The 1,153,433-nt window shown below is 38.8% G+C and overlaps 10 protein-coding genes, 1 long non-coding RNA gene and 1 pseudogene across 35 annotated transcripts; 7 read left to right on the plus strand and 5 right to left on the minus strand.

The window, feature by feature from the left end:
* Window positions 1-48,296: 48,296 nt before the first annotated feature.
* LOC129720503 (uncharacterized protein DDB_G0271670-like) lies at window positions 48,297-58,342 on the minus strand. The gene is made up of 4 exons (XM_055671984.1): window positions 58,104-58,342; window positions 53,487-54,073; window positions 50,904-51,136; window positions 48,297-48,386 (listed from the first exon to the last, which is right to left on the minus strand). Exons 1-4 carry the CDS (start codon window positions 58,340-58,342, stop codon window positions 48,297-48,299), a joined length of 1,149 nt encoding a protein of 382 aa, XP_055527959.1.
* A 25,623-nt stretch (window positions 58,343-83,965) lies between these two features.
* On the minus strand, window positions 83,966-86,873 carry LOC129721709 (cytochrome P450 6a2-like). The gene is made up of 2 exons (XM_055674607.1): window positions 85,745-86,873; window positions 83,966-85,684 (listed from the first exon to the last, which is right to left on the minus strand). The coding sequence occupies exons 1-2, from the start codon at window positions 86,808-86,810 to the stop codon at window positions 85,269-85,271; spliced, it is 1,482 nt and encodes a 493-aa protein (XP_055530582.1). The 5' UTR covers window positions 86,811-86,873; the 3' UTR covers window positions 83,966-85,268.
* Window positions 86,874-236,658: 149,785 nt separating this feature from the next.
* LOC129721707 (teneurin-m) lies at window positions 236,659-677,160 on the plus strand. 12 transcript variants are annotated; one of them, XM_055674600.1, is made up of 15 exons: window positions 236,659-237,811; window positions 347,031-347,351; window positions 381,719-382,048; window positions 426,911-427,090; window positions 632,002-632,262; window positions 642,229-642,570; window positions 644,872-645,149; window positions 646,222-646,438; window positions 654,451-654,645; window positions 655,409-655,820; window positions 655,932-656,065; window positions 656,224-656,431; window positions 657,881-657,907; window positions 667,703-672,539; window positions 672,599-677,160. In XM_055674600.1, exons 3-15 carry the CDS (start codon window positions 382,045-382,047, stop codon window positions 673,343-673,345), a joined length of 7,842 nt encoding a protein of 2,613 aa, XP_055530575.1. In that variant the 5' UTR covers window positions 236,659-237,811; window positions 347,031-347,351; window positions 381,719-382,044; the 3' UTR covers window positions 673,346-677,160. The 12 variants fall into 12 exon arrangements, with proteins under 12 accessions (XP_055530575.1, XP_055530576.1, XP_055530572.1 ...); XM_055674601.1 differs by having other exon boundaries at window positions 347,031-347,110; XM_055674597.1 differs by lacking the exons at window positions 347,031-347,351; window positions 381,719-382,048 and adding an exon at window positions 261,965-262,979 and having other exon boundaries at window positions 236,659-236,906; window positions 237,337-237,811.
* Window positions 677,161-684,601: 7,441 nt separating this feature from the next.
* Window positions 684,602-685,741, plus strand: LOC129724220 (splicing factor 3A subunit 2). Of its 4 annotated transcripts, none has more exons than XM_055678929.1 (2): window positions 684,602-684,752; window positions 684,820-685,741. In XM_055678929.1, the coding sequence occupies exon 2, from the start codon at window positions 684,842-684,844 to the stop codon at window positions 685,577-685,579; it is 738 nt and encodes a 245-aa protein (XP_055534904.1). In that variant the 5' UTR covers window positions 684,602-684,752; window positions 684,820-684,841; the 3' UTR covers window positions 685,580-685,741. The 4 variants fall into 4 exon arrangements, with proteins under 4 accessions (XP_055534904.1, XP_055534902.1, XP_055534903.1 ...); XM_055678927.1 differs by having other exon boundaries at window positions 684,603-684,760; XM_055678928.1 differs by having other exon boundaries at window positions 684,604-684,760; window positions 684,823-685,741.
* Window positions 685,646-691,131, minus strand: LOC129724219 (uncharacterized). 2 transcript variants are annotated; one of them, XM_055678926.1, is made up of 6 exons: window positions 690,890-691,131; window positions 690,285-690,831; window positions 689,479-690,221; window positions 687,219-688,146; window positions 686,896-687,158; window positions 685,646-686,827 (listed from the first exon to the last, which is right to left on the minus strand). In XM_055678926.1, exons 1-6 carry the CDS (start codon window positions 691,040-691,042, stop codon window positions 685,691-685,693), a joined length of 3,771 nt encoding a protein of 1,256 aa, XP_055534901.1. In that variant the 5' UTR covers window positions 691,043-691,131; the 3' UTR covers window positions 685,646-685,690. The 2 variants fall into 2 exon arrangements, with proteins under 2 accessions (XP_055534901.1, XP_055534900.1); XM_055678925.1 differs by having other exon boundaries at window positions 689,479-690,831.
* A 5,413-nt stretch (window positions 691,132-696,544) lies between these two features.
* Window positions 696,545-710,788, plus strand: LOC129720781 (phosphatidylinositol 4-phosphate 3-kinase C2 domain-containing subunit beta). 2 transcript variants are annotated; one of them, XM_055672521.1, is made up of 11 exons: window positions 696,545-696,661; window positions 697,239-697,653; window positions 697,710-698,548; window positions 700,521-700,958; window positions 701,037-701,228; window positions 701,283-703,932; window positions 703,999-704,391; window positions 706,776-706,976; window positions 709,374-709,570; window positions 709,637-709,875; window positions 709,937-710,788. In XM_055672521.1, the coding sequence occupies exons 2-11, from the start codon at window positions 697,250-697,252 to the stop codon at window positions 710,114-710,116; spliced, it is 5,733 nt and encodes a 1,910-aa protein (XP_055528496.1). In that variant the 5' UTR covers window positions 696,545-696,661; window positions 697,239-697,249; the 3' UTR covers window positions 710,117-710,788. The 2 variants fall into 2 exon arrangements, with proteins under 2 accessions (XP_055528496.1, XP_055528495.1); XM_055672520.1 differs by lacking the exon at window positions 696,545-696,661 and adding an exon at window positions 696,860-697,136.
* Window positions 707,026-708,923, minus strand: LOC129720783 (serine/arginine repetitive matrix protein 1-like). 2 transcript variants are annotated; one of them, XM_055672527.1, is made up of 5 exons: window positions 708,763-708,922; window positions 708,574-708,691; window positions 707,951-708,508; window positions 707,670-707,879; window positions 707,026-707,603 (listed from the first exon to the last, which is right to left on the minus strand). In XM_055672527.1, the coding sequence occupies exons 1-5, from the start codon at window positions 708,847-708,849 to the stop codon at window positions 707,041-707,043; spliced, it is 1,536 nt and encodes a 511-aa protein (XP_055528502.1). In that variant the 5' UTR covers window positions 708,850-708,922; the 3' UTR covers window positions 707,026-707,040. The 2 variants fall into 2 exon arrangements, with proteins under 2 accessions (XP_055528502.1, XP_055528501.1); XM_055672526.1 differs by having other exon boundaries at window positions 707,026-707,879; window positions 708,763-708,923.
* A 1,634-nt stretch (window positions 710,789-712,422) lies between the features above and the next one.
* LOC129720782 (cyclic AMP response element-binding protein A) lies at window positions 712,423-939,710 on the plus strand. Of its 2 annotated transcripts, none has more exons than XM_055672522.1 (6): window positions 712,423-713,969; window positions 912,378-912,606; window positions 935,325-935,923; window positions 935,986-936,534; window positions 936,600-936,743; window positions 936,808-939,710. In XM_055672522.1, the coding sequence occupies exons 1-6, from the start codon at window positions 713,916-713,918 to the stop codon at window positions 937,006-937,008; spliced, it is 1,776 nt and encodes a 591-aa protein (XP_055528497.1). In that variant the 5' UTR covers window positions 712,423-713,915; the 3' UTR covers window positions 937,009-939,710. The 2 variants fall into 2 exon arrangements, with proteins under 2 accessions (XP_055528497.1, XP_055528500.1); XM_055672525.1 differs by lacking the exon at window positions 712,423-713,969 and adding an exon at window positions 751,294-751,478.
* Window positions 939,711-967,281: 27,571 nt separating this feature from the next.
* LOC129720794 (uncharacterized) lies at window positions 967,282-968,838 on the plus strand. The gene is made up of 3 exons (XR_008727288.1): window positions 967,282-967,669; window positions 967,728-967,869; window positions 967,942-968,838. It is a non-coding gene; the product is annotated as an uncharacterized LOC129720794 (long non-coding RNA).
* Window positions 968,839-976,770: 7,932 nt separating this feature from the next.
* LOC129720504 (proclotting enzyme-like) lies at window positions 976,771-978,647 on the plus strand (annotated as a pseudogene).
* A 17,838-nt stretch (window positions 978,648-996,485) lies between these two features.
* LOC129720789 (galectin-7-like) lies at window positions 996,486-1,016,417 on the minus strand. Of its 3 annotated transcripts, none has more exons than XM_055672540.1 (5): window positions 1,016,073-1,016,417; window positions 997,354-997,471; window positions 996,885-997,264; window positions 996,699-996,817; window positions 996,486-996,635 (listed from the first exon to the last, which is right to left on the minus strand). In XM_055672540.1, exons 2-5 carry the CDS (start codon window positions 997,458-997,460, stop codon window positions 996,513-996,515), a joined length of 729 nt encoding a protein of 242 aa, XP_055528515.1. In that variant the 5' UTR covers window positions 997,461-997,471; window positions 1,016,073-1,016,417; the 3' UTR covers window positions 996,486-996,512. The 3 variants fall into 3 exon arrangements, with proteins under 3 accessions (XP_055528515.1, XP_055528513.1, XP_055528514.1); XM_055672538.1 differs by having other exon boundaries at window positions 997,354-997,568; window positions 1,016,073-1,016,416; XM_055672539.1 differs by having other exon boundaries at window positions 997,354-997,607; window positions 1,016,073-1,016,416.
* Window positions 1,016,418-1,139,340: 122,923 nt separating this feature from the next.
* Window positions 1,139,341-1,152,411, plus strand: LOC129720780 (uncharacterized). Of its 5 annotated transcripts, none has more exons than XM_055672518.1 (5): window positions 1,139,341-1,139,477; window positions 1,139,539-1,151,528; window positions 1,151,611-1,151,665; window positions 1,151,721-1,151,814; window positions 1,151,866-1,152,411. In XM_055672518.1, exon 2 carries the CDS (start codon window positions 1,139,730-1,139,732, stop codon window positions 1,148,010-1,148,012), a length of 8,283 nt encoding a protein of 2,760 aa, XP_055528493.1. In that variant the 5' UTR covers window positions 1,139,341-1,139,477; window positions 1,139,539-1,139,729; the 3' UTR covers window positions 1,148,013-1,151,528; window positions 1,151,611-1,151,665; window positions 1,151,721-1,151,814; window positions 1,151,866-1,152,411. The 5 variants fall into 5 exon arrangements, with proteins under 5 accessions (XP_055528493.1, XP_055528492.1, XP_055528491.1 ...); XM_055672517.1 differs by having other exon boundaries at window positions 1,151,611-1,151,653; XM_055672516.1 differs by having other exon boundaries at window positions 1,139,539-1,151,665.
* The last annotated feature ends 1,022 nt before the right edge of the window (window positions 1,152,412-1,153,433 follow it).

A 1,153,433-nucleotide genomic window follows, 5' to 3' on the forward strand; every position in this document is an offset into this window, starting at 1 on the left:
AGAAGATTTTCCAATCTATTGCTGCAAGAACGAAGGAAATCCATCGAATACTAACCGATTTATTAGCATTTGAAATTGGACATATTTTTCATTTTTTTCGGTTTTAGATTTTCATTTCACATCCCTATGTAGCCGAACTTCCTAAGAGAAGTATTCTACTTCAAAAATCACAGGAGGGTTGTGTGCAAAGCCACGACCGCAAGGTTGAAGTAGAATACTTTTACACAGCTCCACTTACGGCTGTACATTAACCTACGGCCGGGCGAATCGGTTCGCGCAGCTTTTCGCGTTTAGCCTGGCAGAGGCCTAATGCGCACGGTCAATACAATAGAAAGGTGTTTTCACATTGAAAATTAGACACGGCTTTACTGGAGTAAGTGTTGGCAAATGCATCTACCGCTAATACCACCGCTATCATACGAAAGCGCGTCGTTTCATGTGGGGAATAATATCAACAACGAGAAATGACGCGCGTCTAAGCACACCCGAACTGTTTCGCCGTGCCGCTTCCATTTACTTCCTTATAACATCGGCCTTAGGGAAGTACCGACTGCCCACACCGCTGAGGCTGTTACCATACTGCTACTGGTACCCAAAGCTGTTAACTCTTCAAATAAGTGTGTTATTTGTTCTCAAAAGAACAATTGTTCAATTCCATATCGGATATAATGCAATCGCATCTGTGTAATATTACCGACAGTAATATTCTTCTGAACAAAATGCTCCAACTTTTCCATTAGAGGAAGTGCCGGCTGATGTACGGCAAAAATCTCGCCCGATCGCTCGCGTTGGCGTTCAGCCTGGCAGAGGCCTGAGACGTGGTGACCAACCACAGGGCAAGTGATTTGTTTAATTTGAAGGCAGCCACAGGCGCAACCCGCTGCTATCTTCTGTTACTGCTGAGTGCTGATATCTGCTGCTACTGCTGTCAACGTTGTGGACGGTTCATCCAGCTCACCATCCGACTGATGAATGTAGCTAGTTTTCCCAGAAAAAAACTCTTTTATAGCCGAAGGGTGCTACGAGATAGGCCACGCCTTTCTGTTCAGTTTTACCATTCTCCAATGTTCTTCAGACGAATTATTCCACAATTCGCATTTGATTTTTGTATCCAGCGAATAAACACCGATGGTGCTCTCACTCACGCATCTGTTTTTACCCGTATCTTATTGCGGTTCGTAACATCAAGCGATTTCGTTTGCTCGCTGTTGCGTGTTGCATCATGTTGCAACTTGGCAGCTGGGAGACGACGATTTTCTGTTAATGCTGATTGATTGAATCGACTTCATATTAGCTCTGCATAGTCGAACTAACTGCTTTTGTGAATGCGTACTAACAGGGCAGTTTATTATTCAATGTCGGTTATGCTGATCGCAGCCTTTGCGCTGCCCCTACAGTGGGGGGTTTACTAAATAAAGTGAAAATTAGACAACTACATCCAAATTTGATTGCATCCCGCACAGAATGTCCGCTTGTGTTGATGCCAGAAATTATTAACCTTCAATTATTATGCCTTGAAAAAGGCATTTCAAAATCGGATGCTGATCGCAACCTTTGAGCTGCCCTAACAGTGGGGGAATTAAGATATACGGACAACATGCACTGTGGAAGCAATTTTTAATTCAGTAAATTAGACGGGTGTGACAGATTAAAATTGCTAGGATTCAACACAGAATGCTTGTTTGCGTTGTCAAAAATATGAATGGAAAACCTATCGATAATTATCGATAGTATCGATAGTTGCCGGCTATCGATAGAATCGTTAAGTTTTCCGCGTTATCGATAGTTATTGATCTTTTCCTCGCATTGGCATTTATACTCCACAATGATGCCAGAACTGAAAAAATATATTGGCCTAGACTTTGTTTAAAGAGAATTCGATGATTGTTTGCTTTCACATGAAATCCTCTTTAAAATTGTTAGAAAATTGAGGGATACTCATTTTCGCTCACTCTACCTTATACGGACAACGACAAGATTTCGCCTAAGTGCGAATTATGTGTGCGAATAAACTTTTGAATATTGTTCCTGTCCACAACGGGAGCAACATTTTGTTGTTTTTCTTCATCTGGTTATAGTTGTCAAACAATCGATAATTATCGATAGTTATCGATGGTATTAGGAAATTTATCGATAATTATAGATAGCCATTTTAGTCGATATTTCCCATCCCTAAAAAATTATTAACTTTCAATGACTTGTTTATTTGCCTTGAAAAAGGCATTTTGATTTTCAAAATTGGATTTCCTGATGGCAATCTTCATGCTGCCCCAACACGGGGGGAATAATGGCAGTCTGGCGACACACGCTGAGAAGAACCGCACTGCTCCTGAGACGTGGTGACCAACCACAGGGCTAGTACTGCTGCTAAGGAAGGACTACTGCTGTTGTCGCTGTCTAGAACTATTATGAGCGGTTCCGGCTGAAACAGGCTCTTATATAAGCCAAATAGCATGTTTTCAATTGCAAGGTGTATGATTCTGTCGACCGTGCTTGGGAAGCAATCATATAACGACCAATCAGAGGTCGAATTTTTCTTTTTGACAAGGCTTGATTATTTGCAATAGCACAATAGTGTGAATAATAAAATTACAATAATCTTCTTTTGGGAAGAATCTTAGAAGATTTTCCAATCTATTGCTTCAAGAACGAAGGAAATCCATCGAATACTAACCGATTTATTAGCATTTGAAATTGGACATATTTTTCACTCTTTTCGGTTTTAGATTTTCATTCCACATCCCTATGTAGCCGAACTTCCTGAGAGAAGTATTCTACTTCAAAAAAAGTGCACTCCGAAGCTCAAACCGGAAAAAATCAAAAATTATAGCTATTCAACCATTCCTATAAATTTTGGTGCTCAGCGAGACGCGAAATTCACACAGTAATGGCTCACCGGGTTTGTCGCTTCAACGTTGTGTTTACGAGAAAATTCGATCAACTCTCTGAAAAAAAATTGTGGCTAGGGATACCGAAATTCACAGGAATGGTTGAATAGCTCTAATCTTCCTTTTTTTTTGTTTGACCATTGAGAGTGCGCCTGTGTTGACCAGCTAAATCAAAAGCCACAACTTTCAACTTCATTTCAATTTATTTTATTCGTTTAATCGGCAGAATCTCTTTCGTAGCGCTCACCCTCAAATGTCGTATTGGTGACAGCAGTGTTCTTTCGCCAGCTGACTTCATTGTTTATTGCTAGGAAATAGGAATTTTGTACAATCAAACAGGACCAAACGAATCGAAAGAAGAACAAAATTCAAGATTACAGAAATTCAAATCTCTTTTGTTTACATAAAGCGAGCAAAAAAGCAAATGTTTGTTTTTTCTCTAGCGTAATTTATAGATCATTATGTGATTTCGAAGGTACGATTCACCACATTTCCTGCATGTACGAATACATGAACAAAAGATTGAGAATTTTATTGAAAATTAGAAATAAGAATATAGAATAATCAAATTGCTGTTATCTTCGCAAAGTTTTGGCCGGTGATCGACTAACGTTATGAAACATTATAAATTTTGAAGCAGTTTCGTAACAGAAACATTTTCACCGATTTTGCTTATACTCTCCTATGAAATTCGAAAAGAATTGAAGGATGCATTCGATGTTTTTATCTGCAAAGACTGCCAAGTACGCGAAGGCTATTAGATTTAAAAGTTGTGGGCTTTCCACTATAAATTTGTCAATTTCTTTTTGAAAACAGTAGACCTAAAGTCGTCAGTTATTACTGACAAAAGTCCGTGATGACCAACATATTGGCAAGGTTTCATTCAAACAAAAAAGTACTAGTTTCAGAGATACGTATTACGAAAAAAATAGAGAAGGTTGGGTATGTGACACGACCGTAAGTTGAACGTGGAATTACGACTGCCTGTCTTATGTCAACGTATTTCCTTCAATAAGCTAGGAATTACATTCGGTTGGCGTTGATCAATTTTATGGACTGAAGCGGCAAATTTAATTTATAATTCTATTTCATCCGAAGAAGTCATTCAGCAACATTTGTGTATCTGTATTTGTATTTGTATTTGTATTTGTATTTGTATTTGTATTTGTATTTGTATTTGCATTTGTATTTGCATTTGTATTTGTATTTGTATTTGTATTTGTATTTGTATTTGTATTTGTATTTGTATTTGTATTTGTATTTGTATTTGTATTTGTATTTGTATTTGTATTTGTATTTGTATTTGTATTTGTATTTGTATTTGTTTTTGTATTTGTATTTGTATTTGTATTTGTATTTGTATTTGTATTTGTATTTGTATTTGTATTTGTATTTGTATTTGTATTTGTATTTGTATTTGTATTTGTATTTGTATTTGTATTTGTATTTGTATTTGTATTTGTATTTGTATTTGTATTTGTATTTGTATTTGTATTTGTATTTGTATTTGTATTTGTATTTGTATTTGTATTTGTATTTGTATTTGTATTTGTATTTGTATTTGTATTTGTATTTGTATTTGCATTTGTATTTGTTTTTGTATTTGTATTTGTATTTGTATTTGTATTTGTATTTGTATTTGTATTTGTATTTGTATTTGTTCCTCCAAACAGTGGTCCAGTCGCAACGGAAATTGCTCATATATGAAAACAATCCTTTAAAGTTATTTTATTTCCAACAATTTTTTGTGCCTTTTCAAAAATATTGTTTACATGGACATTTTTCGTGGTCCCCGTGGCTCTGTGGTTAGCGATGTCGGTCGGCTAGCTCTCCCACACGGTTGTGATATCGGGTTCGATTCCCGATCAGGTCGAAGAACTTTTCGAGCTGGAAATTTTCTCGACTCAGCACTGGGGCACGGTGTATCGTTGTACTTATCCTACACATGCAAAATGTGCCAAAAACAATATCGATAACGAATTCTCTCAACTAATAATCGAGTTGATCGAGACCGCATTAGCCCCCAGGCTAGCGTGCGATATTGTATGGACATTTTTCGTACGTTTTCTTCTTTGGTAAGCCCACAATTTCTCGTCCATTTCTGTTTTGTATTGAATTTGTTGCACTGTTTTGTTTATTTTACATACATTCTCTACTCGATTACTTCCATTGTTGGTTGACGGACCGTTCACCAGTCTGAGACCAAACGAATTAGGGATAATCAGCTTCTTTTGTCATGGGCAGCCGTTTTCCAGTCACCTCGTACACCAGCAGATCGTGCACTTTTTTACCGCGAGTGCGAGGCCTACAACGGATTCGACGGCCTCTTCCTGGTTCTCTGCTGAAGATAGTTTCTCGTCAGGCATTCTTACTATACGTCCAGTCCACTGAAGCCTGCCACAAAGCTTAGGAAAATGACTGGAGAGCGACTCTATACTGACGACTTTTCTCTCTTTTCACTCTAACAGCCTCATGCATGAGCTATTCATGAGAGCTCATATACAGCTACAGCTTACACAAGGCAACGAAACTGTCTTGTGTTGCGTACGACAGCTCATTCTTGCACATGTATTTTGTTCGTACGGACATGACAGCCTAGTTTTCTCGTTTTGAGGATGTCCTGTTGATGTTGACAGCCTGCTGAGCGGCTACGGCTCTCATCGACCGTTTCCATTGTTGATATTGTTCCCCACGTAAGAAAAAAAACGTGCTTTGCACCATCTCTCTTTCATTCTTTCATCGGCCTTACTGTCGTGAATCAAAATCACCTGACATCCCGCTCGGATTCGTGCTGAAGGATGTCGGAAGATTATAGGCTGTCATTTGCGACAGCTTGGAAGAACCAACATTCATAACGAGTTGAAAAATAACAGCCCGTTTGGAGTTACAGTTGTGCTGTCGTCAGTTGCTGTCGGACTGGAAACCGAATGTGTGGGGAGCAGAGAGCTGTGCAATACAATGAGAGCCGAAAATTTGCTGTCGTTGTCTGGCAGTTATTTTTATAACACTGCCTGCCACTATTACCTTTACTATATCAGCGTGTTTGTATACCTGGTACAATTCGTGAGTCATGCGTCTGCACCACACTTAATCTTCCAGCTTACCGCCAAGTATCGAGCTAAGAACTTCCAAAAACCTAAAAACTCCGAGCACTTGTCATTCAGCGTCCATGCATTATGACCGTAAAGGGCCACCAGGAGTATCAGCATCCTTTAACAGCGTTATTTTAGTGCGAGTTTGTTATCTACGGGACCCTAGCTGATTACGCAGTTATTAGAAGGCCCTGTTCACAGCTGCAACTTGTCGTTTCACTTCGCGGCTCCTATCGTTGTCACATGTAACAAGCTCTCATTCTGGAGTATATAATACACACTTCTGCGAATATTTTTTCAATACTTTCATAATATTTGCATTCATAAATGAGACATGTCATTTTCTGTTCCATCGTAAGCATTGCCAAACAATTGAAAATTATAATCTAAATTCAATCCATTGGTAGAAATGATCTTCAAGGTTAACCTCACCTCAACCAGCCCATAAAAGCAAAGTCCCATATGACTTTGGGCAAGTTTGATTCTATGCTGTTGATGTATCTAATTTTGTTCAAATTTTCGTATTCCTCGAAAATAAAGGCATACGAGTCCCATCCCAAGTATATATTCAATTGTCTTATTAAAATAACATTTCTCATCTGCTATCAATTAAAAGAAAAGAGTTCACATAAAAATATCATTGACTTAAATAAATTAGAACACAGTTGATGTTTGCAAAATTCAATTAAAAATAAGCTAGAGACATGAAAACTGATTGAAAATCATGTGTAATCGAAGGAAATCGGAAGTTATATTGAAGTTTTTTCTTGTAACTGTTTCCAGAAATCCTTCTTTGAATCTGGATTGAGTAGAATTAGAGTGTTCAGGAGTGTGGTTATGCGGTCTGCTAAGCAATCGAGCCCTTTAGGAATTTTATTGTAGGCTCTATGTCGAACGAGCTTTCGTCTATCAGCTTTAGTTGCTTCTTGGTAAATAACATGTACCGGTTCATGGAGCAATCCGTTGAAAGCAATAGCGATTTGGTTTCAACGGATTGCATTCGTTTGCAGTTTGTATGATCCAAAAATGTTGGACTGAAATAAACTATTAACATGACAGACACAATGAGGCATGATAATAATTGCCTTTGCCGTCTTAGAATGCATGTAGACTGCTTTTATTTTTTGTATATAGAGAAAAAATAAAGGCAAATAAGTCCCATCGTTTATTTCCACGCCAGGAGCTCAAGCAAAAGTTCTTAAAACTCATGGAAATATATAATGTTCCACCTCATGGGCATACAGTTGAATAAAACATACTTTTAGTAAAATCAATAGTTATTTGCCGTCAATTCAAGGTTAGAACTTCATTTGCAATTTTCTCAATTGTGAGCATTTCCATATGGAACTCTTATGCAGTACAGTGCTCCTAATTAGTGGGAATAAACCATTTTCCATCATCAAACTGTTTGTAGCAGCAGACAGGGTCATAAGGGGGTGTGTGGCTTCGTTCTTCGATTTATTTGTAACTCATCCAAATGAAATCCTTCTAACTTTTTCAATTCTTGACCGATTTTGGACTGTGTCCGGTAAAGTAATCAAAACCTTCTTGGTAGCCGAGACCGACTGGGACATCTGGTTCCAGTAAATCCGACAGTGCATCAAATCAGTAGAATTGGCAATAAGCCGAGCAACGTTAGTGTAAAAATTCACGAAGTCACTCCAAGAGTTTATTTTAAATCTTTTTGAGTTTATTTGATGAGTTGCCTCCAAAATAGCCATTTCGGAGCAGATATCCGAGGGGTCCTATATGTCCACCAACATAATACATATCAATATGTATGTCAAAATTCATGGAACCACTCCAGAAATCTTTTTCGAAATTTGACAGGCATTTTATAGATTTTTATAAAACAGGTTTGTTACCATATGAACCCAGGATGGATTAAAGTCAACTCCTGGACTAGTTTCATAAAATTTGATATTTTGCTTCTATTGTCAATTTGAGAAAAAAATTTCAAAACATGGTCCCGAAGATCGGGTGGGTACTTTATCGAACATTTAGGGGTGTTAAAATTGCCAAATAGGGTAATGGCAGTATTTTGGCCAGCTTTGGGAAGTGTTCGAACAGTTCATTAAAAACAAACACAATTTTTCAACATAAATACCTACTCTATTATACCATTGTTAAAAGCTAAGAGTCTATTTTAATATACACCGTTCAACAATACAATATATTGAAAAATATACTAGAAATATAAAAATTTCTACGAAGTACTAAAACATATTTTGATCCACCAAATTTTTACTTTGGCCCACCTTTATATCTACAGACGTGTATGGAAATAGTTCGGACTAATTATATTTAAGATCATCATCGGTATTTTTAGAGCAAAAATAGTGGGTTTGAGGAGAACATCCTTCTGCTGTGATTTTTTGTAAATTTAAGGCATCTAAAAATGGAATGATTTGGCTTATAGCGGATTGACAGGCATTCTCATCCAATTTCATATCGTTAAATGTGATAAATAAAGAAGAAATTACCTGTAAATTGTCACAAGCTGCTTCTTTGTTCACGTGCAACGGCCGAACGGTAATCAAAGAGATGTCAAAACTTGGCATGGCCAAAATATGTTTGCTGCAGAAAGAGGCAAACATACTTCAGCCATTCGTTAAACCACTTTTTCAAGTTTTTCCAACATGTTAGAGTATACAAACTGTTTCTATGACATTTTATTGACGTTACTACAACAACAAATTGTTTCAAAAGCATACATATTTGTTACAATAGCTTCCGGACGTTGACTTGGAAATTACCACTTCCTCTTGACTTTGGGTTGACTCAGCCATGACTTTGAATATGTATGAACTAATTCCAAAATAACACTACCTAGAGCCAGTTTTTCGCAGAAAATTATAGTGTAATGTGATTCTTAGGTGTGTTATTCAATGTTGCATGCATAGTTTTCTAATATTCATTGAATTTATCAGATAAAATGCGTAAAATGGGGCCAAAATGCGGGTGGGCCAAAATATGCATATGAGCAAAAATACCCCCGTTACCCTACAACGGCGAGTCAATTAATGAATTGTCTTTCAAGCAAAAATAAAATTCGAGATAATGCCTTGGTTTTCTTGATATTGAAGGAGCATTCGACAATGTTTCCTATAATTCAAAGCGTACCGCAAATGAAGCAAAAGCCTGGATATATTATCGAATGAATAATGGCGATGCTTAAAGATCCAGAAATTTTTGTTGAAAAGGATTTTTTCGAGGAGGGGTACTTTTATCCTAATTGTAGTCCTTAGTAGAAGGCCAGCAGGTTGATAAAAAATGAATTTTGTGAAATTTGATGAGAGGCAGGTTAAAAGAGAGCAACCTAAATCGATGACTATCATGTGGCAAAACGGAATCTGAGAAGCCTTCATTTGGCGAGCTCACATCAATCACTCTCAATACGGGTTGCGCTGTCATAGAGATATGAGTGCGGAAGAATATTGAAGAGAGAGAAATGTTCTTGCTATCTTTAGCGATACCGCTTACTGTGTAACCATTATGTTCAGTCAATGATTAATTCGAGAACACAATTCGGAATGTTGTTTATCGCATGACGTGAAGAGTAGGGTGCCAACAGAAACCGACTTTTCGAATTAGCCTGAAATAGTATATTTTCTTGACATTCCTTCGCTGGAATAAAGTGCTGATACTAGACAGTCTCCGAGGTGATCTCAGGGTACGATGCTGGCCTAACAAGCCAGTCGTCGTAGGTTCGAGTCTCGGCTCGGGAGAGACTGTTAGTGTCAGTAGAATCGTAGCGCTAGCCCCGCAATTGTCCTGTAAACTGAACAGTTGGCTACGAAGTCTGTGTATAACAAACAGAAGGTCAAGTTCCGAATCGGAATGTAGCACCAAGGCTGTGCTGTGCTGCTGTGCTGTACTAGACACCTTGTTTACCGAGGAAGAAGCAACGGTGACCGCATGACAACGGAATAAGTAAGCGACAAAGATTAAATAAAAATTTCTCTCTTGGTAACCAAAAAGCTAGAAAATGACAGGGCGAAAATTCGAAAACTGAGTAATATTTCTCTTCTTCTTAAGTAGAATTTGCTCAATAACCTATAACCTATCAACCTAGCATCAGACTCAATGCACGTATCGTCAAGCTCTGGTGTTTTCTCTATTATGTTTTGTCGACTTCCTGGAAGTCAAAACTTTTTTGATCTGGAAGATTCTCCCAGAAAGTCGATTTATGACTAATAATAACGTAAAAGGGACAATAAAAACGGGAATGCAATTTTTGGGCTATAAAAGAGCTCGCTTCTGGTCAAACTACTTACATTCTTTTGATAGATGGTGAGAAGGACGGACGGTCCTATATTAGCAGTAGCGTAGCGGGTTGAGGCAGTAGCAGCAGGTTGCGCCAGTATCAGCTGGTATTTCGAATTTGCTTTCGGCCTAAGCTGAAACAACCTAATGATGCCATATGGCGTTATTTGTCACATTGTTCAATGTGTTTCGCTACTTAAAACGAAATTCAGTGACATTTCCATCATTCGCCAATGCTTTTCTGAACACCAACAGATGCCACTTGAATGAAAATCACATCAAGTCAGTTAAGTTTTGTACGTGGACGCAGTGGTTATACAAAACTGAAAAAAGTAAAATAATCATGAGGAATTCTGGGCTGATTCGGGTAAAACAAATCGTAACCCGGTTGGTCACATATTTCAGCAGCAGTAAACGTTTCGATTTTCCTGTTGAGGGCTTTGACCTTCTTCCCTGAGATGAGACTTTGCGATTTTCAGCCGCTCCATCTACTCCAACGATTGCTTCGAGTAGTGGGCCGGCACCAGATCATGCCAGAGCACCGCTTCTTCGCCCTTATGGTATTTCTTGATAAACGACGCAACTTCCGGCAGGCACTCCGTACTATAAATTTCCCCATCACGGCCAGTATGGACCTTCTCGTTGATTGTCGGCCACAGCAGCACTTCCTTTGGCAACTTGTTGTGTGAAATGAACTTCACCTCAGAGCTCACTTCCTTCATGGGGGAGGTTAAATACGAAGTGCTCTGCCAGTCGTTGCCATCCAGGGTGAGATAGGTCTCGGTGTTGACCACTACTTCGCGATTCGCCGGATGAAAACGACTTAACCATTTAATTTCGGCCGTCCGGAACCGGTCTTTCTTTCGATGCTCTGATTGTGGTGCAACAGTACCAAGTTGTTGCAGATACCGGAACAAGAATAACCACCGTCCCTTTTCCGTACGATGTCCGTTTTCGACGCGGCGGGGAGACGTTCTTTGAGCGCGTACACTTCTGAACCGAGTAGCTTCACTGTTCTCAGCATCACGGGTAAAGTTCGAATTCGATTTTTTTTTCTGTTGACTCATGGGTTACTATGATTGATGCTGCATGGGTACTTTCGTCAGTGTGTGTAGAGATAAACCCATCAAACATTGGCAATTTTTGAGCATTTTTCTAATGCAAACGTTAGGGCTCAACAACTTTGTTTTCTCGGAAAAAGTCTCCATCAAAAATATAAGCTTAATCGGGCTTCTGATAGGGTTTCGCTCACAGTCGTGAAAGTCTTACATTCCTGATATTGACAAATTAGATAGCAGGACCATACAAGGATATTGAAAAAAATTGCTTCACCTTTCGCCACCTGCCATCATCATCAAATTACCAGTATAAGTTCGACTTTCGTTCACGCGCAGCGACAATCGTGTCATTTTCATCTAGTAATTTTTGCTCTCGCTCAACGATATCCTCAAAAAAATCTGTCGCTTGCAACATTATTTTTTTTTTTTGTTTTGTTCGATAGTTCCGTGTGGGTAAGTACCCACAAGGATATTTTCCGAGTGGGTACTACTACCCATACTACCCACATGGCCCTGACAGGTTCCACAGTATTTTACATCGGTGGGTTGAAAATGGATGTTAATACTGGTTCTGGAATCAGTGAAGTTATATGTAACAATTTACGTCAGATTAACGTCATTACTGCCATTCAAAAAAAATGAAAAAGCCGACTGTTTTGCAAGACAATATTCAGGATCTTATTTTATTGGTCTGAAATAATTCTGTAGAGCTGGCTCTGCACTGAAATAATAATTTGAAATGTGTCCATAGTAGAGTCATACTGAAATACAATAGATGGACCCAGATAAACCAAGAGATTTATAAGATCGAGTGCAATATACCTTATCAAATCTTGGTAAAAATGATCTTCGGGTGATTACAAATCTATTGATTGATCGCTACCTGGTTTGTTGCAAACGTAATAAAATAGGAAGAACTTGTGCAGCAGAATGCATAAAATAATATGGATAAAACCAACTGGTATATATATTTTTTTCAATACAATACTACAACAGATAATTTCCTCTTAGGTCAATATATCAGTAGAGCTTGTTCCACAAATTTCAGCCAATCAGCTCAGTAGAGGTAGTCAGAAAGTAATTTTCTTAAAGCCAGTGTACCTATAAATAATTGTAGATTTTCGACTTTTAATAGCTTATTTTGCTATTTCACATGGCAAAGATGCTGTTGGTGGAACTCTCAAACGATTTGCAAAGAGAGTAAATCTTGGTCAAGAATATGAGAACACTATCAAAATTTCAAGAGAGCTTTACAAATGGGTAGAATGGCAATAATCTGGTAGGTAATTGTATCAATTATTCATAAACTTATTTAAGAGTTGAGACAGTTACCTACTCTCTTTTTATTAATACTCTTAATTCCATGCGTATTTTTTTTTCTACGAAACCGCAAATGTTATATTTTTTAACCAGATAAAAAATCTATCAACCTGCAAATTTCCATAATAAAATACATTCTACTAAAAACTCTCAGTAAAATTCTAGGTTTTAAGTTAATCATTCTACATTGACTGCCACTACAGTGATGCTGATACCACAATCGAGTCATTAAACAAATATCATCAACTATATAAAACACTAAACAACAGCCAGAGCGTGCAATTCCAGCTTCCGTCGTGGTGGCAGATATTTAGAATCGCATCGAAATGAATCGCAACCGTCGTCGGTCTGTCCGATCTGCCCAGTGTACTGTACAGTACACACATACACACATCAAATGTTCAAATCGGAAGCACCAGCTCGGACAATGCTGATAAATTGGACTGAAATCAAATCACAATGTAGTTGTCGCATTTAGTTGTCGATTTATGTCCCTAGCGTGGGGAACCGAGAGCGGGAGAAGGAAAAAAAGTCAAACAATACATAAAATACCCGAGAGATAAACCAATTTTAACTACAGCAGCTCAGCTCTGCTGATGTAGGCCCTATTGGGTGTCGAACCACTCGATCGCAAATCGTTAAATTGTTGTTAGTTTTTTTTCCTGTTTTATGACTCATGCTTAATCCATCTGCAGGTTTGTGGGTTCGTTCGCTTGTTCGCGTCTTTTCTGTTTTTTTTGTTGTTGTTGTTGTGGTGCCATATGGTTATGTTGTTCTGTTAGGATTGCGCTGGGATTGTTGTTTAGCAACTTTTGTTTCAAAGTAATGGAACGGGGAGGTGGGAGAAGTGTTGGCAAAATTATGACACACAGCAGCGATAATCGGCACCCGCCGTTGGACAATCGTTCAGTGGATTGCTCGACCCTGGATGTGTATGTTCTGTGTCTTGATCTGTTAATAAAGCTGTACTTCTCGGCTTTGTTTGTTTTCCATATGTATGTTTGGTGGTGACTAGGGACTGTCACGATTTTTCACCGCTGCTGCTGAGAACCTTTGCGCCCAGTGACTGACTGGCCGCGGGAGGAACATGCACTCTAACAAGCCGTAAATTTAATGGAACTTTTTTGCAGCGTATTCCGCGATGGTTTTTGATCGTAAAATTTATCTGTCTCTGTATTGTTTTACGGTAGGTGGCTCTTGGCTGGTTCGTTTTCGAGATTGGAAGCATAAGTTGGTTTTATGGGTGGCATTAGTTTAATTGCGCACAGCCATTCCGACTCAGCCGGTGGGGTTCTATTCCGGGGGGAGTTAACCGGGCAGGTTAAGATTAGGAATGTTTTGTTTTGCTGGGAACTAGTTTTTTCCCTTGAGCGTTCGTCACAAGGAATGTACGTGCTGTGCGAGGACGTAGGTTGCACCCACTGAATGCTATCCCGGGGGGCAACAGTTTGATTACCCACAAGACAGAGTCGAACCGCGGTCTCCTGGTGACTGTTCCGTTGCTTGTGTGAAACAATGAACCCATCGGTCATAACTTATGGCGCGCAAACCGCGGTGCGTGGTACAATCTGTGCAAGTGAAGGGTAATTTATAATTATGAATGAAGCACTTTTTCATACATGGGTGGTGTATAGAAAATTAAATTTCATCCCTCGCCATCTGCCACTCTCGCTCCGCTGAGTCTTCTTTGTAGGATTTCGTTCTCCGCCGTCGGGGTCATTAGGCTACGCTCTCATGTTCGCACGAAACCGTAGGTGTAGAAGAGGTACGCGTAGATACTTTCAGGATCCCGTCCCGTGTAAGTAAGTTCGTTGCTGCCGGCGAAGGCTGAACCAAACATAGGGACGCGCGCGTTGGCGTTGCCGGGTGCTTGCTGGCCGGTCTCACAAAGGCCACTTCGCACAGCAGGGGGGATACGTTTAAAATTCATGTTCAATGGAGCTTGTTTTTGGCTGACCGGTGCGTGGTGGTGCACAGTGGGATCAAGCTTGGGAGAAATGTGGTCATAATACTTTGTTGACGTGTCGGTGTATAAATGTTTTAAGAAAATAAAACCTAAAATAATTATTGGTATTTTTAGCTTAGTGTTATTTTTGGAGAAACTACCGTCAAAATCAGACTGGAAACATACCGAAACAAGTTAGTCTTCAAACAATTAGTAAACTACGCTGATTTAAGAAAGGTTTACGAAATGAATCCAAGCACATGGTTTACTTTTAGCGACGTTGTCTGTGCTTATTAACTTGACTTTGTCGGACAATTTTAAAATAAATCTATTCATCTTGATATCTAAATTACTATTTGGCTGTAAAGACGAAGCTCATGCTTTATGAGGAATAATGATCAATTGAGTTTTAAGAGCAAGTAAATATCATAAAAATATCAAAATATCTAAGCTTTTCGGCAATCGCCTACATATGACAAAAATGCCTTTTTTCTTTTACTGAAATTCTTGTGAAATAACAGAACAACGACTTTGTGCATCCTAGCGGTTAATCAGGAAATATCAGGAATATGTTGTACAGGACCGAATCCACGACTGAAATGTGAAGAACACCTGTTCAATCTATCAGAATTATGATTCTAGTAGACAACCTGCATTGTTCGATCAGTTATTTTTTCAAAAAATTTTATAAATATTGGAGAAATAAGCGATAACAACTTTGCAATAAAACTTTCATATCAAGCACTTTATATGTAAATTTTTATTTTCGACCCTTTATAAGGCAGTGGCAACCATATTGCCATCAACAACTTTTGATTTCTTTTGCTTGATAATCTAGAGCTATGATCAGTGATCAGAAATAAACAACAAAATTTAATGTAAAATTTCTTCCAATTTTATTTGCTTCAAATGTGGCTTAAGATTGAACATTACCAGTAATGGAAAAGAAAGTTTATCTGCCTCAATAGGTTTACTACAATGGGCAATGAGTTTTCTACCGTGTTTTTGCAGTCGTTTTTAGTTTGCCCATTTCAGCGGTAATTTTCGAACTTTCATGATTTGCCGACTTCACGTTCGTACCACTTACTACGTTGGCATACGTTCGAGTCAAGCGTGCATTAACAGGAGTAGAAGAAGTAAACGGTAGAATTGGTACAAATGTTTTGATTTGGCATTTGAATTCTGTATTACTACCTGAATATTATTACCTTACCAGGGCTGCGATACTTAGATATAACTAGCGGGCCATCGCATTTCGTGATTCAGCCACCCGCTCCGGATCAAACGCTGTTGTACGCCGCCCCTAACATGGAGGCACAGCCGCGTATGAAGTCGGAAGAACAACCAGCAAAAACTATAATTAGCAGGAACCTCGATAGAGGCCGTCGACCTCGGGGTAAACCTCGCACTTGTTGGTTGTGCGCTGTCGACGAGAACACCCGCCTAACGAATGTCAGAGGTAAGGTTGCATATTAAATTTTAGGGTGTTAAATCAATTCAATTGGAAGCGTGCTGATAGTTCGCTCCACGAGTACAATTTTGAAATACAATGTGAGACAAACTTGTAGTTCTTAAGTAGTACTCTTATGCCTTAAAATGCCCATATTCAGTGCGATGAAAGTACACTAAAGTCACTTTTGAAGCGGGGGATACGTGCCGCGTAAAAAAACAGGTAAACTCCGGAATCCACGTAAAACACCGCGTAAATTCCGGAATCCGTGTAAAAAAAACCAGCGTTTATTATGCATTCCGAGTGAAGGGAAACTGAAATCCGAGCAAAAAAAAAAATACCGCGTAAATTAACGGAATACGCGTAAATGAAACTGCGTAAATTTCGGAATGCGCGTAAAAAAAACCGCGTAAAAAAACCCGCGTAAAAAACGTGTAAAAGAGACCTTAGTGTAATTGGCTAAATATCGCACTAGGTATACCAACAAATAATGCATTGGTAAAACCAAATATCTTTAAATAACAATATAGTTCACTCTCGAATTTCCCATATATTCACGTGAAGACAGACAGGGAACACCCCCTCTTGTGGTGAAAAAGGTAACTAAACTCATTGCACAGTGGTACAATAAGGCAATTTAGGCGGACATAAGCTTTTCGTTGCGATTTTGGTTTGCGGTTTAAAGCCATAGTTTTTGTAAAAAGTTGTTTCTTATACATAGTTCTCTATTTATGTGCGAATGAAAATTGGGGTGGTCCTAAAATCAACGAAATAAAAACAAACTTACTTGTTTTTATTTGCATAAATAATTGTAAACATTCTTTGGCAAACTTGTAGACCAACTAATTCTAAGTAACTTTGTAAAAAAACTTGTTTGAAGACATGAAATTTGGTTTCCAAAAACAGTCTTTTCGCTCTATTTTTTCAATTCAAATTTGAAAACAAAGTTTTCTTCGGTAACTTTAATCAAAAATACGCCAATTTTGATGAAAAAACATTGTCGATATATTGTACAGATGAAGAGTTTTCACTATTTCTATTTTAAAAATAGGTTTTTTTGATATATTGATGTTTCCATTTAGGGCAAACCAAAATGATATTAAAAAATCACAGGAGGGTTGTGTGCAAAGCCACGACCGCGAGGTTGAAGTAGAATACTTTTACACAGCTCTACTTACGGCTGCACATTAACCTACGGCCGGGCGAAACGGTTCACGCCGCTTTTCGCGTTTAGCCTGGCAGAGGCTTAATGTGCACGGCCAACACAATAGAAAGGTGTTTTCACATTGAAAATTAGACACGGCTTTACTGGAGTAAGTGTTGGCAAATGCATCTACCGCTGATACCACCGCTATCGTACGAAAGCGCTTCGTTTCATGCGGGGAATAATATCAACAACGAAAAATGACGCGCGTCTAAGCACACCCGAACTGTTTCGCCATGCCGCTTCCATTTACTTCCTTATAACATCCGCCTCATGGAAGTACCGGCTGCACCTACCGCTGAGGCTGTTACCATACTGCTACTGGTACCCAAAACTATTAACTCTTCAAATTAAGTGTTTTATTTGTCCTCAAAAGAACAATTGTTCAATTCCATATCGGATATAATGTAATCGCAGCTCTGTAATATTACCGACAGTAATATTCTTTTGAACAAAATGATCCAACTTTTCCATTAGAGGAAGTGCCGGCTGATGTACGGCAAAAATCTCGCCCGATCGCTCGCGATGGCGTTCGTGCTCAGGCAGAGGCCTGAGACGTGATGACCAACCACAGGACAAGTGATTTGTTTAATTTAAAGGCAGCCATAGGCGCAACCCGCTGATATATTCTGTTACCGCTGAGTGCTGATATCTGCTGCTGCTGCTGTCAACGTTGTGGACGGTCCATCCAGCTCACCTTCCGACTAATGAATGTAGCCAGTTTTCCCAGAAACACTCTTTTATAGCCGAAGGGTGCTACGTAATAGGCCACGCCTATTCTTCAGACAAATTATTCCACAATTCGCATTTGATTTTTGTATCCAGCGAATAAACACCGATGGTGCTCTCACACACGCAACGGTTTTAACTCGTATCTTATTGCGGTTTGTAATATCAATCGATTTCGTTTGCTCGTTGTTGCGTGTTGCATCATGTTGCAACTTGGCAGCTGGGAGACGACGAAATTCTGTTTATGCTGATTGATTGAATCGACTTCATATTAGCTCTGCATAGTCGAACTAACTGCTTTTGTGAATGCGTTCTAACAGGGCAGTTTATTATTCAATGTCGGTTATGCTGATCGCAGCCTTTGCGCTGCCCCTACAGTGGGGGGTTTACTAAATAAAGTAAAAATTAAACAATTACAACAGAATTTGATTGCACCCCGCACAGAATGTCTGCTGTCTGCTGTGTTGATGTCAGAAAATTATTAACCTTCAATTATTTTTTATTTGCCTTGAAAAAAAAAGCATTTTGCGGTTCAAAATCGGTTGCTAATTACAACCTTTGAGCTGCCCTAACATTGGGGGAATTAAGATACACGGACAACATGCACTGTGGAAGCTATTTTACATTCAGTAAATTCGACGGGTGCGACAGATTTAAATTGCTAGGATGCAACACAAAATGCTTGCTTGAGTTGACAAAAATTATTAACTTTCAATGACTTGTTTATTTGCCTTGAAAAAGGCATTTTGATTTCTAAAATTGGATTTCCTGATGGCAATCTTCATGCTGCCCAACACGGGGGGAATAATGGCAGTCTGGCGACACGCGCTGAGAAAAACCGCGCTGCTCCTGAGACGTGGTGACCAACCACAGGGCTAGTGCTGCTGCTAAGGAAGGACGACTGCTGTTGTCGCTGTCTAGAACTATTATGAGCGGCTCCGGCTGAAACAGGCTCTTATATAGGCCAAATAGCATGTTTTCAATTACAAGGTATATGATTCTGTCGACCCTACTTGGGAAGCAATCATATAACGACCAATCAGAGGTCGAATTTTTCGTTTTGACAAGGCTTGACTATTTTCAATAGTACAATAGTGTGAATAATAAAATTACAATTATCTTATTTTGGAAAGAATTTTAGAAGATTTTCCAATCTATTGCTGCAAGAACGAAGGAAATCCATCGAATACTAACCGATTTATTAGCATTTGAAATTGGACATATTTTTCACTTTTTTCGGTTTTAGATTTTCATTTCACATCTCTATGTAGCCGAACTTCCTGAGAGAAGTATTCTACTGCAAAAATTTTAATTTTATAAAAATATTAAATAAATATTAAAATAAATTTTATCCAATTTTATGAAAAATTTTATTCTAAAACCACAAAATCGCATCGAAAAACTCATGTCCGCCTACATTGCCTTACTGTACCACTGTGCATTGTTGTTGAATTTCTGTGAGCGTGTGACATTCTCACACACGAAACTGAATTTACTCGATTTTAGATTTAGTTGACTCAATTTCATATAGTGATGGGAAATATCGCCCAAAACGGACATCGATAACAATCGATAATTCCGGGGCTTTTATCGATATTATCGTTAAGAATCGATAATTTGACAGCTAACGTTTGGAGTAAAAAAAAATTTTTCAGATGGTGATGAAAAAAAAAAACTATTTCAGATGGCGATGAAAAAATACTATGACAGATAATTGAGTTGGATAAATTTCCCATGGAAGGTTATCATGTTAGCTTCCTCACAAAAAAATATTACGTCCTTGCGTGCAGCCTTTTGCCGGCAGTTAACCGGAACATTCGCTATGGCGGACGAAAACATGCGTGTAGCTATGTTTTTAAGCTCTTTCTTCGTTTTTTTTTTATTAACTCCTCCTCCGTTTTCGCGATAAAATTGTTGGAATAGATCTTGCGCTTCAAGTTTGCCCAGAAATTCTCGATGGGAAGCAGGTGGGGGACATTGGGCGGATTCGCTGACTTCGGTACCACATCGATATTCAGACACTCCATCTCCTCCAACGATCGCTTCGTCAAATCTGGCCAAAACACCGTGTCTTCGCTCTTATGGTATTTCTTGATGAACGACGCAACTTCTGTCAGGCACTTCGTACTATAAATTTCCCCGTTCACGGCCAGCCCGGAGCGAAAGAAGAGCAACTTTGACATCCCTTTCTCGCTGATTGTCAGCCACAGCCGCACCTTCTTGGAGAACTTGGTCTGTGAAATAAACTTTACCTCGGTGCCACTGGCGTAGCGTGAGGGGGGTGGAGGGGGCGGTCCGCCCCGGGTGTCACCCCCTAGAAGAAATTTTTTTATGCGTGTCGCCTTCGAAAGGGTGAGATTAATTACCATTTAAGTGGAGGTCGAGCTGAAATTCTCGAAAATTTATAAATTTTTCCAAAACAGGTAGATTTAGTGCATTTGAAAACGAGCGGACTAACTCTCGCCATTTTTGGTAACAATTTGATTTAACTGCAATCTGGTGGGGGTGACACCCAGAGGGAAAGGGGTGAAACCTAAATTTTCCGCCCGGGTGTCACCCGGTTACGCTACGCTACTGCTCGGTGCTCGCTTCCTTCGTGGGGGAGGTAAAATTCCAAGAGCCCTGCTAGTCGTTGCCATCCAGGGTGAGATAGGTCTAGTCGTCCAATACCACTGCCGCGTTCGCAGGGAAAATCGACTTGACCATCTTATTCAACCGCTGTCGCTGCGTCATTGCCTGCAGCTCCGAGACCCAGACGTCTGGACGAGGGAATTTTTTTATAAGCCTAAAAGTCACACCTTCTATTCCCGTTCATTTTCGCATCCTCGCAAACTGCATACATTGCCCGCTTTACTAAACTTATAATATAATACTGTTTTCTAGTGAAATGAAACCGGTTTTCAAAATTGATTCATTTTTCGTAAAGTTCTAGCCATTTAAAATTCGAGAGAATTCTCAGTGACACCCGGGGCGAACCGTTACACCACCCCCAACAATGCTAAGTCTTGTCGAATAGCAGCGCCCAATAAATACCTAGCGGCAAAAGCAACTCCTGGGGTAGGGTAAGTGAGGTCTCCTTCTCTTGGGTCTCCTCCAGTAACCAGCCGCACTGACTTGTGCTGATGACGAGCATTTATCGATATTATAGATAAGTATCGATAAGTTTCCCATCACTAATTTCATACTTTCACAGAAAATATATGTTGCAGATTTCGTGCGTATATTGTTTGTATGTAAAGCTAACACCATTCCGGGAGTTAAATATTGATAATATAATAGATGTAGCTTATCGAGGCACGAAGAAGAAACATTCAAATAATCAGGCCACGACGTGTAAATGGTAAAGTAATCCCAAGTTGCTACACGCAAAACTTTTCCTTATTACCTTAGAAGCAATAGCGCAAAATTGCTTTTTAGGTAACAAACCTATTACTAAAAAGGCAATAAAATTCTTTCCCAGTCAAGTAACAACACATACTGTCATATATTTAGCACGCGTTACGGGAGTACGACTATCTAATAATGGTCGTTTCAACCACATGCAAGATTTTTTCTGTCAAAAACTCCCTTTCCATCTCAAGTAAAAAAAAATCACACACCGTCGCATATGTTGCACATGTGACAAGTTTCTTCAATCTCCAATTCATCCGGTGAGCGTGTATTAGTTCGCTCGTTGTATGCATACGAAGTAGAGGAAGAATATGACAAGAGCTGCCAAGCAGCATTTTCCCCGTCATAGAGTATGCAAACGTTGATGATTTCAAAGTCTTGAAATGCGTCTTTAAATGACATCACGATCTGTAAACTGCGTTAGAGAAAAACAAAAACATTCGCTTTCTTGCAAGCTATCCAAAACACATACTCATTGGTTCATGGAAACTCATTTGCACCTGTTTGAAAATACAAAACTCGTGCCCATCAAGAATAACATTCGCAACTTCGGCAACTCTGTTCAGACGGTATAACATATATTCATTTCATGTAAACACTGGGGGACGAAACGAAAGTGTTTCTAATTAGACATTCGAGGTTGACGGGTGAGATTCTCATTATGTGTGGATGAATGGAGCAAAAATGAATCTGATCGTTGCATCAATACAAATGCAGCGAGTGAAGTCTTGCTAACACATGCACTGCGGTGCTTGGCTGTATGTTCTCCTGCAGAAACACATACAAGCGTGTGTCCGTCATAAATTTTGTTACTTTTCGGTTATTACTATTTGTGTATAATGCGCAGTCATAAGACGCAATAAGTAATAAAAAAATTGCCCTAAAGTAATAAAATGTTCCCCGTTTGCGTTGGGTGTACATCACCTCTATTCCGAAAACACTCATATTGGGTGGTATTCAGTTATTTTCGTTGTTTTCCAGAAACTGAAAGTGGTCATCTTCGAATTCAAGATGGTGTCAATGCTTGGCTTCTATACATTATTTCGATTACGGAAATATTCATATGCAGTAGTATTCGGCTGTTTTCCAGAAGTTGCCATCTTACAATTCAAAATGGTGTCTGAGGTCAATTTTTGGCTCCATGCATCATTCTGGTTAAAGAAACACTCATATTGGGTGGTATTTGGTCCCTTTAGGCTATTTTCCAGAAACCGGAAGTCACCACCCTGGATTTAAAAATGGCATTTGGAGACAATTTCTGGCCCCTGAGCGTCAATCTGGTTTAAGAAACACCAATAATAGGTGTCATTTAGTCATTTTCGGCTGTTTTACAGAAACCGGAAGTCTTAGAATCTTAGAATTCAAAATGGTGTCTGTGGTCGATTCTAGCTCCTGTGTATCATTCTGGTATCGAAGCATCTCATATTGGATGGAAACCGGCCGGTTGAAGAAATACCCATATTGGGTGGTATTTGGTCATTTCCGGCAGTTTCTCATTCACCGGAAGTCGTCATTTTACAATTCATAATGTTATCTGAGGTCGATTTGTAGCTTCAGTGCTTCATAACAATCCCGGAAATACCCATAATGAGTGTTATTTGGTCTTTTGCCACTGTTGTTTGGGAACCGGAAGTCGCCATATTGGATTTCAAAATGGCATTTGGAGACAATTTCTGGCCTCTGAGCAACATTCTGGTTAAAAAAACACCCATATTTGGTTGTTTTTGGGTCATTTTTGGTAGTTTTCCAGTCACCAAAAGTCGCCATTTTACTACTCAAAATGTTGTCTGAGGTCGATTTGTGGTTTCAGTGCATCATCACGATTTCGGAAATACTCATATTGGGTGGTATTTGGTGAGATATGAGATATGAGATATGATATGGTCTTTTGCAACTGTTTCTCAGAAACCGGATGTCGCCATCTTGGATTTCAAAATGGTATTCAGAGACAATTTCTGGCCTCTGAGCGTCATTCTAGTTAAAGAAACATCCATATTAGGTGGTATTTGGCTCATTTTCGGCAGTTTTCCAGTCACCGGAAGTCGCCATTTTACAACTCAAAATATTGTCGACGGTCGACAAACGTTCAAACCGTGGAACACCACCCGTGGATTGCCTCATACATAGGCGAACTTTATAATTATAAAATATTCGGCCGAGTCCACTTCACAATAAAATGTGCATTTTTTTCAGTGTACCCATTAGCGTAATATTATTGTCAAAAGTTACTCTTTTCGCATGTCGTGTAGAACAAAATCAGAGGTGGCGCACCTAGCGGTCGAAAAGGTGACTAACGTTTCTGTCATTTTCAATTTGTCAAGTGAGTGAACTATATTGGTATTTAATATATTTGGTAAAACATTGACATATGATTGCCATTAGAACTGACCATGCGTATTTTTTGTGAGAAGATTTTCCATAAAGTATACATTTTTGATCCATATGACAATAACCTTCGACCACATCGTTGACAAATATGGTATTGAATAATATGCTTTTGAACTTCTTACACATTATATACAGCATGTGAGTTTCCCAGAAGTTTAAAATTGTCTCCTCTCGAGATTGTTATTTCATAAAAGTTATTTAAGTGAAGGCCATACCAAATAATTATGTCACAGTAACTATGATCTCATCAACGAATCGATTGTTGGTGAGAACTTTCAAGACAATCTTGAACGGATTTGTATTTTTGGAGTCGTAAGTGAAAAAAGGGTGCCTCTTTTCTGTCAAATACTGAATGAAACGGTTGTAATCTTCATTAACTCGTCCAGTAAGCGACATTCGCTACTACAGCCAACTTGATAGGTGCCTCCAACTTTAGGAACAAACGTTGACAGTTCTTTTTTGAAAATATAAAATTCGCCGGCTTCTTGCTCAGACAGAATATAACAATACTTCACTAAAAACACTAGAAGTGTCTCTATCCTTCTATTTTTATTTTCGACTTGTCATTTCAGGCAGTATGAAAAAAAGTTGAGGCCAATCAGTCAGCACCAGACTAATGAAAAAAACTGAATATCCATGACAGCAAGTTTTCAACTAATTCGACTGTCATTGCATTGCACAGCTCTCCCTGCTCCCCGTACGTTCGGTACATAACCCGACAGGAACGGATGACAGCACACACATGCAATGCCAAAAGGGGTGTTATTTTTCATCTTCTCATGTCTGTTGGCTCTTCCGAGTTGTCTAAAGTGGCAGCCTATAATCTTCGACATTCTCCGGCACGAAATCTTTTTTCTAAGCTCCTCGTGTCTGTTGGCTCTTCCGAGTTGTCTAAAGTGGCAGCCTATAATTTTCGACATTCTCCGGCACGAAATCTTTTTTCTAAGCTTAGTCAGCACAGTCTGGCCCTCTCTCATTTTCTCTTTTCACTTCCTTATTTTCGGTCATCAGCTCTCTCACTAATTCGATCTCACTCTATCACTCATTCTCTATCTCTATCTCTATCTCTATCTCTATCTCTATATCTATCTCTATCTCTATCTCTTTCTCTATCTCTATCTCTATCTCTATCTCTATCTCCATCTCTATCTCTATCTCTATCTCTATCTCTATCTCTATCTCTATCTCTATCTCTATCTCTATCTCTATCTCTATCTCTATCTCTATCTCTATCTCTATCTCTATCTCTATCTCTATCTCTATCTCTATCTCTATCTCTATCTCTATCTCTATCTCTATCTCTATCTCTATCTCTATCTCTATCTCTATCTCTATCTCTATCTCTATCTCTATCTCTATCTCTATCTCTATCTCTATCTCTATCTCTATCTCTATCTCTATCTCTATCTCTATCTCTATCTCTATCTCTATCTCTATCTCTATCTCTATCTCTATCTCTATCTCTATCTCTATCTCTATCTCTATCTCTATCTCTATCTCTATCTCTATCTCTATCTCTATCTCTATCTCTATCTCTATCTCTATCTCTATCTCTATCTCTATCTCTATCTCTATCTCTATCTCTATCTCTATCTCTATCTCTATCTCTATCTCTATCTCTATCTCTATCTCTATCTCTATCTCTATCTCTATCTCTCTATCTCTCTCTTTTTCTGTCTCTCTCGCTTTCTCTCTTTCTATCTTTCTCTCTCTCTCTCTCTCTCTCTATCTCTCTTTTTATATTCCACTCTTTCTCTCTCTCTCTCTCTCTCTCTCTCTATCTCTCTCTTTATCTTTCTCTCCTTCTCTCTCTTTCTCTCTTTGTCTCTCTTTTTCTCTCTCTCTTTATCTCTTTCTCTCTCTCTCCCCCTCTCTCTGTTTTATCTTCCTATTTTTTCTCTCTCTCTTTTTTTTTCTCTCTCTCCCTCTCTCTTTCTCTCTTTCTGTCTTTTTCTCTCTCCCTCTCTCTTTCTCTTTCCCTCTCTTCCTCTTTTTTTCTCTCTCATTCTCTCTCTCTCCCTCTATCTTTTTTTTTCTCTCTCCCTCTTTCTCTAACTAGATACACTTAAGCCGCTTTTTACGCGGGGGATTCGTGCCGCGTAAAAAATACCACGTTAAAAAAAACGCGTGAATTCCAGAATCTGCGTAAAAAAAAACCGCGGAAGTTTTAATAACTCTTATCTTCAAGCATTTATGGTTCTGAAAAGAACCGATTCCATAATCTTCAGCTCGAAATGCGTGCTACAGAACGCTGATGATCGTGCCACCGGTAGCATTGAATATTTTGCTTGGCCGCGCAAAATCAAATTTGCTCTTCGCTGTGCCCTCCAATAGCTGTGCCAGCAAAATATCTTGCATTATATACGATGCTGCCTGTTGCTGCCGTGCAAAATAAAGGTAACATGTTCCGCAGTGCCTGGAAGATGACTCCTATGCAGCTCTCGTTTCTCATTGTCGCATACCTCTAACAGCTATACTCCACTCGTTATTGTGTGACAAACTAGACTGAAGCTGAATTTTCTACACGCAGCTTGGAGAAAGAGAAACAGAACAAAACACTCTGTTGAGTCAGAATATATAGGCAGTGGAATTTATTCCTCGTATGTTATTGTTATCCGTGCTCGGGAAGCAAGGGAATAGCAAGGAAAATGTATGGCAAAGCTTGACCTTAGAACTTTTCACCTGTTTTCACCATTAAGCAGTAAAGCAACAATGGTAAACATTATATCAAACAAGTGACACACACTTTATCTATCCACCGACATATAAATGACTAAGATGCATTAACTCGTTCGGTTGCTATAAGCGTTTGAAATCTGAAGCAACATTTGCCAGTTTCATTTTCAATTTCACAAAATTTAATCTAGTATAGAAAACAAAAACGTAATCCTACGTCAAAAATACTGCGTTAATTTCGGGATCCGCGTAAAAAAACGCTAAAAAAGCTACCTTAGTGTGCTCTCTTTTTTCATTGTTTCTTTTTGCCTTTCTCCTAGAAAGGTATAGCAATCACTGGGAAAACCGTAGGTATAAAAGTGGTCCCAAAGGCCGAATGTCATTTACCACTCGACTTCTTTCGACGAACTGGGCATTTTCTGTATGTATGTATGTATGTGTGTAAGTGTGTGTGTGTATATGTGCAACTTTTTTTTTCTCACTCACTTTTCTCAGAGATTGCTGGACCGATTTTCATAAAATTATTTGCAAATAAAAGGTCTAGTTGCGCCATAGGTTGCTATTGAATTTCATTGTAATCGGATTTTTAGTTTAGAGGTTATGTATCAAAATGTAAAAATCACGAAACATCAATATCTCAGAAACCACATAACCGATTTTATTAAAACTCGTTTCACCGCGAGAGAAACTAGCAGATATTGATCACTTAGCAGTTGGAACAGGCCATATAGGCGGAAAATTTTCGCCTTCATCGAAACCCATCCTCTCAAACTGTTGTATACGTGATGTATAGATGGACTCTAATAACGTAGAGTAATGTATGACCATCACTCAACACATAAATCAAAAGAATACTTAACGTACTACATTTTTTTTGTGAGTGTCCATCTTTACCTTCGTAGTGTCCATCTTACCCACCCCAAGTGTCCGTCTTTCCCAACCATGTCAAAAAACAGCAATTTGTAGTCTTATTTTTGAAGACCCAAAACACATAAAACTTAGAGGAAGTTCACTAATACCGAAAATTATTATAAAAACAAATGACCTTAAGTTTCAATTTGTATGACTACTGCGATCTAAATAGCAGTACCTAAGTAATTATTTAGATTAAACCTTAGGGTGTCCGTCTTTACCTACTTTCCCCTAGTAAGAGACTTAGTCCAAAAAATACCCACCGCCCTCCGAAAGATCCGGAATCACCGTCAAAGAGGACAATTTTTAATACTGGTTCTAGAGCGCCTCGGGTTTTTTTCAAGCCCTTCTCGCTGGTTCACTATACGCGGATTTTTTAATAACGCGGTTTTCACGCGGATTTTTGAATTAGCGCGTTTTTTTACGTGGATTTTCAAATTAACGCGGTTTTTTACGAGGTACTTAATAAAAACCTGACTGTAGTAACATACATACAAAAAATACTTGATAAAAAACCGTGTCTAATTCAATTTATTTACAACTTATAGACTCGTGACTTCATCTTCTGCTTCGAAGGGCTTGTGTTTTGGTACAAGGAGTAAAGGTGTTTAAACAACTTAGTATGATCCATGTCTGCAGAAAACACAGAAACTATTCCGGAAATGAAACGAGTATCTTGTTATTGAATGAAACGAGTATCTTGTATTAAAAGCCGCAAAAAAGCAACGTTTTTGAATTCAAAACAGATTGTGTGTTTGGAAATCCAAGTGATTGTTTATGTAGCAGAGCTTTTAGAAGATTTCAGAATGCCACAGATAAAAACATTTCGACAGATCTCGCTGCAATACTTTGTGCAATGTTTTAATGTATTTTTAGAATACATTTTTCCTGCAAAAAAATCAGTCTTTAAAAAAGATGCTACGTCGATTTTACTACAACCCCTCCCCCCTCCCCTTAGGGACCATACTTAAATGCTACGTCATTTAAGTATGGTTCCTAAGTAGGACTTATATTTTGTCAAGAGGAAGGAGTCTTATCGAAACCTCATTCCTCCAGCCAAGACCGCGCCATAATTACAATTCCCTGAAGAGAACTATTATACGTTACTCAGAACAGTTTTATTATAAGAGGGACTTTTTTTGTTAGGATGAAAGTCAGCAAGGGTACTATAGAATTCAGCTTGAAGGAAGGGTATGTAGTAGAGAGCCTGAGAATGAACCCATGTTAAAATCCTTTGACAACCAAATGGCCTGATTCTACTAAAATTCTAACCCACGACCACTCGCTTATCAAAGCGGACTCTGTAACCTTGCGGCTACGAATCTCTCTCATTTGCCGCTTAGGTTGCTATTGAATTTCATTGTAATCAAACTTTTAGTTTTGGCGATGCGTCAGAATGTGAAAAATGCTCTCAAATCTCAGAAGCTATGAACATAGTTGAATTCAAATAATGGGCTTTAAAACCCTTAAACAATGAATTTCATAATGTTTAAAGATGTGGTTCGGAAGTTATAGAAAGAAACGAAACCTGCAGACTGTTTAAAACTATAGCTACGATCAAAATATGTGGCCTCAACATCATTTAAATTTTATATTGTACAATTTCAATGTTTGCGGCCTTGCTCGGGATTGAAGTTGAAATTAAAAGTCATTTCTATCATTTCACTTTGTGCCTTTCTCCTAGAAAGGTTTAGCAATCACTGCAAAAACTAAAGTATGAAAGTGCTCAAAAGGGCCGATTGTCGTATATCACTCGACTTAGTTCGACGAGCAGAGCATTTTTTGCATGTAAGTGTATGCGTGTAACGCTCTCCCAATCTCACTCGATTTTCTCAGAGATGGCTGAATCGATTTCAATGAAATCAATTGCAAATGGAAGGTCTAGTTGCCCTATAAGACCAGCCCTATAAGATTGAATTTTATTGTAATCTGATTTCTAGTTTAGAGGTTATGTATAAAAATGTAAAAATCACGAAATATCAATATCTCAGAAACTACACAACCGGCTACCTAGAAACTCTCAACTTTTGAATTCTATGAAGATTGAACATATGGTTCAGAAGTTACAGAAGGAAACGTGTTCTGGAGACTATTCAATCTCGCTCATGTTTCTCAGAGATGGCTGGACCGATTTTCATAAAATCAGTGTCATATGGAAAGTCTTGTTGCCCCATAGGACCCTAATGATTTTTTTTGCGAACGGATTATTACTTTTCCTGTAATGTTTAAAAATGTGAAATCCAGCTATAAAAGAAACATATTCTGATGACTACTTGGGCTCACTCACTTTTCTCAGAGATGGTTGACCCGATTTCCACAGAATTAGTATCAAATGAAAGGTCTAGCTGCCTCATAACACCCTATTGAATTTTGATGTAATCGGAATGTAACTTCGTCTGTAACGTATCGAAATGAGAAAATCATTAAACTTCATTATCTTAGAAACTACACAACAGATTTGAGCAATATTGATATCGAATGAACGGGATAGTTGAGGGTTAACTGATGAATTATGATTGAACACCTGGTTTTAAAGTTGGGCTCCCCCATACGTTCCCTTTTCATTTGATTGTAATCAAACTTAAAACCGTTATGTTTTAATTTGTAAAACAACGAAAGTCTATTATCTCAAGTATTACACGACTTATTTGAACATAACTAGTGTCATACAAACGAGTCATCTCTCAAACTTACAAATAACAAACTTCATAAAAATTTGATATACTGTTCAAAAGTTTTGTAAAGAAAAGTTATTCAAAGACTATTCAACACTATAGCTGCTTTGATCAATATATATGGCCTGAACATAATTTAAATGTGGTATCGTACTATTTGAACGTTCTCGGTATCGCTCGTGATTAAATTGTTCGAAATTAAGATTCTTTTCTTATATTTCGCTATTTCTGAAGCACTAACATTACGTCAAATTTCATATTTTATACTTTAATTACAACATCAATATTTTAGAACTCGAAGAGTGAATATACCTTTTTTGGATTTAAGCATTCATGTAAATCTATTTTTACAAATAATAAGTTTGAATGAGAAAGGCTGAGTCTGACCACTAGGTGGATTAATTTAGGTTTTTTTTCTTATGTTCTATTTTTATCTTTATCTCTTTCCTTCCATTTTTTTTTATCTCTCACTGCACAGTGAGGGACTCAATACAAACTCTACCCGAGAAAAAAAATGTCTTCAAATCAAGAAAAATGCATAGTTTTTATATAATTTTGGGACGCTGAGCTTCAATTTTATATTATTCTTGGATAAAAAGCATATTTTCGATGTAAGAGAAATTTTGAAACCTGTTTTACATCATGTACATTGCTTGAAAGACTTTCATGAGCCAGAAAAAATGAAAAATATGTTTTGTGTTCCAAATCTTTGGACTTGGTTTCTTCAGACTGACTGTACTTTTATTATCGCATTCTTCTGTTTCTTCACTTCTACCTTCTCTTTCATTTTTACGTGTTCGAGTTGCAGTTTCCAATGTCAAAATAATACATGATTGTTTTGACGTGTGAATTGTGTAAAACTAATCAAACTAATATGAGCTTATTGTTAATCGGTTATCATTTTGCAGTGAAAAATTCTAATTTCACAATTTTAAAATCCGAGTTGTGCCAAAGGCTTGTTGTTTCTTTCCGAAATAGAATGTTCTGTGTAGCTCTGCGAAGGATCGGACAAGATACGTTTGAAAAAATATTTTCAAGCTTTCTTTTAAATCTAGTGCCTATAGGGTAAAAACCCTGTAGTCAAAACTTTCAACCCTATTTTATGAATAAAACGATTTTTTTCAAATCTTTAAATATCCAATGATAAAAATTTTTATCTACTATTTTACAGAGCATTTTACTTGATCAATCTACTTATAAGTAACTTAGAATTTTTTACCACAGATTGAGATAGATTCTTGGTGTCTTTGGTAAAGTTTTAGGTTTAGTTTTCTATAAAAAGGTACCAAAAAATAAAATAGGCCGTGTAACTTTTTCTCAGATTTTTCCAAACTTTCAAACTTTCTAAAAAATTATCAGCCATTTGAAAATGCATGAACTTTGTTATTTTTAATCTCTTATCTTCTCTCTTTCTCTTTCTCTCTATCTCTCTCTCTCTATTCCACAATGGAAACCTATTTTAGTTTTGTCGGAAAGTAGGGGCAAAATCGACATGTTGCTGACATTTGATGTAGATCAGACACCTACAAATCAATTTCTGAGATTTTTTTGCTCAATATAAAATATAATTTGTCTACCATTTTTAGACATTGGCGCATTACCATTAATGCTCAGACATACTCGATATTATTTGCTTTGTTAAATATACTAAAACCATGCCAAGACCGGTTTCGTAGAATAACCGTTTTGAGATCAGTTTTTATCCGATTTAAGATCTTTTTTTTTAATGGGTAGGAAGATGCTAGTATGTGGACAAACTCTTAGAATTTTGATATGTGGTCTTAAAACAAAATGGCGTCGAAAAAACATCAAAAGTTTCCGGTTTCTCAAAAATTAAAAATGGCACCGTTATTGCCCTTTGAGTATAAATATGTTCAAACTCGGGGAATTTATTTTCCCATTAAACTTCATCAAAAATCATACATAGAAGCCAAGGCAAAAAAAATTGTTGCACTGTGCTATCTTTAGGCTTCAAATTGAAGGTTCTAACTTTTGTCTGTAAGATTCTGTAAACATTGAGTACAACACAAAAATTTTTTTCCTTATCCAGCGCTTATCATCGATCAAGGGATCTGAGGTATCAGCCCAATCCACTAAAATTAGTCCAATGTTCATACTGCTTCAATATCGTCAATACCTTCAGGTGATCCACTCGACTGATGAGATTCCGAGTTGCTATTTTTGCAAGGTTAAGTTCTGATTCTTTGAGTACTTTTTTAGCTAATGACTGATCATCCAGTATCATATTCAAAATATCTACGCGTATACATCTTACTAGCACACACTATAGACTTACTCAAGCTAAGATAATGTGCTACGTAGTTAGTTACTGGTTTCACATATTCAATAAAAAATAGTCATGTTTTAAAAATTCGCGTTTTTATCACATTGAGAAAATAGAAAAATTCATTGTGCTACAGATGAAAATGAAAAATGCAGGAACTCCTGAAGTGAAGTGTAGGTTGTAGGCTTTGTTGAGTGTAACATTTGCTCATTCTAGAAATTCCGAACACCCCTAAAATTTGAAGTTATGGTCAAAATATCGTTTTTGAATCTCAGCACCGATATTTTTTAACTCGATCATTTCTTAACCGATTTTAATATTTTGGCAGTTTGGGAAATTTGGTTTAGGTATTTTTAAAAAAAAATAGAACTAAGAGATGTTGTCTTGAAAAATAAATAAAAATAAATTTGAATTTATCAATATATAGATATGAGTAATATCTGCCAATCTACAAAATGTAGTGCCTTCAAAATTTTATACATATGATTACACTAAAACAGGAGCTGAAATATTGTTTTGTCCGTCCTCTTTAAAACACCCACTGTTTATGTGGTGGTGGGCCTACACATCCATGTTGGTATTTAACCACGCATCCATCCGCATCCTCCGAAGAACCGACCGGAGGAGCCTTTTGTGCTCGGCAGAATTCAATTTTCGACTTTTTCTGTATTGGCTCAGGGGAAACAAAAAAGGGTCTGCGGAACCAATGCCGATTTGCTGGGCCACCAGAGCAAACATTGTGATTCTCCGAAAGAGACAGCGAGAGAGGTAGGTAAATCGACAGCTATTGTACCAAAACAAAGTCCAACATTGGGTGATTAAAAAGTCGTAAAGGAAACCAATCGGTTCATGCTGTTTAAGCACACACGCGCTCTGCTTTATTTTTCTGTTTCTCTTTCTCGAATGTTTTTTTCTGTAAAGCTGGTAACCACAGCAACCTGTTTGCGGCTTTGCTGGTGGACGGGGTGAGGAAGGCCGTAGAATCACTATAAATAAAATACGGAGGGAACATAATAAAATCCAGATTATTGCTGTTTAGAAGTTCATTCTCATCTATTTAAGGTATCACAGTCAGGTGAAGTGATTTCAAGCTGTGCCTTTATTGGCTTGAATGTTGATTGAAATTGGTGCTTTGCTGGGAATTTCCCTGGTGAGGATCCTTCAGGTGGCACTCAACCAGAATGATGATCGTACGAACTCTGGGTTGCACTCTAATCCAACCTTGCTCTTATCACCTTCAAAGTAAACCTGCAGATATTTACCCTGTTAGTTGAAAGTGAATTCTTACGAACTGAAAGCATAAATAATTTGAAAAGATCGCACAATCCAAAACGGTACTCATATGTGTAGGTGATTGTTGCGGAACACGACGAACCCTGAGCGGCAGCGTGGGCGAAACTTGAACTTGGCGTTCATGAAAACATTTGCTAAGTGTTGCTGCAAAATCTAGTGCTTTTCACCAGCACCACCCTCGCAGCACGTGCCCCGGATGCGAACAAACGGATGATTCGTGATATGTGCAATGGCAAACAATGTTTTCTCCTGCTTATCTGCTCAACTTATCGCAAAGCGAAAACTTCAAAAGGAATGTTGTTGCCGTTGTTGTGGGATTGGCTGTTCTGCCGCTCCGCTTATGTGATATGCGCTTTATTTAAATGTTATTATGCACTGCAGTGGCACATTTAAAATATTCTATTTTGTTGACAAAGAAAGACTGAAATTGGCGGTTGCATATAGAAACGGCAGGAAGCTTCTTAGAACGCGATAAGCCTAACTACAGAACGATAGTCAATATGCTTCTAGTTTGGAGGATTATCGGACAAGTTATCAGTTATTTGGGTTTTTATTTTATTTTTGCAATTCGCTAAGCGAATTTGACAGCAGTTCTGCTATCTATAAAATTGAAGTAAAATAAAGATAAAGATAATATTTTGGACTGAATGGTAGTTCATTAACAAATCCACACTCCATCAAATAATTCATTACGTCCATGTAACCACCGACTGACTTGTTTATGATTTGCGAAGCCAAACACTATTTTTCTTGACGTTATTTTTGTAATAAATGCAGATTAAATCAATCTCGATAACGGTTTGATTATGTTCGATCGAATTACATTAATCCCACGAATGCACGAGTGTTACTGTGCATGCGGATAATCTACATTAAGCGTCCACATCGAGTGCCCAACAATAGCCGTCAATATTTCCAGGCAAACGATTGGACGTTCTAATCGCCATCGAACATCATAATCAGACCTTCATTAGGAAACTAATTATAATGCCCGAACATGTTTACCTGCGGACCCCCATGGACAATCGCCGGCTGACCATTTGCACAATTAGCCAGCATCATTCAGGGAACCACACCAACTGGTTTTTTTTTCGACGTTTGCATTGCAAAACAATGAACAGCTCGAGTACAGACCGAAGTGCCCCGACATTATTGTACCGAACCTTCCTCTCTCTCTCTCTCTACACGCTCACGAGGGACGTGAATCATTATCGCGCAGATTTCGTTATGCAACTAATTTCAGATAAATTTGTTCGATATTCGAAAGCTAATCCAGCAGGCTTTTGACATTCACCATTCCGCTTAAATTGCTGCTCTGCTCAGTACATTGATTATTCACATTCATACAGAAGAGAAAAAAAAACCCGCGACGTCTAAATCAACGTTGCCCTTGGTTTTGTTTATTGAATAGCCTACTTTTTTCTAGCTTCTATCATGCCTTTTTTTTTGGAAATGCCTAACGCTACCGAAGCAAATGGGCAGAGCAAGTAAAATGAGAAAAATAGTATAGATAATTTAATTAAAATGGCAGAACAAATGGTCGGTGTTAAGTCAGACCGGCCTAGTCGCAAAATTGATAAGAAGAGTTAACGATAGTATTGGATAAAAATATTCTTAAGCTACATCACACAACTATCAGATTTTATTTATCTCTAAAACAGCAGAAATAACAGCATGATTTTTGTCTGCATGACCAATGAAAAGCGATTACAGTGCTCAGTCAGAATGGACCAAGTGTTTATTTTTAAAGAGACTGCCTTCGGTCAGCTATAGATAGAAGCGAACTAACGGAAGAATTTTCAAGCGTTTTTTCGGATTTCTTTGTATCAGAGAACTCTTTCACTCACCCTCATCGGAATCTGTAAAGTTTCACGCACTGCCGTGGTTCTGAATGTATTTTTGGACCGTTTATTGCTGTTACTAACATGACCTGATACCATGCCTTATAGTGTAGAGACAAAGTGAACCATGTGTTAAGCAGAAAAAAGTTGAAAGTATCGGAATTTACAGCATCGGTTTGAAGTCAACATAAATGAATTTCAACACTATCAGGCAATTTATCGGAATGCTTCTTTGCCCGTTAGTCAAAAATTTTACCAGTAAATGAGGAAAATGTACATTCCACAATTTCAGGAAGAAGTTCAAGTTACAGTAGTAATACTGATTTAAAACTTGATGATTTTACCAATGAATTATATCCTCAGGAGGTTGAAATAAGTGGTAAGTGTATGTTTGTTATTGTTTTATGCAAGCTAATTAGATTTATGCCCGTAATGAAATTACGAAGCTAAAGGTAACACAAGCGATTGTTTGGAGGAGACCTTTCATATTAATACAAGAAGAACCTGACTCGATTGATATAAGTGCGTAAAGCATGTTGTCAATATCTATTCAATATTATTTTGTAATAAATAATGGAGAACCTGTGCCAAGTTTTCATGAAGCTGTCCTTGAAGCACTACATCCAAACGTGACAGAAATTCCAGAACCAAAACACGAGGAAACCATCCAGTCTATTATCAATTCTACGGCAATTTTGGCCAAAGTTGCAGAGAAAGTGGATGATTACGAATAACTTAATTGATTAAATTAACCATATTTTTATTTCATTAAAACATTCCGCTCCTACCATTGATTTGTTGAAACAAACACAGTTAAAAGTTTATTCAAACTATTTTCAATAATTGTTGATGTCGCAGAAGCTAACCATGTAGATTAAAAACTTTTTGACTGTTCGACGATCAATGGACTAAAATTATTTGTCCAATTGTTCAGTCATGATGGACCAAGTCAATAATGATTCTTCTTTGATTCAATCAGAGTGGACCAGGTACATTTAATCAGTTACAAACCTGTCCTTTTTGAGCTCACGGCACTCCTTTTTTACAATTGTCACATCGCATGATACAGTTAGAGAGTTACTCCAACTTATAACATCAAAACTGCGCAAAAATATTGAAAACTTCAATATTCCCAGAGAAACAAACTTTAAATTCGTTTTTCTCAAAATACTCAAAATGTCACTTGGTCCGGTCTGACTTAACACCGACCAAATAATTTTCAAACGATCAAGATCTGAGCCTTGAGTTTGTCTGAATCTTAAGCTGTCAGAGGAGCTCCGTAATCGCAAAGTTACAGAGTTCGCTTTAACAAGCTGGTGGTCGTGGACTCGAATAACAGTAGAATCGGGGCATTTGGTTATCAAGGGATTAACATGGCACGGTGCTCCCACAGACCGTTATTATAAAATAAAATGCACCAAAAAATCTGAGTACACCATTCGATTCGTTATGACGTCCAGAATTTCTGTTCAAAATTTCAAAATCACCGTACGATACATTTTTGAGTAATGCCCTTTTGAAGGTCGTAAAGTACAAGAAAGTGATATAAAAAGGACAAAATACTTATTGTAAAGCACGTTTCCAACCACCATTTCATGAAATAACTTCAAAACAGTTTCTACACATTCCAAGGGTTATATTTTAAGACATTAACAATTGGTGAAAAGATTTATTTGAAAATCCCACAGTGCACACTGGTCTAAATTCTAAAAATCGTTATCACCTAGATTTGACTGTGAAAAATTGATGACATGTACTCAATGTCTTGAGCAAAATTGTTTCATAGAATAATGCCTTACTTTTGGCGTTTTTAGTTCTTCGATCAATCCACCTAACAGTTAGATAAAAAAAATATTTTTTCTAATTTTCAATATACCAGATAGCTTCCTTCAGCAAAGTTGCGGACATTTTTAAAAGATAAACAATTGCTGAATACTACGATGTCCTATTTGTACGTTGGACACTACGAAATAGAGTTTTTTGTAGAACACTTCTCTTTAAAATCAGTTTTTTTTCTATAACTGTTTTCTATTATTGTCAAAACAATAAATTTTATAAACTCTTGAGAGAATCTTAGTTGAATGAATGAAATCTTAAAACATTTTGCATTGTTTTGACCATTACAGACAAAATTATAGACAAAAAAATAATTTTGAGGAGAGGTGTTCCACAAAAAACTCTATTTTGTCGTGTCCAACGTACAGATAGGATATCACAGTATTCAGCAATTGTTTTCCTTTTAAAATTTTCCACAACTTTGCTGAAGGAAGCTATCTGGTATATTGAAAATTAGAAAAAATATTTTTTTATCCAACTGTTAGGTGGATTGATCGAAAAACTAAAAACGCCAAAAGTAAGGCCTTGTTCTATGAAACAATTTTGCTGAAGACATTGAGTACATAAAATCAATTTTTCACAGTCAAATCTAGATGATCACGATTATTCTAGTTTAGACCACTGTGCACTGTGGGATTTCCACATAAATCTTTTCACCAATTATTAATGTCTTGAAATATAACCCTTTGAATGTGTAAAAACTATTTTGGAAGTAATTTCATAAAATGGTGGTTAAATACGTGCTTTATAATAAGTATTTCGTCGTTTTTGTATCACTTTTTTGTACTTTACGACCTTCAAAGGGGCATTACTCGAAAATGTATCGTACGATGATTTTGAAATTTTGACCAGAGATTCTGGACGTCATAACGAATCAAATCGGTACTCAGATTCTTTGGTGCATTTTATTTTATAATAACGGTCTGTGGGAGCACCGTGATGGGTTTATACTAATTTTTCTTTTACGCTGTGTACAGCATTCCTGTAGGCTTTCCTATTGGCAAAATTCGTCGTTTGATAATAAACTGGCCAGAAAACCAAATAACCGTGCTCTCCCGGGAATTGTATCATAGCATATTAGCGAAGGGAACGAGGTTTTGATACGATTTCTTCATCTTTGTATAACATAGGCTCTTCTTATAATAACTGTTGCCATAGAACCGTTTCTTTAAATCTCTCCAGAAAATCATAATTGGCGAAATGGCAGGAGGAAAAGAGACTCTGTATAGTAGAGCTTTGAGCTTCATACGAAGGGGAGAAACTTACACAAAATCACGGAAATGATGAGCATGTCACTGATTGTCAATAGTAATACAGTCTAAATTCTTATACTAAGTGCTAGGTATAAAAAACACCTGAGCAAGGCAATGAAAAAAAAGTAAAGTACTCAAAAATGTAGAATAATATTTCAAAATGGCATTTGCATTCAATTTTTGATCTATTAGCGTAATTCTGGTATCAAAAACACCGATATTGGGTGTATTAGTATTCGGTCATGCTCAACTGTTTTCCAAAAACCGGAAATTTTCATCTTAAATTTGAAAATCCCGTTTGGAGTCGATTTTTGGCTAACTCTACATAATTCCGATCAGCGTTGCCAGGTATCCAGAATGAGCTGGATTATCCAGATTTTTGAACAAGTATCCGGGTAGACAGATTTGATGTACAATTATCCAGATTTTTCATGAATGATCTAGATTTTATCCAGATTTTATTTTCTCTGTTCCGCAAAAAGGTCATCACTTCAAATTTGGCGCGAAATTTTGCAATATTGTCACCTCAAATTTTACGTACCCCAAGACTTTTATCCGAAGAATTTACCTTTCACCCCACGAAATTCCAGATTTTTTTTGCCTTTTCCAGATTTTTAAAAGAATGACCTGGCAACGCTGATTCCGATCAAAAATTGAAATCCCGAAAAAATTGGTTGAAATATAGATACTTCAATTTGTGTGGGAGACACCCCCTCTCCCCGGCGGAGTTTCTAATCATCAAAATCATAAAACCTCTTAATATCAAATTTAATTCCATCTGCTCCGGAATCAATCCCGAAGTAATGCTGAAATTTGTGTTTGATTTGTACAAAAGCCCTCTCTTCCAGAAGAGAGAGAGAGAAGTGTCTAACCACCATGAAAATATTTCTTGCTCTCATAAACCCCCACATGCCAAATTTGGTTCCATTTACTTGATTATTTCTCGCGATGTCCAAAAATTTGTTTTTTATTTGTATGGAACCCCTTTCTTCCAGAAGAGGGAAGGGGGTCGAACCACCATGGACATATTTGCTACCCCTGAAACATCCACATGCCAAATTTGATTCTACTTGGTTGATTGGTTCCTGAGTTGTGCTGAAATTTGTAATTCATTTGTATGGGACCCCTACCTTCCAGAATAATGAAGGGCCTAGAACTACCTTGATTACCTTTACCGGCCCCCAAAACCCCTTTAAACAAAATTTAATGCTGATCGGTTCATTAATTTTCAAATTTATATGGATCAATAGATAGAAAGAAAATGGTTGATGAGTTGTTTTTATTTTTCATTAACTCGTCAAGTTTTAGTTTAGTGTTAGACCTTATATTTAGAATTGATTGTAGTTTATTCAATCTAGATTCATGTCCCACTACTTAATTTTTCCTGGGTCAGTATCTTTAATAAATACTAGCAGTTTCCCTGAAGATGTCACTGATTAACGACGAAACGTCGGATAGAATCAAATAACGTCATCCTATAATTTTGAAGACATCTCAATCGAAAACCCACTCAACGCTTGTTTTAGAAACTTTTACACAAAAGTTTAAGCCGCAGGTATTATTGCGTTCTTTCAATTTGCCTAAATCATATCTTATCATATCTTATACATGATAAAACCCGTTGATATGTTCATACAGAAGAAGCGTCATGCCTGGGAGCTGTGGTTTCGCATCATGCAGCTTTTGCGTTTGTTCAAAACAAAAAATCGTTTGCCACAATAGACGAACTGCTCCATTATTCATCTCATTAAGCCGTTATTCACAGATAATGCACGGAATAAACACCAAATTTTCACGAAATCATTGAACAAATAAACTAAATATGCTTACGTGCTGTTCTGGAATCGTTCAGCATTGTATATTTAGTAAAATTAGCTAGATTTATCCTGAATTTTGTTCATCTCAAAACATGATCACTGCTCAATTATTCAACTCACGACGCCCCCATATTCATCACACTGTTAACCATGAATGAATCACATTATCATGAATGAACGTAGCCGCAGCCCGTCGTTTTAGGTTACCTAGATTTCTGCTGTAGTTGTTTGCGTGCAAAACTGGTAACCTAGGTAACCACTACAGTGCTGTAGATTTATGTCAATTCCGTCGGAATGAATTTTCAGTATGATTTTTTCGTATTAACAAAAACTGACTTGGCAACTTTTGATTTTTTTAAACGCAGTGAAAACAGATGAAAATACAATTGCTTCTCAAGAATTCACTTCTCTTTCCCTCAGAAATGATTTCTGGTAACGCCAGTGCATTATTTGAATAACATAACATACGTTCGTTAAAGGTAAAACTGTAAAAATAAATTGGTGATTCGATTATCCGGAGTGAAAAAAAAATTCGACACTCCGGATAACCAAGTTTGACCTGTAAGTATTAGGTTATCTTTTCTAAACCTCTAAAAGTTACAAGATTTTGTAAAAATTTCTTAGCTTTGGATTTTTTTTCCCAAATTTCTTTACTAAAGGTTGGACTTTAGTACTGGTTTGTAAATGGCGCTGGCTTCGATAATGTTAATTGATGCAGTAGACATAAGCACTGATGATTCACACTGAAAAACAATACAATAAATTCCAAAACTCACTTTAGAAAGACTTTAATTTTTGAATTAGTTGTAAACCGCTCGAAGCCAGAATGCCTGGAAAACGTAAAAAGAAACAGGAAAAACACCTGAAAATTGATCTTGAACTACCGTGCTGGATCGAAATCCGTACACCTAAGCACATGATAATCTTCGACGGTCAATATAAAATCAAGAAATCACATATTACTTTAAACTGACATGTTTAGTTATAGGTCTACTTATATTTTATCACTATTTTCCAGCAAAATGATTAAAATCACTCCGAAACTCGAAAAAATCATGTTTAAATAGAACATGTTTTGAATCGAAATCTATACACAGTTTTTTGTCTGAATCAAAAGCCCTACACTTTTGAATCGAAATCCGCACACACGCGATATAGACTGGATCAAAGTCCATACAACAATAAATCAAACTCCATATAGATGAAGAAGTACAAAAATGAACATCTTTTATTTATAATTCATCTTCAAATTACCAAAAAGTATATTTGAGGATCAACTGGCTCCTAAAGTTTCACACGGTTTTCAAATTTTTGATATCAGCTGAAATAGTGCAATTTTCGTAGCGTTTCGTAGTAACCGGAACGCCGGAACCACTCGAAGCTTCCCAGTACGACTTTCCCTTGCGCACCTCAGTCAAAGCTCGTTTAAAATTGTTTGCCGTATATTTATACTTGTTTACTTCCATTATATGCTGAAAACAAGAAGAAAGTTCAACAATATATGCATGATACACACGCTGTACGGATTTCGATTCAAGCAAATAAAAAGAATCAAAATCCGTACGGCACAGTTTTTGTTGAATAAATACAACTTACACTATTTATTAGGCAATATATAGTTCGAAAATGACAAAGGCTTACCTTTTCCATCAATTTTAAAAAGATTCACAGAGTAAAACACTTATATCCCACCTAAAAATCGTTTTTATCTGAAGAACGTTTCCTTAGTAAATTCTCTAACGATACAACGAAATGACAACTGAAACCGATACACGATTGATTTTTCATTTTTAATATTTTTATTTCATGGCCTACTGGCGCATAGTTTAATTTTACAGAAGGCCAACAACTCAACGGATATGTACATGTAACTATCATATGAATTTTCACTTTTATAATGCTTAAACCTGAAGGAGAACATCAAGGTGTACGGATTTCGATACTGTACGGGTTTCGATCCAGCACGGTAGTAAACAATACTTTAAAAAAGCAGCTTTAAATCAAAATAACATCCCAAACTCCCAACTTCAACGAAAAAAAAATATTTTCAAATTCAGCTCAAAATGATTGAAAAACGTTTTCAGGAGGTTAGAAAAGTCAACAAGGGAATATTGGTTTAAGACGCTCTTTGATCATAAATTTGATCATAACTTAACCAAACAGTGCCCAAAAATGCTTTTTAAAAAAAGAAACAGGAGAAAAAAATATGAAAGTAACTCTTACGATAGGAGAAGTTCAAGAAGAAAACTTTTTAATTTAACTAAGTCAAACGGTGAAAGAAGGTTTCTAAATAAGAGAAAAGGATGAAGTTAAAATTGATTCTGAATTAGGTTAAAATTGAATCCATGGATGGATCAGACTGAAGACATAAGTAATTTTAAATTGAGCTTAGTTTCAATTTTTAAAAGTTCTCAAAATATGTTGGAAATGTTTAAAGAACCGTTCCAAAAAAAAAACAAAGAGGCCAAATTTATGACAAACACAGCTGACAACGATTCTCAATGCAGAACAACTGTAGAATGTTTATTGCAGGGCAATATATTTTATGTCAGATTTCCATTTTTGTGGAAAAATTATCGTGTACACATGGACATTATCATTACTTCCGCCTTCCTACCGTGGACAAGCGTGGACATCTGCGTACCTCCAATCCCCCTTTAAGTTGTGGAGTGTGGAAGAACAGTCATACGGTTATTCGAAAAAGCGATCTAAAATCCTAGTTTTTGCATTTAACTAGAACAATCGTCACTTTTTCTTCTTTTTCTTCTTTGATTGTGGGCAGCGGCGTTTTGCCTAAAAACACTTTTTTTCATCCTCACATTCCAATCACCGTGGATGACTCGATTATTTGCACTTCATACTTTGATGTATTCGATTTTTAGCTCTGAATTGGGATAAGAAGTATAGCTTTTGAAATAACTACACTAAAAGCTTGGTTCACTTTTGGCGCAATTATGCAGAAAAACTTGTCTGTGATGGTGCTCATGATTTCTCCTCTTCATAAAAATTAACGATTTGCACCATTGTTGTTACCAAAAATTTTATTCTATTAGCTATAATGAGAGAAATCTTATAGTTTTCAAAATCATTATTTTCATAAGATTATTTACTTAAAATGCCACTGGAAAATGTCTTACCGGCTCGAGTTTGACTGTTGAGGATCTGCTGAAGGCTGGTACCGGCCGTTTCAAGCATTCCAGTCTTTAACTGGTTAAGATACTGAATTACAAGCAATTACATTCAGTATCACTCGACAAAGGTGTAAAAACTCACGCCCAATCAGACTCATTTCAAATGACTTTCACCGGGTCTGCACTGTCGAGCTACGTACTCGTGGACAAGGTGCGCCTGCTCATGTGCTTGTTTCCCGAATCCTTCTTCATTGGACAAGTCCTCCTTTTGCTGAACCCGGAATGTCTAGGAAAAGAAAAAACCTCTCGTCAAAAGAGAACCCCATCAAAAAAGATCGATACTACAAAAACGAGAAGTGCTATTGAAAATCCGAACGGAATTGACTAAACTAAATTCTCGCAAGGAGTTGCCAATACTTCCAGGAACATCAAAATGGAAATGTGGATAACATTGAACTCGTACTTTGGGTGTGTGCTGGATTCAGTGGCGCCAGATCTTTACCTTTAAATACCCTCAGGGCCCGAGGAATACAATCCTATATCCCAGTTCATGATAGCTTGGCCCAGCGGAACACTTCATAGATGATGTTCATCGATGGCTATTTGAAAAGCATAAGAGTACCCATTTAACGTCATGTCAACAAATTGAACCATCGAAAAAAAATCATGCTAGTTTTAGTTCTTGATTTAGCTTGGGCTCGTAGTCGACAGAGAGGATGAAAAAATTCTTCTTAGTTTATGAAATACCTTAGAAAATAGGTTTAGTTAACTCTGTTAAACATTAAATATATTGTGCCGTGCCAAATGAACATTTTGTTAAAAAATAAATAGAAATGACGCACAGTGTTTCCAAAGCTGCAAAAACGTAATCTAAATTATTTTGACCCAAAAACCTAGATTTTAAAGCCATAGGAAAGTTGCTCTAATAATTATTCTCAATTTTATAGAAGTTGCAATTTTGTGATTAATCCACTTAACAGTGAGAACCGAATTTTCCTTTTTTCAATTTCAAAAATTCACTTTGTTCGGCAAAGTTGTAGCACATTTTATAAGAAACAACTTTCTCAAAGGTACCATACTTCTATCTGTCTTTTTAAATTGACTTTTGTGGGAGGTTTCTACAGATGGCCACTAAAAATTATTTTTTAAATATAACATTTAGTGGTGATTTTCTACAATTTTACAATGGCTTACATTGTTGTTTACCATCACAAAACACACAGTGTCATCCTCGAAAGTTTATTTTTATCTTTCATATTTCATCGGCTATTGACGGTTTTCATTGAAACAATGCACTTATTCACTAACAGGTATCTTTAAAATCTGCAAATATCTGCAGACTCAACCTTTTCCATATTTAAGTATAAGTAAAACGTCATTTAGTCCAGATATAGGCATTTGTCTCTTGCTGTCTCCTGTGCAGATATTTGTAAATAAATAAGTGCATTATTTTATTATTAATCTTTAATAACTAAATAAACTTGAGAGATAAAAATAAACTTTCTTCGGTGAACTTGTGTGTTTTATTGTAGTCAACAACATTGTCGAACATTAAAAAATTTTAGAAAATCACTATAGAAAGTTATATTTAAAAAATGATTTTAAGGGACATTCTAGAGAAACCTTCATAATATTTCATTCAAATGACAAGTATAGTGTCTTCAAAAAAGTTTTTTCTTATAAAATGTGCTAAAACTTTACTCAGCAAAGGGGATTTTTATATGCGAAAATGAGAAAAATGAAACTCATTTCTCACTTTGAGGTAGATTAATCACAAAATTCTAACTTCTACAAAATGGAAAATAATTATCAGAATAGCTTTACTGAAGACACTATCACTCCAAAATCATTATTTTTTTATTTGAGAGTAATTAGTGTAAATTAGCGAATTATTCTAGTAAAAATCGTCAACAACCAAAAATATATGTGAGATAGAAATAAACTTTCTTCGTAGATATTGTTTGTTTTGTTGTTGCAAACAATTTTGTAGAACATTTGAAAATTGTAAAATATCACTATAAAAAGTTGAATAGCAAAAAAATTTTTAATAGCAATCCATAGGAAACTCCACAAAAGTCCATTTAAATAAATAGATAGAAGTATGAAGTCTTCAACAAAGTTGTTTCTTTCAAAATTTGCTACAACTTTGCTTAATAGAAAGGATTTTCATATTCCAAAATGAGAAAAGTAAAACTCGTTTCTCCCTGTTGAGTGGATTAATCATGGAATTGTAACTTCTATGACATGGAGAATAATTAATGGAACAACTTTGCTGAAGACGTTACGGCTCTAAAATCAATGTTTTTAGGTCAAAATAATTTCGATCACGTTTTTGCACCTTTGGAAACAGTGTATGACGATCAGAAACCCAATCTATCAATCTTTGACACCTGTTCAATAGTACAAAAGTTAACATGGAAAAATCATGATTTTCCACATTTTGATGTTCGCGTAGCTACTCTTTCAATTGACTACTGCAAGATGAGCAAAACTGAGTTATAAGCATTTGACATTGGACCATTCTCGTGACGCTCTTGATTCTTGTATTTTCATTTGACGTAATTCTACGTCAAAAGAAACGCACTCTTGTCATATGCTTACAATGAACAAACTAATACAGGCATATCGGATGAATTGGAGATGGATAAAACTACTAATATGTGAGAAATATGCAACAGTATGTGTTGTTTCTTGGCTGAAGGTAAATGTTACAGTTATTAAGTAACTAATTTGTTACAGAAGGGAGAATTTATCGTTATTAGAGCAAAGCAAAGCAAAACCTTGGTGCTACATGTCAATTCGGAACTCGACCTCCTGTTTCTTATACACAGACTTCGAAGCCAAGTGTACAGGACAATTGCGGGGCTAGCAATGACTGCACTAACAGTCTCTCCCAAGCCGAGACTCGAACCTACGACAACTAGCTTGTTAGGTTAGCATCGTAACTCGGGACCAGCTGGGAGGGTTTGAAAATACAAGTGAAAATTATTCATGTGATTGTAACAACCATTATCAGATAGTCGTGTTTCCTATCGCATGTGCTGTTACTTGACTGGAGAAGCATGTTATTGCTTTTTAAGTTACAAATTTGCTACGAAAGAGAAAATTTCTCATTATTGGTTTGAAAAAAAAAACAAGACAAAAATCTTCGCGTAGGACCTAATAAAACTCACTTAGAACAATATTAAAAAATGAAATATTTCCATTAAATTCTGTTGTCAACTCTTAGATGCTCTGAGAAGTTTCAAATTTAGTAAAATATTTCGACATTAACACCCAAAAATTTAATAATATCAATCTCCTACCTCAGGGAATAGATACATTTCACTGTCCCAGTTACAGAATCGTCCGACAACCAATCAAAGTTTTTCGTTGATTTATGATCCTAAAATTTCTTCAATCTAAAGGCTAAAGATTGATTACTTGAAATATGTAGGTATGCAGTAATTCAAGAGTGCAAATATTTAGAAATAATATCAACATTTGCCAGATACATTTTTGCTTCATATTAAATTTTGGTAAAATTAAAACAAGTTGAACGAAGCTATTGTTTTTTTGAAATTAGAAAAGCATTCCACAAAGTTCTGATAAAAAACTGTGCGCAAAGATCTATCAATTAAACAATATAATGTACACGGTCTCCTAATTTTAATATATTTTTTACGTAATCTCCTCAAGCATTTTTCAGAATTTTTTTTTCCTATCTACTGTGTCTTGAACATTGAAATTCTCGTCGGCCCTTTGGATTTCTGCTCTAACCTTTTGTCAAACGCAGTTGTACTGTGAATATATTGCTTTTGTTTTTCGTTTAGGATTTATAAAAAAAGTTGAACGAATAATAAAGCATTGGTAGCATGAAAATTGAAGAATGATTTAAACCAGGAGACGTACATGGAAAATGGTTCATTTAAAAAAAAATAACAGAATAATTTCACATTACTGGTCGATGTTATAAGAATAGGTGACGTATTTTGTTATTTTTTCGATGATGTCTTCGATGCCCATTTTGTTCTCATACACGCTAAACTAACTAACCAATTCGAACGACAAACAGTCATCTTTTGTCGTGGAACCCCACTGGCCTACTGCAGTGCCGCGTGGCTGACGCAAGGTAGAGAGTTAAACTTTCCTCAACACCTGTCCCAGCGTTGCGACGGAATTTTCCCATCGCTCGCACCGGTACACTACAATAACGCGGTGACTTTTTGGCTAACGGTTGTCGAAAGCGCAACTCACACAGTCTGATTAAATATTCACACATTTGTAGTTCTTGTTAGGTTCGTTTTTTTTTTATTTTTGCTCCTCCTGTTTACTCGAAGCGTTTTCTCAGTTTTCCCACACTGTGAACAAAAAGAACTTCTCATCCAGCTAGTCGACGACTGTGGCACTAACAGGATTTTGTCGCGTCCGCTGTTGTCATCGTGGTTCTTCCTTGTAGTCCCGGGAGCTGACGAGATGTTGTTTACTGCTCTGATCTGATCTGAAGGTCTCGGGGAAGCATCTTCCGCCGTTCGTTTGCTGGCAGGAGAAAACTTTTCTTTCTGTTCACTGTATTACAGTGCTGCTGCACTCCCGCACTGGGCTACCGAGGGAGAAACTTTTGCTTTGGTAACAAGCGAGTTTCGGTTCTTGTTTTCCAAGCTAGTTTTCCCTATCAACGACGCCAATGGCTGCTGCGATGCACCAACTAACTAAGGTAAAGCTGCAATTATTGACTTACTGGAAGACTGTCGACGTTCATAGAAAATCGATGAAGCAAAATAATTAGATTTACTGACGGGTTTTAGGAACTTCGTCCGTACCAAAATGTCATCAATTTGCCGATATTTGATCTCTAACCCTAGGCAACTACCGGAACCGGGACGGGTTTCTCCGATAAGACGAGTAGCTCTCCGCAGTGCCAGTGGCGCAGGCGGTAGTGGTTTTAATTGAATAACTCTGTCGAGCGTAATGAGACTTAATTAAGGATAAAATTCCCGTATGTTTTGGGTAAAGGAAGAAAAGAAGAAAGTCGGTTTCCACTATTCTTTGAATGCATAATTAACCATGGAGATATGCAAAGGATGTTGTTCCATCCACTTACTTATTATCATGTTTCGAAATTATCCGGAGCAGAAAAACTCTTCACACCTGAGAATTCACAAGGATACTAACGATTTTATGTTTTCTCTTTCTCTCTCTCGTCTCGTGTGCAGGTAAGCCACATTATTAATTCGCCGTTTTGGTTGGTGCATCAGGAACTTCGTTTGAGAGGCGGGTGGTAAATGAATGTTCTACCCACTAACGAGCACGTTTGAGGACATGTTATTCACGGCACTAGGGGGCACTTCGCCGGTGGCAAATCACTTAATGGCAGCAACATCAAAGACAAGTAAGGCCAACCTCAAAGTTACTTTACCAACACAATATTCTATCAATTAAAACAAAAACCAACCCACCAGCATCACTCCGAACGACATCCAAGAGACACAAGCATCAAGCGGATTCTAATTGATTTTATCGCTCCGGTGCGATGTGTTATAGAAAACTTTTTATAAATTCAAAAATACCGTCATTAATATTCATATCGAACGCCCCCGTCTCACACCGTTCAATTTAGCAAAATTCCTCGAGCCACGCTTATCAGACCGTAAAGATCTGCTAAAAGCAGCTTATTAACGGCTCCGCCTTTTTTCGCTCTCCGGTTGCTTGGATTTCGGGCTCCCCCCATCGCTGTCAGTCGCAGTCGGCTAGATTGCTGGCGATGTGCCGAAGATAACATCCAAAGTGGCTACCCGAAAAAAATAACATTAACAAAACATCAAAAAAACCTTAAAAATTGCTGTAATTGTACATAGCTATACCATAATTTAACTATGTTTTTCATTGTAGATGCATCAATTTTACATTCAATATCATTGTCCAGAACAATAAAAAACATCGTTTTTGCCATTTTTACAATGGAGAATCCCATACATTTAGAAGTGACTGACAATGTTTTTCATGGTAAAATTATTGTCGGTGGTAGACTCAACAACAAAAAACGTTGTTAAAACATGGTAATGACAACAATCGCTTACAAGCTTATACAGTAAAAATACCGTGTTTTTTATGAACCATAAAAAACACGGTATTTTTACTGTAAGCCAATGGACAAAGGACAATGATATTTAATGTAAAATTGATGCATCTACAATGAAAAACATAGTAAAATTATGGTATAACTATATACAGTTACAGCAATTTTTAAGGTTTTTTCAATGTTTTGTTAATGTTATTTTTTTTCGGGTAGACTATCGACAGCCAGCAGTGGTGTTGAGATGCGCTCCATCCGCAGCTAAACTAAAATTAGCAAATTGATAATAGCTTTCGTAGTGGCGGGCTGAGCTGAGTCTGCAAACAAACTCCTCTGTTCGTTTATAGTTTTTATGGCGGTTTTTTGGAACTTATTAAATTTGAATTCTATTTTCGGTTTTAAACAAAGCAGCTTCACTAAAAATGTTACCTTTTCTTTCATCTCACGGTTGTTACCTAATTTTCCAATTGAAATTCTTAATTGCGAATTAAATCAATGAATCCTTATTTCACGAGAACATCGAGAAGTAATGGTAGAAATTAAATCGTTTGTTTCTCCATAACTCTGCAATGCTGGAACCGATGTCCACCAAACTTGACACGTGTGTTTCTTACAAAAAGGAAGACGTCACTAATGTATTGGAAAGTGTGAGGGGTAACCTCCCAATTGATATGATATTCTAGATTGTTCGTTGATTGTGGGTATTTTCTGGATGAAATCGATGAGTATGGGCTCTCGTTCATATCTGGAGATCAGAAGATGATATTTTCAGAACACGAATAACGTTTAGATTATCTGCGAAACCTATGAGTCGACGCCTTTGCTCAAAACCGTTTCGATGCCCGCTCATCAGATTACACCCTCGAGAGCAATCTTGAACAAAGTGCCGGATCCGAGAATGTTCCAAGTACGCACACATAACATATCATTGGATCCAAGGTTGCATGCCATAGTTGGTCTCGATCAACTGTATCATACGCTGCCTTAAAATTCAAGAAGACGTGATGAATGCGCGCGTTATACTCCGAAATTTGCGAAACATCTACCGGAGCGTAAAAATTTGCACCGTAGTAGCGCGTGCTTGCGTAAAACCTGCTTAAAAATGCGCTACAAATCCTTTTGCCAATGAAGACAACCGGTGAAGCTGGACCTGAGAGAGAACTTTGTAGGTGGCGTTGATCAGCGTTATTCCACGCACGGTACTACCGCGGTAGTTGCTATGCATAGTCTTTCTTCTTTTTAAATCCTGGAAATTACCCAGTGAAGCGACATTATTAGTGTCTCTTTGCTATGTTCATATAGTTCTGCCCGAAGTATATTTTTTTCCTGCAGCTCTATTGAATTTCCCGTTTGATTTCCAGAATATCGGAAACTGGGACACTGCTATCGTTTGTAGGTACTCCAAAGTCAACTTCCTCTCGACCTTCTTCCGTTGCACCGCTATTGAGGTACTCATCAAAAAGCTGCTTCCACTTGTTAACCACATCGCGCACGCTTATGATCAAGTTTCTCTTCACATCCTCACATTTATCTAGACCCGGTGTGTAGTCTTTACGAATATTGTTCACGTAAAGCCTGCGTGTGTTAATGGCTCGAAATAGTCCTCCTTGCTGGTCCTTTATTATCCAATATCCTATGTCCGAAGGGCCATGCTACCAAGTCTAGTGATGGAACTACCATCTTGAGTATAGCGTTCGAGACAACATGTTTCTTATTTCAGCCGCCCGTTCCAGGTCAGTCCCTTTCGTGAGCTGCCTCTTACTTGAGGAACAGACGCTCAGATAGACTGGGTTTCCCACCATGGTTTGATTGCAATATTATAATAGCGTACTTGCAAAATATGCACGCCCCTTCCGGCCTTGATAAATTTCTCCGCATTTTTCACGACAAAATTGTTCTTACGCGTCTGGCTTGCCCAGAAATTCTCGCGCAGCTGGGGGACGTTGGTCGAATTCGCCGACTTACCACAATACCACATCGATATTCAGCCGCTCCATCTTCTCCAGCGATCGCTTCCAGTAGTGGGCTGCCGCCCTGGTCAGAGCACCGCTTCTTCGCTCTTATGCTATCTTTTGATGAACGACGCTACTTCTGGCCGGCACTTCGTACTATAAATTTGCCCGTTCACGGCCAGTTTGGAATGGATGAAGACCGGCTTCGACATCCTCTTATTGTCAGCCACAGCAGTACTTTTCTAAACTTCCTTCGTGGGAAAAGTAAAATACGAAGTGCCCTGCCAGTCGTTGCCATCCAGGGTGAGAAAGGTCTAGTCATCCAACACCGCCGCTACGTCGCGGATCGCTGGAAAAATCGACTTAACCATCTTATTCAGCCACTGGCACTGCGCCATTGCCTGCAGTTCCGAGACTAGTGGACGGGACTACTGCTTCCTGGCATGTATGTCCATTAGGCTGTCCCAAAAAAAAATCGATGTTGAAGAGATTCATACTAATTGGAAGTTGTAAGAACTGTCTTTTGTGTGTAGCCAAAATGGTGAAAGCCCAACATCGTTCAAAGATGATAGGAATGAGCAATCTAAAAAACAATTCCCCTTTGTAATGGTAAGTCATCTGATACTTATTTAATTAACTAAACTTTCATCTCGACTATCATCACTTGCGTATAAAGACAACAAGATTAGCGTGATCATTTTCGTGAAAGGTTAAACAGCCTTGTATCTCCAGTACGAACTTCATATTGAGAAACATCGAATGCACGTGATGGGACTGATATGCGTAGAAATTACCTATTGGAAGACAAATTTCTCGGCATTGTTGTCCCAGTGGGTATTTTTATGGAAAAGAGTGTTAAATCGAAAAATCTTCAACTAGATTTATTGGAAACAGTCTATTGCAAGTTAAAACTTAGGTTAGAAGCCCATAATTGCATTTGTCACATTGACGCAATGCGTAAAAGTATTGTAAAACTTTTACATCGTTTTTCTCGTTTGCATGATTTTGGACATGGGACAAACTTGCGTAGAATCGCAGTTTATTGAAAAATGACTTTTTAAAGCTACGAAACCTCTATTTTTCACTTTTTGCAAATCTGTTCGATTCCCACATTTTTTCACATACAGTCGAATCCCTCTATAACGACACTTTTTATAGTGACAAATCTCGTTATAACGACATTCTCAACGGTACCATCAGTACCCGGTACAGTCCCTTGCGATGTCGCTATAAAGGGATTCGACTGTATTTTTTTATTTTTGTAGAGTTAATTTTAAATATTTAAAAATGGTTTGGTTCAGCATTGCATTCAAGTATTTGACACGCAAAGAAGAAAGAAAGAGAAAGTCGAAATGTTCTACAAAAATACTGTAAATAATATTTTCTTTCAATTTAGGGCTCAGCAAACTTTCCACATCGTTTTTTATTTAGGACACCCTAAAGTCCATGTTCGCCTTCGGGCTTTCCTTCGATGCGCTGATTATTGTCCAATAGTGCCAAGATGTTGTAGAATTAGATGTCCACAAAGTGCCGCACGATGTCCGTTTTCGACACAGCCCACATCTGACTCCGTTCAGATCCAGCTCCGTTCAGCTAAACGGTTAGAGTTGGACTGATAAACCTCTCAAATTTTTCCCACTGACTCATGCGTTACTATGATTGATAGTGCAGGGTAGTTTCGTCAGTGTGTGTGAAGGTAAACCCATGAAAAATCGGCAGTCTTCATCCATTTTTTATTGCAAATCTTACCTCCCACTATTGGTAATACTGGACACCGACATTGGTGTCCGACGCCGCATGTCCTGAATCCTGAAATTGTGACTTCCATTTTCTGGCAAAATCTATCTCTTAAATATGAGAAATTTTGTAAGCAGGTGGGTGACAGTCAAAGTCAAACAGCAAAATTCTCTGAGATTGTCAGAGGCAGGAAACATAAACAGAAAAAATCCTAAAATGAAGGGTTGTGATAAAGAAAATTAGAAAAGTTTATAGGAATAATGAAAGAGATAGAGATAGAGATAGAGATAGAGCTAGAGCTAGAGCTAGTGCTAGAGCTAGAGCCAGAGCTAGAGCTACAGCTCAAGCTAGAGCTAGAGTTAGAGATAGAGCAAGAGCTAGAGCTAGAGCTTGAGCAAGAGCTAGAGCTAGAGCTAGAGCTAGAGCTGGAGCTAGAGCTAGAGCTAGAGCTAGAGCTAGAGCTAGAGTTAGAGCTAGAGCTAGAGCTAGAGCTAGAGCTAGAGCTAGAGCTAGAGCTAGAGCTAGAGCAAGACCTAGAGCTAGCGCTAGAGCTAGAGCTAAAGCTAGAGCTAGCGCTACAGCTACAGCTAAAGCTAGAGCTAGAGCTAGAGCTAGAGATAGAGATAGAGCTAGAGCTAGAGCTAGAGCTAGAGCTAGAGCTAGAGCTAGAGCTAGAGCTAGAGCTAGAGCTAGAGCTAGAGCTAGAGCTAGAGCTAGAGCTAGAGCTAGAGCTAGAGCTAGAGCTAGAGTTAGAGCTAGAGCTAGAGCTAGAGCTAGAGCTAGAGCTAGAGCTAGAGCTAGAGCTCGAGCTAGAGCTAGAGCTAGAGCTAGAGCTAGAGCTCGAGCTAGAACTAGAGCTAAAGCTAGAGCTAGAGCTAGAGCTAAAGCCAGGGATAGATATAGAAATAGAGATAGAGCTGGAGCTAAAGATAGAAATAAAGATAGAACTGGAGCTAAAGATAGAAATAAAGATATATATGGGTCATTCCATACGAAGTGTACATGAAACTTGGACACGACCATAACTGATTTTGTTAAAGTTGGAGGAATTATTCAGATACCGTCTCTTTGGAAAAATCCCAATTTTGGTGTCGATTGGAATACCCCCCGCTCTCCAAGACCCCCCTCTTTATTGCAAAGTCGAGTTTTTTTTTCAAAAATCTCTTTTTCCTTTTTCTTACAATTCATAGACGTAAGATGTCCGAAAAATACTGACAGATGATTTTTAAAGAAAATAAACCAAGAAATCCAGAAAAAATATAAGTTTTGACCGGAAACACCAGACAAATTATTTGTATATTTGAAAACAAAATTTACATTTTTCGGCAAATGCAGTCATTTTTATTTTGAATTTGATAATTTCATCGTGTTCCTTGGAAAATTTCCCATAAGAAACAACTATTATCGGGCAATGCAGCCAATTTCATTTTAAATTTGATGGTTTCATTGTGTATCTCGGCAAATTTTACGTAAGAGCACTTACCACTCCGTGGTAATATGACCCAATCTTGAGATATAACAGTTTTACGAAAAATTAATTACGAAATTCAGAACTTCTGGGTGTCTTACGTCTATAAATTGTGAAAAAAAAATAATTACGAAGTTTACAACTTTTTTCGTAAAAATGTTATATCTCGAGATTGGCTCATATTACCTCGAGATAAGAGTTGTTTCTTATGTGAAATTTTCCAAAAAAAACATAATGAAATTATCAAATTTAAAATAAAAATGGCATTTGCCGAAAAATGTAAATTTAGTTTTCAAATACAAGAATAATTTATCTGGCAACACTTCCGGTCAAAACTTATATTTTTTCTGGATTCCTTGGTTTATTTTCCTTAAAAATCATATATCAGTATTTTTCGGTCATCTCACGTCTATGAATTGTAAGAAAAAGAAAAAAGAGATTTTGAATAAAAAATGCGTGACTTTGCAATAAACAGGGGGGTCCCACAGAGCGGGGGGTATTCCGATCGACACCAAATTTGGGATTTTTTCAAAGTGACAGTAGATGAATGATTCTCCCAACTTTGAGTAAAATCTGTGATGGTCGTGTCCAAGTTTGTGCTTTTTCGTGGTCACTTCGTTTGGAATGACCCATTTAGAAATAGATATAGAGATAGAGGTAGAGATAAAGTTAGAGATAGATAGCAAAATAGAGAGATAGCGAGAGAGAGAGGGAGAAATATGCATACAGACACTGATACCGATACAGATTTTTCTGTGCAAATATTTGCTGTAACTTAAAATTGAATTAATTATACTCAGAAATCTAAACCTAACCTTAAAACTATTTGATGAACTAGATAAAGAACAAACAAAAAATTCAAAAATCGTTACAACAAAATCAAAAATACTGTTTACAGTAAACTATCTTCGAGCGTGAGCAGATCTTTGCATCGCGTGATCGTCAATTTTTAAAGCTATTGTATTTTACTAATCATACTGGGCACAATCATAATAGCGAGATCGAAGTATTTTATAAATTACCTACTTCAAGAAAAAACTTTAATGAGCTTGAATGAGTCTGCTTAGATGATGAATAAGCTAAGTCACCTATTGAAAATGAAAACTGGCAAAATTCCATGCATTGAAAAACCAAAATCCCTGAAAAATGCGAAAATGAATATGCAACAGCATAGAACTCAAGGCCACAGCATAGACAAAATCCAAACTAATCACAATTGGAATATTATCATTCCGAACCCATATCGCGTTGACTTACATGATCTCAAAATAAATAATTGAAATAATGTTTATATATTGCAACATTTATCCAAGAGCTAAAATTTTTTGGAAAATAAACGCGTGAAATCGAAACAAATGTTTGTAAACTTCAGATTCAAAATACCAATCAAAACATCCAATTAATAGATTTCGGCTAATTCGCTTGCACTAATTATCAGACTCATTAGAGGTAAAAATCAATTGAGCTTGAGCTTGAGCTTGACGGCCGCACATTTTGTGGTTGCTCCTTCGTGACAGATCCGAGCTGGTGAATTTGCACAGAGATCCACGTATGTGGCAACTTAGAAATAGTTTATCATCTTCAATGAACACCAATTCCGTAGCTTCCGCTTTGTATAAATCCCTAACGGCACCGGTCACGTCCTTACGGTCGTTAGGGTGAGGAAGGAGGTGTCAAAGTCGCTGTTGTTGGAGAACGAGTTAACCTCTGCATCTCCACGACTGCGACGGAAACGAAGAGTAGTGTCACCGTGGTAAGTAACGTAATCGAACGACGTTACGCGGGACGTTTACTCACTAAGAAGGGCGAGCAATGAGTATCTTCCATTTCAAACACCGCGAATCATTACGAGCGGCGCGCGAGAATCATCCATCGCTCTAAGCTCCAGGCGTTTAAACGTTCGTCTATCACGAATCCCAAGTAGTTAAGCGCACTCCGACAGACGTGGTTTCTTGAAAGGTAGACATTACGTTATCATGGTAAATAGTATACTGAATCTATTCAGGTACTAACCCCAATGAGTTACGCGATTCTGCCAAGTCCATTTATCCAAATCTCCAGATAAACAACAACTGGAAAACAAACTCGAATAATTGGGCATTTTAAACAAAAAACTAACGCGCACTTTTTTCTTATTTTGTATAGATTTTGTGTAATTCGAACTATAACATAACATAAATATCATTTCTTGTATTGTAATTCGGAGAGTTATACCAAAAACGGTTGTCAAAAATATTGATTTTCGAAAAAATATCTTTTTCTCACTCGTAGGAAGACTAGTCACAAAAGTGTTAGTATCGAAAATAAAATCAATTTTCACTATAAAATTTTTTGAAAGACACCATTGCTTAAAAATGAAACTCAAATCTGCAAAATACTGAATTTTAGAAGTATTACCGGCGTACTCCTGAAGTGAATTTTTATTGCTTCGTTTATCTATTCCCAAGCAGACGGTACTTCAAGCACTTAGTTTGTTGGTACTCTAAGTACCTAATGCGTTGGGAGGTTTCTATCGTTTTCCGTTCAAAATAAACAAAAAACAAATAGTAGTAAAACTTATACTCAGAACCTTCACTAAAAATACTTATTTTATATGAAGAAAAATAACTTTGTTACCGGTATGAAATTTGCGAGTTAAGAATGAAACTTAAAAATGAGAACTGTTTTCTGTTATCAGAACTTAACACCCAATTCAAAATTTCCATCTCCCTCTTTTCATTTCATATTTCGCATACCTCACTGATTACTGCTTAGTTCTGATATCTTATGTATTAATCTTCATTTGAACTTTTTTGTGACTTATACATGATTTTCCAAAAAAAATTTCTGTTGTTCTTTATAACTCCCATGTTTTTAAACTTTAGTGGTTGAGTTTCGATTTTTAATTTTGGATTCTCCATATTCAAAGTATTCAGATCATGATCGACTTTTATAAGTAAGCCATACGTTATCAAATCGTATGACGCAGAAAATCGAACAACACGATATTCTCTATTCCAAAAAAGACAGACCCAGCTTATCCCAGTCCCATTCGGAAATATTTCGCTATTAACAATCAGCAACGAAACCACAAAATCACTATCACGTTGTTCACCATTCTACCCAGCAGCATCAGCATCAGCATCATTGTCGTTGTCAGCAAGCCTGAACCGGTAACTCCCACGCAGTTTTGGGCAGCTCGGCAGCCGAAGGATGGGAGCAACAGACCACAAGTATCTCCTGGAAGAAAACAGCCCCAAGAGGGTCGGCCGCCGTATTTTTTGTGTATGTGTTTGAGTGCCTTTTCCTAATCAAGATCTCCGGAAAAAGTACCTCATTCTCGACTATTGTTTTGTCTTTCTGTAAACCCTTCCTCCTAGTGTTGCCTCATACCTGGCTGCGGTTTGGATACCTTTTAGCACAGAAAATAGGTATTCCGGATAATGACGATTCCACTCACTCACCATGACAATGACATTATAATCCTTATCGGGCAAGTGGAATCTGCAGTTGGTGGGCGACGTACAGCGAAGGCAGCGTTCCTAATCGGAACGAGTGAAGGGGCAATTCGAGCCTTTTTGTGGTCCTGCTCCCCATCCTCCTTGCCACCGAAAGCTTGACTCAAACTGTACCGATGAAAGCTTCCTACCTCAGTACTTTCCGTAGTAGTAGCTTCGCAGGCAGAAAAGCAAAAGACGGTCATTATTTTGTTGATATGTATGTAGCCAACTGCCGAGCAGCACTGCATTCTTGTCTCGTGCTCCAACTCCATGCCCTTAGGAGGCAAACGAAGTCGAGACAAAACAGCGGCAAACCGAATCTCATTTGAATATCATTAATATTTGCAATTCGCGAAACTGTATCTAAAATCTTGGTCGATTTCTGCTGCTACTACTGCTGCTGCTGCTCGATCCAGTAAAGAGACACAGGCTGTAGCAGGAACCACGATTTCATCCGTGGTGTCCGGAACAACAACGGTGGCACCGACCCAGATCTGTGCGCTGGCTTCGGGATGGTTAGCGAAAAACGAGCGCGGTTTCCAGTGACGCGGCTGCGGTTGCTGGAATTTACTTCGTTCGAAACTGGAAGACCGGCTGGGGAGAGCAAAAAAAAACATACAATTTGAGAATATGAGATTCGCGTTAGAGTGGCAGAATTGAGATGATAGAATTATACGGAATGCAGCGCTAGCAACCAGATGTGCAGTTGGTGGTTACTTGTCACAGAATAGGGTTTCTGTGGATAGATGATGGGTTTGCAAATGACGAAAAATGATGGCTGAAACTCTCAGATAATTGTGAAATTAAGGTAAAAGTCATTATGGGAATAAGTTTAGATAAAAATGTAACCATAAAAAAGAACTATTATATTCAATAACGAACATATTTGGTTTCTTCCTGCTTAATATTTTAACATTTAAGACAATTTTGATTCACAGAATACAGAATAACACAAAAATGTTCAAGTCGCTGATTCTTCCTCATTTCACATATGGACAATTCATGTATCAGCGGCATCCCTTATCAATCCCATACCATCAATCCCAGATCAATCAATGTGCACAATCTGAATAGGTATTCTAGTGTGTCAGATTGCCACGAAATGTTCTTAGGGTGTCAATTTTATAAGTTATATTGCTATAGAACGTACACTTACATTCGCAAAATTATTAAATCTAGAAAGCCGCATTATCGAAAATAGTTGTGGACGTTGCATAATTTATTTATAAATAAAAACACATTAAAAAACTAAGCTTACATAAAAAAGAGTGAAAACTGATTTTATTAAAAATATTTAAAAATTAACACAAATTAAAAATTAAAAACAAATAAAAAATTTAAAATTTCATAAAATTAAAAAATAAACAGAATTGTCAAATAAAAAAACACTGATTATTTTTTTAATAATTATTGCAGGAAATTACAACATTGAAACAGTTAATTTTTTAACAATTGAGCAGAACGTTGGCGTAGGAGGCAGACGGTTTAGGCTTCAAAACTTTTTTCACTGCCATTCGGCCGTCTTTTTTTCCAATACGGGGAACAAGGTGTCTAGTATCAGCACTTTATCCAGCGGAGGAATGTTGAGAAAATTCACTATTTCAGACTATGCAACGAAAGGTTGCATGAAATGTCTGTCTGCCTGTGGGATTTTGTGGCAATACCTGGTTCTGTGAAAGAGGCAGCTGCACGATTGAACTGGAATTTTGAATGGAAATTTTTTCGAGGAGACAGAGTCTACCGCTACACAAAATTCGAAAACTAGATTAGCTTTGGCACCCTACTGTTCACGTCATGTTATGAACAACAATTCGAATGTTGTTCTCGAATTGACCATTGATTGAACTACGCAACGGTTTATTTCAACAGAAAGTGCGTGGCACGGTAAGCGGTATAATTCAATCTTTTAGGTTTTTTTTTCTCTATTATTCTTTCTCTTCAATATTCTTTCGCACTCATATTTCTACACCCAACGCAAACGGGGAACATTTTATTACTTTAGGGCAATTTTTCATTACTTATTGTGTCTTATGACTACGCATTATACACAAAAAGTAATAACCGAAAAGTAACAAAAATTATGACGGGCACACGCTTGTATGTGTTTCTGCAGGAGAACATACAGCCAAGCACCGCAATGCATGTGTTAGCAAGACTTCACTCGCTGCATTTGTATTGATGCAACGATTAGGTTCATTTTTGTCGCCTTCATCCACACATAATCTGAATCTCAACCGTCAACCTCAAATGTTTGTAATTAGAAACACTTTCGTTTCGTCTCCCAGTGTTTACTTGAAATATAAATATGTAGTGCTGTCTGGCCAGAGTTGCCGAAGTTGCGAATATTGTTCTGGATGGGTACGAGTTTTGTATTTTCAAACAGGTGCAAATGAGTTTCCATGAACCAATGAGTATGTGTTTTGGATAGCTTGCAAGAAAGCGAATGTTTTTGTTTTTCTCTAACGCAGTTTACAGATCGTGATGTCATTTCAATACGCATTTCAAGTCTTTGAAATCATCAACGTTTGCATACTCTATGACGGGGAAAATGCTGCTTGGCAGCTCTGATATTCTTTCTCGAACTTATACACGCTCACCGGATGAATTGGAGATTGAAGAAACTTGTAACATGTGCAACATATGCGACGGAGTGTGATTTTTTTTTATTTGAGGTGGAAAGGGAGCAGTTTTCGACAGAAAAAATCTTGCATGTGGTTGAAACGACCATTATTAGATAGTCGTACTCCCGTAACACTTGCTAAATATATGACAGTATGTGTTGTTACTTGACTGGGGAAGAATTTTATTGCCCTTTTAAGTAGTATGTTTGTTACCTAAAAGGCAATTTTGCGCTATTGCTTCTAAAGTAATAAGGAAAAGTTTTTAGCAATTCTAGTGACGCAGTAAAATTCCAGAAAAAAGTCATTTTTTTTCTACTCTCGCTGCAATAAAAGTCTACTAGAACTGAATGTTATAAAAATGTAACGCAATAGTATTAAGCCGAAAACTGAACGAAAAACAGTGCAAAAAAATAATGCAAAATATGGCCCCATTAATCGCATGGTGCGTCAGTGTTGTTTTTATTACAAAGCCATTGGCATATCAATGTCAGCAAAACATATTAAAAAGCTGTCGGAAAGACATCAGAAATAAGGTTTAATTTTTTTTTTGTAAAATACATTACATTCGCTATTCAGAAGTCATCTTTTTGATAATGCCGAAACGACATAAGAAGTACATTTTTTGTTTCCTTCTGAGATGTTATAATGCCAATATATTCTCGATTTAATTACCCGACTGTTAGCGTGGGTAACTTTCGCAAACACACAGAAGCAGAAAAATTATTCTGAGAAGACACTAAAAATAGGCAGTACTTTTTGAATGCCTGCCCACAGGCAGCAGATACCGTAAGTTACTATACTTGGCGTGTAATGAGACACTCTTTTCCTCTTTCTTTCTCTGTTGCAAAATTAACTCCCACAATACCACTAGTATGTGTGGCTGTCCAAGGCGTGCCTGGAAAGGGACACAACAGTAGATGGTGATCGGATTCCAAGCAACAATCAAAATGCTTCGAAGACTTAAGATTGTTTTGTTTTCGTGTTATGTTAACTTACATTAAAGTTTTTGATTACATTTTGGTTTACCATAAAATATGATCCGCAAGTATTCTTTACAGCCATTCTATGCCAACCGTCATATGCATGAAGTTGTATAATAGTCCCTCTGACGACCAAATAAAACTATAAACCTGCAGACTATACTTGTGGCTGAAATAAAACTTGATGATCGTAACTTAGCCAAATGAATACCGTGTTAGGCTTGTTTGGTATAATATATGCAATGTTCTGATCAAATTACGAGAATCGGTCATGATAGAGGATTTGGGATGCGTTCGAGGATTTATCCGAAAACAACATGTCGCCTTGAATAAAAAAATGCAAAATTATGAATTTCAATCCTAAATTAGCATGTCATTTTACTGTATCACCGATATCACAGAATAGTTCTGAAATTCGAATGATAGATGAAGTCATACATTTAACAAAATATGACAAATCATGGCATTTATTCAATCATCACCTTAGTTTAGAAGAATTTAATTTGGATTTAATATTCATTTTCTATAGAATGATGGCGGCGCGCAGTAATTACGATAAAATTCGTGGCCGGTTTCACCATAAATATTTCACGGCATGTGTTTTTACATGCACGAAAACGATTCAAATGACAATAATAATCAATCAATATAGTTAGAAAACTCAGACAAATCTGTTTTCACGACACTGCCGGTATATAACATTGTCATTGAGAAATGAAGCCAAGATAAAATTCATTGCTTCACGCTTAATTTGAAGAATGTATCCCAGTTAAAATTTCGAGGCCATTCTATGGCAAGCAAATCGGCCTGTTGAAAACATCTGGCTCTAAGATGGAGCGCATATGAAGTTTTGATGACTGCAATAAACCTGGGCCAACTAGCCTTGATACATGTATATAGCTGTTGTTAAAAGGTTGTTATAGCCGCGTGGTCGGCATTAAAGGTTTTATATTTTGGTTGTATCCAGCACTAAAAAACTTAGACATAACCTATTTTGTTACTTGGGATATTAGTTCTAGGGGAAATTACCTTCCCAGCAGTTAGATTGGCTTAAACACGATACCCGCGACATCAGAGATTACGGGTTTGGATCTCTTTGAATGAGAAATTTTTTTTTTCGAAGTCTGTTTCACATCTGCTATTCGTCAATGGAATCGTTTAAAATCGTATAGACTCAACTGCACTATTCATATCACTATCACTATCACTATCACTATCACTATCACTATCACTATCACTATCACTATCACCATCACTACAGTCATACCTCGATATAAGGCAAGCTTGATATAACGTTACTCGATATAACGTAACTTTTTAAGATGTATTGAAATGAAAAATAAATAATACAGCAACTGTTTTTGGGGTATAAAATGCTACAAAAAAAATTTGTAGTAAGTTTTGAAACCAATGTGAAAATTGTCCTAAATGGGCATAAGAAAGAATAGAAAAATATTTATAATAATAAGTTTTCACAGGAAATAAGTTTTCACACATCCTTCAGTAGCAATTCACAGTCTTGCATCAATTAAAAAAATTTGTCTTTGCTGGTTGAAAGTTTTCCTAAAGGGCATGAGAAATGTTTAAAAATTCTGATAAGTGATTGAAAATAGGTTTTCGTGTATTTTTGGTTAACCATCAACAGTGTTGCACCAGTTAAAAAAATTTCTTTGCTTGTTGGAAATTGTTCTAAATGGGCATAAGAATGGTTTAAAAGTACTGATAGGTGATGGGAAATAGGGATTCACGCAGCTTTGAGTAACCTCGTGTATCAATTTAAAAAAAAATTTTTTTGCTTCTGAAAAAATTTCTGAATGGGCATAAGAAAGGTTTAAAAATAATGATAGGGTATGAAAAATAGGTTTTCACGCATCTTTGAGCAGCCATTAACATGCTTGTATAAATTTAGAATTTTTTTTTGTTTCGATATACTGTAACTCGATACAGTTATACCTCGATTATACACATCCTCGATTATACGCACCCTCGATTCTACGTACTTCGATTTTACGCACATTTTACCTTACCTCGATTATACACATCCTCGATTATACGCACCCTCGATTCTACGTACTTCGATTTTACGCACATTTTACCTCGATTTTACGCACACTTTTTTCAAACACATTTTAAATTCGTATGTTTTGTTCATTAAATTGTGCGTAATGAAGGGTTATATATATTAGACATGGTTTACTAATAAGGGGCCGTCCATATAGACTAGGAAATCTACCGAAAACCGGGAGACAGTAACAACAAGACCTTTTTTGCGAAACAGCGAACTTTTTCAAGGTTGTATACGTGTCTAACGCATAAAATATTTGACGTCGTACGCACACAATCTCTTTTAGAGTAATTTACTAAAACTTTTATATAAAACGTGTACTGTTACAAGATAGAGGAGCTGTTTTCAATGCCTCCTTAGCATTAGTTTGTGGGTAAAAATAAATGTGTGAGTCACACATATACTCTCTCTCTCACACACACACACACACACACACACGCACACACACACATACACATATACGCACACATATACACACACATATACGCACAAATATACGCGCACACATATACGCACATACATACACCCATATATACTCACATACACACACGCCCATTTCATTGTTTTAAGTAATTCCTTTCAAGCATTTTGCGTATGTTCTGGGTGAGTTTCCCACGGCACATTAGAGTACGTCTATTATTTACGTAACGCAAATAATTACCTTCTTCGACCCCGCTCTTATGTCACTCTCTTTTTTGGACCCTTAATATTGTTTCTATGAATTGACAAGCTTTCCAACCCCCCTTTCGAACGTTACATAATAATTGGATGACCCCTACATGTTTTTTTGTACATTTCCGATCACGGAAGTTAATTTAGGGCTATAAAAAAAAATTAAAAATTTTAATTCGATTTTATGCACAATTCGATATTACGCACATTTCAAAAACGAGAATGTGCGTAAAATCGAAGTATACCTGTATAACGTAACGAAAAAAAAAACTTGCATAATATCGAGGTATGACTGTATCACTATCAAAATCACAATCACAATCACAATCACAATCACAAACACAATCGCAATCACAATCATCTGTCTGTCTGTCTGTCTGTCTGTCTGTCTGTCTGTCTGTCTGTCTGTCTGTCTGTCTGTCTGTCTGTCTGTCTGTCTGTCTGTCTGTCTGTCTGTCTGTCTGTCTGTCTGTCTGTCTGTCTGTCTGTCTGTCTGTCTGTCTGTCTGTCTGTCTGTCTGTCTGTCTGTCTGTCTGTCTGTCTGTCTGTCTGTCTGTCTGTCTGTCTGTCTGTCTGTCTGTCTGTCTGTCTGTCTGTCTGTCTGTCTGTCTGTCTGTCTGTCTGTCTGTCTGTCTGTCTGTCTGTCTGTCTGTCTGTCTGTCTGTCTGTCTGTCTGTCTGTCTGTCTGTCTGTCTGTCTGTCTGTCTGTCTGTCTGTCTGTCTGTCTGTCTGTCTGTCTGTCTGTCTGTCTGTCTGTCTGTCTGTCTGTCTGTCTGTCTGTCTGTCTGTCTGTCTGTCTGTCTGTCTGTCTGTCTGTCTGTCTGTCTGTCTGTCTGTCTGTCTGTCTGTCTGTCTGTCTGTCTGTCTGTCTGTCTACGTCTGTCTGTCTGTCTACGTCTGTCTGTCTGTCTACGTCTGTCTGTCTGTCTACGTCTGTCTGTCTGTCTACGTCTGTCTGTCTGTCTACGTCTGTCTGTCTGTCTACGTCTGTCTGTCTGTCTACGTCTGTCTGTCTGTCTACGTCTGTCTGTCTGTCTACGTCTGTCTGTCTGTCTACGTCTGTCTGTCTGTCTACGTCTGTCTGTCTGTCTACGTCTGTCTGTCTGTCTACGTCTGTCTGTCTGTCTACGTCTGTCTGTCTGTCTACGTCTGTCTGTCTGTCTACGTCTGTCTGTCTGTCTACGTCTGTCTGTCTGTCTACGTCTGTCTGTCTGTCTACGTCTGTCTGTCTGTCTACGTCTGTCTGTCTGTCTACGTCTGTCTGTCTGTCTACGTCTGTCTGTCTGTCTACGTCTGTCTGTCTGTCTACGTCTGTCTGTCTGTCTACGTCTGTCTGTCTGTCTACGTCTGTCTGTCTGTCTACGTCTGTCTGTCTGTCTACGTCTGTCTGTCTGTCTACGTCTGTCTGTCTGTCTACGTCTGTCTGTCTGTCTACGTCTGTCTGTCTGTCTACGTCTGTCTGTCTGTCTACGTCTGTCTGTCTGTCTACGTCTGTCTGTCTGTCTACGTCTGTCTGTCTGTCTACGTCTGTCTGTCTGTCTACGTCTGTCTGTCTGTCTACGTCTGTCTGTCTGTCTACGTCTGTCTGTCTGTCTACGTCTGTCTGTCTGTCTACGTCTGTCTGTCTGTCTACGTCTGTCTGTCTGTCTACGTCTGTCTGTCTGTCTACGTCTGTCTGTCTGTCTACGTCTGTCTGTCTGTCTACGTCTGTCTGTCTGTCTACGTCTGTCTGTCTGTCTACGTCTGTCTGTCTGTCTACGTCTGTCTGTCTGTCTACGTCTGTCTGTCTGTCTACGTCTGTCTGTCTGTCTACGTCTGTCTGTCTGTCTACGTCTGTCTGTCTGTCTACGTCTGTCTGTCTGTCTACGTCTGTCTGTCTGTCTACGTCTGTCTGTCTGTCTACGTCTGTCTGTCTGTCTACGTCTGTCTGTCTGTCTACGTCTGTCTGTCTGTCTACGTCTGTCTGTCTGTCTACGTCTGTCTGTCTGTCTTTTTTTTTTTTTTTTTTTTTTTAAAGGCGGCGGGGAAATCTGCAAACAGACACCTGAGAAGAGAACTCAGGGTGTGGGGATGAGACTAGGGGAGAGATGCTGGGGTAGTTACACTCGCCCAGACACCTACTGATCCCTGTCCCGACCCACTAAAACCCCTCCAGTCTCCAGCCCTGGTCTTCCCGGAACGACGGTTAAGTATTACGTCGGGGAGTGGCTTTTGTGCGTGATGCACCCTCTTTACTCTTATAACCTCCTAGCTAACTACCTGGAGACTGGTAATTAGCTACCACTGGCGTGTTGGTGGTTGACCCGCCACACACGTTGCAGCTCCAGAACAATCTGAGAGGCGGCCGCACAGACCGCGTTCCAGATGTCCGGGTCGTCGCACATCCTCCGGACTAGATTGTCCGGAGTAGTGCCAGGCCCGCTGACAGCCATCATGTTGCTCCTCGCTCTTGCGAGACGGGGGCATACGAAGAAGACATGCTCAGCAGTCTCCTCCTCCTCCACGCACTCGGGACACATGGGGGACACCGCGTGTCCGAACCTGTGCAGATATTGCCTGAAACAACCATGGCCTGACAGGATTTGTGTCAGGTGGAAGTTCACTTCACCATGTCGTCTCCCGACCCAGCCGGATATCTCCGGTATGAGTCGGTGCGTCCATCTGCCCTTTGTGGAGTTGGACCATTCCCTCTGCCAGCGGAGCATCGAGAATGACCTTCTGGTACCTCGTATGCCCCTTGTGTCACGTTGGTCGAAACACTCTCTGTCCTCCTTAATGGCGATGCTGATAGGCATCATGCCGGACAAGACACAGATTGCATCGTATGATACCGTACGATACGCACTCGCAACTCTCAGGCACATGAGCCTGTAGGTACTTTCCAGTTTACCACGGTAACTGTTAGTACCTAGCGCTCTGGACCACACTGGCCCACCATACCTAAGTATGGACGAAACCACGCTGGCAAGAAGTCTTCGCTTGCTGCCATAAACCGCTGAGCTATTGGACATCATACGAGATAGTGCTGCAATAGCCGATGAGGCCCTCTTACAGGCATAGTCGACGTGACTCCCGAACGTGAGCTTGTCGTCCACCATAACCCCCAAGAGCTTCAGGGATCGCTTCGAGGTGATGGTGCAGTCTCCGACTCTGACCACCGCCTGTTGCTCCGATTTACGGTTGTTCACAACCGTGACCTCCGTCTTATCATGCGCGAGCTCCAGTTTCCTGGAGCGCATCCAGTCCTCGACCTTGCGTATACAGTGCGCGGCCGTCAACTCGACCTCCTCGATAGACTCGCCGTAAACCTCCAGCGTTATGTCGTCTGCAAAGCCGACGATCACAACCCCTACAGGGAACTTGAGTTTCAACACTCCGTCATACATGACATTCCACAACACCGGGCCCAGGATAGAACCTTGCGGAACTCCTGCGGTAATTGGGACGCACTTCTGACCCTCCTCCGTGTCGTAAACAAGTACTCGATTCTGGAAATAATTTTCCAGAATCTTGTACAGCGACACCGGTACATGGATGCTCCTGAGCGCGAGCGCTATGGAGTCCCAACTGGCACTATTGAACGCATTCTTCACGTCGAGCGTGACGATTGCGCAGTAGCGTATTCCCCTTCTCTTGCGCTGGATTGCTACCTCCGCCGTCTTGATGACGGAAGAGATTGCGTCCAGCGTGGACCTGCCCTTCCGGAAGCCGAACTGGTTACTTGCCAGACCGTGTACACCCTCCGTGTACCTCACCAGTCTGTTGAGGATGATCCTCTCAAGCACCTTGCCCGCGGTGTCCAGCAGGCAGATAGGCCTATATGCCGATGGGTCCCCTGGCGGTTTCCCAGCCTTCGGCAATAAGACCAGTCTCTGCCGCTTCCACCTGTCCGGAAAGAGACAGTCATCCAGGCACCTCTGCATGACTGCCCTGAACAGCCCGGGGGCCGTTTTTATCGCCAGCCTGATCGCCAGGTTAGGGATACCATCCGGTCCCGGTGCCTTGCTCACCTTTAGGGATTTGGCGATCACGATGAGTTCCTCATTCGTAACCCTTGCCTCCTCCCCTGCCTCGACACGGCTGTCGTCGCTCACGGATTGGATGCTCGGCAGGTTGGCCGACCATCTCTGGTCTATGTCTGAGATACTGGAACGTCGGACGTGAGACTCGACTGCCGGAGGCCAAGGACTTGGCTCGTGGCGTGGAAAGAGTCCCTCGATGATACGCTCCAGCATCGCTGGTGATCGCTCTGCAGGCGCCAGCGCGCCTTTAGTCTTGGCCATTACGATCCTGTAGGCGTCACCCCACGGATTTGTATGGGCACTCGCACATAGCCTATCGAAGCAGGCCCTCTTGCTGGCCTTTATCGCACTCTTTAGCATCGATCTTGCCGAACTGAATGCTGCGCGGCGCTCTGTCCTCTCTTCTTCGTTTCGCGCACGCTGCATCCTCCGTCTTGCACGGAGGCACGCACTGCGAAGGTCGGCTATAGCGTCCGTCCACCAGTAAACCGGTGGCTTTCCATTCCTAGGTTGGCGAGTCCTAGGCATGGTGGCGTCGCACGCCCGCGATAGCATAGCAACTAGTTGGTCAGCAGTCGGGCGGAGCCAACTGCCCCCCTCGCGCTCCCTTCTCATTGCCTCATCGAATACCTCGGCATCAAAGTGCGATGTCTTCCACCCGCGAACGGTCGGAGTGTTGGCTCTACCCGTCGCTTGCCGCCTCTCGTTGTTGTCTACACTATAACAGACCGCCTGGTGGTCGCTATTAGTGTAGCCATCGTCTACCCTCCAGTTCTTGATCAGTCCTGGGCTGGAGAACGTCACGTCGATGATCGACTCCGCACCATTTCTGCTAAATGTACTTTTGTTCCCAACGTTGGCCAGATCTAGGTTGAGCTTTGCAAAAGCCCCCAACAGGATCTGGCCCCTCTGGTTCGTGAAGCGACTTCCCCACTCAACAGCCCAAGCGTTGAAGTCGCCCGCCACCACCAACGGCGTTAGGCCCGTTAGCTCCATGGATAGGAGGTCGACCATCTGGGTGAACCTTTCGGTAGACCAACGTGGCGGAGCATAGCAACTGCAGTAGAACACTCCGTTTACCTTAGCAACTACGTACCCTTCTTCTGAGGTTGAGACAACCTCCTGAACCGGGAACTTGCTCGTCGTACATATGGCCGCCAAACTGGACTTATCCGCAACCCAATTACCGTTTCCGGGAGGGATGCGGTAGGGATCCGATATGACAGCGATGTCCGACAACGACTCAGTGGCTGCTTGGTGTAGCAGCTGCTGAGCCGCGAAGCAATGGTTCAGGTTCAGTTGCGTCACCCTTACGCCCGTGGTTTCGCAGCCGGCTTACCGGCTGGGCACCTGGGGCCTCCCATAAAGTGTTTGGCGTCCCGTTTCCCGGAACATACCATGCACTTGGGAGACTCCACACAGTCCTTTGCTTTATGGCCTGCATCTCCACAACGCCTGCACAGCTGGCTCCTATCGGGCCACTTGCAGGTCCAGGACTTATGTCCGCCCTCAAAGCACCGGAAGCAAATGTCTGGTTGCTGTAGTATGCCCAGAGGACATACAGACCAGCCGACCTTCAACTTGCCCTCTTTCAGGGCCAGGTTAGCGTCCGCCGACGGTAGTCGGAAGGTAGCTATCTGGGTCCCCGCCGGACCTTTGCGGAGGCGGATTGACTCCTTAGCCACCTCCACCCCGCACTTCGCTTTTAGGGCTTGTGCAATGTCGCACCCCTCAGTGATTTCGTCCAGGTTTTTAAGCTGGAGAGTCACTTCTGAGGTGAGTGCCCGCACTTGCACCTCCTTCCCTAGGACCTTTTCAGCTACCGTTTTGTAGGTAGCCCCCTTGTTCTTGGCGTCCTTCCGGAGCTCAAGTATCATCTCGCCAGTGCGAGATCGGCGGATACTCCGCACATCCGCCCCCAGATCCTTGAGCTGGGTTTCCCCCCTCATCTTCTTCAAGACTTCTGAGTACTTCGACCCATCCGTCTTGAGTATGAGGGCATCACCCCTACTCCGCGCCTTTTTGACCTTTTTTGGTCCTCTGGCCGCTCCGCCATCATGTCGCGTCGCACCTTCCCGACGCTTCCTACCCTCTACGGTAGTCCAAGGGTTGCCCGTAGCCTCCACCTGTGCCTTTTCCGCGGTGGACCTTGAACCGGTTGGCGTGTGTTCCCGTGGGAGTAGCACGACCAATCGTTTCTTGGTGTTCCCGGGGGCCGTTTCCCCCGGGGACTGCCTCGTTCGCTTAGCGACCTGCCCCGTGGAGCAGACCGACGCGAACGAGGGGGCGTCTGTCTGCACCTCTTTAGATGCAGTCGCCCTCCCGGTCCTGGCCGCTTTCTCGGCCGCCTTCACCCGAGCTACGAGTTCTTAGTCTGTCTGTCTGTCTACGTCTGTCTGTCTGTCTACGTCTGTCTGTCTGTCTACGTCTGTCTGTCTGTCTACGTCTGTCTGTCTGTCTACGTCTGTCTGTCTGTCTACGTCTGTCTGTCTGTCTACGTCTGTCTGTCTGTCTACGTCTGTCTGTCTGTCTACGTCTGTCTGTCTGTCTACGTCTGTCTGTCTGTCTACGTCTGTCTGTCTGTCTACGTCTGTCTGTCTGTCTACGTCTGTCTGTCTGTCTACGTCTGTCTGTCTGTCTACGTCTGTCTGTCTGTCTACGTCTGTCTGTCTACGTCTGTCTGTCTGTCTACGTCTGTCTGTCTGTCTACGTCTGTCTGTCTGTCTACGTCTGTCTGTCTGTCTACGTCTGTCTATCTGTCTACGTCTGTCTGTCTGTCTACGTCTGTCTGTCTGTCTACGTCTGTCTGTCTGTCTACGTCTGTCTGTCTGTCTACGTCTGTCTGTCTGTCTACGTCTGTCTGTCTGTCTACGTCTGTCTGTCTGTCTACGTCTGTCTGTCTGTCTACGTCTGTCTGTCTGTCTACGTCTGTCTGTCTGTCTACGTCTGTCTGTCTGTCCACGTCTGTCTGTCTGTCTACGTCTGTCTGTCTGTATACGTCTGTCTGTCTGTCTACGTCTGTCTGTCTGTCTACGTCTGTCTGTCTGTCTACGTCTGTCTGTCTGTCTTGGGAATCACTGAACCACTCGGTGTCAAATTTTTTGTAACGTAACGTTGTTATTATGATAATTCCCTTCTTTGTGAAGGGAGGGTCCCAATACAAATGAAACACAAATTTCTACATAACTCAAAAATAAAAAAACAGATGGAATTCAATGTTTTAAATGCATAAGAATGGAAATGTTCACAATTGGAAAAATTGCAAATGAAGTTCTAATCTTGAATTGATGGCAAATAATTGTGTTGTGGTTTAACTAAAAATGTGCTTTATTCAACTGTATGGTCATGATGTGGATCAATATGTATTTTCATGGATTCTTAGAATCTTTGCATAGCTTGGTAATAAATGATGGGACTCATTTACCTTGATTTTTTCTCTATTCTAAGACGGTCAAGGCATTGATTTTCATTCCCTATTGTTTCTGTCGCGTGAACAGTTCATTTCCAATCCAACATTTTTGGATCATACGAAAATCATATAGTATACATCATATAATATACAATGAAATTTCTAAAGACTCTACGAGAAGTCGATGCAGCCCCTAAGGCCACACTCCTAAACACATCAATTCCACTCATACCAGATGCAAAGAAGGATTTCTGTAAACAGTTTCCAGAAAAAGCTTCATTTTGACTTTCGATTTTCTTCAAAAATACACTCTGGTTTCGATCAGTTTTAATCTCTCTAGCTTATTTACAATTGAACTGCGTTTTAATTTATTCAAGTCAATGATATTTTTATACGAAAACTTTTCTTTTAGTTGATAACAAATGTGAAATATAGTTTTTGGAAGACAATTATTAATATATGCTTAGGATGGAACTCGTATGCCTTTACTTTCAAAATGGAAGTGGCAAGGTTGGGTATTTTTCCAGTATTCTTCAGAACAACTTTTCAAATTTCATCAAGGCTTACGAAAATGTTAACAAAATTATATACATTGACAGCATAAACTAAAATTTACCTAAAAGTCACATGGGACTCTTATGCTTTTTAAGATAACGCTAAGAGGCCGAAAATTAACTCTACATCCCATTTTGCATCTATTCAAAGCCACCGTATCATCTTCAGAGAGATATTCTATTATGTTGATATTTGTTGGATAACGATTGTTGACATGATGAAAATCGTGGCTTCACACACAGCTCTTTTGAAATTTCGTTGTAATAACAATTTCCAAATTTATTCTTATTAACAATTAGAATCAGTTTCAGATATTGTTTGTTTTTAAGGTTAAGGAGAAGCAGGCCATGGCCGGATTCGGACGTCAAAATTTTCGTTCGTGCGATTTTTCGGAAGAAAATTTGTTTAATATCGCGAAGTGAGTTTTTTCAGGAATGTTTGTGATGTTGTGTGTGCTGCGAAACTTTTACTTGATGCCGTGCCGTGAAGATTATTCGATGAAATAGGTGAATTAGCATATGGGATTGGCGCCACGGTCGTTTGCAGCGGGTTTTGTCTTCGTTTATTGCGCCCGAATACGTGGAAAGTGTAATTCGTGTTGTAGTCATAGTCGAGAAGCCTTCGTTCAGAGTCCAGTGTGTTTAAAGGGTATTACGAATGAAAGGATTGATGAACACTGCTTTGAGAAGTGTAGAGTCAATCCTGTATCGGGTCGTAGAAAAAAACTAATTTTAGTGGTGCAATTGGGACTACCGGATCCCGTGTGATAGAGGAAGTGAACATTAAAACGATGCGGCTGGAGATAAGTATAGTGAACATGCGGGAGGTAGTTTAAAAGTGATATTTTTGTTACTTTCAAAATTGTTTATGCATAGAAAGTGACAATTGGAACGAGCGTCGCTTGCTTTCCACATTAAGGCTTGCATGCAAGCTTGTGTGCAGGTCCGAGTGGACAGACAGTGCTACGGTTTCCACCATAAATGAAGCAAATGCATTGCAAATAAATGTCTTTTTTTGCTTGTATTTCTTAATTTATCATTATTATTTTAAGTTCTTATTGTAGCAATTGCGTAGGCGACCGATTGACACATTATTCATTACAAGTTTAGCAATTTGTCATCAGCTTTTAGGTAATATTTTGGTACATACATAGGTTATATTTTGGTACGTATAAATGGTAAAATTTATTCATTTTACTAATTGGCACTTAATATAACATGCTATTAAATACGGGTCAACTTTTTTGATATAAATGTATCAAACGAATTGAAAGTCTGAAAATATTAATAAAATCTGTAAGATTCTAATATTATTTTGAGGCGGGGCTTACCGATTGGAAAATTACTCCGGAATGTACTGCAAGTACTCAGTCATTCTGTAAAGGGTCTTTGGAAGGTCGGTAGAGCTAACACCTTCTAGAACCCGAAACTAAGATAGTTGCAGAATTGCAATATAATTGCAACTGTATTTTTTTCACTATATCACTGCCAGACAGTGGGTTCTAGAGAGGTTACACACACAGTTGATTACGTTCCTGCATTCCGATAGAACTAATCATTTCAGTTTGAATTTCGAACTCTTTTTATGTCCGAAATTGTCGAAGTTAGAAAGGGAGGGAGGGAGGAGGAGCTCAATTTTCGATTCTATTTAATTTGGCTTTTAAGTAGCTTTCGAATCTTTCGTTAGAGATTAGAGGATTTGTGCATTATCTTGTTAAAATGCTGTCTGAGTATGATTTATTAAGAAAGTTTAAATATACTCATTTTTCCGCGAAGATTGTTGTACTGATTTGACAATTTCAGTCAAAAATGTTCGTTGAAGTTGTCAACTCATTCGTACTCTCCAGAATCCACTCTACCCTATTCTGTGATGATAAACCGAGGAGGTTGGTAGTTTCCAGTGTGCATTATGATCTAAGAATAAATATATTGAATGATACATAAGTTTAAAATGATCAAAAATCATTGCTAGAGTGTTGATAGTTTATTCATGAAACATATCTTATTTTATACCTCTATAATTTATCTCTTCACCTAACCCTCTAGTGCCCAGTGCCGCTTTCAGACGGTCTTCAGGTAAACCTCGAAAAAGCTCCAACCAATATTAAAAAAATGTTTATAAAGTTTCATAGTGATTTTTTCGAAGTCCGTCTGAAAGTTATCTTGGGCACTAGAGGATTAATCGTATCAACGTACCAATTTCGGCAGGTCGAAAGTAGGTTGCTGCTCACTCACTGTCGCATTTTCTGTAACAACACATAAAAATAATTATGTTCATTAAACTGAAATCGAAAACATTGTATAATAGATCTTACGCTGAAAACTCATTCCCGTTATTTCGCTGATCCATGGCAAATAGTATTGAACTTTTGTGAAAAACGCATAACTCTCTGTTTTACACGTACTAGAATCGTCAGACCGTTGTTGTGATGATGACAAAACTCCTCCCAGAAACCATTAATTTCCTCTCTGAAACACCAATCCTCCTCCGTTATCTCCGCCACAGACGGTTGTACCTTTCAAATAACCAGCGCAAAATTTACCAAGGTCCAGAATTTGACCGAAAAAATCTCGATAACCTCTCAGACATGTTATAGGATCTACTACCGGGATCACTGCCTTTTTCAATATGGGGGATATTTCATCATGTTTAGTAATACCCCAACCAACAATAGTTCCGAGCTCTCCACTAATATTTGACTCCAAATTCATGCATATCGGTAAAACATGGTTATTGATGACAATAATAGAACTGAGTTCTATTAAAGTGGTCTAGTAAAATTGTTTTTTGTACTTTCAGAGTTTCAAATGAAGTGTGTGCTGAAACTCATTGAACATTACTTCTGAGTATAAAAAAAATCGTAAAATATTCAGTTTGCTAAACAAAATACATGTGCTAAGGTTTATTCATTTAAGAGATACTCGAAATTTTAGAATAAGTTGTTTGGCATGGAAATCATCTCTATTCTTTCGTTATACTCTATTTTTCCACCAAGAATCTCAACCACAAAATAATCTCCATCGAAAACCGAAACTGTATTAAACGCCCGAAACACTTAGCACTAGGAACTGCATCAACCCAAAGCCGCCATGTCGCACACTTCGGTTACGGCCATCATCATGACCTGCGGAGATCGCCGGGCCACTTGCACTTGTTCCTTCCTGGATGTAGAGAACTTTGCCCTCGCGAAACATTAAGTTGCAAAACCGCGCGCGAACAAAGCCATCCGGTTAGCGGTTAGCGACCATCCGACGAAGCCCTCGAACAGGCGCTAGACAGTTTCATTATTTTATTTACATTTTAATCTGGCCGCAGCGCAGTTTTTCCCCGGCTGCCACTGTGGAAGCAAGTTGTGCTACCATCACCGCAAAGTTGCACCAGTTTTACTGCACTTTTGCGCATTTAAAATTTCCAGCCGCCCACCGCGCCCCACGATTTTCCATCCTATCCAAGGAGAGGCAAAAATTTTTCAAACACAGTGCCGTAATTTCAACGCCAGGCAGAAAAGTTCTGATTAAATTTGAATAAAATTTCCAACACTTCTCCGAAGAAAGGAAATTTTCCCGAGTTTTGAACTCGGATTAGTCAGACTCGATGCAAATTCCGCACAGGTTACCACATCCTCCCCCGCTCCGTCGAAAAACGGCAGACTAGAGCGCTCGTGCTGTGCATCATTGCTCTCGTCACGGGAAAACGAATTGCGGTTTATTTCGGTTCCTTTTTCGGACAGACGAACCCAAGTTTGTTTCTTGCACTGTTGCTGTTGCTGTCTTCCGGTCTGGTTCGGACTGTTCCAACTGAGCAAAAAGTGCAACGGACAAACGGACAGCCGGAACGAATTATGGCTCTGGCCGTCCGAGCGCGGAGGCAGACGAAAAAGAGTGGCGTTAACAAAAAAAAATATTTGAGCGAGGTGCAAAATAATGAGAAATAGTTATCGGAATTTATGGATGAGATGGGTTTGTTGGAGAAATAATACCACTACTATAGGGCGAAAATGGTTTTCGCATGACTAATCATGTTCCGCGGTTGATCGCATCTTCTCGTGTTACCGGAGCGATACATGCGCAACACACAAAACGGGACGGACCTGGGGTCTTTCGGAATTTTAACTCGTTTATTTCCAAGAACGTGAGTCTACCTTCGACCCAAGCTTTATGGATATTTGAAAGGAAGGATATTCTCTTCATCCGCATTATACAAAGTAGGCCGATGAGCATCGGCTTTTACCGCTTTTACGTCTCTTTGGCTTTTTTGTCATATTTTTAGTTAATAGCCTTTTAGCAAATCACGCAGCAAATTAAGGTCAGTAACCATTATGGTACCAGTCCTGAAACATTTTCTTCCATTCCGACTCAGCTTCGGCTTGTGTCTGATTCAGTTGTTTCCATAAAACCGAGCTACCCACGACTACTTATCTTATCTCGTCAGTCACTGTACAGAAACAAAACAAACCGATCGATCGGACCGTGTTAATGTCTTAATTGAATTTTTAATAGCTCCCTTCTCGAGCGGCTTCGCCCAGCAGACCACAAACATAAACGAACGACGTGGAAACGTCCTCCGCAAAATTGTATCACCGCACCCGGTAGGTACCTACTACGGTAAATTTTTCCAATCGAAGCGGGCTGGTTCTGTGTTTCGCGTAGGTCTCTGGGACACGAATAAGTAATCATTTCTCATAGAGGTCGCATATCTATTTACTCATTGACTTGTGCTTGATTACGCCGATGATTGCAAACAAAACCAAGCAGGCTGTTGCACGAGTCGAGTGCTGTTCCTTCCAGTTTGTTCGTCTTTCACCACACGATTCCGCCCGGTTGTTGGTGGGTTAGGGTAATTGTGAAGAAATTATGATTTATACCCGTTTTCACTGTACATCACGGCGCAAAACAGCAAACAACCGATTATGATTTAGATGGTGAAAAAAAAGTCTTATTAACTTGAACAAAAAAAACTCTCGACAGGATGAATAGAAGAAGTTAGTCAGTTAGTTGGTCGGAGCCGGAGTGCTTTTTAGTGTGATTCCGAATCGAACGAGAGAGAAAAAAAAAGGTCAGTACCAGAGAGGGCACATAAACAACAGCGCACGGGATGAATGGAGCGTTTTGTTTGATCCACACAGCACAACGTTGTATCGCGAGGCCTGCTTCGGTTCGCAGGGTGTACTTTCCCAAGCGAGTACGGAGGCGTAGCCAGGAGGTGAGTTGTCAACTATTGATTGGCACTACTGGAACTAAGAAATTCGTTTCAAGTTAGTTGTTTCGACTCATGATTGATTTATAGTAGCCAACCAAATTGATTATCTCTCTAAAAATTTATTTTATTTTTATCTTCGACTCATTTTTGTTTGATATTCGACTCTCTTGTGTGGTTTTGTCTTACATTTACCCTCGTTTCCCTTTGGTCTAAGTTTTTAAATTTTGACCTGATTTTATGCTCAATAGTGTGAAAAAATATGTCCAATTTCAAATGCTAATAAATCGGTTAGTATTCGATGGATTACCTTCGTTCTTGCAGCAATAGATTGGAAAATCTTCTAAGATTCTTCCCAAAATAAGATAATTGTAATTTTCTTATTCACACTAGTGTACTATTGTAAATAGTCAAGCCTTGTCAAAACGAAAAATTCGACCTCTGATTGGTCGTTATATGGTTGCTTCCCAAACACGGTCGACACGATCATATACCTTGCAATTGAAAACATGCTATTTGGCCTATATAAGAGCCTGTTTCAACCGGAGCCGCTCATAATAGTTCTAGACAGCGACAACAGCAGTCGTCCTTCCTTAGCAGCAGCACTAGCCCTGTGGTTGGTCACCACGTCTCAGGAGCAGCGCGGTTTTTCTCAGCGTGTGTCGCCAGACAGCCATTATTCCCCCCGTGTTGGGGCAGCATGAAGATTGCCATCAGGAAATCCAATTTTGGAAATCAAAATGCCTTTTTCAAGGTAAATAAACAAGTCATTGAAAGTTAATAATTTTTGTCAACGCAAGCAAGCATTCTGTGTTGCATCCTACAATTTAAATTTGTCGCACCCGTCTAATTTACTGAATGTGAAATAGCTTCCACAGTGCATGTTGTCCGTGTAACTTAATTCCCCCAATGTTAGGGCAGCTCAAAAGTTGTAATCAGTAATCGATTTTGTACCGTAAAATGCTTTTTTCAAGGCAAATAAATAAATTATTGAAGGTTACTAATTTTCTGGCATCAACACAAGCAGACATTCTGTGCGGGATGCAATCAAATTCTGTTGTAGTTGTCTAATTTTCACTTTATTTAGTAAACCCCCCACTGTAGGGGCAGCGCAAAGGCTGCGATCAGCATAACCGACATTAAATAATAATCTGCCCTGTTAGAACGCATTCACAAAAGCAGTTAGTTCGACTATGCAGATCTAATATAAAGTCGATTCAATTAATCAGCATAAACAAAATTTCGTCGTCTCCCAGCTGCCAAGTTGCAACATGATGCAACACGCAACAGCGAGCAAACGAAATTGCTTGATGTTACAAACCGCAATAAGATACGGGTTAAAACCGTTGCGTGTGTGAGAGCACCATCGGTGTTTATTCGCTGGATACAAAAATCAAATGCGAATTGTGGAATAATTCGTCTAAAGGATATAAGGAAATAGTAAACCTGAACTGAAAGGCGTGGCCTACTACGTAGCACCCTTCGGCTATAAAACAGTGTTTCTGGGAAAACTAGCTACATCCATTAGTCGGAAGGTGAACTGGATGGACCGTCCACAACGTTGACAGCAACCTTTCTATTGTGTTGGCCGTGCGCATTAGGCTTCTGCCAGGCTAAACGCGAAAAGCGGCGCGAACCGATTCGCCCGGCCGTAGGTTAATGTACAGTCGTAGGTAGAACTGTGTAAAAGTATTCTACTTCAACCTTGCGCTCGTGGCTTTGCACACAACCCTCCTGTGATTTTTCTTCCAGTCACTGTTCCTGTTGACATCTCATCTATTATCATGTTGGTTCTTCACTTTAAATCAACGTTGACTAATTTTTGACGTGGGACTACGTCTTTGTTTATTATACTGGGATGCATTCTAGGGATGGGCGAACGGCTCAAGAGCCGTTCAAATGAACCGGTTCTTAGAAAAGAGCGAAAGAAAGAACGGCTCACGGAAAAAAAACAACGTTTCTTTGAGCGCACCAGAACTGATTAGAGAAATGACAAGACACTCACCGTTAAGGCAACTGTCAACATCAAAACGGATAACGGCAATGCAAATTTATACAGCTCGCCCGTTTTGATGTTGACAGTTGCCTTAACGGTGAGTGTCTTGTCATTCCTCTAAAGTATAGGTTCGCTAATCAGTTCTGGTGCGCTCAAAGAAACGTTGTTTTTTTTCCGTGAGCCGTTCGTTCTTTCGCTCTTTTCTAAGAACCGGTTCATTTGAACGGCTCTTGAGCCGTTCGCCATCCCTAGATGGGTTCGCACGAACCCGAAGTTTACCGAGGAAATACGAACTGTCAACGCTCGTGAATCATTGTGAACCATGAGCCGTTCATGTGAGTCGGTTCGGAACGGTGAGTGAGCGGTTCAGAGCCGCTCTTGCAAAAGAGCCGTTTTGCCCACCCCTAATGCATTCTGTAAAATTGGAAATGAAACTGGCAAATGTTGCGTCAGATTTCAAACGATAATAACAGCATAATCATATGATGGATAACAACAACCAATATGTTGTTGGATAGATAAAATGTATAACAATTTTGTATTATGCTAATTATCACTCTACTTTCATTGCTAAGCGGTAAAATTGACAAAAAGTTTCAATGAAACAAATTTACGCAAATAATGAACCAATTACATGCGAGCATTCCTATCACAGACGACGTGAATGGACACCATCCGTTCCCTGTGATATTCTATGTATCAATATCGAAATAAAAATTGACAGAGTCTCTCCGTCCCAATAGGTCAATTTTTTTTTGCTTCCATGAGCATAGACTAATATGATGTCTCGAAGGTAAAAGTTTTCCGAAAAGTTTGAAATAATCCCCATTCTTGAACAATTTCTAAACCCGCTTTCAGAACCTAATAAAAACTGATGTCTTAAAAGAAAACATGCCAGTAAAAGCGACAGTACCAGTGCACAGTGGTCCAATAAGGCAAAAAGTGGAACTTAATTCCATAGCGCCTTTCACCTTCATCTTTGCCTAATAAAGTATTCGGAACAATTGTTTGTATGAATGACCCGTATAATCGCAAATTGTCAAAAAGCATGAAAATTTTACTATACTAAAAATTAAAAAAATACTTTTTTATGTTAAGAGATAGAAGAATAGTTTGTTCAGCAAAGTTGTAGAAGATTAAGAAATATGAAACTTTGTTGAACAAATGAAAATCCTATCTTTTTTCGGTACAAAGTTAAGTATATTACATTAAACTTACTTTAAAGTTAGTTTTTTGTATTTAGCTTTTGTTAGTTGCATTTAACACGAAAGTATTGTTCGGAGGAATTGTTAGGGCACCCAAAACACATTTTTGCTAAAGGTCATATATCTCCAGGACTTTTCCCCACATAGTTATATCATATTTTAGCTTATTTGTTCGATAACTTCTAGAACTTATAGGTTGAAAAGGGGCAAGTGGAACCATGATGTCAATACTTTTCCTTGAAGTTAAGCTAAAGTACTATAAACTCCTTTAGGTTCCAATTGTCCCAATCCACCCATATTAGAGTATGGCGAGCATATGTTACAGTAGGTTTTCATATATCCAAAATACTATCTTTTTTGTGTTAAGAGATAGAGGAATGGTTAATTCGGCAAAGTTTTAGCACATGCAAAAATATGAATCTTTGCTGAAGAAACAAAATTCCTATCTTCATTGGGTACAGAGTTACAGAGTGTTTTCTGTTTTCGATAACTTTAAGAACAAATTTACAGTGTTTAGTCCCATGTCACAATTTCATTCTACCGTAGGGCTGTATACCTTGTAGTATTTCAATATTATATGTAACCTAATTTAGTGTTACTTGTCTTTCTATTCTATTTCATGTTTTTGAAAAAAAAATCTGATTTATCTGAATTATTTAATTTTTGTTGCTTCAGTCTTACTCTCACTATACATTATTCTTTTCTGATACCAGTCTTTTGCGTGTCATTTTTTCAGGTCCACGTTTTAAACTATAGCTGATCTTATTGCAATTGGAAATAACTTTTGAAATCATATCTTCTTTTTAATTTAGCCTTCTTTTGTTTCTTTTCACCATTATTTTAGCTTTCCTGTCGTCACAATTTTGGATTCTTTTGTCCTATATTTCACTCATTTGACACTTACTTTCATCAAACTGTCGAGTTACTGTGGTCTTCTTGTACTATTTTTTTAACATTTTTAATCCTTCAAACTTGTTTCGCACTATCGTAAGAGCTATATACGACAAACGTTATCAAGGACCAGACACCAACACTTATCACTCTTACTCGAAACCGGCCGACGGTACAGATGAATTTCAATTTGTTAACTTGTAGATTTAGTAAGGGGCCATCCACATACCACGTGGACAGCTTTGGGGAGGGGGGGTTGGCTAATGTCCACGGTCCATACATTTTTTTAAAAATTTATATGGCCAGTTGTTAACAGAGGGGTAGGGGGGGTCAAAATCGTTAAAAATCTGTCCACGTGGTATGTGGATGGCCCCTAAGAGTGATAAGTGTTGGTGTCTGGTCCTTGATATAAATAAATTAAAAATAAATAAATTATAAATAAATGCTTATAAAGTATTCCTTGGGAGAAATAAACACTGAAAAGTTTTCTAGAACGTTCTTTTCATTGGATGCATTTGCTAGTGTGCCAGCGATCGCTCAGAGACAGCATTTCACTAAAATGTCACACTGCATCAGCTGGCCCTGTTTATATTGATGCTGAGACCAACGTTAATCGCTGCGCTATCCCCGTTGCCACAGTAGTGGACGCTTCCGTTGCCATTGGTATCCGCTGCCCTGCATCACCTGGTCTTGCTTTCGATGCTGAGACGCGCTCCGCTATCCGTTGCCATATCACAGCTGTGGCCGTTGTCCGCTGCACTGCTACTGCTGCTGTATCCACTGCTGCTGCTAAAGGAGGACTGCTGTTGTTGCCGTCTAGAATTATAATAAGCGGCTTCGGGTGAAACAGGCTCTTATATAGGCAAAATAGCACATTTCAAATGGCAAGGTCTCTGATTCTGTCGACCGTGCCTCGTTCGCGATATCAGACATATGATGCTCAGCGACTTTGACGCTGTTGGCGTCCGACCCCACGCAAAATTCGAGCTTTTTATCCATATTTAAGTACTTTTGAATATAACTCACAGTTAAAAAGTATAGAAAAACTCAAACAAAGAACTTACACATCGAGAACGGCTGATCGACTGAACAAATGGAAATTGTGAGTAAACACGTTGTGTAGAGACGCTGTAACGGTCGAAACTTGATGCAGCGACCTCTATAATTCAAATTTGAAACACGATATCAATAATAGGTAACTTCTACTAGTTTAAAAAGCCTTAAAATAAAAAAACGAGCATCGCCAAAATAAACGAAAAACGATATTTTGGAGCATAAAACTTGTTCGATAAAAATTGATTTAAACGAATTTTGAGTATGGATCAGTACTTCGGCCATACAATTTTACATACATAGATTTAAGATTACGGTAAGTAACATTGCAGGAATAGTAAACGATCCAGTTAAAGGCTTGTTTTCGCCTCATTGCAATTTCTTTTTAGCTTCCGTTCTGTTGCGTTTCTAATGTATGTCATATTCTAGTCTCATTTACCTGTAGTCCTGATTTCATTTGTGTTCCAAACATATTTTTTTTTAAGTTTCACATTATTTTTGTTTTGCTTTTATATTATTTTTGTTTTACTTGTAACTCATGATGGTTAAAACCTTTTTTTTTCACTTCTATCATATTTTCTAAACAATCGCTTGTTCGCCTCAATTTTTTGTTGTGTTCAGTTTTATTTTTGTTTTGCTTTTTTCATGCTGGTCCCTTCGACGTACATTCTAATTTGTTTTTTTGGTGAAATCGTTATCGTTATTTTTACAGTTTCGTTAAACTCATTTATCCAATTTTACTCATTTTTATTGTGTTTGTTCATTTTTAGCGCGGTTCAGTTTTTGTTTTATCTCAATTTTGGTCCCTTCTCATCTTCGTTTCGTATTCAACCCATTTTCATCCCACTCTCGTGTTTTCACTGGTGCTTATTACGGGAGTCACTTCACGGTGAAATATATTTCACTCTCACGCTCACTTCTCTTTTTTAAACCTATTCCCGATTCCACCTCAAGTGAGGTGACAAAAATCACTTCCGTGGAGTGAGATTGACAGTGAAGTGAAATTGAGAATAGGACAAGTGAAATGAGATTTTTTCCCAGCTCAAATCTCTAAGTCCCAGAAGGTCGTTTTTTCCTTTTTTTTAGATAACACCAGATCTTGACATGTTCAGCATTTCTAAGACATTCGGCATAAAAAAAATGTTTTTTTCTTTATCGAAATTTTCCTGAACTAGTTTGCTTTTTTTCATCGGGCAAAAAATGAAAATTTGACCGTTTTAAGGCACGGATCAAATTCTGATTGGTTTCGTTACTGCAGAATAAATCCAATATATACCATTAGATCACAAATCAATCAACTTTAAGACTAATGGCATCTCCGTCGAATCATTTCACCGTTCAAAATGGTTGTTAAATAATTCCACGCGAAACGTCGCTTTTTCCGTTCTCACTTCTCTGATATGACACTCCTAATAACCCACATTCCGCGGCAGATGTCACTTTGTGACGTTTTTTTCACTTACGTGAGTCCCGTAATAGGATTTTGTTCACTTCACTCTGATTTCACCGTGAAGTGACTCCCGTAATAAGCACTACTGTCTTCCTATCTGTTTTGTTCTTCTTCCATCTCTTTCAACACATTCTAGTCTTTTTATATTTTTATTCACATGTATGTCGTATTTATTACTCATTCATTTTAGGCTTTAGTCCCTTCTCTTCTATTTATTTTCTTATTTTGGGGTAATGTCTTTATCGTTTTCATTTCATTTATTGCTTCATTTTAGCTCATTACCCTTCTAATATTACAACACTAGATGATTTTATAGATAAAACAAACAAGATCAATTGCAATACTTGTAAAAATTTAAATTTTCCATTTCACAGTCTTCAAACATATATAAGTACTTCTAAAATGCGTAAGAACGTATTAAATGTATTGGACAACGCTTTCCTTTTAATGATTTTACATTTGAAATACTTGCTATTATTTGTATAAGAAATTGTTTCCAGTTGTTTTTTCAAGAATTATATTTTAAAAATTAATTTTACTTGGAAGGTATTACGAGCATATCTTTCAACTATTTTATTCAGGTTTTAAAATAACATTCGGCTTATATTAAAAATACTAAATAATTCAATTAGTCATCTATCCTTCAATGTACAAAATGCATATGCAAATATGAAATAAAACTAAAACTATAAATTATTCGATACACTCAATTATCTCCCCCTTGACAGCTATCCTAGCAACGTCCCAGCACTTTCATTTGCACGCCTATTCTCGAGATCTTATGCGGTTTTGCCGATCAACAATTAGTTTCTTGCATCCCGTCACACGGCTTCCGGGTGAACGCGCGGTTGATAAATCACGTGGCCTACTTCGACACATTCATTTGTCCGCTTGCTTAGCTCGAATAAACGCTCAGATGTGTCAATTGTTTCGTTGGCAATCCATCAGCAGGCAACAAAATAAACAAAATTAATTTTAAAATGCATCTAAATTCCTCGTCGATGAATAACCCCATCATAGCGGTTCAACCTTCAACCACAGCGCACCCTTCGGTTGCAAAACAGTCGAAGCGCTCGAATACTGCAGTGGGACGGTAGATCTCGGACAGAGACTTAGTTTGAACTTGCTGAGAATGGTTGCCAGCCCCACACGCGACTGCAGCATTCCGAAACGCAACCCGATGCAGACCCTGGGTCCCTCGCCGAAAGGTAAAAATGAGCTGAGATGGCGCTTACCGACCTCCTCGGGGTGGAACCGATTTGGATCGAACCGATTCGGATTCGGGTAGTAACGTTCGTCTCGATGGATTGCGAACACTGGAATGAGTACCTTCATGCCTTTTGGAATTGTCACGTTGGAATCCGGAATTTTGTAGTTTTCAAATGCTTTTCTCTCCAACCACGGAAGTGGCGGGTAGAGACGAAGAGTTTCTGTTGAGGAAAAAAAGGGAATTTAATTGGTTTTAATATCTAATGAAGTTTGTTTCATACCGTTGATGCATTGATCAAGATATTGCATATCACACACGGCTTCGTACGTCAATCCTCCATGCTTCTTCACAGCTTCCAGCACGCAGCTCCTCGCTCTTTCCTGATACTCCTGGTTTTGGGCCAACTCATACAAACAGAAAGTTTGATTGGAGGAGGAAGTCTCGAAACCAGCACCGAAGAAAATAAATGACTGTGCCGCGATTTCTTCCATTGCCAGATGCATTTCACCAGTGTTCCTCAGCTCAACCAGTAGACTGAGAAAGTCCTTCCTCTCGATCCCATTCTTCTCCCGATAGGTAACTGTGTCCTTAACTATATTGAAGAAAAATCCGCTCGCTTCGTCACGCAACGATTTCACTCTTAAAGCTTGTCCAACTTCCGGGAAAATTCGCAAAAATAGTCGCACGAGTGTCCCGTGTCTCGGACGATCAAACACCTGCTGGCCAAATTTGCGAAACTCACTGTCAGGGTTCTTAAAACTGTTGCACTCTATCCCGAAAGCGCAACTTCCGATGACATCTGTGGTGAATCGCGCCATCGTATCTTTAATCTCTAGTTCGGTCCCAGCACCTACTGCTCCAACTAGAAACTCGCCAAAACTGTCGGCTACCGCCCGCAAGGTCGGAAACATCATTTTCATTTTACCGGAGGTAAAGGTCGGTGTGAGACGAGTCCGCAACGATCGCCACCGGTTTCCTTCTATGGCGAACAGATGCGCACTCAGGGGATCGTCTCGTGCATTATGGTACGCACCTCGATCCGGCAGATAGTTGAAATCCTTGATCAGGATCGTCTTGATCAGATCGAGATCGGTGACGACGAGCAGCGGTTGAAGGAAGAAAAACAACCCGAAGAAGCGTGACTCCGTAGATCGCATCTGGTTGCACTGCTCGACGGAAATATCAGCTTGCGATTTTCGATCGACGTCCGCAAAATTTCCGTACGGGAAACGCGGCTCGATGTACGGAACTTTCCGTTCGGCCCAGTAGGCATACTTTCGCCTGACAAACAACACGCCAAGTAGTAGAACAGTGATAAGAAGTAAAACCAACAGTTGAAGTGCCATGATGAACGTTCGGTCTAGTAATTCCGGTTCGGATGAACTGCGGATGAAAACTGACTGAGAGGAGGAGACTGCACGGATCTAGTTTTTATAACAGAAGATAATGCCAGCTTATGACAACGCATTTTACTGCCCTGATATAGGCCAGCCATGTTTGTTGTTTTCTCACCGTTCTTCGCTGAATCATGCCGTAATCAGTTTTATCTTCTGAGCGTTGTAAACATGCTGTAACCGCGTTAGGTTGTGCAATTAATTTTAAATATTTTAACTAGATTACAGATCGTTTTTCCTATCGAAAAGAGATATTTCCAATTACTTTTCAATGAATGCAAAAAATTAAAACCAAAGTTCCAAAACTCGTCACTGCAACACGGAAACTTTAAATCATTAACTATCAGCCCAGCTCAGCGACCATAACTCATCGGATTAACGCCAGAGCGGCCCAACCCGAGGAGGGCCGGTTTTGCGGTTGTCAACCAAAATGCAAACTGTCAATTTTGTTCTGCCGATTTGCGCATATCATAGCAGGCGAGTCGAACAGTCGGTCGGTCGGTGGTCTGAAAAGTGACTGTCCTGATATCGATAATAATTCGCATAGACGTTCACATCGAAGCCTACTTCAACCGAATGCAGGAGCTTTTGCGTGAAAACCGTTACCGGCAATGGAAATCGGTGCCATCATCATTGGACCACGCACTGTCGAAGTAATATTTTATCAGCATTCCAGCAATGCTTGTTCAACGCAGTTAATATTCGCATGTTTTATGACTCCATTCGAGTCGCCCCAAGGACACAATTATCGAGGAGTCGTGCATCATTAGTAGAGGTAGTAGTAGGCAGTCACCAGTTGCAGTAGAGTAAATTTCCCCGCCATCACCCATAATTGAATAAAATGTTAATGGTTTAATTTTCGAAAGCACCTTAACTGAGCATACACATATGGGGTTCTCTGCTCGAGAGCAAGCTCAGTCAAGGGGTTTGTTGACTTTTCGCGTGACTTGCATCGCAAAATTGCATGACGGCGAATGCGGTTCGCACGAGCGTTACCTTCAGCAGTTCAGCAGAACGTGGGACGGTTGTGTGTGCAATATGCAAATGCGACGAAGAAATCTTTACGGCCACACAAAACGAGAATTTCTCCCACGCAACTCTCGGCTCGAAAAATGGATTCCACTGCAGGGCTGCAGAAGAAAAAAAAACTGCGGTCATTTGCAGTTTCGTTCCTCCTAGCAAATCTGGTATCATTCCAATCCACTCCGAATCCAGTGTGCGAGGAGAAATTACGACGTCGTCGCTTGCTTCGATGGCAACCTAAGTATTTTGTTTATCTTCCGGACTCTTTTTCCCCATCACATCGTCGAGTTGAAGGGATTTTCGAGGAATCATCGGCAGCAATCAAGACTGCGTGCCACCGTGTTGAGTAACGAAAGCGCGTAAACAAGAGCCAAGTCAATCGATGCGATGCGCGTGAAAGAATTATGTAGATGCGTGAGCATAAATTTGAATTTTTACCTTCCTTCACACTGACTGGCTGGTGGAGAGGACTAGAGAGGATTGCATCGCTTGGTGTGAACAAGGGGGTAACAAGGAGGTCCCCCTTTTAACCAAGCAAGCGATGAAGTGTCGCAGCTGAGTGATTCTCATGGGGATTTGCGACTAGATGGCGTTTGGTTCTTGAGAAGAACTATGTCAACGATTTCTTCGGCACGAAAGGAAGACGTTACATAATCACTTTGTTTTGAGTGCTGCTAAATTGTATTTATTCTTATAATTCTTAGTAGATTGTTGGTTGATGATATTTTATATTCATTTCAAAACAATCATACAGCCAAATTAGTAGGAAGGTTATGGTCACGATTGTCTCTAAGTCGAAAAAATCTTTGCTGATATGTTGTTCGCCACACGTTCACGTGACTGTTATTTCGTTGTTCTAGTTTTTTTTTTCACAAACAACATAGAGCGTAATCAAAAACTAATTGATGTACTTATTGTTGACATGTAATATATCATTTCTTTTTTTAGCATATTTTCCACTGACGGAATCTATTTTTTTTACATGCAGAAATTTATGAAATAAAGCCAATCGATCCAGTCCTTCTCCAGAATCAATCTCACTCTAGTTATTCAAATCAAATAATTAAATCTACATACATTTTAAAATTCTGAATAGGGAGTTTTCATTGCCACATTCAAGTGCTTACGTTGTAGATCCCAGCTGCGCCTTAGAAACTGACTTGAATTTATTTTTTTAATCTAGTTTTCGACACAACAGGTTACTTCTGATGGGAATTCTTTGGATGCCGGTACATTGGCAGTGTTAGCAGAATAGATGGTTTTCAGCATTTAATTCGACGTACTCAACTTTGAACAGCTATAGCTTTTTCCTTGCTCTTCAGTGTCTTCGGCAAAGTTGTGAGGCATCTAAAATACTATACGTTAACGTAATGTAGTGCTTCTGTGGTATAGGATGACTGCTAGCGTAAAGTTTAGCACGTTATTAAAATTAAAAATTTTCAAAAGAGCCTCAAAGTTTGTAACAACGGAATTTGAGCCATAACAAGCCGTAACATTTTTTTTCCCTTAGTTTGGACTCCTAGAGATGCGCAAATATATTTGATATTTTTAAGTGATGAAAAAAAATAAAATAAAAAAAGTGAAAAATTGAAACTTTTCCTAAAACTCAAATTTGCACGTCGATTCAACATTTTACAGAATTGTCGCCATACAAAAGTTTTCTTTGTTACACCATTACCAATCAGTTTTCTGGTTGGGCCGAAGACTATCTGACAAAACTTTATTTTGGGACACCCTAATGGAGAGTCAGGTGCAAGTCTATGCAATTTAAATTGACCTGAAGACAGCATTCGGTAAAATCAACCATCAATCTCAAATAAGTCCGGTGTCCCACAAAGTGGTCATCTCGGACCGCTTCTATTTATTCGGTTCTTTAATGACGTTGCTTTAATATGAGATAACCGTTGTCTTCATCTGGTGTATGCTGACGACTTGAAGTTATATGCTACTGTAAAAACGCAGGAGGATTGTTGATTTTTACAAATCTGTCTAAGTTTGTGTGTTGACTGGTGCCATCGAAATTAGTTGATTATTAGTATGGAAAAATGCCAGCTCAGTCTATATTACAATCGATATTATTCAATGACCATATTAGCGGCAATTTACATACTAGAATTTAGGAAGTGATTGATTTAGATATTTTAATGGACCAAATATGACCTAAGATTCACTTTTCTGGAATGATATCAAAACCACCACTATGCTTTGTATCCAAGGTTTCAAAGGACTTTTATGACCCATTTTGTTGGAAATCATTGTACTGCGCACTTGTACGTCCAATTTTGGAATATGCCATTATTGAATGACATCCCTACCATATTATGCGGAGACTCAGGATTCAACGAGTTCAGAAAAAAATTATTCGCTTGACACTAAGGAACTTACCCTGGAGAAATCTCAGCAGTTTACCGTTGTATTTTGATAGGCGTCGGCTACAGTTATTCCTCGTTATAACGAAACCTACCTTATAACTTGATCTCTTCATAACGTAAATCGATATAACGTAGTTTTTTCTGAGTTTTTCTAAGTTAAAATGAACTTCCTGTGTATCACATGGCATCTAAAATGTTGGATGATCAGAAATCTCTTCAAGCTAATCGCGAACGAAGATTAAGTAGCAGATAGAACATGTTGCTTTTCGTTCAAGAAACATGAACTGCTCAATATAACATAACAAGTCGAAAAATAGTTACCTTATAACGAGGAATACCTGTAACTACCCTTGAACGTAAGAGTAATCAGTAAAATATAGTAATCGTTGTACATTGCTAACCTATTAATCGTAGAAATTGATACCTCTGGACTACCCCAAAAGGTGAATTTTCGTATCCCAAGCAGATCTTCCTCCATACCACGTCTAAAAATAATGAATCATTCACAGCATGTACTCGTAGCTTTACTGATGTTGAAGAGTACTTTGCGTCTAACGCACTGACCCAATATTTTGTGAATAGGCTTAGAACTGTGATAAGTTAATTCAATTATTCATTATAATTTTTTATTTCCACATGAGTTACATAGATACAAAAATAAATACAAAGACTTATTTTAGAGTTTCCATTTCCGATCAGGCTAATTTAATGACTTTGGGATGCGGATTTAGGATTGAGTATATAATTTTACCCTTTTGATTTTTGAAGCTGAAATAGATCGAGTTCCGGAGTATGGATTTGAAACTTAAGAGCACGAATTCCACGCTAGGAATTTCGATTCGTGCCTTATATTGTGGCAGCAAGAAATGCTTTATGAATGATTTTTTTTCCTTAAATCAATAAAGATTTTAGAATAAGATTAAAATTCAAAATGTTGAATCAAAATTCAAAGACTCCAGTTTACATTGGAAGTCTGTAGTTACGATTTCTCTCCCACACGGTTGTGATATCGGGTTCGATTCCCGATCAGATCGAGGATCTTTTCGAGCTGGAAATTTTCTCGACTCAGCACTGGGGCACGGTGTATCGTTGTTTGTACCCAACAACATGCAAAATGTGCCGAAAAAAATATCGATAACGAGTTCTCTCAACTAATCTAGTTGATCTAGACCGCATTAGCCACCCAGTCTAGCGTGCGGTATTGTTTTGTATTGTATTCAAAATAGCTGGTTCGAATCTTGGAATAAGAATCTTGCAACGGCTACTTCCAGATTCAGAATTCAAATTTAAATTGCAGAATATCGCATGCAGACTAAGTTTTAATTCGCGCAAGAATTTAAATTTCTTATTTGAAATTTGGACCCAGAACTCTAGAATGTTTCATTTGAGTTTCCGAATTTCGTACTTTTAGATGTCGAATTCTATTTTTCCATGACTACTATGGTATAAATCTTAAAATTAAAGGCATTTCAAGGCTGAGATTGCTCAAATTAGAATTTGTAAACCAGAGATTTAAAATTGAAAATATAGAAGTGCAAAAGCTAAAATTTTAACATTTTCTTTTCAACCGAAGTATGTACTCATCCGCAGAGATTTGTAATACTAGTTTATTCTTTGTAAAATAATTCGTTCTACTCTACTGTGCTATTGATTCTCGATATAATTTCCTGGCATTCTTATTTTGTCAATAATCGACTTTTTATTGAAGATTGAGATTTCTGAATTCCAAAGTTCACGTTTCAGCATTCGCTTTTTAAATTATGGACCACGATATCGATCTTCGTATTTTTTGGTCAAGACTCAGAATCCTGAAAGTTTCAAAAATTAAAAATTAAGGATCTCGGAATTAAAATAAAAATTGCAGATTTTTCATGGGTTTACCTTTAATCGCACGGACGAAACTACTCATGCATCATCAATCATAGTAACCCATGAGTTAGCAAAAAAAATTGACAGCTCTATCAGTCAAACTCTAACTGTGCTGGCGAAAAAAGTGAAGCTACTCCGTTCAGAAGTGTACGGTTCCAATGAACGGTACCCGCCGCGTCACAAACGGACATCGTGCGGCACTTGTGGACGCCGGGTATGCCCGTTTCGGCATCTACAACATCTTGACACTATTGGACAACGATCAGAGCATCGAAAGAAAGCCCGGTTCCGGACGGCCAATGACCCTGAGCAACAAGGAGCTACAAAGGATGCTGAAGAGGAAGACCAAGGCAAAGGTGGCTAAATCGCTACGTGCACTTGGCCGGGAGGTGCATGTGGTAAAACAGTGAAATACTACAAGGTATACAGCCCTAGGGTTGTATGATATGGTGACGTGGGACTAAAGACTGTAATTAGGGGATTTTTTGTTACAAAATATACAGAGTCTGCAAACAGAATCAATGTGTTTGCTCAGCGACTGTACGTATTTTTATTTTCAGCCTCCCCTGGGAATCAATTTTTGAAATATATTCAACAACACTCGAAAAAATATCGTTTATATCTGAAGTTATCATGCCTGTAGTATTTTTTTGTACAAACAACATGCATTTGACAGTCAGAATCAAGAAACAACATGCGTCAAAGTCAGAATTAACTCTATATCCTAAAAAACCAAATCCAATAATACTTACGTTATCATAATGAATGGTTTTGTCTTATTCAACTCTGATTTAATCAAACCTATAATATGGATCTTACTTTCAAAATAATACGGAAGCCCTTACGAAGGTTCATTAATTGGCAAGATATTTTAAACAAAATCAACAAGTTCCAGTAAAAAATCGTAGCATGCCACAATTACATTTTTGTTTTTTGCTTGACAATTTTTTTCATTTGCCTACAAATACATTCACTGTGTTACGAAGACAGCTAATATACGTTTATTATGGTAAAGCATAAAATAATAATATATCATCTAATAACTTGGAAATGCAAAAATAGATACTTAATGCATTTTAGTAAATAAAGAAAAAATTCACAAGCTCTTAGGCTTCTATAAATGAATATATTTAGAAATTTATTTATTTGCTACTATCCGGTCACGATTACTTAGTGAATGTCGAAGATAAAATTAAATAAATATCCGTTGCAAAAATTTACAATTCTTGTTGAGTAATTTATGGTAATCTTATTTATGAGATGAACTTTCAATCACCATCAACAGCAGCATTGCATTTTCCCTCGATTACACGCGTCTAGAAATGTAAAAACAAAAGTGTACCGCTGAAATGTACAAATAGAAGAGTACCGCTGAAATGTACAAATAGAAGAGTACCGAATCATAGACGACGAGAGACCTGCGGTACTTTACTCCACTGTTACTGTTGCTTTTACCGGCATGTTTTCTCTCAAGACATCAGTTTTTATTATGTTCTGAAAGCAGTTTTAGAAATTGCTCAAGAATGGGAATTGTTTCAAACTTTTTGGAAAACTTTTACCTTCGAGACATCAAATTAGTCTAAGTTCATGGAAGCAAAAACAAATTGACCTATTGGGACGGGGAGACTCTGTCAATTTTTATTTCGATATTGATACAGAGAATATCACAGGGAACGGATGGTATCCATTCACGTCGTCTGTGCTAGGAATGCTCGCATGTAATTGGTTCACTGGTCTCGGAGTTGCAGGCAATGACGCAGCGACAGCGGTTGAATAAGACGGACAAGTCGATTTTCCCGGCGAATCGCGACAAGACCTATCTCACCCTGGATGGCAATGACTGGCAGGGCACTTCGTATTTCACTTCTCCCACGAAGGAAGTGAGCTCCGAGGTGAAATTAATTTCACACACCAAGTTCCCAAGAAGATACTGCTGTGGCTGACAATCAGCGAGAAGGGGATGTCAAAGCTGCTCTTCTTTCGCTCCGGGCTGGCCGTGAACGAGGAAATTTATAGTACGAAGTACCCGCCAGAAATTGCGTCGTTCATCAGGAAATACCATAAGGGCAAAGACACGGTGTTGTGGCCAGATTTGGCGTTGGCCCACTACTCGAAGCGATCGTTAGAGGAGATGGAGCGGCTGAATATCGATGTGGTACCCAGGTCGGTGAATCCACCCAACGTCCCCCAGCTGCGTCTTATCGAGAATTTCTAGGCAAACTTGAAGCGCAAGATCTATTCCAACAATTTTGTCGCGAAAACGGAGGAGAACATCCTCATTAAACGACTTGTTTCAAAGTATTGTTGCTTGCAATACATTGGTTCCTAGTTGCTTTTGATAAGGTTTCAAAGCGTGGTCCGTTAGATAGTTGGTGATTTATTCATACAGTATGATGATTTCCACGAATTTGGTTCTTAGAAAAAAATTCATATCGTCGACATCGTTGTTTTCGCCACCAGGATTGAAAATGCACTCAACCACTGTTCACATGATATTGAAAGATACTTGATATTTGCAATGAGTTCTCTTTCGTTGATATAAGACGGCAAAAAATTTGCGGACAAGATCAACCAAACGAAAATTGTCAAAAGCTAACAATATTCCCGAGAAAACTTCTGTAGTCGGATGCTAAAACAGCGAAATCAAATAGCTCAAATAATCACATATGCCTGACATTTGAATTATTTATTCAGAGGAGGAATACCATCTTTGAAGACTACACGCAAAAGTTGAAGTCTTATACAATCATTGTGTCTTCCCGATTCGCACAAATGTTGCACAAAAATCGCACAATAAATGTGTGAAAACAGTTGTACTGCGAATACAATGACATAGAATGAAATCAGAATATGTATCATATACCGACACTTTATTTCTCACGTCGAGTGTATTAGTGACTGCTACTCATGGAGCAGTGCAAGAAGCAAACAACAACTTGTGAACTCACTAGATTTAAATAGCTATAATACTCGATCGATTTATCTCGATGGATTTGGTCATTAAAAAGTACCATTGAAATATTTGCAAAAAAAACGAACCAAAACTCTGTTCACAACATTTTGTAATCAACGCTAGCTTCACCGCAAAACTAGCAAAACCCTCCATTCCACAAAGCCACAAAAGCGTTGCTGATTTTTTATGGCAACACTTATAAATTGTGAATAATTATTATTTGTCATTCTGTGCACGCTTTTTCCTCAAGCGACGAGACAAATTTCTCGCTCGATCGTAGAATTTCCATGTATGTGCGACAAGACTAGACACGTCACATACAATTTTCAGGTTGCTCTTTCGCTTCTCTTTCGGTTCGGATTGCGACGCGCAAGGCGATATCTCGTTGCTTCACGAAATGAGCGAGGCACCCGTGCTGTACATACTTGATACCAGTGTTGTTAGTCTCACTCATACTGTCGGTGCGTGCTTGCTGCTATTCATAGGAATGCATGAAGAAGAAAAAATATCTCAAAATCGTGTGCGCAAAAGACTTGAAAAGCGTAGCATATGTCTCGTCCTCAAGCAGAAAGGAGGAGAATGGTTCTGCTTCTCGCTCGCTTTGCAATGCTGCTTGATACCAGTTGAAACTGTTTGGGCGTAGTAGTTTGGAGCTGCCAGATACATTGGAGAAACGCTAGAGCATTAATTGCGTTATGCCCAACACGCAATCATTGTACTGGTTCCGAATTACATCAACAATTGCGCTAAAAACGCACAATTTTGTACTGGTTTCGCACCATCCAACTTTTGCGTGAAGAGATTTTTTCTAGTTGTTTCTTTACATCAAAACAAACAATCATTTATATCGGATCTTGTTGTTTTCGAGTATAAATTTATTAACCAGAAAAAATTCTTTCAACCATTGACCTTATTTTTGTTATGATAGACTATATTATATCAAAATGGTTATGTCAATAACTTCTATCTAATACTAATAAAAACTAACTTCTCTGAAAGTAATATGGTGGCCCTGAAAAGAAAAAAAATGGCAATGTATAATTTTTTGGTTTTGGTTCATCATCCCGATTAAGGAGAAACCCTTTGATTGAAATTATGGTCAACTCTATGTATCTGTGCATCATTCCAATTACAGAAATATCCGTGTTTGGAGATATTCGGTCATTTTGTGCTATTTTACAGAAACCGAAAGTCGACATCTTAGAATTCAGAATGAAATTTTGAGTCAATTGTCGGCCTCTAGGCATCATTCTGATTCCGGAAATATCGATAATAGCTGGTATTCAGTCATTTTCGGTTGTTTTCCGGAAAAATTGATTGAAATATGTGTTTAATTTATGTGGGACTACCTTTCCTTTTAGTTCTGCTCATTTTCCAAATTTGGTTCCATTTGCTTGATTAGTTCTTTAGTTGTGCAGAAATTTTGTGCTTCATTTGCACGGAAGCCTCCATGGATTGTATTACTCCCAAAAATGGTGTCCAACTATTAAAGAAAAATTTTTTGCTTCGTAAAACCTTCACATACCAAATTTTGTTTAATTTGCTTGATCAGCTCTCTAGTTATGAAGAAATTAGTACTTCATTTGTATGGGCCCTCCTTTTGAGAAAAGAGAGGGGTCTCAAACTATCATAGAAACTATCCCTGACCCTAAAAACCCTTACATACAAGTTTTCACGCCGATCGGTCCAGTCATCTCCCAATCTATATGGATCAGACGAACAGACAGACAAAACACCATATTTCAATTCCAATTTGGAAATTTGAGGTTTTAAACCTCGGAATTAGTATATCAGTTCGGGGATTCCTGGTTACGGAAAATTTTGGATACTTAATTCCAAATTTGGAAATATCGGTTTCAAATGTTGATGCTCCGATATCGTATTCCTCTTCTTTGACGGTACATTTTATATATTTTATAACTTTTTTTTACAAGTTTTCTTCTACAGTATGTCGGAAAAGGTATTCCATATCCTAATTAAAACTTTTCGGATAATGGTTCGGACCTATAGTCGAATATAGACCATTTTTGATTTGAATAAAACTTTGAACGCATATTTGGCCTAGCAAACTAAACATTTTTCACGGATGAAAATTTTTTTAAGACCCAAGAGTTATTTTCTACCCTTGTGAATGCATTTTGGCATGTATCTTATTCTAAGTAATGTAGCTCAGAAACCGTTTGTTACATGAAAAAAAACTGTCTGAGAATGAGTTGTAGGGAATTTATAATGCTTCATATAAATGAAAAAAAGCTTTTTTAATTAAAAATAATTAAACTAAACTTTATTTCAATTTAAAAACAGAAGAGCTTTTGTTTTTTTGAATTTGTTTTTCAAAGAATGTTAAGCTTAATACGCAACTTTATAGGAATAAATATCAAGTTTTTTTGAAAAGATTTTTTTTTCAATTTTTAATTACAAAATTTTCAAAATATTTATATTCTAATGATTTTTAAAAATTCAGATTGTTATTAATTATCAAAAGCTCTTGGTAGTTAACATCTCTTAAATGTCTAAATGTCTTGGTTTTCGAGTTATTTCGAATTTAAGTCCGAAAATTCTTGAATATTAAGGAAAATACACGTTTTTCTTAATTTGTCCGTGGTTCTCCCGCATTGCATTGATCAAATTTACACAATTCATTCTTTGACAACACGCAAGAAAAAAGTTGAAATGTTTCAAATAATATATTCATATATTAATTAAATATTCATATAAAACATACTACAGAATTTCGTTTGTTGGATATCAACACCTAAATGGAATGGCACATTACTGATAATAGATTTCACATTCAAATTCGAACATTGAACATGATTCCTTTCTACGTCACGCAGCTTGTGGACTACGATAATCCGATTTGTGATTCAAAATTTTTAAATTTTGGATTCTAAACTTCAATTTGCAGACTTCGCATTTCACATTCTAGTATTTTCGATTGAATTTTTCTGTTTCCGATATTTAGAAATTAATAGTCATTGAGATTCGATGACAGGATCCTAGATTTGCAAGTTAAAGTTTTATATTCTGCATGGAAGATTTTGTACAGCGGCTTTGTGGAGCTCCGTAGTCGCAACGTTACAAAATATGCTTTGACAAGTGGTCGTGGGTTCGAATCTTTGTGGAATCAGGTCATTTTGAATGTTGAAGAACTTTCTAGAGTACCCCTGTCAACTTTCCCCCTTTACAAAAATAAATTGGTATGGTATGGTATGGCTCTTCGGGGAATTGTGATTGTGATGCGGTATTAGCAGAAGAAATTAAGTTTCGAAAAGACTCTTTCCTCATGACATAATAAAACCCTTTTAGCACAAACCCGTCCGAAGAAACGTTAGGTGGAGTCTCTCTCCATGAAATTGCAACTTGGCGATATCGGTAGGATGGAAAAGAGGTCAGTATTGTATAGCAGTAGTAAACCTAAAACGGAAGGGTAAAACCTCACACACAAACACGGATATAAACGATATGCGTGTCACTAACACCAACGGTGATACCGCCAATATGAAGCACTAAGTGCAGAAAACACCTGGGCAATATTACAATCGATCCAATGTCTCTGGTCGTAGTGATGAGTCCACACAGAGAGTACAAAAACTGTGGCCTTCTAGAGTAAAATTTGGATTCTAGAACACGGTTTCTATGCGGATACCACACTTAGAACCCAGAATCCCTGATTGGGAATGAATGTCAGGTTTTTGAACCTTCTGAACGAAGATTTTGAACTTTCTGAACGGTGATTTGAGATTGGAAACGTGATTTTGAAACATAATTTGTAATTCAAGCTTTCAACTAATGATTGAGTATTTTGAAATCTGGATACCGGATATGCAATCTCCTGTTTTCATGCAAACACTAGAATTCTCCCGAACCGAAACTAAGATAATCCTCAAAACATCGAATTTCCAAATAGATTCTCAAGTATGACCGATGAAAAAAATAAAGCCGCTCATTTCTGTGTAAACAGTAAAAGACGAATTAAATATTACACCAGACTCTATCAATTAGTAGGCGTCCTGCGTTAGTCAGTTTCCTAGCGACTGAAGCTGCCGCTCGTGGGAACACCGTAAGTGTGATTAACACTCTCCTCCAGACATATTCATAGACAGGTCATCGAAGCTTTTTTTTCTGCTCGTACTAAAATTGAATTCTCCGATCACGTTCTCTCGTACCTATCACGGGACCACCCGCTGTCATTACGGTTGTTGAGGTTATGCATCGATAAAAAGTTTCTATATTAGAGTTGGAAGAATCATAAAACCGCTTCGTTTCCCATTGATGACGATTCAAGTGTATATAAAAACATCGTTAACAGATGACAGTTCACAGATTGTCCGGTTTAAGTCACGTTACTCATTCCGCTGCGAATGCGAATGAATTCCGTTACGCTATGGCTTCTTGGAAGTGAATTGTGATACACTTTGTTTAAGCGAAGTCAGTTTCAGAGCGGAATTGTTCAATTCAAACCTCAAATGATTCGATTTGCCTATCGTGTTTTTTCATTAACCACGGCTGCGTCTTGTCACTCAAATCAAGCCAATCGGTTGCTCCTTTCGCAACGGCTGTTCATTTCCAATCCTGAAGACGGTTCCGCCCGCCTCCAGAAATAATGATACAACTTAGCCAAATCTGCCGGCAAATATTTGCCGATGCGGCGAGCAGAGAATCAATGAGCAAACAAATTAGTCATCAACCGCAGCACAGCAGAAGCTGAGCAGGAGAGTGAAAGAGACTCCCCGGGTTGCGTTGCTTATTGGCTAACGCAACTTCGAGCGCAGCTGAGCGGAAATGAAGAAGATGCTTGAGTGATATTTATGTTTACTGTGATTGGTGTTTGCGTTTAACTATGGAAAAAAGAAGGACGATGTTTTGGAAACTTTCGACTGCTGTCTCGTTGTTGATTCTAGATTGCCTCAAGCTTTCTCGGCTGGTTAGCTGAAAGTGACGTCCCGAAATCAATCATCCTCTCGCCAGTGGATGAATAGAATAACAAACACTTCTAATCACTGCGTAGATTCCAAACTGCTGCACTTGTGACCTTCGATTGTCGCCTGTTTTTTTTGTGTGGCACGTTTAAAGATTCTTACACCAGTTTATCTAGCCATTGGAAACGATTTCTTGGATTTGAGTAAAAAATTGTAGATTCCTACTTCTAGAAAAAAAAGTCCCCATACAAAATTTCAGTCAATCGAACTCCATAGAATGCGTGGAATCCCTCCTCTGTGAAGTCCACTTCCTTTCGGGTCAACCGAACGCCGTTAGTCACTCATTCGAAGAAAACGTTACACAACAACGGTCCCAAGCCGCAAATCGGCCTCAGAATTCAAATGGGATGCTAATGAGGCAAAACTCCAAACCAGGCCGCTATGATTTATGGTTTACCGGGTGACTGCACGTGTATGTACAGTGAGCCCAATTGAGTAATGCCTGTTGTAGACTGTACCGAAAAGAAAAAAAAAAAAGAAACGAACGACGTTTTGCTCCACCGATATTAACGTAAACCACCACTAGGGTACAGGGGGCTACTTTCAATCCACTCGTTAAAGGGATTTTAAACCTTTCTTCCATCAATAATTGGCAGTAATGTTCGTTTAGTTACTCACGCTATTTTGTCGAACAAAAAGAAAATGAACTCTCGCAGGTCGTTTCGTGTGCGTGAAAAGAGTCCGTCATGTTTATGAACCGCCTTCACCTGTTTCCGAACACAACTGTCAGTCAGGGCGTATAGACTTGTTCGAGTTCTGTTTTGGAGATTAGCTAAATTGTTGCTCATTCACTCGCTCGTTCGCATGTTATTTTTCCACGCGTGTACCGCCTTTTTGTTAAGGGATTTGGGGATTGGTTCTGGCGGCACTTTTTGTCGAAGTCGGCTGTCAGAGTCAAACGTGTCCGAACGGCGTCAAATAAGCCGGGATTAAACCGGACCGAACTTTATAAGAAGCCATTGCCAGACGAAACTACGAACAAAAGTTTACTCAACTGTAAGCCCGATTTAATTGAATTCAAATATAGAGTGACTGTCGTATAAGCATAGCTTCTGGAGCCGACTTTCTTTGTTTGGTTGAGGTTCCGCTAAACACCTTAACGATGAACTGCGAGAGAAGCACAAAAAAAACGAAGCATTAAGTTAATAGACCAATGGTTCAATGGTTCAAATATTTGCTGTAAAACTTCAAAGAAGATTTTTTTATATCGCACCTGCTGTGTTCTGATCTTCGTTCGAGTTTTTTTTTCCACCATTCATGCTTTCTGCAACTGAGCAGGCGCTTTTTACACCTATGTGCAAAAATTGGCACCAACGTCACTGAATTCACCTCGTCATGGTGATTGCTTTGATGGCGAGGTTAGGCAAAACTATAGTACGTGTTCACTCTCTACCATTTTTGCTTGAAAATCTATTCAAAAGAGCGTTTTGACCCGCTGCCCTCTACTCTACATGATTGCAGGAAAAAAAGTCCCTATCGTACTACAAAGCAACCGAATGCCGAATTTCAGCGAATGCCCATCCATAGTACGGAAAGTGAGCATGATTGGTGCAAAAACGTTCTGTCATGAACTCCGGAGCAGGATCCGTCAGCGTCCATCTTTTGCAAGGGGCATTCCCGGACGCGTTTTATCCATCCGGTTCCGCTTCGAACCGTTCCGAATAGTTTGGTTTACGGGCATCTTTCGCTTGGAGATTGGTTGTATGATCATCTTGAGGTTAAACTTTGAGTAATAACTTATGTGCAGAATTGAAAATTATTTTTTCTATAGAAAAAAAAAGAATCATATACTTGGTAATAAGAAGATCCATCACGGCCGCTAGGTAGATCGACAGCATCCTTCAGCCCAAACTTTGACCAGCACAGAATGTGCGTACATATATGTAAAACACTAGCATCTGATGCGGAAAAATTTACCCTCAAAATGGAAAAGAGAGTGGGACCGAAAAAAAACCTACGCTGCCACTGAAATTCCACTTCGTTTCCGGGGCCAGGGAAAAATATTGGATATGATTTTAATGGCTCTTTGCGCTTTGAAGTTTTCCAACGGCGCGATCGCGTTCCGGGACTGGGCCCCCCGTTAAAGCTGCACTCGTTTTGGAGCCGTGAGTTTCGTCATATTATTTACGGATTGGTTTTTCCGTGTTTCTGGTACCGAGAATTGTGCTTAATGTAACTTTCTAAAGTAACAAAGCTCTGGTGGCGAGGAGTTTTTTCCATCACAGTTTATTCACTAATAGAATGTGGTTTTTATAATTTTACCCATTTAATAATTAATTTGGTTTTTATGCATATTTTATCACTATACAGGTCGGACTCGATTATATAGAGACACCTTTATATATTGACTCGATAATATATGATTCGATTATATATAATTTGAGGCTCGATTATATATAGAAGCAAAAAAAAATTTTTTCTTGAATTTCAAATATGACTAATCTAGAGCTAATATATCGTAAGAGAATATCTACAAAATACGTAACGCTTGATAAAAAGGGAATAAAATAGAAAAAAAATTGAAAAAAATAATTTTTAAAATGGTTGAAAAAATTAAAAATAAAAATAAACTAAAAATACTTAAACAAAAATCCCTGACTTAAAATATTTTAAAAATAAAAAATTCAATAGGTTTAATTTTTAAAAATTTGAAAAATGAAATACAAACAAGTTGACAAATCTACATATACTTCTATAAATTTTAAAAAAAAAATTTTTTTACATTTGACCGCAAATACATCAGGAACAACTACAAGATATGTATTTTTTTTTTATGTGTTTCCTGACTTTAAGGAGGATGAATTAGAAATAAAATACTTCTTATTAGTTCGAAAACAACAAATCATTCATGAAAAATAAATATAAAACTGGTTTTTTTTTCTCTGATTCGATTATATATAAAATTCGATTATATATATATATATATATATATATATATATATATATATATATATATATATATATATATATATATATATATATATATATATATATATATATATATATATATATATATATATATATATATATATATATATATATATATATATATATATATATATATATATATATATATATATATATATATATATATATATATATATATATATATATATATATACATATATATATATATATATATATATATATATATATATATATATATATATATATATATATAGCGAAAAAAATCGGAGACTATAAATAAGAGACTATATATGAAGACCTAAAAATCGTGAAATTTAAGAAAAAAATCCATGCATGTTCAGAAAATTGAGACCCCGCTTTAATAATTCAAAATTTTAAACCTCACAACGGGAATTGTGAAATATATCTATAATGGAATGAAATACAGTGCTTTTTCGATTTTATCAAGGTCAAAAAAAAAAATCACCGTGAATTTGTTTTGTGTTGGATTCAATTGAAATTTATTATCGTTTAACGAATAAACAAAAAACAAACGAATAAACAAAAAAGTTAGTTCATAATATTTTTCTCCATAGCATTTTTGCGAAATTTCTCCCGGCAATTATACATGCAATATCAATATGATTTGTACTGCCTATTCTTCACATTAGGTAAGAGAGTTTAATGCTTGTTTGTATTGTATAAGATTGTATAATTTTTGCAACCACGTTCTAAGAGCATCAAACTGTAGGGCTATTTGAGCTGTTAACAGATCTTCTCTCTCAAATGCTCGAATATTACATAACTTTTGCTCAAAAGTCAATGAAATACGTATCACATGGTTTATTTTTCTCAAAATTTTGACACAAATGAATTTGAATAGACATAAAACTTGGATTCCCCTGAAAATTGATCAAATAAATTGAGTTCATATAACTTTACACATGCAAGGACAAAAGATACGAGTGACAATGATAATTCAAATATACTTTCTTCAACTGGAAGTAGACTACTATTGATTTTTAAAAAGCGTGATGAAAGCGAAAAAACATGCGAAAATCGAGCGTGAATTTGGCGGGTAGTGATAAAAAACCACTGTTGATAAAATCGAAGAGCTCTGAACTTGTTTCAGAATTATAATTCAAATACTGATTGATGTCTTGAAAATTCAATTTTTCAATAATCACAAATCCGTAAAAACAATTACAAAAATCAAAAGGGTTGTAGGCAGAGCCACGACCGCAAGGTTGAGGTAGAGCTACGTAAGGTTGTTTATTACATTACTTGTATTGAATGTGTTAAAAATTTTGTGCAAACGAGGAGTTTAAGTGCTATCGAATTTCAATTTGCACATACATCACTGAACAGGAATGGAACAAACACTATACAGCGCTAACAAGTTTTAACAGTCAGAGTACATGCAAATTGAAATAACATTTAACTTTTAATTCCAGCGCGAAACGAAAATTTGTATATTGAATCTTCAATAATTTGTTTGTTGATTTCATAAGGACAATCGTTGTTCAATTTAGTATCAGATATAATGTTGATCGCATCTGTGTGCTACCCCGACTCTGAGGACATTTTTCTGATAACAAATTGGAAAGCTATTTTCACACTGAAAATTTGACGGCTCGTATTTTGAATACTAGCATTCCAAACGTTAGTGTTTTGTCAAAATGAGGCAACTTTTAATTGTAAGAAGTGCCAGCTGATGTATTTATTACTGGTGCTGCCCGCTACCGCACAAAGGCGGAAGAAGTGCCCCTGCGAAAGCTGGCCTTGCCTCTGTCGATGTTGATACTCGCTGCAACTGCTGCTGCCTTACGCTGCCACTGTTGCTGCTGCTAAGTAAGGACTGTTGTACTCGCTGTCTGTAACTAATATGACTTAGGAAACATGCTTAAAAGACGTAGCCTTTTTTAGTGTTTTTTTACCCCCTCCTCCCCCATCGTACCATTTCGTCACAAAGTTAGACCCCAACGGAAATTTTATTTTTGACAAATTTTATTATCAAAAACATACATTGTATCATAAATGAACAAGAAAAGAGAAGAAAGTATACAACATGACCCTTAACAAACAAAACAGTAATAAAAAAAAAACAAATAGAACAAATGCAAATTTTTCTCTTAGTTTCATATTTGCTACGTAGCTTGGCTTGATCCCCTACCCTCCACTTCGTCACATTTCGTCACAAAACTGCAAATGAATGTTCCCTTGTAAAGGCCAAATAGTGCATTCCTGAGTTAGTTGGTCTATAATTTTGTCGACCGTGCTTGGGAAAGTGAGGATCAGGCGACAAATAATAGGACGAACTTTGCGTTTTTACAAGGCTTGACAGTTTTCAATAGTACAATAGTTCGAACAATCGAATTACAATTTTCTGCATTAGGGAGTAAGCGTAGAAGATTTTGCAATCGATAACTGTAAGAATGTAGGAAATCAGTCAAAAACTAACCGATTTTTTAGCTTTTGGATTTGAACACTTTTTTCATTCTTTCGGTTTTAGGCTTTCATTTTACATCCCTTTGTAGCTGAACTTCATGAGAGACGTAGTTTTACGTCAAAACAAAATCCTCGATTCGAAAGATTCGACGTTCAATTCTGAAATTTCAAACCAACGCAATGCCTGGTATTTCGCACGCGTCGTACACGCATGAAGGGGTGGGAGGGCTTGAGTTTGCGTTGCTTATTGTTACATATTTATAAGGGAGAAGGTGGAAGAAGTTGTGACAGTTACGTAACTTTTCTCAAAAATGAACTTCAAATAAATTTTCCAATAATTCACTGTTGAAAATATATGTCAACTATTAAATCACGAGCTTGGGACAACCTTCCCCTTTCGATCAAGATATTGACGTTTAAAATCTCGCTCAGTGGTAAACTATCCAGCTTTCCACGAGCGGTAATGGCGGACAGTGCACGCAGCCCATTTTAACGTTTTCTGTAGGTCAGAGAGGTTTCAATCGTAGTAGGGTAGCATAAAATATAACAACATCGTAACGTAGCCTAGCAACTTCAACAAACAATGGGCGTTATTTGATTCAAATTTTGTCGTGCGCATGCGCGGATCAAAATAAACAAAACTGTTTATGAAAGCTGCTATGCTATATTGCAAAATTTTTATGCTTTTCACTCCGTTACTGCGATTGAAAATTACCCGACCTACAGAAAACGTCAAAATGGGCTGCGTGCACTGTCCGCCATTACCGCTCGTGGAAAGCTGGATACATATAAAAATGTTGTTTTGTGTGTCTGATCCATATAGACTTGGAAATGACTGAGCTGTCCGGCGTGAAAATAGGGACCGGGAAAGGTTATTATCAGAGTTTTGCAATTATCGCTTAGTCTTGGTGTTGGACAGACGCACAAAAGAAATTTCTGCATAGAGATCGACTTGAACTGTCCTACAGTACGGTCGCATTTTACCAACAGCTCGAGTCCTAGACTACCGAGAGATATTGAAATTTTTGCTTTTCGTTTTCAACAGGCAATCTTTTTTAAAGACTACCTGTTGAAACGCAAAGTAATAAAGATAGATTTGAGATATTTCTACTTAAAGTCTATAGTGAAGTGAAAGTGTAGTGAAGTTTTTCAGTTAAGCCTGGAAAAAATAAAAAAGCTAGCTTTGATGCGGCTTCAAGTAAACGTGAGGCATCTCCTCCAAGTGACACTGAAATTTCGACTAACAGGTATGATATTCTTTCTTCCGTTGGGGATCAAGAAATCCAAACTTCTCATACTGAGCATAAAGCCGTTATGAAGAAGGTGAAAGTTCCACCTATTGTGGTATATGTAGCAAATTTCAAAGCATTTCGATCAGAACTTTCATCATTTCTGTCGGATGTGAAAGTTAATTTTCAAGTTGGCCGCCAAGGCGAAATTCGTATTTTGGCCGAATCTCTTGATGGCCATAAACATCTTTTACAGTACTTGACTGAAAAGATGTATAAATTTTATTCTTTCGATGCCAAAAACGAGAGACCGTTTAAGGCTGTTTTAAAAGGTCTTTCAAATGACCAAACTATTGAGGAAATTAAAGATTGTTTGTCAGAATCACTTGGTTTCGCCCCCAACCAAGTAATTTTGATGAAACGAAAGGCAAATGCCAAAATTAATCAAACTGGAATACACCAGGAAAATTACTTAGTACATTTTGATCGTACCAAAGTAAATAATTTGAAATGTTTGGAAAAAGCACGTGTTTTATTTAACGTGCGAATAAAGTGGGAAAATTTCAAGAGACATGGAGAAATCCATAATCTTACGCAATGTCGGAATTGTCAAGCCTATGGTCATGGAACTCGAAACTGCCATATGGCAGCAAAATGTATGATTTGTGGTGACACTAGTCACACGAAAAATATCTGCCCCGTGAAAGAGACCACTAATAGTTTCAAATGTGTAAATTGTGGGGGAAATCACAAATCTAATTTCTTTAATTGTCCTGTAAGGTCAAAAATTATTGCTTCCAGACAACGTAGGAATTCTGAACAACCTGTTGTCAATGTGGGTAATCAAAAGACTTTCAGTACTGTTCAGGCATCACCAGCACTTTCATTAGCAGGTGTGTCTATAGGTAATAATTTAAATTCAGATAACAAATTTCAGACAAAAAATCCTGTTCAGGCAACACCAGGCTGTTCATATACCAGTGTCCTTACAGGTAATATTTCAAATTCAAACAGTAACAAACCATTCGTGTTTGGTGCTGAAAGGTCAGCCAGTATTGATTTAGGTAGTCCCACTCCAGAAAAGATTGAATACCCCCAACAATCCATGCTGCAACTAATGTCCGTTTTGTTGAACTGTAACTCGATGTACGAGGCTGTTCAAGAAGATATAAAATTTACAACTAATATTGTTATGAAATTGAAATTCAGCAATGATTTTAAATAATGCTGTAAATTTTCTAAATTGGAATGCTCGCTCTTTAAAAGCGAAAGAGGATGAGTTTTTCAATTTTTTAACAGTCCACGATGTGCATATTGCAGTTGTGACTAAAACACTTCTAAAACCAAATATTAAACTAAAAAAGAACCCAAATTACATGGTTCATAGGTTTGATACAATTGATGTTGCCGGTGGTGGAGTTGCAATAGTTATCCACCGTCGAATAAAACATCGTGTTTTACCCCATCTTGAAACCAAAGTTATCGAGAGTTTGGGAATTGAAATTGAAACAAGTATTGGCATTTTATTTATAGCAGCAGTGTATTTGCCTTTTCAATGCACTGGTGAGCGAAAAAATTATTTCAAGGGAGATTTGCAAAAACTCACAAGAAATAAATCTAAATTTTTAATCATCGGTGATTTTAATGCGAAACATCGATCTTGGAATAATGTTCAAAGCAATTCCAATGGAAAAATATTGTTTAATGATTGCTCGGCTGGATTTTATTCAGTTTTATTTCCAAATGGTCCTACATGTTATTCTTCTATTAGGAATCCATCTACAATTGATTTGGTACTAACAAATCAAAGTCATTCATGCAGTGATTTATTAACTCATGCTGACTTTGATTCTGATCATCTTCCTATAACATTTTCTATTTCCCATGAAACTATTTTAAATCCCACTAGATCTGTGTTAAATTATAACAAGACTAATTGGGATAGATATCGTTCTACGATCGAGGAAAATTCGAATGATGATATTATTTTACAAAATAGTGCTGACATTGACAGAGCATTAGATAATTTTAGCAGCTTAATACTCAATGCCCGGAATTTATCAGTTCCTAAGGCTCGAGTGAAATTTAATGCACCAATTATTGACAGTGAACTTCAACTTCTTATACGTTTGAAGAACATACGGAGACGTCAATACCAAAGATCTCGTGATCCTGCTTTGAAGATTATTTTTCAAGAATTACAAAAGGAAATTAAACATAGATTCACTCTCTTGCGAAATGAAAATTTCATGAGAGAAGTTGAACAACTAAAACTTTATTCAAAACCTTTCTGGAAGCTTTCGAAGGTTCTTAAGAAACCTTCGAAGCCCATTCCAGTCCTTAAAGCTGGTGATTGCATTTTTCTAACGAATGAACAAAAATCTCAAAAACTTGCTCAGCAGTTTGAGAGTGTTCATAACTCTAATTTGAACGTAGTAAGTCCTATCGAAAATGAAGTAAACCTAAAGTATGATCAGATTACCACCCTAGAATTTCTTTCTGAAGAGGTATTGGAAACAAACTTGAATGAGGTGCGAACTATTCTCAAAAAATTCAAAAACATGAAAGCACCAGGAGATGATGGTATTTTCTATATCCTCATCAAAAGACTTCCCGAAAACTCTTCAAATTTCTTGGTTAAAATTTGTAACAGATGCTTTGCACTAGCACATTTTCCTACGAAATGGAAAAATGCCGAAGTCACTCCAATTTTAAAACCCGAAAAGAACCCAGCTGAGGCATCAAGTTATCGACCAATTTGTAAGCCGTAAATGATTTCATCGCCATGAGATTCAAAGCACGGCAATCCAAGTCGAATTGCATATTTATACCACTCACAATTAAAGCTTCCGTAGACGGGGTTTGAAGCCAGGCTACTTTTCGAAAGCCTTAAATAACAGTCGATAAAGCAAATCTATATGAGCTTTCGTTTTTCTCCATATTGATCGACCAATCAGAGCAAGACACGTAAAGCGTTACTTCGTGCCGCGGGAGCCAAAACTCTGGCTCCGAATAGTTAGCGATAGCTGAGCATCGGTCTATTACTGGTGAACCTTCCTCAAAGGCGGCCGAGACTATCGAGGTTAAGCTAAAGGCTTTTAGATATTTTTTGAAATGAGATAAAGTGCTGAAACGGAAGAAGTTATACTAAAATTATAGCCGGAAGAAAAATAATACCGAAGCGGAAGAAAAGTTATAAAAAGACTAAAGAGAAGAGAGAGTGAGTTAGAGGGAAAATTAAATTATGAAAATAATAAAATAAATAATTTCAATAGATAGGCTGCTGGCCACGTGAGGTTGTGAATAAATCTTAAACTAGTGATAGTACCAATCGTAAACTAAAAGGTAAAACTATTTGTGCATTGCCGAAGTATGGTCAAACGTAATAGTTGATGTCGCTCGCCTGAAGAAACCTTCAGGCGAAGGTTTTTTTATTTTCCGCTAGGAATATCAGGGAGTTGACAGGAGTCCTCCCCAGCGTCCGTCGACAAAGCTTAATGCCCGGCGCCCTCAACCCGTTCATTACCAACAACCGTCACCAGCCAATTTCCCGCTAGACAGCTCCTTGGTGACGACCAAGTGGTAGCTAAGCGACCATCTTCGTCGTCGTGGGACCCAGCAAGAAACCAGCAAACAGGTTAGATTTAAAAAAACACCGCATGCGCGACAAAGTTGTACAGGGTCGATAAAGAAGGGAAGACGAAAATAAATGAGTACGCACTGTACTACTGTGTTGCATTACCAGTAAGAAAGCCTACCGTTCCGCTATCGTTACCGTCCTGTAGATTTTCGCTTTGACAGTTAGTCGTTTTACCTGACCTGCCCTGAGAGGATTTAGCCGGGCCGGTACGAAACACGCTTCCCAGCAGTACAGACATTTGTCGGTACTGACGCTTAAGCGGGGAAGATTTCGAAGGGTAGTCACGGAGGAGAGCCTATCGTTTTGCGGGCACGGCGATAGTTACCAGTGGGTAATATCGGTCCGACAAAGGTTCCGTCACTTTGAAGCGATCCCGAGCGACTAGGAAATCATTTTGTGCTAGTACAGTAAAGCTGGTGATCCCGTCTGGCGTGGCTTTACTGTTACAAATTAGTTTACTCCTCTATTGGCAAACTTTTTGAAAGAATAATTCTTAATAGAATGATAACACATATTAATGAGAACTCAATTTTTGCAAATCAACAGTTTGGTTTTCGCCATGGGCATTCCACTACTCATCAGTTACTTAGAGTAACGAATAACAAATAATAAATCTGAAGGCTATTCGACTGGAGCTGCTCTTCTAGACATAGAAAAGGCATTCGACATTGTTTGGCATAAAGGTTTAATAGTTAAAATGTCAAATTTCAGTTTTCCGCTTTACCTTACCAAAACGATAAAAAGTTATTTAACTGACCGCACTCTTCAGGTTAACTATCTAAATGGTAAATCTAATAGATTGCCTGTTAGAGCTGGTGTGCCTCGGGGGAGTATATTGGGCCCAATCCTATATAACATTTTTACTTCTAATCTTCCTGATTTACCACCAGGTTGTGAGAAATCTTTGTTTTGTGACGATACAAGCATCTCCGCAAAAGGAAAAAGCCTTCGTGTTATATGCAGTCGGCTACAAAAAAGTTTAGATATATTTTCTTCATACTTGCAGAAATGGAAGATTCCCCCTAATGCTTCTAAAACACAGTTAATTATTTTTCCTCATATGCCAAGAGTTTCATTTCTCAAACCCACCCATAACCACGTTATTAAGATGAACGGTGTGGTCTTAAATTGGTCTGATCAAGTTAAATACTTAGGGCTAATTTATGATAAGAATCTTACTTTCAAGGAGCACATTGAAAATATCCAGTCAAAGTGCAATAAGTATATCAAATGTTTATATCCTCTTATCAACAGGAATTCCAGACTTTGTCTCAAGAATAAACTGTTAATTTACAAACAAATTCTTAGGCCAGCAATGTTATATGCAGTTCCCATCTGGACAAGTTGTTGTACAACCAGGAAGAAGACACTTCAAAGGATTCAGAATAAACTTTTGAAAATGATTTTGAAGCGTCCTCCCTGGTTTAGCACGAACGAGCTACATAGGCTCACTAATGTAGAAACATTAGAAAATATGTCAAGCCAAATTATCAACAAATTCCGACAAAAATCGTTGCAATCCTCAATTGCAACGATTAGCTCACTTTATAGTCAGTAAGATAGTTTTTAGTTTATTTTAAGTTTTGTTTTATTCCTTTTTTTTTCCTTGACAAGTAGGTTGAATAATTTTCCTACAATTACATTAACTTAACTGCGAAAGCTAATAACATTCAATAATATTCAAAAGCGTACAAATATACATATATAAAAGTGTTGAAATGTCACCATTTGTGGCAGAACACACAATATTAATTCTGAATAGATATTAGTACATAAATAAATCATTACAAACATTTCCCCCTATAAAAAAAAAATAAAAAAAATTTCTGCATAATTCGAAAACTAGTCAGGCAAATGAAACCAAATTTAGCATGTGAAGGCTTTTGGGAGCGACAAATATTTTTATGGCAGTTCGATACCCCTCTATTTGCTAGAAGGAAGGGTTCCCATACAAATGAAACCCAAATTTCTGCCTAAATAGGGAACTAATCAAGTAAATGGAACGAAATTTGGCATGTGGAGCTTTCTGGAGTAAAAAAATCGTTATGCGACACTCCTCTCTCTTCTGGAAACGATAGTTCCATACAAATAAATCACAAATTTCTGTACTACTTGAAAATTATTTAAGCAAATGGAACCAAATTAGGCAAACGGGGGTTTCTGGGAACAAACATGTTTTGATGTTGGTTCGATACTCCTCCCTCTTCTGAACGAGAGGCCTCTAATATGAGTAAAACATAAATTTCTGCTTAGTTCTGGAGCTAATCAAGCAAAAGGATCTAAATTTGGCTTCCTCACCTTTGCTGTGCGTATGAGTCATCTTTATTCCACTCAGTCCATGGCTGCAGTTCGCCAGGCTTGCAGTTCGCGTAGGTCGTCTTCCACCTGATCGATCCCGCTGTGACTCGTCCCTGACGGAATGGTTTCAAAGACCATCTTTACCGGGCTGTCGTCTGACATCATTACGACCCAGCCCAGCCCACCACAACCTGCCAATCTTAGCGGTGTGGACGAGAGATGGCTCCCCAAGCAGCTCCTGCAGTTCGTGGTTCATTTGACTTTTTCAGTTCCGTTCTTCATCGAACCTAAGACCACAAGAGCGTGTTGGTGCTCCACAAGTATCGATTATGGCTCATGCCCGTAGAGGACTACCGGTCTGATTAGCGTCTTGTAGATGGTTAACTTGGTGCGGCGGCTAATTCTACATGACTGGAGCGTCTTCCGGAAACCAAAGTATGCACGATTTCTGCCATAATACACCGATAATTTTTTCTGCTGGCATCGTCGTCGACAGTTACCAATCGACCACCTCGATTTTATCGCCACTAACTCGACCTCGAGGTGGGAGGTTAGCACTGTCAAACAGCCAAACAGTTGAACCGACTTTTGGGATATAGTGCCACTCGTGTTAATCCTCGCTCTTCTAATGACACCTGGAAGGTCTATGTTAAACAATAGGCACGAGATACCATCACTTTGCCTGAAACCTCTTCGAGCTTAAAGGGGCTCGAAAGTGCCCTCGATATTCGAACTACACATATGAATGGTTGATGTATGGGCAGGTTGTATTCGTGGTATTTCTGCATAACCTGCGAACCGCGAATATCTGGTCCATGGTGCGCACCCCCATGAATCACGCCTGGTAGTGCCCCACGAACTGCTTCGCAAATAGTCGACGGCAGAGTAGGTGGCGTTCAGCAGAGTAATTGCCCATTAGTTCCACATCCACTCCTCCGGAACTCGTTCTTCCTGACAAATCTTGACAATGAACCAGTGCACGGCTCTAACCAGGTTTTCTCCACCGTATTTCAACAGATCGCTGGAAAGTTGGTCCACTCCAGCAGCTTTATTGTTTTTCGGCCAGCCGATCTCCTCCTCCACCTTCAGGAAATCAGGTGCTGAAATCCGGTTGTCTTCTACTCGTGCACCAAGATCAGTTGCCATACCGTCCTCCGTCATTTCAATGATTCGGTGCCCTTGAATCTAGTAGCGCTACAGCAGTGCTACCTATGGCGGATCGAATGCTCCTCTAACCACATTCAAGAGTAGCTGCGTCAAGCTGCTCATCCGTGGGTAGCGCTGCCTCCAGCTGCTGTGCGTATTCCTGTGCAGCCTCGGCGTCCCACAGTTGCTTAATATTTGGTCGCGGTGTTCGACTTCGGCGGGTGTTATACACCGTCGATAGTTTTGAGCGCATGCCCACAGCTACTAGGTAGTGGTCCGAATTCATATTCGCACTGCGATAGGTGCGGACGTTGATGATGTCAGAGAAGAACATGCCGTCTATTAAAAAGTGGTCTATTACTTAAACAGAAATAACGTGAAATTGCCCTTTAGGTAACAAATCTGTTACTTAAAAAGCAATGAAGTTGTTACCCAGTCAAGTAACAACACACACTGTCATATATTTTGCACGTCTTACGGGAATACGACTACATATCTAATAATAGACGTTTCAACCACATGCAAAATTTGCTCCCTTTCCATCTCCAGTCAAGAAACATTACCGTCGCATATGTTGTATGTGTTAGGCCGTGAACATACTGGCGTGGCCTGCGCTGCGAGGGCGACTCGCCCTGCCGCAGGTTAATGCACAGCACTACTTAAGGCTGTACATCAACCCACGGCAAGGCGAACCGTCATCGCAACTCAAGCCGCGCCAGTATGTCCTCGGTATGTATGGGAAAACCTACTTTTTTGCATTTACCTTTCTAGAGAGTTCAATAATGATCTAATAATGCACTACATTATGTTAAAGCATAGCATTTTAGATGCCTAACAACTTTGCAGAAGACACTGAAAAGCTGAAATGTTGAGTATGTCGATTTAAATGCCGAAAATCCTATTTTCTGCCAACATTACCAATGTACCGGCGTTCCCATCAGAAATAACCTGTCGTAACGAGTTTATACACTCAGCTGGATCGAGCAAACAAATTTAGGTCAACATTCTAGACGTAGGTAGAATCTACAAGGTGTTTTAGAGGTTACTTCTAATAGAAATCTGACTAATAGCGAATTTCTTTGTTCCACGGGGTTAGTGCCAACTTTCGGGTGGAGTAAAAAAACGATCTCGAACTACGATCTAAAGCCTTGCGTTGGTGTGCGTGAGACCATGTGCAATGTAAACATAAATAAGGCAATCCACGAGACAGTTGCGATCAGCTGATTTCAGTCTGTTTTCAACTTATGACAGCTTTACGTATATTCGATCGGTCGCAACTTGGATGCAACTCAGATCCAGAAGCGTGAAAAACAAATTTTATCCGATCGGTAGCCCTTGTATTGCGGATGCCAATCCCAAATACAGCAATAACAAATCATTTTTGATATTATTGCCGACATTAGAAAGATTTCAGTTTTGGTCGTGTTTTGGTTTTGCAGCTTGAAAAACAGCAACAATAACAAACGCATCCGTATATTTTTCCACTACGTCGATGACAAAATTCGCCACCCGACTCCTGCTTGTTTTCGATGGCTTACTAAAAATTCTGATTAAAGCACTTTCGAACTCGGAATCGGAATCTAAATCGGATTCCAATAATTCCATAACAAATACCTTTGCTGCAGCAATTATTTCTCTCCGCGTTCCATGATTTCACTGCACAGACGACAACACATTTTTCCTTCGTTTTCAGCATCACCCGCGTGTTCTGACCGTTTTGACAGATACGATGTAATAGTATTGGTGAACCCACTCGCAAAACTGAAAAAATCACAGTGCGAACCTGTCTGTTTTGCAGGCGCTTCCAGGTCAAAACTGGGTCAATATCGAGCGAATAAAGAAGGATTTTGACAGCAGTTAGTGCGCTTTCAGGTCAAAACGAGGTGAGCTGGTGGAATAAAGAAATTCGCTATAACAGTGTACCGGTGGCAGTGTAGGCAGAAAAAATGATTTGCAACATAAATTTCGAATTACTTAACTTTGAACAGTTCTAGTATTTTTTGGGACGCCCCAGCTCTTTAGTGTCTTCGGCCAAGTTGTTAAGCATCAAAAACACCTACCATTTGAAGTCATAAAACCTATAGCTTGAGCCATTTTGAGCTCTTTAGGATGGAAAATGCAAAAAAGTTGTTTTTCCATACAAATCTCCATATAAATTTGAAATGCAATGCGCCAAGCGGAGACAAAACCAATCGACTTCCGATAAATTTAGGATTGTTTGGGGCTCCAAATAGAACAAAAAAACTTGGTTCTGGCTCTCTGCTATCAAGTTTCGTTTTTTTTTTCATATAACGATTCCCCACCCTAATGACCATGAACCCAAGCATGATTGATCGCTCGTGGTTTCCTAGGACAGGATGTGACAAGAGAAACCAAAAATCACCCAAAGTTCTGTCAAAGTAAAAGCCCTCTCTGATTGCTCGATTTTATTCAACGCACTGTTGAGTTTTATTATTAAGCATAGTTTACAGTTCCAAGCGAAGTGAAAAATTTGACAAGTGAAAAAGCGTAAATTTTCGCTTGCGAAATCTGTCGTGAAAACCCGTTTGTGGAACACGCTGGTATTTCACCAGTCTGCAGTTTACAGTTCAAGTGAAGCGAAATTCACGAGTTTACACGTCGAGCGAAGTGAAAATTGGCTGCAACTTGAAGAATATAAACGCAGGCAAGTTTTCGCTTGCTGCTGCTTTTTTCACTAGCGTTTGCATGCGTGAAAAAAGTAAACCTAAATGAAAAAGATGAGATCCACAACCTTCGATTTCGCTGGATCGAATTTGTTTATAGTTCCAAGTGAAGTGAAATTTTTGCAGGTTGCATTTTTCACGAGCGTGAAAAAATGAACATTTTGTATGAGATTTTCACTTCGCTTGGAACTCTAAATAGGGCTTTAGTCGGTATGGTTGGCCGTGCTGCAAAAACTTTCGATATTTTTGGTTTACACTGTTTCTGCATACCAAGTGGATGAACTGTGTTTCGTTCAACAACTTTTCGAATCATTTTCATACACCGGATCTGTGAAAATTAATATTTCATGTTTTTTAAACTAGTTATGAAGAACGATAGCAGATTTAATTCAAGAAAAGCAAGAGGAATAAGTTGAAATTATGACTAGGTCAAATAAATCCAAAATATATCTTCAAATCAATTCAAGATTCATTGAGTAACCTTTATCAAGTAACTAATTATAATTGTAACCCAGAACTCGAGAAATCTTAGGTATTGAAATTTTCTTTATTAAATATTTTTGGCGACACTGGCAAGCGTCGAGCCGAAAAATTCAAATGTTTTATGAGGGTTATTTTAAGCGAAAAGAAGAATAACTAGAAGCCACTTGTCACGTCCTGTCCTAGGTGGTTTATACTCCGTTATTGCCAGAGCAGCTGTAGTTATACAGTGAACCAACAGATGATGTTTGGGACTAACATTTATCCTTGATCATTATAGTGGGCATTATCAGCGCCGGTCGCACCGCATGTTGACGTGATACTCGTGATATAACACCGCAAAAATGAGACGCACGCAAGGACACCGCACCTATGACTGAATTGAAACAAGTCAAACATTCGGACATCTCCTTGTGAAATCATTATATAACTACCGTATCATATTATCTCAGCCAACTACATAATGTTACAGAAGCAACGATCCACGCCTCGCTACTCCTATCCAGCTTTCCACGAGCGGTAATGGCGGCCAGAGCACGCAGCCCATTTTGACGTTTTCTGTAGGTGGGGTAATTTTCAATCACAGTTACGGAGTAGAAAATATTAAAATTTTGTTACGAAGCATAGCAACTTCAATGAACAGTTTCGTTTGTTTGATGATTTCAATAACAAAACGCCCATTGTTTGTTGAAGTTGCGATGCTACGTTACGACGTTGTTATATTTTCTACTCCGTTACTGCGATTGAAATATCCCTAACCTACAGAATACGTCAAAATGGGTTGCGTGCACTGTCCGCCATTACCGCTCGTGGATTATTATTTTTTTTCACAATAGATTGTCATCGATTTATTTTCTATTTCGATATATGTTGTTCATAAAAGTCTTTTCCAGCATTTTCAGGTCAATACTTTTGCTTTGTTTGATTTTGTTCTTCCTATGGTCTTTCAATTGACTTTGAAGGAACTAATTGCAATGGTTTCATGATATTTTTAGGGAGATTTTCGCTTTTCACACTTTTCTGATTTATTTCAATGAGTATTAAGAAAATTTATGATTTAATTATGAACATTATCAATGTTTATTTACTACCTCCAATGTGGTTGACAGCGGTTTGGTTATTCGAATTCTAACTTTCAATCATTTCTTCTCGTCACCACTATTCCAGAAGGTTTTAAGGTCTGCAGGTTTGAAGTTTTAAACATTCACAAGCATTAATTTGTGCCAAGGTGCATTCGCTATTTTTCATCTTTGGGTAGACTTTTACTATATATTCAAGAAAAGTATCAGTGATTTGAATCGCGTTTAGAATTTTCAAACATCACGTTGATAGTATACAAAACTAACAAATCTTAGCAAATCTAATAGTGTCGAAAAACACCATTTGGGATTGACCACACCAAATAATTAGCTGATAATTTATCGTAAAATCTTCGAGCTACAATCGATACCCCCCCCCCCCCACCAAAACAAACGAAATTACCTAATTTGACCTCATTTCCATCATCAGGCGTCCTCAAAGAAAGACACCATCCGCTGGCCGATAATCGTGCCGGCAATAAAAGTATAAAATTTTCACCCAAATTGATTACTTTAGTCCCACATTTGCGCCTTCCGAAGCGGAGCGTGTTTTTTTTTGTCCTCGGTTGCCTCGCGGGAGCTCAACGTAAAGTTTTTTTTTCTACTCTGCGCTTTTCGATTACGATCTTGTTTCCTCGTTCCGCTCGGCCTATCCTGCTACCCGATCGGTCGGTAGGTCGTAGGTACCCCTACGTGTCTTTGGCAGTAGCATCCCAATCGGGTTTGCCTGGTTTCGTACTTCGTGGTGCAAACGGAGAGGCAAAAGTTTGTTTTACAAGATGAGTATCAGCTTCTCGCGAGCAGGCTAAGCTAGTGAGTTCACTTTTCGGCTGGCTCCCGGTGCCGGGGTAGTGATAAGGTTCTAGTGGGTGAGGGCCGGGATTGGCGAGGGGTAAGCGAAAGCGACTGAATGTTTTAGCTTGGTGCATCATTATTGTAAAGAGACTTGGTCTTTTTTATTTTGAATGCTTTGCGCGCGATGCAGTTGCTGTGCTGATCAACCGTCTGGGACGAAGGGTCTAACGGAGAAGGACGGATGCAAGCGGATCGGGGACGGATGGGAACATAAGAAGATGAATGTTGATTTTTGGATAAAGATACTCTTGAGCGCGGTTCAAGACTGTGCTGCAAGCAGTGAATGAATGGATGGGAATGTGACCGGCTACAGGCTCTGGAAGCTGGGATGAAATAAGCCACACACGAAGATAAGTGCACGTTCTTTGGCTTCTGACGCTGTTACTTTCATGCTTGGTTGGGAAAAGTAGTTTTCAGCATTTTTGGAAGATGATTTATTCCGCATTGGGTAACGGTTAACCAGACCTTGATGGAGTGACTTTTCTATCCCTCGCGGAATGTCATTCTTGTAACTGAGGTTCGGGTAACGACTGCTCAAAATCACTTCACTGAATATCGAACAATTATTTTCAAGGATTCCAGAAAAGGGGTTTTACGGTGATTGTATGTGATGCAAGATTTCCACCTTGACACAATTTGGCCTCATTAAAGAAAAATCCTTTTCGGGAAGCACCAACTCAAGTGTCAACTTTCCGAAAACGACTTTTCCCCCCTTTATAAAAAACATTGCCGTTCTCATTCCAACGAAAGAGCATCCAGTTCCAGTCGTTCACAGCCTACATGGATCAACAAGGCAAGCGGCTGTATAAAGTAAAATCAAAACAATGTCATGCTCATGAAATTTGTTGCTTTGACTCTTTCTTCGAAAGACTCCGTCCGATGCCGAAAAAAACTCGCTCGGCTCCAGCACAAATTGACTGACTGCGCGAAAATCTGACGAACTGTGGAATTGTTTCCTCCATCCACCTTCCCAGTTGGTGTGGAGCACAGCATCAGGGTGCTGCACTGGAATCGAACCAAGATTGCTCTCGTCGTTTGTCGTTTTTGTCAATCCACAATGTGATTGAAAACGATTCTCGAACCCGGCGGAATCACATTCGACGTTTCGCGGATGAATGTGCGCTGTAATTGAAAGGGCCGTTTTTTCACGGTGGGATTTTACCTTCGTCCATTTGTGTCATGATTGCTGGAACCTAAAATTAATAATTATTGCGATTATCTCAATCTACGCTGTTTGCGAGAGCGGCAGCAAGTCATCAACACTCGAGTTAAGTTATTTTTATTGCTTCTACATACTCTTCTCGCTCATAAAGGTTTCACTACACTCACATATGCACAATATGTTACTAGATGCTAAATAAACATCAAGCCAGTTTTTTCTTTTTTAAATGAAAATCCAAGTTGACTGCGACTGTTGTCTAGGTGATGTTGTTTTTGGGAAAACGAAATTTGAAAAGTTATTCTTTTCGATTCCCAGCACGATCGGAACTTTCCGAGGCACAGCGTTAAAGCTGAACCATTTCTTTATTATTGAATTTCGGTTACTGTTATTACTCTGCCGCTGGATGCTGCGAATGATGATGATGACGCCGATGATCTCCCGTCGTGAAAGAAAAGTTTTGTACGCGTATCTACCAAAGTGCAGCAACTTTGCCACGCACGGCCTGCCTGTTTTCGGCATCTTTCTCCTCCCGAATGGCTTTTAGAAGCCATTAGAAACATCACACGATTCTCGGCTTGTTGAAAATTTTGATGGCTTGCTGAAGGGGTGGCTGGAGTGGTTCTCAAGTGATTGCTTCTTCTGCGTTCTCAGTAGTCGTCTCTCGTCACTCCTTGATCCGGGCGCAGATCTTAGGCCGAAAACAGCGAAAGAAACAAAATGCTTCTGGTGCAGCTGGACGCGATATAAAACTGTAACAAGTGCCTGAGGCCTACTTCGCTGCTCTTCGACAAGAACACTCGAAGGGGCAGGAAACCGTTAAGAATCAGCCTACTGTTTAATGGGCACCAGAAGAGCGCTGAAGTTGCGCACTCAGAAAATAATTCATCTTGGAGGTTGATTTGGGAGCATACGTGACTGATTTTTCACTCAGCTTCTCCTGTCAATACGCGCTGCTGGGTTACTTGGATGAGTAGTAATTTAATTCGATTTTATCCACTCACAGCAAAATTACACGCATGGTCTCTCTATCTGCCTATGTTCTTTTTATTTGATCTAAAACAAGTTACTGGTAACTAATAGAGTTTTGGTATTAACAGTCCCAGTTTTTTTGTGCGAAACATACGCTCCTTATTACATTCGGTGTTTATGTTTTTCGATCAAATTATGCTAGAACTTATAGCTGAAGCGGACCATTAAATTGAAATTCAAGACAGAGAAGTTTCGAGCACAAAATTTTCTTCCGAGAATAATTTTACACTAATTCAAAAAAACTACAGCTACAGCTCATATTTGTTTTCTTTCTTAGAGTGGCGGTATTTAAAAGGTTTTAAATTTTATTGTAATAATTTCGAATTTAAATTAACAAATTTAAGCAACGTATTCCATATTTTGGGCCAAAATATCTATTTCTAAAATTAATGTGTTTTTTTTTCTATATATTCTCGCTTATAGTTATTGAATTTTAAAAATAAGGATATTCGATAACGGAATTCCGATTCCAGCTTCCAATTCTCTTTTTTTACGTACAATTAGGTCTGCCGATGGTGCAGTCTTTTTTTACTGTCTCCTAAGTATGTGTTTGCTGTTGCTATTTGTTCGTGATACCTATTTGCGCTGGCAGTCCGATAATCACATTGAAGACGTATTGGCGACAGAGCATCACAAAAGAAAACGAAAAATGTACTTCGTGTATCGATTCGGTATTTTTTAGAAGATTGTCTTGGGGATTGCGAACGTAGAGAAGAGAAGAAGCTGTTTTTCATACAGACGTTTGTGTCCGCACTATACAAACAGCGCGTTTTGGTAACAGCCCGAATCTACTGGAGACATTTTCTCTTTCTCTTTTTAGTTGCCTATGGCAGATGTCGGGAGATGGCTGTTAAAAAATGCTGTGAAAAGAAGAAGCGTAAACACTGCTCGGCAACTCACCGACAGCCTTCGTGCAAAGAAAAGCAAACTCGGTAATAGAGCGGCTGTGCACTGAAGGATGTGTGTATCGCATACCGAATGTTTTATGCAACCCTACCCTACATGGGAATAAGGTGAACAGGAAAGAAAAAACATTCGGGTATGGGGAACTAGACGGTAACGTTATAGTTGCAATGTATTTTATCTGTCGGCTGTCGTTATTTTCCCAATACCAACACGGTCATAGAGGTGCGCTCTCGGATGCCATCAAAAACCTGTCATTGCTCGGCACATTTTTTCCCCTGATGGCAATAAATACTGAAACCATCGAGGCTAATTTTTGAAAACCATTTTTGACCCACTGCCGAATCCAGAATACGCCTCCACATTACTCGGTCTTAGACTAGTCTTCTCCAGTCGCCCCCAACCCATGCCGATTGGGCGTCCTCCTCCACATCACACATCCAACGAGTACGGGGCCTACCACCGAGCTGCCGACCTCGGTCGGGCTCCCTGCTGAATATTTTCCTCGCCGGTCGCTCCTCCGGCATTCGCACCACGTGGTCAGCCCACTGTAGCCTGACGTGTTTCACAGCTTGATGATATCCGCATGTTGGTATGCTTGGCACACCTCGTGGTTCATGCGCCTGCGCCACACACCATTCTCCAATTTTCCGCTAAGTATGGAACGCAGGATCCTCCTTCATCGTCGAACACTCGTGGCCATAGAGTACCACCGGGAGGATCAGCGTGCGGACATGCATGCTGTGGGACCTCAGCTGGCTACGTAAACCGTGAACGGTCCTGTTTGCGGCTGTTATCCGTCTCGCGGCTAACATCGTTGTCACACGTCACGAAAGTACCAAGGCACAAAAATTCGTCGACTACTACATAAATGTCCCCATCTATCACAATCTCAGTACCAATTCTCAACGAACTTCCACACTCTCTACCAGCCACCATGTACTTCGTTTTGGCAGAGTTGATGATAAATCCGATTCTCGCTGCTTCCCTTTTAAAAGGCACGAATGCCTCTTCCTCTGCTCTGCGGTTAATACCGACAATATCAATATCATCCGCAAAGCCAAGGAGCATTTGAGACTTCGAAATAATGGTACCGCTCCGGTGCACGCCAGATCTCCGTACTGCACCCTCCAAGGCAATATTAAACAACAGGTTCGAGAGCCTGTCACCTTGCTTTAGACCGTTTAACGTCACGAACGGGTCCGAGATTACGACCGCTATCCTGACGCATGATGGAAACCCGTCAAGGGTGATACGGATCAGTTTAATCAGTTTAGTTGGGAAACCGTGTTCAAGCATAATCCGCCATAACTCGTTGCGCTGAATCGTATGCCGCCTCGAAGTCCATAAATAGATGGTGTTGGTAAGTCTGCGAGTTAATTTCTCTAAACTTGTCAAGGATTTCACGCAAGGTGAACATTTGGACCGTTGTAGATCGCCCTTCCCGGAAACTGCACTGGTAACCTTCAACAAAGGCTTCATCCAACGGCTTTAGTCTATGAAACAGGATGTGAGAGAGAAACATATACGCAAAATTGAGGAGTGTTATACCTCGATAGTTACAGCAGTCGAGTCAATGGCTCTTTTTTAGACTGGGCAAATTTTTCCTTCCAACCAGTCCGCTGGTAGTTTGTCTTCAACCCATACTTTAAGAATGAGCCGATGGATAGCACGTAACAGCTGCTCACTCCCGGTTTTGAAAAGTTCCGCTGGGAGGCCGTTTTTCCAGCAGCTTTGTGGCTTTTTAGCTCTTTACAAGTTTCCCTCACCTCATCTAAGCTTGGCGGATCCACAGCTTGTCCATCCCCCTCTAGTTCTCTCCTGTTTCTGTCAACTGCTCTATCCTCTTCGCCGTTCAGTCTCGAAATGTTGCTTCCAACGCATGGCCACCATTCCGAGTGTACTCAGCAGCAACTCCGTCAGCTGACAACCTCTGGATGTCCAACCGTATCCTTCTCGAAGTGCTCGATTTGTATACGCCGAGCGCGAATCGTTCCTATCACGGGATGGTGGTCTGAGTCGACGTTTGGGCCTCGGATGGACCGCACATCGATGACATCTGAGAATGTTGACCGTCAACCAGGATGTGATCGATTTGCGAGCAAACTTCGTTATTAGGGTGTTGCCATGTGTGTTTCCGGATCTCCTTTCTCACGAAGTACGTGCTATAGATAGCCACGTTTCTGGCTACGGCGGAGTTCACCAACCTCAGGCCATTCTCATTACTGGTAGCATGGAGGCTGTGCTTATCAATAATAGGACGAAAGAACTACTCCCGTCCGACCTGTGTGTTTGCATTCCCGATGATGATCTTAATATCATGCTTTGGGTACTATCCATATGTTTTATCGAGGAGCTCATAGAACTCATCCTTCACATCATCGGGCTTGTCTTTTGTCGTATACGTTGATCAGGCTGCAAATGAAGAATCAGCCCTTGATTCTCAATACGCATGTCAGGGCACTGATGGGCCTTTACCTAATGATCCGCTTGATCTGTGTTTCTTGCCCCGTTCACCTCTGTCGCCGCACTGTAGTAGATGTGGTATTTAAAGGTCGTTCCCGCGATAGGACTTACGTTCACCCGTCTTCGGCCACCGCACTTCCTGGATGGCTGCGACTTCCACCTTAACTTTGCGCAGTTCTCTGGCTAGGATGCCCACACATGCCGGTTCGAGTAGAGTTCTGACGTTCCAAGTACAGAAATCATTATTTATCTTGAGCATATCGAAAAAATCACAGGAGGGTTGTGTGCAAAGCCACGACCGCAAGGTTGAAGTAGAATACTTTTACAAGAAAGATACTCCAGCTTCTTGCGTGTCAGTCATTTTTTTTCTAGTAAATAAAAGTTGGCTAACCATATCAATCGAATTTTGCGCTTCAACAAGGATTGACCATTTTCAATATAATAGTAAGTTGCTTGTCATGATTGGGGCTTGACAATTTTTAAATTTTTGTCATGCGAAAAATTAATTTTTATGCAGATAATGAAAATTTTTCGGATGTCGTGCTCATTACTGAGGGAAAAGATAATTCAGTACGTCCTGAGACACGGAGATAAAGTAAAATTTATAGCTATTACAAATTTAAAAATGTAAATTAACTCAAGAGAAAATATTAACTCTTCAATCATCAGCTTTTTCTCATCCTGAAAAGGACAATTTATTGTTCAATTCAATATCGGATAAGATACCGATCACATCTTGGTGTTATCACTGACAGTGCGAATTAAGTATTTCTTGTGATAAAATAAACAGTGAAAAGCTGATTTAACACTCAAAATTAGACGGCTCACGTGTTGTCAAAATGAGTCAACTCTCCATTGAATGCATTTACTAGTGTCCGCTATCGCACAGAGTCTGTATTTTACTAAAGTGCCTCACTGCATCAGCTGCTATCGATGCTGATACCCGCTGCAACTGCTACGCTATCCGTAGCCATGCCACAGTTGTGACCGCTATACGCTACCATTGGTATCCGCTGTCCCTGCATCAGCTGGCCCAGCTGCTATCGATGCTGAGATCCGCTGCACCTAGTACGCTATCCATTGCTATGCCACAGCTGTGACCGCTATCCGCTATTGCTGGTATCCACTGCACTGCTACTGCTGCTGCTAAGGGAGGACTGCTGTTGTCGCTATCTAGAACTATTATGAGCGGCTTCGGCTCAAACAAGCTCTTATATGGGCCAAATAGCATATTTTAAATTGCAAGGTATATGATTCTGTCGACCGTGCTTGGGAAGCAATCATATAACGACCAATCAGAGATCGAATTTTTCATTTTGACAAGGCTTGACTATTTTCAATAGTACAATAGTTTGAATAATAAAATTACAATTATCTTAATTTGAGAAAAATCTTAGAAGATTTTCCAATCTATTGCTGCAAGAACGAAGGAAATCCATTGAGAACTAACCGATTTATTAGCATTTGAAATTGGACATATTTTTCACTTTTTTCGGTTTTAGATTTTCATTTCACATCCCTATGTAGCCGAACTTCCTGAGAGAAGTATTCTACTTCAAAAAAGCACATTGCCAAAAGAATGTATGGAATTCAATGGTGATCAATTTCACCCCAATTTACCTCATAGTACCTAATAGAATTATCGAATTTATTTCATGAAGTAGACGATATAAATTTCACCAATAGCCATAGAGGTTTACTGGAGCACATACCAGGACTTGTTTTAAAATTATACTATTTCGGGAAAAATGTACATGAAGCTAGATAATTGGAAATTGTTATACAAATTGATCAATTTCACCCCATTCCATGGTACCGAGTTTCCAATCATTGTTTCTTTTCGTTTGCCTGGGTCGATACCGATTGTTTCGAATCGTAATTATTTCTGGATTGTTCGTAGTAGTATTGTTTCGGCATGCTGCAAAGCAAAGCCTTGGTGCTACATTCCGTATCGGAACTCGACCTTCTGTTTATTATACACAGACTTCGCAGCCAACTGTTAAGTGTACAGGACAATTGCGGGGCTAGCGCTACGATCCTACTGACACTAACAGCCGAGACTCGAACCTGCGACGACTGGCTTATTAGGCCAACATCGTACCTCGAGACCAGCTGGGAGAGTGATGGAGAGGCATGCTGCCTTACTAGTATAACGGCACCCCCTTCCTTTCGTGAAGAATATCCTTTATGGTTTCGTCATTTTTTTTTTTTATTTTTTTTTTAATATTTTTATTTCTGTGTTTTTTTTATTTTTTTTTTATTTTTTTTTATTTTTTTTTAGGGTTTCGTCATTTTGACGTAGCTAGAACCTGGAAAAGAACAAATCTTTTACCGGGTGATAAAATGCAAACAGATACAGTGATCACCCGATTATATCACCCCCTTGATGATGTTTGGGGTGATAAAATAGGGAAAGTGATAAAATCGGGAAATTTTTTTTATTAATAGGATAATCGCTTCTATATTCATCTCAGTACAGCCTTTTGATCAATTTATCGTCAAATTTTACCACACTTTCAACGTAAAGCTTTCATCCACTTGACAAAATCGAGAGGCAAATAGATTTACTTACAAAATTTGTAAAAAAAAAATAAAGAAATGAGAGAAATAATATGAATATAGGTACACCTAGCTGTTGAGATGAATAATGGTGCGATTACCCTATTTTGTTATTAAAGATGGTAAACCAATAATTTAGTACCGTAAACTGGGGTGACTTTGATCACTGTACCTCTTTTTTGAAAATGTGGTAAAAAAGCGCTCGTAGTGCTTAGGATTTGTCGTAATCTTCACTGATTGTGTGGATATATGACTGCATTGCTACTATTCATGCATTTCCTGCTATTTGAAGAGTGTTTTTCATACTAAAATATTAATTGAAAATAAAGTGTAATTTTGGCGATTTTTGTTGCATACAAAGAATCGGTTCAAGCATATTCAAAACAACAAGATGCAATACGTAAAATATTTTTATTTGGTTCCCAGATTAGTTCTTAAGACGAACGAGTATTATAACAATACATTTCATTGTTATTTTTGCATTTTTTTCCTAAAAGGCAATGTTGAATCCCAATAATCTCCACAGCGTATTACATATTCCTTCTTAACAAAAATCCAAGACGTGAAGTAACATGCAAATTTGGACAATTGCATAAGCCATACTCCACGTGGACTAGTTTTTGATGATTTTAGACCACCTTCCCTCTCAGTGGATAATCATTCATATATATTCTAAAATTTTTGTATGAATCCTGAACATTCGCCAACATAAACTGTTCACGTAGAATGTGAATGGCCCCCAAATTGCTTCCCATATTTATAAACTCGTTTAAGTCGTTTTAGGCTGTTTAATTTAGTGAAAGTAGCAAAGTGTTACTCCAAATTCATCAAAATAATGAAGTGATCAAAGTCACCCCGGCATGATGATCGGCGTAAAATTTCTAGAGCGTATTTAAAAACAGCGAAATTGCTGCTAAACTTTTGAAGTTGTGACTGAATCTTTCTCAATGCATGCCAGTACTTATTTTAAAAATATGAAACAATATTTTTTTCAGTATATTCTGAAAATATTTAAGATACAATAAAAAAGTGATCAAAGTCACCCCAGTTTACGGTACGTAAAATCAGTGATTTAAATTACTACAAGAAATCTAATCATATGCAAAAGCAGTTCTATCTGTCTGTCTGTCTCTCTGAGCCTTATAAACGTGGAAATTATTGTACCAATCGGCGTGAAAATTTATATGTAGCGGTTTTTGAGGCCGGAAAAGGTTGTTAGAGTAGCTCGAGACCCCTCTCTCTTCTTTAAGGGAGGGCTCCCATACAAATATAACACTAACTTTTGCGTAACTTGAAAACTAATTAAGCAAATGGAACCAAATTTGACATGGTGAGGTTTTTAGGAGTACGAAATATATCAATGGTAACTTGACACCCCTCCCTCCTCTGGAAGGGAGGGCTCTCATATAAGTGAATCATAAATTTCACTACTAGTTCGTAGGTTAGGTACTAGTGTTTGCATAAAACTATGAAGTTGTGCTGTCATACATTTCTCAAACAGCTTAAAAAATTAATTCTCCGTGATTTTCAGCTATTTTCTAAGGTAACGGAAGAGAAATCAGAAATGACCCTAAATGTGTATACGTGGTTTACTGGAGTAATGGCCGTTTCCCCAAAACACTATTTTTTTGCAGAGGCTTGCGGTGGTCCTGATAGAGACTCAGCGAGTCAACCGAAATTAAAAAATTTATATTATTTCATTAGTTTAGAAGTGTGCCGGGTCCTTGAACGATCGCTTTTATGAGTATTTTGTTTTCAGTGCAAACGGGAACGGTTTTCCCAAAAAATGCACGTTTTGAGCGCAAAAAATTGCATTAATAAATTTTTTGCAGCAAAATGTAACTGTATGTTTCAAAAGGCGATCGTTCAAGGACCGGCGAATTTTATAACGAAAATTTAAAAAAAAGATGAAGGAAATCGGTTTAGTAGTTTTCCCGCAATCAAGATAACGGCAAAGTCATTTTCCGGAAAAAACTATTCCGAGATAATCGCGTGTAAAGTTTCAAGTTTAGCTTATGCGGCCGTGGCGAGGCGCGTTGCAAATCGCTCTAACTTTCTTCCTATTGCTCAGATCTTCATGAAAACTTGTGAAAATGTTTTCAAGATGTTGTGTTTGAAGATAATGCCATAAATTTTTTTTCGGTTTTTTGAAAACCAAAAAGGTATATAACCCCTTAAGTATAGTGAAACTGCCACTTGTAAAAAAAATGTGAGATTTGGAGATGGTTGAAGTGCAATTACCCCTGAAAATATTAAAATATGGCAAATAGCACGTTTATTTTAACAGATAAAGCCCAATTTTTTTTTTCAAAAACATGCATTTTTGGAAGGCTGATAACTTTGTAAAAGGTTTAAAAATTCGGAAAAATGTGGGAAAAAGTCAGAACGAGAGTTGGGGTTTTTAGTACCTTTTGAAAGAAAACTTCATAAGATTCGTAATATGTAAGAGATTTTTTGAAGATACTATGCGTCTATCTTAATTTTCCTATACTCGATGATATTTTCAGTCCCTTCGTTTTCCCATACAAACTCACTCCCAGTAGTCGCTATTTATAATACTCGATGCCTCCTTCGCTCGATGGTCCCGTGTGGTAACTATGCTAGTTGTTTGGTTCCTATGAGCCGATGTTGTTTTCGAATTCCAAGTTCTTCTGACGTGAAAGAGTGAATGGAATCTCACTTCCCGTAGAGGATGAAGAAAACTGAGAAATGAAGGAATAGTGTGCTGACTGTTGTTAACTTGTGATAGGCTAGATCAGATTTTGATTATTTTTGTTAGCGAAGCTAGACGAAACAATAATCTTTAGGGCAATAATACTGGAAGCTCTACAGTTAGAAAAAAATCTTGCTTCAACATTATCTAACTAAATTTATAATCCAGCAAGAAATCATTTAATAGCCGAGGCAAATCACCTTAAATCCTCTCTAATGAAGAAATATTATCAGATGCTCACAACTCTTTTTTTCTCATTTTAACATTTGCAAATTTGACACTTACTATCATAAAATGTTAGAGTATAAAAACTCAACGGACATAAAAAGCCCTCACTTTTTATACTTATTTTTAACTTTTGCTATCAAAGGCACAGTTACTTTTACATGGTATATTTTTTCTGCAATATAACTATCTATAACATTGTCGATTACGGTATTTCAATAAAACATGTCATGTTTTAGTATATTATATTTCACACATTGACATTTTTTAATTATTTTTTCAGAATTGTGATTTCCGGATCGATTCGCGAAGCAACATGTGACTCTAAACACCTGTTGCTACTAAAATTGAATAATATCTTGAGTTTAAAATGACAAAAAATAGTGTACACAGCTATATGCAATCTATTGTATGAATAACTGACGTCTTCAAAAATTTACTCTATGAGTCGATATTTCCTTGAGTCGATGGTCCCTTTGATATCGACTCCTTGAGGTTTCACTGTATATTAATATACGTTATGGCTTGAATCACTATTCAATTAATCGAACGAAAACGCCAACACTGTGCAATGGTTGAGTTTTCAACGAAAACTATAGCCAAAATGATGTTATTATACACAGATCTGTGCAAAAGAACTAAACTATTGAATCTAAATAGAAAATCAGTTCATACTGACATTTTTTTGATGAAATATTATATGATGATAAAATCGGGTGAAAAAGGTGATAAAATCGGGTATTGCTAAAATCGGGTGATTACTGTAGTAAGCTAACTAGTACACAGCCTTCTGCTGTGTTTGACGAGTTCAGTGTGTGCTGCGTAGTGATCAGCGCTTAACCCGATGTCTATAGCGCGGCAAGCGCTAAGAATGTTGAAAACCGTTTAAGAAAATTGGATCGATGAGCATGTTCTTTACGCGACACACCATTATTTTGATGTGGAACTACGTCTTTGTTTTCGATACTGGAGTACGTTTTGTGAAATTGAAACATTTTCCTTACTATTCCCTTGCTTCCCGAGCACGGATAACAATAACATGGACGGAATAAATTCCACTGCCTACATATTTAGACTCAACAAAGTGTTTTATTCCGTTTGTCTTTCTCGAAACTGCATGGCCACGCCCTCATGGCTAAAATCTACGCTGAACTCGATACAAAAGACTGCGTGTAGAAAATACAGCTTCAGTCTAGTTTGTCACACAATAGCGAGTGGTGTATAGCTGTTAGAGGTACGCGACATTGAGAAACGAGAGCTGCATACGAGTCATCTTCCAGGCACTGCATACATTTATTTTGCATACGGCAGCAACAGTTACAATCGTACGCTGCAGAATATTTAGCTGGCACAGCTACTGGAGGACACAGCGGAGAGCAAATTTTATTATGCGCCGCCAAACAAAATATTCAAAGCTACCGTTGGTTCGATCATCAACGTTCTGTAGTACACGTGAAGATTATGGAATCAGTTCGGTTTTATTTTGCATACGGCAGCAACAGGCACCATCGTACACTGCTTGATATTTTGAGGGAAACAGCGTAGAGCAAATTTTATGCGCGGCCAACAAAATATTCAATGCTACCGGTGGTGATGCGATCATCAGCGTTCTGTAGCACACATCTCGAGCTGAATATTATGGAATCGGTTCTTTTTAGAACTATAATTGTTTGAAGATAAGAGTTATAAGAATTTTCATAACTACTACTAGTGTGAAATGTTCATCTGTTTCTCAATAATCATTTTTACAATAACGACCAGGGCGCACCAAAGATAAACGGTAGTGTTGCCTATGAATAGTTTATCACAACAAGACATAACCCTCATTTCAAGAACTTTCACTACTAAATTGAGTTATTCTCTGGTTTTATTGTTTGTTTGTGTCCACTTGAACACCGTTATCAGTCAAATATTAGTAACGAAAATTATTTAATCAAAGAACCAGAGTGATTTTCGCATCGGGAAAGCAAAAACTTCCTTTTGATGCTTATGAAAATCACTCAGTAGAATCGAAGGTGTTTTGTTTTGTTTCTCTTTCTCTAAGCTGCGTGGCCACGCCCTCATTGCTGAAATCTCAGCTGAACTCGATACAAAAGACTCCGTGTAGAAAATACAGCTTCAGTCTAGTATGTCACACAATAGCGAGTGGTGTATAGCTGTTAGAGGTACGCGGCATTGAGAAACGAGAGCTGCATACGAGTCATCTTCTAGACACTGCGGAACATGTTACCTTTATTTTGCATACGGCAGCAACAGTTACAATCGTACGCTGCAGAATACTTAGTTGGCACAGCTAATGGAGGGCACAGCGGAGAGCAAATTTTATTATGCGCCGCCAAACAAAATATTCAAAGCTACCGTTGGTGCGATCATCAGCATTCCGTAGCACACATTTCGAGCTGAAGATAATGGAATCGGTTCTTTTCAGAACTATAAATGCTTGAAGATAAGAGTTATGAGAATTTTCGCAACTACTACTAGTGTGAAATTTTCATGTATTCATGCATCGTTAGTTTTACAATAACGACCATCAAATATAAACGGTAGTGTTGCCTATGAACAGTTTATCGCAGCATATAATATAAAGTTCTTAAAGAAATCGAAAAAATAAGCTAAAACATGCTATAACTTTGTGAGGAAAAGTCCTGGAGATGTGTGATCCTTAACAAAAACGTGTGTTTTGTATGCTCAAATGCTTGTCTAGAACAACTTTTTCTTGTAAAATGTAGTCAACAAAAGTTAAGTGCAAAAAATCAACTTTTAAGTAACTTTTACAGAAAATACTCTGTAAATCTGTACCCAACGGAGATAGGAATTTCGTTTGTTCATCGAAGATTCATATTTTTGCACATTCTAAAACTTTGCCAAATTAACCATTCCTCTATCTCTTAACACAAAAAAGTTAGTATTCTGGATATATGAAAACCCACTGTAACATATGCTCGCCGTACTCTTATATGGAATAGAACCTAAAGGAGTTTCAAATAATACAGCTTAACTTCAAGAAGAAGTATTGACATCATGATTCCACTTGCCCCTTTTTAACCTATATGTTTTTGAAATTATCAAAAAAATAAGCTGAAATATGATATAACTTTGTAGGGAAAAGTCCTGAAGATATATAACCTGTGGAAAAAATGTGTGTTTTGTGTGCCCCAACAATTCCACTGAACAATACTTTCTTGTAAAATGCAACTAACAAAAGTTAAGTACAAAAAACTAACTTTTAAGTAAGTTCCATGTTATATACTTTATAACTTTGTACCAAAAAGAGAAAGGGTTTTCATTTGTTCAACAAAGTTTCATATTTTTGAATCTTCTACAACTTTGCTGAATAAATTTTTCTTCTATCATTTAACACAAAATGTTAACTTTTTTTTAGTATAGTAAACTTTTCATACTTTCTGACAATTTGCGATTATGCAGGTCATTCATACAAACAATTGTTTCGAAGACTTTATTAAGCTAGGATGAAGGTGAAAGACGCTATGGAATTAAGTTTCACTTTTTGCCTTATTGGACCACTGTGCAGTGGCGGAACTAGACCGACGGAAAATGAGCGAGAATAAAAAAAATGCCGGTCTCAAAATTAAAATCAGTGATTCGTTCAACTTGTTCAAAATCGCGTTTGACTGGATAAATTCAAGATGGCGGTCAAAATTTTTAGCACTTTATATGAAAGCTTCAGATGTTTTCCGTAAAATAATGTGCTTTTAGTAAAGGGTTTTGGAGTAAAGGGGTTTGGTGAAAAATATGTAATTTCGACTTCTCTTGAAACTTTTTCACCCCTTGGCGAACTAAGGATACATTAACTGGAATAAGTTAGAGTGCAATTACTAGTTTTTCGCTGCATTTGATCAGACTAACACATTATTTTTTATCGAACTACACAAATATAATCAATTGGCAATGACCTCGCGTCACAAGTAGCACAGAAGTAACAAATATGACAAAAATAAATATTTTGAATATTTATTTACAAATAACTACAAATATGACAAGTAACAGTCCAACAGAAAATTACACAAATAAAGAGATATAATGAAAATGTCAGAAAATAACATATATGACAAAATTGAAACAAATGGTGTAAGGAACAAAAATAAAATGTAAAAGACAACACAACAACTAATGAACGAAAATCAGTAAGGTAATTAGAACGTAAAAATCACAAAACAGAGAGAGAGAAAAAAGTTCAAACAGAAGTAACAAAATCACACTCAGAAAGATAAAAAATGATAAAGGTAACTGAAACAACAAATTTTGTCATTCATACATAAAAGTGACGAAAACGAAGCAAATTTGAAAAACAAAAGGAATAAGAGAAATGATAAATGGTGAAAGAGGTTTAAAATTGAAAAAAATGCTTGAAAACAATGCACAATGGTCCAAAAACCTATTTTAGGAGGAAATTCGGATTAATTTTTCATCTTTGGATCTCATTCTTAAGTGCATTTTATTACATAAAGGGAAATTTAAGAAAATGAATCTTTTTCAAAGAAATTTTAATAATTTCTATATAATTTTTGCATACAAAATTACACATGTTTGTTTCCTTGGTTTCCTAAAACTAGAAATAATTATCTTTAATGTAAGCTGGTTCAAATGTTGAGTTTTTGAGAATAGAATAAATCGCTTTAGGCCGTTTTCATGGCCACCCTATTGCAAATATAGTCACCCTAACAACCTAACAAAACAAAGTGGGTTTGATTATTTCCTTAAAAGATTATTACTTTAATTTTGACAACAACTTTAGTGATCCGTTTTGTAATAGGGTGAATAGAAAGGCTCTATTCCATTTTTTTTTATTTTCAAATATTTATATCTTTCGAACCAGTTGATAGATTTTCGGTGCTTGGGGATGAAATTGAAGGTTGATATTTCTAGTTTAAAGAAAAAATAGCCAGGAATTGAATATGTGTATTTCTGGATGCAAAATGTATGAAATTCTCATTATGTTCATCATGTTGTCAAATCAAACCTGCTAGAAAATAAAAACTACATGTTGTTGAAATTTTACTCTTTAAAATGAGATCAAGAGATATTTTTAGATGTTTGCCTCAAAAAAACATCGACAAATAACATGAAAGGGTGTATTATTTTGTAAAAAAAAACTTTCAGTAATTTTGAGTAGCATTGAGATATTTACGGTTTCAGCATTCCAAAACATTTGTCCTAGAACCTCTGCTCGAAAATATTGGGCAATCTTTATCTCTATCTGCAAAGCAAGTTAGATTTCTGGTTTCATCGAAAATGTAGGACTCTCAAATTTTTGATGACATGAAAATATGCACTTCACCATATGTAATAACTTTGCAGAAGCAATTATTGCTATGGAGTTTCATATTCTAATTTCGCCCATAAGTCTATTTCTGGAAAAGAAGATTAAGAAACAAAATAGTACTACAAAAAATATCTAAAAAATATATATGACATTGTTAAACAGTAAAACAATAAAAACTTACAAAATGAGTGAAATGCCATAAAGAACCAAAATGTGGAAGCTAACAAAAAAAATTGAAAATAACAGATATGACACATTCGAAAAAACAAAATCGAATCACAGAAAAACCAAATTTGCAATCAACGAACGAAACTGCAAACCGCTCTAGATTTTACCATTATTCTAGGCACAATTCAAACTGAAAAATAGTTATTGCACATTTGAACACTCTTTTCTCTTGTTTAAAATAATCTTTTCATCGCATTCTGATGATTGTTCTCTCATCAATCATGTGACCAACAAATTCCTACCCTATAGAATTTTCCACGTCCATTCACTCAGGCGTAATAATTCCTGGATGTTGGATCAACAGTTCAACCGCTTGCATTACTTCCCCTCCCCATCATCGTCGTCTCCCTTCGGTCTAGTCTAGTCACGGTTGGACAGTTCACCAAGAGAGAGAAAGGGAGAGTGTTCCTGGATCATAATGAACCGCCACTTGCCACTGTACAAATGCATACCTGATGTTGCTGCGTGCCACTCAATATACACAAGTCCTAGCCGTTTCAAGGACTCCCCAATCGTAGTAAGAGTTTCCAACTGCTGAGGCCAGCATCCACCCGTAGTGGTAGTAGGAAATGAGATGCGCCGCCGGTAGAGGGCGAGGGATCGGAAATCTGTAAATAAAACGAACGCAATCTGCATTCAATTCAATCAAAAGACCTACGCTTGAAAGAGCACTTTTGCTTCTTCCTATCCATTGGCAGCTTCCTCACCCCCTTCCATTTTGATCCGGGAGGAAGCAAATCTTAAGAACAGTAAATGCCGGTTCGGTTCCTTACGGTTCTGTTCCTGGCCGTTTGCTCGGTCGGTACTGGCGGCACTGGCATTCGATGCGATTCAAAGCCAAACGTAAGCTTTTTACGATTGATTATGTTTGCATTGCGCGCTCCTTTTGTGTCTGGCAAACTTTATCGTGCCGTACTACGGTTCCGAGTCCTCCTGGAGGTCCTCGGAACAAACCGTAGAAATGGTAGTACGGCAGTGGCGAAATAAAAAGTAACATTCGCTTTCTTCTTTACTTCAGCTCCTTGTTAAATCCTACGAACTGGCAGGGAAAGAATCGATAAAAGCCGTCTTTTTAGTACGGTAATTTCTACAGTTCTTTTCAAGCGTTTTACAATAAGGGAGAACATCGACAGAGTTTGACGAAGCTGATCCAGACAAATCGTGCATCCTGGAATGCCATCTTCACAGCGGGGATGGGAAATGCGAACAATTCCATCGAACCCATAATCTAAACATGCGATCCACATGTTACCAGAAAACGAAACGACAAAGTGTGACTAAGTGGCCACGATGCCGCCGCGACACGATCGCTGACAAAATTTCTGACCGCTTCTTCGCCACAAACCGCAACGCTGGACGTATTCTGCTTTAATGAAAATAATCGTCGCTTGCTTTCAACCCAAGGCCTGAGGACTGACCGCAGATGAAACCAAAACAGAACACAACAAGCTTAAAAGGTAAACTCGGTCCTTGGCAAATAACAGCGACAGCCGAGCTGAGAAAAAAAAGGAAGACTGCTGGCCGAAGAAGTTCACGTCCGATTCCGTGTTATGTTGGCTGTTATTTGGATTGTTTGTTTATTCAGGTGCGGTTCCGAGTCCACTTTACTGATGTGACAAGGAATTCACCACGCCGCTTCTAGGTGTAAGTCAAAGCCGGAAGAGAAGCACACTGAAATAAAAAAGCACGGGTTTAACAAACAGTTTCCCAATAGACTGAAATAGCTCGTAAAACCAAACCGATTTGCTTGATGGGCGGAGCAAATTTCCTAACAAAGGTTCGGTGCCAGTGTCAGCCAAGAGCGGGTGCTGATGGACAACGCAAGCCACGGTCCGGGGGAAGTAGAATAAGAATAAAGAGTGCAAACGCCATAATAAGGATAATCTTTAATTTATAAGGCTGAGCCAAATGAGGTGAATGCTTTTTGTCTGCACTGTGTCATTCGGTTCTACCTGTAACACACAAACACACACACACGTATGAAGAAGCACTTACAAGCCGGCACTGTCCTTCCACTTGAGCCGAAATTCTCCAGTGGCTTTCAGTCGTCAAGAGGTTCGGACGAATTCTTGAGAGTTATTTCTTTATGTTTTGCTTAGCTCTCATTGTCGCACCGCTTAACTTCTAATGCAGCTAGCATTTGAATCCAAAAAGACACCAAATTTAAAGAAAAGTTATAGGAAATTTGGTACATCAGACTCATAACCTGTGTCGACATCTGATAACATAACATTATTAATTATTGTAAAAAATATAGATTTAATCAAAAATAAAAGAAAGGCAAACAGAAATGATAGCAAAGAAAATAAGTAATAAAAATTGTAAATATAACAAAAATGACAGAACTAACCAATGGGTACAAAAACGACAAAGATGACACAATAAATAAATATATCAGATATAACATAATTAAAACGTAATTGAATCGACAAAACCAATCAAAAGAACAATAATAACTAATATGACCAACATTACGAGTATTATAAAAACAATAAAGAACATGAATGAAAAACAAAAAAATGACAAAACTTACATAAAAAGCAACTCAAATGAATTAAAATAATGACAATGACAGAAACAACAAAAATACGAAATAGAAGGACTTAAAAAACATAAATGATTAAAACCATATATGTCACAAAAATCACAAAATGGACAAAAATTCCGTGAGAGAAAATATACATAATGTAAAATATGACGAAAATAACAAATATGATATCACTGACAGCAACGTCACGACATAAGTTGCAAAAATGACAGGAATACAGGAAAGCAAGACGGATATATATATATAAAAAAACAATGACAAGAATATCACAAATGACACAATAGACAATGACAATAGAAAACCTAGTAAGAGACGAAATGGAATAAATTGAAATGACAAATATAATACAAAATGACAAATCTGACAAAAAAACGAAAATGATTTGATAAAAAAAGCAAAACCTCAACCCCAACAAATAGAAAATAAGATAAACGCTTCATAAAAAAATGACAAACAGAACAAAAATAAACAACAATTCAGTATGACAAAAATGACGAAAAGAACAACGCAAATAATAAATATGATTGAAATGACAAATAAAAACAATAATGACACATACGAAAGAAAAAACAGAATTCACAAATTTTTTTGAATATTTTACAAAAATTGTTAAAATTACCTAAATACCAAAACCGCTCCATTATTAATCTCATTAAGCTGATATTCACGAAGAATGCACGGATTAAACACTAAATTTGCACAAAATCATTGAACAAATTAACAAAACACGCTTACTTGCTCTTATGGGATCGTCCAGCATTGGATATTCAGTGAACTTAGCTAGATTTATCCTGAATTTTGTAAAACAAATCATTTTTCTCAACGCTTCCATATTCATCTGAAAACTTAAATCACTGCTCAACTATTTATCTCACGACGCCCCCATATTCATCACACAGTTAATTATGAATGAATCACACTTTCACGAATGAGCGTAGCCGCAAACCGTCGTAGTAGGTTAACTAGGCATCCGCTGTAGTTGTTTACGTACAAAATTGGTAACCTAGGTAACCACTGCAGTGCTGAAGATTTATGTCAATTATGTCGGAATAATTCAACATTTTCAGTATTTTTTCTTCGTTTTAACGAAAACTGATTTGGCAACTTTTGATTATTTTCTACGAAGTGAAAACAGATGGAAATATAAACAGTTGAAATTTAGGATTTGTAAAAATTCATCTCATATATTTCTGCTTATTAAAGCTTGTTTTTGGAAACTTGAGGTGAACATTTCAATGATTAAAGTATTTTTAGTATTTTTTTAGTATTTTTAGTGTAGTGATTAAATAAAAAGTGGTACGCTAATAATGAAAAAACTTTCGTTGGCTGCTGAACGAGTTCCGTTGTAGCCGTATAAAACAATGCGCGGATTTTGTTTTCTGAGCTAGGTGATTAAAATAAATGAGTAAATAAGTAAAACCTGACGAAAACAGGGCCGATACTCTAGATAACTCAAAAGACAAAATAATATGAAAATGACAGAAACAACAGCAAGAAGAAACGAAATGACTAAGAAGAGAGAAACGGTAAAAACCACACATGCCACAAAAATTACAAAATTGACGAAAAATCCGTGTGAGACAAAAAATGCATAATATGAAAAATGAAGAAAATAACAAATATGACATGACATGACGACAATGACAATAACGACATAGACCACATAATATGCAGAAATGACTGTAACGGATAAACAATGACAAACTTAACACAATTGACACAATGAACAAAAAGGACGAAAATGACAGAAATAGTTAAAATGAAATAAATAACAAAAATGATATAATCGACAAAAAGTTTAAATGTTCCATTAATAAAATAATAACAAAAATAATAGAAAATCACAAAATATACAAAATAACATATACGGCCAAAACACCAATAATCCCGAAATAAAAACATAAATTATCAAAATGAGGAAAATGATCTGATTTAAAGAGGGCTAAATTGACAAGACTAAATAACATAATATGGGAGCAAATAAAACTGCAAAATAGAAAAGATAGAGAATGACAGAAGTAACAAAGAAAAAAACGAATAACAGGTATGGACAAGTCAAGAAAAGAATAAAAAACTATGGTATGGATCAAACTGGAATATTTACGTAGTGAAGATGACAAAAATGACGAAAAAGGAAAAATTTGACAAAAAGAAAAGAAGGATCGGTGACTAGCGCGGCGAATTTTACTAAGGTTGAAGATTAACAAAAAAAAAACAAAGACAATAAGATAAGATAAGATTAAGCGAGACAGGAAATGATGAATATGCCCAAACAGATGAAAATGAAATGAATTGAAATGACAAATATGGACCAAAATGACAAATTTGACAAAAATCGCAAATGATTTAATAAAAAATAACAAAATCTCAACCCCAACAAATGAAAAATAAGATAAACGTTCATCAAAAAATGACGAACAGAACAATATAAAATAGCAATTCAGCATGACTGAAAATGACGTAAAGGCAAAAAAAGTGATTTATATGATTTAAAGGACAAAAAAAAATAATGACACATAGGAAAGATGTCACAAAATTTGAGAAAAATATATAAATGTTTTACGAAAATTGGTAAAATTACCAAAATATTATATATGTATCACAGGAACCTAAAAATCTAAACATATAAAAATGCAGCTCTGTCTGTCTGTCTGTCTGTCTGTCTGATTCATATAGGCTTGGAAACTACCGAACCGATCGGCGTGAAATGTTGTATATAGGAGTTTCAGAAGCCGGGAAAGGTGACCAAGATAGTTCGAGACCCCTCCCCCTTCTGCAAGGGAGGGGTCCCATACAAATGAAACACAAATTCCTGCACATCTCGAAAACTAACCAAGCAAATGGAACCAAATTTGACATGTGCATGTTTTAGGAGTGGCAAACATGTCCATGTTGATTTGACACCCTTCCCTCTTCTGGAAGGGAGGGGTCCCATACAAATGAAACACAAATTTCTGCACATCTCGAGAACTAACCAAGTAAATTGAACCAAATTTGGTAGGTAGATGTTTTTAGGGGTAACATATATATCCATAATGGTTTGACACCCCTCCCTCTTCTACAAGGTAGGGGTCCCATACAAATGAAATACGAATTTCGCACAGCTCGAGAACCAATCAACCAAATACAACCAAATTTGGTATGTGAATATTTTTGGAGGTAACAAGTATATCCATAGTGGTTCGACTCTCCTCCCTCTTCTGTGAGGGAGGGGTTCATAACAAATGAAACACAAATTTCTGCTTATCTCGAGAACTAACCAACTAAATTGAACCAAATTTGGCAGGTGATTGTTTTAGGGGTAACAAATATAATGGTTTGACACCCCTCTCTCTTCTATAAGGGAGGGGTCCCATACAAATGAAACTCAAATTACGCACAGCTCGAGAACCTATCAAGCAAGTATAACCAAATTTAGCAGGTGAATGTTTTTAGGTGTAACAAACAGGTCCATAATGTTTCGACACCCTTCCTTCTTCTGGCATGTCTTTAAATACCATTTCGAAATCCAAGATGGCGACTTTCCGTTTCTGAAAAATAGCGGCAAATGACCTTATACCACCCAACATGGGTATTTCCGGGATTTTTATGATGCACTGAAGCCACAAATCGACCTCAAACAACATTTTGAATTGTAAGATGGTAACTTTCGGAAACTGGAAAACAGCCGAAAATGACCAAATACCACCCAATATAAATGTTTCTTCAACTATATTGACGCTCAGAGGCCACAATTGTCTCCTAATGCGTTCTGAAATCCAAGATGGCGACTTCCGGTTTCTGAAAAACAGCGGCAAATGACCCAATACCACCCAATAGGGAACGTACACAAATTACGTAACGCATGAAGGGGGGGGGGGGGGGAGGCGGGATAAGTTTGCGTTTCTTATTGTTACATAGGGGGGAGGGGGGTAATTGAGCCCGTTACGTAACTGAGATGTTTGCTCAAAATTGTAATTTGGAGGGGGGACAGGTTGTCCAGCGTTACGTAACTTTAGGGGGGGGGGAGGGTTATCTAACGTTACTTATCGTTACAAAGAGGGGGGATGGGGGTCTGAAATCTAGGTTTTTAGCGTTACGTAATTTGTGTACGACGCCATATGGGTATTTCCGGGATTGTTATGATGCGCTGAAGCCACAAATCGACTTCAGACAACATTTTGAATTGTAAGCTGGCAACTTCCGGTGTCTGGAAATCAGCTGAGAATGATCAAATACTACTCAATATGAGCGTTTCTTTAATCAGATTGACGCGCGGAGGCCAGAAATTGTTTCCAAATGCCATTTTGAAATCCAAGATGGCGACTTCCGGTTCCCGAAAAACAGCTGCAAATGACCAAATACCCCTCAATATGCGTATTTCCGGAATTGTTATGATGCACTGAAGCCACAAATCGACCTATCAACCTCAGACAACATTTTGAATTGTAAGAAGGCGACTTCCCGTTTCTGAGAAACAGCGGCAAATGACCAAATACCACCCAATATGGGTATTTCCGGGATTTTTATGATGCACTGAAGCCACAAATCGAACTCAGACAATATTTTGAATTGTATAATGGCGACTTCCGGTGTCTGGAAACAGCCTAAAGTACCACCCAATATGAGTATCTCTGGAACGAGAATGAAGCTAAAAATTGACCTCAGACACCATTATGAATTGTAAGATGGCAACTTCCGGTTTCTAGAAAACAGAAAAAAATGGCCGATTTCTATACAAAATGAGTATCTTCGGAACCAGAATGATACACAGGAGCTAGCATCGACCACAGACACCATTTTGAATTCGAAGATGGTGACATCCGGTTTCTGGAGAACAGCCGAAAATGACCAAATAACACCCAATATGGGTGTTTCTTAAACCAGAACGGCGCTCAGGGGCCTGAAATTGTTTCCAAGTGCCTTTTTAAAATCCAAGATGGCGACTTACGGTTCCGGATCACCGGATCCAGAATGATGCAAGGAGCTATAAATTGACCTTAGACAACAGTTTGAATGGCAAACTTCTGGAAAACAGCCGAAAATAACCGAATACTACTACATATGGATCCGTAATCGAAATGATGTAAAGAAGCCAAGCATTGACCCTGGACACCATTTTGGATTTGAAGATGACCACTTTCAGTTTCTGGAAAACAACGAAAATAACTGAAAAGCACCCAATATATATCCGGAATAGAGGTCATGTACAAAAGCCAAAAGTTGAGGATTTGCCATTCCGATAAAACCGTAATACATAAAATCGTAAAAAACTACAAAAATTTTAAAAATTACAAAAATTACAAAAATTACAAGAATTACAAAAATTACAAAAATACAAAAATTACAAAAATTACAAAAATTACAAAAATTTCAAAAATTACAAAATATACTAAAATTACAAAAAATACAAAAATTACAACAAATAAAAAAATTAAAAAATTACAAAAATTACAAAAATTACAAAAACTAAAATAAATACAAAAATTACAAAAAAATAAAAAATAACAAAAAATATATATATTAGAGAATATTACATAAATGACAAAATAACAAAGTAACAAAAAGAGAAAACAACAAAATTACAAAATGACAATATGTATAACAAAATAACAAAATAACAAAATACCAAAATACCAAAATACCAAAATAACAAAATAACAAAATAACAAAATAACAAAATAACGAAATTACAAAATAACAAAATTACAAAATAACAAAATAACAAAATAACGAAATAACAAAATAACAAAATAACAAAATAACAAAATAACAAAATAATAAAATAACAAAATAACAATATAACAAAATAACAAAACAACAAAATAACAAAATAACAATATAACAAAATAACAAAACAACAAAATAACAAAATAACAAAATAACAAAATAACAAAATAACAAAAAAACAAACTAACAAAATAACAAAATATTAAAATAACACAATAACAAATAACAAAATAACAAAATAACAAAATAACAAAATAACAAAATAACAAAATAACAAATTAACAAAATAACAAAATAACAAAATAACAAAATAACAAAATAATAAAATAACAAATTACAAGATAACAAAATAACAAAATAATAAAATAACAAAATAATAAAATAACAAAATAACAAAATAACAAAATAACAAAATAACAAAATAACAAAATAACAAAATAACAAACTAACAAAATAACAAAATATTAAAATAATACAATAACAAAATAACAAAATAACAAAATATCAAAATAACAAAATAACAAAATAACAAAATAACAAAATAACAAAATAACATAATAACAAAATAACAAAATAACAAAATAATAAAATAACAAATTACAAAATAACAAAATAACAAAATAATAAAATAACAAAATGATGTAATAACAAAATAACAAAACAACAAAATAACAAAATAACAAAATAACATAGTAACAAAACAACAAAATAACAAATTAACAAGATATTAAAATAACGAAATAACAAAATAACAAATTAACAAAACAACAAAATTACAAAATAACAATATAACAAAATAGCAAAATAACAAAATAACAAAATAACAAAATAACAAAATAACAAAATAAAAAAAAAAAACAAAATAAATAAACAACAAAATAACAAAATAACAAAATAATAAAATAATGTAATAACAAAATAATGTAATAACAAAATAACAAAATAACAAAACAACAAAATAACAAAATAACAAAATAACAAAATAACAAAATAACAAAATAACAAAATAACAAAATAACAAAATAACAATATAACAAAATAACAAAATAACAAAATAACAAAATAACAAAATAACAAAATAACAAAATAACAAAATAACAAAATAACAAAATAACAAGATAACAAGATAACAGAATAACAAAATAACAAAATAACAAAACAACAAAATAACAAAATAACAAAATAACAAAATAACAAAATAACAAAATAACAAAATAACAAAATAACAAAATAACAAAATAACAAAATAACAAAATAACAAAATAACAAAATAACAAAATAACAAAATAACAAAATAACAAAATAACAAAATAACAAAATTACAGAATTACAAAATTACAAAATTACAAAATTACAAAATTACAAAATTACAAAATTACAAAATTACAAAATTACAAAATTACAAAATTACAAAATTACAAAATTACAAAATTACAAAATTACAAAATTACAAAATTACAAAATTACAAAATTACAAAATTACAAAATTACAAAATTACAAAATTACAAAATTACAAAATTACAAAATTACAAAATAACAAAATTACAAAATTACAAAATTACAAAATTACAAAATTACAAAATTACAAAATTACAAAATTACAAAATTACAAAATTATAAAATAACAAAATTACAAAATTACAAAATTAAGAAATTTCAAAAATACCAAATTACAAAATTACGAAATCGCGATTCGCTTTGTCACTTGCCTACCGGACTTGTTTGAAATACAAATATAAATTCCCCCGTTCATGGCCAGTCCGGAGCGATAGATGAGCAACTTTGACATCCCCTTCTCGCTGATTTTCAGCCACAGCAGCACCGTTTTGGGGAACTTGGTGTGTGAAAGAAATTTCACCTTAGTGCTTACTTCTTTCGTGGTGGAAGATAAACACAAAGTGCCCTACCAGTCGTTGCCATCCAGGGTAAGACAGATCTCGTCGTCCGTCACCACCGCCACGTCGTGAATTGCCGGGAAAATCGATTTGACCATCTTATTCAGGCGCTGCCGCTGCTTCATTGCCTGCAGCTCCAAGACTAGTGAACGGGTATTGGCCATCCATGCTCGCCTGACATGTATGTCCATGTTTGCCAAGCACTGTTTGATCGGTTGCGCAGACCTCCAGGCCAAGCGCACGCAGCGATGTAGCCACTTTTCCCTCGGTTTTCCTTATCAGTATACTTTGAGGCTTCTTGTCGCTTAAGGGCGTTGGCCGTCCGGAACCGGGCTTTCTTTCAATGCTCTGATTGGTGTCCAATAGTGCCATGATGTTGTAGATGCCGGAACGGGCGTATCTGGTGTCCACGAACTGCCGCACGATGTCCGGTTTCGACGCAGCAAGGTACCGTTATTTAAACGCGCAAATCAATTTTTTTCTGATAACTCATGGGTTATATGATTGTTGCTGCATGCGTTGTTTCGTCAGTGCGTGTAAAGGCAAACCCATGAAAAATTGGCAATTTTTAACAAAAACGAGTAGGACACGTTTTGGTATTTTTAATATAATTTTCATTTGACACGACATACATCTCTAATTTGAACATATTTTATGTAGAAAAGTTCATGCTAAGGAATGGCGTAGGAATTTTTATGATAGGGCCCCTGTTCGAAAATCGATTTTCCCGAAAAACAATATGACGGCCAAATTAAATATGGCGACCACCAACTTTTCAAAAGAAGGTCCTATCATTTTCCTGTCCAACAATATCATGGTTCGAGTAATTCTACAAAGAAATTAAAAATTAAGAGCAATTTTGGTGAGCCAAATTTTGACGAAAAACGAAGGGTCCAAAAACGTTATAAATTTCAGTTAACGAGAGGTTCATAAATTCGACCAACCAAATGCAGCTTCTGTATTTATTTAGCATGGGCTTTCAAACAAATAGGAACCGGTCTCAATGAGATTGTTCATATGACAAAATTGATTGACAAAAATAGGCTTATATGTATTGGCAAAAAGTTGGAAATGTCAAAAATTTCATATACAGACATACTTCGATATAAGGTAACTTTTTTTCGTTATGTTATGTCAAGTTATGTTATATCGAAGCACGAAACATTTTTTTAATATTACAAAATTAATGATGGTTGCTTGAAGGTGCGCAAAAACCTTTTTCCTATCCCCTACAAAAAACAAAAATTACAAAAATTACAAGAATTACAAAAATTACAAAAATACAAAAATTACAAAAATTACAAAAATTACAAAAATTTCAAAAATTACAAAATATACTAAAATTACAAAAAATACAAAAATTACAAAAAATAAAAAAATTAAAAAATTACAAAAATTACAAAAATTACAAAAACTAAAATAAATACAAAAATTACAAAAAAATAAAAAATAACAAAAAATATATATATTAGAGAATATTACATAAATGACAAAATAACAAAGTAACAAAAAGAGAAAACAACAAAATTACAAAATGACAATATGTATAACAAAATAACAAAATAACAAAATACCAAAATACCAAAATACCAAAATAACAAAATAACAAAATAACAAAATAACAAAATAACGAAATTACAAAATAACAAAATTACAAAATAACAAAATAACAAAATAACGAAATAACAAAATAACAAAATAACAAAATAACAAAATAACAAAATAATAAAATAACAAAATAACAATATAACAAAATAACAAAACAACAAAATAACAAAATAACAATATAACAAAATAACAAAACAACAAAATAACAAAATAACAAAATAACAAAATAACAAAATAACAAAAAAACAAACTAACAAAATAACAAAATATTAAAATAACACAATAACAAATAACAAAATAACAAAATAACAAAATAACAAAATAACAAAATAACAAAATAACAAATTTACAAAATAACAAAATAACAAAATAACAAAATAACAAAATAATAAAATAACAAATTACAAGATAACAAAATAACAAAATAATAAAATAACAAAATAATAAAATAACAAAATAACAAAATAACAAAATAACAAAATAACAAAATAACAAAATAACAAAATAACAAACTAACAAAATAACAAAATATTAAAATAATACAATAACAAAATAACAAAATAACAAAATATCAAAATAACAAAATAACAAAATAACAAAATAACAAAATAACAAAATAACATAATAACAAAATAACAAAATAACAAAATAATAAAATAACAAATTACAAAATAACAAAATAACAAAATAATAAAATAACAAAATGATGTAATAACAAAATAACAAAACAACAAAATAACAAAATAACAAAATAACATAGTAACAAAACAACAAAATAACAAATTAACAAGATATTAAAATAACGAAATAACAAAATAACAAATTAACAAAACAACAAAATTACAAAATAACAATATAACAAAATAGCAAAATAACAAAATAACAAAATAACAAAATAACAAAATAACAAAATAAAAAAAAAAAACAAAATAAATAAACAACAAAATAACAAAATAATAAAATAATGTAATAACAAAATAATGTAATAACAAAATAACAAAATAACAAAACAACAAAATAACAAAATAACAAAATAACAAAATAACAAAATAACAAAATAACAAAATAACAAAATAACAAAATAACAATATAACAAAATAACAAAATAACAAAATAACAAAATAACAAAATAACAAAATAACAAAATAACAAAATAACAAAATAACAAAATAACAAGATAACAAGATAACAGAATAACAAAATAACAAAATAACAAAACAACAAAATAACAAAATAACAAAATAACAAAATAACAAAATAACAAAATAACAAAATAACAAAATAACAAAATAACAAAATAACAAAATAACAAAATAACAAAATAACAAAATAACAAAATAACAAAATAACAAAATAACAAAATAACAAAATTACAGAATTACAAAATTACAAAATTACAAAATTACAAAATTACAAAATTACAAAATTACAAAATTACAAAATTACAAAATTACAAAATTACAAAATTACAAAATTACAAAATTACAAAATTACAAAATTACAAAATTACAAAATTACAAAATTACAAAATTACAAAATTACAAAATTACAAAATTACAAAATAACAAAATTACAAAATTACAAAATTACAAAATTACAAAATTACAAAATTACAAAATTACAAAATTACAAAATTACAAAATTATAAAATAACAAAATTACAAAATTACAAAATTAAGAAATTTCAAAAATACCAAATTACAAAATTACGAAATCGCGATTCGCTTTGTCACTTGCCTACCGGACTTGTTTGAAATACAAATATAAATTCCCCCGTTCATGGCCAGTCCGGAGCGATAGATGAGCAACTTTGACATCCCCTTCTCGCTGATTTTCAGCCACAGCAGCACCGTTTTGGGGAACTTGGTGTGTGAAAGAAATTTCACCTTAGTGCTTACTTCTTTCGTGGTGGAAGATAAACACAAAGTGCCCTACCAGTCGTTGCCATCCAGGGTAAGACAGATCTCGTCGTCCGTCACCACCGCCACGTCGTGAATTGCCGGGAAAATCGATTTGACCATCTTATTCAGGCGCTGCCGCTGCTTCATTGCCTGCAGCTCCGAGACTAGTGAACGGGTATTGGCCATCCATGCTCGCCTGACATGTATGTCCATGTTTGCCAAGCACTGTTTGATCGGTTGCGCAGACCTCCAGGCCAAGCGCACGCAGCGATGTAGCCACTTTTCCCTCGGTTTTCCTTATCAGTATACTTTGAGGCTTCTTGTCGCTTAAGGGCGTTGGCCGTCCGGAACCGGGCTTTCTTTCAATGCTCTGATTGGTGTCCAATAGTGCCATGATGTTGTAGATGCCGGAACGGGCGTATCTGGTGTCCACGAACTGCCGCACGATGTCCGGTTTCGACGCAGCAAGGTACCGTTATTTAAACGCGCAAATCAATTTTTTTCTGATAACTCATGGGTTATATGATTGTTGCTGCATGCGTTGTTTCGTCAGTGCGTGTAAAGGCAAACCCATGAAAAATTGGCAATTTTTAACAAAAACGAGTAGGACACGTTTTGGTATTTTTAATATAATTTTCATTTGACACGACATACATCTCTAATTTGAACATATTTTATGTAGAAAAGTTCATGCTAAGGAATGGCGTAGGAATTTTTATGATAGGGCCCCTGTTCGAAAATCGATTTTCCCGAAAAACAATATGACGGCCAAATTAAATATGGCGACCACCAACTTTTCAAAAGAAGGTCCTATCATTTTCCTGTCCAACAATATCATGGTTCGAGTAATTCTACAAAGAAATTAAAAATTAAGAGCAATTTTGGTGAGCCAAATTTTGACGAAAAACGAAGGGTCCAAAAACGTTATAAATTTCAGTTAACGAGAGGTTCATAAATTCGACCAACCAAATGCAGCTTCTGTATTTATTTAGCATGGGCTTTCAAACAAATAGGAACCGGTCTCAATGAGATTGTTCATATGACAAAATTGATTGACAAAAATAGGCTTATATGTATTGGCAAAAAGTTGGAAATGTCAAAAATTTCATATACAGACATACTTCGATATAAGGTAACTTTTTTTCGTTATGTTATGTCAAGTTATGTTATATCGAAGCACGAAACATTTTTTTAATATTACAAAATTAATGATGGTTGCTTGAAGGTGCGCAAAAACCTTTTTCCTATCCCCTAACAGTATATTTTCTTGTGCTTTTCAGAGACAATTTTCGTAGACAAACGTAATCAGTTACAAAACATAAAAAGATCAATTTCGCCCCGTTTTACAGTACATATTCGTTACTTACTAAAAACATTCATAAACACCCAAAAAATAATTGTTGTACTTTAATTCTATGATATCTAAAAAAGGTACATTATTCACATCGAGATTGAATTATCAAAAGTTTCAAATATGTGAAAAATATCAATATTAATAAGGCGTCGTACACACATTACGTAACGCATGAAGGGGGGATGGGTTGAGAATGCGTTATTTATTGTTACGTAGGGGGGAGGGGGGTAATAGAGACAGTTACATGACTGTGATGTTTGCTGATCAGCGTTACGTAAATTTAGGGGGGGGGGAGGAATGTCGAACGTTACATACCGTTACAAAGGGGAGGGGAGGGGGTTTGAAATGTAGATTTTTAGCGTTGTGTAATTTGTTGTGTAAATGTCAAATATGTTAAAGATTTCAAATATGTCAAAAATTTCTTAAATCAAAAATCTCTAAAGTCTCAAAAATGTAAAAATTACTTAAAATGTGCGGAAGTGTTAAAAAGAAAAACAATTCATTCCTACAATTCTTTATTTTGGTATATCGTTTAGTACTGCAGTCAAATCTAGCATAGAATAAAAATAAATACATTCACAGCTTTAATCGCCGCCGGCAAATTTCAAGCAGTGAAACTCCATTCATATAAGCCAGTGTTGGATTATCAGCTTGCGTTCGCTCACACATCATCAGGTACATTATTCAGGCAATGATTACTTCAGATGACTAATTGGCGGACGCGTGCCTCCATGCCCCTGTCTTAGTTACTGCAAACATTGTGTTCTTGTTTATCTTTTCTATTCAGAAATTCTACTAATAATAGAATGAACAAACGTGCGCTGCTCAAGTCGATCGCAGCAGCCGCAGCAGTGTGGACAGGCCCGTAGCTACCGGGGGGACTACTGAAGACTATTCAATAATGCTTATTGGTCATATTACAGATTTTTTATTTGGTTTTTTTACCTAGTATCAATCAAATATATGAGAAAATTGCGTGGTGGGGCAATGAAAACGCGTTTTCATTGCCCCACCACGCAATTTTCTCATATATTTGATTGATACTAGGTAAAAAAACCAAATAAAAAATCTGTAATATGACCAATAAGCATTATTGAATTGAATTTTCATTGCCCCACCACGCAATTTTCTCATATATTTGATTGATACTAGGTAAAAAACCAAATAAAAAATCTGTAATATGACCAATAAGCATTATTGAATAGTCTCCAGTAGTAGTTCAATAAATCTCAGAAGAACCATGTTTAAATCCGAACAATCAAAACGGTCGAACTCATATGACAAAAAGGTTGAATTACTCAATCTTTTGGTGAGCACGCTTGATTCGCGGCGAAGTTGAAACTGACGATCCGCATACTTCCGTTTCGGATGTCCGGACCAGCGTCTGGGAGTGAAAATGTCAGTTTTTTTAAATGGTCATTTTAATGAGAGAACCAATCACAGTTTTATATGTTTGATTATATAAGAACAATTCAAAACAAGTCTATGTCAGTTTTTTTAAATGGTCATTTTAATGAGAGAACCAATCACAGTTTTATATGTTTGATTATATAAGAACAATTCAAAACAAGTTTTGCTGCAAAATTTGACCAATTTTTCCACAAGTTTTTACTGTCCACTTTTTGATTTCTTGGATTGAACAAATCGTGGGCAAAAAATGACACACAAGACTAGTTTTTTCAAATATTCAATATTCAGACAGTATCTAAACTTCCTGCAGTGTGCTTCTTGTGATTCATGTTTATGTTCAGTTCAATTTATTTTGGCCGGACTTTTTCACACCTCTGAAGCATAACCCATTCTCTTGCTGGTTTGATCATTTATTTAATGAATATTGAATTGGTCGAATAGCGGGTTCGTCACTGTAAGGCAGAAATTATAAAGATTTTATCCCTGCTTTTTTTCAACGATACGCACATTCGCAGCTTGGTTTTTTTCGGAATATATACCCGGAAAACCAGATTTTCGGAAATAAGAAAATTCTAACGGGACACAACTAACGCTTATTTGAAAATATATAGATGACCTTCTGAATCTTTTGGTGCTAAAACTATCGACATAGGAGGAAAACTGCAAAACTTATAAGAATTTCAATTTGTGAGTACCCGGGTATTCCGTTGGACGCGTAAAGGTACTTTTTTTTCGAGCACACAACGGTTTTAAACGGCTTTCCCTCAGAAAAAAAACGTTTAATTAAAAAAATTCTTTGCCCCCCCCCCACGCAAAACGGAGTACCTACGGCTCTGAGTGTGGACACTAAAGGCAAATTTCAATCAAAGGCGGCCATTCCAGTTTATAGTGCATTTCATATTTGCATTCCCTTTATACCCCATTGTCGAATTGATTAGGCAAATAAGTCTCAATTAATGTCGGGCATTTTCGCTTACATCGGTCCTGATTAAGTCGTTCGCAAGATGAAATAACTTTCTCGTTAAGCAATGCACGCAACATTGAGAAGTCATTTACCTTGTTCGTTTATGTTCGCAAGCAAGAGCGAGTGTAATAAAAATGCTTCAACAAGATCGTAAAGCTTGAGAAGGAACAACAAGTCCAGGATTCTTTTGAAATAAAGTCCTGAGCGCAAAAAAAAACAGAAACAAAACGGATTTCCCTCCGCTTGTTATGAATTAATACATGTCAGCCTGTGGCACCAAGCCAAAATCCGCTGGCGATTCAATCGGAATATATTCCGCACTTCGCCGCCGCCGAACGATGATCGCTCGGATTCATAAACTACAAGAGTCCACTCTGCAAGCGCTCGTTTCTGCCTCGGAATGAGTTGTAATAGGTCGTTAAAGCTAATTATTTCTATTTCCACTCCGTTGCTGTGTGTTCGAGAGTCTCGTGTCTCACTACATATATTCCCTCCAGTCGGGTTCAGTCTAAGCCGGCTGACTCAGTGTCGAAACTTTAGCCATTTGGTCAACAACGGATCCGACGGAGATCCGCCAGCCCATACAACTTCGGATGTTTATTTAATCATCCCACTTAGAACTTTTATTGCAGTGCGAAAACATGGCTCTATGTTGGAAATTGTATGTGATTGGTGAATTCCTAGCGTTTGGAAGGGGGCAGGATAACTTCCATTAATAGACGTTTAAGTTCGGAATTGAATACCCGTGTCATACATAAACTTACAATGTTGTCGAACAAAGTTGACATAGTTAGCAGTCTGATCTCATCGTCGTCTTTTTGCACTTTTCTTACTGTTGGAGTTTTTTGTCTTGATTGCTTATCTGTCCGTTACTTGAGAGGTGGCATGATTTTGACATAATAATGCGTTTATCAGCTCACTTCTACACGGTTCACGTTTCTTCTCTTGCTTCCTCGTTGGAACACTATCAAGCCGGTTTTTGCAGCCTGTCTGTCCAGGAAGATTTTTGCTGCTGCGTAACGAAAGATCGCATGAATGACGTTGATAGCTGAGCGCTCTGTACCGTAGCGAGCGAGATTTGTTATGACACAATCAAAGCATGCCGATTGGCTGATGATGATGAGCTAATCTTTGCACTGAAGTGCCTACGAAAGAGGGCAATGGCGGATTTATTGTTTCTGCGCAATGCGTTCGTTTCCTATACGCAAGAAACGTAGCATTTTTCTCGGTTTTTATCAAACAATTTTTTCTCACGTTCAAACTTATAATACATATCACCAAATATTTCTCTGTGTCTCTCGAAAAACAAAAAAAATCACAGGAGGGTTGTGTGCAAAGCCATGACCGCAAGGTTGAAGTAGAATACTTTTACAAGAAAGATAACCCGGCTGCTTGCGTATTAGTAATTATTTCTAGTAAATAAACTTTGACCGTTCATTGGCAGTATTGTAATTTCTCTTTGTTTGATATTTTGAATGAAGTTTATTGATTATTTTTAAAATTTTGCGCCAATGAGAAGTTGAAGTACTACCGAATTGTAATATGCACATTTAATACGACATCAGCAAACAGGAACGGAACAAAGGCTACGGTTATGCAGAACGCGAATGACGCCGCGATGCGTTCCGCCTTACCGTGGTGAGATGTACAGCTCTTTTTACGGCGAAGTAAAGCTGTAGAGCTATACATTTCAACACATTTCGTCTTGCCGAATCGCATCGCGCCGTCTTTTCCGTACTGCATAACCGTAGATTAACACTAAGCGGCGCAAACACGTAATAAAAGTCAGAGTATGCATGTAGATGAAGATAATTAACTTTGGATTATAGCGCAAAACGAGAAAATATTATCTCTGCAAATATTTATTTGTGTTTCTCCAAATTTCAGTTGTTTAATTTAATATCTGATGAAATGTCTGTTTAATATCTGATGAAGACTCTTATATAGGCCATAGGGATGGGCGATACTAGCATCGATACCAACGGTATCGACACTAGGGGTCGCGGTATTGAGCATTTTGGCATTGATACTCACGGCAAGAGATGAGTACCGGTATCGATAAACGACGCTTTTTGGAAAAAAATTCTTGGTTTGATACCGATACTATCGTAGCATCGAATATCGATACTCCTTCAGCCGATATTCCGATACCTAGTATCGAAGTTTACTGAAGTAGCGCGATCAGAGCCTGACAAAGTCATTTTCAATTGACAATTATCAGGTTATAATAACGCTTTGACCCGTCGCTTTCAATTGAAAAGCATTTGTATCATTTTCGAGCACTTCGTGAGTCACATGACACCCAGTCGAAAGCTCTTGCTGTGATTCTGACAACTGAAGGGCTTGAAATTGATATAAACGCTTTTCAATTGAAAGCGGAGATTACCACCATCACTCACATGACGATTCACAATTGAAAATCACAATGAGCGCTGACGGAGACAGAAGGTTTCCATACAGTACTTCACGCATATATATAGGAAAGAGGGAGGAAATATTGATCGGAACTTGCGTAACGTATTTATTGGATACCATTGCCGTTTTAACTACGGCTTGCGGTATTTGAAAACTACCATCAAACGACGCGATGCGGTGCCAATTTCAATTGAGACGCTGAAGGAAAGGAAAGAGTCTTTCTCTCTATCACTCTCTTCGTCGATGGAAATAGTCATCATTTGAAATGATCCTATAGAAGAAAGAGGTAAAGAAAGAAACAAGTGATTCGTTGACAGTAGCCGAAAGGAATCAAGTGAAAATGAAACTGTTCGAATCGAAATGATAGCGCGAGTATATCAGTTTCATAGTAGAGCCGCGATACCAAAGTAAGGATACTTTTGTCAGTATCGCCCATCTCTAATAGGCCAAATAATGCATTCCCAATTTACTAGGTCTCTAACTCTGTCGACCGTGCTTGGGAAAGCAATCGTACCAATCAGTGGTCGAATTTTGTGTTTTGACAAGGCTTGACAATTTTCCATAGTACAATAGTTCGAATGATAAAATTGCAATTTCCCCTGCATTTGGTAGAAATCTTAGAAGATTTTCTAATCGATTGCTGCAAAAACGAAGGAAATCCATTGAAAATTAACCGATTTATTAGCATTTAAAATTGGACATATTTTTCACTTTTAGATTTTCATTTCACATCCCTATGTAGCCGAACTTCCTGAAAGAAGTATTCTACTTCAAAAGACAATTTCCACGAGTTGTAACGTGCTGGAGCACGAAATCTATGTCTGTGATAGGGAACCTTCACGTTCACGAGGCATGACTGGAGAAACGCGTCTGATAATGCGGTAAAATTTTTAATGTCTTTTTGTGCAAATTATTGTACTTAGACAAAAACCTGTTTTGAATTGGATGAATTTTTAGTGAATAAACGTTAACCGTTTGTTATTCAAAGTTGGTCATGCTGATCGCAGCCTTTGCGCTGCCCCTACAGTGGGGGGTTTACTAAATAAAGTGAAAATTAGACAACTACAACATACTTTGATTGCATCCCGCACAGAATGTCTGCTTGTGTTGTTGCCAGAAAATTATTAACCTTCAATTATTTTTTTATTTGCCTTGAAAAAAGCATGTTGCGGTTCAAAATCGGTTGCTAATTACAACCTTTGAGCTGCCCTAACATTGGGGGAATTAAGATACACGGACAACATGCACTGTGGAAGCTATTTCACATTCAGTAAATTAGACGAGTACAAATTTAAATTGCTAGGATGCAACCCAGAATGCTTGCTTGCATTGACAAAGATTATTAACTTTCAATGACTTGTTTATTTGCCTTGAAAAAGGCATTTTGATTTCCGAAATTGGATTTCCTGATGACAATCACGGGGGGAATAATGGCTGTCTGGCGACACACGCTGAGAAAAACCGCGCTGATCCTGAGACGTTGTGACCAACCACAGGGCTAGTGCTGCTGCTAAGGAAGGACGACTGCTGTTGTCGCTGTCTATTATGAGCGGCTCCGGCTGAAACAGGCTCTTATATAGGCCAAATAGCATGTTTTCAATTGCAAGGTCATATATCCTGTCGACCGTGCTTGGGAAGCAAGCATATAACGACCAATCAGAGGTCGAATTTTTCGTTTTGACAAGGCTTGACTATTTTCAATAGTACAATAGTGTGAATAATGAAATTACAATTATCTTATTTTGGGAAGAATCTTAGAAAATTTTCCAATCTATTGCTGCAAGAACGAAGGAAATCCATCGAATACTAACCGATTTATTATCATTTGAAATTGGACATATTTTTCACTTTTTTCGGTTTTAGATTTTCATTTCACATCCCTATGTAGCCGAACTTCCTGAGAGAAGTATTCTACTTCAAAAATAAAAAGGAGAATAATTTTTAATTGATGAGGACACTTCCTCACACGCATCTAGTGTCAAATTAAACTATTTTCCTTAAATAGATAGAATCGTTCCAGCCACTGTTGAAAGAGGTTGAATAGACAGAATGTTTGAATGAGACGATTAACCGAACTACTAATCCACACCTCTGCACGGATTCGAAAATGAGCACCCTCTCTTCAATTATTCGCTCAGCTGAAGTGTCCTAATTTCGATTTGGCGTGTATTTGGCGTGTATTTGGCTCCTCAACCGACTGTCTAACTGACTCGCCAATCGTCAATCGTGGGCTACGATTCGAGGCCAAATCTCCTAGCTAAAACCGAGCTTCACAGGCTCGTTCAGGAGCGCTGCTACTGCTGTTGATAGAAGGCAGTCTCCCGCGTTAAGTAATCCATCACACCGCTTTAGGTGGGAAATACGATTTCACACTTTGCTAGCTGTTACCAGTTCACTAGCAAGGATGGACTCCGCGCTTCGTTATGCAAGTCGACAGCCAAAGGTAAAACCGGCACGAACATTCGATACTAGTTTAGCCTTCCACCCAATAACGGTTTCCGGCTGTGTGCCAGACCCGTGGGCTCTCTCTTCGCTGCTTCGGAACTTTCCATCACTTTTCAAGGATATTGTTTTACGGCACCGCCGTGCGTTTTTGACTTTTCCTTCGGTCCTACAGCCTAGCGGCGAACTAACAGCGAACTTTCTCGGCTCTCGAGTTGGCCCAAAACTAAGCAGGCGCGCAGTCGAGCGGAATTCATTTTATTGCCTTCACTTGAGCAATTCTAATGTTGCACCGGGGATCAATTAAAAGTGATCGATTTATGTTACGAGCCGGGAACTCACCTTCGTGTTGTTCCGACAGGAGAAAGACCCTGCTGTAAGTTGCCTAACAGCAACGGAGGACTGGAAAAGAACGCTCCGCACCGGTTCTGGATCACATACACCCACACACACGCACAGACACAAATACGCGGTAGAATCGTTGCCGACTGCAATTGTATCTCGAGCCAGGTGCGGCTGTCAGTCAGCGGCGATGTGTTGCCTAACTATTTCCACCCAACACTCGTCCCGAGCAATCCGAAAGGTGTAACTTTGACACTCAGCAAGCGTCGTAATCAGAGGCTGTAAAATTCGAATAACAAACGGGCGAACGCAGTAGCCCAAAATTCTCTGTTTGCTTCAAAATACTGCTAGCTAGTTGTTTAGCCACTTGGCTTTGGGTGTTGTTATGGATAGCTTTTCAGCGTTTTTCGGAAGCCCATAGCAGTAAAAGTCTGGTTTGGGGTGCAATGATACTACACCTTAGTACGGTACAGAAAACTATAGTTTTCTGAATTGCAAATTATCATGTTGAAACCGTGAAAAAATGAAAGTTGTCCGGTTTAAAACTTATAACTTTTGTTTCCTGCAAAAATTTAAATATGTTCTCCATGTTTGCCTAGCACGATCGATAGAATTTTATACCCGCCTAAACGGGAGTGCACTCTCTGGGCAATATAAGAGTTTGCTGTCGGCTCAAACTAATATGATATCGCATGTCTGGCTTCAAGCATCCGACACGAACATGATTTTCCCCCAGCTGCACAGGTGCAACATGCAACACGCAGCAACGTAATAAACTGTTGCGTGGCTGAGAGTGCTGATATCGTACTATTTGCTTCCTTCCGACGCAAAATTATTCGATTTTCTTCCTTCCAGGCTGCAACATGATACTTGGTTGTCTTGTTGCGTGGCGGACTTGCGTTAAAGGGAAAATGGCATAACGATAAGAAAAGGTGTAGCCTCTATTAGTGTGTCGAGAGGTATTCCCAAGTTTCACCAAAAAATTAATAAAAATACATCAGTAAACAGATCGCTTCTTGAATTCAAGGTGGGCATAACTCAAAATCAATAGTTTTGAGTTTAAAAATAAGCGCCAAAATTATCTCTTTTCATATTCGCTGAAACTTTAATTATAAGACCTCCCTTTCTAATTGTGCCCATTCTAATTTGGTCGTTTTGGGTCTATTATGTGCATGTTATGCGCAAACTGTATAAGTTGAAACCTCGTTTTTGACGTAGAATACGTGTTACTTCAATAGGGTGCCATTTTGAAAATCGATATTCCGATATCTAAAATAGAATGAAACGGCAAAATGGAATACTCAAAATGGTTGCAACTTTGTGACAACTAAACGGGTTATTTATTTTCATTGATATCTCGTTATGATTATCTCGAACAAATTTCTCTGGGTTATGAAAATTATTTCTGAACCAGTTTTTCATAGTAAAGAGCTTGAATTTCATAACCAATTTGATTATAGTTCAACCATTCGCCATTTCCCATTCTCCAGCAACGTTCGACACTAAAGTATACAAATGGTTTGACTTTGCAAACGATTTGTTGTTGTTGTTACTTCATTCGCTTGAGTTCCCAACGACATGCCCACCGGGAGTATAACTGTCATTAGCAGCGATGCCAACCTTTTTTTTAATAAAAAGCTGGAAGAATTCAAAATAAAAAACTGGAGAAAACTGGATATATATATATTAAGCTTTGACATAAATTTATTTGATTTTCGGTTCAAAAATGCTGCACCGTATTATTGCATGTAACCAAAAAGGCTGAAAGAAAATTGTTTACACAAGGAGATTATAGTCACTGGCGTACTTGGAATTGAGTAGATTTCGAATGAAATCTTACAACCGAGGCGCATGAACGCACAAAATACTGAAAAGACCATAATGTAATGGGAATGAGTTCAAAAAATGTGGTGATGAACAGAAAACTGGATAAAACTGGAACAATTTTCAAAAAACTGGAAATATTCAACCTTCAGCTGTTTCGCTGACGATCTTCAAAAAAACTGAAGATAACCGGGAAAAACTGGAGGGTTGGCAACGCTGGTCATTAGTCTTAGCTTAGCTTAGGTAGACTGCCCGTAGTTGCACTCCGTAATTGGTTGAACCAGAAAAATTGCAATTTTTTTTTTATTGCTCATCCGATCACTATGGCAAAAAGATTTTTTACTAATAAAGGTGTCCTCGATGGCATCTCAATGAAGAGTTTGTTGACATGTTGACGTAAAACAAAGGCAAAACTTCGCGCGTAACTTCCGTCATTAAACCTAAGTCCAACCTTTTTTTTCACTTTCTTTTAGAATATAGACCGTTCCGATAATTATAAATACACTTACGATCAACCGTCATTTCAAATAACGTGCAGTATTCAACCAAACGTTGGCTGCGTCCTGTTGTTTACATCCAAAAGAAACAGATGCTGTCATTTTTTCTAACATTTAGTGCGAAATTTGGGGCACCGTGGGCGGTCTTTCTATGAGAAAATTAGCCAAATAAGAAGGTAAAAGTGTCGGAGCAGTTCAAACCGCATTGCGGAAGTATTGTGAAGAGTGCACATTTACTGATGCCCCAAGACGTGGTAGAAAACCCGGGCCTGTCGATCCTACAATGGACAAAAAGGTAAAGGAATACTACAAGCGGCATCCTTCAGTATCAGTACGAGATGTGGCGAGAAAGCTTGGAACCTCGGCGAGTAACGTTATGCGTGCCAAGGGAAGAATGGGTCTGCAGACCCGTCGGAAGCAGAAGCAGCCAAAACGAAGTCCAAAACAAGCTGAATCTGTGAAACCGAGAGCTCGGAAGCTTTATGACAAACTTCTGACCAAAAAAATGGGGTGTGCTATCGTGGATGACGAAACCTACATAAAACTGGACTATAAGACTCTGCCAGGACCGCAATTTTATACATCACCGAAGGGAAAGGAAAGCCATTAACACCGAAAAATTCGGCAAGAAGGTAATGGTTTGACAGGCCATTTGTGAATGTGGGAAAATATCTCGTCCATTCATTACGAATGACACAATGAATGGTAAAATTCACGTAAAAGAGTGTTTGCAGAAAAGGTTGTTACCCATGGTTAAGCAACATAACAATCCTCCAATCTTTTAGCCCGATCTTGCTTCCTGCCATTACTCTAAGGATGCACTAGGGCGGTATAAAACAAATAATGTCACATGTGTCCCAAAAGAGATGAATCCTCCAAACTGCCCTGAAATTCGCCCTATTGAAACTTTTTGGGCAAAGCTGAGGAAATATGTCAACCCAGCGAACAATGTTGAAAATTTTTAAAAAGATTGGCTTAAAGTGGTAAAAATGGTTGGAGAACACACTGTGCAAAAGCTTATGAGTAGTGTTAAGAGAAAAGTTAGAGAACTCGTGTATCCTACGAAAAATAATCCCAACTTGAATTGAAACTGGAAAGAAAACACTTATTATCTATATTTCAGAATAAAATGTCCCGAAAAATCCTGTATTTTTTGTTTTATTCAAGAAAGAAGATGTATTTATAATTTTCGGAACAGTCTATACCGTGTGCGTGGCCCCATCCATCTGTCGCGTTAGTTCTCTTTAACGTTTGTGGAAAAAATGGACTTTTTTCGGATGGTGGTGAAAAATAACTAAGACAGATTTTTGAGTATGATTTATTTCCCAATGAAGGTACTTATGTTATCTTACTAGTAAAAAAATTCTACGCCAAGTGGCCTCCCAGCAGTTAACCGGAGCATTCGCCAAGGCGGACGAAAACATGTGTTTCGACATATTTTGAGTTCCCTGTTTTATCTATCAACTCCTCCGCAGTTTTCGGTCCAAAATTGTTCGAGTAGATCTCACGCTTCAGGTTTGCCCAGAAATTGGGATTCCTGGGAAATTGGGATGGGACGCAACTTGGGGACGTTGGACGGGTTCGGCATCTCGGGTACCACATCGATATTCAGCAGCTCCATCTCCTCCAACGATCGCTCCGAGTAATGGGCCGACGGAGTATCCGGCCAAAACACCGCGTCTTCGGCTTTATGATATTCCTTGATGAAGAACGCAACTTCCGGTAGGCACTTCGTACTATGAATTTCCCCGTTCACGGCCTGTCCAAAGCGAAAGTAGTGCGGCTTCGGCAGCCCTTCTCGCTGCATGTCAGCTAAAGCAGCACCTTCCCGGGGAACTTGGTGTGTGAAATGAACTTTACCTCGGTACTCACTTCCTTTGTAGAGGAAGTAAGATACGATGTGCCCTGCCAGTCATTGCTATTCAGAATGAGATAAGTCTCGTCGTCCATCACCACCACCACGTCGCGATTCTCCGGAAAATAACGACTTGGCCATCTTATTCAGCTGCTGCCATTGCGTCATTGCCTGCCGCTCCGAGACCAGTGTACGGGACTGGCGCTTCCTGACATGTGTTCCCATGATCGCCTGTTACTTTTTCATTGTTTGGCCGATTGCGCCGATTCCCCGGCCATGCGCACGCAGCGATGTAGCCACTTTTCCTTCGGTCTTCCTCTTGGAGCTTTTTGTCGCTCAGGGTCGTCGGCCGTCCAGAATCGGGCTTTTCTTCGATGATCTGATTGTAGTCCAATAGTGCCAAAATGTTGTAGATACCGGAACAGGCAAGACAGACAGGACGGGATACCGTTTTTTGAACGCACACATTTCTGAATGAAGCAGCTTCACTGTTTTCGCCGTCACGGTTAAAATTCGACTGATAGAGCTGTCAATTTTTTTCTGCTGACTCATGGGTTACTATTAATGATGCTGCACGGTTAGTTTCCCTAATGCGTGTGAAGGCAAACCCATGAAAAATCGGCAACTTTTGTCCATTTTTTTACCACAAACGTTAAGACAATCGCATAAACCTATTTCATCACATCTTCATTCGTTGTCCACTGACTTTCGCGCGATTTGGGTATATATTTGTAATAGAGATGGTCGGGTATGGGAAATTTGTTACCCGTACCCGACCCGTACCCGACTCATCGAAAATTTTCAAACCCGTACCCGACCCGAACCCGAAAAATATCTATTCCAACTACCCGTACCCGACCCGTACCCGAAAGAAAAAACGCCGAAATGGCCGGTACCCGACCCGTACCCGACCCGTCCTGGATTTTTTTTTGTTTTTTATTTCAAAATGCCTGGGTACCCGCACATTTTATGCACTGATTGTCATATGTGGTTTCCGAAATGAAAGCACACGCGGATACTAAAAAATAAGTATTTGATTCATGTTGGTGAAAGGAGCCGTTCCTAAACCACGTGGTCACAAAGAGGGGGAGGGGGGGGGGGGTTTGTCAAAAGACCACGAAAGACCACGCACGGGGGTGGGGGGGTTAACGAAATAACCACGTGGTCTTTTTTCCTACCTTATAATTTATTGTGGCCACAAAGTCAAGAATGAAGCTTTTGCGTTTTAGAAATATAGAATGTACTGAAAGTTTAATACTAAAAATGTAAAAATTTAAGCGAATTTTTGGCACGTGACAAATGAAAAGACCACGTGGTTAAAGTCGCAAGGGGGGGAGGGTTTGGCCAAAAGACCACGAAAGACCACGGGGGGGTACGGGGGGTATAAAAAGTGATCAAAATATGACCACGTGGTTTAGGAACGGTCCCAAAGCTACCAGCAGTTTGAATAATTATGTCTGTAAATGTATGCACTTATCTTAGACACCGAAGCAGCATTCATTGAGTCAAGCACGCCGCCGCGCTCGCACCCGAGCACTAACAAACCGTTTCCATGATTACAGTTGCCGCTCTCTCGGTTTCTGCCTCTCAGCCGAACTTGCCATCGGCGACAAGCATTACAGCGTAACACTGGAGAAGAAGTTTCACTGCGATGACCTTTAGACACAATATACTCTCCGCATGAACACGAACGCGTTCAAGAAATGTCACCAACACAACACTGCGATATTAAAACAGCCATTTGCAGGGCGATAAACTGTACAAGAAAACTGTATTAAAATTCCTGAATTTCTTTCACACGTAATTCACTTCAAATATTTTGTATTCAACTAGGGATACTAGGGATACCCTCAACTACAACTGTCACTCGAATTTCACAATTTTTTGCACTATGCACCACAATTAAACGCGATTATTAAGGACGCTTTTCTGTGAGTTATATCTACCAAAAAAAATTTTTTTCGCCATTAAATTTTATTGGCCTTAATCATGCTAAAACTATCCAAAAATCAAAATCTACATCGGCCAAGTACAGATCTAAACTCAAAGTTCGTTTAAATCGGTTTTTACCGAACAACTTTTATACTCCAAAATCACATTTTTTGTTTAATTTGGCGATGCTCGTTTTTCTTTTTGTTTCGAGGCTTTGTAAGAACTAGCAGAAGTTACCTTTGTAAACTATCAGAAGTTACCTACGTTATCGTGTTTCAAAGTTGAAGTATAAAGGTCTCTGCATCAAATTTCGACCGTTATAGCGTCTCTACAGAACGTGTTTACTCACAATTTTCCTTTGTTTAGTCGATCAGCCGTTCTCGTTGTGTACATTCTTTGTTGGAGTTTTTCTATATTTTTTAACTGTGAGTTATATTTAAAAGTACTCAAATATGAGTGACAAGTTTGAGTTTTGCGTGGGATCGGGTGCCAACTGTGTCAAAGTCGCTAAACATCGCATGTCCGACATCGCGAAAGAGGCTAGGCGCAGCCATACATCAGATGACAAAAAAGAAGATATGGAAAATAAAACCCAGGAAGGACAATTTTACGGCGCAGGGATAGCTGACTGATGCTAAAAAAATACTTAGGGGCTTTGTTATTGCGATTCTAAAGATTTATAGCATTTTGAAACTTTAAACGCGTTTTTCTCAAAACCATGTTTTTGAAATCGGCGAGCAGTAGAACTGAGAAAGTTAACATCCGATTGACTTGGAATTTTCACTGTAGCTTCTTCATTAGACTATCTAGTGAAGTATTCACGATTCTAGCGATTGATTAACAATAACTAAAGTAATTAACAACCAAAGTCGTTTTTTTTTGTCGAAACAAAACTTTTTTTTCAAACCGTTGCCATTTTGCGAAGAAAAATTCTAAAAATATAATCATGTGTACTTCACTAGCGACACCTATGTAGATAATGAAAAAATGTTTGTTTTGGTTATAGGTGGAGTTGGGCACGACTTCTACTGCTCGCCGCGGAACAACTTTTAAAAAAAGCGGTTCACGGCAATCGCTGCACAGCATCCATTTTGTAACAAAAATAGCAATAAAAATATTTTTTTCTATTATGCAAGAGTTGCTCAATCCAATGATATATTATTTACATACCTTTTTTTTTTTTGAGCATTTGGTAGATATAACCCCTTAATCAGTCCGTTTATAGACGCAAAAACGATAGTCTGTTTCCCAATCCGACAGTTTCGGTGACTTTATTTCACCTTTTCCGAAGTCACCGAAACTGTCGGATTAAGAAACAAACCATCGCTCCCGCTTCCATACACGGACTGATTAAGCCAACAAATCTACAAAATTAATTACTACAGTTGACAAACAAACAACTTTACGACATATTAATATAATAAATATTGCAAATGAAATTATAAGCTCACTTCAGCGAGCTAATCATTTAATTTCCAATATTCATTGTTTTGTTTTATTTAAAATTGTTTTGAACCTATTTTATTTGTTTACTTGTATAGTTAAGACACAGCTGGTTTGCCTTAACACGGTTTTGCAATCTCTTGGTCAATCACCCGTTAGTAAGTCGAAGGTCAAACGATCGAATAAATACAGTGGAGAAAAACTGCTCAAAGCATCAAGAGCTTTAAAACAATTTTTTGAGGCTGTTTCAAGTCAGCAAAATTAAGGTCTAGAAAGTGCTGGAGAGGGAATGGTTCGGCAACTCAAAGAAAAATTTCAAATTTGTAACAAAAGGAGCGATAAAATACGCCAGTTGTCAGTGCTGCCAGGTTCGATGAGGTTAAATCTGTTCCAGGGATCCGAGGAATGCATTCGGCGACACCTCAAGCTGATGCTACCATTTTAATGAATACATTGCCAAGCTCTGATCGGGTACCCGCAATTCTTGAATTAGCCATACCTCATAAAGTCAATTAAAAGCATCATAAAAACCTACCTATAAGGCACAAGAATAAGTATGCGGTATGCGTTCATTTTTTGAATTAGTTTGCCTGGATGCAAATGCAATGGAACTTAATTTTCAGAGATTGTCAACCAAAAAGGACATTAATAGTACAAAAGCGTTCAGTCGCAAATGAGGCTATTGAAAAATTTGCATCAGTTGCGTTGTTCAACAATTTCGAGTTTCAAAAATCAAAATCCATTAAATAAATAAGTTAGAGCAAAAAATATGTTTTTTTCAATTTAATTCGAGTGTTTTCAAAGATATAGAAAAATTATTATTCAACAAAGTTGCTTAAAATTAACGGAGCTATAACATTGTAGAACAGCTTTTTCTAATATCTACAAATATGAAAAGTTAGATACTTGATTTCATCGAAAATTTGGGTCACTCTTATTTTTGATATTAATTCAATTAGCGCTTTATTATAATTGAATACTATGTAGAAGAAAATTTTTCTCTAGAATACTGCTATAGAACTCTAAATTACCCCCTGAATTTGGTTTCTACTCGAAATTACCCCCTAAATTTGGTTTCTACGCTTCAAGATACATTCACAAAATTAGGTCAGCATAATTTCCCTTGCCATTCAGATCACTTTTCGAAATTAGGCTTTAAACAAGTCAACGCATGATGCGTGGTCAACGTTGGGAATGCTTTCCAATGGTAATGCCAAGGTTGCAAACTAGCTCGAAAACACATGTTTTTCTAATAAAATCCAAGATGGCAGCCAGATGAAACCTCTATCATTCCTTTTTAAGCAACGCGTTGGTTATAGAGGGTTTAATAAAAGAATTCAAGAGAAATAGATCAATGAAAAGATAAAAAAATACTTGAAATACAACATTTTCGAAAACCGTTTGATCCCTTGGTGAACTAACCAAAGTGGTTTTCTCATTTTTTCACTACTTTCAATCATTCAGACACACCATACGGGAAGATTCTAGTTCTCTTGTTACGCTCCGCTCCTCACACACTGCGAGCAAGCTAATAAGACATTACAATAATAACATACGTTACCGACGTACTTCCAGCTATTAGCAGTAACCGCGAGTTTCAAGCACTCGAAAGAGAACAATTTTTGTGGCGCCCTCGATGCTTTCGGTTTTCTAATTTGTACCCCTTTATATGTTGCCATAAAACGTAATTCTACGTCGAAAGCAGTCAAGTTTCAAATATGAGCACCAAGTAACAAGAACAAAAATTTAATTCAACTCTTTTTCAACAAATTATTGTCCTAAAATGTACATGCGAATTCCAGTATCGGCAGCGTTGTAATATTTGCTCGTTTGCACAGAATGGGATTTGGTATTCCGTTGCACTAATATATGTCTAAAGATCAGCTCACTGTCCGGAAGTCTTGCACCTTTACCAGCTCCAGTACTAGAATTTTGTTTTACCCCAGTCGAAGCACAATGTCTTTAAAGCTGCAAAAACGTAATCGAAATTATTATGTCCCAAAAAAATTGATTTTAGAGGAAAGTTGATCCATTAGATATTTTCTATTTTATAGAAGTTAAAGTTATGCTATTAATATGAAAAGAGTAATCCAATCCGTTGATCCGTTGACCTCAAGTTAACTGGGTTTATTCATGTGTAGAGTATGATTTTATTACGTAATCATGAATTCCCCGAGATCCGTCACAATCTCATTACAAAATTCAAAGAAATTCGTTCGTAAATAAATCCACTTCAAATATAGTTGTTGAGCTGACCAACTTCCAGTCGCATCCTAATCTAATTTCAACAATCACCAGCAAAACCAACAAACTGCCTTCTATTTCCTCGCTCGGTCTATGTATCTTCAGTTCAGCCTGCGATAAAGATAACCTGCAAGCAGCAGGACCACCATCGACGACCAACCGACCGACCGATCGAGGAATGAAAAACCACTCAACTACTTAGCCGCACGATTGGAAGCCTCTTGGCTTTCGGAAAAACTCGACCAGCTCAACCGAAAATCAGCCTAATGCGTGCTGATATATTGACATTTGATAATGCTCAGCCGGTTTCATTCAGTTTTATTTTTTCACCTTCTACGGCTGTCACTCGTTCTGCTCGCGAGTATGTTTATCTTCATTTTCGGTAAAAACCAATAAAACGTGACTTTTTTCCAGCAGATAATTCACAACCACCGACACGCACCGCAAGAGAGCCTGTGAACGGAATTTACCGCATGGCCGCCACGGTTCAGTTCCGTACGAACTTTCGGCTCGACTTAGGAATTTGGTCCCCGCCATGTGTGCCTGCCTGGTGCAGTATCGGTATTAGGTATGGTAAATCACTTTCGGCTGTAGTTGTTTTGGCCCTCTTCTAAACCGAAATTCTACATATGGTTCTCGTTTGCTCGTTCATCAGCGAAAAGCATCGTGACACGGCTTGGATCGGTGCGTTTCGAAGCGGCGATTGTTTACCAATCAAGTGTGATTTGCAGCTAGAATTCAAAGCTACGGGATGACAACCGTTGAAGTGCTTGTCCCGTGCAAACAGGCGACGAATTTGTGCATAAAATTGCTCGGATAACCAACATTCCACTCCCGTACTCTCGGTGGATAAAGACCGCAGGAGTAGGAAGACTGCAAACTATTCTAGGCTCGTTAACAACTTATTCGATCTCGATGAATGCATAGAGGGGAGAGAGAAAAAAAAATGAATAAAAACCAACTCTTGGAGTAGGTTTTTGCCTTTTTTCGGGATCGTCGTCGACGGACGATGATGATTTATCAATGCCCTGTGCCACGACGGAGTTAACAACCGGCACTGCACTTCTGCAGCAGAACAGCCAGACAGGAAGAGGGAAAGTCAAAATATTAGTTTTCCCATTTGACCCATTGAAGCCGATTCGGTGCAGTACTTGGCTGGCCACGGTAAAATGCTGACTTTACGGCTGCCAATTGTTTATCTTTCCATTCCATTTTTTTTTCTGTTCGTCGTCTCATTTTTCTACATTGCTGCACAGTATTTTTACTGCCCACGGATTAACGAGATCTGCTTTGTCTTCTGTGTAATAGTTCAGCTGAAGTTTTTTTTTGCTTTAGCACTCGATTGCTTTACCATACACACAATCGGTTTTATGAGCTGGATTACGAGTTCTGGTGGGCTTTTAGTTTGATTGGGGAATATTTGATGGAACTTTCTCTAGAATCATAAGCGGAAACAAAAAGGAAGTTAGAAGTGTGGAAATAGGAACTTTCAAAATGTACATCTTGTGAGAAACCAACCAACCGATCCTAGCAAGCAGCGCTACTTAAATATAATCAGAGTCAGCGACGCTTTTTTATTGTTTTGTTCTTTTCGTGGTGATTGTCTTTTTTTTTTTTTTGAATATTCACTTATTTTGAATTAGCGATAGAGTAATTTAATTTTGTTATGCCACGTCTTATAAAAAGTCAAGGATAGAGAAATGTAGGACAATTTTTTTCTTAGGGTTCATATTCTAGAATATTATCACAATTTTCAGAGTTTAAAAAATATCTATTCCAATGTGTTAAATTAAAAGCTCGTGGTGGTTCTCCTCTCTAATGCATCCGTTTTTTGAGTTATTGTGAATTTAGGTTTGAGAAACTTGAATTAGTGAGAAAATGCGCCTAAACAGAAGACAGAAAAACGAAAAAAAAAAAAAAAAAAACTAGCTGTAGCGTCCAAGTCCGCTCCGTAGATAACCCGTCTTTACGCCTTCAGTCTACTCCCAAGAATGAGCACACTAGTGATGAGAAACTTATCGTTACTTATCGATAATATCGATAAATGCAGGGCATCGATATTATCGTTAATTTTTTGACGTTAACGATAATTATCGATATTATAAGGGTGAGCACAAGCCAGTGCGGCTGGTTACTGGAGGAGACCCAAAAGAAGGAGACCTCATCTACCCTTCCCCAGGAGTTGCTTTTGTCGCTAGGTAATATTTGTTGGGTGCTGCTATTCGACAAGATTTAGCATTGTTCGGGGTGGTATAAAGGTTCGCCCCGGGTGTCACTGAGTTTCTGAGAAATAATGGTACTTAAAAGTTATTTATAGTTTTTAGCTTCCTGAGAACAGATGAATTCGACAACTTAGTGCTGGAGAAGTTTAAAAAAATATCCAAACTTTTTGCACCATCTCATAAAAAGCAATGATACAAGTTGTAATAAAATTCATTTTCTTTGGCTTGCTAACTCTTATAATATGATGAACATGCATAGCGGCAGTCTATTGGTATTTCTCTGGTAATTGTTTAGTTTAACTTGGAATCGTTCAAGTTTAAAGTATCTGTCACCCAACAAACAATTTTTAGTTCCACTAAAAATCCAAATCAAAGAAATTGTTGCGCCAAAAAAAAATATCCTGATTTATCCTGGGTAGACAAAATAATTGAGATAAAAAAATTCTCTCGAATTTTAAATGGCCAGAACTTTACGAAAAATGAATCAATTTTGATAACCGGATTCATTTCACTGGAAAACAGTATTATACTAGTATTACTTGGGAACTTGGTGTGACCAACCTACACCGAAAATGTTTCGGATTTCAAGAGTGTGTCAAAGTGTACATTTTTGCAACGCATAGAACGTTTTAGGCAACTAAATTGTCTATCTAAAATACTTCATTTAAAAATATCTGAGATCACCGATATTTTCTAAAAACATTTTTTGTTTTTGAAATTATATTTTTGTCGGAGTAGGATCTTAAACTCATTTTTTTATATTTTTGAAGGAAAGTTCAGATAATTTTTACTAAGATATATTGATTCGTAAGAAAAAGGTTCAAATACAGTTAGATTTTTTTACGCGGGGGGTATATGCCTCGTGAAAAAACCATATTAATTCAGAAATCCGCTTGATAAACCGCTTTAATTCAAAAATTCGCGTAAAAAACCACGATAATTTGAAAATCTGCATAAATAACCTTTTAGAGAAAATCCGCGTGAAAATAATCTGATCTTTTTAAATGTTAATCCAGATAAATTTTCAAACGCAAGTTTGCAAAGTTGATTAGTTTAATAAGACCTACACACCCACAATGTTCGATTGAATTCTGCTAGAGTGCTGCAAGCTCAAAAAAAATTAGTACGCAACAGGAAAAAAACCGCCAAAATCAACACCCATACTTAATAAATTCATACCTCAATGATTCCTTGGCGAATTTTCAATCTTTGGCTACCAATAAACCCGAAATAAATTCTGATTTATTGACAACATATAAACCCAAGTGAAACAGAATGTCAGAAGAAGTTCTACGCGTTGCAAAAATGTAAACTTTGGCACACACTCCGGAAATCTGAAACATTTCCAGTGACCCTTGGTCACGTCCAGTTCTCAAGTAATACTAGGAAACTAGGACAGTTTTCCAGTAAAATGAAACCTGTTTTGTCAGAATTGATTCATTTTTCGTGAAGTTTTGGCCATTTAAAAATTGACAGAACTTTGCCTGCTTCAATTATTTCCCTTATTATACAACCTTCAGAATGAACTTCGGCTTGAAACTACTCCGTAGAAAGCACTCCAGGCGTAAAACCCGAAGACTTTCCAAAACAAACTGTTTAACTCGTCCGGTTGTTTGAATTTTCATTCGCAGTATCGTAAGATTTGTCATTCAAGGCCTTAAATTGGCTGCGTTTGCGGCAACTTGACAGTTAGCCCATACATTTACTGTCAAATTGACGTCAACGCAACGCAAACGTATCCATTCTGTTTGGGCCATCACTGTCTCTGTTTTTAACAAATTTATATAGCAAAATTGCATTTGTCGAATAACGTTTACGGTAAAAACAATGGACAAAAATTGCCGATTTTTCATGGGTTTACCTTTAATCGCACTGACGAAACTACTCATGCATCATCAATCATAGTAACCCATGAGTTAGCAAAAAAAATTTGACAGCTTTATCAGTCAAACTCTAACTGTGATGGCGAAAAAAGTGAAGGTACTCTGTTCAGAAGTGTGCGCGTTCAAAGAACGGTACCCCGCCGCGTCAAAAACGAACATCGTGCGGCACTTTGTGGACATCGGGTATGCCGGTTCTGGCATCTACAACATTTTGACACTATTGGACAACGATCAGAGCATCGAAAGAAAGCCCGATTTCGGACGGCCAACGACCCTGAGCTACAAGAAGCTTCAAAGGATGCTGAAGAGGAATACCGAGGGAAAAGTGGCTAAATCGCTGCGTGCACTTGGCCGAGAGGTTGGTGCATGCTCTAAAACAGTGAAAAAGTATCTGGAGAACATGGACATACATGCAGGAAGCGGCAGTCCCATCCACTGGTATCAGAGCTGCAGGCAATGACGCACGGAGGAGATGGAGCGGCTGAATATCGATGTGGTGCCGAAGTCGGCGAATCCGCCCAATGTCCCCCACCTGCTTCCCATCGAGAATTTCTGGGCAAACTTGAAGCGCAAGGTCTATTCCAACAATTTTGTCGCGAAAACGGAGGAGGAATTAATGAAAAAAAAAAAACAGAAAGAGTTCAAAAACATTGCTACACGCATGTTTTCGTCCGCCATGGCGAATGTTCCGGTTAACTGCCGGAAGGCCGCACGCAAGGACATAAATTTTTTTGCGAGGAAGTTAACATGATAACCTTTCATGGGAAATTTATCCAACTCAATTATCTGTCCTTGTTTTTTTTTTCATCACCATCTGAAATAGTTTTTTTCATCACCATCTGAAATTTTTTTTTTACCGCAAACGTTAACTGTCAAATCATCGATATTTATCGATAATATCGATAAAAGCCCCGAAATTATCGATTGTTATCGATGTTTGTTTTGGGCGATATTTCCCATCACTAGAGCACACAACGGGTTTCTAACAGTCGTTTGGCTTTATACTCCAATACCTATACAGCTAGCAAGGGTGTAGTCTGTGGTTCGAAACTTCTTGTAATATTATAACTCTACATCCTTCTTCCACTCTATCGAAAAAAAAAATACATTATAAAAAAAAACAAGTTTGTTTTCAGACAAAGATCAATGTTTATTCGAACTTAATTGCATTACGGACTATATCGGGTTGGAGATTTTCTCATCCTAACCGATCGTTTCGGTTCTTCAGCTGAGTAATTCGATGATGATGATGGTCCCGCCTCTTACCCCTACAAAGATTTGAGGTAGACGATTTATCTATTAGATAATTAGTTATTACTTCAATTAAACCAGAAAGCAAAAAAACGGACTGGTTTTGTCAATACAGATATAAAATCCTCCATAATATTCCAATGCTTAAACGGCAGTATTACTAAATAAAAAAAATTTTAAACACAAATTTCTAAGCCGTTCTACGACCAAGATTACCAAGTTCTAATTATTTTACTTCTTTCAATCAATTGAACATTATTCACATCTGAATTAAGCCAACACCCAATCTAGCCCACAGCTAAATTGCTACAGTCCCAACAAGGCCATTCCCGCCGAACTCAGCAAGCAAAGCACAGGTAAACCGTGAACTTAACATGAGACTCATGAGGATGTCCCCACCTAGGGAAGTCTAGAAAATTTCCAACCCGAAAAAGTCCTAGAACAGCTAGGAATTTCAACGTCCAAAGACAATCAAAAGTGTCATAATTTTCCCGAGTAATCCGACGTTTGTCCAGAACTACTTAAAAGTTTATTGTGTCACAAAAACTCAATTTTCATAACATACACCAGCATAATACATCTGTATGTATGTAAATAAAAAAAAAACCTTTATTTTTCAAAATGTCAAATATTAATTTAAGAAAGGTAGTTAATTATATCTGTGTAACGCGCGCGATTCTCAAACCTTTGTAGACTTCTCATTTTTTTTTACTACTACATCAAATACAAAATCCATCATTATCATCGGGACGAACATAATAGTTTTTACAATGCTTAAATAAATACTAAAGAGCTATTACAGCAAAAGTCCACAAAAAATCATCCGTTATGAAAACTTCGTCAATTTAGTGCGTGAATTGTAAAACATTTCTGTTTAGCTGCCTAAAAAACAGCTTTGACGTGTGAAATACATTGTCTCTTGAACTCAAGTAGCGTTGCTTCACGTTTGACCTGTGTAGGCATCGAATTGAACACCTTAATTCCTTTAAAAAATAATGAATTCTGCGAAGCTCCAAAAATAAAATTTGGTGTTCGAATTTCTGTCGCGTTTCTAGTATTGTATCTATGAATATCACTTCCTCTCACAATTCGATCACACAAATATCGAGGCAGCAATCCGTTAACTATTTTAAAAATGAACACCATCGTCATGAACACAATTCGCTGCTTCACAGATAACCATTGCAAGGCATCCAACATCAAGGCCGAGGAAGTGAATCTACTACATCTCAAAATTATCCGCATAAGTTTATTCTGCAAACGCTGTAACCTCGATATTTGAGTTTCATTTGCCAAAAATAAAATGGAAGAGCAAAAGTCCAAGTGGGGAGAGATGATTGATTTATAGAGATGAATCTTGCTAAAAGTACTCAACTCTTTATTCAAACGACAGAGAATTCCATATTTTTTGGCAATTTTCTGATGACATTGTCAATATGAATATTGAACTTAAGTTTGTCATCAATAGTCACGCCAAGATATTTCATCTCACGTACGCGTTCAAGTGTCTCGCTGTCAATTTCCACAGAGACATTTTCAGTAACACGGTTGCGCAAAATAACCATAAATTTAGTTTTACTTATATTCAGTTTTAGTTATTTGAATTTCAACCATCTACTCAGCGAACACAAGTCCTCATTTAAGCGAATAATAGCAAAATCGAGATATTTAGCTGCAATGAACAGTACAGTATCATCAGCAAAAAGGTTAATATCACAGAAACGTAAAACTTGTCTCATGTCATTAATGTACATTATGAATAAAATGGGCCCTAATACACTTCCTTGAGGTACTCCAAGAATGTTTCCCATGGGAAAAGATATAAATTCATTGAAAATAGTCCGTTGAGTTCTGTCACACAAGTAGCTCTCAAACCACTTGTATGCAGTACCTGTAATACCAAAGCGCTTTATTGTTCGCGTTTTAAATCCAAGAACACTGCAACAATAGTTTCTTTACGCTCAATATTTTCTTTCCATTTTGCTAACACCAAATTCAACGCAGTTTCACAAGAATGACCTTCTCGATAGCCTGATTGTTCTGGTAATAACAAACTGTTCATATTAAGATAATTTAAAAGTTGGCCTTTGATAACAAGTTCTAAAATTTTTTCTAATGTGTGCAACATGTTGATGGGACGAAACTCTTCGGCTTTACTCGTACCAGCAACCTTTTGAATAGGAACCACCAAAGATTCCTTCCAAACTCGTGGCACGTGCCCAGTTTGTAACGATTCATTGATTAGGCCAAGGAGGTCGTGTCCGATGACATGAAAGCAATCTTGAATTACTTTTGCATTAACGTTATCGATTCCAGCCGTTTTTTGCATTGAAAAACAAATGTTTTTCAGTTCTATGTATGAAATAGGGTGAAAACCGGTCAAAGTACAGTTAACATTAATTGGCTGTTTCATTTCATCAGGTTCATCCACCAATTCAATAGATCGGTTGATATCTGAAACACTATCGATAAAATAAGTATTGAACTTAGAAGCGATTGCTTGTTCTGATCGTTCTTCTGTGCCATTAAAGGTTATGGACCGCGATTTGCAAACACCAGGTTTCAACAATGACTTTAATATTTTCCATAACTCTTTGCTGTTATTCTTATGATGTTCAATTTTCCTCTGTATATATTCGCTCCGTGTTTTGATCAGAGTTTGAGAATATATATTACGCGCCATCGTATAGTTACGCCAGTGATCATTACTATTTGTTCTACAAAACTTTTTATACCATCCATCTCTCTTACCTTTAAGACGTAAAAGATCCAAAGTGTACCACTTGTTGGAGTTCTTCACAAAAACAAACTTTTGTTCCACTAACTGATTAGTACACGTTTTTAAGACGTTATTGAGAACATCGGTTTTATGATCAAGGCACCCCGATAATGGGAAATCCACGTTTCTCGCGACAAGATCCGAAACCTTTCGTTTCGAGTAATTTTTCCAACACTTTAATTTAACTAAATTATCATCACTGTTTATACTCTGATTTACAGTAATAACAAGAGTCTCATGATCGGTTATTTTCAATTCAGAATTTACTGCAGCGCGAACAGAATCAAAGTTTGTATAAACATGATCAATTGAAGTTTTACTGTGTCTAGAAATACGCGTATATTCAGTAACAACTTATTTTAAATTGCAAAACTCTATTAATCTTTTCAAATGGCTCGAATTAAAGCTATCACGCCAGTTTATGTTAAAGTCACCAGCAATCACGTTAAATTTGCGGCTATCCACAAATAACTCAAACCAGTTTTCTAGTATTTGCAAAAATCGCTGATCACTAGAACTAGGGGAATGATAAACTACACCATAGTTACCAACCTTCATGCCTCGGTCCACTGTTATGCCCAAAAACCAATTTCCTTCAATTGCTTCATTGAAACAAACATTGAATTGTACTGATTCTTTGACATAAATAGCAACCCCTCCAGTATGTCTAGAATGTGACAAACAGGCAGCAATATTGTATCCCGGAATAGAATATTGATCAAATGCATCGATATCTACTATGTGTGTTTCTGACAAAAAAACTAAAAATGGACGATTCAACTCTACAATCTGACGTAAAGCTACGTAGTTTGTAGAGAGACCAGCAATATTCAAATATATAATATCTAAGCTACACACATTCCTGGAACCTGATTGCTATTTATTGAAATGCAGGCTGCCTTTTTTTTTTTGATCATACAATTTTTTATAAACTAGGCACTCTGAACTAGATGATGCATGGTTAACGTCCAGATTCATTTTACGATCTTTATTGTATTTAGAACAATTAACGCATTTCAATACAGTGGATGTGCATTCCGAAGTTCTATGATGCTCACTACACAAAGAGCACGTTTCATGGTTTTTGCAATCTGTACTCTTGTGGCCGAATTCTCCACATTTGAAGCATCTAAGACATTTATCGCTGGAACTATAGGGCACCGATCCCACCCAACATTTACTTTTTTCGCGGATAATAAACAGTCATAAGTCTTTTTATCGACTTCTATCACAACGTTGTACTTGTTATACGTGAAACGTGGATTTTCATACGTACGCAAGACTTTGACATCTCCAATTGCAATGTCTTCATTTTGACTTTTCAAAAAGTCAATGAAGACATCTGAGGAATATTGATCGCTCATGCCCAACACTTTTAATCTTGGCACCGGAGGTGTGGGAACAACAGCTGTATAGCTTTCACCCAGATTACCTTCAATGCCATTTTTCACCACCTCCACATTTTCTTTTGTTGCACACTCAACAATAACAGAGCCGTCTTTCCCGGTTTTAAAGTTACTAATCTTGTGTGTTTTAGGATTTAATTTTGATTTTAAAAACTCCCGCGTAGCTTCGCTACTTTGGGTGGACTCTTTTGGTTTAATCACGATGACCGGACAAGCCTTACGTTTCTTACTACCGCTCAAAACGTTTGCATAAGTCATCGGTTCATCGCTAAAACTTTGTTTTTCATCTTCATTTAACTTTCGTTTTTTACCCTTCTTAGCTGAATTGCGGCTGAGATCAGCCGGTTCAGATATCACACCATTCATCGCAACTAAATCCCTATCACGTTTATTTTCAAAAAATGACAGAGTCATATTATTCATTTTTTCATGCATTAATTTTTCAAAATCGGCAACTCTTTCCTTTAGAGTACCATTTACATTTAATCTCATTTCTTCCATCCCGATCTTGAACGCGTTGTCTATCTGAACAGCAATGTTGTTTTGCAAATCTGTAAAAGAGGCAGAAATTTTGTTAATCTCGTCTCTTATTACTTTGACATCCAAAACCGATACATTCTGCTCATCACAACACTGAACCGATAGACAATTATCACACTTGAACAGAAGATTGTCATTCGCATTGATCAACTTAATAGCCGCATTACCGATGCCTACACAGCGAGAGTGAAATCTCTGTTTGCAGTTACAACAGTAAACGACATCGTTGATCACAACCGTTTGACTACACTTTGCACATTCCATTTTACCTACACAGTGGATGCTGTACGGCGACACAACACTACCGGCAGAGACAATTGAAAAAAGAAAAAAAAACAAAGCCGACGGCAGCCAGCCGTGGCGGAAAGCGAATAAAATTGCAAAATTTATTCAAAATAAGCAGCAGATATTACTGCACTTCTACTTATCCTGATGAAGATCTTTCTATAGTACACTTTAGACACTTAATATTCTATGTGCACACACAATTTCACACGAAAAATTCGAAAATATCACAGCACGTTATAAACAAACTATGATGCTCGTCATTACGCACACTTACGATGACTTCCGTTTATTTCTTATTGAGGTTTGAGATTGATTCGCTGACTCTGTATCCAAAATCATCGATTCCGCATCCATCACCCTTATTTGTCCTGGCCATTTCTTGAGGTGGCTGATCGGCCGTCTATATCTTACACTTTCATCGTTCACATCCTGTTCGTTCAATAACTTTAAAACGTTCTGGTCGAAAATTGGGTTCCAGTTTACCAATGTCATAATTTCTTATCATCACCATATCTCCAACAGAAATATCAGAGAGCTTAGCATTTCTTTTTTTGTCTGCGTATATTTCTCCTGCCATTTTTTTTATCGCATCGTGATCACGAATAGCTTCGCTCCGCAACTCCGGCTCTGTTCTGCGACATGGCAACAAGTCCTTAACAGGTTTACTCATCAAGAGCTCAAGCGGTGCTTTTCCTGTAACAGAATGAGGAGTAGTGTTATATGTATACACGTATTCAGCAAGTGCTTTACGCCAATCTCTCTTCATAACTTTGGCGATACGTAAAGCTCTTAAAATTCCCCGGTTCTGTCTCTCAACAAGCCCGTTCATTTGAGGCCAGTACGGGATCGTGTTTACTAGTTTGATGTTTTTCTCCCTGCAGTACGTTGAAAACTCGTCGCTCGAAAATGGAGGACCGTTATCGCATCGGACTGACTCTGGATAGGATAGATCAGCAAATATGGTTTCCAAGACGTCAAATTGTTTTTGCAGCTGTGGTGGACTTCATCTCAATGACCTTCAAATACCGACTATAATAGTCCACCAACACAAGGAACGTCGCGCAATCCTTCGCCGAGAGGAAGTCAATGGCAAGATCTTGCCACGCTCTCTCCGGCATTCTCTTTCTATGCATCGGCTCTGGCGGAAACTGAGTACTAACAGCTGTGCAACCCATACACTCTTGAACCTTTTCGGTTACATCACGGTCCATACAAGGTCACCATATTCTTTCTCGAAGATTTCGACGCATTGCGACAATACCCGGATGACCACGATGTGCTATGTCTAATGCTCTAGACCGCAGTTTTTGAGGAAGTACAATTCTGTCATTCACAACAACTTTATCGATGATCCCCAATTCATCAGCAAACGACTGATAACGGAAAAGTTCCTTGGGCCAATTATGGGTTTCGAGAGCTGTGATGACTGCAGACAGAATTTCATCATTACAGGTTTCAGTCCTGATTTCTTCCAAAGTGATTGCTGTCGAATCCTGTCCAATTGCAAATAAAAAATGCTCAGATTCATCGTCAAACGATGGTTCACTCTGAGGACAAAGTCGAGACAGGATGTCGGATATATTAGATGAACCCGGAACGTATTTCACCACAAAGTTATAGGGCTGCAAGCGCAATTCCCAGGCTTCTGCTCTCGAGCATGCTCGTCGGCCGTCTCTATACTTTCCACCAAAAATGTACTCGAGAGCCTTGTGGTCAGAGAATATGGTAAACTTCAGCCCAAATAGGTAGAGGTAAAACTTTTCTACCGCCCACACAACAGCCAAAGCTTCATGTTGTGTTTGGGGATAGATACGCTCGGCATCAGACAAACCTTTCGACGCAAAGCTGATCACTCTAGGTGTACTTCCGGAATCCCTTTGTACAAGGACTGCACCCAGTCCTACAGGGGAGGCATCAACATACAGCTCCGTGATGTCATCTGGATCGTAAAATCCTAGCGTTCTAACATTTTTAGACAGCTCGTTTCTCAAGTCGTTGAAGGCTGTCAACTGATCTTGTCCGAACGAATCAACGGCTCCTCGAACAAACTGGCGCAATGGTGCTGTCCTAGTCGACAAATGAGGAATGAAGTGTCCAACGAAATTGACGAGTCCAAGGAAACTCCTGACTTCCTCTTTGGATTACGGAACACGGAAATTCTTGATTGCCGATGTTTTCTCCGCCGACGGACTGATTCCAGCTTCACTCACTTTAAAACCGAAAACCGAAAAGCGGTAGACACACTTATTTTTATTCAACAGAGCATTATTTCATTTCAAAACCGATAACACTTCTTCCAACCGAGCATCATGTTCTTCAAGCGTTCGCCCGGATATGATCACATCATCGATGTAATTAATGATTCCCTCAATCCCTGCGAGCATTTGAGTCATAATTCGCTGAAAATTTTCAGGCGCGCAGTTGATGCCAAACATAAGTCTTTTGAAGCGCATCAATCCTTGACTCGTCACGAAAGTGGTTACGCTGCGGGAATCCGGATGAAGCTCCACATGATGGTAGGCCGAAGTAATATCCAAGCGAGAAAAATATTTGGATCCTTTCAACTTATTGAGAAACTTTTCAATCACCGGTAAAGGAAAATGCTCGCGTTGGACGGCTTTGTTTGGAAACTTCATGTTGATGCACAATCGCACATCATCTTTTCCCTTTGGTACACAAACCATCGGCGAAATCCATTCAGGAACTCCGTCGACCGGTTCAATGATATCTAACCGCAACATTTCATCGATCTTTTCGTTAACCTTCTTGGCCATAGGTTCAGGTACACGGAGGTAAGAAATCTTTCTCGGAGAGATGTTCTTGTCGATAGATAATTTGACCAGCACATCCGGAAATTTGGGAAAAGAAGTTCTTTCAGTATCGACACTTTGTACATCTAGTCCCACCTTTAATACTTTGAGGTCCTCCGCCGTGCGCTTACTCAGCAAGCATCTATTTGCACCTTCAATAACGAAGAACTCTGCGTAACTATTTGGTTTCGACGGATTAACCGAGATCCAGCTCTCAAAAACCATCAACACCTTAAGCGACTCGTTACAAGCATACGCAGTGAACCGACGATCAAGGGGAGCTTTCAGTTTGGAAAGCTTCGTTTTGCTGTTCTGTAGTTGCGCCCAAACATCGGTAGTCACCGTGTTGATTGATGAGCCGGAGTCAACCAAAAAATCCACCAGGCAACTGCCAACCAAACACGTTACGATGCCATCATTACAGGGAACTTGGTATCTCTAAATGATCAACCGAAAATAAGAAGAAATCAGCTTTACTTTATTTGTCAAATTTAAATTTTATACAGAACAACGTTTAATGGTGAAAGTAATCAAAATTATTCTTAAACCTTTTCTCTATTATACCTTGGATATATCCTCCGATTTAGGACGACGGGGAAGCGATTCAATCCAGCCACTATCATCCCGCAAAGAGTTTGCTTCATCAGTCGTTCGCCTCCAAGTGATGCCCTTTTTCGGTCTGCTTTGGTTTGAATCACGACATTTCCGGACGAAGTGCCCAATTCGGCGACACTGATTACACCAAATAATATTCTTGTGGCAACCAACAGTTAAGCAGTGAGACATATTAGATATGACTCTATTCTGAAAGCTTTAATCCCAAGTAACCGGGTAGTACGCATAGTACATAATAAATGTTAAGATTGAAACAACTGACCAAATTCCGGTATTCTCAACTGTGCAAAATGTACACTTAAGATGGAGACCAACAATTTACATTTCTCGAAAACAAAAACAAACAATGAGCCAAGCCAAGAGATAAACAACACCATTCTAGGAAAATCCTAAACTTACGTTGTATTTCCACCTACGGTACGATTTGGAACGAAAATACCACAATGACTAGTAAATAGTCCAAAATTCGATTTCTTTTCATCTGTGGCAACAGCAGTTAGTATTAAGAATAATACAACTAATATGAACTACATGAATAATTTAACAAGTCTGTTTTAACGGTTAGAGAATTTAATGCAAATCTTTCAGTAAGCGTGAAGTTACAGCTACGATCTGAACGCGTTGATGTTTACTGTGAAACTAAGAGATTTTTAAAGCGTTGAACACTCTTGCATAAACAGACACGTCTCATATGTGTGTTATCACAACTTCCAGATTTGGAAATCCCCAATAATTCGTTTTCAATAGGGAATGGGTTCCTATGGTGGGACTAGAACCTGTGAAGCGTGATTAACCAATGAAACTTTAGGGGAACTGCTCCATTATTCATCTCATTAAGCCAATTTTCACGAAGAATGCACGGATTAAGCACAATTTTCACGAAATCATTGAACAAATAAACTAAATATGCTTACGAGCTCTAATGGAAACGTTCAGCATTGTATACTTAGCGAAATTAGCTAGATTTATACTGAATTTTGTAAAACAAACCATTTTTCACAACGCTTCCATATCCATCTCAAAACTTGAATCACTGCTCAATTATTCATCTCACGATGCCCTTATATTAATCACACTGTTAATCATGAATGAATCACATTATCATGAATGAACGTAGCCGCAGCCCATCGTTGTAGGTTACCTAGATATCCGCTGCAGTTGTTCACGTGCAAAATTGGTAATCTAGGTAATCACTACAGTGCCGTAGATTTATGTCAATTATGTCGGAATAATTCAACATGTTCAGTATGATTTTTCCGTATTAACAGAAACTGATTTGGCAACTTTTGGTTTTCTTCAACGCAGTGAAAGCAGATGAAAATACAAACAGTTGAAACTTAGGAATTGTAGAAATTCATCTCATATATTTCTGCTGTTTAAAGCTTGTTTTAGGAAGTTTCAGGTGAACATTTCAAAGATTAAAGTATTCTTAGGGTAGTGAGTGATTTTGTTTAGTAATTAAAATAAAAAGTGGTCCGCTGGTGATGAAAAAAACTTTAGTTGGTTGCTGAACGAGTCCCGTTGTAGCCGTATAGAACAATCTGCGGATTTTGTTTGCTGAGGTAGGAGATTGAATTAAATGAGTTTCCGAGTGCAGATGCCCGACTATAATATCAAATTTAGTGCTTTCAAGTGAGTTTTTGAGGATTATACTTTATGAGGAATCTAAAGTGAACTAAGAAGAATCCATTTCATGGATAAGCAGATTGATTTAAGAAGAAAATACGCGTTTTTTCCTGTTTATGAAATTTCACGTAACAATAATGTGAAAAATATTTTGAGTGTAGATAACGCTGTATCTGGTTGTAAAGTAATCAAAAGGTGAATGCCTACAATGGAAAATTGATAACATCGCCGTTAAAGTAGGCCTGTTGCTTCTCTCAGAGAATCACTAGCGTGTAGTAGAATATTATTCACCGCGATAACAACTGCTCTCACACTAGTGAGCAAATCAACGCACTAACGAGGACTTATATGTAGTTATTACAAGTCTCTGGTGAAGATCTTGATCTCGAATTTTTTTTGTTTTTGTATGCCTGAAGAGCATTGGGCGAAGTGCCACTGCGACAGGAATGACCGCCTTTGGTGGGTGTTGATCTTGACATAGCCCTTATATTTCGACCTCTGGAAGTCGTGCCTCAAAGCCGTCGGTAGTGTGTGTGTGTGTTTATTTGCTTGCTTGCAGTTTGTGCAGAGCAGAGAATAACAAGAGCACTATAGTTATCCCGTGTCATCGGTAAAGGGCAATTCACGATTAACGCTTCTCTTCATGGTCCAATCAAAGCTCAAAAAAGAGTTTAAAGAGAATTATCACTGAAATTCGTCACTTCATTATATTCTTAGACAAAATTTTATCAACGAAGTGGTTTTTACAAATGTTGTGAAAGTTATCACTGGAGCATATGAGGGTTATTTTTCCGATCACAAACAATTTTTTCTGTGGTGGCCAAAAACAACTGATTATTTTTCAAATAATCGAAGATGACGATTTTGTTGATGATGACGTGTGATTGTTTCAAGAAAAAGCTCCGTAAGCTATACTTACTTTACTTTTATGGCGACAGATCATTAAGATCTTATGCCGAATCCAGAATACGTCTCCACAAAACTCGGTCTTGGGCTGCTACTCTCCAGTCTCCCCTTACACCCGCTGCTCTGACATCCTCGTCGACAGCACACATCCAGCGCGTGCGCGGTCTGCCTCGAAGTCGTCGGCCTCTATCCGGTTCTCTACTAAATATTATCTTTGCCGGTCGCTCATCCGCCATCCGTGCTATATGGCCAGCCCACTGTAACCTGCCGTGTTTCATCAGCTTGACAATATCAGCGTGTTTGCATACTTCGTACAGCTCGTGATTCATGCGCCTGCGCCACAAACCATTCTCTAGTTTGTCTCCGAGTATTGATTGCAGAATTCTACGCTCGAAGACGCCAAGCGCTCGTCGATCGGCCTCCTTCCACATCCACGATTCATGTCCGTAGAGCGCCACCGGGAGGATCAGAGTCCTATAGAGCGCAAATTTCGTACGGATCTGTAAGCTATGGGACCTAAGCTGGCTACGCAATCCGTAATAAGCCCTATTCGCCGCAGCAATCCGCCTTGACACCTCGCGGCTCACCTCGTTGTCACATGTCACGAGAGTACCAAGATAAACAAATTCGTCGACCACTTCGAAAGTATCCCCATCCATCTCCACCGCAGTACCAACACTCGTAAAACTACCACGCTCTCTGCCAGAACCATGTACTTCGTTTTGGCAGTGTTTATGGTGAGTCCAATTCTCGCAGCTTCCCTTTTGAGAGCCGTAAAGGCCTCTGCAACTGCTCTACGGTTAACACTAATTATATCAATGTCGTCCGCAAAGCCCAGAAGCATGTGAGACTTAGTGATGATGGTGCCGCTCCTCTGCACACCTGCCCTTCGTATCGCACCTTCCAAAGCTATGTTGAACAGCAAGTTCGAGAGCCCGTCACCTTGCTTCAGACCATGCAACGCCACAAACGCGTCCGAAAATTCGCCCGCTGTCCTGACGCATGGCCATACCCTTAGGATAATCTGGTGAATTGCACTACACAGCCGCTCGCTCCCAACTTTGAAAAGTTCGGCCGGTAAGCCGTCCTTTCCAGCGGCTTTGTTATTTTTTAGCTCTTTGCAAGCATTCTTCACCTCGTCCAATGTTGGTGGGTCCACAGCTTGTCCGTCCTCCCCGATTTCTATCCTGTTCCCCTCGACGACTCTCCTCCCTTCCTCGCCGTTCAACACCACTTCGAAATGTTGCTTCCATCGCCTGGCCACCTGCGATTTATCGGTAATCAGGTTCCTCTCCCTGTCATTGCACATGGCAGGTACTGGCACGGTCCGGTTCCTGATTCCGTTGATCGTTCTATAGAAGCTCCTCGTGTCGTGCCTGGTGAAGCAATTCTCCGCCTCCGCGAGGACGCGATCGTAGTGCTCACGTTTCTTACGGCGATGAAGCCTCTTTTCGGCAGCTCTTGCCTCCCGGTATTTCTCCCGCATCTGACGCGTTACACGGGTAGCTGCTACTAACGTGTTGGCCTAGGCTCGATTCTTCTCCTCCGTCACCTCTAGACACTCAGCATCGAACCACCCACTACGCGTGGTTCCCGTTGGCATGCCTATCACTTCTCGCGCTGTTTCGCTGACCGCATCATGGATGTGCTTCCACTGCTCGTTCAGGTCCACTCCAGCTGGTCCACCGATCCGTCTATCAACTTTCCGAGTATACCCTGCAGCAACTCCTTCTGCTGATAACCTCTGGATGTCCAGATGTATCTTCATCGCCGATCTCGATTTAAATACCAATAACCTACCAATAACGGGACGAAAGGACTCCTCTCGTCCGACTTGTGCGTTCTCCGAGCTATTTTTATATCGTGCTGTGGGCACTCTCCATTTTTTCGAGGTTTTTTCGAGGAGCTCATAGAACTCCTCCTTTACTTCATCGGTTTTATCGTTTGTCGGCGCGTACACGTTGATAAGGCTGTAATTGAAGAATCTGCCCTTGATCCTCAATACGCATAGACGGTCGTTAATAGGCCTCCACCTAATAACACGATTCATTTGGTTTCCAAGTAGTACGAAACCGACGCCCCGTTCCGCTCTATCGCCGCCACTGTAGTAGATGTGATACTTGAAAGAAGTGCCTGCGGTCGAATCGACCGCTCGGAATCCACGTTCCCCGATTTTAGGCCAACGCATCTCTTGTATGGCTGCTACCTCCACTTTTGCCTTCCGTAGCTCTCTGGCCAAGATGCCCGCGCGTGCTGGTTCGAGCAAAGTCCTAACATTCCAAGTACCAAGTTTCCAGTCGTTGTCCTTTTTCGTTTGCCTAGGTCTATACCGATTGTTCCGATTCGCATCATTCTCTGGATTGTTCGTAGTATGTTTATTTTCAGCATGCTGCCTTACTAGGGCTGCGATGCCTAGTCTCGCGACGGGGCTGCCGTCTTGGGTGTAGCTGGCGAGACACCGCATATCAGCGTTCAGCCGTCCGCTCCGGATCAGTCGCTGTTTGAGCCGCCCCTGACCTGGGGAACAGACGCTCAGGCAAGCTGCTCTCCAAGGAGAACAACTCCCCCTTCTCTGTCAGCATACGACCAAGTTCCCACCGGTTCACCGATCTTCCCTTGGTTGCTCGTATCCCAGTCGTTATTAAGTGGAGGTAGGGATAGGAGTTGCTGGGCATTATGCTATGGACCACACTGGGGTCTATTTTATGCCAACTAGTACGGGTGTACTGCTGGTACGCATTGCCCAGCCGTTTACCAACCAGTAGCTATGAAAGGAGCTAAATGAGCATTTAAGTTTCCTTTGAAATCTATTTCAAAATGTTAACAAAAAAACTGTTTAAACGTAAAGTTCACTCCAGAGAGAATAAAAATTACGTAAAGTTATCTATGATTTATAGTTTTCTTTAGGGGGTAGAATGCAAAGTATAATCAGGGAGAGAGAAAGAGAGAGACAAAAGAAAAGAAAGGAAGAGAGAGAGAGAGAGAGAGAGAAAAGTAAAACAGAAAAAAAGAAAGTGAAAGAATGAAAAGTAAGGAAAAAGAAAGTGAAAGAGAAAGAAAAAGAGAGAAAAGAAAGGGGGAGAAAGCGAGAGGAAGAGTAAGTGAAAGGTTGAAAGAGAAAACTAGAGAAAGTGAGATAAGGAGACAGAGAGATAGGGAGATATGGAGGGAGAGAGAAAGATAGAGATAGAGATAGAGATAGAGATAGAGATAGAGATAGAGATAGAGATAGAGATAGAGATAGAGATAGAGATAGAGATAGAGATAGAGATAGAGATAGAGATAGAGATAGAGATAGAGATAGAGATAGAGATAGAGATAGAGATAGAGATAGAGATAGAGATAGAGATAGAGATAGAGATAGAGATAGAGATAGAGATAGAGATAGAGATAGAGATAGAGATAGAGATAGAGATAGAGATAGAGATAGAGATAGAGATAGAGATAGAGATAGAGATAGAGATAGAGATAGAGATAGAGATAGAGATAGAGATAGAGATAGAGATAGAGATAGAGATAGAGATAGAGATAGAGATAGAGATAGAGATAGAGATAGAGATAGAGATAGAGATAGAGATAGAGATAGAGATAGAGATAGAGATAGAGATAGAGATAGAGATAGAGATAGAGATAGAGATAGAGATAGAGATAGAGATAGAGATAGAGATAGAGATAGAGATAGAGATAGAGATAGAGATAGAGATAGAGATAGAGATAGAGATAGAGATAGAGATAGAGATAGAGATAGAGATAGAGATAGAGATAGAGATAGAGGTAGAGATAGAGATAGAGATAGAGATGGAGATAGAGATAGAGATAGAGATAGAGATAGAGATAGAGATAGAGATAGAGATAGAGATAGGGATAGAGATAAAGATAGAGATAGAGATAGAGATAGAGATAGAGATAGAGATAGAGATAGAGATAGAGATAGAGATAGAGATTGAGATAGAGATAGAGATAGAGATAGAGATAGAGATAGAGATAGAGATAGAGATAGAGATAGAGATAGAGATGGAGATAGAGATAGAGATAGAGAGAGATAGAGATGATCCAAAAACATTCGCATGCTTAAAATATTCTATAATCAATATTTTATAGTTCAACCAAGTAATAAAAAACTCGCTCAAAAAACAAAAACAAAAAATTTCAACCTTGCCGAGCTCTAGCTTCGATCGAATTTTACCAACATTCTTATAGTTTTCCTGAACATTCTCTATTATCGCGAGGACGTCTTCCAATCCTGATTGTACGGAGACAGCAAGTTTAGTAGTCTATAATAGAAATTATTTAAGAAATGTTATGGACATGAAATCAAAGTCGTACCTTTCTGGTGCTGATCCAACCGTAAGCTTGAAGTCGGCAGCCTTACCTCTTACATTTTTCGAACAATATCTTCGTTCTTTGTGACTCTAGAGCGTAGAGATGTGGCAGAAGCACCAAGAGCAAACTTTCATTACTTTTGGTATTGCGTAAAAACACTACTGCCTATACATAGGCAGAAAGTGAGCAACGAGCATATTCTTCTCCTTCGCGCCTATCATCTTCGCTGATTTGTTTTTTTAAAGCCCAAGGCGGAAACCAAATTATAATTTCGAAACTTCACATGGCTTAATCGAAAAATTTTCAAAATTTAGTTTTGTTTGCACTACTCCAAAATGCACTGATTGCTGCGATTTCCTATGTTAATATGACTGACATCGATATATGTGGACAGCGCAAGGGGATAGTTTTGGCTTGTTTGGTAACATTTTTGTGATAAAAAAAATCAGAGGTACATGAAAATGCGATATTAATCGAAGTTTTGACATCTTGATTCTCTATTCGGGCTGATGTGGACATCAGAACCATAAATATATTTTGTGTAGGAAATCCTTAGCTTTTAAAAAAAATATAAGCTAGGATTTGCATAAATTTTGCTGAGTTTCCGACTGTTGGGATGTTGTGTCACAAAAATTAGATCGACTTATTTTATACTATCCATTAGTACACTAGGGTTTTCATTTCTTTAAAAAAATATAATCTCTATAATTGTGATAATTAAATTTACAGAAACAACATTAAAAGTATGGGCGGGGGACTTGGCGTAGTCAGTAACATCTCCGCCAACCACACTGGTGGCTTGGGTTCGAATCCCAACGCCGACATGGGTGTCGATGATCGCGGGGTAGTGTAATCCACTAACAACGCCTTCCATCGCATGAGGAAGTAAAACCGAAGTTGGCGCCGGTCCGTTAGTCAACGGGTCGCAAGTTAGGGTTCTGGGTGGTGTCGCCTCTTCGGACGTCGGTGATTGGTGCAATAACAGTGGTGGAGCTAGACCGACAGAAAATAAGCAAAAATAGATGAAAAAATATTAGAATTAGTCATCTTGTTTGAAAATAAATATTCTAAAACGTGTAATATTTTCAGCTAGGTACAAGCTTCATCTTTTACATGCAACATTGGACATCAACGAAGCACAGTTTGCCTTGATTAAATTTGTTTCTCTTCAAATGTTTGCTGCTGCTGCAAAAATATGTTGAACGGTAATTAAAATAATCAAACCCCGGTTAGTAACTTCCATTTCCGTTTAGTTAGCTCAACAAAACCCGAGTAAAACAATAAATGTAAGAGGGACACAGCGACAAAAAAAAACAAACAGACAAAGCAACATGAAAATCATGACTCGCAGCATACTTTGTTAGCCTGATCACATCACATAACCACCGCCGGAGCAGTCCGCTCCAGCTGGTAGCTACACGCGGTCGACACCAGCAGTGGCCATGCAAATGCGCGCACCGAGCTCCGACACTCGGTTCCCCTTTTTTGCTGTCTCCGTCACATACACACACACACGGGGCTACACTCCGATTGCCCTTTGCAAATTTATTTTACACCTTCGAGAATGTCGTACCGCTAATGAAATCAAATTCGTGCGGCGAAATATCACCCCATAAAAAGTGAAACCGCTTGCCGACTTGCCTGCACCTTGCACCAGTTTGGTTGAGGGGGGGGGGGGTAAGGGGGGGACGACAGCACGGAACATCGACGCGAAAGTGACTTCGCGTGCGAGAAGAATCAGCGCGCGTTCGCGCGATTCCTCCGTAACATAAAAATCAAAACACAGTCAGTAAAAAATGTAACAAATTTGTTTGTTTATGCAATCTTGTTCTGTACGGCATTAGTCCCTTGTCCGCGCAGGCTGCTGCTGCTGATGGAACGGATTGAACCGCAGCAAAGTGGCAGCGAAAAAAAATCGATTCCTCTCCGCCTACTTGAGTACCATTATACGATTGTTAGTGACTGCTTGGCTTTAGCTTCTTGATTTGGTTCGCTGCGGTGTTCCACGTCTGCCCCTGTCTCTCTCCTATGTCTGGTTTCGCCAGATCGCCAGATCGGTCAATGGTCCGCGCATGTCATCGCTGACCGGCTACTTTATGCATGGTCACTTAGCCAGTACCCTTGTGCATGCACCGGATCGGTTCGATCGGAGCAGACCGCGCGCTGGATGCACTCTCTCGTGGGATGCGCGCACGCTTGGCTTATAAACCGTCGCGAGCTTCTCTGGGGAACATTTTTCAACTAATTAAAACAAGATTCTTTTTTTACTTTCTGCAAAGACTCGGAGCCAAGATCGGGGAATTTAGTGATTTTAATTTCCCTTCGTACTGTATTGGGACGAGGAGAAACAATTGATTGGTTTGCAAGTCAATCGAGCAAATCACCCAGCAGGTAGAACGTGAGCGTGCGATTCAGTTTCAGTAACGAAAATATCCTCTAAACAAACCGCGAATTCTCGGCCGCAAAACGTCATCCTGCCTGCAGGGCTAATTAATTCGGATTATTTCACCATGTTTCCGTTGGCCGGCTGGCTTTGGCCTGGTCAACATCTTCAACAGCCGCTCCCCAGCATACAACAGTTCTTTATTTGGCATTCGAATTCGATCCTAAAACAATAATTGCAATTATTTTGCCGTGCCGCATCTTCCGCGAATCTTGCCGAACGCCCGGGATGCTGCCTCAAATGCGCATGCATTCTCATTATTCTTTCCACAGCGCGGCCCCGCGTCTTCTGGTGTGTGCGTCACAGAAACGAAGTGCACCGCAAGCCCAAGGAATATGCGAAATTTCAAATATTCTTCTTCCTCCTAGAAGGGAGTTGTAGCAGTACGAGTGCTAGTGAGGGGGGAAGGGTTCTGTTTCTTCTCCACACAGCAAGACACATTTCGCGAATGGGTTTGTGTTTCCTTTACTTTTGTACCATTTGTTTCGTTCTTATATGAATAATTAATGCCTTGGCGCGGTTATGCCTTTTGATTCGTTTGTGTGGCGGATCGGGAAGCGCGCCGAGAAAACTAAAAACCACTTTAGAAATTTCACGCCCACTTTTTTCCGTGGTTTGTTTCTTTTTGTTTTGTTTCTTCGCATTCGATGTCTCAAAATGGTTTAAAGGCGGACCTGCAAGCTCATGTGGAGCCGTGGATGGAGGGGAAGGAGCGATGGAGCAACAAATTGTGTATTTAAGAATTGTTCTTATTTCACCACAGCTGCCGTTGCTTTGCTGTCCTCGGGACTTGAAGCCCAAAGAATGTAGCTTATGCTTATGCTTGCTGATAGGGAGACCGAAGTCATGCAGCATGTTGCTCACTGCTAGGAACGGGACAATTATTGGTGGCTTGGGGGACAAAAACCGGTATCTATGCGAGCGGTATCGAGAATTGCGCCTAGCGCGGCGGCGCAAAACAGGTTCAAGGTTTCAAAGTTCAAACATTATTTTAGCACCGTAATGAATGGTTCTGTCGATCGTTTCGCAAATACAATGGCGTAATAATGATTGGGTGTGAAGCAGCTTGAATGATGTCTTAGGCACGGAAAGCAATTATGGCATACTTTACTGATGAAACTTGTTTTGTACTCACTAAACATGCAATTAAATCCTAGTTAGATGAATAAAAAGTTGCTGTTTCGGCTGAGCATGAATTTGGACAAGCATTTACATTAGCTAGAAAATGGCATGCTGTAGCAGAAACAAATGATTTCGAGATTTTACCAATTCCAGAAGTAGTCCCTATATTTTCCATAAAAATGAATTTAAAATAATTATAAATATAAAAGGAAATAAAAATAAAAAAAGTCATTTTAGTATTTGGGTCCCAAATGGTCATTAAAAAAACCAAATCCAGCCAAATCCAAATTCTAAATCATCACATCTGAATCTTTAATCCTAGATCCTATATCTAATATGACTCCTCAATTTCAAACTCCTAATTTTAAATTAACAATCACGAGTCCAGAATCCAAGATCTTATATACTACTAGTAAGCCCAAATGCCTAGCTACAGGGTGACAAAAAAGTTAGGTCACACAGGAAAATCTCAATATTTCAAAGAATAAGAAGAAAGTCTGAATCTGGCTTTCGTAGCTTTATTCAGTAACTCATAAAGATACTTCACAGACGATATCTCGGAATTACACCACCTCTGATCGAACCAGCTCCAGATGTCTCGGAAAGTCGTCGCAAGCGGCGCGCACGTGCCCCATCGGCATCTCGTCCCAGATTTTCGTGATAACTCGCTTGAATTGCTCCGAATTTGTTATTTTATAGTCGTTCAGCTTCGACATCATGTATCCCCACACGAAATAATCCAGTGGATTCAGATCCGGAGACGACGGAGGCAATTCATTCTTCGAAATGAAATCGGTCAAGTTTTCCTCACACCACACCTGAACAACCTTTGCGGTGTGGGATGGAGCGCCATCTTACTGGAAGCAATAGTAATCGTCTTCAAACAATAGTTCAGCTTGAGTGTCCAGGTAGTACGCTGCGTTGATTTTGACCCCTTTATCGATAAAAATAAGAGGCAGTTTACCTCTCTTGAAAATGGCTCCCCAAACCATCACTGACGTCTTATTTTCGAACCGGGAAACGTTCTGCTTGTCCGCAGGAGCTTGCTGGAGGCTCACACTCTAAACTCGATCATTTTGTCGATTGACTGTTTGCTCCAAAACGAACACCTTCTCGTCCGAAAAAATAATCTCGTCATCTGCGCGCCAACCGAGCAACTTTCGCGACCGTTGGTACCTCTTGTCCTTTGTAGCTTCGGTAACCCCATGAACCACCTGTTTTTTGTACGGTGTAAGTTTTGAATCCTTGCGCTGAAGCAGGCGGATTGATTCTCGGTTCATTTTAAGGTTCCTGGCCAGCTTCCGTGCAGATTGGGCGGGATTCCGGCGAGACCTTGGTCGTCCAGATCGTGCCTTGTCCTCGGTGCCTCCGGTCCGGTACACGAACTTCCGGTTGATTCCGAGCGATTTCAGGTGTTTGAATATGTGTCCGGGTTTGTACCCTTTCACATATTCAGCGATAACAGCTGCTCTTAACTCTGCCATGGCTCACAACTCAATGTAAACACACTGCACATAAACGAAACTCTGCCACTTTGGGCAGCAAAGTTAACCCTTTCATTTGACATATAGATGGCACCAGGGAGATGCAACGTGTAGGCTACAGACGACCCTAAAAAAGTATGACTGGACTTTTTTGTCACCGTGTAGATACTACCTCATGAAGTAATAATATTTTCGTCCTGTTTCGTCGACTCTCTTCATTAAATATAGTAAGTCGCTATACAAAATGTAAGAGCGGAAATCTCTTAGCTACAAAAATATCTTCCACAAGGCAGTGTGTGTGGTTGATCGAGGCGTGTGTGGTGCATTCAGTAATAAAGAAGGGTGATCGATATTGGTCTTAGGGGAAACTACCTCTCCCAGTAGTTTAATAGGCCGAAACACCATGCCGGAGACATCGGAGAATACGGGTTCGAGTCCCGTCTGGACGCTGGTTTGTGGGCCGCCCTCCAGTCTTCTCGACAGCTCACAGCCAACGAGTTCCTGGGCCACCCCGGAGTCTACGACCGCATCCTAGTTGTCAGCTGAAAATCGTTTCGGCGATTTATCCCATTCCTTGTTAGCATTTTTGCGCTTTTTAGTGCTTCCTTGGAATTACTTGAAAATACAACCTGTCGCGCAGCGGTACTCAGGTGTCTGTGCTATTAAAACTTATCCCATTCAATATCATATGTCATTAAATATATTCTGCAGTCAACTTTAGAGGGAAAACTCGAATTCATATCATCAGTCATAATAACGTTTAAGCCGGTTTATCTCAAAAAATCAAAATAATGGTCGCAGTGGACCAAATCTTACAAAAAAAAGCCGGTTTTTATGAACCATTTCTAAACGATTCCAATTTTTGATTACTAATTTACTAAGATTTTACTAAGACTAAATCACCCTACATGAGCTGCCAGTCATTTGCTTTTCTATCATACTTTTGATTGCGCTATTCCTTTAAATCTTTGAGATCTTTTAGATTTCCTGTCTCATATGTCAAATCACCCACTCCATTCCGCTTGTAAATGAAGGTGGGAACGCGTACTGTACGTCCTCGTGGATTCTCTTGAATTGGCATTGGTGCCGCGTTCAAGTATCTAGTTGAATAATCTTGCATGACTAGTCCATGTTTGTTGAGACACATACACATATTGGACCTACAAATTTTGTTCTTCTGGCAGGGATCACACTGCCGCACATAATTTTTGATATCCCGCTTCATAGTGGCCCACGTAAATAGTGTGTCAATTACCTGGCGCATCCGTCGCACTCCAACGTGCACACCTAATTATTCTACTACTTTTTTGTGGACGACATGCGTTTAGGTCAATCTTTTTTTCTTTATTGTGTTTCGTGGGTATGTGGAGTGATTAATTCGCACCACTATCTTCAGCCTTCCACATTTTCCGTGTGCAGGAGAAAGAAGTGCAATGCCAAGCGACATAAGGAAATGGCGCTGATCGTTTTTTTTTATTTTTCTGGAACTTTATTGAAGACATTATTTCGTACTATTAGTTTTTTTTTTTCAAACAAATTCCGAAACGTTCTACAATACAGGTCGGACTCGATTATCCGGAGCATCAGAAAAATTTTCATCCCAGATAATCGAATTTTACGGATGACCGAATCACAGAAAAAATATTTAAATTGCTATTATCGAACATAAAATAAATATTTCTTTTTTTTTTTATTTTACGCAGTGAATTAAGAAGAATTTTTCTCTGAGGCGAAAAGGGGTAAACTCTTGAGAAGCAAAAATAAATAAATTGGACATTGATTATTTTCACTTAATTCAAACATGTCCCATACATGCCGGAAGTGACAAAAATGGTCACAAATATGCAAGAAGGGATGGTAAAGGTAAAATTTCGGAATAAAAATGGAAAATGAAAACCAAAAAAATAAAACTCCGGATAATCGAGTCTCCGGATAATCGAGTCCGACCTGTACTAACAATCTAAGTGGGGTAAGCGACTTTAAACTAAAACTTTAAAAAAAAAATTCGAGCTCGAATTTGATTCTTGGATTAAGCCTCTAAAATTTCATATTACAGTCATACCTCGATATAAGGCAACATCGATATAACGTAACTTTTACTTCGATGCAACGTTACTTTTTAAAATGTATTGAAATTGAAATTGCATGAGAAAGTTTTAAAAATAATAGTAGGTGATGGGAAATAGGTTTTAACACATCCTTCAGGAACATTTCACAGTCTTGCATCAATTAAAAAAAAAGGTTTTTTTGCTTGTTCAAATTTTCTCTAAATGGGCTTAAGAAAGATTTAAAAATACTGATAGGTGATGGGAAATAGGTTTTCGCGCATCTGTGAGTAGCCATTAACATTCTTGCATAAATTGAAAAAAAATTTTTTTTTGCTTCAATATAACGTAACTCGATATAACGTAACGAAAATAAAAAAAAAGTTGCCTTATATCGAGGTATGACTGTATAATCTCCAGTGCTGATCCCGCGTATTTGAATTACACTCAAAATATTTTTCACGTTATTGTTACGTGAAATTTCCTGTACTTATTCATTTCCTGTCATTTTGCATGATTTATGTGACAAACATAACATCTACGTGGAAATCACATGCATACTACGTTTATTACGTAGCATCCACGTCAACTTGGCAACGTCGAACGGAATGAAGTATCGCGTGAACTCTTCGTGCGAAAATACACAGAAATCAAAATGGCGAAGCTGTTATCTGATGTTGTCTTTGAACATGAAAGGAATTCCTTGATGACTTCCCAATGAGTGAGCTCTAGAAAAACCATAAGAATCCGGCATCGAGATTTCACACAGATTCAGTTCAAATTGCGAGGAATTTCCTGAACATAAACAAGTTGCAGCTAACAGTGATTACCACCAACGATTGTCGTAATATCACTTTGCCATTTTGTATGTCGTTTAATTCATTTACGAATTGGCGATTTTGCATGCAAGCATTTTTTCAAGCAACATATTTGGATAATTCCTGAGAACTATTCCTAGTCTCTCAATAATTTGGGAAACCACAATTGAAAATTATACGTTGTATAAAACGTAGAACCTATCAGACAATCAAATGCTTTTCACTTTACCGGTAGTTAAATTCTACGTGAAACTCACATGAAATGCATATGTCTACTGAATAAGATTCACAGGATAAATCATCTCACCAGTTCATGATGAACTCAAATGACAATCACATAAAATCTACATGACAATGACAGTAGAAAATATTCACATAACTTTTCCGGTAGTTATAACGTGAAAAATATTTTGAGTGTAGTGATGGGAAATATCGAGCAAAATCGTTGACGATAACATCGATAGTTTCCAAGCTCTTGCCGATATTATCGATAAACTATCGATAATTTCTGCAGGGGTTGCGAGGTTGCAAAAGTAAGGATAATGTTTGTTCACTTGTGAGTTTTGGCCAGTAGAGAATTGGAAACAATAATTGGCTGTTTTGGATAACTGCTATATGACATTTAGCAAGTGCATGAAATAATTCGCATACTTTGTGCCACCCGAACTGCCGCCTGCGACTTACCGATAATTATCGTTAGCGCTAAAATTTAACGTTATTATCGATGTGAAGCAATTATCAATATTAGCGATAAATATCGATAATTTTCCCCTCACTAATTTGAACCTAAGACAAGACGCGACAGCTGGTCACCGTTACATTCAACCAATTTGAACCGGCTGCTGATTGGCTGAATCCGATAACGCAATCGTCACGTAGAAAATACAACGAGGTTACTTTTCACTGTAAAGCAGTGATGCTGGAGAGTCATAATTTAGTTATTATAATTGTTCATAAATAATGATGCAAAAGTATGCAAGGTACATGATATTACCGAGTAATGTATTTCACTGTTACAACTTTAAAAATGCATTGATTAATCGTTTTGTACTATTTCGGTTGAAGTCCAAGAAACTTAGGAAGAAAAAATTTGGGTACCAAGAAACTTAAGAAGAAAAAATTTGATAGTAGAAGTATGCTTCATTGAACATAAAATAATAAATACAATTTGAGTATTATTCGCCTATATATTGCAATTTTAATTTGTTTTATTTTCATTGACCTGCAGAAGTTGTTAAAAATAATCATTCTGGCATCAACGGCATGGAACGTTCTAAAAAATTTCGACGGGAATGACGGCCGTTACGAAAAGAAAAATAGAAAGCCAGCTGTCGCGTCTTGTCTTAGATTTGAACATGTCTCAAAATTTATGTTGATATAATATAATATTCAGGGTAGAGCGGGGCTAGTTGGTCATATTTGGTCAAAATGTTCTGTAACTTTTTGTAGGATACATTATGGCAAAAACTCATTCCATGGAAGTATTGTGTTAAGTCTATAGCATATAGAAAAAATATAAACTGTTCAGAATAGTTAATGATTTTGCGGATATTCTATGATTTTTGAATGGATGTCTAATTGGCCAACTAGCCTCTCAGCCGGGGTAAGTTGGTCAGTGTGTGGGCTAAATTGACCATTTATATTTCGGAAGGACAATCCAGGGGTGACATTGCGCAGCTCGATTCGAACGATTTTCTCTATTTTCGAGTAGGTCACATACTGCCAGTTATGCTTTAAGCTGAAAAGGAGCTGTCATTTGCATGTGTCCTGCGGCTCATCTAACCCGCAAAATCGAAAAAAATACGAATAACGAAACATAGCGCCCCCCAGCGATCATTTAGTTTTGTTCGAGTTGCTCGAAACGAAATGCGCAATGTCACCCCAGTTTTCCTTCCTCACTGCATTTGCGGCAGCCTATAGCGTCTCAGCGGAGGTCAAACCGCATCCGGTTTTTTGTTTATACGTTTGCTTCCCGAAATCCCAAACCATGAGAAAAGTAACTCATAATTGCATGAAAAAAACGTGTTCCTCTTTCATACCTGACGAGAAATATATGTTGAAATCTCTCTAAAGGTTTGGTTGGGAACTAAATCAAAGACAATACGGGTAAAATTAATTGAGAACCAGAGCCAAATTCTAGATTCGCATCTGCAATCACAAGTACAAAACTATAGCTACATTAGTTTTTTTTTATGAAAGCTTACTTTCGCCGAAATTTTCATCAGGTAGAAAGCATTTGTCGATGCATTAGTGTAAGTCATAGTTATTTCAGATCACTGACTCAGCATTTATAGTGTGCAATAAAATATTTATCAAAATGACCATGAAATGGAGATAATTTTTACTAAATAGTTTATAGTTTTAGTTAAATGGTTTTACTAACAAGAGCACATGCTATTTTTGCTTGGATTAAGTTTGCATTACGAAATGCGCTGTTCCTGACATTGCATTTACTTGGTTACTTGAATTCATTTATGATGTACATATGACCAACAAGCCCCTCATGTATTAAATGTGAAAATTACTTGAAATATATGAAAATAAAATTTTGGCGGAAGTTTGCTTTACACAACTTAAAACTAACCAAAATGACTTTCATAATACCTAGAGCTATGTTTATTTCAATTTGGCTAGCTTTGTTTAGACAAAAAGTTTCAACTTGAAAACCGAGTAGAATTGATGGCGAATTTGGCACCAACCTGATTTTTTACACGTCCTAATTAAAACGGTACTTCATTTTGTCATTTAGTTTATCTGGTTATCCGCTACATATCACCCATATAACACGATTTTTTTTATACGTAGATTCGAAGATATTCTCATTGACCAACTTACCTCGTAACCAACTAGCCCCGCTCTACCCTATTCTTCAAATATGCCAAGTTGCGAAAGTTATTTTTCATAAAATAACCCCAGTCAGTATTTGATAACAGGAGACTACCTCCACTGATTTCTTGAATCAAAAATCCGTAACATGAAAAGATTATCTAAAAATATTATACTAGTAATAAGAAATGCCTCGAAGATCGAACTGCAGTTTCACCCCAAAGCCGAAGAAAGTCCGTAGAAACAAGAAACTGCACTCTTGAAAAAAAACTCCATTCGAAAATTGTCCACATCCGCGCGTTTTGTTGCTGCGATCGTTTCGATTGTTTTGCGAAAGAGGTTTCCATTCAGTAACAAATCGCAGCAACCAACAATCGGATCGTTGCGTTCTCACGCCACATCGCACTACGCAACACATCCGCCGCCACCGCCCACTCCGATCGAAATTCAATTTTATGAACAGCTGACAGCTGAAGCTGAAGATTCGACGAAATAAGCAGGAAGCTTTGCCAAAAAAATAACGAAAGACAGAGAGAGAGAGAGGAAAAAACACAACGATTGTTTTTTTCGCACCTTTTTCGCCCTGCCCGGAGTCGGTCTAATCGTCGGAAGGTGCAAATTCCGGTGTAGAATCTGTACCCCGATTTAACTACGGCAGCAGGGCCACGATGATGATCCGAACCGAACACAACTAACCGGCGGCCAGCCATTCGAGGTTGATTGATGGTTTATAGCAGGCAGGCAGGCAGGCAGAATTTTGCGCTTCGGAACTGGGTCCGTACGAGCCGTTCCGTGAATGCAGAGTGTAATGGATATTTGGCTGAAAAATTAAGGCAGATTTATTCTGAAGCCTAAAGTGCTAGAGCACTGCGGCATTCAAATTCACTGTGGTGGGAGTAGGTGTTGAGTTAGTTTTTTTTTTTTGTTCTGTGCGTAAAGCAATGGTTCCTTTTTTCCAGCATTGCAGGCCAGCTTCTGTCTGATTGATGGCTGAAAAGTGTGTGCTGATTTTTTGGAAAGTTGTACAAAACAGTAGCGGTGCCGGGAATTTGCCGAAGTTAAAAGGGACATTAATTTTAAGGGCAGTGTTTAGGTTAATGAACTTCGAGTTAGGTGAAAATGTGGCAGTAAAAGTAGGCAGTGCTTTATATAAAATAACCGGCTTACAGTCACATTCTGTCACTGTGTGCAAATTTGCAAATGTATTATTCCTGTTTTGAAACTTTGATAAGCACATTTCGAACTTTTTCCTATTTTCCTGTTCCATCCCCCGTAGACTGTGGAGATAAAAACTTTGTCCGATGATTGTGAACTCCTTCCCGGAATCCGAATCCCATTGGGGAAAGATTTGTCATTTTCCGTCTATTCGCATCATCATTTGCCAAACTTTATAGGGCAGGAAAGGGTAAATGGGCCTCCCCAGTTGGCGCTGTTTTCGTTGCTACATTTTGCTGCAATCGAATATGATTGGCCGACTCCGCCACGTTTGCTGGTGTCGACGGAAAAAAGGGATCCCGTAATGCGATTGGCTGCCAATCTTGTTCCCACTACGAAGTTCAGCAGATTTTGGTCCCTCTGCACCTTCGCCGCCACGAACAAACCTATCTTGGGGAACCTAAAAACACACACACGCACCGATTTTTTTTTATTTGATTCATTTAAATGTTAAATTCGATTTCCTGTCATCTCGCCCGAGAATGCCACCCACAACCCAGCGACCCAACAAACTTGGCTTCCCCAATCAAGGAAACCATCCCCCCTTCCCTACCGAGAGAGAGAGATTGGAAACAACACGCACGTCAGATAAAAATAGTCTATTTTCGCTGGATCCTCTTCTGAATCGACATTTATCGATTCATTTTCATGTCAAAGAGGAAAAAGACCAGAGAAAAGTTCGCCGTAAGCAGAAAAATAAGTAAAAAAGAGATGAAATTGGGATAAAATGCTGATTAAACTGATTGAGCGGAGCGAGATTAGGATAATTTTCCTTCTTCCGTTTCGCCCTCATCGTCCGGCAGCGATTTGATTTTTCGATTGGGTTGCTTGCCGGGTTCCGTCCGGCCCAGCCCGGTCGACATCCGGTTCCGTCTGGGGAAAAGAGAACAAAAAATTGGCACGACCTTGGCAGAAAGTTCTCGACTTACGAATCCCTGCTGGTCGCTCATATGCCATCAGACACAGTAGGCCGAGCTTCTGAATAAGATTTGCTATTGAGAACCTCTTAAGAACATTTTGTATTCGATGCTTGTAAAAACAAATCTTCTTTCGAAAAATCATTGCTCAGCAAAACTCTAAACTTCAACAATCCCATCAAGCGAGAGAAACCAGCCCCGGAATCGTGCCTAATTTATATACGACCAAAAGCTCTGACGTGGTGCGAAACATTAAAAATTCCACACCATAACCGTCTGCGCGCTCTGGCTTTACAGGACGCACAGAATTTATTGCCATTAACCGGTAATGCTGTTTTGATTTATGAAAACCCGAAAAATTCCTCCTCGGTTGCTTTGTTGTTCCAGCCAGGAAACTTCATGAGCTTTCCCCACCTCACCCCACCTGAGTAGGCTATGCCGCGGGTGCCAGATGATGGCAGCTGTTAGTAAACTTTTCTGTTTAATTTTTTTCGTACACATATTTTCATTCCTGCTTTTTTTTTCGCTTTCTTGTTAACACATTACGCACAGCCAAAGCGGAATGATACACAAGTGGGGTACAACAAAAGAAAAGCACATGAGAGGATTAAATGGTACGAGTTTGTAATGAAATTTTGGTGTTATTTATGACTTTGAAGCCATGGGCAGAAGAATTTCCCGCCCACGCGAACGGCCCCCGCTAGCAATTTGTGAAGAGTGTGGTTCGCGCCACGAATGCGTAAATAGATTTGCGCCAGTAGCTAGAGGAGAAAACTTTTGAAAGCTTCTTCTAATGCTTCGAATGTACCGCGACACTTCCAGTGTGGTTTCGTGTTACCTAATTCACATTCTTAGCGTTCTTAGTTTTTGACTTTTGTAAATTGAGTTTAATTTTGGTTTTGGGATTTTGGGCCTCGGTTTGCGGATTTAGAATTGAGAATCATGAATTTAGGATTTAGGATTCGCTATTCAAGATACAGGATTACGTATTCAAGATTTAGGATTGAGAATTTAGGATTCTTGATTGAGGATTTATGATTTAGGTTTTAGGATTTAGTATAAACGATTTGGTTTTAAAAATGAACAAATTGAGATTTTTTTGGATTTAGGATTGAGGATTCAAGATTCCGGATTTAGGATTCAGGATTTACGAATTCAAGATTTAGGATTTTTAATTCAGGATTTAGGATTTAGTACTTGAGATTTACAGATTAAGGATTTGGGATTAAGAATACAGGATTGAGGATTTAGATTTGAAAATTACCCATTTACGATTTACAATTCAGTTTATGAGATTTGAAATTTAGGATTAGGGACATAGGACCTAAGACTAAGAATTTAGGATTGGGGTTTAGAATGTAAGATTCAACATTTACAGATTCAAGATTTATGGATATGGGATATGGGATCTAAGAATTCGGATTTTTGGTTTAGGATATAGGATTTAGGAATTGGGAGTTTGCATTTAGGATTAAGGTACTGGGATTCAAGATATGGAATTAAGGATTTGTAATTCAAGATTCATTATTTGGGATTTGAGATTTACGGATCCAGGATTTAGAGATTTAGGATTAAGGGTTTAGGATTTGGAATTTGGAATTAGGGTCTTAGGGCTTAAGACTAGAATTTAGGATGGAGAATGAAGAAAGCGGAATTAGGATTTGATATTTAGGATTAATAATTAAAGATTCAGACTTTACAGACTTAGAATATAAGAAATTAGGAATTTTGATTTCTGTTTTCTGTTTCCTGTTTTCTGTTTTCTGTTTTCTGTTTTCTGTTTTCTGTTTTTTGTTTTCTGTTTTCTGTTTTCTGTTTTCTGTTTCCTGTTTTCTGTTTTCTGTTTTCTGTTTTCTGTTTTCTGTTTTCTGTTTTCTGTTTTCTGTTTTCTGTTTTCTGTTTTCTGTTTTCTGTTTTCTGTTTTCTGTTTTCTGTTTTCTGTTTTCTGTTTTCTGTTTTCTGTTTTCTGTTTTCTGTTTTCTGTTTTCTGTTTTCTGTTTTCTGTTTTCTGTTTTCTGTTTTCTGTTTTCTGTTTTCTGTTTTCTGTTTTCTGTTTTCTGTTTTCTGTTTTCTGTTTTCTGTTTTCTGTTTTCTGTTTTCTGTTTTCTGTTTTCTGTTTTCTGTTTTCTGTTTTCTGTTTTCTGTTTTCTGTTTTCTGTTTTCTGTTTTCTGTTTTCTGTTTTCTGTTCTCTGTTTACCGTATTTTGAATTCTGTTTTCTGTTTTTCTCTTTTCTATTTTCTATTTTCTATTTTCTATTTTCTATTTTCAATTTTTTATTTTCTATTTTCTATTTTCTTTTTTCTATTTTCTATTTTCTATTTTCTATTCTCTATTTTCTATTTTCTATTTTCTATTTTCTATTTTCTATTTTCTATTTTCTATTTTCTATTTTCTATTTTCTATTTTCTATTTTCTATTTTCTATTTTCTATTTTCTATTTTCTATTTTCTATTTTCTATTTTCTATTTTCTATTTTCTATTTTCTATTTTCTATTTTCTATTTTCTATTTTCTATTTTCTATTTTCTATTTTCTATTTTCTATTTTCTATTTTCTATTTTCTATTTTCTATTTTCTATTTTCTATCTTCTATTTTCTATTTTCTATTTTCTATTTTCGATTTTCTATTTTCTATTTTCTATTTTCTATTTTCTATTTTCTGTTTTCTATTTTTTATTTTCTATTTTCTATTTTCTATTTTCTATTTTCTATTTTCTATTTTCTATTATCTATTTTCTATTTTCTATTTTCTATTTTCTATTTTCTATCTTCTATTTTCTATTTTCTATTTTCTATTTTCGATTTTCTATTTTCTATTTTCTATTTTCTATTTTCTATTTTCTATTTTCGATTTTCTATTTTCTATTTTCCATTTTCTTATTTTTTCTATTTTCTATTTTTTATTTTCTCTTTTCTATTTTCTATTTTCTATTTTCTATTTTCTATTTTCTATTTTCTATTTTCTATTTTCTATTTTCTATTTTCTATTTTCCATTTTCTATTTTCTATTTTCTATTTTCTATTTTCTATTTTCTATTTTCTATTTTCTATTTTCTATTTTCTATTTTCTATTTTCTATTTTCTATTTTCTATTTTCTATTTTCTATTTTCTATTTTCTATTTTCTATTTTCTATTTTCTATTTTCTATTTTCTATTTTCTATTTTCTATTTTCTATTTTCTATTTTCTATTTTCTATTTTCTATTTTCTATTTTCTATTTTCTATTTTCTATTTTCTATTTTCTATTTTCTATTTTCTTTTTTCTATTTTCTATTTTCTATTTTCTATTTTCTATTTTCTTTTTTCTATTTTCTATTTTCTATTTTCTATTTTCTATTTTTTTTTTTTCTTTTTTCTATTTTCTATTTTTTATTTTCTATTTTCTATTTTCTATTTTCTAGTTTCTATTTTCTATTTTCTATTTTCTATATTTTATTTTCTATTTTCTATTTTCTATTTTCTATTTTCTATTTTCTATTGTCTATTTTCTATTTTCTATTTCTATTTTCTATTTTTAATTTTCTATTTTCTATTTTCTATTTTCTATTTTCTATTTTCCATTTTCTATTTTCTATTTTCTATTTTCTATTTTCTATTTTCTATTTTCTATTTTCTATTTTCTATTTTCTATTTTCTATGTTCTATTTTCTATTTTCTATTTTCTATTTTCTATTTTCTATTTTCTATTTTCTATTTTCTATTTTCTATTTTCTATTTTCTATTTTCTATTTTCTATTTTCTATTTTCTATTTTCTATTTTCTATTTTCTATTTTCTATTTTCCATTTTCTATTTTCTATTTTCTATTTTCTATTTTCTATTTTCTATTTGCTATTTTCTATTTTCTATTTTCTATTTTCTATTTTCTATTTTCTATTTTCTATTTTCTATTTTCTATTTTCTATTTTCTATTTTCCATTTTCTATTTTCTATTTTCTATTTTCTATTTTCTATTTTCTATTTTCTATTTTCTATTTTCTATTTTCTATTTTCTTTTTTCTATTTTCTATTTTCTATTTTCTATTTTCTATTTTCTATTTTCTATTTTCTATTTTCTATTTTCCATTTTCTATTTTCTATTTTCTATTTTCTATTTTCTATTTTCTATTTTCTATTTTCTATTTTCTATTTTTTATTTTCTATTTTCTATTTTCTATTTTCTATTTTCTATTTTCTATTTTCTATTTTCTATCTTCTTTTTTCTATTTTCTATTTTCTATTTTCGATTTTCTATTTTCTATTTTCTATTTTCTATTTTCGATTTTCTATTTTCTATTTTCCATTTTCTTATTTTTTCTTTTTTCTATTTTCTATTTTCTATTTTCTCTTTTTTCTTTTCTATTTTCTATTTTCTATTTTCTATTTTCTATTTTCTATTTTCTATTTTCTATTTTCTATTTTCTATTTTCTATTTTCCATTTTCTATTTTCTATTTTCTATTTTCTATTTTCTATTTTCTATTTTCTATTTTCTATTTTCTATTTTCTATTTTCTATTTTCTATTTTCTATTTTCTATTTTCTATTTTCTATATTCTATTTTCTATTTTCTATTTTCTATTTTCCATTTTCTATTTTCTATTTTCTATTTTCTATTTTCTATTTTCTATTTTCTATTTTCTATTTTCTATTTTCTATTTTCTATTTTCTATTTTCTATTTTCTATTTTCTTTTTTCTATTTTCTATTTTCTATTTTCTATTTTCTATTTTCTATTTTCTATTTTCTTTTTTTTTCTTTTTTCTATTTTCTATTTTCTATTTTCTATTTTCTATTTTCTTTTTTCTATTTTCTATTTTCTATTTTCTATTTTCTATTTTCTATTTTTTATTTTCTATTTTCTATTTTCTATTTTCTATTTTCTATTTTCTATTTTCTATTTTCTATTTTCTATTTTCTATTTTCTATTTTCTATTTTCTATTTTCTATTTTCTATTTTCTATTGTCTATTTTCTATCTTCTATTTCTATTTTCAATTTTTAATTTTCTATTTTCTATTTTCTATTTTCTATTTTCTATTTTCTATTTTCTATTTTCTATTTTCTATTTTCCATTTTCTATTTTCTATTTTCTATTTTCTATTTTCTATTTTCTATTTTCTATTTTCTATTTTCTATTTTCTATTTTCTATTTTCTATTTTCTATTTTCTATTTTCTATTTTCTATTTTCTATTTTCTATTTTCTATTTTCTATTTTCTATTTTCTATTTTCTATTTTCTATTTTCTATTTTCTATTTTCTATTTTCTATTTTCTATTTTCTATTTTCTATTTTCTATTTTCTATTTTCTATTTTCTATTTTCTATTTTCTATTTTCTATTTTCTATTTTCTATTTTCTATTTTCTATTTTCTATTTTCTATTTTCTATTTTCTATTTGCTATTTTCTATTTTCGATTTTCTATTTTCTATTTTCTATTTTCTGTTTTCTATTTTTGATGTACTATTTTTTTAATATTTTCAAATTTCAATTTTACAATTTTAAGTTCACAATATTCAATTCTCATATTTTGAATTTAAAAGTTTCGAGTTTTAAAATTTAACCTAAATATTAACCTTTAATTTGAGTTTTGGGTTTCGAATTTTGAAATTTGAAACTTGTATTTTGTATTTTGTATTTTGTATTTTGTATTTTGTATTTTGTATTTTGTATTTTGTATTTTGTATTTTGTATTTTGTATTTTGTATTTTGTATTTTGTATTTTGTATTTTGTATTTTGTATTTTGTATTTTGTATTTTGTATTTTGTATTTTGTATTTTGTATTTTGTATTTTGTATTTTGTATTTTGTATTTTGTATTTTGTATTTTGTATTTTGTATTTTGTATTTTGTATTTTGTATTTCGTATTTTGTATTTTGTATTTTGTATTTTGTATTTTGTATTTTGTATTTTGTATTTTGTATTTTGTATTTTGTATTTTTTTTTTGTATTTTGTATTTTGTATTTTGTATTTTGTATTTTGTATTTTGTATTTTGTATTTTGTATTTTGTATTTTGTATTTTGTATTATGTATTTTGTATTTTGTATTTTGTATTTTGTATTTTGTATTTTGTATTTTGTATTTTGTATTTTGTATTTTGTATTTTGTATTTTGTATTTTGTATTTTGTATTTTGTATTTTGTATTTTGTATTTTGTATTTTGTATTTTGTATTTTGTATTTTGTATTTTGTATTTTGTATTTTGTATTTTGTATTTTGTATTTTGTATTTTGTATTTTTTATTTTGTATTTTGTATTTTGTATTTTGTATTTTGTATTTTGTATTTTGTATTTTGTATTTTGTATTTTGTATTTTCAATCCTTCCTCTGATTTTTGGTGCCCTTAGACAGCCCGGAAGTTCGTCAAATCTTCAAAGGCCCTAATGGAGGCAAACGTAATAGCGACGATTCCGACGAGCTATTACTATGTGATCTTTTGCAGTACTTATATCTCTGCTAAATAGGATTGGTTAAAAAGCGATTCTATTTCATATTTTTCCCGTTTGAGCTCTATGGCAAATCCTGTGTTGTCCAGTGTTATATGTGATTGGATTATACACAATTTTTGGCTCGCCTATCTCAAGCGGAAATGTCTAAAGAGAACGTCCTAACGTCATGTTTGGAGGGAAAAAGGGGGTCTGACAAAGCGTTGGAACTTATGCAGAAAATTTTGAATATCTATACAAAAAGAGAAGAGGTCGAAAATATAAAAAAAAAATTATATAAAAAAATTCAAAGCATAGAGATATAAAAATAAAACTAAAAAATTTGAAAACATTAGAATGTTGAAAAATATACTAAAAAAATGAAAAAATATTCAAGTTATGATGAAATAATTTTATGAAAAAAATAAATAAATTAACAAAAAATCTAAGAAATAAACAAAAAAATAAAAAATATTGGAAAAATATTTGACGATTAGGGGTGTGTTTTCTGATTTTAAGGTGGTTATTTAAAAATAAAATTATTCTTATATTTTCATTTACGCAAAACAAACAAAATCCTGATTCGTATATATGTCGAGATGAAAAGTGATTAAATACTATATTAATCGTGTCCGACCTGTACTAAAGTAATCATTTCAGCTATTTCAGAGTTTTGATTACCAACTTCTGTTCTTTCAATAATTTAATGTTTTACACGCTTTGAATAACGTGTCGCATTAAATTTACGCCAATATAATAATTCCCACATCAATTCACAACGAATTCTCCGAAAGCCACGATGGAAATGATTATATTTCCCAGCTGTTTAACTTATCCCAGGTTCTATAAAAATCTTTTGAAAATCTTCGCCCCCTTCAAAATCTAAATCAATATTTTCCATTATCGATACAATAAAACGTTTCTAGCAGCTCTCATTCGGGCTGATTCAATCTGCGATCTGGCACAAGAGGCCTTCAGCCACTTCCCGCGAATGCCCAGGCAAGAATCCCCAAATTGACAAATATATTCACAGCACACAATATCAAAAATCTTGTGCTCCTCTTCAAAAGCTACCGAAAAATACATCCGAGGTTAGCGCTGCTTTTTTTTTCTACCGTTCTCTTGTTAGTTGCTGAGTCAACGGCATCAATCCAATCAATGTTTACCGTAACCCCGTTCCTCCTTCCCCGGCATCACAACATATCCGAAAAGAAATGCCTTTCAGCAGTGAACGAGCGGCGGCGGTGGTGCTCACGCACCTACCCAACACGTGTTTCTTCGATGAAGGCGCCAAAAGCTTTCATTTTACTTTACACCATTCGCTTTTATTCGATTCACCTTGCGCCCCACCGCAGTAGCCCTCGCACGGTTCGTAATCGAGTCAAAAAACACTGCTTGATGCGTGCTCTCGTTTTGGCCCTTACCTATCCACTGTAGTAGGCCTTGGGGTTCTCTTCTATGGGGTGGTTTGGATTCACACTCCGCCCAAGTCGACCCGGTCGAAGCAGGCGCTTCCCACACCTTAAGACAGAAGTCGATGGCGATGATGAAAATGATGTTATTCTAAACGTGCTTTTTTCTGTTCTTTTCTCGTTTCAGGTTGGTATAATGATAGTATCTGTCGGAAGCAACGAAGTTCCCACCGCTTGAAGCGGAGTCCCAGCGGTCCCGAACATACCGTGAGCTTTTCTTTTCTGCTCCGATTCCGCACAAACCACCAGCAAGTTAAGGATGGGTAACACCAAAAACGTGATTAGGATGTGGAAAAAGGTGTTCCCCGCAATCGGTGGAGAAATCGGACCGGAGCAGGATTAGTATCTTTCTTGTATTCTTATAAAACTAGACACACACAAGAAATTCTACGCGTTTTCGATTGTCCAACTATATTGATTACATCTGAAGTTGCAAGCTGTTGGGCCCATAACCTTAATGCTTACCGAAAAAAAACGAAGTGTTACTTGACTCCCATTGAAAGGCCAAAGTTTCCGACGGCTAAACGAAGTCGAACGAAAGGCCAGGTGAGTTGACTTGATTTCCAATTTCCTCAAAAACCCATTTGTGACGGGCAGTTTTCAATCGAATCCAAATCAAATGTTTGCGTCACCTGGCCCCAAGACCCGTTTCGGAAAATGCGTGTGCGTGCTTGTTTGGTCGCCCTGGCATTGTCCCGCTTGACGGCTTGACTGTTTCGAAGGGCCATCAACACGGGGTTGCCTTTTTATGAGACTTTCTTTTGGCTTTCGCTTTCATCTTCGGATGCGATTGCTTGTTTCGAGTTGGTTACCTTTCTCGAATCGCAAGCAGGGGCGGATTAACGCGTAGGCGAAGCAGGCGGTCGCCTGCTCGTCAATCATCGAGGGGCGGCAAACAGACGGCTAATGCGTGTGTTTATTTTTTAGGCGACGAAGAAATTTTTTCTCTCTCTAGCAGGATTTCCATTCACGTGCGACGCGACCATCCACATTTTCATGTTCTAACGTTGTACTAACACTCCACATGCCACAGTCTTCTTGCAACATTTCAGCTCAGTCGGACTTCGAAAAGTGGTGCCTCGAAGCGGTAAAAGTTTCACTTTTTCGGCCGATAAAAAATGCACAGGTAGTTCGTAAAATGTTCGATATTGAAAAAAATGGTCTTAGAAATGCATGAAACGTCGAGATCTGTCATAATCTCTTAAACTAATTATCCCAAACTTTTTTTGTAAAAATCTATTTTTGTACAAATCAATCCGTTCCATGCAGCAACCATTCTCTCAATTTTGTTGTTAGCGATGGTGCCAAGCCATGTTTTGTTGCAGTAGACTTTTTCAGTGTCGTGCAAGAAATTTTCAACTTCTTTTCTGCTTCAACTCATCGTTCAAAAAACACATTACTTCTTTTACGGTAGAGCCTCTGAGTGGAACGCGTTGGGAAAGTCGAATTGATGCTGTCACTCCCTTGAGGTTTGATATAGGAGAAATTCATTATGCCCTATATGAAGCAATCGAGGATCTGAAGCAAGATGCGTTTGCAAGAAATACTGCAAAAAGCCTAGCAAAAAAAAAATTAAAAAAATCAAATTCTTATGCAGTTTAGTAGCTTGGCATTCAATTTTGTTCAAAATCAATTTAGTGAGTAAGTACCTTCAAAAAATAAATTGCAGTCTCGAAAACACTATAGACTTGATAGGCAGCGTTTAAAACTTTTTGAAAAATATGAGAAATGAAGGTTTGAAAAGCGTCATTACTGATGCTAAAGAACGTGCCGACATTTTAGAAGTAAATCCGGAGTTTCAAACAGAAACACGAATTCGGCCGAGAATGATAAAGAAACGGTTTGCATACGAACAGTCAGATGAGCCAATTACATCGAAAAAACTCTCTTTCAAAGTGAATTTCTTCTATTCTGTATTGGATGTAGCTATTGCATTGTTCGATGATCGATTCCAGTTAATGAAAAATCACAGTGACAATTTCAGCTTCTTGTATGATATTCACAGTTTAATGGGCTGTAGTACAGATCAGTTAGAGAAAAGTTGTCTACATTTACAGAAAATCCTCACACACAAGAAAGAGTGTGACATCGATGGACATGAAATTTACCAAGAACTTGTTATTTTATCACCTATGTTGCCAGCTGAGACGACTCCAATGAATGCGTTAAACTACATCACAAAAAATCAACTGATTGATACTTTTTCAAATGTTTTTGTATCTTTGAGAATTTTACTCACTTTACCCATTAGTGTAACAAGTGGTGTTCTTTGAGCTCCTGGAAAAGACATACAATGAAAGCGCAGGAGACACATCCACAGTTCGATGAGCACTACAGCGCGAGAAGTGTTGGGTACAACTGCGTCCAATGAGTGGTTTGACGCTGGGTGCCAGCGAGTGACGGAGGAGAAGAACCGCGCCAGGAGTCACATGTTGGCCACGGCTGTGACTCGTCAGAGCGTGGGTAGATATCGAGATGCTAGAGCCGCTGAAAAGAGACTCCATCGCCGGAAGAAACGACAGCATTGGGAGCGTCTTCTTGCGGAGGTGGAAGGTTGCTTCTCCAGGCACGATGCGAGGAGCTTCTACAAGAAGGTCAACGGAATCAGGAATCGAAACGTGTCAGCCCCTGTCATGTGCAACGATAGGGAGGGGAACCTGATAACCGATAAAACAGAGGTGGCCAGGCGTTGGAAGGAACACTTCAGTGTGCTGTTGAACGCTGAGGGAACAGTGGAGTCGAAAGGAGCAGGATGACTATTGAGAATGATGGTCAAGCTGTGGATCCACCATCCAAGGACGAGGTGAAGAAAGCAGTGAAAGAGCTGAGAAACTGCAAGGCAGCTGGGAAGGCCGGCATTCTCGCCGAACTCTTCAAAGTCGGGAGCGAACAGCTGTATCGTGCCATCCATCGGATCATGCTGAGAGTGTGGTCTGATGAAGAATTGCCCTCGGACTGGTTGGAGGGTCTCATTTGCCCGATCTACAAAAAAGACCATCGCCTGGACTGTAGCAATTATCGGGGCATAACTCTTCTCAATACCGTGTACAAAATCCTCTCCCGCATCCTGTTCCACAGACTGAGGCCGTTGCAGGAGACCTTTGTTGCCGAGTACCAATGCGGTTTTCGAGGGGGACGCTCCACGACGGACCAAATGTTTACCTTGCGACAAATCCTCGATAAATTTCGAGAATTCAACTTACAGACGCACCATCTGTTAATAGACTTCAGGGCAGCGTACGATTAAGTTAAGAGAAATGAGTTATGGCGGATCATGCTCGAACATGGCTTCCCAACAAAGCTGATTAGGTTCATACGTGCCACCCTTGAAGGTTCTACATCAAGCGTCAGGATAGCCGGTGAGATATCGGACCCTTTCGTGACGTTAGATGATTTGAAGCAGGGTGATGGGCTGTCGAACTTATTGTTCAACATCGCATTGGAAGGTGCTATACGGAGAGCTGGTGTGCAGAGAAGGGGCACCATCATTACGAAATCGCACATGCTTCTAGGTGGTCCCCGTGGTTCTGTGGTTAGCGATGTCGGTCGGCTAGCTCTCCCACACGGTTGTGATATTGGGTTCGATTCCCGATCAGGTCGAGGAACTTTTCGAGCGAAAATTTTCTCGACTCAGCACTGGGGCACGGTGTGTCGTTGTACTTATCCTACAACATGCAAAATGTGCCGAAAAACAATATCGATAACGAATTCTCTCAACTAATCTAGTTGATCGAGACCGCATTAGCCCCAGGCTAGCGTGCGATATTGTTGTTTGTTCTAGGTTTTGCGGATGATATCGACATTATTGGTATTAATCGTAGAGCAGTGAAAGAGGCTTTCGGACCTCTCAGGCGAGAAGCTGCGAGATTAGGGCTTGTCATAAACTCTGCCTAAACGAAATACAAGGTGGCTGGCAGAGTGCGTGGTAGTCCGTTGGAGGTTGGTGCTGCGGTGGTGCTAGATGGGGAAACATTTGAAGTAGTCGACGAATTTATTTACCTGGGAACATCAGTGACATGTGACAACGAGGTTGGCCGTGGGATAAAGAGGCGGATAGCAGCCGCAAACAGGGCCTTTTACGGATTACGTAACCAGCTAAGGTCCCGCAGTCTGCAAATCCGTACTAAACTTGCACTCTATAAAACACTGATACTTCCGGTGGCTCTCTACGGCCATGAATCATGGACGCTGAAAGAGGCTGATCGGCGAGCTCTTGGTGTTTTTGAGCGTAGGATTTTGCGTTCAATCCTTGGCGGCAAACTAGAAAATGGTGTTTGGCGCAGACGCATGAACCATGAAGTGTACCAGGCATACAAATCGGCGGATATAGTCAAGCGGATAAAACACGGCAGGCTTCAGTGGGCTGGGCATGTAGCGAGAATGCCGGATGAGCGTCAAGCGAAGGCTATATTTAGCAGGAATCCCGATAGAGGTCGTCGACTTCGGGGTAGACCCCGCACTCGTTGGATGTGTGCTGTCGACGAGGATGCACGCGAAATAGGTGTTAGGGGCGATTGGAGGATAGCAGCCCAAGACCGAGTGACATGGCGACGTATTCTGGATTCGGCGAGAGAAGTTTCTCAAAATTAAAACTTATAAAGACGTAACTACGATCGACCATGTCGCAAGAACGTTTGTGTGGCTTGGCGATAATATCGATAGAAAGACAGGTGCTTCAAGAAATTGATATGTCGGAAACGATAAAAATATTTGCAACATTGAAAGCATGAAAAGGTATTTTTTGAATTGTTAACACAACACATGCTGTCTAATCAAATTTTCGAGTCTATAGAAAATGCGTTTCATATAAAACAAAAACTTGGGGGGGGGGCGGCAAAATCAGTCTTCGCCTGCAGCTCAAATCAGCCTTCGTCCGCCCCTGATCGCAAGGCGAAACGGAATTAACTGTGCAAATTTTTGAACAATTTAGTGACCCACCGTTGATTGGTTCGAAGCAAAAAAGGACACCCCTGAAGGTTTCACATTTTACCGGCTTATCTTTTACAACCAAACTACCGTTGAATACAATACTGCCTACCGAATCAATGCCGTTTTGACTTTCACCCCAACTAAAACGGAATTCATCAAATTTTCAGAATCTGAAGCACAATACGATGTCAGAAAATGTGTAAACACTTGACTCGATCCCGTTCCGCCGACAGAAACATTGCCTCAATTAGGATTCCCCCTTTTTTGCCAAATTATTGCCAGCCGGAAACCCGCCACTCGAATTAACATTTCACCGGAACGGAAAAACGGGCGAAAAACATGTAGAATATACTTTCCTCAATATCAGCACAATAAAATTCAACTTCAAATGCCAGCCCTTGGTCTATAAAGTACAGGTTCTCTTTCTTTCGTTTTTTCGTCGTGTAACCTGGCTGCGATGGGAACCGCCAGAGCGTTCCACACATGGATCGTTATTTTACTTTTCAGACGCTTTGTAGCATTCCACTCCGGCATCGAGGGTTAGAATCTCCGCCGTTTGAGGTAGAGGAGGGAATCGGGATCATTTCACTGCTTCCGACTGTCATCGGAGCCACACATCCTGGCCCTTTGATGGCGAAGAATTTCCCCATTTTCGCTTCCTTTTCTGGTTGAGGATTTTCCTATCCCCGCTTCACCCAATTTCATCAGCAATAAAAAAGAACCCGTTCGCAGGAAATGTTTTGCTGAATTTCCGCGCACTGACTTTCGGTCGCGGAGAATCGCGTATTTTTCCTCTTTCTATTTCAATGTTCAACCTCCGGTCGCCCCAGGAAATCAAACCGGAAAGCCAGCCAGTAGCGCATTAATATGTGACAAAATTCGATTAAGTTTACCACTCATAGTAGGCGAACGAAAAAAACACGCATCCGCTATTTAAATGATGTCCTCTCGACAAAGAGAAGAAAATGACGTAAATCGTAGCAACCATTGAAGTTCCTGGCCGCGGTTTCTTTAGGATAGAAAAATCGAAAAGCTTCGGACGGAGACGGCTTCGGTTTACCTGCAAGCCGGAAAGCCACATTCTTCTTCATCTTTTTTTAACCCGGACATGGCCACCGCCTACTCTGGTGGTGCTTATGTTTATTTTCCTCCTTCCTGCTTCTTGGCGGTTCAATTTGCTGCGAATTGAATTTCGATGGATGCCCCGCTTCTGGCAGGGCAGTTGGGAGCTTTTTTCTTTTGTTGCCTTCTACTTCTTGGGTATTTGTTATTTCGGGCAGACAGATTTGCAAACCGGATGTGTGGGTAACGAAGGAAAACATATTTGCAAAGTGAATGTTCCCTAATAGGATTTGCTCAATCGGTCGCTGCTGCGTCGGGTGAGCATCTCGAGTATTAGGGCGGGCTATTCGAGTTCTCTATTACCTGCAGGTTTGAAATAGGTTCGAGTTTTGGTTACTATTGATATAAATAGCATTTTGGAGCGACTTCAGATCAATAACATAATCAATAATTCAAAATATAGGGCGGAAGAATAGTGGTTTTCGGAGGGCTACCGAAACGTAAACGTAATTATTTTCCTATTGATTAAAGTAATGAATCCCTCACATCATGACATACAAAAATATTTTATCTACTAATGAAAAATCGGAATACCTTTCTTTATGCATTGATTTGTGAATATTGTATGACTTTTCACTTTAATTCTGCAAAATAAACACTAGAAAACAGGGTTTCTTTAAATCAAAAATGACATATATATCAGAAATGTCAGAGCTGTCAAAAATGTCATATTATCAGTAACGTCAATAATATCAAAACTGTACAAAACGTTTAAAAACAACATATCAAATGTTGCTAAAATTTTAAACACAAATGATAGGATAAGCGTCTCACACGAAAAAAACTGTAAATTACGATAAGGGGCCGTCAACATGCCACGTGGACAAAAAAACGTCACATTGCTTTACTTTGATGTAATTGAGCTTGCTTAATGTAGTGAAAAAATAAAGTAAAGATCTGTAGAACAGTAAAGTAAAGACCAGAACCATAAAACCAGCATAAAATTGAACTTAAAATGCTCCCAAATGTCAGAAGAAATCGCCTACATAAACCCCAGAAGCAACTATTCCATAGGTAATGTTTAATGAATATTACTAAAAGAAAAATCGGATATTCACTGAACATTGGTTATATCTTGAAATTTAAAGTTATAAAAAAAGACTTATCAAGATTTAGAACTTATACAATGAGAACAAAATGTTTAAAATAATTGGTAATTTTTCTTAGCTTCTGTTTTGTTTCGAAAAGGGAAGAGTGAATTGCAGAAATATCAATAAATGCAAAGCTACAACATCTTGAAACACTGCAGTTAAGTTTAATATTACAGATTGAAATATTACCCAAACACTTTTTATAAACTACTCAAATCGAGAGGACAATCTAGAAACGACGAGAATGTTTGTGTAATATTTTGAGATAAATTTCACGTCACTCCATTATTCGTCTTAAAAGGGGAGGTGTGGTATAAGTATTTTATGCGACACTGTAAAAACCGCTTAACTTTGGAACATCGGTTCGTTCCGTTTGTTCCGGAGCAGGTTGCAGCGATATTCACATCAGCAAGATGCGTGCAAGATGCGTGTACGCCCGGATTGGGATTAGTCGGAACGTTTAATCCATCACAGGAACATTGCGCTTAACGGACAAAAAAAAACAAATTTAGTCTTAAAACAGGAAAAATGCTCCCAGAGGACATGTTTTCACATGCAGCGGAAAACGACCTAAACTCAAATAATAACCAAAATCTGATATGATTATGTTATCTATACCTACGAAAATGCAGTCCGGTCTGTCTGTCTGTCTGTCTGATCCATATAGGCTCGGAAACTACCGAACCGATCGAAGTGAAAATTTGTATGTGGGGGTTTTAGGGGCCGAGAAAGGTTCCTATGATGGTTTGACACCCCTTCCTCTTCTATAAGGGAGGGGTCCCATACAGATGAAACTCAAATTTCGCACAGCTCGAGAACCAATCATGCAAATATAATCAAATTTGGCATGTGAATGTTTTTAGGTGTAATAAACATGTCCATAATGTTTCGACACCCTACTTTCTTCTGGCATGTCTCCAAATACCATTTCGAAATCTAAGATGGCGACTTTCGGTTTCTGAAAAACAGCGGCAAATGACCGAATACCACCTAATATGGGTATTTCCGGAATTGTTATTATGCACTGAAGCCTCAAATCGACCTCAGACAACATTTCGAATTGCACGATGGCGACTTCCGGTGTCTGGAAAACAGCCAAAAAAGACCAAATAACACCCAATATGAGTGTTTCTTTAATCTGAATAACGCTCAGGGGTCAGAAATTGTCTCCGAATGCCATTTTAAAATCCAAGATGGCGACTTACGGTTTCTGAAAAATAGCCTGGAGGGACCAAATACCACCCAATATGAGTATCACCGGATGCAGAATGATGCATGGAGCTAAAAATTGACCTCAGACACCGAGTCGAGGATGTTGTCATTCCGATAAAACCAATCATTTCAAACGATATAAACAAACAGCAAGGAATCAATGAATTTGGAAGGTTCAAGATTATTAAATTAAACACTAAAATAGGTGGGACGAAGTTTGCCGGGTCAGCTAGTTATATATTAATTCACAAGACGAAGAAAAATATCTAAAAAGGTTCCAAAATTATCATACTTGTATCAAACTATTAACACATGCCTTTTCAAAATTCAATTCAAAGAAAAGACTCAATTAAGCAATAAAAATTCCTTAAGAAGCATACAAAAAATACGCAATAATGAATATTTCAAATTACGTTGAAATGACTGAAAATCAATTCTAAAATACCAACAGGCCAAGTATATGATCGTGAGTTAAGCTTGCAATAGTCGAAAAGCACACTCAAAGACCAGAAAAGGACAACCAGAACGATGAAGGCGAAACCGAGTCAGTTGTTAGGCTCCAACCCCATCTCCCCCCTGAGTCTTTGGTCTCAATTTTTTTTTAATAATAGGGTTCTGCATTACTGCTTATTAGGGTGCCAGTGGAATGCATAAGAAACATTTAAACTTCAATTTTAATCAGCATCGGGGTTCAAAAAAGTCGAAAAACGACCCCATCGTGATTTGGAGCTTCGAAACAGTTGAAGTTTAACTTTTTATGACCGGCTAAAACACTGAAAATATTTTTCCGTTGGTTTCTGCACGCACGTTTCGTAAACATGGAATTTGTAGATTGTACAGCACTTCTGTGGTCCAGCCATCTCTGAGAAAATTGGGTGAGAATAAAAATCTGCACACAGACATACACATACACATACAGAAAATGCTCAGCTCGTCGAACCGAGTCGAATGATATATGCCATTCGGCCCTTTGGAGCACTTTATATCTTTATATCTTCGTTTTTGCAAATGATTGCTATACATTTCTAGTAGAAAGGCAAAAACTAAGACAAATAATTCAGTTGGATAAATTTCCCATTAATGGTAGTTATATTATAATATTTGCGAAAAAAAATCTACGGCCTTACGAGCGGCCTTCCGGCAGTTACCCGGAACATTCGCCATGGCCGACGAAAACATGCGTGTAGGCATGTTTTTAAGCTCTTTCTTGGTTTTTTTTTTTTAAGTGCTCCTCCGTTTTCGCGACAAATTTTTTGGAATAGATCTTGCGTTTCTAGTTTGCTCGGAAATTCTCGATAGGACGCAGTTGGGGGACGTTGGACGGACTCACCGACTTCGGTAACACAACGATATTCAGCCGCTCCATCTCCTCGAACGATCGCTCCGAGTAGTGGGCCGACACCAAATCTGGCCAGAACACCGTGTCTTCGCCCTTATGGTATTTCTTGATGAACGACGCAATTTCCGTGCCTGCGTACTATAAATTTCCCCATTCACGGCCAGACCGGACCAAAAGAAGAGCAACTTTGACATCCCTTTCTCGTTAATTGGCAGCCAAAGCCGCACCTTCTTGAGGAACTTGGTCTGTGAAATAAACTTCACCTCGGTGCTCACTTCCTTCGTGGGGGAGGTAAAATACGAAGTGCCGTGCCAATCGTTGCCATCCAGGGTGAGATAGGTCTCGTCGTCCATCACCACTGCCACGTCGCGGTTCGCCGGGAAAATCGACTTGACCATCTCATTCAACCGCTGTCGCTGCGTCATTTCTTGCAGCTCCGAGACCAGTGGACGAGACTGCTGCTTCCTGACATGTATGTCCATGTCCTCCAGATACTTTTTCACTTTTTTACCGCTTGAATCAACTTCCCGGCCAAGTGCACGCAGCGATTTAGCCACTTTTCTCTCGGTCCTTTTCTTAAGCATCCTTTGAAGCTTCTTGTCGCTCAGGGTCGTTGGCCGTCCAGATCCGGGCCTTCTTTCGATGCTCTGATCGTTGTTCAATAGTGTCAAGATGTTGTAGATGCCGGAACGGGCATACGTGGCGTCCACAAAGTGGTAGCTTCACTTTTTTCACCATCACACTTAGAGTTTGATTGATGGAGCTGTCAATTTTTTTTGCTAACTAATGGGTTACTATGATTAATGATGCATGAGTAGTTTCGTCAGTACGATTAAAGGTAAACCCATGGAAAATCGGCAATTTTGTCCATTTTTATTGCAAACGTTATATATTTGTGTTGTTTTTGAAATTAAATGTCATGAATTCAATGAAATGAAATTTAATGTAATGAAACAGCAAAATAATGCTCTGTTTAATAGTTTCAAAAAAACATGCCGTGAAAATTTTTTACTTGCAACAGTTGCAATTACTTGCATTTGATTGTTTTGTTCTCACATGTGATGTTTATTTCACACGTTTACTGTACCACACGCGTAAACCAGAAGGCTAATATCCTTTATATGAAATATGAAACAAGAATTAAAGCAAGGTATTCTACGGGGTGTCGTTCTCTAAATATAGTAAACTAGATATAGGCAATAGAACCGGAACGTATTACACAGTTTTAAAGGAAGCATGCGTTTCGATAAATATTTCCTCTAATGTAAGGTTTAAATTGCTTTATATTTTTGAGCCTTCAGCCAGAAAATACAGTAGAAAATAATCGAGACACTATTTTGATACTTTGCGTCGTTTCAGGAAACATAATCTTAGAGGTGGGCTTAGATGGAATACCTCTTAGATTTATAAAATTGTTTTTACCCTTCATTATTACACCTATTACATTAGTTTTCAACCTTATCATTTCAACTTCTAAGTTTCCTCGTTTCTGGAAAGCATCAAAAGTTATTCCAATACCAAAAAAAAACCTAGTACTAACTCCTTAAATAATTTACGTCCCATTAGGTCCTTTGTGTTTGATCCAAGGCTTTTGGAAAGATTGCCAAAAAACAAATACAAGAGTTCATCAACACTTTTCACCTGCTTACACCATATCAATCAGAATTTAGAACTGGTCATAGCACCACCGCAGCTTTGTTAAAGGTGTAAGACGACATTCACAAGATAGTGGACAAAAAAGGAGTAGCTTTTTTGCTTTTAATAGACTTTTCAAAAGCTTTTGACAGGGTTTCTCACTCCAAATTACTGCAAAAACTATCAAACCAGTTCAACTCTTCACGAGAGGCAGTTTACCTTATTCGGTCTTACCTCTGTGATCGAACTCAATTAGTAGAATCGCAAGGAACTCTATCGAATCCGGTTAACATTATATCAGGGGTTCCTCAAGGGTCAGTACTTGGGCCTTTGCTTTTTTCATTATTTATTTATGATTTGCCAACAGTTCTCAGGCACTGCATGATACATGTATTTGCTGACGACGTTCAGCTTTATTTCTGCTCTGTCAATCTTTCAGTTGATGAAATGGGTTTACTCGTTAATTCGGATCTTGAAAATGTTGGCCGATGGTCAGAACGCAATCTTCTCTCTGTTAATGCTTCCAAAACAAAAGTTATGTTTATTAGTCGTCGAGAAATTCCGTCTACATTACCGATATAATTTTCAATCGTGAAACTTTGGATTATGTTGATGAGATCTCTAATTTGGGGATCACCTTGCAGCACAATCTTGAATGGGATGCTCATATTAATACCCAGTGCTCAAAAATTTACGCAGGTTTACGTCACTTAAATCTAACTGCAAGCATGCTGTGTATTCCGGTTAAAATTAGATTGTTCAAAACACTTCTACTTCCCCACGTTACCTATGAGTTGGGATTAACATCAAACGCCTTTGTTGCTGCTTTCGACAGATTAAGAATTGCGCTAAATGGATGTGTCCGTTAGATTTTTAATATTAATACCTTTTCTCGAGTTTCACATCTCCATAGTCAACTACTGGGATGCTCTTTTCACGTTTTCCTAAAATCGCGGCATATATCTACTTTATTTAAAATAATCTATCATGGTCCCCGTTACCTTTCAAAAAAATTCAAGGTTTTCAGAGGCACACGTACCAGAAGTTTTGTTTTGCCACAATTCATTACTTCTCACTATCGTGGTTCGTTTTTCGTGTGAGCAATTACTTTATGGAACCAGCTCCCAGCCGACATTAGAAATATCAATTTACGAGGGAGGATCATGCGCAAATGTATAGATTTGCTAGAAGAAGGGATTTAAAAATGTTAAAGTAAAAAGCAATGAATCTTATTGGATCAATTGTAGAATTAAAGAAGGAGAATGCCTTACTCTACAAGTATATTTTGCAATAAATAATAATAATAATCATCATCATCATCAATCTTGATTCTAAAAACGAGTTTACATTTTAAAAAGTATTACAAAATTTCTAAACAAACTTGGTAAAACACGCAAAGCATCTTAAGCGGAACTTGATTGTAGCTCTATCTTCATAACCCACACGCACTCGGGCTAGGTGCTTTGGTCTTCAGCTTGGCGCGCAACAAATTGAGAAAAGCATCACACAGCAAATATCTCCTAATGGATCAAAACAAAACCAAAAAGAAAAAACGCTCAAAGGGCCTCCCGGTGACAAAAACAAGGTTACTGCACTGCATTCGTAGCTTGCTACGAATCACGCATAAGAAGATAATACGCTCGTGGTACTGGGTGTCTATAATTTGACGATGTCACCGAGCGGTTCGAAGCGTTGCTTTTACCAAGTCTGGAAAACGCTGTCTATCTGTGTTGCTGCGTGGCTGACTTGAAAACAAGAAACAGAGCGAGAGAAATAATCTGCGTTCGCGCGTAACTTTATGTACCTGAAAGCAGTAGACTCTAGGTTAAAGTTGATCAAGTCTTTCTAAGTTGAAGTTGATCAAGAACTATTCGAGGTCAACGATGAGTAACTTGAGATTAACAAACCTTGCCATTTTATCAATCGAACGTGAAATTACTGATTCCATTGATTTGAATCTGTAATTTCTGATTTTGCCAACCAAAGACATGGAAAGTGAGTATCTAAATTTACCTAATTTTTAATTTTGCGGACAACGGAATGAATAAGTAAAAAAAAATCTAAATGTTTTGTTTGTCTCAATTCCTTTTATAAAAGAGAAAACTGCTCAGTCATTTACTTTGGGGCCCACACTTTTGTTGCTGCACCAGGCCCGCCAAACCATAACTACGCCACTGCTCCGACACCTTTACAATGGTTAGTGCTGCCATCTGATTACCTAAATGCGCATAAAATTGGTTATTAGCAAATTGGATTGTCGTGCATAATCTGAAAACTAGATGGCAGCACCTCATAAGGATATTGAAAATTAGATGGCAGGACCTTTCGCCATCTTGCCGTCATCATCAAATTACCAGTATATAAGTTAGTTCGACTTTCGCTCACGCGCAGCGAAAATCAAGTCCGCTGGATACTGCAAGAGTCAGGAATCTTGTTCTAATCATCTTTGTAAACATGTTTGAACATGATAGTGATTATAACCGGATTTGGTGCGTTCGCTTTCAGCCATTTGGCCACTGCTTTCAGTTAGTTATGTATGTGCTGGTGCATGTGCGTGAAGAAATAATAAAAGATCTAAAAAAAGACGATGAAATATACAAACTTGCCACTATTGTAACAAGCCAATGGCACTTTTTAGTACCCCAAAATTATTAAATTGCTTATTTGTCTGTCACTCGTCAGAACATTTCTAGTGTTAAAACTACGCAAGGAACGTCCAATTGAAATCTCGCTTTTCTCCTGACTGTTCATTTTTAAATAGCGACCTGCACAACGATCGAAAATATTATATATATAAAAAAAATTATATATATATATATTTCTTCACCATTTCCTTGAGCTTATAGCTCTGCCTCCACTCAGAGTTTCTCTCGAAAGCCTGGACGATATAAAAGGTTACTTACTTTGAAGGCGACAGACCGATTATCGATCCAGTGCCCAATCCAGAATACGTCGCCATGTCCCTCGGTCTTGGGCTGCTATCTTCCAATCGCCCCTAACACCTATTTCGCGTGCATCCTCGTTGACAGCACACATCCAACGAGTGCGGGGTCTACCCCGAAGTCGACGACCTCTATCGGGATTCCTGCTGAATATAGCCTTCGCTTGACGCTCATCCGGCATTCTCGCTACATGCCCCGCCCACTGAAGCCTGCCGTGTTTTATCCGCTTGACTATATCCGCCGATTTGTATGCCTGGTACACTTCATGGTTCATGCGTCTGCGCCAAACACCATTTTCTAGTTTGCCGCCAAGGATTGAACGCAAAATCTTACGCTCAAAAACACCAAGAGCTCGCCGATCAGCCTCTTTCAGCGTCCATGATTCATGGTCGTAGAGAGCCACCGAAAGAATCAGTGTTTTATAGAGTGCAAGTTTAGTACGGATTTGCAGACTGCGGGACCTTAGCTGGTTACGTAATCCGTAAAAGGCCCTGTTTGCGGCTGCTATCCGCCTCTTTATCCCACGGCTAACCTCGTTGTCACATGTCACTGATGTTCCCAGGTAAATAAATTCGTCGACTACTTCAAATGTTTCCCCATCTAGCACCACCGCAGCACCAACCTCCGACGGACTACCACGCACTCTGCCAGCCACCATGTATTTCGTTTTGGCAGAGTTTATGACAAGTAGGGGTGTGCGAAACTGGCTTTTCTGGTGTCGAAACGAAACGAAACGAAATTAACCCTTAATTTCGGTTTCGCCAAATTAGTCGAAACGAAATCAAGATGGATTTCGAGTTCTCGAGACGAAACGAAATTGGTCTCTAAATTTTGCGAAATTTCGCGAAATTCCGAAAAATAAAATAATTGTTTCTGAAACATAGCATTACAATGATTTGAAACGTTGGAGCGTACGCTAACGAAGTACCCTTCAGCAGCTGATCGCAAGGTGCTTGCTTACCTGGTCGACGAAAAGTAACGTAGGTATTCAGATATCGATAAACCAACAATGACGAGAAAATCAAAAATGTTAAAAACTAAAATCTTGATGCATTCATTTATCTATATTGCAGGTAATAGTAGCGCGATAGATACAAATGATAGAAAGGTCAAACTCGAAATGTCTTTGTAAATAATAATTTAATAAACTTCTGAACTGATTATTTTGGTTTGAATGCAACTATGTTTAATATAGTAATCCTTCTTTCATAGCACTTTCATCATTCAAAATCTAAGTTTTGTCCTAGAGCTCGAACTGGAAAACATAAGAGATGGTAGGTAGGTTTTCAACCCTTCCTGTGAAGGTGTCCCTAGCAAAGATAACTTTTCCAAAGAGTTTTTCCCTATGCAAACGTAAAAGCGACGAATCCGATAAGCAATTCTTCGGCGGCCTTCTGATGCATTTCTGCATTCTCTAAAAGCAGCAAAATTCACAGGAATGGTTAAAAAGCTGTAAAACCTTTGGAGGGCAACCATTTTGAGCTTAAGGGCCACTTTTTTCGCTTTTGTCGACCAGTGTTATTGAATTTTTTTTAACACCGTTTAGTCAGACTAGACTAAGTGACATCTTTATCAATTCGAGAAAAACAAAATTTAAGTTAACTATTTTGTAAACTTTGAAGTTTTCAATATGTTTGCACATTGTTTAATATAACTTAGAATTACTTTTTAACTGAGCAGTTCCACAAAAAATGTCCTACTTTCAATGTTTTTTGTCATTTTAGATTTGGCTTAAACTTTGCATAAACGTTTCTATAGGCTGAGAAGCTATTCTGGGAGGATTATTGTGATGATAAATATTTTCGGAGCCAAAAGTTTTTTGATCAGTGTGACGTCTCTGGAAAAGTTTTTGATAGTAATTTTATCTTTCCGATAAAAAAAACTCAAAAAACTCATTTTTTAATGTAAAAGAAACATTAAAATTAATATAAAAAAGCTTATTTTCAAAAATCTTATTTTTTTGTATAAAAATTACAAAAAAAAAATACGGAAGCGATGAAGAAATCAAAAAAAAAGTTATATTTTTTCAAAAAAAAAAAAAAAAATATTCCAACATGTTTATTTTTGGACGGACAATATTTTTATCTACAACTTTGCCAAAGGCACTATGCCAATCAAACCAACGGTTTCGATTATAAAAATGTATCAATTACCCACAGAGTGCCCAATTGGAGATTAAATTATTTTTTCAGCTAAATCGGTTTGTTTGACTGGCATAACTAGTGTCTCTGGTAAGGTTGTAGAGAATAAATTTGTCCTAAAAAATATGCCCTGTGAGTTTCTGCGACACCAAAAATAATAAAATGCATTTGAGACCATTCCTTTTTTTTCTGTGTGGACTCATCACTGCGACCAGAGCTTAGATCTATTGTGATATTGCCCAGGTGTTTTCTGTACTCCGCACTTCATATTATTAGCAGTAACACTATTGAAGTAAGTGATACGCTTATCATTCATATCAGTGCTTGTGTGTAATTACCTTTCTGTTTCAAGCTTACTGCTCTACTATACCGAGCCTCTGTCCATCCTAACAATATCGCCTAGTTATAATTCCCTGGAGAGAACTTTCATATGTTACTCACACCAGTTTTATGATAATAGGGACTTATTTCTGTTAGGAGGAGAGTCAACAGGGGTACTGTAGAATCCAGATTGAAGGAAGGGTACGTGGTGGGGAGCCTGAGAATAAACCCATGCCTAAAGTCCTTTGACAACCAAATGGCCTGATTCTACTAAGATTCGAACCAACGACCACCCGCTTACCAAAGCGGACTCTGTAACCTTGCGGCTACCTTAAGTACGTGGTCATATTTTGATCCCTTTTATACCCTCCTACCCCCCCGTGGTCTTTCGTGGTCTTTTGTATTGTGATCTTTTTCTGCAAATATATGTACAATAAAGTATGAAAAATTTATAAAAAAAATGAAGGTTCAAGAAAACTGATTATTAGTTATTGCGCAAATTGTAAATAGAATTTTCAGTAATATCATTTTCTCAAACCCAAAATAACAAATAGATAATGGTTGTTTAATTTTTAATAATATTTCATTGTCTTTAACAAATATACTAATTTCTTTACCTGAAAGTAATTTCAAATACGCTATTCTGTTGAGTATATTCAAAATGATTTTTAATTTGTTGTTGAGTATCAAAATAAATAAAATTTGTTTAAGCAGTTTGATCATCTACGATAAATTTTTCGCTTACAGTTATGTTAAATTGTATACTCATCTAGAAATCATCTAGAAAAATATTTAGTTGATAATAAGTGAAACCTTACTTTTAGTGATTTTCAGGTATCGGATTTGTAACTTAGTTTATTTTTAATAAATTACAAAGTTTTTGAATGTCGAACAAAATAAAAACATCTTTCTTTCTTCCATTAGTTCACGAACATCCAGGTCTTATATATTGTTCTTAAGACCAAAACGTTGATTTTTTTTACCGGTCGTTGAGTATTGAAATACACTTCCAGGAAAAATGTCATAAATCCCGACGCATTGCGAAATTAAAATTAAATTAATCTAAAGAAGCAAATGCCATATAAGGCAAAGCCTGTTTTAAACAAAAAAAAAATTTCTTCGTTCGGATAAATTTGAAATATGTTTCAAAAATTTGATTACAGTTAATTGCTGACAACTCTCATACTTTCTGTGATCAAGTCGTGTCAAATAAATTTATTAATTAAAAAATTGCAATAATGAATTATAAGTCAGAAAAAAGACTACGTGGTCTATTCGTTAACCCCCACACCCCCCGCGTGATTTTTCGTGGTCTTTTGACAACCCCTTCTCCCCCCGTCTCCCTCTATATGACTACGTGCTTTGAAATAAACCAAAAATTATTTTTCTTTCAACCAATCAACAGTAAGAATGGAATGTTGTAATGCAACAAACAGATAGTTTTCTTTTTACTCAATTAAGTTATTCGTAATCATCCTCGTTCTCTCGTTCTTTCTAACCTTTCTTTTCTACTACCTTGTAAATTCAGAATCACTTCTATGCTATAATCTCAACTTGTTTTTGACATTGTAAAATTTTGTGTCCCCTAAAACAAGAGTAACATTTCTCAGTTATGTGTTCAACGAGAGCGAACCATGTACTAAAATATACTAGTATATTTTTTTTTGATAACACGTTTAAAATATTTTTGATAAGGTACCTGGCAATTTTGAAACCTATGCTGACTTTGAAGTCAGAGTGAATTCAGGCAATTACAACTGCTTGACACTCTGTCTGCACACTATAAGGCATGATATCTGGTCAGCCTAGTGATAGCAATGAACTATCTGAAAAAACACATTTAAATACACTACGGTGTGCGAAGAGGAGTCTTCTAACACAGAGAAATCCGAAAAAACGCTTGAAAATTTTTACAAGTCGAGTAGCATAGAGCATTTGGCCTGTAAGATAGAGCTTCAGAGCAATAGTTTTGACAGAAATTGTTATGCCCCCCTAAACGAAAGACAAAAAGTGACCTCTTTAACCATGTGCGCTGCAAATATAACCACATTTTGATGTACGTAAAAGATGCGTAAAATTTATTCCTACAAACAAATTACTAGATACCTTGTAGCGCATTTGGACGGCTTCATATTGCTCTAATATGACTTCAGTGATGACATGAATTTTATGCTTTGCGTGAATAAAAAATACCTCCCGCATGATTTTACGGTTTTGTCTTTAAAAACAAAAATTACCGGCTGAGAGTTTATTCTTCTATGTCTGACTTAGTAAACCAGATACCTGTTGAGATATATTCAATTTAATTTATAGTCGCAATGAGCACAAACCAAAATAATGTAATAATGTGCATCGGAAATTTGGTTCGAAATTTCGCGAAATTTCGTAATTGCCGAAATTGGAAGTTTAATTTCGCGAAATTTTAGGCGGAATTTAGCGAAATTCAACGAAATTTTTCATCAATTTCGCGAAATTTCGGGAAATTTCGAGTTTTGCGAAATTATACGAAATCATTCGAAATCTCGCACAGCCTTAATGACAAGCCCTAATCTCGCAGCTTCCCTCTTGAGAGGTCCGAAGGCCTCTTCCACAGCTCTACGGTTGATACCAATGATGTCGATATCGTCCGCAAAACCGAGAAGCATGTGCGACTTCGTAATGATGGTGCCGCTTCTCTGCACACTAGTATAGCACCTTCCAATACGATGTTGAACAATAAGTTCGACAGCCCGTCACCCTGCTTCAAACCATCTAACGTCACGAACGAGTCCGATATCTCACCGGCTATCCCGACGCTTGATGTAGAACCTTCAAGGGTAGCACGTATCAGCCTTATCAGCTTTGTTGGGAAGCCATGTTCAATCATAATCCACCATAACTCATTTCTCTTGACTGAATCGTACGCTGCCCTGAAGTCTATGAACAGATGGTGCGTCTGCAAGTTGAATTCTCGAAATTTATCGAGGATTTGTCGCAAGGTAAACATTTGGTCCATCGTGGAGCGTCCCCCTCGAAAACCGCATTGGTACTCGCCAACAAAGGTCTTCTGCAACGGCCTTAGTCTGTGGAACAGGATGCGGGAGAGAATTTTGTACACGGTATTGAGAAGAGTTATGCCCCGATAACTGCTACAGTCCAGGCGATGGCCTTTTTTGTAGATCGGGTATATGAGACCCTCCAACCAGTCCGAGGGCAATTCTTCATCAGACCACACTCTCAGCATGATCCTATGGATGGCACGATACAGCTGTTCGCTCCCGACTTTGAAGAGTTCGGCGGGAATGCCGTCCTTCCTGGCTGCCTTGCAGTTTCTCAGCTCTTTCACTGCTTTATTCACCTCGTCCATGGATGGTGGATCCACAGCTTGACCATCATTCTCAATAGTCATCCTGCTCCTTTCGACTCCACTGTTCAACAGCACACTGAAGTGTTCCTTCCAACGCCTGGCCACCTCTGTTTTATCGGTTATCAGGTTTCCCTCCTTATCGTTGCACATGACAGGGGCTGACACGTTTCGATTCCTGATTCCGTTGACCTTCTTGTAGAAGCTCCTCGCATCGTGCCTGGAGAAGCAACCTTCCGCCTCCGCAAGAATACGCTCCCAATGCGGTCGTTTCTTCCGGCGATGGAGTATCTTTTCAGCGGCTCTTGCATCTCGATATCTACCCATGCTCTGACGAGTCACAGCCGTGGCCAACATGTGACCCCTGGCGCGGTTCTTCTCTTCCGTCACTCGCTGGCACTCAGCGTCAAACCACTCATTGGGCGCAGCTGCCGCAGTTGTACCCAACATTTCTCGCGCTGTAGTGCTGATCGAACTGTGGATGTGCCTCCACTGTTCATTCAGGTTCCCTTCAACTCTTTCCTCACTCCGTTCATCAACTTTCTGCGAGTACTCTGCAGCCACTCCTTCAGTTGATAGCCGCTGGATGTTCAGCTGCGTCCTCCTCGTTGCCTTGGATTTCAGCACGTTGGACAGCCGGGCGCGGATTTTGGCTACTACGAGATAGTGATCCGAGTCAACGTTCGGTCCTCTGAACGACCTCACGTCTGTAACGTCTGAAAAGTGCCGTCCATCAATCAGAACGTGGTAAATTTGAGAGCAAAGCTCTCCATTCGGGTGCATCCAGGTGTGCTCACGTATGTTCCGGCGTGCAAAATAAGTGCTACAGATAGCCATCCCCCTAGCTGCAGCGAAATTAACAAGCCTCAGGCCATTGTCGTTCGTAGTAGAGTGGAAGCTTTCCCTACCAGTTACGGGGCGGAAGAAGTCCTGTGCATTTGCATCTCCGATGACAATCTTCATATCGTGACCTAGGCACTCATTGTATGTCTTTTCCAGTAGCTCATAGAACTCCTCCTTTTCGTCATCGGGTTTCTCGTTGTAGTTGAAGAATTTGCCCTTAATTCTCAACACGCATATACGGTCACTGATCGGCCTCCATCTAATGACACGCTTCATCTGTTTTCCAATTAGCACGAAACCGACTCCTCTTTCTGCTTTCACGCCGCCGCTATAGTAGATGTGGTACTTAAATGAAGTGTCCGCAATAGGATTTACTGCTCGGAATTCGCGTTCTTCCGATTTCGACCACCGCACCTCTTGGATAGCTGCAACCTCCACATTCACCTTCCGCAGCTCTCTAGCCAGGATACTTGCGCGTGCCGGTTCGAGTAGAGTCCTTACATTCCAAGTACCGAGTTTCCAATAATCATTGTCCTTTTTCGTTCGCCTAGATCCATGCCGATTATTCCGTTCCGTATTTATTTCTGGATTGTTCGTAGTATTTAATATTCGGTATGCTGCCTTACGAGGGCTGCGATACCTAGTCTCGCGACGGGGCTGCCGTCTTTGATATAGCTGGTGAGACACCGCGTTTCATGATTCAGCCGCCCGCTCCGGATCAGACGCTGTTGTACGCCGCCCCTAACATGGGGAAACAGCCGCGTACGTTCCCCCTTCCCAGTCAGCATACGACCAAAGTTTCCACCGGGGTTGGTTACCCGATCTCCGCAAAGGTTACTCGTATCCCGGTCGGCACCACGTGGAGGTTGGGATAGGAGTTGCTGGACAGAGGTGAATGACCACAATAGGATCTCAAGTGACACGTGTCCAACCATCCGCCAACCAATATAAAACCGAAATAGAAGGTAGCATGCGAAAATTTCCCTTTCATATTCTCTCATAAGATGGTACCATAGGCCAAGGTCTAATCATGGCGAAGAAAAGCAAGGCAAAGTCCCGCAATCTAGGATTTTTTTTAAATCTACTCTGCCGAAATCAAGATACTGACGAAGCGCCTAAGCATTTATTAAATTCCGATATAAAATTAACTTCACTGTTGAACTTAAAGATAGGGGTACTTGGGGAAGGCCGGCACTGAGGGTAAGACCGTCACCCCTAGGATTTTACTAGAAAACGCTAATAAACTGTGTTTTGGAATATGTGAAGTGTTGGTATTTAATATTTTAGACATTTCAAGACACATCGAAGCCACTGTAAAACGTCAAACGTCAAAATAATAGACAAAACATACGCTACTGCAGCTGATGCGTAAACGGATGTAATTTTTCGTGAGTGGAACTTAAGCTTTTATTCATTTGAAAAGACTTAAATAATTTTTCGTTGCTCTACAATTTATAGCCTGTATTGTTGGCAATCACAGGAATTCGATCTGAGGTAAACTGCCGGTACCCGCATAACTATCCCATACTGATTTTGGCCACTTTTGAGTTATCATCGGGAATCGACTTAAATGTTATCATATTTTCTAGAAAAAAATTAATATTGATACTTTTGTATGGAAAAACATGAAAAAATACCAAGTGGTTTTTGTCCCATATTGAAAGTACCCGAATTACAGTCCCACTGCATAGTGGTACAAACTGCCAACATATAATTTTGCTCCAGATTAGTGTATATCGGATTTTTTTTCCTCTGTGTGGACTCATCACTGCGACCAGAGACATTTTGATCTATTGTGATATTGCCCAGGTGTTTTCTGTACTTCATATTATTGGCAGTATCACTATTGAAGTGAATGATACGCTTTTTTTTATTTATATCAGTGCTTGTGTGTGAGAGTTTACCCTTTTATTTCAAGCTTACTGCTCTACTATACCGAGCCTCTTTTCTATCCTACCAATATCGCCAAATTACAATTCCCTGAACTGAGGCTACACCTAACGTTCCTCTCTGGCCAGGTTTATTCTAAGAGGGACTGTATGTCAAGAGGAAGGAGTCTTATCGAAACCTCGTTCCTCGTGCCAATATCGCCAATTACAATTCCCTGTAGAGGGTAAATATTTCTGAAATCAGTTTTATTATAAGGACTTATTTTGTCAAAAGGAAGGAGTCTTATCGAAACCTCGTTCCTCCAGCCAAGACCGCGTCATAATTACAATTCCTTGAAGAGAATTATTATACGTTACTTAGAACAGTTTTATAATAAGAGGGACTTTTTTTTGTTAGGATGAAAGTCAGCAAGGGTACTATAGAATTCAGCTTGAAGGAAGGGTATGTAGTAGAGAGCCTGAGAATGAACCCATGTTAAAGTCCTTTGACAACCAAATGGCCTGATTCTACTAAGATTCGAACCCACGACCACTCGCATATCAAAGCGGACTCTGTAACCTTGCGGCTACGAAGCTCTCTAAATTTAATCTGATATCGGATTACTTTAGGCCTATAGAAGTATGCCATTTAATTTACTAGACTAATATTGTTTTTCTATAGTACAATCTACGTTGCCAATGATACTGCCGGTTGCTGGTTGAATTTATATGTAATGGGGCAAAATATGCGAGTACTTTTGAAATGTACCCGCATATTTTGTCCCATTTTGTCTTTTTTTTTTCAAGTTATATAACGTAAAACCAATTCCATCCATGGTTTTTTGTTCTCAACGATAAACTTGTGGTGCCATGAAACTGTTATGGTCATTGATGCTAGATGTAATTGCTGGAAATCCGAAAATTCACAGATAATATTAAATCGCCGTTCTCTCAACATGTTGTTTTTCATTATAGGACAGTTATCCGGGTACCGGCAGTAAATTGAAGCGATAAATTTGTAGAAATACTATTTTTAAAATAATGTGTGCTGTCGGGGTAACACCGTCACCCAGTGAGTGAGGTAAGCCCGACATGGTCTGAAGCTAGTTGGATGTTACTGACACATATTTCTAACTATTACCGATGTTTCGCTGATAAATAAATTAATTATTCGACTTAGAACCATGCACTCAAGCTCTTCTGTGATTTATAAATGATTCCAAGGGTTATTAGAGGTGCCAAATGTACTGAATCAAGTCACAAAACTGACGGCTTTCCTGGTGGTATTTGAAATATGCTCCGGTGTGGTCAATGTGATACTGGCTTCGATGAAACTAGTTAATAATGTGATTTAAAGTGCCACATGATAGGCTTGCCGAGTATCAAATTCTTTCATTGTTTATACATAATGTTCACCGGAACTTATGCCGGCAATCTGCCCAGAACCAGCTAACCGACAACAACCAAATTCAACAGTAATGTGAAAAAATGTGAAATATGAGATTTTCCATTCGGCGGTTTCCGAATTCAAATTGGTTCAGTTAAATCGAGTTAATTCATGAACAAACTTAGGTGCCGGTGTTACCCCCAAGGGGTGCCGGTTTCAGCCGCACTGATTGCTAAACGTCTTTTTTATCTTAGTTTCAAAACTTCACTATTCCTTGTAAAATAACTGTTTGAAAGCACTGAAAACCTTCATATCTTGTAGAAAACAATCTGGGCAATGATTCTGTGAAAGAAAAATAACAAAATTCGCCATCAAGTGCTGCTAAAGAATCATTTTCCTTAGGGGGCCGGGCTTACCCCCAGTACCCCTACAGTTAAAAATCTCGCATTTCTCAAAGCACGTTTGCCACGTAGGTCGCGAATCGTACCGTACGAAAAATTAAAATATCGAACAAATAAAGTTCTACTACGACGATTCAGAATAAAGTCACGAAGAAGAATAACTAGTCAAACGTTTCGTTATTATAAGAGCCAATTCTTTAACTTATCGACTGCGGTTGTCGAAAACTGTGTACCTACCCAAAAAGTATCAGAACACGAGCGAAGAGAGTGCCATTTATTGTGTATAAATCTAATTTGAGCTTCGAGCTTAAGCACATTTCGTAGTTTCACCCCCGTGATGGGATTGAGCTAATGAAGTTGCATTCACCTTATTCTACCACCATCCAGTAGCTTCCGCTTTGTGTAGATCGATAACGGCACCGGCTACGTCCTTATCTTCGTTAGGGTAGAAAAAGGGTTGTTACGAACGAGGTGTAACAGTTGTTGCTGTCGGAGATCGAGCTAACCTCTTCATCTCTACGACTGCGACAAAAAGTATTCGAAGTTTAAAAAAAAATTGTCTATTACCAATTCAAAGAAAGCAGACGATAACATTTCACAAATGAAGCAACACGTAAATAGTTTTCGGCTAATTGTGAGACATGACTAAATATTTGGGCACACCTCGCGAATTCGCTACACACCGAAAACCCTTAGATGAGCAATTCTCACCCAGGACGGACAAGCTTTTTCACCGATGCACATTATGCACCACCGTTCTATTCCCTACTGAAGCGCAGGGACACAACATTTCACACCGATTCTCTCTTACTAGTCGCCGCAATAGTTGTTCATTTCATTGAAGAATAGGAAAATTTACATACAGCCAAAGCCTTCAACAAATTAGGAGAAAGTGCAGATATGCATATTAACCAAAATATAATTCTTTAAAGCAGTACATTGTTATTGCTAAGGCACAAACTTTCCTAAAAGTTAACACATTTATGGTTATCGAAAGAAACTACTAGTGCTGAAACTTAAGCAGGTAGTAGTTTCTCTCGAAAAAAAGCTGTTTGCGTAGCATACTACAAGCCTTTGACACGTGATATTATCAACACGGTTTATTTATAATTCTCCAGAGGCAGAACACGTTGCAGGTTTCTGCGAGTGAGTTACTCAATCGACTGCCAACGTGATTTTAAACAGCTTGCTTCGATGTACGTCGGATGCCCAATAAGCCTGTCGTCCCGGTTAGAAAACCATAACGAATAAAACGCTAGAATACTGACAAGTAACCGAAGTGATCACCCTAACTGAACATGTGCTCATAGGATAAACGTTTTACGTAATCTTAACTCCATAACTTATACGCTTAACTAACCTAAGCACGGTATGAATATCCTCCAGAATGTGCAGTGCATGAAACGTTTTCATTACTCCAATTCTAAGCATGTACTTCGACTTACTAGCAGTTACACGACGAAAACTAGTCTCAAACATTTCCCTCGAAGCATAAACCTTTGCCCTTTCTCCTCCCCACCAAAACGCGACACATCGGAACGACGACTAAAAACCCACCTTGAGTCCAGGGAAAGAACAGAGGGACATCATCATCATCTTCACCAACCTCATCCTCCTGCTGGCTCTGCTCCCGTTACTCGGGGAGGATTTTACCTTTCGACTCGGGACTGCGGGTAAAGCCTCGAACCGCGCGCGAGACGGCTTCCATCCAAGGTACGGACGGTCGGTCGATCGGAGAAAAGCACCGAGAGATTTGTGCAGTTAACACTTGAGGATTTTCGCTGGCTTTCCCGCTTGCTTGCCTTCACATTTCTTCAAGGAGTAGTACACACTCACACTCATCGATAAGCGGGACTGCAATATCGGGAAAATTCGCTCCTCCACTACACGTGCGTTTTTGTGTCGGTGTGTGTGCGCGCAACGCACACACGCCTGTCAAGGAAAATCGCAACCATGCTACAAAGTAAGCCATGAAACAGCACCGGAACCCAGGCGGTTCAGCGGAGGGATTTTTCGCAATTCGCTCTTCTTTGTTGCTCTTCGCCTTCTTCGGTGTGCGTGTGTGTGTGTGTGTGGATCTGGTAGGATTTAGAGCGGCCTGTTTTCCTTCGAAGGGCAAGCAGGCAGATTTCACTAGAAATGTTTCGCTCGCTCGCTTGAAGGAATTTTCGCCTGCTTCCGGACTGTTTGGTGTGCGAGTGTGCGTGGATGAGCGGAAGCGGCACGGGGTACGGGGGTTGTTCTGATGGTCGGTAATAAACGAGAAAAGGACAAACCAAAGGCAAATGGAAAATCACGAAAACTGGAACTGTATTTGACACACTATTTTGGCTGTCCTGATTTCGCAGTTGCTGGTTAGGGAGTTTTGGGTTGAATGTTTCACGAAAATGTGTCCAAATTTGATGTTTAATGAACAGGAAATCTAGATTATATTTTATTTTATTTTCTGCAGAAGGAAAAATCTCAATCGAACGTGAGTGTGTGCTTTATTAGAAAATTGATTTCCCAGTGGTGGCGTGAGAGAATTTTCACCATTCAGCTGCTTGCTATGCGACCGAACGCAGGCAGCCGAAGCATTGCCGAACGGGGCGGGCGAAACCGAAGCAACCCGGCTGGTCGTTCGGTTTGTTCGGTTCGCTACTCGTAGGAAGAGCGAGAGCATACGAAAAGCATGGAGAAAACAAATCGACTCCTTGCGGAGAGGCAACATAATTCGCTCGATAGGGCACCCATCTTTTCGGTTTATGTTTTGATCATAACCGTAGGGAAAAGCGAATTGTAGGCGCTATGCTGAGCTAAGAGCGAAAGAGCATAAGAGAGTCAGAGTGGCTCTCCCGGCGAACGGAACGGAGCGCTGGCGAAAAAAGCCTGCTTTCGCTGTTTATTTTCATTCGCTTCGGGCCGTCGTTAGTTTGCATCGTACGCTTCCCGAGTGTGGAAGGTTGAAATTATCGTGTGCTCTTCGATCGCGAGTGCTCTGTGTGTGAGGCTCTTGGGTGTTTTATCGCTTGGACGGTCGCCCAAGAAATAGCAAAAAAGCAACTGTGCCTGTGCAGAAGAAGTGCGGAGAAGAGAAAAAGAAAAAAATAAACACTACCCACAGTGGAAGAGCCTCCGAGCGTTTCTTTTTTCGCGAATCGGGCGTTCGCGTGTGTTCAAAGTGAGTGTTATTCATACGTCAAATATTTTCCCCGTGCATCCTGGGCTCGGTTGTCATAGCCTAGTTTTTGCGTTCGAAAGTTTTCTCGATTTTCTATTCATGGCGAACTGTCAATGAAAGACTCACCGAAAGGAACTTGAAGGAGCCAGCAGGAACATACCAGCGAAGCCGCACACACAGCCAACAGTCGCTGAACGGCTGGCTGCTTTCAGCAGGCAGGAACATTGTGTGTGTTATAAAACACCCCGAAAATCAATGAAAATTTGTGCTCCTCGGGTGGCTCTCGTGCGCTCGTTGGGCGCTTGATTGCGTCAGGAACGGGGGGTTCCGCGTTTCGCAAGATGAATCCTGGTGCGCTATCGTAATTTAGTGTCAACTGCTGCAGGTGTTATAGTTTTTTTTTTCTTCTATTTTCCTGTCTACCGATCAGCAGATGATTAGTTAGTGCGCGGTAGGAACGACGGTGCGGATCATCGCCGTGTGTAGCCCCGCAGAGAAGGGAAAACTTGTGCGAGAAAGAAAATTGGCAATTTCAACGTAGAAAGAAAAAGAAATAAATATTGGTTTATAGTGTGTGTTATCAGCAGCAGGGTGTCCTGAGGCACCAAAGTGCAGAAGCAAGAGCCATATTTATTCCGTGAACAGCTAGTTTAGTTGTCCGATGCTGGATTGAAAGAAAGAAAAAAAAACAGGAGCCGAGAAAAATTCAGTCAAAGGAAGCAAAGTGGAAAAAAAAACTTTACCCGAAGCAAACGAGTTGCCGGAAGTGTTGTCCTGACAGGGGTTGCATCAGCAGCACCAGCAACAGCAGCAGCCGGATCCGGAACGAGATTCGAATGCGACGTGTTGTGACTCGGTGTGTGCGCCTCTTCTAGCGAGGATTAATGTGCAAGCGTAATCAGAAAGTGAGTGTTTATATTTGCTCTGGCTGGTGTTTACTCCTTGACAGGTCCTACGGGGTTGGGATTTATTGCCCCTGCGGGGTCGCTTCTGATAGGATGTTTCTCGATATGTACTTAGTCAGTGTTTAGTTGAGCACTATTTTAAATCTGAAAAAGGGCATGTTTTCAGTTGAAATGTGTATCGTAAATGCAGCTTTAGGTTTGACAGAAGAAATTACAATTTTCTCGATCTAAATCAGTAACAATGAGGGTTAGTAAAACATATCACCTCCTGCCGCTAAAGAAGGAAGAGTAAATGAATCAAGAATAAATTTTTGACTGAATGAGCCAGAGCTGGGGGAGACAATCGGGCTACGATCAAAATACAATTTGGAATGGAGTCCAACAACAACAAAATCACAGTCAAATTCGATGCGAGAAATTGTGTGTATCAACGTAGAAGAAAGTAAAGAAAAACAAAACAAAAATCCACCAGAGGTCTCATCGAAATCATCTGTGGTTGCAATTCCTGAAAAAATGTTTATAAAAAGTAGAAGGGTATGTTCCTAAGTGCACAAACGTAAGCTTGACGTAGAACTAATGGTTTCAAATCCATTGGCCACGACTCAACAATTCGAGCAGTTCAACTTCAGTTTAGAAGTGTTCTAGTTATGTGAGACTGCGGGAATGCAATTCTACAGCTGTTTTGAGTTAATGCTGCAAAGTTTTCGAACTGCATGATGAAAATGACAAAATAACATTTTCATTATCTCAAGTTGACTGCTCTTCAGTGTAACCCGTGTAAATTTTCAGTAGAAATCATGTCAGTGAAAAATGTGAGATGTCAGATAAGTACCGACATCCTCACCGGCATTGATATCGCTAAAGTAACACAGCGTGTACGAAATCATAGTAATGCTGCCGGTCATTATTATCACTATCATCTAATTGGAGCTGAAAGTGTTAGCTCGTTCTATGAAAATTGAAAATCACAGTTTCTAGTTTCACTGAATGACAATTCCTGAAAATTTTCAGCCCTGGTTTTGACAAGAAAAATGCATCTTTCTGCATTTAACATAAATGGGGATTTAATTTTTGTGGAAAAAGTTTTAATACAAAAATAGTGAGCACACCTTAGCCAAGCTGAAATTCATGAGAAAATAAGATCTAACAAACAAGTGAAATTTAAAATTGCAAATTTATTAGCTTGTTCGTTCGCTTTAAATATTGTTAGTAAAATGATTGTGTGTTTTTACACGGTAGATAATTTATTTATACGTTACTTTTTGCTGTGATATTCCTAAAATTGCAGTGAGAATTTGGCAATGTCATGTGAAAAATTTGAGTCAGATACCCTACTGTTGTGGATGTGATCAAAAAAATGTCAAAATAGAGCTGAAATTGGCAAAATTTCAACGAACATTTCAATGGAAGGACAATTCAATACTTGCTGGTTTATGGTAGATGGATATATTTACTGAATGTTCGTAGAAATATAATGCTGACATTTGCAAAACAATCACCGAGTTCAATCAGCTGTTGGGAAGTTTATCAAGATATATTCAGTATGTACATTACGTTGTGATTGATTTAAACTATGTGAATATGGGACAGTAATAATAAGAATTAACAGGCATCATTTATGCTTACAAAAAGTCTTGTTCTTTCAAAAATCTACTGAATGAATTTTTCTCATGTTTTAAAATATTTGTTACAAGATTACTATCAGTTTTATATAGGGTATTGAACGTCTACGGCTTGTTTTCTGCAGCATTCTCATGCAAAAAGCTGCTTAAGACGTTCGATATCCTACTTTACACAATTTATTATGATTTTATGTGATTCTTGTGAAGTTTGTTGGATAGTTTTAGTACCGATCCACATCGGGATAGCCGGAAATGAAGAAGCAAAAAAAGCTATTAGGAAACGCGAAAACTCTGATCAGGAATCAGTTCCTGCATTGTATAGTTTAGAATATCGCAATTTAATTCTACATTGTTGATCGTTGCATGGTTGAATTGATGTCGACTCTAGAATCCAGCTTTCGGTCCACAATCAATTTAAAATTTTCTAAGTCAGATTATCATGGAATGGATTTTTTATCACGCCAATAAATGATTTTTCGAATTAAGGACTTATTCCTGTTTCTTGACATTTTGATACACAAAACCAGCTTTCGACTATTTTACCGCTATTGAGAATAACTTCCCTGGTTCGTAGGATGGAAGAATCCAATTCAATAGAGAGATTTAATAGGACATCTTCATGGATCTGTTTTGATTCTTTCTAAACATTTTCGCCCCACACTCGCCAGATTAGCCGGATTTGGTCTGTGCACTGATAAATGAACCAACCATTTTTATTGTAAACATAGAAACTGCTTGCACCTACAGTTGTTTACATCCTTAGATGCTCTGCGGTTAAATTGTTTATTCTTTACCTATTTCACAAGAACCAACTTAAATTTACCCCGACTGCGTTGGAGGAATAAATTAGACCGAAAATTACCTGCCGATTTTCGCCAGTGATGGCATGAACTCGTGCAAAGTTGAACTGAGTAACACTTTTCCAGATTTGAATTCAACTTGAATCTGCTTCCTCTCGATAGTTTGAGTTTTTTCTTTGCACCACACACTCTGATCGATTGAGTTTAAATGCATACAATGAATGCAGTGCACGATGTATTCAACGATGCAGCCGATGCACAGTGGTCCAATAAGGCAAAAAGTGGAACTTAATTCCATAGCGCCTTTCAACTTCATCCTAGCTTAATAGTGTCTTCGGAGCAATTGTTTGTATGAATGACCCGCATAATTGCAAATTATCAAAAAATATGAAAAGTTTACTTTACTGAAACTAAAAAATTTAACTTTTTTGTGTTAAGAGATAGAAGAATAGTTTATTCAGCAAAGTTGTAGAAAATTCAAAAATATGAAACTTTGTTGAACAAATGAAAATCCTATCTCTTTTCGGTACAAAGTTATAAAGTACACTACATGGAACTTATTTAAAAGTTAGTTTTTTGTACTTAACTTTTGTTAGTTGCATTTTACACGAAAGTGTAGTTCGGAGGAATTGTTACGACACATAAAACTCACATTTTTGCCGAAGACCATATATCTCCAGGACTTTTCCTTACAAAGTTATACCATATTTTAGATTATTTTCTTGTTCTTAAAGTTATCGAAAAAATATGCTGAAATGTACTACATCTTTGTAAGGATAAGTCCTGGAGATGTGTGACCTTCAACAAAAACGTGTGTTTTGTATGCCCAAATGCTTCTTTAGAACAACGTTTTCTTGTAAAATGTAACTAACAAAAGTTAAATACAAAAAACTAACTTTTAAGTAACTTTTACATGAAATACTCTGTAACTCTGTTCCCAATGAAGATAGAAATTTTGTTTGTTCAACAAAGTTTCATATTTTTGTATGTTCTGAAAATTTGCCGAATAAACCATTCCTCTATCTCTTAACACAAAAAAGTTAGAATATTTAATATATGAAAACCTACTGTAACATATGCTCGCCGTACTCTAAAATGAGTGGATTGGGACAAATGGAACCTGAAGAAGTTTATAGTACTTCAGCTTAACTGCGAGGAAAAATATTGACATCATGATTCCACTTGCCCCTTTTTAACCTATACGTTCTTGAAGTTATCGAAAAAATAAGCTAAAATATGATGTAACTTTGTAAGGAAAAGTCCTGGAGATATATGGTCTTCGGCAAAAATGTGTGTTTTGTGTGTCCTAATAATTCTTCCGAACTACACTTTCGTGTAAAATGCAACTAACAAAAGTTAAGTACAAAAAACTAACTTTTAAATAAGTTCCATGTAGTGTACTTTATAACTTTGTACCGAAAAGAGATAGGATTTTCATTTGTTCAACAAAGTTTCATATTTTTGAATTTTCTACAACTTTGCTGAATAAACTATTCTTCTATCTCTTAACACAAAAAAGTTAATTTTTTTAGTTTTAGTATAGTAAACTTTTCATATTTTTGACAATTTGCAATTATGCGGGTCATTCATACAAACAATTGCTCTGAAGATACTATTAAGCTAGGATGAAGTTGAAAGGCGCTATGGAATTAAGTTCCACTTTTTGCCTCATTGGACCACTGTGCGATGATGTGACGCGATGAGTTTTGTTTTCAGATCGAATTTATGCTTTTAAAGGACAATACAACAAACTGTTGCAGCAGACGCGGCGCGAATTTCATCGCAATTCGATTTTAATGCAATTGTTAGGCAGGATTCAAACTCAAATCTAACTCAAGTGTACTGTACTGTTAGTAGGGTTTACGTGCAAACCGAAAATAAATGTGCAAGCAAGTTTTAAAACTCACTTGGATACGAGTGCGAAGTCAGCGACTACTCTGATTTTCGCTCATCTCGTTTGCACACGAATTGACGTAACTGAAAAACGATTCGTTCTCTGTGAAATTGGTTTGACTTCCTGAAATTGAAACTGAATTTTTTTCTGAAAGTAAATTTCTATAGCCGCAGTACCTTCTGATGTGGTAACCCGATTTTTTATTAAATTTAATATATTTCAACGTAAACTTTAGTGTGGCAAAGGTCATCGTCTTAAAGAAAGATTTTCTGCTCAAAATTTTCTAAGACCCCAAAAAGTCATTTTTTTCTAAAAAAAAATTTCCCTGATAACACCAGATTCGGACGTTTCATGCATTTCTAAAACATTTGGCATCAAAAAAATATTTTCGACCTGTGCCTTTTTTGCCTCGTTCAAAAAAGAGAAACTTTGTCCGCTTTGAGGCACGTCTTCCCGAAGTCCGATTGAGCTGAAATTTCGAATGGGTACTCTTTTCGAGAAAACGAAATTTTTGAGCTATACTTCCAAGCGAAATTCAAAGGTAAAATTTTTCCCATATATTCCAAAATCTGTCCACGTGGTATGTGGATGGCCCCTAACTGTACGGACAATTTTTTCGCCTGAATTTTAGGATTTTTTTGACAATATTACGATTCTATCAAATACAATATTTTTTAAGTTGTTTCTATCGGTAAGCTAAGCAGAGGACATATTTATTAAACGAATGATACAAATTGTTGTTTCTTTAGTTTTATTTTATGCCTGTTTTTTGTTGTATTTTTTGACACAGTGTATTTAAACAGATACGAACAATTTCAGTATCAAACTCATAAAAAACGGTTCAATTAACCTAGCGTTTTGGGTTTTATTTTATGTGGAAATGATCGGTAATCTGATCCAGGTTTCAATATTATACTTCGAAATGGTTTTTCGAAACTATTTGGTGGCAAACGTTGTGTTGCGATTAACAATAAAAATAATTGTTAGGTTTGTCATATCAGAGCGCATACTTCCACGATACGCAATAGTGTGACGCAAGTAGTGAAAAGTAGAATTATCATTATCCTAAATATCAATAGAGCAGACTAAATTCATATTTCCAATCTTGCCTTTAGTCGTAACAAATATCTCTACTGGATTAGATTGTCTTTTTTTTTTGTTAGGGAGTAAGAATTACGTTGTCCATTGATGTGAACTTTTGTAATATATCCAAGTCAATTGCTATACGTGTCCCCTTGCAAAATACAATGACCACTATTGTTGAGTGATCAGGTACCTGCACCGACACGCTCCCAATCAGGTGAAATATGGTTTATGGAGCCAATCACCTTCCCAGGATTCAAAGACCAAATCTCTTTGGGCTCTAAACAGCCACTGCCAAGAAACCTTGATCTGCGTTTAAATAATGCACCACAACTGCAAAGCAGATGTTCCGATGTCTCGCTTTCCATATTACAAAAGCGACAGATATCATCCTGAACCCGGCCAATGTTCTTTAAATGATATCTACTCGGACAGTGCCCCGTTACTAGGCCGACGTATGTACAAAGAGCACTTTTGTTGAGCTCTACGAGCTTTTTCGAATGATTCCCGTTTGGTGTTATCTTTGAGATTGGGAACACTTTTTGACATCCAACCAATTGGTTATCACCTTTTCTTCCTCCCAGCGTTTAAGCTCCATTTTCACTGCACAGTTTGATATACCGCAGAAAGGTTCTGGGCTGTCTTAATAGAAGGCAGATTTTTGCCAAGTGTGATAACGTTGCACTTGTGGTTCAAAGGCAAAGCTCTATTTTTCTCATATCTGCTTGCACGATGTTTACCCGAGACATATCGTCAGTTGAATTCAAAAAAAAATTGACGCAAATTTTCAAACGCGTTTTTCTCGAAACTATGAATTTTGAGTTGTGCCAGTATTAAATTAAACTGACGATATGAGTTCATTTGAAACTGGAAACTTGGTGTTTTGAAAGTTTTTATGCAGCTAGTGTTTGAAATTCGTTGAGTGAAATATTTCTGAATACTCCGGGGGAACTGAGAGATATTTGAACGTTTGGTTTAAATCTCTTTGGTATGCGAATCATCGGTAATAATTAAAAATCTTGCTTGAAAATGCCCCTAATTATTCTACTGCATCAGAATCCTAGATCGGGGTCAAGTTCGATGCACTTCAGTTGCCTCCAAGACCAAAGTGGCGCCTTTAGAACCACAGACTGGAACTCATGGCAGCCGTAATCGGAGCTCGCCTAAGAAAAACGGTCGAGGAAAGTCACATACCGCTTTTTGGAGTGACTCTAGTGCCGTTAGAGCGTGAATAAAATCGGATTAGAGGCGATTTTTACGTAGCCTTTTGGGTGTACGAAATTTTGACTCTATCGAGCGCTGATCAATGAAGATGGATTCCAATTCGTCTCAACCCACAAAGTGGAATGGAGTACACAATTTCCACACGACACAAAAAACGAGTGGCTCAAAGATTCGCGAACAGTAAGCAAAACAACAGATGAGTGATGTCCCGCATACGTTTTCCGCAGATTTTGTATTACAACCGACAGTGAAATTTGAAAAATTTTCGAAATAGAAATGTTTGCTTCGAAGCTAGCGTGCGGCCACCGCACACTTTCCAAAGCTGCAAAAACGTGATCGAAATTAATTTGACCCAAAAATATTGATTTTAGAACCGTAACGGTTTCAGCAAAGTTGTTTCATTAATTATTCTCCATGTTATGGAAGTTACAATTCCATGATTAATCCACTCAACAGTGAGAAACGAGTTTTATTTTTCTCATTTTGGAATATAAAAATCCACTTTGTTCAGCAAAGTTGTAGAAAATTTTAAAAGAAACAACTTTGTTGAAGACATCATACCTCTATCTTTTTATTCAAATGGACTTTTGTGGAGTTTTCTACAGATTGCTATTAAAAATCTTTTTTCGCTATTTAACTTTTTATAGTGATTTTCTATAATTTTCGAATGTTCTATAAAATTATTTGCTACAACAAAGCAAATAATATCTCCGAAGAAAGTTTAGTTTTATATCATATATATCTTAGGTTGTTGACGATTTTTACTAGAATAATGCGCTAATTTACATTAATTACTTTTAACTAAAAATATAATGCTTTTGGAGTAATAATGTCTTTAGTAAAGTTGTTCTATTAATTATTCTCCACTTTGTAGAAGTTAGAATTTTGTGATTAATCTACCTAAAAGTGAGAAATGAGTTTTATTTTTCTCATTTTTGTATATAAAAATCCCCTTTGCTGAGTAAAGTTTTAGCACATTTTGTAAGAAACAACTTTGTCGAAGACACTATACTTGTATCTGGTCATTTAAATGAACTATTGTGAATCTCTAGACTATCTCTAGAATGCCCCTAAAATCATTTTTTAATATAACTTTTTTTAGTGATTTTCTACAATTTTTCAATGTCCTACAATTCTTTTAACTACAATAAAACACACAAGTTCACCGAAGAAAGTTTATTTATATCTCTCAAGCTTATTTAGTTATTGGAGGTTTTTATTAAAATAATGCACTTATTTATTTACAAATATCTGCACAGGAGACAGCGAGAGACAAATTCCTATATCTGTACTAAATGACATTTTTCTTATACTTGAATAAAAAAAAAGGTTTTATTTGCAGATTTTAAAGATATCTGTTAGTAAATTAGTGCATTGTTTCAATAAAAATCGTCAATAACCGACAAAATATGAGAGATAAAAATAAACTTTCTTGGATGAAATTGTGTGTTTTGTGATAGTAAACAATAATGTAGAACATTGGAAAATTGCAGAAAATCACCACTAAATGTTATATTTAAAAAAGTGATTTTTAGGGGCCATCTGTAGAAACCTCCACAAAAGTCCATCAAAAAAGGCAGATAGAAATATGGTACCTTCGAGAAAATTGTTTCTTATAAATGTGCAACAACTTTGCCGAGCAAAGTGAATTTTTATATGCAAAAATAAAAAAAGTAAAATTCACTTCTCACTGTTAAGTGGATTAATCACAAAATTTCAACCTATATAAAATGGAGAACAATTAATGGATCAACTTTTTTGGAGGTACTATGGCTCTTAAAACTGGTTTTTTGGGCCAAATAATTTCGATCACATTTTTGCAGCTTTGAAAACAGTGTACACCGCCTTGAAAACCAGTGTTTTAGTGGAGAGTTGAATCTATGAAGAGATGAACTACATAATGCAGAAAGCCATACACTCTTTTATTGCTCGTAAAGGAGCCCCACGAGAAATTTTTGCTGAAAACTCCAGAAAAGTTTAAATAAAATGAACGCATAACTGGGTAATAGTTTTACGGACGGCTGCTGGGAAAGAATGGTACGATCTGTGAAAATTGGGAGTTCTTTCGATTGGAACCATGCTTGATGAGGATGAGGAAACACATGAATAGATCTCGCCTTTTGATTTTCGTTCCGCTGGCTCCGAAGACGCGGAATTACTAAACCCAAAACCATTTTCTAATGCTCAGCTCAAATGGGGTCCAACAGTCGGTTAAGAGTCTAATTGATAAGAGAGCTACAATCTTAGCTGATTGATTAGTTTAATTGAAGCAAAAACTATCATCGCTATCTAAACTGAGATAATCGTAGTCGGCAGCGAGGATAAAAAATTTGCTTTAGTTTTTAAGTCATCAGATATAATTGGCGCCGTTAAACATTAAATTGTATTTGTGCCGTGTCAAATAAATGTTATGTGAAGAAAAAAAAAAAAATAAACTGAGATAAATTAGCAGGAGAGCGAATCGCCAGTAAAAGCACTTCATACTATTGTTACAAAACTAAAGATATGTTGTAGCAAAAAAATATTTCACTAGTGGCATTTCTTGATGATGAAGGGGCATTTGATAATTCCTTCCATGACCCGATGACACATGGTTTCGACCAAGGTTGTCAACCGATAATTCATCGTTAACGCCGATAACGATACCATCTGTTATCGTTATCGACGATGACGCTTACGTCTTCAGACATTATCGTCATTGTCAAAGACGATAGCTACTGGACGGTATCGAATCAATAACGTTTGTTTGTTACAACCACTGCCATACCATCTTTTGCTTTATTAGATATATCGTTTAGACGCATTTTAAATGCAAATATGACAATGCTACATACCTTACTATTCGAATTTGTGCTTCAGAAAGCGCCTTATAAGTTAAAACAATCAAAACTGAGACATTTATTTTCCTAATGAGAAGCGAAACATGAACAAATAAGGAAAAGTTTCTTCCAGTTGCCTAGTGATGTTTCGTCTCCAACCCTCCGAAGTGAAAAAAAAACATTTCCTCACCCCATGCCTGCTTTTTGATCAAATCGTTTCACACAATGTTTAAAGACGCTATCGTCATCGTCAATAACGATACCATACGTTATCGGTAACGGCGATGATGATTATCGACGATAATCTATCGTATTAACAACTTTGGTTTCGACAATTGCATTATTCATTGGATAAGCGAGATGTTATCAAAACAAGAAAGATCAGCTAAATTTCAAAGCTCCTTCATTTATTTATTTTATTCTATTTTCTAATATTCATTCGACTCAGGGAATTGGTGGCTGGGAAAAAGTACATAGTAGTTTTCAAAGTGGCATCTTGATAACAGGAAGTTTACATGCATACGAAAATCCTTTTCTATAAAATAAATTTATACAAACAAACAATTATAAGTCTAGAGCTGAAAATAAGAAGGTTGTCCATTCAAGTTGTACTCACTTGCGAGATGTCGGATGGGTTCATGCAGACCATAATTAGTATGTTGCGGAAGTAACTGTTGGAGTCGCCGATGCATGATTTTGTATGTAGCTCTTACAATGATGTCTGTCCGTCGCCGTTCTAATGCTGTTATACCAACCAGCGAACAGAGATCCTCTTAGGGCGGCAGCATATCGGGGTTTCTCCATGGCAGGGTGTGGTAAATCCTTCGGACAAACAGCTTTTGCACACATTCGATACGTTCGCTCCAAAACTTGTAATATGGGTCCCACATGGTGAAGACAGACTCCAGTATGGAACGTACCAGTGAACAATAGAGGGTTCTCAAGGTACCAGGATCATAAAGTTCTTTGCCAGTTCCTATTACTAGGCCTATACGTCGGTTAGTTTCATTGAGATGTAACGCCACCTAAATGTAAGTTTAGCGTCATGTATAATACCAAGATTAGGGACAACGTCACAATGCGTCAAGTTCCTTCCAGCAATGTGATAATCATGAGGATAGTACACTAGTCGGCATATGATCAAGGCGGCACCAATCGGTTGAAAGGCAATTAGCTCTTGAAGTCTAGTGCAGTCGTCGTGAGATTACAGATTTTAGTATCGTTAGTTGATAAATAAGAAGAGTAGATGTCCTACAATGCTGCCTTGAGGTACTCCGGAGTTGCTACGGAACCAGCTAGATTGGTTGTGACATACCCAGTTTAATGGCAGTTTTGCGATCACGATAATTTTGATTCATGTCTGGAAAGGAAAATAAAGTGAATTTCAGGAGGTTAGTCGTCACGGATCTGCAAGAGTTAAACCATGCTGCTGATCGTAAACTACGATCTCCATAACTTTTGAGCAGAAGCAGAGGGATGAAATTCCACGATAATACTTCTCATTGTGACTCTTTTTGAAAATCGGGAACAGCTACGGGGGAATTGTTGACACTGCAGAGAAATGTTGAAAAAATGCCAATGGAGATTTTTAGGGCCTCATGGCAGTTTTCTTTAAAGATAACCCGGAAGCCATCAGGTCCAGGGCGATAAAACTGTTTCAGATCACTGATAGATTTCACAACATCCTCGTTTGTAACTCTGAAGGTATCTGTGAGGAACAAATCGCTGGGAACAGGCAGCAGAGCATCGGTAATATCATCATCAGTGGTGCAATTGCTATTGAAAACGTTAACAAAATCCTCAGTAAATAAATTACGTTTACTTTTTCACGTAATGTCCTCTTTGTGTTTCGTGTTTACAAATTCCCAAAATTCTCCAGAACTAAAGCGAAGATTACATTCGGTTTTTAGTACGAACAACTTATGGAGTCTCCTGTTCAACGCTTTATGAGATCTGGTTGCAGAGATGAAGCGAAATCGGTTGACAGAATTCTTGTACTACTGGTATGCGCAAAGAGCTGATTTTCGTAAACGACGAGGATAAACTCTAGGCACATTATGAACAATCAGTTCGTGCGTAATGGTAGTAAATTTTGACACAGCTTCATTTATATCGTTGCAGTAGGTAACTAAATTCCATCTCTTACATTAGTTTAAAAGACGTAGAAGGGTACCCGCAAGCAGGCGTTATATCTTCTCAACTGTAGTCTTTAATAGTTGATGATCTCCTAAAAAATAGCAGATAAAGGCTTTAAAATTGTTGGATTCACTGTCCACAAGCAATTTTAATATGATCTCTTATATGCCCACGTAGAAAATATAAACACTCAAATATTTGAATCGTGCCTGACAGCCAAGCAGCTTTAAATGCTTTAAAGTCTACGACATGCATATACAAAAATGTTCAATCACTCCAAACACTTGATTATGATAATCGAATAAATTCCTATTGGGATTCTGACCACTTTGGAATTCATGAAAACGAACCAACCGATGAACCTGCAGTACTTCGATTGTATTATCAGTTCTTAGGATCAGAAACCTTCTGTGGTTTATCCACTTTTCACTCAGAATGGAGCTGAAAGCATGAGAAGCTATTATGGTGGAGTCCAAATGGACAAACTCCTCATCGAAGCTGCATTTTTTAACAAAAGATATAAGTTCTCCATTGAAAAGCTATTAGAACCTTTTGAATTAATAGGACAACTCCTAGTATGGTCATGCGCTTTATGCAAAGTTTTATACTAGGCTGGACTAATGCTATTGGTCATACTATGACGACCACTTCCATTAGTGATACGTTATCCTCACTCATCAAGAATAAAATGGGTCAAAAAATGTAGAAAATTGATCGTTAACAAAAATACTCAACACGAAAAAACCTACACGATATTGAACAGAAAAAGAAGTTTTGGGCCCATAACCTACAACTAAAGCATATGTCATATTCTTTATTGTGTTTCAAACCTGTAAATTCATCTCTGCATCACCGCCACTAATTCCGATATGTGCCATAAAAAAATTCACCGTTGTCAAGCGAGAAAATCAAAAATGCAGATGAAATATTCATCTCGTGTATACAGCATATAGAAATGGAAAAAATGTCAATCCAATACATTTAATTGTCAGAATTAATTATGAACGAATGACTGTCAACCGCTCCCACACACACACACTCTCTCTCTCCTCCCCATTTCACTTACTATTCCTTCGAAATAACCGAATCGGTTCCGTCCCGATTCCGATTTCCGAATATCTCGGCCGAGGAGCGGTCCATCTGCGGAAAATCTCATTTTCCTGCTAGCCTTTCCGGCTTTGCTTTCGCCGCCATTCAAGCCATCATTCCGCCAGCCATCCTCGCCGACGATTCGAGCAAACAAATTGGAAAAGCCCGCAGTCAGCGAAAAATGGCTGTAAATAAATGGGAGGAAAATTCGAAACTATTCCCGTGTCCGATACTAGGGCCGAGTCTTCGGGCAAGCTGCTCGGGGAACTTTTTCCACTCGTTCCTTGGCTGTTGAAGCACAGCAAGCAAGCTGAGGGAAAAGTTAAAAACAAGAAAATTCTTTCCTAAAGAGTTGAAGTTTTCTTCGAGCGCTGTTGCGGGAGAACGGAGAACCGCTATAGAAATATGTGGCTAGCCGCAAGAAGCTCCGGTAGTACTGGGGAGTAAATTTTCCTTCCAACAGCAGACGGGAAATTGATGGTGGACGACAGTCGGAGTTCCGGCCCGAAGTTGAAGAGGGGCAAAACATGTATATAATATATCGAGAAAAAGTTTGATGATGACGCCGATGCTTTGCGAAAGATATCGGCAAAGTGCTTGCTGGGAAGTTTTCCGACTTTTTCTCACTTCCGCTCGATCGCAGTCTGGCCTTTAAACGAGTTCCCCGCGCTACGTGCCAATCATTGGCAAAAAGGTTACGTTACACTGCGATTGGATTGCTCTCGTCCGTCGTCGTGTGTCCACATTCTTCCCCCTTCCCACAAGCGCGGGTTTGCTACGATTTCAATCAAAGTTTTGCGGTGAAGTTTTACAGGGGGCTCAAAGCACAAGGATCTCTCTCAACCGGAGCCGGTGCAGTCCGGGAAGTGTGAGTGAAAAGGGACAATGGAACAAAGTATTAACGAGAAAGATAAATAAACATTGACATCGTCATCAATATTGGATGGAAACATCATGTTCTCGAGCTGTCTCGAACTGAAAACAAAACGGAGAATAGGAACGGGAGCATCGACAGGCAAGAGGTGCATGTGTGTAGAGTAGTGTAATAAATAATCAGAAGACGTCATCGTACACAAAACACACTGCAGGAACCGATGACGACAAAATAAATACGACAATTTATCCGGGTGGGATCGATTTGAGCGGAACAATAGGGTCACTCAACTTTCATTACCGTCCCTTAAACGTCAAACTTTGCGAGTCCTCATTTACTTTTAATATGGGAGTGCATTCGTGCGACAATGGCTGGCAAATTTAGCATAAAGGCTTCCGGAATTGTGCGTTCACTGTTCTGCCCCGTAACAATCCCAATCTCAACTCGAAAATGTATGAATATGTATTACCATAAATCTTGCTTGCTCTCGCGCACGGCTTGCCTCTTCATCTGTTCGGTTCGCAAACGGAAAGTTTGAATAAACATTTTCCCACTTGTGGGAAGACTTCATCTCGCGGGCCGAGCCGCCCAGCTCCATTTGTCCAAAAAAGGACACACGAAGAAACCGACCACCGCCCCACAGCGCAATAATTTTCCACAGTGCGCGTTCTGCTGCATTTGGAACCCGGCACGACCGCACTTGATCTCGTTTCCCCGCTAAGGAATGTGCCACCCGAGAGGAGCAGTATCTCCATTAAAACCATTACCAACCCACACAGAGCCGCGAACGCGGAAAAGCAAAACAATAAATCGATAAATAAACCTCGACGCCGAAAAACTGGGCCAAGTCGAATGCCAAAACCAAAAGCCAGCGGTGTAACAGTACCGCTGGCGACATCTATCCGTGAGAAATTTACTTCCGCAGCATCATCCTTTTTTGCTCCTTTTTCGCCCCGTGTCTCTTTTTTCTGGACTCTCCCTCTCTCTCTCGGCGGCGATAGATTTGCACGCGCTCGAAACAGATACCATCGCAGGAGGCCTTCTGCGATTGACACTCGCCAATTCGCCAACATTCTCTCAGAACGCGCACACACACACAAAGATACAAACCACCACACACCGCAGCAGTGTGTGCAGCAGTGTCGGAACCTTTCCGAGTCGCTCTAGTGGCCAACTGAAAGGACATGCTTTCGATTCGACAGAGGCGAAAGAGATTTTTTTCACCGCTTTTCCTTCTCAACCCACCCTTCTCGGCTTGTGGACGGACGAGGGTTATTTTTAGCAAAGAGAAACGATTTTGGGTAGATTCTTATTTATTATTTAGGCTGAACATGGATAAAAACTGGCGGCTGAACGTTTAAGGCGATCCTGTTAGGACAAACCGTTTTCCACCGTTTGTCTTCTATTTTTGGCCGTGGGAAAAAGTCAATAATTAACCCCGTCGTCGTCGTTTTTGGGAGCAAACTAATGAAAGAGTGTACAAGCCAAGGGAGACTGATTCGGCTGCTAGCAGGTTCCGAATTTAGTTGTGAATTGATTGAAAATCGATAGGGATTAGGGACCTTTTTCTGTCCGTCTCGTTGGGCAAGTTCGCGCGCCAACCCTGAAGAACGATGGATTAATTGAAAATCCCCCCTCAAGATTAATCTCTCGCGCCGCGGCATGACTCACACGAAACTTGCGACTAGAATAGGAGATTGATTATTGATTTTTGTTTGGGTTCAGTTGTTTTCTTTCGGGACTGCGAAGGTAACTCAATCCTGTGTGAAAAGGTATAAGCGTGTAAGCAGCAGGCAGCAAAACCGTCAGGTCAGGGCAATATAAATACTCTCCCGGGAGTGACGACGACGAAGACGACGACGGTCGATAACGGGCCGAAGGATACGGGACAGAGGAAACCGTCGTAAAAATTGATAAGATTCAGCCTGGCGCTAGAGGAAGGTACGCATTCCTCCGACACGCAGGTAGCCATGACTGGTCTGTGTAGAGTGAGTCACGGCTGACTAGATGTTGATCGGACGAGGACGAGACAAAATTCTCGACAATTGGTGAGACAGTTTAAAGTCTGATGCCTCTGCCCGAATAAACAAGTTTGGGATCTGTTGTGGGTAGTGAATTGTTTTTTTCTTCCTCGGGATAATGGAGGAAACAAATTACGAGCACCAACGACGACGACGCCCCGCAGAGGAAAGGTGGAAAACGATGACGAGATGTTGGTAAAACAAACGTATTTTTGCCCGGTACACTTGGCATCAGGATTATTGTTTTAGTCCGGGTTAATCCATCTCCGAGTTGGGATGTAGACATATTTTTTTTTATGCTGGTTCAACTGGAGTAAAATTTTGATCTCTTGATAATGCAACTGCTGCGAGATTCGAAATCAAATCTAGGTTTTTGAAAATTAAATAAATTAAATTCTTGATTTGAAATCTGGAAATGATTTAAACAGTATTATTATAATCCAGCAATTTTTGTCTGAACTGTGTTTTTATTCGACACAGATCCAACAAATAAAAAACTAGCCTGAAGCCAATAATGTTGTAAATGTATTTAACTTTTTGGTTGTGTTCAGTGCGAATACCTTCCACTAATGAAAACAGAATCACAAGATCGAAACGTTAGCGAACAACCTAAAAACCGTTCGATAGCTGATTCAATTTTATGTACGTAATTGCTTTATTTTTTATAAAAATTATTCTTTTATTTTTTGTTTCAATACAAATAAGTTGAAAAAAAAAACCTCAAAGGAATACCAAAAAAAAATATTTTCTTCGATTCAACAAAAGCCGACTAAAACTCGTTCTCAGATATGATTGTCTTCAGAAGCTACCTAAAACTCTCCCTAGAATAAGAAATTTTCATGTTTGGCATATTTTCTTACATATTTTCACGATACAGAATTAGACTATATTTTATGTGTAAGCTTTTATTTCGCAAAAAAGTACAATTTCAGCGCTTAACAAACTAAGGTTTAGTTAGAAAAATAAAAAAAAAATATGAATGAGAGTGATCGTTCACAAATACGGACTTGCCCTTAATCTAAGGATTATTTTCTGGGTTTTATGATTGTAGTTAACCTACTGGGTTTTCATCGTAATTACTGTTAGACTCTCAGGAAAAAAGATTTCCTGGAAGGTTACCATAACTCCACCAATAATTTATATTTGTATTGTTAGAAAATTATAACTTTAATGTAATGTTAGAAAATTATAACTTTAATGTAATTAAATTATCGCTGCACACCCCTCTAATTAAATTCAAGTTAAAAATTGACTATTTTATTTTTGTAAGAATCTTGATTTGCAAACCACAATTTTTATCAAAATAACCTCAAAAACAAAGTTTCTGTTCAGAAAAAGTGCATTGTGAAACTCATGAGATGCAGATTTATTCAAACATTTTGTTATTCAAAAGGATGAAAATTTCCCAACATTTTACCACGTTTGCTTGAGTAAAACTTTAAAAAAATTACAAAACAAAACTAAATACAAATTCTTAAAAAAACATTTTTAGTCAATTTATCTACACCAATTTGTTTCCTGAAAAAAGGCTGTTGGGGCCACGCACAATTGTGTCTGGTTTTTTCCAATACATTTAAAAAATATTAGGATTCGTGATTTAAGTCCAATTTAAACCAACAGACAGTGAAAAGCTACAAGTGAATTAGTTGCTTTTCATTTTTTCATGGCGTGAGGTACAAGAAGCGCTGCACACTGTTTCCAATGCTGTCAAAACGTGATCAAAATTATTTGACCCAAAAAATTGATTTTAGAGCCAACGTATCTTCAGCAAATTTGTTCCAATAATTATTCTCCATTTTATAGAAGTTTACAATTTTGTGAATAATTCACCTAAAAGTGAAAACCAATATAACTTTTCCAATTTTTTGCACATAAAAGAACACTTTGTTCGACAAAGTTGTGGCACATGTTATAAAAAAAAAAACAATATTGCCGTAGACACCACATTTCAAACGACTTTTGTGGATTCTTCTATGGAATGTATCGTTAAATGGATATTTTAAATTCAACTTTTTATAGTGATTTCCTATACTTTTCCAATGCTCACAATGTTGTTTGCTCTAATAAAACACAGAATTTTACAGAAGAAAGTTTATTTTTATATCTTACATTTCTTGAGTAGTCGAAGATTTTCATCAAAACAATGTTTCAATTAACCAACAGATAACGACAAAAACCGGAAATATCTACAGTTTTTTTCCATATTAGTACAAGCCAAACATCATTTAATATAGGAGCAAGATCGCGCCAAATGACCGATGGTCGAATATCGTCCATTTTTGATTTGAATGGAACTTTGTACAAGTATTTGGCTTAGCAAACTGAGCATTTTTCACAGATGGAGAGATTTCTTACACCCATGAGTTACATTCTAAAAGGGCGTATGCTTTTTGGAATAGGTTTTATTCGAAGCATTGTAGCCCAGAAACCGTTGGTTGTATAGAAAAACTGTCTGAGAATAAGTTGTAGGGAATTAAAAATGCACCATAAAAAAATATACACTGTACAAAAAAAATTTTTTTTGACCAAAAAAAATTAAAAATAAACATTAACTTTCAATTTAAAAAAAAAAGAGTTGAATTTTTTTTTATTTTTTTTTTAAGAAGCTTGACGATAATGCGCAACTTTTCAAAAAAATACCAGGATGGAGAAATGAAAAATATTTTTTTTATGGTAGATTAATTTTTTTATGAAATTTCCAATTCAAAAATTTTTCAAAATATTTGTATTCTGACAATTTTAAAAGATGCAGAGAGTCATTTTGAATTAAAAAGCTGTTGGTAGTAAACATTCTAAAGGCATCGGTTTTCAAGTTATTTAAATTTAAGCTCGAAAAATTATTAATCTTTCGAAAAATACACGTTTTTCTTAATTAGTCCATGGTTCTCCAGCAAAAACCATACATTCATTGGAATGCTTGATCAAAAATATACAATTCATTCTTTGACAACAAAACGATTGCATAAATAACCTAAGCGCTAAACCTTAGCCTACCTACACGTTCCCCCTTGCCGAATGTTTTATTAAAAAAAATTTTGTCGTGCAACACTACCTACTTGTTACACTTAAGAATATCAGCTTCATCATAATATCGGAAGTACTCCATCATGATACTGTTGTGGTTCAGGTGTTCATTGCCAAAATAATGAGTTTTTTGAAAACAATATAAAAATAAAAATATCTTTGCAAGTTCAAAACTAAATATAACGTCGATGCAGAGTGGCATTTTTTGCGACTTCTCATGGTGAAGGCCCATGCGATGCAATTGGTGGCATATTAAAACGAATGGCCATTACAAGCGCAAAAGAATTGTATGATTGGTCTAATCAGAAAAGTAATAAAAAATCATCAAAAATGTCATTTAGTTGAGTATCATATGAAGAGTATGAACAAGGAGTAACAGAATGGAGCAATATTTTCAAAAAATCTATAATAATAGCTGCCACACAAAAGTATTACTCTTTATATATATATATATATATATATATATATATATATATATATATATATATATATATATATATCAATATCACTTAGAACATTCAACTCTTTTCTTGAGAACCGTTCGCCCAATCGTTTTGTTGTCAAAGAATGAATTGTATATTTTTGATCAAGCATTCCAATGAACGTATGGTTTTTGCTGGAGAACCATGGATAAATTAAGAAAAACGTGTATTTTCCTAAATAATTATAATTTTTCGAGCTTAAATTAGAAATAACTCGAAAACCAATGCCTTTAGTATGTTTACTATCAAGAGCTTTTTGATTCAAAACGACTCTCTGCATCTTTTTAAATCATCAGAATACAAATATTTTGAAGAATGTTTGAATTAGAATTTTCATTAAAAAATTAATCTACCATAAAAAAATTACTTTTGATTTCTCCATCCTGGACTTTTTTTGAAAAGTTGCGCATTAACGTCAAGCTTCTTAAAAAAAAAATAAAAAAAAATTCAACTCTTTTTTTGGTCAAAAAAAATTTTTTCTTGTACAGTGTATATTTTTTTATGGTGCATTTTAAATTCTCTACAACTCATTCTCAGACAGTTTTTCTATACAACCAACGGTTTCTGGGCTACAATGCTTCGAATAAAACCTATGCCAAAAGGCATACGCCCTTTTAGAATGTAACTCATGGGTGTAAAAAATCTCTCCACCTGTGAAAAATGCTCAGTTTGCTAAGCCAAATACGTGTGCAAAGTTTCATTCAAATCAAAAATGGTCGATTAAATTTTCGCGTATTTCCAGGCGATTTGAAATGATTTTGCTCATAGGTGTCCGCATTTGTCTCTTTTTGTTAGTGTTAGTGTTATCTGTTAGTGAATAAGTGCATTGTTTTACTAGGAATCTTCAATAACTTAAAAAACATAGAAAAATACTTTTTCTTCAGAGAAATTTTGTATTCTGCTAAAATAAACAATATTGTAGAGCATTGGGAAACTGCAGAAAAGCACTGAAAAACGTTATAGGGAAAAAATAATTTTAGAAAGCATTCTATAGAAAGCTCCACAAAAGACCATTAAAATAGATTGATAGACATATGTTGTTTCCGAAAAAGTTGTTTCCTATTAAATGTGCCACAACTTTTCAGGAAAACAATGGCTTTTTGTGCGGAAAAATGAGATAAGTTAAATACGTTTCTCACTTTTAGGTGGATTAATCACATAAATATAACTTCTTTAAAATCAATTTTTGGGTCAAAATTATATTTATCCTGTTTTTGCAGCTTCAAAAACAGTGTTTATCGTAGAAAGGCGGTTGGGGCCACGCACAAATGTGGCTGGTTTACAAATACACAACAGTTTTTATTCCTGGCTTTAGACTGATTACAACCAACAGCCAGTAACAACCCGATCAGAAGAGCATAACTAAAAAATTACAAAATTCTATCAACGTGAGATACATATAACATATTTTGATACAATTTTGTATTTCTCCATAAAATTTTGATAACAAAATTGAATCTGAATGAGTTATAATAACAAAACGTGAAATGAAGTAGTTCTGAAACAAGTCTAACTCATTTTTCGTTTTTAACAAAACCTGTTGTTTCCAACAATGTTTGTTATTATATTGTTTTATATACTATCTAATTTTGTTAGAAAGTTGATATATTAGTAACAAATTTTGATATGTGTTTGATACTAGTAGAATCATTTCTGTTATAATTTCTGTTATTTTAACAATTAACGGGACCAAATTGAAAACACAGCCTGTAAGGTTTTCCCCGTAACAAACTAACAACTTCTGTTACATTTTTGTTTTTTTTTTCTGATCGGGAAAATACACGTAAATTAGTAAATATTTTATTTTTTTTATGGCGTGAGCTGCAAAAAAAAACGCTTCACTCTGAACGTAACCGAAATTATTTTGACCAAGAAAAAAATTGAGAATGTCTTCAGCAAAGTTGTTCTAATAAAATTCTACGTTTTGAAGAAGTTACAATTTTGTGAACAGTTCACCAAAAAGTGAGAAACGAATTTTAATTCGCTTCGTTAGACAAATTTGTGGCCCAATTTATAAGAAACAATTAAAACCAAACTTCAATCTGCCTGTTTAAATGGAGTTTCTTGTAAAATCGATGTTTTCAATATAACATTTCATATGTTTTTCCACTGTTTTTCAATGCTCTCCAATTTTGTTTTCTATAACAAAACATACCATCTCGCCAGAAAAAGCTTATTTTTATTTTTTATCTTATTTGAGTAATTGAAGATTTTCACTAAAATAAAACACTAACACACCACAGGCGTAAATCCACAGCAAAAATCATTTCTGTATTAAAGTACAAGTCAAACATCATTCAATACAGATATCAGTATTTGCCTCTTTCAGTTGATATTTGCTAGTAAATAAGTGCATTGTTCCAATTGAAATCTTCATTAATTAAAAAGACATGGAAGATAAAAATAGACTTTTTTCGACGAAATCGTGTATTTTGTTATAGTAAACAACATCAAAGGAAATTGAGAATTTGTAGAAAAACAACAGAAAAATAAATCCACCGCAATCTAGTCCAATTATCCGACGTTTCGGCCATTTTTGGTGGCCTTTATCGAGAGAAAAATGTATTCAGCATAAAATGTTTACACTTTATACTATGTTACTAACATTTTCCGATAAACACAGGTTTTCCTCGAAAAAGGCCACTAAAAATGGCCGAAACGTCGGGAAGGTCTGAATTGTCGTGTATTTCATTAAAAAAAATTGAGGAATCTAAAAGACAGAAAAAAACTTACATAATCATTACCAGTCATTGATATAAAAATAAATACAAAAAAAAAGTTATTTGGAAAAATAATTTTAAGGGGTATTTTATAGAAAGCTTCACAAAAGTCCATTTGACTTAACCGAGAGAACACAAACTTGCTTCTTAATAGATGTGCCACAACATTTCCGACAAAAAGGTGACTTTTTTTGTGCAAAAATGAGAAAATAAAACTCGTTCCTCACCTTTGAGTGAATAAATTGCATAATTGCAACTTCCACAAAATGAAGAAAAAATATAGGAACAACTTTTTTTAAAGCCACTATGACTCTCTTTTTGGATCAACATATTTTCCATCATTTCATTGCAACCTTTGCAACCTTTAAAACAGTGTGCTAAGTATTATAGAAAAGCTGTTGGGGTCACGCACAAATGTGTGTGAATTATTTCAACTAAATGGAAAATTTATTATATTTTCATTTTTAAAACCGAGTTAACCGAACAATCAATAAGAATTAAGTTGGGGCCCCGCAGAAGTGTGTGTCTGTGTGTTCGTCTAGTAAACCGGTTCAAACCAACTGGAAAAATACTGTGTGGACCAGGTAAACTTTTGCATGGATTCTATTTGTATCTTGTAATTTCTTCATGCGCAGATTCGAAATAAAACGACTTGTTGTTTTCTTGTTTCCACTGTTCTAGGTGGACTTGGAACTTGGAACTTTCACTTAAAATATTTTCGCAAAACAAACAACTCTGTTTGTATTTCAGGAATTGCGTCTAATTTATCCAGCCTAATATCTAATTGGCTTTGTTACAAATTTCCGTCTGAATATGCTTTCGATTGGAGAAAAAGTTCTTGAAAAAGTTTGTTTGGTTTATTGACTGTAAAAACCATTCAAATATGACTCGGGCTCAAATGGGTTGAGCTGCTGATGAGAAAAGTCATATGCTCTTTTACAGAAAAACCTTTTTTTAATTCCAAGGGAAATACGGCTTTTTCAGTCGTAACGGTGGATCAAAAGCTACTATGTTTTATGTCCGACGTTTCGGCCTTTGGACTTGGCCTTCCTCAGGAGATAGAAAGTTGTACTGTTTTTCGTTCAGCGTTATTTCAATTGAATGTGGTAATTTTGCATTTTATTTTCATTCGTTTTTCACTTGATTGGCCGAGATAACCTGTCAATTATGTTCAAATCGTGTAAATTTCTCGAAGTCATTCAAAAAGTCAGTCACATTTTTTAATGGACATAACTTGCATAAGGACTTTATGTTTTATAATCAATAATTAAACTCTCCCATATCGGTAGCAATAACCTTCCATTGTGCTCTAAACCCAGCTCAAAAATTTGCAGTTAAGACTGTGTAAACAAACTGTAATTTAGTTTATTTTCAGTTTGGTTTCAGTATAATTTTAGTTCAGTTTCAGTTCGTTTGATCCTCAGTTTCAGGATCTATCCTGTTCAGCATAAGTTTAGTTTCTGCTCATTTTCACTACAGTTTCTGATCAGCTTGAACTTAATTAAATTTCAATTTCTGTTCAGCTCCAATTCAGTTTTAACTCAGTTTCAGGACATTTACTGTTCAGCAGTTTCATCTCTTGTCCAGTTCTCAGTTTTAGTACAGTTCAATTTCTGCTCAGCTTTAGCTCAATATTTGTTCAAATAAAGTTTAGTTTCAGCCGAGTTCAAAATCAGTTGCAGTTGAGTTTTCGTTTAGTATCAGTAAAATTTTAATCCAGCTGATTGACGTATGTTCCAGTCCTGGTTCGGGAGAAGACTGTTTGTGTAAGTAGGTCCTTTCAGCTTGAATTAAATTTCAGTTGAGATTCGTTCAATTTCTGCTCAATTTTAGTCTAGTATTTGTTCAGTCACCGTTTAACTCCAGTCACGTTTTAATTCAATTTTGGTTGGGCTCTAGTTAAGTATCAATTCAATTTCAGACCAGTTTCAGTTCAGTTTCTTATCAGCTTCAGTTCCGTACAGTTCCACTTCATTGTCAGTTCAGTTTATGTTAAGTTTCAGGTCAGTGACTGCTACAAAAACCTATGTCAACAAACTTCGTCGTAACAAATAGACACTTTTATATTATTCAATCGAAGCCAACGTTATCAAATTTAGTTATTATCACCAAACATGTTCAGTCAACGCTGCAACGATTTATATGTACTAACATTAAAATCAGAGAAAACACCAATTAATAACAAACCCCTTGTTACAAAACAAACACCGACAAATTCACAAATAATAATCCTATTTTCATTCTAGTTTTACCTTTGTATTGATTTCTTTTTTTTCTCTCTATCATTTCTCTTTTATTTTCATATAATTTCCTGTTTTGATTATACGCGCTTCCTATGTGCGTGCGTGTGTGATTTGCATCCCAGCAGGCGTCGGAAGTTAGAACAACGTTACACCACTCTGTGCCCACAGCTTCAGCAGTGCAGGTGACCAGCGCTGACGAAATTTCTCGTCACTTCCTTCCTCCCCCGTGCTACAACAAATATTAATAACAACGCCAACACAATAGAACCGCGGTGGGTGTAAAAGTGCGCGCCCGTAAGCGGAAGAAAACAAGCGAGAGAGCGGAGAAAAAAAACGACGACGACGATTATCATCGCGGTGCCGAATGAACGGAAGGACGCAGCGGGGCAAATGGGGATGATGCCACTTAATGCTGTGTTGTGCGAGCTAGCTATCAGTGACAAATAGGAAAATAATATGTAAATTTATGAAAATTTGATAAGTTTTTCTGGGCTCGCGGTTTGTGCTTCCGGCTCCGTTCTCTGTGTCTCTGTGTCTCTGTGTGAGTCGGTGGTGCGTGTGCTGATTTTTTTGTTTCAGTTCAGTGTTTGTGTTTGTATTCTCGGAAACATAATCAGGAATATTTCAGTTCGGTTTTTTTTTCATCAACCAGTCCGGGAAAAAATGTCATAATTTATGTCACTCGGTGGTGTTCGGTTATTCGCTGGTAATTCGTTTAAAGCATACCGGGTGAGCAAGAAAGGAGGTAGAGGAAAGCAACAACAAAAAAGGGCCGATTAAATTTAACAACATAGCGACAACAATAAAAAATGCACCGGTTAAATCTTTAGAGCTCACCCAAAAATTCGACGATCGAGCGAAAAACGAGAGCCCCATATTTGTGCTTAATGTGTGCGTGCCAGGGCTGTGTGCAATCGCTTCGGGTAGCAGGCGAATATAGCAAGTGAAGTCAGTGTAAAATTAAATTCAGCAGTAGGAAGCGGAAGGAGGATAGCAGAAGGAAGGGCAGAACGGACGCGGACCTTGGGGGATGTGGACTGTGTGCCGCAGTCAAGATGAACTCGTACGAATTTAATGCAACCATGGACTGCCGTGATAATGGAATACTTCGTGGAGCCGTGAAAAACAACACAAGAGGTTATTATTTATTGCTTTCATATTTCTTTTCTTACTTTAATTTAATATGTTCTCATGTGATTTTTGGGTTTTCTGTTTTGGGGTCGTTTTTCCCCGTCGTGCCTTCCATATGTTATAATGTTGTGCTGGCCGGCTGTGATTTCCCGAGAACGCGAAGCCAGGGGCGTTTATAATGCTTAATTTGACATGTGCGTAACGTGGCCGGCTGCGTCTGAATGATAGCGTTTGCATGCGGCTCACGTTTGACGTTCATTGTTTTCGCCACCATCCGAGCAGGCCGTGGGTCAAGGTCGGTATTAGAACCTGGCATTGACTAAGCGAATATGACGAGCGTATGATTCGCAATCGTTTCTCTGCCAACAGTGGTCAACTGTACTTAACAACGCACCATCGTCCACGGAATGGCCGCCATGCCAAGCTTGCTCGAACAATCCAGTCCATCTGTGAAAGCGTCAGTGCCACCTAGAGCGACTTGCCTTGGACCAGGCGAAACCGAAAATAAATTCTGGATTAAATTGATGATATTTTAATCCTATTTTTGCATACTTTGCGCCCGGTCGAGACAACGGAGACCGACAGCCAGGACGACGCGACGGTCGCGCTCCCATGGTGGTTCCAAGCGTATGTGTGTTTCGCGTGTTAATCCTGCCGTACTAGTGTTTGACCAGAAGCCGAAACAGGCGCACAACAGTGTTGTGGCCCGGCGACGATAAAGTCATGCTATGGCACAACATCATGAAATTGCATTTATCTCCGACGAACGTCGACGGAGCCTACTACGATTACTGTACCGCCTCCCGTGGCAGTTTTTCCACCATCCATTGCCAAGCCAACGCCATCGGGTGGTGTCATCCTCCTTTTTCCAGCGAAATGGCAACTGGGGTTACAATCTCCAAACTAGTTGACCGCCTACATGGACAGTTCCCATACGGACACCAGTACCTAGACCACTTTATTGGCCCAGAACCGGGCCCAGTTTCAGAACGGTCTATGTTGTTTGAATGTTGGCTTTGGGAACGTTAGAGAGTTCCGAGTTCGCATTGCGAATCGACCCAACCCGAGGAAAGATATTGAAATATTTCCCAATTTAACATTAATTGTAAGATTAATTGGTTGCTGCAGGAGATTTGTGTAGTCTACCGTAGTCGGTGGACTAATCTAGCGGGGTGGTTTTGGGTAATCGTTGGGGCACAGTTTAACGGATTTAGAATTGAGTTTACAGTTATGTGAACCTCAAATTGATTACTTTTTTAAAGGTAATTCCGAATCTGCTGGGAGAAGTTTGAAACATAGATAAAATATTGTTAACTCTAGCTCGGTTATAATTTAGTTTCCTTTCAGGTTCAGTTCAGTTTTAGTTAACATTCAATTCATTAACTTTCAGTTCCATATAACTTCTATTTTACTCCAGTTCAGTTGCAATTAGGTTTCAGTTTAGTTTAGCTCAGTTTCAATTAACCCTAGTAACAATATTAGTTTCATCAAAGTTTCACAGCCAAAACAGCGCTATATAACTTTGATAGAACCAGTTTTGTTACTTGACAAACTCCAGTTCAATTTCAGTTTCAGTAGAGTTTTAGGTCAGTTTCAATTCTTATTCAGTTCATTTTCAGTTCAGTTACAGATTAGTTTCATTTGATGTCTGGAAACTTTAGTTTCAGTGAAGTTTCGAACAAATTTCAGCTCAGTTTCAGTACAGTTCCGAATCAGTTTATGTTCAATTTCAGTTCAAACTAACGTTAATTTATTTTTAATCCAGTTTCAGTACAAATTCAGCTCAATTTCTGTTCAGTTTCAGATCCCTTTCTTTTTAGTTTTGGTTAAGATTCACTTGATATCTGTCAGTTTAAGTTTCAGTTGAGTTTTATTTCAGTTTCTGTTTAGTTCTCAATCAGTTTAAGGTCAGTTTCAGTTTAGTTTTTTTTTTTTGATTCCTGTTCATTTTTATTTCAGATATAGTATAGATTCAATTTCTGGAAACTTTAGTTTCAGTTAAGTTATGAATTAACTTAAGTTCAGTTTCAGTTTAGTTTTGAATCAGTTTTAATCAAGTTCAGTTTCTATTTCAGTTGAATTTTGGGTCGAATTTCGTTCATTTTGGGTTTTGATATCTGTCAGCTTTAGTTTCAGTTAAGTGTTCAATCAGTTTTATTACAATTGCAGTTTCGAATCACACAGTTTCAGTTTTGTTTTTTTTTTTCAGCTAAGCTTTTATCAGTTTTAGTTCAGTTTCAGTTTCGTTACAGTATATTTTCAGCTATGTTTCATTTCAGTTTCAGTCCAGTTTAAGTGCAAATTCAGCTCCATTTCAGTTTAGTTTCATTTGAAACTAGTAAACTTTAGTTTCAGAGAAGTTAAAAACCAATTTCAGCTCAGTTTTGAATTAGTGTTAATTTAGTTTCAGTTCAAGTTTAGTTTAATTTAGTTTCAATTCAGTTGTTTGGTCAATTTCAGTTAAATTTTGTTTTGGTTTGATTTGATACCTGCCAGCTTTAGTTTCAGTTGAGTTTTGAATCAGGTGCATCACGGTTTCAGTTTCGAATCAGGTTCCCTCCAGTTTCTGGTTAGTCTTTGTTTAGTTTCAGCTCAGTTTCAATTCAGTTTCAGTTGTTTTCAGCTCCTGCTCACTTTTAGTTTGGTTACAGTATAGTTTCAGTATTTTTTCTTTTTTGTTGCAGTCCAGTTTTAGTGCAAATTCAACTCAATTCCAGTTTTGTTTCATTTGAAAACCTGAAAACTTAAGTTTCAGTGAAGTTATGAACCAATTTTAGCTCAGTTTCAGCACAGTTTCGCATTAGTTTTATTTTGTTTCAGTTCAAGTTAAGTTTAATTTAGTTTCATTTCCGTTTAAGGTAATTTTGAGTCTAATTTCAGTTAAGTCTTAGATAAACTTTAGTTCAATTTTGGTTTAGTTTCATTTGATATCTGGTCGGCGTGCGACCAGACCGAACCAAGCGCCATTCTTTTAAAATTGAGTTTTTGACACCAATGGATGTTAAATTTGATAATCTATCTTTTATGATAAAACTAAATTATTTGAACAGTTTATAATGGTATTATAACAAAATTTCTTTGCAGCAGTTTGCAGGAAACATACGTGGTGGTTAAACTTTGATCACCGATTACTCGAAATAAAGTTTTTGGCGCTTGGTTCGGTCTGGTCGCACGCAGACCATCTGTCAGCTTTAGTTTCAGTTGAGTTTTGAATCAGTTTTATTACAGTTTCAATTTCGGATCAGTTATAATTCAGTTTCAGTGTAGTCTCTAATTAGTTCAGCTCTGTTTTTTATTGTTTTAGTTCTTCTTCAGGTTCAGTTCAGTTATAGTTTCAGGTTTGGTTTATTCAGTTTCGAAGCAAAGTCAGCTCAAGATGTTTCAATATAGTTTCACTCAATTTACTTTCAGATCAAGTTAAATTTAATTTAGTTTCAATTCACTTTCAGTTAAACTAAAGTCTTATTCCAGATCTGTTTTAGTTTAATTTATTTTTTATCTGTTCCGTTTTGAATCAGTTTTAATTCAGTTTCAGTTCAGTCTTTGTTTAGTTTCAATCCAGTTTTTATTTAGTCTTGAAGCTTTTTTATTTTCAGCTCAGTTTTAGTTTAGTTGCAGTATAGTTTCATTTCAGTTTCTGTCCAGTGTCAGTGCAAATTCAGCCCAATTTCAGTTAAGTGTCATTTGAAACCCTGACACCTTAGATTTGGTAAAGTTATGAGTTCCAGCTCAGTTTCAGTGCAGTGTCGAATCAGGTTTCATTTGGTTTTAGTTCAAGTTAAATCTAGTTTAGTTTCAAATCAGTTCATGGTTAGCATTAAGTCTTATTTCATTGCAGTTTTAGTTTAGTTTCATTTGATATTTGTCAGCTTTAGTTTCAGTTAACTATTAAATCAGTTTTGTTACAGTTTCAGTTTAGAATCAGTTTTAATTTAGTTTTGTTTCACTCTTTGTTAAGTTTCTGCTCACTTTGAAGCACTTTTAGTTCTTTTTCAGTTTTCGTTTTGTTACAGTATAGTTTCAGTTCTGTTTTCCTTTCAGTTTCTGTCCAGTGTCAGTGCAAATTCAGTTTAGGTTAAGTTTAGTGTCAGTAGAAACTTGGAAACTTTAGTTTCAGTGAATTATGACCCAGAAGGCTCGATTTCGGCACAGTTTCGGAACTGTTGTAATGTGTTCTCGGTTCAAGTTTAGTCCAATTTAGTTTTAGTTTAGTTTAAATCCAATTTCAGTTGACTTTTGGATCAAATTCCGTTTAGTTTTGGTTTAGTTTCATTCGATATCAGTCAGCTTTAGTTTCAGTTAAGTTTCGATTTAGTTTTGTTACAGTTTGAGTTCCGATTAAGTTTTTTTTTCAGTTCATTATTTTGATTAGTTTCAGCTCAGTTTTTATTCAGTTTTAGTTTTTTTTTTAAATTTCAGATCAGCTTTAATTTAGTTACAGTCTAGTTTCAGCTATGTTTCATTTCAATTCCAGTCCAGTTCCAGTTCAATTTCAGTTAGTTTCAGTTGAAACTCGGAAACATTAGTTTCAGTGAAGTTATAAGTCAATTGCAGCGCAGTTTCAAATTAGTGTTAATTTGGTTTCAGTTCAAGTTGAGTTTAATTGAGTCTCAATTTGGTTTCAGTTTATCTTAAGTCAAATTTCAGTTCAGTTTTAGGTCAATTTCAGTTCCGTTTTGGTTTAGTTTCAGTTAAGTGATATCTGACAGCCTTAGTTTCAACGAAGTTTTAAATCAGTTTTATTACAGTTTTAGTTTCGAATCAGTTTCAATTCAGGCTTTGTTTAGTTTCAGCTCAGTTTCAGCTCTATTTAGGTGTCGTGTCAGATCAGTGCCAATTCAGTTTCCGTTCAATTTCCGCTCAGATTCAGTTAAATTTTAGTTTACCTTCAGTCAGTCAGTTTAGTAGTTCAGTAATTCACTTGCAGTTCAGTTTTCAGCTGCTTTGGATTTGGTTGAACTTCCAATTTGGATTGAGTCTCTGTAAAGTTTCAGTTCATTTTCAATTGCATTGCAGTTTAAATTTAGGTTCGATTTCAATTATCTAACCTGTCTTTCTGTCAGTTTTGAACTAGTTTCAGCTCAGTATTTAATTATTTCTGGTTGAGTTTTAGCTCAATTTTAATCAAGCTTCATTTATGTTTCAGTTTAGTTTCAATTAGGTTTCAGTTATATTTATACCAGTTTTATTTCAGTTTCAATTTAATTAGTTCAACTTTTTTGTTCATTTAGTTATTTATTTTAACTAAGTTCAGTTTCAGTTCACTTTCATTCAATTTTGGACCGGGAGAAATTCTATTTCAAATTTGTTTCAATTTAGTTTGGAAGTATATTTAATATAGTTTTAGTTCAATCTCGGATCGGTTTTTATACAGTTTCAATGTAGTTTCAATTCAGTTTCAGCATAATTCCCATTCAGTTCTAGTTCAGTTGCTGTGCAGTTTCTGTTTAGTTTCAGTTCAATTTTATTTTAGTACAGGTTCATATAAGTTTAAGATTGGTTGCAATTTAGTTTCAGATAAATTTGAGCTCGATTTCAGTTTATTTTCGGTTTATTTCGAGCCCAGTTCTCGCTCAGGGTTAGTTAGGTTTCTGTTCAATTTTTGGTTCAGTTTCAGTTCAGGCTTAGTTCCAATTCAGTCTTTGTTTAGTAACAGCTCAGTTTTCATTCAATTTTCTCTCAGTTGTAGCTTTATTCAGTTCAACTTATGGTTGGGTTTGAGTTTGTTTTAAGTTTCAAATCAGTTTGGTAACAGTTTCAATCAAACTTTAGTTTGATTTTAATTTAGTTCCTGTTCAGCTTCATATACAGTAAAGTTCTTTTTCACACGATTCTACGTACCGTGCAAAAAATCCGTGTAAAAAACCGCGTTATTTGGAAAAACGTCGTAAAAAATGAAACCGTGTGAAAATGAAACTGTGTAAAAAACAGCCTACTCTGTTACCGTTACTGTTACTTACTGTAACAATTTTACGCGAAGACGAAAAATCGTGCAAAAAAACCGTGTAAAATAAAACCGCGTTATTTGAGAAAACGACGTAAAAAAAAAAATCGCGTTATTTGAAAAATCGTCGTAAAAAAGAACCGTGTAAAATAAAACCGTGTAAAATAGACTTTATTGTAATTTCTGCCTGGTTCGGGTTCAGTTTCGAACTATTTTCAGTTCAGTTTCCGTTACTTCAAGTTGAGTTTCAGCTTAATTTTACTTAAATTTCAGTCAGTTTTAGTTAAGTTTCATCTTTTTTTCTATAAGGTTTTAGTTATGTTTCATATCATTTGCAGTTCGGATCAGTTCAGTTTCAACGAAGTCCTATTTCGATTTAGGTTTAATTCAATTTCAGTCCGGTGGGAGCTCAGTTTCAATTTTTTTTTTGTTCACACAACATTTATTTGACACGGCACAATACACAGTTTCAAATTTGTTTCAACTTACTTTTGAACTTTCTTACGAACGGTTTCAGTTCTATTTCGGATCAGTTTCAATGTAGTTTCAATTCAGTTTCAGCATAATTTCAGTTAGGTTTCAGCTCAGCTCCAGTGCAGTTTCTGTTTAGTTTCAATTTATTTTAGCTTTAGTACAGCTTCATTTAAGTTTGGGATTAGTTTTAATTTAGTTCCCAGTAAGTTTCAACGAAATTTTGGGTAATTTCAGTTTATTTTCGGTTCATTTCTAGCTCAGTTTCCGATCAGCTTTAGTTCGGTTTCTGTTTAGTTTTCGGTTCAGTTTCAGATCGACTTTAGTTCAGTTATAACTCAGTTACAGTTCAGTTGCAGTTCAGTCTTTGTTTAATTACAGCTTAGTCTTCATTCAGTTGCAGCTTTTTTCAGTTCAATTTTCAATTTGGGTTGAGTTCCAGTAAAGTTTCAGTTAATTTTCCAATCAATTTCGTTTCAGTTTCAATTTAACTTCAATTCGATTTCAATTCACTTTTAGTTCAGTTTCGTTGTATTTCTGTCCGGCTTAAGTTGCGTTTTGAACTAGTTCCAGTTCAGTTTTCGATTATTTCTAGTTAAGTTTCAGCTCAATTTTAATTATGTTCCAGATCAGTTTCAGTTTGGTTTCAACTCAATTCCAATCAAGTTTCAGGTATGTTTCAGGCCAGTTTTAGTTAAGCTTCAGTTTGGCCTAGTTTTAGCTGAGTTAAGTTTCAATTAAGTTTCTTTGAATTCTAGTCCGGTAGGAGTTCAGTTTCAAGTTTAATTCAGTTTAGTTTCGGACTTCCTTCATATAGTTTTGGTTGGATTTCGGATCAGTTGAAATACAGTTTCAACTGAGTTTCAGTTCAGTTTCTGTTTAGTTTCAGTTGAATTTTAATGTTTGTACAGTTGCATTTTAGTTAAGGATAAGTTTTAATACAGTACCAGTTGAATTTTAGCTCAGTTTCAGTCTATTCTCAGCTATTCGTCGTTGTAGTTTTCGTTCAGTTCCAGTTTAGTTTGTAGTTCAGTTTCAGTTCGGATTTAGTTCGGTTTTAACTCAGTTTGGTTTCATGTTCAGTTTGAATTCAATACAATTTTGTTTCAATTTCGGCTCATTTTGGTAAAGTTTCAAGAAAGTCTCAGTTCAATCACAACCTAGTTTCAAAATTTACGTTGAGCTGCAGTTAAGTTATATCTAAGTTTAGGTAAAATTTCAGGTTTGCTCCAATAGAATTTTGGTACAGTTTTGGCGTAGGAGTACGTTTTTCAGGAGGCTTCTTAAATAAAGTTTCGAATTCGTCAACGTCACGAAAATTGGCCAATTTCAATTGCTTATAACTCGTTCAGTTTTCAACGGATTTTCTTCGTTTTTGCTGCAATCGACTTGGAAATTAGCTACGTGTCTATATGAGTATTTTAAAAAGTGAAATGAGACCCGAGGCTGAAAATCGAATTCGGACGCCGTACTATAAGATGACAACTTCCGATGTTTGGAAAACAGCTACAAATGGGTAAATACTACCTAATATGGTTATTTCCGGAGTCGGGATGATGGTTAGAAACCTGCAATCGACTCCAGATTTAATTTTAATTTAATATGGTTATTTCCGGAATCAGAATATAGTCTAGTTGCCTAAAAATTGTCTCCAGATATAACCTTAAAGCTCAAGATGGCGACTTCCGGTTTCTAGAGAACAGCTTAAAATGACCAAAACCATCCAATACGGTTATTCCCGGAACCACGTTGATGCTCAGAATTCAGAACTCGACACCAGCCGTCATTTTGAAACCCACGATGGTGGCTTCCCGTTTCTGGAAAACGACCGAAATGGTCAAATACCATCAAATATTAGATTTCTAGTAGATGATGCACCGGGCCGTGAACTCATCTTCAGGTGTAATTTTAAAATTCAAACTGGCGACTTCCGATTTTTGGAAAACAGCTTAAAATGACCAAATACCAGAATGATGCACAGATACCGGAAATCAATTACAGGTGCCATCTTAAAATCCAGAATGGCAACTTCTATTTTCCAAAAAACAGCTAGAAATTATTAAATACCACCCAACATGGGTATTTTTATCGGGATGATACATAGACGACAAAATTCTACCCCAGACTTAAAGAGGTTATGTAACTTTCTTGATAACCGAAACATCAGAATGCAAAAAATTGACTGCTCTAGCTAGTTTTGTTTTTACAATATTTTTGCCGTGTCTTGTTTTTCACTAACCTTTGATGGATGTTCACTATTCATGCTGTTTCAAATAGAAACCACAGAATTATGTTTCAAAAGATACTTAGTAGTCAAAGTCGTTAAACAAAATGTCTGCTATTCATCAAAACACTAAGCGAGATTTTTTTTTTCTTTCGAATTAATTAAAACATCACATCCAGCCCATAAACAGCTTGTCAATGCCGTGATAAGTTGTCAACTCAAGAGGTATGAAGCATTTTTTTTCACTTCTAAAGTCATTTTGCGAAATTGTCCTCAACAAGCTACTAACGAACACCTGCTTACAAAGCACGGCCGCCCGGCAACCGGAACGGCCAATGCAAAGTGCTGCGCACACTTGGAATCCCACAGGAAACGGTAACGCTTTAGTAGTGCACTTTTGAGGCCTCATATGCTCTGCTCTGCTCTCACACTTCAGCTGCAGCCGTCAAAACACTCACCGCACTAAATAGTGCTCGAAGTTCAACGGAAGCAGCCATCCTGCCTTTTCACCGGCAGTGTTGTAGAATCCCAGCATTCCGTTGATAGTAGCAATTACATGACGACCGTGTCGGTCTGTCGGTCGATCGTCGTCCGTTGGCGCCGCTTTCTTCTACCGATTTCAGCTGATGAAAAACCTCCAACAAACCTCGACACACTGAAACATCACCTCCCGTACGTCGTCGTTCGGAGTAAAGTACCGAATTAATGTTCCACAGCTTCGCACAATCGCATAATTAAAATCTGCCGCTATCTTTTGATCTCGAAGCAGCCGTTTTTTGACTTTTGTCGCGCCTACGCCTGCTTTGATGCATGATGATGATGATGATGACGGAGCAGGTGGCAAGCACTAATGAGGGCCACCTTTCTCTCCCCGTCGACGAAGCTAATGTCACCAGCCGTACAGCCACAGCGGAAGCAACGAAGGACGCAGCTTATTGTGCCGTCCTGTGCTGATGGTCTAATGACCGCCCGTTCTGGCTAACCAGTTGTGTGTGTGTGTGTGTATTGGTGTGTAGCAAGCTAGCGATAAAAATGAAAACTGAAGCCGGAGGAAAAAACTTTTCCACGACAGGGGCTGCCGGAGTGCAGCGAAGAGAGGATACGAAAGTTGCCAAATATTTACTCCATCCCGACCAGTGGTGCACGGGTTATCCACACCCAGAAGGAGCTGCGAGTGCGCCGCGCCGGGACGAACGGCAGAAATTAAGGAAAGTCAACGAAACAATGGGAGAGAAAAAAGTTGCTGGTCGGTCGTTCACTGTTTGCTTGAAAAAAAGATTTTTCATTCCCCAGATGAAGAGCCGTACCGAGGTTTTTCCAGGACTCGTTGAATGATTTTGTTTTCACAGATGCTTGGGTTTTTGTTTTTCTTTTAATTTTATGTGCCCTGCGACTCTATTCTCTGTTTTATTTTTCGTAATATTTATGCGCTTCGTTTCTTCTGCTGCTGTTGTTGCTCAAGGAATCGCCATTTGTGCGAGGCGTTCCGAAGGAACAGCTGTGCTGCTGCCAAAAGAAAGCGGAGGGTTGGCGAAAAATATAGACTGCCACTGCGAAGAGAAAGGATATTGAGAAAGGAGAGAAGTGCCAGAATCAATAACATCGCTTGAGCTCTGGGGTGCCCCCTGTCGGGTGCAGAACTTGAGCGAAGTGCATTTCGGAGGCAGGATGAGACACCGCCGCAGGACATGCAGCAGCGGAGAGGAATAACTTCATCACACTATCGGCGCAAATAGCTATTTTATGTTAATTTCGTGTGTAAATTGCCCCGAGGGGAAATGATACGACACAACTGCCCGGGGCACGCACAACATGTGCGGAGGAAAATGGCCATGAAGGATAAATTGTTTTAATTTTTGATTGATATGCAAATGGGTACGGCGCGCGGTATGTCATTGGGTCTTGTTCGCGCGAGGGGTCGACCGTTGTTTTTTTTTTGTGGACGGTCGGAAAAAGGGGGAAATCCTAGCTGGGCTGTTGTGAGTGGTAAAGATGGCAGGGGGCCCGCAATCACGGCCGATTGGCAATTTAAACAGTTGGCTTTGGCGGTATATTCGAGGGATTAGACGACATTTGGCAGATGATTGTGTGGCATATTTTTTCTCTTTTATCTTCATTGTGCTGCTTAAAGTTCAATCGATTCGTTTGAGTTGTGGGTAAAATATTTGTTTCAAATTTTTCACCTAGTTTACAATTCGTTGTTTACTCTGCCTAGGGACAGTTTCTCGTACACTGGTCGTTCAAAGACTCTGTGAGTGTCAACTCTTTGAAAAATAAGTCGGTTTTTTACAGAAAACAGAGAATATTACAATTGAAAATATTGCAGAGCATTTCACAACCCAAAAATGATGGAGGTTTTTTTTCCTGTTGGGTACATTTTTCACTGCGACCAGAGATTTGATCTTTTGTGGCGGGCCCATATTTGATGTAAGCCTTATCAGGGTGTCGTACCACTATTAGGTTGAATGGTTTCCACTTGCTGAATATAGGCATCGTCCCAATAAGGTATTATTGAACGAATAAAGTTCACTGCCTTATTGGGAGAAGTCATCCAGATATCTAATGGTTGTATTAAGTGTTTATCAAAGAATTGCTTCCTCTTTTGAGAGAGTGCTTCACAGTCACATAATAAATGTTCCGAGTAGGGATGGGCGAACGGCTCAAGAGCCGTTCATCTGAACCGGTTCTTAGAACAGAGCGAAAGAACGAACGGATCACGAAAAAGGGCCACGGTTCTTTGAGCGCAACAGAACTGATGGGTTCGCGCGAACCCGAAGTTCACCGAGAAAACACGAAATGTCTACGCTCGTGAATCGTTGCGAACCATAAGCCGCTCATATGAGTCGGTTCAGAACGGTGAATGAGCGGTTCAGAGCCGCCCTTGCAAAAGAGCCGTTTCGCCCACCACTAGTTCCGAGGTTTCTTTATCTAGGTTACAAAAGCGACAGGCATCATTTTGCAATTTACCTATCTGTTTGAAGTAATATTTACTTGGGCATGATGGAGGTTGCTAGCCAAGCTCTGATTGCGGAGAGTTTCTCTAGCACAGACAGCAAAATTATACTATTCCCTCCAAATCTTTGATGACTGTGTAAGAAAAAAGAAGGAGGAAAATGTAGTTAAATCAATCATTGGGTGACGATGATAAATGAAAATAAAAAATGCTATGCTTTTCACTAACAAACATCAATCTATCGGATTCGTGATTTTTTTTTTTTTTTGTTTGAATTGCATAGCTGAAATAGTTAAATAGTTAAAGTGAAGCTTTGACTGAAAAAAATTTTCAAACAAAATGTCATAAAAAAACTTATAAAATTTGTTGCTCGGACCTTTGAAAGAGCTGAAATTTTTAAACCTTTTTTTTTAATCGAAATATTTGCATTGGATGCAATTGTCGGAATTTTCATATAAAAATATTGAGAGAAATAAATTTGTAATCCCATAATCTGAAAATTTTGTTTAGGATAGATAATTCAGTTGCCAAAAACTCTTTTGAACATTCGAAAATGGGTACTCTCAAGAAAAATGCTTTTCTAACAATAACTCTTTCATGTCCTTTTTTCACGTGTTTTGCTTTTAAACATCCATGCGTCTCAAGGACGTATGGCCATTAACAAAAGTTGAGTAAAATATTTTTTTTTATAGTATTTGAATAAACATAAACATCCTGCACTGGAAAAAGATTGATTTCAAAAACAAAAAGTGATTTTAAAAACGGTCATCTCATATTTCCTCCAACTTAAGTTTTTAGTTAAAAAATTTAGTTGCCTTAATCCCTCTGAAGATTTTGAAATGAACATTCCTAAAGAAGAAAGTTTTCTAAAAAAATCATTCCCATTTCCAATACTGATTTACGTTTAAAATTTTTCTTAGAGAAAATGCATTTTATTAGAATTTTTATACCTGTATATTTTCAAAAAAAAATTAATAAAAAACTTCTAAATCTGTAGTAAAAAATATTTGCGTTGCAGAACGATTTGCTTAGCACGCGAAACTGGTTGTAAGCTTGCAAGTATATTAGGGACAATTTTCTTACACAGACATCAAACTGGTAAAGGTTGCATCTATGTGATGTCTATGTGATGTCTGTGCTAGAAATAACGGTACAAGAAATAAGACGAAAATTGATTCTTTGGACTTTTTTTTAAAGCTGTATTAGTTCGAGATATGAAGTGGATAAATAATAGGTAACTGAACCGTGTTTATTTTTATTTCAAACTAGCTGACCCGGCCAACCTTCTCTCTATTCAATAAACTCCAAACATTTAATTTGAGGTCGATTTTTGGTTTATGTGCTTCATCTCGATAATTTTGCTGTTTTCCGGAAAAAAGGATTAAAATACGTGTTTCGTTTGTTTGAGAGTAGGAAGGGCTGTCAAATCATCATAGAAACATTTCTCATACTCTCTCTCTCTCTCTTATTGAAATTTGTTATAAATTTGTAAACTGTTCTCTAGTTGTACTTTAAGATCGTGCAATGAAAAATTGTCCAAAACGTTGAAAAAAGGGATGTACGAATGAAGGTCCGAGTATCGTCTTAGTTTTGACACTTCTCTGACACAGACATCAAACTGATATATGTTGAGCAATATATGCTCGAAATTTAGGTACAAATTAGAAGACAAAAATGTGTTCTCTGGAATGTGTTCTCATGTTGCCTTAGCTTAAGATATGATTTGAAAATAAAAACGCCAGAATCTAAACCATGTTTTATTATTATCACAAACATGATTCAATGATATTTTTTCAAACCAGATTAAGAAGAAGGCATACGTAATTTTTTGACAATCGCAATTATGGCAAAGTCGAGAAAATTGTGTTTTATGTGTACAGTTTATTTTGTGGTGCCGTAACTAGGGGCACATTAAAACGATGTGACTGTTTCCCAAATACTCAAATCTCTATAAAAATTTGAAGTTATGTCTCAAGGTGGAGCAATAAAGAACTATTCATTATTTAGAAGAAAAAAAGAATATTACTCCTTAAGTTTCCACAATAATCCCAATTCTGCAACTTTTCTGACACAGACATCAAACCGATATTATTATCTATGGGATGTCTGTGCCACAAATGTTCAGAAGCAAACCGTTTTAAAAATCGGACAGGATTTTAACAAGGAAAAACTAATTTTTCACATGAAATAAATCGAGTGATCTTTGAAGGTTATGATTCCGGTTTACTCTTGTGCTTCGTGATTCCATACCTTTTCTAGTACAGACATCAAATTGATATTAGCCGAACTTGGCTTGAATTAAGTCTTGAAAATCTTAGAAAAGAAATTTGAATTGACAATCAAGATTGATTTTTTTATTGGACATAAAATGCATAAACTTACAAAAAGTCTATATACGTTAATTGATTCAAAGAGGCAAATATTTCTTGATAATTACATTTGATAAAATGTGTTGTGAAAGTATCCGAATCTGGGTATTATTTTTCAATAATTATAGTTTAAATATTTTAATAATTTAGAAATAATATCTTATTTTAACGCCAGTATTAAAAATGAAACTTTTTAGTACAAACGCAAAGTTTCTCAACTCTCAATGCATATTCATCATAAGTAGAAAGTAAACGTTTCAACTTTCCAGCAGAATAACGGCTAGAAGAAATATTTTTTCACAAATCTTTTCCTCACGCTGGCGCCAGCGCCGGTCCTATTTGCATATTCCGGAAGAGCATTCCATCACGTGCACGTGCAATCGGATGAATGGTGTGACAACCATTTGTCACAACCGGTGCGACCCTAAAGAGGAACGAGGCTGCTTCGCCTCGCTTCGCAAAGCCAATGCGTTTCTTTGATTCATATGCGGCCGGTGCCTCTCTCACCATCTGCGCTGCGCTGACCTCAATTCGCAGACCGAAACTTCTTCTCGCAGGACGACACTCTAAGGGAAAAGGAATGAATTCGCCAGGCGAAATTAATGATCTTCAGAATGAAATTTGATGGAAACTGGTTGCCTCACAGCTTCTTTTCCTCTGCACCACAGCCGCCCACCCCCTAGCAAACGAGACAACCGTCTTCGGGTTTCGACTCAAAGCCGCCGGAGAATGAAAGGATTTCCAAAGTTCAACCTAATTTCAACTGAACCGAACCGGAAAAAAGAAATGAATACGCGCGGAATCCAAGGCATTCCAGCTGGCAGAGTGGAAGCAAACAGGCAGTCGGGCAGAAGAAAAAAAAAAGAGAGTGGAAGTAAAAAACCAGTAGCAACCACCGCCGGTCCAAGTGAAGGAAAAACCAGAGTGCACTGCAGAGTTCAGAAAGATGGAAAATCCTTCTCCCATTTCAATTACACACAGTTCAGATATCAAAACCTTCGCCTTCTGTGTAGCACACCTCTCCTTTTCCCACCGCCCTCTGCGTTGCATTTTCCTCCCATTTTTTCTATCGCTTCCTCTGATGTTGATTCTGCAGAAAGCTCTATCTACATTTTGCGTGGGTGGTTATTCCACCCGTTCATCACCAAACCCCACCAACGTCACCCACTACTACACTTGGCACTCTTTTTATCCGCAAAGCTTACAAACCATGGCAGCTTCGCGTTCGTCAGCCTCGGCACTGAATGTGACTTGAATTAACCTATTTTACTTTGTGTTCAAATTATTTCAAAGTTCAACTTTTCTAGCGCCAGTCGAATCGCGCGAGCGGCTCTGAGTCCCCGTTATGTACACACCCACGCACATACACACACATTCACAGCCTGTTTGGAGCTTTTGCACCCCGCGTTCTAGCATCCAGAGTCAGAAGGCAAAGCAAAAAGTCTTTTCATCTGTTTATGCACACACTCCTCCCGAGAAGAAGTGGAGCAACAACAGCAGCAGTAAAAAAAACATTCCACAACCAAACTAAAAAGCTGCGCCATGGTCGAAGCTGTCTCACTTTGAAGTGTCGACGAGGACGACGACGACGACGACAACAGGGACTGACCCGGTCAGGGTCCGGTTTGTTCTTTGCTGGCGTAAGAGGAAGGGTGGCATTTTCACTTCAGACGGTTGGTGTTTAATTAGGAGCTGTTTAATCCGCGATCCGGATTCCGGAGTGCTGCACTCGTGTTTTTCGTACGGTTTGGCCCACAGGCGCTAGCTAGCTATAGCGCCCAGCAGCACAGTGGGCGAAGCAGCGCGAAAATTGTTCGGCAATTAACGCAGCAGCAGCAGCAGAGTGGGGCCACCGGGTTGAAAGTTCAAAGCGACTGCCAGTTTTCCTCTTTTCTTTTTTTTTTGGGTTTTATTTGCGTTTTAGGGGTTTAATTTGCTAAGATCTGCCAACTTTTGACTAGAACTTTGATGTCGTGGTTTTTTTTTTATTTTGGAAAGGCCAGACAAGTTTATGCATATTTATTTAAAAAACCGACCTCCTTCAAACAGTTAAATAATTCATAAGACAGAATAACATAGATGTGAATGGGTAGAAGGTAAAATCTCACATGACAACATAACCAAAAAGCGTAATATTCCGTGGGTGAACGGTTTAAACAGCTGTTATACAGCTACAAACGATTTTCAGGAATTCCACTAAAGAAGGCAGAATCACAGAAGATTTGAAACACTGAGAAAACAATAAACAGAACACTTCTCAAAACAAAATTTCAAACGCTAGAATCATGAATACCCTAAAACTAGCATTTTCCACCTTTGACTAAAATCTTTTAATTTTTGTGAATATGGCAATCAGAAAGGATTTGAAAGACCGAAATATAACAAACCTGTAAGGTTGTAGAGCCTTAGGATTTCTGGAGTGGCAGTTACGAAAAAATACAAAAGCAAGAAGGAAGGCACTAAACTTCACAAATAATTAATAGTTAAAATATTTGCTAAGATAGAACACTGGAACACGGGAAAACAACAACTTCTCGTGAGACTTCTTTTTTCTCAGCTCTTGATCAGGCTCAACCTTTAAAGCAAATTTTAGCAATCTTCTTAAGAGCTTCCTATCAATATTGATTAAAAGGCTTTTCATTCTGTGCCGAACACGCATCAGTACTGGACGTGTTTGGTGATCGGTCCGATAGAGTATAAAACAAAAGACGTGTGAACAAGTGTTGGCATTGTTTGCCTGGTCGAGTGAAATAAATCCGGGTTCAAGGTCGTTCCTTTGTGCAACTGTTTCGCATCGTGACTGCCAGCTGGTGCGTAAGCCGATTTGGCTGCTGGCTGGATTGTGCTACAGCAGTGGACGAGACACAAACGAGGAAAAAGAAGAAGCCATCAGTGTCAGCGAGTTGTATCGCTGTGTGGAGTGATCTCACACCTGGCTCGCTGCTGGTGGCTGTTTGGTGCTGCTGTATTGGTGCTGCTGGCTGTAACGGCTGCTACTTCGAACGATCGGACAACCAACCTTACTGGAAGGGAGAAATAAAAAGGTACGTGTTCTTGTCAGCGCTAGTGCGCTAAACTTAGCGCGATGGATGTAGATCCCTCGCCTCCCGCGCCACCATCCCCGAACCCCTCTGACCCTGACCCTTCTGTTACCCCCTCCCCTGTTCATTCTTCAGTCCCCCCTCGCCCCAGGCTTTACCCAGACGGAGCCCAGGGCAGCTATACTGTTTATTTTCGGCCAAAGGCAGGACCGAAATCGAAAAAGTTGAACCTCTTGCAGATTTCTAAAGACCTGACGAAGGAGTACAAGGGCGTGACCGAAATTTCCAAGGTCCGGCCTAACAAGCTCCGTGTCGTGGTCGGTAACCTGAAAGAGGCCAACGATATAGCTTGCTCTGAGCTCTTCACACGCGAGTATCGCGTTTACATACCCGCACGAGACGTGGAGATCGACGGTGTCATAACCGATTCGAGTCTGTCCGTCGAGTGTATACTGCAAAGTGCCAAAGGGTGCTTTAAGAACAAAACGTGTCCCGAAGTAAAGGTGCTCGACTGCAAGCAATTGCGGTCAGCATCGATCATCGGTGGCAAAACAGTATACACTCCGTCAGACTCATTTCGAGTTACGTTCGCCGGGTCTGCACTACCAAGCCACGTCTCGATCCACCGGGTTCGTCTCCCTGTGAGGCTCTACGTGCCCCGCGTCATGAACTGCCTGAATTGCAAGCAGTTAGGCCATACAGCCGCCTACTGCTGCAATAAGGCACGTTGTGGCAAGTGTGGGGAGTCTCATGCGGAAGATTCTTGCAGTGTTAACGCTGAAAAGTGTATTCACTGCGGAGAAAATCTGCATGAGCTCTCGACATGTGCGGTGTACATGCAGCGCAGGGATAAAATAAAACGGTCTCTCAAAGAGCGTTCAAAGCGTTCCTACGCTGACATGCTGAAGAAGACCGTTACCACTTCTCCCGTTACTTCGAACCCCTTCGATCTGTTGCCCTCTGAGGAAACCGATTCTGACGATTCACCAGCGGGAACATCTTACGCCAATCCTGGGGAGTCTAGAAAGAGGAAAAATATTTCCTCTCCTAAACTTCCCAGAAAAGGTCCTAAGATTTCTCAAAGTGAAATGAAAGTTACAAACAAACCAAACAGTGCTGCGGAAAAACCGAAGCAAACTCCTCCTGGGCTGGCAAATTTAAAGTCCCAGAAGGAGTTCCCAGCACTGCCAGGAACATCTAAAACCCCAGTTGCTCCTTTTACACTCCCAGTTGATGAAACAAACTCTGGATTAGTGAAATTTTCTGACATTGTGGACTGGATTTTTGAAACTTTCAATGTACCCGATCCAATTAAAATTTTTCTTACAGCATTCCTCCCAACAGTTAGATCATTTTTGAAGCAGTTGACTGCCCAATGGCCTCTCCTTGCAGCGATTGTATCCTTCGATGCCTAATTCAACTGCGTATATGAAGGATTCTATCTCTGTCTTACAGTGGAATTGTAGAAGTATTTTACCAAAAATTGATTCGTTTAAAGTTTTGATAAATAAAAACAAATGCGATGCATTTTCCCTTTGTGAAACTTGGCTTACTTCAAATATTGATCTCAACTTCCATGATTTTAATATTATTCGCCTTGATCGAGACACCCCATATGGAGGAGTACTTTTAGGGATTAAAAAGTGCTATTCTTTCTATCGTATTAACCTCCCCTCGATTCCAGGCATCGAAGTTGTCGCATGTCAAATGACAATACAAGGTAAAGAGCTTTGTATTGCCTCAATATATATTCCCCCCAGAGCACAGGTTGGGCAACGGCTGCTCTTTGATTTAATAGAACTTCTTCCCTCGCCACGTTTGATTTTGGGAGACTTCAACTCTCATGGCGTGGCTTGGGGTTCCCCATACAATGATAACCGCTCCTCTTTAATCTATAACCTTTGCGATGACTTCGACATGACTATTTTAAACAACGGTGAAATGACACGTATCCCGAAACCTCCAGCGCGCCCAAGCGCTTTGGATCTATCCTTATGTTCGACGTCGCTACGGTTGGATTGCACATGGAAGGTAATCCTCGATCCTCACGGTAGCGACCATCTGCCTATTCTTATTTCAATTACTAACGGGTCAACTCGCATGCGACCAATTGACATTCCGTATGACCTCACACGAAATGTCGATTGGAAGTTATACGAGGAAATGATTTCAAAAGCGGTCGAGTCGATTCAACATCATTCACCACTTGAAGAATACAACCTCCTCGCGGGCTTGATTCTCGACGCCGCGTTGCAAGCCCAAACGAAGAAATATCCCGGCGTAACGATCAAAGAACGGCCTCCCACTCCGTGGTGGGACCAAGAGTGCTCCGATGTCTACACGCAAAGATCCGACGCGTTTAAGGCCTACCAGACGGGAGGTATACCTGGCGACTATTTACGGTATTCGGAGCTTGATACCAAGCTTAAAAGCTTGGCTAAAGCAAAGAAACGTGGATATTGGCGTCGGTTCGTGAACGAGACGTCGAGGGAGACATCGATGAGCACTCTTTGGAACACAGCCCGAAGAATGCGGAATCGCGTAACGGTCAACGAAAGCGAGGAGTCTTCAAGTAGGTGGATATTTGATTTTGCCAGGAAAGTATGTCCGGACTCTGTTCCTGAGCAAAATATTGTTCGCGATGCGTCTCCGGGCCACGACGCGATAGAATCACCTTTTACGATGGCAGAACTTTCAGTTGCCCTCCTGTCCTGTAACAATAACGCGCCTGGATTAGATAGAATCAAATTCAACTTGTTGAAGAATCTACCCGGCAATGCCAAGAGGCGCTTGTTGAACTTGTTCAATAAGTTCCTGGAGCAAAACATTGTACCGCAGGATTGGAGGCAAGTGAAGGTGATCGCCATCCAAAAACCAGGGAAACCAGCTTCTAATCACAACTCTTATAGGCCGATTGCAATGCTATCCTGTATCCGGAAATTGATGGAAAAAATGATACTCCGTCGTTTAGACCACTGGGTCGAATCAAATGGTCTACTATCAGAAACTCAATTTGGCTTCCGCCGTGCCAAAGGGACGAATGATTGTCTTGCGTTGCTTTCAACAGATATTCAGCTGGCGTATGCTCGTAAAGAACAAATGGCGTCTGCGTTCTTGGACATTAAGGGGGCTTTTGATTCCGTTTCTATTGACATTCTTTCGGGAAAACTTCACCGACAAGGATTTTCTCCAATTTTGAACAATTTTTTGCACAATTTGTTGTCCGAAAAGCACATGCATTTTACGCATGGCGATTTGGCAACTTTTCGCATTAGCTACATGGGTCTTCCCCAGGGCTCATGTTTAAGCCCCCTTCTTTACAACTTTTATGTAAATGACATCGACGAATGTCTGGCAAATTCATGCACGATAAGACAACTTGCAGACGACAGTGTAATCTCTGTTACAGGAGCCAAAGCTGCCGATTTGCAAGGACCATTGCAAGATACCTTGGACAATTTGTCTGCTTGGGCTTTACAGCTAGGTATCGAATTCTCTCCGGAGAAGACTGAGATAGTAGTTTTTTCTAGGAAGCATGAACCTGCTCAGCTTCAAACACAATTAATGGGTAAAACGATTTCTCAGGTTTTGGTACACAAATATCTTGGTGTCTGGTTCGACTCTAAAGGCACCTGGGGTTGTCACGTGAGGTATCTGATGAAAAAATGTCAACAAAGAGTGAATTTTCTTCGTACAATAACCGGACAATGGTGGGGAGCCCATCCAGGAGACCTTATAAGGCTTTACCAAACAACGATATTGTCTGTTATTGAATACGGGTGTTTCTGCTTCCGCTCCGCAGCAAACACACATTTGATCAAACTGGAGCGAATACAATATCGTTGTTTGCGTATCGCCTTAGGTTGCATGCAGTCGACCCATACGATGAGTTTGGAGGTTTTAGCTGGAGTACTACCATTGAAAAACCGCTTCTGGAGCCTGTCTTCTCGTATTCTAATCAAATGTGAGGTCTTGAACCGTCCCGTGATTGAAAATTTTGAAAGGTTAATCGAACTTAATTCTCAAACCCGTTTTATGACATTGTATTTCAATCACATGTCCCAAAATATTAACCCTTCTTCGAATATTCCAAATCGTGTCGACTTATCAAATACTTCTGATTCTACTGTGTTTTTCGATACATCCATGATAGAAGAAACTCGTGGAATCCCGGATCATTTACGCGTGCAGCAGATCCCTAAAATTTTTTCCAATAAATATCGAAACATCAACTGCGACAATATGTACTACACTGACGGATCACTTCTTGATGGGTCCACTGGCTTCGGTATCTTCAATAACAATTTAACCGTCTCCCATAAGCTCGATAATCCTGCTTCTGTTTACGTCGCAGAATTAGCTGCAATTCAGTACACCCTAGGGATTATCGAAAAAATGCCCACGGACCATTATTTCATCTTTACGGACAGTCTCAGTTCCATTGAGGCTCTCCGATCGATGAAAGATGTTAAGCACTCTCCGTATTTCCTGGGGAAAATACGGGAACATCTGAGTGCTTTATCCGAAAAATCTACTCAGATTACCTTAGCGTGGGTCCCTTCTCACTGCTCGATACCGGGTAATGAGAAAGCGGACTCTTTGGCTAAGGTGGGCGCAACAAACGGTGATATTTATGAAAGACCAATTGCCTTTAATGAATTTTTCGCACTTGTACGTCAGAATACGATCATCAGTTGGCAAAATGCTTGGACCAGAGGGGAATTGGGAAGGTGGTTACATTCCATAATCCCCAAAGTATCGACGAACCCGTGGTTCAAGGGGTTGGATGTAGGTCGGGATTTCATTTGCGTGATGTCCCGGCTTATGTCCAATCACTATAGATTTGACGCGCTCCTCCGTCGTGTTGGGCTCGGGGAAAGTGGTATCTGTGCCTGTGGTGAAGGTTATCACGACATAGAGCATGTGGTTTGGTCATGCCCTGTACACCGTGACGCCAGGTCTAAATTAATAGCTTCCCTGCAGGCCGAGGGTAGACAGCCGGCTGTTCCTGTTCGTGATGTCTTGGCGAGCCGTGACCTATCCTACATGTCCCTTATACACGTTTTCCTGAAATCCATCCACGCCCCAGTCTAGTCCCGTTCCCCTCCGTCTACACCCAACAAAACGACAAGAACACGTTTGAACCTTAAGCACAAAACCAGCAACCAGACCCCGCACAATAGAACCAGGACCCAAGGACTACGAGCCTCTGTCCCAACTCACGACATCGTGGCTCAGCAGAACGAATCCATACATGCCATTCGACGATTATCAGACGACCATTGAACAACAAAACACTGATTGGAAATCCCATGCTAGTTTTAAGTTAGACTTAATTTCAGCTCGTAGTCGGCAGCGAGGATAAAAAATTTGCTTTAGTTTTTAAGTCATCAGATATAATTGGCGCCGTTAAACATTAAATTGTATTTGTGCCGTGTCAAATAAATGTTATGTGAAGAAAAAAAAAAAATAAAAGGCTTTTGCGGATCTTGACAGTGGACTTAAAATGATTATGCTGTTATTTTTGGTAGCTTCCTAAATGAAGCTGTAACGAAAAACACAGTTACGAAACACAAGAAAATATTTTTGTTTTTCATAATAGTTCGCATTAAAAAAAGAAAATCTGATCGATAGTCGCTGGTCTGGCATACATATGATGGAATACTTTTCGAATCTCCCGAAGCAATTGTCGATAAAAAAATATTTACCGAAAATTAAAACTTCCTACTCCTTGAACTACAAAATGCAAAAAACGGTTCTTAAGTAGGATTAGGCAAGGTTAACTAAAGGAGTTTTAGTGTTCCTCAAGGCTTCTATTTTGGATTTCTTCTCTTTAATTTACACATTAAACTATATTTCCTTCGTGATCATGAAATTAACAGTTTCAGTTTATGACAACGGTATGAAGCTGATTTATAAACGGAAAATTTTCCTGTCCGGTAACAGTAAAGAAAGAATCAAATTACATCCGGACATGATTTTATTGACGATAACATGAGTTATTGTTAAATGGTAAAAAGTGTTTGTTGCATTCTCCATGGAATTAAATTAAATGCAATCTCAAGGTTTCAGAGATAACAATAAACTATCGATTTACATTACGTATCTGAAGTATGGGACATAAAAATTGAAGCATATGAACGTCTGGTTCTGTCAAGTATGATAATGTAAGAATTTCTGTTCTGAGGAAAGCCTTTGTCTTTGAACATGTGCAAATATTTTCAGGATTTTTTTTCTGGAGACATTTGTGTTTTACGTCATTGACACTCAAAATTATCTAGAAACGCTAATGTACTACACCCTCCCCCTTTACAAGAATGATGTATAAAGAGAAGCGTCTTGCACAGAAACTCACTTCATTATTTTGGTTTTTAACATATTATTGCAATTCGTAAAACTCTGAAAAATAAAAAAATTTGGTCCTTCTTGTATGATTTTATTGAAATACTTCCGACATTTTCGATACAATATCCAGTGAGAAATTTATCCCAAAAATCAAAACCGAATAAATGACAAGCAGTATGACTTGTCCCGAGTAGCCTTATCCAAACCTCGCTGTGTTTTGCAACTACCACTCAATGTTAGTGTTTCATAGGCGGCATGCCTCGGCACGAACAGCGACAACTGAATCACTATAGCCAATGTCGGTGTTATATTTTCGGTCCAGGTGTTTCATACTTCGACAAACATCAGAGACGAGGGTTTTTTTCGTGGACGCACCGTAATCGAATGTTTAAACTTCTTTAACCCTTAAATGCGCAATGTTGTTTTAAAACAACACTACTAAAAACGTTTTAAAATATACGTATTTTTGTATTTTTTTTTAACAGCTGAAAGTACTGTATTTGAATGTTTTGTTTTACTTTTGCTGTCAAAATTTCGGAAACGAAAAAAAAACGTGGCGAGATTCCCGACTGGTGCTGACTGTCTTTGAAACTAAATTTTAAAATAAGGTTAGTGGTTAGTAAAAATGTCTGAATTATCAGTAATTATACTACAAAAGGTCAAGTTTAAAATTACTGTTAACAAAAGTAATTGCTTAGACTTTATTTTGCGATAAAGTCAGTGTTGTTTATATGGTTATATTAGCACATTAAAAAGTAAATCTTTCAATTTTTTATGCATATTGGTTAGTTTTAAAGCAGTAAACCTGTTAAACAAAGATTTTATGTTTTTAGATGATTTTTTAACGTCGTGCGCCTTTAAGGGTTAAAATATCTCGTTGCTGTCATTTGACTCTGCTAGACCTAATGCCCTTGGCTCCGGTGTGTATTTGATGTAAGAATTATTACGAAAACAAGATATATTATGAAATTCATCCTCAAATAATTTAGCAGAGCGGGAATAAAACCAGTAATTAGCTATAAAATTAAAAACCTATGTCTTTGCACAGGCGCAAATGATTTTCAGGGTTTTTTTTTATTTGACATGCATGCATGCATTTTTCATGTCAGTAATGCTCAATATTGTTATATTATATATCAAATTACTAACGTGCTACACATTTCCCCTTTAGGAGAATGATGTAATGAATTGAAATAATCTTGCAATGAAACTCACGTGATTCGTTTGTCTTTTTAACATGTCACTGCAACTCGGAATATTCTCACCCTACATGACTTTAATGAAATACTTTTCTAATTTTTCAAGCCAATTGTCAATGAGAATTTTTTTTTCAAACATTCAAACTGAATCATTGGCAAGCAATACGGTTCGTCATTGGATCATTAAACACCGAAAAGGTTACTTGAATTTATAAGTTATTCATCATAAGCAATGGCTAAAGGAAACCACATAGAAGCTTCCAATATGAACTTGAGCGAGATATCACTTCAAACTGCAAAATGGCTTGTCAACATGTAACTAAAATTAACGAAAAAAAAAACTCTAATTTAATTTTGAGCCACCTCTATCCAGTTCCACAATGCTCGCATCCAGGATCCTTTTCTTTATTTTAAATTTGTAAAATATGTCTTATTCTCACTTGAAACTGAAAGTGTTTCAGTTTTGGAAATAAGAAATGAAACACACATACTCTTCATTTGGTGTAAAATTTATTACGAAAACTAAACACAATCTAAAATCAAACCACACATAATTTAATAGAGTGACAATAAAACCAGAAAATAGCTAAAAATTAACAGCTTTGTCTTTGAACAAGTGCAAATGATTTCCAGGTTTGTGTTTGGTTGGCATGTATGTTTCATGTAATTGATGCTCAAAATTGTCAGAAAATGATGTAATGAAATGATATAATCTTACATGAAACCTACTTCATTCTTTTAGTTTTTCAACATGTCAGTGCATCTCGAAAAGTTCTCAAAAATATGAAAATCTGCCTGAAAGTTCAACATACATGATTTTAATGGAATATTTTTCGATTTTCTCCAGTTTTTTTCCCAAAGATTAAAATCGAATAACTGACAAGCAATACGGCTTGTTTAGAAGTCATTCAATACTCGACAAAGTTACTTACATTATGAGTTATTCATCAAATGCAATGAATATCTAAATCACACTATCCCAATATGGACTTAAGCGAGAAATCGCTTCAAACTAGAAACAACTGGATTTTAAATAGGATATCTAACATGGCTTGTCAACAAGTAACTAAATTCAACGGAAAAGAGCTCGAATCTAGTTTCGAGTCACTTCAGTCCAGTTTTTCAAGACTCGCCTCTAGGATCTTGTGTTTGTAATTAAAATTTGAATAATGTTTCCTGTTTTGATTATGGTGTTGATTATGGTAGCAGTCTTGAAATAAGAAATGAAGGTAACATCAAGAAATCTGCATTCGGTGTTAAATTTATTACGAGAACTGAACATACTCTAAAACTCAACCTCATATAATTTATTAGAGTGAAAATGAAATCAGAAATTACCTAAAAAATAAAAGCCTTTTTAATTGAACATACGCAAATGATTTTCAGAATTTTTTTAAGGGTGGCATGCATGTTTCAGTTAATTGATGCTCAAAAATGTCTAGAAATATTAATGTGCTACACCTTCCTCCTTAGAAGAATGACGTAATGAAGTGAAATAATCTTCTAATGAAATTCACGTCACTCTTGTGGCTTTTCAATATGTCAACCTTAAAACCGAGTGACTGAGAAGCAATACGGCTTGTTTAAGGTTCATTCGACATCAAGAATGTTACCTAAAATTCTAGATTAGTCGTTAAATGCTATGGATAACGTAAACCAAACAGAAGTTCCCAGCGGGACTCTAGCAATAAATTTGATGACATCGAGATATCAATGCTACGCTTAAAACTGCAAATAACTGGATTTTGAATTGTACTTCAAAAAGAACTTGTCAACAACCAACTGAATTTACGGGAAAAAACTCGGATCCAATTTTAAAACACACAAGTTCCTCAAGGCTTTCCTGCACGATCTCTGCTTTTTGTTTTGTATGTGAATGATATTTTTTTTCATTCTAATGAAGCTAAGAGTTTTTATTTATGACAACGATACTTACTTTACTTTACTTTGAAGGCGACAGACCGATTATCGATCCAATGCCGAATCCAGAATACGTCGCCATGTCCCTCGGTCTTGGGATGCTATCCTCCAATCGCCCCTAACACCTATTTCGCGTGCATCCTCGTCGACAGCACACATCCAACGAGTGCGGGGTCTACCCTCGAAGTCAACGATCTCTATCGGGACTCCTGCTAAATATAGCTTTCGCTTGACGCTCATCCGGCATTCTCGCTACATGCCCAGCCCACTGAAGCCTGCCGTGTTTTATCCGCTTGACTATATCCGCCGATTTGTATGCCTGGTACACTTCATGGTCCATGCGTCTGCGCCAAACACCATTTTCTAGTTTGCCGCCAAGGATTGAACACAAAATCCTACGCTCAAAAACACCAAGAGCTCGCCTATCAGCCTCTTACAGCGTCCATGATTCATGGCCGTAGATAGCCACCGGGAGAATCAGTGTTTTATAGAGTGCAAGTTTAGTACGGATTTGCAGACTGCGGGACCTTAGCTGGTTACGTAGTCCGTAAAAGGCCCTGTTTGCGGCTGCCATCCGCCTCTTTATCTCACGGCTAACCTCGTTGTCACATGTCACTAATGTTCCCAGGTAAATAAATTCGTCGACTACTTCAAATGTTTCCCCATCTAGCACCACCGCAGCACCAACCTCCGACGGACTACCACGCACTCTGCCAGCCACCATGTATTTCGTTTTGGCAGAGTTTCCTGTAGGAGCCTATGACCACTGCTACCATTAGTTAGATATATTGTGGTTTGGCAGAGTTTATGACAAGCCCTAATCTCGCAGCTTCCCTCTTGAGTGGTCCGAAGGCCTCTTCCACAGCTCTACGGTTGATACCAATGATGTCGATATCGTCCGCAAAACCGAGAAGCATGTGCGACTTCGTAATGATGGTGCCGCTTCTCTGCACTCCAGCCCTCCGTATAGCACCTTCCAGTGCGATGTTGAACAATAAGTTCGACAGCCCGTCACCCTGCTTCAAACCATCTAACGTCACGAACGAGTCCGATTTCTCACCGGCTATCCTGACGCTTCATTTCGAACCTTCGAGGGTGCCACGTATCAGCCTAATCAGCTTTGTTGGGAAGCCATGTTCCATCATAATCTGCCATAACTCATTTCTCTTGACTGAATCGTACGCTGCCCTGAAGTCTATGAACAGATGGTGCATCTGCAAGTTGTATTCTCGAAATTTATCGAGGATTTGTCGCAAGGTAAACATTTGGTCCGTCGTGGAGCGTCCCCCTCGAAAACCGCATTGGTACTCGGCAACAAAGGTCTCCTGCAACGGCCTCAGTCTGTGGAACAGGATGCGGGAGAGGATTTTGTACACGGTATTGAGAAGAGTTATGCCCCGATAATTGCTACAGTCCAGGCGATGGTCTTTTTTGTAGATCGGGCATATGAGACCCTCCAACCAGTCCGAGGGCAATTCTTCATCAGACCACACTCTCAGCATGATCCGATGGATGGCACGATACAGCTGTTCGCTACCGACTTTGAAGAGTTCGGCGGGAATGCCGTCCTTCCCGGCTGCCTTGCAGTTTCTCAGCTCTTTCACTGCTTTCTTCACCTCGTCCATGGATGGTGGATCCACAGCTTGACCATCATTCTCAATAGTCATCCTGCTCCTTTCGACTTCACTGTTTCCCTCTCCGTTCAACAGCACACTGAAGTGTTCCTTCCAACGCCTGGCCACCTCTGTTTTATCGGTTATTATGACAACGATATGAAGCTATAAATTTCAACTAAATTCAGTAAACAAAACCAAAAATTACTATTACAAGTCGGATTATCTGGAACATCAAAACGTTTTTCGGTCCGATTGATCGAATTTTCCGGATAATCGAATCGCAGAAAAAATATTCAAATTTGCGATCAACGAACATGAAATAAACATTTCCTTTTTTTATTTTACTTGTTTGATGCAGTGGGAAACCAGAAATTATTTCTGAGGCGAAAATTGAGAAGCAAAAAATATATAAATTAGATATTGATTATTTTTACCAACCTCGAACATGTCCCAAACAAGCCAAAGATGCCAGAAGGGATGGTAAAGGTAAAATTTCGCAATTAAAATTAAAAATGAACACCAAAATAATAAAATTCCGGACAATCGAGTCCAAAATTCCGAATAATCGAGTCCGACCTGTATGATACAACTAGCTAACGTTTATGGCCTTGCTCGGAATAAAAGGTTTCAAAATTCATAATCGCATTTTACTTCTTCCTCGTCCGTATTAGATCTCAAAATGGTATCTAGGGTCGATTTCCAGCTTTTGAGTGTACGTTTGATTTTGTCGAGTATGATGATGTAAAGACTACTGTGCTGTGGAAAGCCTTTGTCCTTGAACATGTGCAAATGATTTTCATTTTTTTTTCTGGGTGGCATGCATACTTCATGTCATTGACGCTTGAAATTATCCAGAAATGCTAACGGACTACACCTTTCCCCCTTAGAAAAATGATGTAATGAAATGAAATGATTTTGCAATGAAACTCAATCCATTATTTTGATCTTTTGACATGTCACTGCAATTATAAAAGCTTCTAAAAATAGATTTAACCTGCATGATTTCAATGTAATACTTTGCGAAATTTTCAAAGCAATTCACAATGAGGAATTTTTACACAAAAATTAAAACCGAATGAATGACAAACAATATGACTTGTTTAAGGGTCACTCAACAACCGACATAGTTACTTGAATTTATGAATTAATCATAAAATGCAATGGATAACGTAAATTACGTAGGAGCTTCTTATATGGTACCTAGGGCGCCAATGAGAAAAATTGACTTTTGAACATCGTTCAGCAGCAGGGCTCAAAAATTTCTTGTTCTCGAAAAAAATCTCCATGCAAAATATGCAAAATTTGATGCCAAATTTCTTAGAAAGGCATAAATCGTCGATATCTGGTGTTACCCAATTTTTTTTTCTAAAAAGTCCTGAAAAATCGATTTTTACGAATTTTTTTTTCGAGATAACACTAGAATTCGATGTTTTATGCATTTCTAAGACATTTGGCATCAAAAACAATTCCCCAAGTCCGCCACACGAAGTTCGAATAAAAGATATTCATTGGCACCCTAATGGACATTAGCAAAATATTGGATTTTAAGTAGGCACTTTTGTCAAGCTCCTCGAGGCTTACATTTAGGATCACTTCTCTTTATTTCATATGTGACCGTTTTTTTCCCTTAATTCTCATGAAACTAAAAAGCAAAACTATAGATACAGTTATATAACAACTATTTGAACTGTTACGGCCTTGTTCGAAATAAAACCTTTAAAAATTTAGAACCTTTTTTATATTTCACAGTTCATTTATATGTATTAAACTTTAAAATGGCATCTATGGTCAATTCCTGGCCTTTGGGCATCATCTCGGTTCCGGAAATACCAATATTGGGTGGTGTTTGGCGATTTTAGGCTGTTCTCCAGCAACCGAAAATAGTCATCTTGAATTTCGGAACGGCAGCTGGAGTTGATTATCGGCTTTCAAGCACCATCTCGTTTCTAGCCATCTATCTGTTTTCCATTAACCTGAAGTCGCCATCTTGAATTTCAAAATGACATCTAGAGTCAATTGTTTGGCCTCTGAGCGGTTTTCGAAATATTGGATGATATTTGACCATTAAAATCTTGCTTTACAAACACTTAATTCTCGGCTTCTGAACATAATTTCTATGCCGAAAATAACCAGGCTCTTTTCCAAAAAAAACAGAAGCTATCGTCTTGGATTCCAAAATGTCGTCTAGAGTTTATTCCGGGCTCCGTGGACTCGAACATTCAAACGCTGGATTTCAAAATGGTGTCTGTGGTCAGATCATGGCTTTTAGGCATCATTCTGGTTCTGAAAACACCCATATTGAATTATTTTGCTGATTCTACAGCGCAGTGGAATTCACAATCGTGAGGTTTGAAATGGAGTCGAGTACCAATTTTAGTTTCCAGTAGTTTTATTCTGGTTCTGTAAATACTAACATTGGGAAGTTTTTGGATATTTTCTTCAGCTTTTCGTAGCTTTTCGGTTATCAGAGGCCGCCTTCTGGTCGTGCTCCTAGTTCCGGAAATATTACTTTTAAGGGGTTTTTGAACGGTTATCACAGTTTTAAGCAGATTTCCCGAAATACAAAGTCGCCATCTTGGATTTCGAAATAGCGTCACAAGCATGAATCTTCTTTGCTTTTGAAATATTTGTTCTGACAAAAATGTATATATTTATATTAGTTAACATCGCTTAACAAAATTAACAAGCAAAGCATGGAATCAAAAACTCGGCCGACAGCCGTCACTATGCTAATCTCCCAAGTCCCAACTAGCTGATCAAGTAAAACCACAAACAAAATCGCCCCGATGATTGATGATTGTGTGTAATCACCGCCGATTACAACGCTAAGCTGAGACCAATATCGCAATCTGCCACGCATTGCGCCTTCCTCGGCAAATCTTTCCATCATCTACTACACGAGCAGCTGGTGCCTTCTCCCTGCCACGAAAGTCCGAATACCAATCTTTTAATCAAACAAGTAAACAGTGTCAAATCTGTCGTTGCCACGACGACGACGACGACGACGACGACGACGATGGGTGCCTTGCCTGTACCCTTGATAAGCCGCACTGATTGCCCACCGTATCGCATTAGGGCACGCTTTTTCAAGGCGTCTTACAGCCTAGTCCACATCTGTTTCGTTTCGTTAGCATTTTTTTTTTCTGACGCATATTTTTACACAAAATGACAGTTTGCAAAAATTTAGTCACGCTGGTTGCGAAGTAACTGGTTTTACTTTTTTTTTCTGCTCCGCATCCTTCCGGTCCGGATGAGTCTGTCCGCCAGAGACGTTCGACCCCGACGTCATTATAAATAATTATGAATTGCACAAATCTGTCTCTAGAGTAGAATATCTTCATCCTTGCCTGCCTGCCTGTCTGAAGTCGCGTCGTTGTCGTCGTTGTCGTCGTCGTTGTCGGCATCATCGTTGTGGCGAGAGCACCCGCATCAGCCGCACTGATTGTCACTACAACTACGCAGACGAAAAACCGGAGAAAATTAAAGGCGAAAAAGGAAGCAAGGGAAAAATCACAATTTTTCCCGCAGCCCGCTTTTGCGCTGGCCAAAGAGCAACGACAGCATTTGGGACGCAGTCAGGCGCATCATGGCGGACCGTTTGACACGACAGGCGTCCAGACGCTCCCGAAGGGCTGGGGACACGGTAAAGGTGTACCGTGTTGAAAAATATGAATATGAACTAGCCAGCCAGCCACAGTATCAACATGCAGGCAAGCGGATGCACGATCGTACGTGAGCCGAGGACAATATACTGTCTTTGTGCAGGCTGACTGGCTGGCAGTGAACGCCATTCAGAAATTTAATGAAGTTTAAGGTGATGAAAAATGTGCCAGCTTTAAGGCCATTTTCCAGCGGCACATCACTTGGACTTGAACCGAGCTGCGAAGGTCCCTCCGGGATTGGGTTGGAAATTGATTTTTCCTCTCCTTCTTTTTTAGCTCGTTTTCACATCCCGAACAAGTCAGTTGACTACGAGCCCGGGTCCCCAAACAATCTTCAACCGCTCGCTTTTCGACTCTCGCTGTGTCTCTCACTATCTTTTTCGCATGCTAAAAAAAACAAACCCTCTCCTCGAAAGGGGGTAAAATGAACCCACTTCAGACTTCGAAAGGAAAAGAAAAACAACAAACCACAATTTATCATTCCATCCCTTCCCGAAGCAAGGGCGATTTTTTTGAGTTTGCTTCTCTCGAATCGCGGTCCCCGAAATTCAACGCGAATCTGTGGAATCCGGAATGAAACCGTGATTTCCCGTCAGCCACCCGTCAGTTTCCGTACTCTCTCACTCGGGGGACTTTCTCGGTTGATTGTCTATGCCTGGTCCTATCTTCGATTTCGTACAAAACCAAATCATAAATCTTATCCGATCGCGCGCGCTTGACGCACGGCAACCGAGTCGGAAAATGGGAAGCGGGAAAAAACGAGCCGGAAATCGATATTTAAATTTGGGCCTTTTTTTCTCTCTCTCGAAAGAGGTGGAGGCAGTTGTGTGTCCTCTCAGGTGGTGGAATTGATTAATGTTAAATGAAGGTGTCTTGCCAGAGGAGGGTGAAAAGGTTGCGCTGTTGGTGCTGATTCGGATGATAATATCTAGTGGTGACAACAGTGTCATGCATGGTTTTACTTTGATTAGGTTTTTTCACGAATCAGGTATTCAAAGCGAGTTTCTGTGTTTGTAGGGAAAAATTTAAAATTTATAAGCGATTTGTTTTTTTCTCTAAAAATGTTACGATAGGGGTTATACTTCCTACATTAAGGTGAAAGTGTGTTGAAGCCACAAATGACCGACTTCGAGCCACCACGTGGTCGAATTCGAGTCTTGTGCCATTAAAAATACGTAATCGACCACATGGTGGCTTCTACACACTACAACCTTAATCGCAGTTTTCGGAATTGTTAAATATCTGTTTCGAAAAAAAACTGTGCTTTTTCCCCTAAAGATGAAATTGTTAAGTTCCGAAACGTCGGAAAACGAGTGCACTTTCGATATTTTTTAAATTTAATATGGTTCTCTAAATGTAAAAGGTTACTTTATGCAGGAAATAATGATATAATTTATCACTTCTTGAAATGATTAATGGGGTGATATTTTTTTATTTTCTGCATGAAAATGTCTCAAAATACAAGGTTGGGGTGTAACACGTGTTGAAAGAGATTTTACATAACATAGCAAATACAATTTCCCATTTTACTGGTCAGATCTCAAGGTCGTCATGCCATCCTTTCCCTGAACCCTCATATCATTTCCAACTATTGCAGTGGTAGCTTGTGCTTGTACATTAGCCAGATGATGTTCCATTCTTCGTGGTCGTAATTTAATTTCTAGTATGAGAAAACTCCCCAATTTAATGATAAGAATGATACAGTAAATTCGCTCAAATATTACCTTTGGTTTTCCTGTATTTTATTTTCATGCGAAAAATAGAATATAGTTCTTGGTTTCTACCTTCATGGCATTTTTCAGTATTGTTTAGCTCCTACTTCTAAAGTAAAAGTATATTTTTTCATCCTGAAGATGCCTCTATTAAGTTCCGAAACGTCGGAAAATGAATGCACTTTTGATACTTTTAAACCACTTTTCAACCCTGAAAAAATAATCATATTTGCATATGCGTAAAAGGCACGCGTCAACTTGACTTCCGACTTTCAAATGATCGAAAATGCTACTTTTCTCTATAGATTATCTATGAATGATCATTACGGTGTTAACACATCGATAAAATACAAAAACCAGAACTTAGGTTTTATTATTTCTTCACTGGTTAAGGTAAAACGAGACAAAACTGATGCACTGTTGGACGAAAAGACTGCAATAATGGTGAAAGCGAGGAGTCAAATTGACGCAGATTATCTTTCCACGGTTAACAAGTTTTTTTTTTCTCAGGCAGGCAAAAAGTTACTGTGTTAAGTAAAAAAAAATAAAAAGTGTTCAATAGAATTTTCAATTTTATTAATGTGTTGTTACACATTGGGTTAGATCTAGTATTTAAAGCGGGGTCCGGTGTGAGTAGAAAAATTTGAAATTCATAAGCTGTTTTTCTTCTTGGTCTGAACAATTTTACGATAGTTTACGCAGAAGTCGAGTTTTTTTTTTATTCCCTTTATTCATCGCTCTCTTCGAAATAGTTTAGTTCTTATCTCGAAAAAAAAATTTTTTTTCCCTGAGGATAGAACTGTTGAATTCCGAAACGTCGGGTAACGAATGTACTGTAGATTTTATTTATAGAGTTCTCCAAACGCAAAATGTTAATTTATTCAGAAAATAACGTAAAATATTCAACGGAATTCATCACTTCTAACAATGGTTGATGCGGGATTTTTTTGCGAGAAATTTTCTGAAATATGAGTTTGACCTGTATGAAAGCTTTTTCTATGCTGTGCGCTTGTTAACACGACTTGGAAGAGATTTTACATCGCATAGAAAATATAGATCCTCATTAGATCTGCAGGCCGTCATGTATTCCTCTCTCTCTCAAGCCTCATACCATTTTCAACATTTCCGACGCTGGCTTGTGCTCGTACACTATTCGGAGTGTGAATAGAACATTCAAACATATTGGGCTACATTTCTTTAAATTTTTTGTCGAGATTTATTTGAAGATCGTGCCTAAAAGTTTATTCACTATTGCAAAACTCCTTAATTTTATAATGAAAATTCCAAAAAACCGTTTTTCATCCAAAAACTAGAAAGCTTTGAAGATAATATCAATTACAACGAGTTCTAACAAACAAATTTTTATTTAATTCTTTTCAATATTTTTTGTAAGAATAAAATAATATTCAATAATCTCTACAGAGATCAAGTATTACTTTCCTCCTACATTAATCGCATTTTTCGGTATTGTTTAGTTCGTTTTTCGTAAGTAACACTATGTATCCTCACCCTCAAGATGCAACTATCAAGTTCTGAAACAATTTGTAAGGATAATTTGCATGTAACCCATTCTAACAATTGTGTAATTATATCGTCATGCCTAACATATAATAATAGAGTTACACGAAATTTAACAGAGGAAATTGAATAGAATTTTCTGAGCAACCCTCAAATGTATACCAATTTCTTAAATTTCATCAAATAACAAACTTATCAACAAGGCGAAACTTAACGTAGTAACGCATTATTCACTGAGTACGAAGTAAATTCGGATGAATATTTCCTTTAAATTAGCATGAAGATTTTTTTCTGAGCTCATTGAAAATATCAAAAATGCTAACACTGGTCGTCAAAAGCGACATAAATGCTAAAGCTCAAAATAGTGCTATTGTGATGACGGATAATAATCCTGACGATGAAGACTGATCAGTGACGAAACGTTGGACAGCACAAAACAAAGGTCGTTTTAACCTAACGCTTCTATGCAACTTTTTCAACAAATTTTCAAATAAAAACTCACATCTTGACTAATAGTTAAAGAAGCAGTTTTATGAATGTCACTGGTCAACTGAAAAAAATGAAAGGTTACAACTTTTCAACCATTCATGTGAAATTTGATGCCTCTAGCCGATGTCAAATTACGTCAAAGTGTCGCATAGTAATTGTTGGCCCGGTTCGGCGCTTGAACGTTATGTTTAAAGGGAAAACTCATTCAAGTCTCTGAAAAAATGTTGGTGGTTAAGGGCATCAACATTCACAGGCATGATTAAAAGGCTATAATCTTTCATTTTTTTCCAGTTGACCAGTATAATTTAACATTCATAGAAGTGCTTGTTAAACTTTCACTTAGAAAGTAAATTTTCAAATAAAAATTTATTAAAAAGTTACATAGAAGCATTAGTTTTATTATCGGCTGAGCAGTATCAAAAAAGTAAAACGACCTTTGTTTTGTACTGTCCAACGTTTCGTCACTGATCAGTCATCATCTTCAGGATAAGCCGCCTTTACATTAGAACAGCAGGAAGTCGATTATGTGTGGCCCGAACCATCCCAATTAGTGTTGACAGTGAACCTAAAAAATCATGACAAGGAACAAATAAGGTTATTTTCCTCTGAAGATGTCACTGATCAGTAATGAAACGTCGGACAGTCCAAAACAAAGGTCGTTCTACTTTGTTGAGACTGTTCAGCTAAAAGTACTTCTAACACTCAAATGAATTCAGTATTCTCTCAGCAACAGTTACATGAAGTAATTTCGTAAATATCGATTTTGGAAGATTTTGGATTTTGGAAGATTTTCTTAACAAATGTTTTCGAAAGCATTATTTTCTCGGAAATAATAAATATCGTGGGTTCAAGTCCCGTCGGGATGCGGTATATTTTTCCAAATCTGTATCATATTTCCAGTTCGCGTATTTTTCGTTTTCCCTACTGCACACATTGTCTGCTTGATGAATTTGAATGTTAACGGGTAGAAGCCGTTGTTAAAAACAGAAATTTAGTTCGAAAAAAAAATTTTTTGTATCTTGCTGTTGATTTTCTGTTGGGTTGATATTCCAACAGTTACCTTGATATATGCTAATTAAAGCCCACAAATAAATCGCGGTGACTAGTTTGTGCAATAAGGAACACAGAAAATTTAATCAGAAATGAAAAAAGAGATTTCAATGTTTTTTTGCCAAAAAATGAGATTTTAAATAGCTTAGATTGAAACTATGATTAAAAAATCTTATATCTTTCCATCATTGACACAATCATAAATAAAAAAGACCACACAAAAGTATATTCTGCATTAAATTAAATTAAGTAGTTTTTCTACCGACGTTTCGGTCCAATCTTGAAGGTCGGGAACATTGAGTAGCGCAGCAAGTATTGGAAGAATCGTTTTATTTTCTCCTAAATCTCGTGCAAAAAATATGTCGACATTGTGTCAAGAAAATATTTAAAATTGTTGTGTGTAAGCGATATGATCTCAAGTAATGGCTTCGAAACGGCACTATTATTAGAAAATAGGAAACGGAAAAAAAATCGACTCAGTGTTAACCTGCTTAAAAACATCATTAATTGGCCCCACAATAATTCATTGCTGAAACGAACAAACTATAAATATCTATACAGCGTGAACGAGTCGCAGGATGAGAAGATGATGAATTCGAGTCGTGATGAATAACTTGTTGAGTCGCTTACGAGCAGTTCCACGAAAAATTTCCCTTTTTTATTATTTTTTAAACATAGGTAATTCCATGAGTAAAAGAAACAATTTTGTGCTATTGGTTTAATTTTTAAAAACACGACTCATTTTTGAGAAGGGGTCATCCACAAATTACGTAAGGGTTTAGGGGGAGGGGGGGTGTATCCAAATTTCTTACGAATGCTTACGAAGGGGAGAGGGGAATCAAGAGAATCTTACGTAAGATTGAAAAAGTTGAAAAAAACTGAAAAAAAAGTTTACAAAACTAAAACAGAATAAAATTAGTTGAATTATTTATCGATGCGATCTTAACAGTTGAACCTTGGGTAAGCAGTGGATTCGCTGTCGCTGGGTGATTGCGTGCTTTACTTCATTTCTACTTAATTTTGAATTTTGTTTACTTTAACATAGTATTAACTGTATTAACTTGTTTTGTTTTATCCTCTACGAATATGCTATGTGTAAAAAAAATGTTTTACCTTCGAAAATATTTTTTTTCCCCTAAAAAGACAATCTTACGTAAGATTCGTGGGGGGAAATGGGTAATGCAAAATCTTACTAATCCATATTATTGGGGGAGGGGGAGATCGGAAATTTCGAAAAAAGTCCTTACATAATTAATGGATGACGCCGAAGCTATTGTAAAATGATATGTTTGGAAGGTATTGATGGTTACAAATATTTTTAAAGCCAGTTTTCTTGTTCGGTGTGACGTCGTCGGCAAAGTTACAGATAGTAAATTTGTCTTTCCAAAAAAATTCAATTCGAAAAAAAAAATTATTTGAAAAAAAGTTATAAGAAAAATTGAGAATGATTACCTAAATAAGCTAATTTATTTGAAATCTAATTTTTTTTATGAAAACTACAAAGATTACCTGAACATTGAAAACTGTTCGAGCATGGAGAAATCAAGGAAAAATAGTTATAATTTAAAAAAAAAAGTTTTCACAATTTTTTTTTCTTGTTAAAGAGACAAATTGCTATCTAAAATTTTGCTTAAGACACTACATCTATCAAACAAGCCGTTTTGTTTGTTGAAGTTTTTTTAATCGCCAATAGAGCGCTCCCTTTATTCAAATCTCTGTGCAAATTTCAGCCAAATCAAAAATGGATATTCCTCTGAGATAAACCAGACATCGCGAATAATTTTAGTACTGGTGGTCTACCGGGTATCATATTCTGTAGGTAAATGTTAACTTAGTTTTTGAATCCGAATTCGGTTATTGAGTAAACATTAAGAACTACAGCTTTTCTCATATGAAACCGATATATTAAAAAACAGAAACGTTCTTCCAAAATGGGCTACGCAACTTTCTCAATTTTGCAACCTTCAAGATTTGACCGAAACGTCGGCAGAAAAACCTAATGTAATTTAATGCAGAATATACCTTGGTATGACATTTTTTATATATTTTTGTGTCATCAATAGAAAAAATAACAGTTTTTAGTTATCGTAGCTTTAATTTATAGACTATTACAAATTTCAACTTTTTGGCACAAGAAATTACCAAGGTTCACCCTATTCATTTCTAATAATTAATTTTTAGCTGCATTTTTATCGGTAACAGTAAATAATATTCAGTATCACGCTGTTGATTTTGTTAGCGGTGATATCCCAAAAATTACCTCAGGTGACGTCAATTCAAGCCCCCCAAATATCATAATGACCAGTTTGTTCAAAAAGAAAATTCATACCTACGCAGAAAGTTGTTCTTCTTGATTCGTACTCATCATTTTCTCTACTATCGGATAAATATTCGTATGTTTCTCTACAAATCGTACAAGCCAAAATTTATTCTTTTTAGCTGGTTTTGATTAAAAACTGACGAAAATCTTCGTTTATTTTATATCCCTTGGGTCTACTCGAGGATTTTTGATCAAGCGACCAAGAAATCTACGAAAATGTACATGAAAAATTTATTACAGCCGTATTCGTTTTAGAAAAGGTGCAGAATAATGATGCAACTAGAATTAAAACAATTTCAGTTATTTTATTATAAAATTGAGTTGAAGGATAGATAGAAGTAATTTAAAATGTTTTTATGAGGAATTCCTAACATCATGTTTTTACAGATATCCTCAAAATAATTGCACTCAAAAAGAAAGTTTTTGGAATCAGTTCTTCAAAATATACTTTGTTGAAAATCCAAGCCAAATCCTCGTGAGCTGGCATGCTTAAGCGCCAAAATAAACCACGATAACTGATTTGTCCCATAAGCAAACCAGAAAGGTAGTCTTCATGATTCGTATTTATCATCTTCTATTCCTTCGAAATGGTTCGTTTTGCCATGCTGAGATATTCGTTCACGGTGTGTAGATATTTCTATAGATTTTAACACATCGCAATGCCAAAACTATTAGTTTTTTTTCATTTCAACATGGTGACTCAAACCATCAAGGGTCAAATTATTGACGTTCTTGAGCAGGTCGAAAGTTTTCAGATTCTAATTTACTAATGAAAGTGTCGTTTCCAAACCATCAGTTTAAAAAACAATTTTTGAAATTATCTTAGCACAATAAAAACAACTAGATTGGGACCGCCAGGATACCAAGATTAAGGTATCAAGGTAACTTTTTGTTTTTAAACTGAATTTGCTTATTGAACAGATCAGCAAATACAACAGCTTTTGATCTATCATATTGTAGTCTATACTTCGCTAACATGAACATTCTCTCAAAATCACCTGCAGTATAAATGTAGAAATAAATTGGTGTTACGACGCTGCCGTAAACGTAAAGTTTTATTTTTGATTTTCCAACCTTCAAGATTGGACCGAAACGTCGGCAGTAGTACATAGTATTTTTTTGTGACAACAGTAGAACAAGAACTGGCAATTGCCATCGTAGCTTTTAAACCTACTATTTTGAATATCAGCTTTTTAAGAAGTATAAAAACGTTGAGGTTCTCGTTCTTTATTTCTAATTGAACTTTGTGGGTTCCTGAGACGACTTCGACAACTTTTTCCGTCCAACATGACAAACGCCAAAGGTCAAGTCTAGCAAGCCAAACCCGCTTGATGAATCACTTACCCGCCTTTTTTTCCTCTACCTCGCGTACCGATTAGAACGGCTAAAGGTAAACCACAGGCGGGGACCATTGGAGCTTTAGAATTTTCACCCGAACGGTTCGTTGTTGTGAAAGCTCCATTCCATTCACGCCTCCTTATTTTAGAGCGAAGAATTTCCGCTCAACCTGGCGCGCGTGGGTGGACTGGCTTGTTTCTTCCAGCAGCGCTGGGTCCATAAATACCCGCCCCGCATGTACCGACCGACCGTAACTCCTTCGTCATTTAATTCCATTTCAATCATCGCTTGCCGGAGAAACACGCTTTAAAGAAAACTCATTTGTAACGGCATTTCCAACCATTACGCCCTTCCTCCCCCGCGCGTACACAGTTTCCGAAACGCGAACAGCACGATCCGGGAGAGGAGAAAAAAGATTATAATTAACAATAATGAACTGTTAATAAACGTTTGCTTGGTGCTAAGTCGAACTCGTTTCCGAGAGATGAAGGAGAAGGAGGCTGTAAGTTCCAAGCGAGCACCCGAGAGGTGACGATAAATCCAACAAAATCCATTTATCATAATGCAAACCCGGTTTGGCTGGGAGTGCGATTGTTGTTTATTGGAAAACACTCGAACGCCTTCGTTTTTCACCCTCCCCTTTCGAGTTCGTTCGGTTTTCGATAAATAATGATCAATCAGTTGTCACTCGTGAACCGAACCAACGAACTTGGCGGAAAATTTTCGTTTTCGTCATTTTTGTATGCGTTACGTTTCATCATACGCTGCGTGGAGAATTTAAAAATACGGTAACGACACGGTACAGGGAGGCCAATTTGTCACCGAAAGTATGACACAAATGAGAACAATGTTGGCCGGGCTGCCAGCTGGCGGTGCTTGGAGAAGACAAAATCGACATGAGTCAGAGCGCGCGTAAGAGAACGCAGATGATTGATCGGTTCAGAACATTTATACTTCATTAGATTTGATCACCCGACGCAGACTTTTGCTATTGCAGAAAAAAAAATGCTGGGTTGAAGATTAAAAATCCTCAATCATTTTACCCCAATAATGTGAACAACTAAGCGGGTAAGGGATGCTGTACACACGAAGCAACTAATCTATCTGCATTACGGTCTGGCAGTCAATCTAATCTTTTACCTCTCCATCTTCCTCCGCTCTTTTGGCCAGTTTTCGCCGTTGTCGTGTTGTGGTCATGTTCATTTATCATCTCTAGGCTTCGCTCCGTTTCTCCCGTAGGAGAAACCAAGCGAAACACTTTAAAGCCCTCCTGCCTGGTTCCCTGCCGAGAAAATACCGAAACCGTTTACGGACATTCAGAATCTGTCAGAAAAAGAATGATTGAATACGAAACATTGTCGTTCATTAGTTCTGTTAAACGTGTCAATCTTCTGCCCTAAGCCAGCGGGATTACATTGTCCCCCCGGTTCGGGAAACGGGTTACCACGCTTGGTATTCGGCGATGACCCCTATGGGTACTCTGACTCATTAGAATCTGGCCACCATTAGCACTCATGCAAGGGTTTGTGCATGCATAAAACCAACGCTGATTTGTGTGTGTGTGTGTACGTGCGTGCTGGGTGTGACATCTGACAGTCGAATTAAAGAGTAGAGACCGGCACTTGCGTTCGTAGACCACGCGATCTAACCGAACGGTAATTGAAGTAAATTGGTAATCGATGGGATGCGATTTGAGTTTTGCCGTCACGACCAGCACCGGTCCCGGGATGTGACCGTGTGTCAATTAGCTGACATTTCACCAGGTATAAATTAATTATACAAATATTGGCGCTCCAACCGACCGCAAGCCGAAACCGGACGCAAGGGCGCTTGACGCTATGACGAGTCAATTCGTGCTGTGCTCACACCACAACGATCGAAGCAAGTTGTATTTTTTGAATTTGTAACGATTTATAGAAGTTATGCTAAGCCAGTTTTGACTTCTTTGTATTCTATGCTAGGGTACGATTCACCAAAAAACACTTCTTTCTTTGTGGTCAAATTTAGTTATTCTATAACTAACAACCGCTAGTCGATGGAAACAATAGTGCACACCCCGACTGCTTTTCACGGTTATCGCCAAGATCCCGGTGCGATAGTGTGTCCATGCGAACACCATCCATCTTCCGGGGGAAGCGGAGCGACCAAGCTTCCAAGAAGCATTATCTAATCTATAAGAAGTTAATTCCGTTCCGCTTTTCTTCTCGTTTGCCGCCTGACTGCAAGTTCGCCGGAGTCAAGTGCCACATACAAACCGCTTCGGTGAATCCTGGGCAGAAATTGGAACGAGAGTAAATAGAAAAAAAAAGAAACCGAAGAAATGGAAGAAAATTAATACTCAAGTGTCCTGTGTATGTCAGGCGCACTGTGTATGTGGATAGAAGATAAAAATAAGATACCACTTTTACTCTCTGTGTCGCCCGGTTCAAGTGTCCTCGTTCTCGTGCCCTGAAGCAGGTTGATAAAAGATTCGCTCGCTTACGACACTAGTTTCAAACCCGTCCCGGTAAACGTGCACCCGGCAGGCGAACTCACAAGAAATAATACCATTGTTTATTATCTTTATAATCATCAATTTATATTTGTACTTAAATATCGGAAAAACTTTTCGCCTTCGGCGACAACAAGGACGGCACCGACGACAACGACGACGTCGACAACATTGCCATCTTGAACGACAGACAGGACGAACCTCATTGGCACTGGCTTCCGTTCTCGCTCCGGAATTACAGACAAACGGAAACTAGCAATTCAGCTGCCACCACAATAGACTATTGTAGACAGCTGGAGCGGCGGGATCTAGCAAGCCATGATTAGACTTTCTTCGATTACTGCCACTCGCCGGGTCCAATTTGCACTGGCAATCCAATCCTCCCGCGCTCAGTTCAAACCCACCCGGCGGTTGTTGACGATTGTAATATAAAGACAATTTATACAGCATTGCAAGCATCCCGGCGCAATGAGCCGCAAACAACAGTGCCGCCATTCGACCCAGTCCAGCCGGTTTGGCTTTGGTTGGCTTGCTGACTGTCTGCCTGCCTGCCTGCCTAACTGACACAAACATTGACAGAGCGTTAATAGACTTTGCCTTCCGCTCTAGCGCGACCGATGAGCGCCGCCACGGAAAATATTCAGCTCAAAAGTTGGACCTTCTACAGAGCAGAAAGCCCGCCGCGACACATCCTGACTAATGCCTGACGCTGCTGATTCTAATTAAAGTTATTTCAACCGAAATATTACACTTCCAATTGGTTTTTAATGGCTAATTAGAAGGCTGTGTCTTCTGTGCCCAACGACTGCCTGAGTATTGCGTAAACCGAGAGAGAGAGAGAGCAAACAAGCCGCAGGCAGATCGAAGCAATCGATCATTTCCTCCGAAATTCGATTCGAAAATGCTCTCGTATCAAGTTGCCATGGTTGCTGGTTAGCTGCTATGGCTTTATGGTACTTTGTCTGTATCACTCGTACAAAACGTTCCGCTCTTGTGTCAATCACGCGAAAACATAACCAAGTTTTATTGCCGTACTTCTAGATGAAAACATCCATCCAGACTGCTTTTTCTCGGCCATTTGTTACCCGCACTATTATGCTGGTGGATTTGCTTGGTGCCTTACGCGTGACTTAATGTGACAATAACAACAACAACAACAACAACAGAGATAGCTTCCCACACTAATTAACCACGAGTGATTCATGAGCCGGCGAGTGTCGGGCAAACCAATTCCGTGATGATGTGTAAAGTGTATGGTGTTATGAGGTCTAAGGAAGGATTAGTCATACGATTGACAGTGAAACAGACTGTTTATGAAGAGATAATGTATAGCAAATGATGGATCCTAATAAATAACAATAAGGAGGTATTCAACCATATTTTGACAACGTTACATATTATGTTTCCAATTTCATGCATCGAATAGCAATTTGAAAAGGAAAAAACACTAAAACTAAAATTGACGAAGAAATGTTCAAAGAAAAAAATAATAATAGCGGTTCTCATAGCGCTCAAATCTCAAATTTTGAAATACTGATGAATTCGCAGGAAACCACAAAGATTTTAATTTCAGAGCTAGTTTTTGAGCTTTTGCAACCAATCGAATTGAAATCGGTCTAACGACGATCAAATAAAAGCAAATTTCTTGCTCTTGTTATTTTTTCGCAGTTACCGTCCCTAACTGCTTACAACTACCACTACAACGACTGAAGTTATCTTTTATTATCTATTTTCGTACTTAGTTTATGAGCCTTTTCTATTTTGAAATGCATGAAATTCCAAATCAAAGCAACCTTTAGCAACTATGAATAAAAGATTCACGTATTCTGTTCCACAAACGCGTCTCGGTGGGGAACGCCAACAACTGAGCATCTCGTGAAGAAACACACATTCTCTCTCTCTTATGTCGAATTCGTTTTTACGGCAGGAGTATCCCATCCCGGACTACGCTTTGCAGCTGAATAAAAAACACTTTCCGAGCAGTTGCAATGGTGTGCGTAATACCAGAGGTAGCTGTCACTTTTGTTTTGGTCATTATCGCCATTGTCTTTTATCGCGTTTGTGCTACTGTACGAAAAATTTGCCAATTTACAGAAAAATGACATAATAACAAAATAAAATAAACAAAATTCAACCTGATGTTTGACACGCGAAGAACGATAATCGAAGCACACCGATTTTGACACATTTTTTTTTTATTTTGACACATACGTGTGAATGTGTTAGTGTCTTCAAAACTGCACTCTGTTTCTTGTGCGGACTGTCCGGGACAGAAAAAGGGTAGTCCGGGATAGTCCGGAAAATGTAAAAACACAACAGTGATAGGACAAAGTGTAGTCCGCAGGGTAGCTACACCGCAAAAACGAAAACGACATTAGTTACAAAAATAAATCCTACGAAGCAGTGTGTAGTGTTAATCGAGGCGTGTTACGAACGGGACACAATAGTAGAGTGTGATACGATGTTGGTCTTAGGTGAAATCACCTTACCAGTAGTTGAATTGGCCGTAGACATCTAAGATTGTGGGTTCGAAGTCCATGTTTCATGAACATCTAAATGGAATATTTTAAAAAGCCTGTACTTTTACCAATCATAATCACTCAAGCATAATAAAAGACTAATTCTTTCAGTAAATTAATACCGAATGTGAATTTTCGTGTCATTGGGATTTCGAAAATCTTTGCTAAATCCAGCACAAAAAATTATATACAGTCGAAACCGGAAGATTTTCGCTTTTGAAATCCTTTACCGTAAACTTGTTGTGCAAACATTGTTGTGCAAATCATAACGTAATGTGCAATGCGCTTGCGCAATGCTTCTAGCTTCGATGCCAATTTGAACAGAATTGAGCATGCATAAACAAAACAAAAAATTCTGGCCTAAAGATTAGAAAGAGAGCTTACATATACACATTCTCACTTAGCTCTGATCTTGTTTGTTGTTGAGTAAGAGAAATTTTAGTTGTCGCCCGTTATACACTTCAATACAATTTAAAAAGAATTAAATGTTTTACTAATTTACTAACCAAAAAGCAAATTTTTCAGTAAAATTATATAAAACACTAATTTTCAACGGGTTATTGGGATCTTTTTTCTAAACATGACTTTTTTTTTCAGCAAGGCATTAATAAAACTTCTTAGAAAAAAAAAAACAAGAATAAAATCAAATCACATTTTTTCTGGGCACTTCGTACGCTAATCAGCTTTTGGATTCGAAAAAAATTTCAAGCCTAATTAACTTGTATCCTAGCGGTAATACATTCAATTTTACCATGATTGTGTTGCATAAAACCGGATTCAGAAACGCTTGTCATTTTTTTTAAACCAGACAGCTTTCAGCTGTCTGAACTTTGGCCGGACTTCCACTGCCATTCTTGCGAATTATTGTTGAGGTCTGCAGGAAATTATACACAGTCGAAACTGGAAGATTTTTGCTCTTAAAATGGTCTACCGTGAACTTTTTTCCCGAGATTTGTATGCAATACCTAAAGAACTGTACAATGTGCTCGCGCAATGCTTCTTGTTTTGACGCCATTTCTAACAGAACAAAACAAGCATAAACAAAACAAAAAATACTAACATTCATAGGAGAAAGAGAGCTTACGTATACCTATTCTTATTCAGTTCTGAGTGTGTTTGTTGTTGAGTATGAGATTTTAGTTGTCATCCATTGAACACTTCAATGAAATTTAAGAATAGTCTGAGTGTTCACTCATACCTCAAGCTTTTGTGTGAGCAAAAAAAAAACAATACCCTAAGCATAACCAAATAGCAAATCTTCCAGTAAAATTATACGGAAGACGGATTTCATGCATCATTGACACCTTCAAATGTTTTGCTCAACAAGGCTTTACTAGGACTACTCAGCAAGGCTATGATAAAACTTCTCAGAAACAAAAAAAACTCACATTTTTACTAGTTATTTCATACATTGAATCCAGGAAAGCTCATCTTAGTTTTGTTTTTGCAATTAAAACTGATACAAATTTCATTTTCATTTTATGTCACCCCCCCCTCCTCCCTCTTCAAAAATGTTGAAAATTGGAAAGGGAAGAAAAAAAAGCTCAAGCCGTTTTGTTAATATTATTGACTTTTCGACAGCGTAGATGCTCAATTTAGCAACAAACAAGTCCAGTGACAGTGGAAGTGCATCAGAAGGCAAGCCAAATGATTAATAATAAAAATAATGTGATATTTTTCAACACACTCTGCATGCAAGTTACAAACTTGCACACAATTTTTATGAAAGCTATTTCCTTTTTTTTCTTCTCAGTCTTATAAATTTTTTGCCCTCCCCTTAGCTAACTTAGACAACCGTGGACATAAAAACTATTCAAAATTTGTATCAGCCTAAAACAGTTTTAAGCAGTCTCGACATAATTCCTTTTTTTAATTTTTAATTTGATTTTATTCACAAATCGAACACGATAAATTTGTTCGAAATTATGTAGATGTTAAATTTGTAGTTACCGGAAGGTTTTTCATTAAAGAATATCTTATGGACATTTGAGTGGAAAATTCAATAAATCCTAGTCTCAGCAAGGTTCAAACATAACTAAAGGGCTATTTCGTTAGCAATATGTATAATACCGAATATGGGTCATCCTATCACAAGTAACTCAAGTGTTCTCAGATTTGGCTGAAATTTCGGGGATTGGTTCATATAAGGTCACTATGCAAAAATCTCAACTTTGGCGCTAACTGGACCAACCCTCGTTCCGTGAGATCCTCTTTTTTCTTATTAGCAAAACAGTTACAGCATTTTTAGAGAATAAAGTCAAATTTTCTCTGGTTTTAAACCATTTTTTTGTCTAAGTTTATTTGCGGATATGTTATATCCATGGGCATTCTAGAAATTTGAAATTAAAGAAATTGATATTCAAAAGATATCAACCTATATCTTATTATATTCTGGTGTCGAATTTGACAATTTCATCGTGTTCCTGAGAATCTTTTACATGACAAGCACCGATCACTCAGAGGTATTGTGAGCAAAAATCGAGTTACAGCGGTTTTAAGAAACAAAGTCACATGAGCTCTGGTTTTCTTACAATGTCTGTCTATAAATTATCACTGGAATCGTTGCCAACTGAATGCGAAAAATAACCAGAAAGTGAGGATGTGAATTAGGCCTAGAAAAAATTATACCTAATCTAAGCTGTACTCGAACCCGCAATCTTCTCTGGGAACTTTTGTTCCCAGAGCCACCCTCTACTATTGTGTCCCGTTCTTAACAAACCTCGTTCGACTATACACACTGCCTAATTTTCTAATAATCTGCAATAATAATGAAAATAAAACTGGCAAGAACAGCGGAATCTGATGAGATGATATCTAACTCTGTAGTTTGAATTTTTCTTGATGGTTTTCCTATAAAGGTCATTGAGTTGATAATCTATTATTATTTGCTATTTTTATGACACGTTACCGGCGATTTGATTTATTTTCTTAGGAAAAAATCAAAGGAAGCGGGATATTCATGTAATGCTATTCTTCTACACAACTGAAGAACCTCTGAAATAATTCTCGGAGATAACACTTCTGTGACAACTAGCTTGCTTTGTTTCACTTCGGACTGCCTCAGGAGCAGGTGGATGCTGCACAGACTTGTGAAAGCTGCATTCGATAAAATTGACCATGGAATATTACACCACAAACTCGCTAGAATGGGTGTCTCCTACGACCTGGTTAAATTGTTGCAATCGTACCTAAGTGATGGGAGCCTAAATGCAAACTTAGATTCAACACATTCTGACGATTTACAAACACCTCCGGCGTTCCTCAAGGGAGTAATCTTGGACCGCTTCTTTTCGTTTTGTTTATAAATGATGTCGCAGCCCGTCTTGGAAGAGGTTGTAAGCTGTTCTAGGTTGATGACCCAAAGATTTTTATGGTCATTGACGAACTTTTCGACTGCCAAAAGCTGCAAGAGCTGTTGGATAAGTATCAAAAAAACTTATGACTATTAGTGTCCAGAAATGTGCCGTAATTTCATTTCATCGATGAAGTTATCCCATAAAAGCTACTTTAACAAACGTACGTACACCTCTAGCTCGTGTCAATGAAATTGATAACTTTAAAATCCAGGACAACTTAGATTAAAAGGATTGAGAGGCTTCAAAGCCATTTTGTTCGTTTCGCACTTCGTAGACTTCCTTGGACAGACAGGCCGAATCTTCCTCCTTATAAACACCGTTGTAATCTGTTGGGAATTGCTTCTCTGGAACGTAGCAACAAAAATTCAGCAGGCAATGGTTGCTGCTAAAGTTTTTCTTTGTGAAATCGTCTGCCCGGCTCTTCTAAGCAAGTTTTCTCTGAATGCTCTTGATCGAACTCAACGCAGATCACTGAATGAAATGTTTTTAACGCCGTTCCATCGCTCTGTTTTCGGATATTTTAACCCTCTTCGCTCACAAGGTTTATCATTAAAATTTATAGCTCCACGAGAAAATTCAAGCTGAACACTTTGTAGACTAACTAAAATTACTGCCAACTGTAGTATTTTGAAGAAAATGCCCAGTGATGCTCTGAGGTAGCATATAAAAGTTTATGGAACAATCGTAAGCACAACAAACTATTTTATGTCAATATGATGATTATAATTCTTGGTGCTTTAGAACCACCATGAGCGGGAAAGGGTTAAATCAATCCTCAGAATAATTCGTACCTTCAACAAAACTAGTCAACTGATCGATTTTGGATGTACCTCGAATGAGCATGAGCATGAGCATGATTGACCGCCCGCGGTTGCTACTCTGTTATTGCCAGATCAGCTGTAATAACACAGAGAACCAACGGATGATGTTTGGGACTGACATTCATCCTCAATGTGTTAAAACCGGTGACCTTAAACTTTTTTATTAGGCAATACCCGCGCTGGCCGCATCCGAATGCAGGTCAATAAAGGAGTGTGTATAAGAATATGTTGACGTGATACTCGTTTTATTGGAAAATGGAATTGGAAATAACTGGGATGTTGGAAAAAAGCGGTAGGGTTTGCAGCAGGATTCGTTTTGGTAAACTTTGCGCTGAACTCGAGCACCGGGTTCATAATAACATAATGAAAAATCGCGCGTATGAGTTCATATCACCTTCCCCGGATTTAACTATTTACTGTTTCAGTTAAAAATAACTGGAAGAATCTAGTTTAAACTGGAACTTTGGCATCACTGTTTGCAACTGAGAGAGAAGGCCTCTTCACAAGCAGAGAATATCATACATCCATGACCTGCGTGTGATCAACACTTTCAGCCAGTGTTCTTCCATAATAAAACACCATGCTGGAGACATCGGAGCTTGCGGGTTTAGTCCCGACTGAATGAGGTATAATTTTTGCGCATCCTCAGTTCTCTTTAATTTGTCACATTCCCTTGAATTTACATACACTGCCTACTGTACTGTTTTATAACAGTCAGAATAATCTGATAGCTTTCCTGCAGAACAACATTTCTAAAAAATTATATGAAACGGATAAACTTTCCTTGAACTAACTTCATAAGAGAGTATTTAATCGACAATTGAATCTACTTGTATCGATGGGATGATTGTTTTCAGTTAAAACGGCAATTTGTGTTCCTGTAACAAACGATCATCAAAAGCTGTTTCTTACAAGATCACTTAATGGGCAGTAAATTATTTTACTCATCAAACTCTGTTTTTTTTTTATTTCAAACTCTGTTTTTTTTTATTTATGCGAAAATACATGAGAACTAAAATATCAGACCATAAACTATTTGTTTTGTTAACATTGTTCTTCCTTCTTGTTAGAGTTATGCCAAAACAATATTTTGCACGACCATCCTAATGAAATTTTATGATACTCTCACTGCTAAACTGTACTATTTAACCTATAAGAAAATAGATTTTTGATGTCATTTGATTGATTTTTCTTGTGAGCTGGCCGCATTTCGGTTCCATGAAAATCGAAGAAGCTCGCAACGAAAAATAAACTCCAACGAAAAAATTCCACAGTCCGTTTTAATTGGAATCGGGAGGTATTTTCATCATATTATATTAATATTCTCATTACTATTAATTAATTTCACTGGAAACCTGAATGCCAACGTAAATTCGAGTAATTTTTTGCTGTCCCTTGTCATCACCGATCGTAAATGATTGGTTCTTTCCTAGAAAGCAGAAAACCTCCGGTCATGAGATGACAAATGCTCAGTTACTCTGGTGATGTTCGAATTTCGCGAAAATTCTACGTATGTCGTTTCCCCGTTAGGGGACATACACCATTCTCGGTTGGTCAATGGATAGCGCACATGCACACACACATTCGGTTCGTGGTCGGCTTTCTCGAGAGAATAATGAATGGTGGTAATTATTCTCGGACGCTTGGTGGCAAGCTAGAGCTAGTAGCTCTCGTAGCCGCTGCCGTTTGATGTTGGTTGTGATTACATCAAAGAGAGTAAAACCAGATGGTTAGCGCTCGCGGTTGAGTTGCTGCATTTCCTTGGCTATTCTGAACGCGCCTTCCGGAGCGGATGGAAGAGGAAACAACGTTTGCGCGAGAAATGTCAGGAACCACCCTCTTCGGGGCCACAGCGATATGCATAATTGGACTAGTTGACCCCAGCACGAACGAAGCAGATGGGGTCTGAAGAGGCTTAGACGGTGACTCCAAGGACTCAAACCGTACGCGGGTTGCATACGTGCGCAGCAATGTGGGCGCAAGTATCCAATTGTTTAATTTTAATTTAGATTTCATTATTTGATAGGCGGCTGAAAGGAGAAGCCCACCGAGGGACCGCAGACCTTAAGAAGAGCGAGTAATAGTTCGTCGTGGGGCCACAATCGGCGATAGTGTACAGCACACTCGGTTCCCGGTTTGCCGGCTGTGCGCACGGTTGGCTTTAAACTAAATGTAATTTCAGAATGTTGCAGCATAATGCGCATTTAAGGGTAAGGACGGTACTCGGGCGGGGAGAGTACTATATTTTCGCTGAGCATATGTTGCACCTCCAGACAGCAGCCGGGCAGCGTGTTCCGTTTCTGTGTTCCATCTTAACTAGGAAACGAGAAATAAATTTATGCCTTGCCATGTTCCTACCGCGCGCGCACTACTGGAAAATACTGGAGTGCATATTTGGAATTCATTACTTGCCGCAGCGTTGCTGCTGCTGCTGCTTATTCAGGCTGCCGCTGATCGGGATCGAAGCCCAAACCGAGGCCGAAAATGGCTCACGATGGGAGGTGAGCCGTTCACTAACTGAAGAAAAAAAAATGTTATCGATATTTGATCGAAAATTGATCTATCGACGAGAACACCCGCAGAGTAAACCGCTCTCCAAGTCGAGACTTCATTAGCGCCGAGGCCGCCTGACAATCCATCAAACAGCAGAACAACACTTCTTTGAAATAGGAGAAACAGTAAAGTTTGGCAACCGTGCTCCAACAGCGAAGGGTGCAGAAAATCGAAACTTTCCGATAGCCATTTTCACCCGCAGAGCAACCATATGTTTTTTGTTTAGCCTGTCGGTTTAAAATTGTTGCTTTTGTTTGATTGCTCATTTTTAAATCTTTTTTCTCCCCATCACCGCCCCCGGTGCGCCTGGTGAATCATTCCACAACGTGTGTGCTGCCGCGCCGTTAGAGAGGAAATTGAACAACAACAAAAAATCATTCGTTAACGTGTAAATTGTTTCTCGCCGTGTGCGTCCTTCCGACACCCGCTCAAGGCGCCGCTGCTGGAAGATGAGTGGAAGATAAACAAACTTTGAAGATTTTTATTGCACGAAATGAAAGCTCATCGGATGCTAATTTTACACACCGCTTCCACACCATTCTATTGTTTATTCCCAGCCTCGGCAAACTGCGATCACCGATCTCACGATCGCCTGCTGCGACCAATCAACAAACGATTCGTCGCGCTTCCTATTGAACATTAAAATCGGCCACGAAATAAGCTACCGTCCGGCGCGGCGACTGGTGGGTGTACCTACCATAAAATGTTTCGATATCCGCCGAGGAAAGTGAAATTCTTCTCCCGCGCTCAAGTTGCGACTTCTTTCGCGCGTTTTTAATTACGAGTAATCACGCGAGCAATTTTGCGAACCAAGTTTCCATCCGGACGCATCCCCGGATGATTACTCCCTCGCGCACTTTTCCTGCCTCTGACACTTCGGGGCCGGGCTTTTGTGTTTGTGTGTTTGGCTGGCTGAATGATGGAAACTGTCAATGTCAGTTTGTGTGTGACACGCCGAGGTAGGGCGGATGCGAAATTAATTAATCAAAAAATCTCGTTTTTGTCCCGCGGGTTTTATTCTGGTGGGGTCACTCAAGGGGACAAACTTCACCGGAGACGAGAAAAAACTTTTTTTAATCTTACATTACCGCTGGTAACTTTCCCCTCCAGTGCTTTTTTTCTTCTGTTCTGTTCACTTGACCAATAACAGAAAACCGTCAGGCCGTTCGGAAAAGCTGATTCTAATTAAGACCCTTTCATAAGAACTTACGCTTGGTTTAAGCGAGAGGAGAGAAAAAAAGGAATCCGAAGCTTTACCCTCATTAGTTAGTTGTTGCGAAGTATGCGCTTAAGAAGCAAACTTTATTTGTCTTCACTTTTTTTTGACAGGTTTTTGAGTGTCCGACCGCCCTCCGGCTTGGGGCCCGACCGCTTGTGGTTTCTTTCGGTCGAAACAGGCGTGCATACACAAAAACAAACACTGCCTGCTCCTTTGAGCTGCCCGATTGTGGTGTATTTTTTCGTGACACTTTATGGGCCCAATAAAGTTTCGATATTTATGTAACGGAACGAAAATCTTTTTCGAGTTGCTTTCGGGGGTTTGCGATTTGCTGTGATGGGCTGTTTCTCCTACACGGGTTTTTTCTTCGACGGTTGTAACCATAAAACACAGCAGTCCTTTTGAGTGCGTCTTGAGCTGCCCGACAGATCAGACGTATTTTCGGTTGCATGTGGACTGGTCTTTGACTGCCTATAGCTTCAAAGTTTGTGTTTTGTCAGTGTGTCTTTTAAAGATTACCTGGAAGTTAACTTACATCAGTCTTTCTCAAGACTACCTATTTCTTTCTTTCTCAATACTGGCAATTTGATATAATTTTTGAACTTTTTTCGTATCACCTGAAATGGCAGGACGAAAAAAGAAACCACGCATCGCTACGGGGAGGAAAAGAGAGGCATCTCTTTCTGAAACTAGCTTATGCAGTAAAAATTTATATGATATTCTGCTTGAGCAAGAAGCCGGCGAAATTGAAAGTAAAACTATTCAAAGTGAAATTTCTGTAAAAAAGGAGAAAGTTCCACCTATTGTGGTAACTATTGCTTCTGAATTTAATATTTTTAAAAGAGAACTTTCTACGTTTCTCTCTGACGTCAAATTTACTTATCAAATTGGCCGAAGAGACGAATGCCGTTTACTGGCCTAAACATTGAAAGATTGGAATCGTCCTATTCAGTATTTAACTGAAAAGATGTATAATTTTGTTACATATGATACGAAGAGCGCCAAGCCGTTCAAGGTCGTATTGAAAGGTCTCACCAACGATCAAACCGTTGATGAGATCAAAATTACTTTGACAGAATTACTTGGTATAGCCCCTACCCAAGTAATTCTGATGAAACAAAAATCACGAGGCGAAAACAGTCAGCGAACTGGAATTTCCCTTGTAAATTATTTAATTCATTTTAACCGTAGTGAGGTTAATAACTTGTAATTTTTTGAAAAAGCACATGCTTTATATAACGAGCGTGTAAAATGGGAATTATATCGAAAGTTTGGCGGAGGTGAAAAGCATATCACCCAATGCCGTGTTTGCCAACGTTATGGCCATGGTTCAAAGTTTTGTAACATGGACCAGAAATGCCTCATTTGTGGAGACTCTTCTCACAAAAAGGACACATGTCCTGTGAAAGAGAGTAAAAATTTTCGCTGTGCGAATTGTAACGGCAACCATATGTCGAATTTTTATCAATGCCCAGCCCGTTTAGCAATTGTTAAGGCAAGGCAAGGTAAACAAAATTCAAAACAAACTTCAAAACAAAATTCTCCAAACGTACCAGTGACGCATAGTTTACCTACTCCTTTGCATACCCGTTTAACTTATGCACAGGTTACAGGTAGTTCGAACATTATACCGCCTAGTGTTGGTTGGGGCCTATTACGGCAGGTAAACTTTCTTTTTTGCAACAGGCAATGTTCAATCTTATGAACGCCATGTTGCAGGCAAAATCAATGTTTGAAGCCATTCAAATAGGCACAAATTTTACTACTAAAATTGTTTCTAATTTAAAATTTAGCAATGATTTCAAATAAAACAATTAAAATATTAAATTGGAATGCTCGCTCATTGAAGGCCAATGAGAATGAGCTTATTAATTTTTTAACAGTAAATAATGTGCATATTGCAATTATTACTGAAACATTTTTGAAACTTAACATAAAATTAAAACCTTCCCTGCAGGCCGAGGGTAGACAGCCGGCTGTTCCTGTTCGTGATGTCTTGGCGAGCCGTGACCTATCCTACATGTCCCTTATATACGTTTTCCTGAAATCCATCCACGCCCCAGTCTAGTCCCGTTCCCCTCCGTCTACACCCAACAAAACGACAAGAACACGTTTGAACCTTAAGCACAAAACCAGCAACCAGACCCCGCACAATAGAACCAGGACCCAAGGACTACGAGCCTCTGTCCCAACTCACGACATCGTGGCTCAGCAGAACGAATCCATACATGCCATTCGACGATTATCAGACGACCATTGAACAACAAAACACTGATTCGAAATCCCATGCTAGTTTTAAGTTAGACTTAATTTCAGCTCGTAGTCGGCAGCGAGGATAAAAAATTTGCTTTAGTTTTTAAGTCATCAGATATAATTGGCGCCGTTAAACATTAAATTGTATTTGTGCCGTGTCAAATAAATGTTATGTGAAGAAAAAAAAAATAAAATTAAAATATAATCCCAATTACGTGGTTCATAGATTTGATAGGATTCAGGGTTCCGGCGGTGGAGTTGCAATTGTTATTCATCGCCGAATCAAACATCGTGCTCTTCCCCATCTTGAGACGAAAGTTATTGAAACTTCGGGAATTGAAGTTCAAACTGAACTTGGGATTTTATTTATTGCCGCAGCATATTTACCATTTCAATGCACACGCGAGCACAAAAATTATTTTAAAGGTGATTTACAAAAACTCACAAGAAATCGTTCGAAATTTTTTATAATCGGCGATTTTAACGCTAAACATCGTTCATGGAATAATTCTCAAAGTAATTCCAATGGCAAAATTTTATTCAATGATTGTTCTTCAGGATACTATTCTATTTTGTCTCCGAATAGTCCTACATGCTTTTCTTCTATAAGAAACCCATCAACAATTGATTTGGTGCTTACAGATCAAAGTCATGTATGTAATGATTTGATCACACATGCTGACTTTGATTCTGACCATCTTCCAATAACTGTTTCTTTATCACATGAATCAGTTTTAAGCCCTATGAGCTCTGTTTTTAATGATAACAAGGCTAATTGGGAAATATACAAAACTCATATTGAGAGACATTTCAATAATGAGCTTGATTTGCATAACGAAGTGAATATTGATTCCGCTTTGGAAGCATTAAAATGTGCAATTGTTGATGCCAGGAATTATTCTGTTCCAAAGGCTCAAATGAAATTTGATTCACCAATAATTGACGAAAATCTTCAACTTCTAATTCGTTTGAAAAATGTCCGCAGACGTCAATATCAACGTTCTCGTGACCCTGTTTTCAAAACTATTTATAAAGATTTACAGAAAGAGATTAAACATAGATTTACTCTTCTGAGAAATCAAAATTTTGAGACTAAAGTTGAAAAATTGAAACCATATTCAAAACCTTTTTGGAAGCTGTCGAAGATTCTTAAGAAACCTTCAAAGCCTATTCCAGTTTCAAAAGATGGTGAACGTTTTCTTGTATCCAATGAACAAAAGGCTCAAAGACTTGCTCAGCAGTTTGAGAGTGTTCATAACTCAAATTTGAATTTTGTGAGTCCAATTGAAAATGAAGTCACACGTCAATTTGATTTAATTTCTTCCCAGAATTTTTTACCTGCAGAAATAATTGAAACTAACTTGAATGAGATTTAATCAATTATTAAAAATTTCAAAAATATGAAAGCACCTGGTGACGATGGAATCTTTAATCTACTAATCAAACATCTCCCTGAGAGCACAATGGAATTTTTAGTGAAAATTTTCAATTGCTGCTTCAAAATTGCATATTTTCTCAAATTATGGAAAAATGCAATCTTACTGATCGAACTCTGCAGGTTGTTTATCAGAATTCAAAATCTGATAGATTTCCTGTCAGAGCAGGTGTACCTCAAGGTTCAGTCTTGGGTTTAGTCCTGTACAACATATTCACTTCAGATCTTCCTGATTTGCCTCCAGGATGCACAAAGTCATTGTTCTGCGATGACACAAGCATTTCCGTAAAAGGAAAAAGTCTTCGTGTCATATGCAGTCGATTGCAGAAAAGTTTAGATATTTTTTCTTCCTACTTGCAAAAGTGGAAAATCTCTCCCAATGCTTCTAAAACTCAAATGATAATTTCTCCGCATAAGCCTAGGGCTTCTTTCCTCAAGCCAAACAATAATCACGTTGTCAAGATGAATGGGGTTATTTTAAGTTGGTCCGACAAGGTTAAGTACTTGAGACTAATTTATGATAAAAAACTTATTTTCAAAGAGCACATTGAGAGCATACAAGCCAAGTGCATCAAATATACGAGATGTTTATATCCTCTCATTAACAGGAATTCTAAACTTTGTTTAAAGAACAAACTTTTGATTTACAAACAAATTTCTAGACCAGCAATGCTTTATGCTGTACCGATCTGGTCAAGTTGCTGTTCAACAAGGAAGAAAACGCTCCAAAGGATTCAGAATAAAATTCTGAAAATGATTTTGAAGCATCCTCCTTGGTTTGGTACACTCGAATTACATAGACTTACTGGTGTTGAACCATTAGAAGCTATGTCAAATAAAATTATTAATAATTTTCGACAAAAATCGTTGCAATCCTCAATTGCTACGATAAGCTCTCTTTATAGCCAATAAGTTAGCAATTAAGTTAGTTGTAAGTTTACTTCCCCTTTTCTGACAAGTAGGTTTAAATCCCTACGAATGATAAGTCGAGCAGATTTAATTAGCAAATCGAGCAGAATTTAATTAGCAGATACCGTAGAGTGCCATGACGCACCGTGTAAGCAATGGTGATTGGCTTGTCGGTGATGGGAAATGTACAACCCAATCCAACGCCTACGTTGTTGCGGTTGTTCTTCGCTCCTTCCCAGAAGTTGCGTTGGGCGAGCTCCGCTCGATAAATAAAACTCCCACGAGCCAGCGGCTCCGAATGAGCCGCGGCGTCAGTTGATTCATGATTATTCGCAACGGGTTGTGAATCCTCAACAAAATAAAAAAAAAAACAGGATGTTTATCCTAATCCACTTCACATTGACAGCTTCTCCACCCCTTGGGGCCCGGAGCTCTTTGATTGTCAAGTGCGAACAGCGCAACCGGCAACCGAAAACCGTCACGTGATTGACAATGAGAATCACTTTGAGGTGTTTATTATGGGACGACGACGACGACGACGTCGACAATGATGGAGCAGCTGAAGAGCTATTAATGGCGGTCCATTTCGCGCGGCTTGCTTGGATGGGTGTGCGCTGCTAGAGCACACGAATGATAAGAATAATGATGATGATGATCGGCATTGATGCTGTCATCGTGATAGGAAGATAATGCCTATATCTGATTCTATGCTCGCATAGCAGCAGCATCAACACCAAGAAAAGTAAGGTAGAAGGGAAAACGATGAAACAACTCTCCTATTGTTGAGGGTGGCACAAGCTATAGGAGAATCATCGTCGCTATTGTTAGGCAGCCGAGAGAAGCTGCTTCTTCTTTCGAACGGCCGAATAGCACCGAAAATATTTGACTAGGAAGTTCAGCGCCCTCCCCAAACCGAATGAAGCAGATTCCTAGAAAAGTTGTACTACAACAATAGGACACCAGCCTGCCGTCATTGTGGGCTATGAAAAGCCTCCCTTTCCTCTAGTCAAGATTGATCGAATATTTTCGGCCTATTGTGGAACCATTTAATATTAACATTTCTTTTTTTTTTGTATCTGTGCCTGCCTCACGCTGCTATCTATTGTAACGCTAGTATTTGACCTACGAAGTTGAGTAAAACTGTAAACCACTCTGGTTTGGTTGCAATTAGATGAAATACTACTACTAGTGCGCCGTTCGCTCATCCCCAACAACACCGTCTGCAACCGAAACAGCCGTTAGCAATAATTGTTGCCACAAAATTTAATTACGCTGGTGTCAGTAACTTGATTCAAATCCAGGCATATGAATAAAAACAGTAGAATCATAGTGAAATAACATTTTTTCTGGAAAACCTAATGTCTTTCAAAATAATGTAAAAGACCTGTTTCATGAAGTGAATGGATCAATGAATATTTTGGTCAGTACTAACATTATCGAAATTATCAGTATTGATTGCTGGTTTCACTATTTTACAAATTACACACATTCGTTTTCCACGCTACAAACTTAATTAAAAGTTGCGCAAATTTCACACAATAATGATGTGGTTTGGTACCATTGCCCCAAACCAAATTGTATCTCAGAATCATTTCCTACATTTTACATAGAAAATGTTAAGTTTCCAAGAAAACCAAAAACATAATCAGCGTACACTGGTTCCAAAGCTGCAAAAACGTGATCGAAATTATTTCGTCCCAAAAAAAATACTTTTAGAGCCGTAGTGTCTCCAGCAAAGTTGTACCATTAATCATTCGCCGTTTTATAAAAATGTTTTTTTTTGTGATTTATCTCTTCTCTTTTTCGTTGTCAGATTTTATGAGAAACAACTTTGGCGAAGACACCATGCTTCTATTTGTCTATTTAAATAAAATTGTGTAGAGTTTTCTATAGAATGCCTCTTTAAACCAATTTTGTATTAAAAATTTTTATTGTGATTTTCTACAATGTTTTAATATTTTACGATGTTGTTTGCCAACAGGAGTTTTTGATTGGCAAGATAAGGAGACTGTGGACTATTTGTTTTGAAGATGGAGTTTCGTTTGCATTGTCACTTACTAATTCACTGCTTTTTTGTTTTATTTTCAGGTGAGTTCAACTTGTATTAACTAAAATGGGAAACGGAACTGTGAGTATAGAGAATGTCTAGAACTATTCCAACTATTCCTATTTGGGATTCGAATGATTGAAAAAAAAAGCAGATATGCTCGAAAGTGCTACATGTATAAACTAATGAAATGGTATTACATGTTTTCTTGGTGTTAATTCAATTAGTCGACAGTTGTCGTTGAAATTTGATGTTGTTTGCTATCTGATGACAGCTCACGAGCTGTTATTAGTTTAGATAACATTAATGTCAAAAAAGGCCTTCTCAGATCATAAATACGAATGTTCTACATGGCGACTGTTACACATCCAGTTAATACAGTTTCATTCACAATAACAACCATAATACATTTAAACTCAACTATTTAAAACCAGATAATTAACGTAAAAAAACAGTAATCATAACAATTCACTTTTTAATTAAGCATCCGATAGATACAGTGAAAACTGAGTATATCAAATATGGTTACCTATGTGCACTTAAGGATGTTGGGTATAAAACCGATACTAATCACATTCAAGCAGGCTTCAAAATTATATCTGAGATCGATTTCTATCCTCTCTACAATATCCACATTAAGATAACATCCAGATTGGGAAGTACTTGGTCATTTTAGACTGCTTTTCTGAAACAATAAGTCACCACCTTGGATTTAAAAATGACCTCTGGAGTCGATTTCCGTTCAGTGGATATCATTTCGGTTCCGAAAATACTGATGTTGGATGATATTGGGTCTTCCTTGCAGCTCTAATTGGTCAAAATCTGAGTTACAATTAGGGTAAGGTTTTAAATTCAATAGTAAACACACAATTTCACCAAAGAAACTTTAGTTTTATCTCTTATATTTATTTTGTTATAAAAGATTTTTTTAAAATAATTTTTACTAAGAAAAGTTACCAACTCATGATAGGAAATTAAAAATAAATAACTAAGTTGGTTTTGACGCCTATTTTTATACGAAGTTTTCTTAATTAGAAATGCTTCCCAAAATGCGAGTTTTTTTGCAGCGATTACTGGAAAAATTTCATTGAAGAAGTTGTTTTGCACTCCGTATCAATTTCTAGGACATACAACTCTACTTTTAAAAAGCATGCGTTCACTTTTAAAAGGTTCGATGAGAAATTCCTAATACCGAAGCAAGCTGTTCCTGCGTTTAGCAAGAACCCTACCTGAGCAATTCCTTCGATTCAGCGTCCTTCGAAGTTTTTGGCCTTCCTGCACTCGATTTTATAGAGACTCCGTTATATATTGACTCGAGTATATATGATTCGATTATATTTAATTTTAGACTTGATTATATAAAGATAATAATTTTTCTTTACATTTGACTACATTTACATCAGGAATAACTGCAAGCTATGTAGTTTTTTGTAAGAAGTGTGTTTTCTGACTTTTAGGGGGATGCATCAAAAATAAATTTTTTCTTATTTATTCGAAAACAACAAATCATTTATGAAAAATAAATATAAATTTTTTTTTCTCTGATTCGATTATATATTGAATTCGAAAAAAAATTGGAGACTATATATAATTGAGTCCAACCTGCATTGAAATTACTGTCTTTGAAGTAACGGAACCGATCACGGCACGTTTTTTCAATTGAAGCAGCATTTTTATAAACTTTTTAAACTCTCGATGAGATCCGTTTTTTTTTTTTTCAAATGAAAGGGGAAAATGAACACTTACGGTAAATGACGATTTTTTGGTAGAAATCAAACATTTTCACACAATTAAAAAACTAAATCCAATTTAAATAGAATCTAAATTCAATCCAAATCCAATATAGAATTTGAATTGGATTTGTATTGGGTTTAGATTGGATTTGGATTGGATTTGGATTGGATTTAGATTGGATTTGGATTGGATTTGGAGTGGATTTGGATTGGATTTGGATTGGAATTGGATTGGCTTTAGATTGGATTTGGATTGGTTTTGGATTGGATTTGGGTTGGATTTGGATTGGATTTGGATTTGATTAGGATTAGGTTTAGATTGGCTTTGGATAGGATTAAGATTGGATTTGGATTGGATTTGAATTGGATTTGGATTGAATTTGGATTGGATTTGAAATGGATTTAGATTGGATTTGGATTGAATTTGGATTGGATTTGGATTGGATTTGAAATGGATTTAGATTGGATTTGGATTGAATTTGGATTGGATTTGGATTGGATTTGGATTGGATTTGGATTGGATTTGGATTGGATTTGGATTTGATTTGGATTGGATCTGGATTGAATTTGGATTGGTTTTGGATTAAACTTGGATTGGATTTGGATTGGATTTGGATTGAATTTCGATTGGTTTTGGATTGGTTTTGGATTGGATTTGGATTGAATTTTGTTTGGATTTCAAATCGATTTCGATTGAGTTTGAATTGGATTTGGATTGGATTTGAGTTGCATTTGGATTGGATTTGAATTGTATTTGGATTGGTTTTTTATTATTTTTTTTTTTCATTACCTGGTAGCGTAAAGGCGAACCTTTTTAATTTGCTACCTGCGGGTTTCTTAACGTCTCACAATATAAAACATAATTAAAACAACCATCCTAGCTGCTTACACTAATAACGGTTCCAATACTCGAGGCAGCGAGGTATCAAGTTCTAGTTAATCTCTAACAAACAGTGAATTGGAGTAGCAAGTCGAGTTGTTGGGAAGAATCAACAGCTTCTGCAAGCGACGTCCTTGAAGTGGTAAAAGCTTCTCAAACAGTAATGTCGAGGAATGCTTTCTGATCAGTTTGCGCATGAATGAGCGGTACCTGAAAAAAATCACCAGCGGACATCCAATCAGGGTTTCCTGAACTGGCTCACGTGTGCATAACGGTTTAACCCATAAACGAAGTGTACACAGGAATTCAGCGCGACTCGTAGCCTATCCATGGAGCATGCACTGTAATTCACCGAACATGGAGTGTAGTCGTATCAATGTTTTAAACAACTTTAGGCGTGTGGCTCTGGAAGTAGCGAAGGCAGAGCCGTAGAGTGATCGTAAGCTAGCGTAGATTTTTAGGCTATCCCATTGCAAGACCGCCTGAAAAACGAATCCAAGATTTTTGGCATTCTCCGTCCACTCAATAGCTTGTCCATCCATTATAACAGGAGATAGTAGATTTGTTGGAGCAGCGTTTCTGCGACGACACTTCAGGAACATTGCTTTGCTCTTTGATTGATTAACGAATAGCTGGTTTCGTTGGGACCATTCAAAAATTCTTGCAAGATCACTATTAATCATCCTAATAATTTCGCGGGAACAGGGACCAAGGCCACGCACATACAGCTGAACGTCATCTGCATACATCTGTATGGAGCAGTACTTGAGCACGGAAGGTAAATCGTTGACGTGACAACGTCCAAGGTCCAAGCACCAAGCCTTGAGGAACACGTTCTGTCAAATATGACTCGAATAAATTAACAGCAGAAACGGCGAAGTTGAACTGAGTTTTCAGTTTCGAGCGAAGTTTTCGATAGGGGATTGTGTCGAAGGCTTTGAAGAAGTCCAGCAAGAGCAGTATTGGATTGGATTTGGATTGGATTTGGATTGGATTTCAATTGAATTTGGATTAGATTGAATTCCAATCCTAATCTAAATCCTATCATAATGCAATTTCAATCAAATCCAAGTTAAATTTTATTTATATTAAATTTAAAACACTGATGAAATAATTTATAACGCCACCATCATTTTTGGTATTAGTTTTTTGCCGAGTGTAATTGCCCATTTCAATGATTTATTATTTTACTCACACTAGTATACCCAGCTCAATAATGGCAACATTTTGAGTTATTATTATGTTTGTGAGCATGGAATACTTGTTTTGTGTATTAAGAGATGGAAATAATTATTCCGCCATCATTTTAGTTTCTTATTTCAGTTCGCTAGTATGTGTCTGACTTAAACATTATTCAAAATAAATGTTAGCCAGTTTAACTGGAAGTTGTAAGATATTGTTTAAAGCATATGTACTAGGGTGGGGAAAAATGATCGATTTTCCAGAACCAAGTTTTTTTGGTTTCTTTTGGGATCCCAAACAACCCTCAACTTACCTAAAGTCGATTGGTCTTGTCTCCGCTTGGCGCATTGCATTTCAAATTTGTATGAAAATTTATATGGGAAACCCTACTTTTTTGCATTTACCTTTCTTAAGAGCTTAATAATGCTCTAATGATGCACTACATTATGTTAAAGTATAGTATTTCAGATGCCTAACCAGGGCCGGCGGTTCATGTGGGTAGTGTGGGTAGTAGTACCCATTCGGAAAATGCCTCTGTGGGTACTTACCCACACGGAATTATCCCCCTCCATTGCTTACTACCCACTCGGGAAAATAATGTGACGCCGGGCCTGTGCCTAACAACTTTGTAAGAGACATTAAAGAGCTATGATGTCCCTAAGAAGAGCTATAGCTGTTCAAAGTTGAGTATGTCAATTTAAATGCAGAAAATCTTCTGTTCTGTCAACATTTCCAATGTGCCGACGTCAGTAGGATTCCCATCAGAAGTAACCTGTCGTAACGAGTTTATACACTCAGCTGGATCAAATAAACAAATTTAGGTCAAAATTCTAGGCGTAGATAGAATCTACAACGTGTTTCAGAGGTAACTTCTGATGGAAATTTGACTGACGCCGGTACACTGGCAGTGTTGGCAGAAAAAATTGATTTGCAACATAAATTTCGACATACTCAACTTTGAACAGCTCTAGTATTTTTTTGGCACACCCTAGCTCTTTAGTGTCTTCGGCCAAGTTGTTAGGCATCAAAAACCTACCGTTTGAAGTCATGAAACCTATGGTTTGAACCATTTTGAGCTCTTTAGAATGGAAAATGCAAAAAAGTTGGTTTTCCATACAAATCTCCATATAAATTTAAAATTCAATGCGCCAAGCGGTGATAAAACCAATCGACTTGCAATAAATTCAGGATTGTTTGGGGCCCCAAATAGAACAAAAAAACTTGGTTCTGGCTTTCTGCTATCAAGTTTCGTTTTTTTCAATATAACGATTCCCCACCCTAATATGTACTTTAAAATAATTTTCAATTTTCCGGATTTTCGAGGACCATGCTACAGGTAACGGTTTTAACGGGAAACGAGCGGAGTAAAAACGATGTTTGAATTGAAGAAGAGTTTTGTACTCCCTAAGTAGCTCGTAGACTTGATAGGTGTAGGAATGTCGTATAAAGTTATGCCTACTTGGTGCACAATATGGTACAAAGAAACGTACTAGCAGACGTCCATGCTTAACAGGTAGAGACAAACGACAGTCTAGCACCTTGCTGTTAAATTCAAGATTTCATCAGCTGTAATAAACGCAAAAATGAGCATTCTAGTCGCCAGTCGACATCCAACAAGTTTAAAAATCCGACTCAAACTTTTCATACAAAAAATACGCTTGAATTCCTTCAAGAAATACCAATTCTGAAATACAGAATGGTCTAGAGAAGTTCCCAGCGATGAAACAGTTCATTCTTGACGATTCCGATGTTTCAGGAGACGAGAGAACCTCGCAACTTGAGAGGAGGTGCCGTAATTGTTTGGACAGGCCTTAATAACACTAGAAAAACCCCTAATATGCTTTAAATAAAGCAGAATGAATTCCGAGAAGTACTAGGTATGGCTAAGTGAAGCTTTGATTATATCACGGAAAAAGTTATGAACGAAAATGTTAGTTTTCAGCAATATATTGCTTTATTTTAGACAGCCGGTAACACCAAAAAATTTCTAGAGATTCCTCATTTTGCTTTAATGGGTTGGCCATCGTGTAGTTCGGGATTGGATCTTTTTAAGAATGAATGGGGAATGTTATCAGTAAATTTATTTGCACAGGGCGTAGAATACGGAACTGCTAAACAGCTAAAAAAAGATATCATCCACGAGTAAGCTAAAATTACTCCCGATACGCTTAAATCACTTATACATTCTATGCCAAGGCGGCTTCAAGAGGTTATACTGAACATAGGGATAACAACACATTACTAATCATATTTGCTTGTGAGTTTTATCGCAAATTATTTGATTAGAAAAGTTTTTTTAAATGGTGTTATGTTTATTTCCACCTTCAAATAATGAAATGATCCAACACTTAATGTACAGGTTTAACATTCAAATGATCAACTTGCACAAAATAGTAGGTAATCGTTCAAAATATTCTTGTTTGAGAACATTATAAAAAGCAATACATATTAGAGGTGGCGTTATAATTATTTCCATCAGTGTATTTATTCCACGGATTAAATCAGATACATAATATTATAACTTGGAACTTCAGTGAAATTGTAAGAATGAATTCAATTCATTTAAAAATATTATTGAAATACATTTCAATACAATCCAAATCTAGAATCAAAAAACTTTCGGCAATTCGAATAAAGCCAGCGGCCGTTTGTATTTTCAATTTTGACTCAATTCAGTCACTCGTAACTTAGACAGCAATTCTAAAGATGCGTCTCGCTTGAATCGCTTGCGGCATATACCTAAACAAAACAAAAATCGAGCAACATAATTTCCACGCAGCATAATAGCTTCTTAGATTGGTTGAAAAACGAGTCTGATTCTAACGCCGAATCAGATAGTGCGCGAACCTTCCTGCGAGCCGGATTTTTGTTCTTCTGTTTTGCTGTTCAGCTCTGCGCGTCGCATCAACAGCGAGAGTCAGAGATTAATGAAAGTGAAAAACAGCACTGGCCTACATGTGACCCGCGGCGGCGACGACGGTTGAGTGGTCCAGCGTTGCGGCCGTTGCGCGCTGCGAATCTCATTCACAACCGTCAGCACACTCTAGTATGCCGTGCCGAGTAGTTGCGGGCCTATCACTGCGACACGATCAGTCGGAGGACAGAGTGCCAGAAGTGGTTCGAGGCAGCGGAGCACGAAAGAGATTACAGTTTAATTTGAAATGTCGTCTTCGGTTCGAGCGAGCTGTTAAAGCCCTCCGGGGTTCTTGGAAGTGGGCCACACCATGTTCCATCTTCGTTCCGATGACGATGAGGGGAGGCCCTTTCTCCGCCAAGGTGACACAGTACGGCGGCGGTGCGCTTCTGCTGCAGAGTGCGATTTATGGCAGGGGTCTTTTCGGCATTCCTTTTCTACCGTTTAAAGTTGCAGAAATCGCCTGCGGCGACAATAGATTATCTTAAATGCTTGGCTGACGCCAATAATGCTGGTGGAACAGCGTTAATGCGATTAGAGCGTAACCATGCTTCTAGCGAGTCTTATCGTACCATTTACACTACGAATCTTGCAAAATGCTAAAAGTGTTCACCTTTCGCTGTTACATCACAATGAGCTGTCAGAATTTCGAAAGTGGAACGCAGCCATGGCGATTTATATCTGTCAAAGTCGAACTAAAATGGTAATGTTGAAGAATGGCCGACGTTAACACCCGACGGAAGGAGTTCGGACATCGATTGCGATCTACCAGCACCGAAACTAGGACCACAAAACAGGAAACCGGGTGGCCAGCCCCGTCAGCGAACGCCACAACAAAACTGAACGGCGTCGACGTAAACGATTGTCAACCGAAATAATTTAAACGCTGCAGAAACTGGCCGTCGTCAGTCGGCAGCCGACTGCGGAAATTTATGAAAATCAAATTCAGAAAACGAATCTTGTTGTGACAAGGAAACGAGACGCTAAAAACAATCTAAAACATTCACATCGCTCTAACCAGATAGCGATCGGTTGGTGTTCTCTGCATTTCTGTCGTTCGTCTATCCTTTTTTTGTTTTTGTTTTGTGGTAGGGAGGAGCGAGAAAAAAGCTATACGCCTGTTGGTTTAAACATACTTTTGTTAATTGATTCTATTAGCATGTCAATAAAAAACAACTGCTTGTTTGTGTGCCGTATGGAACCAGCTGGCTACTTATGGAAATCCGGAGCGTCGTTTTCCGAGATCTGAGATGCATAAATAGCGACCATCTCCGCCGCCAACAAAGTAAGCCTAGGACGGTGCGCACGGTTTTTTTTTTTCTGGTAGCCCCAAGCAGCACATGTATAAATATTTGTCCCAATGCATGGCCTGCTTGTTTTCGGTGGAAAAACCAATTGTAGCCGAAAATATTCCCGGAAATATCCGATCGGCAATTCTAATCAGCCTCGCTGTGCGGTCCATTGCAGGGCCTGTCGTGCACGTAGATTTGTCGTCCGGTAGCCAACCGCTGGCCAAGTTGGCACTCGAGACTAGGTGACACCTCTTCGGGTTTCAAAGAAGAAGAAAAGAAGCACGAAAAAAAGTCAGCTACCCCCGGGCAGCTGAGACAATAGCGAATGATATGTATTTATGATAATGGTTATGTTTATTATTTGTTTATGTAAATGTACTCTAGTGCTACCCGGTGCGCCCGGACGGTGGCTCTGAGCGGTGATTTAGGACCCGAGCTCACCATTTTCACCACCGCTCTTAGCAAGTAGTATGAGTAGGAGTAGCAAAAACCGCGCAGCGGCCACGTTGACTGGAGCACTCTCTTCACGAGTGGCCCTCGAACGTCGAGCACCTTCACGAAAAGAATGAAAATCGTATATCACTCACACACACACACTGACTAGGTCGATCTCTGATCTTCCCCGCGCTACTGGCGAAATCAGATATGACGCGATCCGTTGTTTTTTAACCGAATCGCCGTCAGGTGGCAATCATCATTTACCTTCTATCCATCAAAACATCTTCACCTCCTCGATCGCTCCGTGCCACTTTCGTTTATCTCCGAAATTGATTATAATCGAAATCGGACGCCGACGACGACGACGACGACGATGCATAATGATGGTGAAATTATAGTTATAGATTTCTAGTGAGGTTAGTACCGCCGTAAGAATTAGGTCAGACTCACGGAGCTCGAGTTACGACAACCCACGCATACAAACAATGAAATTAGGCCGCCGAATCAAAGCAGGTCGTGCCATTACCGCGACTCATTGATTCATTGCCGTGATTTATTCTGATGAATGAAAGTTTTCTATAATTATGTGATTACCAGCGAACGCACCACGAGCGACGCCTACTGTGGGTCCGTGGTGTTTCGAACTGCAAGACCCCACACTCACGTAAATGCGTGAGCATGGAACGCCTACTGGTTGTTGTTCTGTGCGGACAGGGGAAGTGGAGCAAGGCAGGGTGTTTTGAAAGTCATTCTTCTAAATTGCACTACTATTTTTGGCTGTTCGGATTCAACATAAAGGTTCCATTGTTTTAGCTGTTAGTCGGGACGTAATGGATGGGGCTTCGGTTGAATTGAATACATAACAACCGTAATGAAGTTATTCTTTCGATTGGAGTGTGATCAGAAGCTTTTTGCGCAGTAGAAATCGTTCCTAATGGAAATGAAAATCTAAATTTTGATTACATTTTTTAACGTTGAACGAACGTTCAGCGAAGTATCTTGAATTGCATCAGAATAAATTTCTAGTATCCGACTTTCGCCTCTAATTTTCGACATGAAAATCCTTTTGAAGTTGACCAACTTCGTGAAGCATAAAATCTCGTATGAGATCATTTTATAATGATGAGCTTTCAAACTTGTTAAATTTCAGACTATGGTTAATCCAGTGGAAAAATATTGGCGTCCATCCATTAATTTCAAGTTCGATGCAACTTTTCGTCAGAGCAATACTTTTATCATATTTTTTAAAAAACCTCAATTAATCCATCTAGCGGTCAGACCCAGCCTTTCTCATTCAAACTTATTATTTGTTAAAATAGATTCACATGAACGCTTCAATCCAATAAATGTGCATTCACTTTTTGGGTTCTAAAATAATGATGTTGTAATAGAAGTATAAAATATAAAATTTGACGTAATGTAAATGCTCAAGAAATAGCGAAATAAAATAAATGACTCTTAATTTCGAACAATTCAATTACGAGCGATACCGGGAACATTCAAATGGTACGGAACATTCAAATGGTACATTTAAATTATATTGTGGCCACATATATTGATCAAAGCAGGTATAGTTTTAAATAGCCTTTGAATTTCTTTTCTTTCCATAACTTTTGAACCACATATCAAATTGTTATGATGTTTGTTATTTGTAAGTTTGAGACTCGTTCGTATGACACTAGTTATGTTCAAATAAGTCGTGTAATCTTTGAGATAATAGAATTTTGTTGTTTTATTAACAATTTAATATATAACGGTTGCTTAGTTCAATTATAATTCAATGAAATAGGAACGTATAGGGCAGCCAAACTTTGAAACCACGTGTTCAATCATAATTCATCAGTTAACCCTTAACTAGCCCGTTCGTCTGATATCAATATTGTTCAAATCGGTTGTGTAGTTTCTAAGATAATGAAGTTTCGTGATTTTCACATTTCGATACATTACAGACGAAGTTACAGTCCGATTACAGTAAAATTCAATAGGGTGTTATGAGGCTGCTAGACCTTTAATTTGACACTAATTTCGTGAAAATCGGTTCAGCCATCTCTGAGAAAAGTGAGTGAGTTTATGTTTATGTATGTACCTGTTTTTAAACATAACAGGCAAAGTAATAGTCCGATTGCAAAAAAATCAATAGGGTCTTATGGGGTAATTAGACCTTTCATATGGCACTGATTTTGTGGAAATCGGTCCAGCCATCTCTGAGAAACATGAGTGAAATAAAACAGTCTTCAGAAGACGTTTCTTTTCATAACTTTTGAACCACATGTTCAATCTATATAAACTTCAAAAGTTAATGATTTTTGAAATAGCTCGTTCATTTGATACCAACTTTATTGCAATCGGTTGTGTGGTTTCTGAGATATTGATGTTTCGTGATTTTTACATTTTTAAACATAACCTCTAAAGTAAAAATCCAATTACAATGAAATTTAATAGGGTTTTATGGGGCGACTAGAACTTTCATTTGCATGTAATTTCATTAAAATCGGTCCAGCCATCTCTGAGAAAAGTGAGTGAAAATAAAAATCTGCACATACACACACATACACGCACACACACATACAGAAAATGCTCAGCTCGTCGAACTGAGTCGAGTTGGAGCACTTTCATATCTTTGGTTTTGCAAGTGACTGCTATACCTTTCGAGGAGAAAGGCAAAAAATTAAAATAAATATTCATTAGGAGTAAAATATACGTGCTGAAGAAATAGCGAAATAAAAGGAATGACTTTAAATTTCGTACACTTTAATCACGAGCAATATCGGGAACGTACGAATAGCACAATACCAAATTTAAATTTTGTTGAGGCCATTTGTGTTGATCAAAGCAGTTACAGTTTTAAATAGTCTTTGAATTTCGTTTCTTTTCATAACGTTTGAACCACATATCAAATTGCTATGAAATTTCTTACTTGTGAGTTTGAGGGCCACCCCTTTCAAATGACACTAGATATGTTCAAATAAGTCGTGTGATCTTTGAGGTAATAGACTTTCGTTGTTTTTATAATTCAATACATAACGGTTGGAATAAAAACAAGATTATAGTCAAATAAAATGGGAACCTCTAGAAAAGCCAAACTTTTCATTTGACACTAAGATTGTTGAATTTAGTCCAGCCATTTTTGGGAAAACGAGTGAATTTGAAAAGTCACCGGAACATGTTTCTTTTCACAATTTTTGAACCACGTGTTTAATCACTATAGAATTCATCAGTTAACCCTTAACTAGCCCGCTCATCTGATAATAATATTGATCAAATCGGTTGTGTAGTTTTTGAGATAATGAAGTTTCGTGATTTTCATATTTTGATATATTACAGACAAGTAAAATTCAATAGGGTGTTATGAGGCAGCTAGACCTTTCATTTGACAATAATTTCGTGGAAATCGGTTCAGCCATCTCTGAGAAAAGTGAGTGAGCTTAAGTAGTCTTCGGAATATGTTTCTTTTCAAAGCTGGATTTCACATTTTTAAACATAACAGGCAAAGTAATAGGCCGATTGCAAAAAAAATCAATAGGGTCTTATGGGGTAATTACACCTTCCAAATGACACTGATTTTGTGGAAATCGGTTCAGCCATCTCTGAGAAACATGAGTGAGATTAAACACTCTTCAGAACACGTTTCTTTAAATAACTTCTGAACCACATGTTCAATCTTCATGAAACTCGAAAGTTAAAGATTTTTTAAGTAGCTCGTTCATTTGAAACCAATTTTGTTAAAATCGGTTGAGTATTTTCTGAGATAATGATGTTTCGTGATTTTCACATTTTTAAACATAACCTCTAAACTAAAAATCCGATTGCAATGAAATTTCATAGGGTCTTATGGGGCAACTATACCTCTCATTTGCAATTAATTTCATGAAGATCGGTCCAGCCATCCCTGAGAAAATCGAGTGAGATTGGGAGAGCGTTACACACACACACACACATAAACACACATACGCACACACACACATACAGAAAATGCCCAGCTCGTCAAACTAAGTCGATTGATATACGAGATTCGACCCTTTGGAGCACTTTTATACCTTTGGTTTTTCCAGTGATTGGTATACCTTTCTAGGAGAAAGGCAAAAATAACAAAACTGTAAGTGAAACACGAACACTCGAAAGTTAATTTATAGTTGCGGAGATTCCGAATTTAAATTTGAAATTGCAAGTCAACTTCGAATCTGCAGGACTTAATCAGAGACGACTGATATGGCGACCGTGTTGTTGAAGGCAATTTTTGGATTTTAAAATTTTTGTTCCGAAAGTGATAATTTGAAAAAAACAAAAAAAGCATCGAAAACTAGGGATAGGAATATTCAGAAATACTTTTACAGTTTTGTATACACGTGACTATTTTGACAAGACAACATGAAAAGAAACTCTCCTCACTCGGAATCCCGGCTGCGAAACGTTCGTCCCTAGTGATTCGTGATTGCTGAAGCTGAAACCTGCAGTTACTGATGATGATTTTGAGGCAAATTTTAATAACCTTAAAAGCTGCCACTCAAGCTGCTGTGCACTGCTCTGCCATATCCTTGTGGTCTGCGAGAAAGTGGGGAGCCCACGGGGAGGGAAAAACGTGATTCGGTGCTGCACAGCATAAAACTTGATCACATTACTGTGATGGTCTCGGTTTCGTCCCGCGCTGGTCGTCATCGCACACGGGCAGGCAGGCATTAAGGGATTATGTTTTTTTTTTTTTTTTTGGTTGGTCGGTGTTTTCCTGCGGGCTCAGCAGCCACCCGGAAAGTTTTGCTCGAAGTGCTTGAGCCCTAATGTAGGGCCGGCAGCGTAAGGAGCACCGGTGACCCACTTTGCGCTGATTCAAGAACAAATACTTACATTTAGATGGAGCGCAGATCTTTGGGGTAATTACAGTTTCTCGGCTCGAAGATGATAGAAGCGCACACGAATTATCACTCTCTCTCTCTCTCTCTGGAGTGCAAATGAGATGCGATGCAGCTCCGGAAGGCTTCTCCACCAGATTAAGACCTCAAGACCTGCACAGGGCTGACAGTGAGAATCGTTTAAAATACCATTAGAGGACGGGGCAGGCGGTGATGACGAAGATAAAGACGACTCCTCGCAGGAAATGTGCTATAAAGTGATTAAATCTCGATTCTTTTTTTGGAGCCGTGTTTCACGCGCGTTCCGCTTTAGCCACTAATGAGAGAGAAGGAAGGGGAGAGATGAAGAGAAAACACTGTCAGAAGAACAAGGGAGTTGTAAAAGTTTGCCGGACGGTCACAGCTCGGACCGTGTTGCGTGTGAGTGTCGGGATTTGGAGGCCGAGACCGGGGCATTAAACGCGTTGATCGGTGGATATGGGCGGTCAGCCATGGGTCGAAAAGCTGTAATTTTCGACACTTGCTCATATTCATAGGGGGCAAAATTAGTGGGTTCAAAGGAAAGTTTTTTTTCTGTCTTCCTCGGGACAGAGTGAAACGCCTCCTTCGTTGTTGATGTTAATGATCGTCGCCGAGCGTCACTGGCAGCGAAGGTGGAGGTGGGGTTGATGGTTCCTTCACCTCGCTGTTTCGATCCATTGTTCCGGTGGTTATTGCTGACCTAATCTGAGCGGTTACCCTGTCGGGCGATTAAACTCTCGTAAGCAAAAGACTATTTACTAATCATTGCCGGATGCTACGCACCGTTGACGAAGAGTAGGACAGGCCTACTGTAGCAATACTGCGTTGAGTAATATCAATAAAACGGGCAAAATAATTACTGCAATCGACTTGCACGCTTTTATGGTGCGTTTGGTTTTTATGAGATTGTGGAATTTGGTTTTATGACCACTTCTGTTGTCTTCGACGGTTTTGTTATCTCGAATGGCTGTGTGGATGGGTTTTAAGGTTAATCTTTCGAAGCTGATAAGAAAGCAATCAACAAAGCGTCAGAAGCAGACCAGCTTCCCCAGCTGCCAATCGCAGTGGACAGCTGAAATGGCAGAGTTAAATAAAATCCGGACCAAAGGCAGGAGTTTTATTTTCGAGCACAACTTTTTACAGCCAGAAGCCCTCTCGACTGTAGATCGGGAGAACTGAAACAACGAAACAGTGAGTGTTAAATACAACCCAGCCAATGCCTACTGGGACCACACATCAAGTCAACGACTGTCTGTTTGATTAAACTTTAAACTGCGTAGCAAATTACCTTTCCCGACTGGAAAAAACCTGAAACAGGTCTGGGTCACATTGTAATTGAAAATAAGATTACCTCAGCATCACATCAGCAGACAGTTCCACTACGGAGCGGATGAAATCGGTTGATTGAAGATGGTTGAATGCCCGTTGCCTGATCGCGTAAGTCTGGAGCCGAATTATAAATTATAAGTGTGAAATAAAAATTGAAAAAAATTATTGATTTTATTGTTTCCTTCGCTGCCGCCCTTTATTTCTTCGCCAGCCGGCAATCAAAACTGCATGGGAGAGCAACAGAACTGAAATACCTGAATTGATTTTTTTTTGCTTCGCTCACACAGGTATTTTTGACAGCTGATTGTTTACGCTCTGTCTTACCGACGACGCACAGAGGGTTATTTAGCACAAAAAGCTGGCATAGGTAGCCATTCTATACTTGCATGGTTTATTACATGGTTGCCAGTTTCAGAGTTGCATGGTTTAAAATAGAAGTTTTTCGATGTATGACATTGTGGACTCAAATTTTGTTTTATAACATATACTTTCTCGCAAAACAACGGAGAATTCCATCTTTCAACCAAAATATTATTCTATAATTTATCATTATAATTTTTTTTTGTGATTTCAATTTCAATTACATGTTACAGATGTTAAGTCTAGATAATATTATTTTCTATTTACGGATAACTTTCTGGTACGGATAATTCTAAAGATTGGTTTAAATTATCCAAAAACAGAACGGTGTTAAAAATTCATTTATTTCATCCAGTAATCTACGTAGAACTCGACCAGGAGCATTTAAAGAAAACCTGCCTTAAATAGCCGGTGGCCCAAAAGTCAATTTATCACCATTAATTTCATTGATGTTAGATTGTGTATGAAGTCGAAAGGTTTTTTCGACACTAATCCTCAAAAATATCCAGCAGTTCTTGAAGTTTTTTGCAGTTGGAAAATTTGTCAACGATCATAAAAGTCATCAAATCATCAGTAAAGAACATCATATAGCCTCTTCCAAGACGGGCTGCATTATCATTTATAAACAGAACGAAAGCGGGGCGGTCCAGGATTACTTCCTTGAAGAACACCGGAGTATATCGAGATGTAGTTGTGGAATCGAAAACCACGGTTTCGATCGATTTGCAATTCACTGATCCACATCCACTGATCGACAAAAGCGAAAAAAGGCTACCCAAGAAGATAAATATTAAAGAATAATGCTTTTCAACGGTTCCTGTGAATTTTGGTACCCCTAGCAAGCTCGAAAGTGCGTTAATTCTTCAGAGATTTGAATAAAGTTGCATCGTCAGCAAACGTAAAAGCGTCGAGCTCGGGGAGCAATTACTCTGCGACCTTTCGACGGACTTCCGAGTGGGTGGAAGACACGAAAAATTCATAGGAATAATGAGAAAGCAAAAATAGCAATGTTCCCACCATGACCAACATTAAAAAATCATAACTTTTAAATTGTTGGTTTCAAGCGACAGAAGATTTTAGTTTTGACATTTCTTCTAAAAAGCTGAGTTAATCTTATGCTTGGAAGTAACTCAGATTTACTCAATAATACTCCGAAATTTTCAAATGATTCACACCTTCGATTACCTTGAGAGCAATAAATATATAAGAACGGTGGGACCGAGCAACTTTCATGTGTATATTTGCGGTGGGAAAAAAGTTTAAGGATGGATATTCAGAGACACGACAATTTCTCAGATTTACTCTTTATTTTTCAGGTTTTCTCAGAAAAACTCGGAAAAACTCAAATTTCCTCACTGTCTTACCCCTCGTATTTTTTAAAGACGGTAAATGTTTTGTTTTACGGTACAGTATCTAAAAAAATAAAAAATAAATATATAAAAAATTGAAATCGCCCGTGTTTCCGAGTTTTTATTTTTATTTATTTGTATTTATTTATTTATTCTCTGGAAAGCAGACGATATTTACTATATAGCGAAAATTGGAGGACGCGAACTGTTTTGTTATGGAGATGCAATTATTTGAAGATATATGGTTTTGAAATAAACAGAGACTTTGATTTTTCTTGTGTATTCGGCGAAAAAAAAATCAAGTTCAATGTGAAACAAAAGCTTTCTTCATTACGGTCAAATTTTCAATCGGTTTTTTGTGTTTTCCATTTAAGGTGAAACGGTCACCACTTCGAATTTTTGAAAGTACAAGACTTGATAAAGGTAATGTGTCACCGAGGGGCGAGACAACTTTTATCTGAGCTACTCTTATGCTTGGGAGTAACTCTAGTTTACTCAATATTACTCCGAAATTTCCAGATGATTCACATCTTCGATAACCTTGAGAACGAGAAAAATATATGAGCGGTGAGACCGAGCAACATTCATATTTATATTCGCGGTTGGGAAAAAGTTTAAGGATGGATTTTCAGAGACACGTTTCTCATAAAAACTCAAATTTTCTCACTTTTATCTGAGTTGCTCTTTTACTTGGGAGTAACTCTAATTCACTCAATATTACTCCGAAATTCTCAGATGATTCCCATCTTTGATTACCTTGAAGAAATATATATGAACGGTGGGACGGAGCAACATTCATGTGTATATTTGCGGTGGGAAAAAGTTTGAGGATGAAAATTCAGAGACACGAGAGTTACTCAGATTTGCTCTTTATTTTGCAGGTTTCCTTCAGGTTTCCTCCCAGCTGGTCTCGAGGTAAGATGCTGGCCTAACAAGCCAGTCGTCGTATGCTCGAGTCCCGCCTCGGGAGAGACTGTTAGTGTCAGTAGGATCGTAGCGCTAGCCCCGCAATTGTCCTGTACACCTAACAGTCGGCTGCGAAGTCTGTGTATAGTAAATCAGAAGGTCGAATTCCGATACGGAATGTAGCACCACGGCTTTGCTTTTTTTCAGATTTCCTCAGAAAAACTCGGAAAACCTCAAATTTACTCACTGTCTTACCCCTCGTGTGTCACCTCTGAAAACGCTATTGTAAAAAAGCGTTTTTTCAATGGACGCAAAAACTTTTTTCGAGTTTTGTGCTTTAGAAAATTCGAAGTGAGGGCTCGAAATCGGCCATTTGTGGCTTCAATACAGTTCCAGGTGGCTCTTTTTGACACACAAAAATAACTTTTTTCGACTTACTCTCCTTTTGTACAGTTCTTAAAATTTTTCCCAATGGACTGCAACGTCTTGTCAGACTGCTCTACTCCCTTCATATCAAGCGTCACGTATTTTATGAATGTTGCTTTATGACCTTCATTTTTGAAATTGAAAGAAAAAAAAACATTTTTTACTACTTCACATAACTGAGTCTAAAATTATATACACCGTAAATCGGGGTGAAATTGTGCCAGTGGGGGTGAGATTGTACCTTACAAACCCAATGTTTGTCAGCCATCCCATGGCGATCACAAGACAAATCTTTCTTGAATGAATTTCTTAGAATACTTAACCAAAAATGACTAGTCTTCTTATCCGTAAAATGAATGGCTGATAAGTGACGGGTTGGATGGTTCAATCTCACCCCGGTTGATAGTAACACTGGTCGACAAAATGAAAAAAAAGTGTATTCCAAAAGCTCAAACCGAAAAAAAATGAAAGAAGATATTGCTCGCCGGGTTCACGAGGAAACTCATTAAGGTCTATGAAAAAAATGGCTGGGGACACCAAAATTCACAGGAATGGCTGAACAGCTATGATCTTTCATTTTTTTCCGGTTTGAGCGTTTGGAGTTAACCTGTGTTGACCAGTCACTGGTCGACAAAAGCAAAAACAAATGCTGCCCTGAAGCTCGAAATAACTTCCCTAGAAAGATTAAATCTTTACAACCATTTCTGTGCCTTTAGCCATTACCAAAACGTGTCAACATACGTGAGAGTTCGCATACTAATTGCTCACCGGATTCACGCTTCAAAGTTAGGTTTACGAGAAAACTCATTGAAGTGTCTGAAAAAAATGTTGATGACTGGAGGCACCAAAATTCGCAGGAATTGGTAAAAAATTGGTTTATCTAACTTGAGCTCCAAGGTAAAACAAGCATAGACTAGTGTAATCAATGTAACAATTTTGCAGAAGACACTATTACTCCAATATAATTTTTTGGGTCGAAATAATTTCTATCCCGTTTTTGCAGCTTCGGAAACAATGTGCGACGTACCATAGAAAGGTTGTTGGGGCCACGCACAAATGTGTGTGGATTACTTGATAGAAATACAAAAGTTATTATACAGGGTGTTAGGTAGCTCACCTAAAACCCATTAAGGGTTGATGGAGGACCCTATTTGATGTGAAAAATCTTTATACGCATATGGCCAAAATTTACCTACTGCAGAGTTATTCACTTTTTCCAGTTTTCGGTTATGTTTGCCTTTAACGAAGTTGAAACTTTTAGAATGTGACTATGGCACAGTGGTCTAAACTCGAAAAATCGTGATCGTTTTAGATTTGACTGTGAAATATTGATTTTATGTACCCAGTGTCTTCAGCAAGTTTATTCCATATAACAAGGCCTTTCTTTTGGCGTTTTCGGTTTTTTTATCAATCCCCCTTATACAAAAACTATATTTTATAATTTCCAAAATACCAAATTGCTTTCTTCAGCAAAGTTGTAGGAAAATCTATGAGAAAAAGAATTGCTAAACACTGTAATCTTCTATCTGTACTATCTGAACACTCCTCAAAATCAGTTTTTCGTCCATAACTTTTTCTGTAATCGTCAAAATAGTTCAAGATGTTCTAAGATTTTGTTCATTCTGCTATACCTCGCATTTTTGTAGAATATATTGATTTGATATTTTTATTTGTTGTAAAGATATTTCTAGTTTTTTGCTGAAAACAGCCATATTTTGAGTCCATATTTCTCCGAAGGTTGCAGATAGTAGCAAACCAGACCAGACAGTTTCAGCTCAGCTTGAGTTCAGTTTCTGTTCAGCTTCAATTTAGTTAGTAGTTCAGTTTCTGGACAGTTACTGCTCAGCAGTTTCAGTTTAGTTTCAGTGTCTTCACGCAATCAACAGGCTGATGCTATCAATTGGGCGGTACATACTGCACATTTTTGCAAAGCTGTCATTATTCGGACCCAAAACAGATGTAAAAACCGTAGTGTCTTCAGCAAAATAGTTCCATTCGTTTTTCTTCATTTTATAGGAGTTACAATTGTGTGATTATTGCACCTAAGAGTGAGAAATGAATTCTAGTTTTTTTTTCATTTTTGTGTAAAAAATCCACATTGTTCGGCAAAGTTGTTGCACATTTTATTAGAAACATCTTTGCCGAAGACACCATGCTTTTGTATACAAACATGCATTCCACTGATCGGCAAAATAAATCAAAAGTGCTTTCAAGAAGCAGATTATGGCTATTCAACCATTTATATGAATTTTGGTGCTCCTAGCTATTACCCAAAAGCGTCTACTCACGTACAAGTTCTCATAGTAACCCGATCACACGATTATAACAAACGGGTAACACAAATATATCTGAACTTGATAGAAATAACAAACCCTGTAATATTCTTGATATGCCAGAATAATAAAAAGTACATAATTATATCAAAATCTGTTATCATACACTTAAATGTTCAAAAGTGTGTTCTTTTAAAGCATATTTATAACAAAATTTGTTATTCAATCAACAAAACATTGTACATTCTAAATAATTCTAATCTTCACCTGCCAAAAACCTTACAAAACTTGCTATAATTTGTAATAATCAGTAAGTAATTTTGATAGGAATTTTGATATTTTACCTATTAACGAGATTAAGCTTAGAACACAAGTTGATACAAAAAGTTCGTAACAAAATATCAAGATTTGTTATAATCCTGATATTTTTGACTGAAAGGGAATTGCTCACCGGGTTCGTCGTGTTAACGTTTACGAGTTTACGTTTACGAGAAAACTCATTTAAGTCTCTGAAAAAAAAACGGTAATGGCTAGGGACACCAACACCCTTAGTAGTGGTTTAATAGCTATATTCTTTCGCTTTTTTCTCGGTTTGAGCTTTCGAGTGCACCTGTGTTGACCAGTGCAATCTTAACAAAAATTAACGATTTTGGGTTACCTCATTCTGAGATAATTTAGTGATTTCATTGTGGCGTCATACATGTTTTAATTGTGTGAAAATGTTCCATTTTTACCAAATAATCGTCATTGGCGGGAAGTGCTACTTGTCTAGTTTTATTCAAAGAAAACGGCAACAGTAGCGCATCGAGAGTTAAAAAAGTTTACGGAAATGCTGCTTTCAGTGAAAAAACGTGCCGTGAGACGGTAATTTCGATGTGGCCAAAAACCTCCGAAAACGCTGAATTAGAGTAATTGCTCGATGAGGATCCATGCCGAGCGCAGGAACAGCGCGCTTCGAAATTAGGAATTACCCGTCAAACCATTTGGAAGTGATGGCATCCTTTTTTAACATGAGTTAGCATTTTAATTGAAGAAAAAAAACAACTTAGTAGCACATGTAATACTTGACATTCAAAATTATTTACTACTTCCAACGGAAAAAAACCCTAATTCTCTCATTTCCCGGAGCGCTGTGGCCCCCTAGCTTAAGACCTTTCGTATCCCTGTGCGTCATTTTAATTGACACTGATTAATCTGACATCTTCGAATGTGGTTTGAAGCGCTTCTGTTGACACCCAACCCAAAGCTGATAATTGTTTTCACTCCCTTTGTTCAATCCTTCCGTTCCGTTCTGCCACAGCCGTGAGAATAATATGGTGGAATGTTTGTTTTCTTTAATATTAATTAAAAGCTAAAGATCGAACAAAACTGATTAGAACGATCGGAACGCCATCGTCGCTTATCCGCCAGCGCGGATTATTTATGTTCACCACCGAGACTCGGTAAACGCCAACTATGATTAATTGTTGTCGGAAAAAGTGACACAAAAAGTGCTTCCACGGTTGGCTGCGTCAAGAAACTTGATAAGCTCGTGACCTTTCCCCCGCCAGCATCGTCTGTCTTCGTTTTCTTCGCGAGTGGAGAAGCGAATCCGGCTGCTGAGTCAGTCCGACTTTGGCTGATGAATATTATCTCATAACTGTCAAAATATTACCCCCGTCTGTGCCCGTTCCCGTGACAACCGTTCGCGGAGATATTTCAACTATGGAAAAATATCTAGTAAACACGATAAAGCTAATGTTTGTTGGTGTAATTTCGTTTTAAATTCAATTTGAATTCTATTCTAATGCTGCTGCTGCTGCCTCGTGCTGCTCCAGTGGTGCTTACCTTTCATTTCCACCGCTATCGGACGCTACCATCTATCACTTGTTCGCCTTCTCGGTTCCACTCAGTCACTGTCCAGCTATTCAACGCTCTGCTACTCTTACTCGAAGCAAAAAATAAAAAAAAAAGTTCAACTCTATAAACGTTCGTGTTTTCGCTAGAAAATTATTCGTTCCCCTCTTGTGCGCCCCATGCAGCGCCTGCTTCGAGGGTGTATTTATTTTCGAAAGCGTTTCGCTTGTATTTAACATTCAAAAATTATGTTGTTATCTAGATTTTTGTTCAGCTCTAAGCGTCCCATTCTCCACTCGATCAACGCCGAGCTGAATTAATGAAACAAGTCACTGGCTGCTCGCGAGCGCGCGTTCTGCATTGTTGGGACGGTCTATGGATGGAATGGAAGCTTCGGAACAGACACCTTCGGCAGTCTCATCGAAGTACAGACTGGCTGGCTGCTGTGGCTGTCACCGGCCGGCGGTGGGGAGGGGGTAAACGAACATGAAAACAACATTTGAAAACGTCATTCTCAATCCTGGCGAACGAACGAACGAACAAGTAGGCTCCTTCTAGACTCGGAGATTTGGGACGGCAGATACGGGCGCGTCCACCTTCCTGTACTACACAGCACAGTCACCGCTTAATCATCCGCGGCTGCTTGGATTTTCGGCCAGAACTTCGACCGACTAATTTCAACATGACGGAATATGTTTGCATATGCTGGTACCGGGAAGTTTCCCTGCGCGACACCAACCGGACTGACCGTCGTCGTGGTCCGTGCATATCTCGACAGGCGGATCTTCCCGGCCAGCTCAAAGCAGGCAGAGATGAGGAGACAGAAATTTCGTTGTTAACTGCTACTTTATTTATGTTCTCTCGAAGTTTGAACACATTCGTACTCCGGGTCTCTGTGACTCGTAACTTGGTTCGATATTTGTTAATTAACTAATTTCAACCGCTCGGATGAACGCAGCAGGCCGTGACGTGCTGTGGGGTGGTAGAAAAAACGATTCTCTTGTGTATTTTTAAGAACATCAATTAATCGATCCGGTCGAGCAAACTTTCGAAATCTGATGGAATTTTAACAACTTCCCTACCACTGTAATAGATCAGTCAAATTTATTGCTTTTCAAACGTTTGATCGATAAATCGCTGCCCCCAATGTGGTTTGTAAACTATTTTATGAGCGATTTCCGACTGTTTACAGCTGGACCGTAAAGTATCGCGTTAACACTTTAACAGCACGAATAAAATTTGACTTCCCACCAAAAAAAAAACAGAAATAAAAACGAAAAAGAAACGATAAGGCTAATTAACTGTCCCTGCTAAGCTATTTTGATTTACTTTAATTTTTACGGAAAATAATTTCGCCGATGCTCGCCGTCTGGTCCTAAATTCGGCTTGAATATTTTATCACCATAAGAAGATTTGGGTCCTCGACTTTTTTTGCCCCTGCTTTACGACGACGCAAACGGGGAGACAATTTTCTGCTTGGCAAATAAGCCTCTTAGCGTGGTGCTCTGGACTGCTTTCTCGATCAACTTCACCTCACCTTGCACTCTGTCCCCTGCCGCTTGTCCTCAGGCTCGGGTCAGCTTGATTATAATCACGGAAATTATGTGACAATCGAAGTGCGTAGGCCGATTAAGGCTCTGTCCGTTTTTTTTTTGGTCGACTGGCTGTGGCTGTGTCTGCGCTGTCCCCGTTGTTATTGGCAATTCATGTTATTTCTGTGTTCGAATCAGGACAATGCCAATGTTCACTTGATTAAAACAAAGCAAAACAAACAACGACTTTGAGACAGTGTCATCAATCGCATCGTCTACTGCCATCAATTAACCGCATCAGACTTTCAACTCGCCATTTCAGGTTAGAAGGAACGCCCCCAAATTATAGATGGCGCCCAATAAATGAACCATAAACGAGCGTAGCGATTTGTGCCCTTGCCCATAAATTCAGTCCAATAAAAACATAAATATTGACCGATTATCGATTCTACCCGTGGAACCGTAACTGATCGAAGGGATCGTCCGTGCGGAGGTCCAATAAAAAGATTGTTTTTATCGTTGCACCCCGAAGTTTTCCGTGATTTCATTCCGCTCCAGGGTGTTGGGAAGCAGCGTTGATTGATGGCTTCGGTAGCGTGACCGCAGATGACCGCTGTTTGGACCATTTTGCAGTATGGCCGCGGGTCCACCAACGCCGGGTAGTAAACCTTAATGGTAATTAAGCTTGATTTTATGAACCCATTAAGATTCAACAAGCAATGTGGTTTCTTGTGGGGGCACTTTAGGGTTGTAGCTTCTAGCCCGGATTCGGCTGGTTGATGTGACGATATTTATAACTCTGGCGCGCTGTTGCGCCGTTCTAATTGAAGACTCGTGCGGACAACTTCGAAGTAATAAAACCTCGTAGCAGCACCCGATAGCCATAATCACATAGCAAAAAAAATAGTGCCTTCTAAAAAGACTCGAATACTAAATTGTTTTATTTTTGTTTCCTCTATTTCCAGGTAAGCCAAACCGCACGACACGCTAGGGGTCTGCCTTTTCTGGTACGGGAAAGCCGGAGGCCCTCGGGAATGTGCCCTGTGTGAGTAGCGACAATCTCGCCCCGAGAGTAACAATGACGCTTACGCTTTCTACATGCCAGTAGAGCTAGAGGAAGAAAACCCCCCAACAAAAATATAAAACATAACAAGACAGTGGAGAAGAAGACAAATCAGGCTTTATCGATACATACACGCACCACACACTGATTGTAACTAAAAGCGCTTCCAAAATTTTCGCTAAATTAATGATAATGAATTATCAGTTTTATAGAAAATCTGAAGGTGTGTATGTCCAGTACAAGCTTATTTTTAGTAGACTTTAGAGCTTTTGGTTTTACGTTTCCTGTAGTTATTGGTTTTTCTTACATTTGATGCGTTTTAGTGGTTTTAAAGCAACAATTGTTTCCGTTCGTGTTCACTAATGAGTTATTAGGTACAGTTTTTTGTTGTTTTAGATTTGTATTTCTTGGCATTGATAAATTCGAAACAATCTTCTCTTTTGACGTTAGATTACTTCTTACTTTAGTTGGGTGGCACGCTGTGGAAAATGTAACGAAAGTGTGCCCTCCTCAAATTCTGATTATGTTACCATCACTGAACGGGTTTTAAACGATAATGCACGCTGCACAGTGGTCCAATATACAGCACTCTAAGCCACATAACAGTTTATCACGCTGTTGCGTGTTGCATATTGCACCTGTGCGGCTAGGGTAGAAACTATGTTCGTGTCGGATTGATTAATAGTACAAAATTTCGCACAAACAAAATATCATTTCCTGCATTTGGGCATTTCAATCAATTGCTACAAGAACGAAGAAAATCCGTTGGAAACTAAACAAGTGATAAGCATTTGAAATTGAACATCATGATTTCGTCCCCTGTTCCGATATTAGATTTACATTGTACATCCCTGTGGACCTTCTTCAATAACGCGGTTCTACGTCAAAATAAAGCTTTTCTAATCCGTTTCTGGTACCTGGAATTCAATGTGTTTCAATATTAAATTTTATCTGCCGTAAATTCTGTCCTTAGAAATTGTCATATGAAAATTCATAACGGTCGAGCGAGAGGTTTACCCAAAGTTTTACTTAATATTTGCATTGCTCTCGTCCCAATTTAATGCCAAAGTTAATCATTTAAACTACATTTCTTGGTCATTTGAATGTTACTAAGTTTTCTGTGTACAATTTCCATCACATTTGGATTTCTTTTCAATAACCTGATTTAATTTTCAATTTTTATTCATTTGAAAAGTTCTTTCTATTTGTGTCGCTTACTTCGATGCTTTTGTTTAGTTATTACTCATATCTGCGTCCTAATAAGCTTGATTGAATTATACATTTGTGAGTTATTTAACCAAATTTGACTGGTTTTGGTATAGTTATTTGAAGTCCTTGTTTGGGGAGTGGACATTCTTGCAAACCAAAAGGAATTCTCGAACTCAAAGATATGGAACAAGAATTACCTTTGATTTTTTCTACACTCAACTTTGTGCAACATTTATTATTAATAACACATTGATAAAAAAATTGAACATTATTAACGCATTTCTACACTGGCTAGAGGCACCAACTTTCACAGGAATGGTGAAAAAGCTATAATCTTTCTATGGCAACTATTTTGATGATTTTTTCTTCGTTGTTTTAAGCTTTTTAATATTTTAGGCCCTGTTACTGTGAGAGCCCAAAAGTATTCTCGAGCTCAATGATAAGGAAAAAATGAAATTAAAATTTTTCTTTACTCATGCTCTGTGCATTTCTAACTTGTACATTTCTTAACAGTTTATTGATTTATATTTTTCAAGACTTCTCAGGTATTTTTTTGCATTTTGTTGCTTTTTTATTACCTAAACTATATTTTCGGCTTTTGTAACCAGAGCCTGACAAAGTCATTTGAAATTGACAAATATCACTGTGACATTATAACACGTCGCTTTCAATTGAAAGACATTTTTTTCTTTTCTGAGCACTTTGTGACTCAAATAAAAACTACTCGAATGCTCTTGCTTTTATTTCGACAGCTGAAGGGCTTGAAAGGGAACGGAATGGTTTTCATTTGATCTCCGCTTTCAACAGCGTCACTATCACCTGACGATTTTCAATTGAAAACGACAATGAGCATTGCACACTGTTTCCAAAGCTGCAAAAACGTGAACGAAATTATTCCGAACAAAAAAACTAAATTTAGAGCCATAGTGCCTCCAGAAAAGTTGATCCATTAATTATTCTCTATTTTATAGAAGTAACAATTATGTGATTAATCCACTTAACAGTGAGAAGCGAATTATACTTTTTTCATTTTTACATATAAAAATTCACTTTGTTCGGCAAACTTGTTGCACATTTTATAAGAAACAATTTTCTCAAAGGTACCATACTTCTATCTGCCTTTTTAAATGGACTTTTGTGGAGGTTTCTACAGATGGCCACTAAAAATCATTTTTTTATTAAAACTTTTAGTGCTAATTTTCTACAATTTAACAATGTTTTACATTGTTGTTTACTATTACAAAACACACAATTTCATCCAAGAAAGTTTATTTTTATCTCTCATATTACATAGGTTATTGACGATTTTTATTGACACAATGCACTATTTCACTAACAGATATCTTTGATATTTATGCAGACTAAACCTTTTCTATATTCAAGTATAAGTAAAACATCATTTAGTCCAGATATAGGTATTTGTCTCTCGCATGTCTCCTGTGCAGATATTTGAAAAAAAAATAAGTGCATTTTTTTAATAAAAATCTTTATAACTAAATAAACTTGAGAGATAAAAATAAACTTTCTTCGGTGAACTTGTGTATTTTATTGTAGTTAACAACATTGTATAACATTAAAAATTTTTAGAAAATCACTATAAAATGTTATATTGAAAAAATGATTTTAAGGAGCATTCTAGAGAAAACTTCACAATAATTCATTTAAATGACTAGATACAAGTATAGTGTCTTCGACAAAGTTGTTTCTCACAAAATGTGCTAAAACTTTACTCAGCAAAGGGGATTCTTATATGCAAAAATGAGAAAAATAAAACTCATTTCTCACTTTTAGGTAGATTAATCACAAAACTCTAACTTCTACAAAAGGGAGAATAATTAATAGAACAACTTTACTGGAAACATTATAACTCCAAAATCATTATTTTTTGAGTTCAGAGTAATTAGTGTAAATTAGCGCAGTATTTTAGTAAAAATCGTTAACAACCAAAAATATATGTGAGATAAAATTAAACTTTCTTCGGAGATATTGTTAGTTTTGTTTTGCAAACAATTTTGTAGAACATTCGAAAATTGTAATAAAAACTATAAAAAGTTACATAGCAAAAAAGATTTTTAATAGCAATCCATAGAAAACTCCACAAAAGTCCATTTAAATAAATAGATAGAAGTATAATGTCTTCAACAAAGTTGTTTCTTTTAAAATTTGCTACAACTTTGCTGGACAAAGTGGATTTTCATATTCCAAAATGAGAGTTGAGAGAGTCACTGTTGAGTGGATTAATCATGGAATTGTAACTTCTATAACATGAAAAATAATTAATGGAACAACTTTGCTGAAGACGTTACGGCTCTAAAATCAATATTTTTAGGTCAAAATAATTTCGATCACGTTTTTGCAGCTTTGGAAACAGTGTGCGTTGACGGGAACAGAAATGCTTCGCAACGGAGGACGCCAACACCAGTTCACAATCTGAAGTGGTTACGGGGCGTCAGTGATCAACAGCGAAAAAAAAACCTAAATTAATCCACCTAGCGGTCAGACCCAGCCTTTCTCATTCAAACTTTTATTTGTAAAAATAGGTTTACATGAACGCTTCCATCCAATAACTGTCTATTAACTCTTTAGGTTCTAAAATATTGATGTTGTAATCTATACATATAAAAATACAATCCAGTCTGTCTGTCTGTCTGTCTGATCCATATAGACTCGAAAACTACCAAACCGATCGACGTGAAAATTTGTATGTAGGGGTTTTTGGTGCCGATGAAGATTCCTATGATAGTTTGAGACCCCTCCCTCTTCTGGAAGAAGGGATCCCATACAAATGAAACATAAATTTTTGCACAACTCAAGAACAAACCACGCAAATGAAACCGAATTTGGCATGTGGATGTTTTAAGGAGTAACAAATATGTACATGATAGTTGGACGCCCCTCCCTTTTCTGGGAGGGAAGGGTTCCATATAAATGAAACATAAATTTCTGCACATTTCGAGCACTAACCGAGTAAATGGAACCAAATTTAGCATGTGAATGTTTTTAGGGGTAACAAATATGTCCATAATGGTTCCACACCCCTCCCTTTTCTGGAGAAGTTCCATACAAATGAAACACAAATTTCTGCTCAGCTCGAGAGCTAACCGTCTAAATGGAACCAAATTTGGCAGGTGACTGTTTTTAGTAGTAACAAATAATGGCCGATTTCCACCCAATATTATAATATCCGGAACTGGAATGATACACAGGAGCTAAAATTGACCACAGATACCATTTTGAATTCTAAGATGGCGACTTCCGGTTTCTGGAAAACAGCTGAAATTGGCCAAATACCACCCAAAATGAGTGTTTATTCAACCAGTGTGACGTTCAAAATCCAGAAATTGTCTCCAAATGCCTCTATGATATCCAAAATGGCGACTTCCAGCTTCGGTAAAACAGCGGCAAACGACCAAATGTTGTTATTTCGATAAAAGCAATCATTTCAAACGATTTGTCATTTGACTTTGATCATATCCATATCCTCGTCGTGCATTTACAGACTTTAAACACATCGCAAGGAATCAATGAATTTGGAACGTTCAAATAGTACGATAGCACATTTAAATTATGTTGAGGCCACATATATCAATCAAAGCAGGTATAGTTTTAAATAGTCTTTGAATTTCTTTTCTTTCCATAACTTTTGAGAAACATATCAAATTGTTATGAAGTTTGTTATTTGTAAGTTCGAGAGATAACTCGTTCGTATGACACTAGTTATGTTCAAAGAAATCATGTTATCTTTGAGATAATAGACTTTCGTTGTTTTATTAACAATTTAATACATAACGGTTGCTTAAGTTAAATTATAATCAAATGAAATGGGAACGTATAAAGCAGCCAAATTTTGAAACCACGTGTTCAATTATAATTCACCAGTTAACCCTTACTAGCCCGCTCATCTGATAATAATCTGAAATCTGAAATAATGAAGTTTCGTGATTTTCACATTACGGTACATTACAGACTAAGTTACAGTCCGATTACAGTAAAATTCAATAGGGTGTTATGAGGCATTTAAACTTATTAATTGACACTAATTTTGTGGAAATTGGGTCAGCCATCTCGGAGAAAAGTGAGTGAGTTCAAGTAGTCTTCGGAATAAGTTCTTTTCATAGCTAGATTTCACATTTTTAAACATAACAGGCAAAGTTATTGTCCGATTGCAAAACAAATCAAGAGAGTCTTATGGGGAAACTAGACCTTCCATTTGACACTGATTTTATGAAATTCGGTCCAGCCATATCTGAGAAACATGAATGAGATTAAACAGTCTTCAGAACACGTTTCTTTTCATAACTTTTGAACCACGAGTTCAATCTTTATTAAGCTCAAAAATTAAAGGTATTTCAGGTAGCCCGTTATTTTAAAACCAATTTTGTACAAATCGGTTGGGTAGTTTTTGAGATAATGATGTTTCATGATTTTTACAGTTTGATACATAACCTCTAAACTAAAAATCCGATTTCAAAAAAATTCAATAGGGTCATATGGGACAACAAGACCTTTCATTCGCAATCAATTTCATGAAAATCGGTCCAGCCATCTCTGAGAAAAGTGAGTGAGAGTGAAAATCTGCACATACACACACACATACACACACACATACAGAAAATGCTCAGCTCGTCGAGCTGAGTCGAGTGATATATGCCAATCGGCCCTTTGGAGCACTTTTATACCTTCGGTTTTGCAAGTGATTAATATACCTTTCTAGGAAAAAGGCAAAAATCGAAATATTGATAGGAACTTGCGTGACGAATTTATTGGATGCCATTACGTCTTGCGGTGTAAGAAAACTATCATCAAATGACTGCTAGCTGCTCAACATTTTCCGAAACTTCTGCTTTCTTATTTGTAGAATTTTGTTACATTTTTTACGGTTATTGACTTTTTGTTTGTCATATGCTGACATATTTTGCGAAATGTTCAGTCTGATTTTTGGCACTTCTAATCAGACTTGTCATTTCCGTTCAGAGAATAACTAGTGTGCAGGAGAATATCTTTCACTGCGAAAACAACTACTCTCACACTGGTGGAGAAAGCGGCGTACTCGTATCTGAAATATCTCTCCGGAGAAATAATAAACTGATGTAATCTTTCTCACACGAAAGGACAATACGCTCAATAACTACACAACAGAGCTTACTGCAGTGCTTTTACTGTGTGTCTCTTAAGGTAATATCAGACCATGGGGAAAATCTAGATATATTGCGTTGTTTGCATTGTATCTCGAAACTGAAAAAAAAATTTTCTTACTTTTCTTTACATTTTAGGGGTTTGGTGTGTTGTTCAGAATACTGATAAAAACTATCTGACATTTTCAATTAATGGAAATTCCTAGGTTTTATCTCTAAAGAGATAAAAAAAACTACCTTGCCGTTTTTTTCACTTAAATTATATTTTAACTACTTCTGATCAACTTGAGATGTTCTAGAAAGAATATGCTTCAGAATATGCCAAACCAAATGACGTCGAGTAATAACTCACGAACATTCACAATTTGAAAAAAAAAATTGAAAGTTGACATAATTTTACCCTAAAATCGCTCTATGTCGGAGTTAGTTCAACAGGATTAACTTCTTTTTTCAGGAAAAAATGTATTTTGTTATCTCAAACATTCTAGAACACCTCTAGTTGATCAGAAGTAGTTAAGATATAATTTATGTGAAAAATTTAGTTTTCAGGTAGTCTTTCGAGAAAAACAGTTATATCTCTTCAGAGATAATACCTAGGAATTTCGTGTCTTCGGCAAAATTTCATGAAATCGATAGCTCTACAACTTTGCTGAAGACAGAAATTTAATATTTCGTAAAATTAAAAAGGTTTTTTTTTCTAAGTGTAATACAAGTTTAATAAACAATTAATTGAAAATATCAGATAACTTTTATCAGTATTCTGAACAACTCTTCCGAAGACATCGAACCCCTAAAATGTAAAAAAAAGTGAGAAAAGACTTTTGGTCGTCTTTTTTATAATGGCTCACTGTGGCCCGTCACGTCTCTTCGAATGCTATCGAATTTATCTTAGCAGTAAACACCGCGGTGTACTTTTGTGTGTGTTCTCAGTAGAGTGATCCATCACGCTTGTTTCGCTCAGCTGTGGTGTAAGCAGCAAGTGTATTGTTTTTCTACGATCGGCAGAAACACAGCACAAAGCAGAATGAAGAAGTTTGGTGCAAAATATTGCTATACGCTGCGCTTATGCTGAGTAAAAAGTGAACGGTGAATATTCACTCTGCTCTCTCCACATGTTGAGGGGAATAACAAGCCTGCTTCTAACATTTTAAAAATCTGTTGATTTGTCCAACATTTCTTGCTCTCATTTTTGACATTTTTATTCACTAAAATTTTTTCCATCCCTCATATTTTTTAACTAATTTGACTTGTAATAGTTATCGATATATTTAGACAGTGTTTTGCAGCATTTGTTTTTTCTACAGTTGTTTATATCGTCTTGATTTTTGTGCCTGCAATATTAATTTGAGTTCATTTTGTCTTTTCTAGCATAGTTAAGAGAGACTTATGCTTGTTTATGTAAAACTGTGGAACCACTACATTTTGTTATTTTCGAATCGACGTTCTACGAACATCTATCCTCCTCCTCAACTGCTGGAATAAAACGTAATTTATGCTTCAAAAGTAAAGACATACGCTTTTTTTCACGAAATTATGGCACAGATAAATTGTAACAGATATAAGACTCGGTTACCCTATCCGAAAATAAAACTTTACAAATGCCGTAAGGGTTCAAGACACATATGAGATTTTTTTTCAATGCACTTTCGACTTAAATAGAAAGCGTGAATTTGGCGAGTGGTGATAAAAACGAATGTTGATGAAATCGAAAAAACACTGCATTTGAAAATTTTCTGGAGAGTTTCTTGACACCATTTACATCTTTATTCCGACATTTTTTGAGACATTTCTAACTTTTTTGTAACATTTTACGACATTTTTCTGTCGCTTGATTTTTTTGACGTAGGACTACATCCTTTGGCGGGCTTCTGAGAGAGGGTGTAAAATGAAAATTTAAAGACGGAACATGTAATAATTTTGTCTAATTTCAAATGCTCATAACTCGGTTGGTTTTCAACGGATTGCCTTTGTTTTTGCAGTAATCGCTAGTAAAATAAGTTACGCATACACCAAAACGTAGGAAATAATTATTTTATGATCTTAACTATTACTTTTCTAGGATGTAAAGATGGAAACATGATTAAATACTATCCAATATGGGTGTTTTTGGGACCGGGATGATATCTAGAGACCGAAAATCAACCGCATACGCCATTTTGAATTCCAAAATGATAACCTCTGGTTTTTAAAAAACGGTTTTTTAGGCCAAATACTACCTAATACGAGTATTTCGGTAATCAGGATTTTCTCCAGAGGCCAGAAATCGACCATAGATGCCATTTTGCGTCTTTTCAGAGCCATCACATTATTTTCAGAGAGATATTACATTAGGGTTAGATAAGAGGAGTTACAAGTTAGTCAACTTTGACTGCCATCGAATTGTTTTTTGCGGGCGCAAGTTCTGTGCCTTTTTTGTAAGATTTGAGCGAAGAGTGGAAGCTCTTACACGCACGTTCTCCTAAGGTGTGAACCAAAAATGCTACCCACATTCTAGCGTCGCGAGCTGCGCGAAACCCATACTGGGACGCAGTTAAATCATGGCACACAGCAGGCTCAACCTTTCGAATCGCGCTAAAAGACGCTGAAAAATGGACCATTAGAGGGAACCAACCAAACCCGAAACGACACACGTTCACTGCCATATTTGGAATCTTCTGCCACGAGGGGTGAACGCAAAGAGAAATAATTCTCACGACCGCTAATCGCGCCGAAAGCATAAATCTGAACAACGCGCTACTCCGCCGAACGTTCGCTTCGCTCCGACTTCAACTCCTGGGAGCCGGGGAGAAGGCATCCATTAAATAATACGGGTCAATCCACTGCCCGATCCGTACCAGGTCCGAAACGGCGGCGGTAGAAACGACCAGTTTCTCACTAATCACCATTTACGTCCTATCGCGCATTCAGCTGTCCGCTTTCATGATAGTTTGCTGCGTGCATGTGAGAGACGAAAATGGCAACCGGTGGACACTGTGTCATCGATAAGCGAAGCTCAGCTTGGGCCAATCATCGCCATCATCATCGTCTTTACTGACAAGCAAACAGTGGGCTAGTAAGAAAAAAAGGATTTATTGCTGCAATCGAATCGTAAAATGCCTCATTCCGCAGCGAATTCATAAAAACCCGCGCAACCTGTCACAACCGCTCTTGGAATGCACCGACGGACCGACCGATTGCCGCAATCGATCCGCTAAATTAACGCCGCAGGCTAACCCAATTCCCAAGAGTTTTGTTTATTTCTCTCAAATGCCACTTCAATTCTTAGTTCTTCCGTTGGTAAAATTGGAAACTATTTTATGCTTATCGAGTAAACAAATTCTCGCCGAAACGATATATCCTCACTCATGCGAAGTGGTTGACTGTAAACAAAGCAAGCGTGTGCGATCGACGGCAGAGAGAGAGAGTAAGCACTTTGACAGTCCCGTTGTTAGCCCAGCGGGTGTTTGCTCGGTCGGACAAATCAACTTCAACTCGGTTGCTTTGTGAGTGAGCTAGCTAATAAATTCACAATTTTATGTTCATATTATCTCTGCCTAAAAAAACTGCGACGACTAGTGAAGGGGCCATCGTTAACGAGCGCTTCGCACAGCAATTGACCCTAATTAGAACCGATCGAACTCCGGGAATGAAGCCATAAACCGATCGCACAAAAGCTACGTCGAGCGAGTTTGCGCCACACACGAGGTGAACCGATTATGGGCTCGCTTTGTTTACAGCGTTGTCTAATTAATCATTCCCGCAGGAGTGCCACGTATTTCCCACGTCGCGCCACACTGATCTGCAACGATCGTTTCCGTTCCCGGTTGAGCAACGACGACGGCGGCGCTAACTGATGATGATATTCCACCAGCGAAATTAGTTCAAGATCGAATTTATGAAGGGTCTCTGCTCTAGTTTCGATGTCGCGACGGCCGGAGTTCCGTCTGAGCTGGCAGCGAAAGTAATTCAAGTGTAATTAGCTGAAAACACTACCGCGGGCGTGTCGCTTGAACAAAAAAAAAATGCTAAGAAAGAGCATTCATTTGAGGAGGGAGCTTCCCAAAAATAAATCGCACAGCCGGCTCTGTTTGCGCTTCTATTTTTCCATGGCCGACTTCGGTTAAATACGATAATTGTACGCTTGCTCACACCCTTGGCTTCAGTTTTGGAGCACATTGTTCCATGTGTCGGTTTTCGGTTCGTCCGTACATATGCGGGTTTCGTTCAATCACTGCTGCTGCAACTCAGGGTAACCGCAGACGTCGCCTACTGCCTATTAATACTGCAGTCGGATAAGGACGCGCGCACATGGGGCAGTCTGAAATTAAAAATAAATATGTTTAACCTAACTAATGGCATACGGAAACGATTCTTCCTCGGTCAATTTGTTAAATTTATTTACATTCGGGATACAACCTGGTGCCCGTCAGCGGACAGGACAGTGTGTACCTCTGCTGGAGGGACAAAACCACCAACAGAAAAAAACGTTGTAACAATTCAGAACGCGCGGTACGCTGCGTCTACTTATAATACAGTCCATAAAACTTCAAAAGTACACACTCGTACACCAACACAACCGAAACGCTTTCCAGTTGACGAAATGCAGCGCACTTGGGAGACCACAGCGAGAAGCATAAAAATAAAACCTTTGTTTTTGTTCCTGCACGCTCCTTCTCGATTCCGGCTGGCATGAACCGAAGAAAACAGGCAAAAACGCATTCACAATTAGTAACATGCACCCATAAAACAAACAATCAACGATACCGAGACCAAGATAAGCCGACAAGAAAAACAGGAAGCACTCTACTCGGGCGACATGCTGAACTTCGATCCTCGGGCGGCTCTGCCAACAGACCTCCAGCAGCAGCAGCAAACAGTTTGACATATCCTGTCGAAAAATGCATTGTATCAAGCAAGCCTTGATCTCGCCCCGCGATAGGGCCTTTTGAAGTTTGAACTTTGACAGATTGCTGCTGTAAACAACGCAGAACCACGAGATACGCATGCTAATGGCAGCGCAACCAGACAAATTTAGATGAATTCGAGTCGAGTGTGGAAAACATGAAAGAGAAGCTGCACAGAGATATTCGTTTAGTTTTCTTCCGCTGCCAAGGTTGGCCTCCCATTCTGGGATAGTTTCTCGCTCACTCTATCTTCCCCTGTCTGCTGTGTCTCGGTCGGCACCATTAAACTTTGACATCTGGCCATAAATAATCTCACCGCTTGCCGTTTGCCCCGATCTTGCTTCGATTTTTTTTTCTTGTGTTCTTCGTCTTGTTAAACTGAAGTGGAAAACAAAGTTGGCGTGGAAAAACCTCACCTGTCAAAATAGATCGCGATGCACGCGGAAAAGTTTTCTGGCCAACTCGGAGTCAAGCAGGCGGTCACTTCCATCAGAATCGAGCGAATCTCCTATAAATTTTGACTTTAACACTTCAGCTCCAGAGCGAAGAAGGAAAATATATATACCTATCCAGGAAAAAAACTTTCCTTAGCCTTCTGAGACCACTATTTATCTGGTGGTCTGACTGCGGGTCTTGTCCTTTGCACTTACTCGTGCTCCGTACACTGTATACTTTACGGTTTCCACGGTTCCGGTCCAGGCTAGGACGCCAAGGAAGAGATATTGCGGTTACCGCCTGTAGGGAAAACTTTGGTCGTTAGAACGCAACCCTGATGAAACTAAAATCTCGTCCTGAAATTTATAGCGAATTCATTTCGTTTTAATGAAGAAAAAGATTCGCTGTCACATACCTAGCTCTAGCAAGCGGCGAAAGTTTGCAATCCAAGCGACTGACAGCCGGGTAATTTTTTTTTGTGACAATAAACAATAGCCCGATTGCTGCGATCGCGCGCGCTCTTGGGCCGAAAATAATACATTTGCGGGGGAAGAAACTTTCTCGTGTCTTATTTTCCCGGGCGAAATTACACTGCAATTACATATTGACGGTGACGTCTTTGGAAAGCATCAATTAGAGCCGGTCTTTTGTGACGTTTCCGCGCTCGCACTGGCATTTCAATGAAACCGACTGGCAAATAGATAGACAGCAACTCCAGGCCGGAAGGGAAAAGCCACAAGTGAGCCATATCATTACACGACAGCAAGTTCTCTGCGTAACAAAGGAAAAAGTTTCTTAGCAAGGGGTCGGACCTTCTCCACGTTATTTTCGTTGCTCTTTTGACGGCTGTTGTGTCTATTCACACGAGAGCCCATTCCGCTCCGACATGCGATCGTGTTAAACAATGGCAGCAGTTTTCGACAGCGATCTCTCAATTGAAAATAAACGGTTATTACCAGGCCGAATTTCGGCCCTGCACGGTCCCAATTTCCACGATCTATCGGCGGTGGGGTTAAACGATGTTTAGTAATTACTTTTACTCTCTCCGCAAACGTGACGATCGATTAACCACCCGAGTTCCTTTTATTGCCAGCAGCACCAAACGGGTGAACGTTCAATTTGAATGCCACTCGCGTTACAATTTCGCTCCATAAACAGAAGAGAAAACGTAAACACGAAATTACATCATGTTTTCTTCCGCGCGCTGCTGCCAAGGAATCACGACTTTTGTGGATCCGCTTTCCAAAAATATAAACACGTCTCCCAGCTAGTGAGCCAATTATAAGACAAAAGGGGGGGAAGAGCACCTCTGCAAACACGACAATCATCGATCTGCTCCACGACTGAGCCAAGAACGTGCCCATTTTGGTTCGCAAAGCAGAGGAAATTTATGCCAGTTTAGGTCTTAAACGGTCCTGTTTCTCGTTTGAATTCCATCGGGTCAATCCGAAGCGATCAGCCAAGAGCTGCCGCTGAAAACAATAGTAATTAATGACCGCACGTTGGCGAGCCCGAACCTCCAAGCGTGTCAAATGGGTCGATCGCCAGCCTGTCAGGAACCCACACGACGACGACGGCGACGACGATGGAGGCCACTGTAGAGTGACACTTGCTGCTACGACTCCCGGGGGTCACGCATTGCCACCGTAGTAGCCGGCTCTGAAGTAGCTTTCTTTCAAATGCCAATCCTTCTGTTTCCCTATTAGTTATCACCGTCGGACACTTTTTCATTCGCCTTCAAAACGCTGCCTGTCACGCATTACATTTGCCCCGATGGCGTTTGACAGATGTCAAGTCCAGCCGGCCGACGGCTGCTTGGATGGAAACGCTCACCTCTCAAAGCATTTTTTTTTTTGATAATTTGCAGTTGAAATAATAAAAACATATATTATCAACATACGCACTAGTGCTTACTTATGTGTGTGTGTGCATGAGCACACAGGAAAAGACAGACAATTAACGAGTTGCCGATCGTAAAAGGAAACATATTTTCCGCCGCAAGCCAGACAGAAAATTAATTAACAATGATTTATGGCGTGATGCTTCGTACGCAATAATTCTGTTTAATTAAGGCAACTTCAATTTTTGTAGAAGATCACCTCATCGGAAGAAAGGTAAACCGACAGGAGAAGAGGAGGATGGTGTTTGGTTAACCCGTAAACAGCCGCAAAGCCGTTTTCTCTCCGGTTGATTACCGCTGCGGTAGAGACGACCGTATCGGAGCTCCAACCGACGACGACGACACGGCAGGTGACGATGGGTTACGCGATTTAGTGCATTATCTACGCTTTGAAGCCTCCGGCGGTCGTACGTTTAGCGCTGATGACGATTACCACCACCCTCCCGCTTCCCTATCCCATTATCCATCGATTTCTCCTTGGCAACAATAATAACGAAGCAGCCTGCGAGGCATCGATTTCGCTTTGTTTATTTTCTCGATTAATTTTCAATTAATTTCACACCACTCACTTACCCAGTGAGGTTTCCTTCCTGCTTCGCACGCCCAAAACGGACTGTTTACTTAACCAAATTTGCCGAATCGAACGAATCTTCGCGCGCGTTTGCCATCACCCTGTGCGCACTCTGTCACAGGCTCAGTAGGCGGACGGAGAAGCTTTGTTTCGTGTGCGTTACGGGCGTTACAGTCGAACATAATAATTTACATAATTATCCTCCCGCGAGGCCCGCCAGCAGAGACGAGGCACCGAAACAGATGAAAACAAATAATAATGAAATTATTGTAATCAAACAATTCGCAGGCAGGCACGGAAAGTAATCGAAAAGCCTGATCGTGTGTACTGTGCGAGCATTTTTCCACGTCCACATGCTCTCGGGGACGGCTCGGCGAATTCAAACACAAATTACTATGTACGTAAGACGAATCAGACAAAGAAAGAAACAACATTGGCAATTTTCGAAACGAAAAGCGGGGAACAAAAAATTCATTTCATGGTTGAGTCGCGCGATTGCCGTTCTTCTTCACCCCGTCTCCCGTCAACCAATCGAGCAGAACTCATGTGACTGCAGAGGAGAAACATCGAACAGTCAGCGGGCCATCGTTGCGTCTTTAATGAAGAAAATATTAGGTGCCCCTTCTCTCTGGAAATGTGGACTAGATTGTATTGTTATGCAAATTAACAACTATGATTTGACGAATTTTTTGGTTGTTATCTGTTTTTGAGAAAGAGAATGGAGTTAAACTCTCTCAACAAAGCATGAAGAAGTAAATATTTTTACTGATTTCTTACGGCTGTTTTGTACCACACTTCTATACAAAAATGACACAAAATATGGTGTGGAAATAAAGAAAAAGTTACACAGAATAATACAATAACTTAAAAATGATATCAAGGACAGAAATCACGCCTTATAAAACAAGAGGATTTTCCATGTGAGCGATTCTATATAAGTTTTAACAGCTTTGGCAGTATGAGGCCGAGTGTTGTCATGCAGTAGAATCACTTTTTCGAGTCTCTGTTCGTATTGTGACGGTTTCTCGCGCAATTCTCGACTTAATCGCATCACTTGAAGTCGATACCGTTCCCAGTGATGGTTTCGTTCGGTTCCAACAGTTCATAATAAATAACACCAACCTGGTCCAAACCAAATATACAGCAAATCCTTCGCAACGTGTATGTTCGGTCAACAACGTAGAAGCTTGATCGCGCAGCTACAATTAAAACATCTTCAGCGCCCGTCACGAAGTGATGAAGAAAACCCTTCCTTTTCTGCCGCTAGAGTAAACACAGGTGAAAAAATATCGCTCAACATCCCTTGGCTTTGAATAATAAGGAACCCATGATCTTTGTTTTCGAATCATTTTTAAAGCATTCAATCGCTTGAAAAGGCTTGTCCGGTAACTCCCCATCCGGAAGCAAGCTGTTCCTGCATTTGACATGAATCCTCATCGAGTACTTTCTCCAGTTCTGTGTCATCGATGGTTTTTAGCCTTCCTTTACCACGCGGATAGCCGTCAACATCGAAATTTAAAAGCGAAAGATCTAATTGCTTCATTTAGAGCTGCATTTGCATGTACTGTTTTCTAACTCTCGATGCGCTTCAGCCGCCGTTTTCTTCTAATAGAATGAGGAAAGTAACACTTCCCGTAAATGACGATTTTGCGGCACAAAATTAGACATTTTCGCTCAACTAAAAGTATATGACGCCACAGTAAAAATATGACGCCACAGTTAAAACGGGTTGTTTACTATATATCTATTGACAAATAGTCGACCCCTAAGTTATGTGCCTAAGAGATTTTTTTAAAATTTTTGACATTACAACTTCTTCTCTATCGAAATATTTTGAACCTGTATTCCAGTTAAAAAATCACCCATTCTCAAAATAATATTTTTAAAAATCCTGTAACTTTTGAACCATATAAGTGGGTTTGAGTCTCTAAACGTAGGTGAACAAAAGGTTTTTTAAGTAAAAATCCCGAATTGTGTTTGAGCTAATAATAACTATGCAAAAATTATTATTCAATCCATTTTTTTGCCATTTTGGAAGGTCAAAGACTCAGGAAACCATATCAGTTGATTTTCTTTAAGATTTTCCAAAAAAAATTTCATAATACATATCAAATTTTCTTGTAGGTTTGTTATTTTATTTTGGAGACACAATTTTTAAGTTTATAATGTCCACCGTGACAACCATGGTGTTCCAATACAAAAAAGGTTACTGCAGTGCTTTTTTAGCTTTTTCCATCTATACTCCATTTTCAAGACTCTCCATCACGGAGTAGCAACCATTGATATGTACAGTCAGAACTAAGCAAGCTAAGCAATACTCCATTTTCAAGACTCTATTCTCTTCTATGAGATAAAAGCAGTAGCCTCAAGGTTACATAGTCCGCTTTGACAAGCGGTGAATCATGGGTTTGAATCTTAGTAGAATCCAATTCATTCGATGTCAACGGACTCAAGCATGGGTTTGTTCTCAGACTCCGCACTAATCCTTCGTTTACGTTGAAATCTACAAAACCTCGATAAACAAGGGAATTGTAATTGGCGATAATATTGGCTGCGGGCAGCGAAGCTCTGAGTAGTAAAAAGCGAAGCGTAAAACAGAGCGAGCGTAAAAAGAAAAAGTTAGTAAAGTAGTTACGAATTATAATAATCATGTCACATAATCTCAATCGTGATGATACTGAAAATAGACGTGCGGAATACAGCATACACACGGGCGATATCTCAGAAGATCAATGTTTCTGGTAGCAGTGATGAGTCCATACAGGAAGAAAATGAGATAAAATGATTCTAGGCCAATTTTATTCGCGTATTTTCAAGATAGACTCATTTTAAAGATGAGTCAATTAAGGAAGCTTACCAGATATATTTTTAAAAGGATAACAAGTGTGTTTTGTATCCGCTCAGAAGGTGAATTACACTTACTGGGGATAGAGTTTGGTGGTGGATTTTTCAAGTGTAGGAACACTCTTGAGAATTGTTGATCAGTAAAAACCACCAGTAAATTTTTCAAAAATCTGAAATTAAACTTGGTTGTATTAGTAATGCTTTAATAAAACTACCATAAAACGTAAATATAACCAATTCGAATGTGGATTATTGGTTGGGTTAGTATTTATTATTGACACTTTTGACATTTTATGACATAAAACATTTGTACGAAATTGATATTATTTTCGTTTTCTTCTTTTTTCTGTGTAAGTGGTCTCCTAGCAGGTCACGTGTTTCGAGGCTCGTGACTATCGGCTACATGACCTTAACCCTTAACTGAAATCAAGCGAATGGTCATGAGTTTGAATCTCAGTAGAATTAGTCCGTTCCTGTAACACTTCTCTATTCCTTCCCTAACCGACCATAGAACGGAGTATTAAAATTTCTACAAATTTCAACAAATTGTTAAAAAAATTTAAATGTTTAAAATTTTTGAAATTTTTTGAATTTTTTTTCAAAATTTTCAATATATTTTAAACTCTTTAAAATTTTTAAACTTTTTGAATTTTTGAATTTTTTTGAAACTTTTTAAAATTTTTAATTTTTTTTTTAATGTTTTGATTTTTTTTTTTAAATTTTTGAATTTTTGAAATGTTTTAATTTTTGACATTTATGTCATTTTTGACATATTTGACATTTCGACATTTATGACATTTGACATTTATAAAATTTATGACATTTATGACATGACATTCACGACGCTTATGACATTTATAACATTTATAACATTTATGACATTTATGACATTCATGACATTTATTACATTCATGACATTTATAACATTTATGAAATTTATGACATTTATGACATTTATGACATTTATGACATTTAGGACATTTATGACATTTATAACATTTATGACATTTAGGACATTTAGGGCATATAGGACCTTTAGGACATTTAGGACATTTAGGACATTTAGGACATTTAGGACATTTAGGATATTCAGGACATTTAGGACATTGAGGACAATTAGGACATTTAGGACATTCAGGACATTAATGACATTTATGACATTTATGACATTTATGACATTTATGACATTTATGACATTTATGACATTTATGACATTTATGACATTTATGACAATTATGACATTTATGACATTTATGACATTTATGACATTTATGACATTTATGACATTTATGACATTTATGACATTTATGACATATATGACATTTATGACATTTAAGATATTTATGACATTTATGACATTTATGGCATTTATGACATTCATGAAATTTATGACATTCGACTTTTATGACATTTGACATTCATGACATTTATAACTTATTTAACGTTTATGACATTTACGACGTTTTTGACATTTATTATATTTATTACATCTATTACCTTTACGACATTCAAGATATTTTTGACATTTTGACGTTGATGGCATTTAAGACATGTTTAACATTTATGACTATTATGACATATGTGACATGACATCTATGCCAGGACATTAATGACATTTACAACACTTAAGACATTTATGACATTTATGACATTTAAGATATTTATGACATTTACAACACTTATGACATTTATGACATTTATGACATTTATGATATTTATGACATTTATGACATTTGTGACATTTATGACATTTATGACACTTATGGCATTTATGACATTTATGACATTTATGACATTTATGACATTTATGACATTTATGACATTTATGACATTTATGACATATATGACATTTATGACATTTATGACATTTATGACATTTATGACATTTATGACATTTATGACATTTATGACATTTATGACATTTATGACATTTGTGACATTTATGTCATTTATGACATTTATGACATTTATGACATTTATGACATTTGTGACATTTGTGACATTTATGACATTTATGACATTTATAACATATATGACATTTATGACATTTTTGACATTTATGACATTTATGACATTTATGTTATTTATGACATTTATGGCATTTATGACATTTATGACATTTATGACATTTATGACATTTATGACATTTATGACATTTATGACATTTATGACATTTATGACATTTATGACATTTATGACATTTATGACATTTATGACATTTATGACATTTATGACATTTATGACATTTATGACATTTATGACATTTATGGCATTTATGACATTCATGAAATTTATGACATTCGACTTTTATGACATTTGACATTCATGACATTTATAACTTATTTAACGTTTATGACATTTACGACGTTTTTGACATTTATTATATTTATTACATCTATTACCTTTACGACATTCAAGATATTTTTGACATTTTGACGTTGATGGCATTTAAGACATGTTTAACATTTATGACTATTATGACATATGTGACATGACATCTATGCCAGGACATTAATGACATTTACAACACTTAAGACATTTATGACATTTATGACATTTAAGATATTTATGACATTTACAACACTTATGACATTTATGACATTTATGACATTTATGATATTTATGACATTTATGACATTTGTGACATTTATGACATTTATGACACTTATGGCATTTATGACATTTATGACATTTATGACATTTATGACATTTATGACATTTATGACATTTATGACATTTATGACATTTATGACATTTATGACATTTATGACATATATGACATTTATGACATTTATGACATTTATGACATTTATGACATTTATGACATTTATGACATTTATGACATTTATGACATTTATGACATTTATGACATTTGTGACATTTATGACATTTATGACATTTATGACATTTATGACATTTATGACATTTATGACATTTGTGACATTTATGACATTTATGACATTTATAACATATATGACATTTATGACATTTTTGACATTTATGACATTTATGACATTTATGTTATTTATGACATTTATGGCATTTATGACATTTATGACATTTATGACATTTATGACATTTATGACATTTATGACATTTGTGACATTTATGACATTTATGACATTTATGACATTTATGACATTTATGACATTTATGACATTTATGACATGTATGACATTTATGACATTTATTTCATTTATGACATTTATGACATTTATGACATTTATGACATTTATAACATTTATGACACATATGACATTTATGACACATATGACATTTATGACATTCATGACATTTATGACATTTATGACATTTATGACATTTATGACATATATGACATTTATGACATTTATGATATTTATGACATTTATGACATTTATGACATTTATGACATATATGACATTTATGACATTCATGAGATTTATGACATTTGTGACATATATGACATTTATGACATTTATGACATTTATGACATTTATGACATTTATGACATTTATGACATTAATGACTTATATGACGCTTATGACGCTTACGACGTTTTTGGCATTTATGACATTCATTATATTTATTACATTTCTGACGTTTACGGCACTCAAGATATTTTTGACATTTCCGACGTTCAAGACATTTATGACATTTATGACTTTTTTCCGAGTCATCACACTCTTCACACAGTTCTGTAGCTACGAAAAAAATCTGAAAATAGTGTTTTGTAGAGTTACAAAGGAGTTTTCATTTCATTTAGAAGCTAGAGGGACTAAATTGGTTAATACGGCCCTCAAATTTTTTCCCAAAACCATCAAAATTTCTGAAACCACAGTAACTTTGGTTAGACTTTGCAGATTTTGTAGATAATTTGGTTAATCACTTCATCTTACCTAAACCTAAAACCGTACGGTTACCAAGGTTACTGTACAAGAAAATTTCATTGTTCTATAAAAATAGTTAATTTTTTTTGGGTCTCCATATTTTTTTTTAACTGAACTCTGTACAAATCTCAAATGTAGAGCTTTGCAAAGCATCTTAAGAGTTTAAGTTTGCTATATTCGATAAACACGCCATTTGGGGTAAAACTTTGCTCTGGTCATATTTGTTACTTTGTTGAAAATTTAGATTATTATTATTTTAAGAATAAGTTGACTACGTTTTTCAGGGCGGTTTCACAAAACACGTAAACCTAAAACTGGTATATTTAAGCTATTTTAATCCACATACTAAATTGATGCGCTACGTAACTTCTAAATTTACCCTTATTGCTACAGTTCCTACTAATCTCGGTGACAGAAAAAAACGGCTGGCATACAGTGACTCGAGGGCGACTATTTTTTGTTTCAGCGTCGTGTTTACAAAAATTACAAAGAGAAAAGTCTTTAAATGGTTAGTTCCTAAATGACGCATCTGGGTTTGTCTAATTAAAACTTTTCAATGACTCTATAAAACGCTGCCTTCAAATTTTGAAAAAAATATGGAGAATTCACCATTTTCAAGAAGAATTTTTTTCTCAAAGGCTTTTAAACCTTTGTGGAAAAATTTTTCTTCAAGCACCAATTCACCACTAAAAGCGCTCGTATTTACTGAATACGTCAAACGAAAATTCCACAAAAATGCAATTTATTTTAGACAAAAATTTATTTTTTTTGTTTGCAAACCTTTGTAACCGTGCGATTGAAATTATTGATAGAGTAGAGTGATTATCCAAATTTTAGCAAAATCTTTCAAATCTTGTCAGAGTTATTGCGGTTCTAGTTATTAGTTTTTGAAAAAAAATCTTCGAGAACCGTTTTACCCCTTTTTGCGCATTCGGCAAACACAAGAAATTAAAGCAGTAGAGTTGCTCGACAAAATGTTATATTCTGAATTTTTTTCTAGTCCTGTTGGGAAGAGTATTGAAACCCTGAAAACTGTCAATTTCCAAAAGCTCAATACGTGTGTTTTTGTCATGCCATTGGAGGTGAATATATGTCATCCAACCCGTGGGTTTTCAGCCATCTGTTCCGAGTCCGGAAACTAGTCTTTCTTGGTTAAGATTAAGGGGAAACTTACTCAAGGAAGTTTGGCCTTGAAGTGGCCATGAAGTGGCTGACAAACAATTGATTTGTATGGTACAATCTCACCCTGACTTACGATATACGTTTTAAAGTCCCATGGAGTAGAGTCCATTGTCCATTGAATTTTGCAGGAGTTATCGAGCTTTTCGTGAGTACGCCGTTTTTGGACACCATCAAAGGCTGTTTTATCCCACTTAACCAAAATGTAAATAATTCAAATATCGCAAACAACGTGGATTGGTAGAGATAAACACTTGTTCCAGGGTAGCTTAATTTCTTTTGGTGTTTTTTCAAATATATTATACTTCAATCTGTGCAAATTGTCCGACGTTTCGGTCGTTTCTAGTGGCCTTTTTTCAAGGAAAAAAACACCAAAAACGGCCGAAAATTTACACAGATCGCCGCAAAATAGCTTTGGAAATAGTAAAGCAATCAATATTTCAGAATTCAATTCGATTTGTTAATCCTCAACATGAAAACTACCTTGTTGTCATGTTATCAGCATCGTACATTTGAGATAAATTGAAGGAGTAGCAGTATATACGTAGAGATTTGTCGATCCCAAGAAGAAACAATTTTTCCTCTAATGCCACGAACCGTGGCACCCGCACTGAGTGTTTTCAGCTGTTGGAATTTTCGGTACCATTTCCGGCGGTGCTGCAAGCAACTCCGAACCGCGTCAACTCTGGTCCTAGTGTCACCCATATGGGTGTGCGTGTTTTGACAGCTGCTTCGCCATCGCACCCGTACATCCGTCCGCCTGCATCCAAAACTGATGCCGGTGCCGCCGCCGCCGGGCCAGAAATGTAAATATATTTAAATTTTCGAAGCTCAATGTAAAGCTTTTCCATTGTGCATTCCAAGCGTTCTTCTTCGCTTCTGCTACGCTCTGCCATCTCTATCAGCTGAGTCTGTTTCTTCACAACACCCAAGCCAATCAGCTTCAACAAACGGTTTGATTTCTGAATGTTGAAGAAAGGAAGAAAGAATGGACGCGAAGAAGAAGCATAATATAATATCGTCTCTTTGGGGTAAACAAATATATTTATCTATCCTGCCCCTCGATGCCGAGGGACCTGCCATGGATAGTCACCGCATGCTTGGATGTGCTGTAAGTGTCCTCGTTAGCGTAGTTCTCCGGATGCCCTAGAAGACGGCGACGTCGACTTCTCCGCTTTCAGAGAAGCTGTTTCCTTTTTCGCTCGATTGCTGATACTCTGGCTTACTTCTTCGTCGTCGTCGTCGTTGCCGTCATCGTCGTGGAAAAGGTGCATATATGGAAAAATCGTTGGAATATTTCTCATCTTTTTATTGTGCTGACTTTCCCGGCGTTTCGCCGCACACCAGCAGATAAATCGTGCTCGATTGCCGAGGAATTGTCATGGCTTTTTGCATAACTTGAGGTGCTTGGCTGCTGTGACTGTGTATGTATCTGAAAAGGGGAAAACGAGATACGAACGGGTAGAAAGTCATGGAGTCTTTAATTGAATTATTTTATCTGACTCTATGCATCAGCCATTCAAACGGCCTGCCACTGACAGTAGTAGTGCCGTAACTCGAGAGGAGAGACTGGATGAGGATCCTATTTTGGGAAGCACCAGCAACCAACGTCGAGGGTCGTTCCTGATTCGGTAAGATTCCAAAGCACAATCAACAGAGTAAACAGTGCCGGCTTCTTCCCCAAACGAACCGTGGCGAGCAGAAGTTGTAGTAAATTTGGCAATATTTTGACAAATGTTTACATCGAATCTAAACCACTTACTCTGGCAACTCGACGCAGTCGGAATGGAATGGAACTCGACTCACCGTCGCATATATGATTCCATTATCTCGCAATAATCAATTCTCTCAATCAAATAAATTGTCTTGTCTGTGACGGCAGGCGGTAGAGGGGAGAAGCGGCCGCTACCATCGCATTGTTGTGTTCGGTGGTGTCATATTTTGGGAAGCCGTGCATGTGGGGGACGTCAGCTAGACGCTTTGATCATCTCGAAGGGCATGAATTGCTCAAAACACCGACACTGGCTACGCTAGCGTAGTTTCGCGCAAATGGAAAAGCCCCCCGCTCCAGCAACAATCCTCACAGTCAGCAGAACAAGATTAATAGCACCCATTCTGTCTTGATGAGTGGCGAGTGAAGTGGAATCCTCCTGCCATCCTAAGCATTATTCCCCCCTCTTCTGCCCGAAAAGTCATCTGCTCGGACGGGAAAACGAAAGCGCTAATGGGATACATTGTCGGTTTAACGAATCCATTTAGGCTGTGAGGGGGGCCTTTCGCCAGGGATTATGGAACGATGCAAAATGAGCACGTAAACATGAGATGAGCCCTTTATGGACCCAATGGTTTCCAGTTTCCCGCTCCTCGAGTGACCAAAGTGCAATTCATTAGGTGGAGTTTTATTTCACTCGGCAAAACTTTTGCCCACAATCCAGTCAACTTTTCAACTAACAAACATATTTCATAAATCCTATTATATTGTAATTTCCAGTCTAACCACAAACCATAAATCAGTATAAATCAGCCCTAAAGCCGAACCAATGCCAGGCAAACTACTTGAAATTACATACACTACTAGGTATAACTGACTGCGAAGCGAAAGTGATCTGCGGTTTGATTCTCTTCTTTCCCCATTTTTTTCTCCTTTTCTGGAGACAATCTGCAGCGCTCAGCAGCCGCGGGGTCTCAGGCCACATGTTCCCGGCGATAGATCGAAGAAACGAACATTCGCTTGAAACCAAATATCTGACATTTGCCATTAAGGAGCAGTTTGAAATGTCATTCATTTCCAATAAATCATAAACTGCGTAAGCGTGACAGGGACGGAGATGGTTCTGCAATAAATTTCCGCGAATATATGTATAAGTATATAGAAAAAAAATTTACTCCTTCCATTGTCCTCACCGTTCCACGACGACGACGACTGGCTGCTGGTCCGGTTAGGATATCATCATGATGAGCAGCGAGAACTCTTGCGCGTAATCCATATTCGATAGGTTGTCTAGAGTTTCCGCCAGTCGAACAAAGTTCCCTCCCCGGGTTGGCAGTTGGTGCATGCAGTTGTAACCAGAAGAAAGTCAACTTCGCTCTAATTGCCTATTATTTTGATTTCATTTGCTACTTTTATCTGGGAAGCGGGGGGCCTCACGCTACTACGCAACGGTTGGTGGTCGTGGTATCAGAGTATGATGGGGATTCTTTTTCTTCTGTCTAATGGATTCAAATTTTTTAACGATTCAAAGAGAATAAGAATGGCGGAGATGGCGGGGCTGTTTACACAGTTTGTAAATTGGATTGGGTTTTTTTGGGTAGACGTAGTTGGAGAAGAAAAACACTGATGCAAATGAGGGCAAGACTTGCTTTGAGGCTGTTTGTGATTGGAGATCAAAGTCTTTATGAGCAAGTTGCGCGCTTGAATACATAATCAATAACGATAGGAAAAAAATTAAGGGCGCTTTCCATATAAAATTTGAATTTGGCATTTTTGACATTTTTATCACTTTTATTATTTTTAACCATCATGAAATTATTGACATTGTTTAAGTTTTTGAAGTTTTTGATGCTTGCGAGATTTTTGACGTTTTTGGCATTTGTGACAGTAGACATTGTTGACGTTTCTGACATTATCAACAATTTACAGCAGACAGTACCTATACAGGTCGGACTCGATTAGATAGAGCAGGAATTTTTTCTTTCATTTTCAAATCCAACAAACCTTAATTTCGAGGAATAGCATTATCTCTTACCTCCCTAAATTATTCGGAGCAATTGTTAACAAAAAAACTATTTTTCCAAATTGAAAACCGAATAACTGAGAAGCAACATTACTTCTTCAAGGGCTGTTTGACATCAACCAATTTACTTGTATTTATTAATTATTCATTAAATGCAATAGATAATGGAAATTACGTAGAAGCACATTGACATACCAATGCTACTCTTTAAATTGCAAAAAATTGGGCTTGAGCCAGAGCTCCTGGAGTCATATTCAACTAACCGCCAACAAAGAGTCTAAATTTAACGGACAAAACTCAAATCCTATTCTAGTCACTTCTGATGTCGCCCAAGACTCTCACTTAGGACCTATTCTTTTCATCCCATACGTTAACGACATTTCCTCTATCCTCAAAAAATTAACAGTATTAATATATGCCAACGATATTCCATTTGGAAATAGAAACAGTACAAAAACAATTTCTATTGTATGTCCTTCATACATTAGGCTGAACATCGTGTCCTCTTTCATTGTACGAAGCACGTTGCTCATGACCATAAAATCATTGCAAAAGCTTCACAAATTTGCAACAGTTTCGTTTGTAAATGATATAGTTTCGCAGCTTGAAGCAAAATTTCTACGCACCTAATCGACAACTTCAAATGCTGTTTGCTGTCAATCATTTCTGCACAAATTATGCAAAATTCGGACCTTGGAATCGCCAGATGGCCACTTACAATCAATACTGCGGAACCATTGAGTCAAACACTTTTGAAGATCAATCGCAATCGCACCGCTTATTGAATGACACAAAGCTTGTAAGTAAACATTGTATTAGAATATTGCATAATGTTCACTTCAGCTTGACGAAATTAATAAAAAAATGGATAAGTAATAAAATAAAAAAAAATATCTCAAGCAGAAATGACGCAAGGGAACGTCTATAGAATAAGTAACGCCCGTGGGGAAGGGACGGGGGCTGCCTGGCAAAGCGTTGTAGCCCATACGGAAAATTTTAAATATCTACGCAAAAAAGGGTCTAAAATATTGGCGCTATGTAGTCAAACGACGTGCCTTAATGGGACACCACCGCTAATTCCTACTAATAAATCCTACCAGTGAGCGCAACTGCTTGTGTATCGCCATCTACTAACGAATTATAAAAACTATCGATTTTTCCATTCACATCAGAACTTGATGTCATTGCTTGGCTATTAGTATTAAAGCGATACATCGTCATATGGAAATGTTAAAATTTGATAGCAAAGAGTCAGCACAAAATAATATTGATTCCATATGAGTCCTCAAAAATCCTAAACTTATCGGAAGTCAATTACTAGTGACTTCGCTCGGCGTATTGTATTTTAAATTTGTGTTAAGATTTGTATGAAATATCCTAATTTTTGCAGCCTTGCTCCACCCTAATGAGTATTGTGCGAATAAATTTGAAAAAATAAAAATACACTAAGGTCGCTTTTCAAGCGGGTTTTTTCAAGCGGCTTTTGTCACGTGGATTCCGGAATTTACGCGTTTTTTTACGCGGCACGTATCCCCCGCGTAAAAAGCGACTTTAGTGTGAAACGTTGACCCTAAGGGTTTAAAGAAGACAAATCAATACACACTAAACGAAATTTTTACATTACGTAAAAGTTACTGCACGATACATTTTTTTTGTAAGAAATGTGTACTGACTTTAAGGGGGCTAGTCAAAAATAAAACTTTGCTTATTTATTGAAAAACATCAAAACATTTATATTATTATTTTTTTTCAATTTTAAATATGATTTTTCGAAAGCTGGCATGTCCTGAGGTAACATCCATAAAATACGTAACGCTTGATGGAAAGGGTGGGGTGGCTGTCCGACGAAGTTTTGCAACGGAGAATTTCGAAGATCTGTCCAGAACGAAAGGAGGTCGAAAATAGTTATGTTTGTGCGATGATTAATGGACGTTCCCTAGATAATTTATGAGTGAGAAAAAAATTGGAAAACTGAGAAAAAAAGTTATTCAATTTAAAAAAAAAGATTTCAAAAAATATTCTAAAAACCTTGAAAGAAAAAAAATAGCAAATAACATTTATTTTTAATTTTAAACTTATTTAAAATTTACAAAAAAAAAATTTGACTAATCAATATACACGGTGCTCCCACAGACCTTTTTGACCATTACAGACAAAATTATAGACAAAAAACTGATTTTAAGAAGGCGTGTTTCACAAAAAACTCAGTTTTGTCGTGTCCAACGTACATATAGGGCATCGCAGTATTCAATAATTGTTTTTCTTTAAATTTTTTCCACAACTTCGCTGAAGGAAGCAATCTGGTACATTGAAAATTAAAAAAAAAATTTATTTTCATCTAACTATTAGCTGGATTGATCAAAAAACCGAAAACGCCAAAACTAAGGCCTTGTCCTATGAAACAATTTTGCTGAAGACATTGTGTACATAAAATCAATTTTTCGCAGTCAAATCTAAAACGATCACGATTTTTCGAATTTAGACCACTGTGCACTGTGGGACTTTCAAATAAATCTTTTCACCAATTGTAAATGTCTTGAAATATGACTTTTCGGGGGATGAGTCAAAATAAAATTCTTCTTATTTATTTTGATTGTAATAAATAATTTTTATTTTTTTTTAAAGTCTACTCTCAAAAGTTTGCGGGAAATTATGCGATCTATTAGAAGAAAAATGTTCATTTTATCTGCCAGATTGAAGGTTTTGGGTGACTTATTCACGAAATTCCTAGTGTATCATAGCAATTTGGTCCGAAAATCATTGAGAACACTGACAAACAATTTGTTTAAAAAAAAAAATCTCAGTTTACGTGGTTTATGAACCGCCCCTTGTCACTACAACGCTAACAAATAAAAAATCAACAATTTGACACCAGAAAATTTATTTTGGCCACAAGTCTTAATATCGGCTAGTGTGCAATAGGGGGTTTTAATTTCTGGAAATACCTGCTTCTTCTTATACTAATCGATGACCGACCTTTCAGTAGGCACAACGTATTTATTTTTGAATCTCTACGATTTTTCTTTGATTTTAAATTGAAAAATTAGATTTTTTTAAATTTTCGCTAACTGGCAAGCACTGCACAAAGTGACACTTCTGCTGCTGGAAAATATAACCCTGGTAGAGCACAAAATGACATTTCTGCTGCTGCCTTATCGAAACATAACCCTGGTTGACGTGTTATGACAGGAATGCTAAATTTTAAGACATATCTTAATTTCGAAGATATTAGAGCTCGTGTGAAGATGTGGAAGCCTAATAGTCGGTTGATTAACCTCACCCGATTTATCCTGTTCACTGGGATTTTGCTAACTTTCAATGAGGAACGTGTTCACAGATTTCTTATTCGTTATGTGTAATGTGACCTGGCATCCCTGTGTCATGTTTTATTAATGGCAGGGTGTGTCTTAAAGTCACTTACAGTTGTTAAAAAGTGGAAATCGATTTTTTAAATTTGAAAAAAAAAGACAGTGGAATATGTTTTTCTTTGACATTTTTTATCAAAGAAAAAATATTGAGTAGTTTTCTTATCAAAGAAAAGCGATTCATCTCACGATTCTGTCGAATAGTTGAAAAGGTTGTTTATAAGACACAACCGCAGAGGTAACGTAGAATACGACAGCCTGTCTTATGTCAATATATTTCCTGTCATAGGTTTGGGAATACACTCAATTGGGGTTAATTCAATAGTCTCTTTGCTCCAGATCACGTTTACCTCTGTAGCCGGCACCGCGGTTTCACTTGCTGCCGTATCCAAAATAAGAATGAAATTGAATTGTTTTGAGGCTGTCTTTTGTATCAAGCTGCACTAAGATATCTTAATTTAGGCAGTGGCTACTAAAAGGCTATAGACAAAAGCAAATAGTGCATTCCCCATCAATAATATAACAGTTCAAATAACAATTTTCTGCATTTTACGATAGCGTAGATAATTTTACATCTGAGTCTTGCAAATAGTAAGACTTGCGCGTAAAATTATGTGATTCAGGCACAAGCTCAGAAATTCTTCAGATAAACTTTGAGGTTAATTGTGTTTGTCAATGCCATTTATTGACAACTGAATAACTTTTTTTTCAACATGGCAAATTTTTTATTTAGTTTTGAATGATTTACAGTGATAATTAAATTCTACATGAGGTGATTAATTAGCAACTATAAATGAAAATTTCAATCGCTTTACTGCTAGCCACACACGCTAGATCGAAGGGAAGCCGAACTGAAAGAGGTAAGAACTGCAGCTAACCACTACCACCGCCGCTGTTACCCGCTGCTGATCCACTTCGCCTACTGCCATCGGTGTTGATGTCCGTTGCTGCTGCCTGCTGCTAGTAAACTGTTTTTTGAGGAGAAACAGTTTCTTATATAGCCCGAAGAGTGCATTCCCGGCTAACTAGGTACTCCATTCTGTCGTCTTTCTTAGGGAAAGGCAGCAAGCGACCAATCAGAAGTCGACATTTGCGTTTCGACAATTGTCAACAATTTTCAATATTACAATAGTTTGAACAATCAGATTACAATTTTTTGCATTTGGACGGGTGCATAAATGATTTTCTAATCGATTGCTGTAAAAATGACAGAAATCGGTTAGAAACTGACTGGGTTCAAAACGTTTGAAATTGGACAATTTTTGTGACGCTCTCGATGTTTTCGGTTTTGAAATTGGATCCCTGTATTGAAGTTGGGTCCCTGTGTATGTTGCCGTAAGACGTATTCTACATCAAAAAATATTGAGTAGCTTCATGAAAAAATGTTCCTATTTTAATGTATGTGACTGGTTTAGCTGAAACTTTGCCTAGATATTCCTAAGAGCTAGAGATGTCATTTTGAGCTATCAGCATTTGGTTTTTTTGAATAAGGATCAATTTTTGAAAAGAGTTTATGCAAAATGGTATAGAACCAAACCACACCTATTTGAACCCGTATCTGACTCAGCACAATGCCAGTTTTTTAAGACATTCTAGAGCGTTCCTTTGTGACAGTAGTGGTATTGGCAATAATGCTGAATCGACACACGAAGTAGATTTTTCGTTTCCTTTTGTGATGCTCTTTTACCAATACGTTCTCAATGTGATTATCCGACTGCTAGCGCAGGTAGGTCTCACGAACAAACAGTAACAGAAAAAGTATTCTGAGAAGACAGTAAAAAAAGGCTGTACTCTTAGAGTGCCTGCTCAAGAGTAATTTTCTAAAGGGTGAATGTATTTTGGCACAGGCTTTATTCAAAGCCTGTAGCTCAAAAACCTTTGGTTGTACAGAAAAAGTGTCTAAAGATTATCTGTTTGAGACGGATGCAAAAATATATTCACTGCGAATAGAAAGATTGCTGCAGCAAATTACGAATAAACATGGAATTTTAACATACAAAGAAAGATTTGAATATTTCTTTAGTACTTTTTTTCTTTAAAAAAGTGTTGACAAAACTCTGAGTAAAACGTCCAAAATAGAGAAATCAAAAACTAAATTTTCATTGAAGGTTTTATAGTTTTTAAGCAATTTTTTATATCATAATGCGGCTGCTCGTGTGTCAGTCATTTTTTCTAGTTAATAAACGTTGACTAATCAGATCAATCGAATTTTGCGCTTCAACAAGGTTTGACCATTTTCAATAATATAGTAAGTTGCTTGTCATGATTGGGACTTGACAATTTTTAAATTTTGGTTATGCGAAATATTAATGTTTATGCAGATAATGAAAATTTTTCGTATGTCGTTCTCATGACTGAAGGAAAAGATAATTCAGTACGTTCTGAGACACGGAGATAAAGTAAAATTTATAACTTTTACAAATTTAAAAATGTGAATTAACTTAAGAGAAAATATGAACTTTTCAATCAGGCTTTTATTTCATTCTGAAAAGGGCAATTTGTTGTTCAATTTAATATCGGATAAGATGCCGATCACATCTTTGCGTTATCACTGACAGTGCGAATAAAATATTCCTTGTGATAAAATAAACAATGAAAATCTGCTTTAACACTCAAAACTAGACGGCTCACGTGTTGAAATATAAATAAATAAAAAATTACTTCAAAACGTTGAAATTTACTAAGTAAATCATCATAAGCTTTTTGAAATTAATTGTTCAAATCATTAAACATCATTGAAATACGTAACGTTATAACTACAAGTTTCTTGAAAATAGTTGAAGAAAATTCCAACTAGTGTCTACCTAGTGTTTAGCTAGTTACCTAACCAAACCTGGCGACATTTCAAGGGAAAGTCCCAGGGAGGTAATAAACCTCATACGGAGTGCGTTGCCTAACTGGGATAAATGCGCAATGAAGCAAGAACATCAACTCTCCAAATAGTGATGAACCTGCTCGTACGCACTTAGAGTAAGTTAGGGCATACCACAACAGATCAAATAATGGTCGCTGTATTTCAGTCTCCTAAAAGGAGAAACACTCTATTTTTGTAAATTAAAATATTTAAAAGTGTTTTGTAGTAGAAAATCTTGCCTTTAGAGTGTATATATTTTGTACAAGGTAGCATCCCTTCCCTACAAATCATTCTTAGATAGTTTTCCTGTACAACCGAAGGTTTCTTAGCTACAATTTGGTTCCATTCGCTCAATTAGTTCTCGAATTATGCTAAAATTTGTATTTAATTGGTAAAAATGAGCTCTATCATTCAGAGGGAGGAGAATTATTAATGCTGAATTTATATTAATATTATACTGGCAATTCATACTCCCAAAACAAACGTAGAAGACGTTGTTACTTTTGATCAAGGTTTTTTTTACTTTTTGTATCCTATGACCGCGCATTAGACACAAAAAGTAATAATCTGAAGGCCATGCACTTGTGTTTGTTTCTGCATGGGAATATACAATGTGTAATGTGTGAGTGTGTGTTAGAAAGATTTCATTGTTGCATTTTTAACGATGCACCTCCTTTACTTATTACATGCAGAAGCTCTTCCGCAGCGGTCCTGACCCAAATATGTAACTAAAAACTCCAGTGTTTTGCTCATTTAACACCTCATTGTTTTTCATCTCGCCACACCTCACCATTTACCGCTTGAGAATGGAAGGATTACGGTCATGTATTCATTTAAATTGCTCTTGTTTGTCCAATTTACCCTCAAATTCGACTAATTTTTCAAAGAAAAAGTTGGTTTTAATTCGGCCCCTCGATTTAGTTGAGCGTAAAATTTGACGGTGAATTGGATAAATAAAAGCGATTAGATGAATATAAGTTTAAAGATGAATACAGGATCAGTTCCCCCTATATCATTTTGACCAGCGTTGCCGGGAATGATTGCAAAAATAAAGCTTTGAAAAAGCAATAATGGGGGTTCAGGATGGGCACGAGTTTTGTACTATCAAGCGGGCCCAAATGAGTTTTTTTGTGGGTAATACGATGGAGTTTAGATGGAAACAAGTCTAAAGAAAGAAAAAACATGATATGAATGATTTTACTTTTTGAGTAACAAATTTGTTACAAAAAGGGAAATTTTTCGTTGTTGTTTTTAAGTGACAAGTAAACCTGTGCTCATTTATTACATATGTATCTGTTATTACTCAACTGGGGACGAATGTTATTGCTTTTTAAGTAACAAAGGTGTTGCAAAAGGAACAATTTGTCGTTATTACTTATAAAGTAAGAAGGAAAAATTTTGCTTGCAGAAAAATTGTTTTCTAAAATTGTTTCCTGCTGTTTTTATTAGCAAAAATTTAACATTTTCGGAACTATCAAACCAAACAACTTGGAGAACATTCATTTGGACCCATCCCAAACCCAAACTGGAGCATCTTCAACAACAAACGACACAAATGAATGTCGTTTGTGAGGACGCTCACTGTAAAGTAAAACATAAACCACATAAACCTCAAAATTTTCCAATACAAACATTCCACAATGGACAGAACACCATTAGAGAGCCTATACACTAGAGTTCTTTTGACTGAAGATCAAACCAATTAATAGCAAAACAGCCTTCAGCCCGAGTTCCGATGGCACAAGTGACAGCAATTTCTTCTGGTAGCAAAACCCGTCCAGCAGCCGCAAAGCACTCCAGCAGCATTGAGCCCTCATCGGAATCCGGCACTAAACTAACCCTACTTTATTTGGTTTTATGATTCGATATTGCGGTATTAAAAGCCAACTGCTCTTGAATCGCCCTTGCTCTCGCCTCACCAGTAAGGAAAAATACGGATTTCGAGCTCGACTTGGAGCGGCCGGCATTCCGCTTCGACTGGCAGACTGGTCAGAGGGAATTACTCGGCAGCTAGCTAGCTAGCTAGCCAGCTAGAAGTAAAGAAGCCCAACAATAAGAACTTTATCGGAAGACGGTTGCCTCCAGCTCGTTGTACCCTTCTTTCTCGCCTCGATCGACCGTCGCATGTCGCATTTCCTGCGGAGACAATAGACAATATTCGCCAGCATCATAATAGCTGGAATTATTGTTTGCCGGTCTCGTTCCGAGCGTTTGGTCCGCTTTCTTCCACTCGACCGGAGCAGTTTCTGTTGATTTGTTCTCTGATTCTGTGATTCTGTCGAACGGCAAAATGGAGAAAATTTAATTCATTTATTGTGTGTGTGCGTGTTTTGATTTTTTTTTTTGCTTTTGCTCGTTTCGTTCCGATCCTATTCCGGCTAGTAACAACCAAAGGACCAACGTTCTGTGCATGACCCATCTTCCGGACGAGCGATCTCGGAGACGATTTGACTGTATTTCCACAAAATAAGATTGTTATCAGTTATTGATTATTTTATGGTTTATTTACTCTTGCGCTCGGTGCGGATCCAAGCAGTCCAGCCAGCGCAGCAGCTTTCATGCGGATGTAATGACATTTCTAACGATTTTTTTCTCTGTTTTTTTTTTTGCAGGTTTGTACCCATCATCAAAGCTTGCGTTGAAACGAAAGCAACTAGCGAAGCGAGAACGCGCGTGTTTGTAGTACTAGATCGTAACATCACCGTTTGCTAGTCACACGTAGTTACACGCAGTAAACACACCGTAGTGGCGAAAGACTTTGACTTTTTCCCGCGGGTAAGGGGCGTGGTGGAAAGTCAGAGCGGACTTTCTTTCCTCCTTGCCTTGCCTAGAGCTTATCCATTTTCCGTAAGTTTTCTGCATTTAGCGAGCTCCGTGGCTCCGTTTTTGGTTCGACAGCGAAGCGTAAACAAGCAATATCAGTAGTAATGCCCCCAATATGGGTGAGTTTTAGTACATTTTGAATGATTCTGATTTCTGTTGTATGACACACCATTAAAGATTTTAGCCCTTTTTATTCTCATGTAACTCTTTTTTTGTCTTGCGTCTCGCGCTGCCTCTCTCTTGTTCTGTGTCTGTCTCTTTGTGTTTGTGTGTGTGTATGTCTATTTTCGTGATTGTCTTTGACTGCCTGCCTTCATGTCTGTGCCTTTGTCTACTGTTTTGTGTAACACGACAGAACTGCCTAAGCTTGCTGTGTCCTATGTTATTTTTTCTGTTCCGTCTGAGCGTTCTATGTTCATTATTCGATGCCCGGGCAAGACAAAACAATAACTCAGTACCGCGAGCGATCTCGCTATCTCGCTCGCACACGCAGTGCAGGCCATAGCCTGCAGAAGGCGCTATCAGATATGCCTAAGTAGCGCGTAGCAGCGCATCGTTTGCTAACTCTTAATGGATGCGAGATGCGGGCTCAGCACGAATCGGATCATGATAAAGGCAAACGTACGAAAAAAAAATACAGAAAAACCGTGTACTACTTCGACAGTGGAGTCTGCTGTCTATTCTGGAACCTCCGTGCGCGGCCAGATCGGCTGGTTACTCGTGAAAGGAAGGTCATCTGGTTTGTGCAATCTACGCGCACTCGCGCGCTGTACGCGGCTCGAAACGAGCCGTGCCGAAGGTATGTGTCCTATTGTTAAATATCTCCTCGGAAGCATCCGGGGAGCACAATGAATAATGGGGGTCTCCCGGTCCCCGTCCCTGTCACTGGGAACACAAAAAAGGGCTAAAACGAAGCACACGGTGCGCGTAGAATCGAGTCGACAACCCAAATGGCCTAGGCTAGGGGGACAAGGATTAACCTTTTGACACCTGCTGACAGGCGTAGCGCAGCGCCCGGTAAATGGTGCTTTTTTCCAGCTCGAAATGGCTGTGCTTTTCTTGCTCTGTGATTGTTGGGTTTTGTGGTTCGGAATCGGTCTCCAGTAAAGAGTTATTAAAAAAGCTACTAGAGAACTATGTATATGCTATAAAACATTCTACAACTCTGGCGATTAAACTTGAAAAATAAAGAATAAAAATGTCGGCTGACAGTTTAAAGAGATAATCTTAGTGACCGCTGCGTTTGACTAAAGTTTTTTCTTCGCGTAACGTAAAACTCACAGCATACTTTATACATTCTGGAATCGTTAAAATGTTTTTTTTTGCTAGAACATTTTTTTTGATCCTGCTACTTCATTTTATGGAAATACAACAGCTCGTGGATTGAAAATTAGCAGAAATTGGATATTTACACTTCAAAAACACGTAGTGGAACGACTCTAAATTTTTGACTGTGCTGATGTCACCTATTCTAAACTTCAAGATGGTTTAAAAAGTGTCTTTGAGCTCTTCTAAATTCAGAGCAGGAGCATCATCCACTCCCTAAAATACACTTTGAATACTCACTCCACTTCTCATATTTTTATTCAATTACGAGTCAAAGCAGGCTTGTGATGATTTTTGAGCAGATTTAATCCGGTACTTTGCTGAAATTTTATCATTTATTTTGACATTTTATCAAAACAAATCTGCGCCATAATGATTTTCAGACATACTTTTAGAGCACACGGTCTAGAGTACAAATATGGCAGCGTATATAGAATACACCCACTCACTCCCCTATTTACTTTTTTTGCACGTCACGATTCGACGCAGTCCACTGAATCAAGCTACTAACCATAGCAATTTCGATGAAAAAACTACTTCACGTTAGTCCAGAGTCACCATCTTGGATTTTAAAATGATTTCAAATATCCGTTATCCGATATTTATTTCGTGTCTGAACAAATTCCAGAACTATAAACATTATTCCTTGATGAAAATTCCCGTTATACGAAACTGGTCTTCATTCGGGCGCAATTTGAGTGCGGCAATTTTTTTGCCCAGATCAAAGTCTAATGCTCTTACGGTTTTCTACCTTTATTTTGTTTCATTGCTGGGGGGCGCATGGTGAATTTCACTGCAATCCTTCAATCGAGAGTATACTATACATTTGCATCGCCTCCTACGACGGTTTTCCTCCGGGCTACGACTCCGATAGTGACATAAAGTACACCGCGTGTCGCAATATATCTTGTTTATTTATTTTCCTACAAAAAAGTAAAGAAGACAGGATTTAAAAAGCTGTAACTCCCTAAATGAAGCTATTGAATTAATTCGCCATTTGTGTCGTTCGGTTTTTATTCCTTCCCAGTTGCGCTAGTGTGGGACTGAAAGGTCTTAAGCCGCCCCACAGCCCGAACGTCAAATCCTTTTAGCAACAGCGGCAACCGACATGAAAAGTCAATAAATAATTTAAGGCAAGAGCTGCTCCATATTTCGTTTACTCGAGATTTTGATCTTCTTCTCGGATGATCCGATTGTAGCCTCTTATGTTTCCGCTTGAATTCACAAGACTTTCTTACCCACACACACACATATTGGATCCAGTTCAAGCCAGCACATAAATAAATAAACGCGTTTGGTTCTTTTTTGCTACTTTCCGGAATTGCATCCCTTTTGCACATTTTCACAGCGAACCGTGCGAGGGCGATGGGTTTTGGACACAGTAAACCGGAAGCCGGAGCAAAACCAGCCACGGGAAAGATAGATTGCGGAAGAATGGAGGCGAAATCAATTTTATTGAATTTGGCTCCCCCTCTCACATACACACACACACACCCAAGCTTGGGGCATTCCAACGCATTTTTCGGCTTCGAATCCCACCGGTATTACTTTGATCGATTGCTGAGCCGGGATTGGGTTTAATGCGGGAAATTTTTGCTGATTTTACTGGATGCCACTCTGCGCAGCACTGTTAAAAACCGAATATTCTCTCTGTGGTTGGACGGTCAGAGATTTTTTTCTACTATTTGTTAGCGTGCGGGTTGGAACAAAAATGCACCTTAGACAGCAGCTGTTTGAATGCCCATCAAGCGTAACTAGGAAAATGGTTTTACTCCACACGTCACTTAAAAAACAACCTGGATAAAGGGGGAGGAAAAAAGTTTTACTACTTGGAGCAAAAAGATACATGAAATATTCATTAAGATTACCTAGTTTGATTAGGACCCGACTGAGGAATGGTTGCCCGAGGGCGCAAAACTCCTTCGCCTGGCACGTTCTCCCACGAGAATTCAGCCTAAGTAGGCGCGCCACGCCAAGGTACAATAAATTTCGGTCGCCTTGATGTTGTCCTTGACTACTTTGATGCCTTCTCCCTTATGTAACCGACACAAACCGATCGGCTATTATTGTCATTATTTCATTCCTCTGCTATCGCACTTTTTTTTCTTCTCGGTACCGACTTCAATTACTTCAATCGAACGGCGGCGACCGACGACGACGCCAAGCAGGGCAAAAGAAAATCCATGGATGGAAGGCAATCGATACCAAACACGCTAGAATCTTGTCATTGGTTCACATCTTCTCTACGGAGCGATGCTCCTTATTATCTGTTTTGGTTCTGTTTTTGCAGTGTTTTTTTTCTCTCTCTGTCTCTCCCCCGGTACCGCCGGATCGATTGATGGTGCCGACCCAGATTTCCAATTCCAGTCGTGTCTCCCGGTGCGTCTACACGGTGTTATTTTTTTTCTCCCCAAACTCTTTTTTTATGCTTTTTCTATCGGTTCGTAATAGATACGCGACGACACAGCCGACATCTCAAGGGGTTTGTTTCTTTAAAGTACAACACCATACCGATCTGGTGGCCTGTGTGTGACGGAAAGTTCGAATTTTATGTATTCATCCCTCGTCGATCGGCTAGAAGTGGTGCGGCGCGCCATTTGACTGTCTAGGATGCGACGTGGACGTGGGAATATGTGGGAAAATAATACGCTGTCGCACTATGCGCGCCTAGTACTTAGTAGTGACAACCCGTTCTCCCTGTGTCAACATCTACCTCCCTCTAACTAAACTGACAACTATTAATTATCAGCTGCGGAAGCTAGAATTAAAAGTAGAACCGTGAACAGTACGCGCTCCAGCTGACGATGGGATGAAAATGCTCGAAAAACTTGACACACACACACATTGATGCCTTTGTGCGATCCAAGTAGGCCGCAATAATTGCCCCTTTAGGTAGAATATAATTGACAGTTTACCGATAGTGGCAGTTGGAGTACGGACAGTGGAGTGAAATACAATTATGGGTTTACGGACATCAAAGGATTCATCGATGCGTTTCATCTAACGTTTCAGTTAACGGCTGACTTTCGAAGTGGAATTTCTAAGATAGTGGAACATCGAAAGGATTCTTGGAAGTCACAACAACAATCAAATGTTTAAATTTATTGCCAAAAAATTGTAATTTTGAATTTCAAGCTGAGACCATTTTGGATCCACATTAGTACTGTCAAAGTCCTAGTCCAGAGTTCCAACGTGTTAACAACCCATCAACGATGTAATTTTGTAAATCTCAATGTAAAAAACCATTGCGTTTGTTTTTCAACTCATAACTTAATTCGAGGATTCGAATAAAATTGTTATGGCAATTTCTGAACTTTCTTCCGATGTTTCGGTCCAATCTTGAAGGTTGTAAAACCTAAATCTTTGTTCACGGCAGAGTAGCAATACATTGCTTACTCATTTTAATTACCATTATCAAACATTTTGCTCGATTAACTCGAAACGGCGAGCGAAGGTTTTGATTTTTTGTTGTCTTCTTGCATTCAAAACTGATATTAGATTCTTATTTTATTTTCGAACTTCACTCTGCCATCCAGAAATAGCCATCCTAGAGGTGAATGAATCCCAAGTAAACACTATTAGGTTATACTTGACCATGTATTTCAGAAATATCCATACGAAGCAAGTTTTTGAATATTTGATCAAGGTGGAAGTCACAACTTTAGGTTTCAAAATGTCTATAACCTATTGACGGCTGATTTGCGAGTTTTGGAAATATTTTTTCGACCCAAAAGACTGTATTTTACTCATCTCTGTGAACACCTGAATTTTGACTATTTTGACATTATTTTTGAAAATGGAAAACACAATCTTTGAATTTATATACCAGTTATTTTAAAAACCTGGAACCGATAATTGGATTTCAGGTTGTTAAAGTTACTAAATTTTCTGGCCTCAACTGGCTAAGCACGAAGTATCCACAATTCATTCATACCAGCGATCAATTTCAGAAAACTATTTTTGAATATTCCGAAGTCCCAGAGAGCCGATTAAAATAAAAATTTCGAAAGACACCAGATCTCGATGTTTCATGCATCTTTAGGCCATCTGGCATCTTTTTTTTTAATGAAATTTTACCGAACCTCTTTTTGGTGATTTTTTTGATTATTATAAAGCCAAACTTCAAACGCTTTTCGCCACCCCATTTTAAGTTTTTCGGACAGATGTTCATTTTTTATATTATTATGTTTTTTGGGGCAAGTAAATATTTTGTGTAGGGTTTTTTCTTGTAATTTTCTGGTCATTTTTTTCCTATACTGTGATTGGCATCCGCCCCTCTACGCTGCGAAGGTTGTGTTATGTATTTGGTGGAACTAGTCTTCTGTTATATATTATAAGCTATTGAAACTAAACAATCACTGGGGAACGGTATCGAATTCAGTAATTGCGATAAGGTCGAGCACTGCATGCAAAACGGCCACAAAATGAGCAGAGTTACCAAAAAGTAATTTTACTGCATGACAATGCTTGACTTCATACTGCCAAAGTCGTTGAAACATCCATAGAAACGCTCAAATGTGGGATCAACGATCCCTCTCTCTTCCTACTAACTTCTGAAGCGTGCTAAACTATCCTAGAAAAGTTTCTTGTGTTCTAAAATCCCCACTTTCAAAATTTGATTTGCAGTTTTTTAGGAATTTGTACTTCATTTGTATGAAATCTCTTTCATCAGAAATAAAGAAAGAGGACCTGAATGCTTTTCTACTGGGCGTTTTTTACTGTTGATGTACATAAAAATCATTAAAAATTTCCGCACATAGTTATGCTCCGCATGAAATGTTACGATGGATTTTCCTTCCAACGTTTCGGCTCAATCTTGAAGGTTGGAAGTTTGAGAATAAAAATATTTGTTCACGCCAGACTTGCAATAAATTAAAAGTTCTCAACAATTTGCTATGCTGTAGAGTTTAGGAGGATGCTAATGATGTGGGTGATTTTTTCGGATTGAGATTCTACATTCCATGAAACTAATTCTAGAGAAATGGAGTAATAACTCTCAAGCCATTGCGTGTATTAGAAATTATAGTTTGTACAGGGTGGCGAAAACCTGGAAAATCAGGGAATGTCAAGGAATGTCAGGGAATTCATTTTTTGACCAGGGAAATCAGGCAATATCAGGAACTTTTTTTCAACAGATACGCGGTTCTTTTTTTAACGGCTCTTTAGCGCAAAAATGATTTTTTAGCAACAAAGGCTAATTCGGGAAATGTTGCTTACTTCTTGCATAACTTACCAGGTTGTCTGGTTGTCTTTTAGATCTTTATATGTATTTCAATGCCATACACCTTTTCAAAAGTGTTTGAAACATTTTTCGACCAGTACGATGCTATTTTCAACTTTTAAAAAGGTGGAAAACACCGTTGCGTATTTCATATAAATTCGTGTGCACAAAATTTCTTGATACAAAAACGCAATAAGTTTACAAGCATTTTATGGACAAAGATTTCGAAGGAATTCAAAATGGTTCCAGATGACTGGAATTTCTTTGATTAACTAAAAGTTGTATCTCAATCAGTATCATTTCAATCAGCTATCATCATTTTGACCGATTTTATTCTATATTACAATTAATTTCGAGAGTTATTTAATTTAAAGCCGCCATTTTGGAATTAAAAAATTATACCAGACACTCATTGTAGACTTTTGGAAGCTCATTTCAATGGAAGTTTTGCGCAGTTATGTAGAGTGTTGAACATTTAAATCAAAATCCGCTCTTTCAGGTGTCAAAACAAAAGCAAGATTTAAAAACTTTCTTTAGAATTACGATCAAACAAACTTACTATCTCATTTCCAAACTAATGTCAGAAATCAATTTCTGATTACCACTTCACTGTTTAAATGTACTCAAATTAATATGATTTTTGTACTCATAACTCCTTCTAAACTTGGATGAATTTTTACATTGTAATTATTTGTTTATCACACATTGCCTAACCTTTTCGGAAGAAACCCGGGTGAAATAAAAAAAATTAAACTTTTATCAGAAATAAGAGGAGAGTGCCTCAATACTTTCTCACTGCTAAGAAGTTGAGATCAGAAATTGCTAGTTTAGATAGAATCTACGATGACAAATATATAAATAAATAAGGAATTGTCACACAAAGTTATATCACATACAATGAAACTTTTCCGCTGACGTTTCGGTCCATTCTTGAAGGTTAGAAAATAACACAAAAAAAATCTGTATTCACGAGAGAGTAACAACAAACAACAAGTTTTTAATATTTCGTAACGCAGCAGATTTTGTAAGCATGTTTATATGTTCCTATTTCATTAGAAACCCAATTTTTAATTGAATTGGAAAACATCTTTCGAAACTGTATGATCTTTTTGTCGAAATACCTCCGTTCTGAAACTTCACAGTTATATTAGTACTCGGAATCTGATAATTGGACTTCGAATTTTTCGATTGAATGAATTTGACGAATGATTATGTTTATATGTAATATGATTAATTTCGTGTGCTGTTTTAATTTTAAGCTGGGATTTTTGATTTGCAATGAACACCACGCACACAATTTAGACATTCGCTTGCTCGTTTTAATGCAAAATTTACATTTTCTTGGGCCATGATGATGTGGAATGACTTTTTTAAGAAGAAATTGTATGACGCTCAAAATAGGATATTTTCTATGAATCAAAAGTCGCACTCTTTTGAGGCTTCAATCTAAAAGCTCAAGCTATGATGACAAAAGTAGGTTTTTTTCTCTATTGTGGATGAATCAGCAATAAACACACTGCCGTACAAAGCTATGTTTCGGATTAAATTACACGGTTAAATTTTTTTGTCGACGTTTCGGTCCAATCTTGAAGATTGAAAACCCTGAATCTAAAATTTTTGCTTGCATCAGAGTCGCAATCAATTACAAATTTTAAGCATTGGATAATGCGGTAGGTATGCATAGCGTTCGTTTTGTTGGGAACGAAATGTACGAAAAATCGACAAGGATTTTTTCTAACCTCTTTTTTCTTCTACACTACCATCACTTTCCGAGTGCAAACTCAAATATGATAGTTGAAAAACTGTTACTGCTTCAGATCTGAAATCTACAGGATGCAAAGCTTCCTTAACCCATCCCCCGCGGGTGATGCCATATGGCATCACCTGACATATAAACTTTGATAACAGTTTAACAACTATACTTGAAATTTCTAACGATGAATATGATATTCTAAGCAGTTAGAGAACAGATTGATCTTCAACTTGCAATATAGTTTGTGCCAATTATACATGCGGTTGCTGAGTAATAAGAGTTTGAATGTCATTTTTCCATGTAAAAACTGATCACTCTCCGCGGGGACACGGTTAAGAGATTGTTATTTCTTCACTCATCTGTTTAATTTCTCTCTTCTTTTTAACACAATTAGAAGTTTCTCTATGAAAGTGAATGTCACTATTTTATCTTTAAAAACTTCTACTTGAGCACTTTTTAGGCCTCAATCTATCTTACAAATTAATTAGACAGAACACAGCCCTACAAAGCGATGTTCCACAATCAGTTAAACGGTAAAATTCTTCCTCCGACGTTTCGGCCCAATCTAGAAGGTTGGAAAATTGAAATTCGCTCACATCAGTGTCGTAAACAATTTCAACTTAACATTTAGTAACCCAGCAGGTATGCTTATCGGTCATTATGTTGGAAGAGAAATTTACGAAATTACAACCATACTTTCCGAGTGATATCTTAGATGTGCAAAATAAAAATTTAATTTGGTAAGCAGTTTTGGAAATGAAATTACATTTTCATTAGAAAATCAGTACCTAAAGAGTGTCATTTCGACATTAGCTTGTTCAAAAACATCACTTGTTAGGCTCACAATGGATTAGCGTTGTTTTCCCCACTTCAGTAATATCAGATCTTTATTTAAATTGTTAGGATTTACAGAATGCTAATCCTGAATGCATGAAATTACCTAATGTTTAACTTTATGATGTTTTTTGAACCGAGATTTTCAGAAGATTTAAGAACGGTTTTTGAAAAAAAAAAAACTATTACCATTTGAAATTTCAGATCGATATTAATACTTGTGTTCTATAACACAATTATACAAAGAAATAATTTTTGGACCATCTGGCGCTTTAACGTGATTATCGACCTCTATCGCAAAACTATCGAATAAGTTTATTTTTTTACATTAGCAATTGTTTCTGGGAGACATCGTATGAATGGCCTGGCCTGGCTTTTTGCTCCATCACTGTGATCAGTCGCTCCTTACATTTGAAAGAGAGAGCGAGATAGAAAGAGATTGCAAAAAACCGCCGAAAGCCTCCGCAATCTTCACCTCAATTTCGGGCGAAAACGGAAATCCCCAAATGCTGGGCACCTTTCGATCATACAACATGCCCCGACCAGAAAACGAAGGGTCTGACAGGTTCGACTCCTACTCACTCGAGCGCGCAAGTTCACTGTCTTCTAGGAATGAACCCGAAACGAGGCCAAACGCCACCAGGCCTTGAACAGTTTCCCTTGATGAGGGTACTCTCTCGGGGTGAAAATAATCATCACCGGTTTGCAGATGCAAATCTTTTTTTTTTTTGTTTGCGAAATCCTTTCCCACTCTACGAAAACCGAGAACGGATCAATGCATAGAAGAGTCTGTTGACCAACCGTCTGTCCGTCCGTTCGTTCCGAGAGCAGATTTGACGCAACCGGCGAACCGCTAAAGTGGCAGCAGGGATTAATAGCTATCGGCGCACCGTTAGCGTCACACACGTGACGCGATTTCGCTTCGAGGAAACGGAAATTTTTTACGCTGCGCTTCGCTCATGTTTTCCCGACCTGGGTTTCGTCTAACACCCACGCCCCATTATCTGTTGCCGTTCCGCGAATCACAAAATTTCCGTACACGCACATGCTGTTTTTTTTCGTGCTCCTTCTTTCGTTCTCCCTTCTACATATTCGGTTTTGTGCGATTTGTGCGTTAAGACTATGTCTTTATGGTAGAGCTTTTTTTCTCTCCTATAACACTGCTAGAATCCCGTGACCAATCGAACGTGGCTAGAGCGTTCGGCCCGGCATACGAGGGCGTTTGCGCCGTTTGTTTGAAGGAGCATTAGACACGGTAACGGTCGTCGTCCGACGACGTCGAGTAGGCTATGGAATAGCAAAAAGTTGTTAAATAAACCCGCTGCTAGTTTTTTTCCTTTCTCGCCTACTTTTCCACCATTCCCGTGTCCAATCGTGCGTATGACGAGGTCATTTTTTACGCCGCTTTTCCATGCCGCTTCTCACGGGTCTATATCTCTCTCTGTGTGATGATGATAATGGTGTATCAACGCTGTACTAACCGTGCATCCGCATGTTCCAGTGCAGGAACTTCACCAAAAAAGGCTAACTCTCGATCGTTTCCTTTCGGGGGGCGAGTGCCACTGTCTGGGAAGACACACAAAGCCTCCATTAAATTTATGGTAAAATAAACATAAACTACATGCTTATCATCTTCATTATTGTTATTATATTATTCAATTTCTGTAATTCCATAACTTGATGTCGTACTGGCGAATGGCGGTGCGCGTCTACTTACAGAGGCCAGAGCTCGTAAGTTCCTTGTCGTCTGTCAGCCGCATTCAAGCCGCGCGCCATATTTATACCGGGCGCAGTCAGCCAACTTCGATTGTTTATTCATTCTGCTGTCTAGTTGCTGGTTTAGTTGTTGTTCTTTGCATTTTTATTTCGAGGAAAATAAAGAGCTGCAAGTCGTTGGGAAAACTGCATAAGAAATTGCCCGGGAGACGGTCGACGCTCATGCCCATAACGAGCCTTCGCTCGGTACCTCGCGGAGGTTCGTTGGAAAAATGCAGCCAAGAAGTGCCAGAATGTTTGTTCCCCGGTAATAGAGTAGTGTTGGCTGTTCTTTTCATTCTTGGCGTCTGCAGCAAACAAGCGTCCATTGTTAATTCGTGCGCTTTTGTCGCAAGCTGAAAACATTCTATACATTTCGCACAGCACAGGATGTCAAGCAAATCGTAGGGTTCTGTCAAATCTCAATTCGTCAATAGACGAAATTCGATTCCGATACAAAACCGCTTGCCTGCAAGAACCATTTGAGAGAGAGATTGCTTTCTGCGACAACATTGTTATTGCAACCTATTTCCAGGCATGTCGTGTCTCCCAGCAGGACGTCCATTGTTCGATTTCAGGCTACTACACTCTATTATAAAACACGGCAGATTATTACGTACCTACGGCGTTGTTCACCCGGAAAGGCGGCAGCAAAGAAGCTCGAAACAATTATATTAATATTTTGTTTCACTCCCTGGCTCAATCCGCTTAACCGCATTTAGTTTCGTTTTCTCGTTCTCGTTCAGCCCTCGACTGCTGCAGCCACGTCGTCATTCTTGCAGCAAGCAAAAAAAAACAGAGGCTCTTCGTTTTCAGATTAATTCCGCGCGTCTTTGTGTGTCGGACTTCTTTCGGAGTGGTGCTCGGTTTTGCTATTTTCGAGCACACACAATGTCTCCCTGTGGGCTCCAGGGGGAAGAATCGTACCACCCGCATGCACGACGTACACGGTGTCGAAAAATTGTCCGGTCAGCTGGAAAATTGCAACACGGGGAACATTTAAAAAATCTGAAGATGTTATTTTTAAGGTTCCATTAACAATACTGCCCATTTCATTAAAATAACTGAAAAAGTCGCGAAACTGATGTCATAATTTTGTCCGTATAGTTTTGTTTTTTAATGTTTATAAATGCAACAAAAGTTGAATAATCTTACTCTAACAATTTTTCAATTCTTGTAATTAAGGTGTTACTTTTAGCATAGTGAATAAACGGAAAAATAAGTAAAAGGTCCAGAAAAAATAATAAAAAAGATTTTTAATTTGAAATGGAAAAAAGGTTACCAAGCTCAAATTTAGCTGGGAAAATTAAACCAAAATTGGCGTAAAAAACTCAAAAAATTAGATAAAACACAAACAAAGCAGTCAAAGTCCAAGCAAATCGGAGAAACTAAAAGTTTTTCTGGGAATCAGGTACTCAATTTTTTAAATTCTGTGTTCTTTTATAATCTCAAAAATGCACTTATGTTTACACCAAAAAACACGAATCGAAATAAAACGTACCTTTCAGGATAAATGTAGATTTGGTGACATGATTATGAAAGTTGACCTTCTCTAAGTAATACAGTTTGAAAAATTGGCACACTTTCAGGTCAATGTCAAATAATAGGTAATAAGATAGTCGTAGATCTCGTAGCACAGTCGTTATTATAAATGGCGACCGTGTAACAAAAAACTAACGTTAATTGGGATAAAATGGCTGCTTATTTTATAGAATTTACAGTTGCCATGAAACTTTCCGTACAGTTAAGACTTTTTTCTATAAATGAGTCAAGTAAACAAACAGTTTCTGGCTTGTCAGAAGTACAAACAAACTTCGAATGTTTGTAACAACAGCAGAAGTAAAACGAGCGTTTTATGGTATATTTTTGAGATTCTTCTATTTTTCAGCATAAAGATAAACGAAACAGAAGAAAAAGATCTAGAATAAATCAATTAAAATTGGCGTTACAGGAAAACGTTTTTTAAAATTTTTAATTTAGGGTTAGATGGTCGAAGTTCTTTAACTTTAATTCAGCTCGAAATAATCAAAAACGATTAAAAAAAACTTTTAAAAAATTAGCACAAAACGCATTTAAAGTAAAAAAATAATAATTTCAAATAGCAGAATCGACAGATATTGTTTTTCTACGTACTGATATATTTTACCGCAAACTACAACATTCGTTTTGAGGCTGAAATCCGTGACTTATGAGACATGAGTTTTTGAAGTAGTCGACATTCCAGAAAATAAGAGAAAAGAGCATTCCAAACACAAACAAGGAACGCAGATTTTTTGACGTAGAACTACGTTTTACTTTAGCATACCACACAGGGATGCAAACTGAAAAACTGGGACGAAATTTGTCCCTTTTTAAACGCTTATAGGTCAGTTGGTTTTCAATCGATTTTCTTCATTCTTGAAGCAATCGATTGGAAGATTATACACGCATCTGCCTAAATGCAGAAAAATGTTGTTTGAATCTACGAACTATTGCACTATCGAAAAATGTCAAGCCTTGTTGAAATAAAAATAACGTCCTCTGATTGGTCGCTTGCTTGCTGTGAGTGTATGATATGGTATGATGTGTGTATGATATGATGTGATGTGTGTATGATATGGTATGATGTGTGTATGTGTGTATGATATGGTATGATGTGTGTATGGTGTGATGATATGGTATGATGTGTGTGTATATGATATGATGTGTGCGTGCGTGTGTGTGTGTGCATGCGTGTGTGTGTGTGTGTGTATGTGTGTGTGTGTGTTTTTATGATATGGTATGATGTGTACTGCTTTTCCAAGCATAGTTGTCAAAGTTTTATAGCGCTCAATTCAGCCAAAAAAGCGCTATAAAACTTTGATAAAACCAGTTGTGTTACTAGGGTAATGAAACACTCAATGCATTTGTTAATAGTGTACGTAGTTCTACGTCATTTATGTGGTCGTGTCTTGGATACAACCTCCTACTTTTAAATTATGTTTTTTCGATGAGATCCGAAATCGCATTAATTTTCACATTTCAGATCTTGAAAAAAAAAACGTAGAATAGTAGAAAATCACACATATTTTACAGTTTTTGCAGTAACTTTGGCCAAAAAAATCCCACAAAATTCTTAATCGTTTGAAATCTGGGAATTTTCAAGTCATTGTCAAACAATAGATAAGGAGGGATACTCAAATTATGCAGTAATTCTTCATGATTTTCACACTTCCGTCTCTCTCGTAGCATTAGGTCACAAAATCTCAACCGCCCTTAAAAAACGTAGCTTTTGATTAACCAGCTTATGCTTAAATATTTGTGATAAATATTAGCAAATAATGAGTATGTGTGGCCAATCACCAATGGTGACTTCTTACTTACTTAAAAAGTAGAAAGTTATATCCGACACAAAACCGCATTGTTGACGTTGGGCAACGACGTGCTATCATTTTTTAACACACAACACAGTGAGCAAGAGAATAAATAAAGACTAAAATTACCTCGTCCTTTATTGTTACTTGCCAGAGTCGTTGGAGTTAATTTCATAACCGTTTTATTATTATCAGATCTCATTGTAAGGAAATATTCAGTACATAGCTTCCTCCTACCCCTTCACGGCCAAGGGCTTCGTTCATGTCCGTTAAAGTAATAAATTTATCCTACAGTGTAGAGGACACACACTGTGCTAATACTCGAGCTGTCACCACCATATATCAAAGTACTTTACTGCAAGCTTGTGAGCGTTTCTGCATAGTGGCTAAAACGGCATATTTTTTTTCACACAACATTTATTTGAGACGGCACTATGGGCATATATTATAGAAAGGAGAAAATCAACTCTTCAATTTTCAAATCCTATTAGTCCTGCAAAGGAGAGTGTGCTATTGCTAGAGCTATTACTACCACAAAAGAAAGAATATTTTCTCAAGCTCGTGTCAATTTGACCTATACCTACCACTATATGTATAACCAAGAAAAAAAATTCGTTAACTTTTCAATTGTAGATTTGTTTGTCCTGAGAAGGACAGTGTTTTTTTTTAGAACAGTTACCTACAACAAAAACCAAATTTCGTTTCGGTTAGTAGTTAGGGAGTACTTTTTCTGTTGCTTTCACAGCAGCCACCATTCACTTTGTCTATTCTATAGTCGTTAATTATCTTCTGCCACACAAGAATTGAACCGAAAAAAATCCCTCCCTCTGTACCACGGTCCCCACCAACATTGTTAATATGCATAAAAGTAGTACAGACATGCGGCGTGCGTTCACTTCTCATCTGGCTTCTGAAGCAGGAGCACCAGCAGCAGCTCTTGAATATCTTCCGAGAGATGTTGCATATGAACACCAACTTTTTCAAGCTCCGCCATTCTAGCTTCTGCGTTTACGAAGCTGATCGTTTCCATTGCCTTAAAAAAAAACAACAGGCTTCGTAAACGCAGAAACGAGAATAACGAAACTTGAAAAAGTTGTGTAGTTTTATGTGCTTCATATGCATCATCTCTCGAAAGATATTTTGAAACTGCTGTTTATGCTTTTGTTTCTGAAGCCAAATTGGAAACGAACGCAAGCCGCATGCCTGTGCTGCTTTTACGCATGAAAATGAGACCATCTCTTCCACGGAAACAGCTGGATGATTGATGAAACGACCAGTCACGTGGTAGCGATGAAGATGCGAAGTGTTAAGGCAATATTTGGGACATTTTTGCGGACCATTATGGACAGCGTGGTTGGTTTTTTTACTCATAATGCAACGATGCCTTGAGAACAAAAAAAAAAAAAACAATTGTATTTTTATTTTTTAGTTTCTATTTTTATATAGAAACGTTTTCTAAACCCCAAATTTTTTGAAAGAAAAAACAGATAAATCAAATAGCGCTTTTCATCACCGCGGTAATGATTTTTATGACCAATAATTGATTTCGAAATGAGTCTAGAATCATTCAAACGGTTATGAAATTGTTCCAACTAAATGCTAAACTAACAGCGGGGGCCTAGTGTGGTTGGTGACGTCTCCGCCAACCACGCTCGACGCATGGGTTCGAATCCCACCGCCGACATAGGTGTCGATGGTTGTGAGGTGGCGTGATCCACTCACAACCAACCCAACTGGTCTAGATTCAATCCTAGCCGACACCGGGAGATTTTCTGAGGCGAAAAATCTCTGGGATCACGCCTTCCATCGCATGAGGAAGTAAAGCCGTTGGCGCCGGTCCGTTGATAAACGGGTCGTGAGTTAGGGTCCTGGATGTGAAGTCGCCTCCCTGGGCGTCGGTGATTGGCCACAACAGTGGCGGAACTAGACCGACGGAAAATAAGCGAGAATAAAAAAAAAATGCTAAACTATTTGAAAGCAAGGCTAATGCTAAGTAAGTTTACTCTATTACAGATCTTGAAACAGATTCAATATAGCTGATTGACTAACGAGAATGATTGGTCCAAAATTGATAGAAAGTTATTTCTGTGTTTCGAGTCTTCGGACAGTTAAAAGGCTGAAGTGGTAATAATTTGAGGCTCTGCTTAAAATTTGCCGTAAAATATTTCATTACACCAGAGAGGTAAAAAATTTACTAGGCATCTCAAAAATGAAAAATGTGTGACAAAACACCAAAACAAATGTATTTAAAAATAAGAAAAGGTGAAAAATTGAAAAATTGCAAGTTTAAACATAAACCTTATTCGGAAGCAGAAAGGGCATAGTAAAATAATTTTATATTGGTCGGAAAGCTCAATTTAACGTCAAAAAATGGTTAACTATCTGAGAATATGTGTAACATATTACATTCGCAACTAAGTTCTCACCGTTCTTTTTTTATAAAAATGCATCTTTGTTTTGGAAAAGCATGCAATCGTTTAAAGATAGCTTACCGGGTAGCTTCTAATACCGAAGCAAGCTGTTCCTGCTTTAAACATGGGTTTCAATCGAGAAATCCTCCAATTCAGCATCCTCGAGCGTCTTCGACAGTCGTCAATATCAAAATAACCATTTTTAAAATAACGGAACCATTCACGGTACGTTGTTTCACTTAGAGCAGCAATTCCGTAAACTTTTGACATAGAACTACGTCTATCAGAAAGTTCCGCTGCATAGCGGTGTGAGATGAAAATATGGAAAAGGAATAGGGGAAGAACATGTCCAATTTAAAATGCTTATAAGTCTGTTAGTTCCTAACGGATTTTCTTCGTTCGCCCAAGTGCGTAAAATAGCAATTTGATTATGCAAACTGCTGTACTATTCAAAATTATCAAGCCTTGTTGAAACGCAGATTTGCTCGCTTAATTTGCGCGCTTAATTTGCGCGCTTGCTCTCCGTAACACTTTGACAGAATACTATACCTAGTTAACCGGGAATGCACACTTGTACTATATAAAAGCATGCTTCTGCCTAAACCGTTCTTTTTCTAACGGATTGTGGGAAAACGGTCCCAACTTGTAGTAGGTAGTAGCAGCAGCGGGTAGTGACAATCTGCTATTGACTCGAACAAATCATTATACTATCGGATCGTGGGATACAGACGGCCACTTTCTCTAACAAAACGAGCTTTCTGGATCCTGGTAATCATAACCAGCAAGCCTTCTCTAGTTTTAAATTTGAAAACAGCTTTTCACTGTGTTGTCAGAGTCACATAGTCCCACTGTAGGGGGAGCACAGAGATTCGATTTCAAATTGAACAACCAATTGTCCTTTTAAGAACAAAACAAATGTTTTCTAGTTTTGCGGTAGAATTAAAAGTGAAATGTTATTTAAATCTTTATGCATATGTAGTTCTACCTTAATCTGGTGGTTGTGGCTTTGCGCAAAATCCTTCTGTGTTTAACTCTCGATGCGCTCAAGCCGCCGTTTTTTTCGAGTGGAATGAGAAAACTAGCACAAAATCAGGCATTTTCACTCAGCTAGGAGTGTATGATGTTACAATCACATTCAAAACGTGCTAAAACGATTCGTTTACCATATGTCTCAGCTTGGTTTATCACGTTTTTGATATGTCAAAATCGATCAGCACTTACTGCTAGCGCCATCTATTGACAAACAGTGTAAACTTAGTTGTGCACCTAATAACATTCAATGAATGCGTAGTACATGAAAACCCTAAGATCCATTTTAAAAAAAATCGCGTAAATTCCGAAGCTCGCGTGTAAATTCCCATACTTGTAAAACATTTCGAACAATATCTACTGAGTACTTTCGAAAAAGAATAAAGAGCTGTGTTCCTGCTGATTTTACCCTTGGGAGAAAATCAGAAAAAAATTGGGGAAATATTCGGGAATTTTGAAATTCAACCGACACTTGATATAAAATGAAAAACCGCAATAAGTATACTGCATAAAAGCAATTTTTCTGGAAAATCCGCATAAAAACTTGCCCAAATCCGAGTGATAGCAGAAATGGTCCGAAATAGGCTTCTTTAGACCAAGAAAAAAAAATAAGTACTGTTAAAAATGTTTAAAGAAAAAGTTGAACATTTTTAGTTCTGGTCAGTCAAATGTTAACCCTCTAGTGCCCAAGTAAGTTTTCAAACGGACTCCGAAAAAATCACTATGAAATTTATAAACATTTTTTAAGTATTGATTGGAACTTTTTGGAGGTTTCACTGAAGACCGTCTAAAGGCGGCACTGGGCACTGGAGGGTTAAGGAAACATTTCCCGCTAGGACAAAGCTGGGATTGGCATTGAACGAATGGCAAGCGCAAAAATTGAACTGAGTCGGAAACGGTGCGAAAAGCCAAAAAGAGTGAAAATTATAATAATTCCCGGATTGAACTGGAATGCTTCTAAAAGTCCCAAAAACCAGAAAAAAAATCTAATCCAAAAGAAGGAAAATAATTTCTTTGAAATTTGTGTAACAAATAAAAGATGAAACAAAAAAAAATGTCCCAATCAGGACAAAAGTTGAAAAAATATAAAAACCTTAAGTTAAATGCGTTCATAACGCTTAATGGAAAAAGTATAAAGCAAATCAATCACCAAGCCCAAGTGGATCAAATAACTCCGGGAAAGACCTGAGGACCAAAGAAAAATGAAATATTATATAGAACACAGGAAAACTCCGGATGGAGTCCGATAAATAGTGAAATGGAAACCTTGTATTCTCACCACAAAAAGAAGCAAATAACTTTTACTTGCAAGCTCCCATTTTAATAAATTTTACTGATGATTCAATATTTTTACTGATTTGTTTTCATCCCGGGATTCTGGTGTTTTGTTCCGAAAATTCTGTACCTTTCGAATTATTGACTTGAACTTCTGGAATCTTTTTATTATTCTTTGGCCCTAAACTGCTAATTTTTATTATGTCAATCTCATAACTTTCTGCGGCTATTTTTTAAATAAAAGTCTGAATTGTTCTATTGAATAAATTTAATAGAAGTTAGCCAATTTTTTTTTTCACTTGTTTCATATCAAACCAACAGCTGTACGGAAACTTTTTCGCTCCACTGTATCCATTTTCGGTCGGTTTCCTTCACGGAAAAGACTTACAGCACAAGTGAGCAGTAAGCGAAATTCCCTAACTGGAAGATTGCTTGCATTAGGTATAGAAGGTAGCAAAACGAACCGAAAAAGGTTAAGGTCCCGAAAGACATGGAATGCTTTCGTTTCGTTTGTCAGCTTCATTCGATTTTTTTTTTTCAATATGTGTGTGTCTGTTTGGTCCTTATCAACCCAACAAACCATACTTACGTTCACTAGCTGGGTATACCAGCCTACTTTACCAAGAAGCAGCAAAAAAATGCGAACCCTCAGACCATGCAAGCGCCTTGTAAGGCGAACACACACGGGAAGATGTCTTATTCTCCTGACAGCCCGAGAGCTACCAGAGAGTCTCAATAACAATCTCCTAAACAGTGGTACTTGTTTATAAATTTCTATAGGCATTTGTCCTTCTATTTTGCTGTCTTTTCTTTTGTGTGCACAAACTGCGTGGAGGAGCAGAAGGAGGTCGGGTTCGCACCATAAAAGGAACGGATGCCCTTCTCCGAGGAAAAGTCTCGACAATGTTAGCGCAGAGACATCCAAGTTGGCTGCGCACGGCCCAAAACCTAGAGTCGTGGTGCTTCCAGAGGACAGGCCAGAACAATACTTTCTTCTCACGGCTTTCGCAACGCGCTCATGCGGAAAACAAACGGACCGGGAGAAAAGCAGAACGACGAATAAATTGACTTTCCTTACGGCCGGTTTCTCCGAAGCGGAGAACACACACAGCCTCTCCTGCCGCAGCGAAAATCGTAATTACATGCTGAATTCATTATTTTCTGGTGTGCCGTTCGCTCCGTTGGCGTCGTAATCTAACGTCCTGCTGCTCGGGGATCGACCATCCGGCCGTCCGTCCGGATCCGCATGCAAACTTCTCCTTGGCGGTGGGGTTACGGACAAAGAGAGGACACGTGCCAAATTTGAAATTTTCGCTATCTTCTTGGTTGAGTGCAGCGAAACACAAAATACATCACAGCAGGCTGCGCCGGTTCTCTGGGCGGTACTGGCTCCTTTTTTCCTACCCTAGCTTTTCTATAACGACGATGTTGTCGTCGTTGCTGTCGTCCGCCTCATCGCAGCAATCCGGTCGGATGCTTTTAATTAGAAACAAGTCAATGCTTTCAATGTGAGTAAGTTAGTGAGTGAGTGAGTGAGTGAGCATGTCGGTGATTGCTCAGCATATTGCTGCGAACACAATTTATACAAAGAAAAGGATACCAGCTGGGTGCCGAAATCGAACTTCGTTCAGGGTTAGTTGTTGGTAATTGCATCCCACCTAACAGCTGGTGTTCGGAGGATTGTTACACTTCACGCTGCCGGCTTTCCGCTGCTTCGAAGCGAAGGATTTCGCTTTGAGTGGAAGTTTAAATTTCTCCCCCCGAAAAAAAACGGATCTGTTTTGCATGTCCTCTTTGCTTTCAATCATCATCAAGAGTACGATTGAGTTGCTGCAAGGAAAATTTTCAGTTTTGTCACTGTGTACAGTGGGGACCGAAAACGTTATTCTCCACGCTTTGTACTCTTCCTTCTCTTCTCGTTCGGTATAATGAGCAACTAAAAAATAGAAATTTTTATGATTTAAAAATGGTTGCCATCAAAAATAAACATTGAATTCCAGTGGAATTAACGCCTCGTCCAAATTACCGAAAAATACTCCCCAATAAGTGTTTAGTAATCGTTTATACATAGTTTACAAGTTTGTCGAATAATCGATCTGTAGCCAAAAATTAATGATCCGTTGCAGAAATAGGGAGCAAAAATGCTCCCAAACAACCGAATGACGCCGACTTTTCCCCACACCCTCACACACGATGGTAGCGGAAAGAGGGGTTTTAGTTGGAGATTCGATTCAGCAAACATGACCGAAGAAAAATTTCCACCGCCCCGTTCGACTGTAAATCACTTCTCAGCCATGATTTGCAGCCTACTTCGACTTCGAGCTCTGGCCGGTATGAACTTTCACAGCTCATCAATTCCGTTGCCCACCCCGCCTATCCGGGTCTCCGTCGTCGTCATCGTCGTCGTCCTCAACTGGCAGCAAGCTGGCCATCGCCTAGCAGTTGTCGTACTGCGAGTGGGTTTGGGGCACACTTCGGTTGCGGATCATTTAGTTCAACCGAAAAGCCAATCAAGCGCAAAGTCCCCGGCTGAAAGAATGGTAAGCTTATTCTTCTTCTCATCAGAACATCATTACCGTCGTCGGTTTTTCGAGCAGCGAACCTCGCCCCCGTCTGAAATTTTGGTTTTGGGCCACATCACCGATTCTTTTATGCTGCTGCAGGTTGGCGCCGTTTTTCCTCCCCTTCCCCAACGGAGAATTGCAACCACCGCCGCAGGCCATTGTCAGTTACTGTAGTTAGGAAAATTGAATATTACAAGGATCGATTTCCCCACCAAATGGGCTCTCCAAATTGGGGGGAATGGAAGTCAGTTATGTGCTGCCACTTCACCTGCAGTTATCGTAAACATTTAAGACATGCTCATCGTAAGCCATATTGTCTATTTATTGGTTTTCAGAAGAATAACTTTTCCCCGCTGCTGGAAGCCGCGACTGCCGCGCATTTAATTCAGTTTCTGATTTTTTCCCCTCGTTTTCAAACCTTTTATTGCACCTCTTTTCAATTTCATAATATCTGTGTTCCTGCTTTGCCGCGCGAGTGGCTCTCGTTAGCACTCGCGACGACGGAATCGGTCTTTGGGAGCACGTTCTCTCAACACCAGTAGTGTCGACCCCGCCACAGACAATGGGACCGAACAAGTGAACTTATGGCTTTGAACTACCCAAACGTTCAACTAACGAAACCGTCACGACTTCGAGGCTTCGCAGATCCGGGCAAAGACAGCAAGCCAGAAGTGGAAATCATAAACGCTAATAAAATGTCACACATAAAGGAATAAAAAATAAGCAGTTTTCCACTTTAAATGCAATAATAAAGGAATGTTATATTGTTATTTATTCCTCGACTGGTGAGGACGTAAGAATGGGCGAATTGTCTATTCTTGTCGCGGGCGATACGAGAAGGCATAACCCGGTCCTGTCTATCGCGCGAGACACTGGACCCAGGGCTAGAGGAGACAAATTCACCGTTAAATGCCAGAACGATGCGAAGAACCTGTCCTCCTATGTCGTCGTTTGTCGTCGTCGCGACTTGCACCGTGGTTCGATAGAGCAGCACCACCGGGGCCGAATTTTATGGCCTAATAAAACGACGTGACGGGATGGGATAGATAGGACCATTCGCCATTATCGTCAGTGCGGGACGACGAAGGCCGTGTGTTTGTTCCGATGCATGGCGGGGCACCTTGGGCAAGAAGGATGGATAAGCCATTAACCACATCCGATACGCGCGTACCGTATTGCACGCAACATCAACAACAACAACAACAGGAGGAAAAAAAGAAACCCACAAAAGTCTGAGTGAGAGAAAAAAAAACGAATACAGAAAAAACAGATGACGATAAGCCCCGAACGCGTAAGGCTGTTGCTGTTGTCGTTGTCGAAACAAGTGACATTCAAATTTGGCACCCCTTGGTGTTGAAGACGATTATGGAACGCTGTTATGGCACATTTCTTCGTTGATGTTTTTTTTTCCTAATATTACTATTCGTTCTGAATTGCGACACGCAAATTGTTTTGAATTCATATTCAGTGCCGTGGGATTTAAGGATTATGTGATACGATCGATATTGCAAATGGCAAATGTAAAATCTTTTTTGCTTGAGAAAAAGATGTTGAATTCTAATACGGTTACAACAGAAACATTGAAAAATTTACCAGGAAACGGAATTTAGTAAAAATGTGTAATATTTTTTCTATATCCTAGTTTTTTGGAAACAAAAAACAATTTTGGCTTGATACTCTAGGATTTTTAATTTTCAAAACCATCAATTTCTGAAAAAAAAAACTAAAAAATAAAAACGCAACTTCATTTTAAACTAGCATGCATCCGCTTGGAAATGGCTTGGCGCATGACTTCTATTACCGAAGCAAGCTGTTCCTGCATGTGGCAATGATCACTACCGAGCAATTTCGCCTCTGCAGCGTCTTCGAAGGATTTTCACTTTTCTTCACGAGGACACTTGTCAACATTAAAAACGTTGTTTCACTTAGAGTAACATTTTCACAAATTTTTTTTAACTCTCGATGCGCTTCAGCCACCGTTTTCTTTGAATTAAAATGAATAAAGTAACACTTCCCGCAAAAGACGATTATTTGACACAAAATCGGATATATTCACATAACTAACGTATCAAAACAGGTTGTTTACCATATGTTTCAGCTAGCAGTTTAAGGTCATTCAATCTCATATACATAACTCATGTCAGTGACCTTTTCATATTTGGCTCAAACTTCAGGGAATCGTTCATACAAGGGCAAATATCCCAGCTTTGGTGCCGATTGGACCTCCCATCGCCCTTTTCGATAAAAGTATCTTTTTTAACTCCATCGCACAGTGCTTCAATAAGGCAAAAAGTGGAAATTAATTCCATAGCGCCTTTCACCTTCATCCTAGTTTAATAGTGTCTTTGGATCAATTGTTTATATGAATTACCCGCATAATCGCAAATTATCAGAAAGTATGAAAAGTTGACTATACTAAAAATAAAAGAAATTATTTTTTTTGTGTGAGAAGATAGAAGAATAGTACACTCAAAAAAGTTGTAGAAAATTCAAAAATATGAAGCTTTGTTGAACAAATGAAAATCTTATCTTTTTTTCGGTACATAGTTATAAAGTATGTTGTATGAAACCTACTTATAAGTTAGTTTTTTGTACATAACTTTTGTTAGTTGCATTTTACACGAATGTACTGTTCGGAGGAATTGTTAGGGCACATAAAACACACATTAGTATAGAATAAAGATTAGATGGATTGGGACAGTTGTAACTTATAACAGTTTTGAGCACTCGAATAATCTTTGAGAAAAAGTGTTGATATCATGATTCCACTTGCCCCTTTTTACTTTACACGTTCTTAAAGTTATCGGAAAAATGAGCTTAAATATGCTTTAACATTGTAAGGAAAAGTCCTGAAAATAAGTGACTTTCAACTAAAACGTGTCTTTTGTATGTCCAAATGCTTCTTTAGAACAATGTTTTCTTGTGAAATGTAACTAACAAAAGTTAAGTACAACTTTTATAGGAAATACTCTGTAACTTTATACCCAATAAAGATAGGAATTTTATTTGTTCAGCAAAGTTTCATATTTTTGCAAGTTCTAAAACCTTTCCGAATAAGCCATTCCTCTATCTCTTAACACAAGAAAGTTAGTATTTTTGATATATGAAAACCGACTGTAACATATGCTCAACGTACTCCAATACGGGTGGATTGGAACAAGTGGAACTTAACGGAGTTTTCAGTACTTCAGCTCAACTTCAAAGAAAAGTATTGACATCATGGTTCAACTTGCCCCTTTATAACCTATACGTTCTTGAAGTTATTGAAAAAATAAGCTAAAATATGAAATAACTTTGTAAGGAAACATCCTGGTGATATATGATCTTTGACAAAAATATGTGTTCTATGTGCCCTAACAATTCCTCCGAACAATACTTTCGTGTAAAATTCAACTAACAAAAGTTATGTAAAAAAATTAAGTTACAAGTAATTTTCATACAATACACTTTATAACTTTGTATTGAAAAAAGATAGGATTTTCATTTGTTCAACAAAGTTTCATATATTTAAATCTTGTACAACTTTTCTAAATAAACTATTCTTCTATTCTCTCACACAAAAAAGTTATTTTTTTAAATTTTTAGTATAGTAAACTTTTCATACTATGCCAAATTTCTTAGAAATGCATGGAAAATCGAAAGAAACAACTTTCTGGGACTCAGTAATTCTTGAGCTGGGGTCAGAGCTGCGATTAATCCAAGCAACATGCTGACTATGACGAGAGAGAAAATATCATCGCACTCGTTTCTTTCTCTCATGAATAGCCAGCAACCATCACAGTAAGCGTGGAGATCCGACAAGTGATTCAATATCTTGTCTCTTTTGTTGCCATTTTCGGGTTCTCATTGTCAATCGTCGTGAATATACAGAGTTCACTCGGAAATGTCACTGCAATGCAAATCAAGGTGATTTTTGGAATATCAAAAATCGTTTCAGTAGCGTGATTATGTCAGTGCCAGCTTGAAGTTTGTTGCTATCAGGATTTTTTAAATTTGATCTGCTTTGCGGTCCGTGACGATCCCAACTCAAGATATGGCCACCAATGAACTAGGTTTATAATTTCAAACAGGTCCGCATTTTTACATTTTTCAATGAGAGGCATGGTAGGATTTTAAGCACTTCTAAGCACTGCTTTGATCATCGTTACCATGTTACTGAAACATAGTCCGGCCATATATCCGAAACCAGTCGATTAACTCCGGCCATCCTCTTCGTTGAAAGAAAATATGAATGAAAACTAGGAGAAAAGCAAAACCGTTCCGAACCGAAATTGAACAGTTTCAAAGTTGAACCGTGCCAAAATTTAACAGGATCTGTATATAAATATACATACCCATACATATTTTAAAGTTTTCTGTTTTGCCACCCGCGATTCATTTTTTGCCGCGAACTAACACTGTCTTAAGTTTAACCTACAACAAGCACAATATTCAATAATCAAATTAATAAACTCATGCTGTCAAAAAACAAATAAAAATGCAATATTATTTTTCAGATATGAGATCATTTGAAAAATATTAATAGATTTCTTTCTATAACAATTGGTGTTATGAAAAAGCACCAAACTAAAATACTCTCAGTTACAAAACGAAGTAATAGTTGTTTATTGGCAATGCTTTTAGTCGGCGTGCAGTCAAACCGAACCAAGCTTATAAAAACATTTACCGTCGCAATTGCTGTGTACAAGCTGTTACAGAGAATTTTTGTTATAATATCGTTATCAAATGCTCAAACGATTTCGTTACTTCATAATAGATAGATCATTACTTCTCATATCCACTGGGTGTCAATAACTCAATCTGAGAAAACGGCGCTTAATTCGGTTTGATCGCACGCCGACTATATATCAATATCATACATATCAATTGAAGAAAAATCATTGATTTTATGTTTGCTATCCTCATAACATCATGCTGTCAAAATGAACTTGATATTTCTGCTGGTTCAATCTCAGTACAGCCATACCCGAATGATGGAGAAAGATAGCAAGAAAAAAATGAGAGTGAGAGTTGACGCTAACAGAATCATTATAACATCGCAAACTCTTTTGTAATGAACCATGCATCGTAGTTGGCTGATTCTGGTGTTGCATCATTTTGGCGTAATGTCAGTAGTATGATATTGACTTTTCGCAGCTCTGGCTGGGGTTAATGAAAAATTTTCCAGTTCAAAATAATTATTAAAATTCGTTTTTTTCTTGAAATATTTTTTTAATGGCACCAGATTTCGTTTTATGCGTTTCTAAAACTTGTGGCTTATAAAAAATTGAAATAGCGAACATTTCATGAACTTCATCAGCCAAAGAAGTGAAATTTAGATCGCTTTGAGACACCACATCCCGAAGTTCGATTGAGCTGAACTTTCATATGAGATTATTATTCAAGAAAACGAAACTTTTGAACCTTACAGATAAACGTAATTCAAAGGTGAGGGACCCCTCTTAAAATTGAATTGGTGTCCTGTGTTTGAGCTTCAACTATCTGGTCACTCTACTGATACATTATTTTTGGAGCAAAACAATCAAATAATTCTAAAAACTATCAATTTTGTAGCGGCAGTGTTGCCAGCTATGCTATTTTTGCATGTGAAAAACAAAATTGCATGTTCTGGCATGTGGGTATTTTGTAAAATTAAAATTTGATTATTTCATCGTGTCCTTGGGAAGTTTTCACACAAAAAGCATTTATCACCTCGAGATATTATGAGCGAAACTCGTCTTACAGCATTTTACAAAAATAAAGTCAAATTTTCTGTGGTTTTAAATAATCTTCTTTTCCAAGTTTTTTTTTGTATCTCCGGATTCATTATATCAATAATATCAATAATAATATCATTATATCAATAATAATCAATAATAATAAAATTCTAAACATCGCCGTTTGAGGAAAAATAGTCGCAGGATTCAAAATAAGTAGCACAGTGTTATTTTTACACTTGAAAAATTAATTGCCTTTGTAAAAGAATACATTCTGATAACAAATTTGACAATTTCATCGTGTGACTGAGAAAATTCTACATGAAAAACACTTACCACTTTGAAGATAATATAAGTAAAACTCGAGTTACAGCATTTTTTTTTAATAAAGTCAATTTCACACTGATATGCTTTTAATTCTTATTCTTCCTTCGTTGTCTCTGTTTTAATTACACAGTGCAACAAATTTTGACTTTTTTCTACCTTGGATTCTATATATAATTTTTTGTGTATTTTGATGCAAAACCTGATTTCCCCGAGTTTGACCATATTTCAACTTAAGGGGCAACAATGGCGCCATTTTGAGTTTATGAGAAATCGGAAATTTTCGATGTTTTTTCGACACCATTTTGTTTTAAAACCAAATATCAAAATTCTAAGAGTTTGTCCACATATTAGCTTCTTCTTACCCATGTTTAAAAAAATAACAGATCTTAAATCGGACAAAAACTTAGCTCAAAACGGTGATTCTACGAAACCGGTTTTGGCATGGTTTCAATATATTTCACAAAGCAAAATTATATCGAGTAAGTCTTAGCATGAATGATAATGCGCTAATCTCCAAAAGTGGTAGTCGAATTATGTCTTACATTGAGTAAAAAAGTCTCAGGAATCGATTGGTAGGTGTCTGATCCACGTAAAATAGCAGCAACATGTCGCTTTTGCCCCGATTTCCCTACAATACTAAAATTGGTTTATCTCGACGTTAAATTAGCTTATTTGAAATCTGTTTAATGTAATATCAAGAGTGTAAACGATACTCAAAGATACAATAACAATTTGTGTTTACATGATCCTCTCCCTTTTGCGGGGAGGGGGTACATTTTAATTTAAAAAAACCTTAAATATATTCAACAGTCATTTAGTGTGGGAAACATCTTTTTTGATAAAAATGCCATTTCTCGTCAGAAACCCTTATTTTTGTTAAGATATGGCTACAAAAACATCTTGTTATGACATAAACTGATAATTAGTTTGTAAGAAAAAAAGTCAAGCAATCAAAAAAATATTTTAGTAGTTAGGTATAATGAGGCAAACTCGAGTTACAACATGTTTCCGAAAATAAGTCAAAATTTTTCTGATTTAAGTCAATCTTCTTTCTCATTTTTAATATATGTTATTTTGATAGACGTTTCAGAAATTGCATTCGAAGAAATTAATCAAAAACTTCAAAAAATATTTCAATTTTGTGTGGCAGAGTTGCCAGATTGTCATTTTTGCATTAAAACCATTAATTTTCATTTTTTGCCAAAGTCTGTATCCTAATTTAAAATTTGACAAATTTGCCAGTTTATTAGATATCTATAGAAAACTTTTTTTTTCTATCAATTTGAAATTAAGTTCTACCTTAAATAAGACAGGAGTTTTTATTGTTGAATATTTCTCTTAAATAGATTCTCAAACGTCGGCTTTGACAAAATTTGACACCTTTCATAAGAAAGGGTAGAGTCCCACGGTGCTAGCCGATTCGACAATCGGCACAAAAGATGGGATTTTTATAAAGTGACTTCAAATGCGCAATTCCTTAAACTTTGAGTCGAATCTGAGAAGGTTGTTGAAACGACTGTAGTCTTTTTGCACGCTTGAGATGGAATTACCTGTGATCAGTATGTTTATTCTCCAAAAAAACAATAAATTCTATTATTATTTTAAATAAATATTATTTTAAATAACATTTGGTTCAGAAATCAGAATGTGTATCTATTTATTAAAAAAATGTGCTCTGAATTTCGATAAATTTCGTTTAATGCCGTGAAACTCGAAATTTCGCACACCTGTGCTAGCCCCGTAATTGTCCTGTACGCTTAACAGTTGGCTGCAAAGTCTGTGTATAAATAAGGTCGAGTTCCCAATCGGAATGTAGCACCAAGGCTTTGCTTTCTCTAATTTTGATTCAGCCCAAAACCACGTAAACCAGACAAGCCATATATGAGAATCCCATAAAAATCAGCTTAGAAGGGCTGAGAAATACACCAGTAGATCAGAAAAGAGCACAGCAGAAATCGATTCATAAATTTTGATTTAACTAAAAGACTCCTAGAAGCTGGCAAACCCAAGAGAGAAATAATCAAAAATGCACCCTGAAATAACTGTGAGCACTTTAAACGCTTACGAAAGCAAAATAAACAAAAAAAAACGCAATAGAAATTAGTTCTAAATTGAAAAAAAAAAAAAAATACATTCCAAACTGCAAAAATAAATTTAGAGGAACTCTTAAGCAAAAAAACAAAAAACGCCTGAAAAATTGATCTCAAATAAGTATCAAATAGCTAAGAACAATAACTATGAATTAGACAAAAATCAAACTCAAGAATAAAAACTATATAAAACATAACTTTAAATGCATAAAAATACTCAACACATCTAAAAATTTTTCGAAAGATCATTAAACAGACAGTATGTGCAGTAGGGAAAGCGAAAAATAAGCGAACTGGAAATATGATACAGATTTGAAAAAATATACCGCATCCCGACAGGACTTGAACCCGCAATCTCCCTGACTCTGGCATGGTGTTTTGACCAATTAAACTACGGGGGACGGTGGTACTGTTCCTACTGTGGTTCCAGTAAAAGCCGTTGTTAAAAATAGAAATTTAGTTCGAAAAATACTTCGAAAAAGAAGAATGAAGAAGAATGAATTCCGAAATGACTGCAAAACGTCTCTCAGAGCTAGAAAAGGCCAACAGTGAAAATAATGGTTTAAAACGTTTCAATTAGATAGAAATAAAACATGATCAAAACTTAGACAAAAACGGATGAAGCAAACCAGGTATCCTGAATTACTCAAAAATGCTTAAGAGCGCTTTTAAAATCCAGACAAAAAAATAAAGAAAACGGTCCAAAATTTGGAAGATACAAAATTATCTAAAAGTGGTTCCATACATGAATGAAACTGATTCCAAATTTAGTCAACAGCTCAGTTTATAATAAATAACTTCAAATTATCTTAAAATAAACTAAAAATTCTTACGAGCAAAAACAAAAACAAACAAAAATTTATCTTATTAACCTGAAAATAATGAGAGGTTCTCAACATGCCTGAAGAACCTTTCCAAAAAACGGAGAGGTCACGAATCAAATCATTCCAAATTTTCCTAAAATATAACTCACAATGACTCTAAAACCAAAATATTTTTAGAATTAAAGGCCAATGTATTTTTTTTTTTGACAGATTTACCTTTTTTTCTGGAAAAAATGTGGTTTCTACGTGGACATTATCATTGCTCCCTCCTCCCATCACGTGGACAAACCTGGCATATAAGTTTTTGTATGAAGGGAGGGGTAACCCCTTGTATTAAATGATTGAAAAATCAAGATTTTCTGATTGAAGGCTGATTGCTGATTTGAATCTATGTGCTTTCCAGGCCCTCGGTCATGCCTTGGGACAGGAAATTAATTTCCAGAGACCGGAACATGATATTCGACACCATTTTAAAATCCAAGATGGCAACTTTCGGTTTCTGGGAGCTGTATGAAACAGTGGAAAACGTTCGCAAGCTCCCAATATTAGTACTTTCCGAACCAGACCAAAATCGACCAAAATCGAAAAACAGTGGCCGGCAACTTTTTGAAAATCTTTGAACTCTTTGGAGGTTTTGCGAAAATCGGATCCAATGCAATATAAGAGTTTCAGGATTGGGATGACATCCAAAGACGACTTCTGGTTTTTGGAAAGCCAATTAAAATTGAAAAAAAAATTCAAACACTGCTATTTCTAAAGTCAGCCTTTTTAGGTCACACAAACCGTAATGACAATTTATAATACAAGATGGTGATTTCCGCTTTCATAAAATTCCAGGAAACTGATTGTATAACTTTCCATATAGATATTTTTGGAATCGGTGTGTTATCCAGGGATCAAATATCGAAGTCCGTAGCCATTTGGGATTTAGGATAGCGAATTCCGTTTTCTGTGAAGCGAATTATGTCCAGAAAGTGGAAACCTGTGTCCACCGCTATTTTGAAATCCAAGATAGCGATTTCTGGTTTGTAAAAAGCTGTGATAAGCTGAAGCAAATATCAAATGTTCATATTAGTAGAAGAAATATTTCCCCTAATAATCCCAATTTTATTAACTTAAATTCGAAATTTGAATAAGTTTGGTTTGAAATAACCTTAAAAATTATTCAAAATTATTGGAATGTTATTATATGTTATTATTCTTGAAAATGTTGAAATTGAAAAAAAATCTCCGGTATTTCTTCACCTGGGAGTTTTAGGATAACCTGTTTTACAGCTTCATGTTTTCACACACAACAATAAACGAAAAAATTAATTCGTACTTTTAGTTACACTAAAGTCGCCCTTAACATGTTTTTTCGTGTCTTTTTTATGGATTTCGGAAGTTTGCTGGTCACGCTTATTTCCCTTATAAGTCGGTTATTAGGCGGTGTCTTTTCATATTCAATTTGTTTAGCCAGAGTTTTTAGAATCACACATCCAAACAAGCCCTACTTTTTTTCTCCGTTATCCTCTTAATTGTAACGTTTTTTTTTAGGGAATTAGAATTACGTTGTCCATTGATGAGGACTTTGGTAATATGTCCCAGTCAATTGCTATACGTGTCCCCTTGCAAAACACAATGACCACTATTGTTGAGTGATAAGGTACCTGCACCGACACGCTTCCAGTCAGGTAAAATATGGTTTATGAAGCCAATTACCTTCCCAGGATTCAAGGCCCAAATCTCTTTGAGCTGTAAACAGCCATTGCCAAGAAACATTGATCTGCGTTTAAATAATGCACCACAACTTCACAGCAGATGTTCCGATGCCTCGCTTTCTAACGTTAGTCTGGGCTCTGCTTTTTTTTATTTCTGACTTCACCAGCGTAAAAAGTGACTTTACATTGAACTTTTCTTAACTTTTCTCGCTATTCTAAGCTTAATTTGGAATATTTTTTGCCTTGTTTGAACTTTAAAGTAGTTTGTCTTATCTATTCTGAGGTTCATTTGGGATGATTCCTAATTTTAGATTTTTCTGGATTCGAGGATCATTTTTTCTTTTGGCGTATCTTTCTCCAGAAAAAGTATTGTGTACCTATTCTCTGGGCATTCTTCTGCCATGATACAACGCACAGATTAAATATTTTTATGAGTATAAACTTTTCATGGAATTTGATTTATAACAAGAAATTTCACATCTTCTTAGAATCGTTCTGTTTATTGTTCTAGAAACACCATTAAAAAAAGTCTTCAAACATGATTCAATGTTTTCTTCAGAAATAGTGTTTAAATGGAGTCGAATAATTTGAGATTTCCGATTCACAGATTCGTTCTTCCCCATTCCACACGTGATACCACAAAACAGTAGAACAGTAACTTTCTGAACAACTACTTCAAATGTTGCTAAGAGCATGTGGAATCTGTTCCAAGTGACAGTTTTCTGAACCCGGCCCTCCTCCACCCGCTAGCATCTTTTCCACCTTGTTACTTTAGTTACGTTAAGCTTCCAGCTCTCTTGTTCACGAACGAACCTGCCTTACAGTAGTTAGAGGGCCGATTCCGCCCTTGGCAGTGGATATAAGAGAGATGGAATACTTATGTTTGTGGTGCTGGAACGCAATCATAAAACAAGGATGCGGTTCGTTGTTTAAATCGAAACACACTTTTCCTATTAATTTTTTTGCTCCTGTTTTCGGTTCAGCCTCAGCGCCCCTTAGCGGTGGGAACAAGTACCAAATGGTGTTGTTGTTCTACTACCCGGCTTTGTAACGCCCATGCTAAAAAGTCACTCGGAGTGAACCGAGTGATACGTGTTTGTGTGCTCTGCGTTACATGACAATGTCGTTGCAAAGTGGCACCGGTAGTAGAAGAAAAAGACGACGACTTCTCCACATCAGAGATGGAGTTAGCAGCCGTGATATCTTCATCCAAACCCATCATCATCATCTCGCCGTCGTCGTCATCGTCGTCCTTACGTGTAGCATCCCGCCTGGGGGTTGCTCAAGTCCTGCCAGTGGGGCCTGAGTGGGAGCGTGTGCACTTGACTGACTTTCAGATTACGAACAACAGCAGTACAACATATAAAGTGTATGCAGTGCTGACTAGAAGCTCATGTCGCTCAACGTAAGACGCTGCTGACTCTGGCTTCTAGTGTGTAATGTTGGCTTGTCTACCAGCAAACCTATAGCAGGAGCTTCTCCGAGTAGGATGTCACTGGTGCTGTGCTGAACCTGAAGGCTGTTGCCGTACACATGCGAACAGAAAGAATAATGGCCGGGAAGGTCATCCTCGTGTTCATCCTCCGGGTTTCGCTTACAAACTATTGAGGATCAAAGTTTTTATTCTTTTTTTTTCTCGTCGCTTCTGGGTCGTCACACAAGACACATCATCAGGATCCGTCCAGGGAACACGATATCGTCTAATTTATGTCAAGTATATAGAGAAGGTACAAACATACACACACACACACACATAATAGTCGAGTTAAGGACCGTTCCATTGTTTGCCCCAAGTTTTCAGCCCGGACCCGTCGTCGTGGTCTACTTGGGCCGAGTCAAAGTCCGTGTGCCGGTTGTAATATTTATTTACGTAAGAGGTCATTTCAGGTCTGCCCCGTGTGTGTGTGTCTTCTGATTTCCCGAACCCGAGCCCGGACGAGTAACGGGAGATCGATATTAAATTGAAATGGAAGCAACCTTCGGCCCGGTTGCGGCATTGCGTATTTCTTTTCTGCTGATGATATCCTTGAAATTTGCTTCCAAGCGGCGGCAAAGAATGCGGCTCATAATGGACCATTTTTTCGGGCTTTTAGCACCGCTTTTTATTGCCTCCGGCGGTCCTTCCGTGCGGCTGCAACTTTCGGGGACGGCTTCCCGAGGAAATGTGAACCTTTTTTTTCCTCTCGTCGCCGGGGACAACAACAATAAAGCCAGAAATGAAAAATAATAAAAATATTTTGTCACCTCCAGCAAAGTTCCTAACGACGCATCCGTGTGTGTCGGTCGGGGCAAGGACGATGCGTGGTGCCATATTGCCGTGAAAGCCGAGACTGCAGGGCAAAACTGATGATGTGTGTATTCCTGGCTTTTATTTTCGTGCTTCACCTTCCTCCTTAGCCTTCCTTAGCCGGAGCCAAGCTAAGCTACTCTCGGATTCCTATCATGCTGGGACAGTTATTATATTTTAATACATATCTTCAGCATGTGCTCGGTGCGGTATGGAACGACTCAAGTCGAGTCGAGTCGAATCGTCGTGTTATTCCGCCCGACCCGAGCGATCCCGTTCCTTCTCAGGTGGCGGCGGGTGGGTGGAATCCAATCAACCACCGCCACCGCCACCGTCGTCCTCATCACTGTGTAATAATTATTAATGATACCGTCGTCGGTATCGAAATCGAGTGGTTCGTGGAAAAAATTGAAGACGACTGCGGCGACAATATGTGCACCCAATCAATTTCTTATTGTTCCATGAAATGATTATTTTCCTGCTACATCGACTTCGGAGCAGTTCAAGTTCGAGTAGTGAGAGGGAAAAAACAGGAGACAAGGACACCGTAGTTTTGTGGGTAAAGAAGGTGGGAATCGGTTTCGGGGGTTCATTATCGGACCCGCAGAAACAGAAACGTGGGAGGTTCTCCTGAGCGCGCGCGCTGCTGCTGGCCGCTGTCGTGTGTATGTGGAGTGTGGAAAGGAATTATAGACAATAATTGCTTCCATTAATCAGATCTCCCAGGGCGATCGGGTCCAGAGTGGTCAAAGTGGGCGGCGGCGTTGTGATCCACAGGGGTGATCGGATTGCGGCATGCGGAGGACTTCCAGCGAAGTGTGCGAACCCAATGGGACTTGGGAAGGATGTCTCGGTCTGCGCGAATGGAATGGTGTGAGAACACGTGTGTCAGGGCTTAGATGGGAGAATGATTGCTGGATCCGAGGAGTGGCCTCGGATCTTACCGTTGGTGAGCCATGATTCAAGTTTTTCGGTTCATTTTTTATGCATTCTATATGGCGACCATGGAGTATTTTCATCAAAATCGGCTTGGTATCTCATATCAATTAACCTGCTTAATAATTACGAGTGCAAATATTCTGTAACATCTATTTTATAACACTGATATTGATAAAGCTGTTATAAAATAAAGTATTTTCACTCGCCAAATATTTACCCATTTGCGTAATTCATTCTCGAAATGGATTCATGGAATTGAGCATAAAAATTTCATTTCATTCTCCACCCTTCCCACGCGAAAGTTTCCCAGCTTTCCTCTGTACATGACAAAATTCTCCACCGTCGAGAAGTTATTTCGAGATTGGTGCGCCTTGCTCCCAAGCACGCAACCCCAAGCTCGCATCCCGCTGGAAGGTGCGAACTGTTTTCCTAGCAATTTCCTTAGCAATTTCCTCCCCACCACACGCACACACGCCCAAACAGAGAGCCACCACTATTCACACTTTTAGGCTAAAATTTTCACCAAAAATATTCATAAACAACGGAGGAAGACATCCGCCCCTGGCGAAAGTGGCCTACTGTGAGCGCCAAAAAGAGCTGACCCGATACGACCCCGGCGTCCGTCCGTCCGGGTGCGTCCGTCATTCAAAGCAGTCATTTAGCGTTTCGAGGCACTCGGATCGTAAATTTAGCGTATCGCGAAGTAGGCCGCCCCTTAACCCCTCCCGAGCCTCCTCCACTGTCGTCGAAAAGCGCCCGAATCTTCAAAGTCACCGGTAACGACGCCGTTCGTCGCATATCTGAGAGTGTCGATAAAGCAAAGTAGTTATTTTTTACGACACTTTCCTACCCGCTAGCCAACCTGCCGCCGTTGGCCATTGGCCGATGGGATGTGAGGTAGCACCGGTTATCGTCAATGTCGTCGTCGTCGTCGTCACTACTGGCTAGAAAGCTTTCCAAAAACAACAAAATCGGGTTTAGCTCCGTTCGTGCCGGGAGAGCGGGTCACCGTCGCGGACACATGCTTTATGGTGTTCTTTTAGGGATTTTTCAATTTTCCATACTTCAAAACTAATTTTATGGTCCTTCTGAGAGCTCCGGCTCTTCCGGCAAGCAGGCAAGCCAAGGGGTCCGGCTTCTTTTTTTTTATTGCAGATTTATATTTTCCCCGGTTCCCAGGGTTGTACGTTTCCTAATCCGAAAATTTTACGACTTGCTGTCATATTTATAAAGCCTAATGGAGAGTTTCTCCGCACCCTCCGGTTTCCTGTTGTCCCAACTTAAAGTTATAGCGATTGCGTTTTTTCGGGAGAGGGGAGCAATAAAATCTTTCGTACACAAACAATTCTGCGCGTAGCGTAGATTATGTAAATTATCGGAATCGTTTACAGACCGTAACAGACTCTAAAACGCTCAACGCTCCCCTCGAGATAAACTATAAACCCGACTAAAAGGCTTCACCTGGCTAGTTCGACTAATTGGAACAGTTTCGAGGTTGATTTATCTGCCTGGTAAATAACCTTACATCGCCGAAAATCGTGACCCCTGACGAGAAATGCTTCCAACACTAATGCTAGTGAACTAACGCAATACGAAAAACGAGAATCGTGTGGACTTCGATATCCGCGCCTAATCGGTTTCAATTTAACGCCCCGTTATTGCACCGTGATTTGTGTCCCACCGACTGGCTTGCTAATAGATTTTTTCCTCTTCCTTCCCAACTCGTGCAGCAACCGAACCCGAGAGTAAAATTCGTTCCACACAGTCAATTTCAGTAGCCACTCCAGCCGGGAAGCTGGGAGAATCCGCAGGATTCTAGTTTATTTTATCATAACCTCGAAAGCCAATCAGCGGTTATGGAATAAAATGAAAAACGTCACTCTCGTGAAAGAAATAATTAGTTTCAGTGGAGTTTTTCCGTGTCGGAATCCATTTCCAAGAATAGTGCACAACTAATTGTTGTGATGTGACACAGCGCTTCAATTTTAAGCTGTTAGACAGATTGGTAATTAGCTTAGCGTTCGGAAAATTAGCACGTTGTTCAGCTGCTAGAATACTAATTGGTAAACAGATGACAGCAACATAATTGCACCTGTTCAGGCACGTCATTGTCAACAAAACATTTGTTGGTCAATTCTAATCTAATTGGGCTAGCTGCACCCTTCCCCTTCTCCTTTATACCGTAGTAAAATAAATAGGGAGATATTTATCAAACCTCCGGTGGCTCCACCTTGACAGTAACCGACATGCTAATTTCATGTCATTCTGTCATTTTCAATCGCATCGAAACTCTTTGATCGCACGAACACACACAGATACAGAGCAGAGTGCGATAAAAATCAGTACAAGCATGATTATGCTGGGCTGGCAAATTCAAACTGTTCCCCTTTGCTTGCAAGCAAGTGTGATTTTTGTGCGACAACGTGTGTCTGTTTTGTCTATCTGCTCTAGCGTCGTCAGATGCGTGATTGATAATTGCTCAGACAGCGTACGGAAATGAGATTTATGATGGCGAGTCCTAACCTAGACGACGACGACCGGTATGATAGTAGCAGCAGCATTGCCGGCCGGCGCACGACGACGCTTGAATGCATCCGACATTCGGATTTTGACGATGGAGATCAAAAGACTGCATGATAGGCTGCTAGGCTAGACTAGACAGGATATTGCAATGATAATGACAATAATAACAATAACAATGATAATAATGAGAGCAACGACGGCAGTCGTCAGTGGTTCATAAATCATAGCATGTCATGACATGTTTTTCGCTCTCTATTTCATACGCACACACAGTCGGCGAAGAGTAATGTGGAGCAAAAGTTGTTGCTTGTAAAGGTAGATTGTCGAAGCGTTTAGAATTGTTTCGGTCACGATAACTGAATTAGTTTGTCACGTCAATTAACTGTATCAGCTAGAAGTTGATATCTTAATCTTGTAATTGAATAAAACTATCTTATTCCAATATGGGTACCAATTCATAATACAGTGATTCTTTTAGTTGACTTCGATAAATATTATAGTTATATATTACAGTTTTTAATTATGTCCGTTATTGAGCACGGCAACGGTTCAAGTTGCACAATTAAAATGTTCTCACTTTATTACCTTTTTTGTAATTTTATTTATTTAATTAATCATAGAGTGAAATTACGGACAGTCAATTTTGACCATGCTAAGCAAAATTTTCTTCCGAAAACGCAGCTCACAGCTATTTATATTTTGTAGAGAAAACTCTTACAACGTTTACCGGAAAGAAATTTGCTTTAATCGGAAAGTAGATCAATCAACCTACGGATTACCCGTTTTCCGAACTCTTTTTTTTTTTAAAGATATGTACATAGAAAATATATTCTAGCTAACAGTAGAAAGTGTATTATAGATGGATCAACTCATTTTTGCAAATTGTTCAAACATAATCAAATATTGCATTCCAAAATATCTCTAACAAGTTCGGTTATAGAAAGATTTTTTTTAATCCAAACGTTCCTAATTCAGTGGAACAGAAGATCAAACGAAGCTAAATTTAAATTGTATTATATTCAGTAGACTTTTCTGCATATAAATCGTCTTACAGCATCCTACCAACAGTTAGATCATTTTTGAAGCAGTTGACTGCCCAATGACCCCTCCTTGCAGCGATTGTATCCTTTGATGCCTAATTCAATTGCGTATATGAAGGATTCTATCTCTGTCTTACAGTGGAATTGTAGAAGTATTTTACCAAAAATTGATTCGTTTAAAGTTTTGATAAATAAAAACAAATGCGATGCATTTTCCCTTTGTGAAACTTGGCTTACTTTAAATATTGATCTCAACTTCCATGATTTTAATATTATTCGCCTTGATCGAGACACCCCTTATGGAGGAGTACTTTTAGGGATTAAAAAGTGCTATTCTTTCTATCGTATTAACCTCCCCTCGATTCCAGGCATCGAAGTTGTCGCATGTCAAATGACAATACAAGGTAAAGAGCTTTGTATTGCCTCAATATATATTCCTCCCAGAGCACAGGTTGGGCAACGGCTGCTCTTTGATTTAATAGAACTTCTTCCCTCGCCACGTTTGATTTTGGGAGACTTCAACTCTCATGGCGTGGCTTGGGGTTCCCCTTACAATGATAACCGCTCCTCTTTAATCTATAACCTTTGCGATGACTTCGACATGACTATTTTAAACAACGGTGAAATGACACGTATCCCGAAACCTCCAGCGCGCCCAAGCGCTTTGGATCTATCCTTATGTTCGACGTCGCTACGGTTGGATTGCACATGGAAGGTAATCCTCGATCCTCACGGTAGCGACCATTTGCCTATTCTTATTTCAATTAATAACGGGTCAACTCGCATGCGACCAATTGACATTCCGTATGACCTCACACGGAATGTCGATTGGAAGTTATACGAGGAAATGATTTCAAAAGCGGTCAAGTCGGTTCAACATCATCCACCACTTGAAGAATACAACCTCCTCGCGGGCTTGTTTCTCGACGCCGCGTTGCAAGCCCAAACGAAGAAATATCCCGGCTTAACGATCAAAGAACGGCCTCCCACTCCGTGGTGGGACCAAGAGTGCTCCGATGTCTATACGCAAAGATCCGACGCGTTTTTGGCCTTCCAGAAGGGAGGTATACCTGGCGACTATATACGGTATTCGGAATTTGGTACCAAGCTTAAAAGTTTGGCTAAAGCAAAGAAACGCGGATATTGGCGTCGGTTCGTGAACAAGACGTCGAGGGAGACATCGATGAGCACTCTTTGGAACACAGCCCGAAGAATACGGAATCGCGTAACGGTCAACGAAAGCGAGGAGTCTTCAAGTCGGTGGATATTTGATTTTGCCAGGAAAGTATGTCCGGACTCTGTTCCTGAGCAAAACATTGTTCGTGATGCGTCTCCGGGCCACGACGCGATAGAATCACCTTTTACAATGGCAGAATTTTCAGTTGCCCTCCTGGCCTGTAACAATAACGCGCCTGGGTTAGATAGAATCAAATTCAACTTGTTGAAGAATCTACCCGGCAATGCCAAGAGGCGCTTGTTGAACTTGTTCAATACGTTCCTGGAGCAAAACATTGTACCGCAGGATTGGAGGCAAGTGAAGGTGATCGCCATCCAAAAACCAGGGAAACCAGCTTCTGATCACAACTCTTATAGGCCGATTGCAATGCTATCCTGTATCCGTAAATTGATGGAAAAAATGATACTCCGTCGTTTAGACCATTGGGTCGAATCAAATGGTCTACTATCAGATACTCAATTTGGCTTCCGCCGTGCCAAAGGGACGAATGATTGTCTTGCGTAGCTTTCAACAGATATTCAGCTGGCGTATGCTCGCAAAGAACAAATGGCGTCTGCGTTCTTGGACATAAGGGGGCTTTTGATTCCGTTTCTATTCACATTCTTTCGGGTAAACTTCACCGACAAGCATTTTCTCCAATTTTGAACAATTTTTTGCACAATTTGTTGTCCGAAAAGCACATGCATTTTACGCACGGCGATTTGGCAACTTTTCGCATTAGCTACATGGGTCTTCCCTAGGGCTCATGTGTAAGCCCCCTTCTTTACAACTTTTATGTAAATGACATCGACGAATGTCTGGCAAATTCATGCACGATAAGACAACTTGCAGACGACAGTGTAATCTCTGTTACAGGAGCCAAAGCTGCCGATTTGCAAGGACCATTGCAAGATACCTTGGACAATTTGTCTGCTTGGGCTTTACAGCTAGGTATAGAATTCTCTCCGGAGAAGACTGAGATAGTAGTTTTTTCTAGGAAGCATGAACCTGCTCAGCTTCAAACACAATTAACGGGTAAAACGATTTCTCAGGTTTTGGTACACAAATATCTTGGTGTCTGGTTCGACTCTAAAGCCACCTGGGGTTGTCACGTGAGGTATCTGATGAAAAAATGTCAACAAAGAGTGAATTTTCTTCGTACAATAACCGGACAATGGTGGGGAGCCCACCCAGGAGACCTTATAAGGCTTTACCAAACAACGATACTGTCTGTTATTGAGTACGGGTGTTTCTGCTTCCGCTCCGCAGCAAACACACATTTGATCAAACTGGAGCGAATACAATATCGTTGTTTGCGTATCGCCTTGGGTTGCATGCAGTCGACCCATACGATGAGTTTGGAGATCTTAGCTGGAGTACTACCATTGAAAAACCGCTTCTGGAGCCTGTTTTCTCGTATTCTGATCAAATGTGAGGTCTTGAACCGTCCCGTGATTGAAAATTTTGAAAGGTTAATCGAACTTAATTCTCAAACCCGTTTTATGACATTGTATTTCAATCACATGTCCCAAAATATTAACCCTTCTTCGAATATTCCAAATCGTGTCGACTTATCAAATAATTCTGATTCTACTGTGTTTTTCGATACATCCATGATAGAAGAAACTCGTGGAATCCCGGATCATTTACGCGTGCAGCAGATCCCTAAAATTTTTTCCAATAAATATCGAAACATCAACTGCGACAATATGTTCTACACTGACGGATCACTTCTTGATGGGTCCACTGGCTTCGGTATCTTCAATAACAATTTAACCGTCTCCCATAAGCTCGATAATCCTGCTTTTGTTTACGTCGCAGAATTAGCTGCAATTCAGTACACCCTAGGGATTATCGAAAAAATGCCCACGGACCATTATTTCATCTTTACGGACAGTCTTAGTTCCATTGAGGCTCTCCGATCGATGAAAGATGTTAAGCACTCTCCGTATTTCCTGGAGAAAATACGGGAACATCTGAGTGCTTTATCCGAAAAATCTACTCAGATTACCTTAGCGTGGGTCCCTTAGAGACTGCTCGATACCGGGTAATGAGAAAGCGGACTCTTTGGCTAAGGTGGGCGCAACAAACGGTGATATTTATGAAAGACCAATTGCCTTTAATGAATTTTTCGAATTTGTACGTCAGAATACGATCATCAGTTGGTAAAATGCTTGGACCAGAGGGGAACTGGGAAGGTGGTTACATTCCATAATCCCCAAGGTATCGACGAACCCGTGGTTCAAGGGGTTGGATGTAAGTCGGGATTTCATTTGCGTGATGTCCCGGCTTATGTCCAATCACTATAGATTTGACGCGCAACTCCGTCGTATTGGGCTCGGGGAAAGTGGTATCTGTGCCTGTGGTGAAGGTTATCACGACATAGAGCACGTTGTTTGGTCATGCCCTGTACACCGTGACGCCAGGTCTAGATTAATAGCTTCCCTGCAGGCCGAAGGTAGGCAGCCGGCTGTTCCTGTTCGTGATGTCTTGGCGAGCCGTGACCTATCCTACATGTCCCTTATATACGTTTTCCTGAAATCCATCCACGCCCCAGTTTAGTCCTATCCCCTTCCGCCTACATCCAACCAAACGACAAGAACACGTTAAGACCCCGGATCCGGAAACAGCAATCAGACCCGCACGATACTCTCAAGGCCCGATGGAAACAACCCAATATGCCAGTCCGTAATATCTTGGCCCAGCAGCGGAACAAATTTAATATGCTGCTTACCTATGGCAATGAAAACCATCAAACAGCAAACCTGTGCTTTTAATGCAAAATATTCTAGCTTTAAGTTAGATTTAGTTTCAGCTCGTAGTCGGCAGCGAGGATAAAAAAATTGCTTTTAGTTATTAAGATACTTTAGAAAGTAAGCTACCAGATATAATTGGCGCCGTTAAACATTGAATTGTATTTGTGCCGTGTCAAATAAACTATAGATGAAGAAAAAAAATATATACCAATTTAGTAGCTTTCGCCTTGGATCGATAACGGCGCCGGCTACATCCTTACGGTTGGTTAGGAAAGAATAAAAGAAAGTGTTACAATCGTTGCATTGTTGCGAGAGACCGAGTGTGCTTCTGCATCTCTAACGACTATGACGGAAAGGATGACGGTGACAAAGCTTGGTGAATAACGAATTTTTATACTTTACCCTTTCCTCTACACACTTTTTCATAAACTTTTACTTACTTTACTTTGTTGGCCAACGGACCGTTAACCGGCTTAGAGCCGAACAAATATGCAGTTTCTTCTGTCTCTCTTGATGATTGGAGCTGGATAACGTGCATGATCACAAAAAAACTATGCTAAAAATCTAAACTTTTTATACATTATTCCATTCATTATGAAGAAAATTAGAATACTGTTCTACCACAGTTATTAAATAAAAAAAAACCTTCTGTTGCAAAAAAGTATCTGCAATACAAAATTTTTAATAATTTATTTTGTTTTTAGTTTTGGAAGCCTCTATACGTGAAGATTCATATTCGTACTTTTTATTAGTAGTTTTTACAAAATCGTTCAAAGAAAGTCGTGAAATAGTGTAAAATCTTTTTATTTACCATCGAAACAACTCGAGTGCTACATTATTCTTTACAGATGTCACAGCCAACGGTTAGAGTTTTTATTCCAATGTCACTTTTGTGGTTCAGATCTGATCATAGGATGGTTTCCACAATAGAACTATGGAAAGAAAAACTACAACAATGCGTTTTGCATATAGTTTTTGACAAAAATCGTTTTTAAACTACGAAATTTATGTCACATTTGCTAATGATTATAGTGAGAAAATATACGAAAAAACATCAATCTTCTGAAAAAATAATGAAATTTTATTTCAAAGTTGAATAAACACCCTGTGAAAGTAATCGAGTTGTATCGTGTTGTTTATCTGCGGCTTGGTTTTTTGCTTGACAATATATTTTGTAAACAACAGATCTAGAAAGCTCTGGAAACACTAAAAAAGACATTTTTGTACGTTTCTCCTAGCCGAGAAATTCAAAATACATTATAAAAATTGCCTTTGCCCCACAGTCCCCGGACCACACCACAGAGTTAAGGCGTTCGATTTGACGCAAACAATGCGCGAGATGTTTCCGATTATTCTCGAAGGCACACACGCAGTAGGCGCTCGCTTTCACTGACATTGATGGTCGGTGGAGGACACCGGGGGATGAAGCGGGCTGCGCAGCGGAAACGTCACAAACATTAGAAACCGTAGCAAACCGCTAGCAGTAGTATGTCACGGTTGCGGGTGGAAGGCGCCTGCTGAGTCCGCCGGCAAAGTAGGTGCGAATGGATGATGCGCTAATGTTTGTGATGATCGAGTGAGCGGCCGAGTGGCGAAAATTGTGTGTGTTCATTTAACCGGCGGCGGCAGCAACTAGAAAACGCCGAGTTTGGATGATGAGCAAATTATGTAGTCGGCACATACATATCATATCAGAGCGGTATGCATGACAATCGGGATTTTCCAACCGACATCCCGGACGAGAATGATCGCATCCTCGTCGACCAGAATCGAGACGTAAACAACATGGCTAATAAAGGCGAGATTATCATAAATAGGTGGTTGCAAAGCGCGCTGTAACCAAGATTGGTTCGATGTTTCTGAACTACAATCATGACACGCTTCGATTAGCTTAGCCCAGTATGCATGCTACCAATCACATTAGTGTCAATTTTAACGAATAATTACACGTTCAATGTGCGTTCGTGTTTCTCGCTTTATCTTCTCTTTGTTTCTAGATTGTGGTGCATGCGGTGTTCGCTTTTGCCACCAATTACTAAGACCGATCCTATTTCAAACCTACGTTTTTTTCGCCTTCCCGCAGGTTGCCTCCTGGACGGAGTTCCGCCTTCAGCTCCACCAGATGTACCACCGCGTAATCCCACAATGAATCGTATGAATGGTCGCGTCACCGGTAACCCTACAGAGCTGGGCGTCGATTTCGAACCGTCGTGTCTGGTGCGAACGCCATCGGGCAACGTGTACATTCCAAGCGGAAATTTAGGTAAGTGTTGTATTTTTTTTTTATTAAACTGTCCAACCAAGACCAAGACCAAGTTAGTTCCGGTGTCGAAAACGAGAGGGAGGCAGGCGCTCTCGAAGGAACAAACAAAACGACAATGGTGGCAGTCGTCGCGAGCCAATCACAGTGTTTCGATTTCTGGGCATCGAAAATTAATTAAAACTGCTGTCAATTCAAGTTGTAGCTGCACCACCTGATGAGGGGAGGGTTTGTTTAGCTGGGTAGGAAGCGGTGGGCTGGCGTTTCGCTTGTGTCGCGTGCCCCTGTCCGGATCGATGCGGTGTATTTTCGAGCAGCGAAGTCGCGTGAAAGTCGCTTGCAGATGATGATCAAAAACACCGGCGCACGTCGTTCGCTCTTTTATTTTTAAATTGGATCCCAATGCAGTTAGTGGAAGCAGGGATGAAAAAAAAAAAACGCTGTAAGTTGGACAAGCAAAAGCTTTTTTACACGGCACCGGTGTGGCGTGGTTTCGGGTGACTTTTGTTCTGGTTATTGAATTTCAAAGAACCGCCAGAACGAACCTCGGGACACGACAGTCGAGAATTCGCAATGATCTCGCACCGAGAGTCAAGAGAATTGAATTCATTTACGGGACCAACCAAGCGGAAGTTCAATTCAATTTCAAGCTAGAGGATTCCGCGTTCCTCCAGCGCCGAATGACAGGCCGAGATCAACGCCTCGAATGGAACGTTCCGATGGGAGATATGTGTCAATTGCCAATTCCACTTTAGGTTGTTTTTTTAATTGCTGTGACCTCCTTTGCTTCGGGCAGCGTCTATTTGAATACGCCAAGCATCGATCTCTACCGGATAGTGAGAGACGTGTTGGTCCATAACTGCACTTGGACGTGTACTCGAATGCAATCGCTGTTTGCCCACAGTCAAGAGATCTGAAATCTACTGTTTAGTTTACACCATCAGCACTTAACAATATCGGATGGCAGCCCCTTGACCACGTTTCTAGCTAGAGTCGAGTCGCCAGCAGCGGTCGGGTCTCGCGTTAGGGCTCGTAGCAAAGAAAACAACTCCACAGTTGGCCATGCCCAGTTGCTCTACTGGCTGGCTGAAGCTGACAAACACACACACACACTCAATTATGCAACCCGGCCTCTCGAGAGGGAACATGATCCAGATTGCATCGCAGCAGTCGGTGGTTTTATTTCTGGCGGACACAGACTCCGTCAAGTGTCGCAAGCCGTTCAATAATTTTGCCACCTTGCTTGTGTCACTCACTCACTCACTCGTGGGCGACCTCAACTAACGAGGAATTCGATTATTTTTGTTTTCTGTTTCAGACTGCGGTATTTTGATGGATTTCACATGGCTTTGGATTTTGAATAACAAAAATATACAAACTTTTTTACCGGGGCTGCTCGAATTTCACCGGCGTAAGTGATGCCCTAAGTTATCATGGTTGGAGTGAACTGGGTCATTCAGTAAAACCAAGCTTTTGACTATGATTACCTCTGAACCATCCAAAGAATCGTTTACCCGGCCAGTAATGACACAAAAAAGCCATATCCCAAAACTCTAATTTGTCACTCAACCCTCGCCCGCACTTACATGATTGTTTTCCCATCGATTGAGACAAGAAGAACCGATGACATCGGGCTTTTAGTCGTCCAAGTTGGGACTCTCCGATGCACAAGGTGATGTTTACATAAAATTTATCTAATTGCATAAATAAATGAACGATCTCTATCGCACGTCGTCATCGAGTCCGGGGACTATGGCCGGGCCGGCGTGTTCTGACACAAACGTTATCCTCTGCTGTTTCTTTCTCGGTATCTCGTTTACTCCAGCAATTATAAAGGGACCGAAACCGAACGATATTTATGCATGCATAAGTGCCTGCACAGAGGGACCCAAAAGGCTTTCAAGTAACAACAAGCGCATCAGAAACGGGCTAAATTTATACACATCGGATGACCCGAGGGTCGTCCTTTCTACTGACAGGCAAGCAGACACGGGGACGGTGAGGGTACCTGTTTCCGGCTGACATGCAATAAAGCTCACACGAAAGCTGCTTCGCACATGTTAGCAGTTGTGTGTGTGCTGATATTTTTTGTCTGCTTCTCAAGCTCTTGAGATGCTACGCTGATGAAGATGGTACAGAAGATGGGAAGAAATCCCTGCACGTCAATAAGTCCACTCAACGCGTCGGTCTTTGGCAGCAGCACAAGAACTTCTCAAGATGTTCATCCACCATGTTACATATTACCTCCCACACTCCGATCTCAGAGCGAAGATCATCCTCTTTTTTAGTGTTACCATTTTAACTTTCAAACTTTGAGCATTAAGGAATTGTTTCTTAAAAGTTAACTCGCGGCCCACTCGGGGCTCGAATGAAATCCGAACGAACCAATAGGAAACGCATTGTGTGTGCTGCAAACAAAGACTGGGACCAAGCAGCAGTTGAGCCAAGCAGCAAGACTGACAAGTGAGTTGTTTACGACAATTTTTGTACGACGATGCACTCAAGTGGGCAGGGATGTGCAATTTGCTGGCAGAGGGTTCCCTTTTCCCATCCCATCGGGATGAGCTTCCAGTGGTGGAACGTGGGAAGAATTTCTACACATATCTATATTGTTGCTCAGTTGTAATCTTCTTCAGCTAAACGCAGCAAACCCTGACCGGATGGGTTGGCTTGACTACGGTAGCTTGATGAAAGCCAGAAGGAAGTCCCCTGCGAACAATGGTATGAGGATAGGAGAGTGTGTGTAACAATTTTCCAGCTTTTTTGATCGTTAAGCAAAACTCCGACTGCGAGAGGATGTGCAGGCAGCAGCCACTTTAGAAGAGGTAAATGCTTGTGTGAATTTTTTAAGTTGTTAAGTGTAAAATAGGCAACGGAGTAACGCTGGTAACCGAGTGAGCGGTTAAAATGGGCCTCTAGATTGTTACTCGAATTATCACAGATGGAGGAAAACTTATGAAAGTGAGAATCTTATTTAAAATTTGAGAGAGCTTAAGACATAAAAATTCCAATTTAGGTTCTAAAGTATCCAGGCACTGCCAATACCAATAACGAGATCGGAAAAAACATGATATTGCTAGTAATATGAGGTACGAAATACAGCAAACAACCAGAATACGGCTTTTAGAACCTTAACTCACAAGCTTTAATATCTGCTAAAATGTTATCTATGGACAATTTGTGGAATATTCAGTTTTTTTTTTCAATTTCTTTTTTTTTGTTAAAAATAATTTTGTTCTTTCCTTCCAAAAAAAAAAGTCTACAGAAAACATGTTTACTTTGTTTTTTGTTCTCCAGATTCAAAGCACTATTAATGGTGAGCCAATATCGTGTAATTTTCGCAGCAAAAAAATTAGTTTTAAAGCTTAAGCTTTTTGAGATATGCAATTTATAATATGGAATTTTTTTTTTTAATTTTATTTTTTCGTCCCATGGCGTGAATTTTTTCTGGAAGGATAAAATTACTTTCCAAACTTAGCCGAAGACATCACACCTATCAAACAAACCGTTGCAGCTTTATTTTGTTTTCTTGTTTTTTGACTTTTTCTTCTCATTTCTCTATGTTCAACAAAAATTATTCACAGACAAACAAAGGCCACTCGATGACGATTTTATTTTGTAACTTTGTTTAGTAGGCAGCAATGCTGCTGGTGTCGCAATGAACAAGCTGAAATGGTGGCGCATAAATGTTACGATTCAACCGAGGACAAAGTTTTTTCAAGATTTTTCTACGAAGCGACACGTCTGTTTGTCTGTGCATAAATATTCAACTAACTTATTGTACTTTTCGAACTAAATTCTATTTTTAACAACGGCTTTTACCCGTTAACACACAAGTTCATTAAGCAGACAGTATATACAGTAGGGAGAACGAAAAATAAGCGAAATGGAAATATGGTACAGATTTGGAAAAATATTTTTCTAAATTTGTATCATGTTTCCAGTTCGCTTATTTTTCGCTCTCCCTACTGTACATAGCAAAGCAAAGCCTCGGTGCTACGTTCCGATTCGGAACTCGACCTTCTGTTTGCTATACACAGACTTCGCAGCCAACTGTTAAAGTGTACAGGACAATTGCGGGGCTAGCGCTACGATCCTACTAACACTAACAGTCTCTCCCGAGCCGAGACTCGAACCTACGATGACTGGCTTGTTAGGCCAGCATCGTACCTCGAGACCATCTGGGAGATTCCCTACTGTACATACTGTCTGCTTAATGAACTAACTTTTTGTAGTTGTCCATACGAAAAATATAGTTTAAAAAAGCGTAATTTTTCAAAAGGATCTAAGTAACATTGAGAGACTCTCTTTGTATATTTTCTCTTTGATTAAAAACTAAGTTATTATTGCATATTTCATGATACTCTTTCCATAGCGAGCTAGACAACATTACAATCTTTACATTAGTGGGAGGAAATCGTTGGAAACCCCTATAATGACGCTGTAGTTAACGAAACAGAGTGAGAGAGGAGAGAATCTCTTATTGTTACTTAGGTTCTTTTGAAAAGTTACGCGAGAATTTCAAGTTTTTTTTTCTGAATAAATGTTTTTTTTTCCAAAATGAATGTATTTAATTTTCGGGAAATTCACAACTTTGTGGAAGTTGTTTTTTGATGAATGTTAGGTGCTCTTAAAAAACACCACAAACATTAAAACCATGTTAAATATGTGAAAAATGGACAAAAAATCAGCAGGAATGTTTTTTTTGAAAAATCTCAAAATCCACAGCCCTTATCGATGTTTTCTCTCAAAGCTTTCCCAATTAAAATTATATAAAAATTCATCACTTACAATCAAAACATATAATTTACAACCGAAAATGTAAATTTAATGAGCCAGACGTAACTTTATTTTATGATTTTATGAATTTAAGATTTTATGGTATGGAGGTATTATGATTTTATGATTTTGTGATTTTATGGTTTTCTGATTTTATGATTTTATCATTTTATCATTTTATCATTTTATCATGTTATCATTTTATCATTTTATCATTTTATCATTTTATCATTTTATCATTTTATCATTTTATCATTTTATCATTTTATCATTTTATCATTTTATCATTTTATCATTTTATCATTTTATCATTTTATCATTTTATCATTTTATCATTTTCTCATTTTATCATTTTATCATTTTATCATTTTATCATTTTATCATTTCATCATTTTATCATTTTATCATTTTATCATTTTATCATTTTATCATTTTATCATTTTATCATTTTATCATTTTATCATTTTATCATTTTATCATTTTATCATTTTATCATTCTATCATTTTATCATTTTATCATTTTATCATTTTATCATTTTATCATTTTATCATTTTATCATTTTATCATTTTATCATTTTATCATTTTATCATTTTATCATTTTATTATTTTATCATTTTATCATTTTATCATTTTATCATTTTATCATTTTATAATTTTATCATTTTATCATTTTATCATTTCATCATTTCATCATTTTATCAATTTATTATTTTATCATTTTATCATTTTATCATTTTATCATTTTATCATTTTATCATTTTATCATTTTATCATTTTATCATTTTATCATTTTATCATTCTATCATTTTATCATTTAATCATTTTATCATTTTATCATTTTATCATTTTATCATTTTATCATTTTATCATTTTATCATTTTATCATTTTATCATTTTATCATTTTATCATTTTATCATTTTATCATTTTATCATTTTATCATTTTATCATTTTATCATTTTATCATTTTATCATTTTATCATTTTATCATTTTATCATTTTATCATTTTATCATTTTATCATTTTATCATTTTATCATTTTATCATTTTTTTTTTTTTTTTTCTTCACATAACATTTATTTGACACGGCACAAATACAATTTAATGTTTAACGGCGCCAATTATATCTGATGACTTAAAAACTAAAGCAAATTTTTTATCCTCGCTGCCGACTACGAGCTGAAATTAAGTCTAACTTAAAACTAGCATGGAATTTCCAATCTGTGTTTTGTTGTTCAATGGTCGTCTGATCATCGTCGAATGGCATGTATGGGTTCGTACTGCTGAGCCACGATGTCGTGAGTTGGGACAGAGGCTCGTAGTCCTTGGGTCCTGGTTCTATTGCGCGGGGTCTGGTTGCTGGTTTTGTGCTTAAGGTTCAAACGTGTTCTTGTCGTTTTGTTGGGTGTAGACGGAGGGGAACGGGACTAGACTGGGGCATGGATGGATTTAAGGAAAACGTATATAAGGGTCATGTAGGGTAGGTCACGGCTCGCCAAGACATCACGAACAGGAACAGCTGGCCGTCTACCTCCGGCCTGAAGGGAAGCTACAAGTTTAGACCTGGCGTCACGGTGAACAGGGCATGACCAAACAACGTGCTCTATGTCGTGATAACCTTCACCACAGGCACAGATACCGCTTTCTTCGAGCCCAATACGACGGAGATGCGCGTCAAATCTATAGTGGTTGGACATAAGCCGAGACATCACGCAAATGAAATCTCGACCTACATCCAACCCCCTGAACCACGGGTTCGTCGATACCTTGGGAATTATGGAATGTAACCACCTTCCCAGTTCCCCTTTAGTCCATGAATTTTGCCAACTGATGATCGTATTCTGACGTACAAATGCGAAAAATTCATTGTAAGCAATTGGTCTTTCATAAATATCGCCGTTTATTGCACCCACCTTAGCCAAAGAGTCCGCTTTCTCATTGCCCGGTATCGAGCAGTGAGAAGGGACCCACGCTAAGGTAATCTGAAACGATTTTTCGGATAAAGCACTCAAATGTTCCCGTATTTTCCCCAGGAAATACGGAGAGTGCTTAACATCTTTCATCGATCGGAGAGCCTCGATAGAACTGAGACTGTCCGTAAAGATGAAATAATGGTCCGTGGGCATTTTTTCGATAATCTCTAGGGTGTACTGAATTGCAGCTAATTCTGCGACGTAAACAGAAGCAGGATTATCGAGCTTATAGGAGACGGCTAAATGATTATTGAAGATACCGAAGCCAGTGGACCCATCCAGAAGTGATCCGTCAGTGTAGAACATATTGTCGCAGTTGATGTTTCGATATTTATTGGAAAAAATTTTAGGGATCTGCTGCACGCGTAAATGATCCGGGATTCCACGAATTTCTTCTATCATGGATGTATCGAAGAACACAGTAGAATCAGAAGTATTTAATAAGTTGACACGATTTGGAATATTCGGAGAAGGGTTAATATTCTGAGACATGTGATTGAAATACAATGTCATAAAACGGGTTTGAGAATTGAGTTCGATTAACCTTTCAAAATTATCAATCACAGGACGGTTCAAGACCTCACATTTAATAAGAATACGAGAAGAGAGGCTCCAAATGCGGTTTTTCAATGGTAGAACTCCAGCTAAGACCTCCAGACTCATCGTATGGGTCGACTGCATGCATCCTAAAGCGATACGCAAACAACGATATTGTATTCGCTCCAGTTTGATCAGATGTGTGTTTGCTGCGGAGCGGAAGCAGAAACACCCGTATTCAATTACAGACAATATCGTTGTTTGGTAAAGCCTTATAAGGTCTCCTGGGTGGGCTCCCCACCATTGTCCGGTTATTGTACGAAGAAAATTCACTCTTTGTTGACATTTTTTCATCAGATACCTCACGTGACAACCCCAGGTGCCTTTAGAGTCGAACCAGACACCAAGATATTTGTGTACTAAAACCTGAGAAATCGTTTTACCCATTAACTGTGTTTGAAGCTGAGCAGGTTCACGCTTCCTAGAAAAAACTACTATCTCAGTCTTCTCCGGAGAGAATTCGATACCTAGCTGTAAAGCCCAAGCAGACAAATTGTCCAAGGTATCTTGCAATGGTCCTTGCAAATCGGCAGCTTTGGCTCCTGTAACAGAGATTACACTGTCGTCTGCAAGTTGTCTTATCGTGCATGAATTTGCCAGACATTCGTCGATGTCATTTACATAAAAGCTGTAAAGAAAGGGGCTTAAACATGAGCCCTGGGGAAGACCCATGTAGCTAATGCGAAAAGTTGCCAAATCGCCATGCGTAAAATGCATGTGCTTTTCGGACAACAAATTGTGCAAAAAATTGTTCAAAATTGGAGAAAATCCTTGTCGGTGAAGTTTACCCGAAAGAATGTCAATAGAAACGGAATCAAAAGCCCCCTTAATGTCCAAGAACGCAGACGCCATTTGTTCTTTGCGGGCATACGCCAACTGAATATCTGTTGAAAGCAACGCAAGACAATCATTCGTCCCTTTGGCACGGCGGAAGCCAAATTGAGTATCTGATAGTAGACCATTTGATTCGACCCAATGGTCTAAACGACGGAGTATCATTTTCTCCATCAATTTCCGGATACAGGATAGCATTGCAATCGGCCTATAAGAGTTGTGATCAGAAGCTGGTTTCCCTGGTTTTTGGATGGCGATCACCTTCACTTGCCTCCAATCCTGCGGTACAATGTTTTGCTCCAGGAACTTATTGAACAAGTTCAACAAGCGCCTCTTGGCATTGCCGGGTAGATTCTTCAACAAGTTGAATTTGATTCTATCTAACCCAGGCGCGTTATTGTTACAGGACAGGAGGGCAACTGAAAATTCTGCCATCGTAAAACGTGATTCTATCGCGTCGTGGCCCGGAGACGCATCGCGAACAATATTTTGCTCAGGAACAGAGTCCGGACATACTTTCCTGGCAAAATCAAATATCCACCTACTTGAAGACTCCTCGCTTTCGTTGACCGTTACGCGATTCCGCATTCTTCGGGCTGTGTTCCAAAGAGTGCTCATCGATGTCTCCCTCGACGTCTCGTTTACGAACCGACGCCAATATCCGCGTTTCTTTGCTTTAGCCAAGCTTTTAAGCTTGGTATTAAGCTCCGAATACCGTAAATAGTCGCCAGGTATACCTCCCTTCTGGTAGGCCAAAAACGCGTCGGATCTTTGCGTGTAGACATCGGAGCACTCTTGGTCCCACCACGGAGTGGGAGGCCGTTCTTTAATCGTTACGCCGGGATATTTCTTCGTTTGGGCTTGCAACGCGGCGTCGAGAATCAAGCCCGCGAGGAGGTTGTATTCTTCAAGTGGTGGATGATGTTGAATCGAATCGACCGCTTTTGAAATCATTTCCTCGTATAACTTCCAATCGACATTCCGTGTGAGGTCATACGGAATGTCAATTGGTCGCATGCGGGTTGACCCGTTTGTAATTGAAATAAGAATGGGCAGATGGTCGCTACCGTGAGGATCGAGGATTACCTTCCATGTGCAATCCAACCGTAGCGACGTCGAACATAAGGATAGATCCAAAGCGCTTGAGCGCGCTGGAGGTTTCGGGATACGTGTCATTTCACCGTTGTTTAAAATAGTCATGTCAAAGTCATCGCAAAGGTTATAAATTAAAGAGGAGCGGTTATCATTGTAAGGGGAACCCCAAGCCACGCCATGAGAGTTGAAGTCTCCCAAAATCAAACGTGGTGAGGGAAGAAGTTCTATTAAATCAAAGAGCAGCCGTTGCCCAACCTGTGCTCTGGGAGGAATATATATTGAGGCAATACAAAGCTCTTTACCTTGTATTGTCATTTGACATGCGACAACTTCGATGCCTGGAATCGAGGGGAGGTTAATACGATAGAAAGAATAGCACTTTTTAATCCCTAAAAGTACTCCTCCATATGGGGTGTCTCGATCAAGGCGAATTATATTAAAATCATGGAAGTTGAGATCAATATTTGAAGTAAGCCAAGTTTCACAAAGGGAAAATGCATCGCATTTGTTTTTATTTATCAAAACTTTAAACGAATCAATTTTTGGTAGAATACTTCTACAATTCCACTGCAAGACAGAGATAGAATCCTTCATATACGCAGTTGAATTAGGCATCGAAGGATACAATCGCTGCAAGGAGGGGCCATTGGGCAGTCAACTGCTTCAAAAATGATCTAACTGTTGGGAGGAGCGCTGTAAGAAAGTTTTTAATTGGATCAGGTATATTGAAATTTTCGAAAATCCAGTCCACAATATTAGAAAAATTCACCAATCCAGCATTTGTTTTGTCAACTGGATGTGCAAAAGGAGCAACTGGGGTTTTAGATGTTCCAGGAGGTGCTGGGAACTCCTTCTGAGACTTTAAATTGCCAAGCCCAGGAGGGGTTTGCTTCGGTTTTTCCGTAGCACCTTTAGTTTTGGTTGTACTGTTCTTTCCACTTTGGGAAATCTTAGGACCTTTTCTGGGAAGCTTAGGGGAGGAAAGATTTTTCCTCTTTCTAGACTCCCCAAGATTGGCAAAAGAAGTTCCCTCTAGTGGTTCGTCAGAGTCGGTTTCATCTGAAGACAACAGATCAAAGGGGTTCGCTGTTATGGTAGAAGTGGTCGTGGTCTTCTTGAGCATATCAGCGTAAGAACGCTTTGAACGCTCTTTGAGAGACCGTTTCAATTTATCCTTGCGCTGCATGTACACCGCGCATGTGGAGAGCTCATGCTGATTCTCCCCGCAGTGGATACATTTTTCAGCATTCGCACTACAAGAATCGTCGGCATGGTTCTCTCCACACTTACCGCACCGTGCCTTATTGCAACAGTAGGCGGCTGTGTGACCTAACTGCTTGCAATTGGTGCAGTTCATTAAACGGGGCACAAATAAACGCACAGGAAGACGAACCCGGTGGATCAAGACGTGGCTCGGCAATGCAGACCCGGCGAACGTGACACGAAACGAGTCTGACGGAGTGTATACTTTTTTGTCGCCGACGAGCGACACAGATCGCAGTTGTTTAACCTCTAATACCTTAACCTCAGGAAGGCTGCTGTTTTTAAAACAGCCTACAGCATCCTTCAAGAGGCACTCGACGGACAAACTCGGATCGGTCACGACGCCGTCGATCTCCACGTCTCGGGCCGGTATGTATACGCGATACTCCCGAGTAAAGAGCTCGAAACAAGCTATATCGTTGGCCTGTTTCAGGTCATTGACCACAACACGGAGCTTGTTTGGTCTGACCTTGATTATTTCAGTCACGGCCTTGAAGCGTGACGTCAGGTCTTTCGAAATTTGTAATATGTTCAGGGATTTCGACTTAGGTCCTGATTTTGGCCGGAAATATACAACGAAACGTGAACCTGCTGTTTCGTCAAGGTAGAGCCTGGCACGAGGGGGAACTAAAGAGTGAACAGCTGGGGAAGGAGCAGGAGGGACAGGGTCAGGAGGGTTCGGTGTCGGAGGATCGACTTCCATTGTGCTAAGGCTAGCGCCCTAACACCGACAAGAAACACGTACCTTTTCTTGATTTCGAGCGATGCTCAAGTTGTCTTCGACAATGTGGTCACGTAATTGTTGGGTGCAGCAGCCGGCAGCCGGCAGCTGTGCGGATTTACACTTTCTTCTTCGTTTGTAGCTCTGGTTGTCTTCAACACAGCTAAACACCAAAACGATCGGTTCAGCAGCGGCGGTTCAGCTACGCAGCAACAAAGCAAACAATAGCGGATGACCTTCAAAGCGGAATTATTTGGCACTGCACAGCACTCGTTAGACCGGGACCGGGCAAGCGATGCCTTTTGTTCGATTACTTTTTGCGAATATATCGAGACGACCGATAAACACAACCGATGCGCTTGGTTGTTCGACTCGGAATGATTTTATCATTTTATCATTTTATCATTTTATCATTTTATCATTTTATCATTTTATCATTTTATCATTTTATCATTTTATCATTTCATCATTTTATCATTCTATCATTTTATTATTTCATCATCTTATCATTTCATTATTTCAACGTTGATGGGTTATAAAATTCGAGTTGAAAAAAGTCATAATTTTTAAATGTTTGATATTTGATTAATTTCCGTAAGGGGCCATCCACATACCACGTGGACAGCTTTGGGGAGGGGTATGTGTAATGCCCATGGTCCATACAAAATTTTTAGAATTTATGTATGCAGTTGTCCACGGAGGGGGGGGGGGTCCGAAATCGTTTAAAATCTGTCCACGTGGAATGTGGATGGCCCCTAATGACGATTTTTGGTTCAAAAATCCTTTGAACAATATTTTAAAGACAAATTTAATTCCTTTTTCGAAACAAATTTAATAAGAATTTTTTCCAGTCAAATAACAACACATACTGTTGCACATGTTACTTATTTTCTCCATCTCCAATTCATCCAGTGTACTTAGTTTATTCATCGTATGCACAATGAGTAGAGACCAAGCCATACCAAACAGGTTTGAAGTTACCCGTATATGAAATTTTTCCCTTCTAGAATCGTTTCTCCCTAAAGTTCTTTGTATAAACAAAAAAAATTGTTCATTTGGACCTGTTTTATTTATTTTGTTCAAACCTTAGGGTGACACTTTCTGTCACAGGGGTGGCCAAATAATTCACTTTTTCAAAATTATTATATTCCAAAAATTTGTAACTTTTGAGCCGTTCAACCGATTTTGAATCCTTTGGCATCAAATTAGAGGTAAATAATGAACCTCTCAAGGAAAAATACCAAACAGCACTTTAAATAACAAATTTCTTATCGTTTTGGAGGGTTTGAGACCCAGGAGATCTTATCGCTTTATATTTTTATTGGATTTTTCAAAGTGCGTCTCCATTAGAGAAAACTAATTTTGAAACGTCGGACAACTCTATGACAGAAAGTTTAGTAAGATCAGTCTAAATGACTCGTAATGGATGTCTTAATCTTTCGCAAAAATACATGGTCATTTTCAATAGCGTAAATACAAATCAAGACTTTTGAAAAAAGATTTGTATCCATGCATCTTCAAACAACGAACGTGCTCTATTTTTGCTTCGAAGCAGAATCATACGATCAAAAAGCGACAGGTTTATCAACTCTTTTAACTCATTTCCAACACACTCTAAAACCTGCTGACCCGAACTAGATCAAATCAAGAACAGCATCCCAATCGAAAATGACGAAGAATGTAAAAAGGAATTTCATAATACTGCAATAATTCACCGTAGGTCAGCTGATGCACACCTCCATTATTCCTCTCGTCTCATCCGTGATATCACCTGAAGCTTGAGCCCCCTTGACAATCGATGAGCGAAAAATTCCTGCGGGACTTTAGAGACAAAAACTGCATCGCCTACTACCAACAGCAAAAAGCATTGCATTTAATCAGGCTGTGGCAGAAGCATCATCATCATCATCAGGTGGCGATTTCGGTCAGGGTTGTGCTATAGAACGAACAACATCAGAGAGAAAGAAAAAAACGCAGTAAATCGACCAGTGGAATTCGATAGCATTGCTGCGGCATTCGTTTGCCGATACTGCTCGGATAGAATAGAGCAAGCGGATGAATTTTTACAATCATATTAATGCATCATCATCGTCATCCCCGCAGCAGCAGCAGTAGCAGCAGCACCGTATCGGATGCCAGGCTGGAGTCCGGCAGGGAATGAATCAGCACGAAAGGTTTTCATCCCTCCTGTATTCCATTCATCGGTAATGGAGAACCCCTTTGGTGATGTGAAATTTAATTTTCAAATGATGCTGCTCCTGCTGATGATGATGATGATGATGCGGACAGCAGGGAAGCTCCAGGCGATCGGGCAATATATCCGATCCGGTTCAATCCTAAAATTCCCAGCACTGCTGGTCGATGCCCAGGCTAATGCATGTGTTTTATTGGTGCAAAATTTGCTGATTGCGCGCGATTCTGCCGGGATTGCCCAAAGTTCTAAGCCCCTCGGACTCCCGCTTCAATGTTCTAATGAAAAATAAACACCAATGCGATGATGAACCAGCTGCGGGACTTGCGGAGGTGATCGATGTTCGTTGGAGTGGAAGTAAAAAAGAAGGAAAACCGGCGGGGTACAACCTGGGTAAATACGGATAATGCATTGAGGAAGATAGCTCTTTAAAGTAGGGCTTTGACGGAGGGTTCGCTTCCAAACCACCAGCGCGCTGTGATGCTTTTCCCGAAGGAGAATCCTAATTAAACGAACCTTGATTGATTCTCGTACGTTATTAGTACCGGAATCTAGGCGGTGGAAATTTCCAGTATTATTTCCCTAGAAACTTTCGTTTGGGGATTTTTTTTTTCACTGCGCTTCATACAACTTTTTGCTAGCACTAAGGAAGCATTGCAAAGAATTATCATTGAATAATTCTAACTCCTACTGATCCTATTGCCCCTCCAGTGTTTTTAATTTTATTATCGCATTTTTTTCATGGAATGGGCGGAAATGGTCATCCTAACGAAGCCGAGAAACGTGCAAAACGTTAAAGATTGCTGTTGTCATTTTTCTTCACCCCAAAACGGCATCCCGGACGAAAGCAACAAATTCTTTCGGCAGAGACACCAATTTATAGCCATCAAAGCAAAGCGGCCACAAATCCTCTTCGCCGGCAGGGCTCTGGATCAGATATGAAATCCGATACCGGATGAACGACGACGACACTCTCTTGCTTGCATCCGAACTGGAAACGGGGGGGAAAAATGAAAGCAAAACACAGAAATGCTCACCAAAGTGTTCCGCACATATTTTGCCAATTTAGAATAACACCGATTCCGGACCGATGTACCATGTAATGGAGTGTCTGAAATTTATGTTTTCGTAATTTTCCCTGGACATGGTTCTGGTACAAAATCGAACTATTTTCCCTGGCATCGGCCTCTCTGGTTTGGCCTTACTTTTCACGTTATTTTTTTTCAACGTTTCATCCTCTGTCGATCGAATCAGAAAAATAAACAGAACAGTAATGTCTATAGATAGTCCTCTCACTTGTACTGTACCCCAAGTAACGCTGTTGCCGGGATGCGGAGGCCCGGCAAGGACATGTGTCGTGTGGGGAGACCGAGCACAAAATTTACATTCGTACGTGTACCATTTCGATGTAAAGTGAGGAGATTTGGTGCCTTTTGCTTGCGCACCAAATTGCAACGGCAAGCAGTTTCCCCCTCCTCCTACTGCTCCCCTCCACCACGATCGACACCCTGTTTCTTTTCCACAATGGCTACGTAGATACCGAACCCAATTCAAGCACCTAAATTTTCCGCTTCACTCAAGCTGCCAATTGAGGCAACAGACTGCATCAGCAATAGACAAGCCAAAACGATGCTCTCCCCAGCCGGAGTGGCCTGTGTTGTGCATGTGTGGATGTTTGTAGATGTTAACGGGTGGGTGGGGAGAGCAAAAGTGTATGTTCGAATTTTCTCCCCATCATTTGCTGACTGCAGTGCACTGCAAACACCGTATCATCATTTGTTGTATCTCTATTGCGATTCGAAGCATACCCATCGGGACCAGACCCCTCCCCCTACACTGCAGTAGTCCCGGAATTTGCCTACTACGATCGAGTATTTGTGTTCGATACGACTACAGAGTGAAATGGTTTAATTTTGTTGCGGGAGGTTTTTTCTGCGCTCGAGCAGTTTTTGTTGATAAACTTCAACTCTCGACCCAATCGCAACCATTCAAACTAAGCTGGTTTTCTCTGGTAAAAACTTTAACACAAAAAACACTATTCGTATAGAGCCACCCTAAGCACCCACTGGTCACTGGCTGTAGAAACATTTTCGAAAAAGTACCGGCATTACAAAAGGGTGACATAGCATACTACGACCAGCCTCGGCCTGCTTGTGTGAAATGTACATCTTTTCCTCCCTTTGACACCTCGACGCCCCGTGCTTTCAATCAGTCGAACCTTGGATTGGACTTTTCAGGAATAATCAAGAAACGTACAAACACACACACATACATACACACAGTCACAAACTCATCCCGCAGCCACTCGTCTGAGCTTTCACAGACCAAAGCCGATGATGATCCTCTTCGATTCGAGCGATTCGAGCTTGTCCTCTCGAAACCATGTGTTGTGCTGGCTGTTGAGTGGGTCGTCCATCGTAATCGTCATCCTCGTCGTCGTCGTCGTCGTTCGGCTAGTCCGGTCAGAGGACGGACAGCACAGGACAAGAACATTAATTGTGCAGGCCACAAAATTTACAATTATTTAATCAATAGAAAAGATAAACAGCAAACCGGCACTCTGGGAGTATGCATCTTATGTGCTATGCATATTTTGCTCTGTTAGTTAGTGTGTGTGTGCACGTATTTTGTGTTGAAGCAGCTCTTGCCTGTTGTTCGATGTCACAGCTAACGATGTACAGCGACGCAACCCCCCCGGACCCTAAGCCGGACCGGCTGTCGAGTACCGACTTGAGTGCGGCAGATTTTCTAGGGCTTGTGGAAACACACGTCAATAGACGCGAGAATTTTTGCGGATTAGATTGAACTGCCATCTTGGAGTGCGGTAACTTTTAAAATCAAAAATTTGCCGACCGATTCAATGTTTCAAAACTATTTTGTAGAATAAGAATTGAAGCAAATTTCAACTATAAGCACCCCATACTCGCTACAGGAACCACAGGTCACATGGTGAAGGTGCATATGATTAAATCGGTGGCAAACTTTTAAAGGACTGAAAGAATGCAAGAATGAAGTGAGCTTCATAACTACATCAACAACATGACATGATATACTCCCATAATTTTATATATTTTCCGTTCTAGAGTATATGTTCCTATGAACAAAGTTTTCTCGGACAAAACATACATGAAAATCCGAATTCTGTTAATGCTTTTCATGATATATTCTCTGACAATCTTCGGAAAAAAAATTTTTTGAAAAAAAAAGCTCACAGCGAGGAAGGGTCAAAAAATTATCTCCTGTTTGAAAACCATCAAAACATATTTTTATTATATCAATGTTTCTAGTCTTCTCGTAATTGAAATAATGTCAGGGAGGTTGTGTAAGAAACACGACCGCTAGTTAACCTATAATGACGACAGCCTGTCTCATGTCAATGTGTTACTTACAACAGGTTTATGAATACAACCAAACGAAATTAATCTATTTGATGATTTGAAGCGGTAGATCTTAGTAATAATTCTCTTCCGATTTTCTCTATCGTTAGAGATTAGGATAAGTCTATCTTAAATCAATTTCTGGCCTCTGTTCATGATCTCGATTACGGAAACAACCATATTAAATGATATTAGGTCATTTTTTGCTGTTTCCCAGGAATTGAATGTTGCAACCATAAATTTCAGCATTGCGTCCTCGGGTCGATTCCTGAACTCTAAAAATCAATCCGATTTGGAAGTTTTAGGCTGCTTTCCAGAAATTAAGATCAATTCCCGGCTTCTCAATACCAAAACTGAATAAGTTATAAAGTTATAATATAGTTATAAAGTTATAATAAGTTTTTGTAACGCTCTCGATGTTTTGATAGTTCAATTTTCACCCCGCCACAAAACGTGTTCCTACGTCAAAAGACGTATTTACGTATTTCGTTAAGAAAGGCTGTTACCCCGATGGTTGGACAAAAGAATATAAAGACCAACAAAACTTCAAAATAGAAATGTTCTATCACGATGCAAGCATAGAATTAAAGGTGAATGGCATATTTAACCAACGTCACATGGTAAAGGTTCATGTGATGGTTTTGGTGATAGGCTTATAAAAGAATCCAATATCTAAGTTGAAGAATCATTTTAAAACATTGGCATTTTATTCACAGAGCCTACACATAAATACTACAGAAAACATTCGGTTTTTTTTGACGTAGAATTACGTCTTACGGTCTTACGTATATAGGGGTACAAATGGAAAAACCGAAAACATCGCGGGCGTCACGAAAATTATCCACTAAAAAAATAGATATAAAGAAACAAGAAACAGAGAAAAAATATTAAAAAAAAATTAAAATACCAAATTAAATTGAGAAATAAGAAGAGGGTAAGGATAAATGAAAAATGAGAAATAAAAAAAGATGTGATATATGAAAAAAGTATAAGTTATAGGAAATAAGAAATGAGAAAAAAATGTTAACTAGAAAAAAAAATACAGGGTTGAAAAGAAAGTGAAATAAATGAAAAATGAGAAATGGAAAACAAGGAATAACTTAAATGAGTAAAACAAATAGTCACATAACGTATAGTAACAAAGTAAGAAACAAGCAACATAGAAACACCAAATAATGAGGAATAAAGAAAAGAAAAATAGTAGACAAAGGTAAGAAAGCACTTGAAAATGTATGAAATATGTGTCCTTTTTCGAAATTTACATACAAAACCAAAGATAGACAGAGGAAAAAAATGTGAGAGAGAGAACATTAAGAAAAATTAAGAAAAACAAACCAAAATATGACTATTAAATGAGAAGTTAGAGGTGAAAAACGAGCAAATAGAAAATCGAGCAAGAGTCTAACAGTGGAAACAGACGATAATAAATTTTAGACATGATGCCGGAGAAGTGTGGAGAAAAACTAGGAGAAGTTTTCAATCATGTAAAATAAAATGGGAAATACTAACGTAAAAAATAAGTTGAGCGTGAAAATAGCAAGCAAAAATTTTTGAACTGGAAATAACAAAAAAGAAAAAAATGAAAGCCGAAAAACAAGAAATGAAAAATGAGAAAAGAGGAATGAGAAAAGAGAAAAAAAGGGAGGAGAGATATGAGAAACGAGGAAAAATGGAAATGTAAAACAAGACATGAGGAATTAGAAATAAGAAAAAAAAATAAGAAAAGAAAAAACAAGGAGAAGAGAAATGAGAAACGAAAAATAAACTACAAGAAATGAGAAAAGAGGAATTAGGAAAGAGAAATGAGAAATAAGAAATGGGAAATGAGAAATGAGAAATGAGAATTGCGAAATGAGAAATGAGAAATGAGAAATAGGAAATGAGAAATGAGAAAAAAGAAATGAGAAATGAGAATTGTGAAATGAGAAATGAGAATTGCGAAATGAGAAATGAGAAATGAGAAATGAGAAATGAGAAATGAGAAATGAGAAATGAGAAACGAGAAATGAGAAATGAGAAATGAGAAATATTAAATGAGAAATGAGAAAAAAGAAATGAGAAATGAGAAATAAGAATTGCGAAATGAGAAATGAGAAATGAGACATTAGAAATGAGAAATGAGAAATGAGAAATGAGAAATGAGAAATGAGAAATGAGAAATGAGAAATGAGAAATGAGAAATAAGAAATGAGAAATGAGAAATGAGAAATGAGAAATGAGAATGAGAAATGAGAAATGAGAAATGAGAAATGAGAAATGAGAAATGAAAAATGAAAAATGAGAAATGAGAAATGTGAAATGAGAAATGAGAAATGAAAAATGAGAAATGAGAAATGAGAAATGAGAAGTGAGAAATGAGAAATGAGAAATGAAAAATGAGAAATGAGAAATGAGAAGTGAGAAATGAGAAATGAGAAATGAGAAATGAGAAATGAAAAATGAAAAATGAAAAAAAGAAAAATGTTAAGGTAATATGAAAAATGAGAAAGATAAATGATAAATAAGAAATAAGAAATGATCAATGAAAAATGAGAAATGAGAAATGGAAATTGAGAAATGATTATGAAAAATTAAAAATGAAAAGTAAAATATGAAAAATGATAAATGAAAAACGAAGAATGAAAAATTAGATATGAGAAATGAGAAATGTGAAAAGAGAAATGAAAAAAGTGAAATGAGAAATGAGAAATGAAGAATGAATTGAAAAATAGATGAAAAGGAGGTATGAACAAGTAGAAAATAATACAAAATTGGAAACGAATGAGAATTGAGACATAAATCCTGAGAACGACATAAGTCATGAGAAAAATTTATAAATTAAAAAAATGATGAGTGAAAATCGAAAAATTTTTGATGGGGATGAGATATTTAAAATAAGAAGTTAGAAACGATATATGTAAACTTAGAAATAAGTCATCTGATATGACAAAAAATAAGTAAATAAGGCGAAATTAGACATAACAAATGAGTTATATATATAAAAATATAGATATATTTATAAAAATATAGATATATATATATAAAAATTATCTTAAAAGTAGCTATACGTCTATCAAAATGCAGAAAATTGTCATTTTGTGATGCTAACTATTGTTCTATTGAAAAATGCAGCACTTCGTTGAACGCATGTTTCGACCAATCAGAGCTAGCTCTTGTTTGCTTACTTGGTTGCTTGCAGTGCGGAGAGTAAATGGCAATCCAAAATGATGCTAAATCAAACGAACTTGTCACTTATCTTGAGATTTTTTTTAATGCCCTAAATCATGATTAAAGGAGTTGATATATTTTTCTATCACTCGTCAAAATCTTGATAACAATTACGCAAAAAAAGGGTAATTAATTTTTTTTATGTTCTTTTCTCAACTGCGGCTGTGTTTTACTTCCCTTGCCCTTCTCTAGCTTATGATTTTAACGTAGAATTTCGTCTTACAGCAACCTATGGGTGCCAAAGCGGTTTGAGAATTGTCGAGTTTGAATGATTATAGCTCAGTTAGTTTCAATGAATTCAGCGCCATTTTTAAATTACTGGGGATAAATGTAAAACTGCACAGTTCATAAATGGTAACAAATTAACAGTAGTAATTAAGGTTTAGTTTCGGATCGCAAGTGCTTGGCTAGCTCTCCTAGTAACAGCAAACTTACGGGAATATTCTTCTTCGCTTGTCGACGGTTATACAGTTGAGATTGAGCTTGAACTTTGTAGTTGCTCCACCGTGATCGATTAGAGCTAGTGAAGTTGCACAAGGAATCACTGATAAATTTGCTTCTTCAGTGTATAACAATTCCGTAGCTACCGCTTTGTATGGATCGGTAACGGCGCCGGCCACGTCTTCACGATCGTTATGGTTAGGAAAGATGTTTTAAGGAAGGAAATATAACGGTCTCGTTTTTGTCGCAGACCGAGTTTACCTCTACATCTCCATGACTGCGTCGAAAAGGAAGGATTGTGTCACCGTAGTAATAGATGGAATCGAACAATGTTGCGCGTGAAGTTAGCTTATTACAAAAACGAACGATGAGTATCTTTCTTGCCAAACACCGTGATCCTTTGCTAACAACGCACGCGAAAAAGCATCTCGTAGCAGCTGTAGCTTGTAGCTTTACCAAAACCCGAGTACCTTCGAGAAAGCAAACGCACGTCGGTCGACGTGGTTCTCTTGAAGGTATACACCGCGTTTAACGACGATATTTATCGCAGTAAACAAATATTTAAGTATACCTGCGAAGTCACAACATTTCGGAAATATTTACATGAGCAAAACTCCTCGGGCTAGAAACGCGTTTACACCGAGCCATTATGCACGACCGCCCAATTCTCATACCGACAAGATTTTCTGAAAATCACAGATTAAAACACAGATTCTGGCATCTCTGATCACAAGCACAAATAGAATCGCTCGAAGACAGAGAGAAAGAAACAACTTAATCTGATCTCTTCTGCCACATCAAACGAAAAACGACAAGCTCACAAGCAAAATGTCACCAACACTGATACTTTTGACGTAGGACTACGTCTAACCGCACTATATCGAGATACATTCTGCGGAAACTAAAACCAAGGTGTAACGTTGGAATGAAAGATTTCAAACGGTAATACTGATGTAAACACATGATGGATTACAATAAACAATATGTCGTTGGATTGATAAAATGATGGACAATTTTATGATTCCTCAGTTATCATTATCATTTCATTGTTAAACAGTGAAAAATTCACAAAAGTTTCAAGGACGAATTTTCACGAACAATGTGCCAATCACATACGAGCACGCCTGGCACAGAATTGATGAGTAGACACCAACTGCCTGCTGTGATATCCTGTATAGCAGTGGCAAAAAAGTTTTGACAGAATCTCCCCGTCCCAATAGGTCAACTAATGTTCGCTTCCATGAACCTAGACTAATTTGATGTCTCGAAGGTAAAGGTTTTTCGAAAAGTTTGAAACAACTCTTTTTTTTAACAATTTTTAAACCTGCTGTTGGAGCGTAATAGAAACTGATGTCTTGAAAGAAAACATGCTGGTAAAAACAACAGTACTGTAGAGTATATGTATAGCAGAGTGCCGCTAGTTTCTCGTCGTCTATCATTGCAGCGGGCACGACATCTATTCGCGTGCAAACAAAACTGCAATGCTGCCACTGATGTCGTTGAAAGTTCATCTCATGAATATGATTACCATAAAAACCGTAAATTACTCAACAAGAAATAAACATTTCTGCAACGGTAATAAGTTATTTCTATTGCTTTTATATCTTTGATATTCACTAAATAATCGTGACTGACATAATGTCGATCGAGTAAGTTCCTAAAAATACTAATATATAGACGAGTAAGAGCTGGCGAGTGCTTATGAATTTTTTGTCTTTACTAAGATTTACTAAGATCTATTCAGAGTCTTTTTCTTACATTTCAACATTGTTAGATATTTTTTTTTATTTTTAACTTTACAACTAGACTTAAACTTTAACTTCGTTGTAATTGTTAAACGTCTTTCGCACTAAAAAACACTACAGGCACAACATCACCAAATGTAAATAAAGTTCTTTCGAGTGTAATTAAATATATTTTATGAAAAAATGAAGGGAGGGTGAGAATTAAAATACGTAAATCACTGAACAAACCAATTTATTGTGTCTGTCATTACAGTAATTACAGTATTTAGTCCCACGTCACCATTTCATACCACCCTAGGGCTGTATACCTTGTAGTATTTCACGTTTACCTTGCGCTCACTCACACAGATTTATGGCAAGCTGTATACCTTGTAGTATTTCACGTTTACCTTGCGCTCACTCACACAGATTTATGGCAAGCGCTCGTGGACTAGGCACAACTTCGTTGCCGGATATGTTTATTATGTCGTTTTCGTTTTCGCGGTGTAGCTACACTTTTTCCGTGCTATACTTTGCAGCTTCAAATAAAACATTTTCAGTGTCATTGCATTGGTATGCGTAATAATGTTTGTTTTGGTCATTATCGCATTCACATTTTGTCTCGTTTCCATTTCATATGTCCATCTCGCAAATGTGCTGAGAAAAAATTTACCTGACACTTTATCACGTGGAACGAAAACCAAAACAAACCAGTTTTGACACATACGTGTGAATGTGTTGGTAACTTCCTACAGTACACTCTGCTTTTTTCGAGTGTCGTCAGGGACAGAAAAAGTGTAGGGAGAGACAGAAAAAGGGTAGTCCGAAAAGTCAAATAAAACATTTTCGGTGTCAAAAGTGTCGTTCGAGTGTAGCTACACCGCGAAAACGAAAACGACATTAGTGGCAACCAAAACTGCTCGTAGCTTTCACGGATTCTGACATTGGCGTCACATTCACCGGTAGTACGAAACCGCTTAATTTCGTAACACCTTTTCCTCCGCGTTGAATCATTCCCGATAGGTCGAATTCATTGTCTGCGTAATGGAACGTATGCGCATTGGTGCTGGAGTGTCTATCGATCTGGCGGCTGCAATTGAGTGCCTTAATGCAGAAGTGTTGGAATTGGCGGGGAACGCTGCTACAGATAATAATACAACGAAAATCATTCCACATCATCTGCGGTTGGCAATTCGCAACTACGTGGAATTGAACAAGCCTGAACAAGTTAGTTTCGTGAATAACTTTCCTTAAAGTGACTTCAACTGAAAATGTATGCCACTGAAAGCAATTCCTTCAACTCAAATATCAAAACGATTCACGAAACAATTCCAAGTATAGAGTTATTGGCTAACAATAAATAAAGCAGTTTTGTGTAGTGCAATTTTTGGCGGCACGCACCTTCCTATGTGTTTGTGTTTCATTCTATAATTTGTTCTAAGGAATTTTATATAAGCCAAAAATCATCGTATATTTCTCTGTACTTTTACATCAAGCCCATGTTTGTACACTTAGGCACAAATTCATGTACTTGTTTTTCTGTAGTTTCGTGCTTCGTCTACTGCTTTTACTTTTTGTGCTGCTCGTCCACTAGCCTGGGCTGTACGATTTTTATTTATTCATAACTTCATTCATTCCCGGACTGTTCACTGTTTGTTCGTTTGAATGTTTGCTATTTATACTTTTTAAATTCGAAAAAAAAATCTACATCAACCCTCAACAGATGGTTTTCAGTAACCTGCGGGGAAAGAAAAAACCATGAATTCATTTGTCGAAACAAAAACCACTCCCAAGTTGGACGTCGAACAAACCACTTTAGACAAATCTCATCTCACAAATCAAAGCAGAAACAGAAAAAAGGGTTCAGATATCTGCTGGCAGCATTCATCACCTTCCCGAAAACATCGGACAGACCCTTTTCCGGACTTAATTGCCGTAGATTCTTCTCCTACTTACTTCTCCTACCAATCTGTCCGTTCGAAAAATGCACTTACATACATTCTATTATTGCTTTGCTACTTTGCATGCACACCCAGATAAGGTACCAACCTTTTCCCTCTCCCCTCACCCATTTTGAAAACCCCTCGCATTTCGGCACTAATGTGTTTTATAATTCACCGAAACCACAGAAACCATCAACTCTTTGAGCAGAGCAAGATCCTGCAGTGACCATTTTACCGGAATTATGTAACCTCTCCGGCCAGTGTGGAACGGGAAGCTGATACAGAAGAGCAGGATATAAATTAAAGCAAATTGCTTTCATATGTGCTCCAACTGCTGACGGGATCTCCTCCGATCGGATCACCGACGAAAGATGCACTCGAGATGATGTTGTTTCTGCTGCTGCTGCTACTGATGATGATGATGATGATGATGATGATGACGATTAGTCCGCACTCGATGTTGCAATGCAACTCAGGAACGCACGTGCGTTCGTTTTCATGTAAACTGATTTAAGCCTTTAATTCGATTTAATTTAATTGATTACCCTGTACAGTTTTGCTCCGCAGTGCCACGTGTTTATGCGCTGATTATTGTTCGACAATTTGATGGACATGTAAATGCAATATTGTTAATTTAGATTCTGCGGTTAACCAGTAATATGTCGATTGGCTCTTTTGCTCGGTCAAATCCGTCGCCATGGTGATCGACGCAATTGGGTTTCACTGTGGTTAATTTAGCCGGCCTGCCTTCGATCGGATCGCTTGGGATGACGCTTGATGTTGCGGTCACAATCGCCTGAATGGCCGGCGCTAACAAGCAACCGAATCCTTCCGTTTTGCTCCGTTCCGTTGCCTACGTTGCCGTCGCGGTCACGGTCGTCAGCATCGGGTCTGTGCCTTCGACCGCATATGTGCTGGTGTCTGTCTTCTTGATGATTCTGCAAGCCCTTGCCGGTTACTGCAGAGCCGTTTAACCTCAAACTGCACTCCATCTGCTCTGATCCGATTAGCTGCTCAGCTGAATAGTCCTCATCCGAAATACAACATAATTCATCTTCTTAGCCCAGATGACCGTAAATAACATTTACAAAAATGGGCAACTTTATTCCGAACGTTTTTGCTCCACCGCCACCCAACCGACTCGTTCGGAATTATCGCTTTGAAATTCGAGCCGGAATGGGATTCCGGTTATGTGCGTAGAGGTACGTGCGTACCTCTTTCAGATTCGCACCTTCTCTTCTGACATTGCTGCTCAACCACCAATTACCAGATTTTGTGCAATTGAGTACCCGCTCGAGTTTGGAAAACGACCGCTCTGCACCAGGCTACAGGGTGGGGGAGGGAGGTTGAACGCACTGTCGGTGCCAACACTGACCCGACTATGGCGACCGGGTGTAGAATAATAGCATCAAAATTCCTCTCGAAATAAATCGAATATTTGGAGTGCATTTTAGCACCCCACCGAGCCGAGACCGGTTCCAGGCTGGACAGTTGGCAGTTACTCGTAAAATATGCACCTCTTCTTCCTTCGTCCCCGTCGCCGCAGCCATGTCGTCGCAGTAACACCAAAAACCAAGGTGAGAGAATTCCGAATATCGAACAGAACCGCCGACACAGAAATAGCAAGAGGTTCATTTTCCGTCAGGTGTTGCAATAACAACTGATATTCGCCAGCCTTTCTGCTCTTTCACGGAGAGAACGTCATCAGCGAATGCACCTTTAGCACGGTCTCATTTTGCTTTAGTTGCGGTTTTTCGGACGTTAGGATGCTCTCGGATGCTAGCCACGCGGTGTTCCGCTGGCCGTTGTTATAAATAAAAATATTTCCTCGACGGGTTCAAACTTGCTTGTAAATGGCCATGGCTACTCTTAAGTTTTAATACATACCGACAACGGAAACTTCCTTAAAAGTAATTCAACCATAAACAACGAAAATTCCCTTAAACCAAATGAAACCAACACAAATATTACGTAGAATCATAACGTAGCTGAAATTCGCCGGAAATAGCGTTGTTTACCTGACAATCGTCATGACAACGGCGTACAGTAATCTGTGGTGTTCTTGCAAAGAACGGTGCTGAGAGTTGAAAAGGTCTTTTCTCACGAACTCAAAACGAGCGCATTTTTCTATAATTTTCTCCCGAAGTACAGAAAGATAATACGCCGTTTTGATGGCGTATTTTTTGTTATAATAACGGTTCAGAGAAACTCCGTGGCTAGCAGCAATCCAAACGAGAAACGCTAAAGGTATCGATTCACAAGCGAAATCGTCGCCTTTCTCCTCATATTTTCTGCGAGGTGTTGTTATTTTGGGAATTTTACCTAGACTGGACAGTATTGAACAATTTTTCTGAATGTAAATTATTTTTATCTAACAATTTTTTTTTTTCCTCTCATTACAGGTGAGTTATCGTCATTGACTTTTGCTATCAGTAAGTAACATAAATTGGGAGATTTTAGCCAGTATCCAACTAGTCTTACTGGGTTCGGGCAACCACTTTCCTATGACGCCGCCGGAAGCTGCAACCAACCTCAGCTGACGCTCGACTAACTGGCGGTTGCACTAAAGACCCCCCGCCTCACTCCACTCCAATCGGAGTGGAGAGTATTTTGCTGACCCTGGCAACCGGCGCACAGCAGCAGCAACAGCAACAACAACAATGATGCTGCTGATGATGCAGAAAACTAGAAACCCTGCTTTCTTTACCCCGCGACTTAATCAGGCACTGACTGACACGGCGTGACGGTGCAGTTGCAGTTGCAGCAGCTGCAACAGCATTATCGCCACCAATCAGGAGATGGATGGTGAACGGTGTCAAAGTGGGTGGCTTCAGTGTTCCGCGGTTTGCCGCATCGTTTTTGCTGCTGCAGTTCGCTCCTTCAGGCACAGCTAAGAGTGCAAGAGACAGCGACATGCTACCACCGTGTTTCGCAGTGTGAAAGCATCCAAGCTTGGATTGCTACGATGGCTAAGCGCGCGTGGGTCGCGGTTTGTTTTTTATTCACACGCTTCCCAGCGGAAGCGGTTGTGTTGGGATCGACAGTTTCAAGAGTCGTGTTGACACCACGATCGCTTAGTCGATAACAATCTATTTAGTAAATAGATATTATTTTGCTATCGTTGTGTCTGCTGATTTTCCGGAGTCAGCTTTTTAGGTCTAATGGTTCGGGTGATAACTACCATCAATAACAAGTCCCTTTTTTTCAATGTCGTTGCAGTTCTTAATGATTTTCAATAATTGACAACAAATATATGTAGCAAAGTTTGATGCATCCGATGATAACCGCAGCGAACCGACCGAAACGTCGAACGAAACGGTCGAAATTGTTACGTAAAGTGCTAATATTGTATCTTAAATTACTCTAATACCTTAAAAATATAAGTCTCTATTTTAAAGGTATTAGAGTAATTTAAGATCGATATTAGCACTTTACGTAACAATTTCGACCGTTTCGTTTCTGTTTCCAAGTGAAAAGTGTAGTAAAATATTCCAAAACATAAAAAATGACAAAAATAAGAGTTTGTCAATCAAGACCACAAAGTTGACGTAGAACTCCATAAAATTGTTTGTTTGAATATTATTAAAATTCAATACAAAAGAGGTGTTGAAGTGCTACCGAATTTCAATTCGGTATTCACTGAACAGAAATGGAACAAACACTATGCGGCGCAAACTGATTTCAACAGTCAGAGTGCAGAAAACGTTTCACTTTTAATTCTAACACAAAGCGAGAAAATATTAAATCTTAAATTAATTTCCTTAATTGTCCTAAAAAGGAAAGTTTGTTGCTGATTGCACCTCTGTACTACCCCGACATCGGGAATTATGGTGAATTTCCGTATGGCGCAGACATCGAATCATCTGTGCCTTCCACCATTCTAAATGGTGGAAAGCAAAATATTCAACAATCTTGTAAACATTTAATTACGATAATACCAAGTCTCAGTGAGAACAAAGTGGACGGCAAAGGCAGTTGTTTACAATGCTGCTATCCACTATCACTACTGCTGCTGTCCGCTGCTACTTAGCTATGACCGTCCTAGTCGCCATCTGCTAGTAAAATGACTGGTTTGAGCAGAAGCAGGCTCTTATGAAGCCTAAAGAGTGCATTTCCGGTTTTCCAGCTATATAATTCTATCGATCGTGTTAGGGACAGCGAGCATTAAACGACCAATCACATCAATCGAAATCTGCGTTACAACAAGGCCTGACAATTTTTGACATTTTGAATAGAGTGTAATGAATGTTATAATATCGCACGCTTAGCCTTGGGGCTAGTAGCGGTCTCGATCATCTAGATTATAGTTGAGAGAATTCGTTATCGATATTGTTTTTGGCACATTTTGCATGTGTAGGATAAGTACAACGATACACCGGGCCCCAGTGCTGAGTCGAGAAAATTTCCAGCTCGAAACGAACCCGATATCACTACCGTGTGGAAGAGCTAGCCGACCGACATCGCTAACCACAGAGCCACGGGGACCACAAACAACAAACTATGTACGAGAAAAATATTGAGTATTTAATTTGTCCTTAAAGGGCCATTTTATTGTTTATTTTAATATCAAATGTGATGCTGATCGCATCGCTATGATATCTCCGATTTCTTCCGATAACACAGTGGAAAGATGTTTTGCACTGGAAATTCGACAGCTCACAGTTTTTGATTACCAGCATCACAAAATGTTTGTATGTTGTCGAAAGACGGCAGCTTGTATACCTACAGCTTTCTACTACATTAAATGCCGCTAAACTGCTGCTAATGTCCGCAACTGATATTCGCAGCAGCTACTGTTGCAACCGCTGCTACTTAGTCAGGACCGTCCTAGTCGCCGTCTATTAGTAAAATGATTAATTCGAGCAGAAACAGGCTCTTATATAGCCTATAAGAGCAAATCCACGCCACTTCGTAAATCGATTCTGATCGACCATTTCCGATTTTCCGAACAACCCAAAAGACGACGTTTACAGCCCAAAATGATTATTTTCGGAGCCAGAATGACGCCCAAAGTCCAGAAATGAACTACACATGCTTTTTTGATATCTAAGAGAGCGACTTCCGGTTTCTGGAAAACAGCCACAAATGACTGAATACCATCCAATCCGATATCAAACTGATGACCAGAGGCCAAAAATTGATTCCACACGCCATTCTGAAATCATAGTTGACCCCTTCCTTTTCTGGAAATCTGCTGGAAATCACCGAATGTCATCCAATATGGGTATTTAAAGAATCGAGGGGATGTACAATGTTGATTTTTCTTTTGAGTTTGAACGTATCAAATGCCTGATTCGTTATGCGTTTGCAGACTATAAACAAATCGAAGTTAAATCTTGGATGCAGATTGAATCAATTTAGAGTGTTTGAAATTGTTTGAATAAAAAAAAATGTGCGGGGCGACATTTGCCTAGACAGCTAGTATTTTTATAAAATAACAATGTAACTATTTTTTCGCAATAAAACTCCGAGTGACATAAAAACTAGTGAAAAAATGTTCTCTCTGGTTTATTTTACAGTGAATGAAAAAGTGGAAAAAATCATGACGATCAAATTACACAGTAAAGTAAAAATGAACAATAAATGGGTTAAATATTTTTATTTAAACAAACTCCTACTGCCATTGCAAGTCCAAATGATTGTTTTAAGATGTGTATTAAGCTACAATCATCCACCATCCAGAAGTAATTGAAAAAGTAAAATGTTACACCCATCCAGCGCTAGCAGAGAGCGATGACGAGATTAATTGGTAGTTGGTTTCCTGTTTGTCACCCGGGCAACAGTAATGCCATCTGGACGGAAAGTGTCATTTTAACTTTACAATTAATTAGAAATTAAAGTTTTCCATCAAACCGGTCAACGAGTCAGTCAGTGTGTGAACAGAGCAGTTTTATAGTTGCCTGGAAGATATCAAAATTAACGACTTCGTGAGATCGGTTCCGGCGGGAGTGACGGACAAAATGTTGACACTTTTAGAGTCAGTCGCTGTTATCTACGTGGGTAGGTACTGCAAAACATTTTACGAAGCGCCAAGCACAGAGAGAACGCAAGTGTCACTTTAATGTACGGCCTGCTGTGATCGCCCATCTCGGTCACGGTTCCCGAGCGATAACGCAATTAAAAGACCATTTGTTTATGGCTTGTCTTGGTTCGGTTCGGGCCGGGCCCCAGTGCCGCCGCCCGTTTTCTCCCGCGCTGATTGTGACAAGATTTTTGTGTGTCTTACTTTGTATTTTCCAGGCCCTGCCATGACCTGGCGGAGCTCCCACAGCCCGGATCTGCACAGTTTGACCAGCGCTGGTGACTTTGAATGCTTGCACTTGATTAATGAGGTTATGTTCTGTTATTTTTTTTTTTCGGGTCTCCCTGATGATGCTTTCAGCTCGAGAACCGCAGCAGGCGTCGTGGGGGCAGGAGCAAGACGGAACGAAGCAAAGCAGAGCGTTGGGTCGTTAATGTGTTTTGGAGCTGTCCTTTCCTTGAATGATTTACATTTTCCGGTTCACCCTGGCCATCTGTCTTGTACCGTCGGAGACAGACGGCGAAGAGCACAGGCTGCACTTGCTCTGCTTCCGTCCACTCGGTTTCGCACTTTCCGTTGCCCGCACAATTTGTCTCGTGTTGGGTTGGGTGAAAAAGTACACCAATTCTGCACTTCGACGCGTCATTAAGATTGCAGATTAATTTCGAAGAAACGGCGGTCGTCTTCTTCGTTGACTTGATGACATTCTCCCGCCCGTTTGATTTATCCGAACAAATCTCGAACGCTGCCCGGTTAAGCAATTGCAACAATTGCTTCTTTCCAAACGCGGCCCCCGGAGGTTATCGATTCTAGCGCGGACGGGCTGCGCTCAAAGCCTAATTGGACACAAATTGAATGATAGCTCCCGGGATAGTGAAAATGACTGCATTTTGTAAGCATAATAATTTCCCCGGTTGCAATTGACAGTGTCACACTGCGACAGGTCCATCTCGACTCGAAATGATTTATTCAGAGGCACAGTTCGAACGGGTTTTCGGGTAGGTAGGAAGTTCGGAGGAATAACGTCACTGAAAATTCCGCTTCGCAACTAAACTCGGTCGGTTGGCCGGTGTTCCTATGGCTGTGCGTTAATTCAATAATGTCAACAGCACCCGAGTTAATGGATGCTTATTTGAAACGCACCCGCAGCATGGCTAACTCGATTAGGTCAATAGGGTAGAGGTCATGGTTTTGATTTGGAAGTTTTTTTTTTCTGGTGTACTTTTTCCATCTATAATCGTTTTTGCAGTCCTAAACATTTTTTTAATTAGAAATGAAATAAATAATTCAAATTATTGGCCAAAATCGGCGCTTTTCCGTTCAATTTGAAAAAAAAAGAGTAGCACAGCATACGAAGCCGGTACATATTATGTGATTTCGCTTCCGTGGCCGGCTTCTTATCAGAACGATGTCGAATGTTTTATTTTTTCAAGGCCTTCTCCCGCAACTGGTTCGTTTCCGTTCTCCGAACCGATATGGATTCGCCTCTTGCACCGACTACGCAGTTTACATGGCAGTTATTACGTGCTCCAGCGCCATCAAAACCACACACAAACACACAGGCACAAAATGCTCTTTGGGTAATTTAAAACCGGACTAATGATATTGTAATAATGCGAAATATGTTTGCCACTCCATCACCGCCCACTGTCCGAGTTTCACACTGCCAGGCCGGGTCTCGCCTCTTAGTCACGCTGCTGGTAGTCGGCTAATTTTTTCACTTGCGACACTTTCGAGGTTTCCCGCAGAGCTCCCAGAGCCGTCTTGCAGTGCAGTTATTGATGATGTCTGAGCCCGAGCACTCCCCCAAACCTTCCATCACCATTCTAGCGCGAGCGGCGTTACTTGTGTCCGGTTTGTGGTCCCGCAGTAGGCTTTGGCACGGGATCCCTTGTTTTACCACATTGCGTCACACTTCGATTGCGGTTTCGTCGGATTGCTTGGATGGGTGTAAATTATTCGCACATATAAATTCATGGCGGCGTGCGCGCGTCTTTTGTTCGCTTTGATGGTGCACAAATCGTCTGGAAACGTCTTCTGTGTTCCATCCCGGACGGGGGTGGGTGGAGGCGCTTAAGGGAAACGAGGACACGAGTGCGGATGAAATGAAATTGCTAGTTATGACGAGCGATAATCATATTAAATTTTATTGCTCGTATGGTGCGTTTCTACAACGGTCGAAGGCCGCCTCCGCTTGTACGTAGCATAAAGCTAATCGGGTTTGCTTGCTGGAGCGAAAGAGAAAGCGGGATAGGGAGAACATTACAGTACATTTAATGGGCTACTGTTATTATGTCCTGGCCGAGTTCAATGCAATGAAAGTTCGGTCAACGGTGAAGAGCGAAACAGGGGGTAAAGGGGCAATCAAGTGTGTAATATTTACAATGGCCGTTAGAAGCTCATTACTATAATTTGCAACGACGGAGGTAGAACGGAGAACGCCAATCGCAGGTTGGTATTTTTGTCGGAATCACTGCTGCACAGCTGCATGTGTGATGACTTGAGAAATACCATTACCGAAAACGACTGAAACGTTGCGCAGGAAAAATTTCGAAGCCAATTCTTTCTTCCAAACTGTTTTAACCTTTTCATTTTTTAGGGTTTGGTACGCAAAACTTCATTCAATACAGGAATAAAGAACTTTGGTTTTACCTACAGAACATCAAATTAGCGTAAGCTAATTTAAGCAAGGATTAGTGGACTTGTTGACCCAGTTATCGAGTTCCACACCCTGCGCGGAAAATGTTCAGGATCCTCTAGTCAAACTTTGTCTAACATCTAAACCGACCACAAACGCATCTTATTTCCCCGGGCAGGATAGTAAATTTTACAGCTTCACATTATGGTTCAACCAGACGTCGGTCCTCCATCGTTCGGTTCTGCGTGCAGAACATTCCGATTGGATTGGGAAAAAGCCGAAACGCTTCGTTTCCGAAAAATAGATTTCCAACAGCGCTTTCACCGCAGGCTAGTGGAAAAGTATAGCTAATCTCGATCGGTAATTTTCTCCGCTACGATGGCCCCATCACAACAACATCCCGAAACTGTGCCTGAGTGTAGTGCTTCCCGCCGGTGACGACTCCTATCGTGGTTGAGCTCTGTTTGTTCACTGCTTGACGAGAAAGTCCCGAGAGACCCACAGACGGCTGGCAGTGGAATGTTTTTGCGATAGTCTTCGTTGCTGAAGCCCTGGCCCTGGAATTGTTTGCTTTCCAAACAGTTATGTAGGATGCGTGTGAACCGAAGCATACATTCGGGGATAGGAAGGCGCCTCAAGGCGGAAAGCCTCTCTGTATTAAACCGTACTACTGACTGTTTAGATAAAATTAATAATTAATCTGCTCCCAACACAGAGACCTACATAAATTATGTGCCCCCGGGCTGCAGAGGCGGATTGGAGTAAATTGAAGAATTCGAAACCCGCCGGTTTCTGGAGCAGTATGACGCATTCTTGATTCGCAATCCATCGCCAGCTGTGATTCCCATCGAAATCGAATATGCGAAACTGCAATTAAAACTAATAGTAGGCCATACATAGTGTGCGATGGATGACGACGGTAACGATGACGACTGATTTCTGTTTCTGTGGCTGTGTCGTATTTAGTTTTGGTCTGTTATTTCCACTCACTTGTTTCTCGTCTCTTCGGTAAAAGTGGCCTATTGCGTGTGTTACACTATAGATTCGCTAGCCGAGTGTGGGTGGGCCCCCGGATCAGGATCGATTCAGTTCTGTTTATTCTGCAATGTTTAATGCTTTTAGCTGCATATACAAATAGAGTGCCGCCGTACGGTGTATACAGCCCGGGAACCGGTGTCATATGCCTCTGATGATGGATAAGCGGAGATTCTGGGTTCTCCCGGTGCACGAGTGGACGAGCAAGTGCTTGGCCGGCCAGGGACCCCGAGGCCAATATTTACGAGTTTGCTAATTTGTTTTGTGGGAAATTGCTACAAAACGTAATTAGCTTTGAATGTACCTATGTGACGTGATGCGACGCCACTCGGTGGACTGCATGGGACTGTGCGGAAGATTTTCCGAGCTGAATTGTAACAGAATCCGAATGATTTATGGCGACTTGTGACAGCTGTTGACATACTGTGAGCGAAACTTCACTGCGATTAGATTATTGCCATGTTAACTGGGGATAGGAATTGGTTTCGTTTCGTGCTTTGAAAAACTTTACTGTGAAATTAGGTGGAATCACGTGTGAAAAGTAAAACCAATGTGGGATGCCCCTTAATTCTTCTGGAATCTGGAATCCGGAAATACGCACATTGGATGGAATCGAGCTTTTTTATGCTCTATTCAAGGTACCGAAAGACAACATCTTGGATTTTAAAATGCCGTCCAGAATTATTTCCTGGCTTCTTAACATCATTTTGCTTCTGAAATATTGGAACCTTTGAAAATTTGTTGGAAATATCTCTTGAATACCCTTCCTTAAAGTGGCTCTAACTTCAAATGTATGCCATTTTAAGCAATTCTATTGGTTTCGTTTGAAAGCTGAGAAAATTTGCTACCAGATGCAGCTTCTATATGTCTAAATAAATGTAAAAAATACAGGTTTAAAAGCAAAACTGTTCAATAGCAGTTTTATTTTAAACGTATTTTGATGTTTTCTCACAAAAACCGTGGTTTTAGCTTGAACTGAACATGTTAAACCTGTCTACAGTTCGTTCTTTGAGACCATCTCTATATCTGCTTTAGCTTTTAAGAAATTTTAATTTTAATGCAGCATAACTTGTGGTTTGATTGCCAGTTTTAAGCTGATGCAGGTTTTTCTCTAAACACGCTGGTTTCTAGGCTTCTGAATATCATTTTGATCCTGAAACATCAATATTCAGTGATATTTGGCCATTAAGGGAGGATCTTCGAGAACCGAAAGTCGCTACCTTAAAGCAAATTATCAATTTTCGGTTGAAAATAACGACTTTTTAATCCTTATGACGAAATTCTTAGACTTGTCTATAGCTCTAAAGTCTGTTGATTTTTAATAGCTGGGAATAACTAGACAAAATTATATATTTCAATACTCTTGAACCATTCAATATTAAAAAACAATAGATTCTACTAAAACTCCTCAGATCATCGTCAAAAAAGTCAGACACGAATGCATCTTAGATATGAAGTATCTGAAATCAATAAAAAATAAATAAATAACAAAACAAAATTAGGAAGCAATTTTCCCATTTTGAATGATTATCGGATGTTTCTTGAAATATGAATCAGAGTTCTAGAATAGCTTCATGTTTCATATTCGAAAACTTTCAAGGTTTCGTTGATTTTCAGGTTCTGATTTTTTCTTCTCCGATTTTTGCTCCTAAATAAACCCCACTTTTCCGCCTAAGATATGACGGCTTATAAGTTTTTATCTATTTATAGAAAAGACAAGTTTTGCATGTATGTTCCAGCATAACTCTTGACTTTCGCGCTCCTCTTACGAAGGAGGTTTTGGAAAGGGGAAGGGACAACTCCTAAAGAAGGGAAGGGTCAAAGGATGATTTTTCGTGCACCATGGGTACTTTTTGAATGAATTCGACGATTTTCGGGCCCTTGGTTAAACCTGGAGGCCAACGGTTGCTTTCCGTCTGATACCATTTTCGAAACTAAGATGGCGACTGTAAAAAACATTCATAAATTCACCAAATAATAGTTTTTCGGGAACCAGAATAACGATTAGATACCGGAAATCGGTGTTCGAAGATATTTTAAAATTTAAAATGGCGACTTCCGGTTTCTAAAAATCTGCGAAAATGGATTATTCACTGTAATATGCATATTTTCGGAATCAAGATGACGTTCAATGACCAAATTTTGATGTTCGACGGACTACACCCAGAAACTTGAAATAGATATCTGATGACATAATGAAACCCAAAATTGCGTCTACCGGTATCTAAAAAGTTGTTGAAAACTGATGAAAATATAAAATACTTAATTACAAGTAAGGACGATAATCGCAGATCAGATAAAACATTGCCGAAGACACTGCGAGCCTCTCTTAATTTGATGAAAAAAAAGAAAATTTTTTATCTCACTTTTAGGTGGATTGGTCACATATCTTTCTGCATTAATAGTCGCGTTTTTGAATATCTTCAAACTTCTTCGAATATACATTATCGCTATAATCATTCAATTATATTTGTCATTTAACGTTTCGGTCTGTTCTCTATGGTCATCTCCAGACGCATCAACCATCAAAACAAACTGTTCGGCTACATGAAAATCTTAAAAGCGGAAAAAGGGAAAACTTGTCCAATTTCAAATGCTAATAAGTCGGGTAATTTTCAATAAGTTTGCTGCAAGAACGAAATCAGCAATCGATTGGAAAATCCTCTATACATCTGTCCAAATGCAGAAAATTGTACTACAGTCTTACCTCGATATAAGGCAATTTTATTTTTATTTTCGGTACGTTATGTCGAGTTACGTTACATCGAAGCAAAAAAAAATTTTTTTTATTTATGCAAGAATGTTAATGGTTACTCAAAGATGCGCGAAAACCTATTTTCCATATCCTATCAGTATTTTTATAGCTTTCTTATGCCCACTTAGAAATATTTTCAGAAGCAAAAAAATTTTTTTTTTAATTGATACAAGAGGTCACTCAACGATGCGTGAAAACTTATATCCCATCACCTATCAGTATTTTTAAACCATTCTGATGTCCATTTAGGACAATTTTCAACAAGCAAAAAATTTTTTTTAATTGATGCAAGACTGTTGGTGGTTACTCAAAGATGCGCGAAAACATATTTCCCATCACCTATCAGTATTTTTGAACCTTTCTTATGCCCATTTAGAGAACATTTTAGCAAGCAGAAAACAATTTTTTTTTCTAATTGATGCAAGACTGTGAATTGCTACTGAAGGATGCGTAAAAACCTATTTCCCTTCACCTATTAGTATTTTCCCATTGGTTTCATTGGTTTACTACAAACATTTTTTGAAGCAATCTATAGTTCAAAAACTGTTGCTGTATCATTTATTTTCAATTTCAATACGATCGAGAGAATTCTATGTAACCGGGAAGGTACTTTTTAGGCTATACATAAAAGCTCCTGCTTCTGTTCAAACCAATCATTTTACTAGTAGATGGCGACTAGGACGGTCCCTGTTAAGTATTAGATAGTAAAGTAATAAATTTTAATTATCTCGTTGTTCGTTGTTGTTCGATCGTGTATCTTTCCATTATAGCGAACCTTAATGAAGAGCGACAAAAATATGGCGTCGTTTGCTGTCCCCATTTTACGAGAAAAAGGTGGGTCACACAAAATACATATTTCTGCCAGACCAGACTTCTCCAGGAGATAATCTCACAAAGTGATAGCACATTTTAGCTTTTTTTTTTCATATTTTCGAGAATTTATAAAGTAAATTGTGGCAAATGGAAACATGATGTCTACATTTTTCCTGAGTCTAAATCAATTCCTCAGTTCGTGTTTAAAATTAATAACTGTTAAAATCTCAGCGAGAAATATTTCAACTATTTTTTTTTTAGTTTTGTAAGTTTTTGTTTATGTTTTGAAGCGTAAGCTCGTAAGCATTCGTAAGAAATTTGGATCCTCCTAAACCCTTACATAATTTGGAGCCTCCTAAACCCTTACATAATTTGTGGATAACCCCTAAGGGATAGAGGAATGGTTTGTTCGGCAAAGTTTCAGCACATGTCAGAATATGACACGTTACACGCTTACTTTACACTGCAAGGATATGAGTGAATGAGAGTTTGAATAAAAACTTTTTTCGTACACTCAACTAGACGTCATTTCTATGAAAAAGTAAGTTTAGCTCTCCCTTCGCACCACCTGGCTCACAATTGCTTTCTTCCGGGAACGCACAGAATCAAGACCTTTATCAATGCTTCAGGCGTACGTTTTCCCCCCTCTGCTGGATGAGTGCCATGCCAAAAGAGGTTAGGTGCAGCTCCCAAGAAGAGGATGGACAGATCCAGGTGAAAAACATTAGTGACAACGAAGTCAACAAGGAAGGCGAATTCATGCGGTTCAAGGTTGACCCAGACACACGTTACTAAAAAGCAAAGATAAAGTGACAAGCGGATGCTGAGACGAAACTATTTCCTGCATCAGCAAAAATTAAAAAAAAAAGCTACATTGATACATCGATTCCTGGTCCAGTGACCCCAGCGCCTGTAGACTCGCCCATTCTAGAGCCATCTGTATAAAATATGACTGATCCTGGACGAACTTTAGGACCTCCTTCTTCCCATTCGCTGCGATTGGATTTAATCACTTTGAAAAGAACACTGAAGTAGTCCTAGAGTCCATCCAGTATTCATCCAACCCTAGTAACAATAACGGTTTTATTAAAGTTTTATAGCGCTTAACACAGCCAACACAGTGCCATAAAACTTTGATAAAACCAATTTTGTTACATGGGGTGGTTACTAAGGTTTTCAGTTGGATTCGTAAATGTCTCTTTATATCTCCTTACTAAAAAAAATTAATTTCAATTTTTTCGGCTTCAAGTTGTACATATCGATGCAAGGATGGAAGATATAAAAAAGCTTCTAAAAATTTGGATGGTACACTGGCCATTGCTCCTGTTGTTGATGAGCATTCCAGACGTTGTAGTTTATCTGGCTTCTGTTATTTGTGTAGTTTCGGGTCACCACACTAGCGAAGCACATGTTACTCTGGGTCTCACTATTGCCGAGTATATCCAGTGGATCATCCTCGGCTTAAGTCCCCACTTTTTGCCAAATGTATTGCTGCAAGCCCAAAGAGCGTTGTTTGCTTTTGAGATCGCATACTCTAGATGGTCGTTTCAGTTGAGCTTATGGTCGAGCATTACACCAAGGTACTTAGTTCGCTTGGATAGCACCAGCTGTGTTTCTCCCAACTTAAGAGTTGCAATATTTATACTTTCTCTTTCTGGTAAATGGGATTAAGACTGTTTTAGAAGGATTGACTAGCTTGCACCATTTGAGTGTGTAGTTTAGGGCGGATTGCATTCTATTAGTAATTGTAGACCCGCATTTACCCCTAACTAGAATAGTAATGTCATCAGCGAATCCGGTGACTTCGTATCCTAGGTTTGTTAAGTTGTTAAGAAGATCATCGATTACAAGAGACCACAACAAATGAGATAAAACCCCTCCTTGCGGGCAACCTCTTGTTGGTTTTGTCGTTGTAGTTGATCTTACTAAATTGGCTGTAATTAACCGATTATCTAACATAGCAGGTATCCAGTTCGAGATGCACATGTCGAACCCCTGATTTAACATAGCTTTCTTTATGGATTCGTGGGAAGCGTTGTCAAATGCTCCTTCGATATCAAGAAAAGCTGCCAGTGAGATTTTCTTAGCGTCGTAAAACTTCTCTAGTTTTGAAACCAACGTGTGAAGTGCTGTTTCAGTTGATTTACCAGCTTGGTAGGCAAACTGGAACTTGCTAAATGGTCTACGGTTCAACTATGATAATTTGATATGTAGATCGATGATTTTTTCCATCATTTTCGAAATGACAGAAGTTATACTGATTGGTCTGTATGCTTTAGGACTTGTCCTTTCACGTTCTCCAACCTTAGGAATATATATGACGCGGACTTATCGCCATTTACTAGGAATGTAGCTTAGTATCATGCTAGCCCTGAACATCTCTATAATATCCTTGCTTTTTTGTAAAAGCACTGAATAAATCCCATGGCGATTTAAAAGGCTTTGAGGAATCCACTGCCCATTCAACTTTTGACTTGATGACTTGATGACTTGACTCTTGACTTGATGATGAGGATGAGCTATATAGAAGTCCTGTGCGTTTTCAGAAGTCAATTGAGTCGAGCCTGGGAAGTGTGTATCAATCATGATATTAAGTGTTTCCTGAGAATCTGTTGTGGGCTGACCGTTTACATTCTTTAAGCGGCCAAGTCCATTAGTGTGATCTTTAGAGAGGGCTTTATGGAGTCTAGCTACAACAGGCAAGTTTTCAACTTGCTCACAATCTCTCGATTGTATTCTGTTAGACAGCTTTTATACTCTGTCCAATTACCGGTAGTTTTTGCCTTGTAAGAAAGCCTTCTAGATGATTTTCTAAGCTTTTCAAGTTTATTGTTCCACTAAGATACGTCCTTACTAGAAGTTTTCCGTTTTTACGGGCAACTTACTTCAAAGGCTTCTATTATATTGGTGAGAAAAGGTGAAGAAACACCTTCAAGCTGCTCGGTGGAATATATGTCATCCACTGAAACAGAATTCTTGTTTGAGAGTGTGAAATGAAAGGTATCTCGAATTGTTTTTCTTGGATCCCTGAATCTTTCAGTCACCAAATCCCCTGGAATGTAGTTAAACAAAATTTGTTTATGATCTGATAATGATTGTTCTTTTGACACATGCCAATTCTCAATCATACCAGATAATTTCGAGCAACAAAGTGTTAGATCAAGAACTTCTTGTCTAATACTGGTAACAAATGTTGAATCATTACCTTGATTACAAATGTTTATGTTATGTGAAATTAAACAGTGAACTTTTTACTTTTTCATGGAAATGACGTCTAAACAATCTCCTCTATCCTTGATGTTAACACTACCCCAAACAGTGTGATGGGCATTTGCATCACATCCTATGATAAGCTGTTTGTTTTTTAGTTTGCAGTGTTGAACAAGCGCAGCAACTTTTTTGGGAGAGTAAAAATAGGTAGAGGCGATGATGATCTCCGTAATCCCTCGGGTCGTTGGAACCTCCAGTTGTATTGCTACGACGTCTCTACTGATGAATTCCGTAACAGGTATAAACGTTAGATTTTCCCGTATAAGAATTGCAGCTCTAGGAGCAGTTTGTGTATTTTCGTAAAGTGGCTTAAAATTGGGCGTAGACATTCCTTGAACTCTATTATGGTTAAACCATGGCTCTTGGATTAGAGATACGTTAAAACTTTCACGGATGAACCTGCTAAATAGAACGCTGCTAGCTCCTTTTGCTGTTCGAATCGTATCCCTAGCCGTGGCAGTAGGGCTTTTGATCGACCAGCAGCATTTGCAGGTTTTCCAGAGTCTGATGAGGGGTGTGAGTTACCTCTTTGGACGGAAATGGGACCAATATTGTTTGACTCTGAGTTCTGTTTACCATAGGCACCATTGATGCCCTTGGTATTGCCCACTGGGATTGTGCAATTCCGGAGTACTTCGTGATAAGGGTGAATCTAACAAACTGTGAACAAATAGAGATTTTACCGAAAACGTATGACGTGAGCTACTTAGATAGAAACTTCGAAAAAATAATGTATCTCTTTTCTAACTATTGAAAAGTACGATGTTTGTTAAGGGCGAAGTCTACTTTATTGCAAAACGAAGTAAATAAGAAGAATGAGGAATACGCCCTTTTTGTTATTTACGTTAGTAAAAGGCGAAACTTGACTTTGTCTTGATGAATGGGCGGAATCAAAGTTGTCAACAAAATACCCATTAAAAGCAAAGGGGGTATTCCAATACAATAACGTTAACACGGCGTATAATAAAGGGCGATACTGTCGAGCAAATGAAAATAAGGCGCATAGTGAAAGGCGATACTGTCGAGGAGATCTAAATAAGGCGCAAAGTAAAGGGCGATACTTTCGATCAGATCGAAAAAGTTGCATAGTGAAGGGCGAAACTATAAATTCTCGAATATACAATGTAAAGCGACTGAAATTCAAGTTCTAGGTTTCCCATGTACAAAGCTAGAACAATTTTGCTTTTATTAGAGTATTTGGACGACAAATATATTAGGGGTCTTCACATCGAGCTCGTATACGAATACCCAGCCGTAAACTGTGTATCTTCCATTACTCGTCAATGGAGGTGAGTATTTTTACGGCTGGGTATTTGTTTACGAGCTCGACATGAATACCCATATTGTTCCACTGTTATTTAGGATTTGAATTTGTGATTGAAAACTTTGTTTGTCTCTTTTGAGTTTTGTAGTCATTGTCAGATTCGCCCTAATCACGAAATAGTCCGGTGTTACCAAACTGTCCAAAGTAGCCATTCCTCCATTTTTCGGAGACTTGAGTTCTGGATTTGCCTGATGATGATGTTGTGGATATTTTGAACATTATCTGTCCAAATATAAACTAACTGAAATTAAATAAATGTTATTATAGTTGAAATGAAAATTTTATGATTGTTGACCATACTAAGAAAGATCGTTTTAATTATTTCCATCATTAAATTAATAAAATAAAAATAATATTATGATTTTAATTATGTTCAATATTGAGTAGCAAGATATTGTGTACGCGATTAAGATTACGTGCAAGATAACTTGCATGCGATCTTCAACCGTTGTGAAGCGTTTGTTCGTTCATTAGACAAATGTCAGTCTGCTTGTGGGTGATCACTACTATAGAGATAAGTGATTTTTCACCTACGCACACTAGTGAACGTGTAAACCCGTGTAAAGTTCCGAACGTAAAGTCTTCCGAACTGAAAATCATCGCATCTCGTTGCTTCGACTTTTATCACTTTTTACTTTTCTTGGTCGATTATGTTCAGCAGCTTCTTCCGATTTCTGATCACGAATGAAAAAAATTGTTCAGGAGCAAGCTTAAAATATATAATGAGCGTTCAACTGACTGTTTGTCTAGCTGCTAAAAACATAGCATTGCAAACGAAACAGGTATTTGTAAATATTTTCCTCAACTAATTGCACTAACACATTCGTATGAAAAAAGGTCTATCCGCTACACTATGCAAAACTTACGATCACAATTGGTGTGGCTTCACTTCACTTAATCCTACCTTCTTCTTTCGTATTATTCACTACGATACACGAAATGCGCTTGTGAAAAAACACTCGTTCATGTAACTTGTTTATTTCACTTGAAAATCGAGAAAATATCGCGAGCTCGAATAACGCAAATAACACACCAGAAGGCTATGGGCAGTGATTCCAGAAGAATTAGAGCTCATATAGAATGAATTGGTCATGGAATGCCTTAAGCTTAAAAGACATTTTGACAGCTCCGACAATTTTGATATTTTCGACATTTTTGACGTACTTTATTTTTACATATTTGATGTTTGTTTAATACACCTTTCCATTCAAGCTTTGCATCATTTGTTGGTAATATCAAGCGTGTTCAAAGGTGGTTAATAATTCCTTTCTGTAGTAGTTGTAAATAAATTAAGTTCAACTCGAAAAACCTAATTGATTGCCGAAACGGTGAATTGCTTCAGAAAACGAAAAAAAATCCAACAGCAGAATTCGCGTAACAATTCTCAGCTAAGAAAAACAACAATAACCCATCGGAGTGCAGTTCAGAGGAGCACCCTTGCATTCATAGTTTTAATTTTTAATGTGCCATAGAAGATTGCGGCGGTCTTTTTTTTTTCGTCTCAACCCTTGCAGACGCAACGCGCTCAAAACTGTTCCGCTTCATAACTTTTCCGCTCTTTAGTTTCAAGAAAACAGAAAAGCTTGAAGTTAGCCGCCGTCACTCCGCAGCTGGGCGTTAATCATTCGTCAGGTGGAGAGCGACGTTTGCATTTTTAATTCGCCTACAGTCGCATCCGAGTAGGGCTGCCTTATGGCCGATAAATTATTAATCATTATTCCGGTGGAATCTAATTTACAATTAATGTGAAGTTGTGACCAATAAACTAGGGTAAAAGTGTTTTTCACCACTTTTCCGGCAAACCAAACCCATCAAAGCAACCATTAAAATCTAATTAATCTTCTAAAACGTTCGGAGAAAAGCTCCCACCGGGGGCCCGGGTTACTTTGATCAGCGTCTCTAGTTTTTCGACGCACTCTGATTATTATTCTGCCAACGAAGACGACGACGAGGACGATGATGATGGCGACGACGACGCTCCAGTGAGCTCTTTGATCTGGTTAAAGCTTAATTCCGTTGGTTGTCTGGAAAAATCCACCTGAAGGTGAAGCAAACCTTAATTTTATTTAATTATTTATCCGCTCGTTCCACGGCGGTTTTGCGCCATATTGATTTTGCCATCATCGTCGCCGTCTTCAGCAGCGCTTTTAACGTCGCTTCCGGTTGGAATTAGGCAACGTTCAGAAGCACCGAAAGCTGCTGCGGTACAGGGGCTTTAATGCTTCCACAGTTCGGAGGGAACGTTTTCAGATAGGTCTAACAATTCACCGATAAAGTCTCTGCTCGCATCCGGACGTGAAACGACGGTACAATAGGTGACATCTTACAATAGAGCAAGATGTCATGTGGAATCAAACGTGTAGAGTGACAGCAGGAAAACGATAATTAAAATTTTACTTCCAATTTGCTCTCCCCGTTTGTTTCAGGAAAATTGCGCCAAAATTAGCTCGCACCTGTCTAATCGACACGCTTTTTGCGCCGGGGCAGACCCGCACTGACAGGATTTCGTGGCTGAGTTTTTTTCCGTCCGCCCGGAAGAAACCCTTTTTGTGCAAAAACGTGTTTCCACGCCCACGCTTAACCGTCGGATGCGGGGCTGCCGAGCGAATGTTTTGATGCTAATATGCTATTGCTTCCTTCCTGGCCCGCGTCTCGTCTGCTTCGCGTCTGTGTAACCAACGGGAGTCTGATAATAATTGTCTCGAATTCCTCACTCCTGTCCCCATGCCCGGCCCCCTTCGAATGCGCTCCATAGCTATTCTGAATATCGCGGTCGCGTGGCGTTACTCTTGGTTGCCATCCAGTCAGCCAGCCAGCCAGCCGGTATTTAACCCTAGCAACCTTTATCATTTTCGAATGCTCGTTCCAGTCTCTCGACGCAGCTCTGAGGCTGCTCGATGTTGTTTGTTGTACACTTCAGCCGAACCACAGTTTCGTACATACGAGCACTTTGGGGACAACTTTTATCGCTTGAATTACGCCATTACGATATTACTGCGCTGGGAAGCTGAGCTTGAGCCGAGTCGTGCAGTGCAGAGCAGAGCAGAGCAGCCATCCAAGCGCACAGCAAAAGCGTTTCTTTGACTGTGCAGTTGCGAATTTAGCTGGCTTTATCGGAACGCTTCCGGTGCGATGGCTGTCAAAATCACAATAATAGTGATCCTAACCGGATAATAGCGATCCTAACCGGAGAGAAGGGGTGCGACATCAGATTTCTTTCTGTGTCTACCTGTCAACCTGTCACTCACTCACTTCTACCCGCTCCCGAGTCTGTGGACGACTGCACACGACACAGTCAGATCATCGTTCTGCTAAATTGGGTAAAATCCCGCTAATTTGCCGTTTCAATCGGATCCGTCCCCGTTGAGGCTATTATTTCAGCAAATCGGATTTATTGATTGGCAAATCCGAAGCTCAAGCTGGAGCTCACGGGTTGGAATCCTTTAACCTGTTAACCTACATACATACATACATACATACATACAGAGAAGCCGCAAGCATCAACCACCGAGCGACCGCGACGAACCTCATCACACAGTTTGGTTGTGTGTGCGTTTCTGGTTTCTGTTCCAAAAACAGTGCCTCCGGGGACTCGACCATACACATGCGGACGGAAGATCTCATCAGGATTCCATCATCGTCGTTGTCGTACCATTGGTGTGGTCGCTTTCAGTGGTTCCTTCGCATCATCGGAGCAGCAGCAGCGTTTGGCCTTTCGCTAATAATTCACTTTTCGAGAAGGACAACGACGACGGCAGCAGAGCGTTCTTTCGACTCCGGCTTTTGCAATCCGTGGCACTAAACGGCGGAATCGTTTAGAGTGCACGGAACCTTCTTCGGTGGCACTCGGCCATAATCAAGCGGGAAATTTTCAACCATTACAGGACCCCGGGTTAGGAACGGCGAGAAGACAGCACCAGTAATCATTATAATAACAATCGCATCTACGCTAGCGCTCCGGTTAGTGAGTCCTGGAAGGAAGTCTCTTCCGGACGGACCGCACCGTCGCTGATGATGATGACTTCGCGATGCGAAGGGACAGAATGATAATAGCTTTTACCGCATCGGACAAACCGAGCTTTCTCGAGACAAGGTTGAAGGAGGAGGAGGAGCAATGTATCGTAATTTTCTGTTTGCCTTTCGATTCCCGCAGGGGAGCTTGACGGTTAAATTGGTCAAATTAGTCACCTCCAAACTGGAGGATCGGTGCACGTGTCATCCTTTCCTCCGTGCGGGAGAAGAAGGATAATTCCGTAAATATTTGATGTAAGTTGCTGCTGCCACCCACTTTGCTGTTACAAAATCGTCACACAGGGGTGGGAGGAATCCATCGAAACATCGATTTTTGAAGTCAGTTGAGCGTGAAAGCAACCATAATTCCGATCGTTTCGTTTTGTACATGTGCTCGCCGTGATTTGACAGGGGACAGAAAGATGTCGCATGCTTCGTCGAACGTAGTAGGCGTGTGGCGCACAATAATGCGGACATGAATCCGGAAGGAAGCAGTCTGCCAAATCAAAGCCACCACAGAGAAGCGGAAATATTGATCCGAAGGGAAGTGGAAGAAGAATAAAAGCGGACACCCCTCACACCCCCTCCGGTTCCATCGTTTGTGTGTTTTCTCTGTTTCTCTAATTAGCAGGCAAAGCTCGTACACATGGACCGGCTCTCGAAAATACGGTCGCAGTCTCTGTCTAGGTGTACGAGCCGTCAAGATATTTGAAGATAAATCAGATAAATCGTTCGAAGAAGATTCGTCACCGACAAATTGCTGCGAATTGAGCTCGATTGGGCTGCAAACTTGGGCTGCGGAGAAATGAGGGAAGGCGGTCGTAATCAAAATCGACAGTGCACGGAGAACATACCCGTATTCTTGTGTTGCTGCCGTCGCCCCCGCCACGCCACGTCCGGAGGGGGAGATGATAGGACTTCGCGCTTGAATGGCATACATCCGGGATGGGGGAGGGGGGAAAACGTACGCCTGAAGCATTGATAAAATTTTACTCGGGTGATTGCGTTTCCAAACGGGCGCCCCGGATTTAGGTTTTGATTTTGTGCGTTCCTGGAAGAAAGCAATCGTGTGCCAGGTGGAGATTGGGCGCGGCGCGGAAGGGAGAGCTCAACTTACTTTTGCAAGACCGTCTAGTTGAGTCTACGAAAAAAAAGTTTATTTTTCTGGAATTCTCATTCATTTAAATCTATGAAGTTTTAGGTGAAAACAAAAGACAAAACTACAGTCTTAAACCTTGTTCATATAAATCGATTCAAAGAATGGCACAAACTAAAGAAAGTTTTCAATAAATGGCCTTCAGTAAATCGTCTGAATTTTCATTTAGTAATTGTACCATCTGGCTGAATCTCTGGGCTTAAGATATCATTTCGTGCTAATTTCAAAAATTGGGTTTATGTTAAAAAGCGTATTGATGATTACAGATGTTTTCGGGTCAGAAAGGTTTGTTTGATTGGTATGACGTCTTCAGTAAAGTTGTCGACAATAATTTTATTCTTCCGGAAAAAATATGCACCGTAAAACAGAACGTGTATAAATAAAAATTTTGAAAATAGAATGTCAAAAATAACTTTTTTTAATTCTTTGACAGTGTAGAATTCTTACTTGAGCACAAAATTATTATCTACAACTTCACCGAAGACACTATACCGACCAAACAGTGTTGTGGTTCTAAAAAATATTTAACAGTAATGGGCACTCAGGTCAATCCGATTGGTGGGAATATTCTACCCGCTAACGGAAAATTTAACATGTACAGGGTGCTCAATGAGTTCGAATACAAACTTTTATTGTTGTGCATCCGCATTCTGTGTTCCTCATATGAGCCGTTGAGAGCAAAAGTGGTACATGTGCCATTAAGTGAATTTTCAACAATTTTTTACAACATAACTGCACTAAATCATTGCTGGAAAGGTTTCAAAAGACGGTACATAAAAGCATAACGAGTTCTGGTTGAGAAACTTACGCAAACTCCAATGGAAAAACATGTACCACTTTTGTTCGATGGGAAAAATAATGACAACCAGAAATCGTTGAGAGCAAAAGTGGTACATGTCCAGTGTGAGCATGAAGGATGCGTTATAGCTCTCTAATCTTGAGACATAGAACATTCTTGTCTTCAGCAGAGTTGTCCAAGTGATTGAGTACTATAGAATGATGATCTGTTTGTTAAGGAATTCTGTCTCTTCGTGGCGCTAGTGTATATGTATTTGGTAACAGCATACGAGTTGATACTGAAATAGGTAAAATGCTTTCTGTTGCAAAATAGTCACGGGTACACTAGCGCCACGTAGTGAGAAAATTCCAAAGCAGATAGATCTTCATCTGAAAGTACTCAATCACGTGACCAACCTTGCTGAAGACATGATTGTTTTATATCCGACTTACAATTCATCTAACATGCACAGACTGGAGATGTACCACTTTTGCTCTCAACGAAATGGTGATTATGTTAATTACCAAAAACTATGTTGGCTATATCTTTAGTTTAGATTATCAGATCTCGGTATTTCTTGGATATTCTAATACATTATTGCGTTCTTTATCAATTTATGCAAAAAACCCGAAAAGTGTAAAAATGGCACATGTACCACTTTTGCTCTCAACGGCTCATATATGAGACGCGCACAGTGTTAACTTGCTATCTTTTGTGGTTTGTTTTTCGCCGCGTGCGATTTCATTGAGAAACATCTCAAGCTCGTCATGCAGCACAAAACTAATAGGGTAATCGCCCCTTTATTCATCTCAACACCTATATTCATCTCTTCACTCTCATTTGTCCAATTTATTGTCAAATTTAACTAATTTGCTCGAGTGATCAGAAAGTAAAATTTGATGGTTAAATAGACAAATACGGGCAACGAGATGCAAACAGGTGTTAAGATGAATATTGGAGCGATTCTTCTATGTCGTAAAAATTCTCAATAAACATTCCTTCAATAAAAACTGACTCAGAGAAGAAAATGTCGTACATTATTTTCTTACACATTTTTAATGTTTATTCGAACTTATTGAACACCCTGTAAATAAACCCCAAAAAGAAATGAGTACATCAAAGAAGTCACAAAGGAAAAAAATGCCAAAAAAGTCGAAGATGTTAAAAATGTCAAAAACGTTAAAAATATCTTCAATATCGCGTAACTATTCAAAGGGGCCTGAGTAAAAAGTAACTAAGTGAGAGATACTCGTTGTCTACTTTCTCTTAGATTGAAAGCCAAGTTATTCTTTCATCTTTTTCATGATAATCTTTGCATAGTAGGCTAAATAATTTATAACCGTTTGATTTGTCATTGAAAATTTTTATGTTAACGCTGTAAGACTGATACTAATTTCGAATTTTATTTAATTTCGAACTCTTTTTATGTCCATGGTTATCAAAATTAGCCAAGGGGAGGGCAAAAAATTAATAACACCAAGACTGAAAAAAAGGAATATCTTTGATAAAAGTTTGAATAAAAATTACGATGTTTGAAACTTGCACCCAAATAAAAGCTGAAAAATAACACTTTATTATTATTAACCCTCTAGTGCCCAAATTAGTTTTTAGACGGACTTCGAAAAAATCACTATAAATATAAACAGTCATAAATGTCATTATTGTCATAAATGTCATAAGTGTCATAAACGTTATAAAAATAGATGAAGAAATACAAGTCATAAACACTAAAGTCGCTTTTTACGCGAGGGATACGTGCCGCGTTAAATAAACACCGCGTTAAAAAACCGCGTAAATTCCGGAATCCACGTAAAAAAATGGTTAAATTCCAGAATCCGCGTAAAAAAACCTTCGTTAATTTTGTAATCCGAGTGAAGAGAAACCGAAATCCGCCCAAAAAAAATACTGCGTAAATTCCGGAATCCGTGTAAAAAACTGTGTAAAAAGCGACCTTAGTGTATGTCATAAATGTCAAAATTGTCTTAAATGTCATTAATGTCATAAATGTCATAAATATTATAAATGTCATTATTGTCATAAATGTCATAATTGTCATAAATGTCATTAATATCATAAACATCAATAATGACATTAATGTCATAAATGTCATAAATGTCATAAATGTCATTAATGTCATTAATGTCATTAATGTCATAAATGTCATAAATGTCATTAATATCATAAATGTCATTATTGTCATAAATGTCATAAATGTCACGAATGTCATAAATGTCAAATGTCATAAATGTCATAAATGTCATTAATATAATAAATGTCATAAATGTCATGATATTATAAATGTCATGAATGTCATCAATGTTATAAATGTCATAAATGTCATAAATGTCATGAATATCATGAATGTCATAAATGTAAAAAATTTCAGAATTTCAAAACTATCAGAAATGTTGAAAGTGTCAAAAATTTCTAACATGTCAAAAATGTTATAAATATCATAAATGTCAAAAATGCCAAAAATGTCAAAAATTTCAAAAATTTCAAAAATTTCAAAAATTTCAAAAATTTCAAAAATTTTAAAAATTTTAAAAATTTCAAAAATTTCAAAGATGTCAAATATGTAAAAAATTTCATAAATGTCACAGTTGTCATAAATTTCATGAATATCGTAATGGCAAAAATGTCAAAAATGTCGAAAATGTCAAAAATGTCAAAAATGTCAAAATGTCCAAAATGCCCAAAATGTCAAAAATGTCAAAAATGTCAAAAATGTCAAAAATGTCAAAAATGTCAAAAATGTCAAAAATGTCAAAAATGTCAAAAATATCAAAAATGTCAAAAATGTCAAAAATGTCAAAAATGTCAAAAATATCAAAAATGTCAAAAATGTCACAAATGTCAAAAATGTCATCTTTGTCAAAAATGTCATAAATTTTATAAATGACATAAATGTCAAAATCTTCCAAAAATGCCGAAAAATGTCAAAAATAGCCAAAATGTCAAAAATGTTAAATTTGTCAATAATTTTGAAATTCTCGTAAAAGTCAAAACTGTCAGGAATGTCGCAAAGTTCAAGAATATTCACTCTCAAGCTAGAGAGAAGGATCTCCCATTACGTCTTGCAAATTTTTATTCAATTCCACTGATTTTCTATTGGCCTCTCACAAGACAAAGAAAAACGCCGCCTCCGCCCTCTTTCAACAAGTGACTTCTCCGTAAACTACTCAGGCGCATTCTCTTGAAAACTTACTCTGGTTTTTCTTAGAAGCAGCAGTTCAGAAAATTTATTAGTTTTCTCATTACATCCCCTTGGTTGGTCCGCGGGTGGATCATTCATGACCGCTACTGCCCCCACACACCCGCCATCGCAAATTTATGCGCATAATTAATTAAAAATCATCCCGATTCCTTCGATTGTTCGGTTCCTCTGCGTCTACAGAGGCAGCGTTCTTTTGGTTGGAGAATCGAGGGGAAAAAATTGAAATTAAATTTGACAGTGAAATTCGAATTTCAACCGAACGGAACGGAACGGAACCCAGAAGGGAAGCAAGAAAGCAAATTCCTGCCTGCCTCGGATCGATTGGCATATTTAGCCCGACACGAGTGCCGACGTGACTACTTCGATTGCGCTGCACACGACAACCTTACCGCCCCAGGGTTGCCCTTCGTCAGCTAGCAGGACAACGGAATGACGCAGTGGAAACTAGATGCAAAAAATAAACTGTTGCGAAACGAAGGAATGCTAGGAAACTCAATTTCACTTTTAGCCGTACCAGCAACGCCTGCTGCGGGTCAGGCATGAAATTTTAAAATGTCTACCGATTTTACACGCATGCACGCTTTCCTCCGGGTGTACTAATTTCACTCACTCGAAAGGAATGGGTAATGATGGGAAAAAAATTGTGGGTCAACCAGTCCAGAGTTTGGTGTTAAACACATGTAAGATGAACGCTGATAACCGTCATTACTATCACCTCGTCATCGTTACCAAAGGAACCGTTCTACACGATAGGGAAATCACAGCAAGCCAGCCAGCTTCACATAGTTGCATCAGAGCGCCACGATAGTCTGGGCGAAGCGTCCTGTGCCGACAGTCTTACGGGCATGTTGCTTTGAATTTATATGTCACATGGGAATCTGTTTAATTAAAATATCATGTTTTATACGATTTTAAACGATGCACATCGGATTAGACGGGTGTGCTGTGCTGTGCTGTGCGGTGCGATGTGCGTTCGCATACTCTCTCCGTCCGCTACGCGGCGATGAAGGGAGAGACAGTAAAACTCTTTTAACTATATAATTAACGATTCTCGGTAAAATCGGAGACGTGCACAAATTGCAAACGAAACGTTCATAGGCAGCGTGGAAGCATTTGAACTGTATAACTGGAATCAAATGTCAAAGCAGGCACCGATGGTCGTAAAAATAACTATCTAATAGCTTTTTCGGAGATTTTTTTTTTCATCGATGTTTTCGAAACGGACTAAAATTAGGTCGCGGCAGTGGGAAAATCGCTGATTTTCGATTGGATTTCCTTAATTAGTTTGTTATCTCAGTTTCGATAAATCACGCAGTATTTTCGGTGATCATTACCGATCAAGTTAGGCAGCAACCACGTACTGTAAAATCGTACTTGTGTCTGCTTCGAAAACATTTCTCAGTAAAAACTTAAATTTATTAGAACAACCCACTTCTATACTCTTCCGTTATCGCACAGCCTGCTTCAATCCAGTGGATTGTTTACTTTCAGCAAAATAATGTGACTCAGCGTTACTTCCGACTTGTGTGTAGGTGGTTATTTTATCCCGTTGAACGATTTTTCTCCGAACAGAAAATAACAGCATACATTTTTTTCGGAGAATTTCTACAAGCTTTCCACCAATGCGAAGTATTGTACTCATAAATCGTTCCCAAAGTATCATTTTTCGGGTGAATTCAACTGCTCTTCAGCTGTCAACTGTGTCATATAGTGTCAGTTTTTTTGGAATGTTGGATCCACTCACACGTTCAGCTGCACATTCTTTCCTATAGTATCTGATAGAAAGATCCGAGACAAATCAGAAAAGAGTTTAATATTATTTACAAGCTAATTTCATAGTATTACATGTTGATAAATTGAAAAATGTCACTCGTTAAGCTTTACTCTTTCCCAAACATGGGTAGACAAGCTTTTCGTCGAAGTAAACCGCAGTCGAAAACATAACATTACTCAATTCCCGGCATCCACGAACAACGCCCGCGGAGGCTGGGGGGACGGGGGCGAAATCTGACACAAATTGATTGCATGTTATGAAGCGAGTCGAAAATTCGAGCACGAACGCATTCCGATCCGCCCCTGGCGGGGAGTTTTGTGCATCCACACTGCATATGTATCATGTACTCCCAGGGAGCTCAATCATATCCGGAGCCGAACTGTCTGAATGTCGATTTATTTAACAGCTCGTAGCTCATTCCCCTCCACTCCACAATGCTTCCATCTGTCGAGATTTGTCTCCACAATGTATGTCCCTGAGTTCCGTAGCTGTCTGGCCGCGACGCGGTGAGCAATTCGACGAAAGAAAGGTCAGTCGAATGTTTACACTTTACACAACTTTCGAGATATCGATTCTGATTCACCTTTCCTCCTGTCGGTTCCTCAAAACTGCTCGCTAAGCGGCTCGTATAATGTAAACACAATCCAAGAAGGCGGTAGCCAGACATTCGATCCATATGAATGCAGCCGGTAATCAGCAGAAGTTAGACAGTTTCACGTTACACATGCCTTTCGCAGACTGGTTTTTTCCACTAGAAGCGTCTGGTGTAGTAGGCGGATGGTTGGTTCACATTTTCGGACGGAAAACTTTTAACGATGCGGGATCGATTTTGTATTAAATTATTTCATGGAAGAAATGTAATTCACTCACACACTTGAAGTCAACTAATTCGGAACTTTTCTTTTCTATCTTTGCAGGTAACCCTATTGCGATAATCATTTAATTCATTGCGTATGGTCGGACTCGGGTGAGTTTTGATGTTGTTGGTAGAAAATACGTGAAATTGACCGTTATAATCGATTAAACTCACTTCGTATTTTACTGGTCATTCAACTGGTAATCAGGCATTATGACTATTTGTTGAAATTATTTAGCAAAAATTGGAGCAATCAATAGGCAAAGAAACGGTGTCCAAAAAAACGATTAAGTAGGGCAACAACGCAAAAAAAAATCTTGAAAAGTAAAATAAATAGTATTTTAAGACTAAAACAGTGAAACTTGTGAAAAGATGGCAAAAACTTTAGCTTAATCGAGTTCAAAGAATTGAAATGATTTAAACAGACGAACAAAATTGAAGTCGGTCAAAAGCTGATGAACTAAAAAATTAAAATGAATCAATTTCGAACTTCTGGAGATTCGAATTGTTAGTATATCAAACTGCTATGTTTATGTGTACTTTCGGACTTCATGACCTTCAGACTATTAAAAATTTCCAACATTAAAATTTCTTTAGATTTTTAACTTTTGCACTTCAAGACTCTTTGAATTTGGGTAGACTTTCGAATCCTTAGACTTTGAACTCCTACACCTAGTATTAGACTTTCAGAATGTTGAACTACGAACCGTATGCACTTTCAGAGATTCATATTCAGGAGTTGATCCTAGACTTCAGAATTCTTAGACCTTTAAACTATTGAACTTTTAGACGTTTTAACACTTGGACTCGAAGTTTTCGAACTCGGAGACGGAGACCTTCGGGATCTAAGATTTCCATTCTTTCGAAATTTCGGATTCTCAGCTATCAAACTCTGGTTTATGGTCTTTTATTAATTAGTATTTCTTTACACTTTGAGATTCAGGTTTTAAGATTTTTGCCTCATACACTTTAGATCCCTTTGAACTTTATATTTTTAAACTTTCGGGTCAAAGTCAATGAGCTTTCGGATTTCAAGATTTGGGCTACACTAAAGAAATATTAGAGACTCAGAATCATAGGCTATAAGACTCTTACCAGGAAACTCTTAGAAAAACGAACTATCAGACTTTCGGGCTTTCTTCAAATTTCATACTTCCTGATTCCCGGTTATTCTAAGTCTCAGATTTCCGGACTTTCTTACTTTCAGACATTCTAAAACTTGGGCTTCCAGCTTTTCAGACTCTTAGGCTTTTAAACTCTCAGATTTTTAGATTTTTAGGCTTCTAGACTTCGATCTCTGAAATTCATACTCCTAGATATTCGGAAACTCATAGTTTCAAACGTTGACTTTCAAAGGAATTTCGGTCTATTAGGCTTTCTATCTTTCGGAGTTTCAGAATCCTAGACCATCGAAATGATAGACTTTCGGGTTCTTGAATTTTTGGTAATCATGGGATTCTTATATTTTAGACTGTCGCTTCAAAACAGTAAAACTCACAGAATTTCGGACGCTTTAAACTCTTGGACTTCCAGTCTCTTCAACATTCAGGCTCTTTCTAATTTTCGACTCATCACTGTACCTTACCAGAACTACCAACTTTACCAGAAGATGCGCAATTTGGGGTAAAACGTTCCTTAGAGTTTTTTTTTTTTTTGAAAAAAGCCGTCAAAAGCACCAAAACTGCAAGAACTTGGGTTAGACTTGATAGATTCACTGAAAATTTAGATTATTACTCTAAGTTAATACGAACTTAAGGGCAAGCTGACAAAAGTGACAAATGGATTTACATAACAAAAACAAAAATTTTCTTGAAAATTACTTGGCGATTTTCGGGGTGCTATTTTCTCCACAGAAAAGGTCCAGAACCCGAAGTTAGCATTGTATAAAACGACTGCAGAGCTTATATTTGGCATAATATCCAGATTCGGGTTCTGGACCTTTTCTGTAGAGAAAATAGCACCCCGAAAATCGCCAAGTATTTTTCAGCAAAATTTTTGTTTTTGTTATGTAAATCTATTTGTCACTTTTGTCAGCTTGCCCTTAATTTCGTATTAACTTAGAGTAATAATCTAAATTTTCAGTGAATCTATCAAGTCTAACCCAAGTTCTTGCAGTTTTGGTGCTTTTGACGGCTTTTTTCGAAAAAAAAACCTTTAAGGAACGTTTTACGGTTTAAGGAACGTTTTACGGTTTTTTGAAAAAAAAAAACCTTCTAGAGCCGTTTTACCCCATTTGGCACACTTGGCTTATACATGACATCAAAGCTCTTGAGTTGCTCTACAAAACGCCATATTCAGATATTTTTTCTAGCGATGTTGAAAAGAGTGGTATGACCCTGAAAATTGACAATTTTTAAAAGAAAAATACGTTTTTTACGTCAATTTACCACTTTGCCATGTATTGTGACCATGCATTTTGAAGTACTTTTAGTGTAGAATAATATCACAAATTTTTAGAAAAATCCATCAAGTCTAGCAGGAGTTATTGCACTTTTTAGATTTTGGACGTTTTTGGACATATCATTTTCAAGGGCCGTTTTACCCCACTTAACCTCAATGAAAAAAATTGAAATTTTGCAAAACTTCCTACCTTGAATAGACAAACAAGCACTGAAAATTTCAGCCCTATCGGAGAGTATCAAAACAACATGCGGTTGCGCCTCCCGCGAACTGGCTCTTAAGCTGTGTCTTAGAATTTGGGACTCTTGAACTTTCGAACTCTCATACTTTCGGATTTTAAAACATTCGGACTCCTAGGTTTTCGAAAAATTGGAATTTCGGAGACCTATACTTTCGAAATTTTTGACTTTCTATTTCTTAGACTTTCTTATACTCTCGAAAATTTAATTTTTTTTAATCTTGAAATTTCGAATTTAGAATTTTGATAGGCTTTCGGTTCCTTCATCATTTGGACTCTCTTTTTTTTTTGACCTTTACACATTTTTTCACAAGTTACCTAGGACTTTCGGACTGAAGAAAACTTTCACTCCTAAATATTCTAACTTTTATAATTCCGGAAGATACAACATTTGTACTCAAAAATTATCAGAAAATTGAAATTTCGGAGCCCTCCATTTTTGGATTCTTGAAATGTCTATTTCTCAGATGTTGGAACTCTTACACTTTAGAAAACTTGGAAAGGTTCTTAAAAATTTGAACTAGCTGACTTTAGAATTTGAATTTTTTAGATTTTCGGACTCTTAGACTTTCGGTTCCTTGATCATTTGGAGACTCAAAACATTGCATTTTTTAATTTTCTATCTCTCATTTTTTCGGACTCCTAGGCTTTCGAATTATTGTTTTTTTGGATTTTTAGGCTTTCGATATCGTAGACATTGCAACAATCAAAATTTTGTACTAACAAATTTTTGGATTCTAAGGACTCTCACATTTTCAAAATCCTCAACTTCCAGATTCTGGAGATTTACAAGCACTTAAACTTTTTCACTCTTAGGGTTTTGAAACAATTGAATCACAAGACTCTGAGACGTTTGAACACTAAAAATTTTGCAGTATACGACTTGTGGACTCCTAAACTTAAGAAATCTTAAAATCTTCGAATCTTATACTTCAAGATTTTTGGGATTTTGGGCTCGTTGACAATCAAAGATTTGCGCACTTTAGGAGTAGTGGAATCGTGAACGCTTTCAGACTCGTGATGACTTTTGAAGTTTTATGCTGTTGGAATCTCAGACTCTTAGAATGTTGATCGCTTGAAACCATTATTTATTGACATCCTAACGTCTTTGATGAACACTCGAAGTCTTGCTTTTTTTGACTTTCAAGTTTTTGAACTCTCGAAGTCAGCTCAGCTTTGAAACTCTTGAACTCTTGAGCCCCAAAACTCTCGAACTCTTGAACTTTTAAATTGTAGAGTAAAAATTTCTTGAACTAACAAACTCTTGTACTTATGAATTCTTGAACTTTTTGACCTTTGGAACTCTTGTACTCCTAAACTCTTGAACTCCTGAACTCTTCAACTCCTTGACTCTTCAACTCCTGAAATCTTGAACTCCTGAGCTTTCGCAGTGTAGAATTCATCGACACTTGAACATTTGCACTCCTGAACTTTTACACTTTTGTAATTTTAAGTTCATGAAATCTTGAACTCAAAATCTTTTATTTTTTAATTTTTGAACTATTAGACCATCAGACTCTTAGACCTTTGAACATTAAGAATTTTGTAGTTCACGACTTTTGGACTCCGAGACATTAAAAATTTGAGGACTTTGGAAACTCCTACTTTTATATTCTTGGGATGATTGATTAGATATTTGTTCTCTCAAAAATTGTGGACTCGTAGACATTTTGAGTCTCATGAACTCTTGAACTTTAATACTCTTAACTCTTGGAGTCTTCGACTCAGTAGTTCTTGATCTTTTGAACTCTAGTTTTATTGATTTCTTAACCTCCTGAACTGTTGAACTATCGAGTTTTTGAGCTTTCAAACTCTTGCATTTTTCGACTTTCAGAGTGGTGAGCTCTTGAAGTATTAAACTCTTGGTATCTTGTATTCTTGAACTGTTTCTGAAATTCTTAGAGCCGCGGAGCTCTTTGAGTTTAGCAGAAAGTAATAGAATTAAAAAGTGAAGCAGATAAAAAGTGTAATGTAAAGGGTATAGATTCTATCAACAACTCGAGGAAAGATAAATGAATTTTGGCAAAAGAGACCTCGAAGCCAAAACAGTTCGGGAACCACTGCTTAAACTCTTGAACTCTTTAACTCTCGAACTCTTGAACTTCTAAACTCCTGAACTCTTGAATCCTTGATCTCTTGAAATCATCCACTCTTTAACTCTTAACTTCTTGCTCTAGAACTTTTGGACTCTTTAACTCTTGAACTATTGAAATCTTAAGCTTTTGAACTCCTGAACAATTGAAATCTTGAGCTATCGAGCTTTTGAACTCTTGAACTTATAAACTTTTGAACTCTTGAAATCTTGCACACTTGAACTCCTGTACCATTGAATTCGTGAACTCTTGAACTCCTGAACTTTTGAATTCTTGGACTCTCAAACTTTTGAACTCTCGAACATTTGAATTCTTGAACTCTTGAGCCTTGAACCCTTGAATCCCTGAACTTTTGATTTCTTGAAATTTTGAATTCTTGACCTCTTGGACTCTTGAGCTCTTGAGCTCGTGAATTTTCGAATTCTTGAACGCTTGAACTCTTGAGCACTTGGACTCTCAAACTCTTGAACTATTGATCTCTTGAGCTGTTGCACTATTAAAGTCTACAATTCTGAAACTTTTTTGTACTCTTGAACTTCTGAACTCTTGAATTTCTGAACACTTGAACTCCTGAATACTTCAACTCCTGAACTCTCGAGTTCTTGCACTTCTAAAATCTAGAATTCTTGGACTCTTGGACTCTTGTACTCTTGAACACTTGAACTCTTTACTCCTAAACTCTTAAACTATCAAGCTTTTGGAATCTTGAACTTTTGAAATCTGGAATTCTTGAACTCTTTAGCTCTTCCACTCTTCAACTATTGAAGTGTTAAACTTTTGAACTCATAAATTCTTAAATTCCTCAACGCTTGGCCTCCTAAACTTATAAGCTCTTAAACTCTTAAACCCTTAGACTCTTGAACCAGTGAACTCTTGAACTCTTGAACTCTTGAACTCTTGAACTCTTGAACTCTTGAAATCTTGAACTCTTGAATTCTTGAACTCTTGATCTCTTGAACTTTTGAGCTCTTGAACTCTTGAACTCTTGAACTCTTGAACTCTTGAACTCTTGAACTCTTAAACTCTTAAACTCTCAAACTCTTAAACTCTTAAACTCTTATACTCTTGAACTCTTGAACTCTTGAACTCTTGATCTCTTGAACTCTTGAACTCTTGAACTCTTGAACTCTTGAACTATTGAACTCTTGAACTCTTGAACTCTTGATCTCTTGAACTCTTGAACTCTTGAACTCTTGAACTCTTGAACTCTTGAACTCTTGAACTCTTGAACTCTTGAACTCTTGAACTCTTGAACTCTTGAACTCTTGAACTCTTGAACTCTTGAACTCTTGAACTCTTGAACTCTTGAACTCTTGACCTCTTGAACTCTTGAACTCTTCAACTATTGATGTCCTAAACTTTTGAACTCTTAAATTCTTAAATTCTTGAACTCTCGGACTTTTAAACTTATGAGCTCTTGAACTGTTGAACTCTTGATTTTTTTGGACTCTTGAACTCCTGAACTTTCGAGTTCTTGAACTCCTGTACTCCTGAACTTCTGAACTTCTGAAGTAATGGAACACTGAACTTTTGAACTCTCGAGCAGTTTAACTCCTAAACCACCTGAACCACTCTTGAACTCCTTCCTGAATTCTTAAACTTTTTAACTCTTGAACTCTTGAAAATTTTGACTCAAGGATAACTAGCTAGATTGCAACGGCGAACGCTTTTTTTACGTTTAAAGAATGGACTTTTTTCGGATTGTTGTTGAAAAAACTAAGACAGACAATTGGGTCCTACAGCTACACCAGTTTATATATATATATCATTTAAAAAAGGCGCGTTTTCTGAGCAAAACGTGATTTTTAAAAAATGTCTATCGTTTTCCTTCGATTTCTAAAAGAAGAATAAAAAAACTGCTCGAATGGTCTTAGTTGACGTTTCGCCCATGTACGGTATATGAAAGAACTGTCATTTAAGGCAATTCGAGCAGTTTTTTATTCTTCATTTAAAAATCGAAGGTAAACGATAAACATTTTTGAAAAATCACGTTTTGCTCAGAAATTTTCACTCTTTCAGCTGATATATAAAAATCAGAAAACCGTTTAAAACTTTAGGACGCAATTGAGTTTGATAAATTTTCGGTGGAAGGTAATTATATTATCTTACTTGCAAAAAAAATCTACACCCTTGCGAGCGGCTTTCCTGCAGTTCACCAGAACATATGCAATGACGGAGGAAAACATGCGTGTATACAAAATTGTTTGAGTAGATTTCACGCTTCAGGGTTGTCCAGAAATCTCTGATGGGACGCAACTTGGAGACATCGAAACTCAATGGCTCCATCTCCTACAACGATCGCTTCGATTAGTAGGCTTACGCCAGGTTCGGTTAAAATACCGCGTCTTCGCCCTTATGGTATTTCTTGATGAACGACGCAACTTCCGGCAGGCACTTCGGACTGTGAATTTCCCCGTTCACAGCCAGTCCGGCGCGGCTTTGACATCCCTTTCTTGCTGCCACAACAACACGTTCTTAGAGAACTTGTTGTGTGAAATAACCTTTACCGCAAAGCTCGCAGAGGGCAGTAAAATACGAAGCGCCCTGCCAGTTCTTGCCATCCAGGGTGAAATAGGTTTCGTTTTCCCTCACCACCGCCACGTCACGATTCGTGGGGGTAATCTAATTGACCATCTTATTCATAGCTTGCGGTTCCGAGATCAGTGAAAGGGGCTACGTCCATATTCGCCACATACTTTTTCACTGTTTGACCAGTTGCACCCTTTGGAGCCTCTTGTCACTCAGAATCGCCGACTGTCCGGAACCGAACTTTCATTCGATGCTGTGATTATTGTCCAATAGTTCCAAATTGTTGTAGATTCCGGAACGCGCGTATCCGGCATCCACAAAGGGTCGCAGGATGTCTGTTTTCGACACTTCTAAACGGAGTAGCTTCACTGTATTCGCCATCACGGTTCGACTGATAGAGAGGTAAGCTCGTGATAATCCTGTAATTTTTGTCCAAGTTGCTGGCGTGATTGTTCCTCGCGTTGAACACGTGAAGGACCTTAGAATAATTCTTGACTCTGAGCTAACTTTTAAGCAGCATACAATAAAAAACTTCGAAGAACATAGGCTTCGTCTTCCGAATAACAACAAATTTTACAAATATCTGCTGCTTAAAAGCCTATACGGCTCGCTTATCTACTCAATTCCAGAGTATTGCTCAGTGGTGTGGAACCCAGTGTACGTAAATGCAGCTGCTGTCAACTCATTCGTCTTCATCCAAGCGTAGTTTAAGAGACAGTTCACGATTGATTTCGCAAAACGAAAACAAATGCTCGACAAAAATACTGCTAGATTTGATTTTTAAAAATCAGCAAAAGCAAATTGAAGAAATCCAACGAAAGGTGGTCTTTCTGGTCTGAAAAGCTAAGATATAAGCGCCTCAAAAACTGTACGGTAGAGTAAAAATGTAGAAAAGAAAAAAATTTTAAGAAGTAAAATAAATAGTTTTTATGACTGTTTAGTTATAACTATTATTGGATATAGTGAATTGAAATTGCTTGAATCGAGTCAACTATTACAAAAACGAATGGGAGTTTGAGCTTGAGCTTGACGACCGCACATTTCGTAGTTGCTGTTCCGCGATGGATCTGAGCTAGTGAAATTGCACAAAGAACCACATATATGGCAACTTGGGATTAGTTTACCATCTTCAGTGTACAACAATTCAGTAGCTTCCGCTTTGTATAGGTCCACAACGGCGCCGGCCACGTCCCTACGGTCGTTAGGGCGAGGAAGAATACTGTAAGGAACGAAGTGTAACAGCCGTTGTTGTCGAAGAACGAGTTTACCTCTGTATCTCCACGATTGCGACGGAAAGGAAAGGGTTGTATCACCGTGGTGAGTGACGGAATCGAACAATGTTGCGCGCGAAGTTAACTCACTACGAAGACGAACGATAAGTATCTCTCTCGTCAAACAACGCGAACTTATGTGAGCGGCGTACCCGAAGACCATGCTATTTCAAAAACGAATAGGAATGACATTATTTTTTTTAAGAAAGCAAATATCTCAATACCCAAATACGTTGAAAAACAGTTTAAAGAACCAGAAAAGGACCAAAATGGCATAAAAGGATACTCTCAAAAAAAAAACTCCGGAAGGCAAAATTGGTTTTAGCAATCTTACAAATTTTCAAATTATGAAAATTACATCATAAAAAGCAATTTCAAGTTTCTCTGCAATCCAAAAATGTATTTACCAGTATCAAAATAATTTAAAAAATGAAAAAAATATATAACAGCATGGAATGCAACAACCAAATACACCTTACATTAAAAGGTTATTTAAGGAGAACGTGTTTGCGGCTATGAAAACTGAGACACTGTAAACGGGTTTTGAACAAAATGCTTTCCAAAAAAAACGAAAACTGATAAATTTGCGCTCTAACCTATCATCCGTGATAGGTTACAGGAAAAAGTTACTTTCAACATTTTTCCCGAGTGACGGACTCCCCCGACTAGATTAAAAGATCAAAAATTCTTCCAAAACTTTTCAAATGTTTCTACCTTTAAGCATAAGCTTCCCACTAGCAACGGCACCTTTAAAGCAGCCCCTTTCCTGACGAACATTTGCAGCTAATGACGGTTGAAACATACGATCCAGCACTAGGAAATTCGCCTCAAGCAAAAAGGAGACGCTGGCCGAGGAGATGATAACAGGGGCTGGAAGAAATGGAACGCACGAACAGCCCCCGCACCCCGGGTGCGCGTGGTTCCTCTAATAGGATGAGAATAAAGCTCTGTCTTTCATTTTCCGCTACACACGAATCGCGCTATTCTGTGTGGGGGCTACGTATTAACAAGCGTAGGAACTGCGGCAAAATGTTTGTAACATACGCGCGCGCGAATCGCTTCTAGTTTGTTGCGGGGGGGTTGAAACCTTTTCCAACTCCCCTTTCCCCCTACACACAAACACATATGCACACGAACGAACGAACAAACACGGTCGATCCCACGGTCGTCTAAATGGTTCAACCGGATGGAAAAGTTTCTCCGAGGCTGTAGAGCTTTCCCCACCTTCCTCCACACAGCCGCTGAGTGCTCTGGAATGGGATGAAATTTATTATTGAATTAGTAATAGCACACTACAGCGATATAAATACTTTTGTCGTGAGGTTCATAAAGAACCAGTAGCAGCACAAGAAGCAGCATATGTTGGCAGGCCACGTTTCCCAACCATTATGACTGATAAAAGGGATCGATTTCCGGGCGTAACGTGCCGATGCCGGGATTATAATCCCCGGTTTTCCCCAAATAAAGTGATAATTAAAATGTTAAAATAATTAAATTAAAATATATTATCTCAACTGTCGGCACAGGGTAAGCCGTGATCATAATTTATGCGCTCTCGGGTCACCCGATATGTATCTGGCAGTGCCAGGAGGCGGTGAGACGCAAAACGGCAGAACCACTTGAGGGCTGATGTCACACGCCAAGGAGTTACACAATAAAAACATTAAGATTATTACCACGATCCTCCCGCGGAAGCTGTGGACAGTAAATGAAATTATCTCCCATTTGCTTTTGCGAGTTGGGCAAAAGTTTTCTTTAAAACAAATGGAAGCTCGCTTTGGAACAATTATTATGAGGCCCCAGAAGGTTAAAAACCGTAAAACTGTAAGTCCTGCGAGTCGTGCATTCGCAAGCCTGCTTCTTCTCGGTCATCGGAGTGCACGAAACCCGAAACTTTCAATCATCTGGGTGAAAGAATCTTGAGGTCGAAGGTGCCAAGGTTGGGAAGGGAAGGTTGTGTTTAATTGTGTAATTGAAACGAGATTACGGATTCACTTTCAATTTAGTTTCCGTTCGCCGTGGTTGTCGCTCGGATGATAACGATAATTGAATCTGCGCGAATAAGTATTCTGGTGAAGTCTTTCCGTGAGACAAAAACGAAAAAAAAAAATTAAAACCTGAAGCCTAGTTTTACATACACTTTGTGGTTATTAATAGGGCGCCTCCATCACGTTACGTGGTTGATCATCGTGCGCCTCCATTGGATTGGATAAGTGACGATTAAAATTTTCAAAGATATTGATTATTTTTTTCCTATTTTAGACATTGTTAACATATTAATATGGTGCCAATTTCCACATGTTTCACATTTTAAACAGTTTCAATATATTCGATATTTCTGACAATTCTGACAGTTTTTTTTTAATTTTATGAATTGCGAAATTAAAATTCAAGGGCAAACCGCGAACGTTCAATAATCGATGCCTACTGAATAGACGGCTGCCAAAGGAAACCGATGGGGGTTTTAAATAAATTTTGCATACCAACAAACAGTCAATCAAAACCATCTCGATCGGTCAATTCGTCGAAGCTCTAATTTTTTTTCGGGTTTGCTTTGTTTTACTTTTCTGTCGCACGTCGCTGCCGAACGGACGGAAATTCTGTCAATCATTCGTGACTGCGTCGCTGCGGAGGACACAAGAGAGGAAGATTTTTTCTCTCGTTGTTGGCGAAACTAAGTTTCCTGAAGTTCGCGATTTCGGTTGATGGCGTGTGTGTGATTGAAATCGAATTTTGATATTTCTTCGATGATGGGGGTTCGATAAGTTATACGTGATTTTGTGGTGAGTTTTTTTTCACTGTTCGTGCCTCATGGCGTTCTTTGTTTCTGACGTTTCGACAAACGACCGTGTCATCGCGGTGAGGTCGGGGAAAGGGTTTGCTTTTGTTGGCTCGGCTGATTGAGATGACGAAAACTGGTAGATAGTAGCGGGCGTCTTCCTGTGTGCGCCTGTGGCTGGAAATGTCTCTGGCATGGTTGAGTATGACGCCAGTTTTGAAAGATAGTCCCATGAGTTTCGATTTTCCGATGACGCCGGTTTTGTCCATGATGACAGACGGTTTCTTTTTTTTGTAAGGGGTAGCCGAAGGGCTTTGAGGAGTGCTGCAGGAATTTTAATTTTCCGCCAACGCTGACAAGGCGAACGTGTGTGACGTTTGCAAATATACTGATTGCACACACGCCGGACGCACGTACAACCGCACGAGTGGAGGGCGGGCTCCTGAAGAACCGTAGCGAACGTGATAGTGAATGGCAATCGGAGGAAAATTCGCTTCCGGCTGCATAATTTTAGTAAATACAGTTACCGATAAATTGAGCTAGCTACAGAACGACCGAGGATTGGCGCAACGGGCTTTTATTTGCGTAAAATTGGAATTCTATAAACAATAAATCAGTTAATCAATCCCCGTAGGTGCATTTTCTGTTTCGAACAAGCTAACGCTGCCGATGCACAGCCTGCTTGGATAGGATTCTATGTCATAAAAAAATATGTTCCTAAGATAATGAAACTCGAAAATAAATATTTGATTCTTATATATATTTATATCACTAAGAACATTTAACTCTTTTCTTGAGAACCGTTCGCCCAATCGTTTTGTTGTCAAAGAATGAATTGTATATTTTTGGTCAAGCATTCCAATGAACGTATGATTTTTGCTGGAGAACCATGGACAAATTGAGAAAAACGTGTATTTTCCGAAATATTAATAATTTTTCGAGCTTAAATTAAAAATAACTCGAAAACCGATGCCTTTAGAATGTTTACTACCAAGAGCTTTTTGATTCGAAATAACTCTCTGCATCTTTTTAAACTATCAGAATACAAATATTTTGAAAAATGTTTAAATTAGAATTTTTATAAAAAAATTGATCTACCATAAAAAAATCATTTTTCATTTCTCCATCTTGGACTTTTTTTTTAAGTTGCGTATTAACGTCAAGTTTCTTTAAAAAAATAAAAAAAAAATTCAACTCTTTTTTTTAAATTGAAATTTAATGTTTATTTTTAATTTTTTTTGGTCAAAAAAAAATTTTTGTAGAGTGTATATTTTTGTTATGGTGCATTTTTAATTCCCTACAACTCATTCTCAGACAGTTTTTCTATACAACCAACGGTTTCTGGGCTACAATGCTTCGAATAAAACCTATGCCAAAAGGCATACGCCCTTTTAGAATGTATCTCATGGGTGTAAAAAATCTCTCCACCTGTGAAAAATGCTCAGTTTGCTAAGCCAAATACGTGTGCAAAGTTTCATTCAAATCAAAAATGGTCGATATTCGGCCATAGGTCATTTCGCGCGATCTTCCTCTACTGTACCTTGCTCACCGGAGACAAAGCGGAAACATGATACTGTGAACGTATTTACGAATGGAATAAAATAATTAACGACGACTGCGAGCATTTTTCCCACCGTGTGAACTAACGGACTGAGAAAGCAACGCAGCTCATCTTGGGACATTTTACGAGTAAATTACCAGGTGTCTCCATCGAGTACCAAGACTTTCAATGCCATGTTTTCTCAGAACAATTTCGCTTGGCAAATTACCGAAAAAAAATCAACAGACTGGTAATTTAATTCGAGAGAAAAATCTAACCTAACCTTTCCGCACTTTTGTTCAAAAGTTCAACTCGAAACACGAGAAAAAATATTCCTGCAAGCAAAAATCCAACCCACCGCTGGATGCTCAAAATTTCGCCCACCTTTGCCCGACAGTTGCGACAGTGCATCGACAGCCGGCACGACGACGACGACGGTCGGAACACGAAGCCGACTGCGGGAAAAAGTCGACTCATTGAAATGTCATTCTTTTGCCGAGATGTGGGAGAAAAAAATATCCGCATAATGCGTGGAAAAGCTAATTAAATTTCTCTTCCTCGAAGCATTCGCGTAATTTTGCGTCGCCTGCTACTCTCGGGTTTGTTGTTTGAGTTTTCGCTTTCGATGCCTTCGAGGTGCGCTTCCACCCACCCCTCGCGTGTTTTGCCACAAAGTCACAGGATATTCCGGTCCTGATGAGTTGGTGAAAAAATTATTTTTGAATTCAGCGTAAAGGTTTCGCTCGGGTTCTATATTTTGCGAAACGGAAAACCGGTAATTCCATGCCGCTTGCCACATACAAGCACAACGTAAAAGCAGCGAAAAAATCCGTGAGAAAACAATGCTTAATTGGCGGAAACATGGGCGCAGCACAGGTAGAGTTTTTTCTGCTGCTCACCGCCGCCGGAAGCGTACTAAATTTTCGTTGAATTTGACATCTGTTGAAATATGTTATTTAACGGTAGCTTAACCAGAAGAGGATGTCCTTAAAAGTTGGACGCCTAAAGGATGAAACTTTTGCTAGGTAATCCGCTGTTAATCGTTAAAAGTTGAGTTGAAAATTCATATTGGTCCTAGTAAAATTGTAAATTAGATTACTCCTTCAAGAGCCAAAATTTTGTTCGCTTTAATTTATTCCACAGGACTGCTTCCTAATGTACCGCAATTCGATCTGCTTTCTGTCATTCGGTGGTTTGCGTCGCTGTGGGCAAAGTTTTCTCCAACTTAATTTAGAAGTGGGAAAGTTTCCACCAAGTTAGAAAGGCTGTATGCGTGTGTGTGTTTGTGAGTGTGTGGGTGCGCACGCGAGCCTCTTCGTCACAAGATAGTGGTGGTCCTTTTTGGGTTTCTTGTGTCGGCAGGCAGATGGAGTGTCGACCGAAAGGCAATACAACTTCTGTGTCAATGACTGACTGACTGACTTAGTTGTAAGACTTGGATGTCGCCGGCTGGCAAAAGGCGAACGATTTGAATAGTTGAGCGAAGATTTGCGCAACGATGGATGTATGCGAGGCTGGATTCAAGTTAGTTTATCAAATTAGTCAAGTTTCGATTTGCTCATTGTGTAGGCAGTTGGTTTTAGTTGGAAACTTCGCGACAAGTTGGAATAATGAGTGTCATTGAATCAGTGAATAATTGGGCTTGAGAATGATGACAAAAAGAATCGTGAAATTGAAGAACTATAGAGTCGTGGAACTATAGTATTGGGATTTTGTGTGATCATTTTTGTAGAATTGTGCTACTAAAGTTTTAAAAGGAATACAATAAATCCAATGAGAATTAAGGAATCAGAGTCCCAATAAATGATTATAAAATTATAAACTGGCAGAAATCTGAAAAAAAATTAAAATCCTTAAATAAGCATGAAAATAGCAACATATACTGTAGTATTCTAGAGTCCAATAATTGAATCCTAAAATTTTTAAATCTTAGGACCGTCAAAGCTCGGAATCTAAAGATCTTAGCATTAGATAATTTAGAATTTTTAGAAACTTACAACCCAAAATTTCAAAAATCCTGAAAATTAAAAGTTTTATAACTCAACAACCAAAAAATTTAAGGATCAAAGAATCGACTCCTCAAATCCTTGAATCTTACAAACTTACAAATTTAGGCACCAAGAATCTTAGAATAAGAATCTTGGGAACCAAAAGTTATTAAACTTCTGAAAGCTGTGAAGCCTAGAACCCTATAATCTGGAAAATTAAAATTCTCGAATCTACAATCATAGTATTTAAGAATCATAAAGACATTTTTGAAATTATTTTTAAATCCTAATCTCCAAACCATCCCAGCGTTCAAGAATCTAAAAATCCTCGAAAATTTCTATGCTCTATGAGTCTTGGTGTTAAATCTTATATTTTTAGAATCCAAGAATGTTAAAATCTCAGAACCCAAGAAACTAAGAATCCTATGATTTTAAAATCCAAGAATCTAGGGCCCTGAAAATGTGAAAATCTAATAACTTAAAAATCTAAGAATCCAGAAATTTGACAATTTATACATCCAAGCATTTAAGAATATAAAAATGTAGGAATCTGAAAATCTAAGGAACTGAGAATCTAAGAATCTCAGAATCTAAAAATTGAGAATCCAAACATCTAAGAATCTAAACATTTAAGAATTCAAGACTCTAAGAATCCATATTTCCAAGAACGCAAGAATCTGGAAACCCAGAAATTTAAGAACCTAGAAATCCATGATTCAAGATTCTGGGAGTTTACTGAGGATTTTCGCCTAGAATCTTGAATTATGGATTTGTAGGTTGTTAAATTCTTGGATTCTCAGATTCTAAGAATAAGAATATAATAATCTAAAATCGAAGAATCCACGGATCTAACAACCTTCGAGGTTAAAAATCTGAAAATCTTAGTTTATAATGATTTTATAGTATCTGAATCAAAGTTGGAGTCAAAAAATCTTAAAATTAATGAATATACGAATAAAAAAATCCAAGACATTATAAGGTATAACATATATAAGGTATAAGACGAAGCGAATATTTGATATTTTTGGTACGGATTTTGTTTTGTGATAAAAAAAATTCGTACCAAAAAAAGTAAATTTTTGTTCTGTCTAATGCCTGCTCAAGAATCCAAAAATCCAAGCATATTATTTTTTTTTTAAATTTCAGAGTCCTTCGACCCTAGGATCTGAAGTTGGTGAAATTTCAGAATTCTAGGATCCTTAAGTTTTCTAATCGTAGAATCTGGAAATCCAAAAACTCTGGAAGCTGAGGAACCTAGAGTTCTAGAATATTGAAATCTTATAATCTAACAATTATTGAAGCTTGGAGCCTCAGAATTCCAGAAACTCGAAATCTTTTAACCTTAGAATCTTTTGATCCATGAATTCATGATTTCTAGAATATCATGATCTAAGAACCAAAAATACATATCTTCCAATCGTGGAACTTAAAAATTCTCGGGATTCTATGAATCTGAAGAATTTGAGGAATACAGACTCCACCTTTAAATCTTGAAAATACTTTTCTTTAAAATACTAGAGCCCTTGAATCCACGAATCTTGTAATATTGAAATACTGCCACCCTAGGAAACTATAATTCAAGGACGCTAGAATCTTTTTTGAGGGTGGGACTTTTTTCTAATATTTGCGGGATCCGCTTTTCCAGACAAAATGAGCTCAGTTGTTTTCGTTGAGCAAGACATAAAAATTGCTTTACGAACTAATTTCATTTTTGTCATATGACTTACATTTTAAGTTTAGTAAAGCGGGCAATGTATGCAGTTTGCGAGGATGCGAAAATGATCGGGAATGGGGGAATGGACTTTTAGGCTTAGAAAAAAATTGGGGATTTTTTTAATATAATGATATATTCAACTATTGCTAAGATACTAGCTAATTGAATGCAAACAAATGCAAACTTACATCCTTAGAATCCCGAATAATCTTAGAATCTTAGAATTTTTGAATCTTTGAATCTTTGAATCTTTGAATCTTTGAATCTTTGAATCTTTGAATCTTTAAATCTTTGAATCTTTGAATCTTTGAATCTTTGAATCTTTGAATCTTTGAATCTTTGAATCTTTGAATCTTTGAATCTTTGAATCTTTGAATCTTTGAATCTTTGAATCTTTGAATCTTTGAATCTTTGAATCTTTGAATCTTTGAATCTTTGAATCTTTGATTCTTTGAATCTTTGAATCTGTGAATCTTTGAATCTTTGAATCTTTGAATCTTAGAGTCTAGGAATCTTAGAACCTTAGCATGGTAGAAACATGAAATCTAGGACTCCTCAAATCTGAATCTTTGAATCTAGTGATGTTGGAAGCTTGGAATCCTATAACCTAAAAATCTTAAATTCTTCGATTACTGGAATTTTAGAATCATGGAATGTTGGAATCTTAAAAATTTAGGATCTCGGAATCTTCAGAAACTATGAATTTTAAAATCTACAAATTAGAATAGTTAAGAAACCATGTATTTGATCAAGTCTTATAAGTAAAAAAAGCTTAAGCATCTAAGAATCTTAAAGGTAGGGGAATCTAAAAATTTATGGATCTACTAATACACTTAAATCTTTTTTGCGCGGGAAATACGTAGCGCGTAAACAAACCTGTTAATTAAGAATCATGAAATCCTATTGTTCAGGAATCATAAATTCTTGGATTCTTGAAATTTCGAAATTGATTGAAGGTGTGACTTTAGGCTTAGAAAAAAGTTCCTGAGGTTTTGGAGTCTTCGAATCATGGAACCTTAGAAACTTGGAATGTAGAAATCTTAGAATCTTGGAAACTTGGACTCCCGGACTCTTCGAATTTTGGAATTTCTGAAATCAGAAATTTTGGGATCTTAGCACATTTGAGTTTTGGAATCTTAAGCTCCTCGAATATTGGAACCTTGGAAACCTCACATCTTGAAACTCTGGAATTTTGGCATCTTATAGTTTAGGAATCTTAGTATCGTAGAAACATGAAATCTAGGACTCCTCAAATCTGGAATCTCTGAATCTAGGGATGTTGGAAACTTGGAATCCTTTAACCATGATATCTTGAATTCTTGGAATCTTGAAAACTTGGAATGTTGGAATCTTAGAAATTTAGGATCTCGGAATTTTAAAATTTCAAAAACTATGAATTTCAAAATCCACATATTTAAATAGTTAAGAAACCAAGTATTTGATCAAGACTTATAGGTAAAAAAAACATAAAAGGGGTTCTGGGAATCGAAGAATCCATGAATCTACTAATACACTTAAATATCTTTTTGCGCGGAAAATACGTGGCGCGTAAAAAAAACGTGTGAGTTCTGAAATCCACGTAAAAAACGATCGAATTCCGAGATCCGCGTGAAAAATCTGCATTCGCTAAAGGTTTCTAATCATTTCTGATAAATACTACTTAGTAACAGTGTTATTTCCACATGCGAATCGAGCTAAATATCGAAAATTATGAAAAGGTTAGGCTAAATCAGTGAATATTCAGTAATTGAATTAAGCTCTTTGGACACTCTAAATGAGCAATTTGAAAACGAAATACCAATAGAAATAGGCCGTGTAAGTACGACTCTTCTGAAAAATCCGCGTTAATTCCAAAACCGCATAAATTCTGAAATTCGCCTAAAAAACGCGTTAATTCCAAAAGAAGCGTAAAATGGACTGTGGATTACAAGAATTAATAAGTCTAAGAGTCTATTAGATGCCCAACGAAAATGGCTTGTGGGTATCTTTTATTACTGGAACAATTTTAAAATTTTAAAATTTTTAAATATTGCCATCTTAGAGAACTGAAATCCTGGGATGTAAAAATCTTAGAGTTCCGAAAAACCAGAATCTTGCAACACTAGAAGCTTGGATTTTTATAATCCTATAAAACTAGAATAGAAAATCTAATAATCTTAGAACATAAAATCCTGGACCTTTTTTATATGAATTGATATACCTCAATAATGATAAGAGATAGAAAGAGTTGTCGCGAGATAAGTTTTGGGGAAGTACTGAATTTTAATTTAAAAATATTCAAGATCTTGCACTAAAGAAAATTAGGTTAAAAAAAATTGAAAAAAAAACAACCAGATCAGATTTCTTTCAACCTAAATTTTTTGGAAAGACAATCAAATTTCCGTAAACTCTTCTGAAAACTCGAAAGTCAAGACTCTTGGGGAAAAATAATTCAAATGTGAGCTTTTTCGTATTCAATATTTTCATCTTTTTATCTGATTCTGAACGGTCATGCGCCTTATGGATGTGCGATAATGACAAGAGTTAGAGCAAAGTTATCAAGAGATGGCTTTGAGGAAATTGTCTAAACAAATGAAGCATGCAAAAGTTTGTTTGATTTATTGTGGTCTATACACCCACAAAGTTTCATTTAATACTAAGAGAGTACTGCCAGCTGTTCAGACTAGTTTCAAGAACATTAAAATTTTCAAATCATAAATTTTTAAATCTTAGAGTCCCAGATCCAGATTTGTTGAATCGGAACATTCTCAACCCTTGAAATCTCAGCCAAGTATTTGAATTATGAAGATTGAAGATTTGAAGATTTTAAAATTTTAGAGCTTTCGAATCCTTCAATCTTTGGATAACAAAATCTAAGAATCCTAGATTCGTAGAATCTCAGAATCCTTTACTCTTGGGAGAAATTTAGAATCCTAGGATATCGTTACCCTATAACAGAATTTTTGAGTATCAAGTTATCCTAAAAATTAAGAATTTTTGAGTATGGAGTCCTGCATTGTTAATATCTTATATTTTTATAATTTCAGAACTCTAGAACTGTGCCATTTCAGAATCGTAGAATCCTAAACACGCCGAACCAAATCAAATTCGTAGAATCTTAGAATCCTTTACTCTTGGGAAAAATTTTAAATCCTAGGATATCATTACCCTATAACAGAATTTTTGAATTCCAGAACTCGAGTATCAAGTTATCCTAGAATTCAACAAATTTGGAGTTTGGAGTCCTGCAATATCAATATCTTATACTTTTATAATTTCAAAATTCTAGAATTGTGCCAGTTTATAATCGTAGAATTCTGAAATCGTCAAATTCTAGATTGTATGCAACTCTAGAACTGTGCCATTTTGTAATCGAAGAATTCTAAACTCGTCGAACCAAATCAAATTCGTAGAAACTCAGAATCCTTTACATTTGGTAGAAATCTCTAGAATCCTAGGATATCATTCCCCTTTAACAGAATTTTTGAATCCCAGAATTCGAGTATCAAGTTATTCTGGAATTCAAGAATTTTGGAGTTTGGAGTCCTGCAATATCAATATCTTATATTTTTATAATTTCAAAATTCTAGAATTGTGCCGTTTTAGAATCATAGAATCCTAAAATCATAGATTGTATGCATCCTAGAATCCTTGAATCCACAAAACTTGCAATCCTATAATTTCCAGAATATTGAAATCCTACAGTCTTAGTTTTCTAGGTTCCTAGAACCTTTGAAGCCTTGTTTTATTTGAATTGTAAGCTCTTAAAATTTCAGATCCTAAAAAATTTAAAATCCTAGAATCTCGCAATCCTACACTTTAGGAATTTGGAGTCAAACAGTCAAACATTGCGAAGCTAATTATTTAAAACATTTCTCCCCAAAACTTTTCAAAACCAGACAAACTTGCGATAGCTTTTTGAAACACCGTAAACTTTTCCCTCCGACTTCTGGAGCGCTGCTCGGCGTTAATCCCACCCTATCGGTGGTAATCAGCTTCAGCCGGCAAAATTCTCGGTCTCCCCTCCCCCCAATCCGCCCGGTCCGGATTCAAGCAATCAGGACTCGTTCAATTCCTAGCAGGCTCGAAATCCAATTTGAAATTCCCAGAAAAATAAGCTCTCGCTACAATAATGGTGCCGCTATCGTGTTGCTACAATCTGGCTGCCTACGTCCTCCTGCGTCGCAAAACATCCCCGAGGATGCACAAGCGAACGACTATTAGCTGACACAACAACTCCTCCCGCCCCCTCCCACCATTCACTCACTCACTCATTTCTTCCCTTCGTCTTTAATGAGCCGTCAAGACACTCGGTAACAGATCCGTAAACTAATCTGAAAAGATCTTATAATTATATCCGCCGATGGTCTTGAAAATCCTGTCCCCAGCCGCCCAGCCTCACACTTCGGCCGGCTCGGAGAAACAGCGTCCGTTTTTATCAGCAGTTTACCAGTCCACACCAGACCAGCGTGACACACTGTTGGCGTCTTAGTCGTCCTCGTCCTCGTCGTCGTCGTCGTCATCATTTGAACCTTTAATTTACTCTCGAGGTTGCTGCAGTACAGCCTCAGAAGTCCATACTCCCACACTCTCGACGCTTGTTCAGCCGAGACCAGCAGATTCGTTTCGCTCCGGCCGGGGCTGGGAAAATGAAGTTGTTCAAGATAAAGGACATCAGATAGTGTAAATGGGTGCTTGAGGAGAAGCGCAGAACACGAGAAAAAAACAACAGTACGTTTTTCGCTTTTGCTACTGCATGCTAAGGATGAAGCAGAAATTGCTACTATGAAATCGTATCGCAAAACCACACTCGCACACACAATTATAGCCATCCACACCGGCGGGGGTTTTCTTACCACCCACGCAACTAACTAACCGAGTGCCAAGGGTCCGAAGATGGGTAATTGGAGCTCTGTGACCAACCAGCAGCAGCCGTCGGAGCGTTCGAAGTTCGAGGGATAAAAGCCGGAGCGAGAAAAAAATAATAAGAAAATAAGTGAAATAACGAGATTGCTTCATGGCGGCCCCGCTCTTCGTCGCCGCCAACCGGTCCAGCATCCAGCAAGAAGTATCGCTCTTCCGGGACCACTTGTTCTTGATTCCGGGATCTGCCAAGAAAAATAGCTTCTAATGAAAATGAAATGAATGCGCTTCCACTTTACTGGCTGGCCGGTTGCCGCAATTGCGGTTGTCCTACGCCGGACACGGACCGGTTTTCTTCGACGGGCGCCAAGCCCCGGGACCGGGTGGAAGGCGAGAGAAACCGAAACGGTAGGAAAGTGAAATGTGTGTAATCTTATAAATTACAACGTTAATGTCTTTATTATATAATCTCCACTGATTTAATATAAATCGCACGTGGACGGACGGACGGACAGAGCAGCGTTGCCGTCCGACGTCGTTGTTCTACGCCGGTAGAAGGATTCTTTTCTCGGGAATGGTTAGAAAATGCGACGACGACGACGACGAAGATGGTGTGTTATCGCAGCCCCATTCCGGGCGGCTGCTGATGTCAACTAATGGCACTGCACGTGGAATGCCAGCCTAGAGGAGACGACGGAAAATCCCTGTGTAAAACATTACCTGATGGCAAAAGGTAAATCGGTAATGATTGTGGCCTAATCCTCCTGGTGAGGTCGAGGGATGGGATGGAGGCGATGGGAAAGCTCGGCGTCTGTGTTGTCCAAAGTCCAGTCGCAGAGTATTTTGTGTGTGACACTAAATCTTTGGACATATTAAAGAAGCATTAGGAAGGATTCCGTTGCCGTTTAGAGGCGACCTTGAAGGGGATGGATGTGGGTTTCGAAAAAGGGTGACTGAAGATTTTGAGCACTGGCACTGTTTATGAATGAAATTTCTGAATTTACTGTTTACATATTAAAATCATTCTCATTAAATTATGATGAATGATGTTCCGCAAGAAATTAACTTGGGATCATAAAAAAAAGTATTCCAGCACGTAACTAAGACCTAACTGTTAATTTTACTGGAAACAGAACTTAATATAGTTTCCTCTAAGTCATTCAAAGTATTATCCGCCACAAGCTTCAACTTTGTTCAACCTATCTGAAGAGCTCGAATACCGTAACGATAAAAATGCTCATCTTTTGAGACTATCCAGGATTTAGGCGATTTGTCGATGTCTTGCTATATGAGCAGAGTTGCTGATTGCCATTAAACGGTACAAGTAATAATCGGACGGTGCAATATCTATTTTTTTTTTTCTGTGTGGACTCATCACTGCGACCAGAGCTTAGATCTATTGTGATATTGCCCAGGTGTTTTCTGTACTCCGCACTTCATATTATTGGCAGTATCACTGTTGAAGTAAGTGATACGCTTATCTTTCATATCCGTGCTTGTGTATAAATTTTACCTTTCCGTTTCAAGCTTACTGCTCTACTAAACCGAGCCTGTGTCCATCCTAACAATATAGCCTAATTACAATTCCCTGTAGAGAACTTCCATACGTTACTCACACCAGTTTTAATATAATAGGGACTTATTTTTGTTACAAGGAGAGTCAACAGAGGTACTGTAGAATTCAGATTGAAGGAAGGGTACGTGGTGAGGAGTCTGAAAATAAACCCATGCTAAAGTCCTTCGACTACCAAATGGCCTGATTCTACTAAGATTCGAACCCACGACCACCTGCTTACCAAAGCGGACCTTGTAACCTTGCGGCTACGGAGCTCTTAATGCAATATCTAAGAAGAATAGCGGATGGAGTAGGACTCCTCATTTTTCTCTGTATAACTCTGAACGATTTTGACAATATGAGGTCGAGCGTTGTCATGCAGTTGATTGACTTTTTGTGAGTCTACTCTTATTGTGAACATTTTTGCCCAGTACCCAGTCTCAATTCAATCAAATGATGTCGATGTCGTTCACCAGTGATGGTTTCGTGCGGTTTCAACAACTCATAAAAAATTCCGATCTCGTTCCTCTAAATACACAGCATAACCTTCGCAGCGTGTATATTCGGCCGGGATGATGACGTAGAAACATGACTGGGAAGTATCCATGACTTTCTTTTCTGTGGGTTACTGTAATGAATCGATGCGAAGAAGAAAAACCTAAATTAATCCAGCCTTTCTCATTTAAACTTTTATTTGTAAAAATAGATTTACATGAACGCTTCAATCCAATAAATGTATATTCACTCTTAAAAAATATTGATGTTGTAATCTATACATATAAATATGCAATCCGGTCTGTCTGTCTGTCTGATCCATATAGGCTCGAAAATTACCGAACCGATTTGTATGTAGGGGTTTTTGGTGCCTATAAAGGTTCCTATGATAGTTTGAGACCCCTCCCTTTTCTGGAAGGGAGGGGTCCCATACAAATGAAACATAAATTTCTGCACAACTCAAGAACAAACCATGCAAATGAAACCGAATTTGGCATGTAGATGTTTTAAGGGATAAAAAATATGTCCATAATGTTTTGACACCCCTCCTCCTTTTTGAAGGGAGGGATGCCATACAAATGAAACAAAAATTTCTGCTCAGCTCGAGAGCTAACCAACTAAACGGAACCAAATTTGGCAGGTGAATGTTTTAGTGGTAACAAATATGTTCCATAATCGACCTCAGGCAACATTTTGGATTGTAAGATGGCAACTTCCGGTTTCTGGAAATCAGCCTGAAATGGACGATTCCCATTAAATATGAGTATCTCCGGAACCAGAAAGATGCAGAGAATCTAAAAATTGATCACAGACACAATCTTTAATTTTAAGATGGTGACTTCCGGTGTCTGGCAAACAGCCGGAAATGACCAAATACCATTCAATATGAATGTTTTCGGAACCAGAATTACGCCCAGATGACAGAAATTGATTTCACAGGCAATTGTAAAGTTCAAAATGACGTCTTTCGGTTTCTGAAAAACAGCCCAAAATGACCAAATACCACCCAATATGAGTATCTCCGGAGCCAGAATGTTGCAAGAACACCACTATGAATTGTAGGATGGCAACTTCTGATTTCTGGGAAATAGCCAAAACTGGCCGATTTTCGTCTGACATGAGTATCTCCAGATCTAGAATGATACACAGCAGCTGAAATCGACCACACATCCCATTTTGGATTCTATGTTGGCGACTTCCGGTTCCTGGGAAACAGCCGAAAATGATCGAATAACACCCAATATTGGTGTTTCTTCAACCAGAATGACGCTCAGAGGCTAGAAATTATCTTAAATACCATTTTGAAATCCAAGATGGCGACTTCCGGTTTGTGAAAAACAGCCTAAAATAACCAAATACCATCCAATATACCCTTCCGGAATTTTTATGACGTACTGAAGCCACAAATCGACCTCAGACAACATTTTTAATTGTAAGATGGCGACTTCCGGTGTCTGGAAAACAGCCGAAAATGACCAATTACCACCCAATATGAGCGTTTCTTTGACCAGATTGACGCACGGAGGCCAGAAATTGTTCCCAAATGCCATTTTAAAATCCAAGATGGCGACTTCTGGTTTGTGAAAAATAGCCTAAAATAACCAAATACCATCCAATATGAGTACCTCTGGAACTAGAATGATGCAATGAGCTAGCAATTGACCTCAGGCACCATTTTGAATTGCTAAATGGCAACTTTTAGGAAACAGTCGAAAATGACCGAATAATACTCAATATCAATATTTCCGTAATCGAGATGATGCATAGAAACCAAACATTGATCTTGGAAACCATTTTGAATTTAGAGACGACCACTTTAAGTTTCTGGAAAACAACCAAAATAACTAAATACCTCCCAATATGGGTATTTCTGGTGTCAGATTGATGCCAGAAAATCTGCTGAAAATGACCGAATACCACCCAATATGAATATATTCAGAATTAAGGCGATGTACAGAAGCCAAAAGTCGAGGATATTGTCATTTCGATAAATTCAATCATTTCAAACGATTTGTTATTTGACTTTGATCATATCCTATGGCCGATTCGTCGTGCATTTGCAGACTTTTAACACATCGCAAGGAATCAATAAATTTGGAACATTCAAATAGTACGATACCACATTTAAATTATGTTGAGGCCACATATATCGATCAAAGCAGGTATAGTTTTAAATAGTCTATAAATTTCTTTTCTTTCCATGACTTTTGAGCCACATATCAAATTGTTATGAAGTTTGTTATTTGTAAGTTCGAGAGATGACTCGTTCGTATGACACTAGTTATGTTCAAATAAGTCATGTAGTCTTTGAGATAATGGACTTTAGTTGTTTTATTAACAATTTAATACATAACGGTTGCTTAAGTTCGATTATAATCAAATAAAATGGGAACGTATAGGGCAGCCAAACTTTGAAACCACGTGTTCAATCATAATTCATCAGTTAACCCTTAGCCTGCTCATCTGATAATAATATTGATAATATTCAAATCGGTTGTGTAGTTTCTGAAATAATGATGTTTCGTGATTTTCACATTTCGACACATTACAGACAAAGTTACAGTCCGATTATAGTTAAATTCAATAGGGTGTTATGAGGCAGCTAGACCTCTCATTTGACACTAATTTAGTAAAAATCGGGTCAGCCATCTCTGAGAGAAGTGAGTGAGTCCAAGTAGTCTTCGGAATATGTTCCTTTTCATAGCTGGATTTCACATTTTTAAACATAACAGGCAAAGTAATAGTCCGATTGCAAAACAAATCAATAGGGTCTTATGGGGCAACTAGACCTTCCATTTGACACTGATTTTATGAAAATCGGTTCAGCCATCTCTGAGAAACACGAGTGAGATTAAACAGTCTTCAGAACACGTTTCTTTTCATAACTTTTGAACCACAAGTTCAATCTTCATAAAATTCAAAAGTTAAGGGTTCTTAAGGTAGCCCGTTCATTTGAAATTTATTTTGTTCAAATCGGTTGTGTAGTTTTTGAGATAATGATGTTTCATGATTTTTACATTTTGATACATAACCTCTAAACTAAAAATCCGATTACAATAAAATTCAATAGGGTCTTATGAGACAACAAGACCTTTCATTTGCAATTAATTTCATGAAAATCGGTCCAGCCATCTCTGAGAAAAGTGAGTGAGGATAAAAATCTGCACATACACACACACATACACACACACACACATACACACACACATACACACACACATACAGAAAATGCTCAGCTCGTCGAGCTGAGTCGAGTGATATATGCCATTCGGCCCTTTGGAGCACTTTTATACTTTCGGTTTTGCAAGTGATTGCTATACCTTTTTAGGAGAAAGACAAAACAATGCCTAACGTCCCTTGCTTTTGAATCACAAGTTCTTTGTTTTTTAATCATTCCCAAAGCATGGAATCGCTTGGAAATAGGGTGGCTCTTAATACCGAAGCAAGCTGTTCCTACATTTAGCATGGATCCACATCGTGTTATTCCTCCAACCTAATATCTTCAAAGGTTTTCGACCTTCTTTTACTTGAAAATACCATTACCGTTAACGGATTCTAACACTCAATACGCTCCAGTTACCGTTTTCTTTGAACGAAATGAGAAAAGTAACACTCCCCGCAAATAATTTTCACACAACTCATTGGTAACTTTCGGTTGGGTTAATATCTAAAGAAAAACAAATACTATTAGGCCTAAAACGCATATCAGACATCACTATCAAGGCTTAAACAACGACCACAAGAATAGTTTTCGGATCAAAAAATAATATTCGAAATAATTTTGAATTTTGAGTTGAATATTTTCAATCAAATTTTAAGGAGCCGTAATAAAAATAGATTTGAGCATGAGCATGAGCATGATTGACTGCCCGCGGTTGCTACCTCGTTATTGCTCAATGTGTAAAAACTGATGACCCTAATCTTTATATTGGGCAATACCAGCTCCGGCCGCATCCGAATGCAGGTCAATGAAGAAGTGTGTATGGAAACATGTAGACGTGATACCCGCTTTATTGGAAGCCGAGAACACCTCTGCACTTCCATGAGAAATCACAGGGATGTTGGAGAAGAGGGCAAGGTTTACAGCATGGTTCGTTTTGGTAAACGGCGTGCTGAGTTCGAGTGCCGGGTTCATAATAACAAATATCGCGCCTACGAGTTCGTTATATCGGCCGCGAAAGTCGTAATGCGATCCTAATTTATGCTGGTTGCTTATTTATCACCGTAAAAACAAAGCGCACGCGAGCCATATTACCAATTTAAAAAAAAATCATCTATGCGGGCATCTCCTCGTGAAGTCATTATATCACTACCGAGCGATATTATTTATTTATTTCAGTCGACTACAAAATCTTACGAAAATTCATCCGCGGAAACACACATCCGACAAATATCAAGTCGCTCTGGTCTTGACGTATTCATTCAGTTATCTGATCTAAGGTTAAATTTAATCTCTTTCATTTATTTACTGAATGATATCTGAAAAGTTACAAATGACTAAAAAAAAGTGGAGTCATTAAATAAAGAGAAATTAAATAAATAAAAAATAAATGGACGGGACAAAGTAAGCTGTTGTAATTCAAAGCCTCCAGCGAATTTTATACGATCTAACGAATTTTCCGTGCATGGTGTACCGATATGGACGCTATCAAGCTCGACGAATTCATAGTATTATCTCGTGAATACTATACGCGCCGTGGACACGGGTAACGGGAAAAGTTCCTGAAAATCCGGTAATTTTCGCGTAGAGTAGGTGAGGGTACGTCTGATCAGGACTCACCTCGACAAGCTATGCGATCGTATCTATAATTAATAATCTTTGATTACACCGACATATTAGAGTATTTGAGACCGGCTTAAACTGACAGTAAAAATGATGTTACATGTTCGTGATTTGTTTTATTAAATATACAAAATTGGCTTAAAATTTGCTTTATGTATGAGGAAACGAAGCAAAAATATTTTTCAAGTCGCGAATAACACTGAACGGTAGTTCTTTACAATAAACGATAAATCTTTACGCGATTATTACATAGATAATATGTTAGTTTTTCGGGATCGGGATATCACTACAATAGCCTCCGCGTGAACAAGGATAATAACAGCGCGGTTGTCGTCATTGTTGGTGTAAGTGAGAATAGTCCTAAAAAAAATTTAAAATTTGGCATCCATCCAGAGCTCGAAAATTTTATAAAAAGCTTGTAGGCATCAATATCAATACAACATTATTAATGCTTTTGAAAAATACCAGAGCAATCGTTATAGCTTCTATCGTTTCAGACATGTATTATGCAAATCTTTGAAAATTTACCAAAATTTTAAAATTTTTGCCCCAGAGCAAAAACAAAATATTCAAAAGCTAGAAAAGTCATAAATAGAGGATAAAAAGGGAATGCATAACAAGATAATGTCATCGCATAAGTTTCAATTCAACTTCATTCATACACCAATGTTTAATCAAAAGCTAAGAAACCCTAGAATAAAGGCGTAAAATTTATTCGGTTGGAGTTTTGATTTCGTGAAACAAAACTACAAGCTACATATGAGCCGTAGCGAACCAGAGTGGTCTTAAGACCATTTTTTTTCGAAAATGAGTTTTTTGCATATTCCGCATCTACAAAAAAAAACTGTACTTGGGAGATCAAAAATATTTCAAAAAATCAAACTTTAAAGGGGATTTATACCATGTTGGAATTGCGTCCGAAACAGAATGGCCATTCTGTTTCGGAACAGAGTGGTCTATGTACATAAATCGGTATAATACTATCATGTAACACGTAACATGTAGCATATTACATGTGATAAGTAACATGTCACTTGTTCTATACATGTCACACGTAATATGTAACATGTTACACGTAATGTAACACCGATTTCGCAAAAAAACTGTTAATTTTATGTATCCCAATGTTAAACCATTTCATAACCTTTATATTAGATCATTTTGTTTGAAAGAATCCGTTGAACAGAATTTTATTCAGAGATTTTTCGAAAATTGCTTCTCCTGAACAATTTGCTCGATGGCACATAGACCCCTATGGTTCGCAACGGCTCATATACTGCACATTCATAAAAAAAAATCCGCAGCTCTGGCAAGCCTGTGTATACTTAGTGTATACTTAGCTGAATAGTGTATACTAAGCTGAATAGTTCGTTTCCCAAAAGCAAGCACCGGTAATATTTAACACCAATACATGCGTGCAGCTCTTTGACAGCAGGCCAATTAACAGGGCATAGGGCTTCGCCCTTGCCGCTTCGCACTGGTATCATTTTTTTTTAATACATCATACATGGCGTCGTAACGTTCCCCTCACTATCACACTCTAATAGCATCAACAATTGTTACCAGGCTCTTCATTCGCTGGAACTACAAACTCTGCACAGCAAAATCACATAACATTTACACATAATCCAAACTATCACCCGCGACGCAATGAATCCAAAAACATTAGAATTCTCAACTGCACAGTTTTCATCCTTTAATTTACTGCCATCTTCCGATTTTTGTCTCCTATTTGTACTATAGCCCATGGGGCTAGCGCGCAGCACTACCAGCAATCTTGTAACTTGCACGTCCCCACCTAATACACATTATCCAGACATACACACTACTACCACGAAACTGCGCTACCGGAAGCCGCGCAGCGATTACAAAATTTTAACTTTTCTGAACAATTTTACAAGTGTTCTCCCATTAGAACAACCACACGCACTGAATTGCTTCAACTACGCTTGATTCCAATTTCGGTTATTTTCACTACCGAAAACCAAATGAATTTTTTATTTTCTTCAAGCGGATATTTGTCTAACTTGTTCACCTTTGACAGTGTTGCCGCTCCATCCGAGCCGTAATAAAAATAGATTTTTAAACAAATACTCAAATTATTCCCTACAAATCAAAACCTAAATTTCTAAATCAAAAAACGATTAAAAACGAATTAAATGGAAACTTAACCTATTCTTAATTCCAATCCACTAAGACGCTCAACAGAAATTTATTTGGTGATTAAAAACGTTATTCACCTAGCATCTGATAGCAAAGAAAACAGCCTGAGAATTTTCATAGTTAGAATCACAATCCAAGATGAGTTCTTTTTTTTTTAATAAAATCTAGCAATTATTGCAATTATATATTATTGCCTTTATTTTGCAATCCATCATGCCAACTGTTGAATTCATAAAATTACCAAAAACCTTGAAAATAAGAGCATCTTTGGTTTATTAATAACAAGCAGGAGACAGAAACCAGCTTCCGACACTATTTTTAAGATAAAAAATGGATATTTGAAATTCACTTTATTCTCAATATTGCTTTTTTTTTTCAATTAAATACCAGGAAAATTTGGCACCAAAAGGGTTGTGTACAAAACCACTACCGGAAGTCTGAGGTTGAACTAATTAACAAAATTCAACAGTCCGATTGCAAGCTGCACTGCTAGTGCTAAAGCTGTAGAACAAAATGTACAATCTTCAACCATTCATTTAGTTGTCCTTTTAAGAACAGTTTGTTGCTTCATCTAAAATCCGATACGTTGATCTGAAATTTCTGCTACGATGTGACTGTCTGTGATGACGTCGGCTAGTGAAATCATTGGTTTGAGCTGAAGGCAGACTCTTATCTAGCCCCCAAGGTGCTCGCTGACACTGACAGGAACAGGAAGTCTGCTGCTGCTACTGAAATGTAACCGTCCGTCGAACCATCCGCTATTAAAATGATGTTTGAGGCGAAGCGCGCTCTTATATAACCAAAAGAGTGCATTCTCTAATAATAACGTATAATATTGTATCAACCGTGCCGCATGCATACATCTTTGCTCTGATTGGTCGAAATCTGCGGTTCACCTAGGCTGGACAATTTTATATAGAGCAATAGTTCGCATTATCATAACATCATGTTTTGCATTTTGGCGAATGCGTAGCTAAATTTGCAGCATTTGTAATAGAACATGGTTTCTTTCCCTATTTCGATTTTAGATTTTCATTTTGCACCCCTGTTGACTGTTCTTTAAGACGTAGTTCTACGTCAAAACATGTTTTTTTATAATTTTGCAACCCCCAATACAGCGACTTCAAGTTTAGCGAATTTCTAAAATAATTATGACATTCAAGATAGCGACGTTTGACTCAGTAAAATTGAAAGTAACCGTTATAAAATAGTCAATTTTTTCATTGAAATACGCAAATTTTGTTCCCAAGAGGGCTTTCAATATTCATTCAGTTAAACAATACTGGTCAACATAGATGTGACCCAAACCCCAAGCTGGAAAAAAATGAAAGATTATAGTTTTTCAGCATTCCTGAGGGTAAATATTCAAATGAGTTTTCTCGTAAACATAACGTTGAAGTGACAAACACTGTGAGCAATTACTATGCGACAGTTTGACGTAAGTTGACGTAAGAGCCATGAAATTGTCATATAAGCGCTTAGTTAGACTATAAGCCAGCAACTCTTGGCTGTTAAAGAGTTTTTCTACAGGCTGTACAAAGAATGAATAATCACTTCTACAGAATCGATAGGCATGTACAAATGTTGTTCAAATGGCTGAGTTTTTTCTTATTAAGCCTTTGTTCGACTATTTAGAAAACCGAATGTAACAAGTAGCTGATTTGGTTCTCCAAAACCGACTGACTAAAGCTGATTAAACATTTAGAAATATATTATTCGACCTATGTTCAGCCGTCAGCTGAATAAGATTAGTTATAAAAACGTTTATTTAGCCAAAAAATGTTTTTTTGAGAAATAAAAAGGTACAAATCTCATAAAATGTATATCAATCAAAATCCCCAATTTTGCGTCAATAATTTGAACAAAAATTGAAACATATAAGCACAACCAATGGCTAAAAATGGAAATACGGCATCTATTCAAAATCCAAAATGGCAACCTTCGGTTCGAAGTAATGTCCTCAAACCTGCATATTATTTTAAACTAATACAAACGTATATGTCCAAAAATAGAAAGTTGACATCGCTGTGCAGTTTCGTATTCCGGTTCTTTGAAATATCTGAAAGTGTAAAAAGAGCTCTTTCAACCGAATAATAAATGCTTATTAGTTTTGCATTCTTCCAAGGGTTTTCGTGGATTTTTTTTCCTGTGTGGACTCATCACTGCGACCAGAGATTAGATCTATTGTGATATTGCCCAGGTGTTTTCTGTTCTCCGCACTTCATATTATTGGCTGGATCACTATAAGTAAGTGATACGCTTATTATTAATATGCGTGCTTGTGTGTAGTTTTACTTTTCCGTTTCAAGCTTACTACTCTACTATACCTAGCCTCTGTCCATCCTAACACTATCGCCTAATTACAATTCCCTGGAGAGAACTTTCATACGTTACTCTCACCAGTTTTATTATAACAGGGACTTATTTTTGTTAGAAGGAGAGTCAACAGAGGTACTGCAGAATTCAGGTTTAAGGAAGGCTAATTGGTGGGAAGCCTGAGAATAAACCCATGCTATAGTCTTTTAGCAACCAAATGGCCTGATTCTATTAAGATTCGAACCCACGACCAGCCGCTTACCAAGGCGGACTCTGTAACCTTGCGGCTACGGAGCTCCCCTGTTCTCGTGGATACTTGGATGATCTTGAAAAGAAGGCGAAACTGATAAACATCCAGTGGCTAGCTTAGTCTCCAGACTTAAATCCAATCGAGTTGCTTTGGGATGAGCTGGACCGTCAGACCGTTAAAAAAAATTAAATTGCATAATTCCTTCTGAAAAATTTTAATCGTTAAGCTCCTGAATACTGCAACTCCCTCAGTAGTTGAAATTTCGAAACAACACTCAAAACTAGTGAGAATACTCAACTAGTCTGTCCGTAAACCGAAAGTTTTTGACCTCCCGAACAACTTTGCTGAAGACCACATTTCTCGTTCATTAATGGCAGACACATCTTTCTATGCGGTTGAATTCATGAGATAAAGTTCGTAAAAAATACTGAAAACATCACGTTGTGGTAGAATTTCGAATTAAACTATCAGTCCATCAAAACCCCTCGACCATCTGAACAACTTTCCTGAAGATTAATTTAGGTCAAAATACTCAAAACTGCATTACATTAGCGTCCCGTGGCTGCTGAATGCCATACCAAACTGTATACCAACCAGAAGTCCATGTTCTTCTGAACGACTTTCTTAAAATTCATAGTTTTTTAAGTAGTTGAATTCACGAGTAAAAACACACTGGTAAACACAGCTCTAGGGCAAGAGCTCAAACTGAAAAAAAAAGAATGAAATAGCTTTTGGACCATTCCTGTGAATTTTGGTGCCTCTAGCAGAGTTGTCTATTGTTCGCATTTTTTTTCGCTTTTGTCGACAGTGTTATATTCAAAATACTAGAGCAAACTGTGCACCAAATACAAGTTCTTGACCTCCTGAACAACTTTGCTGAAAAAGAACACTTTCTAAGTGCAGGGATTCTCTGGAGGTTAAATTTAAAATACTCAAAACTACGTAAACACTAGTGCGCATTGCGACTGAATTCCTAACCTTATTGTCCAATCACAAGCCCTTCACCTCCTGAATAACTTTGCTGAAGACCACAACTCTCTAGATTGTTGGAATCACGAGATAGAGTTTCATATATTTGGTCATTTTGAGTGATGTAAACTTATCGGGGTGCTGCAACATTCAAATATAGTCTGCGGGTATCGACCTGGTTCCGAGAATAGCAATATTTTGTGGTATTATCAGTATTAGAGCTGTTAAGCTGTTTTCCAGGAACCGGAGGTCACCATTTTGGGTTTTGAAATGGCGTCTGGAGTCGATTTACGGCCTCAATTGGGTGGTGTTTAACCATTTAAGGCTATTTCCAGTTACTGGAAATCGCCATCTTGGATTTCAAAATAGCGGGTTAAATCAAACTTCGGGCTCTCTGAGTCATCTCTATGCTGGAAGTATTCATATTAGATGCTATTTGACAAGATAAGATTGCCAGTTGCGCTGTTGCTTTCAAAATGAATAGGGGAACTGCTCCATTATTCATCTCAGCCCATATATTCATCTCATTCAACATGTAAACACAATTGAAAACAGGAAAAATGCATATTTTCTTCTTAAACTAATCTGCTAATCAATGGAATGGATTCTTCTTAGTTCACTTTCTTCAAAAACTCACTTTTTTTTTTTCTTCACATAATAAAAACTCACTTAAAAGCACTACATTTGATATTATAGTCGGGCATCAGCACTCGAAAACTTATTTATTTCAATCATCTACCTCAGAAAACAAAATCCACGCATCGTTCTGTACGGCTACAACGGGACTCGTTCAGCAACCAACCAAAGTATTTTTTCATCACTAGCGGACCACTTTTCATTTTAATCACTAAACAAAATCACTCACTACACTACGAATACTGTAATCTTTGAAATGTTCACCTCAAATTTCCTAAAAAAAGCTTGAATTAGCAGAAATATATGAGATGAATTTCTGCAATTCCTAAATTTCACCTATATGTATTTTCATCTGTTTTCACTGCGTTGAAGAAAATCAAGAGTTGCCAAATCAGTTTCTGTTAATACGAAAAAATTATACTGAAAATGTTGAATTATTCCGGCATAATTGACATAAATCTACAGCACTGCGGTGGTTACCTAGGTTACCATTTTTTCACGTAAACAACTGCAGCGGATATCTAGGTAACCAATTACGACGGGCTGCGGCTACGTTCATTCATGATAATGTGATTCATTCATGATTAACAGTGAGATGAAGATAGTGGCGTCGTGAGATGAATAATTGAGCAGTGATTCAAGTTTTGAGATGGATATAGAAGCGTTGTGAAAAATGATTTGTTTTACAAAATTCAGAATAAATTTAGCTGATTTTACCAAACATACAATGCTAAACGATTCCATAAGAGTACGTAAGCATATTTAGCTTATTTGTTCAATGATTTCGTGAAAATTTGGTGTTTAATCCGTGCATTTTTCGTGAATATCGGCTTAATGAGATGAATAATGGAGCAGTTCCCCTACATTGATTAATTTCTCTACAACAATGCTTTTTTATTGAAAAATAGTCATTCGTTTGAAACATACTTGCTTAATTTTACCTTTTGTTGATTTCATGGCAAAAATTTGCGACTTTCTGTAAAAGCGATTACAAGTTTTCTTTCGTGCAAATTACTACCCGGCTGTGTGGGGGCAAACAAGACGTCGCAACTTTCGCGCGTGACACAAGAGCACAACTTGCTTCCAGCGCAATAAGTCAAAAGTTTTAGATTAGAAAATAAAAAAATCCCAAGTATTTCAAGTGGAAAAACTAAATCGCGCCACACGTTAACAAACAATGCACCGAGCGTCCCCATCCCGTCCAATCTGGTTCCATCTCTCTGCCTCCCAAGCTGGCAAAAACTTTGCCCATAACTCAGCTAAGTTTGATATTCACACTCTCTAGCCAGTCTGTTTTTTTTATGATTGCTTCGCGCTCAATTTATCGCCGTTCTGGAACAAACGGCTTACCGGAACTTCCTGACAAACGGCAGCATCAGCACCAGTAACCTCATAAACAATCGATCCCCGGCTAGAGCGCTGGCACCGCCTGCTATGGTCGACGCTAGAGGTATGTAAGTAGCACCTACTGTGATGAGGGAAAGCTTCTGAAACTACACACCGCGTTTTCTTCTCTGTATCCTAGCCGTGGAGAGGGGCGAGGAAAAAGGGACAGAAAGCCGTATAAATGTCTAATTGTGATGAAATTAATTAATTTATGGTATAATACTTCAGAAAACTGATTAAACTTCCCTGTTGTTCCGCTTCTCGCCCGCGTGTAGCAGGTCATAGTTCTTCGCACTACCACCGCTCCAACCCTCAACTCCACTCCAGTCAGTCTTCCTTGGGGTGAGCTTTTGTATACCAGCAGCATGGCCCACGCTTGTGTCTGTCTTACAACAGAAGGAACTTTGCTTTGCGCTACCAAGAAGATCATCCCTGTGGCGTGGAACAGGGAATAATAGCAGGACGAACATCGATACAAAAAAGCCTCTTCCGCCTTGGTAAACGCGAATCTTGCTCTTCGCAACACAGTTGCGTATAAGCCTGCCGAGTGGGAGGAAGACACAATTTCATATTTCATGCGGCAATAACCGAGAGCTTCCTGCTTTTCTGTACGATGAATGAGACTCAAAGGAAAGAAAGGAAAAAGTTTCTACAACTACCACTACTACTACTACTTCTACTACTACTACTACTACCTTAACTTCCAGCAATTTGCCGGAGTGCGCTTGGATGGAAGTGCCGGGAACGTTGATGATGGGATTTCCCGGACTTCGGCGCGATCGTAGCAGGCGAAACACGAGATGAGAGCCGTGGATGATGTTTTAATAATATTCAAAACTTTTGTTATTTGATATCCATCGGAAGGTAGTCGTAGCGAGCGCGGAGCACTTCTTCCTCGAAGCAGGCGATGGAAGGTGATGATGAAGGGCAGTTTCCGCCTCCTGCGACCGACTGACTTTACACCGGCTTTCAGCGGCCAAACAACGTTGTCGACGTTGTTCGGCGGGATAGACACACTGTTGCATGTTTCCCGTTTCTCAAGTTAGCGGCAGCTCCTGCTAAAGCCACACCATTATTACGTAGAGAAGGACCATGAGAAACAAATTGCGCATATCCGCTTGTGTTTTCTTTTTTTTTTGCTTCTTTTTCACCCTGTCTTGGACTACTATCAACAGCAGTTGCGAACAAAAGATTGTCTACGACCGTGTCCTCGGTACAACATCCAACAACAGCAGCCGCTTCCTGGTCGGTACTTTCGCGCACTGCCGGCGGTAAATACTTGAGACCAGACTCATTTGGGTACGCGACGGTGAAAAGAAATGACTATCACTTCATCCGTTGGGAGCATCACAAGAGGCAGAATCTTCCCCCCGCTTCGTTGTCACTCTTCCTCATCAGCACACCTACGACTGTGATCCAGCGAGCAAAGACAAGGGGCGAGACATGTTGAGAGTTAAAAAATGACACTTTCAACGCTCCCACACACCCACCCGCCCGCCACCGAGATGAAATTGTGTGGGGCTTTTTTTAATCAGCCCGGGACACTCAGCAGCCGTTTCTCATAGTTGGTGGAAGAAGAAGAAAAAAAAAGGCGAAAGCTTTTAGTGCAACGAAATTGAGACATCTCCGCCGGTGATTTTTTTTTCGTTACTTCCATTTCGCTACTAACCACCAAGAGGCTCCTTTTTACGTTGCTGCGTAATAGCACATGTGTTTTTGTGCTTCAAAAAAAATCGACTCACATTAAAAATGCAACATCAGCGTGAAAATGTAACGACAATTGCACGCGCAAAAAAAAACTTCTTGACTGCATGGAACGTAAATGTACTTTAAACTTACATCATCATAACGCGGTCGCACCCCCCGGACCGGGAGGGAAATTGAACTTTACCACAAACGCGATGTTGTTATCGATGTGCTTTAGAGAGTGACAGCAGCAGCAGTTTGGTTATGCGATCGGCTCAAAAGCGATGGCCTACTGTGATCAACATCGTTAATGCAATCGTGGTAAAAATAAATTAAATTATCCCTAGAGTGCTAGTTTTTCGGGGCTGGAAATGTTTTCCGTTGCGATTGGAATTCAATAATCGAGGTTCGTGCGATGGTTTATGTTTATCGAATTTTATCGGAGTTTGGTCGTTAAACTAGCCGGTGTGGATTCGTGTTTCGCATCATAAATTTCGTGAATTCTATTGAAGCGTTTACTTAGTAGGATTGAGTATTTGTTCCTTGCTGACATTTTATATAGGTAATGTTGAACTTTTTCAAAAATGTAACCTATTCAAGAACTGATAATGTTTTGAAAGAGACACACTGGAAAAAATATTATTGAACAGAAAATATTAAAAATGAGATTTTTGAATAAAATCGAGATATTTTTGACCCAAAATTATTGCTTTTAGAATAGTGTCTTCAGCAAAGTTGTTTCATTATTTATTATTCATTTTATAGAAGCTGTAATTTTGTGATTAACCCAGTTAAAAGTGAGAAGCAAATTTTACTTTCCTAATTTTTGCCTGAAAATCCACTTTTTCCATCAAAGTTGTAGCAAGTTTTATTAAAAATAACTTTGGCGAAGAGACCATAATTCTGACTGCCTATATAAATGAACTTTTGTTTAGTTTTCACAGAAGAAAATTTATTTTGATCTCTTATATTTCTTGAGTTATTAGAGATTTTTGTCAAAATAATGATATAATAAGAAGCCTGCAGCTGCATTGGATTAGGCTGCGGATATTTTTTTTTTTTTTTTTGTAAATATCAGTTAGTTAATTAGTGCATTATTTTATCAAAAATCTTTAATAACTCAAGAAATATGAGAGAATTTTCTTCGGCGAAATTGTGTGTTTTGTTATTGCAAATAACATTGTAGAATATTGAAAATCTATAGAGAAATACTTTTTGAAGTTATATTGAAAATACTACAAGGTATACAGCCCTAGGGGTTGTATGAAATGGTGACGTAGGGCTAAATGTATATATCGTCGGCTTCGTTCAACACTGGCACAACTCAAAATTTTGCATTTTTGAGTTTTTGATGGCAAACGATTTTTTTTTTCCACACAACATTTATTTGACACGGCACAATACAAAGATGGTAAACGATGCCAAATACTGTTTCATCACACGAAATCCCATTTCGAAAATCACAAAAATTCCGGAGTTATGAGTAGAAGTGCCCTTGCTGCACAAATCGAAATTTCTCCATCAAGTTAGTAAAAACAAGGTTTTAACTTGGACAACGTGCTCATAATATGTGCATAATAGACCTAAAAGTGTTACATAAAGATTAGTAATCTTAAACTTCAAAGTTTTCTTTAAAATCGAAAAATAAATTTTCGACGCAAATTTTCTAACGCGTTTTTCTCGAAACTATGTTTTTCGAGTTGTGCCAGTGTTGCACGAAACCGACGATATTATATGCGCTAAACTGTTTATTGGCAACACTACCGTTTATTTTTGATAATCGTTATTGTAAAACTAACGATGCATGAATACATGAAAATTTTACACTTGTAGTAGTTGCGAAAATTCTCATAACTCTTATCTTCAAGCATCTATAATTCTGAAAAGAACCGATTCCATATTCTTCAGTTAAAAATTCGTGCTACAGAACGCTGATGATCGCACCAACGGTAGCTTTGAATATTTTTCTTGGCCGCGCATAATAAAATTTGCTCTTCGCTTTGCCCTCCAGTAGCTGCGCCAGCAAAATATCCTGCAGCGAACGATGGTATCTGCTGCTACCGTATGCAAAATTAAGGTAACATGCTCCGAAGTGCCTGGAAGTTAACTCGTATGCAGCTATCGTTTCTCAATGTCGCGTACCTTTAACAGCTGCACTGCACTCGCCATTGTGTAACAAACTAAACTAAGGCTGAATTTTCTACACGCAGCCTTTTGTATCGAGTCCAGAGTAGATTTTTGCCATTAGGGCGTGGCCACGCAGCTTAGAGAAAGACAAACGGAACAAAACACTTTGTTGAGTCAAAATATGTAGGCAGTGGAATTTATTCCGTCCATTTTATTGTTATCTGTGCTCGGGAAGCAAGCCCATAACGAGGGAAATGTTTGGGAAAGTTTGACCTTGGAACTTTACACCTTTTACCACCATTAAGCATTAAAGCAACAATGTTGAACATTATATCAAACAATTGTTACACATTTTATCTATCCACCGACATATAAATGACTAAGATGCTCTAAGTCATTCGCTTGCTATAATCGTTTGAAAGCTGACGTAACATTTGCCAGTTTCATTTTCAATTTCACAAAGTGTAATCTAGTATAGAAAACAAAGACGTAGTCCTACGTCAAAACATTTTTGAAGGGCATTCTTTGGAAAACTCCACAGAAATTGCTACACCCCTACCTTTCGTGGTCTTTTGGTCATGTCCCCGTCCCCTCCGGTTTCTTTTTCGTGGTCCTTTCATTTCGCCAAAAATGTACTTCACTGCGTATTTCGATGAAAAGAAATCTGCCCAGAATATTATTGTAATTTCTAATCAAACATAATAGATACATGTTTAATACGAAGTAAAGTTGACCAATAGATTAAGTGAAGAAAACAATATTTTTGTGACAAATTCGATGCGCGTGAAACTCTGCTGGCTGATTTTTCATTAATCATGATTTTTTGCTTAAGCGTAAATTAATGATTTCGCTTCAAGTATATGTTAAATAGACCGTGAAAAAAATTACTAAAAGTCACTCACTTCGAAACTTTACTCATTCTCAATAAGATTGCGTTATAGTAGGGATATGAATGCGGGAGAAAATTGGAAAGGGAAAACAGGAGAGAATAGCGTAAAAAATAAAGTGCTTCCTTGCTATTATTAACGATACCACTTACCGTGCACCGCACGTGCTATTCAAAGAAATCGTTGTGTAGTTCATTTAATGGTCAATTCGAGAACAAGACTCGAATTGTTATTTACCGCATGACATAAACAGTAGGGTGCCAATGAAAATCGATTTATCAAATTACGTTTGGCGATAGGTCTCAAACGTTCTGTCTTCTCGAAAAAAAAACCGCATGGAAAATTTCACCTTATTCGAGCAGCAGCCTCTTTTCCAGACCCTGGTATAGTCACAAAATTCCATTCTCATAGGCAGAGTCGATATTCTCATAGGCAGAGTCGATGCATAGTCAGAAATCATATACTTTCTCGACATTCCTTCGCTCGAATAAAGTGCTGATATTACACACCTTGTTTCCCGTGGGAAACAGCAACGGCAGCGAAATATGTAGGCAAAAAAGCGATAAAATTTTCTTTCTCTATAACTAAAAATGATAGGGACGACGCACACTGTTTCCAAATCTGCAAAAACGTGATCGAAATTATTTTGATCCAAAAAACTTGATTTCAGTAAAGTTGTTCCATTAATTATTCTCAGTTACAGTTTTGTGATCTATCCACTGAACAGTGAAAAGCGAATTTTACTTTTTTTCATTTTTGCATATAAAAATTCATCGTGTTCGACAAAGTTGTAGCACATTTGATAAGAAACAACTTTGTCAACGACATCATACTTCTATCTGCCTATTTTAATGGGCTTACGTGGAGTTTTCTACAGATTGCCACTAAAAATCAGTTCTTTTAATATAACTTTTAGTAGTGATTTTCTACAATTTTTCAATGTTTTATAATATTGTTTGCTATAACAAAACATACAATTTCTTCGAAGGAAGTTTATTATTATCTCACATATATTTGTAGTTATTGACGATTTCTACCTAAATAATGCACTAATTCACACTAATTACTTTTTACTCAAAAAAAAAAAGATTTTGGAGCCATGGTGTCTTCAGCAAAGTTGTCTTGTCAATTATTTTTCATTTCATGAAAGTTAGTATTTTGTTATTAATCTACCCAAAAGAGAGAAACGAAATTTATTTTTCTCATTTTTGCATATAAAAATCCACTTAGCTGAGTAAAGTTTTAGCATATTTTTTAAGAAACAACTTTGTCGAAGACACCATATTTCTATCTGCTAATTTAAACGAACTATTGTGAAGTTTCCCCTAGAATGCCCCTAAAAGTATTTTTTTCTGATATAACTTTTTTAAGTGATTTTCTAAAAATTTTTAATGTTCTACTATGTTTTCCAATACAATAAAACACACGAGTTCACCGAAGGAAGCTTATTTTTATCTCCTATAGTTATTTAATTATAAAAGATTTCTATTGAAATAGTGCACCAATTTACTTACACATATAAACAATAAGACAAATGCCTGTATCTGGATTGAATGATGTTTTAGTTATACTTTAATATAGAAATGGTTCAGTCTGCAGATATTTGAAGATTTTGAAGATATCTGTTAGTAAAATAATGCATTATTTAAAAAAAAATCGTCAATAACCAGAGAAATATGTGAGATAAAAATAAACTTTCTTCGCAGACATTGTTTGTTTTTCTATACCAAACAACATTGTAAAACATTTAAAAATTGTATAAAATCACTATCAAAAGTTGCGTTGAAAAAAACTGGTTTTTAGTGGCAATTTATAGAAAACTCCACTTAACCTCATTTGAATAGACAGATAGAAGTATGGTGTCTTTGACAAAGTTGTTTTTTATGAAATGTGCTACAACTTTGCCTAACACGATGAATTTTTATATACATAAATGAAAAAAGTGTTATTCGCTTTTCACTGTTAGGTGGATTAATCACAAAACTGTAACTTCTATGACATGAAAAATAATTAATGGAACAACTTTACTGAAGGCGCTGTGGCTCTAAAATCAAGTTTTTTGGGTCAAAATAATTTCGATCACGTTTTTGCAGCTTTGGAAACAGTGTGCGACGCCTAGAATTGAAAGGCTAGAAAATATCATATTTTACGATGAATTAACCATGAATACATTGTTTTTCTGTAACAACTGCAACTCTTGGCTTGACAAAATGGTATTTGAATAAAATATAAAAACATAATTGTCAGCAAAAATAAAAACCACGTGGTTTGCTATTCTACCGCAGGTGAATTCAATGTAACAACTTTGCTGAAGATACTATGGCTTTCAATTGACTTTGTCTTTTAATTTCGGAAGAAAAATTAAAATCTTTTTATCAATTGTTTCCTAAATCAAAATTATCTGTCACAAAAAGCCTCGCGAAAATTAAGGGTCGCCATCATCGCATACACGTGTACGTTACTCTCACGACATCGGTCTAACAAATTTTTGTTATTTTGTGAAACTTCAAGGGTTTTTCTGTTTTTTATTACTTTTATTTTCACAACCATGCTTCGAAGCATAACTCTAACCAATCTCTTCTCTCTTTCCCTCTCTACTTGCAGGTAAGCACTGAACCCCTGAAGTTCCTATCAAACTGATGAGTAAGTGAAACAAACTTTAACAACCGTACATAAATCGTAGCCCAAAAAACCGGGTAAATTTCCAATCTGCAAACCAGTTAGCAAATACACAGAACCCGGGCGGCAGCCATAAATTCATTTCTCGGAAATGTTGAACAAATAAGTCCCGCAACCAGCCAGCTTGCAACTCCCGCACAGATGCGCAATTTTGGTTTATTCACCCCTCCCCCCCCTGCCTTCTTTCACACACACACACACACACACACACACACCCAACTCACACCAGTCGATGCCTGCTCATTTTTTTATTATTATTCCGCCACCGCTACTGCTCTCATGTCTCATAGTAGGCCACTACTATTTCGGAGAAACCGCAACACAGTGCACTGGACTGACAGTGCAACGCAGTAGGCCACCGTTCTGTGCGTCCAACCAGTCTGGGCCAACTGCCATCAATCCAACCGGTCAGCGTGAATCGCATCCCTACCCCCACGCACCCAGTCAAGTGGTACGGGGGAACGCTCGCCGCTCGATGGCAATAAAATTCATTGTGCCAAATAATAAAGTTCGAAACTGTCGCACTTAATGCCATTCTCTTTGCTCATTAGGTCGAACCGTCCGGATGAGATGATGAACGGGGAGGGAAACGCGGAAAAGGCCACCGCGGTCAGCAACTGACACGTAGACTCATTTATAAATTCATTTTAATTCGCTATTGCTGCATTACTATTTTATTAGGTGCGGTGGGATAATTTTAACTGCTCCCGTGCGAATCAGCGTGGTGCGAGAGCAAATTATCGGACTAGTTATAAGTGCACACATACACACACACAAACAATTCAGATTGGTGCAGCTCATTTTCCAGCGTAAGCCAGGATCATGTCCTCCTAATTGGTCACTATCGCATTACGGTAAACCGGTCGAAAATTGAACCTCTCCGGCCGGCCGTGCGCCGTGTGCCCGTCCCTATTAAAGTTGCATTAAATTAGAGACCGAATTTAGCTTCTCGCCCGTGGGTTCTCCGACTACTACCTAATGGCAGCGCGTTCCAATTTCGCACCTTCCGAGCGCGTCCGTCCGTGCGCGGAACCCGTTAACACGTGTCCGTGTTCGTACGAAGTTGCGCTGGTCCCCGAAGTGATTACCGGACCGCTCTGAAATGTTGACGTATTTCGGATGTCCACATTACACACAACGAGACTCGATCAAAGTCAGCCATGCTTTGCTGTGTATTACATGTCTGGTGGAGTGGATTTCGGGAAGCAGTTTGAGTGTTGTGTTTTTTACTCTGTCAGACCAATGATACATTGACTATAACATCGTAGGGTGTTCTCAAATACCAAGGCAACAAGCAAATTGTGATTAATCTTTTGTAATTGAATCCATTATGTCGCAGGCGTATTGCGTGTAAGTGCGCGAGCTCATTCGCTTTTCACTTCATTTGTCTCCTGTTTTGTACTAATAAACGTCCAAACAGTTTTGCTTTACACAACATGGTTTGAATAGTGCTTCTCTACCCCCAGGCACAGGGATTAAAGTTTGCATGTCGCGCATTAGCTTGACAGGCTAAGAACACCGAAGTACGGTGCTTCATTAGTGTACCCTGTCAGGACAATGCCTCATGGTTTGGATCGAATGACTCGACATGAAAGGTTCATCCACTTATTTCCTACACGATCTCTTCTCACTTCCTGTCGTTGCTTTGTTTCTAATTTACTCCTTCATTGAAAAAAAAATTCTAGTCCACACTTCGCGTTGCAATTACGACAAATCATTCCGATGTTAGGTTAGATTTCAGGAGCATATTCCGTCGCACAGTAGGCGGAAAGGAACACAACCAGTGCCCGCGCAAACTGTGATGCATGTTTTACACAGCGAACCTACCTGTCTGCGGTCGCTGTGATTGTCAGCAGGTACGGGCTGTCGCGTGCGAAGAGTCATTTCTTTTTACTTTTTTTTTTCACTACGACTGCTTTCATTTTCCAACCACTCTGTGCTTGCACTCACCCACCCCTTCAACATACCACAAATCCTAAATGAGTCGTGTTTTCAGCCTGCTGTGATTTATGCCGACGGAAGCAAAACTGCACCACTGGGAGCGGCGGCCACGGATCGAACCGGCATGCTTCGATGAACCGGAGCGAACAGCGCCCGGCACTTTTACAGACTGGTGTATGTGTGTGTGTGCATATATTTGTTTGTGTAATGAATGATCGTCGTTTATCTAATTTATCGACGTTTAATACTCTGTTAATTACAAACGATATGTGCGTAGCGTACGTGGCCGCCACTATAGTATGCATGCGTGCGCGTACTTGGATAAAGTACACTTTTATTCTGGCCTGTGCTTGTGCATGCATGCAAAACAAACAGGCGCGCTTTCCGCAAATACTCTACCGGAACGTGTGGATCAGGTCCGAAACGAGCGCTACCGGAGCGGTCTGGAGGTCGGGGACGTAGTTAGGATGCGCTAATAATTAGTGTACTTCGAGATCAAGGTTAACAGCGTATTTTGGTAGAACAAAAATTAAAGCACAAGCGATATTGGATTAAAACCATTTTAAATCATCCAAAGCTTGAAATTTTCAAATCATAACCTATATTCAATACTTTTTCATTTGCTTGAGAATGTTTGGACTACGGACTTTCGTTTCTCACAGTTTGCTGATAATGTATTTCGGATTTTCGAATTTTTTTACCACGTAAGTACTCGGCAGGGTACCCACGAAATGAAATGCTGCTTGCTTTATCATTTCTTGTCCGATTTTCGATCATGGCCTCTCAAAAAATTTGAAAATATGTCTACTTTCAGAATCTGGGATCGACATGAACCTGTAACCATATCTGGTTCCTGTAAATCCGGATCTACGGGAGCATGTTCCGGTGAGAAAAATTAGTACAATTATCAAAAAAACGCACAAAATTGGTATCAAAATTCATAAAATCACTCTAGGAGTTGATTTTCATTCATTTTTAGTCCATCTTATAAGTTGTCCGAAATGGCCATTTCCGAGATTGGACATGGTCCCGAAAATCCGTATTTACAGGAACCAGATGTGGTCACAGGTTCATGTCGGTCCCGGATTCTAAAAGTAGACAGATTTTTCAATCTTTTGACAGGCAAAGATCGACAATCGGTCAAGAAATAAAAAAGCAAGAAGCATTTCATTTTGTGGGAACCCGGGTACCCTGCCGAGTACTTACGTGTGTTCAAATTGCCGAGTACATAACGGTTAAAAATAAACTTAAATTTCGTTTATTCTTCATGTAACTCACCACAAAAGCTCTTTGCAGGTTTTCGTAGAATACTCGTAGAATACTCGTTTTTGGTTAGGTATTCTACCAGAGGTATTCTACGTAGAAAACTCGTCGAAAACTACAAGAGGTTTTCTACATGACATCCCTGTTCATAGTTAACATTTTCCCCAGAAACGAGGAATGTTTATCCAAATATGAAACATATTTGGATAAATCTTCCTCGTTTCTGGTGAAAAATGAACAAGAAAACCGAAAAGGTTGTAAGAATGTGCATCATGTAATGTAATAAAATATTGCTGAGTTTTTTTTCTACAGCTGTATATATTTCCAGGAAAAAGTCCAGTTTTAGCAGCTTCTATTTAACTTTTGATTGAATTGTTCGATTTCAAATCGTGATATATTTCTATAAAGTATGATATTTTATTTGAAGAGTAATTCAATTCTTAAACGCCCTTTCGATAAATTACTCTTACAAAATCTAATCGTTTTTTCTATTTTGTGTGAAATTACTCCTTTACTTTCGAATCATGGATACGAAATCAGAATCCAATTCAGGGTCCAAATTGACACAAGGAATTTTAAATTAAGTATCTCAAACATTAGAATTTGAAGCACGATTTAGAATTTGAAAACTCGAAATTACAGTATCCTGAATAAAAAATGTTTGTAGGGTAATCGCTCCATTATTCATCTCAACAGCTAGGTGCACCTATATACATCTTATTTCTCTCATTTGTCGAATTTACCATCAAATTTCTATCAATTTTTGAACGTCAATCTATTTGCTTTTCGATTTTTTTTAATTGGTTCAAAGTTTTACGTTGAAAATATGGTAAAATTTGACGATAAATTGATCCAAAAGGTGTGATGAGATGATTATAGGCACTGCGATGAATATAGGAGCGATTACCCTATTAGGTTTTGGATGTTCAATGTTCAAATTTCAAGTTTCAAGTTTCAAACTCCAAAAAAAACGTGAACTTATGATTTCTGAATTTGAGTTTCTCATATTTCGAATAACTAAACATGGATTTACTTAAATCGAAGGTGGAATTACGAATTTAGGAATTCGGGCAAAAAGAGAATAGGTTTGTGCCCAATTCGATTCATAATTCCAATCCTAACCTCAACCAATTCAAATTCCGAATCACTAATGCTAATCCCAATCCGTATGAAATATTAATTCACTTTTACACACCTTAGGCCTGTTTCTATGAATTTTCTGTGCCATGTTTTTTTTTTTTTTTTTGATATTCCAATGCCATCCTATTCATTCTGGGACTTTCCAGAAGAACATTTTTAAGGATAGGTATAAAAATAACACTGGTCAATACAGGTGCACTCCAAAAGCTCAAACCAGAAAATAAATGGAAGATTATTCAACCAATCCTGTGAATGTTGGTGTCCCTAGCCATTACCGTTTCAGAGACTTAAATGAGTTTCCTCGTTAACATAACGTTAAAGCGACGAAGCCGGCGAGCAATTTCTATACGACACTCTCACGTATGTTGACGCGTTTTGGTAATGGCTAAGAGCATCAAAATCCGATGGAATTATTGCTTAGCTATAATCTTTCATTTTTCATTCTGAACTTGGAAGCTCAGGTGTCACAACTTTTAATACTCTTAAAAATTTTACAGTTTGCATACCCAATTTCTGAAAATCGGATGTGTATTTAAAACATGTGAAATTCGAAACGAGAATCTTTTTTCGATTATTTGAATGAATGAATATCAATTCAATTCAATTAAATTATTCATTCAAGGAAATTGTAGATGGGAGCTACATGTTGCATTTTGTATTTCGAATTGGAAGCTTATAACTCCTAAGTTTCAATATCGAAGGTGGAATTACGCATTTAGGAATTCGGGTAAGAAGAGAATAGGTTTATGTCCAATTCGAATCTCAATTCCAATTTAAATTTCGATTCTAATCTGAATCACTATTCTTTTTCTAGTGCTAATCCCAATCCGTAAAAAATATAAATTCACTTTTTACACACATTAGACATGTTTTCATGATATTTCTATGCCAATCCTATTCTGTCTGGGCACTTTCCAGCAGAACATTTTCAAACATAGGTATGAAAATAATCCAAAAATGCAGGCCAAAATGCGAAATAATGTCATATAATATTCAAAAACTTTGTTTGAAACTTTGGAAATCGTAGATAAAGTTAGAAATAAGGTTTGTTGAACTATACTGGAACTGATTATACTGTATTTCAAATACTGCAAAAGATGGAATGTTGAAACAATTATAATCAATACTTTCAACACAGTAAATTTTTATCTTAATTATGATTTCGATTGTGGTTTTTATATCAGACACAATTCCAATCCCAATCCCAACTCAATCTCATTCTCAGTCCTAATCCCAATTTCAACCCCAAGTCCCAGTCCCAGCCATAGTCCTAGTCTCAATCCCAGTTCCTGTTCCCAGTCCAAGTCAATCTCAATCTTAATCTTAATCTCAATTCCAATACCAATTTCAGTCCCAATCCCAATTCCAATCCCAATCTCAGTCCCAATCCCAATATTAATTCCAATTCCAGTCTCGATCCCAATTCCAATCTCAATTCCAATCCTAATCCTAATTACCATTCCGATCACAATCCCAATTCTCCCATTCCCAGCCCTAGACCTAGTCCCAATCCCAGTTCCGGTTCCCAGTCCAAGTCCCAATCTGTGAGAGAGGCGCCAGCTCGATGACATTATAATATATTTTTGATGTAGCGAAGTAGATTCATGGATTCAGTTTCCGTCCGTGCAATTAAGATTTAGTAGATCTGATTATCTTCTGTGAATTAATGTTGAATGCAATGGGATTTGTCTACATTTTTTCATCGACATTCGATTGATCCATTATTTTTAACGCGATGGATAGAATTCAGCGACGTGAAAGGCGGTTGGAAACGGACAAATGCATTGAAGGTATGCAACGCATGTTAACCAGCTCAAAATAATAACCAATCCAGTCGATGTATCGCTTCCGCGCAATGCTCTCCAGGCAAATAAATGTTACGAATTCAAAAGAATTTCAATTTCACAGTGACAGGCATCAGCAATGTGTTATTGTTTTTGGCTGGTTGATGCAAGTGCTTTTAAGCAGTGCCTTCAAGGTAAAAATAAAAGCTTAGGCAGATTGTTTCCGATATCAACTGTGCCATCATTGCCTAGTAAGATTTCGCCTATATGAGTTTTACATCTATACTGTGGCTGTGGGTGTCATTATTATTATTGTTCTTACTTTGGGCTTATTCCAATTTCTACATCATGTTAGGAGATGGTTATATATTATTTCACTAAAAAAAACTCCAACATATTTTACAATATGTGTGAAGAGATATTAACTTCACCGTCAAATTCAAATAATAAATAGAAATACAGTGAATATTGATTACATAGTGAGAGTTCATATTTACTTGTAAATTAAAAATAAACTATACAGTATTTTAATTCTAAATTTATGGTTGAGCGACGTTGGTTAAAATATTGATATGCAGGGTTTTGATAAAGTGAGAGCTTTCGTAAATGCGCTCAAATCACCATAGCAAAAAAATGAGCACATTTACAAGTAAATTAGACTGCAAATAAACCAAGGCGAAAAATAGAACAGAAATAATTTATCTTTCAGAAATATTTATTTCAAAAATTATCTTGAAAAAATAAATGCTGGATTAATTTACATCGACAACAATACTCTCCATATTTCATTTATCAGGCCTACCCGTTCCCAATTTCTTGCCTGGTTCACGATGACATTCGTGAGCATAAAAACAAAGCCAGCTGGCGCCTCTCTCTCAGGTCCCAATCACAATCCCGATTCCAATCATAATCCCTGTTCCAGTCCCAGTCCCAGTCCCATTCCCAGTCCCAGTCCCAGTCCCAGTCCCAGTCCCAGTCCCAGTCCCAGTCCCAGTCCCAGTCCCAGTCCCAGTCCCAGTCCCAGTCCCAGTCCCAGTCCCAGTCCCAGTCCCAGTCCCAGTCCCAGTCCCAGTCCCAGTCCCATTCCCAGTCCCAGTCCCAGTCCCTGTTCCAGTCTCAGTCCCAGCCCTAGTCCTAGTCCCAGTCTCAGCCCTAGTCCTAGTCCCAATGCCAGTTCCCGTTCCCAGTCCAAGTCCCAGTCCTAGTCCCAATCAATATCCCAATTCCAATCTCAATTTTAATCTTAATCTCAATTCCAATACCAATTTCAGTCCCAATCCCAATTCCAATCCCAATCTCAGTCCCAATCCCAATTTCAATTCCAATTCCAGTCTCAATCCCAATTCCAATCTCAATTCTAATCCTAATCCCAATTACCGTCCCGATCACAATTCCAATTCCAATCCCAATCCCAATGTCGATCCCAATCTCAATTTCCATCCCGACCCTAATCCTAATCCTAATCTTAATCTCAATGACCCGATCACAATCTAAATCAAACCTCAATCATTTTTCCAATCCCAATTTCAATCCCAATCCCAATCTCAAATCCAGTTGTAATTCAATTCCCAATTCCAATTCGAATTCCAACTTCAATACCAACGCCAATTCTAATTCTAATGACCATCCAGTTACAAGGAGTCCCAATAATCATCAGATTTATATACTTAAGAAATTCTTGCAATTTTAAAAGCGTCAGGATCCACTTTCCATTATTTTTCCTGGAAACTTCTGTAATAATTTTTGCAAATGTAACTAGGTTAGCTTTACTTCAATTTGCTGGTAGATTATCATGCCGTCAACATTTCTTGGTATCAAGTTGACATATCACGATCAATGAGTGAAATTATAAGAAAAAGGAAGAACTGCCGGTACACGGAAGACTAAAGAATATCCAAAGAATGCATTTTACCATTTAAAAAAAATCTTATTTCGACAGCCCGTTTCTCGGATTCCAGGAACAGGAATATTATTGATTCCTTGGAATATTATTTACGGCAAGTGGCCCTTTTGAAAAGAGTCGGAGCTTAACGAAACATCGATCATGATGTTTTATGTCATACCTAGGAACAAAATTGTTTAAGTTCATCAAAGAGGAAGCCCCCAGTTCAAGACGGATCATGAAATCGAACAAGATGATTTTCACGTACAGGAACCATTTATGTTTACTCTGGAGTAAGAGCTAGAATTGGCGATTCAAGAGTATTCTAGCCGCATTATGCGAACCTAAGAAAAGGTTTAAGCATTTTTTGAACTCTACGGATAGTTACCAGGGAATATGGAGCGACTGTTTGACCACTGAGAGACCCTGAAACTTACCGCGGTAAGCGTGTGTTCTCGTCTTTTGCAAATAGTCACATCAAAACCGATTACGAATTCCTTCATTTCGAATCTCATTTTTGTTATTCTGGGAATGGAAACATTGAATCCTGATTAGTCCACTTTTCAACTGTGGATTAGAATACTATACTTTAAATGATAGATTCCTAAATAAAAGTTTTGCGGATTGGGGATTTAGGACTTTGGTAGAATTACAAATCTTGGGATTGAGATTTCAAGTAGAGATTTTGATATTTAGCAAAAGCTTCTGTAGTTGTTGAAATATCGGACATGCTCTCGATTTCTGGAATACAGCAATTTGGCTTATGATTTTTGTAATCTGAAACTCCGAATTTTGCTGCTTGCACTTCGAGTTTCAAGTGGATGGATGTAGATTGGGGACTTCCAAAGTTCGAAACGAGATTGTTTTCTGATTTGAAAATATGAATCCGGAATTCATATGCAATCTAAAATAATGACCCAGTCAACCACAAATCGTAAATCAATGTGTAAAAATTAACGCAAATATATCTTAACGAAGTCGATATCGTATACAACGCTTATTACCATGCGCAAAAACTCAGTTTAAATTGTATATCATGGTGGAGTCTAACCGATTTACGATTGAGGGTTTGGAATTGTAAGAAAGTGTCTTAATAATCACTTTCAATCGGAAATTATCTTATATAAATACGTATATCGATGAATTACATACCTCTATTCCTCAGTACGTATATCACCTCCAAAATAGTACGCATATGCTGTTTTTGTGCATCAAATGCGAGTTTGTATAATATATAGGAGTGCGGATATTGGAATCAAAACATTATTATACGTATGATAATTTTGACTGGGAATTCTTTTTCCGTAATTGGAATATCGAAATTTGCAATTGAAATTTTTAAATACGTTTAACACTGGACCAAATTGGAAAAAATATAAATAACGGGATCCTCGATTCACGAAATCAGTTCCTACTCAATTTAGTTTGTTCAAATAGGGGGAATGTTTAGTAGAGGTTTAATCATTTACAAATATTCTTTCAGAATTTGTATTGCTTGTTCTGCCACAAACAGTGACATATCAACAATATTACGTGTATTTTAAATTTAATTATATTATTAGATTGTAATTGCTATCGCTTTTCAGTGAATATATTTGTAGAAAAATTGTAGACTTATTTGTCAAACAAAAATAAATGAAATTGAATAAAACCTTAACTTACACCTATCTTAATGACACTTAAGTAAGAGTATTGGGAAATCGTTCTGCCGGGTCTCATTGAAAATTTGGTTTGACATAGTTAATTCATGCTAAAACAGGGAGAATTTCAAAAGTTTATTCTGAATCCTTTGAAGCATCTTCTCTCTGGTTTTACAACAAATTGTCCAGATGGGCACTGCATATAACATTGCTGGTCTAAATATTTGTTTGTAAATTAACAATTACAAAGTCTTGAATTCCTTTTGACAAGAGGATAGCATTTAGCTTGATTAGACTAATTTACGATCGCACAAATTATTTTAACCATGTGATTATTGGTAAATTTGAGACCTGAAACTCTTGGTTCATGAAAATAAATTCTCATGCATTAGGAGAGATCTTCCATTTCTGGAAGTATGAGGAAAATTTATCTAGACTTTATTACAGGTGAGTGATGTGACACGAAGGTGGTTTTTTACGGTAATGCGTGTATCGTTACAGAACAGAGATTTCTCACATCCATCAGGAAGGTCAGAAGTGAAAATATTTTTTTAAATTGGGCCTAAGATACTTTCTTGAGGTACTCCCAGCTCTTACAGGCAATCTATCAGATTTACCGTTTAAGTAGTTAACCTGACGAATGCGGTCAGACAAGTAACTTTGTATTATGTTCGTGATGCAAAATCGAAATTGGACATTTCAGCTGTCAAACCATAATGCCAAACATTGTCGTATGCGTTTTATATGTCTAGAAGCTCCAGTAGAATAGCCTTCAGATTCATTAATTCGAATCATATCAGTTACTCTAAGTATCTGATGAGCAGTCGAATGCCCTTGGCGAAATTCAAATGCAAAATTGAATTCTCAGTAATATGTGTTATCATTCTGTTACGAATTATTTTTTCAAAAAGTTTGCTTATAGAGGAGAGCAAGCTAATTGGCCGATAACTTGATGCTTCAGCTGGATTTTTTCAAGGATTTAAAATTGGGATTACTTTGGCATTTTTTCGTTTTGTAGAAAAATAACTCAAAGCGTCAATTTGAAATTTTCAACGAAACTTTAAAGAGCTTTGGGGAAGTCTTTTGATGATGATAGAAAATCCCGTCAACTTCTAGTTTTTCAAATTCTTAATTCATAATATCGTATGACAATGTTTGAGCTTCGTATTCCGCATTCAGGCCTGGATTAATTTTAGATTTTGTATTTGATAACTCAGGAGTTGAAGGTCGATAGTCAGAGTTTTGGTTTATTTAATAATTCAACTGTTGAATTCCCTTTTTCGTATTCTGAGTCCAGGTTAGTAAAAATTCAAACCATGGAATTTTGTGTTTCATTTTAGCTTTCTAGTTAGAATCATGGTGTTTTATTCTCTGTATGTTGTTTCATCAAATTTTGATTAGGAATTAGCTAGAATTTTAAATTTATGTATTCAATTTTAAGATTTAGATAACAAATTCTGAACTTTAGATACCAAATTCATTCGGAAAAACTATACTCCCCTATTCCACTCCTGAGTACGCCCCCGTCTACGGATACGAATGCCAATTTAGAGAACCGTTTTGACTCGCCACAGCGCACTACCGAATCGCAAACCACGCAATGGAAATAGCCATTGTTGATATGCAAAAGATTAAAATAATTGAATTTTGCATAGCATGATAATTAGCTTTTTGCGTGGAATATGCACGTGAATGCCGCACACTATTTGGTGGTCATCCGGTGTTAATCCGGTGTGCTAAGAAATACAGCCAATCCAGACTATCGAAAACATTGAGCAGCAGCACACCTGGTCACTTAAACCACAAAACAGCAACGCCCACTTGGATAAGCCTTTCCACAGTATGTAGAAGGAAAGTCCGGAAAATCACAGTAGGGCGAGCCGAGCACAATCAAACTCACCACACCGATGGCCGTCGTCAGCGTCGTCCTCGTCGCTGTTGTCGTCGGGACAAAAACATGCTCCCCGAGGCCCTCTATACAGCGAATGTGTGGCGGCAGCGGCAACGGCAACAGTAGCATGCCATGCCAGCAGCCTGGGCTAGCGCAAATATTTGCCCGAAATGTCATTCACGAAAGTCATTCGCTTTCGGGCTCAATTTCGGGAGATGTGTTTACAGATGGCTTTACATTGATTCTGTAATGTATACTTAAGGCTCCGGCTTGACGACGACGCTGGTTGCGAGAAGGAAACATCGCTTGTGTGTATGTGAGTGTGTGTGTGTGGGTGGAATAGTAAATGGTAGTATTGCACAAACCATTGGAATTGAAATACGCTGTCAACATTGACTGATATAGAGGGAAGGGGTATATTGCGGTCAGCTCTTTTCAAGTGGACATCAAGTGACAGGTTGAACCCGCTGTGTCTTAAATTGGATTAGAAAAATCCAGGGTTTTACGTAAGACAAGAGGGTGATGTGTTGAAAGAAATTTGTAAAAAAAATCGGCTGTCAGTCGATCAAAACAATTAATGGTTCTCGACATTTAGATCAAAGCTTTTATCACACCTTTCTTGTAGAACTGAGTTCTATCATTAAACGGTTGTCATCAACGGGGCTACTGCCGATTGACAGACGTAGAAACGTAGAACAGCTTTGCCCAGTTTTCCAGTAAAGAATCATCCTCATCGTACGAATCAATCATGCTTGTAGCTCCAAATTGCTTCACCCTAGTTAAAATAAAATCTCATCTAAGCAATCTGTGCCAAGCGACACGGTTATCATATTTTACCGAACTCGTCAAACCGTAACCACGGCCTGCTCGATTCGGATCAATCGAAAGCTGCTGCATTCTGCTGTCTAATGCCGGACAAGCGAACGAACGGCGCACGCAAAGCTGTCATATGTTATCCGACGAAAAAAAACATGACATAGTCGAGTCTACTTCGTACTTCGACTGCCGGATGCTTGTCAGCTACGCCCACGGGTCTGTCGTTCGGAGCACCTGAAATCCGGAGTCCACTCAGGATCGAATTTCATTTGCATAAACACTTCGCACTGAAGTGAACCGGTTCGGCCGGCAACAACAGCAATGACGACGACCGACAGTTGGAATCGATTTGTCAACATCTCCCGGCGGAGTCCTCGGCTCAGACAGACTTATGACAGGACAACCCGAAACCGACGGTCCACAGTCCGTTCGTCAATTTATCCGTCGTGAGCGCAACCAAGTCTTACTGTGCCTATTAGCAGCCGAATTGTCGTTCTGACTGACGCTTGAGGCCTTCCAAGTGGATGAAGTCCGATATCGGGAGATTACATAGCAGTGTGCCGGGCGCCAATCGCGACCAGCGATAAAATCCCATAACTGTCAAATACGGTTGAGATGCCAAGACTCACAGCACGCTTGGCTGCAGGGCCGTCTCTTTTTGCTATGGTTTCATAATTTCGCTGGTTGCTTGTGTTTAGTCGCCATTCGCTGAATTCGTCGGAATTTGGGTAATACTACCCGCAAAGAATGAAAACTAACAAAGCATCGTCTTCTGATTTTCTGTGAGCAGTGTGAAATGATCGTAATAATTATAATTTCACTTCTTCAGAGCTGAACTCCCGAAGGCGATTAGATTTCTTCATAAAAAATAACAAACTCTCTAACATAAAAAAGTGCCCGAAAGCCAACGGAAAAATCAATTCCGTAATCCCTGAGCGACGGTATCGGTTACGCACCACATGGGTGCAGTTTATTTTTCGGGGTTTCCTTTTTGCCGCTCGAAAATTTCGTGAATGTCCATGTGGCTTCTGGGTTTTAACCCGCGCGCCCACCCTTACTGCTGTTCCTCACTCGAGGCGTCTCTTCGCCCATTCGCCCAGGGCAGGTAATTTGATATTTATTATTCATTTCGGCTGGAATTCCGTCCCTCCGCAAAACCACACTACAAACTGGCCAACAACAATAATAACAACAACCCACAGCTACACCACCACGCTAGCCCGCATGGAACTCGAACAAAAAATCCTATTTCAATTTCTAACGAAAATAAATATTAAATTAAAACTGATTATCTCTCCATCTCGGGTACTCAAATGACTGTAAAAATACCCGCCGGTTTCGGGCACACCCTCGCGCTCACCTAGCAACTAAATCAATCCAAGCAATCTAGAAAACCTCAATCAAGCCTGCCCGACAGCGGTTTCGAATTTATTCGCTTGCTACGCTTGACCGCTCGCTTAGTGTTTATTTCGATTTTTCCGACGAAAGTCGGGCGGGGTGGGATGCTGCTGACTAGCGTCAGCCGGCGAAAAAAAAGTGCAATCGACACTGACCGACCGTGACTGGAGCACGGCGGCTGTTCGCTGTCCGAAAAGTAAACAGTCCGGAGGGGAAAGAGAAATTGGCTTGACTTCTTGTTCACTGCTGCAGTTACTACGACCTAGTAGAGAGTCGGTCCGTCTGCTGGAAGAATGGATTTCTAGCGTGCAGCGGCATCATCACGTATCACAGCCAGCCCAGCAGACATGCATGCATGACCCCGCGAAGCACCAGCGCAATCGATCCAGCACCGGGCGGTGCTCACTTTGGAGATTTGAATCCGACAGCAATACGTTTCCTGCCATGAGATAAGCTATCACGGTTGCCACTGGCGGTCGGCAGTATTGATGGGAGCTGCCGTCTAGGATTGGATGCAGCTTGGTATATTTTTTCGTTTCCCTCGCTGTAGATTATCCATGTTGGAGAGTTTTCACGTGAATTCGACTGTGAATCAGAGAGCCATCTCATCGCTAATTTAAGCTTTTTTTTCGTTCCTAAAAAAAATCTTTGATCCTTCATCCTCGCAATTAGTATTTTGTTTTAAAACTAAATTTTATTTTATTACTTAACTTTTTACCAAACTAACAGCTGCGTCGGCCGGCAAATTCACCGACTGAAGTAATTTAATTCAAACATCACTCAACGTGTTTCACCGCCCAATCTACGTTCCGCACGGGCACAAATTTAAAATGCACCAATCGATTATACACCATTAACCCAATTCTACCGGTTGGCAGTACTTTTTTCCCTCTCTCTTTTACACACACTGCTAATAGCACAAGCAGTGTGTTAACTACGAGACTATACTTTATGTAAAGTTATGCGCCAACGGAAACTTGTTCATGTAATTTGTTATGATAAGAAAAGGTAGCGTACTCGCAATAGTAGGCGGCTACGGTTGAAAAAAAAAAACGTTCTCTTGCGACCTGTGCTTTTATAACCCACGATTCCACCACAGGTCATAGCAACCTGCTGCTGTAATATCCCACTCTTATCCTGACCCCTAGAAGGAGAAGGGGTTGGCCTTCCGTTTCCAGTTGTATTCTCCTCCTAATACAAGTACGCAGGGTCATCGTTTGCTATATTTAGCTTGACTCAAGCTTAGTGGATAAAACCGCTGTCAGTTTTGCTCGAAAAATCAATACAAACGAACCCCTTCTTCTGTTGGCTCGAACAAGCTCTTAGTAGTCCGAGAAAAAAACAACACTCTCAGAACCGCCACCAACGCCCACATCAGGACAAACAAAACGACTAACGAGTACCGAAACTGTGCTTAAACTTATTAGTAACAAGCAGTGGCCGGGTGTTACCTTAGATAGGAGGGTAGAGCAATAAAAACATAGTGTAGGATTTCGGTTCGGACTTCGTTTTTCCCATCGATGTGGGTTGCTTTGTTTATTAATCCGAAACCCCGCGCTCCAGTCGACCGGTCTTTGATTATATTTTTTTTTCTTGCCCCTACTTCCGCTCTTTAATTGATTTTTTCCTCCCGGTGTTTCGTTTAGTGTTTTTTTCTTTCTCTACTTGCCATAGAATGCAGCTCGCGTTCCGCGTACGTAAACAATGTTCGCTCTGTTTACTCGGATTGTGTTTCTTGTCTGCTACCACCCGCCGACTGCGATGGAAAACCGTGAAATTTCTCCCTCTCCGGGACTGCAGAACTTTAATCAAAAGAAGCCCTTCCGAAAATGATGTTTGTTTTAAATTATAGTTTTTCTGCTCTGTCAATTATTAGAAACCAGCTGACAGCAGCTTTTCATAACATCGTAAACTTTGTCCTTTGCAGATCAACAAATGACTTTAGAAAACTGCTCATCATCGGCGTCATCATTAGCAACCCTACGGGCAGCTTCTTAATCGCCAGTTTATTTAACCCCGGTTGGAACGAAATTGCGCGTCTCGCGAAACGAAAACGCTTGCCTACTGTGTTATTTTTTTCTCTGTTACTATCTCACCACAATTCGCAACCATGAGGTGGCGTCTTTTTCTACCAAGCTGGACACGCGGTAACCACCTTCGAGCTGAACTAAAAGACGAAGCGTGATATTTAAAAGTATTAAAAATTATTAATCTTTAAAAGCATTTATCTTCCTGTCGATGTCTGGTCGGTCTTTTTTTCACCCGCGTCGTCATGACGACGACGGTGTTGCTTGGCCTTCGGAGAGGAGCCAAGCTCGTTGTTCGGAATATGATATTTCTTTTTAATTTAATGAATAATTAATACCCCGCACTTCGTGGCAGTGCCCAGCACACCGCCTGAACGAACTAAGCGCAAAATTTAACCTGAGAATCATTCGCGCATCATTAGTTATCGGAACCGTAAGGGGAATTGCTAGTCAGTGAACGAGAACCCCGACCACGGAGAATGCGATATGATGGTAAACGGTTGGTTGTCGGTTGTTAAAACTAGTGTTTTTTTATATAAATAAGCGAACAATGCAGTTCCATGGTCCTAATGGTATTTTTCCTCTCTTTTTTTCAGGTGAGTTAATGGAACAAAATTAAAAAACGTTCACTGTAAGTTTTTTATTTATGTCGAATCCTAAATATATTTTTGTTCAAAATTTGTTTCTGATCATTCTTTTTAAATTATGTGTTAAGTCGATTGAGCTAGCCACGACTTTTATATGCCAAGCGTCTAGCATATAAAATATCCATTAAGTCTAGTGTGCAATACGTATTCGTATTTGATATGCTCATAAATCTTTAAGCTTGATGACCGATAAATTTATGGTTATATTAAAAGTCTCAAATTTAAAATATGGATTTAAAGTCTGTTACGTTAAAAAACCCATTATTTCCAACGGTCATTATGTCTAAAGTATCATATTTAAAACGATTTTTGCCATTTGTTCGTAATAAACATGTATTATAGCTAATGTTTCCCATTTTTCCACATCTTTTTCGTAACGTCTAGAATATCTACATGTTAGTAATTATGTCTAATGTCCACTATTGTGTTGATTCCTCTGTCTCGGAAAGGTCATCAATTTGGCGATGGCATACGTAAACCGTGACTATTTCAATTCAAAACTGGAGTTGAATAATATTATTTATAGCCTATTCAATTGGTTTTGACATATTCAGTTCTACTGTCAATATGCTAAAATATTTTGGCTCATGTCGATTAGGTAATCCAAGATGGTGACTTTTGGTTTCTAAAAAACAGCCTGAAAGGGTATATACTATCCGATATGGGTATCTCTGGAATAAAGATGGTGCTCAAGGGCCAGAAAACGTCTCTAGATGCCATTTTTAAATCCAAGATGGCGACTTCTTGCTTCTATAAATCTACCTAAAATTGCTGAATACCAAATAACTTGGGTATTCCCGAAACAAGGATTATATCCAGAAGCCGAAAATCGACTCCAACTGGCAACTCAACAACAACTCCAACTGGCATTTCAAAATCCAAGATGACGACTTCTGATAGTCGAAAATGGCCAAATATGGATCTAATATGGATATTTTTGCAGCCGAGATGATGACCACAGGACATAAATCAACCCTTGCACCATCTTTAAATCCAAGATGGTGGCTTTTGGAGTCTAGAAAAACCCATAATAACCAAATATCATCCAATATGAGTACTTATGAAACCGACGCCCAATAATCACCCCTAATTTGAAATTAAAAGAAAAGCCGTAAATCGCTCTTTTCATACTCAAAAATATGTTCAAAATGCCGCCCAATGAATGTGCAGATGAATTGAGTACAACTTAGGTTAAAAATAGTTGAAATTTGCATCGTGAAATGTCGAATTGATAAAAAAAATCATAAAACATTTGCTAGATCCAGTCAGGGTCGCCATGTATGTAATATGAGAAAAATTCATACATGAAAATCCCGAGAAAATCGCCTATCTTTGTGGATTTACTTCTGATTTATTACCATTTTTTTTGAGGAAAATACTTCAAATTTCAGTATGCACAGTCTCAATTTTTAAACCTCTTTGAAAAAATAGAAGGTAAAGCGGAAAAAAATGCTGAATACGAAATATCTTTATTCGAAGTCGTTACGAAATATTCGAGCAGGGAGGCCAGAAATTGAGCTCAGACGCCATTTTAACACATATAAGGGCGACTTTTAGTTTCTGGTAAACAGTCTGTGATGGCGCAACAAATATGTGTATTTCGTGATCTGAAACCGTGATTTCGTGATCTGACAACCCAAGGTGATGATGCCCAGAGATCAGAAATTAACTCTCGGCATCATTTATAAATCCAAGATGGCAGCTTTAGGAATATGGAAAAGTCCAAAATGACCAATTACCATCTTATATGAGTATTTTTGAAACCGGAACGATGCCCAATAATTACTGCTTATTTGAAGTCCCAAGAAACATTTCCCAATAGTAAAACCTTTTATACCGAGCTATTTTCATACACAAAAATACATTGAAATGTCTTTCCATTGAATGTAGCTAAACTGAGCAGGGCACCGTAGCACGACGAATTGATGAAATTCATAAAACAATTGTTAGATCCAGTCACGGTCGCCATGTATCGTATGGAATTTGATATATGAAAATACGATAGCGTTAGATTTTAAAGACAAAGCAGGTCCCAATACAATCTCCTATTTTAGCAGTTTTTCTTCTCATTTATTAATATATTTATTTCTGATTTAGTATGCACAGTCTCAATTACTGACCTTTTTTGAAAAAAAAACAGGAGCTCTCCTCCGATGATGCGTACAATATTGCAAAAAAATTAGTTGAGTTCACTTTAACAATTCTCAAGCTTAAAAAATGATGAAAAATTCAAACGTTTTTCGTTATTATTGAGTTGACTCATTGAATCATTTTTTCGTGATAGTAAAAATTTATCTGTTATATAACATTAACAGGCACTAACCACTTGAAGAGCTTGCGCTATGTGCTAGTTTCACATAAATTACTTTTTTGCTTACAAAAAAACTCCATGTGCTTCACAATAGATGATGTGAGATTTTGTTGGAACTTCAAACTGAGAAGTCAATTTTAAACAATATATTAGTATGGCATGGTACAGGTTCGAGATTCGGCAAATCGATTTTTCTACCTGAGTATAAAAATATAAGACTATTACATGTCATATGGCGACCGTGACGGTATCTAACATAAATTCACCACAAAATATAATCTCGTAACATCAACAGATGGAATTCGAATCTACTATTTGATTCATTTTGGACAATTTTTATTTTAGAATCTAAGACTTTTGGTTTTTAAAAACCAAACCTTATTGGGTAAATATCGTATATTACCCGGAAATCGATCACAGCATAATTTTTAAATCCAAGATGATGACTTTTTTTCTTGAATATAATCCAATATGAGTATATTCTTAACCGAGTCCGATGCCCAGAAGACAAAAATCGACTGCAGTCATTATTTTGAAATAAATAAAATCTCAACGCTGAAACCTATTGTCTCGGGTTTTTCATATTCGAAAATACATTTAAAAGGTTTTTCATTAGGCTGTCCCAAGAAAAATCGATGTTGTAAAAGTCAAGGCGCTCAGCCATAAATTGAAAAAAAAATTTATTTTATAGGATTTTTGTAGAACATTTCGACTTCTTTAAAAATTGTTTCAGGGTCCCAAACGTGATTTATGAAAAAATGACTTTTTAAGCTATAAAACCACTCTTTTTCACTTTTTCCAAATCTGTTAAATAATATTTTTTCCAAATCTGTCAAATAAAAAAATATATGGAAAAAGTTAGAAATCGAACAGAATGAGTGCAAAAGTGCAAAAGAGTAGGTAAAAACAATTTTTTGAAAAGTCAAAATGTTCTACAAAAATCCTATAAATAACATTATCCTTCAATTTAGGGCTGAGCACCTTAACTTTTTCAACGTCGATTTTGTTTTGGGACACCCTACTCTCCATGTGATGCCGATAAATTAAGTAAGTTGCACCGTAATACGACGAATTTATGAACTTTATGGAAAAATGATTCGATCCAGTTAGGGTCGCCATGTAATGTATAAAATTTGGGTACATTAACTGGCATTTTAAAATCCAAGATTGTGACTTTTGATATCTAGAAAATAGCCAGAAATGGCAGAATGATGTCCAAGGGCCGAAAATTGACTTCAACTGCCATTTAAAGATCCAATCTTCTGATATCTGGGAAACATCCAAAAATGGCTAAATATCGTATAGAAAGCATATTTTTTTAACCAGGATGATGCCCAGAGGCCTAAAATCGACTTAAGAAAGCATTTTAAAATCCAAGATGACGACACTTCAAACTATTACACTCATTACTCTTACTGAATCTAACAAGTTAACAAATTAAAATTTACCTGTACCGTCAACCGGTTTCGAGCAAAATTCTGCTCATCATTCAGGACGAGGCCCGATGTTCAACGGCGATGACGACTCTAAAATTTTGAAAAATAGCCAAAAACGGTCAAATATCTCGTGAATATTTTGTGAACCAGAATGAACAAAAACAAAAATCGACTAAAACTGGTATTTTAAAATCCTTGGTGGTGGCTATTGATTTCTGAAGAAGAGTTAAAAACGGTAACCAGTGAAAATTGCAAAATGAGAATGTAATGTATGTGATAGAAATTTAACTTACTCACAAAATGAAGTTATAGAGCGATGTTATCAACTATCGGGGGATTACATCGCTTTGATACATTTCAACGGATCAGCATGGTTTTTTTCCTGGTCGCTCAATAAGCATAAATCTAGTTAAGGTCAGTCCTTCGTCTACAATCTATGAAAAATAGAGCACAAGTTGACACAGTGAATACTGACTTTGAAGCAGCGTTCGATCGTGTTGATCACACTATATACTGATAGCCAAATTAAAGCATCTTGCTGCTTCTCCTACTTCTATCCTATGGTGAAAATCCTTTTGCTAAAGTGAGATTCTCATTGAGCAATTTTCACTGGTTACCAATTTTGGCCGTTTTCCAGATATCAAACCGCATTATCTTAGAAATTAAAATATCAGTTCAAGTCTATTTTTGACCTCGCTCATCATTCAGCAAACACCTTGTATATCACAATAAATGTTGACAGAACCTCAAACTAAGAAGGTCAGTTTTGAACAATATTTAATTAGTTTGGCATATTACAGGGACGATTTTTCTAACAAGTGAAATATATGACTGAAATGTCATATAGCGACCGTGACGGTATCTAGTATCGAATATCATCACGCAATATTCCACTCGAAGAATTCGAATCTATTCTTTGATTCAACTTGGACTATTTTTTAATCTAAGAAGGCTACTGTCAGTTTCTAGGAAGCAGTCTTAAATGACCCAATAGGAATATGTGTCCACAGGCCGGAAATTGACTTCAACTGGCATTTTAAATTCTAAGATGGACACTTGCGGTTTTCTAGAAAACAAATTTAATCGAGTAAATATCATTCAGAATGAGTATCAGCTATATACATACCTAAAAATACATGTAAAAAGCACTCAATCGGATGTAAATCAGTTGAGTCGCCATGTAATGTATAAAGTTTGTGATGTTTTGAAGTTGACAATCATCACAGAATGAACTAGAAACATGAACAGATGCTAACCACTTACAGAACACAAGTCTAGTTTCACATATTTTCCCATTTTGCTTCCAAAAAAAACATACTTATTTCACATGGGGGTTCATATGGGCATTTCATATGAGGTCGCCATATTTCACAAGAAACGATGCCTTATTTTGCTGGAATCTCGAATTGAGATGTTGAATCTTAACAGTATGTGTTTGCATGGCCTAATTCACGTTCCAGAATCCTTCTTACCTAGTAAAAATGTATGACTATTACATGTCATATGGCGACCGTGACGATATCCAACATATATTCACTACAAACTACCATCTCGTAATATTCCACTGATAGAATTCGAATATACTCTTTGATTCAAGTTGGACGATTTCTTTTTATGTCTAACATGGCGACGATAGTAACTATCGGATCCCGAAAACAGCCTAAAATGACCGAATACCATCCAATATGAGTATTTTCTTAACCGAGACGATACCCAGAAGCCAAAAATCAATCACAAACGAAATTAGGGAAATATTCGAAATTTTGAAACCGGCACCATGCACAAAAAATTTATGAAACAATAGATCCATCAGGTTCGCCATGTAATGAAATTGATATATGTAAATACGATAAGGTTAGAATTACACGTAAGATTTTCTTCTGTTTCATGACTTTATTTTTTCGTATAATGCTGAGCAAAAATGTATGACCATCACATATTATATGGCAACCATGGCGGTATCATACATAAATTCACCACAGAATATTATCTCGTAATATTCTAATATGGCGACTGTGGGATCCAAGGAAACAGCCTAAAATGCGGAAAAAAAAATCCAAATTTTAATACCTTCCATTCCAAGCTCTACTCAAGAATGCGTTGACAATGCTTTCACTGGGATGCAAATAAATTGAGTACAACTCAAGTTACATTTAATAAAAGTTTGCACCGTAGCATGAAAAATTGATGAAATTTATGGAAAGATTACTAGATTCAGTCAAGGTCGCCATGTAATGTATAGAATTTGTAATCGTTTGGAGTTGAAACTCATTACAAATAAACTCGAAAACATGAACAGATACTAACCATATACAGAGGACAAGTCCAATTTCACATGTATTGTCATTTTGCTCCGAAACATGAAACTCTATAATTCACAAAAAAAAATTGAGGAGCTGATTCTAAACAGTATATGTTTGCATGGCCTAGTTAACGTGCGAGAATCGGAAAACCGATTCTTCTTACTGCATAAAAATGTATGACTATCACAAGTTCGCACTGTGGCCACTGTGACGGCATTTAACTTAAATTCATCATAGAATATCGTCTTGTAATATTCTGCTGATAGAAATTGAGTCAACTCTTAGATTTTACTTGAACGATTGGTTTTTAAATCTAAGATGGTGGATTTTGGAGACGTTTCCCAGAAACCGAAACTCGACCCCACACGTTACTTTGAAAAAAAAAAAGATTCCCAATTTTGAAACCTCTTATGCCGAGCTCTGTACCCACTCGTAAATACATTTAAAATGCTGTCCATGGGATAAATTGAGTAGAGCTTAAGATACAATTCGTTGAAGTTTGCACCGTAACACGATGAATTGATGAAATTTATGGGACAATTACTAGGTCAAATCAGGGTCGCCATGTAATGAATGAGACTTGGGATGTTTTGGAGTTGACTATCATCACAAGATAGGCTGGAAAACATGAACAGATGCGAACATATTGCCATTTGCTTAAAAAAATCCTTATATTTAACAAGAAACGATAACATTTTTTGTTGCAATCTTAAACTGAAAAGCTCATTCTAAACGATATATGTTTGCATGGCGTGATTAACGTTCGAGAATCGAGAAATCGATTTTTTTTACTGAATAAAAATGTATGACTCTCACATGTCATATGGCGACCGTGATGTTGTTTAACTTAAATTCACCATAGAATATCATATTGTAATATTCTGCTGCTAGAATTTGAATCAATTCTTTGATTTGACTTGTACGATTTGTTTTTGAAACTAAGATTACGACTTTTGGTTACTGAGAAACATTCCTCAATGACACAATGTGAATATTCCTGGAACCGAGATGATGCCCAGAGGCCGGAAATCTACCTCAGTTGCCAATTTTAAGATGGCGATTTCCGAATCTTGAGAACCCAAAAAGCGACCCCAGACGTCAATTGGAAATCCATAAAAACGTTTCTCAATTTAGAATCCTTTTATCCCAAGCATGAAAACAGTTCAAAAATATATTTGAAATGCTGTCCATGGGATACAAATTGATATAAATTAGGGAAAGAATACTTGTTCCAGTCAGGGTTGCCATGTAATGCTTGAAATTTTTGATGTTTTTGAGTTCAAAATCATCTCAAGATAAACTGGAAACATGAATAGATGCTACGAAGCAATCCCAATAGAATCATCTATTTTTGCGGATTTTTTTCTGATTTATAACCTTATTTTTTCATATGCTACTGAGTAAAAATTTATGATTATCGCATGTCATATGGCGACCGTGACAGTCTCTTACATAAACTCACCACAGAACATCATCTCGTTTCACCAATAGAATTTGAATCTACTCTTTGATTCAACTGGGACGATTTCTTTTTAAATCTAAGATGAAAACTTTCGATTCTTAAGAAATAGTCTAAAACGACCTAATATAGATAGTTTTGGAACCGAGATGGTATTCAAAGGCCGGAAATTGACTTCAGTTGGCATTTTAAAATCCAAAATAACTTCCGTTTTCTCAAAACTAGACCCAATTAGGCAAATATCATCCAGAATGGGTTTACTAGGGACAGGAGCGATGCCCAGAAGCCGGAAATCTGTCTCAGCAACATTTTTAAATCTAATTTGGTGACTTTCGGATCCAGGAAAACAGCCTAAAATGGCAAAATAGCATTCAATATGAGTGTTTTCCGAACCGGAACAATGCTCAAAAGTCAAAAACTAACCTTTGATGTCATTCAAGAAATCAGAATACATTGAAAATGCTGTCCATGGGATGCAAATAAATTAAGTAGAACTCAAGTTACATTTATGACAAATTGATGAAATTTATGGAAAGGTTACTTGATTCAGTCGGGGCACTATACAGCGTCTGAAATTTTTAATGTTTCCGAGTTTAAAACCATCCCAATTAAAACTGGAAAACATGACAGATGCTCACCATGTACAGTGTACAAGTTTAGTTTCACATAAGTTGTCATTTATTTTTGCTGGGTAAAAATAAATGACTATCATGCGTCATATGGCGACCGTTGCGGTATCTGTTGTTTTTGCCTAACATAAAGTTAGCACAGAATATCATCTCTTTGATTAAACTTGTACGATTTTACTGAATTTTGTGTTTCTTTAGAAACACCAAACTGCGCGTGTGGTCCCTGGATGGAACATCATCAGCAGCACAGCCTACTGCTACTACTGTTTTTAGCTGGCTAGGACTCCCGTCGATCGCAGCGGCGGCGGCGCTGTGCGTCGTAAATAACGATCGATCAGCGACGTTGCCAGCAGCGGGAAGTCTTTTTGATGCAGCCAGAAATGGGCTGTGACAGTGTCCGTAGCAACGACGCCGAACAACACCAATTCCAAGCGAATCGACAGGCGACAAAGTGATAAACAACCGCCTAATTAAAATGCAAATACCATATTTAGTTTCTTTTTGCCACTAATGAGATACGACGATGCTTGAAGCCGCCAGGGATTGGAGTCGGAGTTGCGTGTTCGGTTGAAATTTGGTAGTCACATAACCGAGATGTGTGAAATTTAGGTCAAGACAGGTAGGAAGACCCTCTGCCCAAGGTGAAATGAATACCAACACATACATTTTTTGAGTACCATGATTGACATAGCCATGATGTGCGATCCTTGATAGTGACACCGGGTCTTTGACACGGTGACAGAATGAAAACTGGCCGCACTGTTAATTGCCTCATTTGGGAATTTTTGGAAGCATCATCAGGCTAGCGCAAAAGGTGGTTTCATGAATTCAAATTAGCTTTGACATCTTCTCACCATCGACGGGTGGAATCCCTCGAGAAGAAGAAGAGAGAGAGGAGAGCGGCCTTTTGCACTGTCCCAATATGACAGCCAAATCGAATCAATCATCCGTAATCTGATTATACGGTTCTCGCTTCTGATGGAATCTTTCTGTGCGTTTTGCCTGGACAACCGATCACGAATCGCAGTGGGCGGACGGGCCTCATGCTGATGCGGACACGGTCGGCAAGGAATGGTAATGCCATGCATGGACAAATATTACCGTCACGAGTTCAAATATTGATGCGGTCAACTGCGTGTGTGAAATTAAGCCGCTACTAATAAGATGGAATGCAATTTTTTAGGCACGCCCTAATCGGATCAAGTCTTATGTCGTGTCAAAACAGTCGCGCGTTTTTGTTTTCGTACAGTCTATAAACAACACGGCGTATTATTGTTTCACAAGCCATTTCGAGTAGCGATGACCTCAGCTCGAAACGCAAACGCAATCAATCGAACGGGCATCATTGGCACAAATTAAGTTTTCGCTCAACTTCAGCAGAGCGGGAAAAAATAAGAAAAGGAAAAAAAGACGACCATAAAAGTCCCGGCTGTCAGCCGGAGCACCCGGCGTTTCGACACGAATCTAATTTAAAATCTAATAATCGTTAAAAAACAACTTTATATAATCTCTTGCGCGAAGTGGCCAGAGATTTGGCACCCGGTTCTCGTCCGTTTCTCGAGAAGACGAATCCCGAATCTGCCCCCGCGCATCGTTCGTCTGGAGTCGAATCAAGCTATTAGTTGGTGGAGTAGGGAAAAAAACACAAAATCTGCACTTGGAAGCACCCGGAAAAGGGCGTCGAATAAAAAGTATAATTTTCCAATTGGCTCTAGTAGATATCATTTTGTAGCACAGAAGAGTGGTTGGGGAAGGAGCGTACGAAAGGTTTGTTGGGAATCACCCCAAAATTATGGCAAATTCGGGGTAAACTGATTTAATTTGATTGCCAGTGAGATAGTGTGTAATTATATGTTACGTTTTACGATCGTGCGTTGTTTTCTGCTAATAAGTTTTATCATCAATGAATTAAGCCAAGCTAAGTTAAGAATCTAAATTCAACTTCAACTAGCGAGTCAAACCAAACCTAACTCGCCAAAAAGCCGATGATTTACATGGCGACCGTGACAGAATCTAAACCTATCTTGCCATTCAAGGATAATCTATGAAGTGTACACGCATAAGTTAAATAGTGCGAAACCACATCAATATTGAGTTGAGTTAGCGCACCTTTGACAAGGTTCGAAATTAAATTCAGCGCCTTATTATACGTCGCAAAGTGGTGTTCTATTTTGTAAAATTGCCAATGTCAGAAACAACGAGCAAAAAACCAAGCGATTAAGGATCCAACAATGTTGTCTGATAGACCAGATAGCATGGAGACAATTAAACAAACCACTCTCACCATAGATTCTAATTGTTGGAACATTTTAATCTCCAATTGTGTACAGCGATTTGCATTTCAAAAAATCAAACTTCTGTCCAGACAAAATCGATCAACTATTGTTTTGTCTTTCATCAGAGGAAAAAAAACATCCACGATGACTGGAACGAAAACATAACGATCAAAGCGGGAGCCCCGCAACTTCGTTACAATGCAGACAGCAGACTATCGCCAGACCTTCTGCATGGCCTCCTTTTCCCTTCGCTGGTAAACCGCCGAAGCCACATCATGAATTTATGATTAGTTTTTTAGTTGGAAGAGAAAAATGGCCCTCCAAAAACATTTCCGAAGCGAACAAACAATTTCTGTGAACTATTCGTCGAAAATAAGGCAAGAAAGAGGTTTGTCATTATTTTACTGCCAACCGAGACAACCAGCAAACAACACCAAAAAGAGGTATACTAATTCATATTCGCAATTTTGGGTGCCCCGATCGAATTGCAATTTTTGCCGTATGGCGTGCATCGCGCGGCGGCTTGCTGTGTTTTTCGGTTATTAAATTATGCTTTATCATTTGGTGTTTTCGTTCTTCCCCAGCTCCTTTCGAATGTGTACGAGTGAAGAAGGGTAATAAATAATCTCTGCACTCATAACAGCTCAAAACATACGCTCGAGAAAAAGAAGCTGCAGAAGTCGGAGCCTACTTCCAGACACGACGGCAAGTAGGCCGTGCATTCGAGCAATTTTCCAAAACGCACATTTCAAACATTTCTTCGGTGTTGTTATAAATTAAGTGACTTAAGTGCAACTTAATGTCATCTGCGAGCGACGGGGAAGAATGTCTCGCTGGGAAATGTTATGAAGTAATGTTGTACAGTATGTGCATGTTTTTTGGCGTTGTTGTTTTTTTTTTCATCTTCTACTGCTACATGACACTCGCACGCGTGCTCAGCATGCTTCGGAAAAAAATTAAGAAAGAAAGGTTGTTTATAGGTTGATGAATTTTTTAATAGCAGAAATAAATATGCCGCGACAGTACGTGGCCGTCGTTGGTCATAATTTACGAAGTAAATTAATCAGAACCGTTTCAGGGTACACTGTTTCGGGGTTATGTTTATGATTTGAGCGGATAGTGCGGCCAGCACCCACGGGTTTCGGGTGAATGTAACCATTTTGCAGGTACGCTCTCTAAAAGCTTTGCTTTTAGGAGGGCAAACATCAAAGCAGGCGGGTGATGCGGATTATAAATCATGAGTTGCTCATATGGCACTGATGTTAGGCCGTACGAAAATAATTGCTCTTGACAGGCAGCTTGTTTGAGGACATCTGTGGCGGCGCATAATTTGCAAGTTGGATTGCCATTAGAGCGTCAATTGAAACTGTGATGAATTTATGCTAATGTTCAAGTTGTTGCGAAATAATTTTGCGGCGAATAATCTGCATGCGACATTTCGCAACACAACTTGCAAATTTTCTTTCTTTTCTTTTTATGACATGTAACAAGTCTCCGATGATTTAGAATCACGAACGTTGCTTGCGTACGATGAACGATCGCGAGACCAAAACTCAAGGCTTCCGCCAAAAATTGTCAGCCTGCTATGTGGTGGCACAGAAGAAACCGGCAAAATTCGCCGATTCCCGAGCGAGACGAACTGCTGCTGAGAAGATGAGCTTTTTTTTGTCGCGCCGTGACTCACAATGGCTCTTCTCCACCATCCAAACAATATTCACGCAAATCTAACGAAACGACGACTCTCGCCACATGCAGTAGCAACAACCAAGAAAGAAGCACTTCAAATGTTTTCGCAAAAAAAACTCCACTCCAGAACGAAACGAAGAGCAGAAAAGTTTTTTAAATTAAAAATTATAATTTATATACATTTTGATTTATGAGCTTTTATGTGTACAAACATAATTTTTGCTCGGTGTTTCCCGGCGAACTCAGCGCGACAGCGTCTTCTTTTTGCGAAATTTTACTTTTTGTTGGGATTCCTTTTTTATATTTTCTCAAACATTTTGAGCCTTCTCTGCCCACTCAGGTTTACTTGCGAGAAAAAAAAATAGTTTAAATCGCCCCGGCTATTTCCATTAAAGAAGCCAAATGGGCAGCTGTAAAACGAGTGGGCAAAAGTGTCGGACTAATTTGGTCGCGATCCCTCCCGGTAGGCCAGTGTCAGGGTAGGGTAATGTATCATGAATCAGCCTAAAAATTCGTCATAGGTTGATTAATTTAAAGCCTTTTTGAACCAATAATCTAGGTAAGTGATATTAATAATCTTAAACATTATTTCGATCTGGTCCACTTACGACACATCACCCTACCAACAGTCCCAATGTCCAGAACTTTTCCCACAGCGCTAGCGCATAAAGAGCGGCATGGAAACGACCGTTCCGCACAAAGTGGCCTTGGCAGTTCTCGCTACAAAATCATTTTTAATACAGACTCCACACACACCGCCGCCGCGCCGCACCGTGCCACCAGTGTGCAAAGTTCCGTTGGCCGCAAAACCATCAACTGCTCCGCCCTTTGACGCGCAGGTCGACACAGGCTAACGTATCGATTCATCAGCAGCCTGCTGGATGCTGCTAGAATTCGCTCAAAAGAAGTCATAAAAGCACTGAAAAACAATGTGTTACTTTTTCACCTCTGCCGCAGATGATTGCTCTGCCTTCGACCAGTTCTCATTAATGTCGGTCTCAACTGGCGTATGAGCCATTAAGCGGTAATTTAATACACAATGCATCTTCTAGGCTGCTGCTGTTCCTTGCCCGTTCCTTGCGCCCCAGCCTACTTTGGCGACAGTGACCGCGCACCTAGCAGGCCAAGCGCACACTCAACACATCGTTTATTTATGAGATATTAATGCAATTTGCTGCCGATCCAAGGCAGCTGTGGCTCGCACACTGGATGGATTGGAGAAAGCCCGGCTGACCGTTCCGGCAACAAAATCAAGCGGGTTGTCGCCTGTGTTGCGATTGAAGTACCTGCGGTACTTTATTCCTGCCCGTTGCTCCTTTGAATCCATAATCACCATCCATGGGAGCAGAGGTGAGTGGGAGAGGGAAGGGGGGGGGGGTTAAGTAATGATGATGCAACTTACCAGTATACTTACACTGCACAAGCATCGCACTGGAGAGCATACTTGTACCCACTCGAGCAGTTGGCCACCGCGCTTTACGACCAATCAAGGCGACCGCGGAGCGGTTGGGCGGCAACAATGTTGTTTGTTCACTCCCAATTGGCTAAAAGCACTTCACTCACTCATTCACTCACTCGCTCACTCACACTCCATCCACTCCAGCTTCTCGGGCAGGGAGAGAGAGAGAGAGAAAGTGCAGCTCCATCACTCGCGACGATATGGTAGCGGTCCATTCCGTAAGAGAGCGGAATTTATGGTTTGCAATTAATTTTTACTACACCGTCATGACCCGCACCGTCAGCCTTTCTTCCACGAACCAACGCACCGCAGCCTTCTTCGATGGGAAAAGTTGTTTGTGCCTTTTCACTTCGGTCTTATAGTTTTTTTTTTCTATTTCGTGTGTTCTACTAGCACTGCTTCAGCACTGCATTGCCTGATTGACGATAGAGTTGGAGTATGTACTAGTACTACGCGAATTACTACATGTAGTGGCTGTTTTTTTCTTCAAGCAAGACCAAGAAAATAGCAGGAAAGGAAAAACTTTGAACGAGCTGTAAAAATTACAAATTGTGCAACGAAACCGATTTAGCGATGATTTTCTACCAAGTACTTTAATTAGAGAAATTGAATTATGACAGCACACGCGGGTTATTGCACCGAGCGTTCTCGACCGGAGAAGTTTATCGAAACGTTTGGGTGTATGTGTGGACGTTCAGAAGTGAGAAAATTAATTGCCGCTGATTGCAGTTGGCAAGTAGTTTGCGGATTTTACCCGTTCGCGAAAAAAAGTGTCTGTCGAAGTTCAATCCAAGACAGCACAGGAGGATCGTCTGCAGAAGAAGGACCTGGGTTTTGTTTGAAAACACAGTCTAGTCAGGATTATTAGTTTTGCTGAAAGCAGAGGGATTTGCTCACTTAATCCTATCAGTTCATTTGTTTTTCAACTTTATATTGATGAAATTTAGACTTGAAATCGATGGTCAAAAACGTTTTTTATTGATGAAATCTAAGGAGGCGGTCAAGGAGGTTCCCATTCATCCATCCATTCTGTTCACATTCAATCGAGCTTCCATCACCTCAAATTTATGCATAAACGGAAGAGAAAAGTATTTTTTTTGCATTTCTTACAGCAATTTCATCGTTTTGTAACTGCCGAAAGTTATTTTAAAGATTGTGTCGCATATAAATTTTAATATTTTGAAATTTTTTTAATTGAAAATACGTATACAAATTTTATTGAAAAGCAGATGAGACGTAATTCTACGTAAAAAGTTTCGAAAATTAGCTTGTCTTCAATTTTACCGTAGAATATGTACATCAGTTTTATCAAATAAAAAAACTAGGCTGTAAAAACCTTACTTTTTCGACTGAAAATGATCATATTTAAACTTATTTTATTCGATTTTAAGAAATAACTTATCTCCAATTTTTTTTATGATAAAGTACAAAAGTTGCTCTTTCCAATGAAACCAGAAGATATATTTTTCATCTGCCTCATTCAGAGATATCAACAGTGGAAAAGGGCGTATTTTAAAAATTAAAAGCTTAATAACTTTTCACCCATTAAAGATATCGTTAAAGTATAGCCACCAAAAGCTGCATCTTTTAAAGCTCTAAAAGTCGTCTGAACATAATTTTACCGAGAAAATTGAATTAAACAAAGTAGAGCGAAAAAACCGATTTTTAGGAGCCACCCTAGCCAAATTGCTCTAATTCAGTCAATTTAAGAGCTACAAGAAAGTAGTCTTCAACAAAGCTGCTTAAAATCAAGTGATCTACAACTTTACTGAAAATAAAATTTTATTTTTCCACAAATAAAAATTTTAGTTGCTTTATTTCGTTGGATCTAGGACCACCCTAATTGTCACCCCAGTTTAAATGTAGACCAAATTATAATAAGCAACTTCGCCATATAAAGTATGGCTCTAAAATCACAAAAATGTATCGAAAACTCCATTTCCGCCTAAATTGTCGTTCTGTACCACTGTGCATTCATCCATCCATTCGGTTTACATTCAATTGAGCTCCCATCACCTCGAATTTCAGGCCTTTCGAATTACTAATGACATTGCCTCGAAACCATTTGGATGGAAATTCTGTCGATGTTTCATCCTTTAGATTTCCCTGCTACTACTTAGCCTCACATTTCATATATTTGACCCTCCAACCATTTCATCCTTTATCTATCCTGCTTCCATTATGACTATTTTCCTTTAATACGACCTTTCACTTTTGGTTCATTCCCATTTCAGTCCAGTGTTCTGTTCTTTAGGTTATCCACTAGATTTTTTGACCTAGAACTACGTCTTACAGGAACATAAAAGATCTACAAAAAAGGTGACAAGAGAAACGTCGATAATTACCGCGGAATCTCCGCCTTAAATGCAGTCCCAAAACTGTTCGAGTTGGTCGTGATGAAACCGATTTTTTACCATTGTAAGCCTCTTATCTCCGATACGCAGCATGGATTCATGCCAAAGCGTTCAACAACAACAAATCTTCCAACGTTCACCTCATCTGCAAAGGATATAATGTCTGAAGGGCACCAAACCGACGCTATATACACTGATTTGTCAGCAGCCTTCGATAAAATTAACCACAACATTACCATTGAAAAACTCGACCGAATGGGATTTGGCGGAAACATTTTACGCTGGCTTCAATCGTATCTTGCGGATCGCCACATCATGGTAAAAATTGGAACCAACAGATCGCAAAAATTTCATGCTTCTTCCGGAATCCCACAAGGTAGTAACCTCGGGCCTTTAATCTTCATCCTCTACTTCAACGATGTAAACTGCATTCTCAGTCGCCCCAGAATGCCGACGACATGAAAATTTACCCTAAAGTGAGGTGCTCAGAGGATGCTCTCTATCTACAACATCAGTTGGAAAATATTGCTAAATGGTGTGACATCAATAGGATTACTCTAAATCCGGAAAAATGTCCTGTGATTTCGCTGACTAGGAAAAAGCGACCTGTTATGTTCGACTACCACCTCGGGGCAGTGCCGATTAAGCGTGAAGCATTTGTAAAAGATTTAGGAGTGCTGGTAGATAGCCAACTCACTTTTAAGGAGCATATCTGCTATATCGTTGCCAAAGCCTCGCGAAATTTGGGAATGATAATGAGAATGGCCAAGAATTTCAGGGACGTGTACTGCTTAAAAAGTCTATATTGCTCATTAGTTCGCTCGACGCCAGAATACTGTTCGGCAGTGTGGAACCCTCAACTCTTTAATGGTGCCAACAGAATCGAAGCAATTCAGCGGAGATTTGTACGTTTTGCTCTTCGACATCTACTTTGGAATGATCCTCACAAGCTCTCCAGTTACGAAAATCGCGCGCAGCTCATCGGCCTTGAGTCTTTGAAGGTAGGACGTGATCTTTCACGAGCTATGTTAATTGCTGATACCCTGATGGCGAGAACCGACTGTGCTGTAATACTAGGCAATATCAATCTGAACGTTAATTCCAGAGTCGTTCGGAATAACCTTTTCCTACAAATTCCTTTTCGTCGTACAAACTATGGGGCAAACGCAGCTCTCATTGGACTTCAGCGCGTTCTCAATAGTGTATCTTCTGGTTTCTACCTCTACCATCTACCTCGCTCTATTATTAGGAGTAATTTTTTGAATATTTTAAGATACAATCATTAGGACCAGATTGAGTTGCATATATAAGAGTAAAAATTGAGAAACCAAGAGCAATGAAATTGTCCGCTTTCAAATGTCTAAAACTCAGTCGGTTTCCAACAGACGATTTTCTTCATTCTTACAGCAAACGATTGAAAAATTTGCTATACGTCTATCAAAATCCTAGGTTGAGAATTGCTGGTATAATTGATTACTACAGCAAGAGGACGGTTGACTTTTACTGGAAACAGGCTCGATCCGCAGCCGGCAGAGCAGCAGCTGATTTTAACGCTGCTAGGCTGAGCAGGCGACTCATTTGATCGCAACGTTTCACAGCAGACGGACCAACCGGCGGACTGCACAGCATTGCTGAACATGTCCCGCACATGTTAGTAATTTTGCCGGATCTGTCGCGTTCAAATTTATTTCCAAAAATAAACATTTCCAAATAAACATCCTCTTCAACTATTTCTGCCGCTAATCAATTCTATCTACATTTCATAGACCTTCGACCTCCGATACATTCGAGTTTCTATCAATATGGATTTCCGATCGCTACTTCAGTCGATCTTCTGTCTTTTCGGTCTTCCATCCCTCCAATCTTTTATTCTTTCGGTCTATGGATTTATCAAATCTGTTCGGTTTTCCAATGATCTCACTTTTCAGGCATTCGGGTTTTCAACTGTGTTCACTATCCTTTTTGTTCGATCTTTCATCAATTGCTCTGTCGGTTGAATATTTTATGTGTTTGGTTACAACAATTAATCCATTGCGAAACCACTATTCGGCACTATTCGAAGCTTTCATTGTCTTTTTTCAAGTCTGAATGAGGCAAATGTTTTCACCTGCTTTTGAAATTTCCAAAACTATTTTTGTGCTCAATAGGATGTCACCACAAATATAGTTTAAATTGCATTTTTGTTAGTCAACAGCTTTCAGTTGTTGAAATCTTAATGTTTCCTAGATACAAACTAACTGATTTCACTTGATTATGGAAACCACGGACTGAAATTCAATAAAAATAGCAAGCTTTGATTTGGAATCAAAAATTTGATACTACTGGAAAATGTTTCCGCTCGCGTAGCGTAAATGAATTGTAAATTTTCAACAGAAATTGTTACCGTTTTGAAGTGCTTTAGTTGAAGATTAGTTGCCATGATTAACACTTTTGCTATGATTTTTATAATTCATAAAAAAAATGTTAGTTTATGGAAGATGAAAAGATAAAAGGTTTTTGGCAATTTGCCATTTTAAATGCCATCTGGATCTCAGAAAGGCGTGGATCCTCCGTAACCAATTTTTTCCAATCAGTTCTGATCATCAAAATAATCTAATTTTGTTTTCCCAATTGGATAAAGTTTCTACTGACAACCGATAAAAATTGTAGAAATTTTTGCCTTTATTGGAAGGCATTTGCATTGTGTTCAGACTTGAAAGTTCACCTGTTAAATTTTAATCATTGGATCCTAATGAAAGCATGGACATAAACTGATATTACATGAACTAGGAAATTGGAATCAGGATTGAATATAAGTTCAAAAGAAGAACTGGAACTGTGTCTGGAATTAGGATCAAAATCGGGACTATGATTTGGATTGCAGCTTCAATCAAGATTCGGATTGCAACTGGGATTGGAATCGGAATTGAAATTGAATTATGGGATTGGGATTGAAATTGTATCTGAAATTAGGATGAGAATCGGGATTGAAATCTGGATAAAATTGGAATTAGTATCAGGATTCAAATTAAAATTTTGTCTGAAATTGAGGGATCTCAAAATGGAATCAAGATTAGGATTAAAATTTTAAAAAAATATCAAATAAAAATATGAATTGGGATTGAGATTTTGGTCCCCGTGGCTTGGTTAGCGATGTCGATCGTGTTCGATTCCCGATCAAATCGAGAATCATTTCGAGTTGGAAATTTTCTCCACTCTGCTACCACAACAACGCTACTACTACAACACTACTCCAACGATACCAGTTCGTTGTAGTATCCTACAACATTTAAATTGTGCCAAACCAATATCGCTAACGAACTCTCTGAACTAATCTAGTTGATCGAAACCGCTATTAGCCCCGCAGGCTAGCGTGCGATATTATTTTGTAGGATTAAGCTTCAAATTAAAATTGGGATCGGAATTGATATTGAAATCGAGATCTATAATGGAATTGGTATTGTGATTGGGCACTGGAAAATATATTTTAAGTTAGGATCATAATCGGAATCAGAACTAGGATAAAAACTTTAATTAGAATTGGCGTCATGATAAATCAATTGGAACTGGGACCGTAATTAAAATTGGTATAGGAATTGTAATTGGGATTGAAATTCTGTCTGAAATTGGGATCGAAATTGGGATCATAGTTGGGATTAAAATTCGGTTAACAATGGAATTAGGATTAGAATTGAAATTGAAACTGGAATTAGAATCGAGATTTATAATGGGATTGGGATTATGATTGGGCATGGAATTGAGTATAGGAAACCCTGCAAACAAATTGGTTCATATAACTCGCGGCTCAACTCTGTTAAGTCTGTTATTTGGTAACACAAGACCATAAAAGATGCATTAAATGCGACTATGTGTACAAATCTGGTGGTCGTATACGTACATTTAAGAAAAATTGGTTACGATTTTGTGTAACTTCGCAGGTTATCTTAAATGGCCTTATTTGAAACTATTTGAAACATTTGAAATTTAATTCTATATGGCACAGAGAAATGGCGCATTTTACAATTTTGTATGACACGTTAAATTCCTTCATATGTAACCTAATATTGCGTTTTATTGGATTTGAATTTTATACGATATAAACAAATTCAATGTTGCATATGTAATTTTAACTTGATATGCACATTTGAGCGACTTACAATCAATCACCTAATACGATTTCTGGTTTGCTGGGAAATGTGTCCGAAATTAAAACCACAATCGTAATTAGAATTGAGATTAAAATTTTCATTAGGATCCAAATGTAGATCAAGGTTAGGATCGAGATTAAATCAGTATGGGAATTTGAATTTTTGGACTTGCAATATAAAACCATATTGAGGTTAAGATTGAAATTGTGTTTAAAATTGATATTTTAATCGGGATCAGAATTGGGATTCAAATTTTTATTATAAATTGGATTTGGATTGGAATTGAAATTGGATTTAGGATTGGTGTTAAGATTAAGATCATATTTAAAGTCAGAATTCAGGCGGATTTTTTTTATAAAATGGAAGTGGGATCGGGATTGAAATTGGAACGTGGTTAAGAGATGAAATTGGGACTGAGATAATTCTAAATGAATTTTTCATATGAAATTATGAAAATAATTTGGACAACTTTTGGGACTCACAACCAACCCAACTGGTCTAGATTCAATCGTAGCCGACACCGGGAGATTTTCTGGGGCGAAAAATCTCTGGGATGACGCCTTCCATCGCACGAGTAAGTAAAGCCGTTGGCGCCGGTCCGTGATTCAACGGGTCGTAAGTTAGGGTCCTGGGTGGAGTCGCCTCCCCGGGTGTCGGTGATTGGCCCAAACAACAGTGGCGGAACGACGGAAAATAAGCGAGAATAAAGAAAAAATATTTGGGACTGGAATTTAGTAGAGATTAGAATTGGTGCTATTCGGTTTGGGATTCAAATTAAAAAAATCTCGAATTAGGATCCTAGTCGGTTCAGAATTAGGGAAAATTTTAATTATTATTAGAACTGAGATAAGAATTCGAATTAGGATTGATAATGGAATTGGAGTTTTAATTGGACTTGGAAAAATATATTTGAAATCAGGATCACAATCGGAATCAGGATTGAAATCGATTTTTTTTACGATTAGAAAATTTTAATTAAAAATGATATTAGAATTAGAATTGGGATTGAGTTTCGCATTGAAATTGTGTTTGATAGTGAGATCATAATGGAAATCTAAATTGAGATTGAATTTTGGTAAGAAATGAAATTGGGTGCGGGATTTAAATTAAGATTACAATTATTAATGTGGTTGGGATTATAATTTGGAATAAAATTGTATTAATTTCAGATACAATTTCGGAACATAATCGGAATAACATTTGGGATTGGGACTGGTATTTGGTTAGAATCGGAATTCGGAATTAGCATTGGGATTAGGATTCAAGTTGAAATTATGTCTGAAATTGAAATTCTAATCAGTATCAGGATTAGAGTTGAAATTTTCATTATTGTTGGAGAATTAGTATGGTTCGAATCGAGATTAAAATAGAAATTGAAAACTAGATTGAGTTGGAATTGTGATTGAGCTTGAAAAAATATGTCTGAAATAGGGATCACAATTGGAATCAACTTTGAGATTCAATTCATTCACGATTAGAATTGAGATAATGATGAGGAACGCTATTAAAATCGACAATGAAGACTGGTGTTGAATGATGGGATTGGTATTAGGATTGGAATTGAGATTGAAAATGTGTCTGAAATTAAAAACATAATCGGGACCGGAATTGGGATTGGAATTTCAATTTAAAATGGGATTAGGATTGGAATTTAAATTGGGATTCAGATTGGGATTGACATTCAAATCGTGTCTGAAATCAGGATCATAATTGGAGTCAGAATTGGGATTGAAATTTGGTTATAATTCGAATTGGAATGTAGATTAGGGATGGGATTGGGATTGAGATTTTCACTCGAATTAAGTTTGAAATTCTGTGTCTTGCGTCTGCAATTGGAATCAGAAATCAAGATTAAAATTTTGATCAGGATTAGGATTGGAACTGGGATTAAGAATGATATTCAAACCGGGACAAATATGGGATTGCGTTTAGGGTCAAAATTGTATCTGATATTGGGATTACAATGCGATTTAGAATCGGGATTGAAAATGGGCCAGTATTGAAATTTGTGTTAAGATTTGAATCGGGATTTAAACTTAAATTTTGTCTGAAATTAGTATTTTAGAGTCAAGAGTCAAATTCGAGGTAAGATTACAGTTGGAATATGGATTGGAATCCGGATTGATAATGGGATTAAAATACTGATTGGGCTTCGGAATATCTGTCTGGTATTGGGATTACTATCCGACGCGAGATCTCAGTTAGTTTGGAATAGGATTTGAATTGAGAATTGGTATTGGTAATAAGTTTAAGGATTGGTATTGGGATTGAAGTTGTGTCTGAAAATAAAATCATAATAGTGATCATAGTTATGATTAAAATCCCGGTTGAAATAGTATTAGGAGATTGGGTTTGACATTGGAATTGTGCCTAGAATTAGGATCATATTTGGAGTCAGAATTAGAATAGAGCATTGGTTAGGATTGGAATTGGAATCGAGACTGCAATTGGAATGTGAATTAGAGTTGGAATTGTGAATTGGGATTAAGATTGGGACTAAGACTAGAATTGAGCTAAAGGTTGGGGTTGTGATTGGGATTGGGATTTGGAATAGGAATCGGGATTGGAATTAGAATGTAAATGAGAGATGACATTGGAATTGGGATTAGTATTGGGATAGAGATTGAAACTGTTACTGAAATTAGGATCACAATGGGGCTTATGGTTGGGATTGAAGTTTTGGTCAGGCTTAGGATAGGAACAGGAATTGGGAACGATATGAAGATTGGAACTGGAACTGTGATTTACTGGAACCCAAATTGTATCTGTTATTTGGCTCATAACGAGGTTCAGAATTGGGATTAAAATTAAGTCAGGATTCGAATTGGCTTTATGATTCGGACAGTAATTCAAAATCAAATTTTGTCTGAAACTACAATCCTAATCGAAATCAGGATTTAAATTTAAATTAGAATAAGAATTGAAAGTAGGATTGGAGTCGGGATAATGAAATTGGGATTTTACTGGGCATGGAAAAATATGTCTTAAATTAGAATCACAATCGGAATCAAGATTGAGATTGAAATGTTTTCTAGGATTGAAATTTGAATTGGTATCGAAATTGAATTTAGCATTGGGATTGAAACTGATATAAAAGTTTGGGATTGGCATCAGGATTGGAATTAAGATTGAAAGTGTGTTTGAAATTAGAATCAAAATCGGGATCAAATTTGCGATAGAAATTTCAGCTAAAAATATGACTAGGATTGGAATTGGAAATTTAATCGGTATTGAGATTGAGGCATTGAAATTATGTCAGAAATTAGGATTATAATTGGAGTCAGAATTGAGATTAAAATCTGGTTAGAATTGGAATTGGGATCGTGATTGAAATTGAACGTTTGTAATTGTGAATTAGAATTGAATTTCCATTTATAATTTCAAACTCGGATTTGCCGTTTTGGGACTGTTATAATAAACTCATAACTATACTTTATTTTCACTCTGTTTATTGTTACTCAATTTCGACTCAATTACCCTCAAAACTCCAACTTTACTTCGCAAAACCTTGTGACTGCAGCTTCTTGGGACTCATACAATATAAATTTTAAATTTCTCACCTCATCAACAAAAAACTCTTCACAACAGCCCCCACCACGTGACGACCGTCAAGCGTCCCAATCACGTGTCCAGCATTCGAGACATAACACGATCGGCACGTAGCAGGCGATGCGGTCTCTTTTTTCTTTTCCTTCCATTCAACCGTCATTACCCATTAGCATATATGATGCACACCTTGAATGTGCTTTGTGGCGTTTTAATTGTCTGGTGGCGAGCAAATTGTAACTTCTTCTACGTCCTCCCCTCCCGGGCGACCGTAACGCCATCACACGGAACGAAGTGAAGCAATAATCGTAAAAATCCTCTCTTATTTTCCCATTTTGGCAGCATTCCTGAAGAGAAAAAAAATTTTGGCTTTTTTATAGGTTTTTTTCTTGTTTTGCTTTTTTCTACACCGTTAATCTGTGCGTCCATATGAGAATGTGTGGAGCCACCTCGCTCCGGACCAACAACTTCGACGGTCATTTCGTTTACGATTATTATGTTTTTAAGGAAATACATTTAACTGCGAATATCTATCCACATTGGAATGCTTTTTTTCCCCGGAGATTTATTATAAACTTATTCATCGCGTTTATTGTTCGCTTCTGCGGGATGCCAAACAAGTCACCAGGCACAGTGATTCGTTCGCCTTTGTTTCCATATCAACAGAGCATTGGCGGTGATTTTCCATGTCAGACTTATGCTAAGCTACTGTCCCCCCGCCGCACGAGTGCGTGTTCTCTGTTGTTTATTTATGTGTGTGTTTCTTAAAAGAAAGAAAATATTGCTTTCTTCGCCTTGTTCAGAATCAAAACAATCGGCAGCACGCGGCCCGCGCTCCGAGATCCGAGTGACATTAATGAGCTTCAGCTGGGTGACAGCATGCAGGCACAGACAGCTTAATCTCTGGCTCGAAACCACGGAGGTGGTAAGCCAGTTGGCGTCGACCTAAATCAAACCAAAATTGGCGTATGATTAAGCGGCATTTCGTTTTCATTTCGCAGAGCAGGAGAGAGAGGAGAAACAGCAAGCCGTCTTGTGAACTGTTTTCATTCAAAAAATAGCAAGAAATAATCTACTTGGTTTATCACAATCAACTTGTTGTAAGCAGAATAGAATACCGCTTTTCCGTTATAAAACCCATAAAAATAAATTTAAAGCTGGTTTTTATTGTACAACAAGTAGAAAATATCTGGGAACAACATTTATACGACATTAGTAAACGACAGTAGTTCGAATATTAAGCTGCACGGATCAAAGCATGCACTGAAACCGAATGCGAATAGCAATAACAAGTTTTTTCACGTGTTTGGCCTAATTTAGAACTTCAGTTTTCACATTGGTTGTTATACCTTTCTTGATGAAAAGGGGCGGAAACTTGTCCTAAGGTTGATTTTAATGATGATGCTTAATGGGAAACGGAAAACGGGGACATTGTTTCCCGCGGTTGACTTTTCTAATGAGGTTTTACGGTCCAAATTTAAAGTTCTGCAGTAGCCTGTCATTAAACAGTTACGATGAGAGGGAGGACTCGGGACACTGTAGTTCACACCCAAAAATGCAGATATAAAAGCTAGGCAATCAATTGTCCGACAACACAGTCGTCAGCTCACAAAAAAGAAACAAACCCAACAAACAATACAAGCAGATTAAGACAGGAATTCCATTTTTCAACAACAGTGACCTTTCCGTAATCCCGTCGGTCGACCCGCGAATTCACGGCTAACAACCAACAAGCACACGCGGGCATATTATAAGCCCACGCTATTTAGCATTTAATCATCGCATTCAGATCTCGTACGCCTCGCGCTGCTGCCCAACTTCCAAATATTGAGGAATCCATCCGTGTGAACCCATCAACGATGGAAAGACAATCCCGGGCTCTCGGGGTCCGCTGGCTGGCTGGCGCTGCGCTGCGTCAGCAAAGGAGATTAATGAACCTCTAAATTACAATCAGCCTAAAAGAACTGTGCAAAGAACCCGGGAGGAAAAAGTTGACTCGTTTCCATAAACCTCTCATTAGTGAAGGTTTTTTTTTCGCCCTGCGTCTCTTCTCCCGTTCCGTCAATTTGAGTAGACGATCCACGAAAAAGTCAATAACCATTGAAAATGTCAAAAGAGGAAAAAAATCCTTTTGAAGCAGTATGTTCTCGGCTTAACCATTCTGAGCTCTTGGTTTTGAGTAGATTTATCTCCAATAACGGATAGAGTCGTTCCATCATTTGCTCACTCAGAGTTTTTTTCTCTTTCTCGGTCGAAACTCTCTCTCACCAACATTAAATTTGATTATTATTTTACCTTAAAATAAATGCTCGATAAGAAGGCGCATTATGGAAATAAATTATGGTTCTACCGGTGGAAATTAGCTGATAGCCTGATGCACCAAACGAACAACAGTCAGGTGCCGTGTGACACTAATCCCCACCTCCCCGTCCCGTCACCAACCGTTCCCAGAACCGTCCACGTTTGGCAGAATTCGCACGGGCCGGAGTGTGTCGGGCACCAAGTTACTTAACTGTTATCTGTGTAATTCCACGATTTTATGACTGGCTTCTTCGGGCAAAATTTCCATGCTCTCTCTCTTTAAGCCTCTCAACTCACTTAAGCAGCCTAAAAAGAAACGAAAATGAAGCAAGCAAGCAAAAAAATCGATCCCAGCTTTTTGGCAGTCTGTTTCTGCTGGCCCCCGGGGACCGCGCCGAAAGTACAACCGAAGCCGAAGATATTATTATATTTTAATCCTGACAAACATTCCTGCATATACTTTGTGCTTGTGCCACTCCATTTTTTTTTGTTTCGTGGTGGATCTGCCTCCGCGACACGACCCGTGGTTCCCAATCGACCCCGGCAGAGGCAGCACGTTTCTCCTGTTAATAAAATTGCTGATGGTTATTCCGGGGCAGTCAGCATTAATTGAATTGTCAAATAAAGATTCGTATTTTCCTTCCCGTTTCTACCCCCACAACTTGCCAACAGTTGCTCGAGCGGAACGAGGAGTGGAAGTGGAACTTCACCCTTAGGGGAGAGGGGAGGTACTGTGGAAAATTGGTTACTTTTTATGTTATGGATGTTATTGAAAGAAGTTTGGAGTGGCGCAATTATCGACTTTCTAGATTCGCAATTGTTTCACTTCCACTCAATTATAGTTTTGAAAATGTCAAAAGCGTCTTAAATGTCCCAAATATCAAATATGGAAATACGGTTTTCGGTTTTGCGATTTCAGAACCAGGAGTAAGGAAACGTTGCGGCTTATAGGTAGGCCTACATTCTAATGAAATTCTTAACTAGAGAGGTCCTGAAATCAGTGAAATAGAACAATTGAAATTTATGTTCGCGGTGAAAGTGTAGTACTATTTTCGGCAAAAATGTGAATCTCTCGATTTTTTGTAGCTCGTGAACATTTTTTGTATGCAAGAGAATTTTGAATAAGCTTATTTATAACTTTACTGAAGAATATATACAGGAGTGTTGCCAAATAAATAAACTATAACAATATTTTGTGGCAGGAAAATAGCAAATTGGAACTAGTTTTATTTTGAAAAATACTTTAGCTCTCCGTTTTTTATTTAACAAAAAAAACGAGGAACTCTTCCAAATCCAACCCGAAGATGTTTTTACAGTTGCCCCACATAGAAAGATTTCAACATTTGAAAAGGGCGTATTTCCAAAATAATAAAATGAATAACTCTTCACACGTCGAAGATATCTTGAAGGTTTAGCCACCAAAAGGTTTGGCCTAACAAAATTGCTCTAATTAAGACAATTCCAGAGCTCAAAAGAAGTGGTCTACAAAGTTGCTTGAAATCTGCTTTCTTGAAAACACTATAATATTCTTTCTTGAAAATAATGCTTGTTCTTTGAACTCTGATTTCTTTAAAATAATATAATATACTTTCTTGGAAAGTTTTAATCGTTTTATTTTGCTAACTTTAAAACCACCCTAGTTTTCATTTTACTTTTTATGCTGAGGTTTCGTAAACAAATTACTCACGCTACAAATTTTAATATCACAGCCGCTTTTTAAAAATGCAAAAAGCTTTAAATATTTAAGCAATGTAACATATGTCAAAAAAGTCGATATTGTCATAAGTGTCCCAAAAATGTCAAGAGTGTCATAAAAAATGTTAAAATGTAACAAATGTCGAAAATTTCAACAATGTTAAATATGTCAACAAATGTCGAGTATGTCAAATATTTGTCATATATCACAAAAATTTCAATAAATGTCATAAATGTCATAAATGTCATAAATGTCATAAATGTCATAAATGTCATAAATGTCATAAATGTCATAAATGTCATAAATGTCATAAATGTCATAAATGTCATAAATGTCATAAATGTCATAAATGTCATAAATGTCATAAATGTCATAAATGTCATAAATGTCATAAATATCATAAATGTCATAAATGTCACAAATCTCGCTGAACATGTGAAAAGGGCCCAAGTGCCATATGTAAACAAGCCACAATTTCACGTTTTTCAATGAATATAAGCTTAATCTTCTCGTACAAATAAGATTGTTTGATTTAGAGTAAATTCTTTTATCAATAAATCTTATTGGTAAGAGCAGATTTCGCTTGTATTGTTCAAAAAACGAGAAAATTTGGCTTGTTTACATATGGCACATGGGCCCTTTTCACATGTTTGGCGAGAAATATCATAAATGTCATAAATGTCATAAATGTCATAAATGTCATAAATGTCATAAATATCATAGAAGTCATAAATTTCATAAAAGTTAAACGTCACAAGTGCCATAAATATAATGAATGTCGCTAATGTCATAATTGTCATAATTGTCGTAAATGTCATAACAGTCATACCTCGATATAAGGCAACTTTATTTTTATTTTCGTTACGTTATATCGAGTTACGTTATATCGAAGCAAAAATAATTTTTTTTTCATTTTTATGCAAGAATGCTAATGGTTACTCAAATATGCGCGAAAACCCATTTTCCATCACCTGTCAGTATTTCTGAACCTCTCTTATGCCCATTTAGAAATATTTTCAGAAGGACCTTTCTTATGCCCATTTAGAGAAAATTTCAACAAGCAAAAAAAAAATTTTTTTTAATAATTGATGCAAGACTGTGAATTGTTACTGAAGGATGCGTGAAAACCTATTTTCTATCACCTATTAGTATTTTCAAACCTTTCTCATGCCCATTTAGGACAATTTTCGCATTGGTTTTATTAATTTTAAAACTTACTCCAAACATTTTTTTGAAGCAATTTATACCCCTAAAACAGTTGCTGTATCATTTATTTTCAATTTCAATACATTTTCAAAGTTACGTTATATCGAGGTAAAAGTTACGTTATATCGAGTTACGTTACATCGAGGTTGCCTTATATTGAGGTTGCCTCATATCGAGGTATGACTTTAATACATAAATGTCATGCTTACTTACGTTACTTTGTTGACCAACGAATCGTTTACCGGTCTAAGGCCAAACAAAATAAAGATGTACAGCTTTTCTGTCATATGCAGACGCTCTCCAACCTCTCCCAGCCTCGTACACCAGCAGATCGTACATCTTCTTCCACCGCGCAAATCTACCGAGTGCGAGGCCTACCACGGAAATAAGGATGAGAAATGCGAAATGCAAAAATGATAAATGAAAAATGGAAAATGAGAAAGGAAAACTAATAAATTAATCATATCATAAATTATCATAATCATAAATTGAGATATTAAAACGAGAAATGAAAATTAGGAAATAAGAAATGAGATGAAAAATTAGAAATAAAAAATTATAAATTAGATTCCATATGAGAAATTAGAAAGGTAAAATAAGAAATGAGAAAAGAAAACAGAAAAATCGAAAAAACAAAATATAAGAAATTATACCTAAGAAACGAAAAAAAAATTAAAAATGAGGAATGATGAATGAGAAATTAGAAAAGAGACGTGAGAAATGGTAAATAAAAGTTAGGAATATGAACAATGGGAATGATAAACGAAAAATTATTACTTAACACAAACATGAAAATGTGCAAAAAAAAAATTAGAAAAAGTCTAATATGGAATGGAGAAAACGCAAATTTCGACATGATGCATAAAAGATGTGAGAAAAAAATAGGGGCAACTCTCAATCATGAAAAGTAAAAAGTGATAAGGTAAAATGAGAAATGGGGCGAAAAACACCATACGAAACATTATAAATAAGTTATGAGAAATGAGAAATAATAAATAAGAAATATGAAGTAAGAAATGAGAAATGAGAAGTGAGAAATGAGCAATGAAAAATGAGAAATGAGAAATGAGAAATGAAAAATGAGAAATGGAAAATGGAAAATGAGGAATGAGAAATGGGAAATGAGCAATGAGAAAAAGAAAATGAAAAATGGAAAATGGGAAATGAAAAATGAGAAATGAGGAACGAGAAATGAGAAATGAGAAAAGAGAAATGAGAAATTAGAAATGAGAAATGAGAAACGAGAAACGAGGAATGAGAAATGAGCAATGAAAAATCAGAAATGAGAAATCAAAAATGAAAGGCAAGAAATGAGAACTGAGAAACGTGAAATGAGAAATGAGCAATGAAAGATAAGAAATGAGAAATGAAAAATGAGAAATCAGAAATCATAAATGAGAGATGAGAAATGATAAACGATTAATAAAAAAATGCGAGAGAAATGAGAATTTAGAAATCAGAGAAAAAATGAGAAATGAGGTATCAGACATTAGACATGAGACTTGAGATGTGAGATATGAGAAATGAAAATTAAGAAATGAGAAAGAAGAAATGAAAATGAAACATACCATATAAGAAATAAGAAATGAGAAATGCGAAATAAGAAATGAGAAATGAGAAAAGAGAAATGAGAAATGGGAAATTAGAAATGATAAATGAGAAATGAGATGGGAAATTAAAAATAAGAAATGAGAAATGAGAAATGAAAAATAAGAATAGAGAAATGAGATATGAAAAATTAAAAATGAGAAATGAGAAATGAGAAACGAGAAATGAGAAATGCGAAATGAGAAATGAGAAATAAGAAATAAGAAATGAGAAATAAGAAACGAGAAATGTGATATGAGAAATGAAAAATGGAAAATGAGAAATTAGATATGAGTACTGAGAACTGAGAAATGAGAAATGAGACACGAAAAATGAAAACTTAGAACTGAGATATGAGATATAAGATATGAGATGTAAGATATGAGATGTAAGATATGAGATGTAAGATACAGGTCGGACTTGATTATCCGGAGACTCAATTATCTGGAATTTTATTTTTTTGGAGTTCGTTTCTAATTTTAATTCCGAAATTTCAACTTTCACCATCTTTTCTGGCACATTTGTTACCACTTATGTTCTATCCGGCATGTTTGGAAAATGTTCAAATTAAGTTAAAATAATCAATGTCCAACCTATTTTTTTGATTCTTAAGATATTACTCCTTTTCGCCTCAAAAATAATTTCTACACCACTTAATCATACAAGTAAAATAACAAAAGAAAATATTTATTTTATGATTGTTAAACGCAAATTTGAATAATTTTTCTGTGATTCGATTATCCGGAAAGTTCGATTACCGGAATGATTTTTTTTCGATATTCCGGGTAATCAAGTCCGACCTGTATGAGATATGAGAAATGAGATATGAAAATGAGGGATGAGAGATGAGATATGAGATATGAGATATGAGATATGAGATATGAGATATGAGATATGAGATATGAGATATGAGATATGAGATATGAGATATGAGATATGAGATATGAGATATGAGCTATGAGATATGAGAATTGAGATATTGGTAATGAGAAAAGGAACATATGAAGAAGGATAAGAAACTATGACTAATGTGAAAAATGATACATTGAAAGTGTGTAATAAGCAATCAGAAGCTATAAAATGATTTTTTTTCGATATTCCGGGTAATCAAGTCCGACCTGTATGAGATATGAGAAATGAGATATGAAAATGAGGGATGAGAGATGAGATATGAGATATGAGATATGAGATATGAGATATGAGATATGAGATATGAGATATGAGATATGAGATATGAGATATGAGATATGAGATATGAGATATGAGATATGAGATATGAGATATGAGATATGAGATAAGAGATATGAGATATGAGATATGAGATATGAGATATGAGCTATGAGATATGAGAATTGAGATATTGGTAATGAGAAAAGGAACATATGAAGAAGGATAAGAAACTATGACTAATGTGAAAAATGATACATTGAAAGTGTGTAATAAGCAATCAGAAGCTATAAATGCGGAAGAGGTTAAGGTAAAATGAACAAGGAAAAGAGACAGTAATCACATTTTATGCAAGGAGTATTTCCGAAATAAAAATGCAAAATATGGGGTAAGAAGAAAAAATAGACTGGCAAATGGAAAATGAAAAACAATAACAAGTAAACGGAAAAGGAAGAAAAGAATAATAATTGGGAAGAAAAGCAAGAAGTACAGATTACAAATGAATGACGAAAAATAGTAAACGATAAGCGAAACAAACAATTAGAGTCTAAACCACATGTGAAAAGAAAAATAAAATGAAAAAAACAACTGAGAAAAAGAAAACGTGAAGTGACAAGAAATAGAATAAAAAGAGAGCAAAATAAACAAAAAACCAACAATCAATGCAAAACGTTGAATTACAATTTCGCCACAACTTTAATCAGATCCTAAAAAATTATGAGCTTTTTAACCACTTCAGTGAATTTTGGTGCTTCTAGTTTGGTTGGAAGTTCGTCAAACTGACGCAGAGTAATTACTCACCGGGCTCGTTGCTTCTACGTTGGCTTACGAGAAAACTCATTCAGGTCTCTGAAAGTGTTATCTCTTATAGGGGGACCAAAATTCACAGGAAAGGTTAAAAGGCTATAATTTTTCACCAGCGTAATTTTTTCCTGTTAGATTTAATTTCTGGCTCAATGTGCTTTGGAAGATTAAAAGACAGTAACTGTTAAAACTCAGTCTTAATGTGATTAAAACTGTCAAATATCAAAAATGTCAAGAGGTAAAGGTAAAGAAGAGCAGTCGAGCCTATATATAGGCGTGTAGAGGAAAGAGTAAAAGTATAAAAATCGTCACTGACCACAGTGCCAAAAGTAAGCCCTTCCTTTCCATTATAGTCGTTAGAGATGCAAAGATAAACTCGATTTCTGGTTACAACGTTTGAATAACTTCCGATCTACCTTCCCTTTAAGGACGTAGCCGGCGTCGTTATCGATCTATACAAAGCGGAAGCTACTGCATTGTTGCAAATTGAAGATGATGAATTAATCTCAAATTACCTATTTCATGGTGGTTCTTTGTGCTACTTTTCTAGCTCAGATCCATCACTAAGGAAAAAGAAGAAATATGCTCAAGCTAAAGCTCAAACAACCCAAGACTAGGCTGAAAACCGAACAACTCACAACACACCCGTCACACAGAATAGAAGCACTTAAACAAAGCATACGTTATCACTCGGCACTACCGCAGCGAAACACGTTCGCCGCCAGCTTGTTTTTGTTTTGTGTCAAAACATTTTTACTGTCACAGCAATCCATGAGCCTAAACCTAATGGTCTATTTATCCTCATTGTCATCGCAAATAAATCGCCCAAAACAAAACGGAAAGTTCCATTCCGACGACGGCAACCAGGAGTGGAGTAGGAGAGGGCTACTTGGATATTCCCGCAACTTTTTTTTTGTTTCGTTCTTCGGAAAACTGAAACAATAAATAATAATCCCTACACGAATTTTGCATTATGTTCGCACCGCACCGTTATGATTCCGTCCCACCAAGACCCGGAGCCGCGCATTTCACGATTGACTTTATTGCCGGCGAAAGGCAATTTTCTTGTGCGCAGATTTATACGTGTAGTCGCGGCCGTGGTCCCCGTTTTCATCATCCGAAAGAGCAACCGGAGCCTGCCACTGACTTCAAGGCCGAGCATCGAAATATGTTCGATATTTGTGGAGAGACAGTTTCCCCCAGCGGAAGCGGAATAGCGAAACAGGGGGTTGCCGAAGATTATTTTTCCTTTGTGCGGTGAATTTTATTTTTTCCTACCCCCGAAAAAGAATGATGCCTCAAACCGGTTTGTTTCGATACAGAAGGGCAATCTGAAAATGGCATATGATAATCAATCATAGCGCTTGTATTGATTCGTTTCTAACCTAATTTAAGCCTGTGGCCTAGATTGGTCGCAAGGTCTAAGGGGTAAGGTTGACTTTTCGGCCTGCTATTAGTTTGCCTTAATTCAATTGTCAGATAGGTTCATCTACTTAATTATTAAATGAAAGCAGTATTTAGATGAAAAAATGCCACTGTCAAGTTGTGATTGATTCGTTTCCATCAACGTAAACAAAGTCTAATCAAAACATCACCATTTGCGCCGTGCCAGCATCCCGGGGGAATCACATTTCCGTTGATAAAGGAATCATCGAACTAAACATTTTATCAACAATAAAGAAACAACATCACGCTTCCCCCGGGGGAAAATGAAGCCACCTCGTAATCGAGAATACACCGGCTCGTAACCGTTTTAAAAAACCCTAAGTTATGGGGTGTTAAATCCTTCTTTGCTGATGGTTGCCAGGAGAGGATCCCTTCATAACTGGAAGCACCACTCCTGCATAAACGACGACCCACCACTGGCGGCCGTAATGAAGAATCCTTCAACTACCTTTTGCCCGCTTCCTAGTAAGTGGATAGTACCAGCACGAGAAGGGAAGGGGAGAGGCATAAAAATTTTACTTTCACTTTCAAGAATATTCCCTCGCGCGAGACGGAAGCCTTCGCGGTCGGTTTAAAAACAAAAGAAGAAAATGATTCAAAACTGGCTAATACCCCTCACTCAGCAGGCCGTTCGGCTGAGCAAACAAGGCAAGGATGACAGTCATAGAGGAGGACCGCGATTTTTTTTCATTCTTTTTTTGCGATATGTTACCTGCTGAGTGAAAGCTGATTATGAAAGACGATTACCTGCACCCTCTTTTGTGTCTCTGGCAGCGCGCCCGGAAGCCGGACGCGAATGGTGGGGTGAAAAAGTACACACAACCGAAAGGGTTATGTTTTAATTTCTTCTCAGCTCGAAATTGAGCGCAGGGGTGATGATATCGCGCACACCACCCCTTTGAGCACTTTCCGTCGAGGGTGGCGCTGAACAAACGACACGGAAGTGTACGTGTGTGTGTGCTTTGTGTGGGCGAAATCATGGCTAAGGGTAACGTAAAAGTTATCTGCCATCCCTTCGGGGTTGTTTCAACAGCACATTTTTTTCTGCTACTCCCCGCAGAATTGCAAGTAATTATGTTTAATATTTGTTTTCTGATAACTAACTTCTTTCCCTGTTGTTTAATTTGAGAGAAAAAGTCCACCGTTTGAGCGGGCGCTTTTAACAAAGTAATCATCATTAACCTGAAACTATCTTTTTTTTTGTTGGAAAGTAAAATTCTTTCGGGAAACCGTCTTGCGGTTTTTTTGGAGGGGTTTCTAACCGATGAATAATCTACCCCACGTATTCTACCTCCGATGATATCTGATTCCACTGTCAGCTTGTCAGAGAATGTGGAACCGAACCGGCACGACCACCTTCATCATCATCATTTGTTTCCGACTATGGAAAATTTTGACACCTTCCGCTTCCGCCCCGTGTCGAAACTAATTGCCAGGTAGGGAAAGTCGAGTCGGCGCTGGTATTTCCCGAACCCGAACTCGAAGAAGCAGTCGTTCAATAATGCACGGACCGGCTGTGCATCTCAGGCCCTCTCAGTCACATGTGCGCTGGTTTTATTTAGTGGTAGAAGAACTGGAGAAGGGAGGGATCTTGGAACGAATTTCTGTGGAAACTGGGTCACTGTCAGTAGCGTTATCGCAGCAGCAAGCCAGGAAGACTTTCGGGTGGGATGAAATTTTTAAGATTGCTGCACCATCAAGCAGAGGCTAGGTGTGAGTAGAACATTCAAGGAAGTTCTCCTTTTCGTTTGTGCCGCAGGCACGCCAAAGTAGGCGGGTTGAATTTGCTGAAGAATGAAGCTCGTAAACTGTCACCTGCCGATTTAGACGGAAGGACTTCAGAGTTATGTGAATGTTTCATTGTGTAAATTTAAATTTCAGAATTGCCTTTTTTGTCATAAAACCTGAATTAATCAACCCCGCTTTTATGAAACGTTTATAATCTGTTAGTGGTAAAATTTACAAGAAAAACTTTTTGTTGTTGAGTTATGTCCGGACTTTTTCTCTTTCACTCTGTTAATGATAATGTTAGTAAAATAACTGAATGGATTTTTCGTGTACGGAATTCGAAATCGTTTCTTTATTTTGTTCCGAAAACATTACACAAATTAATAAAATTTAAAAGCAAAATTGGCTAACCAATTCTGTCCCCAAGCACCAGACCGAAGGCTCTCCCACTAGACAAACTATCGTAGCCTTTTTTTCTGCCCCTTTAATTAACTTGACCAGCTAGGACTAAACTAATTTCAAAGCTTTTAATACGTAACCCTTTGCGAAAGAATTTCATCATACAAACATCCAACATCGACTCCAGTGCCACCACCGTCGTCGGTCGGACCCCCTAAAAAAAGAGTAACAGCTCAAGTAAACAAGCAGAAGCGAAAGTTTAACTTCCTCCCCTTCCCCTCCAATTCATGTCATCCTCCACCTCCTCCTCTTAAGGGTGTTGTTTTTCTGCTGCGGCCCGTCTTAACATCAACAACTGCGAACCGTAACAGCAACAACTGCTCAAAGTTTTACTTGAAATTACGACTAAGCGTTTCAGTTACCGTGTTCGTGTGTGTGTGTGTGTGAGAGCTCGTTTGATTATATGCAATTTTACAAGCCTTAGGGTGAGCTAAAAGCGCACTTTACGCGATCGAAAATCCACTGCGGACAAGTGGCAAACTTTTCCAGCATAAGCAGTCATTACAAATCACCCCCCGCGACCCGATAGGGATCAGCCATAATCTGCTTAAAATTCCGTAAGAGTCACCCTATAATCCCGAAACAGCAAAACATACACTGACTGGTAAGACACACTTAATACTGCTAACGACCGCAAAAGCAAGCAACCGATCGTTCCTGCTACTTTCCTTCGTCCCGACATTCAACCATTCGAAAAGCTCGGTTAATTCTTGAGGAAAATTTCTTTTCCCGTTCATATTTTCCATTAAAGTAGAACACACCGTCTCTCTTTCTCTCTCACTCATAAGGCAAAGGACGACGCTGCAGCTAGGAGCTGTTGCTGTTCCGCTGCTTCCACGTTGCATAATACGGTTTATTAAGGAATTAACACCAACACAAATGGGTCTTTAGCTGCTACTGCAGTCGTTTTCTTGAACTACAAACCCCCCCGTGGGAGGAATGATGAGGCAGCGCGGAGGGAAGCCCGAGATCCTTTGCATGCAGAGACATCGATACATGAGCTTAATTCCATCGTCGCCTCCCTGCCTGGTGGTGGGTCGTTCGCAGTGCCTTCAGGACAAACAAGCGTTCGGGGTTTTGCATATGTTCCAGTGCACACAGCGCACACAGGATGGTTTCGCTAAGGAAAGGTGGTCAAATCTGGATACAATAATATCACGAATACAAAATTTGTATTTTAGTTTTTGTTTTGAGCCAAGAAACATTACATTTTTTGCCCATTTTTGATGAAGGCCAAGAAAAAATGGGCATTTCTAGGCTCGATTTTTTCATCATTAAAATGACCAATCGGTGATAAAGTAAGCTCAATCATAATATAGCACATAATATTAAATTGAAATGAAAAAGAGATAAAAAACGGCAAATTCTGAAATTTCATTTCGAACATTTTCAACAAGTTTTTATGGTGTCTGTCTGCCAAAAACAAATGACAGAGCAGAATATTTGGGAATTTCCATAATTTCTTCCTATTTTTTGTTTTATTTAGTTCATTGTGTTAGCTTCTCTCATGTTCTCTATTGCTCGTTTTGCACTTCTTTTCTATTTTTTCACAAACATTTATTCATTTTTCATGTTTTGCTACTCTTCAGTGTACAATGTTTGTTTAATTCGTTTCCTGATAATGGTGAACTTGGCGTCATCAGCGATTCAATTGTCAAAGGAGGCGCACGGTTAACTTTCGAAGGAAAAGGGTTGGGAACTTTTGGCGCACTTTTAGCCTAAAGAGGACCACAAAATCCAAAGGAACAGTTATTACCTTTCCCTTTTTTCCAGTTTTCAGTTGGGTAAAACCTGTGTTGACCAGCTATATTCATTTAGCACTTCCTTTTTTCTGTTTTCAACTTCTCTTTAATTCATCCCCCATGTTTTGCTTCTTTTCTCTCTTCAATTTTTTAATTGATATTGGTCTCTATTTTTTATTCTTTTTCATGTTTTTTGCTATTGTTTCTCTCCATTGCTTTTTTCCGCATACATTTTCCATAAACAATATTGCCTCTTGTCGATTTTTTTATATATTTTCGATTCTTCTGTGCTTTTTTATCATCCATTTTATTTGTTTTCTGTTTTCTTTTCTTCTTTTTTATTTTAAGACATTGTTTTCTTACTTTTCTTTATCTTTGGGGCCATCCACATACCACGTGGACAGATTTTTAACGATTTTAACCCCCCATTTTGTATGGACCGTGGACATAACACAACCCCCCAAGCTGTTCACGTAGTATGTGGATGGCCCCTTCCTTTTTTTTCAGAACTTTGTTTCAGTTTGTTTATTCATAATTTTTTCCAATTTTTTCGTTAATGTTTCATTTTTTTATAGTTAAATGAATTCATTCATTTTATACTTCACTCTTTTAATGGTTTTAATGTTTTTCCAACATTTTTGTTTTTGTTTTTCTCGTTTCTTTGTTAATTTTTTCCATAAATACGTAAAAATATCTTAATTTCTGGAATACTTTCCTTCAACTGTTTTACATCATCTGCGTTCTTTTTACTGCCTGAAATTCGTTCTTTTTTTTCATTATTACATTAGTTATGCTACCTTCACTATGCTGTGTCTTGAAACAGTTTTTTTTCTTTTCACTTTGCCCTAGTTCTTCTTATTTTAGCTGTTTTTATCTTATTTTCTTTATATATACCTCTCTATTTCCAGTCCTAATTTCTTCATTCTTTTTTTTCTGTGCTTTGTACTATGGGGCTTATTTAATTTCATTTTTTGCAAATTCTCGGTATACAGAAAAGATATAAAATAAGTCCCATGGCATGAGAAAGGGCAAATCCAGAGCTTATAAAATTTTTTCTTGCTGTTTTCACTTCTCAATTCTAGCAGTTTCTTTCTTCCAACATTTTCTATATACATTTTTTGTGTTTTTTGTCCTATCATTCCTACCAGTCCTACCGATTTTTCATTCCTTTTCTTTATTTTAATTGCTAACACTTACACTTGTTTTTTTTTTATTGCTCATTAAGCACTTCCTTTCTTTTTTCATTCTCCCTAATTATTTTTCATGTTTGCTGCCTCCAATTTTTTCGGTCGATATTGATATTTATTTGAAATTTTAGTTTAATTTTTCCACTGTTGCTTGTTTCCCAGAATTGATTTTCGTGGATTCTTTCTCTCTTAGCATTCCTATGTTTTGCAATATTATTTAACATTTTTTTGCGTTTCTTCATTCTCCTCTTTATGTTCATCTCTCTCTTTTTTCTTTTTTGTTATATTTTTCACTGTTTTAGATATTCCTCTAGTACTGTTCCCTTACTTACACTCTGTTTTAGTAGCTTTTCTTTTCTTCTCGTAAAGCACAATTTCTTTCTTGTTTTTTTTTTCCATTAATTTGTTCTCATTTCATTTTCATTTATTTCTTTTTGTTTGTTCTGTCGAAATAAAAAAAAATCCGATATTTATATTATTTTCTGTTTATTATTCTTCCACTTTTTTCAACCCACTTTTCTTGTAGATCTGTTAGTTGTAAAAATTGCAAATTTGTGGAAAACTTGATGCCCGGGTTACTAAAATCCGCGTCGATATCTTTCATGAGGTCATATGACATATAGATACATTAACAAAGATTCACGCGTGCGCTTTATTGTTGCGGTGATACATTATCAAACTGCATGAGTTCGGATCGCGTAACGACTTTCGTGGTGGATATAAGGAACTCAAAGACGCGACATTTGTAATAATGAAAGGTAGATAATGTTGTACTCTAGTGAAATAAAGTGGGTGGCCCCAACAGCATCTTTTATGTCTGTTCGTCTAAACCGGTACCAAATATAAATAATCTAGAAGTGCTTCTCCAATCAGTAGACTGAACAGAGGATGAACCGGAAATAGCTAAATGAACACGAGCACGAACTATAAGTATGATCGCATCAATTATCAAGGTGAATCCTGATCCAACGTACCCTTCCCTACTAACAAAAATTCCTTTCCTGTGACCTTTGTGGAGATGCAGAGGTTAACACGGTCTCCAAATATCAAAAGTCACACTAACATCCCTCTCCTCCTCCTACCTGATATTGAGTCACTAAAACTTGTACAATGATAATGGACGGTCCCTCCCAGCCCCATTCAGTTGATTCACTGTGCAATTTTACTGATTCGAATGTGCAGTCAGTCAAGCTAAGCTAAGTTAAATTTCATTTCATTTTTTCATCAGTTATGGTACCTTCGTTGTGTTGTATTTTGAAACAGGTTTTTTTTCTTCTCACTTTGATTTGGTTCTCTTAATTTAAGCTGACTTTATCTTATATTTTTATATATGCTTCTTTATTCTAAGTACAGTTTTTCTTTCTAACCTCCGTTACTCCTCATAGGACTTTTTTTTGCATATGTTTGGTATACAAAAAAGAAATAAAATAAGTCCCACGGTACAAGAAAAGACAAATCCAGAGCTTATAAGAATTTCATTTGCTTTCTTTATTAAATTCTTCACTTCACTTAACTCTGGTACTTTTGCCTCCCTTTCTTATTCTAATTTTTTTCTGTATTAATTTTTTGTGCTATTATTTTGTACCGATTTTTTTTTATTTTTCTTTATTTTTATGGCTAACGTGCACTTCCTCATTTTTTATCCATATTTCGTTCAACACTCCCTTTCTTTTTTTCACTCTCCTTAATCCTTTTTTCAGACTTTTTTTTCTGCCTCCAACTTTTCATTTGATACTTTCCTTTACTTTATACCTTTGGTTTATTTATTTCACTGTTACTTGTTTCCCGTAACTGATTTTCGTGGATTCTTTCTCTATTAACATTTCTATGTTTTGCAATATCATTTAACATGTTTGCTTTTCTATTTTCTATGGTCCTTTTTCCTTTTCTTCTTTTTTGGTTTCTTTTTCATTTTTTAGATATTACTTTTGCACTGTTTTATACTTTTCCCTCTGTTTCAACTTTGTTATGTTTCTTTTTATGTTTCCATGCATTTCCAAGTCCTTTTCCTTTAATTATTTTTTTGTGCTTTCGACATCTAAAAACATTTCGAAATCATTATTATTTCCTTTTTTTTTGTTCAACCGCATCTTCCAGCCCAATTTTTATCTAGATCTGTTAGTTGTACAAATTCCAAGTTTGTGGAAAACTTTTCTTCGACTGTTTCCGTTGTTCTTGCAGCTTTTTTGCTGCTTTTCGTACTTCTTGCCCACTTTTGTCACATTGTTTCTTATTTATTAGATTTTATGTTTGCCTATTTCTTTCAATTTTAACAGTTTTTTAAATTTTTTTTCTCAATTTACAACTAACCCTGAAAAAATTTAAAAATATTTCACCTGCGACTCACAGAAAACAGCTGTACTATTGCATATTTTTATCTTACTTATTTTTTCTTCCATTATTTCATCTCTATTATTTCTCCTTAGTACATTTTATTATATTCTTTTGATTTTTTTTTTCTTCCTTTCATTCTTCTTAAATCATTTTTCCTGTGTTGCTTCTTTTCTGCTTTTTGTTTTTCTTTTGCTATTGGTCTTTGCAATAATAATAGTTTTAATTTTCTTTCTTCACCATTGCTTATTTCCCATCATTGGTTCTCATACCTTCTTTTTGTCTATTTCTCTTTTTTTGCGATATTATATCTGTTTGCTCTTGTTTACTTTTTTTTCCTATGCTTATTTTTACTTTTTCTGTTTCTTCTTTTTTTCTGTTTTGGATATTTCTTTTGTACTGTCCTTTATCTTTTGAGCAGAATTCAGAAATTTTTTCGTGATGTACCATTTTTCCTTGTTTTTTTTTTCCGTGGTGCTTCATTTCTTGTTATTATTTTTATTGGTTTATTTCCTATTACTTTTTATGTGCAAGGAGCTTATGCTGTTAGCGTCTAAAAACTTTCCTGAATTTTTATTATTCCTTTTTTGTTGTTTGCCTCTCTTTTTATAACTCCTGTTTCCGTCTACGGTAAACTTTTCTTCAAATGTTTTCATTCGTCTTTATTCTTGTTACTGCCTTTTCTACTTTTGATTACATTTTGCCTTTTTCTCTTAATTTCAATTGTTTTTTTTTTTTAATTCACAACTTAAACTGTAGAAACTATGATTACCACTTTTTTCTTGCAGCAAATTTTATGCAGCTTGCTCGGTGGGTTCATTCTCCTGCGAATTTGTATACCTTATGCATTTTTTTCGAGCGGATTTCCGTGTTGAAAATTATGTATTATTAAATGCATTTAAGGGTTATTAAATGGTCTATATAGTTAACTACTTTCATCATTTCTTCTTTATTTTTTTCGTTAGCTCGTTTTATTATCTTCTTTCATTTCTCTTCATGTTTTACTTCTTGTTTGCCTCCAATTTCTCATTTGAATCTTATAATTTTAGTTCAGTTTTTTCACTATTGTATGTTTCTCGTGTTTCGTGAATTGTTTTTCCGTTGACTTTATTGTTCACACAACATTTCCCTTTTTTTAACAATATTGAACTTTTTCTATTCTGGTTTTTTATATTTTTCCTTTATTCTATGCTCTTTTCTTATCATCTTTTTTAAATTTTCCTTTTTCCTTCATTCTCTTATTTATTTCTCTTTTTTAGATATTGTTTTCACACTTTTCTCTACTTTTTTCCTTTTTTTCTCAGAACTCTTTTTTCCCGTTTTCACTCAGGCGTTTCATTTCTTTTTGTTTCCTAGTAAATTCATTCCCTTCTCCACCTTATTAGTTTCTTGTGCTTTTAACTTCTAAAACCTTTCTTTTTATTGTTGTTTTCTCTTGTTACTTTGTTTCTTATTATTCATTTCTTCTTCTACATAGTTCTCACAGTCTTTTCAGTTTTGCTGCTCGTATTTTTTCTCCTTTTTCGCATGTTTTCGCTAGTTATAGTACCTTTGCTATCAAAAAATTTAGATATCAAAAGATTAGGTTTTCTGGGTCTTAACCCTCAAACGGCAAAATATGATATGTATCATGATACTGCATTGCAATACTTTTTCAATGGAGACGCATGGTGGACATGGATATAAGACATTCAAAAATTCTATCTCCAAACTGAAGAGATATACCTCCGCAAAAGTTTAATATTTCATGTAAAATTTTTCGAAGAGTCCCAAAAAATATCAAATGATAGGTCTCACGAGGGTCTCAAATCCTACAATATGGCAAAAACGATTTGTATCATAATTTTCACGTAATTGTTGTTATTTAAAGAACAGTTTGATTTTTTTCCTAAAAAGGTCCATTGATTACCTTCAATTTGAAACCTGTAAATTCAAAATCAGTTAAACGGCTCAGGTTACAAACTGTTGAAAATTTCGAAAAAGTGGATTCTTGATAGGGTTACCTATGGCAGAAAAAACTCCGGTTCTAGGAAGCTGGTTAAAATTGAAAAAAAAATTCTAATATGTTCCAATATTGCTATTTCCGGAATCAGGTACACGTAAACAAAACCGAAAACCAATGTTGGACTACATTTTGAATCTTAGTTGACTTTTAGTTTGTGGGGAGGCAAGAACACTTAAATATCTGTCTTTTCGTAAACAGGGTGACACCAGGAAGAGAGATGAAATATTGCAAAGCAGTGAGAAATCGAATACACGTTTTGAACTAAATACTTTTAAGTGCGGGGGTTGTTATTTTTACCAATGTTTAGACTTCCGTACATATATTTCTAACAACATTTAAGCATTTCAAAAGCTCCTATCTGCTTCAATCAATTATTTCCGCCAATCACTAGGACTTATTAAACACGTTGTATGACATGTAGGATCTAATCAAACTTGAGAAGGAATAGCGTCGAGGTGCGTGGCATCCAGAATCATTCTAAAACAACATAAATTTTTGATGTCGTAGTTTTGACCAGGTTTCCGGACTCAAACATCCTAATGTGCAACGACAACCGTGCCGTGCATGCATATGCTCGCTGTAAGTACACTTGCGAAGGGCATTTTCCAGGAGGCGGTGACGACGTTGGTACAGGAAGAAGGCACTATTTTCCAACTCGTTAAAGCAACTTTCTGCTGTTGCTAGTACCTGCCTTCACAGCGCGTCCACCCCGAAGGAGCCGGGAAACGGAACGAAGGCTTCGGCTTCCGGAAGACCAATAGTGTGAAGATCGACGTATTGTGGCAGGCATGCAGTGCGAACAAATCGTACACAAGACTCCTCGCCTGCTGCTTGCACACACAGCTAGAGCGCTAGAGGACCTAGAAGTGGATCGCAGCAGGCAGTGCAGGCAGTTGGATGCAAGCTTACGGGTATTAATATATTGACGTGTGCAATGAGAGCTAGAGAGAGAGAGAGCAAAGGTAACGGACGGAAGTGAACGCTTTAAAGAACACAGTGTAACACTGGAAAACTTTTGGGCTGACCTACTAACAAAAAGCACTCGAGCCCACATTATCCGACTTAGCTGTGGAGCTGAGCTGAGAAGGACTGGAGGGTGGGGGTTTACTTGGCAAAAATCTCCATTATGGAAAATGTTCGCTTGACATGTCGACACAAACAACCGGCACCGACCGTGCGCAGAGACAGGCGAACATTAGATGTATAAATAAATTAAATTAATTATATTGCCTTGTGTGGAACCGAAAGCAACAGCCGCTTGGGCCACCACCAGTCTTAGTATAAGTCACATTTGTTCAGCCGAGCGGCAGTAGTTCAACTCCGGTGGCTTCTGTTCCGGCGCTGCTACCGGGAAAGAACAAAGACATTCGAAATTTATAGGTTATGTGTTGAACAAGGCTGCTTTGGGTCTGGCAAACAGTGGAGGTTCTAGGTGGAAATGTTTTTGCTGCAATTGGAGCGAATGTTGAGGGGAGTGAGGGAAAAGGAGGCCTCCAACCGCAAGACGTGGAAATAAACGTCAAATGTTATAAATCTATTAGCATTAAACGGGTATGAATACGAGCATTCTACACACAGTCGAAAGTTCTAATTCTCTCCGAAACAGGATGACGATGAGTCGTGCGTCACGGGTGTGGGTTTGTGTGAGTATGGAGTGCAAAAACCGAACAGAAATTATATTAATTTTTGATAAATTACATTAGCGGTGACAGCTCCAGCAGTAACAACTTTCGTCTCTCTGGCGGGCGGAACGCGCTACTGCTGCCACTTCGCACTCCTGTACTGTGTACAGTCGATATATAGTGCGGAAAAGTACGAAAATAAATCAACCGTACAGGCATTAGCATAAAGAGCATAACTGCATGCATGCATGCATTTGTGCATGTGTGCGCCCCTTGCAGCGTAACGACGACGACGGCAAATCATCGACGTTTGAACTCAACCCGTTTGAATATCACCATTGGTCTGACATATGCAGGATTGAAATGAAATGTGGCAATTTCTGAAATACCACACGCGTCTCTGACGAGGCGTCGTTACGCTCTGCTAGGTTTCGGATCCAGGGAAGGTGTAGGTAGATTACTGCTTTCACGACTTTCGATCTGAGGTCAGTCCAAGACGGGGGACCTTTCTGATCGGTTTAGGTATCGGTCTGTTGAGCCAAGTTTCATCTTGCTTTGAAAATGACCCAAATTTTCGGATGCCAAAATATGAATCTGAATTGGTGTCGCGAAAAATGATAGATTTTGATTTACGTTTAGTTGTTTTCAATACGATTTTTATAGTTTACGGAGAAATTATGTGATCTATCACATGGCAACTTTTCAATTGCTAGAAAGTTAGTTTATCTAAAGTTAACTTTATCACAGTTTGGTATTGTTATCAGAGTAAATCCTATATAATTGTAGTTTTAAAGTAACGTCTTAATAAACAGTTACCCTATTTTGATTTTGATCTGCGATTGTTTCAGTAAATGGTCATTCAAACTTGCTCAAAAATCTTCAGTTACTTGTCGGTAATGGTATTTTTCCCTTACAGGGGTTTGCCCTAATCTCATTCAATACATTGTTGACCAGGCTTGTTATTCTCCTCAACATGTGGAGATAGCAGAACGAATATTCACCGCATGAGCGTTGCGAGTGTCAATTTTTGCACCACACTTATTTCTGCTCTGTGCTATATTTCTGCCGCTCGCAGAAAAATTATCATACTTGCTACCACAGCTGAGCGAAATAAGAGTGATGAATCACTCTAGTGAGATGTGCTGAGATAAATTCAAAAGAATTCGAAGAGCAAACATGCGTAACGGGCGGCTGGATGTTTTTTAGTTTCGGGATGCAAAGCAAACAACGTTAGCTACTTTCCTACCTACAGGAGAGAGTCAAAATAAGTAGGATAGGCAAAATTTTGATGAAATTGGAAATGCTGTAGCTTTGCCAAATGTTATTCGATTTTAATAAATCGAACACCATTGAACTGGAAAACTTTTGAAGTTTTTTTTTCTGACCTCATCTCTGGCCTAGGTCACCGGATGTAGGAAATATTCCTGAGTATCGGTAGGCATGTCAAATCTGTTAATTTTTGGATGGATTTGGTAATGGGTTACCTGATAAAAATGCTTATTTGCATCATTGGCAAAGATGACAAAATCATTTCTGAAGCGAATGGTGCATCAAAATCCGGAATCGGCCAAGAACTCATCGAGAAATGGCTATTTTTCACCCGGAAGTCCTCAGAGGAACCTTTAGTAGGGGACATTTACGTTTTTGCACTAAATAACGCGTGTGACACCTCTATCTTCAGGATTTTTCATCACGAATCTTTCAAAAGACATATTTCTGAACATAGGCTGTATTGGCCACTTCCGGGATCACCTGGATGCCCCGAAGATACCCGTGGGAGAAATTTACTTTTTTGCATCAAAATATAGCGTGCGACACCTCTATCTTCAGGATTTCTCATCAGGAATCATCCAAAAGACATATTTTTGAATACAGACTTCGTTGGCCACAAACGGAACGATCCTGATGCCCCGGATGAACCCGTAGTGGGAGAATTTACATTTCTGCATCAATCATAGCCTCTATCTCCATGATTTTTATCGGGCATCTTCCGAAAGACATATTACTGAATATAGATTGCATTGGTCATTGCCAGAGCGATCCGGATGCCTTGTAGGAACTGGGAGTTCTGGCAATTGCATTTTTAAATAAAATGAATTTGATGCAGAAATTTAAATTCTCCCACTACGGGTTCATCCGGGGCATCCAAGTTGTTCCGAAAGTTGCCAATGCAACCTATATTCAGAAAAATATCCCATGGAAGATGCCCGATAAAAAAACCCTGAAGATAGAGGCGTCACACGATTTATTTGATGTAAAAATGTAAATGTCCCCTTTCCGCGTTCCTCCGGGGCATTTAGTTTGTTCCGGTAGTGGCCAACGCAGTCTGTATTCAGAAATATGTATTTTGGATTGCTCCTGATAAAAAATCCTGAAGATAGAGGTGTAGCATACTATATTTTGATGTAGAAATGTAAATTCCCTCACTATGAGTTCCTTCGGGGCATCCAGGTGATTCCGGAAGTGGTCAATGATGCCTATATTCAAAAATATGTCTTTTGGAAGATTCCTGATGAAAAATCCTGATGATAGAGGTGTCACACGCTATATTTGGTGCGAAAACGTAAATGTCCCCTACTAGAGGTTCCCTTGAGGACTTCTGGATGAAAAACAGCCATTTCTCGATGAGTTCTTGGCCGATTACGGATCTTGATGCATCATTCGCTTCAGAAATGATTTTGTCATCCATACTAATGATGCAAATAAGCATTTTTATCAGGTAGCCCATTACCAAATCCATCCAAAAATTAGCAGGTTTGACATGCCTACCGGAACTCAGGAATATTTCCTACATCCGGTGACCTAGGCCAGATCTGAGGTCAGAAAAACTTCAAAAGTTTTCCAGTTCAATGGTGTTCTAATTATCAAAATCGAATAACATTTGACAAAGCTACAGCATTTCAAATTTCATCAAAATTTTGCCTATCCTACTTATTTTGACTATCCCCTGTATATGCTCCTCTTATTTGATATATGCTTGAGAGACACACAGTAAAAGCACTGCAATGAGCTCTGTTGTGTAGTTATTGTGCATAATGTCCTTTCGTGTGAGAAAGCTCACCTCAGTTCATTATCTCTCTGGAGAGATATGTCAGATTACAGCGCAACGGTACCCACAATTCGCTACTCTCTTCAAGTGCGTCGCTTAGCTCATCAGTATAAAAGTAGTTGTTTTCGCAGTAAAAGATATTCTCCCACACGCTAGTGATTATCTGAGGAGAAACCACTAGCCTGTTTATGACCCGTTCTTTGTATAAGAAACACGTTATCCATATCTATGAAAATCAGTTCAGACAAATTGATTTTCATGTAAACAGTGTTGAAAGAAGATTGAGTTTTCATTTTAATTTACCTAAAATTATTACTTGTATTAAACAGCTAACGATTCTTTTTCTTTTTTTTTCAGGTTAGTTACCATCTTTCAAGCTTAACCTTTTAGTAAGTCTCTCATAATATTGCACCAAATAGTACCATCAGGAATTTTTCAAAGTTCTACTGTCTCAAAACATAATACTTTAAAGAAAGATGAAAATTCTTTCAACGCGCAGCGGAGAGAAGTACACATAACCGAAAAGAATTCAACTTCTTGGTATGAAATCGAGAATATGGTTTTGTATTTTTTGTAATCTTTAGGTAAGAATTCCACGAAACTTCGTTATTCCATAATCGATCAAGACTTACCTTTGAGTAGGGTAAAATTTTTAAATTTTGACGTGGAACTACGTCTTTTGGCAAGCTTCTGAAGGAGGGGTGGATTTCAATCTGCCAAACATAAATTGGAATAAGCGTATGCAAGAAAGAAGGAATTCGTTTCTCTTACCAGAGTGATGTCGCCATTTGCTGTCAGCTAGACTGATGCAAGTTTGCGATTTACCGAACGCAAACAACACCTACTTGGATCTTCACCACTGATACCGAGTGTTGCCACTACGCAACAAGGCTGCGCTACGCGAATTGGAAGATGGGATGTCCAAAAAGCACCTGAACCTTGAATTATCGAACACAGCGTCCGTGAAAACAGCATTAACGGACGTTACGTGAAGTAATAATCTATCAAGAAGACTTTGAACGTGAAAAAGATGTTTTTCAACAGTATGCGGCATCGATGTTGGAATTTCTGAATTCGGTCGATGTTTTGAATTGCGGCCTTGAATGTTCAGCAATTCTTAGCAACGCAATTCAGCAATTCAGCAAATCTTAGCATTCTTCAACGTCTTCTCGCTTTACTTCGATATTTTTACTATCCTCGCAAGGTTGATCCCCTTGAATAGAGCGTTCCTTAATTCAGAAAATCCCGTACCCGGAATGGTTTTTACCGATAATAATCCAAGTTCTTAAAAACAAACCGAAAGCTTTAAAAAGAATGAATCGTTATCGAGTCGCAGAGAATGCTGCAGCCCACAAAGAACTTTTTCGGATCTTGAAAGTGTTGCACAGAGAAGCCTATGAAGTTAACATCTATGGAATATAAAATGTAGTGAAAGAAATTCCCAAATCGTTTTGGAAATTTGTAAATAGCACACATAGAAATAACGGAATTCCGGAGGTGATGAGGTATGGAAACCAATTTTCATACAAGGGACAGGAAACCGCCGAACTTTTCGCTGAATATTTTCAAAATGTTTATCGAAGTGATAACAACGGTGAAATGAACAATCTTATCTAACCTGTACCGATCTGCTGGAGTTTCGTCGTGAAGCGACAAGAGCTTCTTGAGCTGCATTCTGCTAAGTCAACTGGACTCAACAGACTTTCAGCCAGGTTGGTGGAAGAATTCTAGAATGACCCATTGGACCTTTCATTTCTTTTCGACTTTTCGTTGTCATCTCCCACCTGTCATTTCCCACCTCTTTGGAAAATCTCTCATATTATCCCAACTCATAAGAAAAGTTTTCGTTCGAATGCTGAGAACTACCGGAAGGTAGCGAATCTGACCGCTATTCCCAAGTTATTCGAGTTGCTCTTTACGACGCACAACACGGCTTCTTGAAAGGGAAATCGGTTAACAACGATTTTTTGTGAATTCTCCTCTATGGTCATGGATGTTTCATCTAGAGAGTATCAACTCGACTGTGTATATAGATACGGACATAAGTAAGGCCTTTGATGCGGTGGAAATAGATAGCATTTTGCATGGCATGGCATGGGTTGGTATGGATTAAGACATATCTCCAGGACACAATGCAATACACCAAGGTATTCAACAAAACATCCACGTTTGGTGTTCAGTCAAATGTCCCACAGGGTAGCCACCTGGGTACATTGTTATTTATCGAGCAATAGTACTTATTTATGTGGATGACGTGAATATTTTTGTACCAATTACCCGATCTGTCTCAAGAGCATCTAAATAATTTTGGAAGATTCATTGATAGAAATGGACTTAGTATAAATGCGAGTAAATGCTCTGTCATAACGTACACCAGAGGAGTTCGACCGGTGTTATTTGACAACATGTTGGGACCTTCATTTTTACAACGCGTAGTGAATGTTCGAGATCTGGGTATGACAATGGATCAGTCTTTCACATTTAACGATCATATCTATGTAACTCTTTGCTCTTACACGACGATTCGGACGGGAATTTACGGACCTTCATGCAATTCATGCAATCTACATCAACCTTGTCAGAACGACACTGGATTTCACGACTGCAATTCGGCGTCCAAAGTATGTTGTTGTACTGGATCAACGATTAGAATCAGTTTAGCGTAAATTCGTGAAATTCGCTGCAAGCTACTTCTGATGGACGGATTAGAAGTTCTTACCTGTTAGACCGACTCAGTTTTAATGAAAGCCCGCATTCTCTTCGTCTTCGGAAGGTCTTTGATCCTCCATTAATAACAAAGAACTACACATAACACGAAACACAGCGAACTACAGGACGTAATCTTTATGAGCATGACTCCAGAAGTGATTCGAAGTAGAAGACTAAAATTATATTGAAGAAATCAACGATATATTTAAAGACAAACATGTATTGTGCCATGATTCGAGAGGGGTAACGGGCTGACGACCTATGTCTAATAAACCAATCAACCATCGTAACATTTAAAAAAATTTTGTCCAATTTCAAATTCTTATAACTCAGTTACTTTTCAACGGATATTCTACGTTTTTTCAGCGACCTATTGGGAAACTAGCTACGCGTCCGTCTAGAAAATTATAATTTTATAACATAAACCAAAGTACTATTGAAACATATTGAACCTTGATTCGAAGGCAGAACTAGAATATCCAATATGCGTATTTTTGGAACTGGGATGATATCTATAGGCCGGAAACCGATCCCAAATACCATTTGGAATTCCAAGATGGGACTCCCGGTTTCTAAAATCAGCCTAAAATGGCCTTATAATAACCAATACAAGTATTTCCGAAATCGAGATAATGCCTAAAGAGCGGAACTCAACTCCAGATGCCATTTTTAAATTAAATTACCATATACCAACTAATATGGTTGTTTTTGGAACCAAAATGATACCCAGATGCCGAAAATCGACGACAGGTGTCATTTTTTTAATCTTTTCAACGCCACCACATTGTTTTGTTTCATTGTTGTTGGATAAAAATTAATAAGATTAATATACAGGGTGTTGAAAGTGCTACACACATTTGAGTGCATCCTTTCGCATCGGGAGGCCTACCCTGTTAATCAGCTGTGTTTGTTTTGATTGCGGCACATGTTTATAGTTCAATTGTGAGTGACGAAGGCAGTGTTTCATTTGTAGAAGATTCGAGATCAAGATTTGTATCATGCTGTAATGGACGACTTACAGATCAGAAGGAATGTCACATCTGAATTTGAACTGATTATTCGTGTACAAGACCGATCAGAGGAAATTGGCGCGGTTGTCCCTAAGCAGAAAGTGGGTAAAAATCGGAGTGTGCGGATTGCAGCGGTGATCGAAGTGGTTGAAGAACATATTCGGCGAAATCCAGCCCGATCTGCAAGAAAAATGGCTGGTCATATGTCAAATGATAATGCTAGTCACGCCGCTGCCAAATTTCCAGCTGACTTTATTGACCACGACATTTTCGAAACAACACCTCAAATGCTTTTCACTGATGCTAAAAAACAGAAAACTTCATCCTCCGCTGGTCCCGATGGAATCCCAGTTGTACTTTTATGCCGTTGTGGAGAAAGTTTGGCTATGCCGCTCTGTTCCATAATAATTCAACCGTTGGTTCAAAGAAAATTTCCCAAGGTCCGGAAGCACTCCTACATGTTTCTAGTATTTGAGAGCGGTGAACGTCGAGCTATGAGAAAACACCGTGGAATAACTGATTTGTGTACGTCATCCATACTGTTTGAAATTATTGTAAGCGCTGTTGTTCTGAGCTGTACAAAAACAAAACTACACGAAAAATCACAATTGATCGTATCGACCCTCGTATACTGCTAGGGAAAATATTGCGATTGGGAGCTTCATTGCGATTCGTCACGTGGCAAGAATCATTCTTGTGAGATATAACATTGCAAGTTGCTTGGCTCGGTTGTCTCAGTTTCCTTCACGAACAAATCTGGTGTATCGCAGGGTAGTAATCTCGGACCACTTCTTTCCTTTTTTTTTTTTTTTTCAACAACACTGCCAGAGCTCTATGAACTGGTTGCAAACTTGATTACGCCGATGATTTTAAAATTTATTTGACCATTCGTAATATCGAAGATTGTTACCGTTTACAGTCACTACACAGTCACGTGTTGTAAACTAAATTCCCTGATACTGAGCACAGCGAAATATGAAGTGATTACATTTCACCGGGCCCAATCACCAATAACTTTTGCGTACTTCATTGACGGACAAGTGCTGAGAAGAGTTGATCACGTAAACGATCTTGGCGTTATCCTGAACCAAACACTGACCTTTGAAAGACACCGTACAGCGATCATTTTTAGAGCCAGTAGACCATTTGGTTTTATTCATCGCAAAAATTGGACACGATTTCAAGGACCCACATTGCTTAAAAGCATTAGATTGCTCTTTGAACTGGAACTTGAGACTAGAGCGTGTGCAGAGAAAATTTTTTCGTTTGGCCTTGAGATATTCATCTTGGTGTGATCCAGCTAATCTGTTTCCTTATCCGGATCGCTGTCGTTTACTTGGACTCGATACGCTTGAACGTCGCTGCAAGATACAACAGGAATTATCATTTGAAAAAAATTTAGGTGGTGAAATAGATTCTTCGACATTGCTGTCTATGATTCATTTTAGCGCATCACAACGCATGCTTAGATCATCTTCGATGCTAGAAAATATATTCCACCGCACGAATCATGGTTACTTTGAGCCTGCAGCGTACATGTTGCGAGATTTCACAAGTGTTGAACAAGTTTTTAACTTTGGCGAATCTTCGCATATATTTAAACATAAAATTGTTATGCTTAGCTCTTTTAACTTATCGATTTATTAAGACAACCGTTCGATGAAATAAATAATAATAAATAAATAAATGAGTCATAAAACTATGTATAAAATTATCAAAAAGCACCTTGGATACAGAGCTTCCAAGAAACAAAAGATTCACGGATTATCCAGAAAAGAATTGCCGACAGGGTTGCCAGATCTCGATTGCTACTCAAAACACACGCTGCTCACAACAAATTTTTTTTTTAGCTGAAAAATTGTTTTCATCAAAAGCTGTTTTAAAGTCCAGAATACTTCAGCTATGATGGTTTGGGGAGTAACATCCAACAGAGGAAAGTCGTCACTGCTATCCATCAACAGGGGTGTGAAAATTATTTAAAAGTACGAACTATAACACGTCATTAAAGACCATTAGCTGCCTTGTGCTTGAGCCGTCTGGGTGACGGGGAACAAGTAGACGCTGTTTACACAGACCTGAAAGCTGCTTTCGATCGAGTCGACCACGGAATTCTACTGAGTAGGATAGAGAAACTTGGGGTTTCTGGTGATCTCGTAAAATGGATTAAATCATACCTGACGGACCGAGATCTCTGCGTGAAAATTGGTTCGGAAGTGTCAGAATATTTCACGAATCTTTCTGGCGTCCCACAAGGAAGCAATTTAGGTCCCCTGCTTTTCACTCTGTTCATTAACGAAGTTTCCTCTTTACTGCCACCTGGGTGTCGCCTATTTTACGCAGATGATGTAAAAATATTCGCGGTAATCAAAGCCTTATCCGACTGTCTGGAACTACAACGTTTGATCAACGAATTTGAGGCATGGTGCACGAAGAATCTGTTGACACTAAGTGTTCAGAAGTGCAACGTAATAACATTTCACCGCAAGCTGAATCCAGTCTTATTCGATTACACCATACTTAATCATACATTGCAACGGGTAGCTCACATTCGTGATCTAGGTGTAAAACTTGATTGTGCGCTAACATTTCGTCCACACTTTGATGAAATGATCTCAAAGGCTAATCGTCAGCTGGGATTTATTTTCAAGATAGCTAATGAGTTTCTGGATCCTTACTGCCTTCGATCGCTCTACTGTTCGCTAGTGCGCTCTATCCTCGAGTCTTGCTCGGTAGTCTGGTGCCCATCACAAGCAAACTGGATCGCTAGAATCGAGTCTGTCCAGAAAAAATTTCTTCGATACGCACTTCGCATGCTACCCTGGAACAACCCGTTAGACTTACCCTCGTATGAAGCTCGATGTAAGCTACTAGGACTTGAAACACTCGAGAAGCGACGAACTACTGCTCAAGCCGTTTTTGTTGCTAAAATCCTTTCCGGACAAATTGACTGCCCTGCAATACTACAACAGATGAACCTTTACGCACCCGAGAGACCACTCCGAGACTTCCTGTACCTCGAGCCAAGCAGAGTGAACTATGGGCTGTTTAATCCAATTCGATTTATGGCCGCACAATTCAATGCTGTCTACGAACTTTTCGACTTTGGGATTTCGATTGATGCCTTTAAACGACGACTCTCTTGTAGACGACAGCTATTTTAAGATGTTAAGTGTAATTATGTTTGTAACTTAGATTTATTTTATCATTAAGACCATACATGTGTCAGATGACTTTACAAATAAATAATAATAATAAGGAGTTATTCGATAAAGAAAGTTTCTACTTTCAGTAAGATTCAGCACTAGTGCATAAGGCATTGGTTGTCCAGAAGTGGTGTCGTGTTTTATCAGCACCTCTGAATAGCCCGCATCCTCTCCCGGTTTAAATCCATTGGAATCCATCCGCATTTGGGGCTACATACTAGGAAAGCTAGGAAAATCTGGGATGAAATGCCGATCGAAGTCGTGCGTGCGGCTAGTGATAATTTTGAGAAGCGTTTGCGGGCCAAGGCGGAGATTTGAACTGAACTGATTCAACTGTAGCTGTGAAAATATAATCTTTAGACTGGGACACGATTACATGGGAAAAGCAATGGTGTTATTTTCTCGCTCCCATGCACTTTTAGTGTTCCTTATGGGTCCGATAACAATTGTGTAATTTTTCAGGTCGATCGGTGAAACTATATTTTTGCACCCGATATTTAATGTTTCCTTACGATTTTATTTGGGAAAATCCACTTTTTCAAAACTTGTTCTTCGGAGATGTCTAGTTGGCTCCTAAAAATATACCGATACATGATATTTGTAGAAAATCTTTCTGAAAAAACTCTTCTGAAGACCGTAAGGCGCTACAATGCTTGTAGAAAAAGTTATTTCCCTCAAACTGATTGAATATCTGACGAACGGCTCACCATTGAATTTTTCTATCAAATTCAACCACGTGATAAGAACACGTTTTCGCACTAGCATGATAGTTCAGAGAGGACGCGGGAATTGAAGGATAAGTAATAGTGTTGGTGACGTTTTGCCTGTGTTTTTTGTTTGATGTGCTAGGCAAAAGGGAACCAATGTTTTTTTTTGTTTTTTTTTCGCTGCTTTCATTTTGAGCAGTTTTATGCCCTTGTTTTATGATTTTTCTAGCTTTTGAGTAAATACTGAAACACATAGACAGTTTTTAATTTAATTAAGTAGAAGTCTTGTCGGCATGGCAAATAAATTTTGATTGCGATTGTTTTGGCATTTTCTTTAATCTAATTAGTACTCGGTCTTGTTAGATATGCATATTTGCATTTTGTAAAAATTTCTAGCTATGAATGCATGAAACTTTGCCAGTTTTTCATACTCAGTAGGTATCTTCGCTTCGTTATTCAAGAAGTAAGTGGTAATCAACGCGAAATACCGGGTCTCCGCGTATGCGTCGGTAAGAGGGAATAGAGCGGTCGCGCATATCTTTCCGGGGTAAACGTGTTTTTGGCCCAGGTGAGCTTTGCTCAACTATGGATTTTCGGTGTTTTGTGACTTCCGAGGTGTACCAAACCATTTATTCGCAGACTGTCCACCCGTAGGTTCTATTCCAGCACTTAGTGATTCGGAGTAGGTTCCGTTCGTTCGATAAATATCGTAAATAATTAATCGCGACAAAACATCGTAATTAATCGCCACCAAATATCGCAATTATTTGCAATTAATATCAGGATTATACGCGACTCGTCTGTCAACGCACACAAACTTTTTTTCTTTTTCTTTCTTTTTTCGTTCGTTTCAAACGGCAATGGCCAAGCAAATAGGCCGTTTTTGAAGTTCTCTTGCTGACCGCTTGCAGTATGTGTTGAGGGCCTATATATTTACTTTTTTCTTGTTTTTGGTTAATGCATATCTGGTTGCTTCGTAACATTGTGTAGTCAGCTGAGATAAATCAATGAAAGATACGTTTCGGTAGTTGCATAATGACTTCATAAACAGATTTTCGAATATTTGAGTCTGTCTTGATTAGGTTATAGGTCCGGTATCCTTGCGTGCGCTTTATTTTTGCGGTGTTACATCATCAACCGGAATGAGTTCGGATCGCGTTATGATTTCCGTAAAAGATATAATGAACTCGTACGCGCGATATTTGGTATTATGTACCTGCTATTAGAACTCAGCGTATCGTTTACCAAAACGAAATCTGCTGCAAACCTTACCCTTTTCTCCAACATCCCAGTGATTTCTCGTGGAAGTGCAGAGATGTTCTCGGCTTCCAATAAAGCGAGTATCACGTCAACATATTCCTATACACACTCCTTCTTTGACCTGCATTCGGATGCGGCCGGCGCTGGTATTGCCTAATATAAAGATTAAGGTCACCAGTTTTTACACATTGAGGATGAATGTTAATCCCAAGCATCATCCATTGGTTCCTAATATAAAGATTAAGGTCACCAGTTTTTACACATTGAGGATGAATGTTAATCCCAAGCATCATCCATTGGTTCTCTGTGTAATTACAGCTGATCTGGCAATAACGGAGTAGCAACCGCGGGCGGTCAATCATGCTCATGCTCATGCTCAAATTGTGATAAGAAATGATATCGTGTAAAATTTTTTTTTGGAGGCTTCTCCGGAGATACTATGAGCAAAAATCCCACTTTCAAGCTTAATTCTACGCGAAATTATTCCACATCCTTAAGCAAGTTTGTAATAGCAGCATGCTGTAGCAGTGTTGCTGGAAAAATTCAACGGTGAGCTGTTCGTCAGACATTTTCTGCATGTCAGCTTTTTCTGCAAACATCGTAGCACCTTAAGGTCTTCAGAAGAGTTCTTTCGAGAAAAATTTCCTGCATTTATCATGTATCGATTTATTTTTAGGTGCCAACTGGACATCTCTAGAAAATAAATTTTGAAAAAGTGGATTTTCTCATATAAAATCGTATGGAAACTTTTAAAATCGGGCCCAAAAATATAGTTTCACCGATCAATCTGAAAAGTTACACAGTTGTTATAGGACCCATGAGGAACACGAAAAGTGCATGTGAGCTAACATTTATTTTTTGTCCCACCCTAGTATTCATCTGTTTAAATTTTATGGCATAGGTGAAGTGTTTCACTTTTACGGTGACACCCTGTAAACTGGTTAATCAATAATAGTATATTTGACACGGTACCGTACATTATTTGTACCCTGTAAACTGGTGTTAACCCTTTTGATTTTTATCAAATAAAAACAATACTCAAATGTATCACAATGACTGATGTTAAAGAATTTCTTTAAAAAATATCATGAAGATATTTCACTGGAAAGAAGGAACATTAAAAATTTATTTATATTGGATTTGGTCATATATTTTCAAAGAGAGAGTTTAAGGTAACCTGAGAAACTCTTTAAATTTCAGAATAAGCATGTTAAAGGAAACTTTCATTATCCGAAAGTTGTACTAATTTCTCACAACACAAAACGTAATTTTATACCAACCTTAAGCTTAAGAAATCTGATGCACGGTGGTTTCACCCGCCGCATAAACCGGTGGAGGAAGATTTAACGGATTTTATCACGCACTTTCTTGGTGGCGTCTGTAATCTACATTCATCAAAAAATAACGCTAACCTGAAAATAAGATCCAACAATCGCTTCTGGATTCAAAATTTACCTTAAAAAAATAAACGTAAACATCTTGCTTAAGATACCGAAAAGATTCTACCTACTCCTCGCAAGTACGGAATACGATGATGGCGGCGGCGGTTGCTTACCGAGATCCCAATTAACGTCTGGCTCTGCGTTGTGACTGCGATTAATGAATAATGTATCAGTTCGAGCACTCGGCGAAGAAGCGAGAGCACACTGTGTACGGGACTGTGAGTGAAAATCAATTTTTGTTTTATTTTATGGAAAAGCTCTGCCGTTGATGACTGAAAGCCTCTATAGCTTTTCTTCGGTGTAGAGGGTGTGAGGTAATGAAAATTTCCCTTACCCACTAAACCTTTTACCCGGAGGTGCGCTCCTTGGGATTTTGTGGCCACTGCTAATAACATTTATATGGCTCAGGAACAGAGATCTGGTCTTAGTTTAGGGTTGCCGTGCCTTTCCGACTGCTGCCATTTATTGCCTCCGAAGAAAAACCGGAAAGCCCTCTAAATGATCGTCATTTTCCGATATAATGTGTTTAGGTTAGAAGGTACACGCTCTGGCATCGTTGAAAGCTTCCGGAGTGGCAGAAGGGATGGGTGCCCACTGATGAAGTTCCGATGGCCGACGTCGTCGGGAGCGGAAGGAAAAAAGGCCGGCCCCACTTAATGAACTGACATTGTTCTGTGTGCTGTTTATATACGCTTTCATCTCCGATGGAGCGCACATTCGGCATCGTACCAATTCCAAATTGAGGGGATAAAAGGCAGTACGGTACAAATACCATATCGACAGTGGTCGTAAACGAGACGAATAAGAGAGGTAAGCTGTATAATACGTAAACCCGGTGCCGAACGCCGGGCCGGCCCACCGAGAATGAAGAAGAAGAATAAGGACAATCGGATGTGCTGCCGTTTTCATATCGACATATTTATAAACACGTGGGTTCTGTGACCGGGACTACTGGAAGCATTCCGGGTTGCGTCGCTTTCTTCTGTGCAGGTTTCGGAGAAGTTTGATATCATTTTACTGCTGCTGGAGGCTGGAAATAGGCTGTTGACCTTTTTCTTGTCCGATATGGCTGTTGTCGTTGTCACAGCCATTATTTGCGGGCTTGTCATTTTGCTTCATGAAGGTACACTTTTTTAAGAGGCTCAAAGAGATAGTTGACTTTCACTGGGGCTCCCAGCTTGTAGGGAGAAAATGGTTGAAATTTGATGGAAATATTTATAGCGATCTCGAATCAGGCTGACATGACCCGTAGGAGACAAAAAAGAGACGTAAAAAAGTCACAATCAACGCTTCGGTAGTTTGGCTTTTTCACAATTTCATTCTTTCTAGGTAACCAAACTGTTCACCACTCTAACAAAACCACGGAGCGAGGATTTACCGAGCGTTCGATATCAAAGACACGACGGGGCGTCCTCCTGTCCGGTCCTACCCATTTTCTTTCGTACTTTTTTGCATACCAGCAGGCGGTAGCGGCAGCAGTAGCAGTCTACGGTGTTTCCTCGGGTTTGGACAGTACCAGACAAGCCTGGCACGAAGAGCTGCAACATAAAAGAGATTTTCCCTGTCCGGGCATGGTATTTTACGACGTGGCTATTCAGAAATTTCCCTCTTGTCCCTCTTGTCTAGTTTGCCCGGCAGGTTCTTTCCCCGGGATGCAGGAACAACGCCCCAGTAACGCACAGTGTGCAATTTATGGGCTCCTATCGACCCTATCCGGTTTGCCGAAGTGGGTCCTGTCCGAGAATCGAGAACTACTCGGTTTCCTCGCACTCGCACAGCACGGTGTCACAAGGCACGGCACGAGTTGGCAGGAAATTAATAAATTTTCCTTCATTTACACACCGTTTGACGGCCGAGAGGACACGGCCATCAAAGTAGCCCGGTGCTAGCGCCCAAAACAAATCCCAGCGCGGTTAGGGCATGCACAAAGTCGAGGAGGGGATAAACCCTCCCCTTCTGTTTATTTTGTATATTAACATTGTATCCACTTGTCGAGGAGCCACTTGTGCACCCATCCTCTGCAGTTGCTCCCCCTGCCCACCGTTTTTATCCATCCAGTTATCGCTAGTAGAGCTTCGGCGAAGCATATTTTAATGGTCCTCTCTAGGAAACGGATTTTCTTCACTTGAAATATTTAATTTATCTCAATTCGTGTTTGTCGAAACGATAAATTACCCTCTGCGCTGGACTGCGTTACGTTGTTGTTGTTGTTGTTATTTGGGACCGAATCTGCGCCTGATGAGGTGAGGCAGGCGTTACTTTGCTATAGCATCAATCCAATTTGGAGAGTTTTTCGTCTGCCTGTCCCCTGTCTGGTCTTTGATGAGTTCGGGCACCCCTTATTCGTGACGATATCGACATCCTTCTGGTCTGGGACAGATTGCAAAATATTCGCTTACCGTCCTAGAGGGTTTTTTGTTTGGCGGTCCTTTCTTGGTCAGTTATAAAGGCCGCTCATCAGAGAAGGACGGGCGCTGCACGATTAAATTGTACGCTTGATTATAGTTGTGAGGGACGGTTTGTTTATTAGATTAGACAGGGGGGATCCATCAAGGATTATGCCTACTGTGTGTCTCTCTCTCGGGATGAAACGGACATTTGCTACTGGGGCGCGCACGCAGCGCCGATCGGCGAGAGTTTCTATGCAAACTCAATTACTTTCGTAATTCTTTCCATGCAACGTTTAGCAGTGTAATGAGATTTTGCAAAGCCTGCTTAAATTCAGCTGCTGCAGTTTGTTTTTTTTTTTCATTGCAAACTTGATAGTTCGGAAAATTGGTGCTATTGTGAAGATCAACCATTGTACCACAGTTCCACACCAAGGCAACCAACTATTACACGGCTCAACATTGTTTTGTCGCAATTGAACCAAGTTGCTATAGTAAAAAAATATTTTCAAATAAAATTACGTTAGGTTTTTCTTTCTAAATATTGTACTACACAGGGAAGATAGTATGAGTATTCATGTCGAGCTCGTAAACAAATACCCAGCCGTAAAAATACTCACCTCCATTGACGAGTAATGGAAGATACACAGTTTACGGCTGGGTATTCGTATACGAGCTCGATGTGAAGACCCCTAGTATATTAAATCAGCCGTTTTATTCATTATTGTACACAGACTTCCTGTGCACGTGCTTTTTTCTCAAGCGACGAGAGAAATCTTTCTCTAGCTCGTAGAATTTCCATGTACGTGCGACGAGACGAGACAACGTCACATGCGATTTGCAGGTTGCTCTTTCGCTTCTCTTTCGGTTCGGATTGCGTAGCGCAAGCGATGTTTCGTCACACTACGAATTGAGCGAGACGCCTGTACTGTACATACATGATACAGCTCGTGCGCCAGAGCTCGTGAGACTTTCTCGTGTACCAGGCTCAAAGTAATACTTATTTTGTGCTGTTCTGTTAGGGAAAGTCAATTTTATTCGATTTAAATGGAACTTTGCACTCGTGTTTGACTTGGCAAACTGTGTATTTTTTCAAACTTTTTGGGCCAGAGTGAATTGTTTATGAACACTCCGTGGTGAAATTTCAAGCATCCGTGACTAATCTTTCTTCAAATCGCTCTTAAATTGAGTAAAAAACTGAACGCAAGCGCGAGTGAAATGGACAGTAGCAGATCACGGGTAAAAGTTAAATGCAGTGTGCAAGTAGATGAGTAAACAGCCGACACAAAAAATCGTGAGCAGGTGCCTTGATGGTTGTTTTCCTTGACGGATAGGCGTGAGTCACATTGATAGACATTGAATATTATATGAATAATATAGATAGTATGGATAAACATAAAGTATACATATGTAAAAGTGACTGTCTGTCTCGAGAAGGGACAATCGTCCTAGAATATGGGTTCTGGAAGAAAATCAACAGAAATAGTTAAAGAAGAAAGGTAACTTGATCAACATTACATCACAACAAAAATTACATACTGAAGCGAAATACATAAGGTTGTAAGCACATCTTTGCAACCCTTTCAAAGTTGACAAAGTTCATCTGGGTCCATGTTTAAAAAAGGGAAAATATTTTTTCTTGCCTTATTAATTATAAAATAGAGAATAAAAATACCTCAATCGCTACAGTCGGATTCATCTATATCGTATATCTCGTCCAACTTTTCAAGGAATCTTTCCTTATTTTGTGCTAACTCAATCCACTGATCGTAATTCAAATTTCCATACCTTTCCATCGTCTGATAGATACTGTCCCATCAGATAAAGCTGGGCCTGCATGCTCGTAAGTGAGATGCTCGTAACCGAGCAGCACAGCAAAGTGGATGAGTTTGATGTCATAATGGGTCATAATTTGCTAACAGTGACTAAACAAAATAGCTAAAGTTGTTTCAGTAAACATGCACAAGGTTTATGAGAGTTTGAAATGCAAGTTTTGCTACTAACCAGAATCGATGCTAACTATTTTTCGATTTTTCTAGCTTTTGAATAGTCGTTTTAAATATTATTTTCGAATTATGGCTAGTTTGGCGTTTTGTTGCAAATTTGAGACTACGTTTTGGCAAGTACGTGTACCTGCATTTAACAAATTATTAGGGCTTTGGATGCATGGAGCTTTGCCAATTTTTGTATTTGATAGATGACTCTTGCGTAGACAAACAAAAGAGAATCGACGTGAAACGCCGCGTCCCTACGCGTCCACATCGGTAGGAAGGAATAGAGCGGTCGTGCATGATGCTTCGGTTCTGCCTTAAAGTCAGGAAATCGCTTTTTTAGAACAGACGAATGTCGTTAGTCGACCTGTTAAGCAGAAAGCCAGATCTCCGGGTGACCGAATATCTAGAGACTTCGCGTCGATACCTCTCATGAGGTCGCATTTTCTACAGATTGGTTATAACCGTGTTATAATTTTTGGTATAAAGAGGGTCCTTCACGAAGAAACGATAGGAGTGGCGAGGCGTTAACGTGGACTCAACTCCAGTAGCTTTCGTGAAATCGTGTAGTCAGCTGAGATAAATCAATGGGAGATTCGTTTCGGTAGTTGCATAATGACTTCATAAACAGATGTCCGAATGTCACGTCGATACCTTTCATGAGTTCGTGTTTTTCTACAGATAGGTTATCAACGCGCGTTAACGTGGACAGAACTTCCGTAGCTCTCGTAACATTGCGTAATCAGCTGAGATACATCAATGGAAGACTCTCTTCGGTATTTTCGCGGCACGATATTTGTTATTATTAACCCGGTACTCGAACTCAGCGCATCGTTTACCAAAACGAAACCTGCTGCAAACCCTACCCATTTCTCCAACATCCCAGTGATTTCTCGTGGAAGTGCAGAGGTGTTCTCGGCTTCCAATAAAGCGAGTATCACGTCAACATATTCCTATACACACTCCTTCTTTGACCTGCATTCGGATGCGGCCGGCGCTGCTATTGCCTAATATAAAGATTAAGGTCACCAGTTTTTACACATTGAGGATGAATGTTAATCCCAAGCATCATCTATTGGTTCTCTGTGTAATTACAGCTGACCTGGCAATAACGGAGTAGCAACCGCGGGCGGTCAATCATGCTCATGCTCATGCTCATGCTCAGAGTGAATTGTTAATGAACACTAGATCTTGGTTAGCAAAAAATAAAGTTAAATAGTAAATTTTTTTCAAAGCAACCCACAGTGGTCTAAACTCGAAAAACCGTGATCGTTTTAGATTCGACTGTGAAATATTGATTGTATGTACTCAGTGTCTTCAGCAAGATTATTCCATATAACAAGGCCTTTCTTTTGGCATTTTCGGTTTTTTTATCAATCCCCCTAGTAGTTAGATATAAAAACTATTTGTTCTAATTTTCAAAATACCATATTGCTTTCTTCAGCAAAGTTGTAGGAAAATATATAAGAAAAAAAAATTGCTGAACACTGTAATCTTCTAAGTGTACGTCTGATATGACGAAATAGAGTTTTACGAGGAACACTTCTCAAAATTAGTTTTTCGGCCATAACTTTTTCTGTAATCGTCGAAACAATTCAAAATGTTCTAAGATTTTGTTCATTCTGCTAAACCTTGCATTTTTGCAGAATATATTGGTTTGCTATTTTTATTTGTTGTAAAGATATTTCTAGTTTCTTTGCTGAAAATAACCATATTTTGAGTCCATATTTCTGCGAAGGTTGCAGATAGTAGCAAACCAGACTGTATGCATTTGAAAGTTTGTCAAAAGAAATGTATTACTCATAAAAGTTCAACTGTTTCTAGTTGTATCCAACCGAGTACTGAATGAAAGGAAAACACCCCTCAAAATCAGTTTTTTGTCCATAACTTTTTCTGTAATGTTTCGACGATTCTAAGATGTTCTAAGATTTTGTTCATTCTGCTAAACCTTATAAACAAATGCTTTGACAACAAAAGCTAGTCGAATTTTTTGATTGAAAATGTTTACTAAAACCTCTTAAAATCATAAACATTATTTTTTTCTTGGAAAATTACATCTGGTTTTTTTCCGTTTTTAAATCATTTTTGATAAATACTTCAAATAGTTAAATATTAGGGATAAAATTTTGAGTCATGAATAAAAAAGTTCCTGCTGTGCTTAAAGATGCTCTGAAGCACCATTTAAAATTTAACTCTTTTCTTCAAAATGCAATATTTTACACTCACTTTAATTGATCTATAAAGTATTTTGCTTAAATTAACCCGAAAGTATTTTTAAATCATGTGAATGGGAAAGGGTTCCAAATCGGATTTCTTAGTTCTTTTTTTTCTCAAAATAAATTATTTAGATAGACATTTTAGTCCAAAAAGTGTGATGCCCGCCTCCACCCAAAATCATGAGAGCATGAATGATTTGCAAAATGTTTAATTTGATTTTTTTTATAAAACTTTACCTTCAATAAAAATATTTACATTTCATTCCACCATCCTGAAATTTAAACCAGAAATTTTGTTATAACTTCGGATTTCTTCGAAAAGAAAATGAGAAAAAATTAACTCTTAATTTTTGTTTGTCAATTAAGATAAGGTGCAAAAAGAGATCTGCATCCGATGGGCTGCCGTCATCAATTCTGATCGTAGTTTTGTTTGCGAGCGCTGAGAATTGACCACTGTGAAGAACGAATTTTGGGGCATCCCATTGGAGATATTTCATGAAGCTATTGGAATAGCGTACTTTAACAGCGAAACCTTGCCTTAGAGAGGGATGAGCGACGATTGAGCAACTGTGGAATATTTCTCTGTTTATAAGGAATCGAACTCCGACGCAATCTTGTCCGGTCATATTCACGGTTGCATTACTGATAAGTGTTAAGAAAAACGTTAAAAAGCCGACTTGACGTTCCTGATTGTGCCTTCGTTACTTTTTTCTGTACCTCTTCAAAAATTCTAGGTTGAATTCTTGCTTTCACCAACATAATTAACGATGCTCGATCCGACTCATAGTGGGATTGTTTTGTTCAAATGCGTATTTCGCGGTCGCTGATTCGCGGCCGATGCTCGTTTATCAATTGGCCATGAACTTATGTTATGCTTTTGATCATGTCATCTTATGAAAATTATGAGTTTCGATGCTTGGCTTCTGTTATTGTTTTTGAAGAATTTTGAATTAAATTCACGAAAAGGAGAAACTATGACTAGATATTATTATTATTATAAAAAAATAACCTGTCTGGAAATTGAACCAATGTAAGATGGCAACTTTTGAAATCTGGAAGCTGTATGAAACTGTGGAAAATGTTCACAAACTCTAATTTCGGAACAAGAACCATGCTTATTAAACCAGAAATCTGTGTTCGACGACATTTTGAAATTCAAAATGGCGACATCGGGTCTCTATAAATCTGAGAAAATCGGTTATATATTTTTTCTCTGTGTGAACTCATCACTGCGACCTGCGAGAGGCATTTTGATTTCCTGGTACTCCGCACTTCAGATTATTGCCAGTATCACTGTTGAAGTGAGTGATACGCTTATTATTTCTATCCGTGCTTGTGTGTAAGGTGTTACCCTTCGTTCAAGCTTAACTACTGTTCTACTATACCGAGCCCCTTTCTATCCAACCAATAACGCCAAATTACAGTTATGGCAAGTGGAAGGAGTCTAATCGAAACCTCGTCCCCCGTGCCAATATCGCCAATTACAAATCCCTGGAGAGGATCAATATTCCTCTGGTCAGTTTTTTTAAATTATGAGAAGGACTCATTTTGTCAAAAAGAAGGAGTCTTAGGGAACATCCATAAATGACGTAGCATTCGATGAAGAGGGGAGAGGTTTGCAGTTTTGTGACGAAATGCGACGATGGGGAGAGCGGAGGGTCAAGCCAAACTACGTAGCAAATATGAAACTAAGAAAAAAAAATTGAATTTTAGCAGATTGTTCTTTTTTATCACTGTTTTGTCTGTTTAGGGTCGTTTTTAATACTTTCTTCTCTTTTCTTGTTCATTTATGCTACAATGTATGTTGCATAAAGCTACGTTATTATCTAGAGGGGGGTCTAACTTAGTGAAATTCTACGATGTGGGAGGGGGGGGGGGGGGGATTCAAAAAACCTTAAAATAAGCTACGTCATTTATGCATGCTTTTTTATTGAAATTTCGTTCCTCCAGCCAATATCACACCATAACTAGAGAATTTTATTCCGTTACTTTGACCAGTTTTATTATAAGAGAGATTTATTCTTGTTAGGAGGAAAGTAAACTGCTGGATAGCCTCAGAATAAACCCATGTTTAACTTCTTTGACAAATAAATGGCCTGATTCTACTAAGATATGAACACATGACCACGCTCTTGTCAAAGCGGATTCTGTAACCTCGCGACTGCGGAACTCCCCATTAGGTCGATTATATACTCCTAAATATTAATATTTTCGGAATCGAAACGACATTCAAATCTCGATTTTCGACGTCATGTTTTAGCAAAAATAACGAATTCCGGTTTCTGTAAAGCAAAGTAAAATTGTTGACAAAATAGATTCTGGTATCCAATACAGGACCAAATGGTTGACACACTCCAGTTATATATGCGGTGGTTCTGATAGTGATTGTTTCTATTGTTCTTGTGGACGAAAAAGAGTAATGGCTACTTCCAGAGGCAATGGACACTTCTTGTAAAAAATCTTGGATTCTTTTTAGAAAACTCATTGAACTGCATACAAAATATTGCAAAGCATTAAGAAAGTTTTATTTAGATTTCACAGAATTTCGAGCTCAGTTGCAGTTGCAGGATGCAACACGCAACAGCGTGATATACTATTGCATGACTGAGAGCTCCATTGGTCCACTGTTCCACTGTCTGCCAATACGAGATTCGCATTGCAGACGAAATAAAATCTCTTTGCGTAACTGACATAACTTGTAAAAAAGGTGGAGCCTTTTACAAAATGGGTTTAGGAAAAACTTCGCAAACAGAATGTGAACTTATGATTAGTTAGCCGCTGCTTTTTAAATTTATTTAATTATTAACTAGTCTGCAATTGCTTTTTGATAATTGTTGTTTTAATCTTATTCACATCTATTGGATTTCAGGATAGCTTATGTTGTTGGTTGTGATTTTTAAATCTTCTGATTCGAGTTTCGGAAATTAGGATCATCAAGATTGTAGAATTTCACAAAATCTCTAAATCTGACTAAATGATTTTGAGTAATTTTTGAATCCAATCTTGAAGTATTTTGATTCGAATATACATTCTAGGATCTTCGAATTGTAGTAATTCGGGATTCCAGTACTATTAGGTTCTTTGTGTAGGTTTAATTTTTACCTTATGATTGATTCGTCAGATTTCACGATTTGGTATATAATTTTTTTAGGCATTTTGCAAAGAATTGAATTCTTGTTTGACTGGCTTCAAAAAGCTATGATTACACTGGACGACAATAACGAAAAAAGGTTGCCCTAAGACCTAAAATAGTTGCCATAAATGGAATATAGCCTTTTACCATTCCACAGTGATACTAGAGCTCAAAATCGTGGATTGACATTCTATCTTCAGAAGGTATTTAATACATAAGAACCTCAAAAAATGACAACTAGAATTTATTTCGGAGCCCCGTCGCTAGTGGCGCCCTAAAATCTAACTTTTCAATCTTGCACATGAAAAAATGGAATCTTAAGCAAAGTTGTAGAGAAACAATGTCTTCAGGAAAGTTGTAAAAAATATGATTTAAAAAACTTCTTCGATCACCCTTTTCCTCTAACTTTTCTTTTTTTTTTTTTTTGAAGATATAACATTTTATATCAGACAAGTTTTTGAAATTAGTTTATGTTCAATATGTGAAAAACTGTGCAGGCAATAATGTTTGGTATGTAAACAAAAATGATATTTTTTCAACTTTTTTGGGCAAGCAGTCGATGTGCATATATAAGTTGAACATTGTTGGCTTCTAGATGCTACAATTATTACATACAGATATTCAATAGAGTTTTTAAGGACCAGTCTGATATGAAACGGTGCATCTCCTAAACAAGAGAAGTAAGTGTGAAAAAGTCTTCAGCGAACTCTTTGGAAAAACATTATCTACAACTTTGCTGAAGACACTCTTTCTTTAAAATGTAAGACTGAAAAGTTAGATTTGGCAGCGCCACTAGCGGCCAAGATACAACTAAAACTTGTTGACATTCTTCGAGTTTTTTTTTAACTAAATGTATTCCACAAGTATGTGGAGTGTATTCATGTGATTTTTGGAACCCCTAGTGTATGCAGAAGTACGTCAAAGTGCGGCAGAGTATTCGCTCGCGATGTACGCTTCTACGTTGGCTTGAGGGAAAACTCATTTAAATCTCTAAAAAAGTTACCTTCAGCTAAGGGAAGGTAACTTCAGAAGGACTTTCAACCTCCTAGTGCCCAGTGCCGCCTTGAGGCGGTCTTCATTTAAACCTCAAAAAAGCTTCAATCAATACTTGAAAATGTTAATAAAGATTCAAAGTTAGTTTTCCGGAGTCACATAGTTGAATGAATGAACCTTTCGAGGCAATTATAATTGCTACCGATACTTGGCAAGAGTAACTAACGAGCCGTCAGTATATGCCACCTTGACAAATATGTACCTTGTTTCCCGTCACAGTCGTTGGAGATGCAGAGATAAGCTCGACCTACGACAGCAACGATTGTTACACTTTCTTTTTTTTTCAAAATTACATGATTTTCAATACTTGCGTTATTTTTCGGTTTTTTATTGTTTTTTTTTTTTAAATAGAATTACGTCTTTCGGCAAGTCTCTAAGGGACGGTGTAAAATGAAAACTTGAAACCAGAACATGTAATAATTTTCGTGAAATTTCAAATTTTTATAAATCGGGTAGTTTCCAGCGAATTTCCCTAGTTTTATATCAATTGGAATATTCGTTACTAATCCATCAAATTGCAGGAAATTTCCAGCCATTTTTTGGACGCAGATTTCAATTAGGCAAACAACGTCAAAGACCATCCGATATGAGTATTTTCGGAACCGGGATGATACATAGAGGCCAAAAAGCAACACTTTTTCGAAATCTAAGGTGATGATATCCGGTTTTAAAAAGCCTAAGATGCCCAAATATCACTCACTATCGGTTTCCCTGAATGTAGAATGATACTCAAACGTCAGAAATCGACTCAAGACGCCGTTTTGAAATCCAAGATGGCAACTTCTGGTTTCCACAAATGATTAAATTCCACCCAACGTAAGATGTCATTCATTTCAATATCATTTTCGCTATAATATTAGCCTAATTGGAAATATTGGGACTTCAGAGTTTTCAAAATGATTGGAGTAACATTGAATATTAAAAAAAACGGAAGCTCGTAGCCTCAAGGTTACAGAGTTCGCTTTAACAAACCGTCCGATGTCAAAGAACTTTTATGCATGGGATTATTCTCAGGCTCCCTTCCATTCCCCTACTTGACCCTCCATTCTGCTGAATTCCAGAAAAAAGCCACATACAGTTACAATTACCGATACTTAGCAAAGTAACAAACACGAGGCTCGGCCAAGAAGAGCAGTAGAATCCATATATAGGTGTATAGAGGAAAGCGTACGAGCGGGGGCCTAGTGTGGTTGGTAACGTCTCCGCCAACCACGCTCGACGCCTGGGTTCGAATCCCACCGCCGACATAGGTGTCGATGGTTGTGAGGTGGCGTGATCCACTCACAACCAACCCAACTGGTCTAGATTCAATCCTTGCCGACACCGGGAGATTTTCTGAGGCGAAAAATCTCTGGGATCACGCCTTCCATCGCATGAGGTAGTAAAGCCGTTGGCGCCGGTCCCTTAATAAACGGGTCGTGAGTTAGGGTCCTGGGTGTGGAGTCGCCTCCCTGGGCGTCGGTGATTGGCCACAACAGTGGCGGAACTAGACCGACGGTAAACAAGCGAGAAAAAAAAAGAGGAAAGGGTAAAAGTATAAAAATCCGGCACTTTACCACGGTGGAAAAAGTACTCTTCCTTTCCGCAGCAGTCGGTAGAGATGCAGAGGTGGCCTCAGTCTCTGGCAACAACACTTGTAACACTTCCTTTCTTCCTTTTCTTAACCGACCATTAAAATATAACCGGCGCCGTTATCGATCTATACCAAGCGGAGGCTACTGAATTTGTGTACATCTTTAATACATGACGTTTATTTGAGTTGACACAATACATAAAATGTTTAACGGAGACAAGTAGAGAATTTTTGTACATTGGAATAAATCCCAAATCAACATTCTTACGGTGGTTCTTTGTGCAACTTTACTGGTCTGAGCGAACATCATAAAGGAGCAAATACGAAATGACGGTCGTTCAAGCTTACGCTCAAGCAAGCTGGTTGGAGTAGTATTGAGTATTTTAAAATTTTGAAAGTGTTGGTTCCGATTTTTTAATTAAAAAATATTGATTCTGTTATAATCAGATTTCATAATTGAAAATTTTTGAATTTGATAACTTTTGTGTTACTGTTGGGTTTTATCCTACAAGGTAAGTTATCAAAATTTAAAAAATTCTTGAAATTTCATTCTCGAATACAATAAAGCAAGTAACGTAACGGGATGGGGGATTTTGAGTTGCGCAAATTTTGAGTATTTGAGTATTTAGAATCAAACCACTTCAGAATTTCAGTTTTCTCACGGCCTACACTTTGGAAATATCTATCACTTTACCAGGAGAGAACATCCTACTGCAGCCCTTGAACTCAATTTTACCATGAGTATAGAGATTAGCTCAGATTTCAAGAGTATTTGGTTTGGTTTTTATAATCATAACATATGGTGGCTAGACATGTAACAACTTATTAACATATTTCCTACTATCTCATGCAAAACATTTGTTTCATTTATACCAGTGAAATCTTTTGGCTTTTTTTCTCTGGGGCTGTACCGATTTGTTGTTAAGAGAGAATTAACCAGGTTAAAATGGTAAATACATTCAGGACTCCGTTGGATTCTGTTCTCTGAAACATATGCAGCTTTTAAACTATAGGCATTTAGAGATCGACTTATGTTTTTCAAGTTTTATTAGTTTCTGGATTTTTTGGAATGGTATGTTCAAACAGTTGGTAGGCGATTTTGCAAAAAATTTGTGAGTTCGTAAGGAAAAAAAAATCAGATTCTCAGATGTACAAATTTAAGAATTTTATTATTTCAAGAATTTAATGGATTCTAACGGGAAACCAAGCTCTATTAGTTACTCGAGTATCCCCAAGTGAATAATTGAAACCCTCCGCATCATACGTTTAACGGAAACTGTTGTCAGGGTGGCCACCCAACCGGGAAAACCGGGAAAAAACCTGGAATCGTTTGAAACCGGAAAAAAACGGGAATTTCACTGACCATTACAAGCCATACAAACCCATTTTTTGTCAGCCATCTCATGGCGATCACAAGACCAAAATTTCTTCAGTAAGTTTCCTCGAATACTTAACCAAAAAAAGACTAGTCCTGTGACCCGGAAAAGATGGCTGACATATCTTACAGTGCATAAAACAGTTTTTGTTTTTATTCATCTTCCTCTTGGAAGCTAACTTGACCAAGGTAAGCTCCCCGGAAGTAGCATTCAAATGGCTTCTTCTTTTTCCTCTTTTGTGTCTCGTCCACTGCTGTAGCACAATTCAGCCAGCAGCCAAATCGGCTTACGCACCAGCTGGCAGTCACGATGCGAAACAGTTGCACAAAGGCGCGACCTTGAACCCGGATTTATTTCACTCGACCAGGCAAACAATGCCAACACTTGTCCACACGTCTTTTGTTTTATATTCTATCGGAGCGATCACCAAACACGTCCGATACTGATGCGTGTTCGGCACAGAATGTGAGTGCGTAGTCATGAATTTGGAAAAAGACAGACTTGTAGCGCAGCGCTTGGTGTACGATACAGTACAGGTTGCCGGAGGAGGACACGAAATTGATATTGATGAGGGGATGCGTGAGCTGCTGAAGTAACGTGTTTTAAGTGTAATGAAAATACTCTTTTATATATTACTCTTCTATATATTGAATCTTATCTGGTTGAGGTAAAAACGATTCCTTCTAACTTAATTTGGCCTAGAATCCCTCGGTAATAAGTATTATTTGCGTTGTTTATAAGATCATCAGACATCTCCTCTCGGAAAGGTGACACCCGTCGCATTTTTCGATTTTTTGTGACTTTATCTCTTGATTTCGATAAGGCTGAACACGTCAAGAAGTGACTTAGAGCATATTGAGATGTAAATCGAAAGTCACGCTTTTTTATTCCTTAACTGCATGGAAAACTACAGAATTCAAAAGTACAATTAACCAGGAAAAATATTTGAACGAACCGGGAAAAACCGGAAGAAAACCGGGAATTTAACTTCGGGTTTTGAGTGGCCACCCTGTGTTGTAAAACCTGAATTAATATAATAATAAAAATTCATTACAACGACAAATTCGTAGCCAAACTCACTCGAAACAAGTTCCAATCTAATCCTGATTCAACAACACTGACGCAGTTTCGTTCCGCGACTCCTCCTAGCCCAATGTCACCGGTCGGAATGGTCCTTCCATTTGCCAATCATCATTATCGTCGTTGTCATCTAGTCAAACTAGGTACCTTGTTTGCCTTGGTAGTGAAGATTCAAGCGCTCAGATAATGCGTGCAATTAGAAGAAACGATTATTAATATTCTATTTGTGGGAGGTCGTAACACTTAGAACCTGAGTGCCGCGCTTTCGAGTGTGCACCCACGCACCCACGTTTAAAAGCCGAAGAAGCGCCGTCGTTAAACTGGTTATTGTCGTTCCATCGTTCCATTCGTTTTAAAATTAGAGTCATTTCGTTAGTGCGGAAGAAGCAAACCCGCTTAACTTTGCAATCATCTCCCTAATAGGACTGCCGCTGCTGCTGCGAAATGAGTTGGCTTTGATAGAAAAGGTGTTGAAATGGTTAGTCAAAGTGGGGTTAGCCCGGTGGGGGTGGGGTGGTCATTATTGTAATGTGTTTGCTTGTAATAGATCAGTAAACAACGACACCGGGGGGCCATCCGAGTGAGCGCTGATGGCTGCTTCGATGTCAAAGGGTCTATAATTAATGAGTTTCTTGACCGATCGATATGCGATGAGGGTAGGCATTACTCGTTCGGGCATTTATCTCGAGACCCCGAAAGATGACAACGGCGACATTCGCCATCTGGCTGGGTTGTTGTTGTTGTTCTAGTCCAAGTCTGGTGGTGACATTTTCGGCAGGAGGCTGCACACCGTTTAATCAAATTTATGGCAACCAATTGATATAAAATACCTCCCGCGGTGACAGGTTTACGATACGGCAAAAGCCACACACAATGTCGGCAGCCAGCGGAATTAAAGCATAATTACAGTTCTCGTCGAGTGACGTGGAGAAATATGGCGTCGCTGTTCGATGACGTGCCAGTCTGGATATGTGAGTGTGTGTGTGTGTGCCAACATGTTGATGTTGCGGCTTACCACATCAAGCAAAGCACCATCTTGCGCGCCAGCCTCGAAAAAGCTCCGCAAACCTTGCCCGATGTTAATCCATGCCAATAGCAGAGACTGCCACAAATAAAAAATGTTGGTAAATTCATTACCCAACAGCGCAGACTGCGAGAAGTATTACCAGTGGCTCCAGCCGAGGTTGCTTCCGGAGAAAAGCTTTCGCACCGAAACAAGATACCAGCCAGCAGTGAGGCGGTGGGGAGAAAAACGTTACAAATTTATAACTTCCACACCCATAGACGGTTTCGGTTTGTAATGCTTAGTGATGTACAAATGGGTTGCTTTGGTTTTTGGGCATTTTTATTTTTCTTGGCAAAACTTCGAACAATTTTAGTGTTCTGCAAACCGGCTGTCGACATATGATAAAGTCTTCGATTGGCAGGAGGATTGTCGGCTGAAAAACTTGCTCTGTCAAGGACCGTGAGAGATAAAATCATTTTCTTTATTTGATTCTAGATTCCATTCCTGAAACGTTTCTGCCTACTTTGCATGCTAGAGCTCGAATCAGATCAAGATAAGAATTCCAATCTACCGATTTCCTTTCCCCTGCGCGCTTAGAAAGCCTATAGAAAAGAGAGACGCCGTGACACTCACTTCCATTAAGCTCACACCAAAACGGCTGGAAGGCCTTTAAAGTTTCGAAAGCTTTGACGCAAAGTATTGCAATCAAGTTGCGATGAAAAAAGGGACTGCTAGTTTACGTAACAACTTGTATGCAAGTACAATTTAAAAAAAAGGATGGTAATGTTTTTCGAATCCCAGCTCTCGAGGTTCGATGCTGGCCTAACAAGTCATTCATCCTAGGTTCGAGTCTTGACTCGGGAGAGACTGTTAGTGTTAGTAGGATCGTAGCGCTAGCCCTGCAATTGTCCTGTATACTTGACGGTTGGCTGCGAAGTCTGTGTATAGTAAACAGAAGGTCAAGTTCCGAATCGGAATGTGACTCTAACACATATCAAATTTAAACATGTTTGATATACGCTTCACTGCCACACGGTTTCATTCCTGTTACGTGAGATGTGTTTGGGTCCCTAAACATATAATATTGAAAAAGTCACGCAAAATAACATCGCGAAGCTTATTTTGGCGGGGTAACCCGCCGTTTTGGTGTGACAGTTACCATAACGGTGAGTTCTATGTCTTCTCTCTATCCTATAGGCTGACTATGCGCGCTAGAAGCGCGGGAGGCAAACAAGACAGTCATGGCACACTAACATTGCATTACTGGCCGTGGATTCTATATTTACCCGCGAATGTGTGCTAAAGAAGCAGGCGCCATCGACGCCTACTGCACCACTTGCCCTAATTAGGCTCGGTAGGAAATCGCTCTTCGAAGGCGCAAAGGAAACTGTCGTAAAGAAAATCTATGTTACCACTTTGCTAATTGGGCTCACGTGGCACCCTTTCGGTCGCGTGGGGTAAATCTGCTCCTGCCCCAAAATACCGCGCTGTGCATGATGGTTTTATGGGCCTCCACTCTTCCCCACCCTTAAAGAAACAAAGGCGTCTTCGAATGAATTTTGAATTATCAACAGGCACGGCATATTTTCATTAGCCGTAATTTGATTGGTGCGCGCCCGAGGGGTGAGGGGAATTGATTTCGGCACTCCACCCGGGTGGCGCCTGTCACTGCCAGCCGGTTTTATCTCTGCAAATGACATTGATTCTGTGTTTGGAATTTGGATTCGATAATGATAATAATGCCAATAATAAGGAAAGATAGAAGCGTTGGTCAAAGAATGATGGAAAAAAACTCGATGCACTGCTTTTCATTTCATACGAGTTGTAAAAGTTTCGACGTCAAAATGCAAACTCTGCTGCAACCGCCATATTACCCTGGTTACTGTTTCTAAATAAAATGAAAACGAATTTTTTGAAAATTAAGCCTTGATAAGAAACTTGAGCTTGAACTTGGACGACCGTAATCGATCTTAGCTAGTGAAGTTGCACAAGAAGCCACGTAAATGGCTACTTGGGATTAGTTTGCCATTTTCAGTGTACAACAATGCAGTAGCTACCGCTTTGTATAGATCGATAACGGCGCCGGCCACGTCCTTACGATCGTTAGGGTAAGAATGAATATTGTAAGGAAGAAAATGTAACAGCCGTTGTTCTCGGAGACCGAGTTTACCTCTGTATCTCCACGACTGTGACGGAAAAGAAAGGTTGTATCACCGCGGTAAGTTATTAAACCTTGATAAGAAATTCTATTGAAAATGCGGGGTCACGCAGATAATGAAATAACAAACATTATAATAAAATGACGAAAGTCATTTCATCAACTGTGGTTGTCAAATGAGCAAGAAGAAGGTAAACTATTGATCTTCATCGTTACGGTATATGCGCCTAAAACTTAAAAACAAAAAATTTAAGTAATTTTCTCAAAGAGCGTATGAGTTTTGGAATAGGCTTTACACCAAGCACTGCAGCTCTTTTGCTTGTATAAAAAGCAACTTTTGGTTGTATAAAAACTAGGATACTGCAAAGCAAAGCCTTGGTGCTACATTCCTACTATACACAGACTTCGCAGTCAACCGTTAAGTGTACAGGACAATTGCGGGGCTAGCGCTACGATCCTACTGACACTAACAGTCTCTCCCGAGTCGAGACTCGAACCTACGACGACCGGCTTGTTAGGCCAGCCTCGTACCTCGAGACCAGATGGGGAGGCTGACTTGAATACTGATGATTCTTTATTAAAAAGATATATCACAAAAAAAAATTTTCGTTGGAGTAAACCCCAAATGTTATTTGAAAAAAAAAAAAAACGAGATGACTTTTTTTCTTTTTCTTTTCACTTTCAAACTATTGGTGAAAATACAGACAATTTTTTCCTTGAAAATAAAAGCTTGGAGCAGTTTTTCAATTGCAAGATTTTTCAGAATTATGTTGAATGATTTTAATAGTCATTTAGGATCAAAAATCTTATGAAAAATAACTTCTAAAAGGCATCTAATTGCAACTAATTTTGAGTTTAAGTTCATAAAATTAGAATATAACACTAAATTTCAAATTCCTCCTGAAATCTATTTTTTTAAGAAATCTTTTATTATTCTGACACTTTTGGTGATATAGCAGGATGGACAAACGTTAGAAAATTTTAATTATCCTGATTGCAGATTCTGGGAGAAAAATTGAGAGAAATTTTATTTGATACTAAGCCTTCATAGGATTTTTTTTTTTTTTTGAAAAGGTGGGGCCACGCAGCTTATAAAATAACATATAAAATAATTCACTTTGGAAACGGTATCGGCTGTGCTTGTTAAATAAGCACTAAAAAATAAACTGTTGATCTCTCTCGTTACCAGAACCATTTTTATGATGTTTTAAACGAAAATAAACCAGGTGTCGCGACGTAAGTATTCGGATTTGTCAATTTGCGTTCATTAAGCGGCTATCATTGTCGCTACGCGCTTCTTATCACAGAGTAATTGAAAAAAAAAAGTCGACTACTTATTCCGTTTGTATTTTGTTTCGATCGATTGCTAGAATCGTAGGAAAATTTCTGATGTATCGACACTCAAAATCAATGAATGTGATGGGAAATAACTCAAATATGTGCATAAAACTTGACAGCTTCTTCGGTAGTTGCACGTTCAGATTTTCGATTCGCCCCTGCAGCACCATATGGGACGTAGTCCTACCTCGAAAATAACATTAGATTCTTGAACTCAAAAAGTCACAAACAACTAACTTAGCTTCCAATCGATTAAGAAGCTGTCTTTTAAGGTTCATTACCTTTATTGGTGTGTAGGCTTCGCTAAACCAAGCAACCTTGCATACATCTTCGTTTTTTTCTTTCTTGAAAACTTATCTGGACTAACATTCGAAAAGGTCTACTGTTTGTAAACCGGTTTTTATAGACCGATATATCTAAATAATGACGAGAGATAAAGACCAGTTGTCAATGAATTACTTCTAGAAAATCGTCTGAGCTTGTTTTTAAAAATATTTAAATTATAATAATTTGCGATCCTACACTGAAAAAAAAATATTTTGAAAACAAAAAATATTTTTTTAAATTAATGGTTAAAGATTATTTTTCAACCTAGTTTGTTTTAGATGTGTAATAATAACTGAAACTCTGCGAAAAGAATAATGTGGCCGCTCTCGAAAAAAAAAAGTTTTTTCAACAGTAACTTATCCATGCCCAGCATTTTTCGCATATTTCGCATCTGAACAGTTATCTCAAGCGTTAGAGAAAAGATGTCAAGGAATGACTTTCCATTTGAAATTTAAAAAAAAGGAATTAAAAACTCTTCAGGAAAAAAAAATATTTTAAAAAACAATTAGTGATTTTGAAAACAAAGGGTATCTTAGATTTCTTTCAAATTAAATTTTTAGATAGAAGAAATTAGCTTCCCAAAACTGTTCAGAACAAATCAAAATGGAAATTTCAATGGAATTTTTTTTACAAATACTTTTTTGTGTCCATTAAACGAATTAAATCTGAAACATTGCTGAACACTTATCACAGTGCTGAACACTTATCACAGTCTATCACAAGTTTCTGTTAGAAATATTTTGTTATTTGAAAGTGTCCACTTGGAATGGTTCAGAAAAGTTTTAGACTACTAAATATTCTATCTAAAATACTTTAAAAAAATCTGATCTGACAGTTTTCAGGTATCGTTATGTTTTCAGTTTTTTTTTCTGTTTAGGATCCTTAATTCAATGTTTCTAATATTTTTTTAATGAGAGTTTAAGCAATTCCCGTTCTTATGAGTGGTCACTTTGATTTGTCCAGAATGGTTCCAGTCAACTGAACTTTCTATCCAAAAACTTAATTTGGAAAAAATCTGAGATGAAAATCCTTTTTTGTTTCTGGAATGATATTTTTTTCAGTGTAGGATTTAAAACAAATGTTGGCCAATATTTTTAAATTAAAGTTCAGACAATTCTCTCCATCCATTAACATCCATTGACAATGTTTCTCTATCGCGTCATTATTCAAATAAATCGCTTGAAGAAAACTTCAGCCCTTTTCCAATGTTAGTCAAGAAAAAGTTTTGAGAAAAAGTATGCGAACTTTCAAGTCAGGCCTACACACACAAAGTTTTATTGAATTTTGCGAAGATATTGCTAGCATCTGGTCGAGTTGGTATGAAAAGTGTCATATTAAGCATTCTCAGGAACTTTTTTAGAAGGCGGGGTCTCGCAAATAATGAAATAACCAACAAAATAATATACACTTTCTGTGTAATAAAATTTCAAAAAAGGCAAAATCTGAAAAACCTATTGATGTTCAACTTGAAGAGCTGATTGAAGCGACAATAGATGCTAACTACTTGTTGTTTGAAGGTTAAAGTTAAAAGTCAGAAACGAGCAACAAGTAACAACTTGAAACTTGTTAAGGGGAAAAATTTTGCCATAAGAGCCAAGAAGTCTAAGTGTGTCTGAGTGAATGGATGAAAAATTGTAAAAATATAATTAAAGCAGTCAAAAACATAGGAAAAAAACCGGGATTATTACACTGAAAAAGTTGAGATTAATAAGACTGAGTGAATATTATAATAGTAAAAAAAATTTTTATTATCTACTTTTATAAGGCTTTTATCATGGCTCAGCCGCTTTTTGTTTCCCGTGCATTTTGAACATCATTTTTTACAAATGCTTGTGAGCTCAATTTTACTTTAAAATCGATTTCAATCTAGACATAGAACTTTTTTCTGAACGTGCCCACTTCAATTTGTTTAGAAGAGTTTAGGCCAATTAAATTTTCTATCTGAAATATCTAACTTGGAGGAAATCTGAGAGGAACCTTATTTATAAAATTACCTTTTTTTAAATGACTTTTTTTCAGTATAGGATCTGGAATGCAGTTTTGTCAATAAGGAAAAACTTTTTTTCTAAAAAATGCCCACTTTGATTGGTCCAGAAAAGTTTTAGGCAGCTAAATTTTTTATTTAAAAAAAATTGTATAAAAATTACTTTTTGTTTTCAGGGGAGTTTCTTTCGGCTTCGCAGTCTTTAAAATGTGAAAAGAAAACGATATTTTTCTCTTACACCGACATTTCGAATAATATATATTCTTTATCAAGGCTCTACAAGTAAATTAAGATCAAAAACGATTTTTAGAAAACAAATACATAAATTATGCACATAACATCATTACCGAGAGGACCATTTTCCTGTGAAGTGGTTCTTCGGCTAGAGCATTAATTGTCGAAACAGAAAGTAATCATCCTAACAGAACATCCAAAAATACATTAAATTAGCTAAACATTATATCAAATACAATTCATGCTTCTTACATTATGCAAATTAAAAAAAAAATAAAACAAATTAAAAACTGTACACTTTAACGAAGCGGAACTCGTAGCACTCTCAATCACACTAAACCATTTTTTACGTAACCAGCAACCTTGCATGCAAACTCTATTGCGCACAAGTTATGCTGTGTGACACTCGGTGGAAGCTGTCAGCGACCGTTGACGTTTGCTGTTGTTTATTTCTGTACTCCGCTTGACGTGTTGCATGATTGCTGTATATGTTGTGCTTAAGCCTTCAACATCACTGCGTTTGTTTACCGTATGATCGTTCGTGATAATGTGGCACATTTCCAACACGTTCAACGCTGTTTTTCGCCTATGTTCATCCAGGATACACACCTCATTCAACTTGAATGAATGGTTCTCGTCGATGCTGTGTTGGAGTAAAGCAGTTTTTTCCCTCAGGTGATGTATTTTGGCAATAGTAGATGGGCTGGTGGCATGTTCGTTTGACTTGAGCTCATCCAGTTTTTTAATGTTTGACCGGTGGTTGCTGATTCTTGTTTTGAGATGCTGTGTAGTGAGTCCAACATAGCACGCATCGCAGTTGGCACAGGGAATTTTGTAAATGACGTTGCTGCGATCTAATGTTGCGATCCGATCTTTGGTGTTCGCAGAGCCGGATTTAAGAGGGGGCCCCGGGGGCCCGGGGCCCGGGCCTCCACATTTTTAGGGCCCCCACAAAACGAGAAAAAGTTCTTTTCTCTATCAAAAATGAGATTCAATCAAAAGTTCAATTTACAGCAAGAAAATTTGAACAGACCATTTCAATTTGAAACTTTTCTCCAGTGTTATTTTTTCGTGAGCGCCAATATCACAACTACATCCAAGAACCTTCGATTCTCTTGGAATGACACACATTAACACACCATTTGAATCGAACCAGCGCGCATGGGAGATCAAGCAGGAAAGAAAATACATAATCCACAAGTTTTTTTAATGCATTGCTGTTGATTCCGAAAATTAGTTTACTTGTCCGAATCAGGGATACCAGATTTGCGTTGTAAAATGCAAATGTTCAGAGTCCGTGCGCAGATTTTATTGACCTGCAGATGTGTGTAGTTTTTTCCTAGTTCCTGTAGATTATTGCCAGCGTAGCCTTATATTTGCGCAGTCTTACTCGAATTGTGTGCAAATTTTTGCCTGCGGATCGCATTTTTTTTCAAATTGCGGCAGGCTTTTTTTCAGATATCAAGAAAAAATTTCCGGATTTCGAGCAGTTGCAGACATCTTTCGAAAACATCTGGCATCTCTGGTCCAATTCAGTTAAATCTGGCTATAAACAGTGAACAAGAACCGAATTTATTATTATATTTATTCAAAATGAGCTGTCACCACAAAACCTCGCGTATATCAAAGTGGAGCTCAAAAAAGATGATTACATGAAGAAAAAAATCAAAAACTCGTTAGTGCCTTGCAAAAATTATTTTATTTAGGGATTTATTTGAGCCTAATGAGCTCGAACGCAACTGGAGAAAGGTCTTTATCGAAGATGAAACCAATTGAAAATAGGTTGCGTACGACTATGAAGAGTGGAAGGCTGTCAAACTTAGCATTGTTAAGTTGAGAGTACAATATTCTGAAGGAGCTGAATGTTGATTATTCAATCAATAAGTTCTCTGCAAAAAAAAACTCGTAAAAAAAATCTAGCAAATTTTTGGTAACTTTTCAATAACAAATAAATGTTTTTAACTCGTACGATAAAAAAACGGGTTTGTTTTATTTTGGGGCCCCCACTGAAAACTGGGTCCCGGGCCCCCAAAATCGTAAATCCGGCTCTGGGTGTTCGTGAACAAATGGCTTATGGTGTGCTCATTACGTGTAGCGAGGGTAATTTCTGGGAAATCTATACGCAGTGATTTCTTTATGCGCGCCGTTAATCTGTCGATGTAGGGCATAGGTTTGTATGTTGTTGGCAATGTTTCTGCTGGGGCATCTTGTACGTTCTTCCTCATTAGTCTGTTCTGCAATCTATTTCGCAGCGATAAAGGATAGTGGTTGACCTTAAGATGTTCGTCTATGATGTCGTTGATCGCTTTTGGGAGGAGGTTTGTGCTGAGTTTTCGTACTCTCATGATAAAGTTGGCAACCACATTCATTTTCATATGCAACGGGTGACAAGAGAAAAAGTCCAGGAATCTACCCGAGGCCATGGGTTTGGAATACCATTCCGTTTTGATGGACTGGTCTGCTTTGCGGACTAGCACCATGTCGAGATATGGAATTCTACCTTCCTCTTCTCTTTCACACGTAAACTGTAGGTTGCTGTCATAGCTATTAAAAACATCTAGAACTTCTTCGACTTTGTCTGCGGGCACAGCAAGGATTAAGTCATCTACATATTTTTTCAAAAGTGGGAGCGGGAAATTCATGGTATTCCAAACCCATGGCCTCGGGTAGATTCCTTTCCTATATATATATATATATATATATATATATATATATATATATATATATATATATATATATATATATATATATATATATATATATATATATATATATATATATATATATATATATATATATATATATATATATATATATATATATATATATATATATATATATATATATATATATATATGCGTGAAGTGCTGTCCCCGTCAGCGCTCATTGCCATTTTCAATTGGGAATCGTCATGTGAGAGTGATGGTGATAATCTCCACTTTCAATTGAAAAGCGTTTATATCCATTCCAAGCCCTTCAGTTATCAGAATCACAGCAAGAGCTTCCGACTGTGCGTCATGTGACTCACGAAGTGCTCGAAAATGATACAAAAACTTTTCAATTAAAAGCGACGGGTCAAAGCGTCACTATAACCTGATAATTGTCAATTGAAAATGACTTTGTCAGGCTCTGACCAGAAGTGTTTCTTATTCTCATGTAGCAGTAAATTCAGTGAATCTCTTAAAAGGAAATTATTTTCCACTGAGACGTCACACCAGCAGAGCCTAACCCCGGCAGGATAGCCCGAGGTAGGTAAATATTCTATGCAATCATGCAGAGAAGTGCAATAACTCTATTATTCAAATAAAAGAAAAAAACAATTGTAATGAACGGATGGAATAAGAAACTGAATTTCAAAGACTGTTTTGTCAGTACGCTAACAGCTTTAAGTCAGTAAATTTGCACAGGACACTAGTAATAAATTGCTATACCATAAACCCAGAAGAAGTTCCAATTGAGGGTCGAAACGTCAATTCGAGAAACATAACCCGTCACAATCCTTTCGAAGAATTGTGAAATGCTTTCAACAAGTGACCTTTTTTCGATCTGTAGAGTAATGATTGCTTCGTGTAATTAAAGTCCATAAACCCGTCCAAGATCGGGCAGAATGTAATTACCAGTCCGACTGCGCCAAGTATGTTTAAAGTATTCACTGGTTTCAACAACCGAAGGCGGCCTAAAAATGCCAGGTTGGCCCGGTGGCAGTAACTAGTAGGCTTTGAACCACATAAAGCGGGGAAAGCGATCAAACGTTCATCGCCCGTGGAAGATAAAGTTAATTTAGAATAATGAAAACTCAATTAAACTTAACCCTTTCATGGGTGCTGCCGCTTCGACGGTGGTGGCCCTGAAGACAAATGCCGACGTTTCGTTTCTCCCGTCCGTTCGTCCATCCGTCCCGTACATTTCCAGCCTCGGTTCGGTTTCCTTTGTGTCGAGAGTATTGTTGTTTTTCAATTACGCATTCAAAATATCGTATAATCAATCTCACTTGACTCCTTTAGGGCAACGCTATCCCAGCTCTTCTCATCGATACCGTTTCCAGCGCGTATTTAAAGTACCGTTCCGGAAAGTCACGATATTTAATGTGTCTTAATTGAGAATTTTCTTGCGGCTCATCCTTCATTAGCACTCCGCATTCGGATGGCAAATGACGACACCAGAAAACCAGACCGTGAACCATAAGTAAAAGTGTATCAAACTTTGGTTCAATCTTCCTTTCCCTCTCTGTCTCGCAAGGGCTTAACCACATCATATACACACACTCACTCATCCCCTTCCTCCACTTTCTTTCTACCCGGTCGACTTCGGTAAACCACTATTGTTCCAAACAAGCGAGAACATAGTTTTTATCTTAGACTCCCCCATCCCATCCCATCCCATCCCATAGTCGGGAGTTAGTGGTTAGACTGGTTGGATTTCATTGTGATTTGCTACTAATTAATCATACTTTAATGTTTGCTCAGCTCTCTTCCGAGTGCGCTCGTATCAACGGCACGCAGCCAGCCTTGGCTGGCGAACAAACGAATGGCAATGAATAGAGGTCCCTGCAGAGCACCGAGCAAATGACGTCCGGGGATAATAATAATGATGACGGTTTCGTTTCGACGTTGCTCTGCCTGCCAGACTAACAACATACGACGACGACGACGACGAGAAGGGGACCGATGGCCATTACCGATAAGAATCAGGATTAGGGATTTTGAGCCAATAACAGAAGAGTGTATGTAGTAGCACAACCGCCAGCAATTCATTACCGATCTGGATTTTTGCTAGGATTGCCCATCCCTAGACTGTCATCGGAGCTACACTTTTGACCGACATCATCATCATAGAAGAAGACTAGAAGAAGGGGAATGGAGTAAAACCGGGTTACCCCTTTTTCTTAGGGGTGGTTTTCTTTGGCAGCAAAAAGGACTTTGCAGTCGTTATTGTCTCCTGCTCGTTTCAATTTAATTCGTGTCTCTTTTGCTGTAATGGTTATTCGGTGCAGGGCCCCAGCACTGCCGCCGGAGTACCATTCACCATCCACTACTGGCTTGCCCGGATGGTGCAGGATTTTGGGAAAAGGATTTTTCGCCCGACCAAATATCAATTAATTTTGTTGTTGCTGTGTTTTTAATTCGGATAGCGATCTGCTTTTCTATGGCGCAAACACACGCACACGTGTCAGCAGAGCAGGAGCAGCACATGGTTCGAATTAATTCCGGAATAGCTTTAATCCGCTCATAAAGTGAAACTCATTTGCATCCGGAGCGCGGCACAGTGCGGAGTGATATTATTCTTGGTCGAAATTTTCACACGTGAAACGAAGTTGAAGCCAGCAGCCAACTGCGATGGGGAGGTTGGAACTGAATAATGTGTCGAAATGTCAAAAGTCAGAAAAGCTCTCTAGCACCATTTTAGGGCGCATTAGTTTTCGAAATCATCAGATGGGTCGCTGTTTATCGGTAAGCTAGACCTCACAACGAAGGTCGTTGCTGATTTTGAATACAAAGTAGGCTTTTTAACTCTACGTCGTCCGATGGGGCTAGTTTTCTGTGCTGAGTGCGTAATTTCGTTAAACTAATTCTGTCTTCCAGTTCAATCGGCTTTTAAGCTAAAAGCGACCCAACATTTTCTCATGTTTGCTTCAGCCCGAATTAAAACATTTATGAGCATTTGAAAAATGGGGAAAACCTTTTCTGGTGTGTTGTTTATTTTTTTGTATCTAAATGAGAGGCTCATGATTGTTCTTAGGTCACATTTTAAAGCAAACATCTAACGAAAAGTTCGAGCAAATTAGTTCCACATCCCGCGGTTCACAATAGGCTCTGCCTGTCACGCAGCTAAGAAGCTAAGAAGGGTATTGCTTTGCTGCTACTGTCGTCGTCAGCTGATGACAGTAAATAATGGCAAACTTTACGTTAACGTAATCAGTTTTCCATTTCCCCCTTCTGTCCTGAGCGTTTTCTGTGGTTTCTAGCAAGCAAGTCCCAGTAGTCGTTGACATTCGCAGCAACCCGGGGCCTGTTGTCGATTCATGCCGAAACACATCGTAATTTTTCTTTCTTCCGTTCGCCGTCGCCGCCGTCTTTGATTTCGTCTTCGCTGCTAGCAGGGCTGTAATTTAGTGCTTTCGCTGATTAGGAATGGATTTGCTACATAATTTATAGACTGTGATTAGGCGGTGCGTGGGGCGGACGGACGGGGGATATTACTTAGAAATAATATTTTCGATGACTGACAGCTGGTTTTAGGGAGGTTCGGTTTGTGTGGGCCCATCGAACGTCGGCAGTCGTAAAAACCGCACCATCAGCGCGGGAATTGATAACTAGCTGCGGCGACAGCGGAGTCGACAGGAGTTGCCAACTTTATTAGCCGCGAAGAATGATCGACTGCTGAATAAAGTCGTCTTATTACATATTTATAGCTTTGGAAGTACAGCCGACAAAACATTGAAATGCTTCTGCCGCTGACAGAGTGTCGAAATGACGCTTAGATGATGATTATTTCGAAATAGAAATAGGAAACTCTTCCAACTCGCACTTCTGTAATCGACGGTGAAATCCATCACAACGGTAAATCAAAGTACGACAGTACCAATAGCTTTGCTTTTACGTCTGTCTATTGCATTGGGTGCATGCCACCTTTTCCATTTCGAGTAACCTACATTCCCAGCATCGACAACACAAAGAGCACGAAAAATTCAATCGGATTCTCTCTGAATCGAAATTTCGATGGCTTCCCGTTTCCTTCGACGAAAAGGCAACTAAAAAAATGGCAATATTTTTCCTCACCTGGATTTGCCACCCTCCGAAACCTTAAGAAGGTTAGATAAATCCCCAAAAGACGCACCTTCACCTTCGATTTTCTTCGACCAAGTGGTATAATAAAATAATCCCAACACTCCCCCTTTCACCCTTTTACCCGGAGAGAAACGATGGCCATTATCGCAGGACGCCAGCAGCTCAAGTGGCCGGCACTGATAAATCCTTTACCGTCTTCGCCAAGCTCTCGCCGGCTCACACGATCGGACAGGGCTTCCAAACCCTTTCAAGCTGAATAACGACAGCAGCAGCAGCTGCAGTATCGGTCGTTGTCGTCTCCGTCGTTCAACACGGGGACAGGAAGAAGCTTCTTGCCTCACTTCATTCCTGCTGCCTGGTGTTGACGGTTAGAATCCCCACCGCGCGAATGCAATCGAGGGGAAAAACGAAGGGCCCAACCCCCATCTTCTTCACTACCAGAAATTCAGCCACAGCAGCGGCAACAGCAACAGTAGTGTAAATCTATAAAATCTAATATAATTTATTATTAATTTCACACCATTTTAATAGATTTTCCAGAATAACAATAAAATTCAATTTAGAATTCAGCTCACACACTGATGGGGAACGACGAGTGCGGTAGGTTGGTGCCAAGCGTACCTCAACTCGATTTACGATTAGTATGATACCCATCGGATGCAGCAACAGTTTTACGCCAGCCTCCCCCCTCCTTCCTTCATCTTCAATTGCTTCCAACCAAGCCGTATCTACACCCTGGAATACGTTACCGCTATTCCCGATGATTGGATTGGATTTTGGGGTCGTTTCGGGGTTGGTTTCTCTTTCTTTACGTGCTCGGAACGGAAAACCCCTCCGTACGTGGTGACCACGAGCAAAAACACACCCGCCCGTAACCCCAGAGTAAACGTGGAAAACGTGTCCGAGTTGCATCATATGTTGGTTGCAGAGTTCAGTCAGAGTAAGAGTTCAGCCCTGCTTGGAAAAGCCACATCACGAAGCAGCACCTGCTTATCTCGCAGCCGGCATCGCAAACATGGAATCGTTGTTCGATCCTTCACAAGAACCACTGATAGTCGATGGAACGAACAAACGAACGAACGCCAAACCAAGGACCATTGAAGGGCTTTGTCTAGTTTCGTTATCATCAACCGCCGTGGATTCGCAGATTGTTTCTTTCGGATGAGGGGAGGAAAATGCATGTACATCTGTACCACCCTTATTAGAGTGGTCGATTCCCGGCGAAAGAGCGCGGACCGTTCGATCCGGTTAGAGTCCACCGGCACTGACGACTGTATTTATTGTTTGCTACAGTTATCCTTTCGCTAGCCGGCCACTCACTGTGGTCCCCTGGTGGAGTTGTCGCAACCGTGGTCGAAACGTTGATGGAATAAAAAGGTGACCGTCGATGAAAGCTGACAGGGTTGGGTGTAATCGAATTTTTGACAAGTATTGGTTTGGCTTTGGTTGGAAATAATTACATAGAAATGTTATGTTTTCAGCAAAGTTCTGTTGTAAATACTCAAAATAAACAAAAATGAAGAGATGAAATTACTTTAAAAAAAATGACGAGGAGCAAATTCGAACACGCTCAGTTTCATTCCAAGAAAAAATAATGTGTCAGAAAAGCAAATCAGGAAGCTTTCCATACACATTTGATATGCAATGCGCCAAATGATAACGAAACCAAACAACTTGCGATAAATTTAAGAATGGTGTACCTTGAGGCACATGGTTAAATATAGTGAAAAATTGTATACAGTGGGTCCAAAAAGTATTCGTCTAGACGAATATTTTTCTAAAAAGTCCAAGACTGGAGCTTGATATGTACTAAAAAATAAAACTAACGGTTAGTTTGGGCAGCAGACCAGTAGGTTAATATTTACTCTTCGAAAATTATAAAAAAACATAACAATAAAGGTAACAAGGGTGACATTTTATTTAACATATGCTCAAAAAGTATTCGTCTAATTGGGTTTTAAATAGTTTTCGCATAACAATAGGAATTGTAATATGAAAATTAATACTTATTTGGGTTTCCCTTTGCGTCTATAACAGCTCGTAGTCTTCGGGGCATGGAGTTTACCAAATTGGCCGTGACGGAGGATGAAATTTTTTTCCCATTCTTCTTTCAAAACTTGTTTCAATTGGTTTTTGTTAGAAATGTGCCTTTTCCTGATTTAATCATCCAGTATTTTCCATAAATGCTCTATCGGGTTAATATCTGTGCTCTGGAGAGGCGTGCGAAGTTGTTTCGGTGTGTTATAAAGAAGCCATAGCTTGGTGTTAAGGGCCGTGTGCTTGGGATCATTATCTTGTTGGAATATGTATTTCCCTTGTAGCCCCAATTTCTCAGCACTGGCATCCAAATTATCCTTCAAAATGCGGATATACATTGTATGATCCATAATCCCTTCAATTATAGTTTTCCTACACCTGCTGCACTCATGCATCCCCAAACCATGACGGAACCCCCACCATGCTTCACTGTTGGTGTTAGGTTTTGCGGTTGCATTTCCGTGTTCTTTTTGCGCCATACCATACGTCGACCATCTGATCCAAATATATTGAATTTGCTTTCGTCGGAAAATATGACTCGATTCCAGAAGTCTTCCTTCTTGAATTGGTGTTCCTTGGCAAAACTAAGCCGTTTCTGACAGTTAACTTGACTCACCCAAAATTTTTTCCGAGCAACACGTCCATTATAGCCATACTTTTTGCAGGTATTTCGGATTGTGCTAGTGCATACCGTTGTACCTTTTCTCTCCAGTTCACCTGCAACTTGGGCGCACTTATTTTCGGATCTCTTTTCATTGCTCGCACAATGAATCGCTCATCCTGCTCAGTTAACGATCGAGGACGACCGCTCCGTTGTTTGTTTTGCAGTGTTTTTGTAATGCTAAAGCGATTAATAACTGATTGAATGGTTGATCTAGGCCTACCTACAAGTCACGCTATCTCGTAAGATGACTTGCATTCATTATGCAGGAGTATAATTAGTTTCCTCTCTTCAGAACTCGTCTCTTTACCTTTCCGACCCATGATGTCTCTTAATTTACACTTCAATTACAATAAAAACAACAAAATACTATGATCTGTCAATATATCATTCGGCTAGATACTGCCAGAGGGCTTATTCGTCGGTAAAGAAGTTTAACTCTTGTATGAACTCTTCAAATGGTATATTTCTTAAGTAGACGAATACTTTTTGAGCACACGTAGAATGAATTATAATGAAATGTCACCCTTGTTACATTTATGGTTATGGTTTTTGTAGTAAGTTTCAAAGAATAAATATGAATTGATTGATTTGCGACCCAAAATTACGATTGGTTTTCTTTTCTAGTAACAATCAAGCTTCAGTCTCCAGCTTTTTCAGGAAATTTTCATCTAGACGAATACTTTTTGGACCCACTGTATGTAGGTAATCCAGTCCGACCTTTAATATAAACTCTAAAATAATTATTAAAATAACAATGGTAAATGATTGCCATAAATTACGATAAACACACTTCTACTTCTATTCGATTTCTCCTGTAATTGACTGCACTATTCCCGAAAAGGTCCCAGTAGCCGTTTGCAATGAATTTAAACTATCAGTGATTATTTTTGTTATAAGAATTTTATCTACCATTCCCACTTCAGCGCACTGTACGTGTTGACTGTTGTCACAAAGCAGGCCACTTTCGCTGCCTGTTTCACCCGGGGCTGCTGATTATTTTGTCAAACGCTCTTCGATAGCGGCTCCGACAGCGGGAGCGATCAAAGTAATACTCGGCTCGGAAAAACGGAAATGTTATTCCGATTAATTTGATTTCGCTTGCGCGTGCAAACCGTTGCGCTTGACCTACTTCGACAAACGAATCAACACAATCGTAAAATAATAGCTACCTCCAGAGTCCTTTGGCGAATTTACAAATATTCGTAAACAACCGTCATCCCGGTATTTGTCAAGAGCTCCGGGACGCGTGTTGCGCTTTAGCGAAGACACGTGTCGGGAAAAGGGGAACAGCATCACCAGCAGCCCGCCGCCGGCGAAGATCTGTTGATCGAAATTATCCTTAATGTGTTTATTTTGCCGACGAGCGGCCAGTCGCGTAAGTCGTAAACCATCATTAGGGAAGCCTAACCGGGTCGTAAAATCGAACCGAACCACGTGTGGGAAAGTAAACTTCTATTGAGTTGTCACGACGTTCGTTTTGATGTCGGACACCTCCGCGTTTAAACGCGAGTGAATGAGAAGAGAGAGAGTAGAAAAAAAAAAACACGATAAAACTAAAAGATTGCCATTCTGCTGCCACTGAACGCACCTGAAACAAAGTCTATCACTATATTTATCCAATTTACTAAATTGTGCTTGGAGCTCAAATTATAGCCTTCCCCTCTTTTCGCTCTTGTTTGTGGAAGATCCCCGCACGCTAATGCGGTCTTTAAGTTTCAATTTTTCGAAGATTACACTTTACTCATCCCCATTCCATTTCGCTCTAATTGCAGCAATCAACAACAAAGGATCACCGATAGACTACAAAACGGGCTCCGCCTGTTCGACACCCACGAAGGACACACTGAAGAGCTACGACCGCAACTGCATGGGTCCGGTACTGCCGCCCCGGAGCGCCATGTGTGGTCCCCCTTCACATCACTACTCAGCGCCGCTGAACTTTCGCAAAGGCTTCACCAAATGTACATGGAAGTGTACGGCTATACTAGTTATATTATTAAGTGTTATACTTGTTATAACATTATTATTAACAGGTGAGTGTTCGTTTTTCTTGTTTTTTTTTTTTTATTTTCGAACCTAATAGCATAATTATAGGAGTGCCGCTCGCCACGGCTTGAATCACATGCGAAAAGGTGCGCACATCAGCGCGGCAGAAGCAGTCCAGGAAAAAAATACACAGTAGGCTGTGCGAGTGTTAGGGTTAGGGATGGGGAACCGCCATTAACTTTTGATGAGAACGACCGAAACGACAGCCTCTTGGTTGGTGATTTTTGCTTTTTTTAGCCGTCTTGACCATTCAGTCCGCGTGTGAAGGATCAAAAATCGAGACCACCACTGCAGCAGCAGAGGCAACCTGAAACGGTTGAAACTCTATATCATGTCATTAAAACTTGGTGTGTGTGTGCGTGTGTGTCTGTGGAAGGGCGATGCACGGCTTCGGCGGACGATAATCTAAAGGGAGCAATTTTCGGTGATTTTTAATCACTCAATTTGCTCTTCGTCCGTAACTGGAAGCTGGCCCTTTGGCACCGAAAATTAGGGGCTTCCAGTTTCGAGTGACCATTAGAGAGTGACTGTAGTAGCGTGTATAGTTACAGTCTGCATTAGAGGGTTTTCACGCCAGTTCAGCCAGCTGATAGCCGGCAGAACTTTCTCAGGTTTCAGTGGAGGTTAAGTGAGTTTTTTTCGAACAATTTTATTCGAAAACCAAAGAATTCACATAATATGCATCTTAAACGTGGAAAAGTGGAATAGTATTAAAAAATACGCTTTTTAAAAAAAGTCGCAGTTCAAACACCATTTAATTTCCGGAATCTGCAAAAAAAGCGGCCTAAAAGTGAAATCTGCGAAAATCGGTGTAAGTTTTGAAATCCGCGATGAAAAAACACCCAAATCGGTGTAATAAAATGTTCGTTCTTTCGCAAATTGACGTAAAAAAACGAGCAAATTTTGCAGTTTTCGAGAGAAATTTTTTTCTCGTATAGAATAAAAGAATGAAGCATTTTCGGAAAAGACTCAAGATTTCACACATAACACTCTCCTAAAATATAACATTTCACACCCGTTCATTAAGCTAAAAATCAGGTAGAGTTAAACGTTTCTGGAAAAAGTGTGTGAGAACGAAAAAAATTCATAAATTTTGAAATCCACCTAAAAACTCCAGAAAGTGCAGCGAGATTTGTTTTAAAAGTTGTAGCGGGAATGCATGAAAATATATATATATATATATGACTTTGAGGATATTGTATCAATTTAGAAGAATGTACGTTGAGTGTATTCTCGACTGAGCCGTCAAAAAAAGTAGAGGGACTATATTTTATACTTTCTAACGTTTCGTCACTGGTTAGTGACATTTTCAGAGGTAAATATATCTGAAATATATAAACCCACAACGAAAGGATTAAATGTACCCTAAATCGCTGCATTTGGTGTTGATGATAAGCTTTAAAAAGCACAAGGTGAGAATAAAATAGGTAGGAATATCTGGGGTCATCCAGATTCCACGTGGACAGATTGTTTACCCCTCTCCCCCTTCGTGGATATCCGCCTTTAAATTCCAAAAATTATCTGTGGACCTTGGACATTCCCCAGGAGGGTGTGGGGAAGATTCTCCTCTAGGCTGTCAACGTGGAATGTGGGTGGCCCCTTTTTCCCCTGAAGATGTCACTGATCAGTGACGAAACGTCGGACAGTGAAGTCGTTTTACCTTTTCTGAAATAGCACCCAACGCACATAACAACACAACATTTAAAAATTTATATCAAAGTTTTTTAAGTCGAACAAAATACATTGAAGCGGATACGTGCCGCGTAAAAAAACGCGTAAATTCCGGAATCCGCTTAAAATCTGCAATCCGAGTGAAGAGAAACAGAAATCCGCGCAAAAAAATACCGCGTAAATTCCGGAATCCGCGTAAAAAGCCTAAGACTTTAGTGTATACAAAAAAATCTGACGCAACATTCGCCCGTTTCTTTTCCAATTTTACAGAATGCATCCCAGTATAGTAAACAAAGACGTGTCCCACGTCAAAAAATCTTCGGCCCGTTCCAAGCAGACCTTGTTTTTTTTTTAGATTTTAGGTACGCAAAATGTTTTGAAAAAATCTGATCTCGAATTTAAAGGTTGAATTGAGATCGAACGTTTAATGATTTTTTTAATGTAGGACTGTCTTACGTTAATAGGGTGGGATTCTACGAAAAGTGTAACGAAGATGTACTCTCTTCAAGTGCATATTCTGTAACTACCACTGAACGAATTATAACCAACAATGTCTAGATCGAAAGGTTGGCCCAAACTCATAGTATAATAATTGGTGTATCTTCGCTATAGTAAATTAGCGAAAAGTTGAGCGGGGGCCTAGTGTGGTTGGTAACGTCTCCGTCAACCACGCTCGACGCCTGGGTTCGAATCCCACCGCCGACATAGGTGTCGATGGTTGTGAGGTGGCGTGATCCACTCACAACCAACCCAACTGGTCTAGATTCAATCCTAGCCGACACCGGGAGATTTTCTGAGGCGAAAAATCTCTGGGATCACGCCTTCCATCGCATGAGGAAGTAAAGCCGTTGGCGCCGGTCCGTTAATAAACGGGTCGTGAGTTAGGATCCTGGGTGTGGAGTCGCCTCCCTGGGCGTCGGTGATTGGCCACAACAGTGGCGGAACTAGACCGACGGAAAATAAACGAGAATAAAAAAAAAAAAAATCACTATTTCCAGTTTAGTTTCGCAGCTTTCAACTACTCACTGCAACAGGTCTTTTAATATGATTTTCGAATGCTTTTTATGATATTACCACTGAATGGGTTTCACACACCAACGATTTGATCTTGCTTGTGGTGTAATAATTGAAATATCTTTTCAATACTAAACATGTTGAACGTTGAGTTGAAAATCGTGTATATTCAACCAACCACAAGTTCGCTTCTCTTTTACTTTCTTCTAGCTGCGTTTAGACTTGCTATATAGAAAGAATGTGCGAAAATCAATCACGCATTTCATTCGCATACTGTCTCAACAAACAAATTTGTTGAATAACGACTTCTTAAGCTATAGTTCAGCCGAAATCCGCTTTATAGTAGCTTAATAATCTGTAATTTAACCGAATTGTTCATTTGGGTGGCAGTAACAGATGTAACTGAACGGATTTTAAACACCAATGTCTCTGTTCGACAGGTAAAACGTTGCTCAGGGTGGTGGTGTAATAATTGAAGTATAGTCTTCTATAACTAAACTTGTTGATAGTTGAGTTGAAAATCGTCCCCATTCAACAAACTTCAAACTCGCGAAAATCAATAAAATTAGGGACGAATGATATCCACTTTTCTTTAGATTTCAACATAATTCAAACCAAAATTTAAAAAGATTGTATGAACCATGTGTTTAAATTACAGATATTAAGGTAAATTGAGATTGCATATTTTTTTCAAACAATTTCGAGGTTTCTCGAGTTTGAGCGTAAAAATCTCAGCTCCCATCAAATAAACAGCGCTCGAAATACTACTCTCAACATGCTCCAGTGGAGCAAACAATCAATCAAAGTTTTACGCACGTAGTCTTAATAATTCAATAGAAAATTTGCTTGCAAAATTCGAGGTGATGCGACCAAAAAAGGATCGAGTCTTGTTTTTTTAGAATTTCAAGTATTCAAAAAATAACTAATGGACACAAAGCTAAGCAAAGTCTTGGTGCTACATTTCGTATCGGAACTCGACCTTCTGTTTCTTATACACAGACTTCGCAGCTTACTGTTGAGTGTACATGACAATTGCGGGGCTAGCGCTACGATCCTACTGACACTAGCAGTCGCTTCCCGATCCGAGACTCGAACGACGAGCTTGTTGGGTCAGCATCGTACCTCGAGACCAGCTGGAAGAGTCTACTATTGAACACAATTTATTCCTAAGTTTGGAAGTATTTAATTAGCTCTCGAGTTGAAATTACAGATATTAATCGGGATTGTGACTTTTTATCATACATTTTGATTTTTTCCATTTTACGAGTCCGAGCGTAAAAATCTCAGCTTCCACTGAATAAACAGCGCTCAAACTGCTACTCTTAGCATGCTCCAGAAGAGCAAACAATCGATCGAAGTCTCACACACGTAGTCTTTTAAATTCAAGAGCAAATTAGCTTTTGCGAGGTGATCGCGACCAAAAAAGAGCTTGTTTTTTTTTTTCAATTTAAAATAATTACATTTACACAATCCAACGCCAAAATTGAAAGCATTCTAATATCTCCATAAGTTGAAATTACAGGTATTGATGCGAATCGAAATCGTGGCTTTTTCTTCGCTATTTCGAGGTTAGGTTTCTTTTAATTCTACGATTTTGAGCGTAGAAATTTCAGTTTCCACTTAACAAACAGCGCTCAAATTGCTACTCTAAGCATGCGCCGGCGATGCAAACAATCGATCATAGTTTCACACCCGTAGTGCTAATAACTCAAAGAAAATTAGCTTGTAAAATTCCAGGTGATCTCGATCAAAACACATTTCGTCAACTTCTGTTTTTTTGTTTTTTGAAATTTATTTAATCCTAAATTTGATAGTATTCTAATAGCTCGAGTTGAAATTATAAATAATTATCGAGATTGTGGCTTTTTCCATACAATTTCCAGGTTGGGTTTCTTTTCACTTCAGGTCTTTGAACGTAAAAATCACGGCTACCACTGAATGAACAGCGCTCAAATTGCTACTCTAAGAATGTGCCGGCTGTGCAAACAATCAATCAAACTTTGCCGCACATCAATAAGTCAAAAGAAAATTTGCTTGCAAAATGGTAGGTGACCGCGACCAAAAGAGGAGTTGAAGGTTTGTATTTGTGGAATTTCAAGTATTCAAAGAAAAAAATTTAACACAATTGAATCTTACATTTGAAAGTATTCTAACTACTTCTTAAGTCGAAAATACAGACATTGATCGGGATTGTGGATCTTTTCCATACAATTTCGAGATCTGATTTCTTTTCACTTCACAACTTTGAGCGTAAAAATATTAACTCCCATAATATAAACAGCGCTCAATTTTTTATTCTAAGCATGCTTTAGTGGAGCAAACAATCGATCAAAGTTTCACGCCCTTAGTCTTTATAATTCAAGGGAAAATTAGCTCACAAAATTCGAGGTGATGTCGACCAAAAGAGATTATATCAAGTCCTGTTTGTTTTTTTAAGAATTTCAAGTATTCAAAAAAATTATTCAACACAATTTAATCCTGAATTTGAAGGGATTTAGATAACTCCTTAATTTGAAATTACAGATGTTATTCGTAATTGTGAATTTATTCTCAACAATTTAGATTAGGTTAGTTTTTTTCCATTTCACGGCGTTTAGCGTAAAAATCCAGCTCCCACTGAGTAAACAGCGCATGCTTCGGCGGTGCAAACAATCGATCAAACTTTTACGCACATAGTCTTTATGACTCGAGAGAAAATTACCTTGTAAAATTCGAAGTGATCACGACCAAAAAATATATCAGAAACTTCTGTTTTTTAAAATCTCAAATATTCAAAGACATAAATTTTACAAAATTTAATCCTAAATTTGAAAGCATTCTAACGACCCCTAGAGCTAAATTACAGATATTAATCAGGATTCTAGCGTTTCTCCATTCGATATCATGGTTAGGTTTCGTTTCACTTCACAACCTCGAGTGTATAAATCTCTACTTCCACTAAATAAACAGTGCTCAAATTGCTACTCTAAGCATGCACCGGCGGTGAGAACAATCGAGCAAACTTTCACGCACATAATCTTTATAATTCAAAAGAAAATTAGCTTGTGAAATTCCAGGTGATCGCGACCAAAAAAGATTTTGTTAGCTTCTTGGTTTTCAAATTTCAAGTATTCAAAGCAAAAAATCTACACAATCTAATCCTAAAATTGAAATTATTTCTAAAGCTCCTTAGTTTAAATTACAGATATTATTCGGGATTGAGGCTTTTTACCTGTATGATATGGTATGGTATGGTTATTTGGAGGTTAGGTTTCTTTTCGCCCCAAGATTTCGCGCTTAATATCTCAACTTCCAGTAAATAAACAGCGCTCAAATTGCTACCCTTGATCTGCGCCGGCGATGCAAACAATCGATCAAAGTTTCACGCACGTAGTATTATTAATTCGCGAGAAAATTAGTTTGTAAAATTTGAGGTGAGCACGACCAGATAGATAACATAATGTCTTCTTAAACTGAAAAAAATATGTAAGATTATAGCTTTCTAACAGTTGTTTGTTTTGCTAGACACGAAAAAAAGGAAATGCGTCATATCTTCAGAAAATGCAATAAAGTTTTCCCGTGAGCAATCAAAGAAGTCGCCTCTTTGAACCCAGCGAGCAATTATTTTGACCTGGCTAGGGGCACCATAATTCGCAGAAATGGCTGAAAACTTTTGGTGTTTCATATTTTTTCAGTTTAAACTCTAGGGAAATATTTTTCTCGCTTTTTTCGATCGCTGTAATTCACATCTAATATTGTTAAAAAATAATACGTCTTCCACCTGTTCATCAATAAAACAATCAAGCAAAAATAAAACACCAGAGAAAATTGAAGTAGGGTAGAAGCACCGGTTTTGGCCATGATAGAATAAAATTGATAATTGTGAAGAAGTATCTTAAATTACTCCTATTTCGAAGTTTCCTATTGAAACTGCTGTTGTTATTCGACAAATACATTACTTACTGTAGCAAACAAATATGCGTGTTTTACTTTTAATGGAACTCAATATACTCTCACAGGTTTACTGTACAGTCTAACGTTTAGGTAATTTGAAAGTTGTTTTTGATAGAGCATAATTTTGTTTAAATTTGTACATTTCTATAGCGAATTTTGTTACCAGCATCAGGCACAACTTATTACAGCACATGGATAAAAAAAATAGGCATTATGGTATGATTTTTCTCTGCAATATCAAAAATAACAGAAGCTTCCGAAAACGATCAATGATCCATTCTTGGCCTCATATCAAAGCAATTCCATAATTTATAATCCTGATATTGGCCATATGTAAACAAATCCATGGTAACGTATTAACATTGATGCAAAACATAAAAAGTACGAAGTTTTTCGGGCTGTCATAAGATATCGCATGAGATTCGTGAAAACACACAACTGGTTTTGGATAAGAAAGATTATATTACTACAGCACCGCTATTTGATGGAACACATCCGTTCCGCATAATATATCCGTTTTCTATTGGTTCAGATTATTTACAAAATTGTAACTTCGGTTGTATCTACCGAAACTAACGCTTCGGACTTTTAACTATAGTTGGTAAATAATACAAATAAGTTTCTATGTGAAAAAAGCAAAGAGCGGAAGCTTATTAATAAAGATAAATGATCACTGATGTGATGTCAGTGTTATTAAATATCCTACTCAATTCGAATAAAATTCTAGCTCGAAGTACTTTGCACTGCTAGCTATGTGTGAATATAATATTATTATTTAGTTTAATTAAAAGATATACTGGCTTTTAAGTAAGTTTAATAACGAGCATTTTCTGCTGATTAAATATATCTACATGGTGAAGTCAAAGCGAATTGGCCAAAATAGGAACCCCGAGTGGCCAATCAAGAAATGCTATGGCCAAAATAAGAGCCTAGAGAAGTTTTTTGGTTGGAAAATATATAAACAAAATAACATAATTTTACTATTTAAACTCAATGTTAGTGAAAAATATAGACGAGTTCATCCGATTTCCACGTTGAACTGATTCAATTACACATTTTTCGAAGGAAGCAGGCCAAATGCTTCTCTTCAATAACATACTATGGCCAAAACCGGTGCTTTTACCCTACGGTAGGATTTTTTTTACGTGGGCTGCTTTTCTCTATTAGGTAAAAACGGTACAAGATATCGACCTTATTTCAATCACGTTTTTCGTTTTAGGCCAAAAATAATCATATATCCGTTTTAAGAAAAAAATCACAATTTTTCGTGTAAATACATACTGAAAATATAAAATATTTTATTTTGGTCTCTAGAATGACTACTATTATATTCATGACTAGTATTATATTCAACAAGGTTCAAACTTTTAGGAAAGTTTTCTTTGTTATATTTCCAACTTAAAAAGTCACCTTTTTACGCGGTCCCATGCAAATTTGAAAAGCATCACCCGCGAAAACAAAAATTTTGTATATGTAAGTGTGAATATATAAAAATTTTTTGAGCTTTATTATAATTTTTTTTTTGAGCTTAATTCAATATTTAATCGTCTTGATAAAGACGATTCACATGAGATTAAATTTGAATTTTTCTACACTCCTATTATATAATGAACCAGGAGTGTGCTTAGAGTGAGTTAAAACAAATAGATCAGGTTTGGTGGAAATTTTGGTAAATTTCCATTTAACCTCATTTAAAGGGTGGAACGACCAAAAAGTGCTTAACTTCAAAGGGATTAGAGTGTTTGGGGACGGGAAAGTGCAAGTTGGCAGAGATATGTGAAAACATTAAATTGTCTAAATTCGAAAAAAATATTTGATTTGGCAGACGATAAGCCGTTTCTGCAACAGCACACGGGAACTTACGGAAGACGAAAAAAAGTCGTTGGGAGCGAGCAGCAATTCAAGGTGATCTGACGTGTAGCAGCTGAGATGGCCGACCCCGAGCATTCGTTTTTCGCCTTTCAGTGTACCGGCGTCAGTCAAATTTTCATCAGAACTAACTACTGAAACACGTTTTAGATCCTACCTACGCCCAGAAAATTGACCTAAAGTTATTTGCTTGATCCAGCTGAGTGTGTGAACTCGTTACGACAGGTTACTTCTGATGGGAATGCTACTGATGTACCGGACATTGGTAGTGTTGGCAGAAAACAAGATTTTCGGGATTTAACCCTCTAGTGCCCAGTGTCGCATTTAGACGCTCTCTAATTGAACCTCTAAAAGGCTTCAACAAGAACTTAAAAAATGTTTATAAAGCTTCATAGTGATTTTTTCGAAGTCCGTCTAAACACTAAATCGATGTACTGAGCTTTGAACATATAAAGCTCTTCTTAGAGACAACCTAGCTCTTCAGTGTCCTCGGCAAAATTGGTGGGCATCTAAAGTACTATACTTTAACACAATGTAGTGCATTGATAGAGCATAACTGAGCTCCCTAGAGAGGTAAATGCAAAAAAGTAGGTTTTTCTATACAAATTTTCATACAAATTTGGAATGCAATGCGCTAAGCGGAGACAAAACCAATCAACTTCAAGTAAGTTTAGAATTGATTGGGGCCCCAAAAGGAACCAAAAAGCTCGGTTCTGGAATATCGATAACTTTGCCCCACCTTAACAAACATACTATAAACGTTATTTTGTCTTAACACTTTTCGGTTGTTCCACTCTTTCCGTGTAAAAAGATATGCCAATTATTATACCATGAGTTTGGGGCAAACTTCACCTATCAACCAAGACTTTGGTGTTCAAAATCCAAGATTAGAAGCATTTGAGTAGAACACATTCTCGTTACGCTTTTCACAACTCCCCACATAACTAAAGTGAGACGTAGTCCTACGTGAAAACAAATAAATTCCGAAATCCACATAAAAACTGCGTAAATCTAAAAAAAAATCGAGAAGTAACAAATATTGTTTGAGTGAAAGTTGGGAAAACTTCTCTGCCTTGAAAAAAAAAATCTTACTCAAAAAAATTTCATAGCCGAGTTTGCGTAAAATGCCTCACAACTCGACCCATTAGGCACACATGCCTCCGTGTTGCTCCCTAATTCAGATTCAGCTTTCTGCAGCAGTGCGGTTCTCTGGTTTTGATGAGAATTGCCAATCGTGTATCGATTAACAGATCCAGCTGTCATCGCTTCTATGTTCACAACATGAGTCAACACTACGGGTTGTCACACACTCGCACACACACTCGTCCAGCCTGCTGTGATTGGTTCTGTCTATCGTGTTGCGGTTTTCGCACTAAACTGCCTCCACCTCCCGCTGTGGCATCATCGTCATCATCATGTGGCAAAAAAGCCGAGCTAATTAATCTCTTTTCTCCTATCATTTGCAGCATCTAACGTATTAAGTATATCATATCCAACCACCAATCCCTGTACAGTTCTAGTCGATGAAAAAGCAGAAATCTCTGCGGCCAAAAGTACGATAGCGAATGCGAACCGGGCATCGGATCCAGCGGAAAGTGGCACGGCATCCGGTCGGGTGAAACCAGCTGCTGGCGGTAGTAGCATCGGCAGCAGCAACATCGGTGGCGGTGGCATCAGCAGTGCTGCCGATTCGCCCTCGCTAAGTTCCGCTTCCACATCCGCGTCTTCATCAGCGGCGTCAACCGCGCCGGCCAACAGCAATAGCATTAGCAATGCAAACAGCAACAGCAACAACAACAATAACGGAGGTATAGTAAACATTCCCGTTTCGCAACACAGTAGACCACGTAGAAGTGTTCCTAACAGCAATCACCTAGGCAACGGCCTACTAAGGGGGAATGACGCCGGGATGTCACAACCGCAAATGGCTGATGACGGGCATGATGCTGATTATTCTGATAATTTAGTTTTGCATGACATTAGCGTAGATTCTAGTACAACAATCACTGACGACGGCACTACCGATGGTGATGGTATTAACGATAATGGTGTTAGCTCATCTACCACCCTTTCCACCGCCAGCGGCGGCAGCATTCCGGGTGGCGACGTAACAACATCATTATTCCAAGCCTACACTCCCATTTTGTCTTCGTCTTCTCCCGTGCACGGAATCGTTCCTATTGTTTCCGATGTTTTGTTTGTCTCTGCAACTACTACTACTCCTACTCCTACTTCCACCACTCATCCAACTTCCGCTTTACCGCAATCACAATCATTACCGTTATCTTCCGGTTCCGGTACGCTGGAACTAAATGAGCAACCATATGAGGAGTCTAACGACGACGAGGCTGACAACGAGTTCGGGCAGAGTTTGCAATTAACTGGGAGTCCCACCGCCAGCTCATCCTATTACGATTCCGAGCAGGACGAGCCGGAGAAGGATGATGAAATTTTTACCGCTAATGATAATGGCATAACATATGTTACAACCAACGACGATGATCCTGATTTAATCACAAATAATTCATTCGATGTCGAACCAGGCGCCTCGACAGTACCAGCAGCAGCGGTTTTCCCCGTCGACGACATTCCGATTGAAGTCGACGCAAAGCTACGCTTTGTGGAAGAGGAAAAACTACCGAATGACGATCCGTCAGCGCACTACATACATTTGGCACCAGGCGGGCCAGCAGCAATGGACGACATCGTAGATGTCGAACTAATTAGCCTCGAGGATGGTCCAGTGAGTGGCGAAGAGACGAAGAAGTCACGCAACAAACTTTACTACAAGAACGTACAGGAGCATGACACGGAACGGGTAGAAATTCATACACTCCCGGCTGAGCCGAGCGCCGGTGAAAGTCATTCAATTCCAATTACCGCCTCGCCACCGGTTCCGGTTTTCCTGCTGCACGAAGGCAATTCGACGGCTGGTGGCCAGCAAAATGGGTCCATTTTGCCACGGCTGCTGGTCAACATATCCATTGCAAGTGACCACGGAACCGGAACGGTCCAACACTCCGTTTATGTGCTCCAGGTTTCAATTCCAACGCCTCCGGAGTATGTCCCAAACCCGAAACCAAGCAGCGAATTCGACCCCGAAATGGAAGACTCGAACAGCGCCTGTTCTCCTCCCGAACCTCCCCCGGTTCCACCATGTCCTATCAAATGTCCTAATCTATCCCGATATGAAAAGTATCAGGTCATAAGTGTAATCGACGATAGCGGTTCCTTGGAGGATGTCGTGGAAAGTTCAGATTTACTAGCTAATGATACAACCGAGCAGGAGTCAACCACGACTAGCCCAGAAGAAGAAGAGGAGCAGCAACAAACAACAGATGTGACGACCACGGAAGAAGCCCAGCAGGATGCCACGACGGCAGCAGTGCAGCAACAATGCCCCAAGGTCGTCATACCACCCATTCTGATCCTGGAAGGTGAGCTAGGAAGAGAAACAAAAAAAAACACCATCTGTACATACCGGCGAATATATATAGGACATCACCATCATCATCGTCGTCATCGATAAGCAACGGAAAATTTTCCTAGAATCCACATCCGACGTGCTAACCAAAAATCGCATCCCGTTCAACATTCCACGGCTAGCTAACACGTTCCGCAGCTTTTTTTGCCCCTCCCTTCGTCTCCTTATTCACAGTGCCTTATCTTACCCCCTCAGGGGTGGGTATCTATGTGCACACGAAAAAAAAACCGAAAATGCTTTGCATGCTCGACTTGCTTCACTTTTGTTTTAACACACTAAGCATTAGAATTTAATTAATATTCACCAAGCGTTCATCCACTTCTGGGGCATTATAGGGAGCCACCAGTGCCGCTAGTGCTTTATCCGTGGCGTACTAACTAACTTTTCTCATTTCTTTTTTCTTCTTTTCTTCTCTTCCTGTCCCTTCTCTAACGCTAACGCAAACCATCGAACTTCCGACTCTGTGAACTGCGCGAACAACTGCACAAAAACAAAAATCCGACGGCATCGCCTACTGTTCCACTATTTTCTCGATTGTGTATGGTTATGTTTTTTTTTTTGCGTGTGTATGTGTGTGCGCGCGTGTCAACAACAAAAAAAAAATAAACCACCAACTACAAACCAGGTGCCCGAACATTCCCAGCACGAAGTTTCCCACCCGATGGCACCACCTTCTCGCAGATCAACCTCGGCCAGCGCCTCTCGAAGGAAATTCCCCCGTACAGCTACTGGAACATGCAGTTCTACCAGTCGGAACCGGCCTACGTTAAGTTCGACTACGGAATACCGCGGGGAGCGTCGATCGGTGTCTATGCCCGCCGGAATGCGCTGCCAACGCACACCCAGTACCACTTCAAGGAGGTGCTGAGCGGTTTCAACGCACGCCAGACACGTGCCACCCATGTAAGTATCCATTCAGCTGAGTTCGGTAGTCTGCTTTGATGGAGTGGATAGATGGCGACACCGTCGTCTGCTAGAATCATCGATTTCTAATTAACTAGGCTCACCTTCATAGGCCAACAACTCATGAGGGATTTCATTCCAATTCGTCCTTTTTAAAAAAATCAAAACTAACAAAGTTCTGTTCTGTAAAGGCTGTCTGCCAACCGAGAGAGAGGTGAATTAGCATAAAATCCCGCATAGGTAAATTCCATAACCGAAGCCGGAGTCTAATATCTCAAATTCTCGCCAATCCGGGCGAACACCTCATCACGCCACTGTCACTGTCGGCAAAGCTCCGGCATACCGGCAAATTGATTCCTGCGTCTTCCGTGCGTGCGTACGTACCTAGCAGACGCATAAATACATACCTTTCCGGCCGCGTGCCACACGTCTAGAATTTTGCACCCCTTCCTGCCGGCAGCTCGACAATCATCGCGCACATAAATGTCGGTCGATGAAGCATCTACGATGGCACTCCAGATTCACACCGGAGGGGCTTGCGGGTTTCGCAATGCCGCGCGTTGCACTTATTAATTAAGGGATTGAAAATAGATAAAGTGCGAGCGAGTGAGCGTCTAAGGGATGTCGGTTTTCTGCTCGGTAATTGATTTCTTTTTGATCGAGCTTCACCGCACCGAACCTGTCTCCTGTCGCTGCTCTGCTGGGAAGGGAAAGTCCCTCTCGGCTATGTGTTTATTAATCGAAGCGAGAAACTAGATTATATAATCTGCTTCATTCGTTGGTGGTATAACTCAATTCATTCCGAGAGACGAGGGTGCGCAGCATCCCTTCCCACATCTGTTGGCTAGGATTTATTTATACTTTCATCTAGCGCTCTAATCCAAGCGGCTCAGAAACAGAATCCATTACAGTGATGGAAAAGAGCTATTGTTCGGGCGGGTTATCGAGCGATTTATCTACCATATCAAACCAGGCTATCGATTTCTTCTCCTGTTGATGTAACGCAATAATTAAAATGCCAAAATCCCTGAATGGCGGGGGCAATTTTGTTGTTTTCCCTCCACTTTTGCAGCCGTCGATGCGCCGTGAAGTAACCCGCTACATGGAACCGGGCCACTGGTTCCTGTCGATCTACAACGACGATGGCGACGCCCAGGAGCTCACCTTCTACGCAATCGTAGCCGAGGACATGACCCAGAACTGCCCGAACGGATGCTCCGGAAATGGGCAGTGCCTGCTCGGGCACTGCCAGTGCAATCCGGGCTACGGCGGGGACGACTGCAGCGAGAGTAAGTTATTTAGCGTAGTTTGTATCTATTTTGGGTTGTGTTTTCATGCAAGTTCAAGACGTCAAAATGTTCTAAAGTATGCTCCTCACATGGTAAATTAGAATATTAATAAATTATTATCATCAATTAACCTGGGTCATCAAACTCCTTCTTAGTGCATCATACTTCATCGTTGTTTTCAACGTATATGATTTAGTATTCCATACACTTTACTTTTAATTACACTTCCGCACCTGTCATCATGTTTTCCCATTCTGAATTGGATCTAAGTTCGAATTTCAACACTAAAAGGTCAAAATAGAGGGGTGAAACTGAAGCAAACTTAAAACTGTTAGTCGAAAATTTTGAAATTGCCACGATAAAAATTGAGAAATAATTGGAGTTTGCTGCCAATTGGATATTGGACTTTTTCCAACTTTTTATCCTCTGAAAGCTTCCATTCAAAAAGTTTTGGTCCCCTTGGATTTTAAATTTTAAAACTTTTTTGTGCCAAAAATAACTTTTAAATTCTTGCCGTTAGGGGCCGTTCCTAAACCACGTGGTCATAAAGAGGGGGATGGGGGGGTTTGTCAAAAGACCACGAAAGACCACGCACGGGGGTGGGGGGGTTTACGAAATGACCACGTGATCTTTTTTCCTGACTTATAGTTTATTGTTGCCACCAAGTCAACAATGAAGCTTTTGCATTTTAGAAAAATAGAAAATTTTTGGCACTTGACAAATGAAAAGATCACGTGATCAAAGTCGCATGGGGAGGGGGGGGGGGTGTTGGCCACAATACCACGGGGTGGCGGTACGGGGGTCTAAAACACGATCAAAATATGTCAATCTCTTTCATTTTCAATTATTAGAATTTCGGGCCTTTGATTCGTACACTCATAGCTTTGACCTTCGACTCTTTGTCTTTCGGAATCTTGTACTCATAGACAATTGGATTAAGACATCCTGAGTGTTTGTCCAGTAACGTTGATGGCTTGAGCTTTGGGTGATTTTGAATGTTTGAAATTCGAAGACAATTGAAACTTTGACCTTTTGTCGTTTCGGAATCTTGATTGGGAAGTTTGATGCTTCTGAACTCCTGTGTAAATTTGAGAAATTAGATAAAAACGATTTGACAAATCAAGAATACACACTGCTCATAATCTTTCTCAACATTTGTCTGCAATTACTTCAGGAATAACTAAAAGATATATATTTTCTTTGTAAGAAATGGATCTCCAGACTTTTAGTGGGATGAGTCAAAAATGAAATTCTTCTTATATATTCGAAAACAACGAATCATTTATGTAAAATAAATGAAAATAGTTTTTTTTTCTCTGATTCGAATATATATAAAATTCGATTATATATATCGAAAAGAAATCGGAGACTATATATAATCGAGTCCGACCTGTACTGTGAAGTTATAAATTTTTGACTCCTCGATCATTTAGATCCCGCTTTAATGTTTAGTACAAAAAGTTTACCAGGACACTTGGAAAATTAGAAATACAGAACAAAAGGAATTTAAAAACTAACTAACGTTCTCTTGTTTTTGTAAGATTTGGACCACTGCGACCATTATTTTGATCTTATGTGGTAGTTCCCTATCTTAGTCCCAATCCAACTCTTAATTTTACACATCTGAAATTTTGTCTCATTACATCTTCGTACTTCGTCCTTCATCATACTATATTGTATTCCATCATATTTCATCGTTGTTGGTTACCTCATAAGATTGTATTTTTCCTGACAATCATGAGCTCCGTTGAAATTGAGATCAAGAAAAAGATTGTAGCTATATTAAATTTTATGGCAAAAAAATCAATTTTTCAACTTTTCCATTGAAAATTTAGGAGGCCTAGCCTACTTTTCATAAGAAAATTTTACCCAATAACGTTTTGGAATGCAGCAAAATGCAAGGGTGCAAATAATCACTTGGGTTGTTTTTCGCAAGCCAATAAATGGCTCATTTTTTTAAGTACAATTTTAAACAATTTTGTATGACTTGAAATTCGTATTATTATTTTTTTTTAATGCACGTGCAATGCTCTCTGATATTGAAATTCCGCTTAGAACTTGAATACAATTTTGCCTTAAGCCCCAAATATTTTTTGTTCGCATGAATGAAAGACTTTATTAGGAACTCACTATGCACGTCTTTTTAACCGAAACGGTTTTCAACTCCATTGCCATTAGATTTTTCATGCCACCGAAGAAAACCATCGCAAAACAAATCATAAGCGCTTGCGATATTTTATCGCCATTTCCATTCAAAAAATATGCTAGTTATGTAGGTTACAAATATCTCAGACACTCTTATTCACTAATAGCAAGAGCTGCGAAAAAAATACTAGAATAAAACTCAGATTCACCTTTTAGGTTATCTTCGGCAAATCTTATGGGTGGTTCCCTTGTTGGCAAACAAACTACAGGGTATCACCATGAAAATGATACACTTTATTTATTCCATAAAATTAAAACAGAAGAATATTTCTTCTCTGTTTCTTTTCCAGTATCTCTACTGTAACGTGACAGTTGAATCAATTAAATCCTTCGCCTTTGCATTTGAATACGGCTCGCGAACGCTTTTCAAAATTGTTACCAACCGCACGCACGAATTCGATTGGCATTTCTTCCTAGATTTTCACCAAACGGTTTTAAAAAGTGTCCAAAGTCCCTAGGTTGAAAGTAGGAACTTTTTTATCCAAATAATTTTTTGACACAAGGCAACAAATGGTCTAGTTAATGACGTATTTTTTTCAGTGTGGACTCATCTTTGCTACCAGAGATTAGATCTATTGTGATATTGCTCAGGTGTTTTCTGTACTTCACACTTAATATTATTGATAGTAACACTATTGAAAGTTAGTGATACGCTTATTAGTCATATCCGTGCTTGTGTAAGCTTCACCTGTCCATTCAAGCTTACTGCTCTACTATACCGAGCCTCATCCTAACGATATCGCCCAATTAGTATTCCCTGGAGAGAACTTGATTACCTTACTCACACCAGTTTTATATAATCGGGACTTATGTTTGTTAGAAGGAGAGTCAACAGGCGTACTGTAGAATTCAGATTGAAGGAAGGGTACGAGGTGAAAAGCCTGAGAATAAACCCATGCTGAAAAGTTCTTTGACAACCAAATGGCCTGATTCTACTACGATTTGAACCCACGACCACCCACTTACCAAAGTGGACTTTGTAACCTTGCGGCTACGGAGCTCCCCGATTAAATGACGTGTTGTAAATAGTACTCTTTTTTAACTTCCCCTATCGATAAACAGCAGTGGCAACTTTCCTCTGCTAGATTATGTTCCCCAAACCATTACAGCTGAAGCATTCAGAAATCGTTCCACTCCTGCTTATTTGACTGGAATATCACGAAGACATGCTCCATACACACGGCTGTTCAGAACAGCCTTCAGCGTAAATAATTTTTCATCTGAATGAATATGTCTGGCAACCCTGTTGACAATACTCCTGCGAGACAATCCGTAAATCTTTTGTTTCTTGAAAACTCTGTATCCAGGGTCATTTTCGATTATTTAATGCATAGTATTATGGCTCATGTTCATTTCACGAGCCTTTTGAAGTAGAATACTTCTCTCAGGAAGTTCGGCTACATAGGGATGTGAAATGAAAATCTAAAACTAAAAAAAGTGAGAAATATGTCCAATTTCAAATGCTAATAAATCGGTTAGTTTTCGATGGATTTCCTTCGTTTTTGCAACAATCGATTACAAAATCTTCTAAGATTCCTACCAAATGCATGAAATTGCAATTTTATCATTCGAACTATTGTACTATTGAAAATTCTTAAGCCTTGTCAAAACATAAAATTCGACCTCTGATTGGTCGTTATACGATTGCTTTCCCAAGCACGGTCGGCAGAGTTATGGGCCTAGTAAATTGGGAATGCATCATTTGGCCTATATAAGAGCTTCATCAGATAATAAACAGACATTTCATCGGATATTAAATTGAACAACTGAAATTTGAAGAACACAAATGAATATTTGAAAAGTTAATATTTTCTCGTTTAGCGCTATAATGCAAAGTTAATTATCTTCATCTACATGCATACTCTGACTATTATTACGTGTTTGCGTTGCTTAGTGTTTGGCTACGGGCATGCAGAACGCAAATAACGGCGCGATGCGATTCGGCAAGACGAAATCTATTAAAAAAAAAAGAGCTGTACATTTCACCACGGAAAGGCGAATCGCATCGCGCCGGCATTCGCGTTCTGCATAACCGTAGCCTTTGTTCCGTTCCCGTTTAATGATGTCGTATTAAATGTGCATATTACAATTCGGCAGCACTTCAATTTCTCATTTGCACAAAATTTAAAAATATTCAATGAACTTCATTCAAAATATCAAACAAAAAGAAGTTACAATACTGCCAATGAACGGTCAACGTTTATTTACTAGAAAAAATGACTGGCACGCAAGCAGCCGGGTTATCTTTCTTGTAAAAGTATTCTACTTCAACCTTGCGGTCGTGGCTTTGCATACAACCTTCTTGTGATTTTTTTTTCTTGGATCACACTCCGATTTCCACCCGGTTATTGCCAGTTTCGGTTGAATCGTTCGATGGTCCTGTACACGATTATTTTTTCAAACTCAGACATGACAGCTTTTTTCCCTGTGTGGACTCATCACTGCGACCAGAAACATTTTTCTGATTTTCATTCCAGCAAAATACAAAATCTTAATTTATTCTCTACTTGAATCCATTGCAATTTTCCTCTGAAAAAAGTGAAACACTGCCTATATAACTTACAAGATGTGTCACAATCAAAACAAACACAGTTGACTATCAGGGTAGGCCTCTCAATGTGAAATAAGGCACTCAAATGTGTGTATCACTTTCACGGTGGCACCCTGTATAACTGCGCTTTGTCACTTCGCTTTTTTCCATTGGCGAAATAAAAAAAAAACAAAACATTGACGAGAATAAAATGGAGCTTCCACTAAAGTGGTAACTTTTTACAATTGAATCTCACAGGAACAGTAGAGAACAAGTTCATTAAGCAGACAATGTGTGCAGTAGAGAAAGCGAAAAATAAGCGAACTGTAAATATGATACAGATTTGGAAAAATATACCGCATCCCGACGGGACATTTAATTTCATTCAGCAGAGAAGGGGAACAACTATAAAAATAATATAATCCGGATTGAATACTTACTAACGATTTCCAAAAACTATTTAAATATTCTATCATGAAAAGATTTTACTCAACTTCCTCGAAAAATTTGCATGGACTAAGAAAAAAACAGTTCGCAGAATGTACGCGTGTGGCTGGAGTTAGTAAAATCATTTATACATGTAAATTTGCTGGAAATGGTGTTTAGAACGCATTTTTTGGTAAAGATATGTACAGTTTCTTCGCCAAAATATTGAAAAATGTTACAGTTTGCTTACCAAAAAAATCGAAAATTGCAGCTTTGTGCAAACCATGAACTAATTTTTGATCCCAAATTGAATGGTTTTGTCTAAAATATTGTCTTCTATGTCTAACCTGTCAAAGGATTTGTAGTTATGATTTTCAGCAACAATTGTGTAATATTTGTTAATCAAAATATGATATATCAAAAAGATTTCATTCAAATCCAACGAATCCGAGACAAAGTAAACGTTTATAATTTTTGAATAATTGACGTTTTCCATCATGGTTAATTACGTTTCATATTTTTTCATTATGCTCCATTGTATTCCTTGGCATTCCATCATACTGCATAAACCAACGCTTCATCAAATGTACACATTCTTCATCACGAAAAAAAAATCACTTGCTTTTTACTGGAAAAAACCTATCACCAAATATTCAAACAATACCAAAAGACATTATTTTCTAAAAATCTGCATAAACAATTTTCGCTAAGCGCAATCGATCTCTAAGGAATGCAAACAAGAAAATCATAAAAATACAGAATCTTTCTAAAAATGATAAAATATGGTTTGAAAATATTATGGATTACACTGGTCAACACAGGTGTGGCCCTAAAGCTCAAACTAGAAAAATATGAAAGGTTATAGGTTTTTAGCCATTGCTGTGACTTTTGGTGCCCTAGCCACCAACATGTTTGAAAAACTCAAATGAGTACCTAACCTAGTCAACATAACATTGAAGTGACGAACGTAAGTTGACGCATTTTGGTAATGGCTAGGGGCACCAAAATTCTCAGGAGTGGTTTAAAAGCTATAATCATTCTAGGGCAGCTATTTCGAGCTTTACGGGCACCATTTTTTCCGCATTTGTCGACCAGTGTTCTCGGCCGCTTAAGTTTGATTTACTCCTCTGTTCATATTTCACTTAGATAGAAACTGAATATATATTTTTACCGTCAATTTGAAGCCTTCCGTTCGCCCTTATTAAACACTTGTATACTTTTTAGAAATACATTTTCCGTGTATTACAAGTCCAATTTATTTTAAATAAACCCTCGCAAAACACAATGTTTTTTTTTTTTATTCAAAAAATGCAGTTGTATCCCTATCAATAACACTAATTTTAAGGCAGAAAAAGTTGCCACTTTGAATACTCACTATTAAAAAGAGCTATCAACTTCTAGGTTCTCTTCGGCAAAACCTATTGATGGTTTTGGTTTTACTATTTTTCGCCGTATCACTTTTTCGAATTACGAAGAAAATCAAATATTGACAAGAATAGAAATGAGCTTGCCAACAATGGCACTAAAGTGGTGAATTTCAACAGTTGAATTAAATACAATCTTGTTGTATGTTTATGTCAATAAATTCAATCCAACACTGATAAAAAAAGTTTCGAAATGGTATCTGGGGCCATTATCCGGCCGCTGGATATCAACCCGGTTCCGGAAACACTCATATTAGGTGGTTTTTGATCATTTTCAGTTATTTCCGCAAACCGGTAGTTGCGACTTTGAATTTCAAAATAGCACCAGGAGTCAATTTCCGTACTCTGTGCAATTGACTATATTGAATGATACTTGGACATTTTTCTTTGTTTTCCAGAAACCCTTCAAGTTTCGGAATGGCATCTGGGGTTAATTTTTGGCCATTGTGCATCATTTCGTTCACAGAAACACCCATACTGTGTGGTATTTGGTCACCAGAAATCGCCACTTTGGATTTCAAAATGGCATCTGAAGTCGATTTCCCAACTTTGTGCATATTCTGGTTCCAGAAATGTCTATATTTGATGGTATTTGGCCATTTCCAGCTGTTTTTCGGAAACTAGAAGCCACTCTCTTGGAATGCAAAACAGGATTTAGATTTCAGGCCTCTTGATATAACCCCGGCTCAGGAAATACCCGAGTTCTAAGCATTTGAAATTGGACAAAATGTTCTGATTTTCAGGTTTCTCATAGAAGCCTGTTCAATGACGTAGTTCAGCAAGATTTTATTGGAATCCGGTACGATCGAGACAAAAATAACGTTTTAAGATAAAAATAATTTATTGAATAGTTTACGTCATACTCTATCATACTGCATTACACTTCTATTTCATCATACTCCATGATAAAATGAAAAATCAAGTTTTGGCGTTCTTCTTTATGAAAAAAAATAGTCCGTAACTGTTATATTGTTCATTTAGTTTCAGTTTTGTGACTAAGAAATTTTAGAACTGAAATTTTGAGAACGTTTTTATTTCTAAATTCTTTATTCTCAGTTTTCATATTTTAGGTCATTTGAGAACCATTTAACTTTAGGCAATTGTATCACTTTATTGTTATATTTTTATTTTATGTTAAAAAAATCGGAACCTAGTTTTTTAGTATTTTTTAAAATTTTTAATGCGTATCCGGGAAGGTCAAGACAAAGTCACATATATAGTCTAAAAATAAACTATTGAATAGTTTACGTTTTCCATCACACTTTATCACACTCCATATTTTTTCATAATGCTCTATTACATTTCTTTGTTTCCCTCATCATACTATTTTCTATTTTTTAGTGTTATTCATACAATTGTGGCTACACTACCAAAAACAAGCATTTTTCATTTTCTCTCTCTTTCTCTCGTTCCTCTCTACTCCCCAGGCGTCTGCCCAGTGCTGTGTTCCCAGCGAGGCGAGTACATCAACGGCGAGTGCCAGTGCAATCCCGGCTGGAAGGGCAAGGAGTGTTCACTGCGGCACGACGAATGTGAAGTACCGGACTGCAACGGACACGGACACTGCGTCAGCGGCAAATGTTCCTGCGTACGCGGCTACAAGGGCAAATACTGCGAAGAAGGTAGCCTCATCAGCACTCATCTCACCTCACACATCTGTCAGCTCTGTATCCGACTTCCGACTGGGCTTTCAAGGATTTTTTTCCCGCTTTTTGTTTTCCCTTTAAAGTTCAAACAGAATTTGTCGTACATCCTGCTTAGCAGGTTTAATTTTTAATTCACCCAAAAGTTGCACAGTTTTAACTGCACCGATGGTGAGGATGCAGTCTACTTACTGTAGGCTCCGTTTTTATCTTGCCTTATTCCCATCTCGATTTCAGTGAAGGCACGCTGGAAAACCGAGAAAAGAAACAAGATGTGATATAAATAATTTGAATTAATTACAAACTGGGAGCAATAGGAGAATGCGGTTTAACGCTCAACTTTTCTCCTCGTGTTTTAATGCATAAAAGCAGTTTTATCTACTTTCAGACATTTATTATTTATCTACTTGTGAAGTTCGTTTCGCCGTTTTCTTCTCACTACTATTATGTCAACTCAAGTTTCCTCCCTACCCCTTTTTTTACCCCCCCTCTATTTTCTAAAAGGATTAACCTAACGAGCCGCCAGAAGATAGCGCTTTTTCGTATCCTAAGCACCCACCATAAAGTAAATTGATTAAACCGGGGAAGGCACCTAACCTCTAACGCCATCCAACCTAACCTAACCTAACAGCCTAACGGGATATAGTGCTTTTGTGCAAAGTTCCGACAGATACCAGCAAACATAACCACTAATGATATCGCCTTTGTTATGTTTTTTTTTTGTCTTCACCCTACCGTACAGTTGACTGTCCGCATCCCACCTGCTCCGGGCACGGATTCTGTGCCGAGGGCACGTGCATCTGCAAAAAGGGCTGGAAGGGACCGGACTGTGCGACGATGGATCAGGACGCGCTGCAGTGTCTACCGGACTGCTCCGGCCACGGAACGTTCGATCTGGACAGCCAGACCTGCACTTGTGAGCCCAAGTGGAGCGGCGAGGATTGCTCCCAGGAGTTGTGCGATCTGAACTGTGGCCCGCGGGGACGCTGTGTGGGTGACAGCTGCAGCTGCGATGCCGGCTGGGGTGGTGAGTTCTGCAACAGCAAACTGTGCGATCCGCGCTGCAACGAACACGGCCAGTGCAAGAACGGAACGTGCCTCTGCGTAACGGGCTGGAACGGGAAGCACTGCACCCTGGAGGGGTGCCCCAGTGGGTAAGTGGGGGAAGGGTGGATTTGAAGAAATTGTAGATTGAATAGATAAGTTTAGCGGGGCGAGATGAACGGAATGTTTGTAACCGCTGTTTTTTTTTTCCTCTTTTTTAGTTGCTCTCAGCATGGTCAGTGTCACGTGAGCGGAGAACTGATGTGGGAATGCCGCTGTTACGAAGGCTGGGACGGACCGGATTGTTCGGTTTCACTGGAGCAGAATTGTGGCGATAACAAGGACAATGATAGAGGTAAAGTGCACTGACGGTGGTGACAACGCGCAGCGTTGATGGAAGAGAACAAAAATTTAAAAAAAAGTTCAATGTTCCATCAATCTCTCGTCGTTGTTCCGCACGTCCCTTTAGTTCCCAGAAGAACACAATCACCAAGCTTCCGTATTTTCTTTTAGATGGCCTTGTTGACTGCGAAGATCCGGAGTGCTGCGGAAATCACCTGTGCAAAACGAGCCAACTGTGCGTTTCAGCCCCCAAACCGATCGATGTGCTGCTGCGGAAACAACCGCCAGCCATTACGGCGTCCTTCTTCGAGCGCATGAAGTTCCTCATCGACGAAGGCAGCCTGCAAAACTACGCCAAGCTGGAAACGTTCAACGAAAGGTAAGCCCACCGCTGTGTGCAAGGAATGCTGTACGGGAGTCGATTGATTGCAGTCGCTCTTTATGTTTTGTGTATTGATTTTTCAGTTTTAACTGTTTTGTTTTCGGTTTTTGTTTAATTTTCATTTATCGATTTTCTGTGAACCGGAAAATCGATAGGCCAAAAGCTGTGTAAATATTAATTAAAACTGATTGGTTTCAATGATGGGCCACTTGTCGAAAACCCGATCACACGGCTCTTTCGTATTTCTCCTCTTCCGAGAGTGATGAAAGTCAAATATAATTTAATATCAAATATAATTTCGATTGTTTTTTTTTTTTCGTCTGATTGTTTCACTCGTTTGTGTTTCCAAATGGAATCGAGAGTACTGTTTTGATTACTATATAAATATATTATGTTGTGCCCCCGTCTATTTATACATCCTCCTGCTAATTGCCATTTTTTTATTTTTAATGTTCCGCATAAAATAACGCTGTTACTAACATACTGAGAGAAAGTCATCAAAGTTTGAATATCCCCGAAGAGTAGGCAATACCAGAGTAAACAGTAATATGTCAACGCAAAAGAGCGAGAGAGCGAGAGAAAAAGCGCGAAAAAAAGGCAACAGTATTAAAAAACAAAAACCAAACAAACGGTTACATTATTTATCATAAATTAATACATTAAATATTAACTATTGAACTGAGGCCAAGCTTCGCCACCGCGCCCGGCTTCTGGTTTTTCGCGATAATCTCCGGAAGGCAACCATATCGGTTATTCAACCGCCATTCCATCTCCACAGCGACATGAAAAGTCAATCTAACGAACAAAGTGCTATAAAAAATTAATTTATACCAATCGCACGATGATTATAACACCGTTTAATGCGATAATATTTTAATTATTGGAATTATTATTATTATATCCTGCTGTCTGTCAGCCTTTTTCGTGCATCGACCGGTCCGCTATATGCTAGCTTTCCCGTGCACAACAGTCTAATTAGCGGTATAATACCAAATAAGACCCCCTCGCTGGCTTTCCCCCCATTATCCCGACAATGGCACCGTTTACCGTACCGGTGTTTGCTTTGAACTAATTGACGCTTCATCAATTGTTTCCCCCACACTTTAATCAAAGCTGCCAATCATTTTGAAATTTCAATCAGAATTTGCAACCTTTTGTGGTGAAACTACGGTCAGCACTATGTGTACTCGCAACATAGTAGGCTGCGAACCCCCTTTTGCGAAGATTAAAGCAATTCTCTTTGACGTTTCTTTTCCAACCCTGAACTACCAAACTAAACTAACGCAACCAATCAGCTCTTCCGATTCCCCCAACTAACGTCGCCACCGGCGGACACCACGACGCCCTACGATGAGCCTAACCGAATCTAACAAAAATGCTTTTCTCCTTCATCTCTTTTTTTCTTCTAACTAACCCTCAACTAACTGTGACTGTGTGAATGTGCAGCGTTTTTTGGAATCATTTTAACGCAAGGTAAGAATCCATCGCCAACTAACAAACGCTCCAAACCAGAAAAAAAACTTACGCTGAAAGCAAGAAAAGTTACAGTAAAACAAGAGATTTGCGGAATACGTTTTTAATTAGTTAACAGTACCAGTAGAAAATGTCCCACATTCCTACTATCCTTCTTGTGCAAAATAAAAAGCAAACGCTCAAATCCTCTGTGCTCCTCCTTAGAACCAAGTCGCTTCTTTCGTTTGATGCCACAACTGCTGCGCTCGGTTAGGAGAGCAGACCGCACCCGCCCGTCTCACACATCTCCACCCACCATTATTATCGCAGAAACCATATTACCACATATTTCACCCTAAAAAACCAGACCACCCCCCACCCCTTGTTAACTCTTTAGTTTTGTGTAATCGTGACGAGTTTTATGTTTTATGTTGTTTTTAGTCCGTGCCAGGAAACGATGTTTGTCTCTTTCTGTTGATTGTTTTCTATGTTGTATGTGTGTATGTATACTATGTTTACAATTTAGCGAAAAAAAAAACAAAAACATAAGCAGGCCGGTGTTAAAATCCGAAACACGCTTCCACCACGACGCCATGCTGTGCAGATGAACAACCGCAGGCGGTTTAACCGATACGTCAATCTGTTTTGCATCTGTCAGGTTCGAACGACAAAAAAGCATTACGTAAGGCGCGCTTTTCCTGAAAAAAAATGCAATTAAAAACACACAAAAAAACGCATCATTTTCAATTTTCAAACAAGCATGGCCTAGTGTTGCTGCCGTAGTGCAGCAGTGCCGTAGTACACAAACCAAATAATAGAAAAAGAAATAATGCATAAATTTAATTTTTTAACTTTGCAATATTGTGTGCGTTCGGACCTGCTACCGGGTCAAACCAAAGCAATCAACATTCATCACTTTGGGTTGCTGCTACAACCACTATGCTGGCTGTCGCTGTGGAAACCAAACGAAAACGAGAAATAAAAAACGCACTATCATCAACAAGTTCCGATGCGGAAAAATATACTCTTACATAGGCCGCGACAATGATGCTTTTCCGGATGGCACGGAAAATTGTAACCGAAACATTGCAAAAGCAAACACCGAAAGTTTCATACAGACTAGAGCGGCACGTGATAAATTTGGGTCGTCTAACGCCGGGATTGCACTTCCGTTTATTGTCTCCCGCAACACGCGGTGCGTGGTTGTCGAAAACAAATTCAGCCTCTAATCTAATGCATATAAATCCGTGAGGTTATGGTCGTTTTTTTTTGGGTTCGGAATAACAATCGATAATTTTTTGTTCGATATGTTGGTTGCTGTAATCGAACCTCAATTTAGGAACTGGGCCTGACATAAAACAGGACAATAAAAATGTGGCAACGTTGGTTACATCCGAGCAAAACGGCTGCCGCGAAATTGTGTGTGTGGGACCTTTTAGGAACTGTTGTGTTTCATACAAATTCAAATCGTCGGATATGATTATTTCGCACTAGAGAATTTTCGATACTTCGGAACGAATTGATTCGAACGAAAACAAAAATAAGCAATATGAACCCGATATTCAGGACCGAAATAGTCTGAAAATGAATAACATACAAGAAACTCAATTGTAGCTTCGGCATGAAAAGATGGAAACCTGCTCTGAAAATGGGCTTAATTTCATTCAACTTTTGTGTCACTTTTCAAGAGCGTGTATACAGTGACAGTTTACGCTGCCGCTTGGAAAGACGGTATCCCCATAGAAAAACTCGACGGCTTTTATCGAGGTGAATGCTGAATTTTGTACTCATCAAGCTAAGTAATTTAAATCGTTTTTAAACCGTTTTAAACCATTTTAAAACATAAAAATTAACCTGCTGACCAGTTTATTATTTTGAAAATTGGGTTTTGGAAAATATAGCTGTGCTAAAATAGCCTTTGTCAAACAGAGCGAAAGAAAGGTAAATTTATGACGATATTTGTGAAAGATTATACTTATATACCTTTCTGGTCATTTATTCAACACTTAACTTAATGACAATAGGGGTCATTCACATACCACGTGGACAGCTTAGAGGGGGGGGATTTATATGATTTTTAGAATTTATATTTTTAATTTCTAGAATTTATATGAGCATTTGTCAACAGGGGTCAAAAACGTTTAAAATCTGTCTACGTGATATGTGGATGTCCCCATAACTCATATAAATGCTAGTTTACATGAATAGTAATGCAGTGAAGAATTTAGAAGAAGGTATTCTTACTGCGTTTGAGTAATGAGAATTTTTTTTCTCGCTCGCAACAAACACGAATAGATTTTTTTTTAATAGGGGGGGATGTTTTGTGATGAATTAATTATTTACTAATATTTATTCAGAATTTTTATTGTGTGTTCTGCCACAAACGGTGACATATCAACACTAAAACACGAATAGATGTTTTTTCCTTCCCAACAGTGCTTCAAACAGACAGAGAGATGCTCAACAAACACTACCAACGTCAAAATTCAATACCTTATTATTTAAATGTGTGTTTTTATACGGTGGTTTCAGGGTAAAGTTCGTATGCTTCCAAGTTATGTTTTTATTCTAATACATCGCCTAGCTATAGAGTAAATTTTAATCAGCATTGCTATTACAAGAAACTTATTCCAGAGGAAGTTGATTGGTGCCAGACGTTGCGCTTGAATTTTTAAATAGATAAAAAAAAGGATGAGCACTTTAGCTACAGCTGAATAAACCAAGGAAGCATTTATGAGTTTAATAATCAGCCGACGCCAATGAGTTTAATAAACAGAGGCATGCTTCCGCTATTTTTTCTTTTGTTTGAGAACAAAACAATTGGTTGGTTAAAAGCTGATCAAATACATCATCATTTCCACAGCTTTAATCTATTTCCTGTACTCCTGGTCACACTCTTCAGTATGGTGCAGAATTAAGGTGAAACTCCGTGCTCAAGTTTGGCCTAAATTTTGCAAGATAATTTTCTCGAAAACCATTAAAGTTACGTGTGCGAAACTTTGATCGATTGTTCGCATCGTGCTGGCGCATGCAATTCGAGCGCTATTTATTAGGTGGAAGCTTGAATTTTTACGTTCAAAGTCGTTAAGTGAAAAAAAAACCTAACCTCAAAGTTGTATGGAAAAGAAGCACCATCCTGTTCTACCTTGAACTGTTATCGTAATGAAAATGTCGAAATAAAATTATCGCAAAGCTGCTTAAAAGGTGCCCAACGGGTTTGCAGTGCTACCAAAACGAAATCTTGAAATGTTTATGGACGATATTTTGACTTGTTTTCTGCTTTCTTTGGTAATGCCTTGTCTGCTGTATTACTCATAACTTCTCTCCTAGTATAACAAGCTCATCAACACCAGAATCAAGGGATTTCTAGCAAAGCGCTGGCGCATGGGTTCGCAGCGTATTGCGAAACAATTTTGTCGTATGTGATAGAGTATTGTCACGTAGCAATATGACGCAGCCTGTTTTGGTAGTTTGAGCATTCTTTCAAGCAGCGAACGGTTTAACTTGATCAATGTGGATTGCCGTTCCATTTTTTCTCGATTTTTAGTGGGATCACGAATTGTGCTCTTCATATACTCCGATGTTCCCAAACTGAAGCAAAGTATTACTTCAAGAGTTGGTGGTATCGACCAAAACGAAAATTTAAGATATAAAACAATAAGTTACCTGACATAAACTCTGCAAATTTTTTGGGTCAACTGGAATTTGTGATTTTCAACCAATATCCACAGTATCAAGGGGTCGAGTTGTGAGACAGTGAGTAAATTTGAATTTTTCCGATTTTTTCTGAGAACACCTGAAAAATAAAGAGCAAATCTGAGTGACTCTTGTGTCTCTGAATATTCATTCTAAACTTTTTTCCCACTGCAAATATACATATGAATGTTTCTCGGTCCTACCGTTCATAGATGTATTTTTTGCTCTCAAGGTAACCAAAGATGTGAATCATCTGAAAATTTCGAAGTAATATTGAATAAATAAGAGATACTCCCAAGCAAAAGAGTAACTCAGATAATAGTGAGTAAATTTGAATTTGATTTTTTCTGAAGAAACCTGAAAATTGAAGAGCAAATCTGAGTAACTCTCGTGTCTTTCAATACCCATTCTTAAACTTTTTTCCCACCGCAAATATACCCGAAAAAAAATTGACGATGTATTTTGCGGTGAGAACAGTAAACGGACAATGTTTTTTATTGTGACATTAAAAAACACGGGGTTTTTACTGTAAACGTGCAAACGATTTTTGTTATTACCATGTTTTAACATCGTTTTTCGATGTTGCATCTACCACCGACAATATTTTTACCATGAAAAAAATTGTCAGTGACTTCTAAATGTATGAGAAAAATGTTGTTAAGATACATACAACCCCCCTTTTTCATGGTGAAAATAAAAAAAAATGTTTTTTATTGTTCTAGACAATGATATTTAATGTAAAATTGATGTATTTACAATGAAAAACTTAGTTAAATTATAGTATAACTATGTACAATTAGAGCAACTTTTAAGGTTTTTTTATGTAACTTTTTTCGGGTAAACATGAATGTTGCTCAGTCTCACCCTTCGTATTTTTATCTTGTTCTCAATGTACTCAAAGATGTGAGTTATCTGAGAATTTCAGAAAAATATTGAGTAAATTAGAGTTACTCCCAAGTATAAGATCAGCATAACTCAGATAAAAGCTGTCTTGCCCCTCGCAAGGGGTTCACAACAAATTTTATAGTTCAAAGCAAACTGTGAAAATATTCTTAGAACTGGCAGCCCTGAAGGTGCTATTATTGTTAATAAAATTGAATAGAATAATGAGCAATTTTACCTGTAGAAAATCACAGAGCAATCATTGGATACCAGGAAAATCTGTGAAAGTTATAACGAATTGGAAAAATGAACGAATTTATGAAAATTCATTGTAAATTATTTACAAAGAGATTAACCAAAAATGCATGGTCGTGGGTTTAGATGTCAAAAAGGACCTAAGCATGGGTTTATTCTCAGGCTCCCCTTCCTTCACGTTTCGCTTAGGCTGAATTCTAAAATAACTTCGCGTGACTTCCTCATAACAAAAATATAAGTCAGGCCAGAAGGACGCGCAACGAAACTTCTCCAGGGAATTATAATTAACGATATTTAGTAGCGAGAAAGAAGGGTCGGTATAGTAGAGCAGAGAGCGTGTAAAAGGAAGGGTAAAATCATCACATTACACACAAGCGAGGGTAAAATAATAAGCATGCGCCCTTCTCAATAGCGGTATTGCAAATGATTGATGTGCGAGATACAGCAGATACCCGGACATATCTCACAATCAACGATTTTGGTCGCAGTGAGGCAGTCCATAAAGGAAAAAAACAAAAAGTTCTTCATCAAAACGCTTGCTTAAATAAAAACTACTATTCTGAATCCTAATCAAATTGTGTCAGCTACACGTCATAGCCATGAAAAAAGATCCCAATTATCGTTGGCATGTATTCCAGACTTATCACCAAAATACCAAAAACTTCAAACGTCGCTTATGCAACTCAATAACAAAGTGTTAATTTTCAAAAGATATATTTCAGGTAAAACTTATTTTATACTATAAATTGCTCAGATAAATAGCGAAAAAAAAAATTCTTGCTGGGAAAATTTAGAGAAATTATCTGAAAAAAAAATATTCATATTTGACATTTTGCCGACGTTTCGAAATCAAAACGTGAGACGTGAGACGTGAGAAATCAAAAATCTAAAGCTTGTTGCTAAAAAATATCGATTTAACTAATACAATTAGGATTTATTGATGGGATATTTACCAGGCTCTAGAGTCCATTTTGACAAGCGGATGTTCGAATCATAGTAGAATCAAGCCATACGATGCCAAAAAGTAGAGTTCTTTATTCTCAGGCTTGCCACTCTTAACCTTCCTTTACGCTGAATACTGCAATACCTCGGTGTAACTTCCTTTTGGCAAATTAAGCCTACAGTTGAAACTTCTCCAGGGAATTATAATTGGGTTGCTATTCACGGATTTCTGTTGTTCGTATATCAGCTAAATGAGTGTAATTTTCTGAGCAAAACGTGATTTTTTTAAAATGTTATATTATTATCCTTCGATTTTTAAAATGAAGAATAGAAACTGCTCCAAATCACTACAATGATAGTTGGTACATGGGCGAACTGTCATTGTAGCGATTTCGAGTAAATTTCGAGTAGTTTTGATTCGTGATTTAAAAATTGTAGGACAAAGATAGAAAATTTTGGAAATCACGTTTTGCTTAGAAAATGCAGTTGTTTCAGATGATATAAAAAATCGAGCCGTTGGCATCCCTTTACCGAGTAACGAATAATGACAATGAACTCATGTCATGGGCTCAAATTATTTGTGCCCGCTGTCAGCAGTAAAATAAAGATGTATGAAAAGAGGCGGTGATATGCTATCTCGTCTACACATATGTTGAGATGTTAGCCCTTGAAACATGGCGCATGTGAAAAACTCCAAGTATAGATGACAGTTCTAAAAGGTATGCTATTCACGTCGATTATAAAACATACTTTCCTCAAAAGTTATAGAAATGATGTTGAAACACGTTTTATTTGTGGGGAATACATATACATGCTGCGGTTTAGGTAAAATATGCTGTTTTTCATCAATTTGCCGGTAACCTTTTTGCACTTTTCGTTTTTTTCTTGTACTCTAATAGCGCTTCTAAATAGAGTCGCTTATGTTTCATACAGTAACAAAAGTCATGAGCTATGACAATGACTAAGATTATGCTCCAACTATTAGAAATATAGCATTTTTATATATTTTATTTCGACATATTGTCGCAATTTTTCACACTTTTTGAATCTAAATTAATATCAATTTCTAGTGTGTTTCAACTGGAGATTCACTCTCCAACCAAAAAAATCAGATATAAAACAACATAAAACGAGAAATTTCCAAAAATGTTCTGAATTCCATACAAAATGCGAAATTTTCATAACGAGATTTGTTTGTGTGCGTGAATAGACAAAAATGTAGCATACCTTGTAGAACTGTCATCATACTTGGGTAAAAAACTGATATAGACCTTTTTACGTACGAATGTATTAGTGCACCTAGTTGAGGAAAGTATTTACAAATCGCCTTTTTGTTTGCTATGCTATGTTTTTGGCAGCTGGACAAATATTCAGTTGAATACTTATTATAAGTTCTCAACTCGTTTCTGAATGAATTTCGTGATCATGAATCGGGGGAAGCTGCTTAACAGTATCGACCAAAAATGGTAAAAAGTGATAAAAAGTCGGAGCAACGAGATGCGATGATTTACATTTTGGAGGAAACAAAAGCAACTTTACATGAGTTTACACGTTCATTAGTGTGCGTAGGTGAAAAGTCACTTATCTCTATAGCTAAACAACCCGATTGGTGATACTTGACAGGAGGAACAAGAGTCGGTAAAGTAGAGCAGTAAACGTACACAGAAAAATAAAAATACCCAAATATGCGTTTTTTACGTAAATCAGCACTTCTGTGCGGGAAGGGAATTTTAAGGTAAAAGTGATTCACCTACTTTTGAGTACACCCGCGGAAATCATCATTTAGGTGAAATTGGATACTTTGAATTATTAATATCAAAAACTCCATACAATTTTTCACCCAGGAATAAAAGTATTCGGATTTTATTAAGCTATTGCGTTATTTACATTCATTTTTATGCGTATCATTTACTTGAAACAGTGACAGCATTCAGGTTAACGTAAATTTACGTTGTATCTACGTATTCGCTTGGTAATATTTTCTTTGAGTGTAGAAAGAAACCTTTGTCCTAAATTTATAGGACATAGAACGGCGAATTTCAATAAAGCCAAAAACTGTTTTTATCCTAGCTCAGGCTCTGCGTTAACTATTTACAAGCAGAGCGGGGGCCTAGTGTGGTTGGTAACGTCTCCGCCAACCACGCTCGACGCCTGGGTTCGAATCCCACCGCCGACATAGGTGTCGATTGTTGTGAGGTGGCGTGATCCACTCACAACCAACCCAACTGGTCTAGATTCAATCCTAGCCGACACCGGGAGATTTTCTGAGGCGAAAAATCTCTGGGATCACGCCTTCCATCGCATGAGGAAGTAAAGCCGTTGGCGCCGGTCCGTTAAAAAACGGGTCGTGAGTTAGGGACCTGGGTGTGGAGTTGCCTCCCTGGGCGTCGGTAATTGGCCACAACAGTGGCGGAAATAGACCGACGGAAAATAAGCGAGAATAAAAAAAAAAAAAACTATTTACAAGCAATAATTTGTCACAACGGTTTTCGAGGGATGATGAATTTTATACTGCTTTATACTCCCTTTTATGCACCTCTTTATGAACGATAATCAGTCGTGGAAAGAGGAATAAGCACAAGAGTATAGCTGCTCCTATTCTAGCAATTCCGTTTCTAGTCCCAAAAACAACACTTTTCTCCAGAAAATTATGTTTGAGTAAATGTGCATGATTATCAATAGACTATTGCTAAGTTTGTTCTCTCAGACACATTATTTTTTGGTCTTTGACGTTTTGCGCTCGAATTTTGAGTAACGACAATAAAATAAAAACAAATGTCGATTCAATTTTATAGCTCATGACTTATAATAGAACTGCCAATGCTCAACAGCTGAAAATTTTAGTAAAATTCCGACAGTACTTGCATTTTAATGGAATTTAAAAAAATCTCGAAGATAGATTAGCTTTTGGGAATTTGGTCGCAAAAAAGTGTGAACTTACTTCCATAGCAAAACCCCGTTAAATCTCCGAGTTTAACTATAAAAATACTTGTGGCTGCAATCAACAGCTTATTGAAAAAGCAACAACTAGAAATCCACGAACCGGCTGAACAGTTAATAGAAATTTAATTGATCTACCACTTTTTTTTTCTCATTAATTAAATTTCATTTGTTTTCACCCTCGGCTATGATAAACCTCCACAGCAAAGCGGAGCGAAAAAAAAGTATAAAAAATAATTGAAAAACATAGCAAACTCGGCCCCAAATCCGACCGACATCAACTCAAATCAGCACCGCCTGCTGCCGCGGGATGCGTTATCGAACCTAACTGGAGCAACAACGGACACAAAAACCCGACTACTACTACTGCAGTCGACGCACTGTCCCGAATCGTCGTTCGTCATAAATTTTTCCGCATGTTGAACCAGAACGCACCAACTTAATTTCACGTGACAGGGACTGCTTGTGTTTTTGCTTCAAAAAAAAAAAAAAGATTGAAACATATCAACATTTTTCGCTAATTAACTATTATTTATGCATGATTTATTCATATTTTATTTTGTCCCATTCCGAGCTTGCTGGCTATGTCACTTGTAACCTCCCTCTTCCACCGCTTGCCTGCTTGCCCAATCAGATGTGCAGTAAAAAAATATATGGAAATAAACCTCATCATCCGTCGCCCCCGCTAGCTGTCATGAAAGTGCAGCTACTGCTTTTAATATGTATCACCTGCAACTCTTCCCTCACCCCCAATGCAACCCCTAACCATACTGCATCGTAGTAGGCATCGAGTAGCATCGAGAAATAAAAATCCATCATTCATCTCCGTGTAGCCCCATTTGTTGTCCGTGTCCATTGTGTGAAAATTTCTGTGTTACTCCAACTGGTATTTAGCTGTTTTCATTTTTTTTTTTCTTGTTGGTAATTCTGGTAGAACAATATTTTCCTCAGTTGATTTGCGCGCCATATTATGGTCAGTTGAGCTGGTCAACATGGGCCACGGTCCGTTGTAGAATTATCACGGGATGCCGCAGAAAAAAAAAAAGATTTATTTTGCAATTAGACTCAATTTGTTTGTTGTTTCGTTTCTCCCCCAAACAGCCGATCTGCCGTCATTCGAGGCCGTGTGGTAACCTCGCTACAGATGGGCCTGGTAGGGGTACGTGTGAGTACGTCCACCCCCCTGGAAGGATTCACCCTGACCCGCGACGACGGTTGGTTCGATCTGATGGTTAACGGAGGCGGTGCCATTACGCTGCAGTTCGGCCGGTCGCCATTCCGTCCGCAAACTCGCATCGTACAAGTGCCCTGGAACGAGGTTGTCATCATCGATACCGTCGTGATGTCCACGTCGGACGATAAGGAAAAGACGGGCTCGCCGCATACCTGCTTCTCCCATGATTACGATTCGATGAAACCGGTAGTGCTGGCGACTTGGAAGCACGGTTTCCAGGGTGCCTGTCCGGATCGGAGCGCCATTCTGGCCGAATCGCAAGTTGTGCAGGAATCCCTATCGATCCCCGGTACCGGGTTGAATCTGGTCTATCACAGCAGCCGAGCGGCCGGATATTTGTCGACCATCAAGTTGCAGCTTACTCCGGATACTGTGCCACAAACACTGAAACTGATCCATTTGCGAATCACCATCGAAGGCATTCTGTTTGAGAGGATTTTCGAAGCGGACCCTGGTATCAAGTTTACCTACCCGTGGAATCGGTTGAACATCTACAGGCAACGAGTTTACGGTATCACGACAGCCGTTGTTAAAGTGGGCTACCAGTACACGGACTGTAAGGACGTTATTTGGGATGTTCAAACCACCAAGCTGAGTGGTCATGATATGAGCATTTCCGAAGTGGGTGGCTGGAATTTGGACATTCATCATCGGTACAACTTCCATGAAGGTATCCTACAGAAAGGCGACGGCTCGAACATCTATCTAAAGCATAAGCCACGCGTTATTCTAACTACCATGGGTGATGGACATCAGCGGCCATTGGACTGTCCCGACTGCAACGGCATTGCATCCAAGCAGAGATTGCTGGCACCGGTTGCTTTAGCGGCCGCCCCTGACGGTAGCCTGTACGTTGGAGATTTCAACTACATCCGTCGAATTATGATCGATGGAACGGTGAAAACTGTTGTTAAACTGAACGCCACTCGAGTGTCCTACCGCTATCACATGGCGCTAAGTCCGCTGGACGGTTCGCTGTACATCTCCGATCCGGAGTCGCATCAAATCATTAAGGTCAAGAACAAGGACGATTCTCACGATCCGGAGCACAACTGGGAACCGGTAGTTGGTAGTGGCGAACGCTGCTTGCCTGGTGACGAAGCCCACTGCGGTGACGGAGGATTAGCCCGTGACGCCAAGCTAGCCTACCCGAAGGGAGTGGCCATCTCATCCGATAATGTGCTGTACTTCGCCGATGGCACAAACATTCGTATGGTCGATCGTGATGGAGTTATCAGCACCCTGATCGGCAACCACATGCACAAATCTCACTGGAAACCTGTCCCCTGCGAGGGAACGCTGAAAATCGAAGAAATGCACCTCCGGTGGCCAACAGAACTAACAATCAACCCACTGGACGACACCTTACACATCATCGATGATCACATGATCCTTCGCATGACACCAGACGGTCGCGTTCGAGTAATCGCCGGTCGTCCGCTACACTGCGCTTCGGCTGTTCCAGCAACCTTCGACTCCGATTTGGCAGCTCACGCAACGCTCATTATGCCGCAAAGCATCGCCTTCGCTCCGTCCGGTGATCTATACGTAGCCGAAAGCGACTCCCAGCGGATCAACCGCATTCGCGTCATCGGAACGGATGGTAAAATTGCCGCTTACGCTGGAGCCGAATCCAAGTGCAACTGTCTGGAGCGCGGATGCGACTGCTATGAAGCCGATCACTACCTAGCGATTAGTGCCAAATTCAACACCATCTCGGCCATCACCGTCACTCCGGACGGCCACGTTCACATCGCCGATCAGGCCAACTATCGCATCCGATCGGTGATCTCCAGCCTGCCAGAGGCAGGTACTTCCAAGGAGTACGAAATCTACGCTCCCAACTCCCAAGAAATCTACGTGTTCAACCGCTTCGGTCAGCATATCGCCACCAAAAACATTATGACCGGCGAAACAACCTACAGCTTCCTGTACAACGTCAACACCTCAAACGGTAAACTGAGCACGGTCACGGATGCCGCCGGCAATAAGGTATTCCTGCTACGTGACTACACCTCCCAAGTAAACTCGATCGAGAACACCAAGGGTCAGAAGTGTCGCCTGCGGATGACTCGCATGAAGATGCTGCACGAGCTAAGCACCCCGGACAACTACAACGTAACCTTCGACTATCACGGACCAACGGGACTGCTGAAAACTAAACTCGATTCCACCGGTCGTTCGTACGTGTACAACTACGACGAATTCGGTCGGCTAACGTCAGCCGTCACTCCAACCGGCAAAGTGATTGACCTTAGCTTCGATCTCAGCGTTAAAGGGGCAACCGTAAAGGTGACGGAGAATTCCCAGCGTGAAGTTTCCATGCTTATCCAAGGTTCGTCGGTGGTTTCCCGGGTCGGTGAAGCAGCTACTAAGACAACAGTACTGGTAGATGGTGGAACGACCAGTGTATCACCATGGGGTAACGTAGTTTCGGTCGAGTCTGTACCGTACATTCTACTAGCGGAAATCGATCCACTGCTGGGCGAAAGTTACCCGGTACCATCGAAACAACGCACGGAAATCAACGGTGATCTATCGAACCGCTTCGAGTGGCGCTACTTCATCCGTCACGTTCCCGTACGTGGAAAGAACGCACGTGCTCTCACCCAGGTTGGTCGTAAGCTGCGCGTCAACGGAGATAACCTGCTAACGTTCGAGTACGAGAAAGATAGCTCATCTATAACGGTATCCGTAGATGACAAAACTGAATTGCTGAATGTTACCTACGATAAGTCATCGCGTCCGGTTGCCTATAGACCGCAGTCGGGCGAGTACGCCGATGTGGATTTGGAGTACGATCGATTCGGTCGGTTGATCTCTTGGAAGTGGGGTAACTTAAAAGAGGATTATACCTTTGACCGCGCGGGACGTCTGAACGAGATCAAATATGGTGACGGTAGTTCGATCGTGTATGCTTTCAAGGATATGATCAGCAGTCTACCGCTGAAGGTGACGACTCCAAGACGGTCGGATTACCTACTGCAGTACGATGACGCGGGTGCGTTGCAATCGCTGACTACTCCGAGAGGTCACATACACGCGTTTTCACTGCAAACTTCGTTAGGATTCTTCAAGTATCAGTACTTCTCGCCTATAAATCGACATCCGTTCGAGATTCTGTATAACGATGACGGGCAAATTTTGGCCAAGATTCATCCTCATCAGTCTGGGAAGGTAGCGTTCGTGTATGATAATGCGGGACGGCTTGAAACGGTGCTGGCGGGATTGTCCTCCACGCAGTATACTTATCAGGAGAGTACGAGCTTGGTGAAGATGGTGGATGTACTGGAGCCTGGTTTTGAGCTGCGCAGGGAGTTCAAGTATCACGCGGGTGTGATGAAGGACGAGAAGCTGATGTTTGGTTCGAAGAGTGCACTGGCTTCGGCTCACTTCAAGTATCAGTACGATGGTAATGCTCGGTTGAGTGGAATAGAGATGGACATTGACGGAAAGGATTTACCGATCATGCGGTTCAAGTATGGACAGAGCTTGGGAACGCTGGATGCGATTAGTGACTTGAGGATCACTAGGAATGCGTTCAACCGGACCGTGGTTCAGGATACTTCGAAGCAGTTTTTCACGATCACCGATTTTGACGAACATGGAAGGGTTAAGAGTGTGCTGATTAACATTAAATCGTTTGATGTTTACCGGTTGGAGCTGGACTACGATTTGCGGAATCGGATCAAGACACACAAGGTGATGGTTGGTAGAGTGACTTCACTGGATAAGGTCAATTACAATGCCGATGGTCATGTGAGTGAGGTTGTTGGAACCAACTCCTGGAAGTATTTGTACGATGAGAATGGAAATATTATCAGTATTTTGGAGCAGGGTGATAAGACGAATCTGGGTTATGATACGGGTGATCGCGTGGTGCAGGTGGGTGATGTAGAGTTCAACAGCTACGATGCTCGTGGCTACGTGGTGCGACGAGGCGAGCAGAAATATCGTTACAACAACCGTGGACAACTGATTCATGCCTTGGAGCGAGATCGCTTCCAAACGTGGTATTTCTATGACGATCAGGGACGTCTGGTCGCCAGCCACGATGAAAAGGGTAACGTGACGCAATACTTCTACACCAACATCAACTCACCGGAACTGATTACGCACATCCACTATCCGAAAGTGTCACGAACCTTCCGATTTTTGTATGACGATCGTGACATGCTGGTGGCAGTGGAAACCGGAGAGCAGCGTTACTATGTAGCCACCGATCAGAACGGATCTCCGATCGCTTTCTTCGACATCAACGGAAACATCGTGAAGGAGATTCGCCGAACGCCGTTCGGTAAGATCATCAAAGACTCGAATGCGGACTTCTTCGTTCCCATCGACTTCCATGGCGGTTTACTGGATCCGAACACGCGGCTGGTGTATATGGAGAAACGACTGTACGACACTTCGGTGGGTCAATGGATGACACCTTCGTGGGAGCAGTTGGCCACCGAGATGCGGCTGCACACCGATGTGTTCATCTACCGCTTCCACAACAACGACCCCATCAACCGGAAAGAACCGATGAACTACATGAACGATCTCAAGTCCTGGCTGCGGCTGTTCGGGTACGACGTCACCAAAATGCAGGGCTCGAAGTACACCAAGGATATGATCTACAAGCCGAAAGCGATGATCAAGTCACCCCAGCTGGCACCGGACTTTGGTGTGATGTCCGGACTGCAGTGCATTGTTGAAAAGGTAATTTCTTCAGAACTTGTTATAGGTTTTGACTAGACTAACTGAGCTTTTCCTCACAGGTTGACGAACGATTCTCCGATTTTGGATTTGTACCGAAACCGCTGCTGAAGATGGAACTCAAGACGAGAAATCTACTACCGAGGGTGGCCTACCGGCGGGGAGTTTTCGGCGAAGGTGTTCTAATTTCCCGAATCGACGGTCGTGCTCTAGTCAGTGTCGTCGATGGGTCTAACAGCGTCGTCCAGGATGTCGTTTCGTCTGTCTTCAACAGTTCGTACTTCCTGGATCTACACTTCAGCATCCACGATCAGGATGTTTTCTACTTTGTGAAGGACAACATCATGAAGCTGCGCGATGATACGGAGGAACTGCGCCGACTCGGTGGAATGTTCAACATCTCAACGCACGAAATCAACGATCATGCCGGTACGAATGGTAAGGAACTTCGTCTCCACGGTCCGGACGCGATAGTGATTATCAAGTACGGCGTCGATCCGGAGCAGGAGCGACATCGCATACTGAAACATGCCCACAAGCGTGCGGTCGAGAGAGCCTGGGAGCTCGAGAAGCAGCTGGTCGCTGCCGGTTTCCAGGGCCGCGGTGATTGGACCGAGGAGGAAAAGGAGGAGCTCATCTCGCATGGCGACGTCGACGGTTGGGTCGGTGTGGACATTCACAGCATACACAAGTACCCGCAGCTGGCGGACGATCCCGGCAATGTAGCGTTCCAACGCGACTCGAAACGAAAGCGGCGGAAGAGCGGAAATCACAAAACGCTGCGTCAGCACAGGCACGAAAGCTCGTGAAATAGCAGCGCTCCGCTAGTGCAATCTCTATCCAATCTGTGAGGCTTTCCAAAACAAAAATCAAGCAAGCCATGAAATAAAAAAAAACACACATAAACAAACAAATGCGGCAAAAGAAATCAAGTAAATTTCATAGAATGCTCTCTCTTATAAGGAAAGTCTTTCTCCGAGAACTGATTTGAAGAGACGGAAGTAAATATTAGGAATATTGTGATACATAGATTTATTTTGGATTATTTTCATAGGGTTAAACGAAAAATTGAAGATGATAGGAACTGCGGCAAGTTTTCTACGCTCGAGCAAGCTCTTTCTCATTCGAGTCGCGACGAAGCGCATTCAACAGCAGGATGTTAATATCAGAACAGCAGAAAAAAAAACACTCACACAAATGAAACGAAGAACAAAGAAAACTGCATATTTTTATAGTAGATGCACCACCCAAACCAAACCCCCATCAGCAGCAGCAGCAGTCGAAAGAAGGCTAAACGTCATACATTAAGTAGAAAAGTATGGTTTCCGCCATGTTGTGAATGTCATCATATTTTCCAACCAAACACCGACCCATCAACAACATCATACAACAAAGCATCATCAAATGACAAGAAAATAAAACGTAAAACACAATAACCATTAACTGTTAGAAAAATTGTGCATTGCAAATAATCAATCCTTTTTGCAGAAAAAAGAGACAACAAAAAGAAAGAAACAAATATAATCGTAAACAAAAGCATACATTATACGCTGAAAATCAAAACTGTTTTACAAACAAACACATACATTCACACCCTACTAACACACTCACACAAACACTAATACAAAGTAATAAACAAATCATCATTCGTCATGTAGTAGAAAGGAGAAGAAAAAAAAGAGAACAAGCGAATTATCATTTTATACATTTTGAGTGCATGACGTCAGGATGAGACTGGGCCCGGCTGGGCAGTGGCAGACAGAGAAAGGGAGAGAATAAAAAAAACAAAACAGAACAGCCCTCTAAATAGTGAAGAATGTAGTTAATTAGATGACAATTAAATGTGAACATTGTGGATGTCTTTTAGCAGTTAAGCGCAAAGCAAAGTACATTTTAAGGTCGAACGAAAAAGCAAAAAAAAGTGTTGCTAACGAAGAAACTGTGTAGAAAGAATAGAAGAAGAAGAAAAAACAGAATTTGGTGTTGTGCAAACAGTGCCATTCAACTAGTCGATATGTCTTAAATGACAGCAGAAAAAAAAACACATAAAACAAGTGTAAAAATAACATAGTGAAACACTTGCAGCATACAGTACCGGAGACAACTCAAACCATGGTCGTGGCGATATTTTTACTACAAGAACAACAAAACATGACAGCAACAAAAAAAAAACAAAGAATCTTTATGATATTAAAAAAAAACAAAAATAGAATGATTAGGGATGATAGGAGAGCAATGGGTTTGAGCACCCGGACGCAGTGTAAGCGGATAAAGTGAAGAACAAACATTATTCTAGAGCAAACAAAAAAAATAGTAAGGTGCCATAGAAAAGGGAAGAAGAGACCGGCTTAGCGTGATGAGTAGAACGCTCCCGGTAGAGGACCGTAATAGGTGAACAAAAACAAAAATATCCTTATTAGTAGGTGACACTCATACAACTGTACAGTATAATTAGTCGATAGGCAGAAAGCAGCAAGAGAGACGACGATCGCGCGATAATACTTATAGGCAAATCTTGTTCCTCTTCTTCTGCTTGATTTTACTCGAATGATTTTACCGACTGTGGATAAGCCTGTGAGAAAAACAAAAAAAAAACTCAATGGTTACAAAGAAAAGCATGCCATGCCATGCGTTGTTTTTATTCGTTAATATTTTGCAGCACCGAAAACAAGGCAGTTCAGTTTCTTTTTTCGATTCAGAATCGAGCTTAATAACAACGGTAAAAGTTGGTGAAACTTCCACAGTGCGGGAAAAAACAAGAAGACAAAACAAACGAAAACACATGAATCCGTCTTGCTTCCTGATTTTAAAAGTGACACGTTAGGAGAAACATATTCTCTCTAGTAGGTTGTCAATATGACAGAAGAAAAACAAACAAACAAACGGAGATTAAACCACACTCAAAAGGTTGACATAAAACCAAAAATTGACGAAGAATTCTCTCTCTATCTCTCTATTCTTGGCTTCTACAGGGTATTTGTAATAAAAACGGACAAAGAACAGAAACTTAAGAGATGAATCATTCAATACTCACGCGCAGGAAGGAAAAAACAATACCAAACTTAAGCGAACACAACCATAAACACTTTTTGGGTTCGATTATCGCCTCTCTGTTAAGTTTCCAAACAAACAAAAAACCAGTAGCATGACAACACAGAATACTCTCACATAGCATCAACCAGAACAAGTACCGATACTCGCTCATACTCGAACTTTCCCTCTTTCTCGTTTTACGAAAGGCGAAAGCTCGAACCGGTAGTAGACAGACACACGCTTACAAATTTTCCTCTCGCTCGTTAGTTTTTTTTTATTTACCTTCCTCCGAACAGCAAATAATTAGTAGTAGCACAGTACAACGTTACGTAACAGTAGAGAAAGAATGTTTATTTACCACCGCAACCCGGGTAACTCCAGAAGCGGAAGCAGCATTTTACACGATAATTTGACCACCAGTAACAAAAAAAACGAAGCACAAAGAAAAACCCGACACACAGAAGCGCCAGGTTGTGGTAGTGAAAACTTCCCTCCCCTCCGAGGCATTTTCTTAGAATACACTAGTGAAGGTTGTAGAAATTGAAAAATTGGCGAGAAAAAAAAACGACTAAAAGCAATATAAGGAAAGAAGGGATAGAACGCAAAGCGAAAAGCCATAGCCAAACCAAACACTTTATTGTTGTTTTGGTTACAGCGTTATGTTTCCCTATCAATAAACGCTCAAGTTATCCCAAGCAACGAGCAGAAATTTTCAACCGGTTTTCTGTTATAGAAAATCAATTGCTAAAAGTTTAAATCCAACCCAACCGACGATACGAAATTGTGCAATCAAATTAATCTCGAACACATATACACGCGCACGCGCGTCATAATCATAGTGTACTTTTTCATTTGTGCAAAAAAAAGCTACACCTTTTGACTATTGGTTAAGATTTGATCTGAAACGAATGGCTAAGATTTGTAAAAGTTGTACATAACTTGTTTGTCGATAGCAGCAACCTGTGTATTTATTGTTTTACATCATCTCTCTCTATTGTCTACGCATACGCCAATAGATTTTTAGTGAGTTCCATTTGGACAAAGATAGCATTATATCCAACGTTTCTCGTTGAGTTGTTGTACATAAAGGGAATGCTCCTGTGTCGACCGCGAATTGCGGCTAACCGTGACACCATCGCCCAGAGAATTTCCACTGGTTCGAACGTTAATTAAGCATAACTATAATACAGTACTCCCCAACCCCTTGCCCCCCCTTATACCGTTATGTACATTATATTTTTCCCACCCTTCCCACCTTATATCCTAAACTAAAACTAAGAACTGTAGTAGGACTGGCAAATCAAAGTTTTTAAAGTTTAACCGATTGACAGCGAAGCAAACTTTGTTGTAGCCGTCGCCGGTTGTAATCAAAGAAGGCGTAACAAAGCGCGAAGACTACCGATCGAATTCAGTTCGATATACAAGAAAGAAAGAAAACCCGAAGCAGAAGAAAAACGAAAGTAAGTGAGTGAATAACTTTTTTTTTCTTTTGTAAAATACTAAACCCAGGGGCGAAACCGTATATACATAGTGAGGGCAAGGATGTGCTAGAAACTGGCCCCGATGAATGGTAAATTTAGTGGTAAACAAAAACAATTGCTAAACGCTCTGAGATAGGCGGCGTCCACAGCGAAAGGCGAACAAAACTTGTAAAAAGAAAATAAAAACATTGAGTAGCGCGATGGAAAGAAGAATGAAAACCGAAAAGCAACAATATTATTACGATTATTATTAATTATTATTATTCATGAGAAAACTAAAATGATGAAAGATAAATAAAAATATTTAAAAAAAAATCTTTTTTTTTATTTCCGAAGTGAGTATCACCATATCTTGTGGGAAAGAAATGGAAAACCATCCGCCTCCATCCAATGGAGGCACATGGTAATTCAATGTAGGGACAAACCAGGCGACCATGTGCTAAAGCAGAGTTTGATCGCACGTAAACGTGCTTATCCGTAATAAATCGAACATAAAGGATTTCACAAAACCATCTTCTACCGAACTTTCTTTACAGCAATCGGCCAAATCCCTGCTGAAACAAACAGTCGAATTTCAAGTTTATTTTCAGTAGTATGAAAAGTAACCGAGCTTTCAAATTTCATTGTTAATATTTGCACTTTAGTACATTTATTATCAAATCTATTTCTATTTTTATCTTTTTTTTTGTTTTTCTTCGACGTCTGAAAATCATACTTTATTCATGCAGTATCCGTCTACTTTCATTGGAATAAATTCAAAGAAAGCACCTGATAAATTCAGCGAAATATTCTATAAGTTTTCGGCAGAATTTTCAAGAACTACGGCAAACAAAATGTCAATACATGCTGGTTTACGGTAGACCGATGTATTTGCTGATTGTTCGTCGAAATATATTGCTGACATTTGTTAAAAACTTCGACGAGCTTGATCAGCTGTTGGAAAGTTTTCCGAGATAAATTAAGTGTACTTAATCACAAAGTTCAAAGCAAATCCTAATACCGCCAGTTCCACATTTCCACGGTAAATCGATAGTAATAATTTCTTGCAGGTCGATTAGGGTGACAAGGAAATGTATGAGAAATGTTTGACATTCGAACTTGGTTTAGCGGAAGGTGTTTTTTTTTTTTTTTTTGTAAGATTTGGACCACTGCGACCATTATTTTGATCTTTTGTGGTAACTAAGGTATACAGCCCTAGAGGTTGTATGAAATGGTGTCGTAGGACTAAATGTATACATTATATGCTGCGATAAACTGTTCATAGGCAACACTACCGTTTTTATTTGATGGTCGTTATTGTAAAACTAACGATGCATGAATACATGAAAATTTAACACTAGTAGTAGTTGCGAAAATTCTCATAACTCTCATCTTCAAGCATTTTTAGCTCTGAAAAGAACCGATTCCATAATCTTCAGCTCGAAATGTGTGCTATAGAGCGCTGATGATCGCACCACCACCGGTAGTATTGAATATTTTGTTGGCCGCGTATAAAATTTGCTCTCCGCTGTGCCCTCCAGTAGCTGTGCCAGCAAATTATCCTACAGCGTACGATGGTAACTGTTGCTGCCGTATGCAAAATAAAGGTAACATGCTCCGCGGTGCCTGGAAGTTGACGAGCAGCTCTCGTTTCTCAATGTCACGTACCTCTAACAGCTATACTCCACTCGCTGTTGTGTGACAAACTAGACTGAAGCTGAATTTTCTACACGCAATCTTTTGTATCGAGTTCAGCGTAGATTTTTGCCATTAAGGCGTGGCCACACAGCTTGGAGAAAGAGGAACAAACCAAAACACTTTGTTGAGTCAAAATATGTAGGCAGTGGAATTTATTTCGTCCATGTTATTGTTATCTGTGCTCGGGAAGCAAGCCAATAACGAGGGAAATATAAGGGAAAGCTTGACCTTGGAACTTTTCACCTTTTTCCACCAGTAAGCAGCAATGCAACAATATTAAACATTATATCAAAAAATTGTTACACATTTTATCTATCCACCGACATATAAATGACTAAGATGCATTAAGTCGTTCGCTCGCTATAATCGTTTGAAATCTGACGCAACATTTGCCAGTTTCATTTACAAGTTCACAAAATGTAATCTAGTATAGAAAACAAAGACGTAGTCCTACGTCAAAATCATCTTCTCGGAAAAGGCCTCACGTAAAATTTGAGCTCTATCGGACTTCGGGAAGCGTCAAAGTGGTCAAAGTTTCATTTTTGGCAGATAAAAAGTCTTATAGCAGAAGTGGGATTTTTATGTTTTGACCCGTCCTGGCGATAAAACAGCCCCCCTGCGATCATGTGAAGATAAATTGTTAGTGTATCTTTGAGTATCGCCTATTTCACTATTGTAAGGGAATCGGGGTAAAATTGATATGTTGCTGACATTTTAGTTAATTTGACACAATCGATTTCTGAGACTTCTTTCCTCAATATGACATAATTTAACCATCACATTCAGATATTAGTAGATCCACTCGGTCCATGGCAACTTGTCTCCAGTTTTTTGAGCGTCCAACATTTCCAAGATCCTACTCCATTTGGTCCAACCACCTGCTCGTTGCGTGTCTTTGTGTCTTATACCGGTCGAATTCGAAGCGAACACCATTTTTGCGTGATAGTTGTCCGGCATTCTTACAACATGTCCCTTCCACCTGTAGCGACTTTCTGGATACTGGGCTCGCCGTAGAGTTGCACCAGCTCGTGGTTCATTCTTCGCCTCCATAATCCGCCGAGGATAGTCCTGAGCACACGTCGTTCGAAAACTGCTAGTGCTTGCAAGTGCTCCTCAAGCAGTGTCTATGTCTCGTGCCCGTAGAAGACTACCGGTCTTACGAGCTTCTTGTACATGGTGCACTTGATACGGGAGCGAAGTTTGCCAGATCTCAACGTCTTGTGGAGTTCATAGTAGGCACGACTTCCAGCTGCAATACGTCTGCGGATTTCTCTGCTGCAGTTGTTGTCGGACGTTACCAATGATCCGAGGCACACAAATTTGTCAACCACCTCGAACTACTCTCCGTCGGTCACTACGCTACTGCCTATGCATGTCATATCGCGCTCGGTTTCCTCTGCTAGCAGATACTTGGTCTTCGACGCTATTAACCTTCAATCCAACTTTTGGTATACAGTTCAGCAACCGCTTGAAACGTCCCTCTGATAAGATCCACAAGAATGACAGATTTATTGAAGATCATGCCTCGGATGACAAAGGCCGCACGTTTTGAAGGTGTCATGCTTCAAACGGGCTTGATAACGCACCCGAAATCTTCACACAGCACTCCACAAAACTGGCTCGATAGCTTCCCACAAACCTTCGTGCTAGCGGTGAGCGACGGCGAAAAGAGATCTGGGAGAGCACTTTGTAGGCTGCGTTGAGATTAGTGATCGCTCGACGCTCGGTACTTCTCACATTTCAAGTTTTCGTCCTTCTTGTATTTTGGGTATGTTATTCCCTCCTCCCACTCCTCCGGTAGCTGCTCTGTATCCCAGAAGCTGACTATCAGCGGATCTAACTTCACTTAATTTGGGGGAGGGATGGGGGTGGTATGTCTCCCTCATCCGCTGTGCTGACGAAGTAGTTCCTCCTAGCGTCTTGGTCCTCTTTCTCTGCGCCACTCAGGTGTTTATTGCAGTGCTTATTCCAACTATCGATCACCCCACGTTCATCCGTCAAGATTCCCTCATCTTTATCCCGACATATTTCAGTTCACGGCACAAAGCGTGCACGGAACGCGTTTAGTTTCTTGTAGAATCTACGTGTTTCTTGAGAACGATACAGTTGCTCCATTTCTTTTTTTTTTTGTTCCGGAAAATATGTGTCTACTGTCTTCGTTTCTGTTTGTACCGACTCACGTTATGACGGATCCTTTGCTGCAGCACCAATGCCCGCGCTGCATTTTTCTCGTCTAGAATAGTTTGACACTACTCGTCGAACCAGCCGTTACGTCGATTCCTCTCGACGAATCCAACAGCACCTTCAGCTGCGTTGTTGATGACTGCTTTAACAATACTCCAGCAGCTTTCACAGATACGGCAACACTGCCTTAAGGCTTTGCGCATACTCAGTAGTGGCGAACGACGATAAAAGGTGATTGTTGACAACCGAATGTCTTTGGTGCATTTTGAATATTAGGAACGTTTGCGTCACGATAGGTTCGGACGTCGATAATATCCGAGAAGTGCCTTCCGTCAATCAAAACGTGATCGATTTGTGTTTGTGTGGTGATCTCCAGGTATACCGATATGGGAGGCTATGCAGAAAGTAAACCATACTCTTGAAGGCGGCGAAGTCAGTGAGTCAGTCAAAGGCCGTTTTCATTCGTAAACCGGTGTGCACTGAAATTCCAATAACCGGTCTGAATTCCTCTTCCTGGCCAACCTAAGCGTTGAGATCTCCGTTAACGATTTTGAAGTCATGCATTGGCGCTGCTATTGTATGCACGCTTCAGCTGCGCGTAGAAGGTACCCCTCTCGTCATCGTTACTTCCTATTATTTTGCTTCATGTAATATATTAAAACCACGCCAAAACTGTTTTCGTAGAATCAACGTTTTGAGGTCAGTTTTTGTCCGAACTCAGATCTATATTTTTGAAAGGTGGGTAAGGAAATGCTATTACAAACAAACAAACTCTTAAAATTTTTGTATTGTCTTTCAAAACAAAACGCACTGAATTCGTCGCAGAAATCGTCTCCATCCAGTTTCTATGGCGACGATTCCTGCAACGAATTCAGTGCGTTTTATTTTGAAAGAAACAAACAATATTTGACTTTGAAACAAAATTGCGACGAGACAATATTGGAATTTTCCGATTTCTCAAAAATTCTAATAGGCGCCATTGTTGCCTCTTAAGGTGATGGGTTCAAACTCGTGAAAATTTGTTTTGCATCAAAGTACATAAAAAATCATTCAAAGAAGCCAAAGCAAAAAAATGTTGCATTGTGTCATCAATGACGTAGCACCGATACTTTGTTAGCAGCTCCGTTGAAAGTTCACGAGCACGCGTTTTGGTAACATTTTGCTAGCTTTCGTCGCGATTTGGGAAAGTATGCACCTGATACGTTTTTAATCTGGATTGTTTGAGGGTTGCGTGTGCGTATCGTACAGTGTCATACGACGCAATCTGCATCTTGTCCGACAATATACTTAGCAGCATCGTCAGTAACGAGAACGTAGAGGTACCAGACTCGGTAATCAGATGGCACCAGGAATAGTCCAATTTCGCGAAAGAAAAGTGGACGCACCGGCTTATTTCGGTGGTATCCGGATGGTTCGGGAGTTGTCATGGAGAAGTGAACTTCCATCTGACACATATCCTGTTAGACCATCCTGGCAGGCCTACTTCAGCCAGTATCTACATGGGTTCACAATTACCCCCCCCCCCTCCCCTTATGTAACAATAAGTAACGCGACCTCCACCCCTAATACGTTATGTAATTTGTGTACGACGCCTAATACCCTAATACGGAGGATGTGCGAAGACCTTAACACATGGAAGGCTGTTAGTGCGGCTGTCTCCTAAATTTTGATGAAACTGCAAACTCCCAGTCTCCAGGTTGGTTAGCTGAGAAGCATATAAGGCTAAAAGGGTCCACAAAGCTCCTCGGAGCAGTATATGAAGGTCAAAAGAGGTTTTAGTAGGTCAAACCCCACACTATCTGAGGTTGGTCTCTCAGGTGTTTGGCAAGAAAAATTTTTCCCACCTGATGAAAAAAACTTCGGAGAGGATTGTAATGAAAAACTGGACAAAATTTTGTTGATTTAAGTTACGTATGAAAAAAGTTACATGTTTGAAAGTGTTGTAATAATTATCGACTCATTCCCTTTATTGTAAAAATCTTGTTTACATAACTAACGGTTTATTTATTTTAACTGGGTCCGTTATTGATTTATTAAAAAACTGATTTTTGAAAAATGTTAATCGTTGTCCTGCGATTCTTAAATGAAGAATAAAGAACTGCTCGAAATGTCTTAAATGACAGTTCGCCCATGCACGGTATATGAGTGAACTTTCATTCAACACATTTCGAGCAGTTGTTTATTCTTTATTTGAAAATCGAAGGGCAACGATATAAACATTTTTTAAAAATCACATTTTTTAAAAATCATGTTTTGCTCAGAAAATTACATTCTCTCAACTGATAAATGAAAATCAGAAAACCGTAAAAAACTTTAAGACCCAATTCAGGGACAGTTGTATGAGAGCTATTAGCATTTGAAAACTTCCATTCCGCCAATCCAAAACGTTACATGTTTAAACTTTTCAAATGTTGATAGATCGTGGAATCGTGTTTGAGGTGGAACCACGAAATTATGAACAATCAAAGATTGTTGTTTTTGAATAAACTATAAGAATTGTTCGCCTGGAAAATTGAAGGCAAAATATTCAAATTTTTTCACCTATTGGAAAATTTAATGTGTAAAGGAAAATTGCGGCGCTACGATATTACGAAAGATAATTAGAACAAGATACCTAACTTCCATATTTTTCATACATTTTGAACACGACCGATTTCCGACGATTAGTGCTGCCATCTGATGACTTAAATTCTTATAAAATTGTCACTATGAGCGAAACCGATTTATCGTGCATAGTCCGTCATCGATTGTCGAGCTGTTCAAGATTGTACATTAAAAAAGTGTAGCAGTTTGGTCAGTTCGACGCTAAAGATAACATGCAAATTGATGATATTGTCATTTTTTGCACTTAATGCTATTGCCATATTTTTTGCACTTCAAAGTACGAAAGAAAAGTGTGAAATCGACTGTCAGAGTGGGGGTTTATATTGAGGGGTTATATTTATTTTCAGGTCCCATTCTACCAAAGCTTAAAGTTTGATATGGTGCAAGCCAGGTTTCAGAACCATTGTGCATATGGTCAGGTACACCGGGGCACCCGATTTTTGCTTTATTAACCTCGGCAAGAGTGGAAAACTTGGCTGTAGAACGTGTTCATAGCGGTTACCAGGAAGTTCTGGTGGTACGCTTAATTTTAAATGATGCGCCGATAATTTTTGATTCTTCCGAAAGTTTCACGTTTTAGAACTAAACATTCGTACACATTATTATCATTTTTCGAATGGCAGCACCGTACAGTCGTCATAATAGGTACTGAAAAAATTGTTTCACCTTTCAGGAGTCATGTCTTGGTCTTTTCGTCAGTTGATTTTGACGTTAGGTATACATCATATTAACAGTGTATAAATTAGTTTGACTGTTGCTTACGCGCAGCGACAATCCGATGAATTCTGCAAGAGTCAGGTATCTTGTTCTAGTTATCTTTGATATTACTGACACTGAAGAATTCAAGTGGGAGTCTTCAAAACTAACTTCAAACTTCAAAAGCAAACAGAATTCAAGTTTAAATCTTAACGTCAATCAATGACCCAATATTCATTAGTGTTTTCAATAACGAAAAAGTTGTTTAGCCATTATTTTGAATTTAAATTGTGAGAATAAAAATATTGTTCTACGAGATTCGCTGTATTAGCTAAAACTTATCCAATTTGAAGTGAAAATGAATGAGTGTGTAGCATCGATAAAGTAGAGTGGTATAGAAAGCGACTCTGCTGTCATATCATGAAAATAATAGTCTTCTCATCTCGCGTCTGCTACTTTCGGGAAAATATTTGAAACAACGCTTTGCGGATATTAATTGTGAAAATATTATTTTTTGCTATTGCATCTTACTTATGATCAGGTAATAATGTAAGTTCCATGCAATTTTTAATAACATAGCTAGCTAAACTAACAAAATCATTTTCTAGCAGCTGTTTGTAAACATTAGCAATGGACTTTCAAAACCGCGCCGGTGGCAAAACCGGTGGAGGCGGTGTCGCTTCCTGGTCGGAAAGTAACCGTGACCGCCGGGAACGTCTGCGACAGCTAGCCTTGGAAACCATCGATCTGAACAAAGATCCTTATTTTATGAAAAACCACCTCGGTTCGTACGAATGCAAGCTATGTCTAACTCTGCACAACAACGAGGGCAGCTATCTGGCGCACACCCAGGGCAAAAAACATCAAGCCAATCTGGCCCGTCGTGCTGCTAAAGAGGCAAAGGAAGCTCCCTCCAGTATGCAGCCGGAGAAGCCACGCGTCGAACCGAAAAAGTTTGTCAAGATTGGTCGTCCCGGCTATCGGGTGACAAAGCAGCGTGATCCGGACAATCATCAGCAATCACTACTATTCCAAATCGACTACCCAGAGATAACTGATGGCATCATTCCGCGTCACCGGTTCATGTCAGCCTACGAGCAAAAAATCGAACCTCCAGATCGCAAGTGGCAGTACCTGCTGTTCGCTGCCGAACCGTACGAAACCATTGCGTTTAAGGTGCCCTCACGAGAGGTGGAAAAAACTGAAGGAAAATTTTGGACCCATTGGAACAAGGATACGAAGCAGTTTTTCCTGCAGTTTTCGTTCAAACTGGAACCGAAAATTATTCCACCGCCTCCACCTAACATGCGCATCCCACTGCCGGGAAGACCGATTTTCAACGTGGTTCCAGGAGCAGATTGGGATTAAAAACGAGACAACTTTTAACTTTACCATTGCAGGCTTTCTCTATACAAAGGTGTTCTCATCAAGCTATTTCCAACGATTAATTCTATGTTCAATAAATAGTCCATTCAGTCATTACAGTGGCAGAGGGAAACAGGGTTGTATTTCCTCTTGGAATTTAATGCATGTCATAGTGGGTTGATGTAAATGTCCTTCAATAATTCGGAGAAATGAGAAATCAGAGTTCGGTTGTAAAGCACCGTTGCAAGATTTTCGACTGCAAACCCAATTTTTCCCTGTTTCTCGATACATATGGTTTTGGAACAAAAGCCTTCTTACCTTAGGTCTTTCGCCCGGTTTTAAAATGGCGAATCGATCCTTAACCTTAAGCAGGTCGTCGTATCTGGCTTCGCCGGTTGTTTCTACCGGTCCCTCGTGGTTGTGCGGTTCCATATCTTCGAATTGTCCGTCTGATTGCTGATAAAGGTAGCCTTTGCACTCTTTCCGCCTGAAGCACATCCACTTGACTCGATTTAGTCGCCTGATTAAAATAGGCGTGGTGTACCGATGGTTACCCCACACTACCTCATCCAGATGTACAGTTCCTTGGTCGAAACCGCTAGGAACACTGTCTTCCTGATTTGTAGGAACTATTATATTTGTTGGATCGTGTTCATGCACGGAACCGAACTGGATATCACGAAACGAGTTGGAGATCGTTATTTTTACTTCACACTTGCCACACTGCCATTCTGATTCAGCGTCCAAGTTTTGAGTCTTCGATATGATGTGATAGCGATAGCCGTTGCACACAAAATAGGTAACATAGCGCTTGTGTGTTCCGTTCACTAGAATGTATGGCATTGTTTCTCCCGTCATCACGTCGCTTATCGTTCCGTAGGAATCGAAATTTTTCGAATGTGTATGTTCAATTTTAGATAAAACCCTATAGTCTGGTGATAGTACTATTTTACCAGGACAACGGAATTTGTTACATTCCAGCCGGAGGCTACCATCACTTTGGACGTAAAAGCGGCTGTACGTGTACCCGCCGTGATACCGAATTGTCTGATTGATCTGATATCCTTCTATTGGCTTAACAGAACGCTTTTCCAAAACTTGCAGGACAGAGTCCAACTTCGGGCGCGACTCAGATAACACTAAAGGCTCTTGTTTGATGCGGGGTACTTTAGCTTCCGAAGCCTCTTCTGAGTTAGCTTTGGTAACTATTTGGCGCTTCCGAGAGGATCCTTTGGCGGGTGGTGTAGTTTGCTGCGTTTGAACAAAAAGAATACAGCTAGATTAAATGAGGAAACAGAACAATGAATGATAAAGTTTACTTGGCTTTCTGAGCTTTCATCCGTCCTAACGAATGTCAAAGTGCCATCGTGCAGGTGTTCCATCTCATCTACAACCCGTTGGAAATCTCCTTCGACACGAAGCGTAGCATTGCAAAGAGCTGGATAGCAACTCCAAACATTGCGCTCTGGATCTTTCAGAGCATAACAATATGTGTTATAGTACATGGTAGCAAACGTTTTTTTCACTGTGGTAGACACGATGTAACGTTCCTCCTTTTGCCGTTTATCACTCCACATTACACCTGCAAAATTGAAGATTCCTGAATCGAATCATACATCAAGAGCAGTGGTGACACGCTTACCTTGCATTCGTTCCAGTTTTTCATGTTTATGTTCTGCCGTTTGGAAATACCCCCGTGGCGAAATGCGACCTTTAGTTGTACAAAACTGCAGCGAGCAACGCCACACAGAGCTTCCATTCCAGAGTAAACTTTGCAGTGTATACCGATAACCACCGATAAAAAGATGCGAATTGCGTCCCTCTGTAAACAGACTACCGTCACTGAGATATAGAGGATGTTTTTGCTGATACAGCTTCCACACAACGGGATCCCCCTCAACGATCTCAGGTGCACTTCGAACAAGCATAATTTTATCGCTGTGATTAATGCATTCGCCTGTTTGTTCAAATTTCGTGTAATCCAGCGATATTCGGATTTTCGCCGGGCATGGAACTTCTTCCGTAGCTGTTATTTGAAAGTCTTTACATGAGGCAAAATAGACTCCCTCACCGTGAACAAGATGCCAGAGTGTGTTGCGATACATCAGACTTGTATTATCCCAGCAGTCTTGAAACACGGCGAACCCCTCCCTGCTACCGTCATCCAGTGTGATTCGACCAATTTTCGATACCGTAGGCGCATGGTTGTGGTCAATTGTTTCGTTTTTTGCATACAGAGACCCAGCCGGAGTCATGTGCAGAGACTTTTTACACCGCTGACCCCAACAGCGCCAAAAGGATGTACCGTCGCCGAAAAACTCGCATAGTGTGTACCGGTGTCCGTCATATGCCATTCGAATCACTGAGTTGGATTCGATTTCTTCACACTGAGATTCACCGGTTGAGTCATTTCTTTTGCTTTGCTGTTTTTGTTTTGGTTTTTTCAGCGGTCTGGGTTGTGGAGCAGGTGTTATCGGCACTTCCTGTTTGGATGGCGCTGGCATTTCTTCGATTAAGTCCTCTATTGTTATCGAATCTGGGAGGGTAGGATTCTGTGGGGTCAGGTATATCTGTAATGGAGAATAACGAACAATTATTCAAATTGTTTGCTATCTTAGTTCGAAACTTATTTCAAATATTTTGTATTTGTATTTGTATTTGTGGGTATAGAAGGGGGCCAAGGGCCGGGTCACTGCTGTTATGAGGCACCATTCATGCTACACCAGTGATAAGAGGATTGGCATCACAGCCTCAGTAACCAGCTGGTCAATTAAATTCTGTGCAATTAAGTAGAATAACCCTGGGCAAGTTGCAAAAATACTGTCTTGTAAGGGTAGCATCTTGGCAAGACCCCTGAGTTATAACTAGTCAATTAACTGCCGAAGGATAAGGAAAGGCAAGGATCTCTGAAGGTTAATAAGTGTGTGTAAGTGTGAGTGCGTGTGTGTGTAAATGAATGTGCATCTGTTTGTTTGTTGAGTTTACTATGCTGAAAAATAATGATGATAATAATAAAAACAATGATAATACCAACAATAACCGTAACAACCATAATAATAACAATAATAAAAATAAAAACAGAACCTAATAACAACATATGCTAATCAATAAACAAAAACAAACATGATAAAATAATACTTAACTTTGAAAAAGAAAGAACTGTGGTTCCTTGATCAAATTTCGCTGTGTTGGTGAATTCAACACATATCTAGACATCTAAACTCGAAGTTTTATTATGAAACTCGAAATAAAATCGTGAAAGTTATTAAAAAAAACGAAAAGGGAAAGAGAAAAAAAATGTATATATGTACGATGTAGTCTATAAAGAAACCACGTACACGTTTACTAAATAATACTACATACAACAATACAACTTGAAATGGAACTAACAGTAAAAAGTGAAGAATTTAAGTTCACGTTTAACTACAGTCCATCCATGAATGCATAAGAGTTAGTAAGTAAAAGCATTAATTCATTCTATCTAATAAGTAACGAAGTATTATGTGGGACTGCAATGCATTCATGGATATAGACCAGAAAAGAGCTTGCACTAAGTGGTCTGGTCCACGTGTGAGAAAAATTCTTTAGTGTTACTTGATATTGTTAAGAAACTTTCTCACATAGGAGATTGCCGAGATCAGAGAAGGAAAGACTACAACATAGGTATCTGACTCTCATCATCTCCCTTAGCTCCCATCCGCCACCCGGGAGCACGCGCCCTTGGGCTGTCAAAACTCTCATACAATAGTTTTGTGGCTCCATCTTAGGATTCCGTAAAGCTATAAGAACCCGAGATAGGAGCTCAACCACCAAGCCCAGGGAGTTCGAAACTTATTTCAAATAGGGACTTAAAAACTACAAAAAGAAAAATCAGGAAAGTGTATTATTTCACGATTACTCACCGCTTCTTTTTTCAACGGCTTGATAATGGCGCCGAATCCTCCGTGATCGTGCCTACCCTTCATGACAAACCATTCATAATTTTCACCAACGAACAGGCGCTCACTACAGCCCGGTACAGCGCAGATCCATTTCCCCGAGCTTCTGCTACCGAAATTATGGCCATTGTAGAATATTCTCTTTAAGCCTATGTTCGTCGTCATAACGCAATAGTAAATCCCGTTAAACACACCTTGTCGCTCGATGGGCGGCTCGTGCGAATGCTTCTTTTCGAACGTCATATCTGAGTCACTCATACTGAGCAGCCCATGGCAGTTTACAGTGTCACAACGCCACCTGCTAGTACCACCCCAGCTGCATTCAGCAAGTCGAAGCTGGTTGCCCTGGTAGAACAACTTGAGCCGGATGGGTAATTCCATTTCACCGGCCAACGAGAGTCGACAGGGATCTATTTGACAAAATAATTTCCACAGATTGATATCGAAATCTGAGGGCGTAACGCTTGTTCGAATTAGGAAAAAGTTTTTCTGATGATTGTGGTCATCGCCGCACTCCTCGACTTGCTCAAAATCTCCATGAATTTTTATGTATCTAGGACATGTCTTCCCAGTCCGACGACGTTTTTGTTTAGTACATACACCCATTTGGTTGTCCGGTGATAAGGTCCATTCGTGATCATTCCACACCATCTTAGCAACATCACTTACATCAGATTTGCTGTCAACTGCGTAGTGCTCTATTTGTCCTGTATTAACGACATAAATCAAACCAACGCGCTCCATATGAGGACGATGATTATGTGGCTTACTTGAGCGTGGAACAAGTACGCCTTCTGGCAATCCATTGTACAGAAATGGGCAATCTGAGCTATCGCATGCCCATTGCATGTTGCCGTTCGCATATACCCTAGTGCAGTTCATGCGATTTTTTTCTATGATCATACGAACGGATAATCCTTCCTTATGAATTTTCTTAAGTCTTCTACCTCGCTTGAGGGATGGGCGGGCTGGCCCACCGTCGTCACTTGTTCCGGATGGTTCTAAATGTTTATTTGCTGATATATCGATATCTTCATTGACAGACTCCTCTTTTAGTATGTCAAAACCAATATCCAAAGGTTCATGCTCTATTCGATCAGATATATCTAGTGGTTCTGATTTAATTTGTATATTCGCCAGCTCATTATCGCAGTCAGTTGAAGCAATTCCATCGACATTGGACGTTCTGCTAATTTTGATGCTTTTGTGAAACATTTGGTCGAATGTGCGGCAAATTTGTCGGTAGTTGTAGAACTGCTCAGTTAACATTAGACACCGCTGACAGATTGATGTAGCTGGCGATTCATCCGGAGTAATCTGTTGAATAAATTGTATAAAAATTTGTCCACGCAGAATTTAGTTAGTTAGACCATACTACTATATCAAGACAGTTTTTAATCTTCGCCAACGTATCAACGTTGTCTGGTGTATTGAACAAATCCACTAGCGTAGAGCTACGACTGAAACATAACCGACAGCAGCTGAGGAAATCGTCAAGCCGTGAAGCAGAACTCCTGTTAGCATCCATCGTGGAGAAAATCCAAATTTATTTTAGTTTACAATTTGCACTTGTTTTGTATTCCGAAATCAGCTGCATTTCATTTTGTTTATATTGTGGCAGAGATGCCAGATAACTGAAATGGTCATCAATCACTGACAGCACTGACAGGAATTTTATTTACAGGGTGACTCGAAATCAAGTCAAAATTAATCGGTTAAATAGAGAAAATCAAGGAGAAAGCAACAGCTGGAATGGCTGAAATAGCAAAACATTTTTCTTTTTATATACTTCCTTGATTGAATAATAAAGATTTTTTTTTGCACAAGTAAACTGCCGCGCATAGCAAATCAGTCCCATTTGCATTCTCAGTAAAATTGAGTTGTTACGCGTAAATGGTAGCTAACAATGCATAGTTTCGTAACAATGGATAAGCTCAACAACTTTGTTCTGAAAAACTGCTGAAAAAATATAAACATATTGTCCCATCTCGTAAGAAGCAATGTTATAAAATCATATAAAAACGCGTTTTACTCGGCTTGTTGAAAATGCAGGTGGGAATGATATGCTATGCCAGGCAGTAAACCCAATAAATAGCTATCAATTCTCACAACTGTTCAATTTTACCTAAAGTATTCGAAGTTTTGATTTGAAAGTGTCACCAAATGAGGCAGTTTCAAGCGCTATAACGAATCGCGTCGAATAAATGTGCATTTTCCAGGGGATTGGTGTAGCTGTCAAACTGCTCACATCTACCACTCATTGATTCTGAAAGCCTAGAGTTGAAGTTTGGCCGACTGTCACTAAAAGCTCCTATCGAACTGTCAAAACTCGTTCCAATCGAATATCAGCAATGTTAAAACTATGATGAACACCTGTTGGATTGGAACTTTTCAGTGACAGTTGGCCAAACTTTAACTCAAGGGCTTTAGTTGATTCTGGCACCCACTTTTTGGTTGGTTTCCCCCAAAACAACTGAAATAGAGTAAACCTGAGAGGGAGAAATGAATACTACACTCAAAACAGAGAACACGCAAATGCGTCGTTTTCTGATAGTGTGCAACTGTCTTCTTGCTGTAACGCATGCATGTCTCAAACGAAGTTTTTAGTAACATCAGGAATACTGAATGTGCAAATTTTACAGACTAATTTTTCGAGTCAGTGTTTTTTTTTTTTTTTTTCAATTTGCCGTTGTATAAAAGTTTTTTCTGTGTTTTGAGTTCGACCGTGATGAAGTGTGTTCGAAGTTGTAACCAGAGCCTTAAATCCAGAAAAGCGCAAGTTTAATAATCGAAGTACGCAAGCATGATTATTACTTAAAGCTTATGAAATTTATGTTACGTAAAAACAAACCAAAATATTTTATAAAACGACAATGAATACAAAAACTTTTTGCGATGAATCTTTTTTCGAGCAACGTGATACCTTTCAGTTATAACAATACTCATCGCATAAAAATGTTCTTCTTTTCCTTGGTTCAAATTGACAGTCAATGACAGCTCATTCTGGTTCATTTTGACATTCACACAGTTTCGTATTCGTTTCTCTCTCTCTCTCAGGAGTAAACGTCCCATAATTGCCATTTACTTCTTTGCGAATAAATGTTTATAATAAAAAAAAACAGGACTTAACGTTTGTTTTCAGTACAATGTCCACATTCAATGAATGTCTTATATTGTGTGTAAACATTTTTAATGAAATTTCGACTCCATGAGTAATTTATGATTGGCAGGCAAAATTTTGACGGCACACTCTTTTGTTATTTTCGGAAAAAAATTGATTTTAACCCAAAAAAAAACCTTGAAAATTTTCAAAAATGGCTGTTTTTGTACACAGTTATACCATAATTTATCTCAATCAATTGCTATCAATTCGGAGTTCTCTTAGCAATGTTTATGATCAATATTGACCATCCGTGTAGATTAGCATAATCGTAAAGCCAAATCTTTCATCACGTAGATCAACAAAACCAGTGTAACGACACAGTTATTACAAAAATTTTCGATGGAATAGTCTCAGCCACCCGAAGGATATATTATAGGGCTTTTGCTACACATACATGCATAGCATCTGTTAGGCACACATTGCAGATTTACCATTTGTTTTGGTTGTGGCGATTCAAGATTTAATAATCAATAACTTGACGGATTTTTATCTTTTTGCGGCAAATTTCGAATATCAACAATAAGTGATGATTATCATTTTATTATTCCATTTTGTGAAAAATTCTCTAGATGCAATACATATTTGGCAAAAAAAAAAACAAAACAAAATTTAACAAAATTTAACAATATATGCTGTAACAACAGAGAATGTATTATTTTTCGGTAAATGTATTGTTGATTATTCGCGCCACTTCTGTTGGCCCGGGTCACAACTGGTTCATAAAAAACACGGCATTTTTACTGTATAAGCTTGTAAACGATTGTTGTCATTACCATGTTTTAACAACGTTTTTTGTTGTTGAATCTACCACCGACAATAATTTTACCATGAAAAACATTGTCAGTGACTTCTAAATGTATGGGAAAAATGCCTGAAAAAATGCTGTGAAGATACATAACGACCCCCCTTTTTCATTGTAAAAATGGCAAAAACGATGTTTTTATTGTTCTGGAGAATGATATTCAATGTAAAATTGATGTATCTACAATGAAAAACATAGTTAAATTATGGTATAACTATGTACAATTACAGCAATTTTTTAGCTTTTTTTAATGTTTTGTTAATGTTATTTTTTTCGGGCAATTACCATAAAACGTGCCTAACAACTAGTTCGGGATATAGGGTAACGGGGGTATTTTGGCCAGCTTTGGGAAGTGTTCGCACAGTTCATTGAAAAACAAGCACAATTTTTCAACATAAATACACACATCATTTTTAAAAGCTAAGTGTCTATTTTAATATTCACCGTTCAACAATGCAATATATTGAAAAATATCCTAGAAATATGAGAAGTTTTACGAAGTATTAAAAACATGCTTTGGTCCACCAAATTTTTACTTTGGCCCACCTTTATATCTAGAGACGTGTATGGAAATAGTTCGGACTAATTATTTTTAAGATCATCAGCGGTAGTTTTAAAGCGAAAATAGTGGGTTTGAGGAGAACATCCTTCTACTGTGTATTTTTGTAAATTTTAGGCATTTAAAAATAAAATGATTTGGCTTATAGCAGTTTGAAAGGCAATCTCATCCAATTTCATATCATTAAATGTGATAAATTAAGAAGTAATTACCTGTAAATTGTCACAAGCTGCTTCTTTGTTCACGTGCAACGGTAAACAAAGAGATGTCAAAACTTGGCATGGCCAAAATATTCAGAAATAGGGAAACATATTTCGACCCTGCGTTTAACCACTTTTTCAACTTTTTTCAACATGTTAGAGTATACAAACCGTTTCTATGAAATTTTATTGATGTTACTACAACAACGAATTGTTTCAAAAGCATACATATTTGTTACAGTAGCTTCCGGACGTTGACTTGTATGAACTAATTCCAAAATAACACAACCTAGAGCCAGTTTTTCGCCGAAAATTATTATGTAGTATGATTCATAGGTTATTCAATGTTGCATGCATGCATAATTTTCTAATCATCAGATAAAATGCGTAAAATGTTACCGGGTGGGCCAAAATATGTAAGTGGGCCAAAATACCCCCGTTACCCTAGTACCGTTTGTATTGGGTGTTGTTAAACCATATGGATTATCATCCGTTTATGCCTATTGATTATGCGGGCTGGCACTAACTAACAGTAATTGAACGGTGATGGTTCGACAGAGAAAGGTTGAGGCGAAAATAGTAGGAGGGTGGTATTCAAGACACGACCGCATGACGTTGACTACCGTATTCTTATATTCCATTGAAACAAATAGTGGAGGGAATTGCAACGCTTCTATTACAAAATTTCGAGGCACCAAAAGGTACCAGTTGCCGATTATTCTCGTTTACTGGTAGTCCGTTCAGAATTCCAGCCATTTTAGTATTTTGCTGTGCCATTTATTACTAACAGCCACCAGCATAACGGGTAAAACCGGCACGAGATGACCGGTACTCTCTTGTCTTTCCTCCTTTCAGCTGCTATCACCTAGCGTCCGCATGTCGCTGGTGCAGTTTTGGAATCAAAATGATGGGGCGCCGGCCGCTGTCGTAAAATTAACACCAACAAAAAGATGCATATTTGCAAGGTTTTATCCGCTAGCAGCAGCATTTTGTAAAACAGAAAATTCAATTAGCCGCTTCTGTAACAAAATTTCGAGGCACCAAAAGGGGCCAGGTGCCGAATATATCCTTGTTTTTGGTTAGTCCGTCCAGAATTCTTTCAAGATAGCGTCCGTATGTAGCCGGTACGGTTTAGTAATGAAACTGATGGGGTGAAATGTTCGAACGGTACGTTTTATACCAAGGCTTCGTCAGATAATTAAAAAGAAGGAGGGGCTACATAGATGATGGAATGGTAAGGAAAAATTTTTCTTGAAAGCTGCGCCGGCCGCTGTCGTAATATTAACACCAACACAAACATGCATTTTTGCATGGTTTTTTCCGCTATCAGCAGCATTTGGTAAAACATAAAATTCAATAAGCCGCTTCTGTAACAAAATTTCGAGGCACCAAAAGGGGCCAGGTGCCGAATATATTCTTGTTTTTGGTTAGTCCGTCCAGAATTCCAGCCATTTTAGTATTTTGCAGTGCCATTTATTACTAACAGCCACCAGCATAACGGGTGAAACCGGTACTCTTTTGTCTTTCCTCCTTTCAGCTGCTATCACCTAGCGTCCGCATGTCACTGGTGCAGTTTTGAAATCAAAATGATGGGGCGCCGGCCGCTGTCGTAAAATTAACACCAACAAAAAGATGCATATTTGCAAGGTTTTTTCCGCTAGCAGCAGCATAAACATCGGAAACAGAAAGTGACAACAACAATAACAACAAAGTCAGATCGATTGTATCCGTTAGTGTCAACTGTGCTTGGGAAGAGAGGTAGTGATTGGCTGCGCGGTATGATTCAGACAATCGATATTGATTACCAATTTTTCAATAGTTTATCTCAAAAAATAGTTTGTTTTTGTTACATAAATTCAACCGTAAAAGAATTTCTGATCAATTGATGCCAAAACCTCAAAAACCTGATTATAGATGTCTGCAAAATAAGCGCTCAAAACCTGACCACTTTTCCCTGGTTTTCCCTGGTTGAATTACTAGATTTTCAAATTCAGGGGCCTAACTTCGATATAGACGTTAGTCGACGTCAAAAATATTCGCTCGGCCAATGCTCACATTTCGCCAAAACGATGCTCGCTGTCAAATACCGGAAAACTGACAAATAACTGTTGATTTCGCGAAACCAAGCATATTCTTTAGCAGTAGTTTGGTACTCTATTTATCATGAATTCAAGGAAAAATAACAATCGATCCGAGAGTTAAAACTAAAATTTAAAAAACTTTGAAAACGTGTCACAGCCCTATAGTTCCAAAAAAGTAGAAAAATTATCGGACTGGCAGCTCTGCGTGTAATGACAGTCTGTTGAAAAAAAAAAAATTACACGAGAAGAGTAAATGATTTCCGAAGTGCACTGTAAAATGCAGTTTTTCACAGCGAAATACGCTAAATCCACGTAGAAATCCATCCGTTCTAGCAAAAGCAGGTAATTTTCGTCATAAAACATATATGCATGTAGCAGTTGCAGCCTATTTCGGGCTGGATTTCCCTAATATCAAAGCAGGTCGTTTCCGTTGATCGGAAATGCACTGTTGGAAGAATTTGCTACACCGCCCGTGTTACGTTTGATGATGTGCGTCGTTTACGTGTGTTGGTGCTCCGTCTTGCTTCCGCCTCTTGACCGCTTCTGCTGGAGAAGACGTGTGCTGTTTGCCTTCTGTACAGCTGGAAGAAACCGCACCGCAAAGACGACCCGAAAGCTGCAATTTATTATTTTGCGTAAAAGATAAGAGGAAGCAAATCACGAAAAAAAGGTGTGCGATGTGTGGGTCTGCTGTATACAGAAGGAACGAAGCGAACAGTCGCCGGAAATTATTTATCGTGTCTTGAGAGGAATGGTCATGGATTGATTGGAGTTAATTCAGGCGTAGTTCTAGACGTGTTTATTTTTAGGAACGAGAGTAAATAATTCAATTGCGTCGAGCTAAATTTTTCAGCGTTATTGAATTTTGTGATATGACCAAGCAATTATTATTTCTAATCCTTTTTTCACTTTGTTGCAGTTATTTCGGTCATGGCTAATCGCAACGACACTGAGCTAGAGAAGCAATTTTTGGCTGACCTTGAAAAGGCGAAAGCACTTAGCTTGGAAACGTTAGAACTAGAGAAAATTCGCAAGCAGCGCTACTCTCAGCCAGATCGTTCAGTTTATTCCGAGACTCGCGTGCTCGAGGAATACAAAAACTATCTCCAGCGCAAAGCACAACTTCATCAGGGTACACAGCCACCGTCTGTTGGGGACAATAATGCGTTAAGGAATACTACAGCGGATCTAGCTAAGCGTAGTAGCAGTGTCAGTCAAGAAGCAAAAGCAAGAGATGAGGCGGACCTTATTTCTTTTAATGCTCCGCCGCCGACTCCTAATCCCCAGGATGAGGCTCATAACAATCTGAAGGAACTTGTTAATGAAATGCATCGGTATAGATTGTATGTCATTAAAAAAACATTTTGGATTATTTAATCTGTGCTTTCAGTTTAAACACGCAGAACACATATGAGCAAACGTATAAGACAACACGTAGCTTGAGTATGTCTTCGGCTTCCCCTTACCGGCCATACAGTTCTGCCTTTCCTCAGCCACAAGTACCGATTTACAACCCGGCAGCAATGCAACTTGTGCCGTACAATCACCAACAGGCTACCGCATCGAAAGCTTTAACCCCGGATGAACTGAATCGGCTCTATAACATGCCAGCCTATGGAACTGCACCTGCTGGATCACTCAAATCCGGTGGTTTCATTCCTCAACCTCAGCCATTTCCTGTAGTCAACTATCCCCAATTTCCAAGCACCTATCCAGTCCAATCTCAGTCCGTCATTTCAACTACCTCCAGTATTAACCCACAATCATCTTCCCCATGCGTGCCTCCAGTGACTGCGGTTTTCAATCCTCAGTCAGTCAATTACGCTACTACCTCAAAAGTCCTATCAAACGCATCAGTAACCAATCCTGAAACCGCCATGGTTCACGTCCCGAAACCCGTCAACCCAAAGCTATCACTTGCTGGTCGATCAGCCTCTCAACCTCAACAATCTACCTTCCCTATCCCAGGACCCTCGAACGGTAATCCATTCACGAGAAACTCCTACGGAAGTGGTCATAGTGGGGGCTCAGTTTCGAATGATACTACTGCTGCTGAAGTGGTTCTGCGCCCGAAGAGCGACCCCACCGACGGTGGCAACCGTCTCGGAGACAACCTGATCGATCTGGGGTTTAGCGAGGATAGCTCGCGGGTTTCGGTGCTCGAAGCGTTCGATCCACTGCTGTGTGGCAACCGGAGCAGCTCCGGCAGCGGCGGAAGTGACGATAAAGGTAAACTGCATGCTCGAACGGTGACTTTCAAGAGGATTTAATCGACTCGAAAAATTTAGGTTTTCGGTTTATTTTTGTTTTGTTTCGTTTTTCGCTAGGAGTATGTAGTTTTCTTTCTCGTACTGTTAGGGTAACTACAGAGGTGATTCGAGAGCGTTTGCTGTTTTCTGCCGTTAGTTGTGTGCTGGAAATATGTAAATCTGTCGATTGCAAGCAGCTTATATATTATTTGCTATTCCGAATAATCGACGTTCATGGTAAAATTTCATATGACCACCATCTAAATTATTATATTCTACTAAACTCATAAATAATTGATTTGGTCTAGGCAACCTATGTTAGCAGCGATCAATTTCAATTTTATTCAAAGCTATTATCACTTGACCATCCAATATTTTGTTATTTTTAAATATTTTCGATACATGCACGTTGGACTCACAATCAAGCAAATTACAGAAGTTGATTGTCACTTTTCGATCTGCATGTGTTAATATTGTTTTATTTTAAATAAATTACATTTTTCGAACTAATATTACAAAACAGATCATATGTTTAACAGGAACATGATTTACGAACAAGAAAGGAGTCGTAAGCCCGGAGATACACAGTTTTATCAGTTTTATTCTGAAATCGTTTTATCCGCTTGTTTCTTTTTGTATTGATTCAAAGCTGGAATTCGATAGCTGTGAGAATACAGCAAAATCTTGTGGTATGAGCATAATTTTTTTTAGGATAGTAAGACAAAGTGGAAAAGCAAAATGGAATCATAACATTTCTTCATGGTTCACATATTTTGAACATAAGACATAAAGAATTTATTGCAAATTTATATAACACACAAGCGCATCGGTTCTCGACCACTTTTCTGCCGCTATTCGCATAACAGTCCTATGTAAAAGTCCTATGTTTTCTTGTTTTTTTGCGGAAACGGGTCCATTTTGACATGCTCTATAAGAGTAGCCATTAAAATCGAGGTTGTGTGAATCAAACCTCTCTTTTTTAATGGCTATTCTTTAAAAACATACCAAAATGGACCCATTTTCGCAAGATTTACACAGGACTCGCAACTTTTACATAGGACTATTATGCGAATAGCGGGAGTTTTCTTTCTCAATCGCTTCTCCATAAAATAGGTTTTTTATAAAATATTTTCATAAAAATATTTTCATAAAAATATTGTATAAAAATACTAGACCACAACTTCGTTTTTTTTGTGTAGTTGGATTATTAATTAATGCCTTGGTTAAGCTGAGCTTAAGGCTCGGGACACAGAACTGGCCGTACTGATACATTTTATATTTTTTTTGGAACTGTTTTTTACCATGAAAATGTTATCAGCACTATTGCCACCTTTTTAAGCATCAATTTTGCAGCTTATCATAAAACGTTCTCGAATTACCCACTCTATCGGTTGTACTGGAACAGTAAACGCTTCCCGAATTGCTCATCTGTGTTATCAATATCTTCGTTCAATCAGTTTATATCAGTTACTACGTATTATATTTGCTCACCTTGCTTTTTTTCTATGATGGAGGCATTCTGTGCCCCTTATTCAGCTGTCATTATTCCACTCTTTAAACCATAAGTGAGCGCCGTGCTAGACTGACTTAGGCTAGAAAGTAGCGACTCTGTAGTCTTTTATCGATAAGCGAAAAAAGTCAATAAAGTGCGACCAATCGGTTGCAAAAAAGTGCCTTACGAAACCCAACATGAAGTATTGTTTAATTTTTTGTCTGTCTACCTTTGTTGTACCACTCGAAAGCAAGACATTCACTGCGCTTTAAACAAATTGCCGTAGCCGTAAGTAGTTTGTAAGACGATGCTTCAGTTGTAATATATTTTCCAGTATGAGTTAACCTTGAGAGCGTTCCGTTCAAGAACTTCGCTTGTCGTTTTACCCAAACTGGAAAATATAGGAACAGTGTTTCTAATTGTGTTTCTATTTTCGTTTTTTCATTTTTCCTTCCGTCAGATGATACAGCATCGACGTATTACGAGGACTACGACCCTTTCGATTACATCTACAGCGGAGGAACGCAATACTCCGATCCCGTTTACGAAGCGGTCAACCGGTCCGATAAAACGCCTCTCTCGCCCAACAGTAGCGGTTCTGGTCCTCCGCCACTGCCGGGCTGGAATGTTTCCGGTGTCTTCAGCAGCTTTGGCGGCGAACCCGAACAGGACGGCGATCCACCACCGCTTCCCCCGCGGAACAGCGAACTGTACCACCCGATGATGGGTGGTAGTGGTGCCACCGCGCAGGAATTCACCACTGGAAACTATGAGGTTATGCAGAAAAAAACGGTCGAACGTCAGTCCGCACCGACCAAGCTGTACGAGAACGTTGTGGTACGGAAAAGCTACGACAAGGAACTGATTGCCTTCTACAATATGGTGAAGCAGCTGAGAGGTAGGTTTCGATTACACTTCGGGTGAAGTGTTTTTAACTACTTTACACGCTTAAACTACTTATTTCTCCTTTTAATAGCTCAGTATCACTATGACGAACCACAAACAAACGTAGGCCACGTAGTGGCTTCCGAATTCAATAATAGTTATCCGCAGGGAACCAGTATTAAACTACTCGTCCATCCGTCGCTCGATTGTTTCAGTTCGTACGACAGCGAAAACAAAGGCCAAATCGACGGATACGGTCCTCCGATTCCGTTTACATGCGATAGTAAGTACCGATCAATGTTTCCTTGAAACAAAACTCTCACCCAATCATTTCCAGTTACCACATCGGTGGAACACGTGATAGCACAGGTATACTGTGCCCTCGAGGGGCAGGTCATGAACAGTGTGGGGGACTACATATTGAAAGCAATTGGGATACAGGAAATTTTGAGCACCCGTTCGCGGCTCAATCAGTTGCAGTGCGTTCACGATAGCATCAAGCTGGAGCATGACGTACAGCTAGGTTTCATCCCGAAGACTCCCAGGATTATGCAGACGATAGCGAGAACCGCTCAGGACGATGCTCGCGATTCGGAACTCAAGCTGGAACATATCTTGCCAAAGGAGCCTACGACTGCGATTAGCTATGATGATTTGATGATATTGCTTGAAACGCTGGAAGCGGAAATTGAAAAGCTCCAGGCAACGGTTGACGATCATAGTCCGCATACGATACTGAGTTGCTCTGGGGTGATTCAAGCGGTGAAGGCTATCTGCAATATGTTAGGTACGATTGATACGTTGGAGATAAGCAAAGCAATAGACGATTTGAAGGCGTGTTGTGATAACGGGCAGACAGTCTACAGCTACAATGATGCATCAGATTACAGCAATGGAAGCCTAAGTATAGTGTCGGAAAGTGGTGACTATGCGGAAGTAAAATTGCGACCGAGGACCATAACGCAGCAAATTCGATACCGTTGCAACGAGGTCCGTAATGCAATCCAAACTCTCCTAGAGATATATTCGCATGCATTTAGAGTTAATTTCTGTGTGAATGTTCCTGAATGGAACACAAGTCCGGTCTCGATCTGCAACATTTCGCAGTCTGTGATGGTGAATGTGATGTGCTTGCATCGACTACCTCTACATTGGCGCCACGATGAATACAACTTGGGTGTGCAGATTTATCACGGTGCAAGGTATATCAGTGAACCGGTTGTCACGCAATGCTCCAACGAAATAACTGGAATTTATCCCCGATTGAAGTTTAATTCGTGGATCATGTTCCGCAATCCGGTGTGCACATTACCTAGAGAATCTAGGTTGATTTTCGTACTGTATGGTGTCACCCGCGAGCCGGTTGAAGGCAATGATAAGCAAGAAGGCTCCACGAATACCGACAGTCAAAACACTCAAGAAGGAAGAGTGACTAAAGTAGAGCTCGGTTGGTCATCAATTCAGTTTTTCGACTTTGAGCGTAAAATGATTCAGGGTTCTTATCTTCTCTCCTTGTGGCCACCGACGGCGGAAAAATACTTTGGACCAGCTCCAGCGAAAGGAACGCATCCACTGGGTGCTGCATACCCCATTTTAGGTATAGAAATTCCTAGCTACGGAGGTTCTGTTGTGTTTCCCGAACCCATTAAGAATCTTCCTCAATGGGTAAAGCTGGATTTCAACAGCCTTGATCGTAATTTACAGCAAGAACTGATCGACACAGCCGAGCAGGGTTATTCTGCAGACAAGTTGGAAAAGCGAGAAGTTCTCTGGGAAAAACGTCACTACTTGCACAGTTTACCGCACGCTCTACCGAAAATTTTGCATGCTGCTCATAGTTGGGATTATGCCTGCATAGCGGATCATCATGCGTTGCTAAAATCTTGGTCGAGACTGAGTCCCGTTCAAGCATTGGAACTGCTTCTGCCACGCTATGCAGACCTGGAAGTTCGCAAGCAAGCCGTCGAATGGATTTCCTACATGCCAGACGATCAATTCGTGGACTTCCTTCCACAACTCCTACAGGCTTTGAAGCACGACACATATGAAGCATCACCTTTGTCTAGATTACTGCTACAGAAAGCATTGGTATCGCCAAGAATTGCCCACCACTTGTACTGGTTACTTTTGCATAGTTTACCCGGAGAAGCTCCGCAAAATATCATCGAGATGAATCAAATCGATGAGACGCTGGTCATACAGGCTCGCTACCACCGGAGAAATCAACTGATGCTGCGCGCGTTGATGGCTACCTGCGGTGAAAAACTAACAGCCCGTTTTCTTTCGCAAAATATGATGTGTAAAAAGTTGGGCGAAGTAGCACACAGTGTAAAATTGGCGAAAGAATCCCATCGTTTGCAAATCCTTAAACAGGGTCTAGAGTCCGTTAACCAAATGCTGATTGACAATCCAACCGTTCTACCCCTTGGACCGGGAAACGAAGTGACTGGCGTGGTCGTTCGTAGCTGCAATTATTTCAACTCGAACACGCTCCCGCTGAAGATTAACTTCATGGGTCCCGATCGGGTGATTGTGCCTGCAATTTTCAAAAGTGGGGACGATCTCCAGCAGGACATGCTAACGATACAGATGGTCAGAATCATGGATAAGCTGTGGTTGCGAGAGGGGTTGGATTTGAAAATGGTAACCTTCAACTGTGTCCCGACGAGCTACAAGAAGGGTATGATAGAGTTGGTGTCGGACTCGGAGACGCTGCGCAAAATCCAGGTCGAGTGGGGGCTAACCGGTTCGTTCAAGGACAAATCGATCGCCGAATGGTTGGCCAAGCAGAACCCTAGTCAATTAGAGTACCAACGGGCTGTGGAAAATTTTACGCGTTCCTGTGCCGGCTACTCGGTGGCTACCTATATTCTCGGTATTTGTGATAGGCATAATGATAATATTATGCTCAAAACCTCCGGGCACCTGTTTCATATAGATTTCGGTAAATTCCTAGGCGACGCACAAATGTTTGGTAATTTTAAAAGGTAAGAGGTATGATGCTTTCCTACGTTGCTGTTTGAAGTTAACTATTTTCTGTTTTTCTTTTGCAGAGATCGCACCCCATTTGTATTGACCTCGGACATGGCATATGTGATAAACGGTGGCGATCGACCGTCGGCAAAGTTCCATAAATTTGTGGACCTGTGTTGTACAGCATTTAATATTGTACGGAAACACGGGGACCTGATACTGCACATGTTTGCGCTGATGACGACATCCGGCATACCGGGTGTTACGGTGGAAGCGGTGAATTATGTGCGTAATGCGCTGCTACCAGGGCAATCGAATCCAGAGGCGGCTGCGTCATTTGCCAAAATGATTCACATCTCGCTGAAGTCGTGGTTCACGCAGTTCAACTTCTTCCTGCACAACATAGCACAGATGAAGTTCTCCACCGAGAACGATGACGGCGAACTGCTGAGCTTTGTGCCGAGAGTATATACGTGAGTAATTTATATATTTTTTAATTAATTAAATAATTTAATGAATCTAAGAAGGAAATTTTATCGACATATTTTCTATCTAAAAATGTTCGTCAATTAGGAAAGCCATTATCATTTTGTTTCGTTTTATTTGGCTCGAGTCCGATATGTTAACTTAGAATTCCACAAATTATAATATGATATGATAACAAATTTAAATCAACATTTAATTTAAACAACAAAACATCTTTCAACTTAACTTTGTTCGGACTTGTTGATATGTTGCGACAATACAATCACAATAGGTGTCGATGCTCCACTTCTGGAAACTGTGAAACCAACTTAGCCTGCGACATAAGATGTTCTCGAGTGATCACTCCAAGGTCTGAAAGAACAAAAGAGGTTGCGAACAGAGTTACTGAAAAGGTTTTCACAAGGGCCAGAGTAAAAAACGCGATGAGATCCTTCCAACATTATAAATCCGCAGGTGCAGATGGGATTCTACCTGCCATGATTCAAAATGGAGAATCTGCACTAATCCCATCTCTTATGGAGATTTTCAAGGCAAGCCTACTAGTCAAGGTAGTCTTCATACCGAAAGCAGGGAAATGCCACAGGTCACTACCAAAAGCATTCAGACCCAACAGTTTATTATCAGTTCTGCTGAAAATGATGGGGAAGGTTATATATGAATTTCTAAAATCTTAAAACATGACTAAATATCCACTACTTGAGTTCCAGTTTGCTTATCAATCTGGCAAATCAACGATCACAGCGTTACATTCGCTTGTGGCTAAAGTAGAAAAATTCCTCTCTTTGAAGGAGGAAGCCCTGTGCGCATTTCTCGACATTGAAGGGGCCTTCGATTTAAAGGGATTTAAAGGGAGGCGAAGGAGGCAAATGCCCCCCTAGTCCGAATCTTTGTGTACTTTCTGAGGGAAAAGTCAGCGAAAAACGTGAACAACGCATTTGGAGGTTTTCGTTCCATTGCCGAGTGACAAACCGGAAAGAAAATGAAGTTGCTCCGAATTCACGAGTCGAAGACGAGGTGAGATGACACCAGAAGAAATGTGGTCCGACAAAAAGCCTAACCTTACACCTGTCCGAGTCTTCGGGACAAAAGCGCCGAGCCGTCAAGAGCCGAGATGTCACGTTCATCAGCAAGAGAGGAGAGGAGTTGTCGTCAACTTTTAAAGCTCAGTCAATGGCACATGGTCGTAAAATAGTCCGTTTAGATCTTGGTGATCCATTGCCGTTCGAGGAAGTCTCCAAAATAAGAGAACCACCGCACGAAAAAAAGACGCAATCAATAACACTGATGATGATGAACCGGTAGAGAACGACGAATCAAGCACTGATGAAGATTATGACACTCCAACAGGCGACGTTACCATATCCGCGCTCTCCCCGCAAATGCCATTGGTTGTAAGTGGGTATTCAAAACAAAGAAGGACGAGAGGGGAACATAGTGCGGCATAAGGCTTGATTGGTGGCTCAGGGATTCGCGCAGAAATTCAGAGTGTATCTTGATGAGGTGTTCGCACCTTTTACCAAACAAGTGTTTCTCCGGACGCTCCTTACCATTGCAAGTCGACGTAAGATGTTGGTAAAGCACATGAGTGTTAAGACGGCGTATCTTCATGAGGAGCTGGAGGAAACCATCTACATGAAGTAGCCAGAAGGTTACACCATGGAAGGTCCAAACACAGTCTGCATTCTGAAGAAAAGTTTATATGGACTCAAACAATCCGCACGTGTGTGAAATCAAAGCATTGATGCAGTTTTCCGGAAAATGGGATTCATGCTTTCGTCAGCAGATTCTTATCTCTATATCCAAAAGAAGGGCAATACGTTTACCTTCATCCTGATATTCGTCGACGACATGCTTATAGTGAGTCAGACGGAGGAGTAGTACAACGCAATATACTAAGTACTGCAACAAGCCTTTACCGTAACTGCACTTGGTGACGCAAAGCATTTCCTGGGTATCGAGATCGAGATCGAAGCATGCTACCATCGAATTCGGAAGTTCAATTCTGGTTTCTCGGTTCGACTTGGAGGGGGCGTCATTACTTAGGTTTCCCGCAAACAGAGCTGTGTTGCATTATCGTCAATAGAAGGCAAGTTTGTGACTTTTAAAATATTTTTACGTACGTAGAGCCTTAAGTAACTGCTAGTTAAATAAAATTTTCATTATGGTTACAACTGCCAACCGGAGTAGTTTCTTCTACGGCTCTAACAAAAATAACGAGAGGACGATATTATTTTATGAACTTCGAAGGAGAGTAGAAAGTTTACAGACATCCATACCGCTAAAGTAATGAGCACATTTAAAAAATATCAACCATTTGAAAAATTTGTGTGACTGACTGACTAACTAATCACAAATCCTTCTTTATTTCCAGCATGGCCCAGGACGGTCGCCTGAAGTCCGTGACGGTGCATGGCTTCCAGAAGCGGTACGATTTGGAAAAGTATTACACCTACATCCTGAAGGTGACCCGCCAAAACCAGCCGGACCCAGCCTACCTGTTCCGTTCGTACAAGGAGTTCTGCGAGTTTCATCAGAAGCTCTGCATACACTTTCCGCTGGCCAAACTACACAGGTAGGAGTTTTTGGTCTTAACAAACTTTATTTAACTTAGATGTAGCAAAAATTACACTTAGGAACTACGCGGATGCTTCGGAATCGCGCGATATACTATCTCGTGCCATGTTAAGGCCTAGGATTTGATCTTCGTTACTAGATCTCTGTTGCTGCTGGTTGCGCATTCCTCGTAGCGTTCGGGGTGGCGCCTCCTGCTGTAGTGCTCGTGAATTAGCGAAAGGCTTCTGGCGTGGTACCGTCACTTGTTGTAGACTACTCGGGACGTTCTTCAGAATGTCCGGATCGACACGGCCGGCTACGGTATGGTTGATGCTGGATCGGTGTCGCTCTACCATATTCCAGCTGAGGTAATCGTCGTCATCTTCCTTGTCTGGGGACTCTAGGGCTTGCTTCGTTACGACGGGTTCTTCCTTGCGAATGGAGCGTGGAGGCGGTATTGGAACTACGGTGGCGCTAACGGGGCTGGGAGGATCCGGTTGTTGCTGCTGTACAGGAGGAACGGGTGCTCGTTTTTTGAGTATGGATTTAAGAGGTTTCGTTTGGGCTTCTGGGACGCTAGCGGTGCGTGGCTCGGGTTGAGGAATGGTGGATTGAATGTCGTTCGTGGATTCAGCTCTACTGATTTCTGGTGGACGTGGTTCGAAAATATCTTCCATATTTTGTATGCTGATATTTGAGGAAAATATTGTACCTTGTTCTGATTGTTGTGGGCTGAGAGTTCTCACAGCTGGCAGTGGCGATTTAGGATGGGCTTTCACTTTCTCGAAAATGTCGTCAAAAGACTCTTCTGTATCATCCTCCGTCGGCCAACAGTCTTTGGTCGGTTGGGGTGGGCTTCGTGACACAGCATGTATTGAACTCGCTTGGTTATGCTCTGATGATTTTGCTGTTATTGCCATTTCTGCAAAATAAAATTCGATAATTTATTGCGATTCTAATGTTTCAGATGCCAGTTAGTTTGAAAGCACTCGCCATTAATTTTTACCAAAATTTCATTGAAATATTCTGGCTGTCGAAAAGACTGTAACTGATGACTCAAACCCTCAGCGTTTAGATCTCGTTCGTACTCTTCGGCGACCTTGTTTTCTTCTGGTGGTGACGGTGAACGTGATGTGCTTCGAACCTTCCCAAACGTCGTAGACTGCTCCCTTGAGACATGCGGAACGGCCTTGCTAGAGGTGTTATGTCTGATTGCAGGCAAAACCGGTTTACGTCCCTCATCGTGGAGTACTTCTATCGATCGAGTGATTTCCAGTCGGCTACTTGCTGTGACCCCATCATCCGTGAATACATTCGGAGTAGATTTAGTCTTGGTAAGGCCTCGCCTGATGGGCGGCTGCGGCGGTGAATACGATGGCTCCGGAGGGGTAGCAATTCGCCCATTGAGTTGCGGCTCTGAAGTGACGCGTGTTGATGGTGATATCTTATCAACAGGTTGTTCGTGTCGACGTTTGGCAGATGATGTTGTTGTTTGTGATGACGAATGAGCAGGAGAAGTTATTTCTGTGGACGTGGTGGGTTTTCTGATTGCTAGAAAGAGGGTTTTAGAATTCATTAATTGATTGTATTGCAATGTGGAACGGAACTGAGCATACCGGCCGTGACAATGGGCTGATTTGTTGGCATCCAGTATGATGACCTGGAGGGTTCAACGTAGTCTTCGTAGTTGACGCTTTGTCGATAAACTCCGATAACGGTGATTCCGGTATCGTGCTGATTGGATGACGACGATAAGCAGATAACGATAAAATTTATTATTTCGTTGAGTTTCGCTTGTGACTCACCTGTTTTTTGCGGCTAGTGCGTTCCGGAGCTGACGGAATTCCTTCGAAGGTAATTCGTCTTCGAAACCATCTAAGTTTCAATCCCATAATCGTAGTGGATAACTCTTAGTATACTTGGAGGCAAGTTCGCTCGTGGACTGATTGGAATCGACTGATTTCTCGTGTATTGTGTTATATAGTAACACCGGGTCGATGTCGAACATGCTTTTCACCCGCGGCGACAATATCTTATCTTTTCAGTTGGCAATCGGTATCGAACCAATGAGTGGTCAACGATGGAATAAAACGATGATGTGCGGTGTATTCTGTACATAGCATATTCTTTCCGCTGCTCGTTATGAAGATTGTTTTATTATGTCTCAGTGGTGGAACGGTGATTGCTTTCGTATTATTATTGAGAGGATGGAACTGAAAACTAGATAGTTGCGTAACGGTGTAAGTGCTGCGTCGTGTCCTTGGCTGTAACTTACTGGTGTGTCGAAAGTGTTACAATGTCATTTCATATCGCAATGGTTTTCGTTGCCGGATGTTTATGGATTTTAACGTCATGTGGTCCTGACCAGGACTATTATATCTAACTTCTCATTTTCTTCTTTTTATTTCATTTTTAGCCTACCATCCGGCATCCATGTGGGCCGTTCAAACGTGAAAACAGTGGCCGAGCGTCGTCTTCCAGAAATCCGTCAGTTTTTGATCTCACTGTTCAACTCTGCGGATGAAATCGCACATTCCGATCTAGTTTACACATTCTTTCATCCACTGCTGCGCGATCAGCAGGAAGCCGATATTCATGCAGCGAAAGTGAAAGGTAAGCTGTACTGTACTATCTGTATTCCAGTTAGCTACCATTTGAATGCTCTCAATTTTCTTCTAGGCAATCCAGCTATTAGCGACGAGTATCAGCAGCTACGTGGCGAGATTAAGTTCTCGTTGCAATACCATAGGGATGCGCTGATTGTGATGATTCAGCATGCCCGAGCGTTGCCAGCTACTCCAAACAATCCGGAGCCGAACACCTACGTGAAGGTGTACCTGCGACCGGATCAATCCAAAGCCACTAAGCGAAAGACCAAGGTGGTGCGGAAGAACTGCAACCCCAGCTTTATGGAAACTGTGAGTACCACGAAGAGCAACAACAAAAACGAATTTAATTCAATTTTACATGTTTCCCCAGCTCGAATACCGTCTGCCGCTGGAATTCATCCAGAAGAAGACGCTTGAGGTGACGGTGTGGTCCCATGATTCACTGCAAGAAAACGCATTCCTCGGGGGCTATCGGTGTGTACTGGCCGAGCTCGATTTACACAACGAAATTAACGAATGGTTTCCACTGAGTTATCTGCCACGGGTGTAGTACGAGTGTGAGATCTCGGAGCTGGCACGGTAGGAGCACAATGTGAAACAAAAAGGAATTGCGCTGCATACATTTTTTCGGTTGGTTTTTATTTTTTTACAAATGCACCAAACTATTTTACAGTTTGTGTAAAAGAAACGTTTATTTAGGCTTCTTGTCATTCTTCATAGTATAGGATACGTAACAGAACTTTAAACAAAACTGTAGCTACGCTATTATTTCCTCTATAGCTAACACTAACGTCGAAGGTTGTATTCTACTGCCACTTTGACAAAAATATCTGTTTGCATTTTGTTTTACATTATTTTATTGATTTATACATGTGATTGTGAAACAATAACTGGGAATCAGGTGTAGAAAACAACTACTCTAAAACGTGTGGGTATGGTAAATTGTTTTTATTAGACTTGTGATAGCTGCAAACATCCACATGCTCGTGACAAACTTTCGCTCGTTACGCCCAGCAGGGCTGCCTCGAATTGCGAGTGCGAGGCCTAGGAGTATAATGTGAAAATGTTGTAAAACGACAATATTATCAAGACGAGCACTGGTACTCATCACGATTTATTTAACACTTGATTGGAAATACGTATTTATTTTCTACAAATGATCAAATCACACGCCACAGCACCGGTAGGATGTTTACCAGAGAAATATATCTATATTCTGCCAGATCTGGTTTGCGTGCTCTTCATGCCGAACAAAAGCCCAAGATTGAGATTAGGTTTTTTAGAAGGAATAAGATCAATAAGACAAGAAACGTTATTCAAAAACCTCAAAAAATTAATACAGAACGACGAAATTTGATTGGATTGATTGCATTTTGGTAAGTAAATTTCTATCACTGATTTTCTGAATATTTTTGTTACTTTCGCTTTATTTGACCACTCAAACTAAATAAGTTGTATCATTATTTAGACACGAGTGTTTTTTTAAAACCCAACCCAATAGTGTTTTCAATACGCTGCTTATAGTTTAGATAAAAAAATTCGAAATTCTTACTTTGTGCTCGAAAGATGTTATTGAATAGCTTAAAGCATTCCTTACTGACCCAAGTTGATGTCTCGACAGTGAAGTGTCTAGTTGTATCACTGCGAAATGACACTTCTATTGCAGTGGGTTCCATTCCTACAAACATAGAACAAGTTGAACAAAAATTGGTACGAAATAAATTTGTGTGGTAGATAATAGGTTATTCCACGGCAAAAAATTGGTCTTTCGGATAAGTCAGTTCGAAGTTCTATTGCTTTTGTTTTCCAATCGCTGATCGCTTTTCTACTGTTAGAAGTTATTTGTTAATGGTTGAACGATTGTTTTTTACTTAGTTTTTTAATTGCGATGACTACAAACATAGTTTCGTTTGAACGTTCAAATGTCCCTTTGCCCGGCCCAATTAAAATAGATTGTTATTTTAAACTTGTACGGTCTCTAGCATAAATAGAGGGGGTCATTAAATTTGTATTGCAGTGTTCAGGTATAAGCTTAGGTGACGCCAAACCACTTATCGGTGAATTATTGCTGCTTAAAAATTAAGGTTTTTACATTATGCTTTCGCGTTATTCATTTGGCCCGGTATTTAGGAGCTCTCGAACTTAACCAATGGTCAAATCATTAAATTACTGGGTTATTACTATATTCCGGTAACTTTGTTACGCTAGCTGTCTCCCATCCTCATTAAAACAGTAACACTGCTGAAACAGTGTAGCAATATATAAACAAATTATCACCACCATTCTCTCCGTTTGGGCCGCAGAGAGTGTGAGTTTGTCTCTCACGCTCTCGGTAATGAATGAATTGAAAAGTTTTATTAGTTCTCAACAGAAAGCGTTTCTTCTCTTTGATTAATAACTTGTTGCCGTAGCTAATGCAACTGTGCGCTACCCGATGATAAGAAACGATTGCGAGAATGAGTGATGAGTGAATACGTGGTTTCTCTCATTGTTACTTTGAGAGAGAATCCGTATAATAACCCATTAAACTCTTGTGGTTCATGAATGCCGGTTTGAGAGCAGTGCTGGCAGAATGCAGTTTTTTTTTTCTGAGTTTTTGAGTTAACATAAATTAAAATTTTAGACTTTTTGAATCTGGTTTCAATAACAGAAGAAATTGCGTCACGGTCCATCGGAATCTGGTTGGCTCTTTGCGATTCCATTTGCCGTGTGCTCTCGCCGGTGCGGTGTGGCAAACGCTTCAGCGAGCTTTTCATTCTCACAAATCCATTTCTTGCGCGCCGCTTGTTCATCCGGTTTGCTTGTCTCCCATATTCGTGTGGTTCGTGTACATGTTGCTTTCAGTAGAACCAACTGCTGTGTGTGATGGTAGTTGCGCTTGTCGATTCCGCCGCATAAGCCAAACCTGCCAAGCGGAGCCGACTTTAGTTCAAGTTTGAAAGTTGCAGTGTTTAGTGGTGCCCTTCCCCGAGTGCGTAGAAAGCCACCTAGTTTGGTCCCCTTGTCCCGTGGAGAAAGCTTTATAAGTTTTTCAAGAATCAAAAGAATATAAGCTAAGAGTGTGATCAATTGGCGCCCCCTTCTCCGTTCGTTTGTTTGTTGTGATTAAAGGTACATTGTTGACGGGTTTGTTTTCTATTTTTTTCTCGGAGATACTGACCGTTCAGATTACGAAGGGGATAAGAACGCAAACTCAAGTCTTCCGGTTTCGGAAAATGGGAGAATTTTAGAAGAGAGTGCGAAGTGTATAATTAATGCCGCTGGCTGGTAGTTCATTAAACTTTCATTCGGTTTCCCTCCTGCGTGCATCTGTTGTTCTATTGTTTCTTACCATCAAGTCGAAAAGGCAGTAGAGAGGAACCATTATACAGACGAAGTGTTCGAAATTGGAATCCAGTGGTGATTTGAGCCGAAACAACAAGACGAAAGCGATCGGAAGTTTAGAAGAACCGGTTGAAAAAGCCGCGAGCCTGCTCTGATAACCAATCTGAGATTGTGCTAGCGCGAGAAGCTGTGGTGCGTGAAACTGGAACATATGCGGGTCCAACCGAAACAGATTGTACAGCTGGCGAAAGCAACAAGTGTATTTCGTGCGTGAGTGGAATTAGCTGTTGCCGCCTAGAGGTCGAAGAGAGTTTCCTCACGCCGTAATCAACAAGTGGCTGCAGGTTTTTCTGTTCCGATCGCGAGATATTTCGGAAACTTGACGGCGCGTGACAAGTTGGTGTCGTTGTCTCCGCTGCTGAAAAAGCTGTGTTTAACAAAACGTGTTTTTTACGAATTGGCCTTCGAGGAGAAAAAATAAAAATACAAAAAAAAAAAAACGTATGTGCTTAGATTCATCAGATTGAAGAAGAAATAGCGACTCCATTGATGCCTTTTACCAAATGTGTACCGAACACGGTTGAGAAAGCAGACCATACCTTATAACCGCTGTGAAGGTGATTCAGTTTAAAATAGTATAGTAATAAAAATACAAAGGAAGCGGAATAATTGAAGCTAATTAGTAGTGGTTTAGTTTCGTTTTTCACACTCTCGTTTGAAAGTAAAGTTTTCGGCAATCGATCCGGCCGTGACTCCGGGAGCAAAACAGAAAATTCCAAGTGTACCGAAGAAAAGTGTTCCGTAAAAGAGAGTGCCGGAATATATCGGTGGAAATTATCCATTTACGGATCGCAAATATCTGCGGTGGACCACACGGTGGTGCCACCCTATACCCCACTCGCTTAGGTGGTGCGTTCAGTGATTTTTTTTCGCGTGTGTGTGTTCTCCGCTTTTCGAGTGTACAACCGGAGTGACGTGCCCCTAAGTGGCCGCCTCGAACAGCCTGCAAGCTGGATTACTTAAACATGGATTTCGACGACGGGGATCTGAAGGAGCTTTGGGACACAGATCTTGATGCGGTAAGTTTCGAATGGCCACACTGTGCGATAGGCAGGGTATGCCGATGTGGGAATGGGAGAAAATATGGTTTCCATATGTTGCCAATTCCGCGAATTTTCGGTTCCGTTACTGGCTCTGTTAGTGGGTTTAGGTTGGTTTGGCGCAATGCTTGGAGAAGTGGCACTCATCCAAACAAATTGGTTGGCGCTGGTCAGATTCCACAGCCTACCGTTTGACTTTCGCTGGCGGTTCGTTTTGGTAATTTATCAAACAGTTAGACCTAGGGCCGGCATCGGTAACGAAGATCAGATAAATGATCAGATTATTGATGACTTTTATGCGTAAATCATTGATTAAAGCAGATTGTGTGTTATACAGGAAGAAGAAAAACAGCTTATTCAATCCGTACGTTTCGCGTTCGTAATGCAGCGTTTGATCGATTTTTCCTGCACTTTTCGGTCTGTAAATATTATGTACATGTAAGAAAATGGGGTTTTCTCGCATGTTAGTCGGCTAGGCAGGGACGAAAAGAAGAAAAGGGTGAGAAATGGAGAGGAGGGGGGTTTGCAAGAGTGTACGCGCGAGAGGGGAAAGCTAATGGGCAATCAACAGTTGGTTACCGACCGAAAATTTCTCCTCTTTCGCAAGCCAAGCAATGTGCAGTAAGACCGGCAATTGGCCATTCGACCAGTTTTCGGCTTAACGAATCTTATCACTGTGGACACCGTTAAATACGTAGGCAGTGCACTCGAACGCCCCGGCTGCGATATCGTTAAGCACGTGGGCTTTTTTAACAGCTGCCTTTTATCAGTTCGAAGCCGGCAAGCCGGAGGGAAAACTACCCATCGTAGAAGATGAACGGCTGCTAGAGCGCAGATAAGCTTCCAAGTGGGCTTCTCGTGCTTTGCCGAAGATGTATTGGTGATGGAGTTGCGATATGATTTGCTGTTGCAGTTTGATACCATAATGGTCTTAAATTTAATAAAAAACAATGATTAGAAATTCAGATATTGTGAATTTTATTGTAAATTGAACCTTATCAAAGGGCATGAAGATAATTTCATTGGACGTGAAAAACTATTCCTTGTACCTTGTACCGGAGTTAACTGATTGTCTCTCAAATTTTTTAACCAAAATTTTCTCTTTTAGGTTATTTTTTGTGAACAGTAAATCACAGAAGTTGACTTCTTGGTGCATCTCATTTGAAGTGTTTAAAAAGTAATCTTGTTAAAGTTTTGTACAATGCAAGAGCGATGAAGAGTCTCAGAGGATTGCAGTTTCATAGCTCCGCTTTCTCTTATAGTTTAAGACATCATTTTTGGGAGCTTGAACATTCTAAAAAAATTTAAAAAAAATCAATTCAACAGTTGCTGTTCTGTTTGGACATTCTTTTAAATGTTTTTTTTTTGTTTTTTTTTTTTTTTAATTTGGACTTTATCAAAAAATGAGTATTCAAACCCCTTATATACAAGCCAAAATAATTTCAAAATGTTTAAGCATAAAAGCTCTTCTATTCCGGTAACATTTTTAATTGAAAAGTTAACCATAACATATGTTTGAGCCAAAATATAACTGTACACTGGGGTCTTTTCTTACGCGGGTTATTTTTATACTGTTTTTTATACGCGACTTTTTTAACGCGATTTTTTACAATAACGCGGATTATTTTTACGTGGTTTTTTGAAATAACGCGGATTATTTTTACGCGATTTGGAAAATTATTTTTACGCGGTATTAAATAAGTTTAGTATAAGTAAATCCAATATAGTAACAATCAATCGTATGGTTCATGACAATAAGATATTCTGTTTTATTAATCTAAATAAGGCATATTTTTAATATATTTGCTGTTATTATCAAAAAATAGGCAATTTCCGTTGATTCGGGAAGAAGGAACAAAACTGCATTAATAATTGTATAACGATACGAGTCAGGGTCGTTGCGATTAGCTTTCGATTAAGGAACGAAAGCTCAAACATGTGGCGAAATTATTATAAAAAAATTATTGCCATGTTCTTCAATGAATTTTCATTTTAAAAGCCCTATAAACTAATTTTGTGTGTTTCGTTACCATTTTGATATCATTTTTCAAATTTATATTTACTTACGTGCCATTATTTTTTATCGGATCTGATTATTGAATTGAGTTTTTTTACGCGGTACAACCAACCGCGTAAAAAAGACCACAGTGTATTTATTTGTTCATGTAAGGTCACTATGCAAAAATCTCATCTTTGATGCTGATTGGACCACCCCTCGCTCCATGGGATCTTTCTCTTTTCTGCTAATAGTGCTAAAACCCTTATGTTCTTTCAATTATGGCTGCAATTACATAATGTCTAGAAATAAACTGATACATTATTATCAAAGCAAATTACTCAAGGAATCTGAAAAGTAAGGCAGTGTTACCATATATGCTAATTTTGCATTTGAAAAATTAAATTGCATTTTTCGGCAAATGAGTAGCTCTTTATTTCCGATTCGATAATTGATCGTGTTTCTGATAAAATTCTATCTCCCAGCTGGTCTCGAGGTACGATGCTGGTCTAATAAGCCAGTCGTCGTATGTTCGAGTCCCGGTTCGGGAGAGACTGTTAATGTCAATAGGATCGTAGCGCTGGCCCCGCAATTGTCCTGTACACTTAACAGTCGGCTGCGAAGTCTGTGTATAGTAAAACAGAAGGTCGAATTCCGATATGGAATGTAGCACCAAGGCTTTGCTTTTTCTGATAAAATTCTACATGGAAAACATTTATCACTCATGGGTTAAACTCGAGTCACAGCATTTTCAAAAAATCAAGTGTACTCTGATTGCTTACAATTTCCCGTATATTATGTCATATTTCAGTAAAACCTGAAGGACAAAAAAACTTGTTCCAATAAACCATTGAGGTGCTCCCACACTTAATACTTATTATGGTTGTCACTTCACGGGATCACGCTAATTTCACTTTTTGAGACCTATTCTCGATTCCACCTAAAGTGAGATGACAAAAATTACCTCCGTGAAGTGAAATTGAAAGTGAAGTGAAATTGATAATAGGACAACTGAAATGAGAATGCTTCCTAGCACAAAAATTTCTATGTTCCAGAAAGTCGATTTTTTCCGTTTTGAGATTACACCAGATCTTGAAGTTGTCTACAATTCTAAGACCTTTGACATAAAGAAAAAAAATTTTTTTTTTCAGTACCGAAAATTTCATGATTGAATTCTGATTCGTTTCATTACTGAAAAATAAATCTAATATTTATCATTATATTACAAATCAAGCAATTTTCATGACTTATCCCATTCTCGTGGCATCATTTCACCGTTCAAAATGGTCGTGAAATATTTCCACGCGAAACTACGCTTATTCCATTTCCACTTCAGTGATATGTCACTCATAATAACCCAGATGTCACTTTGCGATGTTTTTTTTTCACTTACGTGAGTCCCGCAATAGGACTTCATTCACTTCGCTCTAATTCCACCGTGACTCTCGTGATAAGTACCTTAATCATACATTAACTCCCGAAAACATGTTAGTTAGGGAATTCGTTAAGAAGTGAAGATTTTTCGTGCATTATGGGAATAATGCACGAAAAATCTTGACTTCTCGGTTATATCTAAAAACGATGTACCGAAACATGATGTTGACCCTAGTTTTTAAATCCAAGATGGCGACTTCCGGTTTCTGGGAGCTTTACAAAACGGTAGAAAATGTTCGCCAAACCCCAATATTATTATTTAAGCCGATGCTTAGAAAAGGGATATCTGTGTTCAATATTTTAAAATTCAAGTTAGCGGCATCCTGTTTTTGGAATTTAGCGAAAAGTGAATGTGCACTGCAATATGCAATATGTTTAGGGCTAGTAGCGGACTTGTAGTAGAATGTGTCCTTATCTCCAAATTCTGCATTGAGGCAGAAGTCTATAAATCTATTGATACAAAAGTCTAGATTTGTGTGCATGTATGTTCCAACATAACTTATGAATGCCTAGACTGATTTCCTTCAAACTAGTCATACGTGTTCTTTGTACAAAAATGGTAGTCATAGAAAGATTGAAAAAAAGGGTAACCCTCAAAGAAGGAAGTTTAATTAAAAAGAAGTCGATTTTTTTCGTGCGTTATGGGAATTTTTTGAAAATTTTTGATCGTCTAGTGACTTATGATGTCCACGGGAAGACGATGTACTTTTAATATTGGTATTTCCGGACCCGAACCGACCAAGAATCATTGTTCGGTGATATTTAAAGTTCAAAGTCATATATTCCTCAAAGCGGCCTTTTTGAAACGGGATGACGTTTACAGACCAATGCTGGGTGAAATTGAGGTCTTTCGAAATTGACATGACACCAAGATACAGCAAGTTGACGTCTTTTGACGCTATTTTGATATCCTATTAGCGGCCTTTCCATAGCAGGGTGATACGCAAAGGATGAAAAATGATGCCTAAGAGACTGATAAAGGTGTTGCAAACAAATTTGATACACCATTTGTACTTTTTTACTTCCTGGCTGGTCTCGAGGTGCGATGCTGGCCTAATGAGTTCGTCATCGTATGTTTCAATCGCGACTCGCAAGAAGGTGTTAGTATCAATAGAATCGTAGTGCTAGCCCCGCAATTCTTATGTATGCTGCAAAGTCGGTGTTCAATAAACAGATTTCTAGAGAAGCATTTCACAACGTCCATTCCGCTTCTATCTATTTTAGCCACCACGACCTAATATAATTATAGTTAATTTTTTTATTTATTTATTTCGTCAAACAAAAGTAGACTACATATGCTTATAACTAACTTATATGCTATATGTTATTTCTACTAGTGAAAGAGAAAAAAAAAAGAGTTCATACATAATTGAATAATGGTTTCTTTACTTGACGGATTATTACAATGAATGTATTCTATCGATTTAAATTGCGCGTTGAATTGAAATATTGTTTTAATTTAGTTCTCGACATAGAAAAGTCAATTGCTTCACAGTGTTGGTTATACACTAACATCACTTGATTAATAGGCCCGTATTTAACATAGTTGTTTCGTTGATGATTTAAAGAAAACAAAGTCCGCGATCGTAAATTTCTAGAAGGTAAATGAAAATTGAGTTTTGATAATATTTCGGGTGAGTCGACACGCTGAGATACGATATCGTTAACAAATGACATCATTGCGAATTCACGACGAGCTTTTGATGATTGGATGTCAATAAGTCTGCAGCGTTCGTCATATGATGGTAGGGGAAATGACTTCCATCGTAGATTACGAAGTGCATATAACAGGAATTGTTTTTGTACTGATTCTATTCTGTTTACATGTGTTGCAGAAAACCGAGACCATACAATGCTACAGTATTCTAAAAGTGACCTGACATAGGAATTATAAAGTGTTTTTATTGTGTATGGATCTTGGAAATTATGGCAGAAACGTTCTATAAACTTTTATAATTGTATTGTAATGATCAGTGAATGTTAATTTTGAGTCGAGTATGACTCCTAAGTCCCTAACTCGTTTCCATTTCTCTACTACCTGATCTCCTAAGGAAATAATAATGCTTGGTATGTTTCTATTTCTGCCAAAAGCCATCGAACTACATTTTTTTACGTTTAGCTCAAGAAGGCTTTATTACCCCAAATATAAAAATATTTTATCTCGTTACGAAAAATGTTTACATCATCAGCGTTTTTAGTTTCAATGAAAAGTTTTATGTCGTCGGCATAAAAAAGAGTTTTTACATGTTTTTGAATAAAGGAAATGTCGTTTACAAATAATATAAATAGTAGAGGGCCCAAGTGAGAGCCTTGAGGAACTCCCGAGGTTACCTGAATAGGTTTTGATAGTACGCCTTTAAATTTGACTGTTTGTCGACGATCTGTCAGATACGAGTCTAAAATACGTTAAAAATTTTTACTGAAGCTGAGCTAATATTAGATTAACGTTTGACCAAAAACATCGATCGAACAAGATACGACCTTCTGAAATCTATGCATATAGAAGTGTAAGTATATTTGAATGCATGTTCACATCATCATCACTCTGGAACAGCTAGACCTGTTTTTACCAAACGAGAATGGTAAATGAGAGATTGGCTCCTGATTGGTAAACCAGAGATTGGCTCCTGATTGGTGAAATGCAACGTCTAAGCAACGTCTAAGACATTCGTAACAACAAGAGCTGATATTGAAACCCTAGCAATATCAGGTACTCAGCTAGTCTCTTATTTTTCTCTAGTTATTAGGGGTTTTTATTCAAATAATACACTCATTCACTAAGTTCATTTCTGACTCTTATATTTCTAAGGGACTTGATGTTTTTATAAAAGCAATGCACAAATTTATTTACAGACTTTTACAAGATCTGAAAATGTCTGCAGACAAAACTATTTCTACATTGAAGTATAAGTATAACTCAATCCATGCAACAACCCCGTAACAGAACTGAGTAGTCGATATTTGAGCGCATGGTCTCGAGTGCAAGACACAGTAAGAGACTAATGTCTGTGCCTTGATTGATTAGGAACGTTGAAATTAGTCCAAATGCTTGAAGCTAGTTTCATACTTGGCTACGTTCCTTCGACATGGCGAAAAGTCTGGTTTATATTCATTTCTAAGGCTAACAAAAAGGATAAGACTTCACTCAAACCATTTAGACCGATAAGCTTATCCTCTATGCCGACAGGGAGAAGTCCTATCTCCGGTTCAGTGGTTATTAGTTGTAGATAACCTATTATCGAAACTAAAATTTGAAACTAGACAATTTTCGTGACACTCTCAATGTTTCAATTTGCACCCTTATCGTTGAGTAAGACGTCATTCTACGTCAAAAAATAATCAAATGATAATCACTAGTTTAAATGCAATTGACAAATTATTTATTCAATGGGATCGAAGCATCTTCCGTTTTTTTTTGTTCAATGGTTGCACCTTTTAATACGTAATAAAGCTGCAAATATCATCATTCGTTCCAGCCGATGCTGTTATTGGTACTTCGAGATTGGTGCGGGCTCAGTCCATTACGTACACAAGGTGCCATAAAATGTATTATTCGGAGCTTTTTTTTACAACACAACGTTAGTATTTTCTGATAAGCAATCGTGAAACGTGTTTTTTTCCTTAATACATACTTCCTCTGCACCGAAGAATAATGATAACAAATTTTATTACAAATAATTAAACGGTTGTGGTTGCTGTGAAATTTATAGTCCAAAGATGCATCATTATTCATAGCTGACTCAAAATTTACATAACACCTCCGGGCCCAGTTTTGTGTCAATGTCAACTCATATTAAGTTCCGGATGAAAGTGGAATTATCTGCCGCAACCCACAGAAGGCAATTGTTCTGTCGGAAACTTACCAACTGCAGTGTATCACAAAAATTCGCAGAAATATGTACACACCAAAACTTCAAGCAAACTCAAATTAAGAAAAGTTTTACCTTGCCAAGCCGTGGACAATTGTAAACAGCCATCCCCTACTACCTGTACAACCAGAAACCGAGAGAGTAAAAAATTCGCACCTGTAAAGCAGGGGTATAATCTGCATCTGATTTATGACGATCGTCGCCGGGCGACTCGAGTGAAGAGGCAGGAAAGACCCGAAATTACGCACACGGGGCCTGCTGTGTGCTGTTGACTTGAAGACTTATTGCCTGTAAATAAACCGAGGAATATTTGGCGGTGTTATTTTTTGTCTCAACGATGGTCACCACCAGCAGTGGGGAGAAGCTTGCGATTGCGGGACGACGTTTCGCCAGTCTAAAGTTGATAAGAAAACGTAATTCCAGCCAGATGGAGATTCCCGGTGTCTCGGGACTAATCATGCGCCCACATAGAGAGACGCGTGTACAGGCGGATTTACTTGACATTTGTCGTTTACAATGTCGGGAGGGAATGTTTGTTTGGACTGGATCCACACATTTTTTGCAAAATATGAGGGATTTTATGCTAATTTGCGCTGTCGTTGTAGCCCTGCTCTTTGATATCTGGGAAACTTTCTGAGTTTGGGGACAGTTGAAAATTTAAGATAATTCATCATGGGCACATTTATGAGAAGAAAAAGTTCACTGTAATTAAGTACAGTACCAAATCCACAGACAAGATTGCGTGAAAACCCTCTTGCTCACACGGAGAAGGGGCATTGTGTGTTGGCTCACTTCCAGGACAATTCTCTCCAACCGGTCATCAGTATCAGTCTTGTCTGGTGTTGTTATTTTGCTAATTAAGTTAAAGCTTTTCGCGTCACAATCACAGCACAGCAATAATAACCAGTGACAGGGGAACATAAAATAAGGATTCCGGGAAATTTGTCAACCGGTTGCCTGATTCCTGACGGAAACGTAGGTTTACAAATCGCTAATTAAACGTTTGCACTCGTAGGTAACCTAACAAACAATTCAGATGAAATTTGGAGATTCACCTTCTCCAATGAAAAGTCACTTTCGGATGACTGCGATTGCAAGCTGATCGACGCCCGCCACTCTGGCCCACGGAGCACGCTACCGGCACCGTATGGACGAATTAATTAAACTTTAAATTAGTAGGCTATTTGCTTCGGCTGCCATCATGGGAATGCCCCGGGTGGTGGTGGTGAAGACAAACGTCCGCCCGTCTGCTGCTGAGATGAGCTGCAGTCGATTGTTACTCCTACCCACGACGCTGCTGCACGCTGTTGATAATGATGATGATGATGGTGATTTTGATTTGTTTTTCAATTAAAAGCTAAAAATAGTTTTACGCTGCTGTGAGCGCGATTTCGGACCCCTCCGATCGCGTCGTTTTCGCCGGTAGTGAAGTTACCTGGCGAGGTGTGGGTGGAAGAGAAGAAGAAAAGGCATTATCTAAAATCCCCTTTTAAAACCGTGTACCGAGCGCGGCTGTGGTTGAACATGTGACGGACATTACTTTTTCCTAAGCTCCGATGGTTGATTTTCCGGAGGGTTTTTTTTTGGTGGGACGCAGCAGAGCTCACCTGTGTAGCAAACAATCGAAGTAATAGAAAGGTGGTCGATTGAACAAGGGACAGGCGTTTCTCCACGCGCCGCCGCAGATTTATCAACAACAGCTCAGCCGGCTACCGGATGATTGGCATGTCGTCCGCGCGGCTTGCTGCGATTAGTTTAAGGCTGAACGGATTTTCTTTTTTCGGCCTTCGCGGGTGAAGCGAATTGTGAAAGGTGCATGCGGGTTTGTTTAGAGAAATTTTTTTTTTATTATTATTACGAGGGCTGCGTTTCGATGTGTTTTTTTGTTTTGTTTTCAAATATCTATCCAACATTCACCACAATGTCAGGTGCGACAATGGGATTGGATTGGAGTTCGAGTTTATGGGATTAATCAGTAGCCACAGGTGATTGCGTGTTGAACTTTACACTGATCGCGCGTGTTTAGTCTGTGATAAGTAATCACATACCTGTATGAAACATACCATCCAAGTTTATATGGCAATATTTCTCATACGTAATCGATTTTTTCGTGATAACTTAGGGTTACAGAGCCCCTTTCGGCAAAGAGATGGTCATGAGTTCTTAGTAGAATCAAGCCATTCGATGTCAGAGGAGCTTCAATGCTCTCTCCCCATTCCTATTTCAACCCTTCCCTCACGATAAATTTTATAAAATCGACACAGTGGAACTAACACCTCTTCAGGGAATTTTAATTGCCAATACTTCAGCAAAGAACAGCAGTAGTAGCCACTTTACCACCATGACAAATATGTAACTTCCTTTCCGTCACAGTCGTTGGAGATGTAGAGGTAAACTCAGTCTTCGACAGTAACAATTGTTACACGTCTGCCCGAACGCAACCGACCGTAAGGACGTAACAAACGTAGGTTACAGTAATCAATAAAAATTTCCAGATAATGATTATGATTTTGAACACAGTTGGTCACTTTGTTCGCCGCAGAATGTCAGTTAGTCTTAAACCGCATCTTGTTGACAACTTTATTCAGTGTCTTCTTGAGGTTCCGGTTGTCGATAGCCCATTATTTTACTATAGAGCGAAGCTCTGGTGTGTTGGGAGGGTTCTTGTCATTTGGCACCACAATATGCCAAATCCGGCCAAAATAGAAAAGCACTCTTGCACAAAAATTTCCTGGCTGACCGAACCTTTCGTGATGAAAATATTGCTCTTCAAACCACAGGAACAGATGGCCTGCCACTGCCTGCCTTTGTAAACTTCGACAGCTTAATGTGTTCGAGAATCTCTGCCACCTTTCCTCTTCCAGTTATTGTAAAAAAATCCTATCCAGGAAGCTGTTCAAAGTTTTTCTTGACGTAAGTTCATCATCCTGTACCCCGCAATCAAACTTCGCCTGCATCTTCACGTACAGTTTTCGCGATCATCATCTGGCCGAATTGTTTCGCTTTTCGTCGTATAGAGTTACTACCTTTCTGTAAGTCAACAGTCTGACTTGTTTTTTAGCTCAATTCACAGTTGTAGACGACACTCCCAGCTTGCTTGCGACATCTCGGACGGAACGACTGGCATTCCGCTTGAAACTGCTGGCCACTCTCTTCATCATTTCTGCGGCCTTCGGATTCAGATTTCCCCCGATCCTGTCTTCTTGGCAGTCGACAAACGTTTTTCAAACACTTTTGTTACGTTGGTGACGGTGGATTTGGTCACATTCAACAATTTCTATGCGTTGCGACTGTATCGGTTAATGAGAAAAATTTTAGAAAAGAAGTGATTTTTTTCAGTGTTTTTTTTATAATTCAGAAATCAATTTTCTACAACTCGCTTATAGTCATTTTGGTGAAGATTACAGTTTTTGAGATGCGATTTGTCAAAGATTCCATCTACTAAAACTGACACTTTAATATTTAGAACAGATGACTTTCTCACAAGTATTTTGACCATTTTGACTCAAGTTTTTGATATGGCGTATCAACTTTCATATGTGAACTCTTGAAATCTTAGTATCTTAGAAATATTATTCACTATTAGTCACAAAAAGTTGATTTCTAGACGATGAAAAAATAAACCGCTACGCCAGTTTATGCGAATAAACATGCATTTTTCTCGCAGATTGTTCGCGTAGCTTGGCGTAAAAACTCAACTACTTCCAACTCTGCCTCGCAATTGAATTCCTAGTTTTGTCAATCGTGTTTCGGCCAAACGTTAGTTATTGTCCATCGGCAGTTTCAATTAGACAAATACGCACAAACACACATACAAATCCACACACATGCACAAAACTTACATTTACGCTAAGGTGGGTAATCGTTACAAGGAATAATGCAAACTTGACAGCACAGAGCCAGAACAAACTTTTTTTGACGTAGGACTACGTCTTTGTTTTCTATACTAGATTACACTTTGTGAAAATGAAAATGAAAATGGCAAATGTTGCGTCAGATTTCAAACGTTTATAGCAAGCGAACGACTTAATGCATCTTAGTCATTAATATGTCGGTGGATAGATAAAATGTGTAACAATTTTTTGATATTATGTTCAACATTGTTGCTTTACTGCTTAATGGTGGAAAAAGGTGAAAAGTTCCAAGGTCAAGCTTTCCCATACATTTATTCTTGGCCCTTATTCTTGGCTTGCTTCCCAAGCACAGATAACAATAACATGGACGAAATAAATTCCACTGCCCACATATTTTGACTCAACAAAGTGTTTTGGTTTGTTTGTCTTTGTCTAAGCTGCGTGGCCACGCCTTAATGGTAAAAATCTACGCTGAACTTGGTACAAAAGACTGCGTGTGGAAAATTTAGCTTCAGTTTAGTTTGTTACACATAAGCGAGAGCAGTACAGCTGTTAAAGGTACGCGACATTGAGAAACGAGAGCTACATACGAGTCAACTTCCAGGCACCGCGGAGCATGTTACCTTTATTCTGCACACGGCAGCAACAATAACCATCGTACGCTGCAGGATATTTTGCTGGCACAGCTGCTGGAGGGCACAGCGGAGAGCAAATTTTATACGCGGCCAACAAAATAATCGATGCTGCCGGTGGTGCTGTGATCATCAGCATTCTGTAGCATACATTTTGAGCTGAAGATTATGAAATCGGTTCTTTTCAGAACTATAAGATGATGAAGATAAGAGTTATGAAAATTTTCACAACTACTACTAGTGTGAAATGTCCATCTATTTCTAAATAATTTTCACAATAACGACCAGGACGCACCAAAGATAAACGGTTGTGTTACCTATGAATAGTTTGTCACAACAAGACATAACCCTCATTTCAAGAATTTTTACTGCTAAATTGAGTGATTTCCCGGTTTAATTGTTTGTTTGTGTTCACTAGAACACCGTTATCAGTCAAATATTAACAACGAAAATGAGTTAATCTAAGAACCAGAGTGATTTTCGCAGCGGGAAAGCGAAAACTTTCCTTTGCTGCTTATGAAAATCACTCAGTAGTATTGAAGATGTATTGGTTTGTTTCTCTTTCTTTCTATAAGCTCCGTGGCCACGCCTTAATGGTAAAAATCTACGCTGAACTCGATACAAAAGACTGCGTGTGGAAAATTCAGCTTCAGCTTAGTTTGTTACACATAAGCGAGAGCAGTGCAGCTGTTAAAGGTACGCGACATTGAGAAACGAGAGCTGCATACGAGTCAACTTTCAGGCACTGCGGAACATGTTACACCTTTATTTTGCATGCGACAGCAACAGTTAGGGGAGGATTGTACAAAACGCACCAGTTAAGCATTGGCGCGATTTACAGCGCTTCAAATCATTTCAAAGCGACATTGAACGTGTAGGATTATTGAAGGATCTTTTTATTATATGTTTATGACGGAGTTTGTTATAAAATACTCAATTTCAATGTCTTTTTTGGTAAAAATTACCATTGCCGCCAAACAAGCCCGTGACCAAAACGCACCACAACAAAGGTCAGTATGCTCCAAAGCAGTAGGCTAATATGCCACTAGCAGAAATCAGCACGCGAAGTGAGAAGCGCTTGAAGTCTCGAAAGTAAAATCAAAAATAATGGAACATGCTCTAAATTGTCAAGCAATCTCCTGCAAGCTCTTCATAGTGCATTCTGCCCCAATTTTAGTTTTGATTGTTTTTAGGTGAAAGTTGACGAAGGTTAGTGAAATAATTTGAAATACTCATAGTATTATAAACTCCAAAAATGTAAAGGTTAGGTAAACCATAGTTTTTTGTATTATTTACAAGTCAGTTAATCATAAGAGCTTAAATAAAATTCATGAATAATTACATGTTGGACAGAACCACAGCTAATTGCACAGTTTTTTTTTTGAGTATTTTGGTCATTATGGTACACTTTTTCATATGAGAACTATAGAGAAGCTGGTTTTTATGAGAAAAGCGAAGAATATCGTCATAAAAAGCCACATGTGTAAGTATTTTGGGAAATTAATAGCATGGGCCATCTTACCCAACTGGTGCGTCTTGTACGGTTCTCCCCTACCATCGTTCGCTGCAGGATATTTTGCTGGCACAGCTACTGGAGGGCACAGCTAAGAGCAAATTTTATGCGCGGCCAACAAAATATTCATGGTGCGATTATCAGCGTTCTGTAGCACGAGTTTCTAACTGAATATTATGGAATCGGTTCTTTTCAGAACTATAGATGCTTGAAGATAAGAGTTATGAGAATTTTCGCAACTACTACTAGTGTAAAATTTTCATGTATTCATGCATCGTTAGTTTTAAAATAACGACTATCAAAAATAAACGGTAGTGTTGCCTATGAACAGTTTAGTGCAGCATATAATAAGATTTAGTTTAGCATATATTATATATTTAGTCCTACGTCACCATTTCATACAACCCCTAGGGCTGTATACCTTGTAGTATTTTGTTCAATTTAGGCCCCCAGACAATGCTAAACCTGCAGAATATGGATTACTCGTGCCTCTGATTGGTGCATTACATATGCATGTACATGAATTTGAATGAAAATTAATATAGGAAAAGTTTTTCGAATGTTTCTTTCTAGAGAGCTATCGATCAATCCACTTCCGGTAGTGTCAGGATTGATTGGGCCCCCAAATAGAACCATAAAAACGTTCTGGCAAGTCGATCAAATTTACCCACCGTAATATAAACACACGTTTGAATTATTTCATCTGATGCAAATATCCACTAGTAGGGGAAAAGGACACGGTGACTTTAGACCTTCCTAAGGCTGAGTGTTTGTAAAAATATATATATACAATACAAGATTTCCCTTTTCTCCTTTTCATGGAATTATTGTCGAATTAAACGACTTAACTTAGACAAACAGACAGTAGCTAGACAGTCGAGTAAAACGACTTAACATAGACAATTGCACCTTGTATGGAGTGACGCCAGTTTTTGCAACCAATTGGCAGTTACGCCAAAACGTTTTTCCAATATTTCTCAAAAGTTTTAGTTTTAGTTTTCTTTTTATTTGTAGGGTATGTATCTTAAGGAATGGAAGCTGAATCAACGAAAAAGTGCATTTTTGTCATTTTGACTCTTACGTAAACTATATAAACAGGGGCAGTAAAGTAAAACGTAGTCCTACGTTAAAAGACAAGTTTGCTTCGAACTTATCACTTGCGATTACTGTCGAATGCGACAAACAGCTTTATGTAGTTTTACGTTTTTGTAAACTTTACTTCTGATTTAAATACATTAATTTTTGGTATTCCTGGTATGTTTTTCATAGAATAACATGAAACAAACTTCTTAAAAAACAATATTGAGCTGCTCAAATGTTCAAGAACTATTTTTGCTTTAATCTACAATAATAAACTAGAAATCCAACTCAGCTAGTAAACATCCAGATTAGATGTTTTATTTGGTTTCACGCTCATTTAAGACTGGATGTTGGGATGACAACAAGCTTAACAATCGTCTTCTAAGTGATTAATAGTTTTGCTTTTGCAGCTCTCCAGAAGGCACTCACTCAAATGGTGTCATTTTGACAGCTCAACTATGAGCGTCTCGAAATGCTTCCGTGCCTCTAGATACGTAGTAGCGCTTCGACTAATGGCCTACTGGCATGCATCTAACGCCGACCCAGCATGCGCGCTGCCGTGTATTCACCACCATTTTCGCACCCTGACGCTAATTGCTTATTCACCACCGCTAGTCTCACGATTTTCGTGGGCGATCGACATTCGCAAACGGGAGGAACTTCCCACCCAGAGTCGTCGGCCTGCTGCGTCGAAACGGGAGTTTTTTTTTTATGCCTTCTGTGGGGCAAAAGTTTAAACGAGAGAAAATTTCCACCTTTTCGATCCGTTTTCTTTCGTCTCGTATGTATAAAAGTTTCATCTTCACACGCTGCGCTATATCCGTTGCGGTTACGACAGGTGTGTGTACTTGCACTAAACTGGCGTCCCATAACGGCACTGCACCCGTGCTGGGGAACAAGTGAGCAGTAAATTTCACGGTTTCTGCACGATTCTGTGTGATCGATGATGCGCGAGACGCTTCGTCAGTCTTTCGTACGGTGGCATATGCAAATTGCTTCGCTATTTCGTTAGGTATGCGACGCCAAAATGGGGACGATCAATATAGTCTTATGTAGCGAACCTATACATTAGAGAAATGACAAGACACTCACCGTTAAGGCAACTGTCAACATCAAAACGGATAACGGCAATGCAAAATGATACAACTCGCCCGTTTTGATGTTGACAGTTGCCTTAACGGTGAGTGTCTTGTCATTTCTCTAATGTATAGGTTCGCTAGTCTTATGGTAGTGAAAAGTCAGGTAGAAGTCATCTGATTGACTAATTGTTTTGAAGTAGAATACTTCTCTCAGGAAGTTCGGCTACATAGAGATGTGAAATGAAAATCTAGAACCGAAAAAAGTGAAAAATATGTCCAATTTAAAATGCTAATAAATCGGTTAGTATTCGATGGATTTCCTTCGTTCTTGCAGCAATAGATTGGAAAATCTTCTAAGATTCTTCCCAAAATGAGATAATTGTAATTTTATTATTCGAAATATTGTACTATTGAAAATAGTCAAGCCTTGTCAAAACGAAAAATTCGACGTCTGATTGGTCGTTATATGCTTGCTTCCCAAGCACGGTCGACAGGATCATATACCTTGCAATTGAAAACATGCTATTTGGCCTATATAAGAGCCTGTTTCAGCCGGAGCCGCTCATAATAGTTCTAGACAGCGACAACAGCAGTCGTTCTTCCTTAGCAGCAGCACTAGCCCTGTGGTTGGTCACCACGTCTCAGGAGCAGCGCGGGTTTTCTCAGCGTGTGTCGCCAGACAGCCATTATTCCCCCCGTGTTGGGGCAGCATGAAGATTGCCATCAGGAAATCCAATTTTGGAAATCAAAATGCCTTTTTGAAGGCAAATAAACAAGTCATTGAAAGTTAATAATTTTTGTCAACGCAAGCAAGCATTCTGTGTTGCATCCTAGCAATTTAAATTTGTCGCACCCGTCTAATTTACTGAATGTGAAATAGCTTCCACAGTGCATGTTGTCCGTGTATCTTAATTCCCCCAATGTTAGGGCAGCTCAAAGGTTGTAATTAGCAACCGATTTTGAACAGCAAAATGCTTTTTTGAACGCAAATAAAAAAATAATTAAAGGTTAATAATTTTCTGGCATCAACACAAGCAGACATTCTGTGCGGGATGCAATCAAATTCTGTTGTAGTTGTCTAACTTTTACTTTATTTAGTAAAATCCCCACTGTAGGGGCAGCGCAAAGGCTGCGATCGGCATAACCGACATTGAATAATAAATTGCCCTGTTAGAACGCATTCACAAAAGCAGTTAGTTCGACTATGCAGAGCTAATATGAAGTCGATTCAATCAATCAGCATAAACAGAATTTCGTCGTCTCCCAGCTGCCAAGTTGCAACATGATGCAACACGCAACAGCGAGCAAACGAAATCGCTTGACAAACCGCAATAAGATAGGAGTTAAAACCGTTGCGTGTGTGAGAGCACCATCGGTGTTTATTCGCTGGATACACTATCTACTGTCTACTGAACGCAATAATCTGCTTACATGCGACATGGGAACGGGAGCATTTTCTTCAATCAAGCTGCACAACACGACACAAAACATGTTATTTTGTTGCTTCAATGAGAGTGCTATCGGTCCGGCTCGACAGAATGTTCACAAGAAATCATTTTTGTGCATCCGTGCTACGAAACTGAGGAAAAACTTTAGAAACTGAGAAAAAAGAGGTGGAGCTTATCAAATGATCGCTCTGAACCAGAATGAAGTCACACATATTTTTCAAGTTATATCATTCCACCACGTGTGTAAAATAACTCATTGCTATTTTAATTCCTATATAAGAGCCTGTTTTAGTCGAAGCCGCTCATAGTAGTTCTGAACAGCGACGACAGCAGCAGCGGGAGCGAGCAGTGGGTACCATCGATAGCGGATAGCGGCCACAACTGTGGCATGGCTGCGAATAAGCGTAGCAGTTTCAGCGGATCTCACCATCGATAGCAGCAGGGCCAGCAGATGCAGGTACAGCGGATACCAATGGCGGCCACAACTGTGGCATGGCTACGCATAGCGTAGCTGTTGCAGCGGGTATATCAGCATCGATAGTAGCAGGGTCAGCTGATGCAACGACATTCCCTTCACTAAAATGCTGTTTCAGTGTGGTAGCGGGAAGCATCAGCAGCAGGCTTGCATGAAGTGAATACATCAGCCAGCAACTTTCTCTAAGGCCTCTGCCATAGTAGACGCGAAAAGCGGCGCGAACCGATTCACTCGGCCGTAGGTTGATGTACAGCTCTACTGATGGCTGTACATTAACCTACAGCTGAGCGAATCGGTTCGCGTCGCTTTTCGCGTCTATTATGGCAGAGGCCTAATGGGAAAGTTGTATCAGTTTGTTCAGAAGAATATTAGGGTAGGGAACATATTTTAAGCAGCTTTAGGAACCGCCTGTGTATTCAGACGAAATACTCGAAATGTGTTGGGTGAAACTCAAACTGTAGTATATCAACCTGTTCGCTATCGTTTTCTCTATCAGAACTTGTTTTCAGATTGTAAAACTAAGTTAGCTAACTTTGACAATCGTCAATCAAAGTTACGATTTGAGGGACACTATTCCAATCACCCCGAACCTATTTTAAGCAGTTTCCATCTGTTTTGCAGGCGTTTTTTTTCAGCACCCGAAGTGGCTCCTGAATGGCTGCAATATAGGTCGATTTGTTTCAATTGCAATTGTTCACAGATTTCTTTGTGATTAACGGTTTTACTTATATTCGTAAGGCAGCTAGACATTCAAAGTTTTCGTTTCCATCATTGAAATTGTCAATATTGAACAAAATGCATGAGTTTGAGGCCTGTTTTCTTTGACTGATTAAAATAGGCGCTACTGCTTAAGCCGTTATTACGTAATATTACAGAGATGCGACTGCATAAATCCGATTTTGAATTGAACAATTGTTCTTTTGAGAACAAATAACACACTTATTTGAAAAGTTAATAGCTCTTGGTACCAATAGCAGTATAGTGACAGCCTAAGCGGTAGATGCAGATGCAGCCGGTACTTCCCTGAGGCCGATGTAGAGGTAAATGGGAGCAGCACGGCGAAACAGTTCGGGTTATGCCTAGACGCGCGTCATTTTTCGTTGTTGATATTCCCCACATGAAACGACGCGCTTTCGTATGATAGCGGTGGTATTAGCGGTAGATGCATTTGCCAATACTTCCTCCAGTAAAGCCGTGTCTAGTTTTCAATGTGAAAACACCTTTCTCATTGTGTTGACCGTGCGCCTTAGTCCTCACTATCAAGGTAACACAGAGATGTAAGATAAACACTACATCCTATGATGAATTGAACAATTGTCCTTATAAGGACAACAAATGAATTAATGAAGATTTAATTTTGAATTGGAATACTTCTCTCAGGAAGTTCGGCTACATAGGGATGTAAAATGAAAATCTAAAACTGAAAAAAGTGAGAAAATTTTCAAATGCTAATAAATCGGTTAGTTTTCGATGGATTTCCTTCGTTTTTGCAGCAATCCATTAGAAAATCTTCTAAGATTCTTACCAAATGCATGATATAATTGCAATCATTCGAACTATTGTACTATTGAAAACTCTTAAGCCTTGTCAAAACACAAAATTCGACCTCTGATTGGTCGTTATATGATTGCTTCCCAAGCACGGTCGGCAGAATTATGGACCTAGTAAATTGGGAATGCATCATTTGGCCTATATCAGAGCTTCATCAGATAATAAACAAACATTTCATCGGATATTAAATTGAACAACTGAAATTTGAAGAACACAAATGATTATTTGAAGAGTTAATATTTTCTCGTTTTGCGCTATAATCCAAAGTTAATTATCTTCATCTACATCTTCATCTACGTAATATCTAATATTACGTGTTTGCGTCGCTTAGTGTTTGGCTACGGTCATGCAGAACGCAAATAACGGCGCGATGCGATTCGGCAAGACGAAATCTGTTGAAATGTATAGCTCTACTTCGCCTTAAAAGGAGCTGTACATTTCACCACGGTAAGGCAAATCGCATCGCGCCGGCATTCGCGTTCTGCATAACCGTAGCCTTTGTTCCGTTCCCGTTTAATGATGTTAAATGTGCATATTACAATTCGGCAGCACTTCAACTTCTTATTTGCACAAAATTTAAAAATATCCAATGAACTTCATTCAAAATATCAGACAAAAAGAAATTACAATACTGCCAATGAACGGTCAACGTTTATTTACTAGAAAAAATGACTGACACGCAAGCAGCCAGGTTATCTTTCTTGTAAAAGTATTCTACTTCAACCTTGCGGTCGTGGCTTTGCATACAACCTTCTTGTGATTTTTTTTAACTTATTAATTAATGATATTGTTAAAAAATATCTTTACGAAACGTTCTAAACATTGAAAGACGATGGTGAAGATTTTTCCTAAAATAACGGTCCACTCGTGTCCCCCTGCGTCAAAAGGTGTACTTTTTCCACGGTAAGAGTACTCTAGAGTGGCACAGAGAAAAGTGCATCATTAATGTGAATGCACTTTCGATGATTTCACGGCACATGCCGGTACCGATCTGAGCAGAAACCCGCATCCTAGCCGTCAGACGCACAGACAGACTAGATACCGGCTGTCTAGTGTGTTAATTTCGTTTTCAGTGCTTATCTATCTGTACTTCTTTTTTTATGAACATCATCATTATCGTCATACCCAACTCGGGTTGTAAAGTGACAAATGTGAATGAAATTTGAATTCATTACCCATAGCCAGTGTACGGCGTCGTGATGAGGGTACCGTACCGTGGTTACGGTGGTAATTTGGCGCAGACAAAACATCCAAAAAAAACTAGAACAGCACAAACAAGCGCAGCCTCTGATGGAGGTCAGCGGCTACTGCGACTGCGAATTCAGTAACTTTGCCTGCCGCAGCGGAGACGTCACCGGCGATGGATGCAAATAATAATAAATATGGTGTCATTCGGAAGATATTTCCCTCATGTGTGTGATACAACCAATCTTCAGCGCGTTATCAGAAGTGCTTTCGGTTTTTGTTTCGATTGTTCGACTGCTAATGGACAACTTTCTTTCTTCCTAACGCGATGTCCGGCTCGCCGTTTGGTTGGTTATCGCGCGACCATCGAGTATCACCTTCACCTTATCGCGAAAATGCCCGGAATTGACATTCTCGTTTTTCTTTGCTGTTTTTGTTCTGTTTCCGCGGCAAAATGGATCGATTTGGCGGTAAACCCCGTTTGAAGTGGGGGCGAACTTGCTCGAGAAATGATTGATTTTGTCAGTATGATTGGAAAATTTAGTTCTGCTTGGGGAGGAGCGCATGCCATTCGAGACTCGATGAAATAATGTTCTAAATGTAAGCCCATGTGGTAATTGACTTAAATTTGTATTCGAGCCTTAATTAGTTTATCAGTGTTTTAAAAAAATGAAAATTCAGATTTTAGATACTTTTAAGGTCACGTCTATTTTACTTTAATCAAGGTCAGCGGAACTTATGTGCGTGAGCACAGAAAAAAATAAAACAAAAGTAAAACCGGCTGGTTTTTCCTCGGCTAATACAAACATTTCGGCACATGATTCATCTTATCGGGTCTCGAAACTGTCCGATGATCGAAGCGAAAGCAAATTCGACGAATGTTTATTTACTAAACAGTCACCTAACCGAACTGCGGCTGCTGTTGCGCTTGGTGTGGCACAGAAACTGCTACAAAAATGTTATAATATTTCCCACATTCAACCTACTTCACCGCATGTTTATTTAAAACAATATACACTCACGAACACAAACGCAAGTCCAGCTTCCGGGCTAGCAGGAGCAGGAGGCGTGCTGCTGCGGGGGCAATAGGCATCGCGTTTACAATTCATCTTTTCCCCCCCCTTGACACCGGACACCGAGAGCAAAAACATATGCTCAGGCTGGACTTTCTTCTATCTGCGTTCACAGACGTCGGATCCCCTTATCGGGGGCCTTCTGCCACCAGTTCGGTCCGGTCCCGCGGTTGTTACTGTTGTCAGGAAGACTTGCCCGAGTTTAGGCGCTTACACAATTCCGACTTTTATTTTAGGAAATCACCCAAAGCGACTAGTGTTTAGATTACTTTTCCATTCCGTTTCCATGCCTACCATCGGGAGGAGATAGATTCCGTAGTTGTGATTCGGTACCAGTTCAAAGGCAGTTTACTACCGAACCAAACAAACGCTGATGCTGTTTGTATGGTCTGTTGGAATTTACCCCCCCTCCCTTCTTTTCGTGCGATAATTTGTTTAGCATACATTTTCTTTTCTGTCTCGAAGGTGTGATGTCATTGACTGGCGTTCCGACAACATTTCCGCTCGAGTTCTCGCTAATCTAATGGAAAGTTTCAAACGACGTTTCTGTTTAGAGAGATTCTGGGTCTAACAAATAGGCAACACGTGGGAAGCGACTGCTCGGCTCAGGGTCAGTCGCAAAGAAATCAATCAAAGTGTGCGAAGCGAAAACAACGCGAACTCATCGCGCTAAGGTTAGTGGCTCCTAGAGCGAAGGCGTCGCGAAATGTCATCATTTGTCATCGCGATCACCACTATAAGAGGTTGGTGGCATCACAGTCGTGCACAGGGTATTAAAAATTACCGACAGACAGAAGAAAATGAAATGCAGGGTGGCCACTCAATCGGGAAAACGGGAAATGCGGGAAAAAGTCGGAATTTTTTTTATTTAATCGGGATTTTGTTACCAGGATTTTTTCAAAGAATTGTGTATGATGCAATAACAAATGATGGAGAAGTTGTAAGTGCAGGACTGCAAGTTGGTCCCTTAAACGTCACATTTTTCTTCAGCAGTCAATTTTTTAACCAAAAAGTCACTAAACTTACTTTTTTTGACCCGCTGACCAGCTGACTACTTTTATCAGTCCTGCCTTTCAAATTAAATAAATGTTGACACCAAATGTCTTAGAGCAGCTTAAAACGTCGAAATCTGTTGTTATCTAAAAGAATTGAATGGCCTCTGTGGTACATCTAAAGATGGTAAAGCGAATTGAAACCGAGGTAGAAAATCGGTCCGGAGTCTGGGAATGGAAGTTGCCAGTATATCGAGAAAACATTTTTAGTGAGAGAATCAATCATTAATTCTCATAGGTACAATAGAAACTTTCATTTTCTAAGAGCAATATAAAATAAGTTTCACTGTACAATCTTACTAACATCACTAGTTATTAGTTGTTATTTGAATAAACAAATTGAGGATAAAAAAGTGGCACACAGTTCTAAATCTCCAGTTTCTCAAATAGATTTTTATTTCAGCTAGTCGTTTTGAAGGAATATTTGGCGAACTCTAGCGAAACTAGCTACTATTCCCGCTTAGAAACTCAATGCTGGTGGGATTTTGGGTTAGGGACGAACTTGCTATGCGGAGCAAGTAATTGAAAAAACATTACAAACTTGCCACAAAATAGAGCAAACATTATTTTGGAATTTTTTGAAAAACTAATTTTTGTACATTTTTCAAATTCGTATTTTTCTGTAAATCACACAATTTGACTGTAAAAAAACTATTTTTGATGTAAATACAATCAGAAATGTTCTTAGAAAACAGCATAATCGTTTATTTATTTCATTTGTTGTTGTATACGATGCTTTTGTATGCTTTTTGTTTTGCAACTGATCTTAGGGTACGATGCTGGCCTAACTAGTCAGTCGTCGTAGGTTCGTGTCTCGGCTCGAGAGAGACTGTTAGTGTCTGCAGGATTGTAGCGCTAGCCCTGCAATCGTGCCGTGCACTAAACAGCTGACTGTTGGTTGTGGCCAATGAACAAAAAATCCTTTAAATATTCTAAAAGCCAAAATAATTAGCTTGATTGGTGTGATGTTTCCGGCAATGCTGTAGATAATAGTTCTATTTAAAAAATTGATTGAATATATCAAAAAGCTTATTTTTTGAATTCTAAGTTACCAAATGTTACAACGTTGATTATTTGAACACGAATTTGTTTCCTTTTCAACGGTTTCTGCAAGACATGTTCGTGCAGTGAAAGACTTTTAATGATTTAAGATTTTTTTCTGATTCCCAGGTTATTTTTTAAGTTTCGAAATCACTTATTTTGAAATGTTAGTCCCCAATATAATTTTTTTATCAGCTTGACCATTTTGAGCGATGGATGCAAACAAGTTGAAGATGTTGGCAGATGACCAGAGAGATGCAACTTTGATGGACTAGCAAATCAAAATGCTGAAAAAGTTGTGAATTCACTTTTGAAAAGTTTTGAATCTATGCAACGCGTGATGAACGAAATACAGGTAAATCGCAGTATTTTTTCAGAACGTAAAATAAAATTATCTTTAATTTGAGAAAAAAAAACAACGCAAATCCATGACACAAGTTTTGTTCCCTGAATAATCAATTCAATCAAAATATTTTTTACTTTTAGGTTAAGTAGTTTTATGTTCACCTTTAACTTCCCAGGACTTTTTCCGATGATTTGAACAACGAGAAAAAAATGTACGCAAAGTGCTGTTTTGTTTGTTGTTGTTCTCCTAATAGGTTGTTATGCGTTGAATAAAAACGGTGCTTATATCATATTTTAAGAAGACAGATAGACAAACATAATGAATGCACGAAATAGCTAACACGATTATTGACTGCTTAATGGAAGATTTGCCAATTGGAGAATATCGCAAAAAAATATATTTAACCTGTATAGAGGCGTTTGTGTAGAATGTCCCGAGCAAATTCGGAAAAAGTGATATGCGCTATTACTTCCAATTTTAAGGTTCAACCGTCGATAGAACATAACCTAGTTACCGTGGAATGGGGTGAAATTGATCACCTGAAAATTCGTGATAAAAAATACTAATCAAAAGATATTGCTCTTACAACACTAGGCAATGTTAACGTGTCCTTAAACGCAACTTTTGCATGATTCACATACCTATCAAAGTTAACCCTTGCATGCCCGGTGCAATTTTTCATATTTTCAAAAAATTCTTCTAACTCAGTCAAAATTCAATCAAAATTGATCAAACAAGTTTCAAAATAACAAAAAAAAGTATTGAATTTACTCAAAGTAATCTTAGTTGAGGGTTAATTACGTTAAATTTGGAGCAGTGAGTAAAGTTTGACAAAAGCTCAAAAAATGTAATGTTCAACAATGATCATTCCATACCATTTAAGAAATACTGATGAATTCGCAGGAAACCACAAAGATTTAAATTTCAAAGCTAGTTTTTGAGCTTTTGCAACAAACCGAATTGAAATCGGTCTAACGACGATCGAATGAGAGCAAATTTAGCAACAAGCAACTCGTGAACCAAAATAAACAAATTTTAACCTGAAATATCGTTATTTTCGTTTCCAAACTAGCTGTAAATGATATTTTTCAGCACAGAAATCATCATTTATCTTTAGCATATCGAAAAAAAGCACATTGCCAAAAGAATGTATGGATTTCAATGGTGATCAATTTCACCCCAATTTACCTCATAGTATCTTATAGAATTATCGAATTTATTTCATGAAGTAGACGATAGAAATTTCACCAGCAGCCATAAAGGTTTACTGGAGCACATACCAGTACTTGTTTTAAAATTATACTATTTCGGGAAAAATTCACATGAAGCTAGTTAATCGGAAATTGTTATAAAAATTGATCAATTTCACCCCGTTCCATGGTACCATTTTTGACAATCGGGAATTTCTTGCAATCATGCGGGAAAAAGTCGGGAAAAATGCGGGAACTCGAAAATGTAAAATGAGTGGCCACCCTGGAAATGCTATTGATAAGAGAGTTGGAATTTGCTAAGCTGAAGCTGCTTCATTTATATTGCCCAGCCAATGTCGTGAAATGCGACATTAGAAGGTCGGTATTGGGCAGTTTATAACAGCGTTTACAGGTTAAAAATTTGTTAACGCAGTATCAGTGCTGTCAGACGTTTATACAATTCATCAAAATGCTATAATTTATGCTATGATAACTGATGTACAAGACCAATCAGGAGTACCAGTAGAAGAAATCGTAGATATCTTGAACTGGAAGTAACTATTAGAGCAAACAAAAAAATGTACAAAAATGGGATCAGCGTTAATTCATCGGAAGCTAAACATCAAAAATCGGTAAAAAAGTTAAGGAGTTTGAAATAACATGAAAAAAAAACAAACAAAATAAAAAGGAAGGGGAACAAAATAAAATGTGAACCTTGGGGCACCTCAGAGGTAACTGAACTGGCAGTTTAGAGAAATATAAACGTGAACCTTATGCAGAGCGGAAACTTAAAAACTTTATCCGACACTTTGTACAGCAAAAAATAAACTAAACAATACTTTTTACTTTAAGGCGATAGATCATAGAGATCCTATGCCGATTCCAAAATACGCCACCATAAAACTCGGTCTTAGACTGCTTCACTTTAAAAAGATTGATAACATTCGTGCCAAGAATCCTTTCATTTTAAACAATCGATAGGGTTATTTGAAGCAAATTCTACGCCCTTTTTATTGTTACCAAGCAACGGGATCATTTCAGAACTATTCTGTAAAAAGGCGATAGCCAATGGCGGATCGAGGTTGTCTTTGAAATACAGACACATTTACACAGGCGAAGCAATAACGATAAATGAAAACAGGGCGAAACAGAGGTGGGCGAATTCCATTGTCGAGATGCTTTAAGGCTCCTTTCAAAAGGGCTAAAAAAATGCAGATTTTAAACATAAATGCATAAATTTATTGCCGTATTGTTGAAAACTATAACATTCAGGCTCATTCTACGTCGATTTTAAGTAATAAATTTTATTCACTTAGGTTCAAACAACGATTTAAAAATGTACTTGCAAATTTGCAAAATGATATTTCCCAAAATGTGAATGATGGTTGCGCCCTAATTGCAAATCACTTTGTAATTTGTGGCTGAACCGCCTAAAAAAGTTCAGCATATTTTTTACTTTGCTGATGATAAAGTGATAATGCTCTGCAAAAGTTAGCTCTGTGTCTAGGATTCCTTACAAATCCCTAGCAATCTTAATTTTTTGTACGGCTTGGGTTCCTGAAGACATCAATTATATTCCTGTGTGAACCCCTCGCTGCGACCAAAAACGTTGACCATTTGTTTGTGATATCGCTCAGGTGCTTGCTGTCTTCCGCACCTCTGTCATAGCAAATTTCACTATTGACAGTTAGTAAAATGCTTATATTGTTATTCCGTGCTTAAGTGTATGCTTTTTTATCATTTCTTATGTTTATATTATTGCCAATTTTAATTCCCTGGAGAGCTTTCAACCTCTGAGCAGTTTTATTGTAAGGGGGATCTTTTTTTGTCAAGAAGTAGTTATCGAGGTTTTGTAGATTCGAGGTCAAGGAAGGGTTACCAGAGAGCCTGAGAATGAACCAATCAAGTCTGTATCTATCGAATGGCTTGGATTATACTAAGATTCGAACTCAAGGCCACCCGCTTGTTAAAGTGGACTTTGTAGCCTTGTGGTTTAGAAGTTCTTCCCCAAAGTAAGATGTTACGATATGTTGTGTTTGACCACAAAAGATCAAAATAATGGTCGCAGTGGTCCAAATCTTACAAAAAATGTTGTGTTTGAGTTTTTGTTTCAACCGAAACTGCTCATATTTGTTCTAGACAGCGACTAAAACAGTCCTTACTTAGCAGTAGCAGTGTAGCGGATAGCAAAGGCAACGGATAGCGGGCACAACTGTTGCAACGGATAGAAACAGCAGCTGTGGCAACGGATAGCAGCAGCAGTTGCAGCGGGTATCAGCATCGATAGTGGCAGCGCCAGCTGATGCAGTGGTACTTCCTTTAGTAAAATGATACCTTTGTGCGGTAGCGAGCAACATCAGTAGAAGATGTATTCAACGAAAAGTTCTTTCATTTTGATAACACACTACCGTTCTGGAAAGCTGTCGTTCAAAATACATGAGTTGTCAAATTTACAGTGTTAGAACAGTTTTCCACTGTGTTATCAGAAGGAATACCTTATTCGCACTGTCAGCGATAACGCAAAGATGCGACCAGCATCATATTCGATATTGAATTTAACAGTAAATTGTCCTTTTCATGATAAATTGAATGCCTAATCAAAGAGGCAGTGGTGGGCATCGCTAACCGAAAATTTAGCGACGCTAATCGCTAAGTCGCTAACCGGAAAATTTAGCTCGATAATCGCTAAACGCTAAACGCCAAACCCACATTAGCGGAACTTTCGCTAATCGCTAATCGCCAACTTTTTAATATGTAAATAGTCGTATCGCTATATTTATTGCTCGTGTTTTGTAAGATTTGGACCACTTTGATCTGTTTTGGTTAAACAAACGAAAACAATTATTTACAAGAATACCAAAGTTATTTAGCTTGCATTGAAAATAGATACTCTTAGGAATGTTTTCATAACAATTCAATCGTTATCTGAATCGAAAAAGTAGAACCAAAGTTGTCATAATTCAAGCGCATTGCAATTTACCAAAGTTCTTGGTGTGGCAAAAATTCAATCTAGACCCTGTGCTTGTTCTTCAAAATGCTCCTGTGGCTTGTACGATAACTGAAACTCCATTCTAGAGTAAAAAAAACTGACAAAAGTAACTTTCGCAGTAAAGTATGTTAATCTTTCGAAGCAATTTACGTACGCCATTTTCTAAATATTTCTATTGTCGCTTCTCTACAAAATTTAGCGAATTAGCGATTAGCGTTTCGAAGGCCAAAATTTTAGCGACGCTAACAGTTTCGCTAATCAGCTCAAAAATTAGCGAAATCGCTAAATCGCCAACTGAATTTTAGCGTCGCTAATTAGCGAATTAGCGAATTAGCGGAATGGTGCCCACCACTGCAAAGAGGTAATATTTTGTGTTGGCTTCAAAACGAACTGAATTACCTTTTCCTTCAGTAATATGCAACATTTGAACAGCTGTCGTTATTTGCCTCATAAATTGTCTAGATTAAGTTATTGCATAATTAACACTTCAAAATTGTCTAGCCTTAATATGCAAGCAGCTATACTACTGAAAACAGGCAACCCTTGTTGAAACGCAGATTTCAAATGATCTGATTGGTCGTGCATAATTGCTTTCCTAAAAATTTCATAGTAAATTGGAATGTACTATTTGGCCTATATAAGAGCCTGTTTCAGCCGAAACTGCTCATATTTGTTCTAGACAGCGACTACAACAGTCCTAACTTAGCAGTAGCAGTGTAGCCGAAAGCAAAGGCAGCGGATAGCAGCAGCAGTTGCAGCGATAGTGGCAGTATCAGCTGGTGCAGCGGCACTTCCTGTAGTAAGAGCTGTCTTTGTGCAGTTGTGGGCAGTATCAGGAGTAGGTACATTAGCCGACACTTCCTCTAATGAAAAGTTGCCGTATTTTGACAATACACAAACGTTTTGGGATGCTGGCATTTGAAATATATGGGCCGTCAAATTTCCAATTCCATTCCTGTTCAGTGATGTATGTGCATACTGATATTTGGTAACACTTCAACTCTATAAAACTCTAAACATATACAATACAAGTAATATAATAAACAGACTTATGTAGTTCTAGGTCAACCTTGCGTTCGTGGCTTTGCATACAACCCTCGTGATTTTTTCAACATAGATTTGGGATAGGCTTTCATTTCATTAAATATAGAAAAGTTTTTTTTTGCTCTGAAAATTTTCTGCGGGGTAGTTGCCCAACGTATCCGTCCAGATTTGGCCACTTTCTGGATGTTGGGTTTACCATAAAGTTGCGCGAGCTCATGGTTCATTCTCCGTCTCCACACTCCGTTCTCCAGCATTCCGAAAAAGATGGATCTTAGCACCCGTCGTTCGGAAACGCCGAGCGCTCGCATGACACTTCAAGTATTGTCCACGTCTCATGCCCGTAGAGAACAACCGATCTAATGAGCGTTTTGTACAAGGTGCACTACGCGCGGGGACTTTGTCGATTTGAGATTCTGTCTGGTTAGGTGATCTCCAGGTGTAACGATGCTGGAAGCAATGTTGGAAAAATGGCCTTGGAGGCGGCGAAATCGATTAGTCTTAGGTTATTTTCGACTAACGGTGCAAGGCCCACGACCTTTCCCACTTTCGCGCAGGAGGATTGACGTAGTGCTACTGTTTTGAGTCCCGAATACAACCAGGACTTGGACATAACGCTTGCGGGTGCGTCACTTAGCGCTTGTGGTTGCGTTACATGTCTAGAAAGCATCCTTCCGAGGAAGATGATTCGCTTCCCCTGTCAGCATGCGATCGGTAGTCCCACCGCGGTTGATTACCCGATCTTCTTACTAGTTACTCGCATCCCTGTTGGCACCAACGTGGAGGTAGGGGTTCGATATTTGGAAGACTAATGGTTCGCATATAGGAAATATATTGCGCATCTGGAAATATATTGCGCATTCGCCAACCATCACTAGACTTACTGATTTTTGTGAAGAGTTTCATATCGTCTTCGTGAGAATTAGTGTTTTCAATAAGTAAGTAGGGGAACTGCTCCATTATTCATCTCATTAAGCCGATATTCACGAAGAATGCACTGGTTAAACACCAAATTTTCACGAAATCATTGAACAAATAAATTAAAAATGCTAATGTGCCGTATATTTAGTAAAATTGGCTAGATCTATCCTGAATTTTGTAAAACAAACCATTTTTCACAACGCTTCCATATCCATCTCAAAACTTGAATCACTGCTCAATTATTCATTCCACGACGCCCCCATATTCATCACACTGTTAATCTTTAATGAATCACTTTATCACGAATGAACGTAGCCACAGCCCGTCGTGGTAGGTTACGTAGATATCCGCTGTAGTTGTTTACGTGCAAAATTGGTAACCTAGGTAAACACTACAGTGCTGTAGATTTATGTCAATTATGTCGGGATAATTCAACATTCCTAATCGAAAGTTCAGTATGATTTTTTCGTATTAACAGAAACTGATTTGGCAACTTTTGATTTTCTTCAACGCAGTGAAAACCGATGAAAATACATACAGATGAAATTTAGGAATTGTAGAAACTCATCTCATATATTTCTGCTAATTCAAGCTTGTCTTAGGAAATTTGAGGTGAACATTCCAAAGATTAAAGTCTTCTTAGTGTAGTGAGTGATTTTATTTAGTGATTAAAATAAAAATGGTTCGCTAGTGACGAAAAAAACTTTGGTTGGCTGCTGAACGAGTCCTGTTGTAGCCGTATAGAGCAATGCGCGGATATTGTTTTCTGAAAAATGAGTTTCCGAGTGCAGATACCCGATTGTAATATAAAATTTAGTGCTTTTAAGTGAGTTTCGGAGGATTATTATTTATGAGGAATCTAAAGTGAACTAAGAAGAATCCATTCAATGGATTAGCAGATTGGTTTAGTTGGAAAATATGCGTTTTTTCCCGTTTTCAATTTTGTTTTTATGTTGTATGAGGTGGATATATGGGCTGAGATGAATAATGGAGCAGTTTCCCTATGAAGCAAATCTTTTTTACATTTGACTGTTTATAGAACAATTGACAATTGACTGTTTATAGAACATGAAAATTAGGCTAAGTGGAAATTTAGACACTTTATTACGCACTTTGAAAACCGATAATAATAAAAACAATTGTAGGCAACTGTAGGAAAACTAAAAGTTGTGGTGATAAATTATTTTTTGGCCATTAAAAAAGTTTTCTTCGCATTTTTTTGTTTTAACTAAGGATCAATTTTGGCTTTTTCGGCCTTGAAAAGCGATTTTTTCCTGAGCTTAATTTTTATTTTTGGCCTTCACATTCTGCAATCGCCATTCTGAGCTGAATTGGGGATCATTTCCTTCTGCATTTTTTTTTCTGATGTTCAAAAGCAGGTTTTCGCTATTATAGGTGCGAGTCTTTCAAAGTAGTAAGAATATTTAAGATAGGAAGATTTCTATCCTAAGGATTGAATTCAATTCTACCAAGACACTCAATAACAACCTAGTTCTCAAGAGCGGTTTAGTTTTACTTGAGTTTTATTTTCAAAACATCCTCTCAAAATTTCGGGTTTAGTTTGGGATCAGTTCTGTTTCGGATCTTTCGTGGCATTGGAGGCGCTTTTTATCGTTCTGTGTTAATTTAAGTTATTCAGTTTCTTTGGTCCCATCTGGATTTAAAACAAAACTGTTTGTATTCGTAGCTTTAGGATAATTGTGAGTTTTTTTTCGAGGTTTAAAAACGATTATTTAGCTCAGAATGGTTAAAAAAAATAGTTCGAATCAAAATTCTGAATGGCGAATAACGCTTCAATAGTCAAAAAAGCCCAGATTAAACCAAGAATGGTAGAAAATGCTTCGGAGGCTAGAAAAGACTTCAATGCAAAATTAACTCAAATTAAGCTGAAAACAATCCCCCTTTAGGAAAAAAATGGTGAAGTTCAAACCACAAAATAAGATTGAATTAAGCTGAAAACGGAGATGAACAGATGAACTACTTCTGATCCCGAAACAGAAAATTATCCCAAATCGAGTCCGAAATGGCTAAAAAACACTGAAAGATAAGAAACCGCAAAATGAATCTAGAATGATGAAAAAACGTCTCGGAATGTCAAAAAAAAAAAACTTCATAAGAAAGAAATCATTTTTACCAGTATAAGTTGAATTTGTAACTCATTTAGCATTGAGTGCTTTTTTCGCCACTTGAGATCAATTTGAGATTACTTTCTTTTGAAGTTTTTTTTTGACATTCCGAGACATTTTGTCATCATTTTAGATTTATTTTGCGGTTTCTTATCTTTCGGCGTTTTTTAACCTTTTCGAACTCGATTTGGGATAATTTTCTATTTGGGATCAGAAGTAGTTCAACTGTTCATCTCCATTTTCAGCTCAATTCAATCTCATTTTGTGATTTGGACTTCAGCAGCATTTTTTCCTAAAGAGGGATTTTTTTGAGTTTAATTTGAGTTAATTTTGCATTGAAATCTTTTCTGGCCTTCCGAAGCATTTTCTACCATTCTTTTTTTGTCTATTAAAGCGTTATTCGCCATTCAGAATTTTATTTCGGATTATTTTTTTAGCCTTCCTGAATTAAATTTAGAATCATTCTCTAAACAGGCCTTCAGAAGGGATTTTCATTATTCAGAAATTGATATGGATTTATTTATTCATTCATCACAAATTGATTTGTATTAATTTTATTTTAAGTCTTTTCAAATCCTAAGAAGCTCCTCTACGCTATACTGAGATCACTTTTCAATATAGTTTTGCTCTATGTTTCTTGTACGTTCGTGTTATGTCGCTTTCTGAAATTTGGTTGTTAACTTTTTTCGACAGATTTAGCTTTAGACAGGATAGCTTTTATGGTACCATTATCTTCCTTGTCGAAATGCCAATTGTATTGCCAAGCTAAGCATTTGGTGTACACACTGAAATAGCATTCATAATTTTCACAAGCTTTCAGGGAATTTTGGGATTATATTCTAGAACAAATTTTCTGAAATTCACCAAGACGAAAAGAGTTGAAGATATGTGCGTTGACAGTAAAATCACAAGAGAAACTTCGGTTTATATTTATTTGACGCTATACTGGGAAAGACATGAAAGAGTTTTAGCTCAACAGCCTGCTGGGATGACGTTACAAACATCGTTTGATAAAGTTGTAAAAAGCAGTAGTCCGAGGTTGCTCCCTTGAGGTACACCTGACAAATTATTGAAAGTAACTAACGCGATATTGCCTAAAAAGTAAGTTGTATAACGTGCGGTTCACGAGGTATTATTCAACCTATTTAGTGAAATTGTGTGATGCACGAAGACGTTCAATCTTAGCCAAAATAATGGTGTATTCAACACGGTTAAACGCTACCTTTAGGTCGATATAATTGGCATCCCGTTCTCCATGCTTTTACTACAACTCGATGTAAACTGAAGCAAGTTAGTTGAATGTTCATTTGTCGAGATATATGGCTTGAGCTGATGACTACAATATCAAGTAAATAAGAAAAGGGCCAGTTGAAGTTGAAGGTTTAAATTTTTCTGTGCCCTCAATTCGTCCTCATCGGTAAAGCTTAAGAAGTCAGGTTAACCACTTTCAGGGGACGTCATAGAGGTCATTCTCGATTGTGATGTATTTCCCAAAGGAAAAAGTAGCCATGAGATATTCTCTAATCATTCACATATCTTATTTATTAGGAAGAATCAGTGTAGAAGATAAAAAAAGGTTTGAGTCAAAATTGCGTAAAATTCTCCCCTACTCAACATCCTACGCACGGCCATGAAGAGCACATTTCGGCTAGTGCAGTCAATCAATCAGCAACTGCCATCGATGTACTATTGGACACTCGAACATCTTCCTCCTTTGGGACGAGGCCAATTTGCCGCCAAGTTGGACGGTTGTTATCACCTAATTAAGGCCCTCCACGGTTTGTCTGTTGTTCGTCTCTTCCGGCAACAACAGCTTGCTGCGATTTGCTAGATAGCGATAGCAAAAACCGTTTCGGAACGGTCATCGAGAAATGTCACATTTTTACCGACATGTCATTTGTCTCACACGTACACCAGCAAATCAGTGAATGGTTTCTGAACCGAATTCCAATATGCGGCCCGTACAAATTGTGTGTAAAGGTCGAAGTGAAAGAGTCGGTACATTACGCCAGTGATTGTCATGCAGGCATCACGAAGTAGAGAGTGCAGAGTCGCAATGGAAGCAATGGCGCCGGAGAGGTTTGTGTCCGGTCATTAGAATACGACCCTCGGTGGCCATTCATTGTGTGTAGAAGAGGCACCTGTGTTGGAAACGATGAATTATGATGGCCCGAAGGGACGCGGCGGACGATACGGGTGGCAGGGATTTGCCAGGCGTGATTGTGAATAAAATGTAAACTGGTCTGGTTAATTCGTTCGATGCTTTTTAGCAGGTAATTTTCCCCGCCACCATTATCAGCTCGTTATGTAAAGTAGGCTTAGCACAGGTGTGGGAATAGTTTGAATGATTTCGATGGAGGGGAGGGGATAATTTGAGACTGCAGGTGATTTAAAAAGAGTGAATGGAAACTATTTTTCCCATTAACTTCAAATTACAAATCGATTACAGCAGAATTTTTTTACCACTTCGCAGCAGTGGGGAATTTGCAGATTCATTTCATTTGAAACAAGATTTAATTTGATTGATTTTCAACAATTAGATAACAATCATTAGCTGCTACTAATAGATGGAAGTGCGTTTTCTATTCACCTTTTCTATTGCACCAGATTTTTATTGTTTGAGTTGGAAAAAGTTGCACCCATCTACAAGCTCTGTCGCGCTGTGATTCGGAAATCATCCATGCAAGATACTAATCATGGCACACTTCGGTGCATCTATTTGATTTCGCCGCTAAAGGTGAAGGGGTACGCCAATGTTCACTTTCACCGCCGTGGCGTGGCTGAGGCTTTCGGGGAGTTCAAATGCTTCTTGGTTCCGCGAGTCACTTAGGTGCGTATGAGTGTGTATGAGGAGCGTTTGTTTCGTACTCGCGTCTTGCACGCGGCCACAGATTGATAAATGATACTTGCTATTTGTCGGCATATTTTTTGGCAATGATTTAATGGCATCCAATCATGGCAGTTCATCGCCACAAACGGTGTTGCACGCTGGCCAAACAGTTCCGCTTTCCCCCCCTAGGTTGATTAATTTTCTCTCGTAGCAACACCAACGGTTCAAATTAGTTTGAATAAAATATTGTAAATTGGTTTTGCCGTTGAAGTGCGATATGTTATGGGTGTTAAAATTACTTTTTGTTTTTGAAATGTACATCTAAATCTTCACTTAAAAGATGATTGAAAAGTAAAGTTGCTTTCTAAAAAAAATATTGCTGTGTCCAATTGGGAATAAATTAACTTTACGATAAGAAATTTGAAAAGTAAAAACAACTGCTAAGAAGACATGAACTACTAAATATAATCTTTTTTTTTGCGAAAGCCCCTGTAACAGCACAGAATGCAACACCCGAGCGGAAGCTACCCGATTGCTGTGATTATTGTTCAGGTGAAATTGTTGTGATAAAATCAAAATTTTCCTTCTCCAGCTCATGAGGTTAAAATAATCCACACATTCAGCCTATTGTTGTGCGATTATTGAGGTTACACAAATTAATCATGACGTAGTTTTTTCTTTTTCTTCCTTTGCAGGCCGCACTGTCTCTCGTGAGTTCCGCCGCAAAGCAAGTTTTGCCTCGTTTTGCTTTCCACTTTGGTATGCGAATTCTACTTTAGCAAGCTCTTTCCCCGTCCATCATGTGGAGCTTCCACCGGATTCGCAGTACCCTCCCTTTTTTAGTGGCTCATACCCATTCTGTCGTAATACTCCATGTGCCCGCATCGGTTTTCCCCCCGGGCTACGGGTTTGCTTTTTCCCCCTCAGCCCAGTTCCAGATTCCGTACGAAAGCCGTCATAATTCCGCTCCTCTCCGACCCGTTCGGAAAGAAATATTTTCTCCGGTATGTTTCATGTCTCTAACAATGTTTCTATCGGCCGCTCACCAGGCATCGGAAAGCGAGAGATAGAGAGACAGAGTTGGAAAGAGAAAAGTAACAATCAAGACGAGAAGGGAACCGTTATAAAAGCTACATTAGAGATAAATAAACGCGAAACATAGATCTATGCTTGTGCGCGCGCGTGTGTGTGTGTGTGGTTGTGCTGCTCAAACGCACAATCTACGAAGATATCGGACCGTGTTTGAGAAGAAGTAGCCGTTGGCTAGCCCCTGGCACAACTGTCCCAGCGCGTAACACATGAAACTGTATTTACTAGCTCATAGCATGCTATGCCACGGTCTAGCAGCGTTTGTGAACATCGCTAGCAACTATCGGCACCGGTTAGCAGCATGCTTCTCTTATGCTAACTGTAGTCTGTGCGCGATCATGCATTACTACACACACACACGAGCACACATACACATATTGCCTGCCGGTCGGAGAAATGCGGCTTGGTCTGATGAACCGAGGCTACCGCGATACGGCTGCTGCGGGGCCGGATTGATTGAAAATGACGGAGCGAGTGGTGTAGCCTTCCGTATCGGCGGATAACAACGACTTTATTGGAAAAAGGCAACATGTAGCCTCCGCTGCGAGATGCTGGAATGTCTCCTGCCCGGCCTTCATCCCTGCGATTGCTCCGCTGCTGGAAGACTATTGAAAAGAGGAAAAGATTGTAATTTACTTCTTGAATACTCTACTGCCTGTGGCTAGTTTTCCTGTTTCTTGCTTCCTTTTTCTAGGGTGCTATAAATTATAATCCACCATTAATATATATGTGCGTGCTATTGCGTGTGTGCTGCATTTCGGACTCCACTCTGGACTCCAGGTGTGGAAGCGGTTACGTGATTGGACTTGCTGGACTGGACGGTTCTCTCCAGTGTGGTAGGAAGATCACACTGATCACTTCACCTGTTGCCTGGCTATTTTAACTAAATTACCATGCTCGGAAAGGAACATCCGCAGTTTATCATGCACGAAGCGTGAATTGCACCCACACACACACGAGACCGGAGCGTTCGAGCCAATGTGCGACCGCTTTATCGCTATCGCGACGCGTGTAAACACTGCTCTCGTTGCCAATTGAGCTTCCAGCAAAAGGCTGTGAGCGATTTTCGGTAATTTCGTATAATTTCGGAACACTCAAAGGTGATTTCCACCAGTTAAGAAACGATTTTATATCTTGAAATAATATCATAAAATATTTTCTCTATTAAAATCAAGCAACTACGTTGAAAAATGACTTTTAAATCATGATTACTCAAGCACAATTATAACAAATTGTGTTATAAGGTATCAAACAATTTTACCCAAAAAGTTTTCACGATTGAAATTGGATCCTTGATTAAGTTTCGTCAACCATCATTTTTATTTCGCACAGCCTTACCCTCCATCCACTGTCAGTGCACTCATTGTATAATATTTTAATCTCTGTGTCAACAGATAAAAAGCAATCAATTCCTGCCCGAACCCACAGCGCGGCGTTCATCCATCGCAGCAGTCTGTGCATGACATTCGTGTGGTGTCGTCGTTGTCTGTTTTTGTTGCGTTCGCTACCGAAACCTAACAAATAATGTCAATATGACGTGAAAAGTATTATTGCACTTTTTGTTGTGGTTGCTGTTGTTTTCCATTCAAGTGTGGTTGGACTGCGCGACATTCTGATGACTGCGCTTGAAGGGGTCAAAAATTGGCCGAGTTATGTGTTCAGTTTTTTTCCACGGTAAGCACCTTTACCTGGGCAGTGACTTTTCCACTGTCGTAAACAGTTTTCTGTCAAATAAGCACTGTTGCATCGGAGCAGCGAACCGCGGCCCGGCAGTGTAATAATTACCGAACACACTACTTTGTTTGTGTGTTTGACCGGAAAAGCTGCAATTAAATTTTTATGCTGCCGCGAGATTTGCCCCGTACGTTTCGCACGATATCGTGCCCCCCTCCACACGAAACGAGAAGGAAATTGGATATCAAAATGTCATCATTTCTAAACCTGCGACTTTTGTTGCTGTTACAGCGCTCGACCGGGATGAGGAGAAGGGGGTCTGGAATGTTATTCATTACATCGCTGCAGCGCAGCACTGCAGGCAACCGGATTTTCCTTCTCCCGCTTTCGGTTGACCTCACTAGACACGGCAGACAAGTTTCGCCGGTTGATTCGCAATTCATCGCGCACACACGCGGTCAACCCGCGCGTCTAGTGCAAGCACGTGGTCCACTCCTCGCCCCACCACAACAACCGATCATCTTCTCCACCGCGGCGGTTTAAAGTGTTTCGTGATAAACGATTAGAGATGCTAACCCTAGCGTGAAGGGCTCTCGATTTACGTAGGTGGGCTTTCTTTGCTTTCTCGCGCTTCTTCGTCCACTTCAAGTTTGTACAAGTGGTACTCGGTTGTGACAAATGATTGAACAGCCGTTATAAACATAGCCGCCCTAGCGTGGATTAAGAGAAGACTTGGAAGCTAGGAAGCTTACTCCTAGCTAAACTAGTGATCGGTTTTTGTGGGATGAAATGAATTTCTTTCTAGTGACCATTCGTCTAGAATCTGAGAACAGGATAAAAATACTGGAAGCCAAATTAGAAGAATTGTTGATTGTTTTTCTTTTCGCAAGATAGTCGATGAAAATTATTTCGTTCACATCCCCGAATATAGACTCCATACCCATTGCGAGCTGACTGTTACTTTTTTTTCTGGCTTTTTAGTGGGTCTATCGAACCCGATTGAATTCCAGAGTGAGTTCACATATCGAAGCAAAAAAAATATTTCTGTTATCTTTGACCATTTCGCGCAACTCGCTTTGCACAGAGCTTCCGTTTGCCCAAATATTCATGCCCGATCTATCCAGCACTTTCCTTTGTTATTTACAAAGACTCAGTTCTCTGGGTCCATTTCGCTATACGACCATTCAACATTGTGTTGTGAATTTCTTCGATGTTTTGCCTTTCTCCTAGAAAGGTATAGCAACACTGGAAAAACCTAAGGTATAAAAGTGGTCCCAATGGCCGAATGTCATATACTACTCGACTTCTTCCGACGAACTGAGCATTTTCTGTATGTATGTATGTATGTATGTATGTGTGTATGTGTGTGTGTATGTGCAACTTTTTTTCTCACTTACTTTTCTCAGAGATGGCTGGACCGATTTTCATAAAATTAATTGCAAATGAAAGGTCTAGTTGCGCCATAGGTTGCTATTGAATTTCATTGTAATCGGATTTTTAGTTTAGAGGTTATGTATCAAAATGTAAAAATCACGAAACATCAATATCTCAGAAACCACACAACCGATTTCAATAAAATTGGTTTCAAATGATTGGACTGTCCCCAGAACCCTTGACTTTTAAATTTCGTTATGATTGAACATATGGTTCAAAAGTTATGTAAAGAAAAGTTATCCTGAGGTTGTTTAAACTCACTCATTTTTCTCAGTGATGGCTGGACCGATTTTCACAAAATTAGTGTCAAATGAAAGGTCTAGTTGCCCCATAGGTTGCTATTGATTTTCATTGCAATCGGATTGTAACTGTGTCCGTTGTTCATAAAAATGTGAAATCACATAATGAAAGTAAACATAATGACTTTCTCCTAACGATCACTGGCTAATCAAAAGGTAGAAAAATGATTGAAATGGCCGAATGTCATATACTACTCAACTCAGTTCGACGAATCGAGCTTTTTCTGCATATATGCATGTATAGGTGTATATGTTTGTGTGTGGGTGTGTACGTGTGTATGTGCACCTTTCTTTCGCACTCACTTTTCTCAGAGATGGTCTGACCGATTCTTTCTATCTTGGTGTCAAATGAAGGGTCTATTTGCCGCTTAGGTTGCTATTGAATTTCATTGTAATCAAACTTTTAGTTTTGGCGCTGCATCAGAATGTGAAAAACGCTCTTATATCTCAGAAGCTATGAACATAGTTGAATTCAAATAAATGGGCTTTCAAACCCTTAAACAATGAATTTCATAATGTTTAAACATGTGGTTTGAAAGTTAGAGAAAGAAACGAAACCTGCAGACTGTTCAAAACTATAGCTACGATCAAAATATGTGGCCTCCACATCATTTAAATTTGATATTGTACTATTTCAATGTTTGCGGCCTTGCTCGGGATTGAAGTTGAAATTAAAAGCCATTTCTAGAAAACTAAAGGTATAAAAGTGCTCAAAAGGGCCGAATGTCGTATATCACTCGACTCAGTTCGACGAGCTGAGCATTTTCTGTAACTGTGTGTGTATGTGTGTGTGTAACGCTCTCCCAATCTCACTCGATTTTCTCAGAGATGACTGATCCGATTTCAATGAAGTTAATTGCAAATAAAAGGTCTAGTTGCCCTATAAGACCCTAATGAATTTTATAGTAATCTGATTTCTAGTTTAGATCAATCAAAGAAATAGTTATCGGTTTCCGTTATACTCTACTAAATTTTTTGGAAATAAATATTGAAATTCAGTCCGTAGATTCTAGTTTAGAGGTTATGTATCAAAATGTAAAAATCACGAAAAATCAATATCTCAGAAACTACACAATTGGTTTGAACAAAATTGGTTTCAAATGAACGGGCTACCTAGAAAACCCATAACTTTTGAATTTTATGAAGATTGAACATGTGGTTCAGAAGTTATGGAAAGAAACGTGTTCTGGAGACTATTTAACTCACTTATGTTTTCAGAGATGGCTGGATTGATATTCATTAAATCAGTGTCAAATGGAAGGTCTTGTTGTCCCATAAGACCCTATCGATTTTTTTTGCAAACGTTTAAAAATGTGAAATCCAGCTATGAAAAGAAACATATTTCGAAGACTACTTGGACTCACTCACTTTTCTCAGAGATGGTTGAGCCGATTTCCAGTGTCAAATGAATGGTCTAGCTGCCTCATAATACGTGATTAAATTTTGCTGTAATTGGACTGTAACTTCGTCTGTAATGTATCGAAATGTGAAACTACACAACCGATTTGAACAATATTGATATCAGATGAACGGGCTAGTTAAGGGTTAACTGATGAACCAAGATTGAACACGTGGTTTCAAAGTTTGGCTGCCCTATACGTTCCCTTTTCATTTGATTGTAATCAAACTTAAGCAACCGTTATGTTTTAATTTGTAAAACAACGAAAGTCTATTATCTCAAGTATTACACGACTTATTTGAACTTAACTAGTGTCACACAAACGAGTCATATCTCAAACTTACAAATAACAAATATCATAACAATTTGATATGCTGTTCAAAAGTTTTGGACAGAAAAGAAATTCAAAGACTATTCAACACTATACCTGCTTTGATGAATATATATGGCCTCAACGTTCCCGGTATCGCTCGTGATTAAATTGTTCGAAAAATTCATTCAGACTCGACGATCCATCCATTTCTAATAGATTTTGCATGAACAACTTTTTTGATATCAAAAATTTTATGCTTTTTTTATTAGTCAAAAAAGTGAAGCCTTAACCGCTTCGAGGCACGACTTCTGGAAGTCCGATTGCAAAGGTTTAGTTAATATTGTAGACCTTTGTTTGTAATCGAGGGGTAAGACAGTGAGTGATTTTGAGGTTTCCCGAGTTTTTCTGAGAAAACCTGAAAAATAAAGAGCAAATCTGAGTAACTCTTGTGTCTCTGAATATCCATCCTTGAACTTTTTTCCCACCGCAAATATACACATGACTGTCCCACCGTTCATATATATTTCTTGCTCTCAAGGTAATCAAAGATGTGAAGCATCTGAGAATTTCGGAGTAATATTGAGTAAATTAGAGTAACTCCCAAGCATAAGAGTAACTCAGATAAAAGTGAGTAAATTTGAGTTTTTCTGAGAAAACGTGAAAAATAAAGAGCAAATCTGAGTAACTCTCGTGTCTCTGAATATCTATCCTTAAACCTTTTCCCCAAACATGAATGTAACTCGGTCTCACCGCTCATATATTTTTCTAGTTCTCAAGGTAATCAAAGATGTGAATCATCTGGATATTTCGGAGTAATATTGATGAAATTAGAGTTACTCCTAAGCATAAGAGTAACTCAGATGAAAGCTGTCTCGCCCCTCGGTTGTAATACAAAATTCTGCGAACGTGCGGAGGAAATAGAGAACACCCGGATTCAAGAGCTAGATGGATTTTATTAAACCAATTCTACTTACACTCCGGAGAGAAACTATTCCGAATTTCAAACTTATTCGTTATTATTTTTGCGGGCATCGTTGTTTTTTTTCGTGGAAACAAGGTGTCTAGTAACAGCACTTTGTTCTGGCGAAGGAATGTCTGGAAAATGAACTATTTTAGACCTTGCTACAGAAGGTTGTATTAAATATCTGTATGTGAGAATGGAATTTCGTTGAGTTGGAATTTTGCATGAGGACGTTTTTCGAGAAGACAAAACTTTTCAGACCACTGCTAAATAACATTTCATTGTCTGTTCTTCAAGAAATAATGAACAACACAAATCATACTGAAATTATTTCAAATTCCTGATTGAATTTCTAATGAGATTCATTTATTTATTCAGATTCTTCATGATTTTTTTTCAATTTTTCTTTAAGTTCTGAATCGTTGGGTATTTTCGCAATAAATTTAACGCTCAGAAATTTAATATCTACACGCAAAAGTTCAAGGTTTAATCATTCAATGTGTTCTTCAATTCGCACAGAATTTGCTCCGACTTCGAACAACGAATGCGTGAAACGCATGACGCGAAAGTTGTACAGGGAATACATTGACAGAAATCAAAATCAGAATATGTATCATATCGTATTGTTTCAGTGCGTATCAACGATTCGTGCATCCCTAAAAATCACAGCAACCGAAACAGCCATTAGCGAGCCTTGTTGTCGCAGAAGATATGACCGCTAGTGCCAGTAACGCTAAACCGAATCCATGTGAATAAAACCAGAGTCATAGGAAAATGCTGAATGTTTTGAACAAAACTAATGTTTTGGTTTATTGTTAAATGTTTTCAAATTATTTCATTCATGAAAGTGAATCGATCAGACAACAATGTCTTTATTTTGTCAGCACCCAACTTTTCAGTATTGGTTGCTGGTTGCACAGATGCCAGCCTTCTGAATATTGGTTGATGCTTCATAAGTGTAGTGGGTTGGAGCTGCGTAATACATTAAAAATATGCTAGAACATCAAATGCGTCATACCCAACGCACATGCCTTGTAATGGCTCCAAATTTAATCAGTAAATGCGCTAATTTCGCTCATAAATGATCTGATTACGCACACTCCAACTTTTGCGTGTATATTCGTCGCCAAGATGGCAACTTTCGGCTCTTGAAAAGCTGAGTGAAACTGATGAAAACGTTAATTACTTCGCATTATTGGTGTTCTTAGAACTATGAAAAACTGAAAATCTGTGTCCGATTTCATTTTGGAATTCAAGATGGTGCTTTCCGTTTTCTAGTAGACTGAAAAAAGCTGAAGAGATTGTGCATGAGACACGTCCGCCCGAACCGAATTACGATAGCCTGTCTTATATCAATTTATTTTTTGCAAAAATTAAGGAAACACACTCGATTGGGATTAATCAATTTGATGGTCTGAAGCATTAAATTTCATTGATAACACAGTGCAACAAAAATTAACTTTTTTTCTGCCCTTGCTTCTATATATAATTTTTTTGTGTATTTTCATGCAAAACTAAAATTCCCCGAGTTTGAACATATTTCAATTTAAGAAGCAACAATGGCGCCATTTTGAATTTTTGAGAAACCGGTAATTTTTTATGTTTTTTCGACGCCATTTTGTTTTGAGGCCAAATACCAAAATTCTAAGAGTTTGTCCACATATTAGTATCTTTTTACCCATCTTTTGAAAAACTCAGATCTCCAATCGGACAAAAACTGAGCTCAAAACGGTGATTCTACGAAACCGGTTTTGGCATAGTTTTAGTATATTTCACAAAGTAAAATAATATCGATTTTTTCTGAGCATTAATGGTAATTCGCTAATATCTTAAAGTGGTAGTCAAATTATATCTTATTTTGAGTAAAAAAGTCTCAGAAATCGAATGGTAGGTGTATGATCTACGTAAAATGTCAGTAGATAAACCTATTTTTGTATTGTAGGGGAATTGGGGCAAAATCGACATTTTGCTGACATTTGACGTAGATTAGACACCTACCATTTGATTTCTGAGACTTTTTTTACTCATAATAAGATATAATTTGACTACCACTTCAAGATATTAGCGAATTACCATTAATGATCAGTAATAATCGATATTATTTTGCTTTGTGAAATATACTAAAACTATGCCAAAATTGGTTTCGTAGAATCACCGTTTTGAGCTTAGTGTTTGTCCGATTGGAGATCTGAGTTTTTCAAAAGATGGGTAAAACGATGCTAATATGTGAACAAACTCTTAGAATTTTAATATTTGGCCTCAAAACAAAATGGCGTCGAAAAAACCACAAAAATTACCGGTTTCTCAAAAATTCAAAATGGCGCCAATGTTGCTTCTTAAGTTGAAATATGTTCAAACTCCGGGAAATTTATTTTCGCATCAAACTTCATCAAGAAATCATACATAGAAGCCAAGGCAAAAAAATTGTTGCACTGTGTTATCAGCTCGATCGAACAAATGAGTCGTTTCAAAGAAGTTCGTTTCAATGGTAGCCAAAGACTAAGTCTGGGGCTTTCGAAAACGCGACAGACCTATCCTCAAACCGCACTGATTTTGTTACCTGAGCTAAACATACTTTGAGCTGCAACAATCCCGTACGCTTCTCAGTGGGCCAGTTTCTATCAAAACCCCATAAAAGCTGCGTCCCGTTGACAATTATTAACTATTATAAACACCATTCCGGAAACCTTGATTAGTCATAATACGCGCATCTTAAATGCAAATCAAACGGTGAGGGACTGTAAAGTAGTTAATAACCCTTAGTTACATTTCACCATTCGGTTGACCGAAAAAGTATGAAGCGGGACTTGTTTAGTGGGTAAAAATTTATACGTCGTCATCATCATCATCATCATCTGTGGTGGGAGCCACCGGAGACCAAGTCCGATGGGAACCTTCAGCAAACAGTGAATTTCTTCCCCCCTTTTTACGGGCACGCAGCGTCGTAGTCGACATTTTCTCACATATTTTCCACGCAGCGCGTCGCGCTTCCCGCGCTCAAACTAGCCGGCATCAAAATAGCTAATTTAGCCACGAGCACGAAGAAAGATTCGCAGTGGTTTTTTTTCTTCCTTCTGTTTCGCTCTATCCTTATTTATTCATTCATCAACGCCATCTTCGCACATCGCATCGGGTCCGAACGGAGGAGGAAGCGAAAAGTCAACAACTCTTTCGGTGGTGGTGAAGGTCTTCTTGAACTCTGGCCTGAACCTCTGGACAAACCGCAGCAGCAGCAGCACCGCAAGCGGAGACCCTGAACGGTGAGAGGTCGCACTGCAGCCGGTGCCGTTGAACGGCGACTGACATTTCGACTCATCATCGCTGCCGCCTGCTACGACGATGACGATCAGCGAAAGTGAAGATGCTTCTCTCAACCGCAGGGGAAATGCCTTCGGGGGGTTCAAATGCGTGGTTAACCGTCGGACCGCCAGCCCGTCCGCCTGCTTCTGCCATTTTCGGGACGATCGATCGGATGTGATTGATGATCATACCTGTCCTGGCATAACTAGCGGTGAATGCTCGCCGTGGCTTTGATGGGAAAAAGACCGCCTTTTCGCCTAGACACAGCGCAAGGGGGGTTGCATAAATGTCAGCACTGAATATTCGTCGCTTAAGTGACCGTTTAAAGCTGAATGGATTGCCCGATCGGAAAGGCAAGCTTGTCCTTCTTGGGCCATCTTCCAACGCAAACAACAATTTGTCGCCGTCGTCGTCCTGCCAAGAATGATGCGATCGATAACAGGTTTCTGTTTCCTTTCCCTTAAGGCTTCATTTCGAGATTGCAGGCACACGCCCCAATGGCGGAGAGGATAATTTCCGCTGTGGCATGCGAACAAAAAATGGCCTAGGTCTGGCGTGGTGAATCGCTTATCTGTACAGTGACATGCGTGCAGGAAACCCAAGGTAATCGTGAAATGCCCCTCCACAGTGAAGGCTTCTAGATTTAGAAACAGCCAGAGGTGCCAGATTATTTTCTGTTCTGTATTCCTCAAAGTACTATGTGCTCGAAATAACACATCTAGAAAAAATATTAACCACGGACGAAAATGTTTCAAAATATTTATTACTGTTTGCATAATGTAGCTCGTGAGTTATTTTATTCACAACCAAACATATTTACATCAATTAATATGTGTCTGTTTCGTCCGTATATCTGGTACCCTAGGCAACAGCGCAGTAGTGGCAGCAGGTTTAATTTACGTGCCAGAACAAAACATAATTATATGGTGTTGATCGAGTTGATCGAGGATAACCGAAACGATGAGGCCTGTAACTGTTATCTAGACAAGTGCGTCTGGGCCCCGCGAAACGACGTCGACGCGGGGGCAATTTGACTTGATTTTTATGACTTCTGCGGCATTTTAAATTCTGTTCTTGGCAGCGTGACTGCTCAACACTAATTGCTGGGTTCTCGCCTACTAGAGCGGGAGCATTTCTGCTGCAGTTTGAAACTTGTCATTCCGAGTCTGCAGTTCACGCTCGCGGCGGGGCGTAAGTGTTAGGTAACCGTCTCAACCCCGAACGGATCTAGATAATGTTGTTAAGAAGGTGGTGAGAGTCGTGCAGGCCACCACTCTCCAGCTAGCGTACTGGAAACTGGTTTCAGCAACGCGGGTTGTCCTTGAAAGAATGCATTCGAGTGACAGTTCAGCTGCCGGTGGATTCTATGGGCGTAGTAACACCCCGCTGAAAGGCGTGGTTCCTAAATGGGCTGCAAAACCGGAACCTAAATTGCTGCGATTTTTGACGTGGTATTATGTGTTTATTTTCTAAATTGGGGTGCATTCCATGTTGTTGAAACAGGCAAAGATGTTACATCAGATTTCTAACGGCAATAACTGATGACATAGTTACACCACTAATTAATAGTGATAATGAAATGAATCAGCCGCTTAGCCTTTTTAGTTGCTGAAGCAGCCATTCGTTCATAACATAAGTAATAAAATTGCAATATTTTCCGAAATTTAGGCGCCTCATTATGTCAAAACGTGGTAAAAAATAAATCACTGCGACGAACTGTCTCCGCTGCAAAAACAATATGAATACAGGCACACACACTGGTACACCCTTGTGAATACATTTAGTCTACCCGGTCGAGTTGTTTACAATCAACGATGAGAACACAGCAACCTGAACGCGTCCTTCAAGATGTCATTAAATTTAATTTAAACAGCTTTACGTGTTCTTTCCCTTCTGCGGTGCTTATCGTGCACAGGCTGCCATGGCTTGCTGGCGGTTTTGTTGTTGCCAGCGTTGGTTCGGAGTTTCCAGTGAAAACAAGTTACTGTTTCATCAAAGGTGCTCGCGAAGAACAACCCGAAAGGTCAGCCAACAGCTTGTTCGCGAGGTTCTGAACACAACTAATTTTAGTCAGAGGTCGATAGTACTTACTCAGCTTGAAATCCTGCCTGGGTCCACCGTTTGAAGGTGAAACTCCAATCTCAAATGTAGTACACCCGTTTGCTCAATCCAGTACTTGGCGAAAATCATTCGAGCGAGACGCCGAGCCATCGCTTCCACGCACGGTTCATCTCAGTGAAGCATCGTAGCTAATACATTAAACCGCACACACAAAAAAAGACCAACATCACACGACCCCTTTCGCGGTGATGGGTGCAAGTTTCGCGATCTTTGCGGTCACACAAAAAAAACGAATCCACCCGCTTTCTCGTGTGATCGGTGGTGAGCAAGAAAAAAACCAACAATCCATTTTTCTTCGAATCTAACAAGCCACGGCCTACTGATGGATGGATGCTGCATTACCGCTCTAACGAGAGCCGTTCGCAGAAAAAGCTCTCCCATATATCGCTCTCGGCCGCCGCTAGGAGTGCGGAGAGGTAATTCGGTGCGCGCGGTAGAAGCAAAAAAACGGTGAAGATCCATCGCATAGTGGCTTGGGAAGCTGGTTTTATGCAAATTGTGCAATAAACCCCCCTTTCACTGCCCCTCCAACCTGTTTCCAAACAATCTAAAGGCAGAGGTAAAGGTTATAGCAGCAGCAACAACAACAACAAAACAAGATCCACAATCCTGGTTAATCCGCATATTGGCTGCTAGGCACTGAACGCCTTCAAATTCCTCTAGATTTTTTTTTCTTTTAAATAAAGAGTGATTTTTAGGAGCCCAAGTTGAGTTCTTTCAATAAGGGTCAACAAAGACACGGATGATTGCTCGATATTGTCACCGTTCACCGTTGACGGTCACATTTCTTTTAAAGTCGTGATTACAGAAAAATGACCCAGGAAATCCATCGGCCCAGTCGATGGTTTGATTAGTAATAATTTGGTGGTATTTTTCCGCAGAGCAAGAGTTTTTATAATAAATTTCTACGATTTGCAATCGTTGTTTGTTATGTTTTGTAATTTTGAAATGGCATTATATATTGAACAAATTCGATATCGACACACGACGCTTTAACGCCATTCCATACCAGTGCTATCAGCTTTCCGTTATTTGCACTTTTAGGTAATTTTCCACAAATTCGCTAGCAATTGTCTTAAAGTTTGAAAATTTTTTGTTGATATGTTACGGGTCAACTTAACAAGTCTTAGTTTTTTAGTTTCTGGTAGAGTTTCGATATTCTTCACAATTTCTTCATAAATTTTCTACACATTCTCTTTTAACTCTTTCACGTTTACTCTGTAAAAACCTTGTAAGGATCTCTGGCAAAGTTGTCTCTGGCGTTTTGATTGACCTTCCAATTTCGCTTAGAAGTAGGGCTCAAACGTTTCGTATTCTCGAAGAAAGCCTTCTTGCAAAATTTCAGCTCAATCGGACTATGGGAACACATGCCTCAAAGTGGTCAAAGTTTCACTTTTCACACAGGTAGTGCCGATATCGAAAATGAATAAAAATTCATAAAACGTTGCGATCTAGAGTTATCTCAAAAAAAAAAAAAAAATTGAAAAAAATCGACTGTCTGAAAGAAACTAAGCTTTTGAGCTTGGAATCTTTGTTATCTCAAAAATTTCTGAGTCTCAGAAATCCGATTCTTCTTTTCACTCACTTACAATACGGGTTACGTTGTATTATGGATATGAATGCGGGTGAATATTGAAGAGAAAGAATAGTAGAGAACGACGTGGGAGATTAAATGTTTTCCTGCTATTTTTAGTGCTACCGCTTACCGTGCAACGCACGTGCTGTTCAAACCGTTGCGTAGTTCTCCAGTAAATGATCGATTCGAGAACAAAGGACTCAAAAATTTCATCTTCTCGAAAAAAGTTATTACACAAAATTCTAGCGCAATAGTACAGTAGCCTTTTTGCTATTCAGGTAAAGTTTAGCTTTGCTTATTCCTGACTGTAGATATCAATGATTGCTACTCACTACTTCACTAGGACTTGATTCAAAATTCATAAAAAGAACCTGAGTTATAAACTGATGTGTCAAATTCGAACCAAAAACATACTAAAAAAATGGTAAAAAGGATATTTTAACTTGCTCACAGTTTTCGCGAATGCGATAAAGATAATTTTAAACGCTAATATTTCAATCCCGCCACACAAGTTAAGAATAAGTTTTTCATAATTAGTTCACACGCGTGGGGAAAACGGTGGATTCAAATTTTTAAAAGATGTATAATCTTACGCTACTGGACAATAAACAAACAAACGAACAAACAAACACGAAACCTACAATAAGAAGGGAATTCGATACTTTTAGCACAAAAACTAGAGTAGTAACTTCTCTACTTTGAAATCAGAGTCAGCGGTGCCTTGAAAGATTTTTTTCATAACCGAAAATCCGGTTTTCCGGGGATATATATTCCGAAACTAAAGAATTTCATAAATATTTGTACAGAATCTTTCAACTACTGGTCCAAAGTTCATAAAAGTACTTTTATAGGTCATTTTTATGGTTCTACATGCTATAGTCATATGACCTCAAAATGGTTCTTCCATAACAGATTCCACCGGGACTTCTAGTGGCCATAGAAACAATTAAATAATACAACGCCACATACCATCCAATATGGGTATTTTTAGAACCGGGATGATATCTAGTGACCGTAAAACGACCCCCTACGCCATTTTGGATTCCAAAAAGGCGACTTCCAGTTTCTGGAAGAGAATCAAAATATACCGAATATGTACCATCGAATATGGATATTTCCGGAATCGGGATGATGCCCAGAGACCGGAAATCAGCTCCGGAAAATGGTGACTTCCGGTTTCCGCAAAATTGTTAAAATTGACCAATAACCACCTCATATGACTAGTATGAAAATCGGGACGATGTCCGGAGACTCGAGAACGACCACAGAGGACATTTTTAATTTCATACTATCGAATATTGGTACTTCCGGAATCGGGATGATGCCCAGATGCCGGAAATTCGCTCCCGACGCCATCTTGAAATTTGAGATGGTGACTTCCGGTTTTCGGAAAATAACTAAAATTGACTGAAAACTACCTCACGTAAGTACTTTCGGAATCGGGACGATCTCCAGAGACCTGCAAACGACCCCCGACGCCATTTTGGATTCTAAAATGGCGACTTACGGTATCTGGAAATTCACCAAAGTTGACCGAACACCATCGAATCTTTCCGGAATCGGGATGATACCCAGAGACCATAAATCTACTACAGACGCCATTTGGAAATCCGATATGGTGACTTCCGGTTTTTGAAAATTGACTAAATACTACCTGATATAAGTACCCAGAGACCTCAAAACGACACCAGATGAACCAGAAGTCACCACATTGAATTTGATTTTCGGTCTCTAGAAAACCTTCCCATTTCCTGAAATATCCATTTTGGGTGGTGTTCGGCCAGTTTTTATTTTTTCTAGAAACCGGAAGTCGCTTTTTCGATATTCAAAACGGTCGCTAGAGTCATTTTCAGGTATTTGAACATCATCCCAATTCCTAAAGTACTCATATAAGATGGTATTTGGTCAGTTTCAGCTGTTTTCTAGAAACCGGAGTCACTATCTCGAAGTTCAGAATGGCATCTGTAGTTGATTTCTGGTCTCTGGGCATCATCTTGAATCCGGAAATACCCATATTGGATCAATTTTGGTTCATTTCTGAATACTTAAGTTTGTCGTTTTGATATTCAAAATGGCCTCTAGGGTTGTTTACAGGTCTCTGGACATCATTTTGATTCCGAAACTACTCATATGAGGTGGTATTTGGTCAATTTTAGCTGTATTCCAAAAACAAGAAGTCGCCATCTTGAATTTCAAAATGGCGTCTGGAGTTGAACTTGGGTCTCTGGGCCTAATCCTGATTCCGGAAATATCCATATTCGATGGTATTCGGCCAATTTCGATTCATCCCGAAACCGGAAGTCGCCATTTTGATATTGAAAATGTCTAATATGGTCGTTTACATGTCCTTGGAAATCATCCTGATTTCAGAAGTACTCATGTGAGGTATAAATTGTAATTATACCAATAATGTTATCAAATATTCTTCAGTTTCGAAACATATCTCCGAAAAAAAAATCCGGTTTTAGGAAATGAGAAAATTTTATCGCGGCACCGCTGCTACTGATTTCAATGTAGAGAAGTTGCCTTATCTTTTAGCACAAACACTATTAAAATCGGATGAAAATTGTCAAAGCTACAAGAGTTTCAATTTGTGGGTACCCGGGTATCTGGTCGGACATGTAAGGGTGTTTTTTTGTTGAGCACATAACGGTTAAAAATTTAATTATAAAAAAAAACAATAAGAAGTATTTGGGTATGTAAAGAAGTTCTCGGTTGGATGCTTTCCATATCTGAAATATTAAAACTTTCAACGCAAAAAACTAAAACAAAAAAAATTAAATAGATTCGAAAAATATATGGAAAGTGCTCGTTATGTTGTGTTTCCAAAAGAAAAGAACTTTTTTGAGACTAATTCATGACGAATTGATAATTGTTGTTATGATCCTTTCTGCGTCTGAAAACATATTGTACAAAAAAAGTTATTATAACAACATTGCGGCGTTAGCACAGACGTGTCGCTCTTTTCTACAACCATTCACTGCATGCAGTTGTTACAAATGAAAGATGTTCAAACTATTGACTATTTATTAAAGTACGTCTGGATTGAACAAGAGCTTGTAATAGAATGAATCAATTTTCTACTTTGCTCTGACAACTGAGTTTTCCATTTAGTCATCGCATACTCAGTTGTCTAGCTGATGGTAGCATCCCCCCCTTTATTTCAGTACCGGATGTAATCCTCCAATCGTCTTGGCGGTCTTGAGCATCTAACTGGGCGAGGTGTGACCTCATCATTTCTTAGCAGAATTACTATAGGCGTTGATGCAATCATTGTTGGTGAAGCTGTCCGCATTGTTTCATCCAGGCTGTCGGCGGAATCATTAATGGGTATAGCTAGTCTTGAACCGGAGCTGGTGGATGGTTCTGGATTCAAATTCGATTGAACAGGAACCGGTAATCTGAAATCTGCAATCAGTTCTGCCAATGGTAGATGAACTTCGTGTGATGGCTGCTGGATGTCATCATACCTAGCGCGTAGTTGATTTGCATGGGAACGAATGAGTTTTCTGCGTCCCGTACCTTGATCCAGTAGAACATTGAAATTCACCTTTCCAAATGCTTCAATGATAGTTCCAGGTTTCCATGTCCAGGTTTTGGCGTTCTTGTGGACCTTGCTCCAGCAGTTAGAGTTGTGGCGGAAGGTGATAGTGAAGTTGACGTGGATTGGGCTTGATGGATTCCCGTAGGACGAAGCAAATCAAGTGTAGTCGTCATTGGTCTGCCAAACATTACTTCTGCCGGGGATGTTCCTTCCAACACGTTGCTTGGCGTTGAGCGGTATACTTGAAGAAAGGTTTGCAGCGCTTCGGATGATGGTATGTTTTCCCCGTCGGTAATTTTCCGCAGTGAACGCTTGAGCGTATCCACAAATCGTTCCGCCTGTCCGTTTGACTGTGGATGGTAGGGCGCGGTACGAATGTGAATGATTCCGGATTTCTCACAGAACTGCTTAAATATGCCACTGCAAAATTGGCTTCCGTTATCCGTAACCAGTGCATCAGGTTTTCCAAATCTTGCAAAAGTCTCTTTTAATAATCCTATTGTCAATGGCGCCGTTGATGAAGCAGTTTGGAAGATTTCTGGCCACTTGGTAAAAGAATCAACGATGACCAGATAGTACATTCCCTCGATAGGTCCGGCATAGTCTAAATGAATTCGTTTCCAAGGACCTTCTGCTTTCGGCCATGGCTGAGGTTGGATCTGCGGTGGAGACTTTGCTGCGCAGGCGCATATAGAACAACGTCGTCTTCTTCAGGATTCGACCACGATATACAGCTAGAACTACGATGCGATCGCAGAACATGATGCAATCCTTGATGATTGAAAGAGATTCTCGCTGGCAACAAAACGTCTTTAGACTTGGATCAGTGATTTGTTTAGCTGCTGACCAACCAGTGTTGATATGCTGGATAACCGTCTGAAGCAGCTTGTCTTTCTTTGTGGCTGAACGAACCATTTCGAACGTGACTGGAAGATTGCTGAACGAATCACATAAGGCGTTATTCATCTCTTCTTCGATGCCGATTGTAGCAACTACAAATTCTTCATCTGATTTCTCGTGTTTGTTGATCAGCCGGGAGAGAACGTCTGCATATCCAAACTGGTCAGTTGAAATATATTCCACGTCGAAATCAAATCCAAGTAGCGTAAGAGCCCATCTCTGGAGACGATTGGCTGTGTGGAGTGGAATTCCTTTCTTGGATCCGAATACCTTCAGTAGCGGTTGATGATCGGTCTGGAGCTTGAAATGGCGACCTAGAAGCATGCGGCGAAATTTGGTCACGGCAAACACCAAAGCGAGTGCTTCTTTCTCCACTTGACTGTAGTTTTGCTCGGATGCCGTCAGTGTCCTTGAAGCGTGAGCAATAGCTTTGATTTGCCCATCTGGAAACTGATGCATGATAACGGCACCTATTCCTGTCTTCGAGGCATCTCCTGCTACGCTGATGTCCAAAGCAGGGTTGTAGTGAGTTAGTAAGAGATCCGATCGAAGTACTTTCTTGATTTTAACGAAAGACTCTTGGCACTGCTGACTCCAAACGAATTGGTAGTCTTTCTTCAGCAAATTGTCCAACGGTCGTCGCAATTGGTGCATTTTTCTAACGAATTTACCGTAAAAGTTAACGGCTCCTAAGAACGATCGGACTTGGCTGACATCATTAGGTCGTGGCATCTGCGTGATAGCTCTGATTTTTGCTGGATCTGGCTGAATACCGTTGGAACTTAAAATATGACCAATGAACTTTATGCTGGATTGACCAAAATTGCATTTTTCCAATCGTAGATTGAACCCAAATTCTTGAAGACGGCTGAATAGAGCGTTCAGTGTTCGATCGTGGTCCGTTTCTGTTACTGTGTGGATAATGAAGTCGTCCAGGAAAGACTCTACTCCTTCAATACCAGCGAATTCACTGCTCATCAGTTGTTGAAATGCACCGGGTGCTGATTTTACTCCTGGAGCCAACCGATTGAACTGGAACAGCCCTCGATGCGTGTTGATAGTCAGGAGCTTTTCGGAATCATCGTCAACTTCAACTTGCAAATAAGCGTCGGATAGATCGATAGCACTGAAAATGTTGCTGCCTGCAAGTTTGCCAAAGATGTCGTCGGGTGTCGGAAGAGGATAGTGGTGGGGTCCCAGAATAGCGTTGAGTCCGGTCGAATAGTCAGCGCAAATTCGTACCTTCCCACCTGGCTTCTTTACTACGACGATTGGTGCTGCCCACTCGGAAAAATCCACTGGAGTGATGGTATCGAGTTGCTGTAGACGGTTTAACTCCTCGTCAACCTTCTGAACAATGTAGAACGTTACTGGTCGCTTGGGACGGAAAACCGGTTTCGCATCTGTTTTCAGAAACAACTTGATCTTTGTTTTAGTACAGTGCCCCAATGTGTCTTTGAAATCTTCGGGGTATCGCCTTAGGTATCGGTTTCCACAATCGAGATTGAAATTAGATTGATTAACTTGATTACAAACGGAGGCGAGTGGCTTGTTCCACAGATTGAATGCTTCGATGAAGTCTAGTCCGAGTAGGTTCAAGTCCTTTACTGTAGTGACATGACAAGTACCATTTTTGGATTCACCATTGATAACCATGCTGCATTGAAACTCTCCTTTCAACGGTAGTGCAGCAGTGCAGTGTTGTTGATTGATGGTGAGCCAAGCTTCTTCCACGTTTGAACCGAGGCGATAGTGATGTCTGATCCACAATCCAGCTGTAGATTCGCCGGTTTGTCGTTGATGAGCACAGTGACGTATTTCCGGCTAGGTGCTCCTACTGCGTTGATTGAAAAGATGTAGTTGGATTGAGATTGATTCTTTCCTTTTCTTTTCTTTTGCCTGTTGAACCTTGTTGATCCGGGTGCGGATTCTGGCTTCGGTTGCTTGTTGAAACATTCACAATAACCTTCCTTGTGTTCGGTCTTGTTACACTGCTTACAGAGATGGCTTGTGAATGGGAAATCCTTGACAAAGTGCATTGCACCACATTGCCAGCACGGTGTTCGAGGAGATGTCTTCTCGCTTGATTGTTGAGAACCAGGATGCTTCTGTTGCTTTGGGTTCCGAACCGCCTGGACCGATGAAGATGGTTGATTCTTCTCCAGGTGTCGTGTTTAAGATTCGACAGGCGCTGGCATTCGGTGACTAAACTCTCGAGATTAACCGTTGTTGCTGTGTCTGCTTCCAATTTTGACAATAATCTGGTCCGAACGTCTGCATCTCTGGATGATTGAAGTCCACAAACGAAAATGAGCCCCTTTTTTTTTTTTTTTTTTTTTTTTTTAAAGGTGGCGGGGAAATCTGCAAACAGACACCTGAGAAGAGAACTCAGGGTGTGGGGATGAGACTAGGGGAGAGATGCTGGGGTAGTTACACTCCCCCAGACACCTACTTATCCCTGTCCCGACCCACTAAAACCCCTCCAGTCTCCAGCCCTGGTCTTCCCGGAACGACTGTTAAGTATTACGTCGGGAAGTGGCTTTTGTGCGTGATGCACCCTCTTTACTCTTATAACCTCCTAGCTAACTACCTGGAGACTGGTAATTAGCTACCACTGGCGTGTTGGTGGTTGACCCGCCACACACGTTGCAGCTCCAGAACAATCTGAGAGGCGGCCGCACAGACCGCGTTCCAGATGTCCGGGTCGTCGCACATCCTCCGGACTAGATTGTCCGGAGTAGTGCCAGGCCCGCTCACAGCCATCATGTTGCTCCGCGCTCTTACGAAACGGGGGCATACGAAGAAGACGTGCTCAGCAGTCTCCTCCTCCTCCACGCACTCGGGACACATGGGGGACACCGCGTGTCCGAACCTGTGCAGATATTGCCTGAAACAACCATGGCCTGACAGGATTTGTGTCAGGTGGAAGTTCACTTCGCCATGTCGTCTCCCGACCCAGCCGGATATCTCCGGTATGAGTCGGTGCGTCCATCTGCCCTTTGTGGAATTAGACCATTCCCTCTGCCAACGGAGCATCGAGAATGACCTTCTGGTACCTCGTATGCCCCTTGTGTCACGTTGGTCGAAACACTCTCTGTCCTCCTTGATGGCGATGCTGATAGGCATCATGCCGGACAAGACACATATTGCATCGTATGACACCGTACGATACGCACTCGCAACTCTCAGGCACATGAGCCTGTAGGTACTTTCCAGTTTGCCACGGTAACTGTTAGTACCTAGCGCTCTGGACCACACTGGCCCACCATACCTAAGTATGGACGAAACCACGCTGGCAAGAAGTCTTCGCTTGCTGCCATAAACCACTGAGCTATTGGACATCATACGAGATAGTGCTGCAATAGCCGATGAGGCCCTCTTACAGGCATAGTCGACGTGACTCCCGAACGTGAGCTTGTCGTCCACCATAACCCCCAAGAGCTTCAGGGATCGCTTCGAGGTGATGGTGCAGTCTCCGACTCTGACCACCGCCTGTTGCTCCGATTTACGGTTGTTCACAACCATGACCTCCGTCTTATGATGCGCGAGCTCCAGTTTCCTGGAGCGCATCCAGTCCTCGACCTTGCGTATACAGTGCGCGGCCGTCAACTCGACCTCCTCGATAGACTCGCCGCAAACCTCCAGCGTTATGTCGTCTGCAAAGCCGACGATCACAACCCCTACAGGGAACTTGAGTTTTAACACTCCGTCATACATGACATTCCACAACACCGGGCCCAGGATAGAACCTTGCGGAACTCCTGCGGTAATTGGGACGCACTTCTGACCCTCCTCTGTGTCGTAAACAAGTACTCGATTCTGGAAATAATTTTCCAGAATCTTGTACAGCGACACCGGTACATGGATGCTCCTGAGCGCGAGCGCTATGGAGTCCCAACTGGCACTATTGAACGCATTCTTCACGTCGAGCGTGACGATTGCGCAGTAGCGTATTCCCCTTCTCTTGCGCTGGATTGCTACCTCCGCCGTCTTGATGACGGAAGAGATTGCGTCCAGCGTGGACCTGCCCTTCCGGAAGCCGAACTGGTTACTTGCCAGACCGTGTACACCCTCCGTGTACCTCACCAGTCTGTTGAGGATGATCCTCTCAAGCACCTTGCCCGCGGTGTCCAGCAGGCAGATAGGCCTATATGCCGATGGGTCCCCTGGCGGTTTCCCAGCCTTCGGCAATAAGACCAGTCTCTGCCGCTTCCACCTGTCCGGAAAGAGACAGTCATCCAGGCACCTCTGCATGACTGCCCTGAACAGCCCGGGGGCCGTTTTTATCGCCAGCCTGATCGCCAGGTTAGGGATACCATCCGGTCCCGGTGCCTTGCTCACCTTTAGGGATTTGGCGATCACGATGAGTTCCTCATTCGTAACCCTTGCCTCCTCCCCTGCCTCGACACGGCTGTCGTCGCTCACGGATTGGATGCTCGGCAGGTTGGCCGACCATCTCTGGTCTATGTCTGAGATACTGGAACGTCGGACGTGAGACTCGACCGCCGGAGGCCAAGGACTTGGCTCGTGGCGTGGAAAGAGTCCCTCGATGATACGCTCCAGCATCGCTGGTGATCACTCTGCAGGCGCCAGCGCGCCTTTAGTCTTGGCCATTACGATCCTGTAGGCGTCACCCCACGGATTTGTATTGGCACTCGCACATAGCCTATCGAAGCAGGCCCTCTTGCTGGCCTTTATCGCACTCTTTAGCATCGATCTTGCCGAACTGAATGCTGCGCGGCGCTCTGTCCTCTCTTCTTCGTTTCGCGCACGCTGCATCCTCCGTCTTGCACGGAGGCACGCACTGCGAAGGTTGGCTATCGCGTCCGTCCACCAGTAAACCGGTGGCTTTCCATTCCTAGGTTGGCGAGTCCTAGGCATGGTGGCGTCGCACGCCCGCGATAGCATAGCAACTAGTTGGTCAGCAGTCGGGCGAAGCCAACTGCCCCCCTCGCGCTCCCTTCTCATTGCCTCTTCGAATACCTCGGCATCAAAGTGCGATGTCTTCCACCCGCGAACGGTCGGAGTGTTGGCTCTACCCGTCGCTTGCCCCCTCTCGTTGTTGTCTACACTAAAACAGACCGCCTGGTGGTCGCTATTAGTGTAGCCATCGTCTACCCTCCAGTTCTTGATCAGTCCTGGGCTGGAGAACGTCACGTCGATGATCGACTCCGCACCATTTCTGCTAAATGTACTTTTGTTCCCAACGTTGGCCAGATCTAGGTTGAGCTTTGCAAAAGCCTCCAACAGGATCTGGCCCCTCTGGTTCGTGAAGCAACTTCCCCACTCAACAGCCCAAGCGTTGAAGTCGCCCGCCACCACCAACGGCGTTAGGCCCGTTAGCTCCATGGATAGGAGGTCGACCATCTGGATGAACCTTTCGGTAGACCAACGTGGCGGAGCATAGCAACTGCAGTAGAACACTCCGTTCACCTTAGCAACTACGTACCCTTCTTCTGAGGTTGAGACAACCTCCTGAACCGGGAACTTGCTCGTCGTACATATGGCCGCCAATCTGGACTTATCCGCAACCCAGTTACCGTTTCCGGGAGGGATGCGGTAGGGGTCCGATATGACGGCGATGTCCGACAACGACTCAGTGGCTGCTTGGTGTAGCAGCTGCTGAGCCGCGAAGCAATGGTTCAGGTTCAGTTGCGTCACCCTTACGCCCGTGGTTTCGCAGCCGGCTTACCGGCTGGGCACCTGGGGCCTCCCATAAAGTGTTTGGCGTCCCGTTTCCCGGAACATACCATGCACTTGGGAGACTCCCCACAGTCCTTTGCTTTATGGCCTGCACCTCCACATCGCCTGCACAGCTGGCTCCTATCGGGCCCCTTGCAGGTCCAGGACCTATGTCCGCCCTCGAAGCACCGGAAGCAAATGTCTGGTTGCTGTAGTATGCCCAGAGGACATACCGACCAGCCGACCTTCAACTTGCCCTCTTTCAGGGCCAGGTTAGCGTCCGCCGACGGTAGTCGGAAGGTAGCTACCTGGGTCCCCGCCGGACCTTTGCGGAGGCGGATTGACTCCTTAGCCACCTCCACCCCGCACTTCGCTTTAAGGGCTTGTGCAATGTCGCACCCCTCAGTGATTTCGTCCAGGTTTTTAAGCTGGAGAGTCACTTCTGAGGTGAGTGCCCGCACCTCCTTCCCTAGGACCTTTTCGGCTACCGTTTTGTAGGTAGCCCCCTTGTTCTTGGCGTCCTTCCGGAGCTCAAGTATCATCTCGCCAGTGCGAGATCGGCGGATACTCCGCACATCCGCCCCCAGATCCTTGAGCTGGGTTTCCCCCCTCATCTTCTTCAAGACTTCTGAGTACTTCGACCCATCTGTCTTGAGTATGAGGGCATCACCCCTACTCCGCGCCTTTTTGACCTTTTTTGGTCCTCTGGCTGCTCCGCCATCCTGACGCGTCGCACCTTCCCGACGCTTCCTACCCTCTACGGTAGTCCAAGGATTGCCCGTAGCCTCCACCTGTGCCTTTTCCGCGGTGGACCTTGAACCGGTTGGCGTGTGTTCCCGTGGGAGTAGCACGACCAATCGTTTCTTGGTGTTCCCGGGGGCCGTTTCCCCCGGGGACTGCCTCGTTCGCTTAGCGACCTGCCCCGTGGAGCAGACCGACGCGAACGAGGGGGCGTCTGTCTGCACCTCTTTAGATGCAGTCGCCCTCCCGGTCCTGGCCGCTTTCTCGGCCGCCTTCACCCGAGCTACGAGTTCTTCGTGCTCCTTTCTGGCTTCATCAATGGTGCTCCGAAGCAGGAGGAGGCTCTGCTTCAGGTCGCCAGCGATGTTTCGCCTGTTCGCCGAGAACTCGATTATGGCATCGAGTTGTTCAGACAGCGCCGCCACTCTTGGCCGCGTGTCCATGCACCTTTCGACGGCCTTGACTAGCAAGGGACCGTCCACCGAGATGTCTGGTGTGGACACCGACGGATTCGCCGTTTTTCCACCTCCAGACTTCGCCGCATCCGTCTCCGCCTTCTTCTGCGGAGACCGCTGGATGCCACCTCGTGCGAAGGGATTTGGTAACCCCTCCGCACCCGTCTCTTTTTGGTTCTTCGAGCTCATTTTTGTTAATTGGGTCCCCCTTCCAGCCGCTATCCTTGTCCATAGATGAGAAGTCGCTTGTATGGTCCCATGGTAATCTATGCCGAAGCAGTGAGGCCATGGGTAAGGGGGGTCGCCATAGTACCTTATGAGCACTATGACGCCCCCGCCCGCGTAAGTCAGGAAAGGGGCATCTTGTCCTAGGACTAGTTCCCCCCCATCTGATCCTTCTCTGCCTGATTCCCACCAGGCAATGGACGCGGAACGTACTGGAAGGCCTGCCAGGTTTTACGGGACGGAGACCCTTGAACTGGTCGATAGTTAGCTTGTTGAGCTCGAAGTCCTCGCACTGGCGATTGACAATACCAGCGTAGGTCAGATAGTCGTCTGCTTCGTTCTTCACAATGCGGAGACAGTCGTACCGTTGGCTGTATTGAGACTTGTGGTGTCCAAAAACGGATTTCAGTTTTGTGACCACTTCTTGAAAAGTGAAATCCCGTGGGTGTCGTGGCAGGAGACAGTTCAAAAATCTTTCGTGAACTGGAACGCTGAGACTCCGCAAGAGCAGGCGAATTTTTGCTGCGTCATCCAGTTCTCTTCCGTCGGCATTGAACTAATCTTCATACTTCGAAAACCATCGATCGAACGTCATACTTGCGGCTGGGTCATGATGAAACTCCTTGATTGTCGCCGAAAGCGACTCGATGTTCTGCTCCGGATAATTCCTTGGTGGCTGATCACGTTGAACCGTTTCTGTAGCTGTAAGCCGGTCCAGAAGCAACAGAAGCTTGTTCATAATTGCTTGGTTAGAAATTTCTCCATGATCACTAATGGTTTCATGATTAGTAGACATTCTTGAATCTTCGGTTTTCGAATGTTCCGGAAAAATCCTCGTCGCCAAAATGTTACGAATGAAAGATGTTCAAACTATTGACTATTTATTAAAGTACGTCTGGATTGAACAAGAGCTTGTAATAGAATGAATCAATTTTCTACTTTGCTCTGACAACTAAGTTTTCCATTTAGTCATCGCATACTCAGTTGTCTAGCTGATGGTAGCAGAAGTCATCCAAACAGATCATTCACACGTTCACGCAGCTACCACAACCACGAACGTTATCGGCAAAAAGTGGAAAAATCGGAGCACCGAGATGCGACAATTCACAGGTTGAACGAAACAGTTACAATCCTTCACGACTAAAGATCATTTTTAAAGACGTTTCAGAACTTAATTCATGAATAAAATTAGAAGAGAAGTCATGGGACAGCAAATACCGTTTACACACGTTTACACGTTTGCCAGTGCATGTACGGGAGATGTCACTTATTTTCATCAGCAAACGCATAATGTATGATAAATCGAAAATAAAAACGATTTCGCAATCCACACACCCGAAATTTTCCTGCACTTTCAGTGCCGCGTAAGATAGAGGGTCCAATATTTTTTACTGGGCATGAGCTCGATTATCGAAAAATTGTTGCATATACAACCTGCAGTAACCATTCACACATTTTTTTTCAAAATATCAGATTTCGAATTCGATGTCTTAGACATTTAGCTCCAAAAGAAATTTGGATTTCAACAATTCCATGAACTTACTATCTAGGTATCTACATTCACTTTTATATTAATTAAGTGAAATTTTGCCCGTTTGGAAGCTCCACATCCCAAAGTCCGATTGAGCTGAAGTTTTACATAATAATTTTTTTACGTGAAGACGAAACTTTTCAGTGCTACTTCAATAAATGATGTGCCCTAAAAAATATCCCAAGGAAAAACAAATTTCAATAGGAATCGGTTTCAAAAATTAACAGAAATTGGTTGGGCGAGTAAAATTTACTGACAATACTCTATTTGACTCGGGAAGGGAGAAACGAATACTACACTCAAAACAGAGAACACACACATGCGTCGTTTTTTGATAGCGTGTAACTATCTTCTTACTGTAACGCATGCATGACTCAAACGAAGTTTTTAGTAACATCAGGAATACTGAATGTGCAAATTAATCTGTAAAACACAATTTTTTCGAGTCTGTAGTTTTCAATTTGTCGTTGTATAAAAGTTTCTTCAAACTGTTGAGTTGAGTTCAATTTTTCGGGGTTTCATGCAGTTGCAAAAAATTTACAATCATATATCTATTTTGTGAAACGAAAATCAACATTCGACCGTGATGGAGTGTTTTCGAAACTGTAACCAAAGCCTTAAATCCAGAAAAGCGCAAGTTAAATAATCGAAATACGCTAACATAATTTTTACTTAAAACTAGGAAACTTATTATTTTACGTAAAAATAAACCAAAATATTTTGTAAAACGACTCATTACAAAAAATGCTTTTTCTCACTTGGTTCAAGTTGACAGTCAATGACAGCTCATTCTGGTTCATTTTGACACTCCCACAGCTTTGTATCCGTTTCTCCCTCCCAGGTTAACAATATGGGCAAGGAACAAAACGTTCGTTGTTTACATTCGAAAATGGTTGATTTTCTAGTACTCAGCTTTTTTTTTTCAAATAATCCTTCCGATTCCAAATTGATTGGCACTTTTATCGTACCACAATGGCCGACCCGTTTATAACGAGTAAACCACTCGCTAACAACTGGGCTGACGTCCAAATAAAAGTGAAGAGATTTGCTATGGCAAAAGCTAAATCAGGCAAAGTTTGTAATGACAAATGACCATGAAATTTACAAAGGTAGAGTTGTCAAAAGTGTGGTTAGCAGTCTCCGAGCAGCCATTATGGTACTCAAGGCTGGATAATTCAGCAGTTCAGCTATTGTGTGCTGATTACAGAAACTGAAGGGAACAAAACAGCAACACTAATGCTAATAGCCCAGGTGAAACAATTCAAAACAACTATTCAGCGCATGGTCATTAAAGTTGACTGCTGTACAATAATTAGCATTTGGTTTCTGCTTCCTTGAATGTTTTATCATGCGATTTTCGTTTGCAAAAACTGCAAACTGCAGATTTAAAATGCTAAAAGTTGTTTTTCTTTTACCGAAGGTCGTAAGTTCCTAGTTTTTTATCTCACCAGTCTAAACTGAACCCGAAAAAAAGTAGCTCATGACATTTCAATAAACCATGCATCCGTTGCAGTTCACAACTGCTATCGTCTGCAAGGTTATGAGACAACACCAGCCCGTCTCGTTCTTGTGGTATTCCCTGATCCACTTAACATGTTGTATCGTTGTAGCAAGACTAGAATGAGGTCAATATAGACGTATTTATAGAGTGTACAAAAGACGTATCGATTTTTCTCCACTCGCATCCTAACCCCGGCTGCTCCAGTTACTGGGAAAAACGAAAGCTAAACACATAAAGACCGAGTAGTGCAGTATTTCACTGTCATGGGAAAGTACATATGCAAGCTCGATCACCGAGGGATGACAGCCAGTGACATAATTTGTTAAGCCTATTACGCTTGTCAATGAAACAAAAAAGCGTCATGACTGAACTACTAATACTACTAATTTTACTATCTAGTGATTGCAATCGGACAAACAAAAACAGCAGCAGGCCACGAGAACAATCAACTGTCAGGCGGGTTCCCACCCACCGCCGCCGCAAAGGTGACGCAATTTCGTACAAATTGAACCAGTTTGCTTCGATTGGATTTTGCACAACCGCCGTCAGGCGACCGCGCGAGCGCGTGGTTCTTGGCTTGCTGTTGTGACATCGAAACCGAGCCGAGTGCAAGCCGGGTGTCGAGATGCTGCGACACAAAGTGACAGTTCCTCCACACTCTGGAGTCACGTTTTTCTGCTGCCACCGATCGAAATCACTCAATTCTGCCAGTTTGAGTTAGTTCCTGTGTGAAGCGGGGCCGGGGGAGGTGCAGGACATTCTCAGACTGCGCCGATAGCGTAGAAAGAAGCAAGAATCTCTGATTCACGACGGAATTGTGTAAACGCGATTACCCGGTTGAATCCAATTAAGACCGCCGGCGCTGTCTGCCGGCAAAAGCGAAAGTGGCTTCACTTTCGATGCGACCACAGAGGTTTTGCAGCCTTCTGGCGGAGTCGAGACTCTCATGATCACTTGTTCTACATTCGAGGGTGACACAGAATGCAGCAGAGATCGTGTTTCGGAGCTTGCAGGGTGGTGCCCTGCTTTTTTTTTCGCTCCGCCCGACCGTGATTGGTAGTCTCGCTAATTATACGCCGTTTCGTTTCCCGGCAGTTTCCCTCATCTACTGCTAATATTATGTAACCAATTGATCGTTCCCCTCAATAAAAATGCATCCAGCATCGTAAAAATGAAGCCATTCATCGTGACTTTTCATATTCCAACTTGTGGTCAACGCCGTACAACGGAGGTGAAGGAGGAGGCGTCGTTGGTAGTCGATGCCGAACCACTTGGGAGCTTTCCCCGGCATCTTCCTTGCCCTGGACGATGGTGCATTAGGATGCGGTGGACGACTTGTGCGAAGTGCTTTTAAAATTCCGCTCCTGTGTGTGTGTACCTCTTGTTCACAGTGGTTTGCGGCGGCATGTGCGCAACACGGAAACCGGAACTGGCCACTGCTCGTGTCGTCGCAGCTGTCGAAGCAGTCTCGCGATCAAGTACCGTCATGGGAAAGGCTGAAAAAAGTGCACATGATCATAGCCTGCTAAGAGTTACAGCGGCAACAATACGTTTGCACATATTTGCGATTATCTGCGGACATTTCGCCCTGTCACGATTATCCAAGCAGGCGACTGCCCGTGGGCTCATGCTGCTTTTCCTCTGCCTGCTGGTGGCGGTGCGCAGTGCTGGAGGTTAATTTATGTAAAACATGGCTGCGACCGACTGGAGCTCGAGTGGTCGCAACTGTTGTGATGCAAAGTAGCAAACCGCGATGGAACCGGACGCGGAGCGCTCGAGGTGCCCGACTATTATGCACTCTGGTGACCAGCTTCCTCTTTCGAAGAAGAAGGTCACGTGCGTTGAGGCCGCTGCGCTACATTGCAGCGGCCGTGGGCCAGAGAAAGAGAGGGAAACCTTGACGAACCGGTTCCCCACGATGTTGTTGTGCTTGGCATTCTAGGAATGCAACTGGCGAGCTTCAAGCGAACAAGGCCACCTCACCTAATCAGGACTCAGACTGGACTCGGCGGGAGATTTCTAATAAACATGAAAATATGAGGTCGAATCTGTCCAAATTCTTGAAATCAAAATTGCGATAGCCTTCAGGCGATATCCCCGCGGGTGATGGTACTTAATTGTATGGTTTCGTTAGGTTGGCGTTTTTTTTGCCTCAACCTGAACGTCAGTCGAATTCACACGAGGGAAGGTTTTGGTCGCCGTTTTTTCGCTGCCACTACCCGTATCCAATTAGTTTGCCAATTGTTTTGCCACCTGAGTGTCACCACGTAATGTGATTGCGAAAATTTTCCCGATCGTGTCTCACGATTTTCCACTCTCAGCCCATCGTGTGTTTTTGTTTTCACAGGAAGCATTGTTTTCTTGCTGCAATATGGCCGGGAGGCGCGAATTTTACTGTCTTCGTGGCCCCGAAAAAAAACGGTTGCCCGCGTGATGAAGAAATTAAATGTAGACTCACCTTTATGTTCATGTGAATGAATTTCGATTTTTTATTACCGTGCGCGGCGGCGCAAATCAACACAGTAAGCCCCGCCGATCGTTTCCCGCAGCACGTGACAGTGTTCGCCAGCGCTTGCATCCGCCGCTGGCGAACAACCGGACGACGCGGTCGATAGCGTAATGCTTTGACATCTAGTAACCGGTTGCGGTTCGATTCACCGGCTGCGGTGGCGATTCTGATTTGGACTAATTCGGTTTATTCGCGTTGAAAGAGATTTCGAAGGCTGTTCGCACCTACGTGAACTCTCGTATGTAATTGTCAAAATGTGCGTGATGACAAAAGCAAAAATATTTCCTTCTTTCTTTTTCGCACGCAGAAACCAAACAAATATCAGCAACACCGTCAACGCCAATCGAGCGGCTCGTTAGGCCTTTTTTTCGGTTATTTATTTCATCTGCTTTGAATATTCGATTAGTGCAGATGACAATCCTGCCGAAAATAGAGATTTTATATCCTATTTATACACACATATTGACTTGTGACTTATTATTGATGGGGACATAATCGGTGAAAAAAGTAGATCAGTGACAAACTTACTTTACGACCTTTTTAGCACTGTTGCATATGCATCAGGTGTAGTTTTTTTTTTGAACGGGTTTATATTATTGCAAAAAATTAATGCCAGACGTTCGAGGTCATGCTTCCCAAGACGCTGAGAAAATTATCGTTTGCTATATTTCTATTCGGTTTCTATCCAGTGAACAATGTTGTCCAATTTGCATTGGACATTTTCCGATATTCCAAATGATCAACCCCGACTCGAGCTGGTATGACAAAAAAATTCGGTCGAAAAGTGAATAGATTTAAGCAGAAATTTCAATCATAATTCATACTCTAACATCAATTATCCCTTTCCGACCGGGCCCATATAATTGTGTAGGTAGACGGTGACTTAACAAAACCTTCTCTCTCGCTTTTGAACGTCATATTCATTGTTTTATTGTTCACAACGCTAGTGTCAACATCGCAGCTGCTACAAAAAATAAAAAACCGCGACAAGCAAGTCTTTTTATATAGGAATTGCTTCGATTTAGGTTTCGTTATCCGTCATTTTTTACCTACACAAATGTGTGGGCTCGGTCGGAAAGGGTTATAATCAATTCGAATCTTAATCCCAATCCGAATTTTAGTCATTTAGTTTCAATTCCAATCTTAATGATGATGGGTAGAAAAAATAAATTCACTTTCGTCTAATGTTTTTACGGTATTTATTGAAAAAAAAAAAAAAAAACCAGAAATCATGCGATCTAATTTAATCTTTCCAGCAGAAAATTTCGATACATTGGAAAGAATATGAATATTTATATGCATGTTTGTATGTATGTATGTTTTAGTATAACTCTAACGTGTTCTTTGCACACAGGAAGTGGTCATAGAAATATTAGAAAGGGAGAGAGGTCCCCCCTAAATAAGAAGATTAAAAGACAAAAGTCAAGAATGCCCATGCATCATGGATAGTTTTTAAATGAATTTGGTGATTTTCAGGCCTTCGGTCATGTTTGAAGGACGAAAGATGATCGTTAGAGACCGAAAAATGATGTTCGGGGTCATTTTGAAATCCAAGATAACTACTTCCGGTTTCTGGGAAGCTGTATAAAACTGTAGAAAATATTCGTAAACCTCCCAAGATTGGTTTTCCGGCGTCAAGATGACGTTCAGTAACCGAAATTTCCGGAACTAACAGGACGCTAAGAAACTGTAAATTGATATCTTACGCTATTTCAAAATCCACAATTGAATAATAGTCAAATACTCCGCAGTATTGATATTTTTAGAACCAGGACAATGCTCAGGAATTAAATATCGGTGTACGATGCCATTTTGAAATCCAAGATGGTATCTTACAGTCGCTGGAAAGTAAAATGTAGTACGATACGTTTGATATGAGCCGAACTTTTCACTTCATTAAAAATGAGCAATTGGTTTATTGTAAAACATTACACTTAGAGTAGCGAACGGCTTCGGCAGGTTTCGATTCGAGTGATTTTTGTTCGTTTCGATCACATTCGACATTACCGATTTCGTTTCGAGCTAGAAACGAGTAGATGGCGTATTATTGTAGTTGATCTTCGAGCAACACTGGTATAACGTAATGGTTTGATCGAGTATTTCTCAGCTTGGAAATGATAAAAATTGGTCAATAAGTTGTGAGACGTTTGTTTAATAAAACATGAATAATTTTACTAAAAAACCGTGAAACGATCGATTGAGCCATCCTCAAAAGAAATTTGTCTTCTACATTGATTCGGTAGGATCCGCCGGCAAGAAGATTCAAATAAGCCGCTGTACTTGTGCAATTTGGAGGAAAATGTTGTATTCAAAATAGTTTCAAATGCTCCACGGCTTATCTTAAAATGTTGTCGAGACCTTTGAAAATATTTCTGTTGCATCAGAAAATAAATGTTTTATTTAATATAAGCCGGATACTCTTTTAGCTGTCTTTGTATCGTTTAAAAATCGTTGAAAACAAATTTTCACATCCACAGTTCAAACTTTTGTTCTAAGGACAAATCTTATTATGAACGTAAACAAATACTAATCTATAGGAGTAAGACACTATTGATATTTGGCGAAATATTTCTAATACTCGATATTGCAAAGCATTTAACGTTGCATTTTTAGGCACCACTCTATTTTTTGAAATACCCGAATGATCCAATGATGCAGCATGATTCAAATAGTAATTTAAAATTACAAAGCTTTTGGTAACTAACCTTCTACTTGCATTCGTTTTTGAGATATTTTTAAAATTCAACTTGAAAAATTTCAGATTTTTTTTTAAATACGCTTTTTGTGAGTTATTTCTGGTTTCTTAAAAAAAATAGTTTTATTGGAATATGCGATCAATATAACGCAATTCATTCTTTGACATCAAAGAGTTTGGACGAGTGATTTAGAAGTTATCTCCGTTGATGTGCACATAACCATAAATTCTGAATTATTCATCCATTCCCTTTAATGTTAAAGAACGAATTATTTTATATCGATCGTATATTTGAATTAAACTATGGTTGTTGCTGAAGAATCAAAAATAACCCTTAAAACGCGTATTTTAATAAAAAATTCAAATTTCCTCAAGTTAATGTTGAAATACCTCAAAAACGAATGCATGTAGAAAATCAATTGCTATTAAAATCATACTGCGTCAATGGGATTTGATTATTCTCAAAAGTGTTGAAATCGAAACTAAACTCTAGAACTTTTCATCAAAAAATTGGAATAATGTCACGTTTCACCAAAAAAATATTTGCGATTTTTAATATCCTTTTGAATTGCTTGAAATCATTAGCGTACAAATATTTTAGAAAATGTCGAGATTATTTTTTAAGACTAGGGTTTGCAATCCCGGGAACGATTTCCTGGGAATCGCTTTTTCATGGAATCCCGGATCCCGGGGATAGGAATATTGATTTCCGGGATCCCGGGACTCCCGAGCTTCTCGGAAAATTTTCCATAAAATATTGCAATAAAACTCAATATCGTATCAAAACACGAAACTGACGTCGTAGAAGTGTAGAGCAGCTTCATAGTGTGCATTATACGAAGCAAATATTTGCTTGAAACGACGATCAATATTTGCTTGCCGTGTAATATCAAATTATTAGCTTAATTTATTTATCAAAAATATATGCTGTCAGTAAACGATAAATTAAAAAATATTATCTTCGTCTCATGTCTTTTTTTGCTAGTGAGTTTACTACTAAGCGGGTAGTTGCTTGATTTTTTCTTTGTTTATTGACAAAAAAATTTGAAACCTGTAAATTGATAAAAAATAACAGGAGGGTTGTGTGCAAAGCCACGACCGCAAGGTTGAAGTAGAATACTTTTACAAGAAAGATAACCCGGCTGCTTGCGTGTCAGTCATTTATTCTAGTAAATAAACGTTGACTAATCAGATCAATCGAATTTTACGCTTCAACAAGGATTGACCATTTTCAATAATATAGTAATTTGCTTGTCATGATTGAGGCTTGACAATTTTTAAATTTAGAGATGAATTTTTTTCGGATGTTGTGCTCATGACTGAAGGAAAAGATAATTCAGTACGTTCTGAGACACGGAAATAAAGTAAAATTTATAACTTTTACAAATTTAAAAATGTAAAACTCAAGAGAAAATATTAACGCTTTAATCATCAGGTTTTTATTTCATCCTGAAAAGGACAATTTGTTGTTCAATTTAGTATCGGATAAGATGCCGATTACATCTTTGCGTTATCACTGACAGTGCGAATAAAGTATTCCTTGTGATAAAATAAACAGTGAAATGCTGGTTCAACACTCAAAACTAGACGGCTCACGTGTTGTCAAAAAGAGTCAACTTTTCATTGAATGCATTTACTAGTGCCCACTATCGCACAGACTGCATGACTAAAGTGCCTCACTGCATCAGCCGCTATCGATGCTGAGATCCGCTGCAACTAGTTCGCTATCCGCTATATGCTGCTATTGGTATCCACTGTCCCTGCATCAGCTGGTCCAGCTGCTACCGTTGCTGGAATCCGCTGCAACTAGTGCGCTATCCATTGCTACGCCACAGCTGTGGCCGCTTTCCGCCATCGCTGGTATCCACTGCACTGCTAGTGCTGCTGCTAAGGGAGGACGACTGCTGTTGTCGCTGTCTAGAACTATTATTAGCTTCGGCTTCGGCTTTTTTTTTTGACTAAATTTAAATATATTTCTTCAGTGTTTTTTTTATGGAACAATAGTTTAACAGTGTAAGTGTTTTGCTGTCTAAGCATTTCATCTTTAGTTTTGATTTTCCCTTTTTTTAAATAATTGTTGCTTATTGATTGGATTTTGGTAATTTTTGTGATGTTTTACATCGTGATTTTTTAAATTTAGGAATTTTTAAATAACCTACCTACTTATTACTACTTAATCCTACTATGTACAAACTTAAAATTTATAACTCGCGAATAATCGCATGTTCTAAAGTGGAGCACCTCCCTCCATATCTCATACAGTAGCGGTCGAATTGCTCTGCCAAGGTATCCAGGTTTGCAAGCTCATGTACCTCGCTTGTTCGCGTCCAGGGGGGTAGGTTCAATATCATCTTCAAAATTTTGTTTTGCACGCGCTGGAGCCTCAGCCTGTGTGTCTGGGCACAGCGCTTCCAAACTGGTACTACGTACTCCAACGTGGGGTAAATAATCTGTCTGTAGACAGCCATCTTATTCCTCCGGCACAATGTCGATGTCCTACAAATCAGGAGGTATAATGCCCTGATGAGGATGCTACATTTGTTCACAGTCTTATCGACATGTGCCCGAAAAATCAAATGACTGTCCAGAGACAGACCAAGATAAACAACCACGTTGGACCACTCTATGAGGGAGCCACCGAACCGTATCCTGCAATCGTCAGCAGGAACAAGCCTGGGCGATCTCGAATGTGGAAACAAAATGACCTGGGTCTTAGCCACATTGATCACAATTTTCCAGCTGGTGTAGTACTCATTCAGAACATCCAGGCCTCCTTGCAGCCTGCGTGTCAGAGCGCGGATGATACGACCCTTATACATGATCGCGGTATCATCCGCGAATTGGGACAACACTCCACCCCCCGGGAGAGGTGGGATGTCCGAGGTGTAAATGTTATACAGGAGTGGTCCCAAGATACTACCTTGGGGCACTCCTGCATCAATGTTGAGTTGCTCTGAGCACACATTGTGCAAGGAAACCCGAAAAGCTCTGTCCGAGAGATAACTTTTGATGATCATTATCAAATATATCGGAAAATTGTGTCGATGTAGCTTGTACACCAGGCCATCATGCCACACATTGTCAAAAGCCTTTTCAATGTCCAAAAGCGCCATTGCTGTCGTCTTGGACACCGACTTGTTCCGCTGGATGATGTTCGTAACTCGATTGAGTTTATGGATGGTGGACCTGCCCTTGCGGAAACCAAACTGTTCCTCAGGGAGGACACCATTCTCATCGGCGAATGAAAGCAGGCGGCTCTGGATAGACTTTTCAAACAGCTTGAAGAGGGCAGAGAGTAGGCTGATTGGACGATAGCTCTTAGGAATAGAAGGATCTTTCCCCGGCTTCAGTACTGGGATGACTTTAGCTAACTTCCACATTGAAGGGAAGTAGCCAAGCTCCCAGCACCGGTTGAAAACACGTGCTACAAAAGCAAATGAGCCGTGACTCAGGTGCTTGAGCTCGATGTTAAATGTGTTATCAAAGCCGGGGGCCTTCATATTCCTAGATCTCCTCGCTAGACCGATGAGCTCATCCGCCGTCACTCGTACTTCCTATGGGACCAAACTGCTCGAATTGTCGACCATAGTAACTCCCTCAGAAACAGCCAGCTCGAAAGGGCTGACGATGTTTCGCCCCAAATTGTGTGACGACACGAACTGCTGCCCCAGCGCGTTCGCCTTTTCAACAGGTGTTATGAGTAGTTCACCTTCCCCGGACGGCACAAGCGGAGGAATGGGTTTTGGTCTCTTTTCAAAATTTTGGTTATAGACCAAAAAGGTTTTGAGTTTGGTGGAATCTGGCGGGGCTTTTGGCCAAACTCGCGGTTCCGCAGATCTTGAATGCGTTCCTGGATAACCTTGGTCAGTCGGTTGCTCATGGTCTTCTTGAATCGGTCACCAGTTCGTTGGTACTGGCGCCGATAGATGTTGCGCAACCTTATGATGTGTTTAGTGGTGCTGTCAATATGGAGGGCGGTACTCAACTGAGTTTGCTGTACGGGGACCGCCGAGACACGTGCGACGGCAATCGCACGCTGGAGGGTGTCCAACGCCTGGTCGATCTCCGCTGGAGTGTTCAAGGGGTGGTCGGTGATGGTGTTCTCGTCGACGATACGCTGGTAATCTCGCCTAGGCTGATTGGCCACCGTCTCTGCAGTGGCACCCAAGGTAAGCACCACCGGATAGTGGTCCGACGAGAGCTCCTCGAACACCACTGGAACCTCGAAGATTGCCATGTTGGACAGGAATATGTCCAGAACAGAGTGAACCGCGGTCCGGGAGATTCTGGAAGGGCACTCCGGTGCCAAGATGTTGTAGTGCCCGGTCTCAAGGTCTTCCGCCAGGATGATGCCGTTCCGGTTTCGTCTTCGGTTGCCCCACACTTCGTGCCTAGCGTTCAGGTCTCCAGCAATGATGTACTTCGCTCGCCGCCGAGTCAGCTTGGCCAGATCGTTTTGTAGTTTAGCAGCAGTACCGTCTCGGGTGGTGGTTTGCTTGGGACAGTACGCTGCGATGATAATGATTGGGCCGAGCGAAATTTCAACTTCGACCCCGATGGCTTCGATAGTCTTAAGTTGGAAACTCGGCAGCAGGCGACGCTTGACGTTGCTCCTCACAGCAATAGCAACTTCTCAGCCCCTGCACTGATCCTGTCTAGTCGTACCAGCTGGAAGCCCGGAAGAAAGATGTTAATTTCCGGTTTCAGATGAGTCTCCGTAATGACGGCAATATCGACCTCCTTCTCGCCAAGGAAATCGAGAAGCTCAACGTGTTTGTTCCTAAGGGAACAAGCATTCCAATTCGCAATAAAGAAGGGCTTATGGTCCATTGTTGGAAATTAGGACGACGATTGCAGCAAGCTGCTGGCTGCGGGTTTTATATTTACGCTTGTTTTCGAATGCAGCGGAGATGATTTTGACTAGTTCCTCTGTTGATAGTGGAGGGTCATCTTCAGTAGAACCAGCAAACGTCCCAGAGGTAACGCCCGCGTATGACAATCCGGGAGGCGGGGTGGGTCCTTGGTTCGAGAGAGCAGCAGCGGCGGCGAGACGGGGCTGCGCAGAAAATTTCGCAGCGGGGGTGCTACGATTCGGTTGGCTGTTATTCGGGAGCGGAAGCGGCTCCAACACGGGGACCACATGTCTGGTCCGGATCGGTGGAAACTGATCTGGTGTATGAGCCGGAGGAGGCTTCCGATGACGTCCGTTCTGGTTGGCTGTTGACGCTGCCTTACGAATGCGAATAAATTCCGCACGCTTCGGGCAGCTACGGCTGGTGGCACGATGGTTTTGGTCACAGTTGGCGCATTTAGGCTCGGAGTCATCAGGTTGAAGGCAGGTCGAAGAGCGATGCTCCCCAGCACACTTGTCGCAGCGCGTGATCATTCTGCGGTTTCGTGTACCATGGCCGAACCACAAACAGATGGTACACTGGGTTACGTCACGGTGTTGAGGACGATACGGTTCCCACTGGATGATGGTGTGGAACAGATGTTTGATATTACGCAGTGTACCGATAGACGTGCTTCTCTTAGTGAAGTGTACCAAGAACAGCTCATCTCGGAAGGGGTCGTCTTTGACGGTTTGGGATCGGCGATTCATCGGAAAAACCGCTTCCACTTTAAGGCCAACCTGCTCTAGCTCGGCTTTCACTGTCGATGCGGCCAAAGCAGGCAAACCACGCAGTACCACTTTCAGTGGCTTCGTTGCTGGATTGTCATGCGTGTAGTAGGGCATCTGGTGCGTGGCTAGAAGATTACTCACTTTGTTGTACTCCTCCGTGTTGGAGCACAGGATTTTGGTACCTTTGCTACATTTTTTGTAGAGAGGTTCCAGCGATAAATTGGCAAGCTCCGCTTGTAGCTTCAGCATATCCCGGAGGGGGGTGAATAGCGGGGGGACCCGCTCTTTTTTAGCGATGGGTTCGCTGTTACCATTTTCTACCGGCAGCAGTGCAAACTTGTTATGCTTCGGCTTGTAGAGAATGCTTCGGCTTCGGCTGAAACAGGCTCTTATATAGGTCAAATAGCATGTTTTCAATTGCAAGGTATATAATTCTGTCGCCCGTGCTTGGGAAGCAATCATATAACGACCAATGGTCGAATTTTTCGTTTTGACAATGCTTGACTATTTTCAATAGTACAATAGTGTGAATAATAAAATTACAATTATATTCTTCTGGCAAGAATCTTAGAAGATTTTCCAATCTATTGCTGTAAGAACGAAGGAAATCCATCGAATACCAGCCGATTTATTAGCATATGAAATTGGACATATTTCTCACTTTTTTCGGTTTTAGATTTTCATTTCACATCCCTATGTAGCCGAACTTCCTGAGAGAAGTATTCTACTTCAAAATTGAAACCCGTAAATCAATGCGACCAGGAATAAATAAATTAATAAAACTCAGTCAGTGTAACTTGGGTCGTGGCCGCGAATTCACATTAGTTACGACGGCATTCAAATGCTCTAAAATCTGGCTGCCAAATTGATAACAAGAGCTGGAATCGGTGATTTAGAAGTATTTTAGAAATCAGACACCAGCGGTGATTCAGCGATCTTAAACAAAGTTTTACAGAAGGGAACTACATTATTTGGGCCTAACGAAAAATCGTCAGCGGAACTGAGGCGGTTGATAGACGATTGTTCATGAATTTCCGGAGTGACCTTGAATAAATTTTGTTCTTCAATTGATAATTAAATTGTAAACGATTGTTTGAAACTTTTTATTAATAAACTTTATTTGAAATCTCATTTTTGCTAAGGATTTTTCCTTTCCCGGTTCCCGGGAATTCCCGGGAAATGAGATTTTTCATTCCCGTTTCCCGGGAAATCTTTTCTCGGGAATATTGCAAACCCTATTTAAGACCTTTTAAAAATTGGTTTTCTTGAGGTTCTTCCGATCTCAATTCCTATCCCAATTTCAAACCGAATCCGACTTGAATCTGAATCACAATCCAATTTCCATTCCCAATTCCAATCCTGATCCTAGCCCCAATGACGATTCCGATCACAATATCATTCTCAATCCCATTTTCAATCTGAATCCCAATCCTAAACCAAATATCAATTCCATTCCCATTCCCATTTGCATTCTCATTCTCGTTCCCGTTCCCGTTCTCCCATTTTTGATCCGTCTTCCAATCTATATTGCAATCTTAATTCCAATCTCAAACCCAATCCCACTCCCAATTCTAAACCCGATCCCATTCCCGTTCCCAATCTCAATTTGAATTTCATTTTGGATTTCAATCCCAATCCCAATGACAATCCCTGATCCTCGTCCTAGTGATAATCCCGATCACAATCCTAACCCCAGTCTTAATTTCAATCCAATCTCATTTCCATTCCCATTTCCAATCCTGATCCTAATCCCAATGAAAATTCCAATCAAAATCCTAATCTCAATTCCATTCGCAATCTCAATTACAATTTTAATCCGGATTCTAATCCCAGTACCAATGACAATTCTGATCAAAATTCTAATCCCAATTTTCTCGATCACAACCCTAAACCCAATCTTAATCCCAATCCTGATCCTTATCCATATGACAATTCTTATCACTATCCGAATCCCAATCTTAATTTAAATCTCAGTCCCATTTCCATTACCATTCTTGTTCCCAATCCCAATTCCATTTCTAATCTCAACTCTAATCCCAATCTCAATCCCAATCCGAAACCGAGCCCGATCCGAATTCGAATCAAATCCGAATCCCAATATCAGTTGCAAATCCCGATGACAATCCTGATCAGAATCCTAATCCTAATACCATTTTCTAACCCCTTCTCAATCTCAATACCAATCCAAATCCCAATACCAATCCCAATACCAATCCCAATCCCAATCCCAATCCAAATTCCAATCCCAATTCCATTCCCAATCCCAAGCCCAATCCCAATCCCAATCCCAATCCCTATCCTTATCCCAATCCCAATCTCAATCCCAATCCCAATCCCAATCCCAATCCCAATCCCAATCTCTAGCTCTATCCCAATCCCAATCCCAATCCCAATTCCAATTACAATTCCAATTACAATCCCAATCCGAATCCCAATTCCAATTCCAATCCTAATCCCAATCTCAATCTTCATTCAAAACCCCCATTAACGTTTCCTTATTCTAATTCCAACCCAGACGATATATTGAAAGAAAGATATGGTGATAATTTTGAACACATTAAAACTCGATCTTAATCCTGAATTCGAATATGATCCTAATTTCAAACACAGTGTCAACCCCAAATTTAATCTCAATCTCAATTGCATTCCAGATCCTGATTGTCATCATAATTTCAATTTTAATCCTAATTCCAATCAAGTTACGATGCAATTCATTTCAAAACAAACGGTTCAGTAAGTTATTGAATAAATTCAGTCCCGTTTTTCTTTATTCAATTTATTTTCAACAGCGAGAGATGGTAATTTTTAATAGATTCTATATACTTCAAACATTGACCTTGAGATTTGTTTTTAACCTGCAAATATATGACGTATGGGATGTTGGATCTGTTCGAATTCCTCATTGGTTTTAAGATGCTTTACGTCAAATCTTGTCTCAATACATAATTTTAGTTGGTTCAGGTTTCCAAGCATAATCCGTTGGATAGTTGGTTGCTTTTTCGTGATTATTCCTACAGCCTACTGATATATTCATACAATATCTTTATAGCCACGAATTGCGTTTCGTGAGATAACATTGGGGTTGTTTATTTTTAATTCAAAACAAACAATAACATCGATTCTTGATGTTTATAAGTATACATTTAATGGTTATAAAAATTTGTGTGCAAAACCATGACCGAAAGTTTGACGTAGAACTACATAAGGCTGTTTGTTACATTGAATGCATTATTGCATTCTAGAGTGATTGCAAATAATAAATTCGAAACAAACTACTCCTCTTCAATTATTCTGTAAATTATAGACCTTTCCTAAACATTACGATAGACTTTTTTATATCAATAGGTTTGTTTTAAAAAATTTAACTAACACTAAAAAATAACTCAGAAAATATGTTGCGACCTTAAAATGGCATTTAAGGGCAATTTTCGGCTCTCGCGCATTCTCTCAAATACGGAAATACCCGCATTGGGTATTCGGCAATTTGGGGCTCTTTTCCAGGGAGCAGATATTCCTAATTCCTGGTCTCTGGATATCATCTCGATCATTTCAAGCTATTTTCTAGAAAAAAAAGTTGAAACATGTGTTTCATTTCTGCTAAAACCTCCCCGTTCAAGTGTAAGGAGGGGCTTCAAATCTGCACAGAAGCATTTTTTGTACTCTAAATTCCTCACACTCCAAATTGTGTTCCATTTGCTTGATTAACTCTAGAGTTATGTAGAAATTTGTGTTTCATTCATATGGGAGCCCTCCCTCCAGAGGACCGGACCACCATGACTCTTGTACCCAGAAAACCTCTTCATGTCATATTTGGTTAATCTTAAAGTCTTAAGTTATGCGAAAATTTGTGTTACATTTGTATCGGAGGGGTCGAAAGGAGAAAGGGGAGTCAGACCACCGTAGAATTATCCCTTGCTTTAAAGAACCTTTTTTGTCAAATTTGTTTCCATTATCTTAATTAGTTCTCGAGATATGCAGAAATATGTGTTTCATTTGTATGGCAGCCTTCCCTTCCAGGGAAGAGAAGGGTCTCAAACCAACATAATAACCTTCCTCAGCCCTTAAAACCTCTACATTATTTGCACGCCGATCCGCTGATTCGTTCTTGAGTTTCCTTCTGACATGTGGACAGCGTTGCACTTCAATTAAATAAAAAAAAAAACGATATTAAAAAAACATGTAACATGAGAAACTGTTGTTTGTAGAAACCAAAAACCAAAAATAACATTTTGAAAGCAAAAACGTTCAGTACGGTTTGAAACGTATTTTGTTGTTTTCACACAAAAAAACTGGGTTGACATTATTGTTTTTCAGCCTAGATTCAACATTTTCAACCGCTCTATCTGCTTTAATTTTCGAGAAATTCCTGTTTGACTATTGTGCTCATGTAAATAATGATCAGGATCTATTATTAAGTAATAAAAACCAATCAGTATAAAACCCAGCACAACTTTTCACAGTATCATCACAGAGTCATGCTCTGCTAGCAGCGCAATCACCAGCGATATCACTGCTGTCTTGAGTCGAAATTCGAGGTGTTTCAGTTCGCCAGACTGGCAACGTAATGACTATAAGCGCTTGCAGCGGAGGCTGTAAAACTTTTCCGAATAGGTTAGGCGTTGGTTGGTTTAAGTCGGAAAAGACCGGCAATCCAATCTTATATTTCTCCTTTCATCGTCAACTTTTATTGCACGCGTATTGCGAATATTTACCTGTTAATAAAACACTGGGTTAAGGCCGTCTGCTCCGGTTGTGAGTTGTGACTGCACTATTTACAGACAGTGGAAAATTAAATTCGAAATCATTCACATCCATGACTATAGTACTGGAGATGAAATGAAATCAGCGAATGACTCGTTCGTTCCACCGCTCTAATAGTTCAAGTATGCGAAGTCATTCCGAATCGCTGGATTATTATTTAAAGTGTGGTTTTTCCTCCGTACTATAAAACACTCCGCTCTCGGCTCGGCTTTATAGTGATTCATTTGTGTCTAATGTGCAACCCCCGGATCCAGACAATGGCGGTGGGCGGTTCCGCACGGATGGTTTTCGAAGCTGCAAGAGCGAAAGTAGATTTGTGGCTCTCGGTACTTGACTGGGAGTTGATTATTCCATCGATGATCGGATCGTCAAGCTGCGTCAAATTCAACGCCTTATAAAACGAAACAAAAAAAAAACTTCAAATACCCCAAAACCGGTTGGAATGTATGATGGAACGAAAAGTGAGTGACATTTTCATTCGCGCACCAATCTCTTGGCGGGCAAATGGCAATGAACATTCAATACACGATTTGAATTGCAGTTTAAAGCCACCACGTCCAAAACTCTTCGTGCTTAGTAAATCACTGTGTGTTCCACCACCACGCTCTGGCGTGTGTGGGGAGGAGGAGAAAGGTAGTTCTGGTAAACAAAAAAAAAAAAAAAAAAAAAAAAACGGCAAAACGCGCCGATGCAGACAATACGATTAGACACAAATATCAACCTTCTGCAACATTGTATTCAAGCAGGAGGTTCGGTATTTGGTTTGGCAGCAGCCGCAAATATAGGGTAATGTATCGTGGGTGGACCATTCAAAAATTGAGTTCTGTAATAATGACATGTAGTAAATTTATTGTGATATATGACATCAATAAGTTAGTTTTTCGCTATCTAATGGATCAAACGCTTATGATGATTTAAATTCAACCTGTGAGAAAAGTTTAAACATTTTTTAACGTGTGGATTTTACGAAATTCAAATGGCAAAATGGCCGACTTAAAGTTACATTATAGTACACATTACCTAGAATATTGTGGTGTTTAGCAGTCTTGTTTAAAAGGACATGATGGACAGTTTAGCACGAAATTCTACTGTCATGTGGTGCAAATGATAACGCAACTCTTTGCATTTTGACCTGCATCTATCTCGCGATTTCTACTTTCTAGAAAATTGCGGTCTTCACCAGAACTGTACAGGGGCTTCCGTATGGTAGACAGTACGCTATTCCTCGTATTTTCACCTTAACTCATATGCGATCTCGACTCCCTAGGAAGTTGCAGGTTTGAGAAAAGTTTTCCAAAAGGTCGAGGGCTTCTGGTTGGTGGATAGTTTAGTGCGGAGCACTACCGTTACGAGGCCCTAATGTGCACGCAATTCATCGTATTTTGACCTTAACTTATCTCGCAATTCTGAAAAAATTGCTATAAAGTTGTGGTCTTCGGCCAGTGCCAAATATAAATTGTTTTCACTCGCATGTCTACTATAATCGTTTTCATGCCGAGAAAAACAGTTTTGTAGGAACTGGATTGTAACTCTTCAGGCAAAAGCCTGCAGTCAAAAGAGCCCTATCCATTTTTTTCAATGAAAAAGTTCTTTGATTTTTTCTAAGAAATTTTAATCACTGGCTTGCTAAAAACTGAAACTTTTTAAGTTATTCATTATCGAGATAAATTTAGTTCATACCTTTCATAAATAAACGCATACTGTGGCGCTAGTAGGGGCCTTATTCTCAATCAAACTATTCATGAATCGAATGCCCCTGACCTTCTGAATAACTTTGTTGAAGACCGCAACTTTCTAAGCAGTTGATTTCACGGAATAAAGCAAGTAGTAGATAATAAAAACTTCAAGTACTTTAGCACCACGTTGTGGCAAAATTTCGGACTAAGCTGTTAGCCATAAAACAACCTGGACCTTCTGAACAACGTTAACGATGACCACAACTTTCTAAGTGATGGAATTTACAGTCAGGTTTTTTTTACGCGGTTTTTTATACGCGGTTTTTTTACGAGGTTTTTTTACGAATTTTTTTTTACGAAGTTTTTTTACGCGGGTTTTTTAATTAACGCGGTTTTTTTACGCGGATTTTTGAATTAACGCGGTTTTTTTACGCGATTCCGCGCTAATTCAAAAAAATTTCCACGAATTTCCGAATTAACGTGGGTTGGAACCAGAAACGTTTAAATGTTTATCTAGTAAAAGACTTAGACCAAAAAATACTCTCCGCCCACCGAAAGATCCGGAATAACCGTCAAAGAGGACAATTTTAAATACTGGTTCTAGAGCGTCTAGGGTTTTTTCTAAAGCCCTTCTTGCTGGACTACTTTACGCGGATTTAAAAAAAAACGTGTTTTTTTACGCGGATCTTTGAATTAACGCGGTTTTTTACGCGGATTTTTGAATTAGCGCGGTTTTTTTACGCGGTTTTTTTACGAGGTACGTATCCCCCGCGTAAAAAAAAAACCTGACTGTACAAGATAAATAATGTTCAAAAGACTCAAAACTTTAAGCACACTGAAGCCGCATTGATTTTCAAATCATAGTGTCCGCCGACTACAAACCTTCGACCATCAAAGTAATTTTGCTAAAGACCATGACTTTCTAGATTGGCAGAATCACGGGATAGAGTAACATAAATCTGCTCATTTCAGGTGATGTAAAACCTTTCGGGGTGGTGAAATATTCAAACTAAGTGTTGCAATATTCAGTGAACGATTCCAAACCTATGGCGGGTAGTGTACAAGCAGAAGTGTCTGAAAGTGGACCTGTAATGTTATGGTCTGAATTGGCAAGCTGCCCAGTTGCGAAAAAATATTATGGTGGATTTTTTCGAGCTCAACTGCCCTCAATTCCGCCTTAATAAGAAATTATGAGCGATTGCCAAAGAGAAAAAAATAAATAAATGAAAAACACTGTTAAACATTAGGCTGAAAAATAAATGGCTGCTCAGTAGGGTGTCCCAAAATAACGTTTCGTCAGATAGTCTGGAGGCTAAGCCGAAAAATGATTGGTTATGGTGTAACAAAAAAACTTTTGTATGGCGGCAACTCTGGCAAGTGTAGACGTGCTAATTGAGTTTTATGAAATATTCAATTTTCACGTTTTTTCATATACATTTTTCTATCACTTAAAAAAACTTGTAAAACCGAACCCAAATGTATTTTTTGCGTATTTCTCGGAGTCCAAACTAAGAGAAACCAAATGCTACGGCCTGTTGTGGCTCAAATTTCGTTGTTACAAATTTTTTAGCTCTTCTGAAAATTCTAAATTTTTCTGTTTTCTGAAATTAAACCTTTGAGAAACGTGCTAAAATTCACGCTAGCCAGCATCCTAAACCACAGAAAGATGGGGTATTTCATAAACAAGAACTTCCTAAAAGACACAAAAATCGTATCTTGAATCGTTGTTGAGCTCGTTCGAATTTTATTATGCAAAGAGTATTGTAAACTCTGATAATCTTCAGTGTGTTCGAAATGCAGTCAACCATTCTTGACTACGGTTGCTTAGCAACATTAGTTTGTTCGAATTTGTGTATACATAGTAGGCGCTGCAGATTAACCAGCATTTATCGTTTATTGAAGCTTGAAAAATGTCGCCCAAACTTAAATTTATAAGAAAGCTATTTTAACAGGCGCCTCTCGGAAGAAATTATCAAAGGCACATCTTCCTTTCGAATAAGAGGTTAGAAGCGTCTATTGATTTCATCGTGAGAGTGGCTCTACGTAGCATTATTGCTTGCGCTGCGTTTTTCTCGTCCGATATCTGCCGGAATTCTTCGTCAAACCATCTGTTACATCAATACGGTTGCACGTTTCCCAGAACTCCCTACACAGCACTACTGTTGGAGTCGATAATGTATTAAAATGTGATCCATTGGTGTTTCTGTTCTCGTTAGTCCGTTTTCATTGCCTAGTTCCTAGTCGAGTCATCACCAGGGTTTACCTTACTCTATAAGTGTGCATTCAGCTCAAACAACCATCATTTAAAATATCAATATGCAACACGCAACAGCGTTGTGTCTGCTTTCATACGACATGAACAGAATATTGTCCCCCAACCGCATAGGCGCAATATGCAACACGCGACAGCAAAAGCGCTTGTGTTTAGCGATTTTGTGTGTTGAAAAAGGTAAAGGCTCTTAAAACATGTTTCTTAAATATACATTACATGAGTTTGAGCTTGAGCTTGACGCCCGTACACGTCGTAGTTCGTGATCGTGATGGATCTGAGCTAGTGAAGTTGCACAGAGAACCACGTCTATGGCAACATGGAATTAATTCACCAAATTCAATGTACATACAACAATTCAGTAGCTTCCGCTTTGTATAGATCCATAACGGCGCCAGCCACGTCCTCACCGTCGTTAGGGTAAAGAAGGAGATCGTAAGGAAGGAGGAGTCACAGTCAGAGACCAGAGTTTATCTCTGCATCTCCACGACTGCGACAGAAAGGTAGAGTTTGATCTTTGTTTTAAGTAACGAATCGAGCAACGTTGCGCGCTAAGTTAACTCATTACAAAGGCAAGCGGAAGTATTTATTGCGTAGTCGCTATTTATCGACCGAACGAAACGTACTCCGCTTTCCAAAACGCCTATATTAAAGTAATGGGTGAGCAATCTTCGGCTGAACGGTTAGACCGAGATCGAGTTTATTGCTGAATCTCTACGGCTCACAGTGCAGCACTTAGAACGTCACAGCTGATCAAAATTATTTTGAAGGATTTTTGGACTGGGAACGTATCATGGAACGAAAATGTAGTATAATAAATAGTTGTGACTGGAAATTTGCATGGAATAACCCACCTTTGAGTGATTTGTTACCTTTCTGATGATGTAGTTCGGATTCAATGGTAGTTTATTTTCTACAATTAATGACTGAGCCTTTATGAATGAAACATAACTATTTTTTTAGATCAGTGATTAATCAATCTGAGCACTCAGAAGAATCTGAAGAGTCACTAGTATTATCATCATTGTCCGTGTACGAAAATTTCATTCGCAACATTTGCATTGCTTCGGACGAAAAAGTTCGACCGATTTTTTTTTGATTTTGGCCTAGAGACTAAAAAGACGCGACAAAAATTAAGACCAGTTTTGAAATTTATGGTAAAAAAAAATAAAACAAGGAAATTTATACCGTGAAAAGCTTCTAGGGTTGGTACTTGGTCGTGTAACATTTGTTACGCATCATTTCACGTATCGAGGTTCGGCATGGATTTCACCAGCTACTGGTACGTCGTGACCGATATGGCGTGCCAACAGGCTTGGATTCTTTTCCACAGTTGCTGCTTATTTTTCGACTTCTTCATGTAGGTTCACTATAGGGTTCAGATCCGGTGACTGCGCTGGCCACTCCATGACGTCGATTTTGTTCTCCTGAAACCAGTTTTTGACGGTCTTGGCAGTGTGCTTCGGATCGTTATCCTGCATGAACTGCCATTCCTGGGGCATCTCCCATTAGGCATGTGGCAGCATAACATCCCTTAGGATTTGGGCGTAGAGGTACTGATCCATGGTCTTATCCACCTAGTACAGCGAGGCCAACCCTGTACCAGGAAAAGCACCCCTCTTCGTGGTATACTGTGGCACGTAAGCGCAGCCTATTGGGCGATGGACCCAAGTTTTTCCGTCCGAGCCGATGAGGTTTACCTTCGTATCATCCGACCACAGAATATTTCGCCACTTCTTTTCCTACTCTGGACCGATCCAATCGAAGTGATCTTGCGCAAACTTCAACTGCGCCTTCAGATGCTTCGGCGTCAGCATCGGGACGCTCCGGGGGCTTTTACCGCCTAGCCCCTGCTCTGCCAGCCGCCGCCGAACTGTCCGGGAACTCACGGACAACTTTAGTTCGTCCCGGATGTTTTCCGGTCGTGGATTTCGCGTTGACTGCTGCCTACCTTGGACATTTCGCGAATGACCATCCGCTGTGTTTCTGGGCAATTCTGCGACTCATTTTTTGTTGACTACAACTGGAATTTGAGAATTTAAACTTCACACGCTTCTTGTTTATATGATAAACACTTACCAGGACCTGAAAAACACAAAATATCACCGAGAAATAATCAGTTTTATTCAAAAATCAATCGAAATAACACTCGAAAAAGCCGAAACGAGGAACTGGTCCTAAATTTTGTCGCACCGGTTTCAACCTTTGACAGCAACCTCAGTGCGTCTTGCTAAAACGGGTTGCTTTGATTGAGTTAAACTTGCGGTTTTCAAAGTTATCATTCTAGTGTAAGTGCTGAAGATACTTATTTGAATTTTTTGCTTTAGAGTGGTCTTAACGTTTTGTCCGACACTGTATGTTTTTGGAACTAAAGCAAAAATACAACCGGAAGCTGAAAAGTTGAAATTTTTCGATGATTTTCACAATGATGTAACTCATGAGTGCGGATTGGTTCGAATGATATCTGATATCCCCAAACAAACAAGCTTTCATTTACAATTGACTTTTTACATTGAAACTCATTGATACTTATTTTACTTCATATAATATGACATATAAAAAATCTCATTTACAGCATTTTTGTGTTTATCAAAAAGCTCCCTGGCAATATCGAGACTATTTATAAGTCTTTCAAATTTACATATTGATTAAACTAACCTTCTTTGACAATCTCCATAGTTGGTTTGATGATAAATCACTACGTTGTTCTTGGTTGTTTTGAAAAATAAAAGTGAACATAACAGGGAGCATCGAACGCAACAACCAAAATCTAAAATTTTATCGATTTCAACCAGTTATTACAAAAGTTAACAATATTTGTGGATGCTCATGAGCTGTCAAAAGGTTCAGTAGGTACTACACTTCAAAATGAGACTATGAAGAACATGATTAATAAACTTTTGCTTTTTTTACTTTTGATCAGGTTTTTACTTGATTTACTCCTATGTACAGCTGCGGCGAAAAGAGAGGTTTTTTTATACATGTTTCTAAAATATACATTACAAACAAACAGTAAGCTTGTGTATGGTCAGTCGCTGCTTTTTCAATTGATTTTTAGTTCATTTTTCCACTAGGATATACTAATTATTATGCCAAAAGTTTGAGGAAAACTTCACATATTGATTAGGACATTTCTGTTCAAAACCTGGTAAGTGAAAGTAACAATTTTCAAAAACCAGAAATCGGCCTCCAACAACATTTGTCAAATTCAAGATTGCGGCGTCAAGTTTCTGCAACATTGATATTTTCAGTTGATTTTCGGGATGTCGTCCAAAAAGCAAATATCGATGTAACACACTATTTTAAAATCCAAGATGGCGACTTCCTTTTTCGGGACAGCTGGGTAAATTGAGGAAAATACTCAAATACTTTCTAACATTCATTTTTCCGGAACTGACATATCGCCAAGTAATTGCCATTATGCCATAGATGTTTATTTCTGTATACTAGTAAAATAGACTATTTTAAAAGGCGTGATTTCTTACGACTGTGGTGTCCCCTGAAAACAGTCCAGAATTGGTCCACTCATGACACATCACCCCATCAACCTTAAGGCACTACTGTTCAGCAGAGTTCGCATTCGTTTTACCGAATTAGCTTCGGGGTTGGACGCGAAAGGGCTTCGATTTGCGATTCCGTGGGCTCTGTGGTGGAGACATGATCGAACCTCGGCTTGCTGTGTTTGCGAATCGAAAGTTAATCCCGCAACCCACTGCACTGTTCCACCCCGTACCGTGGTTGTAGGAAGGCACAGCTTACTCAGATGGACCGATCCGAGTATAAGTGAATAATTCATCAGTTTTGTGAGCACTGAATTTGAAAACCCTATCCGTACAGTCTAGTGTCGGATTGGTGGACGCCTTACACGGTTCTGGCGGAGATTGCAGCTGGTCGATATGCGTGGCTAATGTGCAAATTTATGAACCATTAGGCCGAAACTTTTATCTTTATTTAGTGTTCGGTCCTATTCCGGGGACTGCCGTCTTGTCTAGGGTATGAGAAAAGGACAACCGCAAGCCGCCGGAGGTTGATCATGGGCATTGGAAACAAAAAACCCTAACCAATGCACAGCCGTTCGGTCATTCTAGTTACTACGAGGTGCCGTAAAAATAATGACCGTAGAAAAGTGCAATTTTGTTTGCATTTTTTTCGCCTCGGCACAGCGACTAAATCGAGCACAACTGGGACAAAGAAAGGGTGGTGTTTTAGTACTACTGCTATATAGTAATTTTAGTGCTCACGGTGTTGATAAGAACTGGAGCACCGGAGATTGGTTGCACCGTTTTGTGTAACCGGGCGGAGGGGTTGCCTTAGTTGCTATGTGTCGCAATGGCTTTAGTCATTTTTAGATTTAACGCCTACTGTGACATCTTCTTTTTCTGTATCAGTGAAGATTTGAAAATTAATTTTGTGTTTCCCCGCCACGAGCAGCACAGCAAGCAGCTCATTAAAATCGACATGGTCAGAATACGGTGTAATTCTTCACGCCAGGATGTCACAATTAATCTTACGATAAGAAGCGAGAAACCTGGTTACCCTTCCCATTCCAGCCGGCTTCCGGCCGGTTGCGACTTGCGGTCCACAGGCTATCAGCAAACGCTACTGATCTCCGTGGAGGTAAAGGACAAAAAAAAAACGAAGTCAATTAATCCACGCCGAAGTTTGCTCTGCCAAGTTACTAGAGCGAGGAAACCGTGGGGTGGGGGGGATCGTTCTGCACGCCTGCACTGTGTGTTGTAAGACAGTGCGCCGTCCGTCTGTCTATGATGAATGGCGTGCAACCTGTTTGGGATCCATGACAACCCGGCATCGCAGCGTCTCGGACGTCTTGATCGGTGCGCGTTGCTCGATACAACCCCAACCGTTTGCTTGCTAGAGAGTGTGTGGCAACCGATATCGATTTCCTGTGAATGAACAACCAAAATCGAACCGCAAGCGGCACCTAGTCTGCCACCACAGATGGCGTAATCTTCCTGCAGTGTTTTGCAGTCGTTTATTTAGAGGGAACGTAATTTATCTTTCACTATTTCGACATCGGTATATTATTTGGTTTTAGTGCGTTGCGTAGCGTTTTTTCTTTTTTGTTTGTTTCGCCAATCCGATTACACTGGATTTATCCCGTTCAAAAAGGAAGCATTCAATCAATTCGGTTTAGTTTCAAGGTGCATAATTACCTAATGAACTTTTCCAACTCTGAAACTTAAAAGTGACGCCACTTTTCAATTGAAGATGGCGGATGCTGGTTAGAGAGAATGACGCACGAGAACTTTTTTGGTACAATTAATCAGTAAACCGTTAAATATCTGTAGAATAGCTAGTGGAAGCAAATCACAGTTCTCAAGTATAAAGGGCACCTAATTTTCATTCCTAAGGTGCGGCAGCGCACACAAGTAAGAGTGCGCGGAAACGCACCAAGCAGACGTCATAGCGAAGGAATGTCACTGGCATAGGTTACTACAATTCAGGTGTGCGCAGCGTCGTCGGTTGCTGAGATGCCCCTACCGATCGACTCAAGAAGTACTCGTACTGGACTGGTTTGGAAAGTTGTGAGTGCTAGGAGAGGCGGAATCGCGGTTGGCACAGTTATTGACTGTGCAAATAAACGGGAAAAAGCCCATCTACATTGGAAATGGATGAACGCTTAACAAGCGAGCTTACCATTTTTCTTAGAATCAGTGAATGTTGGTTGAATTTGTTTTGCAGATTTCAAAGCGGGATGTTTAGGACCTCTACCAAAACAAGTAACCGAGAAAGTAAATTTTTTTCAGGAAATGTTCCCATCAGAATGCGACAGCACAAGAAGAAGTTAGACGAAGCATTTAAGCTCTTATGCTCGACAGTGTTACTCTTACCCCTCCAAGCCCCAGCGTGTCCTACACTGATGGAGAAGATGTAAAATTATACATAGTAGCTCAGGTTGAACTAAATCAAAGCACTTTAAATTTACATAAAAGTGCACGTTTTGTCTTCATTTCCAATTCCGTCGGTCGGTTTGTGTGACTAGCATTTAGTCGATGGAAGTGAGGTGGAGGTTGGGGACTCAACAAGGCAAGAAACGGTTATATGAAATGGGTGATAGGAAAATTATTGTGTGACATTCAACTAGCCCAAATTATACTAGAGGTTACTTTGTTGCTTACCCAAAGTCCTAGTTTTCCGTTTATGATCCTACCGTGACCAGAATATCGCCGTTAGACTGATGAGAGTGGTTCATAACTGCAGTTATTGCCTTCTTACTGCCTTCGATTTCACTGTCAAACGGTTCTTAAGCGAGCAGTTAAACCCAAATGTGCGTTGTAAATTTACATAATATTGAAGAGGTGAGGTTAAGAGTTTTTTTTTTTCAGCATATTTATGATCCGGTAATAGTGAAAATCATTTAGCTAACTCGTAAAATTTTACGACGCGTTGCCATAATTCCGCAGGTGGCTATCATCCGCCGTACAAAATTGTTTACGAGTCGGAACTAATTACTAGAATGTTGTGCGTGTTTTTAGTTTGTTTTTTTTTTTTTTTAGTCATCGACAGAAGCACAGAATTTGCTAATTCCTGGTAATAGTAGCAGTAAAACCTTTGCAGTGTGTAAATACAAGGGAAAATACTCAACAGCAAAAAAAAAACACCACCAACTGCAGCCGAGCGTAGCAGGCGTCGGTTGCTACTGATTGACAAGCACTTGCTGTTCCGTTGATTTGTTTGTTTTTCTGAACAGGTTTATTTCTACATAATCTTGCAAAGGAACAACACTTAAGTAGCGACATACATAAAAACCAATGTCTGTTTATCTGTCTGTAATATAAATATCAATTCAAAAGCTTCTGAACTTATCACCATAAAAATTAGAATAGAGTGGTTTTCGAGTACGAGGAGTGTTTTAGGCAATATTAGATTTGTTCTATTTCGTTATCGTTGAGGCAAGGGGTGACTTTGCTTTTTGTAAATTCATTGAGCAGAATTTAGTTCCAGGAATTGTTTTGTTTTAACGGTGAAATATAACTGAAGCTACAACTGTGTTTCTGCAACCTTCAACAATATTTTCGAATGATTCCATATCAATTAAACAACGCTTCTTTTCAAGATTACGAATCATTTAAAAAGAAGAAAGTTGAAAAAGAATTAAAGGAAAATTTTCCCCTTTCACACCATCAAATAAAACAATCTCAATCGAGTGTACTCTCAAACCTATTGTCACAAGACAGGCTGTAACAATCTCTTCTACTATTTTTACATTTTCAATTGAACTTCGTGATTTTTATGACACGTAAACAGAACAAAACATAACGAACACGAAAACAATAATCAAAATCCGTTGATCCGATTAGTAATTTATACGAGTTAAATATGGTGATTATTTTCTTGTGACCAATGAAAAAAGCCCAAAGACTTGCTCAGTAGTTCAGCACAGATCGAATTTCAATTTCGATTGCAGAAAAGCTTAGATATTTCCTCTTTCATCTGTTTGCCAAAGTGAAAAATCCTCTCATCACATCTAAAACATTGTTGCTCATTTTTCCTTATAAATCTAGAGCATCTTCTCTCAAACTAATGAGTAAGCTTGATATTAAGATGAACGGGGTTATTTAGAATTAATCTAATAATGTCTTTTGGGGTTTATCAACGAGAAAATAGTAGGAGGGTGGTATTTAAAACACGACCACATGACGTTGACTACCGTATTCTTATATTCCATTAAAACAAATAATAGAGGGAATTGCAACGCTTCTATTACAAAACTTCGAGGTACCAAAAGATGCCAGTTGCCGATTATATTCTTGTTTTCTGGTTAGTCCGTCCAGAATTCCAGACATTTCAGTATTTTGCAATAGCCATGTACTACTAACAGCCACCAGCATTAGGGGTGAAACCGGCACGAGCAGAATTGCCAATGTTCCAGTTTGAACTGGATTCTTCGAGTTTTTTTCAAGTAATCCAGTCAAACAGTTGAATCCGAAAATCTTCCAGTTTTTTCATAAATTTGCCAGTTTTATCCAGATTTTTTATTCACTTAAGCTCCAGTTGTTTTAGGAATAAAAATTAAAAACGTAAATTTTTTATATTCTTAACGGCATTTTCAGTATTTTCTTCTCTCACGAAACACGGTCAAATTAAGGACTGCGTGGCGGGGTTAATATAAAAGCAAACTAATAGGTTTTACCAGATCATGAAAAAAATCTTCAATTTATTTTCTGTTGCGTAGCAGTTTGAAAATTGTTAGAAGAATTGGATACCAAGCGAGAGCGAACTCAGAAATAATTGAAATTGTTGCAACAGTTCTTTTGTTAAAAGTGAAAGTGAATGAAAAATTTTTTTTCTTTATTTTGAGATAGGTTGATTGCGTAATTTTAATTTTGCTGCTGTTGACGCAAATTTTGTAGTTCATAATTTTTATAAAATGTAAAAACAAAACAAAACTCTGGACTCTGGATTTAATCACAGAAAAGCCCTTTCATAATTAATTTTGTTTGTTTTTTTTTTATTTATTTGGAATCCAGTTTTCTCCAGTTTTTTCTTCAGCATTCTTCCAGTTTAACCAAATATTTTATTGGCAACTCTGGGCACGAGATGACCGGTACTCTTTTGTCTTTCCTCCTTTCAGCTGCTAACACCTAGCGTCCGTATGTAATCGGTACGGTTTAGTAATGAAACTGATGGGGTGAAATGTTCGAACGGTACCTTTTATATCAAGGCTTGGTCAGTTAGTTAGAAAGAAGGAGGGGCAAAGTAGAAAATGGAATGACAAAAAACGCAAATAAGCATCGGAAACAGAAAGTGACAACAACAAAGTCAGATCGATTGTCTCCGTTAGTGTCGACTGTGCTTGGGAAGAGAGGTAGTGATTGGCTGCGCGGTATGATTTAGACAATCGATAATAATTACCAATTTTTCAACAGTGTATCCTAAACAATAGTTTGTTTTTTTTTACAAAATTAAACCGTAAAAGAGTTCTGATCGATTGATGCCAAAACCTCGAAAACCTGATTATAAATGACTGAAAAATAAGCGCTCAAAACCTGACCCCTCTTTCCTGGTTTTCCCTGGTTGAATTACTAGATTTTCAAATACAGGCGCCTAACTTTGATATAGACGTTAGTCAACGTCAAAACTTATTTTCAAAGAGCTCATTGAAAGTATACAAGCAAAGTACATTAAATATATGCAACGTTTATATCCTCTTCTTTACGTAAATTTTGGTTTTCAAACAAATTTTTAGACTAAAATATTATGCAGTACTAATCTGATCAAACTGTTTTTAGCAAAGATTGAAACGCTTCAAAAAAATAATTTTTTCAAGGAGTTTCAAAGCACACTCCTTGATTTGGTACACTCGAATTACATCTGCTAAGCTTCAATTTCTTCGATAAGAGTACTCTACTACTAGCAACCTTTTAAAACAAGTTGCTCGTAAATTAGTACAAACTCGTTACCGAGAGATCTACGTTCGATATAAAGTTGTGTTGTGATTTACAGAAGGCGAAAAACCGTATCACCTGAATGTTTATTATTATTATTAGCATTATGCACGCAGTCAGTTATGAAAGAGAGATAGACGCAGTAGGCACTGCAGCCTCAGCGGTAGACTTGTTGACGACTCGCCCACTGGCCGGCCGGCAATGGATTTTTCGCTCCGTTGCGTTGGTCAGCAGTAGGTACTTATCTATTAAAATATAATCTTCATTTGCTCTGTCGGACGGCATAGATTTTGCTATGAATGAGGTATTTTTTCGGCGTATCTATGACCTTGCAGTCGACCGGTTACCGGTGCCGGTGAAGGCCAACTGTTTGCACTTTGCTTTTGTCGGCCGGCCGATTTTCACAGTCCGATAATTTCATTCATCCGGTCAGCACCCCCACTGTTAGGTATAGGGGGAGGGGAAGACAGGAAGAGCTAGTCTCCAGTCTAGACGCGGCAGACACATTGTCGGGCCGACTTCGCACTTCCCACGCTTGCTGGGATTTGTCAACGTATGCGCGTCAAATTTGCGAGAAAGAGATTCACCCAGCGATAGGCGACGAACTCGAAATTTTCCCCCCTCTGCTAATGAGCCAACGACGACGGGTTGCACACGATTTTCCCATGGCATTTTCATGACACAAGTTGCTCACATACCAGCAGACACGCACACACCGGGTAACAATAGATGGCGCTCACCGTTTGAAAGTGGAAGAGTATAATTTATTCTATTATGTTTTATTAATTGAATCATTTTGCTAACATTCTTTCGCTTGCTTTCGTCGGCCGATCGGAAAGGCTTCTGCCGCAGGCCTTGCACTTTTGTGTGATTTATTTCATTTTTGAAGTAGAATACTTCTCTCAGGAAGTTCGACTACATAGGGATGTGAAATGAAAATCTAAAACCGAAAAAAGTGAGAAATATGTCCAATTTCAAATGCTAATAAATCGGCTGGTATTCGATGGATTTCCTTCGTTCTTACAGCAATAGATTGGAAAATCTTCTCAGATTCTTGCCAGAAGAATGTAATTGTAATTTTATTATTCACACTATTGTACTATTGAAAATAGTCAAGCATTGTCAAAACGAAAAATTTGACCTCTGATTGGAACGTACTGAATTATCTTTTCCTTCAGTCATGAGCACAACATCCGAAAAAAATTCATCTCTAAATTTAAAAATTGTCAAGCCTCAATCATGACAAGCAAATTACTATATTATTGAAAATGGTGTTGAAGCGTAAAATTCGATTGATCTGATTAGTCAACGTTTATTTACTAGAATAAATGACTGACATGCAAGCAGCCGGGTTATCTTTCTTGTAAAAGTATCCCACTTCAACCTTGCGGTCGTGGCTTTGCACACAACCCTCCTGTTATTTTTTTTCGTCTAACTCGGCATTGTTTGGGTTTGTCTGCTTGAGTTCTCGTCGTCGTCGACTCCTAAATAGTCGGAGGTCTGGGTTATGATGTATCGGCGGAGTGCCATCGTTGCCGTCAGCATCATCACGATTTGAGGTCGAATCCGTTCACCCATTGTATTCAAACCAACTTGTCAAGAAGAGATGCAGGGCCCAGCTGCAATTTGTGAAGGTTTACCTATTGAGAACTTTATGTGTGGGAGGAGTGGGGGGTTTTGCATAGGTCCGATAATCGATCAATCGACCTTCGAATAATTGCTTTATGATGAGCCATCAAGTAAACTGTTTGGACACGAAGTGGAACTTCATCCGCCGAGAAGGTTGCGACAGCGAGCCTCGATTAATAAAAATGTCATGCCCGAAAGGTCCAAATACTCACGAACACTTGTGCAACTGAGAAACAGCGTGTATAACAAGCCAATTAGTGGAACTTGTCCCACCCGACAGGGTCTCAAATCAAAGCCACTCGTTTATAAATAATTGATACTATCACTTGATACGTGGATTGGTCAAGCATTCCACAGCTACTTTTCGCTGCGCTTGGCTCGGGCTCGAGTTGAATAAATGAAAGAGAAGGCCTTCTCTTCGTTCTCCTCGCCTTGATTCTCCCAGCCAGACACATTTTCCATTCGTTTCTACAAATCAGAAACCGATTAACCAATCGAGTCGCGATCAGGTTTGAAATGTTCGAAATTTCTATGCAAATCGGAATCTAGGTGACGCTTGCTCGCGCGCTTGCTCTCTTGCCATTCTTCCTTCGTACCCATGACGACCCCTGCCGTTAACAGAATACCGCAGTAAGCCATGCAGAGACAGGAAAGGTAACATTTCTCACGCTTCGACGAAAAGATCCACGCTCACTCACACTTCACACGGGTCACACGCGCTTAGATCATAGCTTAGCCCTGGTTGGTAACCTGACGATCGAAAGCGCATTGTGGTACCCTCGAATGCTGGCTGCTGAGACTTTGCGAATCGTTCCGTCGAATGGGGCAGTGCACGTTTGGGATGAGGACGAGTGCCATCCATCCGTCCGTCCAACCATCCATCCATCCATCTCCGTGGGGAGAAGAGGTGACTTTGTACAAACATACACAAACAGAGAGACTCGGCACAAGACAAGACGCGGTAGTTGGTTAGGAGTATTCCACTCTGACTATGAATGAATATTCATTTCGCCATGGCTTGCTTCGCAGCCGCGCATCATTTGGTGTGCTGCTGTCATCTTTTGCCCGAAGCGTTCGGTTAGTTACAGAGCCTTTCAAGACACTTGAAGATACCATTGAAGATGTTTTCCACGCATCACGACCAACCGAACTCCGGAGGGAAAGAAAGAGAGAGTGGGCCCATGACCGTGCGAATTTGTTTGGAATTCACTGCGCCCAGGGCGCAAAGCGCAAGAGTTAATCTGTCAAATTTGTTCGATCCTGTCGATTTCGAGTTGAATGGATTTTGGAGAACTTATTCAATTTCGAAACAATCACCTAAAATGGAAGTTATTGCTTTTTGGGGTTCACCATGCAACCTCAGTGTGATTAAACTGGTACCTTTAAAAAGTTGTAATCCGATACTTTTGAGTGAACGTTTTTTATATATAAATTCTATTCTCCCAGCTTTTTTTTTCATTCTCCCAGCTTACTGTTAAACGTTTGCTATTCATCCAAGGCTAATGACGCAATTCCACAGAGCAGGAAAAAAACGCAACAGTCGACCTTTCGCCTCCACTGCCACAAGGAAATGCCTGTTGTACCAGCTTGCTGTGATGCGATCCAACAAAAAAATTCGCTGCACCATTGTCAGATGGTGGAGCGCATCACAATAAATATAAAAAGGATCAGAGAAGTACTGCAGAATTTGACGCACAGCCAGAAGCAGGGTTTTACCGAAAGCTTTGCGCCACAGCCTCGTGTCTGGTTATTCTATCGAATAACTGAAATATCAACAAGTTTCAGTCATTCATCTCACACCCACCCAGCCTGTTGTTTCCCGCGTGTCAACAATTTACCATCGGGACAACCTGGAATCCAGATGGCGACGATGATTTCCTCATGGTTGCGCGGTGCGGTGCGAAGCTAGAAACTGCTTCGACTGCTTAATTTATGCAAACTCACGATTCCTACACCGAATCAAGTTCGAAGTTTTGTGACTCAAACGGCAGCGCGCGACGTCTGTATGCCATTGCCGGCTTCTGGGTGCGGTACCGCGCCGTTTTCGTACTTTTCATCTGGGCGGGGCGGACCGGGGATGGAATCGATCTGAATCATAAGACAAATGCTTGGTCCCACTTGCAAAGTATTTAACAGGTATTTGTAGTCTACACAGCATGAATATTCCGGCTGCAAGCGTTCGTGCTTCGGGAACCGATCGATTGGCTGCAGATCGCCGGTTGTGTCCAGTGTAGGGAAAACGGGAGCGGGGTGGAGAGTCTCGGTGCACAAATTGAGAGCTGCATTTTACAGTAGTTTGTCATCGTGGCAGATTGATGGATCTAAGTAGACTGGCGGCGCGAGTGCAATATATGTAGTGTATTTTTTTCTCTACTCCCTCGGCTCTAGCCTTCGCAAGCATTTCTTGCCGCACCAGCACAGTAGGCCACGGTTTGCGCAAAATGCTGGGAATTTACCGGTCAACGGTATGCCTCGGAACGGTTTCTGAATTTAGTGATTATCGATTTCGATCAAACTAGTTGCATTTCAATGCAACTGTGGGTTGCCGGTGAAGCACTTACCGGTGTACTTCGTTTTGCTACTTTACCTATACTTTAGGTAATTTGTGTGTGAGTGAAATCGATCGTTAGCGTTTAGATTTGCTATTTGATTTTGGTGTTTGTTTTTCGTACGGCTTTTTAGAAAATTGCTCCTGAATCTAAAAAATGCATTCAAATGTCAAATAGGGTAGCGAACGGCTTCGGCAGTGGTTTTCTTCGGCAGGTTTCTTCATAAGATTGCTGCAAAAAACCTGCCGAAGAAAACCACTGCCGAAGCCGTTCGCTACCCTATATTGAAAATTTACCAAACTACAAATAGATCAAAAATAGCAATAACATCAGAAAAACCAAAAATGTCAAAATGTTTTAAAAACGTCAAGAATGCTTACAAAATCACAAATGAGAGTACATTAATAATTTCAATAATGTAAAAATTTCACGAATATCAAAAATTTATTCAAATTGTCAAAAAATATGTCTTAAATGACGTAAATGTCATAAATGTCACAAATGTCATAAATATCACAAATGTCAGAAATGTCATAAATGTCATAAATATCATAAATGTCATAAATGTTATAAATGTCATAAATGTCATAAATGTCATGAATATCATAAATGTCATGAATATCATAAATATCATGAAAATCATAAACGTCATAAATGTCATAAAAGTCATAAATGTCTAAAATATCATAAACGTCATAAATGTCATAAATGTCATAAATGTCATGCATATCATAAATATCATGAATATCATAAATGTCATAAATGTCATAATAGTCATAAATATCATGAATATCATAAATGTCAGAAATGTCATAAATGTTATAAATGTCATAAATGTCATAAATGTCATAAATGTCATAAATGTCATACATGTCATACATGTCATACATGTCAGACATGTCATACATGTCATACATGTCATACATGTCATACATGTCATACATGTCATCAATGTCATTAATTTCATACATGTCATAAATGTCATAAATGTCGTAAATGTCATAAATGTCATAAATGTCATAAATGTCATAAATGTCATAAATGTCATAAATGTCATAAATGTCATACATGTCATAAATGTCATAAATGTTATCATGAATGTCTTAAATCATAAATGTCATAAATGTTACAAATGTCATAAATGTCACAAATATCATAAATGTCATAAGTTTCATAAATGTCATGAATGTCATAGATATCATAAATGTGATTAAATGTGATAAATGTCATGAATGTCATAGATATCATAAATGTGATAAATGTTATAAATGTCACAAATGTTATAAATGTCATAAATGTCAAATGTCTTAAATGTCACAAATGTCATAAATGTCATAAATGTCATACATGTCATAAATGTCATACATGTCATAAATGTCATACATGTCATACATGTCATACATGTCATACATGTCATTCATGTCATACATGTCATACATGTCATACATGTCATACATGTCATACATGTCATACATGTCATACATGTCATACATGTCATACATGTCATACATGTCATACATGTCATACATGTCATACATGTCATACATGTCATAAATGTCATAAATGTCATCAATGTCACACATGTCATACATGTCATTAATGTCATCAATGTCATTATTTTCATACATGTTATAAATGTCATAAATGTCATGAATGTCATAAATGTCATAAATGTTATAAATGTCATAAATGTCATAAATGTCATAAATGTCATAAATGTCATAAATGTCATAAATGTCATACATGTCATACATGTCATAAATGTCATAAATGTCATAAATGTCATAAATGTCATAAATGTCATAAATGTCATAAATGTCATAAATGTCATAAATGTCATAAATGTCATAAATGTCATAAATGTCATAAATGTCATAAATGTCATAAATGTCATAAATGTCATAAATGTCATAAATGTCATAAATGTCATAAATGTCATAAATGTCATAAATGTCATGAATGTCATAAATGACATAAATGTGAGAAATGTCGGAAATGTCATAAATGTCAAAAATGCCAAAAATGCCAAAAATTCCAAAAATGGGAATAATGTAAAAAATGTCGAAAATGTCAAAATGGTCAAAAAATGACATGAGTGTCAAAAATGTCGAAAATGAAAAAAAAAATGTTCAAAATATAAAAAAATCAAAAAGGTCAAAAATATTAGAAACATCAAAAATGTCCAAAATCTACAAAATGTCAAAAATGACGAAAATGTTGAAAATGTCAGAAATCATTCAATTCTCTGCAATCGTCGAGAAAGTATCGGATTTGGGACTGAGATTGGCATCGCCTGTGCGCAGGTTGTAGAGAAGAGTGGCTACAGAAGCTATGCTTCTTGTTTTATTTTTACGATTTTTTACTCTGAGTGGTCCTGGTTCGTGCCCCCAGCACGTACAACGAGGATTGCCGAACCGATTGCATGATCCTTCTGAATACAAGCCGCCGATTCTCGCAATAAAGCGGCTCAAAAGTTGATCCACCGTGTGAAGCTGTATCCGGAAGAATTGCTGGGGCCATGGGTTGTATTTTTTCGGCCCAAAGCGAAAGCATCAACCCGTCAAGACCTCGCTTCCGTGAGACGCAACTATGCCTATGTTTTTTATTTCAAAATTTTCAAACAGATTGAGAAAAAGCTGTGTATTTTCGTACGTGTCAATTGCTCCATATATAAAATCATGTAAGGTAGATGAAATATGGCATGTAAGAGAGAATTTTGAAGTTTTCAGGATATTTCAGTACAAAATCACAAAACTACGTATTTTCATAGAAATTTGAATAACATAATCATTCTCAAGATCTGCATGTTTAAAATGAAGTTTCAGGGGATCCATACGCGCCATACGCGATGAAGTTCTTATATCTCACACGCGATGAAATATTTATTTTAGCATGCACAAATTTTGAGAAAAACGAGTTTAAATTCACCAAAGTACGTATTTTATGGAAATCTAATTTTCTCAGTTTCCCACGGTAGATTTCAACTTAGCTCTTCAAGTTTCAAGCTCTACAATTTTAGAGTAATGTCTTCTAAATTAAAAAATGATGAATGATTCATGTTATGTTGATTTGTGTTAGTATGCACAGATTTGGAGAAAAACGAATTTGAATTCAAAAAAGTACGAGTTTTCAAATCTTCCACCATCTTTGGATTCAGAAGACATCATTCCAAAAATGTAAAGCTTAAAAATCGAAGAGCTAAGGTGAAATCTACCGTAGGAGGCTGAGAAATTCAAGTTACCATGAAAATAAGTACTTTGGTGAATTTAAACTCGGATTTATCAAAATCTCTGCATACTAAAATAAAAAAATTAACGCGTATGAATTCAGGAGACATTATTTTGAAGATGCAGATCTTAAAACTGGTAGGATGACTATGTTATTCGAACTTTTAGGTAATACGTAATTTTGAGTTTGTGTACTGAAAAAATCTGGAAACTTTTAAACTCTCTCTAACATACCATATTTCATCTACCTGACATGATTTGCTACATAGAGCAATATATATATGATACATATGACATCCACAGCTTTTCTCAATCTATTAAAAAAAGTTACGTCCCAGGTCTGTACGGGTTGAACACAATGCAATTTCGATCTATTTTTCAGCCGTGACAGAGATCACCATAGTCCGCCCAAACAGACTGGGTGTTTAGGTGTCAAGCCTCAAGTAAGCAAACGAAATTGCTGCTTTTGAGCTCTTTACGCGCGTGTTCATTCCCGCTCGCGAATTGGAGATTGAGGGCGTTGTCACTGACTCGAGTTTGACCATAGGGGATCTGCTGAAAATTGGAACCGGCCGTTTTAAGGGTTCCAGCCTCCAACCGGTTAAGATACTGGATTGCAGGCAATTGCATTCAGTATCGCAAGACAAATGTGTGAAATATTTCATCAAATCAGACTCGTTTCGGATGACTTTCACCGGGTCTGCTCTGCCAAGTTATGTACTCGTGGACAAGGTGCGGCAACCCACTGCAAACAGAAAAACAGAGTCAAGAGAAGGTTAAGTGGTCTCTGAAAGAGCGTTCACAGCGCGTTTCCGCAGAAATGATTAAGGGGGCCGCTGCCACCAAACTAGTTTCCCGAACCTTTTCAAGATTATGTCGTCCGATGATCCTGTCTCTAACGATTGATTTGGAGAACCTTTTCTACTAAAACCGGGTAAGAGAAAAAGCCTCTCTTCTTCTCAAATTCCTAGGAAAAATCATAGGAGATCACCAACTGCAATGACAGATCCTATAAAAACTAGATGTGCTGTTGAAGCACCGAAACAAACTCCTCCGGGACTGGCTGAGCTCAATTCCAGCAAGGAGTTTCAAGCACTACCAGGAACATCAAATTACCCTATTGTATTTTCTTTTTCACCTAATCTTTAAAAAATTTCAACATAACTGATCTCATTAAAAGTCTTCTAATGACTACACAGTGGAATTGTAGAAGTATCAGTTCACTCAAAGTTTTGATTAATACATATAAATGCGATATATTTTTCCTCTGTGAAATGTGGCATCAACCGTGGATCATGATTTTAATATTATTCGCCTTGACCGAGATACCTCATACGAAGAATTGCTTCTGGGGATTGAGAAGTGCTATCCTTTCGATCGTATTCACCTCCCATCGATTCCAGGTATCGAAGTTGTCGCGTGAGTAGTTGCGGATTCGACTCTCTCCCAGGGAATTTCCCAAGTAAACCTCATTTTCGAACTAATTTAAGCTAACACACGTGCGCCCAGGAACGAAGTGCATACTCACGAACCGCATTTCTCTTTTCTTCTTCCTTTTCAGGTAAGTCATCATCACCATTAACGAAGCGACGGACGCTTGAAAGCTGAGAACGCGCTTTCCACTTAGCACTGCCTACTGTGTGCGGTATCTGGGTATATGTATGTGTATGTATGTGTGCTCAATCATCATCTCTATACGCAACAGCGCGCAGTGATATAACAATCGTTTCAAATCTTGTTGAGTTGCAACTCTTGAGTTAAAAAAAAAAAGACGAAAAGAAAGCAATAAAATATCGTTTAGGCGGCAACAGGTGAAGCCGAAAAATGAAGGTAAAAGCAACGTAACGATGTCCTTTCGCGAATGAAAAAAATTAAATTGAACAAATATTTCTGTTTTGTAATTTGTTTACTTTTGACCTGGCTTGGATTGATGGTTGAGCTTCATAACTAAATGTATTATTATTTGGTTACGTAGTAACTTGATCTAATCCTGCCATTTTTGGATTTCTGCCAACATTCCTGCTTGGTAACACCTAAGCAAAAAAAAAAAAAAAATATCACACCTAACTGTACTCCGAAATTTCTACGCGCCGCGCCATTCGAATCCGTTCGATTAGGGCCGAATTCGGAAACCGATGAGAATGACAAAGTAGGCGAACGTGAGCGCAACCAGAGGTTCAACGGCCCGAAATCGAAGCGATCGACGACGACGCATGGCTGCCAAAACAAAAAAAAGCCCCACTGACGTACGTGCGATGATGATGATGCGATGCGAGGCAAACAGAGAACGCGGAAGAAAACTACTCCTACGGTTGGACGGGGCGACAACAACATCCTCTGAGTAGAACGGCCACTACTCTTCGTTTCGAGTTCCGAAAGTTGGCCACACTTCTTTACGGTGATCGGGAGTTTTTTTTTTGGCTGGCCGAGAGAGCCAGGTACAGGTTGATTTTCTGGAGGTTCATTCACCTGATCATCTCGGAACCGAACGCGCGCTTGTCGATGGATGCTATCGGTTGCGATTGTTTTGAGGTTGTTTTAAATTCCTCGCTCGTATTCGAAGTGCTGCCCTCGGGGAAAAAAGAGTTGTGTTGCCTTTTTTCTTCCTCTTGTCCCGGACGGACACGCGAAAGAGATTCCCGATCCTCGTCATTATCGTATATGTGTGAGTGTACGTACTTGAGGTATTTCGGCGTTGTTGTTGCTGTTGTTCATATTTCACTTGGCGGGGGATGGGTTTTATTTTGGCCGGGCGCGCACACCTGAACCCAATCGGAAGAATCAGGTAATCGGTATGGAAACGATCGAAACAGGCTTTCTTTTCTGGTTCTTTTATTATATCTTCGGGATTCCTTTCGGGGCCAATTGTGTTATCGGCTCGGAACACCGCTTGAACTCGGGTTCAACGCTTTGTTTATGTTCGCGCGATCAACGGCATTCGATATGGCGGGAAGAATTGAGCTTTCGGATTTTCTCCCATTTAACACCAGATCATTTGTAATGGGTCAAGAATGGAGTGTTTTTTATGTGTTTTTATCGATAGCCAAGCGGTCAGGTGACTGCGTGGGATTCGCAGCCTGCTGCGACTTTGTTGACCAGGGCACAAACAAAGTGTATGTTTATTGTTCAGTTTCAATACATGATTGCTACATTATAGCTATCTGGTCAGATTATTTGAACTTTTCCTAATTACGTTCTACGATAAGAAGGTTGTTGTACACGCTACACTCGGCCTATTAGTGAGCGCTCGCGTGTTGCCTGCTGCGGACCTTTTAATATTTACCCGTTTACTCGCTGCAAAAGGAGGCAAAAGAGGGTTCGCGTTAATCACATTTAAAGGCCAAACAAGGGCGAACCGGTGCCTGGACGGCCTTCCATTTGTGCACGGTTTGCGTTCGCCTACTATGCCGGTAGAATTTGGTGAGTCAGGGTCAGACAATGTTGAACTCGGTAATTAGCAGCAGATTGGGCGCTCGGATGAAACAATTCCGGTGGTGCATCTCAAGTGTGCTGATGTGGGATCATTACCATTAGAGTGGGTTTTTTTCTTCCCCTCCGTGGTGTGGGAAGAAGTTATCGTAGCGAGCATGGGTGAGGTTTTATTGGAGAGCACGGTGTAGCGTAACATTACATTGCACACTGGGCCAGGAATGGAATCTAGCGGAACGAAATTAATAGCGCTCTCAGGGTTTGACCAATCGGTTTTCGATCTTTTACAAAGTTTCTTGGTATAGTTAGGGCTTCATTTTGCATGTTTGAATCAGTTCGGAATTTAGCCGCAAAGGTGGCGTTGCGATGCTAACTTCTTTCCCTTACACGCTAGAGCTTTGCGGTATTCGACAAAGTTGTAGATCTCTAAATTCCATGAAACTTTACAGAATATACAAAATTTCTAACTCTTCAAGTTTCAGAGCTCTACGAGTTTTTATAAATTTTGTCTAAATTTCACGTTTTATTGTGATAATTTTATGAGTTCACTCTGATTAATTTCTTACAATTTTTTTCTCGATGGAAATCTAATAATTACGTAGTTTTCTCCCAAGTACAGAAGTTTTTGAAGTACTTAACTGAAAATATTACACAAAATTTGAAAAAATACATAATTTTGTGAAGTAGATATCTCAGCGGGTAGCAAGCATTAGCAAACAATGATTCTTTCTAAAAATTGTCCATCAAAAAATCTTCATTTTTTGAAATTTTGAAAGAGGTGTTTTTTGGTGTTTTTGTGAATTTTCAGTTCGAATATAACCGTAGGTTTCATATAAAAATACAATTTCTATGTATTTATTGCATGGAATACACGGTCCAGTACTTTGATACTCTATCCAACCTATGTACAGTCTTCAGCAAAGTTTCTCAGTGTAATAAGAACTTCAAATTGACGCTCAGTATAGTTCGCGACTTGGCCGCAGAGATGGCGCGTCGACACCAACTTTTTACTCTTACACGCTAGAGCTCTGCAGTAGAGAAAAAAAAACAATTTTAACTGTAGTCTTCACTTCAGAGCGTTCACGTTTTTCGCATTCGCCGTTGCTATTGGATTTGGCTACGAAACAAACAAAGTAACATTTGATCCACTAGCAACGGATCTACTCTTAATAAGCCTAGCTTCACTAATGAAAACTCGACGCATACTTACACCGAAAACGTATGCTGATTCAGGAAATTGCATATTCTTTAGTGATTTTAATGTTTCGAATCACAAAACTATTACAAGAAACGTGAAACTCAAACAAATTCTTCAAAAACTCGTAAATTTCCAAAAAGATTTAAGAGACAGAAAATTTGTTTCTTCTACGAAGTTACATAAAATTTTCTAATCTAATACTTTATCGAAAACTGCAGAGCTCTAGCGTCTACGAATAAAAAGTTGGTGTAGAAGCGCCATCTCTGCGGCCAAATCGCGAACTAAACTGAGCGTCAAGTTGAAGTTCTTATTGCACTGAGAAACTTTGCTGAAGACTGTACTGTTGGATAGAGTATCCAAGTACTGCACCGTGTATTCCATGCAATAAATACATAGAAATTGTATTTTTATATGAAACCTATGGTTATATTCAAACTGAAAAATTACAATAACACCAAAAAACACCTCTTTCAAAGTTTGAGAAAATGAAGATTTTTTGATGGACAATTTTTAGAAAAAATCATGGTTTGCTAATACTTGCTACCCGCTGAGATATCTACTCCACAAAATTATGTTTTTTTTTCAAATTTTGTGTAATATTTTCAGTTAAGTACTTCAAAAACTTCTGTACTCGGAAGAAAACGACGTAATTATTCAATTTCTATCAAGAAAAAATTTGTAAGAAACTAATTCGAGTGAACTCATAAAATTATCACAATAAAACGTGAAATTCAGAAAAAAATTTATAAAAACTCGTAGAGCTCTGAAACTTGAAGAGCTAGAAATTTTGTATATTCTGTAAAGTTTCATGGAATTTAGAGATCTACAACTTTGTCGAATACCGCAAAGCTCTAGCGTGTAAGGGAAAGAAGTTAACATCGCAACGACACCTTTGCGGCTAAATTTCGAACTAATTCAAACATGCAAAATGAAGCCCTAACTATACCAAGAAACTTTGTAGAAGATTGGAAAGCGATTGGTCAAACCCTGAGAGCCCTATTAATTTCGTTCCGCTAGATTCCATTTCTGGCCCAGTGTGCATTGTTCCATATCACTCAGGTAATTGAATTGACAGAATGTCAAGAAGAGTTTAGACAATAGTCGTCATTCAAAATTGAATTTTTTAAACTTGTCAATAAGAACAATTTGATTCAACAATTAATGTACATTTTGTACAATTTCACAGATTAGATATTATGCTTTTTGTAAGGCGCGTAATTTTTTTATTTATTTCTGTTAAACGCGAGAGAATAAGAGAAAAAGTCGTTGATATATTCCAAAATCTAATGATACTACTCTTCAGTTCTATAGTTTTTATAACGTATACAAAGACGCACTCCTTCGGTTTGCCATGAATAACTATAATTTTCTAGAAGATCTAGAAGCTATTGTTGTTTTAACTTTTTAAAATTAAAATGGTGGATGCTGATACCCTGGTATGCATAATAGGGTGCTAATGGAACTCAACTTTTTGAATTTCGTTCCACAGTAGGGCTCAAAAGTTTCTTTGTCTCGAAGAAAAAGTCTCATTACCAAAATTCAGTAAAATCGGACTTCGGAAAGTGATGCTTCAATGCGGTCGACGTCTTACTTTTTTGACCGATAAAAACGCTTGAAATCGATTTTTTTTGAATTCTAAATGTCTTAGAAATGGATAAAACGTTGAAGTCTGGTGTATCTACGAAAATGTTTCAGATAAAACGGCGAAGGTCAAATTTTCCAATATATTTCAATGGCATTCTGATACGTACGAAAGAGAGCTGCGTAGCCGCAAGGGTTCAAAGTAGAATCAGTCTATTTGATATCAAAGGACTTAGATACGGTTTTATCTCAAGTTTCTCCACCTTCCCTTCCTTCTAGCTTCAATACCTCGATTATTTCATTCAGTTTCCCTCTATCAGGTTTCGGAATGGTCAAGGTAGAACAACTTTCCACTGTGATAATCGTCTTCTTCTTCCTCTGACGCTGCCAATGCTCGCTGTATTAATACATTCATGTACAAACACGTCGTTTTTTTCCTCAAGCGTATTTTGACATTTTTGCTAGAAATGAGAATTACGCACGTTGAGTGCGGACATTTTTAAAAATATTTATATTATTGGTCTTATAATAATATTTCTCAACATAAATAGAACTAAGTAAACAGAAATACGCCAAAACAACATCGCCAAACGCAGAGCCGGATTCACGATTGTGGGGGCCCGGGGCCCAGTTTACAGTGGGGGCCCCAAAATAAAACAAACCCGTTTTTCAGTCAGTCAGAAAAACGACCACCATTTTTGCCACCGAGTCAAGAATGAAACTTTGGCTTTTTTTTCTATGATATATAGAATATACTAAAAGTTTAGTAACAAAAATGTAAAAATTCACCTGCCATGGAGAAAAAGTGTATTTTTGGCACTTGACAAATGAAAAGACCACGTGGTTAAACTTGGAGGGGTGACGGGGGGGTTGACTAAAAGACCACGAAAGATCACAGGGGGGCGGGGGGTATAAAAAGTGATCAAAATATGACTACGTGGTTTAGGAACGGCCCCTATCTTTATACATGAGAACAGAATTTTTGCGAACACGCGGGAGATTTTCAGAAAACTTCCTTCGGGAAACAACTTAGGGTAAATTAACCTATAGTGAACCCCTTACCTATGGTGGACCACTCGCCAGATTAACTTATTTTTCACGAAAACTCGAGGAATTTTAAGAAAACTTCCATCGGAAAACATCTTGTTTAGCCAGTCTGCGTCCCAAACATTGATTTATTTTGATTTATGTTGAGAGAAATTGAGTTAATTTGACGTGTGGTCCACTATTGGTTAATAAAGTAAAGGGGTCCACTGTAGGCTATTTTACCCTATCCAGCCAATCTCCACCAAAATCACAAAAAACATCTATAAATTCCAGTTGAGGTTGAAAGAAATTAAGTTAATCTACCGAGTGGTCCACTATAGAAAAGGGGTCCACTATAGGTTACTTCACAAAAAAATTTATTCCAACTGGGACGTTATTCATGTCGAATAGTCCACCCGCGTTAGCGCCAGTTGCTGGAATATGTAGGTTAAATTAACTATAGTCATCAAATAACACAATTTCATTTAACATTAAATGAGTATTAAAAAATGTTGCTTATCATTCTGATGCAGATTGGCTGGATAAGATGTTTACCGAAGAAAGTTTTCTGAAAATCCTTCTTCAATCGTAGTAAGTATTTACTTCACTAATCGTTTTCCGATCTAGAGCCGACAGATTAGAGATTTCCAGCTCTTTCTCTCTTGGGTAGCCATTCTCCAGTCACCTCTCATACCACCAGATCGTGCAACCTCTTCCACCGAACACAGAACTTAACTCCGAACACTCGTCATCAGCTTCTTTCAGCGTTCATGCTTCATATCCGTTAAGGGCCACCAGGCGATTAGCGTCCTATACAGCGCTAGTTTTGTGCGAACTTCAAACTACGGGACCTTAGCTGGTTACGTAGTCCATAGAAGGCCGTGTTCGCAGCTGTAACTCGTCGTTTCACTTCGGAAACCGGGTTCTAGCAGAGTCTGTCACCGCTCGTATCTTTTCACTGAGTAGTAAACCAACTTAACATCTACAAACGGATGACGAGTCTTTAAGTTATACTCCCGGAATTTATCGAGGATATGCCGCATGGTGAAAATTTGATCCATCGTGAAACGCCCATTTTCGAAAACCAGCCTGGTATTTGCCGACAAAGGATTCGGTTAGCAGTCATAATCTGAAGAACAGAATACGGGAAAGCACTTTGTATGCAGATTTGAGACCAATTTTGCTCTAACAGGTCTCTTCCGGTAGTGCAGCTGTATGTAAATGCATACGCGTTAGCGTATTTGCATGATGTCCGAGAAACGCCGATAAATACGTGGTCGTTTTGCGATTCCATCTGATTTGATGATCTCCAGGTGTATCGATGTAGAAGGGTCTGCTGAAAAAATGTACTACGTACGGCCATTAGGGGTCGGGAAAAGTGATCGATTTTCCAGAACCAAGCTTTTTTGGTTCTTTTTGGGGTCCCAAACGGCCCTGAACGTATCGGAAGTCGATTGGTTTTGTCTCCGCTTGGCGCATTGCATTTCAAATTTGTATGAAAATTTATATGGGAAACCTTCTTTTTTGCATTTACCTTTCTAGAAAGCTCAATAATGCTCTAATAATGCACTACATTAGATAAAAGTATAGTATTTTAGATGCCTAACAACTTTGCAGAAGGCACTGAAGAGCTAGGATGTCCCCAAGAAGAGCTATAGCTGTTCAAAGTTGGGTATGTCGATTTAAATGCAGAAAATCTTGTTTTCTGCTAACATTACCAATGTACCGGCGCCAGTAGCATTCCCATCAGAAGTAACCTGTCGTAACGAGTTTATACACTCAGCTGGATCAAGCAAACAAATTCAGGTCAATATTCTAAGCGTAGATAGAATCTACAACGTGTTTCAGAGGTTACTTCTGATGGAAATCTGACTGACGCCAGTACACTGGCAGTGTTGGCAGGAAAAATGATTTGCAACATAAATTTCGACATACTCAACTTTGAACAGCTCTAGAATTTTTTCGGCACAACCTAGCTCTTTAGTATCTTCGGCCAAGTTGTTGGGCATCAAGAAAACCTATGATTTGTATCTTGCAGGAAGTCTATCAGCCTTAGGCCGTTTTTTGGTCAGCTGGTGCACGCTAAAATTTCGACTACCGGTTTGAACTTTTTCTCTTTCTAGCTGACCTGAGCACTGTAACCCCCGATGGTGTTCCTAATACATGTTAAGCGGTCGTATTCGCGCTTCAGCTGTGTGTAGAACTCATCTTTGTCATCATCGGTGCTTCCAAGGTAGGGAGTTGTTCTATGTTACGTGAGCTTGTAACTTATCCTCAACAGAGATCTTGCTAATTATATGAAGTGGGGAATCTAATAAACATCCGGGCAATATACAGTAGGTTTCCGCAACAAAATTTTAAATTTCAGTTGCCAAAACTGGAACCGTGCCAAAAAAGGAAACCTTTTTTGACATCAATATATTCAATTTGAGACTTCAAAATTATTATGAAATTTAATTATTGATACGATCCAATGGGTTTTTAACAAACTTCGTCTTATATAACGTACAGTAATAACAAATTTCAAATTTGTCGTCACTTTTATTCTCTTGCAGCGCTTGTACAACAGCGTCTGTGACGTCAAACTCTCTGTTCCATTTAAAGGCAAATGAGTGTAAAAGACGGCTGGTTTTAGATTGCCAGACAGTGCGTTGTTTACAGTTGGAGTCAAATACACGTTAAATTTAAGTTACCCATTAAAAAAAGAAATTTTACCCATTTTTGAAAAAGTTGCACGATTTTTTATTGAGTAAAATTTTTACCCATTTGATGAGTAAAAGCTACCAATTAGTCTTTTGAGGAATTTTTAATTGATTTTCAAAATTTGAATTTTGCGCTTTGTGAAATATCACTCTAAGGGAACTGCATTTAATCACGCTTGCCTTATTTTAAACACATTATGAAAAACATATTTTTTGCGTGCAAACAAACAGAAAACAGAAGACAAAAGACGTCGCGGAGGAATTCCATCGTTACAAAATCATTGACAGAACAGTCTCCACATAACAAAGCATATGTGTACGGCACACATAGAAGTAAATATGCTTCAATCCTGATCAAAAGTGAAAAACTCAAAGTAAGTCAACTTTGTTGTGTAGAGTTTCATTTTGAAGTGTGATGTTTGCTTGATCATTTGACAGCTTGTCAACATCCAAAAGTTATGTTTACGGTCGTAACGAGAGATTTGAACCGACCGCAGTTGAACAATCTTTTGTGGATGATAGTGACGCTTTGATACCGTGAGCTAAAATATAACGTTGCGAAGATAAACAACCGATTTCTAAATGAAACAACAATGGAGATCAATATTATAAAATCAAAAATATTTGTTTTTACAAGTTAACTAAAAATGAAATAAGTTATGTTTCTGGCAATATCCGGTTGAACGGCTTATATTACGTAAAAGTGCTTATACTTTGTTTTATATTGGTGAATAAAAAACCTTCCGGATGATTCCGGTTTCGTGTTTTATCGCTCTGTAAAAACAATCAAGAAACAATTTCATTTTCGCTGCTGGGGTATTTGTGGCCATGATTACAAAAATGAAACTCTGTCAAACGATGGGCAAAGTGTACCGAAAAGTCATTTAATGATAATTCAAGTATTTGGATGAATTTTGACTGAATTTAGAATTATTTATTATAAGAACGGGCATATGTCACTTTTAGGTGACTCATAGTTTTTGTTATCACTATATGCTTCGTTTTCAGTGCAAAAAATAAAATTAAAATAATTATGATCAGGTTTAATGTTCTAGGTGTTCCACTGTGCGGCATATCCATAGTGTTGGTAGTTGAGCTCGTTAGAAACCATCAGGCATAAGATGTTTTCAGTTTCAACCTAGAACGGGGTAAACCATTGTGTACTATGTACTATAAAATGTTGCCAAAAACGGAACCCTTTTGTTGCCAAAATCGGAGTGTGCCAAAAACGGAGCATGCCAAAAACGGAATATGCCAAAAACGGAAACCTACTGTAATAGAAGTAATTGGTCCACAAAGAAAAAAACTTAAAAAAAAATTAGGTAGCATTGTAAACTGAGAGAGATATTGAGCAGCAGTGTCTTAGTTATAACTTCACACTTAAAATTAAGTTTAATTAGAACAATTTATTATTTGCTAATATCACCTGTATTTTAGGTACATTTTCCAGAGACTCATTCTACCATTCAAAATTTTTCATCTTTCAACTGAGAGTAATATCATGTAGATTCTAGTAAAGCTGAAAACTTCTTTTATCAGAAGGGAAAACAGTCCCAATGTCCTTCAAATTGATTTAAAAAGCAATTGAAAAGTAGAGTTAACCGTATTTTGGGTGTCTAGCGAGTGTTATTCAAAAACCATTTCTATCAATTTATCACTGTGACTGCGGTGGTCACTGCGGACCAATCGCAGCAACAATCCCCCAAAGACCTACGTGCGAATCGCAGCCAACATCACTGCGTCTCCGCGCGCCACTAGCACTAAACATACATTCGCACCACCAAGTAGGCGCTGAAACATATCAACGGCCGCCGGTAAGCGCGATGCATGCGTCCCTGAACTTGTCGCGATCGTGTGTGCACTGCATCGTGTCGCCTACTATGTTGTATGTTGTCGCTCGGTCGGTGAATTAACCGACGACGGAACCATCGCGCCGTCGAATAAATGATATAAACAAACCTTATTTTCTCCTATTATTTAATTTTCCACTATCAACCGGGGCAGCCATCGCCGGTGCGGTGATTCAACTAATAGGACACGCTCGACAGAGCGCGCGTGAGACGCGGACGGGAACCGGAATCTGGTGCAGCGGGTGAGCGAGAGCGCGCGCGCCGTCGTCGTCGTTGGTTTGTATGCAATTAACCCCTTGGGCTAAATCGGTTCGAACGTCGTCGGCCGGCCGGGGTCGGTCGGAGATTTTAGGGCAAACATGTTTGCCTGTTCCTCCTGTGGACTCCTGGCCGAGTAGCGCAACAAAGTTAAGTCACGAGAGCTCGGTGCGAAAAATAACTTATGACCGCGGTTATTGTTTACTTCCGCTATTGGCTAAAACCAATATGAATGCAGGTAGGTAAGCAAGCGAATGTGTACCGACAAACTGCCAGGAGAAAGGCACACTCTAGTATGTTCGGACCGCGGCAACGGATGATGAGTTTGCTGGAAGGTGAAACATTGTTGCTACGATGTTGCACTCTCAGCCGAAGCTAGGCCAGCTTGGATTGTTAATTGAAGCCTGAAGGGATAAAATGACATTCGAACATTGGCTGGCTGGTTGGCTGGCCGACTGACGGACGGGCAACATGGCCTGCTTTGGATGTGCGATGGAGTGTGCAGTACGAGTGAACATGAATCGCAAACATTGCTTTCGCACGGGCCGTCGGAAAGAGAGATTCATTACTCGACAAGTTGTAAACAAATATTTGATTTTTTTTTTTTGAGAGTTTATAACCAAACTGCAAATAACCCGAACTTTCCGATGAGTTCCAGTTTCGAGTGTAATCACCAGACCAACACGAACACACCTGTAGCAGAGCTGTAATAGCTACATTTATTGCGCTTTGGCATGCAATAAACGCTCCACTCCTTGCAGCTCATTCATAGAGTTGTTGCTGCTAGTTTATTGCTTTCCCCTTCTCTGCCCTTTTCTCTTTCAATCTTTCTTGACTTCGAACATCCCAAAAAAACACGCGCGCTGGGAGCTCAGCTTGTCAGATATTAATTAGTCGCCTTTCCTGCATTACCTAGCGAATTTCTGCACAGACCCCCAAGCAAAACATTTCGTTCTGATTTATTTTCACGGCGATGTATCAGTGTTGCTGGTTGTGAGGTTAAGAGCCAAATTTCCATCGCTTGCGAAAAACCAGGTTCGTCGCTTGGATTTGCTCCTTTTTTCTCTCTTTCTCTGTTTCTGAGTTACTCTTGCACAGAAGCAAGCTGACCATCCTCGAATTTTGCGCAACCAGCACCGGTATTGCAGATTGGAATCCTGATAGGAATCGCACATGGTTGCTTCGATGGGTGCGGGCAAAAAAAGAACGCTTCGGAATGCAAAAGCTCAGTCCTTTACTGTCCCGACCGGACCGAGTCGGGCCGGCGATCGAAACGTTTCGAAACCATGTTGACGGTTGCCACGTTGATTGTTTTCTCGACAGGTCGCGGTTGCTGCTGATTGTTTTTAGGCCAGTTAAAACAACAGTGTCTTACTGCGTAACTTTCCACATACTGGCTGACGGTCTAAAAGTTTGCTGAACAAAACAAAAAGCGGGCTCGAAATCAAACAAAACCTAAAACTGCACAATTGCACATTCTTTAAGGCGCTGTTGTTTACACTTCTAGCAAGCGTGACGGTGCGAGGCCTACTGCTTCCAATTTCAACCGGAGCAAAATGATTTTCTATTATTGCGTTCAAGTGTTCTCGACTAAAATTATAAAAATATGCAACCCCTCGGTAACCGGCTATGAATGAAGATGTCCGGACCGGTGCAGGTTCAGATTGTATTGCGACTACGCAGAAGGTCAAGTGCAGTTTCTTACTACTCTTACTACCAAAACTGTCCGTATCAGCAACTGATTAGCAGCAGCCTGACCGGCCAGATTCTGACCTCCTCCCGCTTCTCTTCATTCATAACAACACGGCTGCTCGCTGTGATTGCAGTTTTCGTTGCACTTTCCGTTAGTGGAATACTATAATCTGCCGCTTATCGCGGCTTTGCCTCTGCTGCTGCCGTTGCAACAAAGTGAAAGTTTGCAACCTGCGCAAAAAATAGAAATGATTCGTCTAGGTTCATCGCGGAGGTCAAAAACCGAATAGCAATTCGCGCTGGTCGGTTTAGTTTTGTGCAATCAGCGAATGCGATCTGTCCGGTTGATTGTTGCCCTGACGCTGATAGGAGCCCCAGCATAAGCTCGTCTGGCTTCAGTAGATGACCTTTCAGAGCAGAAAATTGTATCAATATCTTTTATAGTTCATTCATAATAAACTCTTGAAAAATAGCTCAAAGCTGCCACCCAAAGAAAAAAGTATGCAGCAGCACATCGTTGAGCCCCCCGCAACCGAAAGCAGTACTAACCTTTGAACGGAGCAAGGTAGCGCATTCCTCCGCGAGCCCTGGCTGAATCGCATACCTACAGGTGACTCTAAATCGGAACCGCACTCTCAGCAGCAGGCCGAGCGGCGCGCTTGCAGTCGATGCTATCGCATTTCACCGGCCGGCTCCGATCGAAGTAGCATTGATTTTTTCTTCTTGTTTTGCTTCGTTTTTTTGTTGGTTTCGTTTGATGCAACATTGTGCACAAAAAAAAATGTATGAAAAGACTTAGCATGCGCTGTTTGTTTTCGTCGCTCAAGGCTTCCGAGTTTTGGGGTCGGTCCAGGTCATTTTTTGCAGAGGTGCGCACGATTTATGTGCCTATACTCTCGGGAGGGGAAAGAAGTACGAAGCCTAGGGTGCTGCAAGCGATTGTGGACCTTGACGTTGGGTTGGGTTTTTGATATCAATTGCTGATATAACTCCAAATTTTGCTACTATTTTTCTTTCGCATCAATACCAATTTCGAGTTAGGTACACAAGCTTTTTAAATCTTAAACCTTCTCAAAAATTATAATTTTGACATAATTCGTTTGAAAATTATCCGAGAAAAATGACAAACCGGAATTAAATTATAACTACATTTTTAAGACAAATACTGAAAATTGGAAAACAAAAAATAATCACAATTAAGTTGGTTATGAAGCTTGGTTATCACAGAACTTTCTTGATTGTCAATGCTTCCCGAAACACACATTTTCTGTGGCGTTTACTGGCAAATGGATTTAGAAGCGTTGTTTTTCTCCACATGAATTTGTCTTGAACCTAGAAAATTTTCATCTTCAGTATCCGAGGATGATTAATACTATTAACGTAGCTTCAAATAATTCGACCATTGTGAAAAGTAACTTGACTCCACCATCGTATTGTCTCCCTCTTCGTTTTACATTTAAAAGAAGTACACGTTCTTATAGTGAAATTAACCTAGTTCCAATTTATCGGAGAGCGTGATATGCTGTTTGTGACCTGAATTTACCAAAAGATCTTATGTTTCCAGGAAGAATTAACACCATGAAATATGCAAAACTCGTGATCAAATCGTTAAAATCCATATTCCCGCTTGGGTGCCATCAAATTATCTGCCGTTATTGTTACAACTATAACCAGAGCAAGTCACGAAACCTTAATACTTTTCGGTAAAACTGTTAACGCACACTCACTCTGTTCAAAAGCTTTCAGCAAAACAAGTCGTGAGGATTTCATTAAGTTTTTGGTCCTGTTAGTGGTATAATTTGCCCCATTTCATCTTATTCTTGAAATTTAAGTGCCTTAACCTGAAAACAACAATCGATTTGATTTGCCGGAAAATTTTCAATAGAATAACTATTGTTTTGAGCAATAAGCTCACCAGCGATTGTGGTAATATTGGCTAAAGCATGAAAATCAAAATATATGGTGAAATAGTGCAAAACATATCACTTCTAGGGCTCGAAATCGAATGAAATGAACGCCATTTGATTTTCCGATAGTTCCATATTTGTGCAAAAAGTTCAACCTAGAAAAATTATTGCATTTATTCTACAACGAAAACTACAAGAATAAGGCAAACTATACTACTTACAGGACTTGGCTCTAAATGAAACTATCACCATTCGATTTTCGGGTACTTTTCACACAAGATATGTTCACTTTTGAACAATAAGCTAAGCGGCGTTTATTGTTATACACGATTTAGCATGAAAATCACATAAATAAGGTAAAATGCGATGGCCCCAGAACTAAATACAACAATCTTTATGATTTCTATCGGTGATTTGTTCGCAGGCTTTGTTCGATTTTTCGCCAAAAATTCAGCGGCAATCGCAAATATTTGCCGATAAAGGGCAAAATGGACCCTTGTCCTGCGCAAGATGAAACCATCACCAATCGATCAAAAATCATGATGAAAATAATTAGATCTTACAAAAAAGATGAAGGGTTATCTTATAGTTTTAATCATACTAATTAAAAACCTAAATTAATCCACTTAGCGGTCAGACTCAGCCTTTCTCATTCAAACTTATTATTTGTAAAAATAGATTTACATGAATGCTTAAATCCAATAAAGGTATGAGCTAATGCTCGATTCGTCGAACTAAGTCGAGTGGTATACGACATTCGGCCCTTTTGAGCACTTTTATACCTTTAGTTTTTGCAGTGATTGCTATACCATTCTAGGAGAAAGCCAAAAAGTGAAATGATAGAAATGACTTTTAATTTCAATTTCAATCCCGAGCGAGGCCGCAAACATTGAAATAGTACAATATTAATTTTAAATAATGTCGGGGCCACATATTTTGATCGTAGCTATAGTTTTGAACAGTCTGCGGGTTTCGTTTCTTTCTCTAACTTTCAAACCACATGTTTAAACATTATGAAATTCATTGTTTAAGGGTTTGAAAGCCCATTTATTTGAATTCAACTATGTTCATAGCTTCTGAGATATAAGAGCGTTTTTCACATTCTGACGCAGCGCCAAAACTAAAAGTTTGATTACAATGAAATTCAATAGCAACCTAAGCGGCAAATAGACCCTTCATTTGACACCAAGATAGAAAGAATCGGTCAGACCATATCTGAGAAAAGTGAGTGAGAAAAAAAGTTGCACATACACACACACACATACACACATACATACAGAAAATGCTCAGTTCGTCGAAAGGGGTCGAGTGGTATATAACATTCGGCCATTGGGACCACTTTTATACCTTTGGTTTTTCCAGTGATTGCTATACCTTTCTAGGAGAAAGACAAAACTTGGGTGAAAAATGAAAAATTTTGTGTTAGCCCTTCATACTTTCTAAAAGATGTATTTTTCTCCAAATTCGGCGTGAGAAAGGACGTAGTGAATCATTTCTCCTCCTATCTTATAGGAATGAAGTAGTGATGTTGATAAGCTGGAGTCCATTAACAAATTGAAAAAAAAAAACTAGAATTACTCAAAAAATCTTAATGTAACTTTCCAAACATCATCAGGGAAAGTTGTTTGATGATATCGATAAATATTTCAAATTACTTTTCGTTGAATAGTGGAGCAATCTCGCATATGGAAAATTGTCTCGATCATGGTACATTTTCGGACTGTTCCAATCATGATAGAACACCCAACTCTTCTCACTAATAGTGACCTACGATAAATTTTATGCTTATCTATGAAAATAAGAAGAAAATCATGGGCAGAAAAATTTAAGTATTTTTTCAATATAACAAAAAACTGGGTCTTTAACTGCTATTCTGCTAGTCTTTAACTGACATGCTCCTTACAGCCGCTTCGCCGTCGACAACACACATCCAACGCGTGCGGGGTCCCAAGTATAGATGACAGTTCTAACAGGTATGCTATTCACGTCGATGCATTAGTATTAGTGATCATCATGAACTTTTTCCAATTTTGTATGAAATTTGAAATGACTTTGCGTTTTATACTAAACTTATAAAACATACTTTCCTGAAAAGTTATAGAAATGATGTTGAAACACGTTTGATTTGTGGGGAATACATAAACATGCTTCGATTAAGGTAAAATATGCTGTTTTTCATTAATTTGCCGGAAACCTTTTTGCACTTTTCGTTTTTTTCTTGTACTCTAATAGCGCCTCTAAATAAGCCGCTTATATTTCATTCAGTAACAAAAGTCATGAGCTACGACATTGACTAAGATTATGCTCCAACTATTAGAAATATAGCATTTTTATATATTTTATTTCGGCATATTGTCGCAATTTTTCACACTAAATCTAAATTAATATCAATTTCTAGTGTGTTTCAATTGGAGATTCACTCTCCAACAAAAAAAATCAGATATAAAACAACATAAAACGAGAAATTTCCAAAAATGTTCTGAATTCCATACAAAACGCGAAATTTTTCATAACGAGATTTGTTTTTGTGCGTGGATAGACAAAAATGTAGCATACCTTGTAGAACTGTCATCATACTTGGTGCGGGGTCTGCCTCGAATTCGTGTTCATGTTCGTAGGGTGCCACCGTGAGGATTAACGTTCTGTATAGACTATGGTTCCTTAACTGGCTTCACAATCCGCAGTAAGCCGTGTTTGCTGTCGCAATCCGGCTCTTCACTTCGCGACTCACTTCGTTATCATACGTTACGAGTGTACTAAGATAGACAAATTCACCAACCATTTCGAAAGTATCCCCATTAGTACCAATGCCCGTTGAACTACCACACTCACTGTCAGCCACCATGTACTATGGAAAGTTCACTTCTTACAGCTTTCCTTCTGAAAGCTATAACAACCTTCTCCACAACTCTACGATTAACACCGATGATGTAGATGTTGCTCCTCTGCACGCCTGTCTTTCATAAAACCATTTCCATGACTTTGTTGAACAGCAAGGTCGAGAGCTCATCCTCTTGCCTCAAACTGTACAATGTTACAAACGTGTCTGAAATTTAACCCACTGTCCTGACGCATGATGTGAAATCGTCAAGAGTCGCACGACTTAGTTTCATCTTTTTCGTTGGGAAACCATGTTCAAGCATTATTTGCCACCGCTCGTTGCATTTCACTGAATCGTACGCTGCCTTGAAGTCTATGAACAGATGATGTGTTCTCGAAACTCGTCAAGATTCTGTCTCGAGGTGAACATCAGGTTCGTTAAAGATCGTCCTGCTTGAAATTGAGGAGGGTTTTTCGTATTTATATTTGTATATAATCCTATTTGCGAATCGTCCAACTATCTCATTAGAGTCAAAATCAGTGCATTTTGATCGAACAAAGTCCGATGAAAAGTTGGCTGTAATAACGATGTGTTTCGGAGAGTCTTATATGGTATGCGAAAGTTCATCTTTTCAAGAAGTTTGGGTGCATCAACTTCACCGTACAACAATCGCAACGAACAAAGTTTGTTGTAATTTTCTTCGTCGTTCCAGTGTAACGAGACCCAGTAGCCGGCATCTGTCAGAATATGGTGGCAAACTATCGGGATTCCTCCAAGGCAGACTTCTCAGTGCTAGACGAATGTACCGTTTCTGGATACGTTCGTTGCTAAGGCTCCATGAAAGTTGATGCGGTTGCCATACGAGTGACGCATTCTTTAAAATTGAGCGGACGAGAGCACAGTACAATGACTTCCAGTAATGTGGGTCCGAGTTGCTTTGGAAATGATCGCCGTTCGGTATGAGTCAAAACTCATTCTAGAGTCCAACGCAACTCCTAAATCGGACACTTCGGTGACTCTGGGGATGATTTTCCGAATGTTATAATAAAACTAAATTAACTGTCGAACGATATGATCTGACATTTAACAATGCGGCACCAATCATTAAACGTGGTCAGCGAGTCTTGTAGAAGCCGACTATTTTTAAGTCATATAGCATATAGCAGCCCAAAACCATTTTCCAAAAAAAAAGCTTCGTCGTTAAAAAAAAACAAAATAAACAATAACAGACCAAGGTTGCTACCTTGGGGCACTCTCGAAATGCTTGTAATTCCACGATAATTAGTTGCATCATAACTCTCTCTTTTTTGAACACGGGTGTCATGAATGATTTTTCCCAATAACAAGGGAATTTTGCTTGTTGCAATGAGCGGTTGAAAAGAGTATTCTATGGTTGCACTAGATTACCCATACAGCAGCATTATTCAATTGCAAGCAAACCATCGGGACCAGGTACATAAGAACCCTTCAACTTTTTTTTGCTGCTAATAAAATCATAAGGTGCTCGCTTCCGAGTTTCTTCCAAGCGCCTTTGTGGTTCTTCAGCTCTCTGCAAGCTTTTTTTTACCTCGTCTAAGGATCCACAGCTTGTTTATCCTCCCACAATTTCTCTTCTATTCCCCTCGAAAACTCACTTATCTTTCTCGCCGTTTAACACCACTTCGAATGGTTGTTTCCAACGCATGATCACCTGTGACCTCTCGGTAATCAGGTACCGTGGAATGAGGTGAAATTGATCACCTGAAAATTCGTGATAAAAAATACTAATCGTGATAAAAAATACTACAACACTAGGCAATGTTAACGTGTCCTTAACCGCAACTTTTGCATGATTCACATACCTGTCAAAGTTAACCCTTGCATATCCGGTGCAATTTTTCATATTTTTGAAAAATTCTTCTAACACAGTCAAAACTCAATCAAATTTGAACAAACAAGTTTCCAAATAACAAAAAAAGTATTGAATTTACTTAAAGTAATCTTAGTTGAGGGTTAATCACGTTAAATTTGGAGAATTGAGTAATGTTTGATAAAAGTTAAAAAAATGTAATTTTTTACAACGATCATTCCGTACCATTGAAGAAATACTGATGAATTCGCAGGAAACCACAAAGATTTTAATTTCAGAGCTAGTTTTTGAGCTTTTGCAACAAACCGAATTGAAAACGGTCTAACGACGATCAAATAAGAACAAACTTAGCAACAAGCAGCTCGTGAACCAAAATAAACAAATTTTAACCTGAAATATCGTTATTTTCGTTTCCAAACTAGCTGTAAATAATATTCTTCAGAACAGAAATCATCATTTATCCTTAGCATATCGAAAAAAAAGCACATTGCCAAAAGAATGTATGGATTTCAATGGTGATCATTTTCACCCCATTTTACCTCATAGTACCTTATAGAATTATAGAATTTATTTCATGAAGTAGACGATAGAAATTTCACCAATAGCCATAGAGGTTTACTGGATCACATACCAGTACTTGTTTTAAAACTAAACTATTTCGGGAAAAATGTACATGAAGCTAGTCAATTGGAAATTGTTATAAAAATAATCAACTTCACCCCGTTCCATGGTACTCCTCCCTGTTGTTACTCATGGTAGGAACTAGCACGGTCGCGTTTTTGATTCTTTTAATCGCTCTATAGAAGCCCTTCTTGTCGTGCCTAATGGAGTTTGAAAAGACAAAATATTTTTAGAACAATCTGGGAGTTTTTGTTGGTAGAAAGGATTTTTTCCTAGCAATCGAATTTTGCTTTTTGCTTGTTCGAATATTAAAAAATGCTCATTAATTCAATATATTCAATTTTGTCCTGCACATTGTTCTTCTTACATGATCCATTAGGTTTTGTACAATCTCCTCGGTGGTCTTGCTGGCAGATCTGGTCTAGAATATTAACATTATTCGCTTTGTGCCACTTCACCGGGGTGTTAGCATAGTGACATAATGCCAAATCTGGTCAAAACAAAGGATAAACATCATGGCTCTCCAAGAAAGGCTGCAATCGTGTTTGTAGACACTCCTTCTAGTGAATTCCCTTGTTGATTGTGTCTGGGATGATAAAAGATGAGCTTTTGCTGCTACAGGTACAAACAAGATATTTCTTGGGGAAATACTCTTTGGTATCATTTTCTGCCATTGCAGTGTTATAAGCCAATCCTGGAAGTTTGTAGTCTTCTGCGACATATGTTTCATCATCCATTACGACGCATGAAAATTTTGTCAAAAAATCAAAATACAGTTTTCGAGTACTTGCCGTCAAATTCTGCTTATCGTGGCGGTTAGGGACTTTGTTGACCCTGTAGAACTTCAAATCAGAACGCATCTTTGATTTTTTAACGAATCCTAGTGACTTTCCTACTTTTCGAGCCACAGTTCGTATAGAGAGGTTTGGATTCCTCTACAGAATCTTCTTCACCTTTACGACCAATATTTTTGTCACTTGTTGGTTTTCTTTCGACACCCAAATGTTCAGAAAACCCTTTCAACACATTATTGAAGATAGTGGTTTTGGACAAATTAAGCTTTTTGCGAGTTCACTTATCATAAGGTGAGGATTTTTGGTACGACTGTACAATATCCATTTGCGCACGTCCTTTTCGTTCGTCGATATTTTGAGCACTGTTTACAAGATGTCAAAACAAATCAAAGTAGGCGATATGAACCCCCAGCTGTTTGAGTGAAAAGAGTCACTCGAAGCTTGAATATTTCAAGAGTTACACTGATTTGAATGTGTTCAGATTATTGCGGGTTTGAAACTTATCAAAAAAAAATTGCATAGAATATTTTTTGCAGCATAATCTCTTGACATGAGTCTATTCTTCATCTTCTGTTTGACAATTGCCGAACATTTCTCAATTGCGTAAAATTGATTGCCTCGATGAGACACTTCTCTGTTGTATTCACAGTATTCTAAATTAGGCTAAAACATTTCAGGTCGATTGGAGGGATTAACGTACGGAAGAAAACGTTTTTTTAGGCTCTCCTGTTTGTACATTTTGGAATCCATAGAGTTTGTCACGAGAACCTGAGTTTTTTTGTTCGCAGCTGCATATATTTTACTATTTTATGGGTTTATAAAAAAACTAATTTAAACTTGCAAGGGACATAGCCTCGATCAAAGGCTTTATAGAATTATAGGTTTATGGCTATTAGATTCTGCTTCAGTGCTCCGCTTGGTTGTTTACAGGCCCAAAAAAATATGTGTTGCTGGCATTGTATTTCTTGGCGAAATCATAGTACGATAGCTCTGGGCTAACCCTAATCGTAGTTACACTACATAATTTTTTAAATCGGGTTTTTGGTACGCTTCTTCCATCGAGTATAACTTCTTCAAAACAAAATGAAATAGGAAACATTTTAAAACGAACCCTATTTCTAATGCTGCCCAGCATAACTAGTGTCCACAACCGACAAACGTACCCTAACTTGTTGCATTTTTCGTCAGCAGATCCGGTACATTGACTTGCACAATTTACTGCCGTCATTCGATTCGGCCTCTCTAAGCACGCAGTCTCCGAGGGCAGTTCACGTTGCAGTTTTGCTCGCAGGTGATAAGCGAGGTGTGTGCAGGAATCGTAGCAAGCCACTCGCCGCTGATAACAGAGTGTGCGCTATTGATGCCTTCCAACAACATTCGTACCTTCCCGACAGCTAACTGTAGTTTTCGCTGTCGCTGACGCTTTCGGACCGCAAACCGGCCGGTTCTCACTGTATCGCAACGGTATGCTAATTGAATTAATGTCACGCATATCAACGTGATTTTCCTGTTACTTCAGGTTTCTACTCCGTCATGTTCTTCCCCTTGAATTGCACCGTTGCTGCTTGCGCGTCCGTCGCCGGCGGCAGGTCAATGGCCATTCGGAATTCACTCGGAAATGGGACGAACGCGGCAGATGACAACCGGGCGATGCGCGTCGCATTCACTCACAGCCACACAAGACAAGATTTTGTGTGTGCGATTTCGTTCCGACCGCGTTCCGAGTAGAGATGGTCGGGTATGGGAAATTTGTTACCCGTACCCGACCCGTACCCGACTAATCGAAAAATTTCAAAACCCGTACCCGACCCGAACCCGAAGTCTGGTTTGCTCAAAATACCCGTACCCGACCCGAACCCGAAAAATATCTATTCCAACAACCCGTACCCGACCCGTACCCGAAAGAAAAAAACGCCGAAATTGCTTGAACCCGACCCGTACCCGACCCGTCCTGGAAAATACCTGGGTACCTCGCACGTTATATGCACTGATTGTCATATGTGGTTTCTCGAGATGATGGCCGGAGTTAGACAAGAACCTTCCACTATAAGGAAGAGGTCCACTATTAAAAGTGCATGCCTGGTAAAGGTAAAAAAAACAACGAGTTTTATGTGAACATCGCCGCAAACTGAAATCTAAATATTATAATAAGGTCAAAGTTAATATTGTTTATAACTTAAGAAAAATTTAATAATTCATTTGCATTTGCCGAAAACCTTCAATTTTTGAGTACAGATTCGATGTCATCGATTCAATCTTAAAATCGGTATAACACAGATGTTTCTGTACATGTGGCATCCCTGGTCACAGTGCAAACCAAAACTATGCTATCGCTGTCATATCTCACCTATTACGTCAGCTGTTTCATAATATTTTTCCATTATTGCTATAACATTCAAGGGCTTTAATCCAAATTTTGGATGCAATATCATGAGATTTGATTTTTTTTATGACTTTTCGAAGTTTGGCATACTGACGTTTTTTGACATATGTTTTAAAAAAAATCATTACTCTAAAACGCTCCGCAGCTTTAATGATAAACTTGGATTTTTTTGGCGTCAAAGAAAAAGTTGATTTGTAGTCAGTGTGTATTACCAATTTTGTTTTAATTGTTGAGGGGTTGTGCCAAAGCTACGTAACCCTTCCAGCTGGTCTCGAGGTACGATGCTGGCTTAACAAGCCAGTCGTCGTAGGTTCGAGTCCCGACTCGGGAGAGACTGTTAGTGTCAGTAGGATCGTAGCGCTAGCCCCGCAATTGTCCTGTACACTTAACAGTTGGCTGCGAAGTCTGTGTATAGTAAACAGAAGGTCGAGTTCCGTATCGGAATGTAGTACCAAGGCTTTGCTTTGCTTTTGCCAAAGCTACGTAATTTGTTTTTGTGAGGAGGACGCCCGGTGGCGTTGCTTGTGGTTGAAGAGATAATTCTATTTAATAAAAAAGTACGGGTAAAAGTGCCAAAATCAATAAAAATTAGGTCACGTGCTTTACGGACGGCCTCAAATAAAAAATGGAATGGAGATTGGGGTTCAGCTTCCCAAAATTAAGTAAATACCATATTTTTGTCGCATTTATCCACACTTTTTTTTTGCTTAGCCAGCCTTTGTATTAAGTTGCCTTACTGTACAATGCTCCGCGGTTTCCCTGAAAGATATGAAAAAAGCCCGGCAGAAATTCCAATTAACTCAAAACGGTTACAGGAAGAACTATTCACTTTCACATTACAAAAAGATAGCACGATGTCATTTCCTTGGTGCAAAGACTGCCGACAACTGTCAGAATAGGTATTGGCCGATCTCTCGCTGAGTGAGAATGGGCAATTTCTTTCCCGATTTTTCCAATTACTGACACTAAGAAACACCTAGGTTTGAAATGTTAAAAATTAAATTCTCATAATGCACGAAAATCGAATTACCCGTACCCAACCCGTACCCGAACAATTGAGAATTTTTCAAACCCGTACCCGACCCGAACCCGTCGGGTACGGGTCGGGTACGGGTTTCGGGTAAAAATACCCGTACCCGACCATCTCTAGTTCCGAGTCTCTTTCTTTTTCGATTGCTAATGTTCCAGAGGGTTTTTTTTTTCGAAAATTGTCATCCACCACATAACGACTTACTCTCGGTGCTTGTGTTGTGATATCAATTGATGGCGGTATCGTTTTGTAGCACATTTGAGCACCGCTTGCTGTGATTTGCACATCCTCACGTGATGGTAGAAAAGCACAAAAATTAACCTTTCCACAGCAGCCGACCGTCATTATCGGGAACTTCTTGACATACATTTTTCAGGTTGGAAAGCATCGCGTGCAGGAGTTAATCGCCGAGTGGGACCTCCATCCTTGAATTTCGAAGCTTTTTTGTATGTGCCGCTTGGTAAATTACAGCCGCCTCTCTTCGTCGCCGGCTTCACGTGAATCACAGGCTTTCGGGAATTATCTCTCTTGCTCCGGTTGATTAATGTCCCCCGATTAGTAACACATACCGCAGGTGGAGATTTTCCGCTGCGTTCGGAGATTTGAAAACTCAGCTCAGCCGGTGTGACATTTCGGGTAATAAAAGCGGATTTCATGCTTGGTTAAATGTGAGTAAGTTCGAGTTTCGGAACAACGGGAGCGCTACGTGTTTCGCAATTCTGGTCCGTTGGAATGTTTTGTCGTTTTTTTTTTGGTCTGTTTGCGGGTTCGCGGTGAGTGTGTTGGCGACGGGGGTGGCGACAAGCGGGAAACCGGTTCGGGAGCTCCGATTTTTTTTGTGCTCCGATACCGTAGATCCAGGTCGTTTCACTGATTAAAACTGGTTCGACAATGACTAAGCCCGCATACGACAAGTGGAGCCTTACGTAATGTGCTGCTGCTTTGCCGAAGAATTTAGTCTTGTTTTTTTGGCAGTTCGCTAAATGTTAAATTCTAGTCCATTCGAAATTTTCAACACGGATGCGCTAACAAAAATAGTTGGTTGAATGAAGCAAGGCGAATCCGACGTCGAGAGAAATTTCAGCCTAAAATTACTGCTGTCCTTTCAGATCTGGCTCTCAATTGATCATTCAACACTAATAATTTCAGATTTTCTCCTTGCCAGCCTGCACATCTGGCATCCTTGCCTGTGGCGGTCAGCGGTAAAATCAATTTATTTTCTGCTTCTTAACCAGACCCGTATTATTATCCGCTGACTTATGCGAGGTGCCAAATTTAACAACTTACTTTTGTGACTCGTTTTTGTTTTCGCGCCATTTTCCCACTACTTTCGTGAGACCACGGTTTCAACTTTCCCATCAATTTCCCAGCTGTCCCCCTTGTTCGGGGTGGATACAAGACGGATTAATTTCGAGATTCTGAACGCGGCTTGCGATCGGCCTGGGAGTAGCAAACCCCGGGCTGTGGATTATAATTATTATACTTCACCCGTTCATGAATCAAAACAATTTATCACTGGCAATCGCCGGAACCGAAAAAACAACGAAAATATGATTATTTTTATTGCTCGAAACATTCGGACAGACTTGTTGCATCCATCCAGCAAAGCGTTCGGGCGGCGGTCTGTGAACGGACCCCACCGAACCGTCGAACGATCAAGAGAAAGGGGGGAAAAATCGTGAAATTTCAATTTATACCTTTCGCATCGTTCCGACTGTCCCGCCTACTTTGACTGCATTTTACTGCTGCTGCTGCACACAATTTGTGGCCCTTTGTCGATATGATAATTGAACATTTTTCATGCTTCTGCGGTCTTCGTTCGACAACATCGCCGCCGGGACTGCGAACAATTAATCATAAGGTCCGCCGCGGTCCAATCTTATAGCAGGGCTAGCCGTAATTAGTGCTACACATTCGCGTAGCGTGGCGGCAATAAAAACTGGGAGATAACATGCAGAGCAAAAAAAAAAACAGTCGGCAGTGCGCGAACTAGTTGCAATTTCAATCTAATTTTTAATGAGCAGTCCGCCAGTTCGTGAGCTGCGGGCGGAAAACAAAGTATGTCACGATCCACGCCCCATCTTGTCCTCCTCCGGATTTTTCATCAAGCCTCTACTCGGCGTGTTGTATCTCTGGAATCGATTCTACAGCCACACTTCCGTGCGCACTCTGTGTAAGTATACCGCGCAACCTCTCGGACGAACAGCCTGCGGTTGAATTCTTGGCCGATGCTTGGTCACCTTTTTTCTCTCTCTACTCTATCCAGAGGCCTTTGAACTCATTTGTCCACATCCATCACATAGCCCACAGTCTGTGGTTACCCGAAGCAACCAGTAATCAATCGCTATAGGCTGCTTGATTTGCGTCCCACGGCGCCCTGCCCTAACAGTAGCCTGCTATGTTTGTTTGTGCTCTACAGAAATTGTTCTACATAAAATTAATTTCCCATATGCTGCGCTTGTTCGCTAGTGCTTGTGTGTACTTTTTTTTCTATTTCTGCATTAGTCTGCCAAGTCGAGTGTGCCTCAGGTTCCGGGCATCGCACAGCAAGTGCCACTAAAGGTAAACATCCGCCCTGCCGTAAACCTAGCCATCATCAGCATGCTCAGCTCAGCTCGGTCATAAGTATGCTAGCTAGGCTAGGGCCAACGCCTAGACGAAACCTATTCCATTCGACCTATTCGTGCTTCTTCCTTTCACAGTTTGCGCTCTAAGTGGGACGACTTACATATGCATAGAGGCTTCGCGAGGAGAAATTCTCAACCGCAGGAAGATGGGCCCACTTACATTGAATGGTCGGTGATCACAGTTTAGAAAATTGACGTACACTGAATGAGTATTTTAGTTTTAAAAAGATGGGTTTATTGGTTTCATATTTACCTAAAAACTAATCCTTTAGAAAAAATGTTAAAAATAAAATGGGCCATTCTTTTCTGCCATAGCAATGTTAGACCTAAAGTCCTGCCGAAAAAAATCACTGCCGAAACCGTTCGCTACCCTATAAGGACATGCTCATTAGTTAATTTTTAAAATTTTTAAAATTTGATAACAGTTGCTCTGACAATTTGCCATTTTTGCATTGCTGTAATTCTTGATATATTTTAAATTTAAGACATTTCTGTCATAGAAAAAAGAAAAGGACAAAAAGGGCCGCGTACATTTTGATAACAACACAGAGAACGTTTTGGTTGGATTATGTAATCAAACATGTTTTAATTTTTGACGTAGAACTACGTCTCTCAGGAAGTTCCGCTTCAAAGGGTTGTGGAATAGAAATTTAAAAACGGAAATTGTAAAAATATATTCAATTTCAAATGCGGAGCTCGGACGGAGTTCCTTCATTTCTTTTCCGGTTGGAAAATAATCTATGCTTCCGCCTAAATGCAGAAGATTGTAATTTTTTTAGGTTGCATGCAGTTAACCCATACGATGAGTTTGGAAGTTTTGGCTGGAGTTCTTCCATAAAGAGACCGTATGTGGAGTCTATTTTCTCGTATTCTTATCAAATGTGAGATTTTGAGCCGTCCTGTTATTGATAATTTCAAAAGGCTAGTCGAACTTAATTCCCAAACCCGTTTCGTGGCATTGTACTTTAATCACATGTCCCAAAATATATATCCATCCTCGTATATTCCAAATCGTATCAGCTTATCTAATAATTCTGATCTCGCTGTGTTTTTCGACACTTCCATGATGGAAAATCTCGTGAAATCCCGGATCTTTACGCCTGCAGCTGATCCGCAAAGTTTTTTGTTATAAATTCCGAAGCATCAACTGCGACACATTGTTCTACACTGACGGATTACTTCTTGGTAGGTCCACTAGTTTCGGTATCTTCAACAACAATTTAACCGTATCCCATAAGCTCGAAAACTTGTTTCTATTTACGTTGCAGGATTAGCGGCAATTTAGTACACCCTAGGGATTATCGCAAAAATACCCGCGGACCATTAATTCATCTTCACGGATAGTCTCAGTTCTACATACAGTTCTACAGCTCTATTGCGTGATGTCTCGGCTTATGTCCAATCACTTTAGATTTGACGCGAATCTCCGTCGTGTAAGGCTCGGTGAAAGTGGTATCTGTGCCCATGGTGAAGGTTATCACGACATAGAGCACGTTGTTTGGCCCTGTACAACGTGACGCCAGGTCTAATTTAAAAGCTTCTTTTCAGGCCGGGGATAAACGGCCAGCTGTACCTGTTCATGATGTCTTGGCGAGCCGTTACCTACCCTACATGTTCCTTATATACGTTTTCCTAAAATCCATCCATATCTATATATTTGTGAGGCTTGCTTTCACATAAACCAGCAATGCTGCGGTTTTAACAACAGGATTTGCAAAGAACTGTTTGCACAGGGCAAAATATTGTTTATCTGTTCTCCCTGCAGAGAAAAATTAAACGGCCGATCGATTAACGCCTATGTAGCCGACGCACAAAACAGCCAATCTGCTCAGTCACTTCAGCTGATCGATCTACCTTCCCAAGTACAAAAATTATGTGAAATGGTAGATGGATTGAACAGAAAAGTCGAAAATATGTCGCAGAAGTCGCTAAATTGTGATGGGTACGCTGGAACTCCCACTACTTTGGCAAGCACCGCTGCTTTGTCCACCACACCGATATGGCCCACTAGAAATCCAAAACGGCGCCGTGCGGACCGTATGCCGGTTGAAATCGCTACCGATCGTGGCACTAATACTGTCGATCTAAGTGATCTTTCTGTGCCAACGGTTGCTTCTATAGCAGCAAAAAAATGCTTTTGGCTCTACCTATCTGGTTTGAATCCAAAAGTGACCGATAGTGATGTGCAAAAAATTGTTTCACGCTGCCTGAATGAAACTGAACCTGTTGCTGTTATACGGCTCGTTCAAAAGGGTATCGATACGTCGAACTACTCTTACATCTCGTACAAAATTGGCTTGGATCCTGAAGTGAAATCTATTGCTTTAGACCCTGCTTCTTGGCCTTCTGGAGTTTTATTTAGAGAATTCATCGAACGTCCAAAAAACTAGGGGCCGAAGCCCACGACCAGACTACTACTTCATGTGCTGTTTTTAAAAATTCATCTCAATTGCGATCATTTCTTGACGGTGGGAGCCCACGGGCTCCCACCAAAGGCGAGTATTTTAAAGATTCTTTGGTGTCTCCTGTGCTGTACCACTCATCTTTTCAGCGTGATGATCGTGACAGGACCGGCGTGTGGGTGTATCAACAGAACGTGCGTGGACTTAGGACTAAAATTGACGAGATTTACCTGGCTACAAATGACTGCAACTACGATATCATTATGTTAACCGAAACCGGACTAGACGACAGCATTCTTTCTCTCCAGTTATTCGGCACTTCATTCAACGTCTTTCGATGCGATCGGAGTCCACTGAACAGTCAGAAACGCTCTTTCGGTGGTGTTTTAATCGCCGTCGCACAACAACATGCAAGCACGATTTTCGAGACCGCTCACGGAGGGAAATTTGGAGCAGGTTTGCGTTAAAGTCACGATCAATGGTTTAAAGTTGCTGTTGTGTGCTATATATATTCCTCCTGACAAGAGCAATGATGTTGCTATTATAGATGCTCATATCGCTTGCATCCGTGATTTTTGTAATGACAGCTCTGCTGATAGCACGGTTTTGGTTTGCGGTGATTATAATCAGCCTCGGATAGTTTGGGTTAGTAGTAACGGCATTACTCAACATGATAACACTATTCAACTCTCTACTGCAAGTGCCACACTCGTTGACGGCATGGACTATTTGAACTTAAACCAGGCTAATTTACATCGCAACCATCTCGGTCGAGTGTTAGATTTAGTGTTTCACTCTTCGGGCACTATGTTGTCTGTTGACCGATGTGTTGCCCCGATACTGCAAGTTGATTCGCATCATCCGCCTTTGACGATTTGTATTTCCGCTAATCAGGAGGCATTCCGCGATGCGGGAATTGAATTACCGAAAAATTGATTTCGCAGCATTCTCAACTCATGTATCCAGTATTGACTGGGCGACTTTTTTGGACATGTCTGATGTGGATCTGATGGCCGAAAGGTTTTGTTCAGTAATCCGTTCTTGGCTTACCGAAAATTTACCGTTTTCTAAACGACCTTCTTACCCTGCATGGACTTCTCGCCAATTAAGTGATCTGAAACGGAAACGAAACGCTTGCCTACGTAAACTGCGTCGCAGGCGATCAGCTGACATAATACATAATTTCAAACGTGCTAGCGATGCATATCGAAAGTTGAACTCAAGGCTCTATAAATCATACGTTATGAAGGTTTCAAACTGACTTGCGGAGAAATCCAAAAAAGTTTTGGCGTTTCGTAAATTCAAAACGAAAGGGGACCTCAATACCTTCGAAGACCTGCCTTGATGATGTTGAATCCAACTCAATGACAGAGTCTTGCGAGCTATTCGCAAAGTTTTTCTCATCGGTATTTGCTTCAGATTCTGTTTCCAATGAACAAGCATGTCGCGCCGCTAACAACGTTCCTGCTGATCTCATTGATCTCGACATTTTCGAAATTACACCGCAAATGATTTACACTGCTGCAAAAAAACTTAAATCCTCATTCTCCGCTGGTCCCGATGGAGTTCCGGCTGTACTTTTATGTCGTTGTGCAGAGATTCTTGCTACACCACTCTGCTGCATATTTAATCGATCGTTGGTGCAAGGAAAATTCCCCAAGGTTTGGAAGCACTCTTATATGTTTCCAGTATTCAAGAGTGGCGAACGTCGAAATATACGGAACTATCGTGGAATAACCAATTTGTGTGCGTCATCCAAATTGTTCGAGACTATTGTAAGCACTGTGGTTCTGAACTGCACGAAAAAATACATTTCCTCTGATCAGCATGGATTTGTACCTGGTCGTTCCGTAGCTACGAATCTCATGGACTTCGCTTCAAATTGTATCGCTGACATTGAGCGTAATGCGCAAGTTGATGTTATTTATACTGATATGAAAGCCGCCTTTGATCGTATCGACCATCGTCGATTAGGAGCTTCACCACGCTTCACCACGTTTCGTCACGTGGTTAAAATCTTTTTTGTGTGATAGAACGTTGCAAGTTAAGCTGGGTTCTGTTATCTCAGCTTCCTTTACGAACAAATCTGGTGTACCGCAGGGCAGTAATCTCGGGCCGCTACTTTTCATAATTTTTTTCAACGACGCTGCTAGTGCCCTAGGAATAGGCTGCAGACTTGTTTATGCCAATGATTTAAAAATTTATCTGACGATTCGTAATATCGAAGATTGCTACCGTTTACAGTCACTACTGGACTGCTTTGTGACGTGGTGTAAACTAAATGCCTTGACACTGAGCACAGCAAAATGTGAAGTGATCACATTTCACCGGACTCAATCACCGATAATTTTTACGTACGCCATTGACGGGCATCAACTGAAAAGAGTCGATCACGTAAACGATCTTGGCGTTATCTTGGACCAAAGACTGACTTTTGAGAGTCACCGTACGGCGATAGTTTATAAAGCCACTAGACAACTCGGTTTTATCGCGAAAATTGGACGTGATTTCAAGGACCCCCATTGCTTGAAAGCGTTATATTGCTCGTTAGTACGTCCCATACTAGAAAATGCAAGCGTGGTTTGGACCCCGTATCAACTGTCTTGGAATTTAGGATTGGAGCGTGTGCAGAAAAGATTTATCCGTTTGGCCTTAAGAGATTTACTCTGGCGTGATCCAGTTAATCTCCCTCCTTATCCGGATCGCTGTCGTTTGCTTGGACTTGATACGCTTGAACGTCGCCGCAAGATACAGCAGGCATTATTCGTTGCTAAGATTTTAAATGGCGAAATAGATTCTCCGGAATTGCTGTCTACAATTAATTTTCGAGCTTCACAACGCATGCTGTGGTCTACTTCAATGCTACAAAATCCGTTCCACCGTACGAACTACGGTTACTTCGAGCCTGCTGCGTACATGATCAGAACTTTCACAAGTGTTGAACAACTTCGGCGAACTTCGGCGAACCGGCGCACATTTTTAAGCAGAAAATTGCTAGGCTAAGTTCTTTTTAACTTTCAATTCATTAAGACAACTGTCAGATGATGTAAATTATTAAATAAATAAATAAATAAATAAATAAATGAATAAATAAATAAATATCCCAGTCTAGTCCCGTTTCCCTCCACCTACACCCAACAAAATGACAAGAACACGTTTGAACCTCAAGCACCGAACCAGCAACTAGACCCCGCACAATGCCTCCGGCCAGGACCCGAGGATTACAAGCTCTGTCCCAGCTCATACCATCCTGGCTGAGCAGAACATACCATACATGCTGCAGAACATCAAGACGCTCATTTAACAACAAAACACTGATTGAAAAATCCATGCTAGTTTTAATCTAGACTTAATTTCAGCTTGTAGTCGGCATCGAGGATAATAAATTTTTAAAATAGTTTAGAAAGTGAGTCACCAGATATAATTGCGTCCTTAAACAATAAATTGTATTTGTGCCGCGTCATTGAAATGATAGGTGAAGAAAAAAGAGCCTGCTTCTACTCAAACCAATAATTTTACTAGTGGATGGTGGAAAAGACTGTCCCAATTTAGCAGGTGATGTGAAAAAATAATAGTGGATTGTTATTTGAATTTCCTTTTTCGTCGTGTTGTATTTATATGTGCAAATTGAAATCTCTGTTTGTCTGTACAAACTGTCAAAAACATTAAGTAAACTTCATTTGCAATGTTGGAACGCCACGAAGACGGTTACAAATTCGGCTGAAGCAACAATCCTAACTCCATCCTCATGTCTGTCAGCGTAATCAAATGTGGGACAGAAAAAAAGGACAGGACTCGAGAGAAAGAGACCGCTTGTTGTTCCAAGTCATAACACGATACGGGTTACATTATTGCGTGTGAAAGAGCTGAACAATCGCTCGTTTTCCGAGATTCATTGCGTTTTGCGTTGACCGGAACTTGTAGACGTCAAAACCTTACAAAATAACAAAGTTAGTTAGAAATCAGGCGTGGCTTTTCACAACATGAACAAAAGCCTGCCTCTGGTCGAACAAATCATTTTACTGCTGGATGATTCCTCCTTTGGACATAATACAGCAGCAACGGTAACCAGCAGTGGCCGCAGCAGCATTTCCTCCGGTAAAGCTTTGTCCTATTTTGGCAACACAAGCTCTACAGATCCTGGTAATCATAATCTACCGGCCGTGTCTAGATCTAGGCGTGTTTTCGAAGTAACCCAATTCCAACTGTCCGGATAGCACAGAGATGCGATTAGTATCATTTCCGATTTTAAATTGACCAACAAACTTTCCAGGACAACCAAAAAATTAATTCAAAATTAAAATTTTTCTCTACTGGTTTTGCGCTAGCATAGCAGCGGGCAACTATCGTTGAAATTCACTAAGAAGTTCTACGTCAACCTTACAGTCGTGCATTCAAATACAACCCTTCATCCATAATAACATTAAACCTAATCTTGGAAGACAAGGAGGTCACAAATTACAATTAACTGGTTGAAAAATTTTGATAACTTTAACGCTTTGCTGTTTGAGGTTTTGACAATCCAGAAAATTTCGAGAGTTTTGACATTGTTACCGTTTTTGAACTTCTCTGTCAACGTTTGAAAAACATCAAACCCGATCATCTCTAATATCCAGCTTTTTCTACCTTGGTCAGCCATTCTCCAGTCACCTCGAACGACAGCAGATCGTGCATACTCTTCAACCGCGCACATCCACCGAGTGCAAGGCCTACCACGGAGTCGATGACCTGTTCCTGGTTATCAGTTGGATATGGTTTTGGCGGCTCTCTCATTAGGTATTCTGGTCACATGTTCAGCCCACTAATGTGGTTGTATCAGCATGTTTGCAAACGTGATGCAACTCGTGATTCATGCGTCTGCGCCAGCCATCTTCTTCCAATTTACCGCCAAGTATCGATTGGAGAACTTTACGCTCAAAAACTCCGAGCACTCGTCGATCAGGTCGTTTAGCGTCCAGACTTGAAGTCTTCAGAGGGCCATCGGGGGGATCAGCGTCTTATACAGCACTAGTTTAGTGCGAGTTTGCAAACTACGGGAGTTAGCTGGTTACGTATCCGTAGAACACTTCACTTAGTGGCTCATAACGTTGTAACATATCACAAGCGTACCAAGATAAATTCATCAACTACTTCAAATCATTCTCCACCAATCTTTACTTTAGAACCAACAACATCGGAACTCCCACGCTCCCTGCCAGCTACCGTGTACTTTGTTTTGGCAGAGTTAATGCAGAGTCCCAACCTCTTCGCTTCACTCCTAAAAGGCCTGAAGTATGTTGGAGAGCGCATCCCCCTGCTTCAGTCCTTCTAATGTTACGAACGCTACTGATGTCTCACCAGCTATTTGCACGCATGATTCCGATTCCTCCAGCGGCATACGACTTAGCCCAATTATTCCGCAGAGTAACCGTGTTACAGCATGATCTGCCATAACTCGTTTCTTTTCGCTGAGTCATATGCCGCCTTGAAAACCACAAACGGGATCTGCAAGTTATTCGAAGACGTAGGATTCCGTTAACGGTCTCAATCGGAAGAACAGGAAACGGAAGAGCACATTATATGCGGAATTGAGCATCGTAATGAATTGATAGTTACAACAATCCAGTCGATGGCCCTTCTTGTAGGGCATATGAGGCCAGTCGTTCGGAATTTGTTCATCCACCCAGATCCTCAGTATTATCTGGTAGATCGCATAGTATAGTCGATCGCTTCCTACTTTTTAGAGTTACCATCCTTCCCAGCTGCCTTGCCTCACTAATCGTCTTTTATTATCTCCTCCTGGGTTAACTGCACAGCTTGTTCGTCGCACATAATCCTCATCCTGTTCCTATTTTGCTCCTCTTGTTCTTCACCGTTTGATAGTGCCTGCAATGCTATTTTCGGGAAAGTTTTAGGATAAAAAAAGATATTTCTTTCGATATTAACAGATCCTCTACAAATGAGATAGAAAAAATATTTTTTCTTACATTTATAACATTGAAGTTTTTTGTTTCATGTTTTTATTAGTTTCTGAAAAAACTTCTGCAAGAATTTTTATCTGCCGTGTGTGTAGAGTACTTCGACAATTCAAATGGTGGTAATATTGCCGTGGGATGATGGAAAAACATAGAAATTCGGGAATTACTTGTCAAAAGTGACTGCTTTCGCACGAAAAATTGATAGAAACCTAATTATATAAATGAAGTTTGCTCTAACATATTAAAAATAGAGGTCTAATGTTGTTTTAGAAGTTCAGTGAGAACATCAAAGGTATTGTTGTCTGTCTTCAGCAAAGTTTTTTTGTTATGTTATTTTGAAAACTTTTACCAGAGACGGTTGTCATAAATTTGGTTTCTTCGAGAAGATTTTTTTTTCGCTTTACACAAACTGTTCTAGAAGCGATTAGGTTCTAATCAATAATAAAGCAAATGACATTGCACGATATTCTATTTTGTTCTTTCAATGCTTCAATAGAACCAAAAAACAATAATTGTCAATATAATTCACTTCTCAATTTCCCACAACTTTTCAAGAAAAGTTATATAAGTTATACGATAAATGGAGTGATTGGTATGGAGATCCATCTCCGTATACGATAAATTTATACTTTGATATGTTGTCGTGGTATGAAACAGATTTAGTTTTTGATGAAAAAGTTGTTCAGAGTTCGCCAGAGTTTTTCAACGTTACTTTCAATTTCAAGACTCACTTGTTCACTGTTTTGCCCCTCGCTCGAAACAGACAAATTTCACTTTTCGCGTCTCATGTGAACAATATTTTATTTATTTATCTTATTTAAGTGATTTCGATACAAGTGTTATTCTCCACTGCGTAGACAGTAGCTACCTTGTGTACCTTTGATTCAGAGCTAGTTGTTTCAGACCTTCATCAAGTAAATTTTAGATCAGTTCAAAGTTTTATCAATTTGAGTAAGATTCTCTTTGATTCAATGCATAATTCCACAAACTATTTCGATAATCGAAACTGACCGGAGAATTGCCTACTGAACACTCGCCGCTGTACTGAAAAACCGTTCAAATATTTCGCCTTCCCAGTAGACAAATAAAACAATAAATTACCCATTTATAGCCGCTACTCGTGCAGTCGTTTCAGTTTCCTCCAGTTCCCTCCGCTCGGATAGGCCGCTAGGCAATGATGGATGTGCATTGGCCGCTGCTGCCCCTGGCCGGTCAGCACAGAGAGCTTACCCCGGGAAAAGTGTTTAGAAAGTGGCCACTTTGGTGTATTCGTTGAGATGCTGCTGCTGTTATCGATGCGAAAGGGGAGGCGAAGTGAAAGGCGACCGAGAGTGTGTGCAGGTGCATTCCTCCTCCGGACAATGAGTTCATAAAGAGTGCGCGCCGGTCGGCGGCGGGGTGGAAAGTGTCGTTTGTCAACCGTCACGTTGTGTTCCGTCGACGGTAAGGTCATCGTGAAACGAAAGTCGAAGTCCAGCGCCATGGCTTAGCATCAACTAGCTAGGGCATTGTATAAAAAGTGATGATGAGTCCCCGACAGGAGCGCTCTAAATACCAACTTCGATTTATTTGTTTGTCCGCCTGAAGAGTGCGAAGCGGTAGAGTAAAGTTAAGAGTGATTAGTGTCGCTTTTTTCTCTCTTCAAATTCCCGTCCAACTTTTAGGTACGGTATACCCTGCCGAAGGCAGCGTGGAGCACATAAATTCCACACTCCACGGGACTGGGTATTACCCGAAAACTTTCGCAGAAATTGATGAAATGTCATGGTTAAGTAACTGGTTTTTCTGATCTCGTTCCGACCGGGGCTCGTTTCGCCACCGTGTGAGGAGAGCTCGCCAGCCACCGCCAGCAAATTGATTGCCACCGTGTAAATGCCAATCATTGACATCTAGAGCGATTTTCTGCATCGAACATAACCTCGTGGCTTAGCGTGCGCAAAGATGGCGGAGCGGGAGAAAGAAAAAGCAACAACCAGCAAACAAATGACAGTTTCGGGTCGGATAAGCAATCCATGCTTTGCCATTATGAGTGCTGCTTTCTGGTACCGTGGCACCGTTAATGACGGTAATAACGAATGCACATAATGATAAGGCAACTCTTGAGGTCGAGTACAGAAGCGATGATGATTCAGCCAAATAACAACAACAACAACAGTGTGGTGACTTCCATAAGCGCTTGCTAAAACCGAAGCACGCCTCCTCCAGACGCGAACCGCCAGCGGCATCCGGTGTCACTTACTGTGGAACTTCCTTCTCGGGAATGCAGCAGCGTCCATCCGGATTCCGGAAGTGTGCTGCCCATTGTTTTTGCTTTTACTCAATCGGTCAATCTAAGTTTCCGAATAGAAAAAAAGGAAAAGGACTCGGATCGGCCACAGTCCACCTTTTCAGCTGTTCGCTGAAAACAGTATGTTAACAGTGCTACGATTATGTAAATTATAATTATAATCATGATCAATCTGAGCGCCGGGGCGAACGCAAACCGGTCGTTTCCGATTGTACTATTACGGGCTGCGCATTGAACGGTGTTGGTTTTGGTGTCCGCGATTGCTAGCGGGTGGTACTGGAATGCAACCGGTTAACCGGAGCAGAGCGAGGAGGAGGAAAGAGAGTGGTCAGTCAACACCTGGTCGGCTTGAATCGATTAAGAACAACGGAGCTATTTGGATGGCAGTTTCGAAAGGCAGTAGTAACAGTAGTGACGGAATCCCTCCTGTCGCAAAGGACACTTATCTCAGGAGTAATCTTTTCAGATTTGTTTAAAATTTCAATGATGTTGAGAAGGTCAAATATTTTGAAACTGTAAATATCGAAACTGATTGTGCGGTTTTGTGCCTAATTTAATTTAAAAAATTGCTTCTCAAAGGGTAAGATGAGATTATTGCGACATTTTTAAGCTTTTTCAACTTTCTCCTGTCGATAAAGGTTCGATTCTCAGCAAAGAGATATAGATGCTTCGGTCGTATTTCCTGTCATTGACGCTCAAAGTTATCAAGAAATGCTACCGTACTACATCTTCCCCCTTTAGGAGAATGATGTAATAAAGTGAAATGATCTTGCAACGAAACTCACTCCATTATTTTGGCCTTTTAACATGTTACTGCAATTCTTTGTTTACAAAAGCTTTTAGCTCTTTAAAATATGAAATAATGGTTGTAGATTCAACCTGCATGATTTTAACGCAATGTTTTGCGAAATTTTCAAAGCAATTGTGAATGAGAATTTTTTTCCTAAAAATGAAAACCGAATAAACGACAAGCAGTACGACTTGTTTAGAGGTCATTCAACCCCTGACAAAGTGACTTCAATTTATAAATCATTCATTATTGCAATGAATAACGGAAATCAAGTAGCTTTTGATGTTAAAAAGTTCCGTCTTCTCAAAAAGTCCCCATGCGAAGTTTCAGATCAATCGGACTTCGGGGACACGTGCCTCAGAGCGGTCAAAGTTTCAACTTTTTGATCGATTAAAAAATGCACAAGAGTAGTTAATGAAATCGTTGATATAAAACTTTTTTTTATACCAAATGTTTTAGAAATGCATAAAAATCGAGAACTGGTGTTAATTGACAAAATAGACTTTCTGGGACTTGGAAATTTTTGAGCTGGGGCCAATGGAACACAGGGTAAAATAAACCTTCAAATTTCGTTTAGCAGTAAGTCTCAATAGTTTCGTCCTCTCGAAAAATGTCCTCATAAAAACATCAGCTCAATCGGATACAAGGAAGTGGTGCCCCAAAGCAGTCCAAGTTTCAAATTTTGGATGTCAGAAAGTTATTTTTTTTTAGAATTTATTTTTCTGATTGACTTTCACCACCGCACCGTTTGAAAATAAAGGTCAAACATTTTTTCTCACTTTTCTTTACATTTTAGGGCTTTGGTGTCTTCAGAAGGGTTGTTCAGAATACTGATTAGAACTATCTGACATTTTTATTTATTTGCTTATTAAGCTAGTAATACACTTAGAAAAATTAGCTTGCTTTATTTCACGACAAATTCAATTTTTGTCTTCGGCAAAGTTATAGAGCCATTGGTTTAAAGAAACTTTGCCCAAGACACAAAATTCTTAAGTCTGATCTCTAAAAATATATGACTGTTTTTCTTAAGAGACTACCTAAAAACTAGTTTTATCGTTTAAATCAGTGGTTTTCAACCTTCTTTAGTTCATGCACCCCCTTTTGATAATGTACACAAGCTTTTCCCCCCTATCGGCACAATGAAAAAAAAAAAAAAGCTGTAGTAATTAAAAAATAAAAGGCTTTTTAAACTTTAATCTTTAACAGGTTTCAAGCAGGAGTAGGAGAACTCCAATACACGGGCATACAATTCAGCATCTCTTGTGAAGGTGCGTGTGACGATTTATCGTCAACAAGCACATTTGACGACTATAGAGCAAAATAATGCGCATAAAACTGCTGCATGAGTTTTTTGTGAGCTAATTCATTGGACACTGAAAAAAATGTCGCACCACCGTCAATCACAAAAGCGCATTACATGTGAAATTTTTCTACTCGCAATTCTCCCTTTGCAACGGTCAACTTACCCCCTAGGGGGGAATTCCCCCCCGGTTGAAAACCGCTGGTTCAAATTATATCTTAACTACTGCTGATCAACTTGAGGAAGATTATGTGAAGAAAAAAAAACTTGAGGAAGTTTTAGTTAATAGAAAGTTTTGAACAATAACAAAATACAAATTTTTCTAGAAAAAGAATCAACTCCTTTTTTTTCTGTTGACCCAACTCCGGGATAGAGCGATTTTAAGGTAACTTTATGTCAATTTTTAAAATAAAATTATTCAAAATTGTGAATGTTTGTGAAGTGTTATTTAACATCATTTGTTTTGGCATGTTTTAAGGGACAAGTACACATACTTCCCAGAATCGGGACTCTTCGGGAACTTCGTATTTTTGTAGTTTTAAAATAAAAATGAAAATTATTCCTAATTACTTAAACTCTATACAATTCTATCGATTTTATGGGAGGAGCTTGAAGTTGCTCATCTGTCGATAAAGGTTTGATTCTCAGCAAAGAGATAGACATGCTTCGGTCGTGTTTCATGTCATTGACGCTCAAAGTTATCTATAGATGCCAATGTTCTACATCTGACCCCTTTAGGAGAATGATGTAATGAAGTGAAAAGATCTTGAGTGAGTTTCATACTCTCTCCATTATTTTGGCCTTTTACCATGTCACTGCATTTCTAAAAGCTCATTTAAATATAAAAATCTGGTCGTTGATGCAGTCTGCAATGCTTTCCGAAATTTTCGAGGAAATTTTAAATGAGAATTTTTTTCTTAAAAATTGTGTGACTTGAATTTATAAATCATACATTATTGCAATGAATAACGGCAATCACGAAGCTTTTAATGTTAACGTTGGGACAGCACTGAGATATGTGGAAAACAATGATCTTCAAATATCGTTAAGAGCAAAATCATTTCAAATCGCCTGGAAATTCGCGAAAATTTAATCGACCATTTTTGATTTGAATGAAACTTTGCACACGTATTTGGCTTAGCAAACTGAGCATTTTTCACAGGTGGAGAGATTTTTTACACCCATGAGTTACATTCTAAAAGGGCGTATGCCTTTTGACTTAGGTTTTATTCGAAGCATTGTAGCCCAGAAACCGTTGGCTGTATAGAAAAACTGTCTGAGAATGAGTTGTAGCGAATCGAAAAAGCATCATAAAAAAATATCCACTGAAAAAAAAATTTTTTTTTGACCAAAAAGAATTAAAAATAAATATTAAATTTCAATTAAAAAAAAAAGAGTTGAATATTTTTTATTTTTTTTTTTTAAAGAAACTTGACGTTAATACACAACTTTAAAAAAAAAATCCAGGATGGAGAAATGAAAAATAATTTTTTTATGGTAGATTGATTTTTTTATAAAAATTCTAATTTAAACATTTTTCAAAATATTTGTATTCTGATGATTTTAAAAGATGCAGAGAGTCATTTTAAATCAAAAAGCTCTTAATAGTAAACATTCTCAAGGCATTGGTTTTCGAGTTATTTCTACTTTAAGCTCGAAAAATTATAATTATTGAGGAAAATACACGTTTTTCTTAATTTGTCCATGGTTCTCCAGCAAAAACCATACGTTCATTGGAATGCTTGATCAAAAATATACAATTCGTTCTTTGACAACAAAACGATTGAGCGAACGGTTCTCAAGAAAAGTGTTAAATGTTCTAAGTGATATAAATACATACAAGAATCAAAAATTTTTTTTTTCGAGTTTTATTCTCTTAGGAACATATTTTTTATGACATAGATACTTCACAGAACTAGTTTCACCTTATATTTTATATACACCATAAGTAAATGATTCGGCATCTTTTGAAAACAGCTTCGTTTGTATCTTATTTTCTGAAATCGGAACAAAAGAGTAATACTTCTGTGTGGCAGCTATTATTATAGATTTTTTGAAAATATTGCTCCATTCTGTTACTCCTTGTTAATATTCTTCATATGATACCCAATCAACTGACATTTTTGATGAATTTTTATTACTTTTATGATCAGATCAATTATACAATTCTTTTGCGCTTGTAATGGGATGTTCATGTTCTTTAGCTAAACTGCCATTCGTTTTAATATGCCACCAATTGCATCGCATGGGCCTTTGCCATGAGAAGTCGCAAAAAAATGCCACTCTGCATCGACGTTATATTTTGTATTGAACTTGCAAAGACTCTTTTTCCGAGTAGGTACTCTTCTCGAAACGCATGCCCAAAACGAGAAAAAAAAGCCCCCGAAAGGCTTCCCTGCTGCAGCTATTTAGCCGTTCCGCAGCTCTCGAGCGCGTCCGTAGAATAAACAGTATCGGGTTTGCTCTTACCTTTCGAAAGCCTTCTTGAATGTCATTATCGTACGATCATCTGCCGTTTTTCAGCACCGGGCGGCAGCAGTCTGTTCTCCCTTCGCAGAGCCCCGATATGATGGGAATGATGAGGCTGATTGATGCTTCTGCTGGTCGGAACAGTTTGGCGCCATTAGCCGTCCAATGGACCTAGAAATATCAAAAAGGAAAATAACACAAAATAATAGAAAAGCAATCGGCCGGCCGGGAGAAGGCGCGCGCGCTCGCGGTATTCTGACAGTCTTCTTGCCACCGAAGTGGAAGCCAATCAATCATCGGTACAACTCTCGAGAAACAACCGAATCGAAGAAGATAAAGAACAGCGTTGTCTAGTAGGCAATGAAAATCTGATAGAAAGCTGCGAGTCTGCATGCTCAAGACCGAGTCCAAGCGGCAGTCGAAACCGTAGAAGTAATGATCAACAGGTTGCCTGGATTGCCGGTCCGGCAAAGGAGTGAGAAAGAACAAAAATCAAAGCAAACAATGTCGGAACTGTGTGAGGCGGGGGGAATTTATGCAAAAGTTATGAAGTGAACGACCCGAGCATAACATTAACCACTTGTTGCTCCTTTCTTTTTCCTGCTGGCGGCGGTGCGAGGTTCGGTGGGTCGTTAAGGGGTAATGCGTTCGAATGTATGTTTGAAAGCATCCCCCGATATACACGCTTTCAGCATTTGTACCTCTCGGTTTTGTACTATTTTCTCTCTCACTTCTTCGCGCGCACATACACACTCACATGCATAAGTTTTTTCTCCGCTATGTTTGTTTTCCTTCGTAGTGCTCTCGTTCTATAATGGAACAGGCCGGAACAGCCGGTGGTAGCCATTTCACCGTCCGGTTGAACCCTCGCCAGGCCTGGCGTGCCTTTTTCCCATGTGGATAAATTGTGTAATCGTTCGTACACACAAAAAAAAATGTACTGCCCTACTGACGCCAGGAACAGTGTTACCCCACATTTTCTCACCGCGTGCACACGGTTGGTGTTGAAGTTCCTGGCCGCCTCGGTAACCCGATTGAATTGTTTGCTATCTTCGATATCACCTTACCTGCAGCCATCTGATTTTAAAACCTTATATTTAGGCTTAGTGCACCAGTTCTTAATTACTAGTAGTAACAATAGATATCACTTTAATTTTATGTGTTTTGTTTTTCTTCTCTTTTCAGGTGAGTGGTTTTGTCAGCCAAAACGGTGCCTACTATGTTATGTCAACCCGGTAAATATCAACTTCCGCAAAGATGGTAAAATGCTTAAACAGATTCCATTCAGCGTCAATACAGTTCGACAGTTTGGAAAACCGAAAAACCCAATCAATTAATTCAAAATCTACCTTGACGGATGTCTAGCCCGGGTGGGTCGACCTCTAGATGGGAGCAAATCCGCTGGTTGGCGTCGGCCCCGTCACTGTGGGAAGCCTGTTCGAATTAATTTGTCCTTACGCTCGACCGATGACGATCTAAATTTTGCACACCGCGGTGCGTTGCCGTTGTCGTCTAGGGCTGCTCCGGCACAGTAGGCGTTGCTGGCGGCGGCGTCATAAGGACTGGCCCGGGTGTCATGTGGCGGCTCGTAACCTTTGTACGCGCTCGAAAAACAACCGAAGAAGGCAAAGATTTATCTCCTCCTTGCTGTGTATTTTTTTTTTGTTCACGCTTGGCCTGGTTGCGTCGTGTCAGATAACCTCTGGGCTGACAGTGTTGCTAGGTTACCGCGTACACTGCCAGTCGGGATCGGGAGCTATTTTTGAAGCACTATTTTTAGAGCGAAAAGTTTCTTTTCTCGGCGCGTGAATGGGTTTTATGGGTTTCGATGACGGCGATGATGACGGGAACGCGGTTCGCGTGTCCGAGCGTGGGCGCATTCTGGGTGGGCGGCGTAAAACCGGCGCTGTTATAGTCTATTGTGTCCAATTACAATTGATTTCCGATGCGAGAAATTGGCGCGTGTGATACGAGAAATTGCAATAGAAAAAAAAAGTGACGACAGAACACGACGTCAGTCGAAGCAGAAAAGGTTACTTGTTTACACGGGCGGTGTGCGTGTGTGGGTGCAGTTGACGCAGTGGCTGCGGCGAGTGTTCCTGGTAACATTCGAGGCCGTCAGTCTGATGTATCGTAAAACAAAGATGATTAATCGAGTTACCAGGTTGATGACCAGTGAGGTGAATAAACATTATATTTGGATGTCAATTAAACCTACGATGAGGTAGAACTACCCGTCACACAGAACTACGACACGAGCAATTCTCGTGTTGTTTTTGTATTAGATGAAACGCACCTTGGCTCTACTAATAGAAAGAAATATATTTTTTCTTATTTACCAAAACGCAAATTTTTTATTTTATTATGATATTTTTTTCCGGAAACAGCCTTTTCATAAGTATTCGTTTGCTCCAAAAAAAGAGACTTTTTTCTTTGTTAAAGAAACTTTAAATATAATGAAAGAAAAATTAATCTACCTAAAGGTGAAGCTTACTCTTGTTACCATCACATCACCCATTGCTCCACTACTACCAAAAACGTACGCGTTACTAACTTCTAAACCTTTATTATAAATTTACAAAATAGGATAAGTTTAGATTTCAACAAAAGTAGAACAACTTTTGTTTTTTTACTGTCCGACGTTTCGTCACTGACTAGTAACATCTTCAGGAAAAACTGCAGAGGTTTATTAACGATTTACGATGTCACTGATCAGTGATGAAACGTCGGACAGTAGAAAAATATAGTAGAATATTTATCTATGTTAGTGCCACTATGGAGAAATCCCAATTTTAATGTCGATTGGAATACTCCCCGCTCTGTGAGACACCCTCCCTCCCTCTTCGTTGCAAAATAACGCATTTTTTAGTCGAAACCTCTTTGTTCTTTTATTTACAATTGATAGACGTAAGACGCCCAAAAAATATTGATAAGTTATTTTCAAAGGGAATAAGCCAAGATGTCCAGAAAATACATTGTTTTTGACCGGAAGTGTTGCCAGACAAATTATTTTTGTGTTTAAAAATGAAATCTGCATTTTTCGGCAAATTTTATTTAAAAATTGATACATCGTGTTTCTCGGACCTCGGAAATTTTAGGTAAGAAACAACTCGAGGTAATGTAATTCAATCTCGAGTTATAATATTGTTACGAAAATGATTCTTTCTAACAGGTTACTTATAGTTTATACACACAAAACGTTCGAAAAACACTGGTATGTGATTTTAGAAGAAAATACTAAATACTAATACTACTAACACTGAAAACTAAATTTGCATTCTTATGCAAATGCACCTAATTTTATTTAAATTTGATAGTTTCATAGTCTTCCTCTGTGAATTTTTATTAGGAAACACTTATCACCCCGATAAAAATTGGAGATTAAAAAAAAATTAACCATAACACTTGAGATTGGCTTTTAGCTGCTGAAAAATTTAAACTTCAGTTTATAGATACACAAAATAATCTATCTGGCAACACTATCGATCTAAATCAACATTTCAAACCCAGAATGAGATGGGGGAGAGGGGGTCCTTAATCTAAAGGTTTGGCGTTACGTAATTTGTGATATCGCTTAAATACATTTTAAAACTTCAGAGAAAAATAAGCAAAAGAACAGAAGAAACAGAAAGACAAAGAAAAAGAGAAGAGAGCAATAAAAAGAGAGAATGAAATTGACACAAAAAGAGAAGACGATAGAAATAAACATAAATATTCGGAGGAACTGGAAAAAAAGAAGAAAAAGATTAGAAGAAAGAACGAAAAAGCAAGAGAAAGTGAAAGAAAGAGAAAGAGAGAAGAAGAGAGAGAAAGGTAAAGAGAGAGAAAGTGAGAGGTAAAAAAAGACGAAAGTGAGAGAAAAAGAGACAAAGAGACAAAGAGAGAGAGAAAGAGAGAAAGAGAGGGAGAAAGAGAAAGAGAAGAGAAAGAAAGGGAAAGAGAAAGAGAAAGAGAAAGAGAAAGAGAAAGAGAAAGAGAAAGAGAAAGAGAAAGAGAAAGAGAAAGAGAAAGGAAAGAGAAAGAGAAAGAGAAAGAGAAAGAGAAAGAGAAAAGAGAAAGAGAAAGAGAAAGAGAAGAGAAAGAGAAAGAGAGAGAAAGAGAAAGAGAAAGAGAAAGAGAGAGAGAGAGAGAAAGAGAAAGAGAAAAGAAAGAGAGAAAAAAGAAAGAGAAAAAGAAATAAAATGAAAATAAGAAATAAAATAAGAATTGAAATGAGAATAGAAATGAGAATGAAAAGGAGAATGAATGAATGAGAATGAGAATGAGAATGAGAATGAGAATGAGAATGAGAATGAGAATGAGAATGAGAATGAGAATTAGAATGAGAATGAGAATTAGATGAGAATGAGAATGAGGATGAGAATGAGAATGAGAATGAGAATGAGAATGAGAATGAGAATGAGAATGAGAATGAGAATGAGAATGAGAATGAGAATGAGAATGAGAATGAGAATGAGAATTAGAATGAGAATTAGAATGAGAATGAGAATTAGATGAGAATGAGAATGAGAATGAGAATGAGAATGAGAATGAGAATGAGAATGAGAATGAGAATGAGAATGAGAATGAGAATGAGAATGAGAATGAGAATGAGAATGAAAATAAGAACAATAATGTGAAAGATAGAGAGAAACAGTGAAGAGAAGATAGATAGGGGTGGAAAAAGAGAGAGACAGAAAGAGAAAGATGAAAAAAGAAAGAAAAATTAAAGGAAGGGAAAGGAGAGAGAGAGAAAGAGAGAGAAAGGGAGTCAGAAAAAGGTGAAGAGAAGGAGGGAAAGAGAGAAAGAGAGAGTCAGAAAAATGTAGAGATATATTGAGAAGTTCTTAAAATATTCTCTGATCAATATCCTAAGCTCTGAGCCACTAATTAAAATACCAACTTGCTAAAAATGATTTAAAATCAAATAGAGAATTATTAAAAATGTTACCGAGGACCTGAAAGGAAAAAGAAAAAAAAATCTGAAGAAGGTTGAATTTTTTTTAACGTTTAGACACTTCCAAAGCGCACATTTGAAATTAATCTTTTAAATACGAAATTGTTTTTTTTTTACCTAAAGCAAAATTGGAAAATTGTGTCTAGGTGTTTTTTAACAAGATGATCCTGAGAACGAGACAACGTTGAAATGGAAACTGAAATTTGGTAGGAAACAACGGAAAGTGCCCTTAAATGCCGATCCCAAAAATTGAGTCAATCACCCAGAAATGCTCCTTAATGCGTGCCATTTTGAACTGTTTTTTACACGGCTAAAATTATATAAATTGATTCACTCGAATCATTATCGTGAGTTCTAGTGACAGTTGCGATTCCTACTCGCACGTACCATTACACAGAAGGCACCGAAACGGTTTCGGTGCCACTGTCAGATAACGCACAGCCATCTGCGATTTTTTTGCTTTAGTTTCGCCGGTTAAACTTTATGGACATTATCAAATAGCGACCGCGGTGACTCGAACCCGACTTCATTCCTGCTGGCGCACTCGAGCCTCAGCAACGCAAGTCATGCGAAATTTTTGCGCAAACTAGCGTAAATATTTCCCAGCCCCGCGCGCCGCATTCAGCCGCCGCACTCATTAAGGTGTCATTTTTGTTTTCTTTCACTGCTTGCCGGTGGGGTTGCGAAATCTTTTGAAGGCTTATCCACACACAGACGCACTTCTTTTTTTTTGTTTCGTTTCGACACCATGGGGTCATTATCTTCCCTTGGCTACCAACGGCCCCCTTCCAGACCCACGACACAGCTCGGATCGGAAAGGGAACCCGAAAAAGTTGGCCCACCGCTGGCTGTGTGAAAACGATCGGTTTTCGTTACGAATTTAATTGCACTCGCTCTCGCCATGGTGACTGTGGCGGCACTCAACGTGTACGTGTAATCGACCCGCGTCATGGCACACCGTGATTGGAAGCAGCAACATCAGCAACACAAAACAACAACGACAAAAAAGGCGGCTGTAATTTTTATGTCAAATTTCCACACGGTTGCCCGTTGCTGCAACGGGCACTTGATCGAAAGGCGGCCAGGCTTAACAAAAGGAGAGCCCAAAATGAATTTACCCGCTTAAAATTGGTCGCTGTCCTGTTTGCCGTGATCCTGTGATGTTGCTGCAGTTCACGCTGCAAGTGCAAGTGCACAGAGGCAAAACAATCGGCCGGTGAAAGCCAGTTTTTCGGTAACAGACAGGCCAGGGTGATCGATTTTCCCACCGCATTTGTGCATTCGCCCCTCCCTGAGCGAAGGAGCAAGTCGCCGCCGGGTCACCGAGGTTACGAACGTGCACCGCCTGCTTCGCTCGTGCGATCGCTTGACGTTTGTTTTTCACTGGTGTGGGGCATTGTGAAAAATTAATGCACTTGATCCTTCGACGGGCGAAGTATTTTTTATCCGCAGCTCCCTTTCCTATTCCAAGCACGCTACCGGGAACTGCATCGAAAGGCTATAATTTGGTAAAAGAGAAAGGTGCGCACGTTTTTACATTTTCCCGCGCGCGGTCTATCCATCATTTCCGGCCTTCTATCTGTGGCCGCGGTAGGAAGAACCGCGTGAAATCTGCACTCCGATCTCTTCTGGCCACACGGACGGTTTATCCTGGGCTGCGGGGTGATGGAGGTAATTTACGTCGCTTGCTTGGATCGAATTTGCTTAACAAACTGCCCTTCTCCAATCAATTACAACTATGCTGCTGCTGGGAGCTGGCAAACATCAAACGGCAAGTCGCGGAACTTGCTCTGGATCGAGCGAAATTGCGGGCTTTCGAGCGAGCTACGAGCGATCGGGCAATATCGATCGGCCGATCGTGCCGTTCTAATTTATTTTTCCACCTCACCGATCAATAAAACCCAGAAATAAATGGGAGCAGTTTCTAGCAGCAGACTGGGGCCCCTGTCGACGAAAGGATGATGATCGTAGCTATTTCATCGATTAGTCCATATTTAATTAGGGGCATTTCCATTTAGCTAACTGAACTCGATATCCGGAAAGTCACGCGCTGCACTTTTGCTTCTGCTCGGCTAGGACTAGGGTAACGACCGAAACTCGTTTAGAATGTGGCTACCACGGGTTATTTGCCGGCCTACCGCTTGATAAGGTGTTAATTGTGTTGTGTTGCGAAATGGGGACCCTCGTCTGCCCCTTTCCCCTCACTGCATACTGCTACCGCAGTCATTCGAACAGTGACATAAAATGCAAAATTTTAATTTTGCCTATTCCTATGTTTTTTGCGCGTGCGGTAAAACATGACGACGACAACGAGAGGAAAAGCATGCCATGAAACAAGAATAAGACGTTTGCTTTTTTTTATGATTACTATGTTTACCGGAGGTAGAGTTTCAACCGTAGAGAACCTGTTTTTTACCATGACTGATAACGCAAATTACACAATATGTACCAGTTTTTTTTTCGCTACCGCTACCAACGACCGACCGTGCGTTTAGTGTACTACACAGCGACTAGTTTGGTCTGTTGCACTTTCGTCAGAGGCCGGACGCCCGTCGCTTCAGTGCTTCGCGGCACGGCTCGGCTCGGCCAGGCTCAGTTGGTTCTGATAAGTGTGCAACGCATGACAACCGCTTGCCTCCCGGGTAACGCGATCAACCCGCGCGATCGCGAGCAGTGTTTCCAAGATTGCACTCATCATTATTACCCGCCCCGCTTGTGGCTTGTGGATCGGCCCGGGTGGATCGAAAAAACCCTAATGCACAAATAATCAAACCAACTCGAAAGGGGGTCTAAGCCGACGAAGAATCGGCTGCGTTACGGTTCTGGCAGCCGTGAAGGTATGCTTTGAGTTTTTTTCCGCAAGCATTTTGCCCGGCTGCTTAGATTCCGTTTGCCCTGATTTGATGGAGTATGAATTTTAGATTTGTTTGGTTTGCAAATAATGAACACGCTTCTACTCAAACTAAGTAGGACGTTTACTCTGATAATAGTCCCTCAAATTTCTGTAAAGATAAAAATCCAGTGCAAAATAATGAAAAATTCGAAGTTCACTTAAAGACCACAAAATTACTGCAACCTTACTGAAAAGGCATAAGTTGAACGAATTTGAGTTTTTTTTTTCAGGAAGCTAAGCATTACACTGGTCGATGAAAGCGAAAAAATGTTACCCTAAGGTTCAAAATAGTTGCCCTAGAAGGATTATAGCTTGTTGACCATTCCTATGAAATTTGGTAGCCATCGTCAAAGTGCGTCAAATTACGTCGAAGTGTCACACGATATTGTTCGCCGGGTTCGTCGCTTCAACGTTATGTTTAAAGAAAATTTATTTCGGTTTCTGAAAAAAAGTTAGTAGATAGGGGCACCAAAATCCACAGAAATGGGTAAAAAGATATAATTTTTCATTTTTTCCCATTGTACAAGGGATACACTTCTAGCATTATAAGTTCATGGACATGTGCAATTGTTTAATGTACTCATTATTTTATAACATTTCAAATAATTCTAATGTTTTCATTTATTGAAAAACTACTGTTTTACAGCATTTTGCCTAAAAATGACCTACACCACATTACTGTCCATGCTGTCAAAGTAACTAAACTTTTCAATTGGTCTATGCATTCTAGAAGGAATTGTTTGTCCAAATCATCAAGCAAGTTACAAACTACAAGTCACATGCCAGTTGTCAATAGCCGGTTTGAAGTCATAAATTAAAGAACCAAGGTTCACGGATCGAACAAAAAAAAAAAACCCGACCAAAATTTGCATGGCACGCTTCGATACATCCAATCGCTTTTTTGACATTTCTTACGCCCTCGTTCACCCGCAATAGGTCATGGCACAAAATTGGGCTGGGCGTGCGCCCAATCCTCGTCACCTTTAGAATCGCTCCATGATTGCCTGCCGGCTTAATTATTACTCTCCAGAGTTATTATCCAAAGCGGAATGTGCGGTGCATTCACCGTGCATCGAGTGAAGGCCCGCTCGAATGCGACAGATTGTTTTCGCAACGCAACACACCTCACCTCACCTCGCTACGATCGATGACGGAGCGTATAGCGTAATTACTCCGAGGCCACGTTGTGTACATTCACACCGACCGGTCACACATCTTTTCCCGGTGTGCCGGTAAGCCAAATAATTGATCTCGATTGGCGCGGTAGCGTGTGCAGTAATCTCCCCGGCTAGACACGCTCCGGCACAGGTACCTACTTGCGTACATTCGCTCTAATCTAGATCAATGCTAAACGCTTCCGGAAACAATAAAATATCCCCGTCACCGTCGGGCCACGCCTGCTTTGGTATGCGCGAATTTGGCCTTCAAAAAATTTATACCGCTAGAACAATGGTCAGACGACTCGCCATATACCCCTCCCCCCCTCAAGAGAGGATAACGCCAGACCGGTATTGTTTTCAACGCAGCAAAACCGCAGTAATCTAATAAATCAATGCTATTATCAGCCGTCAGGTTTTACCTCCTTCCCCTGCTGTAGGGTTGTTGCTTTCTACTGACTGGAAGCCTATGTAACAAGGCAAGCCTCCAAGTGACGAATTTTCCAATTTTGCTTCAATGGCGGGGTTTCGCTTTTTTAGCGACTGAACTGTCGGTAAATCCAGCAAACGGGCGTTGGTTTATCGATGGTTAATCTTTGTGATTTGAGGGAAAATAAAACTCGTGCTGAAATCGACGCGGTAGCGTCACTTGATTGGTTTCCAATTTCTCGACCGCAGTGCAATCCGTGGTTAAGTGCTGAGATTTAATTAAGCAACGTTAGCCAAGCATACAATCCACAGAAGTTCTGCTCTGCAGAACCTCTTTGGGCTTAGCCAACTCCCCACTGAGTAAGTCTGAGTAAGTAAGTTATGATTTGTTCGCCAAAAAATTGATTAGAAAATTAGCCTTGTTTTTCGTGTTTTTTTCATCAAATATATTTTATTTCTATTTTCACCTTTTCGTTTGTTTACTGCAAATAGAAACTATCAGATACTAAAATGTTTTGCACTTCATCGGTAGATCAATTGTACAAGAAATTCATTTGAAATTCATTATGCCTAGTGAATAAGATTTAGAATGTTTACTATCAACAGTTTTTTGATTTAAAATGACTCTCTGCATCTTTTAAAATCATCAGAATACAAATATGTTGAAAAATTTTTAAATTAGGATTTTTTTAAAAAAATTAATCTACCATAAAAAAAGTATTTTTTATTTCTCCATCCTGGACTTTTTTTTAATAGTTGCGTATTAACGTCAAGTTTCTTTAAAAAACAAAATAAAAAAAATCAACTCTTTATTTTTAAATTGAAATTTAATATTTATTTTTAATTTTTTTTTGGTAAAAAAAAAATTTTTTTGTACAGTGTATATTTTTTTATGGTGCATTTTTAATTTTCTACAACTCATTCTCAGACAGTTTTTCTATACAACCAACGGTTTCTGGGCTACAATGCTTCGAGTAAAACCTATGCCAAAAGGCATACGCCCTTTTAGAATGTAACTCATGGGTGTAAAAAATCTCTCCATCTGTGAAACATGCTCAGCTTGCTAAGCCAAATACGTGTGCAAAGTTTCATTCAAATCAAAAATGGTCGATATTCGACCATAGGTCATTTCGCGCGATCTTGCTCTATACGACATTCATCATGGGCAAATAAAAAAAGAGAGAGAAAATGTTTTCGGTGGATTCGGGCTGTTACCGAAACGCGCTGTATAAAAAACAGCTTCTTCTCTTGTCTACGTTCGCAATCCTGAAGACATCCTCCAAATAGTGCCGAATAAACACACGGAGTACATTTTTGTTTCATTTTGTGATGCTCTATTGCCAATACGTTCTCAATGTGACTATCGGACTGCCAGCGCGGATAGGTATCACGAACAAACAGTAACGGAAAACATATCCTCAGAAGACAGTAAAAAAAAGACTGTACCATTGGGATGCCTGGTTCTGGCCATTTGAAAATTGACAAAATTTTGCCTGTGTCAATCATTTTGTCTACCCCCTGTATTTTCTTCGGCCATCATGGGGACTTTGTGATGAATACCCTAAGTATGGGTAATTTATGAAAGGCAAAATTACGCTAAAAAAGTCAGCGGTTAGCTTGAAGAATTTTCAAATTCCAAGTAAGGCTTAGGATTGCAAAAAAACTTTTCCAAAAAAAAAAAATTAAATAAAAATATTGCAGTACAATTGAACACAGAGTGGCGAAGAGAGGATTCTTAAGACTAGAAGAGTCAAGAAACTATTTCAAGCTAAGCTTAAAAAGACGAACATGCCCCAATTTAAGCTAAGAAAGGGGAATGTAGGAAATGATCCAAATATGAGCTCAGAAAAAAAACATCCCAATATCAAAAATGATCCAAATCGAACTCAAAATGGCAGAAAATCATTTTTAAAGATCAGAGAACGGTAGAAAATTATCCCACATTACACTAAGAATGATAAAACACGTTTATATTGTACAAAATAGGGTGAAAAAATCCCAAATCAGGTTCAGAGAAGGAAACGCTTCGAAAAGTCAGCAAATTTTAAATGCTAACATAAGCCAATGATTGAAAAAACACATTCGAAAGGTAAGGAAAGTTAAAAAATAATCCAAGCATTCCTTAGCACAAAAAGGCGGTTTAAAAGATCAGAAACAGCGAAAAATTGATCCCAAATTGAGCTCAGAAAGGCGCAAAAATACTTCTAAACCATTAAATGGCCCCAATTAAGCTTGGAAAGGAAATAGTAGGAGGGTGGTAGCCAAGACACGACCGCATAGTTGACGTAGGACTACAATAGTTTTATATTTCCCTTTGAGGCTCTGTTTGATTTGAGCTCGTTTTACTTTTGGCACGGTTCGATTTTGGCACACATATGCCAAAAACGAGCGATTATGTCTAATCACATTTCTTAGTTTTCTTGAATATTTGAATCAAACACGCCCCACTGTGCGTCGACAGCGACAATGTAGTCTTCACTTGGCTTGGCTGCGCACAAATGAATATCGAGCTCTACTGCACTGATAGACGACGAGTGACCAGCGCTCTATTCATACATTGCTCGGTGCCGTACTGTTGCCAGCATGTTTTCCTTCAAGACATCAGTTTTAATGACATTCTAACCGCATAACGTAAAACTGTCTGATATTGGAGGTGGTTACGAACTTTCCGAAAAAGCTCAACCTTCAAGACATCAAAATAGTCTAGGCTCATGGAAGCGAGCATTAGTTGACCTATTGGGACGGGGAGATTCTGTCAATTTTTTTTTGCCACTGCCGTATAGAATATCACAGCAGGCAGTTGGTGTCTACACATGAAGTCTGTGCCAGGCGTGCTCGCATGTGATTGGTACATTGTTCGTGAAAATTCGACCTTGAAACTTTTGTGAAATTTTCACTGTTAAACAATGAAATGATAATGATAACTGAGGAATCACAAAATTGTCCATCATTTTATCAATCCAACGACATATTGATTATTGTAATCCATCATGTGGTTACATCAGTATTACCGTTTGAAATCTTTCATTCCAACGCTACACCTTGGTTTTAGTTTCCGCAGAATGTATCTCGATATAGTGCGGTTAGACGTAGTCCTACGTCAAAAACTCTTCTATAGACCAGCAAATGCAAAAGCAGAATAACTTTAGACTAAGTAGACTAAGTAGACGCGACCTCTCCGCTGCATTCGACTAATTAATTTGGCGAAATACGACAAAATGGGAATTAATAACAACTTGCTAACTTGGCTTCGCTCCTACTTGAATCGCAGGTCTATGTCTGTTAAACTCGGTGATTACACCTCGTCCCCCTTCTGCGTTACATCCGGCGTTCCTCAGGGCAATCACTTAGGACAATTCCTTTACCTGTTGTTTATGAACGATGTAAATTCGAAATTTCCACGCAGAATGCTTCAACTGAGCTCAAAATTGCAAGGATGAATCCGGAATAGGGTGACCCTAAAAACGATCTAATTCGATGTAGGTATTTCATTTTTAGAAATTCATAACTGAATCAGATGATCGATTTTCGATCTTTTTGGATCAAATTGATAGTAATTACTTTTAGTTTTAAGTAAAAATACCAGAAAAATGAATTTGTGTGCTTTCACATGCCTAATACATAAAATTTTAGAAATTTTTGTCATTCAAACTACAGTGCCTCCACAGTTATGGGTCAGCTACAATTATGGGTCATTTTTATGCAAATGCGTCTATCCTCATGAAACTGAACAATTTTCATTAGCAGTGGTATTTTTTGTAACTCACGTATAACCTAATTTATACGATTAAAATTATTAAAAGTTGAAAATGTCACTAAAAACTACAATTCTGCTCGGTGCAGTAAGTGAAGTCACCCATAATTGTAGTAATGTTACAGTTTGCGGTGCACAATTGTGGGTCAGTCCATATTTTGGCTATTTTTATTACTTTTACATAATGCATCAATACTGAATAAAATAACTTATTATTAAGCTTTTACAACAATAAAATAACTTACGTTATTTTTTTTGATGATTTTATAGACCAAATGATTTTGAATGCCAAAGTGACCCATAATTGTGTCTTTGGCTGTGTAAGTGATATTTTTCTTCCCAACAGATTTACACGCATCAACTGCAGTGAAACTAATTGTTGATCGAAAGTACACATCAGAACACAGAGATAGATAGTAAAAAATTCGTAGTTGATAATTTTTCCGATTTTAGATCCATTTTTGAACATTAAGACAACACGTTGACTGACCCATAATTGTAGAGGGACTGTACATGAAGTTATTAATTAAGCGCGTTTTTTTAATGGGGGGGGGAGGGGGGTCGTGTTTTGTGATGAATAATTTTATTTACTAATATTTAGTCGGAATTTATATTGTGTGTTTTGCCACAAACGGTGACATATCAACACTATTACATATATTTTAAACCTACTTGTCGAGTAAAAAAAAATAATATAAAATAAAAAATGAGTTTGAAATATTGAAGCGCATTAAAATCGACTTGAAAGCCGCAGTGGCAAGGTGAGAAACAATACAGCGTTTTATCACAATGTTACTACAGCCCAGTTTGTTACGAGGTAGAATGAAGACGTAAATTATTTGAAATGCTTCGAATGATCAACGGAACTACATATGCAGATTGCAAACTGCTCAGATTGATGGTCCCTTCTAGCATTCCGATCACCCTCTCTAACCAGTTGCGTAGAAAGTTGTCCTTGCATCAGGCTAATTAAAATAAAACTCCTTCCAACGCTTACTGCGTTCCAACGATTATTATCTACTCACGGCGCCACCAATCAAGCAACCGATCGGCAATCAGTGCAGCTAGTTTTGATTGCCCGTGTACAACTCGTGAGTAGAAACAATATATACCTACATTCGCCCTGGCTGCTTGCCCTAAACGGGCGATAACAACAACCAGCTTCGAGTTATCAGCGAAACGAAATTGTTTAATGGACAATGTTTCGCTTGTTGGAGCTGATCAATAATGGCTGATAAGAACGGGAGTGTGTGTAACGCCGTGTGACCTTCCAACAGGTCGGCATTTTTCGGGCCGAGAGCCGTAACGACAGAGATTTCATGAGCTAATAGTTAATTACGAAATTCGATTCGATCGATTATCGGTACATTTATGTTTGTGTATTGCCCCATCCGCTTCGTCCCTCGACGAAAGGTGGCACCGAGGGGGAATCAAGTTTGTGACGGGTGCTTATCTAAATGGAACGACCGACCGATCCAGGCCTACTATTTTAGCGCAAACACGATTTCCCTACGGTGCAAGAATGCAGAGTGCAGCGGCAGTGTGCTGCACTTGCAATGATAAGCGCTGCTAGTTACTCGGTTCTGGTAGGCTATCGCAGCCAGCTGATCGCAGTAAACAGGTGTGCGTTGCGTTATAATTAGCATTTTGTTTTCTTGCTGCGTGGTAGAATTAGAAACAGCTATTTAGATTGTCAGTTGAGATTCCGCAGCGACGGTTATCGAATGGAAATTTTTTTTTCGGTAAGCGAAATCTTGCAACAGACCCTGCAGAACCGATAGTCGAAATGATAAGGTGGTTATTTTCGGTAGTCATAGAATTCAACCGAAAAATTCAGAAGAATACATTGATAAATTGATCACTTTGCTCTGGTGGGTAGTTTATATATTCGTAAACGAATAGTCTGTGGTAAAGACATTCCATTGGGAATGGATTTGACGGTTCCATTGAAACTTGTCAGTGGCAGTAGTCCACACTTTAACTCTAGGGCTTTAGTGGGTACTGTACGCTATCGAAGGGGAACGAGAACGTGATCGCTCATTCATTTGTTGTTTTTTTATCATAATTTCAAACCAACGCGCCTGCTGCGTTTTGATTCAATAGTACGTACGTCTCCGTAACGTGCCGAGTAGTACATCCCCATTCATTCATTCGTTCATTCATTGATCCGTTCGTATCGCGTGCTACGCTGCTCCTCAAACCGCAACGCGAGCGCAGCTGTGGTTCCCCATCATCACCCGAGATCCCGAGAGAAGAGGAGCAGCACGACCAAGCGCCACCCGGGTTGTGTCCGTCCGTCGTGGTCGTTTCATTCAGCAGCAAAAGTGAAATACGAAAAAAAAGTCGAACAAAATAAAAGATGGAAAAAATGAGTTACGGGTGTAATAGGAGACCAGGCCGACTTCCAGCACAGGAAAGCGTAAAGAAACTCTACTTATTTCAACTATTTGTGGCTCTGGAGAAATAATCACCATGCGCCGCCTTCCTGTGGGAGGGTGTGTGGCGTGCAAACGGAGACGGAGAAAGCGAGCAGGCGGCTTCAGTGTAAGATGAGCGGAATACAATAATAAAACCGAATGACCCTCCCCTGTATCTTGTTTCAGCAAGTTATCTACGTTTTGCGGAAAGCCAATCCGTGCCGCCGCCGCTGCCATCGCCTGCTGAGATTATTCATGGTCACCATGGCAAAAGAACAGCCAACAAACGGTTGATTTTAGTGGCTCGAGTTCACGACCGAGCGAGCAGAAATGGAACGCGACAAAGTAGGCCAACGGTTTCGTTGCGTTTCATGCGACAACGAATGTTGTGATGATGCAGTTCTAGGTGTCCGTTATCACCACTAATCGATGGGAAGTCCCATCACATCAAGCGACGAAACCAAAACACGCGTGGGGATTCCAGCGAGAATGTTGATTTCATAGTAAAAACCCTTCAGACTAGTTGCTGGTTTCAGTGGACAGAATAACCTCCATAATCGGATTTTATTCGATCCGGAAGGGAAACAGGACCAGCGAAATTGCTTTTCGCATGTTTCGCCGTTTTATTCTATGTTTTCGACAAGAAAAGATGATTCATCTGAATTCTGCTGTAATATATTTAATCTTTAAAGTTTCAAATTTGAAGCTTTTTTATCCAGTACTTTGGATTTTACAAGCGATCAGTTTTTGTTGTATAGCTAAACTGAACAAACCACTTGGAGTATATTACTTCACAGCTAGAAGCACATGATCTTATTTCAAGCCATCTGCTCTGTGTGCTTACGCACGCTGTGTTGGCACTGGTACACAGTTTGACAGATGCATTTATGCTGGAACTAGGAAAAAACAAAAAAAACAAAAACCGAGATTTCTAAATGCGCTGCATTTTTGACCGATTTTGCGCGGAAAGAAGTACCGATCGCGACGATTATCAGTGTAAAAATGAGAGTATACAAAGTTTGTGAGTTTACGTTACGCGTAAGTATTGGAATTTTGTGAGAAATATTCCAAGAAAAAAATTGCAAACAAAACCTGGAGTGGTATGAAAAACAGCAGTTTGGTAGAATTTTGAAGGGTTTACGGTAAGTCCTAGAGTGAAATTTGATAATGTTAGATGTTCTGGTGTTAAATTATCCGCTTGGTTTGGTTTTCGAAACTGAACTCGAATTGACATTTGATCTAAAATTTCCTACTGAAGAGTTAACAATTCACTGTTAGTATTTTTTAACAGAGTTACGAATTTCTAGGTTGCGGATCAATTATTTATTTGTCGCATGCTTGAGATTCAAGACCAGTTTATGTTCTTATGGTGGCTTGGGCGATTATATCAAAGTGTGGAATGACAATGCGCCAGAGCCGGCGTCACACTATTTTCCCGAGTGGGTAGTAAGGAATAGAGAAGGTTCATGGGTGGCCTTCCAGCAGTTAATCGGAACAATCACCATGGCGGACGAAAACATGCGGGTAGGCATGTTTTTGAGTTTTTTCTTCGTTTATTTTTTTTTTTCATCAATTTCAATTTTCACGACAAAATTATTAGAGTAGATCTTACGCTTCAGTTTTGCCTAGAAACTCTCGATGAAGTTAGCTAGGGGACGCTTCTTCTCCTCCAACGATTGCTTCGAGTACTGGACCAACGGCAGATCCAGCCAGTACACCGCGTTTTCACCCTCATGGTATTTCTTGATGAACGACGCAACTTTCGGCAGGCACTTCTTACTATAAATTACCCCGTTCACAGCGAGTCCGGAGCGAAAGAAGAGCGGCTTTGACATCCCTTTATCGCTTATTATCAGCTACAGCAGCACCTTCTTGAGAACTTGGTGTGTCAAAAGAACTTCACCTTGGAGCTCACTTCTTTCGTGAAGGAAGTAATATACGAAGTGCCCTGCCAGTCGTTACCATTCATGTTCGCCAGGTAATTTTCACAGTTTGACCGATAGCACCAACCACCCCTCCCGACTTTAAAGCTTCTTAACGCTCAGGGTCACCGGCCGTTTGGAACCGGATTTTTTTTCGATGCTTTGTCCAATAGTGATAAAATATTGTAGATGCCGAACGGACATATCCGGTGTCCAGAAAGTTACGCACGATATTCGTTTTGACGCGGCGGGGCGCGCACACTTCTGAATGAAGTAGTTTCACTGTTTTCGCCTTCACGGTTAGAGTTCGAGTTCATTTTTGCTGACTCATGGGTTACTCTGATTGATGCTGTTGGTTGTTTCGTTAGTGCGTGTAAAGGTATACCCATGAAAAATAGACAATTTATGTGCATTTTTAATGCAAACTCAAGGATCAACAGTTTTGTCTTCTCGAAAAAAGTCTCCATCCGAAATTCAAACTTAAGCGGATTTCTGGTAAGGTTTCACTAACAGTAGTGAAAGTCTCACTTTTTTGACCAATGAAGAAAATGCACAAGAGTAGCTCTTGAACTTTTCGAAATCGAAATTTTGTTTGATACCAAATTGCTTAGAAATGCATTGAATCTGTAGCTTTATAAACTCTCGCTCAACGATATCCATTATAAAGTGGTCGCTCGAACATGTGCGCGGCAACTTTAACTTCCGAGCATAGAAATCATTACATTTTTTTTTGGTTTTGTCCGACAATTCCGTGTGAGTAAGTACCCACAGGGATATTTTCCGAGTAGGTACAACTACCCATACTACCCACATCAACCGCCAGCCCTGCATTGCACATCTTGTTTCGAAGAACTCGAACAAAACTAAATGATCGCTGATGGGCGTTGTTTTTCGTATATTTTTACAAAATGGCTTCAAAAAAACATCGAATATAATAATTAATTTCTCAAAAATTCAAAATGGCGCCATTGTTGCCCCTTGAGGTGAAATTTGTTCGAACTCATTTTTGCGTCAAAATACATAAAAATAATAATAATAATTTTAAAACCGCCTAAACGATTATCATTTAATTCGGTACGTAGAGATACTATACAAGCGGATATTATCTATCTATCATGACCGTTAGGGTGCCAATCATCGTATGTAAAAAAGTGACCAGAAAATTTCAAAAAGAAACCTTATACAAAATGTTAACCTGCTCGAAAAAACACCATGTGCAAAATTTCAGCTCAATCGGACTCAAAACGGGGTGGCGCAAAGCGATTGAAGTTTGGCCTTTTTGAAAACCCAAAAATCACCCGAGGGGAAGGGGAGGGGGTACGTGAAATTTCGATTTTCGAAATATTTTTTCTGATGCCAAATGACTTAAAACCGCATGAAACTTCGAGAATTGGTGTCATCTGAAAAAATTTTTTTTGCAGAAATCGACTCTCAAATATTCAAATGCCATGCACTTTCCGTGTGTGATTTTGCAAATGACATGGAAACATTTAACATTTTCCGCGAGACACAATCCTGATCCATTTTGGCTGAGATAATGTTTTCTTGTACAGAGTAGTTTTTTGAAACATTTTGTAAATTTGTTTTGTGATATCTTGCCATTTTACGTGGTATTTTTTCCAATTCAACATTGCCACCCTAACGACAATGATATGACAAATATTATATTTTCAGGAATTTTTATTGGTTTTCAGTGAAAAGTAATTTTTTTCATTTTTACACAATATTATGAATCACCCTATGTCGAATTAATGAACCACCCTAATGAAACATAATGTATTCGATTCTAGTTATAGTGAGTATCATTATACAGGCTGTTTCGAGAGACTAGTGATTAATTTTAAGAGATAAAATCTAAACATTTTGAACTCCGTCTTCTACAATTGAAAAAAACGACTAAGTCTCAGAGTCGATTTTTGCAAAAAAAATTTTTCAGATGACACCAATTCTCGACGTTCCGTGCGTTTTTAAGTCATTTGGCATCAAAAAAAAAAAATCGAAAACCGAAATTTCACGTAACACCCTCCCCCCTCCCTTGGAGGGACACCATTTTAAGTCCGATTGAGCTGAAATTTTCTTGTTTTTTCGAGCAGATGAACCCTTTGTATAGGATTTTTTCTTGGAATTCGAGATGACCATTTTGGCTGGCATCCTAATGACCGTGGGCAGGGACGAGAGAGTGGAATTGTTTATTTTTTACTCTTAAACACGAAAACTCGATCGCCGTGTAAATTTCTGTATTTGTGGGCTCATAAATACGTGATACATTCCTGTGACATTGGTTTGTCCTAACTCAGTGACGTAGTTGAAGAGAGGGGAGTTATATAATCTTCATTATATTTGAACCTTGAAATAGTTCAGCTTGAAAAAATGCATTTGCGACCATTCAAATTCTGTTGAAGAAAAAAGTTGTTTCCCAGTGCCGTGATCGAAGAAAGCAGGTAGAGGGGGTGAAAGTTCTGCGAAAGTTTATTTTTGAACCCTTGAACAAAAACCAATGAACTGATCATCGTAAAAATTCGTACAAAGGAGCTTTTATGTACGAAGTGCGATTCTGTAAAATAGTTTTTTCTCTGACGTGCAACAAGGTGAAGTGAGAATGAAATTCGCTAAAATAAATGTGGGGTTGTTGTGACAAATAGAGAAAAAGAATGCATGGTGTCACTCCTTTACGTTACACACGCTTAGAGATTTATGATCGATTCGCTCCGGTTTTCCAAGTTAAGGGGGCCCTCCTTCCCGGTTGCAATTGCACGAAAAAAATTGATATGTAAAGTACCGGCATTCGACGCCATTCAAGCAGACAGTTACCCGTTTGCGAAAGGAAAATAAACTCTAAACTGCTAAAAGCTGTTCCGATCGGGGCGGGACGGCTTGCCGATCACCGAACTTACCTTCCTGCTTGCTTGCGTTGCGAGTCGGCCTTTCGATGTGGGGCAGCAGACAGAAGAAGGTGAATCGGCTGCGAATGGGGTTGAGTGTAGTATGCAAATTATGGATCGCTTTTATTGTTGTTAATAATATAGCCTTTTTCGCGCGATTGTTCGCCCCCACAGTTGGGAAGTATCACACAAACTGCGATCGCAATCCACCTGGGAAGTGATAGAGCCCGAAAAAAAACCCGCCTGATGGGGGGTCCGTGGGATCAAACTGGATTCCTACGGTGTCTACACGATGTTTGGATAATGATTACGAAAGAAAAGTGAGAGTGTAAATTGATTGATATGCAATTTCTGGATTTTTTCCTTCGGTTACTGCTCGAAAGGAACAAATTGGAACAATGCCAGATTATGAAAGTCGATAGCGTCACTGTGATTAAATCAAGCCATGAATCATATTTTCATAACTGTCGCATTGGGCTTTTAATGAGCTCTTGGGAAAGCAAACATTCACTGTTAGATGGGTAAAGGTTGGGTTTTCTTGTTCTTATCGTTTTTATTTAATCTCCATTCAGTCTGCGCCTGCTGACATTTCGGCGCAGACTTTCTAACATCCACACGACACCCAAGCAAGCCGGACCGTGGTCTGCGTCCACACCGGCTTTGTTTGCGTTGTCAGCTTGGTTGGTGATTTTTCGCGCATGTTTGCACTTCTTAACGAGTGGGGGTCAAGCTGGCCCCCAACTTGGATTGCATAACAATGCACACTATTTATCGAAGAACGAGCCGTTGCGCGTTGCATAAGCGTCACGACAGTCGCGTCATACGCATACGCGCAGATTACATTCGCGGCTCGTCAAAATCAGGCTACAGCTGGCCGTTTTAGCGCTGCCCTAATCTGTGAGTCAGCAGATCGAGCCGCGTACTGTCTGTCCTTCGTGTGGAGCCTCAGCTCGATCGGACCGCGATACAGCGGACAGAAACATGCCTCTTTTTTACCCAACCCCAACTCAACTCGAAGGGGGTTCCTTTCTAAAAAATTTGAATTCCAAAACACTGACTCAGGCGGCGGCCATTTGGGTGCGGTCGATTGTTACCGAAGGTCACCGCTAATTGCTCGCGATGATCTGTACAAGTCTTCCAGGGCAGAGTTGTAGTTGATGCTTTTTTTAGGCTTTCGCCTTGAGACATGGTTAGCGCCATTTTGGCTACTTGAGAATGGCAACCAATGCAACTTTGTGACATCGGTGATGTAAAAACCATGTTTTTAGTGATAGTCACGGTCGCCATGTAGTCTGACCAAAAAATTTTAATTCTCTCGAAAAAATTCCAGTAAAACTAACACTGTCTGTCATTGTGATGACTCAAACACAGTAACAACGTCATTTCAGTTTCCCCAAAAGATTCCTTCGAAGTGCAAAACGAAACCGGTCACGAGTTGGGATTTCGTCCGTCTTGGATTTCTGAGGTGACTTTCACGCATATGATGTGTATAGGTGCTATTCGCCCGCCAAAGATGACTCAAAATCCATTGATTGAGGTTCTGATGGATAAATTCATTCACGCGTTACGTCACGGCCGACAAGTGATGTGGGATAACATTACTTAAAAACGTAATTATATATGCGCATTTCTCGGTAATCCAGCAAGTTTATTGGGATTTTATTCATCCTCCTCTGTTTGGGATGTGAAATGCTGCTCGGAAGAGGTAAACAACACGAACACTTGCGCGACGTGCGCGCACACACGGCACGATTGCTCACGCAATTTGTTTTGAAGCAGGTTTGCCCGATTGCGGTCGCCATTTTTAGCATATACCTGCGAGAAATGATGTTTTATGGGCCTCCTTCCCCCCCCCCCCCTCACAAACACGCATTCGGGACCTGCTGCGATGGGATGAGTAAATTTATCCGCCGCGCGAAGTTCATTCACTCAGGCCTGTTTTCGACCTGCCTCCTGTGTCTCGTTTCTGTGTGGGTGGCTGCGATCAATGTCAAGGACACCCGTTTTTCCGCAGCGCAGTAGGCGCGCACGCTGGCGAAGGAATGTTAATTGAATCGAGCGACCATCATCGATTGCTTTGATCGTTTGATCGCGAACTCTAGTAAGAGGGAGGGTTCGGCGCTAGGTGGAACTCACCCACCCCGAAAGCCTCCCGGTGTTGTGCATTTTGCCCGTGGGACTCAAAGGTGCACATTCCAGACATTTTTACTTTCCGCTTCGCGCGGTACTTCTGAGTCATGACGACAAGTTTCCGTGACTGCATTGAATTGCGGAACGCGTTTGAATATATATATTAAATAATAACATGAAAGCATAGGAAAAGGGGCATTATTCGGCGTGACGGCTAGCGATTGCGCGGTTGGACATCGAAGTAGACACAGGCCACCACCAGAACTGTGGTCGCAAATAATGGCGAGGGAACCGTTAGGTGACCATTCAGCGAAAGAAAGACACCGAAAGAGACAGTTTTATGTGTGTGTGTCTGTGTATGAGATTCTATTCAGCCGTGTCACTGTTGTCACTGAAGTTCGTCGTTCTCGTGGCAACCCGAACCGAACCAGGTTGACCGGTACAAATCCGGAAGCGTTACATCGAACAAGCCAGTACGATCACGACGGAATTGTTTGTTCGCTTCGAATGAGGGCGGTCGCGCGTCCAGTTTGCTGCCAGTTCCAAAGAAGGCAAAATGTCGTTTGTGCTGAGTCAATTGTTGCTTTGCGGCTCGCGCGCGGTGCTCTGCGGTGTATTGGAACCGGTAAAATGCGCACACACCGACCGACCGGACGAACGAACGAACGGACGGACGGACCGACGCACAGTGGCCGGAAGCCGGACAAACCTCAAGTTCTAATTATTGATATTTTATATTTTTTTTTAAATTCTACTATATTGAGAAACGGGTTTTCCAAATATCAAGACAATTGGAATAAATTTGAATTTTTGAGAGCACTTTGAACGTTGTTAAGTCATGTTATTTCAATGATTTTTTTCGCTCAGAAAGCACATTTTGGGGTTTACTTTAACTAGTAAATACTCACCTAATTCTTATTCGAATTCAATGCGATAGGTTGCATTTTTACGATAAATAATCAGAATTGTATTTCGTGTTGAATGTTTTTATGTAATTGATCACAACTCTTGTAAAATGTTTGAAATACCTATTGAGTGGTCTGAAAAAAACTTTTTTTTTTGCGCAAATGTATGCTGTACGATCTCACCCATCGGTTGCCACAGGTCGCATAGTATGCATTTCATAGGAAATTTTCTCTTCTTTTCGAATATTAAGTTCCCGTTTTGCCCCTTCCTGCCCCGCTGAACAAATATTTCAATTGAAAATAAAATAGTTTGAATGAAGGCGCATGGTGATTTGTGAAAGTTACGTTGTTTTACAGAAGTAGTTAGTAGTTTCATTCAATTGTTCTAGAAGAACATCATCGTCTTACGTTCAGATGTGAAAACAAGGTAAAAGAACACATATAATTATATTAAATTTACATGAATATTCATTTTTCAAACCAATGCATTAGGTTTTAACATTTTACTCGTCATCGTCAGTATCATCATGACTGAAAATTAATGAATCTTCCACCTTTTATGTGATATGTGCTTTTCGATTTGTTGTTGTGTCTAAAACTGGGAACTACCGGGTCTGACGCAATTAGCAGCTCACGAAACATGTCACCGATAGTTCTTTCACGTGATCCTTTCCAGGAATTTATTTTCTCTTGTTTTCCGGATTGCTTTTTTTTTTTTTTTTTAAGGGGGGATTTGTTAGTAGCTTAAGTATTTATGATAAATATTAGTAAATAATGAGTATGTGTGTCCAATCACAAATGGTGACTTCTCAACACTGTTAGAAATTTGTTATTTTGATTGTTAGGATTTGTTTGCTTTCGCAATTAGGACTTATCATTCGTAGGGATTTAAACCTACTTGTCAGAAAAGGGGAAGTAAACTTACAACTAACTTAACTGCTAACTTATTGGCTATAAAGAGAGCTTATCGTAGCAATTGAGGATTGCAACGATTTTTGTCGAAAATTGTTAATAATTTTATTTGACATAGCTTCTAATGGTTCAACACCAGTGAGTCTATGTAATTCGAGTGTACCAAACCAAGGAGGACGCTTCAAAATCATTTTCAGAATTTTATTCTGAATCCTTTGGAGCGTTTTCTTCCTTGTTGAACAGCAACTTGACCAGATCGGTACAGCATAAAGCATTGCTGGTCTTAAAATTTGTTTGTAAATCAAAAGTTTGTTCTTTAAACAAAGTTTAGAATTCCTGTTAATGAGAGGATATAAACATCTCGTATATTTGATGCACTTGGCTTGTATACTCTCAATGTGCTCTTTGAAAATAAGTTTTTTATCATAAATTAGTCCCAAGTACTTAACCTTGTCGGACCAACTTAAAATAACCCCATTCATCTTGACAACGTGATTATTGTTTGGCTTGAGGAAAGAAGCCCTAGGCTTATGCGGAAAAATTATCATTTGAGTTTTAGAAGCATTGGGAGAGATTTTCCACTTTTGCAAGTAGGAAGATAAAATATCTAAACTTTTCTGCAATCGACTGCATATGACACGAAGGCTTTTTCCTTTTACGGAAATGCTTGTGTCATCGCAGAACAATGACTTTGTGCATCCTGGAGGCAAATCAGGAAGATCTAAAGTGAATATGTTGTACAGGACTGGACCCAAGACTGAACCTTGAGGTACACCTACTCTGACAGGAAATCTATCAGATTTTGAATTCTGATAGACAACCTGCAGAGTTCGATCAGTAAGATAATTTTTTAAAATTTTGATTAGGAAAATTGGAAAATTAAAAGTTTGCAATTTCTCAATCAAACCTTTATGCCAAACACTGTCGAATGCTTTTTCTATGTCTAAAAGAGCAGCTCCAGTGGAATAACCTTCAGATTTGTTAGCTCGTATCATATTAGTAACTCTGAGCAATTGATGAGTTGTGGAATGCCCATGGCGAAATCCAAACTGTTCATTTGCAAAAATTGAATTTTCGTTGATGTGTGACATCATTCGGTTAAGAATAATTCTCTCAAACAGTTTACTTATTGAAGAAAGCAAACTGATTGGTCGATAACTTGAAACTTCAGCTGGGTTCTTATCCGGTTTTAAAATGGGAGTGATTTTTGCATTTTTCCATAATTTGGGAAAATATGCAATTTTGAAGCAGCAATTGAAAATTTTCACTAAAAATTCCATTGTGCTCTCAGGGAGATGTTTGATTAGTATATTAAAGATTCCATCGTCACCAGGTGCTTTCATATTTTTTAAATTTTTAATAATTGATTTAATCTCATTCAAGTTAGTTTCAATTATTTCTGCAGGTAAAAAATTCTGGGAAGAAATTAAATCAAATTGACGTGTGACTTCATTTTCAATTGGACTCACAAAATTCAAATTTGAGTTATGAACACTCTCAAACTGCTGAGCAAGTCTTTGAGCCTTTTGTTCATTGGATACAACGTTCACCATCTTTTAAAACTGGAATAGGCTTTGAAGGCTTCTTAAGAATCTTCGACAGCTTCCAAAATGGTTTTGAATATGGTTTCAATTTTTCAACTTTAGTCTCAAAATTTTGATTTCTCAGAAGAGTAAATCTATGTTTAATCTCTTTCTGTAAATCTTTATAAATAGTTTTAAAAACAGGGTCACGAGAACGTTGATATTGCCGTCTGCGGACATTTTTCAAACGAATTAGAAGTTGAAGATTTTCGTCAATTATTGGTGTATCAAATTTCACTTGAGCTTTTGGAACAGAATAATTCCTGGCATCAACAATTGCACATTTTAATGCTTCCAAAGCGGAATCAATATTCACTTCGTTTTGCAAATAAAGCTCATTATTGAAATTTCTCTCAATATGAGTTTTGTATCTTTCCCAATTAGCCTTGTTATAATTAAAAACAGAGCTCATAGGGTTTAAAACTGATTCATGTGATAAAGAAAAAGTTATTGGAAGATGGTCAGAATCAAAGTCAGCATGTGTGATCAAATCACTACATACATGACTTTGATCTGTTAGCACCAAATCAATTGTTGAAGGGTTTCTTACAGAAGAAAAGCATGTAGGACTATTCGGAGACAAAATAGAATAGTATCCCGAAGAACAATCATTGAATAAAATTTTGCCATTGGAATTACTTTGAGAATTATTCCATGAACGATGTTTAGCGTTAAAATCGCCGATTATGAAAAATTTCGAACGATTTCTGGTGAGTTTTTGTAAATCACCTTTAAAATAATTTTTGAGCTCGCGTGTGCATTGAAATGGTAAATATGCTGCGGCAATGAATAAAATCCCAAGTTCAGTTTGAACTTCAATTCCCAAAGTTTCAATAACTTTCGTCTCAAGATGGGGAAGAGCACGATGTTTGATTCGGCGATGAATAACAATTGCAACTCCACCGCCAGAACCCTGAATCCTATCATATCTATGAACCACGTAATTGGGATCATATTTTAATTTTATGTTAGGTTTCAAAAATGTTTCAGTAATAGTTGCAATATGCACTTTATTTACTGTTAAAAAATTAAAAAGCTCATTCTCATTGGCCTTCAATGAGCGAGCATTCCAATTTAATATTTTAATTGTTTTATTTAAAATCATTGCTAAATTTTAAATGAGAAACAATTTTAATAGTAAAATTTGTGCCTATTTGAATGGCTTCAAACATTGATTTTGCCTGCAACATGGCGTTCATAAGATCGAACATTGCCTGTTGCAAAAACGAAAGTTTACCTGCCGTAATAGGCCCCAGGCAGTTGACATTAGAAAAAATATTTTCGGCAGCAATATTAGCTGGAGTAATAGGTGTACAATTATTTTCTAGCGTGTTTTGCTTACCCATATTAACGGTCATATTCGAACTACCAACACTAGGCGGTATAATGTTCGAACTACCTGTAACCTGTGCATAAGTTAAACGGGTATGCAAAGGAGTAGGTAAACTAGGCGTCACTGGTACGCTTGGAGAATTTTGTTTTGAAGTTGGTTTTAATTGAGAAATTGAATTTTGTTTACCTTGCCTTGCCTTAACAATTGCTAAACGGACTGGGCATTGAAAAAAATTTGACATATGGTTGCCGTTACAATTCGCACAGCGAAAATTTTTACTCTCTTTCACAGGACATGTGTCCTTTTTGTGAGAAGAGTCTCCGCAATTAAGACATTATTGGTCCATGTTACAGAATTTGGAACCATGGCCATAACGTTGGCAAGTACGGCATTGGGTGATATGCTTTTCACCTCCGCCATACTTCCTATAAGTTTCCCACTTTACACGCACATTATACAAAGCATGTGCTTTTTCAAAAAATTTTAAGTTGTTAACCTCATTGCGGTTAAAATGAATTAAATAATTAACAAGGGAAATTCCAGTTCTCTGACTGTTTTCGCCTCGTGATTTTTGTTTCATTAGAATTACTTGGGTAGGGGCTATGCCAAGTAATTCTGTTAAAGTAAGTTTGATCTCATCAACGGTTTGATCGTTGGTGAGACCTTTCAAGACAACCTTGAACGGCTTGGCGTTCTTGGTGTCATATGTAAAAAATTTGTACATCTTGTCAGTTAAATACTGAACAAGACGATCACGACCCTTTACTGAGTCGGCTAATAAGCGACATTCACCTCTACGGCCAATTTGATAGGTAACTTTAACGTCAGAAACAAACGTTGAAAGTTCCTTCTTGAATATATTAAATTCAGAAGAAATAGTTACCACAATAGGTGGAACTTTCTCCTTTTTTAAAGATTTTATATTTTGTATAGTTTCATTATTGGTAACTTCCAATTCACCAGCTTCTTGCTCAGGCAAAATATCAAAAGGATTGTCACTACAGACACTCGATGTGTCAGAAAGAGATGCCTCTCTTTTCCTCCCCGCAGCGATGCGAGGTTTCTTGTTCCGTCCAGCCATTTCAGGTGATACGAAAAAAGTTAAAACAAATGTTAAATTCAAAAGTAGGTAGTCTTGAGAAAGACTGATGGGAAATAACTTTCAGGTAGTCTTTAAAAGACACACTGACAAAACACAAACTTTGAAGCTATAGGCAGTCAAAGACGAGTCCACAAGCAACCGAAAAAAAACGTCTGATCTGTAGGACAGTTCAAGACGCACTGATTCCGGATTGCTTTATTCATGCTTTCTTGGGCTCCTTCCGAAAGTTTGCCAATGGGATTCGAAGATTAAACGATTATTTCACATCCTTGAATTAGTAATTTGTGTACTGTTGTTGAACATCCATACAATTTTACGTAATAATGAACGGTAGCGTTGAACTTAAATTCTGATGCATCAATTCTTTCGCCACTCGAAATTGTTGCTAGCGGCGTCTGAAATCGCTGGATTAAATTTAAATCGACTCGTGTTATCTTCAAAAAAAATTCTGCATTGAAAAAAATGTATTGCTGTAACACCGTTATTGCTATTGCCGAAGCCAGCGTGCGGTTTGTCGACATGTAGACCAAGTTTGACAAAAAATTCTTTTTGAATTCGCTGTTTGATGCTGTTGAGCTGATCGATGTTACCTGTTTTCAACTATTGAGAATAGGTAATATATCCATTTAGTTCTACTCCGAAAATTTATTATGAAATTTAAGTTCAATGTTCAATAATTAATTTAAATTCAATATTAAATCTGCTCTCTGAAAACATTGCAAATATCGACAAACCAATAAAAGTCTGCACACGGACTCTAAAAATCTTCATTTTCAGATAAATTTGCATATCTGGTATCCCTGATTACTATAATACGATGGTGACACGTCACAAATTATGCACTATCGTATATAAACACTATGGGTATTCATGTCGAGCTCGTAAACAAATACCCAGCCGTAAAAATACTCACCTCCATTGACGAGTAATGGAAGATACACAGTTAACGGCTGGGTATTCGTATACGAGCTCGATGTGAAGACCCCTACTGTATTTTTACTAGTATGAAAACACATAAAACTGGCATACCCCCTTTTGACCATGTTAAACGACAAATTTTTACTTAGACTTAAGTTTTCTAAATCTATTAAATTGGGACCATTTTGCATATTTCAACATATAATATACTGTATAGTTCGTTTCGAATACACATTTCTTTTAAAATAGTATAGCGTGAAAAAAAGACAGAACAATTAATTGATGGCAGTGGATTTTTTTTAAAGCTAATTACACACAACATTGATTTTATATGAATGAATATTTCTTTGTTTTCTACTCACGTATTTTAGTTTAACGTATTTAACATTTTGTTTCCTAAATTAAAGCGATGTATTAATTGAGCCAAAAATGATATCTATTTCAATACTACATGATCGCAGTTTTCCAACTGCAAAATTCGGCACACAATCGGCTGGTTCACATTTTGACAGTTTATACTGGTTTCCTATATTCGCTTCGCCAGAAACTAACTATACTGACACCGTACTTATTTGAATCATATTTATAATTAAAACTTTAAGCTATAATTTTGAAATAATTCATTATTAATAAATATTTTATATTATATATACTATCCTCAGTTTCGCTGATGACTACTAGATCCTCAAACATAACAAAAGATGGGAATATAAATAAATAATGATATACATAAAAACACTACGACGTAATTTTAGCCATTAGAAAATTTTAATTGCCCTTTAGGGAGATATTTTCCCAACTTTTTGATTTTTTGATACCAAAATTTGAATTTTCATAAAAAAATCAACCTAATATGGATTTTTCTGCTTTTTAAATGAACATTTTGGGTTTTGTCCGACTTTTGTTCGGAGACCCGCCACTGTGCGACGGTCCAAGTGGGCGCGCGATTCGGTTTGCGGTTTGAACAAACATTTTGAGTCCAAGAGGGGTTCAGCTGCTTTTTGTGACGCTGAAAGTTGGATTGTTAGTAAATTTGCTTTGGAATGTGCTTTAGTAATCGTGTTTCTTGAAGGTTTAGGAACAAATTTTTCTATTTATCAAATTACATAACGCTAGAGTTAGTAAAAATATTTCGACTTTTTTTTAAACATTTTTTGGAAGAAAAATTAAAAAAAAAGTTCCGCCAACGTAGAAGCGACGAACCCGGCGAGCATTACTGTGCGGCAATTCGATTTTGCATACACTAGGGGCTACAATATTCACAGAATCGGTTAAAAAGCTATGATCTTTTTAGGGAAACTATTTTGAGCTTTAGGAAAACATTTTTTTTCGTATTTGTCGAATAGTGCAATTTTTCTGTAGTAAATCTCAACCTAAATTTTGAATGAACATTCAGGTTTTTATGCGTGGGGGAGAATTACTTTGTAAAAAACGGCGTAAAATATTAGCCGTAATACGAAAATCCGCGTATAACAACGCGTTGATTCAAAAATCCGTGTAAAATTAAAATTGTCCTTTTTTACGGTCATTCCGGATTCTTCGAAGTGTCAAGGTTTTTTTTGACTAAGTCTTCAAATCGCGATAACTTGGACGTGAAACGGACGATGTGAAAAGTATTATAAAAGGAAGAAAAAACAAAATTTGAAAGAGATAGAAACCGAACTTCCTCACTCTATCCATGCTCTTCCATCAGGGATGGTTTGAACGAACAACCACCAGTTACTAGGGATGTCACAACAAAACATGGCCGTTTCCGTTTTGGTATAACAGTTACCGTAATGGTGAGCTCTACGTGTCTGAGGTGGCTCGTGCTGTATCGAGAAGTCGTTTTTATCCACTCGGTTCTGGCTGGATGGTCTTATCACTCGTAGGTCACTTTCAATCTGGACAAGCCATCGTGTATGCTGTACTCCTCAGTTTTTAATGCCGGACGGGTAACTGAAAAGAATCGTTTTAACTGAGTTGTCGAGCGGCATCGCTGCGACGTGTCCGGCCCATCGCAATCTGTTAATTTTAATCAGAATGGGGGTCTCTCCTAGCAGCACGTGCGGTTTATGGTTCATGCGTCTACGCCATTCTCCGTCTTCAGTCTGTTCTCTACCGTTCATGGTTCGCAGCACCTTCCGTTCGAAAACTCCAAGGGCGCTGAGGTCCTCTGAGACCAGTGTTGTCGTCTCTAGCCCATAGAGGTCTCGCTGGTCTAACTAGTGTTTTGTACAGCTTTAACTTTGTACGGCAACGCAGTCGATTGGATCTCAGCGTTTTACAAAGCGCAAAGTAGGCACAATTTTCCAGCTGAATGCGTCTCCGGATCTCTGTTCCTCGTGTTGCCGTCGCAGATTTCCTGATGGCCGTGCGGATCATAATCCAGCCATCCTCGAGAGAAGCTGCGCCGAATTCCTCTACCAAAGGTAGTACCGCTTCAAGCGTTGATTTCGGCAGCTTGCGGGTTGCGTTGCTGCTTGATGTTATCCACGGGGATCAGCTCTGTCATGACTGAGTGGTTCGAGTCAATGACCGCACCTCGGTAGATGGTGATGTCCGAGAAAAACCGTGCTTTGATGAGCACATGGTCAGGTGGTTAGTTGTTCGTTGGCTAGGTAATTTCCAAGTAGCTTTGTGGCTGACCTTGTTTATGCATCTTTCGCCGTTGTTGTTCGTCTCGCTGTGCAGCCTTTTTTTTTATAAAAAATAGTTCGTTTATTTACCCGTTTCAGTATTACAACATAACAAAGATTTTTTCACATTTTTTTCTGTACACTTTCCCAACCTATATTAATCTAACATACATTCTAACATTTTCGTATTCTCTTTCATTACATTAACAAAATCAATCAAAACTTTTCTTAACCACAGTTAAAGAAAAACCCAAAACATTTTCTAAAAGTTTTCCGATTATTTCACCTCGATTTTTTTAAAACAGAATAAACTACCATTTGCTTCCCCTGAAATGCACCATGCCAATGTATGCATTCCTAGCCATAGGATTGCGCAATTTTGCTGATTTTTGACGTTTATTATCCATTGAAGTAAATGGTCAAAATGTTCAAATTCTGTATTTATCCTTTTTCGCATGATATTTTTAACCCATTTGCTAATTTCTTCTGTTTTTTTACATTCACGAATTCTATGTAAATTATTGTCTGGAGTACCACAGGTTTCACAGTCAGCATTGGTTACATTCCCAATTTTATATTCGACTAGTTTTTCTTTGTTCGGAATAATATCGTTAGCTAATTTATAAACACTTGATTTATCAGCCGACAGTAAAAAAATTTGGTTTAAATTGTCCCACACAATATCCCACCTGATTCCAGGTAATCTATTTTCTGCTCCAACAGTAATGTGTTTATCGTCAATCAACTTCCAGTATATTGCTCTGGCGGTGTTCAGAACAGACTCTTAGTTTATCCGGTTTGCGTTTTCCAACCATTCCTTCGCATTGAACGTTAGTTATGCTTTATTTCGGAAATCCAAAAGGTATTGCTCGTATGCATTTCCTTTCCGATTTTTGTTCCATAAGACGTTCTTGACAAACAGCGCTTGACACTTAGGCTCAGGAACAATTAGTCTCAATCCTTCTTTTTCTAAGCATAGTTGATCTCTTGTTATTTTGAACATTCGACCGTTCCACAAAAAGTTTACCAACAGCTTTCTTTATTAGTGCAAGGTGTTTGTTTTTTGGTGGCAGAGCTTGTGCAACGTACCATAATTTCGAAAGGACAAAGGAGTTTGTGAGCCATGTTTTCTGGAATAGATTTAGGTTTCGTATTCGGTGACATTGGAACAAGAAGTTCATATCTCTGATAATTTTATTAAAATTGTTCTGTATCATGTTATTCCACAAATTACTAATGAAAACTTCAAGAATCTTAACTTCGGTTGCTTCTTTAACTAACTGCGGACCATTATTTCGCAAAAATGATAACTTTTCAAAGTTTAACCTTATCTTCGCAAAACTTGAAAAAGAGCTAAGGATTTGCATCACCAAATCAAACTCTTCTTGCGTCTTGATGAAAATATTTAAATCATCCGCGTATGCAACAACCTTCATGAATAGGCCATATACAAGGACACCACAGCTACTACTACTAATAGATCTTATTAGCGGTTCCACATGCAAACAAGAGCATACATAGTGGGCATCCCTGTCTCACTGATGAACCTATAGCGAATTCCGGCATCAGAAATCGGTTGAAGAGGACTCTTGATGTAGCTTTAGCATATAAATTACGTATGCACCTGGTTATTTCTGGCGGAAACTGGAACTTATCCAAGGTTTTCCACAACCAACTGTGATTCACTTTATCGAAAGCTTTTTCGAAAGCGACTCTCAACAGGAAACCCTTAAACTTTTTAGATTCTATCGCTCTTGTTATCAAGCATCTTATATCCTCCAAGTTATCTATACAACCTCTGTCTTCTACAACTGCACTCTGACCCGGACCTATAATTTTGTATAATTTTGTTGAAATCGTTAAAAAACTGTCCACGTGGTATGTGGATGCCCCCTTAGTACTGTTCAGGTTGATGGTTGCGATGTTGTATGTAAAGTTCATGGTTTATTTTGTTTAGATCGAGACCTCGTTACCTGCATTACAATTAAATCATTGCTTGGTGCGTTGATCCTCACCTTGTTCGCTGAAGTGCTATCCGAATCAGAAGTTGTTGAATTGGATCGCTTATCAGACGTTGTCGTCTCTTTATTCTGTTTCCTTGATCGTTTTTTAGATTGGATCTCCTCAAAATCCATCGATTTGGGATCTTGTTCTATATCTGTTGATGAAGGGACTACTGCCCCTGTGTTCACCTTTTCACATTCCGAAGACTGCTCGTGAAGAACCTGCTCAGTTAACGGTTTACATGGACCAGCTAATTCGCTCGTTGAGCCACCTGCAACTACATCGGATGGTTTAGCTTCCACCTGAATGACACCTGATGATTCCTTTACAACGTCGAGAAGAGTAGGAAAAACGTCTTTTCTCGCTCCGTCAGCTACAATTTCCGCATAAGTACCTTGACCGCCATTTTGGTTTAACCGTGCATTAACAGATACACGTTTAGGGCAGTTTGCCTTCACGTGGTCTGTACCGCCACACTTAAAACATTTGCTTGACATTCCGTCATAATACATTTTAGCTGAAAAATGTCCGTTCCGTACCTTTCTCATACCATGTGCTGGATCTTACCGAATTTAGACATGACAGTAGCCACGTGCTTGTCTTCCAGCTCGACCGGAAGACCGAAAATACACACGTACTTTAAGTTACCACGTGCTGCAGCAAACGTAACCTGATGACCTTCATACACAAAAGTAGCTGAAGGTGGGCATTTCAGCAGCTCCGTTTTCATTATTTCCTCGGTACGAAACATTACGTAGACCGCGTAATCCTTTGGTTCCCTGAACATTGCAGTCAGCATGTCACATGTCCAGTTTCGCGTCCGAAAGAAATCGAAAATCTCTCGATCTGTTGGCATTTTCGACATTGGCCCGAATATTACCTTAAGACTGCTTGCATGAACCATTTTTGTTTTCCATTTTATTGTTCCGCCACAAAAGCAAGATCTAGCGCTAACAATAGCGAGACAGCGATCTATTGTCCTAAACACTCTCTATTTGTTTCAGACTCGATATTATTAGAAATCTTCACCTCTGAAACACGTCTGCAGTGAACGTCAAAGACGAACTGACTTTCGTATCCGATCACCGGTTTATACAGGTCTTCCATTTCAATTTGAGCATTCATATCCCCGATAAGAAATCGATCTTGATGTCCCGCTGCGAGCAGCTTTCATAGACGTCCTCCAGCTGTGCGTAGAGGCTTCTTTTTTAACATCGGGTCTTTCTTCATGCGAGCAGTGCACATCAATGATGAAATAATTGTAGAACCGGCCTTTAATTCTCATTACACACAACCTGTTGCTAATCGCCTATCACTTGATTACACGATTTTGCTGCCTGCCATACACAATAAAACCGTTACCTTCCCGAAAAAAAATTTACGATTAATTTTGCGGTGAAAACAGTAAATGGACAATGTTTTTTATTGTAACCATAAAAAACATGGTATTTTTACTGTAAGCTTGCAAAAGATTTTTGTCATTACCTTGTTTTAACAACGTTTTTCGTTGTTACATCTACCACCGACAATATTTTAACCATGAAAAACATTGTCAGTGACTTCTAAATGTATGGGAAAAATTCCTGGAAAAATGCCGTTAAGATACATAACAACCCCCTTTTGCATAGTAAAAATGACAAAAACAACGTTTTTTATTGTTCTGGACAATGATATCTAATGTAAAATTGATGTAATTACAATGGCAAACGCAATTAAATTATGGTATAACTATGTACAATTACATCAACTTTTAAGGTTTTTTTGATGTTATTTTTTTTGCGGGTTACTCATTTGTTGTGCCGCCGCTCTGGTGGTACTGGGTCCTGCGATAACTAGCTCAATTCTGTTGGTTTCGTTCGAAAGCTAAGAAAATTTCGCAATCAACAGTGTCTGCAACTGCACTGGATCACTTTTCTTGTTGTCACTTTTTTTCTGAAGTAATACTTATTTGTAAAGTAGTGCCTGTCTTACTCCTGGTTTTCTATTTTCTTATCTTCTTTACCGACCTTATAATTTCTACAATCAAGGTACTGTGGCGTATAACAAGCTTTAGGTCGAAGAGATTATCGAAGGTTCAGGCCAGGGGTTTCAGCTTGAAGATAAGACTTGTGAGGAGAATAAACCCATTTTTGTGCCCTCTAGTGCCCAAGCCGTCTTTCGACTTTTAATAAACTTTGTTTTCTTACTTATTTCAATGTATGTCTCTTACTGATGGAGATTATAGTCACTAGGTATAAAGGCTGGTGTACTCGAAATTTTGAAGATTCGACTGGGATCCGATTTATATCAGCAAATTGAAGGGTATGAATGCACGAAATATTGAAAAGACCAAACGAATAGAAAGCTGGTTAAAACTGGATTTTTTTTTAAACTGGCGTGCCCAAAAAAAAAAAAACGGAGATATCCAGGAAAAACTGGAGAGTTGGCAACGCTGCCTGTAATATTCTTGATATGCCAGAATGATAAAAAGTACAGAATTATATCAAATTTCGTTATCATACACTTAAACGTTTAAGTGTGCTTTTTTAAGCATATTTATAACGAAATTTGTAACAATCTAACTAATTCTGATCTTTTTCTGCCAAAAGCCTTACACAGCTTGTTATAATTCGTAATAATCAGTAAGTAATTTTGATAGGAACTTTGATATTTTACTAATTAATGAGACTATGTTTAGAACACAAGTTGATACAAAAAGTTTGTAACAACATATCAAGATTTGTCCTGATATTAGATCCTGATATTTTTGACTGATCGGGTACCTCAGGGATTCAAAGGCTAACTTTGACAGGTATGTGAATCTCGTATAAGTTGTATTTGAGGATTCGTATAATAATATCAGTATCGTTTGATCAATACTTTTCATTCTGAATATTTGGGTAGGGTGTCGGCTCCATCATCGTCAGGTTTGTCCTATTATCCGGGAAGTCAATGAAGTCATAGAGAACTAATCCTTTGTATAAAGATGCTCTGCAATATGGAGAGCAAAAATGCAAAACATTAACGCTCTATGACATCATTTACCTCCTGACCTCCTAATCAATTTCACCCCATTCCACGGTACAATTTTGAAAGGTTATATTTATCTACCCACTTTGTTTGGTTACCATGACAACAATACGCGTTGCTAATGTTGTGCGTTCCACCACCTATCGCGATAAGAAGTGGTATGGAAAATACAACTCTGGCTTTCGATTTATTTTTATGGCGTGATTTTGATTACAAAAATAAAATAAATAAGTATCTTTTAACATGTTTAAAGGCAGTGAATCATCAATAAATAATCGAATAATATGGTGCAAATGAAAAATAATGTCATGAATAAAATGTGATTTGTTTTGGAGTTTTTAAGATCAATTCTGCAGAAACGTTTTATGTAAAGTGATAAAAAGGTGATATTCATATGAATTGAAATGTTATCAACTACCTGACCTTTTTCCATCGATATTGCTAAGGTTAGTGGTAAAACAGCTTCATTTTGTGTGACAATGCGGGGCCTTCTAGGTGGATTCCATTACGCTGCCAAACTTGTACTTCTGAACTGTGCGTCTTTAAGTTCACGTTACACATCCCTATTTCATCAGCAAATTCTCGCAAAGCCTTTCAACGTCATTTCTCGTTACGGTCCGATACAACTTGTTCCCTGAAACTTCTTAAACCAATCTACTTTTTGCTCTACTGGACAACAAAATTGTGAAACTCTTACCATTTACGACAGCTGTGAGTTCCGTTTGAAAAGAGCCACCGCTTTTGGAATATGTTGGTTTTCCTCTCAGCTTCAGATGGTCACTTGTCGATAAACGGACGTTTTTCAAATTGTTTCATAACATCACACTCCTCTGATTTGGTAACAATTCCACAGCTTACTCAACTAACGTGCAGGATTATTTCGCGATGCGTTTGTTCTGATGACGCAAATGAACTTATCCTGACAAACAAGAGGCTGCTTTGATTATACGCACTGTTAATGTAATTTAGTGAAGTTTTGAGTTAGTACAGTTGAATCGCTTTATAGCGACATATCGTTATGGAGAAATGTCGCAATAAAACGAATATTTTTTTATTAATATAGAGCAGAGGGGATCATTGAGAATGTCGCAATAGAGAGATTTGTCGCTATATAAATTGTATTAATAGAGAGATTCGACTGTACTCACAGAAAACTTTTTAATCGTCTTGGTTTTATCGATATTTATGACGAAAAGTTACCCGACTTGTTGCGTGCGATGCGATAGTTTTAATATTAGATCGTTTATGCGGCGTTCGAATATTTGTTTAGTGCTTACTTTAGAAAAAGTTTGCAAATTTGTATTAAAATTAAATATTAAAATGTTTGTTACGAAATTCGGTTCAAAACATTGTAGAACATGATAGCCATCTTGAAAGGAGCATTAATAGTACCTACATCTGGAAATGAAATAGTGTTTTGGACAAAGCTGTGAGAAAACTAATGTTAAAAATAATTATAGAAAATTCAACAACTTGACAAGCTGGTGATGGTGGAAATGACAATAATTCAAATATTTCACCGAAAAAAAAAACTTAAAAGACAAGGCAGCGTCAAGTAATTGAGCGGCAGTATAATCCGGGAGACTTTTAATTGGTTGCGGATCTCCCTTCTTCCGGTTCTGGTTTCCCCCGCGGCTTGATAAGCTTTTCACTTCGATGGGATGAACTTTCAGTTTTGCAGGGATCGCTTGAACGTTAAGCGTTTGCGTTCGCGTGCAGCAAACCACCGAGAAGGAAAAATTCTTCACGCTTCAGCTGAAACTTACCGCGCGCACATTTTGCCTGCGGTGATGTCATTCTTGGCATTCACTACTTGCCTGTGTCGGCGAATATCGATGGAACGTTTGATGAGCATCAATCGGTTCGTTTGATCGGTCCCCGTATCGAATGGAGCAACTAAACAGCACTTATTATTAGCGTTTGTGCATGGTTCCACCTGACTCTAGGAGACTCCGAGTATCTGAGAGAGAAAGGTGTTCCGAATCGATCCACCGAACGAGTAATGATGGTGCTTCACGCAATCAATTGTGTTTATTGTGCACGCGATAGAGTTGGATTTTCATATTCGGATCACTGATTACACCCACAAACGTTGGCAGATTTTCCATTGAAAGGAACGAATTTCTTTGTCGGTGCTGCTGGCAGACACCGGCGCCAGCGAAATAATTAGTTCGCCGTGTAAGGGAACACATGTACTTTAAGTGGAGTGTTCTTATTAACTAAATGCGTTCGCGTATGCAGATGTGGGACGCATTCGAAATCTGTGAACAGTTAGTCCCTCACCGATCGGTAAAACGTCAAGTTATGAAAATCAAAGCAAACACAGAGAACAATGCCCCTGCTACTGCTAACAAATGTATGCGAGTTTTATTAACTCCCAACAGCACTCCGAAGTCGGTCACTCTGTATCCAAACGCCACCAGTGCCCAACCCATCCATTTCGAGTTGTCTACTTGTACAGCTAATTAAAAACCACTTTTGGACAAAATCTTGAGCTTGTTGGAAGCAGCAACAAAAAGTAACTCGAACCACGTCAAAACTGAGTCCCTCTCGAATAATTAATGACCCTTACAAAACCCCGTCCGAAAAGCCAGTGTCCAGCTCCGGGAGACCCAAGTTAAGCCACCGAAAAATGCTACCCGGGGGTGCGTAGAGATACGCGGGACGAGATGAAGAAAGTGTCAAAAGTTGATCGGGCATCAGTTCGAAAAGTTGCTCCACGCAGCTCGGGCTCATATCGATGACCGGCCGGCAGCCTCTCGTCTCAATCTGTCTTCTCACGCATCGCACGTTACCGGGTGGGCGGTGGTGGTGGTGGGTCCGCGATGATGGCAGGCAGGGAACGCAAACACGCAAACCGAAAAGCGCGTGTTTTTCTTTCTGTTCGTCGTCAGATCGTCAGACAAATCGACCCTGTCCAAGCGGGCGCAGATTGATCGGTTCGTCGTGTGTGGTGTGGTGCAGAAAAAGGGCTTGCTTGGGAAACGAAAGACGACTCTCACTCATCATGGCCTACTAGTTCTGTTAGTGGGGCAAAGCGATGTGTATGCGTATTGTTAAAAAGTTGTGAGCTCGGCAAAGCTCTACTTTGCGAAGCAGTGGATAGAGCTTTTCGAAAGAGAGAAAAAGTAGCAATCGTGAAATCTGCCAGAATCTTGTTTTAGCTGGACCGGGGGAGAGAGAGAGCGAGAAGTGAAAAGAATCACAAATGAACACGATTCCGTTATGTGTTATTCTCTTCTGGTGAGGTCCGCGGTGGGATGAAATTTTCGGCTTCACCGTTTCGGTTTGATAACATCATCTTTCAACCCGATGTCGAACAACGCGCGTGGAGAGCTTGCAAGCTTCTATACGTGGAGTCGTTTCGATGTAAAGATAAATGAAATAATGAGTCCTGGAGTACAGGGAATCAGATCAATTCAGTTTGCGGGTTCAAATCGGAATTGAAAGATGCCACTCCACCTTGTAGGGCTTATGCATCATGAGTGGGCAAATGAACTATTTTCAAGGTGAATTTTAATGATTATGATTGTATGTGTTTATAAAAAATACGCGAATCAAAACAGTCTATTCCGTTATTCAATAAATGTTGGAACAAAAAAAAACATTCCTTTAAAGTTTTACAAAGACTGATAAATTGCCTTTCATTCTGTCGATAAGGTGATATATTTTCAAAAGAATAATTTTGCCTATTTAGAATCGAAATATAAATCACCATTTCGCTATGAATGTTATACTTATGCAAATGAGTTAAACGGTCTTTTCGGAAGATTATGGAAACTCGAAAGTAGAATGTGTATCGTCAGTGGTTCTTAAGAAAACATTAGAAGAGAACTTTCGGTTCAACAAACTTCGTAGTCTCACACTACGGTTGAAACGAGTTCAACATTTCATAAACATTATTCACGGCCAATTTCATTTTAATAAAACACCGTTTCTTTTAGGATTTGTTGGACTCTTGGAAATACACAAGAGATTTTTTTAATCACTACTCAAATAACTAAAGGTATTTAGGAAAGTATTTCGTCCCTCAATAGTTCATTATTTAAAACTCTCCGTTGTAAATTCGATGCCTTCAAAGATTCTCAATGAAGTCTCCCTGTTGGTAAACGTAGAAGCGACGAACCCGGCGAGTAATTACTTTGCGCTTATTTTTTAAAGCATTTGCTAAAATGTGACAAAAAATTGGTCCACTCATGATACATCACCCTACGGAGGCAACAGGCTCAGCCGAAACCATCTTAACTGTCAATAAAAATCGCTGCTGGTAAGCAACCTCAGCAAGCACTGGAATAGGTACAAACACTGAACCCAACGCGCGCTGCTATTGATGTTGCTGACGATGACAATGCTGATGATGATGATGATGACGGTGATGAATTCTTACGCGAAACGAATCAAAAGCCGAGGAAGTCGTTGAACCAGCCAGCAGTCAGCTCAGCCTTCGGCGTCTGGTCTGGTCACTGGTTATGGGGACAGCAAGTCCCGTTCCTGAAATTTTTTCGCGCGCACATATTCTCACCTACACGGGCTGCGATGACGGTTGCGACGCAAACACACACACACTCAGGCGCTGGTTGGTGGATTGAAATTTGAATAAATTTGTGTCTTGTCTGGGTGCGGCCGCTGGCAGCGGAATCTACACTTTCGTTTCAATTGAGAATCGAGCGAGAGAAAAAAAAAATAACACACTGCCCCAGAAGAATCAATCAGGAATGCGTCGTTCGAATGCAGTTATGGTTGAATTTTCACCCATTTCGAAGCAACAAACTGTCTATTATTTTTAATGCCTTTGCGCGGTAAACTCAAACGCTATTTACACCAATAGTTATTTGTTTTATGATCAGCAATTCGCCTTCCAAATGAAGTCGATACAAGCTGTAAAAAATGCTACCCGGAGCCAGCCACATTCCGAAAGAACGGCTTCACGATGAAGCAATTTATCTACGCTTGCCCAATTAGAAATCGATATAAATTAGGCGCTGGACAATTAACTGACTGCCGACCTAGGACGGCGAACGAGTGGCTAAGCGGTTCCAAAGGGTCTCTTAACCGATTAAGAACCACAACAATCGTCACGCTTCACGTCATCGCTTCGGCCCAGGTTCAGATTTATGGATTATGTAAATTGTCATTGTTCAACACCGGGCTTTCTAAGCTGTCATGCAAATTCGATTTTTCAGAGCATTTTATTGCTGTTAAGCCCCTGCTCTCTTCACCCCCACCCAAGTGGCTAACCCGGCCGGGGCGGTGCAATTTAATAGACCCAAAGTGAGGAATTTGCCTCATTTCGAGTGTGTGAACACGTGCGGCGTTTGGCTTCTGAGGTCGTGCCATTCATATTTCATGGTCTGTTCACCATCAAAGCAGGCGCCCTCGGCCGCGCGGAGTGTGGCTACTGCGAGCGGTGAAGTTTACGTTTCAAATTTCCAAGTAGGTGAAATTTCCTCGAAACACAACAAAAAAAAACAACCTCTCTCTCCAAGAATTTTAACTGTTTTGGTGTTAGCCGGCACACTTGTGAAAGTCATCTTATTCAAAATTCAGAATACTATGTGTTTTGAGAGCACTCGGTTGTAGCTGGTACGTGCCTGACCGGTGACGGGGCCAGCAACTGGAGGATTGTGATGATGATGATGCTGAACAGATCTACAGTTCGTTGACGTTCAATTCTGCATGCGAAGAAAGAAGCTACCTTAGCACTTGTTTGTGTTTTTCGCTTCTCGTCAGTTTAAATTTTTACCTCAATTTTCTGATTCTAAAAACTCTAATGGAGTCAAATCCCTTGAATGGTTACCAAATATTTTGAATATAAATTTCAATATATAACACTGGCCCAACACGAGTTTCACCTAAGAGTTCAAACCTAGGGGCTAGACAACTTTATTTTTAAAAGAAATATTTCAGTAATATTATTAGATATTGGTGGATATATTATGATATTTATCGTTTATCTGTCACATTCATACCACTCCGACAATGATGTACTAACAAGGAGTTGTGATCATTCCCTCCAAAACCGTTGAGAAGATAGGATCGGAAAATAAAACAGGCTTGTGATTCGGTACGCGGATATGATATTTTTATAATCTTCATATAAGTTTCGATATTTTAAAAGGTGCAAAATTTAACAAATAATCGTAGTGAATAGCTTCACACAAAATAAGCAGTTAATACAGCTTAATATCTCCGAATATATTGATTCTATAGGTAATAAGGCTAGAGTAATTATAGAGTTCGCATCATACATAAGGTAAGAGATCGAAAATAAATCCACCAAAGTGGATGAAATAGAGGACGCAATAAGCGACGACCTTCAGTATGAAGGAGCGGCCGCCATATTCCCAGAAAAACGAAAATTCTTTTTAAATTCCAATGACATGGACAAAGGAGACAATATCCAAGAGACAAAGAGAACAAAACGAAATAAGGTTACACAAAACAAAATAAACCAGACGTCGTCGACCATGGATTTACCAAAGACAGAAACATCGCACTCAAACAAAACTAAACCAAAAACGACGGACCAAAAAAAACAAAAACATGACAGATTTAACATACAACGATACATGGGTAAAGAATTCTATCTACACAACATTCATAATTGAAAAGAAAAAAAACGGATACAGTCACACATAACACCGAAGATGAGAAAAAAATCAAATACCCGCACCCAATGGAGGTAGCACACAGAGATTTAAAATTATACAGAATTAAAATCGGTTGGTAGCGGAAGATTTCAAATAACTTTTGCCAAACCGAAAAATGCAGAACACTTGTTAAACTCAAAGATTCTAACTAATACCTACGGTTTCACGGTTTTTGTACCAGCTCGGTTTAAACAAACAATAGGTGTTGTACGTAATGTACCGCCATCACTATCAGAAGATGAAATAATGCAGAACATTGAAAGCGACAAAAAAAAAACACTATATTCAAAATCGAAAGAATTAATAGACGAACTGCCGAAGACACATACAAACCAACTTACTCAATACAAATATTCGTAGAAGGACAGAATCTACCAAAGGATATTAATATCTATGGAGTGAGCTCAATTTGCTACCCTTACATCTTTCCGCTTAAATTATGCAAAAATTGTTGGAGGTACGGTCACAGAGAAAAATTTTGCAAAGTGCCACAAGAATGCTCCTCACCTAGAAATATCTGTATCAACTGCGAAGGTAACCACACCGCAGCTGATCTAGACTGTCCAGAGAGATTACGTCAGGATCAGATCAGAATAGACATGGCCGAGAACAAAACATCATTTTTCGAAGCCTCTCGCAAGTTCCCCAAAAAAACAAAAACAACTAGTGTTCAAGATAGAATTCAATCAACGCTAAACTTCCCACAGCTTCCGAATCCCCCGAATAATAATGAACACTCTTATGCACAAATCTTAACCCGAAATAAAACACTTCCTGCAGCTAAAACTTTTCCCCAACCAGAACAAATACCAGATCCCCCTCACGTATTTGAACCAAATCCTTATCACACCACTGAAATAGAAAAAATCAAAAACATTATAAAAGAAGACTTGATTAGACAATTTAACCTCAACAACATCACGAACAAAATTTAAAAAAAAAACACAGAACCTAATTATACAGAATATTAATAAAACCGATACAATAGATCAAGATCTCCTAATAATCAATATTAACGAACAATTAAACGAAATAGTAAACACCAATAAGGACACAATAGCAAATGAATAACGACAGACAAGTAAATAAACTTTACTAAAACATTCACAATAAACCCTGTTTTACACCCTTTACACGTAAATGGGGACAAACAGAAATAAAAATCTTAAAATAATCCAAAATAACGTTACTAGTATTAGTCCAAATGACACCCGCGAACTCATCACAGAATATATCAACAGGGAACAAATAGATATAGGAATATCTAGCGAAATATGGCTAAAACCGAATGAAAAATTTAATTTCAAGGGAGACAAATACGTGCTATCAGAGTTGAAAAAAGGAAATGTTGGAATGAATTAAACGAAACCATAAATCCTAACCTGAATCCAAAAGAATTATGGGACACAATAAAAATGATAAGTGGCGGACGGACTCCCAAAAACAACCAATTTCTACTCAATAATGAACAGTTAGCAAAAGAATTTATGAACCTAAATTTTCCAGATATTACGGAACAAATTAAATACACCATAAAACCAAATGTGAGTGAAATAAAAATTAGTTAACTTGAAGTACAAAAACAAATAAATTCAAAAAAAGACTATTCATCCCCAGGTATCGACCAATTTTCTTACTTCATGTTCAAGAGATTAAACCTAAATCTACAGACAAAAATAACAGAATTACTAAATACTGCCCTGAATAGGTGCTAAATTCCTGAAGAATGGAGAACTGTAAAAATAGTACCATTACAAAAACCAAGTAAGGATCAAGATAAGGCAAACTCATACAGACCACTATCAAAGATCAATATACTTTTTAAAACAATCAATAATCCAGTTGAATCAAGACTAACAGAATCTCTCACTTCAAATAACTTCATCTTAATAAACTCATATGGACTTTAAAAAAATACAAGCTCAATCACTTGTATAAATGCAATCATTTCAAAAATACAGCAGGCAAAAAGGGACGGAGCAGTTATTGCCACACTTATTGACTTAAGCAAAGCTTTTGACAATGTTAATGTGCAGTTCCTACTACAAACGCTTGAAGAAGAAATAATCCCACAAGAATAAATAAACTGGACCTACGAATACTTAAGAGTCAGAAAAACGATTCTACAGTTAAACGATGGCACAGTAATGACTCAAATAACAAACAAAGGATTACCACAGGGATGTCCACTTTCTCCTATATTATTTAACATATATACAAAAATTTTACATACAATAGTTGAAAAAGACGAAGATTTGTTTTAATTTGCTGATGATTTTACAGCATTAGTGACGGGAGAGAACGTAGATGCCGCGACAATCAAAATGAACTCATTCTTAAACAAAATCTCAACAACCTTCAAGAAAATAGGAATGGAACTAAATCCAAGCAAATCAGCAGCAATAGTGTTCACAGATAAATACGACCCAGATATAAGTATAAAAATAGACAACCAGCCTGTACCAATTGAAGCTTACCTCAAAATTTCAGGAATTTACATAGATCACAAACTTACATTCAACGCACACATCAACCGAACAATACCAAAAGCAAAACAAAAAATCAATATATTAAAGATGATAAGTAAAAAACGCAGTGGAGCTCATCCAATTCAAATGTTAAAAATAGCAAAAGCAATTGTTAGACCACATTTAGATTACGGATTATCAATAATTGCTGCAGCATCAAAAATATCCTTTGCTAGTGAATGAAACTATTGAAAAAAAAGTACATAACATTTTACCATATATACACAGATGGCTCTGTCATGGAAACAAAAGTAGGTTTCGGATATTACGATCCCCAGGATAAACTATCATATAGTGGAAAACTAAAAGAGGGGCATTCAATTATGAATGCAGAAATAATCGCAATACTCAAAGCAATACAATATGCAAACTCTAAAAACATTAAAAAAAATAGCAATATTCACCGACTCTAAAAGTACATGCACGTTACTATTGAACTACCATGAAAACAACAACATACACAACACAAACTTACTTATTACAATAAACAATTCACAAATAGACGTTCTATTCATTCAATGGATACCAGGTCTTATCAACTTGATAGGAAACGATAGAGCAGACCATGCCGCAAAATTAGGAACAAAAAGAAACATAATAGAAGATATAGGTTTCAGTCTAGGAGACATTCAAAATATAGCAAGACACGAATTAATACAAAACTGGCAAGACAATTACACATTCACTTCACAAGTTAAAGGACAATATCACTTTGAACACTATAAAAAAATATCTCTGAAACCCTGGTTTCGGGAAATGAAAAGCTTAACGACACTAGAAACAATAACATTGAGTAGAATCCGAACTGGACATACCGCAACGAAAGACAGGTTATTCAAATGGAACCTAATACGGAATGACTTATGCGAACATTGCCGAATAACCGAAGATCTCAATCACCTACTGTATGATTGCAAAGCATTTAAAACAACACGAAAAAAGTTTTCTTGCCTTCACAATAAAAAACAATTATTAGATATAATTAAAGATAAAAACACACAAGAATACAAAGTATTAGCCAGATACCTAATAGAAATCAAAAAATTCGTTTGAGTAAATCACCTTAACCCGTAAAGACCCGGGACGGAACTTTTTTTTTGAAAATGCTCGTTCTCAGCACTGGAACGGCCGATTTGGGAAAACTTGAACTTTTAACCAAGGGGAATAGTTGCTATAAGTTTTGGTAAAGGTGCCACCCCTCTGGACCCCTCCCCGTTTTTGTGAGACGCAAATATGTCTGTGTTTTTTTTTTTAATTTTTCAATAAGATTGAGCAAACACTGGTAATTTTTATACGTATCAATTGCTCCATGTATCAAATCATGTCAGGTGGATGAAATATGATATGTAAGAGTGAGTTTTGGAGTTTTCAAATTATTTCAGTACAAAATCACAAAACTACGTATTTTAATAAAAAATCAAATAAGAAAATCGTTCTTCAAATTTTAAGCTCTACATTTTTGCGGTAAGGTCTCCTGAATCAATACGCGATGAAATATTCATTTAAGCATGCAAATATTTTGAGAAAAACGAGTTTAAATTCACCAAAGTACGTATTTTCATGGAAACCTGATATTCTCAGTCCCCCACAGTTGGTTTCAACTTGGCCCTTCAATTTTCAAGCTCTATATTTCTAGAGTAGCGTCTTCTGAATCCAAAGATGCTGAAAGATTTATTCTAGCATGCACAGATTTAGAGAAAAACGAGTTTGAATTCACTAAAGTACGAGTTCTTATGAAAACTTGATTTTCTCTAAATCTGTGCATGCTAGAATAAATCTTTCAGCATCTCTGGATTCAGAAGACGTTACTCTAAAAATATAGAGCTTGCAAATTGAAGAGCTAAGTTGAAACCTACCGTGGGAGACTGAGAAAATTAGGTTTTCATGAAAATACGTACTTTGGTGAATTTAAACTGGTTTTTCTCAAAATGTTTGCATGCTAAAATAAATATTTCATCCCGTATGGATTCAGGAGACCTTACCGCAAAAATGTAGAGCTTAAAATTTGAAGAACGGTGTTGTTGTTTGAATTTTTATAAAAATACGTAGTTTTGTGATTTTGTACTGAAATAATTTGGAAACTCCAAAATTCACTCTTACATACAATATTTCATCCACCTGACATGATTTGATACATGGAGCAATTGTTACGTATGAAAATTACCAGTGTTTGCTCAATCTGTTTGATGAATTAGAAAAAAACACAGACATATTTGCGTCTCACAAAAACGGGGAGGGGTCCAGAGGGGTGGCACCTTTAACAAAACTTAGAGCAACTATTCCCCTTGGTTAAAAGTTCAAGTTTTCCCAAATCGGCCGTTCCAGTGCTGAGAACGAGCATTTTCTAAAAATAAGCTCCGTCCCGGGTCTTTACGGGTTAAGCTACTTCTAAAAATTATCTAAGCAAAAGCCTGACAGCTACGGTTATTTAAAAATACGCATAAATCGAATACCGAAACTACATGTACTTCTCGTCTCGATCGATATATTTGGCAACACGGCATAATCACAAGACCTGGCTTTATGGACCGATAGGTCTGAGCTATAAACAAGAAGAAAAAAAAGGAGTTGTGATATAGGTAGAAGGGGGCCTGAAGATGCAACAATAAATACCTACTTTGTGATATCGAATATTGGAAATATTTCGCAATATATCCGTAGTGTCTTGCCCCTTAAACTTAAGGCTTAAACTGTAAAAAAAAATAATAGCTTTTAACGCATTTTTTCGAATGTTGGAGCTCCTAGCCACCTCGGAAATACTTTGAAAGGCCGTGAAGCAATTGGTCAACGTGTTCGTCGTTTTTTTCCATTTCTGTAGAACCAAGTTCCATCGAAATCTTTGATGATTTGACAGGCTCTAATATGGCTAGGAAAGAATTCAATCCAAATCCAAATTCTATCGAAATCCAATCCAATTTAAACCCAAATTAAATCCAAATCCAATCCAAATTCAACTCAAATCCAATCCAAATTCAACCCAAATCCAATCCACATACAATCGAAATCTAATCCAAATCTAATCCAAATCCAATCCAAATCCAATCCAAATCCAATCCAAATCCAATCCAAATCCAATCCAAATCCAATCCAAATCCAATCCAAATCCAATCCAAATCCAATCCAAATCCAATCCAAATCCAATCCAAATCAAATCCAAAACCAATCCAAATTCAATTCAAATTCAATCCAAATCCAATCCAAATCAAATCCAAATCAAATCTAAATTCAATCCAAATCCAATCCAAATCCAATCCAAATCCAATCCAAATCCAATCCAGATCCAATCCAAATCCAATCCAAATCCAATCCGAATCCAATCCAAATCCAATCCAAATCCAATCCAAATCCAATCCAAATCCAATCCAACTCCAATCCAAATCCAATCCAAATCCAATCCAAATCCAATCCAAATCCAATCCAAATCCAATCCAAATCCAATCCAAATCCAATCCAAATCCAATCCAAATCCAATCCAAATGCAATCCAAATCCAATCCAAATCCAATCCAAATCCAATCCAAATCCAATCCAAATCCAATCCAAAACCAATCCAAAACCAAACCAAATCCAATCCAAATCCAATCCAAATCCAATCCAATTCCAATCCAAATTTAATCCAAATACAATCCAAATCCAAATTCAATCCATATACAATCCAAATGCAATCCTAATTAAATCCAAAACCCATCCAATTCCAATCCAAATCCAATCCAAATCCAATCCAAATTCAATCCAAACCCAATCCAAATCCAATCCAAATCCAATCCAAATCCAATCCAAATGCAATCCAAATCCAATCCAAATCCAATCCAAAACCAATCCAAGTCCAATCCAAATCCAATCCAAACCAAATCCAATCCAAAGCCAATCCAAATCCATTCCAAATCCAATCCAATCCAAATCCAATCCAAATCCAATTCAAGTCCAATCCAATCCAAATCCAAATCCAATCCACATCCAATTCACATCCAATTCACATCCAATCCAATTCATATCCAAACCAAAGCCAATCCAAACCCAATCCAAATTCAATCCAACTCCAATCCAAATCAAATCCAAATCCAATCCAAATCCGATCCAAATGCAATCTTAATCCAATCCAAATCCAATCCAAATCCAATCCACATCCAATTCACATCCAATCCAATTCCAATCCATATCCAATCCAAAACCAATCCAAACCCAACCAAAACCAAACCAAACCCAATCCAAAACCAATCCAAACCCAATCCAAATTCAATCCAAATCCAATCCAAATCCAATCCAAAACCAATCCAAAACCAAACCAAATCCAATCCAAATCCAATCCACATTCAATCCAATTCCAATCCAAATTTAATCCAAATACAATCCAAATCCAAATTCAATCGATATACAATCCAATGCAATCCTAATTAAATCCAAAACCCATCCAATTCCAATCCAAATCCAATCCAAATCCAATCCAAATCCAATCCAAATGCAATCCAAATCCAATCCAAAACCAATCCAAATCCAATCCAAATCCAATCCAAACCAAATCCAATCCAAAGCCAATCCAAATCCATTCCAAATCCAATCCAATCCAAATCCAATCCAAATCCAATTCAAGTCCAATCCAATCCAAATCCAATCCAAATCCAATCCACATCCAATTCACATCCAATTCACATCCAATCCAATTCATATCCAAACCAAAGCCAATCCAAACCCAATCCAAATTCAATCCAACTCCAATCCAAATCAAATCCAAATCCAATCCAAATCCGATCCAAATGCAATCTTAATCCAATCCAAATCCAATCCAAATCCAATCCACATCCAATTCACATCCAATCCAATTCCAATCCATATCCAATCCAAAACCAATCCAAACCCAATCCAAAACCAATCCAAACCCAATCCAAAACCAATCCAAATTCAATCCAAATCCAATCCAAATCAAATCCAAATCCAATCCACATCCGATCCAAATGCAATCTTAATTCAATCCAAATCCAATCCAAATCCAATCCAAATCCAATCCAAATCCAATCCAAATCCAATCCAAATCCAATCCAAATCCAATCCAAATCTAATCCAAATCCAATCCAAATCCAATCCAAATCCAATCCAAATCCAATCCAAATCCAATCCAAATCCAATCCAAATCCAATTCAAATCCAATCCAAATCCAATCCAAATCCAATTCAAATCCAATTCAAATCCAATCCAATCCACATTCAATCAAAACCCGGATCCAATCAAAATCCAATCAAAATCCAATCAAAATCCAATCCAAATCCAATCCAAATCCAATCCAAATCCAATCCAAATCCAATCCAAATCCAATCCAAATCCAATCCAAATCCAATCTAAATCCAATCCAAATCCAATCCAAATCCAATCCAAATCCAATCCAAATCCAATCCAAATCCAATCCAAATCAAATCCAAATCCAATCCAAATCCAATCCAAATCCAATCCAAATCCAATCCAAATCCAATCCAAATCCAATCCAAATCTAATCCATATCCAATCCAAATCCAATCCAAATCCAATCCAAATCTAATCCAAATCCAATCCAAATCCAATCCAAATCCAATCCAAATCTAATCCAAATCCAATCCAAATCCAATCCAAATCCAATTCAAGTCCAATTCAATCCAAATCCAATCCAAATCCAATCCACATCCAATTCACATCCAATCCAATTCCAATCCATATCCAATCCAAAACCAATCCAAACCCAATCCAAATTCAATCCAAATCCAATCCAAATCAAATCCAAGTCCAATCCACATCCGATCCAAATGCAATCTTAATCCAATCCAAATCCAATCCAAATCCAATCCAAATCCAATCCAATTCCAATCCAAACCCAATCCAAACCCAATCCAAATTCAATCCAAATCCAATCCAAATCCAATCCAAATCAAATCCAAATCCAATCCAAATCAAATCCAAATCCAATCTCAATTCAATCCAAATCCAATCCAAATCCAATCCAAATCCAATCCAAATCCAATCCAAATCCAATCCAAATCCAATCCGAATCCAATCCAAATCCAATCCAAATCCAATCCAAATCCAATCCAAATCCAATCCATATCCAATCCATATCCAATCCAAATCCAATTCAAATCCAATTCAAATCCAATCCAATCCAAATACAATCCACATTCAATCAAAATCCGAATCCAATCAAAATCCAATCCAAATCTAATCCATATACAATCCAAATCCAATCCAAATCCAATTCAAATCCAATTCAAATCCAATCCAATCCAAATACAATCCACATTCAGTCAAAATCCGAATCCAATCAAAATCCAATCCAAATCCAATCCAATTCCTATCCAAACCCAATCCAAATCCAATCCAAATCCAATTCAAATTCAATCCAAATCCTATCCAAATCCAATCCAAATTCAATCCAAATCCATTCCAAATCCAATCCAAATCCATTCCAAATCCATTCCAAATCCAATACAAATCCAATCCAAAACCAATCCAAATCCAATCCAAATCCAATCCAAATCCAATCCAAATCCAATCCAAATCCAATCCAAATCCAATCCAAATCCAATCCAAATCCTATCCAAATCCAATCCAAATTCAATCCAAATCCATTCCAAATCCATTCCAAATCCAATCCAAATCCATTTCAAATCCATTCCAAATCCAATCCAAATCCAATCCAAATCCAATCCAAATCCAATCCAAAACCAATCCAAATCCAATCAAAATCCAATTCAAATCCAATACAAAGCCAATCTAAATCCAATCCAAATCCAATCCAAATTCAAATCCAATCCAATCCAAATCCAATCCAAATTCAATGCAAATCCAATTCAAATCCAATACAAATCCAATCGAAATCCGATCCAAATCCAATCCAAATCCAATCGACATCCAATGCAAATCCAATTCAAATCCAATCTAAGTTTATTTCAAATCCAATTCCAATCCAAATCCAAATTCAAATCCAATCCAAATCCAATCCAAATATAAGTCCATATCCAAATTAAAATCATCCCAAATCGTATCTTTGTCCAAACTAAATTTATTCCAAATTGGAATTCAAATCTGAATTTTAAAGAATACAAATGCAATCAGATTTTTATAATTAAATGCTCTCCCAGATTTGCAAACCTCAACAGATTCCATGCGTTACGAATGAATTTCTTCAATATTTCTTGTTTATGCTGTTGCAGTAAAAACGAGAAAAATCACACACGTTTTTAAATTGTGTTGTTTAGCTACTCACGGATTACTGATTTTTATATATCAGGTAGAAGAGTGCAATTTTCTGAGCAAAATGAGATTTTTAAAAATTTTATATCATTGTCCTTCGGTTTTTAAATGAAAAATAAAAATCGCTACAATGACAGTTGGTTAATGGGTGAACTGTCATTGTAGCTATTTCAAGCAGATTCCGAGTAGCTTTAATTCGTTATTTAAAAATTAAATGACAACGATAGAAAGTTTTCGGAAATCACGTGACATAGCTGAACAACCCAATTGTCTCCGTAAATATGATCCTAATCGGGTATAAATTTTAACACAACCTGAAAAATCTCCAATATGTGCTCTCTTGCTAACACGAATTCTAAAAGTTTTTCAGACGAATTTGCACATCTGGTTTCCCTGACAACATCGCCCTGTCTGAGACAACAACTCAAACACCGAAAAAAATCTTTAGCTTCAAAACTGTTGGTCTCATATTTGTTTTAAAATGATACTTCTAGTATCTCGAAATAACCTTCACTTCCAGAGTTGGTATTTTCACCTCCACACGTAACTTTCCAATGTCATCAAACTTGCAGCTGTATTTGATATTCAAAACCGATTTCTTCCGGCAAGAACTGAAATGTTGCATAAACATATTCAGCCGTTGCGTTTGCGGACCTCTGTAACTGTAACTCTTCCGTCGACTTAAGCCGCTTGATCAGCTGAAAATTTGCATGCCCTTTATAGCAAAAAAAAAAAAACAAACTGCACTAGTTCTGTCAAGCTGAGGACCAAGATCCACTGAACACGTGATCGACTCGATACGTGCATTTCTCCGAAAAGGTCAGATTCTTGTCTCCCGTTTTTATCTCTCTTTCTCTCGTTTTGGAAGAGGCAAGTCAATCCGAAAAAGGCGTTGGTTGCTTTGTTGCCGCTCGGTGTGGAATCTGGAATCCAGTTTCCTCATTACGTGACTGTCAGGTTCTTCGACCAAACACTGCGTTGTCGCGATTATGTGTCTTGTTGATTGTTGTTTGTTTTTTTTTTTTTGAGTTTTGACGATATCGGTAGAAGTGCCCACGGGCTCTCCGGATCGGATCGGCTCGTTTGGCCGATGGACGGAGGCACTGCGCCACAACAGTGGGAAACAGGTAGAACAACTTTCATTTTTAAAACCTGATACGCGGTGCGCGGTGCCATATAATTTGCTTTTATCTGACATATCGTGAACTCTTTTCTGTCTGATTTTTCTTGGGCCCTCGCGGGGTTGATTTCTTCGCTTCTCTCCGCGTCGCGTCGAGAAACTGCACGCACGCACTTTACGGCATCGAGAGCCTTTTTCCCGGCCCGAATGGTCCCCTAAGGCTTGCTCCGAAAAGCGATTATCGTAATTATTTAGTATTTTATGATTATTAAAAAGGCGCATAACAATGTTATTAACCGAACGCCAAGAGTGAGAGAGAAAACCTAAGTAGGGCTCGATTTTTTTTGTTGCTTTTATTCAACGCTGTTATTATTGTTGTTTTACGTTCAATTTCGTAACGTAGTAACCGGAGCTAGTAACCAGAGCTACGGCCCACTTTGATCAATGAACAACCGTTTATTTTTTCCTCTTCTTCCTCGCTAGTGTGTCTTTTTTGTTCATTCACGGTACTGCGGTCCCGTGATTAGCGGTGATTTTGACCAGTTCCGGACGTTGATTCACACCGAACCTCTCCCATTGATGACAGTAATTCTCTGGTTATCGTCGATGCTGATGTGTATAATTATCAACTGGACGGTGGCAAATTGGTTGGATGTTTCTCACAATTTCGAAATCGTCTGTCCGGTAAAATTTACAATTAAATTCATAGGGAATCTACAGGTTGCAGCAGTGACATTTTGAAAATTATGGAAATATTTCTGAAGTGTCTCGAGAGAGAATTCTCTCTGCAGTGCATCTCACAGGTGGAATCCCATAAAACTAGATCTATTTTCTTGATCATAATCTTTCGGGTCATTTGTTTCTCGGTTTACCTGTCACCATCCATTAAATATGTTGATTTTGTTTTCACTGACTGCTGTCTATAGCCCGATTCTAATCAAAAAGCCGATTAGTTTTGGTAGCAACTCTTTTCTAGTTTGCCTTTTAATCCGGGCGCTCTTTAAGCTCTCTTTGAAGCAGACCGAATACAACCGCATTGCGTCTCTGCTTCCCACGGCTGCTGCGTTCTTTTGCCGATAGATTTTTTTTTTCGAGGTCACTCGAAATCCAAGTAAACCATTTTTTCTAATGTTTATTCACTGTTTTCATCTTTCTTTCTTTCTTTCTTTTTCTATTGTAGACCATGCAAGACACACTGAAGATGTCCAGCTACGCGGACATGCAGGACTGGATGGATCGCGATTCGAAGCTCCCGCCTGTGATCCTGAACGATAAGCTGATGACGGATGCCATCATCGGCACCGGGATGCCAATCAAAACGGAACACTCGTACAGTCTGAATTCCGACGGTGACTCGATATCGGACACTCTGCCCGATTCGCCGCACAGTGGACAGAACAAAATGGACGGTGAGTAGCTATTTGTTTTGTTTGTCGAGCGTTTTTCACGTTTCACCGAATTCGCTGTCGTCATTATTGTGTAACGCCTGGCGCGCAACGCATTTGGTCTAATATTTGTTTTGTACACCACATTGGAAGCCTGGGATGGCAAACCAATTCGCTTCGCTCAATATTAGGCTTTGTGTCTCTTACGAAACGAAAATTACTACGACAATGTTCGATAAATATATTGTGAGTAGTTCAAGGCACTAAAATGACATTGTACTCTAGAAACTTGTATATTTATTCAACTGATTTTTATCAGTGCCAATTTAGATTTAAAAAAAAGCCAATCATAGCAAGCAAGTCGGAAAAAAATTGTTTTTTCAAGTGTGCTTTTGTTTTTCTAAGAAAGCTGGGGATTTTTGGTGAGCTCTGGGTTGTTTTTTTTTTTCACTACTCTAGTGTAGGTTCCACCTTTACAACAGTTTAAGGTCATCCTTAAGGCTTGGATCTTCGTTCCCAGTATGCTTTCAATATATTAACCCAAACAAATGGCTGATCGGTTGCAGGGGATCAATAAGAGCCAGTAAAATGTACCTTCAACAGCTCGCGACATCACAGCCGCTGTGTTGCCACTTGCCTCGCGCGAAGCCATTTTGCGTCGGGAAATGTCAAACCATTTGTCTTTTCGGGCGGCATTTGGCCAGAGAGCAGCATCTCCATCAGTATTTTGATGTGTGGCGCGCACGTGAGACCAGCTTAGCCTACTTTGCCGGGCTGGTGCGGGTTAATGTGATGGGCTTTGCCCCCATCTCCCCGGTGGTCGTTGTCATGTCGGCAATGAATGGTCGTTAGAAAGGGTAATGTTTATTCTGTCCGGTGGCATTTTTTTTTCTTCTAGTAAATGTTGGCCAATAGCAATGAAATTTGAAATCGTTCTTTTTTATTCGTTTGCGTAGAATTCGAAATTTGTAGGTCTGAAAATTCATTTCAATTCACGCTCAAAGAGTGGCGACCAATTAAGGCAACCTAGAAATATTAAAAGAAAGATACTATGGCAACACATCTCTACTTTCAGTTAGTCTTGTTGCCATGTTAGTGGACTTTTTTCCTGTTGATCTCATGTTTCAATACTTCTAGTACAGCCCAGAAGGTTGTAATACACAGATTTTACCAGAGCGTAGCGTAGCGTAAGCACGGTATATTTCGTAGATTGCAGACTGGTGACTAACGCTTTCACTCGGATTATGTGAGGTACAATGTTTCGGAGTAACATTTAAACTAATCTGAGATGAAGTAGGCCCGATAGTCATGATTGCTGACCACGCCCATCTTTACCGTAGCTTGGGGATATAAGAAAGGATATTGATGATGTAATACTTACTTAATGAGAGGCCACCGAATCAGTGATACTCCCGTAAGTACTACGGAGTTGGATTGAGGGGGTTAGGCAGGAACTTGTTGACTCAAAAACTATCTATTAAAACTAAAAAACTGTCAAAATTCCATGCATCCATAGCCTTAAAAATTTATAAAATTGCAAACATGCACTTGAGCCAACACATATTCCTAAATTCGATATTAAACCGCTAAACTTATCATAGTACAGTTGTCGTGAATCCATGTCACGCTGCCACAAAGTTTATCCATAATTATCAAAACTGTTTAGCTGCAACAACCAAAACCAAAAAAAAATTGAAAAGCAAAAACTCAAAGAATGTAATAGACAGGTTTTAAACAGAGATTTTTAAAGTCAAAACAGGAAACAATCTGAGTTAGGAACTTGAAAATGCTTCTGAAGGTCAGAAAAGGTTTAAGAAAAGGATCCCAAACTAGGTTCAAAGTGTCGAAAGAATACTGAATGCCAGAAAGATTCGAAAAACAGAATGATCGGGGTAATTGAGCTTAGAATGGCATAAGAAACACATTTAGAAACTGGATAATGCGAAACAAAATTGCAAATTGAGGTCAGAATGACGAAAAAACTTCTGAAAACCAATAAGAGAAATATTATGAAGTCGGCAAAAAAGCGCTAATAAAGCTGGTAAAAAATAAGTGAAAACAAAACTTCTAATTCCATACAAGACTTAGGAGGAGAAAGCTGAAAAAAAAGTTCTTACAGCAAAAAAAAATTGTGGGGAAAATGGTCCCGAATTACAAATGAAACGACTTTTTGGTAAGAAAAGGCAAAACATGAATATAAAATTTTTGGCGCTACCAAAGGCCATAATCGGTTAAAGAAAATGACCCCTAATTGAGTTCAAAGTGGCGAAATTTGATCTTAGAATGGCCAAAAGATAATACTGGTCGACATAAGCCAAAAAATATTTTGCCGTAGAGCTTTAATTGAAAAAACATGGAAGATCGAAGCTTTGTAATATTTTTTTGGAGTTTTGGTGAGTTGGAGAGTAACTGCTCGCCCGGTTTGTCGCTTCTACATTTGCTTACGGGGAAAACTTCAAAGACTTATCCTTGGCTAGAAGCACCAAAATTCACAGTAATGTTTCAAAAACTATAAACTGTCCTTTGAGCTTAAGGATTTTTTTTTTGAATGCTCACCGTTTACTTCTTGTTCAGCACGAGCGCTGTGCGTAGCAATATTTTGTATTACATTTTTTTCTGTTTTGTGCTGTGCTTTTGCTGCCCGCAAAAAAATCAACACTCTTAATACTTACACCACAGCAGAGTGAGAAAAAAATGGCAGAAAAAAGAGTGGTGAATCACTGTAATAAGAATACACAGAAGAACACCGCGGTGTGCACTTGCTTGCTGATAAGCAATTACTTTGTAGCCTTTTGACGCGCTTCTGAGTTGACTAGTGTCAGTAAAATTCACAAAAAAGGGTAAAATGCGATAATCTTTCGTATTTTTAGAGTTTGAGACCAGTGTAATTCTGAATGCCAAACAAAGCTTAGGTTAGAATGGCAGAAAACACTTTCAAAAACCAGAAAAGCAAAGCAGAAGATGACCCAAAATAAACTCATAATGGCAAAAAATAGTAACTCCAAACTGTTTCCATGATGGTGAAAAACACTAATTGCTAAAAAGTTAATATCCAAACCGACTGTTTTGTGATTTTTAATCCACCAGTTATTAGATTGTTATTCATTTAGTTTTGGAGGGACGAGCTTTTGGTTTTATTTATATTTTACCAACTATGAAAACCATGTTTCGATTAATATGAGGTATGTATTGTATTGTTGAGTTTCCAATATCTGGTAATGATTCGGCAGTTAACCGGAACAATCGCCATGGCGAACGGAAACATGCGTGTTCTTCGTTTTATTTATTAATTTTCGCGACAAAATTGTTGGAGTAGATCTTACACTTCAGTTTTGCCCAGAAACTATCGATGGGCTGCAGCTAGGGGGCGCTCCATCTCCTCCAACAATGGCTTCGAATAGTAGGCCGACGGCAGCTCCAGCCAGTACACCGCGTTTTCGCCCTTAATGTATTTCTTGATGAACGACGCAACTTCCGGTAGGCACTTCTTACTATAAATTTCCCCGTTCGCGGCCAGTCCAGAGCGAAAGAAGAGCGGCTTTTACATCTCCTTCTCGCTGGTTGTCAGCCAAAGCAAAGCTGATTGTCAAATGAACTTCATTTCGGAACTCACTTCCTTCGTGGAGAAAGTAAAACACGAAGTGCCCTGCCAGTCGTTGCCATTCATGTTCGCCAGGTAATTTTCACAGTTTGGCCGGTAGCACCAACATTCAGACCAACCGCACGCAGCCCCGGTCGGTTTTCCCCTTCAGCATTCTTTGGAGCTTTTCATCGTTGAGGGTCGTCGACCGTTCTGAACCGGGTTTTCTTTCGATGCTTTGATCTTTGTCCAATAGTGCCAATATATTGTAGATGCAGAAACGGATGTATCCGGCGTTCACCAGATGCGTATGATATCTGTTTTTGACGCGGCGGGGTACCGTTCTTTGAACGCGCATACTTCTGAATGAAGTAGTTTCACTGTTTTCGCCATCACGTTTAGAGTTCGAGTTAAATTTGTTCTGCTGACTCATTGGTCACTATGAATGATGCTGCATGGGTTGTTTCGTTAGTGCGTGTCAATTAACAAAAAATCGACAATTTTTGCGCATTTTTTCCATGCAAACGTAAAGGTACAACATTTTTGTCTTCTCGAAAAAAGTCATCCATTATTTAAACTTGAGCGGACTTCTGATAAGGCTTCACATAAAGTAATCAAATTTTTGACCAATGAAAAACAAAGCACGAGAGCTCTTGAAGTTTTCAAAATCGAAATTTTGTTCGATAGCAAATCGCTTTTAAACGCATGAAACCTGTAGCTTTATAAACTCTCACTCAACGATATCCATTATAAAGCGGTCGCTCGCACATGCGCGTGGCAATTTTAAGTTTCGAACATAGAAAACATGACCTTTTTTTTTGGTTTTGTCCGATAATTCCGCGTGGAAAGGTTTAACATATTACCCCGAATTGAATTTAAAGTGGCGAAAAAATGTTTCTGAAAAACATAAAAGTTCAAAAATCCAAAACAATCCCACACTGGAGAAAATCTTAAAAATACACACTAACCAAAAAAGAAAGTGATTTTAAATCATAAGGTAGAGCGGGGCTCGTTGGTCATTGTTGGTCAAAATGTTCTGTAACGTTTTGTAGGTAATATTATGGCAAAAAATTATCACATGAAAATGTTGTGTTATCTCTATAGCTTCTATAAAAAATCTGAAGTACTCAAAACAGTTTGCAATTTTGCGGCTATTTTATGTTTTTTGAGTAGAGTAGAGTAGAGTAGTTGGTCAGAGTGTGGGGTATTCTGAACAAATTTACTTTGGAAAAACAGTTCATTTTTTTATATAACGTTTATTTGACACGACATAATACATAAAATGTTTAACGAAGCCAGATAATCTTATTTCTAGGGTGAGACAATTCTCGCGTAACTTTCCAAAAGGACCTAAGTAATAATGAGATATTCTGTACTCTCTCACACTGTTTCGTTGATTACAGCGGCATTATAAAAGCTATTTTGCGAAATTTTTGTTCTTTACAAGTTTTCTTGACCTCATTCAAACTTGGCGGATCCACAGCTTCCATCGCTCTCAATTTCTCTTCTGTTTTTGTCGACAGCTTTTTCCTCTACGCCGTTCAACCTCAAAGTGTCTCATTGGTTAACAGGTTTTCTTCTCCGTTGACCACTTTATAAAACCTAACTCCGTTGACCCCTTTATAATACCTTTTAATGTCGTACCTAGAGAAGCATATCTTAGCTTACACAAGAGATCGTTCGCAGTGTTTCTTGCGTTAGTGGAGTCTCCTTTCGGCGCGAATAGGTCTTTTCGCGAGACACGAATAGGTCTTTTCTTTCCGAGGAAAGTCGTCCATTAACCATAATATAGTCAGTCATAAACAAGAAGGTAACATGGAGGATGTGTCTACCAACAGGCTTTGTTTTACTCATCTTCATCTTAAAGAGAAAACAGTTTTCTTCCCTCTTAACAACTGTGAGCTTACATTCAATGTGCATCACACCATCTGCTGTAGAGAGAGCGCAGAGTACTAGTTCCTCTGACGAAAAAACGCTCCTAATTTGACAGAGCAAAAACCCAGTGAAACTCTTGTAAATGGCTCATACGCGCACGCAAGAAAAGTTAAACAAATTGCTCGGAGATGCGGCGATGGCGATGCAATGCTCAGTTATTGCGTTACCGTTCTCATCGCTCTGGGGTGCGGCAAAAATAGTATTAAATCGAACTTTCTGCAGAATACGCACCCATGGTAAGTTGTGAATCTTACTATGATATTAAATTCGAAAACGGTTAGGATGTGGCTTCAATGTGAACCTAAATGTTTTGATATTTGGCCAACTTCTCTTCTAGTAAAGGAAAAGCTAACATAAACTACTCCCTCTTAAACTGAGAGAGCAAACAAATGTTTACCCCTAACACGCGATGATTAAGAGTGAAAAGCAACTCTGCGACTAAAATACTCTACGCCTAAATGTGGATAATTACTCACTCTGTGTGAGAAAAAGTCTAGCTCTCCAAGGGGTTTGGCAGGTAGAGAAGTAAATTTGAGCAAAAATCAAGAGAACGGAAGAAGCCTGTCTACCAATAATTGGACGAAAGAACTATTCCTGTCCAACCTGTACGTTTGCGTACTCGGTGACGATCTTTATATCACGTCAGGGCCGCGATGCACGGAAGAACACAGGCGTACGGAAAGATTTCTCAGTTAGCATAAGACCACCGGTGTTGGGACTCGATCGTCATTAAAGTTTCTCGTACCCCAGTTACCACCCCGAGGAAGGTGACAGCGGGGTCTTGATTTAAATTTATGAAAATTTGCTAATCATCCTGCATTTTCAAATTGATTCACTCATTGATTAAAAAATGCAGGTGCTCCACCAAATACTTTGGTTTGAAAACGTGCTCCGTTGACGAAAGATTTGAGAACCCTTGTTTTAGATCGACGGCCGAGCCATTGATCTAAAATGATTATAACGCACACTAAGACATCGACAAATGCTTTCTACCTGACGAAAATTTCGACGTACTTTGGGGTAAATGCAAGCTGTCAACTAAATATAGCAAGATGTGACTATAGTTCATATCAATTATGTGGAAATGCACTGAAACATTCTTAAAAAGGAAAATGAAATGGAAATAACCTTCACCAAATTGTTTATAGTTTCAAGTTTTACAAAACAGAACACATGCTGCCTTTACTTGGTTTTAGTATGCATCACAAAATGTACCGTGCCTGGAATTGCATATACTTTGTTACTCGAGTTCATTGATGAAATGACCGACCAATCCCGTTAGTCTGTGACCAACTAGCCCCTCATATATTAAATACGAAAATTTCTTAAAACATGAGAAAATGGAATTCTGGCGAAAGTATGTTTCATTCAGCTTAAAACTAATAAGAAGGATATTTATTATGCGTTGAACCAGATTTTTTTTTAATTTGGCTAGCTTTGCTTAGACAAAAAGTTTCAATTTGAAAAGCGAGTAGAATTGATGGTCAATTTGACAGCAACCTGTGTATGTTATACGTCGGGAGCTGCGTAGCAGCAAGGTTACAGAGTCCGCTTTGTCAAGCGGATGGTCGTGGGTTCGAATCTTAGTAGAACCAGGCCATCCGATGTCAAAAAGGACTTAAGCATGGGTTTATTCTCAGGCTCCCCACCAGTTACCCTTCCTTTCCGCTGAAATCTACAAATACCTTTGTGTGACTTCCTCTTAACAAAAAATAAGTCCCTCTTATCAATAAAACTGGCCAGAAGGACGCACGACGAAACTTCTCCAGGGAATTATAATTGGTGATATTTGGCAAGAGGAACGAGTATCGGTATAGTAGAACAGTAAGCGTGTAAGGAAGAGTAGCACATTACACACAAGCACTGATGAACAATAATAATAAGCATGCCACTTCTCAATAGCGGTATTGCTATTAACAGAAGTGCGGGATACAGCAGACATCCGGGCATATCTCACGATAGATCTACGATTCTGGTCGCAGTGAGGAAGCCCATACAGATTAGCGAAAAAACACTTTCGAAGATCGAAGAAAAAATCTCTAAATTGAACTCAGAATTGCTGCAAAACGCTTTTGAAGCTTAAAGAAGGTCAGAATGTGAAAACAAAATCCCAGATTGACATCTGAATGAGGAAAAAAGGAGTATGTTCGACATTTTAGTTGTTTTGGTTAAATCTGTCACTTAGTTTAGTCTACTACCAAAATTACTACCGAAATGTTGTCTATGAATAAGTTGTAAATAAAATGGCATATTCAAATTAGAAACTCTAAATTGCCAAATTAAATTTTGAAATATTTAAAAAACGGAACTATTTCAATTGAAACTACTACTGAAAATATATTGCATCATTGAAATTAGATTTTTTTTAAATTGAAATTGACAAAAAAAAACTTCTTACATTTCTACATCCTGAGATTTTTTTTAAAGTTTAGGAATTAAGTCGAGTTTTGCCGAAAAACTAATTCAACTTTTTTTGTATTAAAATAAAATTTAGTATTTATTTTCTAGGTAATTTTCCAAATTTAAATTCGTGATAACTTGAAAATAGATAAATTCAGGATGTTATTCAATGCAAGTTTTTTAACTTAAAATGACTATTTGAAGGTTTCGAATGTTAAAATACAAAAAAAAATTGAAAAATGTTGCAATTGAATTTCGGAAACATAACCTTCAATAGAAAATTTGTCTATTATTTCTCCATCATGCACCTTTAACCTAAAGTTTTCTTATAATTTCAAATTCTTTCAGCAAAAAAAAACATTTTTTTTGTGATGTATATTTTTTTACAAGCCATGTTTTTTTCCCTACAATCCATCCTCAGACAGTTCTATACAATCGAATGAATATTTGAATGTATTTTCAGATTATTTGGCGAGGCTTTGCTCTAATGCCAAAAGAAATTACCTAAAAATATTACCACGTGATTCAGCAGCGACCCCCTAGCTGAAGTCAAAAGCAATTATCGAACAGAAAGCGATTAAGTCAACGAGTGAATCGTGTGACGTTTTTTCTTTCTTCTGACTCTTTTCCGCTTCGAAAAACCAAATGCAACATTGTTTCCACGGTGATTTCGCGGCTAATGCGATTCCGAATGGCATTTTTTTATTTCGCTTCCTTTCGTAGACAGGGGTAAAAAAAACCAGCAGCAAGTGGCCAAGCTTTCGGTATGGGAAAAATCATTACATCAAGCGGCCGCCGGCCGATCAAGTGTATCATGATTGAAACCAGCTTTTTCCTTTCAGTGCACTTTTTTGTGCAACAAACGTTAAAGCTGCTTGAAATTTTCATTATAATTATTCAATTAAGCGTTGCTTGTTTGCTTTCCTCCTCACCCGTGCCAGTGCTGCGCGTTTTTTCCACGAAAGGACAGACAGTTTTCCACGCCATTCATCCAATCGCTCGCTCACTCACTGACTCCAATTATGTGTATGCATTCGATCAGTCATCCAACGAATTGCAATCGATGACGGTGATTATCAACGGTGTATGGATTTATTATGGTTATTAATTAGATGTAGATAATTTCAACGTCCTTCGCGACTTCTTCTTGTGTTCACCTTCGTCCGTGTTTAAGCGCTGAATGTCGTTGATTTCCGTTCGTGTCTGTTTTTTTTGTCACACGACTGTCGTGGCATTTCGGAATGTCACACCATTTCCAGCCAGAAATAGTTGACATTTTTCCAATCATTAGCCTATTCGCTGCTGCTGCTTCGGCTACGGTTGCTACGATCGGTGGTCATTCGTTGGGGTGGCTATAAAAGCCAACCGTAATATTTATATGCCCGATGTTTATTGATTAATCATCTGATTCTGGCTCCTTAAAAACGACTATGAACGGTGGTCATTTGCGGTGATTATTATTGATGCCGTTGTTTCCATTACGATACCGACTGTTTTGCTGGTCGTTGACGGTGATGGAGGAGTCTAAAGAGAGGAGATCTAAACTAACCCGCCATGGAAACCATCGCAGCAGCAGCAGTCAGTGTTGGTTGTTTGATTGGTTGCCAGATTTGTTTGCGCTTCGTGTGCCGCACACGTGTGCAATTTGTAACGGTGATGGCAAGTGTGACCATAAACAAAGCACGAGCTTCATTACACAACGATTACGACGGTTGGTGGCTCCGGGAAAGTCGTTCGGTTGATGCTTATTTGGATTATATTTTTTGATTAGTAGATTTTTCAGTTGCTTTCATCTTGATTGCAACGAGTAAAACGAAAATTAGGACGGCCCACGGATTTCAACCTAGAATCACTTGCACTATACAATTATCTACATCTCAAGATGAAAAGAAAAAGACTGAAAAGAGTTTGTTTTAATTGGTTTCACTAGATTTAAGTATTCTAATTCATTAGTTTGTCCTCAACTTTATTCAACATACTGCGACTATTCGGTACGCCGATTTCGAGACATTTTTAATTAGGGTTATTTTTCACCTAGAATTTTGTTCGTGAGAAATAACACAATTGATTTTTGATTTTTTCATCCTAACGTTTCAATCCTTTAACTTGTCGATCTCAAGGCTCTGAGATCTAATAAAATTCGCGGAGACGTTGGATAATCGATCTACATATTTGGAAACCGGCTAACAATTAACGCAACAACAAACCGCAGAAAGTGCCCAGAGCAGCACGTCTTACCAGCTTCGATGTAGCGGAGATTAGAGCCCGGACATCGTACCTACTTACATCCGAACCGGATCGCCCAAGATACCCATATTGGTGCACGATTAGAGAGTGCAATTTTCACACCACACAAGCTACAAGTCCGGTCGGTCGGGTTAGTTCCGCTTCGCAGAATGTCTGCTACAATTGTTGCTAGTCTGGAGACAGCAAAGATAGAAGAGCCGTAGTAAGCACATCGGTGGCGGAAGGGATATCATATGTTATTTCTTACCCAGGTTCGCCGCTTCAATTAGAGCATTTCAGAAATTTTTTATCTCCTAGAAGCGGCTTGTAGCGGCGCAGTAGGCTGGCGTAACACCTCACACTTACACTGTGCGTTGATTGATCGTTTTGTTGTTGTTTTTTTTTATTTCTTCAATAATTTTGCTATTAGCCGAAAGCAGAATCAAGCTTGTCGCCATCAGATATCACCGCACGGCAAGGCCAATGCCGTTGGTTAATGGCTTACTCGCTTAGGAGAAGTTAGGAGTGGTCGCGCGATGGGGCTTTCCATGACATTCTTACTGTTTAAACGGTGCAAGTCAGTCGCCGGAAAGAGAAGCAATAATAACAGAAGCAAGAGTGACGACATCCAGAGGAAAAAAAGATATGCAAAACGGTGCCCCAGCGATTCAGCGAAATTCCTTCACAACGTACGTAGAATTTGTCGCCGGCGGTGAAGCGGATTAAGACATAAAACGAGCGGTACTTCAAGGTGGATTACCCAATCCGGGCGACGACGGTGGACGCCGGGACGAACAATTACAGTGAAGCTCAGCCGGCAGCCATATATAACTCTTCGTTTGTTTGGGGACCCCCTTTTTTAAGGTGCACAGTGAAATTGCCTCGACACAAGAAGCCGTTTTCGCACAAAACAAAACAAGAAAATGTTTCAATTTAAATAAATAACTCACAAGGGTTCGAGTGCAAACAAATTCGATAAAGGAGGACACATAAAAGCCCGCGAGCGTCAGCTGCGCTCGAATTTGAATACAATCGTTTGGATTTGCTTGCACCACTCTGGTGAGGTCTTTTAGACCCGTTCAGAGCCACAGCCAGTAGGCTGCGATTTGAGGATCACCAATGTTACGGGATGCTAAATTTGACGGCATGGCCTGCCCAGCCGTCTAACAGGAGCTATTGTTTGATCACTCCTTTCGAACGGGAGCAGTGCTGGCAGAGATTCCCCAAACCTATGTGATCGGCACTTTTCGATATAATGGGAAGTGCCTCAAGACAAATTGTGGAACGTGCTTCGTCTCAACGGCTTGCTCAGTTGAGTGATTTATTAGGCCTGTCGATAAAACCTTAAAAAATTGGTAGGTAATTAAGAAAGTGGGTTTCACGTTTTGTGTCGTTTAGGTTCTACCGTGCGTCCGTAAATCAAGCATGACAGTTGCAATCCATTCTCGGAGGCAATAAAACGAATCAGTTTAAACGACTCCTGTGCAACATTGTCGGTTTTGTGGTTTAAATTTCGAAACTGCGTTTCTCCTGGTTGATATTTTGACCAGCCAACAGCGAAAGGTTAATCCGAGCCGGTGGTAAACTTTGTCCGGTGGCGTAAAGTGCACCGACTGGTAGCGGAGGAAGAAATGTCAGCTCCATTATTAGCCAATTAGCCATGAAATGTGCAGGTTTATGGAGGCTGAATAATCGCAAATACCGACGGCACGACGACGGTAGCGCGAGGAAAGAGAAATCCCATAGGCCCCTGGAGTTGTGGATCAGTCGGTTAGAAGGTTGCTTTGGAGCGATCGGCGCTACTCGCAACCGGCGGAGATTCCCCAGGCGACAGCTTTAATATTCAAATAAAAAATTTTAAATATTTTTCATACATTCGAAAAGCTAAAGCAATTTTCTAAAAGACATCTCTTGACAACTTTACTCCATCTTTTGTTATTGTTTTGACATTAGATTTATATTAAAGAAAGATCAAAATCTTCAACCTTTCCAATTTTTGAATTTTATGAAACATTGTATTTGTTTTCGACTAGAGAAAACATGACTTTTCCTCAGTTGTTTGGATCATTCCGACTCAATAATTATTCTTCGAAAAGGCTAATATTTGTAAGTCGGAGGAATCTTTGAAAATGAGTAACTAAAAATTTTTGACGTCTACAAAAATGCTGTCTATGGCACTGAAAACTGCGACGCTTTCTTTTCTTTGTTTCTTGTGTGTGATCAAGAACCGTGAGAGCTGCAAAACTATGCGAAATTCTAGTTTATGTTTCGAGTTGACATACTTAATTACGGTAAATTTTAGCAAACCAGTTTCGAATTCTTTCGAGGACAATGAACTTGTCACGATGACCAAAAGTCGATGTTCCCATAATGACCTACTGCGCGGTTTCTTTTACAGATTAGCATTTCTAATAGATTCCTTTCCACGAATCGATACTCCAGCCGATCGAAGACGGCCGCAGAACCCAATCTCATTCCCATAAACCACAGACGGCTTCGTTCTCTGGCTAAGCAAACAATCTTTTCCGCATGAACTAACGCGCGCGCGGACCACCAAAGTTCAACGATCTCTTCTACCATCTCATTTCACGTAGATTTTGTAATTTTACAAACAGTTTTTTTATCACCTCCCCACTACCTGCCTATTCTTCATTCTTCCCACTACTGTACGGGTTTCTTGTTTTCTAAAGATGATCCGCACCCAACCATGATCAACCACCGCTTTTTTTCCTGCGTAAACATACCCATATACGCATCTCACGATCCATCAAATCACACTCCCCCCTCCCTGGCCCTTTCTCTCCTTCTTCGATCCGACATTTAGCACTGTCATAAAAATTAATATACCTTACCTTGGCAGTTCCTTTTCTTCACAGTCGTTCGCAAGATTTTTGCTAGGGGAAAGCAATTTATATAACTGATAAAAAGAACTAATATTTCTAATTTACTAAACTTTCCACAAATATATTTTTCTATCTTTTTACACACGCTTCTCCACACCGACCTTGGAGCAACACAACCGCGATCCCGAACCCCCGATTAACGGATCATTTGAATAAGGTTCGATCGGTCGACAGCTTTCGCGCCAAACCGCGATCCGCGAAATCCAATCCAATCCAGCAAGAGCGGGAAGAGCAAAAAAAAAACAACAAACAAACAAACACTCTCCAACTCGTGTTTTTCGCCCGCCGGCCCTGGAGCGTAAAAACACGCTTCTTGCGCTGGCCGCGCACAGTGCAGGCCATGAAATCGTTTCAGCACTGAAAATTAATTTCTACTTCCGGACTTGAATGCCCGGAAAAAGCACCTCCCTCCCCGTTCCCAGTTTCCCGATGGGAAGAGAGGATAGAAAAAAAAAAACAACAAATGCACTTCATTCATGGTAACACCAACAGTATTAACAGCAGCAGCAACAGATCGGCCAACTAGATCGCCTAGCGCTATAGTCCATGTTAATTATCTTCCATTTTACTGCTCATTTGTTTTTTTTTTGTTTCTACTTCTTCAGTTTCGTTCGTTCTTCCATTTATTTGTGCAGCGTGCAACGGTGGCTGCGCTCTCCAATAACCCTTTCGGGGCGAATCAGTACATTGTTTTTAATGTTTCTGTTTTGAATTTCGGTCATTTATATACCACTTGTAGTAACATAAGGTAAGGGCTACAAGAGCTTTCCTTTACTGCGCAAAACCCGTTAAGAATAATTAAACTCATTGTAGATATAAATACGTTTAAATACTATTTTCTTGCTCCTACGGGTATTGAAATCTGGTTCAATCACCAACACGAATATAAAATCTTACCACATAAAAATGGAAATTTGACTTGTTTTTAAAAACCTAGGGCTAGCTCTAGTGTTGTCCGGTTCTGATGACTTAAACCCACTTCTAACAATGAAAAAACTGATGATAACAGCAACGGCGTCAGCCATTTACAATGTAGGGTAAGGAACGGCTTGAGTAGTGGTTCCTAATTCAAAGTCCAAGGAAACAGACTTTAAACTCTTAAAGTTTGATCAATATTGACAATTTCGATAACGGGAACGGAAATTTTGGTCACACTGGTCAACACTGACGTGGCCCTAAAGCTCAAACTGGAAAATATGAAAGATTCTAAGTTTTAAGCCATTTCTGTGAATTTAGGTGCCCCCAGCCACTAAGAATTTGTTTGTGATTTTAATAAGTTTTCTTGTAAACATAACGTTGAAGCGACGAACCCGGCGAGCAAGTACTATGCGAACTATCACGTAAGTTGACACGATTTGGTAATGGCTAGGGTCACCAAAATTCACAGAAATGGTTAAAAAGTTGTAATCTTTCTAAGGCAGCTGTTTCGAGCTTCAGGGTAGCATTTGTTCGCTTCTGTCAACCAGTGTTATCTAACTGTCTTACGAATTGTATAAAGTACCGTTACAGACAGACAGACAGACAGACAGACAGATAGACAGACAGACAGACAGACAGACAGACAGACAGACAGACAGACCCAGCATAGAAAAATCGATTTTAGAAATATCTGCACAACATTTTTTTTAAAGTTTTGTATGAAAACTTTTTCCGAGAAGACGAATCTTTTGAGATCAATTGCTAAACGAAATTCCAGGTAGTACATTTTCATTGACACCCTAATGCTCCTGTTCGCTAATTGCTATCCGTCATCGCTCCCACTTTTTGACATTGCAAACAGTTGTCAGTTTCGCATCGAATACTGATCAATTTTTTTTGTTTTTATGTATTTTTCATGAATTCGAATCACTGAATAATGTGAACAAGACCGATTGTTTGTGCGCGTTTTTATCTCCACGTAATTTCTTCATTACAAGTGTATTTTGCGCAAATAAATGGTGAAATCAACTAAAATTACTAGTGTTGGTGTTCCAAATAACAGAACTATCGGAATATGCAGCCTTAGGAGGATTTCGTGCGAAATAAGTGATATTATTCATTTTGATTTGTTTTCTGTTCGAGTTGTTTGCGTTGACATGCTATATGCTCAACTGCAATTGGTTTTTGACATGTAGGCGGCGTTGTATTTTTTTACTTCGATCATCGACGCGTAGAGGTAGAATAATACAGATCTGTAAATAAACAGAGGATGTCTTGTTCATACGAATGCGTCACTTAGCACATATTTTTAGTGTTTCGGGTGTATGTTTCGAGAACATTGGACTTCGTTCGCGTAGGTCTTATTTGACAATGTTCAACTAAAAGGTGAAGCCCCTTTAGGCTGGCTGACTAAAGATCGATTTGATACTCATGAAAATTACGTCAAACCGGTGGATAAAAATAAGCGTATAGCGTATAGCGTATCCGTTCCCCAACAGTTGCAAGGACGTGGCCAGGGCAGTAACAATTATCTGGAGACATCTGATTTTTGTTTAGCAACATTTGATTAGATCCCAAATTTCATATTGCTGCTCACAAACGAGGGTAATTTATTCTCGTAAACAGAGTATTGTTGCTGACACCACCTACGAAGTTGTGCAGCTGTTTATGCTATGCTATGCTAATTCGAATCTCTGAATCACGTTTTGAATTGTTTTCTCATCTTTGCAAAGAATCCAAAGCAAAGAAATCACCGGTTTTCATTTTTTTTGCATTTTTTTTTCATTGCCCGGAACCCTGGAATCTCCCGGGAAATCGAGTTTTTACTGTCCGATTCCTCGGATGCAATAAACCGTCGGGAAATTTACGCTCTAGTAGAAATAAGATGAAAAAATGAGGGAAGAGATAGAGAGAGAGCAACAGGAAGAGATGGAGAGGTAGAGATAAAAACAAATAAGAAAATGAACAGAGAAAAAGAGAGACAGAATAAAAGATAGATTGAGATGATTTGAGTACAGAATCATTTTCTAAAATATAATACCTAATTTTCTTTTCTTAATTTTCGATAAGCAAAGGTTGCATACGTTGAGTGATATGGTGTAAAGCAGCTATTTTATGTTGTAAGGAGTGGTTAGAAATGCTAGGTGTTATCCGTTCTGTGTTCGTGGGTTTCCCAAATCAAATCAAAGTGGTCAGAGTTTTTAAGATCAAACCGGAAATTTTTTGAATACCATTTAATATTTAAAAAAATCCAGGTCCCCTTGTCTTAAAACGCCCAAAAAATATCGTTCATGTAGCTCCACCAACGATGTGGTGAGGAATCTGCCATTGAAACAATTCACATAGGAAAGATGAAAAAAGATTTCCCATCGGTGCTCCTTTTGTTTGTTTGTAATATTCCCCACCAAACGAAAAATGATTCTCTTCCATGCAAAGTCGAGTTAACCTCAAGTAGCTGGGTATTTGCCAAGGGTTGTCACACCGATGGGAGAAAAGAAAATCTTTCGTAAAATGTATAGCTTCTTCCGCTGGGACATTCGGTGAAAGTGCTTCGACATTAAACGGAACCATTGTTTCGTCAGTGTTGATACCTCCTGAGGATTTAAATTTTCAACAAAATCTACTGTAATCTTACTTAATAGATCGACTAGGAAATTTGCTCGGTGCTGATTTCATTACTTAATTTTAATTGTCAGGGGATTAGAGAAAGAAAGAAAGATAGGAAGAAATAAATAGGGAAAATTAGAGAGAGATTACGAGAGAAAAGAAGGAAGAGGGATAGAATGAGAAAGAGAGAAAAAAGGATGAGTTGAAAGAGTGCACAAGCAGTAAAACGAATGAGATGAAAAAGAAACCAACCCTGCTAGAATAGTTTTCAAGGTTTGTTACAAACTCTATCATTTCATCGCTGTCAACTCATGATAACGTACTTAAAACCATGAACAACCTCTAGCAAATTTGGAGAGTTTCATAAATCTGGTTCAAATTCAATCTATAAAACAATTTATGAATTCATGCCTCTTATCCAGACAACTCAACGAATACTTGATACACAACCTTTCATGTCCCCCGCAGCCTGAATATCGGGCGAAGCACGACAACGGCGTTGATCAATATAGAAAATGACTTAAGTTGTGCCTGGGAAGCAAGAAACAAGTAGCAGTCTTAGCTCTTCATGATTTTAGTAAAGCATTTGGTTTTATAAACCACCAATTGTTTCGGAATTAACGTCGATCTATGTTTCGTTTGGATAGAACAGCGATTGAACTCACCAATTCTTATCTGGCCGAACGATTCTAATTTGTTGAGTTTAAGTACAAAAAATCATCATACCTACTAGTATGTTCTGGCGTACCACAAGGCTCTATTCTAGGCCCTCTCTTATTTTTAATATTTATCAATGACATTCTTAACGAGACTCACTGCATATACCATTTATATGCTGATGAGTTTCAACTTTATCTCTAGGTACAGTTAACCACGACATAGAAGAAATTGTACGCTGGAGTAAAATAAACAGATTAAGTTTAAATGCGAAAAAGACACAAGCTATAATTTTAAAAACTATGTCAACGACCCTCGTGAGTACTCTATCAATTATTGTTGATTAGTGCCCTATTCAACTGAGGTAAAGAAGTTAGGCGTTCTCTTGGACTCTCATCTCGACTGGAGAGCTCAAATCAACGTAACATGTCAAAAAATATTTAACAGTCTTTATTCTTTGGTTTTACTGAATTATTCATCACCTGAACCGACCAGACTCAAATGAGCCAAAAGTTAAATTTTTCCTCTATTCAATAATGCGGATGTATTGTACTTTTCTGTTTCGAGCTATATTACAAAAAAGTTGAAATTAGCATTCAAAAATTTTGGGAATTACATTTGAAAACCATATAAAATCAAGAAAGTCTCTTCAAACCTACAAAATTTAAACTGAACCACCATCATATTTGCAAAATCTCTTTGTTTATTTAGAATCCTCCAGAAATATGAATCAGTCAATCTATGCAATAATCTACCTCAAAATTGTAAGCGGGCTTCTTCATATCTTGCATTTAAAAGATCGTGTAATCTAACTTTCTCGCCAAGGAACTAATCATCATATTAGTGTAGCGTGTGTGGTGTAGTATAAACTCTGAGAACCATGAAGGTAACTAATACTATGCTTTGTTAGCTTTATAAATAAAATAAATGAATTATTAAAACCCATCGATCCCATTCGTTTAATAAAATTGATAAAACTACGTACATTTCAAGTTTACAATTGAGAAAATCACGGTTTTTATAAGCGTTTATTAAAACATGGCTATCCGTTTGACGGAGTTTTACATTATTCACTCATCAGATGTTTCCAAAACTAAAACTTCTTAAGCATGACTAACACGATTTTTTATTGTCGCGCTAGTTCACAATTACTTACTGAACATTTAAGACAAACAATTTTTTTATTGAGTTCCGCCTAAAAGATCCATATTTTTTCAGTGAACGTTTCTTCTTTTTAGAAATTTTTTTTTACTAGACTGTATTCTTTTCTATGATATAAAATGGTTTTAGGAGAGCAGGAGTACCATAAAACATTGGTGAAAATTCTACCAAATTTTGAGGAAGTTCTCAGTGACATTTGAAATAAATATCAAGTGTGGAAATCACGCGCGAAGTGAATTACACATATTATTTTCGTTTGTCTTTACTTTCATATTTTTGAGCTCCAGAATAGGGGTTTTAAGACTTTCTGTGTCTCGAAAGGCATAATGTTGACTACGTTTTAATTCGACTTTACATCCATTTTTGTCTATTCAATATTTTTTAATGTGCTGCTTTTAGTTTTTTTTTTTTTTGCAAAAAATATTAGTATCGAGAAAGATAGAGCGAAATTGACAAAATCCGAGAGAGAAATCAAAAGAATAATACAATTATCGGGAAAGTGAATTTATGAGAAAAACCTAAATTGATCCACCTAGCGGTCAGACCCAGCCTTTCTCATTCAAACTTTTATTTGTAAAAATAGATTTACATGAACGCTTCAATCCAATAAATGTATGTTACTCTTTAGGTTCTAAAATATTGATGTTGTAATCTATACATATAAAAATGTAGTCCGGTCTGTCTGTCTGTTTGATCCATATAGGCTCGAAAACTACCGAACCAATCGACGTGAAAATTTGTATGTAGGGGTTTTTGGTCCCGATAAAGGTTCCTATGATAGTTTGAGACCCCTGCCTCTTCTGGAAAGGAGGGTTCCAATACAAATGAAACATACATTTCTGCACAACTCAAGAACAAACCAAGCAAATGAAACTGAAATTGGCATGTGGATGTTTTAAAGGGTAATAAATATGTCCATAATGGTTCGACGCCCCTCCCTCTTATGGAAGCACATGTTTCTGCACAAATTTCTGCACATCTCGCGAACTAATCAACTAAATGGAACCATATTTGGCAGGTGAATGTTTTTAGTGGTAACAAATATGTTCCATAATCGACCTCAGGCAACATTTTGGATATTGTTTTTGGCACATTTTGCATGTGTAGGATAAGTACAACGATACACCGTGCCCCAGTGCTGAGTCGAGAAAATTTCCAGCTCAAAAAGATCCTCGACATCGCTAACCACAGAGCCACGGGGACCACAAGAAAGATACACAGGAGCTGAATTCGACCACAGATACCATTTTGAATTCTAATATGGCGACTTCCGGCTACGGAAAACCAGCGGCAAACGACCAAATACCACCCAATATGGGTATTTTCGGAATCGTAATGATGCACTGGAGCCACAAATCGACTTCAGACACCATTATGAATTGTAGGATGGAAACTTGTGGTTTCTGGAAAACAGCGAAAAATGGCCGATTTCCGTCTAACATGAGTATCCCCGGATCTAGAATGATACACAGGAGCTGAAATCGAAAATGATCAAATTACACCCAATATGGGTGTTTTTTCAACCAGAATGACGCTCAGAGGCCAGAAATTATATTAAATACCATTTTGAAATCCAAGATGGCGGCTTCCGGTTTGTGAAAAACAGCCTAAAATAACCAAATACCATCCAATATGAGTATCTCTGGAACCAGAATGATGCAATGAGCTAACAATTGACCTCAGGCACCATTTTGAATCGCTAAATGGCAACTTATAGGAAACAGTCGAAAATGACCAAATAATACTCAACATGGATATTTCCGTAATCGAGATGATGCATAGAAACCAAACATTGATCCTTGACACCATTTTGAATTTAAAGACGACCACTGTTAGTTTCTGGAAAACAACCAAAATAACTAAATACCTCCTAATATGGGTATTTCCGGTGTTAGATTGATGCCAGAAAATTTGCTGAAAATGACCGAATACCACTCAATATGAATAAATTCAGAATTAGGGCGCCAAAAGCCAAAAGTCGAGAATGTTGTCATTTAGATAAAAAAAATAAAACCGATAAACCAAACGATTTGTCTTTTGACTTTGAACATATCCTATGGCCGATTCGTCGTGCATTTGCAGACTTTGAACACATCGCAAGGAATCAATGACTTTGGAACGTTCAAATAGTACAAAACCACATTTAAATTATGTTGAGGCCACATAAATATATCAATCAAAGCAGGTAAAGTTTTAAATAGTCTTTGAATTTCTTTTCTTTCCATAACTTTTGAGCCACATATCAAATTGTTATGAAGTTTGTTATTCGTAAGTTTGAGAGATGACTCGTTCGTATGACACTAGTTATGTTCAAATAAGTCATGTAATCTTTGAAATTATAGACTTTCGTTGTTTTATTAACAATTTAATACATAACGGTGGCTTAAGTTCAATTATAATCAAATGAAATGGGAACGTATATAATTCATCAGTTAACCCTTAACTAGCCCGCTCATCTGATAATAATATTGATCAAATCGGTTGTGTAGTTTTTGAGATAATGAAGTTTCGTGATTTTCACATTTTGGCACTTTACAGACGAAGTTACAGTCCGATTACAGTAAAATTCAATAGGGTGTTACGAGGCAGCTAGACTTATTAGTTGACACTAATTTTCTGGAAATCGGGTCAGCCATCTCTGAGAAAAGTGAGTGAGTTCGAGTAGTCTTTGGAATATGTTCCTTTTCATAGTTGGATTTCACATTTTTAAACATAACAGGCAAAGTAATAGCCCGATTGCAAAACAAATCAATAGGGTCTTATGGGGCAACTAGACCTTCTATGCGACACTGATTTTATGAAAATCGGTTCAGCCATCTCTGAGAAACATGAATGAGATTAGGCAGTCTTCAAAACACGTTCTTATCATAACTTTTGAACCACAAGTTCAATCTTTATGAAATTCAAAAGTTAAGGGTTTTTCAGGTAGCCCGTTCATTTGAAATCAATTTCGTTCAAATCGGTTGTGTAGTTTTCGAGATAATGATGTTTCATGATTTTTACATTTTGAACCATAACCTCTAAACTAAAAATCCGATTATAATGAAATTTAATAGGGTCTTATGGGACAAAGAGACCTTTCATCTGAAATTAATTTCATGAAAATCGGTCCAGCCATCTCTGTGAAAAGTGAGTGAGAATAAAAATCTGCACATACACACACACACACACACACACACACACACACACACACACACACATACAAAAAATGCTCAGCTCGTCGAGCTGAGTCGAGTGATATATGCCATTCGGCCCTTTGGAGCACTTTTATACTTTCGGTTTTGCAAGTGATTGCTATACCTTTCTAGGAGAAAGGCAAAAAGAATCGTTTTTTTTTCAATTAAAAGAGGTGAGGATTTCTTCCAAGACATAAAATGATTTTTGTTCCGGTCCTTAGCAAGCATTGGCAAGAATGCTCTTAGTGTTTTCCAAAACTAGTTGACATTTCCACCTGTTTACTTGGATTCCATTCCTGCAACCGTTTCGTTTGATAATAGAAAACAGTACAACAGACAGTCAGAATGTAACGTTAGGTGAAATTTTTCCCACTATCGTGTAAAACTTGATTCCGTCTGTTGTGAATTTAATCGTCGAACCACAAGTAGTCAGTTTATTAGGAAGCCTATTCTTTTATTCTTTCCGGCACTGATGTCCCGTGTCATTTCGCGCATAATCACATAGCTGCCGAAGGCTCTCCTCGTCTATTAAAACAATTTTCCCTTTTCATTAGAAATCATTTTTCGTCTAACAAGGGCCTCATCATCGGCGCAACCTCCGTCAATTAGGTACCGGTTTCCATTAACGTCACCCTCGTCTTTATCGTCGTCGACAACGACATCGTCATCGTCATCATGTCGACGCGAAATTACTTGTATAGACTTTTTTGTTCCGCGATAGAAGCCTGTACTTGTGGGTAAGATCGCGTTTGAAGAGACTGGTATTTTATGATTTTAATTGGATGTAAACACGTGCTAAAATACCAATGCTTCAAACGCCGGAAAACTGGTCGCCCGCTTTCGCAACACCACCAGCGCAGGCCGTGTGGCTGTCAGTGGTGATAAGGCACACACAGAGGCTCTGTTCCTAGGCGACACAGCATGCTGCACTTGATCAAATTGGACGCGCTTTATTAAGCACAAACCTCTCTTTCACAATGTGTTGTTTCCCTTTGCTTACGTAACTCATGGCGACCAGAGCGCCGCCGTATGACGACAGAAAACCGTTTTGTTTTTGAAGGTTTTGTGTGAAAACACTTGTTCAATCGAATTCGTTTTTGTGTGACGTCTTGCTACTTATCGTATCCACTGAGATAATCAAAAATATCAACTGATTTTTCTATCGTTTCAATTTTGCAGATATGGAAGAGGAATGCTATCCGGCAATTAGCATGAACGCCACAGCAAATGGCCAAAACAAACAGCAGATCATTCACAGGCATCAGCCGTATCTTCCCATTCCGATTGCTGCCTCCGCTGGCGGGTCGACCCTCATCTCTTTCGGTGCCCTCAAAAATGGCACCGGTGGAGGAGGAGGCGGTGGTTCTGGCGGTATGGTCAGCAATTTCTCCCTGTTGAACGCTCTTCAGCAGCAAGCCAGCGTCAATCAATCACAGCAGGCGCAGCTTGTGCTCGGCCAAGCGATCAGCCTGAACAACAATCACCTCACGCTGAACAACAACCTCGTCAAAAATTCAGCCAGCTTGCTGCTTCCTCCACCGTACTCCAGCAGCAAACGGAGCTGCTCAAATGATTCGTCTTCCTCCAGCTCGGGCAGCGATGTCGAGATCGACGAGTTGACGGTGAAGGAAGAACCGATGTCACCCAGTTCCAGCTGCCCACCGTCTCCGGTATGTGCCGGGGCTGGGGGTACAGTTCTCAACAGTTACGCCATTTCGACGGTGAACCTCGCCAGTATGGCCGCATACACACAATCCGATCTTGTGTTGGAGCACAAGGTACCTTCGACTGGATTTTTTTTGACTGTTTTAGATCATCTAAATACTTTTTATTCTTGCAGAACGGCACCCTCCAGCTCACACCCGCCTCGCAGAGTCTGCTAAAAAACCAGCAGATTGTCATAAACGGGAACACAATCTGTCCCATAAGCAGCAACGCTGCCACTCAATCTGCCTCCCAGCCGAAGATTGTGATGTCCAAGTTGAACATCAAAATGGAACCGCAGTCATCTACCTCCTTTGGGTTACCTCCAACACCTCCTTCCTCGCTGCCGAGCGATGAATCGGAAGGCAACCAGAGCCCGGAGCATCACACGTCACCCATGTCACCGCCTGCTGTGATCTCTGCCGTGTCACCCAGCAACAGCTCGAGTAGCAGTTCTAGCAGCAGCAGCAGTAGCAGTAGCTCAAGCGGAAGTTCACCCTCCAGCCGAAGGACGTCAGTCCATGCGGCGACTGGGGGAGCATCCGTGTCGGCCGGACCTTCCGCGGCTCCATCCACGACGTCCTCGAACGCAACGAACCAAGTTGTGGCTTCACGCGCCGTGGTTGCCAGTCAGAACGCAACCACAAGACAACCGATCCACACACCCCTCATCAGTAGTCAACCGGTACGAATCCTTTGGGCTTCTCATGCTAAAATTCGCTAAAACTCATGTATTATTTAACCTTGCAGAAAGGCTCAACAGGCACTCTCATTCTGACCGAGGAGGAGAAACGCACCCTGCTGGCTGAGGGCTATCCAATCCCGACTCGACTCCCGCTAACCAAAGCCGAGGAGAAATCCCTCAAGAAGATTCGGCGAAAGATAAAAAACAAGGTAAAACATTCCGTTTGTCACTCTATTATCATATGAGCTAATTTTTTTTCTCGCTCACCATTAGATCTCCGCTCAGGAAAGCCGTCGAAAAAAGAAAGAATACATGGACCAGCTCGAGCGCCGGGTGGAGATTCTCGTCTCAGAAAATCTAGACTACCGGAAGCGGGTAGAGTCACTCGAGGATTCCAACCAGAATCTGCTGGCCGAGTTGTCCAAGCTGCGGGCGCTCATCAACCGGCAGCAGCAAACCGTGCGGAAGATGTAATCAAGAGCGAGCTTCCTTCCGGACGCAAGAAACCCCATATCTCTGGATTTCCTAAACTGTAACAACAATGTACAAAGTAGTTAATTTTGTTTTAAGAGTGTTCCGCCCAGCGGAACCGCCAGAATTAGTTCGCGTTTTGCCTTGCTAGGATGATGCCGACCGATGAGTTTTGAAGTTCTCATGAAGTTTTCTCAACTCCCCGACCTTTCCCCGGTTAGATGCAAATTTTCGTGCAATATTTTTATAGCGTGTCTTCCTCTGCATGTCGTCGCTGACGACGGCGGTACTATTTATTTTTAGGCAAATTTTTCGACCCCTACCCGAACCTTCTTGCAACTCTCGGCTGAGGCCACAACCACAGGTGCAGCACCACACCACCCTAGTAACAATTTTGGTTTTATCAAAGTGTGATAGCGCTTACTACTGCCAAAACAGCGCTATAAAACTTTGATAAAACCAGTTTTGTTACTTGGGCAGACAAGAGATATTAAGATTGATTACATTAAAACAAAGTGCATTCCATTAACACAGTTAGCTAGTTTAGGGTCGAAGGATTGTTGCAAAAACTGCTCAACCCGGAGGCAGTTTGTTACTAGTTAGTAGGATCTAAGTAAAAAGCATAGTTGAAGCATGTAGGAAGGAGAGTATTTTTTGTAAGAGACCAATTTCGCAAGTTAAAGTAGAAACGAACCGAATCGATCGAGTGTGCCTTGAATGCAACGCCTTATGAAGTTGGGTTTCGCGATCGAACGCCGTGCGGCGCGGCTTACCCGTGCCGCCAGCGTAGAAAGCTTATCATTTTACTGCACAAAAACAGAAACGCTTGCAGCCCTCCCTCTGGTGGCGGCTAGCTTTGACTAGTAGAACCAACGGCAAACGTTTAATCGTAGCAAGCTGTCGAAAGACGGTTGCTCGCTTGACAGTGGATGCAGTTTTCAGCACCTAGATAGATAAGTTAATTTTGTTTAAAACAATATTATAGTAACATTTTTCGTTACAGCTGCTTGCAAGCCTAATCGTTAGTGTTTAAGTTGTTTTTTCTTCTCTCTGTTCAATGAATGATTTGTGTACATACAATAAGTGCAGAAACAGTGGATTAACCGGGTATAAAACTTTGTACGAAACACGTTTTCCTGCAAGACGCAGGGCGGACATCGGCAACGGTTGTAAATAGCAAGAGGAAAACACGAAGGTACAAGTTTTTTTTCTCAAATTCTTTAACAGAATCCCCTCTTTCGGAGTAACTCAATCAAATTGAGCGGACGTAATTGTTTTTCATGTTGAAATTTATTCCCCTTCGTCGGTAGCAGATTGTAGATTACTAGATTTTGTTGTTGTTGATGTAAAGTTTTGGCAGGACGGGCAGGAAACGGAAGTACGAGTACTTACGGGAACCAATTGATATAAATATAAAACGCCGTATATTTTTTTTCTTCTAGGTTAGTCAATACTTTCGAATCGAAGTTAGTTGATCGAAGAGTGAGAAGACGATAAGAGAATATATTTTATATACAAGTGTACATTGTTAATCAAACGATAGAATAACCAAACATTCAAGCTTAACTACTTAACGATAACGAGAAGATAGGAGAAGTTTGCTAGGTTTACAAAGATCTAAATTTGAGAAATGGAGGTATTGTCCCGGGGAACACAAGCAGCCGGGAGGCATTTTTGTACTTTGAATTTTAGAAAATATGTTGATAATGCTAGACAAAAGTGCAGTCGCTTACTGGAGACGCTCTGCGAGAGACCTAATCTACACTATTTATGAATTGGTGGTTTCTGCTTAGCAACAAAACCAATCCGAAATAGTTAAGAACGGAGTAAACAAGACCCCTAGTTTAGTAGCTGTAAGTGAAGACAGAGAAAAAATAATCTATTTCTGCCATTTTAACGATTAGTTTAACTTGAGGATAAGCAAGGAAAGAAGAAAAACTATTAGAATTGAATGAATAATTGTAATATTTAAGCTAGCTCAGTAAGCGCTATTTCGATGACTGATAAAATCATACTGATGATCAGAGAAAGTAATCATAATTGACCAACAATCTTCCGCAATTGTCATCTAATACACGGCTAATTATTGTGCAATTTATACCTTTTTTTCTTATTTAAATTGTTATCTATATTTTGTTCATGTTTATTATTTGTCTATTATTTTTAAACAAAACAAAAATCCATAAAATATGTTACCTACATCATTTTGAATTTAGTCATAAGCTGCTGATATCTTAACTAATTTGAGTAGTATTATTAATACAGACAAACACACACACGCAACACTTCTAATTGCAAGCTCTTCTATATAACGATGCTATTCCGACTGTAACCGCAATCGATGAACCAAGAATTTACTAGCATTGCGCATATTGCAAGCATTTATGAAATGACTGTATGTAGTTTACCAGCGTAAAAATCTATTCATACAACAGAGAACCACAGTTGAAAAAAAAAAAACGCAAACGTGTCCAAATCCACAACAAACTAAATACATCCATACCTTAGGCACACTGACATAAAACACACACATACACATATATACAGATAAATCGAGCGAGTTAAAAAAGCCAACATTGAGTCAATGAAAATCAAAACAGAAAATAAGAAACCTAACTCAGCTAAGCAAAACATCTGCTCAAACTTCTCTGTAAAAGTTACTTAACGAAAAACGAAAGGAAAATAAAATTGCATCTTATTATCGAGAGGCGCAACTGTTTTCACTAAGTACCCTCCTCGCGGTCCGCGAGGAAGGTTGCACCGAAAAATTCCTTTCGACTAATAATAACCGACTGTCGTTACTAGTACATCTCTTCAAATCGTGATATCCTCGTCCCTACTACTAGTGGGGTTGCATCTTGCACCCCGCGCACGGACCTACCTTACTGCTGAAAATTGCGCGTCCTAACTACCGAAATAGTTCGCGCTGAGAAAAGAGAAGAGACTGATGGTTTGTTCAAGTGCAGCCACTCGGATGCTGCGCCGGTCTGCATCGGCGGTGGTCATGGTTTTGCAGTGTTAGTTTGCTGCATCTGCTCCCGGTTTTTCACGAGATGAAAAACTATTTGCTCTGCTAGGTGTACCGTCGGTGCGGGGCCGCATTTTTGGCGGATAGTTTTCCACTTGAGCGAACCAAGGTGCGATGAATATTTACAACAGGGTCACGCAGAGGGAGAGCATTTTCTGGTTTACTGTTGTTCGGTTCGGGATAAAATTTTGGCGAAAGCTTGTGTTTGTGTGCAGAGTAAATTAAAATGTGCTTCCGCTGAGCTTTCCTGTGATCTGTTATAGTTAGGTTCGGAATTGTAGGAAGTCCATTTGAAAAAAAAATTCAATGTTTTGTTGTAGGTAACTACAGTCATACCTCGATATAAGGCAACCTCGACATTACGTAACTCGATATAACGTAAATTTTACCTCGATATAACGAAACTTTAAAAATGTATTGAAAATGAAAATAAATGATACAGCAACTGTTTTTGGGCTATAAATTACTTCAAAAAAATGTTTGTAGATCGAAGCAAACCATGCTTCGCGAACAGACGTCTTGTTTTTCGCGTCCACGTTTTTCCGCGTTCAGTTTTCACAAATATTGAAATATTGAAAAAGTTAACAGGAAAGTTTGCGGCTGGCGTTAGGAGTGAAGTTCACTAATCGCGTGTGCTCCATTAAATATTTCTTGAAAGGCGTGATATATAATAAAATCAACGGAATCTTGTTTGCCGTCGTAGTACAATGAAGTCAGTGTAGTGTAAAAAAATGAATGTTGTGAACTCCTTTGTAAATTAACTTGAATTGCAATGAGTTTCTTCAAGGGCAAAGGTTTACAGGAAGAGATGTCGATGATCGTGTAATAAAGTGATTCTAGTGATGCCTCACAGTATTCGGCAACGTGCTTTTTGTGGAAAATTGGCGAGGCGCTACGCCCCGATTATTTGCTGTAGCCGTATTCGATTCGTGTGCGTGTGTATATTCACTAGGCATGGTGCGATGCAATGATTCGTGAATGGTGATAGTGGTAAAAATAGTGGTCTGCAATCGTTAAGGTGAGTATAGCAAGTTCCATAATCAAACCATTTTGTTTCTGTAATGGAGAAGCTGCATTTAGTGAGGGATTTTATTATGTCAAATTCGTTTATGTAGCGGGCTACAGCGGGACTACACCACATACTGTTTTTTTAAATTCCATTTGACAGATATATGTGTTGGTTTTCGAACTGCACTACATCAAGTTGCTTGGTAGACAGAGACTTTGTGTTCATCTGATTGATTGTACACGATAATGCGCCAATGAGTAATTGTGTGGCCGGTACATGAATATGTATTTCTCTCAAAACCACAGTCACTCAACTGCAGGGATACCAGATACGCGATTTGGAAGTTGTTTTGTATAAGTGTTTCATAGGTTGGTGTACTTCGACGATATTGACGTAACCTGACTTTTCCTGACATGATAATTTTTCACTATATAAATAAGCAAATTTTGTTCATTACGGTATCATTTTGTACAGCTTTTGATTTTATTTTTATTCGAGGGCTACCATTGGTATGAAAATATGGATTTAACAAATAAACTGAAGTATATTCTATATTTGTAAACCCAGTGTAGCCCAGTGGGCCGTTTTGGAATCAACTATTCTGCGTTTTGATAGACGCAGTGCATTGAGAGACTTATGCCTAAGCTGACCCATATTTTCAACTTCAAATATTTTTTCGAATATCCATTATTTCATAATTGTTGTTGGGTTTGGGTAAGATTTGGAACTTTCTTTGAAGACTGGTTTGATGGCTTTTTTATACCCTTTTTATGATTTCTTTAGCTTTTGAAAGATACGGTATGCACACAAGTTGAAAATATTCACTATAGAATTGTTAATGACTGTATTGCATTTTCTCTATTGATTTGATTTGCTACTTCGTTCTCTTATTTCTATTTTGGATTTCTTAAGCTTTTGAATATTTTTTTTTAGCTTCGAAAGATGACACGGGTTCGAAACCATGAAACCAATAAATGACAACATTGGCATTTTGCAAATTTATTAGGAATGTAGTATTGTTACTTATGCTCACATGCTTTTTTATATTTTTCGAGCTTTGGATGTGTTATATTACGTGGTTTTTAGTTGCTCCTTCAGAGCGCCATATTTAAACAGCCCTGTTAGGCTAAACAGAGAGAGTCTTTTGCATACTTGCGTGCCGTTCGGATGTATAATAAAAGTGTCTTATAAAAGGAAGTATCTGTGTGTTTTCATATAATAAAACATGGTGTCAGAAGCCATCGTGGTGTTCTGAAAATACTTCTGGCGTCATTAGAAATCGCGGAAAAGTATTTGCGAGGAAAAAACAAGTTTGGACAGTGAAAGAATCATTTGCAGCAGCGGTCGATGTTTGCGATGCGAATAGTGTAATTGTGAACAAGTCGAGTCCTGTTTGGCAGCCATATTTCTTTTGCTGTGCCTACTTCGTGCGATTTTCCCGGTAGTGCTGAAAGTTATGTTTCAGAATGGATGCCGATCAATTTAATGTGTTCATGGAGCACCAAAGTGGTGTTTTCAAGGAAATGGTGGATGCACTGCGCCAAATGCGTGCACCACAGCAAAGTTCACGGTCGTCGATGGACAAGGCATCGGCTATACCTGTTCCTCTTCCTCCCCCGCTTGAACTAGAGGGAGACATGGAACAAAACTACGAGTTTTTTGTGCAAAACTGGAAAAATTATGCGAGTGCAGTAGGAATGGATAAATGGCCGGCAGATCAAAACAGGCAAAAAACGAGTGTGCTTGGAGAGTCTGCGCTAAAAAAGTATTTCAATTTTGAGCTGACGGACGCACAGCAGCAAGATCCTGACGTTGCAATCGAAGCAATAAAGCGAAAAGTAGTTTGCGAAAGAAACAAAATGGTGGATTGGTACAGTTATTTTTCGATGACGCAAGATGTGACCGAAAGTATCGATGAATTTGTTTCTCGATTGAAATCCTTAGCTAAGTTATGTCGCTTTGAGACACTGGAAGAAGATTTCATAATGTACAAAGTGGTGACGTCCAATAAGTGGCCGAAGCTGCGAGGCAAGTTATTGACCACTCAGAATCTTACTTCAGGGAAAGCAATCGACATGTGTCGTACGGAAGAGATTGCAGAGAAGCACACAGCTGTTGCGGGACTTTCTAGTGCCGATGTGAACCTGGTGAAGAGTAAGAAGAAAAAAATGAAATGCAAATACTGTGGTGACTGGCATGATTTTGCAAAGGGTTCGTGCCCTGCACTGGGAAAGAAGTGTCATGGGTGCGGTGGCAGAAACCATTTCGAAACAGTGTGCAAGGCGCAAGGGAAGAAGATTAAAAATAAACGAAGAAATGTGAAAAAAGTACAAAATGACAGTATATCGACGAGCCAAAGTGAAGGAAGTGACAATTCAGAAACGGAGAGTGAAGAAGAAGAAAAAGAAGTGGTTATCGGAAAAGTTTATGATTTTTCGGATGCTGGAGGTAACGTGTTTGCTGATTTGGAGATTTTCATTAGCAAAAGATGGCAGTCTGTGCGCTGCGAACTAGATACCGGTGCGAATACGAGTATCGTTGGAATTGATTGATTGAAGAAAGTAACCGGTGGCAACTCTCCCGATTTACTTCCGTCTGAATTTCGTCTGCAAAGATTTGGCGGAGGTACGATTCCTGTTCTTGGTGAGGACCGAATTCCTTGCCGACGCAACGGTCGTAAGTACACACTTGCGTTACAAGTCGTAAACGTCAATCATATGCCACTCCTGTCAGCAAAGGTATGTAAAAAACTTGGATTCGTTAAGTTTTGTCATTCCGTTGTCCTCCAATCATCAAGATCAGAGCAACACCTTCTCAACATTTACCTAGTCAAGGGTGAGCAGTTAGTTAAGCAGCACAAGCAACTTTTCGAGGGATATGGAAAGTTCCCTGGGCTTGTGTCTTTGGAAGTTGATCCCAATGTAGTTCCGTCCATTCAACAACCACGAAGAGTTCCAATTGCTATGCGTAGTTTACTGAAAGAGGAGTTGAGGAAGCTAGAGCGAGATAGTATTATTATGAAGGAAACCCAACACACGGATTGGGTCAGCAATATTGTACTCATAAGAAAGGGTGGACAAACCGGGCCGGTAGTATATGCTTGGATACGATTCCACTTAATAAGGCTTTAAAACGTCCTCGCCTTCAGTTTGCTACCATCGACGAAGTTTTGCCAGAACTAGGACAAGCAAAGGTATTTTCTACAGTGGATGCCAAGAAGGGTTTCTGGCATGTGCTATTGGACAACGAGAGTAGCCGTTTGACGACTTTTTGGACTCCGTTTGGCCGATACCGGTGGGTTCGAATGCCGTTTGGTATTGCTCCTGCGCCAGAGATTTTTCAAGTTAAACTACAGGAAACAATTCAAGGACTGAAGGGAGTAGAATGCTTGGCTGACGACATACTGATCTACGGATCCGGTGAAACGTTGAGAGAGGCATTGGAAGATCATAACCGAAATCTGAAGAAATTGTTCCTTCAACTGGACAGAAACAACGTTAAGCTGAACCTAAGCAAACTCAAGCTCTGTGAAACGTCGGTCAAATTCTTTGGGCATATTCTGACGAACCAGGGATTGAAGGCAGATGATAGCAAGATCGCAACCATCAAGGAATTTGCTTCTCCAACGGATCGAAAACAACTGCAGAGATTCATCGGTATGATAAATTACCTCGGGCGCTACATCAAAAACCTCAGCGCTGAAAGTTCTCTGCTACGGAGATTGATTTCTGAAAAGGAACCGTGGATTTGGACAGATACGGAGGAGCAGGAGTTTAAGCGGATGAAGTCGATAGTGGGGGACTTTGGAACACTTCAGTACTACGATGTCAGCAAACCGCTTGTGATTTAGTGTGACGCAAGCTCGTTCGGATTGGGTGTCATGGTACTCCAGGTTAGGTCCAGGTTATGCGTCACGCACGCTCACAGCGACGGAGAAGTGTTATGCACAAATTGAAAAGGAACTTCTCGCGATACTTTTCGCCTGTATCCGTTTTGACCAGTTAATTGTGGGCAACCCAAAAACAATCGTACGAACGGATCATAAATCACTTTTAGCCATATTCCGAAAGCCGTTACTCTCTACTCCGCGTCGACTGCAGCACATGCTTCTTAGTTTGCAGAGATACAATCTGCACCTGCAGTTTGTCACGGGTAAAGACAATGTCGTTGCTGATGCAATCTCTCGAGCACCGTTGAACGAGAAGCATCCGGAAGATAGGTTTGAAAAGCGAAACATTTACCGTATTTTCAACAAGGTGGAGTCAATGAACATGCGTAGCTACCTCAGTATTACCGATGAGCGGCTGAACGAAGTTATAGCGGAAACAAGAACTGATCCCTCCATGCAGATGATCATCGAATACATCAACGGAGGCTGGCCGCATTCAATCGACAAGGTTCCTGATGCGGTTAAAGTATACTTTAAATATCGTGGTGAATTGAGTACGCAGGATGGAATCGTGTTCAGGAGTGACAGGATCGTCGTGCCACATTTGCTGAGGAAGAAGCTGACGGAAATAGTGCACCTGAGTCACAACGGGATTGAGGCCACTCTGAAGTTGGCTCGTGCAAACCTGTTTTGGCCAGAAATGAGCAGCCAGATAAAGAATGCTGTAATGCAATGTGAAATTTGTGCGAAATTTTGTCCTTCACAACCACCCCCAATGAAAAGCCATGCAATTCCGGTACATCCCTTGCAAGTAATATCTATGGACGTTTTTTTCGCAGAATACTTGGGTGACAAAAAAAAGCTTTTGGTTACGGTAGATCATTTTTCGGACTTTTTTGAGGTCGATATTCTCAAAGACCTGACACCTAGAAGTACTATCACGGTCTGCAAAGTAAATTTCTCCAGGTATGGTAGACCCCAAATGGTTATTACGGATAATGGAACTAATTTCATCAACAAGGATTGGAAGCAATTTGCAATGAATTGGGATTTCCAGCATACAACGTCGGCACCACACCACCAACAAGCTGATGGAAAGGCAGAAGCAGCAGTAAAGATCGCTAAACGTCTACTACAGAAATCAAAAGAATCGGGCGTAGACTTCTGGTATGCTCTTCTTCATTGGCGAAACGTGCCAAACAAGATTGGTTCAAGTCCTGTTGTGCGAATGTTCTCCCGAAGTACTCGATGTGGAATACCTATGTCAGCAGAGAATCTTATCCCAAAATCACAAACTAGCGTTCCAGAAGCCATTGAAAACAATAGACGTAAAGCGAAGTGTCACTACGACACAAGGACCCGAAAATTGCCATTTTTAGAAAAAGGAGATCCTGCATACGTGCAGCTTCAACCAGACATCGATGCAGTGGACTCAGGGGAACATATGCAGCAGATTGAATGAGCGTTCCTACGTCGTTGATGTGGACGGTGCGTGTTATCGGCGAGATCTAGTGAATATCAAACCACGTAATGAACCATCGACGCCCACACAGCCATCAATGAAATCAACAAGCGGCTCTATTCAACTACCGCAAACAGTTACTGACAAGCCAATGGATTCATCACACTCGACTCTGGTTGAGAACTTACCGAACGATCAGGTATCAACGCAGGAAACGACTCGTTGCGATAAAACAGCGTCTAACAACAAGGAGCTGGCAAAGGAAACACCTAACCGACAAAATCCAGTGAACAGCTCTCTAGACCCAAGCGAGCCGTGAAATTGCCAAACCGCTATCTTGACTTTGAAATGAATTAATTTAATTCAAAAGGGGGAAGATGTTATATTACGTAGTTTTTAGTTGCTCCTTCAGAGCGCCATATTTAAACAGCCCTGTTAGGCTAAACAGAGAGAGTCTTCTGCATACTCGCGTGCCGTTCGGATGTATAATAAAAGTGTCTTATAAAAGGAAATATCTGTGTGTTTTCATATAATAAAACAGGATGCATGAGTGTTGCCAAGTTTTAAATTTAATAGGAATATTCTCTCGTGCGTCTACGAAAACGATAATCGCGTCTTTACTTCTTATTTGTCCTTACGCCGGTTGCCGTAGTGTGAATGATAATATTGATTATGATTAACAGTGAAACAAACTATTGACAGACTAACCTATTGTCTACACGAAAAACTGTCGGATTATCCATTCATCAATCTACGCGAAAATAACGTTTCGTTGTAACCCGTGTGTACGGCGCGCATAGAATTCACGAGATCGATAGCTTCCATATCGGTACGTCGTGTTGAAATCGTATATAGCTAGCTAGAGGCTAGCTATCCGTCAAACTTTGTCCCGCTCATTTATACTTTCTTCATTTAATTAACTCTGGCCACCTTTTTTTTCACCAAATATTCGTGACATCAGGTTTTTCAGGTGTGTTTTTCGCGGTATCGTAGCGTTTTTTTCTTTTAGAACCCACGAAGTCTATACGAGAGACGTCGCTACTCGATCTGTAAGGTAGAAAACTAAATGTCCGGTTGACCAAACCCCAAAAGACTCCGCGTCGATACATTCCATGAGGTCGTATTATCTACACTTTAGATTCTACAGATAAATCAACAACGAGCAATAGTTTTCGGTATAAAGAGGATCACCTTACAAGGAGATGTTCGAATAAGTCCAGTATCTTTTCGTATGCTCATTATTGCGGTGTTATTTCATCAAGCTGAAAAAGTTCGGAACACATTATGAATTTCGTGGCAGATGTAATGAACTCGACTCAGCGCGACATTTGGTCTAAAGAACCCGACACTAGAGATCAGTGAATCGTTCACCAAAACGAACCCTGTTGTATACCCTGCCCTTTCTCCAACATCCCAGTGATTCTTGTGGAAGTGCAGAGGTGTTCTCGGCTTCCAATAAAGCGAGTATCACGTCAACATATTCCCATACAAACTCCTTCTTTGACCTGCATTCGGATGCGGCCGGCGCTGGTATTGCCTTACAAAAAGATTATGATCTCCAGTTTTTACACATTGAGGATGCATGTTGGTCCCGAGCATCATCTGTTGGTTCTCTGTGTAATTACAGCTGATCTGGCAACAACGGAGTAGCAACCGCGGGCGGTCAATCATGCTCATGCTCATGCTCATGCTCATGCTATAAATTACTTCAAAAAAATGTTTGTAGTAAGTTTTAAAACCAAAAAAATCAATGCAAAAATGGTTCAAAATGGGCATAAGGCAGGTTCAAAAATACAAATAGGTGATGGGAAATAGGTTTTCACGCATCCTCCAGTAACAAGTCATAATCTTGCATTTTTTTGCTTGTTAAAATTTTCTCTAAATGGGCTTGTGAAAGGTTTAAAAATATTGATAGGTGATGGGAAATAGATTTTCACGCACCTTTGAGTGAGCTCTTGTATCAATTGAAAAAAAAAATTTACTTCTGAAAATGTTTCTAAATAGGCATGAGAAAGGTTTAAAAATACTGATAGGTTATGGAAAATAAGTTTTCGCACATCTTTGAGTAACCATCAACACTCTTGCATGAATTAAAGAAAAATTTTTTTTTGCTTCGATATAACGTAACTCGATATAACGTAACGAAAATAAAAATAAAGTTACCTTATATCGAGGTATGACTGTATCGTAAACACTATTATCATATTATTTTTTTTGGTTGTCATTTTTTTCGAGCCGGCACAAGTGGCAATGAAATTATTAATCTCCTAAACATGTTGAGATCAACAGTATTTTGAAATTGAAAGTTCTGGGCAAGAGATGAAACAGAATACATGGCGAAAAAAACAGGAATGGCTTTAATAACATGTTCCACAGCTTTGAGAGGTGGAATTTGGCTATAATAACTATAAAGACGCGACAAAAATTAGGATCGGTTTTCAAATTTATGGTAAAAAACCTACCTCTGCATCCCTACAAAGACCACGGAAAGGAGTTATATTTGATGTGGGACTACGTCTTTGTTTACTATACTGGGATGCATTCTGTAAAATTTGAAATGAAACTGGCAAATGTTGCGTCAGATTTCAAACGTTAATAACAGCATAACCACATGATGGATAACAATAACAATTATGTTGTTGGATAGATAAAATGTGTAACAATTTTGTAATATGATAGTTATCACTCTAACTTCATTGTTAAGCGGTAAAATTGATAAAAAGTTTCAGCGATAAATTTACGCGAATAATGAAACAATTATATAGGAACATTCCTAGCACAGGCGACGTGAATGGACACGATCCGTTTCCAACAGGTCAATTTATTTTTGCTTCCATGAGCTTAGACTAATATGATGTCTCGAAGGTAAAAGTTTTTCCGAAAAGTTTGAAACAATTCCCATCCTTGAACAATTTCTAAACCTGCTTCCAGAACCTATTAAAAACTGATGTCTTGAAAGAAAACATGCAGGTAAAAGCAACAGTACCAGTGGAGTAAAGAACCGCAGGTCTCTCGTCGTCTATGATTGCAGCGGTACTCTTCTTTTCGTACATTTCAGCGGTACACTTTTAATCGTACTGCAGTGGTACTTTTCGTATTGCAGTGGTACACTTTTGTTTGTACATTTCTATTCGTGTGCAATCGAGGAAAAACTGCATTGCAGCTGTTGATAGTGATTGAATCTTTATCTAATAAATATGATTACCATAAATTACTCCACAAGAATTATTAATTTTTGCAACGGATATTTATTTAATTTTATCTTCGAAATTCACTAAATAATTGTTACCGGATAGTATCGAAAGAGTAAATTCCCAAATATACACATTTATAGAAAAGTTAGAGCCTGCGAATGTGAATTTGTGAATTTTTGGTTTATTTACTAAGATTCATTCAGAATCTCTTTTTATATTTCAAAATTGTTAGATGATATATTATTATTCCAAGCTTTTCCATAATAAACGTATATTAGCTGTCTTCGTAATACAGCGAATGTAGTTGTAGGCAAATGAAAAAAAGGCAAAAAACAAAAATGGAATTGTTGATTGCTACGATTTTTTGCTGGAACTTGTTAATAATTTTGTTTAAACCTATCTTCTTCCGATCAATGAAGCTTTGTAAGGGCTTCCATATCATTTTGAAAGTAAGATAGATTTGATTTAATCGGAGTTAAACAAGACAAAACCATTCATTATGATAACGTAAGTATTACTAGATTTGGTTTTTGAGGATATAGAGTTAATTCTGACTTTGACGCATCACGAGAAATTCTTGGTGCTTCTTCAATAGGCACGATATGCTTGTGCCTTGTCAAATACATGTTGTTTGCACAAAAAATTCTAGGGCGTAATATCGCCAAACATAAACGTTATTCTTTCGAGTGTTGTTGAATATATTTCAAAAATTGATTTCTGGGGTATGAGCATGAGCATGAGCATGATTGACCGCCCGCGGTTGCTACTCCGTTATTGCCAGATCAGCAGTAATTACACAGAGAACCAATAGATGATGCTTGGGACCAACATGCATCCTCAATGTGTAAAAACTGGTGACCTTAATCTGTTTATTAGGCAATACCAGCGCCGGCCGCATCCGAATGCAGGTCAAAGAAGGAGTTTGTATAGGAAAATGTTGACGTGATACTCGCTTTATGGAAGCCGAGAACACCTCTGCACTTCCACGAGGAATCACTGGGATGTTGGAGAAAGGGCAAGGTATACAGCAGGGTTCGTTTTGGTAAACGATGCGCTGATTTCGAGCGTCGGGTTCTTTAGAACAAGTGTCGCGCCGTTACATCCGCCACGATAATCATAATGCGATTCGAACTGATTCAGTTTAACAATGTAACACCGCAACAATAAATCGAACGCATGGATACTGGATCTTTGACCGAATTGAGACAACTTCAAATGATTGGATATCTTCTCGTAAGGTGATCCTCTTTATACCGAAAGCTATTGCGCGTTGGTGATCTATCTGAAAATAAAACGGCCTCATGAAAGGTATAAGCACGGAGTTTCTAGGGGTTCGGTCAACCGGATATTTTCTATCTAACAGATCGACTAACGACGTCTCTCGTATTCACTTCGTCTGCTCTAAAAAGAAAACGATCCCGCGAAAAACACACCTGAAAAACGGAATATAGAAATGTTGCGCGTTTATTACGGAAACGAACCATGAGTATCTTTCTTGCCAAACACCGCGATCCTCTTCGTACGACGCGCGTGAAATAGCCTTTGCCACTTGTAGCAACCAGCTATTTGTCAATCCCGAGTACACGTCGGCTGACGTGATTCTTTGGAAGCTATACATCGCGTTTTCGTTAGTTACGATATTTATCGACCGAACGAAATTTTCGGCTAAATGGTCACTGTGAGACATGAACAAGTATTCTGGGTATACCCCGCGAAATCACTTCATTTCGAAAACGTTCATATGAGCAAAACTCTCTCGAGCCGGTTTACACCGAAGCATTACGCACGACCGCTAATTTCCCTTCTACCGACGCAGACGCTCGGGAACACGACATTTCGATGCGAATGTTACCTATAAAATAGAAAAATTGGCAAAGTTTCATGCATACAAAGCCTTAATTATTCAAAAACGCGGATATCCAAATTGGCCAGTATATTGAGTTTATTAACAAAATGCCAAACTAGTCAAAATTGAAACACAGTATATAAACCAAAAGCAAGAAAAATCGAAAAAGTGAAACATACACACTTAGTCGTGCATTCATGTAATCCATATTTACAAAACTTTGAACACACAGTCGTGCATTCATGTAATCCCTATTTACAAAACTTTGAAATAGTCACTCAAAAATCAATAATTGTTTAAAAGCTAGAAAAATCTTGAAATGAAGCTTGACGAAATACCAACAAAATTATGTGAAAGTTTAAGTATTTAAATCTTGAAAGTATAAGAAAAGATTTTATAAAACTAGCTTATATTTGCTATTTCCCGGAAGATATAAAAATCTACTCAAGTTTCGAAAAAGAATCACTCAACCACTGAGCGAAATTATAAAATAAATCTCGCGTAACTTTTCAGAGGGACCTAAGTAACAATGACAGATTCTCTCTTCTCTCACTTTGTTTCGTTAATTACGTCGTCATCATATATATTTTCTAATCTTTCTTCCCCTTAATCGAGAGATAGTAATACTGTCTTGCTTACTATGCATTGAGTGTTATGAAATATGGAAAAAATAACATTATTATTGATCAAAGAGAAAGTAAACAAAGAGAGCCCCTCAATGCTAGATAGGTCGCTCTGAAAAATTACGCGAGAAATGTTTTTTTTTGTAAATATAAACACAATGCACTTATCTTATACATCGAGTCAGCATTCAGCGCACAAAGCATTCCGTTACTTTTTTTTCACCACTCGCACATAAACAATCACACCGTTTCCTTGGTGATTGTGAGCACTTTCGAGGAAGCGCTCCGCCACCGGATGAAATGGCTGCTTCCAGAAATCATCATATAATTTGACTGGATCATGTCTGGCACAATGTACACTAATCTTCACACATTTATGATTGCAGCTTTCATTTCAAACTGCATAACAATATTCATAACTACACTTTTTCTCTGCAGATGGACGGTCCGAAAACAGTGATAAACGAAGAAGATCCACGCACAACGAATAGAATGGGGATTGTAATTCTCTTCAAGTTCTTAGGCACTTAAGCACGAGAAACCGCAAAAAATTGCGAATTGACACTAAAAAATCACAAGCGAAATCTTTTTACATTCACTCGCGGTCGCAGCTTGCTACGATCTCCCACATCGTTGAAGCAATTATTTACATATTAACATATGAACAACACCGTCCTTTTTTAACTTTTTCATCTCCAGGAAAGCGTATAGTTCCTTGGAAGGGTTGCTGTCTCTGAGTATTCTGTGAATGTCTTCAAAAATTGATTTCTGGGGTATGTGTATTTTCTAGATTCCACTGTCTGGCAGTGATAGGGTGAAAAAAGACAATGCTGTTGATTCTTGTTTCTGCGTCTGTCTTGTTTTCGGAACCTAGAAGGTGTTAGCTCTACCGACCTTCCAAAGACCCTTTGCAGAATGACTGAGTACTTGCAGCGCATTCCGGAGTCAATTTCCATTCGGTAAGCCCCGCCTCAAAATAATATTAGAATCTAATAGATTCTATTATTATTCTCAGACTTTCAATTCATTTGACATATCAATATCAAAAAAATTGACCCGTATTTAATATATATATATATATATATATATATATATATATATATATATATATATATATATATATATATATATATATATATATATATATATATATATATATATATATATATATATATATATATATATATATATATATATATATATATATATATATATATATATATATATATATATATATATATATATATATATAGGGTAACTGACGGCTTCGTCAGGTGATATGCATTGGGGGCAGGATTCAGTTTGCCAAGCTCTACTGCTTATATTCCACTCAGAAACTCAATGTGTTAACTTACTTTTAACGTTGAAGTTTTTCTGTTCGCATGAATGAATCACTCCATTAAAAACTCAAACATTTTTTTGTTGTTTTTGTTGTTTTTTTGTTTTTTTTTGACAAAAATTAAACTGCCACTTTCACACATCTAGATATTTTTCCCGACCGAAGAAAACTTCCACGAAACACATCTTCGCCGCTAGCGATATTTGGTTACGATTTTCTCGTGAAATATCAGGGCTAGTAGCGAACCTGGAGCAAAATAATAGTGACTTTAGTGACTTTTTTTCATTAAAATAGTGACCAAATAGAGACCAGATAGTGACCAAAAATATACAAAAGAGGGTTTTGAAATTTATTGTTGAACCATAAATAAACCAAAAAGTCTAACTAGAATCTGTATCATAATTATTCAAAATGCATCTAAAATATTATTCACTTAAAGCTAAATATTAAATCTAGAATTAGTAAAACTAAACCCTGATCTAAACCTAAACCTAAGTTCTTAAATTTATCATAATTACTTACGCGACAGTATAACTAAAATTAATTAAATGAATCACCCTAAAGATACGATACGATTATAACGAAACACATCCCAGACAACCAGAAGTCGCATAAGATTGCGCGGATTACCTCGTAGAAAGTTCTATGGCACATCAGTATCGTATTGCTGTATGAACAACGTATGTGTTTAATCGCTTTTGGTGTTATTTTGCGAACTTCTTGCGATGAGTGTAACATACTCGCATAGTAATATACATAAACTCATATCATGCCTGTCCAAACTCATAGTAAACTCACAAGGTGATGATTATACTATAAAGCAAAATCTCCAGTATCACGTCGTATTGCATATAAATTTAGTCGCAAAACCTATCATTTTGTATCACCCTTAATGACAAAACTCATGAAAACAAGTCTAGATAACTAAAAATCGCATATGTTTGCACGGGTTACCTCGTATAAAGTTCTATGGTACATCACTATCGTATAGCTGTATGAGCAACCAAGTGTTTTATCGCATATGGTTTTGTGTTGCGACTTCTTGCGATGAGTGTAACATACTCACACAGCAATACAGATGAACTCATATAATGTATGTTCAAACTTTTATTAATTCCACAAAGTGATGAATATACGCGAAAACCAAAAGTCTCATGTTTAGTCGCAAAAGGCATCATTTTGTAACACCGTAAACGACTGAATTTATGATAACTAGATGCCGCTAATGTTTGCACCGCTTACATCGCACAAGATATTATGATGGATCATTAGCTTGTATGACCAATGTGAATGTTTCATCGCATATAACGTTGTTTTGCGGAATCTTTGCGACTAAAAGGTAATAAACCCGGATTCAAAAACCAATTAACTTTTCTAATGCTTGGTTAAACTCGCAGTAAATCCACATTACATCGCCTTCTAAAGGCCAGAAAAGGCCAAACAAGAAAATGATCCCAAATTGAGCTCAGAATGGCCGAAATCGCCTTCTAAAGGCCAGAAAAGGCCAAAAAAGAAAATGATCCCAAATTGAGCTCAGAATGGCCGAAATCGCCTACTAAAGGCCAGAAAAAGCCAAAAAAGAAAATGATCCCAAATTGAGCTCAGAATGGCCAAAATCGCCTTCTAAAGGCCAGAAAAGGCCGAAAAAGAAAAAGATCCCAAATTGAGCTCAGAATGGCCAAAATCGCCTTCTAAAGGCCAGAAAAGGCCAAAAAAGAAAATGATCCCAAATTGAACTCAGAATGGCCAAAATCGCCTTGTAAAGGCCAGAAAACACCAAAAAAGAAAATGATCCCAAATTGAGCCCAGAATGGCCGAAATCGCCTTCTAAAGGCCAGAAAAGGCCGAAAAAGAAAATGATCCCAAATTGAGCTTAGAATGGCCAAAATCGCCTTCTAAAGGCCAGAAAAGGCCAAAAAAGAAAATGATCCCAAATTGAACTCAGAATGGCCAAAATCGCCTTGTAAAGGCCAGAAAACACCAAAAAAGAAAATGATCCCAAATTGAGCCCAGAATGGCCGAAATCGCCTTCTAAAGGCCAGAGAAGGCCGAAAAAGAAAATGATTCCAAATTGAGCTCAGAATGGCCGAAATTGCCTTCTAAAGGCCAGAAAAGGCAAAATAAAAAGAAAATGATCCCAAATTGAGCTTAGAATGGCCAAAATCGCCTTCTAAAGGCCAGAAAAGGCCAAAAAAGAAAATGATGCCAAATTGTACTCAGAATGGCCAAAATCGCCTTGTAAAGGCCAGAAAACACCAAAAAAGAAAATGATCCCAAATTGAGCCCAGAATGGCCGAAATCGCCTTCTAAAGGCCAGAAAAGGCCGAAAAAGAAAAAGATCCCAAATTGAGCTCAGAATGGCCAAAATCGCCTTCTAAAGGCCAGAAAAGGCCAAAAAAGAAAAAGATCCCAAATTGAACTCAGAATGGCCAAAATCGCCTTGTAAAGGCCAGAAAACACCAAAAAAGAAAATGATCCCAAATTGAGCCCAGAATGGCCGAAATCGCCTTCTAAAGGCCAGAGAAGGCCGAAAAAGAAAATGATTCCAAATTGAGCTCAGAATGGCCGAAATGGCCTTCTAAAGGCCAGAAAAGGCAAAATGAAAAGAAAATGATCCCAAATTGAGCTTAGAATGGCCAAAATCGCCTTCTAAAGGCCAGAAAAGGCCAAAAAAGAAAATGATGCCAAATTGTACTCAGAATGGCCAAAATCGCCTTCTAAAGGCCAGAAAATGCCAAAAAAGAAAATGATCACAAATTAAGCTCATAATGGCCGAAATCGCCTTCTAAAGGCCAGAAAAGGCCAAAAAAGAAAATGATCCCAAATTGAGCTCAGAATGGCCGAAATCGCCTTCTAAAGGCCAGAAAAGGCCGAAAAAGAAAATGATCCCAAATTAAGCTCAGAATGGCCGAAATCGCCTTCTAAAGGCCAGAAAAGGCCAAAAAAGAAAATGATGCCAAATTGAACTCAGAATGGCCGAAATCGCCTTCTAAAGGACAGAAAAGGCCAAAAAAGAAAATGATCCCAAATTGAGCTCAGAATGACCGAAATCGCCTTCTAAAGACCAGAAAAGGCCAAAAAAGAAAATGATCCCAAATTGAGCCCAGAATGGCCGAAATCGCCTTCTAAAGGCCAGAAAAGGCCGAAAAAGAAAATGATCCCAAATTGAGCCCAGAATGGCCGAAATCGCCTTCTAAAGGCCAGAAAAGGCCAAAAAAGAAAATGATCCCAAATTGAGCCCCCAGAATGGCCGAAATCGCCTTCTAAAGGACAGAAAAGGCCAAAAAAGAAAATGATCCCAAATTGAGCCCAGAATGGCCGAAATCGCCTTCTAAAGGCCAGAAAAGGCAAAATAAAAAGAAAATGATCCCAAATTGAGCTTAGAATGGCCAAAATCGCCTTCTAAAGGCCAGAAAAGGCCAAAAAAGAAAATGATCCCAAATTGAACTCAGAATGGCCAAAATCGCCTTGTAAAGGCCAGAAAACACCAAAAAAGAAAATGATCCCAAATTGAGCCCAGAATGGCCGAAATCGCCTTCTAAAGGCCAGAAACGGCCGAAAAAGAAAAAGATCCCAAATTGAGCTCAGAATGGCCAAAATCGCCTTCTAAAGGCCAGAAAAGGCCAAAAAAGAAAATGATCCCAAATTGAGCTCAGAATGGCCAAAATCGCCTTGTAAAGGCCAGAAAACACCAAAAAAGAAAATGATCCCAAATTGAGCCCAGAATGGCCGAAATCGCCTTCTAAAGGCCAGAGAAGGCCGAAAAAGAAAATGATTCCAAATTGAGCTCAGAATGGCCGAAATTGCCTTCTAAAGGCCAGAAAAGGCAAAATAAAAAGAAAATGATCCCAAATTGAGCTTAGAATGGCCAAAATCGCCTTCTAAAGGCCAGAAAAGGCCAAAAAAGAAAATGATGCCAAATTGTACTCAGAATGGCCAAAATCGCCTTCTAAAGGCCAGAAAATGCCAAAAAAGAAAATGATCACAAATTAAGCTCATAATGGCCGAAATCGCCTTCTAAAGGCCAGAAAAGGCCAAAAAAGAAAATGATCCCAAATTGAGCTCAGAATGGCCGAAATCGCCTTCTAAAGGCCAGAAAAGGCCGAAAAAGAAAATGATCCCAAATTTTGCTCAGAATGGCCGAAATCGCCTTCTAAAGGCCAAAAAAGTAAATGACCCCAAATTGAACCCAGAATGGCCAATATCGCCTTCTAAAGGCCAGAAAAGGCCAAAAAAGAAAATGATCCAAAATTGAGCTCAGAATGACCGAAATCGCCTTCTAAAGACCAGAAAAGGCCAAAAAAGAAAATGATCCCAAATTGAGCCCAGAATGGCCGAAATCGCCTTCTAAAGGCCAGAAAAGGCCGAAAAAGAAAATGATCCCAAATTGAGCCCAGAATGGCCGAAATCGCCTTCTAAAGGCCAGAAAAGGCCAAAAAAGAAAATGATCCCAAATTGAGCCCCCAGAATGGCCGAAATCGCCTTCTAAAGGACAGAAAAGGCCAAAAAAGAAAATGATCCCAAATTGAGCTCAGAATGACCGAAATCGCCTTCTAAAGACCAGAAAAGGCCAAAAAAGAAAATGATCCCAAATTAAGCTCAGAATGGCCGAAATCGCCTTCTAAAGGCCAGAAAAGGCCAAAAAAGAAAATGATGCCAAATTGTACTCAGAATGGCCAAAATCGCCTTCTAAAGGCCAGAAAATGCCAAAAAAGAAAATGATCACAAATTAAGCTCATAATGGCCGAAATCGCCTTCTAAAGGCCAGAAAAGGCCAAAAAAGAAAATGATCCCAAATTGAGCTCAGAATGGCCGAAATCGCCTTCTAAAGGCCAGAAAAGGCCGAAAAAGAAAATGATCCCAAATTTTGCTCAGAATGACCGAAATCGCCTTCTAAAGACCAGAAAAGGCCAAAAAAGAAAATGATCCCAAATTGAGCCCAGAATGGCCGAAATCGCCTTCTAAAGGCCAGAAAAGGCCGAAAAAGAAAATGATCCCAAATTGAGCCCAGAATGGCCGAAATCGCCTTCTAAAGGCCAGAAAAGGCCGAAAAAGAAAATGATCCCAAATTGAGCCCAGAATGGCCGAAATCGCCTTCTAAAGGCCAGAAAAGGCCGAAAAAGAAAATGATCCCAAATTTTGCTCAGGATGGCCGAAATCGCCTTCTAAAGGCCAGAAAAGGCCAAAAAAGAAAATGATCCCAAATTGAACTCAGAATGGCCAAAATCGCATTCTAAAGGCCAGAAAAGGCCAAAAAGAAAATGATCCCAAATTGAGCTCAGAATGGCCGAAATCGCCTTCTAAAGGCCAGAAAAGGCCGAAAAAAAAATGATCCCAAATTATGCTCAGAATGGCCGAAATCGCCTTCTAAAGGCCAGAAAAGGCCAAAGAAGAAAATGATCCCAAATTGAACTCAGAATGGCCAAAATCGCATTCTAAAGGCCAGAAAAGGCCGAAATGAAAATGATCCCAAATTGAGCTCAGAATGGCCGAAACCGCCTTCTAAAGGCCAGAAAAGGCCAAAAAAGAAAATGATCCGAAATTGAACTCAGAATGGCCAAAATCGCTTTCTAAAGGCCAGAAAAGGCCGAAAAAGAAAATGATCCCAAATTGAACTCAGAATGGCCAAAATCGCCTTCTAAAGGCCAGAACAGGCCGAAAAGAAAATGATCCCAAATTTAACTAAGAATGGCCAAAATCGCCTTCTAAAGGCCAGAAAAGGCCGAAAAAGAAAATGATCCCAAATTTTGCTCAGAATGGCCGAAATCGCCTTCTAAAGGCCAGAAAAGGCCAAAAAAGAAAATGATCCCAAATTGAACTCAAAATGGCCAAAATCGCATTCTAAAGGCCAGAAAAGGCCAAAAAGAAAATGATCCCAAATTGAGCTCAGAATGGCCGAAATCGCCTTCTAAAGGCCAGAAAAGGCCGAAAAGAAAATGATCCCAAATTGAGCTCAGAATGGCCGAAACCGCCTTATAAAGGCCAGAAAAGGCCAAAAAAGAAAATGATCCCAAATTGAGCCCAGAATGGCCGAAATCGCCTTCTAAAGGCCAGAAAAGGCCGAAAAAGAAAATGATCCCAAATTGAGCCCAGAATGGCCGAAATCGCCTTCTAAAGGCCAGAAAAGGCCGAAAAAGAAAATGATCCCAAATTGAGCCCAGAATGGCCGAAATCGCCTTCTAAAGGCCAGAAAAGGCCAAAAAAGAAAATGATCCCAAATTGAGCTCAGAATGGCCGAAATCGCCTTCTAAAGGCCAGAAAAGGCCGAAAAAGAAAATGATCCCAAATTTTGCTCAGAATGGCCGAAATCGCCTTCTAAAGGCCAGAAAAGGCCAAAAAAGAAAATGATCCCAAATTGAACTCAGAATGGCCAAAATCGCATTCTAAAGGCCAGAAAAGGCCAAAAAGAAAATGATCCCAAATTGAGCTCAGAATGGCCGAAATCGCCTTCTAAAGGCCAGAAAAGGCCGAGAAAGAAAATGATCCCAAATTTGGCTCAGAATGGCCGAAATCGCCTTCTAAAGGCCAGAAAAGGCCAAAAAAGAAAATGATCCCAAATTGAACTCAGAATGGCCAATATCGCCTTCTAAAGGCCAGAAAAGGCCAAAAAAGAAAATGATCCCAAATTGAGCTCAGAATGGCCGAAATCGCCTTCTAAAGACCAGAAAAGGCCAAAAAAGAAAATGATTCCAAATTGAACTCAAAATGGCCAAAATCGCATTCTAAAGGCCAGAAAAGGCCAAAAAGAAAATGATCCCAAATTGAGCTCAGAATGGCCGAAACCGCCTTCTAAAGGCCAGAAAAGGCCAAAAAGAAAATGATCCCAAATTTTGCTCAGAATGGCCGAAATCGCCTTCTAAAGGCCAAAAAAGTAAATGACCCCAAATTGAACCCAGAATGGCCAATATCGCCTTCTAAAGGCCAGAAAAGGCCAAAAAAGAAAATGATCCCAAATTGAGCTCAGAATGACCGAAATCGCCTTCTAAAGACCAGAAAAGGCCAAAAAAGAAAATGATCCCAAATTGAGCCCAGAATGGCCGAAATCGCCTTCTAAAGGCCAGAAAAGGCCGAAAAAGAAAATGATCCCAAATTGAGCCCAGAATGGCCGAAATCGCCTTCTAAAGGCCAGAAAAGGCCGAAAAGAAAATGATCCCAAATTGAGCTCAGAATGGCCGAAATCGCCTTCTAAAGGCCAGAAAAGGCCGAAAAAGAAAATGATCCCAAATTTTTCTCAGAATGGCCGAAATCGCCTTCTAAAGGCCAGAAAAAGCCAAAAAAGAAAATGATCCCAAATTGAACTCAGAATGGCCAAAATCGCATTCTAAAGGCCAGAAAAGGCCAAAAAGAAAATGATCCCAAATTGAGCTCAGAATGGCCGAAATCGCCTTCTAAAGGCCAGAAAAGGCCGAAAAGAAAATGATCCCAAATTGAGCTCAGAATGGCCGAAACCGCCTTCTAAAGGCCAGAAAAGGCCAAAAAAGAAAATGATCCCAAATTGAGCCCAGAATGGCCGAAATCGCCTTCTAAAGGCCAGAGAAGGCCGAAAAAGAAAATGATCCCAAATTGAGCTCAGAATGGCCAAAATCGCCTTCTAAAGGCCAGAAAAGGCCGAAAAAGAAAATGATCCCAAATTTTGCTCAGAATGGCCGAAATCGCCTTCTAAAGGCCAGAAAAGGCCGAAAAAGAAAATGATCCCAAATTGAACTCAGAATGGCCAAAATCGCCTTCTAAAGGCCAGAAAAGGCCGAAAAGAAAATGATCCCAAATTTAACTCAGAATGGCCAAAATCGCCTTCTAAAGGCCAGAAAAGGCCAAAAAAGAAAATGATCCCAAATTGAGCCCAGAATGGCCGAAATCGCCTTCTAAAGGACAGAAAAGGCCAAAAAAGAAAATGATCCCAAATTGAGCTCAGAATGACCGAAATCGCCTTCTAAAGACCAGAAAAGGCCAAAAAAGAAAATGATCCCAAATTAAGCTCAGAATGGCCGAAATCGCCTTCTAAAGGCCAGAAAAGGCCAAAAAAGAAAATGATGCCAAATTGAACTCAGAATGGCCGAAATCGCCTTCTAAAGGACAGAAAAGGCCAAAAAAGAAAATGATCCCAAATTGAGCTCAGAATGACCGAAATCGCCTTCTAAAGACCAGAAAAGGCCAAAAAAGAAAATGATCCCAAATTGAGCCCAGAATGGCCGAAATCGCCTTCTAAAGGCCAGAAAAGGCCGAAAAAGAAAATGATCCCAAATTGAGCCCAGAATGGCCGAAATCGCCTTCTAAAGGCCAGAAAAGGCCGAAAAGAAAATGATCCCAAATTGAGCTCAGAATGGCCGAAATCGCCTTCTAAAGGCCAGAAAAGGCCGAAAAAGAAAATGATCCCAAATTTTGCTCAGAATGGCCGAAATCGCCTTCTAAAGGCCAGAAAAGGCCAAAAAAGAAAATGATCCCAAATTGAACTCAGAATGGCCAAAATCGCATTCTAAAGGCCAAAAAGAAAATGATCCCAAATTGAGCTCAGAATGGCCGAAATCGCCTTCTAAAGGCCAGAAAAGGCCGAAAAAGAATATGATCCCAAATTTTGCTCAGAATGGCCGAAATCGCCTTCTAAAGGCCAGAAAAGGCCAAAAAAGAAAATGATCCCAAATTGAACTCAGAATGGCCAAAATCGCATTCTAAAGGCCAGAAAAGGCCGAAAAGAAAATGATCCCAAATTGAGCTCAGAATGGCCGAAACCGCCTTCTAAAGGCCAGAAAAGGCCAAAAAAGAAAATGATCCGAAATTGAGCTCAGAATGACCGAAATCGCCTTCTAAAGACCAGAAAAGGCCAAAAAAGAAAATGATCCCAAATTGAGCTCAGAATGACCGAAATCGCCTTGTAAAGACCAGAAAAGGCCAAAAAAGAAAATGATCCCAAATTAAGCTCAGAATGGCCGAAATCGCCTTCTAAAGGCCAGAAAAGGCCAAAAAAGAAAATGATGCCAAATTGAACTCAGAATGGCCGAAATCGCCTTCTAAAGGACAGAAAAGGCCAAAAAAGAAAATGATCCCAAATTGAGCTCAGAATGACCGAAATCGCCTTCTAAAGACCAGAAAAGGCCAAAAAAGAAAATGATCCCAAATTGAGCCCAGAATGGCCGAAATCGCCTTCTAAAGGCCAGAAAAGGCCGAAAAAGAAAATGATCCCAAATTGAGCCCAGAATGGCCGAAATCGCCTTCTAAAGGCCAGAAAAGGCCGAAAAGAAAATGATCCCAAATTGAGCTCAGAATGGCCGAAATCGCCTTCTAAAGGCCAGAAAAGGCCGAAAAAGAAAATGATCCCAAATTTTGCTCAGAATGGCCGAAATCGCCTTCTAAAGGCCAGAGAAGGCCAAAAAAGAAAATGATCCCAAATTGAGCTCAGAATGGCCGAAATCGCCTTCTAAAGGCCAGAAAAGGCCGAAAAAGAAAATGATCCCAAATTTTGCTCAGAATGGCCGAAATCGCCTTCTAAAGGCCAAAATAGTAAATGACCCCAAATTGAACCCAGAATGGCCAATATCGCCTTCTAAAGGCCAGAAAAGGCCAAAAAAGAAAATGATCCCAAATTGAGCTCAGAATGACCGAAATCGCCTTCTAAAGACCAGGAAAGGCCAAAAAAGAAAATGATCCCAAATTGAGCCCAGAATGGCCGAAATCGCCTTCTAAAGGCCAGAAAAGGCCGAAAAAGAAAATGATCCCAAATTGAGCCCAGAATGGCCGAAATCGCCTTCTAAAGGCCAGAAAAGGCCGAAAAAGAAAATGATCCCAAATTTTGCTCAGAATGGCCGAAATCGCCTTCTAAAGGCCAAAAAAGTAAATGACCCCAAATTGAACCCAGAATGGCCAATATCGCCTTCTAAAGGCCAGAAAAGGCCAAAAAAGAAAATGATCCCAAATTGAGCTCAGAATGACCGAAATCGCCTTCTAAAGACCAGAAAAGGCCAAAAAAGAAAATGATCCCAAATTTTGCTCAGAATGGCCGAAATCGCCTTCTAAAGGCCAGAAAAGGCCAAAAAAGAAAATGATCCCAAATTGAACTCAGAATGGCCAAAATCGCCTTCTAAAGGCCAGAAAAGGCCAAAAAAGAAAATGATCACAAATTAAGCTCAGAATGGCCGAAATCGCCTTCTAAAGGCCAGAAAAGGCCGAAAAAGAAAATGAACCCAAATTGAGCCCAGAATGGCCGAAATCGCCTTCTAAAGGCCAGAAAAGGCCGAAAAAGAAAATGATCCCAAATTGAGCTCAGAATGGCCGAAATCGCCTTCTAAAGACCAGAAAAGGCCAAAAAAGAAAATGATCCCAAATTTTGCTCAGAATGGCCGAAATCGCCTTCTAAAGGCCAGAAAAGGCCAAAAAAGAAAATGATCCCAAATTGAACTCAGAATGGCCAAAATCGCCTTTTAAAGGCCAGAAAAGGCCAAAAAAGAAAATGATCACAAATTGAGCTCAGAATGGCCGAAATCGCATTCTTAAGGCCAGAAAAGGCCAAAAAGAAAATGATCCCAAATTGAGCTCAGAATGGCCGAAATCGCCTTCTAAAGGCCAGAAAAGGCCAAACAAGAAAATGATCCCAAATTGAACTCAGAATGGCCAAAATCGCCTTCTGAAGACCAGAAAAGGCCAAAAAAGAAAATGATCCCAAATTAAGCTCAGAATGGCCGAAATCGCCTTCTAAAGGCCGAAAAAGAAAATGATCCCAAATTTTGCTCAGAATGGCCGAAATCGCCTTCTAAAGGCCAGAAAAGTAAATGACCCCAAATTGAACCCAGAATGGCCAATATCGCCTTTTAAAGGCCAGAAAAGGCCAAAATAGAAAATGATCCCAAATTAAGCTCAGAATGGCCGAAATCGCCTTCTAAAGACCAGAAAACGCCTAAAAAGAAAATGATCCCAAATTGAGCTCAGAATGACCGAAATCGCCTTCTAAAGGCCAGAATAGGCAGAAAAAGAAAATGATCCCAAATTAGGCTCAGAATGGCCGAAATCGCCTTCTAAAAGCTAGAAAAGGCCAAACAAGAAAATGATCCCAAATTGAGCTCAGAATGACCGATATCGCCTTTTAAAGGCCAGAAAAGGCAGAAAAAGAAAATGATCCCAAATTAAGCTCAGAATGGCCGAAATCGCCTTCTAAATGCCAGAAAAGGCCAATTTTTTGAGTAATAAAATTAAAATTATCTATATTTGGGAAGAATCTTGGGAGATTTTTTCAATTTATTGCTGCAAGAACGAGGAAATCCATCGAATACTAACCGATTTATAAGCATTTGAAATTGGACATATTTTTCACTTTTTTCGGTTTTAGATTTTCATTTCACATCCCTATGTAGCCGAACTTTCTGAGAGAAGTATTCTACTTCAAAAAATTATTTTTTGCTTCGATATTACGAAACTCGATATGTATATCGTAACAAAAAAAAATAAAGTTGACTTATATCGAGGTATGACTGTATTTCATTATCTAAAACCATCTTCAAAAATACGGTTTTTGAATATTAAAGGTTCTAATCTTTTTATTCGGAATACAGTGATCACCCGATTATATCTCACCCTGATGATTTTTGGCGTGATAAAATAGGGAAAGTGATAAAATCGGGAAATTTTTAATTTTTTTTTTTATTGAAGATGTTGAAGATGTAAAACAATAACTAAATACGTAAAATCAGCGATTTTATTTTTTTTTTGGAAAATTTATCTGTACAAACATGAAAAAAGCTGCAGTTGTTTTTTCATAAATCGATATATCTGAATAATGACAAGAGATAGAGAAAAGTTGTCAAGGGATGAATTTGAGAAAACCGTCTGAGCTTTTATGAAAAATATTTAAAAAATTCAATTTGAGATCCTGCACTGAAAAAAAAATTCGAAAACAAAAAGTGACTATAAAAAATCGATCATCACTATTTTTTTTTAAACATTTTTTTAGATGGATAATTCAGATAGATAACAAACCTAAAAAAAATAAAAAACCTAAAAAAATCGATGTGAAGTTGCAAATAAATTACAATTAAGTTTTTTATTCGTTCATGCTTCTGTTTGAATTGGTGAAATGAATTACTTGCTTTTTTGTAGCGCAGTACCACAAGCAAAATATTAGATGTTCTCGCAACACTAAACTTTGCCGAAGACAGCATGCTGATATCTCTCACATATTGCAACCAGAAAAATCTTAAAATGTAAATAACCATTTTAATGCCTTCTCATAGAAAACTTTATGTTGCTTGCAATATGTAAGAGATAGAAACATGATGTCTTCTGTAAAGTTTCTTGTTTTGAGATCACCTAATACTTTGCCTAAGACACCAAGCGTCTACCTTTATCTAATGAAAAAGTAAATATTCTATCTCACTATTAGGAGGATTGATCACCCAGCTTTCTACATCAAAAGATGCGTTTTCAAATATTTTGAAACTTCTCCGAACATGTCATACGGTTATAATAAACATTTGTATCACTATTCAATTATTCGCATGATAACAGCAAAATGTAACATTGTGCATCGGTTGAATTTTTAATGTAAACTGCATCCAGAATGATACACAGAATTATGAAAAATATCTTAAATATTGAAGCGTAATAGAAAATCAGTTCACCCTGACATTTTTTTTATGAAATGTTTTATGATGATAAAAGCGGGTGAAAAATGTGATAAAATCGAGGGCAGATAAAATCGGGTACAGATATAATCGGGTGATTACTGTATTGCATTCCAAACTCTGGATACAATTATATTCTAGATCATTGATTGAAATATTTTCATTCTGACTTCTGGAATATTATGGATAGTTTGGTAGATACTGGAATCATATGATATGGGATCGGAGCATGACATGGATGTTTGCTTGACTTCCAGACTTCGTTACTTGATTTTGTTTCTGAGATTATGAAAGCCATGGTTCTAAGTGATGTGTTTCTAATTTTCGAATGTTGAAATCTGAATATTGAATGCAGAATTTTTATTTTCGGATTATAATTATAAATATTGAGGTTCAGATCATAAACGCTTTCATTTTAATCTTCTAGTGAATACTGTAAAGTTCCAATACTGCACTTTTTCTTTCCGAAAGGAATATATTAACAACGGTCAAACGAAGACGAGAGGCACGAGAACACACGCGCTGACTTAACCTTCGACAACCCGTTTCTGGTTCACCTTCTCAGATCAACCGCAAACAGGGTGCGGCACTGCGTGTAGGATTTCGCGGAGTAAACATCCGAAAGGAGGAAAGAAAAAAAAAGAAGATGTGGCAAAACAATCTCAGCAGAGCGGCCGGCACCAGCGGCTTTGTCTCGCCTGGTCGGTCCTTCAATCAGATTTATACTGCAATGATACATATGCACAGTAGGCGCGCATATTGCATTGCTGCAAATGGATTGCAGCAAGCGCAGAAAAAACTACAATTTACATACATACTGGGAATGGGAATGGCAAATAAAAAGTGCGTTGACTCTGGAACGAGATTTTGTTGCTTTTTTGCGCGGCACTTCTTTTGCTCCAACGTGTTTTCTCTTTCTCTACAGAGCTGAGTTGCAGCTGCGGGTTACTGCGTTAGTTTGAGGCTTCGCATCTCTAGTCTGGCAGGTTTAAATACTTACCATGAAATTCTTGAAAAAAAAAAAAAAAACTAGTAGTAACCTTAAAACCACTAACCAACAGATTCTACGCAATCACAATTCTTAAACTATGAAAGTCGGCACGCGGGCCGCTTTTGACAGTTCGCCAGACTAGCGTCTACAGTGACTATATACGCGCCTGCTCTCGCCCTGCCAGCAATATTTTTTTTTGTTTTCGTTCCGTCGTCGGTTGTAGTTCCTGGAGGAATGCACTCTCCCATGTAGCATCGGTAAATTTTTTTTCTCTCGTCCTCCCCAAAACACCAAACTGCAGTGGTATGAATGTGTGCGAGAGGGGAGTGGCCATGTACTGAGGACATTTTTTTTGTTTGCTTTACATGCTCACCTCTCACTTTGCAAAGGTTGAAAATTATGATGTTAGTATTTCTTTTGTTTTAATTCACTAGATTTGGTGCATTTTACAGTTTTAAGTAAAAGATTGAAAAAAGAGGAAGAATATTATGAAAAATTCAGAACCATCACAGATGTTCCGTAATGAAACTTTGCAGACAATAAGCAATCATTGATAATTTAATTATCTACACCCAAACTCGAAGACAGTTGTCCGCGAAAAGTTTGCAAAGTGCTTGAAGCGAAAAAGTAGATTTAAAAACAACAACAACAACATAAGTGGCACTCATCTAACGGAGAGTAAACGCTCGGGCATCTTCGTAAAATATCACTTTTAATTATTCATTATTTTTCCTAGCAATTACGCTGTCATTCGGAGCAATTTTCATAATTTTTGATCCCGTCTCCTAGGGCAAAAGCAAGGGCTAAGAAAGATAGAAAAAAATCTCACCCCTTTTCTTCGCTTGGCCACTTGCTGTTCGAGGATTTTCTTAGGCCAGGTCAAGAGCCGTGAAACCCCTTCAATTCGTTTACACTCTGGCAAGCGGATCTCATATTTCCATTTTTTTTAGGGCAAGGTGTTCAACCAGAAACGCGATGGAAATTTTATGCCAAGAACGCGGGAACCGGTTCCGGTAACAAATTATTTTTTAAGTACCTGTGAGCTCACCGTTTAAACGGTGACTGTTTTACCGCCCCAAACTAAATGGTAATTTATAAATTTTTCAGGAACGGCTCATGGCTAGCGGACGGTCCGCATTTTTTGAGGAAAAAGCTCCTTACGTTAAAGGATATTTTCTTGGATCCGTTTTTACTCCTTCGGGAGAAGAGGTGTCGCCAGTAAAGAAAACCGATTGCTTCTGCCGGTCGCGTTAATGTTTTCCTAATGCAATCAGACGTTAATTAATCACAATTCATTACTCACGTCGTCGGGTCGAGAACAGCCTTCTGGCTGTTATAAAATATATTTAAAACGGGAGCACGTGCTTGAGGGGCTTTCCGGAAAAATCGACTCTGAAGGTAAATAATAATATAAAAAATGATCAATCGTAAGTCATCATAAAAGTTTTTTTTTTGTTTTTCGTGAGCGCTAACAAATTTATTCTAACTTTCAATTCGTTGAGTAGAATAAATTGGAATTTTTAGTGGTGATAGAAAGCTGACAAAATCATATGGCTGCATCATGAGCGACGAGGCCTAATGCGGACTTTCAAAAGATTCCTGAGAACCTGTGTTTTACTCCCATGGATAAATTAAATGTTCCTGAGAATCTACGATCGCAGGAGATCACCAAAAAATAAGACATAAGAAAACAACTGTAATTAGTTGAAATCTACACGAAAACCACTTGAAAATCTTTCGAAAATTACTTAAACACTTAAAAACTATCGCTTCAAAACGGACCGGTAATGAAAAGTTCTGTTGAAAGTTCTTTGAACGCAGACAGCAGAAATTCACCGGAATCAACAATTCACACGAAAACCGTTAAAAAACAATGTAAACAACGCTTATAATTGAGTCCTAAAGCTATACCGGTTTTTATATATCATTTGAAAAAGCCGCGTTTTCTGAGCAAAATGTGATTTTTAAAAAACGTTTATCGTTTTTCTTTGATTTTTAAATGAAGAATTAAAAAACTGCTCGAAAAGTCTTATATGACGTTTCGCCCATGTACGGTATATAAGAGAACTGTCATTTAAGACATTTCGAGCAGATTTTTATGCTTCATTTAAAAATCAAAGGAAAATGATAGAAAATTTTTAAAAATCACGTTTTGCCCATAAAATTGCACTCTTCCAGCTGATATATTAAAATCAGAAAACCGTTTAAAACTTTAGGACCCCATTGTCGTTTTTGAAACTTTCCCCGTAAACATATTTTTATTTACTTGACAACCGCCTTCAAAACGACACTACATCAGTTGGAATTCGCTAGTAGTCTATGATCTGTGAACGCCGTTCTTGCAAAGGAGTTGAAAATTGGTTTCTACGATTAGTTAACTACTCCAATCAATTTTCGTTATTTTCATGACACATAAAACGAATGTAAAACGAAACGAATACAATAAGAATCAACCAAATTCGGAATGTTGGGAAACAATTCGAATGTCATGCTCAGATTAACCATTGATTGCAACACTAATGATAGCAGGAAAGCACTTCATCTTCTACGTTGTTCTCTCCTATTCTCTTTTTTCAATATTCCCTGCTGCACTCATGTTGAGATAGAGCGCTTCGAACTATTGTTTATTAATCCCGTTTTGCCACATAATAGTCATTGATTCATTGATTAAGTTTACTCTCTCTGCAATATTTAAAAAAGTTCCTTTTTTGTCAATGTCGATTCGAGTTCAAATGGTTTGCTTAAGCATGGGTTTATTCTCAGGCTCTACACTACTCTTTCTTCTCGTGCCATTTTTATATATTCGAAGTTTAAAGAAATTTTCAACGTTATTCATATGTTTTACGTCAGCTCGATTATCCAGAGCATTCCAGTTACCCGGAGGGAAATATTATTCAAAACTATGGATAACCGAGTCCGATCTGCATTCGAAATTGACATGGTTCAAAAATTTATAGATGATTGATATTATTGATTCAACATAACAACATCCCTCTTGTATCAAATAATGAGAAACCTTTCAATAAGTTCTCTTTTGCTTCCAACCTGTTAGTGTAAGTTGGATTTGTTAAACGTAATCATGGAATTCCCGTTTTGTGTTAAGACCGAGAACAGCATGCGGCTTAATAAATCAGTATCGATTCAACCTTGCTACTAACTCAATCGCGATAAGATTTGTAGTGCAATCGTGCACTATGAGAGCCAACGCGAGTTAACAACCGAGCTACCAAAGGAATTTGCTGACAATTCAGACAATGCCATCGACGAGCAGGTTGACGACAATCGAACGATCGGAGCCACCACCGAGCGATGCGGGGTCAGCGGTTCATATTCTGACCAACGTGAATCGAACGGCGGGCACAAATGTAATCGTTAGAATTAATAAAGTTAGTCTTAATTGAGCAGTGAAATGTGTCAGTAGCTTTTTTAAAAACTCCGAACAACACCCAAGTGTTTAACTGGCGCCCGAATAGGGACCCAGAAGTCGGGAAAAGTATAAGTGTTTTAAAGTGTGAAAATCTTCATATTCGGTTAAAGCAGCCGGATCACAACGGTGGAAAGAGCCACACACCAGAAACCAAGCGATCTGCAGGACACTGAGGTAATCACCCGATCGATGTGAGAGTCCCGAGTACCGCTAGGAAAAAGGAGCAACTCGTAGCATCTGCCTGCCGATCCCCCGACGATAAAGGGATTCCCGTCAACCCAGGAAAAGAAAGTCCAGATATGCTGGCTTTCATGTAAGTGATAGTTTTAATAAATAGTGATAGTGTTTTAGTGCAACTGACAAAAGTCCAGACTAGCTGGAATAGTGAAATAAAAAAGTGTGTTTAATTGAGCCTCAAAGAAAGCAAAAAAAATAATAATAAGTGTTAAATTCAAAAAAATCTGAAGAAAAGTAGATTAATTTTTTATTTTGCAAGAATAATGAATCCACCTATACCCACGTCGGTGAACTCATTATCAAACCAACAGTTCTACGAACTAGGTAAAATACCGGATCTTCTAAGAGATCTTCAACCGTTTGACGGTAGAGCACAAGAATTACTTGCATGGCTCACAGACGTAGAAGATATTTTTCGACATTATCGGGTAAAACACGCAACCCCAGATCAGGTTGCAATTATAGAAAAAACAGTCAGACGTAAAATTCGTGGTGAAGCCGCAGATATTTTGAACGCAAATAATATTACTTACGATTGGCTCGAAATAAAAGAAACTCTCTTACTTTATTATCGAGATGAAAGAGATATCAAAACATTGGACTTTGAACTGACGACAGTGAAGAAACACAAGTCTGAAAGCCTCAGCAGCTATTACAGCCGAGTAAATGAACAGACGAGAGAATGAGTCAAAATGCCGATTCACACACCACATATTTTCGAGAAAAAGCATTAGATTCATTCATTAGAGGATTAGAAAAACCCCTCAATGTGTTATTGAAAACGGCTACACCAACAAGCTTGGCAAAAGCATACCAATTTTGTATAGATTTTTACAACATGGATGCGAGAAGCGCACCATTCAGAAATGAACATTCCAATTATTCAATCCCCAAACCCAGAGAGCTAGACTTGCCTCGACATCCGCCAAAAATTCCATCACGTAACCAAAACTTTCCTCCTCCACCACCTAGAAACTTTCAAAATTCTTGTTTACCCCAACAGTACCGAAACCCCTTCATATCAAATCAGAGAAATAACACGAATCCATTTGTACAACCTCAACCCCGTTTCCAACCAAACTTCAATCCATTTTTGCAACCTCAAAATAGATTCCAACACAATCCAAACTCCTTCAATCATCCACCGAAGCCTCTCCCGAGACCCGAACCAATGGAGGTAGATCAAAGTGTCCGATCTCGGTTTTTAGATTATGGAAACCGACCTACCTTTCCTATCAAACGCCAACATCCCCCATCATCTTAAATACAAAATTTTAAAAGACTAGCTCACCCCATAGAAGGAACATCAACATTTAACGAAGTAGAAGCCAATGACGAAACAGATGCTAAACAATATCCCGAACACCAGTTTGAAGAGTACGAAGATTATCATGATTTTTATGCATACGATAGCAATAGTCACCCCCCCCCCCCGAAAACATAGATCAAACTGATGCAACTCAAGAAACCAATTTTTTAGGATGGAACCCGAGTTGGTGAAACCGGTTCTACCATTCATCAACCTAAAATCAACAATTGGAAACTTTCCCTTCCTCATCGATACCGGAGCGAATATCAATTTGATTGATCCTAAACTAGCCTGGAGTTATAACATTTCAAGACCATATAATTTCTCAGCAAACCAAATATCAAGTGCTAATGGAAATTTCGATGCCACATCAGCAATCGACATAAATTTCTTCTACCCAAAAATAAACTTCAAAACGCAATTCCTACTTCACAAATTTCATCCGTTTTTCCGTGGAATTATCGGTACGGGTATTTTAAAAGCACTTAATGCCACAATCGATATGAAAAAGATGACACTTACCTTATGTAGAAATTCTGAAGAACTAGTAATTCCTTTACAAGAATATATACCTCAGAAACAAATAGCTAATAATGTAGAGCAGTTTAGAACTTGTCATCTAACCTCCTCAGAAAAGAAAAAATTGGAAGAAGTTTTGAATGCCAACAAAACGGCATTCCATGAGCCAAATTCGAAACTTACATATGCGACAAAAATTGAGTGCACCATCAACACAACTGATGATATTCCAGTACACCAGAGAGTTTATCCATACCCTGCAGCCTATACAAAAGAAGTCAACAAACAAATTAAAAAGCTTTTAGAAGATGGTATTATTCGACCTTCTCGTTCAGCCTGGACAGCCCCAGTTTGTGTGGTCCCAAAAAAAACAGATGCCTCTGGCGAAAAAAAATTCAGAATGGTCATTGATTATAGAAAAATCAATGAAAAAACAACTTCAGATCGATATCCCATGCCAGAAATCAGCTATGTAATTGATCAACTCAAAGGCCAGAAATACTTCTCCACTCTCGATCTAGCTTCCGGCTTCCATCAGATCAAGATGAAAGACGATGATATACAAAAAACAGCATTTTCTATAAACAATGGCAAGTACGAGTTTACTCGAATGCCATTTGGCTTAAAAACGCCCCTGCAACTTTCCAAAGAGCAATAGACGACGTTTTAAGAGAACATATTGGAAAAATATGTTATGTGTACATTGACGACGTCATAGTCTTTGGAAAGACTCTCGAAGAACATTTGGTGAATTTGAATATTATTTTGAACACGTTGAATAGAGCGAATTTCAAGATTCAATTGGACAAATCCGAGTTTTTACATTCTGATGTAGAATTCTTAGGATACATCATAAGCTCAGAAGGTATCAAACCGAATCACAAAAAAATTGAAGTGATTCAAAAATTCCCAGAACCCAAAACAATAAAAGACTTGAAATCATTCCTCGGAATGATGAGCTATTACCGTCGATTTGTAAAGGACTTTGCAAAAATCGCAAAACCTTTGACAAATCTTCTACGAGGGGAGAGAAATCCTGATACTGAAAAACAATGTTTTAATAAAATGAAAAACATACTTTCTTCCTCTGATGTGTTGATATAACCTGACTATGAAAAACCATTTTTATTAACTACAGACGCTTCAGACTTTGATATCGGAGCGGTACTGTCTCAAGGAGAAATGGGTCGAGATAAACCAATACATTTCGCTTCAAGGACCTTGTCTGTGACAGAAGAAAAATTTTCTGTTCCTGAGAAGGAAATGTTAGCGATTTATTGGGCTTTACAAACATTTCGGAATTATTTATATGGAACCAAGTTTAAAATTCTCACAGATCATCAACCCCTCACATTTGCACTCTCGCCAAAGAATACGAATGCCAAATTGAAAAGATGGAAATCGTACTTAGAAGAGCACGATTATGAGATAATGTATAAACCAGGAAAAACAAACGTTGTTGCGGATGCTCTAAGTAGAATGGTATGTTCCATGACAGGAACCCAACATTCTGCCGATACTAGCGACGATTTCTACATCATATCAACAAAGGTACCAATTAACGCTTTCCGTCATCAAGTTATCATTAAAAACGGTCCGAACTCAGTAATAGTTGAACACCCTTTTGAATCATATACAAGAATTACTATAACGATTGCCGATAATAATGAAAAGTCTATTTTGCAGATCCTAAAAACTCACTTTAACATAGGTTTGGTAAATGGATTATTAACAGACGAAGACACCATGGGAAAAATTCAAGAAACATATAGAAAATATTTTGGCCAACACAGACTGTTGAAAATCCGATTTACTCAGAAGCAACTCGAAGATGTTCAAGACGAAAACGAGCAATGGAACGTCGTAAGGAACGAACACATGAAAGCCCATAGATGTGTTCAAGAAAATAAGCTTCAAATCATGCGGAAATTCTACTTTCCAAAGCTGCATCAAAAACTCAGAGATTTCATTGTGAACTGTCGTATCTGTAACGAAAACAAATACGACAGGAATCCCATTAAATATCCTCTTCAGAAAACCCCGATACCGAATGCTCCTTTCCAAATCGCTCATGTAGACATATTATTCCTCGAGAGCAATCATTTTCTCACCTACATAGATAAATTTTCTAAATTCGCTCGCGTGATGCATGTCCAATCCCGAGCAGCAATTGATATTGTCCCAGCCCTCAAGGAACTCCTGTCCAAATACAAACCACCAGATATTTTAGTCATGGATGGTGAAAAATCATTTATGACCGGAGACCTGGTTAATTATTACCATGGTACTGGAATCACCCCCTACATTACGGCAACAGGAAGAAGTGAGATGAACGGAACGGTTGAACGGCTCCATTCAACTCTCTCAGAATTATACCGAATAACCAAAACTGAGAATCCCACTAAACCTCTTATCGAACTCATGCACATGGTCCTTCATAAACACAATTCATCCATACATACCGCAACAAAATTTACTCCTTACGAAATTATCCTTCCATCTCCCCAAACACCCGAAATCATCGAAAAAGTATTTGAAAATTTAAAAAGGAAGCAAAAACAAGATCTTGACCATCATAATAAATCAAAGAAAATAAGAAATCCTAAAGAAAATAGCGAAGCATTTGAAAAAACCCGACAAGGCTGAAACACAAAGCAAGATATAAAAAAGTTAAAATAGCAAAAGTTAATAACAGTACAATAACCACCGAAGATGGAAGAAAAATTCATAAAAACGACATTAAAATTCGAGAGATCTAACTCAATGCACTTCAATTACAGACTAGGACTTTTAATCCTACATTCAGGATGGTCATCAGAACAAACTATATCACTCCGGAACCTAACTAACCAGCCAATCCTAGCATTCGATCATGGAACTAGCAGAGTAAGAATTGACTCATATTTTTATATCCATCATTTTAACATAAGTTCATATCAATACCATGTACGAAACCTTAGAGACATGTTTGACGAAATAGCGACCAATCAGTTTTCCATATTAATTATAGAAGAATTTAAACAAATCCATCAAATACTGAACAACCTTATTTCAATTAAAAGTTCAACCTAGGATCAGCATGAAAATTTATAGCAGGTAGTCCAGATGCTAACGATTTAAAAATAATTAACTCCTCTATCAATAATCTAATTCAGAATAATAATGCTCAGGTAAAAATTAACCGGGAATTAAACCTACAGATGAAGGAATTCGTACGTAAAACTACTCAAGCCATATCATTGTTCAATACAAAATCCATAGAAAATCATTCCATTAATATATTTTTGAACCTAAAGTATTTACATGAAAAATTACAGCAAATAATAGACAGTATAAGTTTAGCAAAGATAGGAATCTTAAACAGCAAAATTCTAAGTACAGGAGAAATACAAGTATTAGTAAGAAGACTACACGACGAGAACGTGACAACCAACTCTATCAGCGCAGCACTATCATATGCAGAATCATCAGTGGCAACCAACAGCAAGGAGGTAGCTCTGCTTATCAAAATTCCTAAACTAGACAAAAGAATATTCAGGAAAATTCACATTTATCCGATTCGTCATAAACAAAGACGAATTTATCTTGAGAGACAAAATTATTTGAAACACCACAAAGAGATCTATGCCGTACCTTCTTTGAATCCAACGATATTCAACATAGAAGACCTAATACCCGAAAACTCAACATGTATTTCGGAACTCTTAAATGGAAAACCAGCCAGTTGTAATTTTACCCTCAACTTCACATTCTTCACTTACAAGCAACTGTGGAATTTTTAAAAGGAACCTATTGGGTCCATTCTTCATCTCGTTCGAAAACTGTAATGTTTCGATTGACAACAACACTTTTGGCAGCAATATTCATAATCTCGAAGAATCACCCTTACAGATACCACTAGAAGGTATCTCTGTGGAGCAAGGACATCTCATTGTTAACTTGAGCCTCGAACATCTCCATGAACTACATCTCGAGACTAGAAAAGAACTGGAATATATCAAATTGCAAACAAACAGCTTTCACTGGCCAAAGTTAACCATTTTCGGAGGAATTACTTTCCCTCTAACCATAATCATCAGCATTGTTCTCCTTTGTAATTTCATATCAAGTAGATCCACAAAAATCAAAATTCAACATGACGATCCATTAAAGGACATTCCAACGATCTCAGATGCAAAACCAATTAGAAGATTGACCATTGCGGATGTGATTTCCCTGGAGTCTCATCACTCAGCCGGGAGGAGTTAACAACCGAGCTACCAAAGTAATTTGCTGACAATTCAGACAATGCCATCGACGAGCAGGTTGACGACAATCGAACGATCGGAGCCACCACCGAGCGATGCGGAGTCAGCGGTTCATATTCTGACCAACGTGAATCGAACGGCGGGCACAAATGTAATCGTTAGAATTAATAAAGTTAGTCTTAATTGAGCAGTGAAATGTGTCAGTAGCTTTTTTAAAAACTCCGAACAACACCCAAGTGTTTAACTCGCGTTATCGCTGTTCGCATTTGCGATCATCCTGCGAATTCGCTTCAGTTCCCAGCAGAATCCACCACACTGTGGCATCCGTCAACTGAACAGTTCCGAACTTATCGTACTCGGTAGGGACACCGTCCACGGGGATTGGCCTTGGCATGTGGCCGTTTACCACCGAAAACGCCGCTCGAGCGATCACGCCTGAGGTGGTACGATCATTAATGATCAGTTCGTGCTGACGGCTGCTCACTGCGTTATGAATAGCGACAGCGGCTATCAGCTGGTTCCCAGCCGGATCTTCGTTCGCATGGGAATCCACAATCTGGACGAATTCAATCCGCGACCCATGCAGCAGCATTCAGTGGGGAAGATACACAAGTTCGAGAACTTTACCCGATTGCTAAACGATATCGCACTGCTAGAATTGAATACTGTAATTCAATTTACCGACTACGTTCATCGGCCAGCAAGGTGGTTGGCTGGGGACTAACGGAGGATGATGAAACTTCGGCTACATTGCGGCAGGCACAGTTGCCAATTGTGGATGCTGTCACCTGTTTGAAGAGCGATCGTGTTCTTTTCGGTCAAAGTCTTGACGATGGTTTGTTCTGTGCTGGCTACACAAACGGAACGGGCGTTTGTAATGGGGACAGCGGTGGAGGATTGTTTTTCAAACGTGCCAACACTTGGTACCTGGGAGGGATTGTGTCCTTCTCGAGTAGTCGAATAGAGGGTGCTGGAAGCTTTTGTCATCGGAAGGGGTTTGGTGCTTTTACTAAAGTGCAACGCTATCTGTCCTGGATCATTGATATAACAAAGATGCAGTTTAAGTGTTAGTGGTAAACTATAACAAAATTATTATAAATTCGTTTATTTACAGTTGACGCGGTTGATAGCTGTCGTTCGCCGCAGGAAGACGATTCAGTAAAAACCTATCGCTACTACTTTTCACGTACATTCCAACGATGGGAATGAAGAGTCCTGTCGAGGCAAAGTTGTTCGAATTTCCCTGGATGGCGATTTTGCGGCATGCCACCGAAGGTTTCATCTGTGCAGGAACACTAATCAACAAGCGTTACGTACTGACGGCGGCACACTGCATTAGGAACCTTGGATTCATGCCGTAAGTCAACCACCTTCTACGTACTATTCATGAGTTAAATTCGCAAAGTATTTCGATTCCAGTAATGTGGTGAGACTTGGCGAGCATACCATCGGTCGTGATTTGGATTGCAACGCCGGTGACGAGGGTGACAATAATGGTACCTTCGTGAATGAAGACTGTGCCCTTCCGGTGCGGGATTACGGAATCAGCTGCATCATGCTGCATCCGGAATTCTCGATCACAAAACTAAACGCAGACATTGCTGTGGTACGTGTAAGTGAGGACATTGTTTTCCAAGGTACGTTATTTGGTACTAGTGATTGACATTGGAACGAAAAGTTTAGTCGGGATTTCGGTTCGGTGCATTTCGACCGTAAATCAGAACAGTCCATTATGTCTGGTTTCGCTTCAGTCCGACATCGTTCTGGTGTTGTTTCGCAGATATAAAAATTAAATTTTGGGCTTTGAATTCAAAATTTACGATTCGGGATTTAGGATGTAGCCTACGTCATGTACAGGGTGTCCGGATATTATCCGTATAACTAAATAGTGTTAAAATTAGCCTTTATTGACGACTTAGAAACCAACCTACATAGTATATTATATCAATATGTTTACAAGAAACAAGCGTTATTTGTTCATTTCAAAATGGCCACCCCGTGCTGAGATACACGCCTTCAAACGTTTCGGGAAGTTATCCACGATGGCCGCAAGTTCTTCTGCAGTTATTTCCTCCCAAGCCTTTAGAAGAGATGATTTCAGATGTTCTATTGATTTATGGGGTGATCTGCAGGCTCTTGACTCCAAGATGGACCAAACCGAATAGTCCATCGGGTTCAAATCCGGTGAGTTGGAGGGCCATTCTTCTTTCTTAAAAAAACTCGGAAAAAGGCGTTCACAAAGACTAATAGTCTTTTTTGCCCCATGAGCCGGTGCCCAGTCTTGCTGAAAAATCCAATCTTTCTTGCTGAAATGCTGTGCTGCCCAGGGAGCAACTGAGTCAGTCAGTAGCTTCTGATACACTGTTTGGTTCACTTTTACCCCTTTGTCGATAAAGATCAAAGGGGTTTTACCGGTGTGAGTGATTCCAGCCCAAACCATGACAGAAGCGGGATGATGACTCCTTGAAATACTTCCTCGATTTTTGGAAGTAGCAGGAAGCAACTGCCGATCATTCTGGTGATTGTGATGCTGCTCGATAGTAAAAATTTTTCATCGGTAAACAGCACTGATCGATGGCGGCTCTCTGCCAATTGGTTCAGAAGAACCTTAGCTTTTCTGAACCGGTTTGCTCTCATGGTGTCATTTAAATAGTGGTTTTTGCATAGTTTATATGACTGAAGCTTCAAATCATCATGGACGATGGCAGCAACGGATGTTTTCGAATATTTTAATGATTTCGCCAACTTTCGGATGGATATTGTACATTTTCGCTTGATTCGTCGCCGGATTATCTCGCGCATTTTGGAGTCCGAACGGTGCGTTTTTTTTCCTCTCCCGGTGCGGTCATCTATTGTTCCAAGCTCTTGGAATCGTTTTATTGCATCACTCACAGTAGATTTCGCCATATTCAGGGTCTTCGCAATCACTGACACATTTTTCCTTGACGAAACAGTTCAACAACAGCTCCGCGCAACGCATTCGGCTTAATTTTGCAGGAATTTGAAATCACAACTGTATCAAACTTACTGCGTATAAAGTCAATAGATCAAGATATTATACCATACAGGTATGGTTAGTTTAATCCGTTTGGTTGTGTAGAGGCATGCTGTCAAAGTATGTACGGATAATTTGCGGACACCCTGTAGAATTGAAATGTCAATAATTGGGATTTGACATTAAGCATATATAATTTTAGTTTTAGGATTGACAGGAATCAAGTAATCTGGATTTGTGATTGGGATAAAAAATTAGGAGTGATTCAGGAAAGTGCTGGGACTTTTAACCGGATATACTCGAGATCCGGTTATCCGAAGCTCGGATCACAGATCGATAAACGAATACTATCCGGATATCCGGATATTTGGATACGGATAATCGAACCGTCGGATACCAGAATATCTGGATATTTACTAGCCGGATATCCGATTTTTTTTCAGTCTTTTAAAGGCCATTTAAATAAAATACAACGCAAAAAATGGCTTTTTCCACAATCCCCCATCCCCTCGTTATTATTTATGTAAATAAGTTTTATTAAACTATGTTCGAATATAGAATCCGGATATCAGGAAATCCGACTATTCGAAAATCCGGATATCCGGTCGAATAATATCCGGATATCCGGTTGATATTTGTCGGATATCCGAGGCCGGATATCCGGATAGTCCGACTATTCGATGATCCGTATCCGGATATCCGAGTATCCGGATAGTGTTCGTTTACCCATCCGTGATCTGAGCTTCGGATAACCGGATCTCGAGTATATCCGATTAAAAGTCCCAGCACTAGTAGGGTGTAGAACGTATGATTTAAAATTTAGTATAGCATGAGCATGAGCATGATTGACCGCCCGCGGTTGCTACTCCGTTATTGCCAGATCAGCTGTAATTACACAGAGAACCAATAGATGATGCTTGGGATTAACATTCATCCTCAATGTGTAAAAACTGGTGACCTTAATCTTTATATTAGGCAATACCAGCGCCGGCCGCATCCGAATGCAGGTCAAAGAAGGAGTGTGTATAGGAATATGTTGACGTGATACTCGCTTTATTGGAAGCCGAGAACACCTCTGCACTTCCACGAGAAATCACTGGGATGTTGGAGAAAAGGGTAAGGTTTGCAGCAGATTTCGTTTTGGTGAACGATGCGCTGAGTTCTAATACCGGGTTCATAATACCAAATATCGCGCATACGAGTTCATTATATCTTTTACGGAAATCATAACGCGATCCGAACTCATTCCAGTTGATGATGTGACACCGCAAAAATAATGCGCACGCAAGGATACCGGACCTATAACCTAATCAAGACAGACTCAAATATTCGAAAATCTGTTTATGAAGTCATTATGCAACTACCGAAACGTATCTCTCATTGATTTATCTCAGCTGACTACACAATGTTACGAAGCAACCAGATATGCATTAACAGAAAACAAGAAAAAAGTAAATATATAGGCCCTCAACACATACTGCAAGCGGTCAGCAAGAGAACTTCAAAAACGGCCTATTTGCTTGGCCATCACCGTTTGAAACGAAAGAAAAAAGAAAGAAAAAGAAGGATGTGTGCGTTGACAGACGAGTCGCGTATAATCCTGATATTAATTGCAAATAATTGCGATATTTGGTGGCGATTAATTACGATGTTTTGTCGCGATTAATTATTTACGAAATTTATCGAACGAACGGAACCTACTCCGAATCACTGCATGCTGAAATAGAACCTACGGGTGGACAGTCTGCGAATAAATGGTTTGGTACACCTCGGCAGTCACAACACACCGAAAATCCATAGTTGAGCAAAGCTCACCTGGGCCGGAAACACGTTTACCCCGGAAAGTTTTGCGCGACCGCTCTATTCCCTCTTACCGACGCATACGCGGAGACACGGTATTTCGCGTTGATTACCACTTACTTCTTGAATAATGAAGCGAAGACACCTACTGAGTATGAAAAACTGGCAAAGTTTCATGCATTCATAGCTAGAAAGTTTTACAAAATGCAAATATGCATATCTAACAAGACCGAGTACTAATTAGATTCAAGAAAATGCCAAAACAATCGCAATCAAAATTTATTTGCCATGCCGACAAGTTTTCTACTTAATTAAATTAAAAACTGTCTATGTGTTTCAGTATTTACTCAAAAGCTAGAAAAATCATAAAGAGAAAAATCTGAGAAAAAAAAACAAAAAAAAAACATTGCTTCCCTTTTGCCATGCAAATCAAACAAAAAACACAGGCAAAACGTCACTAACACTAATACTCCTTTAATTCCCGCGTCCTCTCTGAACCATCATGCTAGTGCGAGAAAGTGCCGCACGCAAGAGCAACGGTCATCCTGCACTCGCACTTCTCTCGCTTTTCCTTGTTCACCTTGCACTTACTCACACACACTTATGACAAGGCAAGGGCTAGCGGGAAACGTGCTCCGCCACCGAAAAAGAAATGCAGCTCTCACAAATTAGCCACAAAATTGCACGAATCTTTCACGGATTTCAACATTGACGTCACTCTCACCGATAATACGAAACCGCCACATTTCGTATAACCTTTTACTCCACCCTTTGCACTTCAAATATAACGATTACGCGACGGGAAGGCTAAATAAAATACGTCGACATTATTGCACTATCCCCAACCGTACTCGACATCCCTCGGAACACTTCATCGCGATTCAAATCAAACACTCGGAATTCACACCGAAACAACAGCGGCCTTCATTCAATAAACGTAGACACATTCCTTTTCCAGATAGAAAATATATAACTTATAAAAACTTGAAAAAACGATGAAAAATTCCGACGAGAAACATTTTCACGTCCGTTCTTGATCACAGCTTGCTTCGATCGACCGATGTCAAAAAGGGCTTAAGCATGGGTTTATTCTCAGGCTCCCCACCAGTTACCCTTCCTTTCTGCTGAAATCTACAAATACCTTTGCGTGACTTCCTCTTAACAAAAAATAAGTCCCTCTTATCAATAAAACTGGCCAGAAGGACGCACGACGAAACTTCTCCAGGGAATTTAATTGGTGATATTTTCCGTATGATTTAAAATTTAGTATAAACGATTAAGACGAATTTAGTATAAACGACTAAGATGTGTGCTAAGTATATTGGATTGAGAATATTTAGGATTCATGATTTTGGATTTGGTTCTAGAATCGTGATTCAGCATTTCAAGTTTTTGATATATGAATAAGGGAGTATGATTCAAGAGCTAAAATTTGGGGCCTTGAACTAGGGTTTTGGATAAAGAATTTAGAATTGAGGAACATGAAACTAGGGTTCAGGAATCACATGTTTAAGATTTGGGACTGAAGGTCAACGATTTCTGATTTGGACTCTAGGATTCGGAATAAGGAATAATGATTTATGATTTGGGATTCAGGAGTTGGAAATTGGAATTAAGAATAATCTAAAATCTGGTTTTCAGACCTCTGAGAATCTGATACAAAAAAAAAAACAACTAGGAAAACGCGTTATTCTGGTGAATTGGGTCCTAAAGCTAAAAAAGCCGCGTTTCCTGAGCAAAACGTGATTTTCAAAAAACGTTTATCGTTTTACTTCGATTTTTAAATGAAGAATAAAAAAAATGCTCGAATGGCCTTAGATGACGTTTCGCCCATGTACGGTATATGAGAGAACTGTCATTTAAGGCATTTCGAGCAGATTTTTATCCTTCATTTAAAAATCAAAGGAAAATGATAAACATTTTTTAAAAATCACGTTTTGCTCAGAAAATTGCACTCTCCCAGTTGATATATAAAAATCAGAAAACCGTTTAAAACTTTAGGACCCAATTGGAGAACTTGTTCCCACAGATAGAATAATCGACCATTTAATAAAACTTACAAATAAAAATATCAGGTTTTCCGATTTGCTCGAGCATTATCTACCTCAAAACCCCATATTTGCAATTGGTACGAAAATATCGATTCATACGAACTGGAAAACTTCATTCTTGTTGGATCTAAAGAGCTTATAAAAGCGCATTCATTCGTACGAATTGAGGGAAATTCGTTCGTAGATTGTGGGATTATACGGAAGAATAAAATCTAACAAAAACATGCTGCGAGTTTTCATGGGGAAAGTAAGTTCTCATCAGGGTACCCATAAAAATAAATTGCTTTTAATTTTTTCAATTCTAAGCCGATTTTGGAATCCACGTCGAAATATTGAAGAATTAGTCTGTTTTCAGTATACCTTTTTCTGTCCGCGTACCCCTTGGCGATATTTTCCAAATCAATTGTACCCCCTGGCTTGGAATGTCTTGCAGAGTGGAAGAGAGTGATGGTATATCATGTTGTGGTAGGGGTACGCGTACCCCAGGTTGAGAACCGCTGATTTAGTATACAGAGTAAAGATGTAAAAGCGATGATTTGAAACCTAGGATTTAGGATCTTGGATTGTGGATACATAGTTTGTTGAAGATGGTATTAAGTACTAAGCATTTAGGATTATAAAATCAAGACTTCTGGTTAAAAATTTAGAATTTAGGATTTAGGATTAAGGATATACGCGGTCAACATTTTCATACGCATATAAGATATGCGCGTGCAATATGGGATAATATCTGACTGTAAGCAAATTATCTCATGAATTCTTACGATTCTGCGCCTAAAATCGTAAATCAGTAAGTTAACGGCATGATATAAGATAAAAAACTAACTTCTGCGCATGATCATAAGCTTTGTATACGATTTCGACTTCGTTGTGATATACCGTAACGTATCAAATTTCGAACACTGAAGCTATAATGTAACTGCTTGCACTAAAAAATCATTGAAAAATGAATTTTCTCGTCGATCTCAAAGGTTTAACATGTTGGTTATTTTATTGTTGTTGCAATTAAGTGCTATTTATATAGATTCAAACTGGTTTTGCTTATGAGATTAACGAAAATTCAGAACTCGGCTTTGATTAAAATTCCGAACACTTCAATGTAATCACTTAGTAATGGATAGGCAAACCGTCTCAACACTGACTGACACGTTTTTCAACGCCTGCTTGTTCCCTGGAAGAAAGCTATACATCACGGGGTAAACGACATTCCGAAGAACGAAATGGTATATCGTTATCATACTTTTGATCACTCTAGCCAAAATAATAATGTGATTTTTATTCTGAAGTGTTCGAAGTTTGAGTCGAAACGGTATTGACGATAATTTTCATTCATTGATGTACGATTTGTAGTTGACTGAGTACCATAAATCTATTTTTAGTATTTGAGACATGGAATTTAACTTTAGGAATAAAAAACTTGGGATTTGGATTGAAAATCAGTTTTGGATTTATGATAACCGATTTAGAAAAAAAATCAGAAGTTGGGATTTATAAATCTATAATTAGGATTCAATATTTTGGAATATTGCTTAAATTTAGGCTTAGAGTTTCGGGATTATGGTATTAGGATTTGTGATGTGAGATTCAGAATTCAGGATTTAGGATTCTAGACTCAGGATTTTAGAAATTAGAAATTCGGACTTTGGAATCTCGATGTACGTTCTGACCTAATAAGCCTGTCGTCATATGTTAAAATCCCCGGTTCAAGAAAGATTCTCATTGTCAGTAGCGCTAGACTCGCAATTTTTCAGTACACTAACAGTTGACCGTGAAATGTGTTTATGAAAAACAGATGGTTCCGATAGCCGAATGTAACATCACGGCCTCTGCTTTGATTCAGGATTTAGGATTTTGCGTTGAGAATGTATTGTTTATGATTTATATTTTAGAATGTAAGATTGAAAACTCGGGGGTTGGGTTTGAAATCTGCGATTAATTATTGCGGCTTTTGGTTTCATGATGTACATATAAAAAGATTTAAAAGTTAGTAATTCATTTTAAATTTTCAACTTAGAACTTCAGATATAGGGTCTAAGATTAGAGTTCTATTTAACCCTCTACTGCCCAAGCTGGCCTTTCGACGGGCTTCGGTGAAATTATTACAAATCTTTACACACCCTACATGATTATGTATCTCCCACAATAACGGATCAATTACGGTTCGAAGGCGTGTAACATTTTCGCAGTAAAACATGCCATATTTGCTAGCTTTGAACCCAGAAAACATCGTTTTTATTCCTAGATTGATGTGTTTTTAGAAGCGTGAAATATTGTCTTCCAGAATCTATCAAAATATTTGTCGTTATTCTCAATCAGCGTAAGAAGCACGCTCATCATTCATAAGGTTCATATGTGGTACAATCGCTTATTCTCGTGCAAAAAATAACTCATACACAAAGATCAAGGTAAGTTCTTCACGATTCATCAAAATGTTGATGGTTGATAACGATTTTTCTATAAAAACTAGTTATTTTCTAAGTGTTCCACAATTGGGGCCGAGACAAGATAGTTCTCTATAAATATGTATCACTCCGATTCAAATGTGATTTTCACCAACTAAAACACCCTCTAAACTTCTATTGAGTTCTAAACACTGCTGAGCATTTGAAAAATATAAATTCCAAGGCACGAGGGACAGGAAATATACGTAAAGCTGGAAACTGTTATGATGTACCGTATACAATGGTTCATTGCTACATTCGGGAACGACAGACCTGGACTCTCGATCTAACTGCAACCTCAAAAGCCACATAAAATGTGGCCAGGCCATGCGGGATCTTTAATACGATTTAAAAAATGTTATTTCTTCAAATTACATAATTTGAATAAGGTTTATTGAATAAATTCGTTGCCAAAAGTTGTTTTTATTATGCTGATCCAAAATATGATGCGAATTGTCTCATAACACAGTGCAACAAAAATTGACTTTTTTTCTGCCTTGGCTTCTCTGCCGTGGGCTGGGATTCTGACGTAAGCGCCAAATTTTCAAATTTCGTTTTTTTACGTATTACTATAGTAAAGGTAGCCCACTTCAAGATGCTTGTTACCGTATTTAAAAATATTGAAAAATAACTGAGAAACATCAAAAATAAAAAGTGACGTTAGCGCCATTTCATATAGAAATGACGATGAGGTAGGAGTGCTGCGATGCTTCCGGAGCGATTTTGTGTTTCTGGTGCTTACGTCAAAACGCCAGCCCACGGCAGTTCTATATATAATTTTTTTTGTATTTTTATGCAAAACTAATTTACCCGAGTTTTAACATATTTCAACTTAAGGGGCAACAATGGCGCCATTTTGAATTTTTGAGAAACCGGTAATTTTTGAGTTTTTTTCGACGCCATTTTGTTTTAAGACCAAATACCAAAATTCTAAGAGTTTGTCCACACATTAGCATCTTTTTACCCATCTTTTGAAAAAAAAAAAAAAAACAGATCTTAAATCGGACAAAAACTGAGCTCAAAACGGTGATTCTACGAAACCGGTTTCGGCATAGTTTTAGTATATTATATTTCACAAAGCAAAATAATATCGATTTTTTCTGAGCATTAATGGTAATTCGCTAATATCTTGAAGTGGTAGTCAAATTATATCTTATTTTGAGTAAAAAATCTCAGAAATCGAATGGTAGGTGTCTGATCTACGTAAAATGTCAACAGATAAACCTATTTTTGTATTGTAGGGGAATTGGGGCAAAATCGACATTTTGCTGACATTTTACGTAGATCAGACACCTACCATTCGATTTCTGAGACTTTTTTACTCAAGATAAGATATTGTTTGACTCTCCAAAATCTCCAGTTTCTTAAAAATTCAAAATGGCGCCATTGTTGCCCCTTGAGTTGAAATATGTTCAAACTCCGGGAAATTTATTTTCGCATCAAACTTCATCGAAAAATCATACATAGAAGCCAAGGCAAAAAAATTGTTGCACTGTGTAATGAGAACCGCTTTTAAAAGTGATCCATAACTGTGTATATGGTGAGTTATGAAGTAAATATATTTTCTGAGAAATATGCACAAAACATGGAAAGAAATACTCAATGAAGTGAAAGGTTACATATTTCCGTGACTGAAAACATTTATAGATTACTTATAAACAATAAGTACTTATTGTTACAAACTATAAAGCGCTTTGGAATTACGAGTACTGCAATCAAATGGTTTGAAAACTACTTGTGTGACAGGACTCAAAGGACTATTTTCAATGATTTTACCTCTGATCCCGTAAGGAACACTCTTGGTGTACCTCAGGGAAGTTTATTAGGGCCTATTTTGTTTATTATGTACATTAATGATATTAGAAGAGTCTTACGTTTTTGTGACATAAATCTTTCTGCTGATGACACAGTATTGTTCATTGCAGCTAAAAATCTCGAAGAAGCCATATTGCATCTAAACATAGATTTGCGATCGCTGAGCGGATGGTTGAAATTCAAACAGCTAAAATTGAATACCAACAAAACAAAATTCATGATTATTTCGCGAAACCGTGTAAACGAAAATGTCTCAGTTGAAATTGATGGTGAGACAATCGATCGCGTGAGTGAGATCAAATATCTTGGCGTGATTATTGATGACAAGCTAAAGTTCAATGTTCACATTGATAATGTCATCAAGAAAATTGCCAAGAAATATGGAATCCTCTGTCGTTTGAAAAAGGAGTGGAATACTTTCAGCAAGATTCATCTCTATAAATCAATCATCTCTCCTCATTTAGACTTCCATTTTATTTTTGGCAAATGAAACACAAATATCGAGATTGCAGCGTTTGCAAAATAAAATAATGCGGTTGATTTTGAGATGCAATAGATACACTTCCTCGTCCTTGATGCTTGACGCTTTGCAATGGCTATCGGTGAAGCAACGAATTGTTTTTCTGACAATGGTATTCATTTTTAAAGTAGCTAATGAATTGCTGCCCAGATATTTGTGTGATCGAATTGTTAGAGGAAGTGACATCCATAGATATAACACAAGAAATGCGGGAGAAATTAGAACACCACATTTTTTAACTAGTGCTTCACAAAATTCATTGTTTTTTAAAGGAATAAATGTATACAATTCGATGCCTAGACACATCAGACTACGGCGACGCTATCAGAATTCAAGAGACTATGCATTTCACACGTCAAAGCTGAATTTTAAGCAGTTATTTAATTTTTTCTTTAATTTAGCTAAACTGTAATTGACGAAGTTCTTGTAACGGATGATCTCTGTGGACTCTGCTTATATAGCTTTTTAAAGGAATATGGTAGCACTGAAAAACTGTTATGTTCGTCACGAGGGTGATGATGGATTTTGTGATTATTGATGTAGTAAAAAATAAAAAAAGAGTAGTCTACGAAGGTTTGAAAATCGCGCGCGATGATCAGATATGAAGGACTGAATTTAGAAATTTAATCATTTGAAATGGAGAATACCTTTATTATTTTATTTTGACATTATCAAGATACTCGTCAGAGTAATCGGAACGATTTTAGTTCTGCTGGTTGTTATTGGACATTGGTTTCCTAGCCGGTCTAGGATATTTCCGAGTTGGAAATATTCTCGACTTCCCTAGGTGGGGGCTCTCTTATAAATCACATCGAAGTTGACAGCTGGACTAGTGCTTTGCTTGCTGATCACGGCAGGAATGGCCTCGTCGGGATTGTATCGACTTTGTGGATGATTACACTGGATGTTGGCTTAACTCAGATGCAATTAATGTCTTTTGGCTGACAGTTGCAAATGAATTGATACCGACAACGCTTTGTCGATGAATTACTTGATTTTTGAGGAATAATTTCTCTATTTGAATCGCTGCAAAGCATTGGATCAATTGTGAAGAAATTTATATCTGTGATGAAAACCAGTTCGTTTTGTTTGCTTATCTGGTTTAATTGTTTTATAATAATTATCTTGTAGATAAATCGTCTTTCTCAAACCTTTGTAGGGGTAAGAGGTGGGACCATCAACATCATTATCAAAATTAGTCAGAAATGATTTTTCGAATTCATACATCTTCGTAAGTGTTCCAGAATCGTGGGGGGACTGTAAGCATTCGTGCCCGTCCAGTGGCGAGCTTAGGCACTAGAAGGTTAATAAATTAATAGAAAATTTCTTTATTCCACTGTGTGCGGGCAAAACTGCCAAGGAATAATAAAACATCATCGCCATTTAAGACCCAAGTAAGAAAGAGATGCCAGATAATTGTTTACGAACTTAGCACGTGCGGTGCTGGGTTGAAGCTGACAAATTTTACAGTGCGCTTTGGGCAGCACGGCAGATCAGAACTGGGTCAAAAATCCAGCGAATAGAGAAGGGATTTGACAGCAGTTAGTGCGCTTCCAGGTCGAAACGAGGTGCGCTGGTAGAATGAAGAAATTCGCTACAAGATTAAGAATTCAGCACTTGGAATTTCGGATCCGAGATTCACTATTGAGGAATAATGATTAAAAAATTTAGGATTCGAGCTTTGTTGTTCGGGACGTAAAATTATGGATCTGAGGGTTTTGGTGCTCAGTATGTAGTATTCAGGATATAAAATTAAGGATTAGGGATTTGCTACTGGGGATTTAGATTGCATGATTCAGGAAATGAAATAAGGCAATCTAGAGAAAAAATTCAGGGTGTAAAGATTGGAAAACCAGCATTCTGGATATGCGTTCAATTATTTAGGGCTTACGATTCAGGATTGAGGACTTAAAAAATTAAGATTAAGGATTTGAAATTCGGTATCTCGGTGCTCACATTCTATTTTGTAGACTTGGGATGAAAGATTTGTAAGTAGTCAGGTCTTTCGGCTTAGGATTTAGGAAACAGATTTTTCGGGAGTTGAGAGTTAAGATGTAGGATTGGAAATTTAGAATTAAGGAGTTAGGCTAAGCATTGAGATAATGGGTTCAGAATTATTTGGGATTTAGAATTTGGGACCAAGAATTAGGATATATGGTTTAGGGTTCTGTATTTGGTTTTTAGTTTTAGGATTTGCGATTTCGAAGTAAAAGTTTGAGTTTGAGTAAAAGTTCAGATATTTGGCTTAGGATTTAAGAAGGCTTATGTTAAAGTATTACTTAAGATTACAATTGTTTTATTTTTCTTTCCTAAAAAAAAATTTTTTTTACACTGTGTATAATATTTCGGAAAAGGCAAATTTAATGATAATTTATTGCCTCGTTCGAAAACCGTTCTGACTCTAAAAATATTTGTGATCCTCAATACCATTTCAACATGAACGTTTTTCAAAAGTTAGTCGTGATTAAAAAATAATACACATATCGCTCAAAATGACACCTTCAGCCCATAACTCACAAATTTTCAGCCAGATTAAAAATGATAATCAAAACACAATTGGGACATTTTATTTCAAATTGCGCATATAAGACATAAGTTTTAGGATTCATGATGTAGGTGTTGGGGTTCGAGCCTTTAGGATTCTATTCCGACGGGTCCCGGGACAGACTTTCGCGGCTCTATTAGTTTCGTTATTAACTAGTATTCGGCGCAATAGCTTTCATTGATTCAGATTTCAGGATTCAGGATTTAGAATTCGGATTAAAGTTCTGAGAATTATGATTTGTTTGAATTAGGATTTTGTATGTAGGATTTACGATTTGAAATTCAAGATTTTGGTTTGGGATAAGGAATTAACGATTTTTGATTCCAGAGATATAATTTAATATTGCTTCACTTCGAGTATTATAAAACACTATTCATACTGCTTCCGTGCCGGGTCCGAGACGGTCCGTTCCGTGTATGCTTTTCTCCGGTTTTTTTTTATGCATTCATACTGCTTCGTGTTTGAATGGTGTCTGTACCGTGTTCTTGCTGAGAAATGTTCATGTGTGTATGTGAAAGAACACCTTCGGATTTTTCTCATGCCGCAACCGCACTACGCGCAAAATATGTCACTACTACATACACACAACTTCGCGCGTGTCCGCTGTGCACTCTCCGGAACTCACAAATATCGTCAGCAACGATATTTTTTCTCTCTCTCACTCTCTCTTGGCGGTAACTCGGCTTTACTCCGGGCTCGGTACGGCGCTTTGGTGTGGATGCGTTCGTAAAAACGAATGCTATCAGCCTCAAACGTGCACAGATGACACACGACGCGGACACGATAGTGAACTAATAGGAATAGTGCTTAAATTTTCCCGCTCACGGCCAGCCCAGAACGAAAAAGGTAGCACCTTCTTGGGAAGCTTGGTCTGTGAAAGAAACTTCACCCCTGCTAGTTGTTGCCATCCAGAGTGAGGTAGGTCTCGTCGTCCATCACCACCGCCACGTCCTTATTTGTCGGGAAAATCGACTTGACCATTTCATTCAGCCGCTACGTCATTGCCTGCAGCTTCGAGACCTGTGTACGGGACTGCCGCTTCCTGGCATGTATATCCATATTCGATCGGCCAAGCTCGGTCTTCCTATTCAGCATCCTTTGGAGCTTCTTGTCGCTCATGGTCGTTGGCCGTCCGGAACCCGGCTTTCCTTTTATGCTTTAATTGTTGTCTAATGACACCAACTTCTAGATGCCGGAACGGGTGTATCAGGGATACTGCTCTTGGAATGCGCACACTTCTGAACGGAGTAGCTTCACTGTTTCGCCATCATGGTTAGAATGCGACTGATAAAGCTGTCAATTTTTTTCTGCTGACTCTTGGGTTACTATGATCGGTGCTGTATGTGTAGTTTCGTCAGTGCGTACAAAATCGGCAATTTTCCTCCTTTTTTATGTAGGGTTAAAGATTTGTATTTGAGACTAGTCGAAAGTACCCTTCAGTGCTCAGGACAAAAGGTTTTAAAATATAAAATCATTTCTCGTATTTCACTGTTTATTTCACCATCACGAATTACTACATTGATTGTGGTGATTTCTTATATATTTGGTGACATTCTATTTTAAAAGAGTTTTTCTCTCAAAATAAAAAATAACTACTCTTCTTAAAACCTAACATTTTTTGAAAAATTCTTAAGAAATCTACTTGAACTTCATTGATTTTCAAAGCACAGTTTGGGATTTTTCTTTGAAAGGTTCATTTATCACTTTTCATTAGGAGTCAAAAAATTCGAAATCGCCCTAAACGCCGAACAAAAAATACAGGATAGAATTCATTGATAAAGAACAACGATGGCGATTTGAGCTTGGTCGGAGCATAAAAAATTCGAGTAGTACTTTCTTGCGTGGAATCACTGATATTAAATTTATGCATTAGGAGTCGAGAGTCTTTTCGGTTTGGAATTAAGATTTCAAAATTTTGATTTCTGGGTTTCGGAATTTCGAGACTTAGAATTTGGGGTTTAGTATGTATGGTTTAGGATGTTTGATTTGGTTTTTAGATATAACATTTAGTGTTTCAAAGAAATGATGTGAGGGTTGGATGTTGAAAAATTTATTCTCGGGTTTTTTGATTTCAGATATTTGGCTTAGGATTAAGGATTTGAAATTGGAGTTTCAAGATTGGGGATTTCTGATTTAGGATTTAGTATTCAACATTTGGAATATTTGATTGGTGATTGAAGATACAAGATTTAGGGTTTATGAATTAAAATTTATAATTTACGACAACGGCTTATAAATAAAATCTTGGATTTCGACTGCAGAATTCAGGGTTTGAAGATGTAGACTACAGGTTTGAGTCTTTTGGGATTCCGTTCCGAACGATCTTCGGGTCAGACTTATAGAACTCAGTTTCGTCAATCGCTATTTTGCACAACAACTCACATAATCTGCGATGTAGGATTGAGGATTTATGATCCAAGAGGTAAGTTCTTAAGTTGGGATTTAATATCAAGGATTTGCATTAAGGAATAAGGATTAGAGATCTTGAATTCCGGATTTAGGGTTTATGATTTGGATTCAAAATTTAAAATGAAGAGTTTAGAATTTATGATTTTGGATTGAGAAAAATGTGTTAGTTAGAAAATAAATTGTAGAATTCGGAATTTGGAACTATATCACTGGTCAAGGTGTGGCCATAAAATGAACAAAGAATGCCCCCTGCCACCAAAATTTTCCAAAGACTTGAATGAGTTTTCTAGTCAACATAAAGTTAAAACGATGAACCTGGTGAGCAATCATTTTGCGACACTCTCACGTAAGTCGACGCATTTTTACACTGGCTTAAGGCACCAAATTTTACAGGAATGTTTATAAAGCTATAATCATTCTAGGGCAGATATTTCGAGCTTTAGGACAGCATTCAAAATACAAGATTTAAGAAATATGATTTAGGGAATGAAGTTTGGGATTTAATATGTATGATTTTGGATTAATGATTCAAGGTACAGAATTGAGAGTTTATGATTAGGAATCAGGAATTAGGATTTGAAATGTATAACTATGGATTAATATGTGATTTGCGACCTAGTATAAAAATTTTTGATTCGGGTTTTGGAATTAATGTTTATTGATTCAGAATTTCGGTCATGGGTTTTGTGATTCAGAATTTGGGATTTAGGTATAGGGGAATTGGGATTATTGAATCACGAATCGGGACGTACGATTATGGATTAAGGATACAGTAGTACTGAATGGTATTTAAACCTTACAGTTCAGAAATTTGGGCTTCAGGCTTAGGAGTTCGCAATAATGATTTGTAGATTTTATGATTTAAGTTTTAAAATTCCAGATTGTTGGCTCAGGTTTTGGGGTCCAAAATATACAATTGAGTATATAGGATTTGAGTTTAAAGATTTTGGATTCAAGATATAGGATTTGAAATTTAGGGCTCAATAACTGGGACTTAAAATTTTGGAATTAGTGTACATTAGTATATTCAGGATTCATAATTTGAGATTTAGGATCTGGGATTGGAGATTGCAAATTTTGGATTTATAGGATTTTAGATTAAAGACTTGAGGCTTAGGTCTTAGAATTTCGAGTTTTTGAATCTTTCTTTAGAATTTTAGACTTATAATTCAAGAGTTAGGATAGAATATACTGAGTTTAGGATTCGGGATACACGAAATAAGGGTCAACATTTCGGATGTACTTTAGGATTTTTGAACAAGAGAATAAAACTTTGAGTTTGAGACTTTAGATTCAGACTTCAGAATTTGGAATTTCAGCTCTGCTGTTGAGAATTTATGAGATTTGAGATTTGGCACGTTTCGGTTATTTGGATTCTTGCAATTATGGAAGTTTGAATGAACTTTACGAAAAAATTAGCACCGCCAATCGACAGACGCTAAGCATAGCTTAGTGGGGTGTTTTTCCGAAGGACTTCAGTAGAAAATTTTACCGAAAAAGAGGATTCCAAGTTCGATTTTGGTAAAAAATACCAAAGTATAAAAAGACTCAACTCATCATATCAAATTCGTCGATTCTTCGCGAGAAAAACTGATCTCAAATTTGCCTAAAATCTCTGTAGAAAAATTCCAAAAAAAGCTGGTGGAAAATTAACTCAAATTGATACTAAAACAACCGAAAAATTATGGAAAAATAAAGAAATAATACAAAAAATAATACAGTATATTTTTTTCATAAATAGTAAAGGTTGGAAACTCTGAAAAAAAGTGTGACTGTTTGTTTCGCCACTAGAACTCAGCATATGTAAACCCAAGACATTAGCTATACTGTCATGAAGAAAGTCGAACTCGTAACTATGGAAACACACATATCTGTTTGCTATACATAAGCGAAGCAACCTGAGCGAATGTTGAGAATCCCGAAACGATAGCACAGTGTGAGAGTCTTACAAGGAGCACAAAAAACAAGAGCTTCGTTTCCTTCGCAACGTTACACACAAGACGACGAAAATTTATGAAGACATGCGCTCTGACATGTGCCACTAGTTACTACTGGCAATGGTTCGGAGTTGCTGTTACATAGTATTCGTTTGTTGGTCCATCGATTTCCCAAGCATTCCCCAACCCCTGTCCACAAGTTCGTCTGTCTTTTCGAAAATTTAAACGATACTCACAACCCCCAAAGCAGCAGCTTTAAAAATTCGACAACCCAACAACATTCTCCGGTGGAATGAGTCTCGAAGAAATAGTTTCCATCGTTTCTCATCAGGCTGTTATCATTTCTCGTTTCAACCCGAAAAAATAGGGAATTTGTTGCGAGAGTAAAGCAGACTACACGTAGCATTAACTTCTCGTAAGTAAGACGTTTACCCCATACTTCCCTTGCAAAATTAAATTTGATCAACGCGCTGGTGAGGAACGAGGTTGGCGAACCAAGCGGAAACGCAGTAGGCGCTTTTATTGCTGGTGCCAAGCAATGGACGACGGAAAGTTTTCCCAAAAGTGTCGGCTGATGGGAACGTCTGTTTCTTTCGCACAGGGCTGGGAACGCTGCAAGTGTCGAAGGAAAGTCGTCGTCCCAAGCAGGAATCCTTTTCCGACTCAACCCTAAAGCTTTGAAGCGCCAGAGTTGCTGCCACGACATAGCTCTTATGTAAATATAATTTTGAGCTATTCAATCGATTATTTTTCATTAGGAGACGACAGGAGCCCGCTTTTTGCTGGAGCATAAAGTATCGTTGGAAAAAGCGAAACGAGACAGAGTTTCCGAAAATAAAACTGGAATCTTCGCCCCAGGTCCTTCCTCGGGTGAAACTGGGGAGGTGGGAAAATTAAAAATTCACGAATGAAAGAGTTAAAGTTTCGGGCTCTTTGTCTTTGCGTCGAGTTTCCGCTGGAACGTAGATAAGTGAAAAGTCATTTATAATTGTGAAATTTTTTCGCTTCTCTCTGCTGATTGCAGGTTGAGGTATAAGAGGAGCCGCGGAATAGAGGAAGATAGCTATTTAAAATTCCGGAAATGCTGGCGCTTCTAGATAGTGCATTTGACTTTACAAAGTTGCTCTTCGCAGAGTAACGAGAATTTATGCGATTTTTGGTATTCAATTTTGGCATTGTCATTTTAGACATTGTTATCGTTTTATTTTTCTTGAAATTTTCCATAATTTTTGAATTTTTCGCCTGATTGTTACAGCATGAATGAAAGAATCAGGAGATTGGTTTTAGGGACAAATAAAAAGACATGGGTATTGTTGTCACTCTTTTTATTGTTTGCATACCAAGTAATAAGAAATAATTCTTTCCCAATATGTAGAAGAAAAAGAGTACATGCTAGAAGAAAAAGAGTACATGCTAGCGGCATTTTTCGGATTACCTCATAAATCATCAAATCACATTGAAAAGTCCGGATGAATTAAGGGAAGAGCCGCCTGAGTAAGCAAGATCACCTGGAGCTGCTGTCCTATTGTTGAGTGACACTGGCAATACTGGAAAATCAAGATCACTTTTCCTCCCTGAGAATCGTGGAATTAGGCTAGGTAAATATTGTCAACGGCATATATAAAGTATAATTGTACAAACCAAAGTTCCGGTAGATCTCGCTCGCAGGATATGGCGGTGCAGGAACACAATAATATTCAAACTGAGTTTTAAGAGACTGGATCGAACAACCGCTGGTGAGTTGTACGTACCTAATCGAACGCAATGGCATGCGATGTCTAAAGTCAGTGAAATGGGTCCCATTTATTGCGATTCTGAAGATATTTGCCATGACCAAAATCAACAGTTCAAATGGTTGGCCGTGTTTAATCGGACAACCTCCGTCAGTTTCTTCGGTACCCCAGACCTGGTTTTCATACGTATTTCGCACGATCTGGTTCAGGTCGGGGCGTATACTAATGTGCATAGGAATATCACCGTCTGGCGACCCCTCGGTTCCCGATAGCAGGTCGATGTGACACCTCCATCCAGCAAAGAGAAAAAAATTAGTTCAGTTAGAGGCTATAAGCATAAATAACCATAAGCCAAACTTCGGAGCAATATTTCTTACCATGAATCAGCTTTGATTTCGCCATTGGTTCGAATCAAACTTCCAGCAAAAAAGCCCCCTGGTACCAGACCCCTAAAGCCTGTCTTCTTCACATGGACTGTTATCATGTACAAGTTTTCTATTTGTCATCATTATCATCAACATTAGCAGTTTATGGTTAAATATTTTCTTTTGCCAATACAAACAATCTACGAATTATCGCAACTACTTTCAGCCTTTTAAAATAGGTCAACTAGAGTTTATTTTCCGGCACACTAGGGATGCTTTTTTACTTTGTATCTTTTTGTATCAAGCTCATGCAGAATAGTGTTTAATGAGTATGACCCAAAACGTAATTTTTTTCTGCACAGTGCTTTTTCGATTTTAGCACGGTCAAAAAAAAATTTACCGTGAATTTGGCAAAACCGTGAATTTAGCGAAATTACAAAAATTAATGTCTTGTGTTGGATTTAATTGAAATTCATATGATTTGTACTGCTCATTCTTTAGCATAGCTAGCAGAGTCTAATGCTTGTTTATGTGAAATTGTGAAACCACTAGATTTTATAATTTTTAAAACCACGCTCTATGAGGACTGTAGGGATTTTAAAGCTGTTCACGGTGCTCCCACAGACCGTTATTATAAAAAAAATGCACCAAAGAATCTGAGTACACCATTCGATTCGTTATGATGTCCAGAATCTCTGGTCAAAATTTCAAAATCATCGTACGGTACATTCTTGAGTAATGCTCTTTTGAAGGTCGTAAAGTACAAAAAAGTGGTTTTTGTCTATAATTGTTTCTGTGATTGTCAAAACAATAAATTTTACATGGTCATGAGGAAAGCTTAGTTGAAGGCATAGATTCTTAGAACACTTTGCATTGTTTTGACCATTACAGACGAAATTATAGACAAAAAACTGATTTTAAGGAGGGGTGTTCCACAAAAAAACCCTATTTTGTCGTGTTCAACGTACAGATAGGACATCGTAATATTCAGCAACTGTTTTTCTTTTAAAATTTTTCACAACTTTGCTGAAGAAAGCAATCCGGTATATTGAAAATTAGAAAAAATATTTATTTTATCTAACTGTTAGGTGGATTTCTCGAAAAACCAAAAACGCCAAAAGTAAGGCCTTGTTCTATGACACAGTTTTGCTGAAGACATTGAGTACATAAAATCAATTTTTTATAGGCAAATCTAGAACGATCACGATTTTTCGTATTTAGACCACTGTGCACTGTAGGATTTTCAAATAAATCTTTCCACCAATTGTTAATGTCTTGAAATATAATACTTGGAATGTGTAAAAACTATTTTGGAAGATGTTTCATGAAATTGTGGCTGAAAAACGTGCTTGACATTGAGTATTTCGTCGTTTTATTATCACTTTTTTGTACTTTACGACCTTCAAAAGGGCATTACTCAAAAATGTACCGAACGATGATTTTGAAATTTTGACCAGAGATTCTGGACGTCATAACGAATCGAATGGTGTACTCAGATTCTTTGGTGCATTTTTTTATAATAACGGTCTGTGGGAGCACCGTGTGTTAACAGATCTACTTTCTCAACTGGCCGAATAATAAGTAATTTTTGCTTCAAGGTTAATGTAATCCGCAGTGGTGGGCACCGCTAACCGAAAATTTAGAGACACTAATCGCTAAGTCACTAACCGGAAAATTTAGCTCGATAATCGCTAAACGCTGAACGCTAAACCCACATTAGCGGAACTTTCGCTAATCGCTAATCGCTAACTTTTTAATATGTAAATAGTCATATCACTATATTTATTGCTCATGTTTTGTAAGATTTGGACCACTTTGATCTGTTTTGGTTAAACAAACGAAAACAATTACTTTTTAAAGCTATTTACAGTAAGAGGTTCACGAAACGGTATTCATATTTGATTTTGTAAAAACAAGAATAACAAAAGTTGTTTAGCTTGCATTGAAAACGTTTTCATGAAAATTCAATTATTATCTGAATCGAAGGAGTAGAACCAAAGTTTTCATAAGTCCAAGCGCATTGCAATTTACCAAAGTTCTTGGTGTGCCAAAAATTCAATCTAGACCTTGTGCTTGTTCTTCAAAATGCTCCTGTGGCTTGTACGATAACTGGAACTCCATTCTAGGGTAAAAAAACTGACAAAAGTAACTTTCGCAGTAAAGTATGTTCATCTTTCGAAGCAATTTACGTACGCCATCAGCAATTCACAGTTTTTCTAAATATTTCTATTGTCGCTTCTCCACAAAATTTAGCGAATTAGCGGTTAGCGTTTCGAAGGCCAAAATTTTAGCGACGTTAACAGTTTCGATAACCAGCTCAAAAATTAGCGAAATCGTTAAATCGCTAACTGAATTTTAGCGTCGCTTATTAGCGAATCAGCGAATTAGCGGAATGGTGCCCACCACTGGTAATCCGTATTTCACGGTTCATTTTTCTCAGAATAATGACACAAATTATTTGTAACAGATATGACACTTGGTTACCTCAAAAAATTGATCAAAAAAATTGAGTTCATAAAACTATACACAAGCAAGGAAACAAGGCACAAATGAAAATGATGTTTCGAATACATTTTCTGCAACTGGAAGTACATTATTCTTGATTTGAAGTTTTTTTTTAAAAGCGTGATAAAAACGAAAAAAAAAGTGAGAAAATCGAGCGTGAATTTGACGAGTAGTGATAAAAACGATTGTTGATAAAAGCGAAAAAGCACTGTATGCACTTCCTCTCTGCGACCATAATCGTTGATCTAATGTGAGATTGGCCTAAATCCCCGTTTGTGAGATGCCAAAATACGAGCCATCACCGCTAATGGCACCCGCTAATACTTTGTTTGTATCGTCCTAGTGGCCATCCACCAGCAAAATGATTGGTTTAGGCAGAAGCAGCCTCTTGCATAGTTCAAATAGTACATTCCCGGTTTACGAGGTATATAATTCTGTTAGGGAGAACAATCATTAACCGACCGATCAGATCAATCGAAACGAAATGCCTCTGACTTCGAAGATATCTACGCGTTAAAAACACTCTACTGCTCTTCGATTCACAGCCTCTTGGAGTATGCTGCACCAGTATGGGCACCATACCACACAGGACTAGAATCCAAAATCGAAAGCATTCTACGTTCTTTCGTTCGATTTGCTATGCGTCGTCTTCCATGGCAAGATCTTTTACACCTCCCAGCTTATGAGAACCGGTGTCAGCTGATACAATTAAGCACACTAGCCAAACGTAGAACCATACGTAGTGTTGTCCCAAAGATTGTTTGTTAACGACCTCCTAACTGACGCAATAGACTGCAGTTATCAGCTTGAACAGATAAATGTCTACTAAATCAGACATTCTTTCGGACTACAACCCATCGAACTTCTTATGGTCGAAATAATCCGTTATATTACTGCATCAGAATTTTTAACGAAGTTAGCAACGAGTTCGATTTTAATATAAGTAAAACTCGGTTTAAGAGAGCCACAATTTAATTAGTTATAGATAATATTTGTCTGTCCTGTATTACTATACTGAAGCCTAAACAACTGAAATTTGCACTTTAACAAGGCTTGCCAATTCTCAATAGCACAGTTATTTGCATAATTAGGGCCCCACTGACTTCGATTGCCAGTATTCCAAAAACTGTGTGTGTTGTCAAAATAAGACAGTAGTTCTATTGGAGTGTCGGCCGATGTTCCTGCTATTGATGCTCCCACTAACGCACAAAGGCAAATTTTCACTACAGGAAGTGCCGCTGCACCTACCGCTGGCGCTGCTGACAACCACTGCTATTTAGTTAGGACCATCTAGTAGTAAAATGATTGATTTGAACCGAGCCAGACTCTGGTGCATACCTTTTTGCTACGTATATAATTCTGTTGACCGTGCTAGGGTTGGCTAGCATTAATCGACCAATCATAGGTCGAATTTTACGTTTTAACAAGGCTTGACAAATTTTAACTTTTGGAGGTTATTTAACATATGTACTAAATTCAGGGCTTGACAATGTCGTCGTTACAATGGTAGCGTCAGCTTGAGGTGTGATGTTTCAAGAAATCAATAAACCTTTCTTGAAAAGCGTGAAAAGTTGCCGTATTTCGATCAGGGCAATCGGAAATAATAACGCAGTTAAATTGAACGACCTTGCCCTTTTCCATAAAAAAGACGGCAAATGGGTAAACGGTCGCCTGTAGGTTGCTGCAATGAACTCCCTGTACATTGGTAAACAAAAGAGCAGTTTTTTTTCCAATTCAGCTTGTTTCATTGAGACAAAATCATGTTTGCACACATTTGGGATGGTTTCTAGAAACTGGTCAATGCATGTTTCAGCGTGACTTACCTACTACCGTTTGCGGTAAAAAATGGACTTTTTCGAATGGTGGTAAAAAAACACTAACACAGATAATTGAGTTAGAAAAATTTTCTATTCAAGGTATTTCTGTTAGCTTACTTGCAAAAAAATATCGACGCCCTTGAGAGTGGTCTTTTGGCAGTTAACCTTCCCCATGGCGGACGAAAAAATGCGTGTAGGAATGTTTATGAGTTTTTTCTTCGAATTATTTATCAATTCATCCTCAGTTTTTTGCGACAAAATGGTTGGAGTAGATCTTACGCTTCGGGTTTGCCCAAAAATTCTCGATACAATGCAGCTGGATGGCAGTAGGCTTTTTTTCGATGCTCTGATTGTTGTCCAATTATGCCAAGATTAGGGTGATTTACCGGTAAAACAAAAACCGGTAAAACCGGTAAAACCGATATTTTTTTCAATACCGAAATATCGGCATTAGAGAGGCGAAAAAACCGGTATTTTCGGTATTTTTCTTTAAATTTAAAATACCGAATTTAAATTAAAAACTTGGCACAATAATCATAAATCATTGTTAGGCTAATGAATGCTACTCACTTAGGATTTACAAATCACATGACGATGTATACGTATAATAAATACATTTATACAGAAGCTACATTGAATAATAATTTATCAATTATAATATTTATCAAACTATTTATCAATTTTTGGTATCTTTTCTGTTTGTTCTGCTCGGATTCAGACGATTTGTTTGTTTGTATCGATAACATGTCAAAAAACTTCATAGCAATAAAGCAAAACATTTATTTTTTAAGTAGAACAGCTAATCTCCTTACACACTTATACTCACAGTGGCAACGCGTGGGTTTTGAACCTACCAGTTTAACTACAAATTATGAAAATCATAGTTTGAGGCAGTAATCACAATCATGTAAGCGAAGAAACGCAAGTCATTATTCATTTTGTGCTATTTGAAAGTAAAACAAAAAAAACAATAAATAAATATAAAATTGGATTAGGACAGTGGTGGGCACCATTCCGCTAGTTCGCTAATTAGCGACGCTAAAATTCAGTTAGCGATTTAGCAATTTCGCTAATTTTTGAGCTGGTTAGCGAAACTGTTAGCGTCGCTAAAATTTTGGCCTTCGAAACGCTAACCGCTAATTCGCTAAATTTTGTAGAGAAGCGACAATAGAAATATTTAGAAAAACTGTGCATTGCTGATGGCGTGCGTAAATTGCTTCGAAAGATGAACATACTTTACTGTGAAAGTTACTTTTGTCAATTTTTTTACCCTAGAATGGAGTTCCAGTTATCGTACAAGCCACAGGAGCATTTTGAAGAACAAGCACAAGGTCTAGATTGAATTTTCGCCACACCAAGAACTTTGGTAAATTGCAATGCGCTTGAAATTATGACAACTTTGGTTCTACTTTTTCGATTCAGATAATAATTGAATTTTAATGAAAACATTCCTAAGAGAATTTATTTTCAATGCAAGCTAAATAACTTCTGTTATTCATGTAAGTAATTGTTTTCGCTTGTTTAACCAAAACAGATCAAAGTGGTCCAAATCTTACAAAACACGAGCAATAAATATAGCGATATGACTATTTACATATTAAAAAGCGTTAAGCGTTTAGCGATTATCGAGCAAAATTTTCCGGTTAGCGACTTAGCGACTAGCGTCGCTAAATTTTCGGTTAGCAGTGCCCAACACTGGATTAGGGATTAATTTTTTGTTGGTACAAAGTGTTTACAGGATGAAATAATCAACCAATAAAGAATTTCATCCTAAAAATTACTGCTCCTCGAAAAAGTGAAATTTAATTTCACTTTTATTGGAAACTAGCTGAATGTACCCGGCCTCGCTCGTGTAAAAGTTTCTGCTTTTTCTCTATTTTTGTATTTGTTTTACCAACCTTTAATTTCAAATATTTATTTCTGTTTCAGTTACAAACATGTTCATATGTCGAATTTTTCGTTTCTCCATCAGGAGCTAAAGTTAATAAAATAATTATAATAATAAATAATTTGAACGAACTGTTTAAAGAGCATCAAACAGCATAAAGAACTATTTACCCTCGATTCATAAGGATTCGTAAAAAGTAAATTCTGGTCTGATCGTGATTTCTTTTTTTTACTTCTTTCATATATTCTTCTCAACAGTTTTTCTACGAATTTTCAAGTTATTCGCTAATTTGAAACTAAGTTTCGCGATGTGAAAAAAAAAATTGAATGAAATTCTTCCTTTTTTTTTGTTATTACATTAGTTTCGAAATTATGTTCTTTGTACTCATATCACTAGATTCATTTATTGAAGTTCTTGAAACACTGTTATCCAGTGTTGTATCTGGATCGTTTACCACAAGAGATCAAAACAATGGTCACAGGGCTACTAATCTTACAAAAAAATCTGGATCGTAATGAAACATAGGTACTCATAAATGCAAAAACATAATCATGCATCGACACGTCCATACATTGATGCAACTTGAAACGCTAAGCAAAAAATAAATTTCTAATCCAAACTCATGTAGGTAACGTCTTCGGCAGTGGCTTACTTCGGCAGGTAGAGACGTCAAGCTACAGGATGGTCTTAAGTTTTGTAATTCATACAGTGATTATCCCCGAAAAACACGATGTTTGCTTATTCCAAATGCTGTAAAAAAATCAAAACTGTGTCATGGTTAGAGTTCTGTTAGAGCTGTCCAATTTTTTCTAATGACTCATGGGTTACTATGTTTGATGATGGGTGGTTTAGTCAGTGCGGCATTTTCGTCCATTTAAAAAATGCTAACGGTAATGAATCCATTCTTTACTACCCGTCACGAACACGATTAACATTGGCCCACACCCTATCGACTTATCGGTATGAGCGACGTCGATATCAAGCTGGATCGATACCTTCGCCCCGATATTTTTTCGATACTCAAGGGATACTATAGAATCGGAAATTATTGTTAATTGCTACAAACTACCTCGCGGAAAATCCTTGTAGAAGTACGCGGATACGACTATACCCGATAATGTCTTCCACAAACAGCGCGAAAAATTTGATTTGCGCATTTTTTTGTAAAAGATATCAACATGATTTGATATGCCAACTCACTTTACCGACGGTTTTCATACCTCTTGCGAGAAAAATGCTCCTGTAATTGACATTATTGTCAATGAAGCGCCAAGTCGCTCAACTATCAAGGATTTTGTAGTGAATTTCATAAGGGAACATCCATAAATGACGTAGCTTTTTTAAGGTTTTCTTGACCCCCCCTCCCCTTCCCCATCGTAGCATTTCGTCACGAAGCCAGGACCCTTCTGTAGATAATTACATAGCTTTATACAGTAGGTTCCCGTTTTTGGCAACAAAATTTTTAATTTCAGCTGCCAAAACTGGAACCGTGCCAGAAAAGGAAACCTTTTTTGTTATAAATATATTCAATTTGAAATTTCAACATTATTATGAAAATTTATTTATTTATATGAATCAATAGGTTTTTAACAAAATCCGTCGTATATAACGTACAGTTATAACAAATTTCAATTTTGTCGTCCCTTTTATTCACTTGCAGCGATTGGACAACAGCGTCTGTGACGTCAAGCTCTCTGTTTTATTTGAAAGCAAGTTATTGTAAACGACAGATTGTTTTATATTGCCAGACCTGTTATATACGACAGTGCGTTGTTTACAGTTGGTCAAATATACGTTGAATATAAGTTACCCATTAGTGAGAGAAATTTCACCCATTTTTGAAAAAGTTGCATGGTTTTTTATTGAGTAATTTTTTTACCCATTTGACGAGTAACAGCTACTAATTAGTCTTTCGATAAATTTTTAATTGATTTTCATAATTTGATTCTGCGGTATGTGATATATTCTAGGGGAACTACATTCAATCAGCAATTCCACAAAAAACGGGCAACCAGTTATATCGACCATTTTTTATTCGGCTGAAACTTTGCATAGATGTTTTTATAGGCAAAAGATGCCATTTTATGCTTTTTGTTTAATTTTTTAGAACACGGGTCGTTTTTGAGAAGCTATTGAAAAATGCTATTTTGGAAAGATATTGATGATTAAAAATGTTTTTAGGGACAAAACGGTTTGTTTGATCGATATGACGTCTCCGGCAAAGTTGTAAATAACAACTTTGTGTTTACAACAAAATAAACACTCTGAAATTTTTTTTTCTTAAAAAAGTTAAAATAAAATTCAAAAATTAACCCTCTGGTGCCCAGTGCCGCCTTTAGACGGTTTTCATTCAATCATCTAAAAAGCTTCAATAAGGACTTAAAAATGTTTATAGGGCTTTGAAGTGATTTTTTCAAAGTCCGTCTAAAAAATAATTTGGGCACTAGAGGGTTAATTATCTAAAAGAGATTTCAAATTTTTTTGATAAAAACTACAAAAGATTACCTAAGCAATGAAACCGCTTCAATCATGGAAAAATCAGGAAAAAAAACTTTTTGAAAAATAAAATATTTTGTTTTTCACAAAAAAATATTAGAGCTGGGACATTTTTTGTGGAACTGCTCCGCTTGCTTCATTTGAAATACATTATGGAAAACATATACTTTGTGTGTAAACAAAAGAAAAAAAAAAGACAAGAAGACCTCTTGGGGGAATTCCATCGTTACAAAATCATTGACAGAACAACCCCCTACGTAACTAAGCATATGCCAACGGCATATCAATAGTGTTGATAGTTGAGCTCGTTAGAAATCATCAGGCATAAATTGTTTTCAAATTCAGCTGAATCAGTTTCATCCCAGAACGAGAGTCAAAATCAGCTCAGTTTGTTGTATAAATTATTGTATACTATGTACTATAAAAAGTTGCCAAAAACGGAACCCTTTTGTTGCGAAAATCGGAGAGTGCCAAAAACGGAGCATGCCAAAAGCGGAACATGCCAAAAACGGAAACCTACTGTGACAAACCCCTCCCCCCCCTACATGATAATTTTTCTTGCAAGTTTTACTATCAAAAACATACCCTGTGTCATAAAAGAACAAGAAATAACAAGGCAGTAATAAAAATGACCCTAAACATACAAAACAGTGATAATAAGAAAATTTGAAAAAATCCAAATTTTTTTCTTGGTTTCATATATGCTACGCAGCTTGACCTGACCCCTCACCTGAGTATAGTGGTCACCCTAAAGGTCAAATTGCAACATTTTCCTCATAATTGTGTTTTTTTTTTTTTGAAAAACGGGTATATAGGGTGTCGAACGTTTCCGGCAGTTTCTTTTTTGCATAAGACTGCTGCAGAAAACCTACCGAAGACGTTCGACAGCCTAACCGTAGAACGGAAACCGGAAACGTACCAACTAATGTAGGATGTTTCTTGTTCCCTATTTAACATTTTCCTAGCATTGCTGAACTTTATCGTCTTTCTTTGATAAGTTGCTTCGTGCAGGGATGTATTCTACGAAACGGCAGACAATAAAGAATAAGAAGCAGGATATTTTGTCGTGCCCTAGATTTAAAATCTGACCGCAGACGCACTTATGCTATGGTACTGTCACACTTGTGGCTTCATTAGGTCTATTAGAATAAAAAGGGCAGCTTTTTATAGATCTGTTCAAGTAACAGGTAGAACATCGATGCTTGGCGCTCGATACCATCTTGGTATCGATTCGACCAAAAAAAAAATTGATACTCGAGCATAGATGCTTTTGCATATTTTGGCCAATGCTAAGGAGAAATCCCTCCCTTCTTTGCTGCTGAAGCAGTTATTTTCAAATGAATCATAAAAACAACGTTCCTTGTTCTTGAATCATTCTCAAATTGCTAGAATTGCATAGAAATGGATTGGTGGGTAACTCCCAATACCGTAGCAAGCTGTTCCCACGTTTGACATGGATCCTCAACGGGCAATTTCTTTAATTACGCCCTTCTGTACGCAGGCAGCCGTCAACATCGAAACTGCCATCTTTAAAGCGACGGAATCAATCACGGTGCAATGTTTCACTTAGAGCAGCGTTTACGTGAACTTTTTTTCGCTCTCGATACTTCGATTCTTTGGGTGAAATGAGTTACTATACTTTTTATCGACTGTTAGTTTACTCAGAGGAGTTTCTTTCGGCTTCGCAGTCTTTAAAATGTGAAAAAGAAAACGATATTTTTCACATTTTAAAGACTGCGAAGCCGAAAGAAACTCCTCTGAAATGAGTAACGTAACGATTTTTTTGGGACAAATCATTTCACTCAGCTTGATATATAAAGACACAATAAAATTATTAACAAGTCTAAAAGGTTTGCTTACCGTGTGTCTCAGCTCGTTTTGAAATTTTTAAAAATCGACCAGCACTTACAGCTGGCCGACAAGCAGAATTTAGTTGTGTGGGTGCATATAATCTACAAAATCGCTAGGCTTTACGAGGCAAGTATCAATAAAACGCAAACTTTTTCAATGTCCAAAAAACAAAATAATGTTAAAATAACACCGAAATCATGAGAAAGTGATTTAAAAAGCATAACCCCGACCTGATCGGGAATCGAACCCGATATCACAACCGTGTGGGAGAGCTAGCCGACCGACATCGCTAACCACCGAACCACGGGGACCAAGCAAAAGAATAACAAAAATAAATTCAGGCTCAGCTTTAAACCACCTAGACCAGAAAAGCCATAAATGAAAAGAATGCCATCAAAATTTAGCCTGAAAGGACTGAAAAGTTAGAAAAGATTTTAAATAAACAAATACACTAAATCTAACTATTCAGAGGAGGACCGTTCATAGTGAAGGAAATATCAGAGCAAAAGATTTTAGGACTACACTTTGCAAACAAGTGGACAGATATGGCTAAAATTACATATCGTCGGTTTCGTGCAACACTGGCACAACTCAAAAAACATAGTTTCGAGAAAAACGCGTTTGAAAATTTGCGTCGAAAATTTATTTTTCGATTTTCAAGAAAACTTTGAAGTTTAAGATTACCAATCCTTATTTAACACCTCTAGGCCTATTATGATTTGTGCAGCAAAGGCACTTCTACTCATAACTCTGGAATTTTTGTGATTTTAGAAATGGGATGTCGTGTGATGAAACTTAACAGTATTTAGCATCGTTTGCCATCAAAAAATAAAAAATGCAAAATTTTGAGTTGCGCCAGTGTTGCACAAAGCCGAAGATATAGTAATATAATTGATAATATACAATTTCAGTTGTCGAACAACAGAATACGGAATAGGAATATTCATGCAAAAGCCCTGTATTTAAATACATTCATTCTTTCGAAGCTCTGGTATATAGCGCAAGTAATTCAACAGAGTAATCTGCAATTAGGAGAAATGAAAGCTGCAATTGGCAAGTTTCTTTGGGGTAACAGTATTTTCGAAGTTGATCGAAATTAGTTGCATTTGAGATGTGAAGATGGTGGCATTGGACTGGTTGATGTAGAAAGCAAATGCAAAGCTCTGTTCATGAAAAATATCCTTTATGACCAGTCAGGAAACAACAATGCAAATGAAGAATACCTGTTAAAGTTAAATCATTTGAGCCAACTATCCCGAAATGGTAAAGAATGGATCATAGAAGCTAAATTTTTGAAGCAGAATTTCTATTTGAAGTCTGTTATGTTGATGTATTGGTATTTTATTGACAGCAAGTGTGTGGTTCCTAAGGTTAAAATTAATTTACCCGTTGTGCAGTGGGAAAACATTTAGGAGAATATCAAATCCTTCTTTTGTCGATGGAGGACAAGTCACGATTGTATTTTTCCGTGAACGATTTGATACCAAATGAAGAAAACTTATCAAGCTACGGCATTGGTCGTCTTCAAAGTTCCAATTGTGACATATGTTCATTACCAGATGACAACAAGCATCGCATTATAGCATGTAAAAATGCACATCAAGTCTGGACATGGGTCAATGAAGTGCTACGTAAGCATAGCATTGCACGTAAGCGAATGCAGAGAGTATTCTAGCGTGAAAAGTGAACTCAAAAAACCAACGACAGAAAGCTGCCTTATGGATAGTGTATAGGGCCATTAGTTTCAATTTGTACATAGACGGTAATCTATTTAATATAAAAAAAAAAAAACAGGTGAGAGAAATGCGATGAAACAACAGACAAGTATTTAGAAGACATTTTGGTAAATATTGTAATTTTAACTAGATCTGTAATGTAATGTAACCAAGAAATGCGAAATAAATACTATTTATTTAAAAAAAAAAAACTCAAAATGCATGGAAACGCTCGTAAAAGCAAATTGACCTAACTCATTTAAAATATAAGTAGAGAATATAAACTATTTTAATTTCAACAAGTCTTCAGGAAAACAGGAAAATCCAGAAAATTGATTATCAGGAAAAGGCTGAAAGCTACTATCAAAAATTCATTCTGAATTAACCTCAGTAAACTTCAAAACGTCTTCATGTCCTTATACTGAAAAACATCCATCAAATCCAGAATAAATCGAAAAGAACATAATTTAATATATAACTTCAAAAGCACATTGGAAAAAAAATTCTAGAAATGCATCGAAAAGAAAATTAAGAAAAATTGAAATCGAAAGTAGTTATAAATTTTCCTCGGTCCAAACCTTTTCTAATCATTCTAGATTTCTAGTTCAAGATTTAGTTCAAAAATGTAAATTTATATTTTGAAAACCCGTTGAAACCACAAACGAAAATGATATTGAATATGATATTAAAAGAAAAAATGATATTAAAAGTTCAAAATAATAAAGTAAGTATTTCAAACGAGAGAAAAAGGTCGAAAAAAAAGAGATTTAAAATCAGCTCAGGTTGGAGGACGCCTCTTAAAAAATGGCCAAAACAGAAATTGATTCCAAGTTCAGCTACAAGTGGTTCCATAGATGGATGGATGCAATGACAAAACTGAATCCCAATTTAGCTCACAGTTTAGACGAAAGTGGCTTAAAGTGTTAAAAAGTGTTACAATATCGTCATTACACATAGCCGTGTGAAGATGTTTGTCAGTCTAGCAAAAGTCTATAACTCAAAACTGCTATTTGCAACAGTTTCTCCATAGTTTACGTTCTTGCTTTCAAAAAGGAAAAAAATTTGGCTGGCACGATCACTAGAATCCTATTTTCCAGTAGAGAGCCAATGGCCTAGTTAAGAGAAAAAAGTCCAGAATCAGTGCGTCTTGAACTGTCCTACAGATCAGACGTTTTTTCGGTTGCTTGTGGTCTTTGACTGCCTATAGCTTCAAAGTTTGTGTTTTGTCAGTGTGTCTTTTAAAGGCTACCTGAAAGTTATTTCCCATCAGTCTTTCTCAAGACTACCTACTTTTGAATTTAACATTTGTTTTAACTTTTTTCGTATCACCTGAAATAGCTGGACGGAAAAAGAAACCTCGCATCGCTGCGGGGAGGAAAAGAGAGGCATCTCTTTCTGACACTTCGAGTGTCTGTAGTGACAATCCTTTTGATATTTTGCCTGTGCAAGAAGCTGGTGAAATGGAAGTTATTAATAATGAAACTATACAAAATATAAAATCTTTAAAAAAGGAGAAAGTTCCACCTATTGTGGTAACTATTTCTTCTGAATTTAATATATTCAAAAAGGAACTTTCAACGTTTGTTTCTGACGTTAAAGTTACCTATCAAATTGGCCGTAGAGGTAAATGCCGCTTATTAGCCGACTCAGTAAAGGGTCGTGATCGTCTTGTTCAGTATTTAACTGACAAGATGTACAAATTTTTTACATATGACACCAAGAACGCCAAGCCGTTCAAAGTTGTCTTGAAAGGTCTCACCAACGATCAAACCGTTGATGAGATCAAACTTACTTTAACAGAATTACTTGGCATAGCCCCTACCCAAGTAATTCTAATGAAACAAAAATCACGAGGCGAAAACAGTCAAAGTACTGGAATTTCCCTTGTTAATTATTTAATTCATTTTAACCGCAATGAGGTTAACAACTTAAAATTTTTTGAAAAAGCACATGCTTTGTATAATGTGCGTGTAAAGTGGGAAATTTATAGGAAGTATGGCGGAGGTGAAAAGCATATCACCCAATGCCGTACTTGCCAACGTTATGGCCATGGTTCCAAATTCTGTAACATGGACCAAAAATGTCTTAATTGTGGAGACTCTTCTCACAAAAAGGACACATGTCCTGTGAAAGAGAGTAAAAATTTTCGCTGTGCGAATTGTAACGGCAACCATATGTCAAATTTTTATCAATGCCCAGTCCGTTTAGCAATTGTTAAGGCAAGGCAAGGTAAACAAAATTCAATTTCTCAATTTAAACCAACTTCAGAACAAAATTCTCCAAGCGTACCAGTGACGCATAGTTTACCTACTCCTTTGCATACCCGTTTAACTTATGCACAGGTTACAGGTAGTTCGAACATTATACCGCCAAGTGTTGGTAGTTCGAAAATGACCGTTAATATGGGTAAGCAAAACACGCTAGAAAATAATTGTGTAAGCTAATATTGCTACCGAAAATATTTTTTCTAATGTCAACTGCCTGGGGCCTATTACGGCAGGTAAACTTTTTTTTTTGCAACAGGCAATGTTCGATCTTATGAACGCCATGTTGCAGGCAAAATCAATGTTTGAAGCCATTCAAATAGGCACAAAGTTTACTATTAAAATTGTTTCTAATTTAAAATTTAGCAATGATTTTGAATAAAACAATTAAAATATTAAATTGGAATGCTCGCTCATTGAAGGCCAATGAGAATGAGCTTTTCAATTTTTTAACAGTAAATAATGTGCATATTGCAATTATTACTGAAACATTTTTGAAACCTAACATAAAATTAAAATATGATCCCAATTACGTGGTTCATAGATATGATAGGATTCAGGGTTCCGGCGGTGGAGTTGCAATTGTTATTCATCGCCGAATCAAACATCGTGCTCTTCCCCATCTTGAGACGAAAGTTATTGAAACTTTGGGAATTGAAGTTTAAACTGAACTTGGGATTTTATTTATTGCCGCAGCATATTTACCATTTCAATGCACACGCGAGCACAAAAATTATTTTAAAGGTGATTTACAAAAACTCACCAGAAATCGTTCGAAATTTTTCATAATCGGCGATTTTAACGCTAAACATCGTTCATGGAATAATTCTCAAAGTAATTCCAATGGCAAAATTTTATTCAATGTTTGTTCTTCAGGATACTATTCTATTTTGTCTCCGAATAGTCCTACATGCTTTTCTTCTGTAAGAAACCCTTCAACAATTGATTTGGTGCTAACAGATCAAAGTCATGTATGTAGTGATTTGATCACACATGCTGACTTTGATTCTGACCATCTTTCAATAACTTTTTCTTTATCACATGAATCAGTTTTAAACCCTATGAGCTCTGTTTTTAATTATAACAAGGCTAATTGGGAAAGATACAAAACTCATATTGAGAGAAATTTCAATAATGAGCTTGATTTGCAAAACGAAGTGAATATTGATTCCGCTTTGGAAGCATTAAAATTTGCAATTGTTGATGCCAGGAATTATTCTGTTTCAAAAGCTCAAATGAAATTTGATTCACCAATAATTAACGAAAATCTTCAACTTCTAATTCGTTTGAGAAATGTCCGCAGACGTCAATATCAACGTTCTCGTGACCCTGTTTTTAAAACTATTTATAAAGATTTACAGAAAGAGATTCAACATAGATTTACTCTTCTGAGAAATCAAAATTTTGAGACTAAAGTTGAAAAATTGAAACCATATTCAAAACCATTTTGGAAGCTGTCGAAGATTCTTAAGAAACCTTCAAAGCCTATTCCAGTTTTAAAATATGGTGAAAGTTTTCTTGTATCCAATGAACAAAAGGCTCAAAGACTTGCTCAGCAGTTTGAGAGTGTTCATAACTCAAATTTGAAATTTGTGAGTCCAATTGAAAATGAAGTCACACGTCAATTTGATTTAATTTCTTCCCAGAATTTTTTACCTGCAGAAATAATTGAAACTAACTTGAATGAGATTAAATCAATTATCAAAAATTTCAAAATTATGAAAGCACCTGGTGACGATGGAATCTTTAATATACTAATCAAACATCTCCCTGAGAGCACAATGGAATTTTTAGTGAAAATTTTCAATTGCTGCTTCAAAATTGCATATTTTCCCAAATTATGGAAAAATGCAAAAATTACTCCAATTTTAAAACCGGATAAGAACCCAGCTGAAGTTTCAAGTTATCGACCAATCAGTTTGCTTTCTTCAATAAGTAAACTGTTTGAGAGAATTATTCTTAACAAAATGATGTCACACATCAACGAAAATTCAATTTTTGCAAATGAACAGTTTGGATTTCGCCATGGGCATTCCACAACTCATCAATTGCTCAGAGTTACTAATATGATACGAGCTAACAAATCTGAAGGTTATTCCACTGGAGCTGCTCTTTTAGACATAGAAAAAGCATTCGACAGTGTTTGGCATAAAGGTTTGATTGCGAAATTGCAAACTTTTAATTTTCCAATTTTCCTAATCAAAATTTTAAAAATTATCTTACTGATCGAACTCTGCAGGTTGTCTATCAGAATTCAAAATCTGATAGATTTCCTGTCAGAGCAGGTGTACCTCAAGGTTCAGTCTTGGGTCCAGTCCTGTACAACATATTCACTTCAGATCTTCCTGATTTGCCTCCAGGATGCACAAAGTCATTGTTCTGCGATGACACAAGCATTTCCGTAAAAGAAAAAAGTCTTCGTGTCATATGCAGTCGATTGCAGAAAAGTTTAGATATTTTTTCTTCCTACTTGCAAAAGTGGAAAATCTCTCCCAATGCTTCTAAAACTCAAATGATAATTTTTCCGCATAAGCCTAGGGCTTCTTTCCTCAAGCCAAACAATAATCACGTTGTCAAGATGAATGGGGTTATTTTAAGTTGGTCCGACAAGGTTAAGTACTTGGGACTAATTTATGATAAAAAACTTATTTTCAAAGAGCACATTGAGAGTATACAAGCTAAGTGCATCAAATATACGAGATGTTTATATCCTCTCATTAACAGGAATTCTAAACTTTGTTTAAAGAACAAACTTTTGATTTACAAACAAATTTTTAGACCAGCAATGCTTTATGCTGTACCGATCTGGTCAAGTTGCTGTTCAACAAGGAAGAAAACGCTCCAAAGGATTCAGAATAAAATTCTGAAAATGATTTTGAAGCGTCCTCCTTGGTTTGGTACACTCGAATTACATAGACTTACTGGTGTTTAACCATTAGAAGCTATGTCAAATAAAATTATTAACAATTTTCGACAAAAATCGTTGCAATTCTCAATTGCTACGATAAGCTCTCTTTATAACCAATAAGTTAGCAATAAGTTAGTTGTAAGTTTACTTCCCCTTTTCTGACAAGTAGGTTTAAATCCCTACGAATGATTAGTCCTAATTGCGAAAGCAAACAAATCCTAACAATTAAAATTACAAATTTCTAACAGTGTTGAGAAGTCACCATTTGTGATTGGACACACATACTCGTTATTTACTAATATTTATCATAAATACTTAAGCTACTAACAAATCCCCCCTTAAAAAAAAAAAAAAAAAAAAAAAAGTCCAGAAAGCATCAGGACAATTGAAAGTTGTTACATTCTTATAGCTTTTTCGTAGTATTTCAAGGGACGTTAAAAGTGTCGCAAATTCCCTCAGAAAATGTAAAAAAAAACGATCTGCAGATGTTAGTTATGCTTAAATCGGTCTATTTTTCCTGGGTCTTTAATAAATTCCCAACACAAAACATTTTTCCTTCCTGTCAATATTTGGGTAAAACGTTAGCAAATTATTTTTGAACCAATTTAACTAAGATGTAAGTAACTTGCAGCAGACAAAAAAGCATGGAAAAATATTATTAATTTTAGGCAAAAAAATTATGAAAAATTTCTCGCCCATTTATTAAATTGTATCTTTCACTATTCAAACGTTTTTATTTTTCAAACAACCAAATCCACTCGAATGATGATCATCACCATCTTCCAGCAGCAGTACAGAGTAATGAAGTAGGTACATACATAAATGCACATTTAGTTTACATCGAAGCCGACCGACGACGTCAGAAGAAAACTAGCGCGAGCAAAAGGCACAAACAAGATTCGCCTTCGCAAACTAAACTACACACTCGGCAGCTCACAATCAACAAAAGATGCACCGTCGCAAAATTGCATTCTGCTTCTCTATTAATAGATAATATTCCGTTCCAGTTTTTTCCCTCTTCCTTTGCAGGCCACTAAATTGCGTCTAAGTGCGCTTTAATTTGCCCTGTTCGTGGCTCGGAAATGCATCAGCAGACAACCGTTTCTAAACGACGACACATGATTCTAACACATAAATGCACTATCATTTTCAGTTCAATATTTAACTTTCACGCTGTCTTCGCTTGTTTACAAACACTTGACTTCGAAACCGGTGACGGTCATCGTTATAATCCAAATTGAGGTGCGTTCGGATGTTTTAGAACGATTGCTTGGATTGTGTAATTACCTTTCACGAGGAAATTGAATTCGCTTCTGTGAAAGGGGACTCAAAATATTTGTATGATCGCTCACAGGACCGCCGGAAGGTCACACGAACCACACACACACACGACTGCGGGGCGCACGCTAGGAAAAGCTGCCCCCGGTAGCGGGCGAGCGTTTCGCGGTCACTCGCAGCGGCTTAACTGTGGCGCACGTAGAAATACAGGCATTCTCGCAGAATTCGTGGTAGGACAGGCTCCGGAAACACAGCGAACCGGGAAGGACCCCGTGCGAAACAGAGGTCCCCCTTGTTCCGGTTGTGTGTCCCGTCGTCGGCCAAAACAGAATTGCAAAATCTTTCGCGCCGGATTCGTCACTGAACAGTTGAAACTTTCCGATCCAACTACGCTAGCGATGGCTACACGGACCAGCCGTCGGTCGTGCTGGTGACGAGGGTGGGAAAAGGACTTAACCCTTTCGACCCGACTGTCAGCGTCGCCCAGAAAGGGAGAGATTGCTTTTTGCGAGCCGTGCTCAGATTCTCTCACTCGTGTCTAAAGTAAACTGCTAGTGCAGAACAAATAGTTTGCTGCTCGGTGTAATTAACAAAAATGAAGCCCCCCTTCGCTGCAGCCTGCATTGCATATCACTGTGACGTAATTATGTGCAGTGCCGGTGCAGTGCAGTACCGCGCTCAGAGACAAGGATGGAGCGAATCTCTATGATAATATATAATAACAGCATTCTTGTCTTGGGTAAATAATAATAATAGTAAACGTACATAGCGAGCGTTGATTGCTCCGGTACGGGACAAAAGCGTTTTCTTTAACGCCCGTCCGCGTATAGTTCAGTGTTCGGAGGCACATCGCGCTGAAACCGCAACACGGATATGACGTCCCGAACGCCAGTGGATGCCAGCAACAAGCTTTCACTGTTCCTGTATACGTTAATTCAGGAATCTGTGTAAAAACGACATGAATATGAGTATTTTTATTTAGGATAAGAATTAATAAGAATTAAAACGCTTGTCATAATTTTACTCGCAGGGTAAACAGACCTCTCCCCCTCTCCCAGGAATGAACGTCAATGAATTAGTTATGTTTATTACAAACAATAAATATTTTATTAAAAGCTGCAATTGAAAAAAAAATCTCCAAATCATAGGCTTTCAATCTACCGAAGCAACACGCCCCAATGCAAAAGAATATAGGCCACCAGCAGAAATCAACACGCGAAGTGAAAAGCGCCTATGAAGTCTCAAAAGTAAATTAAAAAGCAATGGAATACATCATCAAAATACAGGTGGGGTATATTGCCTGGAGCTGTATTGTAGCTGTGAACACTAAATATTTAAGCAAATTAGGAAATTCTCACCGTTCCTTCACTTGGTACAGCTGCGTATCGGTTCACCTAAGGCTTATAAACACAAGTACCGAATAATACACCTCATAAACTAGTTAAAGCCCTGGCAGAAGTGTTACAAATATCTGCAATCTGAAATAGCTCAATCCAAAGAATCGTCCTCGACGATTTCACGCTATTTGTATGTGCCTTAAATAATTTTGAGAGTCATTTTCTGGTATTTCCAACCTTGCCTTGTGATAAAATTCTCGCTTTATTTTTTCTTGATCTTTGATAATTTTTTCAAACTTAATTTTCTAATGCTAAGAAATTCAGCATCAATGTTTCTGCTAAGAAGTGTTTTTGAAGATTTTAGGTCCAAGTCTGTATATATTTTTCCCAATCCGTTATTTGCCACTTTTAATAATTCCATTAGCTTTTGAGGTGTTTTTAACGAACTTAGTTTTTACCGATTCTCTCGTGATTATTTTAATACTCTAAATAAAAGTACCAAAGGTTTTTGAACAAAGTTTTGCAGTTGTTCCCTGTCTTTGTTGTTCTTAGATACGTTTATTAGCTTTCCAGCTTCTTTGTGATGTCATTTGGTGATGTTTGCTTTCATTCGGTATAATTCTCTGCTTTTCTGCTCCTTAATCTGGGCTTACATTTTTTTTGTTTGCAGTTTTAAGGACAATTTTAGAATTTCACATATAACATATTTAATGCGCAACTTAGTTCTTGCTATTTGTCAATAGCGAACACCAGCAGTCGATTTGGCATAGCTAAAACGCGATGAATCAAGCTGAGACATATGATAAACAAACTACTTTAACATGTGATTTTAAGGTGGCGTCATATACTTTTGGTTATGTGAAAATGTCAAATGCCAAATAATCGTCATTTGCGGGAAGAATTAGCTTTCCATTTATCCAAAGAAAATGGCAGCTGAAGTGCACCGCGAGTAAAAAAAAATTACAGAAATGCTGCTCTAAGTGAAACAACGTGCCGTAATTGGTCGCTTTAGAGACGGTATCTATGTCAAATGCAGGAACAGCTTGTTCCGATATTAAAAATTATCCAGCAAGCCATTTCCTAGCGATTGCATGCTTTAGGGATGATGAAAAAAAACACGGAACTTGGATTAATTGGAGCCAAGAAACGTTAAGCGTCGTTTTTTCGCCTTAAACAACTGCTTCAGCGACAAAACGAAGGGACATCGTGACGGGTGATGAAAAATGGATCCAGTACAACAGCTCAAGAAATAAAAATAGTCATGGTGTCTGCTTCTATGGCCGCATATACACGTTCCAAAGGTTTTGTTGTGGGAATATTGGTATAATGAGCACCCTAACTTGATTGTTGATTTAAGCATGGAAAACGACAAAAATTTTAGGCTGTCTTCAGTGCAAAACTTGAATTAACTATCTATAATTAAAGGTACACTATTCACAAATTGAAAAGTTTATCGCATAATGGTGAAAAACACAAATTAGATTCATGCATCAAAAACTAGCAATCAGTCGATGTGTGGGGCACAATGAGCACCCCACTGGGGCATAATGAGCACTATTATAGAACATATCTTGCAACTGTGTAGAAGTACAACTAATTGGCCAACGTTAGTCGCGGTATGCCGTGATACTTGGCGGCTTATTTCGTGAATGTCCCGTCGCGCTTTATGGTGGCCAATTCTACCTGTAGTGCCTTTTTCTGGCCGATTCGGTTACAAAGATTTTCTAATATATGTTCGCACGTGGCACCATCACTGTAAACAAACACTGACTATGGAAACAGACAAACTCACAAGTCTACTAAGATCAGTTTCCGGTAAGTTTATGTGACGAGATGTGCTCATTTCACCCCACCTTAAGGTGACCATTTTTTTATCCAATTAGTTGAAGTTAACATGAGATTTTAATGCTAATTATAGCCTAAAATCAAAACTTCAATGATGGTGAAATTTGGGGTACGACCCCTACGTCATATTGATGTGTTTACATACTTGATTGAGCCATTTAAAGGACCGTAGAAGCTTATTTTGTAGTGCGCAATAATAATAATTTTTCCAACATCCAGGAACCAAGATGATTTTTTGAATATATTTCCATATTTTAAACAGACAAACCACTTTTGTTCTACATAAAGAGATACTGTAGTAACTACGGAAGAGTTCCACATACCATATTATATCAAAAAATGCGTAGTTTCGCATAAAAGAGGGGTGCTCATTTCGCCCCGTGTGCTCATTATGCCCCTAATCCCCCTATTCGGTGGGATCAGGTCAGTGTTATTTTTTTATGTGCTATTGCAACTGAACGAAACAATCACTGAGGAACGGTATCGACTTCAATTAATGCGATTAAGCCGAGCACTGCGTGAAAAATGGCCACAATTTCGTGAAAATTTCAGAATCGTCGTACGGTATACTTTTGAGTGAGGCCCTTTTGAAGGTCGTATAGTACAAAAAGTGATATGATATCGTCGTAATGCTCATTGTAAAGATCGTTTTTTAACAACCATTTCATGAAATAACTCTCAAAATGTTTACTATACATCCACTAAGCAAAGCATAGCCTTGGAGCTATATTCCGATTCGGAACTTGCCGATCCTACTGACACTAACAGTCTCTCCCGAGCCGAGACTTGAACCTACGACAACTGGCTTGCTAGGCCAGCATCGTTCCTCGAGACCATCTGGCAGAAGTGAAAGATTTGTCTGAAAATCTCACAAGGCCCAGTGGTCTTAACTCCAAAAATCTTGATCGTTTCAGATGTGACTGTGAAAAATAGATGTTATGAACCCAGTGTCTTCAGCAAGTTTGTTTCATAAAAGTTACTTTGGTGGACGTGTTTGGTTCTTCGATCAATCCTCCTAACAGTTATCATTATTATTTGTTGATCAATTCATCTGACTCTATCTGTCTACATGAATAAAACTCAAACCACTAACTTATACAATTACGTTAAAAGCTTATACAATTACATTAGAAGCAACCATTTGGCGGCACACAACGCTCTAGCTGAGCTCCGTCGACATTGTACAGTTTCCATATCAAGAACACAGTATTGAACCTCGTTGAGTGGCAAGTCTGTTGGGTTACTCCAAGGAAGCAACCTTAGTTGAAGCGGTTTCCAATACGGAGCAAACAAGGGCGTAGAACGAGAACGAGGGCGATCACAAGAAGTAGGCATCACGAAAATTTTTGGCTGCTCTGATGATGAATCCTAGATGTCTATTTGCTTTTGCAATAATATCTGAGTATAAGGATTTCTAAACGAGAGCTGCGTATTCAATGAAACTCAAAGGTCTCTTACAACTCCAACTTTGATAACCGGACGATCTGTCAATTTCGTAAGCCCACTCAATGGCAAATTTCTTCCTTGTGAAGGATATGACATTGCATTTCTGTACACTAATGACTAGGTGATTCAACATTTTTGGAACAATTTTATTAGCCGTTGTAGTTCAATGCTAGTCTTCTACTAATTCGACAATGACGAAGATTTTGAGATCATCGGCCTGCGCAAGTTTACAGCCAGGAGATAGAAATAGACAGACATCGTTGAAAAAAATCGAGTAACCCAAGTTGATTCCTTGAAGACCTCTTTTTTGTAAGATTTGGACCACTGCGACCATTATTTTGATCTTTTGTGGTATTGAGGACCTCACTCAAAAATGTACCGTACGACGATTTTAAACTTTGATATTCAGTACGTCATAAGGCGTCGTACACAAATTACGTAACGCATGAAGGGGGAGGGGCGTTGAGTCAGCGTTACTTAATGTTACACAGGGGGGAGGAGGTGGGGTTTTTGAGACTGTTACGTAACCAAAATGTTTGCTCAAAATCGAAAATTTGGAGGGGGATCAGGTTATTCAGCATTACGTAATTCTAGGGGGGGGGGGAGTCAAATTGAACGTTGCTTATTGTTACATAGGGGGAGGGGGTCTGAAATCTAGATTTTAGCGTTACGTAATTTATGTACGACGCCTAGCGAATGATGATATGTGAAAGCACCGTGGGGTTTGACTTCACCCACAAAATTCCCCAGCCTCAAAAAAACGAACATTTTTATCGTAACGGTATTGGAGCAAAGCCAGGAAGATGGATCAAAGTAGGTAGCGATGGGCAATACTTCGAATGATTTATGTGTAACTATTTTTTTTCAAAATAAGCTCACCAAGCAGCTTTTGTCAACAATAGGTCCACAGACGATCAGATGTTCTACGCAAGGAGGTATTCAGAAAGTTATTGGAACAGTGGAGAAACATTAATTGTTGCATCATTGGACATAAAAAAGCGTTCGATACAGTAAAACTAGAATCTATGGAAAGTATACTTCAAGGACTGTCAGTACCACAACATATCATTAATCGAGTTAGACAAGCGATTATTTGCGAACGTACAAGCATCTTGTGGAAAGGAATAGAATCTGAACAAATGAGGAAGGCTAGAGGCATTAAACAGGGATGTCCAATGTCGCCATTTATATTCACTCTAATTATCCAGGAAGTTTTACATCAAGTTAAGAGAAAATTTCCGAGATTGAATTTGTTGGAATTACACAAGAAAGGTCTACCAGTTGTTTCAGCTTTCGCGGATGATATATTGGTAATAACCAAAAATATAAAAGAGATGGAAAAATTCATTAAAATTTTGAAAGAAGAGTTAAAAAAGTAGGGTTAGAAATGAACTCCGAAAAAAGCAAAATTCTAATAAGAGAGCCTAAGTCAGATAGAAACATACCAGATAACCTAAAGCTAGACAACGAAATGTATCAAGTAGTAAAGACAATGAGATATCAGGGAACCTATTTCACCGGAACTCTGGACAGACCGAACACAACTAGAATCAGATGCAGACAGGCTATAAGTAATACAAAAATAGTTTCGGAGTTCATGAAAAGAATGAAACCCAGCTGGCACATAGCAAAACTGATATATTTAACAGTTCTATCTCCCGCAATAACGTATGGACTAAAATCAGCGGCTCTAGTTAAAAGAAACAGAAAATCTGTTGCCAGGTACGAGCTTCAAATTGTTAATGAATTGTTGAAATTATCTAGAGATAGACCTAAGGGCAGAGTTAAAGTTTCAAAGCTACTAAACGGAAAAACGGCAATAAACAGAGTACGAGTTATGAGACTTAAATACTGGGCTCATATACAAAGGAGAGAAGCAGGACATCCATTGAAAATAGCAGAAAAATTAGAATTTAAAGAGAAGAAAAGGGGAAGGCCAGCAAAAACTTGGAATGGCACAATCAATGAAGTCAAATCTAAATTTAATGATATTACTGAAGTAGGATGGCACAATCTGGCAATGAACAAAACAGAATTTAAAAACAAAGTGGAAGAAATTTATAATATAGAAGGCAGTGAAGAAGAATTTGGTCCTGAAATCGAATAAGTTATGAATGAAACCATAACTGTAAAACAAAATTTGTTAAAACTAAAGAATATCAAAACATTATTTATTGGTTGTAGAAAGTATTAAAATATAATTCCTAAATCACATCCCTCAAATTATCAAGCACCTTTTTACAAGACAAAATTAACAGTTCAATGACATGATGTATTGCAGTCTTATGATCTTAAAATCTACTAGAAATAAAACACTCAAATACATCATACACTTATTTTATGATCAATATGGCCTTCTTATAATCAGGCTATAGACGTTATTTTTTGCGCTTTCTACTTCAAAAATTTGCAGTTTCAGCTATGGAAGGCACTCGGCTGGGATCTCCTTTACATGCCCTAGTGCTTCTTGTTGTATTTTGTAATTAAATTATATCAATCTCACATTATATGTTCATTATCATATCTATATTGTTTCGATGACTTTGTACGGTGAATGGTTGCGCTGCAATGTTGTTGTAATAACTGATTTTAATTCATGTTTCCAGCCGCAGAAATCAACACAATAACATGTCGTGAATTGGACAATGATATGTCGTGTATTTCTATATATTTATTTCATCCATTTTATTTAAGCACAACATAACGGTCACTTTCCATACATTGAACAAAACTAGATAAATTCTTCATATACATCAAAGTAACATCAAATAAATCGAAAGTCTGAACACAATAGCAGAATCCCAATGACTCTACTATTGTTTTCGGGCGGGGCTTGCCGACGGGAAAAGGATTTCGGAATGCGCTGCAAGTACTCAGTCATTCTGTAATGGATCTTTGGAAAATCGGTAGAGCTAACACCTTCTTGATCCCGAAACAGAGAAAATTGCAGAAATGAAATTATACTGCAGCTGTCTTTTTTTCACATTATCACTGCCAGACAGTGGGAGAGAGATAGGTTCCACACACACACACACACACACACACACACACACTATTTTTTTTCAAAATAAGTTGCATTTTTATTAGATAAAAAAAGCGAAAACTTTGTTGCTCAACTAATAAAAAAGAGGTTTCAAGACGGTCTGGGCCTAAATACAGAACAATTTATTTAAGATATAGATGCCGTATTGGAATTAACTCGTGAGAATTTTTCCTATTTATACAATTTTTTGTTGGTTTTTGAAATTAATCTCATTCGTTTTAGTTATCGAGAGTTTATACTATTTCTGGTGGTTGAAGGCTTAATTTAAGACTGATTTTTCTATTTTACTTAGAGACTTTTTATTTGTTTTTTTTTTTGGTTTTTGCTTTCTTCAAAAAAATGTCTCGAAAACTCAAACTGAATTTGAAATCACAATTCTCTCCACTAAGCTATATCTGGCTTCTGAATGCAGGCTTAAGTAAATTTTGTCATGGTTGCATCATGGATTCTAGTCTGATGATAATTTTCAATATGTTGAACGAATCTGAGAAGCGTTTACCGTAGTCATTTTTCACTTTTTCTGTTCGTTCTTTTTTCAGTTGAAAACAAGATTCGTTTATAATTTCTTGGGAAAAATGCCCAACTGTGATTTTCTTGAGTCTCTTTCAATTTTCAGCTTCCGATGTTTTCAAACTCCACACGATGTGTTTTTTTTTCGGTTGATTTTCTATTATTTTAAAATTACTCTCAAATCATAAAGCCATACCTGTGCAGCATAGCATTTGTTAAACAAAACTTTGGGCCATTATCTTTGAATACAAGTGGTTTCAATGATCATTATTATTCTACGCTAAATATGAAATGTTATTTTATATTTCCTTTTTTTTCGGATATCATACTTCATTCCTGTTCTTTTCAAGTATTTTTCTTTACGAACTAATTTCATTTTTGTCATATGACTTACATTTTAAGTTTAGTAAAGCGGGCAATGTGTGCAGTTTGCGAGGATGCGAAAATGAACGGGAATAGAAGGTGTGACTTTTAGGCTTAGAAAAAATTTTCCTCGTCCAGACGGGACTCGAACCCGCAATCTACGTTGTCTCCGGCAAGGTGTTTTGGCCAATTAAACTACTGGGAAAGGTATAACTAGTTCTAAACCAAAGTCGAATCACCCTCTACTATTGTGTTCCCGTATCTCAGCACGCCAACGATGAACTGCACACACTGCCCGGTCGGAGTTTATTTTTGTAACTGAGAGAGTGATCTCTTCACGCACACAGTGTATAACGACTTATTATATCTACAGCTTCTATTCCCGTTCATTTTCGCATCCTCGCAAACTGCATACATTGCCCGCTTTACTAAACTGAAAATGTAAGTCATATGACAAAAATGAAATTAGTTCGTAAAGTAAATTCAGCCAACGGAGCTCTTCCGTGATACGCGTTCGGAGTCTAGCCAGCAACTGGCGTGTCTCATCGCTTGCGCCGCTGTAGATATAATAAGTCGTTATAAACTGATTGAATATCTGACGAACGGCTCACCATTGAATTTTACTAGCAATACTGCTGCAGCATGCTGCTGTTGCAAATTCAACCATGTTATAAGAAATGATATCGCTTAAAATTTATGTTGGAGGCTTCTCCGAAGATACTATGAGCCAATATCACACTTTCAAGCTTAATTCCACGCGAAAATATTTCTCATTCTTAAGCAAGTTTGCAATAGCAGTATGCTGTAGCAGTGTTGCTGGAAAAACTGCAGGTAACTTTTCTTCCTTCTTGTAAGCAATGTGCGTCTTGTTTGAGATTTTTTCAATTTTTGCCAAATTTCAGAAATGTTTTCGGTGCATTCGACTCGCCTTCAGCGACTCAAATGTTATTCAGAAACAAAGTTTTCTCCTCCAAGCTATATCAGAAGTCATATTAAGAGCTAAGTGTTGTTTTCTTTCGAGGAGTGGTTATAGTGATTTAAATTGTGATTTTTACTTATTCTGCTCATTAACTTGGTATTGTTTAAAACATGAAGGTCATCATAATATTTTTTTTCTTCTGGCTAACAAATCTTCGTCAACTTTGAGAAATTGTGGTAGTTCCTTAACATCGATTAGACATTTTTTTTGCATAAAGTAATCTCACAAAAAAAACAGATTTTACCCAGGGGAAATAAATTTCTAGCTGTAAACAGCAATAATCGAGGCTATTCGAAGTAAAAAGATAATATATAAATTAACTTATATAATATTTTCATGTTGCTTGTTTTAAGGCCTGTACTGCACTATTTTTATCCGTGTGTAACTTTTTTGTCCGTGAGTATAAATTGATGAAAAGTTGAATATAACTAGTTTGGTGTGTGTTATTCACATGTGCAAAATTTCATAACAATCGATTTGGTGGTTATTGAGATGTCATTGAAGCGAAAAGAAAATCGCCAGAGAATTTCTCACGCTGTCATGGAAAATCCGACTGCGACCATGAGATAGATCAGAAGTTTACTGGGCATCGCCCATACGACCACATATATAAGACATACGTAACACTCAGGAAGAAATCTTCCAAAAAAGGTGGTATAAAATAAACTACTCAAATGGTACCACACTCTGAATAAAATCACTATTTGAGTTGTTTTTGAAGGCAGTGTATGAGTGTACCTGCGCAGCCCTGCATTTGTCTCGTTCTTACTCGAAAAATGCTGCATTGATTCTGTAAATAACTTTTTGATGGTTCCTTATGGGATTTTCTTTGGGGCTCGATAAAGCCGAGAAAAAGGAAATTCATTTTTTTCATTATTTATCGAGCAGTTTGACAGGACGAGGTACGGAGGGGCAACGTGTGCTAGAAAAAAAAACAGTGTTACGTATGTCTTATGTTTGTGATACAACTGTGTTTCGGGTGTACAAATCGTTTAAGGAGTCCCAGATGATCGAGTGGCGGGCTAGAGGTGGAAGAAGATCTAAGATAGCTGGCCCTGTGAAGGCCCGGAAGGTGTTGGATTATTTGCCAACACCCCAAATTCACCAGAGATTCGTCCGCTGGGAAGATTTTAGGCCATAATGAAGGTCAAAGTTCGAAAATTGTCCAAGGTGTTTAGAAACGAGTTGGAGATGAAGAATGAATGGATGAAAGGGACCAAAAAAGTCCGTTCCATTATTGCCCAAAATGTAATGAGGGGTCTTAAGGGAAATGTGCGGGCCCAGCGATGGAAATGAAATTGAATAAAGTAATCATTCCCTGAAAGTTTCAAGAAAGTCTTACTCAAAATACATTTTTGTTGAACACTTTTGTGTGGTGCGTTATTTTCGAGTACAGGCCTAATTTCCAAGACATTTTGAAAAAAAAATTGATAAAATTCATATAAACTGACAGTTCTTAAAATGGTAGACACCCTCACAAATGATTCTTTTTAACCAACCCGGTGGCATCACTGACGTTTACGTACAAAACAAGAGAAACCAGCATGGATAACTGGATCCTTTTACATGAAATTTGACAGCTGATTCATCGAAACACAGAAAAAAGCAGTGTTCATACTGTACATACGGTGTCGTGTGTCGAACTTCAGCGGCAGTGTGCTTATGTGTTGTTTTTCGGGTAATATAATTATTTCGTAATCATTAAGTGCTTTGCTAGATGATATAAATAAAACATGCAGCGCTTCATTACAACGTTCGACAACGACAACGTTCTTGCCGATTACAAACGGGGATGGTATAGAGTTCCCCAAGCGAAAACACACGAACACTACGACACGGCCTTTACACTGTATATTGAAATTTGTGAGAGTGTGAATCAAACTCGGTAGTTTTTCATTCTCTTTTTTAGATGACAGTTCTCACAGGTGACAACAAAAAAGTAATAGGGTGGTATTCAAGACACGACCGCATGACGTTGGACTACGGTATTCTTATATTCCATTAAAACAAATAATAGAGAGAATTGCAACTCTAGTATTTGCTGCAATTTTATCTAACAGTGCATTTCTGGATGCTGAGACGTTAAAACGTTATAAATAATAATATATACTAAAAGAATGGATATCTTTTATTTAATCGCTGTCATTTCATACATATTCGAATCAACCCTTTGTTTGCTGCACTACCAAGACAATCATTTAATTGAGCGAATTGGTAAAATTTTCCTATCTAAGCAAAAAGCAAACTTTACGAAACTATGTGAAATTGGAGCCCAGAACGATTCAACCGAAAATTTTAAATTTGAAAATTGTTTGACATTTAATCGATAAAACTCATGCTAGGTTAGTTCCAGCCCAGCATATAACTTCATGTATTTGAAAAAAAAAAACGTTTGGTTCAATAACTTAATATAGCAAGAGCTCAATCACACGTTTTTCGGTAGTTGTTATCAAGGTTTGGGCGAGTGACAGGAAAATATCTTAACTTCTTCAGTTGTGATTTAGAGCATTTCTAATTGTTTTGTTATTTTTCACGATAGCGACAAGTTTGTTTCTTTCTCTGTGTGCGAGAAACAAAATCAAAACCGCGCACCGAGAAACAAAAACCAAAATTTATTGAATGCTCATTGAGAAAACTTGCAACTCTTTTTACCAATAACTTATGATACTCAAAAGAACCCGTTTTGATCTAAATCAAATTTCTAGTAAATAAGTGTTGATCATTCATAGGTAGTAATTTTTACTCGATGAATAAAGACTGGCTGAAGAAGTTAAAATCGCTGCTGTAAAATCAAATTCACAACTGTGTTCGTTAAGACGTTTTAATATTTTCAATGACAATGATAATCTTCGATAAACACCCGCTATAGTTATTCACACACATGCTATAACTATCTACACACGCGTTAAAACTATTCATACACACGCTGTAGCTATTACTATCCATACACACGCTATTCCTTTCCATACATCCGATACAACTATCTATACACACGCATAAGCTATCCAACCATGTGCTATTACTATCCATACATACGCTATAACTAATCATTACACACGCAGCAGCTATCCACACACAAGCTATAACTATCCGTACACACGCTGAAGATATACACTAGGGTGTCCCAAAATTGCACAAGTCTGGGGCTCACCCTCCAAATGATAGAAAATGGTGTTACGAACAAACTTTTGTTCGGCGGCAGCTCTAGAAAATGATGTTTTCAACTGGCCCCGATGACTTATTTGAAAAAATCGGTTTTTCTTATGTTAAATCCAAAAAACATGTCCAGTTATTCAATTTTCCATGAAACCTAATCCTTTTATATTTTTTACAGGTTCCTTAGGGTCTAAACTATAAGGGGAAAATTCGTTTCGGATTGATTATCGTCAATTTATTTTCCTAAAAAAAATTCTATCGTTTGGAAAAAAGATTTTTCAAGTATACTTTGACATTCAATCAATAAAAGTGGGTATTAAACCAAATGCTCTCACCAACTGAATACCATTAAAAGTTGGGAAATTTTATGGGTTAGAACATTGCCAAAGATTACATGGCTCTGAAATTACTTGATTTTGAATTATTCGTGATTAACTGTGGAATAAAAAGTTACATTTTGATGTTTTCCAATACTAAAATGTTCATTTGCCGTATCATATAGTATTATAATTTCAACTAAATCTCCTGCTACTCAAATGGCCCGTTCTGCAGGGTCATTGATAATTGTTAAGCTTCAACATTTCGATTTGGCTTCAAGATAATTCTTTCTATCCAGGCCTTGGGATCTTCCTGAATAAAAAAAACTTGATATCAAGCCGTAGTCTATCGAAATAACTTTAGTAACTTCTTTGTGAGTCCACTAAGTTTTTTACAGATGAAAATTTTTTCACTCTTGAATTGTCGTTTTCACTGCTCACCTTTATCAAGTTTTGTACCACCTTCCTCTTCGTCATCATTCACATTTGCATCGAAAAATACCAGGCTAACTTCCTGAAGATACCACAAATGCAGTATGCAGACCCGGCACCGTACCGAAGTCATCGGAGATTGCGGGTCCGAGTCCCATCTGAATAAGTTTTTTTTTCTAATTTTAAGCCGCACTTTCTGTTCATGTTCATTTTTCGCATCCTCGTTAAATTACATACATTTCCTCCCCTTTAGTAAACTTGATAATATTTATTCAATTTCTTCACTCGACCTTGATTATTGTAGGAAAACATTAAAATTCAACTTTTTATTTCACAGTAGATCACGAATAACTCAAAATCAAGTAATTTTAGAGCCATGTAGTCTTTGGCAATGTTCTTTCCCATAAAATTTCCCAACTTTTAATGGTATTCAGTTGCCGAGAGCATTAGGTTCAATACCCACTTTTATTGATTGAATGTCGAAGTATACTTTAAAAATCTCTTTTCCAAACGATAGAAATTTTTTTAGGAAAATAAATTTAAGATAATCAATCCGAAACGAATTTTTTCCTTATAGTTTGGACCCTAAGGATCCTGTAAAAAATATAAAAGGATAAGGTTTCATGAAAAATTGAATAACTGGACATGTTTTTTGGATTTAACATAGGAAAAGCCGATTTTTTCAAATAAGTCATCGGGGCCAGTTGAAAACATCATTTTCTAGAGCTGCCGCCGAACAAAAGTTTGTTCGTAACACCATTTCCTATCATTTGGAGGGTGAGCCCCAGACTTGTGCAATTTTGGGACACCCTAATATACACGCAATAGCCATAATATGCTACACATGCTAGTGTCTTACACACGCTATAGCTAGCCATACACACGCAACAGCGCCATCCCTATCATCGCAAATGTCATAGCAATACAGATGCACATACGCTATATGTGCACACTGCACACACACCCAACGTTTTCACCCAACGATATCTGAATTGGATTACCGCTGGTGGGGTCCAACTCAGATCGAAGGAGCACCGAACTGAATGAAGAAATGCAGCTTCCCACTACCTCCGCCGCTGCTGCCTGATACCACCGCTCTGGTTCTGCTGCAGCTCAGTTTGGCCGCTGGAATCAGCCACCGCTGCTGATTATACAAGACCGGCCTGGTGGCATTTCACTTGTTAACTGATGACTGCTATGAGACGACACAGGCTATTATATAGCCCAAAGCAAAAATCCATCCGCGAGCAAACAAGAAGCGAGCTTGTGATTGGTTGAATGTGCACGACTTTTAACACAACTTTTAACTAGTTTAATATCGAAAACATATTTAAATTATTATATGTCAATCTTGCGCAATATTTCCCCTATCAATCAAGCCATTGGTGTTTAGAATCTGTTCAGTGGTAATGATAAAAGAAGCATTTTAAAACGGTGTTGCAGCTACCGAAAGCGAGCTCGTTATTGTTTGAAAGCTGTGAGACTGTTTACAAAGTCAGATCGGTTGTATCCGTTAGTGTCGACTGTGCTTGTGAAGAGAGGTGGTGATTGGTTGCTCGGTATGATTTAGACAATCGATGTGATTTATCAATTTTTGTATTTTAGTGTATCTCGAACAATAGGTTATTTTTGTTACATAAATTCAACCGTAAAAGAATTTCTGATCGGTTGATGCCAAAACCTCGAAATTCTGAAAAGAAATGACTGATATATAAGCGCTCAAAACCTGACCACTTTTCCCTGGTTTTCCCCGGTTGAATTACTAGATTTTCAAATTCAGGTGCCTAACTTCGATATAGACGTTAGTCCAACGTCAAAATTACAGCTAACAAAGAAAAATCGAATACATCGCACTAATACAAACACGCCTGAAGAACTCTATAAACGAAATAGCATATCACTCCCTAGTAACAATATTGGTATTATCAAAGTTTTTTAGCGCTTAATACAGCCAAAACAGCGCTATACTGCCGGTACTCGCAAAACTGTCCCATACTGATATCGGTCACTTTTGAGTTATTATCGGGAATCGACTTATTTGTTATCATATTTTCTGGGAAAAAATTAAAATTGATACTTTTGTATGGAAAAACATGGAAAAAATACCAAGTTGTTTTTGTCCCATATTGAAGGTACCCGCATTACAGTCCCACTGCATAGTGGAACAAACTACAAACATATAATTTTGCTCCAGATTAGTGTATATCGGATTATTTTAAGCATATAGAAGTATGTTATTTAATTAACTAGACTAATGTTGTTTTTCTGTAGTACAATCTACGTTGCCAATGATACTGCCGGTTGCTGGTTACAGAATATGCGAGTACTTTTGAAATGTACCCGCAAATTTTGTCCCATTTTGTCTTCTTTTCAAGTTATATAACGTAAACCCAATTCCATCCATGGTTTTTTGTTCTCAACGTTAAACTTGTGCTGTCATGAAACTGTTACTGTCATTGGTTCTGAATGTAATTGCTGGAAATCCGAAAATTCACGGATAATATTAAATCGCCGTTTTCTCAACATGTTGTTTTTCATTATGGGACAGTTATCCGGGTACTGGCAGTATAATACTTTGATAAAACCAGTTTTGTTACTTGGGCTGCCACTTTTAAAAACCCACAAAGCTAATTTTGTTCAATGGAGATGATGATTCATTTTTGCTTTATACTTTTGTGCTTTTACTGTGTGTATGAAACATTATAATAGAATAGTTTTGACGCTATCCTAAATCATGAAAGCATGAAATAATTAAGCTATTTCGAATTAAAATATAGATTCTAAATAAAGCTAGAACTAGGAAATAATTTGTCTGTTCTAAAGTTTATCTTGATAAGACCTCAAAAACTTTCTGATGTACCATAATTATGCGGATAAATAAAAATAATACTAATGAAGGCCTCTCAAGAATGTCCGCTTTTAAACTACTTTCACTGCTCGGGTTAAACTCAAACGAACACCTTTTCATTACTCCGCACTGTTTCGCAGTGCCTCCTACGATGGAGATTCATCATATCGTCAGCAAGCAATCCTGCTGCCAGTCACCTTTTCCTGCACCAAAACCTTAAGCACACCTCGTTTCCGCCACCCAATCACTGGAAGGTTCGATTCGAGTGTGGAGTCCACACCGCAAAGGAGCTCTCCGTACCTTCGAACGCAGCATCGGCACCAGCAACGCAACGACAGAAAGCAGTCGTCATTTGTTATTAAACAACCGACCAGCTAGCATCGAGTGCACTGGTAACGGCTTAAACGATGGCACGTGTGCTGCAAAGCAACGCAGCGCGTTTCGGTCCGCGGTGGGACGGAAAGGTCCCGTCGTTGCACATTTCCCCTTCTCAGTTAGTGCAGTTCAGGCGACATATAACCCGAATAATTCAAAAAACCTTTGCCCATTTGAATGGGTCGGTTGTTCCCCGCGCGCCGTAAATTCCTCGAGTGTCTGTCAGTGGAAATGCAGTTTTTCCTACGTCATGACTGCATTATGGCAAGGTGGGAGAACCGAAAACGTTGTTACATTGTCGGTAAAAAAGCAACAAGATGGGAACGTCGCGCAAAGGAAGAGCTCCCTGACCTCGTTTACTGCGCCCGATCGCTGACTGTTTTCGATCGAAGGCAGCAACAAGCTGCATCGTTTTGCCTTAGTGAAGTTATGGAATACAAATATATTTCAACAAGTTCTATCACATAAAATTATTTGGTAAAGTGCACCTTTTCGTCTGATCATCGTCATACTTTTAGCTGAATGATAATCTTGAGTTATTTTTAAAAATATATTAAAGAAAAAACGAACTATGTTGTGAAACAGTACCACCGTCCCCCGTAGTTTAATTGGTCAAAACACCATGCCGGAGACGGGGAGATTGCCGGTTCAAGTCCCGTCGGGATGCGGTATATTTTTCCTAGTCTGTATCATATTTCCAGTTCGCTTATTTTTCGCACTCCCTACTGTACATACTGTCTGCTTAATGAACCTATGTCGTGAAAACCTGAAAATAAAATATGTGAATCTCTTTTCATCATTTTCATTCATTTCCGTGAACAAATCTCCTCAAACTTTTTTACCGCCCACCTACTCGTTGTCCATGCGACATGTACGCAGCTCGCCATACGAGATATTTAGGGGAAAGTAGGTAAAGACGGACACTGCGGGTAAGATGGACACTTTTAATATTTCACAAACTAGAATGTATTATGATAGTTGAGTGATGCGAATACCTTCTTTATAGTGTGTTAATGCTTTTGAGTTGCATTATCAATTTTCAGCAAGCAAACTGTCAAATTTGTGAGTAAAACAAAGAATATTTTCTTGAACGCGCAATTTGATGTAATTTTTATTCCACGGAAAATAGTGAAAAACTCGTGAAGTCTTTCCTCGGTTTTCTAGTGAAAATCCAGCAGATTTTCGATGTTCCGATGAAGAGCTACGATCGGTTGAAAAATTTACAACCAGGTCGGGCAAGACGGACACACTGAGGTAGGGAAAGATGGACACACGGATTTTCCAAGAATTTTCACGTGTAGTATCTGTTGTGTACTACAGATGTTCACAAAGTACACCCGCGAGAAAAACCAGCAGATATTAATCACTTCGCAATTAGAACATAGGCGGAGAATTTTCGCCTTCATCGAAACCCATCCTCTCAAACTGTTCACGTGATGTATAGATGGACTCTAATAACGTAGAGTAATGTATGGCCATCACTTAACACATAAATCAAAAGAATACTTAACGTACTACATCTTTTTTGTGAGTGTCCACCTTTACCTTCGTAGTGTCCATCTTACCCACCCCAAGTGTCCGTCTTTCCCAACCATGTCAAAAAACAGCAATTTGTAGTCTTATTTTTGAAGACCCAAAACACATAAAACTTGGAGGAAGTTCACTAATACCAAAAATGATTATGAAAACTAATGACCTTAAGTTTCAATTTGTATGACTACTGCGATCTAAATAGCAATACCTAAGTAATTATTTAGATTAAACCTTAGGATGTCCGTCTTTACCTACTTTCCCCTAATGGTCATTTTCGTTCTCTCCACTACGTCTTCAGGCAGGATCATAGCAGGCGACCCTCACCTCACTTCAATTGCAGTTGCACGTTGCGCAATTCATGCATGCCATGACCAGGGTTGCCACATTTAAATCTGTGTTTTCCCTTGAAAAAATCTGAACATCTGTATCTGGAACAAATATATCTGTAAAAAAAATCTGTATTGTTTAAACACAAAGAACTTTGTATTTTTTGAGTTTTTATGGTACATAAACCAAATTTTTAGCTTAAAACGTGTGAGGAGTTGAAAATATGTTCAATTTGCTCAATATTTAATGGAATAAAATTTGGATTGTTTTCAAAAATTAATGTCAATTTCGAAAAATCTGTAAATCTGTACTTTTCGACGAAAATCTCCATATCTGTATAAACAGATTCTGTACCGTTTCTTCGGCCAAAAATCTGTAAAATACAGATTAATCTGTACATGTGGCATCCCTGGCCATGACCTCCGCCCGTGCCCTCACTGAATGGAATCATGGCTTGCATTGCAGCGTTGTGGGTACTTTCCATTTCAGTACGGCTGAACATGACACTCCGAGCAAGGGGACGAACGGCTCGGTCCATCCGAAGACGGGACGCGACCGGTCATAAGTTGTGAAAGTTGTTTAAATATGATAACTTTCGGTGAAATGTGGGCCGCAAAGTGGTACCATATTGCCACCGGACGAACAGGATGTGTGAGCAGAGCGGAACCCGTCCCGTTTAGGGATGAACCCGATCCTTTAAAATTATCGATTTTTACAACCGAAACTCGTACGGTTCCCGCACCGGGTTCTACACTTCACATATACCGACTGTCGGGGCGAAGGGATGAGAAATAAACTTTCCCATTGTGAGCAAGCCTCAGTTTGGTTTCCCCATGGGAGAAAGTTGCCTGCCACATCAAATACAGTATCCGGCTACCGGAAAGGGGTAAGAGAGCGAACCACTTTTGGGACGTTAATGAAATAATCGAGATTTTAACCTGCCACCCATCGAAGGAATATGGACTGGTTGCTTCTTGAGAGTATTTCTATGTCTATCCCCAGAAAGGGGGAGAGTACTCAAGTTGAAGAATTTTATATTAAACATGGTTTCAGCAGGAGGTATAGGTCCCAGAGGGGGTACATCACAATTTTCAGCACGACTTGCTTCACAGCTGGGAAAGTGTGAGATGCTGGATGTGTACTAGAGATGGTCGGATACGGGTATTTTTACCCGAAACCCGTACCCGACCCGTACCTGACGGGTTCGGGTCGGGTTTCAGGTAACGCCAAAAAATATTTTACGGGTTCGGGTCGGGTACGGGTAGTTAAAAAACCAAGGCTTCGGGTTCGGGTCGGGTACGGGTTTGAAAAATTTTAATTGGTCGGGTACGGGTCTGGTACGGGTAATTCAATTTTCGTGCATTATGAGAATTTATTTCTTATTATTTCAAGCCTGGGTGTTTTCTTAATGTCATTAATCGGTAAGATCGGAGAAAAAATCGCACATCCTCACTCAACGAGAGATCGCCCAATACCTATTCTGACAGTTGTCGGCAGTCTATGCACCAAGGGAATGACATCATGCTATCGCTTTCTAATGTTAGATTGAATAGTTCTTTCTGCAACGGTTTTGATTTAAATGGAATTTTCGTCGGGCTATTTTCATAACTGTCAGGAAAACCGCGGAACATTGCACAGTGCACAGTGGTTTGAAACGCGAAAAACGTGATCATCAGCCTTTTGAGTATAAAAATGCCATTTAAATGCTACAGTGTATTCGACAAAGTTTTTGTAAATGTTAAGGGGCATCTTTGGATGTAAATGAATTTTCGATTAATAAACCTAAAAGTGAGATAAAAATTTTATTTTTTTATTTACTTATCAAATCAAAACGAAATCTTCAGCAAAGTTGTAGACAATCTTATGTAGAAAAACTTTGCTGAAGACACTTTGGTTCTATCTCTTGAAAATCGACCATATACAGGTAGTTTTATACACAGACATCTATAAAGTTTCTAAAAATCGAAAAATACCAAATAACTTTTTCTGAAGTGATTTAAGAGGCCTACTATGTTGTAGACATTTTTTTATATTTAAAAAATACATCATTCGGCCAAACATACCTTGGGAAAATTTTCGACTTTTCATAGGGTTTAGGACATTTTAGATAAAAAAATGCACTTTTTCAAAATAAAATTTCTCGAAAAGCTGCAAAAACAACAGTCTTCACTTGGAAGACGGAGATTAGTACTAGCTCCCCCAGGTGGTTTCACTAGGTTCTTGCAGTCTCTTAAAGACTTGGGCGTGGGTAAAAAAATTAGTTTTCTTTTGTTTTTCGGCGTTTTTTCATGTTTTTTTTCTCAAAAGATGTACAAAATCGAAACGATTTTTGATTTTTCATTAAAAAATACGAATAGCATTTGTATTTACAGCACCGTGCATTATGTAGCATTTAAATGGCATTTTTATACTCAAAAGACTGACGATCACGTTTTTCGCGTTTTAAACCACTGTGCAGTGGGGCGACTTAATACAAATGCTTGTCAAGTAAAAAAAGTGTCGATAAATACGACAAAAATATGGTATTTACTTAATTTTGGTGTGCTGAACACGAAACTCCATTCCACTTTTTATTTGGGGACGTTCACAAAGCACGTGACTTAATTTCCCATGATTTTTTTGCACTTTTCCCCTCCCTTTTTTATTAAACAGAATTATATGATCTTTAACCAGAAACAACGCCACAGGACGTCCTCTTTACAAAAACAGATTACGTAGTTTTTGCACAACTCCTCAAATCAACCCAATTTCGCAAAAAAAATTGTTTTTACAAAAATTAATTATAAAAATTAAAAATTTTGGACTTAAGCACTAAAAAATTATATAAATAATGAAAAAAATTATGAAACAGCTGACGCTTAAACATTTGTTTTGATGGCCAGCGCTTTCCCACTATGCATTGAGATGTTTAGTACGAAACAAATATATGAGATTTGACAGCGATAGCATAGTCTTGGTTTGTACTGTGACCAAGGATGCCGCATGTGCAGAAATATCTGTTTTTTTACCGATTTTTTGAATTTATCGATGACACCGAATCTAGACTCAAAATTTCAGGTTTTTGGCAAATGCAGTGAATTATAAATTTTTTCTCAAGTTATAAACTATATTAATTTTGACCTTTCAAAATTCGTTTGACCCTTTAATGTGTTTATAAAACTCGTCATTTATTTTAAACTTTACCAGACATGCACTTTTCATAGTGGACCGATTTCTTATAGTGGACCACTCGCCTGAAACTCTGGGTTCATTATCATTCGTTCACACGCACACTTGGTTCTAGCCTAACTCCGGCCATCATCTCGAGAGACCACATATGACAATCAGTGCATAAAATGTGCGAGGTACCCAGGCATTTTGAAATAAAAAATTAAAATTAAATCCAGGACGGGTCGGGTACGGGTCGGGTACCGGCAATTTCGGCGTTTTTTCTATCGGGTACGGGTCGGGTACGGGAAGTTGGAATAGATATTTTTCGGGTTCGGGTCGGGTACGGGTATTTTAAACAAACCAGACTTCGGGTTCGGGTCGGGTACGGGTTTGAAAATTTTCGTTGAGTCGGGTACGGGTCGGGTACGGGTTACAAATTTCCCATACCCGACCATCTCTAATGTGTACGGAAACTTTACCTATAGCTTCTCTGGCTGGCGGCTTAATTACATATGTAAAATTCGTTATATGTTCAAAGGAATAAGCGCACAAAAAGGGTTTTGTGTGGATGTGAGGAAGCAGTTTCTATTTCTTTCGAAATTTCGTCTGAGACAAAACGAAAGATAGGTTGAAAGATATTGATTTTTTTGTCGTGCAATACCGTTGTTAAAAGGCTGCTTTTCATTAGGTGAGAAGTTAATTATAAATTTCATATATTGAATTGACTACTCATAGTTCTGTAGCTTTATAATTATTTTCACCCTGAGAATAAATTTAACCAAATTTAAATTATTGATATTTTACATATCACAAACGTCTCAGACATTTATTAATGTTCCAACTACTAATGGTTACCTCAGATTAATATATTTTTAAAACTGGTAAAAATCAAAACTTCATCTGAAACCGATGATCACCGAGTTTATTTAACAACCACTGAGACATGTATTGTAAATTCAAAAGAATTTTGTCAGTCTCAACTTGTGGGCACTGATAGTCATACAATTTCTCAGGCATCAGTATTGAAAGGAATCGATCATTGAAGTTCCTTGCAGTCTCTAATGTTCCGTATGATTAAATACATTTTCAAGTCGTCAGCATACATCAATCGTACTCCATACAGAAGCGAGAAGGAGCGAGTCATTGACAAATATCAAGAACAAAAGTGGACCAAGGTTGCTGCCTTGGTCGACACCAGAGCTGTCGGAGGCGGTCTTTAAACTTTACAGTCTTAACGAGAGGCAAAATGACGTAAACTGAACAAGATTCCTGTCAATAGTTCGCCCGGTAATGAATCCATTATGATCCGGCGAAATGTATGATTTGGAACCAGAAAATATGATATCTCAAGTTGTTTTAAGCATGCACAAGGGATGTAATTCCGCGGTAATTGGCCACATTACGTTTGTCTCCTTACGTTTGTGGATAGGAATCATAAACGAATTTTTCCACAGTGTAGGAAATGAAAATTATTCTATCGAACGATTGCAGATAACGGTGAGTGAGAAGCCATCTGGGCCAACAGCACTTGAGGGTTTCATTTTTTTGGTTGCCATCAAGATGTCTTGTTCAAAGAAACTGAAGTTGCCAATGGGTAAGACATCACGAGAGACATCCGCATTATCGCATTATCGATCAGAAGCGGAGCTGGAACGTAGTGGTGAAAAAATTTCTTGAGAATACTGACGAACAACTAAACAGAGCAGTCGTCGTAGTAGTAAGCTTGAAGGAAAGGTAAAACTTACACATAAGCACGAATTTGAATGATAACTTACTTCAATAGTGACACTGCAGAGATGACTAGAATAAGATACCTGACTCATGCAGAATTCATGAGACATGATTGTCGCTGCGCGTGAGCAAAAGTCGAACTAATTTATACACTGTTAATATGATGTATACTTTATGTCAAAATCAATAATAATGTGTACGGATGTTCAGTTCTCAATCATGAAACTTTCCGGAAGAATCAAGAATTATCGGCGCATCATTTAAAATAAAGCGTACCATCAGAACTTCCTGATAACCGCTATGAGCACGCTCTACAGCCAAGTTTTCCACTCTTGCCGAGGTTAATTGTCATTGTCATTGTCATTGTTAAGTGTATAGCCCGTGCTTTCCGCTAAGTCAGCATATCTTGGGACTAACCCCCTGGTCTATACACATATTGTAATCCTTCCCGTTGCACGTGTCGGCATGTGCGATACTCTAGACTCACATGGGTGGTCGTATCCGGGTCCTCCCTTGGGTAGGCGCAATGTCCGGCCAGGTTCTGGTACATTAACTTACTAAGTCGATTCCCATTTTGTACAATACAATATAATGATAAAATAGTAATGTTCAAAATATGATTGATCGTTACGAGTTTATGGTAACGATCAATAATACTTACGATAATAATTATAATTATAGATTTCAAAGATATATGTATAAATAATAAAAAATAATTGGCTTATCTGTTTGCGAATCCGATGCGCGATTCCTGGGTCTCTATTTCTCTTTTTATTCTAACGTGTATTGGTGGGGATCGTGGAAATGCTCGTGAAAGCTGTTCTTCCTTCGGTGCGCGATGTTGTGCTTTCCATTGGTGTCGTCTCCGTTGTTCCCTGTTACTTGTTGTCATGTGCATGTGCTCGGGTGTGTTTCAAATTATGATGGGTGCGGAAACGAGAGGAAGGAAAGGAATTGAAGTGTTAGTAACGGGTAAAAAAAATAAAAATAAAAAAAAATAAAAGAAAATAAAAAAAAATAGTATTAATAATAATAGTAATAATAATAATAAATAAATAAAAAAACTAAAACAAAAAATTTAATAAAAAAAAATTAAAAAAAATACTAAAAGGAAAAAAAAATAAAAACAAATAAAAAAAATAAATAAAAATTTAAAAAAAAATACGAATAAAAAAAAATGAATAAAAAAAAATAAATAAAAAAATAAAGATGGTTAATTTGATGATCGATTTTTGAAGAAGCAGCAGAGTATCCCCAATCCAGCGAAAGAGTCCGGTGAGGCTCCCCTGGCACACCTTTCCGTTGTCATACGTTCGTCCATTCTCGCTCTCATCGTTTAGCGCCACCCAGGGGGGACTTGGCCCTGTACCCAATGCACTCAATATCTCTCCATCGCCCATCTATTCGCAATTGCTTGTGATACAGTGGACAAAATATCATTATTAGAGATAGTTTGCAGACGTCTTCCAGTTAGGAAGATCGACAGGTAATTGGTGGATGTTCACCTGGCTCTCCGTAGTATGTGCTACGGAGAGGGCCGGAAGTTTTGATGAGCTTTCCCCCCCCCCCACTCTTGCCGAGGTTAATAAAGCAAAGATCGGGTGCCCCGGTGAACCTGACCATCTGCACAATAGTTCTGAAATTTGGCTTGCAACATATCAAACTTTAAGTTTTGGTAGAATGGGACCTGCAAATAAATATAACCCCTCAATATGAACCCCCCTCTGACAGTCAATTTCACACTTTTCTTTCGTACTTTGAAGTGCAAAAAATATGGCAATAGCATTAAATGCAAAAAATGACAATATCAAAGATATGATCGGCATCTCTCCGTTATTAAGTTAAACAACAACATTGTCTTTTTCAGAATGAAATAAATACTTAATTGAAGAGTTAATATTTTCTCTCAAATAAATTTACATCTTCAAATTTGGAACAGATATACTTCTCAGAACGTACTGAATCATCTTTTCCTTCAGTAATAAGCACAACACAATCACATAATGCAAACCTTAACAATTGTCATGCCTAATATGACAAGCAACTATATTATTGAAAATTGTCAGTGGTGGGCACCGCCAGTGCTGAGAAAAATCACCGCCTAGAAACTCAAACAGACTGATATCAAGCCAACCTTAGCGTCAAATATCTTTTCTATGCACAAACATAAACTGTAGCTAGACAACGGTCGCTAGACAGATCGAAATGTTGATTTTCGATGAACACGTTTGTTGGTATTCATTCCTCAGTCAAAGTTCACATTCGTTTATATGTTGTCAAAGTTGAAATTCATTATCATCACCACGGAAATGAGAACGAATATCAGTGTCAGTAACTTGTACTGAATATTTGTATTACGTTGAGCTCAGATGCAATATTCAATATTAAATTTCTGGGATTCGACAAGCAACCGACTGACCTAGACCAGTTCATACGTAATTACAGCAGCCATCATAGCATATAATTCATTAAATTTATTTAAGTTATAACGTTTAATACGTTTATTATAATAAATGATATTTCTCATAAATAAGTTCAATCATAATCACAAACTTATTATTTGAATTCATGAACAATTGATCAGCTAAAGCGACCTGTCTATTGGTGATGATTCTTAGTTTCTTCTGTGTAATTTCATCACCTTTGAATAAACCATGCTCATACGCTTCAAAAGAATGACTAGTACGGATATGCCGGATGATATTCCCGACGTCCAAAACGACTTAGGAATGTTTGCATTCGCTCTCAACATCAATTTGACATTGCCCACGTGCAATCAGCGGTAAAGCAACTTCCTGTAGCGTACGCTTCCCTAAAATAAGATTTTCAATGTTGAAGCACTTTTTACAACGTTGAAAACATATAGACGATAACCATACCTGCACAAAGCTTTCTAGTTTTGATAATATCGTTATCACGAGAAGAGCTTCCAGTTGGTATTGCTATCCATTTCAGATTATTTTCGAAATAAAAAAATGTAACTGCACTTCAAAAAATATCAGTACCTCAAATCGAAATTGATTTTTTTGCCTTTGAGTTTCATTTTCACGGTTGCTATTTTTGAATTGATAGATGAACCAATCCGAATATCTTCTGTTTCGTTCTTGTTGGGTATTATATTCATTTTGAGACGTCAAGTAACGATGAACACTTTTGTTTACATCGCATATCGGATAGTGAAACCGATTGTCATGGTAATATGTATCACCTACACGACGAAAAAGCATAGTTTCAATGTTGTGAAACTCATTTGATAATTTTAACCACTGGGCACCGCTAATCGAAAGTTTAGCGACGCTAATCGCTAAGTCGCTAACCGGAAAATTTAGCTCGATAATCGCTAAACGCTAAAAGCTAAACCCACATTAGCGGAACTTTCGCTAATCACTAATCGCTAACTTTTTAATATGTAAATAGTCATATCGCTATATTTATTGCTCGTGTTTTGTAAGATTTGGGCCACTTTGATCTTTTTTGGTTAAACAAACGAAAACAATTACTTTTTAAAGCTATTTACGGTAAGAGGTTCACGAAACGGTATTCATATTTGATTTGTAAAAACAAGAATAACAAAAGTTATTTAGCTTGCATTGAAAATAGACACTCTTGGGAATGTTTTTATAAAAATTCAATTATTATATGAATCGAAAAAGTAGAACCAATGTTGTCATCATAAGCGCATTGCAATTTACCAAAGTTCTTGGTGTGCCGAAAATTCAATCTAGACCTTGTGCTTGTTCTTCAAAATGCTCCTGTGGCTTGTACGATAACTGGAACTCCATTCTAGGGTAAAAAAATTGACAAAAGTAACTTTCACAGTAAAGTATGTTCATCTTTCGAAGCAATTTACGCACGCCATCAGCAATGCACAGTTTTTCTAAATATTTCTATTGTCGCTTCTCTACAAAATTAAGCGAATTAGCGGTTACCGTTTCGAAGGCCAAAAGTTTAGCGACGCTAACAGTTTCGCTAACCAGCTCAAAAATTAGCGAAATCGCTAAATCGCTAACTGAATTTTAGCGTCGCTAATTAGCGAATTAGCGGAATGGTGCCCACCACTGAAAATTGTCAATCCTCGTTGAAACGCAAATTTCGATTGATCTGATTGGCCGTTATATGATTACTTTCCCAAGCACGTTGACAGAATTATAGACCTAGTAATTCGGAATGCACTATTTGGCTTTTATAACTAAGAGCCTGTTTTAGCCAAAACTGCTCATATTAGTTCTGTATAAAGACTTCAACAATACAGCAGCAGCAGCTGTGGCAACGGATAGCATCAGCAGCAGTAGTGGTATCAGCAACGATATTTCGGCTAGCTGGAGCAGCGGCACTTCTTCTAGTAAAAGCTGCCTTTGTGCAGTAGCGAGCCACATCAGTAGTAGGTAAATTAGCCGACACTCCATTTAATGAAAAGTTGCCGTATTTTGACGACACACAAACGTTTTGGAATGCTGGTTTTCAAAGTATATTAGCCGTCAAATTTCCAGTGAAAAAACAGCTTTCAACCGTATCAAACTAAAATTCGGTAGCACTTCAACTCCTCTTTTGCACTAAATTTTTAACACATTTAGTACAGGTAATGCAACAAACAACCTTATGTAGTTCTACGTCAACGTTGCGGTCTTGGCTTTGCATACAACCCTTGGGGGCCGATTGCTTATTGCGAACCCGATCTCATAGAGAAAGAAGTTTTGGAAGGAGCGGGTCGTTTCAAAAACCCAAACCTCCCAAAAATTAAAGTCTTAGAGTGCCGGAGAATGTACTCTAAGGACAACATGGGTAGCTACTCTCCGAACGATTCGTTTCGAGTCACCTTCGAAGGGAAAGTGCTCCCAGATTTCTTCGAGCTGTACAAGCTCAGACTACCGGTACGACTTTTTATCCCAAAAGTCATGTCGTGTACAAATTGTCTGCAGCTAGGGCACACGAAAACCTACTGCAGCAATAAAACCAAATGCTGCAAGTGTGGGGAAAACATGGAGAGTAACCATGCTTGTAGTGAACAGGAAGCAAAATGCTCCCTATGTGGTGGTAGCCCACACAAAGTCGAGACGTGCGAATAAATATAAGCTACGGTTTGACGCACTGAAAAAATCGACAAAACAACGTAGTAAGCAGTCTTTCGCACAGATGCTAAAGACTGCCCTACAGCAGGAAGAAAATCGTTACTCCAGTTTGGAGAACGATGATTCGAATGATGACGAGGAGGATTATCAACCACTCCCGTCAACCGGAGCTGTGCGAAAACGGCCAAGTGCATCTTCTCCTAAACTCCCCAGAAAGGAGCAGAAGAAGACGCTAACTGATACTCCACAAGGTTCCGCTCCAAAGCAAAATGCTAAAGCGACTCCTCCTGGTTTCAGAGTTAACTACGATCAGGAGTTTCCTAAACTTCCAGGGAAACAATCTGCTACCACCCCTAAACTGTCAACGGAGTCTGAAATACCTTCTACTGATGGGCGTATTTCATTCAAAATGATCGTTGAATGGATATTCACCACTTTTGGTTTATCCGATGCTCTTAAAAGTATGATTTCGGCTTGGCTTCCAACAATTTGCATGTTGGGTAAGCAACTAAGCACCAAATGGCCCCTCCTCGCGTTCGTATTCTTCGATGTCTAATTCAGACAGCTGAAGTGACGAATCGACAACAAGGATCATACAATGGAACTGTAGAAGCTTGATCCCCAAATTAGATAAATTTAAACTCCTGCTTCACGATAGCAAATGCGATATTTTCGCGCTATATAAAGCATGGTTATCAACCGATACGACGCTAGCCGTTCAAGACTTCAATATCATCCGTTTAGACCGAGGAAACTCTTATGGCGGAGTGCTCCTTGGTATAAAAAAATGCTACCCATTCTTCCGAATTCCTCTCCCAGCAATTGATGGCATAAAAATTGTTGCTTGCCATATAACAGTTGCTGGTGAGAGCCTTACGGTCGCATCAGTCTACATTCCACCTAGAGCTATTATAAACCGGTTGCAGCTAACACAAATAACGGAACTGCTGCCGACTCCACGCCTTATCCTGGGAGATTTCAATTCTCACGGTATAGCGTGGGGAGCACCTGGAGATGATAACCGGGCTATTCTTATTGAAAGCTTACTAGACGAGTTCGATATGACCCTATTGAACATACCTGGGTTAGCTACAAGAATAGCAAGGCCTCCAGTACGAGAGAGCACTTTAGATTTATCTATGTGTTCCTCCTCAATAGCTTTGGATTGTAAATGGGAGATTATTCAAGATCCCCATGGTAGTGATCATTTGCCAATAAGTATTTCGATTATGAGCAGGCTCCAGTCTGTTACCACAGTCGAAGTAGAATATGATCTCACCCGGAATATTGATTGGGAAAAATTCTCGAACATGATATCCCAGGAGCTCGAAACAACCGACGAGTTTTCTCCATCAGACGAATACAACTTCCTTGCGACATTAGTTTTAGATAGCGCGTTGCAATCTCAGACGAGGCCCGCCCCTGAGAACAAGTTGAAAATTCGCCCTAACAAACAATGGTGGGACAAAGAATGCACCGAGATGAAAAAAACTCTGAAAAGAGCATACCTAGCATTCAGGAAAGATCATTCCATTCAACTTTTTGATCAGTTTAGAGAGCTGGAACTGGAACAGGCTAAACTGCACAAACTGAAAAAAAGATCATACTGGCAAAATTTCATAAGCACGTTACCCAGAGATGCTTCTATGAGCTATCTCTGGAATACGGCTCGAAAAATGCGCAATAGGTCCGACAGTAATGAGGCTAATGAATACTCTGAACGTTGGATCTATGATTTCGCGAAAAAGGTATGCCCAGACGCTGTCCCATCACAGCAAAAATTCAGCGATACAACGGCTATTGAAGAACCAGAATTTACCATGTTGGAGTTTTCAATTGCCCTCGCGTCTTGCAAGAATAAGGCTCCAGGACCGGACAGGATCAAATTTAATTTGATGAAAAACCTGCCGGACTCGGCCAAGCTACGATTTCTTAAACTGTTTAATAAGCTTATCAGGAACAATGTGATCCCAAAAGCTTGGAGACAGGTTAAGATTATCGCAATCAAAAAGCCAGACAAACCTGCCGCAGATCACCGCTCGTACAGGCCGATTGCGATGCTCTCATGCATACGCAAATTGCTTGAAAAAATGATCCTGCGTAGACTTGACAACTGGGCAGAAACAACTAACCAACTATCAAAGAACCAGTTCGGCTTTCGTAGGGGCAAGGGCCCTAACGATTGCCTGGCATTGCTAGCCACAGAAGCGGAAATGGCTCTTGGCAGCAAACAACAAATGACCTCGGTTTTCCTGGATATCACAGGCGCATTTGATTCAGTTTCAATCGAAATTCTTTCCGAGAAACTACATCAGAGAGGATTCTCCCCTATATTAACAAACTTTTTGATCAACCTGCTGTCTGAAAGGCATTTACTTTTCAACCACGGTTCTTCAACAATAACACGAACAAGCTACATGGGTCTCCCCCAAGGCTCTTGTCTGAGTCCGCTGTTGTACAACTTCTACATCAGTGACATCGACACATGCTTGACGGACGGCTGTACAATGCGCCAGTTAGCTGACGACTGCGCTGTATCAGTCACGGCGACTCTAGCTGTAGACATGAAAAACAGCCTGCAAAATACGCTAGATTATCTGACCGGTTGGGCCAGTTGTCTTGGAATCGAATTCTCGCTTGAAAAAACGGAGATGGTAGTCTTTTCAAAAAAGCGACCACCACCTCGCTTCGAGCTAGTTCTGTCCGGAATACCCATCACTCAGTCACCTAGCTTCAAGTATCTAGGAGTATGGTATGACTCTAAGTGCACATGGGAAAAACATATCAATTACCTGAAGCAAAGATGCCAACCGAGAATTAATTTTCTTCGGATGGTAACAGGAACATCATGGGGAGCGCATCCAGAGGATTTAATACGACTCTACCAAACCACTATTCTGCCCGTAATAGAATACGGCAGCATATGCTTCAGAGGAGTCGCAGCCTCACACATGCTGAAGCTAGAGAGGATACAATACCGTTGTTTGCGTATCGCTCTAGGCTGCATGCAATCGACACATACCATGTCTCTAGAGGTCATTGCGGGAGTACTACCACTCAAAGAGAGGCTATTCGAGTTGGCTCTTCGTTTCCTCATCAGATCGGAGATAGCAAACCCAATGATAATCGAGAACTATGAGAGGTGTTTGGAAGTTGTTCAGAAACCCTGTATGTCAGTATACCAGCGGTTCATGACCATGGAGATAAACCCTTCGGTTGTTGCTCCATCCCGTGAGATTTCAACATCGCTCAACAATTCTTCTGTTGTATTTGATTTGACGATGAAACTAGAAATCCATGGAATTCCCGAACACCTTAAACCAACAGTTGTGCCATTAATATTTTCGGCAAAATTCGGCCACCTCCCAGAACAGAACTCCTTTTTCACGGACGGATCTGTGATGGATGGACAATCCGGATATGGCGTTTTTAACACAGATCATCACATATCCCGCAAACTGGCACAGCCTTGCTCCATATATGTAGCTGAATTAGCTGCCATACACAATTCGCTGCGAATTATCGAGCTCAAGACACCAGGCAATTATTTCATCTTCTCGGACAGCCTCAGTTCTATCGAAGCTCTCCGATCGATTAAACCGGTCAAGCACCCGTCCTATTTCCTTCCGGAAATTAGACGGATATTAGAAGTGCTGGTTTATCGGTCTTTCATTATCCGCTTTGTGTGGGTCCCCTCTCATTGCTCAATCCCAGGCAATGAAGAAGCTGATTTATTAGCGAAAAGGGGTGCCATAGAAGGAGATATATTTGATAGACCGATCATCTATACCGAGTATTTTCACCTGCCTCGACAACTGGCCCTGGCAAACTGGCAGGAAAAATGGGATAAAGACGATCTTGGGCGATGGATGCACTCGATTTCGCCCAAAGTGTCTACAAAAGCTTGGTTCAAAGGGTTAGATTTAACTCGAGATTTCATTCGAGTTATTTCGCGCCTAATGTCCAATCACTATGTTGCAAACGCACACCTTTATCGAATAAACTTAGTCGATAGTAACCTGTGCGAATGTGGAGGGTACGAAGATATAGATCATATAGTCTTCGTATGCCCTAAGTACCACAGAGCAAGAACCAAGCTTATTGATTCTCTCCGAAAACAGAAAGTGACATTTACAATGCAAGTACGGGATGCACTTGCTAGCCGCAACCCAGCACTTGTAATACCTATTTATGACTTTTTAAGAGATATCAAGTATCGAATTTGATTATCTCCTTGCTTCTTATTTTTTTTTCTTATTTTTCCAACACAACCTCCATCAAAAAGTTTCACACTAATTCTGTTCCTTTTTTTTTCTTTTATTGATCATTTTAGAGACACATGAATCATCGCTTCTTTCTGAGAGACATGATCCACCAAACATAGATATAAGTTTTGATTTCTAAAAATATAAGGAACCATCACACCTTAACGAATAGTATTAAGAATTGATATTTACTCATACAGAGAAGAACTTTATTTATTATTGTTATTGTTAGCCGTAGGTTTAAATGATATGTATTTTTAAATTGTATTTATAAAAGAGAAAAGATGAGAGGGTTTTTATGCCTGTTTGAGGAGGAGCAGTCGGGATACAGGCTCTACTCAAGCTGGCTTTTCCCTACTCCAAAAGATATTCGGCCCCGTTATGCTTTGCGGTTGGGCCTAAATAAATATTAGAGTTTAAAAAAAAAAAACCCTTGGGGGCCGTTCCTAAACCACGTGGTCATATTTTGATCCCTTTTTATAACCCCCCTACCCCCCCGTGGTCTTTCGTGGTCTTTTGGCCAACCCCCCTCCCCCCTTGCGACTTTAACCACGTGGTTTTTTTCATTTGTCTAGTGCCAAAAATTCGCTTAAATTTTTTAAATTTTTATTTTTGAACATTCGGTACAATCTATATTTCTAAAATGCAAAAGCTTTTGCTCTTGACTTGGTGGCAACAATAAATTATAAGTCAGAAAAAAAGACCACGTGGTCATTTCGTTAATCCCCCCACCCCCATGCGTGGTTTTTCGTGGTCTTTTGACAAACCCCCCCGTCCCCCTCTTTATGACCACGTGGTTTAGGAACGGTTCCTTTTTGAGTACAATACACTCAAAATATTTTTTTCTAACTTTAATATCTTAGTTCTATTTCCATTTCATTTCAGTTTTAAATAATGATCTTTAGTAAGCACTATTGTTCGTGTTTTTGAATTTTGCCAGAAAAGCAAAAATTAAAAACCACCTTCGATCACTTGGCATTCGGTTACTCGGGCGAGTCCCGTTTTTGTTCTACATTCTCATCGAATATCGAATAACCTAGAGCCCCTTGACTCCCCGCTTCACCGCTCCCTCACACCCATTCTCATCGCATAGACCGCAGCAGGCAGATGAAAACACGACCAAAACAAACCCCGCACAGGTTCCTAATAATAGAATCATTTTTCACTGCGAAACCGTTCGGCGCGGTCTGTCCAACTGAAGATGCTCATTATGGGTGCGTTTGTTTGCGCAGAAGATTGCTATTTCTCGTTTCATATGAAAATAAATCGAAAACATCTCCATTCGGCTTTTCGTTTTTCTTGCACGCAGGAAAACACTGTTGATGTACTGTTTTATGATACAGTGCTTCGAACAATTGGCTGGTGTGGTGGGGACCAGCATCCAAGTAGTCATCGATCGCTCATTGCGCTTAATGATCCTCGCCATTATTTGATACGCCGGTTGCCGCTTGAGATGACGATTACGACGTGTAGACGGACTGGGTAATTGGAATATGTATTAATTATTATGACTAGGAAGAGTTTGGTGATACTGTTGGCAAGGTAAGCCGGGAAATTTGAGTGAGTTCGGTTTTCGAATCTGAGGAGGCTGGAAGAGTTTAAAATGTGTAGGTTTGACATCGTTCGTTCATAATTATGCTAGCAGCGATTCCGTAATAAAACACCGGTTGCAGTAGTTGGAAGGGAAATTTTAAGATTCCACATTATTTTTGTACCTAGGCCTGGCTAGTGTCTACTGCGCTGTTTCGGATTGGAATCATGCCAACAAATTTTCTAAACCTTACGATTCATCACCGGTTCTATTGTGCTGGCCCCAGGTTCAGGAAAAGAATCTGGCAATTTAGCGTTGCTAAGTGTTCAGGAATGCCCGGGGTCTTCTCCGTTTGCGAATTGTGAAGCTAAGCGAATCGAGAGTTTTTTTTTATTTCAACATAGATGTGATTCCGGACTTGTTTGCCGTATAATTTATAAACTCGAAATCAGATGACACTGACGGGAAACACGCGCAACTGAGCAATCCTTGCCAACTGCGCGTAAAAGTTGTTCTGTGCTCAATAAAATTATGAGTCTAGGAGGCGGCGAAGGGAGATATTTCAACAAGCGCGCACACTTTGGGTGTTCCGAAGTAGAAACATGAATTTGTATATTACTCGAGACATTTTGGCCGCGAGCCACAATCTGATAGTCATACGTTTTTGGCAAATTGTTGGAAATTACCGCAGCTTGTGTAGTGCAATTGTCTTGAACTTATTAGCCGTGACTAATGAGGTCATTTCTGGTGCTAAAGTTGATTCAACCTAAGCAATTAATTAATAGCTGAAAAGTATGATTCAACACTACCCAGGAAAAAGAATTCGATGCATCAAGAGTACACACAATTGGGGGCGTTCCATACGGAACCAATTGGCGCACAAGAAAAAAAAATGTAAAGGACTATGTACTTATATAATCAAGACAGACCAATGTTGACCATTTTCCCCCTGTCAGCTTCGGTAGAGTCCTGGCATGGAAAATGTATTTTCCGCTCCAACTCACGTAGAAAGAAGCAGCAGACACTAGCAGCTGTAGCAAAAAAAAAAATGTACGCGGAAAGTCCTTGAGAAAGTAGAAAAAACATGGCTCTGCAGAGAGAGCGTAAAAAAACAGTATATAACGCAAACGGACTTTCCTTCCAGGCACAAACACAGTAAGCATAGCGAAAAAAAAAATCGCAACACCCTTGAACTCAGCAAGCTGCTCGTGCGACCAGAGGGGGGTTGATTTTCAGCTTTATATTTTCTCTCGGGACAGAGTTGTTTTTTTTCTCGCTTCGTCCTTGCTGGATTTATTTTTCGTCGCAGGGAGTGTTGAATTTTTTTTTCGAATCCTGATTCGTCAATCGATCCCCGCCTGCTGTTTCGTCAGCCCGAAGCAGCGATTGTGCGTAGTTGCGATTTTTTTTCTCTTTATTTGATGTTGGTAATATTCTGTACCCGAATTTCTTTGTCGCTCACGAAACAATACAACTTCTAACTTTCAGTTCGAACAGCCGAGCTTGGTATGTAAATTTTCTACGAAATGATTCTATTTTCGTCCTACTCCACCTACAGTTTTCTTGGTTCTGTTCTTCGAACGAGCACGTCGTTGCTTGAACTCGTGCCGGTATGTTACACTGCTTATTGATTACTTATTCAAGGCCAGCTCGAGCCGCCGTTTCCAAAACGCTTTTCACAATTTCACTCCCAAGTCACAGGTCCGGGCAGGTTAATCCGGATGAATAGATGTGCCCTCTCGGTCTCGGTTGATGTCAGCGTAATCCACGCCTTCCCACGATCAGTATTCTATTTTTACAAAACGACTATACCTTCCACGAGGAAATCAAATTCTCTATTGTGGGAAGGTATTCCAAAAACGAAAATCTTCTACGATTACGAAGCAGCCCACAGTAGGCACTTTTCACCTGACAGCCCAGCAAGCCACGTTTTCACGTTCGAGGCGTAAAACCAATGAAACTTGATACACGTCTCAGACGATCCGTGCCTACCTGACCCGATTGCGCAATCAAGATACGGTTCTAAAGTTTTGCTATGATAAGTTGTCGATTGAAAAAAGTCAAAGTTCAACCTGTTGCTTTAACAATTTCCCGATGTTTTCCACCAGCGATGTATACAGCCGGTTGGGTGGAAAAATTCTACGGCTCGGTGGTCAATCTTTACGACCACCAACACCAACAACCAACAACCGCCACTTTACGATCGTTTGTTTCCCTTCAAAAGTGGCCCGGCTTAGTAGTGTATTCACGTACATCGTTGTACTCCCGGCAGGTTGGCGGTCAGCTTTCGTCTGGGTCCATTCACAACTGGTGCACCAGCGCCCGAACGGTTTCCCTCAGTACAGTCCTGACCGCGACCGACAGCAGAAGTTAACGAGATAAACAATAACCCCCACAGCCTTGAGAGAGAAAGGCAAGACGTTGCAGTCATCGTTTTCGTCATCATTATCCCATAATTTGTTAGTTGACATCTTTTCACTGTTCCGCATTCAACCAGTAGGCTTAGCCGGAGTTTCAGAATGTGTTTGTTGCATTCGAAAATAGGTCGGTTTTCGCTTTTCCGTTTGTAGTGGACGCATAAGCAGTCATCGTAGGCGGCATAGAAACTAAAATTTGAGAATTTTCCAATCGACTGAAGCGCGTTAATGGGCGAAAATGCAAAGCAGAACTCGTTATTGCTACGAAGGTAATGTGCGTCTGGTTTTCTCTCCTCCGCCATACGAGATCAGGTTTTTCGATCCATTAACCGTCAAAGATCGAGCGTGTATGATATAGGGATTTAATAGGGTGTTGAAATGCTTTTAAAAGTACGGGGCGTTAGATGAATTAATTAGGTGCATTTAATGGTACGAATCAAGCGGGAATGGGTAACTTTTCCTTAGCAGTTTCACCTGAACTAAGTGCCAATATAAGCAACTGCTGAACTTTTTCTCGCTTTTCATTTAATTTTAATAGCAAACATTTTTTGGAAGAAAAGCAAACATGTTGCTGTTTCAGCTGTAAAGAAAAATATACATAATAAACTTAGTAGTACTCTACAATAGAACAACAGAAAATGTGTTTAAACATTATGTAGAAACATGGAAAAACAAAATGCAACAGTTTTTATGATCTTAGTGTGATCCTCTTGCTTGTTTTTGATTAAAAAGTTCTTGGAAATCAGGTTGAAAGAAAAGATATAAATTCGCAGATCAAGGATAGCATACAATTGAAGTGAGTTTTTAAAACTCAGTTAAAACTCAGAAAAAGTGCTAATTAATTTCTCGTACCCCAGGTTGAGAACCGTTGAATATATCATTCTGTGCCGAACACGCATCAGTATCGGACGTGTGATCGGTGATCGCTCCGATAGAATATAAAACAAAAGACGTGTGAACAAGTGTTGGCATTGTTTGCCTGGTCGAGTGAAATAAATCCGGGTTCAAGGTCGCGCCTTTCGATAGACCGATCACCTATACCGAGTATCTTCACCTGCCTCGACAAATGGCCCTGGCAAACTGGCAGGAAAGGTGGGATAAAGACGACCTTGGGCGATGGATGCACTCGATCTCGCCTAAAGTGTCTACAAAAGCTTGGTTCAAAGGGTTAGATTTAATTCGGGATTTCATTCGAGTTATTTCGCGCCTAATGTCCAATCACTATGCTGCGAACGCACACCTCTATCGAAAAAACTTGGTCGATAGTAATCTGTGCGAATGTGGAGGATACGAAGACATCGACCACATAGTTTTCGTATGCCCAAAGTATCGTAGAGCAAGGCCAAGCTTAAAGATTCTCTCAAAAAACAGAAAGTGACGTCTACGATTCAGGTACGAAATATCAAATTTGATTATCTCCTTGCCGTTTCTGCTTATTTTTCCCAACACAACTACCCTCAAAAAGTTTCACACTAATTCTGTTCCTTTTTTCTTCTTTCTTGTGTTATTCTTTTTAGAGACACATGAATCATTGCTTCTTTCAGAGAGACATGATCCACCAAACTTAGGTATAAGTTTTGATTTCGAAGAGATAAGGAACCATCACACCTCAATGAATAGTATTAAAAATTGATATTTAACATAGAGAAGAAATTTAATGTTATTGTTAGTCGTAGGTTTAAATGACATGTATTTTTAAATTGTATTTATAAAAAAGAAAAGATGAGAGGGTTTTTATGCCTGTTTGAGGAGGAGCAGTCGGGATACAGGCTCTACTCAAGCTGGCTTTTCCCTACTCCAAAAGACATTCGGCCCCGTTATGCTTCGCGGTTGGGCCTAAATAAATATTAGAGTTATAAAAAAAAAAAAAGGTCGCGCCTTTGTGCAACTGTTTCGCATCGTGACTATCAGCTGGTGCGTAAGCCGATTTGGCTGCTGGCTGAATTGTGCTACAGCAGTGGACGAGACACAAAAGAGGAAAAAGAAGAAGCCATCAGTTGACAGTGAGTTGTATCGCTGTGTGGAGTGATCTCACACCTGGCTCGCTGCTGGTGGCTGTTTGGTGCTGCTGTATTGGTGCTGCTGGCTGTAACGGCTGCAACTTCGAACGATCGGACAACCAACCCTACTGGAAGGGTGAAGTAAAAAGGTACGTGCTCTTGTCGGCGCTAGTGCGCTAGACTTAGCGGGATGGATGTAGATCCCTCGCCTCCCGCGCCACCATCCCTGAACCCCTCTGACCCTGACCCTTCTGTTACCCCCTCCCCTGTTCATTCTTCAGTCCCCCCTCGCCACAGGCTTTACCCAGACGGAGCCCAGGGCAGCTATGCTGTCTATTTTCGGCCAAAGGCGGGACCGAAATCGAAACAGTTGAACCTCTTGCAGATTTCTAAAGACCTGACGAAGGAGTACAAGGGCGTGACCGAAATTTCCAAGGTCCGGCCTAACAAGCTCCGTGTCGTGGTCAGTAACCTGAAAGAGGCCAACGATATAGCTTGCTCTGAGCTCTTCACACGCGAGTATCGCGTTAACATACTCGCACGAGACGTGGAGATCGACGGTGTCATAACCGATTCGAGTCTGTCCGTCGAGTGTATACTGGCAAGTGCCAAAGGATGCTTTAAAAACAAAACCTGTCCCGATGTAAAGGTGCTCGACTGCAAGCAATTGCGGTCAGCATCGATCATCGGTGGCAAAACAGTATACAACCCGTCAGACTCGTTTCGAGTTACGTTCGCCGGGTCAGCGCTACCAAGCCACGTCTCGATCCACCGGGTTCGTCTCCCTGTGCGATTATATGTGCCTCGCGTCATGAACTGCCTGAATTGTAAGCAGTTAGGCCACACCGCCGCCTACTGCTGCAATAAGGCACGCTGTGGCAAGTGTGGGGAGAAACATGCGGATGATTCCTGCAGTAAAAATGCTGAAAAATGCATTCACTGTGGGGAGAGTCAGCATGAGCTCTCGACATGTGCGGTGTACATGCAGCGCAGGGATAAAATAAAGAGGTCTCTCGAAGAGCGTTCGAAGCGTTCTTACGCTGAAATGCTGAAGAAGACCGTTACCACTTCTCCCATTACATCAAACCCTTATGATCTGTTGTCCTCTGATGAAACCGATTCTGACGATTCACCAGCGGGAACATCTTACGCCAATCCTGGGGAGTCTAGAAAAAGGAAAAATATTTCCTCTCCTAAACTTCCCAGTAAGGTCCTAAGATTTCTCAAAGTGAAATGAAAGTTACAAGCAAACCAAACAGTGCTGCGGAAAAACCGAAGCAAACTCCTCCTGGGCTTGCAAATTTAAAGTCCCAGAAGGAGTTCCCAGCACTGCCAGGAACATCTAAAACCCCAGTTGTTCCTTTTGCACATACAGTTGATGAAACAAACTCTGGATTAGTGAAATTTTCTGACATTGTGGACTGGATTTTTGAAACTTTCAATGTACCCGATCCAATTAAAATTTTTCTTACAGCATTTCTCCCAACAGTTAGATCATTTTTTAAGCAGTTGACTGCCCAATTGCCCCTCCTTGCAGCGATTGTATCCTTCGATGCTTAATTCAACTGCCTATATGAAGGATTCTATCTCTGTCTTACAGTGGAATTGTAGAAGTATTTTACCAAAAAAAGATTCGTTTAAAGTTTTGATAAAAAAAACAAATGCGATGCATTTTCCCTTTGTGAAACTTGGCTTACTTCAAATATTGATCTCAACTTCCATGATTTTAATATTATTCGCCTTGATCGAGACACCCCATATGGAGGAGTAGTTTTAGGGATTAAAAAGTGCTATTCTTTCTATCGTATTAACCTCCCCTCGATTCCAGGCATCGAGGTTGTCGCATGTCAAATGACAATACAAAGTAAAGAGCTTTGTATTGCCTCAATATATATTCCCCCCAGAGCACAGGTTGGGCAACGGCTGCTCTTTGATTTAATAGAACTTCTTCCCTCGCCACGTTTGATTTTGGGAGACTTCAACTCTCATGGTGTGGCTTGGGGTTCCCCTTACAATGATAACCGCTCCTCTTTAATCTAGAACCTTTGCGATGACTTCGACATGACTATTTGAAACAACGGTGAAATGACACGTATCCCGAAACCTCCAGCGCGCCCAAGCGCTTTGGATTTATCCTTATGTTCGACGTCGCTACGGTTGGATTGCACATGGAAGGTAATCCTCGATCCTCACGGTAGCGACCATTTGCCTATTCTTATTTCAATTAATAACGGGTCAACTTGCATGCGACCAGTTGACATTCCGTATGACCTCACACGGAATGTCGATTGGAAGTTATACGAGGAAATGATTTCAAAAGCGGTCGATTCGATTCAACATCATCCACCACTTGAAGAATACAACCTCCTCGCGGGCTTGATTCTCGACGCCGCGTTGCAAGCCCAAACGAAGAAATATCCCGGCGTAACGATCAAAGAACGGCCTCCCACTCCGTGGTGGGACCAAGAGTGCTCCGATGTCTACACGCAAAGATCCGACGCGTTTTTGGCCTACCAGAAGGGAGGTATACCTGGCGACTATTTACGGTATTCGGAGCTTGATACCAAGCTTAAAAGCTTGGCTAAAGCAAAGAAACGTGGATATTGGCGTCGGTTCGTGAACGAGACGTCGAGGGAGACATCGATGAGCACTCTTTGGAACACAGCCCGAAGAATGCGGAATCGCGTAACGGTCAACGAAAGCGAGGAGTCTTCAAGTCGGTGGATATTTGATTTTGCCAGGAAAGTATGTCCGGACTCTGTTCCTGCGCAAAACTTTGTTCGCGATACGTCTCCGGGTCACGACGCGATAGAATCACCTTTTACGATGGCAGAATTTTCAGTTGCCCCCCTGTCCTGTAACAATAACGCACCTGGGTTAGATAGAATCAAATTCAACTTGTTGAAGAATCTACCCGGCAATGCCAAGAGGCGCTTGTTGAACTTGTTCAATAAGTTCCTGGAGCAAAACATTGTACCGCAGGATTGGAGGCAAGTGAAGGTGATCGCCATCCAAAAACCAGGGAAACCAGCTTCTGATCACAACTCTTATAGGCCGATTGCAATGCTATCCTGTATCCGGAAATTGATGGAAAAAATGATACTCCGTCGTTCGGACCATTGGGTCGAATCAAATGGTCTACTATCAGATACTCAATTTGGCTTCCGCCGTGCCAAAGGGACGAATGATTGTCTTGCGTTGCTTTCAACAGATATTCAGCTGGCGTATGCTCGCAAAGAACAAATGGCGGCTGCGTTCTTGGACATTAAGGGGGCTTTTGATTCCGTTTCTATTGACATTTTTTCGGGCAAACTTCACCGAAAAGGATTTTCTCCAATTTTAAACAATTTTTTGCACAATTTGTTGTTCGAAAAGCACATGGATTTTACGCACGGCGATTTGGCAACTTTTCGCATTAGCTACATGGGTCTTCCCCAGAGCTCATGTTTAAGCCCCCTTCTTTACAACATTTATGTAAATGACATCGACGAATGTCTGGCAAATTCATGCACGATAAGACAACTTGCAGACGACAGTGTAATCTCTGTTACAGGAGCCAAAGCTGCCGATTTGCAAGGACCATTGCAAGATACCTTGGACAATTTGTCTGCTTGGGCTTTACAGCTAGGTATCGAATTCTCTCCGGAGAAGACTGAGATAGTAGTTTTTTCTAGGAAGCATGAACCTGCTCAGCTTCAAACACAATTAATGGGTAAAACGATTTCTCAGGTTTTGGTACATAAATATCTTGGTATCTGGTTCGACTCTAAAGGCACCTGGGGTTGTCACGTGAGGTATCTGATGAAAAAATGTCAACAAAGAGTGAATTTTCTTCGTACAATAACCGGACAATGGTGGGGAGCCCATCCAGGAGACCTTATAAGGCTTTACCAAACAACGATATTGTCTGTTATTGAATACGGGTGTTTCTGCTTCCGCTCCGCAGCAAACACATATCTGATCAAACTGGAGCGAGTACAATATCGTTGTTTGCGTATCGCCTTAGGTTGCATGCAATCGACCCATACGATGAGTTTGGAGGTCTTAGCTGGAGTACTACCATTGAAAAACCGCTTTTGGAGCCTGTCTTCTCGTATTCTTATCAAATGTGAGGTCTTGAACCGTCCCGTGATTGAAAATTTTGAAAGGTTAATCGAACTTAATTCTCAAACCCGTTTTATGACATTGTATTTCAATCACATGTCCCAAAATATTAGCCCTTCTTTGAATATTCCAAATCGTGTCGACTTATCAAAAACTTCTGATTCTACTGTGTTTTTCGATACATCCATGATAGAAGAAACTCGTGGAATCACGGATCATTTACGCGTGCAGCAGATCCCCAAATTTTTCCCAATAAATATCGAAACATCAACTGCGACAATATGTTCTACACTGACGGATCACTTCTTGATGGGTCCACTGGCTTCGGTATTTTCAATAACAATTTAACCGTCTCCCATAAGCTCGATAATCCTGCTTCTGTTTACGTCGCAGAATTAGCTGCAATTCAGTACACCCTAGGGATTATCGAAAAAATGCCCACGGACCATTATTTCATCTTTACGGACAGTCTCAGTTCCATTGAGGCTCTCCGATCGATGAAAGATGTTAAGCACTCTCCGTATTTCCTGGGAAAAATACGGGAACATCTGAGTGCTTTATCCGAAAAATCAACTCAGATTACCTTAGCGTGGGTCCCTTCTCACTGCTCGATACCGGGCAATGAGAAAGCGGACTCTTTGGCTAAGGTGGGCGCAACAAACGGTGATATTTATGAAATACCAATTGCTTTTAATGAATTTTTCTTACTTGTACGTCAGAATACGATCATCAGTTGGCAAAATGCTCGGACCAGAGGGGAATTGGGAAGGTGGTTACATTCCATAATCCCCAAAGTATCGACGAACCCGTGGTTCAAGGGGTTGGATGTAGGTCGGGATTTCATTTACGTGATGTCCCGGCTTATGTCCAATCACTATAGATTTGACGCGCATCTCCGTCGTGTTGGGCTCGGGGAAAGTGGTATCTGTGCCTGTGGTGAGGGTTATCACGACATAGAGCATGTGGTTTGGTCATGCCCTGTACACCGTGACGCCAGGTCTAAATTAATAGGTTCCCTGCAGGCCAAAAGTAGGCAGCCGGCTGTTCCTGTTCGTGATGTCTTGGCGAGCCGTGACCTATCCTACATGTCCCTTATATACGTTTTCCTGAAATCCATCCACGCCCCAGTTTAATCCTATTCCCTTCCGCCTACATCCAACCAAACGACAAGAACACGTTAAGACCCCGGATCCGGAAACAGCAACTAGACCCGCACGATACTCTCAGGTCCCGAGGGAGACAACCCAATATGCCAGTCCGTAATATCTTGGCCCAGCAGCGGAACATATTCAATATGCTGCTTACCTATGGCGATGGAAAACCATCAAGCAACAAATCAGTGCTTTTAATGCAAAACATTCTAGCTTTAAGTTAGATTTAGTTTCAGCTCGTAGTCGGCAGCGAGGATAAAAAATTTGCTTTTAGTTATTAAGATACTTTAGAAAGTAAGCTACCAGATATAATTGGCGCCGTTAAACATTAAATTGTATTTGTGCTGTGTCAAATAAATTATAGATGAAGAAAAACAAAAAAAAGTTCCCAAATGTTTGGAAACTGTCCACACTTGCCATTTTGTCTAATGTGGCCGTCATTCCAGCCAGTGCTACTGATCTCGTTTCCTCGCTTGAGGTGGTTTGTGTAATTCGCTTTTTCTTTAGTGTCTTGGGTGTGATCTGCTGGTCGGAAATATTTTCGAGATCCGTATCCTAAAATAAAAAAAAAAACTTATTATTATTGGCTCATTTGTTGGTACTGTACTGCCAATATTCGCATAAGAGTCATATGTTATATTAAATTGAATGAAAATTTGTTGAAATTCAAACAAAAAAATTGGGCTGAACATGGCGTTTTTTTCATGACTATTGACCTATTGCGGTTTAGTAAAATAGTAGTAAAATAAAATTCTATCTACAAAAATAAAAAAAAAGTTAGATTTTTTGTTTCATCGAAAATTTTGGTCATCCTAATTTTGATATCATGAAAATAAATGCTTCATCGTAACAATTTTCTAGAAAAAAGTTTTTCTCTAAAATATTTCTATCGAGCGCTAGATCCAAATTTACCCAATAATCAGTTCCCTGGATTATTTTTCACTGATCATGACTACTCTCATTTTAATTTGCTGTTCAACTCACCAGATTCAATTCCGTTTCCAGTGTATAATTCTCTTCGGCAGCCGACACGAAAAGCATCTGTCCGTAATGTTTCCAATAAGTTTTCGGCAGGGCAGCTTGGCCTGATTTGCCTCCTTCTTTAACCTTAGAATGGTAAGGCTTAAATTGTATCCGGAGATTCGTCCACTTTGCGTTCAGTTGTGCAGTATCAAATTTTTGGTGAAAAACGTTTTCAGCAATCTCTTGCCACGCAGCATTTCGCTAAACTCGATCTTTGTAGAATACATTGCCAGCGTTCCACAAACATTCGTGGCACTCGACGGCTGATATGAGGTTAGCTATATTCTGCTCATCCCAGGTAATGTCAACCTTCGGTCGTCTCCTTTTCTGGTATGTTGGTTCTGAAAATGAGAAGATCAAATTACACGTTATTTATGTATTTTATATGTTGGCAGAGAAGGATTTTTTGATGATGTTCCGTATATTTGATATTTGAAGTATTTCGTTAAACTAAAAAAGTGGAAGAGGTTGTTTATACGAAACGACCGCAAGGTTAACGTAGAATTACGACAGCCTGTCTTATGTCAATAATTTTTTCGATAGCTTTGGAAATACACTCGATTAGGGTTAATCATTTTAATGGTGTAAAGCGATATATTTTTCCGTAATTGTTACGTATATTATTTTTGCTTTAAAAATAAACGAAATCCGTTGGAAACTAGCTGAGTTCAGAACTTTTAAAAGTGGGCAATATTCGTGACGCTCTCGATGCTTTCGGTTTTACAGTTTGTACCCCTATATATGTTGTCGTAAGACATAATTCTACGTCGAAAACGCACTAATCGATGTGCTCAAGTCGACTCTGTTGAAAGAAACATAAAAAAATCGTATAATCAATTCATAAATGTTTGATATTAGTTGTATTTACCAGACAATTGAACTGTGCAGTAACAGTCAATAATTTCAGCCTTGTTAAATGTTTAAAATAAACAAAGCAGAAAGAATTTTAATTTTCCGAAGGTATCGTTGGATTCCATGGTCAAGTATATGAATATGAAGATTGTTTGTATTTCATGATACTGTAAGAAGACGGAGTTTAACCAGAGAAAGGCCGGAATCCTCAATCGGCAAAGATGCCCCTTCTGTAAATTGTTATGAACCATGAGTATGATCGAGATGCTGTAAGAAGTGACTGGTTTGTAATGATGAAAATTTAGTAAATTGACATTTACGGATTTGTTTCGCATATACCGCTTGTGATGCACAGTGTTAATGAATCGTAATATACATCACACTGCTGCGCAATTGCAGCAGCATCAAACTGCAATCAAAGTTGCAATTTAGTAATAACCATTCATTATGCTCTTCCAAATATATTGAGCAGCCTTGAGAAAGACTGGTTGCTGTAGTTGCAAATTTCGTTCAATTATCGCATAAATGCTTCATGGTCCAGATAGCGCGCAATATCCGCTCTGACATAGATTTTTGCACGTTGTATATTGGGATAACTGAAAAAATAGATATGACTTAAGTCGCATGGAAGCAGATCGTGCATGTTTTATGCTGCCGACGGTAGACATTAGTATGAAGGTGGAAAATGTGATGTCGATCTATAACCGTTTTGTTGTAAGACGCAATAGCGTAAGTGCTGCATTTCTGTTATCTGCTGCCATCCAGCAGTCCGTGTGGTATCGGCACAATCATGGAATGAATTATACATAAAACACAAAGCGCGCATTCTTAGTCAACTAGGTATATTCTGTCGACCTTGTCAGGGAAAGAAGCATTGTGCGACCAATGAGAGGTCGACATTTGCGTTTCGACAAGGCTTTACAATTTTCAATAGTACAACAGTTCGAACAACCACATTACAACTTTCTCCATTTGGACGGGTGCATGGTTGATTTTCCAATCGCTTACTGCAAAAATGACGAAAATCGGTTGGAAACTGACTGAGCTTAAAACGGTTGGAAATGGACAATTTTTGTGACGCTCTCGATGTTTTTGTTTTTTGAAATTGGATCCCTGTAATGAAACTGGCCCCCTGTGTATGTTGCCGTAAGACGTAATTCTACGTCAAAAGAGTGAAAGGTGATAGCTTTACCATGCGCAACTTCGTTGCTAACATCACACAAAACTTCCAAGGGTTGTAAAGTATGTGTTCCTCCAGGTGTTTCTCCATTTCCGTAGCAAATTCGGAAATCTCTTCAAGGACTGCTTCCCCGCAGTCGTCCATTGCGGCAGCAGTTAGTTTGGCTCGCCATGTTGAGTCTGAAAAATATATAAAAGCAACTTCATTGAAAAAACTTACCGTAAATTGTAACGATTATAGGTTGAATCGCAACAATACCCCCTCCCGTAGTTTTATAAAATACTCACCTACTTCAAGTATCCGCTTAGTTTTTGGAGAACAGTTCACATTGATCTGATGAGGAGGAGCTGGCAACACGACTAACCGATAATACGTGCCCCGAAAGCAATCCGTTAAAGTTATTGATTTATAAGTGAAATGAGGGGCCAAACTTGCTAAAAAGTGTACAGTTGTGATCTGTGATGCTTTGTTCAAGTGAGAAAAGTGGAGGTTTTGTGAAAAACACTGTGTTCTATGCGTGGAAGTTATAATTTATCCACGAAATCAAATTGAAAATTGTTAGGCCAGTTAGGTTGCGTGAGTGTGAGTGCCTACTTCGTGCGTCGCGCTAACAAGCGGTTCATTATTAACGTGCGATAATGGAGTGCATATGGTGGTGTGAACGAAGAGAACGGCACTTCCTGGAGAGCGGAGAGAATAGCGTTGCGCTGTGCTAGTCGGCGTTTGTTTCGCTGGCATAGGCATAACCAAACTAAAATAGATGAGTATATGTTTTTTGTATCAAACATTTCATGAATGTAAGGCTATGTGTGTAGTGGCTCTTAGCGGGCTTTGGACTTTGACAGAAGCGTGAATGTGTGATCTGTTGGGTGCACGAGGTGTGGTAGCTTTTCGGCTGCGAGTATGGTTTTTTTTTGTTTGCGCGATGAGTCTTGAAATGTTTTATCTTTTTTCTCCCACAAGAAAAAGCAATGAGAATCGTCAGGTGAGGTAGGTTAACTTATCAACGGGCTCGATACGACATACACGATTCGATACAGATTTTTCCTAATTGGTCCGCGTTCGAATATGGTTTACATCATGTGATGATCCACCGGATACCACGTAGTTGCCAGTTTGAGGAACGACGTAGCGTGCCGTTTTGATTGTGGCCGTTATGAATGTTTAACTGTTACAGTTTCGATTGTGCAAATAGAAATCAGAGTGCAATTAAGATGTTTTTCTGGAGACTTTTTTTGTGTGGTTTTGTGTAATAGTGTTGTTTATTAGAATTTATGGTAGAATAGATTAATTAAGTTGTATTTACTGATGTGTCGTGTGCCATGAATTTTTAAACGCACTGACTCTCGCATGACAGGTAATAGAAAATTCAATGGAGTCGAGTTTGACTTTCGAGGATTATTTAGTCAGCCTGAAATAATTATGATTGGTTTGGTCCTGTCAATAATTTCAAGACTTTTGATTAGTATGTACATCTACACCTGATGTTTGCACTTAATGTTTTAGATGCACCAAGCTTTGCCATTTTTCTATCTTTCCAACAGTATCACACCCATTATAAGGTAATGGGTAGCTCAACTTAGTAATGAGCCAATATGACGCATAGTATACTTTGAATCCTTCATCTACCACGGTTTTGCACGGTCAGGCTTCAAGTAGGGTTTTATTAGCAAACATGTTCTCACTTCGAGAGCAATGGTGTGGTTTATGGAAGCTGGGAATATGGTGCAATGATAATACATGAAATATTATGCTTCACTTTTCTGATTTTTCTAGCTTTTGGGCTGTTTATGTTTTGTATACAATGTTCCAAACATGACTAGGTCGGCATGATGATAGTCATTCGGTTTTCCTGTAAATAGACATAATTTGAAAAATATAGAGGATAGTGTTCCTTGTTCTAGAAAAACTTTGATGGATGCTGTGAAAATTATGCGTAAAACGGCAGAGAAATATAACTGAATAAGGTGTAGGAACTAGTTAAATTATTAAATTTTCCTGAGAAGAATCATTTTGATTTTCAAGGAAATTCACCAAAATCATACTGCATTTGGTTCTTCCAGGGGTGTATAACCATAGAAAATGTTAAAAGACAAGAATTTTGGCAAATTTTATTGATTTTTTCGAATGTTTCTTATGCATTCCGTGAGTTTCAACACGATTTGAAAACTCGTAATATGTTTTGGTTTTCACTCGAGGAGGCTTTGAAAAAGCAACGAAAAATCTTGGAATACAATATTATCAACTCACCTTTGTGCCATCGAGCTACAATCAGAATAGATACAAACAAGATCAGAATAGATTCAAACAAAATTCCAGGAGCTGTAGGTAGATTTCAGAAAAAAACAATCCAGGAGTGTTGGACGCGTTAAAACTGCCTTGCTTTGACGTTTACCAAAAAAAAAAATTTGTCTGTTTGTCACTCCCCAATTTTTATAAGAGACAAACTCGGGCAAACAACCATCACTGAAAAAAATTTGACTAGAATATTCAACGAACGTCATTACACTGTTTGACAAACACGCTAAACATGTTTGGTCAAACAGTAACAAAATATTTGACAAGAGTGTTTGACGTCAAATAAGTTTGACCATTACACTGACGATCGAACATTTTTTCGGAAAAACGCCAAATATTTGACCATTGGTCAAAGAGTGTACTACAGGCTTTAGAAGCGATTCGCTCGTTGCGTTTGTCTCTCCGAAGAGAGCATACTTAAATGACGTAGCATTCATGAGCGTTCGTGACAAGGGGGAGAGTGGGTGGCACAATTGACGTAGCATTTTTTTGAAGGACCTAAAGTTTGCAGCAAAAATGTACACACATAGCTTTGCAAAGGGAGATGTCGAAATTTTTGATTTGTGGTGCTCAGCAATCTTCTGAAAGCTCTTCTAGCACATAAATAATCGCTTGCACTTTTAACGATGTCCTTCAAGTATTGAAAATTACAAGAAAATCGTTTGTTTTTAAAGCGTTTCGTTACATATGGGGGGTGGAGGTCCGAAAACAAGGCCTTTACGTTACGTAATTTATGGATATCGCCATAGGTCGTTTGGACCAGATGTCAAAAATCTCAAATATGTAAAAATGTCAAAAACTACATTTACGTTGAAAGTGTTATCAATATAGGATTGTCGTGGTTAAGAAATGTGTATTAAAAATGTTATATTACAACAACAGTGGCGGAAAATAGAATAAAACGAAAAATATGTTATTTTACTTATTATTGTAATAAAATTAACCACCGGATTTGCGCCTGAAATAATAACGTAAATAGAGAGAATAAAATACATGCGAAACGTGTTGTCACTATAAATATTCTACAACAGTTCACCAAATGCATAATTTCACTTGTCCGCGAAGACCAACCGCATTACCCCAAGCAATAGTCGTAAATTCCCCCAAACTTATCCCTTTTAACATGCAACTCAGGATGGGACTTGAGCCAAATGGGAAAAATCAACCAACTGCCGCACTGTCGGCTGCTCAAGATCTAACGCATGGCGTTAGAAAACTACGAAATTTACATCCACTTCTGTCCAAGATTACGAACTGTGCACTATGCACGATCAGTGGAGTGTGAAACATTAATAAACAACTTCCCCGGCGGAGCTAGTTTGCGCGTAAGTGTCTGAAGTATTAACTCCACACTACTCGTAAAACCACTTTTCCATCGTAGCAACAGAGCGGGGAAAGGTGTGTGGCAACCGAGTAAGCAAAGCAGGCGAGGACGGAACAGTCGACCAAAATCGCAGTCAACTGGGATTGAGTGAAAACTGTTCAACCCACCCTAAAACATGGTAAAAACGGTCAAACTTTGTTCGTACGATTCGATTAAATCAATTAACTACCGGCTGGGACGAAGCCAAGATCTGTCATGACTGTGTAAGCGGATGATTTAGCGAAAGCATGAATCAAACTGGAATACGATGTCATCGGATGTCGGTATGGAGATGAGATAGATTAGTGTAACATGATTCGCCTGGTGAGGTTAACCAGGGATCCGCGAAGCAAGGCAATTACCTTTCTAATGCGTTGTTTCCGTTCCTTACACTGCACTGGTGTTATTGAGGCTGGCCTGGGAAGTGCAGAAAAATGTGTTTGAAATTGAATAAGACAATATGGGTATTCATATTGAGCTCGTATACAAGTACCCAGCCGTAAAAATACTCACTCCCATTGACGAGTAATGGAAAATACACAGTTTACGGATAAGCATTTGTATATAAGCTTGACGTGAAGACCCCTAATAATTAACTAGTACCTACTGGATTTTTTTCATGTCCGGAAAAATCATAACAATTGCAAACATTTTCACCTTTCTTTCGACTGATCAATCCTCATAGGCTATTCTGTTTTTTTTTCTTCTTTCTTTCGTTCATCTTTTTTATAGAAACATAAATCATCGCTTCTTTTTGAGAGACATGATCCACCGAGCTTAGATATAAGTTTTGATTTCAAAGAGATAAGGAACCATCACTCTCAACGAATAGTAGTAAGGATTAGTATTTAGTTATAAAGAGAAAAACTTTGATGTTAATGTTAATCGTAGGCTTAAATGACATGTATTTTTAAATTGTATTTTTGAAAGAGAAAAGATGAGAGGGTTTTTATGCCTGTTTGAGGAGGAGCAGTCGGGATACAGGCTCTACTCAAGCTGGCTTTTCCCTACTCCAAAAGATATTCGGCCCCGTTATGCTTCGCGGTTGGGCCTAAATAAATGTTAGAGTTAAAAAAAAATCCTCACAGGCTGATTTATAAGTAGTACAAATGTTTAAAATTCAGCAGAACTTCATGATTATGACAGAAAGATGGCAGTATTTTCAGTTTAATTAAGCATACCTACAAATGTCGTAAACTTGAATTGGATGTTCAATTCGAAATTTTCAATACAGTTAGGTTGATGTAGACTTTACTATTTTTTCGAAACATTTGATATGTTACTGAAAGTTATTTTTTTTAATGTTTCTTCTGGATTAGTTTGGCGGTTGTGACTATATGCCAATTTTGGAAGTAACTAGTAAATAAAATGGATAACTAATTTGAACAACCAATAAACAAGAATTATCTTTTTTTTGCGATTTTGATTTTGATTTTTCAACGGGTTTCTGTAATATATGTTTCAAGTAGCGTGTGTGAAATTTATAACACCCTCTCACCTATCTGGTCTGGTTGAAAGTTTTAATACACCAGCTAAAATTCAGTGCTCAAGCTTAGGTACTTTAACTATCGCGACTTGTTTTTACGCTTTATCCAATCCAAACCTCAGTAGTTCGCTAGCAACCGCAGCAGGCGCTGCTTCTATCGGCATGACATGTTGTAGCATGAAGGAAAAAGCTTAATAATAGCATGTTGCTTTCTCTCGGCATGTTGTTGCATGCGGGGTGAATGTAAAGCTGGGTGGATACCTACAAATGTCGTTAAATGTAAATTGCCAGGCTATTTATTTTTAAAAAATACGCACAAATTTTAAATACATTCGGAAGCAAATAATTTGGTAATACAATATTTAGTGGTAAACCGTTACTTATTGGTTTTCCATTAATTCGTTTCTTTTCTTGGTATGATTTGTTACTATATGTTTCTTGCCGTATTAACATCAACATTTGCCAATTTGATAAAAAGTTCGTAAATATATGCGTTTCATTAACCAAGGCTGGAAGTCCACCTTTGTTTCTAATATTCAATTTTTAACGTATGTTCGTCTATGAAACATATAACGAAGCCATGTCTCCGATTTCAAATACAGTCAAACCTGTTTTTGTGCGACTCTTTTTTGTGCGAAATTTATTTTGTGCAACTTTTCTATGCGATTATTTTTTTGTGTGGTATATGAAAAAGGACCACTTCCGACAACATTTTCAGCAATTTAGTTTTTGCGATTCTTGGAATGAACTCCAACGCATGACAGAAGTGTTGCGTCCAAAAATTACTATTTGAGCCAGTTTTACGTAGGGAAAGTCACGAATTGCTTGCCTACGAAGGAAAGCGGTTGAAAGGATTAGCATGTTTAAAAAATTTCGTTTATCAATCCGATGTTTTTAAATTGTTCTCATAGGTATTCTAAATCAAAAACACCAACTTTCGAGTTATTTTGACCTAAAAAAAATTTTTATGCGGTCCCTATCCACCGCATAAAAAAAGTTTTTTTTTTTCAATAATGCTGTGGAAATATTGTTTTGTAGCTGCACGTGAAGATTCAAATGATTTTTTTTTGTGCGGTCCCTATCTCTCGCACAAAAACAGGTTTGACTGTACTCTAAATTCGGTCAGTTTTAAACGAATTTTCTTCATTTTTGCAATAACCGATTGAAAAATTAGTTACTCGTCCGATGATTGAAGAATGTCTAACCTTTTTGGAACACTAACTTTGACCAATCAGCGCCAAGTGGTTTTAGTCAGCTACGGAGTAGCGGTACCAGTTTATTTTTTTAAAAAGTTTGAACGTTTCAAATATTTTTTCGTATAAAGATCTGAATAGGAAGAGCTGTATTTTCTACTTCATAGGAGAGACGAATTTTCAGAAATCCTGCGTTTTTTCTGCGTTCTGCGTTCATAAAGGTTTGTCAAATCTGTTTTATTAATGCAAAAAAAAATCAGGTTTAAAAAAGCTGATTTAGATAATACAAAGAACAGGGAGTATAAAAATTAATGAGTCGCTAAACCCCAGTATCGAGAGCAGTTAACCTTATCCTATTTTTGACATGAAGTCTAGAATGGGGTAAAATCTGTTTCTTGTATTCAACGACTGACTCATTTATTTGATACCTGCCAAAGAATACGCGAAAGATATTTGAGTTAGTGATTATTATCGATTATCCGGAGTATCGAAAAAAAGTTTACTCCGGATAATCGAGTATTTCGATAATCGAACCACACAAAAAATAGTTCAAATTCGCGATCAACGAACCTTGAATCATTGTTCTTTTTTTGTTCTACTTGTATGCAGTGCAGTGGCGTAGCTAGAACTTATTTTCATGGAAAAAAGAAGTGATGTCTTGTGAAGTAAAAAGAATTAGTAATTAATTGATTTCTTTTTACTAGGACACGAAGGGACAAAATGATATCAAACATTCCAAAAGGGATAGAAAAAGTAAAATTACGAAATAAAAGATTATAACAAACAGAGAAAAAAATTATTCCGGATAATCGAGTCTCCGGATAATCGAACCCGACCTGTATATACAAAAAAAAGGTAAAAAAATAAGAGATGGAGAAATAAAGGAAATGAAAAAATGAAAAGACAAATGGAGAATGGAAATTCGAATGAGATATAGGTCTGCAAATTATGAAAGGAAACCAGGAGAAGATAGTGAAAATAAATGTAAAAAATGAGAGAGCGAAATAGAAAATGGGATGAAATGAAATGGATGGATGGATAACAGAAATTGAGTAGGGAAAGAGAGAAAAAAACTTAGAAAGAGTAATAGAGAGATTAAAGGGAAATGGAAGTCAGAAAAGAATTTTCAAGGAGAAAAAAATGGAGGAAAGATAATAAAGCAAAATTGTAAATTGTAAAAGGTAAAGACTTTATGAAATTTATGAAAAAATAAAAATGAGGAATGTGAATACGAAAACAAAAGGAAAATAATGAAGGAAAATTCGAAAAAATATAAGAAAAGACAACGGAAAACCAAAAAAAAATTGAAAAAAAGGAGAAGAAAATACTGAAGGAAAAATTGATTAAAAAAGTAGGAAACGTTAAGGGATCTAGAAACAAGGAACAAATAGAGGAGGAAGCTGGTATAGGTAAATGCAGAATGAAAACTTGTAACTGAGAGAAGGAAACACGAAAGTGTAATGAGTTAGAAAGATGGAGGATGTAGGATAAATTTCAAAATAGAAAATCGAAATGAGGTAGAGAAGTATGATAGAAACATGGAATAGGATTATAAAAATGGAATAGGGGAATGGAAGCAAGTAATGAAAAAGGGATTGAAAAGAGTACTTGAGCGGCCAGTGGAGAAGAGAGCTGCGAATAGAAGGAAGAGCAGCTAAAAAGGGAAGTTGGAAAAAGAAAAGGCGAAGGACAAAGGAATGGACAAGAAAAACTAAGAAGTAAAATGGAGAGGGAAAATTTTCTAAAAACTATATAAATAAAATATATATAAAAAGAATGGGAATGTGAAAGAAACATGGAAGAAGGTAATTGAGAAGAGAAATGGTGTAAGCAAATCACTGAAACAATTGAGTGAAATGAAGCACATGTGAAATATATATGAGAAATGGTGGCAGAAGAAAAAGACAAGCCTGTTATTCTGCTTAATATGTATAAAGAGAAGAGTAAATATATCCAGCAAAGCGCTGTGTGTTGCCAAAATGATGCCAATTGCAACATTTTGTTGTTTCCACATAAGTGTTAAGAATGAAACAGCAATGTGGATAAACTTACTCGTAAAATTTGATAATGGTGGTAAATGTTACATGATCAAATTTCAGAAACGAGGATTCATCGTAGCAGCAACATGGGCGGAATAGCAATTACATGGCGTTGTGGTGAACAAAAAATTGTCTGTATAGTGATTGTTTCCAGAAATTTGATGAGGATTCAACTCCAGTTATCAATTTCTATTCAATTTTCATATTTTTACTATTTACGTCGTGCGCTGTGGAGACACTTGCAAGTTTATGGCTCAGTTTTTGTATTTTGCTTCTTTAAGTCATCAACACCACAGTGTGAAACAATTTATTTTATTTCGTTTTAGAGACCCACATTTTTCGGCCGAATTGTAAGAATGGTTTTTGGATGACTTCTAATTCAAATATCAGATGTTATTCTGGAACAAAATAAGAGATCATTTGTTTGTTACATGGGCAACGATAACCGTTATGTGCTCGACGGGGCACCCGGGTACCTTTTAAGGTTTCATAGGACGAAATTTCATAGTTCACTGCAATCAAAAGTAATAAAACTCAGTGACATCTCAAAATGTCATTGAAAGGCAACTTTTGATAACATTAGTTTTTATATAGTTAGGGGGTGGGGTGTTATTGGGGTGAATTTGATTTTGTTACCCTTTAAATGACCGACGGGGGCATCATCCGATTTCGATACTTTTAGCACCAAAAGATTCAATAACTTCTCTGCTTTGAATTCGAAGTCAGCGGTGCCTCGAAAGAACTTTCTCATTGCCGGAAATCCGGTTTTTCGGGGATATGTTTCGAATCTACTAGATTTCATGAACATTTCAACAAAATCTAGTTGTATGATTCTCTGGTCCAAAGTTCATAGAATTACTTTCACAAGGCATTTTAACGGTTTCGAATGTTATAGTGATGTGCCCTCAAAATGATCCTTCTGGAACAGATTCCACTGGGGCCTCTAGTGGCCATTGGAAAAAGTTAAAAAATACAACGTGACATACCATGCAATATGAGTATTTTCCGAATCGGGATGATATCTAAAGAACGTAAAACGATCTTCGATCTTTGGAATCCAAAATGGCGACTTCCGGTATCAGGAAGGGAACCAAAATTGACCGAATGCAATCGAATATGGATATATCCGGAATCGGGATGATGCCCAGAAACAAGAAATCTACTCCAGACGCCATTTTGAAATTTGAGGTGATGACTTCCGGTTGCCGGAAAATAGATAAAATTGACCGGAAACCACCTCAGATGAGTAGTTTCAGAATTAGAACGATGTCCGGAGACCTGAGGACGACCACAGAGGTAATTTTTAATGCCAAAATGGCGACTTGCGGTTTCTGGAAAAGAACTAGTATTGACTGAATGCTATCGAACATGGGTATTTCCGGAATGGAGATGATGCTCAGAGATCGGAAATCAACTCCAAACACTATTTTGGAATTTGAGGTGGTGACTTCCGGTTTCCGTAGAATAACTAAAATTGACCAAATATATATGAGTACTGTCGAAATCGAAATGATGTCCATCCCTATTACGAAAATACCCATCTTGGGTGGTGTTCGACCATTTTTCAATCTTTTCCAGAAACCGGAAGTTATTTTTAAATTCAAAATGGCCTCTGTGGTCGTTTTGTGGTCTCTGGACATCATTTTGATTCCGAAACTACTCATATGAGGTGGTATTTGGTCAGTTTCAGCTGTTTTCCAAAAACCGGAAGTCGCCATCTTATATATCAAAATGGCGTCTGGAGCTGATTCCGGGTTTCTGGGTCTAATCCTGATCCCGAGAATACCCATATTCGATAGCATTCAGCCAATTTTGATTCTTTTCCAGAAACTGGAAGTCGCCATTTCGATACAGGTCGGACTCGATTATCCGGAGACTCGATTATTCGGAAACTCGATTATCCGGAATTTTCTTTTTTTGGTGTCCGTTTTCATTTTTATTCCAAAATTTCGTCTTTACCATCCCTTCTGGCATATTTGTTACCATTTAAGTCACTTCCGGCACGTTTGGGACATGTTCGAATTAAGTGAAAATAATCAATGTCCAATTTATTTTTGTTTGCTTCTCAAGATTTTACCCCTTTTCGCCTCAGAAATAACTTCTGGTTACGCCACTAAATCATACGAGTAAATAAAGAAAATAAATATTTAATTTATGTTCGTTAATCGCAAAATTTCAGTATTTTTTGAGTGATTCGTTTATCAGGAAAACTCGATTATCCGGAATGAAAATTTTTTTGATGTTCCGAATAATCAAGTCCGACCTGTATTCAAAATGGCCACTGAGGTCGTTTGCAGGTCTGTGGACATCATCCCGATTCCAGAAGTACTTATATGAGGTATCTATTGTAATTATACCATTATACCAATTCTAGAAAGTTATTCTACTAAAAGGAATTTATATTTTGGTATGAGTGGTTACTAGAGTGGTCCTATTGTACTCAAAATGAAAATTTTAACTTTTTTATCTTATGACATAGAGCAATATTGTTTTCCACAAAATTGTAGCTAATTTAAATCATGAAACTTTGTTAAAAAAATATATTGCTCTACCTCATTTTTTCACTGTATTAGGGCAATTTTTACAAATTCATTCGGGGTGGGTCTAAAAAACACAATTATTGCTCTAGTTTTTTCAGCTTAATTCGGATTTGAAAGCGGTGTTCAAGTAACTTTTAGGGCGTAAAAAACTGCATATTTTGACATTAATAGATAATTGCTAACTTTTCAGAGAAAAAAGTTACAGGTATTTTTTCGCTCTAAATGACACTTTTTGGAGGCACCCTACTCCCTTGTTTGCACATATATGCAACAACAACACGTTTAGGATGAAAGTTCATAGTTTCACCTTCAAAATCCATTTTGTAGAATTAGTCAACTTTTTTAGGGTTAAAATGCATTTAAAAACTTGGAGTTTTCACACAAAAATTTGCTAATCTACCATTCAAAACTATCTAGTTATTCCAATTCGATTTTTATTTGGAGAATTCCTTCGAGTGACTTTTGGGGCATGAAAAAGCGCTTGTTTTAATGTCCGTAAATAGTTTCCAATGCTCGCTAAAAATAAATTATCATTGTTTTAAAATTGAAAAATGGCAGGGTTCTCTACATATTTACAATTTACATATTTATATACATATTTACAAACCTAAATTGTTTTTATATTAATCCAAGTACTCTTTCCACTCAATCGTAGATCTTTGAATATCTGTTTCTTTTTCTGGCAGATCTAGTTGCAAGAATGGGATCTAAAGAATCCATAGCACGTCAAAAAACATCCGTAAAATTCGCAACTCTTGAATTTATTCGGGCGTGAAATTGGCGATCGTTCCGATAATATTTGTTTCTAGCTTCAGAGCCTTATTCACCCATAAATCCCGTTGAAAGGGGTAGACTTGCCATGATCCCGGTAGAATGTGCTATAATTTTATCAAGTGTCGAAGGCATGGGATACCACCCGTATAGGTTCACGTACATATTGAATGTCACGTCACAACGCTTAACGAAGCCCGCTATTTCAATTTGTGTAATTTCACAAAAAATGGGCAACCATTTTAATCGATTTTTTTTAACTGGCTGAAACTTCGCACGGGTTTTCCTATAGACTAAAAATCCCATTTCTTGCTATAAGATTTTGTTTGAGTCATCGAAAAGAAATACAAAAAATTTTTAAATTGAATATCTCAAAAAAAAAAAACTTTATTTTGAAGGACAAAATTATTATCTACAACTTTGCCGTTTAAACCGTTTAAATGCTAAAAACATTTTTGATCATTTATAGACACTCGAATGCACAAAATGTTATCTTTAGCTTACAGGAACACCAGTGCAATGTTTCAAAAATGATATTTAAAAAGAAAAAAATAATAAAGCTGAAAATTTTTCTGTGGAACTGCTCACCTGGTCTAGGCTGATTATTATTAGGTACTATTATAGCAGCTAGGTTTTTTACCAATTTTTCGTTTAGACCGAGTGCCAATGCAAACTTCTCTGGCTCCGATAGAAGTTTACGACACATCGACCCAGTGGTTGATGATCCACCTCCTCCCTGTGTAAGTACATCGACACGAGCGTTGAACTTTGCCAATAAAATACCTTGCAATTCTTTCTTTTTTTCTTTTAGATACAATTTGTCCTCGGCTGTTTTTACTTATGGCAACGATTTCGTCCAACGTGTATGTAAACAAGTACTAAAAACACTGCTGAAGAGTGCTATGCAATGCCATCAACATGAAAATACATGAATTTTACACGTTGTTACAAAATAACGCCATATTTGAGTATATTTTATGCATTCATTTTAGAACGAAAAAATACCTGTAACTTTTTTCTCTGGAAAGTTAGCAATAATCTATTAGTGTCAAAATATGCAGTTTTTTACGCCCTAGAAGTCATTCGAACACCGCTTTCAAATCCGAATAAAGCTGAAAAAACTAGAACAATAATTGTGTTTTTTTAGATCCACCCCGAATAAATTTGTAAAAATTGCCCTAGAACAGTGAAAAAACGAGATATAGCAATAATTTTTCTAACAAAGTTTCATGAAATTAAATTAGCTACAATTTTATGGTAGACAATATTGCTCTATGTCATAAGATAAAAAAGTTACAATTTTTATTTTGAGTACAATAGGACCACCCTAGATTTCTCTTAGTAGAGTAGCTTTCTAGAAGACATGAAATCTCTAGCATCTATGGTTTCCGCCTTACAGATTTTTGTCGTGAAATTTTACGATTCCGACCATAGTGCACCGCTGGCACTAATTTTAAAGTAGATAAGTTGTTTTATCTTTTAGTACTAACACTATAAAAATCGGATGAAAATTGTCAAAGTTACGAGAGTTTCAATTTGTGGGTACCCGGGTACCCCGTCGGCCATGGAAGGGTGTTTTTTTGTCGAGCCCATAACGGGTAATAACTTTGTTTAAGATTTTAATCGTTGCAACGGTGTGTCTATTGTGTTGTAACGATAATAAAATTCGCAACAAGCGCTGTAAGGAACATGGGTTTATCGTCACAGCAACATTTTCGTATGTGAATTGAACGTCTTGCGACCTGAAGACATCAGTTGAACCTCAGTAAAAAGTTACCTCATCTTAAAAACAAATATAAGGTAAACGATTTACCGAAAGTTGCTGTTATGTAAGAGAGAACATGACAGCAACTTTTAGAATTTTTTTTTGCGTGTTTGTTTTGTTTACTTTCTATGCTTCGCCCACTAGATCTATCTAAAGAAGGTTAGGTTTCAAACGTTTCAACAACAAATCACGTTGTTGGTGTGAAGTTTTTTTAAGCAGCGATGCAACTTCAGTTGTTGCTTGTATCCTTACAATTTCATAGTAGTAACAAAAGATGTTTCTTGAAATATCAGAATTTTATTAGTGCAACAAATGATCACAATTTAATTTTTTATTATGTTTCAATTGTTGATTGGAAATGATCTATATTCAAACATAATAAAAAAATAAATTGTGATCATTTGTTGCACTAATGAAATTCTGATGTAATAAGAGCTTGAAAATTATGATCATAATAAAAGTGATGAGACGAATGTGGAAAATGGTCTATTTTACTGAAACTCGAAGAAATCCAAATTTCTATTGCTGGTCAATTTGATAGGTTAACGTAATTTGCTGATTTTTTCAATGATTTCGCAATAATTTTATGTTTAATCCATATTTGCTCCGCAAACGTCTGCTTAGTGAAATGAATATTGTAATAAATATTCTAGTTTTGTAAGACAAGACTACAAAATAGAGATGGTAATTAATCCCAAATAGTGAACCAATTTCATAAAATTATATGTCCAATGGGTATATAGTATAATAACAGTTCAAAATTTAATCAACGTCACAAAGTAAGAAAATAATTATCTATCAAGCAAAGAAAACATCGAGTAAGAGAAATATCGATTACTGGGAGTTTATGTTGAAAATCACAAGGACTGATTTCACAATTTTATCTGTAACTCTTTTAATTGTGTGTTCATAGTAGCAGAGTTATTTTGTATTACAAAATCAACCGACGTCTGGGTTCGAATCCCACCGCCGACATAGGTGTCGATGGTTGTGAGGTGGCGTGATCCTCTCACAACCAACCCAACTGGTCTAGATTAAATCCTAGCCGACACCGGGAGATTTTCTGAGGCGAAAAATCTCTGGGATCACGCCTTCCATCGCATGAGGAAGTAAAGCCGTTGGCGCCGGTTCGTTAATAAACGGGTCGTGAGTTAGGGTCCTGGGTGTGGAGTCGCCTCCCTGGGCGTCGGTGATTGGCCACAACAGTGGCGGAACTAGACCGACGGAAAATAAGCGAGAATAAAAAAAAAGAGGATTTTCATCTTCAGAAACAATCACAGATATCAGGAGTAATTTATAAATTATTTATGAATACCTATATACGTAACTGCCAATTTAAATTGAATGTTCATAATACATCAGTGTACAAGTTTAAAGCAATATGTACAGAATATGTATCGGATTACTAAAAGTTTCTTTTGGTTTAATGAGAATTAGAGCATTATTATGGTATGAATCGTATGATTTTCTTAATATTTTGTAGAAGTTCGAGTTCTAAAAATATTCAGAAAAATAAAAAACATCAAAGCAACCTTTTTTCCCGCAACAAACCCGTATGGAAGCATTGATTGATAAAATTGTGTAGTAGAATCAAACCGAGCTCGAAAATTTCCCAACAATCATTCCTCCTCACGGATCATGTTTTTATTCCTCCGAATGCCTCGATTACTCAACACTTGCAATCAAATCTCGCTGCTTCTCGAATATGCTTTATTTTTAGCATCTGGTTACCTTAGTTTCCTGCGTTTCCAAGCCAACAGAGCCGAGACGCAAAGGGAAAGAGAAAGAGAAGTTTGCTTGGATTTCGGATTCACATTCGATTCCATTCCGCAGTGAAATAAAACGAAGCATAAATGTGCGATCGTGCGCGAGGTGTGAAAAACGGTTTTGTTTACATTCCAGCTCGTGGGTGCAGACAGCAGCGACGCGAATCGTTCTTCTGGTTTTCGCGCAGTTTTCCATTCGATCGTATGCACGCAGTCTGATGGGTGGGACTATTTTCAGATTTCTCGACAATCATCATCCACCGGCAATGATTTCTCGAGTGTATCGGCTCTTGCCTTTATAGCGCGTGAACTACTTAAACCAACGATCTCGACTCGGATGCGATCTTTCAAAACGTGTTGAGCTGCACCGCGAAGCCCTCTGGCATTCACTGTCTTCAGTGATTTCCTTTTCAACATTCCCACGAGTCATGTTCGATTAGCTGACAATTTGACAGCCAGTCACCTGTAAATATTCTTTCATCTTTCCACTTCGGCACTGGCTAACAATTTTCACTTCAACCCGGCTGAAAACACACATTCATCCCTTGTCGGCAGGTTCATATTTCATAATTCGTTACTTTTCCGTGACAGTCTTCTGGCACGGGGATTCATCACTGTCAGTTTCACTGCTCGGGTATCGATGCCAACCAGACAGACCAGAGACCAGAGACTAAACATCCGACGAACCTTCGCCTCTGGAACCCATCAGCATCGGTCCCATCGGTGTCATCCAGCCTTTGGCCTCGAGTGTGGAATTGGGTGAAAATTTATGAAGAGTTTGGTGACGTGATCTGGTCGAAATAGGAGGAAAAAGGCGCTTACTTGAATCTTGACACCAGAAATGACGCGATTTAGTTTATGATGGTTCTGAAAATCCGACCAGCGATGTTTGTTTGCTCTCGTTCGACAGAAAACGAGCGTGTTTTCCTTCCACCTAATGTTTTGTTTGCACAAGCAACAGTAACAAACAAGTGCTCCCGGGTGGGAAATATTTTCCTTCGGCGACTATACGCTGTCTTTTAACTTTTAAATGTGCTTTTTATTTCTGTAAATAATCAAAGCAGATCTTGATAGTTTGGTTAAATGTGTTTTCCTTGCAGTCGGACTGTTTTATCACTGTGATAAATTCTGTTTTTTAGATGTTTAATTTTAAAACAATGGTTCATCCCGATGGAATTACGAAGATTAATTATTTTCGCTAAACTACGATTGCCTGAGAATGCTATTTGTCTGTTTTAATAAACAGGTCTATTTAACACGATGATGATGGCGTTGAAAAAGATACTATCTTACTAGTGCACCCTGCTTGGTGCTTAGTAGCATCTGCTGAAAGTGCGATCTTCCTGGCCCCGGTCATAAACTGATGAATGTCGGTGGAAACTACTCATTTAACTCTATGATTATTTTGTTTCATTTGCGAGCGGCATCCGAAAGGGTGAATTGGCACATATTCAAACTACTCAAAACCTCTGCAGGTCAATCGACGAAAATTACCCATCACACCTTTGAATGAAAATTCTTTGCAGAGTGCGAAAAAGCGTGGCATGGCGGACGATCCAATTTGCATCGCAACACCGGATTGAAATACTTTCGGGTAGACCGTTGCATCCTCATATGCAGCTAATAAAACACCTCATGGTTGAGAGCGTACACGATTAGCTAAGGTATTCATTCGTGCAAGTTTGCAGCTCGTTATGGCCGTATGGCAACTATTTCGAGCGTAGAACACTTACTGCTTTCTTGCACCTAGGCGTCACTTCGCTTTGCAAGCGGATTTTTAGGAGCATCAAGGAAAGTAAGCTTCAAGATAGGTAAGAATCAGAATCATATTACCTACAATATCCAGAATGTCAAAAATTTGAATAAGAAAAAACACTCGCAAAGCAAAAAAAAGTCATTTATTCTTATCTTCTTTTTCTCCTGTTTTTATCTCTTTTTCACCATTTCACGTTCTCATTTTTGCGTTTGCTATTCTTATGCTTTTCTACTTATTATCTTATTTTTACCTCTCTTCACTATTTCTCATATCAGTTCTCATTTTCATTTTTATTTTCCCATTCATATTTTCATTTAACCAGTTTCCTTTTTGACGTAAAACTACGTCTCCCAGGAACTTTCACTAAAGAGGTGATTATTGAAAATCTAAAAACTAGGACGAAATTTGACCCTTTTCATGTGCTCAAACCTGCTTAACATGGTCAAAATTTTTTAGGAAAGGTAATGTTCAGTATCTATAGTAATTGCAGCATTTTCATACTCAACCTTCACTCGCTCTTTTAAAACTTCATTTGTCATCTTTTTATTGAGCAATTATGTTATAAAATCATTCCCGGTTCGAGAAATTAAATTTTGAAACATAGCACCTAGTTCCTTTTTCGTTGGCTCATGTTTTGAAATATGCCTTCATGCATTATTAACTTGAAGTAACTCTACCCATTTTGTTGTTGGCTGTTCATTTCTTCACACTCGTTTGCAGAGCATTCAATCTTTGCGAACGGTGTCAATTTTCATGCCCACTAGGAGTGGCATGCTACTTGGCTGGTAGTAAAAAAGTTACACCCATTAGAATTACCGTCTACTTAGCAGAGAGAAATAACGTTGATAGTTCTTCACACACAGAGCTACTGAAATGTATGCCTCCGACTAATCGTGCCGTTGAGGCTATAAAATTTCGGTTGTTCGCCGTCAAAGAACTGCTTGATGGGACAATTTGCGTCTGTTTTATTATACTAAATCTTTTTCTCTACAACATTCGTCAATCAACGCGTGTTTGCGTAGAAAAGAAATTTACGGCCGACCGCCAAGATCGGCTGAACAAAAAGAAAACTTAATCCAATTTTAATGGGATGATGGCACCGCCCAGTGGGTGGTTTGTGGTGACGATCACCACGCAAAAAAAAAAACTGCGGTATGTGAATAAGCGGGTTATAAACTTTAATACTAATGTTAAAATTTTTGTGTAGAAATTAAACAAATAGAGTGATGGACGCTCTGTTTTTTTTCCCATTATTTTTAGGTATTCTCACTCTTATGGGAGGCGTCGTTAATCATGATGCTAAACCATGAACTAAATCTGGATTGCCACGGGGCGGAGAATGAAAGTCGCACTTGATTAGCACGGTCATAAAATGTTGAAGCTGGCAGATTTTTAAATTGACCAGTGACGACACAGAATTAGTCACCGCCGCAATTAAAACCCCACCATAGACCAATCAGACCTTGGTCATGGTAGGCCATCTTTTACCATCAGTCACGGTAGTAGCGGGAAAATTGAAACGAAATGCCGACTTCTTTGATCCAAGCTGTTGCCAACGTGACCGCGTCGGTACGTAGGCAATCAACTAGATCCAGAAGATCCTCAAAGTAGCACAAAACACGGCACGATCAATTTGTGACTGTCACCAAGCGTACACGCTCAAAAGTATCCATTTTCGTCGGAACGGATTAACTCGTGACACGTTGATCTAAACTTTTCCGCATCGAAATTTGGCACTCGGCGCAGACGGACTAATTTGTCACCACTTCGTTATGCCATTTGCGACGACTGTCTGGAAGAGAGTCAACATATTGATTACCATGTTGCAAGTTTTATTAGTTTTGTTTCTGGAAGAAAAATAATCTCCTTTCCCGAGGAAATCCAATTCTCTACTGCGGAAAGGTTTTGCAAAAATCGGAATTTTGTTCTTTTCTGAATTATTCACTCAAATGCTAACTTATACATCGATTGTGAGAGATTCGGGGGCTGGCGTGAAAGTTTTCAGATTCCCGGTACCATCTCAGCTAGCGATGGTTTTTCATCGGCCCTTCCCCTGCCGTGCGGATCCCGACCCTCCCCGCTACGGAAGCGGACTAGTTCATGTTCTTCCCGAAGCGACCCTACCCCCAGAGCCGATTCGCCGCGCCACGGAAAGTGGCCCAGGTTATAGTGTTTTTCTCACCCCAGTGTAGTAGCAGTCATCTCTTTCGCGCTATAAAATTCGACTAGAAACAAAAAAAAAATCCCACGAGAATAATAATTTATAACCCTCCATCCAAAGCAGAAACGAAAACACTAACAACACCCACTGCCACCTTGTTTTTCCATTCCAACCGACGCCGTCAGGATCGGCGCGGACCTCGCCGTGACACAGTAGCAGCAGTGAGCGGATCGGCTATTCTTCGCTTGGAGCTCGATCGCAGCAGGCATGCGACTTACCAAAGCAAACAGTGCCAGGATGGGATCGGACAGAGCAACTGTCACTACGATTTAGCAAGCGGTTTCCCGGTTGGCAAGGTGACACGCTAATAGCGAACGGAAACGCGTGCACCGATCGTTAAACTAGTCGTAGGAAAATATTGCTCGTGAGCAAAATCGATCAGCATTCCAGTCAAGTTTTTACGAAGGAAGCTTACATATATGTTATAGCGTTAAGAAAAATAATAAATTAGGCATAATTTGTGCTGAAATTATGTACTGAAAATGACAAGCCGAGATCACAAAAATTAAGACGAAACAGTATAATCTACATCAGTTCGCAGAAACGACGAGCAAATATAGTAATGCCAAAACGAAAAATCTAGACGTAAACCGATCTACAACAATAGTGACTTTTTACTTCAAACATAGACGTAGAGCAAATGCAAGTCATGAATAAATTATGATTTAAAGACAAAACCACACTTTTGAACGTACTCTATTTAACAGACTTCATAATAAAGATAAAAAAAAATTGTCGAAACGTTGGAGAAAACGTAGCGACACTTGATTTTACCAATGCTCGCAGACTGATTAGCCGAAAACCCTTAATACATAATATAATAGTCAAAGTCGGGAGCACTTTTCAATATAAGACGAAAGTTATTGTTTTTTTTTTGTACCACTCACTCCGACCAAAAACATTGATTAATTGTGATAACACCCGTATGTTTGCTGTATTCCGCACCTCTGTTATCAGCAATATTACTACTCAAAACAAAAGATATGGCTACTTTGTGTTATTATCTATGCATGTGTTTACCTCTCTTTTACACTCCCTGCTCTACAATACCGAGCCTCGTTCCTCCTGTCAATATTAAAACTAGTTCTAATTTACGAGAGAGGTTCCAATTGAAGTTTTTTATGAGAAGAAATAAATTTTGTCAAATGGGTGTCAAATAGGATTAGAGAATTCAAAAGAGAGAAAGGTCTGTGGGATACCTGAATATTAATTTAAGCTCAAGTCGGTTGAAATCGAACGACCCTAGTTGAAAAAATAACCCATCCATCCATCCATCCATCCATCCATCCATCCATCCATCCATCCATCCATCCATCCATCCATCCATCCATCCATCCATCCATCCATCCATCCATCCATCCATCCATCCATCCATCCATCCATCCATCCATCCATCCATCCATCCATCCATCCATCCATCCATCCATCCATCCATCCATCCATCCATCCATCCATCCATCCATCCATCCATCCATCCATCCATCCATCCATCCATCCATCCATCCATCCATCCATCCATCCATCCATCCATCCATCCATCCATCCATCCATCCATCCATCCATCCATCCATCCATCCATCCATCCATCCATCCATCCATCCATCCATCCATCCATCCATCCATCCATCCATCCATCCATCCATCCATCCATCCATCCATCCATCCATCCATCCATCCATCCATCCATCCATCCATCCATCCATCCATCCATCCATCCATCCATCCATCCATCCATCCATCCATCCATCCATCCATCCATCCATCCATCCATCCATCCATCCATCCATCCATCCATCCATCCATCCATCCATCCATCCATCCATCCATCCATCCATCCATCCATCCATCCATCCATCCATCCATCCATCCATCCATCCATCCATCCATCCATCCATCCATCCATCCATCCATCCATCCATCCATCCATCCATCCATCCATCCATCCATCCATCCATCCATCCATCCATCCATCCATCCATCCATCCATCCATCCATCCATCCATCCATCCATCCATCCATCCATCCATCCATCCATCCATCCATCCATCCATCCATCCATCCATCCATCCATCCATCCATCCATCCATCCATCCATCCATCCATCCATCCATCCATCCATCCATCCATCCATCCATCCATCCATCCATCCATCCATCCATCCATCCATCCATCCATCCATCCATCCATCCATCCATCCATCCATCCATCCATCCATCCATCCATCCATCCATCCATCCATCCATCCATCCATCCATCCATCCATCCATCCATCCATCCATCCATCCATCCATCCATCCATCCATCCATCCATCCATCCATCCATCCATCCATCCATCCATCCATCCATCCATCCATCCATCCATCCATCCATCCATCCATCCATCCATCCATCCATCCATCCATCCATCCATCCATCCATCCATCCATCCATCCATCCATCCATCCATCCATCCATCCATCCATCCATCCATCCATCCATCCATCCATCCATCCATCCATTCTTGGTTCTTGGTTCTTGGTTCTTGGTTCTTGGTTCTTGGTTCTTGGTTCTTGGTTCTTGGTTCTTGGTTCTTGGTTCTTGGTTCTTGGTTCTTGGTTCTTGGTTCTTGGTTCTTGGTTCTTGGTTCTTGGTTCTTGGTTCTTGGTTCTTGGTTCTTGGTTCTTGGTTCTTGGTTCTTGGTTCTTGGTTCTTGGTTCTTGGTTCTTGGTTCTTGGTTCTTGGTTCTTGGTTCTTGGTTCTTGGTTCTTGGTTCTTGGTTCTTGGTTCTTGGTTCTTGGTTCTTGGTTCTTGGTTCTTGGTTCTTGGTTCTTGGTTTTTGGTTCTTGGTTTTTGGTTCTTGGTTCTTGGTTCTTGGTTCTTGGTTCTTGGTTCTTGGTTCTTGGTTCTTGGTTCTTGGTTCTTGGTTCTTGGTTCTTGGTTCTTGGTTCTTGGTTCTTGGTTCTTGGTTCTTGGTTCTTGGTTCTTGGTTCTTGGTTCTTGGTTCTTGGTTCTTGGTTCTTGGTTCTTGGTTCTTGGTTCTTGGTTCTTGGTTCTTGGTTCTTGGTTCTTGGTTCTTGGTTCTTGGTTCTTGGTTCTTGGTTCTTGGTTCTTGGTTCCTGGTTCTTGTTCTTGTTCTTGTTCTTGTTCTTGTTCTTGTTCTTGTTCTTGTTCTTGTTCTTGTTCTTGTTCTTGTTCTTGTTCTTGTTCTTGCTCTTGTTTTTGTTCTTGCTCTTGTTCTTGTTCTTGTTCTTTTTCTTGATCGTTTTTCAATACTGTTTTGAAGTAGAATACTTCTCTCAGAAAGTTCGGGTACATAGGGATGTAATGAAAATCTAAAACCGAAAAAATTGAAAAATATGTCAAATTTCAAATGCTAATAAATCGGCTAGTATTCGGTGGATTTCCTTCGTTCTTGCAGCAATAGATTGGAGAATCTTCTAAGATTCTTCCCAAATGCAGGTAATTGTTATTTTGTTATTCAAACAATTGTACTATTGAAAATAGTCAAACCTTGTCAAAACGAAAAATTCGACCTCTGGTCGTTATATGATTGCTTCCCAAGCACAGTCGACAGAACCATATACCTTGCAATTTAAAATATGCTTTTTGGCCTATATAAGGGCCTGTTTCACCCGAAGCCGCTCATTCTCTGCTAGCGTGTTGAGCAGTACAGTTGTTTATTTTCGCTCCGTTCACTTTGTACGTTCGTTCGTAAGTTTTTATTTTCGCGTTGGAAACCGACGCTACGGTGAACTCTGACATGGGTAAATCGAAAACCGGTTCTAGTACGGGTAAACGGCCTCGACCTGGAAATGCCCCCGATTCGGCGGCTAAGAAGCTTTTGGCCAACAACAGATTTGCTGTCTTGGAAAACTCCACGGACCCCGAAATAGTGAAAAAAGAGAAAATTCCACCCTTCTATGTGAAAGGATTTCCAGAAGGTCTTCGTGAAGCAATTGTCTTTTACATCGAGAAAGGACTGAAATGCACTATCCGTATGTGCACCGACGGCTACAAACTGATGGTTCCGGCATTGAATCACTACAAGGCGGTGCAAGTAATACTGCAGCAGCGTAAGGTGGAATATTTCTCCCATGACATTGAAGCAGAAAAACCGCTCAAGGTTGTTCTCCGTGGTCTTCCAGACATGGAAATTGACACTCTGTTAGAGGAACTGAAGGCAAATGGGCTCAAGCCAATACAGATCCATAAGATGTCACGCCACAACAAGACTCGGAAGTACCGCGACCAATTGTACCTTATCAACCTGGAGAAAAATTCAACATGTTTGGCGGATTTGCAGTCCATTCGTGCCCTTTTCCACATCATTGTGGCCTGGGAGCGCTACAAACCAGTTCATCGAGATGTGACCCAATGTTCCAATTGCCTGTTGTTTGGACATGGGACTAAAAACTGCCATATGGCCTCCCGCTGCATCGAATGCGGACAAACGCACGCACCCGACGCCTGCCAATTGATGGAAACTGCCGATCCTGTCTGCGCAAATTGTGGAGCTGATCATAAGGCCACCAGTCGTACCTGCCCAAAGCGGGCGGAATTCATTGATACCCGCAAAAGAGCCTCAACCAACAACCAACCCGGTCGGAGAAAAGTCCCAGTGCCAGTGAATAACGAACAAAATTTTCCAGTTATCACATCGCGACGTGCAATCCCAGTGCTTCCACCTCTCCCACTGAATAATCGGCTTACAACCTCGTTTGCCGATGTCGCAGCATCGAGCCGTTCCTCGCCTCCCCCGGGGCTCCCAGGGCTTACAACTCCTGCCACTGGAATGAAGTTTACCCGCACAGACGCCGAAGAAAACAACGCAGATTCCCTTCTCACTACAGAAGAGTTCGTGCATCTCCTGGCCGAAGCATTCGTAGCCCTTCGCACCTGTAAAACCAGAGCTGAACAGCTGCAAGCAGCAGTTTCCATCCTCACCAAATATGGCCCGTGAATGCATCAACATCGCTAACTGGAACGCTTGCTCGTTGAAGAGCAAAGCCATCGAGTTCGCTGATTTCCTCAACGAGCGGACTATCGACGTAGCTATCATCACCGAGACACATCTAAAACCTGGCGTTAACATCTACCTCCCCGACTTTCGAGTTGTTCGGCTCGATCGTACCACTCAGCGGGTGGAGGCGTAGCCATCGCGTTGAGGAAGAACATCTGCTGTAAGCTGCTGTCCAGTTTCAACTTAAAAGTCATCGAAGCGGTTGGGGTCGAGGTTTCTACCCCTGTCGGCCCTATTATTATCATAGCCGCCTACTGTCCGTCGCAAGTCAGCTCAAGGAACGATTCATCCTCTAATCTGAAACAAGATCTCGTCAAGCTTACCAGACATCGGCAAAACTTCATCTTGGCTGGTGACCTCAATGCCAAACATCAAGCCTGGGGCAACACTCGAAGCAATCCAAATGGCAAAGTCGTCCACAATGACCTACAAGCATCTTCGTACATCATCCTGAGCCCAGACTCCCCCACCCGGTTGAGTCGCTCTGGTGTCCACTCGACCATCGATTTTTTCATCACCAACATGGCAAACCTTTCGAATCCGATCGTCTACCAGGAACTGAGCTCCGACCACTTTCCAGTGGTGGCCGAAATGGGCTACTCCGCCAATCGATTTCGTGCTCGTCGTCGCAACTACCATCGTGCTGACTGGCCACGGTTCCAGCAGTTCATCGACGCCAACATCCGCTACAACACCGAGCTTGAATCGACGGACGACATCGATCAGTGCTTGCAGATCATCGACGAGGCTCTATCCTTAGCCCGTGACCAACACATCCCTGCTTCTGACCTGGTGAGTAACACTCTGAATCTAGACAGCCTAACTAAATCTTATATAAGACTTCGTAACACAACTAGGCGCCATTATCAACGTACTGGCCTGCCTCACTTAAAATCTTACTGCAATCGTCTTAATAAAATCATTAAGGCCCGGTTGGTGGATCTCAGAAACAAAAGCTTTGAAAGTCATATTCGCTCTCTCCCAGATTGTGCAAACCCCTTCTGGAAATTAACTAAACTTCTGAAAAACAAACCGAGACCTGTCCCTCCTCTCTCCCATTCTGATCAACAAGCTGGCCAAGTTCAGCTAATAACACCAGCTGAAAAAGCTAATGCACTTGGCCAGCATTTCGTAAATTCTCACAATCTTGGTCGTTCCCTGGTGAGCCCCTTTGAGCCTGATGTGGCAGCTACAATGTCCAGAATCGCTGTGACCCCTCTAGTTGTCCCCGAGCAATCTATAATTTCTGCAGACGAGGTAATGGCAACCATCAAATCATGTAAAAATATGAAGGCCGCGGGTGTCGATGGGGTGGTCAATCTCGAATTGAAAAATTTGAGCGTTGACTTCTTTCATCACCTCGCAAAGATCTTCGATAAGTGCTTGGAACTTGGCTACTTCCCGTCCCGTTGGAAGGTCGCCAAAGTTATCCCCATCCATAAACCTGGGAAGGATCCCACTGACGCTAAAAGCTACCGGCCCATTAGCCTCCTTTCATCTATTTCGAAATTGTTCGAAAAACTGATTCTGAGACGTATACTAGAGTTTGCTGATCAGAACAACATCTTCCTTAGAGAGCAATTTGGGTTCAGGAAGGGGCACTCCAGTGTGCACCAGCTCACCCGGGTAACGAACATTATCAGGCGGAACAAGTCTGTTTCCAAAACAACTGCCATGGCGTTGTTGGACGTTGAGAAAGCGTTTGACAACGTCTGGCACGATGGTCTTGTTTATAAGCTGCATCGGTGCAACTTCCCGATCTTTCTTGTGAAAATCATCAATAATTATCTGTCGGGTAGATCATTTAGGGTCTGCTTGAACAACTCCCAGTCTGATACATTTAATGTTGATGCAGGGGTCCCCCAGGGTAGCGTCTTGGGTCCTATCCTCTTTAACATCTTTACGTCAGACGTTCCTCCCCTTCCGGGTGGTGGTGTACTGTCCATGTTCGCGGACGACACTGCCATCATGTACAAAGGGCGAGTGATCCGTTCGCTGACTAGAAAACTTCAAGCAGGCCTGGATGTTCTATCCGGCTTCTTCAACAACTGGAAGATTTGCATCAATGCGGCTGAAACACAGGCCATCTTATTTCCCCACTCAAACTCACGTCGACTTGTTCCGCCTGACGACGTCAGGCTTAAAATTAATAATTCACCAATCGAATGGTCGAGAGAGGTGGGATACCTCGGTCTTGTTCTGGACAGCAAGCTTATATTCAGATCACATGTGGAAAAAACATCAACCAAAGGCAACATCCTAATTAAATCTCTATACCCACTGATAAACAGAAAATCCAAACTGTCCCTGAAGAACAAGCTTGCTGTCCATAAAATGATTATCCTGCCAGTATTAGAATACGGTTTGCCAATCTGGGAGAGTTGTGCCAAGTATCACCATGATAAATTACAGGTTATCCAAAATAAGATCCTAAGGATGATCCTTAACAGTCCTCCAAGAACGCGTAATTCTGAGATCCACCAACTAGCCGGTCTAGATACACTTTTGGTGCGCAAACAGGCAATTCTGTCTAGATTCAGGGATGCTTGCCAGAGGTCAATTCACGAGGCAATTCGATCTTTGTCAATTTAGTTTTTAAGATAGTATTAGTTAGGTAGGTTATTCAATTTTATTTAAATTCATAAACTTACCGTGCCATTAAGGCAAAGATGTAAAATTAATCTTCAAGATAATTTAAAAAACCAATCTAAATGCACTACTACGAACAAAGATGACGAGCCTTTGGGGCTGACCAATTATCCTGTCATAAATTATACCTCTGTAAACAATTTCAAAAATGAAAGACAATTCAGCAGCGAAGCCGCTCATAATAGTTTCAGACAGCGACAACAGCAGTCCTCCCTTAGCAGCAGCAGTAGCAGTGCAGTGGATACCAGCGATAGCGGATAGCGGCCACAACTGTGGCATGACTACGGATAGCGTAGCAGTTCCAACGGGTATCAGCATCGATAGCAGCTGATGCAGTGAGGCAATTTGGTGAAATGCATTCTCTGTGCGATAGCCGGCACTAGTAAATGAATTCAATGAAAAGTTGACTCATTTTGACATCACATGAGCCATCTAGTTTTGACAAATGACTGACACGCAAGCAGCCGGGTTATCTTCCTTGTAAAAATATTCTACTTCTTCATAAAATGGACATTTTACATGATTTTTTTACCTCATTCTAAGCTCCAAACAGTAATTTGAATTTGTCAGAAAATCTAACAATAAAGTGAGCATAAAATTGAGAAATACACTTAACGTTCTTATGATTCATGCAACTATTTATTAGCTATGTTAAACCTTTTTTGTGTTGCATTTCAAGTTAAATTGCCTTGTGTTGTTTCCGTACCGAGAATGTTAACTGATTCACGATTCAACAAATTTTGGCGGCTCCGTGTTGTTCTAAAAAACAGTGTGTAATTTATCTTAGCAGTTTCATTCCTCGATATCTATGTCTACGAGTATTAATAGAAAGTAGTAAAGTAGGCGTGCGGTGTACATCATTCTCGCTGCGTAATCGATGTACACAAATCAAAGTGTGCTTAGAGTGCATTCCCTCGGGCCGAACAGCGCTCACGGAATTAAAAACAGCTTCCGTCATGGTGGCAAACGCCAGACACCGCAGGCATGAAAACGTCGGCCACTGATGGATGGGTTGCCATGGTTCCCTCGCCGCCTCTCTCTGGTCTGCTGTGATGCTACGCTTATAATTTATTGCTGTCAGCCAAAATCACAAAACATTCTTAGCTTGAATGTAGAACCATAGAAATTTTGTAGTATAATGAAAACAAAAAATACGAACCGAACTTGTTCGCGCTAGTGCAGTTCAACTACGTTCGAGTCTACTCGAAAACAAAAAACCCTTGAGATCGGCATCAGCTAAGGCGTTAGATGCTTTAGCAATCTAAATTTACTGCTGCTTCTTCAACCACTTAACTGCGTATAAATTTAATCACTCCCAGCTTAATAGTGTTGTGATTCCTGCCACATTCCAATCGGGTCATAAATTTGGCCCCGTGTGAAGCGAGGGGGAAAATCTGTTTCAACTTTCTCACCACAACTCACGGCGGGCGGCGGTCGAGGATCCACCCACCGCCCAGGAAGAGTCGAACATGTCACTCCATTGACAGACGTGTTAATTACCCGTCTGGTTGCGTGCATAGTTCAAACCCGCTTACCCGGGTGGGAGCTGTCACTCATCTCGGAGAAAAACGCGACTTGGTCCACCTGTTTGGGGATCACAATTTCGGTGAATTAAGAAGTAAAAAATGGTATTGGTGGTATTCAAGACACGACCGCATGACGTTGGACTACGGTATTCTTATTTTCCATTAAAACAAATAATAGAGAGAATTGCAACTCTAGTATTTGCTGCAATTTTATCTAGTGCATTTCTGAATGCTGAGACGTTAAAACGTTATAAATAATAATATATAGGGTAGGGAACGGCTTAAGCAGTAGCACCTATTTTAATCAGTCGAAGAAAACAGGCCTCAAACTCCTGCATTTCAGCCACTATCGACAATTTCAATGATGGAAACGAAAACTTTAATTGTCTAGCTGTCTTACGAATATAAGAAATACCGTTAATCACAAAGAAATCTGTGAACAATTGCAATTGAAACAAATCGACCTATATTGCAGCCATTCAGGAGCCACTTCAGGTGCTGAAAAAAAACGCCTGCAAAACAGATGGAAACTGCTTAAAATAGGTTCGGGGTGATTGGAATAGTGTCCCTCGATTGGTAACTTTGATTGATGATTGTCAAAGTTTGCTAACATAGTTTTACAATCCGAAAACAAGTTCTGACAGAGGAAACGATAGAGAGCAGATTGATATACTACTGTTTGAGTTTCACCCAGCACATTTTGAGTATTTCGTCTGAATACACAGGCGGTTCCTAAAGCTGCTTAGAATATGTTTCCTACCCTACTAAAAGAATGGATATCTTTTATTTAATCGCTGTCATTTCATACATATTCGAATCAAACCTTTGTTCGTAGCTGCACCAGCAAGACAATCATTTAATTGAGCGAATTGGTAAAATTTTCCTATCTAAGCAAAAAGCAAACTTTACGAAACTATCTGAAATTGGAGCCCAGAACGATTCAACCGAAAATTTTAAATTTGAAAATTGTTTGACATTTAATCGATAAAACTCATGCTAGGTTAGTTCCAGCCCAGCATATAACTTCATGTATTTGAAAAACAAAAACGTTTGGTTCAATAACTCAATATAGCAAGAGCTCAATCACACGTTTTTTGGTAGTTGTTTTCAAGGTTTGGGCGAGTGACAGGAAAATATCTTAACTTCTTCAGTTGTGATTTAGAGCATTTCTAATTGTTTTGTTATTTTTCACGATAGCGACAAGTTTGCTTCTTTCTCTGTGTGCGAGAAACAAAATCAAAACCGCGCACCGAGAAACAAAAACGAAAATTTAATGAATGCTCATTGAGAAAACTTGCAACTCTTTTTACCAATAACTTATGATACTCAAAAGAACCCGTTTTGATCTAAATCAAATTTTTAGTAAATAAGTGTTGATCATTCATAGGTAGTAAATTTTCCTCGATGAATAAAGACTGGCTGAAGAAGTTAAAATCGCTGCTGTAAAATCAAATTCACAACTGTGTTCGTTAAGACGTTTTAATATTTTTAATGACAATAATAATCTTCGATAAACACCCGCTATAGTTATCCACACACATGCTATAACTATCTATACACACGTTAAAACTATTCATACACACGCTGTAGCTATAGTTTTTTATACAAACATGCTAAAGTTATCCATACACACGCTATTCCTATCCATACATCCGATACAACTATCTATAAACACGCATAAGCTATCCAACCATGTGCTATTACTATCCATACATACGCCATAAGTAATCATTACACACGCAGCAGCTATCCACACACACGCTATAACTATCCGTACACACGCTGAAGATATACACGCTATAGCCATAATATGCTACACATGCTATATCTTACACACGCTATAGCTAGCCACACACACGCAACAGCTCTAGCTATCGAACAGAATGAAGAAATGCAGCTGCCCACTACCTCCGCCGCTGCTGCCTGATACCACCGCTCTGGTTCTGCTGCAGCTCAGTTTCGCCACTGGAATCAGCCACCGCTGCCGATTATTCAAGACCGTTCTAGTGGCCTTCCACTTGTTTTGTACTATGAGACGACGCAGGTTATTATATAGCCCAAAGCAAAAATCAATTCGCGAGCAAAGGGGAAGCGAGCTTGTGATTGGTTGAATGTGCACGACTTTTAACACAACTTTTAGCTAGTTTAGTATCGAAAACATATTTAAATTAGTATATGACAATCTTGCGCAATATTTCCCCTATCAATCAAGCCATTCCTGTTTAGAATCTGTTCAGTGGTAATGATAAAAGAAGCATTTTAAAATGGTGTTGAAACACCTGTTGCAGCTACCGAAAGCGAGCTCCTTATTGGTTGAAACCTGTGAGGCTGTTTACAAAGTCAGATCGGTTGTATCCGTTAGTGTCGACTGTGCTTGTGAAGAGAGGTGGTGATTGGTTGCTCGGTATGATTTAGACAATCGATGTGATTTATCAATTTTTCAATAGTGTATCTCGAACAATAGGTTATTTTTGTTACATAAATTCAACCGTAAAAGAATTTCTGATCGGTTGATGCCAAAACCTTGAAATTCTGAAAAGAAATGACTGATATATAAGCGCTCAAAACCTGACCACTTTTTCCTGGTTTTCCCTGGTTGAATTACTAGATTTTCAAATTCAGGTGCCTAACTTCGATATAGACGTTAGTCCAACGTCAAAAGTGAATGAATTCGGTACAGAGGCGTACCTATCCCTGTATGATAGAAAATTCAAGACTAACGAAACAAATATCCTGCTCACGGCTCTGATGCGGTAACTACCCTGCCAGCATGCCAAGCTAATTAATTTAATCATATTATTTCCGTACATAAATTTTCCCCGGGCTACTGCGCTGTACAAACTCTGGCCGCTAGGCCGCGGTAGTTGGCGATAAATTTGAAGTCAAGAAACCGTGCACCAAGCTGGCAGGACGCAAAATCTTACGCCTCAAGAGAATTCTGATTAATCGTGCACAATTTGATTAACAAATTTCCCGCAAACTGCTCCAAACCGGTCCAGAGAGCGTGTGCCGGGGCGATGAAAAGCGTTTAATTGAGTGTGGCCTGTTCAATGAAAAGTATAGCGTAGCGGCCCGTCCTGTCATCGGGGCAACATCATCATCATCATCCTGGGAGGGCCGGGAGTGCGGCCGTCAATCGACAAACCAATAATTAGCATCGAAGGCGAACAATTATCGTTTGGACATGACAGCGAACAAGTATCCGCTGTTGGCAATCGCTTCGCTCGTGTCGGAATGATTTCTTTTTAATACCTATTGGCACTTTCCACAGAGAGTTAAAACCAAAATTTAAACCCAAGCGTTACAGTTGGCACATGTCACACTTGAATTGTGATTATTTTTCAAGCCAAACTAGACACTGGCGAACGTTTCGGTTCTAATGTTAGATGTAATCTGATTGGGGGAGAAACGAAATCGACTGCACTCAGCGACCGTTCGGATGCAAATAATTGCGCATGCACCAATTTTACGCTCACCCATCGAAGCTGACAGTGGATTGTAAGTTGTGTTGGCAACAGTGAAACATTTGTAGTGCATTCGATATACACTCAGGAATTGAGCATGTATTCTTCTACTAAGTATTATAGTAAAATCTGCGCATGTTTTCCAGAGACAAACAAAATTATGCCACGGTACTTTCGATCGCTGTTAAGCTGTAATATCGTTACTGAAAACAACGGCACGTGATATTACGGTAAAATTGAGAGTGGGACAATCATAACACTCATAGTAGAGATTAATATTTTAGGCTTAGTGACATTTGAATTTATTTATAAGTAACATTTATTTATTTATAAGCAAGCAACTACCAACAGACATAAATAGCTAGTCCTAATGGTTAATAATATAAAACACTACGAAACAGAGAAATGAATTTTGAGCGTAAAACTCGATGCGATAGATGAAAATCAAAGGCAGATGAAACTCGGTTGAAAGCTCGCTGAATACCAGTGATGGCACCGTTAGCACTGTAGTTAGTGCGGCGGAAAGGTAGTTGCAGCGTAGATGACCTCCGCAGGTTTCTAGATGGCGCGTTTAGGTTGATCAAGCGGAGAATGGCTGGGCAATCGATCCGGGATGTCAAAACGTCCGACACTACCATGGCGCGTGCTGTTTCTCGACGAAGCTGGAGAGTCTCGAGCTAGAGAAGCTGGCAGCGGTCCTCATATCGGGTATTGCGCATGGGCTGTCGCCAGGGGAGCATTCTAAGTGCGTAACGCACAAACCGGCGCTGGATGCTTTCGATGCGATGAATTGCGTTATTGTAGTGAGGAATCCGGACAGTAGAGCAAAATTCTAGCGAGGACCGAACAAGTGAGCAGTAGAGTGTCGTTAAACATTGTATATTTCTAAAGTCCCGCGTCAAGCGACAAATCACACCCAGTTGCCTAGAGGCTTTAGCAACAATGAACGATATATGTTGCTTGAAGGTGAGTTTGGAATCAAGGAGGACTCCAAGATCCTTGACGTGTTCGACTCTCTGTATTGGAATCCCATCCAATGTGTAATCGAAATGTAGTGGGCGGTGCTTTCTGGTAAACGTTATCACAGAGCATTTATCGGGGTTTAGTATCATGCAATTCAACTTACACCAGCGTGTAAATAAGTTGAGCTGTTGTTGAAGATGAGTGGCGTCTTCGACGTTTTTGATTTCATTGAACAGTTTCAAGTCATCAGCGAAGGCAAGGCGGGGACATTTTAGCGAGTGATGTACGTCATTGAAATACAACAAAAATACCAGCGGGCCAAGATGACTACCTTGGGCAATCCCGGAAGTAGCAACAAATGATTCCGAAATTTCGTCGCCGATTTTTACTCTAAGAGTTCGTCCTCGCAGGTAGGATTCGAACCAGTGGAGCAAGTTGCCACTAAATCCGTAGCGGTCGAGTTTGGCAACAGTGATTTGATGATTTACTTTATCGAACGCAGCTGAAAGGTCCGTGTAAATCACATCGGTTTGACATCGTTTGTCGAAGCTATCAAGCACGTAACTAGTCAGGCAAAGCAGGTTTGTAGCACAGGAACGTTTAGGAAGAAATCCGTGTTGGTCGTCCGCAATAGAGCATTGGCAATGAGAAAAAACTGGTTGGAGGACGACTAGCTCGAATAGCTTCGAAATTGCACACAAAGCCGAAATCCCTCTATAATTGTCTATTTTCGAGCGATCGCCTTTTTTGTGGACCGGAAACAAAAAGGCCTGTTTCCAAGTTGTGGGAAATCTACCAGTAGCGAGTGATAAGCGAAACAAGTGAGAAAGCGGTGTGACCAAACCAGTAATGCATTTTTTAAGTAGCGTTGCTGGAATACCATCCGGGCCTGGGGAGTACGAATGTTTCAATTTACTAGCAGCGGCGAGGATAGCATTGTCGTCAAAGTTGACCGAGGCGATTGAGCGGCCAGGGAAAGGAACGTTATTAGCAGCATCAGAAATGTCCCTATCCGTTGGTGTACCTTGCTGAACACGCTTGAAAATTTGACTGCGAACATTCTGCAAATAGAGGCAACATTATCCGCTTTCTCACCAGCGAATTCCATCGTGGATGGAAAGCCTGATTTCTTCCGTTGTTCGTTGACAAAGTTCCAAAATTTCTTTGAATCGGCTCGCAGTTTACCTTCCATATGTAGTCTGTAGTTAGAAAAGCACCGTCGGCGAAGTCTCTTATAATCGTGGTTTAACTGTCGGTAGTGTTCGCGAAGTATAAGGGCACCACTCGCTGAGAACCTCTTCAACGCAGAATTTTTTAACGTTTTTAAGCGTCGCAAAGCCGGTGTCTGCCACGGACGATATTTCTGCGATCGGTTCCGTGTTTTAGGGACGAAAACTTCTATCAGACCGTTTAAAATGCCGGAAAAATCGTTCACAGCCGAATCGATGTCAGTCGAATTTAAAATGCCAACCCAATCGACAGATAGTAACGCATTTATCAAACCGTCGAAGTCGGCTCGCCGAAAGTTGAAATTAAATCGAGTGGAAGGTTCCCGGTAGTCGATTTTGAATCGATAGTCGAGAGACAAGACAAGTGCCGGGTGATGAAGAACGTTTTTTCGAGTGGATCCGGTGCGTAAGCCAAGGGCGGTGCCGTGTCATTAGTGCTGACGAAACAGAGATCTAGACAACGGCCGTTCTCGTTTGCTTTACAATTGATTTGCTGCAGTCCTGCGGCGCTGTAACCGTCCAACAGATCCAAGGCGCAGGCATGAAAAGTGGACTGGTCCGGGTCAGGATAAAGAAAACCGTCGCGGGAGGGACGCCAAAATAGGCCTGGTAAATTGAAGTCCCCAATAACGATAATCTCATCGCACGGCTTAGCTCTGGCGGCTATCGTTGACAACGACTGAAGATGAGTGTCAATCAGTAGCTTGTCGCGTGTTCGATCCGGTGAATTCACATATACTTTTCCTCACACAGTCATATTCATAATAACTATCTTGATTTCTGGGTGTTCATCCTCTTTTACTTATTAATCCTAATTGATGATTTTCTGCAGGATGGCCACACAATATCAATTTTCGATTTCCCGGTATTTTCCCGTTTTTCTCGATGATATTTAATAAAATTTCCCGGTGTTTCCTTTTTAAAACATATGAGAAAAAATCATTGCTTATTCGGCAGCCGAAGAGGAAAGTTCATTTTCTTGTGTGCTCCGCAGTTCGCTTAAATTAATTTACCGTTTTTTCTAGCGCTCGCTGGTGAAGAACAGTGTGTGGTAGTGGTGGAGTGCTTGCTTTTGGCGCGTGTGCTGGAAGGTGCGGCGCTTGTTTTTTGGTTTGCTTCTTCTCCCAGAAGAACAGGGCGATTCGATCGAAGCTCCGGCGAGGTAAAGGAGGCGGTGACGCCGTTTCTCAGACGGTGCAACATCGCAACTGTGCTGGAAGGTGTCGTGCTAGTTTTTGGCGCGTACGCTGACAGAGGAAAAAATCGGCGGCGCCGTTTTGCAGTCGATGCAACTCGAACCGCTAGTGCTGATTACAACTACATACAAAGATAAGTGACACTTTTTATTTATTCTCTCTCCCACTTGTGTATATACATAACTGATCCATCTTTCATTCTTTTTATACATACATATATTCACTTTTTTTTTACCTTGTTAGCATTAGTATATTATATATTCTTATATTTGATACATTGCGCAGCCGTTGAATGGCGGTTGGGGGTCTGGCTACCCCACCGGACCTTTCATCCTCCTCAGAGGCTGAAGAGTCCGGCATGGACTTTGCCGAGATTCCCATAAATGACAACAACGCTTTCTTTGACGTAGTAAAGAAGCGTAAAAGGCCCCGTAAAACTGCCCCGATTGTCCCATCCACTGATGATGTGCCAATACGGGTCAAAAAGTACCAGGTAAACCAACCCGGTCTTCGTTGGGTCGTGTTTTTCCGACCCAAAAATAAACCTCTCAGAGTTATGCAGATATGCAAAACTCTGAAGAAAGATTACACCAGCTTGACTGAGATTTTTAAAGTCAAAACGGACAAGCTGAAGGCAACTTTTTCCGATCCTCGACAAGCAAATGCTGTCGTCCAGGATCCAAATTTCAACATCGAGTACCGCGTTTATATACCGGCACGCGTTGTTGAAATAGAAGGGGTTATTACCGAGGCTGACCTCACTGAAGAAGATGTCATGAAAGGTGTTGGATGTTTTAAAAATCCATCCCTTCCTGAAATAAAGATCCTTGAATGCAGGAGAATGTATTCCAAGGATAATACGGGCAAATATTCCCCAAATGACTCGTTTAGAGTCACTTTTGAGGGAAAAGTACTCCCGGATTTTGTCGAGCTCCACAAGCTTCGACTACCCGTAAGACTTTTTTTTCCGAAAGTCATGACGTGTACGAACTGTTTGCAGTTAGGGCACACGAAAACCCACTGCAACAAGAAATCTAAGTGCTCCAAGTGTGGTGAAATCTCCGAGATTAACCACACTTGTAGCGAACGGGACGTAAAATGCTGTCTATGTGGAGGTGAACCACATAAAACAGAAGCGTGCCCAACATATAAATCACGCTCAGAAGCGTTGAAAAAAGCGACCAAGCAACGCTGTAAGCAGTTATTTGCACAGATGCTGAAGACTGCCTTACAGCAACAGGAAAATCCATACTCCAGCTTGGAAAATGACGAATCCAATGATGATGAAGAGACATATCAACCGCTTCCGTCAAGCGGAGCAGTGCGAAAACGGCCCAACGCGTCCTCTCCTAAACTTCCTAAAAAGGAGCAGAAAAAGACGCTTACAGACACTCCAAGAGGAACCCCCCCTAAGCAAAACAACGCAAAATCGTCACCTCCAGGATTCAAACTTAATGCTGAGGCTAACAATTTCGATAAAGAGTTTCCCAAATTACCAGGAAAACAATCTGCTTCCGCCAAAACACAGTCATCGGAATCTGAAATACCGACCACTGATGGACGTATCTCATTCAAAATGATCGTTGAATGGATATTTACCACTTTTGGTCTATCTGATTCCCTCAAGAGTATGATTTCGGCTTGGCTTCCAACAATTTGCATGTTGGGTAAGCAACTAAGCACCAAATGGCCCCTCCTCGCGTTCGTATTCTTCGATGTCTAATTCAGACAGCTGAAGTGACGAATCGACAACAAGGATCATACAATGGAACTGTAGAAGCTTGATCCCCAAATTAGATAAATTTAAACTCCTGCTTCACGATAGCAAATGCGATATTTTCGCGCTATCTGAAACATGGTTGTCAACTGATACGACACTAGCCGTTCAAGACTTCAATATAATCCGTTTAGACCGAGGAAACTCTTATGGCGGAGTGCTCCTTGGTATCAAAAAATGCTACCCATTCTTCCGTATTCCTCTCCCAGCAATTGATGCAATAGAAATTGTTGCTTGCCATATAACAATTGCTGGGGAGGGCCTCACTGTCGCATCAGTCTACATTCCGCCTAGAGCGGTTATTAACCGGTTGCAGCTGTCGCAAAATCTTCCGACTCCACGCCTCATCCTGGGAGATTTCAATTCTCACGGTACGGCGTGGGGCGCATCCAGGGATGATAGCCGCGCTGTTCTTATTGAAAGCTTTCTCGATGACTTCGATATGACCTTATTGAACATACCTGGGTTAGCTACGAGAATTGCAAGGCCTCCAATACGAGAGAGCACATTAGACTTGTCGATGTGTTCCTCCTCAATGGCTTTGGACTGCAAATGAGAGATTATTCATGATCCCCACGGTAGCGACCATTTGCCAATCAGTATTTCGATTATGAGCAGGCTCCATTCTGCTACCACAGTCGAAGTAGAGTATGATCTTACCCGGAATATTGATTGGGAAAAATTCTCGTACATGATATCCCAGGGTCTCGAGATGAGCTTTCTCCATCCGACGAATACAACTTCCTTGCAACATTAGTGCTAGATAGCGCGTTGCAATCTCAAAAGAGACCTGCCCCTGAGAACAAGCTGAAAATTCGTCCCAACAAGCAATGGTGGGACAAAGAATGCACCGAGATGAAAAAAGCTCTAAAAGCATCATACATAGCATTCAGGGATGGTGGTTCAATTGAGCTTTATGATCAGTTTAGGGAGCTGGAAATAAAACAGTCTAAGCTGCACAAACTGAAAAAAAGATCATACTGGCAAAGTTTCATAAGCACGTTACCCAGAGATGCTTCTATGAGCTATCTCTGGAATACAGCTCGAAAAATGCGCAATAGGTCCGACAGTAATGAGGCAAATGAATACTCTGAACGTTGGATCTATGATTTCGCAAAAAAGGTATGCCCAGACGCTGTCCCATCACAGCAAAAATTCAGCGATACAACGGCTTTTGAAGAACCAGAATTTACCATGTTGGAGTTTTCAATTGCCCTCGCGTCTTGCAAGAAGAAGGCTCCAGGACCGGACAGGATCAAATTTAATTTGATGAAAAACCTGCCGGACTCGGCCAAGCTACGATTTCTTAAACTGTTTAATAAGCTTATCAGGAACAATATGATTCCGGAAGCTTGGAGACAGGTTAAGATTATCGCAATCAAAAAGCCAGACAAACCTGCCGCAGATCACCGCTCGTATAGGCCGATTGCGATGCTCTCATGCATACGCAAATTGCTTGAAAAAATGATCCTTCGTAGACTTGACAACTGGGCAGAGTCAACTAACCAACTATCAGAGACCCAGTTCGGCTTTCGTAGGGGCAAGGGCCCTAACGATTGCCTGGCATTGCTAGCCACAGAAGCGGAAATGGCTCTTGGTAGCAAACAACAAATGACCTCGGTTTTCCTGGATATCACAGGCGCATTTGATTCAGTTTCAATCGAAATTCTCTCCGAAAAACTGCATCAAAGAGGATTCTCCCCTATATTGACAAATTTTTTGATCAACCTGCTGTCTGAAAAGCATTTACTTTTCAACCACGGTTCTTCAACAATAACACGAACAAGCTACATGGGTCTCCCCCAAGGCTCTTGTCTGAGTCCGCTGTTGTACAACTTCTACATCAGTGACATCGACACATGCTTGACGGACGGCTGCACGATGCGCCGGTTAGCTGACGACTGTGTAGTTTCAGTCACGGTGACTCTAGCCGCAGACATGAAGAACAGCCTGCAAAACACGCTCGACAATCTGACCGTTTGGGCCAGTTGTCTTGGAATCGAGTTCTCGCTTGAAAAAACGGAGATGGTAGTCTTTTCAAAAAAGCGAACACCACCTCGTTTTGAGCTAGTTCTGTCCGGAAGACCCATCACTCAGTCACCTAGGTTGAGGCCACATATATAGATCAAAGCAGGTATAGTTTTAAAAGTCTTTGAATTTCTTTTCGTTCCATAAATTTTGAACCACATATCAAGTTGTTATGAAGTTAGTTATTTGTAAGTTTAAGAGATAACTCGTTCGTATGGCACTAGTTATGTTGAATAAGTCGTGTAATCTTTGAGATAATAGATTTTCGTTGTTATTACAATTGAATACATAACGGTTGCTTAAGTTCGATTATATTCGAATGAAATGGGAACTTATAGAGCAGCCGAAACCACTTGTTCAATCATAATTCATCAGTTGACGCATAACTAGCCCGTTCATTTGATATCAATGTTGTTCAAATCCCAGGCAATGAAGAAGCTGATTTATTAGCAAAAAGGGGTGCCATAGAAGGAGAGATATTTGATAGACCGATCACCTATACCGAGTATTTTCATCTGCCCCGACAACTGGCTCTGAAAAACTGGCAGGAAAAGTGGGATAAAGACGACCTTGGGCGATGGATGCACTCGATCTCGCCCAAAGTGTCTACAAAAGCTTGGTTCAAAGGGTTAGATTTAACTCGTGATTTCATTCGAGTTATTTCGCGCCTAATGTCCAATCACTATGTTACAAACGCACACCTCTATCGAATAAACTTAGTCGATAGTAATGTGTGCGAATGTGGAGGGTACGAAGATATTGACCACATAGTCTTCGTATGCCCTAAGTACCACAGAGCAAGGGCCAAGCTTATAGATTCTCTCCGGAAACAGAAAGTGACGTTTACAATGCAAGTACGGGATGTGCTTGCTAGCCGCAACCCCGCGCTTGTAATACCCATTTACGACTTTTTAAGAGATATCAAGTATCGAATTTGATTATCTCTATGCTTTCTCTTCTTATTTCTCCCAACACCACAATCTTAAAAAGTTTCACACTAATTCTGTTTTTTTTTTCTTCTTTCTTTCGTTCATCTTTTTTATAGAAACATAAATCATCGCTTCTTTTTGAGAGACATGATCCACCGAGCTTAGATATAAGTTTTGATTTCAAAGAGATAAGGAACCATCACTCTCAACGAATAGTAGTAAGGATTAGTATTTAGTTATAAAGAGAAAAACTTTGATGTTAATGTTAGTCGTAGGCTTAAATGACATGTATTTTTAAATTGTATTTTTGAAAGAGAAAAGATGAGAGGGTTTTTATGCCTGTTTGAGGAGGAGCAGTCGGGATACAGGCTCTACTCAAGCTGGCTTTTCCCTACTCCAAAAGATATTCGGCCCCGTTATGCTTCGCGGTTGGGCTTAAATAAATGTTAGAGTTTAAAAAAAAAAAATATGAGAAAAAATCAATTTTCACATGCTTATTTAAATAAAAAAATAGTGTCACAAACAATGAAAAACATTTCTCATTCATCATTTCTTTATTCCACTGTGTGCGGGCAAAACTGCCGAGGAATAATAAAACGTCATCGCCATTTAAGACGCAAGTACAAGAAAGAGATGCCAGATAATTGTTTACGAACTTAGCACGTGCGGTGGTGGGTTGAAGCTGACAAGTTTTACAGTGCGCTTCGGGCAGCACGGCAGGTCAAAACTGGGTCAAAATCGAGCGAATAAAGAAAGGTTTTGACTGCAGTTAGTGCGCTAAAAGTTCAAGCGAGGTGAGCTGGTTGAATAAAGAATTCGCTAATAGTGATCTGCTGCACAATTTTCGCCTTCTTTATCTCCAAATTGTTGAAAATCGCCTTCTCGCGCTCTCTCGCTTGCTTCAGCTACTTTCTCTGTCAAGCTACTCTCGAGCTCGCAGTGCTTCTGTATCAGGATGCGAATGAAATGCATGGGATAAATTTAAGAGTTGAGGCATTGAGGTTTTTTTTTCGAACAATCTCCTTAGGCAAATTTTCAAGCGGCCTTTGGGAAGAAGAGCCTCAGTGACCATTTTTTTTGCAAAATGCATGAAACGTTGAGATCTGTTCTTTCAAAACAATTTTTTTCGAAAAACTTCGATACTGAGATTACAAAATTTTTGAGCTGGGGCCCATGGAATGTATAAGAAATTTTATCATGGTCCGTAAAATAAGTTCAACTGACACTCTGAATAAACAATTTGAAAAAAATATTATTAGCTACTGTTTGTATTTGATAAAGAAAATGTTACAATACCGTCTTAATAAAAGTACAAACTCAGGATTATTAACTATATAAAACTTTATTGCTAGACTAATAATAAAACATGTATGCACGTGAGATGACGATCACAATCACAAAAGATCTGATCCAACGGATCTGGCTGAATCCCACATTGACATCTGTCACCCGCTGACGGCTGTCAGCCGGCCGAGCCTTAGATGGTGTCGGTAACGTTTCCGATTGGTAGGGTTGTCCTCCCAACAGAAAAAATCCGAGTAATCTTTAACAAATAGCTCCTCAAGGTGACGTCTTTCCCCAACAAAATCCAGTAGTTAAAAGGTCGAACACAAAATAAAAAAAACTATTTTTTTTCTGTGAAACACTTAGTGTAGAGAATGTTGAAAATAACAGTCTTGATTATTTATATTATTAACGAAATTTCAGCAGATATTAACCTAGTTTCCGCAACATGACAGACGAACACAGTTTGTTAAAAATATATATATACATTCTCTTCAAAGTATGTCACTTGCAAATGCAATTAAAATGATCCGCAATATAAATGTGCTGCTGGTGATTAAAATCATATAAAAAATCGAGAAGTACAAACTGGATAGCTACGTTCCGATCCGGTTCGAAATAAAATTGAGACTCGAAGTTTCCGGTCCTATCTGACTTTTGACCAGATTTTGCCCGAGGCGATGTCGAACACGAGTCACAAGAAGTTTCAATACGCTTCCCGCGACGCTGATTACTTTTTGACTTATTTAAAAATCTGACAATATATGTTACGGAGCGTAAATTCATCCACCTGACCAAGCCTATCTATTTGACGCAAATTTTGCTGCGAAGCCGCTGTCGACTTTGGCTGAAGCCAACAACCAGGTTTCCCCTAACCGGAAGAATCCTGTCAGTTGAGTTTTCATGTTGACATTTCCTCAGAAACTGTAGAACAAATAAAACGGCGGACATGGAGGAAAATAATTTTCCCGGCGTGAAGCCTAATTTCCCGGTTTTCCCGTTTCCCGGTGATTTGAAATTCCCGGCTTTTTCCCGCTTTCCCCGTTTTTCCCGGTAAAGTGGCCACCCTGAAAAGAAAATTTCTTTTCATAACATATGTTGTTAAAATGCCATTTTTCTCATACAAGCTTCTCGTCGAGCACGTGTAATATAATCGTTCCAGAAATTCTCATATTGACCATTCCATTTTGTTTTCCGGAAATCAGGTCGATTTATAGCCCTCATTGTCATTTCTGTGTCAAAAGTGTACTCAAAATGACGACTAAATGTAATTTCTGGTCTGTGAACATTGTTCTGTTGCCGGAAAAACTTATATTGCATGTTTTTACTATGTATTTTCAGGTGTTTTTTATTTAAAACCTCATATTTAAAAAAACCTCAAATGTCTGCAAAAGATTAACAAAAATAATCCCATCAAAATTCAATCCAAGAGGGCTGAGAAATGCACAAAAAAACAGAAAATGGCCAAGCAAACGCCTTTATAGTTCAGAAGAAACCGAAAGAAATATAATTACAAATTATTAATTACAAAGGCCTCTATTTCGAGCGGCAAATTACTCGTCTGACCAATTTTGGTATTGCAGACGGTGAGAACGGTTCGATTTTGAACGAGTAGCTCGTCTGTCACTCAGTTGTCACCAGCCAAGTTTTACTCGCGTTCCCTAATGCAACATTTTGCTCGCCTCGTTGTCTGTAATAGGGCCTATGCTTTGAACAATTGAAAACACTTCCAAACGCCAGAAAAAAAAAACAACATAATAGATTCAAAAATCCACTGTAAAAAGATTTCGATTTCCGAAATAGCTGTAAACTGTTCGAAAAAAAAAACAAATTAGTGACCAAACAAACGAACAGTATTCAGTTTGGCAGAGAGCTTTTGTAGAAGCTGGAGAGATAAATTTTTTCCCACAAGGAAGAGCTCAAAAAAACCTAAATTAATCAACCTAGCGGTCAGACTCGGCTTTTCTCAACCAAACTTATTATTTGTAAAAATAGATTTACATGACTGCTTAAATCCAATAAAGGTAAATGCACTTTGTGGGTTCTAAAATATTGATGTTGTAATTGAAGTATTAAATATGAAATTTGACGTAATGTTAGTGCTTAAGAAATAACGAAATAAAAGAAATGACTTTTAATATCGAACAATTTCATCACGAGCGATACCAGGAACGTTCAAATAGTACGAAACCACATTTAAATTATGTTGAGGCCACATATATTGATCAAAGCAGGTATAGTTTTAAATAGTCTTTGAATTTCTTTTCGTTCCATAAATTTTGAACCACATATCAAGTTGTTATGAAGTTAGTTATTTGTAAGTTTAAGAGATAACTCGTTCGTATGACACTAGTTATGTTGAATAAGTCGTGTAATCTTTGAGATAATAGACTTTCGTTGTTATTACAATTGAATACATAACGGTTGCTTAAGTTCGATTATATTCGAATGAAATGGGAATTTATAGAGCAGCCGAAACCACTTGTTCAATCATAATTCATCAGTTGACACTTAACTAGCCCGTTCATTTGATATCAATATTGTTCAAATCGGTTGTGTAGTTTCTGAGATAATGAAATATCGTGATTTTCACATTTTGATACATTACAGACGAAGTTACAGTCCGATTACAGTTAAATTCAATAAGGCAGCTGGAACTCTCATTTGACACTGATTCAGTGAAAATCGGTCCAGCCATCTCTGAGAAACATGAGTGAGATTAAATAGTCTCCAGAACACGTTTCTTTCCATAACTTCCGAACCATAACTTCCGAACCATGTGATTCAATCTTCATAAAATCCAAAAGTTAAGGGTTTATAGGTAGCCCATTTATTCAAAACCAATTTTGTTCAAATCGGTTGTGTAGTTTCTGAGATATTGATGTTTCGTGATTTTTACATTTTGATACATAACCTCTAAACTAGAAATCAGATTACAATAAAATTCAATGGGGTCTTATGGGGCAACCTTTCATTTGCAATTAATTTCATTGAAATCGGTCCAACCATCTCTGAGAAAATCGAGTCAGATTGGAAGAGCGTTACACACACACACACACACACACACACACACACACACACACACACACATACACACACACATACACACAAACATACAGAAAATTCTCAGCTCGTCGAACCGAGTCGAGTGATATACGACATTCGGCCCATTTGAGCACTTTTATACCTTTAGTTTTCGCAGTGATTGCTATACCTTTCTAGGAGAAAGGCAAAACGTCATTGAAGTCAACGAAAAGCCAATAACAGAAAAGATTCAAGTAAAATACGATCATAAATCAACCAAAAAAAGCTTCGTAGGTAGAAAAGGAACAGAAAGAAAGTCTTTTAAAATTATGTTAAAAAGACTTGAGAAACGGATGAAGCAAGCTAGGTATTCCGATGTTGCTTAGGAACGCTTCTGAAATGCAAAAAAAAACGAAAACCAAGAAAATGATCTCAAATTTGGTTAAAAATATTAAATTAATTCTTTGGGGAGAAAAAGTTAAGAAGAAAACAATTTGAAATCAGCCAAATGGTTGAAGGATAAAAGCGTTCTGAAAGAAAGGGGCAAAGCACTGTACCTCATTACACTAGTATCGTGTGTGCTTAGTTTTGCTTACGCTTTTCTAGTGCTTTTCCGCGGTTGTTGTATAGTATTACTGGTTCAGTGAACGGTTTTAGTGCGTTTAATAGAGCACATTGTGAAGTTTTCACGAAAATCGTTTGCAAAAGTACGAAAAACGGCTAAGTTTAGTGAGTTTATGACGCCACCGTATATAAACAAACGGTCGCTATTGTTTCGTTCAGTACGGACCACGCTGCACCGCCGCAGCTTGTGTTTGCTCGTAGCTACATTAAGTTGGGCCCAGTTCTTTAAATTCTGGCTTAAAATCGTCGATTAATATAAAAACCCGACAAATCTGAAGTGGTATAACTTGAGCACAGTGGTTGTGAAGGAGCTGCGGGCAGGTTATTAAACCACCCTAAAGGGTATATAAGCGTTTCTGAAGTACACTGGTGAAACGTAATGATTATCTGCTGTTTGACGACTCAACCGTTCCAATTACACCATTTTGTATTGCTGACTCGACACCTAACGATAGGCGTTACTATGACTTGCAAGCGTTGCAAAAAGAAGGTGTCCGACGCTGATGCTGTCATCTGTCGTGGTTATTGTGGTGCTTCGTTCCATGCAATTTGCTTGAACGTCGACGTACCCCTTTGACAACATTTAGGGCAATATCGCAATAATCTATTTTGGTTATGCGATGGCTGTTCCCTGCTGTTTTCTAACGCGCACTTTCGTGCTTTGATGAGTGGATTTGACCAAAAAATTTCTGCTCTGCCAGATGCAGTACAATCTATGCAGGGAGAAATTGAAAAGCTCAACAGCAACTCGAAAGCTCTATCTGCCAAAGTCGACGGAATCCCCATCACACCTACGCCATTCTCCTCACCAAACCCCTGGCCTGCCATACACCATACAAATCGCGCTGCACAATCGGCCAAACGTCTTCGAGATTCCGATGGGAAATCAGTCAACGTAGCAGTCGATTCCATCAAAATGGGTACAAAAGCAGCTACTGCAATTCCTTCTATTTGCCTCGATCCTCGTCTGGAAGACGACTTTATTTGGGTCTATCTATCCGTCTTCCATCCGAATTATACGTATAAAGTTATGATTATACGTATAAAGCAAAAATCTCCAGTATCACGTCGTATTACATATAAATTTAGTCGCAAAAGCTATCATTTTGTATCAGCGATAATGATAAATTCATGAAAACAAGCCTAGATAACTAAAAATCGCATATGATTGCACGGGTTACCTCGTATAAAGTTCTATGGTACATCACTATCGTATAGCTGTATGAGCAACCAAGTGTTTCATCGCATATGGTGTTGTTTTGCGAACTTCTAGCGATGAGTGTAACATACTCACACAGCAATACAGGTAAACTCATATAATGTATATTCAAACTTTTATTAATTCCACAAAGTGATGAACATAAGCGAAAACCAAAAGTCTCATGTTTAGTCGCAAAAGGCATCATTTTGTAACACCGTAAACGACTGATGCCGCTAATGTTTGCACGGCTTACATCGCACAAGATATTATGATAGATCATTAGCTTGTATGACCAATGTGAATGTTTCATCGCATATAACGTTGTTTTGCGGAACCTTTGCGACAAATAGGTAATAAACCCGGATTCAAAGACCAATTAACTTTTCCAATGCTTGGCTAAACTCGCAGTAAATCCACACACTGACGAATATGCGCGAAAATCGAAAACCATCTGCATTACAGCGTATCACATATGTATAAATTTAGTCATTTCCCGCCGCTGCTGCTCTTCAAAAAATGAGCCACAGAAAACATCTGCGGACAACTCGGATCAATGATGCACTACTTAGCATAATATCTTTGTTAGAAACTTGCCTTTAATTGTTGTCGAAGGCGGTAAAATCACTCAATTTTGTTTAAACAAATGACACAGCTCATCGAGCGACCATGACAATTCAACCGAAATGTAAACAACGAACGTTCCCGCAGAAATTTACAAACTAACTCGTAATACGGGATCTAATTAGATTCATGCTTTACGATGTCTTTTGGTCATTTATACGATGAAATTAGAAAGTTATTACTAAAATTCAGAGATTTCCGACAGCGACACCACGGAGGAGAGGAAAGAATGATGCTAGACAATCTAAGAGTCCGAGGTTCGAGTCCGGATGGATACCCAAATATTACAGCGTGTGCCCAAAGGAAAAAGAAAAGAACGGTAAAAATTAAACACTGACATTTGTAATTTGCTATTGCTTGTAATATGAATAGCAAGGGATACAATAATGCATAATAATTGCTACTCTGTCCGCTGTATATTTTTTATTTGAAGGTGGTTCAATCGCACGGTTTAATAAATAAATACGAAGGAATGCATAGCGAACATCGCATAAATATTTGAAATAATTTGCTAATGTAGACTTGTGAAGTCGCATTAAGTAATAAAAGAACCCGTAGTGTATATTCATATATCGCATATAGTTTCGTTTCAAATCGCAAATATGAAGTTGTAGAGTGGCATTAAATAATGGAACAGCACGTATAAGTTATCAAGCTTTAACAGTTAAAGTCACATATATGAACTTCCTCCATCGTAAAAGTTTATTGATATTTTGGAAATGCACGCATATCGCCTCCACTTTTGCACGTATAAGCAACATTAGCAGCATCTTGTGCGATTTAACTATCACGTATAAATGCACGTACAATACGATGACTGTTTGCATTATACGCGTAAATTGGTTGTCTGGGCAGTAACTTATGTAACGAACCCTCGGTACCTGATGCATCATTTTTCAGTCTATACAACTCGCAACCAAACTCATGCATTAGGGGCCATCTCACCGACCACGATGTGCGCATTTATTACCAAAACGTGGGAGGCATGAACTGCGACGTGAATGCCTACCTCCTGGCTGCTTCCGACGACTGCTACGACGTAGTCGTGTTAACCGAAACCTGGCTCGACTCGCGTACGTTTCTCATCAGGTGTTCGGTCCTGAATTCGAAGTTTTCCGTTGCGATCGTGGACTTGTAAACAGTCGGAAACTTTCTGGAGGTGGAGTACTTGTCGCGGTGACGCGAAGGTTAAAGACTAAAGAAGTGAAAAAAGATCTGTGGGATAGCATCGAGCAGGTGTGGGTATGCATTGAGCTTGCGAATCGAAAGGTCTACCTGTGTGGGATTCATGTTCCACCCGATCGAGTACGCGATGATACATTACTTGGAGTTCACTCCCAGTCCGTTATGTCAGTAATCGATATGGCAACTGCAACCGATGTGCTTATCGTTATCGGCGATTTTAACCTACCCGGTATTACATGGCAATCATCGAGTAGCGGTGTTCTCCATCCAGACCCTGATCACTCTACTCTGCACATTGGAGCTATACGGTTTCTCGACTGCTACAGTTCTGCCACGCTGCGTCAGATCAACCACGTGACTAACGAGAACAATCGCTGCCTGGACCTCTGTTTCGTCAGCGCGCAGGACGTTGCCCCGGTTGTTTCACTCGCTCCATCACCTCTGGTCAAGCAAGTAAGGCACCACCCTCCATTATTTCTCGCCCTCAAGAACTTTTCGGTAAACCTTACGGAAACCGTCACACCTGTCTCTTACAACTTCCGAAAAGCCGATCACCGGAGCATTACCGAATTTTTTGCCGCTATCGACTGGGTCGGTGTTCTTGATGGCCGTGATGCCAATAGCGCTGCACTGACGTTATCGCACATAATCGTTCACGCTATTGACTGACATGTTCCAAGATAGTTCGTTCATTTAATAGTAAGCCTTGGATGACCCGCGAGCTTCGCATGTTGAAGACCAAAAAAAAGGCTGCACTCATGACTTACTCCAGGTTTGGTACGCTTCCGTTCCGCGAGCACTACAAAAAGTTGAACACAGCGTATAAGAGGACCAGTCAGAGTTGTTTTAGACGACACCTGCAAAGCATCCAGCGCAGTTTGAAGGCGAAACCAAAAACATTTTGGAAACACGTTAACGCTCAACGAAGAGAATCGAGTCTTCCTTCGACGATGACTTTCAACGGCAAGGTTGCCTCCGAGCCGGAGAAGGTCTGCCAACTCTTTGCTGAGAAATTCGCGCAGACTTTTTGCAACGATGTGACCCCGGCTGACCAAGTAACTCAGGCTGCTCAAAACGTTCCGATTGTAGTTGGGAGTAATTTTAGCAGACTCAACATTGATGAAGCAATGATCTCTCGAGCCGCCTCAATATTGCAATCATCGACAAAATTGGGTCCGGATGGAATTACGTCTGCGTTCTTAAAAAAGCATATTGAGAGTCTGCTAACCCCTCTTCAGCTTGTGTTTGGCCTGTCCCTGTCAAGCGGAATATTTCCGTCTGCATGGAAAATCGCATACATGTTTCCCGTCCACAAAAAAGGAGAGCGCAAGGACGTGAATAACTACCGAGGAATATCGTCATTATGTGCCATTTCTAAATTGTTTGAGCTTGTTGTTATGAATCCTTTGCTGTCACACTGCAAACAATACCTGAGCGAGGACCAACACGGTTTCGTCTCGGGTAGATCAACAACTTCAAATCTCTTGTGTCTCACATCGTATGTTGCGGAAAGCATGGCAGATCGCGCTCAAACGGACGTCATTTACACTGATTTGTCCGGATTATGAGAGCCGATGCCGACTGATTTACTTGGAGACTCTCCACGCACGAAGAAACATCGCAAGGGCTTTGTTTGCTGCCGATATGTTGCAGGGAAAAATCGATTGCCCTGCTATTCTGAGGGAAATCAATTTGAACGTACGACCTAGGGCACTGCGGAATAATGCTATGCTGAGGATACCTTTTCAACGCACTAACTACGCACAAAACAGCGCTATAGTCGGTATACAGCGAGCCTTCAACAGAGTCGCGGCCGGCTTTGATTTTAATTTATCACGTGTTGCAATCCGCTGTCATTTTTCTGTGTTTTTTACTACTAACGACGACTAAGAGAATTGTTATTGTAATATTTTGTATTTTTTTTTTTTTTCTTCACATAACATTTATTTGACACGGCACAAATACAATTTAATGTTTAACGGCGCCAATTATATCTGATGACTTAAAAACTAAAGCAAATTTTTTATCCTCGCTGCCGACTACGAGCTGAAATTAAGTCTAACTTAAAACTAGCATGGGATTTCCAATCAGTGTTTTGTTGTTCAATGGTCGTCTGATAATCGTCGAATGGCATGTATGGATTCGTTCTGCTGAGCCACGATGTCGTGAGTTGGGACAGAGGCTCGTAGTCCTTGGGTCCTGGTTCTATTGTGCGGGGTCTGGTTGCTGGTTTTGTGCTTAAGGTTCAAACGTGTTCTTGTCGTTTTGTTGGGTGTAGAAGGAGGGGAACGGGACTAGACTGGGGCGTGGATGGATTTCAGGAAAACGTATATAAGGGACATGTAGGATAGGTCACGGCTCGCCAAGACATCACGAACAGGAACAGCCGGCTGTCTACCCTCGGCCTGCAGGGAAGCTATTAATTTAGACCTGGCGTCACGGTGTACAGGGCATGACCAAACCACATGCTCTATGTCGTGATAACCTTCACCACAGGCACAGATACCACTTTCCCCGAGCCCAACACGACGGAGGAGCGCGTCAAATCTATAGTGATTGGACATAAGCCGGGACATCACGCAAATGAAATCCCGACCTACATCCAACCCCTTGAACCACGGGTTCGTCGATACTTTGGGGATTATGGAATGTAACCACCTTCCCAATTCCCCTCTGGTCCAAGCATTTTGCCAACTGATGATCGTATTCTGACGTACAAGTGCGAAAAATTCATTAAAGCCAATTGGTCTTTCATAAATATCACCGTTTGTTGCGCCCACCTTAGCCAAAGAGTCCGCTTTCTCATTACCCGGTATCGAGCAGTGAGAAGGGACCCACGCTAAGGTAATCTGAGTAGATTTTTCGGATAAAGCACTCAGATGTTCCCGTATTTTCCCCAGGAAATACGGAGAGTGCTTAACATCTTTCATCGATCGGAGAGCCTCAATGGAACTGAGACTGTCCGTAAAGATGAAATAATGGTCCGTGGGCATTTTTTCGATAATCCCTAGGGTGTACTGAATTGCAGCTAATTCTGCGACGTAAACAGAAGCAGGATTATCGAGCTTATGGGAGACGGTTAAATTGTTATTGAAGATACCGAAGCCAGTGGACCCATCAAGAAGTGATCCGTCAGTGTAGTACATATTGTCGCAGTTGATGTTTCGATATTTATTGGAAAAAATTTTAGGGATCTGCTGCACGCGTAAATGATCCGGGATTCCACGAGTTTCTTCTATCATGGATGTATCGAAAAACACAGTAGAATCAGAGGTATTTGATAAGTCGACACGATTTGGAATATTCGAAGAAGGGTTAATATTTTGGGACATGTGATTGAAATACAATGTCATAAAACGGGTTTGAGAATTAAGTTCGATTAACCTTTCAAAATTTTCAATCACGGGACGGTTCAAGACCTCACATTTGATTAGAATACGAGAAGACAGGCTCCAGAAGCGGTTTTTCAATGGTAGTACTCCAGCTAAAACCTCCAAGCTCATCGTATGGGTCGACTGCATGCAACCTAAGGCGATACGCAAACAACGATATTGTTTTCGCTCCAGTTTGATCAAATGTGTGTTTGCTGCGGAGCGGAAGCAGAAACACCCGTATTCAATAACAGACAATATCGTTGTTTGGTAAAGCCTTATAAGGTCTCCTGGATGGGCTCCCCACCATTGTCCGGTTATTGTACGAAGAAAATTCACTCTTTGTTGACATTTTTTCATCAGATACCTCACGTGACAACCCCAGGTGCCTTTAGAGTCGAACCAGACACCAAGATATTTGTGTACCAAAACCTGAGAAATCGTTTTACCCATTAATTGTGTTTGAAGCTGAGCAGGTTCATGCTTCCTAGAAAAAACTACTATCTCAGTCTTCTCCGGAGAGAATTCGATACCTAGCTGTAAAGCCCAAGCAGACAAATTGTCCAAGGTATCTTGCAATGGTCCTTGCAAATCGGCAGCTTTGGCTCCTGTAACAGAGATTACACTGTCGTCTGCAAGTTGTCTTATCGTGCATGAATTTGCCAGACATTCGTCGATGTCATTTACATAAAAGTTGTAAAGAAGGGGGCTTAAACATGAGCCCTGGGGAAGACCCATGTAGCTAATGCGAAAAGTTGCCAAATCGCCATGCGTAAAATGCATGTGCTTTTCGGACAACAAATTGTGCAAAAAATTGTTCAAAATTGGAGAAAATCCTTGTCGGTGAAGTTTACCCGAAAGAATGTCAATAGAAACGGAATCAAAAGCCCCCTTAATGTCCAAGAACGCAGACGCCATTTGTTCTTTACGAGCATACGCCAGCTGAATATCTGTTGAAAGCAACGCAAGACAATCATTCGTCCCTTTGGCACGGCGGAAGCCAAATTGAGTTTCTGATAGTAGACCATTTGATTCGACCCAGTGGTCTAAACGACGGAGTATCATTTTTTCCATCAATTTCCGGATACAGGATAGCATTGCAATCGGCCTATAAGAGTTGTGATTAGAAGCTGGTTTCCCTGGTTTTTGGATGGCGATCACCTTCACTTGCCTCCAATCCTGCGGTACAATGTTTTGCTCCAGGAACTTATTGAACAAGTTCAACAAGCGCCTCTTGGCATTGCCGGGTAGATTCTTCAACAAGTTGAATTTGATTCTATCTAATCCAGGCGCGTTATTGTTACAGGACAGGAGGGCAACTGAAAATTCTGCCATCGTAAAAGGTGATTCTATCGCGTCGTGGCCCGGAGACGCATCGCGAACAATATTTTGCTCAGGAACAGAGTCCGGACATACTTTCCTGGCAAAATCAAATATCCACCTACTTGAAGACTCCTCGCTTTCGTTGACCGTTACGCGATTCCGCATTCTTCGGGCTGTGTTCCAAAGAGTGCTCATCGATGTCTCCCTCGACGTCTCGTTCACGAACCGACGCCAATATCCACGTTTCTTTGCTTTAGCCAAGCTTTTAAGCTTGGTATCAAGCTCCGAATACCGTATATAGTCGCCAGGTATACCTCCCGTCTGGTAGGCCTTAAACGCGTCGGATCTTTGCGTGTAGACATCGGAGCACTCTTGGTCCCACCACGGAGTGGGAGGCCGTTCCTTGATCGTTACGCCGGGATATTTCTTCGTTTGGGCTTGCAACGCGGCGTCGAGAATCAAGCCCGCGAGGAGGTTGTATTCTTCAAGTGGTGAATGATGTTGAATCGACTCGACCGCTTTTGAAATCATTTCCTCGTATAACTTCCAATCGACATTTCGTGTGAGGTCATACGGTGGCGAGGGAAGAAGTTCTATTAAATCAAAGAGCAGCCGTTGCCCAACCTGTGCTCTGGGGGGAATATATATTGAGGCAATACAAAGCTCTTTACCTTGTATTGTCATTTGACATGCGACAACTTCGATGCCTGGAATCGAGGGGAGGTTAATACGATAGAAAGAATAGCACTTTTTAATCCCTAAAAGTACTCCTCCATATGGGCTGTCTCGATCAAGGCGAATAATATTAAAATCATGGAAGTTGAGATCAATATTTGAAGTAAGCCAAGTTTCACAAAGGGAAAATGCATCGCATTTGTTTTTATTTATCAAAACTTTAAACGAATCAATTTTTGGTAAAATACTTCTACAATTCCACTGTAAGACAGAGATAGAATCCTTCATATACGCAGTTGAATTAGGCATCGAAGGATACAATCGCTGCAAGGAGAGGCCATTGGGCAGTCAACTGCTTCAAAAATGATCTAACTGTTGGGAGGAATGCTGTAAGAAAAATTTTAATTGGATCGGGTACATTGAAAGTTTCAAAAATCCAGTCCACAATGTCAGAAAATTTCACTAATCCAGAGTTTGTTTCATCAACTGGGAGTGCAAAAGGAGCAACTGGGGTTTTAGATGTTCCTGGCAGTGCTGGGAACTCCTTCTGGGACTTTAAATTTGCAAGCCCAGGAGGAGTTTGCTTCGGTTTTTCCGCAGCACTGTTTGGTTTGCTTGTAACTTTCATTTCACTTTGAGAAATCTTAGGACCTTTTCTGGGAAGTTTAGGAGAGGAAATATTTTTCCTCTTTCTAGACTCCCCAGGATTGGCGTAAGATGTTCCCGCTGGTGAATCGTCAGAATCGGTTTCATCAGAGGACAACAGATCATAAGGGTTTGATGTAATGGGAGAAGTGGTAACGGTCTTCTTCAGCATCTCAGCGTAAGAACGCTTCGAACGCTCTTTGAGAGACCTCTTTATTTTATCCCTGCGCTGCATGTACACCGCACATGTCGAGAGCTCATGCTGACTCTCCCCACAGTGAATGCATTTTTCAGCATTTTTACTGCAGGAATCATCCGCATGATTCTCCCCACACTTGCCACAACGTGCCTTATTGCAGCAGTAGGCGGCGGTGTGGCCTAACTGCTTACAATTCAGGCAGTTCATGACGCGAGGCACATATAATCGCACAGGGAGACGAACCCGGTGGATCGAGACGTGGCTTGGTAGCGCTGACCCGGCGAACGTAACTCGAAACGAGTCTGACGGGGTGTATACTGTTTTACCACCGATGATCGATGCTGACCGCAATTGCTTGCAGTCGAGCACCTTTACTTCGGGACACGTTTTGTTCTTAAAGCACCCTTTGGCACTTTGCAGTATACACTCGACGGACAGACTCGAATCGGTTATGACACCGTCGATCTCCACGTCTCGTGCGGGTATGTAAACGCGATACTCGCGTGTGAAGAGCTCAGAGCAAGCTATATCGTTGGCCTCTTTCAGGTTACCGACCACGACACGGAGCTTGTTAGGCCGGACCTTGGAAATTTCGGTCACGCCCTTGTACTCCTTCGTCAGGTCTTTAGAAATCTGCAAGAGGTTCAACTTTTTTGATTTCGGTCCTGCCTTTGGCCGAAAATAAACAGTATAGCTGCCCTGGGCTCCGTCTGGGTAAAGCCTGGGGCGAGGGGGGACTGAAGAATGAACAGGGGAGGGGGTAACAGAAGGGTCAGGGTCAGAGGGGTTCGGGGATGGTGGCGCGGGAGGCGAGGGAGGCGAGGGATCTACATCCATCGCGCTAAGTCTAGCGCACTAGCGCTGACAAGAACACGTACCTTTTTATTTCTCCCTTCCAGTAAGGTTGGTTGTCCGATCGTCCGAAGTAGCAGCCGTTACAGCCAGCAGCACCAATACAGCAGCACCAAACAGCCACCAGCAGCGAGCCAGGTGTGAGATCACTCCACACAGCGATACAACTCGCTGACACTGATGGCTTCTTCTTTTTCCTCGTTTGTGTCTCGTCCACTGCTGTAGCACAATTCAGCCAGCAGCCAAATCGGCTTACGCACCAGCTGGCAGTCACGATGCGAAACAGTTGCACAAAGGCACGACCTTGAACCCGGATTTATTTCACTCGACCAGGCAAACAATGCCAACACTTGTTCACACGTCTTTTGTTTTATACTCTATCGGACCGATCACCAAACACGTCCAGTACTGATGCGTGTTCGGCACAGAATGAATATTTTGTATTGTATTGTATTGTATTGTATTGTATTGTATTGTATTGTATTGTATTAAAGCGATCGTGACTGTAATTAGTTTAAGATAATTAGCCATCATTGGGACATTTGTTGTCTGTTGATGTAGATTATAATGAATAAATGAATAGCAGCAGAAAATGTTTCATAATTTAGCGAAAAATGGATTGATAGGTGGATGATACAAGTCATTACCGCCCCAATGCGCAATTATTTGCATCCGAGCGGGCGCCAAGTGCAGTCGTTTATTTTCTTCCACCATCAGGTCGTACGGTAAAATAAAAACGTTCGCCTATGTCCAGTTAGGTCTGAAAACTAATCACAAATGTAGTCACATGTGAGACAAATATCGACCATTTTTTATTTGAATGAAACTTTGCACACGTATTTGGCTTAGCAAACTGAGTATTTTTAACAGATGGAGAGATTTTTTACACCCATGAGTTATATTCTAAAAGGCCGTACCATGGAACGGGGTGAAATTGATCAGTTTATATAATATTTTCCTATTAAATAGCTTCATGTACATTTTTCCGTAAATAGTACATTGTTGAAACAAGTACTGCTATCTGCTTCAGCAAACCTCTATGGCTATCGGAGAAATTCCTGTCGTCTATTTCATGAAATTAATTCAAGAATTAAATGAGGAAGTATGAGATAAATCGGGGTAAAATTGATCACCCTTGAAATCCATACATTCTAGATGAAGTTTGCTCTTTTTTCGATGAGTTCATGATAAATGATGATTTGTGAACTGAAAAATATCAATCAAAGTTAGTTTGGAAACGGAAATGACGATATTTCAGGTTAAAATTTGTTAATTTTGGTTCACGAGCTGCAAAAGCTCGAAAACTAGCTCTTAAATAAAAATCTTTGTGGTTTTCTGGGAATTCATCAGTATTACTTTAATGATATCGAATAATCATAGTTGAAAATTATATTTTATAAGCTCTACTCTACTCACTTCTCCAAATTTAACGTAATTAAGCCCTAATTAAGATTACTTGATGTAAATTCAATACTTTTTGTTGTTATTTGGAAACTTGTTTGATCAAATTCGATTGAGTTTTGATTGAGTTAGAAGAATTTTTCGATAATATGTAAAATTGCACCGGGCATGCAAGGGTTAACTTTTACCAGTATGTGAATTATGCAAAAGTTGCATTCTGGGCGTTCAATGTTCAGTATCTTTTGATTAGTATCTTTTATCACGAATTTCCAGGTGAACAATTTCACCCCACTGATCAATTTCATGCGGACCTGTCACCGTTGAGTTCCGGTTACTACCAAATTATTGAGTTTAAATTCATCAAGCGAGACCTCTATCGACTTGAAACTAAAACTAGTTCAATAATGGCCATATCTTCTGTTAAGGTCGTCAGGCCACTTAAAAAATAAAAAAAAAAAGATCGCAACACGATACCTACGCGTTAGCCCAACACGCCCCACTGTGCGTCGACAGCGACAATGTAGTCTTCGCTTGGCTTGGCTGCACACAGATGAATATCGCGTTCTACTGCACTGATAGACGACCAGTGACAAGCGCTCTATTCATACATTGCTCGGTGCAGTACTGTTGCCTGTGCCAGCATGTTTTCCTTCAAGACATCAGTTTCAATAACATTCTAACAGCAGATCGTTAAACTGTCTGATAAAGGAGAACGTTACGAACTCCCCGAAAAGCTTCACCTTCAAGACATCAAAATAGTCTACGCTCAGGGAAGCAAAAATTAGTTGACCTATTGGGACAGGGAGATTCTGTTATTTTTGACGTTGACTAACGTCTATATCGAAGTTAGGCACCTGAAATTGAAAATCTAGTAATTAAACCAAAGAAAAGTGGTCAGGTTTTGAGCGCTTATTTTTTTTTCATTTATAATCAGGTTTTCGAGGTTTTGGCATCAATCGACCAGAAATTCTTTTACGGTTTAATTTATGTAACAAAAACAAACTATTGTTTGAGATACACTATTGAAAAATTAGTAACTAATATCAATTGTCTAAATCATACCGCGCAGCCAATCCCAAGCACAGTCGACACTAACGGATACAATCGATCTGACTTTGTTGTTATTGTTGTTGTCACTTTCTGCTACCGATGCTTATTTACGTTCCTTGTCATTTCATTAACTACTTAGCTCCTTCTTCTTTCTAACTAACTGACGAAGCCTTGGTATAAAAGCTTTGTTCAATCATTTCACCCCATCAGTTCAGTTTACTAGCAGCAGGTAGCAGCAGCGGACATCAACACCGATGGCAGTAGGCGAAGTGGATCAGCAGCGGGCAACATCGGCGGTGGTAGTGGTTAGCTGCAGTTCTTACCTCTTTCAGTTCGGCTTCCCTTTGATCTGAGATGGACCGCACCAGCGGTAATCCGATTCAGATGTCGTTGGGTGAATACAACCCGAAACTGAAAGAGACTCGCACCGCCAGATGGGTGAGATGCCACCATCATCCAGCGAATGTATAGGGTGTGTGCACATAACGTGTGTGAATATCTGTAGCGTGTGTCCCTAATATATAAAGTGTGTTGCTAGCGTGTGTGGCTTGCTATATAGCATGTGTGTATGTTTATGGCGTGTATGCATGTCTGTAGCGCGTGTGTGCATGTTTATAGCGCGTGTGGCACCGCCAGGTTCAAGAAGCCACCATCACCCAGCGTATGTCTTTGGGCTATATAAGAGACTGTTTCTCCTCAAGCAAAGCAGAGGGACGAATGACTGTTTGCGGTTAAAGTCCCTTCAAAAGAAATCAATCAATCAGCCCCATCGGTGGCATTACTAAACCGTACCGGTTACATACGGACGCTAGGCAACTGAAATGAAGAAAGACAAAATAGTACCGGTCATCTCGGGCCGATTTCACCCGTAATGCTGGTGGCTGTTAGTAGTACATGGCAACTGCAAAATACTGAAACGTCTGGAATTCTGGACGGACTAACCAGTAAACAAGAAGTGCCTCGAAGTTTTGTAATAGAACCGTTGCAATTCCCTCTACTATTTGTTTTAATGGAGTATAAGAATACGATAGTCAACGTTATGCGGTCGTGTCTTGAATACCACCCTCCTAGTATTTTTGCCTCCTATATAGAGGATATCACAGTAGGCACTTGGTGTCTAGTGCTAGGCGTGCTCTCATATGATTGGTACATTGTTCGTGAAAATTCGACCTTGAAACATTTATTCAATTTTCACTGCTAAGCAATGAAGTGATAATGAAAACTAAAGTATCAAAAAATTGTCCAGCATTTCATCAATCCAACGACATATTGACTATTGTGTCCATCATGTGGTTGCATCAGTAATATGAAACAGGCTTCTTCCGTTCTCTTGATTTTCGCCCAAATTTCCTTTTCTACCTGCCAAACCCCTTGGAGAACCAGACTTTCTCTCACACAGAGTGAGTGATTATCCACATTTAGGCGTAGAGTATTTCAGTCGCAGAGTTCCTATTCACTCTTTATCATCACGTGTTAGGGATAAACATTCATTTGCTCTTTCAGTTTAAGAGGGAGTAGTTTTCGTTAGCTTCTCCTTTACTAGAAGAAAAGTTGGCCAAATATCAAAACATTTAGGTTCACATTGAAGCCACATCCTAACCGTTTTCGAATTTAATATTATATAGGAAGATTCACAACTCACCATGGGTGCGTATTCTGCGGAAAGTTCGATTTTTTACTGTTTTTGTCGCACCCCAGAGCGATGAGAACGGTGACGCATTGCTCAGTTGGTCGCCGAGCAATTTATTTAATTTTTCTTGCGTGCGCGGATGAGCAATTTACAAGAGTTTCACTGGATTTTTGCTCTGTCGAATTAGGAGAGTTTTTTCGTCAGAGAAACTATTACTCTGCGCTCTCTCTACAGCAGATGGTGTGATGCACACTGAATGTAAGCTCGCAGTTGTTAAGAGGGAAGAAAACTCTTTCTCTTTAAGATAAAGATGAGCAAAACAAAGCCTGATATGAAATCTTTCATTCCGACGTCAGACTTCGATTTTAGTTTTCGCAGAGTGTATCCCGTATAGTGCAGTAAGACGTAGTCCTACGTCAAAAGAGAATAACGTGAACAAATATTCATATGACATTTGTATTTAGTGTGGAAAGCCAATCAATGCAAGTTTTGCACCGGTATGGTGTATTTCCAGACAAATATATAAATTCAATAATGTTTAGCAAAATACTGCCACATTACTCAAACTTTTCAGCCTTCTTGATTATTTCACCCGCTAGATGCTTAAGCCAACTTGCAAAAAAGTTGCCTGTAATTGTTTTGATAACGTTGGTACTTAATCATACTTCCTGTAGTTTGGCCAAAATAGGAGCCCTGGGTGGCGAACATAGGATTAGTATGGCCAAAACAGGAGCTCAGAAGCTTTTTTGATTGTGCAAAAAGTCATGTAATAATAGAATATGTTTTCCCCATTTGAACATATTTTTTATGCCGATATTAAGTTAAGTTATTTGTTGATACCATTAAGCTCGTTTTGAGATAATCATTCATAAAGTAAAATCAGATCGAATTGAACTGTCCTACAGTACGGTCGCATTTTACCAACAGCTCGAGGCTAATTCTTAGACTACCGAGAGATTTTGAAATTTTGTTTTTCGCTTCCAACAGGCAATCTTTTTAAAAGACTACCTGTTGGAACGCAAAATAATAGATTTGTTTTTAACGTTAACGAGGGATTAGTGAGTAAATTTGATTTGAGATATTTCTAATTATTTTTTTTTTTATTTATGTAAAATATAGTTGATTCATCTTTGTTTATAAATATTCATCAAATATTGCAAAAACAATCAGTTATTTAAGCTCAGCGTAAAATCCAATTCTCTTACATCGATTCTGTTATTAACATTTGAATTAATAAAGTTGATGTATTTCACTAAGATTTCTAAAATATCATTTTTTCTAGTTACTGATATGTTGTCCAAACTTGGTCGCAGTATATCGTCGAATGATGGTCTATACCATCCTCCTAGCAATGTTGTCATTCTTCGTTGCACGGACGCCCACGCAGCAGCCACTCGTGTGCACTCGGAGAATTTGTGTTTGATGTCTTCGATGCCCATCGTGCAGTGTTGACAATTTGGATCGTTGGCCCGACCGATTACATGCATCAGGTGGCGATGTTCCGTTTTTTCGTTGACCAGCATGTAGAGATCGCTACGGTAGTGTGAGGATAGTCTGCTTGGAGAAATATTCCCCCATATTCTCCTCCAGTTTATGTTGGGTTGATTTTGTTCAACCCTTGGTAGTTCGGTTTGATCCAAGTAGTAGCGATGAATTTGGTCGCTGGAGGGATTCTGTTGGATCTGCTGTGGAAGCAAAGGAATCTGTTGGGAAAGGATTTTGAGACACGGCAGGCCCGCCGGAGGAAAGATGTTTTGGATTAGTAGGGAATTATAGTAGGGAAGGGAAGCGATCTCTTTTAGGTGTCGGTTGATCAGTAGCGCTTTGCATTTGATCGCCGGTAGTTGCAGTTTTAATCCACCCTGTTTTCTATTACGCGCCAACTGATGCATTGGAACTCGTGCTGGCAGCCCACGAAATAGGAACGTCCCCATTCTCGCTGTCAACTTTGCTGTGTGTGCACATTGTGGTGGAATCACAAAGATACCACACTTTCGATGTGATAAAGGTGCTTAGCAAAATAATTTTCTGCTGTAGGTTTAGGGTCCGCATGCTATGCAACCATAATAGTTGCGATACTCTGGATACTAAAGCATCCCAGTTTAGTTTCACCATGCTTCGCACTGAGTTTGTGAAAATAACACCCAGCACTTTCACTGTGTCATTTGTCTGAAGTCCCGGTACCGTCAGTGGGTTCCCATTAATGAATCCAATATCGATTTCCACCGTTTTTTGTCGATTTAACTTTGCCCCGGATACGATCTCAAAATTATCAAACAGCTGATATAGCCGATCGATTGTCTGTGTGGATGTAGCGATCACCGTGACGTCATCAGCGTAAGCAACGCAAAGGTCTCCACCACAGACACGCTCTAATCGCGTGAGTAGTGGATGAAGATAGAGAACAAACAGTAGCATCGATAACGGGTCCCCCTGCCGTACAGAGCGTTCGATTCGAAACGGTTGCGATAAGTGTCCGTTAAATAACAGACGAGAGAACGAGGCAGCATTAAAGGACTATTCCCACTGCTTCCGATCCGGGACCGGGCCGGGACCGGGCCGTGGTTGATCCGTGTGTCATCCGGGCTCGTTTGAGATTGATTGCATGCGTTCTTACGAACGCATTCACACCGACGCGACGTGCCCAGACCGGAGCAGCGCTGAGTTGCCGTCGTGCTGCCGCCATGCGAGAAAAAAACTATCGTTGCCGACGATACTTTGTGTTGCCGGGAGAGTGCACGGAAGGCATTCGGGTAGATGCGTGTATGTAGTAGTAACATATTTTCGGTTTTGCTTTGCATTTGCATTCATGCATATTGCCGTCACAGTCAAACGTTGAATTATAGTTCGGGAAAAGTGTTGTGTTAAAAAAGTGTTGTGTTTTCTCAGCCAGAGCGCAGCGCAGGCACGGTTCGTACACGGCGCAGTGTGAATGCATTAAAGTCCCGGACGGGACACGGACACGGCCCGGATCCGGCCCGGCCCCGGAACGGAAGCAGTGGGAATAGCCCTTAATGCGGGAGAGCCATCCGACGAAGTCCTGGTTTAGCCCCAGGGAGAGAAGGGTCCGATGCAGGAACTCATGAGAGACCCGATCGAAAGCATGATCAAGATCAAACGAAATCATCTTCCCTCTTTGCTTCCTCGCGATCAGCTGGGCCATGCGATCTTTTAGAGAGAGCGTGGCTTGTAAGATGGAACGGTCGGTGTTTGCACACTTCTGCGCGTCGCTCAGCACTCGATGTGTCTGGAGAATGTGTTCCAAACGGGTCTTCATCACACGGGCGAGAATCTTGTAGTCCACGTTGAGCAGGCTAATCGGACGGTACGCTCTCGCTGTCTCATCACCACCACGCTTTTTAACTAACACGATTGTACCATCGGCGAATTCTGACGGTAGCTCATTCGTCATAGCTTCATTGATAACGAAGTAGAGCTCTCTGTAGATGACGTCGAATGTCCGTAGGTAGAATTCTACCGGCAGCCCATCGATACCTGGTGATTTTCTCTTTTGCGACGTTAGGATTGCGTTTTTTATTTCTTCGACTGTGATCTCTGTCATAAGGGCAGCGTTGTCTTCGTAATTCTCGGGTATTGCTCTGTCAGTCTCGAAATTTTCCTCTCCTGCCTGTCTTGCTCTCCGGCCGCATACAGCTCCCGGAAGTATTGGTGCATGTGTTGTTCGATCTGTTGGGATCCCTCAATTTGTTCCCCACTCTCCGTTTGCAGCTGTGTGATAATAGTTTTTTTTCGACGTCTATCTCCCAACTGGAAAGTGGAAATGTTTTCACCGGCAACAAATGTTTCGTTAATTCGAATGAAATTTTGTGCAAAGCGGCGCTGTAGCGTGAGCATTTCTGCTTTTATGCGATTGATGGTTACTAACATATTTGGGTTTTGGAAGTAACCGTCATATGCGAGCCTTAGTTAGGCATATAGCCGTTGATGTTCAGCATTAAACATGTTAAATGCCGGATTTCCAACGAAAAAAAGATTTAATTTTTGGCTTTGCGTGTTAAACCCACCACGCCAGCCAGCTGGGGAAGTTTCTCCGTTGCCGGGTCCAAAATTGACATCGGGTTTGGAAGTCGCTGATGTTTTCGGTTGTCAAGAGGTGGGGACGAAGGGACCTGAAGCCGCGCCCTTGTTCACGGCTGAGGTGGGGGAGACCAAGGATGGAAAAACTCGTATCGCATAACTATCATTCGGGTATCATTTCTGAACGTGCTATTTATAAGCTTTCAATCCTAGCAAACCATCGCTATTAAAAGTTACACATTCTCAAGCTTGCAAGAGACAACTTAGAGCAGATAAATATATGGTAGCTTTCTTTGATGATTTTGTTTCAGTATTGCCTGCTTTAGGCGGAGCGAGCAGCATATAGCGAGTGTTTCACGAAAGAATCGTAAACGACTGCACTCAAGCGATCGCAATGGTTCTTTCAAATGTTGGTTGCTTGTAGGCGTAATTCGGCTACTCTACGTCGTGCTTTTACCGTGATATACCACGATGATTCTTGGTGATTTCAAGTATCAGATGCCAATGCACCATGCTACATTTTCCGTAAGCATTGATCATACCTATTTGCTCCGGCAAGCAAACATTTGAACGCAATCTAACGTTCATTTGGATTCATTATTTTGTATCACTGGCGATAATATCTCAAAGCTACTCGCGATAATGTTGAATGCAAGTGAACTTGGATATAATAAATACTATCCTGTTTGAATCATTCAGTCTCCTTCTATGGTATTCGGAACTCTTAGAAGCGAAAAACAATCAGCAGCGTTTCTATGGAAAACTTGTACGCGAGTGGAAATAGTTGAACGATAACCGATAAATCAAAGAACACATTTGCATGAAATATTGCTAGTGAGTGAACTTTTCCATGCTTGGGGGAGACCGATGCGTGCTGTGAGGGCTTTGTGGTCTGTAAAGGAACATACATGCGTGGCCGCACTGCACGTAGCTGCTCGCATAGGCCAGTGCTCACATACATGCGATCAAGTCTGGAAGCAGCGTTGTGTGTGACGTAAGTCGATGCCTATTTATTTATTTATTTATTTATTTGGTATATTCACCAACAGGCAGGCAGGTGCCCAAATGGTGTAACTTAAAGCTAACAATTAAAATATCTTCAGAAAGTCAATACAATATTACATATTACAAACAATATAACTTTTGAACTAGTCAGATCTTGAAAAAAATAAACGATATCGCCGACGAAGAAGCGTTCGAGGTAAATTAAAGTCAAATAGAGCAGATACTCTGTTGAACAACCTTTGGAGACAAACCATTGCGCCAAAAATGCTGTAGTTAGTTCGTTGAGCAGGCAGTCGTAGCATCGAATTGTTTCGCAGAGCACGAGGTCGCACGTTTATATTTACTTGTTCCAAAAGAGTGGGACAGTCTATGCGGCCTTGTAAAAGGTCAGTGGTGAACAATGCCCTGGCTGTTTCTCTACGGACAGACAGAAGCTCCAAACGAATTAATAAGCAGCGGCTCTCATAGCTTGGTAGACGGAAGCGATACGTCCATGGCAGTTTACGAAGAGCGAATCTCAGCGCCGTTGAACTGATTCTATTCTTTCCACGCCATTGTTGTAATGAGGAGTCCAGACAACCGAGCAGTACTCCAGTATATGTTGCAGGGTAAAGTTTTAGCCACACATCGTGCAGTTGGAGCTGCTGTACGGCCGCTTGGAGAGCGGGGCTCGTATTAGCACTTGTGGAGTCGCTAGAGCGAAGCACGCAGTTGAAATCGCCGGCGAGGATGACGTGTTGCGTATTGTGACGAAGGTAGTAAGCGATCGTGCCGTTGAAGAAGCTCTCTCTTTCCGCACGAGCAGCTGTACCCGAAGGAGTGTATAGATTGCAGAGAGTCGTATTCTGCACCTGCAGAGCAGTGAGGCGGCCATCCAGACTCTTCTCCACATGTGAAAAGTCAATATGATCTTTCAGCGCGATTGCCGTTCCCCGTCTTGCATGATCCACATTACAGATCACGTTAAAACCGGGGAGGGAGAGTTGTTCATTTTCCACCTCTTGGAGAAACACGATGTCAAGATCTAGCGTTCGTACGAAATTCCGAAGTGCGTCGATCTTCGTTGCGTTTGTTATATTGTTGATATTGATGGAAGCGAGGTTGTAACTGGAGAACTCAGTCATTACGATAGAATAATATCCTCATCTCTCGAGTCGTCGTCGTCTCCTACGCGAGGTTTTTTTCCAGTAGTTCGAGTGCGAAGCTGCCTTCTGGAGCTGGACGAGGCAACAGACGAATCAGTTTCGCTTCCATCTGTCTTATCGCCATAAGTCCTACGTATTAAAGGCTATTCCCACTGCTTCCGTTCTGGGACCGGGCCGGGACCGGGCTCGTCCGGGACTTTTCATGCATTCACACTGCGCCGTGCTTAAACCGTGCCTGCGCTGCGCTCTGGCTGAGAAATGTTGATATGTGTATGAGAAAGATCGTCTTTCTTTTTTTTTCATACCGCAGCTCACTCCGCGCGAAATATGTCACTACAACATACACGCATCCACCCGAGTGCCTTCCGTGCACTCTCCGGCCAACACAAAGTATCGTCGGCAACGATAGTTTTTCTCTCGCACTGCGGCAGCACGACGGCAACTCAACGCTGTCCCGGTCTGGGCACGGCGCGTCGGTGTGAATGCGTTCATAAGAACGCATGCAATCAATCTCAAACGAGCCCGGACGACACGCGGAACAGCCACGGCCCGGTCCGTCCCAGAACGGAAGCAGTGGGAATAGCCCTTTATTCCTGCACCAGCGTGGGATTGTTGACCTGCAGGAGAAGTCAACGACCCACCGACTGGGGAAACATATTGGTTCGAAGTCGAGGCTAACGAGGGGAAATTTTGTTCTGTTAGGATTGGTGGAAGAACCGCTTTCGGTTGTTGCCGGTGAGGAATTTGTTTCGGCGGCGGCATTCTTTCTGTCGGCGACGAGTTTATAGAGGTTGATTTGGTACCAGGCGTGGCGTGGTTTGGATTCGGGTTTGTATGTTTCATTACTGGAGTGAGTTGTTTTGTTTTTTGCAAAGCGATGGAGGCCGGACTCATTTGCTTTGCAGCATCGGCGTAAGATTTTTGCACGAGCATTTTTTTATTTTGCACGCAGGTAGCTCCAATATGGATGTACTCGCGGCAGTGTCGACACGTTTGGCGCTGCCCATAGTACGCGACTTGCGTTATTTCCCCGTCTATGGTCACCCACGATACATTGAATGTTCCGTTTCACAATCATTTTTGCAACTCGAATACCCGTCTAGATGCCAGGAAAGTCGACATCGGCTCCATATTGCTGTTCTCGTATCGCGATAACATCACCGTATCTACTCAAGAAATCAACAATTTTCTGGTCCGTCACATCTTCAGACAAGTCATAGAGCCTCACTTCAACTGCTCCGTCCTCTAGGGTGATCCTCAAAGGGTATTTTTTGCCATCGACTGCAAGCTCATGTTTGTTGTCGTGTTCCTCGCATATTCGCTGCGCCAATGCTAAATCCACGACTTTCACGAAAGAAACCCCCAGGGTTCTGCTGTTTTGTATTCGTAGCACTTCACCTTGCTTTAGACCCAATATGGTCGCACAAAAACTATGCACTTTGGCATTGTTCGGTTTTTTCGGCACGTTTGAAAAATCTATGCGGAAGGTATTTTCTCGACGGCCCATCGCAAAGTCGTTTGGATGCACAGCGACACTGAACGGCTCCACGATGAGCAAGAAGAGAGATCGAAAGACACAGTTTTAACTGATAACGATAGTTTGCGTTCGACTTTCACAGCACGGTAGCGAAAACGCGTGTGTTCAGTACGGAAGTTGTACGCTCACTGAATTAAATTCTATAGTGAAGTGAAAGTGTAGTGAAGTTCTCCAGTTATGCCTGGAAAAAATAAAAAAGCCCGCTTTGATGCGGCTTCAAGGAAACGTGAGGCATCTCCTCCAAGTGACACTGAAATTTAGACTAACTGGTATGATATTCTTTCTTCCGTTGGGGATCAAGAAGTTCAAACTTCTCATACTGAGCATAAAGCCGTTATGAAGAAGATTAAAGTTCCACCTATTGTGGTATTTGTAGCAAATTTAAAAGCATTTCGATCAGAACTTTCATCATTTCTGTCGGATGTGAAAGTTAATTTCCAAATTGGCCGCCAAGGCGAAATTCGTGTTTTGGCCGAATCTTTTGATGGCCATAAACATCTTTTACAGTATTTGACTGAAATGATGTATAAATTTTATTCTGTTGATGCCAAAAACGAGAGACCGTTTAAGGCTGTTTTGAAAGATCTTTCAAATGACCAAACTATTGAGGAAATTAAAGAATGTTTGTCAGAATCACTTGGTTTTGCCCCCAACCAAGTAATTTTGATGAAACGAAAGGCAAATGCCAAAATTTTTCAAACTGGAATACACCAGGAAAATTACTTAGTACATTTTGATCGTACCAAAGTAAATAATTTGAAATGTTTGAAAAAAGCACGTGTTTTATTTAACGTGCGAATAAAGTGGGAAAATTTCAAGAGACATGGAGGAATCCATAATCTTACGCAATGTCGGAATTGTCAAGCCTATGGTCATAGAACTCGAAACTGCCATATGGCAGCAAAATGTATGATTTGTGGTGACACTAGTCACACGAAAGATATCTGCCCCGTGAAAGAGACCACTAATAGTTTCAAATGTGTAAATTGTGGGGGAAATCACAAATCTAATTTCTTCAATTGTCCTGTAAGGTCAAAAATTATTGCTTCCAGACAACGTAGGAATTCTAAACAACCTGTTGTCAATGTGGGTAATCAAAAGACTTTCAGTACTGTTCAGGCATCACCAGCACTTTCATTAGCAGGTGTGTCTGTAGGTAATAATTTAAATTCAGATAACAAATTTCAGACAAAAAATCCTGTTCAGGCAACACCAGGCTGTTCATATGCCAGTGTCCTTACAGGTAATATTTCAAATTCAAACAGTAACAAACCATTCGTGTTTGGTGCTGAAATGTCAGCCAGTATTGATGTCCGTTTTGTTGAACTGTAACTCGATGTACGAGGCTGTTCAAGAAGGTATAAAATTTACAACCAATATTGTTATGAAATTGAAATTCAGCAATGATTTTTAATAATGCTGTAAATTTTCTAAATTGGAATGCTCGCTCTTTGAAAGCGAAAGAGAATGAATTTTTCAATTTTTTAACAGTCCACGATGTGCATATTGCAGTTGTGACTGAAACGCTTTTAAAGCCAAATATTAAACTAAAAAAAAACCCAAATTATATAGTTCATAGGTTTGATAGAATTGATGTTGCCGGTGGTGGAGTTGCAATAGTTATCCACCGTCGAATAAAACATCGTGTTTTACCCCATCTTGAAACCAAAGTTATCGAGAGTATTGGCATTTGATTTATAGCCGCAGTGTATGCCTTTTTAATGCACTGGTTAGCGGAAAAATTATTTCAAGGGAGATTTGCAAAAACTCACATCGATCTTGGAATAATGCTCAAAGCAATTCCAATGGAAAAATATTGTTTAATGATTGCTCGGCTGGATTTTATTCAGTTTTATTTCCAAATGGTCCTAAATGTTATTCTTCTATTAGGAATCCATCTACAATTGATTTGGTACTAACAAATCAAAGTCATTCATGCAGTGATTTATTAACTCAAGCTGACTTTGATTCTGATCATCTTCCCATAACATTTTCTATTTCCCATGAAACTATTTTAAATCCCACTAGATCTGTGTTAAATTATCACAAGACTAATTGAGATATATATCGTTCTACGATCGAAAAAAATTTGAATGATGATATTATTTTACAAAATAGTGCTGACATTGACAGAGCATTAGATAATTTTAGCAGCTTAATACTCAATGCCCGGAATTTATCAGTTCCTAAGGCTCGAGTAAAATTTAATGCACCAATTATTGACACTGAACTTCAACTTCTTATACGTTTGAAGAACATACGGAGACGTCAATACCAAAGATCTCGTGATCCTGCTTTGAAAATTATTTTTCAAGAATTACAAAAGAAAATAAAACATAGATTCACTCTTTTGCGAAATGAAAATTTCATGAGAGAAGTTGAACAACTAAAACCTTATTCAAAACCTTTCTGGAAGCTTTCGAAGGTTCTCAAGAAACCTTCGAAGCCCATTCCAGTCCTTAAAGATGGTGATTGCATTTTTCTAAAGAATGAACAAAAATCTCAAAAACTTGCTCAGCAGTTTGAGAGTGTTCATAACTCCAATTTGAACGTAGTAAGTCCTATTGAAAATGAAGTAAACCAAAAGTATGATCAGATCACCACCCAAGAATTTCTTTCCGAAGAGGTATTGGAAACAAACTTGAATGAGGTGCGAACTATTCTCAAAAAATTCAAAAACATGAAAGCACCAGGAGATGATGGGATTTTCTATATCCTCATCAAAAGACTTCCCGAAAACTCTTTAAATTTCTTGGTAAAAATTTTTAACAGATGCTTTGCACTAGCACATTTTCCTACGAAATGGAAAAATGCCAAAGTCACTCCAATTTTAAAACCCGAAAAGAATCCAGCTGAGGCATCAAGTGATCGACCAATTAGTTTACTTTCCTCTATTAGCAAACTTTTTGAAAGAATAATTCTCAATAGAATGATAACACATATTAATGAAAACTCAATTTTTGCAAATGAACAGTTTGGTTTTCGCCATGGGCATTCCACTACTCATCAGTTACTTAGAGTAACAAATATGATTCGAACTAATAAATCTGAAGGCTATTCGACTTGAGCTGCTCTTCTAGACATAGAAAAGGCATTCGACAGTGTTTGGCATAAAGGTTTAATAGCTAAAATGTCAAATTTCAGTTTTCCGCTTTACCTTACCAAAATGATACAAAGTTATTTAACTGACCGCACTCTTCAGGTTAACTATCTAAATGGTAAATCTAATAGATTGCCTGTTAGAGCTGGTGTGCCTCAGGGGAGTATTTTGGGCACAATCTTATATAACATTTTTACTTCTGATCTTCCTGATTTACCACCAGGTTGTGAGAAATCTCTGTTTTGTGACGATACAAGCATTTCCGCCAAAGGAAAAAGCCTTCGAGTTATATGCAGTCGGCTACAAAAAAGTTTAGATATATTTTCTTCATACTTGCAGAAATGGAAGATTTCCCCTAATGCTTCTAAAACACAGTTAATTATTTTTCCTCATAAGCCAAGAGTTTCATTTCTCAAACCCACCAATAACCACGTTATTAAGATGAACGGTGTGGTCTTAAATTGGTCTGATCAAGTTAAATACTTAGGGCTAATTTATGATAAGAATCTTACTTTCAAGGAGTACATTGAAAATATCCAGTCAAAGTGCCATATGTATATCAAATGTTTATATCCTCTTATCAACTGGCACTGGCATATTGGGTTGTCTCCCTCGGGCCTTGAGAGTATCGTGCGGGTCTGATTGCTGTTTCCGGATCCGGGGTCTTAACGTGTTCTTGTCGTTAGGCTGGATGCAGGCGGAAGGGGGTAGGACTAAACTGGGGCGTGGATGGATTTCAGGAAAAGGTATATAAGGGACATTTAGTATAGGTCACGGCTCGCCAAGACATCACGAACAGGAACAGCCGGCTGCCTACTTTCGGCCTGCAGGGAACCTATTAATTTAGACCTGGCGTCACGGTGTACAGGGCATGACCAAACAACGTGCTCTATGTCGTGATAACCTTCACCACAGGCACAGATACCACTTTCCCCGAGCCCAACACGACGGAGATGCGCGTCAAATCTATAGTGATTGGACATAAGCCGGGACATCACGCAAATGAAATCCCGACCTACATCCAACCCCTTGAACCACGGGTTCGTCGACACCTTGGGGACCACCTTCCCAGTTCCCCTCTGGTCCAAGCATTTTGCCAACTGATGATCGTATTCTGACGTACAAATGAGAAAAATTCATTAAAGGCAATTGGTCTTTCATAAATTCCACCGTTTGTTGCGCCCACCTTAGCCAAAGAGTCCGCTTTCTCATTACCCGGTATCGAGCAGTCTCTAAGGGACCCACGCTAAGGTAATCTGAGTAGATTTTTCGGATAAAGCACTCAGATGTTCCCGTATTTTCCCCAGGAAATACGGAGAGTGCTTAACATCTTTCATCGATCGGAGAGCCTCAATGGAACTGAGACTGTCCGTAAAGATGAAATAATGGTCCGTGGGCATTTTTTCGATAATCCCTAGGGTGTACTGAATTGCAGCCAATTCTGCGACGTAAACAGAAGCAGGATTATCGAGCTTATGGGAGACGGTTAAATTGTTATTGAAAATACCGAAGCCAGTGGACCCATCAAGAAGTGATTCGTCAGTGTAGAACATATTGTCGCAGTTGATGTTTCGATATTTATTGGAAAATTTTTTAGGGATCTGCTGCACGCGTAAATGATCCGGGATTCCACGAGTTTCTTCTATCATGGATGTATCGAAAAACACAGTAGAATCAGAAGTATTTGATAAGTCGACACGATTTGGAATATTCGAAGAAGGGTTAATATTATGGGACATGTGATTGAAATACAATGTCATAAAACGGGTTTGAGAATTAAGTTCGATTAACCTTTCAAAATTTTCAATTACAGGACGGTTCAAGACCTCACATTTGATAAAAATGCGAGAAGACAGGCTCCTGAAACGGTTTTTCAATGGTAGTACTCCTGCTATGACCCCCAAACTCATCGTATGTGTCGACTGCATGCAACCCAAGGCGATACGCAAACAACGATATTGTATTCGCTCCAGTTTGATCAAATGTGTGTTTGCTGCGGAGCGAAAGCAGAAACACCCGTACTCAATAACAGACAGTATCGTTGTTTGGTAAAGCCATTTTTTCCATCAATTTCCGGATACAGGATAGCATTGCAATCGGCCTATAAGAGTTGTGATCAGAAGCTGGTTTCCTTGGTTTTTGGATGGCGATCACCTTCACTTGCCTCCAATCCTGCGGTACAATGTTTTGCTCCAGGAACTTATTGAACAAGTTCAACAAGCGCCTCTTGGCATTGCCGGGTAGATTCTTCAACAAGTTGAATTTGATTCTATCTAACCCAGGTGCGTTATTGTTACAGGACAGGAGGGCAACTGAAAATTCTGCCATCGTAAAAGGTGATTCTATCGCGTCGTGACCCGGAGACGTATCGCAAGCAAAGTTTTGCGCAGGAACAGAATTCGGACATACTTTCCTGGCAAAATCAAAAATCCACCGACTTGAAGACTCCTCGCTTTCGTTGACCGTTACGCGATTCCGCATTCTTCGGGCTGTGTTCCAAAGAGTGCTCATCGATGTCTCCCTCGACGTCTCGTTCACGAACCGACGCCAATATCCGCGTTTCTTTGCTTTAGCCAGGCTTTTAAGCTTGGTATTAAGCTCCGAATACCGTATATAGTCGTCGGGTATACCTCCCTTCTGGAAGGCCAAAAACGCGTCGGATCTTTGCGTGTAGACATCGGAGCACTCTTTGTCCCACCACGGAGTGGAAGGCCGTTCTTTGATCGTTACGCCGGGATATTTCTTCGTTTGGGCTTGCAACGCGACGTCGAGGATTAAGCCCGCGAGGAGGTTGTATTCTTCAAGTGGTGGGTGATGTTGAATCGACTCGACCGCTTTTGAAATCATTTCCTCGTATAACTTCCAATCGACATTCCGTGTGAGGTCATACGGAATGTCAATTGGTCGAATGCGAGTTGAACCGTTTTTAATTGAAATAAGAATAGGCAGATGGTCGCTACCGTGAGGATCGAGGATTACCTTCCATGTGCAATCCAACCGTAGCGACGTCGAACATAAGGATAGATCCAAAGCGCTTGGGCGCGCTGGAGGTTTCGGGATACGTGTCATTTCACCGTTGTTCAAAATAGTCATGTCGAAGTCATCGCAAAGGTTATAGATTAAAGAGGAACGGTTATCATTGTAAGGGGAACCCCAAGCCACACCATGAGAGTTGAAGTCTCCCAAAATCAAACGTGGCGAGGGAAGAAGTTCTATTAAATCAAAGAGCAGCCGTTGCCCAACCTGTGCTCTGGGAGGAATATATATTGAGGCAATACAAAGCTCTTTACCTTGTATTGTCATTTGACATGCGACAACTTCGATGCCTGGAATCGAGAGGAGGTTAATACGATAGAAAGAATAGCACTTTTTAATCCCTAAAAGTACTCCTCCATATGGGGTGTCTCGATCAAGGCGAATAATATTAAAATCATGGAAGTTGAGATCAATATTTGAAGTAAGCCAAGTTTCCTAAAGGGAAAATGCATCGCATTTGTTTCTATTTATTAAAACTTTAAATGAATCCATTTTTGGTAAAATACTTCTACAATTCCACTGTAAGACAGAGATAGAATCCTTCGTATACGCAGATGAATTAGGCATCGAAGGATACAAGCGCTGCAAGGAGGGGCCATTGGGCAGTCAACTGCTTCAAAAATGATCTAACTGTTGGGAGGAATGCTGTAAGAAAAATTTTAATTGGATCGGGTACATTGAAAGTTTCAAAAATCCAGTCCACAATGTCAGAAAATTTCACTAATCCAGAGTTTGTTTCATCAACTGGGAGTGCAAAAGAAACAACTGGGGTTTTAGATGTTCCTGGCAGTGTTGAGAACTCCTTCTGGGACTTTAAATTTGCAAGCCCAGGAGGAGTTTGCTTCGGTTTTTCCGCAGCACTGTTTGGTTTGTTTGTAACTTTCATTTCACTTTGGGAAATCTTAGGACCTTTTCGGGGAAGTTTAGGAGAGGAAATATTTTTCCTCTTTCTAGACGCCCCAGGATTGGCATAAGTTGTTCCCGCTGGTGAATCGTCAGAATCGGTTTCATCAGAGGACAACAGATCAAAGGGGCTCGATGTTATATGGTAGAAGTGGTCACGGTCTTCTTCAGCATCTCAGCGTAAGATCGCTTTGAACGCTCCTTAAGTGACCGCTTGATTTTATCTCTGCGCTGCCTGTACACCGGGCATGTGGAGAGCTCATGCTGATTTTCCCCGCAGTGAATACATTTTTCAGCATTTACACTGCAAGAATCGTCCGCATGAGTTTCTCCACACTTGCTACATCGTGCCTTATTGCAGCAGTAGGCGGCTGTGTGGCCTACTGCTTGCAATTGGTGCAATTCATAACACGGGGTACATACAATCGCACAGGCAGACGAACCCGATCGATCGAGACGTGGCTAGGGAGAGCAGATCCGGCAAACGTAACACTAAACGAGTCTGACGGAGTGTACACTTTTGTGCCGTTGACAAGAGACACAGACCGCAATTGCTTGCAATCTATGATCTTTACTTTTACGTCGTGACACAAAGCATTTTTGAAGCAGCCAAAACCGCTTGCCAAGATACACTCGACCGACAGACTCGAATCGGTTATGACACCGTCGATCTCTACGTCTCGTGCGGGTATATAAACGCGATACTCGCGTGTGAAAAGCTTGGAGCGAGCAATAGTGTTGGCCTGTTCCAGGTCGCTGACCACGACACGGAGCTTGTTGGGTCTGACCTTGGAGATTTCGGTCACGGCCTTGTACCCCTCCGTCAGGTCTTTCGAAATCTGCAGGATGTTTAACGGTTTCGATTTCGGTCCTGCTTTTGGCCGAAAGAAAACAGTAAAGCTGCCCTGAGATCCGTCCGGGTAAAGCCTGGGGCGAGGGGGGACTGGAGAATTAACAGAGAAAGGGTTGGCAGGAGGGACAGGGTCGGAGGGGCTCGGGGATGGTGGCACGGGAGGCGAGGGATCTACATCCATCGCGCTTAATCTAGCGCACTAGCGCCGACAGAACACGTACCTCTTTACTTCTCCTTTCAGCAGGGTTGGTTGTCCGAACGGTCGAAGCTGCAGCCGTTACAGCCAGCAGCACCAATACAGCAGCTCCAAACAGCCACCAGCAGCGAGCCGGGTGTGTGATCACTCAGCACAGCGACACAACTCGCTGTCAACTCTTGGCTTCTTCTTTTTCCTCCTTTGTGTTGAGATTCTCGTCCACTGCTGTAGCACAAATCACTTAGCAGCCAAATCGGCTTACGTACCAGCAAACAGCCACGATGCGGAACAGTTGCACAAAGGCGGGCGACCTTGAACCTTCACTCGACCAGGCATGCCAACACTTGCTCACGCGTCTTTTGTTTTATATTCTATCGGAACGATCACCAAACACGTCCGATACTGATGCGTGTTCGGCACAGAATGAAGAATAAACTGTTAATTTACAAACAAATTTTTGGGCCAGCAATGTTATATGCAGTTCCCATCTGGACAAGCTGTTGTGCAACCAGGAAGAAGACACTTCAAAGGATTCAGAATAAACTTTTGAAAATGATTTTTAAGCGTCCTCCCTGGTTTAGCACGAATGAGCTACATAGGCTCACTAATGTAGAAACATTAGAAAATATGTCAAGCCAAATTATCAACAAATTCCGACAAAAATCGTTGCAATCCTCAATTGCAACGATTAGCTCACTCTATAGTCAGTAAGATAGTTTTAAGTTTATTTTAAGTTTCGTTTTATTCCTTTTTTTTTCTCTTGACAAGTAGGTTTAATAATTTTCCTACAATTACAATAACTTAACTGCGAAAGCTAATAACATTAAATAATATATAAAAAAGCGTACAAATATTTATATATAATAGTGTTGAAATGTCACCATTTGTGACAGAACACACAATATTAATTCTGAATAGATATTTTAGTACATAAATAAATCATTACAAACCACCCCCCCCCCCCCCCTATTAAAAAAAAATAAAAATCCATAAGGTAAAAAAAATAATTTTAAATGAGTGACAAACTGTGGCCAAAACCGGTAAATTTACCCGATGCTATATTATAAATGTGAATTTTGTAGATTTGTACATTTTTCCGTTGAAACAATTAAATACATAAATTTAAAATCTGGTTATATTGACCGTTTTAAAAACCATTATTTGAAAACCGAACAAAAAATCCTTGCCGAAGTCTCCCCTATGGATAACAACATTATGTTCTCCTAGAATTCGACGTTCGCTTTTTATCTGTATCACACTTCAATTACGCAGAGCGTAAAAAAATACCACTATCAGTACCAAAAGCACGAGGGAGAAAAAAAACACGTTCCACAATCAAAACGCATTTTTTTACATGATAACACACGACAAATCAAACAAAGTGTGAGCAACATAACTGGCCTTTTTAGCAACAAACGCATACTATAAAAAAGTAGAGTACATCGACGGCCGGACCGTGATAAGCGATAGGACTGGATGTTTTAATTTTTGGTGGCAGCCAACGCGTTCACACGTTATAAGTTATATTCGATTGATTTGATTGTTATAATAAATTTGATCAATATTCGAAGTAGTAAGTGCAAGAAGTCGAAAATAAGGTAATAGAAATAATGTAAACTTTCATGAAATTCTAGTACTTTTCTATCGAAATCGGATGCGCAGTTTTTCTTTCTTCTTGCCGCAGTCAGAAGTTTTATTGGAAGAAAATCTGATATCGATGACCAATTATGATCGCAAAATACACTATTAGGTAATTGATGAATCAGTGTCCAAATGTGAAGACAGTGTAAGAAGCTACAAGCTGTAGTCAAAAAGTGTATATAATATGGCCCAACAACCAGCGAAAAAGTTGAAGAATGATATACAAGATAGTCGAGGTAACACAGATTTACACAAGTATGCTGCATTAGGAGACCTAGACAAGTTTGAAATTTTATTCGAAAAATTAAAACAGGACAATGCAAATGATTACTTAGAAATATTAAGTAAGTACAATAATCGCAAAGAGACTGCCCTATCTGTAGCCATTAGTGAAGGAAAATTTGATATTGCCATCTACTTGCTTCAACAACTTGATGATACTGAAAAAGAGTATCAGATTGATAGAATTATTAGTATTGATAGTGTGAAACTAGACAAGTTTCTTGAATACGAGCAATCTAAAAACATAATTTCAGGCAACAAATTTTTGTCACATAAAGCTTCGGAGTTAAAACGTAACCGTCATGGTGGCGATTATCAATCGAAATTGTTAATGTTATTTGCACACGAAGGTATTGAGAGTAACGATCAGTTTCGCTTAGGCACTGAGGTATCTGAGGCTGGTAAATTTGATGATTTAGTTTTTCGTTACACTGATCCTAATGGGAACTATAGATATATATACTTGCAAGCTAAGCATGAGCAACATCTCGGAGAAAACCCGCTAACAATAACTCAGTTCACCAATTCGAAGCATAAATATCACCTGGGAAAATATTTTATCGATTATTCAAAGACCGAACTGCTCAAATATCTCGACCAAATAGAGCATCTTTTTCTTTGCACCAATAACCGTTTCAGTGAGAATGATGATCCAAAGAACATTTATTTTCAAGAAATTTCAGATAAAAGAAAGTATTGCAAATACTTTTCAGACATTGGTGGCAAGTGGTATAGATTTAGTTGTAAAGATGATAATGAGAAGAATGATTTGTTCAAAAAGTTGTTCCGTAGAAATTTTGAACCAACCAAAAAGAACGAAATAGAAAAATTATTGAAAAAATTTGTGCTCGCTGTTGAGCAACCGTCGTCCGCAGAGTTGAGCGGGAAAATTAAAAGTATGATGGGAAGCGATACATACAATTATTTTAGTTTTTCCAAATTCAAGGAATTTATCGATGAATGGTTTGCTAGCCGAAATCCGAACAATACTGCACGCTTTATATTGCATTCAGAAATAAGAGAGTTTTGGAGTGACTTCAAGTCTAACATCTGTGGTATAAAATTGGGTGGATCAGTGCCTTTGTTTAGGGAAAAAATCGACAAATTTACCCGGAACAAGTTGACTTTTAATGACACTAGTTCTGATGTGTTGAAAATAGAAGATTTTTTGAACTCAAAAAGTGATGACATCTTAAGGTTAGTTTATGCAGAAGAAGATAGCTTTTTAAGTATTGCAAAGATTAATCAAATTTTAGACAAGATGTTCCAGGAGGATCCTACGAAATATACTGTTTCGGATTTACGTTCTCTAACTTCACTGAATCGGGATGGGGAAATAGTTTTAAATGCTTTCAAGTCACAAAATAAGCATTTATTAGCTATCGACTGTAATTCAGTAGATGACGAGGGTGAACAATTATTGGACACACTTTACAGTGAATTGTGGGAAAACAAGTCATGCGCTGGCAAACAAATTATACTTATTGTTAGTGTGTTGTCGAATAAAGCAGTATCTAGACAATATCCTGGTTTGTCTATGATAACACTGTACATGGAAAATGGTCCCAAAAATTTAAACCCTGCTTCAAAAAACCAAATACTGCAAACTGATATTAGTCTTTTCGGAACACAATTAAAATTGTCACGATTAACAGAAAAAGGTAGCAATTCAGATGAATTATTCGAAATCTTGGATGGAAACTCGTTAACCTCACTCATCAAGAATGATAGCATCGTAATTGGTAGTGGGCATCAATATGATTTCGATACATTTATAGATATTCCACGTACACTTACTTATCAGACAAAGTTGGATAGCAAATGTATTTTGGAAAATACAACTGATCTATTCGCTATTAGTGGAATTTCAAAAAGTGACCTTTCTGATTTAATCCCCAAAAATGAAAAGGTAAGAGACTTTGGTGATGAAAGTTCTGAAAGAGATACGAGACCAATTCGATTTATTTGCTTTCAAAATTGTACTAACATAGAGAATGACTTCGAACAATTATGTTCTGATTATAGTCAGTATACAATTCATTTGGTTGAAAACATGGGCAACGAATTGGAATGGAAAAAATCACATGGTTCCTTACGTAATTTACGCAGATTCGTGATTAAGGAAGGAAACGACTCAAAGCTAATAGAAGATATCACAGATTCGGCAATTATTGCAGGGGATCCTGGAATAGGAAAATCTACTATACTAACGTCACACGCTATCAAAACAGATTGCCTCTGGTCTATCAGAGTAAATTTGAAAGAATATGAAAGGCACATAAACGAGGTAAATTTTGGTAGTTTAGAGGAAATTTTTGACTTTCTCTCCAATGTAATTGATCCAAAATATTCACAAACTTGTTTGATAAAAGATTTACTGAGATTTTGCTCAAAGCAAAAAGGTCAAGTTACTATTTTATTGGATGGGTATGACGAAATCCAGGATCGCTACAAGGGAAAGGTAGTGCAGATGGTGAAAATCCTAAGACTCACTCAGGGCAAAGTATGGATCACAACACGTTCGTATGCACAACGCGGGATTGAAGATGCTTTGGGGACATTTTCCTACAGTTTGAATGCTTTTGAGGGAAGAGAACAAAAAGATTTTCTGAGCAAGTTTTGGATCAGCAGGTTGAATTCAAAAGTGGGGACTGAAAAAATCGATGAGTTTTCTAAAGACCTCCTACAACAGTTTCATAAATTAAATCTTATGAAAAAACAGGGTTTGATTGGAGTTGTACTGCAAGCCCGAATGGTGGCTGAAATGTTTCAAGATGCATGCAGAAAGCATCTTGAGAGTGAAGAAAAACTAGAGCTGTATGATTTAGGAATCAGTAGTATATTTGATCTCTACAGAAAGTTTGTTGAATATCAATTTAAAAGATATTTTGAAGAGAAATTAAAAAACAGCAACAATATAACTGAAGTTATGCAAGACTCTTCAAGTTCTTCATACACAGAGACCTATGAAAAATTGGCCATAAAATTATTATTCACGAAAGATCAGATAGGAAAAAAATTAATAACAGGAGGATTTTCGGTGGAGAAAATTCACGATGTCGGCCTTACGAAGACCACTACGGACGGAACCGTAGGATTTGTACATCCCACTTATGCTGAATATTTTGCAGCAAATATGTTTGTTAGTGCTCTTGAGAAAAAAGACTATCGCTCCGAGTACAAAAATATGCACCACTTTTTGCTGTTTCAAATCTTTAGAGATCGTAACAGTATGATTCTTGAGTTTATGACTCAAAAGATTCAAAGTGAACATAATACTGTCTTGCATAGTAATTGGGAAACTTTGCAGGATTGTGATTTGCTGGAAGGGGATGACATAAGGGCTGAAATAGAAATCCAGCTGGAAAGCGTAAATGACGCTTCCGCGCCAAAAAAGAGCTTAAGCGAATTGCAGCATAGCGTAAAGGAAAACATTGGAAGGTCTAATAGGAGCTTTGGTTTCTTCGATCTGGATAAATCTCTGATTACCCAACTTGTTGAGAAATTTTTATTGGTGACAGATAGTGAATCACTAGAAATCACCTTCGCTTTTATCTTAGAAATCAACGAGATATCAAGACACATAGTAAGAGAATATATCGGTGCAGTAGTAAAACATTACTATTCCACATTAAAAGAGCAAAATAGGCTGCCATCAACATTAAGAGACAATTGTATTAAGCATCTCTTCAGTGACGAAAAACTGCAACATAGACTAATGAACCTTGAAGATTCTTTCGAAGAAGTTAAGATGGATCAACAGCAATTGGCAGAGTTAATAAATTGGGTGATTCCAAACGATTCAGACAAAATAAAAATCAATGAAATAATAAATTTGGACCGCTTATGCTTTTTCTTCAATATTTTTCATCCGACTATAATTCAAAACATTAAGTTACTCTTTCACTCAATGGAAGTGGAAGCTCTAAGGGAATATGCGAAGACAATACTGCAGTTCCTTAAAACCTCTGTCACATTGATTGATGCTGATAAACTAAAATATGAGACCCTTTCATCATTACGCTCTCTCGCTGATGATGTACTATTTTACCGTGACATCACTAGTGAAACTGAATCGTTTATCAACGATGTGGACAATTTTGAAGTAGGTGTTTGTCTTGCCAGATTTTTAGAGATCATTACTCCACGAATGTTTGACAACCTATTTATTCAGTTTAGCAGAGAAGAAAAATTCAATAGCAAAAATGTTGAAGCTCTGATTTTGTACATTTTAAGCAAACCTAAAGTAAAGTTTCCAAGGGTAAATGAGCTAGCTTTCCTTAAGATGTTGGTACTGCTTTTCAAATCTAACTGGAAACGCTTTACTTTTTCTCGTGAACAACTAGAGACTACACTAGACGTCGTTGATTGCGTGATCGAAGAGCATGGTCAATATGAGACTACAGTATCGGATTACTTGCAGGTATTAGTGAAACTAGAACTGAAGATAATTAATTCCGAAAATACCCTTATAGTGTTAGATCCTGCAAGCGAATTTTATTATGAGCTACAGAAAGATAACAATAGTAAGTATCACAGTTTGAATATTTTGCAACAGAAAATTCACTTCAACATAATTTGTCGTAAAACACCTGAATTGCCACCGATTAACCGGTTCTTCACGGCGTTTTCTCTCGCGAGAGACATTGCAGTATTAAATAACGCTCTAGAGTTTTTCTCCGAAGCAACTTTGTCTCAATATTCTATCTTACTTTTCCAATCTTATATGACAATCGAGAAAAATATCGCGAAGGCCGTTAGACACTACTACGACCGGTTAAAAAAGCAAACTTTGGAGAAACCTAAACTGAAAAATAAACGTATAAAACATCATTTTCGCAACGAAATGTTGCAAGAAACATTAAACAACTTTAAAGGTCTTCGAGAGGATGAAATTCTAAACTTAATAATTCCGAGTAATATAGAAACTCTGGAACACTTGAAGGATCTAGACATTTTGTGCTATTTTTTCAACATTTTCCATCCAACTGTAATGCAAAAAGTTAAGTTACACATTTGCTCAACGGTGGAAGCCCGGAAAAAGTATGCAACAAAAATAATTCATTCACTAGAAACTAGCTTCGCCAGTGGCGAAAAAATAATGAACGACAAGCTAGGGCATGAGGATCTCAAATCGCTGGCGGCATTCTATGTCGACATCGTGTTTCATCCCAGTATTAGTATGGAAACTGAAATAGCTGTAAACGAAATTTATCAGAATAAATCTATAGACTGGCTCGGAGGTAACGGTGCTCTAACTTGCAGGATTCTAGAGATTGTCAATCATAGAATGTCCGGAATGTTCGACTCTGTTTTGAACATCTACAATAATCAGTTGGAAAATTACCAATCGAATATTTTTGAAGGTCTGATTTGTTACATCCTAGGCAAATGGGCTGTAGACAAGCTTCCACGGGTTGAAAAGCGAGCTTTTTTCCAGATACTCGTCGATTTTGTCGACCTCGGCATGAAAATAACAGGGAAATTTCCCTTTACCTGCGTACAAATTGAAACTACACTAGACATAGTTAAATGCACAGAAATAGAAGGAGAACAGTACGCGTTTGCAGTGTCGGATTATTTGCTTATATTGAAAAGAGCGGGTCTTGAGATAGTTTATACCGAAACTAATTTTTCAGTGATTGCTCCTGAAGCAGAATTCAAATATGAATTCCCAGAAGAATGCATGCAACAAATGAGAAAGGCGCTTGATTTGACAAACCACAACTTAGGTGAGTTGCAACAGAACATTGAGCTTAAAACTGTGTGGCGTAGAAAATCCTTTTGGTACGATGGCGATTCATCATTAATTAACAATTTTGTCTCAACATTTTCAAAAGAGACAGATGTTATAGTACTAAGATACACTTTGAAGTGCTTTCTTAAACCATTGTTTTATTTAACATACCAAAAATTCGAGAAAAAACTACATGAATTGATCAAACACTACTTTTTACAGTTGAAAGGACAGCATCGCCTTCAATCTGAGTTAAAAGATAGTTGTCTTAAATATCTTTTTCATAGAGATGAAAAGTTGCAGCTAATCTTGATCAATATTGGAGATTCTCCTGTGGAGAGTGTGGAAGAACAGCAACAACTGAATAAATTGATGGAATTTATGATGCCAAGCAAAATCGAACGTATTGATGTCTTGCAATGCCAAAACCGTTTATGCTTTTTTCTAGATTTATTTCATCCGACTATCTTGGAAATGATTAAGTCACGGATTTACTCTACAGTTGAAACTGTTAATGAGTATGGAAAACAAATAATACAATTCTTAGAAAGTGTAGTATACTTGAAAATATATAATGAGAAACAAGCACATTGGGACTTTATATCATGGCGATCATTCTTCGTTGATATACTTTTTGATCCAAGTTTCAATAACTACACGGACGCATTTTTCGATGATATCTTTAGGAACAAATCTGCTGACTGGCTCAAAAGTAAAGGTGTTTTAATTTCTAAAATTTTTGAATCTGTCACTCCCAAAATGGCCGAAATATTCAACTCCGGTTTATATAGCGCTGGTGTTCGAGTAGATATTTATCAGTCAACAATTTTTGAAGGTGTAATTTGTTATATGTTGAAAAAATTCTCCGTCAAAGAGCTTCCGCGGGTTGACAAACCAGCTTTTTTCCAGATGCTTGTAATTTTCACCGACTTCGACATGAAAATAAAAGCCAAATTTCCCTTCACCCATGAAGAAGTAGGAATTACACTTAACATTTTGAAAAGTATAGTGAAAGAGAAACAATACGCTACGGTGGTAGCGAACTATTTACTCATATTGAGAAGTGCGGGATTTGATTTGAATTATGACGAAACAAGGTTTTTAATAAGTAACACTGAGAAGGATTTTCATTATGAATTTCCAATAAATTGCATGGAGCAAGTGATAGAAAAGCTTAACACAGCAAACCACAGCTTAAGGAAGTTACAGCAAAACATTGAGAGTAAAATTGTGTGGCGTAATAAGTACTTTACACATGCTGGTAATTCCTCGTTGATTAGGGAGTTTTTTAAAGAATTTTTGAAAGTGACTGACATCACAGCACTGAAAGACACTTTGGAGTACTTCTTAAATCCATTGTTTTATGAAACATACGAAACATTTAGAACAAATATCCACGAAGCGATCAAACACTACTGTTCCCAGTTGAAAGAGCAAGCCAATCTTCGATCTGAATTAAGAGTTAATTGTATCAAATACTTCTTTAGTGGTGATAACGAAATGCAAGAAACATTGCACAACCTGGAAGATTTTTGTGAAAAGAATAAAATAGAACAACAGCAACTGAAACAATTCTCAGATTTACTAAATCCAAACAAAATTGAAAATCTAGACGGCTTGAGAGGCCAAGATTGTTTATGCTATTTTCTTGATATCTTTCATCCAACTGCCATCAAGAAGATCAAATCACACATCAGCTCGTCAGTTGAAACGGTTAAGGAGTATGGAAACAATATAATTAAATTCTTCGAGAGTTCAAAGGGACACATGGAAATCCTCTGTGAGGCGACATCGAAACATGATAATTTTGTGTCATGGCGCTCATTTTACATTGATATTTTTTTCGATCCACGAGTTAGCACGGAAACTGAAGCCGCTATCGATGAAAACTATAACGATAAATCTCTATGTTGGCTGGAAAGCAGAGGTGTTTTAATAGCCCGAATTTTAGAGATCGTAACTCCCAAAATGTCGGAAATATTTAATTCGATTTTAACCTGCAACAATTATTTAGACGAAGATATAGAGGATTACCAATCAAACATTTCAAAAGGTCTGATTTGTTATATGCTTACCAAACTCACCGGTACAGAGCTTCCACGGGTTAATAAGCTAGCTTTCCTCCAGTTGATTGTAAATTTTGTCAGTTTAGATAAAATAAATTGCTTCCCACGTGATCAAATAGTTACTGCTCTAGAGTTAGTTAAATGTGTCGTAGAAAAGCACGGCCTTGATGAGCCTGCAGTATTACATTATTTGTCTATGCTAAGAAAAACGGGACTGAAGGTAGATTTGACCAAAAACACGCTTATGATGCAAGATCCAACAAAGAATTTTGAATGTATACTGCCAATAGATCTCGGCGAAAATGCAGATAACCCCTATTTCAATCGGAAACGAAAAGAATCTGAAGGTGACTCAGAAAACGTGAAACGGCCAAAAATTTAAAACTCGAAGAAAACGCCGTTTTGTAACAGATTCAGGTGGTAAGGATAATTTTTAGTCAGACCCAAACGAAAATCAGTATTGCTAAATTAGAGTAGAAAATAGATTTTAAGTTCGAACAATGAAATACAAAGTTTCAAATGGGCGCAACTTATACCTAAATTTTTAGTAGGTAATAGATTTAGTTTCAGCTCGTTGTCGACAGCGAGGATAAAAATTTGCCTGTAGCTTATAAGAAAATTCAGACCATAAGACATTAGACATAAATGGCTCCGTAAAACATTAATTTGTATTGTGTCGTGTCAAATAAATGTTGTGCACAAAAAAAAACTTATACCAAAATGCAATGCAAAACGCAATATAATAATTCCATGGCACGATAACGAGGTTCCAGCATCAATGTGATAAAATTTACTCAGTTTTAGGATATGGCATGTCAAGTTGAATAGAAATTTAAGGGATTTATATTTCGGCTTGTAGTCTAATAAATTGCGTTGATTTCTATCTGCTCATCACCAACGTTTCGGTCCTTCTATGGGACCATCATCAGGGCCTAAAATATATTTCACATTTTACGTACAAATTGATTTACATTAGGACAAAATTACACTATATGACATTGAAAAAACTACTCATTCGAAAACAGTAACCAACAAGTTAAAAAGTTTGTGCGAAACATAAAAAGGTCGGGTCGTACTGCAAGCCGAAATATAAATCCCTTAAATAATACATCAGTTCCAGTCGAAAACTTGAGTTGAATAGAAAATTAGCTTAGCTTGCCTTAGATAGACTCCGTGATTGGTCAAACCAACAAAATTGCTACATGATCCAGATGAACGGTACTTGATTTTCACTAGTTCATAATATTTTTACCACTGACCAATAACAACGTCGGCCACGACCAAAAGGCTGCACTACTTGCGAAGGTTAAGGATGATGATGCTCGTTTTGTTTAGAGACCGCTGCACAGTGGTCCAAAAAGGCAAAAAGTGGAACTTTATTCCATAGCGCCTTTTACCTGCATCCTAGCTTAAAAGTGTCTTCGAAACAATTGTTTGTATGAATGACCCACATAATCGCAAATTATCAAAAAGTATGAAAAATTTACTATACTAAAAATGAAAAAAAAAAAATAACATTTTTGTGTTAAGAGATAGTAGAATTGTTTATTCAGCAAAGTTGTAGAAGATTCAAAAATATGAAACTTTGTTGAACAAATGAAAACCCTATCTTTTTTCGGTACAAAGTTATAAAGTATATCACATGGAACTTACTTGAAGGTTAGTTTTTCGTACTTAACTTTTGTTAGTTGCATTTTACACGAAAGTATTGTTCAAAGGAATTGTTAGGGTATACAAAACACACATTTTTGTCAAAGGCCATATATCTCCAGGACTTTTCATTACAAAGTTATATCATATTTCAGCCTATTTTTTCGATAACTTCAAGAACGTATAGGTTAAAAAGAGGCAAGTGGAATCATGATGTCAATACTTTTCCTTGAAGTTAAGCTTCCAATCTACACAGGTATGAGTACGGCAAGCATAAGTTACAGTAGGTTTTCATATATCAAAAATACTTACTTTTTTGTGTTAAGAGAGAGAGGAATGGTTTATTCGGCAAAGTTTTAGAACGTGCAAAAATATGAAACTTTACTGAACAAATAAAATTCCTATCTTCATTGGGTACAGAGTTACAGCGTATATTCTATGAAAGTTACTTAAAAGTTAGTTTTTGCACTTAACTTTTGTTAGTTACATTTTACAAGAAAACGTTGTTCGAAAGAAGCATTTGGGCATACAAAACACACGTTTTTGTAGAAGGCCACACATCTCCAGGACTTTTGCTTATAAAGTTATAGCACATTTAAGCATAGTTTTTCGACAACTTTAACAATGTATAAAACAAAGATCCCAATCCACCTCATTGGGACGGATGGAACTTATAACAGTTCTGAGCACTCGAGCTAAACTTCGACAAAAAGTATTAACATCATGATACTACTTGCCCCTTTTTACTTTATACGTTCTTAAAGTTATCGAAAAAATAAGCTAAAATATGCTATAACTTTGTGAGGGAAAGTCCTTGAGATGTGTGACCTTCTACAAAAACGAGTGTTTTGTATGCCCAAATGCTTCTTTCGAACAACGTTTTCTTTTAAAATGTAGCTAACAAAAGTTAAGTGCAAAAAATTAACTTTTAAGTAACTTTTACATATAATACTCTGTAACTCTGTACCCAATGAAGACAGGAATTTTGTTTGCTCAGCAAAGATTCATATTTTTGCACGTTCTAAAACTTTGCCGAATAAACCATTCCACTATCTCTTAACACAAAAAAGTTGGTATTTTTAATATATGAAAACCTACTGTAACATATGCTCGTCGTACTCTAATCTGAGTAGATTGAGACAAATGGAACCTAAAGAAGTTTATAGAACTTCAGTTTAACTTCAAAGAAAAGTATTGACATCATGATTCCACCTGCCCCTTTTTAACCTAAACGTGCTTGAAGTTATCGAAAAAATAAGCTAAAATATGATATAACTTTTTAATGAAAAGTCCTGGAGATATATGGCCTTTGACAAAAATGTATCTTTTGTGTGCCCTAACAATCCCTCCGAACAATACTTTCGTGTAAAATGCAACTAACAAAAGGTAAGTACAAAAAACTAACTTTCAAGTAAGTTCCATGTAATATACTTTATAACTTTGTACCAAAAAAGAGAGGGTTTTCATTTGTTCAACAAAGTTCCATATTTTTGAATCTTCTACAATTTTGCTGAATGAACAATTCTACTATCTCTTAACACAAAAAGTTATTTTTTTTATTTTTATTATAGTTAACTTTTCATACTTTTTGACAATTTGCGATTATGCGGGTCATTAATACAAACAATTGTTCAAAAGACTTTATTAAGCTAGGATGAAGGTGAAAGACGCTATGGAATAAAGTTCCACTTTTTGCCTTATTGGACTACTGTGCGCTGGTTCCACTGCATCTCTACGAGTATCACAGGATAGGGATTGTATTAGAATGAGTGCAAAGCTCTGGTCACTTTTTGGTGGTTCTCTTAAACTTGGAGATGTTCCATGTCAATTATATAAAGTTTTTCCGTAAATACTGTATATGCGAAATACTTTAACATCCGAATGTGAATCGTTTTCTAAAGATTCGTTAGTTTGGCGATTTGACACCTACTTAATATATAAACTAGCATAGTCCCATACATACAAAGCTTTATAGTCCGATGTCCGATGGCCAACTTTCATGGCCTAGAAATATCAGATTAAGCGACAGTTTGTTGTAAGATTTGGACACGGCAACAAAAAGAAAACTGTGTACTTATCTGTAGATAGCACCGTGAATCACGTCGCACAGCAGCAGAATTTCACCGGGGAAGCAGCACACCTGAACCGATCTAACTGTCGGTACTGCTAAGAACTTGGGCCTTGGAAGGGGATTGTGAGCCATGCACAGTGCGGACAGTCAGGATAAGTAACAATTTCAACTATAATAGTAATTGCTGGCTGACAAAACAAAACTGAGAAAACGCGAAAATTTTAACTCGAAACTTTTTCTCAACCATTCTTGGTCACAGTTTGCTTCGATCTCCTCATGTCGAGTGGAATGGAAAATGTATAGTAAGTACTCAAGTAGGTAGCATCATTTGTATTTACGATTTTGTTTGAAATCCTTTCATACTTTTAGTATGATATACCGCGAAATATTCGATCTGATTATCAACAATTAGTTATCCACGTGGCTCCAGTCACTAAGCAACTGCAAGTTTAAAGTCCACCCGGTAAGGTCATCAAAAAATCATCGAACTTTAACCATAAAATTCCTCTTTTAGCTCACTCAAGCAGCTGACTATTACTTGTCATAAGCATGCATACGTAGCTAACACCACCCGAAATTGAATTGATCTAAAATTATAACTAAGCATGGATCCAGCGTACCAAACTTGAAAAAACTTCCTGAAATAGACACCAATCACATTGAGGGACATCCATTTTTTGTTGGTCAGTTATTCTGAAAATAAGAGAAAGGAAACCTCGCAATAGTGGAGCACTGTTCCTATAAAAAAGTCAAAGAGGCACTCTCTATCATTCGTACGATATTTGAAGAAAGTGCCACATGTATCAACTGTTACAATACCGGTTTAAAATGATCAGCTTGCAAAATACATTCGATTGACGAATTGATGAAACAAAAAAATCAATGGATCTTCCGATTATCCTAGAGTAACAGCCGTTCCATCCCAACAGATCTGCCAAGAGGAAAACTTCTCTTTGCAGACGCCAGAAATTCCGGATTCCATCACGATATTATTATTTGCTGCTGTACGCAATTCGCTATGCATGACTGGAAGTTAACCGTGAATGGCTTTTGTACTCGAAACCATGATGAACATGGTGTAACGGTTTGCGCCCAAGTAACACACAAAACATGTTAGAAAATAATTCTCAATAACAGTAGTCATATAAGAGTACTATAGGCGCATTCGAAAACTTGTGTTGTTATTTTATTGCTCTGGAGATATTATTTTATATCATGAGTGTTTTTCATAGATTAATAATCATAAACTGCCTTTGCTTGTCTTTAAGTTGTGTTCATGATGTTATCAAAACAGTACAGAAAACAACTTAAAATAGAACATTTGTGAGAAGTTGTACTTCATCAGTAATTCAACCACACTTCGAAAACAAGCTCGTTTTTCTGGTTTTGGAGATGTTTTTCAATAACATGAGTTCACCAAACAAAAACTATGACATAAATGGCACTTGTCTTCAAGATGTTTTCCAGATGTTTTCGCTATTATAACAACTGTGTAAAAATGTCCAGCTGAGGCAGCCGCGCCACATCAATATTACACGCCCAATAATAATTTACGTACCTGTAAAGTGCTTTTCCTTTGGTTGGTCTTAGTATTCAGCAGCCAATGACTTGATCATATTGTTATTAAAATTATTGAAACGATTTTATTCAAACTCTTTGAGTTGGATCGAAATGCGCCATGAAAATGTAAACAAAACGTTTGCAGTGCAACCAATGTCACGCCAAATTTTGTTACCGTATATCTAACAATGTTTTCTAGATTTGCTATATTTTATGTCTAGATAACGTTAAAACTATACGAAAACAATTTTAATACTTAAGCGACAGAAACAATTCATTTTGAAAGGTTGAACATTGTTTCTATCATCAATTTATAATTAATTAAAAGTGCCGCTGACGAACACAATTTTCGATCTAGCTGCACTGCGCGTAACAATACATTTGCGCAGGCGCTAGGTAAATGTTGTCATAGCAACACAATTGCGCATGCGCGCTGGTATGGCGAATTCTGACCCACGAATGCGCGAGTTTTTTTATTCCACTAGGTCAGTGCAGATCAACCCAAGAAAAAAGAAACGACAT

This window comes from Wyeomyia smithii, chromosome 2 (assembly GCF_029784165.1).
Source record: "Wyeomyia smithii strain HCP4-BCI-WySm-NY-G18 chromosome 2, ASM2978416v1, whole genome shotgun sequence".
Lineage (NCBI taxonomy): Eukaryota > Metazoa > Arthropoda > Insecta > Diptera > Culicidae > Wyeomyia > Wyeomyia smithii.

What these genes read in the sequence shown, in the direction of transcription:
- LOC129720503 (XM_055671984.1), bottom strand. Translation starts at nt 58,342, where the DNA reads ATGACCGTCTTTTGCTTTTCTGCCTGCGAAGCTACTACTACGGAAAGT. An exon ending in TAGCACTAGCTCTAGCTCTA is followed by an intron (nt 51,137 to 53,486) that starts GCTCTATCTCTA and finishes CTTCGGACATAG; the next exon opens with GATATTGGATAATAAAGGAC. An exon ending in GAGAGGAAGTTGACTTTGGA is followed by an intron (nt 48,387 to 50,903) that starts GTACCTACAAAC and finishes TACGCTCGACAG; the next exon opens with AGTTATTCAATTAAAACCAC.
- LOC129721709 (XM_055674607.1), bottom strand. Translation starts at nt 86,810, where the DNA reads ATGGCACTTCAACTGTTGGTTTTACTTCTTATCACTGTTCTACTACTT. An exon ending in TCTTGATCAATGCATCAACG is followed by an intron (nt 85,685 to 85,744) that starts GTATGAAACAAA and finishes TTTCCTCAACAG; the next exon opens with AAACTCTTCGTCTCTACCCG.
- LOC129721707 (XM_055674593.1), top strand. Translation starts at nt 642,672, where the DNA reads ATGTCACAACCGCAAATGGCTGATGACGGGCATGATGCTGATTATTCT. An exon ending in CTGGAGGGGTGCCCCAGTGG is followed by an intron (nt 655,821 to 655,931) that starts GTAAGTGGGGGA and finishes CCTCTTTTTTAG; the next exon opens with TTGCTCTCAGCATGGTCAGT. An exon ending in CTGGAAACGTTCAACGAAAG is followed by an intron (nt 656,432 to 667,702) that starts GTAAGCCCACCG and finishes TCCCCCAAACAG; the next exon opens with CCGATCTGCCGTCATTCGAG.
- LOC129724220 (XM_055678929.1), top strand. Translation starts at nt 684,842, where the DNA reads ATGGACTTTCAAAACCGCGCCGGTGGCAAAACCGGTGGAGGCGGTGTC.
- LOC129724219 (XM_055678925.1), bottom strand. Translation starts at nt 691,042, where the DNA reads ATGGATGCTAACAGGAGTTCTGCTTCACGGCTTGACGATTTCCTCAGC. An exon ending in AAAACTGGAACGAATGCAAG is followed by an intron (nt 687,159 to 687,218) that starts GTAAGCGTGTCA and finishes TCAATTTTGCAG; the next exon opens with GTGTAATGTGGAGTGATAAA. An exon ending in ATGAAAGCTCAGAAAGCCAA is followed by an intron (nt 686,828 to 686,895) that starts GTAAACTTTATC and finishes GTTCAAACGCAG; the next exon opens with CAAACTACACCACCCGCCAA.
- LOC129720781 (XM_055672521.1), top strand. Translation starts at nt 697,250, where the DNA reads ATGGCTAATCGCAACGACACTGAGCTAGAGAAGCAATTTTTGGCTGAC. An exon ending in CGGCGGAAGTGACGATAAAG is followed by an intron (nt 698,549 to 700,520) that starts GTAAACTGCATG and finishes TCCTTCCGTCAG; the next exon opens with ATGATACAGCATCGACGTAT. An exon ending in ATGTTTGGTAATTTTAAAAG is followed by an intron (nt 703,933 to 703,998) that starts GTAAGAGGTATG and finishes TTTCTTTTGCAG; the next exon opens with AGATCGCACCCCATTTGTAT.
- LOC129720783 (XM_055672526.1), bottom strand. Translation starts at nt 708,849, where the DNA reads ATGGGATTGAAACTTAGATGGTTTCGAAGACGAATTACCTTCGAAGGA. An exon ending in TCAGCCCATTGTCACGGCCG is followed by an intron (nt 708,509 to 708,573) that starts GTATGCTCAGTT and finishes CCCTCTTTCTAG; the next exon opens with CAATCAGAAAACCCACCACG. An exon ending in AATTTTGGTAAAAATTAATG is followed by an intron (nt 707,880 to 707,950) that starts GCGAGTGCTTTC and finishes TTTATTTTGCAG; the next exon opens with AAATGGCAATAACAGCAAAA.
- LOC129720782 (XM_055672522.1), top strand. Translation starts at nt 713,916, where the DNA reads ATGGATTTCGACGACGGGGATCTGAAGGAGCTTTGGGACACAGATCTT. An exon ending in TGGACAGAACAAAATGGACG is followed by an intron (nt 912,607 to 935,324) that starts GTGAGTAGCTAT and finishes TCAATTTTGCAG; the next exon opens with ATATGGAAGAGGAATGCTAT. An exon ending in GGCGAAAGATAAAAAACAAG is followed by an intron (nt 936,744 to 936,807) that starts GTAAAACATTCC and finishes GCTCACCATTAG; the next exon opens with ATCTCCGCTCAGGAAAGCCG.
- LOC129720789 (XM_055672540.1), bottom strand. Translation starts at nt 997,460, where the DNA reads ATGATAACAGTCCATGTGAAGAAGACAGGCTTTAGGGGTCTGGTACCA. An exon ending in GAAATCAAAGCTGATTCATG is followed by an intron (nt 997,265 to 997,353) that starts GTAAGAAATATT and finishes TGCTGGATGGAG; the next exon opens with GTGTCACATCGACCTGCTAT. An exon ending in CGAGATCTACCGGAACTTTG is followed by an intron (nt 996,818 to 996,884) that starts GTTTGTACAATT and finishes CACGATTCTCAG; the next exon opens with GGAGGAAAAGTGATCTTGAT.
- LOC129720780 (XM_055672516.1), top strand. Translation starts at nt 1,139,730, where the DNA reads ATGGCCCAACAACCAGCGAAAAAGTTGAAGAATGATATACAAGATAGT.